Raw genomic sequence first — 1,153,433 nt, 5'->3', positions numbered from 1 at the left:
TACTAAAATAATTCCAATATTTGTTGAACGTTGCTAATATCGACATACCAGTGTTAAGTTACACTTAACCAGTTTAATCGCGGAATTTAGTTTTAAAAATCCTTTACGGGTTGCGTAATTAGAATCGAGCAATGTCGAGTATACACGTCGAACGTAGGGCAAGTGCTCGTCGTGCTATAAATTTAACGAGGAAAGTAAAGCAAAACGAGGAAGGATTACATTTTTATTCGATAAAAAATTAACAATTCATTGTTGAAAAAGGTGTTGCTATCGAAAACTTAAAAATTGCCAAAAAATAATAAAATGAACAAAACGATTCGGAGAATAGCCGATATACGCGGTAAAGTACACAAATGAGAATGCATCGAGAAAAATAATCGACTGAATTTATAAAAAGCAATACATTATAGGGAGCGTAATCGATACGATCAAAGAGAATAATCGATTGATCAAACTTCTTTTTATAAGATATATAATAGTTTTACCGTATACTGGAAGTATAAAGGAAACATACCACTAAATGTCGTTTATATTACTTTTACTAAAATCTTTCGTTTTTATAGTGAATGGTAATCTTTTATTTTACACGACGAGTATACGCGTCAACCGCAGCGAAATAAAATCTTGGTAAAATCGAACGCAGTTAACTGATTAATATCCTATTTCGATATTATCTATTTCTCTATCTATTACCGTGATATGATTGTAATTTAATGTACAACGTGTATTTAATTTATCGTTAATAATATTACACTTCCACCTGAATTGAAATATATTTAATTACAAAAGTCGATAGAACAAGAACTTAATTTTAATTAAATCCGCTACAGGTTTTCGAAATAAATTATCAAATTGTGGAAATTAGCCAGGAAAATTGAAAAATGTCAAAGCGTACGTAACGACACGAGGCCATCGACTCCAACCATTCCCTTATATACCGTATAGGTAAAGTAATGCCCTAAGTATCTGTTGCGGACAAAGGTAAAAGAGAGTTTGTGCACTGTACGTGTGCGGTCTATTCGTTGCTCAGGGGTTGCTCCCTGCAGAGGGGACGAGTGACCGTGGAAATCGTGAGAAAAGATCTCTACAATCTAATGGTTGACAAGGTTTCAAGGTTCGTAAATTTTCAGGTGATTTTTCCAACGTTAGGAAATCGATGAAAATTAATGGACGTTCAACCGAATAAATGAATATATTCGCGTGTAATTATTTCATGGTATAAAAGCGAGAAAAGCGAGAAAAGCGAGAAAATCGACAAAAATGAATCACATTTTTTCCCATCTGTGATCTTTATTCGTGTATTTTGACTACTACGGTGTATAACCGAGTCACTGCATAATACTCTATGTTACATAAAATACGCCCGTTTTCTCTGAAAACACGTAAATATCTGGAAAACTACGCTACGCACAAATGTTTAAAAGGAACGTAGAATTTCGAGGTAGGCATATCATGTCGATGTTTATTTTATCTTCTGCAATTGCTTGGAAAAGCTCTTCTCTGTGGTCACTATTTTCGTGGCTATATTTTTAAGTAACAGCTATATTTTCGTATCCCACGTTGCTTGTAACCGACATCAAAACATTTTCGAAACGCTATTTACTTGTATTTTTTGCATATCGAGCATACCACTACATACCACTATCGAGATATTAAATGTCAAACTTGATACGCCGGCGGCATTGGCGTTATCCAATGTACACGTCAGACTTTGTGCATCATGGTGCCTCTAAAAGCAGCCGATTGTGTGTGTACATTTGTGTCTACTAAATACCGTTCCCAAAACGGCTAGTCGCTTGTCCTTCCGTTTGATATTCACCATTGAACAGGATTCAACTTCCCATCCTTTCTAAACGTTAATACGTCGATAGCGGTTTATGCAAAAGATACACGTAAAAGTGCTTTGAAAATTTGTTGATATCGGCTGCAAGAATATGAAACGAAGGGATATAGTTTCCGTTTAAAGATATAACTCTTTTCGAAGGAATTGCAAGATAGAATAAATATCGTCGCGATACGTTGTTTCTTCGAATTAAAAATTTCTTCCAATGTATTATTGTACGAAAGCGTCGACTAAAAAGATTCGATGTCAATAAAATGGGAGTGTCTATGATGTTCACGCGCATGAAGACCGAATTTATGTTTCCGTAAGACGCTGGGGTGCAGACTAATAACGATTAAGCGAGTTTCTATGGGATTGCACGGGAATGGGTTCTCGGGTTTGCCCGGAAATTTATAGTCGTACCACGATGGCTTGGCGATAGAGCTGCTTGAAAATGATGCCACGCAACTTATTATCCGTAACGAATTTCAACGTCCGCCATGTTGAAACGTCGCTGATAATTGACGTTGTGTAAAGATACTCGCTACCAGGAAATATGCTCTGTAAATTATCGCGTGTTAATGGGGATAGAATTATTACGAAGGGGCGGTTAGTTTTCTTTAGATTCTGTGTAGATTATTTTCTGTGCAAAGATAATTGTTCCAGGACCTGTTTCTCTTGCGAATTAATTTCATCGAGCTATTTTTTTTTTATTAATATCGTAGTGTTTTAAATATTCAATCGCGTCGATGTATAACATCTTAAAACGTACTTTCCAAAGTAGAATTTTTGTTTGATAGAACAATTACAAAGTCTAGAAGAAAAAGCTAAATCTATTCTCGAGATCGACTCTCAAATTTTCAGCCCTTTTCTTTGAATCGAACATCATACGCAATAATTTCCTAAAGAAAAATGCCAAATTAAAATTCGTTCTCGATCAAACACTCGATTACAGTGTCAAATCGAAATCTGTTTCCAAGAATTTACAACTTTCTATCTTTTTTGCTTCGAATCACCCAGCAACCAGCTAGCAACATACAACAATCGTCGTTAACGTAGCAATTATATGGCGAAATTTAAATCTTTTCTCAAGAATTCTCGACTTTCCATCACTGTTTCTCCGAACCGTATCTCACAAACCCGCCGCCTCGAAACACACGTCCTCCGATTAATCCCATAGTTGTCTCCCCTATCCATGCCAACAACTAATTCTACACACCCCATCCGCATATATCCTCGAACGTACGGTTTAATATCTCATCAAGGAAATGATTTCGTGACGAATATCCAGTAACCAACCCCCGTTGGTCGACGGCTAAGAGAAGGGAGGAGGTCGTTCGATGAGAAATACGGTGATTTAGGGGAATTCGTCAGAAGCGGTTCGAGCCTGTCCGGATCTATTATTGGCGTTGGAACGTAAGTTAGTGGCCGCAGGGGCTGCCGGCGAAGTACACGGGGGTGGTTTGCACCGATGGTGTCTGGGGATAGCGTGGCGGACGTATTAGGTAATTGTGGGGGAGCGAGGACCGAGGAAGCAAGGGGTGATTTATATTGGCGGCACGTGACGCCGGATAGGAATTATCGTTAGCCACCTTGCTACCCCTTACGTGCGACTCCGTTTCCTTACACGTCTTTCAGGACGATTCAAACGAAACGATCTTCCATTTCCATTACCGATCTGTAGTTTCCTAATCTTTCTGCGATTTTTATCCCGCTTTCGGATCGTTGGACAATTACTTGAAAGCGAGTTAAGGGTGTTCTTGCCTTTCAGATCGTTGTTTAAATTCGCATTAAAAATTCCCATCGTGTCGCAACAGTAAAGCTCCTTATTTTTTGATACGTATCTTCTTAATATCGATCGTATGCGATTTGTAGTAAATTTATCGCCGCAAACCCTTCGATCAAGGAAATTTGTTAAATCGCTGGCCATTTTTGTTAACCTTTTTGTTTCACACAGGAATTGATTTTAAGTGTAGGGTTTTGGTATTGACGATTTATATCGAGAGAGGTTGGGGTGAGGCTAGGTCCGTGTAAAATTTTGGGGTTGGAGGATTTTTAGATCGGCAGAATTGATAGGAAACATATTTTTTAGGGGTTGAGGTCGTAAAATGGATTTTGCGTGTAAGGCTTTGATATTGGGAATTCTTAGGAATGGTTTTGTGGCCAGATGTGCGTGGAATTTTTGAAATGCAGTGCTTCCTATAAGTATTCTATATTTAAAAATAAAATATCACAGGACAGATTAACTATTACTATACAACTGACGAGAATTTCTTTCTTTCGTACCGGTAAATATCACGCGAAATTGAAAATTCTTAAATCGAGAGCGATCCAATAATTCTCATTTAATTGAAAATACGATTTAATTGAATGATTACAGTCGTAATTTACAAAATAATCGTGAAATTGTAGCAGAATGAGAAATTCTGTGGAAGTAACAAGAGCAAGATATCGTATATCATATATTTTAAAGCCAAGTATAATTAATAACTCGTAGCATATACATGTGCGCTGCTGGAGTATGACATTAAAGGTTGTAAAATATGATAACAAATAAATACAGAAATTGTATAGAATTCATACCTTTGATAAATCTACTTTTTTAAACTAATGTACTATACATTGAAACAATCGCATTTCAAAGTACAAAACGATATGCGTCGTAATTTACAAGATTTGATAAAATAAGTATTCATTTTTTTGAAAAATTTCTTATTGTAACATATATTTGAGGAAATGTGGCGGACATCTTAAAAAATATATCTCTTTTTGTTACAGGTAAGCTCCTCAAAGAATTCACTTAAAATTCTTTCAATCAGCAACAGTCCATTCCTTCCACTGGTAAGTCGCAATCGATGTTATCATCTAATTTGCCATTTTAATTTCGTTGATACAACTTTTACACGATGATCGGTAGTTTTAGCACGAGGAAAATGTTTAACATAAAACCGACGACGATTCTCTCGCACTCTCTTCGTACTTGATATATATTTTAACACGAGAAAATTGCACTTGGTTGAAAAAAAAAAAATCGAAAGAAGACAGTAGGATTAATGACGAGCTTCCAACATAGCTTTACTCTCGCTAGCTTTATATCTGGCAAAAGGGTTACCTTCGAATCACCGACGATCATTTATTTCATCGACAATGTTTTCGTCGACACGATTTCACCGGCCGACATCGTTTTTTCCCGCCAATTACAATGTTTTGTTTCGTCCCTTTTATCTTGTACCGTTCTTTATTCTTTTATGGACGAAGGCGAACGTGTAGACGAAGATGCAAGGTACGACGATTATCGTCGTCGAAATGATTTCAATGTGCCAGTACAGAAACATCGTCGGTGAAATCGTATCGATGAAAACATAACCGGTGACAAAATTCAAAAGGAAAAACGAAATACAAGAAAGAAAGAAAGGCGAGAACGAGGAACAACGTGAAAGAAAAGACGGCACGGTCAGAGGCCGTCGGTCGATCCGGAAACTTTTGTACAGCGTGAAAGTCCTTCCTTAACGAGGAAGACACTGCTCTTGCGAGCCAGAGAGGCAACGGAGCCTGGACCAAAGTGCATAACCCGGGCAGATAATGAGAGGGCGAGAGGGTTTGGGGGCATAGGGGCGAGAGGGTAACGGATAGCAACGAAGCAGCCACGTCGTCGGGGCACCTGCGGTTTGTCGGTACGTTACTGTGGTACACGATGCGGTACCGAGCCGTCAAGTTCATATTGCCGGTTTCCTGTCATTAACGTGCCGCGTTGAGCCTCCAGCCTGTGTAGACCGTTCTCTATACACGCTATACTCTCTCACCTCCTCTTGTCGCCCAACGGAATATCGAATGGTTAGGATATAACGCGTGTTGCATACTCTGGATGCGTGTATACACTGGTTCGTGAGAGTATTTCGACACTTTTATGAATTTATTGTGCGTATTATAGGTACGAAAGATCTTCAGATCTCATTGATAAGTTGGTAACTGTAGGAGCTTCTCGGAACGCTTTTCCGTACGTTTCGATTCATAGAATCGACGATGAAACGTGGCTGCTGAACTGCTTATTAGCAGTTTCTAAAATAGTAGCAATATCGAGGCCAGGAATCTTGCAACATTAAATTTACTATATACTGTTGATGTATAACGTATTTCGTACGTTATATACGCGCCACGTTTTTACGAAACTCCACGATAACGATTCTTTGGTCTCGGAACTTGCATCTAAAACAATTTCATACCAAATCCACATAATCAATTTAATAAAACAAAAATTCCAATTCTACTGAAACGGATCCTTCGGCAACGAAAAATCGAGTTCCTGTATTTTTAATGAGAAAAAGAATTCGGTTAAACTTCGGTTGAACGTATTCCGGCGTTGCAACAATGTCGAGGGCAGGATGTGAAAAAAGAAAAAACTATTAAAAGTTTGGCCGATCGCGGCCCCTGCTGCGAGGATCAAAGTACCCCTGGAAAAGGTCTATCGAGGCTGAAGAATTCTCGCCGGATTTGAAATGTTAAAAAGCGAACGCGTTTGCAAGCGAGAAACGAGATATCTTGGTGCCTGATGAAAGAATCGTACTCTTCTTTTTCTCTCTCTTCTTCGCGCGTTTGTATTCACGCGTGCACTCTGTGCGTGTGTAATAAATAATGGAAAACGAAATATTTCGTTGCGACGATTCAGGAAATGAAATTCCACGGGTGGAGCGTCGTCGACGAAACAACTCGAAGATTTATTATTTTTGTACCGCCGGTTGCATATTTTAATGCAAAGTGAATGAGAAAAGAAAGGATCTGACTGCGTATGAAAATTGTCTTTGATGTTTCATTACGATGTTTGTGAATATTCGTCGACACGAGGAATATTTTTGGATTTTATAAAAAATTAGTAGAACTTTTGTAGTCTATGATTAAAATAGAATATTTTTATGTCTTGTAGTAGCGGGTCATGTATAGTTAATTGAATTTTCGAGTCTCGTAATATTATGTCATACGATTAATAGAATGCGCGTGTCTGATAATATCGTGTCACGTGATTAATAGAACTTTTCTATCTCACAACATTGCATTGTACAATGAATAGAATTTTTGCCTGTAACAATATAAAATTGATGTAACTTTTATGATATAACACAAGCGTAATACAGTGGCATATAATTAGTCGAATTTTTACATCTCGTAACGTTATATCACGTAATTAATAGAACTTTCGTATCTCATAATATTACGACATCTAATTACCGAATTTGTTGTATTTTGCGACAGTAGAGGAAATACGATTTTCTTAATTCTCAACGTCCAATTTCACTGATGAAGGAACGATACCGAAATTTCCATACGTGAGGAACCAATTAAAAATAGCAAAATATACGGAAAAATAAATAATACATTTAGAGATACTGTGGAAACACGAAACAGCTTGTACGCTAGACGCTGTGTTTCCGGGTAAATTTAGCCGGAAGTCGAGGAATTAGACGAGCTGTCACGCTTTGGCTGCACAGCAAACCAGATTGGATCTGGAACGCTTACCAGGGAGTTGCGCTATTCCGTGGTCTAAAGATTCTGGCAATTAGTGGTAGGAGATTCTAAGGATCGAAGCGAGAGGGTTTGGCTCAGGGGGTGAGATTTCGAATTCAAATGTCGTCGTCGCGTTTTGGCACGGTGACAGGTTCCAGTTATCAGGACTTCAAACGTGCCACCCTGTTTTCCCCCTAATTCGAGTTTCGATTTTGCTCCGAGCGATTGGCAGCCCGCATCAACAATTTATCGCTGCGTAAATTGTGATTACCAGCCAATTTCCTATATTTTTCGTTTAACCATTTTTACTCTATATTTGTTACGCGGATGAATTTATCGATAATTGTTTGAAAAATCGACGAAAACTTCGAATTAGAGTTGGCAACAATTTACCGTAGAATTAAAGTTATAAATTGAAAAAATATAAAAATTATATTTAGATCGAGAGTTTCTGCTCCAGGCAGAGGGATTTGATTTGTAAACAGCGTTCTGATTTTTGGAAAATAGTAAATATTATGTGATTAGAATTATACAGAAAAGTAGTAAAAGCAATGCTTCGAAATAAAATTCTGGAATTTCTGCCGTGAATATAAATTGTTCCACATATTTTTCTTGGAATTACTAGCTGCGTAATTATCGTGTAAATGTTATTTCTTAATTAAATGTATAAAGGTAGATTTCTGATTACTAAGAAATTTATAGTTGTAAAGTACATCTCTCTTGATTAAAGTTTCTAACTGAGAACCATCTGAATTTTCAGGCAACTTTATAATTTTAAAGTTTCTCTTATTTGTAATTAAAGATAACGGCACCTAATCTCGAAGAAAAGTTTTTGCTGTAAAAAAATTCCGGACGCGATTCTACGTTCTCCGAAAGGAATTATTTGTTTATTTTAAATTTATGTGTACTCGATCTATTGATTATGCTGATAATCACTCGTGATGCTTTAATTCGCGAAAAACAACGGCCGTCGACAGCAACAAGTGAGCGTGGAAAAAGCGAAAGGCCAAAAGGGTTTGTAAAAAGAGCGACGTGCTCTTTAAATTCTTGCCCGATTCCGATTGCCCTCGGGGTAATTTTCTTAGTGAATACGGGCGGGCACGAATTGGAGGCTGGAATCGGGCCTTTTCACTACACCCTCGCGCAACTATAACCGACAAGGACGCTTTATTGAAGCTGCACCGACGACTGGTTGGTCCCTTTGAGAATGAAAATCCGGCTGGTTCGACATTTCTTTGAAAGCGAATCCCTCGCTAGCTCCGCGAATTTTAGTTATCTTTCCTTCCGTTTTATTAAAGTCCTTCTTCAAACGTTCTTTTATTCTCTATTCTCTTTTTCTATTATAGAATATTTTTTTTTCTTTTTTTGTATTCTTGCGGACAATCAAGTAGTTCATGATGAGAAATTGAACTGGTTCGTGTAGTTTTATGTAAGTGAATCTTTGTATTGTAATCGTATTTATCGTAAAGTGGATAAAACCGAGATATTCGTGTTTTTCGCTATATTTCTATTACAATAAAATTGGAGAGATCAATCCACGATACAAAATTTTCTAGAAATTCTGATGGTACTTTTGCTATATCGCAACATTACCAATACCAAACTTTGTGAAAATCCCAACGAAAAGTCCAACGCAACCAAATTACGAATAACAATCGTTCTTAACTATCCTTTCGTATTCGTAAAATTACTAACATAACGAAATACAGAATTTGTGTTAATCCTGAAATTTCCTTTAAATTTTGAACGACGGTAGATAGTTCTACCATTACGATTTTTGCAGACTAGTTGTTACAGTTAGAATCGTCTAAATTACCGAAAGTTTCTAAAAATTCCTGCTCTCAGAATTTCCTTAATACGCGCTCGTACAGGCATTTAAACTCGAGTACAGAGGAAGAAAAAGGGAAAGTAAAAATACCGCGAGTCGGAAGATACATATCGTATCATCTCCTCCGCAAAGCAGATGAAATCAGGGGAAAATCCGTTTTTCGAGTTTCCGGTTTCCAGTTTCCAGTCGACAGACGGAGAATTTACCCGGGCAGATGGGACAGTCTCGTGGATTAAAGGGCAAAAAGGGTTGATCTTCGCCGTTCCTCTTCTCACTTGCCCCCCATTCTCGGCGGAGAATCGTGCTCGCTACGGTGGCGCGAATCCGCAATATGGCGCGCAAAGGCGCGGCTGCCTTTTCATTCCTTTCAAACGCGCCGCGTTTACGAATCTTGGAAAGATTATTACAACGTGTAGGGGAAGGGCAAAGTAACTGCTAAGTCTACCCGATGCTCCAGTTCCTCGTCTCGCATTTAATTATTCCCTGACATGATACTCGCTGTTAGTCAAACGCTGCCTCAAACGTTACTCATGGTTGCGTTTATTGCGCAAAAATGAGGATATGTTTGGTCTTTGTACAGCCGCTTTCAACATCGTATCTAAGTGAGCGAAGAGCTCAAGGAGAAGCCCTTACCAAGTGTTTCGCGTATTTCACGCGTTTTTCACCTGGTTGCACTTCCGTTCACATTTAGCGTTTATAGAAAATTTATGTGCGTTCGTCTGTTGTATCGTGACGTCGATAGAAACGGTGAACTTCAGATATGTGGACATTCTCGTTCTCGAACGATTCTATTCTGATTTGCACCGTTATGGAATAGTAAGTTATAAAACTTACACGGGAATTTATATATGGAATCGAAGAAGCTGTCGATGCTACGCTATTAATCGAAGTTCCAGAAGCGTACAATAGGTTTTAAAGATTTTCGTTATTACCCAACGTGGCAGGGACGCGCCACTAAAGCTCTAACAACATCGATCGAATAACGTGTTGTTCAGTAACCGGTATTTTGTCGAGACATGGCAGCTAACTTACGCCCAATGTTCCGTAACCCTCTTAAACTTCGTGCAAGTAATTAAATATAAACCCACGTTAAAAGTCTACCGGGACAACTTAGTAGGAATCTTACGATTTATTCAGTAATTTTTGATCGTTATGAGAACGTTTCGAAAGAAATATTGTAACAGATCTCTGTATTTTAGATATCTACGTGAGTTCTGTGTCTTTTTCAGTCTTCGAATTCCCGTAAGCGGACCGGAAAGCAGCCTAGAACTAACTTTTCCGCAACGTGAAGAGTTTCTACTAAAATACCGAAGAATTGTTCTTGAAAAATCAATATATCGAAGAAAATATCCGACATTGCTGGAATAATCGCAGAATATCGGTCAAAGTACAATTTATTAATTTTCTATCTGCATCCACGGGTGTATTTCATGCCTGTCCGCTTCGAATCTATTCCATCGAACGCTTTGAAACGATTATTTCTATAGCGAAAAGGTGAAGAACCGGTATCCGTACAGAGAAATTCTTGGAAGAGGCGTCGTCTCACAATACGGGAATATTTTCCCTTCGATAAATCGGACATAGCTTTTACCGAGGTGACGAGCTCGCTGCAACCTGTGCAACAACCACCCCTCGTCGTCCCCATTGGTTCTCTGCTTTTCATGGTTGCCATGAAATCTCGATGAAAGCTCTCGTCGATTTCGAATCGTTCCAATACCGTGCTGGTTTTGTTCATTTCCATCGAATCTATTAGTATGTATGCTATACACGTTAGTATCCGTATTAGTACGCATTAGTACATAGACTGGTATTCGTTCAAAAATATTCAAGCGATTGCTTGTCCTTTTTAATTTAATCGTGAAATAAAAGATTAGAAGATCGATGATTTTACTTTCTTTCGATATTATTATCTTTAATTAATTTTCTATTGGAAAGATTGAAAGATCGTTGAAAGAAAATTTGTAGGACGTTCCAAAGGAACAGCTAAGAATACGAAAAATGATTTCGTCGATCGCGAATAATATCAATAATTTGATAGTTTCGTTGATTCCATTGAAATTAATTAGTGTAAGAGATACTACGTATTCGTGCGAATTCTGTTCGTTTTATACGTTTTTTCATGTTGTTTGTTATAGTGAATTTGATATTGTGCATTGTTTATCGTTCGTGATTAATTATCGTTAATTGGTAGAAGAGAATACGCACGATAATGGAGATCGTAGGAAATTGTTTATTGGAAATTATTATTTCGTTTTTGAACATACGATATCGGTATCCGATGATGAATGTGTAAGGATACGTTGTGATATTGATATTCGATGAATGGTAGAGTGGTTTCATTTAATAATTTTTTAGCATAATTAGTCGATAGTCGGTAGTATCTCATTTCTACGATTATTACTTTCGTTTTGGTTAAATGTGTAACATGTTTCTCAATTTGTTTCTATAGAATGTACCATACAGTGTGCCCTATGTGTTTTATATTTTGTTTATATCCTATGAAAATTATATCCTTTGTTTATGTCCTTAAACGAAACTTCTAAAACGTCTGATATTCCCCAACTGAGACTATGAGACTGAGATCGAAACTGAGTGAAAGTTAAAAACACCAAAGAAAGAAGAGTCTAGATTTCAGACTAAGTCTGGGCAGTAAATCAAATTATAACTGCTATCAACTACTTTTGTACCTTGATATTGTTGTTATATCGCTGTTATATCGTTAACTAACATTCGATACTGCTGATTACAGACTCGCGACGGTCCAAAGCTTGTGCTCGATAAAAGGAATAAAAAGAGAAAAGAAAAAGTCGCGTTTTCGATACTATCGAGCGCCTTATCCGGTGAATAGCGGCAGAAGGAGTATGTAAATAAGCCAACTGAGATATTCATGTTGCTCACGGTATATCTGCTCTCTCCGGCTCAAACGGAAGCGCCCGCTCGCGTTCTAAATCTCGCCAACGATAAGTATGTTTATGCACAGTCCCTGGCTGCTGCACGTCTCGATATGAACGTATACACAGCGAGAGAAGTCGATTTCGAGGGTGGAATATTTTTTTACCGCGCTCCGAGCAAACGTCGAAAAATCTAGCAGTTTTTTTTCCCCGTGTTTGTCGATCACAGATTTTAATTTACCAGCTTTTAGAGCCGGTCGAATTGCTTCAGGAAAGGATCGAAGATGAGTCGAGGACCTCGATTTGATTTGATTCCGATGATTTTTATTCGTTTTAGTTTTGTAAAATTTTGGAAGTGGAAGGTTACATTGATTTTTTTCATTTTAGAGCTCAAACCTCTGTAATTAGATTAGTTAAATTAAGTTGGTCGCTATTTCCGAAAAATATTATTAAATAACCAATTTTTATCTTGCAATTTTCATCACCGAAAGATTTTTCAATACTCTAACGTTTAATATTCGTTACATTACATAGAATAATAACTATTACGGAACGTTGTATAATATTTCAGCGTAAGAATCGAATTCCCCGTAAAGTAACAACAAAATTTACCATCTCAACACCGTACGTCCCTTCCATCTGAACGGAAATCCCTCAGAAATCCCTTGACCATGTCCCTAATAAAAACACCAAAAAATCCCCAGAACCCAGCTCCTATTTCTCCTAAAACTCGATTCTCAGACAAAGCTTCTCGATCGTCCACATCCTCCGCTTCGATATCCTGCACGAATTTCGTCAGAACTGAAACCATTCGAGCGAATACAAGGAGAACATCTATCCACAGGGAAGGAAAAGCAAAAAAAGGAGAAAGGAACGTTGGATACTCTAAGGGCTTTCGCCTCTTTTCTCCACTGTCGCATTAGCCTCGACAGTCCAGGCTTGCTTGTCGCCGTGGACGTGGCTCTCGAAAATCCCTCTGTTTTTTCCCCAGTTTCGCGTGTTTATACTCGCTTCTTACTTTCTTCGCTGCGGTACGCCGCACCAAAGGATTTCGGGTTTCACCCCGTCGTTCTTCTTATTTCGATACGAATTGGAATATCGTTAGAAGCGGCGATGTTTTCAGCGATGGGTGGGATGACAGATTTTTGTGCAAGATTTATATTTTTATCAACATAATTTATAGATGAGGCTCGCGGTTGTTTTTAAAATAAAAATAACAGACTTTGCACCGAAGTTAAACATGGCGAGATGAACTCTTCTTCTGTAACTTTATTTTTATTGACGCCGTTTGTATACCGGGTCCGATTTAAGCGCAGTTTTTCTTTAGGTTTTTCTGTTTCAAAAATCCCGAAAGATCCTTAAATACTCTTCCGAGGTTCTAGAATATCGTGCGATAATCTTAATAATTTTTCAAGCAGAGCAGAATTTAAACAGAAATATAGAGAAAACGAAAAACTACTTGAAATTACAGATCGAAAACGAGCCAGTGTACGTATGGAAAATTGAACGAGTCACCGTCGTTCGATCGGCAAGCTGTGAAATAATATAATAATCGCATCTTAATCAAAGATTGGATATTGTTTCGCTGTATATTTGAAAAAGAAGTGAAATAATAATCCGTCAGTTTGAAATTCGGTTAAAGAACGTTAGGAGAACGTTGCGAAACCCTTGAGCGAGACACGTATGGCGTGAGAGAAAGGGCGTACAAAGGGATTTTCAGCGGACAGGATAATGTGACAGGCAAGGAACAGGCGAAAGCCCTTAGAGCAGCGTTTCCCTCGCCATCCTGGCGAAATGCGACCGTTTACTTTCTATAAAGCGGCGAAACACTGTCGTTCCATTACAACCACTACGTTTTTCGTCTGTTCTTTCGATTCGACTCCTCCGACACGACCAGACTGCCAATGGCAATGGACTTTTATCGGGGCAACTTCGTTTCAAACCGACTATTCTATAAATTCCAAGGTTAAACAGGAATTTTGTACAGAAGCCCGTGAAAGTATTCGCGCTATTATATTGCATAGGAACGCTTATATTTGAACAGTCGAAATATTAGACGGTGTTAGCGGAAGTCTCTAGACTATTTATTTTCATACAATTCACGTTTTAATAAAGACGTTAAGTCTATTGAAACGCACGTCGATATTTTCATCAAAATCGTTTCGTACATTAGCTTATTTATAATAATTTCAGAAATGTTTTTCCAAGCAAACCTTTTCAAAATTTTCCAAGGATTATTTTTGAATCTTTGAAAAGTGGTTTCTCACTTTTACTACTGCTACCGCTATGGAGTTATCGAATATGTTAACCGAGTGAACTTACCAAAAGCGTAGTTACAACACGTGTGCGATCAATCTTCTCCATTCGACGATTCTTATTTCGACTTGGTACAAAGTGCATCAAGGTTACGTAGCATTGTGAGACTCAGCGGGCTGTTCACAATGCAGACTAGTCATCGTGAGGTCGTCGAGTCCGTAGTCACATCCTGCCTGTGACCAGACAACCTTCCAAACGGGTTCCTCGACACGGCTGCAGATATAGAATCGCGATTTCTTCGACACGAGATAATGGACAGGGCAAAGTTTCGTGGCGATGTTCAATTTTTTTCATCGATTAATAAATTCACGCGAAGTTTCGTGGCGATGTTCAATTTTTTTCATCGATTAATAAATTCACGCAAAGTTCCGAAAAAAGCTTCTCTTTCGAAACAACGGAACTTGTCAAATGAAAATTTTTAATTATTCCAAATACTTAAATTTCCAAATCTTGGAATATTCAAATTTTCGAACATGTATTTGACAAATAACAGCGTTTCTCGATCAATATTCTCAAACAATAGCATTTCTCCATCTGTTCTTTATTTTATTCCGTCCGCGAAACTTTTTCCCCTTGGCCAGTATGTAAAGAGATTCGAGACATCGATCATCTGGAAAAAGAACGATTGGGAACGCGTTTAAGTCATCTGTCGAGTCCTTGGAAACGCGAAACATCGTACACTTTCTCGATTTTATACCGGAATACTTTCTATACTCTTACGTTAAAACGTTCTTCCATTCTTCTCTTTTACTCTTTCATGGAATTAATTGTGGGTCGTGTTTTAACGAAAGACGAGAGGTAAACGTGATATTTTTCCACGAAATTTTATATGCCACGGGAACCAGATATTTTTTAACGAATTTCCAAGAAACTTGTTTGTAGCATGGGATTATGAATTTCATTATTTCAAAGGTATTTCAACAAAGGGAAAATGGTTTTTAACCGACTTTGAGCAATTTTATCATTTTGAGCTGATTATGGTCTTTGAAGAGAATGTAGTGTGCTGTTATGACGATGGTGGATTCTGTTATATTAACAAGATTTAGAACAATATTTCACGTAAAACGTTAAAATTACTCGTAAAGTGTGAAACACTTGTAAGCTGGAAAAATCTTCAAAACCAGAGTCGTCGACCACGTTGTATCGGAAGCTACTTCCACCTTTCCATCATATGCCACAGAAAAAGATAACGCTCGAGCTACTAGTAATTTAGTCATCCGACTAATTCAACAAACGAAATTAAACGGAGAACCACTTGGAAACATGGAATCTCGAAATATAAAGAAATCCGCCACTGAAATTATCCTCGAAGACGAGTCTCCTGCTACTTTTTGTAGCCACTCTATGCTAATACGAATTAAAAAATAATATTCCAATTTCTAATTTAGTCAGCTGACCAATCGCACAGACGAAATCAAATAAAGAGACGTTTGCTTGGAACCTCGGAGCATAAAGGAATCTGTCATAAAAAAAATCCCCAAAGACGAAGCTTGGAGAGTGGAAAGCATCGATCCTAGGCGAGTGGACTGAGTGGAGGCGTTTCAGTCGGCTGTAGGAAAGTGGAAAGAATAATAAAAGGGCGAGGAGGCAAGGCGTGCAGTAAAAGGGGGCATATCGTGAAGGCGGTGGCGTCGAGGCAAAGGGAGAAATAATTCAAATCAAAGGCTCACGGTGGAGTTACGTGTGTGTCAGCTCGCAAGCCGGCCCATATAACCTTTTAGTGTCGAGAAATTGCCAGCGCTGGCTCCGTCGGGGCAAAAGTCTGAGGGCGACGGCTCTTCGATGCAACGCCGTGTCGCTTTTTTCTTCGCCTTCCTCACCTGACAGCTGATTCCATTTCAGAGGACTTGCTCCATCTAGAAGATAGAACTCGTGACTTTTGACCCTTCATCCGTGTGATCTACGAGTTGATTAGCAGCGTTAACCGTACAGACGAATAATCGTTCCTATGCAAAAATTTTTTAAGAACCAGCCTTGAATGTGTAGTACTCTAAAAATTGTAGTATACATGGTGTCTCGGCCGAATCAGACCACCTAAATATACGCCTTATCTATGATTGCACGAAAGAACTTCTATGGACAAAATTAAAAAACTATTCCAAGGGACGGACGTAACGGTGGAAGGAATTTTCTCTCAGGATTATTTTTTCACATTTCAAGGTTATCCGTATATCCTTAAATGGAACCCTATATCTTTTTATCCGTCGATCGACACGTTTTGTTTGTTCCCCATACAAAAGCGTTTAGGTACCTGTGTCTGAAATGGCTTGGCTTAAAAGATATTTTACCTTGATTTCGTAAAACTTGGCGTGAAAGAAAAGGAAAGGTGCAAAGTTGTCTTTCTATTTTTCTCCTCCTCCGTACTCTACGTTTCACGAAATTAAAATCGAAATATCTTTTGAATTAAGGATTTTCAAACATCGGTATCTCGATACTTTTGTGCAAAGAATAAAATATAACCACCGGTATAAAGAAATATACACAGAATGGTTTTTAAGAAAAATACACGTGCGCCTTGAGCTAGTTTAACTTTTTCTCAGAAGCTTTCTCATACGATTGTAAATAAGGCAGATATTTAGGTGATCTCATTTAGCTAAGACATCCTGTATATTACGCAAAACATTTTCTAACCTCGTTAGCACTGTAACGGGACACGACTACGTGATTATACTGATAAAATTTGAAACGGATCTGAAAATGTATATAGAAGCAACAAGATATTTATTGGACGACTATATTTCCCAGAGATCACCATAGTATTTGAACAATAAATTATTCGCTGTACTAACTAGCCACGATATTTAGCAACGACATCTTCAGCACTAATTGTACGCTTAAAACTATTACTCATGTCGTGCACTAATTTTCTTCAAAGTATTTCCAGACGTCGTAAATAATAGAGACATTTGGGTGATCTTATTTAGCCGAGACACCTTCGCATTAGAAATAATAGACAAAATTTCAAAATAATATTTACCACTGGCTTATCGCGTGAAACAATTGAAAATTTGGAAGCAAGAAATTTGGAAAAATTCTTGCCAACTACTGCAACTTTTATTAGAAATTCGGACATCAAATTTGCTTCACAGTCTCTAAATAAGATTTTAACGACGAAGCAGAAGAGAGCTTCGAAGGAATGATAACGAGGATGAACGTGGGTTTTAAAATAGAAACGAATGGCAGGGGACTGTAAAAAGATAGCACAAGTCACCAGGAGAAGAAAAAAAAGAGAGAGAGAGAGAAGTGCAACGACCAAGAAGCTCAGACATTGGCTGTGCAACGTTAAGCAGTAACGTTACGCTAAGCTGCATCTTTGTGCATTCCTCTGCTCCAAGGTTGAGGTCAAGGCACACCTAAGCGACCATATTCTCAGTCTGGCTATTCGACGCGTGATTCCTAAAGAAATACACACGGAACAACGAATTTTCCTTGCGAAAGATAAAAAATTGTAAGGCTAGATATCTGTTAATTCTTCCAGGAACGAATTTCTCAAATTATTAGTAGTAAAAGCGTCTAGAAAGCGTTTGAAATGTTATAGGAATTCCAAAAAATATCCCCCTCTCCCAATTTAATTCTAACAGTAAGAATTCTAAGTTAAAGGTTCCAGAAAAATTTCTCTCGGTATTAAAAATTGATTCTAAGGATTCTAAAGCAAAAATTCCTTTCTTACTTTTTTTTTTTTTTATATTTAAACTTACCCAAACCTCTAGACGAAATTTATACACCTATTAATTTAATTCCGATACTCTGAATTAAAAATTCCAAAAAAAGATCTACTTTGGAAAAAAAGAGGAAGAAATTGAAATTTACCCAACGAAACGTAACAACAAATAGCTTTCTTTACTAAAACACGCTTGACAATAAAAATGTCACAATGTTGTTAGGCGGTGTCGGTCGGATATGTCCGTGCATTGCTACAATGGAGTTAATATTGGCGACTGGAACGCAGGAGCGTGAACTGCAAAGCCGCGTTCACGCTGCGACAAAGTAACTCGTAACTCATTCCGTAACGTTGGTTCGTTTGTTTGCACCGAGACCTACGATCAAACGTAACACAGACGGTTTCGTGTATCCAATCACCATGATTCACCGATTGTTGATCTTTCCGCCATGCATTAGGGAATATTGCGCTACCAAATTCCACACATTCGCTCTCGGTGTGAACGTGCGCTTCAAAGAACACGCTCGTAACACCTCGCCAAGTTTGATCGTTTAATTTGTTATAAACACACAATAGAAGACCGGAATTTGATTTTGTGGTTAGGTTAACAGCAGCAAATTATTATAGACACGTACGCGTATGTTGTGATAAAATTGCAGTTGGAAATTGTGATCCGTCTAAAATAAAGTTATACGAATGAAAGATCGAACGATAGTATTATAATGTATGATATCATTAAAAATAAGATTTAATATTGTACACTGGGAAATTACTGGCGGACTTGTGTCTTTCGTTTTGTAAATTCTGAAAAAAAAAAATGAACGATATTTTCTACTTATAATATTATCATCGCGAATCAATGAAACGTAATAGATCGTACTAATAAATATTTTACTTTTTCTGTTACAGGTAAGCATCCGAATATTATGTATCATACCATCAACTTGACTTTTTCGCTACTCTTCCATTGGTGAGTCAAAAATAAAGAGACTTATGTTTAAAAAAAATATTAGAGCGCGTAATAAATAATAGTAGAGGAGAATAGATGATAAAATTGTGATTAATTGTAAGAGAGGATGTTAATTGACCGAAAATTAATTAAAATTGACTAGGGATACTATAGAACAGCTCATTAAGCGGCATAAAATGCAAATGCAAATTTGGTATGCAAACGATCTCGCTTCACTTACCTATATCGAGTTCGCTTTGATTTTTATTTGTCGAGTATTTTTCACTTAATTATTAGAAATATTGTTAAATTTCCGTAGTTCCTTGTATTTCTACGGTAATTAAATTCTAGAAGCAAATTATTCTGTATATTCGTAGGAACAACGATATAAATTATTTTCACAGGCTAACATATGAAAAATGAGATCGATGTTTCTTGTAATTAATTTTGAAATTGAACCAAAACTTGTTACTACGAATAATCTTGCGTTCTGTTGGTGATTTTTATAAAAAAAATTTGACCCAGATCTATTTCCAATTATTTTAGATTATTGAATTTTATTCGTCGATAAATTTTCAATTAGTGTTTTTATTACAATTTTTTGTAACAATTTATCTTAAATTCCATCACAGGTTGCTCACGTTTTTTGTGATTTAATATTCACTGTTTTTTTCTGTATTTAAATTAATCGTCAAAATTTGAAGTTTCTCTTTGAAGAAGAAAGACGGCAGCGATATGACGAATATGGTGAAAAAGATCGTTAGAAGATAAATCGTATAAAAATATAAAAGAAAAGTTGTTGTTTCAAGTAAGCATGAAAGTAGCAAGGTACGTTCTAAGCTTAAAATTGGGTCTCTTTTAAGAGTGTCGTTAAAATTTCAACAAACAATTCTTCTGAAACCTACGGCGAACAATGTGCTACGATAATCTCGTTTCGTTGTTCGAGGGAAAAACGTAAAAACCGAACGGTTGGGTGAAAAGAGGATTCGTCCTCGGGACAGAAGGCTCTCGTTTCTCAGGCACGAAGAAGAAGAAACGAACTGGCTGCCCTTGTCCTCGCTTTCGAACGTTTGCTCTGCGGTTTCTTTGTAATTCTTATTCGGTGCGGTAATCGACATACTTCCTTTAACTTGGTTTCGTTTCTTCTGTCTCGCGAATAATTATTTTTCTTGCCTCTGCTAACGTTACCAACTTTATTATGTATTTTATCCGTGGTAGATTCTAGCGTATAAAATAGCATGTTTTACTCCATATTTTATTTTCCTTCCTTCCTAAGAGATCAGCGTAAGAATATAGTACAGTGTAAGAAATTAGAAATAGAAACCCAACGATCTCCTTGCAATAGCTTATAAGTGTAAAGTACAAAACAAAATTATTATCATTATATTTTCTCTTTTTCTAAATTTCTTTCTTTTCGATTAATATTTTTATCCTTGTAAATATAATATCGTTACATATAATATTACGTTGATGTTGAAACAACTGCGAAAAATTGATTTTTCTAATGCCGAACAAAACAAAGAAAAAGAAGAAAGAAACAAAATTTCAAGAAAAAGAATCTCATTAATCGGCACATTATTTAACCGGGAATTTATTCTTTCGGGGGATATTTCCTCGAGAAGCCATTTAACCACGTGGTCTAGAGTTCAACAGGTTGCGGTAGCTACTGGCTGTCCGATTGAAAGAGTTCGTTCTGTTCGTCCTTCTTTCGTTTTCCTTCCTTCCTACCTTTCTTTCTCCCTCCGGCACTTTCTTCCTTCCATCCTCCTTTCCATCATGATCAGTTTTTTATTCCCTCGTTTCTCGTTTCAATTAAAACGCCCCACGACACTCTGTTCCACACCGCGTAATTCCTTTTTGTCTCGGCTAGCCATTTTTTCTTGCAACCTATCGTATCCGCCAAAGAATGGATATAAATCGTTACTACTCTCGCTTTATCCTTCCATTATCCTCCAGAAGTTCGTTTCCCATAGTTAGTTATTATCTGTCTTTCTTTGATCGAATTCTCAGAAAGTTTTCTCTTTCAATTAATTTGTACGATTTATTTCTTTTATCTTAAAGGATAATTTACTGCTAGTGATCTTTTTTTCAGTTAGAAAATTAGTTCTGTGAATTATGGAGTCATCCATTTTCGTCCATCGCGTAGTATACCTGCGATCTTGATAGACATAAATTTCATAAAACTAATCTAATTTAATCTAAGATCATTTCGAGGTCATGTTATTGTACATGTTTGAACGTATTTTTCGATCAGCAACCACGATGCAGTAAAAAAGATGCATAGTTGTACGTCAAAAGAAGACGAAAAAATGACCTCGAAAAAAAGATATTTTTGCCGGATGTTGGTCCTTCCTGACCATTTTCACGCTACGTAAAAGATATTCCTTGCGACACCACAGTTCCGAGGAGATATCTAGGTGCTCTTGCTCAAACGAACTACTCTGTATAGTAAAAAATAAAATGCCTAAATTGCCTCGCTGTGGCAAGCTTTCCAGTAGCGTGGCTTTCATTTCAGCATCGCGGAATTCGCGTAGCGGTCGGAAGACGAGAAACAAGAGACTAAACCAAAGTTCCGCGGAAGTAGCAACAGACCGTGATGGTCAGACGTACGTCGAAAGCTGTGGGTCTACCGCTTGGCGGTCTTATCCACTTGAACCCGCCATGGATTCGTTTTTAACTATATCTAATTCTACTTAGAAGGAGCAAAATGTTCCTTGTCTCTCTTTAACATCCGATAATTAATCAGTTAAGGGCCAAAATTGCACTAACGCAATTTATTCTTCGTCAACTTACATTACTGAGTTCTATCGAGTTCGCGGTGAAATTATGAAAAGAAATGCCAAGAATTTAGTTAGTATTTTGCTCTGTATCATTCCATTTCTAGGAATTTCTTCTTCCATTTACACGATTTTTACGCATTTACGATTAATGGGTTAATCGCACGTGCCAGTTTGGAGAAGTGACGCAGAATCCTGTTTAAATTCGTACAACGAAGTAATCGATCAAATTGGTTATATTTGAAAGTTTGATATAGTTCCGTTTCTTCGTGGGCGTTGTGCGTGGGTTTTTGGCTGTAGAAAAGGGTTGAGAAATCGTGTTGAATTTGTGGCATTCTGTTGATTAAACGATACACGTTATGTGGGTGGAAATATTTAACGGTGTTTATTATTTATAAAGGTACACGGATGAAACGTTTGATGAAGATTTGCTAGTAAAGAAAGATTTTGAAGTAAAACAAAACAAAGTACGTGCGTGTCAAATTTTTAACAAACGTCGAATTTATAAATGTTTTTGTAAAATTTAATAAAAAACACACATAAATAATCGCATTCAACTGAGTAACTACTCGATAATTCGTGTAGCTCGATACTCTTTCGGTAGCTCGATAATTTCAAGAATTATGCAATAATATTTAGTGAAATTCAATTTCTAATTTTATAAAATTCGTATAAAATGGAGTATAATATCGGAAACATTAACGAAAAATTGAAACCGCCACCCAATGACGCGACAGTGGAATCTCTCGAGGTCGAGGACGACTCATGCAAATTTGATCGCGCAACCATTTCTCCGCGGCCGAAACAAATGTCGCCCTGTTACGCGTTTCCGCTCGCCTACGTGACCGGTTTTATCGTCGTGTTCCGCTTGATCGTCCGCTCACGTGTACTTCACCAAGCTTCGAACACGCACAGAAACTTTATCTTTCACGGTACGCTGGAGACGATGAATTGCTATTTGAATGATTTTATCAATTTATTAGCTCGAGTAATCCACTTTTTTTTTCCTAACAAAAAAAACAAAAAAAGTGTTATTATTTTCGTATAAGATCCATCCAATTGAGAAGTAACTTGTTTGTACTATTCTTTCCATGAGTGTATATATATCTTTTATCAAGAAACTCAGATATACTTGTATTTCTATATTCTTCAATTTCTGTATCATTCTGTGTGAATTTCTTTTTTTTTTTCTTTTTTTGTTTGACTCATTTATTCATTTCATTTAATTTTTTTATACATTTTACATACTTGTACATTTGTCGTCATTCCTTTCATCGATCACGTCGGCTTTTCTTTGTATAATATGTTGCAATATATTACGTTGCTAATTATAGTGAAGTTAAAGAGCCAAATCTTTATACGACATTTTGCAACCTGGTATTTCAGTCATAACCATCGGTAAAACAAACAAATTTCAGCTGATTCAAAAACTGCAATTCTAAATTCTAAATTGGAAAAGTCAGAGGCAACGAAGCGAAAGAAAGGAAAGTGCCAGTCCAAGGGAATAATTGCAGCGAGATCGAAGGTCGTCGCTGCAATTTAAAGGGATTTATAGTGCCCCTGGTGCCCCTAACTCTCTCTCTCTCTCTCTGTCTCTCTGTCTGTCTTTCTCGATTCTGTTCCCTTGAAATTTTCCTAGCCACGGAAAACTTGCCTGTCATGCTCGATCGTGCTTTACGGTTTCCTAGACAGGTCTGGTCCGTCGGCTCCTCCGAGAATTGGCAAAATTTCGACCCGTAAATCACGACGTCGAGTCGGTTTTTGATGTTCGCCGCAGAAGATCGATGATACTTGAATCTCCAAACCATTTCAGGATAAAGATAGAGACGGTTGAATTTGTTGCAGAATCTTTAGCGAGAAATTTCGCTTAGAAAAGTGTATTTTCATCAGCCGAGGCTGGCTCGCGGAATATTTCTCCAAAATATTTTTTCGATATTTGATGCGTGCGTATATGCTTTTGCATTTATGGGAAATTTATATGTATGGTGTCGCGTATTTGTGGGAAATTTGTATGTATAGAAGGTACGTATCGCGCAGAAATATAGAAAATATTTCGAGTAAATATTTATCAGGGGAAACAAAGGGGAATGGTAAAAAAATGTCTACTCTTGGTATCGCCTGGAGTTGAAAAATTCACGCAGAACATCTAAGAGTGCCTTCCAAGGGACAAGAAATATTCGTATCATCTTCCCAAGAAACGATAGGGAAGTTGTTGAAGTTGGATTCAAACGTGCGAATACGATAGTGATCGAACTCACCTAAGCGTTGTATTTCATCTTCTCTTTTTTCGCATACCGAATCATTCTCAAAATAATTAAGAAATATAGGTTGATGAATTGCCCAAAGTTTGGAATCGACAGAATCAACCTATCGTGACGTGTAGTTGCTACACGCCGACAGCAATCAGCAACACCAAACGACGTTTCTACCTCTACCTCTACCTCTGGGATTCTATTTTTACAATACATCTTCCAACGAGCATCGACCAAATGTTTAAAAACACCGCAATAAAAACAAATGGACACTAAAACCTTCCTTCGAGAAACACCGATGCAAGTTAGAATTTCGTTCTGCAAAATTTTCGCTTCCTCGACGTCACTAGCGTCGCCTGCAGTTTCGTCGAGCAGAGCCATCGTTTCTCCGTTTCCGTTCCCCCATTGTTTTTGAAATTGCATCGATTTCGAAGAGGGCCAGGTATTAAATGAAAATCGACAAGATTGACGAATAACCGCGGCATGGAATTGACACGGGAATCGATGGGCGAGGCTTAAGCGGCCGGGAATCGATGTCCCAAGTTTAGTAATCGATCCTGAAGTAGCCCCTCGAGTATCACGCAGAGAAGCCGATAGTCCCTCCTCGTCCCTCGACCTAGGCGAACCGTTTTCTTTAAAATCGGAAGCCACGGTTCGTTAGAGCGACATTTATCCTTAGAGTAAGACGCTTCGATTTTCTTTTCTCTCCGCTTTGTAGGAATTTTCCTCTTTCATCCTTTCCTTTGTAATTTTGGAAAGTTTAAAAACAGTAGGTTTCTGGATAATCTCCGAGCCGACTGCGATTACTTATGGTTTACGTCTTGTAAAGTAATTTAATCGTGTTCTCTGATTAAAGAAATTTTCAACAAAGATATTGTATTTAAAAGACGGTTGGATTTTATTCGATACTTTTTTATGACTAGAAAATATAGTCAACTTCTTGTAATAACAAACGCAGGACATCTCTTTCTGCAGCCTCGTGAATCCAGAAAAATACACGTGCACGATTAAAACTTCACCGAACGATCATTCCAAAGGATTAACTCGACGATTATCCAGTCGCGAACAAACTTGAATCCACACCGAGGTTTCTCTGTTCCGTGTCTCTCGAGGTATTCTTCGACCCAACCTAGCGGAAGTTAGCTCGAAAAGGAAGCGAAATGACGGTAACGTAAAACGTAACGCGACGAGCTGCGGGCGCAAACAGTTTCTTCGCTTTTCCCTGAGAAATTCGCCGGCATTATCATGAGCAAATTTGACTTTCCGCGAAGCTGCAGCCGGCATCCGCTTCGAAACCGCTTCGGGATTGACTATGCATCAGCCGAATTTCGCGCACACACGCTTCTCGCCGCATCCGTCGGCGGAAAAGTGCGCCGTGAGACATCGCGCGATAGCTCGTCGTCGTTCCTTTTCGTTTATTTTAGCTCGGTGGTGAGTTCTTCGTATAGTTTTCGAGGGGTTGCTGACAGGGTGAAAAGACGGATAAAATAAAACGGAATAGAAAAGTTAGTGGTTGGAATAAAGATAAGATTTTATCGGCGATCAAATGGCGAAAGGGAGAAGGAGGAGGGAAATAAAAAATGATTGTTAGTAGCGAAATTAGGGATAGGATTTTATTGTTATAAAATTTATTAGTACTATATAGGATATATTATAAATATATATTTATTTTATACAGCGTACGTTATATCTGTTATACAGTGTTTTGTGGACCAATCGCGGAGAGACGCGATCGGGAGGAAGCGCGTCAACGGGAGTCGTAAATTCCCGTTACGATTAGAATAATCGACGCTGCGAACAGGTCGATCGCCTTATTTCTGTTGGGATAATAGGGATGGTTGCGTTAGTGTAACACTGCGGTTAACAGGTTATAATATATATTTTATTTCCAACAACTGATTTCACTGATTATATAAATGAACGGAGATACTCGTGGGTTAGGCTACGATGTCTAATCGCAATGTCTTTTACAATCAGGTACAAAGTGTTGGACTCGTATAGGTATTAGCAACTTGTCGAGGTGGCGACTAAGTTTTGATTCTTTTCGAGTTGATGTTTTACGAGCTGATGCCGGACTTTCGAATGTCTATCCGCTCTCGTGTTATTACGGAGGAAGGCTCGGTGTGGGTGTGCTTTTTGAACGTTGTTCACACTTTCCGTTAGAAAAGCGAGGGTAACGATCCGCGATGCCCATTGGTTATAGCCAACGTTAATGAACGAAGATAGAAGGAGGAAGCCTCCTACCAACGTGGCTCGTGGATGACATTGTTCATGGTTCATTGTTCCTCTTAACTTGTAAAAGCGCACAGTAAACCTAAGGACTGTTCTATGGACCGTCCATAAACCGAGAACACTTACAGGATTAGAAATTCTTTCAAGTTGAAAACATTAAGTTTTATGGTGGTTCCTTAGGTTTATCGAAGGTATGAATTACGGTACGTGGATCTTTGGCGTCCAGACAACGAGGGACGTAGCACGGACCATCTCACGCGACGTACAATACAGATATAGGATTTTATTGTAAATTGAAGGATGTTGGGTGTTTGTTGTACGAGTTTCTAAGATTTTAGCGATTAAGAACAGCGCTAGATCGATCTATTATTTCGCTGTTGTTGTACTTTCGATTTATTTCAGCTCGCTGGTGAAAAATGGAAATCCGATGTGTCAACGTTGATATAGTTTGTGAAAATTGGTTGGTGAGGTAGGAAAGAATGAATTCGTTGCGAATTACAGCGACTTGTTGCGTGGATTTTCCAAGTACTTGTCTTAAGTCGGATAACGAGAGGCAAACATGCCCAATTTCACTCTTCCTTCGAGTTCCTTCGAGTTCCTTCGAGTTTCGACACTTGTGACCACTTTTCATCCTTTCACGCTTTCTACAAGTTTTCTCGAAGAAATAAGTTCGAGTCGATTCGAACGTTTGTCCATTCTCTCCGGCTGTATCTACACTCCGGAATCTATCGAGGAAAAACATTTCTCCTCGCACTCTTGATTCGTTCTCCCGAACGACAGATGCTCAACCCTTATTCGTTGGAATGGAAGATATTCACGGAAGCGTTCTCCTCGGCTGAGAATATCCGCTTACTCGTAGAAAAGGTGGCGAGGAACTGGTCGTCGAGGCTTTTGAAATTTACGCGCGACGGATTTCGTTGCTCGTTTGCACGTCGAAGGTCCCTGAAGCGTGGGAGATCGAGACGCCTCGATTAGGCGAACGGATGCGCAACCTTCTCCCAGGATCGCGTCGTTAAAAGCGTCTAGATAGACGTTATATTCCGATTTCCTTCCACTGTTGCAAGACTTGCGTATACAGGGTGTTTTTATAAATATATGACGTTAGTATGCATGAAATTATTGGAAGTTGACGAGAGCCTGTTTCGAGTATGATTCGACGTTCTGCTACTTGACGATGACGATGCTTTGTATTACCAAAGATCATAGATGAAAAACGTGATAAGTTACATTTGTAATACTGTATACAGTACGATAGAATTGGCACTAACGACGATGAAATATCAGAGAATGACCATAATAACAAGAACGCATCGATTCCTATAAAAAGGAGAAGAGATGGAATATAAAATACGAAGATTTCGATAGTTCGATAAAATGGGGAATCTTGATGTGAGAAATATTTGAAGAAGGCTCGATGCAGCATCAGAAAGATTAATAAAGCCTGATGGAGCGGCGGGTAGCAGTTAGGGTGGGACTAATCTCGCTCGGAGGCTGCCATGAAGAAAAATTCCTCTCGTTTTGCGGGGTTCTACGGGGTCACGAAGCCGTCCCGCAATTCCGGGAATGGAGCTTGCGCCTTTTTAAACATTAATCGTACCGCGCGATTGCATTTTTCCCCAGTCCCTGTTGCCCGATTGGCCAAGGAAAACGCGATTAGGCATCCCTAGAGACGTGCCACCGAGAAACATCGTTTTATATGGGGATTTCGTTTCTATACCGACGATTCTCAGCTTTCGATGCCGCGTACGAGGCTTGGGTTGACTTTTACAAAGTCTAGTCTTTTCGGAGAAGAAAGTCGTAAAATTTATGTTTCGAGGGTCGGCTCTGTGATCAGAAGTTAGAAGAGGTGTCCTATTGCGTTATTTTTCGCTGTCATTTTTGTAAATTATATCGAGAAAGTTTGTAGGTAGTTCGTAAAATCTGATTTTTCTAAAATATTCCCAAATATTCTTTCAAACCATTCAAAGTAACCCAAACTGATAGTTAGAATTCAGAGTCTCACGGTACAAGAAATCTATGGAACGAACTATCGCGTATCTCGTTCCTTTAAAACCCGTAAATATCATCCTGATCTAGTATTGATTAAATTTTGTATAAATGTTATAGACACCCACCGAAATGTTTTCGAATCCTCCACGCTTGTCAGAGAAACATCGAAGGTATCCTAATCCTGCGCTAGACTCTAAAAACTGGCGTCTACAGTAAATCCAAAGGGCAAAGTGGCGCATTTTGTTTCCCGTAGCCTGTGCCCTTAGGTAGCGAGTATCCGTAAACGTCGTAGTTTCGTCCGCATCTCGGTCGAAGGGCAGTTTCTCAGACTCTGTATCCCGGAACCGCTCTCATGATCCCTCTAATGGACTTTCAGGAAATTAGACGATGCGTCACACAAAGAGCCGGTATTAATATAGTCTCCGGAGTTTTCATCCCCCAGAGGGTGTGCAGGTCTAAGCAACGAGTCTTAGTCCTCGCTAATTTCACCAATCAGCCACGTCACACGAACCGCTCTTTGAATTTTTCAACACGAGACTACAATCTTGTTAGCGCGTTTCACCGGGTCAATCCTGGTTACCAAAGTGGTTCCATCGCTTCTCTGTTACCTATTTTCTGTGTTAATTAGCTGGTAAGAAGGGTTTTACCCCGGGCACCGTTGGAAAAGGAGGATTAAGAGCGTCGTGTTTTCGGAAAGTCAGTGGCACTGCAGATTTTCACGCTTTGACCCTTTCAACCGTGGATTGAAATAATGCTGTGTCGCAACTGTGACTATGTCGTAAAACGCCGAAGAAAGATGATATTATCGTTATATTATTTATCATATCGTTTCGCGTGGTTTCTTGATGTAATTATTTATGTGTCGATCGATACGTATTTTCTTTTATTTTTCAAATATTATGTTTGGCGTGAGAAACGAAAGCATCAGCGAAGCTTCGTTGCGTAAGATTGCTGTCTGGTATTAAAATGTTTATTTGAAATTTAATTCTTTGATGTTTTAAATCGAAATGTAAATTGGAGTAGAGTTGCAGAAATAGGTTTCCACTTTTGACCTGAATTTCAGATGGTTTTAGTCATAAACTCGTGGAGCTTAGATCTGCTTGAAATTCGAGGTAACTCATTGTTCCGTGGTTACGTTAGGACTTGTTTGTTTTAGTTAAAATGTTGATAAACCGATTCTACGTTTCACGTTTATCGTTGAATTTTTAATCCATGGTGAGAGGTGTTTGTTTCATATTCCTATTATGTGGAACATAACATAAGTAAGTTTAAATTAGATTGATAATTATTTCACACTGAAACGTGGTAATAGTTTAATTATTTGAATGGTATCGAAAATGAACAATTCAACTGTAAAGAAACTAAATATTATTACGACAAAAATCTTGATGCTAATTGCAGGCAAAAAATATTTTTTATTCTATATTTCGTACGCTGTGATCTTTATAATCTAAGTAATATCTTATTTCAAGATATTTCTAAACTATTTTCAAAAAACTATCTTGGAAGAATAAGAAATTCTCTTTTTTTATGTTATAAGATCCTTCAAAAAGTGACTTCTAGCCAACCATAAGGAAAGTAACATCACCAACGTAATTTTGTAATTTTCCTATTCCAAGTAAACATTCAGTCCAATTCGTTCTCCCTGGTTAGTTCAAATACGTGTCACTCTGACGATACGATTCTACCAAATATCATGGAATATAATATTCTCCAACAAAATTTCAAGCGTTAATTTCCGTATTAACGATCTGATAAAAATTCTACTAGAAAGGAAAATCTAGTCATGAAAAAACGTCGGGGCGATAGTAATAAGTCAGGATATTTCGTAGCTTGATTCTAAGCTGTGCCCCCAGGAAGACCTGTGGGGTTTTCCTCATTACTCTCGCGTAATAAAATATTCTGTTTACGACGGTGTACGTTTCTTATGAGCTCTCGTTACGCGGGTTAATAGTGGATGTAATATTACGGTGAACATCCGCCGGTTTAGCGTGTTCCGTGAAAGTCTCGATGTCTTGCTTGTCTTCTGCCGTAATTTTGGATTTTCCCTCGGTTTAAGCCCGCTTCCGGGGCTAATTATTACTCGAAATTCCGGTGACTTTGCCTTTTGCTTGCTAATAATATCTGGACACGATAACGCATTTCTGAAATTTCGCTCCTTCCTATCTATTTTAGAAAACGATTTTCACGTATTCTTGTTAAGAGTACCACTTATCGTGACAATTTTTAAAGATAGAAGCGAAGCAACGTTCGATTCGTTAAAAGCGTTATCCCGATAAAATAAATATTTAGCCGAGAATCATTCTGCCCTAAAGAATTCCTACTCTGGCAAACTCTCACGAGCGAAGCACCGAGCAGCCAAAGATGCCTTACGAACCTCTATACCGTCGAACACCATCGAACTCTTTTCAACCTGCAAAAAATCGTACGCCAGGACAGGACATAGCGCGAAGGCCAGCTACCTAAATACGGGAATCTACGTAAAACCAGGTTTGGAAATCGATACAACACAACCGGAGCCCCCATACAAAGCCAAATGGGGTTCGGTGAATAGCTGAAAGCTCTGTGTACCGGGCCGGCATAATACACTTTCGTCGTCATACCGTCGGCCAGGCTGGAGATTACGCGCGCGCGTAAAATCCCTCCAGCTCCAAAACCCCCCGTTCTGCCCCACCAATCCCGCCCTACGTCTCTTTGTGGCCTTCGTTTCTCTTCTCGTCCCTCTCGCCGTCTCCCTTTTCCCGTATCGTATCGGGCACGCCGGAGTCGTGTGTGATGTGGTATTTCCAGGAGAACGTTAATTAATAATTTAATCGAAGAGCCTGTTTCGGTCCTGCAACGTAGGATCTCGCGCTGCCTCTCTAATTAAAACCGACCCCTGCGTGACGAACACGCCATTACACGTGTGTCGGGGGGATGGCTAGGTGTGCGCACACAACGGACACTTTTCGGGCAAATAAGAGAGGGGCTTGGTTCGGTATGTCCATCAGAGTCGACCTTTCTCGAACCACGGTTCATTGATCCAGCAGTTTCGCGCTGAAAATCTGACGTCTCTCGGTAAGGAAGGTAGGTTGCCGGTTTTGGAGCGCGGAGCAGGTGGTTTCGAACTCTTGTCAAGGCCTTGTGGCGAAGTTTGTGCTGACGAAGGCGTTGGTTAGGTATATTTAGGTTGGAATTTTTCACGGTGGTATGTCGTTTCTGGCGAGAAACTCCGAGTTTCTTGGAGTTGGATGGAGTTTGTTAATGATTGACAGGTTTGGGTTAGGTATTTAGGATAGAATTTTTCACGGTAGAACGTCGTTTCTGGCGAGAAACTCTGAGTTTCGTGGAGTTGGATGGTGTTTGTCAATGATCGACAAATTTGAGGTTCAGGAAGGTTCGACTCTGCATGACGTTACTTTCAAGTACCACGTTACTTCTGTTACTTGGCTTAGTTTTTCGTGGAGACGACTCATACATATACGTATGTTTATTAAAATAAATATCTTTAGACTTATCGTAGCATGGCTTAGCGTAGTTTTCCGGTGCTCGTTATGCTCCGGGCTTCGGGATGTGCTTCCGCGCAACCCTGTCAAACCAATTAAGTCGGTCGCATTGTACAGGCTGCTTTTAGGGGCTTTGTTGCGAACCACCGGTTATGGCCGCGTGACCGCGTCTGTAATGTATCAGTTTTATGGGCGACGTGGACGACGTGTCTCACCGACGCTGGTCACCGTGAGTTTCTGTTACATTATGACCGCCTGCAGCCAGGATAGCGAAGCGTTCGATTGTTTGGACATGTCGTAACTGGTACGCGGAATGGTCGTTTAATAGCTTGTGCTACGTCGTTTCCGAGTTTTTAGGGTCAAGAAAGTGTTCGCGACAGTTTTCGGACGTTGCCGATGGCATGTAAAGACGAGAAGTTTATTTAGCAGGCTTTTGGGCGTTTGATGTGTGTTTTAGGGGTATCCGAGCGAACGATACGTTTTGTTCGGAAAGTGTACGTTCCTATGCTGCGAATAGCAAGAACGTTACTCCCGAGGCTCTGCTAATAAGCTAAATGGAACGGCTAAAAATACTCTTCGTCTCTTAAGAAACGCGCGTGACTACCCTTCGAATAAACATTTTTTCCAAAAAGATTCTGTAGAAACGGAAATACCGAAGAAATAAATGGAAACGGGAATGAAAATGGTGGCTTGATCCCCGACCAAACGAGACGAGGTTCCCGCCGCTATCGCGTTTCAGATTACGTCGCGTCGTCGGTGCAGTTAATTCGAGGCGATCCGGCTACGCTGTGACGCAAACCACGAAAAGCGGGCGCGCACAGGTCTGCCTGGATATTAAACGTTAATTATACAACGAAATTTACTTAGAAATACGAGTCCAGAGAGGAGACCGGCGGAGTAAAGGAGAGGGTTAATCTAACTGGTAACCAGATGGAGAAAGAGGGGAAAGAAGGAATGCTGGAAACTAGCGTGGCAGAAACTAACTCGACAGCTTAAGGAGCGAGAACCGTCGTCGCGAAGTTTGCCCGTTGATTGGACATTTATGGCGGCGAGTTGTAAACTGCCGGTTACAGACGTTAATTAGCATTTATCGTAGTTTACCAGTCCTAGCTTTTGTGATCCTGTCGACATTTTGACAGCCGGATATCCTTCTGATATATTTTCCTTTGCTTTTTTTTATTCGACAAACTTCTTCGAATCGTAATTTTGATAGCAGTTTGTGGAAGCTATGGAATATCAGTAAAAAATTAAAATTTTCTTTATTTCGTATTATCTATATGTTTGAACGTTGTGGAATGTTGAGCGCCGCGTGTATTATCAAGTCACAGATTCGTTCGAGCTACTAACCAACGAATAACTTGTTGGTAAAGATGCTTTCGAAAAGAAAGCTGTACGAGAGACTCGAGGGAAAAGAATATTTACATTAAACGCTTGAGATTGTAAAATATCTTTATCGTCTTTACTTTTTTACTCTATTTTCTCTTCGAGCAGCACGAAAAATTCAAAAATTTAGAAATTGTACATTCCGCTCAGCTACATGCAACAAAAGAGGCGAAAGGAATAAGAAAAAGGAAAATCTGCACGAGCGTTTCACGGATGCTAGTCTCGTCTACGCCTCTGAAATGGAATATATATCTAGCGTACGGAGCGACGACGTTCACCAGTGTCCGCTCTACGTGGATCACCGCTTGCTGTCTCATTTTTTTCACCTTCCGTTCGCTTGGTGTCCAGGCCCTGGGGATCTGGCAAATCCCGAAATCCACCGATGCGTGTCACTCCGATCGCCTGTAGCATTTTGTTTGTTCTTGTTTATTGGAGATTCGCTCTCGTCGCCGTCGCCTCTTCTTTCTCTTCTTTTCTCTGTTCTTCTTTCTCATCGTCGAGGATTTACATGGAGATAATTAATTCTTCTGGAAACAACGAACAGATTTCTAGGCTCCGATTGCTGCTGGCCTCCTAAATAAGAAGGTTAAAACAAGAATAAATATGAAACATTTCTAAAAAAAAAAAAAAGTAACCACTTGTGTCGTAAATCCGAGCAGTTGAGCCAACAAGTATGTAACGACAGTATATTTGGGTAAATAATCCGCAGTCTGATTATTAGCAATAGAGCGAATAAAACACGGAAAAGTCAAATAAAAGTCGCTGACTGGTAGAAAGCTTCTATGCTTAAGGGTGAATCCACCAAACAATTTTCATTCCCCAAAGTCCAGACTTGTCGTTTCGGCCCTCGCGACAGTCGCTGTGGCGGATGATGTATGGATCGGTATTACGAAATAACGAGAACGATCGCCGCTGCAACCGTCGCATATATTTAGAATAAATAATTAGAATAATAGAATAGACCGCTCGCGGATAACTTGATAATAACTCGATAATCGCTCGACAATTGATTATTGATAATTGATCGCGATAATTATACTGGTCGGGTGGAGTCGAAAGATTGAAATTCGACTTGGAACGAACTTGGGGTTGCCCTCAACGGCGACATTGTTTTTGCCTGGAGATAATCTCGCGCTAATTTCGTATGTCGAAGTGGTATCCGTGATCCGAGGCAGAACAACAACGCGAGTCGCTCTCGCTTCGCCTCGTCCTATGACTCGTGTGTCGCCACATCGCTATTCTTTATCTCGATCTTATCTCGTCGGTGTGTTATCGCGGCAAAGCCAACTTCAATTACAGACGGGATACGGGATGCCCTGCATGCTCGACTGGCCAATTGAAAAATAATAGAAGCTCCTCGATCCCCACGGTGGCACGTCTAGACCGCGCTTCTCAGTCCTGTTGGGACCATGTCGAATGAAACGCATCGCATTCGCCGCGCTCCCATAGAGATGAAAACGACTCTACCACAGCGATGGGATCTGAGAATCTTGAAATCTGTACGTATAAAAAAGAATTCCAGTTGATTCCTAAAGAATTCATCGAAGAGAAAATTAATCGTTCGTTTTAGCGCTACTAGTAAAACATTACGCAAGGACGAGTAGGGGGTGCGGTACTTTGCTCTTTATCTCGCTAATGCTACACTCTTCTACGATCCACCATTATCCGTTATTATAATACTCTTTATGTTGTGTCATAAAACTTTACAAAAGCTCGATCGATATTTTCTTATTATTATCCAGGCTTCGTCATTTCATGTAAGAACAGAGACGCGTTAGCATAACGTAGAAGAGAATAATCTGGGGGCATTGCACGTTAAAACGTGTCGGGGGTGCGCACCCCCGACTCGGCCCCGCAGCAGCGCGCCTGATTCCGTACAACGTGCCGTGTTTCACACGACCACGGTCCGTGCCTATTGTGCTCGGCTATTAGCCCCGTTCTGTTTAGCTCGAGACAATTCCGATAACGAGCTTTTACCCAGTTTCGATTAGAATCGGCTAATGCCGACCAGGGCCGGCCCTCTTTCGCGATTTCTCGCCCAGTCTTTACCTCGTTATAGCGTGGTTTTCGTGTTTCTGGTTAAGTTTCGGCAATAACATTGATTCACGGGGAATCTTGATGACGGTGATAATGGGTCTTATTAATGGTCTATTAGTGAAATTTGGGAAATGCGGTGAAGTTAACGTAATCTGATAGGGGCTCGTAAGGAAATTGGTAATTAATTTTAAAGAGGTGTTAACGACCATCTCTTTCTGACGTTTATTATTAAGAATATCGTAAAGCTGTTTTCGACGGAATTTGTGAGGAAATGTGTGCATGCAATTTAAGAACTTTTAATTACAAAGTCGAGCGTAAAACAAAAAATTAAGAATCTCTATGCTTAAAGAACTTGCTTCAAACTTGCCTCGATACCTCTTGCAACTTTATCGTGCTTATCAACGTCCAGACTATCATTACTTGGTTACCAGCGTTATCAGTGACATTTATCTGGAGCCCTGGCGTTATTTTAATCCGTTTTTACGGTCGACAGGCTTTCGATCTACGAACTCGATTGCTGATTACTTTCGATCAGAACGATCGCATGCTCGGTGTGATTGAACGATCATTGCTGTTGGAACGAGTCACGGAAACCGAAAGTGCGCTGCAAGTGCCAGGATATCGACGCCAACTCCGCGAATTCGTCATCCTTCCCCGTTTTACCACCCCTTTTGCTTCTACTTTTCTCGCACTTTTCATTTCTATATTCATCCACGTTTTGTTTCATTTACTGCGGCTTTTGTTCCGCGTATATCGCGTGCCACGACGATTTCAATCCCCCTAGATTTCCTCACATTTATCCTCGTTTTTTCTTCTTCTTTATATACATCCTCGTCGTATTGACAGAAAAATCTCGTCTCGTGGCGTTCGTGATTCCGGTCGTTCTACGTAACTAAAATAAAAAGCTCAATGAGATCCTTAATTAGAATCAGTTTGTCTATAACTAAAGGAACTAGAACAAAATAGAACAGTGGATAATTAAAAAAATGGCAACGTTAAGAAGTTTCATAGACAAACGTTTTCCACCCTCTTTCGACTTTCAAAAGCAACGATCAAGTAGATTTTAAGGGATCGTGAACGCCGTGTTAAGCAACATAAATCTGAGGAAAACGTGTTTAAAGTTACATCAATAGGAATTACTCGTATAGAAATCTTTCAAGAGCAACTTCCTGAATTTTGGGAGTTTAGTTTTGCGCATATACTTTTGTAGCTATATTCTTTAAGAAAGTGCAAAGAAAATGATCGATCTCTTTCAAAGGCTTACGCTAGAATACCTTCTTAAACAACTCAAATGCTAATTAAACGAAGGAACGTTCGATGAAATGCGGCATATGTCGGAAAAGGAAAATAAAATTAAAAAAAAAAAAAAAAGAAGAAGATGGAAGATGGGAAAGAGACGTAACGCGAAGGAAAGAGCTGTGAAAGCGTTTGTCGCGAAATGATCTGGCGGAAAGGGCGTGTAATTAACCCGGCGGACAGCGCTATTGATTCCGGCCGATATTAAAATGATATATCGCCGCCGGCTAATAGTTCAATATTTCATGCACGCTTACAAACTGCGGCCGGCCGGCCGGTTTCGCATGGACGTCGGGGAGATAATCCGCGCGGAAACGGCCGCCCTTCAAAACGATCCTCCATTTACACGGTGAACATTCGAAACAGAATGATTAATGACGTTATCGTGGAACATGTAATTCCCCTCCCCCCATAAACCCCTCTCTTGTGCCACGGACGCGCTCGCAGCGTCATTTTACACGTTGAAAATGAGCCCCCCCCCCCTCCCGAATTGAATTCGAGGACGAAGACGTGTAAAGGGAATCGAAGACTCGATAGTATTTATCATATTTTAGTCGTTATTGCCATCTAGGGAAGTTACGAAAAATTTTTATAAGATTAATAGTGGAAGAAGATTAGGGGTTGAATCGAGAGAACGAATATTAGAAGGTTGTTAACGGATGAACAGCGAAAGGAAGAAATACAGCGAGATTAATGAGAGTAAGTAAAAATGGAATAAAGTAGTTATTATTAAACAGACAGTACAGTTATACTAATTAGTGTACCGAGTGTTTCTGTAGCGAATATTAAATTTAAATATTATTTAATTTCATCTTCGCTAAACACGAGAATCTAGTAAAATTTATTTCAGCTTCTGCTCTCTTGAATTTATATAAATGCATCTAGATTTCTACCTTCTACATTCGTCAGATCGTATCTAGAACTGTAATCAGTGGGATTTGTCTAATCTATGTAAGTTTATCTAATTATCCGCGCCAAGTTCCAGGATGCATTTAAATTAATCCGAATTCCTATTCTTTAGAATTCGTTTTATTTCGAATTTATCTAAATTTCGTGCGATTGCTGAAATCTTTGGTTTAAAGTTAGAATTTTAAAAGTTTATAATACTCTACGGGTAGAATTTTTGACAGCTTGTCTTCGGTTCGACGAACAGCAACGCTGAAACTTTCTTCTATTGTCAAATTGTCACGTTAGAGTTTGTTGAATTATTTCATTAAACTTCTTGAGTCTTCGCGTTACAGTTCCATGGTTTGTTTAATTGGCACTTTCGAATTGTCTTCGGCTTGTTAAATCGCGTAACGAAGATCTTCGTCATCTTATTCAAGGTTTTCCTAGTTAACACATTGTACTGGTTTATCTTATTAAAGTTACTAAATTAGCGATCATATCATAAAAACTGTCGCTTAATTCATTCACCTCGTGTGAAAGGTAATTTCAAGTAAAATCAATCTTGTTCCTTATTTTTGAATAACAGTTTATGCAATTTGTGATTACAGTTAAATGTTTGTTAGTAATCGAATAATCGGCTCAATATTAAGACACAATTATCATTTCGTACTCTTGCGAAAGCGTGTATCATTTATTTACGAATAATTTGCCAATAAATGTTGATAACCTTAATACATGATATTAAACATTTAATACTGACATAATCCTGCTGCTCCGACACTCTAATCTCTATCCAACGACCGTTTCCCTCAAATTTATTCAATCCAAAACAACTATATCATTTATCAACCTCTCATTATCAGTCATAAAACAATAATTCCCATTTGAACAAATTAAAGTACGCAAAAATGAATGTATAAAGCTGCCGTTAATATCCATATTCTTCACTACTGATTTTACCAAAATTATATTTAATTGTCATCTTTGGAAACGAGGCAGCTTACGCTTTAAAATGCCGTTCGGTTCGTTCCGATCGGACTTCCGATTCTGGAGTTATCGTCGGTGGAAGCAAAGTCTAATTTTTTTCTCTTCTCTCCCTTCTCTACCTCTGTCCCACTCGCTCGCTCGGACCTCTCAATCGCACTCACTCACTCACTCACTCACTCACTGACCTATCACGAGCGAGCCACGTGTGCGCTACTCAATGACACCCGCTGAGTCAGCGGGTTTTTGCTACTACTAGTAGTGAGTACTCACCTCCAGGAAAGAATGTGGGTCACGCCGTTGACCAACATCCCTGCGTCTCGGAGCTCGCCTTCTAGATCCATATCTCGCGAACGGATCGAAGTATCCAGTTAAAATAAAGCGCGAATCATTCTGTTTTCGATTAAATAAAATAAAATTAATTAAATAAATAAGAGAATTTACAAATTGTTAGGCTGTATTTTAGAAGAAATTTGTGAATCTTTGGAGCATATTTTATGCTCGATGTTGAGGTTATAGCAGCGTATGTTATATAAAGTTTTCAGGCAGATTGTCGAGGTAAAATTCCTTTCTTTGTAGTTGTATTAAGTAAGTATAATATACAAATTTTCTCTTATAAAAGATGCATTTCACGACATCAAAGGCCGTATCGATACACATATTGATTTTATTTGCCAATTAATATGCGTTTGACGAACAAACAACGTCGACAGACTCATTTCGTAGGAACTTTTTCTCACGATTTACCTAGTAGTTTTTTAGGTGGTCTGGATTAACGCATGCCTTCAAAAGGCTGTCGTTTCCAGTCTCTGGCGAGTTTCTGCTTCATTGACCGCTTCATTAGCAACCGCGAAATCAACGTTTTTCGTTCGAGAAAGAGAAACGTTCGAGGAAAAGTTGCCGTTAGTACCGTACGAAGTATCGACGAACTGGAAACATTCCATCGAACGTTCGATTAAATCTTTCTTATTAGACCGTAATTATCGCACGCTAGGAAATTTCACGCTTGATTTATCAAAAATGTTAGAGAATCTGTCTCTAAAATCACCTTTGTCTTAAAAATCAGCCTTTCCACAACTATGGCCCCGTAACCACCGACCATAAACGTTTCGGTTATGGTCATTCATCGAAATTAACCCTCCAGTCCGCTTTCAACCTTTTTATCGTGCGTCGACGATGCAACGAAGCCGGAAGACGAAACAAAGCGACGAAAGGCAACGTGTCATTTCGCTGGACCGAGTGTTTGCACCCGTTTCGCGCGTTCCACTCGATACCCTCGCGAAACTCTCCGCTTTCACCCCTTCCGCGACGCATTTGATGGTTCCACGCTCTTGTTTCGTCGATTGTTCTCATCGCCCTCGCTTCCCATTTTCTGCGACACACGTTCATCTCGCGGAGGAACGTTTTCTCCATTCGAGGTGTCCGCCCCACGTTTCACGAGAAAGTTTTATTTGCGATTTTTTCACGCAGGCAGCAGCGTGCTCCTGCATCGACTAATATTTGATCGCTGTTTCTGGAATCGGAGGTTTTAGTTGTAGCTAGGTTTGATCGATTTTTTCGCAGATTTTTTTAATTTTTCAATTGGTTTTGTTAATTCCCTGTGGTTGCAGGTAGGTTTGGCAGACTTTCACGAGTAGATTTAAGTGGGTTTTAAAAATTTGTTTGCTCTTTATACGTCGAGTGGTTTCTATTAAATTTTTGAATTAATGTTTTTTTGCGATTGTTGTTTCTGGGGGAATTGAATGTTTAATAAAACTAATTTAACCAACCAAGTTCAAAAAGCATCTTGTATTTGTCCTGTTTTGGGGGTTTAAGGTTATCGTATTGAAAATTGTAGGTAATCTTATTGAAACGTGTTAAATAATATGTTACAACACAGAAATATACATAAAGTGAAGAAATCTCGATTCTTTTCTGGCTTTATTCAAAATTAAAATTAATAACATAAAATGTTACCAAGATTCTTGACTGAAATAATAGGAAACGAGCTGTCTTCGAATTTTTCACCCCTTAAAAACAAAACGTTAAAAATCGCCAACCTCAGACCTCACATTCTGTCATGTATGTTAGTGCTTATTCTGATCTTTTCAATTACCGGTATCCGGGCTGGAAAAACCGGAAACAGCTCGGTCAGCCTTTGCTTTAATTTCGTTCTATCTACGCTTCGTATCATTATCTCGTATTAATAGCTGCTACGTGTTCTTGAATATCTACACGCGATGGTTTCAAAGCAAATCTTCTAAAATTAAACGTTTTGAAATTTATGAATTATACAATAAAAATCGATAAAAGAAACAGCTTCGATATTCGTCTTGCATTTTTAGGAAATATATATGCAACTATTTCAACGATATAGTTTATTACTTATGTTTATCGCTTAATCATAATTTGTACGGATTTCCATCCTTTTTCGCTTATGGCTAAAAAAATATCGAATTCGTTGATAATAAAACATTATAAAAGAAAAAAAAAACAGTAACGAGTTTGGAATATTCTTGAATGTTCGAAAGAATTCGAACATAACGAGTGGAAAATTAATTTCGCGGAAGTGCCTTGTCACTGTTTGCACCTGTGAAATTGAATGAACATGAATTTTCTGGATTCTGTTTCGAGAGGCGAAACCGAAATCTCTCGCCGATTATTCCGGCTGGCTCCATTAAAAGTTTCTGGTAAACTCGATTTACCTGTAGCCGTACGAATTGGGAGAAAGGAACCTCCATTTTCGATGTTTCATTTCGTAATTAGCGGATTGGCCGCTGATGGATGTGAATGGTAGAGATTATTATAATTTCAGAGTCGAAAATATATTTCTGTATGTATACGTTGGTGAAATAATAAATTGATGAAGTAATTATGATCGACTATGTCCTTAATCGTATTATTCCAGTCATTATCGTACGAAAATATATGCGAGTCCATTGTTATTGCTATTATTAAATATATTATTAAATGTATATTATTAATTATGCTCTCCCGCAGCATAAAATTCCTTTAATTAATTATAATGATTTTTCTTTCTAATCTTTCGTTCGATAGTTTCTTAAATCGTTACGAATCCGTGTGAATTGCTAAAATTAGGACAAGACCGACACCACGTCCGAAAACCTGCACCCATTCACACTGCCATCTCGAACACGCGTATCTCTTCTTACACATGTATATTTGTTTCTTTAAATACAGTTATATGCTGTCACTGTACGCTATCCGCCATTGACTGTATCTGCCATTGTTGAACCGAACGCTCGTATTTATTCTAGTCCTTCCCTAATTCGTGTAAACGTAACGAGAGAAGCAAGCAAGAAGCACGAATAGTATCTAAGACGATTGGGAAACATGATTTCCCGGCGGTTATCGGGAATCGGCATCCGGCGCGGAAATACGCTTGGAGGGAGCGTAATTCTCCGGTACGTGGGTCAACCGATCCTCTCCTCTGGCGCAGCGGTGTAGAGGAGGAAGCGTATTACGTGGGTTCGCGTGCAAGAGAGTCGGAAGAAATAAGGGATGAAAAGCGGGCCGCCCGGTGAATCGAAGTCGAGGCACCAGCCTCCGGTAATGAGAAAATCACAAAAGCCCGGCTGCCAGCTGAATGGCCTCCGCCGTCGATCCTTTTCGTCGGATGCTCCGATCACCTTCGAGTAATCCGTTTTTCAATCTTATCCACCAAGGGGAACAAATCCTACGACGCTGGCGAGATATCGCGTTCCCATCGGTATCGAGGATTAGCGTGCATTGTGTCGCGGTAATGACGCGTTCGAAAGGCTAGAGGGAACTTTCGGAGTTCGTACGGCAGTTTACCAGTGTGTTTAGATGTGTGCGACTCTTGGTAAAGGGTTTCGTGATAATCAGACTGCGGGATTTCTATGCAGATTCGTAATTTTATGAACTTAATTATACAAATGGGAGCAGAAAACTTCATCCATTGAACGTTGTAGCAAGTATTGTATATTAATTTTAGCAATTTTAGTAATTTTAGTAATTTTAGTTTGAACTTTGAGAGGAAGTTTTGCTTTTGTTTAACATTTAGTTGAAAGTCTAGATAAATTCCTTTCTTAAATTTCTCGTAACAGCAGAAGAGACATTCGACCTTTTTATCTGTATAAAAAGATATTGAGAGATTCTTCAACTATTGTAATATCAGAATTAAATCTTCCCCCCTGTAAACCTGTCATTCTTCCTTAATGGAGTGAAATCACAAGCTGACTTGGTTTTGCGCAGAACCGAAATAATCCCGGGGGAAGTTTTTTGGTTCGGAATTACGGTTTTCACCCTGAACGGACATAATTAATTGAATTTCTCGTAACTCTAAAGTTACTCTATTTCTTCCTTAAAATCCGGTCCATCTTTTAAACTCTGACTTAAAGTTTATGAAAATTTTCTATACAGCTATAACGAGGAATATAGTTACGTAGTTTTTTCCGGACTATCCAAATATATAACGTATGTCTCTCGAAGATCAATAAAGAAAAGGAAGAAAAGAAAAGACTAGTATCTCGAGATTAATATCTTATAAATATTAATAGCTGTAAATACTTCTTGCAATTAAGCTTGGAAGGACTCTAGCACAAATAGGATCGTCACGAAGAAAACATTGAAAAATCGGCAGAATGGATGAAATACCGTAATATATAAATGACGAAGAACTATGCAAAATACGTAATACGCTAGGACATCGACCAACGCTGTATCAAAGAGATATCGTTAGATCTACTCATATAGAAAGCTTTCTGCTGGATAATTCCTGAAAATCAGCAATGATTTTTTCGACGTTGCCAGCCCCGTCGTTATTTCATCAGGCGAACGAAAATGTAAATTGGCCCTCGGGTTGTATTGTTCGCTGCTCGGTTCTCGCAAGTAAATTAGAATCACCGTGGGTATTCGAAACTCGTGAGGCGTGAGTTACGATGACTGCATTATAGTCGCGATGTATGCGTACTGCCATTGCCTGGAGAATCGGAGGAAGATTAATGGAAGGACGCGTTAGGATTCATTAAGTTCTTGATCAAACGAACTTTGCGGTACTAATGAAGATTTATTTTTTCCACGGTGAAATCACCGATGAACGACCACGTATTGCTTGTTCTATTGACCTTTGTTTTTTCTATCGATTAGTATGTAAGGTGTTTATTAACCCTTACGTTGTATCAACGTTGAAGTCGTCGTACAGTATACGCTCTGCCAACCGTAAATATTAAGTTGGGCGATAAATTCGAAAGACTTTCGTTTCGTGTTAGAAATTGTAAATTAGAAAGTGGACGAAAGTAATTACGAAGAAACGAAAGTTTCCAAGTATATGTTAAAAAAAATGACACGGTCGTAGAGATCAACTTCGTATTAGAACATCTACCCTGTCCAAAATGATCGTGAAAATGTCACGTATTTATTTGGAGATTAGCGAGCTTGAATTTATTTTGCGTTTTACATTATAAATCAACCCTCGAGCCTCCGTCTGCGACCCCTTTTCCCAAAGAAGCAACACAGAACTCTATAAAATGAACGTAAACCCGGAACCAGTAATCCTCTTTGACGAATTTACCTTCACGAACATCATCGTCAGAACGTTCCAAGATGCGATGGCAAGCGTGTTCTTCATTGTTTCTTCGCCGCGTGGTAGAAACGTCCACCGGTTACAATACTAATTGGTAGTCGGTGATGGACAGGTTGGTAAACAGCGGTGAAAGCATCCGGAGGGTGGCTCCTTGCCACAAAGCCTTCTGATCGACTTTTCCAACCCTTCTGCAACGTCTCTGCTCGAGGTTGTAACAATGGGGGATGAACGAGGAAGCATAACGACTCGCGTAAATTGGCGGCAAAGCTTCCCGCCTGTCTTCTTTCACGACTTCGCGATCCTAGTTGGAGCGTAGATCGAATTCTGCGTGGGATTTTCGTTTGATTTACGACGAATATAAAAATTAATCGTGAAAGATAGGAAGATAAGCGACTTGGGCGCTTGCTGCTTCGTAGCTAGCTCTTTCGGAGAAAGATTTTCTCCGATTGGACGATGAAAGGAGACATTTTTATTTAGATTTTACGTTTTATTGAATTTAATCAGCGGAACAGTTTGTTGTTTCATCGTCACTGGTTTTTTTGGTGGTTTGATTTTTAGGTAGGAAAATGCGTACGAAGAACACGCGATGCGTAACGCGTTCGATTCTTGGCTAATTCTCATTTCAGACGACGATGAAATTTTTAAGAACATAATAAATGTTTATTATTTTGGCCGGCGTGGAAACAGCGGAATGTTGCGTTATAACGTCTGCGTTTTTCTTGCGCCCATTCCGTACTGCATTCTTCTTAATTTACGTTCTTTTATTACAACATCGTGCCCTATCTTGCCGCCCGGCACATTCTCCGTTATAATTGTATAATAACTCCATTATTTCGTGACAAATAATTATGAGCGACGCCGCGCGTCTTTTTTATATCTGCGCTCTTCCAAACTTTTAGAAGACGTTTCTTATTTATTCTTTTTTTTTCTTTTTTTTCTTTTTTGCTATATTATGCATATATAAAAAATATAGATATACATTTGCGTGTCCGAATTCGAAACGAGATGCTATTCTTTATGTATTTACATTTCCAGCGTATATAAATGACGAGAATGAAATAATTAAATACGCATAAACTGTCCTTTACACACTTTGCAAATTGGACGGAAACGTTTCTCCATTGGATCTAGAACAATTTACACAGAAATTTTTGCCTCGATTTATCAATTTAAGGTCACATTTCGATCATTAATCATAGCCTACACAGCCCTCCAATAATTCGAAATATTATTCTTCCAATGCTTCAAAACCATCGTTAGCTTCGATCCATCAAGTAATAAACAATTTCATCGAACGACGAACACCTTTTCCTTAAAACGTTTAAAAAATCCAAACCCGATCCCGAAAGAGCCCCGAGAAAAAGCACGAATTCCTATTTCTCTGATTAACACACACTGTGTCTGAACAGCCTGAAGAACGTCCCTAAGAAACCACCCCTTCCAGCAAAGGAAACATTCATTCTCGTCAAAAGAAAGAAGAATCGTTCGTTTCTCGAGAAGGCCGCCTTAAATAACAAAACACTTGGTTCACTTAACGGCGATGGGGTGGTTGTATCGACACTCCGAACTCCTTCCCCCTGGCAACACACGTACAAAATACACAGCGTTAAAAAGACACACCTTGGCCCCGCTACGGATAGAAACTGTCACGACTACACGGCCGTACACTTAAGACCGTGCCACACTAATGCATGTACACTTAAGTCGGCCGCATAGAACCCGACGGTAACTGCAGCTGCTTACAGGGGCTTCCGACAGTTTCCACCAACCCCCACTGTACGCCCCCATTCCACGTCATTATCATCCATTTGCTAATACAACAAGATAAATTGCCCTGCCTGGCTGCAACGTTACACCATGGCCTCCGAGTTTTCTCCTCTTCTATCCACCGTCTCTGTAACCACCCTCTTGAGCGTCTTTCGTGGAAAGGCGAAGAAGGTGGTGGTTGGCTCGCCCTGGAAGCGTTCGTTCCGCCGGATTTCTTCCTTCCTGTATTTCTTTTCTTTCTTTCTTTTTATCTCTCTTTAAATTCGTTTTCTTTCTCTCGTTCCTTTGTTTCGTTTCAGCTTGAGGGAATTACGGTGTGAATGGCGAAACGCGAGGTTGAGATTGATTTTAGGTAGAGTGCAGAAGGTTTTAATCGTGGTGTGGATTTTTTTTTTTTTTTTTTTTAGGGTTTTCGTTATTTTGGAGAAATATTTACTTTTGTTTATCTTTGATTTATCTATTGGAAATGTTCGTCTTGTTATTTTTGGGCAGGTGGAATTTTTATTCTAATTCTGGACGTGGTTTAAGTATTCTTCTTCTTTCGCCTCTTATTGTTTTTAGTATCTGGAAATGTTCGAAACGTATTAAGGGATTTATCAAGTTGCTTAGCAATTTGTAAGTCTGATTATACTATTTCCTTTTTTGTTTTTCGTAACAACCAGTCTTTAACTCGTCATTGCAAAGGTACTAGAATAGAAATACTAGAAAATTATGCACAATACTCGAGTGCCCAGAACCCTGCAACAACCGTATAAAATACCCGCGAAACTCCTTTGAAACGGTTGCGATCCACCCTCGAGTCTAGTTTCGTCTTGATTGCCATTTACATGCGGCTCGCTCCGCTATCCCCATAAATAGCGAATATCGAAGGACGACACGATCTTATCGCGCGCTCGTTGCCAACGTTAAAGGGTGTCCGATAATAGCGGGGCGGGGAAAAATGCCGGCAATCGTGGAAGTTGCGTGACCAGCCTGATAAAACATCGACCCGTTTCCAACCGTTTGCGTATCGTATCCCTTCTGATTCTTCTTCTCTTCCATGTACTTCTGCCTTCTTCCTTTTCACAATGGCTACAAAATTTACATCTACGGTATTGCATTTATTATTATAGACTATGTTTATACATAGACCGCAAATAGTATGCGAAAATATATATGAAGTATCCAAAGTAGAGTACTTGTTATAATATTTACTATATTTTAGTATAAGGGTATATCGAGTAGCATGTAGTGTAAATAAATATAGCATATTAAGAGTACTTAGAGTACTCGTTATAGTACTTGCTTACTATTTACTTACCACAATACCTATTGTAATATATCCGAAGCAAGTTTTTATTTCGCCACGACGAATTTTTCATTCTAATTGGAATTTCCACCCCTGGAGCTAATGCGAAGTGTTTCGCGGAATCACATATGGATATCCAGAATATCCGCGACGTTTCGTTCGTAATGCTATGAAGAAAACGGTTGGTTTCGATAACAAAGATGTGCGTATCCCACGCATTGTGAAAAGGTCGAGGAAGCGATATTTGCAGAGAGCTGTTAATTAAACGCTACGTAGTTCAGATTGAATTGGCTTTTTTTCCTTTACTTTACTTCTCCACCGCTATCCTTTCTTTTAAAAAGATTTCGAAGATTAAAATTAGATTCTGCAATTTCGGTATATTAAAAAGCTTTGTTAAACAAACGATGATTCCAAGACTTTAACTAATTTGTGATTGTGATGACATTCATGAAATTCTCGAGCGAGAATTTTTCTTAGGTTTCCTCGTGTTTGTAGAACGTCCAGTAATTGAGGAAAGTCGTGATTCTTGTTTTAATTGCATGTAGAAGAATGTTTTATGAGAAAAAGTTCGAGGGGCTCAAAGAGAGGGGTGTCTTTCTAGAAAACCTTTCTCGCGAGCGCAACTTTCCATATGAATTATGCAGTTGCTGAATCTTTTTCTGATGGAAATGTGTACATTAATAATGTTTCGAGTATTTTGATGAAACATTTGCGATGCACGTACATTTTCAAAGGAAATGTTGCTGAAATTCGTTGGTAAATCTGATGTTTAATACATGTCGAGAATATTTGGAGGAAATTCATGCGTGTCCCTTTTATTATTTATAATCTTCTTTATAATTAATCGCAAAAAAAAAAAGATAGAAAGTACCCTATGAAAGTACTTGTGTACTTTCCATGTGGTTGAAATTTATCGAAAAATTTAATTTTTAATTCGTGCTGAGAAAATTTCTAGAAAATTCACGCGAATTCGAATTCTTATTATTTATTATTATAGATTGTTGTAACGACAATTAATTTCTTCGTAAATACTATTATCACAAACGTTCTTCGAAATTAAACTTATCGTTTGGAAAACTAAATGAATGAATAAAAAATTGTAAAGGATCGTAATATAAAGAAATCGTAGCGTGGAATCGGTAGAATCGGAACGTTAACGTTGTATCCGAGGATAGGAAACGATGCTAATAAGCGAATTTTCCTGGAAAAGCAGGTCGTGCGTGACAGCTCTTCAAAACGCACGCACAAATTGGACATGGCGTGACGAGGCCAAGCCCGCGGCTTCGCTTTTCAAAAGAAGCTGCATTTCTACGGGGGATGACGCGATGAAACTGCCAGCTTCTGTTCTTACGCGAACTGAACCACGCGTGACGCAAAAGTTTTGTCCGAGTTGCTATTTTTCAATTTCTCTGAAAATGTTAATTATTTTACGGTATTCCATGGTCGAAGAGAATTTTGTCAGTATCTTTTTAATTTTAACAAATTTCGAATAATCGAAAATAAAATTATTTTATGATTTTTTACAAATGATATTGTTTGCAATGTTTTCAATTCTTTAAATATATGCGAGAATTTTTAAATCTCCGATAATGTTAAATATTCTACGGTTTTCGTCGAGTGACGTATTAAATATCTTTCAACCTTTTACACATATCGGCTATTTTAGAATTATTTCGGAAATATCGTTGCGCGTTTTATATGTCTTTACAGATACGCTATAATTCATGGATATCCCATAATTTTTCACAAATATTCTCCGGTAGAAGCGACATTTGATAAAAAGAACTGTACTACGAAGTATTATTCTTCGTTTCATGAGATATACATTATTTAACATACAACGAAGAAGTGACTTGTATATGTGTAATAGAAACATCGTACATCTACGATATGATGTTTATAAATCGTGTGGGTATAGTAAACCAGCGACATAATTTTTCAATCGCGACGTGGAGAATCGTTCTTTGGAAATTCTCCGCTCCCTCTGTTGTTCGTGTACGGCTTTTGTTGTTGCTCGTTTAAATAGACCGCGGGATATCTTAGCGAAATTGATCGACTGACGCGGCATTCACTCGCAGAATGAGCGTCCCGCTGATATAAACGCATTCCCGTGGATTAATTTCCGGCGTCTGACGATGCGTCGACTGTTACTACTCGCGGACGCTTGGTTCCACCAGCTCGCCGATTATTACAAGAAGAAAACAGCCGCTGTGCTCCTAAATAAACTTATATACTATAGTTTAATGTTTATAGTTTATAGATTGTACTATAAATGAAAGAATACACGGTCTTGTTTAAAAAATTCACTGAGAATTTCAAATGTTGTTCTTTACTTTATTTATAGAACTTAGTTTATAGAATGCTTTAAGGCTGGATATAGCAAGGAGATGTTTACAAAGCATTTTGTTCAAATTTGGAAGAAGGAGAGTATCTCATTCTCGTAAGAAGAAATTGTTAACGCTTTTGCGAAATGTTAATAACGATGCGAATAAAACGATTTAACATAAAATATTATCTTATTCGTTTATCTTTATAATTTGGCCGGGAGAGAGCAGTTATGTGGCACTGTGCCGTGTCCTGTTATTACTTGTGTCCTGACTACAAGATTTCCCAGGGTTAAGAGTTAAAAATGGAAGACAGAAGAACACTTGGACCCGTTTTACGAGCATTGTTCTTCTTGTCCGCGAATCTGATTTAATTATGTTCAAGAACAACTTCCCGGTTCTTCCGGAAACGAAATTTGTCAAAAAATTCCTAAAAATGTAAAACAGTTTATTATTCGAAGCTTCTGAAAAATACTAACCGTGTCGTTTCTTTTTTTGCTTTCAGGTGAGTGTCCCGGAATTCCAGTACGCTCGAGGGACGGGCGCGTCCCTTACGATGGTAAGCCATAAAGCACTGTACCCTGCGCCTTCGTGCGTCGTGCAAACCGCTTTGCTCGCGCCACGTGGCCTGTTTCCGCGCGCCAGTCCCACCCTAGTTTCTTATTCAGCGAACGTATCACGCGAACCTACAGACATCCTTATTAATTAACTTTTCGCGATACGTTTCTCTCGCTTCAGCAGTTTGACGACATACAACGTTACGATCCGTTTCTGACGTGCAAGAGGAAGCGAGGGGGATACGCGTGTTGGACGTCGGTAGTTGCGATGGATAGATAGAACGAAGAATTTCAGTAATAATCTTTAGAAAAGAATTATTTATTTCTTCAAAATTATAACTCTCGGAAATTAAAGAGAGGGGTTTAGAAAGTGTTAAAGATTTTTGAGGATATCGAAAGGGATGAATTTTAGGGTTTGTTTGGAGAGTCGATAGAGAGAAATTTCTGTAATTAGAACGCAGTAGTTTTCGGAATTCAAGACAGAAAACTTTCTCAACGTTGAGAAGATGGAATTAAATATTCCAGTTTACATACTTTTCTACACATTCTAACAGGAGGGAAAGAAGTATAACGAGTAAGGTATTCCAAGTAAACAACTTTTATTGAACAAATATAAAAAGTTAAGCGAGGTTGACAGTTTTAACAGTGAAAATCAGCTCTCGTCCAGAAGTTTCATCCTCTTACGTTACCGTCGTTGTAAAATAAGACGTATCTCGAGAGAGATGTAGACGAATGTGTTTGTATATTGTCAGAATGGCCACCAAGGGGTGGAACGCGTATAACCAGCGAAAAATCGTTTTGCGTCGCTGGGGTGAAACGTGCCCTTATTGACGTTGGATCGATATATTAACCTCGTTTTATATCGATAATATGATAGCGTGACACGAGGTAACATATGCTAATTTTTCGACTAAATATATGTTTGCAATAAATATCTTGCAGTTTCTATATACATTTTCAGGCTGCTTTCAAATTTAACCAGTATGACCATGACAGCCGTGTTTCGTTACTGGACTGCGGATATTTATGTAAATTCATATTTTTACAACTATAATTAAAAGAGCTGGTTAGAAAAATGTTTCACTTGTTAAATATATTATAACGGACTTAATTTCAAAATTAATTTAAGTAAATTTCACTGAAATTTGAGCAAATGATTGCTTTAGAATTGCATAAAGAATTGCTTTATGCGTTAAATATTATAAAAGGTTACTTTTTATGGACGTCTATATTCTGAATATTTTGTATATTGTATTTTAGACAGTTTTCCATGTTACGTGCATTGTTATCTGCATTCTGTGCATTTTTGCACCCCCAAGTTTTCCATAAATGCATAAAAATCCGCGTTAGCAGTGCTAATGAAACTTCAAAATATTTTATACGACACATATACGGGTTGTCCCATCTAACTTTGTCACACGGAATATCTCCCTTGTTTTCGATAATATTAAAAAATGCTTCAGGAATAAGTTGAATGGTTTCGTGGGGAGGGAGGCATAATTTGACACGATTGGTTTTTCCGTAGAAGAGCGCGCAGAAAATGTACGAAGGTTACCGATGTTTTTTTTTTTTTTATGGAGTCGTATATTTATCTTGTCAGAACTAATCATGACGAGTTATGGCCCCCCTTGAAACCTATTCGTGAAACATTTTTTAATACTCTAAAAAACATGCGAGATATTCCAGACGATAAAGTTAGGCGGGAGATACAACCCGCAGAATACGTATGTATATACATAAGATGTATAATACGTACATAAGTGTCCAAATACTTTGGTCGGCAAGTATCTATTATCCAAAGTATCTCATCGGTATTATCTATTACCCAAATTCCCCAAGAGTGGAAATTTCAAAGACAGTCAATTTCTGCTGGAGCAGAAATTCCGCGAAAGTGGAGGATCTTGCCACGTAACAGACACTTCTAGGGCGGATAATTCGCCGAGGAAAATTCCCCCACGGATAGAACAGTTTCACTTACTTAAACGCTGATTCCACGTCGTTTGTACGTCGCTGAAATAACGAGAGATTGTACGAGACACCAGCCGCGTTGCACGTATACACAGTTTTGCCGCGTTTGGTGGTGGAAGTGACGGTCTTAAAGTGTCTGACGGAGGAGAAAAATGGAGGCACGCGACGCCCGAAAATCCGACCCTATTTCGCTTTCAATTTGTAGCTCCTCAAAGGGGTGTGTAAACAGTTTCCAGAAACAGTTTTCTCGTGGTCTTGCGTCGCGCGAAGTGTTTTCCTCGCGCGCTTCCACAAAGGAACCGCGAGACCGGCCATTCTTCCGCAAAGGGCCGTTTTTCTCGATCATTTTAATAGAACACACATCCCTCGTTATTTATTTGATACGCGTATGTGTGTAAGGGAACGTGGCTCTTTTTCGGAGATAAATATTTTTTGATATTTTCGTTGAAGAAAATGGTAATACTGGTTCGAAGCAATACCATTAAAAAGGTCATCGAACGTAATCACGAGAATACCACACAACACGTGATTACCAACAACATAGTTCAATTCACAGTCGATGTTTTTATAGAGAAAACATTTCTTTGTTTTATTTCGTTTGAATAAAATTGTAATACTGCGTTGAACCAATGAAATTAAAAAAACATTGGATAAAAAGAAACATAATTACGAAGAAGCCGCGGTACACAATTATCAACTACACAGTTCTGCTCTTATTTGTTCTCTTCTTTTAGGAAAAATATTTTTTCGTTTTATTTTATTCGAACAAAATCGTGATGCCGGATTAAAGCAGTAACGTTAAAAATTCATCGTACATAAACAAACGTTAATTCATAATCAACGATGAAGCTATACAACACGTAATTATCGGTACAGTTGTCGAACAAAATTCATTGCGCAAACGTCTCCTCCACCCCCGTCAAAACCTCGATTCGAAGAAGACGATCTTCCTAGTATAGTATCGATCACTCGGCAGCTTTTTGCTCGTTAAAATTCTATTTCGCCCAGGGTAAATAGCAAATTATGCTTCGAAAGCCCAACGTCATCCCCTCCTCCGGCCTTCGTGCATGTTGTGCATACACGTCGATTGCACCGAGCAACCCCTTCTCGTCTGGTCGCCTACCACCGCAGCCACGTTGTTTTTTCTTCGTTCTTTTAATGGAACTGTTGCACAAGCCTCTCAGCCCTCGGCCGTGGCTTATCTTTATTCTCCGCATAAACGAGGACAGGCCTTATCAGCCGGCTAAAGCCAGCGGCTATCGTTAAAGTCAAACATGTTCCTGACATGCTCCACGCCGCTGCAACTTGCCTATTACCACTTACACCTGGTGCCCTCTCTCCCTTTTTCCGCCTCATTATCGGCACACTTGGTGTCGTCTCTTCATCGTGCTGTAACTTCGCCTTATCGTTTTTTTCTTTTTTTCTTTTTTCTTTTTTTACTCCTCTTTCCATTTCCGTTTTCCCTTTTAGGCTATAATTGTATATCTTTCGTTATGATATCGCGTACGCGGTAGCGGAAATGAGAATTGGTTGAGTGTTGAGTAGGAGAAAATTCGACGTGGTCTCGCATTTAAGGAAAACACGCGTATTTTGGTATTTTCTGTACAATCGTCGTAATAAATTTGACCGATCTCGTGAGAATATAGAATAATTGTTAATTCGAATGAAATTTCTCGCTGCTTCAACAGACGCTTTAAAGTTTCTACATAACTATTCCAATAAAAGAACACTGTCTTTCTCTTTTCTTTTTTTCTTCGATGTCTATACGATTTACTTGGAAAAATTTTGGAAATTTCAATTTTCCCTGTTTCTCTGGCTCGCGATCCGCGTCTCGGAAATTACCAGGATTTTTCCATTTGAGGAGAAAAATTTTCAGGAGAAAATTCCGTGAGGCGAACGCTTTGATGCGTTCCAGTGAAAAGAGTTGCGAAAGAAACGGGATAGGGTGTACTTCGTGTTCTCGGGAAGACGGATCGCGAGAAAACGAGCGGAATCTCGCGTTTTGGAAGTCCGTTGGACGAAATGGACCGCGTTTTAGTTTCTTTTTCTTCCGATATTGTTCCTTCTTTTACCGGTTCTCTTGTTACGTCTCGTGCAGATCGATTTCGACGGCTTTAAGGAATCTTTTTACGCAAGAGAAGAAGTTTTCTAATGCCAATTACTTGGCAGTTGCGAAGACTGACGAATATTGGAATCGATGATTACAGAAACGATTTATTTAAAAATATATTTATTTAAAAATGATAGAAGAACGGCGTTTGTTCGTTCAGGCCGAAATGAGAGATAATTTTTAAATCGATCTGCTAATTATTTATTATTTAATTAGAACGTGCTATGAGAAACATTCGTGTTAAAATGGAATTTTATATTTTTATATTGTTTGCGCATTACATCGAAATTGAATGGAAGCGTGGATGTGACAGAAGACCAGATTTCCCGTTTCGATTCGTAATTTTCGAACATATTTGAAGAATACGTTTTAATTAATATGAAACTCGCGTATGTGTTCGTACAATAAAATAGGATACAGGGGGATATTAATCTTTTATTTGGTTTATGGATCAGGAAACCCTGGGAGCAGGGGATTTTAATTAATTTTTCAACCATGAATTCATTGTTAAACGATGGACGTTCCTTTTTATTCTCGTACTGTTGAATAATATTGTTATAATGTTACGTATTGTAGAGATGAATAACAGCCTCGAAGGTATTATTATTAATTCGATCGCGTACGTATTTATAATAATAGAAATTTTATATTAATTATTAATAATAGACGAGTCTTTCGGGAAACAAGCTTCCGAACTGCATCAACATTACTTATGTTTTTATGATTTCACGATTTCATGTATTTAAGACTCGATGAAAATACAGAACGAAATATAAGAGTCGATTGATGGTAGCACCAGGAATCTCTGTGTTGTCATCGACAGCTCGTAAAGCGTGCGTAGTCCCGAGGAGAACACCGTAAAACAGTCAACTTGCTGTTTCGCATAAAGTCCACTTGCCATGGCCACACGCCATCCCCATAAAATTCAACCATGGAATGTCGTTCGCCTCGAAACATGCATAAGTCATTCGTTGAACTTTCCTCTTATCCCTGGCGATCAGTTTTATTCATCGTAAAATTGTAAACCGTCCTGACCTCGAGCGATCTGCTCGTGAATTCTTGCTCCGTCCACCATTGCCAATAGCTTTTGGAGCAATTTTTTATTGTTTCGACATTAAATAATTACCATCAGACGCTCATCTTCTTTAAATAACAACTCAGCTTTTCTACTTCCAAAAGAATTCGTTAAATATTCGAAACATTTGGTACGCTTGAACATTCTTATATAATATTACCTACGAAAATAAGTAATATTAGAAATAGTTAATAAATACCGACTTTCGTAAAAGAAGGCAGAGATAAAAAGTTTAAGAAAGTCAAAAATAACACTTGCACGATCAGAATAGTAGAATGATCAGAAAAATTAGCATTTCTAGAAATTCATCCCTTCGAATAATCCAAATTGTTAAATAACTGAAACAGTTGATGAACATTGTTTACCGAAGTTCCATCAGAAAATAAAAAAGGATAAAAATACAAGATATCGTACAAGATTGAAATAACTTAAAAAACAACCCTTAAATACGTTTCGAATTACTGCATCAAGAAACTCACCCCTTTAACGCGTCGTTTCACGAGTGGTTGATTAATTAATTACGCCCGCTTTCGTCACGATATTCGTCAGGATGATTGATATTCCTGCACGCTCGAGAGGACACGAACTTACTACCCACGGACGTTCTTTTGCCAGCGGCGGAGAAGTGGTGAAAAATGTGGACGCCTCCCGAAACTGGCGAAGGAAAAGCGAGCAGGGTCTCGTTCGAAGCTGGAACTCGCGAAAGTGCAGGCTCATTTCCGTGTACTGTGTGAATAGCCACGATCACGTTCGACACCGTGTCAGCCGCATTTTTCATCGAACCGGAAGAGCGATGAATGGCGACAGAGTCGTTCGAAAAGAGGTCGTTTGTTCGCTCTACTATTTAGAGGAGTTGCAGCCCATTTTTGCCAACATTGAATGTATTTCGTGTGAATTCGATATCTTTTCCAGCATTCTTTCTTTTTTATCTTTTTGTTTCTTTTGAGAATTATTTATTCGAAGGTATTTATTGAAAGAATTTTATACTTTATGTAAGCGTTGGTTTATCGAAATCAAAATATATTTTTATGTATCGAAATTTCAATTGAAACTTTATGAAACCACGCGAAACTACGCCAAGCGCGATGAAACGTACCATAAGAAGATACCTGTCTAACTGACACATATGAATGATCTGATACTGAAGCTAGAATATTCTACGATCGAGTCTCATGATTTTAGGATATTGCAACTTTTAATCGAACCTCGTCAAACCACGTGAAACGTAAAGAAAAGTACCATAAGACGATGAATAGTTAACCGAAACGATTCGGAATCGAGCGTGTCTCTCTGTATTCCAATTTTTCAAGGAGCCAGCTAGTAATTGGCGGCCGTGACTTCACAGAAGAGGAAAATCGTTCCGGGATTCCCGGGATCGGAATCCCTCGGGCACGTTTCTTCTCGTAGCTGCGTCATTTCCTTCGCTCGTGGCAGGGCTGACTCGACGAATGGAATTTCCATGGCGAGGAATCTATTCTCGCGACGGGCTGACGTATTCGTAGCTCAGTGAAAGTAATCTATCATGTGACGGATAACGCGATATCCTGGCTCACGGGGATCCTTCACGCGGAAGCTGGATATCTCTTGGATCTATTGTAGATTCGTATACGTATCGCGTAATCGAGTTGAATATGTTTCGGATCAATTGGGATGTAAGATCGGTAAAGGGGTTGGAAGGTAACTGCAGGTGATTTTTTTAGGGTAAAACTTTCGACGGACGTAGATTTTTTCATTTAAGCATTGGTCGAATTTCCTTCCTTGTAATTGGCATTGCTTTTCGACGTTCGTGTGGTTTCTTTACCAAAATAAAATAGAGTTGGTGATTAATATATACGATCAGTATCGCGTTAATCGCACTATTTTCGTTACGCTTGAAAAAAATGATACGATAAACTCAGGTCGATCTTATTTCTCTATAAGCGTTCTTCTAACGTTTACAAACAAGAGCGTAAGCTTCGTAAATCTATGTGTTCGAGTGGCAACACCGTGCATCTGAATTCTAAACAAGAATTACCTTACGACGTTCTTTCTCGCACGATAGAAGAACATTCTAACCCTGTAAAGAAAGGAAACCAGCGCAGCCGAATATCCAACCAGCTTATCCCTTTTCCAGTCGATTTACGCGCAAAGTTCGCGTTCGTGCAAGGAAGTGAATCGTTTATCAAGCTAGGAGGGCTAATAGATAACGCGCCAGTTACGTGTTCGAGGTTCGATCGAATCCACTTTATCGGGTACGATCGAGCAGCAGCTGCTGCCGGGGCTTGCAGCGCCCAAGTTCCGGCTGCATCGCGCCGGAAGTGCGTGCGCCTATATCCAATCGTTATCCTTACGTAATCCTTCGAAGAACTTCCCCATGTGATCCTTGGAAATTTTGAACGTTATACCTGCTCGTTATTAGTATTCGAATTATAATAATAAGAATTTAAGACTTGGTTTTCAGGACGTGGTGCTAATTTTTTATACAGTACATTTTCTAAGAGAGCTTTGATGGAATTTTATCGAAAGGATGAAGAATTAACGTGTGTTCGAGTAAATTATCGTTTACTGCGAAGCGTCGTTTCTTTTGAGTAATTTAGCGTTCATTGCAGAATTTCGATTATGTATCTCGTCTTAAAGACTACTAACAACATCAAGTATATATTATTTGTATAATATAAATCGCTTGTGACGACTTTTTCACAATTCTACGCATTCCTACGTCGTATACGAAACTTTCTGCGTCCAATTACTGGGAAAACTCTGGAAAAACTTATCGCAACCCATCGGTTACACACCGAACAATCCCGGAATCACCCTTAATGTCGTCAAACACGTAGAAACCTTCCATCGAATCCTCCTGGAGCAGCGTCCACCGTCGAAACCAAGAGAGAGTCTTTCGCCTGTGTCGATATCTCTTGGAATATCGTGGTTCTGTCGCGATCAGAAACGGGGAAGGGTCCAAAGGGACCGGTTGCTATTTCATCGAGCAGAGAGTTTGGCTTCTCGAGCTTCTGATGACTCGTGAAACTCCTCGAGACGACCATAAGCCGATATATTTATTGCTGAGATACTTCTAAGACTCGTCTCTCTCCTCGCCTCCTCTGCTGATAGGGGTTGGAGTCGATTTACTAAATAAGGCCGGAAGTGGATTGCCTGTGACATCGCCGTCAAACTTCCACCGCCTTTGAAGTAGGATTTCAAAGGACTTTTCCCCGATCGACTCTCTTTCTCACGCTGTCCCCTCCTCCCTGCTCGATGATAAGCGAGGAAGTTCGAACTGGGAAGGGACAGGAAATTGTAGGCTCTGCCGCGGTTTAATTAAAGAAATTGGTCTGTGATTAATGTGCTGCGATGGATTGTACCTTTCTGAGAAATGGAAGGGGTGAGACTATTTCTCACGAACGGTCGACGATTAAGATCGTCGCAGATCCTAGTTTTACAGTCGTTTTCAATGATATACCGGTTCGCGAGTATTATAATCGATCGTATCACAGTGGTAAAAGTAATCGTAATCACTGATTTTTCGTCATAATTTTATACGTCGTGAATTTACAGCAGCGCGTTTTTCGGGCTTGAATCGTGAGTGATTATTTATAAAACGTATGGACCAAAGTTTGCCTCTTGCCTTCAATCACGTATCTTGTCAATTTCCATTTTGATTTCTTCCGTACGTGCCTTATATTTCAATCGTCGATGGTTATAATGTCAAATTGAATGGATACTCTAACAATTAGTGAACACAAAATGCACGCAATGTGGAACAGTATGTAAAATATGTAAAACATAATGCTCTCTGTGATACTTTGCAGATAAAACAGTTCTTTACCTAGGTTCTATCTCCGTAATTACGTTTTCAAAGATATGAATTTGCAGGAAAATCCGCGATATAGTAATTAGAATTAACAATACTAAACAAGTTTGGTATAGATCGTTACTTTCTTATCCATTCACAAATTTTGTACCGGTACTCGTGCATCGTCGACGTATTATAAATCGAGCGAAATGTTCGCGTACTTAGGAGAGTACGGTATCGTATCCTTGACGATTGCAACGCGATTACCGGAAACGGTGACGGAACTATCGCGAATGGAACCGGGTCGACGCGTGTTTTTCGCTGGGCACAATCGTATCGCTCGCGGTTTCCACCGCGTTACAAACGCTCCGCCATTCTCTATGGCCCTGTTGCACGGCCTGCTCCAAAAAGATAACCGCGGACACCTCGTTTCCGGTTTCTCGGTTGTATACGCGGCGGCGAGCGACACGCAAACGAGGCCAGGCCGCATTATTGCGCCCCGTTGCTCGACGACTCGCGGGTTGGAGACGACAAAGGGGGATGCTGCTGAAGAGAAACTGGCACGAGCAATCTTTTTCAGGCACTTGGACGAACCCACTGTGTGCAGGATGCACGTGTTATTGAAATAAGCGCCGCTCGATGACGTTTCATCGTGTTGTAACTCTGTTAGATCGCGAATTGCGATACCCGAGGGTGGATTAGAAAGAGTATTTTATCGTTCTACGTTGATTCGTACTTGAAGCGATTTTTTACCGATGTTTGTCTCGAGTTTTTGGAGCTAAGATCGCATCTCGTATCTTGAGATTCACAGGGTGAATTAGAATTTCTCAAGATTTTCCGAATTGGAAGTTGGAAGATTCGGATGTTTTATCAATTTTGTTTAGTTTAGATTGGTTTGAATTTGGAGGACGTTGAAAAAGTGAAGATTTTTAAGGAAGATTTATCGTGACGCGTTTCGTGATATTTAAATTCAAGATACAATACTTGTTTTTCCATTTGACGTAAAAAGAAAAGAGAAGATCGTGCTTGTAGAAAATCATGGGAAAAAACATGGATAATTATAGTGGAAATTTGAGAGAAGGGATTAAAATGGACGATCTCGGAAGCGATCGAAACCGAGCGGAACCGTCGATCAGCGTTAATCGGTAATCCGGCATGGATTTTATCCAGCGAGTGCCCGTTGGCGATCGTTACATAATAAACGATGAATTTTCATAGCATGAATATGAAGCGCGGCTAATGAGCGCATTAATATTTGCTAGTCGGCGTGTTTTGCGCCCTCCTGTCGACGGCCCCTGCATAAATTCCCTCCGCGAGTTCGTTTCCACTCTCGTTCGCTCTCTTCGACGTTTAACTCGTCGTCGTTCGTCTTCTCTGAAACGAGAAATCATCTACGAAACGAGAAATCATCGCCGATTTATCTGCCATTCCTTCCTCTTCTCTTCAACGGGCGCGTGTTAAACTTGTATTAAACCAATAAACGTATTTTACTCTCTTTCGCTTTTGTTTATTTTTACGTTGGACGGAGTAAAGGCAGGCAAAGGAAGGAATTTTGTCCGTTCTATGAATATTTAGTTTGTTACATTTTTATTAGGGCGCTAATGCGGCGTTAAGAGAACTTTTTTTTTTTTGTTTTACTATCGAGCCAGAGTGTAAAAAAGGATAGTAAAAAATTTAACGTAACTTCCATGTTCTTTATTTATCTTGACGAAGATACGAATTTTTGCATAAGTATGTACCGCCTTTCGATACGCTTCGTTCACAGTCGAAAAGCTATATATTATCGAGCGAACTATAGAGTAACATTATCGAATAATAATTCTTAAGCTTCAACAGTCACCATTATCCCCAAAGCATCCCCCAACCTCTAAGAATCTTCCAGAAATCCTTTCAAGAATTCACCCCTCGAATCATCCGAGAGATACCCCTTCTTTAACAAAGCTTCCCTTAATCGAGCAGCCTAATTTTCAATGATACCCAAAGAACTCGTTCACGAGCGCGGGGAAAAAGTTTTCTGCCAGCGAGGATTCGTTGTTTCTTCGAACCCCTATTCGCATTAATCACCGACCGGCAGGAAACTGCTGGTCCTCTCTGTCTCTGCTCCTTTCTCTTTCTCTCGCTCGGCAGCTGATTCTCGTTTTGTTCTGGAACTGCAACCGCCGGTTTAATGGATTTCCAGCCTGAAAACTCGCTGGATTATGCCAGTTTGCCGCGATAATCGTTGATAGGGATCGCTGGAATTATCTTCCCTTCGTGATCACCTGTTTCTTGGCTACCTTCCTGGATTTTCCACGCTTTCGAAACTCCAAAAGAGAAATTGTAAGGAGCCGGTTTCTTTTTTCAAGCTGGCGACGGTGAATCTCGTTGATCAATGTGATTTCTGAGTGGCTCAGGAGCATTCGACGATTCAACGGCTCACCTGAAACCAGAATCGAAACGGTATTTGTAAGGACGATGGAAACAATCCATGTAACAAGGAGATTCTTAGTCGAAGAATAGCTGGCCGCAGTCAGTTTCCGTTTTTGTTATTATCCTAGCTTATCCCAGCAGGGCCTCGTGGCCGCAGATAAATTTTCGGATGACGGGAAGATGGATGAAGGACAGGGCCGAGGGTCGGTCGGGGCAATTTAAAACTGCAAAAGACGGACTGTTTAAATTTTTCTCACACCTCGCGGGTAATTGGCCGCTGCTCGGGTAATTGCTCTGCATCGATACCATCTCTCTGCAAGTGGTGCTGCTCTCTTTCGATAGAAAAGTGGAATTTTTCTCTTAAACGTTTACCGCGTTCTTTAATTTTGCACTTTCTTCTTCCCATCTCAATTTGCTTGATTCCTGACCGAATTAATTTTCAATGTGAAATTCTTTCGATTCTTTCGATAGTTTTCAATGTAAAAAGAGAGGAAAAGCTGTCAGAACGAATGATTTCTCGTTTCTAGTCCAACGCAAAGTTCTTTTTCCGAATATATAAAAAGACTAGTTTAATTATCGAGGAACAAGTTCGTTACACGTAACGTGTGTCTAAAGCGTCATTAAAAAATGATTCAATTAACCCGGTAAACGTTGCCCGTCTATCGAAAAACGTTTAATTAAAAGAAGGAGGGAATTAGGCTACGGGAAAGTAGTTTACACTATGCGATGTATTTTTCACTTTACGTCCATTCGAGAATATTGGATCTCCTCGAACTTTACATGAACGTATCATAAACCTGTTTATACGGCATACTGATAACAGCATGCTTTATCAACGTACACGTAAATCTCGTCGCGTGGCTCATCCTTCCCCGTGTTATATCACGTAATTTTCCAGAATAGGGTTCGAAGTATTCTTCTTTCTTAAAAAAGATTTACTCGTCAGTGTTTCGAGGCACGATTTATTTCGGTTAGGTCAGGGAGTCTACGTTTTGGAATGTTGTTTAATTTGCAGGAAAATCGATGGATCATACAGCGAAACGACACCATAGTCGGAAGTTAATTAATGCGACGTGATCCGCCGCGTTACAAGTTAATTAGTTTTATCTGAAATTAATCCACGTTTTATTACTATAGATCTCCGTTGCGTGAATTTTGATCGACGCATCGTTCATTTAATTAAATTTTCATATTTCTGTTACATTTTCGTTTTCAACCATATCCTTTTATTCTTTCAACCATTTCTGCAACATTAAATATTAACTTTTTTATAAAATGCATTGTAATATTTTATTGTTAACGAGATTAATTGTACTTGCCTCTATTTAAATTTTAAAATTAACGAGGAGAAATAACAGAATGAAATTTTGTCTTGTGTTCCTCGAAAGCAAATCTTTTTTAAGCCCGAATGAAATAATGCCACTATAGAAACCATGGCGATTTAATCAAAAGCGCGAAACAACCGTTAGGAAACTATGGATTCTCTCTCTTCCATACCACGATCGACATAATTACGGTACTAACGAGCCAAATATCCAAAGAAAATAATCGGAGATTTATCTCGTCCAACGAGAAATCCCATTACATCCCCGTACGTGGGCTGATACTTTAAGTAAATAAATAAAAGATCGCCAGGAGAACTGTCAGAAGGGGCGAAGGCCGGAGACAGGGCAAGTTTTCACGCAGCTGCGACGAGAAAAACTCACGAGATAAATCTCGTGCACGTTCACCTGTAACGGAGACGCCTCCAACCCCCTTTAACCCCCGTAGAAAAAGGGGCGGGCGAAAGAGTGGCAGAAATAATCTGGAAGAAACGTTCCTGGATTATTAGGGATTTCCTTTCTTTTTTCTTCCTGTTCTTTAGCTCCTTTTCGGCGTTTTCCCCGCAATCACTGTCTACCCTTCTCACTCCTTTCCCGTGTTTGCCTTTTTGTATCTACTTTACTGAAATAACAAGATATTTCTAATGAAATATAGAGTCCGTTCGTTTCGATCTCAGTGGTTTTCGAATTATAAAATGCTCTTCGAAAGCTCTAAATACTTCTACTAACGAATCAATGTATCGTTGTTACGTCGTTTGTGTAACAAGGAATACAAATTTCAAGCTTGTGCTCGGACGGTACATCGAAACATTTACAGTCGAAACATATTCTACCGGAAACTTCATATTCGTCGAATATCCGTCGAACAAACATCTTTCTATATTAACTTGAAGCTTTCAAGATAAACTCTTAGACTAACAAAATTAGAAGTTTCGCAGTCTATGCCAACGTAAAAGCCACTGTGTTACATTACCATTTTCTATCTAGAGTATTCAATTTCCTATCATTCCTCTCGTAACATCTAAAATTACGGTATTCGGGCTCTTATAAAATATCTCGACTTTCGTGTTCGCGTTATCGACGGGCGTCTTCGGTATCTTTTCTACTTTCCCGCGCATCATTATCGCGGAAGTTAGACGCGCTCCGAGGGATCAACTTTCTTCGCCGCCGATGCCACGCATTTGCACCGTCGAGCTTCGTTTCTACCTGGTTTAGTAGGTTCACCGGCATCCTGTAAAATATTAATACGAATGCTCTCGGATGGAGTGAAAATTCGATACTCCCTACCCTCTTCGATCGGTCGTTCCACGCCACCCTGTCTTACGCCATTTCTCATGGTGTTCGTTTCGCCTCGACTTCAACGTTTCTATAGGGTGTCTTGTATATTTAAAAATTTTCTCACAAAAATGATTTTTCAGATACAGTTGGGCAAGGTGTAACGCGTTAAAATTATGCGATCTGAATCATTGGCATCGATTGTGTTTCAATAAAGTTACAGAATCTTTTTCGCATAGTTGAACTTACGTAATTCCAAGTTTGAATTTCTAAAGCTGGTTTTCGAAAAGAAAACTCCCAACTCCCTGTCTCTACCAAAGTAACTGAAAAAAGTTGCCTCGTAACTGTAAACTTGGAAATATATTTTCAAGTACATCGTAAAAATTTTCCGGGGGTTTCTCTCCGTGAATACAATTTTGATCGATTTGACCGGATTAATCTTTCACAAACAGACAAATCTATTCTGCGTTTCCTCTCGGACCAGGATTTTCACTTACGACCAAGACAACTTACAGTCCGGGTTCGCTTTAATCTAAGATTAAAGAACAATAATTAATCGTAATTAATTTAATCGTATTATATAATACGATAACACAGCGATAATTAAATAATACGAATAAGTTAATACAAATAGTTAAATGTCACAAAATACATAGAAGAGAGAATCGAAAATTGCACATAAAAAGAACACCCGATATACAAAGTGCTCACTACCACCACGACACCTCGCATTACACCGTACTCCAAATCTATTGCCAGCCGGGAATATTCAATGCGCTGGTCAGGTAAATATTCAATGAGGCTGCACGACGAAGAGTACAAGAACTCTTCGATATATATTTTGCCTGCTTCAGCTGGACATTCTTTTCTTATCATTTTTTCTTTTTTTCTTCTTCTGTGGCTATTTTCTTGTGAAATTAGGGCGTCCATCGATTTACTCGATGAGAGGTTGCTGGATGTGTTCGTCGTTGTCAAACGAAATCAAATTATTCGTTGATTTGATTGACTCAAGTATCGCAGATTACGAAGCAAGATCATAAAGATCTGTAAATATCGTAATTCGAAATTTCAGGATCGAAGAAATTCCTAAAGTTAGAGTTTTGGTACTTGGAGAGTTTATATGGTATTTGTGAAGAGGAAACCATAACTGTTTTCGAAAGACTTTAGATGCGAGTACTGAAAGAAGCGAGAGTTTGAGGACTTAAAGATGTAGAAGTTCGAAGCTATCGAAGACCTATGAATTTGGGAAGTCAGAGAATAAGAAGCTTGAAAAGTCGGAGAATTGGAAAGTACGAAGCAGTGCTTGGCAGCTTAAAGACTTCGATTGAGTAGAATGTATCAAAACTCGTTAATTACATGCTAAAACATTGGCGATTGAAAGCTTCTCGAAGATTAAAAAATTCGCGAATTTCAATTTCGAAATAGCAAATGTCCGTCAAAATTCAGGAGTTCCCTTAAAAAATGTTGATCCTTTCCTAAAACTTTATTATCGTAATATCCACCCAAAGATTACTGTTCATCGATTCTTCATCAAGTTTCGTAATTACCATACACTCCATCATTATGAACTATAAAAAAGAAAAAAAAAACACACCTAAGATAAATCAATTCGAGGCATCGATATCAAAATGAAGCGTAGTAATAACTTCTTAAAATAGCCAGAGAGCCTCTTAAAAAAAAAAATTCGATATCGCTTGGTGTCGAAAGATAATCAACCCTTACCCCATTCCATCCTTTCACGAAACAATTTCTTCATAAAAATCTCCTGCTTCCAGGTAACCTCTATTCTTGTTTCAAACGAACGAATTTAACGCGAAGTTCGCGGAAAAATCAAGAGACAACCATCCACGCTTTGGAAAGAGAGAGAGTGTGTGTGTGTGTGTGTGAGAGAGAGAGAGGAGAGAGGAGAGAGCTGGTCGACACTTGGCCGGGGCTAACTCGATTTTTGAAATTTCCATATTTATACGGGGGCCAGCCTCTCCATTTAAAAGTGTGCACACATCACACGTAGTCGTGTGCGAGCGTCGGTCTTGTTTCCCTTTCGCGCTCGACCGCCCCTTTTTGCGGGGTTAAAAAACGCCCGAGGCTTGAAAAAACAGAGCCACTCCCCCTTTCGCCTATGATTAATTTAAACGTCCCGCCAGCACGATGGAACCTCAATTTTGCCGCGAGAGCCAATCGAGGAGGGACGTTTGATGAAGTTCGAAAGGGTACGAGTGTCGGTCGAGTCCTTTCACCGTGTTTTAAAGAGGGTGAAACGGTGGTGAATGGTATTTAATAGGAATAGGTTTGAGATTCAAAGATGCGTTATGTAGCGGTTGATGGTTTGGATTAATTTCGTATTTTGTTCTTTCAGGGTAGGAGGCGATTTGACAAAGTTTGTTTCGACAAACAGTACTAAAAATTGTTAGGACAATTAAAAATAAGTTAAAAGTTAAGAACCAACTAAATATGCTTCATTTTACTTACGCTCATTGCGAGGAACTATTATTTCAATCATATATATGTTTCATAGTAAATGATCATTCGAAAGTCTTTCAGGAAGAATTGTTTCAAACCGTAACAACCCTTAAACGACCGCGACTAATTAGATTTACCCGTCTACCTACCTCGCTTATCTTTTTGCATAGATTAACTCAAACTTTAACGAACGATTTTCAAACAACGCAGAACCTAATAAACCGATCTCTTTTTCTAAATTATTTCAAATCTTAATAAACCCTGTACGTTCGCAAGTCTAGTTAGATTTAGTCTTACCTCAAACTTTACCAAACGACTTCAAACCACGCAAGGCTAATTAGACGTATCTCGTATGTAAAAACCGATAAACAATCGAGTCACAGTAGGCATCGAATCGAATTAAAATCCAATAATCGTCGTTCATGGATCGTCACCGGAGGGAGGGGGGTTGAAATGGGAGTAAGAGGAGAGAGCGGAGAAAAGGCCATTGATTCAATTTGGAGGAGAAAGAGAGGCTGACAGACCGGCCCATCGGAAACGGCACCCGCGGGAACCAAGCGTGGCAAAACTCTTCTCTTCGTGGTATTTTATTTCGCGTATTTATAGAACCGGGGGCCGCGTATTTTCACGACCGGAACGAAACGCGCCGGACGCGTCATGGGACCAGCGAAGAATTTGATTTACGCGCCACTCGACGCTCGTACGTCCTCGCGCTGCGTCGCGCTACTCTAAACCTGCAATACTATCGATGACTCACTCGCATCTCGGATTTTTCTCTTTTTTTCTTTTTTTCGTTTTATCGTAGAACGCAGTCTCTACATTTAAATCGAGATGGACTTTCCGGAATAGTAGACTCGATATTGAAATATTTAAGAAATTTGCGACTGCGGTTTCTGAACTTTTGGAACGTACGAAGGATTTTTGGTACTAGAACTTTTTTGTGGTATATTTTGAGAAGATTTGCTGGTTCGTAGAATTTTCTGCGATAGTAAACTTTATCAGGATGAATTTGCTGTAGATGTATGTTCAATAAATAACTGTTAGTTGCGATTTTTATTATTAGATGTTTCTGATGAATTTGCAGTATTTTATAATCGGAGATGTCGAGGAATCAGTGTGAAAAAAATTAATTTCAACGATACAACAAGCTCGACAATAAATTTCCGTTCAAACTGAAAAATCTAAGGGAATAAAAGTATAGCAGAAACGCCTCGAAAGGAACCACCAATAGAAACGAAATCTCAGCAATTAAATTCTTCAGTGTCCACTCGAATTATACCGATGGAGACACGCGAAACAAAGAAACGTTTCAATCGTCGTTCGAAAGACTTAACTGGACCGCGAATTTCCCTCTTTGACGGACAATGGCGTTGCTCGTCTCGATCGTGGCCTTTAATTATTCTTATGGGAATTAGAACGCACCCAATTGTTGCGGCCTGGACCCTGAACACGAAAGCATGGTCGTTTCACGTTCGGTGACCCGAAAATTCCTTCCTCCAGTGAAGAAAAGAAACGGATCGTTATCTGCAATACGGTGGTTCCTTTCCAAACGATCTGTTTCGATGCTGTGTTTTCTTCGGGCCGACCAAACGCATTGTTCTCTACGCTCTTTCACTGTTTTCGATGGTTAGTCGATATAGATACCGAACGGTTCTGGGAATTGCTATTAATTCGTCAGAGTTGGAACTGTTTTAAGAGCTTATGGAAACGTTAGAGGGAGAAAAATCTAACTTACAGGGGTGTAAATTGGATTTTTTTAATCAAGAAGGGTTTAAAGTGACATAGGAAAATTGTAATAGGAAGAAGAGAGGAAATCGTTAATTCAGAGTCACTGAAATTCTTTGGAATTCTGTAGATTTGGATTTCTACTCGCTTTTATAATTATTTTATTTTCCATCTTCGGCGAAAAGTGTTAGAGTTATTCGAATTATCTAGAGTTTTATAGAATTTATCGTTTAATTATTTTCTTTTGTGACGGTGGTTGGTAGAAATTATTACTGCGGAATTGTATAAAATTTTCTTCGGTATTTTCTAAGGGAAATGTTTGGAGTTATTGCAATTAATATTTTTTCTAACCCGCAAACCAATAGTACATAATATCAACACTAATAGTATACCAAATACAACTATAATCTGTTACAATAATACGAAGATGCTAAATCAATACTCCGTAGCCCAGGAAACGAGAAAATGAAACAAGATGGTTGGAGGAAGGAATCTGGCTACTACAATGGTAAAAGAAAGAGAAAAGGAAGAAAAGAGAAGCGTCAATCCGTGTGCTTTTGAAACGAGACGAGGCGTGATATCTGGAGGGTGTGCAGGGAGGGGTGAAAAGAGAAGAAACAGAGAACGCAGAGAGGGAGCTTTCCTTCCGAGTGTTCGAATGGAATTAGTTAGCTCATCCGTCGCCCAAGGGACGTTAGCCTACTCTCGGACGCCGGAAATGGAGTAACTCGTGGCTGCTCGAGCGTTTGTGAGCTAACAAGTCCCTGCAATCCGGTTTATTTTCGACGACAGGACTCGAGCTCGGTTCAGCCACTTGACAGCCTCTCTCTCCTATGATTCTCTCCGTGTACTCTATGGAATTCTCTGTCGAGCGATTCCCTCCGCTTTGGATTAATGATTTTCCAGATTTTACGGGGGTAGTGAATTTACTATGGTGCTGCGATGGCGCAAGTACGGTTCTAAGTTTGGATTAAATGATATGCCTTTGCAGAGGATTGCAAATTCAAGTTTATCGGAGTAACAAACAGTATCATTAATTATGAAAAAAAAACGTACCGCGTAGAATTTATTAAGGTGTATTTCCATAAATAGAGTAGATGGTTGATAGCGAGTAACAAAAAATATTGTACTTTTAATGTATTTCCTAGGATAATTTTAAAAGGCGAGAATATATATAAAAAACGATACGTGTGCAGTGCAAAGAAGGAAGCAAATATGGGAAATTACTTTTCGTACATATTTGTCACAATTTTTCAGTTATGTGCTATCTTCTCGCCACACCAATTTAATGTAAATAATGACTATTTCGTTCAACTTTTTGTAGCAATCACCTGCACTGCGTAAAAATAATGGAGCATTAAAATTGGATGCATTTATTATCTACAAATTGCAGAGGAATTAAATTTCTAGAGTGTGCTATCATTGACACGAAGCGATAGGACAATAAAAAGAGGAGTAAAGTTTCCGAGTGGGTAAACGTCCCTCGACTTTGCTTCGATCCGCAGTAATATCTTAACGAGCCGATAGAAATGCACTTCCGTCGTAATATCGAGAGTGTCTCTTATCGAACGCGTCGCGAAAATATTTCCTTTCCTCGAAGGGGAAACAAGGGTCCAGCAATATTCAAAATTAAATTTGAACGACCCGATTTCTCTTACTCCCTTCGTCCCGCTTCTTTTTTAAATGCATATATCGCAATGAAAATACCGCGTTTGCAATGAAAATACGAATTTTAAATTTCAAAAGCTTGTTCTTTAAACATCTTTCCCAATTTGAGATCTTTTACTCATTTATACGAATTTCAAAAATACAACGAAGTTGTAAAATATAGAGTGAAATTTTTATTCCACGTATTTTTAAAATTCTTTCGTGCAATTGCTCTACGTGTTTTAATAATTCTACTAGTTTATCTCCTTTGAATCGTAAAACGATCATCGTTATTCGTGAAACGATCAAGCAATCTCTATAAATATTGCTATAGGAGAGTAATGGCACCAATATCAAACTACAAACGTTATTATTAATAATATTATTATTATTATTACTATATGGGCCAAGTTGAACGATAAATACGAAACAACACAACAGCAAGCAAAATAAGAAAAGAGAGAGAAAGATAAAAAGGAGAAAAAGATATTTTTAAGAAATAAGTGGCTCGTTCCAAAACTGGATGAACATTGAGAGAAAGAGTCGACATCGTCGGCGTACCGATTTGCTAATTTAGTAATTCTCTTTAATGGAACTTGGAAACTATAGCACGCTTTTGCAATCTGATAGACTATATCTTAAAAGAATTGGATTCATTTTACGCAACCATCAGACAATGTGACATTAGGAAGGTACAAGTCCAGTTTATCTAATACACAGCAATTACATAGTCTAGCGTAGTTTTGTAACATCGTGGTGGTTAGGATGGCAAATTTTTAGATCGTCAGCGAGCAGGAAAAACTTGCTACGTAAAGAAGATTCCTCGATATTTTAGAAAAATATTAGAGGGAAAGGGACCAAGGTATCCTAACAGCCCGACTCTACGTTAAAATTCGCTAAACACCCGGCGACTTAATTTAATCAAAACATCAGAGATCCCCCTGAAACTAATAAATCAGCATAATTTCGTGATGAATGCATTGAGAGCGCCATTTACAAAACTGAAAACCCGTCGAAATACTCGACTTTTCCGCGTTATATCTTTCTCAACAGTTTCTCCGAGCATCGTCTGTCGACGTCTTGCGTCCCTCCGAGCTGGCAGACGGCTGAAAGTTTAATTAATTCGTGACATTAGGCCAGGCGTAAAGTGATATCCGTGTATACGAATTAAAGGCGACATTTGAAGCTACGCGCGCACGCGCGTTAAGTGACACTCGAGCGACGCAACGCGGGAAATTTGTATAAGGAAGGAGGCGAAACGTCAACGCGTCCGTTAATTCCGATGCGAGACTCGTGATAGCCGTAATGAGATGACTTAATGACTTGGTCGTGTACAGTTTAAACGGCTCGTTGCGACAGAAATTGGATCGGTCGCTGGATCCTCGTCGTTTGATGTCCGAGGCGAACGAGCGACGCTATTGACCGATTAAAATCGAAATGGCGGGCTCGTCGAGAGCTGAATAACGAAATGATACGGATTTCGAAATGCTCGAAGAGAATGCACATTAAAGTTGTCGAAACGGTTGGTTCAGGATTTTCCTAGTTTCAAAATAAAATAGAACGACAGCGGAATACGAAACAGGATAGAAATAAGGATTTTATAACCAGCAAGATTCTGATACCGATGTGATTTGAAACCACATTCGACTGATCTGAATTTGAGATTCGATATTTTCCTCTTTTATCGTTCTATTCGAAGAATATTTAAGAATTATCGCGAGGAATAATTGGAGAAACAAGTGTATCTTAATTCGCTTATTAGTTTCTTCGGTAATCTTCAAACTCGTATGTTTTAAATATGCTTCTTTGGTGTTGCCGAAGAGTTTCAAGTTGAAGATCATTTTGAAATTAATTAATGGAGCTATAGTTGAGATAATTACAAAACCCGAGCAAATTATGTCGAAAAGAAGTATAACAAACGAAAAAAGATTCGATCGCGCATTTCCTTCTACTCAAAACCCAACAAACCAACTAATGGCACTATTTCCTTTTATCAGTGCGCGGAACATTCTCCTCGGAAAAATCTGCAAAACGCTCACCTACGGAAAGAATCTTCGAGAGCGAGTCGACTTAGAAAATTTACCTAATCGCGTACTCGATTAAAGAGTCGTGAAAGAAACATGAAACAGCGAGGCACTGAAGAAGATCCGGTGAGTGAAAAAAGGGGGTTGAATAGGGGAAAAGAGAGGAGCTAGGTGTAGGGGTAGGCGTGACGCGAGGAAACTTTTTGATAACACTTGCAAATTGCTTTCGAAAATAGAATAACAATCCAATTTCGAGGCAGTCGCGGTGGTTCACTGAGGGTGCTGGGACGTGTCGTCGAAAGGGATGCAGAAAGAGCGGCGGGGTAGGGAAGGGGGGATTGGGGGCGTGTGACGACCAGTGCACGTATTACGGATGCAATCTTTTCGATGTGCTTGAAAACGTTTGGAAACGTCAGAGGGGAGGAGAGGATGTTGTAAATGTAACGGTACAAAAGAGTGAAAATTCTCTTCTTTCGCATTATTTTTCTTTTCTTTTTCTTTTCTTTTCCTTTTTCTTTTTGAAAAAGGAATAAACGTAATAATTTTCTGAGAAGGAAAATTTATGTATTCTACGTCTCGTCTTCGTTTTTGATCTTTGAAATTCCAATCCGAAAGAATGAAATACCGAATTCATCCGATAGTTGATTTTGATAGAAACTTTCTTTCTGCGACAACGAATTAAATACTCTGCGTTTTGTTTTAAAGAAGTCGTCTCGTTACATGTTGAAAGTTTTGCAGATTTGATCGAGTGCAAAGAAACCAATTAATCCGAAGGATATCCATAAATAGCTTATTTCTACATTCATTTGCATAACTATAAGCGTAACGTATAACTTTGCAAAAAACTAAGCATCTGTTGGTTTTCCAAAATAATCGGAGTCAAACAGGGTGGTCCTGTAGCTGAATGGTTCTTCTAGTAAATTTTCCTTCCCTTTCACCTCGAGAACAATTTGTTGGAAGGCAGGAGGCCACAAAATGGCGGTTGCTGGCGGTTACGGTATCCCGAAAGTCGATCGACGGTAAAATCGAGCCATCGAACACCGGCCAACGGCCATTTTTCCCCGCCACATAATAGCAATTACATCGGGAGGAACGATCGAGTCCGGCTCGGCCCGGAACCGGAAGGGACGCTCCACGATTGTCCGGATGCCGTTGAAGATTGCGCGTCTCTCGCGATTTTCGTCCATCCGACGATCGCTATCCGCCAGAAAACCGTTCCTCCCTCTTTACAGATTGGATTCCAGAAATAGTTTCGCGGCGAAAATGACGCGTCTATGAAACGCTAATGGAAAATTTGTTGGTTCGAGGACTGTTTTGGACTTTGTGGTTTATGGGTCGATTGGTTTCTACGTTTATTTTGGATTATATTTATATTTATTCTTCGTGTTTAATTATTTATCGCCCGGAAAGTTTGGAATCGTTATTAATCCATAATAGGAATAAGAATTTACGATATCGTACGTTGTCGTACGATACAATGACACGAACATCTACGTGTCCATAGCAATCTACGAAATGATTCGTGAGAAAGTAGGCTATTCCATTAAGAGAAAGTTGAAAATTTTATACTACCATAAACTTAATTGCTTTTCCTAATCTTCTAACTTCGTCTTATTTGACGGAAAGTAAATAGCACTTCGTCTGTTATGACAGTCATGCACGTGAATTTAATGAAGCGATAATTGTGTTTCTTTTTAATGGAATACTGAAATACGACATTAGGAAAATTAAACAGAAAGAATCGAGAGAAACGTGTCTCTATAACGACGACGAAAACAAATCAATTCTAGATGAAAGTAATTTCATCCTATAAACTAGTAATTGTAAAAAGTTAAAAGTAATTGTAAGAATGAATGACATTTAAACGATGCAATTTATTGAATTATTCGCTAAAAATTTGGAGAAAGACGACTTTAAGACGTATCTTTCAAATTAATTTAGTCTAGAAAGGAAAGTTTCGAGAAGCGGCTTCTATTTTTACAGAATCGTGGTTCACTGCAGCCAATCGCTCCGACTACTTCTTCGGTTATTAAAAGTTAAACAACCTGTTAACCGGTGAATATTAAAAAACTTTCTCTGGTAGACGCGACCATTAATATGATAACGATGGCCGTTATTTTTCTGTTTTAGTCTTTCGTAAACGTTATTTTCCAATCTAATATTCCAATTATCGTGGAAGTTCAAATCATAGAAGGTTCAGATATTTGTCAAAAATTTGTATATATTTTACGTAAGATGCCACAGGCATTCCTATATTTTCAGAAGTGGAATAAAAAGATCGTTGGATAAATAAATATTCTTACTTTCTTTAAAGTAGATCATCCTTTATGGTAGATCATAGGCTAAATAAATGTTCAATTTTACTATACAAACGATCGTTTGGCAGCAACTGGTAGTTCTTCTTTTGAAATTCCACAACTATCTAAAAATTAGGTCGAAATAAAGAAAGGCAGAGGTATAAGAATATTTGCAGGATCCCTTCTTGCCGATATCAGCATTGCAAACAGTAATGTCGGTAGCAACTCGTAGAAGCCGCGAAACCTACTACCCCCCATCAGGCCATTTGTATCGGCGATCTCTCGAAGGGGTTGCTCTCCGCGAGGAAGCGGATGCTTTAAATTTCATCTGCACCAGAACCGACCTTAATCGCATCCGACCGACTAAATTTCCCATTCGTGGTTCTCCTTCGGGACCGTTTTCATCGCTGGCGCAATAATAACGCCGACAGAGTGCTATACGGGGATGAAATCGAAATTGTATCGGGCATAACAGAAATATAACGCGCGCCCTTCTGGTCATCCAACGTGATCTTTTACTTTGCTGGGGGATCCTATCGTAATTTCGTTCGTTTCTTTTGGCTGGCGCACGGTATTTCAATCTACGTCTTGATACGCGCGAAAGAAAGATTTGTCGCTGTTTTGCGTTTAATTGGTATTAAATTGGTATTTAATAAATATATAAACTCTGTAATGACCAGAACGGTGTACAAATACTTTTGATAGCCATTGTAACGTATGGATAATACGTAGTTCATTTTGAACCATTCATCTTTCATTGCCTCTTTCATTTTCACTGGAAACTAACAGCGTGAATAGCCTGTATAGTATTCGTACTAGCATCTATACATGTTATAATATTTATAGTAGTTGGTAATAAGCAGAAAGCAGCTCGTAACACTCCTAAATAAACAGTACGCGCAGTAAGATATAAAAATAAATTACAGAGAAACATCGAGGCTGTTTGTCGTATTGTACGAATTCTCGCGAATAGCGGTAACACGTTCGAAGGATAGGCTATTGCCACATCCGAAAATCTATCGTTTCTCATCCCCAGAGATCGACAGAGGGTTGGAATTCGAAACGCGAGTATAAAGAAATCGCGTTTCCTGCCGAATATCGATCAACTTTGCGTCTATTCGTAATTCTTCTCTATATCTGCATCGTTCTCGAGTCGATGGGATGGTATGCACATAACTTTCGGTGCGGATCAGGCGATCGAAACGATCCCCGGGGAATATCCGACGGCTAGCCAGATGAAAATTTACAGTTGCTGATTCGAATGTCGGTCAGCTCGCTGTATAAGTTGCCGTTCTTTTTTCCCCGTGAACGATCTCTGGCCTCCTGGGCCGAATATCGCAAATTTTCCATAAAGATTGGTTTGCGATATTTTTATAACAAATATTTCCTATTTCTTATAGTAAATATCCGACATTTGACGTGTACCGGCTGTCTCGTTTTAGTCAGTTCACGCAAATTTTTATCGAGGTGTTGAGCTACTCGAGGTGTTTGAAGATACTTATTATATCAAGTTATACCTTTATAAGTAAAATAAAATAAAATAAGATAAAAATAAAAATTGCCGTTTTATAAATGTGACAGATATCGAAGGAAACTAGCACGAATTATCAAATCAGTTATATGAATTCCTCGCAACCCTTATTCTACCCCTTTACCATTAATCCCTTCGAAACGCAAAGAAAAAGGACTAAAATTTCACGCAGCCAGGTTTTTGCCGGTCACGAAGGTTTATTTTCCGCGACGCTGGTATTTTCCCCGGGTCGCTTTGAAATTCATGAGGACGAATGGCTTAACCGCGTAAGAAAGGAAGTTTCGCGGCGGAAAAAGTCGCGCGGTGGTAAAACGCGTTCCCTATTTGCGCGTCACGGCGTCGAGTGCTTCCTCGATATTTGAATATCCGCTTTTCGTTGAAATTAAATGCGATTGCTGGCTGCTTGGGAGTTGTTGCCTCGAACGAGATTGCAAGGGTCGTCGCCACCCCTTTCGCTCCGCGCCCAACACCCCGCCGCCGCCGCCGCTTTCTTTCGGCTTGTTTTAGTCCGCGGAAACGCGCAGAGTTCGCGAAGAGAAAGAAATTCCGCGACGAAGAAGTTGCGAATTGAATACGTACATTGAAACACGGAATGTTTGTCTTTCGTCAGGGGATACGGAAAATCTTTCGAAGAATGTTCGCAGGCTGGTTCGAATAAATTGGAATAAATCGTTTTTCGATTACGTCAGGGTTAGGGGCGAGGATGTGAATTATCCGTGTTTCTATCGAAATTTAATGGTCTGTGAAAAGGGTAAATGGGATTGATTTGTTGATCTTCGATGTAAGCAGGTTTTCAAGCAGCTTGTTTAATCTACTGATTTCGAAGATGGAGGAATTGCTTCGAGTTTTATACGCATATACCGTTAAGTCGACCAGTCGTAATTCGCTGTATTTGGAGATCGAGAAAAGTGAATTTCTTGAAATTTAAAAAATGCATGCTGTCACAGACCGTTCGCTCGTTTATGTTTTAGTACGACGAATCTCTATGATTGCTCGGAAAATTACGATTATGAAAGAAACGGAATGTCGTAAGTCGTTCGACCATTAGATTCCTTGGAATTGATTAAAAAAAAAATTCCAATATAAAAGAAAGACGCTTCTTACATCGAATTAAGTATCCAAGACTTAATAATTCATTAAGAAGTCCAAAGGATGGATCGAAAACTGAAACACAGAAGCCCTCGAGACGACAAAGACTGGAGTCAGTTACACCGAAGGATGAACTTGTTGAGCGTGGATCGGATCGATATTCCTCGTCTCGAAAGAAAACTATCACCGAACAGCTCGGTATAACAATACTCAATTACGATGTTCCGCCACAATCGTTTGTAAAACAACGGGGAGACCAGGTAATCCCAATAAACCGCGAAACCGTTGAACCGGCCTGAATAGGAATCGTGAAACAATCGGCCTGGTCCTCGAAGAAAATATCACCGGACCGAATCGCGGTAACGATATTCAATTGCAGAGCCAACGCTTGCTTCAGGGAACCTCAATAAACCACTCTTGGAACGTCGAAACCAAACCAGTCGGTTAAAAACGTGGAATTTTGCTCCACGTCCCACGAATTTTCGCTAATTAATTCGCTTAACGTTCAGACAGATAGTTCCTTTAGGGCGATGTTCCTTCATATTGTTTCGTTTTAAAGGGTTTGTGGATGTTGGAGGAGTAGACGGCTGGTTTGGATGTTTGGAAATGTGATTTATTTTAGCATTGGAACGTGATTTGTCGGAAACCAACAAATTTGGATGTTTGGGCACCTGTTCTTTAGGATTCTCTTCTCTCGGCCATTTGCGGAAGGGTCCAAATTTTGCGTTTGAAACTCGTTGATGGATATTCGAAGAGCCTTCGATCTGAGAGTAAATTTCGATTCAATTCTACTCTTGGTCCATGATTTTGGCGTAATATCTCTGTATTTGTTGGAAAAATTTGCTTGCCCGTAGCTGATCAGTTTTCGTTGAATTATAATGTCCAGTAGAAAGTTAGAGGTCAGTGATCATTCATAACTCAAACGTAACTAGAACAGTTTCAATCAAACCTGCAAGTTCTATAACTGGAACGTGAAACAAATTGCAAACGTGATACGGCGACCTAGATGGAAGACATTCGGTCTTTAAAAAATTGATTTCAAATTTAAATTACGATAAATATTATCGTAGGAAATTCTTCGATTACTCGCGATAAGTTTGTCCGATCGACTGTGTTCTCGAGGCGCGTATACCCGTCATCGTCGTTTTCCAGCAAACTGTTCGCGGTCTTGTCAGATTCGCGGCAGTCTAACAGCATGGATTATAATTGCTTTACATCGTGTTACTACGTTTCCTCTATTCGAGTCTCTGTTAGAAACTTGCCGAAACGTCGACGCTGCTTTTCGTTTTCGTCAACATCCCTTGTCTGAATGCTTTCTCCAATGATTATGATGTTAGACTGACATCTCAGAGAATAATTAAGAAAATTTTATCCTCGTACGAATGATCGTCAAATTCTTCGAAAATCATGGAGGTAATCAAAGAGAAATGGTAAATGTTTTCATAAGTGAAGATGATCGAGATGGTCGTAAGAAAATAAGAACGATCGTTATACGCTGTAACAGGAAGTAAAAATTGAAAACAAAAGTCCAACCGCCTAGTAAATCGCGATCTCGCCCAATTTCATAATCCCAATTAAATTCCGTGTACGCAAAACAAACGAAAGCACGGAAACGCTGCCACTAAAATCGATAATCCAATAAAGAAATTACACCGAATGTTCTGCAACTAGTAATAGCCGTAAAAATAGCCGTCGTGGATTGCAAATGAAACAGAATCCAAATTTTCCGCTAACGAACACCCCCGCACGTGCGTGGGCGAGCATTTCTGTGCAGTGTCCAGAGAATTCGTCGTTTTTCAGCGTCGTTAACTCGTCCCTTTGTTTCCCGCTCGCGTCACGCTGTATTAAAAAACAGAAAGGAACGATGCTCGCTTCATTTGCCCGGCGATCTGGCCGTGATTCAGTTTCAGCAACAAAGCTACCGGCGCTACAAAGTGAGTTTGCCGGCTTTTCCCTTCTTTCTTTTTCGACAAAAAACAAAAAAGAAACAAAAAAGAAGAAGAAGAAAAGGAGAAAAGAGTAATAAAACACAGAGGGGGAGGAACGAAGTAAAGTAGCGGGACTGAAAATGCGTGTCGAAAGGGCAAAAAAGAAAAAAAAAAAAATGAAAGCGGAGAAGAGGAAAAAATAACACAACTGAAAGGAATTCTTCCTCCGGCACGTGTCGTTATGCGAGCGGAAACGCGCGTAAATCCATCTGTCCGAGGACATTTTTTAAAGCGAGATACTTTCGCGACCGAGCAACGAGAAAATGAGAAACGGCCTTCTAGAATTTTCAGATTTTTACGAATTTCTGTTACGATAATGAATGCTTGTGTGCTATTTTAGTGTGTTATTCTAGTTCAAGGTCTTTATTGTACGATTAAATAGACATCATTACGCGACATACGTATAAAATTATTTTTAAGCTCGTAGGTTCGTAACGCTTGAATTTATGAAACAAATTGTGTACTTGAAATTCTGTTTATTAAATGCCTTGATAGTAAATATACAGGAATAAAAATGGAATTCGAAAGTTTTACAATTAAACCAACGTTATTGTAGAAAATCATACATTTTAGGTTCTGCGTCTGTAACTTTTGAATTTAATCTGTACTTACGTAATAGACTTAAGAAATGAGTAAAAAGTGAAGTCAATCAGTTTGTTTTCTAAGAAGCTTATATATACAAAAATATTCGATCTTATGTACGAGCGTATTATTTTTAATCGCGTGTTAACGGCCATATCATCAGCTAGAATTTTAATTGGGATCAATGAAATGGTTGATATTATAGTTTTCGTAACGTTAAAAGGTAGCAATATAGATTGAAATTTGCGAGAGGGAAATTATGTAGCAGAGAATGGAACTTTGATTTTGATTGTTTCAATTGAGGGCGCGTATAATGGGGGAAATTGAGCTTCGAGATGGCGAACGTGATGTTGTAGTTCACAATGATGGCATACAGAAACGCGAGGATGATTCTCTTTCTTTCTGTTTTTCTTTCTGTCCTTTTTTTTTTTTTTTTTTGTTATAGTCTCTTTTTTCGTTCGTTGTTATTATATTGTGTTTTAATTGGTTTTTTTTAAATGTTCGACCGTGCTCGAAGTTCAGCAAAATTGAATGTGGAATATAAATGTGTTTAATTGGTCGATTGAAAATACGAAAGTGTAATTTGTGTCATTAAGCGTAGAGTTGTTGGGAAGTTAATGAACGAGGAATTGTTTTCCATGCAACATTTCCAGATTTACATTTCGAGTATTAATTATTTTTGTTTTAATGTTTCTCCACTTCAGGAATTTACTACGTTCCTGCACCTTCGCGGGTCTTTGCATTTATGTATTTCTACGTTATTTTACATTTCTCCAATCTCTACGTTTTACATATCTAAATTATGGATTTTCAATATTTTGCAATTCTCCAAGTTTATTATTTGTTTTATAACTTTTATATTTTTCGTATATTTGCATCGTCGTATTATTATACTTTGTCTGTTTTTGTATTATATTTCTATGTTCCGCGTTTCTACATTCTTACTATATTTTTACCCCACAACTTCCATAATATGTTCGTAGATGGTGGAACGTAGAAAATTAGAAAGGGAACCGCTAGTCTAGCTCGATGTACCAATTAAGATGGAATCTTCTAATCAACCTCATTAACCCATAAACACGAGTGTTTCACGAGCAGAGCAAGATGCATATTTAATTATGAAATGATTACGAAAGTATGGCTACCAGTTGGTTCGATAGTGGACGTTGTTAACTCGAGTTTTTGTTTCGCGTTATTTATACTTCGTACAACGAGATGAAAAATACAAAATAAAACGGGGGGGGGGGGAAGAAGAATTGTTGAATAAAAATCGAGGACGAAATTTCCCTACTCGATCGGTTTTGCAATTCAATGTTTCCCCTCAATTTTGTGTTTATCTGGCATCGATTGCTGATAATGTCCGCGTATGCGAGGATGGAAGAGGGTGTTCCATCGTAGAAATTTTCATTCGTGATGAATGTTAACGAGAATTTAAACTGCGACAACGGATAAATAATTTTTACGGCAGTCTGTGATAAAAGTTTGATTTTCTCGCGAAAGAGATTTTTCGATATGGGACAACGCTAAAGTCTACCATCGTTTGAATTAAAGCATTTTTCGAATATATTTTTGAACGAACTACAAAGAAATTAATTTACAAGTAATTTTACAAATCGCTAAAGAATTATTTAATGATCGTGGTGTCACGAAAGGGTGTCTGCTTTTCTATGTGTACTTAATAGATCAATCAACTACTTAATATATCGATAATAATCCCCTAAAATAGAATAGAATAATTAAAAATTCGAAGATTAACCGAAAGGGCAAATCAATAATCTACAGTTCATAATCATCGTCAAATCGTCGCTCAAACTTGCGAGAACATCGACGAAAACATCCTCTAACTCAGAGAAACAGTGAATCTGCCAGGATCGTCTGAAACTTCCTCTATACTATTAAATATAATAAAAAGACGAGAGAAACTACCAGCGTCGTAAGAAGAGACGACGAAATAAATTCCACGAGACGTATTCTCTGATCGCAAGTTGATCCAATTTAATATGGCAAGCAGGAATCACGAGGCACGATCCATTTTCTTCTCTTTCTTTCTCGGTTCTCTTTGTATCTCGAATATCGAATCGGTGTTCGCGGGTGAATGGCGCTCCCCTCTCATTGCATCGGCTCGAAGCGTTTTCACCCTAACGAGCGGCTTTAATTTCTGCCCTGTTTCCGCGTCATTTGCTCCAGAGAAGGGGCTCGATGAAAATCACGACAGGCTGACACAAATCTTCCGGCTCATACAAATCTTCATTCGGTTATCTGGCTCGCTGACTCGAATTCTCGTCGTTTTCCAATTTTTTTTCTTGTTCTTTCCCCTTTCCTTCTTTACTTCTGGATCTTCCCTTTTGCCTCCTTTCCTTCTTCACAGTTCTGGGCTTTGAGAAAGGGTTGATTCGGGTAACTTTGTTATTTAACGTTCTTGGATTTTTGGTTTCGAACTTGATCTCGACGATCGATCAGAGATCTTGTTACGGATAGTGAATTTTACGTTCTTAATTCTGGATTTTTTAATTCAATAACATAATGTAATGTAACGATCTAATGATAACGGGTTTCTTAATTTTTGGTTTTATTATTAGGTTCTATTTGTTTAAAAGCAGTTTCTGTTTTAAGGTTTTCAACTTGACAATTCCTGATCATCGAACGCGAAGCAACGACTATGCCAACGAGTATCGTTATATTTCTAATATTCTGTGTTACATCGTTCACTATATCACTGCCTCCATAAGAAATCGATGACTAAATAAAGAGAAAAATAGACGCTGAATCTTGGACACAATGTCGTAGTAACACGAAATGATCTACTCTTGATTCTGGCAGCCTGCTGGTCAAGCTAGACTTGAATCACGATCCATTTGTGCCGGAGGGTAGGAACAACCCTTCCTGTCCGTTTCTTCGATAACTTGATTATTGACCTTTCGACCATAACTGTATTTTCACATAGCGTGTCGTGAACCACATGCTTGATATGCTTCAACATGATTTATGTATTGTAGTTGATGTTCCTGATGTATCAAATAGGTCAGAAAATTGGAAGTTTTGTTCCAAGTCTTTTTCTATTCTGAGAAGGGTATTTTTTTTATTCTGAATATTCGAATATGATTCTATCAAATTTGTTAATTAATTGGAAGCTAACGTAATATCATAGAAATCGTTATTAGTTATTATATAGTATTGCGGATCTCTGTCCTTTTTTGTTATTTCAGAAAAGAATTTCTGTCTTCTTTCACTATCGCCACGACAAAATCCCTAAACCCCCGAAAAAAGAAAAGAGGGGTGATATTCCAAGTACAACTAGCTTATCCCTACGCAATTTTCCAAAGAATTCCAGACACGAAAGATCCTTTCAGGTAGCTATACGTGTCTGCCGGAACGATACACGAATCCCGGTGACGCGGTACCAGAGCCATCCATCTTGAAAAACGATAACCGGCTCTGTGTTGCAGCGTCTTATCGCGAGGACTATCTCGAGCTAATATTATTTCACCGGCTCAAAGTGTAGCCACGCTCATCCCCGACAGCCTCTTCGAAAGATTTCGCGTGAAAACTCACTTTCACGAGGGTAGTTCGATCGTCTGGCACGATCCATCATCTTGTCGCGATTTTAGGGGCAAGTTTTACGGGATTTTCATCGAATTCGATAGATGTTTCTTTGTTAATTCCATAAAAACTTCTATTTTTAGTGGACTTTGCGAAATTGTTACGGAATTGCTTATATTAGAAGACGTTTGACGCAATTTGACAAGATTTGACGAAGTCTGCAGCTAGTTGAAAGAGATTTCCCGTTGATCGAAGGATATTTCGGTTTTATTTTGCAGTTCGGAACTTTGGTTTTGAATCTTGCGGAGCGTGGGAGGATAGATTTTGGTTCTGCGGTTTGAAGTTTCGGGTTTGAGATTGATGTCGAAAATTAAGCTTCTTTGTTTTTGATAACGATTAAATCGTGGAAGCTTGAAAGTGTATATCGAATTTTGCTAGCGCATATTTTGAACTCTGAATTTTCATTATGTTTGCATTAACCAATAGCTTTTGTCTTCTACAATCATAGTTCGACAAAATAATTGAACGCAACAATATCTCTTTATCGTTAATATCCACGCTTGATAAATTTTATTTATATCGGAAACATCACGCGATAAATACATTCCTGAAATAAATCCCTAAAATGACATAAGCGAAATAATAAGCCTGAAATGTCACAAATGAAATAAACTTATAAAAATTCTCAAACAGAAGAGGCTTCGAAAATTTCAACGACTTTACACGGATCCAAAACATCTGCTTTTACATCCTCGTCCTCTTCCTCGCCAAAAGCACGAAAACATCCTTATTATCCCAAAGCGAGCTAGTCAAACAAATCTCCGGGAAGTACCGAAAAGACCAATTAACCCCCAACGACCAACATGGCTGTCAGAGAGAGGATCCATTGTCCACCCTAACTTAACTCGTAACGGGCCGGAAACGTGGCCCAGTTAGCTATGTCGTCGAGCAAATTGTCAAGCAAGCGGGGCGCACCGCGTGTTTGCCCTGCAATTAATGCGAGTCGCGCGAATCCTCCAGCAAATAACCGCAGGGGTGAGAAAGAGCAAGAGAGAGAGAGAGAGAGAGAGAGAGAGAGAGAGAGAGAGAGGTGGGTTGTGAGGAAACTCATCGGATCGCGTTGCAGCTCGGTCGTGAAATTGCTTTGTCAACCGGCGAAGACCCTCCGAAGGGACTGCAGACAGCTGGCCAGACGATCGTGAGACGATTTTATGCGCCTCGTCGGACACGTGAGATCCAGACGTTAAGCGTCCGAGAAATTGCGAGCAAATTCTTCGTATTTCAGTACGCGTGTGCCTTGTTTCATCGAGGATAGTGACGTTTGAATTTGCTTTCTTGAGATTTTCGACTTGTTTGAAGTGGTTCGACGAACGGAGGCCTTACACGATCATTGATTTTCGGTTTTTGTCTGCACGTGTACGTTATGTAGCCAAGAATAGAGGCGTTCAAGCTTGAATTTTCCGAAGATTTCTGGTCATTTGCGAGGGTTTCGAGTGGTTTGAACAGACCCTAGGCTTCTTATTATAATAATTATGGAGAAGAAATGGTTTAGGTTGTTCTGTTTGTTTCGTAGTTATCATTTTGCCTGCTAACTTGTAATAATTTTACTGAAATAAAATTTCTGACAAATAGACTGTTCGAAAAGATTTTCTCTCCTATGATCGAGAGGTTTGTAAGGAGGAAGACAACATCGATTGTAGTAGAAATAAGATACAATTATACAACAACATAGCGGACTCTGTGAAAGAAGGAAAACTCTTTAAGAGTCTCTTACGACGTGGAGAAACGAAGGATGGAGAGTTTCATATATTCGCCGGATATACGGCGATAGCTTCATCCTTTGGCTGATATCCGGAGCAGCCAAACCACCACCGGACCTGCTCTATTATTTACTTCCCGCGAATCTATGGATTATGGAATCTTCGGAAGAGAGGTTTCCCGATTCTCGTCTTTCAATTCTCTCCACTCATCCGCGGACCGGATCGAGATCTTTGATGGGCTTCGTGGTTCAGTGAATGGCGAACGGATTGCATGAACTTTCAGGAAATTACAAGACAGAAGCGAAATTACTAAAATTGAAAAAATTGCTCTCTTGCGTACAAATAAAAGTTAAGTATCTTCAAACGCTTTATCATTATATAAACATTTCGTCCATTACACTTCATTCAGCGAAAATGGAAGTTATATGAAAAAGTATATAAAGCTTTCCATATATTTTATAAAAGATCGTTCAATGCCTCCAGAATGCGTCGCTATAAATCTATAGAATAACCATACAAAGTTAGAAATTAGTGATCTTGACGCCTTTAAGTTTTAGCGCAACTCTAGTGTGTATCAATTCTCTACTGTTCTGAAAGAAGTTCACTGTGACAAGACAAGAGAGATCTCCATCTATGCAACCACCAGCGCATCTTATCGACTAAAGACCGGAAGAAGGATTTTCATAAATATTCGTCAAAGGGTTTTCAACTCTCAGATCCATGGAGTCGCGTCTTTTCTTACCCGCTCGCAAGCGTGATCCTGCGGGACTCTTTGATCTAGCATTCTGTCTCTCCAAAGCTGGTGACTGGCAGATCTGCTCTCTCTCTCTCTCTTTCTCGAGCTTATGAATTATCTGGAAGCTGAAGCTGCGTATTTTCCTCGTTGAAAGGTCGCCATACTTCCATCCAGTGTATCCACCATGAGGTTTCCTTGGTTTGTGAGCCTCCAGCGATCGGATCGTAGGTCTCGCGATCGAGCACACGCGAGTATCCCGTTTATCGTCGCGCTTCCTTTGAGGGATCAGCTCGAGGAATTAGACCGAGGGACTGAGACTCTTGATCCTGTTACCGCGGAGAATCGCCGGTTAAACGTGTTTACGGAGTTGGAAGGATTTTAATAATACACCTGGGGACTAGTATAACCGGCAAGCTGGCTGGTTTCTTGCGAGAGAGGTTTAAGGTTAGGTCGGGAATAGAGAAGGGGATTGGAGTGGTTTGGATTTGAAGAGAGAGGAGAGGGCTTTGCTGGGGTCTTGGTTCTCGGTGTTTATGCGATTGGCAAGCGAATTTTTTGTCGATTGCGGAACGAGAAGTGCACCGAGTTGGACTTAACGCGTTGTCTGTCACGGTGGACACCAAAATTTTTAGTTCGACCGTGTCGTTGAAGCGATCTAAATTGGGATTAAAGATGAAAGGTTTTCCGTCATGGATTTTCAGCGAATTTTATTCGGACGTAGATCATTTAGCAGCAAATCTTGTTTGTATTGTCTGTATTTGGAAGTGGTCTGAATTTGAATTTAGGATGGAAAGGTTCATTTTTTAAAAGCGGAAGAATTTTGGAGTTCGGTCGAGTTAGGAAACGAATATTTATTAAACTATGTCGTGAAAATATTTTGAATTTACGTTAAAACGGTTTTCGTTCGTATATTGACGTTTGTTGGTCTCTCTTATTGTTGCAGAGGGGTAGCGACGAGCTTCTGTCGCAAAGCGGAGCAGTTAGCAATGGTGCTGCAATGAGTCCACAACCACATCACGCGGCCGACAACAACAATGACGCCAAGAAGGTAAGTGGCAACAGAAATTAACTATTAAATTTAAATTTTTCAAGCGAAGTATCTCGAATTCGTCGAATAGTTTAATTATTCTTATTGTTCTAAATTTGTTTGTTTAATCGTTAAAGAAATACGTGGATATAATTAAAATGTCAAGAAATTGCGTGTCGTAGATGAAAGTAACTTGAACAGAGAAAACAATTAGGGAATACGATGTAACAATGTTAAAACTCGATAAATATTCGATATAAATATAATATTCGATAAATCACCAGGTCTTTTTCCAAAAGCGTAAAAAGTCGAAATATGTTCGCAAGATGGAGCACAGAAATTCAGAAATCGCTTGTTCCACCTTCAAACATTGCAAATCGCGGATGGACGTTGGACAAGGACAAAGGCATACCATGTTGTTGGAATAATTGAGCCAGGTCAGGATAAAAACAAGTTGAAAAATAACGTATTTCGAGGGAAAAGCGATCCCATAGCTTTGACGAATTTTTCGTCCTTTCGGCGAAAAATTTCTGTCGGGAAGCGGAAGATCGAGTAGGTCAGAGGACCTGGCATCTCTCTGCTTCGGTTTCAAATACACCTGTGCGTCCGAATTTCCGTTAGATGTAGGCTGATTTTCTGTTTTCCGAATGCAAGGAAGAGAGGAACGTGTAGCTTCGCGGAAAAGCAATATTGTCGAAGTTGGGGAACAAAAAATTCTTTCGGAAACAGATAAATCGATTAAAAAGTAAAACTGAAACGTGCCAGCACTTATAAAAGTGACTTAAGTCAAATATTTCTCGTGCAAAATTTTTTGTATACTATCTTCGCTGCAATATAGATCGATGGAAGATGAAATAACTGAAAAATCCAACTTTCAAATAAGTTTTAGTCTTGCACCATCTTCGTAATCGTCAGCACGATTGACCTAGTTCGTCTGAAATTAAAATAATCTCATGATACTGTTACGAAGAAATAAAATAATTTAATTAGAAGGTAAGGACGAAGTAGAACAAAGAATTTGAATAAAAATTTTATTTTTAACTCCGAATGAAAAAATTTGTTCTCGAAGAGGATAGTTAAGCTCCAATCATTAAACGAGGTTCATTCGTTCAAACGAAAACACGTTCAAAAATTGTACCCTTCTGCGCTGAAAATACACCTGACAGGATTAACCAATCGTTCCATGTCTCTGTCAAAAAATCGTATCTATTTTTCACTGTCCTGCTGTGGAAATTTCGAACTATGACAGCTTTGCAAAAATATCACTCCGTCAGTCATATTCCAGCTTCGACGATAACCAATTTCCACTTTTACACTTTCAGAATCGTAGCTGGAAAAAATTATCAGAAATTGAAACGAAATACTTAACGGGGTATGGGAATGCACGGTGAAATATTCATCCTATGTCACGTTAACCGCAAAAAGGTGATAATAAATTGTGCCTCGGGTCGAGGGAAATTAATCGAACACACCTGTTGGTCGCAAAGCAACATTAATTATGCGGCCATCTTTGACGAAGTTAAGGAAAAGTAAAATAAAATTGGAAATGTGACGATAATGGAATAATAAAGTGCTCTGTTAATAGAAGAATAAAATGTTATATATAAAGGTGACACGATGCATTAAAGGTTACGATAATTGAAATTAATCTGCAAACTAAAGCTCACAGTTTTCCTACGAATTCGAAATTCTGATAAGAAAAATTACTCGGGAAATTCACAGATCACAACTATTTTCCATTACTCTAATGGGTTTCATTATTTTATGAATTTTACCCTGTTTTCAGATCCTGAAAATAGGTGTATATAGTTTGAGAATTTCTTTCGTAAACAATTATAAGATAAAATGTCCAGATTTTTTCGATTTAGTATTAATTCAGAGTCCAGCTTTGCCTCCGATGTTTCTAGAAAAAATATTCCAAAATGACGGTGTTATGTTTCTTCTGGTAGAACGCATCTTCCTGCGAAAATTGAAAAGTTTAAAGTAGGTTCGTAAAGTTTCGGTTCATAAACTGAAATCTACGAGGTAAAGTATAGTATGGGATTTTGCAAAAATTTGAACGATCGTAGAAATGGTAACGAGTCGAAAGAAAACACAGTTTTTTTTTTTTTAATCAAACCATATAATTTCTTAAACAAACTGCATAAATTTAATAAAAATCGGTGTTCTTCGTATCACGATTCGGTCAAATATTGTAAAATCCCTGTAAAAAATCGCTGTTTTGCCTGATTTAGTGTATCGTTCGTATCAACCTTGTTGAAAAAAAAAAAAAAAATACGTTTTCTCTGGTGACCGAGAGTGAAAAAAGGAAAACTTGGCGATGTCGACGAGGGTAAAGGGTGGCGGAGGGAAATATTTATTATTGTCAGTCAGGCGTGACGCGAGAGGAGCGAAAAAATGTCGGAAGTTTAGGCGAATAGAGGCAGCTGTGTGTGCCGCTCGTAAGCTCTGTGGATGATGCACGTGCACCGGGTGCATCAAAACTTGCAACCCTCGTTAATCATTCGGCTGCATGACTGGAAAAAGTGGAGGGAAAAAAGGGGCAAGAGTTTGTCAGCCACGGGATGGTTCAAAGATTTCGATTCTTGTCTTTTGTTGCTGATTTTTGCTACGTTAAATTGAAATGGAATGAACAGGTCATACCTACTTAGGTGTTACGACAATTAGCAATATTTTACTTTGTCGCGGTTAGTCGATGTCCATTTTATACTTATTGCTTATAATAATGTTAGAAATCCAAGTTTGATTTTCTATGACTCGATTTATTTCCCAAGAATAAATTAATTTATTATAAATCTTTTTATAATAGTACGTAGAATGTAGAAATTTTTTAAAAATTTATCGTCTTATCTTCTACAAACTTTTAGAGACTGTAGGGTTAATTTGTATCGCGTTTTTAATGATAATTTCAATTTACACACAGGCAATTGTGAAAATTATGATTTTACGGCATTTTATACATAGGAAGAATATTTGATTAGAACTACAGCTTCGTCAAGAGGCCTAAAACTATTAATAACTATTTATGACCCTAAAGTATTAATTAATTAGTTGTTGTTGGCAATTTTGTGAATATTCGTGGGCCGCTAACAATTTCGCGCTCTTTTTCGGCGATGCTATGAAACAGCGGCGAACGTATAGAGCGTCGGAAAGTAGAACGTGTATATTTTCAAAGTAAAAGCGGAGAACGCGGCCGGCTTTGTCACCGAATCCCCCGTTGTTCGCGTCTGTCTCTCCTTTGCAGTTAACGATCCGCTTCGTCATCGTTCTCGCGAAAATCATCCAGATACATGTCAACTGTATACGAACTTCTTTCCTACGTGACACGTTGATGGACTGAATTCCTTTTTTTATCTAACTTTTCATTCTTATCTAAGGATTCACTTCGTCAAAAAAAAAAAAAAGTGTAAATTTTACACGAGAGATTTTTTAAAATTTATAAAAGAAATATTCGCGAATTATTTCAACGACGTTGTAAGGTTGACTTAATGACTTAAAAATACGCCGATATTCGCGACAGCGGTACAATCTTCCACTTGTAGCGTCACGAAACAAACGAAGTCAGTGTCGTGAAACTAATATCAGGTTGATAGCGGTATAAATAATAATTTTGCGATGCTAAACCGATCGAGTTATAAATATACTGTTTTACGTAATAAAAATAGCGCGATAATGTTCCATTCGATAAAAGCAGGAACTTTTTGGAGTTGTGCCACTATCGATGCCAAACACCGATACCATATCACTCTACGATATACTTGCCAGAATATTACTGTGTGTTTTATTTGCTACATGCTACGAGTGTTACCTTGCAAAAATCTGAAATCTTCGGTGAAAGGATTAATTTAGCTAAAAATAGCCGAGTTCTGAAAAAGCAGTTTCTTCACAAAAATCTCCGATAATAAAAGATAAATGGCGTCCGAAGGAACACCTGATGAAAATCAGCCCTAACATCTTGGGTATCGTTAGCCACTTTGCTTTATTAGGTGGACAACCGGCTGGTCTCCTTTGTCCCAGTTTCTTTTTGATGTGCCATTTTCCGCCTCGTTCCGTCCCATTATCCACAAATGGTCACGATGCTGCGTCGCTCATTCGCGTGGATTTCACCCCATCGAATGAAAGGGTTGACGCGTAAGTCTCGTTAAAGGTGTTAGACCGGAGTCAATTACCGTACATTATTTTTTTTCTAGCACTCCCTCAGGCTTGCTTCTTCTTCTCCTTCTCCACCTTCGTCATTTTCTTCTCTCTTTTGTCATGGCCTTTCTTCTTTCGATGAAAAACTCGGTTGACGACCCCTGAGACGGTGCTCGCTCGAGGGCGTTGAAGTTTTTTCTTTTTTCTCCAAGTTTTTGATGTTTCGTTAGTCTAAGGGCATGAAGGCTGTTAACGGGCGAATGACTGTGAAATTGGCTTCCTTTGTGATACGGTTTCGAATTAAGTATCGGTGATTGGGGATATTTGGCGAGTTTTATTTAGATCTCTGTTATGTCGTATTTAGGTTAAGTCGTATACTCCCGCTATACGTACACACTTTTTCCTCGTTTCGACAAGTGAACAGAATTTTGATATTAGAAAGGTGTAATTTGTTGGAGAATGAGCGAGTTGGACCGTTAAGAGGTAAAAAGATCTTGGAATATGTACAACGAAGGAGCTCCGTGAAAATCGCAATTTCCTCAACGGGTAAGGTAAGGGATGAAGAAGGCGATCTATCGGTAATTACGTCGGAGAATAGCATCGTCTAAGCAGATTACACGCAGTCGACGATTCTAAGTCGATCAGGGATCATAAATGGCTTCCGATCTCGCGAGATCACGCGCCTATCCCTCTTTTCACTGCGCCACGGTTCAGCCATTTTCTCGATTAAGCTCGACGGAAGCCCCGGCAACGACGGCCAGAGACCCTGTTTCTTTCTTGCCTCGTCGAAGAAAAGTCGTTTCCGGCCTGGCGAGCTAATTTCAAAAGTGCAACCTTATCTTCCGCCGTGTTGTTATCCCCGTGATTCGATCGCCTTTGCCTCCTCGACAGTCGATTGTTCGTAGCTTTTCTTCTCGATCGAATCTCGGAAAGATGACGCAAACCTTTCGAAACAGAAGTTTCCTCGTTCTCCGTTCTCGAGGAGTCTCGGCAGTTTCTTATTTACTCGATGAATCGACGGATGTTCGTAGATATTCTCGCGAACGAGACTTCTGACGCGTGTTCGTGCAAAACTGCTTGGCGCCGATTCTTTTCTCATTCTTTTAATTTCAGTGAATTTTTCGAGCGAAATGTCGGTTGGTATTGGAAAATTGGCTTTGCTTGTACTAAAGAGGATTTTTTAAATAAAAAAAGTTGGTATTCGAAGATTGCCGATTATACCGAAGTAGATTTCGTACATAGAAAGCTGATCAGTATTTGAATATCGATATTAGTTTATACTGAAAAGAATATTTTATACGAATATTAGGTTATATCTATCAAGAACGTGTATTTTGTATATAAAATATTCTATTTTCGCTATTGTCATACCACGCAGTTTATTGCAGTAGTAATTTAACCCTGTAACTCGACCCTTCTAAATTTATTTATAATTTGCTTACACAAAATTCTTGCAATTTTTTATTCGTTCCTACCGCAATAATTCAAGAGAATTCAATACAATCTGCTTACACCGATAAACCAACATCTCCACGATTCTATACAAGCATCCGCTTTTCACGTTTCATCCACGATCTAGTGCTATTGAAAAATCTATCGTTCCGACCAACCTCGATAGTTAATTAACAGTGTTTTCCATGCACGACGAGGGTAAAGCGAATGGAAAAGTGGTTCGAACCGTAAAATCGAGAGATGGTGATTATTCGCACGAGAATAGCGGTCGGGGGTTGATGATGGCATCCCGGAAATCGCGGTGTGCGTTCCGGTGCATTCGCAGAGAAACATTCCAGCATGAAATATGTCAGACATGCCAAGCAGAAGTTTCGGCCAGGTTTCAGAAGTCCCCATGGTCGATTGGTCCGTCCCTTTCCCATTTTCATTCCGGATTTTCTGATATGACATTCCGCTGTTGGATGGCGAAAATCCGAAAACAATTGTACCGTCGGAGAGAGGAGATTGCGAATCGCGGGTAACGATTGATCCATGAAATCTGGCTTTTACTATTCTGGTTTTCGGTATATTCTGAAGTTTGACGACACACTGAATATTTTAATTGCGCGATCAAAATTTCATGATCGTTCGTGCAAGGAGGTATTTGAAAATTAATAAGTGCGAACTTAATGTAAAGATACAGGTAAATATAAATAGATGTCAACTCTATAGTTGTTAGTTTTTTTTTTGATACAATTATGTATCGATGAAATAATATTTCGCGTATACAGCGTAAATTAGTGTAGAAATAATTATAAGTTATTGATTAATGTTAGTTGAAAAAGATATCGAAGGAGAAGAGTGGAAAAGCGAAACCCATGAAAAATCCAAGGAAAGTGCTAGTTAAAGCCGCAAACGTATCTAACCGGTGCTTTCGAACGATGATAAATCGATCTCTGATAAGTTTTATTAAAGGAACACGTATCGGGTCGTCTATTTTCCGAACCCCGGGACGTCGCTTAATTCGGTGGCAACCTGATTTCACTGGCCTTTCCGCCGCTTCTATTTCGACCTGCTTTTCTTTCTTCGTTCACCAATAATCTCGTGACACCTGGTATTTTCACCAGTGGCCACCGCAATCGGATCAGAATGTCAGGTTATCAACATTTTCGAGGAAGATAAATGCAGAGCATTATATTTCTTTTCGGTCGTCAAATATTAATTTATGTCTTTTTGTAATTTGTTAGAATACCCTTAAAAATAGAAGTCTCTTTTCGATGCTGGAATAGATGTTGTAATAAATAATTTCAAAGGATCTAGAAGATATAGAAAATGAGGAAAATTCGAACGTAGGGAGAACTTTGCCTTTTATTAAGAGGGATAGGAAAGGGAGAGATAGGAAATTTTATTTCAATAAATTTATTATCTGCGATTGTTATTTTCGTTGATAATAAGCTTGTTTATCGTTGAAATTATTCGAATCACGACACTGATCAAAGCAGATCTTATATTTAGCTTTTACGTATTTTTAACTATCCTAGATTCTACACTTTATCATTTCAATTATTTGTTCCGAGATACGCTTAAAATACGCTTTACGTTTAATTATTCTCTGCGTTCTTCTAATATATTATCTCGTATAATTTGCCATTCAGGTTAATTACTATCGAAATTAACGATGTTGCGTATTTTTGCGTTCGAAATTATTTATTATCGTCATTACTGATAAAACTGCAATTTGAAATCTATTTTCCTATATCATGCACGTTTTACCTTTCAAAATTGATAATTATCGATACTTATCTTAATTCGATTGTCGATACAATCCATAATTATCTATTTATATTTTCTAATTGCTTATTATAATAATTGACGCGTTGACAAATAAACGATACTTATTAATTTCGATATATCCGTGTGAAGATTATTCGTTATTAAGATTATTTTAAAGATACATACTTTACAAAATTTCAGAAAATTTTCATCAAAATTGATACCGTACGAATATTCCTCAAGGTATAATTCTCAAAGCGTAGTGGAAACGATCGAATCCAGCAGACTGAATTTAAGAATCTCTGGAGCAAGCTTTTATTCATTAACATTTTTCGCGTCGTGCGGACTCCGTTCTCATCGATTGGAAATTTCCTGTGCAGAAAATGGCGGCTCTCGAAAAGAAAAAAAAAAAAATGGACTAGAACTCATCTTCCTTTTCCTCTTGGTCTCTGTGTATTCCGTAGATCGCCAAGTACGTCCATTCTTCCGGCGTTCTTCTTTTTTCTTCGCTTCTTTTTGCCCTCAGTGGCCTCGATAACTCAAGGCGGAGGTCCCACGAGCCACGCACAAAAGAATCAAAGCGCAATGGTGCCCGATGCCCAGTAATATTCCGGATGGACTCTTTGCCTTTCGTTTCGAGTGACCTCGCGACCGTTTAGATAAATTGCTTCCAGCACCAGGCGGTGCCTTTCGTTAGTCCTTGTTCCTTTTACCAACTATCAGCTTGCAGTATATTTTTCTCCTTCTCCTTTTCCTTTTTTTCAGGCTCATTTTGCTGTAAGTCTCTTTATTTTTTCTTTTTTCTTTCTTTTTTTTTTTATAGCATAAAACAGACGACGTAATATCGATATAACGATCAGATAATATCCATAGGAACGAAATAACTAGGAACAATAAACGAACGAGGAAGAATACGCTCGTCGTTTCTTATTCTATATTAGTTTGTATTATTTTATTACAGGAAAGTGTGATATTTGTAATTTATGTGGGAAATGTACATATGTATATCGTAATGTTTGGAATTGAAAATTTCGAGAAATAACATTTCGTTTCTCTGGAGGAAAAGATTATTAATATTTCGTATTTTTAAATTTTCAATTTTCCAGAACTACGAAATATTTCCACGAAAATTCTTTTATTAGAAATATCGTATTTTCGTCTTCTTCGATTTTCATTTGCCTTATACGCACAGAACGTGAAACGTAACATAATATTCCATTAGGAATTTTCTTTTACTAAAAATTTTCGATTTTTCCCTCATCTCGTTTGCCACTTTATCGCAAAGGATATTAAAAATTCTCATTTTACGTCGAAAATAATTTCCAACCGTTCTAAAAATATACAATATTCTACTAAAAGCTCATCCAGCAGAAATTTGCAATTTTTTGTCATAATTTCGTTTGCTCGTTTTAGTTAAAAAAATATTTAAAAAATCTCATTTCAGAACTTCGCTATCCCACTAAAAGTCTCTTTTGTTCAAATTTCCAATCTTTCCCCCTCCTTTATCTTCGTTCGCTGTTTACCCGTGAAATACATATTAAGTTTATGCATATGGAATGTCGTTTATTCAAATAAAACTGCACCGAGATTGCTGAAATGTACATTTCAACCTACTTTCCTCTATTATTCTAGGTCTATAAGAATTATTAGCGCCGGAATTGAAAAATTCTCACAGCCAAGCTTTCGCAATATCTTCTTTCAAAAATAAAATTCTTTTCCCGTGGAAATGTAAAATATTTTCAACGTTCTCTAGATGCTAAATTTATTGTCCGCAATCTTTACGCTGCCTTTTTCCAAATTTAAAATTAGCAATTTACTCGCTTGTCAGGATTCTAAATTTAAAAGTGCATAAACGCTTAGATAATCTCTGCGCGATATTTCAGCCGATTTGATGAAAGAATCTTATTGTCAGACATGAATAGTTGTATAGACAAATCACGACGAATCGATTGTATTAAATGAAATCAACGTGGATAAAGCAGGTAGCAAACCTTGGAAATATTCAGTGCGGAGAAACAGTACGTTCATTAGTACCTACGTGTAATTTTCCAAACAATACCGCACTTTCACCCTGTAAACTGATAACAAACGTAATTACTCGACTGGCTCTTTTTTACGTTCGCGTAAACATTTTCGCGAAATTTCAATCAGACCCTTGCGATATTTCGGGGCCGTGTAGGTACCCTTAAGCGAATTTAATCGACGCGGCCAGATATAATTATCGCAGCCGGTAATTAAACGGTCGTTAATAAGCTTCGATACGACCGTTTCGCCTACGGGGGGAATAATTATTCCCGCTCCCTGTAAAAACTGTAAAAGCTGTAAAAGCTGCAAAAAGATTTCATATTACATCTTTTTCTCTTCTATTTTTTATTCTGCATTTTAATGTGGAATTTTCGATCGACGTTCTGCAGATATTTTTTCAGTTTGACTACGAAATTTCGAATTCCCGTCGAGTCTGATTAAAAGAATTCTTTTCATTGGAAATGTTCTCGACTCTTTGTGATTTATATGTTTATTTTTACAAATTTTCATTAGCGGAATATTTAAAAGATCGAAATCTCTTAGAAATTTTATTTCACGCTGTCGAATCAACTCGAACGCTTCGCCTTTCTCTGCTTTCCTTTATAAAATATCCAAACACATGTTCTGTATCATAAGAAACGCGAAGCTCGCGAAACGTTAAAAATGACAAAAATTACGTGCAGTAAAAGGACGCATTCGTTCATTAATATTCCGGGGGATTTGCCTGGATCTCCATTCTGCTCTCCATAAGAAAAACCGTCCTCGCATTTATCTAATTTTGGTTCTTTCGCGTGGCTGAAATATTTCTTTCCTTGCTAATTTTGCTTCGTTATCAGCATACGGTACCGTACAGCGAACTATCTTGTGTAATATTCTGTTAATTTTGCTCGCTAATCGACGAAAACGTCTAGAAAGTAGAAACGATCCGCTTTTGAATTTTAAACGCGTTCTTAATCTCAATTCTTTAAACGTTTCTTCCTTATTCCTTCGCTGTTTTCTTTCATCGAACTTCATTTGATCCGATTCTGATGGCTGGTTTGGGAAGTGTTTTCGTGATTGGGTGGAAGTTAAGTGAATTGAGAGCAACTTTTTGATAATTAAAAGCTTTGGCCGAGTAGTGGAAGATACGTTGAAGGTTATTCTCTCAAATTCTGTGTCTACTTGCCACGATGAGAATCGATTATCATAGACACTTGTATCGAATAAACCTTTTGTTCGAACGAAGAAAGTAACGAGTCTCGCTCGATTCGCCATTTGCGAATATTTTTGTGCTCTGACACATCGTTCTCCTGGAAACGTCAATTCCTAGAACGTACTTCTAGGTCGATTCTCGATTACCCGCAGGAACAAATCCAGCGGGATCGTAAGGCACGCGCCGTAAGGCCACAGCCTGATAAATCACACCGGATGCGAGATTAGGGTAGCGCTACAAAGTAGCATGAGACAGGTAACACGATTCCCATTGAGATCCGGGTCTGGCTGCGTGCCAGACTTCCCTTTTCACCCCGCTACTTTCTCTGCTCTTGCTATTTTCGCCCGTTTCTCCTTGTAATCTTACCGTAACTCACCCTCCCTTGCTTCGCTTTTCCGTGTTTATAAATATATTCAACTATAATTTAGAAATTAGAAATTTGCTAAATAATACTAAATCATCGATTGAATTTCTCAAGTATGAAATTTTCGATTTTTTAAATTTCTAGTTTCATAAAATTCTCTGCTCTTTAAATTTTCGATATTTTTTAAGTTTTCGATTCTTTATATCTCTCGAGAGAAAATTCTTTACCTTTAAACTTTATTAATACCACGTATCTAGAACAAAAAAATGCGCTTTGTTAATTTTAGTCTGATTATTGGTTCAAACGTTCGCTGATAATATTAGTTCAATCGTGCAAGAGAATTCGAACAATGTGAAAAATTAGAGACGTAATTCCTACGTGATATCAATTGCGAAACGTGTCTGACAGTGCACGATCTGTTTTCACTTGCAGTCCATCCCAGCGGCTAGTAGTACAGATCAATCATAGTTTGCAGTGACTTTTGATACGCGCATTATTCTGAAAGTTGTTCCATGTAAAACTTAACTAAGATTCTCAAGCTACACTGCTATTCACTTTCCCACAGATAATTGTAAATCTTTCTTTACTTATAATACGATGGAGTAGTAAGAGAATGTTTCTGTTTTGTGTTTATTTTTTAAAAAATCCTGTAGTAATCGTATCGAAACGTACTTTTATAACAGAAATGAGAATTTTTATTGTAAAAATATTTGCAACCCGATAAAAATGTTTGGCGTTTTATAAAATAATATATAAATAATCGAAACAAGATTATGGAGGAGAATGGCAAACTCTCTGAGATAAATATTTTACAATTGCAGCATATTTCGTAAAATAACATTAAAAAAAAAAAAAAAACAAAATTTCGCCAAAATCAGCAAGCCACACGTGCATTAGAAGTATCTTAGGGTCGCGTCTAACAAGAAACCGGTGAATGGGGCAAACCGCTGTGGAATTGAAGCCAGTGATTAAGATTTAAACGGTCGGTGCTTCGAAACCGAAACGTGGAGGGCGCTACCGGGAACCACGACGATAAAAAGATATTGGCGGTCGTAAAGACGCGAAAGCGTAGCCGTAAAAAAATTGGACGTCACGGTATAAAAGCGTGGAAGTTCTTAATGGGGCCGGGCGTAAAAATAAGGAAAACGGTTCCGCGTTAAACAGCCTCGTCCAGTATAAATAAGCCTAGCAACGGTCGAAAGTTCGCTACCTCTTTACGCTTTTAATATTCCGTCTTCGACGACGATTTGTTCTCGCCTTGTAAGTAAAAAGTCGTCTCTCTCCTCTTCGATCTCGAAGAATCGTCAATCTAGCTTGATTATTTTGTTTATTTTTTCTGTTGTTTTTCTTTCGTTCCTATGGGATCGTTGAAGTTTGTTAGGCTAGATTTTGGAGACAGTTTGTTGGAAGCCTTCGCCGGAGTTTGACGTCGAAGAAGTGCGAATTCATGAGGATTAAAATAAATGTGAAGGTTCAAGGAGGGTGTATAGCAGTGACGAGACACCAAGTTCGGTATTTAGTCGAATTTCAGACAATCTTTGTACCAAAGATTCACATTTTGTTAATGTTGTTATTCTCGATGATGTTAAATATGATAGAGGTTCTAACTGACAATGGGATCGTTTTTAAAAAATTGTTTCGTTTTAATACCGAAACACGTGATTAATATTTGGTCTTTCACTCGAATTTAACACGTTGACTGTATGTTTATGGTAAGCGTCTTCTTCTGAAATATTTCGTTGGTGATAATGTTGGGGATTAAGATAATCAACCTTCTACAACGATGGCTGCGGGTAGATTCGCCTCCAGCGTCAGATGTTGCGTCGTTTCGAACGCCTTTAGGGTGCTACGAAATCTTGTTGAAATATTTAATGTTTTCTAGCGAGCGAAATATAATCGAACGATTTAAGTACTTTTTACAAATAGCGAGTGCATAATTAGTCATTTAATATTCAAATTATGATCTAGGTATTCGCTGCACTTCGTTTTATTGTATATAGTTGAAAAAGCAATTCTTTATCTACCATTTTACTAACCAATTATTTGTCACATTGACGACTATTCGAACTAAACCAAACTTCACCAAACACTGGCTATACACATACACGCGCATTCCCTGAATTTCCACTCTTCTTAAAATAATTCACGAAAGTAACCCTTCGCCAAGAACTCCGATAATCGATATTCGAACTTTATCAAACATTACCAAACTTTGCTAAACTTCACCGAACAAATGAGAGGCGTCCACAACGCTTCTCAGATTCTCAATCTTCGCGACATAATTTTCTGAAAAAGCGTTTCTCCATCCACGATTCTACGAATCGATCGTCGGTCCAGTTGGCGACAATTCAGGCCGATATTCATCAGTCGGAGAAGGTGGTGGAGCAAATTAGAAAGCGTGAGCCGAACGCGTGCGACAGGTAGGGAAACAGAGAAGCTCGAAAGCGTCAAAAGCACCCCCAGGGGTGCACTCCCCGATCGCACGGTTAATATAGGGTTATATTTGCCGGCGAATCCAAACATACGTAAGAGAAACTTTCGGTCGATTCGAAATATCCCGACCCACCGTTTCGAGAGCAACGAGAAACTCGATGTGAAATTCGAGCAAACGCAACCTCCTGGCTCGCGCAAACATTTAAACTCTCTCGAGAACCGATCGACGTTAAGAAATGGATGGAAACGAAGATTAGATGATGTTCCATGCGAAGAATCAGAGAATGATTTTCGAAGATACGAAGAACCTGTTTCTGATTATGAACTTCTTTCTCGCTGTACGTATGGCTGTCGTTTTATCATATTTCGCAATTCTTGAAACATTCTTTAAACTGTCCAACAACTTTTGAAGTTTCTTAAAAAATTGGCTAGTATCGGCGTACAAATTTAGTTTAAATGATCAATATAGAAAGAGAAAATGACATTACTTTGAAAAAATCAGGCATATCGAGAAGTTGATAAAAGTAGAAATTCAAAACTGTTTCGGAACTTTCTTATTAAAGATAATAAAACGAAAAGAGAAATAATTTTCAAAATTATCCTCAACAGTTAAACTTCTCTCGAGCTTATGAAAAAAAAAAAGAAAAAAAAGAAAAAGAAAATCAATCGATTCGGCGCATTCTCGCTGGAAAACAAATCTCGAAGCGATCGAGCGAAACACAACGTTCATATTTCAGTCCTCACCCACCATCAGAGGGGTTGGAAATCATTGCGACCATCCGTGCATTTGCCGTGGTCGATGGAAGTCATATTAAACGTATTAAACAGCCAGAATAAATATCAATTTGATTGATCACTATCGGGGCTGGTTTTCAATTCGTTTCGTCTCGTTTCCGGGCTACTTTTTTTTTTTATCCAGTGGAAAACGCCATCGGTGATTTATGGACGTTACTTCGAGGCATTGCCGGCGTCATCGACTCGATTATTCGCGTTTTCGTTCGTTAACAGCTTCGAAAAGCTCGAATGCACTGCTCGATCGTGGCGTTATCGAGATTCTGCCCCTCTTTGTTGCCATTAGAAAAGAAGTGCCACGGGAATTCTTGAGATCGCGATCGATACAGGGCTTTTACTGCGAGAAGCTTTACATTTTGATAAATGACTTTGACACTGCGAACGTATTTTAAAGTAGAAGCTTCCACTCGAATTTTATTTTGTCTCCTCCTTTGTTCATTTATTTGTCGGCATAGGAATATCTTTTTAATACAGCGAGAAATTGTTAAGATATGTCGTTTGAACATATTGAAATCCTTCTTTGCCACTTAATCAAGAATGCATTCGTCAAATTCCCTCCTACTTGCAGTATTAACAAGCAAGAACACAAGCCAAACAGAAGCACAGAATTAGCCTTTGTATCCATTATATATTCCCATTAGCCACCCCAGTTCCAGAAACTCAATTCACCCGCCTACGAATTCCATTACTACGACGCAACCTTGACCACATTATCTATTCAACAACAATCGCCATTCAGCTTTCTTAATAGCCGTTTCAATTAACCTATAATTAACACAATGTGCATACCTAACAAGATATCCTTGAAGATTAAAAATTAAATTAAAACGCCAGTGATTGTATGTAAAAGATTGAATTTTGGACCACCCACGTGATCTAACGTAATCTAACCTGCCATACTTTATCACCATTAGGATCACAATCCTAATAAGGAGTGACGCAACAAGTAGCATTTTCTTTCGGTTATAACTTTTGAACCATTAATTATGTTTTGAACCATGATCAGCCCACGTCAGGAATATTGGTATTACCTTGTTCCCTTTTCTACGTAATTACCGAAATTTCAACTAAACGATTTCTCTTGAAATAATTCTGCGCCCCGGCGCAAGAAATACCAACGTTGATATTTATAAATTTATAAATAAACTAGCGCTCGAAGATACGTTAAAAAATTCATGTTCAAATAATTTCTGACACAGAACATTCTACTGTTCCTTTTTTAATTTATTTTCTGATACCAGAAGAGAGAGTTAAATCTTATGCTATTCGTATTTTTTTATTTTGACTTTGCTATTTTCTGTAGAAAGTTTATTTCATCAAAAGTGTTGACATTGGCATACACAGATGCCGTTACAGCCATTTCTAGGTAGAATCTGAAATGGTACTTTTCGTTTTTCACATAGAATATACGATTCTTTAAAAACTCAATAACGGTTTCAATTCGTTTTTGCGCAAATATGACACGAGTACCTCTTGCGCCCAAGCCACGGAATTGTATCTAGAAAAGACATAATCTATAACATAATCTATGTAGAACGAGGAGGTGTGCGATCGTAGACTGCGCCTCCGATAAATTTCTCTGACGACGAAAGGGTGCCAATAGGCGAAGGGTGACATGGCGAGGGGTTAATAAATTGGCCGATGGCCCGATAGACGGTCTTGCCAGTTTTATGGAAAGGATGTAGAACCGTAGAACGGACAGTCAGCTTGGAAATACCGGTTATTGATGAACCGTTACCACCCGCGCGACACCCCTTCCTATGTCCAGTGGCGTCTGCACGCCGCGATACAATGGCGTACGCCGCGTTTATAACGCGTTTCGACACGGTGCATCCCCTGACATGATTAATAGCGTCCCGTGTTATCTCCTACGGTACGACAGCCGCACGAAAACGTAGGATTCCTGAGGGGTAAAACAGAAATTTCCTTGCCAGCCTTTCGCTATTATCTGGTGTAGCGGCACACGAGCGTAAAAAAAGTCAACGGAAAATTCGACTCTGGGAGATATTCGTATTATTGCGCCTCTGAATACTAACGATTATTTTGGTTCACAAGGTCTAAAGGAAAATGAAATCGGGACAGATTGTTATTATTGTTTTTTGTGATCTTCGGCCGGAGTTACATAAGAAGGTTAACGTTTTGTGGTAACGTTCGTCGATATAAATGTATACACGTGCTGTCTAGGAGACTATTATTATCCTTTCTTCGATTGGTATAGTAGGATTATGCGAGCGACGATTAAAACCGGTATACGCTATCTCCGTACTTGTAATTATACTTATTTTAATATAACTGACTATTACGAATTCATCCACTCGTTTCTTTATCGAACAAACCTACGCGTTTAATCCACCTCACTAGCATTTCAGTTTCTTTTTCTTTTCTTACATCGCTTTTAGTTCACTAGTTTGTATTGAGAGAATATATGAAGTTCTCAAGTGAAATCCATAATTCTACATATAGGTCAACGATATCGGTTAAAACACAAATTCAAGAAATTCTTCCACTTCTCAAGATTTGTTAACATCATGTACAAAGCGTCCAAATATTTTCAACCTTAAATCCAAAATCTTTAAATTACAAGGAGACCATTCGAGGATAAAACATCCGATGGCTATTATTTCGCAATTAAACAGCTACTCGTTTTGTCATCGTGAATATACGACCTTCTATAATTCGACGAAGGCAGTCAAATTCGAGAGCTCGCAGCTGCCTGTTCTTTCGATTTAGCGATTACCCGTCGGATACGGTTTTACGATTATCGCAGTGTTCTCTCGTTGATGTAGCGGACAGAGTCTCGTAAACAGGCGGACATGGTTCCTCGAGCAAAATGGCGACGAGTGGAACGAGGCCGTTTCGCAATTCTCCCATGGCCTTTCGTCGTTCAATTACTGCTTATTGGGATCGCGTGACAATGCGTGTTCCAAGGGAAAATAGTGACAGAAAATTAGGGACGATTATATCGTCCGAGTTATTGTCGCTGTTTATGACCAATGGGAAATGATCTGTCTTCGATCTCCGTCGAATATCGCAATACTAAATTTCTAATATAATTTCTTTCTACAATCTTTTATATAATTCTTCTTCTATATTTCATTTCTACTGATTATTTCTACAATTTCTACTACTTTGGAAAATATTCCCGAATATTCTCAGCAGCCAATGTACGAAATTCCACTTGCAGGAAAATATAGAATTTCAAAGCTCTATTCGACTCACCGCTAACACTCCTAATTAATTAGCGATCATACTCGAATTCCTCTAACCAAATTTTTTCACAGAAAGATCCCCTTTCACGTGGGAACATCGACGTTCTTTGATGTCGCCGTTATCATCCTCTACGGTGCATTAATCACGACTCTTCGTCTTCTACGAATGAATATATAGAATCGTGAAAATTCTACTTTCGTCCCTTCCGCTTCTTTCTTCCGCCCTTTAGCCTGAAAAAAATCGTGAAGCGTTTTCCATTCCGCTTTTTATCTCTGTTCATCGTGATAAATAAAGTTTAACGACGCCTGTATTGTTCGGAATTGTTCCTATTAGCGGGCGAATTGTTTTCGCATTTTGACGTTTTCCCTCTGTGTTGCGAAAAGGATGGGGGCGAAAACTAAAACCGAGAAATATACGTCGAACGGAACCGTGCGTTTCGTGCATCCGTTTATTCTTGTTATTCGTCCGGAATTTATCGCATATACAGGGTGTCCCAGGAGTGCACGGTGAAACTTTATCGGTAGGATGAGGTAGAATTATTTTTATAACGAATCGGAAAGATATTCGGGTCAAGTTAAGTGATTTGCCTCACGGTTCGCCAAATTCGGCTATGAAAAATTGTTAAAACACGGCGACTCGGGTAAAATTTGAGAGATCATTCTCTGAAGGTCACGTGTTCGATAAAATTTCGTGTCTCCAATTTCTGCACCCCTTATAAGGGGTCTAGTACTACATTCGGAATCTCATCGACGCCTAGCGTCGGGACGTTGCGAAATTATTGGCGAAACGTCAATATGTATTACCTCGTCGACCATACGAGCGTTTAGGCAACCCCTTTCGATTGCACGGCTCGCAAGCACTATCCCCGAAGCTCTACGTTTCACGAAAGCCAATCTCCAACGAACGTAGCTCAAGTTTCTTGCGCTTGATGGATTGCTCTGTCTCGTCTATAATCGATTATAATCTTTTATAATTAATAAATAAGTAACCAAAATTCTACCGGTAGAATTAGTTTAGAAGAAATATTTATCTAGATACATTAAACGTTCTACAATGTGAATTATAAACATACCGATACTTTAAAATTTGAATAACCCGATCTAGAAATTATTCGACAAACCAAATATTCGCGTGGAAGTTTTCAAGATGATCTAATATTACATTTATTGTGTCAGGAAGTATCATACTCGATTGTATCTGAATATTGCAAGACAAAGGGTTGATCCAACGAAAATAGAAATTGTTAGGCTTCCTTGTTTCTACGTAGATCGAATTTCATTCTTGTTTACCTACTGACTACACCGTGACACTGGATACAATTGGTCCTCTCCTGCCAAAGGATATCTTTTCCCAACTCATTTTTTTATCTTTCAATACGATACTGATAGATTTGGGAGACAGAGGATGGTTCGTTCGTTCAGTTTCCCGTAACTTTTATCTTGCGTGATGCAGAGAGAGAATTGTTAGCGCCTTTGTTTCGTTGAATACAGGTAAATTTAGTGTCATTTGCGTAGCTACGTCTGCCATTGAAGGATGTACTCCCTTTTGTTTTATATTTTCTTCATCTTTGAAGCGTTTTCCTGGTTGCTGGTACTAGCGAATGACAATTGTTTCGCTGAATTTCACTTGAATTTTTTGAATCTAAATACCGTGCTGTTTTCCGGAAGTTCTATTACCTGAATTTCGTTCTAGTCAGATAGTTGTACAATTATTTTTTGCCTTGAATATTCTTTTTCATGGACATGAATTTAATTATGTAATACGATATGGTCATTCTGATTTTCTCTCGCGATTACTCTAATGTTAGAAACGTTCATCTACTTCGACCTTAAAGTTCAAAGTTCGAATCGACACCTTGACAAATATTCGTTCTAAAATATCGAACTAGAACAAATAATCATCAAAGTTATTATTTTAAACGAATTACAGAAAATTGACACGCCTAATTATCAAACGAATCGAAAACCAAATAAATAAAATCGGATAGCACGCTTCGTTCTACCTGTTTCCTCTTTTCCTTTTTTTTTCATAGCACACCACCGCCGATCGTGTAAATTCGTCGATGGAATGATGAATCGTTGCCAGGGGGTGGTATTGAAAATGTAGCCGGGTGCAGAGAAATCATAAAGGAACTCGCAATGTATACGTATAAAAAGGACAAGTGACCTATCGAAATCGATATCGGGTGGCGTGTATTCATCGTGATCGAAACGCGAGCATGAGTCTAAAGGGGACGTGTCGGAGGGATGAAAAATGGTGGCAACTGGCTTTTACATGAACGCACACCAGCGTTGTACCGAAGGGAAGGCTGGCTATTTTATTAGGGGAAATCGAGATAAAAGTAAAATATCGTGTAGTTTAATGCGTCGCTTTGTAATAATACCGGCGCGAGTCTTTCCAGGGGATGAACGCCAGGGATGGAGATCGAGTAGCTCTCGGGGACCGTGTTTTTGTAACACCAGAATATTTCCTTTTCCTTGCTTTATTTTATGTTCATGTAACTATTTGATGTACTAGGGTTGCTATATGCGAGGTATCAAATACTTTATGCCGAAGGTTTTTGCTCTATGGGTAGTAATTTACAATTTGCTTGGTATCTCTGATTTTCTTTCAAATTTCAATATATCGAAAAGGGCTGTCTAAAAAGTTAAAACTTCACAAGCTTCGCGAACAATTCCAAGTGCTTTTAATTCTATATTAAGACTAAATCTAAACCTAACGTAAAATTAATTTTATAAACGCGAAAAATGTGAGGTGTTTGTATCGATAATTTTCTAGATAAAACGCTCTAATTCTCGATTCGATCTTCAATTTTCCTGAACCAGAAGAAGATTAAGCAGAATTCGCAATTTTTTATATTACTCGAAACGTCTAAAAAATCTAACCAGATGTTACCAAGTCAGCAAATTTTTTTTCATCGAAACAACCCCTTCAGGGAATCATTTGAAGAAAAACTTCCGCATTATCTCATCTTGTAATTTTCCTTTTTATCGAAACTTTTACACGCCAACCGACAATAATATTGAAATGTCTTCACATAATTTTCACATAATTTTTTGTCGTTTCCATCCGCTCGCTCTGATTCGCCTTTTTTCGCATTTCTCATTCGTCTTCGGGCGATTCCACTTGGAAAGGGGTGGCGACCAATTAAACGAACAGCAGGCTCCTTCGCTTTTTTCCTGCCTCTGTATTCATCCATCAGTCTCCGCCACGGTCGGTGTTCATTTATAGAATCGTCGATATTCTTTACCACGTATAATTGAAAAACGAAAGACGAGTCACGTTCGATTTTTCTTCGCCTGCTTCACGCAAGTTTCCTCTCGCCACGGATCGTTGCATCTTTCTCCCTCTTCCAGGCGCAATTAATTCGATTCGATGAAAGATCGAGAGCGATGGCTGAACGCCAAAGTGCTCTTTTGCATTCGATTCTTTTCGATCAGCGTTTCCTCCTGTTTTTTCCCCTTTTTCTTTTCTCTTTCTCTGTTCGTCGCTTCGACTAGTATGTTTCTGACTTGTCCGGATAATTGATGCTCCCCAGGGCTTTCCCTTCTCGCTACTAGAACAAGGAGTTGATTTATCGTGCGTCGATGCTTTTAGAAACGATGATATGTATGCTAGTTTATTGTCCCGGTTCGAGATTGCGAGTATTTATTTTCATGCAGAGATTAATGAGGAGTAATTAAAATGTGCGAGAAATTATGACTAACGCTATAGTACTTTGCATGTTAATTAATAATTAATGGCGTGTTTTTTAGTAATTAAAAGTTCACAATATATTAGGAATTCTAAAATGGACGATAAATTCACAACGAAGTAAAAATACACGATAAGATCGCAATGAATTAAGGATTTGTAATAATTCTGGAAAATTTCAATAATCTTGGTAAAGGGTAAAAAGAGCATTTTCTAATAAAGCGTAATCTATAAAAGCATATCTCTCCGTAATAGTACTCTCACAATCAGAGGTTGTCTCGGTGCACTCTACGGAGCTGCTGAAATGCATTTGTCGCGAAAGGGCGACATGGTGCTGGCTTATCTGCACTCTGGTTCGTCTTCAAAGAAAAGAATCTGGGTTTCCTGTCGGTGGTCGAGGGTGGAAACATGTCTGAAGGACGGAAGTTATGGCTAGCGAAACGGGGTGAAAGAGAAAAAGGGAAACCTACTTGGAATTCTAATGGGGATGCAAGCATAGCGTCGCCTGTTGCGTCCCGGCACGTGCGTTTTCCCTTCTACTTTCTTTTTCAGATGTATTTTTATATTATAACTTGCAGAAGGTGATACAGATAATTTTTGTCTTTTTTAATTAAGGAAACATTGTGATGGTTCGAAGCAATAAACTTTTATAAGATAGAAAATATCGTACAAATAAGGTAATCATTAATTTTATCGAATATTATTGTATTTATGGCGTATTATTGGTTCTTAATTAAAATACAGACAGGATAAAGTGTGTCTGATTAAACTGAAAATAGTAGAATACTAATAACTAGACTGCAGATTTTTATTCATTCGTAGGAAATTTTAAGTCTGCAAAAATGCAAAAAGTACACATAGTATACAAAAATATACAGAATATCGAAATATTCAGTGGATTAAATAATACTTCAACATGCTTAATTAATCATAAGTACAAATACTTCTCGTAAACAGCGTATTTGTATTCATCTTTCGCGCACTTATATTTAATACGGGCGACAGTCTCCCCCACTCCTATACCTACAGCGCGCGCAGTCGAAGGAAACCGAGTAGCGACGGGGACACGCGAGCATCAACGTGACATTGACCGGTCGTCGTTTCGCATTACTTTCCCGCGTTCAGTCTTGCTTTTCGCCGTATTTTGGATGTGCCGTGATTCGGAAACCGTTGCGTCATCGTTTAACATACTCGCGAACGTTAGTGTTGTGTATTTCTTTTCGTGACATGTGCTTTTTTGTATTTCTGTGTCGCATCAGTGATAGTTTCGTGTGTCGACGTTCGAACGATTCATGGGCATGCGCAACGATCTAAAACGCGAACTCCATGACAACAAGCGGTTCAGATTCCTCGCTGGATGTATCGCCTGTACGCGTAAGTTTCTAATTTTTGTTTATTGGTCGCATTTTATTTAATGGTTAGGTATAAAGATATGATACGTGTTTCGATAGTTGAAGATTTATATCGATTGTTTGGATATCGAGAATCAGACTGTATATTGCAATATGGCGGCATTGTTTATATATCTGTTGCGTTTCGTAAGATGTGTTTCTTTTACAGCGACAAAGTAGGAAGCTCTCAAAGAATAATAATTATCTTTCAGTACTCTTGTTTCTCGATATATGCAGGTTATAACTGTTTAGTGTTTTATATGGTATTTGACAAGCATATTAATTAAATATATTTAAAAATTTCTCTGAGAGTGCTTCGTGGAAAATGTATTACTGAAATTTGTTATTTTATTCCTACATCTCTCGGTTATAGTTATTTCCTGATATTTCGTATACAAGATTATTATATAAACATGTAAACATTCAGTTAAATACTTTCCTCGCTTTTCAATTTTCGAGTTGTTTAATTTTTGAGGAACTGTACATAAATTTAGTATTTTCTTCTCTAGCGGCCTTAAATTATTCTTCAATTAAAATCGACAGATTTTTGCACAGTCTGGGATGAGATATTACATGCTTACATTATTTTCTTTCTGATTTCATATTCATTCTGATGTAGCTCATGGTCATGCAAGAAGAAACGAAAAGTATGTAAACACAACGTGGTCAGTAGGTCTTTGCGTGATCACAATACGTTTCCAAGAAATTTCTCTGTAATATTTACCTCTACTCTTATTCCTAAAAATACATTGCCTTGAGATAGATTATATAATTTCGAGATAAAGTGTAAGAAATAGTTGTCACATTACTAAGAGATTTATATGTATTGTACGATGTTTCCGTCTACACTATCCTAATCGTAAAACATTTAGTAAACAGCTTATAAGAATTAGAATCTTAAATACAAGGAAATTTTAATACTGTATTATTTATTTATTAATAAATTCGAAGCGAATTTCCTATCATGTTGGCGAAGATCCTATCGAGCGAAGGGAGGACGAAAAGATGGGGAATTTCTAGTATAGCAAGCGGGAAGAAACAGGATAAGCAGGACGATATCGATGGGGGAATCTCTTTTACGTGGACCATGCTTGACTCTCTTCGAATAATACGACAGCTGATTTTTATTATTGGGACAGGATCGGTTGCTCCTCGCGTGTTTGAACTTGTTTGCCGCTGCATATTGCCGCGCGTCTCGCCTTGAAATACCAGATCTCTTGGTATTTGACTTGTGTTCCAGCCACGTTATAGCGTTGCCTTCTATTTTCAGCGATATGATAATTGGCAATCCCACTTTTTGTTTCCGTCCTTTTAATTTAGGGTTTTTGGATTTATTTAATGTCACGAATCAGTTATAGTATTCTTTTAATTAATAGTATTGAAGCACACATGGTTGCAACAGTTTAGAGAATCTTAAAAGACTCGGAATTAAGACTTGGAATCTAAATAGTATTCATAAAAATATGGATTTGCACAAAAATTCACAATCTAATTGTAATTATTTTAAAAATTAAATAAGAGAATAGCAAAGTGTAGTAAAACAAAGAGAAAACAGGGAGGAAAATGGTAATCCTTGTTTCCTCCGATGTAGAGAGAGGGTATTCCGTGTCGAGGCATTTTCTAACGGAATTGGAATGTTGACTTCCGGTTGGCGGAGCGCATCCTCCCTCGTTATCAACCGGTGGGAGGAGGTCACGGTGCCCATTTCCTACAAGCGATTTTCCGCGAATTGCCTCCATTATGTCCAATTATCGGCTCGGATGAAGGAAGACGTATTCTCGACGAGAGGCTGGTTGGAAACAGGAAAGGGGGATAAAAGTAGGATTTTTATCGTCCCTTAGGGTTAACCCTTTATAACTCGAATTTTTATTCTCTCTTACATAAGAAGGAGAAAGAAATTATCATCTATTATAATCGTATGATTATATCTAAAAATATGCTGGTATCGTGTATAAAGATGAACCGCGTATAAGAAGGAACTTAAAATAAAATAAAACAAAATAAAACGTAAAAATAATTGCAGCGTAGTTGTGAAAATAAATTAGTATCGTGTACAAAAGTGAGCAAACTTTCGCGTTATCCTTCCAATCTAGTAATATTAAAAAAATACTAACGCTATAACATAAGAAGGTATAGCAATTGTCACAAAATTTCATGGAAGAAAGAGGAAAAACTGGAAGGAAGGCACTGGTCGAGTCGAGGTTTTGGACAGCTGAGTGGAATGAAAGGAAGACACCGAGAACACGTTGTCCAGGCACACGAGTAGGTCCTCGAGGTCGTCGTTGAGAACGATTGAACGGCCCTCGAAGCGAATCTTGTTTGCAGCGTTTCTCGGTGGCCTAAGCTACCTTTGCAAAAACGAGGAAAACGCCGGCCAATTAAGCCTCTTCTTCTCTGCGATCGACAGGCACTCGCGTACCGCATCGTTTCGTCCTCGACATCTCGAGTGTCTCATTTGATAGCCTCTTCTTCGGAATTGCTCGCGCTCAACTTTCCAGCTCACATCTTTTTTTCAACCATGCTTCTTTTCACTGCGATTGTTTTCTATATTATTTGGGCCTTTATCCAATTTCGCCCCTATATTTCTATTTTCGTTTTCGGTTTTGCGTTAGCGCTGATTTTTTATGATCGTAACGTTAGGTGAATTTAAAGTAATTTTTGTTTCCCTTTTCATTTTGAATTTATAGTAGCGAACGAAAGAAGATGTAACAAGTAAAAAGAATGTTGCAACGTTGCAAAACGAAATTATGTTTACGGAAGCAAGGAATAATATAAAGATTGAAATTAATCGACATTATGCTATTTATAGATAGTAGTATAGATACCAAAGAAACTCTAATTGTTACTATAGAATCATGTTACAATCGCATCTTTCAATTTCAAATTTATCAATTAAATGTGTGATTCTAGAGACAATTAGATCTTACGTTATTGTCACTTCCTTTTCTATTCGCGTCACTGTAATAAAATTTATATAATGCACCCTCGTTTATTGTCTGTTTCTCATTCGAAAAGCTTTAAGTACATAATATAAGTATCCACTCGACGAGTTTTCCACGCTTCTTTCCGAGTTTCGAGTCTCTTCGAGTGGCTTCTGACGGATTCGGCCAACCTTTGAAATTAAACCCTCGACTTCTTTCCCGCGGCGATTCTTCCACCCCTTAAGCCCCTGTAGACGGGACCGGAAAGAGTATTCAGTGGTTACACGTCGAAAAGTGACCCTTCTTTTCTTCCCCCTTTCTTCCTTCCTGGTTACTTCGATTTCTGTGTTGCACCATTGAACGTTTTTAGTGCTTTGACATTGAGAAGGGTGATGTAACTGGGGTGGAATTTAGAGATGCGAAAGAATCTCGGCGATTACAATATTTTTAATACTTTTTTAGATACGTATTCTGAAATAAGTTGGAGTTTTTTCTTAAAAGTTTCTTCTTCAAAGAAATTCTCAAAAATTTTTGACATGGAAATTTTTAAAATTCCCGGGAAATTTTTAGACGAACATTTTTAAGAACTCATGAGATCAACGAAGCGATGCTTTGGAAGAACGAGTAGAACCTTTGTCGACAATTTTATACAAAGTTTTTATCGAATCACACTATAGAGTGTATTGTACCGACTATATTTTATCCCTTGGTTCATTTTCACGTTTTATTTTTTCTTTATGAGAATAACTCTTAGAGAAGCTGGCTGGAATTTTTGTCGACAAATTTTTACAAAATCGTCATTCTATCGGCGACAAGATAAATGATAGAGAAACGATATTCGATCTGCCACGTGCATTTTTCCGGGAAGCACGAGGATGACAGGCAAATCGACGTCTACAATAGCGGTACACCTACAAATTTTGATCATGTATCGTTCAAAAATATATTCCTCGTGATTTATTAACTGTCACTTCGAGGAGGCCAATTTTTTAATAAATACCTAGATACGTAATTTCTCTTGACCTACCTGATTTCCTTTCGCGAAATAACGATTTATCAAAGGAAAAATATTTTTCGCTCTACTTCAGCTATCTTGCAATTTTTAATTTCCCGTAAATGCATAAAAATCCGCGATATTACTAATCGTAGTATTTCATCAGCATCAGCTCTCAAAGACTCAAATGGAAAATGAGATAAATCCAATGAAGCACGGAAAGTACAAGCCTCAAAGGAACAATATCTGCCATTGATATTCGAGGTATTTTAAAGACAAGTATCGAATGTAAATAAGGTAGATAATAACAGTGATAGTATACGAATTATCTTGGTTCTATGGAATAATGTCGTCACGGATTAAATCTTGCCTTACCTTCGAGAGATTTTGACGACGATATTGTACGATTTGAATGCGAAGTAATCGGTTCCCTCGGTGCTTGTATAATGACGTATTATATTCGTGTATTATTCGATAGTGGAGCGCGCGTGTGCAATGCATAATGAGGGCATCGTTTCGTATAATTCCAATGCACTAGATACACACAAGATGCCGAATCGTTACTCTTCAATTACCGCATAATGCGTTCCCTTACTTCTTTCTCTATTTATATCCCGAATTATAATAAGTATAATAATAATATAAAGTGTATTCTTTATTTATAGTTCTACGGATTGTCTTTGTTTAATCGCGTTCCACGTTCCACTAGTAGAAACGAAAAGTGTGTCTTTATTGAATGTAGTTACATATGTATATAGGTAGTTAAATTTTTGAACGGATCGAATGACTGTTAGCTTCCACAAAAGACTGACATCGGAGATAGAAATACGCTCCGAAACACCCAATCACAAGTTTATCCGAAACAGAGATAAGATTTGGCCAGGGTATCTTTCTACGGGCTGTATTCTGACTCCAATTGTTCGTTATACTATGACCCTAGCTGCCTTATCGCTAAAAACGATAGATAAGCATTGGTGGCTGTATACCGACACGCGTCCGTAAAGGATTAGTAGTCTCATCATTGCGCCGAGTATCGTCAAAAGCTTTTTTCATACCAACCATCCTTTCACCAAAAAGTACACTATAATTGCGACAGCTCTTTCATCGATATTACAAAGAATAGAAATTATTCTTGCATATTCGATAGCATTTCAACTTCGTACGCTTCTCGCAGTTACAGAGCTCATGAATTTCATAAATTCGCTTAGACAATAAAAACAGCAAGATCTGACCTGCTTCACGAGTAACTACTTCCGAAACAAGAAGAAAAGATTCGTACACGTCGAGCAGACAGCCGCGAAACCTTAACCAACGTTTCACCCTCGCCCCCTGAAGAAGAAAAATATCTGGGAAGGGTTTACAGAGGCTGCAGAAGTATCTGTCTTCCGTAACTCGGTAAGAAGCGCATTTTCCGATCGGTTAAACCCGACGGGAAGCTCCGGGCCTCGAATAAAGGGAACCAAGGCTGGGAGGGAACAGGAAAAGACGCGCGGCAGAAGCGGAAGAACAGGCAAAGAGGGGCGAAAAGAGACGCAGTGACTGCCGAGAGTCTCGACTAGATTGAGCCGTGATTGAAAATTCCGCCGGCGGCGGGATTTCGATTTAAATTTATACGAAAGCGGGCGAAAAGTTTCGTTACTTGTACACCGGGGCCTCGTTCCTAGGCCGGAAGTGGCGTAGGTCTGCACGCATGCACCCCCGTTTTAACGAGGGTTGATGGAATTTTAAAAGCCGGCACCCTTGAGGAAAGAATGCAATTTTATTCGATACAATGTTTGGAAATGTTTTGTGTGCATGATTTTTTTTTTTATTTACGATACCGTTTGTAAGTCGACCGCGGATTTTTATGCGTTTTTATATTTCTACGATCTTAACTATAGAGAGATGGGATTCGAATAAGCATTTGTTTCATCCACGTACCAAATATTCTGATAGCTCACTATAATTTAAAAGACGAAAAATTTATTTTGAAATACGAGTTCGATGATTCGAGACTGTCGCGGATTATTTGCAATTTTATTATGCACACGTACTCTATAGTATATAACTTCTGACTAACTATGAGAATTTTGTGTATGCGCAGGTTAAACTCGACAAGAGCCACAACGGCAAACTTTCGAGGGTTATCCACATCAGAAACATCCCCAACGAAGTATCAGAGGGTGAAATCATCCATCTTGGCGTCCCCTTCGGCCGTGTTACAAACGTTCTCGTCCTCAAAGGCAAAAATCAGGTAAGTGACAACCTACTAAAATCTCATTTTACGTAGTCCTATAAGAATTCAAGTAAATTTTAGAAATTGAATAAAAATAGACGGAACTGTTTAATACCGATGTTCTTTCACCGAGCTTGCCGCGCATTCAGAATTCACAATCTGTTCCAACATTATTGTTAATTAATTTCCGGACTTTTGGAATTTAACTTAGGTAGTTTGAATTTTATGACTTTCATTGTATTTTTTCAATACTGATTCTTCGAATTCTTGCGTAAATTATTGTAAATTTTTATTTCTGAGATTCTTATTTCCTAAATTCTCATTGCTAGAATTCTCAGTTGTAGATTTTCCGATTCTAGAATTTTTCAAATTTACGAGATCGCGGAAAACGAATCGCGACCGAATGAATAATCATTAAATGAGAAGATTATTCGATTAAAAGAATTGTCGATTCATTGATTACGAGCTAAATACAGAAGATAGGTAATTATTTGAATTTAATTATTCGTTTCTCGGTGAAAACTACTTGTAGGGACTGTGCGGCTTGAAATGTCGATCAAATGCACAAAATACCGGGTGAACGAACTATTTAATAATAATTTTGAATTAAGTAGGGCTTGTTAATATGGTAATGAGGCGAGATATTAATCAAATCCCCAAACTTACCGAGTGGATGGTCATTATTCAATTTGTTTAAATCAAAAGTTAGATAATGCTTCGGTCGAATTATCAGAATTTCTGGTAAATTGCTCCGGATGTAGTTTAAAATTAATGGAACTGTAGTTGAAAAAACGGAACGGCAAACGGTGTGACTATTACAAATTTTGAAGTTCTTATTTTTATAAATGTTAAGATGCCTCTAAGATCGAAGTCATTCCAATAGAGATAATTGAAACGATCGGGAAATGAACAGAATACGAAGCTGGAACTTTGGTTCGATTTAGTCGTGGCCTTGGCCGAATCCAAGTAAAAACGCGTTTGATCCGTACGAGGAAGCGCAGTTTGTGCCGCACCAGCGAGTCACTTGGTGAGCAGACGCGGATGGCCAAACAGAGTAATAACAGAAACAATCGAATCATCGATTCGGCTCGATGACCGTCCGTTTGACCATCATTATCTATTATTATCCGTTTGCGTGACGATTTCACAAAGCTAGTATTCTCCGTGGAAATTGTTGACTGATTGGAAGATTGGTAAAAAGTTTGCGAATTGTCATGGAAAAGATATTGAGAATTCTTGATGAGTCTTAATTAATTCAAATGCTCTTGATTGTTTCGCTGTTCGTTAAGAGTGTAATTACTTAAAGAAAACGTATGCATCGTTCGAAAGTATTTCACTTTCTATAATAACATTTTTCTCTTCCCTTTGCTATGTTGAATATATGTCTTGACTCAGTAGCATGAGATGATCTGTATATTTATTTATTATTTATCATTTATTTAATTATCTCTACAATAGTAATGTTACATTTCCAAAAATGGAATTGGTTTCGCTGTTATTAATATTAATTATTCAATAAAAAAAGGAGAGATGGTACTTGCTATGCTTTCCAAACTTTTTCCCAGCGAATTAGGATAATTAAAATTAATGTAAACCTGCTTCAAAATTTCGCATTTCAACGCCGACAGCTCATACAGTTACTCTCCTTTTCACGGAATACCAACTTCGTAACCTAGTTTGTCAGAGAGAAAAAGGAAATTTTGTGCAAGCTGCCATTCAGAAAAATTTTCCTTCCACTTAAAACGCTTCTCCGCAACTACAGATTTAACAAAAGAACCGCAAGTAAAAACAGTCTTCCACCTAACTACAGAATTGCTCATACATATGTACAGACACGAGAAATCTAAATTTCCACGAATCTGGTTCAAAATATTAACGAATCCTGCGTAATAGTACCAAAATTCGTTTAAATTTTATTTCTTCGGTTAAATGAAAGATATAAAATTGTACGAGTACCCATAATACGTTCTTCGTTTTCGTTATCTCCTCGTATGCTTTACTCAACGAATAACTCGGTATTCCTGAAAATTCTACAAATATGTTTTCTACTTTGTAATCTCATAATTTCGCCAGTAGCGTACAAACATTCTACTCTTTTGTCATTCGACGAGATAAGTCATTCGAAAATCATATTCGACGAGTCGATGATCGTAGCGAACTATAAACGGTATGTTTAACGGCGATTAATATTAATTTATTCCGAATCGCGTGTAACGCGCGTAGGAAGCGACAAATAATCCCGCGGAACGTATCGTTCCAAACCGAAATATTCAACCTGGCAGAGGATTGCATTCATCCTGGACACGCGTAATTTTCCGGCGGAAGGTTTGCCTAAATGAAAACGCATCGCTAAATCAACGTGTCTCGATTGCAACGATGTAACGTTACTAAAAGATGGTGAACATCTCGATTTTGTTAGGCAGAGGTCGCATTTTGTAGTTGCTTCGAGTTACTGTGGCGTGGTTTAATCGAGGAACCAGTATTTGAGAGTGGATTGCTTTATTATAGGATATAACATTTACACAGTAAATAGGATCTTTTAATTTATTTTACTGAAAGAAATCAATTTTTGTTTGCGTTTTGCAGCGTTATTGAATTTAAATATTTTTTTGAATTATTTTTGGGCTATATCGTTTTATACAAACTGATTCATTAATACTGTAAAGAGAATCGGAGGGCTGTTTGTCTCAGTTACTGAAATAAAAGATAGCGCGTGTTTCCAGAGATTTTCGGATTATCTTTTTTATAAAGGAATGTGGTATAAAGTTTAAAAAATTCTTTATTCTATTATATAAGTTACGATTATACATAAATAGTACTATACATAACATATGAACTATAAGTAAAGACAAAAAAAAAAAAGGAAGATTTTTAACCTCAACGCGACGTATCGCCGTGAAACTAAAGACGCTGCTTTTCATCGATTTCTCACTCTCATCGCTATAACAAAATTCCACTCTAACCAAAAACTTTCATAGCTCACCATATCACCAAAAAGGGTATAATATCGCATCACGATACATAAATCAGCTTGTTCCGCGTTATCCATAAATTCTTAGAGACAGTTGACGCGTGTACTGGTGGACACACTCGATCACAGGAAATCATCGAATCCCGTTACTCGCTCCTTTGAACAAAGTGCACGCATATACGCACATGCGTTTATCGTGGCTTATGCATACCCTCGGCCACGGTATATTTCCCACGTTAATGCGTATGTAATTTGCGCTCCGGCTAAATCTCTTCATCTGGCTCAATGCGGCGGACCGATGCATCGATGCATTATTTTAATCCCCCCCGGTATAAACAAACCGAGAGCACGCATTATCGTACCTGTTGTACTGACCGCTCTACACGCGTTTCGCCTGCGTACAACGTTCACGTTTCCGTTAACATGCATTAAATATCCGTAATCAGGATTCTGGCAAACTTGGATAATTCGAATTTCTCCCCACTCTTATATTTTCCTCTATTTTGTGACTACTAATATGGTATTTCGTTCATTTATTCAATTCGAAGACGTCGGCATTCGATAAGATTCATTTCAAAGTTGCAAGTTCTGATATTCTCAAATAAAATAGTATAAGCGAGGACAAATTGAATATCTCGATACAAGGGATTGGTAAACTTTCAGAACAGAGCATTTTTTCTTTTTCTTTAACATTTTTATTTGTATCGGGATTTTGAAAAAGATTTCAAAAGATTCTCGGTATTTTTAGGTCCAACATTTCACATTTTTTCAATAATCGTTATATAACCCCAATAGGTTATTCCTCCTTTTGCGTTTTTCGATTGTCGGTAATGGTATTTCTGCAGAATCCAGCCAGAATCGCGCCTAAACTTTCACGAAACCTCGAAAAACGAATTATCCCCGTTTTCACCAGGCTCTCGATCTCTGCAAGGTACAAGCTTGTCGTCCAAAGCCTCGTCTAAGACAATTCAAGTAACTCGATCAGCCAGGAAACTCTCATCATTATCGTGCACTCGCTAGCTCATGGGGTTAACAGGCTTCCCAATTACACGCAAACTGACTGTAAGCTCGCATTGTTGCAACACGACAATGAGGGTGGTGCTTGGGCTGTGTTGCATCAAAGCGCACCCCTCTTGGATCCGACGCCCCACTCTATGCTTGCGATAGAGGAGGGGCGAAAACGCTGGCGGTGGTGTGCTGGATAGTAAATCGAGTTTCACGATGAACCGACGAACTGGCCCCCGCGGGCACTTTCCCTGTGTTTGCTTTGATTCGAAGTTTCCGGTTAAGTTGGTTACCGGAACGGCCAGTCGGCCTCTTTGTCCGATTCCGCGGACCCGCCAGGCCTCCTGAATTCTCGATATCGTTCTCGCGTTTGCTATATCTTCCACTCCGCGGTCCTTTCGGTAGAGAAAGACTAATTTGGCTGAGGGGGATTTTCCACGAAATTTTGGATACGCGGAGAAGCGATGCTTCAGTGTGTACGACTGCTGTTTGACTTGATCTTTGACTAGGATGAATTTGCATAGGATGAATGGCAGGTGCATTTTTGGGTTTAATTGGTTTTAGGGTTAGCAAGTTACGAAAGTATCTGAACGCTTAGAGAATATGTTACGCTTGAATACTCGTGAAGTATGCTGTGTGTAAATACTTAGAGATTACTTTATGTTATCAACGATATCAGGAATATATTACGTTATAATGTATTTCATGAGCTAACGTGTGTTTGGGATGGTGTGTTAATGCCGGTGAAGATCGTCGAAGTAGATATAATAAACGCATCTTTGTTGTTTCTTATGGAAAATCTGACACGTCCAGGCAAACGCACGATTGTTACGGTAAACGACGTTTTAACGTTGTGACAATATCTTTTGAGCTGTGAAGAGGGTGGAAGGATATTTACACGCTTAATAAATTTATTTTAGATTCTAGAATTTTTTCGCGCTATCTTTTCCTTTTCTTCTTATCTTCGTTCTCCTTTTATTCGAAGACAGAATTTAACGAAGAGAAGTTCTTGGTTCAAGTTCAAACATATTTAATCGCAGTTCTGCGACATGTCGCGGCACAAAGCCGAACCTCTCGCATTATTCCGCTTGTTTCGTGCTCTGTATCAGGCCGAAGAATCTCCCGCTCTATTTACGTGGTTTAATATTAACTCGCGTTACTAAGTTTAACGCGGCTAACTGAAACGAAGTAATCTTCCATTTCGTTACCTCGTTTTTGTTATTAAATGTATAAGTTGTAACTGTTTCACGTGCGATTAACAACTTGCTCGTGGTGTTGAAATATACCACAATTTCTGAATTATTCCGTTGAAAGATCTTCGTTCATAATTTTACTTATTTTCTTGTCAGATCTTAATTTTGTTCTTGTTGAGTAATTGTGACAGAGCAAGCGGTGGAAGAAGAAGAAAGCTCATTGTTTTCTATTTTCAACATAATTGTATTTGTTTCCCCGATGAGTATCGCGGTTACTATGGTTCCGATCATCGATTACATGTAAAGTTTCCGCGTGAATTTTGTTCTCGCTTCGATCTACCTGTTTCCTGGTCGCATCACAGTTTTCATACTCTTTTTCCCTTCAAACTTCTTTACGATTTTATGACGAAACATGTTGGCGGAGTATCGAATTTCTTTTTTCCACTAACATCAACTTTGAAACGATGATTTCGCCACACGAAAGCGAAAGGAACACATTCGTGCGCGAGGAAAAAATTCATAATGAAACTGAACAATCACGAATGTAACTCCTCCAAATAAGTGAAATTAATTTCCGGCTGTATATTTCGCCGAGATAAATTAGTTTCTTCCAGTTTGCGTTACACATTTTGGAACATTTTGCCTAACGAAATTTCACTGTATTCCTGCAAAATCTAATTCTTCCGGCGCAATAAATTTAACTTGGTGAAAACAAAATTTTCTCCAACTCGGAAACCACTTATCGCTTCTTCCGAATGAAAATCCGCAAAGAGAAATTCGTTTATAACGCGACACGACCAAGTTTCGTCGAATAAAGTTTGTAAAACGAACGCGATTTATTCCTGACTAAACGAGTGATTTTATTTACTTTTGTAGAAATCATCGACCTATTTCTATTGTGAAACGCATCAAAGTACGATCATAGTATACACACGTTGTACGATATGAGTGATACAAAAGGTATAACGTAATAAAAATGTAAGCATACAAATTATAAAACGTAAAAAGTCGCGTAATAAAATAAATAGACACAGGGAAGAGAATAAATTACGCAAAAATTATACATCGCATGAGAAATGTAAATTGTATTTGAAAGAAAACGAATGAAAAGAACAAGCCAGAAGGAGAGTGGAGCAAAACGAGGATAAAAGGTAGAGGGAACGGTAAATATGGAAACGTTTCGCGACGGAGGGATACTTCTATGCGAGAGAACGCGAAGTATATGATAAAACGTGAGCATCGAAACACCGTGCTTCTCTATATTAGCATTTTAAATTCAATTTAAATTCGATTAAACTTGGTACAGACCGCTTAAACTGCTTAAACGATCGGTCAAACGTTCGTAAGGGTAGAGGGTTGGATGCCTCGAAGTGAACAGGAATGAAAACAGACGAAGCAGAGGGTTTTGTTGGCAAAACGCGAGCTCAACTTTCTGCGAGTCCTCGTTTCCTTCCCTAATTATTATGTCTCCATTTTCTTCCTCTCTCTTTATTTACAGTTTATAGTTTCTATAGCGAATCTTCTTGTGTATTCTTGGTCGATTATCGGATTGAATCATCGACGAAGCTTAGGGATTGTCGAAGGCAGAGAACGTTGAGAAACTGTTTGAGAAAGTGGTGAAATTTTTGAGTAATTCTTTTTACCGGTTTCTATGGCAATATATTTTTGTCGTACGAATAATTATACGCTTATAATGCTATTTTTTGGTAATAGAATTTTTCGCTGGTTTCTGTAAAATATATTTTTATTATTCGAGTTATTACGTGCAACATGTTAATATTAATAGGGAAAATTTCTTGGATATTTTGAAGGAAACTTGATTCGGAAATTTTTTATGTTAATCTTTATAAAATTTAATAATTATCATGCGTAAAAATACCAAAAGGTATGATATGAGAATGATATTTTCGTAATCGAATTGATATTTCTAAAAGAACAGGAGGAATAAAAATACGAGAAAATTCCTTAGAATCGTATCGCTAGATTATCGAACAGTCGTATCGAGTTAATATTAAATTCCCATTACGCAAAAGGGAGTGAGGAAAAATTGCATCGAAGGGTGGGCTGGCTGCGTGCACCTATCGATTTCCACGGTGTATCGCGTGTAACAAGCTCGTTCATCTGAATATCAACCCCATACCTCTGTGATTCACGACCTACTTACCCTGACATTCTCCAACCCCCATAAGTTTTTCCTTTCCGTCCAACAAAAATATTTCTTCGATCTTCTTTCCTCTCTTATTATTTCCTTCTTTATTTATTATTCTTTTAGCAACGAAGTAACAACACGTTGCGGAAATAGAGCGAATATTAAAGAATTGAAAATTTCACTTTCTCGACGCGGTCGACTCGTTGCGCCACAGCTTTCGTCGAAAATTTCATTTTTAAATCTCATCGTGGTACTTCGTAATGAGATTAATAAATTCAATAGTAGGCTGTACAGCTTTGCTGTACACTCGACGCTTTAGATTTACGTTTGTTTAAGACACAGGACGAGAATACTTAGGCTGGAACGACATTGCGTGCCGTGTTCCTGGATGCTTTTAATTTTGGTAATTAATCGCTCGTTTATTTTTCAAGAAGTTTCTGAATTTTGCTGTTTACGCTCGGTTTTGTTTTGGGGATTTTCGTGCCAGGCTTGTATCACATTGCTACATGGTTCCCCTTTGTTACGTTTCGTGTATAATATCGAAGAAAATTTTATTTCGTCGGCATGTATGGCATCTTTCTTAAGTTTGAAGTGTTGTCACACATGTTCATGCTCAAAGTGTTATTTCGCCAATGAAAATGTTATTGCGTGTCTGATATCGTATTCTATATCGTGTAACAAAAGTCACGAATTCTGTGAAATCATGGGAATTAAAAAAAAAAAGAAAAAAATGTCGGTGTGTATCTTTTTAAATTTCGCGCGCAGCAGACTCGTTTTGAAATCAACGTCCTGGCGGTATAATCGAGGAAATTCCTGTTTTGTCCACGTTTTCCTTCTCGTATTACTGGGAATTACGGTTTATGAGGCGCGACCGTTTCCTTCTCTTTGTTTCTCTATTCTCTTCTCTTTTTATTTCTCCCACGTTTTCTTTCCTTCTCTTTCTCTCTCTCTCTCTTTTTTTTTTTTAATTTTATGAGGCGTGAATTAGATCGTGCCGTCGTATTTTACGACTCTGTTATATCCGTCTTTGTGCGGTTCTTAAGGCGATTTTCGTATGCCAGAGAGAAGGATTAAGGCTCGTTTTAAGAGATGAAAGTGGAGGTTTATGGCCTGTGATGGTTTTGTTTTGTAACTACATTGTTCCCTATCCCGAACTTATTATTCCACCATGAACGCTATTAATTCTGTAATTGCCTTAAGCAACGATCTGTGTCTAATTGTTAATTATTTTCCTTGACAAAAGGAAAAACTGAATAACGAGATTTGTTGCAATTAAAAGCAGCGGGTGTAGGCGAGGATTCGTTCGACGTTGTTATTTAGCGTTTCCACGGAACGCTATTAATTTTACGATCCCTTCAATGTAGCTTTTCCGATCATTCATTCCCTTGTCAAATGGAAAGATCAAATTACCTTTCTAGAAATAGAATTCTTTTGCCCGATCATTTTCTCTCTTTCTAAATAATTGTTTCTTACTCGAGAATGATAAGTTCCGTTTTATACTCGAATTAAGATGAAAGATTTCTCTCTTCCGCTGAGACCAGTAACATCGGTACGTTCGGTTGAAATTCAGAATCCAGCTTATGGAACGATCCTCGGCGAAATCAATCGGAGCAGGGCGTTTTTCTTTTCTTAATTTCCGTCCGTCAGAAACTGGAACGAATTGCAATGACTTAATATAGCGCTCCCTTGGCGGTGCATCTTCCAGAAAACGTAAAATGAGCATTGCATTATAATGTTTCTGAATCAGAAATCGCGAATATAATAAAGAAAAGAAATTAGGATATATCGATTTTTACATTGAGGATCGTAATAAAGGTTTAAAAGATATACAGACGCAGAAAGATAATTTATGCGACGTTTAATCGAGCTTGACGACCACTACTTCCGGTACGAAGAGATTTGGAGAATTTAGAATGTCGTTATCAGAGAGCCGGGGCTAGAAAATTCAAATAAAAGCGTGGAATCACGCTGCGGAAGCACTGAAAACCGTTTTCAGACCTCTCAAAGCACGCGTTGGAACGTTTAATACCGTTTATCAGGGTCACTTCCGGCCGCCATACGAAATTCCCGCGGAAATGAACATTTTTACCGATTTCGCGTCGAAGTAGACAGATTCTTCCATTTTTCTCTTTCCTTCTTTTTTCTTTTCTTTTTTTTTTTTTTCCCCCGTTTCTGAACTAGTTCGCATTTTATGGAAGAAGAGACGTAAAAGTTTGGTTGATTCTTTATGATGACACGAGAAAGTTTTAATTAAGAAGATCTTTGAGATTCTAAGATTGGTTTTGTAGTTATGATAATAATTTAGCTGTTGTTTTTAAGGAAATTTTATTTCAGAATTTTGTGATCTTTGTAACTCGACGATTTCTATTTCTCCCATTATTATAAAATTTAATAACGATCGTACAAAAATACTCTTATCAGTATCGAGAAGAACATTCTCCTAATTAAATTAATGCCTTCGCTTGCTAAAAAAATCTCGATTTCAATCAAATTGTTTTAAGTTAAAACGTGTTTTGAAAGTAAGTTTGAAATTACCAGCTGGTTGAGAATTTCATGCGCTTAATTCCGTGAATTTTATGAATGTTGGATGATGTGTCAATATGGACGGGAAATATAATTAGAAATCTCATTTGAAAGTTGAAAATATGGAACTATTTTCTTATGGAAAAAGGTGGAACCATGTATTTTCTAATACACTAATCGATCCGTGTTGGCATTCGCTAAAAAAGGTTATTCCTCTCTAACTAATGAATCGAGATTTTACGGGATTATACAGCTGTTTAGCACTTTCGTCACTGCTACGTGGCGAATTTATCTGAAAACTCATTGTGCAAGAAGTTGGTCGCGATCGTTGATCATTAACCCGGAAGAGTCACGTTTAATTGGTGATTAATGCGGTTAATCGGCCGGGTTAATGGCTTTTTATGCGGCATCGTCGTTCTTGCGACCTCCTTACTCTCGCTACCATGTTATTTATACTTTTCTACGATATTTAACAGATCCACTATATGTAATTTTGTTAGCTACCTATTTATGTAATTTTATAATTATTTTCTTCCAGGATAGTTCTATATAGAAATACATTTACAAATACATATATAATAACATTTACAAATAAAATATATTTGAAGTATGTTTCCTTTTCCTTTTTTTTTTTTTTTTTTTTTTTTGAAGAATTTATCAGTTTACAGTTTAGTTGAAAAATAAGAATTTTCTCAAATACTTTTTTTTCAATTTAGGAAATTAGGATTATTAGAATAATTAGTGAATTTATTCATTACGAACGAAAATGATCCATCCTCGACCGTTAATTACTTTTACACCAAAATTATTTCCTACGTTAAGAAATATAGAGAAAAAGAGAAAGAGGGAGAGAGATTGGTGATTAACTCTGTGGCTATAATTTTACTTAAATTAGATGTAAAGTTGGTGGAAGGCCCTTCAGAGACGTCTAATATCGCAATAGTAGCCAGACGTGAATGAACTTCTTCACTGTCGAGTTGAATGAACTCGTCGAGCGTCGGTTATAAAATGACAGATGTCTGTGACGCTGCAAAAGTGGACGTAATTCGTCGCGTTCGATCTTAATTAGACGGATCGTTTCAGCGTGTCCTATTATTTATATTATGAGAATGGTTTTGAAGAGGAAATATTAATTAACTTTTAATAAATCAGCGAGACAGATTGTACAATAAGAATTATATCTTAGTGAAATTTTATTAATTCTGGTAAATAACTAATATAGCAAAGGCAAATGAACTTATTGTTCGTATACGTAGATAAAAGGTTTTCAACCACAGACTCGTCAGAATGTTCTATTGATTACAATAAATGGAATCTCAACAAACACCGACAAACTTTCGTCCAACCAATTTAACTTGCGAGGTAGCTTCTAATTTTTAGAAACATTCGCCAGATATTGTGCGAATTAGAAGCTATAACGTCGACGTTAACGCGAAGGTGGAGGGAGCTGTTGGAAAATGAAGACGCGCCGGTGCGTCGGTATCGCTGGAAATAGCCGGCTAACGCGGCTTAATCGGATCTCATCCTGTTTGCTATTGGATTAAAGTAACTCGCTTAAGACCTGGCTCGGTCTAACCTCGGCATTGATCCTGTCGTTTAACTCGTCGCGTCGTGGTGAATTTTCGTCCGGTCAACCGGAAATAATTTTGTCAAGCCGTACAAGTCGATCTTTGGAGCCGATACGACCGCCAAAAATAAACTCACGTGGAGTAGTTTCGAGAATTAAGTCGATCGCGAATTAGCTTCAATTTCGTCGATTTGAAATTTTCCGGGAGGAATATTATGCTGTTCGAGTGGATTTTCAGAGGCTTACAATAAAAAAAAGAAAAAAAAAAAAGAACAACCGTCGAATTGTTCAAACTTTTGAATAATTACTATTGTTATAATACAAATATAAAAATAAACTTATGTATCCAGAAGTAAGATTCTCAAATTTTGCTTTAATTAAAAATGTTTGCCCAGGAAAACAATCGCGCTTATTCGTATATCGTACAATGTGTTTACTCTCTGTCTGCTTGATGTGCTCAACATTGATTGACAGTTTCATTCAAGATTTTCCAACATTTTTGCTCGCGTCAGTTCTTTATCTCTGTTCACTGTGCAAACTTCCATTAACGGTAAAACATTTCTCCCCTGTATTCTTTTTTTATCCATTTTTAATTTAGAAATCCCCAGAATGTTATTTCCCTGTCGTAAATTATGTTGCTCGATATAACACGAGGAAATAAAGCAACAATTGGAATATTTCCCGAAGAGAAAGAGAAGTAGAGAACTCTAAACTAATTAAAAAGAACTAGAAAGGTCCACGTCTTCGGTCCCTTAACCTATAACTCTTGGCTGAAGCTTGCATAAAAAGGTGAAAACTGGGACAGGACCTGCATTCAGGGCCTTGGAATAGAGTTTTTGAATGAAAGAATCGCGCAGTGGCGTAGGATCGATCGTATAGCCGCGCGAGGCCGATTAATAAATTGCTTCCGTTCAATTATAGACCGTGATAAATCGGCTCGTCTACAGGTAGTCGGCCGGCTCGTCACCGAGGAAATTGAGCGAGGCTCGCACACGAATCACACGGCACACGTGTTCCCAGCTACTCTGTGCAACGAAATCGACCGACGGAAAATTGAAAAGTTGGCCCCTGGTCGAGATTGCCCCGCCAAACACGTATAGCCGATGTAGAAATGTAGGGAGACTGTGAAGTCAAAGACAGCGTAGGCAAAGGGTATGAATCTCTCGACTGCAAATCTGAATTTAAGATATTTTGATGTAATTTGACATTTTTTAATAAATTCCAAGTACAGATCTCTAAATTTGCCATAGAATTTCTGCGCCATATTCTTTCAACGAATAAGAAGACGGAAAAGATCGTTTGTCGTGATACTTTGGTTTGCTATGCTAATTACAATATTTAGTTATTAATATCTATCGACGTAGCGTTCTATTACCTTTGTAAAAATGTACGGGCTTTTAGTTTATTTCAACGACGTACCGTCGATCTATTATAGAATAAAATCGTGGTGGAATCATTTGGGACTTTGAACTTTTTCGATATACTTCACTCAACTTCGGAGAGTTGAAAATCCATTTTGAAAATTGATCTGCTGGTTTCTAACACTGTCTGATTAAAACGAACGAAAACAAATTTTTCTAATGCAGGGGAACTTTATCCACGTTCCGATTTGCCGGAAAATACCCGAGGGACTCGAATTCCTTTAAACTAGCTTCGTGGAAAATCGTGGAGTGCCTTCGTATTGGAGGAAATTTTTTGATTATCCATTTCAACTCCCTCCGCGCGTCTCGTCGTAAATCCATTAAGAACTGTGCAGCGAAATAATGCATAAAAATTGTACAATCGCTATATTATTAAAAAGATATACATACTGTAGCTTAAAAGTATCGTTCTATCAAGATGTAAAAAATATATTAAAATAATGGCTATTTTACGGGTTTCACCATACAAATCAAAAACGAAAGAAATATTTCCGTAATGTATAGCGTACATACTAGAAAACCTATACGTATAATAGGTATACATACAGAAGCTAAAAAATTACTAAATTTTACTTTAATTTAAGATTAATCGCACACTGAATTGTCGAGCCTTAATCATTCATATATATTCCATCAGATTATTTGATAATTTTTATCAAATATTTGGCAATATCCATTACATTATCCATTAATCCTACAACTAACTTAATAATACAGGTAAAAAACCATACTACATACCTACAAACCAAGGTATAGCCAAACAAACCACAGACCCATCCCACAGCAGCGAGCATCCCATGAAAAGTCCGAAAAGTCTGGGACGAAAGAGGCACGCGATCGGCTTTTCGGCTTGCAGGCGACTTTTTTTCCCCACGAGGGAAGCCGCGATGAAGACGAAAAGAAAGAGGAAATTACAGAAAGTCGGGGGTTGTTGCTCCGAGGGTGGAAGTAACCGGGCGGAGAGGTCGGCCAAGAGTTTTCACAGGGGCTTTTCTGCGGCTTCGATTCCCATTGGCCAACCGCGGGCCGGTATTTTCCCTCTTTCACTACTCCCAAAGGGATGAATTGTATGTGTGTGTGTGTGTGTCGCCCGTTGTCCCCGTTGCTAGTTACGTTTTTCACTTCTCTCGCGATCTATTCGCGAAAAGTTCACCCGCCAAACTTTTCCATCCCGACTTGCAGCCGTTTGGGGTTGCTACTTGGATTTTCGAACCCTCCTCGACAAATTCCTCGTCGTGTACATTTGTTTCTTTTTTTATATTAGGTAGATACACCTAATACCTCGGATTTTTTATGTTAGCTAGGTATGTATATCTTATATAACTAAGATATATTTCTGACAGTCTGAGGAATTTCAATTTGCTCCATTCTGGGCAACGGTGTACGGTATATGGTTACTTTAATCGCGTAAATCGCGTAGCTATCCATACTAGCGGTGTACATTCGGGGTCAGCTCCATGATTCACTCTTTAATACGCTTGCTACAGGTACACGCGTCTAAATTTTATGTTTATTTTTTCTTGTAATTTATATGTACGTATATATACTTCGTAACGTATGCTTCGTCTATTTATCCCCTTTCTCCACATTATATACCAAGGGATTTGTTTCCGTGAACAAATATATAGATAAAATGTGAATTTTAGAGGTGCGTAAATTCATGACAAGTTAATAGTAGCAAGTTGCACTCCATTATTAGTACGTTTCTTTTTGGTATCGCGTAAAGTTTGACAGATGGAACATCAATTTTATTATTGCATATTGGCTCTGCAGAAGCAATTTAATGATTGTGTATTATTCCATAACTGAAATTGTTCAGTGGCTTGTCATTTCTTTTGTTCAATGTTTAATTAATTTCTCCATCTATGGCGTAGAATCAACATGTGCGATATCGTTCCTATCAGAGTAAACTAAGGAATCTGTACACTTACGTTTATGATTTATGTTTTTATTATTTTTAATAAATTTCCTGCTTTACTCGAGTGAAATCTAAAGTTCGTATATACTAAAATAAATAGAAGATTTTATTGATGCCCGTGATTGATTTTTTGAAATACACGAGGTATGAATTTGCGACTAAAACGAGAAGTTATCGAAGGGAATTGTTAGCTGAAAGTTCGGTAGACGATGCAACGCTATTAGTCCATTCACCGAGTTCAGAGAAACAGAAACAACCATTAGGTGATTCAATATTCCGAATCTACCAAACCGTGAATTGAGGAAGTTTCGCGATAATTACAAAACGATGATCGAAATACTTGTTACGGACAATGCATTCATCGATTCTCGATTGATTAGCCCTTTGCCGTATATTATTCAACTTTTTGATGCAAATCATTTCATTCGCGATTTTGATCGTAATTTTCCAATCAATAATCTCGTAACTTTTGACCCAAAGAGTGTTGTTCGCGCAACTCACATTTTTTCATAGTTTTTAGAATCTCTCGTGATTATTGTTTTACGGGCGCGGTAAAGAGATTGAAAAATGCAAAATACAGCAAGCATACTCGTCTACTGAATTGGCGGCGCTTCAACTGCTTGGCGTTTACGCTGTTTCTCTCGTACTGGTGGGCACAATTTAGGAAAATTGGTTGCCAAGCGGTGCGCGGGTCAGAAAAGTTTAGGAGCCGCTGCTACAGACAATAAAATACTATTCTTTGAACCTCCGTCCGTTAGGGAGAGCAGAATTTGGTCATTCATTTCTGAAACAACTTGTAGGCTCAGAAATAAATAAAAATGTTAACCGGCCGATCATTTCGCTCTATACCGTGGTATGTGTTCGTAACGTGGATGTTCCCCGAGGTTCTGGCTCGTTTCCGGACCAGCTCAGCCGTCTGCTTCCTCGAGGGTACGGAAAACACACAGAGCCGCGGCGCGGACTCTCGACTCGCTCTTGAAACTCGATAATGGGTGCTAATTAATTAATCGAACCAATGGAGCCAGCCACGTGTCCCTCGAGAGTGCATGGATATCAGAGCTTAACCTGCAGGAACCTCGCTTCCGGTACCGTGGAAAATTATTACGTGAACCGCTCGGGCGAAAAACGCTCCAACGTGCAATGTATAGCAAACTATAGTTTGCTTCGTTGCGTATTCTCCATATACATGTATATGTATATAGCCATTGGATGGAAAATAGGGGATAGTTGGCGAGAAACTGAATGTGTTGCAGGGTTATTATAATGTGGTATTTGGTCATTGTAGCTCGACCTTTTGTCTCGAATTGGACATTTTTAAACAGCTAGTTGCCCTAATTTGGATATTTTGTATGTTTTTGCACATTGAGTGTATTCGACGTGCTTTTGTGTCTGTAACTTTTTCACTTTTTTACAAAATTCTGTCGAATAATAGTAAAGACCTAAGTGGCAATAAAAATTCGAAGATTAAGATTCACCTATCTAAATAACGAACAATCTAATTGCATCTACAAAGATAAATGTGAAAGGAAGAAAAATTCAATGAAATTAATCGTTGCTAAATTAAGAGAGTCTTTAAATACCATCTGACTAATTATTATTCAAGGAAGCGAGACGAGACGCGTAGATTCATCATTCGGAGCTGAATCACGCGACCACGAGATCCCTTTTGTTCATTTGAGGCATACTCCGGGAGGGAAGTAACATTCAGGAGGTCCGAATGATTTATTATAAGCAGCTTCGTCCGGCGAAAACCATAATGCATCAGAAGGGACAGGGTGGGGGGTTTATATCAAGTTTTGTTGCGGCCGTGAGAACCGGCCGTGTGCATGCGTCATTGTAGACTCGCGGAAACACGAGCTTTAACCAAAACCGAGGTAATCCTCTTAGCCTTTCGGGTGTTTATTAATTTTTCGGGTGAAAATCCGATCGAGAAAACCGAGGAAAACTGAACGAATTTATTCCAAAGGGAAATAAAAGTGTATATATTAATGTCTCAATCGATCGAACTTTGTTTATTATTATAATTTTTCGGAATTTCTTTTTCTGTTTTGTAATTTTTTTTTTTTTATGTTACTTTCAACATGTTCTGCTTATTATTGATTTTATCAGGATTTAAAGAATTTAGAGCGATTGAACATGAGTGGTTCTGGTGAAAATTTGGTGCGGGACAGCTGTCAACAATTCAAAACTATAAATTCGGATGAAAATTGAAGATCGTTGTCTAAACACGTTCGAATTTTGGTTGCTAGATTCTTGGAACGGCGATACGGATGCTAGTGGATTACAATTTCTTTTAAATACTAGGTGATTCTATGTTTCGTTTGTGACAAATAACGTCGAATAGATTTATTGAAAAATTTTATAGAGAAAAATATTTTCATCGTTGCGACGAGAAGCATCAGACGACGCTTCAAACCACAGCATCAAAAATGCAAAAATGCAATGCGAGCGTCAAGAACGCTCTTCGACAGCTTATTAAAAAAGCTATTTCTCGATCCACGAGTTTGTTTCGATTCCTCGCACACGCCATAAAGCACGAGCCCCATCTAGCGAGCCTATAAGCCGTAAACAATGGTTACGCTCGGTACATAAGCCGCGTCAAATTATGAAGATATATATTCCAAACCTCTTTTTCCTCTTTTGACCCTCAGGTGGGGAGTTGAAAGGGGGTTGGTCCGAGAAGGGTGAGAGGGTAAGAGAAACTCGGCGCAGACACTCGGCGCCATTGCACCCTGGGGTCTGTATTAATGATATAATATTTCTTTGATTCACCGGAGCTTCTACCTTAACAACCCCCACGGCCGCCCAACCCTTGATATTTCCCTCTGTGTGCAGCGTTTCTCGTTTAAACGGAGAAAAAAGGAGTTGGAGGGATGCACGGTAGAAAGATGGAGGAGGAAAGAGACGGTAAAGGGGATGGAGGAGTTCAAACGTAGTCGTTTCGCATCCCTTATAGCCCGGATAAATTACATTCATGCTCCGGCTCCCCCACTATCAGCCCCTGTGACTCCGTCGACGAGCAAACAAGCCTTGGCTCTCCTCGTTCGAATCGTCGAGACGAGATCCTCCGAGTTTATTTAAATCAGAAATAACTCGGCTTCTTACTCTTCGTGGAGAGGATGGTGGGGGTAGTTTGCCACCCGGACGCTTACGGTTTTCATCAATCGCGGAAATACGAACGGGACGAAGGGGGCCAGGTTTGGGTTTGAAGATGACGATACTTTTTATTTGGGAGAGCTTCTACTTGGTTTGGACTGAGTTTGCGAAGTGGGTTGACTAATTATGGTGTGGTTGCTTAAGATCGTTGGAAATTTGGTGTTTCGTAATTACCCTTACGGTACATTTGATGCTTTCTTGATAAACGACGAAGAGTTTTTATTTGAAATAAAAGAGGGGCAGAATTCATGAAGTGGAGTGGAAGTTTAGGTTGTTTATTAAGATTGTTAAAGACGTAGTTATTTCGGATTAGATGACATATGTCAATCATTATCGTGAATTCGGTGCTTGTTAATGGAAAATGTATGGAGAAAGAAACGTAAAACGAGTGTCTCTATATCTTGAAACGATAATAACGATTAAGGATTACAACTTCGTAAATGATCAAAAAATTGTTTAAGAGAAATCCATCTAAACAGGTAAAAGAAAATCTCCAAGCGGAAGATCAATCGTAATAAAACCGTCAGCCCCGCCATATAAGAATCAGAAAATATATTTCACGGGAGGAACGGTGGGAGACAGTGTCGAGAAATATCGCTGCTTCCGAGGGAGAGCCGGAAGTCCGCGGAGAATTTTGCCGCGCGTGAATAAATTTTGATCGAGCGTCCAGAAAAGAAGACTCTCTCCTCCATGGGCAGGAAGAAAAACAGAGAAATACGAGAGAAAAAGAGAAGGATGATCCTGTTCTTTTGACCCTCTTTCTTCTTCCGCTGGTTTCCGTTCGAGGACAGAAGCGGCTTTTCTCCTTGATCCTTTGGGACGACCTGTCCTGCGAAACTTCCATCGCATTTGTATACGTGTATAAGACCGTGTAGGTGTGTTACACGTGTCCTTATATTTGCCATTCTTCCATTTTTCCATTCTACGAACTCGCAGGGATCAGAGATCTGCTGGAAACGTCGAGTCTCGTTTGAAATGATTTTTACGTGTACGATTTTTCCGTAGCGTTATGGTGCGTGTGAATTTTTCAACATTTTTAGAATCGCTAAAATGACGCAGATATGGAAAATTATTGATAATCCGAGCGAAGTGTTTCTTGCGTTGTTTACTTCGGGTATTAAATCGGTAATTGCGAACGAAACATTTTGCCAGTTTATCGAAGTTAATATTAAGAATAGGGACAAAAATATCCGAATGCAAGTGTAACAGTTTCTTTCGGAGACTTATTTTCCAACTGAAATTATGGATACCAAAATAGCACGAATCTATGATTTCACAGAGCTTAGCAAGAAAAATGGATATCCGACGGAGCTAAAAACATAAGCAAGACGAAACTACGTACGTTTATGTAATTGCAAGAATTTTTATTGGTGGCTAAAAACCGAATCTTTCTGCTGAATTATCTAAAGTTGTTCAGAGGTAATAGTACTAGGTAGGCGCTACGAGACAATTTGATAATTTTCTGTTAAAAGAAACCCTTGGACAATTTCTATTTTATACTAAAGGGTTGGTTCGAAAATTCATAAACCACGATGATTAACGGTTCGCAGTAGCTCTTAAACCAGGTGATTCCTAACTTCTCACGGGTAGCGTATGTACAAAGGAAGAGAAGGAGACAGAGAGGCGGGTGTATCCACAAAATAATAATCGCTCGATGGCCACCCCCTCTAGTTGATTTACGAGGCCATAAACGCGGTCTCTACCCTTGTAATGGGCTTGGTTACCGCGAGGGATATCCACGCCTCTACGATTATCGTCATGCCACCCATTCTTCCGATGATTGTACATTCCCAAGACTACACTTTTCTATTTTTCTCGCGAATTTTCTTTCGCCTCCAGACGAAAATTATATCGAACTTTCTTGTATCGAAGCGTACATCGGCTCGCGAAAGTATTTGGATATTTATCGTAGAAAACTTTCGTGTCCATATCGTATGTGTTACGTAAAACGTTTCGAAATTTCATTGGCATTGCTATGAGATACGAGTGCCAACGAGTTTTCGAAATTTTAAAAAGAGTCCTTAAATCTGATTTCGATATTAAAAGAGCCCTTCAATTTGGTACAGTAACGTTTCAAACAAGTTGCAAATGAACTAAACGTTATACGAAATAGCGAAAGTCAGTCATAATAGTTTTGGTATTAAAACAGCCCTTAAATCTCTCATAGTAACGTTTCAAATAAGCTCCGAATAAACTTTCAACAATCACAGTAGTAGTTTCCATAATTATTTCCATTAGAAATGCGGAAGAATTCTGAAATCTCGCAGCGTCCACTATCCGAGCGCCAAGAATGGCCGAGTCGTCCCATTGACGATGTCGCGTGTCCATCGGAACGACATACAGGCTGTATTCTGTGTAGAACACACCAGCAGGGCGATTGTTTACGGCGTGGCACGGGAATTCGATCCAATAACGTCTTTATGGGCGACATAGGGCGAACACAGGCGGCGAGAGAAGATTGCCCCGCCGCCATTGGGGGTGGGTTACGCGTGGTAATCCAGGGATCACGATTCGTCTGGGCTGGACGGGATCTTAAGATCGAGAAAACGGCTCTTTACACGCGACCACTGTCGTAACCTCGTCTACGTATTACCCTTCCACGCTGGTTTCCTTGAAATTCGCTGCATTTTATTTATTTTCGGGGAAACTGTTGTTCACCCTGCTGGGGCAATTACATGTTTGCTAAAGTTGGATATTTATTTATATTTATTTATTTGCGAGATTCAGACGACGTATCAAGGATATTTTAATTTCTTCCTTATTTTTAACTGAGCCTTTTTTTTTTTTAAATATGTATGTGTGTACGTATGTATGTAATTCTTTGTCGTAATTTAGGATACCTCTCATTACGATTCACCAAATACATCTATGCCGCAAAGTAGAACGCTTTACATTTGTTTTTCCTTATTTTCTATTTACTCGTCTGTGTTCTAATACTATATAGAAGACCATACGTTTATGTTTCAATTAATTTGCATTTACATTTAGTTTTATTGCTACATTACTAGCTTATTTACATAGCACACTATAAAAGAAACGAATTGAATGACAATCACTACACTTATTTACTGTACTACTTGGAATATGTAAACGTGGGTGTGTATGGTGAAGTTCGAATCCATGAGTTTGTTTTATTAGTCCCTGAAAAATGCCCTTAACTTTATTGCTTTTAAATATCGTAGAATAGTTCTCATGCTCCGTTCTCGAATTTAACTATCAGCAATTCGTTCATCGTCATTTTTCCCTTCAGTTGCTCTGCCTATAACTGTTCGTTTAGGGGATATTCTAATAACGCGTGCTTTACATTTTCCTCTTTGTACCTGTTGCGCAATGCGCATAATTCTCTTTCTATATTATTTTCTCGTATGCTTTTTCTTCGTGATAGAATGTTTTTTTCTCAGCTAGCTTCAGTTGAACTGTTGTTCTTATTGCCTTCGGTGGAATTTTAACGTTCAAGTACTCCTCTTTCCTTCCTAGATTTCTTCCCTCTAATCTCTCGTATCCTTCGGTGTACGATGACTCCATCCTTTCGATATTCGTCTTTTCTTTTCTTCTTCTGTCGTCTTCAATGCGTTACCGTGTGTTTATTTTAATTTCTCTCGTATTTTGCATTATCATTGCATTATCAACAGACTTCCATTTTTTAGGATTTTCATTACTTGGGTAATTCTTATTTCTTTTATCCTTTCCCTTCTGATTGTCTATTTGCATTACTTTCATGAGATATATTTTTAGTAATATATGGTTCTCTCGGCTATCTCTTGTTTTATTTTTCGGCTATTAAGGAGCTTTCTTTAAATATACGAAGGATAGAAAATTAGGAACCTTATCAAGGGTTAATTTTGTTCTGAATCGAGTACGTTATTCCGGTTATCGAGTTATTCCGGGACGATTGCAAGCTGGCTATCGTTGGATATTTATTCGCTAGATTCAGATGGTGTCTTATCTATTTTTTGCCTTTTTATATTTCTAATTAAACAAACGATGGCAAATTAAGCTTTAATTTTACTCGAAATCGGATTTCGCCGTTTAAACATTGACCCGTTGTGAAACTTGACCGCAATCTAGAACGTTACAAATTCTTTTTACACGCTAAAAGGCAAGCAAGATGGAAATATAAAAATTCGTAGCAAGGTTAAGTGTCAACCAAATCGCCGGAACTTTCGAGACCGACTGCGCGTTCATTTCCAGGTGAATAGATCATTTTCACGGCAATCACGGGTGTAACAATTGCCGAGTACGGCTCGACATTAGGACACGCGAGCGTGTGTCCAGTCCTCGCGAGAAATCCGCGCGCTCGGCCCGCGTTCCAAACGAAAACCCAATTGCGCGGCTCTATGCGTCATTAGCGCCTCGAAACGGAGTTAACGGGGTTAAATTCAGGACTGGTGGTGTTCTCGTACTGCCGACGATATTATTCCCCCGTCGTACTTCTCGCAGGGCGATGACTAACCCCATGGAAATGCGAATGAATGATCGTTCGTCCCGCAAAACTCGATTTACCCTCGTTTTTCCCGCATCCGGAAATCTCTCTAACGAAGCCCCTTCTATGACTTTTCACAACACTTTTCTTTTTTCCCCTATTTCTGCCTTTTTTTATTTTTTTTTTTTTTTTGTCTTTAGTTGACAGGGGCATTATGCGGATATGTTTGAAAGGGCGTTGGATTTACAGATTTGTCTTGGGAATGACGAAATGGAAGGTTTTTATTTTTAGATAAGGAAACGGTTCAAAGGGGGTTGGTAATCTTTTATTTCTAATGGAGCTGTTTTAAACAGCGGATGGAAAATTCTTGCCTTTGTTTTTTACACTTCTGATTCAAAATGAGAAAATTCTGACGCAAAATGAGGATCGAGATTTCGCATTACCCTAACCGTGACAATCGGAGCCGTTTCGTCGGGTTCTCAAGAAAATCCGAGTTGCAATGGAAGAGAGAGCAATCATGCCAGTGTCTCGTTTTCCTTCCGAGGCCTGTGCGTGATCGTCGTCCCGTTGCAATTCCGTGTTTCTCTAAAACACCTTCGCTCCTCCGCCTCGCCTCATTTCCCTGTTTACGTAGTCGCAGCGAGAGTTTGCAGAAATTTAATAGTTCGATGTCGTTAATTTCAGTTGTTGGAAGTTCCCGGGACTTTCTTTGATCGGATTTTGCGACTCGTTTAATGGGAATCGCGCGTTAGAATTAAAGCGAACGAGCGAAGCTGTTCCACGTTAGTGCAGCTCGGTCGAGCCGCTTTTGTCGCGCTTTGAATTCTTTCGTATAAAATAATTCCTCCGCATATGCAACGAATAATTGGGTAAATTGGGTAATACAATTAATGTTAATGGCAAAAAATATTCGTATCAATCGAACATGTTTTTCTTAAAGCAGAATAGGGTCGGAAAATTTTTTCAAGATCGATTCAATGATTCGAACGCTCATAAAATAAGTTTCTTGTGATCATCAAAATGTTTGAGACTCAATTTTCATTTATTGATCTTATTTACCCTTTCGGACATTGAGAGATTTTGTCTTCCTTTTTCTTTTTTTTTTCTTATTTCTACTTGGTAGCATAAACATATACGTATGTTTGAGACTTCGTTCGCGAACCGCATTTCGAATCGACGAATATTTTTCAAGAACGCAACAGAATGTAATAATAAAATAATTCCCGCATTCCTGTTGTCGATCTTCAACAGCGGATTCTCTTTATTAAATTCCGGTTGGTACGCTTTAAGTATTCAACCTCTTCGAGCTGTTCACCCTTTGTAAACGCGGTGAAACGCGACTGCCATTCTTTCGATCATTCGAAAATCTTTTGTTAATCTCTTATTTCTTAACTTTTTCCGCGATTCGAGCCGAGCAGAACTACGTTCATAATTGATAAGTAACTACTTATTTTGTATCGTCTCTTTTCTTGTATTAAATATATACATTTTTAGATAGTCACGTCAGTGATACAAGAATTTATTTCGAGGAATTATATGAAAATTCAGAGAATCGTCAGGAACGGCGAGCGTTTCACTCTTGTCTTTATAATATAGTTTTCAGACTAGAAATTCATTAAAAGTAGACTGACAGGCAAGGAGAAGCAAAAGCCTGGCGAAAGAAAAATATAAGGGATGTGGAGAAAAAGACGTCGAGAAACCGAGAACGGACGGAATAAAAAGGAAAACGGGGAAAACGAGAGCGAAATAAAATTTCAAAGTTTCAAAGAATTACGAAAGAAGGGAAAAAGGGAATTGCTTCGCGCGCGAAATTAGATGTACAGCCTGTAATTAGTAATTTAAAGTTTGATAACTGAATAACATTTACGAATCGATCTCGTATTATTATGTGCTCAAAAACAGAATGTCAGGACTATGTTAAAAAGATATCTACTTAAACAAAATAAGATATAAAATTAATAAAATAATTAAATTCTAAATATTCACAAACGAACAGAAAGGAACAAGTACAAGTGAAATGCAAGAATTAATAGAAAATGAGAAAGAAGAGAAATACTCTTTTAACGATCGAAGCTGTACATGGTTTTTAATGGGATGGCGTAATTGAAATGAAAGCTTTCATTGTGTGTGCCTTTTTTCTAAAAAAAAAAAAAAAAAAAAAAGAAAAGGAAAGAAAAGGAAAAACAGGCTGTTTTCCTTTTCATCCTGCTTCTTTTCCGCTGAATTTCCTCGTGTCCCAAGTGTGTTTACCCGAGCTGAACTTCAGATATTCCATTATGGCGGCGGCTGTGCTCCGAGGCAAATGTAAAAATGCCTTCCAAGCACATAGCTGTTTCTCCCTTTTCCCTCCGCGAATCGACCTGGAATCTCGAATTTGCTCTCTGGATCGTTCGACAGATTTTTCTCCTCTTCTTCCTCCCTTTTCCATTTCTTTTCTCTTAAGGGCGGCGAAAGAAATTATTATGTACACGGAGACGTAGAGTTTTTAATAGAGGAGGTTGGTTTGTGAGAATATTTTTGGAAAGATGAATCGAATATTCGGACATAGATATTTTTACGTAGATAAGATAAAGGAGCAAGATAGGAGTTTTATGAATATTTTGAGCAGTATTATGGAATTTTTTAAAAGTCTATCAATATTCAAGTAACATTATCGTAATGTCAATTTGGACCAGATTGTATGTAATTTTATTTTAATTTAATTTTCAATTTTGTTCTTAGACTCGGCTAATTTTCTATTTAAATTTCGATCTTAATTTTAACCAATATTTAGTTTAAATTTTATTGTCAATATTAAAATTTTTGTCTACTATTCCGTATAATTTCTATATAATATTTATACGGAATTCTTTAAAAATTATCTCAATAATCTTTCGATATATAAATCTGTCGATTTAATCGTGAATTATTTTTATTGTATTTATTTTCTCTGTTTATAAATATTCTCATATTAATTTTTACATTCCGCGGCAAGTAGGACGAATTTATATCATCTTGGAAGCTTCTCTGGGTAGGTTCTACGGAAAAATTAATTTTTCACGAATTTTTTTTTTTTATTCTTCTTTCTTTCTAAAAAGTATCCCTTGTTCTCGATTTTCCAGCGAGCTCAAAGGAGAATGCCTCGTTTCGAGGGAAAAAATATAGAACGCTTAAAGGTGGAGGGAAGAGAAGAATGAAAAAGTGTCCTTTGAGACGTTTTAACGAGAAATCGATATCTCTTAAGGCACTTCTGCCAACGAAGTGCAATTAATTATTTATCATTTTCAGAAACATACTTTCTTCGGTAGTTGCCCCATGAAGGGAATTTACAACTTGCCTACATTTTTTCCGTTCACGTTACTTAAGCGGTATATTGCAACTTGCATTCCATACAGATCTTGAAATATTACTGACTTTGCCACTCTTTTCGTTTGTACGATGGAAAAGAAACTTTGTCCCATTTCTACAATTAAAAGGTATTTAAGATATGCATTATAAATAAATTCTTATTTATACGACATGAATATTTTTGGTATCTCGCATATGACGAGAGATAGAAAAATTATATGTTTAAATAAATTTCGATCTTCTGTAAATAAATAAATCTAATTATTCTATTCGAAATGATACACAGGACGGGCGGTATAGAATATCGAATGAATAACAATTTACCTAGCATAAACATCTCTCCCAATTAAATTTCCCATTATTAGTCTATCCATTCTACAATTAATCATTACACTTCTATTAATTGTATCATAATTATCAGTGCAATATCAGAATTTCTTCCTTTGATCCATCGTTACAATTTCAACATTCATTTTCCATGAAAATTATCACGAATTTTGCCTTAAAAACTAAATTCTTTTAATTTAATTTCAATTAAATTTTACTTTTAACATTTTTATTTCACGTTAGATTAAAATTATGGCATAATTTTTTACATAATCTACGTTCAAGTCGGTAGAGTTCAACATACAGTTGTTAGATTTTCGAAATTTTAGTAAAATTGAAGAAATAATATGATATTAAAATATTCTAAGATAATTGTTTCTCAATCTTGTTAAGATTTTCATCGGAACGGTATGATCGTTGTCTCGAAGTCGTTCCTGTCCCATTATCGTGTTAAAAACACATTTAGAAGACGATGCGATCGAAATGTTGACGTTTCATTGCCTTGCAAAGTAGTTTTTATTGTTCCTGGCAAATATTTAAGTTGTATTCCACGATCAGAAGGGAATTTCGCGTGGAAATTAAGTAACATCGACGGAGAATACGCGGAAATTCAATTACAGAGATAATTCTGCATTAATATTTGGATTGCGCGACGAGCTAACCTCTCTTTTGGATTTCAAAACGCGTCGTTTCCCGATTTTACCTTCGACCGCATTGAAATCGTCCACGAAAGTGGAATTCCTTTTCTTATTTCTGTTCTGGCATTCTCAAGATGTCTCAGATTTGCGAACTGCAATTCTTGCTTGGAATGTATTATAAAATGTTTGGGAAACGATGTTTCGAGATGGCAAAAAATCATTACGATAAATCACTTATTTGTAAAAAAAAACAAACGATCGTTCTAGTTAAATATTCCGATTTAATAGATTGTTCTAACCATATTCTGGTGATTTTCTGTTGCAGGCGTTCCTGGAAATGGCGGATGAAAATGCTGCTGCGACGATGGTAAATTACTATGCCTCGTGTATGGCTCAGCTCCGTGGCAGGGCAGTTTACGTTCAATTCAGCAACCACAGAGAACTCAAAACCGATCAAACGCACACCAACAATGCGGTGAGTACTTGCACTCTTCGCTATAGAATTTTTTTTTTACGAATCCTACACTATGTAGGATTACAATAACGTTCAAGCCTAAGCAATTTCTAATATAAGCAAAATAAGCTAGTAAATAATTAACTAGCAAATAATTTAAAAAATCAAGCAATTACATCCTCAAATTAAAGTTTATTTAAAACCTAATCTCAAACTAAACTATCTCTGTATCTAGCTACAGGAATAAAGATTTCTATCGTTTATTATAAAAATAATATTTCTTCAAAGAGTGACACGCAAGAGAAAAACAAAGCGAAGTATCGAGAAATCGATGGAGATCAAAATTTATCGTATAAAATTCTAGCAATTTCCCAGTCGCCATAAATTCTTTTTTACCGCTGTCGTAGTTCTCACGACCACGTAAAATTCTCGCAGATCCCTTTTACACCGTACGAATGAGACACGTTAATTAATCACGTTCATCGAGTAATATCGTTCGAGGGATGTAGGGGTAGGCGGAGGGGCAATTTGAATCTCGAAAACGCTTTCGCAGCCTTTGAGAGGATATTCTGGTTCGACATTGTCGCATAAAGCTTCGATTATGCGCTTCCGGGGAGATACACCAGCGAAGATATCGATAATCGACGCATGAACTCGACCCACAAACAATTTCAATATTATCAAAATCGAAACAGACACACTGTTCTCACATTTTCTGCGCAAATAAATTAATTCCGAATTTAATGACGATCGTGGTAATAATAGTAATTCTGAAACATGTCGTTTCGTTGTATATAATACTAGCTGCGCCCGTGGTTACGGCCTGCGCCATTTGCGTTACATACATTTTTAGCCGACGATAGCGTTTAAAATAACCGGTATTGACCGATTTTCTTTTTACTTTTAATGCATCTAAAGTACAGAACATCGGCGCATTTAAAATGCTTATGCGCGAGAACTGTGTTCGCGCCAGCTGTTGTCGCCATACCTGTGTCAAAGAATACGAGAGCCTTTTTATCCGAGGTGTCCTCTTCGTAAACAATGTTTTTAGTTTTATCGTTAGGCACCAGCAGGCAGGTAGAGATCGTGGCTGGAATTCAGGCGCGAGCATGTCGCCTATGCTATCAGAAGCAACGTCTGTACACGTTTGTTTCTTATCTATTACCTTATAACTCGAGAATCGTTGAATCCTTCTCCGGAAAGTTTTCTTTCCTACGTAGGTACATTGTGTGGTCAGGCTTTGGGCTATGTTACAAATCTTTGGCGCAATGAGAGTCCATTTAGATTCAAAGATAGACTTTCAGTTCTCTGTGATTGTGGTTGCATGTTGTGTGTAATGGACGAAGAAAGTATCTACACACGTAACTTTCTGCGAAGTATCTTCGAAGAAACCCCGAAGAAACTTGCAATCTTGAAATATTAACTTCTTCTTTGATCCGCAAAATATGATATGAATGAAACTGCTAAAATAACAGTACAAGATGCGCAACATTCTCGACAAAACGCGTAAGAATATTCGGTGAACGAATTCAATCTGAAAGACAGTATTTTAATTCTTAGAAATAATTCTCTTTAACTCGGAAAATACGACGTAAATTAAACTTGTGAAACATCGTCGCAAGATATTCGAAATTCCCGGCAAAATACATGATACAAAGGTTCATCAACGGCGCAAAGTCAATAAACAGTTGGGGTTGGGAACTCCATTACAATTAACGCGTCCATAATTTATGAACAATCCCTAAGGCAACGGACTTCATCTTGTTGATTCTGTTTCCGCTCTATTCTCAGTCCAACGGACATTGTCTTTGTACGTGTCAGGTGTCTCTTACACGTATCCCTCTTTCTCTCTTCTCTGCCTCTGTCATCCTTTTGCTGGACACATTGTGGTCATGGATCCTTGACTGTTCGGTATAATTTAGTACCGTGCTCCACTAGGAAAGTTTCTATCAAACGCGAAGAAATTTTTGCTGATTTTTTCAAAGATTTTGTTGGTTCGACGATACTCGGGAAATAATTTGATAATTAACAGAATTTAATTTTTAACAGAATAGATTGTCAGATGTCGTCGGACGTTCAACTTGACAGCGATCTTCGAGGAAACTAAAATTCCGAAATAATTACTTCCATGAAAATTTTTCAACAGAATCAATTTTGAAAGTAAATCGTACCTTTCGGTTCTCTATTTTACGTTAAAAGAACGGAAACGAGATATAAAAGACGTGGGAAAAAAAGGAAATGCTCGATATGTCAGTTGCTGTGCGAGCTATTCGTCGAATGTAAACCAAACTCCGGTGTTTTTCTCCGGTTCTTTTGTCCTTTCGTTTCTTTCTTTCGATTTGTTACCGGTAATAAAATTCCCCACTTCAGCTACTCTTGAATTTGCCGGTTCAAACAGTCAGCCGCGTCAATTGTACTTCTCTACGAGCTCGATTTTCCTGTACACACGTGTGCCATGGAAAACAAATTCACTTGCAACATGCGAAAGCCTCGCCTCCTCCATTGTTTCGCATCGGTTTGTTTCGTTCGTACCGAAACTTTCCGATTTTCCAACGATTTTTCCGACAGTGGACAATCGTATCGTGTCATTTTTGAAAATCAGTCACCTGTGGTTTCATATTTGAAGATTGATAAATATTTGAAGGGTTCGTGACGAAAATAACTCTCGCCGATTTTTATCTTTTTGTAGAAAATATAATAAGCGTAGAACGTGGAACTTACAATTTTTCAGTAGTATAAATCGTTTACTTTCCGTTATTTCGTGTTCCATCGTTTTGTGAATTTCACTCGAACCTATTAAAATGCACCGTTATGTAAAAGAAAATCGAAAAATTTTATACGAATTGGTTTTGTTACGAGCCTTTCAATTGGTTTGAACGAAGGGAGCATTAATCAAGTAGTATAAGCGTATCGTTTGTCAGACGCGCGGGCTTAAATAGAACGACGGTTCAAAATTCGAATAAATTAGCTGGTTTTCGGTGGATATCGATGAAGTCTCGTTTGCATTTGTTTGTTGAATGTTAATTCACAAATATTTCGTCGATCAACAAAACAGTATTTATTTTTAATCGATGTTAGTTTTATAACGTTTAAAGTGAACTCAATTGCTCGTACCAGAAAGAGTGTATATTCTCGTATTTTAATTGTCATTTCTGTTCTCCTCTGACTCGGGATTAATAAAATTACTAATTAAACAATTATAAATGTTTTACATTTCGTTTTAATGTGTATTAATTTTGCCCATTAATTGTCGTTTACATTAAATTACATATAAATAATTATTGAAATTTGTTATGAAAAAAAACAGGTAAAGACACAGAAATTTTTCACTGATTTTTTTCTCACGAACGAACCTTCGAAATGGGCAAATATTCGTCTAAATCTTTTATTCGCTTTTTCACCTAGAAATTTGATTGGCTATATCAGCAATTATATGACACTCTGTATATACCGCAAACGTGACTTGCAACTGTTTTTCAACGCCTTAACTTTCAAACAGAAAAATCGCAATCTAGGAAACGAAATTAATTACGTGCCCGGTAATCGATAGCATTCACACGTTTGAAGAAGCGTATCTGGCAGGGAGGATCGCGGGGAATTAGTTGGCGATGAAATACGGCACCGATATCCTCGATATTTATTTGTATTGTTTTTGCCACGGGGAGAAAGAAACGAGCGGGCCAACTTTTTATGACAGTTTTCTCTCCGCCATAAAGCGAGGAAATTACTTATTAATTACGAAAGTTTTCTTCGCCGCCGTACGGGCGCGGAAATACGAGCTTTCCTCTTTTCTCCCTTCTCTGTCCTCCGTTTTTCTTTTTTAATCAAGAATAGTTTTAATACATCTTAGGACGGAAAAAGAATATGGTGGTTTACGAAGATACATTGAATAAACTCTGATATAAATATTTATAATTGAGAGAGAGTTTGAAATTTGGGACATTTGAAAATAGATCTCACGACGAATATCTGGGAAATTTAATAAAATAGATGCAGAACATTACGAACTTTTTTTATCGCGTTAGTGAGTTAGTTGAGAGCTTTCTGTATAAAAAAAACTTCAGGAATATTATTGTATAATTATCGCTATGAAATAATTTCTTGGATTAAGTAAACTTTTTAATGTAGAAACTATTAGAATTTGGAACTCTATATTTTAATTTATTTGGTTTTTTCTAGTTGTATGTAGCACGAAAAATTGATTACCTAATATGAAATTACTTTATATTTAGTATATTTAGTAGTATATTACTTTATAAATATCAGTATTTAGTATTGGAAACTACGATATACCTACTATTAAGGAAAGAAGGCATAAAAAAGGAATGTTTAAGATTTCTAGCTAGTATCATTTCTTATTCATTTAATATATGTATTAAGTGAAAGTACTAGTAAGTGTCCAAATACTTGGATGAGTCAGTGTACCTGTACCTGCATGTACAAGAGCCATTATCCTTATTTATCACTTGTCTACTCAGCTGATCGCTAAACCTGCCATTCCCCTCGGAATCGGTGTCCGTTTCCAGCAAGTTGCCGGATCATTGGGGAGGAAAGAACAGTTTGACAACTCCCGGCAACTTCGCCTGGGGACTGCGTGTCATCGAGAAACTCGGGACATCCCCTATGCCACAATTTATCCTGGCTGCTTATTAATAATAACTACGTTTTCGATCGTGGCTCGACCGATCGACCAGATATAGATCAACCCTGAAATTTCCCATCGAATGACAACTTTTCGATTTTTCAAGAATACCTATCTACGTTCTCGTATAGATTTATAGTCTTGTTGAGGAGATGATAAGTTTCAGGCATCGTTGAATCATAAATCGCGTGGAAGTAGGTTATAGGCGAAGTTTCGAGGGCGAACAACTTCTGCGTTGTTTTTTTCTTTTTTCTTTTTTTTGTTTGTGGACATCGAAAACTAGTATTGGAATATTTTCCGATTCTATCGACTTGTTATATGTTTTTCCTTCTTTCCTGACAAGAATGTTTTTCCGTGAGAATTTGCATTTGTTTTCTGCGAAGTAAATGAATATCGATGAAAACAAATTACGTAAAACGCTAGAAATTGTTAATTCTTCGACAATTTTTGCTTCTCTAACTCGTCATCGATCTGGAAAAACCACACGAAGAAACAAATCTTTCGTAATTTTTGCTATTCCCAACTCCCAAACCAAACTACACGTTCCATCTTCTCAGAGTCTGATAATGAACATAAAACAAAATAAAACAAAAAAAGTTGGTTGATTATACATCCTTGTAACACCAATTACGTCCTGTCCACGTGTCTTTATAAAATTCTTACAAACCCACAACGATCGGCAGAGCGTCAGAGCTTCTGGAACGTTTCCTTTCACGAGGGCCATGAAACACGCTGGTCAAGCGATGTTGTACAAGCTGGCCAACATCAAGAACCGCACGTGCATGCAAGGGAGGCTTTCACGGCGATTGCTTTCCTCGGCGTCGTTTGTCACGAGGATGCTCAGCGAGAAATCATTCGACCCTTTACGGGGGCGGCTGCGCGAGAGGAAAATCAGACCTTCTTCATCCGGCCCTTCACGGAACTCGATTTGCATCTGTCTTCGACGAAACAGAAAATTCTTGAAGCTACAGGAAGATTCTCGGTAGCGACTTTTGCGAATTTTGTCAGATTCAGGTGAAAATCAGGCTGTATTTTAGAGGGTTGTTCGTTATTGGGTTGATGCACGTGAAATTTCACTTTGTCGAAGTTTGATGTTCACTTTAAGCTCTCAGAAGTCAAGATGATCCTCTGCATGCAGTCCTGATTCAAGGGCCACACTCCTTCCGTAATATTAATAAATTAATAACAATTTTAACATCGTGCGAAACAACGTAATTTGTACAATATTTATTCTATTCTATACTATACTCAGGAATATTCAAGAACGAAGTCGACGTTCGATTTTAGAATAAATCATTTCGAAAATTATTCCATGCGTGAAATATAATACACTTTTTCGTAGAATCGTGGAATTCGTTGGTCGAAAACAATTGAAGAAAATTCCCACGGTTTCTTTGCGATCGTTTCTCTATGATGCAGTCGGAGGTTCGATCAGGTGGTCGTTTTTTCCCCGAACGAAGCTCGAAATTAAACGCAGTCACGCGTGGACAGACGCCGGAGAATTTCTGGAAACCACTTTTCCCGGTGTCGTTCGAGCGGAAATTTCCGCGAATGCGAAGTATTTTAGCCACATAAAGTGCATCGGAAGAATAAAGCAACGGACTTGTCCAAGGCGTGTGCAAGGAACTCGCCGGAATGCCGGACCATCGGCGGTATTTCATTCTGAATTTCCGGTGGCCGGTGATTTTTAGAAAGCAGGTATTTGTTTCGTACATGTATTGTAAATAGGAAACTGCGATTGGCTTCCCTACACTGCGCATTCGAATGTATATGGACTTTATTGCTTATTTTTAACAGAATGTAATTTAGTTTAAAAATTATGTACTTAATGCGGTATACTGATACTTCTATACTAGATACTTTGATGTTAATATCGTATCTACATTTCTACCATTTTTATACCATTGCTTTCCTTAAAATTTGCTTACTATACATATTCGAGTATAGTAAAACAATTCGAATGTAAGTATTGCAAGCTTCGTCGTACAATTACAAGTACATACAAGACTTAAGAGTGGCTTTAAAAAAGCACGTAGTTTTAGTACATCCTGTGCATATTTCAGCGAGCAACACCACAAATTCCCTGTTAAGTCTCTACAGGCGAGTGGAACATGTAATCTCTACAATATCAAGTCTCGTGGCCCCTTGTTGCATAAACAAAAGCGTGAAACGAGGGGATTTCGTTGGTTGGTGCCAGAGAAAAGAATTACGTGGGGCACGGTTAATACATTGACCGCCCCTGGGGCTAATATGTCGGTTAAGTAAAAGAGGCGCGAGTGAAGCTCGCCTCTGAACTCGTTTAATAAAGACACCGTGCGACAAAGCACCCTTGCATTCTATAGTAATTAATTTACAGGCTCTCGTCTCGACGGATGTTTGTCTCCGTCTTACTTTCTTCAGGTAGAAAATGAATCGATAAGTTATCGGTGATCAGGATATCTTCAAGTTTTATCGATCCGATTCTCCGACATTGTTACATACGTTGTATTGGCATCGCCTTGATATAAATGTTCATAAATTGAGTCACAATTTGAAAGATTCGGAAATGAAATTCAGAGTGGGTATATAGAAACTTTCGCGAGATTTTATGCGGATCTTTTTTGGTTTGTTTCGTTATATAGTAGCGACAGATTTAGCTAGTCTTTTTATGGGAAGATACTGCCACGTCGTAGTAGTTCGCTTATTTCACGTCAGTTCATTAACGTAATATTAGTACCATGTTCCAACTACTAAGCGCTAAATGCCTGGCAGGTAGTAGATGATACTAAGTATCAAATAGTAAATAACAAGCATTAAATACTGAAGTAAACAGTAACTACTAAATACTAGTTTCCCCTCGCCCCTTATTTATAACCATTAAATAAGTATAAGTACGCGCTATTTATAAATATTTCCACCTCGCCTCTGCCGTAATTAAACTCACACCACAGACTGCTCGCGTTTCCTCGTTTTAATCAAGATCCCAGCGAGGCTGTGCACAAAGAATGACACTCGGTTGACGCATCGCCACACGACACAGAGGATTCTTTCCTCGCGACACGGCTTAGACACCTGTTTCCAATAGCCTGAGAGAGGCGGAGGACCGGCTCGCCTTTGTGACGAGAATATACGGGCCTGGCTAATGGTTTTACCGAGAAGGAAAGTTTCGCCGGCCTTTACGAAGCCCCATAAAAAGTGTCCCGCGTAAAGCCGTGACATAATTCTACCTTACACCGGCCGCGGTTCCTCTGACCTCTTCTCTCTCTCTCTGCCTCTCTCATTCCTTTTAACCACGAGCAAAAATGGACGCTAAAGTTTTCGAATTGATGGCGTCGAGAAGGAAATTCGATGCGTAAAGGAGAAAACAGAAACTGACGACTGGATTTGGTGATCTTTATGGCGAAAAGAGAATATTTTGATGACTTTATGTGGAATTGATCAACCGATGAAAGTTCAAAGAAGTATTTTCAGTTTCGTAGTGCAAGCATAGAAGATAAAAATTTAGTCGAAGGCAAAATTCAGCACGTTCTAAGATATCGTACAGAATGACAGGACAGTTTATAGTCTGGTATCAATTATTCAGTGCATGAACACGCGAGCAAGCCGTTTCCTTGTTGACGTTGAAAACAATGCCCAACTTACGTCAGTACCATGCCTGTGTACGCGTTGACGACAACGTTAGCCTTTAACACTTGCTGGTTTGCGAGGAAAACTTGCAACGGACGTCTTAAACCGTATATTACCACGTCGCAAAATAGCGAAAAATATTTTTACTGCTAGCTTAGGTTTATAAAAACATTTTTATTCCTATTAATAACAAATATGACAATAATGGCGAATAAAATCTTGTGAAATTTAGAATACGAAAGAGTTAAGCAATCCAAGAGAAACTCGCTTCGTTGTAGTCAACTGTGACCTAATGATACTAGTTGAGCATACTAGTTAAATTACATTTTCTACGCCAGTTTACTTTTACGACGTTTTAAAGGTATCCCTCAACCTCCATGAAATATCAAAAACTGCAAACTCTTGAAATTGAACACGACCAAAAATTCCAAGCACTCACAATTTTCACTGACCATTCAAGGAATTCGTAAGTCGTAACTTTCACAAAATATTGCCAAATATCGCAACTACTGCTACTAGGAACATCCAAAAATTCCAAGATCCCGAAAGATTTCCAGAAAATACATCCAGAAATAGGAAAAGGAGCGGCTGGCGGTGGAAATGGGCGGGAGAAAAGGTAGAGGGTGAGAAGAATGCGCGAGGTGTCTCGCAGAGACAATGCAGCGCGTCGTAGATCACCCAAGACACCCTCCATTAAAAATATTACGCCATCTTGGCGGCATAACCACCCTCCAACCCCTTCCTCGCCGTTTCCACGTGGCTCCTTGGCATTTCAGACGGAATTCGGAGTAAAAATGTGGCAAACTTGTATCCGACGTATCGATCGGTGAAATACGCGTGCAGATATCGTGTTTATGGAAAATGACGGCTGTTTACCATGGCTGTTCTGCCAGTTGGAAGACCGTCTGTTTTATGTGGGCTGGCAAAAGGTAATTAAATAACGTATAGTAAATGATGCTGATATTTGTATAATAATAAACAGTCCAACCAAGCAAATAGTAATGTACGAAGCAAACGTATAGCCGTAACTGATCCAAATATTTAACAAAATATCAATAATTAGCTCAAACAAACAAATAGCATAGGGTTCTTAAAATACGTCAAAAATTTGTATTACACGAATATATTGGAAATACTGTCGTTATACGTATTACCACATCACTATCGTTACTAAATCATCGTCGTAATTTAAAAAAGCAATTTACATATCTCTCCAACTTAATTCCCCGCAACAAATTTCTTCGGTAGCAACTTTCTGAGAGCTATAATATAATTAATGTACCGATATAAAGTGTCGACTATATAACAATTTATAATCAATGCCAGTATAGTGTATAAAGTATTATACAGAGTAAAAAGTGATAAAAAGGAAGTGATTCTTGCGATCTCGTGAAAAGACGAGAGCTGTCGCCGAGGTAAAAGGACGGCAACACGAGGCGAGATACTCGTTTGATTTTTTTTTTTTTTTTTTCGCCCCATTTCGACGTTGCCGGGGATGAAATATGAGTAAAATGGATAACGTGAACGAGTTGCGGCCGGAAAATGGAACCCGACTGGCTGAAAGAACGGCGACTGGTGTTTGGATTTCTCACGTAGCCAACCTGAAACGCGAGGAACGATGATGCACATCGCTTGCTGCTCGTGCGATTAAAATCGTGAAACGAGAAGCTAAACGTCGCTCGCCTAAATGGAATCGTGATTGCGTACCCAATTAAAGAATTCCGACGGCCATATTCTATTCAATCGTCGTACGTCTATTTGATCGATTTTTGTGTCGGGAGTTAAGGTTATGGATTTTATATCTATCAAGTTCCTATATCTACGTGGATGGAAGTGGACGCGAAATGGATTCTATACGTTGGTGTTGGATTAACGATAGCGATGATATCTGATACGGCGTTAGAACGACCGATTGTTAACAAATTGGCAAATACCCTTCGTATAACTGCTACTTGGAAGTATATCTATACTTGCTGCTATATTTAAGTAATCTTAACTATACCTACGATGTAACTTTGACTTCGGAGAAACACGAACATTCGTTTGCATTTAAAATAAAGGAAAAAGAAGCTAACTGCGTTACTATTAACTAAACTGACTAAGAAAGGAAAACTAGAGAAGTCAGGAAAGACACCTTAAGCTCGCAGGAAACGAAGCATCGTCGAGGCTTCATAGCGAACGTTCAAAACCGAAGATTCGTATCCTTAAGAGGTCTATCGTCGGATCATCGACTTCGATCACGTGCAATTCCATCGACTTCCGGCTTTTTTCTCTCTCCGCGAGGCCACCAAAGGATTCCTGGATTCCATCGCCAGCCTGTTTTTCGGCAGTCAATCGTCCCTTTCCCTCGTTTTCGCTTTTAATGCTGCTACCTCATTCGTCGAGGATAAAGGAGCGCGTTCATTGGACAATATTACGAGAGGGATCCGCGGCCGTCAAAATGATGGAGTGGCTAGGCAGCCAGACGAACTCTTCTGCAGCCAGAATAATCAGTCTTCTCGGCCTGTTTCCGCCCAGCTCGTTTTTCTCTTTCTGCCTAACTGCGCGGGGCCTCTCGCTCTCTTTTACGTCCCCGATGCTATTTCCGCGATCAGAGTGCTAAGCGAAATGCAAAGTTGGACAGGCAGGCTTCTTTTTCTGGCGAAATACCGCCATCTTCCTTGTTCTTCCTGTTTCCTCCGTGATATTTTTACCAGATTTATGGAGATGAAGTTGTATGGTGAGTATTTCCACTAAACTCTAGTTGGCGAGGCTCGGTTTTAGCTTGAAGGGTGCTCGGAAATTACTTTACGGGGTTTTTCACTTTTTGCCTGTATTAGGATTTTAGACATTCTCAATTCGCGATTCTTTCGATTCTTCCATTGGTTTTACGGGCTGAATCTGAATTTTGAGGGAATGATAGCGTTGTGACAATTCTTTATTGTAAAATTAGGAGATTACATTTGGAAAGCTAGGAGAATAAAAATTGAATACGAGTACTATTCTTTGGTAGTTGGAAATTCTTAGTTCAGAATTCACGATTGATACGATTCGATGTTCCTAAATCTTCAGAATCTCTCGATTCACGTTTCACATCGTCATTCTCTAGAATATAACTCACTGTTCACGATCCAAGAAAAATCTACTCTTCGTCCTTCGAAGCCTCCATAGCCTTTCTTAATCAAATCCTCATCTCTAAAACATGTTATACGATACAAGTAAAAATTCATTTCTCAGACCAATTCACTTTTACCGGCCCCTGCCTCTACGTTCATTCCTAGACAAATGATCTTGAATCAGATATTAGGACCCTAAGACAGGCTTGGCAAAACAAATTCCTGAGGCAGCGTACGAATTTTTCATCACGGCGCCCCCTCCCCTCCCACCCTCATTGAAACTTCCAACAACCATCCTTCGTCGATTCGGTGGCACCCACTCGAAGAGCACCCTGTGCTTCGTTCAGGATAACGGAGAGAGGGTTGGCGGGCTGAGGATGCTCGCTCGTTTCGCAAACAAATCGCAGGTTCCTCGAAGCGGGTAGAACAGACTGGCAATTTCCTACAGACTTTCTCCGCTCTACCGTCTTTCCATCGTGTTAATTCTTAATTCCTTCATTTTCTTTTCGCGGCGCGTACGCCGTTCGCCATTTCTCCGCCGGCGGAAACAACCGTTTAAATATTTCGGATTCGACGAATAAACGGGAAAGCCTCGCACGAAATCGTACACCGGGAAATTGAACGGAGGATATTTGAAACTGTTCCGACGCTTGGCATTTCTCGGTTCGTTTTTGTTTTTCCAGATCGATCGAAGCCAATTTGTTTCTCTCTTTAATCAGAAATTGTCGGTTGATAGAGTGCAATCGAGCCTTGGTCTCGAGTCATAGAAGGTAGGTTCTAGCGGAATTTTACATTTTTGAGAAAATTCCATTCCCTTGGAAGTAAAAGGTTGCGGAATTAACCTCGTTGTAGAATTAACTCCATAGTAGGATCAATCCTTTAACTTATAATACCAACTCATCCCCAATATTCCGCAAATTCTACTCAAAACACGAGACACGTCATCCAAAATTTCCAACAAACTTCAATTTCAACTTTACAACTTCAGCGTCCAGAATTACCTCCGATACACGAAATTAACGATTACGAAGCACCAATTATGCAACACACCATTAACGCTATTTCCAGCGTAAAACTAAATGGCTCACGACTTGAAGAATTTTATACATAAACTTTCTTCGTTGCTCGGTGATCAACGGTTAGTTATAGAATACCAGCTATGAAGCTTCGTATTGCGTTAACCCTTAAATCTTCTCACGAAAGGAAATCACGCCAATACTGTCACGCGTGATATTTTGCATCGGCGCGTGCTATTGATTTTAGAAATCAAACATCGATGCCGAAAAAATGTTTCTAACGAACCGATCTTTTCCAAAAATTGTAAAACTCCAGCGATCGTCCAGTTATTAACCTCGGTTTTGTTTTCAAAAAACTGCAATAGCCTCGGAGGGTTGAAAAGTCGAGCAACTGATAGAACGCCACCAGCATTGTTATTTATCGTCGCGGCTTCTATTATTTGGTCCGTTACCATTCTCGAAAGAACCACATCCCGCGGCGTGCTCTCCATCGATGTATATTTAACCGGACGACGAGCTGTGGGGTTGCTCTTCGCTACGTCGAAACGTTTTCCGCGAATGTGGATCATGAGGTCACTCGACGAGCTGCTTCTCCCTATCTCTTCGTTTTTCAGGCTCGCCTTTCTTCGTCGTTTATCTTTGTTAACTCGGCGAATAATGTATCACCGGGTGAATTTGCGAATTCCTTTCCGTGCTCTTTGTTTCTTTTCGTGCTTCGAAGGGTCGATGTTGGAACGCGTTTGCGGTTTTCGCTGTGAAAGGGACTGGTGCGACGAGTGGAATTATTAATTAGATTCGACTTTTGTTCTTCGTAGTTATTTTTCTTTTCGCATGTACAATACGCTTGCACATTGTGTCGAAAGTTGACCAATACGATCATGACTCGTTGCAGTGCTAATGAAATTGTAAAACGTTGTACGTGATACGTACGACGCGAAGATAAATTTCCTATGGCAAGCAAATACGGGAAGCGAATACTTTCGCGAGTCAGTGTACGTGGTAATCTCCACGATTCCTAAAACAGTCGAAGAAGGACCCTCGATGCAACATCCTTCGCTGTAAAGCAACCAAAGGACCAAATAGAAATCCGAGAATGCTTCAACGAAAATGACAAAAATACGGGAGCACAACTGTAATAAAGATCCAAGGGATTTACAGCATGTATAAGACAGTGCAGCGGCATGTTGGATAGGAAACGAAGAGAAATCGAGGATTTGTGAAATACAGGAACACAACTGGAAATAGTGGATACCCTAGAAACGTTGAGATATGGAAAAGCGTAAGAAACTGGGGTGCACCGTGAGGAAATACGAGAATTGGCCGGTTCCGGACCCGAATAAACATCAAATTTGAGAAATGCGGAGATACCGTGCAATTGTACCTTATCTACTCTGACAATTCCGGAAAGATTGCGAGGAAACAGAAAGAATCGAAAGAGATCTATTTCGAATCTTCGGATTCTGATTAATATTCTGGAGACTTGTTCGAGGTTTATAGAGTCTTACGTGCATTCTTGGATCCCATACTATGACTGCTATTTACCGTTAACTTGATTTATACCGATCCTCTTTTATCCAATTTGTAATATTTTTAGACGTTTAATTTTTGTTTAGAAAAGGAAATTTTTATTTGGACAGAGAGATAAATTTTTATTTAGAGCGCACAAAGCAATATGGATTTCATTTTTCGAATGAAAAAAAAGATTGGACGATGTTACCTGAAAAATGGTCAAAATTCTCTCGATTAATTTTTCATTCAAAAATAAACAGAACAGTTTTCAAAAAAAAAAAAAAAAAAAAAAAAAAAACGAAATATAAAGAGGAAAAGAGTTGTTACTTCGTGTGTTGGCATTTTGGGATATCAGTAATATTGATAACATGGAATACTAGATAATTTCTTGTGAAATAACAGAGAAATTGCAAAAGATGCTATTTGGGTATATTTACTTTACTCGAACCCCATAAGAAAGCTTGCTGCATATATAAGGAACCCTCGACCCTCGTTATCGCGGTCGAATGAGCATATAAAAGCTTTCAATCGCTCTATACTCTTTGGATCGGAGTGCAGAAGTAAAAGGCTCGGACTATATCAGTTGCAACAAGTAGCGTGGTATGTTATGGTAATGTTCTCAGTCCGAGCACTTACTGTTAGTTCAGGGACGAGCCATCAGAAGGGGTTGGAAACTACCCTTTAGAGTAGTTATTTCGCCTGTTGAAAGCTGCTCCATTCGAGTGCATAGTCAAAGTAACGGTCTCCGTCGAGGCAAGATTGCTCGTCGAAAGTTCTTGGATTATTTCGACTTGTAACTCGCGTGCTCGCTTCTCTCTTCCCTCCTCGGTCTCGCGGATTAAAATATCAAAAAGTGATGTGTTTCTATCGTTCCATGATTCCGTCGATCTCCCGTTTAAACTTTTCATTGTAAGGTAGACTAGGCTGTATTATTCGGATTTTTCTTTTACTTTCCATTTACGTTTTCGTGACAGGTAGTTTTAATCGAATTTTGTAAAAATGGAAATTTGATTAATTTTTCCGTGAAACGTATTTTTTCATACTATTCTTTTATACCCTGACTTCTGAGAATTCCTTGGAATTTTTCACGTTTCTTCAAAGTAGCATATTATTGTTTAGATTTTCCTTTCAACGATAGCTAGTTTTAATTGAATTTCGTAGAAATGGAAGTTTCTAATTTTTCCGTGAAGCTGCAAGAATGAATCTGGATCGTTATACCTTTGTTACGCGTTCGCATTTCTTTCGCTTACTATACATACGTGCATAAATTATTCTTCCACTAATTACATTCTTTAATAAGAATTTACCAAGCGAAATCGAACTCGAATAAATTGCGTTCTCGTTTAAAAAGGCTGTCACGGTTCAGAAAACACGAGGACACGTCCGTTGTAAAAACACAATGTACAAATGGGAAATTTTCAGGAAGTTACAAGCAAAAACTGGGTTAAAAGTTTCGGAATTATAAATTGGCCGAAACTCCGGGGCAATTCCTTCAGGCACCAGCGCATCCGCGTTCATCTATCATTAAGCACGATTTACAAGAGCGACTCGGAAACAACGGACGCGTCTATTGTGTCGGGCAACAATAATACGTTAAACTTGCATCCAGAACGGTTGTTTTGGTGGCTGCAATCTCTGAAAACGATCGCCAACCTCGCAGAATCGCTCGATTCACCCATGAATATCGCGATTCGTATTTCGATGCAACGGTTCGCGAATACCTTTGTGCATCGAATAAAATCGTAAATTTTGTTGGACGATTGGTTTCGTTTATTTGAAAAATTCTTTTTGCTAAGATTTGGGCGTTTTCGATGAAATTTCTGGTAATCAGAATCGTGCACAAACATCTTCTGACCGCCAACATCTTCATCTAATGAATATTATCGAAATTCAATTTAGATGAACATGCAGCGAAGTTTAAAATGCGTCCACTCCGCCTTTAAACGTTTGTAATTTTTTAATTCTTTCGATTAAAATCTCATCCGAATTCTATTCAATATGCCTTTCGTAATTTCGTCCTTCAAATCGAAACACTTCTTTCTCTTTTTTCTCTATCAATCAACTGCATCTCTCTAATTCTGCCTCATTTAAAATTCCACCCTTCCCTTTTGTTTATTTAGCACCTCCGCCGCGCGTTTCGCTAACTCGTCTCCCTTTTCCCCACTTTTCCCATTTTCCTCCGTTCTTCTTGTCTCTCTCTCTCTCTCTCTCTCTCTCCAGCTGTTTTACATTTCTTTCAGTGGCCACGATTTTCTTCTTATCTCCACCCTCCATCGACCTCCGTCCAGAAATTAAGGTACAAGTTTAATTGAGCCTTTCCAGCTCGCAGCTGGCGACTTTATTATCGACATTCAGTATAATTAAACCATCTGCATCTTTTTAAGCGGCGAGAAGTGCGCGTTCCTTTGAAGCTTTCTCGGCAGAAGCAAACCCTCGCTTCTTTTCCCCCTCTCTCATTTTCTTTCGAAAGTTTGTTCGCCGGATGAGAAAACGATACGAAATAACGTTCTAAGAATATTTTCTCGTTCGAGAACGCGCGAATTCACGTGATTTCCTTTTGCAGAAATTTGGGTCGAAGTGACAGGGTAAACGTTTCGTCCTTTTTATTCTTTGGGTTTAAGCAGCGTTATAGAATTTCGTTGTATTGAAATTTAATTGAGGGCTAAGTTCGTGTAATTTTATTCAAAGTTGAATACATTTTTTTCCAGGTGTGTTTAGTTTATTGCTACGGTTGATTCAGTAATTTCAATGTATCGTTCGTCGACCAAGACCTTTCTTTTTCTTTTTTTTTTCGAAGAAAATTTGTAGCTTGAGCGCGCTACTTATTTATTAATTGACCTTCTTTCTGTGGAAAAAAACGCGATTTCAATTCATCATCCGTTTATCGATCTCCCCTTCTTTTAGAGAAGAATTAATTACCGTATTTTATTGTCTGTCTGAAAAATTCATTGCTTCGTGTTACGATAAATTTTTCCTCTTCCTTTTGAACAATACGTCGGTATTGATTTTTATCTACTAATTAAATACGTACGAGAAACTATACGAATTTTTCTATTCACGGCGATGAGAAAATTCCAGAGGATCCCGAAATTTAAGGTTCCACGGTAATTTTCGCTCGTTCGGCTTTCGCTTTCGTTTCTGCAATTAGCAACCGATAAATTCTCGTGCGTGTTCACCGTAAATTTGATCCCAGGGTTCCCTTCTCCACGTTTCCTTCCTTTTTTTTTTTTTTTTTTTTTTTTTTTTCAAAAGAATCCCATCAGACTCGTAGATCTTCCAAGGAGGCACGTGAAATCGAAGGAATTTCCAGGCAAAGAAATGGAAAAGCATTGTGCGCCTGCGAAAATTCACCCTCCTACATCAGATTTAATTTCCTCCGGGTTTTATCACCGTATTTCGACCAGTAAGCTCGAAAGTTTCTAATGAAATCGATTTTCGATCACATTCAACTCGAATTGAAATGGAAATATCGATTTTATTGTCAACAAAAAGGGATGTCTTATGTGATAAGCTAAAATAGAAAATAATTTCTTCTAATGGAAAATGATTCTCTTTCATACCGATGAGTTTCTGAAAAATCTGTTCTTCCATTTCGATTAATTGTTTTAAAGAGAAGGATATTTCGTATCACGATATGATATTGAAAGAAATGGAGGAAAATAGGTAGGTTAATTACAGTTTCTCATGAACAAGCACAAAATTATTCTTCCACAATAGAGTAGAAATTCGCAACGAAAAATGTTTTAGGTTTTAAAAAAATTCAGGAAATTCTACATAAATACGTATAGAGTCCACTGAAAACGGGATAAAAAGTACTCTAATCTTCCTTTAACGTACCATGAAAATCAAAATTCACTTCCATCGGTCGAACCATTAAACCGATTCTCTCTACAGTTCCCGAAAAACCATCCTACAAAACACATTTACTTGGTCGATGAAAGTTTTAATCCATCCTAACAAAACTCGTCGGACTCGCCATTATTCGGGAAACGCGAGTTTATGACGTGAAACTGAATATCCTGCAACGCAACGTGTAGTTTTCATCAGAAAACACTTTGCACCGATGAAACGACTGAAATTATTATTGCCATGGCACTTCGATCCAAAGACTGTTAACGACGCGTCGTTCGCTGCTTAAGAAGTTATTTTAGTCCTTGAATAGTTGATGGCGCTGTGAAAAAGTTGGGAATTTTGTTTTAGACGCCGTAAGCAGGATTATTCGATGCAAACTTGGAAATGTTGTGAAAGCAAAGTGTGTTGGTTGGTTGTGTAAATATTTTATGGTTTCTCTTGTGTCTCGGCTGCTTTCAGACAAGTGAGGTTATATTTTAACGGGGTTGATGCTGTTTATGTGTATTGTACAATAGTCGATGGTCCTTTGAACGACTCTTGGAACTTTGCTCGATAGTGGCGGGTTCCTCGAATTTTACTTGGTAATTCTGAATTCTTTGAATTTCAATTGGCGATTCAAATGTCAAGTTTCAGTTTACCGTTTTTCAGTGGAAGTATTTACCGAGGATTGAACGTTCTTTGTGTAATATACGATGGTTTAGAGTCAGAGATCCTTTTTGTGATACACTACAACTCGAGAATATTTTGCGTGGCGCACGAAAAATTGTACGTCGATATTTTTACATCTTTTATAAGAGCAAAACTTGGGTAAAATTAAGCATCGGTGCATAAAGCGCGAACGTTGTATTCGGACACTTCTCGATCAGTCAGATCTTGGTCAGAGAGAAGAACAGAGCCCAGGTATAAGCGTCACCGCGGAATCGTAAAGAAAGATAACCGGAAATTACTCGTGGAACGTAGTACGTATGTTTGGGAATGAAAAGCTCGCGTTACTGCGTTTCGTTGCGGCTTCGTAAACTGTTGTCGTCGCAATTGTATCCCGTCTACTCGCGTTTTATCTCCGCGTCCCGGTTACGTGGTCCGTCGTGAATCTAGATGATCGTGTTTCTTCATCCGTTCATCTTGATTACCATGCAACGACTCTGGAATTCCGCCCAGCGAATCTTTTATTTAGATAGCCGCGCGATCGTTAAACTATGCAACTACTATTGTTATATCTGTTTGATGAAACTTTGCGAGCTTTTGTTAAACTTTTTAACTTTTGTTAAACTCGGACATCGTTGGACACGCGCTTTGTAATTATTTTTTATTCGCTCTGTGGATCCTGATAAGTGGCGATACTCGGGGGAGAAATCCTTTCTCCGCGTTTCTTCATTTTTCGAAGGGTTCGTTGGTCAAGTTTTGAATCTTTTTGAAAGAATTTGTTAAATTAAATAACCAAAGTTCTTTGACAAACCGCGTTAATTTCCTGTCGCATATCGATTTTCATTTTTCAAACTCTCGTGCCTCCGCTGAAACGTGCTGCGGTGATCGAAGTAATTGGTCCACGTATTTTATTTTGTCGATGTACACAACCTGTTTACTTTCATTTGAACGTGGATGACGCAAATGGATGAAAATACGCTTCTGTGACGCGTGAACTTTATTTTTTTCTGTATCCGCGGATAATCTCGAAAAATGTGTTTGCCAACATGGTACAGTTGAAAAATTCAGTAGCATCGAGCACGTGAATCCATCGATTCTATTGTTTGATAAAGAAACAATTTTATAGTGACCGCGCTACGTTTCGTTGCGATAGAAGTATCTTCCTGTAGAAAAAGTATTTTAATTATCGAAAAAGAATTCGATTAAAATAGGAATTCGAAATTTACCGTAATCGAACTGTTGAACAAACATTCGTTTTATTCGCATGCGTTTGTACGCGATTCGAGGGCAATTTAAAGAAAAAATCCGCTGAAGAGTTCGCGTGACATCGAGCCGAAATAAAAATCAGCCTTAATATCCAATAACAGTAAATCCACGGAGGAAAAATTGGCATCGTTATACGGAGTAAAATATCATGAACTTGGAAGATCTAGTTACGAAGACATCAACAGAGTTTCCCGTTTTTATTAGTTAATTTTATTTTATCCGTTTTACGACCTGCACGCCGCTGAATTTCCCGTAATTTCATAGCCGTGTTGCTTCATAAAAATACTTCGACACGTCGGTCGTCCTTATACCCCGTGGTCATTCTAATTTTACACCAACGGTCTACGTGACCAACGACGGCCATAAATGGCACAGACTTCAAAACTAGCGGAAATTCGCTGTCCCGGAAGGAAGTTTCTGTTCAACTTTGTCGCGTCGAATTATCTACGTGCGTCTCGCGCTCGTTTGTCCGAAAATTTTACGTATCAATTCGTTTTGAGAAGATTTTTGGCCGATTTTTCCAGCGAAAAGGTTACTATTATTATTTATTTCGTTTAAAGTCGCCCGGATTACCATGGTCGTTAGCGGTTTCTCATATTCGCTGGCTTGTTAAATTCTCTTTCATATCTTCGTTTCTCTAGAGAAGTTGATAATCTTTTGCTGGGACAGGATCGATGCGAGGCTGTTATTACTTAAGATTATTGTGGACGTTATATTTTTCCCTTTCTTCGTTGTATTATATATAGGACACTACGATTATGCGAGTGATCGATGGTCTCATATCGCAGATGTCACATTTAACAGGACTATCTTTCGGTATGTACGCGCGTGTCCTGATCTTATTCTGGTTAAAGCGAAAAGGCTCTTTAAAGTAGTTTAGTGAAATCAAAGAACTAACGAATTAACTTTATGAAATTAAGAAGTTGAATAGAAATGGGAGAGACTTTACGTTTAGTCAATCTTAAAGTAAACAAAAATTGTAATTACACGAAACGTGGAAGAGTTTTATATATTCCGCATTCTCTTTCGATTCTTCGCAGTCATGCGGATTGTTAAAAATCATTTTGAAAGCTTATCTCGAATGACTGGATCGATTCCACGTCAGTCCAGCGACTAACTCGGTAACAAGTTCCTCTTTCTCGACACTTCCGGTGCCGTCGGGCTTCCATGCCGCGTTTTAATCTCCATCGTGAATTTAATGTGCCGCGTTTCTTTTGCATTTTATGCTAATCGTTGGCGAAGTTCGTTCCATGGCGACACCTGATGACGGCCATGGGGTTTTGATTCTCTTTGATGTCTCAGAAAATAAAGAAACAATTTTTATATCGTTAGAACATAAAGTAATATTAATCAGCGTTCTCCGCTTAAATCTTTTACAGAATTATATTACATTTTGTCGGATATTTAATAACTTATATTTATTTTCGAAACATATCGCTGGAAGTTAAAATTCGCAAAGGCTACGTTTATTATATATTTATGTGGGAAATTGAAAATCAGCGAGATCTCCGGTGTATTTGTGTTTTGCATTTCAATTAATAATCAAGTTGTAATTTGAATCGAGTTGGAAACGTTGATCGGAATTTTTATATACATTTTCATTTTTACGAATGGATACATATCTCGCTTTACTGAAAATACGTGCATTAGATGATCTCAAAATATACTTAATACTTCTTTTTTTAAACGAAACGAATTAAATAATCGCTAATGGAATTTCTACAAATATCGTTCACATTTATTCGGAGTATTTCAAAATGCTCCAAATAACATTAATGAAATTTTATCCCAATAACGTTTTACGTATACGCCACATCTCTCGTCCAAAAGTAGTTCTTACGAAATAATGTTTCGCAATTTCGTAATTTACATCAAGTCGTAAACAAAAGTTATTCGATACAAATTAAATCTGCCCGCTTTTGTTCTCCTAGAAGACCTAAAAGACTTGTACCAGCACTCAAGTTTCCTACTTTTTAAACAAAAGTCTCGTCAAAATTACCGCAGTCTCAAATCTAAACTCCCAGTCAACCGTTGGAAAAGAAAAATGAAAGACTCCTTGAAAAAAGTTTCTTCCACGTTGTCAAGTGAATAGATAACTAACTGTCGTTGTTTTTCTCGTTTGTTACAGAACTCGAACAACCAAGTTGCGCTTCCTGGACAGAACCAGGTGGCCCAGACGCAAGCAGAAACCCAAGGGGGCCCCAATACCGTTCTCAGAGTCATCGTCGAGCAGATGGTCTACCCAATTTCCTTGGACGTCCTCTATCAGGTAAGTTACGACTTCTGTTTCGCCGACTATCGATTAATTTCTCGGTAACTTTAACGCTTAGCGATGATTAATCGCGTTGTATTTCTTATCGTTGCCAAGATTCGATAATTTCTAAGTTTTATAGGTTATGGACATTTCGCTAATATATTTTCCCAGTTCTGTAAAAGTTCGGTAAATAATTTTGGAAGAAATCGTGGAACTTGCAATTTATATCGTATAATGCAGGCTACCAGTGACTTTTGTAGAATTTGACAGATCTATATATTTAAAAATCTGTGTCCAGTAGAATTAAAAAGAATTGAAACTTTTAAAACATTGTAAAAGAATGGCTGAATCTTCTCGAAGGAAGGTAACAGATTTAAACAACGCGTCCCAATTCTCGAGTTACAAAGTACATAAGAGATTATTTGCACCGTGAACACCGGCGATGTAAATCCAAAAGTCTGTACTTTATAAAGTTTTACCAGGTAGTTTTACAGCGTTTTACAGCGATTTACAAAAAGCAAAAAAAAAAAAAAACAATCCAAAAAGGTCTGAAAACAGTCAAATAGTTGCTTAAAAAAAAAAAAATTGCTAAATTTCAATCAACTCAACTATCATACATATTTATTTTACCTGTGAATAACTTAAAAGAATCTGCTAATACTTTGAAAGAAGATCCGAGTATATTAAAAAGAAAAATTCCTTTTTGTACATTATTCTCAAAAAGCTCGTCAAAAATGTACGGAATAATTATCAAATTCCGAGTTACACCACAGATTATAAGCTATTCATCTTCAAAGGATTGGAGAGAGGGTCGACGAACGACCGAGTGCGCGAACGCGAAATTTATTTGAAAACAACAGCTATACTAGGGATCAGGCACGCGTGGTAAAAACGGTCGAAATCGTTGGGAATAATGCAGGAGATGGGAAATTAATCGGATTTCGCGGCGTATCCGGCGAATTCGATTCCCGATTAATCGGATATTTTCTTCTTTCGCCGACGAGCGCGTGGATTACAATGGAAGAGGACCGCGGCATATTTCGTCCGCCGCGAGCTCGCTAGATTTTTCGCCTCGTTTTCGTTAATGGAATATTAAACAATCCGCGTTAGGTGGCGGAACATTTACCATTTCGCTAGAATTCGACCAACCTCCGATTTTCCATTACTTCGAGTCTCGTTTGTCACGCTTATGATCCATAATTTGATTTTCTACCGAGTTCGTCGCCATTTTGTTGAGTAGTAGGACAAGATGGACGACGAAATTGGGACGGTCGGTAATGTAGGAAATGTTTGTATTATAAACTATTTGTTATTGGTTCAGTAAGCAGTGTTTTGGCAAATTTTGTAAGATTCTTGTCAGTTTCCTTCTCTTCTTTAAAATTCCGCCTTTAAAATTACAGCTTGTTATGATAATTGTCTATCGTGATTTTTTAGATTTTGGCTCGAATTCAATCATAGTTTAGGAGATTAATAGAATAGCTATAAAAAGTAGACAGAAGTTTCTGGATACATTTATAAAAACGTAGTAGATGTGGAAATTGCATGAAATATTCTTCATGGAGATTGTTAAACCGAAGAGAATTATTTCGTAATGGTATAGTAAATCTGCAAGATTTTTACAAACTAAAATATGTACTTTTATACTATGACTGCAAAAGAAAAAAAAAAAAAAAAAAAGAAAAGACAGGAACATATTCCTATATCACAATACGCATTTTTGAAGAGTATAATATGAGTTCGAGATCTGAAACGTGAATTTATGGAAACATGTTACCAGGCAAGCGTTCCGTTCAAAATATCCGGATTTCCACTGCAGCCGAACGTGAACAACTTCCCAGCAAATATTCCCTGTTAGTTCGTCCCTTTTCACCCGCTTAATCCACTATTTTCACAAATTTATGCTACGTTTTATAATAATTCCGATTCATTTCGCATAAAGGCGGTCAATTTATTTTCTCCATACTGTGCTTAAATTTTTGTCCTTTTGCCAGAAATAATAATAAAAATTCTGAATTATACTTCAGTCGTGATACCTCTAGAACTAGAATTTTAATAATAATTTTCATTATTCAAGGAATAATAATTATAGTTTTCGGACTCAATTTTGTCAAAAACTGAAATCTCCGATGCAATTTTATTATTCTTCGTTTTCGCCTCGTTTTGAGCCATGTAATCGTCCTTGATCCTGTTCGTACCGTGAATTACGGATCATCCTGCGTATACAGATTTCAGGTGACTCCAAGTGTTTCAGAAGCTGTCGCTACACAGGCACACGTATATCACAGTGTTACGTGTGTCACAGGTTCCATCAGCGTTTCAAATGTAATTCTAATTTAACATATAATTCTCTCGACTAAGCAGGACGAAAACGAGCGATTGATTGGCATAATGCAAAGTCATTGAAACAGGCAATTGTGTGGAGCTATCGCGTCACATGGTCCGTCGCACCAATTTTGGATTACCAATTCGTAATAAGGAAACGGCTTCCCCCGTCAGATTACATATTTACAGAATTACGAATAGCAATTAACGATACGCGGGAATTATGCAGCCGCGTTGTTATTGAATTAATTTGCTTGTTTCGGGTACATAGAAACCGATTCTCGTGAACGATTAATTGGCGTTCCGCGACGCTCGATTAACGAGTCGATTAAAATTATCGCGACATTATCGCCACTATTGTTGCGACTGCCGTTGCTGAAATAAAAAGATTTTATATCATCGAAACCGTTAGATCGTCGCACAGTTGTTTCAGTTGAGATTGTACGCGTCGTAGAAATTGTGAAAATGGAAAGTGTTAGTGTCAAGTATAGTAGCTACTTGTAACAGTTGTATAGAATATACTTATATCCTATATAGATCACTATAGAATATACATAGATCGTTTACTGAAATCTTGTCAATCTCTTAAAAAATATTACAACGTATCAGCAATAACTATAAATTTTAAAATTTCTCGAGTTTCAATTAAATCGTCAGATTCTCTACGTTAGAAAATTCTGTTTCTCGAAATGGAGAGACAATTTCTTATTTTTGTTACGGTAAATAAACATAAGAAACTATGCTGGTTAACAATCAGTTACAAAGTTTTTTCCGACAAATATTTGAAAAATCGTGCACCGAATATATACGCACCTACTTCTTATAATAAATTTATGATAAATGTAACGCTTCGATGAAAGGTTAACCAAATATATGACAAATTCCTTGATAAATACGTCGTAATTTATTACCGAAATACTCGAGGACCGAAGTACGATAGGGAACATCGAAATTGAAAAAAATCGGCACGATATTTCACCAATTTTTGCTTACGAGAAACTGCCGTTTCCCTATAACACTTTTTCACCGCGTTGACATGTGGGATCGATCTCGAAAGGAATGCAACCAATCTTCATCAGTATCGTGCACAACTGCGTCCATCTAAACTTTTCCTCCGCTTCTTTTTTTCTTCTATCAATATTTCGACACGAAAAAATAGAAAATTCGCGCCGTAGCAAAAAGAGTAAAAAAGGAAAAAGGACGATAAAAAGTAAGAGATAACAAAAGAGTGATTCACTGTGGGGGAATGCGCTGATCGCAATCAAAGTTTAGGAAAAAAAAAAAAAGAAAAAAAAGGGAACGTAAGACAATACCTATTGTAACAGCGGGCTTTTTGTTAAAATAAGGCAAAATGGAAACAAAGAATCGATAGGAAAGTGAAACGGTACAGACGGTTTTATTTCATCGTTATAAAAAATATATATACTAAAATGATTTTGACCGGGATAAGAGATAAAGGCCGGGCAATAGAATCTCCAATTGTTCGAACGTGAAAAATCTGTTAATAAGAAGAAGCGAAAGAATTTGTATATGGTTTCACGAATGTACGTATCGATAAGGTAACGGAAATATTTTTATCGTTGGATTATTTTACTTGTTCGTTAGTTGCGTGTAATTCGCGCATTTGGATATGTTTAGTAATTCCCCTTTAACGAGTCCCCTTTAGAAGCCGTTGAATGCGATAATCGCTGCTATTTCCGTTTTACGGAAAGCTCCGTGGATTTTTCGGAGGTTCGTTGCGTCATGACCCACGAATCCGGAAATTGAGGGCTTCTTTCCGGTTGAATGTCACGTGTTTTCATACGTAATACTAACCGTGGCTACGGTATGCTAAACATGGCTCGGACCATTCTTTCTGTTGGATAGAGGTTAAGGGAAAAGAGGAAAAAGAGGTATAAAAAGAAGAAGAACGTGTGGGGTGGCTTGTAGGGCTAGTTTGAACGAAGGTTCGCGAGATCACGAGGCGACGAAACATGGAAAGTGTAAGAAGCGTTTCTTCCTTGCTTTCCGCGCTTTTTTGCGAATAATATAGGGCTTAGTGTAATAGAGATTTATTTCGTGTTTTCTTAAGCATTTGCCGGAAATCTTCCAATTCTCTAAGGCGAGATAGTTTGTATTTAGAAAGCTATGAATTTTCATGAACATTCGTATCACGGAGGTTTGAAATTTTTAAGGTTTCCCAATTGCGAAAGTTTGACATTTTCACGTTTCTGTCAAAGCCGAAAATTCTCAAAGATTAGCCGGATAGTGTTTATAGAAGCATGAATTTCCGTAAACGCTCGCAATCTAATTACAAAGATTTGAAATTTATTGTACCATTAAATAATTCTACATGAAACCCGAAAGTTCCCAAAGATTAGCAGCCAGCTTGCGTTTATAAAACCGTGAATTTCCATAAAATTTCTATAATTACGAAGGTTCGACATTCGCTGTATTATTAAATAATTTATACGAAAGTCGAGAATTCTCAAAGATCAGTTGCATTCTGGAATCGAAGGAAGATCCGAGAGATTGGAGAAGATTTCGCGCGGTGACTCGATGCACGGGATTTTGGTAGGAGTACAGAGTAGTAGAAAGGTGGTAAGCCGATAATGGACTGACTAGAAAACACGGCTGGATTACAGACCCTGGCATTGGCCGTTGTTTGGTCGCGTAAGTAGGCTTACGCGGCGATTTCAACGCCGAATTTACACGCATCGCGATCGCTTCGAAAGATTAGCTCCCGGCCATCACGTTAAGTCGATTCTGCCTACTGACCGGAAGTGCTATTCCGCTGCCTTTGTTCGCTACAATGTGCATTATATAGTAACCAAGGCCTGTAACAGCTATTTCGAAGTTTCGTGGTGTTGCGCGCTATCTAATTCGTGAATCTCTGTTTGGACAAAAATTGAATAGAGAATCGAGCTGATTTCGTAATACTTTGGTTATCGTAACAAAATTTCCACGTGCTCGAATTCCACGTACGATGGCCTTTAACGGTTGAAAAGCATAAAATAGATTCCTACCCTTTGTAATTAGATTCTGAATATTTATGGAAACTCGTATCGATATAAACGCAAGTAAAGAAACAGAGCATAAGCAGAAATTTGTTTTATATACTTATTAAATACTACAAGCAGTGCTCTACTTGGCGTATTTTCCATATTTTCGCATATATTAATATACGTATTTATAGGTGGTGCGTGATTTATGAATTTTATTAGATTTTATGTTTTATCCATATCGTTTCATAGCGGCTTGATAGTGGTAGGTAATCGAGATTAGTTAATACGACGGTGTTGCTTTCACATTAGCTTAATATTACTCGTAATTTAATGGATCATTCTGGTGCATTATTCATAATGTAATTCCTGATTAGTAGTAATCAAATACGAATGGAGCAGATTATTGATGGAGATTTGTATGCTTCGTGCGGAAAAATGTATAAATTGCGTGCAATAAATTGTATTACGACTTTCAAAAATCACGGAAAATGTGAGAAATTCTAAATCGCGAGTAACGACTAAGTAAGTTATACGTAATTATAAAATAGCAAATCTGAGGAGTGGCAAAGCTGTCAGAATTTTGCGCAAGTCGCGTAGCTGCTTCGACTGCAATTCCTTCCCCGCAGCACGTAATCCTCGCGATTTAAATGAAATCGATGCAGAACAACTGCAAAGAAATCTGCAAATATTGAAACATCGAGAATTCAAGAGAGGAGATGGTTATCCGTGGAGTTGAAACGCGAGAAATTTAATAACGGTCAGAATGTCTGAGAAATATGCTTGGTCGTAATATTTATATTCGAATAATCGATTCAAATTAATATTAATATTTGTACCTTAATGGTATGCCTAGATTTTTCTTACTTTATTAACTAATTCCAATTTGCAAAGTAAGAACGAAGTCGAATATATATATCGCTTTGATAATCGCTTTAACGTCCAGCAAATTACTTCGTAAAAAATTTTATTAACTACAATCCTCGTCACTCTGATGAATGAAAAAGCGAACAACGCCCATAATCGTAGAATTCACGGTCTTCAAGGCGAAGCAGAGTAATCGACGATAAAAACAGGAGGGTCGTTAAAAGTTTCTGCGATCAATGGCCTCTCGATAGGATACGTTTCGTTAACTTCACGGATCATTAGAAATTTTAAGACGCTGAGTAATAGCGCCTCACTGCATTATCAAGTTTTCACGACGTCACTTCGACAGGCCATTCTTTCTTCGTCTTATTCCTTGATTATGCACCGAAGGTTTACAAGGGTAGGCACGCGTAACCGATTTCGTGATCTTTGAAATCAGTGATCATTTTCGTCCAAATAAAAAAACATTTAGTAATAAAATAATATTTGAAACACGAGCTGACTATAAAATTTCGATGCATTCCTAACAAATGTTTTTCTCAAAAATGTATCTAGACTTCATTACGAACACGCTGTATAATTAAAATACTTTGAGGGTGGTAATTAACGTACAAAATTAAAGAGCGAGTATGAATCTGTATAAGATAATGATAAACAAAAATTAAGAGAATGATGTAGATCTGTGTAAAAATAGTAAGAAAACAAAAATTAAGCGGAGAGACTGGATCTCTACAAATGAAATAATAAATAAAAATAAAGAAGACAAACTAGATCTCTCAAAGAACGACGAAGTAAAACCAGCCCTTAATCGTTCGTTCATTCGTCGGAGGAAAAGGGAAACAGGGGAAGTAAAAAAGCCATCAGCCACGAAGAGACGATCGGTTACACCGCAGCTAACCGTGAAAAACCACCCTCGGTGCTACATGGGGGGTTACAAGGCACGTAAGAAGGTAGGGCGGAAAGGAAAAGAGGGGGAGAGAGAGGGAGAGAAAGGAACGAAGGGAAAGTAAGCAGAAATAGAGGCAGGCCGCGAGTTCGTAAATCGGATTATACATACGGTCGTTGGATGGAGGCTCGTAAAAGCGGCATGGCATCCTCGAAACCGGTCGTTTCCTCCCTGTAATTTCTCTCTGAACACGTTCCTCAACGTCCTGTGTTGAAAAACGCTCCTTCAGGAAACGTAAATGCCGGTCTTTTGACGTTTACGCGCGTAGTTGCTTCAAATGGCGAGCGATTTCTCCTTTCCCACCTTTTTTATTTTTTTTTTTTTCTTTTTCTTTGTTCTTTGTCTTTTTCGTGACTTATTCCGTGGAGGAAAGGAAGAGGAAATTTTGAGAAGGGAAAGTGGATGGGGTGTACGGGGTGGCTTGGACACCTGGGACACTTTAAATCTCGTCTTATTAAAGCTGCGTTGGATGAGACGGATCGGTGCCTTTTTGGAATGGAAATTAGGGTTGTCGAGTGTTTTTCGTTATATTTTGGTTAATATCGAAGTGGAGGGTGGGTCGAGTTTTAGGGGTTGTTGATAGATTAATATCTATACATTTATATTTAGTAGCAGTTCTAATTTTCCATAGTACGCTTTTATAGTAATTACAAAACAAAAACCAAAATTTTACGTTATATGTTGCCATTGCGACGTTTAATTTTCAATACGAGTTCTTTGCGATTCAAGATTCTATTATTCAGATAAATTTCACGAAGCAGTGAGAATTTGTGATTTATGCACCTTTACACAGGTATTCATGCAGGTATACGTGTATCGATGGATCATGGAGATTATTTTTTGATACGCTGCGTTAAATTCATATTTTGTTATGATGTATGATTTTTAATAACTATCGTGGATTAAAAATTTGTTTAACGCACGTGGATGGTTATTGCGACGGGATTATGAATTATTTCATTCAATCGTCTGCCTCGTGTAATATGCTATTTTGTTATATAGGAGTGTTTATTACACATTCGGTATTCATTTCGAGGATTTGTTGTTTTAATTATAGCCGTGGGAGTTATGGAAATTATATACTGGCTCATTATAGAAATATTTCACGAAGCAGTCATGTATATGAATAAATATATTTGTAGAAAACTGTCGACTAATAAAAGTTAAAAATGTTTCTTAATCTCCCAGATAAAAACATCTTGTTAATTAATTTTTAGATTATTTTGCACGAGAAAGATTTATGAAAATATGAAAAATTCGAGAAAGAAAATCCGAAATTTTAAAATATCGTTGTACATAGTTAAAAAATGGTTAGTATCTGACGTATCCGCATAATTAGGTATAATAAATCATATCAAATGTACCTTAAATTTGTTTAAGTTAGATTAAAAGTAAGTTAAAAATTATTTTTATACCCTTTTAAGGCTGCAGTTTTTAGATTGTTATTTATTTCTATGTTGTTATGACAAACAAGTCCCTTAGAACTTCATGAAATTATGAAAAGTTAAAAAAGGGGGTACGTTTTGAAATTTTACAGTATAATAAAGTATAGTTACTATGTTAGAACCAGAAAAGCAGTTTATATTTTCACATTGTCAATATACAACCGATATATAACCATAAATGTAAAATTCGACCGAGATCCAAATTTACTCGCGTAGTTTCCATCACGTGTACATCAAGCACGAATAATGTCGGATCGTCGACGCGGATATGGCCGAAATTACGTTACTATTATTGTTCGTTATTGCATTAGCGACGACGATGGGAGAGAGAGGGAAAGAGAGAGAGAGAGAGAGACGGTCGTAGACGCGTCGATAATCGAGAACGCGAATTAATAACTGTTACATCAATCAATATGTACAATGCGACCCCTCTGTCGACGATGCGTGCCACGGTGACCATGAAAGGGTCGATGTTTGCTATGGCTGGCAACGGACGTAGGTGGTTCCCTGGAGACCGATGAACGACCATCATTTCCACGGAATAAACGAATGAACTCTCTTCCTTCGTGTTACGGTTGTTGTCGCGGTGTTACGGGGAAATTAGTGAGTACCAAGGGTTCGTTCCCTATTTTATATATATATATATATATATATATATATATATATATATATATATATACAATCATTTAAAGGTTTGGAGTTTTATTTTATATAGCAAAAAATATGATAATAAGGGAGGATTTCGTCTTTTGTTTTCTTTTGTAGGGTGAGGGGGGATTGTTCCAAAGTTCCGAATTTTACCTTATACAGGAACGATATAGTAGAAATTCTGGATTTTGTGTTTTGCGAGATTGATTGTACAGGTGTATTCAAAAGTTGGGACAGAGCACTTTATTTCATGTAGAAGAAATTAATAGAAAGGGTTGGATTTGCGTTCGATGAAGGTGCATTGGTATATTTGAAAGTTTACTTTATATTAGTATTATTTCATATAGGATAAATCAATGTGTAATGTATACAGTATGTTTAAAACGTTTTGTAACATAAAATATCTGCATTTAAAGAGCAATAAATAATTTCTGGATCAAATAACGTCATAGAATAGAGACTACGTTTTAAGGAGATTATTTAGACGTTTAAACATCTGTGTGTTACGTGAAACGTGCTCGAATTACATCAGCGGCTTTAATGCCGCTTTCACACTACATATACCACGAATCGATTCTCATCGATATTCGACAGAAGCGATTGCTGTTCTCTATTTTGACCACGTTGACAGTGACGTGATTTGACAATCAACGGGCAAACATACTGTTGCCAGCATGGAACAATCATCCAAATGAAGAGCGATTTTTATATACATTTTTCTTCTTTTTTTTTTTTTTAACGTGCCTCTATTATACAATTTTTAATTTTTTCCTATTTCCTACATTTTCTAGTTTTCTAAATATTTTTCTCATTTTTCCATAGCGAATATTAGTTTCAGAGCTTGGATATTTTTTTTTTCAAGAATATTTGACACGAAATTCGATATTAATTTCACTGAAGAAATATTGAAAATAGTCGCTCTCTTCGTACGCGGATGCAGGAAATGTTTATTAAACGTTCAAACGCAGCCTAAAATTTGTTCGGAAAATTGGAGAAATTGAATGTTGATTGGTTACAATAGAAGACTGAATTTTTCCCGCGTGTTCTGTAATGGATACAAATAACATGGTAAAGGTGGAAAATAAATGAATGGAAAATTTCGAGATATAATATTTCATTCGGAAGCCGAATGGCTGTGAATTGTTAGTGTTACTTTTTCGTTGATCATATTTTTTCATTCGTGAGTCATAACAACTCTTACACTTATGTAGTAACTGAATGCTCCTGTATAACATTCTGTTTGATGAAATATTACTGCCAGTACAACTAATTAATTTAATTATTTTGTATTTTAATACATTTAATACATTTTCAATTTCTCTCTATTATACAACGAAATACTACGATCGAATAATAATCTCAAATATCTGATCTTTCAATTTTTCCTCTTCTCTTAACTGTTCCTAAAAGATTCGACAGCTTGGATCCAAAACACTCGCATAAATCATAAAAAATTCCCAAATCTTTTTAAATGATCGAAAGTTATGCCAATCAACCGTCGATAGCCTCGTTGAGCAGAAATTCGAACTTGGAGGGAAATATAGCTAGACGCAATGGTTTTTTTTTTTTTTTAAATAACGAGACGCGTAACGGAGAGGAATTTTTGCACGGTGAAAAGGTCGGTTAATTGAAAAGCATCGAAAGTGAGAGTTTATTGGAAAATGTTTTGTCACAGGGGTACACGTGATTGTGTTTAATTACGAGCACGTGTCGTGCTCTTTTTATTGCTGGCCATTTTGCAACGTTCGCCCGGCCTTTTTACATCGTTTCGCCCCATAATTGTCGTCGTTATCATTTAGTTTATTTGCGGATAATAATTCATGTATTTACGAAACCGGAAAATAGGAATATTTCAGTGGAATTTAAATAAATTCATTATTCGTTGTATTTAATATTGACGATGGGATACAATCGTTGATATTCTCAATTAATATTTAGTTGAAGACATCTCTAGATGTTCGTAATAAACCGTCGCTGTTATACGGTGTATTCCTTTTACCTGGAGACGCGTAAATAACACGAAAACTATAAAAGATACGAAAAAATATTTACTTTATCTTGCGATGATCTTGAAAAGTGCTCTGACGATCATGGTTATATTCTGAAATGGTAATTACATCCTTTTTTATTCCTTATTATCGTAGTTGATATCAACAAATTCTCAAAACACTATTTACTTGCATTCTTTGCATAAACAACCGTCGACATATTAATTCTCGAGTATAATGGAAAGTCGCGTCCTTTTAAATGGTGAACAAGTAGAAGGACAAGCGACTAGTTATTTTCGGAATACTATTTAGTACATCCGCACATTCAGTACACGTGGAATCGGCTCTTTTTAAAACCATCGTGTTCATTGACGTAGAACGACCAACGTGTTCATTGGATAACGTCAATGTCGCTGGCATGTCAATTTTGTCTTTTAATATCTCCATAGTGGTTTATGCAAAAAATACAAGCAAGTAATGTTTTGAAAATGTTTTGATGTCGGTTACACGAATATGGAATAGAAGAATGTAGTTCCCATTCGAAAATATAATCGTGATTTGATAGATCCCTCGGTGCTCTCCCAGATCATCGCAAGGGAAAATAAATATCGGCATGATACGTTCCCCTAGGAATTGTACAACATTTGTTTCAAACATTTTTTCGTATCATCCATAGCTTTCGTCCATTGTCCATCGTCCATTGAATTTTTCGATAGAACGGTATTATTCGATAGAATATAATTCGCCGAGAATATAGCCGGGGATGGTTTATTATCAGCCCTTTCATTGTGTCGTCATTTCCACTAGACCGGCCTCTTACAGCCACCGAAATGGACTTCTGTCGTCGAAGTAATGGGGAGGGGGGAGGTCGTTTAAGAATTTTTCGCTCGAGTTTGCAGTTGAATCGAGACCTGCCACCGCGATGAGAAAACTTTCTAGGTATCGACCTTAAACTTGCTGTGTAAATTGGTAGACGTGATTCCAACGCCTTTCGTTTTTCGGTAATACCATTAATTTTGTCAGAATTGAATTCTCCGCGGGTTGGTTGGGGATATACCGAGTTTTGGAAATTGATGTGGTACGCGAATGAAGGAAAGAATAAAGCATACGAGTTTCGACAATTTTTTACAGTTGATGATGTTATTTTATTTTGTAATTTCAGAGTCAATATCTTTGTACACTTTCGCAGTAAAGTGGATGAAATTATTTGGGAAACATACTTTCTCGAAGATTATTGCTTTTTTTTTAAAGAATCTCTGTCAATTGAGAGTCATTATTTCTTACTGCTTAATGTTTAGTATTTTTAGCGATGCTATACCGAAAACTAATTCTAAAATTAGGCGATTTTTTTGTAATTACAGTCGAGTAACAAATTCTGCCAAGTTTTCTATCTCGCAATCACAGTCAATACAATCATTGCACCGAATCAACGTCACGTATAATACGAATAACAACAATCTTCGTATTCGGAAAGCAATTGCTATTGAGGATTCGGAAATTTCATATGGATACTGTAAAAAAGGGAAAGAAGGAAGTATTTTAAGCGAAAAATATGAAAAGAAAAGAAATTGGAGATGGCAGGAAACGAGAGAAGGCGGACGATATCGCGTTAAGTATTAAAACGCGGCAATAACAAATACATTACGTGTTAAGCGTAGTTTCCAAGTGACGTCAAACGCGATAGAAGCACGGTCCGTGGCGGTGGATATTTATTGAAAAAAAATCATGCCCGGTTGCCTGTATTTTAATTAAACGAAACCGCGGATTGCCGTTGAATTTTTTATCCTCTCATTTCCATTTCCACCCCTCTGTTTCGCTCCGTTTTTATGCCCCGCTATCAAACAAGCGATATGTAATACGTTTTGTTGCTGAAAAACGATACGTTCAACGTCGTGATGCGAATAAATGTTTAATCAACCTGCAGTTCTTTTCGTAAATATTGACAAATCAAAAAACGAGGTATGATTTAAAAAATTACGCCGTCCCCTTCAATCGTGGCTATATCAAGGATTCAAGATTTTTTACGACACCGCGTGTATAAATTTGTTAGACGAATAATATCGAGCCTGAAACTTTCTTTCATTTTTAATTCGCAGAATGTGTTATGCCGTTCGTATTTTGTTCTAGTTGCGTTAAATATTGTAATATCATACTTTTCAGTATTATATAACGTATAATGATACTTTTCATATTGACTATACTCTTTTATATTCCGAATTTATAATAGTACTAATTTATTAACTAATTCTGCTTTTAAAGTACGATAGGGGGAAGCCAAACTTTTCTTCGCGTTAATTAATCCCTCATCCCGCTTCATTTCCTTTTAAATAAATTATGTCACTCGTTTTAATCATAGCCATGCCAGTTTCTGCCATAAAATTGTATAAAATTATTGAGAAACTTCTATAACTTTTTCTTTGAAACTGTGTCAAAACTTTCTAACATTAAGCTTTTCCAATTTCCTTTTACAAATATTCTTCTCGCGACATTAATTTCGCCAATAAAATATAATTTGTATTGATTCGAAAAGTATCCTTTATAACGTGATTTTATCAGTTTCCTTTAAAAATATATAAATGTATAATCAAATCGCGGGATATATAATTAAATAGCGAGTTGTAGAAACATAGTTCTATCAAACCGAATTACGCAAATAATAAAAAATATTCGAAAAAATTATCGCAAATAAAATATTAGGGATACTAACGCGTATAAGTTTGCCATTTTCGGGGGAATAAATTATGCCCACGGCTGGGATTCAATCGCTGTATCGCTCACGTCGATACTTTCGATCCTGCGGCCGTACTCGAGCAAGTTTTCAACGAAAAATCCCGCGGGAAATCAAGCTGTTCAAAGGCTGGCGCGTTCGAGAAAGAGTACAGCCGTTCGAACGACAACAGCGTAATTTTTACCATCGAAAGGCAGGGTAAAAAGAGAGCGCGTTTGGAGCGCGATTTTGCCGATATTCTCGCGATTCGAGTTGGGAATAATTGCGTCGGGATTCGATATTTAAATGATTTCCGAAGGATTCTTTCTCTCGTCGAAAATCTCTTAATTGTCATCTATCTTTTTATACGTTTCTTTCATAAATATGACGTAGCAGAAGACTCAAAAATTGCTACTGCTTTTAAATGACTTTTTTTTTTTTTTAAATTGCATCAATAATACGTTAAAGTAGTAAAAGTAGTAGATTCTTTACAAGTATTGTATTTAATCAACAGACCATTTAAGTAAGTAGTTAAGAAGAAAGAAGTAGTCGGTATACTATCCGAGCAACCGGCCAATAAAGAGTACAGAAAATAATAAAAATTACCTTTTTCATTGGACATATAGAAACTTGTGCGAGTAATCGTAGTCAGATAGAACTACTACAAAAGTTTCATTGCTCTCTCTGTATCGCTATCAATACTAATTGAAAGTTATCGTCCACATCGTTTTCAATACTAATCGATAGTTGAACGTTCACAGCAAAAGGTTAACAGTTTTATATTCGTCCTAAATTATTACCAATAAAATGATCGTTTCTTCGTACGTAGAAGAAAAATAAAAGAACTTCAATAACTGCTTCATTTCTTTACATTAGACCAATGAAACTATTTTTCCGGGGCACTGCGAAACAATTGCGAGCAATATTCACTGGGATACGTCGTTCCCTTCTTCGAAAACAGCGTTGGCAAATGCAATTTGCGCCGCGTCGTATCGAGACTGTTAATAGAAATCTCGTCCGCCAAAACGATACGAATTTTCCTTCCATTAATTCGTGATCATAGTTTCGTCGCCGCGATCAAAACCGAACGAATCGAACTATGGGGCTGGACAGAGAAAGAGGAAGCCAGGAGCCGGTTGAAAAACGCAAACGGGCAAATTGCCCGTCACTGATAGCCGAAATAACCGCGGCGAGCAGACGAAATAACCGTCGGCAATAATTAAACAAAACCGCGCGCGAATCGTGGCCGCTGGCGAAAGAAACCTCATCGATTCTACGGAATTCGAAAATGCAATCGGAATCGGAGTGCACACGGGGATTGCAAACGGCTCGATTTTCGTTAATTACGTTGCTTGCTTTATCCCGGAGCGTTTATGCTGCGAGGAATTATCGTTCGTTTGTTATACGAACTTTGGAAAAGACACCGTTTCATTTTAATTATTACGTCAAATCGTTAGATCGTTAGATTAATAGATTTCTTTGTCCTTGGTTTTCTTTGGTGCGACAAAGTTTTTAATTGGATATTTTTTAATGATTCGAACGAAGGTTCGTTGAGTGGGAAATTTCATTTGCCGAGGATTTGATTCGTTATTCTTTTACATTTGGATACTATATCTCAACTATGAAATATTTTAGACATTTTTGCATAATGATACTTTCCCAATTCCCATACTTACGTAAAGATTTCTCTTGTATTCAGATTTCTATATCACAAAGAAATCATTCCAATTTATAATATTCTAAAATTCTCAAAGAAACCATCTAAACCTATCCAATTCAAAATTTCATCACGAAATACGAATACTACAAAGTATTTTAAAATTCCTCCCGAAAATATTTTCAAAAGAAAACCATCTCTTTGAAAATGCACCTTGTTTCAAGTCGATATCCATGCGTTCCTAAGATATGGACTCGCAAAGTTTATCTCTACGACACAGTGATACCGTGCAGTCAACGGCATGGCCCACATTCTTTCCTGGAAGTGAGTACTTACTACTAGTAGTAGTAAAAACTCGCTGATTCAACGAGTATCATTGAGTAGCGCGCACGTGACTCGCTTGCGATAGGTTAGCGCATGGGTGCGAGCGAGACAGCGATAGCGAAATCAGAAAAATTAGATTTCGCTTCGAACGACGATATTTTAGAAACCGAAAGTCCGATCGGAGTGGACCAAATGGCATCTTGAAGTATGGGCTTCGTCGTTCGATCGATCTCTGATCATCCCTTGCAAAGTTATCGGACCTTAAATTTGTTATCTTTTTAATCGGATTTCATGGAGGTTTTAGTTAATATTATCGTCAATGGGGAATCTTTGGTGGGCATAATCGTTTTAAAATTTGTAATGGAGAAACGATGGTAGTGTTTTGTTGTCTACGTTGTAATTGATACTAGAATTTGCTTTAGTTGGATTAAAGAGATTAAAGGTGATATACGTGATATTGATATTAATGAGTTATTAATATCGTTATTAATGGTTTCTAGCAAGGATAATCAGGTTAAAATTTTCCATTGAAATTGGTATTTTCTGAAGAATGAAATTGTTAGAATTTTTAAACTGTGGAGCGAGTAACATCACCGCAATATATACCACGTTATTTGGATATTTAATATTCGTAAAGAAATAAAGATCGTATATATCGATTAATATACACGCGTAGCACATATTTACATATTTATAGGTTGATATACACGTATCGTAAGTCCTTTTTCCATGTTCTACGTTTTTATCAAAATTATTTAATGAAAACTTCGCGGTACGAGGTTTAAACAACTTGAGCTTTAAATATATCAAAGATTGCGCTTAATATTATTATTTATAATCCCGTGCAAATGATAATTCGTAATAACCACAACAAAGGAAAGCACGCTTTCCTCGTAATTTGATTAAATTAGTCGTGGTAAAGTCGGATAATATTGTTCGATAAAACCGGCACTGATTAAAATCGAATAAATGTTAAACACTCGTTTCACTCTCGGGGGAGTAAGTTCGAATCTGGACGCAATTACCCTAAAAACGAGCCATTTCCGTGAGCAGCGCGAGTGTTAACGATAATGAGCATCTGTCTGTGGAAAGTAGCAATTTTTATTGTTATTAGCGACGCTTTACACGCCTCTGCGTACTGTTTCCGTTCATTTTCTGGTTAATTTCGCGGAATCCGCCAACGAGAGAATGGAAGGGGATTGCTTTTCCGACGGCTCGTTTGCAGAAAATAAGGGTTGAGCTTAAATAATTAGCGGTCGAATGGTTCAGAAAGGGCGCAGAGAATTTCCATTGATTTCGGATCACTTTTTGCTTTTTCCCCGTGCTTTTAGCCTCCTTTGTTTATTCATCTCTTGGTTTGCTGCATTTCCAGTTTTTCACGAATTCGCAACAGAAAAGACAGTCGATTTCGTTTATTGCGTTATGCGTAACAGATGAAAAATTTTGATTAGTCTCTGATGCTAAAATTAATATGCTAGCAAGTTAGTAAATCGGTACGTAAATGAGTTAGTAAATCAATAGGTTAGTAAGTTAATGAAAACGGCAATTGCGATTGACAAGTCTAAAAGACGAAACGAGGATATTATACTGAATCGAAAAGAGCCGGTCAGCGCACCGATGCGACCCTTTTAAGTACATCGCTGTCCCGTTCCCTCCCATTTTCATTCGCCATCCTCTTTATTTTCAAACGCGGCGGGTTTATCGTAGCGACGACGAAAAATATAAATTCTTCATTCAGCCGTCACAACGTTGATGTTGAATATTCGATGAGAACTAAAACGCGTGACACTGCTTGCATTAGCGACCTCTCTCCCCCGTTATACGAATCCAGCCCCTCCGTCGCGCGATTCCCATTCACATTTGCAGATATTTCTGGCGTCAACTCGGTGCCATGCATTTTTATGAGATTCAGTTATTTACTGATGGAATTACACACTTGTACAATGAAATACTACTACTACTACTACTTTTTATTATAGTGGTGAGAAGATTATTTTCCGGAGTGAGAGTACTACTAATATTTCTGGTATTACTGAATATTAGAACTATGTGATTCTTTTCTCTTTTTTTTTTTTCCTCCAAGAATGTGATAATCCGAATAAGGAGATTATCCTTATTCTTGTGGATGATTATACCATCAGTAGCATCGAGTAAAGTTGGAGAAAAAATTTAGAATTGGAAATTTGAGTAAGACGGTCCTTTGAAAGCAGTAGAGTTATTTCGGAAATTGCGAACGAGAAAATTAAATAATGAAAAAATCCTTAGGAAAATTATTTAAACGCGCGAATATTTCCTTAGTTGCACGTACGTGTCACGCGGATTTTTCACGATACAACCGACAGAGATTGCATCTCGTGAGAGACTGTGTGCTTAATCGAGCACGATAACGGTGCAGTTATTATCCCTGAGACAGAGATTAAAATTTTAATTGCGGCCACGAAGCCGGGTCCCTCGTATCGTCCGTTACATTCTCCTCTTTTCCGTTTCCGTTTTCACGGCTGTTTCGCGGCCGGATGGATAAAAATACGCTCGACGATCCTTTTGTTGTTTACGCGAAAAATCTAATTATCCGAGCTTTAGAGCGTGCCGCGGTTAAAACGGGGACGAACTCTTTAAAACAGAGCTAAATCAGAGACGTTTCTCAGGACGTTTCTTGCGTGACGTATGCACGGTATATCAACCGCGCACCACAGTATTTAGTATAATAGTTTGACGAGTATAATCCGTCGCTAAAAATATTTCACTGTGGGGAATTCGTTCGAGAGAGACATTTTTTTGCAAGTGTAGTAGTGCTTTTACAGTGGATTTTACGGTGGACACGAGGATGGTTTCATACGTAGTTTATTTTTAGAGATTATGGCTCTTTGATGAAGATTGACGATGGAGTTGGCTATGAATAGACTGTAAACTTTTATGTAACTTGGTATTTATAGACGTAATTAAAGAAATGGAATCTACACAGAGATTTGTTTCACCCTCTACATATTATAGCGAGTTGTATTATAATTTTTATCTTTGTTATACGTATTTCGTCCTTTTTCGCATCTTTCAGTGTCCGATAAACGCGGTCTAATTACAAAAATTAAGAAAAATTATAATATCAAATGTTGCGTATTTGTGACAAAAATTATCTTGTGTAATATTTTTATTCAGAATTTTGATTACAAATTAATATCGTTCTTTTCATCTAGAAAGATTTTGACACGATCTTCGGGATTAAGCATATCCGATTAATTACTGAAACATGTACGTAATATAATATTCCAGCATGTGTCTGTAAACATATCGTATTTGTTATCGGATCTTTCAAAATACCGAGTAATTTTTTCATTTCTGTTATTTATCATTATTACTAATGGTAATTCGATCGGACGATCGATCGTCTAATTATGTTTATCGAATATCGTACAAGGATGACGACTTCGCTGTTATGCCGACTGTTTTAATACGAAGAATATATGGATGCATATTTTTCGTCTTTTTTTCTTCCCTTTTTTGTACATACGCTAATTGGTCATGATTTATTCGATATTAGGAGAAGCGAGTGGCTCGTTAAAAAATTCTCATTGAAACGTACTGTTGTTACGTTTACGTCATTAAAATTTAAATTTCATAAAAACCACCAGTTATATCAGATGATAACTTCGGCAATGTACGAGCTAGAACTTTATATTAAATGGGGAAACGTTTATTCGCAAAATTTAACACACATATACGATTTTTATTTACGTTAAGTATTATTTATTATACATTTTTAAATTCTTCATCGCAATTTAATATTCGTACAAAGTCATGATTACTATAATTTTCGTGTTACGAATTTTACCAATGCGAGCCTCGTATATTTCTTGCAATTTTAAATCCGCGGAATATTTAAATCCCAGCGTGTAAAAAATTCTTTTCGTTTAAAATTCCCGAGGTACGAACATTAATTATTTTTTACGGTCCACGGAAGTCAATGTTTGATATTCTTGTAATTTTAGGTTCGTCGTACTATCATATTATATCTTTAATTTAAATTTCCCTTAAAACTATAATGCCCAGCCGTATAAAAAATTATCTTGTGAAAATTTAGAAATTAAAAGATCAAATAATATTAGAGAAGTTATGAATTGAAACATACGCTCGCTAAACTAAGAAGACTAAATTATCATCCAACACGGACAATCTATTAAAATATCAATATCAAGTAACGATATTAACTATCGCTGGAATAACATCGGTAAGATGTAATTATCCCATCTCCGGTAATTTTCTTGTCACAAGCTCCGCAATAACAAGAGAACGGAGCAACCAGTGGCAACTCTATACGATGATTCAGTGGGAATTGGCGCAGGTGATCGCAAGTCCATGGACCAAGGCAAATATTGGTCCTGGTACTATTAATACGATCGCCTGGTCTACTCGACCGACGAAATGTATGACAATGACGACGATTTCGCGTTGATCGCGATTATCAGTCCGCGGCTGGAAGCACAATTTTCGCCTGCACACGCTTTGTTTCGTTGCTCCAAGCCGCGATAACCATTTTTGAATCTACTCGATTACGCTTTTAACGATTTTGGCCAACTATATGAGAATCGAAGGTTTAATAGCGAAACGAGAAGATAGGTGCTTTGTTACACGTGATGACCCGTGTGGTTGAAAATTAGTTTGGTTATTGATTTGAGTCTCTCCACAGGCTTTGATAGTGGGAAACTGTCTTGCAAATTGAGAAAAAATTGTTCGGGAAATTAGAACGATAACGCTATTTAAATCTATTTGTCCGAATTTATTTAGAAACCAACGAAAGGTAAACAAATTATTTAAAAACAAATGTGTTTCCGCAAATATTATTAAATAATTTCGGAATATGAAAATAAAGATAATTTTAAATCGCACGATATTCTAATTATTCCGGGTGCGAGAACGAAGAATAGAATCAAGGGATTAATTAATGAATTTGGTTTTTTCGAGTCGGATAAAATTCGAAGCCCAGCCAAAGCGTAAAATTTCTGCGAATCAGAAGCTTTTAATTACCTTAATGATGGGGTAGGAACCCTCAACATTTACATTAATCTCTTCGTACTTTACTACGTAATTATCTCATATTTCCTCCTCCTCTGTTTCAATCGAGATATTACAAATTAAATAAGACTCTGTTCATTTAATAAGTTAGTCTGTGTCAAAGAATTTTGTCACATTCTGTATAGCCAAATTAATTTCATGCGTAAATTACAAAAATTGTAATATTCTTATAGCGTATTTGGTATTATTAGTTTATTTGTTTCGAGAAGAGTTTGTCGATCATCGGAACGCGAGCAGAAGTGACGTTAATTAATTAAACGCACCTGTTCGATATTTAATATCGAGATACGTAGTTGATTTATTTACAATAGCGCGAATTTACAAAATTTCTCAAATGTGTCGCGAAATATCTGTGGTATCGAAGTTTTCCAATTAAAAAATAAAATGCATGGAATGTGCATCTACGTGTAAAGAATCGTGAATTCTCCATCATATCGTGAATATTTCGTATAATAAATAAAATCCTGGTTTAATTTGCGAAACTAACGAGTTTGCGTTTGAGTATCGGAGTTATTAGCTTAACTACCTGGTAGAACGATCATGTTGGAAATCATAATTGGATTACATATCGATCGTTTCCGAATTTATCTTGTACATGGTAAGTTCTCTGTTTCTCGTTGAATTAACTAAAAATTTCACTAATTTCGTATTTTCATTTTTCTTGCAGATATTCACGCGTTTCGGCAAGGTCCTCAAGATCGTCACCTTCACGAAAAACAGTAAGTAGCGTTTTATGTAATTTATACTTTACAGTTATGCAATTAGTACCTTGTAGAGAAGCTTGAATTTCAAGTACCGCGAGAATTTTGCCGAAATCGCATAATTCGAATAGGATTATCATTATATCATTTGACGTTACAAATGTTCTTCTCGGTAAAACAACGAAATTCCTAAATGGTTTAAAAAAATCCACCTTGGTGTCTGAATATTTGAAGAATTTTTACGAGATCTTGAAAAACTTCGCCACGGTTTATCTTATCGATAAAAGCCCAAAAGAATGTAAAATTTTTACCCGATCTTCTATTCAACATCGATGAATTTTCTTGCCAAATTTTGACGGGACTGTTACACGGAAAGACTTTTGCAAATATCCACCGAAACTTTTCGCGTTTATCTCGAAGGAGATAGACTGCAGTGGAGAAAGACCGTGTAGCGTTTCGAACGTTTCGAAGTGGCTCTTGTTTTCCTCCTCCAGTGCAATAGCTACTGGACCACCCTGTATAGATGCCACTCTTGCTGGCAGACATGCCATGGCACTTTAGTACTTCAGTGTACACTTGAAGTGTATCCTGGCCCGACGACGTCGACGCTGTTAGTACTTTCAGTGTTGTACTCGAATCTAACGGGTGTTTCAAACGCGTCTACCCTGCTAATCTCTCTATAAATGTATTTTCGAAATAGGAAACAAGAAGCAAATACAATATTTTCCATCTTGTAACGTTACACCTGATAAATGAATTACTAAAATCGTACGAGGCAGCAAAATATATATTTCACGTTTGGCTCAAGACAGAGCATTCGTATTGCACGCCCGTTATATACGTAGAAAGAGTTCACTTCACCCACGGTAAAAATGCGTTACAAATTCATGTCGGTTCAGACAGCAAAAGTCTCGAGTATTTTATTTTGCGACGTGGTAACCTTCCTTTTTTGCTCCTGATATATTTCCGCGGGTGGCAATTATAGAAAGGCAAATAGATATTCCTACGCTTTTGTAACATCGATTCACGATCAATCAACTTTGCTTCCTTTTGTTGTGTACTTCTGCAGAGTCCCTTCGATATTAGAAAAAAAAAAAAAAAAAAAAAAAAAAAAAAAAAAAAAAAAAAAAAAAAACAAGAAAAGAAGGGAGGAAAGAGAACTTGACGAGAAGAACAGAACAAGTTTCTTCTTGTTTATTTTAACGTTATCGAACGCATCTATTTACTCGTTATAAGTAATCTTACAAGTATACCAGTATACTTTGTAATGTAACCACGACGACGCATTCTATGCGTCTACTACGATCGAACAGTATTTTTATTAATAGCCGATGTATTGAAAATATCTGATATCTAAATTCACTCGTACGATTACAAATCGCTTTATTGAAACATAGGATAGGGAATAAACGGAAAAACCAGCCGTGGGCTAGATTATTCAATTTTCGAGTCGAAGACATAAAGAAAGCAAGCAAATGGTACGAGTTGTTATGGGGGGGAATTCGTTCCAGAAAAGCGTTTCAAACGAAATGAAATAAAAAATGGGAATCTCCCGATCAGCCTGAGGTGTTCTCCGTGGAAAGGAGCGGCAAGAAAGAAAATAATGTTTTTAATTCGAGGCAGTCAGCTCGCAACGTCGAGCACCAAGTGCCTTGCTTCTAAAATTCTACCTTGTTTCCTTGTCTTTTCCGTTTCTTTAAAGGTTTTGCTTGGCAAACAGAATGACGGGAATTCGTTAGACTATGCCGCTTGTTTTCTTCTTTTCGTTATTCGTACTTACGTGGCAGGAAAAATGGAATTTTCGAATGTCCGATTTATACGAAGTTCCGATTGGAAAACTTCCGATTCGTAAATTTTCAATAGATATATTCGACGCTCTCTGAACGAAGTTTCGATTGGAGAAATTTCATATTGAGACATTTTTCGAGAGCCGAACTATCAATTTCTGTGCTTCGACCTTCGAAATTTTTAATCTGTAGGTTTCTATTTCTTGCGAATATTATTCCACGTAGATTTCTTAAAGACCAAATACGCGAAGCGCGTGCAAGATAAAAATAATGTTGAGCTATAAATTTTAAACATCAAATTATAAATAAAATGCTTTACCCGTTGGTTAGCTTTGCTTCAGTATCACTGATATCCTATAAAATACTTTTTTTAAATAATAAAGTTATTCGTCTTTTATTTTATATTTCAAGTAAAATCTGGCAGTAAGACAAATTTCTGAATTCATCAGTTATCAAATTAATAATTTTCTGTACAAATAATTTACATAACCACCGGCCACGATATCTACTAATAAACCCAAAAAATCAAACAACTAATTATCATCAGAAGGAAATAGAAAATAAGGAGAAAGGAACTAAAGAGAAAGAGAGAAATGTGAATAGAAAAGTGGAATAATAAAATAGAGAAAAATAATAAAATAAAGTAAAATAGAGAGAGTCGAATAGAGAGTATGGAAATCGAACGAACGAATAGCCACTTGACCGAATCGAACTTTAATTGGACGCTGAGTGCGTCTTCGCTTTAATTTAGGGCCCGTGGCTCCGTGATTTCGCCAATCAACCGCTATTTGTCTCAAAGCCAGGCTCTTTGAAACTGTCGCATCCCATTCAATCGCGAACAACAGCCACCTTTTGTTCGATCGACCGTCCATTGATTGAACGTCTTTTGGCTATCCCTGACCAATTGTCGCTAAGACAATTCGGTGTCGACATCGTTTTTTAACGCTGAAACAGATATTCCTACCTGTTCTCTGGATCCTCGTCGAGTATAATTGTCAATCAGGTAATTCGTGCTCTTTCTGACTTTTGCGAGAAACGAGTAATTACACCGACAGATTCGATGGTTTCGATTGTATTACGTCGATATCGAAGTTTCGCTTGGTAGAATGAAATTATGGATAACCCAGGGAATAATACGTTCGACGAAAGATATGATGGAGATGTCGCAGAGTGTTTGAAGAAAATGTCGAGGGACGCTTAAAGGAAATTAATGGTGTTTGGTGTGAAACTTAATGCTATTAAAAATCGCAGCCTTTGTACATAAAACATCGTTTATCGTATTCGTAAGAATTAGATTAAAAAAAAAAAGGTTGATGGAAATAAGAAAGCAAAGAAAATAGCAGAAAACTCTATGGAACAATAATCGTAGTCGATTTCCATTTTATTTCAGATCTTCGCGCATTACATACGAATATTTATACCCTTAATATCACCTTTCGTTCGCCGGCAAAAGTTCGAAAAAGCGCGAAAAATACATGGGAAAACGTTTTATTAGCGATATAATGCAATAACGGGATCGAGTTTTTCGCCGGTAGCAACGTTATTCAATTTCCATCGTTATTTGATCGTGCGACAGGGGTGAGATCGGGAAGATAATAAAAATTCTGTTCCATAGAGGGGAAAAAGTGACCGGTGTCACAACATATTACCGCGAATCCAGTGAGATCTCCTTTTATTTCCATTTAATTTCGGCTTTATTTAATTTTCACCGGCGCAAACCACCGTGAGAACGGCATTTGGTTTCGAAAATCGAACGATAATCCCTGTTTTGCTACGTATTTTTCCTACCATTTTCATTTTAAGAGGATTGTTGGAACTTTCATATCGTAGAACGTATTTTTTTCTATTTAACAAATTTTTAGTTTCTTTAACACTTTTTATGCTTACTTCTCGTTACACCACCGATGTTTCAAAGTGTTTCACGTTACGTACGTAATATATTCACCAGATAATATATAAATCATAATTATTCGTAATCAATTTATGACGTAATAGTTCTATTAAAATACTTCGTTCGTACACATACGTAATATATTCTCTAAATATTGAAATTCACCACCCACTGTACACAAAGTAGCGCTTTAATATTTTATTATCCGTAATTTCCGAACGAATCGGTTAACAGTTTTCGTAACCTGATCTAACAAAATATTTTTCTCTTTGTTTCAGACACTTTCCAGGCACTAATACAGTACGCGGACATGCTGTCGGCGCAAACCGCCAAACTGGTGAGTATCCACTTAAACTTTTCCGCCGAAACGCACGCAAAAATCCAACCCTCTCTCTGCGTTCCCTCTTTTTCCTCTCTCTCCGTTTTTCTTCTTCGTTTCTCGCGTCTGGAGACCAGTGTTTCTCCTGCAGCCACCGTTTATCCTTGTCCTCTCGTGGGACAGATCGACATTTTTCGTGGAATACCAACGGAAGTGTCATCCATTAGAAGGTCCAGGTGCCATGAGGCAAATAATGTAAATTTTAATCTCCTCCCCAGTCTTGTTTTTATCAGAAAGAAAATGCGTTGCGTTGGAGTACTGTGTTTTTATTTTTTTATGTTTTTTTTTTCTTGTATTTTAGACTGGTTGTATTTTTAAGTGTCCTCTTAGTTTTATACATTTTTAAGTATATGTGGTTAAATATGGTCCTGTTTCTTTTTTCAGTTCCTATTTCGGAGCTTTAAAGCATATATTTTAATATTTAGTTTAATATTTTTAATTTATTTCCGCAACTAGTATTCGCATGTATGTCATTTTATTACAAGTTTTTCACTTGTATCCTATATGACTGATGACAAATTGTTGCTACATAGTATAAAGGAAAAATGACATATTTCCAACAAGATGCTTATATTTCAAAATATTTTAATCGATACATCTTCTCTCTTAACGCAACGTAGGCTCCTTGGTTGGTGTTCTTCTTCTATATCTTTTCGATGAATCTTATGCAACACTCGTGCCACTCTATGCAACATATGCGTAAGAGTTTTTGAATTTTCGTTCGTCTAAGATCTACGTATATGCTCGTTTGTAAATCCCACTGTATTTTAGTCAAAGAAATATTCACCCGGAGGAAAACTCTTCTCCCTCGAACGATCCATCTAACCTCGACAACGTTCCAAAAACCAGCAACGTAGCCTCGCTTCTTAGCAAGGAATCCGCGATTTCTGATTTGGAATTTTCGTCGCGAATCTGCTCATTAACGAACGCTAATTCGACCACTCGACGAGTGGAAATCCGCGAAAGCCGGTTACCAGTCGACGTTTCCTGTAATAAATGTTCCCTTTTCGCGGCCAAAATTAAGCTGCAACACGTTTGCTCTACGCGGTTGTCGCGTTATTTCCAGAGTTATCCGTTGGTTTCGATATCAAAGCAACCGAATTTTTCGATATTTTTCTAGTCCTTGTCTTTTTTCTCACCTGGTTCTATTCGATTCCACGTTGATTTTTAGGTTAATTAACGTCTGAACCTTTTCTCCCGCTTGTTGGTAGCTTGGAGGGGATTTCGAGTGGTCTGGAGCGGATCGAAATATTTATCTAAATAAATGAATAAATTCTTCCGGATATACAGTAGTATTCATAACTATTCCCATATACCATCCATTATACTTTGCTTTATTTTACTTATATTCACTATACTATTTAGTTCTTGTTTGAATTTTATGATATATCTGTTCGAAATTCATAAATCTGTCTAGTTATAGTCATATTTCTATACGTTCTAGTATTTCATAATAATTAAGAGAATATTTTAACGCGTTTGTGAGAGATTCATAGACTATTCTCTCGAGAAAATCCTCATAGTTTTATGATAGCAGAGGATAGAAATTTATCGAGAAAGTTGGTCGTGAATTAAATTAAAAAAATCTTGGTACTCAGGGATATTTTAAGAGTTCCAGTTGAAGCCGAAGGACTTTTACTGTTTTCACGAACCCTTATTCTCTGTTTCCCCGTTTTTTCGAGTTTGTTTTTTCACCGCAATCCTCTTAGATATAAGTCCCCGGTTTCTATCAACAAGTTCGGATCGATCGGAGTTTATGGGATTCTAAAGTCAATCGAAGAAAAATGTTATTCTGTATAATTTTCCATTTTATAGGGAGCTGGCTTTGCTTTCAAACTAAATGGAATTCTATGTCGGCCCTCTAAGCTGCTCTTTCGATCGTGTTTATCATTCTCTCTTCCTTCCGATTTCTCTCGAAAAGAAACTAAACCGACGTAAATAATATATCTTTAACGATAATAATAATTTAATGCAACTTAACATCTTCTTCAGGCGGGCAACAATATAAAAATAGTCCAACGATTTATTGTAAAATACTCAAATTTAAACAGCAACGAAACGATTTTTGACAACTTTGTAGTTAGATGTAGATGTTGAATTTTTTATTGCAACTTAAAGTCAACTATTCTGTTATTCTTCGATCACGATTTCAACGATAAAATACAAAGTGCGTAGCACACATTTACAAACAGTCCATGTTAAACACACTGGAGCCCTCGGCAATCTTCCACGTCTATAGTCTCATAACTCGGAAACATCGGCGTGCACTTAATCCAGCGATGATATTATAATCCCGGTTGTTTGAACTCGCTCGCGGACCGTAAATATTAATTGAACGCGGCGAAATACGTTTCGCGGCAGGCAATTACATCACCGTCCGGGGCAAATGCAAATAATCGCGTTGAAATTCTCCTGGATAGAAAATCTGGCTGGGAGAAACGGAGACATCTGTGCTCTCTTCGTGCTCCACTCGCCAGTTCTTCCTCCCTTCTTTCGTTTAATGCAGTTCCATGAAACATTGGTCACTGAAACGTGAATCTATAATATTTTAGTCTTTTTCCGAATCTCTCGTTTATTTATTTTTTTTCACCCTGTATATTGCCTGTGAATTATTTCATTTTTGTTTTGACTCCTATACAATTGTAATCACAAAAATGTTTCACCTTCCAATATTTCGCTACAGAAACTAGAAGATCATCTGCAATCTTCCCTATAATCTTCTTTATCAGAAATGAAGATTTTGTTACAAAATTAGCAGTGGTATTAGTGTTTTTATTCCTATTCTTATACACAAATTTATTCCAATAAATAATGAATCTTATATTGCCATACAATATATAAATTATTATTTTGTTATAAGGTACAATATAGTATATTAATTTTAGTATTATACATTACACCATTATATATAGGGTGGTGATTCTCCACAATCGCATCTCGAAATCCAGCCTGCCCGAGAGAAAGAGGAACGACGAAATAAAAAACAGCACGTCGAGCCTCTTTCGGAAAGTTTCCCCCTCCTTTCAGTTTCGAAACTATTTTCAAAGCTTAATACCATTCGTTCGAGCGACAGGGCACGATATTAAAATAATTTCATTGCAGATATCCGACCAACTTTGTTAACCCAGATTACGTATTCTTTGTACGTCATAGAAGCCTGCCATTTCGCTACGCCGTGTGATGGCATACAGATAGAGAAAAAGAAACGATAAAAAAAGAGGAAGAACGTGGAATATTGCGTCTGGTATTATGCGCAGTTTCGCGTTCGCGTTCAAGAGTCTCGGAATATTTTTCAATTGAATTTTTCCGCCCGATTTTCCTTCCGACCGACTAATCAGTTTGAAATTTATCCTGTCGCGCAGCCAATTAATTAAACGCGATACGCTTTTGCTAGCTCGGCCATGGCAATAATCGAAACTAATTCTTCTGCTGTTGAATTAATGCAAATTAACGTAATTGTGTTTATAGAACAAACACCGGGGAATGTATTTGGAACTGGACGGATTGGTGATAAGTAGACCGTGACATTCATACAAATTCATATATTTACGAAGACGAGCAATAATAGAGTTAAATAGAACTTTTTGTCTCTCGTTATTCTTTGCGTGACAAGATATTGTCCTATTAAGGTCCGTTTGATGTTTGCCCATTGTGGAATTACTATGATGGTATATATCGGGTGTATTATCAATGGATTAATGCAACAAAGAATATTGTATACCAAGGTTTCAACACATCGAGCTCACAATCGACATCAAACTCGATTATTTCAAAGTATTCGGACGGTAACTCCCATAAGTACTAAGATATTAACGCCAACCTAACGTCAATCAACGATGGCAAGCAAAAAATATTAAACAACACCTGACGTTAAAATTCCAAAATTCCAAAATCCGCGCTCATCGAGCCAACGACTCATTAGATGCCGAAATCATTGTTTCCATAATGATTCGGGCAAGTTAGGATAGAGCGAAGGCAGGGATAACGATAACAGCAAGCTAGCCCTTTCAACGCGTTTCAGCCCTATTAATAACAATGTTAGCTAGCTGGTCTAATGCAGTTGCAGGGCTGGAAAGACGCAGTCTAATTACGTATGCACGCGTTCGACTCTCCGCGTAGGCGTAGACTAGAGCAAACCCTGCTCGACGGAGGCCATGGTGTTTGACCTGCGTGTGCATTGTTGCAGCATGCACGCATGTACACGCTTCGCTGTATCTCTCCGCCGGCCATATTTACACGGGCTAATGAATTTCATACATAATTACCGGTTTGCCTACGTACAGCTATTCTCCGTGGCGTGGATCTACTCCTCTGAACATCCTTTTCGTCAACTTATACCTTTATTTCGAAGCATTAGGTAATGACCGTACTCGTGATAGACTTCCCAAGTATTAATTAGGTTGATAATTATTAAAATTGTCTCTAGGGTATTCAGAGTGAATAGAGTGAGTAGAAAGAGTGAAAGATATAAAAATTATTAGATATAAGAGTTGTGTAGGTTGGTGTTTAAGGAGACAGTCTTTTGCCCATCTGTTTTTTGGGTTACAAGATCTAGAAGCAAAAGATATAAATGTATGAACGTGCTTCCTATGATTAGCATTATCTTTTCTTCGATTGGTATAGTAGCATTGAGCGAGCGACGACTAAAACCGCTATAGTACAAGCACGTTAAGTGATTAATTAGTGGGGGGAGGGTTAGGAGTTAGCAGTGAACGAACTTGGGCGTGCGATTGATTCGAAACGAGTTCTAGCGGGCCGCCATATATACTCAAAAGTATTTTTCTAGCGTAGATTTTGGTTAGACAATTTGTTTGCGGTGAAAAGTGAAGAATGAACGCGAACGGGGCAAACGTGGTTTCCCTCGAATCATTTCGGTGGAATATCGGTTTCCACTGGAGGCAAGGCTTGAATGAATTTTGTGTTTTGCGGTAATTCGAATAAGGGTTGGAGGGTCTAATTAGCGTAATTGGTGGATGCTGGTGGAGTCCAACAGCACTGGGAGTTAGCTCTACAATTACACGAAGTATGGGCTGCGATTATGGTTGGAAATGTGTCCTTGAAGTTTATCAACTACACGTGCTAATTCTACGTGTCTCGCTTAATATCAGTACATTGATTCTGTTTCGTCACGTAATTCTTTAATATAAACTCTCAACTTAATCAGCACTATAAATGAGAAATTATAAAAAATTAAATTCATTGTAAAATATTCAGGGGCCTAAATACTGACCATAACTGTATATAATATTCCTTTCATAAGATCTAACGTTCCAGCTAACATTTTTATTATTCATTTCTGTTTCAGTCGCTGGAGGGTCAGAATATCTATAATTCCTGTTGCACGTTGCGCATCGACTATAGCAAGATGCAGAACTTGAACGTGAAGTACAACAATGACAAGTCGAGAGATTATACCAATCCTTCTCTGCCAACTGGTGACGCGAATTTGGACGCGGCTTCTCTTGCTTTGGGCGGCGAGCTTCTTCCACAGTTGTTAATGGGCGCTGGATCGCAGCCTCGCGCAAGAATACCCGGTGAGAACCGTGAATTTTTATAGAATTTTTATGAAAATAGCAAGAAAGATAGTTCATGGATACGCTGTTTGGAATAATTCGGAATTTCGTAGAAAAATAAAAACAAAGGGATAAAATAGGTTGCTTTATTTAAATTTCAATTTGGTTTATTTATTTAATTATTTATTTTTATATTATTATTTTTAACAGTTTGCTTTTAATTCATGATATCTTTTGATACAGCTTTTCCATTGTTCTTGTTTTCTTTATTTCTTTGAAATGCAATTAATTATTAAGTATTTTCTATGTTTGATTTCTATTATAATTAATTTAATATTCAGGAGATAAAACTAGTTGTGTAAAGTATTAGTACATTAGATTATTTTTACTGTTACTTTTTTGAATGTCCGCGGTCGTGAAATTTGGAATCTTAAACTTTGAGAACTTGGAACGTTAGAGAATATAGAAATTAAATACCTTGAAACGACGTTATAAAAATTCGAAAATAGAAAATAATTAATAACCATGAGAAGCCCAATAACACATTACATGTTACGCATCCCCATGTATACCCAGTGCTCTAATAAAGTCGTCACACGACATCGATCGTCAAGGGAACCCATAAAAATCGATCGATCAATTAGTCCTGTGTATCCAGAACGGTCCAGTCCATTAGAATTAATTATATTAATAGCGTGTCTCGCCCGCGGTTTATGATAAATTGTTATATCGAGTCGATCGGTCCGTTTCCAATTTGCCGCTCGTTTTCAGTTTCATTTCCGTGGGGGATCGAATTGCACGCGGTTAGACAGTATTATTTCCTGGGGTAAATTAATTAATTACGCTGCAACGCCATGGCTGATCGATACAGCCTGACGATTACCTATCATCGATCTTTCCTCCTGTTTCTACATTCTCAATTGTTTTATTATTTCATTGTATTTTTCTTCTTGGATTTTATTGGATTCATTTTTTCATCATAATGGTATAAAACAGGGTTCGTTTTGAAACTTGTAATAATTTGTTTCTGTTTGCTCTATGGAGGTGATTGAAATTTGGAGTGTGTTCGAAGATTTTTATTAGAAATACTATGCAGATGATGTGTGGCGGATGGTGTACGGAGATTTGGTATATTGATAATAGAAATAATCAGAATGCTTGCTGTTGCAACCGTCCAATGTATTTCAAATCAATTACTTAATTAACTGATAACGTCGATAGACGTTCGTACAGGAGATTTTAACCAGATGAAATAAATCGTTCGCGGATACTCGATAATGACTCGTAAATGCTCTCACGTCTCGATAATCGCCTACAAAAATAATTACTCGAAATTATTCGTAATTAATGCCTCGCTCGCGTGTCCGCTTATTTATACTGGTCGAGGAGGTGGGAGTCGAAAGATTCGAATTTGACTTGGAACGACGGTTGTCCTCAGCGGCGACATTGTTTCTTTTTTCTTTCTTTTTTTTTTTTTTTTTTTTTTTTTTGTCGCGACGGTATCCTTAATCCGAGGTACAACAAACAACAACGTGAGTCGCTATCGCTTCGCTTCGTCCTATGACTCATGTGTCGCCACGGATACTATAAAGATTTAAATAGTCGAGTTAAAGATTTTGAACGTTAAAAGACAATGAAGGTGCGAAATTGTTGAAGTTTAAAGGGATTGTTCGCTAAGTTTCTAAATTGTGCAGTCTAATGTAACTTACATGAAAGTACCTAGGAAGGTTTCAGATTTAAGAGCTTCTTTGTCGGATCACGTTGAGACGTCTAAAGAATTTTGTTAATGTTGTATCAAGTAACATAGTTTTACCTCCTGAATTTGTTTCTTGTTGAAATTGTATTTTATTTGAAATTGTATTTTATTATGAGAAAAGTACAGGTAATCCTTCGATTTTAACAATTTCGAATTATTTTAAAATTTAAACGATCTTCAACGTTGAAAGTTTGCGAAATCGAAGGATTCCCTGTATCGCATCCCACAGAGTCCCACAAATACATAAAAAAAAAGTTCGTTTGACGAAAGAATCGACTTGGCATGTGAAGTATCAAAAAATTGACAGACTCCAGCATTTACTATTTTACATTTACTTTCGGGATATTTTAATTTTGCTCTTTGCATCCTATATCTTACGTAATAACATGCCGAATATAAATTAAAATTACTCGAATTTTTCCTAAATTGTCATTGTCAGTTGTGGCTTGGTATCAAACGAAAGCAAGATGTATTGTGTTCTTTCAATACAATACTCCATTATTCGTACTCAAAGAACGATACTGATTTCCCCAATTTACCAAGCAAACAAATTTCTCGAAATGTACATATTTGTATCTGAAATAAACTTCAGATAAATTCCACGATAATGATTTAAAAAGTTGTTATATCTAAATCCATTTCTATATTTGTTCCAAACCTCGATAGTCGAATCTCGTAACATCGCGAGTCAAATTTATTCGTAAAAGATGTCCATAAGTATTGGAATAATTTCGTCAGCCCAGGTATAGGTCCATTCGATTCTGTTTCGCGTGATTTCGAGTTCCCTCGTCACCAAGTCGATTCTTCCGCTAGTACACCCACCATTGATCCACAATCGCCACAAATTCCAATTAGAGAAACGGTGCTAACTATAGCTTGTAAATTTCCTGAAGTAGAGTCCATTGCAGGGGCACCGGGTGTGCTGCCCACGCCCTTTGCGGCCATGCACGGTCTACCTTCGCCCTTAGCGGGCCCATACAACGGGGTCCCACCTACCGGCGGATTGGCTGGCTTAGGTGGGTTCCCCCTGGGTGCAGCTGGTCTTGGAGTACGCGTTCCTACAAACGCGCAAACTTCCGCGGTCCTGCTCGTCAGCAATCTCAACGAAGAGGTGAGTGGTTTTTCATGGTACTCGATGAAATTGTTTTGTGACGTGGTCGAGGACATGGAGATCCAAGAAGAGGCACGAAGAAAAATTACAATTGGAAGAATTCAAATATCAAGGAGCGTAAGAAAAAATTGGAAATATTTGAGGAAAATTTGTTTTTCTTCTTTTTTTTTTTTCCTTTTAATTGGCGATTAATTTCGTATTGCTCATAAAATATTGCGAAGCTCATTAAAGTATGTGAATATTCGTTCTTTTCATACTATTGAAGAGAATTATAATTTATTATTTGATATTATTATTCATACTGTAATGTGTGGATATTTATTCTTTTAATTTTATTGGGAAAAATATTCGTAATTTGTCACATACATAAATTAATAATCATTTTGATTAAAATGTAGAATTAAATAGCGATTATTGGCACTTCCAATATAAATAAAAAAGATTTTGCTGAATCTTTATTATTGCTTTTGCTTTGTTTCTTATATTTTCACGAAATTTCAATTAACGGGATAGAATTTTTCTTCGCGCCTTGTCAAGGGAACGCCGCTAAAGCGTATAGAACGTTGTCACACGTTGAGCAAAATAAATATTAATAAAATACGCAAATTGTGATCAACGTACTGTACGCTTTCAATTAGGATGATTTTCACTTAACGCTGAGAGAAATGGACCATTAGATTTCTCTACAACCGAATTGCAATTGATAACATAATTCCACGATACACCAATTTGTAATCATTGGTAAATTATTTTTTATAATTTTTCTCAATAAGCTCGAAATATATTTCCTTTGCTCAATTTCATTCTTTTAATATAGGTAATATAGCAAATAGATATAATAATATAGTGAAAATAAAATTTAACGACAAAGGTAAAAACGATGTTTTGTAATTTATATTGAAGCAAGGAATATAATTTTTGTGAATTTGCAATTTTTATTTTTCGATTTGTAAAAAATTTAATTTTTACATTACATCAAGATTAAAAGAGAAGACATTTTCTTTTTACGTTCTTCGTTTCTCTCAGCGTCTGCCTATGTACACGAAAATGGCTTAGGTATGTACTTATCTACTAAAAATTCACCTAAATACAACGATATAATTATAATGTAGTGCTACGTAGGCAACTCTAGCAGTTTCTCCATCCCTGGACTCGAATTTTCCTTGTCGATCGTTTCTGAATGGATCTTCAAATATAATCGAATATATTTTTGCATTTATAAGCGATCATTTTTATTTTTAAATAAATTTTTATCAATCTTCGAATAGATTATCGGGTTCGACAAGTAAAATAAATCGAGTTCTCGATGCGTATGTGCCCTCTTTACGTCACGTCCCTTCTTATCTTACCTTTTTACCCCCCACTACCCCTCATATTTTCGAAATACATATATAGATATCGTTCCGAACGTTATCATCCTCTATCCTGAGTAATTCGTGGCGTTGTTAATCGCAACGTTACTTCCGGCGAGGCGTCTTTTGTTTCCGAAAATTATGCGGTAATCGTAAATATTAAGATAAATACGAGAAATAAAGATTTTGGTAAAATTTTACATTGAAAATACTAATCTAGAAATTCTAACTTTGCAATGTTTCGAATTTCTATTTTATCATGGTTCCCCCAACATCTGAAATCATTTCTCTTGCAATAAATCTTTCTATAATAAAATTCTGCTACATCTACGCCACATCAAATTTGCCTATTTTCATACTCAAGCTAATATTTCCTCAAACTCTTTCAGTTTAATGAAAGGAATATAAATTTCCGAACCTCCCAGTCCATATAAGCGTCTGCCTACTAAAGTATAAAGTATACACTAGTATCTACTATTACGACTGCATACTACCTACTAGTATTTATACTTATTATACACTATCTACAAGTGTCTACTAGTACCGCTGCAATTTTTCTACTAGTAGAATTATTAGTACTAGATACTAAACGATCGACCCACGTGGAAATGAAAGGCGCCTTACAAAGAAACTGTATGTCAACGTCACACTTCGCAGCTGCAACTATTATCACTACTGTACTATAACTATGTGTACTACTATCGTTGCGCCGCGCGCACAAGCTTCCAAACCGAGTGTCTTTTCCCTCTGGCGAGCAAACGATCGTGTTTTTTTTTTTTTTTTTTTTTTTTTTACTACGTCTATCATCCTCTCTCTTTTATATATAAATACAGTCTACCACGCAAAGTTTTTCGTACCTTGTAAAAAGGCAATTTTTATTTATGTAAAACATAGTACAATGTCGTCCAATATTTTTCCTTATTATTCGCATTTCTTAACATTTATTAATGATAGAATATAACATATTACAACGATATTTGTAATGCAATTTTTTTAGTATTTTATTGGAATAAAAATAGCCTTCCTACAGGTTGTACGAAAACTTTTCTGGATGATTGAATACATATCGCCCTTTTGTTTCAAAAGTGACACAGGTGAAAAACATTACTTTTTCAAAAAATACAAAAAACTATACGTAACATAATGTAACACGTTATTCCGTTGGTAAAGTTTATTAGTAGAAGGTGAATTAATTCGAAAGACATGCTTTTTTAACTGTGTGACCTCTGTGGCAATAGTGTGGTCTATCCATATACATATTTTTACGATATTCTTCCTTTAAATGTTTTTTTTTTTTTCTCTTTAACCCCACGCGATATCACTATATCGAGGAACGACAAGAACCGCGAGGGATTCATATTGACGAGAAGGTCCCGCTGTTTCTCTGCTTCTCTAAGTCTTTCTGTGTCTCTCTCTGTTCTCTCCTGTTCTCTCCTCTTTCGATTGCGACCGCAGGAAAATCGACTGTAAAAAGAAATTCCAGCCCTTTCGCTGACTTTCATTCTGTATCTGCTTTTTTTTTTTTTTTTTTATATATACAAATTGTGGTCACTGTGATTCCGAGATTCTTTTAGAAAAAATTTCTTTCCTTCTAATTCATGAAATTTTTGGACGCTCCTTGAAATTCAATCAGAAGATAGAAAGAATTTCATATCTTTTACTTTTTATTCTTTAAATTGCCAGATGATCTACGGAGTTAAAAATTATGTTGATAAAAAGATTGCGTTTCTGAAAGTACCGAAAATAATTACATAAAAGTTGTAGAATTATATTATATGTTTGAATTAGAAAAAATGTATGCCACTGTAAATTGAAAATTGGATTTTATAAAAATCGAAGTATATAAGAATTGAATGAAATGGAGATTGATTTCGGCAATAATCGAATTCGCTAAAAATCCAAATTAGACAAAGCTCGATAAGAATCCATTTGAATAAAAATTCAAATTACGATTCAGAAAATTTTCCAAAAATTCTGAAGTAAAATTTCTACAATTTTTCCAGATTGTATTTACATTTGAAATTTTATGATTTTATAAAGATTCGTCATAGTGACACGATTTGGTCAGATATATTCTTCAAAGTCAGTAAATGATCTGGAAGATCTGTAAGGTCCAAAAGTGGCCTGTATACACGCGAGGCCAGCGAAACTTGTGCGCGTGCCAACACTATACATTTGAATCCTATTATACTCGCTGACTACTGACTGGACTCTGTCTGTTCTCTGTGTAGATGGTCACGCCTGACGCTCTCTTTACCCTGTTTGGTACGTCTCCACATTTATATTATTAATTATATTACATTATTAATTATTATATTTACACTCGCGGAACACATTGACACATACGCAACACACAAACACACTTTACACAGTGACATTCCTTAGACGTGTTTTTACATGGATCAGTAGTAACTGTGAGCATTTTTGGAGAGTGAACAAATAAAGTTAAATATTAATAATAATATTTTCCTTTGTTTATTTATTTATTTGTTTTTTTTTTTACAAAATTTTCTTACATATGTGATACATGGGAACACGAACAGAGAATATATATGTATATAGTCTATAATCATCGATCGTACGTCATGATTATTTTGTTAATTTCTGACATTTTTATCTTTTTGCTGGTCTTTTGAGAAAAAGTATTTTTGTGGAAAATTTAAATCATTATATCACTCTCCTCGTCACGTGTACTTATGATTTTTATTTTATTCTTTCCTTTTATCGTTTTTTTTTTTTTAATTTTAATTTTATTTTTATTATTTTACTCACCTCTGTGAATTTTCTTGGTATTATTTTATTTATTTTTATCCGTCTCTTACCGATCTTCAATTCTATTGATTTATTATTTTATTATTTTATTTATTCGCTATAACTGTTCTTATTCGCAATCTCATTCATCGATATTTTCACCCCCGCCCACCCATCACGACCCCCATGATCATTGTTCGATTCTCATCAGCAACACCGTTTTTTTCACGTTCTCTATTTCCAAGCATCTCTTCTAAATTGTTTCATTAATATTTTATTAATATCAGTTCCAGACACCTTTTTTAATATTACATAAGCTTTCGCTTATTTTATCGTAATATCTCCATAGGAGCTCACTTCTCGCGGGCCAAACGGTTCAGCCATTTTATATAATTCTTAATTCGGCCGAGCCTGAAAGAGTTTCGTTCTTCGAAGTAATAATTTATAAATTTTTTCTTTTATAGAATTTTTATAAAAGTAGTGTAAACATATTCCTGTACAATTTTTATAAAACTTCTATAGAACTGTAATTGTTACGAGACTACCGTACAACTTACATTTTTATAAAAAACTTCTGTGTAAAAAGATAAAACAAACTTGCATACAAATAAGATTTTACGAGAAACATTTAGCACAAGCTTTGAATAAAATCGGTGGCTGAACCGATTGCCTATTTGCATGTCCCAGATCTTGTCCGATCGTACCCCGTTCTCGATCGATTATTATTACCGATTATTATTATATTATTGTCCCGTTTCGTCTTCGACTCGATAATGATTAGACGCTCGTAATTTGATAACGAGATCGGACTGATTAAAATGATGTGTTGCGTGTTGTGCATGTAGGCGTTTACGGGGATGTACAGCGTGTGAAGATTCTCTACAACAAGAAGGACTCGGCACTGATTCAAATGGCCGAACCGCATCAGGCGCACTTAGGTAATTTTTCTTGAATAATTTACGTAGTATCGAAAATTATTAAACCGTTTAAAATAAAGGATTACGATATTTATAAATTAAAAATGAAACGAACACGTAATTTAGTAATGAAAATATCTTTCTTATGTCAATATTTATAAATGGAGAATACTTTAGTGATTGGTATAATTTCTTAGAAACGAAAATTTACAAAATTTGAGATTATACTAAAATAAAAGTGGTGAGAAACGTATTGATAATTTGTTTAAAATCACAGCATTGACACACATGGACAAATTGCGAGTATTTGGCAAGCAGATCAAGGTAATGCTGAGCAAACATCAGACGGTACAGTTACCAAAGGAGGGCCAACCAGACGCTGGATTGACGAAAGATTATACCAATAGTCCTCTTCATCGGTTCAAGAAACCGGGTTCTAAGAACTATCAGAATATCTATCCACCGAGCTCCACTCTGCATTTATCGAATATTCCGTAAGTAGATTGTTTCCAAATTTATCCTTGTTTTTCTCTAATTAAAAGATAATGTATGATACAAAATATAGCACTACGTAATACATTTTTTTAAATTAGATTCTTTAATATTTCTATACTGGATAATTCGATCTTCTGATATTTGATAGTTAAAATATTATGTACCTAGAATTAATAATCAAATATTAGAATTTTACGTATAATTAACAAATATAATTGTAATATTATATAAGACAGTGAAATATTTTTGACGTGTGTTTAGTACAACTGTGACTGAAGACGAGATCAGGGATGCGTTCACCAAAAATGGCTTCACCGTGAAGGCGTTCAAGTTCTTCCCAAAAGACAGAAAAATGGCGCTCATACAGATGCCCAGCATGGACGACGCCGTAGCTGCTTTGATCGTAAGTTTTAATTGCCTTTTTTTAAATTCGCTACAAGCTTATATCGCTGTCGAGGATTTAATATTTGAAATTTTTAATTTCGTTCGATTCTAACGTTTCTATTGAACTCTAAAATGTAAAATCGAGAACTGGAAAGTTGATTCATTTAATAGTTCGCTCGAATATACTTGCAGTTTTCGTTTTGTTTCGTGTTGACGATGTTGCTTGTGAATGTATAGCCCATTTGTTATTATTTATTTGATGAAAATTCATCAGTGGCGCAATTAGTTTAGTCACTGGTGCCTGATGCTCGCCTCTGATGCAATTGCGCGAAATTATACATAACAAATCTATGTTAAGTTTGTGTGAAATTACAATGTTTCAAAACTCGTTATAAAATAATAATTGTTCGTCAGTTTCCACGTGTTTCATTCGCGTCTCTTCATCGAAGTCAATCAGTTATTTATTGTTAAATATGACGTTACTAGTACCTTCAGCTTTGCTGATAATATTATTACGTTGAATATTAAGAATATTATCACCTGAAGCTGTTCGATATTACCTTTACGCGTCTCTTCAAATGGTCTACTTAACACGTTAAATGGTAAACGAACCATTTTCGTTTTGACTCTTCGTTCAAATCGTATGGACCGTGAGTAGTATTATAATTGCATAATACATGACAATTATACATCGACTGATTATATTCTGAAGCATTTCATGATCGACTTTTCTCTTACACAAACTATACAGTCTAAATGAAAAGACCACCGTGGACCACTGATAGTCCACGCGGTATTAAACGTGTTAACCTGTTTTATTCAAAAATCATGCTAATCCAAACTGTTCCGTTTCCTTTTTTTCTTTTTTCCAGAAAATGCACAACTACCAGCTGAGCGAATCCAACCACCTGAGAGTGTCATTTTCCAAGAGCAACATCTAACAAGAGTCACAAATATGCAACCGGCAGTGGTACCAGCCCTACGCCCTAGTCCCCTTTTGGATACCCGGCTCAGTGTACGACTGATGATGATAACAAGCGACGATGACGATGATCCTCGCTGAGTGTGCGGTCAGTCGCTGGTCCCATTACCGCGACGCCATTGGCTGGCCGACCTCTGGATCTTACCTGGGAAACGAAGGAACGAAGCTTCCTCTGCGAAGCGGACATACAAAACGCGCACGACCTAACGATCGTGTGCTGTGCATTTCTATTTTTCTTGACAGACCGTCTCTAAGACCATTTTTGAACAGCGTACAGATAGACACGATTTGTTATCTCCATACATGCATACACATACACACAGGCACACACACCCCAACACACACATACACACACTCATGGATTAAATTAAAAAAGATACAAAATAAAAAAGTAAATACACGAAGATAAAAAAGGATTAGGGCTGCGAAACAGCGAAAGGGAGGGTTGTGTTTGAAAGAGAAAATATTAAGAAAGTAATCATACACTTCTGGCTTTCACGAGGCCAGAGAGAAGGAGAAAGCCAGGATCGATCTTATATTGAGAGAAAAAGAGAGAGGAGAGACACAGGAAGCGTGTGTTTTGCGTGATAGGTGTATGTTATTCACGAAGGGAGGAGGGAGAGACTAGGTTTTTAACGAAAAAGAAAAAAGGGAAACGGAGGGGCTCGGTGAGAAGTAAGAAAAAGGGCCGATTGGGTTCTTGTACAGAGTTAAGAACAATTTTTCGAGCATTAAGGTATATTCTATATACACATAAATCTATATATATATGATATATTTTACAAGGGTGACGCGCTCTGGCGGCGAGCCTCGCGCGTTATATGACCCGCAAATAACCACACGCATGCACGCAGGATCCGCGTGTGTGTGTGCTGACAGAAGAGAAAAAAATTACGTTCAATATATATAGATATATATATATAAATATTATATCACATCTACCTTTTAACCGTCGCGAGAATCTGTCTCGAACGCGCTGAAACAAAATAACTAAAAAGCTTCGTCGATGAAGGATCCGATCAAATGAAAATTGAAAAGCCAAAAAAAAAAAAAAGAAAAAAAATAAAGGAAATGGAGTACGATCGAAGCGAGAACGAGGGAGATCGACTTTGAAAGTAGCGCGCGTACCAAGCCAGATTAGTCGTTTAAGGCTAATTGTCACGGGACCCTTTGCAGCTTTCGCGAGGTGCTACACTCGCGCCCTCTGCCCCGGGGCCGATCCAAACACGCGAGCCGATTATTGTCGGATCGATTTAGGGACAGGGGACGATTATTTCTCGATGTCTCCTCCGCCACGTGTCGCCGTCCTCGTGGTCCAGACACGACACACCATCCCCCTTTTGTTTTGTTCTGACTTTTCTAAAAAAAATAGAAAGAAAATCCCTTTCAGTATTCAAAGTATCCAGAGAGAGAGAGCTGGATTCGGGCGTGTGCACGTTTCCGTACAATGCGGCTGGCTCGCGACGCGACTGCCTACACGTGGCGGAGCGGCGCACTGTCGTTGCAGGTGGTATTTTTATAATTTGTATGTTCAACACACGATATATATTATATATAATAAGTATTAATCACACGCATAAACACATAAAGACACATAAACATACGCATACATACACGTACACGAACAATACACATATAGGTAACACAGAAAAACGCAGAGACATTCAGATGCAGGTTTTCTTAGCTGATAGGTGCTTAGGATTGCGTAGATTCTTAATCGTATAAGTAAGGCTGAGGAGGAGACAAAACACGCCGTCGTTAAGTATCATTGACGAGGTGAATAAAGGACCGTTGAACATATCGCTAATTAGAGAGGCACGCGCATGTGTTTCGCGAGCTGGTATATTTTCGCTGGTTCGGAATTGCTCCGGCAGAGAGCGGTTCCATCGCGCGACGAATCGCGATTCTTTGACTCCGTTTAAGGGATAAAAATATATAAACAAAATGAACAAAAAAAAAAAAAAAAAAGAAAACAGATTACAGAGTGATAAGTAGAGCGAGCTCGTCGCGTGGTTCAGGCTCGTGTTTAGGTCCGGTCGACGATTAGTTCCTGATCACCGAGCATTCCTTTTTTTTTTCTTGAAGAAACGCGCCCGCAGGCGACGTAGAACGAACCGATCTGACCAGAGAGCACTCAGAGAGAGGGGCATCTTTTTTCGTAGGGCTGGTCTGTTGTGTTGTTAAGATGCGCTAGTGTCGTGTAAGATAATAAGATTATAAGAGAAACACTTCTACACACACACACACACACACGAACATACACATGAACAGACAGAAACATAGAAACGCTATAATGGTACACACCTAAGTAGCCTATAGTCCGCAGAGCGTAAAAAATTAATATCGTAGAGGTATCACGAGGAGGGAGGCTCGAAAGGGGAGAGAGAACTATGAGTCCTGACGATGAAATTTGCCACGACTTATATACACAAATTATACACAGATATACACTACACAAAAGAGAGGATCAGAGAGTGGCGCGCGATATTAGCGAGATCGAATCCTCGTGTCAAGAAGCGAAGATTATCAGTAGTGTCGTAGAGTCGTGATAAAAGGTTGGGCCAGGACGAGGAAAATGGTTGCGACGCCACTGGCTGTTTGGAAACGGACAGCGCCATCTTGGCTTTGATCCAGGGGCGTCGCAACTCGTTCCCAGGCCCCGTCGATTTTTGTCTAACCGACGTTCTGTTGGAGTCAATTAAATCTTATTAATATACATATATCAACCGTAGAAAGGTAGCGAGAGAGAGAGAGAGAGAGAAAGAGATTGTGTGTGTATGTGCGTGCGTGTGCGTGTGCGTTGTGTGTGTGTGTAAGAAGAGAGATGAACGTGGTGTTACTGGCTGATGAGAGCGAGTGAGAGAGCCTGTTCCGCGAGTGTGACTGATCCAAAAAGCGGCTGGAGTGAGTGTGGCGGACGAAGCATAATGAAAAAACGAGAAAACTACAAAAAAATATATATTACAAAGCGAGTGCCGGCCCGGGCAGTGTTGTTTGTGCCAAAGTAGGCTAGCTGTTGACTCTAGGGGATGGGTCTCTCGACGAGCCAGCTGATGTTCCTCGCGATCGAACGTCGATCCTACGCCTTTGAAGAGAATCTCTAGCGAATTGATAGTGAACTTTCTTGAAAGATGTAACGACGATTGTGATTGGAAGGCGTTGGATGAGGTTCGTGGAGAGGGAAGAATTCGACCAATCATGTTAGAGACGTAGCGAGTAGCCGGCATGAGCGAAGGGGCCAGTCTTTGCATCTATTATGATCTGTCTTTCGAATCTCTGATGTATTTACATTGTTTAATCCGATGACTGCATTTATAGATCCTATCCTGGACGCGTCTGAACTCGTTTCGTGTCGATGACACACTGGCTGTACACGAATACATGCTAGAGTTTAGATTTCTATGCGAGTTTGGTTGGCATATCTTGTTCTTTTCTTTTTTCTGGTTCTTGGCTTCCTCGGAACGGGCTTGGTTCTGGTATTCGACTCGATGCTGACGTTCAGGAGGATGTTTGTTAATTGTTTTAAGCGGCTTCCTGTATTTAGGTTGATTTCAAGGATCTACTGGTTCCACCAAATTAGTTTTTGAAATGGTTGGTAAGATATGGAAACCGTTGATGATATAGTTTGAACAGTATCTGAAATTTTTATTTGGGTTGGTTTAAGTAATTTTAAATATATTAATATATTTTTGAAACACATAGTAGGGTACGGAAACTATTGTGGAGGGGACTAAAATTAAGGAATTCCATATTTTCTTTCTTTAGAATTAAATAAATCGTACATAATAATAATTGGATTAATTAATTATCTATTTAATACATTAAATATAGTCTTCTTATGTTTTAGTGTAGATTATTGGTTCGGAATTTTTACTATAAACTACTGGGAACTGCAAAAAATGTTTTCTTTGTGGTATGAAGTAGTATTAAACTTTTAATAACGAAACCTCAGTTTTTGTAACATAAGAGAAAATTGGACCGCATTCAGTATAGTATACGAAAGAATATAATTTTGTAAATATTTTTAATTAATTGACAGAATATTTTGGAAAAGTCAATCATTCCACTATTCATTCACAAATGTAAATTCGATATTCAGAATGAAATATTTTATTATTTAAAGTTACAGAGAAATAATCCACATTAATTCTCTACAATATACCGATCTTTTATTTCAATAAAATCAAATTTTCGGTTAACAAAATTTTTCATGTATGTTCTTCCTTGACAATCTGCAATATCTGAGCGTCAGCTTCGCTCTTGAGTTGCCTCGCAGTTTTAGCATGTGTTCATCGTTTCATTCAAGTATTAAAAATCTATAAACAAAGAAAAACAGGCTCTTTCAATCGATTCGCGGCTGGTCCAGTCGCAAGCGCACAAAACTGTCGGTCCTCCGGATGTTCCCGCGCGAAATGATCGATCGAGGGCCTGGCGCACAATAGTATTCCCGGCACAATGTCTGTAAGCGTACCTGAAAAGCCTGTGTAAACGAATCGCTACAGCGACGGAGCAATTTTCCAAAAAAAAAAAAAAAAAAAAAATATGAAAAAGCAAATAAAAACATGCTCCGTCGCAAGCGTTGCATTCTCCGTTCATTTTACTAGCGTTCTCGAGGAATTTCTGAACACATTCCCGTTCAAACACGCTCACACACGTACACATTTACAGAATCCTATGCATTCATACATGTTGGTCCACGCTGAACGAGTTCGAATCACTTTTTCTCGGACGTTTGCTGTTTTCTTCCTTCGTTTAAAGGATTTTGTTCCCGTTTGACAATGTTTGAAGCACGTTCTGACGATGTTCGAGCTCCTTCGGCGTGAAACCCAAACATGCTGCTTCTCCATCATCGTTAAAACTCGTTCACTGATTCTTTCGGACGTTGAAAGCACGCAATGACGATGATTTCCTCGTTTTTCTTTTTTTTGCCTGGTTTCTCCGAAATCAGAGGGGAAGAAAGCTCGATTTCGGTTTTAGAGGACAGTAGTAAAAGTTTTAAGAGATTGTTATGAATTCTGTGGATGTCTACAGGGTGTTCGTATCGTATAGCACAACGTCGTGTAGCTCTTTTCCTCAATTTCGTCTTTCTTCTTTTTAATAGCCTGAAAAATTGACTGAAAATTTTATTTTAAAGTATATTTCATTGTTTTCAAAAGTTTTTAGAATTATGATAGTGTAAGCAATGATAGTTCAAACGCATTTGTTCAATTTTGAATACTTCTGTGTTTGACATAGTTTGCGGGGGTTTGAAAGGGTTAATTGATTTCCTTGAGGAACAAACACACCCTGTAGAGGGTTCAGACATGGAGTATTATCACTAGCTGGGTTGAGGGGGGCCGAGGTGAGGGTTGGGATAGCCAGCACTCGCTACATGGTGTCGCAAATATTCAGGCTCCGAAATTTCTTCAGACCAAGTTCAAACAAAATATTGTGGAGAATTGATAAGAAAGAAATTGACAAAGCTCGTTTGCGAAATTTCTGCGTGAGTCGTTCAAATATATTATGTATACAGATTATTCGACGCGCGTTCGCCCGCGACTTCCTCATATAGACGACGTATTTTTATATGAATAGAAAATGAGAAACAGAGAGATAGAAACGAAAGAGACCAAATAAGACGAAGATCTCGATGAAGATCTCGATCGGGACGAAAGTTTAGATACGGTTGCGTAATGGTTGAAGAGATCCCGGCTAGCTGTACACCCTGCGCTCTCCTTCTACTGTTTTTAACCGTGGAATTTGATAATCTCTGTGGAAAGATGCAAGTGGTTTTGTTCGTACTATTACAAATGACAAATTTAATCGTTCAGTGAGATTTGTTAAGTTAGCATACTGTTATTAATATAATATTTTATTATTACAGTATAATGTTACCGTACTCTTAATACATAACATTATGATATTAGTATACTATTTCAGATTAGTATATCGTAGCAACATTGACAAATCGAATATTTTTATCCAATCATTATAGAATCGCACAGGTTGTATGAAATATTAATAAAAGTCGTACCTCCTTTTAGGTTCGAATAAGTTGCAGTCGAATTGTAAATTTACAGAACATGTTTGAAGATTTGACAAAGTATCTACGTTACTCATTTTACATAATACCACAGAAGAAATAATACGAAATAAATAAAATCCAAGTATAACTAATAATTTAAATCTAAAATCTAACTGCTCGTTCAATTAATTTATTCCTGTAATAAAATTTAAACGTGATTATTGAAAATGTTAGGCGTCATCTACGAGTCTAAATATAAACATTTTCAAACTTTAGCAAAAACGATGGTCAAACATCCAACACCAAAGCCCCAATAGGTTAACAGCAATGAGGATGTGAAATGCCAAGTTAGTCGTTAAGAAGGAGATCCAGGGTGCTCAAAATTTGAAGCGAAACTTCCAACGTTAAATACACAAACAAAAAACCGATTGAAACGAAAAACCTGTTCGGACCAAGGAAATTCGGGGTCTGGTTCGAGCCACGCAGTAGACGAAGCTTAGCCTACAGAGGTTATTAGGAGTATAAATAATTAAAGAAGAGGCACGTATGTATACCCACACGGATCGCGAACACCCTCACACGAAACACGGACAAACCATCGCACGCATACACGCCGTGCATGCACGTTCAAACATCCTCAAACACGGTTTACAGCCTGAAATACGGATCAAAAACATTCAAACGGTACTCAAGTATTCTGAAACACGTTCAAACGGTACTCAAACCACACGTTCAAATACACATGGAAACCTATACAATACATATATATATATTTGATATATCGCAATGTAACAAGTGTGTCCAAAAGTGCGCAGCAGCTGCATCCCAATAATCTATATTTTATTAATAACTGATAAGGAACTAGGATTATCGACGTTAACGGTTTAATGGATAAATTGAGCAGAGAAGAGTTAATCTATTACGAATCTGTCGTAACACACGCGGTACATATACATATATATAATATATATATATATTAGAGACACGATGAGATCTGAGCACGACAAACCGAAAGAAAGAAGGAACGAAAGTAAATATGAAAAAGGGACAGAGCGAATGTAATCGAACGAATGAACTAATCCAGGGAATATCCGAAAGACGCGTACGAAGGAATTTACGTGTGTATCCTCGTTGAAAGTTCAGGATAGTTTGCTTGCCTAATGAGGGCCTTAGGCGTCGTTCACGATAGAACTAAAAGGGAACCAGGGCCAGCTGTTCGCTCGGATCTCCAACGAACAGACACAGATAGCGAAGGGACGCTTCTCACGATGTTCGAGCAAGCTTTTCTCCATGTGCGATGGCTGTTACACGAATTCAATCAAAGAGGAACGCTATCAGCTAAAAAGAGACACACGTGGTCGACGATCGATTCAAAAGTATCTGAATTTTCTCGTACTCCTTATTCTTTGTAAATTTTCAAATTCTTATAAAGTCGCTGACATATCAATGTTAAATCTATAATAAAAAATTCGCGCTTTTTCGTAGAAAAATAATGTTGTACTTTGGGATCGCTCCAAAGTTGTTGTCGTTTCTCTTTTTTGTTATTCATGGCATAGCGGCGCCTCGATGAGAAATCGATCAGGATGATAGACGTTCTGGTGTGCCTGTTGAGTGATTCTGCGATCTTTTTGTCCGCTTTTCTCTTCTACGGCCGCTGTAATAGACATTAGGAGGCTCCGAGACGAGACGACGCGAAATGTCGCTTCTCTCATACGGGCCTCGATCAAGCCGGACTTCTATCGGTCGTTAGCTGGTCGTTATAGTCGTTGTGACGTCGATATGATTGCCAAAAAAGCGATATATATATTAAAAAAAAAAAAAGAAAAACGAAAAAAAAAGAAAATTGCGAAAGGAGAGCTGGGAAGAGAAAGCTGGAAAACTAAGCCTAATTAATTAACACGAAAGAGTTTCTCGACGACCCCATCGAATCGAATTTCGAACAGCAACAAACAGAAACAAAAGAGAAGAAAGAATATATATAGGGAAAAATAATATTGACGATCTTCTTTACCGACTAGAAGGGGAGCGTTCAGTCGCGAGACAGAACATTAGGATTATCTAAGGGTAGTTGTTAAGTGGACGAAAACACAGAAATAATAAAAAAAAAAAATGATTTAAAAAGAAACAAAAAATCGTGAGACACGTATAATGATGAAAAAAAACACAGGCAAACGCATACATGCATAAACATACACATACGTACACAGTGTACACACGATGTAGCGTGTTAGACTCGTGTAGTAGCCCCCCACCCCTTCCCCCTTTCTAATTAAGCCTCCAGATCTTAACGAGTACTATAATGTATAGTTGAACTCGACAATCACTCGACTCTCTGTATCGATAATTCTCGAGGGGAGGAAACAAATATTTAAAACAAAAAAAAAAAAAAAGAAAATGGAAAAAAAAATGAAAGAAAGAAGAAAAAGAATGGAAAGGAAATACATGGATGATTATAAGGGAATTTCTGAAACGGTAAAAGCTGCTACTGTTTTTCAGCAACTGTTGTTTCTAGTATCCGCTGGATTTCTTCCAGTATTCTCTTCTACTTCTTTTTCCTCGAGCACTCTTCTAGCCTTTCTATTACGACCGTGGGAGTTCTCTTTCGTCGCGCCACTTTTTTGCGTTTTCTTTTGGTTGGTTGCGTGTTCAGTTTCTTCCTTTGTATTGGTGTTGTTAGAAATTCTTCTGATCTTTTATGGAATCGTTAACTGAGAATCGAAATGGAAAATGTGAATATGTTATAGATAGAAACAACGAAAGATCGATAATTTTATTAGAACTTAGGTTGGTAAGAAAAGATTTCTTTTAGATGAGCTAGAAAAATGAAACGGGAAATGTCTTATTTCGGTCAACATAAAAATTATTCGAAACCGGATTCTAGGACAGAAGAGCTCCTAACTTCTTCTCCAATATATTAAAATCAATAGAAAAAGAAGTTAAGATTGCGCAAAAATTTGTTTTCGAAAGACTGCTAGAAAACTAACAAAAGTACACGAGAGAGACGATCAAGGGAATCGGAATCGTGGGCCAGGAATTGCGTTGCAAGTCACAATCAGCTCGCAAGACAAATCAATTTTTGCTTTTTTGTACACGGGAATATACACATAGTAAGATGTCGCGGTGGATTATTCGTGATTTGTCCGAGCGGGTGTTTTAAAGGTTAAGCTGTTTCGTAGTAAGTTTTCTCATTAGGGAGAATTGGATCAGGAGATTTAGCGATCGATACCCAGTCCAGGGACGAAGGCAGAGGCAGCCAAGAAAACTCGTTTTCTCGTCGATCGATCGTCGTCGAATCCTATCCGTGAAACTGTAATCAAGAGAAACTAGTAAGATGGGTCTTTTAGTTGTGTTTTTATTCAACAAACGAACTTCTAAATGTGTCATGTGTGACTTGCATGATAGAGGTAGATTTTTTATGGATCGTGATATCTATTTTTTTAGACATCTGTTTTGGAAGTAGCACAGCGGACTGTAGAACGTTTGTTTGATCGAGATTCGAAAGATTGACAATTTTGTGAGTGGAATTGGAAATGTGGATCCTTTTACGCTACTTTGTCAAGGAAATACAAATTTTAAATAATTATTCCAAGTAAGAAAATTAAATTAGGTTACGAGTTTTCTGTTACTCAGTGTCCTGGGCAAATATTATTTTCTGATATTTAAGATGTTGATTTTGTTGTTGATTTTAATGATGTTGTATAGGCACTTTAAATATTTACAACTGGTATTGATATTCGATATCTAGTACTGTCTAGTATTTTCTCTATATGGACATCTCAACAAAAATTTTTAAGTATCTTGAAATTCCACAATGCTCTTTCCGCCTCAAATTGCAAATTCCGAAGCTCGCAAACCCTGGGAAAAAGAACCCGAGGAAGGTTAGACAATTGACGACAATCATTTTCTATTCGAGACTTAGACTGTCGAGACTTAGAAACTTCCAAAAATTCAACACAATAAAAATTAAGATATCTAGAAACTCTAAGAAGATACCAAAAATTAAAATCTCAAAAAAAAAAAAAAAAAAAAAAAAGAAAAATCGAATTAACAAAAGTAGAATTAAATAAATCACGTAAAATGGTTGAATTTTTAACAAATGTTTCTCGACGACGATCGACGATCTGCGCGAAGCATTTATCAGAAATTGCGTTCGCACGTTCACGTTCGCGTTCACGTTCACGTTTCTTCGTATTTGAACACACGATACACGTCCATAGGCACACGCGCGCGTACATACACACACATACACACACATACACACAGAGGCCAATCAGAGACGCACACAACCATACGAATCGAGTTGACTCCGAAAAGAAAACCGATAGTAAGTATGGGACACGTTTACGATCGCTCTTCCACGTGTCTTCTTTCGGCACGACACGATTTATTATTATACACTATTTACTATTTACGGATTTTTATACCTCGATTAGCGAACGGAGCCATCCCCGCACACACACAAGCACATTTACGCCCCGTACAAAAGTATTCTCGAAAAATATTCGCGATTCACGCAACCCGAAAGTTGCGGACGAATTTTTCTTTTGAATGAAACTACGTATTTCTCCCTCGAGACTCGTCGAATATTTTCTACATAAATGAATAAAACGAAAAATAAATTGAAAAATAAAGTGGAAAAATTGTACGTGGAAATATTCAAGAGTAGAAAATGGAAGTTCGTCACAGACGGGGACGAACGAAAATACGACTATCGTTCTTCAACAGAAAAGTTTTTTTAAAAAATAGGAAATGATCACTTGAGTGAAAATTAATAAGGTCACTTCCGGGTCACGTGTTTCGCGATTCCCTACAACTTGCCCGAAGAAGCATATTGTAGATTCGTTGATTTCCGGTATTACTGATGCGTTGCGTTCACGTCGCCTCTGAACATATACATTATAAATATATATATATCAATTTTATTATATATATATATATATATAAATTTTCTTTCTTTCTTATTCATCCGATGTTCAACCTTCTTTTGTTTCTTTTTTAAGATTAATTAACCTATTTAGCCTATTTTTTTAATCGTCTAAACGAATACGAACAGAGACAACACACGCATACGACAGTTTCGTCGTCGCTATTAATTAATTAACTATCTCTCTTTAATCGCTAGGCGTTCGTTTTTTATTAAGATTACTATTATTATTACCTATTCACTATTATTATAATTAATCCTAGCGCTAATTACCCATTTAATTACTCTTTAACATTGTCATTGATATTCTCTAGTTCGTACCCTCTACTACTATTTACTATATCACTACTATACTACTATTAGCTACCATACTATTTTTTGTTTTCTCTTTTTTTTTTTACTTGATTATTTTTAATTCTATAACTCTTAGGCTGTATCGACTATTGCGACGCACGAGCTTAGTTTTTTAAACGAGCGAACGAAAAATGCTAGAATTTATGTAAAACTTAGCTGCAAGCGAATTAGAAAAGAGAAAGGAAATAAAGAGTTCATTAAGGAACACACGCGATACACGTATACATATACACGTACGAACACATACGAAATCTGTATACACACGGACACGCAAGAAACGATTTTTTTTTCTTGTAAGATCGAGCGTTTTTTCGATTGGTTCAGTTTTTCGTAAACAAAACAGAAAGAAATGATATAAAAGCGAAATTAAGAAGGAAGGGAAAAGGTCTTCAATTTTTTAGTTGTCAGGCTCGCCAATCACACACTTCATCTTTCCTGTTTTTCTTAACTCTTTTCGGCGCTACGATTCCCCCCCCCCCTCATACCATCTTCTTATTATTTTCTCTGTGTGATCTCTCACCCCCTCTCACCCTTTCGAATTATTTCTCTTCTTCAACTTCTTCTTCTCTTCTTCTACTTCTTCTTCTTCTTCTTCTCCTCCTCCTCCTCCTCCTCCTCCTCCTCCTCCTCCTCCTCCTCCTCCTCCTCCTTCTTCTTCTTCTTCTACTTCTGATTTATTTGTTCGTTGTTTCTTACTGTCTGGCTTGTAACTTTTCTAGTAGTCACACTATACTCTCTTTTTCTGACTTTCTCATTTTTCTGTGTCCTCCTCTCTCTCTCACTATCTTAATACGTGTATCGTATACCTTTATACTGTACTTCTTACTCTTATCATTATTACTCTTACTATATCGTCTATACTATTACTATTACTATTACTATTACTATTACTATTACTATACTGTACTGTACTACTACTCTGGTACTACTATTACTGGTACTGGTACTGCTACTGCTATATCTATCATCCACAGCTATTACTATTACTAAAACTATAACTACTACTACTACTGTCGCTATTGCTGTTACTACTATTAACTGTCGTCTGTGACTATTACTATTACTACACCTATCATTACTAATACTGTATCTATCTATTACTACCACTGTATCTATCGTTCGCGACTATTACTGTCACTGCGTCTATCACCTATAACTATTACTAACACTACATCTATTATATCTATCGCTATCGCTACTACTACCGCTGCAATTATCTATGACTATTACTATTACTAACAATATCATCGCTATATCTATCTATCGTCTATAACTATTACTAACACTTTATAGTTTACTATACTATCGCTATTGCTGCTACTACTATTACTCCTATATCTATAACTATCGCGTCGAATACTACTGCATACTACCGTTGCATCTATCGTCTATGACTATTACTATTATTACTACTACTACTACTGCTACTACTACTACTACTACTACTACTACTACTACTACTACTGTTACTACTACTACTACTACTACTACTACTACTACTACTACTACTACTACTACTACTACTACTACTACTACTATTACTACTACTACCACCACTACTATTACTATTACGACTGTATTTATCGTTTCGATTATTACTGTTACTATCACTATTACTATAACTATCACTACAACTATTATTACTACTATACTATTTATCTTGCTATCCACTTATCTATCCATCTACTATTACTACTAGTAGCGCTCTATTATCATCGCCTATGGTTACCACCCCTAAATTTCCGTCGACGAAAATTTCAATACTTCGAGGACTAAAAACAATTTGCAAACCAATGGCCCCGAAGTATTTTGTTATTAATTTTTAACGATTGGAACTTAATTGAATTAAAATTAAGTTTCCGTTGATACTGATCAAAGAATAAGCAAAACGAGAGCAAAGAATAAGCACCACTTCGAGAATAAGAATTTCACAAGATTTTTTGACGAATTATTGATAACCTCGACATCAACACTGTCGATGTTTTCTTAAAATGAATTTTCAGTAATTTCAAAATTAAAATTCCAGTCGATATTAATTAAGAAGCCGTTTCAAGGACGCAGGCCCCATAAAAATATGAAAAATTTGAAAACCATTGTCCTCGAAGTGCGCAAAAATAATTTCCACGCAAAATATAATGCAATTTTTTCACCCTTTGCAACCCCTAAATTCAGTTCCACTCCGCAGCGGCCTCAATCTGGTATTCCTCCGAAGAATACTTCTCTGTAAACCCCTGGGAACTTTTGTATCGAAATATAAAAAGCGATTAATGGAATGGAGGGGCGCAAAGGGTGTGAATGGTCGACGAGAAGAAGGCAAAGGGGTGGTTCTTTCACGACCACTTCGGTGTTCCATTGTTTGTTCGTTTTGCTTTTCCTTGTTACTATACTCGCGATGATCGATTGTAATTTAAAGAAAAATCACAACTTTCATTTTTTCTCCTTTCTCGCTATCCCTATCGATATAATATAAATATTAAACAAAATTTTAATTTTTATATTATACGAATTATAATTTCGTTCTTTTGATTCTCCACACCGTTCTCGTTTGTAACACGCGAGTTTCAGTTCTTATTTCTCTAATCTTCATCCCCCATCCCACCATCCAATCACGGTTTTCTCGTCTTGGAAAAAGAAAAAGGAAAAGAAAAAGAAAAAGAAAACGAAATGAAACGAGCAATCGAGTGAGTCGAATTTAAGGGAAGGAAAGTTTATAATGAAAAGGGATAGAGGTTTAAACGCGATAAAGATAAAGCAAGCACAGATGAGGGAATATGATTGCTAGCGAGCGGGTAATTTACATATACAAAATATAGCCGATTTGTCAAGAGAAAAAAAAAAGCAACAATGAATGGAAAAGATAAATAAACCTGTCCGTTTTTTGTGTTCTTTCTGTGTATCCAGCTACTACCTACCCCTTCTCCTTTGTTTCTATTTAAAACTATATTTTAATCTTTAAGTCGAGGCGTAAGAAGCTTCTATGAAATGGGTATCAGATTTTTCTTTTCAAAATTTAGAAATATAAAAGATATTTCGATAGAAAGGTTATATCACAAACGAGGTTATTTCCAAAATTTAGTATCGATAATTAGTAGAATTGTTAGAGATTTAAAAATTGGCAATCGTTAAAAATTAATGAACATTATTGACAATTTGAAGGAAATGTCATTTACTAAAGTGTGATAATAAAAATTATTTTCGATACAGAGACCATTTTATGAGAAACTTCTTACGCGTTCGATCACTTTTCACTTCACTAATTATCCACGCTAATTCTATTTCACTTTTTTTTTTTTTTTTTAGATCGAACATCACAAATGATCGATAATCAATTATCGATCGTTCGTGACATTCCGATGGAATGAAAGGAAAAGATGGCACCGAGACGACGTGTCAGCATTTTTTCTTCGAATTTCAATATTTTATTTTGCCTGTTATTCGATGTTTCTTTCTAACAAAGTAGTCTTTCTTCTAAAACCTTGACACGCTGTTCTGTCTCTATCTTTTCTGTCTGCCTTTAAAATCAATGTTGGTTACATTGTTAAAAAATTTCTATCATTCGATGATTCGAATATTTACGATAATCTAGAAAATTTTAATAGTCCATTTGAAGCTAAAATATTATTCAGCTACGTAGCGAAGTGAGATATTTGTTATAAATGGTATAAACAAGCTCTTAGAATTCTAAATTATGTAATTATGTAAATTATGTAAGGTTCGAAAAGTAGCCTAAAGGATTCTACAAATTAAGTTAACTTTCTTAAATTCCAGTCATTTACATCCATGTCACTGAAAATTTACTTTTCAAAAGATGAAAATTCAATTTAATGCGTCCATATTCTTTTTCAGAAAACGAAAAAGAAGAAACATTTCTATTCCGTTGAAAAGTTTCAATTTAACAATCGCAGACCCATCCATCACGAGACATATTAAATTCCACCGAAATTCAATTAAGCAAATCCAAAATACAGCGCAAACAACAAACGAAAAAAGAGAGAGAGAGAGAGAGAGAAAAAATAAAATAATAACATTTCTGCGAGTTTTGCCTTCAAACAGACGAAACTCATCGTTTTCCAAATCCAATCAAGCGTTGCTCGATTCCGTGTTCAATAGAATTTCTCTAAAATTCATCCCATAAAATCCTTTTTCTGAGAATCGAGCAGCACGAGGTCCATATTCGTTTTTCCGAACGAAAATATCACTCGTAATTTGCTGGTCTTGAATTTTTACGAGACTCTGATGCTTTTTCTCTTAAATGGAAGATCAGAGGAAAAAGGAAACACAGATATAGTATACAAGAAATTTTCCACTTAACAGCACTTTATAATTTCAAGCTTCGCGATATGGTATTCTATATGTAGCTCTATCTATATACTATATATTCTATATACGTATGTAGTAGTATGTACGCTGTAATTACTCGATGTATATACATCTACCATTTCCTTTTTCTATCTTCTGAAAGTTTTCATCTCCAGCATGAACTCTGTCACGAAAAGAAAAAGGAAGAGATTTGAATGAAGAGAGAAGGGAAACCACGTCATGGACCACTTCGTCGTTTTATCGAAATATTCTTTTAGTATATCAAAATCAAATATTATAAGAAAAATTCAAGCCGAATATGAAATTTTATATTAATTTTAATTAATTAAATTCATATGATTAATTTCGTATTAGTATAATTTTTATATTAATTTAATATATCATCGTGAATATATCGATATATCCTTTTTTCTTTAAATATTTTTATAATGTTAATCTTATTCATTTTTAAAATATTACTAAAATACCATGTTTAGTAGTTTTTAAAATTTTCAAACGTTTAATTAGACATATCGAAAGATTAGAAGAGTTGGACAAATTGTGAAATTCAAGTTGCTATTACGATTCTTCGCTTTTCTTTTCACTTGTCTGAACGGTGTGTTGTTCGCGCCTTTTCTGTTTCCACTAACTTTTCTTCCAGCTCGAAAACCGATCATCGACCATTTCACTACTCTACTGCCTATCGTCGTCTTCCTCCTCTTCGTCAACTCACGAACGGCCTACTATCGCTACTACTGTTGTCATTTTTCACAATTATTACAGCAAAAGGGAAACTCGACCTTCGAAAAAGAAGAAAAAGAAATTGTTCGCCTTACTTTCTACGAAAATTGCACAATATAATTGCGTAATTTTGAAATTGGAAGATTCAGTTTTTTGAAGGAAGGTTCCATTTTGCAGAAATTCCCCTGTTTTTACTTTGCTGCTACTCTCACTCGAAGCTTCGATCTTCTCAGCACGTGAACATTCACCGGGCCATTTTTATTGCCCGTGTCATTGCTGATTCGTTACTGCACTTTCCATCGTTCCGATAAAAAACGAATTATCAAAATTCATATTCACGTTCGAAAGATTCAATTGAAACGTCAGAATTGAAAATTTCATCGATAATAAATATTGTTTCAGTAAACAAATATTATATATATTGTAATATATATTGTTCGCTGCGTAAAAGAAAGCGCTATCGAGCTTCGTTGACCAGCGTGTACGAGCGAGACAACGATAGCGAAACGAGACAAATTAGACTTTGCTCCTAACGACAAAATCTCCGGAATCGGGTTTATCGGGTTTAACAGAGCTTCTTGCTAATATGTTTGTCAATCAGGGGTTTTTGGTGAATATTATTGTTTTAAAGTTTGTAACATGGAATGTGAAGTATGGTAGCGTTTTGTCGTTTTGGTGGTGTTTAGCGCGAGTTAGAATGGAACGGTAATTAGTTTAAGAGTATTGAAAAATTACGTGAACGATGGAAAGTTTGACCGAATCGACGATGACTATAATTTCTCAATAAGAAATCTTTTGCATGATGCTGTCCTCCGTACACCATTATGCCAAGTCTGTCAAACACATGTACAAACACGGACAAACAGGTTCAAATTGTATTTTACGAAATCCAATTCAAATTCATTCCAAGAAAGGAACATTAAGTATAACAAATTATTTGTCCACTATTAAAAATTTAATATTCGTGTTGTATTGACGATACAAGAATTTCAACAATGTGTTTGATTGGGGAATAAAAACAGAACAAATCGAAAAATCAAATTAAACTATAATTTCTGACAAAATTGGAACTTTTCATTTTTTCTAAAATAATTTCGTAAAATATGGAAAAATGTCAGGATTTGAACAAGGCCTAAGAACATCAATTATAAAGTGTCTTTCTTACAATTCCTCGACACGATTCAATCGTAACATTATCCTGCATTAAACCAAACTTAAAAGTAGATCGATTTATCGATATCACGAATTTTGTTATGAACAATTCGACAAAAAAAAAAAAAAAAAAAGAAAAGAAACGGGAAGGAAATCGTTCTGATTTTCCGTATCAAAAAAAATGGGGTCCTGATCGATTTCTTTTCTCTGATGAGCTTCGATCCGATCGAGGGAATAGTGCATTGGCAAATTTCGATCGATCGGTTGCAAACGCGACGTGAGCTATCATAAATCTTATCTGTGATAAGAGGAGCGTGCTGTCGAAAGAAATTTCCGAAATTTTGAGAGCGTTTGCAAAAGTGAAACTCGATTCTGTATAATAGAAAAGGTAAAAATGAAAATTCTAGTAAAATCGAGAAATATCGTTAAGAAAATATTAGTATCGTTAACGTTAATCGATAACTATGATAATAATGATAGTACTAATTATAGATAATGTTTAATATTCGACGATAATTCCTTGTAAAAGCGTATCGATAGTGTTACGATAATTAATTGTAAAGTATTCGTAGATATAGCGTGCGATAATTAATTAATCTCACTCAATGTTGTTGTGTTAGAATCTCGGAAAATTTATTTCCCTTGAATTTTCTTATTTCTAAAGATACAAGTATTTTTCTTAGAATAACGTGTCTTTCTGTTTTTTATCTTAGATTACGTGTTATTCGATGAATATGATTGACGACGATTAAAAGGTATTATAATTTTAGCGATAATTAATAATAATTTATTATTTGTTTATTAACTTGAACATTATGATAATTTAGAATTAATTAACTGATTATCGCACTATAGAATTTGCATTACCCCAATCTTACTGAAATTAGAAAAGTATAAAATCCAGAAGGATTCTGGTCGAAATTTGACAATGCATTGTTGGAGTATCGACAGTAATACGTGGTGGTTGTACAATTACGAAAAACAATTTGTTAATCGTGAAATTGGAATAATGTCGACGTTTTTCTCTCCGAATATTCCTGTTCTCTGTGTATGGTGTTCTATCGATTTTCTTCCAAGTAACGATGTATAAACTCCTTTTAATAGAAACATGAAATTACTAAAATTGCAACATTTTCCTGATATCTTCGTCAACTAAAATTTTTAATCTAATTTAATTTAATCTAGATTTTGCGAAAATAAATTTGAAAATTAGTATTTTTCTCTAGAAACAATAATAATATATTTTTATCGTAATGTTTCCATTTAAATTCCATTTGAGAAAATAAGTTTGAACGAGTTTGTGCATCGTTGCACCGAAAATCCCAAATACGCTTAACTTTCTCAATCTATAACTAATTATATATACGGTGAAAAATTCTTTAAAGAAAGATGTCCCATTTTTCTCGTAGAAAATTTTCAAAGACTCGAGTATACAGAGAATGAAGCAACAAGAAAGAAAAAGTACACTTTTAAGAAATCTCGATAAAGACTCGTATCTTTCCGAGAAAATGAAGCTGCAGCGTGAATGATGAACGAAGAAAGAAAGAATGCATCGTTCTATTTCTATAATATCGAAAATTCGTCTCTTCGAGACGTGCGTCTGAACACTATAATATAATATAGGGACGACAGAAAGTCAATTGTTCGTAATTCTATCGTTTAACGTTGGACAACTCATCGCTGATGATAATTAGTCTCGATCTTAAGATTATTCGATACTCGTAAACAGTATTGTATAGATATACGATTAACGATGCTACGAGAGTCAATGCTGAACGTTCTCCAAGAAAAACGATGTATCCCTTGGAAAAAATACATAATCGTACTTCGACGAGGAAAACTGTTTGATACTTGGAATTATTATTAAAGTATATGGTACGTTATAGTATAATAATATAATGTACTGATGTAGTATAATTACCGTATTATTATTATAGTGTAATTACTACACGATATTATAATATGACGGAATTACTAAATTTCAGATGAACAATTATTTGCTAATGTTATCGATTTACAAAATTCTAGCGTACCATACCAATATCGTTAGAAATTTTACAATATCGACAATCAGTTGACAAACGTTGTAATATAAGTGCATTTAAACACAATTTCTATTTTCTATTTTCTATTTTCTATTTCTTATTTCTAAGTGATATTGAGTTTTATTTCGATCGCTCGAAAATCATCCTATTAAATTTACATATAGGTAATTATTAGCTATGTAACACGATTTAAATAATAATTCCGAGGGTCAAAGATAAAGGAAGAAGGAAGCTGTCGTAAACTATACAATTTTTATTCCATATACTCGTGCACACAAGGACACACGCGCATACACATACACGATACACAGCAACATATATTATACGAGGATAAAAGAAAAAAAGAAAAAAGATTATTAAGAAACGTTGTATAATGTTTTATCGCCGCTAAGGTAAATCGACGTAGTTTCGCGAATTATTAGCCTGTAATTAAAGATCGAAGAGAGGAGCCGTATAAATATTCGTCGAGCCATTTTTCGTCCTGACCTGATTAATTAAAATATGAAAGATTGGGTTATTCAAATCTTAAAAAAAAAAAAAAAAAAAAAATTGGCTGTCAACAACAATATCTTCGTAATTTTCGAATCTTTTCTTCCATCTCTTGAAACACTGTGTGATTCCACGAAATTTTTCTAAAATAACTAAAGATTCATAGCCCAAGCGAAATCGATCGAATCGTTGCAACTTCCGATCGTCAAAAATAAAAAAGAGAAAAAAAAATGGAAAAAAAGAAAGCTGTCATACGAATCGGACGAAAAATAGCTCAGTGTGAATTCTTTCGTTGACGTTTCAAGATAATACCGCCCACGTTACTAAAACAGAAAAGAGAGAGGTCGAAGGTTGTAGGAGGGAGAAAGCGATAGGGTTAACTCACAGTGAAAAGTTCGAATTCAAATAAAAAAAGAAAGAAGAAGAGAAGATGGGGAGAAGTTGTCGAAGCATCAATATATCAAACTGTCGAGTACGTTGTGAAATTAGTTGAAAAATCTAGAGCTGTGCGGCAATAGAGGGGAGGACATTGAGTAAAATACTCCTCGATCCAGCAGTATTTCTTTCATTCTCCAAATTCGTTCACTTTCCACCCTCTGCAAAAATGGAAAATGGAAAAATTGTATGGATACTTGAGTTCTATGGAACGTCGACAAGTATTCGGTACATAATAAGACAGAGAGATATAATTGATAAAACAAAGTTATTCGATATTAAAAATTAAAGTTCTCTGTAATAATAAAAAATAGAAATTTTTTCGAAGAATAACATTTGTTATTACAGTTTCTTGTCAATTTCACGTACAATTTCTTACAATGATTTTTGTTAAGGAGATTTTGGAATTCGTTTGCAACCATCTATAAACAAAAACGTACGTAATTATTCATAGAGGAAAATTCTTGTTGTCTTCGTTAAGAAAATTGGTCGGTGTTCTTTAAGAAGAATATTTAATAAAACTATCGATAGAAATAAAGATATACAAGCTACTTGATCAATAATTTAACAAAGCTACCAAAACCCCGTCAACTGAATACTACATATCAAGATTGAAATTATTTTTCCTGGCTTTGTTAAATTATTTATATCTTCTAAACAGAATAAGGAGGAAATAAAATTCCTTTGTTTAGCAAAAGGAGAAGTTCACGTTCCATAGAATTGAAAATGAAAAAGAGAAACAGTAAGTAGCGATAGAGAAAGGGATGGAAAGTGAAGGGTTGAGAGAGGTGGTGTTTAAAAACATTGCTAATCAGATTTAATCGCGCGTGAACAACGCGCAGTTTTAGGACGAATATGTTATATATATAAATATGAATATTATAAAAAATATATATATATTAATATTTAGATTTATATTATATGTATAGGGGGATGTGTTGACGTATATTGCGATTGTGGCAACGGCGGGGTATGAAAAAAAAAAAAAAGAAAAAAAAGAAACGAGTGACACAGGGGACATTCGCGTCATTTTATTACTATTATTAATAATTCATTACCATTACCGATTATTAGTGATAAAGCAAATATTTCCGTTGAATATATGAATTATTACAATTTTTAAACGAGATTATAGTATATGAACGATAGCAATGGGAAATTTAGCCCTCGTTATTACCGACGTTGACGTCTGATCTTACGCCTCTAATTATTGTCGGGTTAATCATCATTATATTTAATGGTTAATAGCGATTAAGATTTTGCATAGAGTCGAAGTTATTAGAAGAGGAGGAGATCTATCGATCGCGTTTGAACGGTGTTTTCTTTTTTTCAGTATTAATCGAAGTTAGTATTCAGAGGATAATAAAAGACGTTGAAAATAAAAGACACAAAAGTAATCACCAGCTCAGATGCGAGTACAATGAATGAAATTAAGATTGAATTAAATAAAAATTAAATTAGAATTGGCTAATTGCACAGAGACGTTGCGGAGGATTAATTGATTGAAAATTCGAACTATCGTGCACAACAAATTGAAAAGGGTTGTTCCGTACTTCTCGAATAATTCCAGCATCTTCCCATTCCAACATTCTTTACGGTGGCCGTTAAAGACTTTATTTCTTAATTAAATTCTCATCGTTTTCCCTTTATTTTGTATCCCACTTCTCTTCGAAATAATTGATAAACGATTTACAGCCAACAAGAAGCTGCAAAGTAGACTGTATACATTATATGATAATTAAGTGAACAAAAATATTTATAGTTGTCTAAGAAAGAATTATACTTTTTCCTTCTTTTCGTAGATTAATCAGATAATTTTCATTTTTATTCACCACTTTCAACCGATATATGTACATACATAGGTTTTCTTTATCGTAAGTTTTTCGCGAGATGAAGACAAAGTATAACGACGATGTATTGTTAATTAACGAAGGCCTTTACTAAGTTAGATTAAGTTTCTTCATAATGACGAACGAAGGGATGATAATAATGATTTAAATTGTATTTCAACGATTCAACTGTTTTTTATACATATTTTCTATGGGGAAACCGACGATGGCGGATGACGAAGAGGACGATGGAGAATGTTAGAGTTAATTTTCGATCGATATTAATTATTGACATGAATTATATATGCATCGTGTATTCCTACGTTTCATTGTCCTATGGCAGCCGGCATTATTTTGTAAAGAAGAATAAAAATAAATTGACAAATGTACAAGTACCGCTCGACTAATTCTTTTCCTGTGTACCACGAATAAAAATATAAATATATCTCGCGAATAACTTAATGACTTAACATCTGTTCGATACAAGGAATAAATTCTGAATATTTGTGAAATTTAAATAAAAAGACGCGAGTGATTGTTTCTCTATTTCAAATGCTTTATTGATACTTCAAACGTGAAAATATCGATCAAAATATAGAAAAAATAAAATCTCGTATTACGATACGTACAATTATGTGCTGTAAACGACATAATGAAGAGTGGGAACAGCAGAATATTCGATAAGAGTAGGTTGATAATTCGAACTCGGAGGTAGAACGTTAAGAGGCGCGATTACGTCTTTGGGTAGATCAGTTGATTTATCTTGTTTTTCTGACTCTGCTTGTTCCTTCGTTGATGCAGGCAATTCTTTCGTGTTAATCTGTTCGCTATTTTGAACAGACTGTTCATTGATCTTCGCACTCGCGGAAGAACCTGTGACAAATGGAAAAATCTTCGATCACTTAATTTCTAAGTTCTTTTCAAACGCGGAAATCTTTATTATGTAAATATACTAAGAAATTGCTTTTAATTGGAATTTACTTCGATATGCGTCTTCTTTGACGACAAAAGGAAAATTGTGGATTGAGAAAAATGTGGAGGTGTAATTAAAGGCCGATGACAGAGTGATCTTGAAAGATCATTGGCACCGGAAACAGAATGACCTTCGCGAGGAACGAAATATCTGCTCGGTATATTCTTACGCCTCAATCTGATTTCGAGACTCTTTAATCGGGAAAAAAAGTAATTGGTTCGCTCTTACTTTTCGTTTCTGGTGCCTATAAACGTGCAATCTTAACGAGAATCACAATTTATCGATTGAGTTATAAAAAATGGATTAAGTTATTTGTATAAGAACTTGTTTATGGCCTGTTATTAAGAATTTCATTATTACTGCTATGTGTAATTACAGAAAATTTAATTTTGCAAAAAGTGTGTAAGATATTTACCTTCGACGTTTATCGGTGCTCGTATAGAGTATGGATTAATCAAGAGATTTCCTTGGGAAATTTGGAAAACAGGTACCGCGGTCTGTTTGATTATTTTAGACGCAATTGGACTGGTCGCTGATTTGACTGAAATCTCGGCATTTTTATTCTGCGACGATTGCCCCTCAGATTCCATCTGACTCATTAAAAATACGTATGTGACATAAATTAGTTACTTTTGTTGTTAGTATTAAAAATTGTTGTTAGTATTAATAAAAGTTAATCGTACTATGTTCGGTTGCGACTGCTCTTTCTCATTCGACTCGATAGTTTTCCTCTCTAATTGTTGCAATCCTTGCAAAAATACATTCTTCTCCCCTATTTTATATTCTTTCTGCGCTATTTCAGATATTTGAGGAGCTTCGGTTCGAGCCAAGATCACGCCTTGCGTATTTTGTGCCTGAGAGAATCGTAATTAATAAAATCGAATGAGAATTATCGAAAACGTATCAAATGTTAGTAATACCAACTAATTAATGACTAATATTCAGATACTGGTAATATCTGATAGTTAAATATCCTTAAATGCAAGTAGTATCAAGCAGCTAATAGTATAAAATATTAATAATATTACATTGCATTAAAAATTGATAATAATATCAAGTAATAATAACACACTGAATATCTTTAATAGTAACAAATATTTCTAACAAGTTACGTTAGTTAATAAGTACATTAATTAATAGTACCAAGTATCGGTAATACGTCAAAAAATTATTCCATACACAGAATTGTAACATGTTCATGTTATTACGTACTGTTATATGTTCCTACTATATCCCTAATTCTTACCGGAAGTGGCGCCTGGGGCAGATTGGTAGCCGCCACCCGGAAGCCATTTTTACTGTCAGCGGTATACTGGGTTGTTTGAATAAATCCTGCGTCATCGACGTAACTGTAAACACCTCGTGTTTCGCCATTCAACGTTCTGATTTCCGACCTTGCAGAGCCTGGAGCACTATAGCCGAAACTGTACTGGCCGTAACTGTCCTGATACCCCAGGATAGGTGCAGTCGGCTTGGCCAAGCCGAAAGAAACGAGAGAACAAGAGAAAAGAAGAACCTGAACATAGATTATTCAACGATTTTCATAATTTCACAACAAGCAATTAATTCTTATTTCGTATCATCGTATTACAACAATTGCACTATTACCAGACCACGAACAAAATTTTATTGGTCACATTTAAACTTCCTTATCAGGTCGAGCAATACGTTCACTCACATTTTCTTGAAAAAGCAAATCGAATTAATTTCAAATAAAATTCTATTCAATCAAAGAGCGCCTTATAAATTTCTCTATAGATTTCCATCCCGTTTCTTCGTTAATTTATATATTTAATACAGAAACAATCGAATAAGCGTATATTTACGACCTTTGAACGATTATTATAACATTGTTTGAGTTAGTAGACACTGGTGAAAGAACGAATTTATTACTCGATCCGATTATTAAACCCGATTATTAAATACAAGAATCCACTGCAAAAGATGTAGCACGCGAGTTACCCAACTGAAAAATCACCGAATAACGTGAAATCGATGTAATTGATAAACATATTACGTAAGGAGACACTAATCCGAAACCGCGATCGAAATAACATCTCGGAGCAAACCAAAGCTTGAGAAACACTGCTGCAACCCCGTGAAACCAGCCCACTTGGCCGTAAAACGAGCAAAGCAACCACCATTCCATTCACCCACGCAATCACACGTTCTTCCTTACGTATACGCTGTTCATGGCGATTCGATTCGAGTTCTTTTAAATTTCGCTCACGCATCCGCCACTTTATATAGAAAACACGCGAGCCTCGAGGGTGTTACCAGCTCGGGTCGCGGAAACGCGAGGATCGGAGGTGCATGAAACTGGTCACGCCTGTCCTCAAGGACTTTACCGCCTGGAATCCGGCTCTTGAACATTTTCACCAAGTATTTTTTCTTCGGTTAGAAACCTGAACACTCAGCTATGCCCTAATATGTACGATCTTCACGGTCGTCTCGCCGCACAGATCTGCCAAGAATCTTCCATTCACGCCGTTTTACAAAATAATACGTGGATAAGGAATTTTTATGGCGTTACACAGGCTTAGGAAAGTAGATAACGCCTGTACATGACTTTCGCGAATATGTTATGCGTGTTATGCGAAACATTTTCCATTTTTACTGGCACTGTCGCGGGTAGGTTCTTCGCGCATTTATGGGAAATTTGAAGACGTAAAAGTGAATAGAATACGGTACGGGAAAGATATAAAATATACGAACTACGGTACGGTATTGTGCGCTATAACGGGTGTGGATCGTGTAGAGCGCAATTCGCAACTTGAAAATTCTATGACGTTTTCTCAATAATATTTTGTCTCTGAAATAACGTTCGTATATTTGTTTTTACGCGATGAACGTGTGATGTATTCTTTATTTAATATAAACTTTACTCGTACTATTAATAGTGAAATAATATCTGTGATTCCAAATTGGCAAAAGTGGGATATGTGTAATAATAAAGGAATTACATCGATAAAAGGAATAGAATAGAAATGTTTTCATAAATTCCGTTTGCAACAACTAGACTAAACGATGGGAAAGAGAATTTTTATCAAGTTTCAAGAGACAGTCTATCAGAAATTTCATTTCATGTATACGTAAAAGGAAACATCCGGTTAATAGTCTCCGGCGTTAATGTACGAAGAAAAAAATTAATGAAATCATAAAGTGCATAATAGTGTTGTTGGCAAAGAATAGTAATTTTGCGCGTGGAAGTATCGCAAAATCCCGGTAATTGCATCTCATTAGTAAACCTGATACGTTCTTTAGCTGTGTAGGCTCTTGTTAACTGGTTCGCGAACAATTTATTTTATATGCATATCGAAATCGTGTTTTACGGTAATGAGTGCCATTTTCCATGCTGTAATTGGACACCTGTTCCATAAACGTTGGATCACGTTTGTTTGATTAATCGGGATTTTGCCAATTCCACAAAATTACAATTTTTTCTATTTCCTAAATAATTTATGTGTATATATATATATATACACATATATCGCAATTTTTTATTTAATAAATTCGCTATACAATTACCATATTAAAACTATAATCACAGATACCAATATAAATGTATAATTTCATCGCCGTTACAAAAATTATACTTTCGAAAAAACCGGAAAGCCAAATATTGTCGAAACAGAAATAGAACTTGAACATTTTCAATATACCACTATAAAACTTTTTACAAAACTGTTTTATACAAATTTTATTTGTTTGCCATAAGCGCTATCGCCTTGTGGAAAGTCGTTGGCTCCATTACACCTGTATACTCGTCTCTTCCTCTATAATCGTTCAGTCTAGCTATTTGCATACTATCCTCGACCCAAATTCGTTGCAATCGATCCTGACGTGACGAACGCATTCTACTTCAAAATCGCCGCGACATTAATATGTATCGATTCCCCTCGTCTATCGTGACAGAATGAAACTGGATGCCGAAATTTTTTATTCTTCTTTTTTTTTCTTTTTTTTCTTTTGTCGAACAGATGGCGAATTTAATGTCAGTTGAAACGTAAGAGCCAAATTTTTATTGTTTGTACCATTATCATCAATTACTGCGTTTAAATCTCTACGTATCGTATAACGAATATCCGTATAGTTTCTATGTTTTCTGTACTCTCGTATCAAAATTGACGAATTTAAAGTGAGAACTGTGGAACGTAAATTAAAATTAAAGAAAGAATTTGGATTCGATTAAAACAAGAATTTGAACTTCTTCGAAATTCACTTTATTAATCCAGTCTACAATCGTCTTTCATCCCCCTATGGCAGTTTTAACAATCTCTCCATCCTCGAAAATCAATCAACATCAAAAGAGCACATTAAACGAAAAAGCAACAAATGACCAGAACGTCAATTTCCATAGCCCAAAACGCATACATGAAAAAATGACATAACCGAACAATAAAACGTAAAGCCAACTAATTATAACGAATCTAGAATTAACGAAACAAGAAAAATATGTCTCAGAGAACATGGGTAATTGTAAATCGTTCGACCCGTGCGCAATGTTTCCCTCTTTACCGTCAACTATGATACTTATCCGCTAATTATTCACGAGTGGTCCTCCATTTTATTTTGATTTAACACGTTCACTGCTAAGTACGTGTGATACATTATACCCTAAACACATAATTTCCATAGGGAAAGCTACGTGTGTCTGCTAAACTTTACGTTTACGCGATATGCTCTGTATGAATTATTATGAATAGATCGTGGATTTTTATGCATTTACGGCAAATTAGAAAGTGTAGAACTTCGTAAAATTGGAATTGGTGAACGCACGTTGTAACGTGTTATATATTTTTTTCAAATAATATTTTTTTATGTATAGCGCTTCTTTAAGTTCATCGCAAAAATATTCCATTTTTTAAATTATATTCTCAGAAATACGAATTTGCATAAAAATCCGCAGTCTAATTATGATGTTTTTTTTTTCAGAAATTCGCGATTCCTCGTGATTGTTTTTACCAGATCTACGCGTGGACACGGTGAACGTGTTAAACGACGATCAGATTTTTAATAGACGAGCCGTCCATAGGCGAGGGCAGGGCCAGCAACAGCGAGAACATCGGCAGACTTGGCTGCCTCTGTGGCCAGGTTCAATTTCTCGTTAAGATGAGCGGTTGCGTGGGCAACTTTCGCCACAGTCACTTCCGGCGTGTCCTGCACCCTTCCGTCCGGGCCAATGGGTGCACCAGGGACCACCACTGCGTTGCTGGCTACTAATGGTACGGTCACTGTTGCTGGGGCAGTAGCGACTATCGTCCCCGATGATCTCACCGCCTCGTTCGCCAGATTAATCCTCTCGTTGATCTGAGCTGCTGCGTGGGCCGCTTTCGCTGCTGCTACCTCTAGAGTGTCTTGCACCCTTCCGTCGGGACCTACTGTTGCTGCTTGCACCACTGGGGCCACTATACTGCTGGCTACCAGAGGAACCAGTGGTCTGAAAGAAGGACTTTTCGTTTGAGATAGTTGTTTTAAGATGGGATCTGTAGTTTACTCCAAACTAGTTAAACTCCAAAGTAATTTCTAAAACACCGAAAACAAATCTTTAAACTCCTATTAAAAACCTTCCTTAGTCAAATAACCCTAAACATTTCTCCAACTTCCAATTCCTACAAAAATCATCTTTTAAAATTCCCAAAAATTCAAAACCTCTCTAATCTTCAATCCCGAAGAAAATCGCCCGTCAAAACTGGAAAAGAATCATCTGTCAACCCTCGCCCCAAATTCACCTGTTAAGATCCGCAGCGACAGATCTGACCGCCTCGTTTGCCAAATTGATTCTCTCGTTAACCTGAGCGGCAGCGTGCGCAGCCTTGGCGACAGCGACTTCTGGGGTGTCCACCACCCTGCCATCAGGTCCGAGTGGAGCGCCAGGTACCAAAACGTTCGGTGCAGCGATCAACAGCGAAGATTGTTTAACCTGAACCTGTTGCAGGCCTGCTCCTGACCTGGCAGCCTCGTCAGCAAGCTTCAATCTCTCGTTGAGGTGAGCAGCCGCGTGTTCCGCCTTGGCAACAGCAACTTCTGGCGTGTCTAGGACCCGGCCATCCGGTCCGACAGGAGCTGCAGGGGTTAAAGTGGCGATCAGGGGCGCGGACAGGAGTCCCGGCTTGGCCAGGGCCGCAGAAACCAGGCCTGCCAATAGCAAACCGGAGACTGGTCCCATGACGATCGTCGCTTTATGGTGTTTCAGAGGTTCAGAGGCTTCCGAACGCCGGCTAGTTTCAAGAAGGGATCGGCGACAAGTCGAGTTGGCTGATCGATCGTTTCGACTGGACCGTTAGGAGATCGTTGGACGCGCTCGAGACTGTGAGACGCGTCGTCCTAGATCGGCTTTTATAGCAGTTAGATCGGTATAGTCGTATAGTTGGCATTATAGATCACGTAACGAATAGGGTGGATTTTTCGAGACGATGGATCTGGACCACTGGGCGCAGACTGTTTCCGTTCCCCTCCGGCGCAAGGTAAGCGTGTTTGTAAAACGAGTAACAGGCTCTGCGGACGGACTGCTCCGCCGTCGTAGCCGAGAAAAAATGATGGGCTCTCCATTTTCGTGGCTCTCTCACTAGCACGGGAAGACACCCGATCCCGTTGTCATTTCTCCGCGCCTAGCCTCGCCATGGACACCAAGGGCGATGTTGGCGAAGGCCGACGATCGCGTAACCGTCCCTCGACTATCGGTGTATCGGCGATAAGCTGTCGCCAGGTTGCATCACGTAGCAGGATTTTTTTATCCGTGTAGCGGACTCTTGCTACGCGGCGATTTTAAGGTGAGTTCGGAGGCAGGGGGTTATATTGAAAATATTATTTCTTTGTTTCCGTAATTGGAATGAGCTATGGTGAAAGGTTTGGGTGCTTGATTAGTGAATTATTTTTTACTTTTCCTTATTTTTTAGCGTTGTCGAGATTCTGCTGTTCTCGAGATTGTTTGTTCCTTTTACATAATTTTGAAGGTAAAATAATTTATGAAACTTAACCACTGCATTTTGTAGTAAATTAATATTGTTACAATAATGAGGGTATAATGTAGCGATGTGGTATCGAAACGTATAATAAAACGGAGCTGTAATACTATCTATAGCATTGGCATGATATTACCATATTATCGTCGTATAAATATTAACTTTAGGAACCGATATGTACTTTAATTGAGAGATTATTTCAAACCTTTCTTATAATTTTTATAACACACAATTTTTTAATTTTATGATTAATATTTACTCGATATTCAATCGTTCGAAATAATGGAGTAAAATGAACGTGTTTTATAATTAATAATTAGTAACGATTAATGGTTTATCATTATAATTAATAATCAATAAGTTATTAATTAATAAAGAAACACACTGTGTCGAATATACTCAAGACGAAATTTCTCAACCTGTATACAGAATACGTTACATAATGATCTACGAGCTTCTACCTGAAACGTGACACTGAAACATAGTTTTTTTACAATCACTTGCAACATATTATTTCTTATTACACATAGCGCCAGTAATCTCCTGTCGTACAAAAAAATTCTACTCCATTTTAACCTGACACATCAATATCTGGTAATGATAAATGCAACCAGCAAAAAGTAATCAAAAATTCGTAAAATTGGTAACCGTAGAAAATGATCAAATTTTATTTTATTAAAAGTATTACAAAATTATTTAGTATTTAATACGGTGATATTATAATTATTTAATATTTTCACGAACACAAGTAAAACGATAGAAACCAAACAGAAATTTGTTTTATTTCCAAAATATTATAACAAGTTCTACTTTGGATATTTCATATAATTTTTGGATATTCTTGTGCGTTGTAAACTCTCCCTATCTTCCTAATAAACAAATAAATGCAATTTACGCGATAAACCAAAAATCTCAAACAAAAACAAAGAGACAATTAAAATATCTCAAACTCGTTAATTTAAATAAAAATCCATCGATTCAATCTTCCTTTCAAACGTAACAAACAAAACCATAATTAAACGTCCAGTGTCTTATCCGTTTTAACAATCTGTCTCAACAGTTTAAAAACTCCAAATCCATTAAACCAAACAACGATCCTTAAACCTAAATTTCCCTTTCGAACCAACAAAAAGTTAATTAAAATTCCTCTACGCATTTCGTTTTATATTATCAAAGAAACTCGAAGGCCACCGAAGTAGGAAATCTCGTAACAACTCCTTAAGAAGTTCACCTAATCCATTACAAGAAGAAAAAAACGTAAAAAAAAAATTAGGAGAAAGAAGAAAGAAACGTTGGAAGTGGTTCGATCAATGATTCGAGGGTCATTGAATAGAGAAAGACGAATTCCAATCGGACGTCGATCAGGACGAATGTCAATGTCAGGTGTAGTTGATTTTATTGGACAGGGCGTCTCCCATTCGCGCGTTCTCCCATCGATGAACACGTGCCCCATGGAGCGAAACCTTTTCTCCCAGGTGCTATATAAAGACGAGGGGACAAAGTGGACACCATGAGACCGGACCAAGGCACCTTGGCGAGTACTGTAGCTCAGATAGCGCGCAAGGAGCCACGTTTGTTTCACGAGATGAAGACCCTGGTGAGTGTTTTCTCGGCGATCGTTCAGCCTTGGTTTTTCTTGATTACTCGTATAGATTTTCTGCTCCTCTTTGTTTCTTCTACCTCGAGGTGTTTGAGAAGGCACTTTTTAAAGATACGCGTGCCTGCGACAATACCGATACGTATCCTTATCCTTCGATGAAACGTCCTTTTATCAGGTTCTACATCCTATTCTCGCAGTGACAAATTTTTGTACGCATATAAAAGTATCGTTAAATGATACGAAATTTAATATGTTTGTTATGAAATCTACCGTACATGATATGTACACGATATATACCGTGGTTTTTACTATTAATTCGTATTCCTACGTATTTTATATCTTTTCAATCAATTTTCAATTTATGTTCGACACTCTTTTCGTCTCTTGTTGAGTAAATCTCGTGTCTTCGAACTGTGTACTCACCTTCGACTCTCACTATTCTTGGGTTTAATTAATCAGTGTGTAAATTCCATACTAAATACAATAGTATACAATAATAAATATGCGTGAAAAAATTGAAACATATATTTTTAGCAATTACTTTTAATTATTTTTAGCAATCAGTAAATTTAATTAAGAGTAATCAGGAATTGAGAAGTTTTCTATCTCATGAATGTAATATTTGCTATTTTCACTGTAATGAACTTTAATCTTTCAGTCATAGTTTCATCTGGTGATTTGGAAAATGCAACGACCGAGAATTAGTATATTCTCTAATCCAAAAATATAATATTTATTATTTTTACTGTGACAATCGTAAAATTGCCTACTTTTGAATATATTCGTAAGTTGTTTAAACTCGGGAATTTTTAAATATTAATATATGCATATAATATTGTCAAGTTCAAAGTCAAATAAAATCCTTGCGACCCTAGAAATTCTAAAACACTCATAGTCTAAACAATCACGTATTTCACACTGCAATATAATACTATTTTAAGCAGTAAGAATGCCCAACTTTTTCAATTCCAGATTGTTCTCTCCGCCGTGTTGGCAGCGGTATACGCGCGTCCAGGCCTTCTACTGGCGCCACAGGTAGCAGCTCTAGCGTCGCCTGTTACCATCACCAAACTAGTACCTGGTGCACCCATCGGTCTAGATGGCCGAGTCGTAGACACTCCGGAAGTGACTCTGGCAAAAGCAGAACACGCAGCAGCCCACATCAACGAAAGAATCACTTTGGCTAACGAAGCATTCAAATCTGCTGATTTAATCGCCTACACAGGACCTGTGATCACCAGTAGCCTGCAACCTGTGGCTGTTGCAGCCAAAATCGTTCCTCCAGCTCCTCTAGGACCCGATGGCCGCGTTGTCGACACACCGGAAGTCGCTTTGGCCAAAGCAGAACACGCTGCTGCTCATATCAACGAGAAACTCGAACATGCTGCTGAACAAGCATCGAAAGGAACTTTGGAGCTTCCTGTGGTTCTGTCCACATACTCTGCACCAGTTATTCAAAAGGTTTTGATATAAGGACAGGACATGACTGGCTGGATTGTCTTTTGTGGCGATGTTGGTTACGTGGAACACTCATTTTTTGTACATAATTGTAAGCTGATTAAATAAAACGATATTTAACAATATAATGATTATTATATGGAGTTTTAGTATCTTTCACTTTTTAGTTCTTTCCTTCACTTTGATCTAGAATTTCCTATTTTAATGTTCAATGGGTTTTGGTCAGATTTGTAAACTTTTTGTGAAGATGTATGCGAATACAAAGGAACGCGTGGATATATTGTAAGATAGAAAATATATATTTTAAAACTAAAGTGTAAATACAAAGTTCGGAATATAATACGAGCTGATCCAGATCCGCGCGCTAGCAGTGTTACCCTATGACTGAAAACCCTGAAGCCAACGTCGCCTATCTACTGTCTATGGTTTGCCTTCGACCCAGTCTTTTGTCTATACGCTGTCGATGGCTTCGGTGCTTGAGAAAACCAAAAGACCAGATGTAGAGTTTACCTAGAAGTGGTGATCACTTCAACATAATTCATTGATTAAATTTGTTTGATGTATTTCACTAAAGGATGAAGTATGATGATACGTAAGGGGTAGGAATATTTTACTAATAGATTTTCTTATATATTTGGTGTTGTAATTGTTTGAGGTCGTTATTTCATCGGCATATGACGATTACTATATTACGTATAGAATTTTAAATAAAATATCGTCTCTTAAAAATTGTACGTCGATGAACTGGTTATTTTTCATTTATACTTACATGAGAAATAATTAATTATAAAATCAATCGATAAAATGTTAATGAAAAAAGCTCAACTAAACAGTACTTAAGTAATGGGTACATGTATGAAGTTTATCAGTTTTTGAAAATAACGCTCTAAATAGATGATAAATCTTTATTCGTTTATTTAAAATAAATGTGTCTTTCGCATAGTCGTGTTGTATCTTTCCCTCTTTTTCCTACTCTATCCCATCTTTTACGTTCTGTATCTCACATCCTACATCTTGTATCATAAATCACACTACCAATACACCAATTCCCATACCTAAGAAGGTAAGGTAATTTTATATTTCCTATCTTCTCTCCTATATCCCACATCCAGTATCCCTAACCCACATCTACCTAGCGTACTTTATTCTATAGCACATATTCCACATTCCTTTTCCCACATCCTGTGACTAAGATTTCTTAATATCTCAGATCCTTTGCTATGTTTCAAATCGTATAACTTCATGTTAGATTATCCTATCAATTTCTCAAACCCGCTTTTCATATCCCAAACGTCATAAGTTCCATATAAACTGAAAAAATATACCTTAAGTCGACAGATTACCTTTTCCACTAAATGTAAAATGGAGCCCACAAACTGCGTATAAGATATCGATTAATCCCACGAAATGAAATTTGTTGCCCGGAATTTTCCCACAAAGTCCACAACGGGAAATTTGTTTTTCTTCGAATTTCATTTTGTGGCAGGCGCTATTTTGTGGGCTTTGCAGGAAAGTTGTGGGCTAGAAATTATATTCCGTGGGCAAAATATTTTTGTGGGTATTTTAATTGTTTTCTCTATCGTCTAATTTGGTAATGGGATGCATTACGCAGTATAATGCGCGGATGTGCAGTGTCAATTTTGATTTGTGCGTATTAGAAATGGGATACAGAACGAAATACTGCGGAAATGAGATAAGATACGTAAGGAATGGACTAGTGTCTGGGTATCTCCATTATTCTTATCAAATTCTAATTAAATTTGTTTCTTCCTTAGCTATTTACAATACACAACTTTATTCAGATACCACTTAAAATTATTGGCAATTTCAATATGAGAAACAAGGAAAAGCGGAGGGCGATGTGCTCGCGTTTACGTTTTCTTTGCCTTTCATATTCTAAATTTGATGAAACTAAAATTGAAATATCTTTTAAACTAGACTACCTATCTTAATACGTTTTCGCGAAGAATTCGAAAAACGCATCGAACGGTTTATAGAAGATTACAAAGCCCCTTTCGAAGGAAGAGTACATGAATCGCGTTAAACAGCGTAAAATTTTCCTTCTGGGACAGAGTTATGGCCTAGAAACATCCTGTATGTAGTAACATATCATACACAATTTTATGCTATAAAAATTTCCAAACTAAAATTCTCGGATGATATATCGGACAAAAATGATCATAAATTCAGTCAATATCGACGCGCAGTTTTGTCGAAAGCTAAGTAATATTGCACATACATTTTCTATGTATTTCTCACCCTTCGTTTGGGAACCTCTGTTTCACGCCGTTCCTTCATCAGGATATCGAGGAATACGATGCAGTCAAGGTCGCTACTCGAGCCTTTTCCTGCGCCCACGAAGAGTATTGGCCACGTACGTGCACGCTCCGAGACGTAGAAATAAATTCGATCGCTATTGTCAAGAGACTATAACAACGACATGTTCTTACGATGGGAGCTACGAAGCTCACTATCGTGTTTCGATTTGTTCAGAAATATAAAACTTTAGAAATTGTAGAATAAATCAAAAAGTGTCTTAATCATAAATTGTATTTAGTTAGATAAATTTAGCTAATAGTGTATAATAATATTGTAACTACACGTGTAATACACTGATGCTAACAATTTGGCGATGCTTTAAAGTATTATATAATCGTAGTTAAACGAATTAGAAAGTAAGTAAATACGGTAATGAAGTTGTTAAAAAATGTTATATTTGTTGGTTAAGATAAATACGTAATGGACTTCCGGCTCCAGAGGACCTCGGAAAGAGTTCAGTGTCCTTCGAGTAACACTCGCTTCAAAGTCACGAAAATTACGAGATTCACGGTCGACGAGTTTGTTCCTCGTTCAGGGGGCGTGCCTCTAAAAAGAGACTATTACGATAGCTTATCTCGATCGAAAGAGGACTGGTTATTAACTGAATCCAATTGGTCCAATAATTTCTCCGATCATTTTAAAAACATTGTCACAGACAAAAAAGTTACGATTACAGATAAAAGAAGGTTTACAATTTTTAAAATTTTTTAACGTTCCACATATAAAACTTCTAAGAGTTTCGACTGTAAAATTTGTTTAATAATAAATAATTAATTAAAGTAATTCTAGGAATTTGTTACTTCATTTCTACTTTTTATGTCTTTCTCTTAGGAATTAAACAAAAATTTTTTATGTAAATGAAATATCTTTTATTTCTGATGTAATAAATTACATTTCATATTTAATTCGTTAAAAGTTAGTTATCTTGGGATAAAGCGATCTTTGAATTCGGGAGAAAAAGATTAAAGCGACTATCTCGCTTTTTTTTTTTTTTTAGGTACACAATGCGTTCTTAATGACTTCTAATTAAGTACAAATGTGTCGGACACAATATGTACATAAATTAAGTAGATGATCTTAATGAGTTTCTAGATTAATTAAATAGCGATAAAATATTTCACTTTGTTCGTATCGTAAAAATTCCCGAAGCAAATATTCCGTCAAAACTAAAATAAAAATTGATCATTTTTAGAGTTTACTCTCTTACCTTTCTAAATTACTTCCATTCGTTTATCGTTGTAATAAAATTTTAACTATCTCCTCTGAAAATATAAAAAAAAATTTATGCCCTTTTTCATAGTCGGTGACTAATTTTGATTGTTGAGAAAGAATTTCATATAAAAGTGTGACATTTACAAATTTAGAACGCCCACTTAAAAATTTTATTACATCTACAAAAAATCCTAATCAACGTTTGAAAATCTTTTGCTGAAAATATACTTTTTTCTGACTAATTTCGATAATCGAAAGATAATTTTACGCGACAAAGATACCGAACAAACTTTGACAAATTTTCTTTCTCGTAATCTATGAGCCGTATTGATAACGAAATATTTTCAAGAGATGACCGCAATGCAGTAATTGAAAAATTGATCCGTGGTGTAATATCAAAGGGTTTCTCCCAATCGAATGAGAAAAAAGGGAACACGCCGGCTTTCTAATATTACTCGTACGCAGTTACAAAATCGTTTTTACAATTGTTATTTCGCCAATTGAAAATTGTCTTCGATGATTGTGACACCTGGACAAGCAAATATTCGCGATTTCCCAATTACACATGCAATAGGGTGACAAAACAGTCCTCGTAGTTATTTTCTTGCCTTTGACGCTTATCTGATTGTTTCTTTCGACGTTTGGTTCGATCAATTACATTAATTGATCTCTTAAAGTTATTAGAACATTATGAGAAATATCGATTGAATATAAAGTCCGAATATTTTGTTACACAGATGTTGGACATTCCGAATTTCTTTATAACTTAAGTTTAGATGTTTTGCATTTGCTCTCAAATAAACGTTGGATGTTCCAAATTTCGTTATGAGTAAATTTTGTTTTAAATGAGTTTTAAATTTATATTCTGATTATTGAAAAATCTATTTTTATTTGAACAAATAGAAAATTTTGGATTATTAATTATTAAAATATACATTGACTCTTACAAGAGATATCTTAAGAAGTCTTACAATATTCAACGATTTAAATAAAGATTATTAAATCGAGATAATTGTCGCTCGATAAATTATGAATCGTACAAAGAATGTTTCTCTCTGTTACATTAATCACTCGATGTCACGAAAGATTAATTTTTTCAATGTCTCGTAAGTTATTTGCCTATGGGCAGCCGTAATGGATGAATTGCACGAATTTTAATTATGTATCTACATTTCATCAATGATCTACTTCATTGTATCGATATCGCTTAAAACAGGTAGCTATTGAAATGATCAATGTAGAAATCGCAGATTTAATTTCCGTATCAATAATTTATGGTTGCATTGAGATCCTGGTTGGCCCGTTATTTATTCACAATCTCGAGAACGAAACGAATGAAATATAATTTTATATTTTTGATATTTCATTTATACACGTGTATATATAACGTGTATAAAGTATTATTATACAGTTATTAATTAAATTTTGAAAAAAATTCGATACTTCTACTTTTGGAATAATACAAAGTTCAACATGTGTCGGAACAATAAATCACGATAAATCAATAAATCAAAAAATCACGACTAATAATAAATCAGACATATAATATAGTCGTTAATGTTCTTGTTAATACCTGTTAATTAATCATGACACTTCTGTCAGGCATGACACGAATTTTTCATACGAATCGATTTCTTTAATCGAACGATCTGACTTCGTACACTATAATCATACTTCGAGAGCGATGCAAAAATATTGAAGGAATGCATTCTTGCTGCAGTGTGTCCTTCAGCCTCGAGTCCTTCGTTCGTTCAGGGTTGGTAAGTCGTTTAACACTCCCATGCACCGCTTTGTTTTAAAGGACAACGAAATACTGGGCGAGAGGAGAAATAAAACAAAATGGAGAGAGATCTTGACAAGTTTTATTTCATATATGATAAACGACGGCTTAATGAACTTGTCCATTACTGCTTTAAAAAAATCACAGAAAGTATATTATCAAGGGTTTTGCGAATTCTAATAATTTCAAAGTAAAATTTTTACAATTTATAATTAAGAGAAAAAGTTATTTGATAAATATTCAAATAGAGAAGGTAGTATAAATTAATTTCGAATTTTTAATAAATTTAGATATGGAAGAACTTTATATTTTAGAGAGGAAAGGAAATAAAATACTAAAGGGAAATATAGACATTGTACTATGATTATTACATTAAGCATCTTCTCATAAGTGCGAACGTACAATTATTTCTCATATGTAATTAGAAAGAAAAGTGTCTCGGATGTAACTTCCTCTATCACGATGTAACCTACTTCTCATGTGATGTACGAATCTCACGAGGTTTCTCAGGTCCCTGATTACCAGAAATGTAGTTGCTGTCTACCTTCTCATTGCGTTCTGCTCGCAAATTAGACGATGTCTCGGTTACTTTAATTTAACACTTTACAACGATGCTAGAAAATTTGTTAAACTGTAACTTATGCGCTTAGTTAGGTACAATTTTATAATACCACAAGCGAATAATTTTATCAATTGTATTTTTCCTGAAACATTTTACTAACTCCATTTGTTTAATTCGAAAATTCTACGATCTCTCAAAATATCGTAGAGTTATAGAAGATACTGTAAAACCTTAAAAGAATAAGAAGAAATATTACAAAATTTCCTGTTATACTGCTGTGATAACATTTTGAAACCTTTTCAACTCCTACAGTTTTAATGTCTTCGGTGATCTCCTCCTTGCAAATTGTATACCTAAGTAACCCTACTGATCTTTGAAGCTATAATTCTATACCTCTACCAATCCCACGCTCCTAATAATTCTGTATCTAGACACTATGCGTATATCTTTCCCACTCACAAAATTCTTTAGCTCTTCCAACCAGTCTAATTTTATTTAATTCGATACTCATCGGCAAGCCACTTCTAAGTCACTTCTAAGTGGTCATACTTAACCACTGAATCTTCCAATTCTACCGAATATCGAAGTAGTGTCCATAAATATTCTTTTATGTATGTATATCAACTCTACTCTCATTTCAAATCATCGTTTCAAATCCCAAATTTAATCCACTCTCGATTCCACTTTATCTCAACCAACTAAAGCTTTCCGCAATTACATCTCTAATTGCAATCCAATCTAAATCCAAAATTTACTCCTCCCTCGATTCCACTTTATTCCAACTAAAGCTTTCCACAATTAAAGAATCTATATTGAAACCTTCACCTAATACCTAATTCCAAAATCCCTGCTTCTCAACCGCAACCGAATCCAAATGTCAAATAGACTGCACTGTCCAATCCACTTCGTTCCAACCAACTAAAGCTTCCCATAATAAGAAACGATCTATAAACTTGATATTTGTTTATAATCTCCAAATCTCTGATCCTTTATCGCAGTTCAATCCACAGCTGCCCTGGCGCTTCTTGACGCAGACCTAGTCAAAACCATTTTCATGAACCCCGTCGCAGTATCTCGGGTCCCATCCTTCCGGTACAGGAGTGCATGGACCCCGTTGAAATGCCAAGGTCCTGCCAGCCGGGTAACCGAAGGGAGGGAGTATCCTTTTTCCTGGCGCGCTTCCCAGGCTACGTGGGTTAGCCGATCACCTCCTTGGCTCCCTCCAGGTCGTGGCCAATCGTGGTCCACGTAGGAGGGGGCGGATGATCACCGCTATAAATGCTACCAACAGCCGTTCACCAGGAACACAAAACGTCGGGCCGGGCCGGGTTAACCGTGGCTGCAGCGGAAACAAGCGAGTACTGGTCACCAGCAGCGCTTTCAAAAAAAGAGGAAACAAGCTCGGAAGGATTTTAGAGAGAGGGATTATAGAGGGAAGAGAGGAAGAGAGAAAGATACTATGAGGGGATTGGTGAGTGTCCTGCTTGCGTGAGTGGATAGGGCGACGTGAAGAACAAAGGAAAGTGAAAGGTTAGGGTAGATCAGGTCGGTAGAGGCCCACGCGGAGCTGAGAGATACGATAGAAGCTAGAATGAGTTTAGGGTTTATAGATATGTTAAAGAGGGATTTTTGAAGATTTTTGGATTGGCTTTGGGAATACAATTTTTTTCAATTTTTCTTAGGGAGGGGCAAATTTTGTTAGGTAGGCTTGAAGTTTCTGTTCAAACATTATATTTAGAATTTAGTTTGTTTTTAATTGGGGGAAACTGTAGCAGGACCGACTATCCTCCGGACCTCGATGATTTTCTGATGTTGTAGAAATGAATATTTTGGACAACTATTTCTTATACATATAAGGGTTGAACACGCTTTTTAGTTACCGAAATATTCGCAAAAAATAAAACGAAATATTCAGCCAGCTATTGGTAACTAACACAGACGCGTACGCTGCTATAGACGCTAAAATTTGCGTGGTATTTTCTGTAATAGTAGCGACAGTTTTTTTGCAAATGTGCCGGAAACTAAGGCCGACCGCCAGTAACATAGATAGGAAAAAGTTGATCAAACTTATGCCCCCCCCCCCTACCACGTATTAAAAAATCGTCGAGATCGGGGAGGTTGAGTTCTATCTGTACTACAACATTCCCAAATTGTAAATCGTTCACTTGGAAATTTGAAAATCGCTAAATTCGCAAATGTTGAATTTCAAAATTTTTAACTTTCACTTCATGAATAAACAACGTTGAAGTATACGAGACTAGACGATTGCGTTTCAAACGTTATTTAGATCCATGGAAGGACATTTTGTCCTGTATATAACGAAATGTATAGAGAAGAATTATTATACCTAAACATGCTTTCTATTCAAGTACTAAAACGAGAACAAAGATCATACTTAATTAAAAATTCTCAACTCGTATACATCCCTAATATGATATAACTTAATCTGTCGAGTTAATTAGAAAATCTCATCATTTTCTCTATTTAAATATTACTTGGTTTGTTGTATCCGCAAAAATATAAATTAGCATAAAAATTTATTTTATTTTATTAATCATTTCGCAATTTCTTTTTGTACCTTCTTAACATTCCTATTTCATTCTAGATCGTCTTAATCGTTACGGTAGCGAGCTGCAGAGCCGGTTTCCTCGGCGCACCGCCCTCTTTCGTCGAGCCCCAGGTCCACCCTCAGCCAGGACCTCAAAGGTTCGCGCCTCCAGCACCGGTTGGCCAGGATGGGAACGTGATCGACACGCCGGAAGTCGCTCAGGCGAAGGCTGCACACTTTGCGGAATTCGCCAGAGCAGCGGCTAGAGCGGCGGAAGAGAGCAAGAATCAACCCCAGTCGGCTGAATACAATCCAGTACTGGCCCAGCCGTATAACATTCCCTCTGCGCAACCTATGCATCCCATTTACAGACAGCACCCTTCTGTACCCAACTATCATCAACCTACTCCAGGTAAAATATTTATATCAATTCTGCTGTCCTCCTCGCTTCTTCTTCGCTTTGTATCTCTTCCGATACCTTCCCCCTTTGAAGTATTTGTTCATAAAAAGCGTTGAACATACAAAAGGTACAAAAATTACACTGAATAGCCAAATCAAATATCTGATAAATTCTGGTAACATCTATTGGGTATATGGACCGGAAGAAGACAACGGTGTTAAGTAAAAAATCAGAAATAAAACTTTTCATTTTACCAACATTATCAAATATGTACTGAGAAAAACAACCACAAAAATTCTAGTTCCACCATGATTATATTTTTGGTATTTTTAACACCTTTAATAGATCGTAAATAGCAAATTAAGGAATATCCTTAATATTCTTAATAAGTGTCAAACAAAACCCCCTTATTTCTCAAATTTGTCAAACGTAAACTCAAAAAGTCAACCATAAAAATTTCAGTTGCGGTATTTTTAATATTTCGAATAACTTTTAACCACGTTTCTCTCATTTTTAAATTTTACTAATTGTGTACACTCACAACACCAATCATACAAATTCCAGTTCCAACGTCACAGTATAATCAACCTAACCAGGCGCACCAGCCATATTATACCGGAAACACGAACTTAATTGGCCAACAAAGTTTCTCTACGAATGTGAAAACCGCTAGGTTTGTTCCGGCGCCTCTAGCTGAGGATGGAACCGTAATCGATACGCCGGAAGTGGCTGCTCTTAAGGCCGCCAGGTTGGCGGAACTGGCCGAGGCCGAAGCAAGGGCGTATAAATTCGCGCAGGAATACAAACCGGAAGTGCAAGGCCAAGGTACGTTCACTCTGAGGGATTCCGCTTGAGGAGGAATCTGATATATTTGGAATATAATCGGACAAGATTGTTATGGAAACTAAAAACAGATAACTGGAAACTATTTTTAATTGTTGGTATATGTTTTTGGACATTTAATAGTTTCTTTCGTTTTAAGCTGCTCTTTTTTATTGAAAATATTCTTCCTTAAAATCTGAACGTTTTCTGTTTACTAATTTATTACAGATATTAGAGAAGAATATTGATTTCTGCGAAATATTCAGTAAATTTGAAGCCACTTAAACACGCTTATAATAACTTTGAAGTTCCTTCATTATAATATTCTATAGCCTTTTTATCGTAAATCTTTTCAATATTTGTAGCATTCTCATTTTCTGTTCGTTCATTACAAAGCATTAATTTTTATACAATAAAAGTACAGTGTACTGAAGTATCGGTGTACTGAATGACTATAAGTGACTATAAGTGTACTGAAAGTATCTGATATAACGTGACTGAAGTAATCAGACTGCTCAAGTAAGAAATAACTAGTTTAATATACATAAATGATAGATTATTTTGCCAATTATCTAAGTTAGACCTTTATGTGAAATATTTGAACGTAAGGTGAGAATTTAGGATACGCATAATGTTAAACATGCTTGAACAATAATGATGATGATTCTTGTATGAAATAGCTTGTAGAAGGATCGGATAGTGGGAAGAATGACACAAATGTATGTAAATCGTTTTGTTTCTTATTTCATGTGATGTATCCGATACATTGAAATAACGCATTTAAAAAAGTGTGTCAGTGATAGGATAAAATAATGAGTATTGCGAAACAGAATGATGTTTAATCTAATTTCCTAACGTTTAATCCAGAGAATCAGAATAATTTGATTCACGAATGAATAATTCATTAATTTGTTAAGAATTATAAAGCAGGACAGAGCAAAAATATAGTTATTAAAAAATTTCTTACTTACAGAAGTCTGTTTCCGATAATTCCAACAAGAATTTTTTCTATCGTAGCTTCGATACAATTTCGATGATGTAATATTTTCTGCAAATCAAGTCGAGGAATTTCTACAGTCAAGAACGACTGAACTCTGACCAGTTATAAATACGTTCGTAACACCCTGATGCAACGTAAGAACCGACTGATTGCTCAACAAGTTAATCGTTCGATTGTTCCTGTGAGAATGGCCTGTATGGCCACTAATCGTTACGAATATAATCGTGACCCGGCCATTTCTCTTCTGGAATATCAAACAACGACGTCGTAGGTCAGGAACGAGTTTCACTCCAGTTATTCGAAACTGGTACTTTGTAACAAATAACTGATGTCGAGGATGCTGAACTAATCGAGTACCACGTTTCTCTTTTTCCGAGGAGAGAAAGAATCGCGCGAGAGATTGAACTAACGAGAATTCGAAAGCAACGAGCTATTTTTAAATAAACCATTTTTATTGTCTCGATCTCTTTAAATGGACGCTTGCATCATTAATAACGAAGGGAAAAGGTCAGACAGGAACCGGTTCCTCTTGCCCCGATTCGTTCGACTGCCAATCCTAAAGCAAATTGGAACTGATTAAATGACTCGTGTGAATAAATCATGAGAAGGAATTTTAAGCTTCCTTGACATGTCACCTTGATCGATTTTTTAAGCCTTGGTTGCTATAATTTGCACCTTTTAATCGAAAGATTGACAACTGCAGATATACAGTGTAATGTTTCAATGTAATTAAAATCGACATTTTCTATTCTTTTTCAACCTCATCGAGGAATATGGTAAAGCATCGAAATATTTATTTGGACGACTTACTGACTACTAATTATTATAATTTTCGAATAATCATTTTTATTCTATCAGAATAATAATAGAATCGATGAAAAGTTATCGGATCTACAAGTTTCTAATAACTTGTCTCCGTGCATAGGAAAGAGAAATAAACAGGTTTCTTTCAAATTTTTCACCAGATCAAGAATCGGTAATAGATAATCGCATTGTTTCTTACTTCCTTTCAGTTTACGGTGGTCCAGCAGCTCCAGCTCCATACAACGCTCAATATGGTGTTCCTGCACAAGTATATCCTGGCGCGGCACCTTCGTATCCTGCTCAAGGCCAACCTGCGTTCGGCAAGCCTGCTTTCCAACCCCAGAACTACCAATCGTAACAATTCGGTGCTTATTAAATTCATAATCGCGACGTATCTGTACATAATTTAGGCAAATAAATTACTTCCCCTCCTTTTTTTTAAACTTGTCATTCTTATTCCCTTTCCTTCGTTCCTTCGTTTGTATTTATTTTATCTTTTTGCACTTTATCAGAGAAATTTCCTTAAGTTGCTTCTAGCTGATTTTGGTTTTTACTTTTTTTGGAGAGAAAACGAATTAACGAATAATGATAACAGATATTGACAAGTTTCTACACATTTCCAAGTTTAAGGGATGTTCCCTAGAATTATTTTCAATGGATTTGTATTATTTGTTTGTTCCTTCTACCTTTTTTTTTTTTTTTAATAAGATTGGAGTTAAAAGTTTTAAGTTTTTCAAAGTTTTGGGGAAGCTTTTTAAAATTATTTTTCGAGAAACCTGCGTTTTGCTTTTCCAGAAAAACGAATATAGTTAAAAATATCAGAAAATCCTAGTGCTTCTACTCTGACGGTTTAATTTCAAGTTTTATCGTAAAACATTTACCTTTAGATAATGTTTCTATAGAAGCGACTCACTCAGTTGCGAATATTTTTACCGCAAACGATAACGATTTCTTTCTTTCGTTATCTAAAATTCCATTACTTGCATAAATAATATGTAAATATATATTATAGTAATTATTAATTGAACAATTTAACTGTCCAATTCTAGAAACTATATATTATTAATTTACATTTATCGCTTAATAGAAACAGTCGGCTTTTGCTGTAATACGATTAAAAAAATCGGCTCTTGTATTTCAGACATTTAATGAATTTGTATCATATAGGTTAACGCGCAGTTCTTGGCCAAGAAGCGGCCAAACCAATGCGCCGAACGAATGACCAAAGAGTATTATTTAGTCGTCAGAAACCACGAGTTAACCTACATTCGATTTCGCTATGCATTGCGGTTAACGTAATCCAAGAATCAGAAAGATCTCCTCACCTCGAGAACGTTAGGTTAGCGAGAACGTGTCTTCATGGCCATTTCACATTTATTTTATTTATATTATTATTATTACTGTTATCGATTATTATTGGCCAGGCAAACGCGAGGAGAAATACAAAAAATACACGTTTCAAAATGTCGCGATTTTGATCCAAATTCGCGGAAATATTGTACGATTTTCTGCCAGACATTATCGCGACATTATTGTCTCGTAGGATTGCGATCTCTTTGCACGCACGATTTCACGCGAAAAGAAGCGATCGCCCAAAAAAGTTTCGCCATTAGAATAAAAGAACGATGATGTAGTTGGTTGATCAACGAGAATGTGAGTTTTGTGGCGTTGGCGGCTTCTCAAAGAACTGATCCAGACTTTCACGTCGCTTGTTGAATTCTCAGCAACAAATCTGGCACCCTATTTTCATCCGTTTTGACGTTTTATCGCAATTCATCGAAATTCATTCGTTCGTCAATTATGATTACCCTATAAATTTATCTATTTATTTATCTTTAAGATATACTCGATTGAAACGTCGCCAAAAGGGAACGATAGCAGATAAATCTCTAAATTCGTGATCAACCGACTAATAATCGAGAACCAGATAACTTTACGAAGAAATAACGAGAAATTTTGTGGAAATACGATTACCAGCTGGTTACGAACTACCTTCGGACCGTAATCCTTGCGACATAGGTCACATCGATGTACGAAACACGTGAGAAGAAACCTGCCGAGGAACGTGGAGTCGTTCCTCCTGAACAAACTCAAGCATCGTGATTCGTCGCTCTCGGAAAGGTCAAGAATTGTAACTCGTTCGAATCGAGCATGTGGACACGTTGACTGTAATTTGAAATAATTGTACGTAAAATAAATTTCAATAATTTTCCAATAATTTGGCGAGATGTGATTATTATTATTTATAGCTGGAAAGGCAGAAGGAACTTTATTATTTTTGCAGCAGGAAGACAGACGAATTTGATATTATCGATGAATTTTAATCAAGCACGATCTAATCACGTCGTATGTTCCATGCGTTACTTGTTAGAGGACCCTGTTTGCGTAAAAGTTTGCGCAACTGTTTCTTGAAGTTATCGACCGAACTATATCGTGTTACAGTGTAAACAGGGAATCTGAATCGACGTTAATTAACCAAACGAGGTCAGCATTCTAATTTACCTGCTCGTGTAATGCGTAATTACAAGAATGAACCGTTGCATGGCAAACAATTTTGTGTAAACACAGATTTATCTTATCATCGTTGCAAAATTATTACCACTTGTAACTTTTTCTTTTATCTTATTTGTTATTTTATTAACATTTATGTATACTGTATATAAAACACAATATATATAACATTTTTGCATCCGTTTCAATAATTCATTTATTTTTAGAAAATACAACTGAAGATTAATATATAGCCTATGTATACAATTAATTGTAATTAAAATATAATTGATATATCTATAAATGTTATATATATAATATATTATAAGAAAAATTTAAATTAATTGTTACCTTTGTTTTTATATTTAAATTTAATATTCAGTAAATATTTTAGCAGATACTACAGAAATTCATTTACCGTGCGATGGTTTAAATGGACATAGATGGTCAAAGTGTAATCTGGGCCACTGTTTATAAGGGAACAGGAGCACATTGTTGAGAGAGGACTGCCTTGAAAGGATCACTGGATCACTAGGAGGATCTATGATCCCGTCCAGTCGTCCGTGAATCGAGCATGTGTCGAAAACCACAGAAAAGTTCTGCCTAAGTTGCGGCGAAGGGGTTGAGATTGCAACTCGTGAGAACTGGCCTCGAAAAGTTGAGAAGAAACATCAGGGACGTTTGAGGACGACTCTAAAACTCGATCATCTTTTTTCATCCATAGAACATGCAATTTTTCGCTTCCTTGTTTATCTATACAGCGGACTTGTTATGCGACGAACGGGAATTTCGAAGTTTGGAATATTTAAAATATTTAAACGAGGGAAGAAACAGCAAGGGAAGAAGAGAAAGAGAGTTAAATATTCCAACGTTAGATTATACCACAACTAAAAATTCCAGAATTAAATATTGCGTAATTAAACGCTTCAAAATTAAATTCCAAGATTAAATATGTCGGAATAAAGATATCCCAAAACCGGCAAATTTCTACACCAAATATTTCGAAATTAAAAATTCCAAAATTATACAGGGTAAAAGAATAATACGCCCCAACTTCTCCCTCGTCAGTGACACTACAACATTTTACTTTTTCGATAATTCACCGCAACTTTCAACAGCTTTAACTTTCACACAGACGCATCTAGCGGGATCGCCGTACACGTTTATATCATTAGCAAGAAAACAATTAAGGTATCGTTTTTCATGTCAGGTGTTGATCATCGTAACGTGGTTTACTCACATGATCGACGCCGCGACGCTATAAAAGCTAGATCGTTCGATCGAACCAGCCACACTCGTAATCGAGACGTCCGTTTCGTGGCCGGTGGTGTCCAGCAGCATGAGTTTGCTCGTAAGTGTGATTTCGTCCAGGAAAAAGTTGTTTCGTTGTCGTCGTTGAACGTTGATTGAAAGAACGAAATCGGAAAAAGATTGAACTAGTCATAGAAGTCGTAAAACTTAAACGATCATTGAGATTTTAAGTTGAGAAAGTTTCAAGATTCTATTTACATTTACGAGTACATTTAATTTTGCACAAAATCAAAATCAGATTTCATCCATTAGAAAATCAATATCCTAAATGAAGCTTTAGTTACAATGTGCTTGTCGAACTTCGCTTCTAATTGAGCTTAGATAAATTACCGTTGGAAATTCTATCGAGATTCAACCGAAACTAATATCGGTAATAAATCTGGAATAATCTATATTAGAACTTGAATCGTAATCTCAATTCGAGAGGAACCAATTTAAAATTTAATTGGAAAGATATTGTAATCTCGGTAAAAGGAGGAAACCTAGGAAATTATTTCGAGCTTATTAAATTAATTGAAAAAAGGAACGTCGATCAACGATCAAAGTTATCTTTGTTTCACTTTCAAAAATTAAAGTCCAAGTTACTGTAAAATACCAAGTATCTTTATAAATTAAATTAAATCAGTATTTCTTACCTTCTATTCAATTCTAATCCTCAAATCCAATTTCCAATACTTTTGACGCACTGTGAGGTCCAATTGTGGGGAAAAATTTTACAGAATGCAACTTGATCGTTCGTCTTCTTTTCCGTCGACTTTTTCAGATAATTCTGGCCGCATTAGTGGCGTCAACGATCGCCAAGACTTACGAACAGAGAGAGTACTATCAATACAGAGGTCCACCGGCGCCATTAACCAGCGATGGGATGGTGATGGACACGCCGGAAGTGGCCCATGCAAGAGCCGCTCATCTAGCGTTACACGCTGAAACGATAGCTAGATTAAGAAAAGCTCAGAACGATTACGAAACGTACGAAAACAACGAAATGTACATGCCTCGGATGGTGGACCCCCTTATTATGCAGAAACGACAAAGACAGAGGACGTTCACGCCTTTGGAGAACGACGGACGTGCCATGGAAACCTGTAAGACTTGCAATATACCCCAGGTAAATTAAATTATTTATTATGAAAAAGTTTGAGAATTTAAAGAAACTAGAAATTTTCATCTAATATGTATCGCCGGAGAAATTTTAATTTCAGAATTTTAAAAATCAAAAAATCACGAATTTATTTATTTTCTTACGTTTATATATTATATATACCTTTAAAAAATCCTGAAATTTCAATTTTTTCTCAAATGAGAAAGTCACGATAACTGCTAGATTACTAATTATTAAATTCTACATACAAACCTTGCTCTAATTTTTAAGATGACAGAAGCAAAAATCCCGCATGTAGCGACGCATGCGAGAGCAGCCTCAAAGGCATCCGAATTTTATGAATTCGACGTCTTTGACGGACGAAAAAATTTGGTTTACCTTGCTCCTATCGGACTGACGTATAAACACACGCCGACGATAGGTTATCGGGGACCATTGGCACCCCTGGGACCGGATGGCCGCGTGATAGACACACCGGAAGTAACGAGGGCACGCGAGGCTCACATGAAGGCGCATGCTCGCGCTGTGGCGCTTTCAACGCAAAACGATCTTTACTACTGACGAGTAAAATAGGATCTGTTTTTGTTTATTCCGTGAGATTTGGATAAACGGGCATGTACGATACGTTAAACGATTAACTTTGGTATTTTTGCTTAAAATTAAGAATAACGAAAAAATACAATACTCCGTTCTTCGAAGAGTTATAATATTTTGAAACCGAATTTTGACATTTCTGTTTCAAGCTAAGGATGACGAGAAATTTAGTAGGATTAATTTTATCGAATATTTTATTCGATTATTTTCTATATACATGTACTGTACTTGAGTCAAGAGAATTGCGCGTCTTACTTTATTTTCTTCTCAAATCGTTCGACTTTCTGTCAAACTGTACGCATTCGTTCTACGAGAATCGCACAATGTAACTTTTCGCAGCAATGAGAGCACTGTTTGTATTGTACCTGATTTTTTACATTTAACATCGTTTTGGACTTTGATTTTCGTTCGTTCGGCAGTTTGACAACGAAAACAACCTACGCACTTTTTGTAAATAACGTTACCAACGCACACACTCAACCTTACATATACGTAATATTAATTAAAATGAATCATTTTATATGAAATAACGATTTCTTTTTATCTCACATTGCCATTGCTGCAATTCGAATTTTATTGCCATATGATTGTTACTAATGATTAAAAATAGGTGATTTTAATAATGTCTAGATTCTAAGCTAATAGTAATAACTTATCGATAGTCGTAGACGTTAAGATACTTATGTGAAATGAATTTTATGTTGATTAGAAAATCTCTTTCTTACCACCAAAGTGTATTCTGTATTTTTTATTATCTTTCCTGTGAAATAAAATATGAATATGGTTCTAATGTTTTCTATTCTCCGTTTTTTCTCCTTTCCTACTTCAAATTAGAATATGCATTAACGTAGAACATAGAATAGGGACTATAATTAATTAATATCGAACTGACAACAATTTTTCTCCTCCAAACTCTACGGAATCCACGATAAAAATTAAAGTACATCAGATATAACGCGCAATTTACCCAATTCTTTCGCGCAATAACACGCGTAAAACTGAATTTAAACAATGGACTCCACCCGGTTTCATAAAGTTCACAGAACTCGATATCGTAATAATATATAACTGAATTCCGGTTAATGTCAGGGAACTCTTATCGTCTAGAATTTACATTACGCAAGATGCATACAGGTCAAGCTGGGAGCGCTCTTCCTTTCCATTTCTCATTGGACGACGCCTACCTGCTCGCTTATTTACCTACATTCGAGCATGAGTAATCCGGCACAGTATGGCGTGGGATGACAGAATAAGAGCACGGTGTGCCCACGTGACATATTCAAAAAAATTAGATTTCTTTTCTTATTATGAATTTTAAAAAGTAGACAGAGACGGAGAGACGTACGAGAGATGTACAGCAAGCCTTTGAAACCTCGAGCAATATATGAATATGTCCTTAAATTCCTTCTAAACTTTAGCGATATAATCACGATTGCCTCGGTGAAAAATCTCAAAATGTTCCATATAATACACGTACGTATAATATGTTCACGAAAGAAAGTTTCTTAAAACGTTTAAATACATTCGTGAGCCACTGAATTCCTTCGGTAATATCGAATACACGTGCACAATTTTTCACTGTTTAATCGATTAAAAACATTCCACCGTTCTAACAATCTCGCCAAACTATTTACTGTCATCTAAACTCAACTCGATGCCCAGTGACCCGTAATTCACCGCTATGTTTGCGCACAATCTATTAAAAATCCATCCTTCCGAACAATCGTCTAATCTCTTCGCCAGCTACCTGGTCGGGGGGGAACAGGAAATGTCGACCTTCCACGCCCCAAACGTTCACTTCCTTATGCAGCCAACTCTCGATTTCAATATCCATCGCGTTTAAACAGTCAATTACGCGCGATCACTGCGATAACGATGCCGATCCAGATCTAGAAAACGAATCCACGAACGGTGTCTGCTACCGGCACACTTCGCCTTGCACTTATCCAGCAGACACCATGGAACCGGTTCTCTCCGTGACTCGGCCAACGTGTATCCTAGACGCTGGCACCAGCAAGGACGTGTTTGATCGAGCTTGACGAGGTATGCATTAGGATTTAGGGGCAGAAAAATTGCCACCGTGTTGTTCCTTAATGGGATTTATATCGATAGGGTCGTTGAGGTGCACCTGCGATCGTATAAAACGATAATAGGGTGCTAAGGTGAGAGTTGGAGGTGGATTTACGAGGTTGATGCGAGTTTGGAGACGTTGGAGGGAATACGGTTGGTTTGTGAAAATGGAAATGAAAATTGCTCGGGTTTGGTATATGCGGATGGTCGATTTAAAGGTATCGTAACGGGAGAGCGTTCTTTTAATGCAATTTTGTGGATTTAAATTAAAATTGAGCTAAATTTACTTGGAGTTGAGAATTTTGAATCTATTCTGCTTGGTCTCGCCGATTTCTACTTTATGTCAAGTTTAGTTCAAACCTGAGGCTTTGTCACGGAGAATTGAATTATTTCGTGAAGATCTTCAGTTATCTTTGAGTAGTTTTTGTGCAGTTTAATTCTCAGACTTGAGCTTGTACTTGCTTGGATTTCAGATTTCAATTGCGGAGAATCCAATTTGGTTTGTGAAAGTTTGGGGATATCAAAGCGGAGCCTTGGTACTTTTACGAATTTTTCAATCATCTTTTTTTTTGCGCGGATCTTTTTTATCAATTCAATTAATTAACTAGAAAATAAATTATCCAAATGGAGTTTTATATTTACAAAATAGCGTACACCAATAAAATATTTTAATTTTCCATCTAAGTTGTATATCTTCGTCTAAAAACTAGCAAACGGCTTTGCATCCTGGTTGCAGCGCCCGTAAGTTTGCCTTTAGCGCCCTGAATAAACTAATCGACACTGTGTCCTTTTCACGCCTGTATACACGTGTTGGACTTCACTGTGCAATCAGATTTACGTGTAGTCGCTCAAACTCTAACTCGTTTTCACTGCCGTGTGTTCTGAGCCGAGCACGAATCAATCTGATTCGTGTCACGGGCATGTTAGTCGACCACACGTGCCTGTTCTCTGATTATATATTCGATTATGTCAGTGTCGTACAACTTTAAACAGTTCTTAACCGTTTACCATCGTTTGACTATTTTATGAACAATTTTATGGCTAATTATTGCCCAATAACATACCACTGCATTCTGCAAATATCTTTTTCTTTTAAAAGAATGAAATATTACATTTCGATCCTTGTTAATAATTTCAATTCCTCTTGGATTACTCTTATTTTAATCTTTAATCGTCGTTTTAATAATTCGATCACTGTTTTATAATTTCATAACTGTTTCATTATCGAACGATCGTTTGCGTAAATTTGTAACTCTCTTATAACTTAATAATTGTTTTTATAATTTATAGTCACACCTATTTCAATTAATTTGACGCTCCAAGATGTTCGAGAAATCGATTAATATATAAGAAAGTCAAACACAATTAAAAGATATAAGCAATTAGGAAGAGCGATTTTTTAATCTTGCTTGTTTCAGCGAAACATTTCGCTGCATTTTATTCGTTTCATTCATGTTACAATCGTTTCTCCGTTATGTACACGCACGATAATTTACAAATGTATATGTATCGCTGTAATTATTTAAAAAAAGGGAAGGAAAACACGATAGCATTGAATAATATCTATGAATAGTTCATGTGCAAAGGTTAATTCTCACGCAAACGCAAACTTTCCTTGACTAACGAGTGCGAAAGCGATGAAGAGATCACCTTGAAGAGGAATGTGACAAGAGGACATTTTTATCTCGATAATATCTGTAACGGTACAGACCACCGTTATTTCATTTCCATTCGACGATAAACACACGTGCCGATTTCGCTTTCCGTGCACATTTGCATACGTCATTTTTCAAAGTTCAACGACAATTTTTAACTTGCATTCAATTGCATTAAAACTGTAAGAAACTTGTATGAAATTCTATTAAGCAAACTTATCGTCTCCGTAATATGATCCGATGAATCGATAATTTCTAATCTGTAACGATATTAAAATTCGTCGAGATCCGAGCGAAGAACGGACAATCAAGAGGTAGATGAAACACAAAATCACAGAAAAGGGAGAGAGCTAGAAGGAAGAAAGCTTAAAGATACGGAAGACGTTACAGAAAAATTCCGAGAGAAATATTTCGTTGATTCTCGAAGTAAAAACTTATTGGAGGTAGTTGAAATTCGATGACTCAGGCGGATTTTTTTTAAATTCTCTCGAATCATCGATAACAGTGGACGAATGTGAATATTTTCTGTCAGCTTGATTCTTCTTCTGCGGCGATCAACGCCAGTTTAATAGTGATTCCAATTGTTCCCAGCATTCCAGGAGGGATTCCAGGGAGCACCCGCAGGGTTCCATGACGGATTAGGAGCAGCTGGACCGGCTGGAGCTTTTTGGGCCTCCGCATTGTATAAGGAGAAGTGGACGGCCTTTGCTTGCTGCACTTCCGGTGTGTCTACCACGCGACCGTCTGGTCCGAGAGGGGCTGGTGGTCCACTGGAAAATAAATTAATTTTCTTAATAATAATAGTACGTAGGACGAGACAATGTAACAAGGAACAAGAGTTGAATGAAACTTTAAACTAATTTCATATTTAAAATAATACTCGCGCTAAAATTTTATACTCACTTAGTGCAAAGTAGAATATGTATATTATAATATGTATATCAAGCACATATTTATACGTTCAATAAAGCAATGCTATAGTATTCTAACTAAAGTTTCATTTCTACAGAAAATTTCAATTTTAAAAAGACCAGAAACAGGAATATCTGAATTTCTTCACTCTCTTCCTACTTCCTCTTCTTAATAGTAGAGAATATATATATATATTTTTATATATATATATATAGAGAGAGAGAAAGAAATTCCTGTTCTATGAGACAATATGCAAAACCTGTAATGCGGAGCATAGCCTCCAGGTGCGTAGGAACCAGCAGGGCCGGGATAAGGACCAGCAGCACCAGGTCCCTTGGGTGCCCTCGCATTTGCATCAGCCAAAGCAGCTAAATGAGCTGCTTTCAATTGAGCAACTTCTGGAGTATCTACGACTCGTCCATCTGCTCCTAATGGGGCTGGAGCCGCGTGGCCACCATAGGCTCCTCCGTACCACTGTGGCGCACAGTAGGCCACGTTCAAGATAATAGAAACCAGAATCTAAAAGAAAGCGAGATTCGCTTATGGAATACATATATTTTTATTTTGACCTTTTATCCTAAGAAACACGTGCTATTTAAACTGCTAAATAAACAAGAAACTGAAGCACGTACGCTTCAAAATGAATCTCTGAAAGGAAGGAAAAAGAAATGAACATCAAATTGCGTTAAAAAAGAAAGAATGAAACAAAAAGCTCAAAAATATATCCGAGTCTACTTGAAAAAGCGTACAAAAAATAATCACTTTCCACGATGATTCCAACCAAAAACATACATACGCATTTTTCAAAACGGATAAACCAAAAAGCGAATGCTCAAACCTATCGAAGAGCAATCCAAAAAAACATTCGAGCCTTCCAAAATCATTTTCATCAGAAATCCAACTAAAATACAAAATTGCAATTTGGACGAAAAGATAAAAAATGACATAATACTCACAATATATCGAAACATGTTGTCGAAGCTCAGCGCAGGTCGATCCAGCGACTATCGACAGAGCTTGTGATCCGCATTATGACTTCCACAATCTGCTATCGTCGAATTTATAGGGGTACAGGGCGTCGTCGCGTGCCCCACCCCGTGCGCGACAACGGGGTATACAACCACACCCAGAAAAATGCTCTGCTTTAAACGTTGCCTTGCCCAGCTCTGTAACATTTACCAGCCATTAACAATGACACCGTGTGTCCCGTAACCTCGTCAGGAATAAAACTTGCCTCGACGCGACGCTATGCGCGAGACGTGGACACGCACGTCATCGCGGATGCAGTCGCAACGTTCTCCATACATTTTCAATAAAGTGGGAACCAAATTCATGGAATATGTCATTTAAAAATTTATCAATTTCATTGCTTACGATTGTTGTATAGTTGGACTAATCTTATTATTAGATTGATATATACATTTTTCCTTATTTTTATCGAAAAATGATTCAAATATTTGATGTAACAATCGAACAAATTAAACGACTGTATAATGGAATGGGGATATTGATAAGTATCGCAGAATTTTTTCAGTATCTCTAGGAGCTCGGGAAACAGCGAAAAATGTCGTAATTAGAACTCTATCGAGTCTGACTGGAGACTTAAATGCCTGCACAAGCACGAAAGTTACGGCTACAAATGAATTGGAGACTCCAACGCCCGCATAGGAAGATACTCGTCGAGAATCGTAGAGTATCATTTTCAAGCATTTACTTTGAATTCGCGTAGACAAATCTACGGAATTCTCGTCTTCAAGAAATTTGTTCTGCTATTATTTAACTTTCTTTTTTTTTATCACGAATAGTATTCTGCGCGGTTCATAATTATTCCGAAAAGTATTCGTTATAAAATCGAAATGTTCTTTATTCGTTAAGAAATGAACACTGATTTTTATCGCATAACTGATTCTACTAAACAAAATTAATTTTGTAAAATTATTTTAGCATTGCAATGTTCCGTAATATTCTGATTTCCTCGTGCTTTCTGTATCTTCTATATCCACGCATAGTTTTTTAATATTTCACGGGAAATCGGAAAATCTGGAAGATATTTCTATCCTAATGTCCAAAGAATGACAGAATGGGTAATTACAAAAACAGGTATAGTTTGCATAGGTAGGTAACACGAGGCGACAACGTGTTTCAGAAGCATTTCACTCTCTATATCCTCCGAGCGATATTTCATCGTGTGCCCACAGCAAGTGGACGAAACAAATTCCATCGATCGTCGCCCATTCCGTGTTCACCCACCTCTTACGATCCCGCGTGTTGTCACGCGGCGTTACAACCGGTGCATTGGGTTCTTTACTCCAAGCTTTTTTCTCCCCTTCTTTCTTTCTTTTGAAATAACGAACCGAGTTGCGACAGTTGGTGCCGGTTCAAAGACCACCATCGCGCATTGTTCGCGTGCTGACCTGAGCGGAACTGCGCGAGCTTGTCGCCAACGCTTTGATAACGACAGACAAACGTGGTCGGGACGTGCCATGCCAAACACCAGTTTCTTACACAGTATATAATTAAATCAAAATGAGAGAGAGAGAGAGAGAGAGAGCGCTTGTTATAAATTTAATTATTTCATAAAGGACAATAGACAACACGTGACAACTGTTCATTATTGCAAGTGAAAACAAATTACACTGTTTTCTTAGATCATTGCGAAAAATGTTTCGATATACAAATTTTGATTAAAATCTGTTTTTACAGTTTTTACAATCCGATTCACCTCGGTCTACCCTAATTAATAACATTCGCTTCACATTCTAAACGAAAGCAAATTATAATGTTACGTATCCGTGAGTTCTTTTTAAAATTTATTTATATTCGTCTATAAAACTGAGATTTTGAATAAAATGTGTATTTTATACGTGGGTGGATGATTTAATAAGATCCGCTTCTGTTTTGAATCGTATGAAAGCTTACCAAGTAATAATACAACATTTAGCAAATATGTTATTTCTAGTTTACTTTCATTTACAATATCATCATATTCATAAAATATATTTATATATTTTATTCAATTTTATTCGTGTCAAATTTGTATGAAACGATTGACGAAAGAAATGCATAAAATTCAGCAGGATATCGAAGTATACAACGTATCATCTTGCGATCACTGGGGCAAAAGATTTGGCAAATTGATGAAAGGTCGAAGTCTTTAAGTTTAAGACAATTTGAAGACTCATATTAGTCAGATAAAATATACCAGCTGGCTGTAGCTCACGGTAAACTGACTTTTATTTGTCTATTCCTGTTTTGCACCCTACAATAGTATACTTTGACGTTATCATATCCCAAATGAATTTGAGTTCTACCTAAGTACAGTAACTATAGTTACTTCAAGAATCCATTTACAATACACGCCAGATTGTTTTCATCTTCTATATATTACTCATAAATTCGTGGACTCTTGACTGAAATGACAAGGGTGCACAGATACCATCTACGAAACAGATAATCTATTTTGGCATTGATTTATGATTTTTAAGTAGAGGAGCAAATCTTTATCGCATCCGAGTATATATAAATTCTTTTATTTTAATATAAACGCAATAACCAGGGGAAAAATGCAAATTTCATAGCACACCAAGGTACAAAAGGGAAACAGGATTAGATAGAAGATACAATAAAGATAAAATATCCGTTAAATACTTGCAATCTTTAATGAAAATATTTCACCAACATAACAAAACATCCTCCTTGCGATGCACGATCTACATCTACCTTACAAAAGAACCCTCCCTTCCAATATACGATACACAACCCCTTTACAAGGTTACAAAAATTGGACTATTATAAACAATTCCATCGACAAAACTCCCAAAAATGCACACCGACAACAGAGTGTAAAGTAAAACCCAGAAATACCAATTAATCGACAACTCCGTCAGAAAAATGACATATAACAAATATTTTACAATTTTCCCTCTTTCTCAAATTTCTCCCATCCCCTGCTGTTTTTCCAAGAAATTTCAACAATTCTGTCATCAGTGGCGCCGATTATAGCGACTCATTTTCCATTATCACCAATGTGGCTGCGGATAAGGGTCAGCGTAAGCGAGGTGAGCGATCTTCGAAATTTGTTCAGCGTGAGCTGCCAAGTGCGCAGCCTTGGCGTGCGCCACTTCCGGTGTGTCGATTACTCTTCCGTCGTGAGCCAAGGGTGCGGGCGGACCATGGTAGATGTTCTGAGCCGCGGCTACGTAGTTGCCGCTGTAGTCTTCGTATTTTCCATCGGAATAATCGCCGTAGCCGAGTGGAGCAGCTTTGGCAGCTTCGGCTGCGTGAGCCGCTAGGTGAGCTGCTTTGGCGTGAGCCACTTCCGGTGTGTCGACCACCCTTCCGTCGTGAGCCAGGGGTGCTGGAGGACCGTGGTACGCTGCCCCGTAGGCTGTGTAGCCTGGAATGGCGGACGCCGAGAGAACGAGACACGAGAAAGGAAGCTGAAACGAAAGAAAATATTTGAAGATGGAGAGAAGGAAAGTGAAGAAACGTTAATATCAGAGCGATTCGATTATTTGAGAAGAAAATTCGCCTCGCAATTGTAAATTTATGTTTATTCCAAGTGTTGTTCATCTCGGCCGACGAGATACGAGTGCATCATTTTTAAGATCACGATACAGTATTGCGCGGAAAAATCAATTGAATCTAGTGGTCGTCTATCGAAACCAAATTTGATCTTAATATCTTCGCGAATTTCTCAAATTCGAACCAAACGCCATAGCCAGACTGCGGATGTCGATAAAAATTCACGTTCTTCACAGCAAAATCAAAGGAGTGAAACTGAAATAGCTTCATCCTCTAAGTATTGCAACGAATCAAATACTTTTATTTGCCCATAGAGGCCTAAACATCCGCAGTCCACCAACGACAATACGATAATAATCTACAAACTGTCTGCTACCACTCGAAACTTTACGAAACGTGTAACGTTATGGTCGTTACTCACAAGGAGCTTCATGTTTGCCATGATCCACGACCTGATGCTTTTCTGCTGGTCGAACGGTCCGTGGTACACCTTATATAGTCGTGGAACAATACGGGCGCCCACTTAGAACAGCTAAACAAGCGGACACGCCGGTGTACGTGAAATATCCGCGCGCGCACACGCACGCGTTCCGCTTGATTTTCACATAATAATGGGTGGGGAGAGACATTTCTGTTTGGCAACGCGGGAAAAGAGAGTCGTGCGATCGATCGACAGCGAACCGATACAGAGATCGGCAGAAGAAATCAACAGCAATAGAAGAAATGGATGGGATAAGATTCGTTGCGTCAATTTCTGACCGGAGAGATCCATAGCGATCGAAAGAGAAATTAGGGTTGGCGTGTTGAGAATTTTGCGTGACTAGGGAGGGCTGGTTAAATTGAAAATTTATATTGGTCATATGGAAACTTTGCATTAGTCCAGGGTCGATGAAATCAAATGGAATTTTCTATTAATTGCGGTTGGTTCTCGCGATTTAAACAGGGGTCGCTCGATGGAAAAATATGAAGAATCGAAGAACGACGGATTTACTTGGATCTTGAGGCGAATGTCGCTTCGTAGAATGGATTTTGGCTTTCTCGGGATATTTTAAGTAGTTGATGTTGCATTTTCATAGTTTACAGAAAGGTGACCGGACGGAGAAGTATAAAAGATCGAAGAACGGCCGATTTACTTGTGTTTTGGAGTAAGCTTTGGTTCGATAGTAACACTTTACGCATAAATATAACTATCCACTTCCTTGCGCAATACAGAACCACTTAGCCCGCTTTATCCATCTTGCATGGGATCAAATTTCTCTGTTTGTTAATTTTACACGGTGCTTATGGTCAATAGCGAATCGAGAGATCCTCGAACGTGGCGTTCGATGCAAATTCTGCGAGATTCCATCACGTATCGCTACGCCCGAGTTCTTAATAAGCCCTCGAGCAATTATACTTTGCGAAACGCAGAACAATGACACCCAGTGCTCGAACAATCATTTCTAACGAGCGTCCACAGCCTAATTGGGACAAGTTCATTACGATGGAATCATTTTCCACTGATTATTCGTGGCCTGGTACCAATGAAAATGGCGTAAGCCATGGGACTTGACTGATCAGAGTGCAATTCAATTCTGATATGGACAAGTACAAATATTTTTTCTGTTGTTATAATACACTGTAGGTTTGTGCAATAAATTATTACTTTATTATTATGCTACAGTAGTTACTATCAGCAATCGCTTTCGTCTGACGATTTTTCTGTGCGAATGTTAATGTTATGCAAATTTATTAAACACTCCAAACAATTCCACGCAAATTTATTTTCACTAATTATGGAATTAATGGAATAATACGCAAATTAATGTAAAAAAAAGAAAGATATAGGTAAATAAAAAAACACACGAAAACGATATATAATTTATGTCTCGTGAAAATAGAATTGTCGCGAACGGTAGTCGTTGGTCGAAACGATCGTAAAAATATCGTTGTTGAGTAATTGATACCGAGATTCTGTGTAAACCAGATATTTCACGCACGATTGCCGGGGGACGAAAGAATTCGAGAAACCATGACGAAGAAATTTCCAACCAGCGTCGCTTGCTTGAATAATCGATATTGATACGCAACCGTGATTAACGTAATATTAATGATCTCGCGTCAATGTCAATAACTCGATTAAAACGAGAGCAGGAAGGGAATCGAGAGCGAGATTCTAACTATGTAATTACTATTTTTGGTAGATCTTTCTGAATTTTCCTCCTTTATTTGTCTATTTTAATATCTTTTGTTCATTTTTATAATTTAGGGAAATGTTCAAATATGATTTTTCCAAATATCTACATAATTCGACAACGAGATGTCTGCGTTGCAGTCACAGGTTAAAACCGGTCGAGAGATTAAGTTAAAATCCAGCTTCAACGAGATTATTCTATCAGCAGCACGCGGCACGCATTCGCCACTTAACGTGGATTATCCTAGTGGCTCTATCTGAACCTATCAATCATTGTAATCACGGTATTATTATATTCCATCAATAGAGTACAGCGATACGACAAGCCATAGGGGCAAGGATCAATAAACCATCAAGGGAAGCGGTTATCTCTGTCTTTCGAAGCTCTATTGTAATCGAATCATTGGTTCATGTTGATAAAATATATATTCATCGCGTTCACATTGATAAAATTCCCAACGACGACGAATATTAGGTGAAATATTAATAACAACCAATATCAACACACAGGAAATTTAGACTAGTTTCTCGAGTAACTAATTAGAATTTCTATTGAAATTCCCAATCTTTCTATATAAATCAATTTGAAGAAATATTAAATATTCCAATGTAATTCCTAAATATCCTGAAACGACATTCCAATCTGACTCTTAAAAAGTCCAATTACCTGCCCATTTTTATTCACCTACAAAACCTCGTCAGATCCAAGATACACCTTTCTTCGACATTCCTTGAGAACCGAATTCCTCCATTACCATTACATAACGCCGCAAAAACTAAATAATTTCTTATTTACTATTCGAAATAGATGCAGATACAGAAAAGATCATCGCGCTTTTTCGAGTTTCTTGTCATGTCTGAATGCCAATCGAAACGAGGTTTAGTCCGTCTTTTATGACATGCGCTACTGGATGCAGAGCAGCGTAAATAATCGAGTGAACGTCGATGCTCGATACGTGCAACAGGCATGCCCTGTCGACAACCGTCCCTGGCCTCGTCCAGGCAAATGTGTAGCGGGTTAGTGACACGCCTAATCGTCCCATAGTGTTGGAGAATGATCCTGGATCAGGAAGGAGGAAGTCACGTTCTCCCTCGGATTCCAACGAAGGCTTCGATAAATTCTTTCGCTGTTATCGCACATCGATTCGCGTCATTTGGTTACAGCTTGGACTTCGATAGCAGTTTCTTTGGAATTTTTCGCGTGAACTTTACGCGTGTCTTAAAATTTTGCGACATATAATCTCGCAATGAAAATTCGAGTATCGATTCGTTTTGAATTTTCTTGATTTTGGAGAATGATTTTCCTTACGAGTGGAAATATTGGAATTTTTTTAATGTTTGACGGAAGGATTTTGTTACAGTACCTGCCAGTGAAATTTATCGCAATCGTCAAACAATACAATCGTACGATTTGTCAAATTTAATCCTTCGCAAATCTCCAAAGCAATGGACGATTCGCGCATGGCCTCGGTCGAATGACACCAAACCTGGCGTAACATTCGCATAACGTGTATCGTTATTACGTTTACGCTTCCTTCCCGTTCTTCTCGGCTGAATCAGGCGCCACCGCCCACGCAACGAGCACAGCGTGCCAATCAATGGCACCACGACGAACGTTTAGCGAGACCCTTAACCGGTTAGCGTGGATAGCCGCTGATTAAAAACAATGCCGCGTGACGAGAGCCCCTGGAATCCCGTGGAAAGGGCTTTTGTTCAACGTATCTATCCATCTATGCATTACCGCACCGCCCACGCCACATACTACGCGATTTTCTCCGCATTTTCTGAACGCTGCGTCTTCCTTTCGTGCACGATAGCGGTGAGTGTTTCAAATGCTTAGAATTATTTATTAATTGGAATATTTGCTGCATGTTCGATACTTGGAGTATTAATTCTTATTATGAGATTTGGTTACGTTAAATAGTTTTTGCGAAAAATAGCGGTGAATATTTGCAATACTTTTTCATTTTCTTGGAATTTATCGTATCGTGCTATCTGCGTTGCAAGTGCAGACGGAAAATTTGTATTAATCAGAACGAATTATACCAAAGTGAACAATGGTGTCCGTTGTAAGATACGAAGTAGAAGACTTTTATTCAAAATTTCACAAAAAAAGGTATAAATTTCATCCGCTTGAAACATTCTTAGAACGAAACATTCCAAAAATACCTGAGATACATATCGCTAAAACAAATTTAAAACTACTTAAATAGTTTTGCAACAATCGATAGTTTAGCGATATCGGCGAGCTACGATTGAAAAAAGAAAAGAAAAAAAGGAACTTTATATGCGTGATCGAAAGCGTACGTGCGTGACCATAGAAAAATGTCTATTATGCAAAACAGAATTGTTTGGCTATGAAATTCACGCGAATCGCGCAATCACTTTTTCAATACGGCGTCGTTGCACCGATTGATTTTTTGCTAATTTCATTGTCTCGTGTCTCGTATGTTTCTTGCGTTTTTTTAATGCTGTAGGGTGTAGTTTTTCAGACTAGATTGATCGCGGCAAATTTATGTAACTTTGGATGAGTTTACGTAAGAATATCTTATACATTGATGCTAGTTTTCTAGAGATCTTATTTTATATCTCAATCCTGTATTTGAAGTTGCGTTTTATATTTTATCATTCGATATTGGACATTGAATTTGGAATCATCATGTCATTGAAAAAGTTACAATTTCCAATATCAAATATCGAGAATATTCGAGCATCGGAAATATTAAATTCATTAAATTATTAACCGCAATTACTAAGAAAAGTTAACTTTGCTTGTACTAAATTTGCCCAATGCTTCTTAATGCTACATAAAACACCAAGCAAATTCTCAATAACTTCATTACGCTAGAATCAGCGAGAGAAACAGAGATACGACTTCGAAAGCAAACCAATATTTTACACATATGTTTTTTTACGATCTTTCCACTTTTCTCTCTTTTTTCTTTTATTTTATTGGTAAGAAAGGTTTCATTCCAATCACGTACGATTGTTTATTCCGAGGACGCGGGACGGCCTTCGTCTTGATCAACGTATCAGTTACCTTTCCTACTCTTTCTGCTTTTATCCCTTCTTCCCATTTAATTGCATTTCGTCCCTGTTCTTTCCCTGAATCCGTGGCTTACATATCAAGGTTACACTCTTGATTCTCGCAATAATAATTGAGATATTGATTCGATTACGACATCGCACGCGATCTTTCATTATTTACATTTTTCCGTCCATTTTCGATCGAAAATCGATTATTATCTGTATTATTATCGTTATCATGGGAAAGAATGCGAATATGAGACTAATTAAAGGGACGATGATCGATTTAATTCGCAATAATGTACGGATTACATTTTACAAAGTGTTACGCGAAGGTGTGAACATTTACCACGCTGATTGAAATATAATAGAACATTACGTTTCGGAAATTGGGAAAACTGGGAAAATTGAGAAAATTCGAAAGATCGCAAGAAACTTGGACTTATCTAGAAAGTTCTTTAAAGTGGTGACTCAAAAATTTGTTTACGAAGGTGAACACTTTTAATTTTACATATGCAAATACTTCCTTTTAAGGAAGTATCGAATCGATGAATTTAATGTTCGAGGTATCGAAACATTTGTCAAATATGAAATATTCTCAAATTAAAGAATGAAATATTCATTTTCTTAAAGTGAAATGTAACTTAATTATTTGTATCCTTCGGTCATTTTTACTTAAAGTGTATTACCTTGGTAAATGCTTAAACTACTGTCACCTACCCATGAATTCTCAATTAGCCCTTCAACGACTCACTTTACAACTTTCTTAATAGCTATATTTAGTGACTTATAAATATCAAAAGAATCATATCTTACCCTCGGCTCGTATTGAAAACACCGTACTAAATAGTTTATAAATCAATTTATGCTTTATAACCCATGGAATTGATAAAACCAATCATTTAAAACGTACAGCAGCGAACAAGCCATAAAAGTAAGTATAAGGTATAAATTCTTCAATTATTTCTTTTCACTCGCAAAATACACAAAAGATAATTTTACTTCAGTAGAATACTTAATACCACGTGAGTATTCTATCGAAATTTTCCACATAAATGAGAGTACTCTAAATATTCTATTAAGTATTCTAGTGGCTACAATACTTACACCTAATACTTGAAATCCTTTACTTATACCGACTAATAATACAAGTACAAAAAATAGAGTAATTATTACTCACCCTCTATAAAATCAAAAGCGTTACTTTATGTATTTCGCGATCGAATGAAAAATTACCTTTTTTTTTTTTTTTTTGGAAAACGTTCAAAGATACAGGAAAATCCATTCAGAGTAAAAATTACTATATTTAATTGTACTTGACAAGTAACATAACAAACACTAAACCTCTTACGAATCGTCACAAATTTAACCAGATCGAACATCCAGTAAAAAATTAAATTCGAAGATGTACAAATATATATAGAATGTCCTATTTAAGTTCTATCTTTCTAATTATATCGAGGAACTACGTTGAGTTTGCACAAGGATTCGCCGTCTAATAATATAAATTATCGCTATTCGCCCAAGATATCAGTTTCTTGGGACAACGAACGTACCATTTATAAGAAAAGAGAATGGTTGGCAATTTTTGTCGGACTCCAAGGAGGAAGTTCACCAGTTGCACCTGACCTCGAGAGATCCTTTTGAAAGACGAGCAGACAAGAGACGGACAGACCAGAGAGTAATGTCAATGTCACCACTTTAGGTGTACCAATTGCTTCCCAGGGTGTGGTCCCCTCCTACGGGTCGACGACTCCCTACCAGATTCACCTATATAAAAGGAGACACCGTGGCTCGACAGGGCAGCACATCACCGTTGATACTTTAGGGCGAGTACTGGTTGGAAAATTCACATTCAACCTGCCAGCAGCGCTTTTCCACGTGACTACTAACCATGAGAACGATAGTGAGTATATGGATATCCAGGGATTTTCCTTTTTGTCATGGCAGTATGATTGGTGAGGATGTTTTCAAAGGATATTGCACAAGTGGTAGATCAGATTAGGGCGCTGTGAGAAGAAAATAGTTCGTTAAATAATTCTTGAATTTACGTCGATTTAACATTGGTTAATTAGGGCAAGATTGTTCGGTCAGGTATCGTGAACGTGTTTGATTTTGACTATCGTAGAAATGAATAGCTCTTTGTAGATTTAGAAATCTTTCTTTGCAAAATTTGATAGCTTGTATAATGGATCTAGAAATCGATTGTTATTGACTTTAGAACGTTGATCGTTAAAATATTATTAAAATATAATGATTATTTATCTGTTATTGGATAATTAGAAACTATTCCATTTTCTTACTATTATTAACGATAATTTAGGTACGCGCAATTTTTCTGAATTAAAAAATTCGACGAATAGAGAAATTAAATTGCTATTGCTGCAAAATTACAATTGTTACTAGAAAAATCGGTATACTGAATATCAATTATTATAAAAAGTTGTTACGTATTAGAATTCAATTAGTTTTTTGACCATGAAAATCGAAAAAAAAAGGAATCTGCAATCGTTACTTATTAATAAGTAATCGAGTTTTTCTGTGTCACTAGGTTTCTTCGTCATTGACATACTAACATCCCACGTTCTAATAGGAGCCTCTTTATATGTATAGTTGCAATTCGTATGCCTGCTCAGTCGTCAAACCAACCATAAAAAAGTTCTTTCCACGCTTCATCACGCTTTTCCACTAACTTGTTTCTTTAACGCTTCTTACCTAATTATATTTACTATGCTTGAAACTATTAAACGCTAACAAATTCCAAAAATCACATCCCACCAAATTAATTCAACTACAAGGAACCTTTTTTGCTGTTCGTTGGTCTATTCCTAATTATGTTTGGAGCTTTTGAAAAATACACGTCGCCTCACACGCAAAGACACGCTTCACTGAATTCATTTTCCACCGCAACTCCATTTCCATCAACCTTGCTCTTTCAAACTCTGACCTAATTAATATTGAACTACAGTTACAATTATAAAAATTGCAGTTAACAAACTAACATTTGTATCTTGCTCGGTTAACAGAATAAGATGTCAAAGTACTTTTTCAAATTGCAGATCATCTTTGCTACGATCTGCACCCTGGCCATCGCAGAGCCCGGATACGTGGCTCCAGTGATACCTTACAGCTACCTCAGAGTGCCATTAGCCTACGACGGCCACGTTTTGGACACGCCGGAAGTGGCACAGGCGAAAGCAGCGCACCTCGCGACTCAGGCGTACGAAGCGGCCAGGAACACACTCGGCTATGCTCACGTGCCGGCTCTGTTACGTGTTTATGCACCTGCACCTGGTGCGCCCATAGGCGCCGATGGTCGTGTCGTCGATACACCTGAGGTCGCGCAGGCGAAAGCTGCTCACTTGACTGCTCACGCCTTGGTAATTACGAGCAATTAGTTTTTTAAAATCTGAAAAATCAACGACTCAGTGTTTTTTGGTATTAATGGAGAAGAAAGTCCTTGGAGAAGTTCAAGGATCTGTACTTAAAACTTGTTTCTTTCCTCTCCTTTAGAAACGTTTTAAGTTTGCAAAGGAATTTTTAAACACTCGTAAGAATAAGATCAGATTCTTACAATGTTTTTTCTTTTTCTTTTTTTTTTTTTACAAATATATTCCCTTCGTTTACTAATAAAGTAAACGTTTCGTTTCAAGCCGAAGAATGTATAGTATTATTAATATTTGACTTTCCATCGTTTTTTTTATGTTGAAGGAGACTGCAAAGAATCTAGGACTCTACCCATACGGTGCCCTGGCTTACGCCTCAACACCTTATGCTTATGGATTTGGATACGGTGCTCCCCTTGGTCCTGATGGTAGAGTAGTGGACACTCCGGAAGTTGTTCGAGCGAAGGTAGCTCATTTTGCAGCACACGCTGATGCGGCCGCAAAAACTGTTGAAAATCTCTGATTGCCACTGGGAGGAATATTTGGAAAGGATAACGACGCAACTCTAAAATAATTTTTTGTCAATTTATTCAATATTTGGACTATTTAAATATGAAATGGACGGATAACTGTGTAAAATGATCGGCTGCCTTTGTTCTGGATATTTTTATTAAATACCGTAAAAATTGCAACTGAATGTTAAATGTGAAATAAAGCAGCAAAAGTATCGTGCTATTTTTGTATGACCTAATACGATGAATTCGCATAATAAATAATCTGTTCGCAAATTACTATTTATTTTTGTGCACTGTCTTCGCTCTTAAAATACTTTGAATCTGTTTTAAATACACGAAACGTGATATAAAATATTAAGTTTACGTTCGATCAATTGAAATCCTAAAATGTCATTGTTCTTAATTGGATTTATTATCAAATAGCTTTCCCTAGCTCAAGAGCTTTGCGTGCCATCGTTATCGCTCCTTCTCTGGTTATATGGCCACCGATGAATCGTTTTGAATGGACAAAAACAGCATCTTTGATTCCAGAGACGCTTGAAAGCGTTTCATCGCGTAAACCTCCCCAAGGTTCTGGCAAACACAGCCTATAAAACCATAGAATGTACGTTAAAAGCTTCAAAAATAATCCAGTTGTCGTTCGAATAAATACCTGCACACAAAACTTTTAGGTCTCACAGGTACGCTTTGAACCCTATAGTCATTATCATCTCCAAAAATTACAAATTTTAACGGTGGCTGTACATTTTGTTCTTTTTCTATCGTAAAAAGATGCTGAGGCCATGGTACATGTTTTATTAATTCTATAATTTCGCCACTAGGGTCAACCTGCAAGTATTTATCGTAGCTTTTCTTTGAACATGTTTTTAAATTGTATAACAGAAAGGCTTGGTAGGATATATTTTTATGTTAACATATAAGAGAGAAAGGAACCTTCTCTTGCATAATATTGCAGTAAGGAAATGCCTATGATACATTTTTATACAACTAACAATGGCCATGTATTCTAATGCTTGAACTCTATTCGAACAGAATGTTATTCTATTCAAATCTATGCAAATGTCGTCTCGAAGATGCACAATGATTTGTTACAATATCCCTAATAGTGCAATTATTAATTACAAAGTGGTAAACACTGATAAACTGTAAAGTCCTTGTTTTATTCACCTCAAAGCGTTTGTCAATAGCTTCCTGCACAATGGACCTAGCAGGCAACCAAACATTTGCAGTATAATTAATATGTTGCACTAATTCCTGACCGGTTAATTCGACTGCTTTCAAAAATTGACTATCAACATTAATATCCTTGCTATTCCATGCAGGATTTAAGAATTTCACGCGAGATGATAGGTCTGTTACGATATAATATCTAAAATGGACAACACACTGTAACTAATTTAATACAATGATATCTTAACTGTGCAACAATAGTATCGGACACTTACGTAGGTTCCTCGTTAAACATGGTAATTCCATTATCTATACCATCAATTTCTTTAATGAACGTACTATAAATACGTTTAAAAATCAATTCTACGTCGCTATCATTCGCTTCTGGAATCAAATGCTTGATAATCTCATGGCCAAAATGACAATAAATCAGACCAGCACTACTCAGTTTCATTGTCCAACTGTAACCTGGTTTCTTTATTACTGTGCTTACTGACTCGTTGAAATCTCTGACTCATAAATTAAAGGAATGAGCTCTATGTTATTAGCTTTATACCAAAATGATTAAAAAACGGGTCATACCTCATATGATGATCGTAACGATGCTTGGAAGGATTATACTCTTTACCAACATCGACCACAATATCACATGTATCTAAAATATTCATATCGCGTGACCTATAAGTACATTCGATGCTCTATGTTAATTAATTCTCTCTCCTTTAATTATTCCTGCATACTTCTCATTCGTAATGACATTCTCATTTCAAATTGCCCCATATAACTCTATAAGAAAATCTGATTACGCTAAATAGCTCTATATCTTACCTCACTATAACTGCATCTTTATATCTGGGTAGCGTCTTCAACATGAAGCAAGCAAGAGCTTCGTCACAATGAAAAGTACCATCGTGTGTTCCGATTTTCACGGTTTTAGCCATTGTCACGAATTTCTGCGATGTTGTTCGCGTATAGGTTATATTGCCTGGTGGAACAGATAGCTTCGTAAAGAGTCGCCGAATTATTCTAGAGATATGTTTAACCATATCGAAGCACTAATCACGATAATAATTAAATTATATTCTCACCGTGACGTAAACAATACTCGTAATACACAATAGAATCCTATTCCTTTAATTCTACACGTGTATAGCCGATCGTGAATTTATTATAAATTAAAAGGACAATACTATGCGTCAGCCAATCAGAGGCTACGTGCGTTACGCTTGACCAATCAGAAGCTACACACGCTACGCTTGCGTACGCATGTGCTTACTATGATAAGAAGACATTTAAAATTACATATTCCAAGCGAATGATACGTGTGCTTTATTGTTATTAGTATTCAGATACACATTATTTATTTATTTGGAAAAAAATGTGTATTATTAGGTGGAAAAGATATTTCTTGTAGAATTAGATATTTTACTAAATAAATATTGATATTTATAGTATTATAATATAGTAATATTAATAATATAAATATTATTCATATAAATATGCTCATTACACACTTATTAGAACAAAGGTATAATCTGGTATTTTAATGGATTCAAAGAAATTGCGAAAGGTATTTATTAACATTTCACTAGCAGATTGGAAAATAAATATATCTCTCTTGGTGACATGGTATATAAAAACAGATAATTTCTCACGTGTTTTATTATTTTAAGCTACAGTAATATTACGATATCGTGGTTTGAGAGATGACTATATTTACAATCGTTATTTAATTATACGAAATTACACATTTCATCAAATTCAATTATCGGAGTAGGCTACCTCCTCCATCATTGAATAATCGACATATTTAGGAACGAAGATTAGATTAATCGTGCTGCGATCAATACTAAATAAAAATGGAAAAAAAATCTTGCTGCCACTCTCGATATGAGAACATCAAAGGGAAGAGAAAAGAAAACAATTAACTAAACGTTCTAAATCGATAAAAATAAATAAAGAATAAAAAAACTTATCGTGCAGATGGACGAACAAGAGATTGCACGTAGTACACAATTATTATTAACACAGTATAGGGCTTCCTACATCGATAACGTGTTACTCTACAGAAGGACACAGGATATTTACAGAAACCATCGAATGTACACGCTTTGAAACCATATTTTAAACGTTCTACACACTTATCGGTCGCGATTACCTATCTAAAAAATCGCTAAAACTGTAACGGGATAAATTCACATGTAAAAATATATATATTTATGATATACATATACATATGTGTACGCGGAGTCTATTTATACATTTATTTGTAGACTGTGGATATTTACGCAAATTCATGATTTTTATGAACTAAAAGAATAGCTCATGAATGTATTCGATCAGTTACAAAAACCTTTTATGAATTTGTTTGTTTTTTTTTTTTATGAATTTTATTGTATGTGTGATACAAAATATTTCGAAATTTCGTTATATTGGATCATATTGAAGAAGTTTGAAACAGAGCTGAAAATGCACATAGAATGTACATGATATTTAATATTTAAATAAAAGTATTTAAACTGATTTTGGTTGATTGGTCGTATATTTTTGAATCTTTGAATTTCGAATAAATGCATAAAAATCCTCAGTCTATTTACTAGTATTAGGAATTTCGATTCAAGGGGCCATATTTCTGCTAAGGAGAACGAAAATCGATGGATCTACGGATTTAAATAAATTCGCAAAAACACGTCGACCTTTCTAAGAAATTATTTTATCGACATGACGATTCGAGTATTTCTCAAAATTCTTTTCTTTATTTGTTACTGTACATCCTTGTTAATCTACTCATGCAGTTGCATCTAGCCAGCTGATACGAACACTCGTTCGTAATTTGTTGAGCAATGCGCGTTAGATTTATTGCTGTATCGCTAGAGGGAATACTCCATCGATGACTGTATCGTGAAAACCATCGATGCAACGTAGGAACGTAGGGACGTGATTCGTTCTTTTGACTAAAGGAAGTCGACAGGGGCTGTTGTTTGACTATCAAGTTCTATAAATTGATACGAGCAAGATTCTGATATTTTTCTCTGAACGAAGATATTTAGAAAACTTGCTCGTGTTTTCGTGTTGGTTAATGACAGTGCACACTATGGTTATTTATACAATTTAGTATTTGGACACAGCAGTGTTCTTAATTTCTAGTTTACATATGGTTTTTTTGGAAGCTTTGCTATCTGCCCAAGTATGTATCAACCAAACGGTTCTACTTTATCAATGGTTGTTTTACTTTATCGATCAGTTGTTTCACTTTATCGATCATCAATGACTGTTCTGCTTTATCGATGATCTGACCTGCTTTATCGACGAAGCAACAACCAATATTGAATCAATTGATTGCCAACGGCTACTTCAGAGTACATTTCCTCAATCTCTATTCTTTACTCTCTGTACATCATTTATTTCGACGAAAGGAAACGCAATCATGTTACCATTCACCGCGTAAAAACAACGGATTCTAAAAAGTACGTGTGCCATTATTCACGACACGACTTTTTTCGAACACCTTCTAGCACTGTCATTCCAACGATAAATTCCCTTAAAATCTATCTTCTCCGTGAGCTGCTTGTTCGAACTACCTCGAGCATATTAATTTTAATAAGTGTGAATCCATCATCGTCATGTACAGGGATTATGGCAAATGCTGAGGAGAAGAGGCGCCGCCCTCTTCTCCGAAATCTTACCTATTAACAATATACATAAATATACACTAAGGGAGGGGATTCACCAATTACCAAAATCAACGTTGCCAGCAGCCACAAAGAGAGGACAAACAAATCAAAATCCTGATTCTCCTTTTAACCACTCCCTTTTTAAACAATCCTTATTCCTAGCGTTGTGGCGACAGCTCTGGCTCTCCTCGTCAAACACAGTGCCTTCTTCGCATACGAATCGAAAATCAAGCACTTGCCTTGAAGTGAACCCAGGAGAGCAATAGTGAAACAGTCTGCAGTCTCTATTGTCACCATAGAAACGATACATCTGCTTCTCCAAGCAATTAAAACCACCCTGCCTCCTCAACATCGCTGAGTTTCGACTTAGAGATCTCATCGTGGTCGATTCCACCGTTTCAGTTCGCTTGGTTGTGGTTTCTGAAATAGCGATTGCCTCAGAAACTGACAAAGTGACAGGTCCCTCTGTCGCTTTACTCTCCAAATTCTGTTCCATGATTTTGGCAGACGAAGCAAGCGTGGTTTCTTCCTCTATGGTTGACCTAACAGTAGTCGAGGGTGATTCTTCAGGATGATCAGACTCGGTGGACGTCAGACCGATCGGTAAAGTTGTCGTACTAACGATTTCTAGGTCCACTAAGGTGAAACTCTTAGGACTAGTTGATTTCTCAAACTCTGTGCTAGTAGACTCGGTTTCCTTCAAGGATTTCTCAACAGTAGAGGCAAGAGTTGACAGTCTAGAAACAGGATACGGCGTGAAATTTTCTTCTTGATCTTGTTTCACGTTTGTTGGTGACTTTTGTTCGCTTGGACTGGAGTCCTGGTCGTTTTTGCTCTTCGTGGGAGCATGCATCTTCTCTTCTGATTCGTTTAGAGGCTTCAATTTGCTCTCTAATATATTCTCTTCGCTCCTGCTAGCTTCGGTCGTAGTCGTCGATACATCTGTTGTCATTGTTTCCACAGTTTCGGTCCAATTCTCGTCCATATTCGTCGTGATAGCCATAGTAGTAGTTGGCTTCCGAGCTAATAAAGTGAACTTCCTGATCACCGGTTTGGGCGCTAGCTCGTTATACGATTTAGGTGGCTTTGCCGGCTTGGGATTCAACAGACTCAGTCTAGGTTTAATAATTACAGGATTCGGAGTCGTCGTTGGAGGAATGTAATTGTAATTCTTTCTAGCAGTGATTGGCTTGAACAATTTTGGAGGCATGGGACGAGCAGTGGTAGTTGTAGTACTTGTACTTGTAGTAGTACTTGTTGTAGTTGTAACGGTTGTTGACGTCTGCAAATCTATCTTCTCCGTAATGGACTCCTTTGGACTCTCAGTCTCCACATCCTGATCTTTCCGAGGCTCTGTGGTAGTTTCTGGCTTGTCTTCCTCGTTCTCTTTCTCGGTGTCCTCCATTTTATCATCGGCCAACGTTTCCTTACGAATTTTCTCTGCACTTAGACTGTTAGAGTCTGAAGACCCGTGTTCTTTATAGTTATCTGGTTCATAATTGTCATCGACATAATCGTGAGCTATATTCTCGACAGATTCTGAGGGTCTTTTCGTTTCTAGTACGTCCTCTTTTTTATCTTTAGGCAACTCATCAGTGAATTTAAGAACTCCTTCCGTACTTTCTTCCTGGTCACTCAAAACAGATTCGTCGTCTTCGTGTTCTTCAAGAGTCTCCTCTTTAGAACTTGGAATTTCTTCGGAAGTCACGTGTTCCGAAGTCGCATGTTCCGAGGAAATAGTGACGTTTTCGGAACTACCAGGATCGTTGTACTCATCGTCTGTGCTCATTTCATAAGTATTTTCATAGAATGCTTCCGTAGAGTCGTAATGTTCCATGGAAGCTTCCTCAGAATTCATCTCTTCGTTCTTCATCGTCGAAAATTCACGAGATTCTTTTCCTTCCTCTTTCTCGTTATCATTTTTCCTGCTCTTAACCTGCCTATGAGAAGACACTTCCTTTGAAAAGTTCTCTAACTTTATAATCTTTCCTTTACGAGAATGTTTAGCCATTTCTTGCTGGTCATCCTGAGAATCTTCATTGCTAAAGACCGTGGTTGATTCATCTTCCATAGATTCGTGCTCTATTGAAGATTCTTCTTTATAATAGCTCATTTCTTCTACAGAAGGATCTTTCTTAGGAGCTTCAGGCTGCTCCACTTCTTCGTCAAACTCTTCCTCGACCTTTCTCTTCTCTTCAACTTCTTTCTCGTCTAAGCTTGGAACAGTTGTTTTCTCTTCACCTTCCAAAATCTCGACGTTTCCTTCATCCTTCTCCAAAGTTCTAGATTGTTTCTCTAGAGTCTCATACTCGTTAGCCTCGCTCTTCCGATTGTCTTTTCCTGTACTGTGGTCTTTACCACTTTGAAGCTTCTTCAAGTTGCCTCTATGATTATTCACAGCTCTGATATCGACATCTTTCGAAGTCTGTGACTCTGGTTCGTTGAATATGTGTTTGTCAATCTGCTCAGCCTCAGGATTCACTATTGTTGTCGTTGTCTCTACTTTTTGATCAGGAACTTTATCGTCAAGTAATTCAACAGGCTCGTTATTTTCAATTTTGGTTTCCTTTCTCTTGGAAGAAATCTTTCCTCTAGCTCTGATCTTGGAACTTATCCTTCTCATGTTTGGTTTGGGTTCTGTACCAGGCTTCTCTTCCTTTTTTTCTTCTTCTAGAATCTTTCCACTGTCGCTTTCTTGCAATTTAGACTGTTTACTTTCTTCAACGGTGTCATCAAGGTCTTTTGAGCTTTTAGAATCCTGTTTATCTACCGAATTTCCTTCTGTCGTTGCTGCAGTGATTTCTTCGGTCGAAGACAGAATCGGAGTCTGTGTAGAAACTTGCTCCTTTTCAGTTGTATTTAAAAATTCTTCTTCATCCTTGGATTTCAGCTTCATATACTCGCCTGGATCGAGAATAACAACATCTAATGTATTTTCTGGCTTTCTTGGCTTAGAGTCTGATTTAGTTTCATCATTAGGCTTGTCTTTCATATCAGAAAAATCTACATATTCATCTTTCTCAGCCTCATGAGTTTCCACTTCGATATCCTCCAAATCTGACTCGACATTCTTCAAATCTGACATAGCATCCTTTTCCTCATCGGTGTCAATGTATTCTTCAGCATCAGATTCCCTAGTATCTATTTCCAAAGGAACTTCTAATCCATCTGACTGCTTAGTTTTACTTTCTTCATCTTCCTTCTCTTCATCTTCCGTCTCTTCGTCTTCCGTCCCTTCATCTTCCGTCTCCTCATCTTCCGTCTCTTCATCTTCCGTCTCTTCGTCTTCCGTCTCTTCGTCTTCCTTCTCTTTAACGTCGTCTTCTTCATAATCCCTCGCTTTAAAATTTTTAGAAGCCTTTGTCTCTAAATCTTCTAACGAATCTCTCTTCGAATTGTTCTTCTTGTTATCAGAACCAAGTCCTTGAAGCCTACTTCCCTCAAAGACACTTCTTATAGCGTCCTCGGTGAAGTCTTCTCCAAAGAGAATATCCCTAAATCTCATTAGACTTTCCTTAATGGAAGTGAAATCCTGACTTCTATTTTCCGTATCTTTGTTATTCGCACCTGTCACCTGCCCATCACGTTTTCGTTTAGAATCCCCAGCATAGACAAAAGAAACCATGGAATTCTTGGTCTGACTAACAGATCTTTTAGATCTCAAAATTCCTCTAGATTCTTCAGAGATTCTTCTGCTGTTTCTGATTTTAGGAACGTCTCTATAGAAGGGATCAAAGGACTCGTCTCCCTCTTTATAATCATCATAACTGGCTGGGATCGTTGGCAAGGGAAGAGTGACTAATTGAGTTGTATTTAATGGTCTACCAGATTCGTCGCTAACGCTTGCTTTGGCTGTTACAATTACTCTAGATTGAGAAGGTAGCAACGACGACGGATTCTGGACTATTCTTTGAAGATCTGGAGGTGGTAGGTTGATGGTGATTTGGTGAGGTTTTAGTTGAGGGATCTGCACAGGCGGCAACACGTGTATGTGCTGAGTGACTTGATCATTAGGGGATTGAGAGGTGTGCGAAGGTTTCGAAGATGTTCGTGGGGTTGGATAGAAGGATCTGACTGTAGTTTCGTCGGGAGATGGGGTGGGAAGGAAGTTGCCTGAAATCCTTGGTTGTTGGGAGCTCTGGCTGCTCGTCTTCGTTTGCACTGAGCGTGAGGGCTCCGGCGTTGGCACTGGGGATATCGTTAACTTTGAGACCTGGAACAATACGTAAAATTTGTATCAGACAAATGATACGAGATTGTAAAATCAGATGAATTAATTTCAATATTATTTTTCCTCAGAAACGGTCTCTATTCTATTCTATTTTAGGAAAGTGTTCAAACTTTATTTCCTCGAAAACGAGTCCCTCTCCCTCCAAGTTTTATTATCCTTAATTTTCGTCTTATTTCGAGTCATAGAGTCTGCCTGACCCGACTTGTACCACGAACTACGGAACGCCTTGTATGATAAAAACAAAAAGCTAGGAAAGAGAAAGTGAATTCGGTGCAAAGTTACCTGTCCCTTATTGCTCGACTGAACAACCTCCAACGGCCTGATACTCTGCACCCCACTCTCCCTGTAATCCGAAGTCTCCCTAGGATTATTACTATGAATAAACTGCTCCGTGGTACTAGCAATCCCATGATTGTGAAAGATGGGATTTATCAACGCTGGACTATTTCCATTGCTACTCAATAATGTCTGAATGGTAGAAGATGTAGCGTGAAACAGTGGCGACGCCGTCGATGGCTCGTTGTGAATAATCTGTGGACTTGCAGTCGAGCTGAATCTGATCTGATGCACCTGAGGCGGCTGAACAGTGGTGGAACTGACTCCTTGATTGCTAAACAGTTGATACGAAGTCGCCTGTTGATTATTATTCCTCTCCCCATTGTGGAAAATATACTGGTGATGGTAGCCGCTATTTTTGTCATCGTAGAGAGACTTGGATTGACTCGTGTGAATCTGAGGAAATGGTGGTTGCGGCTGGAAGTGTTGCGGATAGCCCGTGGGGTGGGAAAAGGAACCGGAGGATGGCGTGGTGGAAGGTTTACTTGGTTTCGAGGTTGTCGTGGACGTTGTGGTTGTCGTAGTTGGTCGCGCTGAAGTGCTGCGTTGGTGGTCGTCTATGGGGTCCGATGGATCGACGTCGTCCTCGCTATTTTCGTGTAAACTGCGAATAAAAATAGCGTTCAGAAATTCACTCGATCGGGTTAGACATTTTTTTAGAGCAGGCGTTCAAAATCGAGAATCGTGATTCGTCGCTTCGAAGATTGGAAATTGAAAATTTCAGCATGGAAAGGCTTTTCAGGTATCGAAAAGAGACGGTGTTTCTAAAGATAGCGCGCTACATAGGAAATGACCGCAACAGGCAGCCAGTAAGACGTGATCGATCAAAAAATCGTCGATACACGCAATCACCACACCTATCGATCCTGTATCGCGCGACTGCATAAGCAAAACCGGCAGTTATGCGAACTAATGCACCTTTGGTCCTTTCGAAATCACATCTAGCATAGGTGAACGTCTAGACAGGCATTTGGTACGCGACAGGTGAACCGAGTCGCTACAATAATTATTTTCAGCGAATCGATTTCTGTTCGCGAATGTGTCCTTTCGCGAAAGCAGATTAACAGGCGGGGGGATGTTGCGTTCTTTTGATGGAAAAATAGATACGTCGTGTCGGATTACGAGAGACGAATATGTAATTGGTAGGTGATTTTGTATGGTTCGTACGTGAATTTATTAACGTACCTGAGAGTGACTGCGTTGTTTCCATAGAGTTCCAAGTTCAAGTTGTAGAATCGCTCGCTCTTGCTGCAATCGACCTCGTCCACTCTCTCGCAAACCCTGGTTTCCTGATCGAAGACGGTTCCATTCAGACAGAGGAACTTTATGTCCATAATCTCGTCTGAAACCAAGTCTCATGGTGAAGAACAGGATCATTATTCGGGGATGCTCTTCTGGGTCACGGTTCTCCAAACGTCCATACATCCCACATTATTCGAAAATAATTTCAATCACCGCAGTAATTTATGAAGCAAATTCGGTCTTAAATATATTAAACAAAGTAAATATAGTTTAACAAACATTCTCCTGCCTACTGAAATTTGCATTAGAAAATAGATTTATCATTAGACAGCTTCAAAATATTGTTTGCATGTGAGTAGAAAGAATTACGTTCCACAAGGTAGAAAATTGTTACGTGTGTGTATATAAGAAGATATTATTACAGATTTATAAAAAGGACTATACCAAGAAAGCACAGTTTCCGTAAAAAAATACAAATATTATAAAGACAATTACATAACAAAGCTTTTTATGAAAAAAATGACGCATCAAGAAGGTACCAGTTTTATAAAAAAGAAAACTGCATACTTCGAGAAGATACAAAATTTCTATAAATAAACTTATCCGACGACAAACTGTGTAACAAAACATTCCTGCAAATTACACGAAAGATTCCTAAATTTAAAATTGAAATCATCCATGGAAGATTAAAATGTTGAGATAATAGCAAAAAAAAAAAAAAAAAAAAAATAAAAAAGGAAAAAATATACGTCACGTCTAACGAAGATACTTAAAAGGTTAGACGATCTACTCGATTCCTCGTGACGAGTCGAAGCCAGACGTTCTCGACTTAGGTCAGTAAACGTTCCTCGACGACCGTGACATTCTCTTCCGAGTGATCTCTCGATCGATTACAAAACTTGGATCAGACGTTTGCCAGGCCCCCGAGGCGGGTCTCTCGCGATCCTTCGATCGTACGATCGATCGATCGATTTGTCCCGCGTTTACGAGTCTCGTTCTCTGCCTGACGTTAACTTAATTATCGGTTTCTAATTGTCACGACAACAAATTAACGATAAGAATTAAATTAAAGAACAAATTACGATCGATCGATCCAACGATCCCCTGGGAAGTCTGTTTTGAATTAATCGATGCGCGTTCGAACGAATTCAACTTCGGTTGCAGTCCTTTTTGCGAGAAATTGACGAAATAGGAAAGCCGTTTGAATTAATTAATTAGCTTTTTCGGTGTAATCTAATTTAAGCTGAGAAGATAAGATAACTTTTGTAGGCTTAATTTAGAATAATGAAATATTTGTTAGGTCTATTCGAAACAGGTGTTAAAGTATTAAAATACGAGGGTTATGTTTTTAAATAAATGCATTTTGTTCCCATCTGTTTAGTATTTAAGATCTTTGTCGAATATTATATTTGGCGAGGGATTGTACTGTTTTGTTATTTTGAGAAACTGGGAAATTGAAAGTTACAGAAGCGACTGCAGAAATATTGCTGAATTACCTTTTTGACCGATGGTGCAAACGTGAAACATCTGACATCCGGCTTCAACATCCGCGTAATATCCACCGATCACCTTCCCCTGACACGAGAAATTCGTCTCTGGCAGGTTGTCGAAGTCCAAATACTTGCGAGATAATAAAACATGATTACTATAAAACATGTGATCACGATTAATCTCAAAGATCGTATTGTACGATCAATTTACAAAATTCATTCCAGAATTCATTAGGGTTCGAAATTTTTGAAAATAATTTCCAATTGAAAACGAGATAAACGCATACTGTAACGTGTAATGTATTCTAACGAGATTAGTAAAAATATTTGAATACTCACGCCAGGTTCCCCCGCGCTGCATAACAAGGAGCCATGCTGGAGGTTGAGGATCGACAATAAAACTGCAACAAACCAGCCAATCACGAGCTATCGTTAATAATATTCCAATCTATACGTTCGCAATAGCGGAACGTACGAAAGAAGGAAAGAAAGAAAGAAAGAAAGAAAAAAGGGGAAAAATTCGAGAGTAAAAGTGTCACGCGAAAGGGAAAATAATTTTTCATTCGGCAAAGAAAAATGAAATAAAATAAAAGGCTACATGTTCGGCACGAGGATAATAATTTACTGAACTAATTTATGCGTTTGCGTAACTCTTCTACTCGGAGACCCTGTTACACCAGTTACGGTTATAATTATAAGCAACTATCGACACGCACCTAGGTCGTTGCTCTCTAATACTTGTTTCTTTAAAAAATTCCATCTATATCTAACAAATACTAACGTCTATGTAAATCGCTCTACAATAATCTCAAACTCGTGTACAATATACCCAATACGGAACAACAAGTTTTTAAATTGGAAATTACAATTTTCCATACGTTCGTTGAAAATCTCCATATTTCGAGGTACAAGAACCGCTATTTCCAGGCAATTATTGTTTACATTTATATTATACGAAACGCAGAGGAAAGAGTTGATTTCAGAACCACTTGTTACCGGATCCGATCAGGGCATTGATTTCAATCGGTGCTGTCAGAGTCAGAGTCAGAAAAATGATTATTAAATAAAATAGAATGTCGCAGCGGAGAGAATCGATCGACGATCGAGTGGTCAGTTGTAGGCCGAGGTCATCCGGTGTGCACGCGGGCCATCCAATCAGATACGTCCCCGGATCCTGTCGATCTCTCGCGAATCTAATATTCGTGATCGAGGTCTTTTGCAAAGCTGCAGTCGGCTGCCGAAGATATCGCGAGTATACGTTGAATCCGATCAAGATCCGGCGAACACGCACGTTCTCGCAATTTAATTATGTATAATGTCGTCCAGGTTCAAGCTTCGAGACTTAAATTTCGAAAAAATTAACCTTGAATTAACTTACGCTCGATGACAAACGTTTTTAATCAGCGATTAATGATTTCATCACTCGACTAAATTAACCGTGAACTTTAATCGCAAGCGGTAGTTGATTAATTAAAATAAAGATCTTTATCCATCTTTACCTACAGCATTCAATGTTTGATTGATTACCAAGAATATAATCTGCATGGCAAATTGACCAATTATATTGCTGTCTATTGCCTGCAAGTTTCACTTGCTGACGTTCAACATGAGAGTTATTAAAATAAATTTATTATAAAATCGTCAAAATGCAATGAAATATAATTTTATTTTGTACTAAACGCGTTTAGAGTTAACTTCAATTTACGATTATTTCTCGTTATTCCAAGTGTACCGAGTGTCCAGAATCTTCAGAAGAAGGTAGCAGCGTACATGCGTATATCGACGAATGCTTCCGATGCAAGGAGAAATTGAAGGAACTTGATTTGAAACGATCAAACAAAATTGCAGTAGAGCGGCGATCGAACGTTTCGTTTGTGTTATATTAACGTTACTAAAATTGAGAAACATTGTATTTAAATTTAATTTTTAGAATTTTTCGACAATTTATAGAAACGAATATTCAAAGTTAAGGATTCAAAAATTTTAAGAACTTGGAAGATTAGGAAAATTCCTAAAATTCATCAATTTAATAATAATTAATATTTATGATATTTATATCTACATTTATATTTATAATAAAAGTTAACAATAAATTTTGTTCTATAGAAGAAAGAAAAAATACGTAGCTTTAGACTTTCTATCGTAACGTTATTTATATTACAGGAACGATTCATCGAATTTTGGTTTCTACGATGGAATTCCGCCATGCGGGGCCACACGCTTTCCATTTCTTCAACCTTTCCCTTTCAAAACCTTCTACACAATATATCCAATTATACTGTACACGATACATCCATTTCGACACAGATTTTCCAATTCACCGCGAAGTATGTCATTGATCCACTTGTTTAACGAAGCTTTTATTCCAGATATTACAAACCTGTTCGTAACACAAAATATACTACTCTAATAACGCGACTAAAGAAATTTGTTTTTTGTTTGGTAATAAAATAAAACGTGTTATTAATTTTCTAATTGTGTTGCTAAATATTCTACGCGCAGAATTTCAAAGTTTAACTAACAATGAATTAAAGGAGATTAGAATTTTTATAATCGATAATTGAGGATACATGGAAGTTACAAGAGGAAGATATTGGTATTTATTAAGCTATCGGATAGTGACGAAACGTTAGCACGATGCGAAAACGGGCGCGAAGTAGATATTTTTCCCAGACTCTCGCCCGTAAACTCGATGATCGTTCTTTCGTCTCTAGAAAGCTGCGCGGAGTTATTGATGACATTGCCTACGGCGAAATTGACGGAAACTGTAGTCACGTGACATAATCAGAAATGCCTAGGTGAAAGGTCAATGCATTCCTCGAGAAGAAATTTTAGGGCGTCGAGCAAGAACTTTAATAAATTTTCCATAATTCACACAAACTTTCGATCTCCTTCTTCTAGTTGTATATTCGAAAGGGCGTTTCTCGAACTTCTCCAAACGCCCTGCGATCATCGGCATCGTCAATCGCGAATATCATCGGAAATAAGCGAGATCACACGCTCCACTTGCCGAGCGCGCCGCTCATCGTTTCGTCGTCGAGGCAGCAAGACATTTCCAAACGTGATTTCACCGTCTAAACATAGTCCATTTGTCCATAAATAATTTGACGTAACGAGGACGAATCAGGAATCGGAGGATCGTTATCGCTCGCATCATCAACGTCTTTCATAATTCCCGGTTCGCGTAACTTACCTGCCATGCAAATTCCAGTCGCTAATTTCGTTAATCGAAACGTGTACGTGCACGATGCTACAGCTGCCTGTTTCTTTCGGCTTCTACTCTTTCCTCTTTGCTCTTTTCTCTAGACAGCTTCTTGTCTTTGAGAAAACTATAAAGGGATCGTTATCGACGTGCCTCGTTTTTCGTTCGAATTTTACGTTGGAGATTTTAAGGTGAGACGGCGAGTGAAATTTCGTGGATCGCACCAGGGCCAATCGAAACTCGTACACGTACGAACATCAACGAACAGTTCTTCGACTCTCTGCTTCGACTCTTTTTGCTCCTAGTCTGTTTCTCGTCACTGCTGATGAGCAATGTTTCTATCTTTGTTTATCTTTCGTTATGCGGTAGCATCGTTGGATGAGGCAGTGATATAATCCCTTCAGCATGTAACGCCTGTGTGAATCTCGTGACATTTAGATCTGCCAACTGGCCGACCCAATGCTCATCTTCGCGGGACAAGTTCTTGACAGTCCGATGCCTTCGTTCAGGATGTTAGACGGGCTCGGGATATTAAGGGGCACGTGTGCTGCCATATTTCATTAGTATAATATCTATAGCATGTTACGTATATACAAGTTGTATCTTGCATAATAATTTATTAATTTGCTTTGATTTGTTTATTTTATTTACTCAGCCGTTTATTCGTTTATTTTCAAGTATGAATTTATTTCCAGATAATTTTACTAGAATGTTACATTCTGTTTCTATCTTCGTTTATTCCTTAAAGCTAAACCTTACTTCCTAATTTCCTACCCGTGCAATCATTCCTTTCATCGATGCTTCGTTTCCTTTCTTTTTCTTTTTTTTGTTTTCTTTTTTTGTTTTGTATGTCTCGTATGTTGTACGTTGTAGTCTTGCAAAAAGAAGTTTAAAACAGCCAAGTATATTATTTTATTTTCTCTCAATTATCTCGTAGACTGCCTCAGAAATGCGAGAAAAGAAAATGCAATAACTTCCTCAGGACGAAGAGTAATAATCTTAAATCGGCGATTACGCAAACTCATGCAAATTATTCTGTTTAATTTTCCGAATGCTCCGTGCAGCTCGCGCTATGGGAAATTCGTTCGGCTAAAGTTTCCAGCGTGTGGGTGTACAAACGACTTCCGTTTGTTTAACGAGCCCCAATTTATAAAAACGAGCCACTCGATTCATACTATAATTAAAATAACGCCGGAGAAATATAGCGGCAAGCGCATGATAATCATGGGAATTCTTTTCTCCTATGCAATTATAGTTCATTAGGATTCCTGATACGAATTTAATTATTTACTAATAATTATCATAAATTTCCATGAAATTGTCCCACTTTTATTGCTTATCTCATTCGTAAGAGAAATTACAAAAATGTCAATGAAAATTTTCATTTCATCTATTATCTACAGCGTAAATAATTCGCAATGAGAATTATCAAAGAAAAATTGGCGATAATTTGCGGAACGAATTATCGAGTTTTATAATCGAATCGATCGTTCCGAGAACGTGCGATTCGAGCAATTATTAGGAATCGTGCCCGCTGCAAACAATCGAATTTCCCACGAATTATCAAACGAACAAAAGTACAATTAGTACCTGTGGCGATTCGAAGATCTACGATGGGACAATTAAATGTTGAGAAACGAGAATTGGCAAAGTGGCAGAGGAAAGGCCTGTTTAGGGCTGACTACCGAATTAACAGGTCGATTAGCACTTGCTCGATACTTTTGTACAACTGTTATTCGGAGTATTGCTTCTCTTTAGCTAAAGTCGGAAATTTTTAAGAAACGAACAAAGCTTTAAAAAGGGAAAATGACAGAGAATAAATCAGAAAGGGGAAATACGGAAGATAAAAATACCATGAAAGCAAAATATGAGGAAAATATGAAGGAAGAAAAAGAGAAACAGAAGATAATTGTTCCAATAATTTCCAGAATATAAAAATAGACTGTTCGACTAAAACAGAAAGATCAGGAAGGGAGAAAAGAGTAGAAAAATTATTGTAAATAATTATTTGAAGTGGAAGATTGTTCAGATCGGAAGAGTCACAACTTCGTTAAAACGAATCGCGAGCAGAGTCGAGAGCGTTCGAGAGATGAGCAACATTGAGCAACATTGTTGCTGGATGTAGTAACGTCTTAGAGATGCTACTGTAACGGTAATATCACGGTAATGGCTGTAACAGTTGCGATAATCGGGTCTCGGTTTCTTCTTTGGTCTCCTCTTCGTTCACCTTGTTCCGTTTCGCGAATACTTTTTCTTTCTTTCAAATTCGATTAGAAGAAAGATGCGCGACTTCTATTTCACGGAAAGTTCGATTCGAAAGTATATTTCGAAATTTATTTCATTGCTTTATATACACACTCTTTTTTAGATTCTTCCTAGTTTCAAATAATTCAGTTCTTTTGCCTTAGAATTCTTTTCGAGTCGTTTCTTCGGCTCGTTTATCTATTAAGGTTTTATGCTGTATTCATAGATTTCCATTTCTATAAATTAGCTTCGCGTTTGATTCTTTAGCTTGCGATCGAAATTGATTCGATTTATTTGATAAAGTTGACTAACGAAGATCGAGAAATTACTGTTATTCATGGAGCTACCGTCTGTATCGTTGGTATAATTGGAACGCACGATTCTCTAATTATACTCGAATTAGTGGCTCGTTGTAGTTGATCGAGTGGAGAAAAAACGATTCGATTTACCGATTCCTCTCTGTTAATCCCGATTTCATGCTATTTTATTCTTAATTCTTTCAAAATAAATAGCTGATGCAGCTTTTCCAAACGAAATTGAACAGAAAGATCCGCGATACATAATTAATTCGCAATAATTATATTACACGAAAGAATAATATTCGTGCGACGGTAGATAGCTCGATACTTCTCGCTGCAAACTCCAGATTAAAGCTGTCTCTACACGGGCAGATGTTAAAAGACTTGAAAAGTCCTTGTAACCTCGAAAGACGTTCTCTCGAGGACGCTCCGCAGGAGGAAGCGGCTCGATCGGCTGAAAGTCAGCTGAGTCTATTAGAGTCGAAAGGGCACGCTGGCACGCGGGTGTATTGTAAAATCACGTAAGAAGAGCACCTTTCACCTCGTCGATCTCGCGTACAGCCTGCTTTTATACCAAATATCCGCGTTTACCGAACAAACATCGATAATGAACGACCAGTGTCGACGATCTATCGATCCAGGAAATACACTCCACACTACGTATCATTGTACGAACACTTGTCAAACGAACAGGCTTTCTCGAACCATGCACCGTTACTTATCAGTTTTATATTTAATAATTTTATTATTTTTGTATTTAACGAATTTCATACGTTCTGGAAATTTATAGGCTTGTCGGAAATGATGGAAGAGGAAAAATAAAATTGATAATTATTATAAATTACTCGGAAACAATTCGTTTAACAAATGTAACAAGTATTTCATCCGATTAAGCTTCGATCGAAAATTCATGATCTCGGACTAGTACAAAGAATGGCGTTAAATGGATCAGCTGTTGAAGCTGCACGAAACGAGACAAGTAAAAATAGAGGTTTCCGACGAAAAAAGGACAAGACCGAGGAAAAAAAAAAGAACAAAATCCACGAGGATAAAAGTGAAGGTGAGCAGAGAATCGTTGCAAAATCGGGCCGCGACGGTAAAAGAACGAGAAGCTGGCAATTTGGTCGATACGTCAGCGCTTTCTACGATTATCGTATCGTGACGCGTCGTTCGCGTAAATAGAGCAATGAAAAAAACAGGGTTCACGTGTAATTGTTACATAAAACACTCGTCTGATTGGCGCGGTTACGTTTCGCAAAGATTCGTCACGATATTTAAATACGGTTCCCGAAATTTTTAATCTGGATGCACAAGGAAAAGATTCCTTTACGCAACCTCGAAATTTACGAATCTCCATAGGTCGGTATAAATTTATACACACACACACACACACAAATATGATCAGTTATATAACACCTCTTCCTTCGACCTTAAATGTTAGCATAATCATCCCATGCAGAGAACAAAGCATCTTTATTTCCTTCTCGTTCCCCTTTGTTCCTCATTTCTCCTCCTTTCAATAACTGTCGACAGCAAATTCACTCTGCAGCTACTGTCTAATTAAAAAATTTTAAATGTTCTATTCTTTTTGGCAAACGTTACATCCTCCTGACCGCATACATTTTAGAAAGTGAAATTTAACTTTTTTCTTCTCAAACACCGCGCAAGATGGCAATTACGTTATCGAAAAAGAGGGCGATAATTGTTTTGAAATTATAGAACTAATTCGAATTTCGTAAGTCTTTTCCTTTTGTCAGTTATAATTTATCGTCATTAATCACACGATATGCGGAGAACTTTTTAGAAAGCAAAATTAAATTTCTCTTTCCAAAATCTCCGGAACTTTGCTATCATTTCGTTTCAGAACGTATAATTACAGTTCCTCGACATCAATATTGGAAGATAACCTAAATTTAATGTAAATAATTTTACGCTTTATACTCGCACACGTTCTTGAAATATAACGTCTCAGATATATTTCAAACTATAGAAAATATCCAAAGTATATATTTGCTATATTGGTGAAAATATGAATTTTTGCATAAATATTCGCGGTCTAGTGACATTCCTAACGATAACACGTCGCTTTTCCCTAGCAACATCATCCATAACTAATTGTAAGATCCGATCCTCTCCTATCGGATCTATTGTTCGCACTTGCGTTTCCCGGCACTCAGCGAAGAATAAATATTTAACAGGTGGCCAAGATGACTTGTCGCCGATGTAGAAAGTCTCTCTGGTGCTGTGCCCGGCGACTCTCAGGTTTCTAATACATCAATATTTCTCGGTGTTTCAGCGACAAGGAAAAAAGCGAGAGCACAGCCGGGTGAAAGTTTACAAAGGATGAGAATTCGGATAATGCTCGAACGTCCTCATAAATATTTAACAGTCTGGATGATCCCGGATGGGTCCTCTCCTTCGCGCTTCTCGCAGACATCTCTTTCTTTGGTGTCGAAACGTGTTTTGGTACCAGTTGGAGCGATTCGAATTTTTCGAATTTTGGAATATCCGCGATCTTTGAATACGTTTTGGTTTGTCTTGGAATTTTAACGATGTATTAATAAAATTTAGTTCGTAATCGTATCCTTAAAAAATATTCAAGATTATTCGATATTTTCTTAATGTAAAAACGCAACTTCTGTAAATACGATTACTTAACAAACTATCGTTATTAACTTCGTTATCGTTCGATATAAGTTTGTGCATAAAAATATAATTTCTTTTATTTCATCAATTACCGTAATCTTTCCTAGTTCCACTTTAATACGGAAGAGAGAACAATAGGAACTCAACCATTCTAAATTGTCTCACATGTTTTCGTTCATCTTGTCACTTAAGAAAGAACTTTCCGCGGTATATCGCCTACTATAAATAGAACTTATTAGCATAATTATGTGTCCGGACAATCAGACCGGCGTTCTTGTTCGACGGAGTAGGCAGACAATGTCAATCCAGGTCAAATAGTAGGATTAAGTACGAGCCATGTTTCAGAAACAATAGAATTTCTTCGTTAACGTATGCGTTTTCTAAACTGCCCTGATATCCTAAATCATTAGTATCTTGATTAATGGAAACAGTAAATATACTGGTCAAAAGAAAAAATCTACGACGAAAGAGCAAGTACAACTTCAAAGTATAGTTATTGTTAAACCGGAATAAGACAAAGTAAAAACTATATTTAAAAAGAAATTCCAAATGATTATCCACAAATTTGAAAACCAAAGCTTCCAGAGCAAAAACTTATTTCACAGTTTCGTCGCGTCTTTTTGCCCGATATCACTTACTACTCCATGAAATCCTTTACTTGGAACGACATACGAGAAGTCACGGAAAAACTGAGAAAAATGACAAGCCTGTGGACGTAGGACGAAGAATTTCGCTGGAACACGAATTCCGCTGTTTTCCGAGATCATAGAAGTACTATACGTATCAGAACGGAAGAAAAAGAACAAAATCGTTGCCATACCGGTTTCTAACGTTCAGGGGAACACCGCTCGAGGGAGTTCATAAACGAAAGCGGCGCGGTTATCGAGCGGATCGATTTATTTCAACGGTGGAACGTGCCGATCTCGATTTAACCGATCTACCTGCACTTGCAGCGGCGCAAACACGCGTATTCCGTCGGAGTAGGGCCGCGATCTATCGATCTTTGCACGCGTTCCGTCGCGGATACGTGAAAATCCGCCGAGCTGCCAGCTTACCGGGTTTCGTAACGCGTGTACCGTGCGATCGCCGCGAGTAAACCTGCTGCATACGTTTGCATAAGTTGACGAGCGATACTTGTATCACAGATGCGTGTACTCGTATGATGTGTTTATGAAATTTTAGATTTTTCGCTAATTTTAGAAATTGAATTATTTTCAGAGTATTGTACGGAGTGTCGCGTTTAACTCTGCCATCCTTAATTACTCGCTTATTCGTCACGATACTGAAAAATGTTTTCGACAAAAGATGTATAACATCGAGAGAGACGTAGTGTGGACATCCGTTTTAAAATGTATTTAGAAAGTATGTCCTTCTCGATATCGTACAACTTTTGGCCGAAACAATGGTTTTGTATCATCGAAAATAAGAACGTAATTATGGGTGGCAGAATTGGTGAGACATTCTGTATACGGCATAGAATGATTTCAAGTAGTTTGATGAGCTTTTCGAAAAAATAGCTTATACAATGTGTTGCTAAATTATAAAACCACCCTAAAATTTTCAAACGTGACAACATATCATCGCGTTCAAATATCAAAAGACACTTCGTAAATAAAGTGTCTGTCCAACTTGCCTGACTTTACTTTCATTTAAAGCGCGATGCAAATCTGGATCGCTCTCTAGAAACTTACGACGCAGAACAGCAGCAAAACAGTGTGTTTACAGTGCAAGAGAAGAGAAGCGTGGAGCGGTAAAGCGGCGAACTAGTGTAACTAGTAACTGGTGTCTGGACTTCCGGTTTCGATGCGGACGCGGCGTTCCCGGGCCGCGTTTCCGTGGGTTTCTGGATTACGTGCTGGCGTGCGACGGTGCGTGCTGGTTCATTATGCGCAAGAAAGCAAGAAAGAGGCGAGAACCGAGTCATTGCTATTCGAGGGCCGGCGCAGGAAACGGAAGTTCCCGATTATCCACAAGACACGACAAGTATCCTCGGATCGCCGCGTATTCAGTCTTGCGGTTGTCAAACTGTCAACGTTGCGAGCTACGGATATTGTCAGAAAACGGAGATAATTATATTTTTGGGAAATTTCTGCTCCATTCATTGAGAATGTTTTATTTATTTTTCGCGGATATTGGAAATTTAACGTGCATATATCTCTTGGTCAAATATTTCTTTATTTGTTCATTTCAATATTTGAACAGTATGTACATTCTTTTAGTGAGAATTTTTAAGAAATTAACAAATGAGATTAAATATTGTTGCAGTAGGTCTGGACGATACTACGAGCAACGCTAAATGAAGAAGAAAGATGAGAGACAGGCGTCTTTGAGAAATTTCTGCGATATTAACAGAGAACATTTGTTTCGTTATTTTTTATTTGATACGGTCGAATTTACTTTTCATAATGTAGGTGTGATTCATGGCTCTGATTCCGACTTTTCTGACACATGTCGTCATCGCCGCGCGTACACAGGAACACGTGTCTACTCACGCAAGCGCGTACGAAGCACGAGGGAGTTTCATTGAGGAGCAGAGAGATGAATGAGTCAAGGAAGCGGACGTCATTCACAATAAATGTCACTCCCGTGGATACTGCCGATAGTCACGTGAATCCTCAAGAAATCTTCCTCTGTCACGCGTGCTTTGTTCTTCGTAACGGAACATTTTAATTGACAATAGCATTAGCTCGAAGAACGTTAAGCTTGTCGTGGATATCATCTTATAGGTATTATTATATAATACGTATATCTTAAATATTATATCATATGTTTGAAATTAAAATAAAATTTTTCCAACAATTCAGACTGCATTCTTATCCTAAATTAAATCTTTCACAAGCATTACGTAACACTGTAACCACAGAGAGATCGCATAATTAATATTGCGAAAGATATCGTAAAATGAAAAATCCAAGATCGTTAGAAGAATAACAATGTAGGCGATATATTTCTATTGTGAGAGCACGAAAGGGTCAAACCTCCGCCTATCGAATCTATCATCGACTCTACATCTATATAGTTATCTAATAGAAAATTGGTCACAGGAAATCATGCGAAAACACCAGTCGGTGAACGACTTTTCCTCGAGAAGGGAAAAGGCTGTCGCCGGTAGCGCGATTCGGTTGGTTGCGCTTGTCGCGTAAAAATCCACGTGAAAGGATCTGCAGGATCGCCACGTGGGCGTTCTCGACGACTTCTATTTTCACTGAATGGCCACTGGGCCTCGACCAGTGTACAGTATACATTAGTATACAACAATAAGAAACCGCGGTACAACGAAGCATTCGTACCAAAAAGCCAGAAAAACGTCGATTACAAAATTTCTGCTTTCCGAGATGGTTGAACATACGGTAGCTCGCTTTATCTTTAATCGAAGAGAAAATATTCTAGCCGAAACGAGTACAATTACTCTTTGAAAAATCTTTTAAGAATTCTTCGAAATTATTTAATTCTCGTCTGGGATTTTGTTCGCACGGACTATCGAAGGAATCTCCGATATCTCTCTATTGCATATCTGGTTTGATCACGCAGTAGTCTAAATGAAAACTAACTGGATTTTTCTTTGATGGCAGACAATGCAGCAAGGCGAAACTCGAACGTGGAGACGACGAAAGGTCGTCGGACGAACTTCAATTGCTTCGGATGAAACGCGCCATTGTGTTCTCTCTCGGGTGACTATTAATTAGAATTAATTAGGAGATCGCGCGGAATTTCTCGTTTCGTATTACGGTATTTGCAACTTCGAGAAAAGTGATGCTCGTGAATCGAGAGAAATTATGTAACAGCTATTGAAAATCTGAGGGAGAAAAGTTGAATTGTTGAGACATAGCTTGGATTAAAAACTGCGAAGACGTTGTCGGAGTTTTAGTGTGATTTATACTTAAATGATTTATTCTAATTTATATTTAAATCTATATCGACGTAAACTTATATTTCCATGGTCATTTGATTCTTTGGTAAATTGTTGTTGTCAATTGTTAATCGCTAGTTGATTGCAGTTGACTACTCTACTTTGCTAGAAAGGTAATATAAAATAATTTTGTATTTTTTATGAAAACACTCCTATAACAATTTTTCAAGGATATCGTAGCACAATTTTTCCACGATTTCTAAACATAAAATTTTCTCCTTCACTGATTTTACGCGCACGAATTCTCCTTGGTCCAGTGGAACTGAGATAAAAAAAAAAATTCCGCAAGATGACGATTCGCAAAATCCGACACAATCAAAACGAACTTGCGCAAACATAATCTCTATATACTACTTGGATGTAAAGATCCAAAGGTAATCAAGGTCCAAAATGAAGATAGAGAATCTGTACAAAATTTAAAACAAAATTTCGACGGGGTAATAAATTCATAGAAACAGAATATTTCGAATAAAAATTTGTTCATAAAAAATAATGGACAAAGAAAAAATCGATTGGTCGGTCGAAAAATATATGCGAGCATTTTATAGCGTATTTACGGAGCAAAGTGAGTAAACTGGAGATTATTGTATAATACATCGCCGAAGATAAAAGATCGAGAGACGATCGAGGTAAAAGACAGAGCGACGATGCATTATTTATGCGGTATGTATTGCGCGGTGAAGTGTGCGATACGTGCTTGATATTTTATAGTTTGCGTATTTCACCGGTGAATCTGTAATCCCATTTTATTGGCTCCTCAATGTCACGCAATTGTTGCTTTATTTATTCAGCGACGAGGGTATTTTTCTCGGCGTCGATTTTTATATAAATAGCTCTTTTATGTCTCAATATTTCGAACACAAAATGCGTAATGTACGTATACATTTGCAATTTGTTCTTATTTAGAATTTAACAAGAGACACTTCTGATGTAAGTAATTGATTTGACAACTAAATTAATCGAATTAATTTTCCAGTTAAACTAAGTGTAATTAGACAATCTGCGATATATCAAACCTTTCCCCAAATAGTTTCATAATTAGTCTCACGATCGTCTAGGGAATTTCAACATTTCCACTTAACCTATATATTGCTCAATCGGAATTTTCTCCTCCACGAGAATATTTAAAACGGTTTTAATTCGTAGAAATTGTTCCGGTAAAACGCCGTCGAATTATTCCCCCTTCACGCTTCGCTTTCATTTTTTTCCAAACATTCCTCGCCACGGTCCGTACACTTTATTAGAGCGAGGCATTGATAACAACATGGCGACTTTCGTGCTTCCCCTAGGAACACGGCCATGTTTAACAGTCTATATAATTGCACGCGATTACAAGCACGCAGCCCGGAAATTGTTTGCCTGGAAAAACAGTCGTCGCTTGATTTCTTCTAAGGAATTTCGATTTCATTAAGACGAGCTGGTTTTCATTGATTTACGATTTTGTTTCGACCTGCTTATTGGTAGAAAGGAGAAGCTGCGTTGTACGATTCATTTTTAAGTATTTAGAGGTTCTTTTTGCGATCCTATTTTATGTCCTTATAAATTTGTTAACAGCTCTCATTAACACAGAGCACGGAATATTTCAGGATATTTCATTAATTTCGTTATAAGTTTATGACAAAATATTGGCCGTCATTGTTATAAAAGCTTCAATTACCTACGTCACTAAAATGGTAACGTGCACACAGTGGGTCATGAAACAATACTGAAAGTATCATAAGAACGCATTAGCTAATCGTGTCTTGGAATGCTAAGAATAACATACTTCGAATTATTTGAAACAAGAATTAAATGCATGCGTTTGTGCGACGCAATGTTGTATTATTTGACACAGAAATTAGGTACATACATTCGTGTACCCAATTTTAATTTCTGTGTCAAATAATTTGAAAGAAAATCTCAAGAATAAAAAGAAAATACAAAAATATGGAAGATTCGTTTCTCGACAAAATTTCCGAAATACAATCGCATCGATGCATAATGACGGGCATTATTCGACAACGTGAGAGAGTGAAATTAAGATCGTGACTGACTGACTCGCGTCTTACGTGACATCGGCCAGAGACACGCTTCGAAAGGTCTAACCGCATCCTTGCGCCGCAGTTACGCGGTTACGTAAGAAGAAAAGTCAGACAACCAGGTGGCGAGAACAGGATAGCCAACTGTGCACGAGGTGGGGACGAGAAAAGTCGAGAAAAGTGTGCTCAGCCAAACGAGATTCCAGAAAATACGCGGCTGCTCATAAAAGACACTATATATATGTACTACTTACGCTGCCTTATCTTTAGAAAAATTAATCAAGATAGATTGATCAAGTTAATTTAAAATATATAACTATTAAGACACGTGTTTAAGTTAGATTCGAGGTTTTCAAGGAAATAGAAAAGATGAGAGAAACGTGATTGGTAATTTTCAAATCTTCCATATCTTAAACGTTAGAATAAGATTAAGAGGATTTTACGAGATTTTAAAGATCTTTTTTAGAGTTTTATTAGTAAAGTAATTAATGGTTGAGGATTTATTAGTAGATGTATAATTAAGGAATAATCTTATTAATAGAATAATTGATAGTCTAGGATTTGTTGGTAGAATAACTTCATTAACAGAATAATTAATAGTTCAAGATTTGTTAATAGGATAATCACTAGTTTAGCATTTATGAATAGAATAATTTTGTTAATAGGATAATCGTTTTAACTTTCCGTTCAAATAGATTTGTACACGCGTAAGATCAAGAAATACCACCGACGTGAAAGATTATACGTATCAATATACAGAATTTTAAAGTCAGATCTCAGCATTAAGATAAGCGTGTCTAGATTGCAACGATTAACTTTTACAAGTGGATAGCATTTGCGAAATTCACAAGCGTTAAATCGTGTCGCGTCTAATTGGCAAGGAAGTGAATCTGTTAGGTTAACTAAGTACGCCGACGAAGATCGTTACAGGATCGTATTTCGAGGCCGATCTATCATTGAAAAAAGCTTCTGTACCATTTTACTTAATTAAACGCCTATCCAGATAATTTGACTTATATCTATCGAATGATCGCGGAGAAAGTAACTCCGGAAACATCAAGCGGACAAATACAAAAAATACGAAAATTTTTCCATTTCACAAAATCAACGAAAACAAACTTACTATATTAATCCTGTGTAAGTTTCGTATATATGAATCGCCCTATAAAATCTAACCTAAAAACCGATGTTGACAAGTTCAATGATCTACGAACCAATAATTTCAACAGACGCTGTACTTTATGTATCAAAGCCTAATAAGTAATTAAACTTCACATCGATTCCCTAATTAAACAAAAATAATGTACTCGTCATAGTCGTTCTGTATGTTCTTCGTATATGTGAATCGCCCTATAAAACTTAACCTAAAAGTCACGTTTAACAAGTTCAACGAGCTACGAAGCGATTTCAGCAGACATTGAAGTTGATATCTCAAAGCCTAACGATTGATTATTAAACTTTACTTCTATTCTCTAATTAGACGGGCGATCGATACTCCATTGTAATGCGATTATACTTGACGGTATTATGATCGCGTGCCGGTAAAATCAGCATGGCTCCGCAAAAGCGAAAGTCAATTATTTCGTTCGCTCGAGTCGTTATGCAAAATTCTGCTAATATGCGGCGTGCTGGTTATTTATAGAGTGACTGGACAATTCTCTGGACTTTCTAGGCCTGTTACCCGCGACCGGGGTCGCAATTTTGACGACCTTTCGATTAATGGCCGCACATTATGCGTGATTATATAATCCCGAGTAGGAGATTCTACAGGAGAAGAAGTAGAGCTCCGTTTATATTAACACATACAGCTACAGTGCATCAGTAAATTTGCTAATTTTTCATAGTATCAAATATTCTTTATTTAAAATTGTTAGTTTTTGAGTGTGAGTAATCGGATTCGTAGGTAAGGCGGCGGATAGAAGGAAGTTTAATGAAATGTATACTTTGCAATAATGTCTACTTACGCAACGTATGTTTAACCATTTAAGGAATATCGTTTGATCACATTTCTTTTGTTGTATTCGGAGAATTATAAGTTGAATTTTATAAACTTTATTTATTAAATTAGATGTACAAAAGCTATTTTATAAGATTGAGTCTATAAAACTGAATCTAGAAAAGCGAATTTGATACATTACATTTGTTGAATCAAATTTATAAAGTAGAACTCATGGAATTGAATCTATAAAACTGAACTTGTTGAAATGAGCTTGTTACGTCGAATTTATATTGAATTCGCGATATCCGCAGTCTGATTATGCAATTAAATTTCAATTGCACGCATTTAAAATTTAAAATATCCAAGAAATAGAAGATACGAATTCTCAAAATCTCTCACACCGCTGTAATCTTCGCTGCACCATTCGATAAGTATGAAAATGGTGAGCAAAATGAAGCAGACAGGAGAATGATGGACAGCACGAATTTGCGAACAACGTCGCGAATGAATCATTCGCAAATGGTTGAATCATTTGTACGTTTACGATGCGAGGGCGTGCGCCGCGTTGACGCCACGCATGGAAACGAGCACCGTTGATCGCAGCGTATCGCGATCGAGAGAAGAAAGTCCCTGCCCGATGGTGAACGAACCGGGTTGCGTGGCACGCCGCTTCCAGGCAGAAGCGTGAACAATGCGGAAGAATATTTTGCGAACGATCGAAAAGATACCAGTCAGTTTCCGCGTTTTCCAAACCAAGGAAAATGGATCATAACTCCGCTTTGAAATGCTAAACGAACGGTGTATCAACATTTTCTTTTCCATCGATGAATACTTCTTTTCTCCGTGATAATAGAGTTGAACATTTGTTATTTCGATTTTAGTACTCTCATGCGGCGTTTAATTTGAAAAAAGGAAATTAAGACGAGGTAAGATAAATATATTGTTTACATTCGTTGACTATTGCTGTAAAATAATTCTTCGCTACTATAAGCATGGCCGTGATATAATTTCAAATATCATTAGGCTTCCAAACTAATTTCGAAATCAGAGTCTGTTTCGAAACAAGAGTCGATCTATTTTACGATTAGAAACCCATTAGCGAATTTCACTATCCACGGATCCATTAATAACTGCGAGCTTTTACTCGCCGAACCTTACTGCATTGACAATTTGCAACTGTATTCTCAGAAATATACGTCAAACTATAACCATGTTAGAAATCTCTTTGATGGCTTTCCATTTGATTCCCTAGATCAAGTTACGACTTCGTTTCTAATCCAATCGATCTGTTTGCTAATTTATTCGGTATTCTGTCGGTCACTGTGTGATTTCCTTTGAAATCTCCTTGACAGAATTGTGAACAGCCTGAAATCTGGTTGATCGAGTGGCTGGCTGCCACTTCATTTACAAACTTGCTCCGAATGTTGTCAATGTATTTGCAACTATATATATCTAAGGACATCTAAGAAGATATATCTAAGAAGATGATCGATCTACGCAGAACGAGAGCATCGTAAGGAGAAAACGTACGAACGGCCTTAAAAGAGGTCGAACAGATCGCCAATAAAAGGCAAGCAGTCGTGAGTTTCGTAGACAACGAATGACTCATTGATTATTGCATTCGTGTAGCAACCGCGGGGGCGGTTTTCGCTCATCTTTCGGTAGAAATGCAACCGTGGGACGCTTCAAGAAAGTCTTACGACAGCGTAAATTGAAATTTTTACGAAATTATTGATTTCAAACTAATCTATCTCCCATGAAACGATTAATTCGCTTTCTTTTAAATATTCTCTCTCAACGACGAAGCGAGTATTTGTCTAAACTGATTTCATATCATTCCCTACAATGTACGCGTGTTACAATTACACGTGCATTTTGATATTTTCCAAAGTAATTTTTCGACTGAAATATCGAAAAGCTAAAATATCTGAAACACCTAAAGTATCTAAATTCCAATCTCCATAGACATTGCTAATCTCAACGCGAGAAACTCTACCGGCATTGCATAGATACAGGAGAGATACAGGATACGTATAGTCAAAGCTTCGAACACTAAAACAAGCTATCCCCGAGGAACGATACATAAAATTCCTGGTCTGGACGCAAACGGCAGGCTTTGTATTCGTTACACTCGCCATTTGCGTGTTGGAAGAGCCGCGTCTCTGGACCACCAGCCGCGAAACGTGCGAATCCACCTTTGTACAAGCGTATTTACATTCACGTAGGAGCTAAATGGAAGTTGCATCGGGCGAGGAATGCAGCCTCGTGGGACATCCGTCCGTGAAACGTATGCATCGCGGTCGAACCACGTGGGACGTTCGTATACACTACTGTTCATAAGTCCACTCGGAGTAACAGTATTCGAATATTGTCAAATTTGTACAAAAGTAACGATAAATCAATAACTAGGAAATTAGAATAGAATCTGTAGGCACGTTCGATCGCCTGGCAATTTTATTACCTCGATAAAATTTGTTTGTCGAAAGAATTCTTCAACGTATCTTTTACCAAAGAATCTTCCGAGATGGAGAAATTCGGAGACAGAACCCTAAGAACTCTCTCCCAAAATATCCTTCATCGAAGAATTTTCCGAGGTATTAAAGCTGTTAAGGTATAATTCCTGGTTCTATAGAACGCGTAGAAATTCCAAACTTTTGAACGTTAGTGTACGTCCACTTGTTTGCGATTTTATTGCGGTTCGTACATCCTCCTGTCTTCCCAGAAAATCCTTTGCGTCCGTCTCCGGTGAATCGACTTATGTATCTTCCTCCTTGTAAGCCTTGTCGAGGAGTCTCGAATGTTTCTCGTGGAGAATAGTAAGCCTTTGATTTGGTTTTAAGGCGTGTATATAATACCACACTGGGATTTTTTTAGCAAACAGCGTGGGAGGACGACCGAGAAGTACGTATTTTCGTTTAGTAAGGAATTCGATTACGGAGTATTTTGTTTAAACTGTATTATCGAGGATTTTTGTGGAAAAAATGATTGACTTAATATACGAAACAGATGTATAGCTTTCAGTTTTCAAATGTAACGGTGAAAGAATAATACGACGTAGTAACGGGTATATTAAAAAGAAATTTCATTGTTCCCACAAGTATAATTCGATATTTAATGCAAAATAAAAAAAAAAAGAACAAAGCAAATTTAATCTAATCAAGAATTTTACCAAAGTAATTAAATTACTCAAAATACGTGTCTAATTGGTGGTAGATATCACGAGGCACGTCTTCGCGTGTAGATGGTGTATCGCGGTACTAACTGGGTTTTCGTGTCGAGTCAAGGTGTTTCCTACGTGAACGTAAACACGAGACCGTACGTCGGCCACGATACGAGAATCGCGAATGAATCGTGCCGATGGGAGGAAAGGAGAGAATCTCGTACGGCGGAAGAATCGCGAATAGTTTCGATGCACACATACGCCATTCTGTCCAGGCAACGCTAATTGCTCAAGAACCTGCCATTAGTTTCTTCATTTCTCTCCCTTGCGACTACCAACTAGGATCGATCGGTGCGAACATTAATTGGACATGTTGGTTAAAATTACTTGAATTTCTGAGACACTGGAAAATATTTTACAATTTTACGTATCTTATTTCCGCCGATTAAATGTAAAGAATAACGTAAATTTACGCTGGTTAAATATACGGAATATGAAAAAGTCAGATGCGTCAATTTTCGATGACAGTTATTATCACAGGTTAAAAGTATAAAATATAAGAAAAGTCCGTTGTAAGATGTTCTTCTACCATCGATGGTGATAACGACGGTGATAGAACAAAATTTAATTTAATGGATGGTATTGACGCTCAAATTCAACTTTCATACGCACGAGCGTAGTGAAAAAGAGAAAAGAAAAAGAAAATGGAAGGTAGTAGAGCGATAAAGTACAGAAGGATGCAGTGCATGCACTCGTGCAGCCAGTTGCATGCCATTTGCACTTCCTCCACGCATTGTTCGGTTTCCCTCCGACTTTCGAGGACCTCGTATGCAACGAGGCAAGTTGAGTTAGGTCAACCCTCGATCCGAGGCTGCGTATTCCTCCTCGGATGCATTGTTCCCGCGATGCACCATATTGCATTCCATTATTTCGAGCACATGCGTGCAACCGAGGCAACGATTGATTCGCGAGGGGAGTTGAATTTTACTCGAAATTTCCACTAAACTTGTTGCCGGCAAATCGACGGTAACATCTTTCCTTCGAATATCTCGAATCGGTAAATTAGATCGATAGGGGAGATGATAGGAGAGAGTTAGGTTGACGAGACTCACCTTGTAACAAAAATCCATGCAGCGCGAGGTTCATGGCTACGATCAATTCCTTCAGCCTGAAACAGAAGGATTTTTCGTGGTTAGTGATTAAATTTCTGTCAATAATTTTATTTTATTTTACTTTTCTCGCGGTATTATTATGAAAGTATAAATTAATGGATATTAATAAGTGTTTGTTCGATATTAGTAATATTTAAATCTAATTTAATTTAAATCTAATCTGACGCGATTGATCTGACATTGCAGAGTCACATTTTAAAATGCATTACTATTGATTCTACAAATTTATCGAATTTATTTTATAATAAATAACATAACGTCAATTGATATATATATTATTTGTCATATAGTAAGTGTAACATTATTTGAAAGATTTATTTAGAAATTATTCTTTCAAATAGAGAAGAGATCGAGATCTGCGATAGCATAGATGAAAATACACGTTTCAAAGATTCACTGGTCAGGTTCAAGAGAGAATACGTAAAGTTTCCAAGCGGATAGGAATGAATTTACTTTGTTCAGAGATTCTTGTACGCCTTCGTGCAATTTAGTGGCAATTAGCATCTCTTAGCGTTGCATTATTGCCATCTATCATTCGTCAGTCTTGAAAAGCGGGAATTTTCTGATCGATCCCTCGATTCTGCCCGACGATTGCGCCGTTCGATCAATTAAAAGCAATTAGTCTTATGAAAGACCACGTTTAAGCCGATCGTACGTGAAATGCGCGGATAATTGTGGCGATTGTGCTGCTCTTGGGCAACCTATCCGCGAAGCACATAATTTAGCCAAGTTCTCTTAACAGCGATCGAGTAGTCGTTTTGAAAGATTTTTCAATGCTAGTAAATTCTCTTTATTCTCGATGAAATACGATAAAAGAGAAAAAAAAAGAACATATATCGAGCGTTTACAGAAAAGTACCAACTTTATAATCCACCCATTTAGCACAGCTAAATCAATTCTCAAACTTGTTCAAACTCCGAAATCTAACATGCCACTGCTTCGAACTACTTCAAACTTTATCAAATAGGATTCAAACTTTGTCAAACAGGACCAAATGAAAAACTACACAAGAGTACCAAACTACTAGAAAATTTAGAGTAGAAAAGAAATTTCGTCAAACGGGTTAAACGAAGTCATTGGAAGTCAGAGCTTCGATCATCCGGATCGATAAAATTCGAACATGTGCAGTGGATCAACGGTGGCGCACTCGAAAGTCCTCGTCGGAGCACAATGGCCGCGTTGCAGCGGAATTAATTCAGGTCGAGCACGTAGGAACACGAGCGGGTAACGGTGCCTCTTTGCAAGCCACAAAACGGCCAACGGAATTGTTTCTGGCACGGCAGACTTCTTTTCCTCGTTTTCGCGATCCTTGCTTAAGTACTGAGCCAATTAATAATCTCTTCCTATCTTATGTCAAAATTGATTCGATGCTCTTACATATGTAGTTCGTTCCATCTCGTCCTTTTCATAGTACAAAATTATCGTCAATCTAACATCTATCGTTAAAGCTTATAATTAGATCCATTTCATTTTTCGAAGATCCAACGATGTCAAACATCGTCGAATGCATCGATAACTACACCTATTGATAAACTCCGATTCGCCTTACGATTCACGTAGCGTTCGAACGAGTAATAAATAAATTCCAAGAAATGATCGTCATTGAATAAATGTGGGAAAGGAACATTGGAAACGAAGAATGGAGGGATCCAGCGAGAGCAACAAAGTCAAGTAAAGTTTCGTCAGATTTTGTAATAGGAATGAACCACCCGATTGTGGTATTTTGTTTCGCGTAGCGCGTCACGAAAACGTCCACCGACGTCTTGGTCGATCGCGGCCCTCGTTGTGAATACGAAATCGAGGAACACGGCCGCCATTAACGTGCGTACAATTCCTGATGAGCCGTGCTCTTTCGTCTCCTGTACCGTAACCATTCGTCGAGGACTCGTCGGGAATTTCATGGTACCGCGACCTCGTGGAACCAAAAATCTAAAAATTTGATAAACTCCGAGAAATGAGTTTTTTAATATCAAACGTGACATACTGTTTGGTAATTCGTCGTTTTCTAAGGACGAAGAAGCAACAGTAACGTAAGAAGTTGATGGACTTATAGAATTTTGTTTTTCGATATTAATGAAAAAACTCTTGATGGATTTCATGTATACAATGACTTTGTGTGGAAGTTTTATGGGAACTTTTTCTTTGGAAAATGTAACACGATGTTCGTTAGTTTGTCGTCCCCTTAGGACAAAGAAGTAACGCGAATGTAGGAATTCGATAGATTTCGAGTAAATATACACGAGCTTGAAGAATTGTTTACATTGTTCCAGGGTGAAATGGAAATGTGCAGTTATGTGAAAATTGTGATTCATGCAAGATATGATGGTATGCATGGTTGCTCGGTTTCTTTCTCTCCTTTGCATCCGTGGCGATCCTCTTTCGCCTTAAAGACGATTTTCACCTTACGTAAAACCGGCACATCGGCCGTGACTCGTTTCCATGGCGAACGACTTTCCCCGATTCTGTATCGCGAACGTTGTACAGTTTAAAAACGATCGATGCCACGCCTTTGGATACCTGCCAGATAATCATATGGTTACTTTTCTCATTACAAACGATTTTACACTCTTTTTATTCGTCGTGTAAGCTTTCGTACAACGAATTTTTGGTATTGCTTATGTATAACGATCATTTTCCGTCTTATATAAAAAAAAAATAGAATTTAATTTTTTGCCTCCGTAAACACGGCCGTAAATAAAGCAAATTGTCTTACATAAAAGTTCATTACAATGAACAATGATTTACATCTGCCTGTTTTACGATATTCTTCCTTGAGTTACTTAACAGTTTTTGATCAAATCTTACTTCAAAGTTCCACACCGCAGTTTATATAATTCCTGTGCACTGTATACTTCACACCTGAGAACGGAACTTTACTTAAATAAACTAAAAAACTTTGCTTCTTTCACTTACTGTAATTTCACTAGACCTGGTAGCGGATCAAACACTTTCCAACGATATCAAACTCGTTTGCTAATACAGTTCGCTAGGAATATATATAAAGTATAGTACTTTCGAGTCATTTTTACTGTTACATAGCTACTTACTATTTCAGTAAGGATCAAAGAGAAGAAATATGTAAAAATGTGCGTACCGAGTAAATATTTCTTTCTGCTTTTCCCTTTCTATTTTTAAAAGTAGAAAATTCAAGGACGTCTTGAAAGGCTACTTGACGAGCGACGACTGTATTATGTGCAGGTGAATTCGTGTAAAGAACCTCTAAGCAGGTCGTTTCGTAATCTATGATGGGTTTCATTGATGATTGCAATTAAACTGTTACACGGATCCTTAACTTTTTGCCTATCTAAAAATCGAATTAAAGCTAACGTATTATCGTCATAACCTAACCTAAGAGTAACCTAACCTAATTCATCTGACTTGATTTAATTTAAGCTAATCTAATCTGACCTAAATCCATTTTGAATGAAATAGCATACAGTCGTACAAAGTGCCACGAAACTTGAAATTCGCATTAGAAAGTCAAAGACCGAAATCGAGCTGCACGAAGCCACAGGGACAATGTCTGAATGCACCGGAGGATCTAGATCACGGAGGACGAGGATCGACACGCGAGGCCGCGGGCAATATCCGGTCGATCGATCTACGAGCGGAAACGAGGACCGTTCTCCGTTCAGAAAAGGGATTGTTCCACTCGACTATAACGTAACACGTTCAATCGTCTCGGGAAAATCGTTTTCTTCGAAACGTAGCGAGGGCGAGTTCGTGACGACTCTGTGTGCCGGGACAAAGTCGATCGATCGTTTTAGAAAGTCGAGGATGCGCTCGAGGAGGATCTTAAATCATTCGTTGGCAAATAAATCCTCCGTTGCCGTTACCTTGACACTTAACGACGCTGTTATGAATATTGTAATGTGGTCGAGATTGAAATAGCCATGGAATGGTGAAATGTTAATTTGTTCGAGGAAACGTTCGCAAATTTTTACGCTTTTTACGAAGAAAGATTTTTTTTTCTTAACACAAAGACGGGTGTCGTTGACGCGTAATGTGAGTTATGACTTAACCTTTCAATTGAAAATTAGCAAATAGAAAATTGAGACATACAAGATTAGCAACTAAATCATTTACTTGATCTTTGCATCGCTGTGTTCTACTACGGTCACTTTCATTTCTCCAATTTTATTTTTCTAACGAAAATATATCTCGATATATCCAAAGTTATTATACGTTAATCTTCTTATATATTTACTGGCTATTTACTATATTTTACGTTGAAGCGAAGAAAACAGAAGTAGTCCACGATCCATTCATCCGCGGATCTAGAATCCTCGATTCGCAACTCTCGATCTCGAGGCTGATTTATGTATCCCCGAGTGGATTCCGTGTGCTCTAGAAAGATTTTCTCCATCGATAGCTCTTTCAATCGTTGCGCTTTTACATAAACCGAGGACACAGGTGTTCCTTCAGGGCTAGAAAGAAAGCTGCACGCTCGACTTTTCATGTTTTTGACCGAGGATCGTCGCGATAGCGATCGATTAGGCAAGAAGAACACGACGAAGAGTCGATCGACCCAGCGATAATTAACTGGTTACGTAAAGTTGTAAGAAAGAAGGATGAATCGTCGCGTGGATGAAATTCTGCCCACTGTATTCCCGGATAGAAAATGAATCGACTAGAGTACTAAATATAAATATAATTTTGGATATTTAGACGTGTCTTTGTTAGGCAAATTTTCTTTTAGAAATTTGCTTTCGAAAGCCTAAAATATTTGAATTCGCAGACCATTGAAATTCTAAACATGTGAAAACCTAAAATACATGTATTCCAATTCTATTTGAATTTGAAAGATTTGACAGCTTAAAATACTCTAATTTCCAAAGCATCCAAATATCTGAGATTTAAAAATACCTAAATTCTCAAACTATCCGAATGCCAAATATTTCGATCCCTAAATTATTCGCGTGTTGCAAAATTCATCGACCATAGAATATTAAGAAATTATTTAAAATTATAACAGCATTTCTATGACGAAAGATATTTAGAATTGCAACGGGCTATTTAGATCGACATTCGTTCGATCTCGAAGTGGACTAGTTGCTCTCCCGCATCGTGGGAATCGTACGATTTAGACAAAGACTAATTGATCACTGGCAAACGATGCTGCGTTTGCTTTCACTTTCCATAAAATCGTCTCGAATTGAAACATAACGTCCGAGGAAGGTGGAATCGTGCTACGAAATCGGCAATCGTAGGCCAACGCGATGCGAGAAAGAGAATGGAGATTCGCTCTGCTCTCAACCAGCCATCCTTCGAGCTGATTCACTGCGATTGCACGTAGAACGAATACGTTGAAAGCGAGCAGATCTGGATCATCGATTGAATATGTATAAACGTTCTAGAAAATAAGAATGAAACCGTGTTTTTGAACGAAAAAAATTTCTTTATTCAGCTGTGACATTTTTATACAATTTAACTTCTGAGAATCCAAGTAAATAGTAAAAGTAACAGTAAAAGGAGTAACAGCGTAAGTCCTTAAGTCGTCTCTCAATAATAAATCAAATTACAAAGAGTTGAGTTTCCGATATTCAAATATCCAAGACATCTAAGTTCTAATTATTTAAGTTACTAACATATTGGAGGCCTCAAAATCTAAATTTCCAAAATAATCGAATTTCAAATAATCCTAATCCATTTAAATTCCCAAATATCATCGTATTTAAGTTACCAAGATATCGAAGTCCTTAAATCCCAATTCGCACTACCTGAATTCCAAATATTCCTAGTCCATCTAAATCTCCAAGTACCTGACTTATTAAACTTTCAAAAACCTACGACAAAAATATTTATCAAATTAAATAATGGGAAAAAAATATTTTGTTCTCCGAACGGGACAATACTCTACAAGAAAACTCTAAAGCGATGTCGATCGTAAAGGAACAATGAGATATTATAAAATACGTAACGACAAGAGAAATTGCATTACGATAATGTAACTATTTCCATACATAACTCTGCGCGTTATACTTACACCGTGTGCAAGAGCCAACGAAAAGAAAAATGAACGATTGTAACGAAACTTTCGGCTTTCCCCTTACGTTTGATCGAAGCTAGACCCGCTAGACCAGCGATTGCAGACTCAGATTATGTAAATTGTTACACATACAAAACAAATCTCCGTTCTCCATTCGATCGCTCTTAAATGGCCGATTTGTTGATCGTAGCGCCGATACCTTCATACGGTTAACTCGCGTGTGCCTTATTACACTTTCAAAATGCCCGCTGTCGAGGAATTCGAGCGACAATATTTTCAGCAAATGAAATTCGGCAGAACTCTGCGGGTTTATTAACACACAAAGAACGGGATAACCGATCCTGTTTCGAATAATAATTTCATCTGTTTATCCGCTGCTTCGGTGTATGGTGCGATTAGATTTTTGAACTCTTGGTTTTCTTGGTTCTTTGCAAGTTCCAAATTCAGGGAGTCGTTTGAAAATTTTTAACTTAGAATTCTTGATTCGTTTTGCAGAATTTTAACTTGCACGGTATCTAAATTCCGAGCTACGTACCTGAATTTCAAAATGCCTAAATTCCAAAGACATTTGATCCCAGGATGTTTAAATTCCTAGCTCTCGGTTTATGTATCTGAATTCGAAAAGTATCGGATTTCCAAAATGTCTAAATTCTCAGGTATGTATCCGAATTTCTATATATTCTACCTGGCTTCCAAAGAACATAAATCCATGTAGCTACCTGAATTTCAAAATATACCTGATCAAAAAGGTACCTGAATTTCTAAGCACTTTAATTCAGAAATTCTCGAATTCTTGAATCCATCAATATTTTCCGCCATCTACATAACCAGATCTACTTATCGTTACAGGTTTTCTGCAATGAATAATTTAATCTAAAGCACAGACCACCAAGCGTAACTGAGAATTCTAATCGCTACGATGTAAAACGTCGAAGAAATGAAATTACACTTCCACCGTGAGTCACTAGGACCACATCAGCGAACCACGTTAACCGATCATTTATATCTGGCCGCGTTTCCGCGTTACAATAAATTCGCTATCGGGCGATCGCACACAGCGTAACATTATCCATATTTAATGCGCGTCTTTAATAAAACAGAATAAATGATTACGAAACGGTTACGAAAGCTACCGCCCGACGTTAGACTCCGTGAAATGTCAATTTTCTGCTCGCACCGTGATAAATAAACTTATTTACACTTTCGATCTTGCAACATTTTTCCCAATCGAACCGAACGTTATTATAATTCACCATGATCGCATAACCATGTCACCATAGAATCGAATATTTTTATTATTACGAGACTTCGAACCTCGTTTATTTTACTATGCACGTGTGAAAATTGAACAGGCTATAAATCGATCGTCCGTCGTTTCGCCAGACACTTTCGAGGAATTCATTAGAATTCGTTAGAAGTGTCGCGGCACGCTTCGATCTTATTTCGATGCATTCGACGACGAAATAGGGAAACAAATCCTGCTACAAATCTGTTCGACGTAAATTAGTGTCAACTGTTTTGGTGTGTTACAAATTTTACTAATTAGATTGGTCTATTGGTAAATGAAATATTCTCCTTTTTCACGTGTATGTTTCACTGTTAGAATTTAATCTTAAAGTTAAGATTAATAATCTGTGGAAGACACGATGTTTATGTTGAAATAATATTCGGTGATGTTTATTAAACAGAACTACAGAACCAGATGTATATAAGCGAGTGATATAATTAACAACGTATGGAGATTGTTGATCGTTGGCCAGTTACTCTCAGACTAGACTTAGGTAATGAGCCATGATCCCTTAAATATTTTGAACCCCACTCTCTATACAGTAACGAGTACGACCTGTGTAAGTGTCCTGTTCAAATGCCTGTGTGGCTGTCTGTGTAGGAGTATTTGTGCCTATGCGTGAAATATCGTTGTATTCCACATTCACCGTACGTGTAAATTAGAATTCAAAGTAATTACTACGTATTTTAGTTGATCCTACATATTCCACGTTATCGTAATCGTCAAATTGTATAGAAATAATGTCAATGATACTGTAATACAAAGTACGTACGCAATGACGAGCTAATCTCAATTAAATCGTACGTCAACGGATTGATATGTAAATGCCACGATAAATACAATGGTGTGCCAATGTTTCTCGTAGCAACTGTGTATGATCTTTCGATATGAAGAAAATATTGGACTTTTAGTGTCCTAATTTGACTTTAGAGTTTGAGGGATTGGATTTTTACTGACATTGGGCGTTACCTCAACGTGAATTCTCAAAGCGATTACAGAGTCACTTTCTCCTTTTTGAAAAGGCCGGATCGATGATGTCAATCGTAAAGAATATCGAACTCTCGTACGATACTGTAAATTTCTCTTTACGACTGTAGCCGAAACACGTTCGATCGTTTCGGCGACGTTTACATGTTGTTACAAAGTACTGCACGCCCACGTAACGCCGGTGTAAACGAGGTCGTGTGTAATAGACAGAGTTGTTCAGAGCCCAGCTCGCTTTTTGCTTTCTTCTATTCCATACTTTACCGCTTTCTGTTTCCAATTTCATTTCGCTGATCTTGGAATTGCTGCGCATCTCCTAAAGATACGAGCATTTCACGATCCTCGAAACAATTGTCTATTTTCTACTCACTCGCTGAAAAGGTAGCTATTTTCGATTCATCGGAATCTTTGAGCCTATCTTAAGACCGATGAATAAGAACGTTTAACCAGATGAATCAGAAGTTGCAGGATAGTTACGAAGCATCCTGGGGTCAAGAGACTTTAAACTTCATAATCGTGAAATCTTATGTTCCTCCTAAAGGAACCTCGCGACTATGTAATCTGGCCATGATCGTCACAGAGTCATAAAATGTATTGCAGACCGTACAGAAACTTTAGCAAGAAATGGTACTGCATTTGGACTATTTGAAAGTTTAACGAATTTCACGCTACTGCTGTGCTAACGCGACTAACAGCTACCTTTTTTAGCCGCAAGCTTTTTTAACTCGAGTTGAAGGGGTAAAATCAACCCTCCAAATGTCGATACCTTAAGCCTTCGCCAAAGTTAGGATTAAGGTTTGGACGACGGTTGGATGATTCCATACTCGGTTTGCACAATGCATAAAATTTTGTTTAATTATAGTACCCATGTACACCGTTGTTTTCGCAATAAAGAATGTAATTTTTCATTGTTATGGTACCGCAGCAGCTTCATGGTACCGTGCGTTTAATAGAAATACCTTCACGAATGATCGAACGAGAAGAAGCTTCTTCGATACCCATCGTATTTCTGTCAATGTCTATTTTGTCAGATTAGATCGACCAGCCAAAGGAATCCGTTCGAAATCGACAACGGAGGAAATGAAATCCTCGTAACGGAGAATGGAGTTACTGTAGTGTACCGGTGTATACACAAGGTATCTCATCGAAGTCGAACATCTAAATTATTTTCATTCTTATCGACGATAAAATAAGATAACGTAAAACCCTATAAATAATAATTTTCCAAATTTTCTTATGAATTAACATTTTTTATCATAAACTGTAAATTTCTTATAAAATGATAGAAAATATATTATTACTATACAAAGGATATCAGTGGCCTTAGATCGCTCTTCAAGATAATCTTGTGCGAACAAACTTTTTTCAATATTTTTAATAGCAGTGAAAGTGTCGGAGATACTTAATCCCAGCAAGACATTGTATATAGTAAACGAGAAATGAATTCACCCAGCTATCTCCGAATCGCGATAGATCTACCGAATCTATTAACATCGAATAGAACACAGATGTCTCCGTAAAAGAGATATCGCGTTAGAAACGAGATTGAACGATTAGACAGAAAATCTGATCGGGTCTCGATCGCTATTGGCGTCCCATTTGCATTACAAATCAGTCTTTCCCACTGTAATTTTCGTACCTCCTTATTCCTTATAAAGGTTAACAGCTCAATTTTGAGATTAACTGATTCGAGATTAGTACACGAAGCAGTTAAACGTGAGATAATTACAAGTTTGGACCGCAAAAGATTATATTTTCTATAAATAAGTCATACGACGGAAAATATAGTACATATATATATATATATTATTGTAGAAAGTTATAATTTATAGTCGGTTCGTAATAACGATGCCACGGTCATTTTAGAAATCAATTTTCTTGAAAACGAAACCTGCTACAAGAAAACTTATTCCACATTTTCGACCCGACTTTTTCAGAAGGAATGCATTTCACGAATTAAAATATTGTTACATGTGTTGCCAAGAGAAAGCTGTTTACTCTCAGAGACCATCCGTAGAGAACTAGAACTTTGTTAGAAAAACGTAATACTCGAGCCAGTAAGAAGAACGAAATCGTCGGTCTCCGTTAATCTTCGTTGAAACGCTCCTCGATTAACGTGTTCGGTTCGATTCAGTCTCAAGTAGATTCACCGAGGACTCTGACGTTTTCCATTTTCTTTGACGGCTTTATTGAATGGAGCAGGCGTAACGATGGCGAAACTGTGCCTCAGCTGTTGAAAGTCAATCTGAGAGTTGAAACTCGAAAAAAGAAGCTTACGAGTGAATCCAGATGAAAAGCAGAGGTACAAGGCCGGACATTGCATTTTGTAATGCCTGATTCACGCTGCACGCTTCGCTGTCCTCCAAGTAGCTCAAGCCACGTTCACGCTTGCACGGATGATTGATTTGATCTTTGAATGTTTCGTGATAGATTTTCTCACAGATTCTAGCGATAAATTAACAATGGTAAATTCGATATTCATAACAAGTTAACCAAGTGAACGTATATTTGGCAAATTTTCAAACTCGATTTTTAAAAAACGAGATCTCCATCGAGAAAACATTATTCCATATTCTCGATTCATTTTTGTACATGGAATGATCTTGCTTCAGTAAGAAACATAAATAAAATTTCACTAAAACTAGGTATGCAGGATTTCAAAATCGCGAACTATATTACTCATTTAGATCACGTGTATTTATATAATTATGTAATAATTTATACAATTATATAACAGCAATTAGCCAACCATACGATAAAATTATCGTTCAAAACCCGTTGATTTCGAATATTTATATAAGTGGCGGTAATGAAGTGTAAAGGAAGAAGTTTTTTCCAACTGCGGTTTCGAACGAAGAAGAAAAGGGGTAAAATCATGGAATGCACAGTGAGAACCGTTCTTTCCGTAATACGATACATTCGGGAAAGTGCCACAATACATTTTGCCGAGTAAAAACCGACTTACGTAACGCGGTATCGATTATCGTTAGAGAGTTATCGATCGCGAGCGGATAGAACAAGAAAAGCGAGGAAAAAAGGAATGCAGCACTTTTTGTACACTTTCTAAGTGCATTGTGGAAAACTCTCACGATATTGGATAGCGCGAATTCATCGTTTGGTCGAAGAATTGCGAACACGAATAGGTACGACGAAGAAAAGATTCGCGAATATTACTGATTTTGTGATAGAAGGAATTTTTTTAATATTTTACTATTTGCAGATTAATAATATTTTAGGAATCTGTTATTGAGAAGTGGGAGAATCAAAGAATTATAAATATTAATTCCAATGCAAAATTTCTACAAAAGATTCTATTTTTATTAAGTGCAATTTTCTGTATTGATTATTTTGCAATAAAATTCTAAATCATCTTTCACACATCGATTTTTCCAGCTTTCTTGTTCACGTTACACGTTTTTCCGAAGGAGAAGTAACGGTGTCTCGCGAGGAAACGTGAAATCGATACGCGTCGATCGTCATCGTCGGGTAATCGATAGTTGCTGGATGGCTTGCGATTCGCGGATAACTCGGCGAGTGACAAAACTTGATATTTTTTACCGTATTATCTAAGACGCGAATTACGAGGAAAGCAGAGCAAAGAGTAAAACCGTCGTTCTCGAATCCACGCATTTGCATATTACTTCGAGTACGCGCGCCTTATATTTTTTATTTCTTTCGATTACCCAAGAAATCCTGTTTCGAGTCGTGTTTTACGTAATATCCAGCCAGACGAGAAGCTTGAAATATTTGCTATATGCTATTATGTAGATCGCTCGAGATTTTATCAAATAGAATTTATAATTCAAAGACTTCAGAAAATTATAATCTTTATCAATGCGATAAAATAAAATAATCCTTCGACGATCTTCATATATGGAAAGCTCTAGTAATGACACTGCACGAAATCCAGCAATTTTCTACCCTATAATCACTTTACCTCCGCAAGCAACAAATTATTTTACATTCTGCGTGATCCCCATACATTAACTAAACAAGTTGCTACGAGAGTTAACTGTGATACGTATCCAACCACGGAACACGTAATTCCAAAAGGACGAAGGATAAATAGGATTTATCAAATGGTCTCGATTATTTTATACGTATCAAGCCCACAGCGTGCAACTGCAAAAAGAAAGTAGTATATAAAGTAGATCAGACTGGAGTAGATAATTATGACCGAAAATGTAGAAAATAAATAGGGTTTATTGATTGATATCGACCATTTTTCTCGTTCACGGTTGGCGGTCTTACGCACGATTACCGACCTTTAGAAAGAATGCAGACATTTGAACAAGTGGTTATCGAAAACGAAAGCTAACTGGTTACCCGGTTGTCCAGCAACTATCGCTTCTGGCGGTTCTGGTCTTCTTGTTGCCGCGCCGCAATGGCAATATCCTACTCGATAGTCCAAGTTTCTCTGTTTCGATTCGGAAACACACAGCGAGCTTTATGTAACCTGACTGGCACAGTGAAATGTCAGCCATTTGTTGTCCAATCTTTTCACGCGGTTTTCTAAAATTGTCGCGTGCCACTTTTTCATCGTTAGGATGAAATTAACGACGCTGTTTGTTTAGGGAGAAATTTCTGTCGCTATTATATTGCAACGACTGTTACTAGCGTTGATAGCGATTATTAAGCATGAATAATTTTTTTTTAATTGACACAAGCAATTTTCTATTGAAAGCAGATTGACGTGACCGCAGTAACTAAATGGAATATCTTCGCAACTATCGTAATTTCTTTTCTATCGTCGGAATTCCTATTATTAGCCGTTTTTCGCGGTAATTAGAGTAGTTAGACTGCGGATTTTTATGCAAATTCGTGTTGCCAAGAGCATAATTTAAAAAGTACAGGCTCGTGAGAAAAGTGTTTTTCCAAATACCGTAGAAAGCACCGTACCTTGGACATTTTACCGATATATACTAATTCAGGAAGCATAAATAACCATAAAAATTCTCAAGACTATAATCAACACACGATAATTAAATGTAAATCATTAGCGTCTGGGATCGATAGGATTTTAACACGAGCAATATTCATCTTTACAACGAGACCAGTATAAATTCATGAGAAAGCTCGTTAATTGGACTGTACGATATCCAGAAACGGTTTTCATTAATGAAAATCGTTTCTCCTATGGCGGATCGTTCGATAATTCAACAGACGATTCACGGTTCTAAACCGGTTCTACGAGTGTGGTCCAGCCGGAGAAAGGCGTTCATTCACGGCCCGAACAATAAATTATTGTGTCGAATTGAACCGCATAAATTGAAACGGCGAACAATGGAATTTACGCTATCCCTTCGATTACGTGGTTCATTGTGTTCCGCCAGTCACAAAAGAAACCAAATACACGCGCGTATATGGCGCGAGATATGAAATGGGTAATCACTGATAAATCGAAAGCTATCCCGTTCAGCTAACCGTTATTCGGAAGCATCTGTTGATTAGAAAGATGAACAATATTCAATTTTCGTCCCTTTTTAGTTTAATATTCACTTTGACAAATCTCTATACGCCATAGATTGGTCTAAAATTCTTCGATGACAAATTTTTCGTATTATCGAGAAATTACTTTGCAGTTCAAGAAATTGTAGCTACTAAGCTTTATTAGAATTCACGAAAATTTGTTAACTCTCTTTTTGTGGCTCATTCTCATAGGTTTTCTCTTTCAAGCACCTTTTGCGACACGCAGAGATTACGTTGAGCTTAATTCTTGTTAATAATATCGTTATGGCGTTATTATAGAATACTAGCGATATTATTACCAAAATTACTGATATCAAATTACTATAATTTTCTATGCGTAGGAACCATTATAGTTCTGGTCTGAACCAGCGTGAGCGAGTCACAGCAATCACGGGTCATGCTAGTTGTATCACTGCAGAAATTTCACTATCGTCGTTGTATTTACTATATCTGTTTCTTGTACCTTCTATATCATCAATAATAATATTATTACAATACAAGATCATCAAATCAAAATACAATTATCGATCAATTTTCATATTATTCGCTTTTACTTTTCTCCTTGTATGTATGTATGTACATTTCCACTGATCGACCTTCTATCTAATTACATTTTTAAATGAAAGCCAATTACCTATTGAGAAAACGAAACGAAACGCATAAAACCAGTTTGGATAAAACACTGCCATAATTCCTTATGACAACGAACCGATCCTTGGATCGTAGGCGAGGCAATAAACTTGCCTGTTGGAAAAATTGCAACAGGATTTTCCTCGTAAAGATCCAGTGATCCACTAGGATGTATGGCATTTAAATAGACGTTTCACGATGTAGGCTAAAAAAATCGAGAATTGTTCGCGGCGATCCGCTATCGCTGGTTTCTAATTGGTAGAAAGCACCAGCTGCCAGTGATTCCATTCTTTTTCTTGTTTCGCTCGAGCAGGCGGCGGAAAGAAGGCAAAAGAAAAGAACAAGAGGACGATGATCGGCGAGAAGCCTCGCGAGATCCACTCACTGATTCGATCCTCGATGACAATGACCTCGACCCTTGAAATTTCGAAACTTTCTAGTATTTCAACGACTAATTTTTGAAGGCCGAAATGGTGAATCGATATGCTATCATTATCATTAAAATAATTAATTATCTGATATAAAAAAATTGTAAAAATTCGTCAAGCGTGTTAATAAGTGTGTTTACAATGGCTTTGATATCGAACATTCCGATGAAACATCGATCAGCAGCGTTAGCTCTATTTGTTATTGATTCGCGAGATTTATTACGAGCGATTTGCAATCCAGATCGCGTTTCTCGCGGCGCAAGTAAGAAAGCATTCCTGCTTACGACGTTATCTAACAACGAGAAATCTAGCGGTTCCGTTTCACTTCATACTAAGGTACCATAAATCAAAGCAGCTCGCGTATTATCTTCGCTATCGAAGGCAATGTGGATGCCCCGTTCTAAATACGCGAATAAATCTACGGGATGTAAACGACTAGCATGACGATTATACAAATCGACTGAGCGTTTTCCTTGATTATATATTGCCTAGGAATCGCACATATCCGAAATAAATCGATTCTAATCACTTATCCGTGGCTGTCGTTACTTTCGTTCAGGCTTTCCTCTATTTGTTTGCAAATTAGGTAAATGAAATTTCAAAAGTCAAACAGGATCAAAGTGAGATGAACTTTTGTTCATCGATTAAAGATTCGATTCAATCAAGGAACGCCGATACAAGATAATTTAATTTAAGATAACGGGGTAATCAAGAGAATGTCATTAAAATATATTGCTAAACATACCACTAAAATATACTACAAGCATACCTAGATAAAAGAATCCCCTAACGTTCATTCAATTCAAACGAAACCCATCACAGCTGCCGAACTTTCATCCTATTCATTCGACTCATAAACCAGAAGAATAAAAGAACAGAAGTTTCTAATTGCTCTTTCCAAATAAATTCCCCTGAAAGAGCCTACGTCATCGACTTTGATTTGCGCGTGGCGTCTCTCATTTCACGGCTCCAGGAAGGGGAGATGCTCGTTGAATTGTCTTTGCGTGGTCATCAATCAGTGACACCGCGGAGGCACGCTTTCTTAATGCCACGCCGCCGTCGCAGCTCGCTAGATAAAAATAAAGATTCCACACCGCTGGCCGTAGAGGGGATTCCCTTGCGCAACAGGTGGCTAACCTGACAAGCGGACCCTACCCGCGAAAAAATCCCCGTCAGTCGGCGCTATCCTGACGCACGCGTCGATAAATTAACACTAGAAGTAGCGACGATTAAAATGATCGTGTATTTTCATCGAAGAGATTAATACGGAAAATATGTGAGAAAGTAAGTGGCATAAACGAAGAAGTTCTTTATTAGAATTATTAGAAATAGTATACGTAAATGACAAGATTAAGAAAAATACATTTCCTCTGTTGGTATTAAAAATGTTTACTTTTGGCCATTGCATCACAACGCTTCGATCGGCGTCATCGTTAAACTAATGCGATCTCGATTCTCGAGTAAGCAGAGGCAAAGTCCAGAGACATTTCCGCGTTAACTTAACGTGTCCTTTTTGCCGATCGAAACAGGATTTATGCAAACACGATCTCGCTAGAGATCGTTTCTAGAGCAACGTGGTGTAACAGATTGCTTGGTACTTCCCTATGGAAAATCTGCACTAATGTCGGCTTCTGCTAGATTCAAACGTGGTAATTTAGAGATGTGGCGCGTTAAATTTATAGTGGGTACTACTGGTAATTGGTTTAAGTTCTGATACTTCAGGAAGCATTCAGCTGTTCCAGTATATTGGCAATATGGTGTTCTAATGGACGTGTGTCGAGATTTGTGGACTGTTTTGTAACGAAGTCTGCGAGGAAGTGAATCAATGATAAGTAGAAATTCCTTATGGGATCCGCATAGTAATTTAGAAATTTTTGTAAGCTACTGTGTGTCGAACATTATCGTAACAAGGAAACGAAGCAATGACAGATAGAAAGGTAATACTGACTTTTCGTAATCGATTCTGGGTCCCGCGTGGTAATTTCAAAATTTTTGTAGGCTATTGTGTGTTTTATGCGAGACTGATCGAAATTGATGAAACGTTTTATGGGGAAGCTTGCGAAAAAATGAGATAACAATAATTGAAATTCTTCGTACTACACATCTATAGCTTATTGTAGGACTCGCGTGGTGATTCAGAAATTTCTATAAATCATTAGGTATTGAATATTATCAGTACGTAGGTGGTGTTTAGATTACTCTTTGGTACTGAGAATTTATGAAGTATTTTATGGGAATGCTTGTGACGAAGCGAAGTAACGATGATTGGAAAGAACGACGTTGGGTGTCTGTGGATGTTTATGGGACGAATGTGTTAATTTGGGAAACTTAATGGCCCATTAAATACCTATCACGAAATTCGATAGTGTCGAGATTTATATATAACTTCATTTAAGATGATCGCGATGAAACACGTATGAATTATTATACATATCTAATTCGGTTATTAGCGACAATTAAAAATATTGTCATACCAAAAAACGTCGAACGAAGTATCCCAAGAATTTCAAGTATGTTGGCGTCAGCAACAAACAATAAATTACACTAACAACAGAATTTGGAAATGCCTGGAAGCTATTATGAGTACATTCCAGTTATTTAAAGGTGTAACAATGAAAATTGTACTGATCGATCTAAGTCCATTATTTAAACCAGGATTTCTCCATTATTCCTGACAATGTATGGATAACTAATGATTATACTAATTTTGAAGTCTAATGGAATTCTATGTACAAATTACCATAAGTAGGGACGCACATTAATAACTCGCTTGTCTGTAAATACCGTTGTATTATAATGCTCAAATGTTCGTAATGGTAGCAATCGAGATTAAAATCACGGACACTATTTTCGAAAGCCTTTTGCGTTGAGATCCAGGTGTTCTGGACGAAAGAAATGGAAGAAAATCGTTCAGAAAGTTACTCAACCCTGACTAATGTACGAACGAATCCCGGTAATCGGTAACTCATCTGGTAATTAGTCGAGTCTAAGCTCCGTTTTGAGACAATAATAATTAAGTTACAAATTGTAGGTTACAGACTTCTCTTTTATAATTCAGAACACGGAAAATCTATCAAGGTAACGAATTTCTATTATCGCGATCGCTAAATGCATATACACCGTTATGTAAGAGTTTCCTATCACATAGATTCTTCGTTGCATGGTCCAAAAGCGATATTTTAACGGCTTTAAACCGTTTAATATTACGAGTAAAAAAAATAGCAGAGCAAAAAACATACTATCATATATTTATAAGGTATTAGTCAAGCTTCTTTGAAGTATCGCTACGTGTAGCATATCCATTAAAAATTGGTTATTCTATTAATTAAGTTGTTAAAATCAAGGTGAAAATTCTGAATGAAAAGAAAAATCGACGAACCTGAGGTGTCCCGCGCGACTCTCAATCCTTCAGGATCCTTTAGGGTTCTTTCAGCTGTTGTTCTCCCTGGGGATGTTCTCCTCGACAGAACGAGCTATCTGCCCCTGGAAGCACGCAGGATCTCGCGCATGTTACCGCACCGGACTCCCTCACAACGTGCACGAGTCATTCTGTGACACCCGCGAGTCCCTCATCTCCGTAATCGATCCTCGAAACACCATCCAAACCTCTGTGATCCGTACCTGGATATTACCTTCTATCCACCTGAGTATCGTCACGAGTAAACACTTTCTCCCCTCCCCTTTCTCTCTTTCTCGCTCTCACTCTCTCTCTCTCTTTCTCTTCCTCTCTCACCCTCGCGCGCGCTCTCTCTCTCTCTTTCTCTCTCTCTCTCTCTCTCTCTTTCTTTCTCCGCAAACACGAAAATAACCGCGATTGCACAGAACACGTCGACGATTATTTCTTCGAGTCACGAATTCCTACTGCGGCACGTGCCACGATCGGTTTCCAAACACCTGGAGGCCGACTCTGGATCAAGACTCTAGCAACTAGAGTGTCTTGCGAGCTACGGTCGATTCCATGTATTTTAGAAAAAAGACGATGATTTCGTTAAAGAACGAAGCTTGATGTCTTGGTACCATAGACCATATTACGTGGACCATTTATTACCTATCACTTTTCAAGAATCTTTTTCAGAATTAACGGAGAACGGTAAGAGCACTGGTGAATGGGGTTGGAGGTAGATGAGAATGGGGAAGGGAACGCGGGAAATTCAAGGTTTCGAGTGCACGAGGGAACACACACGGGTGAAGAACACACGTCGAAGATTTGTCAACCTCGCTCGGTGGAAGCGGTCGTCAGACTAAAGTCGTCGTTCCACTGGAAACCGAGTACGTGCATGGCTTTCTTATCCCTCCTGTCAGCTCGAAATCTGTTCCTTCTCTCTCCTGCTCGGCTGGTTTCGTCGAGTTTCTCTGTTGCGCTGAGGACAGGCCCGCTCGTTCTCTCCCTCTCTACGCGGCTCTGTCACTCGGTCCAGAGTGGAGGGGAAACCGAGTCCAAGGATACGGTGGACAGCCAGGAAAAATTATTCGGACGCTTTGGAAACGGGGCTTTCGACGTCCATCGAGCTCTCGTCTGTGGGTTAAGAAAATTGGCAAGTTTCTTTAGAGTATAGGCATTTTTCAGGTATTTTTTTAGAGCGCAACTTCTCCAACTTTTACGGATCGAAAATGGCCACTTTTCGCGACCCACACGAAGATTACACGAAGTGTCGAATTGCTGTCGACAGTTGATAAGCGATTCAAAGTTGATCCGATGCATAGCGGGTGCGATAAGTATTTGCACAAACATTGTGATTCAATTTCTAAGTACATAAAATAAAAATTGATAAAATGACAAAAAAGATGGGATGACATTATTCGAGGATTGAAAAGAATTGTATTAAGTATTAAGTAGATTTTTAATAAAGATATCAAAGCACGCCATTGATTGTCACAAATGATCGTAAATCAGCCCTTTAACTTCTTACGAAATACATTAGGTGTTATATATAAATCAAAATAAAATAATTATTTTATCCAGCGTATTTATTTAATGATATTTTTTACGATCCTGATTTCATTACGAAAGTACTTTTTCACAATTTTTAGAATCATCGTTTCGTTTGAACAGGAATAGTAGTATAATCTTTGATAGTTAGTTATAAACATAGTTTCTTCGTAATTTCAAGAAGCGTTACCCAAATTCAACTGTAATAAAAATAATATTTTCTTTCGTGAATATGGAGAAACGTAAAAGAAACTCGTTATTCGATATAAATGTAGCAGAGTGCAATTCTAACACCTCGACTTGCTAGAACATTAACCTTGGAATAAAAAGAATACATTAACTTGAAAGGAACTGTATCTGCATCCACTGCGATGGAAAGTAATTATCGATCAAGATCGAATTCTCAAAAGGAAGAAAAATTGGCTACGTGTAAAAACAAATGAAAACTTGTAAAGTCAGTAATAAATCACGAGAAGAGAATAAAATCGTTTTCCTCGTATTAAAATTGGAATTTTCACTGTAATAAATATTGCCAAAAATCGTTAACTAATTTGTCACGCGCTAACCACAGCTGCTCGATGCATAACGAGGTGAAAGAAGAGAAAGGCCAGATTAATGTATCGCCCTGTAACGCAGTGTAACATCCTGTAACTTGCATGTACAATGGCTCATAAAAGTATTCAAATACGTAAACGTAGAAAATTTTTCCGAAACTTTCTGAAATTTCGTCGATACTTGCAGCCGCATAGGGTTTAGCCGTCGTACGTCCAATTTCAGATCTAATTTAACACTGTACAGTATAAAATAACACGATACAGTGGGTCGTTTTTGTCTCAACACCTACTATATCATGGATAAAAAATGTAGGATCTCGTTTAAAAAAGTTTGTTTGATCTTAAAATCCTCCCCACCATTTTACCCACGTAAAAATTACTTATACCACATAATGTCTCTTTTTGTTATCATGTAACTTTCAAATGGTCCGCGGGATATTCCAACTTTCTCGTCTAAATGTAACAGCCATATTCAACGTTAGGAAGATTCACGATAAAAGTATGAAATTTCATTATCGTGACGTTAACGTATGATCGGAATATTCGCGTGACTTTTCTACGTGAAATAAATGTCGATCGTGGGATGAATATCGCATCGAGAGTCTCATAATTCGGAATAGGGGTAGTTTTAAGGCTAAATGCGAACTATAAGTGTTCAAGTACTTTGAAAAGCCTCTGTATATGAAAACAGGCTCCAAGTATTCGTGAAACGTGATTTTGCGACTGTAATTTCGTACTCGAATCGGTATCTCCTCCTCTGCTTGAAAACTTTCTACACGGAGCTACCTTGAGGGATCGAGAGCAATTGAGATATAGATTAATCAGCTCTAAAATGTATTAACGAAATCGTCAATTATAGTGGGTGGGCGTAGTCCACACGTCATAGCGATCTTTTTATTCCGTGCTTACGAGACAGATGTGGTAATTCGAATTGTTGGGCCCTGAAATTAAAAGTTCTATCGAGCTTTGCACCTTTATTGCCTAAAAAAACTCATATGTATTTGAAATCACGTGTTTCTATCGTATAATAACGAAGCTATCGAATTAGCAATCTTCCGATTAATCTGCGCGAAAAATCGACGACAAAACAAAATTGAAATTCTAAAAAATTGCGATTTTCCAATTAATCCACGCGAAGAGTACTAAATTCTAAAACAATCGTCCAAAAGTTTGCAATTTTTCAACCATTACACTTGAAAATTTCCGAATGATAAGAAAGCTTCGTTAACATTATTGGGTTGTACCGTTCTACAGTCGCGAACGCATTCGCAATGCGTATGATTGATCGACCGAAGAACAAAGGTTCTCGGGCGACGAAAAAAAAAATTTGATCGCACGGCATTGAGATAGCGGGTTGGAATTCCTACTTTTCCCCGTGCTGTTGTACGAGAACGACACGAAAATAGAACAGACAGGAAGGCGGAGAGAAAGAGAGTGCCGCAACGAGAGCCCCCAGAATCAGCTGAGAAAAGTGCGAGGGAAAAGTGAGCTGGATGGCCTTCGCGACAATTCACTCGTTACCTCTTGTTTCAATTCGCGCCGTTCGAATTCACCTCCGCCGGCAAAGCCAGCCGGCTTTCCGTCAATTCTGACCGATCGATTCGAAAGCTACCGCCTCCTGACCATTTTTGGGCAAAGCTACATTGCTTAATAAACACGCAATATCTCATAATTAAACTGTGAATATTCATGCAAATTTGTATTTTTGCGAACACAACTATGGAAATGGAACCTAAATAGAAATTTCTCATCGGCTAAATATTATAACGAATGCTCCGAGTATTTTACACGTTTCTGTATATTATACGTATCTCCTGCGTTTTGGCACGTTCAAAAAAACAAATACACGAAGATCCTGTCTATTCGTAACTAGACTGCGGCGATATTTATGCAACGATTTATATTTTAATGAATATAATAAATTTAATAAATGGAACTGCGGTAGGAAATTCGCCTACTAAAAGTTGTAACGCATAAAAATTCGCGGTATATACATAAGAAATTCGGTGCTAGTCTAATCTATGCCAATTAGGAGTCTCCGTCAATTTTTCTTTATCTAATTGTTAAACAAATAATCGATATTCTACGGTGGAATGTCACAGACACGAAATCCAACTTGCTGCAACGTATCTTTAACGAATACGACCGATCGAAGGCCAATGGAAAGAAAAACTGGTCGGTTTTTATTGTTAAATCCTAATCGATGTAAATCTTCGCACGATAATGAAATTTATGAATGCTCGATCAAGGAAGTGAAAGGTTTTATAGGAATGGAAACTGAATTCTTTCGTAATTGGTCAAAGATGCATCTGTGCATCGGACGGATCGGAAAGATCACAAGGGAATAAGAGCGTGGGTAAAGGCGGATCGCGAGCGTGTCTGTTATCGATCCTGGTAGACATCCATCGATCGACCAACGATCTTCAAATTATTCAGCAAATTCTTAACTTCTTAACGATATAAGAATTAAACTGATCGGATAAGAATTTTAATTCTAAGGTGCAAAATCCAATTACGATCGTTTCTGAAACTTTCATTTTTCTGAACCTATCTCCTCTGCATAACGCGATCGAATTAATCGAATCGAAGGAACTCCATTTCGCAATTGCATCCGCAGCTATAAAGAAGGAAACAATTCTCAGGATACGTAAACTAAAAAAAGAAAAAAAAAAACATGTAACACCTTCGATCATTGCGAAGGAGAAGATAATAACTCATAATCATTCAGGATCTAAAATTGCCCGCCATTATTCTATCAATTGTGTGATTTATTTCAGAAACGTGTTGATATTCTGATATTATTTCATCGGTGTTATCAACTTTCCTGGAGATCTGTCGACACCGTGATCAAGCCCAATTAAGACGACTGTAGCGTAATTAAAATATCGAGTGGCGTGGCCGTTCTAATTATTACACAAAGCCGATCTTAACTCGGCTAATGTCTGTAGTGTAAAAAGAATCCGATCCTTGGTGGCTGCAGAAATCGGTGTTCTGGCATACGACGATCGTATTAAAGCTGGCAACTGGCAGAGAAAGGCGGCCACCCACTGCTTACACAACGCTTTGCTCCAGTTATTAGTATGTGACTCTTTCGTGGGTCAGCCTGACGAACCGTGGATCGACAGGATTATCATCCATCTTAAAGAACGTACACAGTGACTCAGCAACACCAAGTTTCTACTTGTAGACTGAGAATCATCCTAAATCTAAATTGACTCATAATCATTAATTGGGAATTCCGTATTTAAACATACTAAGAAACGATCCACGTAAATTAAATTCCAAACTAACAATCATAGTAATTAATTCATACTTTGTAAGAACTAATCTCTCGTAACTAATTTTTGATCGGCCGATTAAACGAATTTCATACTAACAAATAACTCGATTAAGTTAAATCCCAGACTAATCTCCCACTCGCCAGACACCAATGATCGATTATTGTCGATTCATCGACTCTAACAAGAGAAAGGTACGAGTTAACGCAAACCAAATTAAAACGTTTCTAGTTTCAATTAAATCGTCAAAAACGTTGTACTATCCGCCCCGCGTGAAATTTCAATGTCATCCGGGCGATTGATTAATGAACGTCGTCGTGGCCGATGAAAGTGTTATCATTTCACAATGCCACGTAACAAAGGCCGCCATTGTCAGGCTGGTTATCTACGTGCTACCAGAACTGACTGCCACAACAATACCAGACAAGCTATGGTCTCTGCATAATATTAACGCCACTCTCTGTCGTAACTTTATTATCGGTTGGCCTGCCTACAAATATCGTTGACCCATAGAAAACCGTTCATAATTACCACGGACACCCGCAATTTCCGCCTCAACCCTTCGTTCCGTTCGAATAAGAATTAATTCGCCGGGAATAAGCCGTTTTATGGGGGAGACCGGCGTTTTCCAATTTTGCAATTTGCATACAAAGTTAGGATTTCTGTCGGGATCTCTTCTCGAGAAATATAATTGTTTGTAATAAACGATAGATCTCTTTTGTCGATATTTTATAATTTGAATGTTTCTTCTTGTTTGCTTGTACCGTTTCGTTAAATTATTTCTTCGCCAATAACACGCATCAAAAATTTGATCGATAGAACGACGCAGTCATTTGCTTACGCAAAAGCGTTTTGCAATTTAGTCGGAGAGGCTAACATTGAATACGTGCGACGAATTAAATCACGCATAAACGTATGCGCGCATATTCGCGAATAAACAAAATATGGAAATAAAAATTTCTTCGATCACGGGATTTGTTCTAACGAAAGTACGATCGATCGAACGACGAGTTTAAAATGCAATTTACAGACGGCGCACGCGAATCGCCGAGCAGTTAACCTTTGATAATTATCGAACTGAAACGCTTCCGTCGAGAAAAATCCTCTAAATGTCGCTGGCCACTCTCTCCCCCTTTTATCGCAACGTTGCATCAGTGATTACGTGTTGGTCGACCGATTTTTCTCCAATGTGAAGGCAAACTGATTTACAATTAGCCAGATATTCGCGCAGCATTTTCTTCTTTTATATTACCGAGACAGGTACGAATTAGGAAAATGTGAAAGTAAAGACGAAGTGTAATCACGCGTTTTTGTCGCTATGATTGATATTCTAGCACTCCGGTCGATAAGGGAATTTCGTAAATTATTTCGTAAATTATTTCGTAAATTATTCTAGAGAATAGAATATATAGAATTGGGAGAAAGTTTGAAATTCTTGCATCGAGAATTTCATGTGAAAGACACGTTGTGTTCACCGATCCATTGAATTAAATTTTTAACTCCAATTCTGATTTCGATTCTTTTTACGTTTCAGAAAAATATTCAGCTGTCTGGAAATTTTTCGTGGAAGCATTATCCACTTTCTATAAAAATTACATTGAATCTATATATATATATATATATCCTGCACGACAAATTTACAAATAATAGACAATTTCTTACTACGTCGACTCTCTCTCTCTCTCTCTCTTTCTCATCGTCTTTGTTAAACATTGAAATTTAAAGATACGTTTAAAACGAAAATGATCGCGTGCAAACGCATCGAGGGATTGATAATTTCAACAAATACGAAATAATCTGCGCTGAAAACGCGATGGCGCACGTGTGGCCTATAGTATCACAGTGTCGAGCAATTTACCGGTCGGCTCCGGAGGAAAAGGCCTTGCAAATGTCCCTTGCTCTTTTCTAATCATATTAGCATATCTAGGTGAACCGTGGCTCCCAAGAGTGATTGTACAGATAGGCGATACCAGAGGCCATTTCCTTTTATCGTTCTCGTAGACAGAGCGACAAATGCCGCGTAACTGCCACGCGGATATGTGACTGTCGTAAGGGGCTCTCCCACTCGTTTCGCGCCACGTATAACTAGCCTCGGTTTCTGCAGATACAGCGGATCTCGTTCCTGTTTCGTAAGCTGTTGTCGAGATCCGCGATCGATCTAACGATCGCCTGACAGATTAATTCCCCTGATTCACAGAAAGAGGATCCTTCAAACGACACAAACGGGTCTGACGACTTCATTTGCCTATTTACATTGAAATATGGTCAAGATAATTAATGGCGATTTAAGTAACTTGATATTAATTCCTAGAATTCGTATTAATTCTTCTATATTAATTTTCGTACAGAATTCATAAGATGAATTTATGTGGTAGAGTCCTTTTTAGTTTTGAATCGAGTTTGGAGAATTGGTACCCAATAAACAAAAGATACTTTGCACCATTGTTCGATGATAATCATTTTAATAGTGTTACATAGATAATGACCTGACCAAATATTATACCTTCAGTTAAATTAAAATACAACCTTTGAACTTCATACAGGAAAGAAAGAAAATAATCGCGTTGGTATTTAAAATGTGATATTTGTTGAACTTTTAGATATCCAGGAAAAATGAATAAAAATAAACATACCATACTATTTTCAATGTGATATTCGTATAAGGAAAAGAGTTTGAAACTTAAACTCGTCTGTCAATGATTTAGTAATGGAAATCGAGGAAGAAGATTCGTTCATTTGCCGATAATAATCATAAATCACCGACCAAATTTGACAATTACTGAAATAGATCCGCAGCGGGTTACCTAAGAGCCAGTTACCCAACGTAGCTCTCCTCTTCCTACACTTCGCTACTTCATACAGATCGCAGAAACGCGAACCCATTAATTTCCTCTCCGTAGTCGCGAACAGACCCGCGCGGAACGTAAGTTTCCAGGCCGAGCAAACGGCATTAAATTCGCGATTTATCATCCTGAAATCGTATCCTTTCACAAAAGACCTAACCTAAAATTAATCCTCCCATCGGGCCAATTAATCACGCCTGGTACGTTTCAATGTAACGCTTCATTGCACGAAAAATTGACGTATCGATGTTCATACAAACCGTACAATGCGTCTCATAACTACAAAGCATAAACTACAAAGATTTTCGTGAAAACAATGACTCGTATGGTCGAGAAAGTTAATTATCTTTTCTTGACGCGTTGACTATCACGGTGGTCGTAGGTGACGCACGCTCCATTATATTTTGTAAAATAATTGAAACAAAATAAGCTTCATGGGCTCAGTTGTCAGTTGTCATTTTGTAGTTAGAAAAGTGCAATTTTTCTATGAGATCGTAATTCGAGGACCAGGGCCTGTACTTGCAATTATCTAGAAGAGTATAGTACATTAAGTTGTATTTAGTAATGATTAAAATTGAATCGAATGATATGCAGAAATTGAAGGTTTCGAGCGACGTTGCAGTTGCGAGACACATTGTATTGGACTAAATATACCAGTGAATGAAGAGAATTACGTCAGTAATCGGTAGAACGGCGCCATTTTCGGCGCTCGATCACGCCATTTTGAGATCATTTATAGGATAATCGAAAATTTCGGAGGGCACGCGCGTGAGATGATAAAAGGCTCGTTGAGTAAAGCGTCGAGTCACTTTAGAAGGGAGAGAAAAAAAACGAAAGAAAAGCGTGTTCCAGCGCGAAAGTACCGAGAAACCGTGACTTTTTGCGCTCGATGTGTTTTATTATGTAACTTGTTCTTTCGATTTACGCGAGAACCGTTTATTTCTCCTCTACCTTCGACATCTGGCAAGCAGATCGACCGCGAACTCTCTTTCCAGAGGCTGGTTAATTGAAAGATCGCGTATCTGATAGCTCGGACACGCGGAGTAACACGAGAGATGGATTAAATTAAACGATTAACTTGCTAGTTTTTAGCCGTTTCAGAGATTTTCGTACAGAGTGTAATCGAATTTTATTGATTTTATCGAATTGAGGATTAAAAGGGATAAACAACGGCTGGATTCAGAGATCGAAGGCAAACAGCTATGACTCAGATATTCACGACAGTTTTTCACAAAACATCCAGAACCTGTACTAATTAAAAAACATTCCATTAGGTACAAAAGTCTGTTCATTGTCACGGAAGCTATCACCGTAAAGCACGACTAATTAACAAAAAACTCGGAGCCATAAAACAACAGCTTGCAGTTCACGCAACGAAAAAGCGATTCCCTTCGCTAAAAATCCGGCTTCGATCCGCTTAAATCTCAAACCAACCAGAGCAACGCTGTTATAATTATAACACACCAAAAAAAAAAAGAAAAAAACAACCACAAAAAGTAAACTAATTGGGAGAAAAATCAAACGTAAGAAAAAAAGAAATTGCTGACGAAATTTTCTTGGGAACGAGAAGAAAAATTGCGAATAAAAGATTTCGAAGAGGATTAATTTGCGACTAACGATCGAATTTTGAAATCACCACACCCATACCATTATCACGACTACCTTGAACCTTGTTACAATTCTACGTGATTTATAATACCAGGGCGGTTTAATTGACCTTTATATCGCGTTATTTCACAAGTAATGTCGCCTCTTATTTTACACCTTTAAGCGCTAAGTTAATGTCAAACGGTAAGCGTCAAAGCCAATAGTTACATAGCAACTAGAAAGAGTACAAAAATATAAAATACAATTGGACGTGTAACTTGCAACAAAAAGTTTTCGAGAAAGTTTGTTGAGACCTTAGACTGTCCGGCTGGGTGAGACAATTTTGCAAGGACTTCGCCTGAGGGCTGACCATATTAGGTCATCCACTTCACGCATTCTAGAGCACCCACGCCACGTTTCACGATCTTAAATCATTGTTATCAATTAATCAACACGTTTGACAATCCTGTCGTCGTTCGACCCCCGTGGTGAACGAAATCTAAAACGAAAGGACAGTCCTTTCGAACAGCATAACTACATTTCAGATAGTGGACTTAGTTTCTGAACTATTCGTGATTTCTTAACAATACTTATATTTGTTCAAACTAAAAAAAAAAAAGCTGAACTAAACAGGTGCAATTTATTTTCTAAATTAAAGATATTGATTGCATTCTAAACATGCAAAGAGAAAGATAGCATGAAATAAAGTATTCCTATAAAAGGATGACATATCCGAGGTAATGATACATTCGTTCGTGCTGTCCGAGATCCATTTTCTGCATATTCTACATTTTTGTATCCGCGCTAAATATCCCAAAACAAAAAGGTCGAAGAATTTCTACCAATGGTGGCTCATTATTGCCCGAGTACCGATAATAGTCTCATAATTTAAGATCGAAATACGTGTTTCACCCTTACTACGCGTATTACAAAAGAACAGTTACCTTTCATCGCCTGTTCCAGGCGAACTGACAAAAAAAAAAACCGAACAAAATTCTTTGCTACCATTAGAGGGAACATATTTAGAATCGACGATTTCACGAAGGACCGTTCTCAGGACTTTTACTCCGGGCTTCCTTTCGTCGGTAGCACGGCAACAAAACGCTCCAGTTTCGATAAAGGGGCGTTGAGCAACCGATAATGACCGCAACCGAGTTGCTAGTATGGCACGGCTACCTGAGAACAATCGTATGCGTGCAATTTTCTGTTGTCTCACAACCGAACGAATCTCCGTGAACAATCATCTAGTACGAAAATATTCTAAACATTTAAAAAATGCTTCAAGTCAAAGGTTTTCTTATCTATTATTGATTTAGTTACGTGTAATGTAAGAAGAACCTATAATTCTTGTACCGCATATATATAATTTTTAATTTCAGCCCTAAACTTTTCTTTGTCACTGTAAGACGGAATAACATTGACACTATACATATAGTCCCATACAACAAGACAGGAGGAATGGTTGTAAAAGAAGGGATGATCGTAGAACAAGAAAACTGTTATCATAAATTTGTATGGAAGCGTGTTTTGGAAAACGAATAGAACAAGGGTGCTACTCTCCTCATTTCCAACCATCATAAAATAAAAAATATTTATTCAAAGATATTATACAGAAGATACAGTCAATTTATATCAAATATAATTTTTATGCAGTAAATGAAAAGCTTAATGTACTTAATTAATCCTTAAATACAGCTTTAATTCAAATTTGCAGTGTTATTTATATTTGATAAAGTGTAAAATAGCTTTGCACATATTTTTAATAGATATTCATTACTTATAGCGACGTAAATTTTTTCATTAATTTGAGCTACACCTACCTATCTTTCATATTGATAATAACCTGTAAAATTAATAATTTTTTATGTTATATAGATTTATATTTATTCATAGATTATGAATTACAATAACTAGCTAAACTACTGGATGTTCCACACTCACTTTTCCTGCAGATTTACGATTAAGAATAAAGTCCAATGCATCATTTACTTTTGGTAATCCAACTGTTAATGAACAAGTTGGTTTAATTAGACCCTCTTCGATAAATTGTAAAATATCATCCCCTGCTTGTCTAGTTAAAAAAATATAAAATTAAAATAAACTACTTCGAAAAAATTTAAACCTAAGCGCTAAACTGTCCTACAAATTTTGTTAATAATTTTATGAATTAAAAATAGTTCCTATTGTAGCTGATAATTCATAATAATTATCATTTTTATCATAATTCGATAATGGTTTTGAATAGTTCGTTAAAGAACAAAATTTATGGGACATTTTAGTTTAAAGTTATTATACCGATATGACTCAGGCTTCTTCTTCCTATATTGCCTCAAGTTGAATCCACTAACGGAAAAGCCATTCTTTTGCGTATCAGGGTCACTAGATTCTACAGTTACTGCTGAACCAGCAATTATTACTCTCCCTTTATAATAAAAACTAACATTTAATATACTGGCCTACTTAATTTAAGTAATTAGCGCTATTTCTAAAGTACTTATGTACCTTCACGGGACAGGTGGTGTAACACAACTGCAAAATTATCGTCACGCAACATATCTTTTATGGTAGTTTCACCTTTGTAAATATTAGTAAAACTAGAAATACAACACAGTTTCTAATATTGCTTTTAACTTGACCTTGCATGAGAATCATTTCTCCTTAAACTTACCAACTTAACACTTTTTTAAAATATTCACCATCTGTGTCATCAAAGATTTCTTTGATATCATTATCTGCAGCTATCTCTTCGATTTGTTTCAATAATGTTTTATCTTTATATTTAAAAGACGCAAGCACACCTTTTTCTCTAGCAAGAGCTGCCCCATCTTCAGTAGCAGAAACACTAATTACCTAAATTAATAGTCATCGTAGACAACTACTGACTTAAAATAAGAATTGCCTATCCATGTTCGTGTTTGTAAAGTTTTATTACCAGAAATCTAACCTGAGCTTTGAATACATTTGTTGCAAGATCAACCGCAGCTAATCCAATGTCGCTTAAACCCACGTTAATTAATATCATATCTCCTTCTTGAATGCTAACATTTCTTTCTAATGCCATTAAAGCTGTAATATAATCATCGAGTAAACCCACTGCATCAACAGATTTCACCTCCGATGGTATTTTCCAGATATCCTACAAGTCTTTGATATAGTGAAATACACAAACAAGCGATTAAGTGAAAGGAACTCGCTTACATTAACATCCGCTATGCACTGTTCCGCTAAACCTCCATAACGGTCTTTGTTAAGAGCAATAATTTTATCCCCAACCTTATAACCTTGTCCTTTAGCTTCTTCCCCAACTTGAATTAATTTTCCAATAAACTCATAACCAAGAACCATGGGCAAAGTTGGTTCAAATGTATACATATTTTTTGTCAATAATGCATCTGATGCATTGAGAGCGCAATACTGAACATCTACAAGAACCTGTCAATGCAAAGATGCTACAAGCTTTGCCTTTCAATGAATATTCTATTAATTTATACCAATGAATTACATACAAAAATATATAAGGCGCTATATATTCTATATAGAATATTTACAAGAACATTTATAGAATAGTTACAAAAAGAATTAAGATAAAATACTAAATTACTTTTGTTTATTAACTACCCAAACTTTACGATAAAAACTAATATATATTTGCTAATAGTGCGTAGAGATACGATACCATTATTTCTTTTTCAGTTAAAAAGTATAAATGTAGCTTAAATATAGTTGAATCATAATTTACAAATGTAACTCAAAATTATTTATTATGGAACTATCATGCTTAAACCATTTTTCCTGAAATAATATTAGCAACAAAAAAAGATTTTATACCTTTTCTTTCTCATTGTGCGCATAAAATTCCTACTCGTTAATTATACAAATAATGTTAACATTATGTACATCGTATTGTGAAATATACAAAACATTTTACAATTCAGAATATCACAATCAAATAATCAATTGCATTATTAAAATAAAAAATTGAAAGTACATGAAAATATAACACAGAAATATTTTCATATCTTTGAAAATGTTAATCTTTACATGACAAACTTACTTCATTAGCTTGTAATATTTTAGGAGGATCAACGTTTTCTAAAACGAAGCGCTCGGAAAATTTCTTCAAAACAGCGGCAGAAATTCTACCATATTCAGAAGCCGGGATGCCACTTTTCGCATTCTCTTCTAGGTTAACAGACTTGTCATTCGCGACAGAACCAAACCTAACAATTTTCGAACGCGTCGACAATTTCTTCAAATGACTGCCACAAAAATCCGCGAAGATTTTTCTCCCTATCACCACCGACATTTTCTATTTTTCTAAGAAAATTCAAATCGTTATTCGAAACGCAATAACAGCACCCACGCAAAACTTTATGTACGAATGCGCATGCGCGACGCTAATTTAATATCGAATTCTAAAGTTTAAATATCGATGAGGCGGTAAAATCGAACTGAAACGCCTCCGTATCGATATTTTGAATTTTTTATGAAGAAAATTCAAATCTTCGGCAGTTAAATGTCGGCCGTCGCGATTTCAACCATCGTTTCGTTCAGTGTCGTTTAATAATTGAAAAATTAATGTGATAAAACTATTTAGTGCTAATGTGTCGTGATTGAATCGTGGAATGATGACCCTGGACCACATAATTTTCGATTTCCAGCTTTCAACTATTTCTAGACCACAATATTTGAAAAAGGTCAGTGATAGAAAATTTCTTCCATTGCATCGCCATTATTCAAGTATGCAATATTATGCGCGTATTTACGCTATCGAATTATTGGACTTTTTTTATTAATTATATTAATTGTTCAATATGCTTCGTATCGTATGAGTTATTGATAACAACCTCCTTGTTTAGACTGTTTGATATATATATTTTATATATAATATTTTTAGTTGTAGAGTAAAGTCAAATTATGAAATGCTTGCTAATGTAATCTATCAATATAATATACGTGCATCGAAATATTTCGTATGTTAAACCTTTTTTCCCGAAAATGATAATTTTCATAAATACTGTGGAACACAGCTTATTTTTTATTCTAATGAATATTCTGGATGGTTCACCTGTGACTCACACGGTCTGGATTACAGATAACGAAATTCGTATGGTACGAAACGTTAATTCAATATGTCCTCCTTTGAATTCTGTGTATTTATTATTAGACTGCGGATCTTTGCATGCATGTATAAATACATGAAATATCTAAAGCAAAGTACTTATTATGATATAAAATAGATAAAACAAATTTTTATCTATGTTCGATTTTTTTTAGTTATATCTTTTTATTAGTTAGTTGTATTTATATAAATTATAGTTATTTATACGTTAAAAATATGAATTCGCAGAAACATTTGCAGCTTATTTATTATAATATATATATATATATTTTTGTTTAAATAGTATGAGGATTTTATATTATGTAATTTTTATATAAAATAATTGAGAGATATAGAATATATGTATAAGAATATGTATAGAATAGAAGTATATGTAATATAATTAATAACTCACCTATCGCCAAATGTATGAAAGATGCAAATTTTGACGAAATTTCCGAGGCTGTTAAAGGAGACTGTTTCAGTGAAAACGTCGTAGAATCCATAGTTAAAAATCTACTATGAAATAGGAGAGAACGAAAATGAATTAAAAGAAAGTAGAAATAGGATAATTTTAACTTAACACACTACTAATTAAAAAATTCTCACTTTTTACGCTCTTGTATTATAGTAGAAAAAAATTACGAATTTATAACAACATAAGAAATGATTAAAATATTCATAAAATAAATCTTTTCCATTACACGAATTTTCGTAAATCTTGAAATTTCTAGAATGATAAAAAATTCAATACAATTAACGAATTCCAGGTAAAATAACTAAAAGAGAAAATGAAAAGTTTCGCAATATGACGCAACCTCGATGCGTTCCGTTAGTATAAAACTGACAAAATCGTAGCGAATAAACAAAAATAATGTTTACAAACGCAATTGCCTTTCGAAAAATAGCTGAATTATGATACTTGTTCACCATACCTAATAAACAAAATAACACTTCACACGACGCACTTATTTCGTTCGATTTAGTCACTGGATTTAGAAATAGTTTTTAACTGGAAATAAATGAAAAGTTTGGAAATAACGCCAAACTTCAACAGGAAGTATATAGAAGTGTGTGGTAGAGAGTAGTCGCAGGACTGTTGCCCCACTGATGTTCAAAAGGGTAGTGATTTGGTCGATTTTTGTTTCTTCTGACAAAGTCAAGCCTCCCCACCAGGTTTCTAGCACAATTTTTTTATTTTTACTTTTTCGAGCATCCCCACTAGCCTGATCATTTGTTATTGCTTTCTCGCTGGAAAATCGTTCTGCTGCCCAAGTTTTCGAAATATAAGTGTACCGGAAACTGCCATGTCTTTACTATATCAGATGATAATTACTTTATTAAATTAAAAATGTAGAAGAATCTAATTAACATTTTTTTTATATTTTAAAGCAGAAAAGAAACATTTTTGTTTTTTCCATTCGCATTCCATTGTAAAATTATGTTCCGAGTAACATATTAATTAACGTAACTCCTTGGAATTTAAAAATATTTAAACATTTTATAAAAAAGATTTATTACTTGTCCCCAAGTATTCTTTTTAACGAATTATAGTATAGTTTTATTGGTCATGTAAAAAGGGTAGAATGATAGAGTACAAAGCATTTAACTTTATTTATTGAGCTAATAGGTCGTTGCAACTGATTCTTCTTTTTCACTTAATATTTTAAATGATTGTTCCATGATGATATCTTATAACAGAGTTCATAGTAATTCAATATCTACAAAGAATTATGAGAATTAAGTGCAACATTTATACAATGAACAGAAATATATGTCAAAGTTTCACTTTACATTTGAATTTTAGTTAATGAATTCTTAAAATAAAAATAACATAAAAAGTATATAATGTATCTGTATGTTAATCAAGTCGGATTTAGAAAATGGAAAGAAAATGGAGTGAAAGATAGGAAGATAGAAACGATGACATTGTAAGTTTGATTAGATTTATTCATTGACAAATATTAAGTCATGCATTAAACAGTATGGCCAGCCGTACTCATATCTATCACAAAAATGTTAGTTCCACTTAAAAACAAATATAGTCATAGATTTAATGATCGGATTAAAAATAATAAGGCGATGACGAGTATGACTAGTACATGATTATAAAAATAGCGAACTCATTTAAACACATCAGGTTAGTTCGAATAAGGACTAAATTAAAGTTAGAGTATGCTTAAGCAGTACGGGTCTCACTTACTGTTATCTAGTTAAGTGGATTGAAATAAAAGCAACGAGAAGAAGCAAATACATTTAACATAATATAAGTCACAGCGGATATCCTGCTTAATATCTTGGTAGAAAAATTCCTTAAAAAAGATATTCAGAATGCTTATCCATAAACGCAATTATAATATTATCGAATCTACAACAACGATTTATATATTGAATTTAACATACCTAATGACTCTTCATCTTGTAGAAACTAGTTTCAGTATAAAAAATCTCTTAATTTAAGGGCATACGCAATGCAAGCGGTATAAAGCATCATTTAAATACAATAACTTATAAAAATACTTGACAATAGTTAATATACTTTCAAAGCAAAAACACTAGACATTCTGTGCATCAAATGAACAAAATGGTAAATACATAAATTAATTGTCGCCAAACAAGTATAATGAGCAATAAATATCACATTGAAAACATTCAGACAAAAGATAAAAAGTGATGCTTCTAGGATTGCGTTTGCCGTTTATACAATCACTATTCTTCACAATCTAATAATATCACTTGATCAGAACCTTGGTACCAATCATTGTTGAGAATTAAAAAATCTACCTACGTATTACATACGATAAACAATATACGAACACTTTTGTTCCCCTTCCCAATAAACGTTGTTCAAGTGAAAATGCTGGGTCTTTCTCGTTGGTAGCATAGTTGATAGTATAAGAACACATACGTCGACATAATTCGTCTACAAATGTTTTTCTTTTTGTTTTTTTTTTCTTCATTTTTTCCATTTTTACTCTAAACATATCAAATAGTATACTGTGCATTCACATTCATAATACTGTGAATGAATTTCATCTTACATTCTACGCAGAATATTAGGATATTACTGCATTCTTACTTTATGCGCACTCATTGTTGTTGTTAGGTGTACAAGTTCGTTTTTTAGTACAAAAATTCTATTACAAACGTTAGAAAAAGCTATTGTTACTCTTTCGTTTTCCCACTTCCTTGCTTGCTTAGAAACTGAAAACTTAATCTATGCTTCTGGAATGCTGTATGAATAATACTTCTAATTTGACATCGATGTATATCAAAAGTTGTCACACGTCTAGATTATTACTCGTACGATCGGCGAAAACTCCTTCGTTTGTTCTTGTGCAAAAATTCAGTTCGATGGTTTCGTAGAAATCAGAGGAAGATGTAGCGTGATTTTCCTTCTTTTTAAATAACGATGATGAATGAATTTGCTTAAAGATCATTTCGTAAATTATCTTTTTGTATTGTGCCAATTTTACAAAGTTGTTATATATCAATAAACCCCCGATAAATTAGAATTCATTCCCTATGAAACTCTCGTTGAGTTAATAATGGCTACTTTTACATTCTTATGTATGTCTTTCGTATAAGTCATCAAAAAATCGTCTTTACCTGATACTTTCATCGTTATTGTATATAAAAACTACTCAAGTTATAACAAAAGGAATAATAATATATTTATGAGTAAAAATGTTATGACAATATATCTATTGAAACAACGTATCTTTTTTTTTTCCTTTTTCAATGTTGTGGAAACAAGAGTTAGTTTGAATTTCATAAAAATCCTTCAAATCAATTCTAGAAATATTTGAATTATTATTTAGTGTCTCCTAATGATTTTGCAAGTCTTACTTATATAAATCTGCACCATTTTCTTTTTTCTTTTCCTTACTATAAAGTTTGCAAAAAATTGATCAAATACAAAGAAATCACAAAAATTCCAACTCCGCTCGATTCGATTAATTTTAAACGCGAAATTAAATTAAAGACTAATTAAACTTAAATTCTGTCTAATGATTCGATTGCTTCACCATTTGCGGCTATTTTACACTTTTTTTGTGGGTGATTATAAATGGTTTGCAGAGGTATATGAAGCAATTCCACGATTTCTATAAAATTAGGCTCTGCAACAGAAAGAAGTGAATATTTTAATTACTTGACACTGTAATTGTTTATTGTAATAAACTATACTCACCGTTTTCCGCTGTGATATATCCGTGTCTAATTAAAAAGTCAAGCGCGACTGGCACCGACGTAGTTTTAAAATGCGAAGACAGTATCCTTTCTAAACATTCGTTAACTGGAAGCAATTCAAAAGTCTCTACCTCTCCATCATTGTTACTTGGTACAAAATCTGGCGGTAGTTCAAGGTCGTATACAAACTCAGTGTTGGGAAACAGACCCCTTTCACTTTCAAAAAACAGAGATACACAGCCTGCGCTCTTTAGTTTTGCAATAAGATTATTAGGAATGCTGGCTTCTTCTCCAGCCTCTTTTATAGCTGTTTCATTAATTCCATAGCCAACGCTCAATCCACCACTCACCATGTTATCCCAGTAGCCAGGCCAAGTCTGCTTGTTTGGGCTACGCTTTTGCAACCATATTGATAAACCTTTTACAGGATCCATAACGTATCCGTTAATATCAACTCCATATTTGCGAATTCCAAACAAGCCTATGGAGCAATAATTTTTAAGTAAAGAATTATGTTAAACAAATCTAGCTAGATAAATAAAGATGTTAGTAAGATTGTAATTAGTGTACATACATGTAGCAGACCGGTCCATTTTGAACAGTGGTGGAGTATTGAATTCTGCACGTACTTCATAGCATTCTTCTCTCCATCCTCTTAACGCTATAAACTTCCCACCTGCACGCCATTCTTTCAGAACTTCCTCGACTCTAGCACTTCTCTCTGCATATTCTCTAAATGCCGGATTCAGTTGCACATACTCAGGATGTACTTGAAATACCTATGAAAAATATTTAAGATAGATATGATAAGATTATAGAAACATATTAATAGATATACTATCTATTGTAATTCAATATGCAGAGTTACCTGTGGATAATTCAACAATTCCTTCATTACATCTGGACGCACAAGGCCAATTTGTTGCCCATCAACAACAAAGGCTCTGCATTCACCTGCGTGAAAACCTAAAAAGTATCGTGAATTATTTCATTAATCCAATTATTAACATTTTAGAATAAAATTAGAATTTAGATATAAAATATAAGCAATATACGAAAGAAATAGGAAATTAAAAGAATTAAAACTGAAAATTACAAAACAATACAAAAACATAATATAGTAACATTGTAATCCTATTATAACTTGAAAAAAAGCTGTAACTGGAAAAAAGAAAAGAATACCAATAGAATCTCACAAATATTCATCAACATACATTCTATTTATAGATCTGTGTTTAAATTGTACAAGAAACAGATTATAATATAAATCACCTCATAAAGATATACGATACACATCCTTGGTATCTACTTTGATAAGTATACATATAGCAACAATACTCAAAACATTTATTATGAAAAAAGTAGGGAGAATAAAGATATATATAATGGTAGGAAAAATTATTGTAGCAAGTTTCATGAAAATCATTTATGCTATCCGGGGAAGATAGATACAATTCCTATTAATTCGCTGAAAATACGTTAAAGAATACACAAGAGACTCGAAATCAATATCTTAGTAGACAGGACGGAAAGCTACGAATTTCTATGCGCTAATCATTACAAAATCGTGCAGGAGGTATACAGAGAGGCGAGGCGGCTTTGTATGAAACAATTTCGCTTACCTGACAGGTAGAAGCAGTTGAATTTGTTGGCGAGCTTCAATAAACGTGACATCGGTTTCTTATCACTATCCGTCATTATGTTTCGCTGTCGTTAGCCAGCTGTGACAAAAAATCCTAGCATAGAGTATAGTATATATCAGACGCGAGACTCACGGGATTTCTCTACATCGAGGGGTACAGTCAAGACTGAAATTGTCAACGCGATTCATCCCAACTACTTTTATTTTTCTTCTATATCTTTTCATAGAATCGGAGATAAGATATCAGATTCTACTTCTTATATAACTTATAACATACAATATACTTCTTCTATTGCGATAGCAAACAGTAGTTAATAGAGTATATGATCTGTAATTGGTTGAATTGATTTAGAAATTGTACGCAATTTCTTTTTATTGGATATTGAACTTTCTGCACTTTTTAAGGATACAATTTTATATAGGCAATTTGTATTTTAAATTTAAATAGAATTATTTATAGTAAAACTGAAATAATATCATGATATCAAAATTTTTTATGACACAAAAAAGAAACGGGGAGGTTTACAATTTTTAATATGCACATAAGAGTAATTATTGGGAGGAGTAAAGGGGACAATTTTTAATATTTCATTTTAATTATATTTGAGAACAGTTTAAGAAGCTTGCTTATCGTTTAAGTATCATACCTGAAACATAACCTTGTATTTCCAAGAGATTGCGCTAAAGGCGTGTGGATGTACACTGTGTATTGTGTCAAAACTGTAAATTTGTGTATTTATCAAATTTAACATAAAAAATGAAAGTGAAGAAGGTTGTATTGCACACCGAAGAAGCGCAAGCGTCTTCTGAATCGGATTCGGAATACAATTCATCAGATGAAGAAGTAAATATCACTTACGTATCAAAATATCTATCATAATCTTTTTCTAACCTCTTTCTTTTCACGTGTATAGTTACAAGAAGCTTATGCAAAGGGTTTATTGAAACCAGGTTTGAATTTCGTAATTGAAAAACAAAAAAAAGAACACAAAAACTGTGTTGTAAGTATAAAGATAATTAATTCTTAAATGTAACTTAATGGATTAATTCTTTTAAGAAAATGACAAGAAGATCATCCTTATAATTGACATTATTTGTAGAACATTATGAAAAACACGCTAGAGAAATTTAAACTGGATTTGCCATGGATCGAAAGGTTAGACATGGTTAACGCGCCAGCACCTTTAGCACCAGAATTGGCATTACAAATGCAGGAACAAGAAGTAAGGCGTTCTAAACAGTTACAAGGGAATAAGAAGTTACCACAGTACGAACCAGCCGAAGATCCTGTTTTGAACGACTTTCGCAGGGAAACAATGTTTCACAGACAAGCACAGGGTGCTGTTATGGATGCAATTGTACGATTGAAAAAGCTTGGTATTCCAACAACCAGACCCGACGATTATTTTGCTGAAATGGCAAAATCAGATACTCATATGCAAAAGGTTAGACAAAACTTAATGAGACAGCAAATAATAACACAAAGGTCAGAGAAGGTCAGACAGCTGAGACAACAGAGGAAAGTAGGAAAGCAAATGCAAATAGAAGCAACTCTGAAAAGGCATGCAGAGAAGAGAAAATTATTAGAGGAGGTTAAAAAATATCGCAAGGGTGCGAGAAAAGACTTAGATTTCTTAGATGACAAAAAGGTAAAACCTCAAGGTAGAACAGTGAATCAGAAGGTAGCGGCAAAGCGAAAAATGAGGGATGCTAAATATGGTTTTGGTGGGAAGAAACGTGGCAGTAAGAAGAACACGAGGGCAAGCTCTGCGGATGTTTCAGAATATAGAAGGCCTTCGAAGCCAGGGAAAGATTTGAAGAATAAAGGAGGTACAGGGGGGAAACCTAAACAGAGATTAGGAAAAAGTCGTAGAACACAGATGAAAGCAAAGAGGAGGAGACAATAGGAACAAACTTGATGTAATATGTTTTATACGACTAATTATCTTAAGCCACGTATTTGTAAAATAATAAACTTTTGCGTAATAAATGACTCTAGATACTTTCTATTATTATTTCTTACCTTTTTATCGAAATATTTCTGGGATCTCGTTCAACAGACAGCAATGAACAATTGCAAACTGGCCTCGACAAAAGAATTTTTGTCGCATACGTAACTACGTTCAAACGTATCGAGCGTGAAAGCACTGAAACGTATGCAAAGAAGGGATTACGTAAAGACGTGTAAAGCGAGAAAATCTTTTTCCCTTTTCAGAGATCTTTTTCAAGTTAGGTAGTACACTGTTTCGTGCTCAATCAAACGCGAACAGCCCCGAAGCATCATCGATACCGACGTTCTCGAGCTTGCTATTGCGTTTTATATGTATTCGTAGAATATTTCTATGCGCGTTGGAAAAATATACACCGGCCAAACAGAAACGCCCCATCGACTATTGTGGTTCTTATCACTCGTACCTTTCGCGAACTCCTATATAAAAAGAAATTCTTTCTCATTGTCGCTGATAATAATAGCCGTGAGTGTGTACACGCAACGCAAAGATGTTGTTCCTTCAATTATAGCGATTTCCTTGCTTTATCTTCAAATCCTCGTACTTTTTGTGATTTATTTTTTATTTATATCATATTTTTAGTTTGTCATTCTATTGCTACAGATAGATATTATGAAATATTTGAACGAATGAAATCCAATAGGATATTCCAATATAAATAGTATTTTTCTTGGAATATTCTTAAAAATTGTATAATAGTTGAATTAGAGAAGGTAATCATTACTTGGAACATTTATTTATTTATTATTTGAGAAATCTTTACTCAAAAGTTATCTAAGATTAGATTAATTTGATAACGTAAAACAAACATAACGTACATCGAAGAGTTTGAGTGTAAAAGTTTCGATTAAGTTTTATCACACGCAAGTACAGAAGAAAAATAACTAAACAAAATGAACGAATGGTACATAAAACAACAGCAGGAGTGGTCGCATGATGGATCGCTTAATCTACAAAGTGACTCTCCAATATTTGGTGCTCGACCCGTTCAATACGTTAATGCCCCATTATGTTATGAAAAATCGCGAAGGATGCGGTCGAATGATAGCGACACGAAACACGTGGATCAGAGTAATCTCCCTATGGTATCGATACCGGCGGAATATTTAACATGTGTCGTCCATTAGACAATCCACTGTATCTACAGGGTTTGTTACATGCATAGGAATGCGATTACACCGCATATTACATGCGCGGCCACGTTTGCACTCGCGTAGAGATACGTATGTACACACGCTCCCCTTTCCTTTAGCGATCGTTGGCTTGATTCGCCACCATACGTAGCTAATGATGATTTAACCTCATCTTCTATTCATGTGTGTACATTTAAAATTCACAAGCTTATAACAAAAAACAGCTACCCTTATCAAACTTGTAGATAATATCGCATAACAAATGAATTCCCCCCTACATTCATATAAAGTTTGAAAGTATATAGTAAAAAAAGAAAAATGGTAAATTATATTAACTGCGAGTTACTAATCTTACTCAATAAAATAAGTTCACGATACAATTAAATATCTTCTTCTTTAACATGTGATTCTCCAAAACGTAGAAAGAATTTTGAGAAAATACCTTCAAAAATTTGAACGAAAATTCAATCCAGTTAAATAACCAAGAGGCCTGGGGGTTATTCGCAAAATATGTATTACTGCGAGTATCCTGGCTTGGTATCGCTTCTCAAGGAAAAATCTTTGTGAAACGATACAAATTACCAAAATTCGTCACGAGAAGATGATACTCATATATGATAGATGCATAATTAACATTGTTACTATAGGAATGAATTATCTATTGAATTTTAGTTCAGTTCTATAATAAATATATTCTAAGTTATTAAATGTCTGTGTCTATGTCTGGAAACTTTATAGAGATGGAGAAACAATTCAGTTACTCGGACAAAGACAGAAAATTATTTGAAAAATCGATCGATTAACTTCTGAAAATGCATGATGACGCGCACATGTGGGATCATCGATGCGATGGATCCTCGAGGATCGATGGGATGGATGGTCAGTGGAATATGGGATAACACGCTTGATTGGGTTCCGAGTGTATACTTGTTATTTGGCGAGTGGAAATACCAGCGATCGAGCCGCATGCATAAGGCTGGGCCATTGGTGTGCAGCCACGTGCACGTGGCCGTGTATATTTTTTACAATAGCCCCGGGTTATTGTATTTAAATCCAGGAGCACTCTCGCGCTGTGTCCTCCGCTTCTGTGTCCGGCGCAGACACGAGAGCCCTGGGAATCCGCTCTCCAGGTAACAGCTGTTTCAGAGGGAGATCCCCATTTTTATTCCCTCCCACGCATTCCTAACAATTACTCAAGTGGTACGCACTGTTCCATAGGTTCTTTCTTCCATGATTTTCATTCTTAATCCTAGAATAGGATACTATAGGCTCTTTCATGACCCGAACATAGCGGTTTCGGTTACCGTGTTGCAAAATAATTTAGCCAATGTATAGTAACATATTTATTCTCCAACGCAGTTCTAAAGCAGTAACCAGATAGCTTTAACTCGTCTTGCTATTTAACTCATCAAAGCTGAAAAAACGCTTTATTCAAACTATCTTTTTATCCAAATAAGAGACAGGCCCGCGAGTCATTATCTTTCATAAGGCAGAGTCGGAATGTTAGAGAGGTTAGGAAACATCGCCGCAAATGAACAGCTTCCCCTATCGGGATCGGTGAATCGACCAGTTTTTAGACGTACTCGGTTAACGCGATCATGTTCGCGGTATTCATAACTGGGATACGGTTAGCATGTACGAATTTCATCGAACAAATTCGTGAGGTTTTTCCATGTATGGAACCGTACACACGATTCCACGGCTGGACCACGAGAATATGGACAGGTATCTCGCGCAGATATTTGTATTGATGACAACCGCGGCGTGACATGTATCCTCCGTCGCGTCGGCTGCTAATGGGTGAAATTTGTTTCGCCGTTACCTTCGGGCGATTTTGTTCGATTTCAAATTTCACCGAATCCGTATACTCCCTCTATCTCCCGTTCTGTTTCGCTCGCTACGTCGACCTACCACGGCGTTCCCGTGCTCATGGAAACCTGACAGGACAACGATAAAATATCCATCTCAATTATTTAGACCTTCGTCTAGTGCGCAGTATGGAAACACGGATGGTTTTAATCGATGGAGCGGTTGATAAATTGGTGCATGTGTTTTTTTCTTTTTTGACAATGTAGCTAAGTAATTGGAACAAGGTATTTTTGATCGTTAATGGACATTTGGGAATTTGAGTGGGTGTTTTCAACGTAAGAATTGTCGAATCTTTTGGAGAGTTTCGTGCGATCTGTAGAAAGTTAGAATTGGAAACCCGCCGGATTTTGGGATTTTTAAGGTAGAATAGTTATATTAAGTTCTTGGAATTAGTAAATTTGAAGTTTTTGGATCATCTACGCTGTGAATTTTCAGAATTTCTAATTTCTACAGCTTTGAATTTCCCAAGTTTCGACTGATCTTATTTTTGAATTTAAAGGCGTTGGATCTTCAAAGTTTGGCGTTTTTAATCTTACTTCTGAATTTTCTAAATTCCAAATTTGTTCCGTCTCCACTAAATTATACATGCATGATAAGGTTTCTTAAAATCTTAACATTATAAAACCAAAGTACGTGAACCGCGTTTGCGACGAGCAAAACAGAAGACGAATGTCGATAAGTCGGAAACGATATAACGAAATCGAAACGTGGATTTTAGCATGAAAATAGTAGGGCGTTCGATGTATTCGGTGCGTTGAAGGATATAAAACATTTTTCAGATATCTCTGCTCGACATGATAGACTTTATCCGACGAAAATGGATTCGACGAACCCTTTTATGGTTGAGACGAATAAAAAAAAAAAAAAAAAAAAAAGAAGATGGATTAAACAGAGATTTTTATTAACGCTTTAAAGTCAATTTTTTCTGCTCTTTTCTTCTCCAATTCGTGTTTTATCTCTTTCTATCTCATACACAATTATGAAATGTACAACTGTGTGCTTAAAATGTTCAAAATGGAAGTTGTTTACCGGGTTACTTTGTAATCCAACGAAACTTGTCAGTGTCCTGAACTGTAACGTTGATTAAAAGTTTAGATTGCACGAAGTTATTTCGTTTCTTGAATTTTCAACTTCGTTTCGGATGTCGTTAACGATTGCTTAAAACGCTTTTGATTCTAAGAGATGACTAAACGAAGTTTCGAGTTTGTATCGTGTTTACGTAATCAATGAAGATTTTCGCGAAATAATGTAAATTTATAACGACTGCCTTTAGGAACACGTTATTATTGTTAATATCAATATCAACACTTTGTCTTTTCTTTTTCTTTGTCAATTTTTATTCTATGAAAAAATGACACCGTCCAAATATTGAATCGAGAAAACAAAGAAGAATTAAATTCGCATAGAAAACATTGCATGCGGTAAGAACGAATATTCCGAAGGATCATCGGGAGGCTAATCCGGTTTAGACGCAACCGAAAGCTTAGTTGGAGTAGTTTAGTCAACCGGTTTGCACACATGGATCAAATAACTCGGTCGAGTAGTGATTTAGTTAAGTTTGAGCTACCATCTATACGAGTTCAGTGGAATATTTCACTTCTACTGGGAATCTACGTATCTGTGTACGGTTCTGTTTAGCAAACACGTGGTGATACCAATAGAGAATGAAAAAGATTCATTCTTTGCCTACGAATTAATCTTATTTTTCCGTTTAAACGACTCATTGTCGGAATGTTAAATTATCCAATACATCCAATTTCAAGTACGATCAAAGTTATTTTGAAAATCATCCTAAACGACAAATTCCCCTGCACATGACTCAACAACTCTTAAATATTTCCAAGCCCACGCTTTCACATTTCCTCTAAACCAAAGACGAGGCAGTCGCAGTACGTATTTCCCATCTTTTCCACCAGCCTACGTCCCTCATACAAGGACAAACACACGCAAACACAAATACAGCCATTCACACGGAACGACTTTTCCCGGAAGCATAAAACGGTGCTCACGTCGGCACGTGGCTATGTTAGGGGCCGCATCGAATAATACAGTCGTCCATAGACGAGATAGTTAGCCGTTGGTTACTTCTGCCCCCGGTGTGTTCCATAAAGCTCACGGTAAATCGACTGTGAGCGGGTGTGGAGCAGCAACCGAGTTCTACTGTGTTGCACGTACGCGGCCACGGGCGTTGGGTGCCCACGGGGGTGCAGAGGGAGAGAAACGCGAAGAGGAGGGATGGGAAACCATTATTGAAATGCAGTAAATGGCCGTGAGTTTCAATTGCCCCTGGGTGCTTCGAGCGTGCCGTAGGAAAGAGAGGCGCCTACCACCCTGGTCGTGTCCCCGTACACCCCCACACACCCGCGAAACCACCCTTTCACGGACGGGAGGGAATTACGAGAATTCGCAATGATTCCGCTCGCTGTCGGCGCACGAAAACACACGGAGGTTGATCGGCCTACGGGCTGTCGATGGTAAGGGCTATTACCTGGTCTAATGCTTCCTCTGCCAAGACGCTACCCGAGGTTTTTAGGAGGAGGGGCAGACGAGAGTTTGCAGTGGGGTTTGCATAATGCGTTGCCATTAATATATAGGTTTTGTAGAATTCTTTTGTCCTTAATGTTCTTCTTTTTTCGTTCTGGCACGATTCGGTACGTGGAGGTTCATTCGTATATGATTAAGAGAATTTGCCATTGTACGAGAGATTTCAGGGATTTTTCTAACTTTGAAAAGCTTACGAAGTTTTCACTATGCATTCCTTGGAGAATAGAATTTCGTTACATCTTTTTCTTAACGCTGTCGTTTCTTTATTTTATTTTATTCTATTTTCTTTTTCGTGGGAGGGGAGAGGCGTGTGATACAGTGTATGGAAATTTTAAGTCCAGCCTGGTGATCAGGAAGATTTGTAATTTCTTAAAGAAGGATCCTTTTTATTCGACGTAGAGCTTGGTTTGGCATTACGTTGTATCGTATAACAAATGTTTCGTTCCGTTGAATTTTGTGGATGCATTCAACTTAAAATATACGAAATGACACAAATTTGTCCAACTATCGATGATCGTATCTGAACATGTATCTCAATAACACATCGAATCAGTTAGAATTAGATTGTTTCCAGTGAAAACGTGAACTATTGGTGGAAGATTCTATCCAATCATTCACACGAGAAACATGTGACCAATTCCCCAGAATAATTGCTGTTTGCAGTTATTATGCATCCTGTGGCGTGTTACACGACACGTGTTATTTGAACAACGTGAATGTTATAACAGATACAAACAAAGCGCAACGCATAATCGCTTCGATGTTCTTCGGATAATATAAAGGTTAGCCGTGTCCCTAATTGGGGATAATGGCAATCGAACGTCCATAATGTGCGTGCATATTAAATTGTACAATTTTTGGCCCTAAAAATTAATTTATCGCTTCTGAGGATTTAAGACTATTAATTTATAATATAGAAATCTTTGTTTATAAAGATACGAATAATTTAAAACTTAGGTTGGATATTTTTAAATATAACGTTTTCAAATAACAATTCAAAAATTACATTAAATATTTCGCTCTTCAAGAAACATTAAAGTTGTTACGGTAAAGAAACGATAATCTTTATGTAAATTTTCGAAAGTTTTTCATACTGAAATTTCTGCAATTCTTCATAGCAATAATTACAGTCGCAGGCTACGAAGCACGAATCTAATTGGTTTAATCTATGTCGGCTAATTGGTTGACAGATTAAAATCGTGGATGTACAGAATCTCTGGAAGTAATTCTTCATCCTGAATTCTTGCAATCTTAATTCAAAATCAACAAATTCCTACGTTTCTTAAATACAAATTTCTCAAATACAAATAATTGGCAGATTAAAGATAGAGTAAATAATAATCGAACAATTTATTGTAAAAATTCTGTCAATTTTCGAGATAATTAAAATCTTCCATTTACCTGAATTTTCTTTCAAAATTATCTTTTACGTCCACTATTTGTAGCGAGATAATACTTTGCCACCATTTATAAAACTAACTTTAAAAGGTTTGCCATTTTTTATAAAAATATGTGTAATTTAAAATCTTCTGTACTCGCTCGCAAAAAGCTCTGTGACCGAAAAATCTTCATAAAAGAATTTCTCTAACCCAAAAATTTACTAATCCTTTAGAAAATCCTCATTACCTTTTGCAAGCACTTGTGCAACCCGAAAATCCGACTATTCGTATCTAAACTTCCTCTTAGAAAAGTAAATAATACATAATTTGGATCAGTTTTTGTCCCTTACGATATCTTCCCAGTGGCCCAGATTCGTTCTTCTTCAATTTGCTAAATGACAATTGAATTCACTATTATCAACTTCGTTTCTGCAAGTAAGTAGGTCCATGTAACTGCATGTAACTGAACCAACGGGATCGTATAACGAGATGCAACCAGACCAACCGGAGCGTGTAACTAAATACAACCAAGATCAACTAGAGTACGTAACAATGTATACAATAACCCATAAATAACTAGATGCTTGGTTATTTTCCTTACAACGTTGCAAATTTAACAGAGCATTATTTGACAAAGCAAAATTCATGGCGAAAGCAAGGGTATGAAGGGATGAGCGGCGCAGACGTAAAAGTATGAAATTATTTTGTTCGGAAGATCATTTGCTCGTTTGGTTTAAACGCGCTGTAGCGATATACGAAACTGAATTAATAATTCGAAGGTTTGCCTAAATCTTCGTGATGATCGAAAGAGATCGATTATCGGTTTCGTGAATGGATTTCTAGATAGAAAAACAGTGGATGCACGTGATCGATACGCGCTCACGTTCGCGTTGGTAGGCGGGATAAGGGTCGCTGGTGCAAAACGCGATCGTTTAGGTAACGCAGTCAGGGAGACAAATGCGATATCGCGTCTCACGGCTATAGCGGAATTTCAATGGAGCAGATGATATTCAGCGATTCGCAGACGTCGGTAACGAAATTGGACTGGCGTGTCAGTGGCATACCAATAAGCGATATACGCGAACGGAGAGTCCCGGCCACGCTTTATTTTCCCTGAATATGACGCGACCTATTCGCGAGCACGTATTTGTCAGCGAGACCCGCGGAATAGAGCTACTCGACTGTTTTCTCTGAGAAGCGGCATGACATTTTTATGCGGGTCATTTGTATGTATGCACAATGCCTACAGTTTCGCTCCGACTTGTCTAGGGATCCCTAGGATCCTTGCAAAGTATCGAGAGACGTTTCAGAGATCATGTCTGTGTGATTTCTAAGTAGTTGCTGTTCTTAGTCTCTTGCTTTCCACTTGTTTATGTTGGAACAAGTTCTTTTTCTTCTTTACAAGAAGAGTAGCTTGCTTGAGTACAGGTTTTTCTGCGATATTTTGTTCGATCAAGGTGATCGATATTATCGTGATATGATACTTGGTTATTTGCAAATCTTAGGATTCGCTAATAAATATGTTTAAATTTTTCTTTGTTGAAGAAAGAACGATTTTCTTCAATCTTCTTTTCTTAATTTTCTCATTTATTAGAAAAGGAAAACATAAAATATTTATTTAATTGAAAATTAATTCTTTAGCGAAACTAATCGTAATTAACTTTTTGATATTCGATCGAAATTAATGAAACAATCCTCGCGTCGGCTAGCAGAAATCCCGAGGTTTCAATTCAAACACGTATTCGTTCGACCTAACCTCAAAACTTGACGGAGCTGCCATGTATTGTATCGAACGTTTCCAGTCAGAAGTTGACATATAACCGTTTTCGTTCACGCTTTTCGCTTTTCCACCCGCGTCAGTCAGAGAAATACAAACATTTCGGTGAATGCGATCAGTATCGTTCGCGCTGTCCTCTTCATTAGCGTTGACCACGTTTGGAAGATCCGACGATGTTGACCTCTCTCCGCAATAGATAATGGAAGACTCTGTATCGAGTCGAATTGTACCATTCAAAGCGATATCATACTTCGATACGAAGGACAGAAACTTTCAAACAAGTTTCAACATCAGGAACGTTTCGAAATTATATAATTAATATCATTCCTGGGTCCTAAGATAGATCTCGAGAAACGCGAGTCTCCGGGCTCTGACGTGGTCGTTATTAATCGAAAGTTTCGACAGAAAATTATATCACTTTTACTAATTATATTTTGAGCTTGTATATTTCTGATATAAAGATATCTACCAAAGAGAATTTTTTTCTATGTGAAATTTTGTATACGTCTGTTAAGTTTGTTGTAACAAAAATAATTCTTATCGATTGCCGTTAATCGATTTTTTAAGCGGAGAAAGTATTTTAGAACATTCTCGACACTGTTATTTTATAGTGTTCTTAAATGGAGCTTGTGTACACGCTAAAATTAAATTATTCAAAAAGAATATTACATTATTACTTAATCAAGTTTGTAGCCAAGTTTGTGTCAGTTTGAATTGGAATATACACGTTGAAGGAAGTAGAGACGTCGATAAAAGATGTCTCTACAATGACCTTTATATTCTTAATGAATTATTTTCATATCGATAGACATAGGTTCATTCTCTCGTGGTCGGGATCGATGGGATTCGATTTTCACTCTGTCGAACGATATGTGCCGTATCGCAGGTTTTAAATATTTAAACGAAGAATCCTTCTCGATCACGGAATATAGATGAAAGAATATTTTTACTTACACATGCAGTTTTAACTTATCCTTGCAAGCTGGAATTTAAATATCTCCAATTAAAATCCGGTGAGCTGCCTTTAAAAGCTGGAAATTTAAATTCTGCCGATAAAGCTTGAATACCGGCACGCCCGGTTGAAATTTTCACCTCGCCATAGAAAGACTATTAGTTGTTATTTATTGCCCATCGCGCGGGAAATCTCTACCCTTTTCCACGTGGATTCCATCCATTTTCAAATATTCGCGCGACGTCGCTTCAAAATTAACGAGTATTTAAATTGGCATTACTTTAAACAGACAGAAGCTATTTTCTACCTTCTATATTATTTCAAATATTTATTTCAAAAATCTCCAGGGCATTAAGCTCTTTGTAAAACTCTCCGATTCAAAAATTGAAACCTATGTTGCTTCAAATATTTAAGCTCTTGATAAACAAAATATGCAAAGTGTTTATCAATACACCAAAAACTCGCCAAAATATTGTAAGGTTTTTTGTTTTTAGCGAAGTACACTTTTATATATATATATGTATTATAACAGTATTATATTACGAATAGTATTACAATTATGTAGGATCAGTTGTAGTATAATAAACGACGAATAACGTCCGTAGAAATCGAATTTCCGAATAAATATGAAGGATTTATTTGAATAAAAAATATCTCACGGTAGATCGAATTTGCTTTGAAGAAATTTTTCAATAGGAGAGAAAAGATATCGATAGACCCTCCGCGTTCTCGTCCGTAGAGACGCGAATTGCGAGGCATTTCTCACATACGGAGGAGCGTGCAGCGGAAAATCCTTTTTCTAGGGACTTTCACACGCTTACGTGTTTTGTGTTCTTCCCTATTATGACTGTTGCGTGCCGTGGCGGCGTATCGAGGGCTTCCCCGACGTGCTCGACGCGATACGATGATCTCTGAATCGACCAAGTCCTCTTCACCAGGGAAATCGATTTCACAGGCATGCTATACCCGTTTTATATTTAATGGGACATAACCTTTTGCACGGTAAAAATTCCTATGACGATCAAATCCTGTCGTATGTCGCGTTCCTAGACTGTGACGAATGTTTACGAAGATTTAATATTCCGATTACACGATTAGACGATGTATTTATTACACACTTGAAGGTTCCAGATTGAGAGTGGTCGGTAGGAATGGAAGTTGGATTTTTTTTTTTCATGGAACGACACGAATAAACATACTTGAGTTTTTGTATATTTGAGATATTTCACAGAGGTATTAAAGGCATTGTATCAGACTCTCTTTGTATCGAATTTTTCGATATCAATTCCTTTTTTCAAGGAATAAACCAGTAGTTTTTTTTCCCTTTTTTTTGTTGTACTTGACATTAAATTTCTCGTCAAATACGTACTTATTTTTGGGGATATTTTAGATCATCTCGGTTCAAAGTTGGATCCACTCGAAATGCAATACTACGTATCCGAACGAAAGAAGAGAAAAAAGAACGAGTATCATCGATGATATCGACGTATTTTTAGATATTTCGAACAATATTCGGGCACGCGTTCAAACGAAGTGAAAAGTGTTGAAGTGGGTATCGAGATGGACGAGGATGCAATATTTTACGAATATTGAAAAGTTTTGACGGAAAACACCACTCGATTTTTAATGTTTCACGAATTCATCGAAAGCTCGACAATGTCCTTCGCAATTTGTTTGTGCGCGGATCTCATCGATCCGTTTTATCGCTTACAGCGACCGAACTTTTATTTTCGTCTCTCAAAGAATCCATAAATCTATAATTTAGAATTTTCAAATACACAATTTTCTTAATTAACATTAACGAGTTACTCCACTCACGCTCGATCGTTCGTCACTGCCTTAACGCAGTTATGAAAAGATGTTTTAAATTCTAGCTTTGAAATAATAAATTTACGAATCAGAAGTAATATAGAGCGTAACATTAAAATTCAAGACTTCGATTTTAACCTGCAACGAGATCAGGAAATAATTCGGAAAAAAATATCTGCGAAGAAATAACCACCCCGATTGAAAAAATAAGCAGACATTGAAAAAACAATTGAATTTTCAAACATCTCTTTTCGATTAACTCGAATTACAAAAACTATCGATAAATCAAGTTAAAATCGAGCTTCTACAAGCTATTCGTTTAAAGTTTTCTAAAACGTTCGATCCACTTTTCCATGAATTTAATTTACACGAATCATCTCTCGACCACCCACGACTATAAAACTACTCAAAAATCCATGGAGAAATCGTGTATCCCGGGAATGGTATAATGAGAGTTCGCAGCAAACACGTCCGGTCTAGCCAACGTCCGCTTAATAACCAGGAAAAGGAGCCGGATACGTTTCAAGTATTTGCCCAGCGTGCTAATAAGGAGGGGAAAAGAGGCGGAAAAGAGCGAGTAGCTACAAAAAAGAAAAGAAAAGAGAAGAGAAGAACAACGAAAAAGAAGAAGAAAGGGCAACGATTAATATCGAGTTTATTAAGAGCAGGAAGCCGTTAACAAAGAGCACATTTCAGGGACGTGACTGCAGTGGCTACTGTACAATTTCCGGGTCTGTTACCGGCGCGTCTCCAGCTTTCTCACTGTTCATTTCTTTCGAGACACGCCGTATTGATATTTGATTTCTTTTATTGCGCGTCCTTTGAGCGACGCTCGCGACTTGATTACGCCGCAAAGAATAAAACGGCACCGGCGATATTACGTTTGGTAATTCCACGCGAAACGAGCGGACGTGAAAGTTGATCAGCAAAGCTTTGGGTCCCGCGAGACCGAATCGATGCGTTCAACGAGTATGCAAGAGAATATTATCCAGTTTTTGCTCGGTTTCCGCCTCCTCTACAGTGCTTTTAAGCGTTATCTTTTTGTAAAGGTAGAGGGAAATCCCTTTTAATTCGCTTCTCGTAAACGACGAAATATATTAGAGTCGAGTATCCGAGATGGCGCTCTGATCATCAATACGGTTGGTAATTGTTGGTTAAGGGAACGCTGAGTCTTCGTTTCAGTTTTGCGAACTTTTCATGTCGTTTCTGTTAGGTTTGTTCAGCGTTTAAATTAATAAATACCAATTTCCACCGAACAAAATAAAATATATTATTGATTCATGATTGAGAATAGTTTTAAGGTGATTGGCGTAGTTCAATTATAGAAACGTGAATTAGTTGCAAATTTTGCAGATATCTTGGGTGACACAGATAATTGGATCGACTGTACTATTCCTGACAACATATTTTTTTCAGTTTTGACTATTTGAGGTGATTGGTGGAATTATTCTGGATAACTTGTGCAGTTGGACGTGGTTAACTAGACATCAGAATAGTTAGACTGCGAAAGTGCGATCTTTTTTCGAATTTTTCATATTTTTATCGCTGATTAGTTACTAGGTGATTGACATTATCCATTCAATGATGCATAAAATAGAGTCTATTTTTATTTTTGAACTGAATTGTCTGTATAAAATCTCGCTTCCATCAACTTCTTAGTCGATAATTCTCCAATCCGTGTATTTATTCAAAAAGGATATCCTAAACAGGAACGACGCTCGATAGCTGATTGTCTGACAGAAACGCGACGTTTCTAGTAATCAACGCATTTTCCGTCCCAGGAACGTTAACGTCGACGTTTATGCGTCATTCACAAACGAGGACTTCGTTTCGAGAATATCATTCCTTAATTAAGATCCTGCGGTTTAATTCATCAACTTGCCCATTGCAGCGTCCCATCATATACATGTGTACGTGCAACGACCTTTCGCGATAACCCACTTGTGAAAATAGAGGGACAACAAATGACGGCAGGTCGATTAAAACGAGACTGTCTGACTCTTTTTGCTTTGGGTCATATTTTAATTAGACCGGGAATGCACTGTTGACATATTTGTGAGCCTTAAGATCGAAGTTCATGTCTGGCATTCTTTAACTGTAAAATTGGAATCGCGTGTTCCCTGTAAAATTAGATTCTCGCGAACGATTGAATTCACAATCAAGCGATTCTTGGAAATATTCCATTCTGAAAATTCCATTCGTGGAAACGACTTTTGGAAACATTTAACATGTTCAATATTTTGATATATTTATTGCTGTATACAATTTTTGTCAAATTTCTTAATTTTAAGCGTATGAGAGTATAAGGTATAGGTAATGTAATTTTTCTGTAGTTTTCTAGGGGGGGGGGGAGTGAAGTAGTAGTTATACTATATGACAAATCTAGCGTTTGTTAGAATTATCTTTGAGTTTGAAATATGGTATCGTATTTTAAGTCACGCTGTGTGTTTCTAAAGTTCAGCCTGGAAACTTGTCGCGTTAATTTACCCTCGAACTTCTGAAAATTACTTCAAAAATGGAAACATATTTCATTCTCGTTAAACCACTGTGAAACTCGGTCTTCGCGTTTATATAGCTTCCAAATCCAGCACAGTATTTTTCCATCATCGCGTCGTTACTCTATGGGTCATCCTTTTGCCGGGATCGTTTAGATACTGTACCATTTTCGCTGAGAAATTTTCCAAAATGGAGCGATATATACACGACAAAATTCCATTAGCTTCTTGTTTCAATAATTACGAACGAAACCTCTCTAGTCCATTTCGTATAACAATTTCTCGAGATTCTCACAGAACTGCGATTATAAAAAAAAACTTCCCAGTCGTGAGATTCTACCAAAAAGATTAGTCGAAAACGCAAACTAGCATGGACATCTTCGAGCACCGATAAGCTGTAATCGAGACGGTGCCAGGTTTGTCGCGCCTGGTCGACGATTTCCAAGCTTCGAAGGCGCCTCGACGTTTCATTTTTCGTCGCACGTAGCGACGGGAAAAAATTCACCCTCGCATGTTCGAGCCGTATGGTCGTTCGGAGACCGTGGATGAGACGGTTAAGGGGTTCCACGGGGTCGAAAGTGGACCACCAGTCGAATAGATAAGGGTGCGAACTTCTCACGAGTCGGTTGATTTACGAAATTGTTCCTTTAAAGCGACATGCCGACAACTTTCCGAATTCCCGTATGTTGCACGCCTAAACCTTCTCGATCCCTTTTCAAACATGAATTCCGTCGAACGTACACTTTTATCTCGCAAGGTTACCGCTTCATGCAGAATTAACCTTTCTTCGCGTGTTTCCCCGCATATTTCTATTTCGGCCGCGAACGCGGCCTTAAAAAGTTCCTGAAAATTCGATTAGGATCATCTTTCCGTTTTATACGAATGTTTGAGACGTCGTTGGCAGAATTTTAGGCAGTTTCCTAAAATGTTGGCACGCCTGATAGTGTTCATGGACACGGACTTTTCGGGGAATTTAATAATTTAAGCGCGTAGATGGCGTGATGGCGGTGCTCGTCGGTTAGAGGTATATGGTATCAAGGTTTCAGGGGATTTTAATTTGATACTTTGCCTTTTTGCTGGAATTGTAGACAGTTATGGAAATTGGAGAGCCCCGAGAGCTCCTAAAATTTGGTGAAAAATAACGTTTTATCTTAACGCTAAAACCATCGACGAATAAAATATACAACTTGTATCAGAGAAGTAGAAGGGATAGGACAAAGTTCGTAATGCAATAGGAAACGCGTATAAATTTTTATTAAACTATCTAAATTTTAAATTCGTTGAACTTTGACAAAATCTCGTGGAGTTCGATAGGTTGCTACAAGTAACATCTTGGTAGAAGAAAAATGGAAGAATTAAATTTTAACGAAGAAGGTGCAGTTTCCATGTTTCATATTTTTACGTGCTCGGAAAATTACGAAAAGGTCGCTTCACCTTTTACTCGAAATTAAAGATCCCCGAACGCTTTCAGAATCTCCGTAGACACACATAATTTAACTGCTCTCGTAAAACTTTAATATACCTCAAGAGTTTCTGATTTTCTTTTTTGTCGAAACGACCAAGGCACTGGCCGATTTATTCGCCCTTTAATGTTTTATGCGATCATGATAATAAATATTAGACTATTTTTGTGTGAGCTGCTTCTTTCGAAAGACGATAGACCAAACTATTATTGAGTGAAAGATTATTCCAGCTATAGCTGCTTCACGATATGTCGTGTGTATCTCGAATATTATTTCGTTTAGTTTCTAACTTTACCAATACGGTGCGTATGATTATACGAAGATAAATAAAATACAAATTTTGAAAAAGAAACGAAATTTCGTGTAACTCTGAAATTTCTCCAAACCTGATCGTACGATGATCGTACATTTCGACGGTATCACGGGAGAACGAATACCGTGTTATCAAGTTATCGACGAAATATTTTCCGCGTAAAAACCGACAAATGTCCGTTCCGTTTGCCAAAGGGTATATTTTCACTCGTAGACACGCCCCGTAATGATAGAAAATTTCAGCATACACGTCTCGGCCGATAAGCAGTCACAAATGCATTCGTACGATTCGACACGATGTTACGTACCAGAGAAAGAATCCAAGTCCATCGTGTTATCGAACAATCACGAAGGCTTATGTTCACTATCAGCGCAGGCCTAATCATAGTATCGTTTTCTGATTTACATATTCATGACGATCTACACACAGCTGACGGATGAAACAAAATAATATTTGAGAAGTGTATCGCGAAGCAGCCATAAGTGGAATAACTTTTCATTGGGCGCTGGTTTTTGGTTTAGTACGATTTCCAGCTGAATGAATCCGAACTCTGTCTAGTCATTCAGTTTCATGATTTAACAACGATGCACGATCGAATTTAATATTTGATTAAACTAGCCGACAGAACAGACCGCCATTCCAGTATATGATATGTAAATAATCAAGCGTACCAAGCTCTTAGTATTTCATGAACAGCTGCTCGGTGACAGATCTGGGTCACGTTGAATTCCAGCCCCCTGTGTTAAATGCCATAAACGGGGTCTACCACCTTTCCCGTGAAACAAAACGCTACTGGCCGGAGCAAGAAGTTCCCGGTAATATCTTACTCTCGAAAGAACGAATCGTCGGTTAGAGAACGCGATCGTGATTTTGTCTCGTAATTGTCACGTTCAAATTCAATTTCTATTCCGAGCAGATAGTGGATCGTTACATTGATATAAAAAATCAGGATTAGTTTAATTCTAAAGTAGACATTTCCTACACTCGTTGATCTTTATTCAATTACGTGTACGCGTGGAACTGTATTTAATTGCAAGAGGAATAAAAAGAATGATAATCGATTACTATTTTCCAAATTTTTAAGTACTAAATTAAATTCTCTCGCATCTCGTGTAACAGAAGATTGCCTGGAAAACGTGAAAAACCTGGCTTGCTATATTCGTCTTTTGTAATCCTAGACTGTGAATAATTATCCGTTTTGCAGCCTTAGAAGAAGAGAAGGACACGCGGAACTCCGCTAGATAGGACATTTTGACTAAAGAGGGCAGCGTTAGTGACAACAAGCACCGGCCCTTTAGGGTAGCAATCGAGTCTCGGATTCATGCATGAATAATAAACTCGTGTCCTTCGATCGAACTGTGTACATGCGGGTTGGTAAACGATCGTGTACTCGGTTTTTCCTCTTCGCTGGCATAGGTGTGATTAAAACTCGAGCACTTTGTTGGACGAAAGCCCCGCGGAGTCCGACAGGAAAGGCTAATGAAAGCAACTTTGCTGATTTTCAATCTCCAACTCCGAACTCTGTCTCTTTTCGTTTTCATGGAAACGTTTCGTTTTCGTTGCAAATTAAGCTGGATTGCGCTTCTTCGACCCGTTTCCACTGATTGTCAGGCATACTAGCTAGAAACTTGTGTTGTTTCTGTTGTTCGGTCCTCGAGTTTCATGCCATTGATGAATTTGCCGCCATTAAGGAAAACTCTCCGAAAGGAGAGTTCCGATGGCGACACCGTTCTACCAGTCTTTTCGGCTAAATGAGATTTGAACGAGGATAGGGCGTGTTTTTCTTTGTTTTTCGAACAGGAGTTCGCAACATCGGGCTTTTAATATCTTAGGACAGGTGTAATGAGCTTTTTCTGGCTGTTGTTTTTCAGGACAGACGAAATTGGGCTAAGTTGAGATTGTTTTGCTTGGAAGGACGGGATCCTGGAGCGTGAGCTTTTGTGTTTACCGTGTAATAATCGTGAAAGTAATCGTAAGCATCGTGTTTAATCTTGAAGTCAATTTAAACAGCGGCTATAATTATTTTTGGAATTTTAGTAGATTAAACAGGGAAGAAAGGATTAAAAATAAATCGAAGCTCGTTATAGTTTTATGTTAATACGCGTTAGACCGCAATATTATCGAATAAAGTATTTCTGAAATGGTCTTTAAGACACACACTTATCGCCGAACAACGACTTTTTCAAAAGAATCATCGTTGATTAAACGAAGCAGGTTTGCCGAAGAATTAAAAACGCGGTGTAATGGCGCGTGTTCGCCGGGAAATCTCCGCGCGATTCCCCTTTTTTAAATATTTTACAGGCTGAAAACGGCCAACAGGTTAACCATATTTGCTTGGAAGTAACAGATGATATTCGTCCGTGGAAAAACTTGCTTCGAGCGGAAAATCGAAATTTTTAATCGCGTTCTATGCAACGATCGAAAATTCCCGTACAAAAATCTACAGAGGTGTAAATACACGATCGAAAATATACGAACCGCCGTCGAAAAGCTCGATTGCCAAGAACGTTGTAAATCCCAGTCGAATCGAGATATCATACGTACAATGTATAAAATATTCTATACAGAACCATCGTCAAAACGTTGAGTTAGAGTGTCGATCGGAAGAAACTTTGAGAAGTAAAACGGAAAAGACGCTGTAATTTAACGAAACTGGATTATAACGAACGAAAGAAACGAGTGTCTAACGTGATTCGATATAACGACGATATATAGACGAGCGTTTCGAAAAAATGTTCGACGCAAATTTTACTTACGCTCGTATATACACGAGTCTCAATTTTAAACTTGCTTCTGCTTGCCACTGTATCATACCGTATATAAAATATTCCAGTATATAGAATCCATCGTCAAAACACTTAACTTAAGCAAAAACCTTTTAAACGAAACCTAACCCAAAAGCCAAAGCCCCGTATCTTTTACGATATTTGTACGAAACGGATCGAGCAACGGTTCACATCCATTCAGAGTCGTAGTATCAGACGGTCGGTCGATGTGTAAGCAACACTCGGTTGGCAGCTAGGCGCGAGGATAATGACAGTGCTACGGAGGCGTGCAGGGAAATCCAGAGAGTTAATTAGGAAGTACCACGGTATCAACCGGCGGTGGTCGACCTTCCCTCTTCGAGAGGAGAACTGATGCAAGATGCACGAGAAGAGCTAAGATCGTGACGAGGAGAGGAGAGGACGGCAGAGGCAAAGAGGAGAGAGCCACGAGTCTTACGTACAAAGACCTTAATGTACACACTCGCAGACTTTAAAGACGAAAGTTAGTTACACGGACACCGGGGGTGAGTTCTAAGGCGAGGCAGAAAGAGAGGGTGAAGAAAGGAGAGGGGGTGGGAGTCTGGAAATTTAGATACTCCTCCGTTGCGTGATCCAAGAAATTTGCCCGATAGCCTCCCCCGCTCTAAGAGGATTCCCAACCCTTTCCGGCTGCTGTCTTTAGCCTAATGAATCGGGTTTAATTGATGAGGTGACGTACGTAATTATTGATACTCCGTGAATTTACGTTTGAGGATAGAGGACAGGAAGCGGACTGGGAATTTTTGTGCGTTCGTAGGAAATTTCTAAAGGAAAAATCCAAAGATACAGGTTCACGCGCATAAATGCCTGTAAAGTCAATGCTGTCGAATTTTAGAGAATTTTAGAATCAGAGAGAACGTGGTAGTTCGTTGGATTCGTGGTTACGATAGAATTGAGAATCACTGGTAAGGATGTAAACGTGATAAATAATGAAGCTGGATGGGTACAGACTGGAGAATGCTCCTTCGAAATTATGACAAAAATAAAAAAAGAAAAAACGCGACTGTAACGTTAGGGAGATTTATAGCGGGGAACAGTCGAGTAGTAAAATATGTTTTCGCGGCAATAGTAAAGCAAATTTTTATGGCAAATAAATTTTCCTCGCGATATACCATAGAACCGAACGTTCTCTCTCTTTTAAAAAATTGCTCACTCTAATAAGTACATTCTGTTACGCAAATCGAACAAATTTAATTAACTCTATTAATCCACATTAACGAAGGTTCCATTTCAATTTATCTCCTTGTGTTATTACTTTAAATAAATCGCAGAGAAACTTTTGCCGTTATCGAAGAATAAAAAATCAGCGAATAATTATATATCCGAAAACGATAATTTTTGCCGAGCTGTTTAACGGATCGAAGCGACGCGTCCATTAAAATATAAAAATCCATATTCAAAGAAATTCCTTGAGATTGTCCTTTGAAAATCAGAAAACCTTTCCTTACCGCTGTGAGAACCTTTTCCTCGTTCAAAACTTGAAACTTACAATCAGGTCGAATCATCCGACTCACCTTGCACTTTTAAACCTAACCTAACCTCACCAACGTGTCCGTCCAAGATCCTCGTGACCCGAGAACACATTTCCTCTCAGTGTGAAATTATCGAGAGGAGCCCTTGGGCGGTCGATTCGCGAGATCTTGATTTTCTACACGATCAAAAACGCCCGTGGCGATATCCAACATTTTCCAGCGCGGCTTCTCGTATCCGAACGGAAAAGCATAGAGTCACGTGGGACGAAGTGTGGTGGTTCGAGGATCCACGGTGTCCCATGGGCGTTTCACCTATCCAGGTGGTTTCGTATCAACTGATTTTAAAGTCGCCGTCAGACGAGCTAGTTTATGCCATGACCTTCGCGACTGGTTCCATTTTGTCCTTGCACGCCTCTTGTAACGAGCTTTCGTCTTACTCTTATTACTTCGTCCTACTATGTCGGTTCCAAGTATCGCGTTCGTCAGGATATCCTTCCAGGATTTTTCGAAAGGTATAGGAAATGGAATAATTATTCGAGAAATATTTCTGATGTACGTTTCTTGGTGGTAGTTGTCGTTTTAGTTTAGTCTTTAAGTTATTATTAATTCTATACTTTAATTTCTTTGGTATAAATCGCGTGCTCCTTAATCTTTGAAAATTCTGTTAAATATAAACCTGTAGTTTCTACGATTTTACTTATTTTCTCTTAATAAACACGAGGCTGAATAAACGGTGGTACATTTTAAGAATATTTTATATGTAAGAATTATGCGTTAACTCGTGGCTGACTATATTTCTATCTAAATGCTTCGTAAAATTATATAGAATATACTATAGGACTAGTACGCGTACAACTTACGCGTATAAAATATTTAAGATACAAATTTTGAAACATTTTCATAGAAAATTTATATAATACGTATTATTCGACAAACGTAAGGTTAAAAGAAATATTTAACTATTACTGAATATTCTCTTGAAATATTTTAAATAGATGTGAAAAATGGTTATTATTTTCGCGTGTTTGCCGAATACCTTTTTCGTTTCTCGCATTTGTTTTCCCGTTAACCTCGGTTACATATTCCCGAGCACAAAGAATATTTCACGGTGCACGCTTGGGGATATTTTAAAGCAGCCCGGGGGATAAAAAGTTTTAATAAGGTGGAACGGTATACGATCGTTAGAGGACGATGCCAAATGTAAAATTTCAATTTCAATTTTTTACTCTACAAAATTATATGATTTGGACGTATTGTGTGAAACTTCGTTTCCGAAGAAGATACCTCGCGTCGGTGAAAGCTCCATTAAAAATACTCGAACGCGTTCAAACGTTATGAAATTCCGATGACAAACGACTAAAAATATCATTACGTAATTAAAGTTTCTCAATTAACGTGAAACGAACTACGGAACTCTGTTTATTACTTGGTACCTTGTCAGAATTTTTTAAAAAGCCAATTTTCTAATATTATTTCTTCTTTAGAACGCAATAAAAATCATTTCGTTACGAGCCGTTTTATTTTTAACATTTTCCTTTTTACAATGGTCTCGTGTGATAAAAAGTACTCTGAATATTGTGATTTGATTAAATGGAATATTGATTGAATTTTACAAAAACGTAGATGGAAAATTGGAAATTGATTAATTATTTTTGATTAATAATTTTTGCGTTACACTCACCATTCGTGACACACGAAATCAGCGATGAATTTTTATTTGTTTCGAATCGTAAGAATATAAGAAGAAATATGAAACGCGTCTATTGCTTAGAATCTTTAAATATCCTCGTCGTTTGGTTTCCAATTAACACGATTAACTACGAATAACATTCTGTATAAAAATTTATAGACAGAGACTCGGTAATCTTCTTGAACGAATACCTGGTAGCTTTCGTTATTAATTGATTTGTTGAAATGTTGATTAATTCTAATCTCCGAAGCGATATATCATTTTTAGCAGCAGAATACGTGATTGGTGCCTAAGAGACTAGAATAAATAACAAATATTTAACTTTAACTTTTCGGGACTGACTAGTTTAACTTGTACATGACAAAGTTAGATGCAGCTTTGTCAATATCAGCCTATGAATTAATTATCAGTGAATTAAATATGAAATTAGACGAGGTAGCTTTAAAACTACAATGCAATCAGAAGCTTAGACGCTTCGTCTACAGTGGAATACGCTATAAATAGTCGGACACTTATTTAAAAGTCAGCCGCTGTAGAGTATATTTTAAATTTCTTATTGCTTTAAGTGATAATGTTTTTCAAATAACAGATAATCAGGATTTGGTACTATATTTATTCTAACGTTAATCAGGACCCCTTTTTGCACTCGTATATACGATAACTAGTCAGACACGTATTCAAGGCGTACTTGGAACCTGTAGAATATATTTTAGATAGATGACTAGTTTTGAGAATTTATTCCAGTAACAAGTATAAATGGAATACCCCATAACTGATCAGACGCCTGTTTTTAAGGTATACTTGAAAACCGTGTAGAATATAATATCTTCTATCGATTGTTTCGCAACATCGAAGAATTATTTGCAATTACGTTAGCTTTAACTATGCAAACTCCTCTACTAATAACTATCTCTCTTCGCAGTAATAAAAAATAATTTGTACAAAATCTGTTAACGTTGTTTCGCTTACACTCTTCGCTATGTATATACAAGGAATCATACAACAACGACTAAACGATTTGTTCGCATAAAATACGTAGTTTGTACAAATCTTTCTCGTGTCCAATGCCCGCGAACATGTCGTATGAATATTTAGTCGACGTCGGCGCGCGCGCGCGAGAAAATCGGCTATTTAACATTCGTTAAAATTATAACGTCCGAACGGGTACGAGTGGCCGTGTAATCGAATACCGCGCGTATAAATATATAATCGAACGATGGACAGGGGGCGCGTGCACGCAATTCATGCGTCAATCCGATATTTCCGTATCGGCGGCAATTTGGCCGAGCAGCGAGCGCGTCTGAAATTCACCGATTGCACGTCCAACTGAATTTCCATCCCCCGCGGAAGGATCGACACAGAGCAATCCCCCTTTCTCGTTCCATCCCCCTCCTCCTTTTCGATATTACATGCTCGATGTTACAGGCGAATGCGAGGATAGGAAAATTAATACGTTGTTATTTCACGTAGGATTATTTGTAACGAATAATGAGTCTTTCTTATATTTTATTTTCTCCGTAATATCGATAGCTATACTTTCCCCGATTTCCAAAGTATAGTTTGCAGTATCGACGATTTTCCATGACTTTCATCGCGGGGGTTAATGATTTTATTTTCTACGGTATTATGTAGCTAATGATATCGAGAATACTCGGTGTAATAAATTCGGAAAGCTATTATATGAAATATTTGCTAAATCTTTCTTGTATTTTGTAGCTGTTTAATACTGATATATTTTTCAGATTCCGAGAGAATGTTTTTGAACGTCTGGCGTATTGAAATGGTTGTTTTATCGAAAATGTTGCGTATCAGGTGTCACAGAATATTACGTAAACAACGCTATATGAAAATGGAACAAAAATAGAATGTTAAACGTTTATTATATTTAGTACGTAACGGGTTTAGGGGATTTACACGATTGTCATCACCCGATTGCTATTATAGGCAGATACATAGAGTTAATTGAATGTTACTAATGTCATCCGGTGGTAATTATTGATGTGCGGTAGTAATTACCGATTAATAACATCTAATGCAAAATAATACAAAATAATATGCTATTTGGTATACTAAACGTACAATAAAGTGCATGCGGTAGCCTACGTTTACGCAATAAATCTGTAAACAGCAAAGAATTATACTTCTCTTAATGAAAATAATAATTTTTACTTACCGGGATCTCCCGAAAGTCGATTTGGAATATTCTCCCTTCGAATTGGACGTCATAATTATCTAAAGCAAAAAAAAAAGAGGAAAAAAGTTAAATACCACGAGTGTAACTCGTAATCGATATCACGAGCCGAGTCTCCATTTTTGTTTTTCGACCTACAGTCCAATTTACGCTTTCTAGCAAAGCGTTCAAGCTCAACAGAGCGGAGGTCGAGTGAAATACGCGAGTAATCGTCAGAGCTACAACCTACGGTACGTCGAACGACAAACAGAACGTAAGGGGGTTGACGATTCCTCCGCCACCCTCGCCCCTTACCAGCTGGTCGTTTGCGAGCCCTGCATACGCTTAATGTCAGCGCATTTGAAAATCGGGACAAGGGCGTAATTACGCGTTAAGAACTTGCCGAAGAGCTTTCAAATTAAGCGAGCGGCTGCAATTTTCGGCGACCTTTCCGAAACCCGGCGTATGTGCACACTGTTCTCCATCAGCGAACCATCTCCCTCCCAGTATGTGCGTTTTACTCTCCGTTCGCATGGTTGTGAAATGGAGTAGCGTGTGGGTGATCGATACATCGGGAGCTTCGTTCGTTTGTCTGTTCTGATTTTATGGAGGATTTCGGGGAAGGGGTGAAGTCCAATCGTGGCTCGAGTGGTGTAAAGGGTTGATGTTCTTTTCCATGCTAGATGAAGAATAAAACGTTACGCTGTTAAGGTGCTACGACAAGGTGCACAGACATTGGAATACTAGAACAGAGCAGGCAAATATTAAAAACACGACGATATAAAAATTCCACCTTAAACCTTTGCGAACGTTTGGGAAATTACTGTTCCGTACACGTTCTCCATCTGCTTACCATTCGCTCTGAACTCAATCACTCCGGTTGCCTTCAAACAAAAGCAAACCGCCATAGCTTGGAAGCAAAGCGGTCTGACCAGGCTGACGATAAAGGGGGTCAGGAAAATCAAAAGGTCGCATCGAGTGGCTGGGCTTAGAGGTTAGAGTTTGGTCAGCGGCGCGCGGAAAAGTGGATAAAGTTGTTTCTGTAAACGCGGGGGTTACACACGTGATGCAGATGGATAAACGCGTGCACGTACACGAGAATCGTCTATATACAGAGGCTGTGGCGAGGCAGCGAACGCGCGAATCCGGGGACGCGGTAACCCGTATTAGGGTCACGTGCAGATTTGCCACAGCTAGAGCCTATCTTATGCGTCCCACGTACACTCATCTCGGAATCAGAAAGCCGTCATAAACGATGCAAGGGATATATCTTCCTTCAGCCTGGTCAAAATTCAGAACCGTGAAATCTCGCGTCATACACCCGTGAAAATAGTTCGTCAGCCATGGTTCTGAAGCGCGTCTACGAATCGAGAGGCGACATTTTTTGGCTTCAAACGTTTCTCCAGTGACGTACCCAGTGCGTCCTATACCGTGTCCGTGGTAAGAGCCAAGGCTCGGTTAGAACTGCAATACCGTAGTTACAGCAACAGTGAGAAAAATGTCTAAATGGATTTTATTATGCTTTCGTACTTTTTAGATACGCTATATGGTAATACGTAAATTCCGATGAACTACAAATTGCCTATGTTTATATAAATATAAGTATAACGATATACTTGTTGAGGTTATTACATGTATGTGAATACAAAGGAACGCGTGGATAAATTACAAGGTAAATACAAATCGGAATATGATATGAGCTGATCCAGATCCGCACGCTAGCAGTGTTACCTTATGACTGAAAACACTGAAGCCAACGTCGCCTATCTACTGTTTATGGTTTGCCTTCGACCCAGTCTTTTGTCTATACGCTGTCGATGGCTTCGGTGCTTGAGAAAACTAAAGACCAGATGTAGAGTTTTCTTAGAAGCGATGACCATTTCAACAATACTCGTAAGAAAACTTTTATAAATTTTACGTAGACTTAGATCTTGAATAATTACAAAGCGTAATAAACATCGTGATACAAACTTAACAACGATAACCAGGACAGTGAACGCGGAATTACCTTCTCTAACCAGCTACTCGATACCTAAACTCAAAACACACATCACGCGAACATCACACGGACCTCCTAGCCTCCTCGGTCATACCTCACGCTTAACCTTCCCTCGGCTCCCAATTCCACCTGGCAAATTGGAAGCAGGTGCTCATTTGGCAGTGCTGGAAACGAGACCACCTATTCTGTTCCCGGAATCGATCGCCTCGGCATTAAACCTTATCAAGACACGGGTCATCCAGTCGTCCATTAATATCTCGTCAAATAACGTGTACACACACGTCGCGGGAGTATCAACCGGTTCGTGGGGGATCAATATTGAAAGGAATTTCCAGGAGGGCAAACTAATGTGTCGTTCGTGGAACGGCGCGAACGCAAACAGCGTCGAACGAACGAGGCGCGTTGCAGACGCGCGTAATTTCCAACGATAGCGTCGCCACGCGGCCATTAGACGCCAGCCGAGTGACGCCGTGGTAATCGCGAACGATAGACGCCCGATCAATTAGACACTCGAGTAATTTGCTACTCTATCTATTGCTGTCGCACTCGCCCGCCTATCTCGCTCTATCCATCTAGGCTTGTTTGCCACGACGAAACGCGAATCGGATGTGCCCATCGGTCCAGACGTTTCCGGGCACGTTCGTTGAGCCCGCGCGCGGATATCGACGCATCCTCCCTGAAAGCGGACCAACCCGATATTGACTTTCGTTTCAATATTCAGTTTCTTGAATAAAACAACAGCCGACCGCTGGTCTGCTCCATATACCGACGACATCCTCCGTCAGTTCGCTTTAATCATCTTCGTATGATTGTCTTTCCGTTTTGTGCAGCTTTATGGCTTTGACGTGTTCACGTGTCGTCGCATTTGATGAAGCTCGAACGACACATACAGCTGAGGCAATTGCTTCGGATATCCTATATCGAGCGATGAGGGATAAGACGAAAAGAGACGACCGTGTTCGGAAAAATTTCTGCCGAGTTCGATAAATCGGAGACACTAACTTTGCGTATGATCAAGGGAAGGTAGAAGAAGTTGGTGCTATTTAGAGATATTAGTACGGAAAACTTAACGGGCTGACGATAATGGGTTGAAATTAATTTTCTTCTGTCAACTATCGACCACGTCGAGATAGAATTATACGGACCGAGTACTTTCTACAATTATCTCGCATCTTCCAATGATACGATCTTAATTCTACTGGAATGAAACGTTTTCGAACCAACGAGTTTCGGAATCGTACAAATTCCTTCCATCGTACAACGGACGTTGTTATAAAATTAGCAAACCGGACCGCAAAAAGCCAAGACACATCTAGCGTTTACAGGTGCAAAATGTCTCAGGAACGGAAAATAAATTCGCAGAAGGATATTAATGATCCTTAATGGCCCCCTCCGATACGTTCTCTCGCATACGGAAAAAGTTTAATCGTACAGCTCGCAAGTTTGAGCGGATATCGCGCGCCGTACAACTATTTTGCAAAGTGCAGCTGCTTCGTTTCGCGAATCGTAAGTTCCCGGGACTCTTGTTAATTTGATGAAGTGGAGGACGATGGTAGGAGGTATCGTTGTTACCCTCGATCTGCATCGATCCCTTGTGTCGGTTGGGAAGAAAGGCACCAGGATAACGATGGGGGAAGCGTTAAGGGAGTTGAAAAGTTGTCTGAAAATCGCTCGTGCCTCGATGACGCGGAAAAAACGGCTTGAAAACTTCTTCGAGAATCGTTACCCTTATTTCTTCTGTCCTTTCGTCGAACCGATAGCTTGTGCAAAGCGTTTCGATGTTTTTAATATACAGCCGCGTTTATATATATCTTCCAACTAAATATACGTTCTTCAATGGTCACAAATAATTTACAAGTTTAAATCAATTAAAGTCAACGAATATCGATGAATTTAAAATGTCACTATCGTTCCGCGTCTGTCAAATGTCTGCGAAGCTCGGAGGCTCGTTAGATATTCATAAGGCCTCTAATATTTCGAAATTAACATTCTATGTGGGAACCATAAGTGGGTACATGACGTCGAAAAATAGAGCAAACAGATAGAACGATGATCTGGAGAAATATGGAATCTATTTTATGAACCTACGTGAAAGATTTAATTTACTCGTCTAAACCTGAATCTTCGAAATTTCGTTAATTGAAATACTAATATGCGAGATAGCGATTTGTCTTCATTTGAGAAGCAATATAGCGGAGACTTAAGAATATTTTGTCCCGCGGAATTGCTCTCAACTCTTTTAAAATGTTGTAATTTTAATAAATATCAACAACGAAATTTCGTTCTAGGAGTTTTAAAGCTTTTATTAAAAATGATACGTATGTGAAAAAAAGTGATTTTTTTTTACGAATATTGACTATACCAAAAGTCAGAATGGGATATAGTATCAAGGTATGACTGATATGTATGATTGGAGCCAGAGACAAGTAATCATAGGTGCACTCGATCATGTTTGAACCAGGACGTTGTCATGGCCGCGTCAATATACGTCAGAGAAAATTGCTTTTATTTTAATTGAATTTTCAAAAAAATAGGTATCACGCGCCGTGTAATCAGGTTACACTATAAAGGACTCTTCTATCAAATGCATCTGCAACATTTTATAGAAACATCGGGAACGTTTAATTTTCAGCTTATACACATCGTAGATCAATGAAAATATAAAAGAAGTGTTTTATATCGTTTCGAAAGATAAAATACTACGTAATACAAACATAATTCTTATACATAAATTTTCGTGTTAGTTTTAAGAATCAGTCGGAAAAATAGCCGGCCGTTCGAAAACTTTATCCACCAAATATATACATATAAATAAAAATATAAAAGCAAACGAATAATAAGATATAACAAGAATGATGAAAAGATCCCAGAATAATAACAATCTGTTATAAGCTTTTAAAACAAAATTAAAAGCGTTACAACTGCAGTGAACCATTAGACAGATTACACGCAGCCTCGTTAGATAAACGACCTGCATTAGTAAACCACGAAGGAATTCCTCTTTAGCAAAATAACAGACGGAGAAAACAGATAAATCAGCGATAGGCGATCGTTTCTCTTTAAAATGAATCAAACGACGATATAATTTTATCACGAAATAAATTCAAATTAAATCTTGGAAATTTCTTTTCCGGTACATCGAATCCGAAACTCACGATCGTAGATATCCGTACAAACTTATTCTAATTTTCAATTATACAACGTTTATTTTTCTGGTCGTATCTATAAGGATCTAAATTCTCACACACAGTCTAATCGGAATAAATTAAACCGAGTCTTATTGGAATCACGGAAAACGATAGGTTTAAGTAACTCGTATTGCCCCTGATAGTAATTCACCAAAGTCCCCAGAAAGTCCCTAGCATGCCGGGTAATCCCGAAACAAAGCAGCGACACCACGTGTCGCCTTCAGAAACGTTCGGTGCCAAGACGGTATCCAAAAGTTTTGCAGGTTACTGTACGAGGCAGGCTGTGCACAGACGGCGTGTCACGTATCAGTGTGTTAGGTAGAAGTGCGCTGTTGCGAAACGTTCCGCGCCTGAGCACGGTAATGCAAGTTTGAGCGCGGGCCTATACAGGACACGTCGCCTGGAATACCGGTATACTGGCGTGGCAACGTTCCGTGGATCTGTTTTGCGCGGCAATAAGAACAATTATGATAATAATTGAATGGTTAACGGTGGCACGGCAAGAAATTCCTACTCGAACTTCGCCGACTGTCGTCTCGCTAATACTTTACTTATTAGATTGCTAGACGTCGCGGCCGCTAATGGAAAACGTGCAATTGAGTTGGCTCGATGCTGATGGAATCTAGCTGGGCGTGTTGTTACGTCTCTGCAACTTAGTTGCGAAGCAGCACGTTTCTTTGTTACGTTCTTTCGTTGGAAAATCGAAATAGCGCGTGGAATTCTTTTATTTGATGGAAATGGAAATTTAAATGGTTACTTCGCTTTAGGTTACGTTGCCGGCTATAACGAAGGATCTTTCGTTCCTCTGCGGAGTGGATAACGTATGGAACCACTTTATTCGCTTCTTTATAGGAAAATAGGAACGGTACGAGGAATTCTTTTATTTGACAGAAATAGAAGTGAAAATTTCAATGTTAGGCAAAGTCCTCGGGTACGATTTATGGTTTCTCTTCGATCTCGGGGATCTTTCTCCTTTCGTACAAATATTTCGTTTGGTTTGATTATTCGAGAAATTCCCGCAAGTTCCATTGCTCGAGATTGCCGAGAATAATTTTTAGAAACCAACGAGCGTAAAATGGATGAAACGTTTCTTCGAAACAGTGGACTTCAAAGGTACAGAATTCCTGGATTATGTGGGATGAAAATCGAGACCCTTGAAGATTATCCGTATAGATCGTGTATACTGTATACACTGATTGCAGGCACGTCTATCAATTATGCACGTATGTATCCACAACGACGCGGCAGAGATCACATATCGAATGGTGCACAGTGGCAGCGTTCAATCGCATGCCACAGTCGTGTCGATATGCCTGTGTAATCCATGCATTCTGCCAGAGGCACAAAGGTGCCGGGTCTTTTCATCCTCAGAGAACGATATTTCCAGCTGACTCGTAGACGCGGCTAAGACTCTCGCACAGCTCACACACTATACCGCGGTAATTTCGTCCAAGAGAAACTAACGGCAGCGGATTTGAAACTTTCGTTGATCGTTCGCCTTTGAAATTTTCACTCGTTCGTCTCGAGGTTCATCGTCGAGGTTCGCAACAACGACAAAAATGTGACTTTTAATTTCATATTACAAAACGTTTAAAAAATCGCCGACTTCCTAGCAGTTTTCTAAATAGAGACATCCGAACTTGAACCAAAATACACAGATCAAAAGGATTAGCTGATTCGGCACAAGTAGATCGGAGGGAATATAAAATACATAAGTAGGGCAACGTAGATTCGCTAGTTGTATGCGAGGAATCAAAATTTTCTAGCCGCTAACTTTTAACGAATCGAGTTTCCCGCCAATCGTCTAAGGTTGCAGGACTTCCGTACTCTGTCTCCCTTTCACCCTCGATATCTGCAATCTTCGCCTTTGACAGACCGAGTAACTCGGCACGACTAAGAGCGTTGCCAATTTACATACACGGTTATCGCAAAACAACTTTCCTCCGCAACGTTCAACGTAACAACTTGGAAACTCGTCGTCGCCAACTTTATGGCGGTTTTCCTCAAAAACACGTGCCTAGAAACATGTAGTAGATGAGAGTAGCGAAAAAAAGAAGAAAAAAAAAAAAAAGAAAAGAAAAGAATTAATGAAAAAGCGCGGAGAGTGGAATAAAAATGTCTAACATCTGAGGAATAAGTGGAATTTTCTCGAGAATGTGTTAGAAAAATGAGAGTGGATCATTAAAACGGAGTAACGAGTTGCTCCTTTGTCCTCGTGCAAGTTTACGATTCGTTTTAGCGAAATAACTGCTTTACGCGCGGCGTTCTGTGGCTCGAAGTGCGGTCAAGTTATTGAAACACACAAAAGAAGCGTGATTTTTGAGATTTCTGTTGCAAGATTGTCGGTGACATAGATTTTAGTGGAGCTGCGGTTTGTTTGAAAGGATCGCGTTACTCGAGGTTAAGATAGGTCGAAGACCGTGCAACGCGTTTCATTCTTCGTTATGATTCGATAAGAAAGACTTTCGTTCGCAATTTTTAATTACGTTATTTTAACGAGATTCTCAACGGAGTCATATGTGCGCTGTAAAAGTTGTCAGGGTTCGTATATTATACGTATTATTATTCCGGAAATATATAAAAGGAATTTAATTTTCCTTAAGCTTTAAAAGAAATCTAAAACAGCGAATTTAATTTAAGTTCACTGGAGAAACGAGAGAAAGACTGAAAGAGAATATCGAGTAAACATTTTCCAAGGGGTCTACAAAGAAATCCAACGCCACGTTCATTCTATATATGTACGTAGGAATCGAACGACTATCTTCTTCGCTATTTTCTATAAATATAGGAATAATCGCGCGCGCATGTTTGCACCATTCTCGAGAGCGTTAACGCTTCGGATTTACAGCGAAAAGGATTTCCTGACTGTTTCCATGCCGTTGCAAACGACGAAACTCTTTCGCGTCTTACCAGTTGCCAACAATGGAAATCGTTCCATGACCTGCATTATACCCATAACACAGATTTACGATGCATACCGCGTCCCCTGCAATATTTGCGGCGAATTTGTCATTTCGCCCGCTGCGGTTATTACTTTCTCGTTGTTGCTGGTCACGGTGATATCCACCGCTGTCCACCGTACTAAACAGAGGAAAACGAATCTCTGCAAACGATCACAACGCGTCGCCTGTCGTTAGTGTCCTTAAAAAAACTCTAATACGATTTGATCGATTTGCTTCGTTCTTGAGAGTCGTTGAAACGATCTGAATTATCCGACAAAATTGTCCTATAAGTAGTTGCGTGCATGTTGCAAATCATAAAAACGATAAATTCGAAATTCCGCTCATAATATGCAGTAAAGCAACAAAATGCACGTGGTACGCAAAAATATCCAGAGTGAAATATTCATCGTAACATTCCGCTAGTTTCGATAAATCTTTATTTAACTTCTATCACTTCTCTTTTCTTCGCGAAAATATAAATTTACACAAACGTCCCTGATCCAACTATAGCGCATTATTTTTCTTTCTCATTTCCGAATATAACTTTGCAATGCGTATTATGTGTCTATAAAATATCGCGTAGCCTGGGCTTAATTTTGCACGAATTTTCGTCTAGGCCGATAATTAACCTCCGCATTCTCATTCCACGAAACCATATACCATGATCATTCGTTTACCATCGACGCTTACGAACGCGATACCGCGTCTCGCCTCGCTAGGGAAAATGGCGTCGTTTCCGCCGCTCAAAAACTCAACTACGCGCGTTGTTCTCCGATTACTATCGCGTGTTAAGTGTTAAATAATTTTTTTCCCTCTTTTGCCACGCGTGCTTCACGCAGTCGGCCAGCTTGTTTAATTGGGACAATCATCATCGAACGATTTTTTTTTTTACCGAGAACGATTCGCTTGTTCCGGTCAAACACACGCGAGCGAGCTCAAACGAGCACAAACGACCGGCGTACACGTTTTTTCCGCCGCTACAACCAGATGAAACGAAATATCGAAGTTCCTCGTTTAATTTAACTAACTTGTTGGGATGTGCGAAACACCCTCCTCCCCCCTATCTACCTCGTTCATTCCTTTTTCTATCTACAGGGTGTTAAGAAAAGGGGAAACGATATTTATATGTTGTGATTCTTGATATCGAAATTATCGTCGTTCGAGGCTTATTTTTCAAGTCGCAAACGGTTTGATTTCATATTTTGAATAGTATTTTGGTTAACCAAGAACAATTTGCTATTCGTGATACCGTGTTGCAACTGGAAAAGTGACTGAGAAGAAAAGTAGCACAGAGACTGCAGACATCCAGGCATTGACGAAAGTTTAGGTAGAGAAGCGTTGTTTCAGGCTTGTTTCCAAGCTACATACAGTTTAACACCCTGTATACGTTTCTTTCAATTTTCCATATTTTTCTGTTTTCTTTTTTTTTCGATAGGGAGAGGAATATTTCTGTTTTATTTCGCTCGTATTATGCGTTCGACGTTTCCGAACAAGGGTACTCTCTCGCTTTATCGATCGACACGCGGTATTTTCCATCCCTCCCTTTACCCCTCTACGGAGGCTCGTCGGATCGACGGTTCTTTATTTGTAAAAATGAATTTATTAAACTTCGAAAAAAGTGCCGATACCACTCGTCGTTATCTAACCCGCCCGCGGCGGCTTCTTCCTGCGATTTCAAACTCGCAAAAACACCATGATACTCGTAGAATGTGTGCGAGAGCAGAGGATTACTTGCTTGGTATTCTTTCTTTTTTTTTCTTTTTTTTTTTGCGGAAATGGTATCTTGGTAATGTTCATTGTACCTGATAGAATTTGGTTATAATAGAAACTGGTTCGGTGTAATTGGGCATTTGTGCCTGTCACGGCACAAGTTTACGGGGAAATTGCGGTGGCAGAGGTTGATAATCGTGACAAATTGATCGTGATGTAGGTTATGCAAAATGTAAGAAGGATTTTTATTCGATACGAAATGATAACGAAAATTACAAAATTCTTCTTCAAATTGTATATATATATAAAATGTACGCTTCACGATTTCACGTGTCATCATTCTTTTCGCAAGTTTCTCGCTTCGTTTGGTTAACCGTATCTGATTTTGTATGGCGTAAAGTTTATGTAGGGCGTGCATTCTTCTTGCTATTTGTTTTATATAGAGTTGTGTTTTAAAGCGTGGTTAAGATGTAAAGGGGAGGTCTTGTAACCCCACAAGGGAGGCGATAAACTACTACTGCCACTGTATTACTGTATAAATTACTGTATAAATATTAAAAAGTTCTTGAAATGATAAACATGCAGAAAATTAACTTGATCCTTGTTCAAGCTGAATTGAAAATTTGCAAAATTCGTTCGTGATTCACGTTCTACGATACTAAAATAAATACAGAAGCGAGAGATCTGTGCTCGTCTGGTTCTTCGTGGACGATGAAGGATACAGGACGGTATATTCGTCGTCGGTGGCCGTCGTCCATTATACACGTTACACTGACAGTCTAATATCGTCCCGGGAGGCTGCAGGATTAACTTGAAATTTAATGGGTTTTCGAATTGCCATGGGAAGAGAGTCATTTGCGAGGGAGGTGTTGGGGGCGCAGGGATTTATGGGGGTTGCAGCCCTCTTGAAAAAATAGAAATAAATATATCGCTATCGGAGGCTTAATGGGTTATTAATTAAAAGCGTAGCTTCTGAAGCTTTTCACGGCGCTACGTGTTTGTTATATAATAAATCGGCCTTTACCACCTTGATTTATGGCTATTTAAGCTACACTCGTTCGAAAGGACACGCTTTCCAAGTTATTTATATCGTATTTTATATTGCGATTAATTCGTGTCGATATCCGTTCTCTTTTACCGGGTTCTCTAAATAAATTATTTATTAATAATGTTCCATAGAAAAGTTTATTACTCGATCGGCAAAACTCCATCTCTCGGCTCATCGGTACGAAAAAACGGATTTAAAGTTGAAATTTGTAAGTTTACCCAGATTCTTTGTTGAACTCGGGCTGCTTCTTACGTTTCAAGTTTATCTTTTCATAATTTAAATATCCATCTCTGTTAAATCGGTATACACGAGACTGGAAAAGTTCTGCGGTATTTTAAAGTTCTTTCGAAGTGAAACGGATTTTCCCTGCAGCGGCCCACGATTTTTCATCTTCAATTTCATCTTCGAATGCACGCGTGCATTTATTTTCTTTGATAATGACCACAGGGAAAATGGGAACGTAGTTAAACGAAGATATAGGATAAAAAAGGAAGAATATGAAAATTCTATTACGAAGATTTGCAATTTCCGCAATAGATTCGTACCTACTGAATCAATTATCAACGCCTAAGCGATCGGTTAAAATACCGGCATTAAAATACCGGCCAGTTCTATACCTAAATAATTGAATATCTCAATACTTTAATGGATATTTGGATATCAAGGTGTCCAAATATCAGAATTTTCCGATATTCAATAAGTAAATATATCCCGACGTTAAAATATCCAAAGGTATACATACAAAATACTAACAAAATATTATTAATGGTTCGTTAATGATAAATTATTACTTCGTTTGAATTATTTAAAAGAAGAGAAAAAAGAATACCAAGGCAATAGAACAATGACTATTTCCGCGAACAGTCTGTACAGGTTTCAGTTTACTTAAGGTCCATTACATTTTCCACGGGCCGTCGATATTTCATAGGGTCGACTATACACGAGCGCGCAACACCGAAATAGAATGTACTAATGTTCTTCCACGAGGTTGAAACCTTTGTAAATGCGCGGAAGCAAGAAATCAGGAAACACTAGGCGGAGCTTGTTAACAGGAACTTCTTTGAAACTTTCTGTTCGACGTTTGAACGTCTCTCTAAATTAGCGAGCTTCGGAAACGTGACTAATAAAAAGCGGTAATAATATAGCAGTTTACTTCGCGTTTCTACATCTTCAACCTTGTATGCGATTCGTTTCTAGAACCAATCAGATATCCTGTTTCGCTCTTTTAAGCTCCATCAACTTGATACAAAATCGAAGAAGAAATTAGGAATCTATCAGCTTGCAATTAACGTCTGATATCTCGTATTTGATCGCGTAATTTATATTTTCTCGCTGGTATAATATTTATTTATTCTTTCGTCTCGTATCATATCGTATAATATCTTTATATCCCGTCGATGTAAATTTTTCTAATCACACGAAGAAGTTTCTCGATGTAGAAAATTATAATATGTATGAAATTTAACGTGATTGGATTTAATTACTCGTATAATACGTTTCGTCGCTCTTACTACGATGCTATTGTATCGATACCATGATAGTAATATTACTAGCGCGATATCCGATATTGTACAATGTATCCGTACGTAATAATTTTTACTTTACGCTAACAAATCTTTACGTCACACCTTTCGTCGTGCAACTATCCTAAATTTCGAATAAACTCTCGCCAAAATGCAAAAGAGTAATATCGATTTCTCGAAAATTCTCGTGTAAAATGCTTTGAAATGTTGGCGAGCCATGGCGCATGGCCTTCGGAGGCGCCTGGAGGAGCGCACGGCCCTGCTCGAACAAAGTGTAAGTACGCAGGTAGGAACAAATTGCTTTTTGCGAGTGGCGCTACACGCGTGTATGCCCGTTCATAAAGCATGTATAATAAACACGGTTCTGACGTCGCTGCGCTTGCGTGTGTTCCGACGGAGTCCAACGGGTAGTGGGGATGGGGTGGTTTCGCATCGATCCTTCAGCTTTATCCGTGCTACCGGCCCGTACAGTGCAAGGTCCTTCATTTGTACAACCTTGGTCATCCTTCGTCGTTGAATGTCAGCCCTCCTCGCAGACGGATGGCTTTTCCTACGTCTCCACCTTTGTCCGCCACCCCTATCTGATCTTCCCTGATCGCACCACCTACCCGTGGTTTCACCTTTCAATAAGTTTCTTCCACTGTGTCATTTTGCTTCGCACCGACATTCTTTTGTTAGAGTTTTCGTTAGCTGACTATTTTATGATTCGATATTTGTATTTTTAATTTCGACTTGGACTAATTCTCAGGAGGAAAATATTTTAATATTTTGCTGTAATTTTCCTTCCAATTTAACTTCCACTTTATCAGTCTTCTTTATCTGAACATCGAGGCAAAGAATAAATTCCTTCGTACTTTACTCTTAATTAGGAAGTGGAAGATTTCACTTGAAAATTTTTACTTTTATCAGGTTCAACCGTAGTTTTCCTAAGATTAGTTAAGGATTCTCGCTAGCTCAAACGCTCCTGTCGAACGAAAAGTTCACTTATGTTGTAATTGAAAAATATCCGAGAATAGATTTCACCGTGAAATACCGGATTCCACGGTGGTTTCTTCCGCGTAAGCCAAACCTGACCGATCCCGTTAGAGTCATCTATGACCCGGTCGGGGGTTAAAGACCCGCGTTTCAGCCGTTACGCTCGGTATCGGATAACTGTTCTTTCGAGATCAATTGATATCGATCGCGTCTCCCGTTGCAGATACATGTAAAAATGCACGGTATCCGATTCGCATCGCGCATCCTATTGTTGCATCGTATTCGTCTACGTCCGGATGTTAACAAGATTCAACCATAAGGTATTCCGTGGACGAAGGCGTGGATTTTCCTCGCGAATTTCTCCATTTCACGGGCGATTTGTCCACGAGCGTGCGAGGTCACTACGCGACGACTTTTTAAATCTCGTCTGACGTCTCGCCAGCCCCTTCCTCCGGCATGCTCGCCGATTTTACTGTCGCAAACTGATCCTAGATGCCGTAAATCGCTCGTTGTTAGTTCCGCCACATACAGAATCGTTCGTCCACCGAGTTGTCTTCGCGTTGAGAAGCCTTGGTAGTTGGGAAGTTATATTGAATGGGACCTGTGACCGAATTCTTTTCAGTATAGTCGGAGTGGTAGCGAGTTATTTCGTTGGGAGAAAATGATCGTGAAATGGATGTCGTTGGTTAAAAGTGCCCCGACATTTGTCTATTTTTCGTAGGATGCCACGGTGGACTTCTTCTTTAATGATACTGACTATCGTTTCAAGATATTGCAGAATATTGTTGGGATGTTGGTGTAGATTAATTTATGCGCTTGTATAACGCATAAATTTGGTTTAGATTAGGTGAAGATTCGCTTCCTTCGTTAAATATTATAACGTTGTTTTTAGAAAATTTTAATTAAAATTTTAAGAAATTTTTATATGCAGTTATACGCGTTGTTTATATTTGTATTATGTATGTAATATATTTTTATTTGCTATGTATATGTTTGGTTTGTACCCACCCTGTCAATAGCAATAACGATAACGATAATGTATGACATACTTATTACCGCGTTACGTTATATCGATATCGTACATATTATTGCTTATTTCGTGTATCTTGTGGATCGTCGCACTTTAAAATTTTCCATAATCCAATTTCTTCTTTTATTGCTAAACCGAAAGTTTCAAAAGTGCAACATTTTCGTACCAAACACCGTGAAGTACGTTCGTGTGGGAATTTTCGTTCCTGATAATAATAGCCGTCTATAAATGTGAAAAATAAGTCGAGAAATTCGATGATCGGCGACATGCTGATAAAACACGTAGAACTATGTTTTTTTCGTTTTATTAGCAAAGTGGCGACCATGCATAGCAGCCGAGGAAGTTTGGGAAAAGTCGCTAGCCATTCGTCTGCCGATGTCGGTGCTTTCGGTCAGCTTTAAAACTTCTTCGGTGATAGTTTGTCGAACACCGTGAGAACAAGCGAAGGATGCTCGAGTTTCCAACCCCTCTGGTCTCGCCTCCTGGAAAAACGGATAAATTAATTGCTTCCGTGTTCGAACGTGCCGGTGTCACTTCGTGTCGCGCGATAATACCCAGTCGGTTATTGTTGATATTTGAAAAATCGACGTTCTTTGAATATCGAAGCTTCGAGAGATATTTCCATCGATGAAGTTATACGTCAGAGCTGATATTGAAATAAAAAGATTGTTATTGAATAGCGAAAAATAAGTAGAAATAAGATACTCGAAGAACGAGTGTCTTTTGAATATCGAAGCGTCGATCGACGAATTTCGGTAAGATATCAAAGTTAATACTTATACGAAGAAATCCTTACATTTATCACGTATTAAAGATCGATAATTAAGAGATACGAGAAACACATCTGCGTGAGTTGTACTCGGCTACGTAACATCTTTTCCAGATGAAAATATTTAACAACTTCAGGTCTATACGTACGCAGCGTTGAAAGAAAGATGTACGTACTGTTGCTTGGCATAATTCCAGTTATCCCAGTAGCTCGAATAGAAAGCAAAGACGTACGATCAGTTGATAAGGTCATGACTATGATTCCGACCGAAGTAAACAAAAGTCGATCAATTTCTACGAAATTTTCCATAATTCCGAATACAGATAAAATGCTCGAACGATCCTTCTTCCGTTTCACTTTGTTCCTGAAAATGGGTCCGTAGCCGGGCAATTACAGAGCTTCAGAAATTTTGAACGCGACGCACAATCAGCTGCATCGTCTGAACCGAGAGTCGGAAGTGGGCAACGGGTGCATTATCATGGCGAAAAGTTAAATGAATTATCTTTTCAGACGGTGGTTGCCTTTATAGGCTGTTGGAGGGTGATTATAACGGGAGCTTGGCGAGATATAATCCGAAGATGCAAAACGCGGAAAAGTTGGTAAAACTGACGTTCCGGTAATTAGATTCAACGGCGCAAAAGGGCAACCGCGCTGCTTGACAGCGGAAAACTTGCTCCGATCCATTTCAATGAGCGATTATAAAATCCGTCTGCGGCTCTATATACAGAGAAACTTCCGGCCCCTGGCACCGTCCCGTATTTTGCAATTATTATTTTCATTTACATAGTAACCGGCCTGTCCTTCGCCCTTTTCCTCTGACAGAGTAACATTACTCCCCTTTTTTCTCCTCTTTTCTCTCTCGTCGATCGTTCGATTACAAATAGATCTGGCGAAGGAGACCGACGTTTAACCGTCCCTTTTGCCACGCGATGGGGTAGACAAACGACGCAGATTAATTGCAATTTGCGTGTATGAAAATGAAAGAACATATCCATCGATGCTTTGCTGCAGAAATATCTACGTTTCTTAATTTCATTATACAAATACACGCGACTGATATTCCATTCTCAAACGACGTATTCCCGCGAGTTCGTTTATCGCGAGTAAACGACGCGAATAACGGTACACGTCTAAGATAGGTATAGAACAGAGTATTTCCATCGAAGGTGACGAGATTCATGAAAAATCACTCGATCGATGTAACCAAAATTTTGTAAACGGAGAAAATATCTATCCACGATTCTCTTCTCCATTTTTACTAAACGAATCCCTCGGAAAACTTTCATCAGTGGCGATATCACCACGTCTCGTTCCATCTTAAAACCATATCGTCTCACGACATAAGCTTGCGTCGAAAAATCGTTATACACCAAGTCCCTCATGAATCGTTTGATCACGGCTGTTGGATAGCTTGGTAAAACGAAGGAAGCACCTTTGACTGCAAAACCTTCCCTCTTCTAACCCAGCCTGTCTTAAAAGGGTTTTGATATCGTAGACCTCTCGCAAACCCATAAACCATTAGACGCGATACATAATTATTCACGCTTCATTTCGTTTTCCCATTTCCTAGCCACGTCATAGAAAGGAAATCGAGGTCTAGCTTTAACGACAGCATCGAGTTCGGTGTGTACATCTTTCATAAGGATCACGACACTCGTGAATCAAGAATTTAGCGAACGAAGGATCGCTGGAACGAGAAATTAGTAGGATATTTTCAAAACATTCGACGATTATTGGCTTTTGTCTTTGATCTAGAAAAGTGAAATTTTCGATGGTCCTCGTTGAATAGTCGAGCACTGCACTTGTACCAAATTCGAAGCTGTTTCTACAAGAGAGTGACTATCAGAAAGTATTTCCACGTAGTCGTCCTTTTCAATGGAACGCTTCAAAGACGAATAATACAAATTTTTTTCAAATACTCATCGGTATACCCATTACAGTATTAAATTAAAAGTATTAAATTTGTAGTTGCATTATACGTAAGTGTTACGAAGGACATACTTGGATCTAATCGAATAGCTAAATTGTGCGCTCTAGTACTTGCTTTTTGTAGCCACTATAGATTCGACTCTAGTTAAAGTTACATCGTTGCTTCTTCTTTCAAGTACTCGGCAGATGCAACTATAGTTAGCTTCGAAGCTACTTGGAATATGCTTGATCCGATCGCTACCGGGGTTGTCCTACGTTAGCAGGAGGAGAAGGGTGGCGAACGAGAGAGAACAGAGAAAAAGAGGATGATCGCGTTGCAGGGATGGGTGGAAGGCTGGCTGCGCTTGTCCGCAGGCTTGTTTCTGCGCTTTGAGCATGCATTCTGTCGTGCCGCGAACATGGGCGAGTTAACCAGCTCGCGACTATCGCGAAAATAACGCCGTGGAAATCCGCTTGAGCGGAAACGGGTCGTCATTCCATCGATCCAATCTGCTCACCCCCCTCCGCTTCATCCCTCCTCCTCATCCCTGTATTTCTTCTTCTTCTTCCTTTTTTTATTATTTCTATCCATCCCTTTTGATCTTTTTTCGTTCTCCTTTCCTCGATCTCTGCTGGCTAGAGAGCTCGGCCTTCGAGTTTTCGGCCCGAGGAAAATCCGACTACGAAGCGAAGCTACTTGATTTATATCGCGATAGCTTGTTTGCGTACAAATATATTCCTGATGGAAATCGGCCGCTTTGACTCGCGCCTCGTGCTCTTCGCGATTTCAGGGTAATTTTATTAGCTTCCATGTTGCACAAATTTTCGTCCGTTTGTTTCTTCCACTGTTTTTTGCTTTTTCATTTTGAATTGCAATAGGATTTTCCTTCGGGAGATCTTCATCAACAACGCGAGAAGAATTCTTCCGCTAGAAAACTTTTGTTTTCTCGGTTACCGATCCAATGTACCATTCGCGTAACTCTTTCCTGCTTGCATTAAGAAACGTCGTCTTCTATATGTAAAATGGGTTTTATGCCGTATTTTCGTATACGCATATTTATTTTTAATGTATATTTACATATTTTTTTTAGGAAAGTAGAAAAATTTATTTCACGTACAAGTATTTGGAGATAACCGCTGGCAGTAAAAGTTTCGATAAAATATATTATTCTTTGATGGGTTTGAAATGTCTACAGCCCTTCGATTTTTTGCGCAGCGTGTGCGGTTTTACGTGAAAAACCATGTTCAAATAAAAATTCAACAGGAATATCAACATGTTCCTAGCTCGAGAAACTTAAGAGAGCAGAAAAGTATATTTTTAAAAATTTACAATTTTCGTCGAATTTTATCGGGATTTTGAAACAATGTTCCATATATATTACTCTTTGCTAATGTCATTGATATCGTTCTTCCTGTACAACACAATGATCGCTACAGTGTTCATTGGAAATGTTCAATTTGTAGATATTTAATGGAATAATGCTAGTTTCATCGTATTATTCCCAAAATCTGATCGAACTAGTTTTAGTTTCTAGAAAATATCTATCTGATATATTTAATGAAAAAAAAAGCTTCGAAATCGCTATTTAAAAATTCCAAGTTATTTTGTAGCCGTTGTACGTTAAGGATCCGCGAGACACATTTCACTATTTGTCTAGATGTCTGGAAAACGTGCTTTCTGTCTTTACAGCGGTTCTCATCCGTGTCCCATCGACGTGTCGATGACCCAAATCGGAATTTATTAGAGCACGGGGTATGGAGGTTATCGGAGAAAAATGGAGAAGCGTCGCGAGATCGTGTCTAGCCATAAGTAGCGATCCCAGATAGGGGGTGGGCCATACGAGCCGGCTTGCATAAGATATCTCCAACCTCTATGCATCTTTGTACATGTACACACGCCTTCATAAGTATTAGCACGTTTACTCGTATCGTATGAAACGCGATATTCCATCTACATTATCAAGTAAACGATTGATCGATCAGGATTTTTCACTCGTGTTAAATAACGATCGATGTATACGATGCAAGTTGGTAGAAACTTTGTTTTGCTAGAGTTTGAGCAAATTATTAATGGATTACTGATATTTATGATAACAATACGTTTCTACGATACTTGGTAACGTAAAACGATTTTCCACCAAAGTTCTACTTTTCTTAATACGTTTCGGAAAATATAAATTTCCACGAAAATTCACAATTCTAACGATAAACTAGGATATAAAATCGTGTTTTACAATGTCAAAGCGACCATGTTGCGGGCGTTACGTCCGACTGTCAAAACGCGTTACTATCTAAAAAAGTGGGAAAATTTGATCAGGATCGTTTTTATCGCGAATCTTTAAATTTTTTACGAGCTTAATCGTTTTTTATCGATCGCTCGAACTCGCTCAATTTTTCGTAAATGTCCAAATACTTATGAACGGGGGTGTACACGGGGGGTCGTGTGTATCCACGAGCATTTCCATTCTGTTCGTGTACACGTGGCGGCATAGTGTGCACAACGGAGATAGGGGAATGTAGTGCACCGATGTGCCGCGGCCCCGGCATGGAATTATTCGTGTACAGATAACTCGACTTAACGACATCTAGAAGCGATACTTCAACGCACCGAGCATGGAAAATTGCGCTGATAATGCCTGCATACGTTCTTGTTATTTCGCAACCCGCCGCCGTACCTACGCGTCGATTTATCAGTATACGTGTAATTTGAATTTCGACCAAGACACGATCTTCTCCAAGAGCAAAGAAAGATCAAGAACTGTCCGACTTATCCGCAAATCTATATTTTTATAAATCTATGGAATATTATAGAAACTACTACGCTTTCTATATTCTTTGTACGTTTTTCTCTTTACATTATACGCGCGTCTCGTGTATTTTTGTATCTTAAAAGTTCCCATAGATGCATAAAATTCGCAGTCCAGTTATAATTCCTCCATGCTGCGACGTGTTTCCGTATCTTCGAAAAACGCATTACGTTCTTACGATAATAGACGAGAAACCGTTTTATAGTTAAAATCGCGATGCAGTGACTCGGCGCATCGTGAGATATAAAATATAATTAAAAATGATACAAATGTTCGTTTTATCGGACAATTTGAAATTACATCAAAGTTGCTGTATGAACTTGTTGCTGATTGCACACGTAGGATCTTGTAAAGACAATTACGACGATTTTCATGGTGCCAGGGGGAAAGCAGATTGCGACACTTTGCACAGAACGGGCGATATTAATATACACGGGCTGTATTAGCGGCTTGCATGAAATTTGAGTCAGGTATTAATCATATCCCAGAGCTTCCATACTAATTTGCTGATACCGATGAATCGCATTAAACATCCCTAGTACAATAAATTTCTAATACAATCGACGGTGTGTTACATGAACCACTGAACCGATTAAAGTTCCCTGTACATGTGCAATATTCGCGAATTAGAACGGTTAAATGAGTGCCTCGTCAGCCTTTGCCCGATTATTAACTGGCCCAGAACAAACCGTTAGTGTAAACGCGTGTGCCACCGTATTTATAAGTTTGAAAGAAAAACTACGAAAATAGGGAAAAATATGGAAGAAAGATATTAATATATCGCTCTGACTTCGTAATTAGTAATTTCACTCGCATATTTAGTAGGCGATCAGAAGACCTGAGAATTCGGAAAATTATGAAAACGTCTATGCGGAGCGATCGTACGAATTTACGTTTCTTTGTTTCTCTGTTTTTTTTTTTTTTTTTGTTTCTCAGAAGTTTAACTTTGTAATGATATAACAAATCACGGTGCAGCGAATCTGTACGAAGAACGAGAGTAACACGAACGCGTTTAGGATAAACGTTGGGATATTAAAATTCGTACGACACTTTGGGATGCTCGCGAATAAAGTTTGGTTGGTGTGGTTGGTAATAGCAGTTGGCCACGGTGGCTCGTAAAAGATGTTATAAAATTCTAGCAAGGAGTTATGCGTATGTCTAAAAAGCGTTATTAGGTCGACTTTATAGCGGCAAAGCTAGACTATCGAAGGAAGTTCTCGCCGGTAGCGTTTCTTTAAACTTACTTTCGGCGTGCTCGCCTGTGCAAACGTGTTCGCAAACTCAATCGGGAATTCTCAATGCACAGTAGACACCTTTAAGGAGAAATTGGCGTGCTGTTGAAGCCTCTTAGCGCGTCTACGTGCCCCGATGAATCGGGCCTTTCTTAAATATCGTCGGACGCCTGCCGTCTACTAAATCTACCGAACACGGTCGATTTTCCAACCTTAGAAAATCTATCCGAGCGTACGAACAATGATGATAATAATAATAGCAACGACGATGTACGATTTCATTTACGGTTACAAAATTATAGTTTATCGCGTAGTTATTAGGCCATCGATAAACTTAGATCTAATTCGTTATAAAGATATGCGAGTTGCGATACAAGTCGGAATTATAGCGCTTCGAAATTAAATTTCTAGACTCGAGTATTTTATGCTAAAAATGGTATCGTACGCGCAATAAGATACGTCATCGACGTCGCGTCAGTCGAGTTTTAAGTGGTCTCTCTAAGCTCGCAGATAGTCAGCCATCAAGAAACGTTTAAACCTGTCCGGCAACCTCGCAAACCGACCAGCGAAATTGCGGCGTCCTCTCTTGTCGCCTTGTGAACTCCGCCATTGCGCGAAAGTTAAAAAGACAATTACCGTGGAGCAATATAAATGTTAGAACAAGAGAGTCTCGGGGTCGTAACTCTTCAATGCCAGTCCTCGTTCGCCATGATAAAAGGCTCGTATAAAATATCGCTATGTCATTGAAGTTACGTCACTATTATACCCAGTTATCTTTTCTATCCGTTGCTTTTCCGCAAATGTCTCGAAACGCGACACTTTCCACCTGGAGATTAAGAAATCGAATCTTCCGAATATTCGAAAAGTTGGCGCGGTATGCGTATCTTCTAGCGAAGACGAGGATCGCTTGATTCGTGAAATATATTTTTTAAATTGAATTTTTAAAACTGCTTCACGATGGAGAAGCGACCAATAATTGCTTTATATCGTTATTAATAGCTCGTTACATTATACGTGTACTGAAAGAACACGTTGCGCGAATTCCATTACAGAGTTGAACAAAAGGAATTCTACAAAAACAATGCATCGTTTATGGCGCAAAACGTAGATGAAGAAAAAAAGCGTGACAAGGAAACAAGATATCATTGTTCAAGCTGTGATATTGGTTTACGCTTTTCTTGTTTCAATCCCCACATTGTATCCTGGTTTATACATAACCAATCGTGTCTTTAGAGACGAACGTAACTTTTTTACGTTGAATTTTCGTAGGGATTAAATATTGCTATCCTATCCATCTTTATTTATTCACGTTTCATACGTATATTACAACAACTAATTTCTCTGTTCTTTCGAAGAACAAAAACGATAAATTTCCTACTTAAAACCACCTACCAACAATGGTGCGTCGCTGTTTGAGAAATTGTGCCGGGCAACGGGAATTTTCTGCGCGTCCATTTTGTCACTTCGGCGTCACGAATCGCATCGTAAGGCGAGTGGTTAATGTTATCTGCGATCAGACGATATTAATTAACTGCGAACGGTTAAATTCCGATGGCGCTTTTCGAAAAACTGCGCCGGAAAAGGCACTCTGCGCGTCCTTTGTCGCGAACGTTGCCTCTCCCGAAGCATTGTGGCATCGTGGGGTGGGGATATGGCGCGTCAGGGGTAACACGCATGCGTGGCGCACAGGGTTGGTCGCGTTGCCTGCCGACTCTCCGACCCGGCGTCGTCGCCAGTTATCGGCGAACCGCGATTCGATCCTCGTCGCTTCGAGCCGCGCTAGCGACGAGATGTAAACGCGACTCGACAAAGTTTCCTCGTACACGACGTTGCTCTCGTAAACGTGGCGTGTCGGCTATACACGCGTGTTCACTCGTTACGCAGGACCATATTTTCTCGTGGTGCGAACGAAAACCCTTGGATTTCCAGGCGTCTCGATATTATTATAAAATATACTCATCGCGAAAGGTGTTGTGTGTGCTACGATCATTTCTATTCATTTTCCTTTTTCTTTTTGTTTTGGAGCAAACTTGTTGTCTTTGGTTTTATTCGGTGGTGACATTTAGGACATCGAGGTGTACGATTCGAAAGGAGCGTGTGGTGGACGACGGTGGAAAGCACCAACTGCAGTTAGGTAAGTTTATTCATGATTTTCAACGATTCTGATGAATGGAACACACACGGTACCTATAGCGCTTTTCGTACGGAAGCATTTTACGCGTCGACGCGTTTTAAGGGAAAACGCGAATCGAGATATTCGATTTAGATATTTTAAATTACGCGATTAAATGAGAATCGGGCATTGTTATTCCCACAAGCGACCGTTTACAGACCTCGATGATCGTCAAACGTGTTATCAGGGTTACGATTCTAAACAACTTGTTTCTGTACACATAAACGTTTTACTTTGTACTCGTAAACATACTGTTGATGTCTTTTTTATCCCGATGTAGATTGCGTTTGAATTTGCTTTGTGTACGGATATGACGATAGATAAATACGTTGTTTTCGCGTCTCTTCTATAACTAATTGTAAGCCGAGTTTCTTTCTTACCTCTCTGTTTACAAATTGAAACGCGAGGCGTATGAGCGCGTCGCGGTACGAACACAACTATAACGTCGTCGTACTCGTACATAAAGCTACCTGGAATCTGAAAAATAGCTCAAGACTGTTTACTGAACGGCGGCGGCTACAATGTAGGAAAAAGTTATGCAGCGAGATTATATTAACGTATTTAAACATTTTAGAAATAGGCACACCCTCGCTCGGATAATTAATTAAATAAAAATTAGGAATTTATGTACGTGTATTGTAGTACGTTGTATACGTTGTAACATCGATGAACGACTTATTTCTCGAGAGAGACGATTCGGGAAATGTGCAACTCGAAGCGTCGAGTAATTGAAATTGCCACATTTTTCGCAATATCGTTCGACGATTAGCGTGTGAAAAGATCGATAGAGGAATTTACAGAATAATTTCTCGAAGGATCGAGGAAACGTTCGATAGGTTGGATAGTTAACAATTTAAAACATCAAGTTTTTAAACGAGTATCAGGGACGTAGGAGTTTAGGAAGCGATTTATTAGGGAACAGTCGTAGTGCGCAATTACTACGTTCGTTTCATCGACAGAAGCGATTGTTGTCGTCAGCCTTCTTAATCAGAACGCTTAATTCCAGCGGTGCAATAGCTTTAACCTTCGCGACGGCCCTTGAACTCGATCCGATCCGAGCATTGTTGTTTACCATTCAAATCCGCATAGAATGCACGCAAATCGAGTCCTCGGGCACTATTACAACTTTTCGGCAAAATTTCATTGATAGCCACAGACTTTTCTATTCTCCTTCACTCCTTTCTATCCTCTTTTGTCTTAAAATATCGGCTCAGGCTCGCGATAGATTATTCTCCAACCAGAACTTTATTTCACTCGAATTTTCAATTTCAAATTTTCGCCTCGACTTATAAAATCGAAATATGTATTATAATATTTGGTTTTTAAAATGAAACGTAAAATAACGACGTCAGTTGCTATAGGAATACACTTTTGTTTAAATAATTATTTGTATTTTATAATTATCGCACACGCTATTTATTTAAACGATTGTAATATAAATTGTATTTACTACTTCATGTCTTACATTATCTTAAATGAAATAAATTTGGAAAATGGATTATTTTAATGCTTGTTATGTAATTTTATTTAATGGCCATAAAAGAGCTTATAGGGCAAGGGGTTGATATTAATATATTTCGTTTATTATCGTGAAACAACTTTTTACGCGAAAAAGATCGTAAAAGATTCTTGCTACCCTTGCTCGAACCAAGGGTTGCTTTACACCGTTCACTGCACCGTACTTGAAGCATCATCAAGACTACGCAGCTACGTTTGAAACCGTAAACGCTAACCAGCCTACATTTGTTGGAATACGTAGAACGTAGAGAAGACTAGGCGCGTATGTTATCGTAGAATAACTTTGAATCATAAAAATTTGAATCTTAAAATACGTTTGCTGCCTTCGTGTAAATCGAAGATCGTTCTATAGTTATTCTTGCATACAGTACGTTGCATTCTACTTCGAGCTGCAGGACAAACTTCGCGAATTGTAAACACTATTTTCCTTGAAATACATAAAATCTACGCAACGATCAAGCGTACTAGGTGTTTTTCCGTTCTATTGTCATATCGAAACTTTGTCGTATCTTCGAGTTGCGAGGCCATATTTAGGAACGTAAACAGTAACCAGTCTAATTTTCTTTGAAAACACAAGAAACAAGTTAACGATATTGTATAAATGTTTTTCACACAAGCGATGTACTTGCTTTAATTCCAATATTGCGACACATTTAACAGTTAATATCGCAAAATACCTTTTTCGCGAAATCGAATCGTGAAATATCTCCGTTACCTTCGTTACAATTAACCTAATAATCTAGTGCAATTCTTAGAGTTGGTTGCATTCTATCATCGAGCTTATTTTTCCCTCGATATATAAGATCGATGATAGAATGACGTCAAACATCTATTAAAATGCTTACCGACAATTTGTCTTTGAATGTCGGAAAATAGGGACGGCAACTTGACGATTTAACGTAATCAGTATTCAGTATTATGGAAAAACACCCTTCCACAGAAACTTGGGCTCTGAAATACACCTGTTACACTTACTCGAGCCAATAATAATCGTTGTATCATGATCCTTGGGGTCCGTCGCACCCTACTTTAAGTTTCAAGAACCGCTCTAGCTCTGACATTGCAAATACTATTTTTTATATTTTTTTCTTTTTTTTTTTTATCCTCCACGGAATCCGAAATTTCTCGAATTATAAAAGCATTCGCAGAAAACGGGTTGACTTTGGAGCACGTGATACGCAGATAGATTTACTCGGTCGTGAGCCGCCACGTCGATTCCGAGCTCGTTAACCAGCAACGTTATTGTTCTAAGGGGAGCACTAATTATGAAACGGGGTGATACTTACGCCGGGTTTGGTAGTGGTTCTATCGCCGAGAGTCGATGAACGCTAATGTTTCGAGCGTGTTCCTGGGCGCCGCGTGTGCAGTCGAACCTCGGCGAACTATGCTTCGCCGAGATATAGGCGAGTTGTGGCATCGGTATGGCTGATATTACCAGGCCGGTAATGTACTGGCCGTCCCGTGCGCGCTGCGGCATTTCTCAAAACTTTGAAGCGGTCTGTGGTTACAGTTTGAATTGCTTCATTAGATCTTACTTGTACGGAACTAAAGCCATCCGGTTCAATCCAAACGATGCAACGTTTCCTACCCTCTATTCCTCTTCCTATCTTTCTCTCATCTGCCTGTCTGGCTGTCTGGGTTACTAACTACCTTTGTGAGATTTCCTACTGGCATCGGTTTTGGTTTTCGCCAGAGCAAAGGCCTCTTCGTTTGTGATTGCCACAGGATCCACTGGTTGTCCGTTTAATAGCTAGTTCTCGTGTTAGCGTGTGTAGCCTATTCGCAAATGAATTACAGTGCGATCGTATTCGAGGATTTTTTCTGTTGGAGGAAAGTAGGACTTCTTAATTGGGAATTTGCAGCAGGATGAACGACTCGGTACGGAAGATTTTAAGGGACGAATGCGGGGGTAAATTTTAGTTAAAAATAGGGAGAAATAACGATGTCGAAGGAAGTATGTAATCGCGGTACTAATTACGGGTTAGTAAAGTTTCTGTGAATGTGCGTTGAAAGAGAACCGAAAAATATATCTATCTGTATTATTTGCACAACTTAATTTCCCACAAAGAATCGCCATTTTCCGCTAGTGCTACAAGTATCAAACCATTGTGTGATATACGACAGAGGATCGAAATTTGTGAAAGATTTCCAACGTCTTTCGGTGGGCTTGGAGATGGTGCGTGAGAATCGAGACGACGTTTATTACAGAAACGAGCCGAAAAGGAAATATGGAAAAGGAACTGCGAGGAAAGCTGGCTAACGTTTCCGGTCGCCGGAATGAACTTTCGTTACGAATTCAGCTTTTCCAGCAATTTTCATGGGAGCACCGAACGACAGGACCTCTTTCACCCCTTTCATCCCTTCCACTTTCTAGAAACGCTCGATGTAGCGTGAATGCTGATCGTTGCGAGAGAGAAGCTTCGTGTGGCGAAATTAGCTGTCGAGAAACATTAGCATTTATTAATATTCATCGTGAATTGTTCGTTGAACGCAATTCTTAAAACATCGATATACATATGTAGAAAGAGGTATTTGTAGGACGGTGCGTTGTCGATGTTTTCTGGATTGTATTCGTTTAATCCTGTGGCATGTTTCAGAACGATATCTCGATCTTTCTTCGTTCCAGTTGGCGTGTCTCGAATGTTTCGAAAGATTGCCTCGATGCGTTGGTCGTAATTGAATTTTTTTTTTTTTTTTTTTTTAACATTGCAGATCTGATAAATGGGAAGTCATATTTTTATATCCGAGTTCTCTTGCATGATTGACCTCGTATCGTTAGTCAAAATTTTACAAGTCACGAATTAAAAGTTATCGGTATTCATAAATCTTGTTGCAAGAATAAAGCGGAGATTTAGAAAGAAATTTCGCAAATTGAGATATTTTACAAATTAGTTGATCGTTCTACTCGACGTAAGATTATTTCTAAATAACTCTTGGTAAATAAAGACGCTTGTGATGGAAGTATGTAGGAATGAATTTTTGTAAAAATAATTTAGCAAACTTTTCGAATATAAAGACTTTGAATTTCTTTAAATCTTTTTCTGTATTCGTTCGTAGTATGTTTGTAGTATTATTTCGGTCCGAGTATTTCTCCATGTTTTTCGGAATATTTGATCAAATATTTCGTGGAAAAGTTCGTTTAAGAATTGCTTAGTTATCAATTGAGAGAATAAAATAAAAGTAAATCGTTTCTTTTGGTAAAATTCCATAGAAAATTTTTAATATCCCCGGTCTTTTAAATCTTCGCAATAGATAAATTAATCCCAAAGATATTTTTAAACATCGTACAAAAGATTTCGTAAAATTTTTTGCAAATAGCTTCATCGAGGCAAGCGAAACTCAATTTTCTCTTATTCGCTACACGAAATTTTCAATCTTCTAGATCTCTAAAAATAACCAAAAATTACAACCATTGATATTTCGAACTACGCGTTTCTTTTATCGAAATTCTTTTGCGAATTATTTCGTTGCTCTAGTCAAAACTGTCGAAAAATCTTCGTTCGGTCTGTTAAAAATGTTTCGAATATTTTCGATTTTTACATCTCAAAGGTTAACAGAATAGACGTATTGAAAAATATTTCAAAATTTTCGGACGAAATAACGTTTTCTGACTTACATATAGCTATGAAAGGAAGGAAAATATAGAGGAGGATAATATTGGGTTCATTCTTGTTATTGGATGAAATTTATATACGTCGTTAATAGGAGACAGCAGGGGCCAATACACGTATTAATTAAAAAATAATTTGTTTTTCATTTCTGTATCGCGATTCGCGAAGCGGCGGTGTTTTAATTGGAACTGAAAAGTTGCCTGTGTTTCCGTGCCATTAATTACTCGGCTTCCTTTGATTTTCTGTTCCCCTATCTTCGATATTAATTTCCAATAAAAATGTTTGCACCAGAATACAAACGCATTCTCCGTTATGAAGCATTTTATCTCGTAATAAATTAATTACTCCTTTAACAAATATACGACGATGCACTAAACGCGAATGATTATCGATCATTTACGTATTAGGCTAAGTATATAAAAAATTTCGGACCTGAAATTTATCCAAAACTAGATCGTTCCGTATCCAATATAAATGACAAAGCAAATTACTTTACTTGGCTGAAATAACCCTAGTTTTCGTCTATTACGGGCACTTGTACGCTTGATACAAGCCTAGCGCAAACTTTAAAAGACAAATTCCATTATTCAACGACCTGTATCCGCAACACACCAGCCTCGAAAGAAACCTCAAACCCGTAAAAACATAAAAGACCAAGAATGGAGTCAAAGTTTCCCCAGTTCCATCTTCGTTAATTCCCGCCTAAAATTCTTCATCCCCTAGGAAACTTGAGTGGCACCCTCTGTCGAGGGTGATCGCTTCGCGTGATGTAGAACGCATAAAAATTACGATTCCTTGCACGGAAGGAACCACCCTTGTCAAAAAAGAATGGAAGGAAATGATCAGATTCTGAGGTCGCAGAAAACAGAGCGGGGAATGGAGGAGAGGGGAAGGGGAAATGACGAGAGGAGTATTTCGTCGGCTGATTTAGCCAGAGCGAGCTACGTGGCGTTCAATCTCCATTTGCCGGCACTTTTGAATAATAAATCCGCTAATAACAACGGGGCTGGTATTAAATTCCGCGTAAACGAAGCAGCCGTATCCACGAGTCGATACAACCCGCACGCCTCTCATTTCCTTGCACCTCTCTCATTCTCTTGCACTCTGACACGCACGCACACACACTCTCTCTCACACACACACAGATAATACACACATATCGGTTGCTAATTGAATACACGTCCGGCCCGAACTTTAATAATATCAACAGTGATGCATACATTAAGCGACGGCTAAATTAACCAGCCGTATGGTCTCTACCTGTACGATGACTCGCGACCATCATTAACGTCCTTAATGAAACAGGATGAATCGCTAAATACGGATATTTTATTGGGCGAGGTTGTAGGTTACTCTTAAAAGTAGTTAAGGATTGAAATCTAGTAATTTCGAATTAATAATCAAATTTTAGATTTTTAACTTTCACTAACGATATCTTACTGGGAATAGGGATGCGGCCGACTCTCGAAAAGGTAAAATTCTCATAAGACGCAAAAAGATTTCAAATCGAAGTAATTGTTTATTAGCAACCGATAAACAAATGTCATTAGACACGGGGGAAAAGTTAGAAAATCTCCAGTAATCCTGGAATAATAACATTGTTAGACACGATAGCTGAGACCGTCGCACACGAGACTTAACCTCGAAACCTACGTTAAGTTAGGTCTCAACGCGTGTAGGGTGCTTGACAGAGAAAACGCGCGTTGAGATGAAGGCAATAGAGAAAAAAGCTGGATGAACGGAAAGAGAAAGATTCGTAGAGAAGAGCCGGGTTGGAGTGGTCTAGCGGCGGAAGAGAGGCTCGCAAGGGCAAAGAAAAGCGGAGGCAGAGGGAAATTTCGCTGGCCGAAGAGAAAGGCTTGGATTCCACTCCCTCCAGCTTTAGCCGCCCTTTCCCCTTCTGCTCGACCTTCCCCAAAACATCAGCCTCCCTCCGGTCTCCGGGGGTCAATGTCTGCAACCTTGCTTCTCGCGACGGTGGCGCCGCACAATTGCAAATCCTGCGCGTGCTACGACGCGAGGCTGGTCCGACGGATGACTTTATCTCTCGAATGGATGCTGCAGAAACAACGCGGTCCACTGCCGGGCTACGACCACCAGCCGTCAAAGTTCCGATAATTATTTTTTATTAGAAGCGAGATTTCTGGCAAACGACGGCAACGACGAACAAATTTTACTAATTTTATTATTTCACTCGTACAGTACGAAATAGCCGCTCGTTACTATGTTCCCGAAAATTTTCCTAAAACGAGTCAAAGTCGTAATAACCTTAACGGAACCGCGAATAAGGCTGAGCAATAATTAACAAGGCCCAGAGAAACGATTAAAAATGTATTGAAGTTAGGCCACTTTATCCGCGCTTTTATATTCCATCGTAGTTGCGTGCGCAGTCCACGTACATATATGGTGGACAGGATTTGACTACATTATTTTCGTATCCGGATTTCGACCTCTCTTCAATCCCTGTCCTCGTCTTTCGCGGATTTCTTTCGTCGGCAATTTTCTGCATAATATATCCGAGGCTCCGGTTCGCGGGGTCAATGTCTGCCAGCTCGGTTTCCGTTTTACTCGGGACACGAGATATCTACCTGCGTGTGTGCACACACGGGTGGATAGGTTACGCGAGTCGTGAGATCCACAGGGTGTCTGGTTTCTTGCTACGCTTTGTGCCAGACAACGATATATCCAACTGCGTGCGAGCAGTTTCGCAAAAAGCAGGAGAAACGACAGCTGTAACGCGGATCTGCTTCGAATTAGGCCCTGTGGAGCTCCTGTTGCCAAGGTAGAAACCTTGTTGAAAGATGTTTTGCGTAATTTGCACGTTAGGATGCGAGATGTTAATTTAATTTGAGAATCTTTTTGCGAAGAGGAATTTTGACAAAATCGTTTGTATTTGGAAAATGGATTATTCGGTCGATTGGAACTTTCTATTTGTTACCGAGCTTGTTAGTAGCTTCGATTAATACCAAACTTTATTTTATTGTCACTAGATTACGCAACTTTGAAAAAAAGGAGAACCGAAAAAATTGCGCTCTCTATTTTCGATTTTACGAATGCTGAGACATCCTGAGACACACTGTATGCACGGTGACGATACACATGGTGTGGTATCAGATCGTAATACCGATCGACGCCGGATAAATCGCGATTATGGGCTATTTGGCCGAGTGCAAAGAACGAAATGGCGCGTATGGTCGCGTATGAATGACGACACAGGTGTACTTATCATTTTCGTTTTATCCGAGCTGCGAAGTGTAACATTATCGTGTTCCGGAAGAGGCGGTCGGCGGAAAGTGCAAATTGGCTTCGATCGTAATCTCTGCCGTTAGGATCGATCACCGTCTACGTATCCAACGTTTTGGTGTTTTGGCGTTTCGGTATTTCGAGACGGAAATGCCGAATTCCAACAATTTCCTCTCGAGATAATTTGGCCGTGCCGATACGAGCCTTCGCTACTCTTTCGACCCTGTTTTTCCGACTCGATTATTTTTAGCTCTTTTTTTGTCTGCTTTTTTCGTACAGAGATATTGTTCATTTTGTCACTCGTCGAAATGAAAAATCCTTTAATCAAGATCGTTTTATTTGCGGCGTTCGGATGATCTCGCCAATCAACTTGGCGTCCTGTCTTCTGTCACTATTGTTGCTATTTTTTAGCTTCGCGGTATTCGCGTCAACGATTTTCCACTAATCCGATTATATATCGAGTAAAGAAAAATGTAGATTCTTATGAAAAATGGGCGACGTGTATATTTACCGAAGTAGGTTAAGCTTGGATCATAGGTACCAGCTTTTTCATTAGGTCGATATTTGGCCAAAGTTTCCATTAAATTTTAGCGATCGAAACATTCTTCGATCCATTTTATTTAACGAAGACCGCATCTTCTGTAACTTGTTTTTGATTTTAGTTCATTTTGTACATAACACAATTCCATTTCTAATTGTATCAATAATCAGAGAACACCCTGTACATTCTCACACTTATCATTTCAGTCACCGACTAAACACAAACGGAAAGTGTAGTCATTGAATTATTAATCGAAGAAACGGTTTTCCTCGCGCATACGTAACGAAAAAGTCTTGCGTAAATCTTTCACAGCTTTCCTTCCGGAAGGAACAAAATTGATTTAGAATATATTCACTGGATTATCCACGACTGCAGAAACGAAAGCCGAGTATCGACGTTCGTCCGATGCAATTCGAAACGCGAGCTTCGCGGGGATTATAAACTATTGTTAACGCGGCGATGTTTGACGAGTCGCGAGGGGAAAATTCTCGACGAGCTCCTTTGGGTACAAGGTACAATGCAATCTGGCTGGAATGTAAGTGGAGCCGAAGGTAGCCGACGATGAGAGGGCTCCAGCTCTCGCGAGATTCCCGTGTCAATCAGTCAGTCGGAATTCGAGAACGCAAGATTTTTTCTGTCTCTGTTTACAGCAGCACGGGATCTCCGTCTTTCTTTCGCTATAGGCGTCTTTCTCGCAGGTTGAAAATCTCAACTGTTGCGTCCGTTCGATGGAAAATGCGAACCCGCTGCGAAAACCCAATTACCAAAGTCTGGCGTATGGTCGAACCGCGCGCCTCTTTGAACTCGTACACGGCCAGTCCGTCGATTAATTCCGCGTTTTTCGCCCCGCGCACCCGGTCGATGGGTAATCGATCGCCAAGGAGAGACCGTTGAAAGTGAATTTTCTTTTTTTTTCTTTTTTTTTTTTTTTTTGTTTGTGGTATGATGCGAATGATTTTTGAATACGCGTCTCTTGGATGGGAATTTAGGGTACTCAGATTGAACGTGCCGCATCTGTGGAAAATTTGAAGGGGCGAGAGTGCACAGAGTATCTAAAGACGTTTAAAATATCCAAAGCATAGTAATTGTAATATATAGCGGAGGAAATAGATTTATCGAAAATTATTTTTGGAAGTGCTATTCGAGGCTGTAAATCTATTCTGCAATTATCGAGCAGTCAGTTCTTCTTTAATCTTTTCGTGAAAGAAACGAGACTACCTGTAAAGTTGTTTACACCTTGAAGTTAGAAGGCAAAATTCCTTGAAAGTGGCAAAAGGAGAGGAATTTGTAATCTCAACGTTACTTTTTACAAGACGAGTGTAAGTTTCGTCCTTTATCCCGTCTAAATCTTTGTAAAACAAATAACTCGAGCATATAAATTAATTACTTGGACGAAAGGATGACTCAGGGTCAAGAGATCCGTGAAAGCCTCTAATTGGACGAAAGTGAAAAGTTGAGCGGCGAAATTAAGCACGGAGTTTAAACGCACGCGCGCACGAACATTTTTTTTCATTCGGTCGAAGTTTGAAAGCGTATTGCGGAGCGCAAATTTATTTTGACTGTTGGAGCTATCGATGAATCTATTTTGACCATCGATACTGCACCGCTCTCGTAAATTGTACTTTGGCTTTGGTTCCATGCGTACAGTGAAAAAACAAGCCAAAGCTATTAAATTTTACAGTCCAACTGTTTGAAGCAGCCCGCAATATTTCATATTGAAAGAAGCTCGTTTCCCCGATCCTTTCGTATTTCCACCCCTAGAGCGTGATTATTAAATGACTTTAACAAAAAAATTACGAAATATTTTTACGACTTTTTATTTCAGCTTTTCTCATCGTAAGATATTTCCAGAAGCAAAACACGTTGAGACTCGAAAACCATATTCTTCGCGTATGTTTGAGATTCTCTCTAGAAATTTCTTAGCTGTGTGTGCCTTGTACGCGCGCGGACTAACAAACAATTCGCAAATAGACAGAAATTTCGCATTGTAATATACGGCATTTTGGACGTCGAAATTATCGATACCAGAGACATTTCACGTTATATTTATTCGAAAACGGTTTGGATTCTTCCTTTAAAACGATCCCTCCAGCCATTTTACACGTATTAGTTTTTTCACAACTTTTGTAAGAACGGGTTTTCCGTAATTAATCAAAAAATCATTTTCCCTCCGGCTTTCTATAGGGATTACGTGTTAAAATTTTCAGTTTAGAAGATGAATATCTCCGTTTCGGTAAGGCTGCACTCCGTTTGAAATTGAACAACGTATAGATAATGTATAAAGTAAGTAAGCCATCGTGAAAATTTCAAGGGAATCGCAAGAAAATCAATCCGCGCTGCAAATACCTTAATAAATTACAGTCACTCGAAAGTTTCTTTTATGTTCCTGCAAGTTTTTCAAATTCTCAATTGTTTTAAGGATTCAGCAAAGAAACGAGGAAATATTGCCAAATTTTCATGGCAAGTAATTGCAATTAAAATTTACTTTCTTGCATATACAAGCGTTATTTAACGAAACTTCATCTACCCGTCCACTTAATTCTGCCCCCGATATTGTACATAAAAGTTTTTTTTATCACGAGCGTTCAAATACATTCGTGAGCCATTGAACGTAAAAAATCCACGGAATATTCAATTAGAAATTCGCGTATGATCCCGTTTGCGTATTCCTTTTGTTTCCGGTTTTGCGACGGGCTTGGAGAAGCAAAAAGGGCGGCCATTCGCGTAATGCACCGTGCAAGTATCGTAATGGTCGATAAATGATTTAGTATCGATAACATACGGTTTCCTCGATATTAAAGGAACACGGTTTCCTAAATAGTAAAATTTCTCTTTCTTTTTCTCTCGCTTTCTCTTCGAAGCAATCGGCACGATAAGACGCTCGAGGCTGAATGGAACCGTACGCGACGACATATTAGTGACAGATAGGGTATTAGCTGGAATTCTCGCTAAAGTCAATTTTACACGCGAGCAGTTCGATTCCATTCGTTGGAAATAATATTTTTCTCTTCTACCTCTTATTTATCTTCCTTTGGTACTAATATATCGGAGAATATAATAGCTCGATAATGGGGCAGATTCGGTTTTAAAATTATTGCTTGCTGTTGCAAGAAGCATTAGAGCGTGAGACTCGAGCAAACATTCTTTCCACGGTACTCTTTGAATTGAGAAATTGGATTGCGTTGTTGGTTTCGACAGATAAAAGGATATATATTTTATATTTTAATATCTACGTTATGTAATTAACAATTTGACGATTGTTCTTGATTGATATTACCTTTTGTTTATACGGTTTAGATATATTTTTGTTTAAGATACTATGCGTTCTTCGAACGTCTGTCACAGCCTGCAAATATTACATTTCACAGCATAATAATATTAATTTACGAATAAATGGTTAGACATAAATATGAAATATCACGTCGCTACATATAAAGTATTCGATTTCGCTGTGTGTATCAATTTCGTAAACCTTTTGTAAAATAAATGCTTTCATCTTTCTGTAGATCATTTTACGTATAGCGTATCGTATCAAAATTGAAAATTTTGACTTTCGTAAATGATTAAAATTTTTCAGGACTCGCATCCAACCAAGTACTTCTCGTTGGAAATCGGAATAATTTCGTACGTTGCAGCGTACAAATATAAATAAAAGTGCCAAACAGAGACACGATACGAATATTAAAATCGGCTGTGAAAATCGAGAATTCCATATCTCGTTTCCTCCGTCATCAAAAATACTAATATTCTTCGGGATGATCGTCTCCTAAATCGTTCATTCCAAAGTCCCAAAACGATTAACACGTATGCACAGTATTTTACGCCTGACGTCGGAAATATAAATACTTTTCATGACAAAAGAAATACTAAATTATTTTTTTAATGAAAAATTCGCCCACAATGATTAAAAACACGTGTACTATTTTTCGACAAAAAAAAAAAAAAAAAATAATAATAATAAAAAAGGTAACTGGTCAATTTCAACTGCAATTTCGAAGCTATCCAACAAATCTCTTCCTACGAACGAAACTAAAAGAGGCGATCAATCTGGATGCTGAAATATGGCGGCATTGGGAACCACGAGATGGAATAATCGAGCGAGAGCGAATTGTTCGATGGAGTAGTCGTCGCCGTCCAATTAGGCGAACCGGTAACGATCGTTTTTTCCCCCGACGAAATCTCGACAGCGCTTTATAAGCTAGGTCTGATCCTAGATTAGCGTTAATTTTGAAACGCCGGACCGATCGACCACTCGTAAGTGGATTCTTCCGACGAGTGGCGTCGTACTCGATGAGTAGGATTACGTATCAGCTCGGTGCACGACGTATAATCGAGTAACCACCAGTCTATTAGTTTGATCGAAAAGTTCTGTCCCCAAATTTCTTTCGTACTTGTTACTTTATTTCCGAATTTTCGTAAATCGCGGGTGTTTTTCTTTCTTTTTTCTTTTTTTTTTTTTTTTTTTTTAAGTATTACGCGATTCAGTTACACGTGGGACGCACTTTGGGAGTCGGTTGTAGAAAAGAAAGGAAAATGTTCATACAAACGTATGGTCTGTCTGCTTTTGTTTATGAGATGCAACGAATTTTGTGAGCAGAGCAAATTGAGCAAAAAAATGTTGAAACACCGAGTAGCAGGATCCATGACAGGACGTTTACAGGTTTGCCTTGAAACGCAACGTGGTCATTTTCAGCATCCTTCGTAGAGGTGACTAGATAACACGAAATCGATACAGAAAATTGCTTTTCATCGTTTTCAGATGTACAATCAGCTGCAGAAGTGGGTTGCACACGTTCACAAACATATCTCGCTTTACGTAATTTGATTTTTAAAGCAACTTTTTGCGTCTGTACAGTTCCTTAATGATCGTTTAAAAAATCAAGCGATAAAAATTTGTATCTACCCGATACCTTTTTTTCTTTCGCGAGAGCCATCTAATACTTCAGAATAGAATTCACGACAGAAGATGGTATTTCTTGATGATAACGAGATATTCGAATACAGTCACGTTCTTCTTAAATCATTTTAGAGTAAATGCTAGACGGTTGAATGGTCCGAGAGGTGTAGAACAATGGTAGAATTTAGTAAGAAGGAAAAGTTCTAAATAAATATCAGACAGAAAGGAAGTAAAACTCGAGAGATACAGGAATATTCTGTGAAAGGAGAGAATGTATGAAATTGGAACTTCAGAAACAGTCTTGTGAAAAATATCGCGTGCCAGCCTCTCTTATCAGACATTCTTTGCCGAGTAAACTTCGAAGATGTGCCTGGAAAACATTTTTTAGATTCTGCGAGCGAGCAGATTATAACATAGAGGATTTAACCGAGGAAATTTACAAATTAATCCGCTGATTAAATAATTTCAATGCAGTGACTCGCTTGATTAATTATACACGTCTATAGTTATATTATTTCATATTTCTGCAAGATATACAACGCGTTATAGAATAGTATTTTTAAATAAAACCTCGAGTGATTTGAATTCTACTTTAAAGATAAATGGTTTATCCTAAAAGTGATTTATGGCGATGAAATATAACGAATTTTTTCCTTTCTCTTGTCACTGATCGCTATCGCGTTTCTCTTAGTCGATTTTTATCTATTTTCGCGTAAGATTTATTTCTCTTAATTATTATCGCGAAGACACGATAGGAAAACAATTATTTTCTTTCACATAGATCACGAATTCACTAGGGAACAAACCACTTACGCCGCAATTAAAATTAACAATTGAAATTTGCTTAATGGAATAACTGAAAATTTCGTCGAATGGTTCGGTATTCTCATAACAGGACAGTGTAACTCAGAATAAGCGATAAATTCTATCTTTTTTGACTTTTGATTTCGTTCCATCAAAAAGTTCACCAGCTAATTAATTTGACAACGAATTTCCTTGAATCCAATTTAAAAAAAAAAAAAAAAATCGAGTTACCTTTCTATGTAATATCCGTGATAATCTTCCTTTATTATTATCGCAAAACCAAACATGTTGATCGTTTTATAAGCATTCGTATCTCTCGTCGAACAACAAGAGAAATTTCGTCGTTATATTTCATACATCGTATAATACGACTCGAATCATTCTGATTAGTCGCATCTCTGGTTCGAATAGGCGGCCGTCAAACGCCATAAATCCGGCTCGATTCATCGCCTAATCTGTAAATTCAAAATGAGTTATTCTCTGCTAGGTAGAGTTGTGTATGCCTTTCTGGAACGTTGGTTGCCTGATATCCTCTCTCTACACAGACGCTCACGCACACACATAGGCACACAAGTTGGACGAAGCGTACGAATATGGAGTGTAAGCTGGTTGACCTTTTGACCCACAATTGGTCATCGAAATGCCAGTGTAATCGGTCATTGTTGGCAAACAGCGGAGAAGTGGTCGTAAATGGAGGAGCTGTTGAAAATTGAATTCAAAGTCGCGATTATCGATCCGCCTCTGTTGCACGCGTCTTCTCGACGATCCTTTCAAATGGGATTGATTAACCCCGTTTGTTTCCAGAAACGATCCAGTAATTAATTCTTGTTCATTTTACGGTCTTGCAGAGTTTGACTTTGATGTTCAAAGTATCGATCTGCCACGTATATCCGCGTATGTGCCTGTTGTACGCAGATCATTACGATTTATTTCACATTGATCAACGATGTTAACAACGTACTTTCAAGTTCGCCCGTAGCGTACATTTCTAGCTGTATATCAAGTTTCCAAGCTCGAAAACTTGAGTCTTCGTAGATTTCAAACCAGAGAAGCAACTCTTACGTGTACAGTCTTCGCCATATTTCCATTCCACCGTGTTAATTTGTGGAAATTGGAAATTCCATCGTCGATTCGACAAACTTTCCAAACTAAGAAAACAAATTCAATAAAAGTCTGGAACGAAAACCTACCAGCAACATAAACGCGAAATCCAAAACATCCTCCAACGCCAGCCACTAAAATTCCCACCATACTCTAATTTCCCCCAAGGATTCCAACAAATTCTCCACGCATTCAATTTCGTAAAAATCCCCGATCGATCCAATTTCACCATCCATTCTACGAAAGCGAAATAAAATTCCCAAAGCGACAACAACGGTGGAGAGAGCCGTTTGACAAACAGCGTTGGTAATTAAATCGAACATCGGTACACAGGAGGAGTCAAGCGGTTGGAACAGTTGGTAACTAATGTAAGCAATAACGTCGCTTTAAGCTGGACCTAATGACTGTAACTATGGCCAGGATTAGCCGTTAACTTGGCCGTAAACGTTTCCTTCGGGACCTTTCGACCAACACACGGCAGCGAACCCGCGGAATACAGCTGACCGAAAATGTGGCCGCACTCGTTGCCCCAAAGTGTGAAATACGATCGCGACGGAGCACCTCTTCGAATTCTCCAGTCCCTCGTTTCCGAAGAAATACGCGACTTATACACGGTGGCTTCGTACGAATTCGATGTAACCAAATCGCTGTTTACGAGGAATTTCACTTTCTCGCGAGAACCGAGCTGTCGACCTTCCCGTCGATGGCGTAGAATTTTCTGTAAGCTGCGAATTATGGGTGTTACAGGGGATTCGAGACGCGAGAAATTTCTATTTCGTACATTTTTGACTAGCAGTTTGGATACTTTCGATATTGTAGATTTTCGACGTTTAGCGTTCTTGCAGATTTAGAGGCAGAACGAATGGAAGAAGAGTTTGGTGGGTTTTTTAAATTTATATTACCATCGAGTGTATTTATTGTATTTGCGCGACTATTTGATATAAGTGCGAGCGTTTGACATAATAAAATTCTTTCTAGGATATCTGATATTAAGATAACCGTGTTAAATCCAAGCGATGTAGAAAAATCCACGTAAAAGACACGCGTTGAATGTATTTGTTGTACATGAACTTGCAAGGAAGCGAGCGAACGTATCCATTAATCACACGGGGCGAGGAAAATCGCGTTAACAAGCGGAAGCTCGCGGTGACAGGCGAAAGACACCTGGTAGACGGATGTAGGAATTTTTCCAGCGAGCCAGGAAATTTCGTATCGATCGTGCAGCCAGATTAGCTACGCGTACACCGGTTAATTGTCGGTGTATGAAAAAGAGCAGGTGCCTGGTCGTGTCGACCGAGCTTCAAATTGCGAACGTTTCCGCGTTCCTAAAGAGTCACGGAAATGCGAAAACAAGCGAATCCGCGGAAAATTCACGGTCGAGTATAATATCGTCGGTTAACGTTATTATTCTGGGCCAAGAGAGTCGAGAGGGAGGAAGCGGAGCGAGTTAGCCCGGTATTGTGCAACTCGTGTCGCTTGTCGTCGGCTGGTTCGTTAAATTTTTTAATCCCATCGACGACGCGCCCGTCCCGACGCCATTAATCTTTCACGCGTCCGGCATGCCCGATGATCGTATCTCGCGGTTCCTCGCGAATGTTTGTCGCAAGGGTGTTTGGTCGGTGATACTGGAACTTTGAAACGCGCGCAGACACTTGGAAAAGAGAGAATAAGTACAGTAGTGTTGTCGGAAAGACACTCTTTCTTTCTTAGATGGCTGGATCGGAATTTCGTATGGCGAATCTTTGTACGATAACGGCGATACGCGTGTTGATTCGTCACTGATACTCGCTGATACTTGCGTAAAAAGAGAAAGTAAAATCAGTTAACGCGGTAAAAGCCGTGGATTTTTATTTGACGCGTTGAATCCTTATACGATAGAATCGACGCTCGTTACGCGTTTTATTAACGATCGAAGTGCTTCAAAATGAATTAAGTTTTCTTAAGATGAGTTTTAGTAGATTCTTTAATTATTAATTAGTCGAGTTTCTTTTCTGGATGGATTTGAAGTTGGCGGGTCATTCGTACGATAGCTAGATAGTTGAAGCTACTAACGAGTTATTAAATTACTGTACAAAAGAAAGTTCTTACTGGCCAATTTCGCAAAGGGAAACGAGACATCTGTGTTAGCCGGAAGAATGATCATGCTATTGCGCAGAGCTCCAAGATATATCGTTTCATTCCACTCGATAAAACTGGTAAAAAAAACCGTACTATATATTTCTCGAAGCGATATATACATATATTCGAAATATCGAGCTTACAAAGCCATCTTGCAAAATAAATCGCTTCGAACGAGTATTTTCTTTTGTTACGGCGGAAATTCGATCGATAGACGAACGAGGTTCGATCGTTGAATTTACCGCAAGCCTATAGACTATTTTTTCTTTTTTATAGAAGTTTATCAAGTTGGAAGTGTATCAAATAACGGTTACAGATCCGCTAAATTTACGAGATCGCGTGTTACTGGCAGATACAGGCATAACTCGTAGGAATACTATGGAATGTGTTTCGCAATACTGCTGACACTTGTGAGCCACGAAGAAATATTGGCAAAACTCGCGTAGAATCGTGTAACTTCGAGCTTTACAGAAAACATTCTTCCCCGTAGGATATTCAAATTCTCTTGCTCCGCGAATTCGTTAAATTTTACGGGTTAAATGAAACAGATTATTATTATTATTCGATCTATTCTTTAGAACGCGTTTCCATGAAAATGAGGTCCGACTAATGGAACGTGACCAGATGGGAAGCGATCATGATAATGTGGCGAGGTAACAGAGATTTTTAGACGAAGGTCCTGGGATTGGGTTTGCACAGTATTCCTGTTCCAATTGAATTTTTATCGTCCTCTTTTTAGAATAATTTTCGTAACTAAAAAAGTAAAATAATTTTCACCTAATTTCCTTTTTCAATTTTTTCATTCCATAAAATACATAGCGATGTCAAACTTTCGATCAATTACGTCGAATTACTCGAGTTATTTCTTCTTTCGACTATCCCAAATGTCCGGTTATGCGAAACACCCTATAAATCAAATTCCAATCAGAAACGTACGAGATCCGAATAACGTCTCTCTTATGCGGATCGAGTTTGTATGATAAATAGAGGTTAAGTATATTTTGTACGAATTGCATGTATTAAATATCTGATATATCAATAGAATTGGATTAGGCCTGGTTATCGTAGAATAAAGTAGATTAAACTCGATCAGTAGTGAATTAAATCGGATTAATCTGGATTAATCTCGAAACTGGTTAGATTAGCTAGGATCTATTCTGTTTCAGGTTAGGTTAGGTCGAATCGTTTCAACATTATGTTGAGCTAGATTGAAATAGTCATACATTGTGCCGGATCCTGCTGGATTAGGTAGCTTTAGAGTGGGTTAAACTTAAATTAAGCCAGGTTGGGTTCACACAGAGCTGCCTAATTTTTCACGATAATATCTAACGTCCTTGCTTCGCTTGCTTCAATGATCTTGGAATAAACGTATCGTGCTATAGATCTCTCCTCAGCTTTTCTAGGAACGAATTCTCAGAGCATTCGTACGATTGAATTTGTATTTATAATATCGTTAACAACATTTGAAAAATCAAGAATTTTCAATTGAATTCGAATTAAAATGGTACACAATGTGGAACTCGTACGGCTATACGTGTATGTGTGCAGTAACTCTGACGTGGTTCTTCACCGCATGGATAGAAAACTATCAAACGGATAACAAAGCCTATAGATGACACACATCATCGGTGTAACTCGATCGGATCGCGAGAACCTAACATTTGTTTTCCTTATCCATAGACTACACGTAGCTGACGCATCCGCCTAAATCAGACCTAACCTACAAATCCATCTTAATATAGAGAATTTCTTAGAATCGTTTTGCCATTCGCGTTTACACGGCGCCATCGTAAAATTATATCCGCGGCTTGGAAACAATTTCTTCAGCCCACGAAACTCCTCTTTATCCGTGTCTACGTTACAGCGTATATCGATTTCCACTCGAGGCGAACGGGATCGGTTCGCCTTAAGAAGGGAATACAAAAATATGTGCTTAAGCCCTCAATCGGCCCGTCTACGTAGCGATTTACATGAGAAGACAAAAACTTGCTTTCGAGGCATCCTCTCCTTCCTTTCTACTCTCTTCTTCTCCTCTGTCTCCATGCTTCTTCTCGTCCTCGTCGCCCGAACACACTCTGCACTCTGCACGCCGAGTGCGAACGCGGCGAAAGGAAAAGCTGGCTCAGCGAGACTCGTGCGGTACTTTGCATTTTACAATGGCAAAGATATTATGTAAAGCGACTGCGCGCGCGCGCGCTCGCCACCACACACACGCACACGTACTCTCTTTCTCCATAAAACGTCCCTCGAAATTTCTTGATTTTACGGTGCACGCGTTTGTCAATTGTTTCAGAGAATGGTTCAGTTACATTCTTCTAATAGTCGTGCTAAGATTATTCCTTTTGTAGAGAGGAATGTTTGAGGATGTTGGCGGCGGGAGTTTGATTTTTACTATCTTTTCTCGTGCATAACGATTATAAAATTAAATTATACGAACAGACGCGTACGCTTTAGAATAAATCGTAAGGGAATCGAATTCTCTCAACGAAGATTTATAAGTTTCCAAGTTCTTAGATCCATTTTTATCGCCCTGTATGCAATCCCAATTAGTCACTCTTCGTCATTGTTAATCATTAGAAAAAATTCCACCGTTGATAAATTTATCTAACGCTTCCTCGGCTAACGTGAAATTCGACGTGGTTCTTTTCTGCTTGTTATTATCGATTGCTTTTATAATCACGCTCACACTATCCTCGTCTCTTTTTTCGTTTTAACCCGTGCTGCCCTCTATCTAGGGCATCACCGCTGTCCCCGGCAGCCGTCTTTACACACACACTTCACCCGATCTAAAGATCCATAGATCGTTGTTTAAGTTTTATCCTCTATCCACTACAAAAGCTTTCGAACCGTACACCAGATGACGTGTATAGTAAATATAAAAACAAGAAAGAAACGCGGTGGAAAGTTGTCGTAATTTTATAGAAAATACGCTCGTCAGCGTAACAACGAATAATTAAAAAGAGAAACGAAAGTAATTCTACATGACTGTGTGCAGTCGAAATCTAATATTTTCAATCAGTATTCACAGCGGCGAATCAAAGAACTTTTGTTTGCGATTTTTTAAAGAAACCTCCTACTGTTTTATAGATCTGTTGAAACGCGCTCCAATTCCTATTAAAGTAATTGGAATGAATTCGTTCCAACTAACAAAATCGCATTTTTCTTTCAATAAATTTATACGCGAACATTTGTTCCCGACTTCTAACGCATTGTTCTATCCATTGGTTGCTTCTCACGTAGCGTTCCGTAAAAAAAAAAAAAAAATTATTACGGCTACGCTCGCTCTCATTCTAGCTTCTAGTACCGTTGAAAATACTACACAAAATATACAATAAAGTACGATACACGATAAAAATTCAATGGACTTCACACACGGTGTAAAATAATATATACTGCGTGACGTTTTGAAGGCAACTTGTATATTGTCAAAAATATCGATCGCGCGGCACCTCACCAAGATCGAAACGGATTGACGATATTGTTGCGAATATCGTCTGTCGCGTGTGGCTCCCTTTAGAATTGATCAAAAATAACAGATTCTAACCGATGCCAATTACACGAGCGTGCAGGCGATTTCGGCGCAGTTGTCGGAAACAATTTGCCGCAAACGTATCGTAGAACATTGGTGTGGAACCGATGCAGGTCCGTATCCGCGCACTTGAGCGCTTAAAACGCTCCCTTTCGCCCTTTTTTCCCCCGGTGTCACTTATCCGCCGTAACGCTTTTAGTCCCTTCCGTGTCTGTGCCTGTGTACAAAGTGTCCACACGCTGCTATTCTCTAAACTGCACACCGTTGCATATGGAAATCCACGCAACGTCGCTTCTTACATTGCACGGACACGTTGGGGCATTTAAATTTATTTTTCCGCTGTTTCCTTTTGTCCCGTGTCTCGAGCAACGTTTACCCAAGTTTGGAACTTGCTCCACCCGTTTTTCAGCAAGGGGACGATTGTTCTTTTGTCTTCTCTTCGTATTTTTCACCCTGTCCGCCATCGGATTACCAGGAATTAGGAGACTCTTTCGTTTTACTGGTTTTATAGGTTACGTGAATGTTTGCCTCTCGTTCTGTTAACGAAGCTAATCGGGTGATTATTTCCATTACAATATCGCGTTACAAACAACGGATATTGTCACGATAAAAATGTCAATGATCTTAGAATAGTGCTGGGAAAATAGCCTTCGATGTTCGATCTCAACGAAATGCCTGATACGCGGTGATTTGTGTTTGCAACTGTGAGTTGCAATATCAAAGGTAGAGTAAAAAGAATTTAAAGACAAACGCGTAAGAATAAAATATTAACAAATGGTTGAAGAAGAAAAGACTTCTTCCTCTTAAGCAATTAATTACGATCGATCGAGCAAAGTTCGAAACAATTAAACCTCTAATTAACTGGACTACGCAAATTTATCCGTTTCTTAAATTTTAATTAAGCGATCCGCTAACGAAGGCTAGACTATCAGGATATATTTAGAAATTGTGTCGTGGAAAGATAAGTTGGGAACGACCAGAACTTGTTTTTGTTCCAGTGAACCGGAAGACCGGAGAAGGTACATACTTGACTTCGTTAGGGAAGTTAGGTTGCTCTCTGCTGTAGCTAAACTTTCCTCGAACTTCGATTATCCAAACTCATTGGAGAATACATTATTTGAAGAATTGATTTGTTTGAACGATCGAACGATCGGGTTACGAGTATATCGTTCGCTAACGTAATAATCTACAGTTTAGGAGAACCTTGTAAAACGAAGAGTATTTCGTTATACGTACTTGCCTATCTCTCTTTCGCACATACACGATCTTAACATATTTTTCAAAATCTATGCATAAAGGAATCTTCTTAAAAGTTATCCGACGACGTACGAATGTTACGTCTTAGCAGACTAAAACGCTAAAAATCGTCAAACTCCAACTAGCCGAAAATCTGACCCGAAGTCCTCAGTCTCGCGAACAACCACAATCTTTCGAGTTTGCGAAAACAGGAGCCAGGCTAGGCTCCAAATAGACTCGAAACCGAGAGCAGCTCCGAGCTGTAGCAGAGTTAATGACAGGGCACGGTTGGGCCAATTATTTAACCAATTATTTACTCGGCGCAGGCCGGTAAACCGGTTTTATCAGCAAGTCCCCTGACCACGGCTCGCAATGGCAAACAAGCCGTGGCGTTGCAGGTATCTCGTGTGTCTCGGGCCATGCACTCTTCTCGCCGCGTATCGATTTCTCGCGTCGTTACGTGGTACGCGTGTACACGTTACGTTCAACCAGGCCACCAGGTTATCTATACGGGCCGTTTTAACGCGGACCATTGTCCTTACTGAATCGCATTCCACAGATACTGTCAGTTTCCCGCTGTCGTTGCTCCTCTAACAACGCTATCGTTGTTCACATCGAATTCATTATGCGGTGTGTAGATCGTTTTCATGTTGGTACCATTATGGATCTCGAAAATTTCGAGCATCTCACCAATGGTATCTATAGATGAAAAACAATTGAAATTTATTTGATGACTCAGCTTGTATTTGGAATCGACTGTCGTTTCCTTTGTCGTATGACGTTAGGATGATGTTAGGGGAATGACACAGAATGGCTAAGTTTACTAGGAGCAAGAAACTGTAAAACTTTGTTATTTTTTAAATTTTGTTACGTTAAAGCAAGGGTGGATTCAAGAGACAAGAGACTCCTTGAATCAAGGAATTTGGCTATCGTTGGATTTGTATATTGGAAAAATAAACGAGTTGTGGATCGGTCGCGGATCATAGGATTTCGTACTGTAGGATTTCTGATCACGTAGAATTTAGTCGAGTGGCTTCCAAAGCTACAAGTTACACATTGTGTCGGTCAAACAATCTCCAAGATTCGTTATTTAAATCCATAATTCTTCGCTTTCCTATTTATCGGGTTAAACGGCACAACCTCGGAGCAGTCCAAACATCTTGCCATGTCGAACATGCGTGGCAATTTACAACACCCAACGACCAATCTCACCCATCCCTGAACACCAAACACTCTGCCACTATGAAAACAGAAAAAGGGAGGAAGAAAGGCCATACAGAAAAAAATTCTCTCTCTCGTGCATCAGCTAGGGAAGGACTGGTGAACCTCCTCGCTCAAAGATGCATAGAATTTTCCCCGGCTGACGCCGGATGATTCAATGGGTCCATGAACAACCTTCTCCGGATGGAGGAGGTTATGTGTGTCACCCGGTTCTTCCATTGTACCAGTGCACACGTACACGCAAAAACGAAGGTCCTAGAAACACTCGTCGCGGATTTGTCATCGTAAATCGTCGGTTGGGATAATCCTAAAAGGAAGAGGGAGAAGAATGAGAGAGAGAGAGAGAGAGAGTGAGTGGACGGCGAGGGAGTTTTTCCGGTGCTGTCTTCAGCCGGGACACATTTCACAATTAGCTCGGTATTACGTCGACAGGATTAAAGGCGCACGACGGAAGGTTGCCGTGTGTCTGGTATTCTTGACGCCTGGCGCGTTATTTATGTGCCAGTCCCTAATTAAGTTCAGCCTTGTAATCGCTCTAATCCACTTTGCCTAGAAGAACGCTTCCGATTCTTAAGTGCGATCTCTTAGTCGATCCCTGTTCTATTTGTACACGAGTCTTCGATATTGTTTGTCGAAAAGCTACGATCGTGTTCTTGGTCCGACTTTGATTCTAATTGCATCGACTGTAGCGCTTTACGACGATCGTTTATTATATTCGTACAATTGCTGCATAAAGTCTGTTCTATGGCTACAACATCAAACGTGGCTCGCAAGCGTGCGTGGCACGAAAATATCGACTGGGAGCTTTGTATTCATTGCAATATTCAGAAGTTTGGTAATGATATTAGGAAGTTTGGTAATCTGTTAGTTCGTTATCACCCTTCTCTCTATTCGTGTTAGATCTGGCCCCCTGGATTTTGTACTTCATTCGAGGCTGCGTCTACCCATGGTTTCGCGTCTAGGTGACGTTTTATTTGCTCCCAGCGCGAAGTTGTAACGTACGTGACTGTTGGATTGCAAAGGGCTTGTTCTTATTGCATCTGGGACCTTGTTCCTACCCCGTTTTACACTTTGCACTTCCGCCACGCTTCAGAATCGTAATTTCTGATGCCGCTTTACCTTTGCTTATACGTTCCGCTAAAATTCCTCCAGTCACTTTATTATTTTCCGCTTTGACGTGTTATTAACTTAATCCTCTCCTTCGATTTGTCGGTATTCGACGATCACGAGGTTCGAAATTTAATTACAGAGAATAGATTGGATTATCGCTTATCAATTATCAGTTACTTCAACCACGTCGAGATGAATTCTTTCTTTCAACGATGGAAACTATAATACGATTTTATAGACTACGATACCTACACGAGAGCAATTTTTCCAATCGCATCTTTCGTTTGAAACGGTTAATAATCAAGGTAAAGCGAAAGGTCCTCGCGAATACTTTATCGGAGTTTCTTCGATTCGTGGTTTCGGCCAGACTCTTCCGTACCAGATTTTTATATCGATTCCTGCGGTCGTTTCCTCGAGAATCCAGATTTCTCGGAAATCTGACGCGAGGTAGGATTCTTTCATTTCGCATCCGCGCGTCCGAAAGTTCGTTTCAGCCGCAACTCCGGGCTTTCGCATAAACGCGAACTCGCGACCGGAAACGTTTCAATATCGCGGCAAGTTGTAGAACTAATATTCCCCGCTGTGTGTACGTAGAGAGCATGGAGCTCACATATTTACCGTGACACAATTTTGGTAAATAGAAACGATGGAACGTGTAATGGAAGGATCGCGAGTTCCCTTCGAGAATCGATTCGGACTCTTGTTTAAACTGTTCGGAAACGTTCTTCGCTAAAGTTTCCTGTCTTTCTATCTGTTACTTCCTGCAGCGGATGCCCGCTGGGCGTAAAGTTGTTTTATGTAACGAATAAATCGAATTTGTCAGCTTCGAGTGTCCCCCGTACTCTTGGATATATGAAATTTTTTGACCAAAGGCGAACGAAGAAGCGAAGAGCGAAAGAAGAAAATTAGAAAACAGAAAATTGAACAGCGTGTACTTAATTCCAGAGACACGGGGATTATTACGAACGTAACGTATATCGTTGGAGATGTATTACTTGCAGCGGACGGATAAATATTTCAGTGAATTATTGTTCGATATAAGCGAAACGATATTAATCGATGGAAGAGTCGTTTCGCCATGCATACCCGAGGGATTGACGTTCAATTTTTAGAGGTGTACGAGAACAGACTCGATAATTAATTCGATCAGATCAGTCCATAAATCGGCCCGTAATTTCCTGTCGTAAATGTTCGATGTCCGCGGAAGTTTGCCGAGGATGATTAAGTGTACACAGTCATTTAATATAGGCGCCTGCTTTGCTTTATTAATCTTTCATCATTCCCTGTTCCGTTCGCTTCGTTTTTCCTTTGTTCTTAGACCCTGCGAGCCGAAACTATTATAAATTTAAGCTTACACGAAGCCTTATGATTCTACGCTCGACTTTTCTCCGATAAAAAGCATCGAAAATCAAGAGTAAAGGTTCGATAATCGTTTTCTTTAATATTGGATCGATATTCGCCTGGCCTTTGAACCGAAAGACGGGCAATATCTATCGCGAAACACGCATGGAGGATAAATCTGAAAGGCTGTTAATAGGATTTACGGGCGTATTGTGTGCCATAAAGCTAATAGAAACTTGTCATACGGATCAAAGAGGAGACTGGGAAAGATGAAAGAAACCTTGGCAAAGATGAAAGATAAATTGGCTTCGTGTTAAAACAAACCCATCGCCGGTGCCCTTCGAAACCGTGGAATTAATAGAAACGACCTGGCATTTTTCTACCTTGACAAACTTCAATTTACAAGGCAGCTTTATCTGTCGTCGTAGTATTCGATTTGAACGAGAGGTTTTGTGCATTCTTTAACATACCACTATCACGTCGTGTTATTAATTGCCACCAACACCACCACCACCAAAAAAAAAAAAAAAAAAAAAAAAAACAGATTTCAATAGATTTTTAAATATACTTTGTAGAATTAAGAATTCGGATAAAGATGCCGATGATGATGTGTTACCATAAGTTCATAAATAATAGCGATGCGCATACGTGGATCGATTTATCAAAATTTAATTTTAAATCAAACGTACGTGTCGATAAAAGAAATTAAGAACTCGAATAAAAGTAACTTTAACAACTTTGAATTCAAAGATGACGAACACGTACATAGTTCTATTTATTAAAACATACGTTGGACAAGCACGAACGTGCTTGTTAATGAAATTTCATTGAATATTACGAGGACGAGAGAAAGATTCGCGAATCGATATGCTGAGAAACGTTGGCGTAAATTCAGAGACCGATACAACCGCTTCGAATCCATTTTACAGTAGTCACTTCCCCATTTAAAATCCCTGAAAGCAACAATTATCCCGTAGCTGGCTGACAGCATGAAAAGGCTACTATCCCCGGGTCCACGAAACTTCACCCGGTCTTTCTATTCTCCTGCTCTTTTTCTCGAACCTGCCATACGCATTCCTAACCTGCCTTTTATGCCAGAGTTTTACTGGGAAAGGAATGACCTCGCTATCCTTAACAAAGAATGTGTGTGGCTTACAACCGAAGGCTGTGGCAGAGCCGGGATTGAAGGCGCGTCTGCATGAAAGCTGCTGCCATTTACTCGGCGAACATCTCAGAAACTGCGCGTCGAACGGACGCAAAACGTCCCTCTGAAACTGTCTACCTATGCGTGTGTTAATGTTTGTTCGTGTATGTTCGAGCATGCGTGTAAAGAAACTTCCTACTACGTGTTCATTTTACGTTTCCATTTGCAGTTGCGGTATTATGCTTTCTCTCGTTTTTTTGTTTCAGGTGAGTCATTGGAGCCGTAACGAAGCTACCATTGTATCGGGCTGTAAGGTATGAAATGTTCGTTTCCTCGAATTAATCTTTTAACGTTAGTAGTATTATTAGCGAAATTCTAAGAGTCGCAAGTTACGTATTGGTACCGTTGCAAGTTGTCACACGCAAGCGTATATCAGAGATACGATATTAAAAAGAAAAAGGATGAAATTTTATGAACTACGGAGTATCCGATTGTGTTCGATTATATTTGATAAAGAGATTATAAAATAGTATAGTGAACAGTACGGGGAAACGACGTAACGTAATAAAGAATTTGAAGCATTCAAACGAGCATTACACGTGTTACGACCTAATATATTTGGTCCAGATGACGTTCTACGGATCATCGAAGGTTACCTCGATGAGTCACTTGCAATTATGAAGCAGCTAGAGGTTAGAATTTGAATATCAATGAGAAAAAGTGGAAGATTGAACGTTGCAGTAGATTATACGGCGTGTGAGGTTTCCAGATGGCCATTGACCGAGGTAAATAGGCGGCCATTGGGATTAAGTTTCTATGGGGGATAATTCTGACATGGGGATCCTGAAAGAGTCTTTAAAACTGGTTTTCACTGATCTTTGACTACCTGGTTCGGCCCGATTCAGCGATCGAATAGTCCCATTTTTCGTACCGCACTAGTGAAAATAAATAACAACGATATTTTATTTACCATTTTATTTATTGATTAGAAAACCTCTTAAAGGAAACACGATGTATAGCGTTTAAGGGTTTTTATTCTTCCGTTTTGCAGTTTTCGTGATGTTAGAATAATTCTCAATTCCTTTTCAAGTTTTAGTAATGTTGCGTTTATAAGCGTTGACGTATTTTTATACAGTCACCTTTCAAAAAAAAAAAAAAAAAAAAAAAATAAAAAAAATAAAAAAAGCCCCCAAAATATCTGTTCTGCCAATTGCGAGAAAAAATTACGGAAGGACAAGTAGAAACGCGACCACTGGTGCGAAGGTGGGGTACTTTTTTCCCGTCGTTTAATCAAATTTCCGGGTTGAAATTCGAGTATTGATTCGCGTTGCCGTTTAATCGACGTGTTCTAACGTCGAACGAGGCGGTTTCCGGCCGCGTAACGAGATTCGAATCGTTTGTATATCGGTGCAACAACGAACAGGTAGGGGCTACAGTACGGGCAATATTCCAGCCAGCGTGCTAATGTATTTTTAATACGTTTCCCCGGCGATTAATCAGACGGCGTGTGGCCGGCCGTGTGTTTTTAATGTTCGACGCAAACACCGGCCACCCTTTCATGCCCGGTGAAAATTTAAATAAGCCGCACCAGCGAACGCCACCGGAGATAAAGAAAATTGGCAGGAAAAGGGAGAATCGTAAAAGCGTTACAAATCGTGTTCCCTATGCATTCTCTTCCTTTCCTTCTTTTGCCAGCTGAACGTTCAATATTTTTGCCCGAGTATAATTCACGAACTGTCGGGTTTTCATATTCTGGAATTATTCGGTTCCTTTTTTTTTTTTTTTGTTCTTTTTTTTAGAAATTCATTAAATCGAACTATTTGGAATTGCGTAAGGTAGCTTCTCTCGAAGAAATAATCGAGAGTTGGGTTCACTGATGCATAGAAAATGAAATATTTTATTAATATCATTACGAAGAGACTCGGTTTCCAATAACGTAAAATTGAAATTAACGATAGCTACACTGACATTGCTCATAAAATCTCCATCGTTATTGACCTAGATGAGTATTGACAAAATTAAGTTTAATGTACTGAAATCGTTCAACGATCCATAGAGATTTGAAATTATCTAGGTGTTGTTTACCTTAAGCGTTTAATTTCTGTACATATTTTCGTACAATTAATTTTCAACTATGTCGGTTATATAATCATGGCCGGAAATTATTGCGAATATATCGATATTCAAAGGGTGTGTCTACAAGTGTTGCAATACTTTTTCGTAAGCCGCTATAGCCGCGTTACTTGTTTCTATCTCACGCTCTTCGCTCGCCATATCCACAGACCGCTCTGCTGGCAGAAAAAAGGAGACGAAAAAAGGAAAGGAGACGGTCCAGTCCGCGTGAAACAATAATTCCCCGAACGGGGGTGGTTTTTTCCGCGGCTGGAACGCCAGAGGAGGCCATTTAACCGCGTTGTAACCGGTGGCTTTAATCTGCGCTGACGGGGTGCGGCTCATTAGATGCGATTAGTCTGCAAGCAGACACGCTCCTTTATGTCCACACGTACATGCTTACGCAGGTACACGTAGACGCGCGAATAACCAGCGCAAACTGCTCGGCTGTCCCCATCAGGATTCAAGCGGCGTGTGTCCTCTGTTGCACACGAGAGTCTGTGTATTTGCCCGCCTGTAAATCTATAGACGTACCCTAGTCGAGTGTGCATTTCTCTATACACGTGTATGTACATTAATGTTGGTAAGTATTTGGCCGTTCTGCTCGATCCGTGGAAATGGCATTTTCAAATCGAAGCAAAGTGCTGTTACATGCAAATTAACGACCAATAAATTAGTCGTTGCGTATCGGTTTTTAAAAATCAATTTCGACAATGATACAATTAAACTATGGTACGTTGCGACTTGTTCTTGATACATTCGTAGGAATTTAAAAGGTGGAAAAATGTATAGAACGTGCCGAGTACGAATATCGAATATACAAGATAAAAGTAATTGTAATGTTTAGCGGGCGAAGAAGAAGAAAATTGGAGAATCCGGAAACAAAGACTTTCGCATCATTTAGCGTCGTCTTAAATACGTTTTCGAAAATGATCGAGCGTTCAGATACCTTTGACGGATAATACAGCCAGTTCGCGTACGTGTATTCGTCATTATATGTACACGTGAGAATAGATAATAACGCGCATGAGAGTACGAGGCAGTCGTCTTGCACGGGCACTGTCAGCAGATTCGGTGACAATGAGGATGCGCTTTTAATAAATTGCCAGCTTCCAGCATGCACGATTTCCGGCCTCTCCTGCTCGTACCTCCATGAACATTCTGCGTGTAGAAGTGACGTTTAATGGCTGGGGATTAATGGGGTGCAGGTGCGCCACGGGGATGCCGCGAGCTGCGAATTGCTGGGGGACTTTTAGGTGACGAGGCTCTTATTTGGCAAAGCGATTAATGGTCGCGCTGGTGGCTGGTTTCCGAGGTCGAGGATTCGATTTTAAAGAAGTTTGTTACGGCAAGGAAGAAAGTTACGAAGACAGAAAAATGGGAATAGGAACTTTGCGGTTAACTTACGAGGGATAGGATAATTAAAGGATTATTTAAGAGATAAATTTCCTTCTCATCCGTTATTTAGTTAATGTACGAGCAGTCGGTGAGTTAAGAAAAGATCCAATGGATTACGTTCCAATGTCGTGGTACGTTTTCATGACTTAAAAAAATATGACGAAGCTCTTGGAACGGTGAACGCAGAGCACTGTTTTACGAAAAATATCAGCGGACCGACTTACGCCACTGTTTAACCTTCCAATTAATCCATGGCCCTAAATTAATCCCTCTCGTATAACACCGTGTTTCCGTTTTCGTAAACGGTTCAACTGCATCAACGCCATTCGTCCTATCCAGAATTCTTCGAAAGCTGGCGTTCACGCCAATTTGCATTTCATTAATGTCGCGGCTTGTCCCGTTTAACGACGCAGCCGACTCGAGAGAACAGCACCCGCGCACAATTAAAAGTTGAGGCCGACTAGCATATTTGCATATGGTGTAAAAACTCGTTGTTACATGGCTCGCGTGACGCACGAAGGATCAAGAAAAGTCCCTTGTATTTCCGAGTTTTAATACCATTGGTCCACGGAAATACTACTTTAACTAGTTTATGCCGTGGATACGTGCGTCGGTGAGCTACGCGATTTCGTAACCATAAATAACAGGCGTTGGTTGATCTGTCACAGTGAAATATTGGCAATGAAAATCCAGAAAAATTACTTTTAAAACTATCCGTTATTGGCAAATATTATGTTAAAATACTACACGCCCGTTAAACGCTCTTAACAAACACGAACCAACGGCCTGAAGCTCAAGTACCATAAAACGCTTCGCAACGTTAATCTCCGATTTAAATAATATAAGAAATGAATGTGAAAGGCAGGAAAAATAATCTACGAAACGTTGCTAACTCGTCCTACATGACTCGAAGCTGCGGTACTTACTTCACGTTAAACATTTTACTTATTCGATTATTCGACTCTGCTCTGTTTCGACTTTCTCACCTTCGTCTTCTTTCAAACTTTCTCTCAACTCTAAACAACTACATGGTTGCTTAATTTTTCCAATTACGGCTTCGAAACTCTTTAAAACACCATACATGCCAGTCGTAAAGACCAATTGGACGATGGTAACCCGAGACCATAAAAGTCACGAATCAACTCTAACTTGGGATCATTTAACTAGGATCGTGAAGTTCGTGGTTGAAAGTGATTAATCTCGTCGAACGACCGCGTTCCTGACGTGTATGCTAGTTACGAGGTTCGCGGGGGCGCCCGAATCGCCGTGAAAAACCGTGTGCACAGAGGAAAAAAAGAAAGAACGGAAACGGGAGGGCGCGTCGAGGCGAGCACAGCTTCGAATTCGTGTTTTTCACGCTTCTACAAGAACGCGACAGTCATAAAGCAAGCGGAATGGCGCGAGAACACGTGTATCGTGACGTGATTTTCAGCTGGCTGTTGTGAATGACTGAGACGTTTCTCCGCTGTGTGGGTTGGCTTGCTCCTTTTATCGTAAACTTGGAATACGAGCTCTCCTCTTGCTCGTTCAATCCGATTCCTACCTTTTAACAAATTTCTTCCTAGGCGATTTGTTACCCTTATTTGCGTTCGTTTCTCCGGATGATCTGGAGTATTTTTGTTCGATACATCTGTGCAATCGTATCTTTGATACATAGAAAGTTACACATAAAAATTGAGAATTCGATTTTGGCGCTTCTCCTCTGGGTATTAATTATCAGTAACGTTAATCAAAATTGACGATAACGGGAAATAACAAAAAAAAAAAAAATTCCGTCTCCCACAATGGTTCTCAGCAACAAAAAAGAATTCCATTCTCGACGATAGTTGCCAGTAACCAAGGAAATTTTCTCGTTATACCGCGATCTTCTGAAATTTGAGTTATTACTGTTACGATGGCTGAATGTGACGCCATTGTATTCTAGAAAACATGATAATAAAAGCAATATTCCAATGTATCTTGGTTAACGTAGTAAAGATGACAAACAACCAGTGTTGATGATCACCGGCGAATAATCCACGAGGACAGACTGTTCTTAAATCACGCCGCTAGCTAAACGAAATTTCCAGAGCTGCGCTGGAATTCTGCGGTTTCCGCGCGGCCTGCAACACCGCCGGTAAATTCTCTCATTTCGTCGAGCTTCTTGTTATCCTTCCGCTCTCTTTCAGCGTTCTCTCTTTCTCTCTCTGTCTCTGTGGCCCTGTTTCTCTGCCTCTTGCTAGCCGGTTTGTCACCAGAAAGCTTCATTATCCCGGGACAGATGACGAGTAAACGTTCGCTTAATGAAATCTTCGCAGTGATTTTACAAGGGAAGTTTCGCGAACCGGAAGAAGGTGGCGTGCAGAGAAGGACGGTCGAACACCAGTTCCAACCTCTCCATCTTGAGGTACGTTTGTATAGACGACATTTCGGGCCAACGGTTTTCCAGATTCCGGAAACTGGCGATCGGAGGACGCGAACGCTTGGAAATCGAACGGAAATACGCTTGGGACACCCGTTGATTACCACGTGCACCATGTTTTCGAAGTTATTCTTGCTAGCCTTTAGCAACCGTTGACGTTAGATTAACTGGTTATCGGCAATAAAGGATTCAGAGATTAATAGCACGATAAAGTTTATTTGTCGGATATTGAGTTTTGGAGTTTCGACGCGTGTACATTTACAGTTTGAGACGTAACACGGACATGTTTGCGATTTTTTTTTATTTTTCGTAAGACGGTATGCGATAGTCGTTTATCGTGGTTCGGACATTTTGCATGGCACTTTAGCTTTGGCAAATTTTCCACAAAATATGCGTATAAAGGATAATAATCTGGTATATTTGTAAAAGACAGCGACGAAAAGTATTCGAATAGCTTTGCGCCTCGCTCCTTCTGTCTTATATTTTAATAGAAAATACGACACAGATTACACGAAGTAGAAATCGTAAAGAATCGTCTCTTATTTCGAGTAGCCATCCTTCTCGCAAGACACGTGTTTCTGACACGGTTCTTATTTTAACACGTTCGGAATCTCAAACTTCGTAAATCAACTGGCAGTAAATTTGTCAGTCTTTGGACAGGCGAGCTCCTTCCTCGTTGGTGTACGGTGTACGCGAACGGCCAACGCGGCGTTGGACGTTCGGAACGCTTAAAATTGTAAAGGTTATTCCGGAAGGAAGATAGCCGCTAGGTCCGCGACACCGTAGGCCGCAAGATATTGAAATAATTTATGTCGGTCAATTTCTACCGCCGCGACCCTGGCCTGAATCTTTCATAAGGTCGTTCCGCGCTAGAATGCAATCGCTGCACCACGTTGAATTTTAAATAATGAAGTTCAGATTACATCCGCAAAGGGAGTTAAACCCTGTAATAAACCGGAAGGCAAGTTCTCTGCGTAATTCGTCCGAGCTTCGTCTCGATCTGGAACTTCGTATCGCGCTTTCCACGACCCTCTCCTTCGCATACACGTTACAGCTGATATCAAAGAGGAATGAAAAATCAGAAGGAATCGCTACTGCTGCTATCTGTTCGCTTCTTCCTTATTAGCGTAATTATTTTCGGCGACGAAAGTGTGCGAAGATAGAAACCATCACAGATTGCGACGGATTAGAAAATATAATTTGCATCTGTTGAACTGTTCGTTAGATTCTTGCCGATTGTCCGTCAATTTGTAACGCTTTATGTTCGAGACAGCTGCTCGTACCGTTGTGCGTATATAATAATTCTTTATCAGATATACGTCTACGTTTGCAATAGGCGCTCGCTTGCAATTTTTATCTACATTTTCAAATGAATTTTAAATTTTAGTATTGTAACCGCGATGGCCGTGACTCGTTATAAATATGGTTCATAATACCGCAGAAAGTTTCACACACGTTCGCTATATATTTTTAACGCACGCAATAAATTGGTGCGAAAATGTTCTATCGTAAGCGTTCAAACAGTATCGCGAACGACTGTACGTAATCTCCGAGCTGGTTTCCGCTATTCCGCGTTTAAGATACACGTTGGATGCCGTGCAGTGTCTTCTATATCGGCGAATCCACTAGCAAGTTCCGGGTAGATCGCACTGCCCTTTCCTCTTCTATGCTAAAGTCTCTGTTTCTTCCGTTTAATTAGAAGACTAGAGGAAGAGCGCAGACGAAGCAAGCTGCTTTTAACAATAATCCGACGTTAAGCTCGGCACTCGAAAGCAACAGATAGTTAGAAAAAAGGATAGTACATAAGGATTGTGAGCGAGAAGTAGCGGAAGACGAACGAAATCACGCCGGAGGCGAGGGATTACGTCGCTGCGTAAACACCAAGTTACTTCAATTAAAGCTCCGCTGGCACAACGAGTCCCAAGCTATTTAACACCCTGTTCAGGCGGATGGAAAATTAAGATCGACTGGCTGCACTGTCCTGGGGAGGGAAACTTCGTCTGGGGATCGCCGGCTATTCAAACAACTTCCGAATTATTCGACGATTTATCCGACCTCTCGCTTCCAGACGTGTTTTAAACGAATATAACCTAAACTGTGTCATTTAAAATCGCGATCGAATCAGCAATCCGTCCAATCAGTGGACCAAGAGGTGAAACGCGAGGAAATTATCACGGACGACCGTCGTTAGCCTTGATTCGAACAGTTTTTGAATTGTTCGACGATTCATTAGATCTCGCAGGGTTCTGTCATACTTCGAACGATCTCAAGTCGCGACCTAATCTAAATCGCGTCATTTGATATCGCGATTTAATTAAAAATCGTTTCGATCAGTCAGTGGACCATTTTTACCTGTGTAAAATTTTATTCTATGTTATTGCACCTTATATGAGATACAGAGCCTGTAGCAAATTTTACATAAACTAGTTTTACGAACGTATAAGTTGGATAATTTTTTTTTTTTTTTTTTTTATTAATTTGGACATCGGAGTTGAGTGAAACATTCTGCGTATTATTTAGACGTTTGGTTAGAGCGAAACAACTTCGTACAACACGGGGGTTAATCAGAGTTAACCTGCATACCTCCTCCGACAATTCCTCGTTCTAACCACAGACTTTGCCACTCCAGTTCCGAAATAAACGTGTACGTCCCCGAAACATTTCCGTGGCTTCGAGGATAACGAGGGTAAACGCGATTTCCCAGAGCTACGGGGTGGAAAGATCCATCGAAAAACAGGCTCGCTATAGTATATCGTCTCTAAACCTTGCTCTTATCGCGGGACTAAGCCCAGGCTAGCCGAAAGGACATAACCTTCGTTGACCCAGAGGGCAATCTTTTATTAAATCTCACCCCTGGACACTCCTTTCTGCTGGCTCGATCCCTTTTCACTAGCTTGGAGTAATCAGAACCTGATTTTCAGATGATTAACGACATACGTCTCTCCTAGCCCCTTAATAAATTTTAAGATCGTCTTATAAAAACATCATCGATAATAAGTAGTTTGCGGATATTTCTGCATTTGCTGTTCCTCTTTAATTGTCAAAATAATCTTACGATTTGATTACGATAGCTCTGTTAGAATAATGTTAAACACGGAGCGTGCTTAAGCCACGCGTCCCATTAAATACGTAAACTTGTAAATTTAACAATCGACTAGAAATTACGAGATCGAATCTCGTAAGACGAGATAAACAAGGAGAATAGACACGTGTAATGGATGAGGTTAGATTTATCACCTATATATTTAACGCGACGATAGGTAGGACGCGTGGCCGAATCGTAAAAGTGGCGATCGTTCCTGGCATGATTCATCAGGCCGGTAGTTTTAACGGTAGTTTCTGCTACTGAAATCTTCTGTCCCCTCGATTGGTCTCCAGCGTCTCATCTAATCCAACTTAATCAAGTGACACACTCCCAATGCGTGTTCTCTTGTAATTTATTGGGAACGTGACGCTATTAGTGGGTTGACATTCAACTTGTATATTCTTGGACAGTTTCGCTTCTATTCGATCGCTTTAGGCGTTAACCTCAATAACTCAGAGAGTTATCTCTTCTTCGTACCGAGTCATTGAAATTAACACTCTTGTAAATTGGTACTCGGCGGATCGTCTACATCGTGGTGTTTAAGAATCTAGGGAAAACAATTCTAATCCAGCCAAACATAAGCCACGCCCCTGGCTCAAAAGAAACGGTGTCACGAACGACTAAACACGGTTCATAGATCCTTGAGCGGTGCGTGACTCTCTGAAACGTTCCCGAAAGAAAGACTTAATCGACGGTTAATTGATTCGCGTAAACACGCCCCGGGGAGCAAGTAGCACTCCTCTCTGCTTCTCTTTCTCTCTCCCTTATACATTCGCGTCAAGGGCACTCGTGGAGGCAATTACTCGCTACTAATGAGCAACGTTGCCGGGGCGCAATCGATAGCGCGTCAAACAAGTCAAACTCCGCCGGTATAAGCGGAAGTTAAGTCGAACGAATAGGAGGTTGGGGCTCGAGAGAACGATGGGTTAGGGAATCGAACCGAGAGAGAGTACGAAGAGAGAGAGAGAGAACAGGTAGCTTCGGAAGCAAATGAACCGAGTCTTCCCCAAATGCCGTTGTCCTTTCATCCGCCCTGATTCCAGCTGGCATTGAACTGCACACGGGGAAATCTGATCCCCCGAAGGGGCGAGATTTAGATTGTCGCGTTGCAGGGTGAGGGCCACCAGCCAGGACAACGGTATTAGACAAGTTGTTTGATGATCCGGCAAATTCGAACAGCGATATCCCTCTTGTAATTTCACCTGCTGCCACCTCCACTGGCTGCTCTATCTGATTATGCCGCTTTCCTTACCGGGTTTACTGCTTTTTGGGAAAGGGTTAGGATCCTTTGCTCTCTCGCGACATAAATTGATTTTCTTTTTTCACGATTAGATAGGAAACGGTTGTTGATTTTTTCAACCGATTGAGAAAAACATTTCGGGTAACATTTGACTTAGTGTGGAGATTTTTCACGATTGATTCTTCGAGCGATACGATTGTTCGTGTTTTTAATAGATGGGCGAACGTTGAGCTAAATGTTTTGGGTATTTGATTTAGTATGGCAGTTGTTTGAGGTTTTTGGTAAATAGTTCTCGAGGCGATGTTGAAGAATTTTATTAATGGTTCGCTCTATTGAGAATATCGATGAGATATTGACAGCTAGCGTTTAATTAAAGGGGCAAAATGGATAAGACGGAATATGGTTAGGACGAGGTTGTTAACAAGTGACGGTAAAATCGGGATGAATAGAGATTGGAAAGATGCAGTTGCTAACCAGATGCGGTAGAAAATTATTCTCTTCTTTGGGAAAGATCGGGACGAAAGGATCGAGGGTTCTTATATCGCTTTCAAGATAGAAATCCTCTTTTGAAAATTTCTTTTTTAACGCGCCGTGGATTATATCATCTACACCTGCTTTGACTTCCTCATGGTAATTCGATGGCCATCAAAGGAAATGTGTCAAGCGGCAAATAATTTCATTTCCCCTGTCTGTTCTTCGATTATACGCTATGCCAATTATAATACCCACTCTTTGTCATTTCTCTTACTTGGGAAAAGTGCTCCTTGAAAATCGTCGAATTGATATTTGAGAATTCAGCAAATTCGAATCAGAATCTTGCGATTACAATCGATTATTAATTCAACCTTTTCAAATTGGTTTTATCATTTTAAACCAAACTCTATCTTATTAATATTATTTATATCATATTATTTGGTTCTTACATATGGATATACCAGTAATTACATCCACGGACAAAATTTGCTTTTCAATTTCAAAGTAGCTTTACGATTAATCACAAATTCCATGAAAATTCTTTGACGATAAAAACGGCAGCTTTCACTGAGAATTTTCTCCACTTGAACGTCTAGTGGTAATTAATTCTTAGTGACATGTACGCGACAACGAGCTCCAACTAAATTTATGCGATATGAGAGATATAGGAATGCTGGGTGATTCGTTATCGAGATTTTAATTCCGACTCTTAACTCCAACCGTGATGTATCGCGTTTTAAATCCGAGTTTAGACATGGTACGCGGACCATATATAAAGGCGAGTACACATATGACCCTTTCCTCCAAGGCGGAAGCAATTTTTTCAGATTTAGCGAAATAGTCACCTGGCTCGCCGTGTTTCACGTAGGATTTTGTGATCTGGAGATAATCAGTTCTCGGAAAGGACATATTGACGATCGAGATTGGGGACGTTGAAGAGCGATAGTCCGTTTCAATGTTTGCATTTTTTTACGGATTTTCCGATACAATCGAGAGGATTGTCGTTACGAGTTATCGCGCGACGAAAATGTTGGAACTCGTTAAATCGAGGGGGAAGTAGGTTACATTCATCAAGGTCTCTGAGGTCTCAAGAAGTCGCAAATTCAAAATTGCCTCGGCTTGCAAGGGAAATTTTCAAAAAGAGCTGTACGATAGGAGAAAGGGAAAATTGAAATTTAGAAGGAAAATTTTGAAAGAAAGGTTCAAAATAGCAAGGAAATTAATTCATAGACAGTTAATTTGTTCGAAAGACTCATCGTGTCTCGATGTTTAGTCAGTTCTCTATCTTTTCATTCTTCCCTCCGCCACATCTTTTTCGGAAATGCACCGTCTATCCATTTTTTTCCACTCAAGCATAATGTTCGCTTAAATGAACATTTCCATGTGTTAAAGATTATCTTTGGTTCGTAATTCCCGCCACAAAGGCCACCACAGCGCCTTCTGCCCGTCTCAAGGACCAGACGCAACTTCTTTAGCGCTAAAAAATTAAGAAGGATCGATCTGCTTAGAATTCACTTCCCGAATTCCCGTGTAATATTGCCAAAAAGAAGACCACGAAGAGAGAGAGAGAGAGAGAGAGTTATTTTATATTCGCGACGGCTTTCCACTTTGTGGGTCGGGGTTCTTAGCGCGTACGAAGTTCGGCAAAGTGCGACTGCGTGGCATAAAGGGAGCAGGAATCCCGCTACAGGGTTCTCTCGGTTTGTTCGTGACGCGAGGGAGGACGCGGCTATATTAGATAAGTTCTGTCGCGCGAAATAGCGCACTGGAAACTGGCTGCTCGCGTCAGGCCAGACCTCAGAATCTCGAGGGGTTCCCCGGCTGGTTACCCTCGTTTTCTTCGCGTCACCCTTCCACGCAGACTGGTCCTTCATTATGTCCTAAATGGAGAAAATTGAAAGCATCCCCCCGCCGACGTTTCTCCGTCAGTTTCATGATCTGTTGTTATTTTATTAATACTGCTAGATCGATGTCTGGTCGGTAATCTATCGTTCGCTCATTGTCGGAGGAAATCGACGAGGGTCCTAACGAGTGGTAATCGCTAGGGATGATTTTATGAGCTTGGATGCGCGGATCTTTGCGTGGCTAGTGTCGAGAAACACTAGCAGGTAGATAGGTTCTTTGGCTGGACGAGGATTGATTGGAATTTATTGGGCGTGATGGAGCTTGAGATAGCAACCAGTGTGTGTGATAAGATAGGGCAATTACGAGACAAGGGATGCATTTGAAAATAGCGTATATACACTTAGCTCGATAAAAATAGAATAAATCGTTGGAAGAAGCCTTAAAATTAGTCTTAGAAGCGTTAGAATCTCAAAGCTAAACTAGATTGTTCGAAAGATATTTCATTCGTTAGAACAAATACTTGTATGAATTCGTGCTTTTATAAACACGATTAAGAAAGAATAGAATTCATATAGGATATTAACACTAAACCTACCAGGGCCGGGCAAATTGATCGCTTTCTCTCTCTCACCTTTCCTGAAACATGCATACAATATAGTTTTCGGTATTTACTTTTAGTTTGCTTTTTTCTTTTCTAAGAAGAATTTTTACTCTGTCTTGCCTACCGCGGGCTGTCAATTTGTCCGGCCGATAAAATATTTCAGTCACTCTTAAAATAAATGCAATCGATGCGTAGAAAAGGCTATCTCGAGGTCAAACGACAAACAAAATCAGTAATAACAAATCAGTAGTAACAACTGTTACGCACGTAACTTTGTCATAAATCATAATCCATTCCTCGATCAAGATGCCCACCAGCTGTCAAGACATATCAATTCAGGCCTGTAATCATCCTAACCGCCATAAAAATTAGCATTTTTTACAGTCCATTGTTACAAACATTTTGAAAGTCGAGAAGTTTCTTAGGGTTATCGCTCATTGCGATAACGGGTTGCGGAAAACTGGTTTTTCCCAACTCGTTATCGTTCATTGCGAAAAGCCGTGTTTTTCCCAGCTCCGCACTCGAGTAACCGTCTGTGGAAAACAGCCAATACTCATCAATATTTTCTTATAAATATCGTCGTCACAGACCGTATTTCTACTTGCTATCGTCGATTACATCTTTCTACCTTTCGACCAGAATACATTTAATCTTGTTATCTCTAGAACTGTCTAGAGAAATCTCTAGAGCGTAAAGTTGTTATAAAAGGAAAAGTAAAGCATATCAAATTTGACAATAATTTTGTACTCCGTACATGGTGTTATTCTGTGATAAATATTTTCCCTAAAAATGTCAAGACCTTTAAAAAGAACGGACATAGAAGAAGACAGTTCGGTATACGATTTGATAAGAAGAGCGAAAGAAACCAACGTTTACGAACCGATAAATTTGTAATGGTATCTACAGCATGAGGCCGATTTACAGAGAATTCACAAAATTTTTATAAACCTTGTGCATACGTTACTTTTATATAAAGAATCGCGAGAAAAAAGTCATTCCATAAAACTATCAACAAGTTCAGATTCATTACTACAAAAAACTTGTCAAGTAAAAAATTGTAAAGGTTAGAAGATTACGAAAATTTGTTTAAGACACGGGAAATATGTATGCAAATACAAATGTACATTTGATAATGAGATAATTTGTATAAAAAATGCAGCGAAGTTGAATAAGATATATCTCTATATGAATAAAAGTGTAATTTTATTTAAGTCTACAATTGAAATTAAACAAAAGTAAATTTGGACGAAATTCTATGAAAGTTCATCGCTCTATATATATTTAGTTATAAATTAACCATTATTTAAGTTAAATCATAAAAACTATTACTTCCTTAATTACCTTTCATCACCTTTATTCACCTTTGATCATCTTTAATCGCAAAGTGTCGGTAGGTTTAGCGTTAAGTGCAACGATACCTAATCACGATTTAGAACCTGTCGTTTCAGCGAATATAATAATTCTATTGGCAAATTACCGAATCGACGAAGAGAAAAATTTGATGAAAACATCGATCGCCGACCGTTTGATAAATTGGCGCTGAAAGTGGAAGTGGCGAGGAAAGGCACGTCTGTGTCAAGGACTTCCTCTATGCCGCCCTCTGGCGTGGGCCATCTCTTCGTTAGAAGCTAAATGGAGAAAATTGAAAGCGCCATATCGAAGACGCTGCGCTCTGGGCGTCGTTGCTCGCCCGGTTGCCGGGTCCTTAGGCGTTGTATCTGCCGAACAACGGAACTCAAATCGAGTCGAAATCGAGGAGATGATGGCATCGTTCGTGAACGCACGACGTTCATTTAGACGCCTCTGTTTATCAATCGCTTTAATCGCTGCCGCCAGGTTTCCATTGGCGCTTCCCAGAGGCTTTGTGTCAGGAATGGTTCACGAGTGTTTCACGAGGGGACGATGAGGAAGAAGGGTAACGAGACAATGCGAAGAGCGAAAGAGGAGATCGTTGAATGAACAATACACGCAAAGATTAAACAAGAAATATTAATTAATTGCAGATTTTTATGCAAATTCAATATATCGCTTAGTCAATTTTCTTAAAATTAAAAATTTTATTCCCTGTATTCGATTTATCTTTTCACACGAAATTAACACTTTTTTTTCGATTAACCGAAGCAGTCTGTACATTCGGTAGCAATATCGAAAAATCGATACATTAAACGAAAAACACGCATCGTCGAAATCTGCCCGAAAGAAGGACGAACAAATGAGAAAACCGAGATAATGCCGGGATCTAGGCTTTATTACGCGATACGGTAACACATGCGAGAATTTTGAAATTTACGAGCGAGAAACAGCACGGTTTCACAGAGAGGGAGAATTAGTAGCGAAATGGGACGCTTAAAAACCGTGCCATTTTTAATTGTAACCAGGAAGAAAAACGCCGCGGGTACAAAGGATAACAACGAGATTTTGGCAGGGTTAAAACGCGACGTTCTCATAAATCCTGATAATCGCGGCCCACTTTACGAGCCATTACCGTTCGTTTCCCAACATTTTCGCAATTTTCGCGGCGAACGACACCCAGAGCCAGGCCAGCAGACGGAAAAGGGAAAATTCTGTAAGCAATGGGCTATCATAGCGGCGACCCGATTAAATGATTCTCGGTTTCGGTCAGCGCTGAAATCCCGAAAACGATTTCTAGGTTAGTTTTTGCTCCATCTCCTTTGTGTATGGCCAGTTTGGCCGATTTCGGCACTCGTATCTTAACCCTATACCGTAAATTGTAACTAGTGATTCAAGAAAATTGCTAAACTAGTCCAAGAGCATTCGTCGTGGTTGTACGGATTTAATTTCGAGGTTATGTACGAGTGGAATGCGTACGGCAGCTACGAAAAATATTTCTACACCATCGTATTTATATCGATTGACTAGGTTCAAAAAATATTAAATTTCGTGTCATTTAGTAGTACGCGTATGGTTACGAAAAGCTGATACCGTGCAAATAACATGTAGGACCTGTTGAAAGCACGTTTCGTTTCGCGAACATTTCGTTTTAAAAGGTTGTCGGAAAAAAGTAGAAATTTCGTTTACCGTTTCGTTTCTCGACGTTATCAAAAATTTCAACGATCCACAGTAACGGCTTGAATTACCGTGCAATCCGCCCTATAAATCGCCAACTCGCAAAAGTATATCTAAAAACACACTACCCCCAAGTTTCATTTTGACAGCTGGCAGAGGCAGAAGGAGAGATAGTAGTCTGTCGGAAGACAGCTCGAAAAAGCAAGTACTCGCACGCCTCGTCGCTGTCCGGCGCGGTGTAATTAGTTAATTAACGCGAGGAAGCGCTCGCGTCGAGGGCCATCTAAAAATCGTCACCGTTCGACTGTGTTGCCCTGGTAAAAGCCTAGCTTGTGAAAAGGCGGCCTACGAAGGCGCGAAGTGCAACCACTCGCGCACTCGGCCGCGCCTTGTTAATTCTCCATAGCCTGTGCCATTTTATGGCACGGGTCTGCTCGAGGACAACCGCTTAACACGCTTCTTGCGAGCTGTCTGGCTTCTGGTTTTTATCGTCCAACTGGCTGCTGTTTGTTTTTAGCCTGACCAAGCAAGTTCCACGAATGCTCTTTCATCGCGTTATGATCGTTGCTAGAGGCCCCCTGGCACCCTTTGTTCCAAGAATAATTGTTCCTCTTTGGGAGACCGTTGCGGGGTTTTTGTTAAACGTCCAGCCATGCGTTAAGTCGGTGCACAAATTTTCAAAGGTGAGATCGGTTGAGAAAAGTATCGCAGTAGTTGCACCTGTGTTTCCCTTTCTTTGACGAACGCATCGAAGATTGGAGAAACTCTCGATTTTACGATCGATTCGACGGTTGCTTCTGACAGCAGAGTCTTCGATAGATTAGCTACTTGGAAGATGCATTGTAAATTGAAAAATTCTTCAAGTTCTTAAAGACTTTTACGATGCTCTGGATATTTTCGTACGTTACGATCCGCCACGCATTAATCTTTTCCCACATTCGCGCGCATTTAAATATTCTCGTATAATATTCACTGTGTTGTAACTTTTGATAAACGTAACAGTGCATTTCTATGAAGGTTTGCTAATCGATGTTGAAGATGAGGTCAGATAAAACGCGCTGAACGCTATGTCGAGATTCTTCAAAGGGGGCTTCTGGATGAATGCATAAATTTGCTAGCAGGAAGAACCACTAATCCATGACCGGGGCAAGTGCTTTAACGTGAAACGGCAAAACCGCTGCATAAATTGTACAAAGACAGCCAACTAACGAAGAGCGATTTAACTTTGAGACGATTATGAAACGATGAATAAAGCAATCCTATAGTAATCCAAGGAAATCCAAGGGACGATTCCGCGAGAAGATAGCAAATATCGCTTCTGATCTTTAGTTTGCCATTAATTCTGCTAATATGCTGCCTAATATTGAATCGAACAAAGTTTTTCCATATTTACGAGCCGCGGTGTACGCGTTTATCCGTGCAACAAGATGGTCGAGGAAATTCTTACCTCGTTCTGTGGCGGCCGAGCAGTCGGTTAAAAATATTCGCGATCCCCCTGGCAGAATTACGCTCGCTGCATGGGTAACCGGTGAGAGCGTTAATTGCTCTCGCTCTTAAAATAACACTCGATTACTCGAGCAGCCGAGCTAGCAATTTCCTAAATACGAGAGTCGGCTAGAAAAGGCCGGGGAGAAAGAAAGAAAGTCAGGCTGCGCGGAAAGGGACAGCGCGAGCGCAAAGGGGTTGGAGGGATGAAAAACGAGGGCGGTCGCGAAACGCTCGCCGCATTTAATTCCTGGCTTCTCGTGGCACACGATGAAAAAGAAAGAGACATATCCTGCCCCTTTCACGAAGCTTGAAATATTCTAAGCAGCGAAACAAACTTGTGCGATTCTTTGTGCGGCAGCTTTGCGCGCGCGCAAATTTCCTGAAATCTCGCCTTTGTTGTCGTGCGCGGGCGCGCGAGCGCCAGAGTCAACGCGCGCGAGCGCCAGAGTCAACGCGCGCTCGTCCCGACGATGGAAAACGTTTAGCCCCGTAAAATGCTATTTTCCTTTCGTCTTCTTCCCTCTCGTTATCTGCTTTTTCTTTTTTCTGTTTTACAACGCGAGAGAGATTTCATGATTGTTCTTCGTTTTTCTCGCGAGACCCGATGAAAGAGGTAATTTCACTGGCTATGGCTTGTTGTTACAGTGGAATTGGTTTCCAAGCGAGTAACGAGTTGCGTTTTTATTCAATGCAAATGTTCTCGGGCGAGTTTCTGATTTTGTGTGTAATTATCGTGTAACATCCGTCACAGAACATTTTATATCTATGTTGTACGAGCTTTGTAGGAAACATTTCGAATTTCATTAGCATAACGCTGAAACACAATTCGGATAATTATATTGCTAAAGTTTGAATTCCATCTCAAAACGTATATAGAAATTGCGAGATATTTATTGCAAACATACGAGGAATCGGTAACGAATAATTACGCGTTCCATGGCTACGTTTTATATTTGCGTTGACAGGCCATTATAATAGCAGAATTGTAGAGGTTTTGTTATCGTAGATTTTAGTGCATAACGAAACTTTACATTGAATCTAACAATAAGTATAATTAGTTAAATTGGCTACGTAGGTGCAATATCCACTGATACAACCTTTGTTCCTCGTAAATTCAAACTGTGATGTTAACCTAATATTAACTTAGTAGAACTTATCACAGACTTAATATTAATTCCGACTTAGTTCACTGTGTCGGTCTATCCTAACTTTCTTATTAGCTTAATATACACTTAGGCGTTAGTTCTAACCTCATCTAGTTTAACATTAATCCACACAGGCCTATCAAAAATTACTATCGTTTCACCGACCGAAATTCTGAAACATTCACCTAATTCATACCTAACTGGATCGTAGAAACGCGAACTTTGTCCCAATTCGCACTGAACTTGGTCTAATGCGAGCTTCGTTTCGTGTAGTCTAATGCAGGGGGCCAATTTCTAGCCATTTTGGTTTAATCTAAACATAACTGGGTTTAACCAAATTCGACATTTACTAACGTTGTCTTACTGCACAGATTCCGATAGTGGCCTAATCTCAACCTAGTTTCCGTTGAACCTAATTCTTGATTATGTGTGGCCAATTACTATAATTTCTTCGCTATTCTATTTTACGGGATCAGAATTGGTCACGGTAACTTAGGTATTACCGTAAAATATTTAAAAGTACCGCGATCTTTTACTTTTGTTAAATGACATTTTAATTTTAATTACATTACACATTAACCAAAGTTATACAATCATCCGGACGTTAGAATTTTTCAAAGCACCAACGTTTTTAACTCCCGTACGAAGAAGAAGAAATTTCTACCACGAAATTTTCTTTTCTTTTTGTCATCGCTCGAAACGATTTCAATGTCAGTGCCATCTTGATTTCCCCTCGTTCCGTTCTAAATAAAACTAAGTAGCGCAGACAGGCGAAATTTGCAGCGGGGGCTGGCATTAACATTGAATTTTCCCTGGCGTGGAATTCGCTCAAGCTAATTGGCCCGCGAAACAGCGGGTGCTGCGTCAGAAATAGCATTCGGCTAATCTAAATTCTAATTTCCGTGTAATTAGCATGTAGTTTCCAGAAGCTTTCATACCGATGCTCTCCCCTCCAGCGCGCGTTATTGCATTAGTCACGTGTCTCGTGAATGTCATATTACCTAGTCCCGTGCTCGTAAGATTACTCGATATCAGATCGCATAACGCGAAAGGGAACGTGAACCAGCAGGAATTGCGATATCGGTATCATCCAGGGATCCTTACATTATCACAAGACGCTGCGTCGTTGATGTTGCCGCTATATTTGCTGACTAATTTTTTCCCCTACACAGTGTAAGGAAATTGCGTATACACCGGTTCATAAAAGTATTTCAACGAACACAGTGAAATTTCATTAGCACCGCAACGAGACTCGTTTGTTCTGATCATATTAGAACGTAGAATCAATTTGAATTTACATTATAACGCGTTGAGGTTGTTAGATGTATGTGAATACAAAGGAACGCGTGGATAAATTGTAAGGTAGAAAATATCATTTTTAAATACCGAAGTGTAAATATAAATCGGAATATAATTGAGCTGATCCAGATCCACACGCTAGCGGTGTTACCCCCTAAGACTGAAAACCCCGAAGCCATCGTCGCTTGTCTACAGTTTATGGTTTGCCTTCGACCCAGTCTTTCGTCTATACGCTGTCGATGGCTTCGGTGCTTGAGAAAACTAAAAGACCGGATGTACATGATGATTTTTATCAAATTTTGTCGTATAGTATAGCGCAATTTCGCTAACGACTTGGTCGATTTCCGCGAACAGCGAACAGCAGCTGTATATATATATATCTGGTGATAGCTTCTATCTAGCATTTCCGCTCGACAGGGCAAGCTTCCGCTACCTTTGCCTAAACAAACGGTCTCTGAACCTGAAACACGCGCATTCCTACTCTAATGTCGTACCCTGCCATCATCCTACAGCCATCACCTCGGACATTCCAGCAAATGTAACCTATCCGCAGCAAATTGTCACACTTTTACTAGATGGCCGGCACGTATTACCAACTGGATGTCACCGAGCAATAAAACCAGCGGGAGCAGCAATGACATTATTTCGTGTGGCCGCCGGTTGAAATTGAAACTCAGCCAAAACTGCCCATACCGGTGTAATTTCGTAAATTCGAAATCTCGAGGCTCGACGAAACGGCATTTTTATTTGGCCGTGGCGCTCCCAGACTCGGTCGTTTCAACTTTCATTATTCAAATTGTTCGCAACTGTTCGAACCACTCTCTCTCTCTCTCTTTCTCTCTCTATCGCGTGTGTATGTGTGTATGCGTGCGTGTGGAACGAAATGGTTATCATTATATGCAGTCAGGGAATGTTCGGAAACGCGCGGCGTTATTAACATCAGCCGAGGAACGCGCATGCAACAACGAGGAATTCATCGAAAATTAGTTGGACGTCAGTCAATTGAAACGCTCGTGCAGCCTACCGGCTTTAATTAATTTAGTCCGCGAGCTCGGTCTATCTGTTTGCTTCTTTCTCGTGCGTGAAAGTGTTGTTTCCCTCGATCTGAACTTGAGATGTACGTAGATACGTTCGTAATTTAAGAACAGTCTTTGGAACGACAGAAGCAAAACGACGTTTCAATGGATTTTATTTTATTATGCACGGTGACTCGCATAAATTGTACGTTTATCATAGAGAACTTTGATGATGAGCACTACGATTAAAGAAAGGTACACGCGTTGTTCATGTTTGGACTTGCAACAGCTAAAGGGTACATAGGTTAACTCAACAACGAAATTCATCTATCTAACAAGTTTTTGAGGCCAAGATGTTCCGTATGTGAAGTGAAACGCAATTGCGTCTAAGCTAGAAACGGATAGACGTGGTTATGCGACAGTAAATTTTAATTGCGCGCCTGCCTTCATCCACGCCACGATATGGCGTGTTCAGTTGCCGGGCCATGATCCCTTGTCCCGATTCTGTAGTTGGCACTCCCGTCGTTGCTACGGTATGGTGAGTTGGCTTGTCTGCACATGTGTGCACGTATGCGTGCCGTTTAACTCGCCACCGGGACAGATTAGTTTGCAAACAATTATATTTCTGTCTCTGTCGTCGTCCATTCGCCACTGTGAATCGACCCAGGAGAAGCTAAAGGGTTCGGCAATCCCAGCAAAAGGAAAACAACTCGTCCAAGCTTTTTGCAATTAAAAATTGCATTTATCGGTTTTATTAATCGGTGTACGGAGGTTCGATGATCGAAAGAAATTAGTATCTTTACCCGTTTCTCTTTTTTATGTGTAAGGCTCGATGACTTTGTTTTTTATAAGCATCGTTTCCTGAAGAACACGTAGTTTGTAATTATTCCTATCACAAGCCGGCTCTCAGGGAAGTTGTAACAAAGTATTCAGAGTGAATTCAATCCGCGGAACATCCCAAATGAACACGCGGAACATCTCTTGCGAGTCAAACTTTTTCAACAAGCGAAACTTTTTTATTAGCGTCCTCCTAGAAACCGACAGCACGGTACGAGGAAAATAGACGTCATAACGGGGCCATAATCGACGAACTGCCTGACCAATGTTACCACCTGTCCGATAGAAAGCGTAAAAATCTCCATGAAGCGGATTGATTTATAACCACGCTTGTAAAATCGTCGAATATCGTTAACGGGAAACGACATTTTTGTCATTCGCTGAAATATTTCGTTATTCTATGCCAAATGCGAAATAAGAATATTTTATATATATGTAAAAAGAAACGAAGCTTGTAATCGTTTATCGATGCAGGTGAAAATTCGCAAAATTCTTCATATTCGGACGATATTCGTTGCTTCGCGAGAACAAAAGAAACGCATTTATCGATCAAAAGAACGACGATTCAGCGCAGAAATGCGATTATTCGCGTTTTTTGAGGTTATGTTTCGTTCTAGGACGATGGTGGGAGTAAAAAAGCTGCGGCCAGCCCTCTGGCGGTATGTTTATGTACTTTATCAAAGTAATAACGGATCGTTAGGGGCGGTGGAATCGCGGCTGCACGCTGGCCTGGATCTGCACGCGATTTTTAAATGCGAAGATCTGCGATACGCGGCGGGAAAACAGATTTTAATGCCAGCTTACGACGAACCGCCTTTCCAAGTTTGTTATTGAAAGTAGTTTCGATTATATTTCTGCCGGTAATGGAAGGTTGTTCGAGTCTCTTATCGAGAGGAGGGAAATTTGAGCCACAATTTGCCTTGCGTGTAATTAAACTATCTTTTGGTCTTTTTAATATATACGTTGATGGGGTTTGAAATATTTAAAGGGATTTAAAGATGATAGAGATCGCAGCTCGTTTATAATTACTACTCGGATTACGTCATTCTTTTAATGAAATAGGTTTCTTGTCGAGTATCTGATACTTGTCAGTATTTATGTTATAGCTGAGATATATTTTAATAATTACCGCGTCCAGTCAACTATTTCTAACAAAATATGAATTTGCATAAACATCGTTTAAAGTACGATCTGCGTCTCAAGCTTTGTCAATAGTATATGAATTCTAATTATATCACATTTTCATTAAACGCGTTCCTACCAAAGCAAAGCATCGTTTGAACCCAAAAATCCAATTCCATACCTAATTAGACGTCCATTTGCAGCCCCCCAAACATTCAGACCCACCCCTTAGCGGGCGGCAACCAGGCTGGTAACTTCAGAGACGTCCGGCCATTCTTCAAAGAAGGAACACCATAAACGGCTGTCCCTCAGGAATTCATATATTCCTGTCCAGCTATAACTGTAACAGCCATTTGCTCAGCTGTCAGCTCGCCTGTACGTCGCGAAATCGTTTCGTTCAAACGTTCTTCCCTGGATTCAAATTGCACCGAGAGGCCATAAAGCGAATCTTCGGTCCCCGGGTGTAGCGTAGCTTTTCACTGTTTCCCTTCAGTGAAACTTAACGGTTCCCCGTCGATATCGATGTTCCGCCGTCCGTAAGTTTCTTCCGAATGTTGCGTGGAAACTCGGGCGTAGAGTCTGAAACCACGTTCGACCGATCGCGAAAACGTCGTCGACGTTTGTCCAGGTAACTCTCGCGAGACTGAACCTCGTATATGGCTGTCACCACCGCGGAGGTGGCATCGATATATTATTTTTCGAGTCACCGATGAAACCGTTTTCTCAAGTTCTGGCCCACTGGGAGCCCGTTGTTCCTTCGATTGTTTCCTCTTTCATGCGCTCGATCGATGGAAGTAGTATTTTAACGGTTGCGTAATTATTGGACACCGGATATTTATGCAAAAATTTATACGCTTACTAGAACTTTTGCTTTCGCAGAATTCTTTTATACGTTAAAAATATCATAAAATATCGTACAAATATATCGTAATCGTAAAAGTTTCTGTATGGATGAGAAACGGTTACAGGTTGGTGCAACTTCTTAAAACGCCCCTTTATTTCCATGTCGATGAAAGTCGGAAGCAAAACAGGAAGCGAAGCGACAACCCTTCCGCTTAAACGCCTGCAGGAGCCTAATCCCACGATCGGCAAACACGTTAGCCGCAGACGTATTCCCTTTAACCTCGATTCTGACCGAAACACTCGTCCAACCCCCCGCAACGTGTCCCCCCAAAGTCACCCTATTCTAGTCAAACAGAAGAACAACAGCCGAACATTCTGATCGCATTATTTATTACTCGATGGCGATCGTTGAACGCACGCTTTATCGGAAGTATGGGGAGTTTGGTTGCACGTGCACGCGAGCAGAGCTTGTGCAGCGCGCAGCCAGGCCTCTTTCTCACCCCCGTGGCTTTTAAAAGACCTCTATCAAGCCAGGGGGATGGAGAAAGAGCGGAAGAGGCCATTTAAGCTGAACGTGGCTCGGTACCCGACTGAATAACACAAAGCCATCGTTCCCGGTCCCCCTTCGCTGTGGTTAGACGGCTAATGGCGTAAATAGTCACTCTAACTAGAGACCACCCCCTGCTTCTCCCAGTCTTGTCCTTTTCTTCGTCGGGCAAACTCGATTGCCACATGACCCCTGTTTTAAGATGTTTGCGGACGTGTTTTGGGCCTTTTTCTTTCCATATCGTCGATTCAATCTCCGTTAGATTCGCTTAGTATATTTTCTTTCGATTCGGTCTACAATTTCATCCCTTTGCCACCTCCAAATTTCCCACTCGCAGAGTTACCACGCTTTCCGCTAACGAACCAAACGTATTTAATGGAATTCTCTTGGAAAATTGGAACAAGTTTACGGTAGAACTTTTCAGGGCAGACAAAATTATCAATTTCTTTGAAATTTACAGATTTACAGATTCGTAGAAATTTATAGAAATTTCAATTCTCGATGCTTGCGACATGGTTGAATATATCATTATTTCGATGAAACCTTCAGCAGCGATCGTACCAGGTCCAAGGTAGAACATTGTTCTCAATCAGAATCTTCTACGTCATTTCCTGGGATCTCAGGTCTGCCAATTAATGCGCTCTGACCTTACTAACGAGTGCTGGGGTTATTGCGCGGCGCGTTTCGGATGATAATGAGCGCAGACGAAACACGTGCTGCGCGTCCATTAGCAGAAACGAGACCGTTAACGTATCTGCGCGGTGTTTGTGTCGAAATCGATAACAGACGATGGCGTGGGTAGCGCGAATCAGCCGATTGAAACCCGACGTTGGCCCCAATAACAAGCAACTGCCACAATATTATCGATGTGCCATGATGGATACACTTGCCGGTTCTCCATTCGGTCTTGTTCAACGAGCAGCTCGTTTCTTCGCTTTTTTCACATTGTTCTTTCCTCGTTCCGATGACTTTTCTTTCAAATCTTTGATCTGTAGGGTTCTTTCGTTTGAAAAATTTCTTTGGAACGAGATATCTTGAATTTATCTTGGAAAGGTTTGGTGGAATAGCTCGCAACGGCTGGCTCGAATATTTACAAGGATTTTTAGATTTTTCGGTTTCTACTATTGTAGGATTTCTCTTTGAAATCTTCGGTTTCTGACGCGCGAAGAATTCCTTTGGAACGAGCTATTCGGATTCCATCTTGAAAAATCTTTATGAAATAATTCTTGGGTATTATTTGAAATATTCGTAAGAATTGTTAGATTTCTCGATCTCTGGAATCTTTTCGCTTCTTTTCTATATCTTCGATCTGTGGAAGGTTCCCTAATTAGAAAAATTTCTTTTGATCCAGATATTTTGATCTTATGGCGGATATTTTTAATAGAACGATTCCTGAAAATTTATACGAAGAGAAATTTCGACGGAATAATACTAATAATGAAAATAAAAAGGGCAACAAAAATTCACCTCTATCCTAATTAGAAGTTTTAGCAAAAATTAAATCTACTCGAAACGAAACACGAATCTTCAAGTTCCGTGTTTCTCTCGGTCAGAGAAATTCCTAGAAATTGTTGAGCCGGTTGTTGCAGCATTGTCCAATAATTCACAGAGGCTGTTCCGATCGTAACGAAGATAGGAGAGAGGCACGCGTGCCAAATCAGCTGATTGAAACGCCACCGCCATCATGATTCGTTATTACACCACGTGATGGTGATAGGGACGCCATTGTGATCTGCTTTATGGTGTTCGTACATCCGCTGGCTGGGATCGGCTTATATAAGAAGAAAGGGAGAGTTACGGGCGTAGAAAGGAGGGAAATGAGAAACAGAAGACAAAACGAGGAATTCTTCTTGGGAGTGAGTCGCTTTCAGTTCCGCGAGCAAGCGTGCGCGTGAGCTCTTTTGTGAAGATGACAAGCGAACGACCAACGGGGATTTATCTCTGTTTAAATAATTCAAAACCGTGCTGCTGCCTCGTTTCCGAGCGGTTGATCGCGAAATACGTTCCTTTTAAAGAAACCCGAGGATGAGAATTTAATTAAATAACTTTATCGTACAAATCGCAGCTAATTGAACAGTTCAGAAGCCGCATTGACCATTTTCATAGATTGGAAAGCAGAAAGAGATATTCTCGCAAACAGCATTTTCTACGTATATCTTGCAATTTGTCAAACACTTTGACTAAAAGTCAAACCACGTGAAACGAAGTCAGCAAATCCTATCGGCCGAATGATTTCGATAAATTAAAAGCTTTGTGCTTCTCCCAACGGATAAAATATCACTGAACAGTGCACGAAGCAGGAATTTGAAAAAGGAACGCGTAGAACGTTCGTAAAAACAGACGGAACACAGGGGCGAACATGGGAGACTAAACATCGGTGGTAAAAACGCGGGGCAACAAAAATAGCATGGCGAAGAATAACGAAACTGAACAAAGAGGAAGGGAGAGGAAGAGAGAAATAACAGGTGGCGAGGAATAAAAAATTGGCGAGTATGAAATGTGGCCTGGATAAAAACGGGGCTTCGAGGGAGAGGAGAAGAAAAACAGACGGAGGAAGAAAATGACGATAGCATGAAGACGAAAAAGCGGGAAGAGATGGAAACGGGGTTGGAAAGGCAAGCACGAGCGAAGCAGGCTAGTTAAAAAAAAAAAAAAGAAAAAAAAAAGGAGAAGAGCAACGCTGATAGAAGAGCTGGAAATTCGACAGAGAAGACCAGGGCTTGTATGACCATTAGGCGTCATTCTCTTCCTCCTTGCCTGAGCTTGCTAATAGCAATGCACTCTGAGCGTCGACGACCGCCGTTGCGAAGCTCAGGGCCAACGGATTTAATACAGCTGCTACGTTGACCCAGGTTAATTCTGCTTGACTGAAGGTTGAAAGGCATCGATGGAAAAACGACTGGAAGCGTGGAAAATTCGTTTCCACGTCAAGGATGACCACGTTGCGATTGGATACTTTGGAATCGGTTCTGGTCAAGTCTGCTGTGGGATGATAAGGCTTGTTAAAGTTGTAGACGAATTGGCTGGTGTTTGTGGAGTTTCGAATTAGACGTTTCGAGCAAGCATTGACACTATCGAAGATTAAGATATTGATTAAGATTAAGATTATTGATTAAACGAAAGAAAGAAAACAAATATTTTAACAAAGATGAATACGGTCGAACCTACTCATATTCGAAGCCAGGATAATCAGAACTCTTGAATATCCTAATAAACCATAAAATGTCTGATTTATCTAAAGAATCGGTGCTCCTGACCCGCGTGACACATCCTCCGAAGGCTGTAAAACGCGAAGTTTCGGAATTATGTGTACAACATTATAGACACATGGCTCTTATGTTTGTTACGACCAGACTCGTGGAACCCCAACGACAGATTCATCCGCAGAAATCAATCTTTAACCGTCCAGTGCTTACATCCGTTCGAACAATCCTATTTTCCCCATAGCGTTCACGGTCTTCCTTATCTTTCCAGTCTTTCAACCATCCCATACCACTCTCGTCCCTCACATGCTTCTTTTTCATCCCGCCTGGCCATCTTTTACTCGCGGCCAGGATGGGTCGGGCTTGCAGCTGGCCTGGCGCCTTGGAACGTCACAGAGAAAATTTTATAGAAGCGGCCGCACCCACTGCTCGTTAAAGCAATTAGTACCTGTAGCTGGTAGCTCGGCTCATCTCGCTCGTCCATTTCTGCCGTCGCGGCATTCCTTTCGCCTTTTCCACCCTCGTACGCGCTACGCGCTGCTTTTTTCCGCCGCCAAGTAGGAAATTAAGCGAAATTTTTTCGCCAACACGGACAGGTAGAACGCGTGTGGTATTAATCCATCGAGGATAACCCTGTCACCCTGCTTTCTTGAGATTATGCCCGTGAATCGTCGAGATTTCTGCGCGTTAGCTAAATCACGTGTTTTTATATGATAAGCGCTTTGTTTTTCGCCTGGAATGAGTTGTTGTATTTTTTCACGTGCTTAAATCAGGCGACGTTTTGTCAAGCTGTTCGTTCAGGATTATAGTATACTATTTGTTCGTTTTTCAAACGGAGATTGCAGTATTCGAAGAAGGGAAAAAGAGAGTATGAAGAATCGGCGTGGAAACAAAGAAACAACAGCGAGCACGCTCCATCGGACTTTCGATGGGCATTTCTGACTGTCGATTTCGAGTTGCTCGCTTCGTGAAAACAGTCTGCGTTCTGCCTGGAGATCGATAGCGATATCTTAAAAAAGTGGCTGTGTTTTTAATTTCGATGCACTGGGAAAGCTTCGAACCTTTTCAAAGGTTACGTATTTTACCAAAGTACCTGGTTATCTGGAATTTCATTGTTATTGAAAAGGATGGCAATAAATGGATGATACGTCAAGAAAGTGTAGACAAATGCTTTTCCAAGAAAGCGATTCTGGGTAGATGCAATGTTCTACCAGTTTCCACTCACCCATTTTTCAAACCCAATCGCGGCCAAACAGGCGAGCGAGGGAAAAAAAGGCGCGGAACTAAAGGCAGAGTAATCAATAGTCGCAATGGAGGATGAAAAATCACGCGAACTTGCGAACATGCATTCGAGGCGCATTCCGCGGACAACAACAGAGGGGAAAACGAGAAAGATAAGCGCGGAAGGAGGAAAGCTGGACGGAACAGAACGAAACGAAAGCGGGTCAGCTAGTCCGCGCTGAAAAATATGTAACTTCCGTCAAATGGATAACCGCGAATCCTAGTAATTTCTCCGCTTACGTGCCTCTGTTTAATACCACAAATGCCTCGTAAACATACGCTCTATGTACGTTAAAAGTATCGCGCCATTACTCGAAATTAAACACGAAGAAACACTCGTCGTTTGCGAAAATACACAGTTACACTTTTCTAGTTCGTCAATGGCTCAAGATCTGCACTTATTTATTTTCATCGCGTTATTTCATAGGTTGGCGAGCGACAAAGAACGAGTTCACTTTATTGTTATCGCGTAGTCTCGAAGCCGTAAAACCGCAAAGCGGATCAGCTGACCCGCCAAAGTGGCGGGGTTCGTTCAACTGCGACACCGTGGTCGGACCGTGGCCCGCTTAACCCCTTTAAAAACTAGGCGAAGTTTCTGTTCCATCCTGTTCCCTCTTAACGCCTTTTGTTTCTACTATCCGCGAGCCGTTTCGAACCGACGTGTCTCCTCCTTTGATATTGACTCGCTGTCTTCGTCTTTTCGAGATGTTTGAACGTTCTATGAAATTCTAGTTGCTCTCTAAGCCAGGACCGTGACACCGTTGACATCCGAAGGTCCTTGAAGCTTCGTATAAGAAGAATACACTGAAAAATTGTAGAAATCTTATTATTCCGAAATGGCAGTCCTATTATCTTCTACCGTCAGCGTTTCACTTGGTTCGTCCAATTGGAAAACGAACTTCTCCTTGATTTTCATTTAGGTCTGTCAGTTGTTTGGAGAAAAGCGGGTGATTTGGTGATATTTAGGTTAGACTTCTGGTGTCGTTGGAGGAGAGAATAGCCTATCGCGATAATTGATAGGTCAGTCCGATAGTAGACGTTCGAAGATTCTGAGTGTAAGATAGTAGATGTTCCGTGCGAGAGATGAGAGTTAGAAAATAGGTTGAGTAGGTTCTTCGTTTATTAAAGGAAGATAGGAAGTTTTGTAGCAGAGGCTTGTAACACTGGATTCAATTGTAACGGAGTCTTCGATTTCTTTTGTTTCAGAAATAAAGGATAGCATGGTGTGTTATGGCTCCTTGCGTATTGCGGCTGTCTGTCATAATTGCTGAAGCTGTACCGAGAGCAACGTTTCGAAACAGGTAAGTGAATTTTCTCTTTACACCTAGCTTCGAGGAAGATTCCAATACCGGTATAAATAAAAGTTCTTATATTTCACGAAAACTTATATATAAGCTCGAGCTACGTTTTATCCAAACTATAGTAGCTTCGCCATCACCAAACGTATCGAGTTTCCCTGAATTTGAATTCCAAAATTCCAAAAAAGCTAATCCAACTCTGCCATCGAATAGCCCCGAAACTCGTGCAACATACTGACCCTCGCGGAAATGTTATAAAAACATGGGAAAGCAGGTCATGTAAGACACAGCAGGGGTTGCTTCGTGGAAATTTGCGAGCGCGCAGTTATTACCAGCGCGAAAGAAGACGCTTTGTGTCGGCTGTCTCCCCTTGTCAGATTCGTCGTCCATGTCTGCGCTAGGCGCACAAAGGATCCTCCTTTGTGTCTGGTCATTTTTGCCGCGGACCTCGAGAGCGTGTCAGGTCGTTTTATCGGACGCCATCCGATCGCTGCGCGTTTCGACGAGTCGCAAAAAGACCGATTGATCGACTCGGCTACACTCTCGCGCCATTGTTACCCAATTGGAGGAGAATCGTTCGCTCTACCGAGCCAGGATCCACTTTCTTTTGCATTCGTTCAATAGACGACACCAGTTTTCTCCAATCTCCTTTTTTCCCCCAAGTCTTTCCAAGACGTCTATCTTGGTTCCGACTGTTCCTTTCTGGTCAAGCTGCTTCTTCATCCGTGCTGTCTCGCAGTTTTGTCCCGGTTCCGTTGTTTGGATCCTATCCTCTTCCTTCTTCCTCTTCAACTTTCTGCTCCTTTTTCTCGAGTGCTTTGTTTCTTGGACACCGGGGCTGGATACTCGCGACCGTCGAACTTGAATTTCTTTAAAGTATCGAACAAAGCTTCCACGCTTTATCGACGTTATCGTCAGAGAAGTTGGATTTCAGTCATATCCAAAGGTTGGATAACGTTCTGGTATTTTTACGCGAATTATCACGTACTTGTATCGACGTTTCGTTCGAACTGCGTATGGTAAAGAGAACAGGTGTCCTAAGACATTCGAGCGAAAGCGTAGCTGTATGTATACTGTCTCGCCAAGCGAATTTTGGCTCGCCCATTACGTTGTACGAAATGTACACCTTAAACCACGTCCATCATCCAGGAACGTTATATATTAGAACACTAAGTTTGGCGCAATAACGCTTCGCGGGTTATCAGTTGCAGGCTGGTTGTTCGTTACCAAGACAGCCGCTTCTTCCACTGTCGGAAGGCTGGAAAATGAAGCGAGGTGGCCAGTATCGAATAGTGGAGCCGCGACTATAACCAGCCAGACACTAACCCCTGTTCTAATTAAGCCTGGCTAACCCGCGAGTTAGGATTATTACTTGCCCTTACCGTTGGATGCAGAGAAACCGTCCACTGTTAGTATCAAGTTGGTGCGCGTGTACGTGTGTGTAGAGTACAAGCGAAAGAAAGAAGTTGGAGGTGTCGTCTGGCGTTCTGCCAACCGTCGGCTTCCTTTCTCGTTCCTGCGGGAGCTGCCGACAGGAATTCAACGCGTTTAGACGTTACCGAGAGGAAACTCTTTGAAAATTCTTGCAACTACCGATGTAAGCCTGCCACCTCTCGCTGCTATTCGTCTTGGTTTAATGTAACGTGGCTAATATGTACTGGGTGGTTAGGAAAAGCTTATGAAGTTTGTGGGTCGGTGGTAGTGGTTAGGTTCGGAAGTTTATTGCGAGGTAACGGTTAGGTTTGGAAATTTATTGAGGGATACTAGTTGGTAAGTAGTGCATAAAGGAGGTTTTAATAACGAATGTTAATCGACAAATTGATATTTTTAGCGTTACGAAGAATTTTGGCTTCTTTCTTTCCTCTACGGAATCAGTTAAGAATCAAAGGTATCTCGTTTGCAACTCCTTTTACGTAATCCTGTCTGTCTTAGTCTCTTTTAATCCTGTTTTACGAAAGCATATATTCCAAGGATTCGGGGCTTGAACATGGAAACACCGAGTGCGACAGGTTTTCCAAGTTGTAGCAGTTCATCTGGCAGCAAGCGTAGTACGCAAAGGGAGCGTTTGCGTGCACCAACGTTTCAAACAAAGTTTTCGACAACTACCTACGCTTGCTCGAAGGGTCCCTCAGTTGTGTATAAATGATACCTCTCGCGTATACAGTGGGTGATACAACTTTTTCAGACTCCACGCTATTACGCCACCCTCCGCGAATAACATTGTTTTATTTTCTGCTATCGCCTTTCCGTCGAATTTTCAATTCCTCTCGTTTCCATCCGAACGAATTATTTCATTATTTTACAGACACGATTATTTTCTGCGTCAATAAAACGTTAAACTATTGTACTCCAACTACGTCGATCAAATTTTCCCAGTTTTATCCTCGATATGACGCGATCCAACGCCTGTTCCATCGGCGAAAGTGACCGTTGTTGAGGGAATAACGAAGTAGCGCGGCTAATTCGCATTCGTTTTAAGGCAAAGGGACGATAAGCTCGCGAGAAGGATCGGGAAAGCAGAACGAGCCACGATAATACGTCTTTCCTGTCACGTAGCGGCCGATGGCATTATGATAATGCCGCGAATAAGAAGGATTCAGGGGAGGAAATGTGAACGATGAGTGAAGTGGCACGGTAGAGGCGATGCAGCCTGCCAGCAGGATCGGTCTAATCGAGATTCGATTTTTCATTTTGTTTTACGTGCCAGCCAGACAGAGTATGATAGCCTACCCTCTTTTCACCCATCAGCTAGAACACGTAGTCTAGCGATCGTGTGTGCATCGTGGTCGAACAACGGTAACATGTTCCGCAGCATGTACGAATTTTGAGGTTATTTTTCTACTTTTATTGACAATGTGCGGTTCACCGGTGTTTATTTGGTCGGGTCTCGAGCTGTTCAGGGAACAGCGATCCTTTTTTGGGGAATTAATGGTCAGACCAGGTTTGTTTCGACTTTTTGCTGGTCGCGAGAGTTTATTCTTAATCGTAGCTGAGGGAAACTGTTGTTATACGAGTTGACTTGGTAATCGTAGCGCGAAAGGGAAGGATGTGATTCTGTGTGAAAAAATAAAGATAAAGACGAGGCATGAATAACGCTTTTTGGTAGTATATGGACATTTGGGGTCGCTGAAGGGTAGGAGTTCAATTGGGTTAAGATAGCCTGGTACGCGAAGTTTTGCATGCAAGTTAGGTAGTCTGAATCAAGATTTCTCACTATTTTGAACCTAGATTTTACTTGCCGAGGAAGCGAAGGTTATCTTCAGGTTCAGTAGATGATCAAAGGATGAATACTGATGTAGAAGATAAGCCGCTTTCAAAAGATGACTGCAAAGTAACGCGAAGATTCAGCGAAAGGATAAGCAGAGTGAAATGATTAAATATTTTGATAATTATAACGATAGCGGGAATTTGATAGTAGGAAGTCGGAAAAGGATTAGAGCGTAGAAATAGTGTGGCAGTCGTTTCTCGGAAAACACTTTTATTCTCTATAGAAATAGGCATGATAAATTGATTCTGACGATCGGCTCTGCATATACGTAAGAAAATCGCGAAATTATTCACGATGTATGATATTCTGAAACGGTTCATATTTTATTCAGCGGCGATAAATCCTACCTATTCCTTTAAGTCTGTCCGCGAATTAAATTTTAAACGTGAATTTTCAAAGTTTTATCCATTATAACGAGCTCGTGCTATATTCGAATCGAAAGAAATAAAAGATGAATCGGATTTATAGCTCCGATCGAATAATTAGATTAACGTCTGCAGATTTTACTGTTGAATAATAGATCGAAGACGTGGGATAGCTGTTTCTCGTACAACGATCGCCTTCCGAGAAGATCGAAATTGAAAAATATGCCGCAAAGTCGAACAAGGAAACGCTACGCGTTCGACAGATCCTAAGGTCAAACTTTCAAGTAACGAAATCTTTGCAGAAACATCATATTTTTGTCAATCGATGGTTGCAAACGAAGAAACGCTGTTACACGATGTGCCAAGGTGTCAGCCTGATTTCCTTGCCCTGCCAGGATCGTTTAGGGTGGCCTTAATTGGACAGAAAGCTAATTAGACGACGGTGGTTCCGCGTCCGGCGAGGCAATCCAGACTGAAAGCGAACCGTGAGATTTACGGCGAAGAAAAGGCCACGTAAGAGGGCGAATCTCTCGGGGGAGGCTGTGAAGATCTATGACTCCTTCCGACGGTGCACGATACAAACACGGATAACCTGGATACTGTGTGCAGAGATAAGAAGCTGGCTACCGGAAGGAATGCGAGTTTGATTGGTTATAGCGTCATAGGACCAGCTACTCTTATAGAATTGCGAAGATAAGATAAAATGGAACTTTTATTATTGATTGAAATTACATTTGAACATTTATCGTAGGAAAGTTTTACGTGGCTTCCGGACAACCCGAACTACACGTTTTCATCGGTAGATCGTAGATCGTTATACATTTATGAAGGAATTTGAAGATGAAGATACTTTTGTATTCGTTGAGTGCACATTTATAATGCAAGAGGACGTATAAAATATGCGTACTGTAGTATTTTTCATCCAAGTGCCAGTTTATAAACTATATATTCGTAAAAACATGGATTTGCATAAATATCCGCAGTCTCGTCGCTTTGTTTCGTTTGGTATTCGATTCGTCCAGACACCTCAGACCGTCTATCGTTGCACCAGGCTATCCTCGTACGTCTTACGTCTTCTAATATATGACTATAACGGCTATAACGACTATAACGATACACCCGTTAGACTACGCGCGACACGGCAGAGATTGATCGTGGAAAAGCTTCGGTGTAGCGGTTTATGACAAATGTTCGATGGATTTTCAGCAACGACTGTGTGGATTATATAAAACACGGAGTTCGCGAGACCCGAATCGATAGCAGGGAATCGTAGGAACGTTAATTCGAATTGTCAAATATTGAAGCTGCCGGCCAGTTGAATATCTAGTGGAAATCTGTCGCTGGACATGGTGTAATCCTATTAACGGGGCTTACTCTTTTTCACCGTGTGCACCGGCTGGCGTTGGGTTCTCGCGCCCATTGACCGTCACTGTCGGCGCTGTCGAACGATCCAGTAATTTTCTACAGTCATTAAAAGTTGCAGCGAGAGATTTGAATAATAGCTAGGAAGCGATACCGACGACGGTAGTATCAGATTTTCGACTTTGAATTGCTTCGATAGCACCAGGCTTGTGTTTTAACGATGGCCTTAAGTAACGATCAAACCGACATTTTTAGCTGTTCCGTTTATTTTTTGAGTAGACCGTAGAAAGCGCAGAGACGATAGGAATTTTAGATATTTGATTTAGTAGGCGATATAATAAAGATCGTGGAAAATTCTTGAAGAGCCCGAGAAGTAGCGAAAGGTCAGTTATCTCCCGGAGACTTCGACTTATCACCGAAATCGAACAAGGGAAGACACAGTAAGAGGAATCTTATTTCTTACGACTCAAATTTGCATTTTCTTGGAAACACTCGGTGCAACCACATCGAACGACGATACTATTTTTCTCGAACGGCCCTCGATTTTTCTCTGTCTACGGAACTAAAACGTACAGTGAGCTCGAGTTCTCTGTGAAATGCAGGAATTCGTCGTATATGGCGTGTCGTTAATCACGACTTTTCCTCGTACTAAAACGAGGATTATTTTTAAGCCCATTGTCCAACCTTTCGATCACACTGAAAAGAATCTTGGAACAATTTCAAATGTAATTTCTTTTTTTTTTTCTTCTTCTTCTTTTTCTTTTTTTATTACACTTTTATTACGATTTAGTATCAACAGTCTTGGGAAAATTATATCAGCTAAAATGTGTTTTACAAATTTACGGTATTACGGCATTTTCTGGCCTCTCGATTCTCGATAATTTGTCTAGCGGAATGAAGCAACTCGCTATCGTAACACAGTTTTCTAGCTATTCAACGAACAACTTCGGTTATAGCCAGCTAGTACTTGGAAACGCTATAAATTAGCCAATATAGCAAGCGGGAGTAGCAACTTAAAACGTCTTACAAACTTCTGAAGCGTTCCACGCGTTCACCTTCTTCCTCAACTTGAGCTTGTTTCGGTTTTCTACTCCTTAGGAACATTAAATATTTTCTTCTTTATTTCTTCCTTTTCTTTTTCTTCTCTCCCCTTAGCCACGATGGTTTTCGAGGTGGTTCCATGGTTGTGAAGCCGCGCGTACAAGGACTCGTCTTTATCGAATAAAAAGAAGCGAGTCAGGTGGAATTTCCAAGCGGGCACGTCGTCATTTTTGCCAAGTGTTTTTCTCGCGAGGTGGCCTCCTGCTTCCGTGAAATATTAATCTTCGGAGCGGAAGACTGGCGGAGCAGCACTAACAGGAACTCATGCAATATTTAATTATGTCAGAGGGATCCGGCGACGAGGGAAAACTAAAGTCGACAGCTGAGATTTCGCGAAAATATCCCAGCTCTTGCAGACCTTCTGAAAACCTTAAAAATTCTGAATTCTTTGTCCCTCGCCACTATGGAACTGTCGAACGTTCGACGTTTTCAAAGTTCGCGTGAAATTAAAGTAGAGCACACTTTTGTTCCGTTTGAAACAGCATCTTCCGAGCTTCTAACGCCCGCTCAAATTTGCTTCGATTCCGAGTTCTTTGTCCTTCGATGCTGTCAAAGCGTTAAACACGGAGTATTCTCTACGTTTTTGTAAAATATACGTTTTGATAAAAATTCTTGCTAGGTCAAAACGAGGTGTACTCTCTCTGTGAACTGTAATCTTCGACACATGCAAATTCGTCGACACAATGAACTGCCACGAAGAAATTAGCCATTGAGCGAACGTTTGACTGTTGTCGGTTGCATGTTCATCCCGAATGGATGCTCGTTCGTACCTTCTCTCATGGTAATCGCAGATAGGTACAGGCTAAGTAGCACGCCCATAGAGCAGCGTACTCGAAACCGGGGACCTCCATTAGCCACGATAGAGAGGCTGTGTTAAGAGTGTTAATGCGACTCTCGGGGTTCGTCGCTTCGCTGCCTCCAGTTAGGGTCGATTTCGGACGCAAACTGTTCCTTCGATTAACCGGCGCGAATTTTCCACCTCCTTAATGCACCTGTCTCTTCTTCGACAGTTTTCTCCTAACACCAGTTTCTTCGTTTATACAAAATTGAATCTTCTTCCGAATTTAACGCCAGTAGCGAGCTGTACGTTTCCACCGCGCTCGGACAAGCCAACCTGTCCAGCACGCATTTTTCCAGGTATCGAGGACTAATGTTCGCTGCTTAAAAAACAGAGAAGTGTAAAAATGATTTAAGCGATTAATTATATTTTACGGTAATGATCTTGTATAACTGAAAGTAGAAAGAAATATAGGTAAAATTAGAAACATTAGAGATGACTAGAAATAAGTAACACGTGAAATTAAAAATTCATGATGCATTTTAATATTTGTTTACAATATGGTATCGTTACGGTAGTGTAACTTTTTAATTAATTTTGACACCACTAGATCGTTGTATTTTATTATATACTGTACTTTATAAAAGGAGAAAAAGTGGCGCGACTAATTGGCGACGATTCCAGGTAAACCATAACTGATAATAACAGCAAAAAAAAAAAAAAAGTGAGTTGGTAAAATCAAAAAGGGAGATCTTCCCGTTCGGTCACGCAGCGATGTTCTTCACGGAGGGGAGAACTCCCTATTCGGTTGACTAAGTGTTAAGAGTAATATCGTTTCTATCGTAGCTCGTCGAGAAGAGAACAAAAGAGTAAATTATTTCGTCATAGACGAATAGATTTGAATTTATCACTGGTTCAAGAGCAATTGAATTTAGCGTACCTGTGAAAGATCGAACAAAGCTACAAATGGTTGCGGGAGACGAAGAAAAATCCCACTAGAACGGATCAAATCGAATCGCCTTGAAAGTCGATGTTAAGAGAAAGCACGCTGCGACGACATTAAACTCGCCGGTTGGAAAGATTAAACACTCCATGTCAAACACACAATTCCATCGATCGAGTCGGATGGAAATTCCAGCGATGTCCGCGGTTTAAGGAGAAATGGATCTCTTTCGTCATAGATCGATCGTCGACTCGACTGCTCCTGCGACTCGTGATAGCTTGAATAAATGGCTCTTCCCTTATCCTTAATTCCACGTTACTTCTTCCGAATAGATCGTAGTTAGAAATATAGAGAAGTTGCAGTAATTCAAACAGATATTTCCATCGGAGTTCTTTTAATTCGAGACAGTTTTCCATTTAATTAAACGGCAAATATAAATACAACGCACACGAGATATTTTAATTGAACATTGCAATTAGTAGGAAGCTTCAATGGAATATCACACTTTACATAGAATATATCAGAATAATTTCGCTTCAACGAAACATACGCGTAAATGATTCTTTTTTTAAATGTATAAAAACTAGTACGAAATAAACCAAAATGTAAGATACACGAAAGAACGAATAATTTCAAGGGAAAAGCTTCGTCCACATATTTTAAAAAAAGTCATTTAAACAAGCAAACACACACCGGCGTGTAATATTTCACAAAATTTCCATGAAAAAGGACGCATTGCTTGGACCGTTCTAGTAATTCTAACGGCGCGTAAAAACTTCTCGCAATTAGTAGACCACAGTAATCCCCAAATCGTCCGAAAAAGGTTAAACAAAGTTTGAACAAGCCATGATTATGCAACAGGAAACGGTAGAATCTGGAACACGTCGCAGGAAACAAACCTGTCCTGTGTCCGCAAACGTAGTCGTTTGGACGATCAAAAGAACCGAGCCGACTGGGTGTCGGTGGTTAATCGATATTCCACGAACGAGCGTGCCGCATGCACGGCCGATTATTTGGATTAGCCGAGCGTGTTCTACGAGTGGTTTCATCTTGAACTTCGTTTCGGCCAGGTTGAAAAAGTTCGCGAGCCGCGAACGTTCACCGGCCGCGAGCATAGTCCGACGGTATCAAAGGAGAAAGTTACTCTATACTTAGGAAATATCGCTTTTAACGATGCGCCAACCCCTGCAAAATGTCTGGGCGGAGTTGGCAACTTGTACCACGGAATTCAGTTCACACCGGTAAATTATTCAGCCTTTTCACAGGACCAGACGTCGTCCTGCGCCTCCTTGGTCCGTTGGCCAACATTGTCTCGGCTTTTTCCTAGAATCTTGGAAAATACGGATTTTACAGAAGGTTACGTACGAGTGTCTTTGTGTCGGTTTCGACGATTTGCTTCGAAGTTTCTTCGTTCAATGGAAATAAAGGTTTTTGACGAAAGGTCGATTTGTTCAGTTTTTACTAACACGCGTTACGTTATAAGACGTCGATCGGCTATTATGAAACACCGACAAGTATTAACGATCGATCCTAGTTTGCTTCTTTTGCTCTTAAATAGACATACAACGATTACTTTAATAATAATTTCAGACCAGTGTCTCCGAAGACTACGAGAAAGTTAATTTAGAAGAAGTACAGGCTGAATTCAGATGGAGAATTTAGTTTCTCTGTTGGAATGAAACCCTTTCTTGCGGTAGAAATTAGATTATTGTAATGTAATTAGAATGCCAGGACACCCCTGAGGATTGTATGGGGAAATTAGAATTCTAGGATACCCTTGGGCGTTGTGTGCCGATCTTGAACATTTGGCGGAAGGATACCAAGCGAAAGCTAAGCATAGCCCTTTAAATCTTTGTATTTGTAATTCACCTGCAAGACCTCCGATGACCTAGATTTACACACGCACAGCTTCGTTTATTCAAGCAAGTAGAGTGCTTCCGTTCCATCGAGTTATTGTTTCATGAACTTTCACTTGCAACCGCATGGGTATGCGTTGCTTCAGGAATTCTTCTGTTCTCTTATAAACTTCTAGATGCTAGACGGTAATCTTCAACCCATTAACTTTTGCGAATTATATTAATCAACGATTTGTGATTTGTCCTCATCGTCGTACGTTATATCCAATACGTAATTTTCATTCGAAATTTATTTCTACATCGTGAAAACTTTATCGAGAAATAGAATAGAAAGGTGTCTGTAAATATTTCTCGCAACCATTGTATATCCATAAATTCTGTCCATAAGCGTTCGAATACTTTGACGAGCCTGTAGTATATCAGCCTATAACTATCGTAGAAAAATTTCTAGTCGAATAGCAAACTTTTCGTGGAAGCCTTTTCTTTTGGATTGGAAAGTGCCTTAGGCCACGTTTCTATCAGGTTCTACGTTACGCTAGGATTTAATCCGGCAAATTAAGAACGACAGCAGAGATTGGAATACGTTTTCCACGGGAACAACGTAACGGTGCTATTCTCCGTTACTTTATAACGTCGCTTTAGCCTTCTTCCCTCTTTTTTTCTGTCTTTTCTCCTCTCTTCTATTTCTGGCTTTCGGTCAGCGTCAGATCCCGCGGGATCCTCGGCTACTCGTAGTCCCTCGTCGCTTTTGCCCGTCTTCTTTGCCCGCCACTATCTTCATTTCCATCACGGTATTTCCCCGCTGCTATCTGCGGGCTCTATCGGGGTGTCTACTGGCCGCGGCTTTCATCCTCCGTTTTCTTTCCAGTCGCGGCTGGCCCTTGCTTCGATCAAACGACATGCCCTGGATTCCTTTTCCCCTAGACGAGATTTGCATTCGACGCTAACGATGTTGCCTTTCTTGTCAACCTGCCCCGGGTAACTTTCCCTCTGGAATCGGTTTTCAGTACTGCTTTCTCGGACTCTCTCCATTTATTCATAGTCCTTCTTTCCATCCAATATAATCTTCCAATTGTTTCGTTTCATCTACCGACTTGCGACTCGTTCGCTCCTGAGATTCGACCACCGAAACTACCACTTGTCACGTTTAAATTATAGTTCTCTTCTCTATTGGCCTAGTCCTAGATATTGTCACTGATCTTCGATTGATCAGCTTCTGGTAATAGATGCAGCTACCAAAACCAAAAATTTATTCAGCTCATCTGCGATCCTCCGTTTCACCGAGATCGAAGCGCCAGTCTCCTGTGCTATATCGCGTAACGCTTTTTCCTTAACCCTTCGCTCTTCAACAGCTTCCAACAGAACCAAGAGTCAAGATTCAAGCTGCTACAGTTGTTTCCAATCTTCCTGCTTTCTCGCTATCCTTCTATTTTTAACATCTCCTCGATACAACCCAACTCCCAACTCTATCCGTAGCTTCACCTTGGCTCACGTTGAACTGTTTTCAACGGCGAGCGCATCACGAAACTCCCCAGAACGCCGGAGTGACGGTTCGTCGAAGAAATCCGACTCATTCCCATTCCGCTTCTGCCCAGCAACTCCCGTGTCGCTTTAGCCGGTGGCTCGTCTTTTCTCTTCCATTTCTGGCTCTCGGTCAGCGTCAGATCCCGCGGGAGACCAGGTACTCGTGGTCCGTCGAAGGATGCTTTTCCACCCGGACCAAGGCAGAGAACCACTCCTGCTTCTTTTTCCTCGGTGTCTCCGTTCCATCCCCGCCTACCCGCCATACTTCACGGGATAACGTGGCACGACGATGGTATTCCCGGCTCTCCTGGACCCCTTCGTCGAAATCCTTAAGGACGTCGTTGACCTCCTTTCCCCGACGCTTCTGCAACTCTCCCGTTTTCAGGCTACAACCCTCTACAACCTGTCTCCTTCTTTCTTCGTCTAGTGGTTTCTTTTCCTCTTCAATTTCTTCGTTCACCGGTCTCTTTCCCTTCTCAATTTCTTCATCCGGTTGTCTCCTTTTTTCTCTATTCGCTGATTTTGGTAAAATATTCGTTGGCCCGATGGGATAACGACACGATTGGAAATTCGCGAACGTCTACGACACCAGCGATAATGCCAATGTTCGTAGATGTGCACGCCGTCTTCCTAATTTTAGAAAATTCCAATTGCGAAATTGTGCCAACTTTTCCGCTTAAAATCGTCCTTCACGGAGCTACGACATTTTAGCCCGAAGGCTGGTGCTCTCCTTTTAACCGGACGGTGCAGATTCAATCTTGCTTCGAGCGGATCCTGTCGTTGCTGGCTGGCAGATGAGAGAGCAAGAGGGTAAGAGAGATATAGGGTAGACTCGATCTCGAGACTTGGTGTTCGAGCGGGACGGGTCGACTCGTGTCCTGCCCCATCAACATAGCAGCGAGATGTTATCTCGTGACTCTTGGAGGTAGGTTCTTGGAGCAAAAAGGAATCGAAGCCGGGGCTGTCGACTCCCTTAACTCTTTCCTCGGCTTTGTTCACCCTCCAGCTTTTAGGGGATGATCGTTATGGCGTCTGGCGTTCCGGTGACTCGCTTTTCCAAGGTTTTCTGCTAGCACCTTTCGCTTTAGGCGATGCCGTGATTGCTGAAAAACGAAGCAATGGGATTTTGAAACGTTTTAATACTTTTGCCGCTGATTAAGTAACTTTGTAGTCTTTGTCGTTTTTATTTAAAAATCCCGATTCCTGCACCCTTGTGTCATCTAATGATTTCTCGTAAAAAAATTGTCTTGTTAGTTGAACGTTGCGCATTCTTTGAAAGTTGATCTCACTTTCACGAACACCCTATAAGCATTCCACGTTGTACGTATCCATCATTATACCACGAAATACAATGGATTTACTGCGTCAGTTAATTAGTTGTCCGTCATCGGTTAATTAATCGTCGGCCAATTGACTTCAATTAGTAATTAATCAAACGTCTGCAGAAAAATTACTTCAGATATCTAGAAAGCTCCGAAGATTTTTCTTATTTAGTTACAAAGTCTCAAACGCTATTAGCTTGAAATATACTGTTGTTTATAAGCGAAAGATTTGAACGACATTTTTTTTTACACGCCAACTTTCTCCATCATTTTCATACGTAAAATCGACTCTGTAAATATGTCTCGCGTATTTCGCGATCGTTGTATATTTAATTTTACGACTACGCTATATGTTTTCCCACGAATAAGCTTGTTAACGCGAAAATATTAGCCGTGTAATATTTTACAATTTGAACGAGACGTTGGAATAATAGGTTGATATTGATCACAGGTTGCATTACAATATCAATCGGAGTTCTGAGCAGGTACTCTCAGGTTGATTGTACATAGTATTGCGATATCAATCAAAGATCTACATGCTGTTGCTATATTGATTGCACATTGTATCGCAGTATCCAACCGAGTTTCAAACAATATATTCATATTGGTTATATACGTGTGTATTATTGTACAATACCAATCACGGTCCTAAATAACATTTTCGCGTTTATTGTATAAACTGTATTGTCGAACAATTCGTCAAAATCGAGTGCAAATCATATAGTATAATTAGGTATCGATTAATATTCCAAACAATGTTGATGCAATATTGGTTCTGCTTTGCATTGCAATATCCAAGACGGCTGTTAATGTTTAGTTAATATTTACGACGAATCGATTTATACGAAACAAATATTAAATTGTCCGGAAAATTCGTAGTATTTCTTACAGATAATACAGAAGTTTTGCTCTGAACTATCGAGAAATTGTCGATGTAAGAGGTATAGTATTTTAACGAGACAATTTCAGGCTAAAGATATTTTAAGATAAGAAAGCTTAAGATATTTTATTCTCGTTTATTTTGATTTTTGGATCCCACTGTATACGGTTTTCTTTCTAATAGATCGTTACACTATTTGAGCGTGTATCGTAACTATTTACAATTGAACTGAACGTAACTTGCTGCGGATGCTAAAGGAAACTCAAACAGAACTTCGGAGGTTGCAACTTTTGACAAACATGGCTGTGTATTTGCCTCAAAATTGATTGGTATAGATAAACACCGAAGACGTATAAAGACACGAGTATCGAACGTTGTATCTCTTTTGAAATTCCACCAACGCGCGCTAACTAATTGCTAATTCGATAATTAAAACATCATTCGATCGCAAACGGCATTTACCAAATTCCATTTCGAAGAATGACAGATTCGTCAGAAAGAAAGAATCGTCGGATTCCAAAAGTCTTGGCAGGCAAATTTTGCTATTGCGCGAAACAGCCACCCCATAGAGAATTCCTTTGCCGTTGGTAATTTATTAGTTTAAATTGTTATTGAATTTCAAACAGAATTTAGCAGTTTCGTCGGAAAGAGTGTCTATTGGCGCCAAGAGACACAGCGCACAGTTATCTTATCGAATCGTAGGATCGTAGTGTTCATTTATCTCCCACAGCCACTCCGTCATCGAGGACGTTATCGTGGAATGGGTAATTTAACTAAACAAGCCGATTCCGCCAGTGAACACCGTAAACAGGATTCCGATTGGATTGCAATAAATTCGCCTAATGAATAAGTTCCATAAGTCATCGAGGAGCGCGCGCTGAAATCGTTCGTTACATGGTTTCCGTTTGGACACGTCGGTTTAGTCCGGTTGAGTCGGATAAACACCGATGATCCTACCCGCAGGGTGGAAATAGCTCGACGACGATTTTGTCATTGGAATATATTTATGCGAAACGCTGTTTGCCGCGGTCGTTCGCTCCTCGTTAGTATCCAGAACAACAGTATAAATTACATCCTGTCGTTGTTAACACTAAGCCTCGATGCTATTACGATCCAAAATTATATTCGTTCTTGGAATATCGGCTGAATCGGTAAACAGTTCCGGTTCGTGCGTATCGAAATTAAAGTATAGACAAATTTTTGCCAAATAGTTAGTATATGGACCTTAATTACAACGTAAATTTAAGGCATAGTTAATACTTAATGACTTTAAGAGATCGAGTACACCCGATATCTTTGGCGAAGTCGAATTTCGTGAAACTTAAAATCCCAAAATACTTTATCAGATCCTTTAGATCCTTTACAATTCGACTTTGACCGATATGTGCTATAGGTGCAATCTCGATGTTTCCACGAATCGACACCATTTGCATCGTACAGGGGATTAGCGAAATAATTATTCGCGTAAGGACACGAAGTTGGTTGGACGTGTATTATGTCCGCTTTGACTTGGCGGCGTGTGTCAATTAGAATTCTCCAGACGAGATCCACGAAAACGCCCTAAAAAGTGGATCTACTTTTCATATCCTTAGTTGGAGCGGTCGGCGCTAATTAAAATTCGCGCTACGGATTCCCCTTGGTGAATTCTTCCGCGAAGGGGGGCGCTCGTTACGGAGCCGGGCGTAAGCCAAGCCAAAAAAGGCGAGCCCCGCACGAAATTCTCCTGGACGGATTCAAAACACGCTCGTGCTTCGTTTCTCCGGCGAAACTTTATTAACGCCGAGTGCGGGGGTGAGCGCGGTTCCATAAATCCCTACCATCGAACCCCTCGGGCCTGCTTCTGTATATTTTAAAGCCAAAACCGTTCGTTCGCTATTGATTAGCATTCTTTGCTCCGGTCTTTTGTTTAGCGCTGTTTGTTCATGCAAATCGACCCTAGTGTACCGGAGACTCTTCCATAGATTCGGACGCTATGCAAATGGAAAATATCAGGACATGTTCCACTTTTAGTGATAAATTGTCAACGTGTAATGTGGGTCATGATGTGGCGAGGCCGTGAATTAATCCGTGAAGTATCGTCACTGACTCGTGTATTAGGGTCGTACACTGCGCTTTGTTCAGGCTTCCAACAGTAAGAAAAAACTGATAACTGATTTCCATTTACAGATAGAGACACTGTAATCGTTAATTACCGTTTGAATGAATCGAAGAGGCAGCAAAAAAATTAGATTCAGAGTTCCAAACACGTGCCTTGAACTCTGATCTTTAATTTAGCATTATTGGACCTCGGATGATGGACCTATAGCAGTGGATCATAGATTTTTGCTCTGTTTTCTATGGATTCTGTGTTTTTATAGACATTGAAAAGAAGATAATGGACTTAGAGTAGTCATTCGCTTTGCGTTTGTTATAATTATATCTATGTCAGAAAAGTAGCAGATTTCCAATGGCAATTACACCGATTCTACCAAATGCCAGAGTCCGTAGAAAAATTGGTGCGGTATAACGCAAGAAAGAGACCCACAATGAAACCAGTAACAAACGTTCATATGAAATCCCTAGAGTCCTCCGTAATCACGCATGAAACATCGTTTAGATCTTTTAAAGCCGGCCCCTAGTTTTTCAAAAGGAATCCCACATGGTACCCTGCTCGTGTTGAGGAATCCAAATAAATTTTTACAGCGGGTAGCATCGTCCGCATCGCCGCTTTAGTAAAACCAATACGAATAATCGTAGCGTCGCATCCAAGCGACCCCAGGGTGTACGAAGGACAAGAATACGATTTTATCTGTTTCAGGGGAGATTACGTTCAGTGATGGGATCAAGTTCAATGTGTGAAATACACAATCTGTTAAACGTTATTGCTAGAATCACGGTAGTCTCTTTACCAATCTGGCAGAATCTTTTCTATCGAACTTATACATAGTATGACACTCAAACGAACTGAAAATAACGACCTCCTTGAATAATAAAACTGCTGCATAGTATTTCAAACTTACGGATGTCGATATTCTTATTGCACGTTAACTTTTCAAAGTAAATTACGTCGTATGGCAAGAATGGAAGGTCCTTAGTCCTCCTATTTGTAACGTTGGAATAATAACGTTTCTGTTAAACGTGTCCACGTACTTGCGAGCGGTAGTGTACACGCTTAAGCCCATCGCTAGTCACGTTAGCAAGCACCAACGCTCGTCAAGTCGATGTCGCTCCAATTTGTCACCGCCTCTCCGACCAACGAACGATTCTCCAACGAGCGAACTCCTTCCCTTGACGAAACTGTGACAGCAGTTCTCCCCCAGTTTTTCCAGGGGAACGTAATGAACCGCATTTTCGCGGCGACGCGGTGTCACGGCGTCAAAGAGTGGGTTGGGGGAGCGGAAAGAAGCAGGAAGAAATGGTCAGGGCTTTGTCAAGCGAGCCGATGGCAAGAATTCTCGCGCCATCCCACTTTTCACAGCAGCCAGGAATTTCGTGAACGTCTAATGGCGGCTCGTGGCGACGTTCCAGACTGATAATTCGTTTAATTACTGCCGAAGAAATTCCGGTCGTTAAGGGGGACGATTGTACTCACGGACTCGCTGTAACGACAGCGGAATACTATGCTCGTTCGAAGGATTTATGATACATCCTGAAGGCCTGGTGAAATAAGCTCGACTGTAAATTTGCAAATGGTTTCGGATGAAAATATTTTCGCGCATCTTTGCATCCACCCTCTAATCGTAACTAGTGGTCCGAGCATTTAATTTTTCTGCTGGTTCGCGATGCTTCTCGAATATCCAGTATTCTGTTCGTTTATACGCTTTAGTAATATCATCCGTTTGACTGACTTTCACGTATCGTTACTCCAAATCGCAAGTCCAAAGTGTCCAGACACCTATAACCCCCGTTCTCCCTAAAACTTTCAGTCAGATAAACCTCTCGACGTATGACTTTCCAAGCCGGATACATCTCACCATACAATTTCCTTCCAATCCAAGTTCGCGAACTTCCCACTGTATAACGGCTATCCAGGAACTGCTTCTTGGCTGTTGAATCAGGGACGTAGCCGTTATTAAAAAAGGACTACGTGTCTAGCATTTTTGGCCGTTCTTCAAGCCCACAAAGTTTCATCGAAATCGGAGCCTCACTGTCTGCGCTTCTGTCTCGTAAGACATTTCTCGGTTTGATGCACAAATCAGGATTAATGACCTTTATTCCCGAAATACGCTTAAGGCTCGCCGAAATCCCAGAGTTTCTGGTACATCTGACTTGACGTCTTGTTCGAAGACGTTAATTAATGCTTGGCAACATGGCGGTCTCTTTATCGGCTTTACTATCCTAACTATTTCCATACTAAATGCCAGCAAAATACACGTTCAACCTCCATAGAAACCATTCACCGATATATCTTCTCGCTTTCTCCGTATATTCGCGCGTTCCAGAACAAAGGAATTCCACCTGACGTTAGCAACTGTAGAATCAGTCGATCAATTAAAAACTTGTCTTTCGATTCAGGATAATTAACGATGTTATGAACATAAAATATATTTTATTATTTTCTAACCTCCCTCCTTGCCAAATCCATTGTATCGTCCTATGGTTAAACAAAGGGAATTTGGTTTTCATGGAGGTTCCACGAACGATACGGAAGAATATGATATCGAAAACTTACAGGAGCGTTATAATTTCCAATTAGTCGAAACATAGTTGAGGATTTTCATTAATTTACATCAATTATTCCGTTTATATCAATTGAAACCTTGATATTAATTAAATACCTGCGCATATTAATTCAATTCACCCTCTTTATTGATTAATATTGTATTCAGTATATACACAATACCTTTTACCCCTTCCATGGCATCTCTGTGATACAATCTCAAGTAGAATTCATCGACATGCTGTCAACTGTTCCCATTCGTCGCCATTGTTTCAAAGTCACTTGAAAATCCATATAGTTATTATCGAGATAACGTTAATTAACGATTCAGGAAAAGTGTCTTAATTACGACGTAATTAAGTTCGTTGTCGCGCTGTTTATCCGCTTATTAGTAGATCCGATGATCCATAACCTAGGGAAACGAATGTTCATACTCGCTATGCGCTAGTAGCATTTTCACAGCGAGCCTGACTCACAAGCAACGTAAATATTTTAGTAATTCACCGCACTCAAATAAATCTTGGCTAGCTACAGGAATACGTTGACCCATATTTGTAGATCCTTCCGTGTTTCTACGTCCTGTATACCGAAATTTATCCTGCGAATAGGTTATGTTGCCTGGGCGTGTTCACATTTGTGCATTGGTTGTGCCTCCTAGTTTCTAACGCGCAATTTTTATTTCACTCGTGATGTACGAGTCTTTGAAAAATTAATTCGTGTTTTGTTTAACATCGCGCATCGTCATATTGCAAAATCAAAGATAAATTGATGTTTACTAATACTACTGACTGCAACTTCTCGCGTAGAAAATTTTACTTCGCTAATTGTATCTCAAAATCACCATTTCACACACGTATCACAAACCACCAGGGAAACTTCAACTTCACAGTTTGCAGAAATACGGCATAAAGCTGGAGCCTGAAAAAAATATCGACCTTCGGAATTTCCGATCAATAGCATCGTAATTTTGCTATGTAGTTCTAATGAAAAAAAAAAGAAAAAAAGAAATAATAAAAAATAGAAAAATGGAGGATGACGCGTAATTCGATGGAGGAGCAGGGCGGCGTGATCGCGTATTTTTACTTGGCGCGAATCCATTCTTCGAGCGGAATTTTGCGAGAGGGAGGTCCGCGCGCACGTGTCGCGGCACAATTCTCGCGAAATGACATTTCGACAATGAATGCTTGTAAACGAGTGCAACGGCGGCCCGTAATTCGTGCGTGGGATAAAATTCCTCGCCCGCTTGTCGCTCGGCTTTGTTAATGCAACTTCCAACCCTTGTGCACGCGCGCGCACGTGCTGCTGTTAGTTATCGATACTGTCGCATTTCCTTGTCGTCGCCGAGAATTGTTCCGCATGAAAAATGTACTTGTTCACGTCGCGGATTAGCGCGACAAAATTTTATATTTTATAATTCGCACGTATATTCGTGAAATACGATTTTCCCCTTGTTTGGTAGATTTTCAGCAGATTTTCTATAGTATTTGTCAGATTTTATTAGATTGATCGTATTACATATAAATTCGAATACTTGGACAAATTTATTTGCCGATGAAATTTCATATAAGTGAAATAACGTTCGATCTTTGCTCGGGCGGCAAATTCAAATCGTCAAACCCAAAATCGATCAGCTTAAAAAGTAAAACAATTCAAATTTAGAACGATCACGCAACTAATCAGGAAATTATATATTATTATATATTTATAATCGACAGTTATAAAGTATTCTAACTGAGAAACGAAGACGATCATGTCCGACTTAGGAAATGGCGGAATAAAAACACTTTGCAACACGAAGCTGATGAAAACGAAGAAAGTTTCGGACACAGGGGATAAACTGTTGCGATAGATCGAGAGAAATGAAATTGTCGGCAGTTATCGGGGCCAACTACCAGCTATAATAATCGATCTCGGTACAGTCAGGTCTTCAATCGAATTCGAGTGTTTCACTATGGAAGCACGAAAACAATGACAACGAAGTATTGTGCCATCGTTTTATCGATGTTTCATCGATCGTATTAACTGTTTCCAACGAGAAAATTTTTTCCCTCTCTTCTGGTACAAAGTTTTCAAACATTTCGACAAAAATAGAACTAATTTTTCCAAAAAAAAAAAAAAAAAAAAAATGAATCGAAGTTCAATTGGATAATCGTGTTATTTCGATGGTGTTTCATAAATGGTCCGATTTAATGTCTAAATTGTATATTGAAAACGTTGACCAATCTGAGGAAGAATAAAATCATCAATCTGTTATAACGAATGTACTGCTGATAACTTGTTGATTGGGGATGGCGTGTTTATTAAATTTAATATAGCTAATTATTGGTTAATTAAGTACCGTCAAATTTGCTATGTGCAATGACAATAATTGACGTATTCGTGTAATTCCGATCGTAATGTAAACGACGAACGAAACTTTTGTCCCACACAAAAAATAAAATAAAACGAAATGAAATATCGTGAAATTAAGCAACCTAAATCTAATCTGAGTCCAACGATATCGATGGAGGATTAGTTTGAAGAATTACATATAGCCACAAAATTCAAGTAAAATTAATTGAATCTTCAGAAACCGAAAGTATACCGTTACTTTGAAAAATTACGAGAAACGGAGATTGAGTCACATCTATGTAACTATGTTTTTAAATCAGCCAGCTCAAACCAATCGCGATGTAAAATTCTCAAAATCAAATTCCCCTGTCATCAAACAAAGCCAAGATCCTCGCGAGGAATGTACACGAAAGAAGAGACAAGTCTCGAGAGAGTAGAGTCTATCTTTCAATGAGGAAATTAAGACGAGCCTCTTACCTGTGCCGAACCACAAAGAAGCCACAGGGAGCTCGAGTGGCCTTTCATACGGCCAGAAAAATGGCGAGCATCGTCTCTTTGGAAGAAAGGGAGGCGCAGACGGAACTGTCGTCGAAAGGGTTGACCCAAATGCACAATAGCGAAGAAAAAGACGACGAAGAAGTTGAAGTCACGTGTTGGACGCGCCGATACCTGGATGGATCGGTCCTCGCTTGATCTTGCTAGGGGATGAAGAGGCAGAGTGGTGTGTAGGGCTCTCGAGAGCCAGCCGGTATCGTTTTTACGCGGGTCGTGGTAGGCTGACAAAAAGCCATTGTTGCGTTGACTTTAAGTTTTCACGGCGACGGTCCGCCTCTTCCCTTCGCGCTCCTTCTTTTTTCGAGCCGCGACGTGACGTGAATGCAGCCCTTTGTGCCGAAGTTTGACGGATCAATCAACGGCCACGCTCCACGACCTTTAGCCCCTGTTTCAGTTACGTGTCACGATAAGCAGAACAAATCGCTATCGACCCTCGGCGTACGATACCAAAATTTTGAATAGCCTGAAATACAGATAATTCCTCGTCTAGTAGAAAGCTCCACTCGCACTTAATTCGTAGAATCTGTTCGCACTAACTTCTGGATCTGATCCAAGATCGACGATATTTCAAGTGCCACTCGTACAACCTAAAATAAACTTTCATTGCCGTTCGAAACGCTTAATAAAAGAAGATACGAGAAGCGAACGATCATTCCAATTGCTACGTTTATGAAATCATTCTCCTTATCGTGTCTCTTTTTACGTTTTTTTATCATTCTAAAGTTAATATCGCGAACCACGAGCGTAGATTTTCGAAGCTAGGGTCTTTGAATCTTGTGGTTGATCGACCAGGAATTTTGGTTAAATTTCGTGATATCGGTTATTTGCATATAATCGTGGCGGTAGTATCTTATAAACCTGGTGGATGGAAGTGGATTCGATCGGTGGACAGTCGATGCACCTGTGTACGCATGCATACATGTGCATAACGTAATGGCGCATATTGTATGCAACCAGGGGGCAATAGTGTGCTTCCGGCAACGCACGTCCTCTCTCTCACGTGGATACGTGAAAGTCCTGCCTGATTTGCATGTATGCGTGCATATATCTTGAATATCGTACACGAAGATGCATAAACATCACGCGGCCGAATCGCGGATGAGGAGATTTAAACGGGTCGTTGAACCGCGAACGTGTTTTTAATCGTGTGTGCGAGACTCCGTGTATAACGCGAATATGCCAGCTTATGAATAACTTTTTCATTTAGGAAATTTGGTAACCAGCTTCAAATCGAATTTAAAATTAAACAACATTTTGTCGTATATAATTAAGCGTCGCAATTTTTCTCATCTACATCTATCAAGCTTTATATCTTCAAATTATTTGAGAAGAAAGTACGTGTAGGCAATGGTGGTTCGTGTTAAGTATCTTATAGACGAACAATTCTCGTATAGAAATTGTTTTCAATATTTAAGATCATTTAAAACGATCGGAAAAATAATATCACGCGGATACAATGGTTTGATACGTTAAAGTATAGAAAAAGAGTGTTGCGATCGTCGTTAGAATCGCTCGCCTATCGAACGCTAACCCCGAGTGCCAACGCCTTCGGCAAAAATTATAAAATCCTCTTCCATCGGCGACGAACATTTTTCAAACAGTCGTAAATCCACTTGGAAATCGATCTGATCGCGCTGAGCCAATATCCATCGGAATTCCGTCGAAATGAAATTTCAATCTGTCGAGAGAGTGTCCAAACAGTCCCGATACAACTCTCGGGGCTTCCACGTCGACAGGAGACGTTCTCGCGTCTATTTCTGGCTTCCATTCTCGTCTGTCGGACGAGAGACACACGAATATGCGTAATGCTATTCTCTTTTCGCTTGCCCGTGCCTGAAATATGCATGGCAGACGCTTGTGTGGACGGCAGCAAAGAGATTCGAATATTTCTGTTTCAATTTCGAGATCCCTCGATCAATCTCCGCCGACCGTTGACATGCGGTTAGCAGAAAGAGGGGAAAAAAAGCAATGGCATCGTGCGGATGGTAATGACGGCCACGTGCCTCCACATTCGGGTTTCCCTGCCTTTTCGACATAACGAGGTCGTAAAATCGGACAACCGTCAAACTTTACATGTTTCGAGACATTTAAACGGGAGAATTGACAGAAGTCTGAAATAATTGAGACCAGAAACCTCGGTCTATGTGTGTTTGTGAGCCACGTAGTATATATAGCTTTTGGTCATCGAATTGGGACAGCCCAAAATTGTCAACGTTTTTCAGTTTCTTTTTTTTTCTTTTTCTTTTTATTTCAGAGATAGCAAAATTATAATTTTAGTTGTAAAATGTAATTTTGAGAGTAAACGGAAAGAAGAGAAATTGTCTTCTAATTTCATGGAAACAGAATATTTAAGCACAAAGGGCGTGGCTCCAAAGATAGCAGCAGTGTTAATTTAATTCGATGGGAATTAAAATCGAATTGATGGACGGCGTGTCATCGATAATTTGATCGATGAAAAATTAGAACGTGAACGCATTTCGTGTCAGCGATTCGTCATAAATTATTGGCTTATTGTCGGATGGTGCACAGCCTGGCTAATTAATTAGTTATTACACGGACGATAATCGAATAATCGGCTTCGCATTAAAGGCTAGCAACAACTGGCGAAATACTTCAAAATTTGTTATTTAATCGACTATAGGAGTATTCCCTTCGCATCGGTTATTCTACGTATATCGAAAATATCGATTATATAGAGGTTCGTTTTAGAAATATCGTACAAGCGAGCAATATGAGCGAAAATTGTAGCATATAATTTTTTCGTCCACGACAGTTTTCTGAAATTATTGTTACGCGATATTCAAATGAGACTCGAACGACCAACTTTGGTACAAAATATTTCTTTGTCAGCCCATTGTATTAAAATCAGCTTAAACGCCATGGCAACAGAGGCGCACTTTGTATGGTAAACCAAAGGAACTTAGGAATATAATTCCATTGATGGAATAAAATCAGCGGTGAAAAAAGGGGGTTGAATATCGGCGAAATAAAGACAGTTCGCGCATGGCCGTCCAGCATGAAGAGAAGTTGTTTATCTGGACGATTTAATTAAGCTTGGCGCTAATTCGATGGACGTGCCCCGAGCAACTAACGAATTACGGTTGCATCTGCGCGCCGGATTAGTAGGCACGTCGTGCACACCGTTCCCACCGACTAAGGAGCGTGTATCGTGTGCATGAATATGCTAGTAATTAACCGCAATTGTACAGACAACCCTCAAAACGCGCCGCGGACGCAACTAGCGCCACCAGACCGCTTTATCTGCCCAGTGTCGCATTTGGTCAGCCCATTTACGATTCTGTCCACCATGTCTGCTGACTCTTCTTCTGATAACGTTCGTTTCTCGCGAGTAGTCGAATAGTTTAGGAGAGAAACAGTTGGATAGATCATTTTAGATCGTATTTGTCATTCGTCGATGGAATAACGGCGCAGTCGCGTATCTGCAAATTTTAAGTTTCATACGTTCATACGTCATCAATGTGCGAAAACAGTTTCTAATTTTTAAACAAAATTTACGTAAAGCGGTGGACTTGTGGATAAATCGCGACCATGTTATTTCTGACTAATTGAAATTTAGAAGTAAGTGGAGAATGCCAATAATCGTTTCAATCTCGGTATTAACTAAAAGTACGGTTGTCTGGAGAATCGTGTTCGATCGGATGAAATGTATATAGGAAACGATCACGCAAGTATCATTGTGTTCTTGTATCTTAACTGGCGGATCCTCTGGGATTCCGTCCTGATGTTCACGCCATCCATCTTACGTAAATACAAACGCTGTGTGCACACAACGTCACGGATATTGATTGAATGTGATCCCTTTATGGTACGTTTGTCAAATACAGTTTCGACCCTTCTACTTTTTAGATCAATAACCTCAGCTCCTAACTCCCTGCAGCTATTGAAAGCCGAGATACTTGCGAGTCGACATTCGATAGACAATAGAGCATTACTTTACGCATTTACGTTTGTTTCTTTGCACCGATGAATTTACGATTAGAATTTTTTTAATTTGTTCTCATAATTATTAAATATAATTGTCAAACAAATTCTTATTTCGTCACTTTACATTTTATTTATTTTAACCCAGATTTCGTCGCATATAAATCTTTCGAAATTCGACAATATACGATTAATAATTTAAATCTGTGAAAAAATCCAGTCATGTAAGAAGGAACAATTAACGACTGAATCTAACGAAAAGCATCGAAAAGAGTCATCTCTATTATTCTATTTAAATTAGTCCTCTCGGTTAATGGAATCCTCTGGCAGCTGGAAGCTTAAGACCATCGACGAATTCATCCTGCTCTCCTAGCACGAGCTGGTATTATTACAAGCTGTTTATATTTATCCCGCCACACCGGGGCCGTGATAAGCCGCAAACTGGAATTCTCCTTTTGTTTACGTTCGCGGAAAGTGTGACCAACCAGCAAGTTCTCAGATTAATACGCGATCTCTATCAACTCCACCTCCGCAGCATCGTCATTAAGCTCGGATCACGCGTGGACTCTTTGAAGCCGTACTTATTATTCGTAAATTCGGCTGAAAAGCCAGCTAGGTTTTCATCGAAAGGAGGAAACGATCGGAACAGGACCATAGGTCTTCTTCTCTTCGACGTACGATAGTCGATAATACTCTTTGCAAAAATTCTGTTGCGAGCTTTTCTTTAATCAGAAAGCGTTAGAATTAAGAATTGTCGAATACTGTTTATTACTAGTTACTAAAAAAAGTGTTTATACGAGGATTTGTTTCATCTGCTAAATATCGGAATGTTTAGTATTTATGGTATTTTTGCATACTACGTGCATTCTGTAGATTTTTACATTTTCCATAAATGCATACGCCACGAGCGCTTCGACCACAGCCCATGAACCATCTCACCGCCTGACCAATAGCAAACACGTCCCCTTGGTGTTGAATCTAATAAAATACGGCCAGTCTTCAGACCAGACAGCATTCCGTCAATTCAACAGACGATGAAGCATTCCGACAAAATAATCCGGCTGGATAAACGAGTGTGGGCATCCAGACGCGGAAAAGGGGGGCGGAACAATCCTCGAAATCGTTCCTTCAAAGGCTGACGATCCGCTCACATTCCGCGTTTCATTACGCCATGGAAACTCCATGAAACAGTTTGGCGGTGGAGGGAGGGGGGTAGAATCGCCGCGGAATCCGTGAGCAACTCGACGGATTTTCAGCGAGGCAAACTGAATCAAATAACAGTTATCCTTCGTTATTTCTGACCTGGTATACGAGGATCACGGGAGAAAAACACGGCAAAAATGTTTTTATCGATTTCCCAATTTTTATTTTATCTTACGGTTAAATGCGAGAACTTTAGTCTGGCGTGTTTAAAAATAAAGATAGCTTGTTAAAGACGAAGATGAAAGTTTCTTAAAGATAGCCGATAAATTGTGCAAGGCTTGTGAAAGCTAAAGTATAATTGTTAAGGTATTGTTTGAAAAGTTCGAAGAGAACGAAGAACGCGTATTTAACGCTGGAATTTCCAGTTACGTTATTATATTACCGGATTGGCGATATATAGTTCTATTGCTTCAAGGCTAAATGATGATTACGGAAGAGTGAAACTTCAGGTCAGGTGTCGGACTACGGTTCCCTCGTTAGCGGGCTAGTCGCCATTGTTGTAACTATGTAACAGGCAGGCACGTTGCATGCAGCCTGCCAGGGCAAATATCGTCGTGTCCCGTGTAACTGTACGTGGAACAAGGCGATATTATCGTGGTAACGACCGTGATAACAAGGGCCACAAGTTTTTTCCCGCTTAATGCAGCCCTCGACAGTGCTGCCCTCTCATTGACGAACCAACTCGTTCTGTTCAGCTCTGAGTTTATTTGCATTTTCTTTAGTTAGGTTTTTAATTATTTACCCGTAGCGGGAAGATTGCGAGGAATGTTTGACGGCGAAGGTGAGAATGATAATACATCGGCATAATTATTGGGCTGCGATTGTATTATTCGTTTTATGGGTATATGGCGAGACTAAGGACTTTCATTAATGGTTTCGTAAAGATACTTTTTCAATTTTTTCTAATCATCTTTTAGGGTCTCGCTTTTGACCCTCTCGTTGTTTAGATTTGTCAGTTCTTTCCATTTTATTTACTCGATATGTGCTATGTTAACATATTTAATTTCCTGTATATAGAACTTATTAACTGTATATAGAAATATTAACTGTCTGCCATATCCTTTCACGATATTAATAATCTTAACTCCCTTGCAATTACACTCGTTTCTCATTTCCAACAAAATAACTTCCATATACACGAAAGCAACAATCAAAAAGCAATTGCTCTAAACCTCCAAAAACCACCTAAAATTCCTCCGAGAGCCGGGAGGATGAGAGTGAGAGCAGCAGCCTTTCCATTCGTATTAACCCAGAAAACAGGTGCTCGAACCGCGACTCATTAAAATTTAAATCCAACCCCACGTATGTAGGATACAGTGGTGAGAAAGATAGAGAGTAGTCGTGGCGGCAGCTTGTGGCGAATTTTCACTAACAATAAGTGTCGCCGGAAAAGGGGTGGTTTCTGGCTGGTGTCGACAACCCCTGACACACAGTTTCAGCGTCGTTCTACCACCACATTCAGTGAGTCGACGTAAATGACGATGGCATCGATCTGCCATTTGTCTCGGTCTCGTCGGGGCAACGTTATTTTCTAGCGGGCCTCTGTGTCTTACGTCTGCCTCGACCATTTGCTGGGAATTCGGCCCGCGTCACGTGACGCGTGCTGGTATGCGACGTGGACGTTTCCACAAAGGTAGCCGACGAGAAACGCGACCATGGGAAACGCGTTCCTGACACCTGACGACGAATGCACGTCGTGCTTGCTTATGTTAAGCCTCTCTATAGCGGCGCGATGCCCAGCTGGACACGCCGCTTTTCGTGAATGGGCATCGCGTGAATCGACGACGGCATGAATTCGGGCTTTTTGTGGGAATACAAGAGGATTGGTGGGAAGGAATTGGACGGGGATGTGGAGGTATGCGAACGAAATTTATCGGCGAATTATTGATTGAATGTTCAGTCATTTGAATGAAGTGATTCGAGATTAATGGTTTTTATAGGTTAGGATATTGTAGGGAAATAATTCTGAAAGTTTATGTAATTTTTATTGACACGATACAAATTTAGGATCGAGAGTGAAATGTTTCGCGATTGTCGATTTATTGTAAAATTGTCGATGGGTTGTAAAATAGTAGACAAGTAATCGTGAAAGTCCACATTATTTTTTTATTGGCGAAGGGCGAACTTGGGATCGAAAGTTGAAGCTTGATGGAAAGGAATCGTAGCGAAGGAGCTGGGTAGGTTAGGTTAGTGAACGAAATTTGTGCGTATTATTGATTCATGTTTTAGTACGGTGGCGTGATTAAAGCAATTTATTTACAACGAATCAGTCCTCTGATTTGTTAACATTGTTAACAAACAATAAACATGCATAACGAACCGAATCAGAGTTCCCTTGGAAATAAATTCTAACCTCAAAAAGTTGCTCGCGATGAATCGCCTGTGTGATTTGTTGACTCTATTCCAACGAGTATCTTGAAACGTAGCAACGTCGCTATCGATCAAAAGAGCACGCGTTTTCGAGATTCGCCCCATTAAAGTTGGAGTACCTCGTGGATTATGCGCGCCCCAGCCATACACCGCGTATCGATGTACGAGCATATTGAATTCGTCGGGACACGACGAGAACGGTCGCGTTTGCATGGAACTCATCAAGAAAACTCCGTATCACTGAAATCACAAGGAAACGTCCTGGTTGCTATAGAGCCGACCCCATTGTGGCAACCGGATTGGTTTGTAGGTGGATACGATACGATACGCCGGATAGAAACGAGGCAACGTGATCATAACACACTGTCTTTTCCATTTGCGTTATGCTTATATTCTAGTCTTTATACGGTATCTAACGAACCACAACTTCTATTAAATTTTCCACTACGAATTGTCCTTTATGATATATGTGAAAACACTGGAATTGTTGTCGCACAAATTATCATTAAGATTCAACTTAATTCAAAATGAAATTCTAATTGTGAATTCTTGTAATTCAGATTACGATATGAAAGTTTGAGTAACTTCTGTCAACAAGTTTCAACAGGTTATTTTACCCAATCCAAAGCTAACATTCAAATCTCTATAGCTCAGATTACAATTTACAATTTTGCTAATTTCTATCAATGGATTTGAAGATGTTATCCTAACCTTCAAGCAACATGTATATACGTATCGCGAATGTAAAAATATTTTTAATATAAAAGAGGATTAATTTACGCTCCTTTCGTAATATTGTACTAGACACGAAACGAGATGATAATTTCCCAACCTCCCTAAAATCTCCAGTTTCAAGCTACATTTCTCCATCCAACGGTCCAAATTCTCTCAAAACACCTACACCTAGCGCATCGCAACACCCAGACTCATGTACAGAAGTGGACAGAAGTCCACAGAGGCATCAAATTACACCAAGCATCGCGTGTCCACGCGGTCTGTCGCGCGAGCAGAGAAGCCGTTCTTTGAGGCCCCCGATTATCGATAATATTTCATGAGAGAGGTGGGCCGGCGTTCTATCAAAGACCTGGATGAGCAAGCAAAGAGGAGGCCTAGGTAAATGAGCTTTCCCGGAAATCTCGCGGATTCGATCCATAAATAAGTCCGCAGGAGCTTATCCGCGCGATCTACGCCGGAACTTGTAACCCTAAAATAGTAGAGGAATGGCCGCTCGTCACGAAGTCTCGCGAGCTCAGGGAGCTTAGTTGCTCCTTGCGGTTTTACGTATATGTACACGCGTTCCTAGTACGTACTGCGAGCGATGGAACCGCCGCGATATAATCGATCCGGTGTACGAGAGATGAGAGGGCAACGAGCGTTGTTACGACACGGCTCGGGAATCTTGATAGACTTTGAGGAGAGGATAATGCAGGTACGAGAGTTAGTTTCCAGGTTTATTTGTTACGAGTTGTAGGAGTTTCGAGGGCCAGATATGTGCGGGTTCAGTTTTTGAGGTTAGGAGTAATAGAGGAATATGTAGCAACCCAAGCATAAATATGGTAATTTTCTCCTAATCTCCTCGCTGTAAGGAGATAATATTCTAACGAGGCAAACAACTGGGGGAAAAAATTATAGATGGATTATTAAACTGTACAAATTATTCTTCGTAGAATACACACTTGACGAATGAAATATCGTCTCAATAAAAATCGCTGGGTGGCCGAGATAAAACCGACGTCCGCGAAAAATATTTGCCAGTCCATCGGTTTGATCGTCCTCGGTATTGGACCACAGATTTTTTGTTGTTGTTGCATACATCTCGGCGTGTGTATTACCGTGTATGCGTGCGTGTTACTGTGTACGCGTGCGTATATTTTTCTATATGCAAAATAACGTCCGGTATATTTGTCCTGGGGCGCGTTACACGCAGCGTCTGTTCAATTGGCCCTTCTCTCGTGTAGCGAGCTTTAAAAACCGATCGACGCTCCACCGACACCTGTCAGACAGAAAATAACTCTTGTCATCGTCGCGATCGACGGGCTCGCGGGCTAACTGCAAAATTGTCGCGCTACACGTGGACGACATCAAAGCCCCGCGACCTCGTCGACGAATGTTTCTTTGATCGCGAGTCTGGAAATTGAAATTGTCGATATACTTCTCTTTTTTACTTTTTTCTTCTCTCTTTTTTTTTTGGAGCGAGAGAGGGGGAGAAGCGATACAGGATGCTGCGTCTTTGATTAGGGGCTTGGTAGTTTCCAAATTTGTTTCGAAGCGAGTTTCGGTAGTAAAAGTGTAGTCTAGTTATTTTTCTCGGTGTATTTGGCAGCATTTAAAGGTTCAGATTTAGAAATAGCGAGTCGATGAGTATTCTAGCCAGTTTTCTGCACCTAGTTAGGTATATCGGGAGTTTGAGGTGAATATCGAATCGACAAATTGAAACTGTAATCTATTAGTGATTTTTCTCTGTGTGTTCGGGATTCTACTGCAGGAAATATCGAGCTTCTGGAAATTGAAACTGTATTCCACGCTTCTTTCTATATTCCAAAAGCTCGGAGCTCTGAAATAAACAAGAATCAGAACATTCCCCAAAGTTCGTACATTAAAAAATCTATCAATTAATTTTTAATTATCAAGATTAAAACTACAATACGGTAGCTATATATCGTAAGTTAAAATTTCTTTATACCGTCAGACTTTTATGAATCTTTGAGATTATTCGATAAGAGATAAGCGGCGGGAATATACCGGCAACGTATGGGCGTGAAATTCCCTAGGACACATAAATTGGGCTCGTAAAAGCTCCGGTGTAGAAATTTTGTATCTGACCGTTATTCAATTATCTGATTTCCCTTTAAGACACCTACGTTCGGCTCGTTCGCAGTTTAACGGCTCACAATACCGATTCCTGTACCCCTACCACCCTTGCTTGCTCATCGCCCGACGCAGAATCGTAAAACCGGTCATATCGAGCGTCGTAAAAGCCATCGAGGTTCGGCTCTGAAAGGGGCAAATTACAGTCGCCGCGAAAATGAAAGTAAAAGGGAGCTGAGAACGACTCTGGGAAAAATTCTTTTCCCCTTTCATCTTTGCTCTTCATTACCGAGTGTCTTTATTACTCTCCAGCTCTTTTACTCGACGTGGAAATGTACGAATAAATATAATAAAGGGAAAACCAAGTCGTTTCGGGTATTTCTGTTCCTTTAAAATTTCCTCCATTAAAAGTGTCTCGTAAATGAACTTGCAAGGTAGTCAGGCTCCTGTTAGGTTGGTAATCTGTTGGAAGCTCTTTCAGCTAAAAATATAGAAATTTAATCAGTTGATCGTTTTTTTCCCTTTATCCTTGTTTCGTCGAATCGTAATTGGTCGACGCTGATCCTAATGTGCCTTTATAAAATAGTAGAACGCGGGTTACCGACGATATTCGGATGCCAAAATGACGAACAATTGAAAGAGCCGCTTTCTAAGAGCCATTATAATCAAAGTTAATCAACCTATAAATCTATCCTTTATTAATCCTCAAACTGAGATCAGCTCGAACCTGACGGAAGCATTAAAGCAACAAAAAACTTAAATCCAGGAAAGCAGGAGCTCACACGCACGCGCAAACACAAACCGAAGAGGCCAGGTTTCTTAATCACTGCCTCTAATCGGTCGGAGCCCGGGCTCATCAATCTCTTCGCGCCGCGTCAAAGAGACTGGGAGTTGTATAGTTAATGAGGCCGAAGCGTAACGCTCGCGGGTCCGCCAGGAGCTCTCGTGTCGGCCTTTCAAAGCGAGCCAGGGTGTCTTGTTAATTATTCGACGTTTGCTTTAGTTTAGACCGCGTAATCCGCGCATTATTCAACAGAGAGCCGCGCGTTCGCGGCCCCGGTTATCAATAACATATGACGCGAAGCCCACGGCCGATTTGAAATTATGCGTTTAACGAGGCTTAAATATTGCACGCGTACATATGTCGTAACGCCACGCTCGCTAATCCGCCCGCTGGATTTACGGCAGACTGACTCCCCCCATCCTAATTATGTCGATCGATCGTATTATATCGAATAAAAGCCCCTTCTGTTCCCCAGGTGTGTTTTCCTGATTACGTTACGTCGAAACGATGCTATATCTGTCCGCGTGCATTGTTATCTCGCGTGCAATCGCTGTCATCTACAGATTCTTAGTAAAATGTCACGAATCTTTGCGTTCGATTGGATAAAACGCGTTATGTCGTTTTTCGATGTTAGAACCATCGAACGGCCACCAAAATTTGCAACGTTTCGCAGCTTTTCTTAAGTTGAGAGGCACTGCTGTTTCCAGAAGCTTGACGCTTGTCGATGTTCGGCTTATCAATGTTTTAATAGCGTAACAATCTCTCGTAGCTCTTTCAACAAATTTTCATATGCCGATTAAGAAAATAGAACAAATGACAGGGGATTTGTTCGCAAATAATCGACAGACACGAGCCGCGAAGGACAAAAACACGCAAGTATCAATTTTCTTAAGTATCCAGGTTGAGCTTCGATTTACCAAACAATCTGAACAAAACAGTACATCAGCGTATCAACGAGGGTAATAATTAGAACGCGTGTACACCTCACGAGGGGAGGATTCACGTCGATTCTCTGATCACGAGTTGCTTGTATCGAAGAAAGGCTCGTTAATTGAACGCCAGGGGCAACGTCTCGTCGCAGTTGAAAATTAGTCGAGTCTCTCGACCCATCGCTGAACTTCAATGATCCACAAAGAGACTAACTAAACCAGCCTAACGAGAGTTCAGAAAGGACCGAAAATCTGGATTTCCAGCGAGAAACACGTTAACACACTACCTTTAATTTATCATCAAACAATCTTAGAAAGATTCGAGTTCGAAGATATGAAACTAGCGCCACCTGGATCCGACATGGCTGCTGTTTGCGCTGTTCTGACCCAAATATTGACATACGGGTTTAAAGTAGGTCCTGTAACTTTCTTAGCCGATTTCTGCAGGCGTCATTTATTCGTTCGAGATTCTTAGATTGAAGTAACGATTGAGGTATAAGAAAACATTTTATACATATCACAGGTATATGAAGTAACCTAAAAATCATTAACGTTAGAAAATAATCAAACAAGTGAAACTTTTTGTATAACATACAGAAGAAAATAAGTTTTGAATATTTCGTAATTTTAAACGATGTCCGGAAAGTGAAGAAGGATATTTGGAATGTCGAGAGCGTAAAGCAGAAATACCATATCCTTCTTACATTGGAACGTTCACGTTGGTTTCCACGTACCTGTGCTTCGATCGTCCATTCAGTGGCGCAAACAAACTCGCCTAATTTCAAAAACGTGCACACAATTTGGCAAACAGCACGTCCAAACATCAGTGCCGGGGCTCATCAATCGATCCGCTCATCAAAACTCGCTTCCGCGCGCGTGGCTAGCGTCAGCCATTTTAATTCCAACTAATAAAATCGCCTGGAACGTGCTCAACGAAAGTTGTAACGAAATTCCATCCAGTGTTCGTGGGAACAATGTGCATCCTGAGTGTAGTCTGAACGCGACACGCAAGCTTTCATGAATTCCCGATGAACAAAATGGCGGGTGGCACGCATCGACGCACTGTAATGGCGTCTGCGAGACCTTCGACGCGCCCTTTGTCCGTGGAAAATTGTTTCTTCCTCGCGAGAAATCTCTCAAAGCGACGTTAGAAAATAACGCCCAGAAGGAACAATCACTCACGAAGTTCAAAATTCAGCGCGAGCCAAAAACTTTGGCCTGTCGATGACTTTGACTTTGTCATCGGAGAATAAAAAGAACGGCGTTTATGCTTCGACAAAGTACTTTCAGTCGGAATTGTCATTTTCAGATAAAACATGATTTTTGTACATCAATGATTTTCCGAGATCTTTTATAATAGTGAAATTTCTAATATTCTTTACCACATTGTGGTAACTGAATAAACAAATGAATGATTTGCAATTGTGTTAAAATCTGAACCAGTATCGTTAGATTATAGGTTATGTTTAATTTGTACGAAAATGGATCAGAGAGATTAAAGTGCTATTGTAATTAATTCGTTAGAAGCTATATAAGGAGGAAATATTGGATTTTTAAATACATTAAACGACGTTACAAGAACATTTAACTTCGCTCAGGGACACTTTTATGGAAACTAACATCCGACACTGGGGCCCTTCTTGCATTCAACGGTGCAATTAAGGAGTAACGCTTGTAACTGGTCTTGGCTGCGTTGATTTCCGCTCGTTTCTCGCACTCTGCATGCTTGCCCGTCAACTACTGAACTTGTTCAGGGTGATTTTCCGGGGGATGAGTTGGAAAGAAGGGCAATTTCGTCGCAACAGCTTCTAATGGAATAAATCGTAGATTTGCTGATTAGTAACGCGCGGAAGATTGATCGCAGCTAGTATCGATCTTTTAAGTACTTGAAACTTTGTTGAATTATATTGTACACTTCCCTTCTTAAATCAAAAAAATATTTGTTTGAAAAATATCAACTATTCTCTTATAATAATACCATTAGAGATTGTTAATATTTCTTAGAAAAACTTATTTTTACAGAACTTTATACACGCATTTTTAGTCAAATATCTGTATTGACAAATTGATCGAAGCTGACAGATTTTTGAAACATCAATTTTTCTTTTACGTATATTATCATATTAATATATTTATTATTAAATAAAGATTAAAAGTGCTAATGAGGTACGCTAATATATTTCATGTAATAATAAGTACACAATATTAATGTATTAATAAATAATTAGACAGAAATTGAATTCATCATCCAACATGATAAATCCAATAAATAGTCTCGTTACGGTAACGCTAGGCCAGACACGAATTAAGGTTACTAAACAATGATGGAGCGATTTTTAAAATCACTAATAGGCAGAAACAATATCATTCGTTATCTTTTATCAGCCTTGCGTTTTAATTATTTTTATCTAAACGTTCTGCATTCCAGCCTACTCGACAAAGACACATTTGTTCGTTGAATGATTTCGCGGTATTCCCACTACAGAGCTATAAATTATGAGTCTACACACCCTTGAAATCGTGAGCGAACTCAGTCGTCATCGAAGTTTCATGGGCGTCGTATGTCTCGCGCCTGCCTCTATGCATCTGCAACGTCTAGTGATTTTTGTTTCGCGTTCTCTAGTGTGTGTGTACGTGTACGTAGCCTCCTTAAAATAACGCGTGCTGGCTGAAACAACGAGAATGAAAGATGTATATAAATAGTAGTTGTAGTACGTATACAGTCAGCCACAAAACTTTTCGTGCGACTTTTAAAAGGGTCGCTTTTATTTATATAAAACAAGCAAGCAAAAGCATTGGTGAATATATACAGAGACAAAAACATTTTGTGTGTGTGTGTGTGTAATTCATACGAAATTTATTACAATTTTAGAGAAACTATATAAATTTTATAAAAAACTTTTGCCGTAACGAAATAAAGTCATTATTAATTTTGTATCATTCTTGTGAACGTGTGATAGACATATCCGGATTAATTACTCGAAATTAATTAGAAAAAAATCAATAATTTTAAATAGGAAAATTGTGCATTTAGTTTAAGATCTTATTCATCTCAAATTATAAATAAACCACTGTAGGGAATTAATTTTTTGTTGCCCTATAAAGATGGTAAACTAGAATAAATATGAAGTAGAAGGTTTGTGTATACGTGAAACTAGACGAGTCGCTGCTTATCAACGAGTTTTCTTTTTATCAATGCAAAAAAGGAATTTTTTTCACTTAAGCACCGCCTTGCTCGGGTGGATTGCTCTTTGAGAAACTTCCGACGGATATTGGGCTGCCGCTAAGAGAAAAGAATAAAATCAACTATGGCCCGGAATTGGCCAAAGTTGGACTTTCATAAAATCTCAAGGTTTCCATCGGAATTAGTGTTTTTATGAAAATTACTCGCGTAAGAAACTGAAACACTGACTCCACCACAGAGTATTCCCTGAATTAGAAACGCCGGAGACGTTTTGCTTCTCTGGTGAGAATTTTTATTTCCCGGCCATCTATATAATTAAATTACCAATTGTCGTTTCTACCAGTTCCTTAGCCTTATTCTCGTCTATAGTGCGCCTCACCTTTAAATGTATTCCAAATGAGAATTACTTTGGTAAATACATTGCGGGAAGATGCATTTGAGTTTAATTTATCGCTAAACTTAATCTTAAAAGGTTCATTTTCCTTTTCGAGCACCTAATTTACAACAACGTATTCAATGATTTCTAAAGTATAAAACGTATTTAATTAATCCAGCCCCTTTCTTCCAATTTCAGAAGAAACCAATGAACGTTGATCTCTTCGTAACACGATCCTAACCTCAAACATGTTCGCCTGGACGAGCGACTAATCATCCTGTGGAACGTAAGTACCAGAGAATATTTTCCAATAGTAATTCAAACCTAAAGGTACTCTTGGAATTTCTTTGAAATTCGACGAATCATACAGTTTAATTTCTCATGAAACATCGCCCATTGTTTCGAAAACACAGCTAAAGTTTTTGAAACGTTGCGAAACGAACGCTCCTTTTTACCGTGTCACGTGGATCATCCTATTTTCAGCGTGCCGCGAAATTTGAAAAAGCAGAGGAGAAAAATAGTAAAAAATGCGTCGTGTAATTGCTTACTCTATCGTTCGCCAGCCACGAGATGCCGAAGCTGTAATTGTTCAGTCTTGTTCTTTTTCCTTTTTTGTTTTTTTTTTTTTTTTTGTGCTGCTCACGAATCAGGTATTACGACAAACAAAGAACCGAGGAGAAAGAAAATGTTCATGGGCGTTTTCAGTGGCACAATGGGGCGGTGCGACTTCTTGAACGATATGAAACTAGGTTAGACCAGGCAAAAGGGCGTACCTGTTTCGCAAATAAATTTTCCTGGCACTTGTTTGTATTATATTTAAACAAGTTTCTAGGTGTCCGTCTGTTTAGATGTCATTAACTCTTTCATTATTAAAGGCGACTAGAGTCAGAAAAATTAGGAATGCGTTTTATATTAAGGATGACTACAGGGTGTACATGGAAATGGGTGGCTGCAATTTCTTTGAAAATAGTTAGGGTAGGAGAAATTTTGGGAGGACGAAATTAAACGGTGATATATGTATACTTTACTCAGTTTATACATTTTTTCTTATTTTAGTCCCTGTTTCTTTTTTTTTTTTTTTCTATTTTTAAATTGAACGAAACGTTGGGTATTTTTAGGCTACCCTGTATGCATGGATAAGGCGTGTTTTAGAAACGCGAGGTCGCCGCAAATGTATTCCACGCCGCGATTTCGTTTTCGTTGGCCGTGTCTACAAAGTCGCGGCATCACGGAACGTAAATTCTGTCGCGCGATTATCTACATAATGGGCAAGCGTCGCGAGAGTACGGGAAATTTATCGTCCGACTTCCCAATGAAAATTCATATCTTTCCCACCGTTGAAATTTTCCTGGCCCTTTCAACCAAGGAACCAGGCCTTCTTCTTCCCGTCCTTGGTAAATTCTGCATCCTGGTTGCTGCCTTTAAACCTTATTGCCCTATGATTCTTTGTTCTCATCTTGCGTTTCAATTCCATTGCTGTTATTCAGTTCACTTTTCATCCAATTGTGTCCAATTCTTTTCTATCGTTAAAAACTGTCTTATACTTATCATTCTAACCTGATATCGCTATATCGAGAAGGTTTAAAAAATCTTCTACCGAATTTTTATATTTCAACTTTGCTTTCGTTTCGACAAATGAAAATACTTTTGTGTGAAATCTCCAAAGCAGGATCGGTACCTTTTAAATTCACTAATTGATAAATTATCGTGAAAGAGGTGAGCATTTTGGAACGAGAACTTCATCTAAATATTTTATATCGTGCTTATTATATGGATAGTTCTTTGTGAATACACTTTGTCTGTCATTATTTAATAGATTTTGTTATTGTGCATCGGAGGGGATAAATAAGAATAAAATTAGGTTAACTAATTATTAAACGAACCAGTTGGTGCTAAATTGTAGACCAGATTAGGTTTCCTATTAAGTTAATTATTTACTAATTACAGTACCATTGATTACCACGGGTAATCCATAATCTGAACCAACACAGCGCATACTTTCTATATGTAATTCTGCAATGACATTCTAGATGGGTCATTCGTATCGAATACACGTGAAGCAATCTAATTAATTATTATCTACGATCAAATTTTGAATCAAACGTTCAAAATGATCAGGAAATATTAACATTACTCCAATTTTTATATTCCCATCTCTCGTTCTTTTTGCAACAAACATTTCAATGTTTTACTAAAGAATAGTTAAACATTTACCCCAGCTTCCTACTTTGGGTCATTTTATCGTGTAATTATTCTTCTTCTTCGTTCTTATAAATATTCAGCAACGTCAGTAACGTATTCTATTCGGTTCGATAACAATTATGGGGTATTTAAACAGTTTCGAAATCTGGCGCTAAGAATTTTTCGAAAAACTTTATCCAGCATTGAAGACGAAGAAAACGTGCTTCGTAGATAGACACCCTGTATAACGCATAAGGGATGTAGGTGCGCCCGCGCGCGTATGCACACAGGAAGCCCGAAGGAAATGTCTGGCAGACGCCGGGGAACGTGATATCCGAAGTCACTCACGAATTCATAGGATCCCTTTCTTCTTTGTTTTCCTCCGTGCGGCCGTGTAACTCGCACGCGACCACGCGTACCGATTCGGTAATGTTCCCGAGGATTTCCCGGCAATCTCAGCCCGCTTTCCGCCAAATCTCCCGGCAATGAGCCGCGTGATGTTTTTCTATCCTATCCAACGTCTCATCCTAACCCATTGTTCGTCTCCGCGTTTCCTGGCTGACGGTCAGGAGCTGAATTTTGGATGTTGCCTGGAGCATCGTATTTCTTTTTACCAGCAGCTATCGTTTTATCATTTACTCACGCCGGATTTTCAGCCTGGAATGGATGGGAATAAAGAGTCTTAGGATTTATCGAGGGGGAATTGGGTTTCTGTCGAGAGGAGTTAGAGGTCTCATGTGAGAGTAGGGATTAAGGAGTTAAATGAAGATTGTTATTGATTTTTGTCCAGATTGTGACTACTCAGAGTTCTGTTTAGCTTATGCTTATAGAAAAATATAATTAATTTTCGAAATATAGCGAGTCGCAAATATTCTGCTGAATGTAAATTTAGCAATGGTAACTATACGACACAAGTTAACGCCCACATGGCGCTAGTATCGCGTTATTGGGCAAGCTGAACCGAATCATCGCAGTGGTAAGATATTGGTAAAGAGAATAGTGGTGATCAATGTAGAATTTAATAGATAACGTTACAGATTCGTTTCTCCTTATTTATCTACTAATTTTCATCCTTATCTTAATTTTATTAAAATTTCTTCCGAGTCCATTTTGAAATAATTGTTCTCTATTGGTTTTATATATAAATGTACGGTGATCATTTGTTGTTATTTTCAAGGATAATAGATACTTTTAAAAATCTTGGTGAAAAAGGACATTTTAATCAGAAGGAAAATTACGGTGTACCCTTATTAACGGACAATTCAAGTACCCGACGAAACCTTACCCTCGCTGGCGTTGTATTTCAAATTCAATTTTCCGATTCTCATTAATTTCCGAGCGCTTCAAACGTTCGCGAAGATTAATTTTCTTCGTCGTCGAATCGCAAAACATTTAGCATAACGCACAAGTCTCCCGCTCGTTCCTTAAATTACTAAAACTTCGTTCTTCTTTCAATGATTGAAAACACAATTAATTCAAGCTTCGATGCAAAAGTTAGGAAACTGAAAAATCCAAAGCTCGGACAAAAGAGTGTACCAAAGTTGTTTTTCAAGTTGCCCGACTCGAAAACACTTTTAATCCTGAATACTAAAGTACTCGCTGGTCGAATCGCTTTCAACTCCATTAACAACGGGAGCGTTACACAGTAGTCAGAACTAACTGGACCAACGTGAGTTCAACACGCAGCAAAATTTTCCGTAACATTTTATTTTCGTCGATCGGAACAAAGAGAACGTCAATAGAGGAGAACCTGCGTACACAGAAGGTAATCCTTGTAAATTCCTGATAACAGTCGCGTTTCCATCCGGTGGCTGGTGCAGTCTAACCGGAAACGAAGAAATTGGGTAGAAGGGAAACTACTGGCTGGTTCTCGTTGCACATATACACCAGGATTTAGGTCAACAATGCGGAAGCCTCGTAGAAATTGCTCCGGGGAATAGACTAGGGTAACCGATTGAAAGTATTCTACTCGATTTGGCCGCGATTCCATGGAATCTCCTGAGCGTGGTAATGCAGCCACCTGCTTTACCACCGGTTACGTGTAACAGGATAATCGTCGACCCAGTTCGCGAATGGAACATGATTCACCGTGTGTTCTAGTCGTTGATCTTCCACTGACGATCCTAGTTCCTGAATGGAGGGTAATCGAAATCGTATGGAAGAGTTTCGATTCACTCGAATTTCTAATGGAAGAGCGTTTCCGCCGTTGGCAAGGATCCGGGAAAAGGGAGCTGAAACTGTATTGTAGTATGCACAACCCGAGTCATAAATATTAGAACAGCTGCTAGTTTCGTATGGAACGTGATAATTAATTTAAAGTATCAAGAAAACGATTAATCTCTGTCAGAATCTTACGTTCGTGCAAGGTTGTATATCTATGCGATATTTGAAAATTCGATATTACGATTTATTGAATCCAGTGTTACGTCGGCCGACTCTCTACCTGGACCAGGCGTCGCATCGCGAGCGGGATGGCAACCATATGTCTGCACATCCTTATTGCGTACTCTAAAGAACCTCAAGGACCGACCATAAATCGTAGAAAATTTGAACTAAAGACTCTCAGGTCGAACAAGGATCTTTTCTATGAAAGTATTTTCTAAGATCTCTGGTTTGTGTCCGGAAAACACTTAAAATTAGTTATTTTCACACGTGCGATGCTTCCCACCACAAACCTTCTATCGAGGGCGGCTAAGACCCCTCCTAGTTCACCAACAATCGTAATGGCCAATAGAAACAATGTCTAGTACCCTCACTTTCCTGGCCAAAAAACTGTCATCTACGAATCCGATGATCCCGTGCGTTAGACACACCCTTTCCTAGCTCTCCTTTGACACAGCATCGTCACTCTCAGGGTAGTCTATTTTCATCGTCCGAACAGTCAGTAAGTCTACCACGGTTCTACCTTCAAATCAATTCGTTTGCAAAGTCCAACTATCTCATCGAGAGATATCGTCAAATCGGGTCACATTTACTGTAACGCATAAGCTGTACTCATCGTCAAATACTTGTGACGCTCATAAGATTGTATAATCCATTGTTGAATATATCTATCATATTAACCTGTTAACACAGTGTTAATTTCAATTAACCACCCCTGTTATCCTAACCGAAACACGGGGAACGACTACTTCGCGGCGTCGATTAGCCGAATCGTAGCGAGAATTTACGCCTCTCGCTGACGCGTTTTCCTCGCGACCGCGTCTCTCCGCGAACGGTCGTAACATTTGGTCCTTCGAGCCGGATTCAGTGGTAAGTGAAAAGTGCACACCAGTGACACCCACTACCATACAGTGCCACAGGAATCCAATATAACCAGCAGCGGAAGCGTTACCACTCCAGCGAAGTCAGTAACGTCAAGGGACCGTCACCTTGGAAGAGGCATAATTTAATGGTTGAAGACGCAACCAGGCAGCCTCCCGCCGCAACTGGACAATCGTAAACATAACGATATTCAACAACTTCGATCGCACGACAAAACACGTCACTCTCGGGAAGAATCGCCTTCCTCACGAAACGTACGTCAACGACATTCCACTGCACAGGGACAAGCGACAACCTGCAGTCGGAACAACTTCAGTCACTACAACACGAGTGATCTTCGGGAAGAACGCCTTCCTCGCGAACATCACGATATCCCGCTGCACAGTGACCAGCGAGCACTGCAGCCGGAACAATTCTGCATCGGGAAACACCGATCGCACATCACAAGTACCACCTTCGTTAACGAAGCATCTTCGGCACAAAACATGGCAAATGAAGCAAGACTCATCGCCTTGAAACAAGAGTACGACGATATAAGCGAAGAATTCAAGACCATATGGAGACTACTCGACCAATACGAACAGTCCGGGCAGCGCAACAAGGGCAGCTTAAAATTTTATCAAACACTGGTCGACGACAATTGGAAACAATTCAACATTGTCGTTAACGAATTGCTCGACATCGACGACAACGAACCTGAGGACTTATTGGATGTCTATACAGACCTGAAGATACGATTGGTTAGACTCAACAACATTGATTCTTCCTCAACGGATGCCTCCAACGCAGCGGCGAATCCAAAACTATCGGAATGCAACAGCAATACTTCCAGCAGTTACCAGAGACGTAAGAATAATCTAAATAATAACAGTAACAATGATCATACTCCGCCGATGGAGAATCTCGTATCGAGTCTAGCGCCGATTCCGTCGCATGACACGCGAAGTTCATTGCATAATACTCGTAGCGCGCCAACACGCGACTCGACGACGATCAAGTTCGTGTCCTCATCACCCGAAAAATCTGATTCAACGATACCAATCGCCGTGAATCAGACAACTTCCAACGTCCGCTGCTCATCGCCAATACGCGACCGGACGACAATCACGGTAGCATCATCATTACCCAAACAATTTGATTCGACGATACCGATCGCCGTGAATCAAACTACTTCTAACGTCCGCTGCTCATCGCTGGCATGCGATTCGACGACGACCAAGTTCGCGTCCTCATTGCCCGAACAATCTGATTCAACGTCACCGATCGCCATGAATCAGACAATCGCTCACGTTCGCAACTCATCGCCAATACGCGACTTAACGACAAACAAGCTCGCGTCGTCATTATCTGAACGATCTGATTCAACGCTACCAATCGCCTTGAGTCAGACAACCTCGAACATTCGCTGCTCATCGCCAGCACGCGACTTGGCGACGGCCAGGCTCGCGCCATCGTCTGAACAATCTGATTCAACAATGCCGATCGTCTTGAATCAGACAACTTCTCACATCCGCAGCTCATCGCCTGCATGCGACTCGACGACGACCAAGTTCGCGTCCTCATTATCTGAAAAATCTGATTCAGCGATACCGATCGCCGTGAATCAGACAACCTCTGACACCCGCAGCTCATCGCCTGCATGCGACTCGACGACGACCAAGTTCGCGTCCTCATTACCTGAACAATCTGATTCAACGTCACCGATCGCCGTGAATCAGACAATCGCTCACGTTCGCAACACATCGCCAATACGCGACTTAACGACAAACAAGCTCGCGTCATCATTATCTGAACGATCTGATTCAACGCTACCAATCGCCTCGAATCAGACAACCTCGAACATTCGCTGCTCATCGCCAGCACGCGACTTGGCGACGGCCAGGCTCGCGTCATCGTCTGAACAATCTGATTCAACAATGCCGATCGTCTTGAATCAGACAACTTCTCACGTCCGCAGCTCATCGCCTGCATGCGACTCGACGACGACCAAGTTCGCGTCCTCATTATCTGAAAAATCTGATTCAACGCTACCAAACGCCGTGAATCAGACAACCTCTAACGTTCGCTACTCATCGCCTACACGCAACTCAACGACGACCAAGTTCGCGTCCTCATTATCCGAAAATTCTGATTCAACGCTACCGGACGCCGTGAATCAGACAACTTCGAACGTTCACCGCTTATCGCTTACATACGACTTGACGACAAACAATTTCGTGTCATCATTATCGGAACAATCCGATTCAACGCTACCAATCGGCTTGAATCAGACAATCTCTAACGTTCGCAACTCAGAGCCAAAACGCGACTCGACGACAAACAATTTCGCATTATCATTATCTGAACAATCCGATTCAACGCCAGCAAGCGCCTTGAATCAGACAACCTCTGACACTCGCAACTCTTCGCCAACACGCGACTTGAAGACAACCTCTCACGATCCTCTGGACCGGAAAAAACTGAATCCCGTTCAGGACAACAGAGGCAATTTCGAATCAAAACCTACAGCAGGGGTTTCGAAATCCACGATAAGATTCTCCAGGAACATTTCCTCCTCAATCAGCATCTCAATGTTCAGTCTGTCTTACAGCACGTTACCTGTATCATCTGAGAGCAGGAGTATCGTATCGGAGAGTCATCTTCCTGAACATAACAAGAAGATGCCACTCTCGCCATTTCCGAAAGGGGCCACATCTGCGAATTATCCGAAGCGGAATGATCATCACGTTGTCACCACCATTGCTGCATCGGACAAGTCTCGGGAAAAAACCACGAGGATCTCACTGGAGTCACCCCTGGCTCCAATAACGCCAACATATTCTCCAAGGCCAAGGCAAGTCACAGTTACGACGTCCAGCGTCACGACGCCCAACGCTCATTCTCCGCCAAGGATCATCACTAAGAGAGCGCGATTCGGGCGGATCATCGGGGGGAGCCCAACCTCCCAATCAACTACAAAACTCCGCATCGTGTTGGACGACTCAGCATCAGGCAACACAGGAATTCCGTTCAACGACACCTCATGGGCAGAGGTGTTCCAAGACACGTCCTGGGCAGAGGTGTTCCATGACACTTCCTGGGTCGAGGTACTACACGACACCTCCATGATCGAGACATTCTACGATACTTCATGGGCAGAGGTGTTCCATGACACTTCCTGGGCAGAGGTGCTTCACGATACCTCCAGGATCAAGGCACAAAACGACACTTCCTGGGCCCAAAAACACAACCGCAAATTCCTAAAACGACGAGAACCACAGCGATCGAAACTACAAGGAGTTTCCGAACAGGACAGAAACAACAAACTTGTCAAATCACTATAATTCAGTAATTTTCAGATGTAATCCGTACTCTACGAAGGGAATCTCGCCCATTCATCAACCTCGGAATCATCTATTGCAAATCGTTTACGTCAAAGAGCGAAAGGATCGCAACCACCGCAGAATCCAGGTATTCGTATCCAACTTATACGTCTTGCAGTTCAGGCAGTCCACATCGAGCTGGTCAACGATCTCATAAGCAAGGCCTTCGTCGCGTCTCTGGGAAGATTCATCGCTCATCGAAGGGTCAGTCTTTCTAGCCGACCGATGGATCGAATGGCACTTCACAACTCTCAACTCGCCTCATTTCAACGGATTGTGGAAGCTAGCAGCAATTCTTCAAACGACATCTCAGACGTGTCGTCATAAACAAGCTTCATACAATTAAAACGCGAAACACACTCCCTATCAAAATCAAAACCAATCCTCAACTCCAGACCGCCAACTTCGATATCTCCAGATCGAAACGATCTCTTTATCCTTACTCCCAGTCACTTCCTCATCGGAGACTAACAAGATTGCGAGATCGAGCTTTCAGGGACACTCCATCCAGCCGTCTCCAGCGAACATCAAGAGTATCAACACGAGTTGAATATCCAAAATAGATGGAGTAAGGCAGTCACGGCATACGAAAAGGCATCATCATCCTCCACAGAGGAGACAATTTTCCCCAGTGCAATGGCAACGCAATGGGCATATTCATCAAGGTCCAGCCCGGCGCAAACGGCATCATTCGGCCGGCCACAGTTCGAACGGCAACGAGCACTCTGGATCGGAGCATCAAACGGATGGTACCACTACCGATCAGATCGACCCCAGATGCCTCCGACACAATCAACAGTAACATTTGATCGGGATCCTCTCAACGGGGGGAGGATGTTACGTCGGCCGACTCTCTACCTGGACCAGGCGTCGCATCGCGAGCGGGATGGCAACCATATGTCTGCACATCCTTATTGCGTACTCTAAAGAACCTCAAGGACCGACCATAAATCGTAGAAAATTTGAACTAAAGACTCTCAGGTCGAACAAGGATCTTTTCTATGAAAGTATTTTCTAAGATCTCTGGTTTGTGTCCGGAAAACACTTAAAATTAGTTATTTTCACACGTGCGATGCTTCCCACCACAAACCTTCTATCGAGGGCGGCTAAGACCCCTCCTAGTTCACCAACAATCGTAATGGCCAATAGAAACAATGTCTAGTACCCTCACTTTCCTGGCCAAAAAACTGTCATCTACGAATCCGATGATCCCGTGCGTTAGACACACCCTTTCCTAGCTCTCCTTTGACACAGCATCGTCACTCTCAGGGTAGTCTATTTTCATCGTCCGAACAGTCAGTAAGTCTACCACGGTTCTACCTTCAAATCAATTCGTTTGCAAAGTCCAACTATCTCATCGAGAGATATCGTCAAATCGGGTCACATTTACTGTAACGCATAAGCTGTACTCATCGTCAAATACTTGTGACGCTCATAAGATTGTATAATCCATTGTTGAATATATCTATCATATTAACCTGTTAACACAGTGTTAATTTCAATTAACCACCCCTGTTATCCTAACCGAAACACGGGGAACGACTACTTCGCGGCGTCGATTAGCCGAATCGTAGCGAGAATTTACGCCTCTCGCTGACGCGTTTTCCTCGCGACCGCGTCTCTCCGCGAACGGTCGTAACATCCAGGATACAGATATTTCCATAGAAATATGAAAATTCATCGAGCGTTGAAGTTTCATTACCAAACTAATTTTAGAGAAAAATGAGAAAACAATTAAAATGGTCGTCTCAGCGTAACGCAATTAAATTCAACAACAAGACCAGGCTGACCATCGTCACCTGTTGTCGACATATCCGAAGGCTTTGGAGTAACCGTAAAACAGAGCGAAGTTGGTTTCGCTTGAAGTTTCGAAACGTTTTATCGGCCGAATTGTATAGTGTGCCGCCGTTATGAGTACTTAATTTATACTCAATAAAACGGTGCGAGGTCTCTAGATGAAAAATCGTAGCAACACGACGCGGTTCAAAGGCGTGGCGAGTTAGCGGTTTCGAACAATGTCCGTGCAAAATAAATTGAGTCAAGTTTTTTACGGTTTCTGCTTAACGTTTCCGGAGAAATAGCGGCTAAAGAGACGTTAAACCGGGATATTTTCAGTTGGTCGGCGCGCAGGATTCGTTTAATTGGAATTGTGAATCGATGGTAGGGTTTTTATTTTTAGAAATTGCCGTGGAAATTGGAAAACACCGAGTAAATTTTCATCGTTAATAGCGTCAATTTGTTTTTAAATTGTGAAGGTTGATTTTTCCAGTTTAAAGTTCAATTTAGCTGGATTAAATGGCGGATATTGAGTTAGGGATTCCAGGAGTAATCGTGCAGATTATCCAATTCCATAGATTTTACCCCATTGTTATCGAGGTTCGAGTAGCGTTATTGTTACACTGATAAATACAGCGACAAATTTAGTCAAGTATTCTAGGATATACGTAAATCTAATAAAAAAATATCTAGATAAAATTATTAATACGAATATATTTTAAAAATATACCCCGACCTATTACGAATCTAGAAAAAGAAATAAGATAATTAAAGATATGTATAATCTAGATGAACTATTCTAAAGATATTCAAACCGAAAGGATCGACTCAGGTGATAATTGAATTTCAACCAATTTCGATCATCCTGGTGTCAAAGGAATAATAAAAAAGCCAAGACTGTGACAAGCTGCCAGAAAGTGCGTTGACCCAGTTGGAATAAAAATACACGCGCGAGTATCCAACGGCGATCCGCTGAAACGCAGTCGCGCCTTTTATTTTTTCTTCTCTGTGACTGCCCGTTTTTCTCCGTGTCTGACTCCCACAAGTAGATAGTTATGTCGCACGGTTTGCATTTTAAAGAGCCGAGCAGATTGTCGTCACATTTTAAAGAACCGTAGGCTAACGACGCGTACATCCTCAAATAGAATCGGGTTCCTGACGAGGATTCCTCCAGGCTGTCTGAATTTTTTCTCCTGCACACCGACCAATCTTCAGACTGTCATCGCCAGTAGTTAAGACGGCTTTCCCCTCTATCTTTTTTTAAACTCTCGAGCATCCTCTACTTGATGGTTTCGAGACGTCTTCAACAGTAATTAACACGTTCCTTTGGTAAATTCTTTCGGGGAGGCCGTTATTTAGAGTCTGATATTCTGCCGTGATGTCTGCAACAGGTTTCTGAGAAGCTAGTTTGGCATCTTCGTGTCTTTCAGGTTGGAAATCTGATATTTGGTTCAAAGTTTTGAGGCTGTAAAAAAAAGTAGAAAGTAGATGGAATTTTTAATTGTTTTAGCTGTCCTGTTCGAGTGCAAAATTGAAAGGAATTGTTAAGGATCTGTCGATAGAATTATTTTTAGTGCCCGGAAGCCAATTTCTTTTTGTTTAAAAAACAAAATATAGAATACCAACGTACAGACGTAGAATAGAATAAAAATAAAACGTATTAACATAACGTTTATAAAGGAACAATTCGAAGGATTGTGCGGACGGATAACCGAAAGGAAAGAAAAATGATCGTGCCGATGCATTTTCGTAAAATTACAGCGAATGTAGAGCGGCGAAAGGCAACCGAAGGCTAAATCATTTCAGAAACAAAGTTATCCCGCGGTTCATTCCGACGGGGGCTTACACGAATACCTCAGATATTAGTTCGTAACAAAATTCCCGTGCTGCCAACTTTTCCAATAAAAACTTCGGACATCATCAAAATTAACCTCCCCAAACAGATTCCACTTATTCAATATCCTGACGAATTTCAAAAGCCCGATACTTCCGTACGGAATTCTTTTCCCTTGCAGTTTCGCTCAACTTCCTGTACACCTTATCAGCGGCTTAATTCTATCGTGCAATTATTTCACCATCTTTAGAAAATCTCTAAAGATGTCTTAAATATTACTCTCAGAGGGAAACGTTTGAGAAACGATGAAAACGACGAAAACTGATCGCAACCAATTGGTGAAATAATTCGAAAGTTGTTCTTTAACGAATGAAATATTATGCTACTACGTAACTGACGTTCTTGATATCTTTAAGGGTTCGAGAGAACGACAAAAGTCATATTTAACCTGAAAATCACAAATCGGAAGACGAACGAAATTAGTAGAATCGATTCGCAACATATTCAATTTTAAAAGTGCATTTCCACAAAAGACAGGAGATGTAACTTATCGAATTCTTTATCCGTGGTTTTCAATTACTATATTCGTTTCGAAGTATCTCTGAAATAACTGGAAGTGACACGTGGGTCGTCGAATACCCCATTGTTCCAACTAATAAGAGGAAGAGCCTCCTAGTCGAATTCTTAGGCCGTGCGCGGTAGTAGCGTCGCGAGACGGCGTTGGCGAACAATGGACAGGTATGACAGCGGCGGACAAGTGTCCTGGGAATACCTATTGTTTTTTCCAGGCTGCTACAACCGCCGGCAGCGTTAATGTCCCCGGTAATGGTCGGAGAAAGGGGCTAGGTAATGCGAGCTGCAGTCGTCTCAGCGTCGTCCTCGTCGTGTACGTGCAGCAGCAGCAGCAGCTGGAATTGCCGGCTGCTTTTTGAATTTCACCCTTCCTCGAGCTTCTGTCAGGCTAATTTCGGAGACCTGACTCTGGAACGAGCCGGACGACTCGTTTTCCAGTCGCTGCACTCAGAGCGAGATACGGGGTTCTTCCTGGTTTTTGATGAACCGAGGTTAGGTCAGTATTCAGCCTGATTGATTCGGCTAGAGACGAGTTCCGGAGAGAGAGGTTGGAGGATACTATTGTCTTTCGAGGGGAATGTTAATCTTTGGCTTCTGCGATGAAACGGAGAACCAACGAATACTACGATAAAAAAATAGCAATGCAAGTTCGAGGTTATGCAGATTAATAGCAATTAATTAGATCAGTATTGGCCTATGAGATAGCCGATGCCAGCGCTGTCTGGTGGCTATTGTCCGCAACCTAAAAATTGAATAAGACTGTTCCTCTTGTTAGCACAAACAAATGCGAGGTATTGGACGACTTAGGGAGGCAAAACGTGCCTTTTAAGCGGAGCAAATAAAGGAATCCACCAAAATCGAATCTCCTCACGTTTTTTTCCTCAGTCTCTTTCCTTCTTCTGTGTCTTGTTTCACTCTACGCGTGTTTGCCACCTTTGTCGAGGGGTGAATCCATTATGGCTGGCTTGTTCTCCGTCGGGGATACGCCGAGCGAGATTTTCTTTGAGCTGCTTCGATTCCTCGCTTTGAAGTAGGAGTGGGTCGTAGGAAGCGCGAGAGTCGGAGACGAGGACAAAGTGTTATGGCTGAGGAATGATTGACCAGTTGATCCGACTATGTGCAGTTGTCTCTGTAGAAGACGGTAATACCTGGCGATGTAGATAAAAATGGGGTCGGAAGGAAAGTGCTACGAGCAACAAAATTTTGGCGTTGGATGGACGAGTCTAGAACGCAGTTTACAATATAGCAGTTCCGGAAACTATTGATTTGAGAAAGTTGCGCTTACTTTATTTTTATTCTTCGAAGATAGTACTCGCGTACCATTTTTCCATTGGGCAGAAGTCAAATAGTCGATGAAAAATTTGTTATTCTCATAGAGTTCGTGTCAGGACAACTATCGAGTTACTTGGAGGAACGTTCTGTTGCTATCCAGAGTTCATCGAGAGGAAAGCTAAAGTTCCGACAAAAATTGTAGTTTTAGGAGCGAAGTTGGAACGTTCGATGAGAAATCGTCTTTCCAAGATAAACACAGGCGCTCGTTAAATCGAGCACGCGGTTGGTTATGTCCGAGTTCATTGTTTTCTTTCTTTTCGGGCCTGCTGGACCGCGTTCGATTAATCTATTTGTCAGAGCCAACTTTGATGGCTGCCCAAGTTTCAAGACCGAAAGTCTTTTTTCCTATCGGGTTTATGGTCCTTTTACCGAAGTTATATTTATAGAAGCGGAAGCGTTCGGCTTTTCATTTTCAAACTTGTATTCTATTCTTAATATGTAAATATGGAATTCTTAATCGGTCGTAAAATCGACTCGAATTAGTTTATAGAATCTGCTGCAAGTATTCGTATCAGGAATATCGATCCCGTAAGGTAACTTAATGCTTTTCAACACCATTGATCACCTCCTTAATTAACGTTCCATTATTCGAACACACGTTGAGTAGTTATCGTGTTACATAATTAGATCGTCGACGTCGTAATTAGATATGCCTCGCGTACCAACTGAATTCAGCTGTGCAATAAATTTTCGCAATAATTATTTCGAGCAAATTTCAAAAATAAATTCATTGCAATTCCTTAGCTTTATGAATCGGAGATTGATCAGGTAGAACTTCATTTATCTAAGTTCGTTGAGGGACAAACGATTCGTACGATAAGAATTCACCAATTTTTCTCTCAATTTGTATCTCTCGAGAGTTATAGAACGTCGTCAACGATAAATTATAACGTCGTTAAAATTCTTTCTGTCGAAGGAAAATTCTGTCGATTAAATTCTTTCAAATTCCCCTCCGATCTATAGCTATTCACACTTGTCATAGTGAATCGTAAATATTTCTCTAAAAAGCTGCTGTATAATCTCAACCAATTTTCTCGCGTATCTTGTAACCTTGTTCCGGAGATTTCACAACTCTACGAAGCACAATGTTTATTCCCTGGAGAGGTATCGTTGTCGAACATGTTTTAACCGACAGAAACACGAGTAACTTGTACATCACTGGCAGTTCTGATAAAGCGTAATCATGCACGCGAATGCCAGTCGCCTGTAAATTAGCGTGCGAGTGGATGTACGCGCTCGCAACTGGAATTCTTCCGTATAATTCCCTCTTTCCCTACCAAATAACACCGATAACGGATTAAGCGTGCCGGTTCTCTGCTATTAAATTACGCCGGTATCGCGTTAATTCCGTTTTAATTTTTGTATCATTGCTGTTCATTGAGTCGCGTCACGAACCAGTTCGCCATCGCGATTTATTCCGGGAAACGTCGCCTCGCCGTAGTCATGTAATCGCGCCAGTTCTAATTATCTCAGAGATACGGCTTTCGTCGAAGGGAATTAATAATTCAAAGTGGTAATCGATTTTTCAAGAATCTTTTCCTTCGTTTCGTTCCGAGATCTCGAATTTTTGGCCAAACTGTCATTTGATAAGAATATCGATCTCTTTCGCGTTGGTTAAAATAACTAAAGGTAGTAACAATATTTACATAACAGTATTCATATAGTAGTGGCATTTTTCAATCTTGTCGAAGTGGTCATCACTTCTAAGAAAACTCTACATCTGGTCTTTAGTTTTCTCAAGCACTGGACCCATCGACAGCGCATAGACAAAAGACTGCGTCGAAGGCAAAACATAAACAGTAGATAGGCGACGATGGCTTCAGTTTTTTTCATCAGGATCAGCTCGATTATATTTCGATTTGTATTTACACTTTAGTTTTAAAATATATATTTTCTACCTTACAATTTATTCACTCAATAAATCTCTTGATAGTATGATTAAATTATGAAAAATCCAGAATGAGGAATTCGAAGAATAAGCAATGTTTTTATTATCCGTGCGTTTCATTAAAGCGTACACAAAAATTTTACGAAGAATCCCACGGTATAACAAAGATTTCTAGGAATTTGAATAATATGCACTCGGATAGATCGGATAATAAAAATTCCCTCTTCAAGGCTACAGTACGACTAAATTAACCTGCAAAATGAGGACTATGCCATTGAAACTCGTAAGCATATCGCAAACATCGTCCAATTAAACGATATGCCCCCTGACACGCTAGAAACGTAGAGACTCCGATGTTGAAAATCGAGCGTCGAAATTCCCCTCGCCATCCCCGAGCCCCGCCATGCTAATTATTAACATTACAACAACTCGACAGCGTCGTTCGATCCCATTCAACACCGCCACGGCTATTATCTCGATCAGCTGAACCGTATAATTGCCGTCTAATGATCTCCTCCGAATTATTGACTATAACTCGCTGTTAAGTAACAGCACGTCGTGAACTGCTTTAATAACGTTACGACGAATGAATAGACACTGGTCCAGTCCATACTTGTTTCAGTGTTTACCGCTCTCTTGCAACGCCAATTATCCACGGCGATTCTGTGAAATTAGTGCTTTGATCGCTTCTGTGGCTCCTCGATCAGAATTCCACGAAATTGCCGAAGCAAATATTTATTCAAACAATATCCAAGTATAAAAATTCCCAATTATGCGGTTTACTAAGTTTTCCCAATTTTCGCTATTTGGCCTCCGTAGATTTGGCTCGGGCGTCAGTAAATTTATTTAAAAGTGTTTGAACAATCGAAAATCCACAAAATTGTTGACCCTCGAAGAAGCCAAATATTATGTTTTTCACAAAATTTAACAAGATGCTGAATTTCTCTCAAATTTCGCTACGTGCTCCCCGAACAGTCTGATATTTGTTATTTTCATTTGAAACGAAGAGCGTTCGACTCTGTTTTCAACGGAGGTAGAAAATATTCTTCGAATATGGCTGCGATATTCCGCGTAGAGAAACGTGGAGATCTCCACTGGGAAGATAATCGCGGCCTATTAACGATGCAACGAGATTTCAACCGCGTTATTCTTCCGCCTTCGTTCCAGTTATCCCACTATTGGTATCGGCTAATGCGGCGGTTCGGTTTCATTTCGCGGCGGCTAATCTGCTGCTACTGCCAGCCAGATTCATCGATTAATTCGCAGCCAGTGGTCTAGGGAGATTGCGTGTTCCTCGTTGATTTCATTCAATGGTAACTTAATAAGAGAGCAGATTATGAGTCTTGTCGCTGGGATGATCGTTTCATGTTTTAGTTGATGGCGAATCTGTTCTCGTCAGGCAATTCAATTCGTTCGCTGTTATTCACGCGTGTGGTTATAAACAATCTGTATACCTTACGATCGAATTTAGACTCTGCAAATTTTTCTCTGACAAACGATTTACCTCGCTGTACGATGAATCGTCCACCTGACTGATTGACGAAAACTTAAACATTTTTAATTACCAGAATTCTCTTCTATAGATATTTATTCCATTAGGAATACTTACAAAAATTCCTAATAGATCAGGGAATCTGCTTGCATCTAATTAGAGCCTAATCCGATCAACATCATTGTTCGAACAAACGCGAATTACTAACAAGAAAATCACACAGCGTTTATCAACCACGCAATTCATCATTGACAAATGAAACAATTGCGAAGTGGATGACGTCGATCGAAACGGTGAGAGCACGCACAATAAGTATCGTTTCCAATGGTAGCCTCCGATAGACGGTGTTCAGAGGACAAGGTAACCGAGCAGCGGATCGACAGGGCTTAATTAGTGAATTAATTAAACGCCAATGAAACAGCGGAGCAATATCTTTCCACCGGTCAGTCGGGTGTCCTGAAAGCCGCATAATGCTCGCGTCCCTGTCTGTCGGTGACGTGGCAAACTGGAGCACGAATAATCGGCGGCAATTAAATGGTAGAGCGGCTTCCGATCAATTTTCCGGGCCGCGAGCCTGCGGGGGGTGAGTAGCGTGTGCCTGAGATAGCGATTCGCGATCAAACCCGTCACCAGGTACGCCGTATGCTGATCCACGTTGCTCTCAGGTGGCTACTAATTGGCACCTGTTTCGAACTGTATAGTTCGCGAGAGTCATAGAAAATTGCGCACAACAGTTCGTGCAAGTACTCGAACATTTACCGCGTGAAACTTTTATAAATACCACGCGCGTATTTTACGAAACACATTGGAATTTCGTTAGAACTGCGACGAGACACGACTGTTTTCATTATGCTGACAAAAGTTGCAACCAATCCGAGAACGTACGACGAATTACAAACGTTCGTGACTTAGTTATTACATGTAGATGGAAACGAGATTCTTTTATCGTAACGTTGAATACGAATTTGTCAAGTTCTCGAAGATATAGACGAGAATAATCGCTTTTCCACGCAATGTGCTAAATGTGCGATTGTCTATTATTTGAGACCTAGCTTTTCAAGTTTAATACATAGATATCGATAATTACAGCCCTTCTAGATACCTAGCTGACCCTAGCTTCTGCTATATCGAGAACAGAAATCAACGATTCCAAGCTGTAAAGTAGCAAAAATAACACTCAACACGTATGAAGACTACATCACTCGAAGGATCCAATTCCAGCAATCGTCTAGCTGCCTATACTCGCCATTCCATATATCCAATCCCCAGCAAAATGACTGGTCTCCAAAGACTTTGGCGGTAACGTTCAGCTCACGTTTCAACCTCCATGCCGCTATCAGTCGCGTATTTCTCGCGTAACGTGTAAGCGTGGCGATAAAATTCGAAAATCGCGCAAATATATCGATCGCCCTACTTTTCGATGGAACAACGACAAACGGGTTTCTCGTCTATGTTTTCTCGCGCTGGTGTGGCGTCAGGTCGATTGATGGGATCGCAGCTGTCGCGTGACACTCGCTTCTACACGATCAGACGCCGACAAACATACTCACACATACTCGCGTGTCTCTTTTCTCGGCTAGATTTATCGAGGTTTAAGGGGCGGTCGATTCAATTACGCTTGCGAACAGTGCTCCTGCATTTCGTCTTGCAGCGCGAAGACAAAGATTTAAGCCGGCAACGTGGCCAACGTTCGGACGGTTTAATGGCGTTACCGGGGAATTACAAGATAAACAGAGATTATCTGTTCTCGCGGGCGCCTGGCGTCTTCTTCCCGCCGTGCACGTGCTAACTATCGGTTGCGCTGGTAACGGCGCAACCAGAATAGATGGCGCCACGTTCGAAGGAAATTTAGCGTTACCGTAGACCTTAGAGTGGACGCGAACGGAGTTGAATTTAATGGCAGGTTTTGTCTGTCTCTTCAAGCGTTTAGGAGAAATTGAATTTAGATAAATTCGAGAATGGATGGCAAAGGAACGACTGTTGACAGTTTGTCGCTTTATAGAAGAGTAGAATCTGCTACATATACCTACTGCACGGCACTGTTGTATAGTTAGTGTATAGTTAGCGTGATATTAGAATTCAAAATTGGAATTTTTATTCGAGGCTTTTCAGCTCCTTTAATTATTGTTGACGTCTGTTTGTTGCTTTATGGAGGAGCAGGATGCTATATAGTACTTAGTACATGTAATCTGGAAGTTTTAAATTGGATTTCTTGCGCGAGGGTTTTGACGTTCTTTTAATTACGAATGTGAAGAGGAATGTTTTTCGTACGAAGGTTGTAATAAGAGGTATCATATTCATAAAGAAAAGATTAATTAAGAGATCTTTTATATCAGAGTGTAAGTTTTTTGTAATAGTGTCCAGGGGAGAACTAAAAGAACTAGGTGACACCACTTGTTAATTTTTTCTTAGTCCCATGCAATTTTCTTGGGTTGTTCCGAGATTGAGCTCTACGGAATTGCAATGCGTAGAATTGTTTAAAAATCGTTTTCACATAATACTTTCAAAATGATTCGATTTCTTTTAATTCTTTTTCTCTCAGAATGAAATCATCTTTGGGATTTATCGGAATGCAACAAAATGAAAGGGTTGCTCGAGTTGAAACATCATGAAAATCGCAACACGTTCGTACGTAAGACCCCGGCGATAATTTGTACCATTTTATCGAAAAGTCGTTTCAAGAAATACTCTTCCATAAACCTACGTCGATATTACGAAAGATTCTTACGTAACACGATATAGGAAAACGGCGCTAAGAACAAGGTACAGAAAACAAGGAAACACGATTATTAAAAGACTAGCTTTTCGTTTGAACACCGTCGGAATAAAACTTGTTATTCTCCATCGCGTTGCGCTGTTTAAAAATCCCACACTCGGCGATCATTCGAGCCGTTTAATGACATCAAAGGGTTCCATTAATCGTTGTTCCCGCGCTGCTTTCATAGACGACTGGCTGGCTTTTATTTCTGCTCGTTCCGCGTTTCAATTTATCGTTGACACAAATGCGACCGTGATATTCATTACGGCGAAATTGTCTTAACGATAATCTGTCGACGCTGGAGGAGCGCGGCTTCAATTTCTCGTCTACTTCCGGTTCCACGTTTCTCCCGTTTCCCTTCTCTACTAATATAGCTGCGCGCTGCACACCCTCTCGCAGTAGCGGATTTTTTAAATACTGGAACGATGGTCCGTTTCACGCCTTCTTCGTTCATTAAAGTCGATGGCGTGATATCCAGCTAGGATCAATGCGATCGCGGGGAAACGTTTTCACGCACGAGTGCTCCTCTTTTAAGGGCACTTGGAATTCTTTTTCTGGTTCCCTTCTCCCTCTCCCTCTCCCTCTCTTTCTCTCTCTCGCCCACTCTCTTTCTCATACACTCCGTCCCTTTTTTCTTTTAATTCTGAAACTATTTTTCTCCATGGGTACGTGAGCACTGCAGGTTTAGAATATTCTATGGCTCGAAACGTGGAAATGGAGAAGCAAAGGTTTTTTCCCCAGTATTCGGGAATTTGATTTTAAATAAAAGAAGATGGTACGTTCCCAGTGGAATTTGGAAAAAAATATTTGACGCAGTTTTTACGGATATGTTTTATTCTGCGGAGTACGAAGTTATTTGCTGGCGATATTGGCAAAGGTTAAAATTTTCTCTCTATCTCTCTCTCTCTCTCTCTCTTTTAACTGTTTTTTGGTAAAAATAGACCTCTGTTTGATCTATTTGAAATTGCTTCGATTTAATTTTCTTGAAATGTTTGTGAAATTGTTTGTTAGGGATTTGTAATAGATGAAAATTCGAAGCTCTCTCGGTGCAACTGTTTTTTAATAGAAAAAAAAAAAATACTACATGTAAAAGAGAAATCTGTTTTTGCAATGCAATTTTCCTAAAAATACCTGAAACTCTAAAGATTTCAGAAGAGTGAGAATTGTCTGGATATAATTTATAAAAATTATAATCTTTGCAAATTAAATCTTGTATGCCAACGAGCTAGCCTGATCCATCGATCGAAGATCGATCGGTCTGACGTAAAAAGCATTGTTTAACGATAGATGGTTGGTGGCCCATAGAAATTTAGCTTGCAAAGTCGTCGAAGAAGATCCCTTGTTCCCCCTTGAGCCATACGCCGAGAAGTTGAGGAACGTTTTAAAAAAGTTGCCTGAAAACTAAAAGGATCGGCACCCGAGGTTTGCCTCGGAAGATAAACTTCCTGCCTTTTAAGTTTCATCTCGACGATCCTTTTTCTCCCTTGGTGATAACAGCGAGCAGACTGCAGGGACGAATCAATCGATAAACAACGTTAATCGCATTATAATCAAAATATTTCCCAGGGCATAATCAGCGATACGTATTCACGGTGCGTTGCTAGCCTCCATGAATTATGCAGAAGCCAGTTCGTGGTATAATTTTTATTAACGACGCTACTTCTAATCCCGTGGCTCGTGTCGTGTGCAGTAACTTCAACCAATCAGAGTAAAAGAACCCGTGTTTTCTTCGTGGCTCGAATATTGATTGTTATACGTCCTCGTTATTTTCTCCTGTTCCTACGTTTATTTATTCCTCTTTAGTTGTCTCTCCTGATCCTACGTTTTCAAGCGTATACAAATTCAAAATTGCAATTGCCACTTTAATTAATTCGAGCTTTAAGCGAGGGTGGTTTTAGGCGGCGTATGAATTTTTCAAAATCTTAAATTTCAATAAAAGATCAAATACGCTATACCTGAATCCTTTGCATCCGTCTATTCATATTCTACGAGATATTTATTTGAACACACCTGAGAAAATAGTATAAATTGACGATAAATATCGATATCCCGAAACTCGCCCGAAACCATCGCCGTGGTACCGCAATTTTTCTTTAACCAAAAGGACACGGCGCGGCTTCGAGAACCAGCCTTTACATCCCGCAGAACCCTGTATCCTTCTTCGTAGTTGCTTCTCCGTGTCTCACCATGCTCCGCTACTTTCCCTTTCTCCTCACAGTCGCGTCTTCCACCCCCAATTTATCTCTTCCTCTTCTATGTAGCGGCAGCGTGGCTCCGACAGCCGACAGCCACAACGTGCGTCGCCGAGCAAACTGTTCATCAACCCCTGACCCTTCCCCTCCGCACGTCCCTGTCGCCTGGAAACTGCCTCGCCACTCTTCCCAACAACTCACCCATCCACCCACGCCCGCGACGCTCAGCCACGGACAGGGTATCAGTGCAACTGCATTCAACTTTCTCCCTTTCCATTCGCTTTCGAGTTCGAGTTGCCCCGCGGTTTGCGCTTCCTCTCTTACTTCATAGAGAACACACGCGTCGCTTTTAGGTTCTCGGAATTTTTAAGGCTCGTGGTCCACGCTTCTTTTTTTATTCCCTGGAAAATAACACGCGTGACTTTCAGGTTTGCGGAATTTTTTGGGCTCACGGTTGACGCTTTCTTTTTCATTTCACAGAGTACAATGCGCGCGAGTTTCCGAGATTTTCAGAATTTTCTGGGCTCACGGTCGACGCTTTCTTTTTCACTCTATGGAAAATAACACGCCTGACTTTTAAGCTTTTCGTAATTTTTTTCCGCTCGCGGTTCACGATTTCTATTTTATTTCACAACGCGCGCGACTTTTTGACATCTTGAACAATTTTTAGGTCCGCGGACGACGCTTCCTCTCTCACTTCATGGAGGATTACAAACCTGTGAGTTTAGGTTTCTAGGATCTTCAAGGTTCGCGCTTGACGAACGATACGATCGATCTTTTACCGGAAGATTGTCTTATACGAAAACGGATAATAATTGATACTTGTTGCTCTATCGTGGGAAGATTCTTTTATCGAGACACCGTTGTCTCTTTATTGGTTCGGATTATTAACAGAGGTTTCGTTATAACGGGGATATCGTTGAGAGAAGGAGACAGCTGGAAACATTTTTTTTTTCGATAACGATGACGATTGTTAAATTAATTATAGCGTAGTGAAACAACGGCAATCTGTTTGGTGCCGCGAGCACGATGCCTTGCATGTTTCATGATGCGCCAGGCATGATAATTGAACGGCATAGCTGAGCTCTGGCTCGTGTTAACCCTTTCCACCCTCTCATAAATTCAACGCTCCATTCTGACAATCTGGATTTTGACGTGAAAAGTTCCTCCCTACTCGCGAATTTATTTTACAAAATTAGGCTAACGGTTAGCCGTTTGTGATACAGTCGGAACATTTTCACGGAGATTAAAAGTTGTGCGAGTAACTGGGAAATTCCGTGAATTCTTTCACCACTTCCGTTAAAGTTCTCGCAAGTCGTTAAATGTCGATGTAAATGCTGGGCTCCGTTCGATGGATACGAAGAGCAACGAAACTTCATCGCTACTATTCCCGTATCCAACATCGGCGATCATAAACGTGATTTTACTGCGGCAAATTGCCGAAGAAATTAGAAAAAATCGGTTGGTTTAGGATGTCAGGCGTATACGCGTGCATAATTTCGAACGTTTGGGGACGGAAACGTCATTTGACGTTAATACACCGTCCCTGCGACATGGCATCGGCTGTTGACGAAATTATGCGCGGGTGGAGCTGGATTCAGGGACACCCGTCAGCAACGATTTCGATTAGGTGAAAGCTCTTGCTTTAATGCTACGTCACTGAAGTTTCTATACAGATGTTGGTAGAATTGGTTTTAAAGTATGTCGGGAAAAAAAGAAAAGAGTAGAAATTTTTTAATTCTACGTTTCCCGTTTAATTTTGTTGCCAAATAGATACGTACATGTAAATCTTCGATCGTGCAAAATAACTTTGCGATGATTGATTAAAAGTAACGATGTCCTTCCTGATCAATCACGCACTATCTGCGTCTTAACCAACGATCTACACGCATCATCGATACTGTAGAACCTCTCGACAAGACAATATCTCACAAATATGCGCGAAAAGCGAAATGAATGTCTCATAAAAACAGCAAAAAAAAAAAAAAAAAAAAAAAGAGAAAGAAAAAAATAAAGGAAGAATAATCGACAGACCAGAGTTTTATGGGTCGTATTAAAATAAGACCCGGTGTCTAGAACGGGTTAGAGGATTCCATTGAGCAGTAAAATACGGAAACAGAGGGAGAGGTTAAACCGTGTGACCCGCCGAGGAAAAATACTCCACTAGGTGGAAAAGATGAATATTCCGGGTTCGACACTCGAGGCAATTTATCGTTGCCTGTCGAGACAGCATTATTCGTGTTCCAGTGAACGCGCGAACTCTCCCGGCGACGATGCGTCTTCCGCGGAGTGGAAATTCGAAATCATGAAGCCAGGCCAACGTTGCCAACGTGTTTCGGTCAATAATGCTAATCTTGCATCCGTTGCGACCGTTCGGCCGACGAGAAAATCCTTTAAAACTGCACCGATAACGCGATCGATAATAGCTTTCGGTCGTCTCATAGCCGAATATTACACGGCTGTCGCGATTAATATACATTTAACGTTCATTAGCATGCATGTAGACTCTCTGTGGTATCTATGCTATATAAGAGAGATTAAAAATGGTGATCGATACATTTTGGCCTGTAATGCATTATTTCGGTTTAAGGGATTGGCCGCTGAGTTAATGGTTCATTTTGGTGGGGATTTTAATCGAGAGAAAGAGAGAATTAGAAATTCTGCGTATATCGTAGAAAAGGGCTGTTTTAAGGATACGACTAGCTTGAAAAGATTCAATATAATAGATGCAGAAATAGCAGAAGCTTTACGATCAAATTCTCAGGCCAATTCTTCGAACAGAATGAAATAAAGTAAACTTGAAGACATCCACCAAAAGACATCAAGATCCTTCAACCAAGGAGAAACGTGAATAAAATAAGACGAAACCAAGATCCTCGACTATTCCTTAGTATAACATGAAACCAACTGCCGAAAGACATCCAACTCCCGAAAGACGCTAAAATCTTCATGACGAAATCCTCTAACCATGGAGCAACATCGATAAAATAAGACAAAACGAAGATCCTCGACTATACCTTTGCACGAAAACGAAACAGGGCCAACTCCGTAAAGTCCAAGACCCGGAAAAAGCGAGACATTCGTCGGGAAATTGGCGAACCAGGCAGCTTCGACAAATAAATATTCCCGTGAAAATTCACAGTCGCTCCGCGTGACGGCAACGAGTGCTAACGTCGTTCGTGCATCAATTAAGTTATCGTTCTGCCGGGGTGGTAAGTAATATTGGCGTGACCGGGGCTGGTTGGATTCTACCCCAGTCCTCTGGAACGTCATCCCCCTTTTCTACGCCAGGACGCCACTAGCGCTATTAAGACGCGGTGCTCTGCCACCTCTAACATCCTCACACTCCTTGCCAACCCCTTTCTGCTTCTTCTCGCCGAGGCATCCAAACCGACGACGTGGCCCCCCTTCCTGCCCCTCGTTTTCCCGATCGATCTTCATCCAACCGGCTGCTCTACGAGTCGACAAGCTGCCGGTACTCACGCTTCGACACCTCCAACTTCCTCGAGCTTGAACAGGGTGTCTCCACTCGAATCGGCGCTATTGAATTTTCATACGACTCCTCCAGCGACGTTTTTTCGTCGAGTCAACGCGAAGCGACGTCGCCGACCCGATATTCCATGTCTTGGGTGGCGGTGAAGCGCTCCAAACGGTTGTTTAGCCAGGCTGAACTAGGTGAATCGATGATTAAGGGATGTTGGAAGATGGCTGAATATTGTTTTGCAATATTTCTGGAAGATTGGGTTAGGTGCTCGAGGCTGCTCCGGGGTTAATGGGTGGAATTGGTGATTTAGCGAGGCTTGCGAGGGATGGAATATGGCTGTTCTTTAAATTTCTGAGAGGCTTGTTAAGCGACAGAACATTCTTCAGATGGACGGCAGTTTCTGTTTATAATAAACGTTGGATGTTACTCGCGGGTGTTGTTGAAGTTTAGTATTGCATGTAGGAAGAGAGATCTAAGTTTGGTCCAAGTTAGGCCTAGTTTCCAACGATAGAAATATTTTCCAAAGTTTCGGATGGACCATCTACCTATAATATACGTGGATTATCTATAATCTACAATGTCCCATGGGGAAAGCGGCGACATGATCGATGGCACGGTACCTAAAATGTCCCGTAACGTGCAAGTTTCGTCAGTGTTTGCTTATCAAGTGACCTATAGCCTCCACTATGCAAAACTGACCCAAACCGTGCAATTGGGTCACGTTGTGGATTTACAACGCATCAATCTCTCTCGAATATCCCCTGAAATCTCATATAAGCATGAAAAATACCAGAAATTGAGCGAAAAAATTCTTCGTTTCGTTTCCAAATTTAGGATTACAATTTGGAAACCCTTCGAACAGTTCGAAACTAATTCTAGAAATATGAATGACAATTTTCCTCGGATTATAACGTATTTTATGATCCTTCTGAGGAAACAGGACTCCAAAATGATCTTTTATATTGTTGAACTTTGCCAATGACATAGCGATTTCGAACTTCTGACCATTAGTGTATAACTAACTGTACGTTATATGTGGCAAACGTTAGATTCGCTGCATAAGTTGTAAAAACTACAGACTACGAGAGAAAGATTTCCAATTTATATTCTTCCCATAGCGAGAACAAAAACCAGATTGGCCCGGTCGAATTTTCACGATCCAAAGGGGAATGGAATTTTGAATAGAAGAATAAATGAGATTCCCAATAATTCGATTCCACGTACCGTTACGCGAACTACTACCGAAACCAAGTGAAAAATAAAGCAAACTCGTACCACCATAACCTAAAAATGTCTTCAACTAGACACCAACGTAAAACTCGAATAAACATCGCTGTAGGATCAAGTCGAAAATAAATCGAAATTCTTCCACTCCATACTCTACGTCTTCATCCCTCACTCCATCAGACTACTCTGCCCTCATACTCTAGCGTTTCGAAACGAGTTAAAGACCGACCATTCGCCGTCCATAAAAGCTAACCTCTTTACAGCGGCACGTTCCGCGCGACTTACCGTCAAGAACCTTTTATCTTCTTCGACGTAACGCAATGCCGGGGTTACGAGTCTTTCCGGCAGCCTGCGGACATTTCCAAGATAAACCGGACGCTGGAGGGTCGTACCTCGAGCAACGGGGTCTACGTGTCGACGTACACGGCGTCTTTCGGCCGCGGTGGAAGGATTTACGATAGTACGGAAGCTACGGAGATCGGAAGCGCAGGAATATCTGGTAGGGCCGCGAGGACAGGCACACCTAATGCATCGTCTAACGAAAGGGGCCGTCTAGTCAGGACTCTGGAGGATCGCTGGTTTTAAAGCAGTCAACCGTTTCGATTGCGTCGGTGCCGAACGATCTCGTTATGTGAGCCACGGTCACGTGTAAACATTTCGGACCTGATAAATATTTCGCTTCGTATTCGCACTTTATACTCGAAAAGTGATATCCAACGTTACGTTTCAAGTATTATTGGTAGGTAATATCGAATAGTATAATACACAAACACCGCTATATGTCTGTATAATACGGTGAAAAGTCTATTACAGCGAAAGATCTAGCTAGTTGAAAATGTTTGTTACTTTTACCATTTGCATCTGATCGATCGATCGATCTTTTTATGCAAATGTCGCTTTATTTTGGTGTGGACTGTCGATATCGCTGGTCGTTTTTCGTGATTTTTGATGCTTCTACAATAATTAGATTGCCATTGGAGAGATTATAAAACGCAGTATTTCGAGCAGACCGATATGAATTTTAAATGGCACACCAACGCGGCTTTCAATTAAGGAAAATATGAAAATTCGATACGGAAGATCCTATCGGTACTCTGTGGAAAATTTAATCAAATTCCATTTATTTGGCCACCGACGACACTGAGTTATTTAATCACTACTATGTGCATTTCGTGCGACATGATTTTTTTAAACGGACGCTTTTTGATGCTCCCGTAAAACACAGATCGTATTCTTCTTAATTACTCATTTTTACAATTACTCATTTTTCTGCGCTTCGAAATGTTATCCATCTCCTCTCCGTGTTACGTTCGTTCCATTCATTTTCGTACCTTTCAATTTTGTATAACTTGTAAATTCAAAAATGGAAAATTCCTTTTTAACGCACGAAAAATTCTCAGTTTATTCATTAAATCGCTAACGGAATTTCAGAAAGTTTCTCCAAATGCAAACATTAACAAAATTTCTTATATTTCCTTAATAAATGTTCCGATACTTTTACGAGTCACTATAACCTCGAACGCGTAGAAACGAGGGAAATTTTTCAACCAAGGACAGCTATCAATAGTCCTGTTTTCACGTACTTAGCGAATTCATCAGTCTATCTGCAAAATGTGGACGATACGTATTCATTAACTGGGCAACGCGTGTCGCGACGCGCATTAATATATTTCACGTGTAATTCTTATGGGAAATCGAGCTGCATGGTCGCCGAGAGAATTAGCGATGACTTGTTTGCACGGAAATAAACTCGCCACGAGAACGTTTTGCCGTGGCTTGACGTATAATGACATTATGTAAAATATATCGCGGCGCTTAATGAGCCGAAATATTTGTTTAAAATAAAATAATTTCGATTCATTTAACGTGTCCGCTCGACCATCCTACGAATACTCCGGTAATGGGCATAATTATGACGTTTCGTCGTGGTCGAAGTGTCCGTAAAATGGTCTCGAATGCTTTTTTTTATTCGTCGAAAACGAAATTATGAAGGATAAAAGGGGGAAACGAGTAGTGTGATTAAGCGTCGCTATCGGATCGTTATTTATCTCCTGAAAACCTTTCTCCATCCAATTTTCAAGCTCTTGCAATTCTACTAGTCGAAGTATATATCTCATTTGAATAATTTATATCGTCAATCAAATCAAGCTTTGCAGAAATTAAAGCGATTAACTTCACTTTTTGTGAATTTGGTAGATTCGGTAATTGAATGGATAATCGATGTCCAATCGTTCAGAAAACAAACGGTGTATTACTGTACATATATTTGTGAAAAGGGCGGCATAAATTGCAAAGGAATTTTCGACTGGTTTTCTATCGGACACGATAGATTCGTTAAATATTTCTGTAAGTTTTAAGTTTCTTTAAGCTAACTACTTGCGAGCCACTATAAATACACGTGAAATGGGAACTGTTAATCTATCGTGCAGTGGATACTGTTTCCTCTTTGTAAATAGCTGAAATTTATGATATATTTGAATACCAGATTGCTGACTAGAGGGTCTTTGCTTTGCTTTCCCTTTTTTTTTTCTCTTCCTCGTTCGTTGAATGGAATTTATGAGAGCAGTGAATCTACCGAGTATGTGAAAGCTGGTCTGTTAGTTTTGTTCTTGGTATACGCTGTGTGAAAATTAGGTTAGGATTTATTCGTGAACTTGGGAGGCTTGGATTTGATTTATTCGAGGTTAGGTACGGTAATTGCGGCGCATGTTGCAGTTCGTTTCGCTGTCGTTTCTATTTCTAACCTAACAGCTGACAATATAAAGGATATTTCACGGCGAGACGTTTCTACAAAACAAAATAAAACGAAAATGAACAATAAAAATTCCGGCTGAGACTTTGTTCTTTAACTATTAGTATGTAAGAAAGAATTACAAAACATCTTTGAATTCTAACCTCAAAATTACACCCGCGAGTATTACTTTCCCCTTATACGTATACTCCAACTATAAAAAATCAACAATTGTACAAACCATCGAAAACACGACATTGGTTTGAAAATAATCGTAAGACAACCATAAAACTTTTCCGTCTTTAATTTTGCTTTCCCTTCGAATCGAACAAAACTGTTTCACAGACTGTACAGTATCGCATTTCATAGCATGTTCGTATAATTGTTGAACGAGCAAATAATCATTAACTAGAAAATTACATTTTCTTAAACGTGAATGAGCGTCCAGATACTTTTGAAAGGTAGTGTACGCGTGAGAAGAAGCAAAAGGGAGGACGAAATGGGGAGGAAAGTCGTGGTCGATGCTCGGTCATCGAGAAAAACCCAGACCGCTCTCCTGTTCGCGGTAATCCCGAATCTCTATGGGTGTTCGCGTTCGTGAGCAAAAGGAGGAACGCGAGATCGTCCACTAGAGGGAGATCTTAAATCGCCGTCGCATGAAATCGCCCTTGAAAGCGGCCGACGTCTCGAGAACCAGTGTGGACAGACGTGAACACGGAGTACCAGCCATCCGGTGAATACACATGGGCAATTCCCAGTGCGTTCCACGATGCCTTGCGAATGTTATTCAATAGCCTCGTACCGCGTAGCTATCGGTTATGGTGGTTGCGGATCGCTGCAGAAAGGACGAACATGTCCGATGCTGTATGGTAATATTATGTTCAGGGATATTGTGGTCTCGGTGATTTTCAATAATTCTTTTCCATGTTATCGGTAGAAGAGAATGCTTCCATGTTTTCACTTAGGATTAGAGTTCTCGAAGGTTGCAAATTGAGGAATAAAATATTTTTAATTGTTTATAATCCATGGTATTCTTGATAGCTTGTTGACGATCACATTACTACGCAATTGTCGAAGAGCGTGATACTTTAGCCACGTTTATGTTCCAGGATATTACGATTTCGATGATCCTCGTTTCAACGATTCCTTTATATTCTATTAATAGAAAAGAATATTTTATCAGAATCGAAATTTCTAAGGACTGAAATATTCCTCGACATTTGCGGTATCATCTTCTTGGTAACTGCAATCTCTGTAAAACTGCCGCTTCTACGTGAATATAGCGATTGGATGGTGGTCCGCGGTAAAATTATGTTCGGGGATATTGCGGTGGCAGATAGATAGAAGTCTCGATAGACTTTCATTTTACTATTAATAGAAAAATCATTAGTAGGAATCCTTTCTATCGAGGAAACAAAATCATTAATTTCTATACTTTGAGACTCATCGAACCTTCGTGTGTCCCTTCTTCTTTCTCTCTTCTACATACATTTTCCACAGCTCTGTTACCAACATTACAATCCTGAAGACTTATAGGGCGCGACCTCTTCTCGTGCCCCTATTTCAGTCTTTTTCCTGGCTCCTTCGCTCGAGATATATAGACGGCCACTAAACTTCTATCCTGGCCATCAATTTCACTGTAGGAAGGATCGTGTGCCACGGTGGCCAGCGTCGCGACTCGCACAGGCCTCGTTTGCCAAATGCCTGCAGGCTCGATCTTTTTGTCCACGCCAAGCAAACGTTACAACTGCCGCGCGTTAGCTATCTCTGGCCTAACAAGGAATAGTCCGAAGCTCGATGGTCATCGGTCAGGGTTAACCTCGTGGGGACTCGGTTCTAAGGTTCTCTGGATGGTGGACAAGACAGGCGACAGTGTGTCACTGGTGACTGGTGAAATTGAATCGGAGATCTTTCGGGTTCTTTGGATTCAGCCACGAATTTAGGTCTCTTGGGTCTGGAACGATGTGCGATCCCGATACTTTGTTCTGCTCACACTTTGGGCAAGATTAGCGCTAAGGGGGTGGAGATCGTCGGAGATTTATGATTTGACGTTTGGAAGTTCTCTTTTTTCTGCTCTTTTTGGCAAGCAGAATGACGTTACTGGATTTAGGAGTTGATGAGGGTAACACATTGAGCGAGTCTTTTGAGTTATCAGGGAAAGTGAAATAAGATATTAGGTTAACGGTCGTTTCTGGTTTATTTGGCATCACGTGATTTATTTGAAACGTGTAGTTTATGAAAAACGTGTTCGGTATATTTAGTGGCACATAGTTTATTATTACGCTTATTGAAAATGCCACGTTTCTGTAAATTGAAGTAGAAATCTTTCTCTTTTAGAAAGACAAGCTCTTTCTACGCTCATTACGATTCTAAAATACAACAAAATTTTCTGTTTATTTGTGTTTTTATTCCCGCTTTCATAGCGGAAATAACCTTCGAAATGTGCAATATTTTCAGCGTTCGTATTGTTAACCCCTTATAACCGGATTTTCCTTTGCTGGCAAGAAACAAAAGCACGATTGATTACAGTTTTCCATTCAAACAGAGGGACTAAGAACTAATTACCGTTACGGATGAATTGTTTGGTGACAATGGAACGGCAAAATGATAAAGCTAACCGGCACTGCAATAAAGTAATAATACTACAGTCCTTTAGAATGCTCGTACCGTTTTGATCGTCGACAAATCGCAATGTTTCTCGATATCGCAAGGGGATTATTTTTTATACACATTTCCAACAAATGGCGAATTGCTGAACTCGGACAAATATTGTTCTTGGTTGTATATCTCGATCGCTGTATATAATCTCTGTAATCCTTTGTAAAATTTCAAATTCTGATTAGCAGCAGAGGCTGTCTTTTTCTGATAACGCGACATTGCAGAAGAAAAAAAGAAAAGTGTTGGTCTTTAACTGGAATATTCTACTTAATCTGTCCCATTTATTATAAGTATCGCCGTTTATTCGCGATTTTATAAAACTTCCTTCTTCTTCTGTGACAAGAAATTGAGTAAGTATAATACTTTAGAAGAACGTATAAAATATTTCGAAGAATTGGTGCCGGGGGAAGACGTAAAATTATGAAATTGAAAAGCACTTTTAGCTTTACCACAATTTAGAAAGAATGCACGAGAAATTGTATCATTCGTAAGTTGGGTCGTGCGATTCGTTGTACGCCATAAATAAGAACGTGTGATTTTTGGCAACACCTATCGATTTTTACGAGGTCGATCGGTTGGCAGGTTTGCTTTACACACACTTTCATTCTACGTTTAAAAGATCGCCTCCTACGAGGGCGGTTTCTCTGTCTCAACGGGTTCCTTGGGACCAATCGCTCGCCCCCTCTGAATCTTTTACGAACGGACATTACGTATACTTTTATTTGCTGGTGTTCGAATAAACTATAGGCAAACAGTAATTTCCACGCACGAGACACTCGTTCGATCTCTCTGTCGTAAACAAAATTGCTGAAAGCGTACCACCCTCTGCGTGTCCAGTTTCTTTAAGAAGATCGTTTTCGTCCGCTATTTTGTAAGCCAGCGATATTGCGATCGGAGAGAAGATGAAAAATATACCGGATGTTCCAAAAATTCGTAGAAATTGCTTTCACTGTGCTAAGCTTGCTTATTGTGTTCTTTGGAATAAAATATAGGAATGTAAATAATAAATAGACAATTAAATAATATAGTTATTCTGTATATTATGTATGTAAACCGAAATGGTACTCATAGGCAAAATTTGTTTAAATTGAATCATACGTCGAGAATTAATTTAAATTTAATTCACATATATACTACGTCAATAATCTAAACACAACATAATCTAATTTCGCGTCTATACTAAACGGAGAATAGATTAATTCGAACATAGTGCAAATCTAATCTGGACATAACGCATCTTAAGCTTGCGCTAATCTAGGATTAACAGTGTTTAACCCAGACTTATACTGGACAGGAGAACAGTCTATCGTAGACTAGGTCTAACCCGAATTTTAACACGTGTCGTGTTTAATCTCACAGCGTTCGCCAAATTCAGACTTCCGAATTTAACTTTAATTTTTCGTGTGTAAGCTATACGCGTTAAAACCAATTTAAATTTAAAGGTAGACTCAATTTGTAAAATGGTAACCTAGACATCCAATTTCGTATATTCGCAATTTTATAAATAAGCAAATTTCAATGCTCATTTAATCGCGATTAAACGTTGTTCATTAAAAATCCCCGAACCGAAAGCTAACGTTATTTCAACATTTCCAATTAATTCGAATCGTAAAACGAAAACGTGAAAAGAAAGGCCAGTATATATATACAGTGTATATATCGAATCACGAAAGGTTAAATGATCGTGGATAGCACGTTGTCACATTTCACGATGACCACAGCATCGCTTTCGCGCCGACGACAAACGTTTTAATATTTCAAATCAATGTAGATCAACGAACGCGGAACGAGGGGAAACATATTTGACCGCGAAAGATTAAATGGCTTCCCGTTACATCGTTATGCTTTCAGTGGGCTACAACGCGTTTATGCGAGCTTCTAATACGACGAATTAATTTGGCAGGGAATGGATATGCTATGTAGGAGAGAAAAATTTCGGTGGATGATGCGTCACGATTTATTCGTCGTTCGTTGATAATCGTAATTATCAGTGAAATATTTCAAATTCGTTGGAATACGACGTAAAGCTTTAGCAATAAATAATAGAAGATTTACGTGGTGATTCTGTCAGCGAAACCGAATTTCGAATTTTAATATTATCGAAGAATTTGAGATGGTTTTGAAGATCATCATTATTTTGAAACTGTTAGTAGCTTCGAACGACAAAGAAAATGGGAAATAATTTGTTAAGGATTAAATTGTCAATTTATATCATTTTGCAACTCGTCCTGAAACTGTATAAAATTATTCTATCGCATATGATATTCATTTATCTCGAAATTTGTTCATTAAATATAATTTGTATTCCTAGTCCCGTAAATTCAGATGATTGTTTCACCATTGTGGATGCTAAATAGGTAATTGGTAATTCAATTGTTTGTTAGCTGATTGTGCTCGCCAGCCCTGGGTCGATGGTATAATATGGATTTCTAATTACCATTTTCATACATAATTTAGAATTTAGAATTGTTTGAGCAATCCGCTCGAACAATTCTTCTCCAAAAACCTACTTAGTACTCGACTTAACTTAAAATTCCACAGGTGAAACATCATAAAGAACTTGAAAATCCCAACCTACGCTCTTGAACGAAGCAACTATTCCCTAACTTAGCTTCTCTCGTCGATATTTTACCAAATTTAAAGCACGCTTTGTCATACAAGTGTACAATACACGGTAACCGAAAGAAAGAGTTTCGCGCGAAGAAACAGTGGCAAGTTTGTTTGCAGACCAGGCTGCAGATATTACATCGAAGGATCGACTAGGTGTATGGTTCTCTCGGCTGGTGCACCGTTTCTCGCGAACATGTGTCGATTGCTGGCTCTTGTGTGCGAATGTCCACAAGACCTTTCCGTCTTCTCGAGAACGTCGTATCCTCGAGCTAGGGTTTTGCGATCGTCTGTTTGCACGTGTGTACTCGTATTGAGATTTTGGTCTGCCTCGCCTGATACCTGCTCCAACAGCTGTACATGATACTACCATCGCAAACAATATATACGCCAAGTTCAATAAATCTTGGTATTTCCAGCAAGTGATTATCGATAGAACGACGCGTGACATCCAGAGAATACGGTACAGTTTCAAAGTATGTGGACATTTTTCAATTTTTGGCAACACGTGTTCGTACGAGAAAATGCAACGATTTTGTTCTTCGTTGTAATTAAGAATCTCAGCGATCGTTGTAATTTCTATTTAATTCTATCGTTTGAAACCTGTATCGAGACAAATTTGATACGAAGCTTCAAGGAGCGTGGCCGAATTTCGAATTTAAGTTGTAAAATCATTTGTAGCGGCAGATATTCGTGGTTCTTTTTAGAAACGATCCTGTTGGAATGCAACGATATTTCACGCATAGGCACAAATACCCTTACACAGACACCCACACAGGCATTTGAACAGGACACTTACACAGATCATACTCGTTACTGTATAGAGAGTGGGGTTCAAAGTATTTAAGGGATCATGGATCGCTACCTAAGTCTAGTCTGACAGTAACTGGCCAACGATCAACAATTTCCATACGTTGTTAATTATATCACTCGCGTATATACATCAGGTTCTGTAGTTCTGTTTAATAAACATCACCGAATATTATTTCAACGCAAACATCGTGTCTTCTACAGATTATTAATCTTAACTTCGAGATCAAATTCTAACAGATCCTTCTTAACCTGAAATTTATTGCCCCGCTATTTTTGTGCCCCCTGTCGCGACACAATTTCCAAATATCGTGGCACAGTATCGTGCATTGTAACAAAATACGAGGATAACCGAGGAACGTCGATAAGCATATTTATTCCTAGCGTACCTTAGCGGAAATTGAAAGTACTTAAACGTGGATACGTATCGCTACAGCGGCCATACACGACGAAACGTGCTGGTTCGATGTCGGAGCTACTTACCAGAGTTCGAAACGCGAGATACGAGCTGAATTTTCGCTTGCTAGTCAAATTATTTTCCTACGTTGCGAAATTCTTGAGACTGTCTGGCTATCGTCGTTACGTATGTCCTGCCACGATACCGGTACGATCGCGGCAGGACTATAAAACGATTCAAGAAAGACATTACGATACTTATCGGTTGATAAATCTTTATCGCAAAGATGTACTCTTGCGACAGATTTGTTTAATTTATGAAAAATTTCGAAAAATGCCAAGATCGTTAGGGCAAATGGTTTTTAATTGGATATTCTTTTATGTTGCAGAGTTCACCAGTTTGAGCGTAAAATGCGGTGATTTCAGGGAGGACGCGACATCTGGAGAAAACTAGAGTGCAGTGCTACAAGCGGTGAGTTAAATTTCCCTTAGATGAAATTCTCATTTCAGATATATTTCGCGACATTTTGTTAAATTGCGGCATAAAGTCAAGTTCAACATCTTGAAAATGATAATTTGAAAAGAGAAATATTCGCTGTAATGCGGATAATTTAAAAAGATTCTTTCTAATGTACATAATAATTTAAAGAGATTCTCTTTATTAAATGTCATATACAGACCCTTTGCAAGCACTGTTACGCTTGAAATAAGTTTAGGACGTTCATCGAAGAACTAGATAATTAAATTTGAAAATTAATTCTTGCATCTACGCTAATGTTTCTTTTCTATTCTCATTTCTAAATGCGTAATTTTTCCAAACATAAAAAAGCATATAAAAAATGTCGTCTTACGTGCAACGGATAAATAGCTTGAAAAATCCATTTCGTGTTTTCTATATTTTATTTGAAAAAATGTCTGCGATTGTCGTGAAATTGTTACAATACGTCTCCTTAAGAGATATTTTTAACATAAGCAAGAAAACTTGTTGCCAATACATGCAGAAACACTGTGTACACGCAATTTATTGAAATTCTAGTTCTATAAAAAAAAAATAAAAAAAAAATAAAAAAAGAACAAAAGATCACCATCGTCACGGTGAACACGCCATTTATTTAAGAAAATTCCAACTCGATGAAAATACACGTGAAACCTGTACGCGGTAGTGCATGGAAAATACACTGATACAAAAACGCTATGCATTTAAGGTCTAATATTTCAGTTCATCAAACTCCACTTAAACGGTCCGTTATCTCGGCGCGATCCAATATAAGGCGACGAAGAAAGCGCAGATTAACCTGACGTAACCTCTATTCCCGGGCAACCGGAAGTACAGAAGAAGCCATATTGAACGAAGCGACGGATTAAAACTTTTTCTAGCCCCGAGGAAGATCCGTTCGCCTGGAGCAACACAGACAATGGTTGCGCCCGGTGAAATTATTTCGAAATTAGAGATAAAAGTGATTTAGAAAGGGAGGCTCGATCCCCCGTGAAATGGATAGCTCTCTTCTGAATCCATTGCCGGGTTTATTTATTTCTCTCAAAGAAACACTTTGACTCCTCCCCCGTTAGAACCCTCTGGCTACCTTGCACATTTCCCATTTTGCATGGGTGGAGAGAAGAGAAAGAACATAATTTAATGGCAAAGACAAAGGGAGGGGGCGGCGAGGGTACGAACTGATTAAACGGCCGTTAAGGGGAAATGAATTTTAAATACGATTCTTCATACGCGCCCGAGTACCAGCCACCGAATAGACGCCGGAAATGATCGCGAACCTGGCTCCGTTTCGCTGAAACGTTTCCGCTATGCAAAGAGAAAGAGAGAAAGAGAAAGAGAGAGACAGCCTGACTTTCAACGAATTCATTTTTACGTAGATTACTATTTCGATGGGATCTCGGCCGTGTTGGTCGAGTAATTTTCTCGATAGATTGAAAAATAGATTACCGAGGATTGTTAGGTGGTGCAGCCTATGTTAGTCGTCGTTTGAGCAATTTGATATTTAGGTAATGTCTTACCAAGTAGCGTAGTACGCAGTTAGGCGGCTCATTTACATCACAAAATATTTCATTCGTTCGCTGGTTTCTCAGTTTTCGTAATTTAGTTTGTTTCTTAATGTCAAATCGATGCAAAGGTTAAGAATTAGTATAGTGAAACGAGAAAACCAAAATCTGTAGATTACAATCTAGGAGAATGCCAAATGTAAATAGCAAAATTAAACTCAAAATCTATGATTCGAAACTTACGAATTACACGTCAGAATTTGTACATCGAAATCTTTAAAAATCCTCAAAATTTTACACTTTTCTACGATAAGCGTCCAAATACTTTTTTGAGTCGGTACACAATGCAGTCACACAAATTTAGATGAAAAAAATCTACTCTTATCGACGTTGTAATCTTTTCGACATCATGGATTTTCGTTTGTACCACATTTATATCACGATATTATCATGTGATCCATTTACCGAAGCGCGAAACATATATCTTGATTTTACATCGAATTTACATTGGCTTATGACAAATTCGCTGTGGACATAGCGGTGCGGGGGCTTATGTGAAATAATTTAAGCCGGCTCTTAAAATCGCGCGGTCCGTATCGAATATGGAAATCGGTGCCATGACACACAGGCTATTGAGCTTTCTATTAAAGGGCTTTCTACTCGGTGCTGTGCGGGCTCATTTTTCATCGCGGAAATTTATATTGCTTGTCTTTATACCGAGCTTTTCGTAATTGTTTCACTCTGTCGAAATTCATGATTTACGGTAATAATGAAGCCTTTAATTTCGATACCGAGATGAGAATTAATCGACCATCGTGCATTGCATATTTTACGATGAAAATTCAAATTTAACGAGTATTTCATTCATCACATTTTTCGACTCAACGTTTAAAGAATCAGAGTTTCGTTTATCACGTTGTACGATTCGGAATTTGAAATTCGGAAGAACCAACTCACTGAATTTTTTCTATAATTAACAACATCTCTACTTACTTCGATCTAGGATATTCTAATTACGGATCGGCCTTTACGATACGGATGGTGTTTCGAGCGAATTTCGAAAGTAATATAAATCAGCATCCTAACACAATTGAACGATCCCAAGTCACCAGAAATTCTCGAGTTCTCTATCCATGCCAACCTCAAAGTGGAACCGCGTTCCCCTTCAGCCACTGGAACATTCGTCGTGTTTCCTCGCGGAACGATTCATTTCCTGGCCGGATGTTCCGTTGAACGACGAACTTGCCGAGGCTGTTATCCGCTCCGCGGCAAGATAAACGCGACCAGATCGAATCCTGGTGCCGATTCTGAATCCGAGAGCCGCGTCTATCTGGCCGATTAATCGATAAGTCTGGTTGTCTTGACTGAAAGCGAGAGTGCTCCTTCGAGACGAAGCGATCACCGAAATGTAGAAGGGAGACAGCAGTATCGACGTTCCTCCTTCCGGTTCTCATCGCGACGCTACTGAATTCCAGTATCGCGTTTTCCAAGTGCCTCCGTACGTCCGTGACACGGTGTTGTTCGGTTCGTCGGCTGCTTCCACTCGCTGATCGATAACCGGTGACCATGTTTCGTGACGAATAAAGAATCCGGCCAGACTTGGTATTTTTGGTGTGCTGGTAGCTTTAAATTTATAACTACTTGGAATGATTTCTTTATTAGGTAATTATCTTAGGCAACTACTTTCGGATTGTTTGATTATGTTCGAATGACTTTTATCGGAGAAATAATTTAGAATTACTCGACTTTTATCGGGGAATGAATTCAGAATTGTTTGACTTTTATCGAGCTATTATTCGTAATTTAAAATCGTTCCACTATATCTGACCAATCGATACAGGATCTTTCGATTGCGCTTGAAATGAATTTTATCAACTGTGAATTGCTTGAAAAATGTTTGTGTTTAGAACAGAACGACTCCTATCGGAATATTTGTTCGAAGTATTAGGGATTTTAATTTTATTTATCTATTTTCGTAATATACTTGATACGATCCATGTCACCAAGTCCAGAATCCATGATCGTATTAGCCTAACGATTAATCCTATATCAGGGAAATTCCTAAAATCTATCAAGTATCCAAACGTTAAATCTATTAAACGGAGAAACGGAGATTCGTCTTGCAACAAACATCGGAATCAGAACACTTGAGTGACAAAAGATAACACCGTTTTCTCCACTCTTGGGGAAGAAAACTTTCTCATTTCTCTTCTAAGCAGCTGTCCACGTAGCTCAGACCGAATGCTAGCAATCCTTCCTCCGTTTCTGCAGACCTTCTCCTCTCCTCGCTCCTCTCGCCGCCCTCGTCGTGTTCTCGAGTTTTCCATATAAATATACATAGAACCAGGAGCTGCAGAGACACTTAGTTCTGAGAACCTCTGAGATCCTTCCCTTCTGGCTGCTCTATTCTCGCTTCGATGAGAAGAGGATGTCCGGGGGACCCGGGGACCATTGTCTTAATTGAGAGAGGTTAATTCGAGACGGACGAGTTCTGAGAGTTATAGACATTCTGCCGTGTTTAGCCGGGGCTTAGACGGGCTTTCTCTTCATTGCTCGATAGCGTAGACGCGAACACAGTCGTAATACTACGTACGTGTACCTACAGGGTGTTTCAAGAAGTTGAGATCAAAATTCAGTCGCTGGTCATTTATCTAGGGACACGTACGAAAGCTTGTCACATTTCACTCGCGTCTCTTAATTTGATCGAATGCCGAGACGCTCCGTTAAAGTTGTCATAGGATATCACGATAACATGTATTTTTGAAAACCGATGTCTACTAGAAGAATAACTACTGTAAACTTTGCCATTGTATGGAAAATTCGTTCATGCCTGTACGTTCTATCGAAAAACTGAGAAACGTCGTCGGAAAGGATCGAGAGAGGGAAATAGTAGGTGGATCAACGTTCTCGATAAATGTTTGTCTCTTCCGATAAGTTTGATTGTGAATTTTTTGACCGCCCTGTAGATACGTCTGCCTTGGCAAGGTTTTTGTCCAAGGTAGATTTATACACATACGGCTAGGGATCGAGTAGTAGACAGGGACGTAGTACTACCACGTGGTGTCGTATCTGGCGTAGATTATGGTGCTGGCCGCTAGATTTCGTTGCGAGTTACGGCCACGTTTCGTTCTCTCGTGTCTTGTAATTTATCTCTTATCAGACTTGGCCGAGGGTCAGGACAGCTTTCTTTCGACTGCTCGCGTGTGCCTCGAGCTGACTAGGCAATTCCAACTGAAACGTTTCGGCTGATTAGGTTGTCTGGAATGATTTTTGCCATCTGCTGACGGATGGATGCATGTTTGCCAAATATGCGAGATTCAGAGTGTTAGTTCAAATTATTTAAAATAAAACGATAGTGAAATGGACGTGCCATAAACACCGGCAACACGAAATCTATCAAATAATAATAATAAAACCATAATTACTCTTTGATGAACTTCAAAATCCTCGAGTATCTGAAACTATCGTATCCTGTGAAAACTGTCACAGGGGAACACCTCCACCGAATTCACCTGTTCGAAAAACGTCGATCACAATGAAAACATGGTTGACAATGGCCCATCGGTTTCTCTTCTGTCTGAGCCCTGTTCAACCAGCCTAATTTTCACGCTGAAAACGTTATTTCCCCGACCCCGCGTACACTGACGGAACAAAACCTCGTCTAGGTCAGGGGTTGTGACCCAAATCATGGCAAAGAACTACTTAGCCTGGTTCCTAGTCCTCTTCTCACCCTCTCGAATCCCCGTTTTTCTTTTTGTCGTTTAGTCATTAGGGCTTTCAAGCTACTTAGACTAATCTAACTTTTAACGGGCCTCTAACGTTGCTTCACGGCCAAGAAATGTTTTCGAGTCGGCGATTGGCTCGACCTTAGACACCCCAGGTCGTGTTTTACCGGAAAGCACCCTTGCCTCGACAAGCACCCTCGTTGCATAATGTACTCGCTGAATGGTGGAGGGAATGAAACAGAGCTACGTGGCCGCTGAGGCGCATCTCTCGGTTCGAGGGCTCGCCGTTGATGAGAGTGACTCCTCTTAAAGCGAGGGGCGAGTGAAGTCGTGGCGCAGGGGAAAGGGATGAACCTGGAGACACGGGAATCGTGGCAATGTGTCTCCGAAACGTGACCAGGCATAACGTAAATTTCGTTATAGAAGTAGTGGACGAGGCAAGGAGATTGAAATTATGGGAATGGAGGGTGGAAACTTTGGTTTTATTGGTTAACTTTAGCTTAACTGGCTACCTACATACCTATTTCCATATTTCTTTTAATGGTTTGTTTATTTCCTAGTGTAAATATAATAAAACTTCTTGAAATATTAATACGCTTCGTATTTAGAGTCTGACGTCGACTAAAGGGTTAAATACAGGGTTGATCGCCGTATATTTTCGGTGCCGGTATAAAAGTTAAGATAAACATAAACGCGAAACACAGCGAGCTAATTTCATTTGATGGTATTAAAAATGAAATTGAACAAACTCTTTGTTAAATTTCAACGATCTTTGAGCAATAGTTGAGCAGTAAAGGGGTGTAATTATGCGAATAAGGGTAGGTTTTATTCGCCAAGGTATACATATGAACGGAACATTGATTCGGATGTGGGTCTTTGAGAACTTCGGAGATTCAATCTTGGTGAGTGGATCAGTGGCGGGATTAGATGGATTGACGTGTCTTTGACGTGGTTTGAAGCATTTTGGACGTTGAAGTTTCTGCTCTTCGACACACTCGATGCATTTATCTTGGATCTAAACTTGAAAACCAAAACAACCAATTCAATTTTTTAATCCTTCTTCCGTAAAAAATTAAAAACGTAACTCGTTCTGATTTTCTTCTGTAGCCGTTAAATAATGTTTCCTAAATAATCGTTGTCAACACATCGTCAGTCTTCTGCAAGTCACTTGTCTATCTCTCCTGTTGGTTTCGTAAACCGGATTCCAATAAGAACAAGAGAATCCTCCATATTTCTTTAGGGAAGTAGCAAATTTTTAAATAAAAGACGTCGCCAGGATATTTCACAGGGGCAGAAGAATTTCAATCAATTTATTCCTCGACACTGCAGCTCGTCGTGAAAAAGGTATCCTAGAAGGTATCCAATAACACACGCACCGAGCGTCCACTTTCGTCGAACATTGCTGACATTCTGAATCCTCCCCTATGGCAAAGGAGACGAGGGTAGAAGAAAAAAGGAAAGCCAGGGAACGGAGGACGGGAGAGAACAGAAAGAAACGAGAAAAAAATATCGAGAAAATGATAACGACGCAACGAAATCTGAGACGTGATCAAGCACGTGGGAAATTTCGCTGTGAAAGCAATAGAGGGGCCAAAGAACGACGTTCCGATGGTAAGAGGGACAAGGATGACACGAGCTTTCCTTCCGTCGAAGCTAACCTCCGCTTCCGGAATTCTGGATATCCCTGTTATCGAGTGCTTTTCACTCAGTTCGTTCGGTGCAACCGTTGTCCATCGCGAATTACTTCCTTCCATTCTTCCTTCGAAAAAATATTTTCCGAGATACTTGGTATTTTTTCGATATTTCTTTATTAATATTCGTTCCTATTAATATAGATTAATATAGCTGCACTTTCCAGCTTATTTACATTCTTCTATTATTCGTACCTTTATAATCGTTCAATTTCTCTTGAAGAAAATATCGTTACAAATTTTCACTACCTTTTTCGTATTTCTCTGTTAATACATTCATCGTTGATATTTTTTCGCAGTGCTAATAGAATTTCAAAACGTTTCGTACAGCACGAGTAATATGTTCATCGATGGTGTCTGTGAATCAACTTGAGTAGTTAAATATTTAAATACGATACGTGTCATGGCGAAATTCTTTTCCCGTAGAAGCAAAATAAGAAATCCCCTTGCGAGAGACGGAAAACTGAAAGTAGGAGGCATCAGATCGGAACAAAAGGCGCTGTTGGAAGGAGTAAATTCGAACAAAAGCCGGACTCCCGAATTTGTATTTCGTCCGCTCGACTCGACGCCAATTAAATTTTAATATCATCGGTATTCCTTCGCTTCCTTTAATCAAATACCATTCGTCCTGCGTCAAAGTAGTCTCGGAATCCCTTGGACCAAGGAAGCGGTGGAAGGACGGCCTTACAATTAAAACTTTGCTCCCGGCATCTTTCCCTTTCAGCTCTCCTTCTTCGCCTCTTAGAGGGTAAATAAGCTGTCTCCGTGTCCCCAGTCGTTCCTGTCCTCGCGAGATGTTTTGTCGCGTTGCATCGGACATGGCGAATCAGCTACGAAGCAGAAAGGTTAGTGTGAGGTTATGCGAACGTTGGAGACGCATAACCGCGGGAAACACGACTTTTGGCTCGTGATTCCTGTCGTGTTAACGAATGTTTGTTGTTACTCAACGAAAGTACTAAATGCTATGCTTTTTGGATCGTTCGTCTTTGGATATGTACGTAGATCAATGGCTGTATAGGTTATGTTAGACATAGTGCCATTTGTCGAAGGTTTAGAAAAGAAGTTTATGATTCGATGCTACGGTTTAATTAGTAGACTGAAATAGAAAATCAATTCTTTGTTTTATCTCAGTTCTTTTCCATTCTATACGTTTGGTATATATCGAAATTGTTTTTTGTTTCAAAAATAGTAGGAGGACTTTACGTTTAGGATATAGCTTTAAAAGAGAAGAAATGGAGGGTAACTTTGAAATAAAAGAAACAGAGTGTACCGGTGGGGCGTGGCACCGATTCGAGTAAATTCGATCGTAGTGAAACAGAAACGGTAGATTTTCAATTCCTGGGGAAAAGAAGTTTCGATTTGAAAGTATCGGACGAGAGTATTTCTTTCGACGGGCTTTCGAACGAGCGAGTAGTTAGAGTCCCGACGAAAAACTGAATGGCTGGTAAGTTGGAGAGCAGGTGCCGAAGAGAAATAAAACTACTTGGCTAGCGTGGCCACGATATTCGACAGCTGGCACGGCTTCAACTGTTCTTTAGATTTCGATCATCGGCTGAAAATTTCCTTCCACTGTTTGTTCGACACTGTATCAACATTACAATCGTTCTCTCAAAGTCTCGTTTGCATAATCGCTTCTTCCAAGTCCTATTTGTCTATGTCGTATCTACTATTTGAGGTTATGCGAGGATCAACTTTCGCTGTACTTTCAAATATTACATTCCATATTCAAACTTTTCAGTTGAAACTATTTGCTTTCTTTTTAGACTAACTTCTTCTAAAAAAAGAAAAGTTGGTATCTTTAGAAAATTACAACAGGGTATCCATTTCTATAAACTCAAATCTCATTTTCGTAGAAATTATTAGACTTCCCTAGAGGCCGCTAGATGTTGAGATAAAATGCTCTTCTAATTCTGTACTTACAGTTGTGTACGATTGCTACAAATATTGTTTAAAATTGATAATCAAAGGGTGGCGATGTAATAAGTTAAAATGCTTTACTAAAAATCATTCAGAAACCATTGTATGCGAAATTCGAGGAAAGAGACAATCACCGTAGTCCCCAAACCCAGTGTCAGACGCTCGCCAGACAGGGTTGCACCTCAAACCCTAACTCCTTCGACTGAAACACCTAATTCTCCCTGCAGCTAGTCGTTCCCCTTCTTCGACCACTTTTTTCCAAGGCCAATTCAACGCGCTGTTCAGGCGCAATCCCTCTCGCAACAGGGATGCCCTCCTGCAGAGAAAGAGAGAGCACCCCTGGAAGATCGTCTCTAATTGCCCGGTGGCGGAATCGTCGGTTCCGCCATTACCACGGACAAAGAGTAGGTCCGTTATCCCTTGGTAGCCTGGCTGGATCGTTGAAATATTGCCAGGTGGCGGATATCAGCCACGGCCTACCGAAATGGCTTCCATTCCTTTCCGGCAGCTGACTCCGGATTAACCGGGCCGCGAGGGTTCCTCCCAGGATGGCTGACTGAGAGGTATTAAAGCCGGCCCCTGATATTGCTTTCTTCAATTTGCAACCGCTCCAAGCCACCGACACGTCGTCCTGGCCTAGCGTGTACCGATCCTCTGCCGAGCTCGTGAATCAGAAGCATTCGTGGTTCCAGACGTTTACGAGCTGGACGCTTGCAGCCCTGTAGGCCTTCGTTATCGATCCTTCTGATCGGTCCCCAGGTGCGCTGGACCAGTGGTTCGAGTTTCTGATGTGTACAGGTTGTCCCGGGTGGATTTTAGTGGGATTTCAGTGGATTTTTCTGAGACAAGTAAAGTGGTTGAGATTTGAATACCCTGGAGGTTTGGTTAAGATCGTGTGGGAATACTGCAGGCAATAGAATTTTAGTTATGCGTGGGAATATGGTAGAACAATGATTTCTACGCCTCTTATCTTGCCACCCTTTTTTACTATATAAGGTGATATATATTTTTATTGTAAATATTTACATTAAATGTACAGTTTCGTACGTAATTTCTCCTTTTCGTGTCTCTAATCGTCGTTTAACGTTTCTTGAAACTAAGCCGAGCGCAATGCCCAACTAGACTCTGAGCCAATTTCGCTTCAATATTTCATTTCATTCAATATCAGGGCCAAAACGTGTAAAAATCTCTTTCGACCATCGCGAATAATTAAATTTCATGCTTCGAGTCCGTTATCAGCGTCTTTAATCGTCCCGTAACGTTTTCCCAAATTAATGCCAGAAACGGCAACATCCCTCGAAGAAAGAGGCAAATACTCGCATCAGCCGGGACACGAGCTTGAAAGAAGCTGACCCGCGTTATTTTTACCACCTCGTGGTAATAACAAGGAGAAGGTCTGCTGGCTCGAGCAGACGGTCTCCACTTTGGTACAGGGGCGACATCGTAACGAGAGTTGTTGCGAAACTGCGGCCAGGATGATTCAAGGGGAAGTTTTTTACGAGCACTCGTGTAGTCGGGTTGCGTTTTCAAGGGGCCAAGCCATCCCGGCTGAACGCGTTACGTTTCTTCGGCTGTTAGTTCGCGTTTCTTCCACGTTTCTTTCTACGATTATGAATCAGCCACGCATCGTTACCGTTTCTCGCGACAGATCGTCACCCAGAGCCTTTAATGGCTCACCTTTTTCCGCCAAAAAAGAAAAGCGAAGAGCATGATGGATATCTGAAGTTTCCACGGATGTTTTGTGAGAAGAGACGAAGAAAGTGTCCCGGCGAGGTGGAAATAGGTTAAAAGGAGTTGATGATTGATGCAGTGAATTGTCACGGACAATGGATTTCGCGATGGAAATTAATTATCGGATTGTTGAGGAAGTTCCCAATGATTTTATATATTGATATATTTACTATGTAAAGTAGAAATGTTTTATTATGCGAAACTATTCTGTTATTATTATGCAAGAAGATGCATTTTTGCATATCGTTATCAACCTGACAATTTCGCCAAAATTGCTGATTCCTGTGCAGTTTCTCGTGTTTTCGGAAGAGTTTAAGCGGATCCAGATTTACCTAAATCTTGTAGATTCCAGTAGATCAGATCTACGTTGAACTTTTTGGACGAGCTTAAGTAGATCTCTAAACGAGATTCGGAGATTTCGACTGTTGGCAGTTATTTTTAATTGAATTTAAATTCGGAAAAGGTAGGTTAATGGAAAATTAACTTCTTGTCTAGCAGTCTATCCCGTAATTGAGTGTCGAGAGCTGACGAACTTTATCTGTTCTTCGGAAGCAATTCTTTTTATTGTCTTTTATCGCTGGATTCGAAACTCGTTTAATTTTTACTTACGTTCTAAGCACGTATTAAACGATACTCGGAATGTTCTTTGCATATTATTCGCATAATTCCGATATTGAATTCTTCGAAAGATCATAGCGTCTTGAAGAACCGATCGTACGCAACAGCTTCCAACGAAGAGCGCTTCTTGGACGTATCGTTGCTCCAGATCTGGTCAGGTCATTTGTCGTCCAGTGACTGACGGGTACCGTACAGAGAGAGGTCCATTGTCCCTATGAAATCTAATTTTAGGCCACGTCGGCGTACCACTGCTGCAACAGCGCGAACAAGTTCTAGAGGCAGAATAAACACGGCTGACTAATGTCTAATGCGACGAGCCACGCGTTCCATGCGCGTCAGGCTTAAAAGCAAATCTTCGTTCCACGCGTTTGTTCCTTGTCCACGTTTTTGACACGTCCGCGCGTCGTCCTGACGTGTAACCAGTGCCGAAATTCCATTCCGACCGGTCTACTGTTTTATGTCGCACCCTCTGAAATCGATATCCTAATAGCGAGTCTGCGTTCTGCACTCTATTCTTCTTTTTCTAATATCAGGAACCAATAAACTTCCAATAGAAACAATAATAAAATTAACAAAATCGTACGATACGATTATATTTTCCTGCCTCGCTTTTTTCCTATTTGTTCGGAAAATTCGTCGTGCGAAGACATTAGCCTACGTCTCGGAGCTTTCGAGACCCTTTTCTTCACCAGCTTACAGAAATGCTCTTCCTTTCGCACAGCTAACGAATAGAGAACTTTCGAGATCGATTGTCGCGAAATTCGAGACTGGAGGTGGTCGGAGCCGCGGTGATTGTGCGCCTTTAATATCCAGTTTAAATATTCATGAGGAAGGGCGCAAGAGTAAGAGAGTGAGAGGGAGGGAGTGAGGGAGAGAGAGAGAGAGAGAGTGAGAGAGGTCATCGCATATTTTTGAGAGTGCCGACTGTGTCGGGCTTGTTCAGTGCATAACGAACGAAAGGTGTTTTTTAAATTTCATAAGGGCTCCGCTGAAAAACGGCACGCAATTTCCTCTGAAAAGCGATCCGCTGTTCTCTCTCTCTCTCTCTTTCTCTCTGTTATTCGCTGTTAACTTTGAGAGGATGACAATGATCCCCCTTCAGTGATGAGAAAGCGACCCTATATTTCCGCTATCGCCGAGATAAATATTCATAATGAGCAGAATGTTTCTGCAGACTCTGGGAAATTTAAATATCCACGGGAAATATAAAGGTTTCCCTCATTTTTCGGCGTTGGCTGATCAATGGCGTGTCTACACTACTTGGAATTTTAGTTCACGAGCTAAATTTGCTGAAACTCGATATCTTCCCCACTTACCTTTCAAGTAATTTATATCTTTTTTCCACGAATTATCGTCAACAGTTGAAGTTTTCAACCTTCAAACTGCAAATATTTATTCCCTGAGCTTTTATTACGGTGGATTTATCAAGGACCTGTACTACTTGGAATTTTAGTTTGCGAATAGTCTGATAGAAGGAAGGTTAGTTTAGTTTGTACATTTGGTTAAAGTTGATACTTTCTGAGCTCTTTTCGGATAATTTATATTCCTTTTCGATTATCGTCGAAATTCGAAGCTTTTAATATTCGAACACGAAATCTTAAATCTTCCAACTTTTAGTCTATAAGAGTCTACGCTACTTAAAACTCTATTTCGCGAGAAGAATTTCTTCCAAAATTATGAATAACATAATATCGATAATTCTTCGCCGTAAGGATACAGGCAGGCAAGTCCTGAAATATAATTTGGGAAGGAGACGGGCAGAAATCTTAATTTCTGTCCTCGGTCTGGCGATTTCTTCTCGAAAAAAGCCCTACCTTCGTCAGCTGAAACACATTTTGACATTAGTCCCTTCGCAGATGAGAAATTTAAACGTGGTCCATGGAAATATCCCCTGAAACATCCATCAAGGGTTGCAGCGGAATTTCTCGCCTCGGAGGAAGAGACAGAAAGAAGCAGCCTTTTTTCATAGCGATGGGATCATGTGCATTATCCGCTTATAAATCCGAATCAAATCCAGTATCTAAGATTTACTTGATAGAGTTCGACTATTAGTCGGTAGATCGCGGATATTTATGCGTTTTGACGAACATAATTAAAAGAATTGGTTCTAATTAATTAGAAATACTTTGGTAGACAATTGTGATATCTATTGATTATCTTATCTAACAATAAAATACCAACATAATACGTATCACGAATAAAAAGTATTGTACCTTTGTTATTTTATACACATACCGTTTATGTATTATGTTCGTTCTGTGTATTTTAAATTTTTCATAGACGCGTAAGAATGTTCAGCTGCTTACAAGATATAATGAAGTTTTGCTGTAGTTTGAAAATTATAGCTCGACTGTTATATTCTGTTCTTGCTTTTGCCACGTGCTTCGGCTCATCGCTGTTTTTCAGTCTCGCCGTCTGAAAACACGGGAAGAGGACAAGCAAGATTGTACGTACAGGCAGAAAATACGGGTTACAATATTTCGTTATCAAGATTTTTATGCAAACGAAGAAGAAATCCGCGAGAACGAGAGACGAGAATGTAATTTCTTCGCGGTGGAGAGTGCTTTTTTTCTGGATGCCAGTTTTCTCCTATCCTTTGCATTAAAAAAAATAAAGGAGTTAGGAGAGAGAAGAGGGCGGAAAAGGAAGGGGGAAAAAAACGGCGCTATCCTCACCGCGGCGAGCGGGGCATTAATCTTTTTGACGTCGCTGATGCAAGTATGAATACCAGGGCATCCATCCTTTGTGCCGAGAGAAATGCATTTTTATGGATTAGTCACTTTCGAAAATGGGTTCCTTGCACGTGAAGTGGGCCACCAGGAAATAGACCGGTTTCTTACGCTGTTCTCCCGCGTTTCGTGTACGGCCAGGTTCGATTTTTCATGAAACTAGTTCAGTATCCGTAAACACCTGACCAGTAACCAGTTTGGACTATAACTAGCCAGGATGGATCGTGCAGCTTTATCTTTCGCCGGACTACTTTGGCAGTTGATGGAATTTGCAAACGACGAACTTTCTCCAGTAGAATTTATTTCACTTAGTCGGACTTTAGAACGCCGCACTACATTTTATCAAAATTGAAACCATTCGCAATCTTGCGCATTGTTCGATACAGCCCTGACAAATACCTAATCCTCGTTAAACAAAATTCTGCAAAACTATCGCGAATTACATCTGTCGCTTGCCACATCAATCACGGTACAAAGATTCGCTCGAAAAGCAAACCCAAAAAGCATCACGGTGCAACTTCCAGCCCCAGAGACATCACGCACTTTATCCTGATTGCGAACAGTTATCGTGAAGCATCGAAAACGACACGGACGTATATCGCGCCCGTGACAGCCAACAAAGTCACGCCTCAGACGAGACCGAAGAACGAACCCAAGGAAAGGAAAGAGAGGAAGAAGATTGAATGGCCATAAATCATTATCGAATCTTGAAGGGATCGACTTGCTGGTTTGTCCAGTAATCTATCAGGACAGAGTAGCTAATATAACGGTGAAGTAATTGCGGCTAGCATACACGTAGAGTGGCTCGATCGATCCGCACTCGTTGTGTGCCTAATGACCACGCAAACGACGCGTAACGTGTGCTCCAGTCCTCTGCTGAATTAATAATCGTGTTATTTGTGTTTACGCTGCAACGGGAGTACCCCATCCGTGTCATTGACCAGCTGCCTGCCTGGTCTGCCACTTTATTTCTAACCGTCGTATCCGAAACATTGATTACAAAGATCCGGCTAGACTTTACAGCGTCGCTCCTTGGTCATTTACTTTCAGATTTCTGACTGGCGTACACTTTTCAACGTATACGAAGTGTGATTGGTAGACTTTGGATGAAAGCTAGTCAGACTATAGACCGTCGCTTTTACGTTCACACTTTTACGAATACGATTAAGATCCATCCGGTTGAATCAAGGAAAAACGAAAAATATTAGAATCGAGTGTGTACGGTGTTGATTGTAAGCACTGCATCCGTTGTTACAACGTGTCCAACGGTAACTGTGACGAGATAGATCCGATTGGTCCGTTCTGAGACAATATTCCACGGTTATTTGTAAGCTTAGTTCTCTATAAAGTTCGTAGGAGGTAAGATCAGGGTAGTTTAAGATTCACGGCTACGGTAAAACCTTCGGAATTTCTTGAGCTTTTGAATGAAGTACTCGAACTTGCGGAACTTCTGTAATTTTCGAACTTGCGCGATATTAGAGTTACTCGGACCCGAGAATGGCGGCAACCTTTGGATTGTTCCCTGTTGGACTTTGAACTTGTTGACTCTGAAACTCGCGGATGACGCGAATTCTCGCCGTCGTTATCTATAAGGATTGTTGCGTCTGATAAAGTTTATGTATACTATGTGTACTAACTGGCCATAAGCAGAAGCATTATGTTACGAGACAATTGTTTGTAAAACTGGCTATCGATCACCCGATACCCTTCGAAGATGCTAGAAACCTTCTTAAACTTGTTACTAACTTTTCAACGAATAATTTACATTCACGATCTACCAACTCTCTAGGAAAGTAACGCGTTGCTACTAATTCGTAAAATTTGACAACCAAACAAATCCACCAAACTCAGATTCGTAGAAACTGTATAGCGTTTTCTCCTTGGAGAAGAATATACTGATAAGCATTTCTGAATTTACATGGGAATATACATTCCTGTTAGAAGCGCAATTGGTTCATCAGATATCAACAGAAACGGATCAAATAGGAAATCTGAATTTTAGACCAAAGTTCAAAGGCACGAAATAGGTTATTGTGAAACAAAGATATCTCCGTTCTACCACTTAACTCGCAGTGCCAGTCGCTTTCAAAAAGTTTAGAATCCAGAGCCGAGTATCGTTTAGAGAGGATCCATCAGCTTCTCTCGTAACAGATCCACTCGCCACTCTGGCTGGGGGCTAACAAACGACCCAGTCACCGATGAGAAACGGGCACCAGTTAATCTCCGACTGTGAAACAATTGCAAAAGCGTGTTGAACGCGTGAATAGTTCCAAAGACCTGTCTTTCCCGTTTTGTAACCCAACCTATCTTAACCGCTGTCCCTGTATCTTAGGACGCTAGTTTTCAGCGTCGTCCAGAGAGTTAATTAAGTTAATTCGAAACGTGTCCACGGGGCAAAAAGGTGGGTACGGGTCCCTTGTAAACTTTCAATTTGAAATCTGCAGCCAAGACTGCCGTCGTAAGATTAAGAAGTTCCTTTTGGCCGCTGCCGTAACGCTTATTATCTTGAGCGTAAGACTCGAAAAACAGAGAGACAGTAATTGCTGCTAAACCAAAGGAAGGGAATGGAGAAGGAGAATGATGAAGGAAGGGGACGTCGAGCTGTGTCGTGGTTATGCAAAAGCAGACGACGGAAGCTACCCCAGGCTTTTAGCGGAATTGCTTTTACTAAATGATTACGTAACGTAATAAAGGTTATTTTTACGCGGCCGACTCCGAAAACGTTCGCACGACGATACGTCGTTGAATCAGTTAAGCTATGGTTAGTGATGAATGCAAGTTTGCTACGCTTATGCTCGCTCGTAAATAAATATCACGATTAGTACGCTTTTCTCAATTATTCAAACGTCTTTAAACGTCTAAGAAGGATCCATATAATCTACCAAAGCACACAGATTGCTGGATCAATTTCCGATTAATTTATTATTAAACCGATTAATTTATTATTAAATTAAACCGATATCATCGGTTTGGGGTGGCCGTGTACTTGAGTCGTTTTCACTCGAAACAATCGTTCGTATCGCACCGAAGAAGACCCGATAGAGCTGTAGCGAAGCTTGGAAGGCTCATAAATGTTATCAATATGTATCCATTAAGCTCCCTGCTGTCTCGGTGTGAAAGTAACGTTAGGGTGGCCGGTGGTTGCCAAGCAACTGGTCACGCTTCGTCGAAAGGACGGAAGTGATCGACCAGACAACACTTACCGGGTCCTTGTATCCATTGCCCTCGTTCCAGCCCTCCCGACCATCCTAACCCCTTGGGAATGATCCCTGGTGAGGGATTCTTGCTGCCTGACCTTGGACGTAATCCTAATTTTTCTAGCAGAGCCCCCATATCGATCTTGATGCAGGCGAGAGACAAAGGGAATCACGTTGTCAAGAATTTGGTCGGAGTTTATTTCTTCGTCGACGAGAGTTTATTGTGTGGAACGAAAGCTGGGAATTTTGTGTATCTTAGAATATTTCAAGCGAACGCTTTTATACGTCTTATAGATTATAATAGCTTTAACCGCCGTCACTCTATAAACCAACAGAATCATAAGAAGAAAGAAGGAAATCAAGTATCTGCCAATTCTTTTCATTGTTGTTTCCGTTATATTTTTCATTAAAAGATAATCCGTAGCTTCTTTCACAATTGCTTTTATAACTTTATCCAATTCAACCGCGCAATAATCACTTAGCCCCCTAATTAGCCCAACAATCCTTAAAACAAATAAAAGAAACATATCTTGTAATAATTATTCAACCCCCTAATTGCCAGTATGCCATAAAACAACAAAATCGAAAAAAGAAAGAAAGAAGTAAATCACGTATTCATCCGATCGAACCCGTCCATCAAACCCTCCCGAACAAGAGCCAGCACCATAGACAACAGGGTTAGGTGTCATCGCTTGCGTACGTAGACACACACCATGGAATTGACACTGGCTGAAGCGACACGGGGTCGCGTTACGAGCCTCGCCCCTCAGACATTTTCGTCTCACCCCCTTGGTCTGCTCGCTCAGAAGCGGATTCCTCCGCGTGACGGACGCGTATCGGCGCGGATTCGAACGTGGAACCGCGCGCGAAACTCTCTCCCTCTCTCTCTCTCTTTCCCTCTATCTCTATCTCTATCTCTATCTCTATCTGTCAGTTGCGGACGCTTCAGAGCTGCAACCACTTGTGAGGCGCTGGCTGGCGGGTTGCCGTATGAATAGGATCCGCAACGATGGCGGCTCTCGAATTACCCGACGTGTCTCATCCCGCGGCAATAAATACTTCGATCAATTATTCTCGCGCCAAACCGTCGGAAAAATATGTGTTTTGCGTTGTGAAGTCTTGACATATTGGTAGCCTCAGTCGTCGATGTGTCTTATATTACTCGAACGTTGCTCACTATATTCAGGCGTGTTTAGGGACAGATACTAGGGATAAAAACTTTTCCAGGATGTGTTAATGATAATACAGAACATTACTCGTTAACGAACAATTTTACATTATCTTGTTCATGGTCAGAAAATAATTCGTCTCAAAAGGTTAATATATCGTCGTTAATACTAATCGTATACACAAGAAGTTCAAAACAAATAGAAAATATTATTAGGAATATTATTAATCGCGTGGAGGCAGCTTAGCTGTATGCAAGCCGTTTGTTTGAACCGAAAGATATATATATATATACGATGATGTATCATTACATAGCCCTTTTTCTGCCGGAAGTGGAAGGTCTTGTGAGTTAGATCGTTCGGATTAATGCTACCCCTGTCCTCTCTTCAGCGGTTTGAGGGAGCTGAAGATGATGGAAAAATGCTGGCGATGTCGAAAGGGATGCTTTTCGCGGGTAAGAAGGGTTAAAGAGGAAATAGTCGAGGAGTTTCGGCCTGTCTGAAGGGATGATGGAGTGATAGTGGAAGAATAGAGGGACGTCTAATGGGAGTGCGTTAGACTCGTGAGTGTTCTGGTTACTTCGAGATTTGACTCGGTGTAAGATATTAAGTACGCTATTGGCGAAGTTAGATCGCTATATTTTCAAATAATAACGAGTTATTATAATAATATTATATATATAATAACATCTTCTAGGTACGAGGAAAGTGTAGAGAAATCTGATATTTTCAAAAATATATTTAGTTTCGATATCTTTGATATTTTTTATCCTGATTGTTTCTTCCATCTTCATTTTACGATTGTACGAAATATAAATAAGTTGATGAATTTACAATGTTGATGCAATTACTTCAAGAAGAACTCTACGTCTTTACTTTTGTATATCCGTGACCCAGAGACCGCTGTTACGAAGAGAATAGAATTTAGCGAACCAAAAAATTCGAAGTAAGGAGAGGTCCGTATCATCGTGCCCTTGAATATAAATTATGTTTTGTACAAGTAGATTTCTATTGCTGTTTCTTGTAGCCTTTAGCCTAGAGCTACGAGCTTCATCTTTTTGGTAATATCTTTTGTTAGAAATATATGAACGTGCTCCCTATCATGGCTTCCTCTATTGTACCGTAACACTGTAAGGGCGAGGATCTGGATCAGCATACACTATACTTATACCTTTATTTATTTCGATACATTTTTCTGTTACAAATTCATCCACTCGTTCTTCTATCGGTCAACCTCAACGTATAACGTTATGGCAAACCATCGGTCGATGCTTAATGAGTTAAATGAACCTTTAAAATAATTGGATATTTAAATCCTAGTATTAGATTAGTTAATATTAGAGGCTAGATAGAGACAGGATTAAAAAGGAGCTGGTTTAGGATTTCAAAGATGTAATATACGACGTGTATAGCGACGCCACGGTAATAATGATGAGGGTATAGTGGGAATAATATGGAATGGAAACAATGATCGTGATAATGGACACGTGACAGTGATGTTAACAATGCTGGCTCGGGATAATACTCCGGTTTCTGAACTGCTCGCGCTGCTCATTGTCGGCAAATATTATTATGTCAACTGTGTAAAGTTTATGACGTACAGGGAACTATACTAGTTTCCGATTCGAGAAGCTTTCGTTTGCTTTTCGCTGTCAAGCATTAAAATCAATCTCTCCATAGTTTTAACCGACATTATATTTTCTATCGTATTAATTCCCGTCGGATACCAGTTTAAACAGCTTTCTGGTGGAATTAATTTCAAGTAATATCGTCTGTAATTTTATCCAACGCTGATATCAACATCCGTTGATGGAATTTTCGAATGTTCGTAATTCTACGTTAATCATATGTTAGGCCCAGTCATGCATATGTTCGATGCTGTGAATATCGCAAATTTGCAAAATTGCACGTTAGATCGCGCGAAGTGTGAATACATTTCATTGTATGATTTCTACACGGAGAGTGTAGTAGCTAATGAGTTAAGGTACTTAAGTTAGAGATAGCGTATATGGAACGTGTATTGTATAGGTTGCACATACACTTGGCCCCGTATTATCATATTGCAACAGTCAGTAGATTACTATCAATACCAAGACAATTACAGGAACTCATTGTTCCCTATCGAAACAATAATATTGTCTAAACAAAGCTGTGGATTATCATTGTTAGATAAGATCCATTGTCCGATGCAAACTAACCAATAAAAGTTCTACTACTATTCCAATATGAAGTACGTTAAACGCGTTCAATTATAAGGCGTTAATAATTATAAAGTCATCATAAATTGGATATTGGAAACACAATTTAATTCTTGTATATTCAGCTGCAGGAAATAAAACGACCAAATATATGGTAAAATGTTCTACCATTAATAATGGATCGACCACCAAAAATTAATAATTAACGATATTTATGCTTAAAAAATGAGCAGACTAATTATCTGTTTTTATACTGAATAATATTCCCTTAAATACAACCGGTTAATTATTTACCCCTCTGCGATCACAAAATTACTTTGCTCCGTCTTTAATAATATTTATCCTGCAGAGACGAAAAGAACAAATATATAAAAAGAGATCTCGGTTTATCCTTAATAATATTCGTCCCTCAAAAAGATTATCCCAGTTCTTTGCCCTTAATTGTACTCCCTTGGAAATAACCAATTAAACAGACGTATAAAAAATAAGTATCTCCACTCTTAATAACGTTGCACGCCAAATAGGTTAATATCGCGTTACTATGAAAAGGCTGGCGGTATGGAGCCGAGACGCGAAATATTTTGCGGAATCAGGAGCACGCCTGGGATGGCAACGAACGTAAGGTTACCCGCAAAGTTTCCATTGCACTTCAGCCGAAGTTACTTATCCTTAATCCCGGCATTACTTGAAGACGGAATGGAGCCAGACTCTCGGATCTGTCACGTCGAGAAAGGTCTATAGGTAGAAGCTAGAAGAGGAAAGACGTTATTCGAACAGGAGAGAGTCGAAGAGAGTAAGGGAAAAGACAAATTAGTTGGCATCGATCAGACGCGCCCTTCTACTGGCAATGAAGACGTATCGCGAACGACACTTATCAGCTCGAGATGTGCTCGATTAATTTGTTTAATTGATCTCGATCCGAAGAATCCTTTAGTTCTGGTTGAATATCAGGCCACTACGCTGCCACTCGTACGACTTAATCGATGCGACGCCGAAGTCGAGGAGGAAGTGATTCCACCCTCTGCCCCTGTTCGAGTCGAGTGCACGTTCCCGTAGTTTTCGAGGGAACTCGCTTTGAATATCGATTAGCAGTCGTGTCAACAACCAATAGTTGCGCGAGTTACATTGTAATGACGATGGCGCGTGTAATTAGTACATTGGCGTTTTTGCCGAAGGATCTTTTCGGTATTTTCGTTTTTACGCGGAGACACGGGGATGTAGAAAATTTATGAGTTCGAAGTGGCAAGAACCGAAAGATTCAGGAATCTACAAATATAAAGTTTGAAAGATTGGAGGATTCAAGAATTCGGCAAGTGGAAGGATCAAAGTTTAGAGGACTCGAATGGTGAAACGTACGAAAGTTCGAAAATTTAGCGATTCGAAAGATTAAGAACTCGGAGATGGGGAAATATCAAAGGTTCGAGAAATTCGGAGTTACGAAAATCCGCCAATTTAATGTTTAGATATTCAAAATTCCAGAATTTCAGTAATTCATGAATTCATAGATCTCAAATTTACAAATTCAAAATTATGCTTATCAATTAAAAAGGTTCGCGTATTCGGGAATTAAAAAATCGCAAACTAGAAAATTATGAAAGTTGTCAAATTAAAAATCGGAAAATTGACAAATTCGGAGCACGAAGATGAAAAAAGATGAAATTTGCATCTTGCAAATCGAACAAGTAGAACTAAACAACGAGGAAGAATGTAATAGACATGGGCTATCGTATTCTACGAAGCCAGAAGTCGAAAAGGGAATTAGGGTGGCGAAGCGTTTTAATTTTGCCGGTCGTGGCGGGGGCGTGCATTATCGTGCGCGTTTTAATTAATTTCAGTTAATTAATCGGGCCGTGTGTACGATACAAGGAAACGCTTTGTAGGTGCTTTAACGTGGAATTCTCGTTGCCTCTAACACGGCGTAATGGATAAAAATAGGGAGAGTTTACATGAAAAATAGTGGCGTTGCGAAGAGAGCGGGTCGTTGGTGGGGGGAGGTTTTAATTTCGAGCGGGTACAATTAAGCACGAGAGGTCTAAAACGCGTATCTTTCGCACTCGGTTGCGGCAATTGTCTTTAAAGTGGCTTAAGTAAGTCACGTTTAGAAGAAAATTGAGCTAGCCGCGCCCTAATGAATTCCACGCGTTACGTTTATATTCTGTCTTGAGTGCACCGTGCATTTGTTGGGACAAATAGGCACCTCGAGAAAAATGCATCCTTCGAGCTTTTAGCTTCTTTCTAATTTTTAGCGAATATTGCAAATGGTAGTTAGCTTGTAACGCGAGGTGAATTTTATTTTCCAATAAACCAGCGTATTTTCTAATTTTATATACGTTTACACGCAAAGTGAATAAGTAAATGTGACTTTATAAGAGTCGCAGGAAATATGAATTCTTCCTTCTTCGTGTTTCATAAGAAAAAATATTAAAGTAGTAAAAAATATTAAAATATCAATAAATAGCACAGGGATCCAAAATAACAGTCGTTTGAAACATTTTATAGAAAAATTTATTTTTACTCGCATGGATGCCGGTCATCGGTAAGTCTGAAAGGAATTTTTTAAAGTATAAAACGATTAAAAAATATTAAATATTAATCGTTCTGATTACGAATAACCATTACGTAAAATATTTTCGCTAGCAACATCGACGCTTTATCGAAGTTTTATATATATACGTACACAGAGAGGAAAATAAAGTAACCTTTTATCAAAGTTCCACGAAACCGATGACCGTCTATTATCAGGTTCCCTAACATCAACCTACATCACTATCGCAACACACCGTCATTAATGTTCATTTTTCCTCTCTGAATATTTCAAGTAGCGCTATTCGAGGTACTAATCTCATTCAACACGAACTTCTGTCCCCTCTTGCACGACCATCTGTGTCTCTACAGATTACTCTTTGTAATTCAATCGGCTACGTTCCCCTGGCTGACGCTGTCGAGCATTTATCAAAAATGTTGGCCGGAATCACCGCGAGAAACGTAGTTGAACGGCGATTTCGTATCGCCAAGCGTTATCTACGAAGCGAAAGCCTCGTGTTCCACGTTAAATAATTCCTGTAGTCGTGCAAGTAACGATGCAGTGACAAGCCCACGATACATCGTCGCGTAGATAGGCAGTTGTGTACGAGGCCGATTAGCTATCAGCGTCACCGGTGTAATAAAGCAAATTGTCATTGATGTACAATGTAGAATTGTCGCGATATCTTTGTCACGTGTTGGTTTCAGGCTTTCATAACATTGGTAAGATGTGGCCATTGATGCAGGACAGGTATGTTTCCAACGTATAGGTTCTGCGTCTATTCGTTGTTTATTCGATTAATTCTGTCGGCTGTTCGATCTAAGTAAAATCGAGAAAAGTATTTTGAGCAAAGAAAAACGTAAAAGGAAGAAAAGAAAAACTGAAACGAAAAGATACTATGAACTCGCAGAGTTCGATCTTATTATGAAGTTTCCTTTCTGCAACACACTGCATACAGTTAAAATCTTGCACCACTTTCTCTTCGAGCTTGTCTAATTCCACGTTCCATCCTGTTGATACACCGTTACGCGAATCGAGAGACGCGCGTGTAACGAAACTCTCGTAACGCTGCGCGCATTGCGGCGATAATTACGCGCCGTGATCTGGGATTTCTCATTGGTAAGCGTGCAACAGAAAGCAAAATGGCACACGTCGTCTTCCGAAATGCAGCGCGAGAAACCGCGTAATCGCGAGGCTGGTTTCCGCGGCCCGTGTTACGCTTTCGGCGAGAACAGTGCAACGTTACACGGATGATCGAGCTTGCAGGGGGAAAAACGAAAATTCAGGTCTTCCCCTCGGGGGATGGACGCGCGTAGCAAAACCGGTCACCTGGCCATTTCGCTGATCCTGATCCGAAGGTTTCCTAATTCCCGAGACGTCGAGACATTCCTCATCACGATGAAGTTCTAATCTAGACACCGTAGATACTGGCGACGACTCGGAGACAGAGCCGCAAGTTTGTTCAGGGATTGTAATATCGAGCTGAAGTAAATTACCTGGATGTACTCGTGTCCTTTTTTGGTCCTTGGTTGTAAAAGTAAAATACGACAGAACTCTATTCTCATCAATGCCCGACTAAGCTTTTGTTGCTTAAGTTCACTTATCTAAACATGAGCTCTTATTATGCGAACAATAATTAGGTAGTGGGGATAATTGGAGATCTCGTATTATACGAACTCCGATTATATAAACTGTTTGTTCCTCGGCATGTTCAGATAAACGGAGTTCCACTATAGCAGCTCCTATAAAAGAACATGAATGATATTCAGCTACAATAGAACTGTGAGAATTAATGAACGTTTCGAATAAAATTATTGCAAAATTAAGGAAATGAATATGAAACATAGAAACATATTGTAGAAACAGGATTGAAACAGTGAAAACGAGGTTGTTGATTAACGTTATCGTTCGATTATAAAGAGGTATAATATAGGTGGTAATGTTTCTAATTTTAAAATTGATATGGTAGTTAATCGAAGTGGATTGGAAAATGAAGTGGTAATATCGCGTAGTACGAAAATTGTATTATTACAATTATTATTAATTCGGATGGTTAACATAGATGAGAGAATTTAATATTCGCTCGAAAAGATATTCCGGCAGATCTTTAATCTTGTTCAACGGCTTACAGAAATGGAAAACTGGAATTCTCTTATATCAACGTGGAAAGAATACCATAAATTAAAAATGATACATTTGAACGTCATGATACGATTTATGAAAAATTTGATGTGACAATGAAGCCTCATTAGTCGTAGTTTGCATAATTGAAAAAGTTAAATAGTGAAATATTTATAATCTTTCGAAACTTGCACCAGATGATACCTAAAATGCCTTGAAATTCTAAGAGCATCTAAAGAATTTCTTTTTATTTTTCCATTAAAATTTCATTAATTACAAATATTTATACTTGCCCGTATAATTCTATCATAATCTCTTGAAACTCGCGTAATTCGTAAAATTAAAATTTTTAAACGAGCCATAAAAGTCCCGAATTAATAGTCCGCCCTACTTCATTAATTAAAAAATATTGGCACTAATTACAATAGGGATTGTTCAGTTCTCGTGAGAAAAGCTTACGCGTACGCGTGTGCCTGCCGAGAAGGTTGTTAACTATGCAAAGAGGAACTACATAGGGAAGCACAAGTATTCCCGTAACAATCACATAAAAGATTAAAGTATCCAGCATATACGTTTGCTCTGACCTAGTTGCGGTTAAGAGTTGTACAATACGCTTGAAAGCAAGTATTCACGTGCTGCAAACGTTTTACAGAAATGAAGGTGGAACTTAACGAAAACATCTCCGGTAGGAATACCAACTACCTCCGACATTTTTACCTCTGCGTTCTTTCCTCCCTCTCTTTTTTAATGCACGATGACGACTTCCAACCGGCGTCTTGCTTCAATTTCAACCTAGATGAATTGAAAATTCAAGAAATGTCTGATTCCATATCGGTGACGTCGAAGATCATGGTTAGATACTAGGTGGCAATTTAGATGGAAATAAAATCTTTAAATATGAAATTTTTATCGAGTTTCCGGCGAGTCAGTAATTTTGCGGATGTAGATATACTGTATTATCGTAGGTGTGGAAATTTAAAATATCATTGTAGGTTTGAAAATTCAGCCTATCGTTGTAGATGTAGAAATGCATGAAATTTTCGATAAATTTAACAATCTGCAGATTTCGAGCGATAGATAGATAGATAGAAGGATAAAATTGACTTTTCAGCGTGGAAGGTTTGGAAATTGCAATGCCTCAGATGGCTATTCATGCTAATATTTTACTAAATCTAATTTTATAACAGGTACCAGTGTAATTTGTATATTCAGATTGGTTGCAAATTTCATCGGCATGATCACGACAGCCGTGTCTCGTTACATTGCTAACGAAATTTCAAAATATATCGTATGGCACGCGTGTTATATACGTAAAAGTTCTGCAGAATGTGTTCAAATACGTTCGCAGGCTACTGTAGTGGCGTTTTAGTAATATTAAATTTAATACGTTAATCATCATTCTGTCTAAAATTGCTACTCAAACAGAGATAACCAGACTCATCAGAATAAATACCGGTGAAGAACACGGTCGGATAAGTAACACGATATTACCTCTGGCTCCATTGTGATTAGCCAAGCGGATGGTTCGCATGATCCACCGTCGTGGCGCTGCTTTGTCGCTCGACACATTCGATATCCTTTGTTCTATTTGGCCAGCGTCGAGGTTGGCGCAGACCTCTCTGCCTACGTCGATTTACAACAGTCTGCTTGCCGCGAAAAGTTCACTGAGTTCCGTGGAAAAGCTTTAATATCGCTTGCACAATACTCAGTGGATCGCGTCGATATTTTCTGTCCGTTGTTGTACGTTCAACATGGAGGGGAAAAGGGAGGGAAAGGTGGACCGACCAGGCGGATGAGGATTATCGATTATCAGTTAACGAGTCTGCACGCTTTTCCCCCGTTTCCTACGGCAGCGTGCGCCAGGACGTTTTTATAAACTCAGCCTAGGATTACACATGTAGGCTCCATTATGGGTATTCGGTTTAATCAGAATCGGCCGCTGGTTCATGATAAACAGAGATGGACGGACGAGCAACGAGCCGTGCTGATGTTATTGTTATTATAATATATTATATTAGTGCCACACTATACCAATATGCCTCACACCCATTATAGTTTCTCGAAATTTTAAATGTACTTTTCTTAGAACTAGTAATGGCTAGGTATCTGGGCAATCGTATCTGTCAGAAGCGCACAGATATAAAAGAGAGGAAAAAAAAAATCGATATTAAAATATTTAGTCTTCCGAATCTAGCAATAATTTGTACAAGTTTGGGCAATTCCATAATCATCTTTTTACCTTACTTACTACCTTACGTACCTTGATACTTGCGTAGGTGTTACACAGGTCTAACCTCTGAATTTCTTTTAATCCAAAGATTCTTTCTCTTTGAAAAATACGAACGATTATCTCCGAAACAAAATCACAACAGTTGTTAAAAATTACTTTATAACAAAATTTCTGCACAAATTCTTTTAATACCTATGTTAATATTCATAAAAGCGTGGCTGCGTATCTATTATGCAAACCTAACCTTAAAATCCAAGTATTCCTACCCAAAAAGCTTCTTTCCACATAAAAATCTCAAATCTCACACCGAACGTTGGAACGTATCCCTTGGGAAAAAACAGCAAGTGCCACGAAAAATATTCCCACCTCGGCATCGTGAAGCATAGAAGCGTATCTTGTAGCGAGTGCGCCGCTCTTCCACTCCTCCTGATCCCGATGGGCTTGCAGAGTTGTTTCAACGTAGAAACGTGTCCCGTTCGGGCGTCCATTATTGGCGGGCCACGATGAGCCCCTGAAATGCAGAATTCTCGCCCGTTGTTTGTCGACTATTGTTTATCCGCACGGTTATGTGGCTCGTTGTTATCGTTTCCGGATACCTCCGCTCGGGGCACAATGAAAATTCGTGTTTCCGGAAATTTCCGGCCCCGTGGAGAATAACTGGATCGCTTCTCTTTTTTGTTCCATTTTTCTTTGTTATTTTTTGGAGCTTTTTCGGGGGAAGTCGCCCCGTTCTGTCGCGCATTAATTTATGGCGTCGTTGTTGAAACGCTGCTCGTTTGAACGTTTCTCAGGATTACGCTCTCTTTTGACTACGATTGTCAAGGTTTCGCTCGTAATTGGTCCTAGGGCAACGGACTTTTCTTATATTTCCTCCTCTTCTCTTTTCGTGCTCTTCTTTTCTCCTCTTTTCCCTTCTTCCTTTTTATTTATAAATCAGTGCTCCAGAGAGGAACGAGCATTTTGCGAAATGAATTGCAAGGCTTGTTAAGAATATTTTAAGAGGCCTGAAGAGGCGAATTATAATATTTATAGGTTAAAGATTTCCTTCGTGTCTATAGCATCGTCTGGGTTGTATAGCGTACCGAGACAGTTCGAGACAGGAATAAAAATATTTGCAGAAAAATTTATTCCGGCGGAAAATTTATTATTCAAATGTAATTTCGTTCCGACTATTTACATGGATGCCTCATTCATACTACAACGACAAATATTATTCAACGCGTTGTACATGATTGGAACGTGAACGGGGCTATGCATTGGCTCATTTGAAAGCCATTGAGCAATATTTGACTAAGCTGCAGTTTGGCTGTTAGCGCAAATCGAGCTTCGTATCTAGCATGATTTGCTTCCTTCCTTCTACCGTGTTATATCATTTTCCGTTTCCTTTGCCTCGTACAATTTATTATTAAAGTAGTTTGAATTATATTTTTTACTCCATCCTCGAATAATATAATTATATAAATTAAATAATTAAAATTAAATTTAGATGATACTGATATAAAAAAAATTGTTCAGTCTGTGAAACTGTATAATCCCTAAAATATCGTAGAATAATTTTAGGAAAAGTGCTAAAGAAAATAGCGAAGCACATACGTAACCGTAACGTGAATTATTTACACGTGTACAAGGGCCAGTAGGAAACGTGACGACGATAAAATATCGCACTTCGTGCTTTTGAATCACCGGCATCATCCGACTTCCTATTCAAGAAATTCCATTTGTTTTTCTTTACTTCTCCCTACTTCTCTTACATTTTGTGTATAGTGTAGTGGCCTATGCTTTATACTTCATTGGTTCTTGTATTTACAGGTTTCCTTAGTCGATTGTAAAACGTAACGAATCGTAAAAGCGGAAATAAATCGTTCGACCGTCTGTTCTTCCGTCGATATCTAGTTAAAAATTCTTGTTTTAAAAAGCCATAAACATTTTAGCAGTAAATTCGAGTCGGTATTGAGGCTAGCGTTAAATTTCGTCGGAAATTAAAAAATCAAGCTATTAGTCATTCTTCAAGATTGCAGCAAATAAAATAACAAATTCAGTTGTTACAGACGAATAAGTTCACTGGTGAAAATTCTAAACTTGGTCTGAAGCGATCATTCTGTGTCACAAAGTCATCTGATCGAGGGAAACCTACTGTGACGCCGTTGTTTTACACAGATCACGTGACCAAGATCATGAAACATTATTGTTTACACGCGAGAAAAATGTTTCTTGTGCTCGTTGCACAAGATAGATTTTTGGGAGCGGAGATCAACTATTAATCCAGCTATGCCCCATATCTGACGAGAAAAAACGCAGGATTCCACGGTGGTATTTCTGCTCGCAGGAGCAGCCAGGTTTCCCCGTGCGTGCCATCGACCCCGTTCCGTGGAATTTCGTCGCGTCTCGATCGATGCCTCGTTGGATTTCAATCTGTACACGATGCATGCGAACGTGGCACCGAGAAAATAAGCCGAGTTGTTCCTGTGCGATACAGCCGGAACGTCTAGTTTCATTTTTTTCCTTTTTTTTCTTTTTTTTTTTTTGAGGCTGCGGGGGGAGTGAAAGACAAATATGATCGTGTGAAATTTGTGTTGAAGTTTATGTAAATTTGTAGCTTCATAAACGCAAATGGAAAAGTAGAACTCGAAAATAGAAGTATATTTTATATTCTACAAAAATTGTTATGTTTCGTATCCTGAATTTTGGTGTTTCGAAACTTGATGTATACAAACTTCAAGAAGTATTTCTATAAAACTGAAAAATTGTATCTAAAATGACCATAAATTGTCTATGTCCATGAAAAGTAAGACTGGTACTATAATTGTTAATCAATCGTTGATTCGAAAGTATGACGCGGAGAAGCGAACCGAATTTAATAACATTTCGATGGGTAGGTATGCTCGATCGTTTATTTCCTGTCACGGGTACGTCTCATTAACGATGGAAATATAGCACGGGACGCAGGAGTCCATTAATTTTAACGATCACCAGCTGTAATGATTTCACGGTGACATGACGTCGCGAATTCGATGTTATTGGCGAAATTTTCGTGTCGTGGAAATATCTCGTCGCGTTTCCATGGGGCGAAAAAAAGTGAAATCAAGCAGGGCCATCATCGAAGCGTGCTATTTCATCCCGATATCGTTCTCAAACTAAAACGTCTGTTCCCGTCGGAGGCTTTCACTGCAGCGTTTAGAAACAAGAATATTCCAAAAAATAAACATTTTAACAAAGGGTATATATCGAAATAAAACTATTTCTAATCGCAGAAAATAACAAGGAATAACTAAATATCCCTACTTTGCCTGACAGACTCAGTGCGTAACGCGTGATATAATTTTTTAAATCTCATATATGAGTTCATAGCGTTGAAGGATTGAAGAATACAATACCAAGAAAAGATTGATACATTATAAAGCTTCCTGTTAATATTTTTAGTGGCTATTATGTTTTTGAAGCGTTTAAAAGCAATCGTGAATTAGTTGACTGGGAAGTGAAACTAGTGTAATCGGTTGCCCGTTGGCGTTAGCCGTTGATCGCGAAATTTCCCTAATGATGCATGAGCCAGCCAGCTATCGGCGAATTTATGACTGGAATAGGGCTTTACCGAGGATTGAGCCTGGCCCTTAAGTGGATTTATGACGTGGATGAGATTTCTTAGCTGTTGCTGGGATTAACAGCTTGTATGTATTGGTACTTTGTATCAGTTATGACGTGGAGAGGTCTAGCGAGGTTTATGGATCTAGTAACATCTGCAGTTCTTGTGTTATTGATGCCAGATCTCCAATGGACATGACAGTTTACCAGATCTGAATCATTTAGCACAGTAATTTATCAACTAATAATATTAGCGAATTTTATGAAGGTACAGGACGATTTCTAATTTGTAAAATTTATTTGTAAAGTTCATTTGTAATATTTCATTTATTTTACCGTCAAATCTGTTATTATTACACGCGAGAAGCCTAACAGAGCTTACTGTAACATGATTTTATCGGGGTATCTATTGACGACGATAAAAGATCTGACCCAATCTTTTAAGTTGTCCAATATTTTGCATTTTCGTGATCTACCTCGTTTTACTGGTTTGTTTAATTTCATAATTAGGTAAAGGAAAAATGAAATAAAAATATGATGATTCAGGAGATGAGCGGGGCGCATTGTTGTTAATTAGATTTTATTCGCGAATTAACATCGATTGTACAGAGAGAGTTATTTAGAATTATAAACTGGCGTTTACGCGGAATTTACTTTGCTTTAAATTACAAATTCCTCGAGTCTACCACCGCCCTCAGCCACCCCCTCCCCACCCACGTCAGACATTCTCGACTTGTGTAATAAATTTTAAATGTGCAGGTTTGCGAGGCTAAATTTTACTCCTCGAAGGGGTAAGTTCAACAATGCGATGAACGTTATATTAAATCCGAAACGCGAGAACTTCTTGCGCTACGAAATATTATATAAAACTCTGCCTCTCTTTAAACTGGTACACAGTACCGAATTTTATTTAAATTTGTATATTTTGAAGAGAAGTAGAATAAGATAATGTATTTGTCGTTGTTACGTTACATTTGTCACGAATTTATGGCAGACGAAATTATCGCAATAAGTGACATCTACGAAAGGAATGGAATTTTGCTCTGCAAGCTGCAGAAATCTTTGTTACACACAGTGGGATCTCCAAATTCGAAGATATTTGATGTAATTAAGCTCGCCTATCCATTAGAAACTTTTAGGCAATTTAGGATTGAATTTGACCCGTTACATTAATATTGGGACACTGGTTTACCTTGTGCAATCTAGTAATTATTAGATACAGTTTACTATTATTTTCTTTGAAATGTTTCAATCTCAAGTGTAGTAGCATTGGTGAAGTCGTTACAACGATCGACCATGTCAGCAGGGACATTAAGCCGCGTACATAATCCGACGCGTATCATAACGCAGACTGCGGGCAACGGCACGCACAGTGTATGGCTGGATTATGGGGTTGTCGACACAGGGGATCGTGTTATTCGGTATCGCGTCCCTCAGGATGCCGTACAAATGGATTCGTATTCCAACGCATTTCTTTCCATGTGCATGCATGCAAATGAGATCACGATTTTCAAATCTCCCAAGGCAACGGAATTAAATTTATCGGATGAGATATCATCAGTTCGTTGTTTTTAGGATTGATGGTTTCTGAATACTATAGGAGAGCGATATGACGAGTTTCTATTATTTACAGTGGAGCAGTTTTTTGATTCAGCAGTTGTCAATAAATAGCTAAAGAGTTACTGAAATTCTTATTTTGTTTGGTTTTCGTTTCCATGGGAATTTTATCCTTGGGAATTTTAAATTCCTCATAAATGTCTGAAATTCGACAGTCCATTCGTCATTGTGTACAATTTCTTCAAGAAATAAACGGTGTTTCATACGTTCGCTTTTAAAATCCTATTATTTGATAAAAAAAAAAAAAAAAAAGACTATACTATTAGGATGCACCTATGGCTGGAACGACTGTTACACATGTAGGCGCTAAGGGAACACCGTGTGAGCGCGTACGGAATGTAATACGGTGGCTGACAGCGTCACACGGCTGTTTAAAGGAGCCAGCAGGTAGAGTTCAAGAGGGAAGAAACCAGCAAGTGTTCCGAAGAGCGTCGTAGCGAGGTTGGTTGCCTAGTCACCAGGGGCAGACAGCAGGGGAACTCACGAAGAGACGCTCTAGGCGATGTTTCTCTTCTTTCCTTGGTCTGTTTCTCTTCTAACTGGCATCGTCCAGCTTCTTTTTCTTTCCTTCTCCTCGTCGCCTGCCTCCATTTCTCGGTTCTTTCTTTTTTTCTATCCTGCGTACATTGGGAGCCGGGCTTCCCCTGTTTTCCCCTTTCAGTTTTTTTTTTCTCTTTGTACTGTATTCTGTGTTCCGACTTCGTCTTCGCCACGTACGCCTTCGCTTCCTTATGTACACGTTCCTCGCGTTTCTCGTTTTGCGACGCTCTGGGATCATCCTTTGCCACTGTGAGACGCGATGCTATTGATTACAGATAACGCTCGGTGCGTTGGCTCTGATATGGACACTTTTCAGAGACTCTCTTAGAGCGAGAGTGTTTTTCATTTTCGGATCTTCTCAGTTATCTTCAAACATCTTAAAACCATACAAACACAAAATCTATGTAGATACAGAATTCAACCATCGTCAGATATACCAAGGCGCAGCTGTTTAGCTTCAAAGAACAGTCAACCAAAAATCCATCTGTGTATACGATTCATCTAATAAACATCCTCGGTTACTGGCAAATATTCCAGAACCATAGAAACACAACATCCAGCTAAATAGCAGACTGGCTTCACGAATCTCTTCAATTATCCTTAATCACCTGAAAACTATTCAAGCACAAAATCCAAGCAGAATCAGATATACGAAGACCCAGCTGTTTATCGCAAAGAACAGTCATCCCGCGTCTGATCCGCCACAAGCAGGTGTCCTTACTGCAACATTAATTCGACGGGTGATACAGTGTCGTGGAAGCCACGCAATTCCTCCCTCGGTTTTTTAATATCATTCCACTCCGTGTTGCCCGGGTCTGCCATAACTCTTTTCCAGCTTGTAGCCACTAGCTATGTGTTCCTCTGACGCAGACGACGGGGAACCACCCTGGCTGGGGGAATCCGCAGATGCGGCCTCGTCCTATTCGCTTGGTTGGCTCGCAGGCTTGCTCGAGCTTGCGAAAAGCCAGACCATTGACACTGGCGCGCGTACTCCGCCATTGTTGCCGGGCTAATAAAGAAAAATAAAGACTCCTCTTCCTGCAGGATATTAGCTCCACTCTCCTCCCGTCCGTTTCTGTCCTTACGAGCAAGGGAAGACCTTGCTCGACGTCCGGTTTCCGCGTTGCTAGCTTCCGCTCCTTCGAAAATCTCAGCGTTCCTTAATCCGCCCACTGATCGTCCGTCCCCTTTTTATTCTTCGCGGTGAAAGCAAATTACCGGACTCTCTTCCACTTAGCCGCGTCTCTTTGTGCTGTTCGCGGTGATGACACTGTCCTTTTCTCCTCCACTGCGTTGTGTTCTGCGGGCAATGTTTTGTCGGAGATAGCCCTCTGCTCTCCCTCTGGCTGATCTTCTGCTATTGTTCTTGGAAACTGGTGGATACTTTTTTAGAGATTGCGGGCAAATATAGAAGGGTTGATTAGGTGGGAGAAAGTGGGCAGGATGGGTTAAGCGGGTGTCGATGTGATTAGTATAATTCGGATTTTCGAAAGGATGGGCTTGATTTCTTCTTTCTTTTCGGAAATTAGAGATAGAAGTTAAGCTCATGTTGGTTACAGGAGATGCAAAGAATGAAGAAACAGACGTGAATGTTACTAGAAGTCTGCAGATATTTGTGCAAATTTGTATTTTTTAATCGCTCGCTAATCCAACACATATATTTCTTCGCGAGTCACACACGAAAGAATGTGACCGGAGAATAGAGTTTGTCAGATACCAGAGATCGTCGATAGGTCGTTCATGATATCCAGATAATAAAGAAAAATAAAAGTTTGCCCGTGGATATTAGCTTCGTGCTTTCTCTCCATGTTCTCATTGCTAGCGTCTTTTTTCTTCTCTCAATACAAAAGGAAGGAAGATCAGATGGAAGATGCGCCACGGACGCGACGGAACTGTTTGTTCGTGACGCGGTTTCCAAGGATCTCGAGGAGATGGCGAATTTATGGCTACCCTCCGGTTCGATATTCCTGAAACATTGATCTCCCTTCCATCGTCGCGAATTGTTTCGCGTCGCTCTCGCTCGATTGCATTGAATTGGATTCCTACGAACGATACCCCTGTTCCATTGCCTGCTTCTAGGACTTTGAAATTGGGCCGAGAGAGCTCGCCTGATTTATTTCGTTTGATGACTCCGTACTCGAACTGCTGAGACAAATTACAAAAAGTTTCTTTCTACACCTCATTAACGATATTGTACGACTTATTAAGTTTGTCTTCGACGTATCCATTATCATGTAGAAATACAAAATTGTCGAATTGTAAGATGTAACTGCTAACGCGTACAATGAAACGATGCGGTTAATTTATCTAAATATCTTTCAAAATCGTTAAAAAATTGTTTGTTGTTTGTCAAAATCGGACTATCATTGAAATATGGAAATCCAAGGATCACTGAGACTACTAATAAATTATATGCGTCGATAAACTAACCATAACTGATCGAAATTCGTAAGTGGCGCCACCTACGCAATCCCCTAACCTCATCACGATTGCCAATCGCCTCGTTCCCCGAAGGCAGACGTCTGAAATTCTCCTTTCTAATTACCTATTCCCAAGAAACACGTCCTAGACATTAACGTCACTTATAAAAAGCCTTCCATTGCTGGAGCCTAACAGCGGAAGCAGTTAGGCGAGCTGATCGATTCGAAATGACAGAAAAGTAGAGTGGAGAGAGCTGAGCAGACGTTCAGCCTAATATCAAGCTTTGGCCTTCTATACTTATCCAGGTTGTACGGTTTACTCAACAACCCCTCACGAAACTCTGAGAAACAGCACACTCGTGGCGAATTAATGTGAACCACCGTGTTCGTTTCCAAACATCGATGGCCTGCAATTAGGGGAAGGCCCACGCCAGCCAAAACTGTTCCACTGGTCATTCTTTTGCTCGACAGAGACCGGATAATGACCCCTGTGCCGAGCATTCGATGCATCAGATGTTTGGAAATTCGGTGATGGACTATTTTTCCTTGGGGGAGACAGTTCGTAACTGAGTTTCTGGGCTCTTAAGTATCTGAAACTTGGCTGTTACACTCTCAATATATAATAATAGCTATTGATGCAATCGCTGGAATCTTGAGGTTTGCGTTTACAAAAATTTGGGAAGACAAATCTGACGAGATGGAAGCGAACATTATTAATTAAAGCAAGGAAGTTTCTAACGACTGCTGGCGCAATTATTGAAATTTTAAAAAAGTATCAGGTTTGTAAAAGTTTTAAAATAAAATTAATCATGAAAATGTATTTTGAAATGCTGAATGTTTGTTTGAAAGTGGAACGAATTTTTATATCTTCATTTTTGCGAAGGAAAGAAAAATTCCAGAATAAGTTGCCAAACTGTATAACGACCAGACTCTTGTATCTGTCTCCGTGTACATACTAAATTGTGAGCTAATAATACAAATTTAAAATTACGTCGAGAGAGACTTTAAGGAGTTGTTATTAATATATTAGATGATCTCTGACCTGGTTCTTTCTATTTTTACTGTTTCAGATTCGAAGATGAAGTGGCCATTAGTGCTGACTTGCTTTCTGCTGCCGCATTCGTGCATCCTTGGTGCATCGCATGCCTGTAAGTGGTTATTCTTGCTGTTTCTTATCCTGTAATCGCGGAATAAATTATATCGTCCGCAATCATCTTGTTATTCCGCGCATCGACCGTGTGACAGGCCGATGAATACCTTTCTTGCTGCCATCGGGGAATAAATTAGCGTACAGCTCCTTTTTCATACTCGACTCCATTATCCTCGAAATAGACCCCCTATTTCGTCATTTAACCTACAAAATTCACGATCTATTGAACAATTTATGAAATTTTCAAAGTAGAACAATTTTTCTTACGAGACAAACAAATATTGGAAATTCTAAAAATTGTACGCTCTTTGAGACTTCTGTCGGTGTTCTTAAAACGATAGTACAATAAATTTGAAATAATAATTTCAAGTTCCTAATTTACAAATACTACGTCTGCTTGAAATTCTCTATTTATTATACACGAAGCATGAGAAACAGAATATCGAACTATAGTCCCATAACGTAGAATTGCCACGTTAGACCAATACTCTTGTGAAACAACCGAAAACCTTCGATTCACCGAGAAACACACTTTCTAGCGATCCATAAATCTCCCCTCTTCAACATCCCCAAATTGGAAAAACTGTAACAAGACGATCACTCGAGGAAAGTTACTCGTTAATAAATGTTCTCGACCACATCGCAAGTCGTCAAAGGGTTGAACCGGACGGTAAAACCGGCGCCACGATTTCCGGCCGCTATTATAGCGTCGTAAATCATCCCGTCGATCGACAGTTCGCAAAGGGAAGGGTGTGCATGGAAGGGTGCAAACAGAACTCCACGCCATGCCACCCCTCAGTTTCGTGCAACGAGCCGTGAAAACGGGGCATCCAGGCCAGAAAAACAGTCGAATTGGATCCACTTTCCTCTTTCTATTAGCCTGGCCCGGCTGTGGACGGAGCGCAAAAGACCTTAATCCACCCCTTGTTGCACGGAGTCTGGCGTGAAACGTTCGCGAGAATAACACCAGGACAGAATGAGTTGCTATAGCTCGTGGAAATATAGCGAGCTGGCGTGGATCATTCCTTTAGAGCTAACGTACAGCCAACTGAGGATCTTTGAGCATTCTGCATACGATGATACTTTCATACCTCATCGCATAACTCGAGGTCTGCCTCTTCTTGCGTCAGAATTTAACTAATGTAATATTATATAATATTTATTATAAATATTATAGTGACAAATTATAGGCTGTGCACTTTCCATCTGCATTCTATTTAATTTCTAGTTTAGGATATTTAGAATGTGCAAGTTTCCAATTATAAAAAATTGGGGTATGAAGATGTTTAAATTAGAAGAATTGCAAGTGAATTGAAGTGTAATTATGAAATGGGATATTAGACAAGTGACAAATTATAGGCCGTGCACTTTCCATCTACTTTCTATTTAATTTCTAGTTTAGGACATTTAGAATGTGCAAGTTTCCAATTATAAAAAATTGGGGTACGAAGGTGTTCAAATTATAAGAATTTGGAATATGGAAGCTTCATAATAACGATCTTCGCAACGGTGTATCATGCTGTATTTCTATATTCGTAGGAGAAACAAGCCTCGCACTGTACACTGTGTGTACAGTGCTTTAATCTTGTCCTTATGCAGGCACCACGTGTTCGGATAAATTATTATACTTCGCGTCCCTTCTGTTCTGGAGGAAACGCCAAAACGGGAGAACATGTTGTTCTTATTGCTTTTATTCCTTGCGTAATTAATCATCGAATGGTGACCCTTTAGGGCTGGGTAGAAGTTAGGAAATTGGAGTTTGTTTTGTCGAGGTTATGTAACTATTCTATTTGGTAAAAGCAGCTAAAAATAGTTGGGGAAATGCCATTCGGTGTGAACAAAAGTTGTTGGAGCTTATGGAATGTATATTTCAAAATTTCATAGTGTGATTACGATCGTATTGTAAAAATAATTTGAGGAAGTTCGAGGAAGCACGAGCTCGTTTATACAAATTTTAGAGATCACGAGAATACAGTATAGGCCCTAGAATAGATCGGAAACGATATGAAAATAGAATTGTAGAATGAATAGAAATAGCTGAAAATATTTTTAGAAACAACCGAAATAAATTGGAAGCGATATTAAAATTGGCTCTTGGTTTAAATATCGATCCTAAAATGTGCTAACGTAAAAGTAGGAAAAGTGACTTGGAAAGTTCGTAACTAAAGCAGTAGAAGGAAAACTGGGTAGCGATCGGTCAATTGATCGATTGGCAGACATTAAGCAAAGAAACGTCGAATTCCTATCGTTACGTAGTATTCTAGTGCTATACGGCTAATTTGCATGTGAATGGACCGTAAAAGAACTGTCGCAGATAAGCCGGAAGCGCGTAAATATTTCCCAGCCGCTGCTAACTTCGGTAATAAACAGCTTAAAGGATCGTAATCGTATAGCAGACGAAATTGTTCTGAATGGTCGAAATGGTAATCTTCATCTGGATTACGATCTCGTTCCGGGACATTATGCACCATTAGGAATATGCTATATCTGCTGGTCGCGCGTGTAATAAATTCCTTAGCGTAGCTTATTACTATCGTTAAAAGTGGCCGATTCCAGTGCAGCAGCTAGGCAACATAGTTTCATGTGAAACTTATTTAGTTCGCTCGTAAGAGTCCGTTAGTCACATTAAGTCTCGCTTAAGCTTCTAACAGATGGTTGGAAAGTGCCTTTTATTAAATTATACAGTCTTGTATATTTTATAAAACCATTTATGGTAAATATCAAGCATCATATTGGTTGTTATACATTTCTGATTAACCATATTTCCAACCATCTTTTCCTCTGCTTTGTGAATTCTTAAACTTTGACTTTGTATTATCCGTATATTAAAAATCTCGATTATAATTTGAAATACTCTTCACCCCTAATGGTACCTTGCACAAATTTTGACACCTAACTGACTCTTACCTAAATTTCTATACGTAACCTACAGAATCACTACAGCGTAGCATCTTCGTAAACTATTATGTAGCTGAGACGGTTTTCAAACTATGGGTACTCGGTTTTTGACACTCACGGAACTGAAACATGTTGACCCACTTTCCAGTCCAGTCCTCTAGCTGCTTATGTACCTAATCGCCGCAATTAGCTAGCGCATACGTAGCTCACCATCGAACTAATTAACCGCACACGTTTCGTTGTTCTTCTGCTCACAGTGTTTGGTCCATTTATCAATTTCTATTCAAACCTGAATTTGCTAAACCTTTTTCGCATGATCGTGACAAATAGAACTGCTGTGCGTGGTGATTTATTAGAAAATAACGCAAGTATTGCTGTAAATGAAGCTGCCGATAAGAAAGTTGTTGGAACGTTGAATTTTTTAAAAATCGAATTACAATTTCGATAGAGGCCGTGTCCATTAGAATCTCCACTTTATCCAAAAGAATTCGTCAACTCGCGTAGCCATTCGAAAACAAAAGAAAAAAGGAAATGAGCGAGATCCGGAGGGGCGATCGATTGTTTCGCGAGGACCATTAACGAGTTTCCAGCTTCTTAGTCGACGAACGTGGCCAAAGCGGCACTTCAATCGACGTAGACGGCCGGCGCCGTTAGTCTCGAAGCCGCCAATTAAGTCGAAAGGGGAAAGTCTCGTCGAGTTCTCCGATGCGGTTCCTTTGCCCCTCTAGCAACCTAGCAGAGGGTGATTGCACTTTGGCCCTGAGAACAGTGTCCGCGTGTCTGGAGACCGCGTTCTGAATTGCCAGGCCGATGAACACGGAGGGATTGTCACGAAGATTTGCCTGTACGACGTTAAACGAGTCGCATACCGTTGGACAAGTGGCGAATCGAGTGTACAAGGGTCGAGGAACATGACTTGGAACGCGTGCCAGAACGCAGGAAAAGGCTATCGACCCATCTGTCACCCTCTGCGAGGAGTAATTGTTTCGAATCCAGTCTGCGTCTTCGTAAAAACGCATCTAGAGAAGGGTTTAAGGATTTGGTAAATGAAGGCTGAGAATAAAAAGGACGATCCCTAGAAATATAGATTAGAGAGAGCTACATATAGATAGATTTAAATATAAGGAATCTTTACATTTTCTTTTTCTGAAAAGGGACTCTTTGGGGATCTAAAATAAAAAAGATGGCGAAGACAACAGACAGTCCGAAAGTAATAAACGTTGCATAGATTCTAGAAACCATTGATCTTTGAATAAATAATGTCTAAAGGGAAGAAACGAGGACAAATATGAGGAGGACCAAGTTGAACCGAGAGGAACAGGCTAACATTGGAAAAGAACAGGCTGCCTCGGCGTTCCAGGGGATCGTTAATGATTCACTTTTTGACGTGCCACGGTATTTTCCAGCTAATTGATGACATGGAAAGACTGCCGCTTCTCGATTGAAGCGCCATCGCTTTGCAAACTCGCGGACGTTGGCTAAGTAGCTACGAACTTGTTAATGGCCGTCAGGAGAACAATGACGCTGGGACTCTGTTCCAAGTCCATTGTTGGCAGTAACTTTCAACCCCTTACATATTTTTCACGCGTCGATGACAATCACGGTCGCTTGGAGAATTTTCAACGAACGATCGCCATTGGTTAACAAAACGACGTCAAAGGAAGAGACACTTTAAACGCTTGACCAATTCTCTTCTTTCGTTGCACTTCATAATGCGAAGGTTAGTTTAGGCGTTCCAGTTTCTGGAAATGAGACGTGGCTGTCTGAAAATATTATCAAGTTGACTCTTTCTATTATCCGAAGCTCTTACCGGTTTCTTCTTTCTCTCTCTCTCTTTTTTGTTCGAAGGAAGAATTTTTGTTTCTTCGACGTTTTATCAGAAAAGGTAGCCTCGCCGTGTTGGAACACAACTTGTTAGCAATAACGTTAATTATTATGTTGCGTTGCTTGGAAATTCATCGAGAAAAGATCCGAACTCATCCTCTTGCAAATTATATCATCCTTACGAGCACACTTTGTACACAGGACTGTCGTAATAACTTTGTATTAAGAGTATCCTCCAATCATTTTTTTCTCCTCGCTCCTTGTATTGCCAAGCAGCGAAAAGCCCACACTTCGAAGCATCGGCGAGTACGCTAAACGTCTGAAGAAGCGATCAGACGAAGGCAAAGGCTGTTTTAATGACGACAAGCACAAACGACTTGCGAGTCGTTTATAAGGCGCGATCCAAGAAGCTCGAAGCTTCTTACATCGATCTTCCAAGTGGAACAGGCTAAAAGACGACACAGCGTAAAAAAGGTTAGCAAGTCCTGGCGTCCTGATGTCCCTGGTTATATTCAGTTCTCGTGATCAGCGATTCCCTTTGAGCCATTGAATTTGATAACTACCTTAATTGGCAGGTTCGAGCCTCGCGGAAGCCGTCTTTGTCGATTGAAGCACATCGCCTAGGCGACACTTCAGAGGATCGCCCCGAGAGTTCAGCGGATGGAAAGTAAGAAGCTCGAAACTCGTTAATGGTATGGATTCCCGTGGGACAATGATGTAAAGACCGTTGTCGACGACGTGGTTGCGCGACACGATCCTACTGGAACTAACTGTTGACCTTTTTCTCTCCTACTCTGCGGAGTTGAGCCTTCTTCGCTTTGCGAGACGCTCTGACAAATAATTCGATCGCCGCTGCGGAAGATTCCACCGCGATCGTTAGAGAAATAATTGGGGGATTTCATGGTTGTTGTATGTTAGTCTATGTTTGACTCGCTGTTAAAGGATGGCTATGGGCGAGAATGTCGAACACGGTTTTCAGTCTTTTCGTTTCGATGCAGAAATACAAACGTATCTTCGATTACTGACTTTATGGGAATTTGCTATCTTCGGCCACTGTTTTATAATTTCTTATAAATATACGCAATCCTGAATCGCAATGATTCCACCAGAATCACTGAATAAACGTTTGAAGAAATTCATGCGTATTACATTAGTTTTAGAGGTGTTAGAGATCTCTCACAAAGGCACGAAAATCCGCACATAATCTTCAGCATTCAACCACTCCAATTCCTATCGCGTTCCTATCGATCCCTCGATCAAATTTTCACGCGCGTGCACCTACGTGAAACAGACCAAGGAATCACAACGGGAAAACACAAGAGACCCATGGTCGGTAACCGGATCGATATACAGCATCCACGGCTGAAAGAGTCTGCCGTTGTCTCGAAAAATCAAGATGAAGCCTGCAGGCTGGCTGGCTGCATCGCGTTACAATGGAAATTCGTTAGATTTACCTCCGGTTCCCGTAATTTCCTCGCGGGGCCATACCTTGAGAGCGAGGGGCGGGGGGTCCGGGCGAGTATTTGCTTTGAAGCAATCTACACAGGGGAAAAAAGGGGGGTTGCACGCGCGCTCTCTCCCCCGATAGAAGTAAGCTTTTTCATCGGAAGAGAACTAATTTTGCGACGATGAAAATGCACGTTTACAGACCGTAGCCGGGGCCGTGGAAAGGGACCAGAGAAGGAGAAAGACAGGATGAAAAGGGAAAGAGAGGGAGAGAGAGAGAGAGAGACGATGGCCCGAAGCGGAACGTTGAATTCGTTCGTACCTCGTCCCTGATTCTGGCGGTTTTGTAACTTTCCAACGAAAGTGTACATCCATGCGCGCGTATGTGTGCCCCTCCGGAATTAACGTTACACGCGAACGATCCTTGGTGCCCGACGTTTTTGGTTAATGGCTTGTGAGGCAATGATAGCGATGGGTTGCGAGATAATCGCTCTTGTAGAGAGATCTTTTTTTCGAGAGGTGTTGCAGACACGACTTCCGATTTCTAGTCTTGGATACTCGTGCTTGAGATTCATTTCTTGATTCCCTTTTTTTTTTTCTTTTTTTTTTTTTTGATACATTTGCGAAATGTTTTTGGAAGCTGCCCGACTTCTCACTTTAGCCTTCGATATTTCAGTTGATTGTTTGCGTCTGAGGAGTTTGGGTTCGCGTATATCTATAAAATATTTTCGGAAGATATTGTAGACTCTACTTCCGATTTTTAGGCTCCTCTGTGTTTGTTGTTGTTGTCGTCTGTTTTTCTTTTTTTTTTTTTTTTATAAATTTTCACCATCGCAGCTTTTACGATGGTTCGTTGAAAACGACCAAAGGCGAAATGAAAACATACGCAAATTTCATTTCTTATTTTTCTATTTACCTTTTAATGGTGTCGGCCAAATTAAGAATGTTTACTCGTGTTTTAACCTACGAGGAAGCCAGTTGGCTCACGCCACGATGGCGACTGACTTGGCACGCGGGAGAATTCAATTAGGTAATTGAAACACTATGAAGATTTAGCGACCTCCTTTCTTCCCTCTTTTACGCGATTCTTCGTTTTTGTGGACCGAGTTGTATAAATTGAGAGAAAGGCGTGACGCTGGCGGATAATGTGTTTATCTTGAGAAGCTCCAACTCTTTGGACGTGAAAGTTTCTAAAACATAAATTGTACTATTGTCTTCGTACACAGATTAAATAATTATTACTGACACTAAGACCACGGCACAAAGTATTGGCGACAACTTTTCTCTAATATTTCTAGAATAAAAATGTTTTATGATCATCGTTCCCAAACCAGGAAGACACTTTTCTAACCATTTGCAGAGATAATTCACACGGATTGCCATCCTCTATCTCTGTTCAACGTCATTCGAACAGTTCTGAATGCAAACAATGTAGGGTTGCACGCACGACTAGGCCTCATCCAGCCTCGTCACCCTGTCATCCTCTCCTTTTCCCGCTCGACCGAGTGTGAAACCAAGAATCAGAGGGTGGACACGAGGAGTCGTAGTCACGACCTTCCTCTACGTATCGTTGGGATTCATTCTCTGCTTGCGGATCGTATAATTTTATTGAGATCAAATATAGTATATCAGTATAACGTAATATAGTCCACTACAGATTATTAGTTAGTCTAGTATATCGATTATTTGTTATTTATTATTATATTGATTATAGCTATAGACAACCATAAACTAACGATGTACTTTAGTATAGATTACAGTATAATTTAATATTCAAAAAATAGCATAAAACATTAATAAAGGTAATGGTAAAATTCACTTGAACCCTCGAATTCAGTTTTGGTTACACGAGAACACGTGTACGAGAGATAAGGTGCAGCCAGGTGAAACATCCTCGGCGCTCCCCCGTTGATAATCATCAGCCCCTTTGTAATCCCGTGTATTTTTATGATTCACGGGCTCAGGGGCACCGCCGCGGCCTGCTAATCGGATTTCTTTCGCTCGACGAGACGGGATATCTCGAAGGGAATTAAGAGAGAGCGGCCTTGCCCGTGAATGAACAGCTTCTGAAGCGATTTTCAACAGCGATCCTCGCTTGTAGTCTTTTCAGTCCAACTGCCTTGGACGAGGGTAATAATTGTCTGGTAGTATACCTTGAAATTTCGTAGACAGACATGGAATGAAAGAAGATTGGATCCTGTTTCTTTTACGGCGTATTTCATCCCTCATAAGTATCCTGACACTTTAGTGGATTTGTGGTAGCGGAGAGATAGATCTCGGTTCTAGAAACTGAGATATTTCGAGACCACGTTGATACTGAAAAATATCTCTGACAAAATTAGTAAAAAGGACAGTAGATACAAGGAATGGAGGAAAATATGAAAGCGATGACAATCGTCTGATTCTTTTTAAATAACATTTCGTTATATATTTGTTAATATATATATATAGTTAATATAATACATATAGAAAAAAATATTTCGAACAAAACCCCTACAGTATCAACCTAGCGATTAATCTTTTACAAAAACATCGAACCCATTTCGAACATAGAACTCGCTCCGAGTTTTAAAAATGAAATCTATAACATCCACCTGCCCAATTGCCAATTTTCTCTAAAAACAGACTACATACAATATTACGTCAGAGCATTTCAATTTTTCATCCACTCCAATCACACTTCTTCTAACAATACACCAAATAACCGAGGATCACCAAATTCAAAATAAACGAGGAGCCAATAAAACCAATTAAAACGCGAATAACGTGGATTCTGCGAAACGCTGTCATCAGAATTGAAAACGAAGATCAGCAGTGGGGACGAAACACGAAAAAGGGAGCGCCAAGTCGAGCAGGCTTTTAATCGTCCTCGTGTCGCTCCTTTTTTGCGGCGCTAGTGTCGGAATCCACTTTAACGGACCTTACTAATTACCAGGCGAGCTGGTCGTACGCTTGTTTACCTCGACTCTGATTAACCCTGCACGTGGATCCCTCTGGAACGCCGGAGAAAGAAAGAAACATATCGTTCCCTTTTCTTTTCCTCCTTTTCACCCTTCCCGGGTCGCGCAAAAAGATTTCTCGGACCGCTTCGAGCGGAGCGAAAACGAACGAGAGTCGATCCGATTAATTTTGCACGCCATGATCTCGCGAGCGACGCGCCATCTGCGTTTACTCAGATAATTGGAAAATTTTCGATCGCACGCTAGGTTAGGTTGAAGGTCGTGTACGCGATCAGAGAGTTCCGAGTTTCCTCGAAGGTAGGTTGACTCCATGGCAGCTGAGATCGTTTTTGAGGCACGTATCGTCACTTATAGATACCTACAATAGCTACAAAAAGTACGTGCACGCTACTCTATTTAATATTACTGAATTGCGAATTTTTATGCAAATTTATATTTTTTGGAGTATCGTTAAAAGTAGAACCTCGGTGGACGATAATTTTATCCATCAAGTATAACGGAAGGTTACTGTACTTTGGATATCTTGCATACCTTTTCATGTTTTGCGCATCCTGTGCAATTTTGCAATTACAAATTCTCTATAAATACATAAAAATCTATTGTCTAATTACGACACTTATATACAGTCTGTTTCACAAGTGCACGGTCACGGTATCTCCATGAAAATCAATTGTTTCTGTAAAAAATTTTGTACAGATCGAAAGTACATTAAAAAAAAAAAACTAGTACGCGCTTAATTAACAACGCGTCCAACGTCCAACATTAGCGATTATTTCCTGACAACGTCTAGGCAAACTTTCAGCCATGAGACAAGTAGAAACCACTATTTGGTTCGAACTATGTGTGTGTGTGTGTGTGTTGGCGATTTAATAAAAGTCTAAACCTAGTAAAAAGTTCACCGATCACCGCTCACACCCTCTTTTGCGCTTCGACTCCACTCACCTGAAACACTTTCCATCCCCGTTGCTGCTTTTGCACCCTTCGCGGCAAAAAGCACGGAGAAACAGAGCGCGGGGAACGAAAAACGGCAGGGATGCTAGGAAAGAGCAGAGGATGGGATTGGTGAAAAACAGAAAGGCGGAAAATACGGGCCACGTTTTTCCATGTTTCTGCCGAGCGAGGGAACGTTTGACGGAGTGCATTCTCGCTGCAAGGATATACACTAAAAACGCACATATCCGACGGTAAATCCAGCGATTTATATATAAAATATAAATCGGTAATGCCACGCTGAAAAACTCGGTCGGCGCTGAGCCTTCAACAGCAGCGGCACGGTATTTCGCTTCGTTGGACTTGCATCTTTTTTCCTCTTTTTTTTTTCACCGTCGTTTTCCTCCTTTTTATTTTACTGTTGCTATTATTATTCGTTTTCCGTGAGGACGCGTTTCTCTTCTCTAAAAGCATGGGAAGGGTAGTTTGTAACGTGGCTGGGAAAAATTGGCCTGGTTTGAAATGAGTTGGGAATATAAATGATGCATGATTGTTTTCGATAGTGGACGAGCAACTGTATTTGTTAAATTCTATATTTTGAATTAATAAACTAGTGTTTCTATCTATATATGTGGATAAATTTATTATCGAAACATAAGGGATCACGATTTGTTATTAAAAATGCCTAGTAACTAGACAAAGACACGATATCTTCAAGCTTGCCTGGAAATGCAAAACGGACAATTGGATCTCAAATAAAAGGACACGAAACTGGTAACATCTAAGGATTAGCAGGATGTATATTTATATAAACTGTTTTCATTATTTCCAGGCATAGAATCAATCTTTAAAATGAGTTCCACATATCACAGGACACCCTGTATAGCCTGCAGGCTTTTCTGCTTCATAAACGCACGGATATAAACTTATTGCGATCAGCAATCTGAAAGTTGTGCGACTTCTAAAGTCCCCGATGCATAAAGTTTCAATTAGAGGCAATTATCCTCAACCCAGCCTTTGAAAGCGACCGAACGCCAGCGCAAATACTCTGGAACCAATAATTCGCCGTAGAATAAACAAAAACTCAGCCGTGGATGCTCCAATTAAACGTCAAACAACCAACACTATTCCAGTAATTACATCGATTCGCGCTCCTTCCACGGAGTCACGCCCACTTCTTAATAGTTTTCCTCGTACACGTAAGTGCACGCGGGGCGAACGCATCGTGAAACGCGTGCGCGAGCGCAATTTCACGTGTAAACCGTGCTGGAACACTGTCTCTGCTGATAGGAGAGGCTGAGAGAGGGTTAGGGGAGGAGAGAGAACAGCCGTCCCAGATAGTCGACGCTTTGTATTTGCCCATTAATAGTGAACTACCATCCTGGCTGGGTTGCCTAGTCGGCGCTGAGAAATTAGCGGAGGCGCTAATTGTATTACGTAACCTAGTTAGCGATGTGTGCACTTGGAAATTTGAAGCGAAGATCCTAGCCTCGCGCTCTCTCTCCGCCCTGTCGAACTTGCTTTTTCATCCTAATTAGCCGATCGTCGACGCTCAGACTCTTCTTTCTTTCAGTAACATCCTTTCTACGTGTTTCTTCGCTATTTTGCAAGCAAACTCGGGATATTGGCAACGTAGATGGCGCTAGTGTCTATCAAGGTTCTAAACTATATTTCCTGTCTGAATTTTGTATTTGAAAAGAGGTTAAGTTCTTTAGGAATTCGTTTGTAAATGAAACTTGTCTACACTTTGCTTTAATGCCTGTATATATAATTATAATTAATTTAATATGTATAATGTATAACTCGAATGAGCTAATCCAAGGCAATCCTAACCTAAAATTTAATGGAAACTGATAGCGTGTCTGGGTAAACTGGAAACGTGTCTGTTTATTGAGACAGAATTTATTTTATTCTTTGTTTTGTATTGCATTTATTGAAACTCTGCAGTTAGAGTTGGAGTATAGAGCAGATAGCACCCATATTAATCGTTCTGAATGTTGAAAATTGTAACCTATATTTCTTCCAACCTAACCTAAATTCGTTAGTACGCATAGCAATTTGTTTCCTCGATATAGGTATACCGAAAATTCGAGTGGTGAAAAACTTCCGCGTTGTTTATAGGCTAGGTAATTTGCGAGGGTAATATAAAAGGAAATAGCAAATAGTCGACGGTAGTTCCCGCGTTCTTGGTTCTTTACGAATTTTTATACACTGATAAATTTCGGGTGGTTTACCAGTCGAGCAGCATTCATGAATTCTAACCTGCTGGATCGGGCGAAGGAAGAAATTCCTGGAAATACCGGTTCACTTTGAGGCGAAACAGGCGAACCATTAAAAACTCTCGAAAAACTTGAATAATTCTTCGGCCTCGAGAGAGACGAATAACCAGCAATTCGGAATTTCAGCGAAAACTGAAACATTAAAAACGACCGACTCTCAAAGGCAGCGATACATTAACAATCCCTGAAGTTCTCTGGAATTTCACCGGGAAATCGATCGAGTGTCGCTAATCTGCAAAAAGCTGAAGCCAAGAGGCGATAGGAAAATGCTGCTTTTAACGAAACCAAAAATTCTACCGTGAGACTCGGTTGGACACACGTAATCGTGAATCGAAATTTCTTCGAATTTACCATTTTTCCCGTATTTTATTTCTGGAGAAATATGCTTTGGCAAGAGATAATTGACTTTAATATATTCTACGTTCCAAAAAGTACGTGTCCTCAAAGGTTCGTTTCAATATCTTTGAGACTGAAGGTAGTAGAGGATTTTAAAACGTAGGTTGACTATACTGTGGTTACCATCTGCTTGCCGTTTGTGTTTATTATATAAGGTTAATGGTTTCTTTTGGTCAGAGAATGATTTTAATTTATTAATTATTAGAATTAACGAAAGTATTGATGTTTTTATGTATCTTTGCCTTTCACGAGAATTTCCATTAGTGAAAGTATTTTTGCACTATAGTTGTTACTAATGTTTCACTTTATTATTGTTACTACTACGGATTTTATTAATAACAGAATTATTTCGTTATATTTATGTCGCAACATTTTGTAGCCTTATTAGTATTACAAATCTACTATTATGAAATTATCACATTAAATATATTAAAATTATTTTTTTAATTCTAGAAGGAGATAAAATAAATTCTATAAAAGAATGCTCGCATTCAAAAGGGAGATTACTCGGCATTGTACCTGATTACTCAGTATTATGATATTGCAGTGCACATTTCACAGATTAAAACTGAAATTAAGACGAGTATTATTACGTTCGTTTGAATTTTATGAGTTATCCAAATTGAGGAACAAATATCCATATATTTTTACACAAAATTAGCTTCAAACGTGAAGAATAATTTTATCGAGTTATCGGTATGAAATCATTTGAAAATAGTAAATCTGCGAATTTGCGGCTAGAGTCGTTCGATTCAATGGGGCGAACATAGACACGCGTGCACAAGCCTGACGAATCACTGATAAATGCAGCGTAAACGCCATTCCCGGACGCCGTAATAAACTTTTCAAATATTAAAAAGCCTTTCGACGTGGCCCCCATCATCGGATTCACCGTTAAGCTGCGTAATGGCGAAAAGTATATTATGCTGGCTGAGCGTGGATAAGCCGCGTTATCAACGGCCAAAACCACCCCGTGAACCGTGAATATAAATACGCAACTGAACGAGAACATGCATCTAGCGTGCATTTTAACGAAAGAATTTTATATCCGTTGCTGGTCCTCGGGATCTTCCAGTTAAAGTGCCATTTTTATATTTTACATAACTTGAAAAAAGTTTCAGAATAATAAAGATCATTCTGAACTAAAGCTTCTCGAAGCAGAGAAAATTCAAAATCACAGCAAAATTTCTCAAGCACAGAGAGTTCGCCATCGTTCCTTGTTCCAATTGGTTGTCGCGAGTCGGCTCGTTTCAGGATCACGGTACAGGTAAACTTTTGACGACAAGCTCGGTTTGTACGATGCATATTTATATATTTACGTGGCTGACGTAAAACCGGTAGGAAGGATTCGCTCCACAGCCTGGTTACACGTGCACCCTCTGTATACGATTAAAACTCGTACCTTGTGGCGTGGAATCGAAACTAGCATTACATATATGGCGACAAATTCGAATCACTTGAAACATGAATCCAAGCTCCTCGAAAATCTCTCTGAAAGTATCGTATTTATGATAATCCGAACTTTCCACACTTTCTCCAATTATTTCATGCGAATGAAATTCGCAGTAAATTTGCTTGGATAGAAGCGATCGAACTGATCGAGCCTTCAAGACCTATCTATATTTAAGTTTTCCAAGTCTGTCAAGAATTTCAAAACTTCGAAAACAATTAAGATCTCCAAGAGTTTTAGGTATCGAATCGTATTGGAATATTTTCGAATACGAAGTGTTTCGGATCCCATCAATAATTGGAAAATGCTTATGTGCGTGCGTGCGCGCAAAGAGACGTAGATCGTTTGGATATTCTCGATGTTAGAAGGCCACTTATCCATGAGAATTCGTGGGTTATTTTAACGCTGGCTTCGCGGTCGTGTAATGTCACGATAATGTATAACGATTAGTATATCGAAACTACTACCATGGGCACAGACGTTTTTGGAATATTACTGGAAGCTTCTAGCCACATAGTCGTTACAGCTTGTTTAGGGATAAGTATCGCTATAACAGTTTCTCTCTCTCTCTCTCTCTCTCTCTCTCTCTCTCTCTCTTATCGACATCACTCTATCGTGTAATAGATCGTTCCTTTTATATTGGTTGTGTCAGACGAAGGAACAAACTTTTGTGAGATTGCTGGCCACATATCTATTAAGTATCTAATATCGAATATTATCCAGTAACGAATATATCATATTCATGACACAGTATGTAATGAATGGTATTCAGTATTCGATATTCGGTATCCAATATCTAGTATTCGGTGTTCAGTATTCATTATATATCGCTTAGTATTCAGTATGTAACGTCTTGGTATCATACAGTATCATCTAACATTGAGTATGCAATGTCCAGTATCGAAGGTCTAGTATCTAATGTCTAGTTTTCAGTATCCGACATTTAGTATCTAGTAGCTAGTATTTAGTATCTAATACTTGGTGTCCAGTATCCGATATTTAGTATCTAGTAGCCGATATTTAATATCTAATACTTAGTGTTCAGTATCAAATGTTCATCGTGCATCAACGAAGTTTTCAGAAATATTCAGTGACCAACGAAGATTACCAAGTACAAATGAAAATCGGGCCAGCAAGTAGGTTACTAAAGATCCTCACTAAGTGGATTAGTGTATGCTATTAACAAAACGGGTGCATCGAACTAGCAAAGCTTCCAGAAATACAAGAAATTAATTGCCAGGTGGCAGTAGATACTTGGATTATCTTAACGCCAGTCTCGTGACCATGTAACGGTGCAACACCTAATGACTGCCGCAGCAAAATGGCCACTAGATAGCAGCGGAAATGCTTCCAAGATACCGTTACTGCTGAAAGCTGAATGGAATTCGCAAGCTGAGGTCGCACTAAAGACACTAATAGCCTTCTATTAAATTCACTAGCTTTCCTCATGAAATTACGAAGATAATACATCAGCAAACTACCTGCTGGCACAATTGCTTCCAACTCTTGAAGCTTCATACACAAGAAATTCTTTAATATATGCATCCAACCAACCGGGCCCGGAAGATTTGTTTGATGAAATAATTTTCAGGCGAAATAATTTGCCAATTTGTAAATTGACACGTTACCAAGTTTCATAGGCTTCAATTTCAAAATTCCACAATTTTACATGAAGAGAGTAAAGAAATTATGTGTCTAATTGTTGAGAAATAAATCTCGTCGGAATCGATCAGTATGCTTCTATGTGACTCGTGCACATTTTCAAACAAATTAATATACTCTTTCGTTTAAAGGAAAATAGATGGAGGAATTATCTGAATCCCGAGGAACATCCCTCGCTAAATTTGTTACACGCTAACTGACAGGCTCCTGGAGGCTATTTAATTTAAAAAACAGATCATCGAAGCCTCGTCCTGCATTTATTACAACAATAATAAATAAATAATCTGCCATTTCGTTCATTCGTATCGATATGTAAATACGTTATTAATGTACATTAACGCTAATATCAGTACCAATGAAATAAAGTATAATGATATATAATAATAAGTAATAAGTGTTATATTAGTCCAATTATGCCCAGATGATTCACGATAAAAATAATTATTGCCGAAAAGCCGACCAGGAGCTTGTCTTTCTCACCACGTCCGACCCTTCGAATAATTACCACGAACCCCAACCACGCGACCGGAATCCCAAAAACCAACCGCCAAGCGTCGGAAACAAAAAGCTGCGAGGGAACCGCGTTCAAGAAGGACAGAAGTCGACAGCTCCGCCTAAAATTAACACGTCCAGCCGGCGTGTAATTACCCACTCCATCGTAAGCTTTCAAGACTCACCCCTCCCCTCTTCCTACCCTCTGATGAAAGAATCAACCGGTATCAAGGGGTACTTTGATTTTATTATCGGCTGCACAACCCATGGAGCTGGCTGGATGGCTTGCCAGGATCGTAAAACAATAATGAGCAATCGCATAATAGGTCTTGGCGATCCTTTTGATTCACTGGCGCCCCCTATTCAATGACGTCTTGATACCGTGCCACGTCGTCTTTCCGCTTTATGGATTATCGATGACAAAACGACCTGGATTCCATTCATTCCACGGCTTTCCATTTGCCTTTGATGATTTTTCACCGAGAACCTCGTAATTATTGCTGCCTGTCGGATTCGGGAGGGTCGTTCAGGTCCGCCGTAGTTTTTAACCCTTTCGTTCGAACGTGCGACGCGGAGTGTTGTCGATTGATCGGCGAGTTTAAAGGCTGTGCGGTGAAGTGCGTGCTGCTTGAACTATATTCCATCGACGTCGACGTATTTGGGTTATTGTGTGTGATTTAAATTGGAGTAGTATAGCGAAGTGTTCTGTATTTCTTTTGTACAGTTTTATTAGCCTAACATCTATTAGTAATTAATCTTGATCTGTCCACATCACAAGATTGCCAAGAGCTATAAATGACAAAACACCGCACAAAAGTAAACCAAAAAAAGGCTAAATGGAAAATACAGTACCTCGCGGTAAAAATGTAAAGATTGTACATCCAAACTAATAAAAATCAATGAAGAGAGCACTTTATTGAAACGCTATTGAGCTTCTATAGTTCTGATAATTCCCTAAAAATGCGAAATACGTGTCTATTTAATCCTCTCGAATATTCATAGATTGCGGAATTATATTAAAAAAAAAAAAAAAAAAAGAAAAAGAGAGAGAAATAAAAACAAAGTCAAGAAGAAAAAGTCGTATAAGTGAAAAATTAACCGCGATTATGTGGAAGAAACATCGGAGGGAGTGTCTTACGCGGGTTTTTTCTTAGCGAGAAAAATTACGGGATATCCTGTGGAAGGGACGCCCCGACCAGGTTAAATACGATATTCCCTGGAATTGCTTTCACACGACCAAATTTCGTGTTTTCCCGGAGTTGAAGCTCGAAAACAACTTAAATGGGAGCCGGGTGGGCACTTTATATTCCCTCCCTTTCACTGGAGGGAACAATGTACGTTTCCTGAGAAAGATATCCGTGCCAAATTCTTAAGAAACCGGTTGCCTGAATTGTTGCCGAGAATTCAAGGCAGCGTTGCAATTAATTCGTTCAACCCTTTCAACCCTTCAAATCATGTTTCCTCTTGTAAAATCGATAGTTCTCAGTTTCTTCTATGTTTAGACATTTTTACGTCGTTACAGCGAAACTGAAACTTTCCAGTGGGATCCTTTAACCCGCACTCGATCGGGAAGATTCTTCAACTTAACGTAAAATAGAACTCGAAGCTTAAACTAAATGTAAAATAGATTGAATCAAATACCAAGTTAAATCTAACTTCGAAGAGATTAATTAAAATTTCCTCGAACTTAATTGCGCACGAAGAGTTACAGATAAATTTTGAAAATTCGACAAATTAGAAGAAGTAGGAACGAACTATTAATTTGTAGATATAGAAAGATAAAAAATGAATGAAAAAAAGGCAGCAATAAATATGTCAGAATAAATTCCAGGAATCTATCTGTGGTAGACAGAAAAAGAAAAGGTAGATTTAAAGACAGATTTCCATGGACTAATAAATCCAGACAAGAGGACTTAACGGTGGTGCGTTAAAACTAAAGACAGACCAAGCTCTGGGCGTATAAATATTCGGATGGTGGCCCTTATAAACGGATAAACATCTTGATGACTCTCGTAGGCGGATGCACGAGACGACGAGGGTGCGTGGTTACATCTCGATACACAATGGGAAAACGCGGATCCTCTTTGCCCTCCTTCGATATCTTCCGATGCAGCTCGAGATCTCTCGATACCCTCTTTTGTGCTTGTTTGGCAGACCCGACGTGCGGAATGATTCGCTACTATCGTTGGTCTGATGAAACGTCATGATTGCTTTGCTGCGTGTTTTCCTACGGTTCGCCGTTCGCTTTTCATCCCGATATGAAGTCGTGGTCCTTTACGTGATCCTTTATTATTATGTTGGATTCTCATATGAAATTGCCAAGCAGGATTTTTATTATTGCTTTTTATTAGCCTCTCGGAGCAATAAAAAAGACCAAAGGATAGATGATCTTCGTCAACTTTTATTGCGCTTGGATTCTTTACGATTTTGTTTGGTATAGTTAAATACAAGGGATGGGTAGTTTATGGTCTCAGAAAACCAAAACGAGAATGTGAAAAGATGTCTTTGAGTAAGATGTGTCGTTTAAGAGAAAATCGATCTCGAAATATTTTGCGCTATCTATGCATGTACAGCGCTATTCTCGCCAATTTTTAGGACTGACTGTCTCAAAAACGATGCCATGTTGAGAAAACGTAAATTCCAATTTGTAATTTTTACAAATTTTTAATTGCAATAATATATCGATTTTTATTTTTCTCCGTTTCTCAGGCATTATAGTGGTTTGTTTGGCTATCGCGAATGTTCAACTATAGATGAGAGATAATTTATTATTTAAATGGAATTTAAATTTCCAGAACTATCGCGTGGTTTACGGTTAAAAAATAATCAAGCGAAATACATTTCGCAATTAAATTCGCGCCGAGAAGTTCGCCAATCTTCCAGCGGCAAGAGCGAGCTTAAGCCTCCACCTGCAACCCTTCCATTTCTTCCCCACCCCTTACAGTTCTCAAACAATCATCCCCCTCGGACATAGGCAGCCAGCGGAGAATCCGTGGCACGAGGAAGCTCGATTTGCCGCAGCTGCTTCGATGGATCGTTAAAATCGACCGTAAGCTGTAATTCGGATCGACGAGGCGCGAATTTCTGCGTTCCATAATACCATTTCCGCCTCTCTCTCTCTCTCTTTCTTTTTTTTATTTTGATCCCCTCCATGGATCTTCCCTTCCTCCGCCTGATTTCACGTTCGAATGTTCCCCGACGGAATTTTATTAAACTGTCCGCGATCACCGATGAAATAAAGAGCTCGAATTCGCTCAACGCGGTTATTTCGCGGTCTCACGAACATCGAGCTGCTTGGGAATTCCTCTTCCTTCGATTCGCGTAATTTCATTTGATGACGGTTGTTTCATTGTTCGAATGAAATAATAAATACGAAGATTCAAAGTTTCACGCTTCGTTATACAGAGTATCCCTAAGTAAGTATAATGTTAAAATGTTTTTTTTTATTGATTTAATGTTATTTTGAAACGATAGGATCATAGTTTAGACGATTTCAATGGAAAGAAAATATACACAGCGGGAAGAAAGAATTTTTAAGCATAAGAACATTAAAATATTTTTATTCCTTTGAAATATTATTTACTAAATTAATACATTTACAAAATTCACCGTAGAAATACACATACACGTTCGTATTTACCAAAAAGTTAATTCGAGAATCAAATTGCTATTCGATAACAACAAAACTAAATTCGAATTCGATTTACTAAAATCATGTGCAGTCTAAATTAAAACTGGCGCGTTTTACAGTATTACGTCAGCATGAAAGCCAATCCGAACCTAACCTCAAAGAAAGATCAAGACTCGGTGGAACGGCAATAAACACGGTTCCAATTGATCGTGACAAGGGAGGATGGAATCCGGGATCGAAAGAAGCTCGTTCGAAGAAAATTCAAATGGAGAAAGACGCGGAATCCGCTCAAAACTGTCTCGCTACGAAATGGATGCAATAAAACGGCTCAAAGGGCATAGTGTGCACACGTACCCGTTTGCCGGGAATTTTCTTCCTTCGAGGACCAAAGCTAAATGAAATAATTTCTCGCAGAACGATTTGTTTGCCGGCACAATAAAACACGCGCGACCGATGAAGATAAAGGAGAAAGGTTCGATTGGCGTCGAGACGCGATTTCCATCTCTATCTCTGTCTTTCTCGCGCGTTCGCTTTTTTATTTCCTATCTTTCTCCGTCGATGAATGGGACGGCTCTAGAGAGGCGTCCATCGAAATCAGAAGACGAGTGGGTAATCCCGTGCATAGGTCCACAGAACAGAGAAGTCCTGGAGGATATCGAGAGACATCAAAGAGAATTCCACTTAGTATTGTGCATGGCCGTTTGCATTGTACATTTGTGTTCGACGAGAGGAGCCTTCAATGGCGGACGCGTCGCGTATCGATAACGAAGCGTCGATGATGCGATCGTTTCGCTTTCTTTGCGATTGGTTCAGATGCTGCTGATTTCAGATGGTTTAATAGCGTATCGTGAGAATAACAGTGTGTTTGATTGTGTAGAACAGTGATTGATAGTCTGATTGAAACACCGTTTGTGATCTATGGACTGTTTGGAAAGAGAATATAGAACTTTAATAAAATTTCAAGAATTTAGAATATGTGCAGTGGCTAAAAATAGCATCGATATACCATCTATTACATACTAATCGATCCCTTGTCCTCGAACGATGAGTTTTATTTGCCATGGTAGTACACAGCCGCTGTTAATAATATAAAACATAGAACGACGAGTTGTCCTCGGTTAAATCGCAGTTAATTTAATAAAAAATCAAGGAGTTAATTAGACCCGAGTATATTAAATTTCGTATTCCTTGGTATTACTTTCATACGACTACAGAAACTCGATGCTATGAAAATAAAACGTAGAATTGAATAAGAAGGAACGCTTCATTGGAATAGATGTTTATGTCGCAGTAGTTTTTATTATCGTCTAATACAATTCCGGCGCTATACAAAAACGTCTATTTAAAAGATATACGCTAAATGTGTATTTACAGTGTGCAGGCGAATTCGAGGAGATCCTGTTAGCGATCCCTGTTACAGAAGATGTAAACCAACCGGTGAAAATCCGAAATCGTGTACTAAGTATTACAGCACACGGTTCCACGGTTAAATCTCCTTCTGGACTTCGATGGCTGGGATCGTTGGAGCTTCTCGTTCAGAAGCTTTCGAATATCTGAATGGTGGCTGTGTGCGTTAACCGTGTGTTACACAGCAACCGACTTGCCGGTTGCCTTTGTGTGGTCCTCTGTCCCCAGCTGCCGAGAGATAACATCCAATTTGTGCGCAAACCAACGGATTTCGCGTCGGCCAGATTCTCGACTTCCTTTTCTGCGGTCCATTCTCGGATTCTTTGGAAATCCTCCTTGTCTTTTCTCTCATTCCCCTTGTCTCGACCCCCCCCCTCCATCCTCTTTATGTTTAACTTCGTTTCCTATATTCTTTCGCTTTACTCCGTTCCCCGTCGTCTCGTTTTCTTCGTCCGTGAGACGGTGCTTCTGAACAGGCTGCTGCGCGTTCCTTTCTCTCGTCCCGGTGTTCCGTCATTTTCTTCTTTTTCCATTTTCCATATTTCGGTCGTTCGATCGAAACTTCCAGGTTGTTTCAACCGTTCACTGGGTTTGCAGCAGTATCGTTAGGAGTTGTATAGGTTAGGTACGACTAATATGTAGGTTAGTTATACTTGGTTCTTGTTTTAAGCCTAGTTGTACGTTTGCTTCGCATTGTAATACTATTATTATAGAGGTGGAGGTATAATGTAGTTATTAGTGGCGCGAAATGTAACGAAATATGCTGTTTGCTTATACAACTCCTATGGTAAGTTAGATTGATTTTCTGGTATGCAAATATTATGTCAACTTTCTATACAACGCAATTAACGATGGATCAGACTCTTAAATTCATACTGCCACAAACATTCTTCAGTTTCTGTAGTTTTTAATTGTACAATCCTCATATTGTTCAATTACAATCTTGTATATACATTCGGTATAGTAAATCAGTTTTATATAACAATCAATCACAATGTCAGCTTTTTCTATCGCGATAAGCATCACACCAGTCTCTTATACCGTGCAGCCAATGAAACAATACGTCGATCTCTTAAGCTCGTATTATCTTCTTGTACTCTTTAACCGCGCGTTCGTCATATTATATCGTTATAATTCTACGGACTACGCGTTCAGTACTAGGACAATTCTTAAAGCTACCGATCAACACCATATCAGTCCATTCTATTACAATAAATACTGCACCAGTTTCTTGCGTTATAGCAACAATACATGAGTCCCTTAAGCTCGTATCGCGTCAGACACCAAAACACCTCTTCTTCCTCTCGCTTCTTCCAGTGCCTCTAACGTGTCCAGGCGCATTATCAGCTTCTCCGAAAGGGATAATTAGATTTTCCGTGGACGAAGGTGGCGGGCAGAATAGCCGGTGTGCCATCTCCACGTGTCTACTTTGCTCTTGCGAGTGTATCACGTGACGTGACTCGGTACGTGCGTGTGTGTGCCGCGTTTTTTGCAAGTCAAAACCGCGTCTAATTATTCAACGCGGAGCCCGACGGAATCTCCGCCTCTCCGCTATTTTGCATCGCGTCGTTTGATGTGAAATAATACGCGCGCGGTAATGGAACCGAGACGGGCTTCAGCCGGAAATCGTGCGTTGTTGTTCACCCTGCAGCTTCGAAGGGACGAGGCTGGACCTATCAGGAGTTGGGAACACCGTAGATGCAACTGCGGAGTAGGAAAGTGAGGAAAGAAGGGAAGAAAGGGGGGTGGGACAACGACCAGGTCGGTGAAAGGGCGAAAATGAAGACAAAGGAAGGGAATGGGGCTCTAGAAAGAGAAATTAAGATTTTTAGAGGGTGGTATGATAGAGGAATGAAAGAAGGCTATTTCTTTGCAGGAACAGAGATGAAAAATTAATGAAAATTCCAGGGCAAATTTCGAAAATTCTATAACGTGTGAGAAAATTCGAAGTGGAGGAAGAATGAGAAAAATGGAAGGAAATCGTTAGTTTGTAGAAGAAATAGAACGGTAGAAAATATTGATAAAAATATTGATAAAAAATTTGAGATAAATTCCGAATGTTTTACGAAACATCGGCGAATTAAGAGAAACCTCGTGGTTCGTAGAGCCGAGAAGATGAAGAATCTGTAAATAATACGAAATATATTCTCACGCGAAATGCAAAGTGTCGAAGAATTTGAAGAGAGAAGAAGCGACGGAAAACAGAAGCATTTGCAGTTTCAGAAACCCTGACAAATGCAGGGAACAGTGAAAATAGAATTTGAAATATCGATAAAAATTTCACAGTAAATTTAGAAATCCAACGAGACGTTGAAACGATCAAATGAGCGATAATAAATGAAAATTGGAGTTCTTTGAAACATAAAACGCATCCTAATTTTGTAAATTACGTAAATGTAGATTACAGCCGAGCTTCTCCATAAAGCGTACAGAGACGGAATATGGGAAAAAATATTACGTTGAACACGTGCTTATTTATTTATTGTTAACAGCTGGAAGCCTTCTGCTTTATGGAAGAATGAAGAATGAGGTTACTTGAATATTTATAGGGTGCTGTCGGTTCATTCATTTTTTCAGAAAGCAGTCATAAATTAATATTCAAATTTATACCGAAAGCGCTGACGAGGAAAGCCCTGCTCGTCGATCACGAGGCATTACTTTATTTATAAATCTACCAAATTAACATAAACTTGGTTCTTTTCTTTTCTCTCTCGCCCCTTGGGTTAAGAAAAACCTATCAAACTCAAATTTTCATTAATAATCCAGGCCCCTTATTTATCAAAGGAATTACTTTTGCAGAATAATATTACCGTAACACAAAAGATAATATGATTTTATTTCAGTAAAATAACGGGCATCAGATTTTTCCATAAAATCTTTTAAAAATTATATAAAATAATCCTATCTCTTTTGTTATAATTACGTCAAAGATTATAATTATATTATTATAAAATTACATACTATTTTTATATTACCTATTGGATAGACGTGTAATATTTCGCTGAAAAAAATCTCATTTGACTTTGAGTGTAATTAACGCAAGGTTAAAATTTACTAAAAGAAGAAAAAGATTTGACTAAATTCGATGTAAAATTTTCGCAAAGAATTCGACTCGTTTCCGGAATGAAATATCTCGAGACAAATGGCGCCTTTGTGCCGCGTTGAAGGATCGATTAACGTCTACGTCTTTCTGGAAATTCCGCGAATTTTCCAAAGCGGGTCTGTAATCTGGAATTAAGATCGTTTTAAAGTGGACTTAATGAAATTACGAGGCGCGCTACCTCCGTTGATGGCGGCACGATCGCCTCTTTCCCCTCATTCCTGATTGAGAAAAATGGCTTCGCATTGAGTTCGATTGTTTCGCGATTTTAATTAGCGTTCCCTCGAGTGTCGACCACTTTCTTCCTTCCTTTCTTTCCTGCGCAAGAAATTTGTTCCTCGGGGAGAGTTATATTAATTGTGAGCATAGACGATCCTAGAATGAAAAATGACTTTTCCATTCATCTGGCTCTAAGTAATTTCATTTTCTCTTTTATATCGTGGAAGTGGTCTTGTATCTTGTTTCTTCTTTTCGACATTATAGAAATAATCTTGCTAAAAAGGATTTTAGCGGATCCATAGAATCGTTGGAGAAATATTTGTTCGATTGTTAATGTTTGTTTGATGAAGGTATTGCTCTTTTCGAAGTTTATAACGGAGGAATTTTAATGCCCAAGACGAAAGCTGGGTAACTGTATTCTGAAGATTGAAATTCTTTGAAGCGCCGTTAAGAAATTGCAATGTTATATTTAATTACGTTTGAGAAGAGAAATATAGCTTTTAATTATATTGCAGCAACTTCTTTGTTTATTCGCTGGTCGACGGTGATTGCTACTTTACGAAGAAATCAGAGAGTATCTGTAATCATTTTAATTCATCTTCGTTAAAAAATTACCGGATGTAAGTACAGTCTGGGCAATCGATCTTTTATAAATATTACCACCTGTGAGCATATGGATATTTTTGCTGAAATTTATCGCAGAAATAGCAAACTCAATTAATACTGAAATTAATGATAGTAGAGGTTCAGGTATAAAGATATATATCACACCGATCCGGAATTCAAAATTAATCATATTTCAAAAATTACTCTTCACAAATTATTCTAATCCACAATCTAAGCTCAGCTTGCTATGTAACGTAATCTAACGTTGCTTACATGTCCTTTCTCCGATGTCTGCTAAAAATTCTCGTAGAAGCTTCATTTACCACTCGACGAATGCAATTTTCCGGGCGAATCCACGAAAGATCATGCGAGAGTGGGAGAGAGAAAAAAAGAAATGTCAGAGTTGGGCGAAAGCGGGTTCGTTCTTCCGTAGGCAAATATTATGCGAGTGCGTCGTAACCTGCAACACGGTCGCATCGTCGTTAGACCCTGGTTTGACCTCCATTAATAACGAACAGTTTATTCGCCGTAGATTGTAAACATAATTAAGGGTCTCGTTAACATGAGCAAACGATAGCAGGGACCCTTGCTTCCTGTTTCAGCCGGAGACGCGCAGCCTGACATGGAAAACAGAGAAAGAGGCTGACTTTTTGATCAAATGCCCGTCCCTTGCTTGTTTGTTCGCCCACCCTACACGCTCTCGTACTCGCGGATGTTAATTATGAATATTTAATTTCGAGTTACTGTGAGTTCGTGAGGGAACAAAATGGAAAATTCTCATCCTTCGTGAAATGGTACTTTGCCGAAGAAACGTTTCGAATTGGCGTTTAATAATTCATCTTGTCGATTCGCATACCCTGATATCGAATTAAGGTCGTTCAGGATTTTCAACATTTTTCAATATTTTCTTCGTGCAATGTAATTTTATTTAAAAAATAAAAACACAGGGAATTTCGAGTATTTCAATGTATTTTGAAAAATAAAAAGGGGTTAAGTTAGACGGTTTATCGTTAGACGATAAACTTTATCTGAATAATTAATGTTATTTGTAAAATTAGTCGCTTGGTAAGTAAAGGAGTTAGATGATGATTAAGAGAAGCGGTCGAGATTAGAGTCAGTGGAGGACGAGCTGATTCATTTAGATGGAATAATTAGACAAATTTCGTATGTCAAGTTAGAGAAACGAGACATTGTACACGGTGAAATAAGAATTTATAACGTAGCAAACTTCGTTTTGGACCGAAGCAAACGAATGTTGTAATGGACGAAATAGAAATGTATAACTTCGGAAAAGGCAAACTGATATAACGAGCAACAGGAATAGCAAGAATTTATACTGCTACCAATTTTTATCGTCGTTGGACTTTAATAAACGGACGTTGATAACCGATATACGCTCCTTGGAAATCCAGTGCTTTATATTAATGAAAATGCGTGTCCATGAAATTTAATTTGCAAAAATAAAAGAGCGAATAAAAATGAAAATATTCGATGGCAAAATTCGAATGACTTCTTCTCCACATTCGTTTTCTACTTTTTTCATTAAATCTAGACTTTTGGCAATTTCCAACGTGAATAAACGTCCTATACATTTGCCAAAATTAAAAGCATCACTCGCGAGGAATTTAAAAACGTTCTTTTATAAACATTTATTTTATTAAAGTTACGTATTTCCCATACACAACTTTGTGCATTTAATAATAGTCATTTATTATAATTTATTACCTTCCATTTATTATTCCACAAAAGAGTTTACTATAAAAAGCAGAGTGCTTAAGAGAGTAAATAAAAAAGTTAAAAATATAAAATTTCATTAAAAGGAAAAATAAATCGGAAGTAAAAGTATAAAGCATAAAATATACTTTCTAATGCATTTTTAGGTCCTTAACGTCGCAAATATCAAAACTTGTTCTTTTCGAAGCGTTTAACTACTCGTATACCGACGTTTCATCATTTTTAACGACTCGATGTCTCGTCGAAGTCGGCGAATAGGTGAAAATTTATATTCGCGGCGGTTTTGAGGCTCGATGAAAATACGAGACGACTGCAAGAATATCCAGCCCCTGAATTATGAGGTGAATCCGGCGGAACTTCTCGAGAAGTTTCCAACGAGTCCAGGCCACACTTTCCTGCTGTTTTCAAATTGGCCGTGCCACTTCCGTCTTATAAATAGCCCGCTTCCTTCGCCAACTTTTCTGCCTCGCCGTGGATCGCATTCGACGCTATTTTCGCAATGTCGTTCTTATCCCTTCGTTTATTTCCACGATTCCCATTTTCCAGAGACGTGAATTTTTAACGAAATTAGTTTCTTCGATGAAATCGTTCGGCAATGTCTTTTCTTTCTTTCTGATGGAAATGAGATATAAGTTGAAGGAAGGTACCGAAACCAGCGCCCTCTCTTGTGACAAACTTAATCTAAACATCGAGTAACTTTTCAATTTTCCCAGAAAAAGGGAATGATCTGTTTATATTGTAAATGTAAATTAAATGAAATTTGTTGAAACGCTCTCAATACAACACAGCGCACTAGCTACTACGCCATAATAATTTTAGCCAATTTGTTTATATTGTTAATCCAAGAATTAATTTTACGATATTTAAGAAAGAAAAAAGAAAAAAAAAAAAGAAGGGAACGAAGAAAATCTACTTACATTACTGATATAAACTACATGGGAGTGCCCCGTCAAACCTTTCCGATCTAACCTCAAACCCCCGCATGTAGAGTTAATCTCAACTAATTCTGTTTCGTTCCTAACCTAAGAATTAATTTTCCACTTTTTCCTCCCCAAGGAATCTACATATTGTGAGTCTAAACGAAATTAAACATCATCAAACGCTCTCACACCAATTACCACGTAACCATTCCATATGGTTAACCCTGTTCTATGTAAGATGGATGGCATGACAGGCACGTTATCCCGCGGACCAGCGAATTTTCAACGTGGCTGGCAGCGGCGCGTAAATAGAACGCGATATTTTGCAGCATGAAACAATAACGAGCAAGCTTGGCCACAATGTGTGTGTACCGTTGTTCCGTGATATCGCGTCTGCCTGGCAGACACCATCGGTCTGCACCCACCACTATTCTCTCTCTCTCTTTTTTTTTTTGCCGTTTTGTCTTCCTCGTGGCTGTCTGCTCCACGAAAATCGCGAAAATCCTGAAGCATGATTTGCATTTTGCCGGGCATCGATTGGAATCGTCGCCCTGTCGCTTCTCGTTTTGTCTTGCCCACGTGAACAACGATTCGATGCTGTACTTCATAGTCTTCTAGGAGGTTAGAATTCTCGTTTTCAGATCTTTTTGAGGTTAGGTTCGAACTAAGTTTAGATCAATTCCAGATTACGATCTTTCATCCCCCTTTTCATTTCGCAACAACCTGTTTATTATAATTCTGAAAATTGGGTTAATAGATTTCTTCGATGATTTCCTTTTTAGATGCTTCGTGAAGGTAAGTTTGAACGACGAAAGTTAACTTTCCCCTTTCTTCTGTTTCTTTCTAAATTTCTATCGATACGGTTGGTTGAGTTTTTGAGAAAATACAAAAATCTATATGATGCATAAACTTTGTTGAGCCAGGAAAATTTTCCGTTTATTATAATTTGTAACAGAGAATTCTGCTTGTCACTGTTTTAATCCCTACAAAGAAGGTAAGGGAATATTTACGCGTTTCATTTTGCTTATGAGGTTCGCTAAATGTACGTTTTCTATGAAATACCTAGCTTTGCTATGAAATAACCAATTACAATATTTATCTCGTTAGTGTTTTGTTTAACTTTGTTACTCTATTTATACATAAAGTTTTTATTTCTTTGTACATGGGTATAATCTTTATTTTATAAAAAAAAGCGCTTAGTTCGATGTTAACGAGAAATATTTTTTAGACCTTTGTCTATATTTTAAACAAATTTATATCGTGAATTTTCATGTTGTGCGATGAGGATCTTTCGTGATATTGGACTCGTAGATCGAATGAAGTTAATAACGTGGCTGTGCGTTCGCGTTGAGGAGCACGGATTTACGTTGTAAATTCGTAGTTCACTCGATTCGCGAATTTCCTAACAAGCTAAACACAAATTTCCATTTTCTCGAATTTCGACTTCGTTTAACCAGGAATGAGGAAATATTACAATTACTGAAATTACGGTAAACACGCGTTGGGATAAATAGAAAAATAAATTGTACGCTGTGGATAAAAAATTTCAGTTTACGTCACATACGTCACTTTCGTGAAACGTAATAAATTTCATTGGAATCACATCCGTTGCTGCATGATGTTATTTGAAAAAAAATTTTTCCATACATGTACCTATATGTCACCAAATCAATGTTTTACATTACTAAGAAACTTATATTGAAACAATTCCAATATAATCTTATCATTTTACTATCTTATAATTTATACAGATATATAATTAATTATAGTTTGAATAATTATCATTTATATTTTAGAATATCTCGATATTATGAACGATTATTTGTAATGCTATTTAAAATTCGTTGCATAATTATTAAAAATATTTTAATCACTTTAAATAATGACGTATGTGAATTTTGATTAGGCTAATAACACGCAGCTTTCCAATATATCTGTATACATACGCATATCGGTATTCGATTTTCAATTACGTGTAAACCTTTGTCGGAAAATTCCACGGCTTATTCTAGTCTTGTTTTTCGTCCCTTTTGTTTCTTTTTTCGGCGTTTTCCACAGAGATGCAACTTGCCTATCGATTGATGGAAATCACTAGAATCCTGAAGCGTGATTTGTTCGGCCAGTTGTTGGTGCTTTTTTCTCTGTTTTTTGTTTTGTTTTGTATTTCTTTTTTTCTCGTTTTGCTTTTTGAGATACCGAGTACGGTGTTCGAATGTTTTCGAGATGAAGATCGGATGTGCATGAGCGAAATTTTAAAAACGGATTTGCCGTTGATCGTCTATTTTTACCTGCATCGTCCAGCCAGAATTGATTCGTACGTGGAATTTGTTTTCAAAGAAAAGGGAAAACACTCGATATGTGATAACACGGTACGTGTGTGGAACAAAAATTTATTTCAACACTGACTAATTTGCTTCCATTGCAAACAGCAAACGTTGTGTTATGTATAGTATACAGGATACTTTCGTCGAAAGTCTTCTAACTGTCTCGTCATGCATCGGAAGTTTTCTTAGCTCTTCCATTATGAACGTAAAAATTTATGTCAATTGCCATACAGTTACGATTGAGTTATGATTCCTTTTTTTCTAAACTAGTATAAATTTATTTACGTACACATACATTTTTATTTCCCTTTCCTGGGTTATAACTTCGTTATTTTACAAAACATCTTAAATTTTGCAGCAAACTTTCAAATCCAAATCGTAACGCAGGCGATTGTTAATTATATCACTCGCTTGTATACATCAGGTTCTGTAGTTCTGTTTCATAAACATCACTGAATATTATTTCAACATGTTGAGATATGTATAATTTTCTGTGCTGGACTGGGTTAAATGTGTAGTGGGGATACTTGTATGTGAGCGTCAGTATGTGTGCATGCGCAGCGTCTCGAAGACAAAAGAATGTAAACGGTACAGTCGGTTAAGAGTCGGGTATGGAAGAAAGTGCCGAGATGCGTGCAAGTATGTATCGATGAATATATGAGGAATCGTCCATGAAATAAATATGTTATTGTTTTAATATTAATCCTCAATATTAATTAAGTGTTCCTATAACATTATTTCGGCTTCAAAGATCCACAATTTCCAACACAACATAAACATTGTGTCGTCCACAGATTATTAATCTTAACTTCAAGATTAAATTCTAACAAGTATCGTAATTGAAAAAGTGAAATTTTTATACGCGGTCCTAATTAGCTGATCAGAGATTGTATCTCTCGAATCATTCGACGATTGTCGAAAATCTAACCGCGCTTCGACGCGATGATAGACGCGAGAGAGGTCGAAAACTTCATCAACAGGCAACCATCGATCACCGATCGTCATGGCAGAAAAATTTAATGGGACCAGTCCATTAAAAACACGTAAAGGGAATCGTCGACAAGTCGCCTCCGCGTAATACGCGATAATACGGCCGTTCAATTATTGCTACGTCCCTGATGTTGTGTTTTCGAGGATTCGTGCTGAACGGGAATACCTTTCTGCGCCCATTTGTAATCCCGGCTTTCGTGTCATGTAAACGTTCGAGCGGACATCGAGGCAGGCACGGCTTGTTACACGCGTATCCTGGATGAAAAGCTCGCCATTTCTGCTTCTGAATCCTATTAGTTTTCAGCGAACACTATCGACTGTCACAGAGAATATTCTACGCATATAAGTAGGTTTTCACTTTACGAATTCGTTGTACGATCCCTTTGGGACCAGAATTTTTATTTTAAATTGTACTTGGTAGAAATTATCAGATTTTTCTGTGAAACGAAAAGAGAAAATAATAGAATTTTCATTGTTCTGGACGAAGATTTTAAGGTTTCGGGATCTCTAATCGGGATCAGGAACTGCGGTGATGATAATGATTTGGTTGTAGGTCTGGTGAGTTATGGTTTTGGTTGTCTTAGGTAGAATGAGAATTTCATTCCTAATTTCTTCATAGAAAGAGGAAGTGGAAGTTCTATTTTAGTAGAAAATTCAAAGATCGTGAATTTTTATGACGATGCACGTTTTGTTTCGCGTTTGTATACTTGTGGTTCTCGTTATGCTGATCTCGGGTGAACTTGAAATTTTGTCTCTTTTTTATCGCATGGTAGAGAAGAGGAGGATTTGTATGATTTATATTTTGACCACGTTTAAACGAAAGCTGCCCATCAAGCTCAAACGTTGATGCCTAAACTAGTACAACTTCAAACATGCTCGTTGGAGGCTTACGTGGTTAATAATTCATCCGGACGTCTAGCTAGCGACAAAATAGAAAGAAACAACGTAACTTGTGGCAATGGTTAACGAGCCGAAGAACATGAAACGGCGAATGCGAAGAACGCTAAAGGCAAAACAAGGGGAAAGGGCTCGAAAGACAGGATGAAATCACGAGGTCCAAGATTTCTGCTTGGCCATGAATAATTTTCGCTCCTAAGGGAAAATAATTTAGGAGTGCCGGGCTATACGATGCCATGTCCCGTTTTGTCTCTCTATTTTCGCAAAAACAGGCTGAACGTGTTTTGTCTGGGATTAAGATGGACATAGTCTAGAATAGCAATAAACTATTTAAAGTTTAACGCTGTATGCTTTACTACCAAATTGTTTTTCTTATTATTTTTCTTTCTCATTGATTTTCTATTTATTACTGTAGTTACTCTTTTATTTTTAATATCATAGAGCGGATGATTTTTCTTTCGGTAGACAACTTAAATTCAAACTTTGTACTTTCTTTCAAACTTATCTCAATCTCAGATACTTTCATTTAAATTTCTAGCTTATTTCCAAGTTATTTTAAGGACTGTACCCACTTCCCGTCAGATTCGATGAAAGATTTTGCGAAAAATTATGATCGACTTTACATCTTAAAAGAATTCTACTTTATTCGATCTATCGATTGATTTTCAAGCTATCTTAATTAATCAATATAATCGTATTATCTTGATAATATAAAATTTCGTTTACGCGTGGCCCACAAATTTATCTACAAAATCTCTTAACTTATATTTCGAGCTGTACTTGAAGGAAAGATGGATTCGTTCTTGGGCTCGGGTCGCCGTACCTTTATGTCTGACTACTTTCGACCTCATACCACTTGATTCCACTTCACGGCCGGCGCTTTCACGCGGCACGTGTGGCCGGGTAAATCTATTCACCTGTATCCATCGATCGACCCAGCCGACCCTCTGATCCGTGATCCGTATGCACTTTAGCGTCAACTGTCGCGTGTCCTCTTCGACACGTGTTGAACGCACGCGTGCACGCGTCCATTTTTACGCCCCTCCCTCTTCTGTAATGTGTCGCTACTGTTGCTGATACTTATCTTTTATATAGTCCATTATATTTCTTCTATAAAGTAGTATCTTTTACGTACCTTTGTTCGATGCTGCAAATGATTTCGAAATTTTAGCGCCGAAGCACTTTGATCGATGCTTATTTTGAGACTAGAATTACGAAATCCGCCAAAACAACGGATTTCAGGTATTTTTACCAAAGTTAATACTGATTATTATCCAAACAGCGATATAATTATATAGATATATCCACTTTAAAATTTGATTTATATATAAAACATTTAGGCAAATTTTCATTGAAGCGTGATAGTTTTAGCGTTTCTTAGATATCTTCGATTTTCTCTGGTCAATCAACTTGACAAGTAAGTGGCCTAACTGTCTTCTAACATGGTGAACTCTGTAAACAGAAGATATTGATCCTTGCTTTATTTATTTATTCTTCATATATCCTAGATACCTAACTTACTAACGATAAAAAGTTCGAAAACAGCTGGAAACGAAAAAAAGGAAAACAGAATGGAGCTCCGCAGTACGAAAATTCCAGTGCAGAAAGGAGTGGCAATAAACGTTGTCTGCTGGCGGGGAAGTGGCACTGTAAATTGCCAGCATGGCGAAAAGAGCTCGGGGAACAGGGCAAACAATAGACAGCGGCGGGGAACAACGCAGCGGGGGGCACGAAAACCGCGGGGGTAGGATGGAAAATAGCATTCTGCCGGATGCCACCCACGAACAGTCGAAACAATGCGTCAAAAGTTGCGCATTAATTGTTCTTAAGTTACGATAAATTCGCCAGGTTAAACCACGAGGCCCCCGCTCTCTGTTAATGGCATTATCGTGTTTTTCAACCCCCTTCTGCCATGATTTTCCGTATGATTTTTCGAACAGGCACCCGTGGATCCCCCATTCAAAGCCGGTATTTACGACAGACGTCGGTACAACCTGGCTATCTGGCCTCTCAGCGTTGAATGTACGCCTTAAGAGGGAAATTAAATTCATTCTATTTATTCATTCGACTGGCCAGGGAACGAAAACTCGAGGACGGGTAGAATAAGGGTGGATGGCGAACGTCTGTCGCGATGAAAGCAGCTCCCAGCCCTTTTAAACTATTAGCGGGGATGACAAGAGCGGGATGAACTTTCGAACCGGAGCCTTCACGGCATCCCCTGCCCTCGATTCTGACGATACCTGACGCGTGTCTGTCGAGATGTTTCATCCAGGAGTTGGACGCTTTCGATGGGTCTGCGATGTTGAGATGGAGATCCTCAGACCTTGCTACGATATTTCGGAAGCTTCAAGATGCAGCATTTCCGGTTAAGACGTCTACGTCTTCGAAGGAATTATTGTACAAATATTTATTGCAAAGATATTATGCAAATCGTATGATTGGTTGATCAATTATTTCTACGCTACGATAAATTTATCAAGTCGAACTATGGTGTTCTCGGTTACTGTTAAAGGGTGTTATCGTGTTCTTCGGTCCAGCCTGTTGCGAGGTTTCTTCTAATTTTTTGGAAGAATTGAAGAATTGATTGAATTGGAGTGGGAGCAGCTCTTAAACTTTAATTGTTTTGCTTGCGAGTACACCGGGGATATTTTATGCTATGAGAAATACGGAGTACTTACAATATGCGAAAATATACAAAATATCTAAAGCATAGTACTTTGTAATTACAATTAGACAAATTATTCTATCATATATTATATAATACAAATTATATATTAGACAAATTCATATTTTTCAGGATATAATTAAGATAGAAAGTTGTTTTATCTACCAACTATTATAGAAGACACTGTGCTTTGAATATTTTATACATTTGTTCGTATTATGTGCCTTATTGTGCAATTTTGCACAAATTATTTTGCCGCATTGATCTTAGCTATGATAGTTATAATATTATCCACAATTGCAATCCACGTCTTCATAATTAAATTATTATTATAAATTGAAATATAATAAATATTGAGTTATATTTCTGGTAGAGATTATTAGTTCTGATTAAATTAAATCAGATTGTCTATTTCTCTCTCTCTCTTTAATAATGTAATTTAATCTTAATTTTAACTTCTCTAATTACGCTATTTTAACTTGCAGTTTCCGAAATCAGACTTGCGATTCATTACTGAACTGGAAATCTTTATGACTGAGTAAGAATCACGCGTTGTATTTTCTATACCGCGTATCGCACAAGCTTGAATCGTTTCAAATAATAAGAAAAATAATTGTTTAAAATACCAGTAAACGAAATAACGACAATGATAAAAATAATACGAAACCATGAGAAAGTTAACAATTTAATTTGAAATTTGTACAGACAGAGTATTAAATATACCCCACCCTGCCCCCACTCCTTCGCCATTTCATTATAGGCGGAAATCAGAAGAGAGATCAGGTAGTTACGTTTCGGTTTTCGACGCGTGTGGATTAGAGCGACGTTTCGGGAGACGAACGTGACATAAACATGATTCCGTCTCGTCTATTGTTTACGTGACTTGTGTTCGGTGTACTTCGTTCGGTTTGTGATTGCTATGGAACAATTTCGACGCCACAGCAACGCTAGCCGTATTCGTGTACGCAGCGAAAGGTACAGAAAAATAATTTTATATTATAAATGTATAGTAATGACAATAGCAGTCATTTTATAGTTAATAGCACAATATAAGTTAAATATAATATACATATATAATAACACAATTTAAATATAATATACATATATAGTAACACAATATATTAGATATATAATAAATATTAGGTTGTCCGAAAAGTTTCTTTCGTTTTATCAGGAATTAATAGATGCGCAACATTTTTTGTTTTATATTATTTTGTCGAATTACGTACGATCCATTTTGTTCTCTTCAAACATTTCACTGACTTGCTTTCACGTTTGTACGAAGGTGCATCGTTGTAAGAAACATGTTTGCGAAAGAAAGACACTTATTGGACAACCTAATATAATAAATATGATATAACTAACTAATATGTCGTACGAACGATGTTGTTAACTTGTTCCCTGAGCCCAAATAGAATCTGAAACACAATAGGACTCTGTAAAACATGGTTCACGTACATGTAAGGTTTAAAATAGGGATGATATTCAAAGTAGGGTTGACATTGAAGACTTTGTTTCACGTTTGTACGAAGGTGCATCGTTGTAAGAAACATGTTTGCGAAAGAAAGACACTTATTGGACAACCTAATATAATAAATATGATATAACTAACTAATATGTCGTACGAACGATGTTGTTAACTTGTTCCCTGAGCCCAAATAGAATCTCAAACACAATAGGACTCTGTAAAACATGGTTCACGTACATGTAAGGTTTAAAATAGGGATGATATTCAAAGTAGGATTGACATTGAAGACTTGGTTTCACGTTTGTACGAAGGTGCATCGTTGTAAGAAACATGTTTGCGAAAGAAAGACACTTATTGGACAACCTAATATAATAAATATGATATAACTAACCAATATGTCGTACGAACGATGTTCTTAACTTGTTCCCTGAGCCCAAATAGAATCTCAAACACAATAGGACTCTGTAAAACATGGTTCACGTACATGTAAGGTTTAAAATAGGGATGATGTTCAAAGTAGGGTTGACGTTGCAAATAGAGGTAGGGTTGAAGATAGGGGTAAAGTTAAAAATAGAAGTAGGGTTCAAGGTAAGCGTAAGGCTACAAGGCTATTCTACATATTTCCTTTTCATTTCAAACTTTGCTTAAATCTCGTCAATCTTCTGTAAAGGAACAAGACATTTCTTTTGAAAAAACCGTCAAAGACGTCGAAAAAAGCCACAATCAACGTCATAGATGTTCCTTGCGGAAGTTATTTCTCTGTCCCCCTCTCTCTTTGTCCCGACTTAAAATCTGCCAAAGCCTCGTCTACGATTATCTGGAAATTACATTCGCACGTGACTGAGCTTTCACATCCGGTCGCCTCTCTTTTAAGCCAGCGACGACACTATCGTTCGAGCGGCCTTTTCATGGCTGATTCTCATGAAACCGTTTCGCGTGGACCAGCGAATGTAGGCCAGAAGCCAGTAGGCCGGTCCCTCTCTCTTTTCAGCTCGATGAAGCTTGTAATTCGACGTAGTTGGAACCACCTCTTCAACGTTTTCAACGTCCGTTTGATAGAACGCGTAACGAGGTAATTGGAAACGGGGCATTCAACCGTGGCGCGCGTTTGAAAAAGCCAGCAAAGGATTAAAAGATTCGCCAGCAATTAAGGTGGCCAAAAGAAGGATCGTACACGACATCTGTTTCCCTTTTAGCCGGCTATGCTTAAAAGATGATCGGGTTTGGCTTTTGTTCGACCACAGGAAGAAACCCGTTTCCATTTCTGTTCGCGGAGAGTGCCTCGTTTGCACGGCTTTCACCAAGTGTTTTGTGTTTCGGCCGTGGTTTTTCCGCGCGACGATCCTTTATTCAAAAATGAGTGGAAATCGGGCTACGCTTTCCAAAGAGATTTATAAATCATCACGAGCTTTTAGTTGGAGATGAAAAAACGTAGTATTGAGAGGGATTGAAGGAGCGTTCGAAGAAGTTGGAGACGAGATTGCGTTGATCCTGTGTCGTATTTTACCGTAATCGAGGCATTCGATTCACAGGTGGTTGAAAAGACTACGTATATTTCGCCTTTACCCGCTTAATTTCGTAAATTATGCAGATATCTAATTTTTTGTCTATATTGTACAATATTCACAAATTCATTTTACACGTTGCATTTTCCCTTACCATGGTTGTATGCAATATTGCATTTACTACGGTTCAGACATATTCAGATACTTTGGCCAATTTGTAGCAAGTTTATTATATCGTACCATGATCGAGGACATTCGTTAAAAGGATTATACGTATTTCGTCTTCTTTGGTTAATTTCGCAAATTATGCTTGGGAAACGTGTACGAAACACATAAAAATTTCTCACGAATCGTTACAAATTATTAATCGTTCGGATTCTCGTTCAATTTCTGCCTTAATTAAAGTTATGTTAATGTCTATCCAGTAATTCCATTCTATCAGAGAATATCGGGAGAATAATTTAAAATATTAAAATTCATCGAACTCCATCCCGTTTATTTAAAAGGAAAAAAAAAAAAGAAAGAAAGGAGGAAGATATCCAATCAAAAAGACAGAACTGATGATGGAAAGTTTGCTTTTCAACCGATCGGAATTGAGCACTCCTACGTATCGACCTTCTGGTCGAAATATGATTTATCCGAGCCGTCTGACTTCTATTGTTAGTCGGATATTCGCGATGACAGCGTTATTTTCTCTGGTAACGTTGCTCTTGAATCGACTACCGGACACACGGGGTGTCGCAGGGGGTAGGAGGTTTGAAATTGGTAGAAAGGAGCGTAATTTCCTGAGGGGCACAGGGAAATACGAGCTCACGGAGTTCCTCTTTCCGTCGTTTATCGACAGCCACTCGGGGCAATATTTTATCGAGAAAATATCGTCCCGTGTTAAATATGTTTACCCGTTATTGATACACACTGAAATCACTGCCTCCCCAATTTTTTTCTCCTCGATATTCATCTTCCCTTCGTTCTTGTGTCCATTTTATAATAAATACGGTTGTTGATGTAGTACAGTTTTACCATAATTTACCTGTGATATTTTACACAGAACACTGCAGAAGTCAACAATTTCAATCGCAGATATGCAGCAATGAATAAACAATTAACGGCTCTAATTTTTCCACCAAGTTCACCTTTCATTCGAGATAGTCTATAGCTTTGTTCGGTTTCTTGTCGAATGTAAAATTTCAAATACGTAATTGCGATTTCCATTCAGAAAATGAAACTAATCGAGTGGAAGATAAATTAAAAATGATCTGGAAATTTTCATAACGCGTGATCCGCTATTGAAACTCATTTAACTTCCTCTGATAGAATTTCGTTTTACATTTCCATTGATTTTGAAACTATCATCTGCTCCCAATTACAGTGTAAACGTCCTACAAGAAATTGAATAGTTTCGAGTGTTAGGCATAAAAAATTCTATATAAACATCTAGTGTCTGATGATATCTGATCAGGGTGCAGGTTGAGTAGTTTCACCGTCGCCAGACGTCTGTCGACAGTAGACCCAGTGCCAGCGAATTTAGCGACCATTAAAGCCTGTAATGCGACGTAATTGTCGTACATACAAGCTGCTGAACGTCGCGAAACAGCAAGAGGGGTGTGTTGCGTACGCGGAAATTGCGTACGAGCTGTCATTGGCACGCCACTGCGCCAGCGATATCCAATTAATTTGCCGGCATTATTAAAATTAAAAGCCCCACGTATCATGTCGATGCACCCGCGTGAAAAGACCTTTATTTGCTCGTTTGACCGCTTCCTTTCTCGATTCTTCGTCCACCGTTGAATACGCTCGATCAAAGATAGAATTACGATCACTCAAAGTTGTCAAAGTCTTTCGGTCTTTTAGTAGCGATACAGCGAATTTAATATATAACAGCAAAGCTCATTAATTACCAAACTGCATGTCTTTCTCGTATGCTACGTTATCAAGTACGTGTATAAATCAAATTTGAACTTTCTTCAAAGTATACGGAATTCATTAAATTTATAGTTTAACAGAGTTAGGTATTTGATATTTGTATAATTTAGAATTTAATTAATGAAAATGTGAAAGTTAACCGCTGTTTTGTTTGATGACTACCTAATAGGGGATTCTGTTGTGGCTGATATTTTATCTCCTCTTTTATTTCATTTTATTTCCTCTGTTTTTCGCTTCGCTCAAGGTTGTGTTCGTAGATGTATGGATTTAAATATTGTGAAATTTAATCGTCCATGCCTCGATGGTTTAATTAATTTTTCAGCCTGATAACGCTGTCCTTTGTTCGTTTATCGGTGAATTCGATCGGATAGGATGAATGGAATCGAGGAGAATTGACGATAATTAAGAATTGCAGGCGCAATAATTAGTGTCGAATAAGATACTAAATTCGAATGTGTTTACTCTAACCTCGATAATTCCAGACGATATTCGATCGCAAATAAATAATTAACATATTCCTATACCGTTTGAGGAAATAAAATATACATAATTATTATCAGACGTGAGATTAATAATATTTATTATTAATTTATGTTTGTTGAGTGCCAACATTTTGCAATGTTCCTAGAAATATCTTCCAAATTTTTTACCCATTAATTCTTCCTACGACAAAATTAATTTAAGGAAACTTTATTAACCAAAAATAAAATTGTTTAAAAATCGAGCATACTTTGTCGAGCATAATTTGTTGATTTTACAAAAAGATGGCAAATTTCGATCGTTAGTTCGCCTAAGGCCTCCCTCGTAGATAGTTCGAATCTGTTGCGTTTTGGTTCGAGTCTACGGCTGCTTTTCGTCGAAACTCTGTGAACTTATAGAAAGTTCGAATCCAGTCGGTCAATGCTCGCACACAAAAGCATCGTCTGGTATTTTGCCTGCCTGAACCCATCGCTAACCATCATCTATGAGACCGAAGACGCGGACGTGAAACCTGTGTTGCAACTTCAAGCTAGGAAATTGCTACTGGCAACTCTTATTAGAGCTCGGTTACTTGTTTCTTTTTTTCTTCTTCGTCGTTTGCGATTCATACGTTATTGGTTTCTCCTCTCGTACACCTGTATCCTTTGCGGCATTCCTCTTGTGGTTTTCTGCAAGAGATTGGTGGTAAAAGGTGATACAGGTTTCGGATATGAGAGGTCTTTTGTATGGTCAGGTTTTTTTTCACGTGGTTACCGGTTTCATTGGCTGTTGGTTTGTGCGGGCAACGAGTTTAAACGAAGGATCGTCTTTTGATACGTTTCATGCGGAAGATAGGTTGGTTTTTGGTTTTAAAAATGGTTTTACAGGTTATACAGTTGAAAAGTCTGAACGTTATACTTTTTTTTTCCTTATTTATAACAAACTTTCTTTTGTTTACTATCAGAGAAAGAAAAAGATGCTAAATTTTCTATTAATCTTCTAAATACGACTTTCGTCAATAAGCGACGTGGTGCATCGATGATTTCATTGTATTTAGCGGTGACATTATTTTACGTTTGCTGAGAACGATTTATGGAAATGTACGAATACTTAAAATTAGGTTAAAATAGTAGTGTTTTCTCTTTCTACAAATTTATTCAATGATTTTATCAAAAAGTAAGGGTTTCGTGAAACTACGAAAAGGCGAAACTCATTTATAACGGAGTTTAATTTCACTTGGAGTTTCTTTACGTTTAATTCACGTAAATTTCCATATCCAGGGTCAATTCTTCGCGTGTTCATTTTCGTCTAATAACAACAGCACAATATTCCCTACCCTTCAACACGCGTCGAATTAAATCGAATCGATTCGCGATTAAATAAATGGGATTAAACGAGACTAGGAAGCAGGTGCCTTTTACACGGTCACACAGCGGTTATTTACTTTGTCGTGTGCATTTCAAAATTGCATTTTGTAAATGCGCGAAAACATACGAATCACCGATCCATAAGCAGCATGATAATTAAGCAGGAAACAGCCAATTCGAAATTGCATCAGTGTGGCTACCGGTGATCGAGCCCGTGAAATGATCTCGAATTCGTTTTCACGGCGTTTAACGAAATGTTTTTACGGTGGAACAGATTTCGTTAAGGTTCCGTAATAAATGTCAGAATAAAGCAATTCTTTCTTCTTTTTATATAATTAAATTTTAAATAATAATTTATATTTATTTGAATTTAATGAAATTCAACATGAGTATTTTGCTACATCAAAGTTTAGCGTTTGACGTGCAGATAAACATTATTTATATTTATTTATATATGAACAATTCGTGAATCTTGACGAATAATAATTATATGAAAGAAACAAGATGACAATAAATTTTTGTATTAAAAAATGTGACGCGTTTCTATGTTTCATTCTGTATTTCAGTAAAACAAATTCGTAGGGAAAAAGTTGGAAAAAAATTTTGTAACAAAAGTTCTTTGTTAAAATATCTTCTTCAAATGTACACGATTTTTTCTGGTTTTACGAAATACACGAATAATAATTATAAGAGAAGGGAGAATTTTCATAACGAAAAGCCATTCTTACCTTTAATTCTGTATTTCGAAAATAACAGAAAAATGAGAATCCCTGTATCTAAAAATACAACATCGTTATATTTGATTCTGCGTTCAATTAAAACAATTAAAAAAGAAAAATTTCCACTTCAAGAATTAACAATTTTTCGGCTACAATAGTTAAGGAAAACAATTCCCGACCTAATTCTGTATTTCATTAAAATGACTAAAGTTATAAATTCCTCTGCTTAATCCCATATTTCACCAAAATAACAGGAAACGGAAGCCTCTTTAAAATCTACATCATAAAAAAGGGAGCAAAGCATTCTAACCTCGAGACCCCAATGTCCCAATACAATAAATAAAGCACAAGTCCAATATTCTTATATTCGAACGTTCCCATTTAATCCCCTAGGAGGACACCCTGGTGTTCCTAACCCCCATGTTCCTCTATGCATCATCATTAGACTCGGCCATGCTCGCTGGGGTGCAAATCGCCTGAAAGTAGAATAAAAATTTAATGATTGGCTCCGTTCCTGTTTCCACCCGTGTAAACTCTCTCTACTAACATTTCTGAGCCATTTGTCATGTGTCACCCTGTATATAGAAGCTCGAAATCCCATAGGGATCGACTGATCGCTTCCATTATCTTCTCGTCTAATCAAAGGGAAGTACTAGTAGAGTATTGGATAAAAATGATTTCCAAGATTGAGTAGGATAAGGTTGAAAGAAACATTCAATTAGAATTAGATCTCTACAGAAATTGATGACTAGTTCTATAACGGAGAGAATATAGATAAGGACATTTCTAATGTGTACGCATATAAAATGAAAATTAATGTAATCTATAATTGTTAGAGTTCGATATTTATGGAAATTAAAATTTTGATAAACATAATTGAAGAGAGTGCGACCTACCAGACGTTATTTTACGAGATATTTTGAATATTTTATACATTTTAGGATGTTGTATTATTTTTGCATTTATATACTTCTGGTTAGTGCATAAACGTCTACAGTATAATAATTATTATCCAGAATAAAAATTTAAAGATCACTCTATAGCGTATAATGATTCAAAGTACAATATGGAACCCGAAGGATTAAAAATAGACCTATTGAAACTTTCATTTAGAAATCTTCCAAATTTCTCTAAAACCTTCTCGACAACTCTCGACCCATTTCGCCCGTAACATTTAATCAAACACATCGAAGAATATTCGGACGAGCCTCTCCACCAGAGGAAAGAGGAGTATCTAGTAAAAGCACCTCCGCCAATCTCGCAACCAGTGCAGCCAATCCCTCTAAGCCCATCCCTCAGCTTCATTCTATACAGGGTGGCACAAAATATGCGAGAGAAATATTTATAGGCTCAAAAATACTTTTCATCCGTTCTAAACTCCATCCTTTTATCTTACTAAAGTAACTAGGAAGACAAAAACATAAAATTCCCTACATTCATTTCTATATTTTCCTTCATGTAGATTGTATAGTACTAGGATTACCAAGACACCTTATATTTCTTTCTATAATTATTAGTATAACATCTGAAAAAAATCACGAAACACCAATTTTATACACAAATTTCTCTCGTCGTTTTGATATCTAGAATCGACTCTATAAATTATCTGCCACATATTTTGTAGCGCTCTGTACATCGTCTCCAATGCTAAAAACCGGTTCCATCGAATATCAATCGGAAGCCGGGCAAATGGACATCGATCGCTGGTCGGTGCTCGAACCGGTGTCCTGCGGAAGTGAACGCAGGGAAAACGCGTTCGCTTTCATGTTGCCATCGTGAGTAATACGGTTTTTCATAAGCGGAGCCATCGCGCGGCGTATCGTTGGATCAGATCCACGTACGTTGGCAACACACGCGCCACCATTTTATGGAGGACCAACCGTGGGATTAACCGTGCGTTTACCCGTTATCCTGTAAACTTGATTAAGGCGATTGCCAGGCCGAGTTCGTTACCAGGATCGAACGATTTGCGTTGGTCCAGCCACGGGTCCAAGCGGTGGCTGCTCGTTATTGCGGCTAGATCGATCGACCGTTCGATTTGCGGTTAGGCCGCGTTCGGTGCGCGCCGAAAACTGGCGGAAAAAACCAGCTGAAACTAATCGCGAACCATTAAACCGACAAACGGATGCTCGGATTTATGATTTATCGTTTACTTGTTGTTTCTAAGAAGAATACCGGCTCGGTCGTCTTTTCTATGTCGATCTCCAACGTTGTAAAGTTCCTGACGGTGTAAATATGATTTGAAACTAGGTTAGGTCGAACATAATAAAGATTAATCGTCGATTGATTCGTGTGTTCGAAAAGCAATACTGGTTGAGTCTTTTTCGGTAAGTGTTTTGAATTTTTTAATTTAGGTAGTGATTCTACGTGGCACAGATATGGTTGTTCAGCTGTTCGACAGGTATCAATTGAGGTTAGGTACGATGAAAATTAATTGTTATTGGTTTGGGAAAATTTGTTCCGATTTTTAAGGAAAATTCAAACGCGGTACATTTCAATTTCGATATACATTTATCGAGTTATATAGGTGACATTTCGTTCCACAACCTTTCTCCATCTTTCACGCAACTTGAATATTCCATCTTGGAATATTCAGAACCTCTTAGGTTTTTCGGCGAAAAACTTTTCAATATGATTTTTTATGTCGACCAAAGAGTTAAAGTTTCTACCATTAAGGAAATTTTGTAATGACCTAAATAGGTGAAAATCTGAGGGTCCAACGTTTGGTGGATACGGTGGGTGGGGTAGCACATTCCAACCAAACTCCGACAGCTTTCGTCGAGTAGCGAAAGACACATAAGGCCTCGAACTGTCCCTATGGACGCTTTTGTTTAATTGCTGTCTTTAATTCGTCTAATTGCGAGCAATACTTTTCCGAATTTATCGTCTGGTTATTTGATACAGACGAGGACAATCGAACTGATCTCGTGTAAGAATGCATTATTAAAATAGATGTTTGAGTTTGGATTCAGCCAAGACATTTATGAGAAGATTCTATGTATGCAGATAGAGGAGGTTTAAACTTCCATAAGGTATAAATACAATTTCAAGTAGTTAAAGTGTGGATTAAGTTGGATATGGGTTATAACGTATTATAAAATATTTTAGACTGCGGTTATAGGTCGAATTTGGACTTTGTACAGTGATAATAAAATATTGCAAAGTAGAATAGAGTACTTGAAAATGGAAGCTTTTAACAGTGAATAGAATTGGATAAAATTTTATGAAAATATTTTACTGCGATTTTAATAAAATGAAATTCTAAGACACGGTGGACTAAAATTAAATAATAAATCCCCATGGAGATAGTAGAGAATTAATTAACAATCCTTACTAATAATACATTTTTTACTGATATTAGATTTTCCTAAAACCATGAGATATTTTTCGTGGAAGACATCCAATATGTTAATTATTCAAAATTTAATTCCACATAATTTTAAGTTGATAAGCATTCTCTAATATCCTCATGAAATTAACTCTATTCAAAGTAGATCATTAATTACCATGGAATTTGGTATAAAACGTGATTGAATATACGATTCAGTCGAATGTCAGTTGTTACATAGAATTTATATAGAAAACATTTATACGTGTATGTAAATTATTATAAAGGTTAAAAATTAATGTAGAATATTTTTCCTTAATAATAAGGCAATTTTTTAATTACATAGGATTCTAGATTTAGCCGCTGTTTTTCTTTGACCAAGTAATTTCTTCTTTTTTTCCTTCAATTCAAAATCCCTGGTGCGAAATAGGGCAAACACTTAGAATCTGTTTAATCGAAGAACTAGAGTTTTAATGACTCCTTCCATTCAAAAGGCACGAACTTTGATGACTTTCGTCAGATTCGCCTTCAAGTTTTTATCACGCTGAATAGAAAATAGGATATCTATAAATAATTTATTCATATAATGTTTTCTGACGATATTGTATTATAAGATATGTTGTATAAATTTCTTTGGTGCTTCGAACTCCTTTCTCTTTTAATTAAAATTTTTTTTTATACCAAATATTTCAAGTGGATATTTTTAAAGAAATGTTTATTCAAACGATATATTTGATTCAAAATTGGAAAACGATACGACTGTATAAAATATTCTATTATAGTATTTCATTATATATACAGATATAATAAGATAAATAAATAAATTATAGTAGAATATTTTATAGAATCATATCGTCTTTCAATCGTTCTGAACCATAAAATCGATGCAAATTTTCGAAAGCAACTATCTCAAATATTAAACTTTAACAATTTATTTATGTTCTCTCGCAACTTCCATCTCTCAAAATTGCTCATAGTTAGAAAATAACGTGGCACAAAAGCCAAGTTCCATTTGATTTCTGAAAGAAAACTTGACGCCGTGGCACAAAGAAAGAAGCTTATTTAAGTGGAAAAAGAGGGTGGCAAAACGCGTGAGAAGATATAGAAAGAAGAATTTCACACTTGAATGTTTCCTTTAAGGGTTAAAATAACTTCGTTCTTCGTTCTTCCCTCCCTTGATATTTTTTATAATACAATGCATTACAATACCTTCTATATTCCATTTCGATTCGGGCCGCTCTTTCTTCTCTTTCTCTTCTTCTTCCCTCGTAGCCATTCATTCCCGAAGAATTTAAATTTAACCTGGTCTCGCGCTTCCCTTTTTCTCGTTACCTTTTCCCTCCACTTTGCTCTCCGTTGTACATCGATCTGTTTATGCATTCTAATCTCTCTCTCGCTGCGTGCAGTGCATCTTTCCTCGCATAAATTCGCAGCAGACGCATCGATCGCCACGCGATCCCCGCCCGGCTAAGTGCATGAAACTCGCAGGACGAACGGTTCAAATCCCCGCCCTCCATTTTCTTCTTTTCGCTCTGCCTGTTGTCCTCTCGCGATGCCTGGCTTGTCTTTCGCGGGCAAACAGGCAAGAGAAATGGAAGGAACATACTGGGGCCACCGGCCGCGGCTAACTGTAATTTATTGCCGTGCTTTTCCCACGATGTGAATATTTAAGAGAGCCGAGTAAAATGTTGGTCTTCCGAGGAAATAATCGTCGATAGGAATTTTCACTTTAGTTGAATAATATTTTGCCTCTTTAGAGCAATTTAGCAATTTGTTGTAGCTTCGTTATTCCACCGTCGGCGAAAGATGATACTTTTAGTGAAATATGGCTGCAATGGGAGCATATTTATGTTGTTTGAAATATGTAGATGTTTTTATAATAACCGGTAGGTAGCGTATATCGTATTGAGATAATTATTCGTACATTTTGAATGGAATCCTGAAACTCTCGATTATTTAGAAAACCCGTAGTCAATCACGAAAGTCTACGTACTTAAAATCTTAAAATCTAACGTATTGTAATAAAGGTAATTAACTCAAGCAATTTCGTTGGCATCAAATTTTTATATCAATTAACTTATTACGTCCTTACGAAGAAGAAGAAGTAAAATTGTTGAGAATTTTGGATCTTAATATCCGAAATAATGGTATAGGAACGCTAAATTTACGTTTAGAATTTATATTGGAATAGTTATATATTTATTTGATAAACGATTCCAATGATATTCATCGATACGCGTCTCACCTTCTTCCATACCAGACTGTTAACTGAACAGTTTACCTTCATTTGTTCTCGAGACGCCGCGCGCACACATACTTCCGCACACTGATATTCACACACAAGTATCACTACCACGCAGCTAACTTAATCTAGTACATAAAATTATACATATCTCGATAAAAATATAGGGTGCTAAATATGTGCTGTTATACTTTTATACCGTTATAAAAAAGTAGATGTAGTATTATATTAATATCGTTTAATATCTGTCATGTACTTGCATAATTAAAATTAAAACAATATTTCACCGTGCGAATATATCGCATGGAAAGCAAGATCGAGATAATGTACGACGTTCGCTTCGTGGTTTTTCTAAGAACGTTATTCGACTATGCTGCACGAAACATCTCCGAGTTTTCAGTGGTGAAACGAGGGAATGGCCCGAAGCGTGTCTCCGTGTTTCGTGGAAACGCGCGCAGCCCTCGAATCGCCCTGGACGATGGCGTTGCTAATAGATTAACGAGCTCGTTAAATCCGCCTTAATCTCGCGGATATGAGCGGCATCGGCCATATACGCGAGCTTCATCGTGGCCCACCGGCTTTATACCAAGAAACTCCCGCCGATGTAATTGGTGATCGCGCCTCGCGTTACGTTTACGGTCCAATAAAGCTGTTCGTTCGCGGCTGAATTAAAACGAAATCCGACGTAATATCAGCGGACCTGGCTACGCCGGTGGCGCCGTTTGTTTCTCGATTACGCGCCCCTTTGATTGATTCAAACGGCCGGCGTTACGTTGAGTAACTCAATGATGTAAACTAAATTGCTCTTCATAATCGTTGAGAAGGTTAGACTGCGGGAAATTGGCAGCTGGGAGATGGTAAAACTGGAATGTTTGTAGCAATTTAACGAAATATTTCTACAAACTAAAGTGGTATGTAAATATCTAATTTTATTCTCTGGCGTCTTTTGACGCACATAGCAGGTTAACGTAAACTATACAGGACGCTCCAGAGATTGTGGTATAATCAGCAATAGGGTGATTCTAGGTGAGAAAAGAGTGGAAGGTATAGAATAAGGCGTTTCATGAGGCGCTTCGTTTTCGAGAAATATTGCGAACCAATCGTCTTGGAGACGAAAAGCCTTTTTCCACAAATATCCGTATTCTACATTTTCGACTAATTTTTGTCCATAGCATTATCTTGTAGTTTCCAGTGCTAGGTTATACAAAGCACCCTATATATCCTACCACCCAAGAGTACACACGTTTCATTTAACATAACCCTAGCCAAGCAGACGAACGCGATAAAGATAATCGCATCAAAATTCCATATTTCGTCGGCAGAATAATCGCACGGATATTTACACCCTCATCCCTCCTATTGTGACGGCGGTCCATAAAAAACGGACATTTTTTCCGGCGCGTGCACGTGTAAACACAGAAACGCGTCGTTTAATCCCGCAGAGGGTAATAAAAATCCGCAGGGGGACAACGAAATCGCGAATATTATTTTCGCTTGAATACAGAGGAGCGTGCGTATAATTGTGGAATTTATCTAGCAACGATCACTTCCCCATTCCACTTTTTTCAAACCCCTTCTCTTCCTTTTTTCTTTTTTTTTTTTTTTTTTTCCCCGAGAGCCGGTTATATTTCGGCATCGCTCGGCGAACCAGAAGCCACGTTTTTACCGAGGTATTAATTAATTTATTCGACGGCCAGACGAAATTTTCCATGCGTTTCAATTACCGAGCCGCCGCTGTTTTAGTCGCATTAATTTACAATCGTCCCGACTGGTCTACGTGAAAAAAAAAAAAAAAAAAAAAAAATAGAAGGAAAACACGGCTCTAAAGCTAACGTGAACACGCAGAAATCTATACCTCGTTTCAGTGAGCAGCAATTATTATTTTTTGCGCCCATTGTGCTATGTGCTTGAATGGAGAATGAAATTCTCGAGAAGCTTCTTTGTTTTCCGGTTGGCGAGGTTGGCAGCCAAATTTCTAATTTTTCGAGTTACTTCGTTTGGGTTGGGCTAGGTCAAGTTAATTCGGGGTTGGGTACGACGCTTTTTGCATCATTGCGTTTTGTTGGAGAAATAAAATTCTCGAGGAGATTCTCTGTTTTCCAACTGGCGAGGCTGCGAGTCAAATTTTCTTAATCTTTATTCATAGTATCTTCGGCGCATTTCGATTAAAATTTATGAAAGAATTTGTAATTGGAGCTTTGAAACTGGCAATTGACTCAATTCCTGCATTTAATAACAATTTTGTGTTCTCAATTTATTAAAATTATTCATATTTTAATCAATGTATTTTGGGTATAATAATTTTGCATTGTCAGGTTACTGAAATTAAACCGCAATTTTATACTTTCGCAATGTAAATGATTTTTGGGGCGTTTTTCATGAACTTTGACTGAAGCTAAGGGCATAAAGAATTAAATTTGGAAATGTTTGCACGTGCTATATCTAAAACGTGAACCGATATATACCAGCTGAATATCGACATTTATTAATACAACGAATAATTGACTGTTCAAATACTTTTGTGATTTTTGCGGATTTTCTACGAAGCACTTTTGTTAGACGTCGAACGGTGCACTGTTGAAATTGCATTTGGAGAATTCAAAATGGCAGCCGAGCGAGGAATCATTCGGTATTCCCGTCGCGATAACACGTGCAAGAACTTCGCGAACGCACAACCATAAAGTGAATATTATAAATGTCGACCGCGTACGAACAGTGAACTTGGCTTAACCAAATTAACCAAGTGGATGTTGCGGCAGGACGCGCCTTTGCACCCCTTAATAAAGGGATAGCAAACGCACTATAACAAGATACCGACTCTAATTCAGGAAAATTAACGCCTCAGTGACTACTTTGTCTATTCACGATTGTTCTTTGTAACAAGCAACAAATTGTTTGCGTTGGTTTATTCGATTGTGAATTTTCAATTCGAAATTTTCTACGTGTTTGCTTATCCGTGAATTAATTATATTATAATAACGTGAACGCTTTGATCCTGGGCTATTTCCGAGGAACCCATAGTTTATATTATTAGACGAAACAGCAAAAATTAAATACGATCGTAATTTAGTTAGGACAGTTAATGCGCGTTACATGCAATTCGAAATTATAATTTTAATTCACGGGCATTACGTGTCCTGCTGTTCCCGGACTATGTATTATATTTTTATTATTTTATTTATTATATTTATTATATGTAGAGTATAAGAGGAAGTTTATCAGAGAAAGAAAACAAATTGTTTGCATATTTAAAAATCGTTACAAAATTCCTTCGAAATAATTCGCGGAATAAATACTTTAGTTTTCATATAAGTACAAGAACGAAAGCAAGATTCGAAGAATGTTTTATGATTTAAGAAATCAATAGAATTAGGAAAATAATCTAATATAATTCGTTTTATCGATTCTACGAAGTCTAATTAAAAAATGATCGTCGTTTTGGAACATCGCTCAAATTCCAATTCTGTCAACCGGACTAAGATCTGCGAAGCTTTTCTAAAGTTCACTAGTCTTCGTGAAATATTCCATGGTATCGTTAGACGTTAATTTTCAAAAGAGACCAAAATTTATGCGGCTCCCGAACGCGAGAAGCCGATTTATTTTTAAACAAAAGCAAAACCACTATTCTGCTTTCCCATCCTGGGATACGCGTCTGACACGCTTCGAACAAGTTGCCGCCGTTGTTGCCGCAGAAACAGACGCGAAATTATCCGATTTCGTGCTACGACCGAGCCGAGGCAACTTGCGTGCGTGCTGCTCCAAAGGATTAGGAGAACTTGTCGAAGGTGTTACCACGTTTCAAGCCGTGTCTTCATCGCATTTTTCGAAACTTTTGAATTAGTTCTGCCAACTCTATTTTCTGTTCTTTGATGTATTAATCTTCAACGAGTACTGCCAAGACTTGAAATTTCTTTTTCCTGGTCAATTTTCTCATCTACAAATTTGCCAAAAGCGGAGACCCGTAGAATCTTTTTTTAAATTGTAAATTTAAAAAATTCTTTTTAAAATTTTTTAAAATTTCCTAATGGATCGCAGATGTTCATGCATTTGTGGGAAATTTAAAGCGAGAATGCATATGTGAGAGAATATATAAAATATTCAAAGTACAATATTCCTTATAACGTTCAATGAATGATACAAATTTTTATCTGGAAATTTGCACGAACATTGGCAGTCTGGTTACGATGATAAATTTTCTCCACTTGCAATAATTCATGGTTTATGTCGTCTAATTATTAACATAATTATGTCAGAGTAATTACTATAAGCCCTATTGATGGTATTGCCTAAATTAACATATCAATTAGATATTAATTACCGTTAGCCTAGATAAGTTCTAATAAATTATTAGGTGATTGCTGTTTGATTTGAAGATGGATTATCCAATCCTGTTCCCGACGATATTCCCAAAAATTACAAAATCACATTGCAATATTAAAAATTATAAAGCTACTACTACTAGTAGAAATTTAATCCTTCGTCAAATTTACAAAAATGACGAAAGTACATTGTAACGTTAACAATAGTAGATCGTTCTATCCTCTAATTTTATAACAGATCCTCAATGACCCATACTTTGCTTCGCGTTTGACGATCATGTATTCCAAATCAGTGCCAATTATTAAGCACTAGCTACTGCTACTCTAACTACTAGGTGCTATTAAACAACTAACTAACGACTTTCTGATGAAAGCACCGATCAGAAACACTAATCCCCCCTTAATAAACTCCTGAAACTCGTGTTCGATCAACAATCTAACCCCGTATCTCGGCAAATAATCTGTTAATAATGGAGAGTTTACGTTATCACGAGTGAGCATCGGCTAGGTTTCGACTTTTCATCGGCTTCCGGGACACGGGATGGCTCGATTGTCGCTCGAACAGGGCGCCACTCATATTCACCAGTGCCTAATCGATAATCCCGTCAGTGTTTCCGGCATCTAGCCGGTGAGTGCCGCGGAACTAGTGTAAACATGCGCGCGTATGCACAGCCTGAACATAAATTAGCGGAACAGTCGATACTCTTCTGGTCGTTGCGTTGCGTGCATCGTAAACAGGCTCTCCATGGCGATCCTCGTGATCCGATGAAACGTTCAATCGTAAAAATAGCCTGGTCTAGCGATAGGATCAAGTTAATTCTCAACAGTGAACACCAGTCTATTTTTGAAGGAACATAGTGTTTATATATATCGTTAGATATACATAAAGATAACTTGACTCGATCGCTAGATCATATCTGTATCATATATAAAACATAAATTATATTAAATGATAAATCGAATCACCTCTTTTTCTACAAAGCAAAAGATACAAAGATATTGCTATATATACAATAATAATAGCCGTGTATATTTCAGTATTCGAGTCCCGAGTTTACCTGCGACGTACTTGATCCTGTCACTACTCCTCCGGTCCTCCGTTACGATCCACGATGTCGTAAAAAAACTGGAAGAGCTCGGCTGGCCAGGTTATTGCCTGTGTCTTGGTCTCGTTTATGATGGACCAGGGTTGTTCCCTAGCTTCTGTTACGATTTTAATAATTTTAAACAGCGGTGTAACTCGAAAGATGTTATGAAACCTTCGTGGATCTTCGTGAAACTTGGATTGAAAGACAGGAGGATGTGTTGTTTGGACGGGTCTAGCGAGGATGAGGACCGACGAAGTTGGGATTACGAGATTTTGGAGTTTGGTCGAGTTTCAGACTGAAAGTGAATGTTCTGTCAGTAGTCGCTAACGTTTAATGGAATTTTTAAATCAGATATTCGAAATCCCTTGTAACCAAAATAAGAATTCCTAAAAAATCTGTCTAAATGTCCTCTCTTACCAAATTCTGCTTAGTAGGTCGTCAGGAAACAAGCACATTTTGCCCTGCCCATAAAATTCAGCTCCACAAAATAAACCCCTAGCTTTCATAGGTGCAGGCCACCTAGTTTCTGTCTATCCCGGCCATAAAGTACACAACGTCAATTATAAACAGCGGAATCATCAATCTCAATCTCTCATTGACACGAGTCGCCGGCAGCTACCGGCGCAAACCCATTTTCCCTGGAGTTTCCCCATAAAGCAGCCGTGCCATGCAGCCAGCGTATATTTGGCCCCCTCCTAAATCGGAATATCCCGGCGAGTCGCGACGAAGCACGCTTCCCAATTCGTATTTCAACATGTGCACGCTGTTCCAGCTCGGTGTATTCCGGCCACGAAGCGATATCCCAGACTCTGTGGTCTCATGGCGCGTCGCCACCCCCTTGGTTTGAACGTCTGAACTTATTCCTCCCAGGACCGAAGCCACCCCTGTGTTTACCAAAGGTTTTACGATGTTTGCCGTCCGCACGGGCCCTTATTGTTATTTATAACCACGACCCTGCCCCGTGGCGAGGCGCTAATACGCGAGGCTTAATGAAAGTTGCCGATGGATTTCCAAGCCTCGTCGAGGAATATCACGTTCCACCATGTTTGGACGACCTATGTCGATTCTCCTATTCCGTGTGGTTTTGTTTGACCAAGGTGCCTGTTGGCTGGTTTAGACTTTCTCCAACTGTTTGAGGATTGCCTCGTGGTGGGAGATTGGTTGAGACTTCCCTTTGCAGGCACAACTATTAATATTGCTTTTCGTTGGATCTGTCTTTTCGTGTTTTTTTTTCTTTTTTTTTTTTTTTTTTTTTTTTTTTGGTAGTTAAAAGTGGTAAGAGAAGTTTAGGTGTAAGCGAAGGTTAAGTGGAGATAGTTTGTCATGGATCTGGAGTGCGTTGATGACCTCTAAATAGGCATTTGAGGATCACTTGATGGTAAAAGCTTGGTCGAGAGCTTTTCCTTTGAGGGAACGTTATTGATATTCAGTTCGATTGGGTCTCTTTTTCATGTTTCTTTTTCTGGAATGCCGAAAGGTCGCGATAGAAGTTTTGGGTGTAGGCGGAGATTAAATCGTATTCGAATTTTCCCAATCCCCTAAATTTCCTTATGATCCTAACCTCAAATTCGTAAAAGTCTGGAAAATACACAGCGCCGTGACGTCGTATCGTAAAAACTCGTAATATCATGGAGCCATCGGACAAAATCTCGACTCGAAAGCCCAACAGGTCCAGCTAAAAAATGCTTCTCCATCGAAAGAACGATATTGCTAGTCGGGTGGCAAGCAAGGGGCACGCGTTTATGGGGAAGTCTCGCGCGGAATCCGCAGGAAATCCCGTCGAAGTATCACACGAGGCGCGTATAATTCACGTTTCAACGCACAATTCGAGGGAGTGGAAGCATTTGAATACGCCTGTGCTGGGATTCTCTGGCCGCGTTAGTCGGTGAATCCGTGAAATATACAGTTATGGGAGAGGGGTGCATTATAAAGCGAGAGGCTGGGCTGGCCCGGGTTAGCTTGCTTCCTTTCCCTTTCCGAATTCCCCGTGCTCGCTCGACAATTTTATATAACGATCGTCAGTGAGGCTCAAACTTTGCTCAGAATTCTTGGATGACAGACGTTCGATGGACGATGGACAGGTGAAATTAATTGTCAACTCAACACGAAGATAATAATTTACATATTTCGGTTCTTACGCAGATTTTATAAAGTGACGAATCTGTTGACACAATGGAGAAATCTTGCGTGAATCGGATGAACGAATATTTGGAAGCGCGAATAGTAATATATTTTAAATGTTGAAAATTGAAGCGTTTAATGCTTACACGAACTATGTATCGTTAGACTGTAGTCGAGTATAGATTCTTTGAACGCGATAGTCGTCGTATAATTTTCGAGCGTGTTATTTGGAATTACTAGAACGAAATTGAATAGAAGGTAAAGTGATTACTTGGAGGAACGATCGCGCGATACAGCAATGAAATTTCCATTCTGCTTTTATTTTTTTCCACCTTCCTTCTGCCATTACGCGCATTAATTGCCGCTAATTATGTTAATGACGAGCAACGTGCTCTTTTAATTGATCCGTTAAGTGATCGAGATTGCAATAAAGATTCTTTTTCATCGTTTAAAGAGGTTATACTACGAACATTCGTATTTTCGCTTAAAGTACGACTCGTATAAATTGTTACATTTAACAGAAAGAGAAAAGCGTACGAAAATTCTGTAGAATTATTAATAGGAAACTCATAAAAGTATCAATAGTTTAGTCGAAATTTTAGTAATATCGTTTTCTCGTCGTAACCTCGTGGTTTGTCTAATGGCGTCCCATCATCTTCCGGGTTCTGTAAATAAAGGTTAGTCGGGGGAATTAATTTCACTCTGCAGGCTCGTTTCGTCTCTTTGATAATTCCCTTTGATACAATCCATTGTGATTCGTATCGAAACAGGCATATCCAAAACCGTCCACGAATTAATCAGCAATGCGATTATCGTCCCGTTACAACGTTGCCTGAATCCCTCACGACCCTCTGCGCCCTACGAAATCGTTTACCTCTGTTACTTTAAAGGATAACTTCGCAGACTTTCTTTTTGTCCGATGGATTTGATAAATCCTTCCTCGAATTTGTTTTATTGTCTTTTCTCTCAAGGGTAATTTTACTATTATTGTTTGTTATATATTTTTATAAAGATATAATATAAAGAATAGACGAAACATATCTTTAACATCATATTGGACAAAGTACTACTAATAATAATACCAACTATCCATTAAAATTTCCATGAACCATTCAGTAAGTTCAACTTTGTCTACTTAAAGTTAATTCAGTGGTGTGTAATCTGTTCAATACCTGTGTTTCTGTTTTAAAATAAGAGGAAAAAGTATACAGCACGCCATCCATCAATATTCTCCCCCAGACACACATTTTTCACCCCTAAAATCACATACACTTTCCCACTTCATGATTCAATCACCCCGTTCCACAAACCTGCCCCATTAAGAGACCCAATTAGTTCCCTTGAAATTCACCTGAAATCCACCACATATCACATTTAAACTCTTCATACAAGTTGAGCACATCTGCGTGCGTTTTAGCGAAGGGGGTGGGTCGCGAGTAACGGACGAAGGGGTATCATTGAATGCCGAAATATTAAAATGTAGTGACGGGGTGCGTACAATGTTACCCCTGCCAGATATCCAGAGGGGTGGAAACGATGCTGCCGGAAATACAGCAGATATTGAAAACGCCCACACCGAGCCACCCCCTCTCCTTGACGATCCACCGTGTCTTTTTAGGAAATAAAACGGCTAGGGAAAATTTTTTCACCTTTTTTTTTTTAATTTCTGGCTTCTATGGAGCACTTAGTAACTAAAGTTTCGATAGGGTGTGTAATTGAAACGAAACAGGAACTTTTCTATATCAATATAGAGTGTATATATTTGAAAGGAAACAGAAACTTTTCTATATTGATATAGAAGCTTATATATATCCGAAATGAAATGGCAACTTTTCCATATTAATATAAAAACTTACTTACGTTTAACGAAAAATAAAACTTGGAATTCTCCGTAAATAGAACTTGTTCCTTTCCTTTTTAAATGAAACTTAAATAAAATACAATGTCGGATAGTATTGAAATAAATTAAAATTTAATTTACGTCGTCGTGGTTATTAATTTTGAGTATCCAAACCGACAAATGTTAAATATCGATCGGTGGAAAATTACTGTCCTTTGTCTCGTTTCTTGTTTTGTCGGAGAATAAAATAAAAAAGAGAATACAAAGAGAATAGAATGTGGCAAAGGAAAATCGCCCGAAGCCTTATTATTTCCGCAAAATTCGCGCGTGAGTGGGTGAACGGAGAAAGGGTGAAGGGCCTAGGGGGTGGTTTGTGCGTGACACGATCGACAAGGGGCCAAGGGAGGGCAAATAATTAGCCGTTCTCGTTTTTCCATCGAGCCAGACGATCGAGGCTGGCTGGTCTAATAAATTCCTCGGCATTGCTGCTAAATGGCGGAACGTTTAATGAACCTGAAAGGGGGTTGGGTACGTTGTTTGTCAAAGCGTGGCCTTCCTTTTGGCGTTTTAATTAGTGTCGCGGCGTTGTTTCGAGCCTGATGGCTCGATAATTGCTGGTTCCTGTAAAATAGTTCTCTTCGTCGAATCAGGTTTTAGAATCGAATTTGAAGTTTTCGAAGATCCTTTTCTTATTGTTAGGAAAGGCTTGGCGCGAGTAATTGCTCTGTTATAATCTCGTTTACTAAAATGACTTGTTTCAATGGAAAGACAGGAAAATTAACCCTCGTCTATATTCAAATAAGAGAGACTCGATGGGAGGAGCAAAGTCTGAAAGAGTCTTGGGATATTAATCCTCGACTTTGCTTCGAATCAAAAAGAAATTAGTAAGCAAAGAGGCAATATGGTTTTTAATATTTACGAAAATAGTTTCCTATTTTAAAATGACGATATTTTCACAAATTTTTAATAACAGTGCATAAGTTGCGCTAAAATGTGCTACGAGCCACTTTTTATATATTTAGGATGTCTACTCATGTTGTATATCGATCTTTCGCTAAATATATGTACTGTTGGGATATTCCATAATACAAAGATCATCGTAATTCGTAAATTTGTAAATTGCATTACGTTTGCTTTTACAAAAAAGATTTTTGGATGACCTATAGAATCTGCACGATTTATATGGTTTTTATCCTTACATTTTTATGGATCTAATGGAAAATTTGTTTTCTGACACAGAATATAAGGAGACTCGTACAATTTACTGCAATTTTTCTATTGTTATTGGACTGAAATCGATTAAAATATTCTCATTGTAAAGTAGATCTTGTGCATGTGGCTCGCCATGTATTCCATCCGACGAAATAAACATTTCTTAGACGCAGCCTCAACAAGTAGCAGGGTGTGGTTACCAGAGAAGGGATGCTCGGCTGTGTATTTAATTTCCGACGAAACGAATCGGATCGGTAGCGCGTGGAGTACCGGAATTGGGAAGAAAGCATCTCGCGAGGGGTGAGTTTCGCTCAGCGAGTACGAGACGCGAAGAAACGAAGAAGGAACGCTACGAAATCGTCACGGCGCTTCTCTATCTCAATTTAGAAAATGCCAGACTTCAGTTTCTCTCTACACGAAAAACTTCCCTCCCTTACGTACATCGTTGCACGAAAGTAAAGTGAAACACTTGCTGGTTTCTGATAGAACGTAATTTATCGTAATTTATCATAATCGCAGAATCACAAATAAAAAATAACATTGTATTCTGCGTTATTAATTTATTACTATGACACGATAAAAGTGATTTCAATAGATAAGAAGATCGAAGGAGAGACGTGACAAATATATTTCTCTTTATTTTTCTGCTATAAAATAGCTAAAAGTGGAGCGAAAATTTTTTCCCGAACAAAAATGTTGAAATCGTTAAAAGGCTGGGAAGATGTTTCGCTCCAAAATCGTGGAAAACGACAATTTTTGGATCACCGAACAGCGTACCGAGCTTTGGGGAATTACAAAGTCTCTGTGTACGTTGAAAAACGTGAAAAGTGAAATTTTTATACGTTGCTCTAATTCTATGGGGAGAAACTCTTGGATGCCTTATATTCACAAATCGATACATAGTTCCTCGGTTTCGGGTTTGAAAGCTGCGTTGGCTTTTTCTGGGTCGTATCGTGTGTACAGATTAAATAGTTGAACGCGCGATTCGAAGCGGATGCGGGATTTTTGCCTCGCGTTTTTGCACCCATGGAAAATCCATTTGGGGCTGTTTGCGCGTCTGTTGAACGGTGTGTGCCGATGGCTATGTAATTACTTTGTAAACACGCCGATCGGCCTGCTTTTTTTCCCTTTTCCCCCCTTTTTTCCATGGGCGTGTTCCATGGTCGTTGCGTTGACGAACGTATGGTTTTCTTTTCCAGTGAATTATATGCACTGTGATCGCGTCTTCTTTCGATTTAGTAGAACGGATATGGAGGAAGAGATAATTTGTGGATTGAGCGAAAGTTTTCTGTGCTTTAAAAGAATTTTAGAGGGACAAGAAGAATAAAATGTAATTTAATGGAAAATACACCAATGTCGTAAATCTCTGAAAAGTCTTATCAAATAATTTTTACTTTGTCTCCCGCTTTGTTTCATAAATTGTTTATTTGAAAATATTTTTAGATCTTACATTGCATTCCTACAAACTTGCACGATTATTTTTTTAAATATTCTAAAATATTCTAAACAAATAAAAATCCTACGTTAAATCATAGAACGATGGAAAATTGTTTCGTACTGTTAGATTAGGTTCGATTCTGTATATGCCCGTTGCGATAAATAAAAGGATTTTATTGTTCGTTAGAACGAATTACAGATACGTAATGAATGTTCCACTTTTTGGGGAAATTGATACAGGAGGTGCGACGAATATTTGAACTCGTTTTTAATTTTTCTGTGTTATCAACGTCCGTTATTGGGGCGATATATCGAGCTATAATGAATCAACGTTTTAATGAAATTCTTTGGAGCTTTGAAAACGTGGAATAATTACTTGGATGACGGTGTTCTTCCTCCTTCTCTGTTAAATTATATACGAAAATGATGTTTAAATATTTGGAGAAACGTAAAGAATATGGATAATGAAAGAAAGTGGGTTTCGAGTTAAACAAAGTTTGAACTGTTAAACAAGCGGTCTTCTAATTTAACTATTTTATACTGCAGTTTTAGACCCGGACGTTAAAAGGTTTAAAACGGGTTTAAACGAAGTTGAAACAGCAATTTTCATTAGCTTACGTATATCCGCCCTTTCCAGCAAATAACTCGAATGAAATATATAACTAAGTCATTTCTCAAGTAAAATATAACGTGATGATTTGAGAGAATAAAAGGAAGAAAGAATGCAGCAGCAAGCATTTATTGTCTTGAAATTTCGTTCAAAACACACATCGACAGGCCCAGATATTATTGAAAGAAGCTACAAAAATAGAAATTAAAAAATTCTGTCAAATTAAAGATCAAAGTTACAAAATATTTCTATCACTTGTAATTCTTAAGAATGTAAAATACAGCGAATGTAAGATGAAACGGATCGAATCGATTTTTGAATCACCACACAATCACAAGATGTTACACGCGTATTTAAAAAATCGAAGAGCTGTTCGCAATCGACGAAAGCAAAGGTTTTCTTCGAATCGTCGAAATACCGAGAAAGAAGCAGCCGCGTGTCAAAGCGTTGGACTATTGCTAAAAGAAACTCAAGTGCAGAGGTAGACAAAAAATTGTGCCAAATTAAAACACGACGCCACGGACCACTAGGTTCCATCGCTGCAACCGAAACACGGCTTCTCGCGCGACCTATATTCCAGCCTGACGTATTCTATCGACGGTAAAAAGGGGGAGGAAAGAAAAAACTCAAGAGAGAGAACCAGGCGAGGCAGTTCCTCCATCGCGAAAAAGGGTCTCCCGTGAATCTGAAAACACGCGCTTTCGAGAGTGACGAATGGTGCAGGAGCCGGGATCATTAGCTAATTGTGAGTTCCACGGACCAAGTGCAGTTCAGAGTTTACCGGTCGAGGCTTGGAGCGCGAGGCAACGCGACAGATCCACAGAACGTGGAAAACAGTATGAGTGACAGCGTCGGATACAGATATATAGGAATTAGGTGGCGTGTCTGAATTCGATCGACGGGCCGACGTATCAAAGATGAACGTGCCAATCATCCTCGTTGAGATGCTCGTGACAATGTTGGGGGCTCGACCCTCTTAACGCGCCCGTCTATCGTTGAGAATCGATCGGGTCGTACGCTTCCGGCTAACTGACCACGTGGTTCACGTTACACGGCGAATATCGTACCGCTCGTTTGCTGCGACAGTGACATACACGCGTATAAAGTAATTCATCATATTCCCCTTGATGTTTCCCTCTAATAACTTCTTATGACGTGACTTTAACAGAGTAATCCATTCGTAATGACCCGGATAATATTCGTATTCTTTGTCAAACCGTATCATCCCTGTTGATAATTCTGCACATTCTTCATCGAACGAATCGTATCATTTCCGCTAAGAAAATATCAGACATCTCTAAAATAATTCATGACTCCTCCCCCTGATCTCTTTCTCTCTTAACCTCTTATCATGTAAATTCGGCAAAACGATCCAGTCACATCCATTTACTGTCGCCGTCCTTCGTCCAACCATCGTTGCTTTTATCCTACGACTCTGTTTTAAAAAATACTCCGAATGAATCAACCTATCGAAGCAGTATCTCCAAGGAAACCAGTGTCGATTACAGATCAAACGGGCCATAGCCTCGCAACGACATGGCAGGGAAACACGCGTCTCTCCAGATCTCGAATCTCATACGTGCAGGTTGATCTAGAGGCCGGAGCTGTTGACTGCCGCTAGTCTCTCGTTGCAGCGGGGCGACTGTAATATCAGAACCCGGGTTCCCGTTGACCAGTTACGCCAGCTACACCGGTGTAATATTCATTTCCTCCAGTAAAAGCCCTTTCAACGGCTCTTTCGGGTTCGGATATCGGAAAAACGAGGCATTTCCGTTGGTAAATGTCACGGAGATAGGCGGACGGCCAGTGGCCACATATTACCAATCAATTTGCCTCTGTCGATACTGAGAGACGACACGATAGAGGAAGATAGCGCGAGACCAGGGAAAGGGGTGGTCACCAGGTCTCCGATTGTACGGTGTCGATGTGTACGTGTATGGAAAAGTGGCCGCTCCATCATATTTAACTCGGATAGCCAATCACCCTTGTCACCTGCCAGGGTGATAGATTATTTTAATCAAGTTATTCCCCGGGCTGAAACCTCGATCATCCACCCCCGCGCGGAGACGCTTCCACGGTCTCGCTACATAAAAATCGAATTAACCTGCCGCGTAAATGGAGCCCTAATCTGGAAATCGTTGGCCGGTAGAGTTTCCAATCGTTTGCCGGAGTTCCGGTAATTTCCAGACTGGACCACCTTCGATAATCTATTTTTTAAGCCCTCTGACGAGCGATTGATTCGTCTGGCGACTCGCTGCCACATGCTCCGCAACCTTCTCCGTGCTTTCCCGCAGTGATTTACGGGCTGCACCAGACTCCACTGTGTTTTAATATGAAGAAAGTTAGACTAGTGGAAGATCGCCGCTGGATCGATAAAATAGATTCCCTGTGCATTCACTGTGGTAGGTTTTTGCGGATTCTGAACAGATTTTGATGGGATCTCGATGGTGTTTGCTAGTTATATTAGCGTATAAGTTTTCTTAAGGGAATTTTTGTACCGAGTGATACAAGTTTCGTGAGAATTCGTAGCCTAGAAATTTCTAATCTTGGAATAAGTGACAATCAAATTCGCAACTATTCAAGTATAATAAAAAATTTCAAATCCCTAGAATTAGTAACCTTCGATTAAAATTACAAGGAGCGTAAAATATTGTCCCTTCCAATTACCTGTTTCAAGACTCGTAGGCATCGTGCTTTACACTGATCAAGAAATCAACGAGTACCCTTTCATTAAACTCTATTCAAAGGGGATCAATTTCCAGGAAAAAAACGATCGTATCACGTGCCGAAAATTAACAAGCAGCTCGTAACATCTTCCAGGAATGTCCTAACCTAACTTCTCGACGCAAAACATTGGGTCGCATGCACCGCCTACGACTTTACGAGCCCTCTGGGTCTGGCAATTACGGGACACTCGGTACATCTGTTCAACGGGGAGCAGTTCGTTTTAAAAACTACGAAACACGCACTGTCAACGCGCGTGTCGTGATCCTCGCTATAAAGAACGAACCGTGGGCAAACAATTATGGGGAAATAAGAGAGGACTAAAGCAGCTCTGTTGTAGGATGAGTTTCCGGAACACCATTTCGTAGAATGAATCTAAAGCGGGGGATAAAGGGTATTCAAGTTTCATTAATCGTATGGTTCCCTTTTATTCGACATTTTGTCTTTACCTTTAGAAAGATAATTTGGTATTGTATTATATATTTAACCACTTTTCACTTTATAAAAATACCTGATCGTCGTTTTAAAAAATGTATTCCTCTCATCATCCTAACCTCAACATCCCTGCCTAGATATGTCTATCCTAATCACCTTACAGCTTGCGAAAGCATCAAACGACGCTTCGGTATCTCTAAAAATTCATCCGAGGCCGAACAATTTTACCCATCCCGATATTCCCTCGTCACAGCTCTCGCAGAACTTAGAACAGACCACGGAACCAGTCCAAAACCTCCATTCCTTGAATCGTCTTGATGCACGCTTACCACCATTCGAGAACTACATTCCCAGTGTTCCGACTGGTGCAATAACCTCGAAGTAATCGCGCTAAGAAAAACGCGTAGACGGAAACATAGAAACACAAAGGCAGGCAAAAGAGAAAAGGAAGAGGTTGGATTACGTTTCGAGAAATCGTGAGGAGATTCCATCCGGCTGGCAGGATTTCGAAACACTCGGACTTATTAAATGCAAAATACCACGGCACGGACAAAACAATGTTTAATCGCCACGTCTTCAACTTGTAATCCTTCGCTACAAGTAGACAACACGACTGTGGAAACGGCATCGATTGCCGGATAATCCGATCTCCCTAAGGAGATTCTCCATTTTTGCAAGGCAGTCGCCAAGCGGGATGTCCGAAATATTCCGAGAATGTTCCAATGGGATTATCTTTGTTCTTACTATTGATTTTGGTTATTCTGTCTTTCAACGTTCGTGAGAATCCTGTTTATGCCCAATAATTCTGTATAATTGTCTGAAATTTGTTACAATTACATTACGGATTTTTATACATTTGTGGGAAACTTGTTACGAGTACCATTTGTAACCATTTGCGAAAATGTGTAGACCGCATATACCATGCACATGCATAAATATAGATGGAAGTGCAGTTAAGGTTGAAAAGTGAGGTTAGGTTCAATTATATCCATAAACTTCTTTCTTCTTTACCCAGTTTCTATTGCGTGTGATGATATAGAGTTGAAAGAGCTGATTTAAGAGATTGGCTTCTTCCAGTAAGATACGAGAAAACAGACGTTTAACATAGAAACTGCAGAGTGAGGTTAGGTTAGTTCGATGTCGATAGAAACATGGTAATCGTGTCATATTTTGCGAATTTCTCATTCTTCTAGAGACTCATTGACCATGACCAGCCTGAAAATTCGCTGCAATTGTTTAAATGTACTAGGCGATGCGTCTCGCCCAGAAGGAGGAGGAAGGTTTGGTTCTCGCGTTCAGCGAACCGTGCCGCGCTTTCCACGGCCATTATCGTCATTGCTTTATAACGTCGCTGCTCTTACGACGTGTATTTTCTTGAGAGCATCTCCGCGGCTATCCCTCCCTTCCGATGTCGCTAGGTTTTTATGCCTTTTTTCGAGTCGTTTCTTTCGACGTTCGAACTGTCTTCGAGGTGGAGATTGAGTGAATGGCACTTTTTCGGGCAAGGCTGATTTTTCGATGATTGAACTGGTTTTTGTAGAAGGTTGAGATATAGGAAAGGTTTTTCGAGGTTAAATGGAAATTGTGTTTTTCTGAAATCTGAATTTCATAGGGCGGTATATACTATATATAGAACTAGCTATTAATCTTCTTGGGGTTATGAATAATATTTTAGGTTAGTCCTTAAACGTTAAGCAAAATCGACGCGGAAGTACGAAGAAAGAAATTGCCAGAATTATTGAAAGAAAATTAATGTAGCATGGTAGGTGTATCAATGAATCATAAAAATAATTGGAACCTAATAAACGTTTCCCAATTCCTACACGATTGTTCCACGACCTTTGCATTATTTCTTCCGCATTCCTTCGATCATTGTTATTCAATAACCTACCAGAAATCACCATACAAATAGTCTTGAACAGAATTTGCTTTTAATATAATCAAAGAAAATTTCCTAAACGTGAAAACAAACGCAGCGTGATAATCAAAATCGAATAAACAGTTCCTAATCCTGTAGCAACCGATCAATCCACGCCATAACAATCCCCCGAAACAACCTTCTGTTTCACCCCTAATCTCTTTCAACTTCAACCCACGAATAAAGATCCCTCCCCATCGCACGACAGTTCCCTCCTAAAAGAAAGCACATAAAAGAAATAGGAGGAAACGATAGTCTGCAGAGGTAACTAACCTAACCAACCCTGTAAAACTACCGCTGCCGCGCGCGATAGTCCTCGTGGTAGTGGTGAAAGTCGCGAGAAGGCAAGCAGACACGGCCACGATATAATTAGCAGAAATTAGAGTTAGGTCAGAAAGCAAAGTTATCGAGGTGAGTTTCGACGCTGCTCCCGCTTTTCCCCCGTTCTGATATAATTACTAATTAATTACCGTTCCGCTGGTCCTTTCGGCGGCAGCCAGCTTAAAAGGATACCGCGAGGTAAGGATAATTCCTCGTACTGTCGACGAGGAGAGGAGGATGTAACGACTTCCGTTTTAATAATTTTCGTTTCGTGACTCCTAATGATGGCTATGGCGTGGATCTCTCTTATTTATCCAATTGATATTTATGTAATATGAAAAAATATATGGACACTTGCTTGTTCCTTGCAACACGTGTTTTAAGTAAAAGATTTACGAGATATTGAATTACTGTGATTTTATTTTTTAAATTATCGTAGCTACGTATAGCGAGACACAATGGTCTTCTTATAGTTGGTTTATCGTAGAAATAGGAAAAGAAATATTTTCTTACCGTATACATTATTTTATATTATTGAATTATTCCTGCATATGAAAGGTACATGCAATTATGTATTACATGCAGATATTCAGAATAATTATTATTCTTGCTTTTTCTATGGCAGCACATTAATAATGGCAATTAATTGATTAACCGCGAATGGCTGGAAGAGATTCATTTTACAGTATTTAAATTTTTACCTCATTACTTAGAAATGCAAACGGTATAACACGCAATAAAAAAATTGGATGGTGTAGAATATTTCGTTGCATTAACTCTTTGTTCCACAGTATTCCGTATTAATTCTCCGTATAATAGCCCGTGAACGAACAATCGACTTCATTACGTTTGGATATTGCGTTTTATTGTTGATAAACGCACCGCAAAATATTATATTGTAATGAAATTCGAAGTTACAGATTGAACGTCGTCCATTCTCGAGGATTTGAAAATATCATTTGAGGATCACAGGAGAAAAATATCATATATGCATACTTTTTGCTGATCTTAATGTCATTTCATGATTGCTGCGTTAATTCTTATTGATACACTTACTTTTCGTAGGAGTTGTACACATGAAGATTTTTCCCTCAAACGTTAAAAGTGTTTTCTTGCGTTGAGATGTAAAACGATATTAAAAATTCAAGGATCGAAACTTGACAAAACAAAGTTTCTCATACATGCTCGTAACATACTAGAACAACCAGACAACGCTTATTTTTCAAATAAGAAAAATTAATGCGATTCATTCGTTTATAAATATCCTAAACAGGAAGCTAAACAGGAATTTCTTTCACTGACCAGTTTTGCGTATTATCTGAATTTTATACATTTTCACATGTTTCAGTTTCTCACAAATGCATAAAAATCGACAGTTGTGATGACAGTAATAACCCAATGACCTAACTGATCTTGTATACCACGCACAAACGAAAACTGGCCAACAAAAACCAAGAAACAGAAGCAGCCAAACCCAACAATATTTAACCACCTTCCGAATCTCTCTCACAGAAGAGCCTATCACTCTATAACAGTCTGTCCTTTTCATCTCTTCTTCTATCTCTTCCTACTATCCTCCTGTTTGCATATTCTCGAGGCCAGATTATATCCCGCGCTTTTATTTATCGACTGTCGGCCATATGAAAAAAATGTAAAACTCCGTCGACCAGGTGTGTATATTTCGGCATGTGTGTGTTGCAGGTTGCGAGTTTCCGGCGCAGTGGAACGGCCATTGGTTTCAATCGGGGATCGAGGGGCTGGTGACTGTGAACGGGTCCATGATGACCAGCAAGGGCCGCTGCATCGAGACCAAAGACGACAAGTTCCTCATTCAGGACACGTGAGTCTCTCTCTCGTTTGAATTGCAAGTGAGATATAGTCTGCCTCGTGTGTGTGTGTGTGTGTGTGTACGCGCGTGTACGAACGTTTGGCTAGGTATCGACAGGCGGCCGTCGATATGAAGCGATGCACGGATCGTATTTCGCGTCCCTTTATCCGCGTCAGCCCCCGACACCACCCCCGACCCTCTGCCACCGAGCTTTTATTAATTAACTGCACCCTTCGTTGGCCGGACCCTCCGACAAAGCGCTCCAGGCGACGTGCCAACCGACAGCACGGTATAAAACGTTTCTCCGGCGAAATTCCGCGGCGGAAGGGTTCCAGGTTAAGTGGGAGGGGATGATCCAAGGACTCGTGTGTATCACGATATTATGATGGATGTTAATATTTTCCTGTCAGGGAACGAGTGGTATCTCTGGGGAGTTTTATTAGGAGCTCAGGTTGGATGAGATTTGAAAATGTTTGAGAATGTATTGTATCTTTACGCGAAATTCTTTTAATATTTTACCGTCAGGGAGCGGGTAATTTGGGTTTACCGGAGGTTTATTAAGAGCTGAAGAGGGTTGAATGAAGTTTGGAGACGTTTGACGGAACATCTTTATTTCATAGTGATATTTTACCGTCAAGGAACGAGAACCATCTTCGAAGTTTTCCATTTCGAGACAACATTTTTAATTGACTTATCGGATAGAAATTTTGTAGACGATTGTAACTCGAAGAACTTGAAATTCTTTATATGTGTTTAAAGATGTTTGAAGAAGCGACGGTATAATTTTTGTGGAATTATCTTTGTCATTTTGCAATTTGTCGCATGCTTTGTAAATCGAAATCCCTATTAGTAGCACAAAAAAGACTTACACAAAATTGTTCCACATATCGCGTCACGTTACTATACGGAAAAATCCAGTGGATTTGATTGAAAAATATCTGGTTGCGAAATGCAGAGAAGTGAGTGGGTTCCACGGTTCGACTATCGATTCCACATACACCAATCCCGAAATCCAAGCACTCGTTATCCGCAACTTACGCCACGACCAGGATCCAATTTCGCGGAGAGAGCGTTCGCTGTCGTACGAGCAGACAGTATCTACGCGCGTCGCCGCTTTCTGTCCTCGCCGGTATCGCGTTGAAGCTCAGGGCGCGCTTCGTTCAACGTCGCCTTTAAGCCGCGACGATCACCGATAAGCTGCTACCGCCAGGGAAAGAGTGCCTCCTCCTCGCATAGAAATTTCTTTTTCTTCCGGGCCAGAGACGAGAATTTCCGCTTCAGACATTAGAAAACCTCACTCGATACCAGAGAATTCCGAGAAATTTTTAAGAACGTGTAAGAGGAACGTATACAGAAAATTCTAGAGAATTTTTCCCAGCGATCGCTATTTCAGAGCGTGGAAAGTTAAAAAGGCGTAATTCAAAGAAAAGGGTTCGTAAAATAGGAAGATGTTATAAATTCAGGATTTTTTGGCTTTCCTGACATTTACATTGCAGTGGAATCTAAAAAGTAAGAGCATTTTTAGTTGTTATGTTTCTATTATATAATTCCATCGATGAAGGGAGGAAATTAGTTAAGAGCAACATTTTTTAATAACGTTTATAATTAGAATTTGAAAAAATGTAGCGAATTTAATTAGCTTCCGTAATTTCAAGAAGACAAATATCACGGAATACAAAATATTTTACGAATGCAATTAAAAATTGATTACGAACAATAGTTCTTCAAAATTAATCGAAAGAACAAATTATTCGAAGATTGTCATTTATATAATTTCACGTTCACAATAATTGATCCCATCGTCAGTGCCTATAAAAATCAGCCCCTTGGGCACCAAACGATACGTCTTCGACATTTCGTCATTTTATTCCGCCATTAGTATTACGCGTCATTTCGTTTGATATTAAATATATTTTCATTTTCCTGGCCGTTTAAATTTCAAGTTGGCGGAAACGCGGTTTGCGGTCGCGGTTCGAGGCGGACCCGAATGAAATATTCCGAAATTGTTTATCAGAATTTCGTTTATTTGCTCTCTTAGCGCGTGAAACCCTGGAAGGCTGCGGGACGATGAAACTCCGGGGCAAAGTAGTATAATCAACGATAAGACGCGACCCAAGATGAGGATCCTTTATTCCGTTTCGTTTTATCTTTTCCCTCTCTCTGTGAGATTCTTATATTCCTGAGTGACCTTAATATCCGCGCCGAAGAAGAATGAGGGGAAAGAGAAGGTTAGCGAGATCATTTCGTGCACTTTGCGAAAATTCTATTTGGCCGGGTATCGTTGCTCGCCGTCCCGGAATAGATGGCGCCGTACGACGAAGGATCAGCCATCGTCGGGACCCCGGGAGTTTAACGCTGTCCGCGCCTACTGCGAGGAGGTTATGCAGAGAAAGGAGCGGGCAGAGAGGGACCGGAAGAGAAGAGCCGATCCCAGTAGATCATCGCATCAACGTCGCAGGGGCTCCGTACGACGCAGGGGCGCGGCGCCGCCGTCGCTGCCCCGGGTGCGACAGATTAGGGGACGTGGCGCTAGGAGGAGTGGTTCCCCCTAGCTTCCCAACTCAAACCGGGATGCCTCCCTAGACAACTACAACGGCAGGGAGATAGACGACGAGGCTGCACTCGGTAGTGATTCGCAAGAGACCCCGGGTGCACCTCCGAACGTCGGGATGACCACCGTGGGGTTTTAGTCGGTAGGAGTCCGACACTACACGGTCGTTGCTACGCAGCGCCGAGTGTCCATGAGGATTTCCCCACGATAAAAAAAAAAAAAAAAAAAAAAAAAAAAAAAAAAAAAAAAAAAAAAAAAAAAGCCATCGTCGGGAACCGCGAAAATCCAGCAAAATGGCGGTTCTTCTGAAATTCCTCAGGATCTTAATTCCCTTGTCGTTCTTTCGTCCTCTTCTCCGTAGTTCTCTCTCCTTTTTTTTTGCCTATCTTATTCCTCGATTTTACGGCGTCTTGGTGTTCGAAGTTTTAGCTTTCTTATGTTCAAGTAGGTCACTGTTTTACAGGTCTTTCTATTACACCCTCTTTCCACTTGAGAAATTTTGATCTGGATTTTGAATTTTTCGTAAAATTTGAGACACAGAAAACGCACGCCATTGCATGTATAATATAAAATGTGAGATATGTAGAAAATTGTATAAGTATAGAATATAGAATATTATCATTTTTCATAATTTATCACGTTAAATAATTTTCTCTCTGTTATTCGCAAAAATTATTTCAAGAAGACTGTTACACGTTCGAAGAGAAAAGAACAGATTTTTCTGTAAACCAAGGAATCACGTTACCGCTACGATAACGCTCAAGCGGGGGAAATTAACCTAAATACTACGAAATGTAAATCCCAGTGTTAGGAAAGCTTTGGGGGAAAATCATAAACGGCCGTTGCGAGTTGAAAACGTCGAGAAAGCAAAGCGGGAAAAACTTTCGCGTGGATTACAACAGAGAACGCGTGTACAGCGTTGGGGCGCTTAATTTTTGGCGTTTCGTCGAGCGTCGACCGTGTAAAACGCACGAAAAGCGTGGCGGAAGGTCAGCGGGTTGCACCGGAAGCGTCAGTCTCTCCGGTTCGATACTCGAGGCTCGATTTTACCCAGTTCCCCTTTGTACTTTTTCTTTCCATCGACGAATCGAACGAAAGTTTGTTGGAAATTACTTTGTCTAATTTATTTCCTGTTTTTTAACGAGCGATCGAAATAAAATTGATATTTTAAATGCAATGGAAATATTGTAAATTATTAGGATTTACCGAGCTGTCATAGTCTTTTAGATTCCTAAACTAACGTGATTTTAAGAACTGCAAAACGATTGGTGACAGTACTCTTAATAAGAGTAATTAGCAAATGTTTAGAAAGATGAGAAATAGAGAAATTGAACATTTCGTTCAAATCCAGAAAACTGATATGTTAAAACTGTAAAACAATGTTTCATGCACCTTCATAGCTAATTTTACGTAATTCCGTTCATGCTAATATTGCATCCATTATAAGTATCTTTTCTTTTTTTTTCTTCTTTTCCATTAAAAACATTTAGCTTCATAGTGAAGTGAAGTAGAATGATAAAATGCTGACGTACCGTTAATTTAAGAATATATTAAATAATCGTCAGTTTCAAATTTACACCAGAGGAAACGTAAGTAGTTTATATTAGTATCTTACATCTGGTAAAGGGACGAGCAGTAGAAATGGGCGTTTAGAGTCAGACAGGCGTTCAAGTAGAAATATCGATCGATGCACTCGTATATTTAATGGCGTTGAGAAAATACGTCTTCGGTGTAACAGTATAAATTTACTACAATGCGACAAATTCACTTTCCAGTTACTTTTCTCGCCATAAAATTCATTTATCGCGTGTATTAAATTTCTAAAGGAAAATTAGGCTTTCGTGTGAAAATTGAGAAAGTTTGGTAAACGAAAAATTAGCAAATCGTTAGTATTTCCGAGGCTCTGAGCTAGGAAATTTAGGGAACTAGAAAATTAGGAAATCGAGGATCTGGAATATTCGGATTAGGAATTCTGATAATTGGAAAATTAGAACGTGGGATAATCGCTATTACAAGGGAATTGGACAGCGGGAGAAATTGCATTATTAGATAATTCAATAATAATTAAAGAAATCAAATGTAACAGGAAATTAAAGTATTTGGAAATTTGAAAAGCACCAAAGAACATTATTCAACTAGTTGAAACTTTGCAAGTCGAGGAACTCGATTATTTAATATTAGGCGAATTAAAAGACTGGAATAACGAACACGAAGAAAGTAGCCTGTTTAAGAATCTGAAAATCCAGAGATCGAAATACTAAAAAGTGTCTAGAAATTTTTCCGTGAAAAAGACTTTGAACGTTTGTATGATCGAAACCTGAAACACGTGTAGTTTGATACTCGAACATTGAAAATTCATAAATACAAAAATGAACGAGATCCAAAAAGTAGAAAGATCTCCTATATTAACAAAGCAGAAAATTGCATCTGGTAAATTGTCTCGAATATACAACTACCTCGTCCAATGATTCAAAATGCACAGTTTCTTCTCAAAAGTGCACCACGCATTCGCGATTACCCGAGTGTTAAACATTCTCAACCGAACGTTCCGATATCAATTTCAAACTTAGATCACCGCGACCCACGCCACGATGTCTAACCTCGAGAATGAAACTCGATGAAACGTGCGACTCGACAATCCCCGTGAAACCGTGCCATAACTCAACGAACCAGCATGCTGTCCCCTTATTGACACGCAAAACGTTCGAGGAAAGTTGAGAACCACTGACACGGGGACAAAACGAGCGTCGCGGCTTGAAAGAGCCGGAGAATGTTGCAGGCAGGCGGACAAGATAGCCTTGGTAACCGGGCGAAGTTGAGAGTTAAGTTTTAATTAATGTAATGGAGAGTAGCGCGTGATTAGCCTTCCAATCAGTGAGCTCCTCTTTTCGAGAACGTGGCCTGGCGAGAAAGCAAAAAAAGAGAAAGCAAGAGGAAAGAAAAAAAGATGAGAAGCGACGAAGAAGAAGAAGAAGACGAAGGGATTGGAGAAAGGAGGGTCGAAGGGATGTCCTTTCGCGTGGCGAAATCTGAGCACGGTGGAGCTGGTAAATGGGCCAATCGACGGCATTACCATTAAGATTCTTTGATTCGAGCGGCAAAAAGTGATGAGAAGAGGTCAGCCAAACGAACTTACGGATCACTGGGGTTACTTCAACGTTTGGCTACTCCCTTGGGACGTTCTAATTGATTTGTTAATGCGCTTTTTAGCTCTCCTGATCTTCTTATGCTGTCTCGTGTTTACATATGTTTGAATGCCTTATATAGTTTTTTGACGACTGCTTTGCGGGCGGGAAATTTTTCTGTGAAATGGACCGTAGGGATGAATCGAGTAGGGTGAAATTCTACTTGGGGTTGATATTAGTGGGGGACAGAGCAATTGAACGTTTGTTCGACACGTATTCTTGACAAATTCTAAGATAGGGGCAAATCTAGTATTTGTATTTAAGCTTAGAAGAGATAAAGCGATTCACGTAGTTACTAAGTACTCGAATTTCTTAAGTTTCTTTGTTCAAATTGAATTTGTAGAGGGAATTAACGAAGTTGAATTCTTATTTGGGATAAAGTAGCCCATTCTGTAGACGACAGTACCTACTTATTAGTGCATTTAATATAGCGTTGAATGTATAAATTTTATATGTAAAGTTTAATATACATGTTGGGAATTTCGGATCTTAATAGCCGAGATAATGGTATACGAACGCTAAATTTACACTTGGAATTTATATTAGAATAGTTATGTATTTATTTGATAAACGATTCCAAAGATATTCATCGATACACACTCGCACGCGTCTCAGCACTTTCTACCATACCCGACTGGTAACCGACTTTACATTCGTTTATTTTTGAGACGCCGCGCACACACATGCTTCTACACACTGAAATTAACACATACAAGTAGTACTATTACGCATCTAACCTAATCTAGCACGTAAAATTATACATATCTCAATAATACAATATAGTGCATCTAATAAACCATTAGTGCATTTAATTTGAAACAATCAAATCACGACGAAACAATCACGAAAATAAGATAAAGTTCTTTACAATTTTGCACATTCAAATGTTTTAAGTTTGTCCGGTAGTTTAGGTTTCATCAAAACACTTGAAAATGGCACGATAAAAGCCTCGAAATAAAATTCTTCCGCCACATTTTCAATGATACGGCAGAGCTATCAATAAATATAAATATACGATAAACCCTAAACGAGGTAGATCAAAGTACTTTGTTCTTTAGTTTGAGCAAACCAGTTATTCCCCTAATAATATTTTCTTTATTATATCAGCAAATATCAGGTTACGGGAAATGGCTGAGCTGGTTTAATTCGCGATCGTCATTTTCACGGACCGAACGGTAAACATTTAAAGAGGCAATGGCAGAACGGCGACTTCGAGGGTCCATTAATCCAATCAGAACGTTAATGATAATAATCTCGTTATTTCTAATGCGGCGCAGCGTGAGCACCGCTGATACGGAATAATTGAGAAATAGAGGGCTATTTGCCAATTATCCACCCACCCAGGAAAAATCTTGTCTCAATGACTTGATGACGCTATACCGTGCAATGTAAAAACCAATTGCCGTGATTTAACAAATTCAAATTATTTCGACTGCGGGTGGTCGCCCCTGTAATTGCACAATTGAACGTCTCAGTATTTTTATCTTTTATAGGCTGTTCAACCTTTTGTAGACTATAACTAGTTCTATAGTAAACGAAACTCTACCGATTAGTAATATCAAGCAACGTTACAATACGATCAGAAAGTTGAAAAAATACGAAGATTGTAACAGACACTGGATCGTGAACGTAACCGTAACGATCTACGTATACAACAATCGCTATTTTATCCATTTTATTTCTTAATTGTATTATCGTGGACAAGAGGCCTAAAAATATCGGGTAAACCATAAACATTGTCGTCGGTCCTTTAGCCGAAGAGTTTCGTGGAAAAAAAAGGGCCTACGTGAGTCTGGCTGCTGGTCTGGTGACACTAAGACAAAGGGACAAAAGGGACGCTAAGGCAGAGAGACAAATTCACGGTCAGTGTCAGTGGAGAAGTCAGAGAGTGTGGATCGAGAAGTTAGAGAGTGCGAGTTGCGTTGTCGAGAGAGTGTGGTGCGCGTGAGAAAAAATACGAAGATTGTAACAGACACTGGATCGTGAACGTAACCGTAACGATTTACGTATACAACAATCGCTATTTAATAATCCATTTTATTTCTTAATTGTATTATCGTGGACAAGAGGCCTAAAAATATCGGGTAAACCATAAACATTGTCGTCGGTCCTTTAGCTGAAGAGTTTCGTGGAAAAAAAGGGCTTACGTGAGTCTGGTTACTGGTCTGGTGACACTAAGACAAAGGGACAAAAGGGACGCTAAGGCAGAGAGACAAATTCACAGTCAGTGTCAGTGGAGAAGTCAGAGAGTGTGGATCGAGAAGTTGGAGAGTGCGAGTTGCGTTGTCGAGAGAGTGTGGTGCGCGTGAGATAGAGGGAGAGGTTGGATCCGTTGTGACGAGAGTTGCAAATTAATTAATGAGTTGTCTAAAGTATAGTACGTTATTGCGATTAGTTCACGTTAAATAACCATCGTTTCCTGTCTAATCCACATTTGTATGAATCCACATATTCTTAAATAAACCATCATTTATTATTAGTAGTATTCCCGATACTACATAATTTTCTTCGAACAACGGTTTATTGATATTAACAATTTGCACGACGATAGGAAAAAATTACTCTGGAAATTCATAGTAGATTATCGTTCATGACGTAAATAAAATACTAGAAAATAATTTCTAACAAAAAATCAGTGTACCGTGGAGAAATAAATCACGACGCGTGCTTTTTGCAGAGTTTGAAGTACGAGAAAAATAACGATCGTGAACGTGAACGTCGGTCATATATTTTCCAACGATTTGACAAATAACGATAAATGACGATAATAATAAAATTTCACGGTGAGAAGGATGTCGTTCGGCAACATCGACTCGATATCAGATTTTAATACGACGAAACTTCCTGGGAACTCGACGATTTGTTAGCTCGACTCGATAATTGATTGCGCCCGGGAGTTAATCAGAGTTCGAGTGGACTTCCGGGACGCGGAATCGAATCGGTGGAAAACGTTTAGAAAATTCGGGATTGCCTCCTCCCCTTTCGGTGGCCGGCCAATTTTGCCCTTTAATTTTAATCACCAAGAAGTTTCTCGTTTCTCACTGAACGAACCGCAAGTGCTAGTTGGCACAAGTAAAAGGATTTCCGTTCTCTTTTCCAGCGAAAATAAGGTTAAAATTTGTGTGCAGCACATATCAGGCCATTGGACGAGTAATATCGCGTTCGCGTATGTAACTCAAAAACATTTGAAAATTTGAAACTTGTATCGTGATCATAGATTTATCAGCTGATAATCGAATACGTTCGAAATTCGATCGGAGGGAGAAGAATCATTTGCGTTATAGAAAAAGTTTTACCAATTACGACTCTATTTTTGGTTTACGGTTTACGATAATTACATTTGTCATAATTCTTGTGGATTTGAATTTTTAAAAATTGACAAACAATCGCATACGTTCTTACCTCGATTAAATTTGGAAAATTCGTCAAAATTCACAACGGCAGTAATATAAAACTCCACTATCGCTATTAACAACGAAATTGCTAAATGATATCTAAAAATTGTATAAGAATGATGAAATGTGCAAAATTCATAACACTTCACGGTAGCAACAACATTCGATTCTGTTGCTTGTTATTAATAAAAAAAAGAAACTAGCAACAGGTATTCATAATATTCAGTAGAAGTTTGAATATTCTAAATCTTAGAAGCAGAGGTTACTCTACACAGTCTATCGTTGGTTTGGTCGAAGTAGGCATTAAAATCAGTTGCCAGCACTCGAGGTTCGATTCATCTCGAACGCAGTCTCAAAAGCTCTGGCCACGATCCGATAGATGCTCTGTTCCGTAGGTGGATATCGATTATCTCGTGGCGTCGTTAACGAGGCGTCGCGATGCTCAGGTACCGAGATTACGTTACACTTAGCAGAGCCAGTGTCGTCTAATAGAATGGCCGACGAGGACGTGATTCCTGGCTCGATGAACTTTATCTTTTAATGGCCATTAGATTTCTTTGAAAGGAGGATGTTAAGAAAATGGACATTTTTGAACCTCGCGAGCGAAAAATCTTTGCAGCACGTTTAAAAATATCTGTCAGGGAACAACAAACGTCGTTCGCATTTATCCGAAATGCGATGGCAGAGTTGAAAAATTAGAAAGAATTTCTAATATCGACGCATCCACGAAATAATTCTTTTAGAAATTTTGCTGTTAACGAGATTGAAGTTTGGAATCGAGCGAATTCAAAGTACCGCAAGTACTTGTTGTTGGCTATTGTTTTCATGTAGCAACGATCTGCTGGTATTTTGGATTTGCTCGCTCTCAAACTTTGATCGATGTATCAGCAGAATTTCCGAAGAATTATTACGTCGATGTAAATGAATAATTACCCTGTAGCTGCATTAGAATTTCCATCGTGAAATATTAAACGTGAGAAATTTTTAGATTGATCCGTATGATCATTTTTATGCGAATTTAGTAACGTAACCGTGTAACAACCGATAATCATCAAATGAACTTAGAATAGCATTTAGAATGTCAACAATATGGGATTCCAAATTTCCCAAACTTGAAGTACGAGATCTCAAAAATTGACGACCTCGAATTTCCATAATGTAGAATTTTCTATATCAAAGGTTTGGAATTTGAAATTCCAAGTATATTCAAATTTGCAATCCCAGAAACTTAGAAATTTATAATGCCTTTAAATATCCTACGAGAATATTTCTCGTTCGTTACGAGGTCCAAGAATGATCATTTTTTAACAGCCAGCTTTCATTTTAGAAAATCTCTAATTAAAGAGAATAATAATTGGACGAATCGATCGTTACAATATTTTTATAAACTAATTACGAATGACAGACAAATGACATTCGTAGAAAGATGCTTGATTATTGCAGGATTAAATTCAAAAAATCTCACGCAAGCATCTGAAAAACAATTTCGAAACGGAATGAAATTACCAAATAATTAAAACATTAAAATTCTACTCGAGTCCTTTGCATTCCAAAATGAAACTGAATACACCGAACTTTAATGAAAAACGCATTCCACCCGTGCATGTGTGTACGTGAAAAAATTGATTGAAATTTAATGGAACGTATTTCAATAAATACAGAGAATTTCGTACTAATATTACACAATAAATCGCGCGCCATATTCACGTTGTTAAACGAGTGGTGGGAAAAAAATAATTATCAGATTTCTACGGAATAATTTCATCGATTCGCGATTTCTATCGTGCACAAGAGAAATTATTTATCGAGGCCCACATTCACTATCAACGAATAATTTACTCACTCGAATATCAAACCACAGCATTTACGTTGGTCCTTTTTCAAACAATGCTTTATTTCGATATTTTTTTTTTATCTCTTTTATTTATTTGCAACACCTCGTTACCAATTACGTGTCTCGTTGTAACGAAAATTTTATTATTCCTCCCGCCTGCTTCTTTATTATTGCGTCGTTTTCAGCTGGAAATCATCGAACAGCTTAATCATTCGATTTCCATAAAATAGCCATTTAAAATTCATAAATTATACTGCACAGTGTGTCCCAATAATTATCGTTCAATCGATAAAAAAAAAAAGTGATTTTACGTGATAAATTAAATCGAAACTATAGAGTAAAGATTTAGCTTTGTATCTTCGATTTGCCTTTTCCCATGTCGTGTTGCCATTTTTTGAATCGCATCGTAATTATCCGGACATAGTGTACGTTAGATCTTCGTATATTCTAATTGTCATTTTCCAGAGCCTGATAGCTTTTATTTTCATTCTGTATATAAAATTCGTGTTATTATTCGTTGGCAGAAATTTGATGCGCTATCGTGGTCGCTGAAAATATTTCCAATTTAGTTCGATATATCGAGAGTGTGACGTGTAAGTTTAATTATTCTGTTTTTATTTTCCACTTTGCAAATTCCACCATTGTCGATAAATTAATATGCATGGTTTTTTATTTTATATCGGGAAAAATGTATTTTAAATTGAAACTGGAAATGAAGAGTTTTTTATATTACATTTATCGTCTGTGCAATTTTATTGCCGTCAAAAAGTTAACCTGTTACAAAATGTATCGAAGTAATAATTCATCTTTTAACAACGACGACTGATACGTTCTTACGACGAATGAAAATAGATTTTGTCGCACTGCTGTATTTCGAGAATAAAAGAACGACGCACGAAACGGTACAGAAAAATGGTAGTTGATTGTTCGAAGGAAAGACGAAGGTCGGATAATTTTTAGATAAATTTCCAGCGGCGCGTTTGAATATTTTTCCAGACGTGTACCGAAATAAATCAATTTTAGTAGCTTTCGGCAGTTTGTTTTATCGACGAATCGCGAATGAATCGAAAAATAATTCGGAACGGTATTGTACGGGGAACGATGAAAATGTGTGTAGAAAAAAAAAAAAGGAGGAAAAATTGTTTCGAAGCATAACTCGCAGGCGAGTAGAGGAAGGAGGTGTTGAAATTAATCGAACTCCGGAACTTGTTTTCCAAAATCGCAACGCGCGATTTATGCAAACGATATTCCCCTACGAGGAGCAAATTGCGATGCTTAATGCAAAATTTCTCTGTCTTGTATTTGAATATATCTGCATATCCTGCCAAGTATTCTTGAGGAAATCATGACGTTGCTTTAAGCGATAAAAAAAGTATAGCTTTTTAACGTGACAGAGGGAAAAGTTCATAGCTCTCATTCAAATTCTGATTTATGAGACAAATTGCATATCTATTTTGCGTATGAAAGCAATATAGAATCGAACGAATACTATAAAATTGCGAGTACAATTATGCAAACGAAAATCAATAAAATATAGAAATTTGTGACACACAAATACGATGCAACAAGTACTTGTATGTAATTATTATATATATTCTATGAATGTATTCATCGACCAATCAGAGTTGTACATATTTCTTCGATACAAAGAGGATGTAAAATTCCCTATTATCCACGCAATTTGTGATTCGTATGAAAGCTGAATTTTAGAATAATTTATTCTCAAGATGATATTCCTGCAAGCAACGAATTATACTTTACAGTTACAACAATATTTTTTGAAGGAAATTTAATAGTGGATTGAAATATAGCTTGGAATTATCAGAAGCGAAGTTTAAATCAACGCAATTCACCGCGACTACAACCGGTTTCTTAACGATAACTATTAAAGAAATAAAGAGAACTATAAAACTCGCACAATTCTACTTTTACAAAATCACTTCATCAACCAGAATTTCCTTCGCCCAAAGAAGCTTACCAAAGCTAAGACCGCAAACTAAAACCACTTTTCCTAACAATAATTATTAAAAAAAGATACAAGATTCGAACAATTTTACTTTAACAAAATTACTCTATCGACCAGAATTCGTTTTACCAAGAGAGGCTCATCCACAAATCCGAAGCTCATCACCACGCACGGAACGTTCCGGCCACAGAGTCTCAATCCTCAAGCCGCGGCATGAAAAATTTTCCCGCCTTCATTATAACAAAAAATAGGAGCTAATAAAGAACCGTCGTGTCGCAAGAGACCCGACCGCGGAACCGTACGAACGATGTCGGAATATGGACTCGACGAGATGAGAGAGAAAGATAGGGAGAGAGAAAAAGAGAGAGAGAGAGAGAGAGAGAGAGAAAGATGAAAAAAAAGTTATATTGCCTCCGCATTGACCACGGGGCCACATGTCGCCGGCACATGAATAATATCCTGGATTTCCCCTCGGCGACGACGTAGCTACGCGATCGACAGACGATCCGCTGATTGGATTCGAATTGGAGGGAAAGTTTATCTGTCCGTCGACGCGCGTTACTTCCGGGAATTATTTCGACCTCCAACCGTGACTCCTACCACTCTGGAAAGGGTAATGGCGATGGCTGACGCCGACTCGTGATGGATATACTTTATTATGGATTTGTCAGTCGACCAGATGAGATCCTGATAGCATTGAATGCTTTCGGTGACCGGAATTTGACGCGTTGAGGGATGAACTGCGAATTTCTTGCTTGTTTTCGGTATAATGAACGAACGAATCTCGGGTTCGAGAAACCTGATACAGGTTTGTGAGAAACTGAGTAAATGAAATCTTCAAACTTACGAGAAATTAAATTTTTCATGATTTTCTAAAAATTAGACGGTATAACAAACACTAATACACGATAGTAAGCGAACCACCGCATAAACTGCAACAATCTAACCTGCAGCACTCATAGACCTCCGCAGGCATCTTCAAACAACAGTCATCGAACGCTATCAAGCTTCATCAAACGCCATCAAATTCTGACAAATCCAACTGTTACGCTCAACAGTTTGCCAATCATATGAGGGATTGAATTCTACAGGAAATCTTCAAGCTTACGAAGACGTACATTTCTGAAGATTTTCTAAAAATTAGACGGTATGACAAACACTAATACACGATAGTAAGCGAACCACCGCATAAACTGCAACAATCTAACCTGCAGCACTCATAGACCTCCGCAGGCATCTTCAAACAACAGTCATCGAACGCTATCAAACTTCACCAAACACCATCAAATTGTGACAAATCCAACTGTTACGCTCAACAGTTTGCCAATCATATGAGGGATTGAATTCTACAGGAAATCTTCAAGCTTACGAAGACGTACATTTCTGAAGATTTTCTAAAAATTAGACGGTATGACAAACACTAATACACGATAGTAAGCAAACCACCGCATGAACTGCAATAATCTAACCTGCAGCACTCATAGACCTCCGCAGGCATCTTCAAACAACAGCCATCGAACGCTATCAAACTTCACCAAATGCCATCAAATTGTGACAAATCCAACTGTTACGCCCAACAGTTTACCAATCATATGAGGGATTGAATTCTACAAGAAATTTTCAAGCTTAAGAAGATGTACATATTTGAAGATTTTCTAAAAATTAGACGGTATGACAAACACTAATACACGATAGTAAGCGAACCACCGCATGAAGTGCAACAATCTAACCTGCAGCACTCATAGACCTCCGCAGGCATCTTTAAACAACAGCCTTCAAACGCTATCAAACGCTATCAAACTTCACCAAACATCAAATTGTGACAAATCCAACTGTTACGACCAACAGTTTGCCAATCATATGAGAGATTGAATTGTTCAAGAAATCTTCAAGCTTACGAAGACGTACATTCAAACGATAGCCATTAAGTGCCATCAAACAACACGAAATTGTTTGAAATCGAACTATTACGCCCGACATCTCTCATCCACCAATCACCAAGATTGCTCTGTTTAAGCATTTTATTCCAAGTCTACGCAGACTAAATAAAAAGCAGAATAAAGATAGGATCGGAAGTATGGCGATAGAATTAAAGGATCTCTACGAGAGAAAGAAATCGAAACTCAGATTCAGCATGCCGATCGTTACTCTGTATCTCACCGCTCGTTCCTTATCCGTCTCCTGGCCCCTCCAAACCCCTAGAACCTATAACTCGGTGCTTTCTCACCGAGTAGATGGCTCGCGACGCCGCCGCTGGTAAATAGCTTCTTCCGCTCCTCCCTCTTTTGTGGCTGCCTAGCGAACGCCTCGAATTCCATCTTTCGCGGATCCTCACCGAGGCGTTCAGCTATGCGAATCTGCTCGTCCCATTGTTCATTGTCTCGCGGCACGAGGCGAGACTTGCGAGCCTGAACAAGCGGATCGCCTGAAAACGCGCCGGGCTGTCTCGATAATTTCGTCACGAACGTTTTCGTGATGCTGCTGAACGTGTTCTCCAAGGTGTTTCATTGGAGAAACGGGGACACTGAAAGTTTTGCTGGTTTTTAGAGGAAATTGCGGGGAGCTTGGTTCTTACAGGAGTAAGATTTTGTTCGAAATCTGCGATTTAGGTGACTGTTTAAATGATCCAATTTCTGGTTAGGGCAGGTGGGAGGAATTATTGTCATCGTGACAAGTTTGTTAATTCATTAGACGTGTAAATTAGTTCAGTACCTTTAAGTTTGCTAATTTATATTATAACTGTTATACGTAACCAATTTAGTGAATTTAGGTTTTCGAAAGACAGATATTCTATGTACATAGAAGGAAAATTTGTCAGGAGTAGTTGCGTTTTTAACGCAGATTATTTAGAGACTTTTATATCCAACTTGATAATAACGTTGCAAAGTGGGAGTACATGTTCGTAAAAATTTAATTCTCCGCTAAAACCAGTGCCTCTGTGGTCTACCTATATGAAAAATTCTTCGCTGAAAGAAACTTTTCTCCGCCTTGCAAAAACCATTCGGTGTCATTTAATATTCTAGAAACCACCCCTTCGAAAGTTACACAGTCTCGCTCCGCTTTATCGGAATATTTTTTTCTCCTATTACCTAGACAATGTTCCTATAACTTATTATAGAAGTTCGTACTCGTTCAATTATAAATTTACGTTTCAAACGAAAATCGCGCCAGATTAGTTATACTAAAGTATGAATTTTCATAAGTTTATTTTCAGCTTGACAGAAATTTGAACATTATCGATCCTTTGGTGACGTTTGTCGGTAATTATTTCAGGTTAGTATTTCCAAGAATAGGTCGACCTATATCGCGAAAGTAATTTTTAGCTCTTGCTGAAGATTTTAAATTGGAGGATTTTAGCCAGAACTGGGCCGTAAAATGTTCAACGTGTGAAATTTTCAGACTGACCCAGATTCCACTTTTATGTAAACCTGCCAATCTAAACAAGTAAAATCCGATAATAATTAAACGAGTCTGAAACAACAGTTTACAATCTCAACAGTTTGAGATTCTAAATTTCCAAAATTTGCGATACGAAGTCTCAAAAATCGATTTGAAATGCCACGTATGTTAAAATTTGCAATCCCAATAACTTAAGAATTTCGAAAACGATTTCCAGTGCAACTCTAAAGATCCAACGATTAGTAGCAGGGCTTGCAATCGGCAGGATCATCTAAATCACGATCATGATCTACGTGGCGCGGATGTTATCCTCGTATTATTGGGCTAGATCGAAATAAAAATTAAGCCAGCCATTAAACGAGAACATTAGGAGCAGAAAGGGAATATAACCGGTTGGCCGGCTGATTAAAATAAATTGTCGGCGCGCCTGTTCCTTGAATAGGGCGAGATTAAAGAGCAGGTAGAGAATCGCGAGAGCCAGCTGAAAGTTTCAACCACGGGTCACGACCTTAATTTCTTCTCTCGCGCGCTTCTTCTTTGTCCGCTTTTGAGCCATGAAAATGGCCGCCGTGCGGTGCCGCGTGTCGTCACCAGAGCATGAATAAATAAAAGGAACCTGAACTACCGAGGATCCAGCCATGGAAAAGAGGAACAGAGAGTTATCGAGGTTTACGTGAACTGGTCGACCGAGTTCGGTCATCGAAACACCCACCTAATCGATCAATCTCAATGTCTCGTCGAGCATTCGTCATCCATCGACATCTCGCCATTGAACAAATTGATCTTGAAACGATTTTTCCAAACGTCGAATAGCCATCGAATTAACGTTATTTTATTACTTGAACATCGATATCGAAATATAATAGGAACTGAAGAACGAAGACTATTATATTTCTTCTCTAACTATTTAGTAATCGCGTTTATTGCTGTACAGCGGCGAGTTTCTTGTGGCCAAAGAGATATCGTTGTTACGAGGTAGAAAAATGTGCACAGAGGGTGAGGGTAATTACAGGCAGTTTCCTTGCCAACCCTGGTGGTTCATCATAGACGCGAGAAAAAAGCTTGTGGAAGGGTAAAGTTCGGGGAATTATCTTCGTTGTTCCGTCTGCCGTTACGGACGATTATTCTCGTCGCGGAAATTCCCCGAAGAAAACGGGCATCCGCAAGAAATGGAACAAACGTTCGTTTTGATAATTGATAGCCGGATAGAAAATTCAAGTTCTGTAAAGAAGACGGGCAGAATCGTTTAACGAACGAAACCAGTCTCGAAGAGGATGAATCGATCAACCGACGATGGCTCGATGATGGACGATCGATTGCGTTTGTTATATCTTGGCAATTTCAACCCAATATACTTCTTTTGTTTGATATTAAACGTTCGTTCTATTGGTAATTAAGAATTTGCTATATACGAGCATCCGAATATCTTCGCGAGTCACTGTTATTTATCCGCGATCGAATTATTTAAAAATTCATGGTTTCTCAGAGATGAAAAGCCACGTAGTGAGAAACCACGTTTCCCATTCAATCGGAAAATATGAAAGCCCTTTCGTGGACCAAGCCACGTTTTAATCGGCTCGTTTCCAGACGACGTATCTGGTAAATTGTGAAGGCGTCGCAAAATAGTCGGCTCTGAAGGATTATTTTCTTCGGAGGGGCTATCCAGTTTACGAGACATAGCACCGCGGTGAATTAAATGTAGTTTGACCTGTTGCTTTGAAGCGTTATAACTTTTTCTCCCTGTGCACCACGACAGAAAGAACATCAATCACCGAGCGAATAGGACCACGCTCGCGTTATTATCTTGAAGAGAGACTTTGTGTTGTTAATGAACTCTTTTCATCGTGGTTGCTCGATATCCGACCTTCAACGAACAATCTAACGGCGTAACGAAACTTTGTATCGTGTAACGTTCTTACCAAACTGTTTCGAACGAAGAGATTCGATTCTTGATGTTAAGTTAATCTCAGGTTAGCTAGGAATTTATTAAAAAGATTAATACATGGTTGAACGATAACGATTAAATAAGTATAAGTATATATTAGACATGGTAAATTTAAAAATAGGAAAAGAGGTTGGGTCGATCTTAAAATTTAAAGGAATTGACGAGGATGGCTTTAAAAATTTATTTATGTCAATCGTTAGAATTATTACGAAGCAAATAGAATGTTCACCGGCTTCGTCTTGTTCAATTAACATTTTTTATCACATCGCACAGACATTCGAGTTGTGCGGGACCAACGAAAATCAGCCTCTTCAAATATTCCATAACACGTCACCCGCAACCTGCACGAGTTCCCAGCAGAAGCTATCAAACTCCTCTCAGAAATATCAAAAACACCCCATCGGAGACCCTACTCAAATCAAACATCAGCCTTCTACAACACCATTAAACTAATTCCAGGTTGCACAACCACGAAGATGAAGAAATAAAAAAGAGAATATTGAATTATTGAATTTTCCTTACAATTGGTTGTCAATAATATTTTATAAAAGTGTAATCAATTCAATTCGACAGCAATCGATATTACGAACAAACGAAATTTGACAGTATCCAATCCGATATTTCTCCGGCTGTGAGAAATGTTCGGAAAATTATAAAATTTCGATAATTGAAACATCAGGCTAGAATTTTATTATCAACTCTGCAAATCGTCGCGGGAATTAATTAAAAGATCGATAAAGGCGTGTGTGGATTTTTACTGTAAGCAGATTCTGAGTAAAACGTTTCGTATAACACGTAGGATACAGGCACAAAAGTTTTCTATGGCAAGTGTCGAAATACTTCGGCGAGCCAATGTAGCTCTGGACCAAACTTCATGGACCCTTCTCGCCTCGAGGCCTAGTCTGCTCAATGGCGAATTGTCGGACTCCGGAGCCTCGACAAATAGAGACAATTAAGCGGCTAATATGAGATGTGCGCCGCTCCCACGAGTATACTGGCCATGTGCCGGATGAAAGGGAGGATGAGGGATGCGCGCAACAATGCAGCGCCACTGCAAACACCGCCAGGGAAAAGCAACAACGCATCAGCCATTGGTCTCTTCTCTGCTTCTCTTGCCCGGGATTTCCACTGTGTTTCTTCCCGTGGTTCTCAGCGATGCGCCTACTCTCCCGAAGCAGTTTACACCCACTGACTCCGCTGTTCCGTTCGGCAATTGCATTTTTGGGATAAGGGAATTTTTGGTGTACCGGGATTTCGAGGTCGCCGGTGCATGAGTCTCGGCGTTTCGAGGTTGAACGAAGTGATGTCGCATGGGATTGAAATCAGAGAGAGAGAGAGAGAGTTTGATGATAATGGTCCTGGGTTTTGAAAAGTAGGAAATTGGAAAATCAGATAACGATAGTTTTAATATTAGGAAATTACGGTAATAATGATTTTAGAATCAGAAATTTAGAACATTAAAAAGATCAGGATGGCGATAATTTGGGAATTAGAATTAAGAAATTAAATAATTGGGATGGCGATGACTTTGCGGTTAAAATTAGAAGAAAGGAACGTGTATAAAAATTACATGTGTTTCTATAAAGTATCAGAATATTTTTCAATGTTTATATCCAAGTTTGTTTTTTTAGATGTATCGCAAAAATCCAAAAAAGGTTCCTAGCCTGAAAAATAATCCTCAGTTTTTAACCAAGGTTCGGATTAAAGACTGGTCCAGGTTAGTCAGGATAACGCAGCTACTGTAATTGCATTTTATTTTGATAACATTTTCGTGTTTCTCAGTTTTTACTCGGTTGCCATAATCCATCCTGTTGTTCTTCTCTTCCGCAATCTATTTTTTCTTGTCAGTGTCCCCAGGGTATCTTCGTTCCTCTTGCCTCCATCCCTTTCCGTCCTCTATATATTCCACTTTCCTTTATTCTTTCTTTATTTTCGTCCGTTTTGTCTTCTTCTTAACTGTTTGCCGGACTCTCATAAAAAAGAGGAATATCGTTCTGCTAAGATAGAAGTCATCGTTTTGTGTATTTTATTAAGTTTCTTAGGTAAAAGAACCTGTTCTTGTGTTTTTGCAAGTTTTATGAAAGAAAGTACTTTCTATTCTATTAACACGAAATAAAATATTCTTTTTGTATTTATTTCCGACGAATATTTCAAACATTGGGAGACTTGGTAGTACAGATACATCGACTATAGAAAAACGATCGCAAAAAAAAAAAAAAAGAAGGAAGATGAGAAGAATTGCGAAACCAAATCCAACACCGTAGCGATCAAATTTCACGATCTACAAAGACTATCCGACTGTTATCGAGTTTCCCCCAACCGATTACAAACTCACGATCCCGTTCCCTTCCCTAAAACACCGACCAAACAGCAACAAACGCGTATCCACCCCTTGAAATCAACCCCTTGTGTACGCGTCCCCGGCGTGGAAACGGAACGATGTGGGAGATCAACGAACGGGGGCGATCGTGACCACGCATACGCTCCTGGAATTGCGTTAAACGGCCGAACGAAAGCGTGAAATAACGTTGCGATTATTGTGACCATCCCTGTCGTCGCCAACCCCTAGCGTCACCGATGAAATATACAGAACGCTTCTGAAATGGTGGTACGGTTCGAGCGCAGGTAAATTTATGTTAAAAAATATCTCGAAAAATGTATATATATATATATACATACATACATTATAAAATATAGAATTGCACGTAATATGCAAAAATATATGAGATACTCAAAGTTTAAACGTAGCACTCGTTATGAAACGAATTTTAGGTTTCCTTCTTTTTTTATTACGTTCATAAAAATATAAATTTATTTACAGCCTAAAATATCTACAGTCTACTCTGTATACTATAACTGGTTATACTACTGTGTTGAGGTTATTACATGTATGAACAGAGGAACGCGTGGATAAATTGTAAAGTAGAAAATATATTTTAATACTGAAATGTAGGTACAAGTAGGAATATAATTTGAGCTGGTTCAGATCCGCACCCCAGCAATGTTACCCTATGACTGAAAGCTCCCAAGCCATCGTCGTCTGTCTACCGTTTATGGTCTGCCTTCGTCGATGGCTTCAGTGCTTGAGAAAACTAAAAACACCGGATGTACAGTTTTCTGAGAAGTGGTGACCACTTCAACATACTGACGTATATACTATAACTGATTGTACTACTGAAATGTTAAAATGTTTCGTATAACAGAGAATGATACAAGCGTTCAATGTGCGTGTAATATATACAATGAGCTGGAATATTTTCTTACGTGAGCCTATGTATATTCGCAGCTTTTTTCTATTTTGAAACACCCTGTGTACTCTGGTAGAGGATATAAAGCCACGATACACTCGGTGGTATTTTTGTTACGCTCGTGGGTAATTGTTTATGATGATTGCGATTGAGGGGGGATAGATTGGGAGGGTGGATGTACAGAGAGTTGGAGAGGCTGAGGTTCGATCGGGGTCGTTGGTCCCTGAATAACTCGGTTGAGCTGTAATGAAATGATGGCAGTTTTCTCGTCGCTGACCGCACGATACGGGACCCAACCCCCCGCATCGGGGGTGGAAAATGTGTTTACGAGCCTCGGCTGCGACGATTTAATAAGTGGCCTTTGGAACATGTGGCCCGTGATTCCAGGCTATTATCGGGCTTAATGCTTTTTTATTAGGCATTGTTTTTTATCCTCCTCCCCCTCAGGAGATTTTTGGATTTTGTAAAAGAGTCGGCTTGTAAATCGAGTCGATGGATTATGTTAAATATCGTTTGGAAAATGTTAGATAAAGTGATAATAAATAAATAGAGGACTAAAGAAAGAGAAGAAACAAGTAAAGCGAAAGGATACATAAAAATAATTTTAATATAAATTTAAATTGTCTGCACGTATTATACATAAATTGGCAATTTCAAAAGCTTTTTATTACAACATTTAGGAGTTGAAATAAAAATTAATCTTTTTGTGTCCTTTCTTAGATTTTCAAATCATATTGGAATACAGAAATTCTTAAAATTATCGAAGATAACAGTAACGATGTTTTAAATTGATTGATCAATGATCGAAGATATTGAGAATTTCGCACGATAGAAATATTTTTATTCCGCAAGATGGGATTTGTGATAACCATGTTGCGGGCTTTATGCGTTTATTATAAATTTAGACATGTAAAAAAGATATATAAAATATCCAAAGTGACGTACTAATGGAGTTATAATTTTTAATGTACGAAAGAAATTACTATGCAGGTTCCATTTCTTTAGTTTTCTCCATAAAAATATGAAATCCGCAGTTTAGCGATAACGACATATATATGTAGAGCATAAATTCGTTTCCGAAATTGTGTATGATTGATCAGATATATAAAACGCAGTTTAAATAACCATCGGTATTGTACCCGGGTAATACGATCGGCTTAGTACACGATACCAATGTTTTATGTTTAAATAGTGACCGAATTTTGGGAAGTATCAGTTATTATTAGATTGGTATCAACTTTCCAAGCATTGTTAATGGTGAGTTATTTCGAGGATTGTTGTGGTTTTCGCATTGTTCATTCTGGAATAACATAACCACGATAAAATTCAATATAGTCCTCTCGTTTCGAAATAACTGCTAGGATATTAACATGTATTCGAAAATAGGATTCTCATTCCAGGTGCGTATAAATGAAAATACGTTTCAAAATGATTTATACGCATTATCATACCGGCAGTGAATAATTAGTATTGATAAATTTATGAAAATGTATAAATTAATAATAAACGTTAATTTGGTAATAATTTTAAATTGCCCGTCAACAAACCTCCAGTAACCTAAAAGCTAAAACTTTCAAATATAAAATTTTAATAAAACAATTAATCGCCAAATAACTAGAATTTCTAAATGTCTGTGATACATTATCAAAAGTCTTTTCTAGCAGTTCTATGCAACGGACAAATGTTGTACGCGATTACACAGTGAAATGGTTTAGGGGTTGAAAATATTTTCGACGCCTCCAGGCGGTTGATTTTTCAGCTGCCTCTTTTTTTTTCGTCGTCTTTTCTCTTCCTTATTTGCGTTGTTCATTCATGTGGTCAGGGGCGCATCGTCGATCATCGTGGATGATATCGACGGCCCCTGGGGGCGGAGACGCGTACGATGGGAATTTGTTGAGCATCCCCCTTTTCCAGTCAATTGTTTAATTATCCGCTCACAAGCCGTGGAATCTTTTGCGCTACTCTCGCCGCCGGGAACACGTTGATTGAAGATGTTTTTAGCTATCTGGCGAATTAATTGAAATTGTCGGTAGCAGTAATCCGCTCGAAAACACGTTTTATTCTCCGTGTTTCAATCCTCTGATGCTCGATTGCACAATTTCCTCTAATACTTCGTTCACCCTCTTTGTATCCTTTTTTTTTTTTTTTTTGTTTGTTTGTTATTGATATTTTTTATTTTAAAATCGGACAATATTTTAAAGAAAAATATATATTACAGGCTTTATATCGTAAATACATCGATTAGATTTTGTCCTTTTGTTTCTCAACTTTAAAAGGGTAAAAATGTTCTGAAATTTTATCTTCCTGTTTGTGATTATACAGCAACGGTTGAAAGTTTCTTTTCGACAGCAAAATTGTCGACAGTAAAAAGAAACATTGGTAAAATGTTCGGGTATCGTCACGAGCCACTGTACTTTCCGAAAAAAATTGGTCCTCCTCTACGAAAAATAGGAGGAGATACACGCTTCACCACAACCGACTACGGAGAAATCCAATAATTTCGCGAAGCACTCTACCCCGGTCCGAATTTCCTCTTCATTTTCCCCAAGGAGACTAATATTCCCCGTGAAAACCCTTCTCCCCACCTTCACTCCCACCAAGTCCACGGAAAAAGCTGTCTACGGGTGGAAAAACGAGAGCGAATGTATATCAGATTTTCCGGCAACGTGTCTTCGCGCTCGCTACACGATTTTCCTTTTCGTCGTGCACGGCGACGACAAACGACATGGATTAAACCACTTCCAGCGTTCGTCATCGACGCGTGATCGAGCATCAGACCGATGTTTCTGAATTAAAGGGCGGCGTCGTTCGTGCTTTCAGACTCGCCGTTTTCGAAATCCTGGAAACGCGATATCCGATTTTCCCTTCTCCACAGACTTTCTTTTCCCCTGTCTTTGTCTGTCTCTGTTTGGCTCTGAAACGAGACACGATAATGGGATTAAGGTTGATTAATTAGTCGAGGAAGTTGAGAGAAAGTTGAAGGAAAATAATTATGACGAATGTCCCGAGCTGCAAGTTTCATTCGTCGATCGCAGGTGGAGAGCTAGGGTTTGTTGGGAATTAAGATGGTTTGACGCAGTTTAATGCTGTTCTTTGGTTCGATAGTTCCATTGTATAAAATTTAAGAGAATTTAGAATTTTTCTTTTTTTTTTTTTTTTTATCAGTTTGATGAAGTTCGAAGATGGAACGCAGATTATTTGAAATTTAACGGAACATGTCGAACTTTCAGTTAGTCGAGTTCTCGATGGAAAATTATAGTTCTCTGAGAATTTAATTGGTTTGACGATGTTTGTATAGAAGACAAATTTTCGAGAATTTCCCGCTTCATTAATGGAATAATAACTAGATTTTCTGTCGTTTAAAATGTTTCGACTTTCCTTAATATTATAACGAATACTCTACTTCAAACATTTTGGATACTTCTCTCGTAACTACATAAACACCCGAGCACTCCATTAATCACATCACGAGTGTCCAAGTAATAAACATTTGAATCATCTTCCAAATATTATAACAAGTATTTCACGTTAAATATTGTGCATCTTCGTAGATTACTTTTAAACATACAAATATCCATAGTGTATTAAATACGAGATTGACGTCCAAGGAGAATAGCACCGTAACAGTTCAGACACATTTAAGATTCTTTATTTAACTACTACTCCGCGGTTATTTATACAGATTCATATTTCTAGAAGCAAACCTGACGAAATGAAAAACAGAAATGGTACTTCGTTTCGATCCTCCAAACATTTTACTTCGAAGATTTCAAATATTTCCGTGCATTTTCGTACATTTAAATTTCCCCAGAACGAACACTGGCAGTCTATTAATTACGTCCAAGTAGTATAATAACCTGCACGGTCAGACGTATAAATTTCTCTGCATTTCCCTACGTATATTTAAATTCTCATAAATACACAAACAATGCCGGTCTATTAATCACCTGCGTTATAAGCATTCAAGTAGTATAACACGTTGCCTGGTCAGACGCATAAATGTAAAATTAATCTCACGTTGCCGGCAACTTCCTACGCGCGTTACCATCAAGATTGCCTTAAACAAGACGTTCGAGGGCCCTGGAAAGCTTTCATCAAAGACACTTAAGACAGAAAGACCAGGCGCGCTGCGATGGAATTTAGAAGAAAAGGAATTCGGGTCGATATCGCGGACGCGTTCGTTAGAAACTTGCCGAGCAACGAGGATCTGTTAACTTTCAGAACGTCGGAACGCTTAAAGCCCGTTATACAAAGAAAATATTCAATTTCAAGTCTTTTGTAGGATTTCATTATCGAGGTCTCGGGGAAATATCAAAAGTATTTTCCTTTTGCCGACCATCCCCAGCCTCTGCTCGCGCATTTGAGCTGCCGGAATGCCTGAAATCTTTCGTACACCGTTGAAACGCTAAACTTCCACGCCGGGTCAGAAGGCTGCCAATGTAATTTACATTTTCAATTCCTTCCTTCACCTTAAAGGTTGTGGCTAATTGAAACTAATAGCATCGCCGTTACCTTCCTGCGCAATTATCGAACCATTAACCAAATAATAATCGGAGTATGGAGAACTTCTCCCTTGGCAGACTGAATTTTCAGAATGTTGAAACGTACGATATTTTTGGCAAAAACAAGGCCAGGAATTTTTAAGAGATGAGGCAATTCCTCGATGTTGTTGCAATATTTGAGATCTTATATATTTGATCGTTAATTTAGGTTAATATTCGAAGTGAACTTAATTTGGATCGAACTTGTCTGACAACTTTTATCTTTAATATTTAGTAGCTTTGTTTGAATGTATTGTAGGTACGACGTGACACGTTAATTGTGACATTAGTTGATAATTGCATAATATTGAAAATTTATTAGTCTAGAAATTCTATTGGATTTCTTATGCTTCTCAGAAAATTGGGAAATTTATTAATGCTTGTACAAGAACTGTGTCACTTTCGAATCAAATTATTAATGTATTCCTATTTTATTCTCGTAGCATACTATTTCAATTATAATCTTCGTACAGTAGGACCACATAGTGGATTGGTTGTCCTAGTGCTAATTCAATAAGAAAGTCTTCATAAAAAACTAAGTTTGACAGGAGAAATCTGAGCTGCACATGATTTCCGTCGCATTTAATTTTCAGGACACGCAACTTCAACGAGCCACGTTCCAACTTTATTAAGCCGTCGAATAAAACCGGTTAAATCGTATAAGTCGGCTTTTGTAGTTGGAAAAAGGAGCTTTTAAATACGAAATAACCGTACAATATGTCTTGCCCGGCGTAACCAGTGGTTACTGTCCCTATGCAAATTTGAAGACGCCCCCGTTTCGTGGCGTTGTTATCTGGTTTTAAAGTTTCGACCGGAAAAAAAGAATCTATTAACGAGGTCGAGGAGTCCCTGATGGGATCCTAATTAAAAAACCCCTCCTTTTCTCCACCTTCGACGATGGATAATTCTGGCCCCGAGTTTTATTATATTCTCTCGGCGCAACTCGTTACAAAACCTCCTGGCTAACTGGTCGAAATTGCCGGAAAGTTTCACGCTGCTGGGACGAGATAATATTACAACAAACATCGACAAATTCTCTCGTATAACAAAGAAATCACATCGCTCGTTCGCTACGGAAATCACGTAACACGAAGTTTTCGTACAGAGTTGTTTCACTCATTAACATGGAAATATACTTCGTGTTACTGAGATTCTAAAGTGTCGGATTGTTATTGATTCGAGTGTTTGAAATTCAGATGGCCCTATGTTCTCCATACACGCCGCAGACTCGTATAGCGAAGGATAAAATAAAATTTAAAATTGACACACTATGACTTATATTATAACTATTCTACTATACCAATATTGCACCATACTGGTAACAGTCATTTATTTTATAGCGTGTAGCATATTTATTCGTTGCTCTTATTAGATGTAAATGCATTTTCTAAAATTATGCTGTATCCTTATACTTTCTATTTTATAAACATTCTTCTGTTCGCCATGGTATTTCCAAAAATTACAATTTCATCGTGACTCACGTTCCAATCTCCTCCCTGTTCTCCTAAAAAAGAAAAAAGAAAAGAAAAGAGGAAGACTAAAACCTAAATCTTCACGGAGGACCGGTAGCTTCGGAAGATTTGAAAAGCCCGCGAAAAAAAAAGCGCACGCTGCGTTTCCTCTTTTCACGAGCAACCACGAGCTCTGTGTGCATTGAAGGACTTAAAGGAACACGGGGAACGATCGAGGCTGGAAATTTGGAAAATAGACGCGGCTCCGGTTAGAAGCGTTCACCTTTACGCGTTCTCGCGAGCTTTCACATCGCTCAGTGTCGATTTTCCCCGGGAGTTTTCAGTGAGAACACGCGGAAGGAGAAAAAGGAAAAAGAGAGAGAGAGAGAGAGACAGAGACAGAGAAAGAGAGAGGTAAAGATAGACAAAAAGAAAGCAGCGGAGCAGCCCTGGTTCGACGTTTCAATGCAAACGCATCCTGCCGCAAGGATCTTCTCGCTGCTTATTTTCCCGACCGCGTTCGAACGTTCTCCATTAGCGTCGAGCGTTTCTTCGTTCCGCTCCCTTTTCCGCGTAGAAAATGGCTGACACAAAAAAAAAAAGGGCGCGCGAAATTCTCGTCAAGCCTTGCGCCGCCGTCTATCTTCCTCTCACAGGTTCTGGTAAACGAATTACGATCCGAGCGTGTTGCGTGTCCGTGAGAAAAAGATCGATAATCGGATCGTCGGGGACGCGTACTGGCCGGAAGCGTGGCCGGTAATGCGGTTGCCGTTCCGAATACTCGAAAGAAAAATCGTAAATGCGGTTCGTTTGAGAATTTTTAACGCGTTCCCCTGGATTCTAAAGGTGTCGCTTCGATTTGGGAACTTTGAATGGCTCCGGAGCAATGAAACGAAGTTTTGTAAAGAGATGAGGATGGAGAGTCGAGGCGTTCGTTGGCTGAGAAGAAAGATTTTTGGGAGTGTGGAAAATTTATGCAATATTTCTGCGATGGCCTTGCACTAGTCAAAATTTGCAAAAAATGAGATGAGAATTGCTGGGAGCACAAATTTAGTATTTGGACGAGGCTCGAGATATCGCTGAAATGACTCGAACAGTTTCTTGGTTCATCGACTATTTTAGAAGAAATTGCAGATACTCTCCTTTAACAAAATTTGGGATAATGAAATTAATTAGTTGCGAAACGCAACTGTTGAGAAAAATTATCGAATCATGTGGAAATCGAGTTAACCAATTACGTGATGTTTTTCAGTTATGTGACTCGAAGTTTCGATATAATATACCACCACGATAACTCGAAATTTTCGCTTAAAAACATATACATAAGACAGAAGAAAAAGTTCTCTCCACAATGCAACTTATTTCATGTCGATAACTCGATTCGTTTTCAAGATATGATGTTTTAAAGTTTATACTGTTTGAACTACAACATGCCAGCGTCCATAGTGGCCGTCATGACCCACTTTTCCCGGAAATGCGTATGTTGGTACTAGGAATAGTAAAAAAAACCGTGACTCAGCGACTGCCAGTGAGTAGCATGCGCGTGGCGGGGACATGGCATGCCTGTGTGTGCGTACGAGTGAGACATTCGAGTGTGCGACAAGGATCGAGTTAGCGAAATATTAAAAAATTATGGTGTTCCTTGTACGACGATATCTCGAGAACGGAACATCGTATCGACGTAATTCAAAAAGCATTTTGAAGGGGATTCCGTATTTTTAATAAAACTGGAGGAAATTTTCTGCGACTTTATGAAATTTTTATAACGAATAATATAAAAGTTGAAAGTAGGATTTCTCAATTATTTACTATAAAGCACCTGAGCTATTAATTTATAATAATCTATCGATTAAGTTAATAATTTGTGGCATTTATGCATTAATTTATAACATTTAGATTATTCATTACAAAAACGTCAACATTTGATCAATCAGTGAAGGGTATGTCACTTTGTATATAAGGAACATTCTACTCACGCGTGAACTCATTTTTGCTTGACCTCTCGTAACGTGAACATCGGAAGAAAACATTCGGTCGCTTATCAGCAATTTAATTATTAATTTGTAACAACTAAACAAATAATTCATAACAAATGGATTATTAATTTATTATATCTAAATGATCTCAGCTATTTATAACATTTAGACTATTAATTAATAACATTGGAGCGATTAATTTATGATGTTTAAGCTATTAATTTATAACGTTTAAGCCACTAATTTATAACGTTCAAGCTATTAATTTATAACATATAAGCCAATTAATTTATAACATTCAAGCTGTTAATTTATGGTATTTAAACCATTAATTTATAAAATTTTGTCTATTAGATAGAACTTTTTATATTTTAATGAAACAACTATGGACAATATGTTTCCTTTTTTTTTTTTTTTTTTTTACATTGATAGAACAATCGACAATACCTAGACATTTCGTATTTTGAAAAAGCAATTTAAAATATGTTTTTTATATTTCGACAAAACAATCGATAACATAGTTTTTATATTTCCGTAAAGCAATTGACGATACGTTTTTTGCGCTTTCATAAATATTTTCCAATTTGAAAAAACGGTCGACGATGTATTTCTCTATTTTGATGAAACTATACGTAAATTTAATACAATTACATCGAATGTTTTTCTTCCATAAATCACAATCATAAATAATTTTTACGTAGCATTTCATCTGTCGATTCTAATTAAGTCCAGCTTAGAATGTAACTAAGAAAAACTGGGCAACATGCCCATAAACGACATAATCAAACCACAATTTCCCTGGTACCTGATTTTACGGTAGATTTCTGAAATCAAGTTCATATTTCACGCTCACACCTCTTTCACATCAGCTCAGCGAAAAAAAAAGCCACTGGTCGAACTTCTGCATCGGTCAGCGTCGATTTCATTTCGGCAATCGAGGCCACACGGGAGGAAAACAACGGACACACGCGCAGGGAATTCGGAAACTCGATGCCGCGGCCGCAGGCGGCGCTGTAACATCGAAAACCTATCGCGTTACAAAGGCTCTCGTACGTGAAATCGAAATAATTCAGATAGTTTCGCGCGGCGAACGCGCAAATATGTGATACAACTGATTCGATTCGCGTATTCGGATCCGAATTTCCACCGTTTGTTTTTCCGACGAAAAATGATCGGTTCGCATACCGCCCCTCCCGCCCTTCCCTCGGTTTTTACTTGCGCGATAAATGTCCGACGAAACTTTCGCCATTCTCCCAGCTCTATTGGATGATCGGTTTTGTTGCTAGAATATTTTTTTTCTAGATTTTTCCAGCCTCGATTTCGAGCATTTTCCAGGATCTTTATGCTTTAAGCGCGGATTTAATCTGTTATTGTTTTGTTTGTATGATTTATATAAATTAAACATTTATTAGAATTTTTAAAAAGATCCAAAAAATATTGTAGATTTTGTTACGTTTTAATAAGGAACGTAAATTATTTTATTTGTCAAAATTGTTCTTTTACGTATTAAGGAGGCACACCATCTCGATAATGTTTATTTAATCTTCCCTTTACATAAATCTTTGAAACTTCAAGTATCTTACTTGTACAGAATACTTCGTCAAAGTGTTTCATGAAAATTTGAATCTCTGACAAAATCACAGTCGAAAAGCGTCATGCGGACAAAGCAGTGAGTTGCGAATGGAAAGATTCCTAACCTCAAAATTGCTACAAGGAACATGTACATATTTCTAAACACAGTATATAAGAGAATCCCTCGTATCCCAACGGTCCATCAAGTACAAACTCTAAAACGCAATTCGACATACCACTGGAAACTCCCGTTGGCGATTAAAACAATTCACCAAAAGAATCAGAGCAGTCTCGTTTCATTAAACAAAGCCCATCCAACAGTCAGTTCATCAATATTGATCCGCCAAAGCGGACAGCGGTTGGATCGAGCATTTTGGCTCAATATTGCCGGGGAATACGGGAGCGAACAAACGAATTTCCGTCAAAGATTCAGCATCAGCCAACCAGAAAAAGCCTGCAAACAAACACGCGGTCGGTTGTCCGGTCAAAATTCCATGTTGTTCAATTTGTTAACACTTTAAAGAGCACGCCAGGAAGCGGGACAGATCCCTCTGGTCGGCTTACGGCTCGACCGTCAATAATGCACTGCGCGAGAACCGCCAGATTTTCAAAGCGGGAATATCGCGCGATTCCATTTGCAAAACCTTTAATCTTTAACGTTGAATCTTGTTTTAAACCACGTTCAGTCTCCAGGCTCCAGCCTTAAATCTGATGCCATTTTTTGATCACATTGTGCCACGTGAAATTGTGCGTAGGTTAGAAAGTAGTTTGAAATATCATTTGCAGATGTCGTTACTGTGCACGTGAGCTGAAAATTGTCACGTGCTAATAATTGTGATAGCGTCATATTTGTGATTCCTTGAGTTTCGATAGTGTTATCAGCAGGTGCTTGCATCTTGTTCCGACATTTCGTGAATAATCCGGTTCGTTTCTTCAGGGCAGACCTGAAAAAAAGTAACGATTACCGTTCATGGAATCGATTTATCTGATATTTTATTATTTCCCATAGCTATTGAAGAGTGTAGAGAGTTGGATAAATCATTGCAGATCAACGTAACTAGACTGTGGATTTTCATGAATTTATCAGAAAGAATGCAAATAATTTAGAAAAATGTACAAAACATCCAGAATAAAACAATGTTCTATCCGAGTTCTTTACTTCCTTTCATTGCATTCGTAAAAATATAAATTTGCATAAAAACACGCCGTCTATATATAACGTATAATTGTTTCAGTTTATTAAATATAATTGTTCGGTGCTTAGTCGAAGGCAACGTAGAACGTCAGGAACTCCGAAACGGCCGTTCTTAAAACACGAAACACGAAACACGGAAAGTCTCGGTATTCTGTGCGCGGGGAGGGAATTTCAGGAATTGAATAATCGCCGGGAACAGTTCGTGCGCGCTCCATTGCGCTTTACTTTAAATCATTTCAGCAACAATTTCCCTCGAAGGATATAATCGCGCTGCATTTCGCCTCGAGTAAGGGTGGGGCAGGAGCAGGGGTAACAGAGTTCGATTGGAGCTGTGCACGCAGTCGAGCAAACTATTGCGTTTCGCATTAAACGCGTCACGAATCTCTGCGCGGATTAAAACGAGTAATTCGTTGCCCCGCGTTCTTTAACAACGTTTTTTTTTACAATCTCGAAAAAACTATAAAGATAACAACGTTCGTATTTCATGAAAATTTACAGAAACAGAATCAAGAGAGAGTTTCGAAAGTTTTTGCAGCGCACCGAAAAGTAATTTTGCCTCATATCGTTTGTTGATAATAACAACATAGATCTTTCAGCAGTTGTTTAGATTCGAAAGTACGCCTGAGTGGGCGAATTTCTAGGGAATTTCGCCGTGTCTTCGGTTCACCATTCTCTAGTAAAATATTCCGGTTTACTGTAAATCGAGGGGCAGCAAGGTAATGCATAAGCCGCTTCGATACAATATCGAGATAGAGTTCAACCATCCGGAATGCTGCTCCGGGCAGGAAACCCAGCGAATTATGTATCGAACGTGCGAGATTCTCGAAAGCATGAGCTACGACAATCACTTTTCTGCGCTACTATCAACTGCTTATGTTATAGTAACTAGCAGTACATAAACCATTGCTTCTCTAAATTCCAATATAACGATCGATGTTAAACAAGATATTCAATTAAGAAGTTGGGAAAGAATTTCACGATACGATACAGAAAAGTAGAGCAAATCGTTGAATATGTTAAGAATCTTAGTAATTTCAATAATCTAATGTCTTATTAAAACTGACTCGTACCAATAGCAATAACGATAGTATCTAATTTATTCCTCGTATTGTAATATTATAACACATACGATTAGTGTAATCTAAAGATATTCGATGACATTCAATTTTTAACAATTCTACCGACCTAGCAACATTCAAGAAACTTAATTCCTCGTAACACGAATGCAATGTAATAACAGCAGAACTTTCGTTTCACTTTCTATATCGCAATATCCGAGACACATCTTAATATAATTTGATGCAAGTTAATAATTTCTCTGCTGAAAATTGCAAAGGAAAATATAAAAAGCTGCAGCACCCGCGGTAACTTTCCGGAAAAGCAAAATGTCTGGCCGTTGATCGACGCGGTTCACATTCCGTTTCCTAGTTCGTAGCAGATCCCGAAACTTTCGATAACATCGTAAACTACCGTGCAAAAGTTTGCACGATGGAGTCGCCGTGGAAGTCAGAGATTCACGATTCTGTTACTGGATTATTTCTTTCCGTGAGTTTCTCCGATAATGCTCACGCTCGATATTCCCAACCTTTTCCGCTCGTATCTTTTGCCCCTGGACCATGGCTACCCTCTGCCACCTTCGTCTTTTGTTTCTCTCTCTCTCTCTCTCTCTCTCTCTCTTTTTCTTTCTTTCTACCACTTTTTTGACGAGACAAATTTTCAGTGACAAATTTAGATCACCTAAGCTCCCGGAAAAAGTTGGATTAAATTTATCGTTACAAGAGGATGGTATTCGTCTTCTGAACCAACTGGAGTAACTGGATAGTGGAGGGTAGATTATAGCGAATTATGTTCACAGAATATTTATCACTTTTTCGAATTTCCTTTTTTCATCTCCGTACAAAGAAACAGCTCCGCGCAATTTCGTTTTCCCTGCTATAATTTCGTAGAAATAATTTTAATTCATTTGGTAGCATCGTCACTCTGCTATTATACAATAATTGATAATATCTAAATACCGTTTTAAAAATATGCATTATGTGCAATTTCATTTCACAGTTCAATTATTATCGAGCATTTATTGATCGAGATAATAACTTTGAAATTAATATGTCCCGCTCCTGTTAATTAATTTTAAACATAGGACGGTCGTCAATGACCAAATTCTACGATTCATAGAAACTCGAATTTATACAAAAATTTGCACTCAACCTAATACGATCGCTGTTCTTCCAATTTTTTTCAAAACAAAAAGTATTAAAGAAAAAAAAAAAAAAAAGAAAATAATACTCTGACACACCGTATTAGCCACGACTTGCAAAAGAAACAATTTGATTGAGTGGAAACAGTGGAGTTTTTCAGTGGTTTGGATTGCGCATTTGGTTAGCCAGACGCGGATCAGCGCCATCAGCGCGCGGATCGCTCGCGATACCCGGCGGGCTTTGCGCGCTCGCTTAAAATTTAATTCGAGCACAAATCCTCGGCTTTGTGGCGGTTCACCGGCCGTGATTGGCTGCCACCTAAGTTTAAGCTCGCCGGCTTTAGCTCGAGCGTCGAGGAGCGTGCGTGCGCTCCGCGTAATCCGACGAGAACGATCGCCCTCTGTGCGTACACGCTCGCCCGAAGATAGATTCGCCGACGCCTATGGATTAACCGATCAAAAAGAGGAAGATTCACTGGGATAGAGTTTTTCGAAAAAACTTGTAGTTTTTTATATATTTCTTGCCGAATTTGTATGCGCTATGTGCCTGGAAAAGATAAATCTAGAATGATTTATTTAATTTGAAATGAGATATGCATGGTAAAATGGTCACGCTAATTCTATCCTGATTTATGGTTATTTAATGTAAAGAATTAAAAGTAGGATTTATTAAAAGTTATCTTGGGATTATTTCATTTTACGATGTGATATCTTAGGGTTTTATTTTTTCTTTTTTTTTTTTTCTGTATAATGATTATTTTATTTTCTGGATTTATGAAGAGTTCCGTAATCGCTGTGTATCTCATTTTTAATTTTTAAAAAATTGAAGAAAAAATATTGGATGACTATATTTTAAAGTTTCGGTTTAATTACGATTTTATTAACATTTGAGCGAGGTAAATGCGACAAATGGATCGTTAATAATTGATTATGAATAATTTGACTTGAATTCGGTAAACGTTGCTGATGAAATTGCAATATGATTATCGACGATATATGTATATTATTTTATAACATCATTGATCAATTAATATTTACCGGAATTAAGTTCAAAGCATAATCCACGACAGATTGGTATGTATAATTATATTTAAATGTTTTGTCTTGCATGAATAATACTGTGAAATTATTATCCATAGCTGAACATATATGCGTAAATAGCGTTTCGCAGCGGCCAAAGATACGCAAAGACAAATATTCCATTTCATATTCTATTACAAATATTTAAACAACATCTCGATTCCCGCCAATTTTCCGCGTCATCATTCTTAAATTATAATAAAATTAACAGTCTCAATTTCAACATTGAGACGACGGTCAGCAACATAATTTATTAAAACCCATGTATCCTTCTTCCAATTTTCATAAAAATTCTCAGTCATCGCGTCTTCGAAACTTCGTACAATAAAAATTCCAACGAGGTTCTAAATGCAGACGAAATTGTCGGAACAAGGAGATGCAGTCAGTATATGATCAGACGTACCGTGCAATGCATCCAATAAGCATATATGTTTCTGAACAATTCTTTTAGATGTCTTTCGTTTCCAAGATACGTGGATAAAATACGACAAAATGAACAATATTATCGAAATAAGGAGATATGGACAATATACGATCAGACACACCATACATACATTCAGGTACAATTTTTGGAACAATTTCAGAGTCGCTTAAATAAACGAAGCAAAGCGAGTCAAGTCCCCTTTATTTATCGTTAATCAACCTGGAGATCTTCCACAAAAATTCTCTCGACTTTCTCAAAGCGTCCTAATACCAACCCCTCGAAAACCATCAACAAGATTTACTAAAAAATTCCACCCTCGATTTCCCTTTTCACGTGGTTGGAGCCATCGTCGGCGGATCACAGAGGAAGCAACAAAACCGTCGGAAAAAACCGGGGTCAGCACGGTGGAAGCGATCGTGTACGATAATTCGTGGCCGTTAGCCGCAGCCCGCGTCGCGACGCCCTCATGGGCGTCGTTAGCAGGGACCACGGAGTGGCGTGCGTATTTACGCAGCGGAGGAATCAATAAACCATGTCCGAGAACGAGATGGTGGCGGCCGCCATTCGACAGGAAGGGGTGAAACTCACCCTTGCACGCCATCCGGCTATTAGACAATACAAACAACCGGCCTGCCGCTGATCATGTCCGCCCAACAACGAGCCCAACGCTTTTTTTTCTATATCCTGCTACCCCTTTTATCGTGTTGTCGCCCAGTGGGAACAGCCTTTGGGCTTATCGGGAGAAAGAAATTTTTAGATCGTCGATGGTTGTAGGATTTCAAGACTGAAGAAGGATCGTTTGATTGTGATTGGTAATTGGGGTGAATCGATCGTTGAAGATGGAACAGAGATTTCGAAAGAGAGAGACAGGGAATCTTTGTAGCAAATTGTTTCTAACGATAGATACTTGCAGAGTGGAGTATGTCAGGCTTGATGTTTGTGATAAATTATTTTTAACAATAACCGTCTGTGCAACAGAGTAGATCCCATTTTGGTTGGGTACTAATAAACAATTTAATGAAACGAAAGATTTTAAGAAAACTATATGTATATATGAAATTGAATGACAAGGATTCAGAGGAAAGAAGAGTAAGGATAATCTGTTCAGAAATTTGGCTGGTTCGATTACTTAATTAGAGCGAATTGAGCGACGATGACGAAGAAAAGATTCGACGAGATTTAATTAGAAGTTATTTCAAAATAATCCAATCTACACACAGGCACAAATCATTCGCTCATCTTCACCGATGAAACACTCGATATAAAATTTTTCAGAGAATACCGCCTAACAATCAGCTATCCCGGATTCACCCCGTCGCTTTCAGAGGACCAAGGTGCTCATCAATTATAGCTCATTCATCGGTAACTCCGGAATTCTGGTTTACGCTCGATGGGGTCGTTGTTAATAAGTTGCAGGAGGAGGAAAAAGGAGGAGAAGGGTTTGGGTTGGATATAAGGAACGAAGCTCGTTCTATGACTGGTTCTCGTGGCGCGTTATTAATCCACGTGCTTCGACTAGGCATCGGAATTATCGAGTGGCCGTGACGAGGTGACTTTAACGGAGGCTCTCGTTAAAATGCGAATACTCGACTTGACATGGCCGATTTCTCTTAACGCGGAGATAAATACGCTTCGTCTGCCGCGTCCCATTACAGGGGTGGAAAAAGAAGAATAGCCCACGCGTCGGAACCAGGGAAATATAATTAATGCGTTATGGCTTTCCCTTCGTTTCAGTTCTTTTTCCAACTTTCCCGTATGTGCTCTCAAAGTTTTCGTTTCACTTAGAACGGTATTTTTCTTAATTTCGCTGAAACTTTGATAAACGTTGATAAATTTATTAAAGTTGCGGGTTAAGTTTTAAATATAAATTTTAGTGCTCTTAATCTCCTGGAAACTTCATCTTTGACAAATCTATTAAAGTTGTAGGTTAGAAAGAAGTTTCAAATTTTAATTTTAGTCTTCTTAGTTTCTTAGCTTTCTTTCGTTTAACATTTTTATCGCTCGCCGTGTTTTCTGAAAACTGAAATTGTTTGTCTTGGATTCCCGCAATTGTTTCGAGTGCTTGTTTAATCAAATTAAAATTATAACTTTTTATATTATCTCGGGTATCCTGTTTCATCGAATTTCAAATTTCATCAGGATCATTAGCATGCCTAAATTTCTTTTTAACTCTAATCAAACGCGAAGAATTTAATTTTTAGATTTTCCAGAACTTTCCATCCAACGCAAATGCGATCTAAATAAAAAGTGGCTGTCTTTGGTTCCAACGTCGAATTACAAATGAAAAATTTAGAACATGAAAAAGTTACGACGATTTTTTTCCAGCGTGGAAAGGAGAACGTGTCGTTGGTTACAAATGCTGCTTGTTTCCGAAACTGCGGGCATTGCGATGAATCATTTTTAAACGCATTACGAACGCAACCGCGAGATTTATGCGATTCGTGAGCATTCCGTGAAATGCGTTTAGCCAGGGACGATGAATTAGCGATCGTTTGATGATAAAACGAAACGGTTTTTTTTTTTTTTTTTTAAATACCTAACACGGACGATATTAACTGAAATTTTTTCAAAAACTATAAAAAGTGTTATATTTCTCGGTTAATTTTTCGTTTAGCGACGATTCGTTTGCTTTGTTGGGATTTTTTTAATTCAGAAACTCGAAACATAACTTCAGGAAATTATGAAATTTTGATTTCTTTAATGTCTGTTGAATTTTCAAAATAATAAACTTTACAAATCCAAACAAATGTCCGAGTTATCCTGCGAACAATAAAAAATTATTCCAAATTAACAAATAAATCGTAAACCATGACTTTATTATTGTAACAGAGACAAGAAGATTTATGAAACATCGTCCATTGTTTAGAGAACTCAATTTTACCAGTTGAGCGTCAGGCAAGAGAGAGAGAGAGAGAGAGAGAGAGAGAGAGAGAGAGAAAGAAAAGAACGATAATACAATAAATAATCGACGATAAATTATTTCGACGAGCAGGTCAACGAACGAAAAACTCGTCCCCTTGTTTTTTCGATGCGATCGCATAAATAAATCACGACGATCGCGCTGAGACAGCTCATTCTCTGTCCTCCCGTTGCAATCTACGAGTAATGACAACGGCGTTATCGACAGACTGATAACTACGAGCAAGAGTAGCCACAGCGCGAAAATTGTTCGATGAAAAACGCTTTTCTCCTCTCTTCGTGTACCACCGTTTTCGTTCGGAATTTATTTGTTGACCATTTTAATCCTTCGAAACAATTTTTTTTTCATAGTTTTTATAAGATAACTTTAGATTATACTGGTATTTCTAAAAGAATTCTTTTATCAGTTTCTGCAAGCCGCAAAAGAAAGATTTAATTTAGGTGGACCTAGGTTGCTTTTTTAAATTATTACTTGTTTCATTTGGAATCGTCTCCTATGATTCTGAAGGTGGCTTGCCAATTGATTTCAATTTATAGAAGCTTATTTTATTTGTTCGTGGATTCTTTAGACAGATATTTAATTGGTGAACTTTTTTTCAAACAGTTGTTTGCTTCTCCGAATTTATTCGATGGTCTGAAACTTTTTACAATTCGTTATGGTTTCCGAGATAACTTTACAATTTCTATTGGCCATTGAAATAAAAATTTGAAAAACTCGAATAGCGAGAGTACAGTGGTAATACGTTCGGTGGACACGTGTGGCGAGCGTGAAATTAAAATTCGGATTGGATATCCGCGATGGGTCCACGGCCCTTACATTCGTTTCTTTTTCAATTACGGTATCACTTTCGATTCGAGGCCGTCGGGATTCACTTACAACCACCGTGTCCGCCGATGGAACTTCCGTGTAATTGGAGTGGTTCCCTGGCGAAACTTCGCTGAAACATTTAATCAACATTCTCATCAACTCTCACACCACGATAAAAGAACGTGTTCTCGTAATAACCTATGGATGAAATTCTTCCAGTCTCACCCCTTTCTATACTTGCCCCTCCCACTCCCTTGTTAGGAGACCTACTTTCGTTTTACACGCGGATTAACCCTTCTCAGTCGTAACGTTTACATCTTTGGATTTCGCAGTCGAATCACGTGAATAGGTTAGGATTTATAACTGTTTCATGGTCTCGTATATTGGCCTATTAAGCTGTTCATGAAGTATAGCAGCGAATATTTGAGGACATTCGGAGTTTCAATGGAGAGTGGGTTAATTGGAGATAAAGTTGAAATGGAGGGGATAATGCAAGGACATTGTTAAATTTTGGTGTTATTCGAGGTACACTTTACGGAAGATATAGTTACGCTGTTGTAGAGGGATTTGAAGATAGCCTGGTATCTTTGAAGATGTGAGAAACTTTATTTAGAGTCCAAATTTCTGCGACAAAATATCATGATTCAGGGTGAAAATATTCATAATTCAAGGAATCGAATCTGTTATCTAAATATAGAATCTGGGTAGTCTCGTATCGTTGAAGTATTTTGCGCCTTGCTTCGATTCTTACCCGCTTTCAAGCGTGGTTTGCTTATATTACGTTTGAACGTAGTTATCAAATATAACTTATATTTAGGTTAGAGTTTCTCCTCAGGGCTCCTTTTGACAAATCATTTATCTATCTACTACTACGTATCCTAAAAACCTATTACTATCATCTATAAATTCATTTGAACATAGTCATAAGTCATCACTTATGTTTAGGTTAGGACTGGTTTAGGTTTTTGGTGATTTAGGTTAGGTTAGGTTAGGTGTAGGTTGCTTTTCATTTATCTACCTACTACTACGTATCCTAAAAACCTATTGATATCATCTATACATTCATTTGAACATAGTCATAAGTCATCACTTATGTTTAGGTTAGGACTGGTTTAGGTTTTTGGTGATTGGGGTTAGGTTAGATGTAGGTTGCTTTTCATTTATCTACCTACTATTACGCATCCTAAAAACCTATTAATATCATCTATACATTCATTTGAACATAGTCATGAGTCATCACTTATGTTTAGGTTAGGACTGGTTTAGGTTTTTGGTGATTTAGGTTAGGTTAGGTTAGGTGTAGGTTGCTTTTCATTTATCTACCTACTACTACGTATCCTAAAAACCTATTGATATCATCTATACATTCATTTGAACATAGTCATGAGTCATCACTTATGTTTAGGTTATAATTGGTTTAGGCTTTTGATGATTTAGGTTAGGTTAGGTTTACTTTTCAGACATCTTTTTGAGAAATTCGTAATCTAGGGTGAGAGAATCTAGTAGTTTTTACAGCCACTCGAAGATAGCCATTAAACGTCACTTAAGCTTAGGTTAGGATTATTTTCTAGGAGTTTTCTTGATAAATCCCTAGTCTGCGATAAGAATCTTAGTACTACCATTTGTACGACCACTTAAACATAGTCATCAAACACGCTTTATCGATGGTATAACTACCGACTTAACAATCCAAACAACATAACTTTTAACAGTCTCCTTGTCCACAGTGCTCCGCTATTTCGGCACTATTCTGATTGCGTTTTTCAATTCGAACCCCGAATGGAACAAACAAATAAAAGTAAGCGATAACAATGATCATTGGTGAGTATCGTGGAGGTCGTAAAAGTGGCCGATTCGACGTTGCGTCTCAAACGATACAGAGAACAGAACGATCGGACGATGTGGCACCGAGCTTTAAAAGATCGCCGCGAAACTCTTCGGATCATCGAGAAACGATAAAACGTCCGAGTTGTCGTGGCAATAATCCGGAAGTTGTAGAATCGATCCTGAGAGCACGTCGCAGCTGCCAGATCGGAAAGCGTTTATGGGCTAACGAGTTGGATTTTTCAACGACCCTACTCGTAGAAATTGAAGTATTTTTCGACGTTTTGAACCAGTCGGCGAGAAGAGCGTACTTTTAGAAATTTTATTGCAATTTTTAGAAACGGAGATTTAATTGATACGAGGCATTTTGAATATTGGATAGTGGATGTGTAATTTTAGTATCGTTATTTTGCTTAGAATAATCCATATAGATTCTTTCGTTCCTCCAGCTACTTGAAATTTGTCGTTTCATCAAGCTTCTAAATATTTTGGAATATTTCCATCTTTTAGTATTTTCCGTTCTAAAGTTTCGACTCTCCCAAATCTTTCGAATTCTTCGAAATGTTCGTCTGAGAACTTTTCAATCTTTCGAAATCTGTTATTTCAGCGAATCTTTTTACCCAGCCCAACTTCAATCTCGCCCATTAACTTTTTCAATTTCCTAGGACATTTCGTTCAATCAATTCATCGTATAAATCAATTTTCCCAATTCGTGCATTAAATTTCAGCGTTCCTATATCGAAAACATATATTCACTATAACATTCACCATAAAATTTCTGGCGGTGAAAATTCTGAAAATTGTAACATTGTACAATATCCATTATTATACATCGTAAAATATAGAAAAGAAAATTACAATATAACGTAATAACATTATACGATATTAAAATAATACGAAACTAACGCATCAACAGGTACGCTCAAATTCCAAGTCTTCCAAAAACATCGTGCGTTAAAATATCCATAACTGCGATCACTAAAAATTACGCTCGGAACATTGTCTCAAATATCCAAACAACATTTCTGACAGCAACATCGGTACATTTAAACTACCCTCAAAAAAAAAAAGGAAAAAATTCAAAAAATAAATAAAAAGTAGAAATTCGTCGCCTTAGCCAGCACGAAAAAAGAAGAAGAAAAAATGTAAAAAACGGACGAAACATGAAAGGGGTTGGGTAAAAGTTACGAGAGTGGTCGAGTTGGGTCGACAAAAGCGGTCGGGTTCGGCGCGTTTAACTCCGAGCCGTTTGCGGTTCACGAGCTGAAGGGCAGAGAGCGTTCCCTTCGCTTCCGGTTGCCTGATAGTTACTCCAAATGCGATCACGAGAAACCGCTCTCGGATACCGTGTCCGCGGCTTCGTTGACATGCATACAAACTTGGACAACTTTCGAATTGTAGATCGGCTGCATGTACAGGCCAACGTGGAAAACTTGGACGAGGGTGTTCTTCCATCGAAACAGCTCCAAGAGACGCCTTTCAGACCTTGGAGAGGCTAGTTGCTTTCTATTTTACGAAGTTAATCGACCGAGTATTCTTCTGCCTTGATGGGAAATTTGGAAATTTCTGGCTCCTTTCTTTCGAACAAATTTTTCATTTAGTTTATACTTTTAGCGGGGCAGACTTTAGAAGATTAATCGTTCGGCGACTGTTTTGCTTTGAGAGGAAATTTGAAAATATTCAGACGTGTACACCGTAGTTTACAATAAACGCAGTTTAGTTATGTTTTAATAAGTAAGAAAAAGAGGAGTATTTTATTTGATAGAGGAATGAACGCAAAAAAGAAATGAAAAACACGCATACGCGGTAAAATACATTGGGACAAAAATATCGGATAATACGGTAGAATAAATAACAGTTGAAATATAGAAATTATTAATTATCAATTACAAATAGTATTGTATTCATACCGATTTCCTAACAAAAACTCTCTTTTATAATGGTCTAATAACATTCTACACGAGCTTGTAAGGCTTTGCTACCAAAAGCGTGCGACTTAATGTAAGAAAAACATCCATTAGTGTATCTTAAAGTTACGGCGAAGTTCCAGACGATATTCTTGGGAACAGTCGATTTATAAACGTCAGAGACCAGCGCACACGCATCTCCGTCCTCTCTTTTATGAACCATGAACCGCGTTCGAAGTGTACGAATGGCTAGCTATTCGCGTTGCGAAACGTCTGAACTTGCTGATGCGTGCGTTTCACGCATATATATTTATCTTTCGAGTCTGCTTTTATGCTCGCTCGCATTGATCTCGCGCTTTGAGACCATCTCGAGGCTTAAATAACGAGCAACTGTCGATAAACAGACGTACAAATGTACAAGATACAAATGAGCGCGAGTTTCTTTCGTGGAAAAGGAAATAACAGAAAGAACGTGCAGCGTTGTTTCAGACGAATTTTGTGCACGCGCGAAGAAATTTGGTCTCTCCCATATTAGATAAGTAGAGAAGATTTTAAAATTTTGGTTAAATTAAAGTTTGGGTATGCAGTGAATAGAATTGCTGATTTCTAGTTTCCTGGGAATATCCTGCTGCCTTTTATTTTATTTCAGCCGAATTTTAAGCATTTTGCCAGACTTTCATTTTCAGTTCTTCGTTGATATTCTTACGCTACGTGTTATCGTAGTAGTTTGAATTTCAGTTAGGTTACATTATTTAATCTTAGTTTCTATTCTTTATACTCTACGCGATAAATGTTATTAAATTCTGCAAACTACGTAAGCTTGGTCGTATCGTCAATCGGACCTCTTTCGACCTAAAAATAACGAAGAATCAATTACGTCAAAAGAAATGTCATCCAAAAAGAAAAATATGGACGTTCGATAAGAAGTACAGGAGGTAGCCAGAAACGAAGGTAAACTTCATCCTCCCAGCCAGCAGGAAGCTGAGGAGGATGTAAGGGGTGGGAAACAGGAAGCAAGGGAGAGACAGGAAGAGAAAGAGACTACAGTGGAAGGTAGAAGTTGCGAAGCAGAGCTAAGTAAGCAAGGTGGCAACTAGTAGGGACACAAGACAAGCTCGAAAAGTTTTAAGTAGCTACGTGATACTACTTGCCCCCTCTTGGACCAGTCATCCCTTCTCCACCCTCTATCTAACCGCCCTTGTCTCTATTGCGCCTTGAAGTTTGTCTTTTCATCGTGTACAAATGCCTGGGAATCGCGTGTGTTAGTACACTTGGTTTTATCTTTTCTTGCAGATTTTCTCAGATGTGAGTGTATTTAAGAGCGATCCCTGTTACGTTAGAAAGAAGTTGGAGATGTTGTGTTTTCCGAATGGACCAAGTGTTCGAAGGAGTTTGTTTGATCGCAACGGCGTTTGGATATTTCCTTTTTCTTGCGCGAAATCGTTTAGCAGAACTTTATTGTCTATCGTAGCGTTTTATTTGGTGTCAAACGTAGAATAGGAAAGAGAGTTATTTCTTTTTTATTTGTCTTATCATTCGACTTTATAATAACGGAATTTTCTTTTTCTTTGTTACAGAGAGATAGATTGCTATAGGTGCATCGTCATGCACATGAAGCATCCGAATGTTCTTCAGTATAAAGAAAGTAAGTTTACCTGCCTTAATCGATTTTAAACGCGTATTTTAAATGTCCGCAGAAATTGTTTAGTTATCGAAAACGAAGTACCGAACAATTTCACTGGTACGTTTCAATGCCAATGACGAGAATGTTAATTAATATTCGAAAGACAGGGAACAATGTAGACAGGAAAAAAGGGAAGGAAATAAAAAATGTTAATTCTCCTCGTCGATTCTTCTTTTTCAGCCTATTGCATCACAGCGTCGCCAAAACCTACTCTGCCATTCATATGCAGCGAGTTGAGAAGCGATGCCATATTAATTTCCCTATTTCGCACGGGGGCAGCTCCGATGCCCTGTCCATTTAAAGGGCCCCTAGAATTCACGTATAGTCACGGCGAAGGAGAGTGTAAGTCGCCGTTATCAGCGGCAGAAACCTGCACTCAAGAATCGCGATTGCTTTTCCGCTACCAGGCGTGTGCCAATGTGCTGTCCTCTGAAAGCGTCGGTGAGTATACTTTAAAGCTCTTCTGACTTGGAAAATTTAGATTTCGTAAATTTATCTCCATGTATTGTTATGCATAAAAATTACACGTTCGTAGAAAGTTGAAACGTATAAAAATGTTGAAAATCTGCATAATATCGAGAAATATAGAAAATATGCTAAATAAGGTACTCGTCATAACATCTATAGTTTCAAGCAACTATTTACTCGTGTTAATAAAAATATGAATTTGCACGAATAACCACGATCTGTTCGACGATATCTTCCTTTCTGTATTCTTCTCCAAATAAATATATTTTTTCGAGAACAAATTTCGATGAAGGTAAGATAAATATCTGCAATATTTGTCCATCAGGTAGTTTCACGCGAAGAACAGTAATTTTTCTTCATGCACCGAGAAATACCCAATGACGACGTTAATTAACACGACACGCAGTGGAAGAGAATCTGTGACGGTCAGTGAAACTTCCGGCGAATGATTAACGGCCCTGTCAATTACCATTTGTTGCTGCTACCCCTTGTCCGACCGATTTTCCGCGATTATTATACCAAGGGAAAACGCTCGTGCCGCTATAATTCATTCTACGCGGCTGCGGTGCGGTTTATTAACGGTTAGAATATTTCCGTCCATAATTTTCTCCGCGGACGATTTAGCCTTCCTCGTAATTGGAATCGTTATGCATCGCGGTGTAATTGGGGGAAGCTAATGGTGGTCAGAAGATTCATGATTCAACGATGAGGATTTTTATTCGATGACCGAAATTTCTGCAAGGACATCCAGTGCCTTGAAACAAAAATAAAATACCATTTTCTTTTTTTCTTGGTAGCTTTGAAGTATTCCTGTAGCTTAGCATTTGACGTAAAGTCGTCCTAAATAGCCTCAAAGTATTATTTCTTCCACTATTGGGTAGTTTAATGGTGTTTCGAATTAAGGTTTGACGAAGTTTGATCAGGTTTGAATAAATTAGGAAACAGTTCTGCGGAAATCCTATTTGGCAGAGATTTGGTAATTAGAATTTTGGTTTTACTTTTATCTTAAAAAGATTTACGAGTTAAGATTTGTAATTGAAGCAAAGTGATGCATACCTAATTCGACGTAACGTTTGATTTTGTTCGAAGATGTGGAACTAGAGTGCCTAGCCACGTGGAAGGAGAGCAGCACGCACAATCTAGTGGCGAGGTTGCACGCTCCGCGGAAAACTAGCGACGAGGACAGCTATAGATGCTTCATCTATGAACAAACTTCGAACAATTCGTGGAATTTGGCGCAAAGCGAGGATGCCTCTTGTACTGGCTTGATCAGCGTTAAGGAGGCTGCCAAGACGTTCAAGATGAAACAGAGTAAGTGCTTATAAACAAAGTTTATATACAAAAAATCCCGATACTTGCAAAATAATCTCTAGTACGGCAGCGCCAAATTCTTCGCTACTAAAATACACTTAACTGACAAATTAAAACCACTCTTACGAAATGTTCCTATAATATCACTATTAAATTTTCAATTGTAAACTAGCTTAATGTAGCATCATTTGTAGGAGAAAGCCCACTCACGAAGCAATCTACAGAAGGCACGCTTAATTCCCAAGTTAAAACTAGTCTCGTAAAATATCCCTATAATGTCACTATTAGGTTTCCAATACTCAAACTGTCAACGCAAAAATCCCTATTCGTAAAATAATCTCCGCGACAGTACTCGGTAACCAATCTGATACCATCGTTGGGAAAAGTCTATGACAAATATTAAAAAATCATTTAAAATCATAATATCGTCGTTTCTACAAAACACTTGGAACATTCGTTTCATAAAAATCAATCTACCTCTGTCCGATTCGCTGATAACCAATTCCGTGCACGTGAAATCTCTTCCAACATCCATGTAATCGAAGATATACGAAGTGACACGTACACCACCACAGTGTGGCCAGGTGAAAAGGAGCGATCCTGCGGGCAAATTGTTGGCACATCGACGTTATCGTTAACTGATGATCGTGCGTCTTGGCGCGGGGAAAACCGCGGGTACCGATAGCACCAGGGCACGAAGAACGTAAACTATGACGGTGTCCATGGACACCAAATCGGATTCTTGGGCCGCGTGTTATCGGCACACTGGCGCGGCGGTCGACGTCAACTACTTGGGGTATTCCATGGTATCGCATAACTGCACGTAGCCTTGCTAGATTGCGATGATTCTGCCCTCTGCAGCCATGGTTAACCAAATTGAGGCGATCACCAGCATCGTTCGATCCTCTCTCAACATTCTTGGGATTGATTTTACCTGCAACCGCGAATCTTTGATCGGCCTAGCCTGGAATTTTACCGCAAATTCTTGCCGAGAGGTTAAAAATCTCCGCTCTGAAACCGAATTCCTTGCGTGGCTACGTTGTATAGGCTTTATAGGTCGTGTTTCTGCATTTTTGTCCCGTTTTTTTTTTTTTTTTTTTTATAAAGCTAGGCGCAGATTAAAGATTCCTATATTCTCCGGATAGTTTTCCATCTAATCGTGAGTTTCCATCGTCAAAAATTTTCTTAACGCTCGATGGTCTCTGTCTTTGAATTTTTGCCTCGTTGTTTAAATATCCTTTTAGGCAATTTTTCATCTAACTGTGGTTTTTTGTCGTTAGAAGTTTCTTTCCGAAAAATTTACAACAAGATTTAAAGAAATTAACAAACCATCTCTTTCGTTAAAAGTTTGCTATGAAAGGAATTATTATAATGTTCTTCGTGGAGTAAAAGAACATCTCAACGTTCTGACATCTGAAATGAAATTCTTGGGGGTTCATCGTACAGCTCGATCGTTCATTACCATTTTAATTTATCAATCTTCGGTCAGAGTGGAGCGGATCATCATGGTCGATCGGCCTGTTCGGTTCATTGCCCCAGTTTCGGTTTAAATACACCGTTCCTCGTATCCTGTGAAGCTATGAACGTGGATACGAGTAGACAGTTGTATTAGATGGAGATGATCTTGTTGCTGGTTTTGCGGTAAACCGCTTCCAGTTGAATTTCCCGGATACATGACTGATTGCGCGATCCTGCCACTGGCCAGGATTTATTTTCAGATATTTTCTGAACAATAATATAGCACACAGTTCCAGAATATTGTTCCAGACTTAACAAATTAATTTAACAAATTTAGTAAATCGATTGAATCTTTAATGCGTTATATTTAATTATTTATTTGTACGATTATAACCTTCTTATTTGGGTATTTTAGTTAAAGATAAAAATGAAACCTGATTTTCTTATGCGCAGTGCATTTAAGAAAATTCAGTTCAATCCCTATAAAAAAATCTGTAGCTTTAAAAACGCTGCCTTACGCACAAAGGAATATTATACACAGCGTAGCTCGTAATTTGCAGTCGCGATTATTTCTTTATTAATCGAACGCGTTTTTTACACGTATTTGAGCCATTTTCGAGTTTCAACCGAACCAAATCGCGACCATAGGACAGCAACGAGATCGAGGAAAGCGGGTTGCAGATCCCAGGGACTAATCTGCCTTCTGGAAAGTTTAAATGGAAACGCCAGGGAATGGGGTTAACGAAACACTCGAGCCAATGTTGCAATAGAGGCGTGGAAAAATTGCTAAGCTGCTTAAACGCTCGAATCGTTTGCTCGAAATTTCGAAATTCTTCCCCTTTTTTAACAAAACATCCCGAATTTCGAACCGAGCACATTGAAATAAAAATTGATTTAATACGATAATTGACTAAACTGTTCGATTCACGGATGAATAACTTGGTGCAGGTAATAAAACGAGAAATGATCGAGATATAAAATAACACAATGTTATTCTTTGATTTTAATAATTATATTCTTTCTGCAGAGAATTGTCCTAAGCGTAACGCGAATCGATCCTCATAGAAAGTGCTACGCAATGTGTCAATGTTTAAAATTAAAAATTTGAACCAAAAGATTGTTTATCAGTTTTATTTAAATTTTTGTATATCACCGGTGCTCTTCTATAAAATTTCTAAATAGAATAATTAGCAAGATTTAATAAAAGTTATAATTCCGGTACGTAAAATCACGAGCCACGAACCAACTTGGTTTTACACAAAATGACATTAATAAGAGAGATTGCTAATTTGAGTTAAAAAGAAAGTTTAATAATTCGCAAGACAATGAAAATGGAATAATTTTCCTAAAGGCGCAAATCGTATGTTCAATTATGTGACGCGAAAACAACGTCTAAATTCCTTCTATTCTGCATCCTATACATACGCAGGAAACAAAGTGACGATAAAAAAGCAGGAAGGAAAATCTCCAAACAGAAACTTTCCACGTTACACTGAGTTACTTTCAAGTTTCAATATTGTTCCAAGGTATTTACGGTCCCTTCGAGATATTTCCTTTTTTATTCCGTCTCGAATTCATTTCGTTCTCCTCGAGAGAAGAGATTGCGGTTCGATGCAAATCAAGGATCGTCCCCGTCCATGTTCTACCACGCTCCAAGACCAAATATAAAAAGGAAAACCACCACCATAAAATGGTGAACTCGGAGGCGTGCACCGATATTATTTACAATATGATTGAACAGCTTTCTATAAAAAACGAAAAAAAAGACGTTCTTCCCGTCTCGTGGGAAATAATAGGCGACGGGCTAAATTCACTTTGCCTGTCGGTTTTACGTGTCCAGAATCGCGATAAAAAATGTTAGACTCGTGACGAGGTAACAGGATTTTATGATAATTGATTTAACGAAAAATCGATACGCATAATTTGCATTTAGAGCGAGCGAAGGTTCTTATTATATGATTATGGCACATTGTATGGAAATCTGTTTTGTTACTTGCTTCGTATTTTTTCATTTTTATTTTTGGCATAACGATTATATCATAATACTAATTGCGCTATAGATTTTATATAGAATAACTCATTTGGTAATTACACTGAAAATTTGTTCGATGAAATACTCGATTATAGAAATAAATGGCAAAATAATAAATATAAATTTATGATTTATGTAAGATGAAAGAAAGGAACAGAAGAAAAAGTAAGTTGGTAGGTAGCATAATAGCGATACTCCTAAAGGAATGCAATAATCCAACATAAACGCGAGTCCTGGTCGCCTACAAACAGTTATCGCGTCGATGGTCGACTGCTCACAGCTATCAATCACTGTGCGCGAATTAATGGACCGTTAAAAATGCACAGGCGTCGAAGTATGTGGCGTACAGGACGCCTCCGCTGAAAGGCGATCGATACCTCGATGGGACACGCATGTTCTCCCACTGTCTCGCCGAATTATCATTAAAAATTGTCACGTCTGATTTCATTTTCTCATCCTTATTTCATAAATTTCTCACTCGTTCTTTATTCGTCGAGACGTTCGCATAATTTTCAATCGAAAATTAAAGCGAGAACCTGACGATGAATTTTTAGAAAATTTGAAGCGAAATAAATTTTTTCTACAATTTTTTATTACAATATGAAATGGTCGAACGAAATTAAATACGGAGTTTATGAATGTGTAATTTTCAGTTAAAAATTGAAATTAAAATATGACAAGGGACAACAATTACAAATATTTAGAAACAACACAGTCTAATGATGTATCTTACAATTTTTATTGTTGAATGACAATAAAGATACAATTGTTCGCGATTTTGTGAAGAAGCAATTTGGAAATATAGAATTTTATTGACACAAGAGGAACAACGAAAGCGTAAAATGAGAGAGACTTACGAATGTTTAAAAACCCTGTCATTAAAATGGATTATTTTGCAATTTTCATTATAAAATGAAATGCTTTGATGAGAATGAAAGAAGAATTTATATTCGATATGTTGGATCTGCGTTACTTTGTGCTGTATTTAAAATAAACAGTGACTCATATGAAATTATATGACGTACCTATGCACGTCTCGTCATATACTGACTCGTACTACTGAAATCCAGTAATATTCACGTTTCTCTTCGTTTCCATCTGTCGAACGTAACTATTTTTAAAACTTCCATCTAAAATGTGTCTCGGTTAACAATTTTCTACAATTCTACTCGAAAAGATACACAACCAACCCTCGTTTTTCTGTACTCCTTCGGTTACTTTCGACTTGGTCGCATATCTGTAAAATTCAAAAATATCTCGAAGAATTTCTTCGAAATACGAAAAAATTGTTATTGGTACGTGATTTCCTGGGGATATCAAAAAATGTATTTGTTAAAACGAGAGCAAAATTAATTAATTAATCGCAAGTGTAGAAACAAGTGGCAAACTAATTATCAAAAATAAATTAGAACCGTCTGTGGAAAAGCTTGTGAGTTTCTGGATTATTTGGAAGTACACGTAAAATTTCGTTTCTCTTGCTTTCATCAGAAGATACCAATTCTTTTACCGTGTTGCGTATGAAAAATCAAATATGCATGTACTATAAAAATGTTATTGAATTACAGAGGCTATTCTGTAAAATATAAAAAATACGATAAATATAAAAAATACGATAAATATAAAAAATGCAATAAATATAAAAATTCGAGGAGTTGAAATCTTGTTACGAGGTTGAAAAAGAAAGTTTACAGTCATTACAAGCTTTAATTCGTCCAATTTCCGTTGAAATCCTGTCAGCAAAATTCCAAACTATCGTTCTCTTAACTATGTTGCGTAACTTCGTAACAATAACGAATTAACAGGCTATTCGAACAACTTGGAAATTATTCCATCTCCCCGCGCCATGGAATAATATTTTTAATTAGTCGGCTCGTTTCGTAATTGGGCCAGTGCAAATGGAAAATTAAAATTCTAGCTGTTCGTCTGCTATTCAATTCTGGATAGACTCGACAGTCGTGTAATTCAATTTGTAACAGTTCAATGATAAAAAAGTACAAAGATTATGATATAAAGGAAAGAAGGAGAACGCAGTTTAGGTGTAGCTCGTTTATCAGAGGTGGAAGACTTGCTTGGCCAACTTGAAGAGCTTGGAATGAGTTTCTAGTTGCATTATACGCTTCGAGAATAGCCAAGGAATAACCGTGTTAGCGACAGAGTTGCATTATTTCGAGAAGTAAAGCATCCATCGCGTCTTTCGACGTCTAACTGCGTTTTACTTCGATTCTTAGGTTGCATTTAAAATTAGTAAATCGATACGTAACAGGCCAATGTCTGTTAAACAATGAAATTGACGAATTGGTAAATAATACGCGGTAGAAATATTCACTGGAATTATGAAATTTTTCTCAATTCTAAGAAATAACACGTAATAATTTTCTGACAAGGTATCGCTCCTTTCCTTCCAGAAAATTCAACCGAACGTTGCTCCTATCCATCATGGGTGGTGGACAATAAATTGTGGGTGGCTCTGGACCCTATAGCATCTCGACTACAAGCGTCACCTTACAATCTGACGATTGTAAATCGACAGGAGACTCGTCTCGTGTGTCACTCGGTAGTCCCTCTCAACGATCGTCATGAGCATCCTGACAGAGAGAATCAGGTGCAGTACGTCGCCAAGGCTACCCTCGATTGGTAAGTTTCTCAGTCTTCAACTCGTTATTAAAAGTTACTTAAACTACGATTGCGACATGCAACGATATTTCAACAAAAGATCTACAATTTCAAGCTCTGAAGCTTGATTGACAAAATAGAATTTAGGATTCATAATTTGGCACTCATGACTCGGATCAATAACGTGGGTCCCGCGAACTAGGACCCAAAGTCTAAAGTCTAAAGTGTAGAACATAGACATGAAATCGTGAAATCCAATTCAGCAAGCATAGTCTATAGTCTAACGGGTGAAGCTCTGAAGCTTGATTGACAAAATAAAATTTAGGATTCATAATTTGGCACTCATGACTCGGATCAATAACGTGGGTCCCACGAACTAGGACCCAAAGTCTAAAGTATAAAGTGTAGAACATAGAAATGAAATCGTGAAATCCAATTCAGCAAGCATAGTCTATAGTCTAACGGGTGAAGCTCTGAAGCTTGATCGACAAAATAGAATTTAGGATTCATAATTTGGCACTCATGACTCGGATCAATAACGTGGGTCCCACGAACTAGGACCCAAAGTCTAAAGTTTAAAGTGTAGAACATGGAAATGAAATCGTGAAAGCCAATTCAGCAAGCATAGTCTATAGTATAACGGGTGAAGCTCTGAAGCTTGATTGACAAAATAGAATTTAGGATTCATAATTTGGCACTCATGACTCGAATCAATAACGTGGGTCCCGCGAACTAGGACCCAAAGTCTAAAGTCTAAAGTGTAGAACATAGAAATGAAATCGTGAAAGCCAATTCAGCAAGCATAGTCTATAGTCTAACGGGTGAAGCTCTGAAGCTTGATCGACAAAATAGAATTTCGGATTCATAATTTGGCACTCATGACTCGGATCAATAACGTGGGTCCCGCGAACTAGGACCCAAAGTCTAAAGTCCAAAGTGTAGAACATGGAAATGAAATCGTGAAATCCAATTCAGCAAGCATAGTCTACAGTCTAACGGGTGAACTCTTCTTTTTATCGGAGTAACGCAATGATGTAGAATTGTCTGTGTGTGAGCGTGGTTTATCGATCCCATAGTAGTCTACGATTTGCTCCAACTTCACAACAGCAACAGATTGATCGTAATATTCGAAATGGACCGTGTAGTCCAATTTATCATGGAATCGTACACGGTAATGTAACACGAATATCAGAAAAATTATAAGAATCTGCTCCTCCAAAGGTTACTCTGAGATATATTGCATCGTTAATTTGAGAATGGTTAAGACGTGAAATTTATAGTATTCTACTAAACTATGATACACTTGTGAAAGGGTTGCAACGGAAAATAAAATGCACAAAAAACGCAACGAACAGTGAAACACAACGAGTAACAAAATACGAAAGAGACGTGAAAAGCATTCATCCGGAAGAGGTATCGTCATGGTTGTTCCGACTGTAGCAACAAACAAACGCAACAAAGCGTTCACAGACAAAAGCATCGGTGTCGAGGTTGCTGCCACGGCGTGTAATTATGACGGTATGTCGCGATAATCCTTTCATCGCATACCGAAGACGCTTGTGCGCGCATAAATAAACAGCTTGCGTCGGATTAAACAGAGATCCGACGGTTCGGCTGGTACACGTGTCGGAATGTCAATATATGTGACCCTGCACTCAACCACTCTCTTCTCGTTCAAGTACTGTGCAATCGTGTTCGCGCCACGTAACATATCGCTTTTAATCGTCCGTGCCCTGTCCCGTGTCTAACGGGTGTCCCATTATTTCCGGATCCAGTTGCTATTTTCGTTGAAATGAGCGCAACGGAAAATTAGATCTCTCGTTCCTCTTTACTTTCTTTCTGTTGTTTCTCCTCTTCTTTTTGTATTGTATATCGTGTGTTTTTTTTTTTTTTTTAGTGATTTAGTGATTAATTTGTCCTTTTTAATGGATCAAGGTTGGGTTTAGATTCGAATCGATAATATTCATCTTTATTCGATCAATGTTTCTCTGTATGGTGCGTTAGTTCTAGTCTATGCAAAATCGATTCGTAGCGTTGGTCGAATCGAGTCCCCTCTCGAGTGAAATTCTTCGAATCTTCTGATCGTGTCAGTGAAATTTTCGTATTCGAATTTTTTATCGTACTTCGTATTTGAAGAAATTCAAATTTCGTTGAACGCTTCTTCCTTAAAATTGCAACAAGTGAAATTTGTTTAATCCTCTGAAAATTCGTAAACCAAGTTCTTCGAGCCTACTGGAAGAAACTTGAGCAAATTCAAATTTCCTTTGAAACTTCTTCCTTAAAGTTCCAACAAATGATCCATAAATAAAATTCTTCGAATCTATCGAAGGGACAAATTCAAATTTCGCTTGGAACTCGTTCTTTAAAGTTTCAATATGAAAATCAATTGGAATAATGTGATATAAAAGTTGGAAGGTACTTTGTCTAAACCCTAAGTGAGAATATATGGTAAATTTGGAATAAGAGTTGAAAAATTGGTTCTTTAAGCTGTAAGTGAGAATAGATAGTAAATTTCCAATGAAAGTTGAAAAACGCGTTCTCGAAGCTTTAGGCGAGGATAAATGGCGAGTCTCGATTGAAACAAAAACCCATGTTCGAGTTTGTTCTGGTAAGTAGGTCATATATAGGAGCAGCGAGTAGTAAAGAACCGTATATGGTCAGACATCGGTTCTGTTCAAGCCGTGAATTAGTCTTCTCCCTCTTCTTTTCTTTCCTCCTTCCTTCACGTCGAAAAACTTAATGCTGGAAATTCCTCGAGCATCCGAAGATTATCCCTGCACCTCTACTTTGAGAAACTACTGCCGGGAAACAACTCTATTAGTAGATGGAAATCAATTCTCCTTAATCAGATAGGAAATTAAATTTCCATCGAACCGGACAATTGTGTTCTATTCTATACGTATGCTTGCAAATGAGATTAACAATTCATTCTAAAGAACATTTTCAGAAACTAAACATTCGACTAGAACCTCAAATTAAAAGACTTCGCCAGTATTCAACCTCTGGATTTCACAATCGATCTAAGAACTCCGCTTCGAGTTTCCCGAAGCAGCTTTAAACTCGGAACAGACCAAAATTTTCACGTCTTTGTAGTGAAATATTCCCCTACAATTCGAAACACAGAAAACGAAAAATCTACTAAAATCCGGCTAAAACTGCCAAGCCAAAGATTTTCATTATACCCAGCCCTTCATTTTCACGACCAATCCCGAAACAACTTATTCCAAGATCCTGAAAACGGTTTCAAACTACCGCAAAACTTTCATATTTTCTGTGTAGAAAATACTTTCTTAAAATTCTACGCTGTGAATTTCTTTTAGAAAATCGAAGGTCCGCCAAAATTTCGCTAAAATTCTCAATCCAAAGATTCTTACGATACTCGCTCGTTCGTGTTCAAAGACAACCGCAAAGGCGCCCCATTTTGAAATTCCCGAAACTTGTAAATTTCGACAATTTGGCACAATATCAAACTGTTTCGAGGCAAGGAGCCCCGGATCACGACAATATTCCATCGAAATCCTCTTTCTCGTCTTTCCTCCTGCGAAAAATATGAATTCGCGGGAGAACAGCGCGTGGGATATAAAAGGATGGCCTTGAAAAGTGCCGGAAGAAACTCTCGCACGGTTCTCTAATAAAGTCGCGAGCTGGCGCGTAATCGCGGGCATATTAAAGCGCGAGGAGAGATCAGGCCGCGAAATAAGAAGGGGAAAATCCGGTGTCTGGATCCGTTCGAGCGATGGCTGACAGGATTTCAGAGGGATGAGACTGGCTCACAGTCGACCGAATATGTCGCGTCTCCTTTTGTTTCGAAGCTTATTAAATGGCTGGGCAATCGAAACGAACGAACAATCGAGGATGAAGGATCCAGCCATTGAATAATCGACGATTTTTATTCAGTACTGGAAATTTGTTAGATCAGAAGTTATTTGTAGACTTTAACAAAATTCAATTGCATTCAATGTACAAAGAGTCGATAATGCGAGATCCGAAACATCCTGAGCCTATACTGGTCCTAGAGCCTTGAGCCTAGAGCCTCTAGAATTCATAGTTTGTGAGCCAAGATTCAAACTTGATGGATGAAAATTCATGACACCAGTATTCGATTAGTATTTGAACATTTGACTAGTAATGTTTGAATTGGTAGTATATTTAATATTTAAGTATCTGGGTATTAGTATTTGAGTTAGCACCGGGCTACTAGTATTTGAATACTAGTATATTTCATTACTGTATTATTTTGTCTGAACGTTAGGATTCAGGTAGTATAAATCAATGTTAAAGTGCACACAATGAAGTCGAAATATTGGAATTGAACGACAGTAACCTATATAAATCATCGTGGCTGTTAATTAAAATCCAGAGTCAACATCACAATATCGTATCTCCTTTTGTCTCGCGGCTTATTAAATGGAGGATCGAAACGAACGATCTATAACGATGAATGGAATGGCTGCATTGTTGTAAGTGATGTAAAATTGAATTAGACCGCCTGTTACGACCGGCTGAGTGCAGGGGAATTGATGGTAATTAGGCTGCGACTGGATTCGATCGAGTCGTACCGTGGAAAAAAGGCTGCAGATGGGTGTTGATGTGAAAAATTGAGTTCCAGGGACCGCCACCACGATGGAAGCTACCGGGAAAGTGGGCTTTTTTTCACCAGGGTGGAGTCGCGCCAGATTTTATTTTGCTGGCGAGTCGAGTGCCCCGAAAATCGCGAATGAAAAGTATTGTGCGCACTTTATTGGGAATGTTTGCAGTCGATTTTTTCCGAGTTTAGATTGATTTGTACGCAGAAATACTGACGGGGGTCTTTTGAAACTCGTCGAGAAAATTGCTCCGAAGTAATATTAAAGAAAATTCATTTTTCCATATCGTCTTTCTTTTATATAAAATGTAATCTCTTGTATCGGGTAAATTATTATTCAAGTAAATTTTGAAAATTTATAAAACTCCTACGGATAAAATAAATATCGATATAAATGTTTAATCATATTGCGATTTTAGTATTTTTTTTTCTCTTGCTTTTTTTTTTATTTGTTTGTTTGTTTGATGCGCGGTTAGAGAAAAAGAGTGGAAACTTTTTTAAATGGAAAAATTTAGATTACTGTGACATGATAAAATTAATATTAAAATAAACTTAGGAAAATTGACGTAGATCTGTTTAAATCTGTTTTTAAATAAAATTACTGTTTGAAATTATTTAAACTTATCAAATAGTCAGAAATGAAGTCAACAAAATGAATAATTGAGAAAAAGATTTTTCTGCAAATTAGTCAAAATTTATCGCCAAAAGAATATATTATTAATTAACTGATATAACTTTTTGGTATCTTACACACCAAATTACTGTATAAAATTGTTTAAACATAGCAAATACCAAGAGATAAATTATTTAAAACGAAAGATGCTGCGCCATGTGAATTGAACCCGGGAAATATTGTATAATTAAAGCACAATGAACACTAATATCGGTATACAATTCCGAACAGAATATTCACTTGATCAAACGAAGACAAATACCAACAGAACGAAAGTTGATAATTCTGTTCCTCTTTTAATATTCCTCTCTCTCTCTCTCTCTCTCTCTCTCTCTCTCTCTCTCTCTCTCTCTCTCTCTCTCTCTCTCTCTCTCTCTCTCTCTCTCTCTCAATAATGATTTATTCATATCGTAAATCGTTACTCATTATACAACACAATTAATTCGACTGTAACGCGCATAATTAATTCCCCCATCCCTATGCTATCAACGATTTTACGTAATGCAAACATCATTATTTCAATTAATCGTACGCGGAATTAATTAAACATCGAACGAATATATACTTGAAGAATATAATTTAAAAAAAAAAAGAGATGAAATTTGTTCGACTGTTAACTTGTACCGGGGTAAAATTTTCTTTCGCGTTTAAACTGTAATGGGACTTAAACGAACCTCTTCCTTACGACGAGTTTTCATCAAATTAAACACAACTTGCCTTTTCATCCCTTTGCATAGTTTTATATATCAGTTGGAATATTTTCAATTTCGTTCGTACTTCGATCTTTGATTCAATGTATTAAGAATATTTACTTTTTTACCGAGCTCGATAATTATTCGTCCCGTAATTTTAGCTCGTGCAATTTTATGAAATCAATATTTTCAAACTCCTTTCAAACGTTCATAATGTTGCAATCTTTTGATTGAATTTTTAATTAATCGATATAACCTTGTTATGAAATTGATTCAAAATTGGAAACTGAAATACACTGAGAAGATTGAATACGAGCATATTTTTCCAAAGAGTTTCCAACGTTTTACTCGGACTCGAGTATTTCTTTCGATTCTTTCCAAAATTTTAAGTTCCAGACCAAATTTTTCATTGTTGGGTATAATCCTTTTAAAAGATCGTTGTTATTTTCATGAAAAGTCGATTAAACGGTACAAAAGGCTTGTAGCAATTTTCCAATTTTTATCTAAATTTTTTCCTTCAAAATGCTTCCTTCAATTTTTTTATAAAATTTCAATCTTCCAACCAACTTTTCATTTACTCCGTATAACTTTTTAAAAACTGATTCTTTTATGTAAAATATCAATCAAATCGCAATAATGGTTCCTAAAGGTTTCCCAATTCTATCTTAATTTATACTGCCAAAATTCTTTCCCGATTCTTCGGAAAATTTCAATCTTTCAGCCATTTGCTTCAGCCGATTGATAGAATTCTTAAGAAAGATGTTCTTCTTTTCACGAACGATCAATTGGACGCGACTATAGGCTCGTATAAAATGTCGCGAAAAGCAAATGTAAATAAAAGGGACGTTTCACGAGAGATGCATTTAGTTTGTTTAATCGCAACTCGACTTAACCCTGTTTTTCGAGCTATTTAAATGCCAGCCCCTGGGCTTTTCCCTCGAAACACTGCACTCTATAGGCACCCATTCACTGCTCGGACCTCTATTCAACCCTACTGATCCACTTTCACCCCCGCTGCTCCTTTCAGAGGGGGATGAACACCGATACCCAGGTACATTCGTCGTGTTCACTAGGTTTCCGTTTCAAGAAATTTTACTGCTACTTCTGCAATCGTGCGAGTGTACATTGCACAGCTTTTCCATACACGAATACTGTATTCTGTGTAGCGGTTTTATGAATTTCGATGATTAAAGGTCGTTCAGTGAGGATCAATCAATTTTTAGAAATGGGAAGTCTCGTGAAATTGAAATTTCAAGAATTTGTCAAGTATTTAAGTCAATATTTAAGTATTAGTACTTCTTAAATATCAGTATCTTTAAATTATTGTTTGATGTAATACTCAAGTTAGTACGAGTTAGTATTCTGAGGTATTAGTATTTAAGTGTTAGTATATTTTATGTGTATCGATATTTGAATATTAATATATTTATGTCACTGTTTGAGTATTGGCATGTCTGACTTAGCACCTGAACTATGCTTGAATTACGATTTGAGTTATGTTTCAGTGTCTGAATATTAGTCTGTTTGAGTTAGTATTTCAATGTTAATGTTAAATATGTGAAATGACATTAGACAAACCGAGGAGATCTTACAAATGCTTCGTCCTTTGCATAAAATAACATAATTCATCCCATTCGCGAAGAATGGTAAAGCAACGATCGCCGATCAGTTTACCTTCGACAAAAACTTTCTCCATTAAGCCAAACTTAAGTCTTCTACCCTAAAGCTTCGCTCGATCCGCTATGTGTCTCAGGTGGACGTCGAAGACTGTCGTGGTCGCGGCTCGGTAATTACCGCGATGTCTCGAAAACGGGGCTATTTACAGATCGATTAAAACGTCAGCCAGTTGCTAAGTATTCCCGCCACGACGCCCCTGAAAAATGGTTTCCCGTCACGCCAGCTTCACCCCCACTCCTGTATATTATAACCGCCAGGATGCAGCGCGATATCCTCGCGGTAAATTATTGCAAATTCACTTTTTTTTTTCTTTTTTTTTCTTTCGAACTCTTTCCAACGTCGTTCGTCTCGATGCTGAATCCTCTACTGGAAGATTTATCGATCTTTTATTGGCTATAGTTATCGATCGATTCTCCGCTACGAGCCTGGACCGTAATTTATGCAAAATGCTTGACGCTAATGAAGTACGTACTGCTTGTAGTCTGTTCGGGATGGCCAGGTGCATTTAGTTGTTCTTCTCTTGACAACTTGGACAAGCCTTATCAACTTTTAGTTTCATTATGGATTTAGGGCAAAGTTGGAAAGGCGGGCTGCTTGAGAAGGTTTCAAGAGGTTGAAAGATATAAAGATGTTTATGTCCAATAAACTCACAAAAGTATTCGAATGCTTGTAGTACATGGACTCGATTCTCAGAGATTCCGAGGACTCTAAACTTATTTCTTTCTAATTGTCCCAGGGGCAGCTCAAATTCCCAAATTCTCAAATACTCAAATTCTCGAACTGTCAAAATCTGAGGGCGCTAAACTTATTTTTCTCGCCCCTACTTTTCCGTAGTCGTTCTACACGTTGTTCCAAAATCGACGAACCCTTGGTTGGCGCGCCAAGTTCAAATACTCAAGTACTCAAATTCCGAAGATACGAAGCTGTAAATTTCGCAGCCCCATTTCGCCCACGATCATTTTACAAATAGTGCCAGGAGCAACTGGAACGATGAACCTTTGGTTAGCATGCAATTGTTAAAAGAGACACAGGGCCTAGTGAGTTTCTCGTGTGGTACGGATGCGGATGCGACTGTGCGTTGATAAATATTCGGACGGCCATTGTACGGGACCGCCACGATCGATATTCAACTCGACCATCTCCTTCCTTCGCGATATTTATGATCGTTGTTCCCTGTCCCTAACAGAGAATAGCATTCCTTCGCAACGCTGTGTACAAAGGAGCTTTCGTTTCTATGGCCACCGAATCTCGTCGCGGGAGACTTTGTTGAATCGGTTCCTCCGTTTGCTGCAAACTGCTTCTGCCTTTCGTTTCGCCCGCTCTATTTAAATGGGGACGAGTGGAACACTGTTTTGGGGTGTCTTTTAGGGTTGAAAAAGGAGTGTTATTTAGTGAGATTTCTTGAGAGGTGGGATAATCGAATTGGAAGAGATGAAATTTTAGAATTTCGAGTGAAAGATGGGAATGAAATTTAGCCTTGAGGGAATTCGAATATTTAGTAAAATTAGCGTTTGTAATTCTTTGACATATTTTAAAGTAGAATTTTGGTATACTATTTATAATTTATTTTACTAAATAACGATGAAATGTGGCAGGTTGTTAATTCGAACTTTTTTATTGTTATCGTATACTACTTGTACGTATTTCGGAGGTTAGTCTGTTTTGCAAAATTCATTTTTAAGAGGCGTTGTTCTTCAAAATTATTAAAATTAAATTATTTCTTCTTCAAATCTAAATATTTCCGACGTTTTCTTTCCTTATTAAATGAATTTTATATAATCATTTAAAGAAGAGTTTTCGTGTCATGAAAATTGATATTTTCTTCACACCTCGGTATATTTCTATCGTCCTAGAATAAATTAATTCAATTTCTTTCGTGTGATAAAATATTATCAAGGACTTCTCTATAAGAAGAATATTTCAAGACGTTTCTCTTCAAACTGCTTTTTAAAAATTCAAATGCACTTGAAATATCATAGAATGGATGTAGATCATCTTTTCAAAATTTCATAGAATACGATAAAAGATTCGATAAACTTGCAGAAATTGTTTTCTAAGAACGATAGAAATTTATATAGAATTTTTAATTGGGTTAATATTAAAAATGAATTTTGCGTAATTTTCATCTTAATACACCAGGGGACGAAGTTAGACATTATTGTAATTGATTTTTGATCTGTAATTCATGCAATCGCATAAACAATTTATTGGTTATTCGCACGACTAGCCCCATAAAATGATTACGCTCTTGAATTAAATATGCATGTTATAAAATTTCCATCGAATCGATGGCAATTCACTTTTTAAACATAATAAAATGATTAACTGTTTTGCAATTCAAAATTTCTTTCTCTGTAATAAAACAATTTTATTTTTTACGCGCATCGATAAATAAGACGAAAAACATATTCCAAACGTAAATTAATCATAAGCTTACACGGTGTGTCGAGTTTGATCATAAAAAATGTCTTAAAATTGATAATCCCACGCAGAAATTCTCGTTTCCAGTATGAAAGAAATTTCCGGTTCACGAGTTTTTCGAAAATTGCCAATTTCATATTCTACGTGGAATTTTTATCAACAGAGCCGCCCTTATGCCATGAATCCTGAACAACGACGGTGATTTGAAAAGTACGTCTAATAAAGATAAATTAATTTAAAAATGCAGAAATGCATAGAATGCGTATAACACGTGAAAATATATGAAATGGAATATATTCGTTATAATAGTCGTCAGTAGGTGAAGAAAACGAACCTTTGCCGCGTTCTTTGTGATAAAAATCTGAATTTCCATGGATATCCACGATCTATTAACAAAGATCGAAAAATAACATGTGAAATCGCAGTTGAAAGATTTTGATCGTTTTCCTGGCCGAGTGTCGAGGTTATTGAATTAAAAGAGGCAACGTGAGGTCAACCAGTATAAATATTCCCGGGGCGAGATATCGATATGGCGGACTCGATCGCGAACTCGTTGGTTCGAGCCCTGTGGCTGGTGCAACAGGAGGGAGACGCGTTCTTATCGGCGAGAAACGTTCTTATCGCGACTGTATATCGAGTCGACGAGCATCGTGCGCTGCATAAAACTTTCGTTCGATTCGACGCGGCCACGAAACGGGAATCTATTTCTTGGTGAGGCCGCTTTCGACGTTGTTACGTGTACCAAGCCGACTTCCGGTCCCGCCCCCGCCTTCAGACAACCAGGATAAACGTGTTGTTTCCCTCGTAAATCTTGTTCTTTTTATTCCCAAAACTTTCCCACGCTTTTACACGTTATTATACATTTTTCCATAGTCTATACATTTTCCTAGTTTCTTTTTTTTTTATAGTTTGGTAGTGTTTGTCTTCTATGGAGAAGAATGAGAGGATTTTTGAAATTTTCTGAGCCATTGATGGTCGATTTAATAGTAGCTATAACAATATTATTCTTTTTCAAACCTTCTAGCGCTTATTTTTCCATTTTTATACATTTTCGTAGTTTGCTTTGTAATTGAATACTTTTTCGTTCTTTGTCACATGGAAAAGAGAGATAGGTTTTTTCGAAATTTTTTAGGGCATTGATGGGTAAGACAGTTACCGGTTACAAACGAAGATTGCTTTAATAGTTATACAATGCTTTCTACGATTCTTTTAGTGGTTCTTTTCTTTTCTTTTCCTTTTTTTTCATTTTTATACAACTTTATATTTTATTATTTTTCTTTCGCACTTGGATAGTTCTGTCCGCTTATGCAGAAGAACTAAAAAGAGGTTTCTGCAATTTCTAATATTTATGAATCGATTATTGATAACGAAAGAAGCTTCGTTTCATATTAATCACTCATGCTAGTTAAAAGCTAAAAGCACAAAGACGTAGAACTCGTGCAGAAGAAAATTACTTGAGCACTTAACAAACCAACAACAATGGAACAAGATTATTTCTTAAAGCGGCGAATCATTAAAGATTTTCGAGACGCCACTACGTCGACGATAAGAACGTGTTGCAAAGAAAGAACAGGGGGAAACGAGTTGACGAGTAAACAGATAATCGCGAGCTTCTTTCAAATGCTTTTACGATCGCTATATATTTTTATAGGATCGCCTGAAGGGAAACGCGCAAGCTGATTTCTAACAATGAGAAGCGCCACCTTTCCCTTCCTCCCGTATTTTACTTCTCTTTCTTCGCGTCAGAGGGCCATTAAGGTCGCGTACACGGAATAATAAAAAGGAACAGCGCGGTAACCAGCGGAAACCGCGAGAATAAATCCCTTTGAGAAATTTGCAATCGTGGCAAAGTTGCTGGCAGGTAATTCATTTGTGGTAATGAGAGAATTCCGTTGGATTTGCCGCGCAAAAAGTGGCGGAAGAACCCTTGCCTGATGAATGTCACTGTCTACGTACAATTACTCTCAATATCGAGAACAAATTCTTGTTTACGTTCGCTTCTATCCGAATCCACGAAAATATCAATATAGCTTCGTGGTTCTAGGGAATTTCTAGTTACTTTTCGATCGTTAATGTTTATGCAAGATCCTATTTCTATGGGGTATTTTGTGCAAAAGTTGTATGGAGGGAGAGAGTATGTATTTGCGCTTTAATATTCGAGAAGCTTCTCGTTCTAATACTTTCTACGTAGACATTTCTTTTTTCAAGTAACTAAAAGACCACTCGCGATATTATATGAACCGATCAAGCACAGAGACCGCACTCTATCCTGTCCTTTCGCTTCCGCCATTTTCTAACATTTATCTCCGCGGTAACGCGCGACAGTGTCGCCAACCATACATTATTCTCGCCGATATCACGCTTGCCGCGAAAAAACATCTACGCTCGGGTATCGCGGACGAATTCATAAATCGATGAACGCCAACGGCAGAGCCTGTGCCGGATACTTGGAACGCGAGGCTACAAAGCCGCCGGATATATATCGAGGCACCCTACAAAAACACCGGCGAATCCAACGGGACGCGGAGGAACTAAAAAAGAAAAGAAGAGCAGTAACAACGAACAAAGAGGAGGGGGCCGAGAGAAACAAAATCCCTATAGTACGATATGAAACAAAGTGGAACGAGGAAATCGCGCCTGTTTGCATCAGACACATGCTCAATTATGCTTAAAAAGCTACGTGTCACCATACACAGATACACACACTCCGTCCTCGTTTAATTTCGTAGATGTTTCGCCCCGAAACGACAAAGAGAGGACTATTTACGGTCCAGCTGACTCATAACTCGCGTCCCCATCCTCCTTGCTTTTGATTCAATGGACCGGGGTGAAATGCATAAAAAGAAGCTTTGATCGAGTGCACGAGGTGTATGTATTGTATATGCGGCGGCGCTGCGTTTGAAACTGTCGAAGCCGGCTAGCCAGCTCTCGCTCTCGAGTTGGATCGTCCTGCAGCGTTTTAAAAAACCAGGGAAACGCCGGCTGGTTATTAGATAGCGACTACCACTCGACAACCCTGAAGGGTTTTATTGCAACCGTGCTGCCTCAAAGAACGCTTTTGATGGGCAGTCACGTCGGCCAGATGCGTTCGCGCAGGTAACGATGATTGGCCGGCGAAAAAAACAGCCGGTTCCACCGACACTGACCGCTTTTCGTTCGTGTAAATAGATTGCTCCGGCAAAAATCAGACGATTTCGGGGACAGGCTTTTCAACGAAAAAACGATAGTTTCACGGATAAACGCGATTGCAGGTTGCTGGAGGAGGATAGTGGAACGGGCGATTGTTGGCTGAGTATTTTGGTGAGAACATGTGTGAGTGACACATCGCTCTACCCTTTCGTCGAAACGTTTTTTTTTTTTTTTTGTTTCTACGTGAAGTTGCGATTGTGTTTTCTGGGGCGGAGCGCGGATTACATGGAAATTCAGTGGACCGGTTGTTTAAAGTGGGTGATGTTTAGGTAGTGTTTTAGGTTAGGATGTTGGTCCAATATAGATTCTTGTAGTAAAAGAATTGATTCGATGATTTCGTTTTAGGTTAGGATAGTAATTCACGCCAGATCTTATCGACTAATTAGATTATTGCATGATAAATGTCGTTTTTGCGCTAGAAAAGGAGATTAGATGGAAAAAACATTTGTTTCCGTGTTGTTTAGTGACATTTTTAGGTTAGAACAGTAATTCATATTAGATTTTATCAACTAATGACGCTATTGCATGATAAATGTAGTTTTTATCGTAAAAGAGGGAGATTAGAAGAAAAATTCACTAGTTTGTTGCGCTGTTCGAAGCTTGGAAGATAATCCATGCTGGATTTTATCAGTTATCAGGTTAATTGTCATGACAAATGTCATTTTTAAAATGAAACGTAACGATAACCGTAACTGACTTTTTATGAACCAACTGCAAAAAATGAAACTTTTTTATCGGAATAGGTAAATGTACAAAAGAAATTACTCTTGTCATTTATTTATATTCTAATCCCTCGATCTGGTAAATTTTATTTCACCTTCATTACACTTCTTTTCAGCAAATAATACTTTGCAGTTAGTATCATGCTAAGAAATGGTCTTTCTCTCAGCAATCAACCCAATTTCATCTGGGGCATTTTTTTATGAACCCATAACTCGCTCTTATAGCATCCACTTTTTCCTAGGTATTCATCAAGCTTCTAATCTTCCTAGTGGAAAAGTGTCCAAGAGAGAATAATTCTCAGAAAATATCCTGGCTTAACGGAACATTAAAAAAAACACCGACAACGCTATAAAAGAACAAAGAATACGTAAAGAAACGTAGATATCGCCAATGGATGTCAAAGCATGGCGACGCAAGACTTTTCTTACTTAAGATTCTTTAAATTACCATTGTTTTTATCCAAATCAATATGAAGCTCATAAATAATAAGAGAAGAATAACGTATTCGAATTACATATTTACATATATTATAATAATAATAAATTAATAAAAGACATTTACAAGCGTTTGAACGCTTTCGTAAAATTTAATTCAATTTAATGTTCGAATAGAATATAATTTTTAGATTAAAGATCACGCATCGAAGGTCGCCGCTTTTAGTGCAAACTTGACGTGCAATTTCCTTAGCGTCAACGCCATCTACAAAATATCACTATCTAGTAATTTATCTATAGGAAAGCTGCTGCAGAACAGGCATGAACAGAAGCCATTTCGCTATCGCGTAAATTTTCGTCTTTGAAACCTATGCAGAAGCTGTGAATGTAACCATCGACCCGTTTAATTTTCACTTTGGTTGACCCGACTTTCATCTCTGTTTCCGTTTTAACTCGTTGTTTCGTGTCAGTCCAATAATCATCCTTATGATATGCATACACAAAGCAGCCTTTATGAAAAGTAACAAGATTACCAATCTATTAATTGACACACTTGTTGCATTACGAAAATGATCATATTATTATCGTCAATGCGGTGCTAACAATTGAACAGACTTTCGATCTAAGATCATATTTTTTTTTTTTCATCTTCTGAACAATTACTTGTTTGCAGCTGTATCATTATCCCACTGGCTTTGTGACATGTATAATAATAATAATAATAATAATAATAATAATAATACTGCGTTAGCTTATTTTTAATTGGAACTAGAGAAAACGGCGGGGAGACGCTCTAATTCGATCGATATATCGTATTCCGATACGTGTGTTCAATCTTGGAGTGGAATACGGGGCATCAGAGCCACCATTGTCGTTCATTTTTTCTTTTTCTTTTTTTTTTTTTTTTGTCATCTAGCGATTCTTATTTTAGTCGACTTTACAGCATCGATTTCATGCGAAATTGCAAGAAAGAAACGGGATACGTCGATATTCCCTTTGTTTTCTTTTGTTGCAAAATATTACGGGTTTTCTTATCTTTTCATTTTTTAGTTTGCCCCAAGTTGTTACAACATTATCTAGTTCTTTTTTAAATACGTTCTGCTTCCGGTCCTTCGGCCCTTGTTTCGTGTTCTTTAATACTCGCAATATGCCAGCTTCTATTTTGCAATTCTCTGCTTTATAGCTTTTCTCATCCCCCTATTCTGTTTCCCTCTTTGTTTTTCCCGTGCATACGTGTATGTGTATATTTTCCCTTTTTTTCTATTTTTTGTTGTTTTGCTATCCATTGTGTGTACTCTGTATTTATTTTCGTGCGCGCTGTACTTTTCAATATTTTCTATGTAGCTGGCTCCTCCATGTTTTTCATCTCAGCAGCTTCCATTTTTCAATATTTGCGTGCTCTCGCCTTTTATTCCCCGGGCATCTCGTTTTTCCTCCGATATCTCTCGTCTTTCCTTTCTCACTTTTATGTTATTAAAATTAAGGAAACCGGTTGATACCATTAAACCTTTTAATATACTGTAATATATCGCAAAATGTCCCTAGAACCCTAGGGAATACTTAAGGGTTATTTTCTAGAATGTTTCACCACATGCAGCATGCGTTCTTGAATATACATACCGCTTTTGAAAATTATCTTCGATGAGTTATGCATCTAATAATAAATTCCAACTGTAATATTTTAATAATATTATGATAAATAAATTTATTTATATCATAGAATACTATAACCTGCGTGAAAATATTTCAGCAAATTTAGAACATTTGAATTTTGAAAAACAGGTTGGATAGACGTGTAGGTTTGAATTTTCTCGGGAGAGCTTTAAGCATATCAGTCATACGAGTTTATATTGTAGGAGCTCATACCTCGTCATTAGAGATTCGTCAGCATGCCCAAATGGAATGGTATCATTCAGTAATAAGGATAATTTCGGTCTGTACTCGGTGTTGGCAGCGCTGGTAGTCGATTTCAGCGAATACCTGACGGAATGTTGGACATTCGTGGGATCGAGGATTATATCCAGCTTCGTCGGGTTTTCCAGGCTGTTCTATCGGGAAACATTCCAGATAGCTCGGTTAACCAGCGAAAATTATTCGAACCGTTTCGAGAACGAAGGGATGAAGTCGGTTCTGTGATTATTAGGATGGGATCTTGTAGCTTGAGAATTACAGCATCGTTAACAAATTTTATAAAAAGACGCGCAAAAATTTGAATGAAATTGAAATAGGAAAAATTGACAAAATGATAATATTAATATTTGTTAGTTATCCTTATTGAAGAGGTGAAAATAGTCTTCAGAGTTTGGCAAGCTACGTATAAAATGTTGCAAAATATACACGTTCATTTTAATGAAAACATAGAAGAAAATATTCCATAAAAATTCTATTTCTTACTGACAATTGTTTATATCAAAGGAATGAAAGTGGCTATCAAAGTGGAGGGTTTAATTTGTATTTCTTATTAAAATTTAATAAGAGCTTTACGTTTCTTTTTAGATTACAATTGTGTTTTTCCTCTACTATGTAAAAATTAATCCTGTTATTCTTTTAGCCTAGTATCGCTTTATTTTCATCTTTCCATGTCATATTTTGTCGAGAGCTGTTCTATTTCGCTTCATTTCAAATTTTGTCGCAATTCTTCTTATTCTCTCCTTGAGACAGTATTGTGGTCGCGTTTTACTTCAACAAATTCATGTATGCATCGAACGTCTTCATTTCCTTAGAGAGATACTATACGTCTGCGAGAAGTATGGTTACAGTTATTTCAACAGGAAATAGAATATAGAGTAGGAATTTCTAAAATGTGCTGGCTGTGCCAGTTAAAATTTTCAGAGGACCATAAACGTTGCATACACTTTTTGGTAACATTCAACTGAATTTTTAAATGAAATAAAATATGCATTTCCGACGATTGATTTATCAAATTTCAATTTCACGTTTCGAGATAAAATGAAAATAAAAGTGATCTAATAATATCTAGAAATCTAAACAATTTTAATTATTTATTTAATGTACTCCAATCAGAAAAGAAAACGAGGACAATTCAGATTCCCGATGAATTTAGAAAAACCTGTCGTAGCACAAAAATCCCCATAATGTCACTAGAATCTGCCTAATGATAGTCTCTTAAAACACCCCATTATATCGGTAGAACCTTCCTAAACAAAACTTCTATATGCTCTATAAAACTTCTCTATGCTCATTTTTATTCACTAATACTAGGAAAATGATCCGAAGGAGCCCATACTAAAGAAACATTACTTTCGATAATTACTTATCTGCGCCACTTAAAGCCACCCCGTAAAACATCTAAAATTCCAATTTCCCTTTAACGACCACCCACCGTATTTTCGATCCTCTCAAAACAAACACTCATCCCTCGTTCGCCAATGACCCAACGTAAACACGCCCCTGTCGTTGACACTCACCCCTTCTCAGTCTCGACTTGGAGAGAAAAAAATGGACGGTTTCACTGAACGCGAGCCGCGTGTCTCTGGAAATAGCTAACCACCCTCGAAATTCAGCGTAAAAGATTCGAGTCACGTAGTTGGCCGGTAATATACGGAGGACACGTCCACCCCTCGGCTAGTGGAATGGGGTTAAGGAACGAACGTATGTAGAGAGTGAGAGTCACGGGGTAAACAAGCGTGTCTCTTCCTGTCGGCGGAGATCGACTTGGCTGGAAGTTGGACGTTTCGGTGGTCAATCGACCAGAAAATTGCTCGTTGACCGGTGATCTAGCGACCGGAAGCGAGGCCACGCTGCACAGGTTCCTGTGCCGAAATCATCGTCGAACGTGCCGTTTACCGGCGATGTATGGCTCCGTTCACGTCTTTCAGTTTATCGCTCCTTGCCTACAGGTCTTTTTGCAGCGATTTTTAGGTTACGATAACTTGGGTGCTTCTGAAACAACCTGTAGATACACTTGTTGCGTTTGTGAATAGATTATAGAAATTGGTTTCTCAATTTATGGAATTGCGGTGACAAGATTTTATGGAATTTTTTCCATGTATTTGGAGGAAATTTGAGGGAAAAGTTTTGAGACAACCTGTAGGTACACTTGTTGCTTTTGAGGTTAGGTTATTACCCGCGAAGTATCCTTGAGTTTATCCAAGTATATGGGTATTGTGTAACATAGTAATATTTTTATCATGGGAGTGCATGCAGCTTTTCTCGATAGGTTATTGAAGTTTGATGGATAAGTTCTGAAAGAGCCTATAGTTGTACGCACAGCAGATTTTGTCAAAGTTGGAGTTCGCTGGAGAGGTTTTGGGACAGTCTGTAGGTACACTTGTTGCATATCAGATAAGGATTCGAAAATGTTTGTGAAATAAAATGTTACAGTTCTCTGTAACTTCAGTGTAACGTAACATAACAAATATTCTACTGAACCAAAAATAATGAAATTACTATAGTAGGATCCAAAAATACATTTCATTCGATTTCATTCAATGAAAATGAACCAAACGCGATACTTTTCAAATTATGGACTACGTAATTAATTATCGTGTAAGGATTTATCATGCTTAAAGCAAAACAAGTAAACTCTCCTAAATCAGGAATAATCGAATTACAGGAAATGGGATCTTGCGCGCTCTTTCAGGTGGTTCACAGAGCCGGAAGCCGATCGCTAGCCAATATTATTTTTCATAAATCTCTCCGGGGCATATTTACGCGGCACCAGCTTCTCTAATCTCTTCCTCGTGGCCGTTGTTTGTTATCATTATTCCGTCTCGGGGCGGCTAGTTTTTGCACGTGCCACCCCCTTCGCGAGATTTATTTCGCTGTTTACAATTAGTTTCTGAGCCTGGCCTGAAAATGCATCGCGATGCCACGACGCGCGGCCCGTCCTCCGTGATTTAACAAGCCGCGTTCCCAACGATGCTTTCCTGGGCGAGCTTAAACGGGAATTTATGGCGCGGCTGCCTGTCGAAACAGAAACGCGGCCAGTGCGGTGATATCGTGAGAAGAAAAAAAAGAATATCACTGTAGTGTAACGTAGAAGGATAGTGGATAAGGAACTCGTTTAGGTATTGTTACGAATAGTGATCGTAGAGTTTGATTTATTTTATGCAATTGGAAAGTCTCGCTGCTTGGATTATTCGCTTCTTCGAATCCTACAGGATGTTTCAGAAGAGGTGGATATGTATCGAAGCTTTGAAGTTTTTCTGAGAAATAACAGATATATATTTCAGGGTTTGTTTAATTCAAATATAACAAGGTATACTTATTCCTATAAACTATATGAAATTGTAATAAATTTTAGAAGCGAACAGTCCACGTTCCTACTTCTTGTACAAGGTGTTTTATAAAATGTGGGACCTATTTGAGGACTGGGCACGGGATACTAAAGCAATGAAAAATGACAATGTTCCAAAGTTGTAGCCACATTTGTGTTACGATGATCTGCGACGGCTTATTTTCATAGAAATTGTTCACGTGCTATGAAACGCCCTGTATAATGAGCGTAATCTGCCCAAAAAACGAGCACCTGTTGTCACCATCAAAACGGTAGTTTCCCCTTTAAAATTAAAATCTGCTAAAAAAGAAAATACGAAAGAGCATCGTTCTAACTGCTTTCAACGTGCCCAATTAGTCCCCATCCTAATTCACAAGAAGTAATATAATATAATAACTGTCGGTAACTGAACAATAACCGAACCATAGTCGTCTCATGTCGATTCCAGCTTATCTTCCACGGTCTTCCCTGTCCTGGACTCGTTTGTTTCGATATTACTGCGTGGAGGGTTGCGATCAGCGAGCCTGCGGCTGCGGCTGCGGATATCTGCCGGATATCGCGTGAGCCACGCTCCACGGAGCACGCTGTTTGATGCATCTTCGTCACGAAGATAGTTAGCTAGGGCCAGAAGAAAGGCATTCGTAGGGTTAGTGGAGTGAACGTCGATGATGGGAAATGAAGGTACAGAATGGAGAATAAGAAGAGATAAAGGGGTACGCTGCGCGCTGGTAAATTGCTCTTGTTACGATGGTGCGTGGATCTTTTCTTTTTGGTGGATATCGTACTAAATATTATGCGATGAGCTGATGAACAATAACAAGTATCAAATTTGTCACGTAACGAATACCGAATGTAAGAAACAACGAATATTAAATCTATCAAACAACGAATATCGAATGTAAGATATGAAATATTAATTACATCAGACCCACAAATATCAAATACAAGAGATATCGAATTTTGCCTGAACGAGGTATAAACTTGAGTAACGAACTTTCCTCCTCGAAGAGTAATCTTCGGTAATCCCATAAAACGACCTATAAAATAATCCTAACCTAACAAATCCACCAACTAAAAAGGAATGAAATAATTTAACCTGAAATAAAACCTAACCTAAAAGAACCACCAGAATCCACATACCAACATTGAACAATAAAATCTCCAATTAAAAAGAGAACTACGAGGGAAGAAGAGAACGGAGAAAATGGAAGAACTTGGCGAAGAGGAGCATCTGGAGGAAATACGAGACCAGAGGAGAGGAAAACAGATGGAACGATGAGTTGCAGAAGGGTGGAAGGCCCTCAGGTGGAAAGGGTGCACGTCAAATTGGCCGCATAAGCGTGCTCCTTTCATTGAATCGTCTAACGACCAGACATAAATTAGATTGGAAACTGGAGATGCCACGGGAAAAGAGCCGTGGACGATTTTCTGCATCTGGTAACCTCCTTAAGGCCCGCTGGAACGACGACAATATGTGACTGGGGTAGAGCAAGGGAGGGGGAATTTTATTTCATTTTTGGCTGACGTTTTTCGATTGAATTCGCCCACCATTTTTACCTCCGTTTTTACGAGGCTCCCGCGAGCAAAAAAAAAAAAAATTATTGGAATCGTTGTTGCTACGATCGGGAGTGGTTTCTTTATGGGAATTGCTTGTTCGAAAGAGCGTTATCAAGGGGAAGAAATTTTACTCGTGCGGTTTATTCGCGTTTTATCACGGTACTAATTTTCGAATCTTTTTCCCAGACATTCGAAGGTAAATAAAGATTGGATGCGAGTTCGGAGGATTGTAATTTCGAGTTTTCCAATATTCACAATCTTTTTTAAAGATTTCTATTCCATCGTTCGATCGATATACATCGCGACATTTAAGGAAAGTTTAAAGATAAAATATTTCTTTTAAGAGATTCGAAGCTAAGTAAAAATCCCTACATGAATTTTGAGGTCGCAGATTCGAGTCTTTCAACGATTCAAATTCCTTTCTCCTTCCTGGAGATTTTTTGTCTTTCTCCAGTAATCTGCCTTGAATTTTTTAATCTGCATGCCAAGTTTGATTACCGAGTCGAATAAGGGATGAAGTCACCGGGGGAGTTTGTGGATTGTAATTTCCGGTGGTTGAAACTTCGTTGTTAACGCGAGCTATTCGAAATAACCGAGTTAATTAATTAAAGCAAAGTATTATTAATTGCCGTGCTCGGGATTCGCAGAAAAATCTCGTCGAAAGTAATTTCCTCCTTTCTTCTTCCGAATTATTTCGAATTACTTTAATTGACTGACTTAACTGATTAAAATGTTCCAGAATAATTATTCCATGTTTTCCATTCACTCAATTCGCGTAGAAAAAATTTCTTTATCGAAGATAACCTCAAAATTGAATATTGGAACAGTTAAAATCAATATGGCTGCCGATGATACGCGCAAATTTTTGGAATCCGGTAGTATCGAAGGCCTCAGGAGGCGAAAAGCGCAAAATGTAGTCACGAAAGGTAGCGAAAACGGGATTATATCCCGTTACACTCGTGCTTGGTACTCGAGGAGAGGCTTGAAAATGTACACAAGCCCGTAAGAAGCCGCCATTGCACCCTGGGGAGTGGTAACACCGTTCGAGACTTACCTAGATACACTCTAGGAAGCTAGAATGTAAATGGCCGTCTTGGCAACTCGATTAATTAAATTGACTTTTCTTCCTGCGTCCTCCACTTCTTCGTGTTTACGCTTTATTCCAGACGAATTCTTAAAAAAATCGTCCGTTTTAATGATTACGTAGTAAAAATTACGAATATCCTTCGGTATATCGATGTATTCTACGATGAAAATTAATATTAACAATAATGTTAATTAAATTAGTAGAAAAGACATTTTTAAGCTACACAATTTGCATCAAATTGTATTTCACATATAATATAATTTTATTTAAAAAGAGTTACCTCACGATCAAATTTAAAATAACCTAATTTTTCTATACAATATATTTTCAAAAAATTCAAATTTTCTATTGACGTTTAGAGATATTTAATATTTCATATAGAAGAGAGATCAACAAAGTTGTGACCAGCAACGCAATTTTTATTCGATATCAAATATTTAGAACAATTTCGTAGGAAACCTCATAAATGGAATTTATTCCCCGGAATAATCCTACGCGAATCTAGGTTATCGAGCCATAAAACGAAACCGAAAACCCGTCACCAATATCGCATTGGTGAAACAGCTCTCGAAGAGCGATTCGCAAATTCCGTATTCCCCTGGCTGCTACTCAACGAGCGAAACTCAATAAAAGGTGAGAAGAAATCAATGGACCGCGATCATCATCCGAAACCCGTTTTCCTAACATACGCACGGAAGTATAGTGGACGAACCGGAAGGCGATCTGTCGCCATGACAATAATCCACGGGAACGCGGCCGTACGAACGAAGTCGGGAATATAAAGCCGAAAATCCGGGACGTGTTCTCGATCGCGAGCCACCAGTTTCATGTGCTACTGGGTACCGATACGCGCCACTTTATGTCCGTTTTCATGGTGCTGCCGGTCGTAAGGAAAATGCAGTTACTCGCAAGCCGAGAGTACCTAACGCCCTCTTCTTCGCCTCTGTAACAAAGTGAACGCGTTTGATGAAGCTTTGAATAAAACAACTGAAAGAGGATACTCTTTGGGTATTGCGCGAATGAACGTTGCCAGCTTTGCAGAGTTTTGAGAAACAGAGCTGAAGGAATTTGTAGTTTTGCCTGGCAGAAATATGGGTAAAGGCCGGATTTTTGGTACATTGCTTTCATTAAAATGGCTTATTTATGGAAATTTGTTAATTCTTTAATTAACGTAAGATCAGCTTACATTAATCAAAGTTTTAAGTTGGCTTAACGATAAAGTTGCTTATAACAAGGCTCGTCTTTAAATAATCTCTCTGGACTTTATAATATGTTACAACATACGTAATATATTATAACATATTAAATATTAAATAATTCAATTTGATCCTTTTAATCATTTCCAAGCTTCTCCTCCGCCGATTTTAACTTCTTCGTATTTAAACAAAGGCACGGAATAAACAAGAGCAGAATCAAACGCATGTCTCGCGTTATGAACTCGCTGCAAGTACAGATTTCACCGTTTCGTCGTAAAAGAGGGGACCGAGCCGTAAAGGGATTACGCTTAAAGTTAACGCAACCCCGTTAAGAAACGTCCTGATAAAATAAAATCTTAATCCTGGCCCGACCACGGAAGTAGCCTGAGATTTAAGATCCTTTACCCTTGTTTTCCACCTCTGGCCATTCGCTTCTTTCCTCTCTTCATCCCTACCCCCGATTTCTCCCCCCGTTGTCGTCCACCGCCGGCTTTTACGGCTTACTGGCTCGATTATTATACGTGTCTCGTTTTCATGAAACAACCCCTTCCCCCCGCCATTTACAGATTCGTGGCCTCCAGGGTTATATTAACTTGTAATTTTATTACGGCGATATTGTGCGCGCCACTGGTACTCGAGCTTTGTTTCCAGTTTCCCTTTTTTTAATTTCCTCCTGCGAGTTGGTAAATTTCACCTGCGTCTCCTCCTCCCCCCCTACTTTGAATAGGGGTTGCTTTAGCCAGCAGAAAGATTCTAGTCAAGTTATTAGGACAGGAAAATTGTATTTAAGATAAGTTGTTAGGTAGTTATTAGGCAGAGTACAATTCTGGATTTCTAATTTTATATTCTGTATGCTTTTGACAATAATTGTTTTTTTTTAATCATTTTTCAAATGAAAAAATATAAAATCCCGTTAAATGGGCAGTATGAATTGTTCATTAAAAAATTGGATCCACAGAAAAATCTGTTTCTCTTGATATTTCGATAATATTATATTACTATTATACCGTTAGGAGTATATTAATCATGTTATAGTTGTATTATATTGTAATGTTAATTAATGTAATAATACATCGTAATATATATTCGTGTCATACTGACCAAAGATTTGTTTCTTTTGCAGCACGAATGGCTATGTGTGCTTGATGTTTCACAGAAGGGATAGCCACATAATAGAATTGCAACTGTCGGAATGGAGCCAGCAGCCCGACGACGTGTGCAACTCGAGTACGTTCAACTCCCACTCGACGCCGTACACGACGTTCATTAGTAAGTCAATTACGATCATTTATTAACACTCAGCCGTGTGAACGCCTCCCGACGTTTACTCGCGTTGACTGCCGCTATTTTCTACACTTTCTTTACAAATAACTTGCCGTACAATTACAATGTTTCTCCTATTTGTTACCATTTTCTTAGTACGAGTCTTCGCAAGCGACGATACAATTCAAAAACCTTGAAGAAATTTTGGAAATTTATACTATACGATCATTATCTGGGCTTAATTTTTTAAATCTTCTTCTAATCAAATATTTCAAGTAGTTCAAACTTCGATAGAGGTTGGATGACTTTCTATTGGAAAGTACTCAAAAACTTTCCAATGATTATGTAGTACAGAGGAAACGTTCGTTCGTTCATTAACGTGAAAGTTCTCCTCGAATTTTTTACACTTTTTCTTTTGTGAAAAAGACGGACCTGTTGATTTTTTCCGAGAAATCGAAATTTCTATTTATCGACGAGAGCCTAGTTCCTCCTAATTGACAGATCGAACAGGATATTAATTACGGCTGCGACTTCGGACACGGGAAAACGCGTTGCTCACGGTCGCAGTTTCTCGTTTTGCTGAGCTTGAAAAATAAAAACGCCGACTGTTAGAATTAAAAGTGATATTTCACTGTCGAAACTTGCTAGAGAAAAAATAATAAAACAAAAGACAAAATAAAAAAAAAAGGGTACAAAGGATAGACAAAAAAAGGGGAGGAGAGGAATAGAAACAAAAGGGAACTAGAAAGGATATAAAATATGACAGTAAGCGCGGGAAGATATCGCATTCCCAATGGAGCACTCTTGAAACACGATGAAATTATTTCGCGAGAATTCGTGCTATTCCCCTCCTATCCTTTACACGTGTATCGATAAATAACGTCTTAACAATGGCTGGCCACGTTTCCGGCCAGGATAAATGTCCCTCTTCTACTGAAATTGCTAAATAAGCGCCCGGTTTTACAAAGAAAGACAAATTTGGTATTTCCCAATTTTTTATTGTAGTTTTATTGGGGTTTTGTAATATCGGGGAATTTGATTTAACACGCGCTACATGTATTTTTATTGTTCCTATTATTTACTTTTGAAAATTTCCATTTTATTGTTATCGTAAAATTGGGAATTTTCATTCGTAACCTAAGCACATTTCAATTAGACAAAATCTAACTCTAGCCAAGCGTAATGAAATTCCCTGTGCCTAATTGTTAACAACTTTGGTTTAAAACAATAGACGATGCGAATAGAAGAAAAGTATTATTAGAATATTGAATGTTATAGAAAAGTTGATACGAATGAAATTTTAGATGTAACGTTAAAGCTCGTCTAAATAGATCCGAAATTCCCTAGCTACAATTTCTGATTTTCCATTTGAACAATAAATAGATCAGACTTAATAAGAGTGGTGTGTAAAATTCGAAGGACAAACGAAGGTAAACACGATGGAGGTGTAATTTCGGGCGGAGGTCTAGACGTGGGTTGAATGGCGTCACGATAAATTCCGCGTCCTTGGAAACGACCCCTGTCTTCGTCAGTGTTATAGAATCGCGTAATCGGCTTAAACAGAAACTGTGCTGCCTTCCGTCGAGGGTTGAGTTTACGACGGATTCGGCATATGATCCTTTTGCACGATCGTAAAGGAGTCGCTGGCGAATCGATTGTTAAGCTACCATCGTTCGCAACTTCCTCTTTGTGCCAACCGCGTTTTCGTCTCGACGATGTTTGCGTCTACGTCCCCATTCTTCTACGCGGAGACGATTTTAGGAACTATCTTGGCTGATTCCGCCGGAAATGAATGAATCAGTTTCTATACTTCAACTTGTTTTCCAAGTTAGGTGGCCAAATATTTCTGCCGTTGTAAGCACAATATTTTCCTCGACATAATCTGACCTCGAATAAAGTAAATAAATTCGGTTCGTGTATTCTAATTAATCTGGCAAACATAAATGCCAGCCACAAGAATAGCGAATAGAGTAAAATTGATTGGAACAATTTGCGTATGTTGTTCGGTTGAGTAACAAGTCGGTAAGATAAATCGGTTAACGTAACAAACAGAAATGGCAGCTGCAAGAAGCAGAAAATTGAAATCGATAAATTTTTTCCAGCACCAGACCCAATTACCAAGCAGTGCCCTAACCTTGGTCGCTACAAGATCGTGTCTGTGCTACACAATCACAATGGTGACAAAGCGGAGGACATATTGGGCGTGGATGGTGAACCAATGGTCAACGCTGCTGAGGTTCAAGATGTCAGGGTCACGTCGACGCCTTATCCAGGACGGTGTCGCTATCGACTGGATATCGGTTGCAAGACGCCGGATCGTATGGAGTTTGCTACATCGTGCAACGACGAAACTCCACCAGGTAAGATCTCTTGGTATAATTTTCTTCTTTATAAGAAAAATTTGCTATTTTCTAAAGAAAATTTATTTTTGACGACCGTTGAGTTTCTATCGATCTTCGTTGACTTTTATGAATTTCTATTGATCTTTATCGCTCTTCGTGAATTTCTAGTGGTCTTCTGCTTGATCTTTAGTTCGTTTAATAAAGATTAGATTAGATTTTGATTCAGTTTATGCCAGGTTTGAATTAAATTTGGATTCAATTTATGTTATGTTTGGATTAGCCCTGGGTTCAATTTAGGTTATGTTTGGATTAACTTTGGGTTCAATTTATGTTATGTTTGAACTAGATTTGGGTTCCATTTTAGATTCGGTTCAGCTTAAATTTGGATTCAGTTTAAGTCACGCTTGGTTCCAGTCAAAAATTCCAGCACGTATCTCTATATGCAGCCACACAACTCAAAATCATTTATACACGTACATTCTAAATACTTTCTAGACAGAACATGTGTAAATTACGAACAGAACATGTACAAATTCATATTCTCACAGATGTAATTAAAAAACTGGATCTTGAATAAAAAATTGTTGTATCAACTCAATGTCATAAAGAGTACTATATTCTGGATATTTTATATACTTTTCCATATCATGCGCGTCCTGCACATTTTGGCATGACCGTAATTCGCTGTCTGCTCGTTACAATGTTCTCGAAAGGTGTATCAGGGAGTCAGCAACTTCTCTTTCTTCAAAAACTACGAAAGAAACATCCCTTACAGGCGCTCACATCTCTATTGACATCCGTCTTACCTGTATCTTGCACCGGAGAATCGACTGTGCTCGCAGGGAGCATCGCCATGGGGGGTCGAGTGAATCCTCGTAGGATGGAGGCAGCTTCAACAGGAACATCTTATCGGATTACCCGCACCAGGGCCGAGTTATCCCCCCATCGTGAAGAGACGCGTCTTCGTCGCTTCCCCATTTACCTCGAGCCTCTTCCGTCCCTTCTTCGCCCTTCGAAGGGGTGAAGTTATCGCAAGTGGCGATAGTTAGTTTGCGGAGAAGTCAGCGGCGTGACGGTTGCCGTGGCTCCACGCTTGCTTATGTGCAAAGTTTGTAGCTTTATTCGGCTGTACGTGTTTATGGCGCGTGCCTGTGCGCGCGGATCCGCTCGCGTTGAAAGATAGATGCAGCGCCAAGCTTCGAGGCTTCCGGGGCTCTGGCTGGGCTCGGTTAGAGATAGGGCCGACTGGCTGCACGACTTTTCAGGAATAGTCGCGGAGAAAGCTTGTCGTTGCTTGGCTCGAGCGATGATAGACCGATTCTATCGAACCAATGAGTTTTGAGGTTAAGGGGTTTTGAGAGTTTGAGGTTAGGAATAATAAATGGAGTTTGAAATAGAACCGACCGTTCAGGAATAGCTACGGAGAGAACCTGTCACTGCCTGCTTCCAACAATAATGGTCCGATTTTATCGAATTAATGAATTTCGAGATTAGGGGCTTTTGAGAGTTTGAGTTAGGGAACAGGAGATTATTGTGGGATCTGTTATTTGATGACATGTAAGGGGAAGGGCTCGTGAGTTACTTTGAATAGTTATATTGAGAGAAGCATGTCTTGGAGCTAGTTCTTGAAGGATTGTTTAGGGACATCTAAAATTCCCTAGCTAATTGCTACCTTTGGAGTAGCACAATGGATGGAACAGATGTAATACCACTGTTGTGGTAATGTTAGGTTGCAGGAAGATTTCTATTCATGAAATGTTAAATGAAACCGTAGGTGTTGTTTAGATAGACTGAAAGTTCTCTACATAAAATATTATGTTAGAGAAGAGTTTTACGATAGATCATAGCTTGACCGAATAGTTAGATTTCATTTGATAACGTTCTCAGATTGGTTCTATTTTATCATAGTGATTTTGATTCGTTTTAATTGGGTTTTAATTGGTTATTGTAAATATACAATACAAAACGCAAGTTTCTAGATGTCAACTATCACACCATAACCAAATAAAATATTCCAAACAGCGAATCTTGACAAGATTCTAATCCCAACACGGACAAATACTACGTTGGAAATGGATGTAATTAACGATCGTTACCAGAAGCCTGGCTGGAGACGTTTCGAGATGTTCTCTCTGGGTCTGGGAGCTAAGATCGCTGTTTGTACGAAGTCTTAATGACCAATTCGCGTTCCGCGTCTACAGAGGGGTGGTGCTGCAGCCTGGAACGCAATCCCCTTGTCGACAGTCGTAAGATACGAGGCTCGACCGGCTAAATCCTCGGTTATGTCAACGCTCTGCTCCATGCTAAAATAATTCCTGATACCGAAACGTCACTGCAACTCTCTCTTCCTTTCACGAATCCTCGTGTTTTTGTGGATTAAGAATCACGATACGAACCTAATATCATCTGCAATATCTTTTGATCGTAATTTTTCATCTTCTTTGAGAGTTTGTCTAGTGGAAGATACATTTTCAGATCGAAGATTGATATTCTTGCGGGTAGAAACAGATCCGAGTTCGATTAGGTTTTAGTTTAGGTTCCAGAAACTTGGGAGATCAGCTCTAGCTTGTAATGTGCTAGTTTCGCAATTAGAGAACTGTGGTGTAGTAGAGAGTCAATCCGTCTGGTGTATACTATCGATGGGAAGTTTGGCAGCAGTGTGATTATTGAAGCAGAGGTAAAAAGATGAAGTGGGGGAAGTTAGGATGAAGCGAAATACTTGAGATTTAATCATCCGTGAAAGTTCAGAAAGCGATACCAACAAGTTTTTCTTACATGTACTTTAAAAATAGTTGTTAGGAATCGCAATTTTGCAAAATTAAATTCTGTATTGTTTAATACTGCTACGCTTTTCGTTAGAATCATTTACTCGTTATTTATCACCACATAATCGTGGAAAAAGATCGCAATTCATTTCTGTCTTACAATAGATAATTCGTTACCTTAATATTACTTGTTATTGTACTCATTTCAATGCTATACCAGCATATTAATCATCTGAAAGCAATAACATTCACTCCAAGTCAAATTAGTATAAACCCAGAGCCCTAAGGTAAGATTAAAAGATTGCAGTTTTCTTTGCTCTGTGACACGAATCCACATCGTCCCTGCTGATTTTAATTAATATCCTCAGAAGCGGTAAGGTCTCCCCTTTGAAATGCTTTTTGAATCGTGTCGATACGACGCTCCGTTCCTGAGATATCATCGTGTAAATAGAAGAGTAATTTTTTAATATTTCGCTATCTCCATCTTTATCACACTCAGCCACTGACCTTTCCCTTTCCCACCACGCGTGGTCTGGTCAGTGAGAGACATTGAGTCAGCAATGTTTTTTATCATTCCTAGCATCAAGGTATGCAGTTGCTCGGAATGAAGTGAATCACCAAAGCTACCAGGCACCGCCATCTTCTATTTTAAGCGCTCGAACTTTCAAGCCTTGTATCTCGCGAACGAATTGAGCTATCGACTTCAAACAAAGTACGTTTTCAAGAACGCGTTATACTCTATCTCTCCGGGATACTTTTCAGAGAAAATTCCAGGATTCTGAAGAAAAATAGAGCCAGAGAATACGATAGAATTTCTTTAGATAAGGAACCTTAGTTTTGGTGGATTATTTTCTAGAATCTTTGCTAAGATTATCAAATATTTTGGAGAAAAGTAACGTCAGTTGTGTAAGGATATGTTTATCGAATAAATTCAAGAAAATATAATTTGTTGGTGTGTTTAAGTTTGAAATGAAATATTTCGGTAAATAATAGGAGTTGATTCTAATGGCTAGGATAAATTATACGGCAACTTGGCAACGAGTGAAGTTGGAAGAAAATTGAAGAGGAAAATTGTACACTGTTTAACAAACTTTATCACAACTTATATCGTAACTTTATCCAGAAATATTTTGATACATTAAAAAACGTACGATATATATATTAAGTGAAACTATGTGCTGTTCTAGGAATAAATGAAATAAAAATTCAATGAAACTTTTTTCAAAATGTTTCTCCAAGATTACTTAACATCCTAAACATATTTGATTGTCATTTTACATCCTTTATTCTTCATAAATTTTCATGCTAGAAGATTGTATACTCTGTAGGATATTTGTTCTTAAGAAAAAGGAGCAGGAGAAACAATTTTTGAAAGTCGTTTAAATGCAAAGAAGCAATCGAACAGAGAATTTATCGGCATTTGCGGATCAGAGATGGGCACGGAGACTGACGTCTCCGATTTTTATCCCTTTTGAAAGCATATTTGGTGAAAGGCGTAGCTCCTTTCTGTCGCTGAATTTTCCCGTTGTTTATTTCCGTTTTCAGCCGACGCGAACTGTCGCGCGGACGCTGTAAATTCTCATCTTTCTATCTTGCAGCCTCGATAAGGTATCGGGCCGAGACAACACGCCAGATATCGACGTGTCGAAGCGATTTACGGCTTTCGTTTATTTCGTCCCCGTTCGCGCCTTCCTCGAAAACTCCAAACACACAGAGAAACTCGACCTTTTCTCTTCTCTAAAAGCCGCGTCTCCCTGTCGAACATCCTACATTCAACGACCATTTTTCAAGGATTACTTCGAAACGATTCAGCCTTGAACACGTCCAAGTTAATTCGAAGTCGTATGAAACAATTTTAGATACTTTGTCAATTTCTAGAAATATATCTTTATTGTTACGCGATAGAAAAATATTTCAAGAGTTTTAGTCATTGAAGAATATTAAGTTGAATAATAAGTTCAATCCTGTTTTCTTGCAACAACACATCGAGTGTTGGCATTTTTATATGACATTTATTTATATAATCAAAATATATCTTAATTATTATATTTCTCTATAATTTTTTATGGAAAATATTCGAATACGTGTAGTTTTACAATTTTTAAACAATTTGTGTAACATTCTTTGAGATGTAGACATTAGTGAGAAGTGAATGAGCTTATTAAACCAGTAAACTATATTAAAATTTTATTGGTGAATCGATATCAAACCATTATCAGTAACCAATTAACTGTTGCAATTATGAGGCTACTCAACATAGAATTTGTCTTCAACCCATTCAGAAAACCACCACCTATCATTAAACCTTACGAAACATAATATGTTGAATTTCAGAAAAAAATAAAAATGGATTACATTAAAATTATTATCGATAATCAATTTCCCATAACAATTATCAAACGATACGTTGCAAGTTTGTCTTTAACCTATTCGAAGAATAATCGGTCGCTATTAAACACGACGAAATATACAATTTCTTGGGGCCACCGTGCCTGCCTGAACGAATATAGAGGCTCGAGTACCGTAAAAATTTAATAATCGAAGGAATTCTAATTGCGCATAGTTGATCATAATTGAACGGTCTTAGCCAGCGTTAGTCGTCGTGGATAATTTAATTCCCTTTTCACGAACGTTAAACCTGCTCCTTCTTTTACGGTGGCTCGTTTCAATCGCTCCCATTTTTACCTTTCCCCTTTCACCTTCCCCAGCTCATTCCACCTTCCCTCGCTCTCCGTTTAGTCGAGCTTGTAACTCGGTCGTGAAACGACCCTTAAGGTGAACGAAATCGAACACTTAAAATCGTTGCATGGGTGATTACCCATTCAGTACTTTCGTTAGAACGATAAACGTTCCTCCGTTGCTACTAGAATCCTTTCTTTCCCTCTTACTCTCCTTTAACAGTTCGAAACCGATAAACTACTCGGAAATCGTGCTTTTATACTTCGATTCTCGATAATGAGGTCACATTACCGGCTGACGTAATATTTCCATGCTATAACCATTCGCCCGATCGTTTTTTATATTCCACTTTCATCGTTTTGTCCTGTTCTTCGATTGCTCCAAGCATAATTAAATATTATGGCACAGCGTGTTTCCTTGACGGAGGGATTCATGCAGCCAATAATGATGTCTTTGTGGTTTGATGTTGCGGTTCAAACGGTTTGCAGTTTTATGCGTTCTATAGGATTTCTAGAAATTGTATTACTATTTATTATTGCGTAGTTTAAACTCTAATCTAATCTAAGCTTCAAATTTTATAGCAAATTAATCTCTATACACGCTAGCAGAGCGTATTTAAATTTAAAAACGTGAAAGTTTTTATTTTCCAGTGACTCTAACGTTAATTATTATTCACAGTTGAAGATTTAATGTTAAAGAAGCGTATTTCATTCTCGGTATATAATTAAATAATGTTCTGAAATAACTTTGTCAATGAACTAGCTACTCAATTTCAACTGGAGATTTAAAAATGATAAAATATCTAATTTGTAAATAGAAAAGAATTAAATAGTATCTCGAACAAAGTTAACGTTACCTATAGAATATTCTTGACTAATGTTTGAAATAATAATAATTTTGGAATTAATCGTTTGAACGTTAATTATCTATACAATGATAACAAGTAGTATGCGAGTGAAAAATGAATTGTTTCAGAATATTCGTGCCATGGAACTTGGATCGAGAACGACACAGCCTATTTGGTGGCGAGCACCGAGAAAGGAAGATACTGTCTCGTTTACAGTGCTTCTGCAGCGGCGACAGGAAGTCGCGAGCTCTCGGTGACGGGCCATCTTGCTTCCTGTCCGAGGGCTTCTCATCGTCATGTAGTTTCATGGCAGGTCAACCTCACGTCGTATGGTAAGCATTATCACCCATGTTCCTTATTATCACGTCGCAAATTTCCATTAGGACATCAAGTGTATCGTAGCTTCAAGGAAATTAGGAAGGCAGGAACGCGTGAAATTAGAAAATTTAATACGTAAATAATGAAGAAATTGAACAATTATAATCTTGGAAAGTTAGTCGACCCGAAGTACGGAAAGAAAGTTGGTTAACTTGGAAAATTAAGAAACGAAATATACGAAACATTGGAAAACTGGAAAATTAAAAGATTGCAAGCTTCGGAACTTAGGAAGTTATATTCACGAAAAATTAAACAATTTGAAAATTGGAAATTTGAGAAATTATAAAGATTTTGGAAACTACAGAAAGTTAAATGCATCATAAATACTAAAAAAAAAAAATATATAAATTCGAAACGTATTGGGAAATTAGGAAAAATTGAAAGATCGGAAAATAAGGGAATTGAATATCTGTCATGGCGACTGGAAGTTGCGAACATTCAGTGACGGGTTCATCTTGTTTCCTGTCCGAGGACCTCTCATGGTCGTGCAGTATCGTGGCAGGTCAACCTCACGTCGTACAGTGAGCATTGTCAGCGACGTAGCTGATTATCGCGTCTCAACCATGACACTGATCGTATTGTCCGAATCGCCCGGTCACTCTACGTGCTAATTAAACAGCTGATTCACTTTATCTTTCAAATTGGATCCAATTAAGACAGTATGGATGGGGAGGTAGAGATTCTGGGGAATTAGGGATTTCTAGGGGAAATTAATTGTTCGACAGAATAATAAGATTGGCTGGCAGCTAGAGATATTCGATTATTGAAAAATTGTGAAACTAAAAAATTAAAAACTTGTTATATCAGGGACACAAAAAGGTAAAAAATTGTTAGGTTGAAAAATTAGAAAGTTACAAATACGATTGTAAGAGAATTGGAACGTTCTGGAATCGGGAAAATCTGGAATTGACACTTCAATAAATCAAGCGATAGAGAAATTAGAAGATTAAAAAAAGATTTCTAGTCGAAACGTCAAATAATAAAAAATGCTGAAAATTTTCAATATTTAAAAACTGTACAAATTGAAACAGAAACCGTGGCAGTTGAATCATCGAAAAATAAAACAAAACTGTTAACTATGTAAATAGCTTGAAAAATTGAAAAGCCTAAAACTTCTCTAAAGCTTGAACCAAAAATATTCCATATTTAATCGTTCCAATGCCGCTGTCCGCGCATCAGTACCAACCGAAACTAACCAGAAACAAATTTTTCTAGCGCAATGCGGCGACATCTCGACGGCCACGTCGTGGACCTTCCGGATTTCCGCCTCGGTTTACATCCTGGCAGTGCTGGGCACCTTGTTCGGCAGATACATCGCGAGGTGATACCACTGAGTGAAGGAACTAGGCCACGTGACGGCTGTGTAGTACCAACCTGCTACACAAAACTCGAGTCGTCGGTACAGCAACTACAAACAGCAACAACAAAAAGAAAAAAAATCTCTATATATATAAATATAAATATAAATATATAAATACAAAGTAAAAAAATATATATATAAATACAAAGTATATATATATATATATATTAAGCGGAACGATTTACGAACGAAGGAATGAACACGGAATGCGTGTCGGGAGAAAGTAACCTAAATAATCAAGCATAAATAGCGTGTAAGTGTCCGTGGGTGCGAGTCGTGCAGAGAAGAGGGCGCGACAGAAAAAAAAAAAATGAGATAGGAGAGAGGAGAAAAAGAAGCTTGTTAGAGAACCTAGTCGTTGCTTGGAACATGGCGGATCCTTGGATCAAACCTTCGATGTACATACAGATATGTGTACATGTATATAAAATTCACTTAAGGAAGCTTCGGTTTTATTGGAGTAGTTGCTTCGGAAAGTATTGTCTTCTTTTAAGGGTCAGGGAGAACCGAACCCTTCTGCAAACGAGCATGTTTTCTTTATATGGCCGAATTGGGTGATGGGATCTTGGGAGGTTTTTAAAGCAATTGCTTTTGGCTGAATTTTTGTCTTGCCTCTCCTTTTTAAACTTTCCTTCTTTTATTTGTCTATCTAGTGTTTACTGGACTATCTACCTTCTTTTATTCGTCGATCGATGAAAATGTTGCTAAGCGCGTTACTTTTAGATTATTTTCCTATCCGTAGATGGGTAAAATTATTAATTATTGGATTATTTATATTCTCGTATTTATAAGTAACTTTATTATTGGACGTATTACTATGGCATTATCTACATTCTCTTATTTACAGATTTATCGCAGGCAAGATTAGTATTGGTTCTGTCCACTAGTATAATTTCTTTTTTGAACTACGTAATATTCGAATTTCAATTTATTTCAACTTTTTCAAATTTTCCCAAATGTTTCATTCCGATCGACCTTTCGATTTCCCCGGCAATATCGAAATACACGCGAAACTTTCGAATTCCAGAAATCTCGATTGCTAGATTTCCCAAGCAACCCGATTCCCCGCAATTAACCTCGCTAATTAGGAACCTCCCTGGCCGAACGCAACGTGCAACGCATCGCGCGAATCCAATTTAAAAAAAAAAAAAAAGCACGTACAGCAAAAACGCCGAAAAACGGACAAAAAAGAATTGCAAAAAATCGTAACCGCTAAAAAAAGTCGAAAAAAAAAAAAAAAAAATAACGAGAACTAAAGGGTGCTGGGGCCAATATTGTGTGCGTTCTGAGTGGCGATACTAGCCCACGTGTTTGTGAGTGAGAAAGAACCAGATAGCAAAACGAAGATCTGAGAAGATAAAAAAGAGAAAAACCAAAAAAAAAAACAAAAAAAAACGAAACGAGAGAAAACAGAAAGAAGCGAGTGTGAGAGAGAACGAGAAACTTATGACACTTATTTAGGTCCAGGACGTGTCCGCCATGTTCGAAGTGGTGCGTGCTGTTCTCCAGGTCGAACAGAAAACGTGTATTTGCTCGGAACAGGAACGTTTCAGCTGTAATCGTACGCGTTTTAATTAAAGTTCCACTGCACTCGAGCGAAAAGAGAGAGAGAGAGAGAGAAAGAGAATTTTTCTGACGTATGCGTGGATATGTATGCGTGTGTACGGGTGTAGAAATTTCAAAATAACGAAGAGAAAGGAAAATAGCGAAGAAACAGGTTTTCCGCTGCGCCACGAGTACCAATGGCTCAGAACGATTATTATTATTATTATTACTGCCATTATTACGATTATTGTGTCGTCGTGAGAGCTAGAACGAAGGTGTAAATGTGGACTTCTCTCTTCTTCTGTGGCTTCTTTCGCGTGGTTTTCTTTCAGTTCTTGCCACCCCTCGGCTTTCACTCGTGAATTACCCCTAATGTATGGGTGATTAGGCGACTTTGGATCGTAAGACACGCCGAAAGCTAATGTAACACTGTTACGAGGAGAATACAGGCGGACTGTAGGAATTTTTCGTGATCCGATCTGATCCGATTTACGTGATCCTCTGGTTTACGAATTTCTACCCTTGGTCGACTCTTAAAACGAAAGCGAGTTTGAATGGATCGAATGGATTTTGTGATTTCATTTATTATTAAAATAGATTTAATGAATATATTTATTTTGATTTTTAATCTAGAATTAATTTCTTTAGATACTGGTGCACGGCATTTAAATTTTAGGAGATTTATGTTATTGGATTTACAGTTTGCATTAAATTTATAATTCAATTAATTATATGTATATATATTTATGTAAGTTTCTATTCAAGTATTAAATTTAATTTGCGTTAGATTTAAATTAGACTTAATACCGAATCTATATACCTGATCCGATCAATGGAAATAATGAAAATTGCGAAACCATTGTATTTTATGCAATGTAAAGTGGAGATCGTGAATTTAAGAGTCGATGACAAGGATCATACGAAACTGAGCGAAGCAAAGGTTACTGTACAGTGACTATTCAGTCCATTTTTTGCTTTGGAACAGATTAATTTCTTTCTTGCAAGTCAAGTATTTGATACTTTCTATCGAATCAACGATGTTTATGAGTTATAAGGAGAAATAATGAAAGAAAATTTTTCCTCGTCTTTTACATGTATAATTTGTCATATGGGAGGAACGAAGATAAAAAATTGAAAAATTATAACAAATTATAAAACGAAGACCTGAAAATGTTCAGTCCATAGAAAAAATTAATAACTTGGAAGTCACAAAAGTTCAAATATTAAAACCAAAGATTACAAAGGGAAATACTCGATAATTAAAAAAAAAAAGAAAAAAATAAAAAATAAAAAACGTAAACTCCAGAGCAATAAAAGGATTGACTCGGTCACGGACAAGGGATTATTAAGAGAACCACGACATATCGATAAATCGAGAGAATTGGAACAAGGAACTCGGAGAAGCTGCTAGGTAGCGTTAGATAATCAATTATCTCATCAACTTCCTAACCTATGAAACCAAGTAGACGAAACAAACGGAACGATACCGATACTGAAACAACTTTAAAAACATTGAAACGAAAGAAATCTAATACGCAAAGATCCAAAATCTCGACAAAGTACAGATATTTTTCACCTGGAGATATTTTAAATAAGGGCCTGCCAATAACTATGCGAACGAAGGAAAGAGATAGGGGGCAGTACTATGATCGCGTAAATTTAGTCGATTCGCTATACATACTTGGATAGTTGGATATACATACTATAAATACAGATATAAATACGGGATATAAATATTATAAATATTATACATACGTTATGTATACATATATATATAAATATATAAATACTCGAGGACAATTCGATGTTGGCTATAAACTTGTAAACTATTAGGTAGATAGAAGAAAGGAGAAAGAAAGGGAGGACTTCCTCCGAATGAATGGATACAAGCGAGCAGAGCGGGTTGCCGGTGTCTAGGCGTACAGATTTTATACTAATCGAGGCATCTCGATGCTTTTTGATGTCTTTGTTATGTCTAATTCACTGTATACTGTGTTATATAATATTAATTAATATATATATATATATAATATATATAATTATCGTAAGAATTGTATGGTTCTATTAAGAACTGTGAAAGTTTTTATAAATTCGTCTTTATAGTATCTAAGAGCGCATGAAAGGTCTATAAAATTTTGTGATACATTTGACGATCGAGTTTTGTGATATAGTGCCGTTTAACTGTGTTTGGAAAATTTGTTGTGGTTTACTTATCCTTTTTAGAACCGATTACTTTTGGTCGATTTAAGTTAAATTAAGTTTATTATTGGGAAATTCTTGAACCAAAGTTCAACTGATCTTATGTATGTAATTAAAAATTAATTTATGATTACCTGTGTTAATTACTATTATCAATCGAACCGTAGAATATACCTAATTTGTTAGCTTAGTTCTAATCTCTGACTCGAGCTTCATTTTACTTCAATTTAATTTTAATTAGTCTTAGACATAACCTAAGGCTTGCCTAGACTATATTTACGAACTTAAAGATTCGTATAGTGTATCTTGAATAAAATAAGCTTCGTATAGTTACGAATTTAATATAATTTATAACAACTTGAAACTTTATTCTATACGAATAATTTTACTTTTGTTTAACTACTCTAGTCAATTCCAAGATGATAGACGACAAGAATAAGAAGCTTTAAGTATTCATAAATTACTAATCTTAAAATTATTAATAAATCTTTTATACGATTTTAAATAAAATCCGGAACTGAATAAAATTATATCTTCTCCTACAATTCCGAATAAAATTGGGGGCTTACACATTTTAGGTTTCTACATATATCGCAATATTTAGACACAGAAGCATCGAAATGTCTCGATAATTACAGCAAACAATGCCGGATCGCTGTCGCTGCGTATAAGGCACTCGAAACTCTGAAGATCGATTAAAAGCTCGACGAACCGATAGGTCAAGCATCATCCCACATTTCTAGCTAGAAAAAAAAAAAAAAAATCAAAACGCGGCTCGTTCCGCAATTTTTTATCCTCCCAGTCGTCAGAGAAACACAGTTCCAGTCTTTTATTTCTTCGCGAGAAAGAAAAAGGGAAAACGAGAAAAGAAAGGGATGAGTTTTCCTGTAAATAGTAGGTTTAACGATTTTTCACGTAGAAGGAACGAAAGATAAAAATGAAAAGTGGCAACATTGAAGAAATTAGGAAAGGGACGAAAGAACATTTTTCCGCAAGAAAAATACGAAACGAAGGAAAATGTGGTGACGAAGGGAGAAGAAGGAACAATTGGATAGATTTGTGAAGAATTCGGTTTTATATAGAATGAGAGAGTGTAGATTTCAGGGTATTTATATCGAGGGTTAAATAGTTATATACAAGAAAAAAAATATTTAAATATAAATTATATTATAAATATAAATATAAAAATATAAATATAAATATGGAAGAATATATTATATATATATATATATATACTATGTTTTTATTGTTGTGAAGTTATTGAAAAAATAGCCCACGAGTGCTGACTCGTTGAGCCTCCTCGTGTTTCATCGAAGAACGAACTTTTCTCAATCTGTCGTCGCTTCCATCGTCATATGTCTGTTCTTTTCCTTTTACTTTTTTTCTTTTTTTTTTTTTTTTTTCTTTATCGAGTGAAAGCTGGCAGTGGATGATCTTTTCCGTCGAATGTAAAGTTGACTATTAGTGACTATTAAGAAATGAAAATTTTCCCTAGTTATTGTGAACTTGCTTTAAATCGGAATAAATTTTAACGCTTGTTTTAGGCAATTTTGAAACAATTCTAATTAGAGTCCAAACTTTGTAATACAAAAATTAACGTTTAATAACGTTGTCGAAACATTTTAAAGCAAGTCTCCAGAAAATTTAATTTCTTACTTCGATAATTCATTTCCAATTTTTAACTATATAGAAATAATTCAATCTTTCGCGAATATCGTTTAGGTATCGCATTTTTCGACGTATTTAAAATTGCATCGAGTATGAGAAATGATTTCTAAGTGACAGAGAGAGGCACGTTCGATGAAATAATGCTTCTGTTCCGAGGCGAATACTATGGGAATGTAGCCGCGTTCCTTCGATGATGTAAAATAATGTTTATATCTTAACGAGGATTCGAAAGACAGGTATTCGCGGAGGTGCGTAGTGAGAAACGCGATTTCGAAAGCGAACGAACACGATCCGGACAATTTTCAAGGTGATAGGATCAAAGATTGAACAATTTAAAAAAGGAAAGACATCGTCGATTCTAAATATTTAAACTTAAGGAAATAATATCTCTTGATTAACAAATCTTAACATCTCCCGTACTTTATTTCATATAATTCACGAAACGTATTTCATGCAAAATAACCAAACGTTTAATTGCGCACGTTAAAATATTCACGATGCACCATGCAACAACAAAAATTCATATTTCTTCAAGTTTCGATGAAACTTTATTAAACTTCTTCGATAACGAAGAGATTCGATGGTATTACTAGCTACTGCCAAAAAAAAATGAATTTCTTTTTTTAGAGTTAAACAAAATCTTCCCCTATCACCAAAGCGTAAAAGTTAATTAAAAAAAAAAAAAAAAAAAAAAAATAAGGAAAATGCACTAAATTGAAGCGATTCGTTCCCTACCCTCGTCGCGCGCACACGTTACTGCCTGTAGAACGAAACACAACGACTACTACCGTCTCTAGTCTTAGTAATTTACATGGTAATTTCAATTTTGTAAATTGAATGAATCGGAGAAGAAACCCTAAGCAACTCTCGGTCGAGAAACTTCGAAATTCATTCAAATCGCAGCACGTCCAATATAAAAGCTAAAAAGTAGCTTGTGACTATAAACCACTGCCTATAGTCACTACATGTAATCCGCACTGTACTATAGTAATTATTGTGACTCCTATTATTGTATAGTATAGTGTGGTGACAACTGTAGTCGCTGCAGTGACTACATCCAGTCTTTACGGACGCTCCTCCAATCAAATGAATTTAAAATGAATTCAAATGAACTTCAAAACAAATTTCCTTTAAATCTGTTATGTATATCAAATTACGCCTTCGTTTTTACTTCGTCGATTTTTACAGACAAGTTAAAAGTTAGTTGTAACGTTTGAAAAATAATTCCATAGCCAATCTGCAAACGACCGAAACACATAAAAAGAAAAAGAAAAGACAAATCGACGAAACTGTTCGAAGAGGCGAAGGGGAACCTAAAATTCATGAAAATCAATTTGAATAGGGGGAATTTGAGTTTCGAGATCTCGATCGAGACGGCAACCATCTCGATATACCCGTACTAACCACGCTAGGTTAAGGATAGCCACGTGTAAAGGACGCCTGATACATTTTTTTACCGAACGAAAAAAAAAAAAAGAAAAAAAGAAAAATGCGAAAAAAATGAAAAAGAAATAGAGATGTCAGCTTTATCTCGAACCATGATGTTAGAGGTTAGGCGTGGAAAGGGGTGGATTTCACCCTCAACTGAACTTTCCGAAACGTGTAATAAAAAAGAGAATGAAATGAGACGACGTATAGAGAGCGTTTTATGCGCTCTGTATTCTCGAAAATGAGAATTTTACGACCTTTCGAATTTCGAGTTTCGAAATGTCCCGCTTTATGGTGAAAGCCATGTGACTCTTTGCGCGACCAATGGCGTGTCGCCTGTTGGATCGATGAATGGAAGATGCAGAAATTATACATTGACACATTGACACTCACATACATGAACTATTACGACGATACTTATTAATGTAAATGGTTTTTCATTACTATATTATAGATGTTACCTAATAATATATTTACAAATAATTAAGCGACAGGCTGATGGTTTCATTTATACCTTACCCTAATTTACATACTAATAGGTACGTGTTCTGGAGTAATTTATCAGTATACGTATTTTCACGAATAAATAGAGAGATCGCCGATGCAATGTTAAAAAAGTTGGGCAAAAAATTTGCACAAGTGCAAGAACCTCTATTGTATGCACATTTCCTCTCCGGTGTTTTTGGTGGGAGAAATATGCAAATGCACGGTGGGAGGAGAAATGTTCATTCGATGGAGTAAGGACAAAGAAGTAGAAAAATTGCTTCGAAGTTCGATTAACTATTTGAAATAAATTACTTTTTTTCGTATTGATTGCAGAACAACAATGAGGATACAGTAGGCAACCAACAGCGACCAATAGCAACCAGCAGTAAACAACGGTACTCAACATCAACCAGCAGCGACAACTTTCGTGGAAATGGTTATACATTACAATAAAAATTAAGTTTCTGTATTGCGGGACAATCATAAAAAATATATCTAGTAAGAGTTTCAATAGATCAGAGTATTTCGATAGCGTTTTACAATCTTGTTGCTTGTCCTTTTCGCTATCCAATCCTACAAAAACCTACAAAAAAAAAAAAAGAAAAAAGAAGGAAAAAATGAAGTTAGGAAGTAGTTAAGCAAACACGAAATTTAAAGCAGACCCATGTAAAGAAAGACAACGAAATGGTTTTCGGAAATTCCGAGAAAAGGTGCTTAATCCGAAGAATTATCGAGATAGTGCTACCTCTTGTACTAAATTCCTATTTTGGCGGACAAATCTTTTTCTCGGATGTTTTCAGGTAACGACGTCCTTTGCAGGAATGTCAAAAGGTTCCGAATACCTCTTGCACTACTTTGTTTTCTTCATACTTATCAATACTTACCAGTACTCACCAATGTTTAACAATGTCTACTAATACTTATCTATTTTGTTGAACTCGTTCTTCGCCTTCTACAATTTGTTCCTTAAAAATTTATGGTGATTAGAAAACAAGGATTTGAGGATTGCGGATGTTTGTAGGATTAGAATGATTATACGCTTTGTTGGATCGCAAAATATTTTGCTCGATTCAGTTTGTAGGTTTACAATTTTCCAATGAATCCGTCATTTTCTATAGACTAATTTGTACGATTGTGTAATTGCACAATAATCTGGTTCCGTGGTTCGTTCGTTGACGCTGAAGTAACTTTCCTCGTCCGAAAACGACGATCAAATACTTGTACATGCCCGTGATACGGTGCAGTGTTTTGCCGCTCGTTTTTTAAATCGCCTTTGAACACCTGCTTTCCTTTTCCCACCAAATACCCCAGGGAATGTGCGCGTAGTTCGGTCGTATGATCGGCAGAGGCGATGGTAATTCGTGGAATGTATTTTGACAAATAATAGAGATGCAAACAATATTTCGATCCTTTTGCTTTCGAAAAGATTTTTTAAAATAAAAAAAAATAAAAATAAAAAATCAAGCGAACTAAAAATGTGGAGGATAATAAAAAAGGCAAACAACAAATTCCGACAATAAATATGTTTTATTACACATATATCTTATACGAGGATTACACCGATAAATACATGTTCATTTAACTGTCCAGCAATCAAACACATAGTATTTAGTTCTTATTTCATAAATTTTTTTTGCCATCTTTTTTTTCCTTTCTAATTCATTTTTGTTACCCCTATTTTGTCTCTCGCGATCATTCAACGTTTCATCATCGTGACCATGCCGCATGATACAATAATAGTCATCGTCATCACCATTGTGGGTCGGTAAAATCGTTAAATACACAATAACAAGCACACATATTCATTCGATGAAGAAAATATCATTATGAACGCGGTTGTCGCTTGTATTCCACGTTACAAAAACATTCGTCGTTAGTCACGAGAGGGAGCTTACTATAGGGCAATATTATCTTTGGTTCGTCGCAGAACCCATGAAAAAAGAAAGGAAAAAATATGTACAACAATTCTAGAGAAAACCATGGAATTAAATCTATATGTTACATATCAAGGTCACCACAAGGCAAACGGAGAAAATCGGAAATCGGCAAAAAATTATACGCGTAGGTACTTTGTAATTATTTTTTCCCGTCGTTCGATCGGTCGTTCTCACTCGAATCTCACGATCTTCGTGGTTTCCAAAATCTGTTTATCGTCTTTCGAGCGGAACATTGTCGGAGGGATTCCAAAATGGAACAGCGTCATGTCAATTCATTTTTTTTTTTTTGTTTTTTTATTTCGATTGATTCTCATCGTCTTCTTCTCGTTGTTAAATATTTAATTATCATTAGTTACTTGGTTCGCTTACGTCCTAAAGAACATTTACGTTTTTTTTTTTTCTTTTTTGTTTCCATTCTTTTCGTTTATACATTAATTCCTCAGCTTAATATCTAGTCGTGTACTCGTAGCCTTACGTAAATTACTCTTAATGATCTAAGCTTGGTGCACAGCACCAAAAACACTCACTAGATTCACTGCCTACGGACACAGATACAAGTATTCGCCTCTTTCTCGAGCAATTGACGCGTGTCGGCCATTTTCTCTTCCTCGTGCGGCCGCCATTTTCTCGTCAGAAAGTCGAATACGTGAAAACATTATCACGATTGATTTCCTCGTCGTTTTATTGATACGATAAATTTTTTTTCTTTATTCAGTTAGGCATATATCAAAAAGGAGAAAATAAATGCATCGTAGAAAACACAAGGCCCTAAAAGGTATTTTTACAAAAAAATATATGTATATATATTTTTATATATATACATATATATGTCTGTGTATATATACCAGTTGAATTTCGATGAAAAATTGCGATGCTTCGAGAAAGAGAGCGAAGAGGATCGACGCTCGACCATCGAGACGCCATCGACGCGAGATCGAGCATGGATCCTTGAGTTTGAGCGATTCACAGACATCCAAGCGAGAGAGTACTTCGTTATTTCATTTTATCTCCATTTATTATTATTTTTTTTTTAATACCTTTTCTCTTTTTCTTTTTTTTTTTTTTATTCTTAGTCTCGGTTTCGTAAACACATCGAGTTGCAAAGTTCTAACTAATTTAATTCTCCACCTCGCTGAGTCCTCTAAGTAATCTACCATCGCTACAAGCTAGAACGCGCGATGATGTCTCGCTGTTTGTTTACGATTTATAATTCATTTTTTCTTATTTATCCTGAATGAAGAAAAAGAGTTCGTTTCTCAAACGACGAAGTGACTAACAATACTCTTTGGTTAAAAACGATCGCGTGTCTTCTGTGTAGGTACGTGTGTATGCCCCTGACCCTCTCTGTTGCTCATTATACCGTCTCGTTTTCAAACTTTTTAATCATCTAACTTCAATTTTTTTGTAAAATTATCCAATCTGGTCTCTACCGCAGCCACGTAGCCAATTTGGCCGAAATTGGAATAATAAACGGTCCAACGTAGACATTCAATTTCTTCAATAACCAATCGAGGATCAGCTGGCTGCGTAGAAGATCCTTCGGATCGTTGGAATATCGCGACCTGAGCCGCTTGTACCGTCTAATTGATATGTCAAGATAGGATCCTACCACTGTGGCGAGATGAGATATTCCTGCGTTTTCTCGAGTCGCGTCGTTTTTCATGTTCTCGTTCTATATATTACGATAATAAAGGGAACCTAATAAAGACACGGTGATAGGCTTTACCGTGATCGGTCCACCTGGGTAATGTACAGGTACTTGGTGAAGAGATTCGTGCCCTCCATATTCGAGCCAGAGACGCGCCAATCTGGGGCCGATCGAACGACGACTATGGGAAGGGAGAAAAGCGACAATGGTAACGACGACGATGCTCCTCTCTGTCTTTCTATCGAGGATGGTCCATCGTGGACGCTGTCGTCGCGTCTCGAACTAATCGAGACAAAGCGATTTAAGACCGTTGCCCACAGCTGAGACGCGTCAGCGTCTGAGCAGAACGATCGCGTCAATGTGGGCTGTCCTCCATCTTCCGAATTTCTTTCCTGGCTGATCTTTATTCTCTTCTGACACGTCAGGAAAGACCCCGTGTTTATTTGTCGAGGTCTGAACTAGCGGCGACTAGACGTTCCTTTTCCAGTTAATCGTTTCTCTTTCTCTCACTCTTTCCTTTTCTCTTTGTCCTGTCTCTCCTGTTGAGACAAGGTTTCTTCCACTGTTCCGGGGAGTGGAGCTTGGCCAAAAAGGAATATAGATAGACACATAGACATTTAGTCAGTGGCAGCGAGCTAATGATTACTGACGCACGCGCCACCAGGTCTGCTGCACCTTCTCGTGGAGCTTCTTGCAAATACCCGCGAATCTCAGTCACATTCCAGCGGTCTCCTCCGTGTCAATGGTATAGTCCTCTTCCAGTGTCACCTGAACAGTCAATAAGTTGATTGGATAAGTTTCATGAGCTTTTGTTAGCTACATAAATTAAAAAGCCCAAGAGAATTTAGAAACCATGATCGGCAAGTCTACAGAGAGTCTATCAAGAGAGTACAAAGTCTATCTATATATCAAGAGAGGACAGACTATCCAAAGAAACTAAAGAATCGAACAACTCGAGAACTCTTCTTTTAAAAAATTTGGAAAACAGCTTTGAGACGATGCTTACCTGGAAGTGTATATTATCGGACTGTTGCTCGTTCTTCTGTTGATCGTTGGACGGTGGTGACGGAGGGATCATGGAATGATACCAGTCTCGATTCTCCTCTAGATTATCCAAAATATCCCGAGCACCGGGATAAACCAGCTCTGCCCAAGTTTCCCAAAGAGGATGGACAATGTAGTCTATGAAGCCGACCTGCGACTTCTCCACGGTGGGATTGTATCTGTCGCACATTGGGCTAATCACCATTTTCCTTTCGCGTTCTCGATCTCCCTGACGGAATAACTCCTCCATCAACCGTTGGACCCATTGTCGATATAAGAATAATGGTTTCGTGGGATTTGATAGATCAGAGCAGTGTACTGCGTTTGCTATAACCATTATTCGATCACTGTACGTTTTCAATACGAGAACGCCAGAGCCAGCAACTATTTTCGTTTCCACCGTGGTCTTCAATTCTGCTAGCAAAGTCATGTGTTTCGACATATCCGTGGACAAAACTATATCAATGGTCATCTTTCTGAAGATCCGGCGTTGCTTCTTCGTCAAGTTGCGGAGTATGTCACAGCAGTCGTTCTGCAGCAATTTGAACGCCACTGCCAGATGATGGTTTTCCAGAACGGACTCGTCATTGTACATGAGAGCGAGCTCGGAGCCTAAAAAGGAGAAAATTGAGCTTAACATTTGCTATGATACTACTTTGTCAAGATTAATGTTACATATTACATTAGAGAAGTATCGAGGAGCGAATCATTGAAGATTAATAAATTGGAGGGCCGGATAATTCAATCGAATAAAATAATTCAATTAACGAAATAAAATAAAACTTTGCTTAGTATAAGAATTCTATACCGGAGAAAAAATTCTGTGAGCTTCCATGAAAAATACACTTACCGATATTGACCAGGAACTGGTTGGTCAGTCCAGGATGGTCTACGTCGTGAATGGCTGCGGCAAACAGGGCAGCTGCGATTTCCAATGGTGTGAAAACGGACTGTAATTAGACAAACAGCTTCAATTAGCTGACCAGTATTACTGCGCGTTAATTGGATATCAATGCAAGCTTAGAGAATATTAATTAACGCGAATCCCAAACACGCTGGCATACTATATAACAATACAATCAAACACATCACGAGAAGACGTCAATTTAAACGTGTAATTATCCAACTGTAAAATACTTCCTCTAAAAGACCATACAGATATAAAGACAATTATTCTCACTAGAGAAAGGATCTTGAATTATACGTATTGAATCGTTTGCTAAAGGAAGAAAGGCTGTTGCGTTGTTCTCTGGCACACGTTTACAATTGTGAAATTGAATAGAACGATGAATGAATATATATATATATTAACCTCGAGTGCGGGCGTGCTGAGCAGAATGTGGGTGGACTGGGTCACATCAGCCGCGTGCAAACTATTATGGAAAGGATTCTCCTTGACGTAGTGATCCTCGAGGGTCGTCATGTAGTTGAGGAACGTCTGGGGCAGTATGCACATTGCCTTGAACAAATCACGGCTTTTGAAGATTGTGTACGTGATACAGGTCAATGGCCTATTGTTGCTCAGATCGCCGAGCCGGAAGATGTCGATGCCCCATGTGTTGATGCTTAATAGAGCCTGTAATGATTATATAGGATTATTACTAATTAGTTTACAATAATTAGAAAATAGAGAATACCAGATTTGTAAAGATTTATGGCGACGAATCAGACCTGTGTTAACCGAGAGTGGGTTTAAGTCCATTTGCTAGATGTGAAGGTTCTGGGAGATTTTTAAAATGACGACTTAGGTTTCTATGTTATATATCAGAGAATGGAATTTTTAATTTATTATATATAGTATTATTATAATGTTCTAATTCTAATGTTACAACGTGATGCTTAACTCCAAACCCGAAGAAAACTATTAGAACACCAGAGGATCGGATAGATCGATTTTTATGATTTTGTAGCAAGCGATGTTTCTTCGCTAAAATTATTTATCGTTTGTTCTATTTGCTGAAATTCTTAAGATAGTTTATTTTCTCGAGAAACGTAAATTCTCTGTTTGTTATCCGGCTGGAACAATTAATCTTTTAGACAGTTTTTCGGACGCACAATTCGCAATATTGCTCGTGCGAGATACTTAGCACCGGCACGCGATTTTAGAAGGTTTTTAATCGTTTATCGAGAAATTGTTAATGAATGGAAAGTTCCTTATTTAACGTTAATTAACGTGTTCGCGATTAACTCATATCCAACCGTGGCCCTGAAAATATGTACGTAACCACAAAATTGAAGAAACAGTATAATCTTTCTGAAATTCTTCGTAGAAACTATCAACTTCCTCGCACCGCTAATTATTATTTTTATAAACCATTTACCTATCTACGTGCAACTTGAAATTAAACTGATCAGTTAAAACACTCGAACTGCAAATTGTTTATTATGATTCGAACTGAACGCCAGAAATTTTAACACAGGCTCGGTCATGATTAATTTAAACTTTTTCTCAATCGTATCTAGCCGTGTTTTCTCAAAACAAACAGACAGTGGCCGGTGTAGCGGACCAAATAAGGAGTTCGAAACCATTTCGCGACTCTGAATCAGAACGTGTGGGTTCAGGGACGATTCTAAGGCCTCGCGAAATTGGGCATTATTATCGAAATGACGTTTTAGTCGAGTAATTGATCAGATAATATTGCCATATGTGATATTAAATAATATTACCTGTTTTTGTCAGTTGAGTTTATTTTTATTATTACTCGCAAACGATTCTAATCCTGTGTGACGCGATACAATTTTATTATATTATAGTTAATTCATTAAAATTCAATATCTATACGAAGTATAATAAAAATCATAGAGGATAAACATATTAGGTTGTCCGAAAAGTTTCTTTCGTTTCATAAGGTGATAACAGACGAACAAGAATTTTTGTTTTATATTATTTTATCGAAGTAGATATGATCCATTTCGTTATATTTCTATTATTATGTTCGTGCATAATTCAATAAACTAACATAAAACAAAAAACATTGTGCGTCTATCATTTCCTTATAAAACCTTATAAAAGAAACAATCTAATACAACTATGTGAAAAAATAATTACGTAAAAAGAGATGTAAATGTTAGAATTTAATCTTGAAGTTAAGATTAATAATCTGTGGAAGACGCAATGTTCATGTTGGAATAATATTCGGTGATGTTTATTAAACAGAACTACAAAACCTGATGTATATAAGCGAGTGATATAATTAACAACGTATACAAGAATTGTTGATTGTTGACCAGTTACTCTCAGACTAGACTTAGGTAGTGACCCATGATCCCTTAAATACTTTGAACTCCACTCTCTATACAGTAACAAGTATGACCTGTGTATGTGTCCTGTTAAAATGCCTGTGTGGGTGTCTGTGTAAGGACACTTGTGCCTATGCGTGAAATATCGTTGTATTCCGACAGTAAAGCAAAGTAAAAATTACAATACAATTTCAATCTGTCATAAAATTGATATTTGCTTGATTCTACGTATCTTTTACTCTTTTTTCCCCCATAGAGGACAATTAGTCAAATCTAATTATCTGTATATTATTCTCACATGTAAAGTATCTAAAGAAATGATCTTTTTTCACGTTCTAGTCTATCATTTCCGTATGAAATAAAAACAGGCGAACCCTGAAGACTCGTAAGGCGCGTTGCAGCGGAAATGAAGAAGTTTCTTCAGATTGAGGAAGCGTCTCATCAGCATACAAAGCGGTAGCTGATTATGTGAAAGTCGTAGCTACTCTCCTCGCCAGGAATGAGGATTTGCATCGATTATGCAAAACCAAATTCTATTCTCAATTGTTCTTTGAATGAATTCGGAGAAATCGGGTTCACGCATATTTACTATAATTTACGAAACTCATTCAAGTTAGGTGGATTCTATGAATAGAGACGAAGGTTAAATAAGAAGATCAATGAAAGTTGTAACGTTATGTTTGTTGAACCGAGTGTCAAACGATTTGAATGGAATTTTTCTTGTTAATTCTCGTCTCTTTAATTCCGTGCGTAGTTCTCACGGAAGTTCGCACTTTGGAGCTTGGAATTATTTTAGAGAAAAGCGAATTCTACCGGTTTGAAAATAAGCCAGCATCTTTGTAAATAAACCAGGATTATGAAACGAATTTACATGGAAACCCGTGGAACTCTTAAAATCGCTAACAAGATGCAGACCGGATAAATAATTTGCGTGAAATTAAAACTGCATATGAAACTCTCTCGTACGCGTCTGCTAAATTCTCTAAATCAAACGATCGAGCCGTTGTTAGCGAAACAGAAGAATAAAATACGTTTACTAAATGTAAATGTAAATTCCCAGTTATAATTATGATAATAATCACAGCTTCTATGTACATCTTGGTAGCAAATTTAAATAAAATTTTTAATCAATCATCGGGGTGGATTTGCAAATTTTACGTATTTTTGAAATTACGATAATCCATATGAAATTATTTAAACGATAAGAGTCATTGTTAAAATATCATACCTGTAATTCTATCGATATTTCGAATTTCTGTTCATTTTGAATCTTTTCAAAACTATATTATTCCAGATTAACCATTAATAATAAAACAAAGCAAAGGAAGTTTCCAAATAAATGTATCCTCAAAGAATAACAAAATTGCCAGAAAACTTGAAAAGACCATTTGTATTTTCACTAGGAACAAAGAAGTTGCTATATTCAAATCACATGCGATCCAACCTGGTGAAAAATTCTTTAGAGGTGTCTCGCTAATTAAGGCGAAAACGACGATAATGATAACGATAAGGAATCGAAGAAATTAGGTTATCGTAGGCTAGCGACCTCGTCCCAAATTTTTCATCGACCTACGTATGCCGTTTCGTGCACATGGTCGTAAATACAGTTAGCATTGGCCTTTAGAAGAATCGAAATCTCACGGTTATCAGTCTCACGGTGCATCGAGTACGCTCAGCATGGCGGTGTAAATAAATTGTTAGTAAAATAGGAGAAATAGAGATTCGTGGCGTTGTTTTATATCTATTTTATTTTTGTAGACGAGATGAAGTTTATATTTTTCCTGTAGCAGCTTTTAATTAGCTGCGTTTCAATTACTCGACTAGTATATATTAGATTGTCAAAGAAGTTTCTTTTGTTTCATAAGATGATAATAGATGAACAACAATTTATGTTTTATATTATTTTATTGAATTTTTATCATTATGTTCGTGCATAATTCAATAAACTGATATAAAACAAAAAACAGTGTGCGTCTATTATTTCTTTGTAAAACGAAAGAAACTTTTCGGACAACCTAATATTCCAAAAAAAAAAAAAAAGAAAAATTATGATAAAATTTGGATAGTCATCATGGTAGTAGTGAACGATCTTATTTCGTTAAAAATTTTCGTAAGTTCGTAGTTGATCGATAAAGTAACAACGATAGTTCCAGTACAAATAAATAACGATAAGCTTAAATGTAAATAAGGATTGTAATAAAAAGAGAAAGCTGTCCAAAAATTCCATAAAATGATCACGTAGCCACGTTTACCAACGCTTAATCGATTTTTCAGCCGATTTCACGCGACACGGACCAGCATAAAGGAAGATTTAAAAACGTGCAAGATGCTCTAACGCTTACGTATTTGGAAATGGATTTTGCCTATAAACGTTGCCAACTATTCTCGTCTTTAGCGCTATGTTTACTCTCTGTTAATTGAGAAACAAAGTAAATATTTTAAAGTCGAGGCCATTGCTCTCGACGCTGGAAGTTTCCTAGATTTATAGACTTCTCCGTGAAACTTATGCTAATAGACACGTGTAATGAGATAAGGATAAGGAAACGAGAGGGGCGAAGAATGATTTCATTCGGTGCAATATTCTTCTTGAGTTTTATATTCCGGAAAACTTCCTACAATTTTGTTCCAGCATTTGGTAATTGAAAGTTTCGAGGCAAAAATATTTTTCTATTAATAGAGATAAATAAAATAAAATAAAATTTGAAGATCAAATATCAGGAACTTTTGCTACTCGTATTGCAGGAATATTTCCATTCGCGTTTTCTACAATTGTAATTGAATAACGCATAAAGGGAAGAATACGAAACTGTAGACAGAAACGGCATCCGTAGGAAACGCGAAGCCTGTGGAAACCCGAACAAGTGTCAGAGTCGGAAATTCCAGGGATACATAATCGTGACATAAGTGTTTCGTGTCCCGAGACAGAACAATTCTATTACATAAAAACTCGAAGAATCTGTTACGAGCCTTTTACTTAAACGAACATGTCTCGTTCGAATTCAGTCAGCGTGAACAGTTAGCACGAAGCACAGTATAAAAGGAAATTATGTTACGTCACGGTTATTGCAACGAAGATTTTCATTTTGTTGAAACTTCTAAAGTCCGACGTTGATATATAAATGAATCAACATTAAAGAAACAAGATACGAAAAGAACTTTAAAATGCGAACCTTGCAATTGCAAAATATCGAAACGAATACTCTTTCGCTAACCATACCACAAAACCATAGTTTTACATTTTTTATTCCAAGCTTGACACGATTCTATGTAAATGTCCAGTCCAAAGTATCCAAGTGTCTAACAAACGACACAGAAGGGACGAACGTACGATGAAAAATTAAATTACAAAACATGTCCCATATTCCTTGATAAAAACTCCCAAGGTACCTCTAGTATGAAAATATAAAACGCGCGTCTGTGATCAAAGTAGCCCGATGAAAAGAAGAAAAAAAAAAAAGAGATGTTTAAGAGCTACATGCGAAACTTAGATTGCTAAGCGTAGAATAGACGGACACAGTCTTCGAATTGTGTCAGAGATTACACGTGTTCCTGACTGGTATCTAGCACGATTAATAATTAGACAAGAGGCGTGGAATTAACCATGAAACCAGCGAAGCTGAGCGGTATAGCAAGCTACGTGATCCAATTTATGGTCTGGAGAATGTAGAGACCGAGACTCGGTGATCGAGTCTTGTGAAAATTTAATTAACGGCGGATTTAAAGGCGGTTTCTCTGATCTTAGTCAAAAATTATAAGGTTGTCATACTTCAACGATGGAAATTGTCGAAAAATTCTCTACGATTCGTCAAACGTGCAACAAACTCGTTTCTGAAACGGAAAACTTGTTTCCGTAAAAGGATATCAGACTTTGAAAATCTCTTATCACGATCTTCTCGATTCTCGATTAATTAATTTTAAAATATTAATTTCGGAATTAAGTTAGGGCCGACATCGAGGAAAACTCCATTTCGAGATTAGTTTGGAGTTAATTTAGAATAGAAATTAGTTTGGAATAAATTAACGCGGCACTGACATCGGAAGATTAATTTTGAAAAGTGAAACTCGGGAGAAATGTGTTTCTCCTTAAATTATTTTTCTCGGCGAAATAGCTGCTTAACTTTACTTTACAAATACTCAGCAAGCACCGATACTATTTACGATGTTCGATCAGACACTTGGTTTACAGGAAGTTTCTCATGCGACTTCCAACTCTTGCAATTAGACTTTGAAACCGGTTGTGCAAGTGCTTTGTTCGAACGCGACACTTGGACAGGGGACGCTGAATCCGTAATCGAGGTCTTCCGGATGAGTAGAAAGTGTAGGGTACCGTTAATTAATTTCGCTTTCGCGACTCTTGTTTCGCGTTCTGGGAACCACTTATGCAATTCCACCTGAATCATATCGGCAGAGTGGTTACTTAACAGTACAGATAGTTATCAATGACTTGGATGATTCATTGGACAAGTACAAACGTGAGCAGATTACCAGGAAATTCTGAGATCTTGTCTCATCGATTGACATTTCGTTTCGTCGATTAAACGCGGCGTTCTCTTCATTTTCTATTTGCGATTTTTATAATTAACTGGTTGGCCTACGGCGGTCAACTTGCAAGAAAAATAACGTAACAAACGTATAACAGAAAAGATAACTTTCCTTTACTGAACAAATTCTTCAAACGGCTAACTTTAAGCGAGCTAGAAGCTGCCAGAGCTTCTCAGAGAAAGGCTAAACGAGATGAAATTAAAAAACGCTACTTCGTGACTTGTTACTTGAGCACAATACGGATGCTCTATCGTAATATTGCGATCTCTATTTTGCAAAAAATGATCAATCCATGGAACGACTCTTACAGTGTACAATTATCGATTAGCACCGAGCCATAGTTCCACTTTAGATAAATAATTACTTTGCAGTAAACTTCCTCGCCACGTACTAATTATACTACTCGATGTTAAAAAAAGTCGTTGAAAAACACTGTGAAACAACAACAAGAAATAAAATATACTCGGTAGAAATAAAGCCATCTTTCTAAATTCGCATTTTCAAACCAAATGTTGCCCATTTCAGGTCATCGAGGATCGATAATCTTTCAAAAGTAAATAGTTGAAAATCGAACACTTTCCCATTGGATATGGAAAGATATTAAAAAAAGAATGACGCCAAGCACGCGAAAACATCGTGGACTTTGGCTAATCCTTCTGGAAATTAATTCCAAACGAGTGAATTTGATTTTGAACGAGCGAAATCTCGGTTAAAACACGTCTCGTTCGTCCATTTCCTGGTTCGTCGGGATATGCATAATTGGAAAACAAGACAGAGCTTTCTTACCTCGCCAAGTTCTTCTTCGTGAGGTGTCTCGACGCCATGAAGCGGCACACGTTCCCCGGTAAAGCTGTTTGTGTGTGTGAGGGGTCGTTTTACGCCGCTTATGTGTGACATGGAAGCTGGACCTGTTTGCGCGCGGTGGTCCTTCTTCTTCGCCTCCTTTTTATCTGCACTTCCGGCAGCTAAGGAGTCCTCGTCGGTCGGTAGAGACGGTATATCTACATCTTGTTGTTTATCTATTATAAAATTTTATTATTGTAACAATTATATAGGATAACGTAGTAAGAATATATGAAAATTTGACATATATATGATATATAGCACGTATTATACAAGTAGTATATAATAAAATATAGAAGATTTATCAAGAAAAAGAAAAATAGTATAGAGAAATTTGTTGGCGTTTTATCAGGTTTGTTAAAGTTTAAAGACACGCTTGTTTGATTCCCTTTGCAAGATTTTTCATTATTCGATTTATACGCTTTGGAAGATGTGGTTTTGCTTTTGATCTGCTGTCTTCTATTGCTATGATTCAGTTCGATTTGATTCTATTTGGTTGGAGGACTTGGTTCAATCTGATTTTGATAACTTGGTTCGATTTAATTGGGAGAAGTTTCCGGTGGTTTGACGCGATTTGGAAAGCTGTGTGAGAAATAGGAAGAGTCTTTGATACGAAGCAACGCGTAATTCTCAATTCTGAGAAACTATCGTGTGTGGATAAGTTTTAAAGTTTTGTTAAAGATTTGTTAAAGTTTAAAGCGGCATTTGTTTGATTCCCTTTGCAAGATTTTTCATTATTCGATTTATACGCTTTGGAAGATGTGGTTTTGCTTTTGATCTGCTGTCTTCTATTGCTATGATTCAGTTCGATTTGATTCTATTTGGTTGGAGGACTTGGTTCAATCTGATTTTGATAACTTGGTTCGATTTAATTGGGAGAAGTTTCCGGTGGTTTGACGCGATTTGGAAAGCTGTGTGAGAAATAGGAAGAGACTTTGAAACGAAGCAACGCGCAATTCTCAATCCTGAGAAACTATCGTGCGTGGATAAATTGGTAAATTAAAAAAATGACTAACATTTTATAATTCACCAATTAATTCGTAAATAGAGCTAGATTTTCTAAATTGCGACGAGAAAGGGTGTAAGTCGCGTTTGCATCGACGTATAAGGCAGTTTGAGTAATTAAAAATTCTGATTCCTCGTTTGACGAGCAAGCAGAAATCAGTACGAGACAAAGAGAGCGTTAACGGGATGAATGATCGTGAAACATGCGCGCGTTTACGGCGTTTCAAGGGCTCTTAATGCGTAAGAGCCTACGTTGCTCTCATTGTCCCTGGTAAATCTGCTCCTGGCGTCGACCTCGATAAAATCGCGAATTATCTTTTTCTTATAGTTTCACGACCGTTTCGTATTTCGTTGCAGACAAAGAATGCAATTCCTTCCGCTTCTTTTAATCATCGTAAGGAGTCTCGTCAAAGATGTAAGTTTATGAAAATGAAGTTATGAGGTTTGCAAAGGTGGATTTTGTCTTTCAACTTACCGAGGAAGGTGTTGCAGATATATTCTGATATCTGGTTGCCGGATTTGGACGATTCTGAGAAATGTGACAGTTCCTTGTTTAACATTCGTTTAAACTGTAATCAGAAAAATAAAGTAATATTTAGTCGGTTGCCCTTTTTAACAAATAATTGTTCGATGCAATATTTATTACATTATTTATATAGACATTTCATCAAATTTTTCAAATAGAAAATTCACGGCGATTTTGTAACAACGTGTTGTGTTAAGGAATAAATTGTTCCTAGATTTCCTCTAAAATCCTCTTAAATTAAATTTCCTCTAAAAAGACGCTTAACGTTAAAATATTCCGAGGATTGTGTACATTTCTTTTTCACGTAATATCCACGTTTTACATTATACATCCCTTGCATACGATTTTCACAATCCGATCCTCGATTTCCACACATTCGTCAAGTAAGTCATAAATTTCCGCCGATAAGCCAAAGAATGTCTCTCGCGACGTAGAAAAGGCGTAGCCGATGGAAAATTAATCGGACAAAGTCGACGAAAACGAGAACCTAACCAACATCCTCCATCCCGATTGCCTGAAACCATCTCTCATCTCGCGAATTTATAATATTTGCGTGTCTCGAATGAAATTTCCTACCGCCCTATGGTAGAATCAGTTGCAAACGACAGAGAATTGTCAAGAAGACGAGTTGCATCGTTGTTTGTGTCCTGACGTACGTTATCAGTTCGTCTGAGCTTTATTGCGACTTGCGAGGAGATTGTCTTCTCATCCATTTGAATGATTACGACGAGTATTCTTGTTGATGCAAATGTGACGAAGAATGGAGCGATAGGTGGATTGACCTGTTATCGAGTCGCCTGTTTCGAGAAACAAGATGCACCTTGGAAGGATTTGTACGATTTTGTTTACTGGCTTTTCCAGCTATCGCGTGTTCGTCGTGTGACAGCGTGATCGGTGAATGGGTTTCTTTGCGAGAAGAGATATCGTAAGGGAATCTTGTTTTCAGAGGATATTTGAGCCTTCTGAAGATTTATATAGAGATAAGTATAACATATTTTTTATGGTACTGCATGTAATATATTGCGCGTTCATTAAGCAAAAGTTTGTTTCAGAGTCGAAGGAGTTTACGTCGGTTTGATTGGGTTTGGAAGAATTTGTTTGCAGTTTCTTTCATAAATTTCGACATTACTATAATGCGTGCTTTTCTAATTTTTTCATTTGAAATAGAATTTTTGCATAAACTTTAATACAAATAATTGTCTTTTAGTTTGAAGAAGTTTCAGTCGGTTTGATTAGGTTTGAAGGAACTTTTTCATTCTTCCAATTTGTGTCGTTTGAAGATTTTGATTTAATTCGATGTACGAGGATCTTTTTTGTTTGCCTCGGCTCGATTTAGTTTGATTTTATTGTCCAAGCATAGTTGGATTTGATCTGGAGGAATTTTGCTTTGTTTCGATTCGGTGGAGTTCATTCGATTTGCTTTCAATTTTGTTTGCAATGTTCGATCTAATCGTTCAATTTTAATTAATGTTAAAACTAGTAATTCTAAATTTCGAGAACTTAATTTTCTATAATCTCTGAAAAAACTGAACTAATCGATGGAAGGAAACTTCCTCAGAAGTTAATTAGGTCACTGAGCATTAACTACGCACAATAAATTATCCAACGACCTTTCTCTCATACTTGGCTACCTGTGTATCCATCATAAAAAAGCGCACATCTGTTAATACCGGTTTCCAAAAAGAAGACGATTGTTCCTCATTCATCAAAGTCATCGTAATAATCATAAATAAACTAGACTCAAATGCCAGCAAAAAAAGAAGTATCACAGAACTATGGAACTTAACGAATCTTAATTCCATCAATTGACAATTCAATTGCATCGAATACACCAAGAAGATGTAATATCACGAATATCTCGATCGAAGACAAAAGAAACATCGATTTAAACATACCACTGTTTAGTTTTATATAGATAAGCTAATCGTATAACGTATTATGCAATTAATAATTATAACGTATAGTTAAATCGTTGGTTAAATCACAGATAAGATTATCGATTATCGTTGCTGGGATTAATCTCGCGCGGATAATTTGTTGGCCATACGTCGGGCTCTGTGATTGCCCGATAAAGTTCATAATCGAGTTCATCGATTCGCGATATCCGTTGACAAGCTACATCACCGATATATTATCGTGTGAATTTTTCGAAACTTCACGATAATTTATTTCCCATTTATTTGTTCGAAACGCTGGCATTTGTTTTTGCCGTTATGTAACGTTGAGGTAGGTGAGGAATGAGTAGCAACTGAATATTTCAGGTTCAGTGTAAAGAAAATTGGATTGGAAATAATCCTCGTTTGGTAGTAAAAAGTAGTATTTTCAGTATTCCTTAATTTCTGTCTCAAAGTTAATATTCATAGAACTAAGTTTCAAAGCATCCTTTTAATTTTATTTTCCTTTAATTAATTTTCTTAATTGTTAATATTTATTGAACGTGTAGAATCTATTTTTCGACTATAGAACAGTATAAATGATTAATCGAAGGTGCTGTGAGACACTTTCCTCTGTTTCTAACTATAGCGCCTCATAAATACTGGGACCAGAGAATATATATAGCTGTATAGCTGCTCATAAATACTTAATTAAAATAGTCAGGTTGAATATGTTCATTTTATAAGAGATGTATCTAAAAATATTTGAAAAATATTATGATGTATATTCGAAAATATAAATAAAACATATACGATACATTTAATCAGTGACATAATTTCCGAATGAAATCTGTTCTCAGGGATAATTGTTTAGTTAAATCGTTTAGCAAAACGTTAAAACGTCTATTTATCGTGATTTATTGAAACTGTGGCTATTTTAGTGCTGTCTCTTCGATTTTCCTGGTAAATTCCCACAGGGGATTTCTTATCTTTCAGGCGACAACACTTTACCCTATCTAAAATCGAACGATGAGTAAGGATCGGAAATTTCTAAGATTGAGTCATTGGAAAAGTACTAAGCCGTGCAATTTGTGAGAAATTTACTCTAATAATTATCTTTATTGTGCGTCAATGAAGATTTAACAGAATCCAGCGGACTTTTTACCTACGATTGTTATCCTGAGTGAAGTATAAGGTGTAAGAGATTTCTCTGCAATTGTTTATAAATTGTTAAGTTCACAATGCGACTAAATTGCGTACAATTGTAAGATTAATTAAATTTTTCTAATAAAATCTTGTTCTAATTCTATGATTTCATTTCACGAACAATTTGTCGGATTAATAAGAACAAAAATATCACGCATTATCGATACAAGATTTTCGCCACTTCTCGATCTATTTATAAAAAATAATCACGATACGTAGATTTAATATGAATGCCAAGAAGATAATCGATTCTTACCTAAGAATTTAAGAAATTTTTGACAATCTATGATAATTAAATCTAGACAATACGGTATAAATAATAAACGAGCTTAAAGGATCGAGTACTCGATATAAGATCGATCTCGAAATATATTTCTTTCGAATGAAAAAATATAGAATATTTCTATTTCAAATAAAATTAAAGTTTTATTCCGTAAAAATTATTTCATTTACCTAATACTCGACTAGCTAAAAGAATATTTCAGTTACAAAAACAAGGATCATTAGAAGTATGGATGTATCAAGAAAGCAGTGTTGAGAAATTGTTGAGTTCTAGGTATTATTGCAAAATAAAAATAAATATGAGTTCATCGTATTTAGATTCCAAAGAAGCATTCTTCTTTTATTATTTATTAGCTACTTATGAGGCATTAAAAATTAATTAAATGTTCTGATTACACGACCCATGACACATCTATCTTAAATATCCTGTAAGTCGATCGATAACACTTATCAGTCATGTTCTTGAACGTTTTTTTTCTTTTTTTTTTTATTTTTTTTTTTTTTTAATTTTTCTTCCTGCAGATATGCCAAGAAGAACAAATTTGGCAAAGCTTTTGTCAAGTAGATCGCTCGATTCTCATTTCGTTTCTATAATATATTCTATAAAATCAAGCTTTCTTCTTGAAACTGACTTCTCTAAAAATTTATATGTAATTCCGCTTGATGAATGTTCCTAACGAAACTAACCTGCTCAACATTGTATTTCTCGATAAAATGGTAATATTCGCCTGAAAATAATCCAAACTTTTTTAGAAAATCCCAACTAGCACCGCTCTACAAAATTCCTCCCGACAGAACAAAGACACGAAGCTTGAAAAAAGGAGGAACAAAGAGATCTTACTCCGAATCGATCGATCATCTCCTCGTGACCACATTATTTTTACTCGATATCTTGAAATCTGTCTGAAGCGCGCCGATTTCCTCGCTTTATACTCCAATCAAAAGTCATTCTCTCCTGCGACCCTCGTTTCGTAGAAAAATTACGCGTTTGCCGGTCGAGTTAGGGCGATAATGCTCGAATGGCCGATAAAAAAATAGCCGTGATAGTCTAATCCATTGCGATGTATTTTTGTAAATACTGGCATAAGACAGATAAAACGCTGACTGATACCTATCTGGTTGGAAAACAAGATTCAACCAGCACGTAGATGTAGATAAATCGATCGATTCTGGCTTCGCAGAAAATTTGATCGACCATGTGACTCGTTTCATTGAAAGGAATACGATTGTCCATATTTTACTATCGATTCGAGAGTACGTGGTTGCTTCGTCGTTTCTCGGCCGAGTTTCGCTTGCCCGGTTCCCTTTGTACGCAAATTCGTGACGTCAAGCGAAAGATCGTTATTCATCGTTCTTCGGATCCTTCGTTGAAGAATGGCTGTTTCATTCAGACGCTCCTTTCCCCAGTATCGAGTCTATATACTTGCTTTTTTATTAAATGCATAGCACATGTGATGGCACAATGGACATTTAAAACAGGGATTTTTGGATCTCGATAAACGGCGCTTTGAAACTCGTAACTATTCGTTTCAATTAATATATTCATTAATCGTAAATGCGTTATTACAATTTTAGAATAAAATTCAAATACTTTCCCAGGAGATACGATTGAAAGTATTTATCACAATTCGAATTTTCTTTATTTATTACCTTTATGTCAGCTTTGGATATTAATCTCTGCGAGAGAAGCTGCTTTCGTTTGGCAGTTTTATTGGGAGAGGATTATTAGAAATAAAAAAGCAACGGAAACATTTATACCGATAACTTCTGAGAACATTTTTCTACGTTTCTATATTTAGTACACTTGTTATAGTTAGGAGACTTATTACTTTATCAAGTCCCTAAATCTTCGAACTTTAATTGGATCTTTCCAAAACATTATCAGCAGTTAAGGTAGGAATTTCGGCAGAGAATGATAAGATTTCATAATTAGACGCACGAAGAAGAGGGTAGCATGAATTGCTTGGGGTTAGAAGTCGCGGAAGAGGCGACGACGTCGATGGATCGACATTTTTCCCGCCACCTTGCCCTGGTTCCGCGGCATTGAAGAGCCTTGAGACTCGTCCAGATATCGATCGTTAAAACGAGACATTAATCTCCGCGCATCGACATATGCCACGAGGTTCGATATTTCGGAGATTTCTAAATCCACAAGAGTGGCGTGATACTCTCTGTATCGCGAACATTAATCCCCATACTTTCGCTGATTCTTAATTCTGGAAATTTCCACAAAACAGCCATGGAATATTCTTCGTAGAGAATACTATAGAAAGTAATTCCCATTTTAATATTTTTGAGTCGAGTCGAAGCTTGTATTTTATTGTTAATCTATTAAAGGATGATTTAAAACCAAAGTTTCTCGTTCCAATAAAGAATTTCTAATTTTTCCATTGATAAGTAAATACCCTTATGCTTTTAATAAATAATAAACACTGTAATACCATCGATCACTGTTATAAAATTTGTGTCGAATATAACGTTGCAAATTAACAATTATTCGTTTCGATTTAGTATACATAGACTTATTGCACTATGTACAATAGCAATAAAACCTAATGTGACTAATGTGGATAGTAGGAAGCATATTCCTATTTGTAAATATTGATATAGATTATATACGTTTATAATAAATTTATTTTACTAAAATGAACGTATCTTTCGTTAACGTGCTTCGTATTGAAATTCTTTGGAGAAATTTCAATTACGTCTACGAAGGGTTTAATCACGTACGACCAACAACACGTTGGCCAATAAACCACAGTGCACCAGCGTGTCCTACGAATACGAATTAAATCGAGTTAAAAATTGTATTTTACGGAGAATTTTCCCTCAATGGGAATTATCATGCTTTCGTGATTAAATTTTAATTTACAAACTTTTTAGAAACTTTAAACCCAAATTCCTCTTTTATTAATGCATATATATATATATGTATACACGTTGGCTAATAAAAGAGTCGATACCGGCGCACCAGCGTGTCGTACGAATGCGAATTAAATCGAGTTAAAAATTGTATTTTATGGAGAATTTTCCCTCAATGGGAATTATCATGCTTTCGTGATTAAATTTTTATTTACAAACTTTTCAGAAGCTTTAAACCCAAATTCGTCGCATTCATTTATTAATTCATGTGTATATATATATATCGATGATAATTGTAATTGTTCTTATACGAGAATTAAATGATGCGTCTAATATATCATTTTATCTGGAAATTAAAGCTGACCGACGCTTATGGAATCAAAGTCCCAGAGAAACAAGGTTTCGTAATCAGAAGTGCCCATAGTATTCTATTAGAAAGTTAAGAAGCGAACCTAATTGACCGTGATATATCTACAACTCTATAATCTCATCGATCAAAATCAGACAAAAGTTGCTACTATAACGAGCTGCTACTATATCTACGAATTATTGTCGAATAATAACCTCGGCGTGATAAATTCTCTTTCTTTTCATCTGTCAGATATGATTTAAAGATAGTCAAAGAACGAACGTGATTGTAAAAGAATGAATGTAATTCGAACAATATCGAGATGATAAATCACGTTTCAGTTTGAATTGCCAAATATTTATTTAGATATATTATAAATATTATTGCTATAATCGCTGCTAATCATATCTGTGCATTGAGAAAAAATTGATTATTTAAATCAACCAGCTTATTATTTATCGTAGAGTGGTCGAAAATAATTAGAAATTATATCAGAGTACTACAAAATTATCATCTCGCAAGTGCTCCAAATTACCTAGAATTTTCATTTCATAATTTTTTACAGAAATTTCACATAATAAAACGAGTGAAATCTTTAATTAAATTATCATGTAATGGATATCGAAAGTCTGCTCAAACTTACAACCAAAAATGTTTATCTTATCTCAATATAATTGATGTGATAATACAAAACCTTCAACAACAGTCTAATCGTTAAATCATCTTTCGGTAAACATGTTCAATTAAGAGTGATCTAAAGACTTTACACCTCGGATCTTCGTTTTATTGTCTCTTACGGAATATCAATGATAAATCATTTGAAATATTCGTAATTTCAATCGGATCATTTTCGTAACAATATCAGGCACCCGATCTAAGTTCAAAATCCCCAAATTTTCTGTGATACGATTTTATTATAGCACAAACAGAAATCTACAGTAAAATACTATAATATTACGCTATAACAATAGAAAATATACATTAAATTCAACAATTTTATAACAAGGTTCTACCATAAAATTGTACAACTTTTTAAACGACCACAATTTTCGTGGCCAATTAAAAATCCTGTTTAATTTCTAGCAAATTACTTCCATAGTTATATCGCTGATTCTGCCTAAATTTTCTAAAATATTAAATTACCTGAACGGCTATGATGCTAGCCATGGCTGCGATATCTGCCAGTGCCCTCAGGTAGTTAAAATACCTGGCGTACTCGTCCACGTTTCCAACTGCAAACTCAGTGTTCGTCTGTTGAACCATCTTCTCTTTTATAGCTTCTACCTTCTCTGACAACGAGTAATCGCTAGATTCTAACTAACTCGATACGATCTGCCTAAACCGAAATTCAGGTACTCTAATACTTCTTTGGTTGTCTCCTGATAATCCTTTCACTTTCGTCTCTTCTTTATTCCTCTTACGAAAGTATCACACTTTCTATAATACTTCTTTCACCAATTGTTACACTATCAAGTCTTCTTGTTCAACGAACGATTATTTCAAAATACGTTTAATTAAAACAGTCTTTAGATGTCTTGAGAACGGTACCAGACAAAAATTGGTCACAAGACAAAGTTCAACCTCGTTGATCACGATTATCTTACGCACTTTCCTACGAGGTTTTACAGATACATACGATCTTCTTTCAATGAGACTTTAAACCGAACTGAAACTACTTGCAAAGATTCTTCGCAAGTGTAGTTCAATGAGTTACGAACTCTCAAATTTCTAGGAAAATCCGTTAGAGCAATTTTTCACAGGCCAAAGTTCAATTTGGTCGATCACAACCAACCGTTGTATACACTTGTGGACGAACTTTCTTCGAAACGGTGTTTCACAAGCCAAAATTCAGCTTGGTCGATCAGCTTCTTTCTAATCTTCCTACGAAACTTGTCAAAGTTCTATTTAATATTGTCTTTCACCAAAACTTTAGTCAGAATAAGCACGTGCTTCCGTCGATAGCGTGGGAATTATCTTTCACGAAATTTGCGAGAAATATTCACGATATTTTATGGATAACGCGAACTGTCGCGACTAGCACGTGTTCTATGTTCAAACGTACGGAATACCGAATAGCGTTTCGATTACACTGCGCCTCGGAGCACGTTTACGAGTAGCATGAACGTCGCTCGACTGCAAAGCGTGGTCTACGTGCCTGATTCCCGGCTGCCAGCTATTTATCTGGGCCAAAGTTCTGCGTTTGTTGAGCGTCATAGTGGGGAGAAACACGACCTGTGAATCGCTCCGACGGAAGTTGCGAATTATAGCTGAAGTTTGGCGGGAGGAATGCTTAGATTCTGTGTATTATGAGTAGACTGTGTATTGTTATGCCCGTTCGTATTTTTATGATCAACTTTCGTGGCCATTTTTACTTTCCATTTCCCGAAAACTGTATCTTAATGGAACATAAAATGAGTTCGGATCGAATTAAACAGAATTCGCACGATATAAAAGTAAATTAATAAAAAGGTAAATTGTAGGTTTGTAACGAATGAAAGAGGAAGACTTTGCTAATAGAAGATGCTTGATTATTATGAACCGTGATGACAGAAAAGGGTTTTATCATACAGATTGTCTTGCACAATAATTTACATAGTACTCTGACTCACCGAAGTATTCGTGCATTTGCAGTATCTCTTTACGAATATACTATGCGTCATACATTTTGAAATTTTACTAGCCTTATCATCTAAGAGACGCCGTTGTTGCTAATAATATCGATAAACTCAAAGATTTTAAGCGGCCAATGCGATGAATAAACCGGGCATTTTCATGCGCATTTATAGGAAATACGAAAATGTAAAGTTTCACGGAACGCACGAAATATTTATCCGTACGATACTTGGCGCTATAGAATTGAAAAAAAAAAAAAAAAACATATGAATTGTCATGAAAATCCGGAATTTCGCGATGATTTATAAAAAGATACCACGCAATACTATTCTTACAATAAGTGGATTGTAACGAAACAGTATTATTAGGGAAATCTGTTAATATAATGAACGTAATGACGAATGGTTACCCGTTAATGACTCACCTAATTGTATTACTTATGAGTCAAACTAACAATTACACACGAAGAAAATGTAACTGTTTCCGATATGTAAATTATCTACTGTACTAAATTCTGTTCTATTAAAATCGAGTTGTGCGTGAGACGTTGTAATCGAACTTGAAGGATCATGAGGCACTGTTAAGTAGCCGAGCGTATCTTTCATAAAACGCATCAACCGAGTCGCGCTTTATTGGCCGAATTTGGACGTCTACCAAGTACTTGATTCTTGTAAAAGCCTTAAACCGTTTCGTTTAACGGTTATTTATTTTATAATATTATTTCTTTCTCCCTGTACAGAAATTACAGATATTTCACTTATAGCAACTTTACTTCGAAATGTTCCAGTACCTTTTCGTATTCTGCAGAATTTACAGAAAATTCGAATTATTCTTCAGCTTATCGACGATCATTGTCTTTCCTTTTTCATTTCTAATAAATAACAAGTCTTGTTACGAGACACAAATGTATCATAAAATTATTTAAACAAACAAGTTTCTTCATTTGATTATTTGTTTTGATTAAATTGTATAACGTATGAAAAATATTCTGCAAAAGTCGTATAAAAGAATTCCAGAAACCGAAGACGTTATAGTTTCAACTGCAAGAGGGTGCAGGGTCAACTCGGTAATTAATCGAGTAAATAGCACCCTATACTTGGCAACATCATGATGTTCCTAAACCGATAACTAAGATAGCATCAACGATACAAATCAAATCATAGCCTCAGATAGCAAGTCGTAGCCAGGGAAACGATTTTTTCGAAATCGCCTTGAAATATTCATAAATATGTAATAATTCCAAAAAACATTAATTTACATTTTTGATATATAAAGTATAAAGTATCACTTTTACCGATCGTAGATGTTTACCAATTGTAGATGATAACTCTTGCATAATGCTATTTTACCATATAAAAGGATTGTTTCCTTCTTTATTTATTTATTTTAGTTCGGATCGATCTCAAAGCTATTAACGTCTCGGACTGTATAACGACGTTTACAGTTCTCAAAGAAGCTTCAAAGTATTGTATATTCTATATATCGTATAATACTGTGTACGTATGATAATATAAAGAATTCTTGTTGAAGTCTCGATAACGGTACTCGATTTCTTGGAACGTGTTGTTTTTTCAAAGGAATCAAAAAACTCGTAAGTTACGTTATACGATGCAGACACTAGGAATATCTTATTTTATTTTGTTTCAAGCATAGTATATCGCAATATAGCAGCTGTTATAAAACAGTGAAGCATCGATCATGATGTTAATACGCGTTTATTCGGCTACGTTCGGCTGTACAATTTTTTTAAAACTGATTTTCGAAACAATCCTGCCAGAATTCAAAGTTGATATTCTACTCGATGAAATATCGCAATAAACTGTTTGCGATTTTTTAATTTATTTTACTAGTGTGCGGACAATTCAAAGAAGTTTGTGCGGACAATTTCAAACATATATTTATATAAATTCGAGTAAACGTCAAATATATAAAAATTCGAGAGAGATAGTTTTCAAGTATGTCTATGCAAATGAGTGCATCCAATCTCTCGAATAAAATAGAAGTAGCGGTTGGATGTACTTGATACGTGCAGTATATTGGGGTAGGCTTAGGGAACATAAAGGGACCATAAATTTCAAGTATTCTTTTGAAGTATTGAGGGAAATTAAAATATAAGCACCGTTTACATTGGAGAAGTTTTGTATTCGTAAAGTCGAACTGCAAATAAAAAATCGTATTGACCGGAATGACGAGTTTCTTTTTAGATTTAAAAAATAGAAATTCTGATGTATATTCGTAGCTACGAATTCTTCGAATTTTGTTCTACTCGTTTGCAAGAACTGTGAATATTTAGCGATTTAAGGTGAAATCTAAGAATCACTACGTGATAAGTAATCAAAAGATATCAGAAAGTAGAATCGAAAATTCTGAAGAAAACGATATTCAATTTTCTAATATTTACATAATTTGAACGAGAACGAGAATTTTTACAAATTAGAACAAATCAAAAGATATTAGAAAGTAGAATGGAAAATTCTGAAGAAAACGATATTCAATTTTCTAATATTTACATAATTTGAATGAGAACGAGAATTTTTACAAATTGGAAAAAATAATTTCTTACTACTTTTGTCACGAAAATAGTGCCGCTATTATAAAATTATGATTCTTTTTCCCAAAGCGTCTAACAATAAGAAAATTTGTCAACTTATTATTCTCTGTCGTTTTATTCTTGCGATAAAAAATCATGTGACAGAAACTCATGTGACCCAATATCTTGGCAAATGTCTTTCTGAACCTACCAAGAAGTACTCGATTTTCAACGACAGCGTCCTCACGTCTAATATTAGTAATAGCTCGAAGAACGGATAATAATAGTAAAGATGAGGCAAACGCTTATCTTGTGCATATTTTCGGCTATTGTTCTCAGCATCAGAGAATTTGTAATCAGATTTAAGGGAATCCCGCTAAATCATATTATATCTGAGCGATGTACCATTATATTTTTTGGAAATACGGATACCTGGAAACATCCTTTTTATTGGGAATTCAAAGTGTTCAAACAATTGCTATCGTAAATATAATCCATCGAAATATCCTCCTTTTTTTTCTATATTTCTTAGAAATGGAATTTTACGAGAGTTCCTGTACAAATGAATGTACAATCAATACAATTGTATTTAATAGTAATAATAATAAATTTATTTGTATTTTAGGTGCATAACATATTACGAGCAGATTGTTAGATTCCTATTTCTAATTTCTTACGTTATACTATATTCTTATATTGGTCTCTCGATTACTATATTATGTTGCTATTATTATTTTTTAAAATATAGATTGACTCTTTCTATTAATTAGTATCTATCTCTCCTAGCGTGTACAGTATAGTACAGTATATCTATATTTCTATATAAAAAGAAATTCTTTTAAAAGTAGAGTTTATACTTGTTAATTAGTAAAATTATCCACAAGTTACACGTACTAATTTGCTCTGTATTAATTGTAACAAAACACGATTCACAATCTTTCATTATACGTTTCTATATAACGACAAATTCCGTTAAAAGTAGAGTTTGTACTTGTTAAATAATAAAATTATCCACAAGTTACACGTACTAATTTGCTCTGTATTAATTGTAACAAAACACGATACACAATTTTTCATTATACGTTTCTATATAACGACAAATTCCATTAAAAGTAGAGTTTGTACTTGTTAATTAGTAAAATTATCCACAAGTTACACGTACTAATTTGCTCTGTATTAATTGTAACAAAACACGATTCACAATCTTTCATTATACGTTTCTATATAACGACAAATTCCATTAAAAGTAGAGTTTGTACTTGTTAATTAATAAAATTATCCACAAGTTACACGCACTAATTTGCTCTGTATTAATTGTAACAAAATACGATACACAATTTTTCATTATACGTTTCTATATAACGACAAATTCCGCTAAAAGTAGAGTTTGTACTTGTTAAATAATAAAATTATCCACAAGTTACACGTACTAATTTGCTCTGTATTAATTGTAACAAAACACGATAGTATTATACACGAATCAGAAAATTCGTCTTGTGATTTCTTAAGATGAAAAATGACATTTTTGTGGAGAAAGATATCTTTTCTTATACCTACGATATTAGCATGATATTCTTTTAACTAGAAATTGACTTTTACAATTTTAATGTGAAATCGAATTTCGATTTGAAATGGACTATGACCGCTTCTTCGCTCGAATCCGATTGTTCTCTCTCTAGTCAGGCGTTTTACGTTACGACGCATTGTCTTCCTTTTTTTCTCGCTTAGTCTTCTCAACGAAAAAAGCACGTTCGAACGTTGACTCAGGCAGCGAAATTTATATTCGAATTCGAGCGAAGCGATAGCGATTCCATAAACCGGGTGACCACTTTTCCTGGCCACTGATATCATCGCTACGAATCTACCTAAGATCCACAAACAGTCGAATTTGTTTGTCCACTGCGCTGCTAATTCGAGGTGAGTCAACCGGAGATTTCGGCGAAAAGGATCGCCTATTTTGAACCACCAAATTCGATCAATTTATCGTTTTGAGACACTCGTAAATACGTAGGTGTGTTTCTTTCCTGATTAGGAAACGAGCAATCGAGAAACAAGGCATCGAGATGAGTCTGTTTCTGGTTCTCTTAAAGTGAAGTGCTGATAATATTTTTATTTGTATTGGAAATGATATTTTTAACATAACGTAATGTTCTTTCTCGCATAATTAGAAAATGAAAACGGTAAAAAGCGTAACTTTTCTCAGAGTAAGGCAGATTAAAAATTTGAAATATTCTTATTAAGAACGATTCTTTTCAACTATATTAATTTTAATAATATTCTTACATCGTATCGTACATTTATATTTATTCGATACATTTATGCTGTTTCATAAATGATCAATTAAAGATAAGAAATATCATTAGAAATTGTATATTGTAGAAATACGCTTCAATTTGTAAAAATTATCAGCGAAAGGCGGATGACGATTTCTCATCTTCGTATGGTTCGCAAAACCAACGGTTAGGGTTGGTCCATGGGTGTACGTGACATTGTGCACGTATACTACAAGTACACTAAGCGATATCTCTAAATGCGAACCGCCACAACCTAACGGACAGACAGATAATTTTCCTCCCAATTATTTCTCGTTCGTTCCGCTTGAATCATATCGTCTACATGCTGGTAAATAGGAACGACGATTAAATTGCGTCTTCGTTTTCAACTGAACTTTTAATTTTCGATAAAATTCACGTCCACGGAGATACCTATTTTTTAAAACAATTTTATATCCCGACAAGAGTTATAAATATTCTGTTTCATTTTGTATATTTCAACAGATGTCTCAAACTTATTTTAATCATATTTTGTATTTTAAATATATTTTAATTGCGTCAACGTTTCCACGTATGATGAAAAATAGAGAAAAATATTCCTCTATAGAAATTAATTAAACTGCTTCATTCCAGGATATGTTTGTCGAAACGAATTGCGTTGTTCGTTCTCTGCGTATCAAAATTAATTACGTCGCCACTTTTCGTTTCCTGTGCATTTAACAATTCGAAGGCAATCTTTTTGTTCGTACGTTTCTCGCGCATATATTTCGCGCGACTAATTTGTAAATTCGTCGACTTGTATTTCTGCGTCCAAAGGAGATATAAAGTTGACAAAATTCGGTAGAATTAATTCAACAACCAATAAGATAAAAAAAGAATCGAACGGACTGAATTTACATCGATATTTTTAACTGCAGAAGAAAATCTTAATTTTATTCGCGGTACTCCCCTTATGACAATTAATTAGAAAAATTAATTCCTCATTACCGAGCCATTGCACGTAAGAAAGAAAGAAATGAATAAAACATGGATTGCATTTGACGTAATGAGATGGTTGGAAATTTGATGGAAGCAGCGAAATGCGAAAGTAAGGAGCCAGTAAAAGGAAAGAGGCGTCGATGGCGTACCGACGCCAGCAGTGGTCCACTTCCGGTCTTCTCGTTCGTCCTCAGACACCCCAAATAAACTTACGTGTTTCGCTACAAGGCTCTCTAAGAACTTCAATTCCCTGCGGCGATTAACCGCGTGAAAAATAACATTCATTTCGCTATTAAATCGCGGGTACGATTATTATTTCAAATCACGAGTTTTCTTTCGTCTGCCTAAGTGGCATTGGTGGCCTTTGGAAAGGCCACGTGCGTAAATGAACGATGATTCTTGCTCGGTATTCGTAGACGTCTGTACTATTTGCATCTGTTTAATTGCAACTCTGAATATCAACGGTGTTTTATTATTTCATGTAGCAATTTTCGAGGAGCGTCTTTTCCTTTTTCATTCTGCGTAAACAATAATTTACAGTAATTTCTTGGGCAAATACAATTTCAAAAATTCAATGCCTTCGATAAGATTGAAAAGAGTAAATATAATATTTTCGTCGTGCTTACAATTCTGATTCAACTACGGAACCTCTAATGTATGTTATACCTTTAATGTTGTTAAAAAATGTCGACAGCTCTAAATTGTCCTAAATTCTTATTAGCGCGTTCGCTGCCATTGACGCACATAGCGCCACGATTCAATTATCTTACTAAAGTTCCAAGTAATGCTGCTGAGGCAATCAGTGTATTTTTGAACTTGTGCGTTTCGATAGTAAAATTTAAAAGGAGGGACGAGACAGCAAGTGTCGCGGCAATTACGCTTGACAGTGATTTATTCATGAAAACTAAGAATCATTTAGATAAATATATACGCTTCTGAAAAATCCCAAAATTGCGCTATTATTACGGAAAATCAAACGTTCTCGAATCTTAAAAAAAAAAAAAAAAAAGAAATAAAGAAGAATAAAAGATCAAAGAAAGAAAAAATACTCATTTTCCAGCGATGGCGTCATTTCGTTAATTTGGGGCGCCACCGTGACCACCCTCAGATTTTTAGCAAACAAATAATAGAATATCCACACACAGAGAGTTCCGTTTTGATCGATCCAGACAAATATCTCCTACGTTATACTGTACGTTTCACTGTTTTCTGACGTAATACATAATTATCTTCCAAACTATATTTATTTATTTTTCTACTCCTTTTATCTTGGATGACGTCCAGTTGCTTCTTACGATCGCTACTTGAGTTAATTCTATATCTAATCGTAATTATACTATTCGAAACATTTTTTCGAATAAAACATGCCTCGTCTCGAGGCAAACGTCTTCCAATGGACAGAAATCTTATTTAGGCTGACGCGCCTTCGAGATTTCAAGATCACCTCTGAAACAAGTTTCTTCGAATAGCGTATAGTTTGGATGATATTTGCGTGGATCGATGAAAAGGGGACACCTGGTGTGTACGTTCGATCGATGTATTGGAACTCGAACGCGCGGTAAGAAGAGAAACGAGAAAAGAAGCGAAGGTTCGGAAACGACAAATTATGTACGAATGTTGGATGCACGAGGGTCGAGGCCGGAAATAACTTTCGTTTCTTCTTGCAGCAGATAAGCGGCGAGAGACGTGGTTCTTCGCTTTGTTATCGACTACCGAATCGCTTGTTTTCTCTGTCACGGTTATCCGCGTCTGCACAATGTTCATTATGCTTGCAGACTGATTGTAGAAGATTCAGACGAAGGCCATGCTGCCATTCGATGTTGACGATTCCAATTTTTGATTGTTTCTAAGGATTCGTGAAAGTTGATCTTGTATGTTCAGTATTTCGATTGCTACGTTCTTTGATTTTACAATCTCGGATACACGAACCGTTTTAGGATATACGCTGAAGAAATCACGCGAAGCGCAATAATTTGAATTCCAATACGAGCTCTAAACCCTGCAATAATAATTCCATCAATCGCGATGTCTGATCCCAGTAGTTAAATTCATTTCCTGCTAAACAATCTACGATGAAACGATGTACGTCAGACAAATCGTAAAACGAAATATGAAAATAAGGCGCAATAGTCTTCCATAACAACAACGCGCGAAAGATCAATGAATCGACGAGACAAGATGGCAAACGAGCACGATAAAACATGTAAATTTCTTCTGAACATCGACGAAGTGGACGCGCGTTGAAAGAATTGTTGTTGACACGAGTTACACGGAGCATTAACGAGGCGAGTGTCACGAGATACGAAATTTCATCCGGAGCATGTCCAACCGGTTAGTAGACTAATCGATGATGTCAATATTATTCGTTTTCTTTTATTTTCTTTTTAACGTACGTTCATACATACGATGATTTGTCGCGTTTCGCGAATGCGTTATCAGATAAAGACGCGTGGCAAACTGTTGTGCATTACTATCGTATTGCGTAATTATATATTTCCGATGGCCACGGAGATTTCATAGGAAGTTAGCTAATCGTACGCAATCGTTGCTCTTTAGTTTCTTCGATCGAGAGCGATTTCAGTTTCTAGAAGTGAGACTTTTATTTTCACCGAACGTAACTGTTGCAATCAAAGTGGAAAGAGTGATAGAATAACAAGTATTTTCTCGATTAAAAATGTTTTTAGTGACAAATGATAATTATAGGCGAACGAGAAATCTTTTTTCATTCCTGATAACCATTATCGATAAGGGAAACTTATTTCGGTAGCTCGTAACAGTTATCGGTGGGAGAAATTCTATTGCGATAGCGCATAGTAGTTATCGACGAGGAAAATATGTTTTGCTTTGGATTAGATTTCCAGCTTTCAAGTTTATGTTTCATCACTACGAATAGTATAACTTTCGGTTTAAATTACTAACTAATATCAAACTCGAACACAAGTTATTTAGCATTTCGATGGCAATAATTTGCAACGGCGCCAGTTTCCAAAAAGCTTGTCGTTCAATGAACACTTACGTTTATTGAACTTTCTATTGGTAGTTAAAATTATGAGTTAAAATTCAATTTAACGAGCATAAGTTTCTCTAAATTTTGCGCAGATGGCATTTTTCCTTCGTCCATTTCTTTCACACTGATTTTTTACACTGATCCAGTATAAATCAATGTAAAAAATGGCTTAAAATAAACGATTGCCGTTATCTTTCACACCGAACTAATATAAATCAGCGTGAAAAATAGTTTAAAATAAATGATCGTCGTTAAAAGCAAAGTTGATTGAACGCAACTGATTACCTCTGGTTTATACCACTTTCTCTCTCATATCTCGAAAACAAAGACGAATCGACCGATGTATACGACATTCTTTGCTCCAAATTTTCTCATAAACATGTTGGTACAGTATGTCGGATGAAATCCGAAACACCCTGTATATTTTAATAACGATACGAGAAAATGAATAATAAGATTTTCGATAAAGGTGTTACCCATCGTAATTTTATTAAGAAACCTTTATTCTGTTCAAATGCAACGATTGAAAAAGATTTCCGAGATAAATCGGATATTCTTTGTTTTCAGAAAGAAACATTGTTTCAAGAAACATCATTCAAGCAAAAATAGAACATCGTACGACTGGAAATCAGCTTCTGACGCCGGCCTTCTGTGATATTACGGTTCGATGCAATTGAAAATCAATTATCCGAAAGAAATGGCTAATTAGTTATCGTCCAGGAATTATATCGAAGTAAGCTTATACACTCCAATTAGCGACGCATGCGGTACTCCAATTACTATGTTAATTAAATATAGTTAATTGATGAAACAGTGTAACACGAGTAACGAGAACAATATTAGGCTTCGTTGCTAATAAAGCAAGATATTCTGTGGTAGATTAATTAACGCTCGAAGTATATTTTCCAATTTAAGGCAAGTCCTTGTTGCGATGTTTCGTTATGTACAAGGAAATATTCTTGAAATAAAATTGTTTAATGAAAATCGGTAAATATTCTTTTCTTTCTTTAAATAGATAATGGTACCTTTTGATGAAAAATATGTACGTACGTATATGTTTTATTCGTATTTGTGACTAGAAGCGAGAACAAGATGCTCATTCATAGTCATCAGGATTAATTCCCATTATATCTTTGCCTTTTTCGTTTTAGCTTGAGATGTTTACGTTTGTAGAGTTTCCAATCAAAGAGAGATGATTATATAAAGATACGACACGTTTTTTACTTAATTAGTTTTATCTAGAGCAGAGCAGGTGGATTATCTTCAAGATTAATTTCCACTATACTTTAGTTTTCTTTATCTTTAGAAAAATAAAAAAAAAATTAATTAGACGAAGGTACTTTTTGCACTTCGAGTTATATTTATAATTCTTCGTTATATTTATCTCGAGCAGAAATGGCTGAGTCTACAAAAGATTCTTTTGTGTGCTGTCTCGTCGAATTAAAAATTAATGAAATTAATAAAATCAATTAATTCGATTGAAACAAAAATATTTTTATCTTCTACAGAGATCGACGAATGAATAAAAGAATTTTCCACGCTTTGATTTCCGCGGACTTTCAAATACGACATTAATTAGATATACAAATAATTAGAATACCTAACATCCGCAGGCTTCACGATTCTTAATATTCGCAATTTCAGATGTCAACAGTTCTATGATTTTGTACATTGTCCCGTTAATTTATATTTTCATAATTCATTCATTCGTATCAATTCGTCTTTTTACTCGGAATAATGTTTATTTATAAACGAACATTCCAGAAATAGATATTGGCCAGAATTGTCAATGATAATTTTCCATTGTAGTCACCCAAACATAATCAATCATCGTCAAGCTATATATATATATATCGCAAGAACGTATAAAAATTCATTGCACTTCGTATAATCGTATTTATCTACATTTTGTAGATAAATTATACGAACAAACAAAACAATAAATATCACATGTGTCAATAACCAAAGACCACAAGCGAGATCTTGACAAGTAATTTTAAAATTCAATAATCAGTTCCATGTTATCGAAAATTTAGTTGCCTCTTTTATTTTTTTTTTTTTTTTTTATTAAATTCACAAGCTCACGAAAGTATTGTAACATTTACAGATACTTGTAATGCATGTATTGCGTGTGTTACACGTAATCTCTGTTTAAATTTTATCTTAGTCGTTGTGTCTATAAAAAAAATTAATTTGCATAAAAGCCTGTATTCTATGAGTTACCTATTAAAGACAAATTGGAGCAAGTATACAATGTAGAACTTTGTTTTTCATACGCTTAAGACTTAAGCCATGTTCGTTACCATAATCGCAGGTAATTTGTTTTGTCGATTAACCTATCTAAAAGCAAACGTTCGCGTACGTCAAGCAACTTTTACGTCACGGTGTGTGTATTTGCTATTGTTCTTATCTAGTCGTCTCGAAATCCGCTTACGGTCGGTCGAAGCATTCTCTCTTGAATGCCATAAACACGATAAATTTCTCATTTGAAAACAAGTTAATCGAAGTTTACGATGGAAACTTCTTCAACTTTCTAGTCAAATGGTATTTCCTGTCTTTTTCTTTTCGCTTGAAACTGGACTAATCGATGTTTGTAATGGAAATTTTATCATTTCGAAGTTGAATGGAATTTAAAAAATTTTAATAGTACAATTATTACTAAGATCTTAATTATTGCAACGTTGAATAGAATTTAATCAATGAAGTAACGACAGTTAATATGAGACATAAGCTTAATACGAGACATCGTGATGTCTTTACCAAGAAGTGCTGCAACACGGTGGCAAAGACTAGAATTACATACCTGAAACGAACAACAACGTCGTCAGCGCGAGATTGTCATTTATGAGAACGCGATTGTTTCAATAATACGTCATTAATTGTGGCCTTTCTCGATCACGAGATTTTATACTCATGTACAAAGAGTGCTTGTATAACGCTGAAGGTAAGTTATTTGATCAGTTTCTTTATTAGCTTCGAGTCTTAATATTATCAACTAATTTTATTATCGTCTAGAAAACCGAGGAACAAGACACTTGTGAAATCTGAACTTGAGTAGGATGATAATAATGACGACGATGATGCAGAGTATCTATTTTTTTGCTGTCTCTATTCCAGACTTAAGCATTATTCAAATTGTTTCGAGTAAATATTTATTTCATATAATTATCGAAATGAATTCATATCAGTCGAATGTGTTATCCGTCGTATAATTATTATTTGTTATCCGTAACAAACTATTTTCTATATTTATTTGAACAGTGATTGCAGAATTATACGAATAATCGTTCGTTTCCAATTGATTTTCTTGCAAGTATATACAGCTACCAGGAGTGACTGTGGTCGTCTCTTGAGGAATCGGCTGGAGAATATTTATACAGATTCATTGAAACGCGAATGAAATTATTTTATTTCATTAATATTTAAAAATATTGAAACATTTATATTTCCTTAGTTTCATATATTAGAATGTTAGTTGAAAATTATGCATCGTACGACAGAGAACTCACGGCCAGCTAGCAAGACAGGGGTTGGATGACTTAGTGGTTAGCCACAGAGAGGAGTGGAAGGGGTAATTGTGGTCGTCTCTTGAGGAACCGACTCGAGAATAATTATACAGATTCATTGAAACGCGGGTGAAATTGTTTTACTTTATTAGTATTTTAAAATATTGAAACATTTATATCTCCTTGGTTCCAAATATTAGAATGTTAGTTGAAAACTACGCATCTAGCAAGACAAGGGTGGATGTCTTAATGGCCAGCCACAGAGAGGAGTGGAAGGGGTAATTGTGGTCGTCTCTTGAGGGACATATTCATAATTGTATACAATGTAAATAATTGACATACAATTCATAATTGTACAGATTCATTGAAACGCGGATGAAATTATTTTATTTCATTAGTATTTTCAATTTTTACTATTAAATTAACCAGATGGATAATTTACCAAGGGACCATAACTTTCTAATCTGGCGCTTGAAAAAAATTAGTTGTGAAAGCCAATAATATTAGAACTGGACAACGTACGTTGAAAATGCATGATGCAAATGATGTAACACGTAGATACGATATATAATTTTATCCGAATAAATTATTTTGTATAAATTGTATACACAGACTTTATTTAATAGATATTTTCTAATATTGAGATTCTAAGAATTTATTTTTTTTTTTTTGGTCTCTTTTTATTATAATCAAGCGGGCGATAAATTTTTCTATTTGAAAGATTTCCAATTCTATTTTAATTTTTATTATCCCGATTTATAGCTTTTCCATTTTTCGTATGTTCAATAAAGATTTAAAAATACGAGATTTTTAAATTAGTCGGAGCTTTTTTCAAGAACTCAGCTCGCGAGAGGATGCCGTTTGAAATCGATGATTATCCAACAGCCACATCCGGTGTAGCAGAAGAAAATAATGTTTTCGACGAACCGACGTATTCATCGAGTGTTTCCATGAAGTTTCCATTCCTCATTTTTCTCTTATTTATTATTTTTTTCTTTTTTTTTTTTTTGATCGCCCAAAACCGTTTGACACGTGCACGGAAATCAAATCGGGAACGAAAAAGAGAGAGAGAGAGAAAAAAAAGAGAAAAGGAAAGAATTCTGGAAAGCAATCACATACGTCGTGCAACGAGAAAAAAACGTTTGTTTAAGTTAAATTCGAGAATATATATCTGACCGGCAAATTTTGGTTATAAATCCATTTCGAACGTTAATAAACTTTTCGTACATCAAAAATTATTGTTAGCTAACGTTTATTACATTAATGAAGAAAATAGATGGTCAGAATTTGCAATTTGATATGGACTTAAGTAATCTAGAAATTATATACAGAAATTATGAATATCGGAAGTTTACAGAATTTTAAAATTCTGATGAAGCACTCGATTTTCTAGAAATTAAGAAAACATTATATTTAAAAATACATAAATTCTTCTTAAATAAAGCAAATAAATGAGACCTGAATAAAGTATCTTATGCATAGTCGTTTGAACGATATATATTTCTAAAAGTAAATATTTCTCCGACTATTTATTCATGGGAAAGGAATATCGATTTATGCAATTAACTTGAAACAATTTCCTATATTCGATTCAATATCACCAAAGTCTTCCTTTGTAGAAGTTTTATTAATTCTTCATGAATAATTAATATCTTTGACACGCTAAATTTCAGGCGTGGAATAATTAGTTCCATAAAAAAGAATTCAGAAGAAGTTCTCCCAGGCATTTGAACAGGATTAGTTCAAACTTTATATTCCATAATTTAATGTCCCGTTTAATTAAAAATTCTTCTTAAATAAATTCATGAAAAATGTTAAAATCAATCTCGAACTATTTCTAAAATAACAAAATATATTAAAAGATGGAATTTCTAAATGGCTGACGCTGTTCGATTTAATATTTAAGTGGAACAGACTGTAACAATGTAACTGTTCCCCACAATTTCGGTCGTGAAATTCATTGTCCATTTAATTTCCGCTAATTATCCTGTAATCCTTTAATTTCATTCATGTATTCCGTTGTTAGCTGCACCATTTAATTAATTTCTGTGCACGTTCACGTAGTAATTAGATCATGAATTAATATCGTTATTGTTTCGAATATCCTCATTTACACATTGTTATTAGTCATTTATTTTTAGATTTTCTCTTGAAACAAAGTTTTTAGATTTTAAATAAATAATCTTACAAAGAGTAAACTACTTACATTTATCATCGTCTAACTTTAATAAATCCAATCCTCAGAAGTTTAATGGCAACCAAATAAATAGTTATAACGCTAACCAACTGCATAAATAACCGCGAATAATAATCAGTGCTAACTCAAGAATGCAGTCATCAATGACTAAAGAAGCTCAACTTTTCATCGTCCAACTACAATAAAATTATTACAATAATGATTCCAAAGATAATGGTCAGCCACGATTGCCTATAATGCAGCCATTTATGCAATATTTCTGTGACGACATAGCGTCAACGAATCAGGAAATCACGACAGTTACGAAGTTGCGTTTTGTAACGCATATCTACGTTTTATGTATGTGAAACAAAAATATAGCGGTATGTTCTATGCAACCGGGCACTTTCAACAAACTAGGGGAAAAGATTAAACAAACGTTGCCTGGTTTATAGTCATCTTGAATTGCTTTCCAGGAAACTGGAAATACATTAGGACAATTCCGTCGTAATTTCCCGGAACGCGGAGTCAAACTCCAGGAATTTCGTCGAGTTAAAATCGAGTAACACGGAAGACAAGAATTTTACGTTCGGCGAATTTCAAGATTTTAGCATCACGTTTCTGGAAATTGTGTGAAACGATACCTAAGGTTGTGGGAGGGAGAATGATTTATTAAAAATCGAAGTCTTGTAAGTAGGTTAAGAAAAAGGAATACTACTGAAGCTACTAAAAATTTTCAATAATATTAACACTTTTCGGTGATAGTTTTACAAAATTTCAGTATAAAATACGAGGGAAATAAAAAATAACCACGAGATACGGTTCAGTTAATATACAATAAATGCATAATTTGCGGATAATAATGGTCACTAATAAATTAATTAATAACTTGGACAGTGATAAACAAATTGCAAATCGACAGCCACTAGTTCGCTACTAGTTCAAAAGTGAAATATTGAAAAATTAAAATTAATCGGTACAAGAGTGAAAGGGCGTAAAAATAAAAAATGCAAGGAATTGATAATATAATTAAAAAATACAAAGACTAAAGATTTAGGAAATTTAAAACGATGCAATAAAAATTGGAAGATTCAAGATTGAAAGAGGATTAAGAGACTAAGAAATTAAAATGTAATTAAAAATTAAAAGGTCCGAAAGTGGTGCAAAACGTCACAAGCTACTTCGTTATTCATCCCAAATTATTCCAATCGAAGTGCATCGATCATAATATTAAATACATAGCGTACTACGTCACGTGTTACGAGGTTGTCGAGGTCTGATCGAAACTCGTGAAAGGCAACCATGTCATCCGCACAGGGGTGAAACAGCAGTGGCTTGTGACGTGGCTACTGAGGCTGGTAGCTTACATAAAGCTTCGCGTATTTTTATTAAATATTATCCGTATTTATCGATTCGAGTCATTGTTTCATGACCAGCTGCTCATCGGAGTAGCTTAAAAAAGGCATTGTGTAATCGATACGAGGGTGGTTTAGAGGGAAACATAGCACAGACAGTGTACAACCCTACACGAAGAAACGTATTAAAGCGTGATGGCCTTGGAAGCAAAGCCTTCGTCTGGAGGGTAAAGAAAATTGATTTTTTTCCCCATTTCCACTCTTTTTCTCTGAGTTAATCTCAGAGACAGTGGCGGAGAGAAATGAAGAGAAACTGTGTGGAGAATTTTTGTAATATATTTTTAGAATATTCATGAAACGAGGTTTAATTAAAAATTTGTCACCGATAGGGAAATACATTTGTTTTCTAAATATTCGAAATATCGAGGTTTCGTTAATATACTCGCGTTAAAGAAAAATAAATCTAATTTCAATTTTAGAGATATTATTTTTTCATGGTAGTTTAATTATATCGAGAAACAAGATAACTGTATTCATGCAAATCTCACTATGTAATTAATTATATAATTTGTGTCGGCACCATGATAGCTCGATCTTCAAAAACTTCGATTAGAATATTGTAGAACGTTTAATTGGGAAATTAATACAGACGTCAGCAACAAGGCCAGACTGATTAGATTCTCGTAATCGTACAACCGATCCATGGCCAAATGGTGTTACATAACAATGTCATAATTGGTCACAGAACTGCTAGAATTTGGGCAAATTGACGAAATTTTATCTGACACAAGATTTTTACATTCTTATCGTTTATTCCTTGAATCTTTGTTCCCTATTTCCAAACTTTACTTTCATTTAAGTTTACAGTTATTCAACCGTGTTTTATTATTAACATATTTATCGAGAAATACAATTCTCGTGTCGAATAATTTTCGGAAACGTATTAAGATGCCTGGAACGATTTCAGTCGGTGACAAACGTTACTAACTTCGCTGAAGAACAAATAACAGTTAGACGGATTAGTCGGAATCCATTCTTCGCATAAATTCGACAAGATAAACGAGAGTGTCCGTCGAATTCGCCAGAAAATCTACGAGATTGGCGTCTAGCCAAGTGGCGCCATTGTCGTCCTGCCCTTTTAGCCTTTATTACCTTTGCTCCCGTGATTCTTTGTAATCACCAAATTTCCTCAACCTTCCGCCATTTGTATACTACGTTATTACAAAGTTTAGTAGATTTAATTAATGAATTTCAATGTCAGACGGTTGGACGTTTCGATACATAATTTACGAATTAATTAAAAGCTTTCTACCGTATGAAAATTAAAATTGACGTTACTCTTTGAATGGTTCAATTCGTTTTGCAAATACTAAAGATAAATATATATTTATTCAAGTAGTATAAGTATTATATTACTTAGACGATGGATAATCTATCCAAACAAGTAGTAAAGATCAATAAAAAAGTATCTGGAATGTTGTGTTCATCGAATTATATTTCAAATTCATATCTTTATGAATAAGAATTAAAAGGATGGAGAGAATTATTATTATTTTACCAAAATTTTGCTCAATATGTTTTCTACATTTTTGCAAACATTTTTATATCTGTACATTTGCGTGTTATTACACTTTGAAGTCTCTCATAAATGCATAAAAACACGCAGTTTCTTTATGATATTATTTCTATGAAAGAAAAAGTTAAGTACTTTTTTTTATTGTTGTTTATTCAAGTGTAATTTTAAATGATCTTATTTGCGAACAAAGATGGAGAGATAATTTATATAATGAATATTTTTTATCATAACCGAGATGTTTATTGACAGTGATTAAAATTGCTAATAAGGTCGAAGATAATCAATCAATTTTATATGCGACCTTTTTATCACACTATGATCGTTTTTATATAATTAAATGCAGCATTACTATCTCCATGGAGGAGAAATCGGACATTTTTTTTCATAGAAAATTAAGAAAGAAATGCTACTATATATTAATATCAGATTAATCTTAATAATTAGCCTATATATTATTAAACTAGTTTTAATTTTCTTTTTATTTTTAATCTATTTTTATTGCTGCGATATAATGACTTGTTCACTTTTATTCCAACTGCACGAGTGTTTGGAATACGTAAGAATAATTTTGAAAATATTAAAAAACAAGACAAAATTCCCTCTCGGCAGACATCAAAAATACAAAAAATGAAAATGTAAAAATTTCCAAGAAAGAATTCGTTTACACAAGTATGAAAAATGTCTAAAAATAATCGTACAACTATTTAGAAAAGATCTCATCTATAGATATTTCAATTTAAAAAAAGAAACATCAGAAATACCAAAATGAAATTGCAAACTGAAAACGATGTAGATACATCGTCTATACTACCGTTTATAACGCCATCTACTCTCGCGATAGCATTATTCGCGCTACATAACCTCTTCCACAACACTCCACACGCCATAACCATAGAAATAAATTCAACGCTGACTGGCTCGTACGAAACAAGATCTACTCAGTTTCAGTGAGCCAAAGATATAAGGAAAAGTGGAGTTGAACGGCTATGAGAGGCTTCTAAATGAAACACGACAGCCACCTGCTCGACATTCATAGCTCGTACGCACATGTAAACCGGGCTGCATGTTGGCCGGCTCGCGCTTTGCCTAATAATGACGAGGCACGATGTAGGTCAATTGATTCGGATCGATCGATTTTTTTTTACGGCAGAAAAAGCCCAAAACAGACAAGGGCGGCCCTTGAGTCACGCGAGAAACTCGTTCGCTCTTGCCACCATTCGACTTCTACGTCTATATGAAGCGACTGCACCTTCAAGCCGATAAGATAAGAAACTGCAGCTCCTTGGCAAGCATTCTCGTTCGTGTCGTTTTTATTTCTTTTCTCTCTCGTTTTCACACTTTTCGTGGATATCAAACGGTTTGTAAATTTTTCCCATCTTTGGGATATATCGTTGGGCAGACCAACTTGCAACTTTATATTTTCTGTTTTCGTTCGGTTTTCACATTTTTATCGAAAGTACTGGAGATATCTTTCAGGTAATAAAATTTTAAGTTACTGGTTAGCAAAAAAAAAAGTTTTCGATTCTTCGTGTTTTTGGAGATTTCTATTCGGTGCACATCCAGCGTTTATATCTTCAGTCTCTGTCCAGTTTGGAGTTTCTATTGGATATCAAACGCGTTGCAGAGCAATTAAAGTTGATCAACTTTCGATCCGTTGTACGTGAAAAGTATTTCTCAATTTTGTCTATTTTTCTGGATTTAGAAATCCAGAAATCCTGTCGAATAGGCATCGAAAGCTCGTACGAGCGTTTTCAGTTCTTTTGCTTTTTTTCAATTTTTTGTTTTGTAATTTCTACGTGTTCCAATTTTCGTTGATTATGGAACGGCTTTTCGATTTCTTCTCTTATTTCCAGTGGCTAACAAACGCATCCAAGTTTTATATTAATTCAATTTCTTCCTGTTCTGTAATTTTGTTACGTATCAAACACCCATTGAGGATTTTCATTTGATCCTTTACTTACATTTTTGCCTTTTTCCTCGCCTGTATTTTTATTTGCCACCGAACATATCACCAATTTGTATTTTTTACTTCATCGATATTTCCCTAGTTTCTACACGGTGTGTAGACGCAGCGTGGTCAGTTTAAATAATTGGTTGAGTCTACCGTAGTTCACTAAATGGTACACAACAGGGAATACGTTGTTCTACAGAATTTTGGCGAAACAACAATTTTGTGTACCTCGTTCAGTTACTCAACTCTGCCAGTTTTCGAGTAACGGCGTAATAAAGAGAGATAGGTTTGTTTGTTAGAATTTGTTAGTTACCTCGTTCAGAGATATGTAGGTAAATTGTTTATGTATCGAAGATAAGGAAAATGCTGAATCGGAAATATCATTCTTACATAATCGACTATAACTTGTTATCTGTGCAAGTTTTCATATTTCCAGTCAGAAACTGAAAACAAAATATTTGGTATTTTCATGAATGGCGTTTGCCATTCACGAAATTCACCCAATTCACGACTACAAATTCTAAATTGAACTTCGAACGAGCCCCTGCGAAAGCAATATCTCTCTGTATGTTTGTGCTTAATTAACTAGTTTGTTTAAATATCCAAGTAACTGTTTAAACTATTTCTAGCAAATTGGAGCGATGGAGATAAAAATGGAACTGACAAACTGATACGTAAATGGCTAAAAAATTTGCGAAATTCGCTGACAGGTTCAACATGGCCTAGTAAGTGACATATCAATGTGATCCACGCTTTGTCAATCGCCGTCACCGTAAAACTGATGCGCGATTATGCGACAATGAATCGCCGTGGATCGAAGTGTGTGATTGTCGGTCAAAATCGAGCAAAGAAGCGAACGAATTACCACGAATTTTCTTCGAGGCCGTTCGTGAACGACAACAAATCGTAAACGTCCCTTTCGAGTACGTGTGTCAATAAACGCGGAGATTAGGCGTACGATTGAGAGTGGCACGTGCGAAGAAAATCGCTCGCAACTCGTTCTATTGAAATCCTTGGAGACGTAAAATCTGTTTTTAGATTCCGTTCTTTCTTTTTCTTTTTATGTATGTTTTTACAATTTTAGGCAAGTGAAAGTTTGTTACATTTTGCAAGATTGTTTTCTCTACAACTTAAAAGTTCGAAAGTCTATGAAATTCTGAAATTTCACCGTTTCGCAATAAACTTTAGGTGTCCCGATATTTTTGACCGACTGTACCTTGACCCGAGTACGTGATGCGCGAATTTACGAGAATTTCCTCGGTGTGGCAGCCCAAGGAAAGCTGTTCCTACGGAAGGAAGTCGAGGTTGCACGGTCAAAATTCCGCTTTCCAAGAATCCCGAGCAAGCGGGCGGCAATAAATCAGGTTCGTCAGGAAAGTGAGGACGTCCGTGTTCAGCGACTTCATCGAGGTCGATTTCCTCGTTTGCCAGCGAATATGTTGAACGATATAAAATTGGCGAGAGCAGCGTGTTATAAAAATCGTTTGAGCAGGTTTGAAGATGTTTGGAATGGAACGTGTCACTTGAGAAATTTCTTGGAAATTGCAAATTGAAAGTGAAATTTTTCTTCAGTGTAAAGGACAAGTTTATTGAGTTTATGTGTATCGGCGAAGAATAAGAGAATTCTAGAATTCTAATTTCGTTCCATCGACGAGGTATAATATTAATCGGTGCGCCTCATGTTGACAGGTAATAGCTCATAATTAACAAGAAAAACGTGTCGACTTTGAGGTGCAATTAATTGCGCAACTTTATATCGAAAGATCGGAATTTCCTAGCAGTTTTTTCCCATCGACGTGTACCGTAAATGCCCAACAAATTAAATTCAATGAGTTCCCCACTTTTTGTCCACATTATCCTACGTTGCAAATCTTTCCATTTTTTTAGGACTATAAAAACAAGTACATAGATTTTTTTTTATGATCCGATGAAAGATGATTGTGCAATATTACTAAAGATATCGAAGCGATCGGAATCGTAAAATAGGATATTCGTGCTAGTTGATATTTCTCTTCTGGACCAATTAAATGCTATTAATATTTTGTAGAAAAATTATTTAGAATACTATTGTAGCGACATACGAGTCATAGGACGAGGCGAAGCGAAAGCGTCACATGTTGTTGTTGTACACGGACACCGCCTCGACACGCGAAAATAGCGCTGGACTATCTCTAGGCAAAAACAACGTCGCAGTAGAGGGAAACCGTCGTTCTAAGACAGATTTGAATCTTCCGACTTCCCCCGACCGGTATAAATAAACGGACACGATCGCGAGCGAGCAATTATTATCATCGAATTATTACAGAGTTATTACCGAGTCATTATTTGCGAATTAACCGAGTATACGAGTCTTTGAGTTATCCGCGAGCATTTTATTATCTATGTTCGCGACTACGATTGTACGAACGTCTATCGACGGTACTTATAAATCTTTATATTAATATCTATTCTAAATACACTTGACGGTTGCAATAGCAATCTTATTCATTGTTATAATTTAAATCCAATCTCCTCGCATTATCCGTCACGCAATAAATATTTTTTGAAGATCTTTAAAATGTATGAAAAGTATCAATCACTTTACTTTTATTCTAGAATAAAATAATATTTTACGCAGTATTTTTGAAAATATTTTAGAAAATATTTCATTGAAGGAAATATATATGTCGGAGATGAAAGGACATCGGGGCCTTTCTTTTGGAATGTTTGGGAAGGTCCCCGATACTTTAGTCCAGACTTTTTATTATAACCGCGCTTAAATAATAAAACAGAAACAGTTGTTTATCATCTAATCCGAGCATGGGTGCCCGAGATTTATGACAGTGGGCTTGGCTCGAAGTGACATAACGGGTCGCTGAACTACGCTACACAGAGGTACGGAGAGGAGCGTATAAGGGCAGTTCCACTTGGACCGAGATGCAGTCCGACAAGTTCTACGTGTACAGTGGACAAGTACGTTGAGCGACATCAGAATTTTGTATCAAATCGTATTCGTTATCGAACCTAAATTCATTGTCATCGACATCTCGATTATCCGATCGCCGCTATTACTCGTTAAACTCTGTAATAATCACATTTGTATCAATAAACATCATCTACAGTACACAACAACGATGGCCAATTCACGTGAGGATTCGTTATACGCCCCTAACTCCAATGATAACCCCATATATATATATCGGGTCGTCTTTGGAAAACGGGGCGTGTAATGAATCTTTCTGCGAGTTGTCCATCATTGCTGTATACCAGATGATATTGCTTGAAGCGAATTGAAAAGTTGAGATGTCGGTGACGATGAATTTAGGTTCGATAACGAATACACGATCAACGGGATGACAATTGCGATTAGGAACTCGATGTACGTGCTCACTGGGCTAGTCGAACTTATCGGATTGCCCCTCGGTCCAAGTGGAACTGCCTTTATATACTCCTCTCCGTATTCCTCGGAGCAATCCCTGTTTTTAAGGAGAGTTATTTAATTACTTTATACCTCTGTTAGGTACACGTCCGTCCCGTGACCGTGACTACGTTCAGCGACCCGTTATGTCACTTCGAGTCCAAGGCCACTGTCGTTAATCTCGGATAATCATAATTGACTTGACTCGTAAACAGCTATTTCTCAGTTTTATCGTTTAAGTACGACGATAATAAAAAGTCTGGACTAAAGTATCGGGGACCTTCCCAAATATTCCGAAAGAAAGGCTCCGACATATATTATATTGTATACATTATATTATATTATTTATATCGCAGGAAAATATTTTGTAGATGATACGATAATTAAAGTGGCTTTTTCGCGGAAAAGGCGAGATTTTTCCCGTTTAAATCTGGATTACGCGGAAGGCAGCATTCCACTGAACGAAATAGGTTCGCAAACCTCGAGTGTGCTATTAAACTTGATTATTCACATGCTGCTCGCTTTATATCGTCGAGTTCGAAGAAGGAAAATTAGAACGGCCATAATTCCAATGAATCGTAAAGTCTCGATTATCTCGCCTCGAGCATGCACATTATCATCCTACGAAACGATTTCTATCTTTTTACCGATTTTCATATCACGTTTCATCCTGTGGCTTTCTCTCGCTGTGACTTTTATTTAAAATTCCGTAAAAATTGAAACGTTCGTCATCTCATGATCTTCCATTAGCACGACGGACGTGTTGATATTTCAATAAAAAATAATTTTACTCGATTTTCGAAATCGAATCAGCAGAGTTCATTTTTGGATTTATTTAAAGTGGAAACATCTGCTTCGGAGAAACTAAGATTCAAGCGCTCAAACGCATAGAAAAAAAGAAATAGGAAGTAAGAGTCATCTGGTTGGCTGGTGGATATTTTGCTTTTCACGGAGGACAGGAAATTGAAAATTCCCGTAACCAGGATGAAAAATTGATTAGAGGAACGATGAGTCGAAAGATCGTGGCAGAAGATTTTTCAGACATTGTGTTTGTCTATGTAGTTTGTCAAAGATAGTACCGAAATATTCTTGAAACGTCTTTTGTATTTTAAATGAGAGCTTTCCTTACGTGGCTAAATTTATAAAATTACGTGGAAAAGAACCTTGGCTGAAGAACAGTTAATTTCTTAGTTAATATCTTCGGTTACTCGGAAGGAATTGATCAACAACTTTGATTACGATCTGAGAAACCTTATCTGATTGTAAATTGTAAACATGTCATGAACTTCAGAGTAATGATAATTGAAACTAATCTACTAGTTCTAGAAATTCTAAGAACTTTCATTGATTAATGTTTCAGGTATTTGAGAAGAGCCAACTGAAAATCAACAATCTCGCAAAGTTCCACAGAATCTTGCAGAGTAATCCTAATTTATAGATAACTGAACAAAAGATAACGTCCATCAAATTCAATTTGGTTAACTTGTACGAACATTTCTAGTCATAAAATTCCTGGCAATCAGAAACCACGCAATTCAATTATTTTTATCAAACGTAATTAACGTTTATAAATTGAACATTTGTTCGTTTGATCACTTTCGACCCGCTCTAAAATTACTCTCGATACTTAACGATCAAATCATCCTAAATTTTCAGAGAAAAAAACGAAGTAATCTTACGAGTTACCGATATGTATCATTTTTCGTCCGAATATTTTGCTAGATATTTATGAGAAATGTTCATCTCATTTGTTAAAAGAAGAGCGTGATTCGGATAAAATAAAAATTCGAATACTACAACAAGGTCAACGTGTCTAACACACTAAACGCCTGAAACCATTCGAATAATGGCGAACGCAGTGCCAAATCACTTGGTCACAGTTGTACGAAAAGTGTGACAACCTCCTTAGAGTGCACTGAACTCGATCCGGCGACGATTCACCGTAAATCGAGCGTGTCCACGCGAGAAAGAAAGGAAGCGAGTGGGTCTTACCTTCGTTGAGGCCATGTCTGATACGGACTGATGCGTCCGAATGGTTTCCAGCTGTTTCAGGCACCAGTCTAGCTCGTACATCGTATCCGCGGCTGTTTTTGCGTATTCTTCGTCTGAAACCAGGAAAAGAGACTTTAGTACGACAGAGGAACGGAGGAAGTGACCGAGAGCTTCCTGCGACACGATAAGATTTCTGTGAAGTTAATCGTCGTCTTGCGAAGAGGCGAGAAAACGAGGCTCTTTAAGCCTCGACAGACTTTTCCTCGGATAAAGTCGAACAAGAGTGCACGAAAGTCTGGTTGATTGGATTTGAGGAGCAAATTTGACATGTTAGGATGAGAAATAGTAGCTGTTTTACAGGGAAATGATACACTTTTTCATTTCTTTCTTTTCATAGAAGTTCATTTCTTTTTATCGATGTTTCTTTTATTTGGTTCTCTTTGCTTTGGAATTTCTCGCTTAATTTAATTGGAAGGTGTTCCTCGTTTAATTTTGAATTTCTCTAAAAATATTTCTCCGAAAGTTTCGTGTAAAAAAGTATGGAAAAATGTTCCATAAACACGGAGTTCATATAAAAATATTCCATTGTGTGGAATTATGAAACAATATTCTGTTTAAAGATGCTCTATGCAAAAGTATGCCGTTAAGAAAATATTTCATGCAAGAATACACCACTTGAAAGATATTCTCAACACAAATATATTAAGAGAATATTTTATACAGAAATATTCTACGTGGAAATATTCTATAGAAAATATTCCACTTAAAAGGAATTTTATATGAAAATATTGCAAATCAAAATATTTTACAAAAAAATACGGTTAATTTGAGAATATTGCGTACAACAACATTCCATATGAGGATGTTCTGTACAAAAATACTTTCATATTCCCACAGGAAGAATTTCACTAAATCTTAATAAAATCTGAATAAAATAGAAAATCTTCGTTTCCCTCGGTTTCCCGATAAACAGAAATAAATAGAACGCCATCAAAAGCATTCTCATCGCCGAATCTAATTTCTCTGAAAAATTCTTGTTCCAAGAATCGCACGACAATGAGATTCCTGTTTCTTTTTCACAAGCGTCGTGACAGAAACGAAGCGAAGTAGACGAAACGAGCATCGTGGAAACAAAAAGACACGAAACACTCGTGCAGGAATTATGAAGTATCCAATGTGGGTGGAAAACGTTGTACGTAGATGATGAAATAAACGTGCGAACCTCGCTAAAGACGAAAGGTTGCATAAATGAAGCGTAGAAGAGATCAATCGGAAGAACAAAAGGGAAAAGTGAATTGACGTCAGCTGAAACGTAAAGGACAGAGCGAGGGCCGGACTTCAATAGCAATTTCGAGAAATCTCATTTTCTAAGGCAGACAAACGTCATTTCATCGAATAGTCGCGTTGTCACGTGAATATTTTACTCTTCGGATGAGAAATATTCTGCTTTTCTATCTCGAAAGCCATTTCCACTGGCAGGAAGGATAATTAAACTTGGATTTTAACGAGCTCGATCTCAATGAATTTTAGAAATATGAAAGATGACGCGTAATTAGGTCTTCGTACAGGCGAGCTAGTTACAATTGATTTTTAAACATTCCATGTTGTTAACCATAGGGTTTTGTTCTTGGAAAAAGTTACGATACCAAACTAAATAAATTCTAAGCGATGAAAACTTTTGAACGATGCACTTTGTTTCGTGCGTGTAGCCACACTTGAAAAGACGATCAATTTAGTTTACAAATACTACGGATTCGTGCATTGTGATATTAACTTTCTTTTTAGTCTATTTCCATTGTCAAGAAATATTTATAATATGTTATAAATACCATTTATAACGCAGAGTTAAAATATCTCAATAATTATTTAATAACTATTTTTTAAAAAACGATTACAAAATTTAAAATTCGATTGAATTAAATTTCAGATTTTATTGAAATAAAAATAGTCGAAATATTCTTCATTTATATTTTACCCAGCATCGATAATATGTTTAACGAAGTTTCTTTTCTTCAATGTGTGTCTTAAGTGCGTGTCTTTTTCCTAAAAAGTGTTTCCTAAACGTTTCGATTCTCTTACGGATGAATGCTTTTAGAACAAACATCATAAACAAAATGTTAAACAAAATTAGGGATTTTAACGTCGATGGAAGATTTGTGATGAATATCGAAGTGATTCTTACCTCCTAGCGTTTGACTTTGTTGCTGCGATGAGCTGCCGGCCTGTTCGCTGTTCCTTCGTATTCTGTAGACAAAGTGCCAGAAAATATCTTTAGCAACGAGTTTCATCAACATAGAAGATGAAAATGTATAAATTTGATAAATATTCAATAAAATTTGATAAATTTTAATCGATACGTTCTTTGCGTAATGTACGTAGAATTAATCAAAATTTATCGATGAACATCTGAAAATTGAATTCGCCAATATTTCATGAACCAAATGTATGATATTTTATATTTCGATCAAATTTCGACCATAATTTTCTATTCCATAAATTATACATCGTCTATTAAAATTTGTATAATTCTATATACAATTCCGTTGAATAAATGATAAAATCAATACTGACAAGTCGACATTAATTCTAAAATTCTTTCTACCAAATTACGTTAATCGTAATTCTGTATAATTATCTCGATGTTCTTGTATGATTCCGTGAAATTAAAAATTCCAAATTCGACGTCCAATCGAATAAAATTGAAACATCCAAAATTCCAAGCTAAAATTCGCAATCTCATTTTTTAGATGTTTCAGGAAGATTTAATTTAATTAATTTATTCTATGACGGTTACGAGGCAAACAAACGTAGGTGATGCAACAACAAGACCTTTGCACAATACTGTGCACGTGTTATCTGAAATTTTGCTATCCAGATATTCTTATTATTTTATAATTTCAACGATTTCATTGATATATTCTCGCTTCAAAATCCAGGTCATACAATTTTAACATTTAATACCGACAATTGATATACGTGCGCGTGTACGTATTATCCGCCACGTGTCTTTATGAATCTCCGTATTAGCTTATTATACTTTTCAGTTCGTATTTTTCCATTTATCGATAAATTTCGACCGCTGAAACGAATATCACGGAGAATATTCTATTCTATCGAATATCTTTATCATCTCAATAACTTTTCGATTTATATGGAGATCACGCGAAGGTAAAGAAGAATCGTGGCAGCACATATGGGAGGAATAAAGAGGTATAAAGGAAGAAGCGATTATGGGGAGAGAAGGCGAGGGGATAAGATGGATGCTCGAAATCGGGAAGAAAGGTAAAGACAAAGAAAAAAAAAAAAAAAAAATAAGCTTAGGAGAAAAGCGGAAATCAAAGTGAATTCAGAAAACATTGAAGATTAAAGGTTTACCAAGGGAAAGGTTTAGCTAAGGAAACGAAAGCTTTTTTCTTATTTGGTGTTTTATGTTATTTACGTTATTCGGAGTTGCAGTGACGTGAAAAAGTTTTAGCAACCTTCCTCTTTGTTACGATAAATGGACATTTCTCGTAAATAAGAAACTGTAAGTGACAAATGAATGAAAATTATTTATTTCCATTTCCTCCGCGAGCATAGTGAAAATTCATCAGAAAAAGAATAGTAACTGTAGAAAAATCTGCATGTGCCACCAAATAGTTGTAGAGAATTCTGTTGACGATTGAACATTATCATGAAAAGTGCGGTATTTTTCAACTTCCAGATAAATACCGAACAAAGCAGAATTGTTCGTTAACAAAGCGCGAACAAATTTTCGGAAATGACTCGACGTCGTATTGCTGGTCGACTCAAAATCAGAAAAATTTCTATTTTTCATGCAGGCTAATTTTCTATTATACGGTGGAAGTATAAGGTAAATCATTTCTATTGTTATCAGAGAAGATATAAAATATAAATTGTAAAATACAAAATACGAGAAAACGCAAAGTACATTTAAAATAATGAAAAAATGGGGAAAAATACGAATATTAATGTTATGCTCGCGAAAAAAGGCAACTGCAATCTCCATATATTCTGTACTATGTATATTTCTTTACTTATTGTAACACGAGAAGAAGTTCCAAAAACTTTTTCATACCGCTGTATTGGCAATCGTTATCGTTAAATAAATAAATAAAAGAAAGAAACGTGGTACTTTTTATTTATGAAAGAAAATACTTACCGGTTCGTGAATGCATCTGTGAGCAACAGGAGGTTGTACCTGACGGATCGCAGGGAGGCGAGAATCTGCGCGAAAGGTGTGACGATATATTCCTCGCCATGGCTGTAAGATCAAACAGAAAAAAATCAGTTTTTTTATACTTCATCGATATCTGAAGCATAATATACAGTGAAAGGAGGATTAATGGCTAACGTTCAGCTTGCAATGAATCAACGGCATTGCTTCTTGTTTCCAAAAGCTGCACTCTAAACTCATGCATGCGTGGCGTATTTCTGGTTTCAAACTGTACACCAATCGTTATATTCGTATAAAATCAATTACGTTATTCTATTGGCATAACGTAATTATATTACACGGATATTTTGTATCAACGTAGTTTTTAACAAGATATTTCGGAACAGCTAATTTGAAAAATAATTTTTGATAGGAATTTTGACTGAAGAGGAACTATTTGTCGATGATTCTTCCTCTTTCGACGCTATATTTTTTTATTTTTACGAATTTTAAAAAGTTGAACGAAATTATTGACTTTCGACCAACGAAAATATCATTTAGTGTGTTCTTTCCCATGAATGCGATCGTTGTATGTTTTATATCAAACTAAGAATCGGTACAATGTTAAGTACAATTGGAATAAAAAGAATAAGAACACGTGTCCTGTAATTTCTGAAATTGAAAAAATGACGAAACCTAATTGCGTAAAATGAATACTATCGTCTCTTGTAATTTGTTAATTCCTAACTAATAAATTACATTTTCTCAATTTTCAATCTGAACGAAGCTTCGTGATTTTGCCGTGGACGAACGATTTCATTGATTTTTTATTTACTGGTTTGTTTATATCACACTTTGTTGCAGTATGAAAGTTAGAAAAGAGTGGCGACTAATTAATTATACACACGTTAACGACGGTGAAATCTATTTTCAGCCCCCGTCGAAACACCATCGCCATCGTTCATCGCCGCGTTCTCGATTTCCAAAGCGGCAGGTCTCTCGCGGAACTTTCATTAATTAAATCACGCGCCTTCCTACGCGCGAACACGCACACGCGCGTCAATTACTTCACGCTTTTCCCAGCGAAAATTACCCCCCTTCGAAGGGCACAGGTCAAATCATCGGTGGATCGTTTAAGCTTCACAGCACCAATGCTAAAAGCGTCATCGATATTCACGGATTAATTGATCGAGTCTAAGCTGGATTACAATCCAGGAATCTTGTAAACAGGATACGTTAACAATCGCTTCCTTTCATTTTTCAAATATACGATACGGCAAGGGGAGGTTGCGTATCGAACAAATTATGATATTTAACGTAATTAATGATTCGCAATTATTATTGGAATATTCGATTATTAATTTACGATTATGTTACTGATTTTAATAATTACTGTTTAAGCATTGGATTATTAGTTTATAATCATATCACCGATTAATAGTTACTATTTAAATGTTGGATTATTAGCAAATGATTAAGCTGATTTTAACGGATGTTTGTGAATTTATGAAAAGTTTTATGTGCAAACAATTTTGGAATACACGCAATACGAAAGAATACCGTACGATATATAAAACGTATAAAATAGCTCGAAATTTTCAGATGTAACGTGCTGTATTAACGATTGAATTGTTATCAGATGTAGGATAGTATTTTGTTTACTTCTACATTGATTAATGTAAAATTTTCAATGAAAAACCGTAGGAGTTGATATAACAATTTTTACACAGCTCGTTCAATGGTATCGTTTATAGCTGTTCTCGATGAACGTATGGTAAAAATGAAATTGAACCCGGCAGTATAATTAAATTTACTTGGGAGAAACGTTTATTTTATTTGGATTGCATTGTTTTCCAGCGTTGACTCGATTTTTAATTACTACCCACCCATCGAGTCAACGAAAGATCGATCGATTGAATGTTTTTCAATCAAATAAACCATTATAAAATCGAACTCAGTTACAAGGAAATAAGTAATTATTAATTACACAGGTAATAATCTTCATGAAAAAAGCTTGGAACGTGTTAGGTAGAAGATTCAAAGAAATCTAACAAAACTGTAAATTGATATGTAAGAATCAATTAAAATATTTAACAAACTTTTGTTTAAATGTTACTGTTTTATTTTTCAAGCGCTTTTATCTTCATCGTTTTATATTCTAAAACCAAATGTCTATTTGCACGCGTAAGAACATTTAAAGTATTCAATAACGTGTAACAAACAATCATCGCGAGGATAGACACACAACTGAACTAATCGATCACGTGCTTGAAAGATTTTCTTCAGACCAACGTGGCATGCCCAACGCAATAACCAAAATTCAAATTGATTTACAGAATCGTTAAAAATATTTATAGAGCAACGATGAACTTTTTTCCTCGGAAACTAGTATAATAATTGTCAAACATCTTTTTATCTTCATCGTATTATCCAAATTTATTCACACACGTAAGAACATTCAGTGTAAATTCGATAACGTACGATAGTCGGCAACGTGGAACCAATTGACCACGTTATTCAAAGATTCCCTTCGGACCAGCGTAGAATCCCAGTCCAATAACCACAGCGATCGCCATCTGATCCCAGAACATAAGCTCAATCTCATCAGGATTACAAACTTTTCCATGTTAAAGCGCCCCTCGTCAAAGTAGCCGAACCACAAGATATTCCAACGCGAACATCAATCAACTCGATCCGCGCTATCCAGAAGAAACTAGGTTGCCACTAAACACCCCTCTGCTAAAGACTCCGGGAGATCCGTAAGACTTTGGCTCGAGCCTCGCTGAATCTACCCTCGAACAAAGGGAATCGCGTCACGTAAACGGCCTGCTGTTTGGGTTTTTCGAAGCTGGCCATTAAAAGGAGACCAGAAACGCCTCGACCCGTGGCAAGAATCCCCAGGCTTATCCGTATTTATTCGATTCGAGCGGCTGAATCGGTGCCAGGCTCGCGAAATTGATGTGACCAAGGGATGGTTTCTGGGTCAACGCGTGCCACGACTGCTCAGCATGGTGAATACCGGTCGTGCCTTTTCCACAGGAACGATTTTTGATGTTTGTAAATGCTGGACAGAAGCTAGCAGAGGTTAGGTTGGATTAGATCGCAGTGAATATTCTATCTAGCTTGCCCTGCATTCTCACTAGTTTCTCTCTGCAAGTTTGTTTTTTCATTACGAGGCAAGGTCCCCGAACATTATGAAACTTTAGGGATCTGTAGAGAATATATAGGCGTGTATTACGCAATTTTCTTTTGCCGACCAAATTTCCTCCAAGGGGATGAAACAGATCCCCGAAGATCCAGCTATTTTCCCATTTCACGTCGTAACTCGCTACCTGTAAGAGACGGGGAAAAAGTTCTCAGGCTAAAGTTACTTCTTTTAATTATTACTCTCGTTTGGTAGAAAATTTATCAATGTTACAGCCGGATCTTCAGGGGTCAATATCACCTACTTAGAGCGAATTTGGTCAGCAGAACAGAGTGCGTAATACGTATCTATATGTCCTCCACATATTCCCCCGAGTTCTATAACTTTTTGAATTTGTTGTTCTTGGGTTTCTTCTTGTTAAAATGTTACTCTTAGGTTGTTGTACATTACGCAATGAACATTTTTACAGTGGAAGATGCTGTTTTACTATACATGGATATATTTAAAAATAAAATCCGTATATACCTTGCATCAAATTCTTAAAGTATCATCATAATAAATAATTAAAAATACCTGTTTCTTAGGTATTAAAAACTGATAAATTATATTTATCCATATTATCGAGCTCTTCTGATATTTCCTTTTCAAAAAATATTTCTCCTTTGTTCACGTCCAAAACCATTTTTCATCCATCTTATATTTTTATTTTACTTGTCCCGTAAACGCAGGAAATTTAGAAAAGAGTGAAATTTCGAGGGCGGGCACATTTTCGAAAAAAAAAAATAGAAGAAGAGGTCAAAAGCAAAAAATGTGGACGATGAGAAACAAGAGAGAGCAGGAAGCAGCAAAGTGCCGAAAAAGGGCAAAAAAAAAAGAAATCGTTTTTTTTAAAAGAATCTCAACTGGGTCACCCTATAAAAAGGCATGTTTCATAGCGGACCACACTTGGACGCTTGCAGCGTCTTTTCTATCTTCATTTTCCTCGTGAATCTCTAATTAAAACTGTTTACAGCAGTTTATATTTCATGTAGAAAACTCTTGTTCTAAGAATTTCGAAATAAAAATTAAAACCAGGAGAAAAAAAATTGAGAAATACATTTTTCTTAAATATACCTTACATAAAAATACTTCAAACTATAATTGCAATTTTTTCAAAAATACTCTATATATATTATGTTACCGTAGAGTATTCGTCATACGTGAATATTTTTATTATTATGTTTCTGAAAAAAATAATCGCTGTCTTTGCATTGCAATTTTTTTCTTCCTTTCTGAGTAACGTATCATTTATCGATATTGTGTCATCAGATCGACGAGGAAAAATTACTTTCTGATTCGAATCTAGGAAATCTGGGATATGATTGATGGACGAGTCACGTTGTTCCGTTACGTAAGCTTCGAACAACTCTCTTCCCCTTTGTAATTAATTTAAATTAAATCGAAATTTCATTTCGAAATAAAATAAATTGATGCGTAGCAAATTATATAAATTATTTTAGAATAAATGTATAAATATATTTTAATGATCGTGTCAATAAAAATGGAATCGATGAGAAGTATTATATAGAATTTCTAAAAATGTTCTAAATATATTTTTAAAAATTAAGGTAATTCAAAAAATTGTTATCTTATATTCGACTGATAAAGAGAGTGAAAAATGAGATTATTTCACCTCAATTACGCACTGTCCTCATCTTTCAAATTAGAGTTGCAGCGATAAAAGAATTGAGCCCGTTTTTAATTCTGCGCAGGTGAAAATCTCATTTTCGAATGATAGCGTTTGATTAATCGAAGACAGTAATTCGATTGCACGGTGAAGCTGGTTTTAATGGAAGCGTGATTAACGAATCAGTCGCAATTTCCATTCCATTCGGAACAAATGAAGAGGAAGACTTTCCCAAAGATTAAACTGTATTCGAATAAAATTGTTTAAATCATCGATCGCCACTTTGCATTCGAAATTGATTAAAATTTGACTCTGCAGAAATTTATCAATTTTATTGCGCTAAGAATATCGTAGAAAATTGATAATTTAGTCAATGTACAAACATTTATGAAACTGTTTTCATATTTTGAATTTATTTATTTTGCAAACGAACGGGAACGAAACAGATTTAGAAAGGCAAGATCATGCAAATCTGAATGAGGTTCTGGCTTACTTCCAACGCGCAGATTTATGTATCATACGTGACAGTCATTCGCCTGATTCATTATGCAGATACATCAGTCCGATAAGCGAGCGACTAGTAAGCATTCGTGAATCGATTCTTTGAACATTAGCCAATTATTTCAATCCGTTTTTGCGTAACTTCGAATATTTTGGACCCGATCCTGGGTGTGTTTTTTGTTCAAAAACTATGTTGTTATTTAAAAAGTATGAAAAAATGCAACTCAAAGATTTGAAAATAATACCTTAATCGATAAGATGAGTTTCATAAAAATTTATTAAAATATTATTTCAATGAATTTGATTTTGTTGGAAATTCAATTTGTGCATTAGAAAAATCGATAAAGCGCTACCTAAGTAACATTGATCGCAATCAATATTTCTTACATAATGTAAACGTGTTGTTTTATACCATAAAATTACATTTAACTCGTGTTTTCCAAAACATCTGTTAAGATAACAGCGATTACGATCGCGAGAAATCGAGTATCTTTATCAAGGTGGGATTATCGATTTATCTAATCGAGTAAACTTCGTGTGAATATCGTTTGTAACATTTTGGTTGAAAAATTAGCGTCAATTATAATCCAATCAACCTTCAAGAGTCGTTGATCAAAATTGGATCAAGTTTAATCGTCTTCCAACGATCGTTCATCAGTGCCTCGTTATCCGCGAGTTAATGCGAATTATAAAGCAATTAATTGCGAAAAGTCGATCGCGCTTTCGTTACGTTAACTTTCGATGATCGATAAATAAACGTTTCCGATATTGATCGATCTATGCGCGTTAATCTGGATCAACGAATGGATCCGAGAAAATATAGTAAATCCTCATAGATAACTCGAAATTTTTACCTAAGTGTTCTTTGAAAAATCTTCTTGAATTGCGTCTCATTTTGCGACTGTTTCAATCGTTTTATTCACATTGAGACAATTCATTTTACTATGAGTAGTTAAAAACGAATAAAAGACAATTAGAATCTCTGATTGAGCTTCCTAATCTCGATTCATGGAATCATTTGCACACAATCAGGTTTTTATCGATCGTAAGTCAATCAATCTCGCGATTTTTTTTTAGCATTTCTATAGATTTGTCTATTTAGGGATTATTTTGAATTGCGTTTCGTGTCAAGTATTCGATTAGTAATATTAATTCATAATTCGCAACATTGTTTAGCTCAGTTTCCTAGAATTTACTACAGTTTGCAAAGTCCCTAGATCAAATTTCTAGAAAGAACACTTCCTGCTAAGCACTCTAGTTTATTTATAATAATCTATAGACTGAATTTTCTACGACTGAATCTTTCAGAGAAACTCTAAACTCTATTAGCTAAATAATAAATCTCGATAATCAACAAATTTATAATTTATCTCATCCTCTTTCGCCCATCATCGGCTAAATCCTTCCAAAGCTTAAATGCCTCGTGTACTGCAAGAAAATTAATAATACTAGTTCTGCCATTACAGTCTCTAAACTCAGTTTCCTAACGTACATAAGCTCAAAGGCTAAGCTCGTCTAATCTCCCAACAGTATATTAGTGGCAAAAATGTCCAAGCCATACTCAACGATTCACCCAACTTCCTCGTGCTCGCACTATTCAATGGTATGAATAGCATTAAAATCCTCGATACGCAATTTTAACTAATTATATTCATAATGTTAAGTAGTATATTTTTAATATTTTGTATACTTCGAATTTTCCATAAATGCGTAAAAATCGGTAATCATCAGCGATGATTTACATCGATTCTAGGGAGTCTTCTGAAAGTCCCTAGCACCAAAAATCTACTCAATCAGCAGTGATTTACGCGGTCTCTAGAAAGCCCCCGTAAAGTCCCTAGAATCCACAGTCTGCTCATCAACAGCTATTTACGCAGATTCTAGAAAGTCTCTAGAGTGTCTCTAGAAGCTTCTAATCCGAATATCGATCTCGATTCGACAGGTTAGCAGCTGTGATAATCATCGTCCACTTACAAGTCTCTCTTTGGCGATGACTCGAGGCACTGTTCCCAGAACACAGCCTTCCTGGACGGTCGCATCCGGAGAGCGCAAGCAGATCGAGTGCGAGGGAGCCCTGCAGACATCGTTATAACCCCTCCACCGGCCAGGGACGGGGAACTCATTCCACCGCCGCATCTTTTTAGGCCGCCAGTGGACGTCGGGGAGTCCATTAAGCCTCCACTAGACCCAGACATCGTTAGATCCTCTTGCTGTGCGCCTTCAACCACATGTCAACTCGTTGTCCGCTTGGTCTCTTCAGTTTTGCATCATTGCAGGTGGTAAAGAGTCTTACAGTCGCTTCAGCAAGTGGTTATAGATGATTGAAGTGGTGTAATTAGGCGATTTACGTCCTCATGGATGTAAATCTTGGTTCTTCGTGAGTGTCTTTAACTGTGGGAGCTTTCGTTCTTGAGGTACAACGACTTGAAACGATTATGGGATCGTTAAGAGTCACACAGTCTGATTACTGTGGCTGAATTAAGAGACACAGTCGGTTTTGGCATGTGAAATTAGGTTAAGGTTTAGAGTGTTACATACATTTGTTTTAATGTGTTCCTATTCTCGATCCCCTTTTTTAGTTATTCAATTGGAGAATTATTTGTCTTGCAAAGTCTGCGAAGAACACTATAGCGAGGTCTGTGTGGCGATGATGCACTTGTTGATCGAACTTTTATTTCGTAGATGTTCTTTTAAATTCACTTGGCACGTCATTGACGATTCATGGTTGACTATACACTTTCACGGACACAGTTTTCACAGAGAATATCACTGAATTGTCCGATTCGTAGTAATTCTCAAGATGTTGAAACACCTGGTACGAAAGGTATGAAATATTTAATAACGTTGCAGCATGCATTTTTTATTTTCTCACCCCAATGTTATTTTAAATCCTATATAACTACTGGCCAGAGAACTGACACTGAAATTGAAGTTTCACTTCTACTTCCTAGCTGAGATTGTTTATTCGTAAGAAACGAGCTGCTACGGCAACTTTTAGCACTCTAACTTTTCAACAGAGGAGTGTTTCCTTTTTAAAGAAAACTGAAGCAATCTTCTAACTATGGAATTCTTGTTGAAACTAAATATGAGTGAAATATGAACTCTTACGGCAATCGTGGCATTCTAACTTTTTAGCAAAAGCATATTCCTCGCTCTTTTAAAGAAAACTAAAGCAATTTTTAGCGTTCTCTTCCGAAGAAGATCCCACCGTTTAAAACTTATTTATCGAGAATTGCCGAACCGAACATGTTTTTAACAAAACGATCAGAAAATAGTCATCAGACAAACCATGGAAACACCTACATTTCCTGCAATTACTAAGATCTATCTGACCTCTAAACTCCTTCGATCGACTGGAAACCAAAGTTTGCTCGATCAGGACTAAAACTTCATTGGCACGACGATGAAGAAAGGTTTTTAAATTTCGTTTCCTAAACAGCAACTTCCAACGATGGAAACTTGGCAACAATTGCGGACAGAACATCGTTCTATTTAACGATACATCGAATGAAGACCAAATACGGAACGGTCGAAGGAAGAGAAAGGAAAGGTGGAACAAACGCTGAAACGAAATCAGGTTCAATCTTCTTGTTATTCAGGCTGGAGGTTGCGAACGAGGAGCAGCTTGAATTTTTGTTTACTCACGCGGAGACTTCATTAGAACGATTGAATTTCAAAAGCCAGTTTGTTGGAAAGACGAGCGGGCGTCGCGGTGCTTCTACAAATTGCGTGTCGTCTGAATTTCAGATTGTCAATGAAATTGCCGTCATTTGAAAATCATCTGCCCGCTCTACTTCTATGGAAACGAGGCAATTTAGTCCCCTTTGCCGCTATCAAGTCGCGTTTTCAACGAGCCTTTCCCAAACTATCTTATACACAAAGCAACGTATCTTTTTCCTCTTTGTTGTTTATTCATTGTATCCGCGATTTATGATTTATGAGAGAGATAGTTTCCTTTTAGACTCTTTTTTCCCCTATCAAATCGCGATTCTAACGAACCAGTTATCTCCCTTCTTGCCTTCTCCTTTTACTTGTATATTGCTACTATATACTTGATATCCATTCGTAAATATTACGATACTTGCGAACGAACTTTGGTATCTTCAGAAAATTCTTAGAAACCTTGGGAATTCTCATCTCCTGTGATAACCTTATATTGGGACGTTTGTGAAGAGTTTTAAAAATATACGAAGAAAATTGAGATTTTTTGCTGAACCTTTAAGAATTATTATTTTTTACGATAGTTGAAGTTCCAAACAATTCATTCAATACGTTCAATGTTACGAGGATAATTGCGACAATTTGACGCAACGAAAATTAATTTTCTTCTGTATTTATATCTATCAGATTTTTCTAGGATTGTTCATGAAATATTTATTCGTTACTGAACAACGAGGCAATTTTGCCGGATGCAGCGGCCTGTTGGGCTAACTGGGACAGCTTGACTAAACGAAACTAATTAATCCAAAGCTTTGTTGGCAAAGCGTCTCGTTATCTGCCAAACGATGCTGCGATACTAAATCGAAACGTTGTCATTCGCCAGCTTTCGATTCCTAAATTTAACGAAGGTCCTTCGCCATGCAAGTAGCAATTTCGAAGACGAAATACGTTGTCTGCGATAAATCAAGAATTTTCAGCTTTTAAGTTAAACAAACTGCCTTGTAAGTCGTCAATTTTAACGATGAGATACTCTTCCTAAAAAAAAGTCCGGTTTCAAAGGTTTCAAAGAAATTATTATGATGATTTAAAACTTTGCTGCGAAGAATTTGGAAAATAAAAAGTTAAGACGAAGCGGTAAATGAAATTGAAATACGAAACTAAAAGTACGATGAAAGTTCGAACGAAACGTAAACCTTTTTAAATCAGGCGGAATTTGTTTTTTCTTCCTTACAATATATCCGCGGAGTTGATAATAAATTTAAATACCGTTAAATAACCAGAAAATCGAAGTTACGTTTACAATTTAAACGAAGAAATTCCACTTTGCCGTGTCATAAATGCCACTCTCATATTCTACAACGAATGTCAAAGCTTCCGTAGTTTCGTGACGTGCAACAACGACGCAGAAGAGTATCGTATTCTCGGCGGAGCTGCGTGCTTCGTTGAAACCGGAAAAACCGAGAAACATCGCGCGCAGCGTTCGTATTGTACGAGGAGACAAACTTTCTTTGTTCCGCCATATTTCGAATTCGAAACGGAGCCTCACCGTAGAAATAGTCGAACAGATAGTTTGACCAAACTTTGATTATGTTTGATTCCATTACGACGCGGAATATCGTATTTGTTACGTGTAAGAAAGTATCACTGGTTCGACTATGGATGTTTACGCATTTAAGGTGTGTTGCAACGTGCAAGCGTATACTTCCAACTCGCTATACTTCGAACAGTTCTTATTAAACTGCCGATGTTTACGCAAATTCGCATTTACGTACTGTTTTCTCTATGTAACTCGGGCGGCGTAAAGTTTTTCCGGGTAAAATGGGGTGGCGAGTGGAAAATTAAAACATTATGTAAATTACGAGCGTTTCTGTAGATTGAAGTTTCTCATAAATGAAGTTATCGTAAGTTAGTTGTTGTAAGACAGCAGATTCCCTGAGATTTATATTATTCTTGAATAAAGTTTCGTATTCCCGAAAATTGTATTCGATTAAAAAATTTCTCTCGTTGGAAAGGAATTGGAAGATATAACGGGTGATCGTAATATACAATACAATTTCGCCAAACGAAATTAAAATACGACACGATGTAACAATAAACGAGCGAGTAGCTTGCGAAATGAACATTAATTTCTTGTTTCTTCGATAATGCATCGAGGCCTAATTTCATCCACAATAGCCTGCTAAAGTTAAACAGCCGATGGTCTCGAGCTGGTCGATACTTTTTTATCAAACTGTCGGAAATGTACACGTAAACAGACAACAATATACAACGCATTCCAGCAACTGGTTTCACATACGATAAAATTAATTTCCGATGGCCAAGGAAAACCGGTATTCAACGATGTTACCCAGTGCATTTGTTTTCGAAGAAGTTTCGAGAGGAATTTCGAAAAAAATAAATCGAGAATAGAAACCAACGTAAGCAACGAACTCGCGTAAACACGGAATCATCGATCGATGGATCAACGAATTTTTAACATCGAATAACAACATTTGTATTCTTCGACTTATTGTTTATTTAATTTACATTCGATTCGTACGTCCTTAAGAAGATTCAGACGCAATTTTTATCATTTTTCATCCAACGAAAAAAAAAGAAAGACGATTCTGAATAAATGGAAATTTTGTTACAATAAAAAAAGTTATCGTTATAAACAGTACACGTTAATAAAAGCAAACTCTATAAATATTTCTATGAAAAATCTGTGGATAAACTTTTCAATAGTATCGTCTATATGGAGCTGCACGATACAGCGATTTCAATGATCGAAGCTCTGTTGGATACCATTAATTCACTGGTCTGTGAATTCGCGTGTACGTGTTGTACGTGCAGTTCGCGTCTATTTTCATGGAAATTTCGCGCGGTGTGAACAGCTAACGGATAAAACGCGTGGCCCTTTCAATAGACAGATTGAACACCCGCGAGCCTTTTGAAATTTATGAAAGAACATAAAAATCAAAGAGAGTAATTAATCGAATTATTACACACGCGGTAATTTTCAGGGAATCGGAGAGGCCGAGACAGAGCGAATAAATTAAAGTGGAAACGTTTCACTTTTATTTATGAGAGAACGTAAAAATGGAAAAGAGCAATTCGTTGAATTTTTATAAAGAGGTCGGGATAAAGCGAGTAAATTAAAGTGAAAATGTTTTACTTCCATCGAAGGTGATGTTTACGATCAAAGAGTAGGGAATTTTCAATAGCCTTTTCAATCGGTTTCAACAGCACGACGTTCAATTAATATCCGTCAATCTTACTCGGAAAACAGATATGTTTGTAGAAATACATAAGAAACATCGTTTTTTTAAACAATTCTGATTTCACGGTCTAAAGATTACAAGTCTTTTCAAACGAAATAACGAAAACTAAAACAACATCGTTTTTGTATTTTTCTATTGTCTTTAGTCTCTTGTTTATTTCTTCATCTTCTCAATTATTTATCAAACAGTTCCAATCTCTTCAAATTACTAGAAACAAATCTATTTTCATCGAACCATTAATTTCTATCAGTTTTTTTTTTCTCACAAATATTTATTTATATTTGTTCCTTCGAAGTTATCAATTTCCCCCAAAATCGTCCTCTATCTTTCTTCGGGTTTTTAAACCTATCCATCAAAATACCCCGAACTGCTCGGTCAGATAAAAATGCATTTACCTTTCGTCCAATAAATCTGTCGATTTCCTCCGCAAAGATAACTCGCGAACCCTTCGTTATATCTGTCCGTACGTTGTTATCAATTTTTTCTAAAAATTCTCTCTCCTTCGTCTTCCTTCCTCTATTTTCACGTGGACAAGAATTCTCTGAGTATCGATAATTGATTATTAAATATCATCGTATTTCCATCACTGAATATCATCTTCACTTAAACTCGAAGTAAATAATATATCTAGTTATTCGCGGCGAAAATTAAGTAGCAAGTAAGACGGGACTGATAACTTTCGGAATGAAATAACAAACCATGTTAATACGCTTCAAGGATCGTCCACGAAATTCTTTACGTAAGGAATTCGTAACGCAATCGAATGTCCTCGAGGATCCGGTTGCTGGATCGTCAATAAAAAGGAATCGAGGCTTCCGCTACGGTTCGTTCGATTACAAAATCATCTCGTAACGCGTTTCTTTCTGCATCCAAGGGAAACCAGGAGAGAACAAGAGAAGGCTGACCTTTCTCAGTATTGACGTAATTCAAGAGGAATCTTCTCAGACTATTTTTCACGATCGTTCGATATCGGTCTACAAACGCGTTTAAACCTATTTCCGATTATTCAAAGGTACACGACACTCATAATGGTACTTCTGAATCCATTTTTCTTTCTTTTTTCTTTTGAATCAACGAAACGAATCGAACGAAGTTAAACGAATTAAATGGCTTTCCGATTGTCTTTTTTTTTTTAAACTAGCATAAAATAGGTTTAACGAAAAGAAATTTACCGTGTAATTTTGTGTCAATTGGTATGCATTGACGATGTGTTCTTGAATTTTTCAAGATATTTTCACTGACGTTACGATGACCGATAAAATTAATTTTATTCTTGCGATAGATATAGGGATTATTAAAAATATTCGCTCAAGTATAGTTATTGGTATCGTTAGAAAAATGGATAGTAAGTATAGCAAAGCAAATTTGATGTATAAATGATTATTTGATTATCAGAATTATGGTCACAACGAAATATGTAAGAAATGTAGTAAACAAAATGTTGTCGTTTCTAAATTAGGGAAGAGCTAATGAAATTCAGAAATTAGGTAAAATTCTAATTCGAGAAACGGAAGCAATATTTTCTCGGATATTTACTCAAGAATTGCCAACAAGTATGTAGTAGGAAGCAACAGTGGGTCAGGTGCTTGGTGAAGTTATATCGCCGCCAACTAGAATTACATAATGAGCGTGATCTATTGGTATTTCGCGGCCAGCCAGAGCTTCGAAAATTTATCTAACATTGAATTCTCATTATCCACAAACGACACTTCGAATATTATTCGAATATTTGTTATATTGGCGAAAGAAAATTGAAATACCATGAAAAATCAAATATATACAAATTGTACAATGGTTGTGACATTTCCAATCGTCTCGCTAATAAATAATTAAGTTGTTAAATCGTCAAACTGGCCGATTCTTAAATTTTCAAAGTTTCCAAATTTCCCTCTCGACGTATTACAAATATTTTCTCGTCGAATATCGAGTCCAAAAAAAAAAGCGAATTAATTCGTAATTTCACAATTTTTATCTGCCAAAATGATACGAAATCTGTCTTTTAAATACGAACTTCAAGTATCTGAAGATACGATAAACGTGCACGCGCCGAAATCTTGCCGATATCAGTTCTTAACCTTAACCATTCTGATAACGTTTCATTCGTTTAGATATCGTACGATTGTGCAAGAAATTTGAAAAAACGCCAAATTTCTTCCTTTCTAGATTAAATTACCATTAAAACGCTATATAGCGAAATAAAATATATGCTAATAATAGAATACTAATAACTTAATAATATAACGATATTATAATAATTTACTCTGATATCGTATCGAATATCACGTAATAAATTTGAGGAAACGTTCGATCTTTCCTCGAGTTAATCTCAAATCGAATCGCGTAAACCTATCGAAAGTCTCAATACGAGTCTCCGTTTAGACTGTCCGTAGTTGAAACCATAAGCTTCTCTTGCATCATCTTTCTCACTTTGCCATCTCTCGTCAAGCAGATACATTTTGTTATAGAAAATTAGGTCAAACTTGCGTATCGGCGTTTTCCGTTTAAACACCAGAGAAGCAGTTCCAAAGTTTCGACAGTTCGATTATCCTTTAATCCGATTCAATGGCTCGTATCAGCCATCGCGAACTTACAAAATGGATCCATCGATCAACTCGTTACTTCCGCGGAAATATTTGTTGGGGAAACGATTGGGAGTAAAAATTTGGTGGAAAATTCGTGGGAGGATTTCGTGGAATGTTGTAAAGAGAAATAAGGGACGCCTGATAAATCGGGTAGAATTAGAAGAATTTCGTCGAATTTCCACAAATTCCGCGGAATTTTGCTTAATTCGTAGCAATCTTGCGGAATTTCGCGAAATTTGTAGAATTTTGTAAAATTGTGCAGAATTTCCAAGCCGCGATTCACCAACGACTTAAACAAAAACACCAATCTGCAATTTATCCGAAGACTATGGTGAAGATTCACCGTTCATCGAAGAATTCAATGGAACGTACACTGAGAAACCAGGTTATTCGAAAACCTCGTTGGAAAATTCAATCGCAATTTTAATAAACGTTCCGCTTAACATAAAACTGAGCGAGAAAGATTCAAAGTCGATAAATTATATAAAACTGCAGCAGAATAAACGAAGCAAACCGTATGAGAAGTTCGTTTGAAACTTCATTGGAACACTCGTTCAAACACTTAATTAATTAAGAAAAATTGTAACTCCGCCGTTAAGTGAAATGACTCACGAATCAACTTAACCACGAACTATGGTCAGTCGTGAGAACATTCAAGCTGGGAACAGTGACGAAACACGACGTTGTCATTAACTTGACGCCACGGTCGACCGATAAACGACTCGCCTAACGCACGATAAATCTGATAGGGGAGCGAGAGATTAGGGGGATTCGAGTACCGCAAGAGTGCTCTGAACACACGCTGATAATGATAATGCTTCGAGATACTGAAACCTGTTCCTATACCAATTTCATCGCCATCTTCGCCGTGAATCTTCGTGAATTGGATCGAACATAGCGTTCTCCTGAAATATCTGAAATCGAACCGTCTCGTACGATCGTTGTCTTTCTTATTTTTCCCTCTTTTTACGAGGCAAGAGAGACAAATAATTATTTTTCGTGAAAAAAAAATATAATTTGTACGTTTCACGTTGTTTTATGAGATAGCAATTTTCAAACGTTTCAGCAAAATTGTACCTTTGTTCGATCTTTCCAAAATATCGATAATCGTAACGCAAAGATCGTAATATATTTTCTACTTTTCACGAAATTGTATTTTTATTTGATTTTGGAATTATTTTACAATTAATTTTGCAATTAAACTTATACGTTCCTTGAACACTTGAAAAATATCGATCGTTGGAATGAAAATTAGGCCGGCGACGAAACCGTTTTCGTCTACTGCTAAGAAAGAGAAAGAAATCGTATGTATTGTTCATATATTCCTAAGGAAACCGAGAATCAGGGCAACATTGACAAACGAGCACGATTCTACACGAATTTTTCATTGCTTTTTGTAGTTTAACACGCGTGCTTTTCTGGTCAGTACGCCAACGTAATTTTGCTTTATCATGATAAATTCGAGCTACCGAAAAGTGCACGGTACGAATATATTTTTCCACTTGCGCGAATCAAAAATAATTCACAACGAACTTGCTGTTATTTATCGACCAATCTCGATAAAACTTTTCCTGAAATAATTTTCGCTCGTCAGCAATTATCTTTCTGCTTATAAATCGAATATATTAAATTTTCGAGTTTCGTCCTTGGCAATAAAAAAAAAAAAAAAAACAAAAAAATGAACGAGTTTAAAATATATGCAGATTTTGCGACACTTGGTCCGTTTAATTCTTCGTTTATCTATATTCGATCGTAATTAATTCAGCAATTTAACCAAAGATACTCGCTTAAATCAGCAACTCTGTCGCACGATTTCGCAATCTAATATAATTCCCCTTCCCATTCATCAACACCGGTAATTTAATAAACCAATAGCATTCAATAACCCGGTACATCTCTGCTCCTCTCATTTATTTTCATAACCTACTGTGACGCGCGATACCTGAATTTCACCGTACAACAATATTTGGACAGTCACACATGGACAACGTTTATGTCCATATTTTCTGCGTTACATAAAACATTTTGAAATTTCATTAGCGCAGTAGCGAGACCGGACTGCTATTATTACGTTAATCGAATTTGTAGCCAATCCGAAAACGAACGTCGAAACAGCAAGATATTTATCGCAGGAAATCAACAAACTCTGAAAAATTCATCGAAAGGCTCGTCGCGAAAGGAAACAAGAATTTCGAAAAGATTCACTAAAGAGCTTATCGAAAAAGCTTATCGAAATTTCTTGGTCGAAAGAACCAGTTGCGAATTATATTTGATCCGCGAAGCAGGAAATCTCACAGAAAGGGCTGCAAAGTGTAATTATACCGAGTGGCCATGCAAATTTTGCAACGTATCGAACCTGATGTAATCGACAGCTACGTTACGACATTTTCACCAATGTACAGGGATTCCATGGCCCTCGATTAATTTCGGCCGCAATCGACGACCTGGTCTAACCAGTTGCGCGACCATAAAGCACCAGGACTCGTATCCGCGTTCCAACGATCAATCGAGATCGAGCCCGTTGGAATGCTTTAACGCGGATGACACAGAATTTTCGTGGACTTCTTGGAATGTCAGGGAAAAGTCGGATGTAATTGCACGAAACTAGATGAAATAGTGGAAGATTTTCACGGAATTTGGCAATATCTGCCTGAAGTTTGATTACCTTGCCAAGACTTTGCAAAATTACGTGGAATTTCGGGAAATTTTCTAGAAATTCTTAGAATTTTATTTTATCGAAGTACAAAAGTTGGCGGGATTTTGCGAAATTACTTAACATTTTATTGTAATCTATAGAATTTCGTAATGATATAAAGTGTCTGAATATTTTGCAGAAATTTGTCGAGTTTTATAAAAATTCCACGTTTCCTAGAATTTTCAGGATCGTCTTAAAATTTCGTCAAAATTTATAGAAATTCACAGAGATAGCTAGAAAATTGTACCGTGCCAAATGTTTCAAAATTACGTAGAATGTCACAGACACGCGCGCTTTGTTTCCTCGATTTGTGCGAGAATTGACGAAATTGTGTCGGATCTTGCAGAATTTCAATGAGATATTCAGAGTTGCGCGCAATTATAAAAACTTCTGCGCTATTTTAAAGACGATGTGATTAACTTTTGCAAAACTTTGTACAAGTTTACGAAATTAGGCGATATCTTGCACAAATTGGAGCGATTTCAACGGCAACCTTGTCACAGCTTCTCGCAGCATCGAAACTACGATGTGAAAAAGTTCATAAAATCTAAAATTCATTCGAAAGCATAGAATAAAAAAACAAAAAAAAAAAAAAAAAAATTCCGTCAGTGGAATTTACACGAAAAATTGAGAACTGGGTTAGAATAATTCGAAAGAGCTTTGATATTATATCCGCGCCATCTGCGAAAACATTTATTACGCAGATCGCGTTGGAAATTCCAAAAATACAGTATATATTCCCATAAACTCTGCGAAATTTCTGTTTAATAATCCAGAAAGCTTTGAAATCTACGCGAATCATCTTTCAATGTGCAGCCATCGAAATGAGATATTATTTTTCCATTCTGCGTATATAGTGGCTACAAAACTCAACATGTATATTACTGGATACTATTATAGTATCGCTACAACATCATTATCACACTGTACATCGCTATTATTTCATTTACAATTACATTTAGTTAGATCCAATTGTAATGAATTAAATAAATTAGAAAAATGTAACAGATATTGCGACTTTGTATCTTGAATCTTAAATTTGTACAAAAAGCTGAACCAATAAGAAGATGAGAGACTAAGTACGCGCATGAAAATTCTGTTTGTAGCCACTGTACGTTCGATCTTTCTCGATGATGCATAATGTGCGAATTTTGCGAAAATTTAACTCAGCGCGTTATACCTTTCATTATTTATGTACGTTTAACGATGTTTTTAACCTTTCGCTGTACTTTCTCACTCCACGCAACGCTAGTTTTATTTTTTTTTCTTTCTCTCTCTCTCTCTCTCTCTCTCGATTTATGTAACGACAGATATGAATGTTAATGCGCGTGCAGCGAATGCATATTTGATAGCAATTCGAACAAGAAAGAAAGAAAGAACGCCACGCATATGTATATAAATATTCAACGCTGTTTTAGGTCGCGTTCGTTGCATATTTATGAAACCTGTTTGGCTATTGCGAAAATCCGCCGTTCCCTCGAATTTAGACCATTGTTCCGCATATGTTTTTCCAGCAACGATATTCTACTCTGTTCTATGGCCGCTTCGTTTCCAACAGGTATCGGCCAATCCTTTGGCTGAAAATTTTATTTCCTACATCTACGTAGATACGCTGCTCGACCGGAATTTTATCGATGTATTAGATACAGAGATTCGAGAAAGTGTCGCAACACTCGTATACATTTACGAACGTATTATGTGCGTTATACTTGCGCATTTTGAAATTTTGCTAACACCGTTACGAAACACCGACATTATGTTAGCGATGGTAATGTTTGCGAGAGATCTGAAAGCATACATGGAAACTATAAAAGACATTTAAAGTGCAAATCGAGTATCGATTCTACAAGACGTGAGAGTAAATGACGAAATTTCGGAGGGTAAATATTGGAACATGTTCAATAATATTATGTTATCGAATAAACGTGTGAAACAAAGGATATCTCATTTGTACGTTGGAAGAAATTTTCCAAAAATTTTAATTCCTTCAATTAAATCCGAGTAATTCGATGTAAATTAATTGAATTGAATAGAATATTCTTCGTAATATTGTACAATTGGCGCGTTTGTCGATGAAAATATTAAATTACCAAATATTACCAACGGAAAGAAATTATAATTAACAAATGTATTAATTGTACAGGTTCGCCAGAATATAAAGCAAATTCCATCGTTATAGCGTTCATCGATTCGCATAGAGAAAGAGATTTGATCTAGGATACGTTCGGTAATTCTGAAAACGGTAAACGTAGCATTTCGTCGAATATCGATCCAACGATATTACGTTCACATCTACGCTATTCGGTCTGTACAAACAGAGCATCTCCAATTATGATTGATTGACTGATCAATCTCTACAAATAGGAATTTCCAATTGGTAATTATCAAACGATCAAATTTCTCATGTCTGTAGAAGCATAATATCCTGCAGGATATTAATGTCACGAATGTTAATTTTCTAATCGTTTCTTGACCAGTTTCTTCAGAATTATATAATACTCGATAATCATCGATACGATAAACCTGGGCTAATTTTGAAGAAGTAGTCAATGGTATTATAGTTCGCCAAAGATCATTCCAAATAAACTATAGCACGTTTGTAGATAGCTTGCTCAATTTATAAATAACGACTTGAACGTTCTGAAATAACGCGACGATGCGTTGCAAGATACAACACCGTCTTCGTTCTTCGTATGAAAAATTGCAGATCTTCGAACGATCTAAATTTATTCCTACCGATAGCGTGATACAACCTTCAAAACCAGAAAAATCGAATCGAATTTCTTTGAATAATTGTTCAAACAGCGTAAATCCAGTCCTCGTCATCAAACTCCCGTAAATAGTATAACACGATTTTTAATATCACAAAGATGAGAAACCTATATTTCTAGCTTGGTCCACAAAATCATTCCCACGTTTCCTATAAAGAGAAGATTAGGGATTCTCGAATAACGTAGATCCAATCTGCGTTATCCGAATCTTTTCGATCATGCGTAGATGGCAGGATTTTCAAAATCACGAAAACCACAAGAAAAATCAATCTCCTCTACTCCGATAATTGCTACTTTGATCTAGGAAACCAAAGAACGAAGAATCTGCCAATTGAAATGCAGTTCGCGTTATCAAACTCCATAAATACGACACTCCAAAGTCACTGAAAATCAAATTAAAGATCGATCTCTCTCAATGGCCGATTCTGCTATAGAACATCATTCTCATCCTTGCTACGAAGAAGAAAAAAGAGAAGAAAAAAAAATACAAAATCCTCAAAGCTAGATCCAGTTCGCGTTATCAAATCCCATAAATAGCACGTAACGTGACCTCGGAAATCGAAAAGATCGCGTTGGAAACCCATTTCCCAGATCCCTAAATCCCCGAAATCCCGCATCTTCATCTTTCACACGTCCCAACCAAAACATCACAGTAAGAAAAAGATCACACCATCACGCAACGTGAACATTAGCGAGGCTCGTTGCACGATCAACCGTGTCCCTGTCAGGCTCGTTGATCACGGAATGACCGCGAGGTTGCTCGGAAAGCGGTTGAAAATCAATTGGAAACTGCGTCGTTCGCGCGATCCAAAGCAGCAGGGACAGTTTCAAGGACGAGTGTACGTGGCGCGGATCGATCGAACGCGCTTGATCGGTCAATCGAATGTCGTATCGAGACGCGTTACGCGTACACAGGAAGCGGAAACGGAGCGTTTGATTCACGTGACGGGAACGCTGGGTGCACTGGCGTCGTCGGATACCTCGTGTTCGTCGCGACGTCCAACTGGCCAGGCTGATCTGCTTTCGCCGAGATTTCACCGCCAGGCTTAGAGGAAGGGGCGCGATTTGCGCGGGAAACTTGCGCGCCGCGAACCTCCACTTGTATCTGTCCCCCTTTCTCCCACTCTTTGGTGCTGGGTTTCGTTTGATCTTTTACTCGTGCAATCTTTTTTATCATCCTGGTTTTACTCGAGAAGCTACAGTATCGTGTACACGTTCGAGTCTGCGTATCAAACTTCTCGAGACCAATTTTTCACGATGACTACGCTAACGCTATAGCTTCGTATATGGTTTGTTGAAACTCGAAGGAAGAAAGATGTTGCAAATGAACATGCTGGACAATTTCTGTCATGGAATCGTATGTAACTATAAGTTTCGGTGACGTGTCTTAGACTATGCCTTGTATTAATCTCGTAGAAACGTGTTTTTCTTTTTTATAGTGACCAAAGTAACGTAATGGTCTCTACTACGATTCGTTGAAATTTGAAAGAAGAAATAATTTAAAAAGAACATGTTGAACGATTCTTATTATGGAATCGTACGTAACTATAAGTTTCGGTGACGTGTCTTAGACTATGCCATGTATTAATCTCGTAGAAACGTGTTTTTCTTTTTTACAGTAACCAGAGTAACGTAATGGTCTCAACTATGATTCTTTGAAATTTTAAAGAAGAAATAATTGAAAAAGAACATGTTGAACGATTCTTATTATGGAATCGTATGTAACTATAAGTTTCGTTGACATGTCTTAGACTATGCCATGTATTAATCTCGTAGAAACGTGTTTTTCTTTTTTACAGTGACTAGAGTAACGTAATGGTCTCAACTATGATTCTTTGAAATTTGAAAGAAGAAACAATTTAAAAAGAACATGTTGAACGATTCTTATTATGGAATCGTATGTAACTATAAGTTTTGTTGACATGTCTTAGACTATGCCACGTATTAATCTCGTAGAAACATGGTTTTATTTTTTACAGTGACCAGAGTAACGTAATGGTTTGGTAACTATGATTCGTTGAAATTTGAAAGAAGAAATAATTGAAAAAGAACATGTTGAACGATTCTTATTATGGAATCGTATGTAACTATAAGTTTCGTTGACATGTCTTAGACTATGCCATGTATTAATCTCGTAGAAACGTGTTTTTCTTTTTTACAGTGACTAGAGTAACGTAATGGTCTCAACTATGATTCTTTGAAATTTGAAAGAAGAAACAATTTAAAAAGAACATGTTGAACGATTCTTATTATGGAATCGTATGTAACTATAAGTTTCGTTGACATGTCTTAGACTATGCCATGTATTAATCTCGTAGAAACGTGTTTTTCTTTTTTACAGTGACCAGAGTAACGTAATGGTTTGGTAACTATGATTCGTTGAAATTTGAAAGAAGAAATAATTGAAAAGGAACATGTTGAACGATTCTTATTATGGAATCGTATGTAACTATAAGTTTCGTTGACATGTCTGAGACTATGGCATGTATTAATCTCGTAGAAACATGGTTTTATTTTTTACAGTAACCAGAGTAACGTAATGGTCTCAACTATGATTCTTTGAAATTTGAAAGAAGAAATAATTGAAAAAGAACATGTTGAACGATTCTTATTATGGAATCGTATGTAACTATAAGTTTCGTTGACATGTCTTAGACTATGCCACGTATTAATCTCGTAGAAACATGGTTTTATTTTTTACAGTGACTAGAGTAACGTAATGGTTTGGTAACTATGATTCGTTGAAATTTGAAAGAAAAAACGATTGAAAAAGAACATGTTGAACTAGTCTTATTATGGAATCGTATGTAACTATAAGTTTCGTTCACATGTCTTAGACTATGCCATGTATTAATCTCGTAGAAACGTGTTTTTCTTTTTTATAGTGACCAAAGTAACGTAATGGTTTGGTAACTATGATTCGTTGAGATTTAGAAGAAGAAACGATTGAAAAAGGACATGTTGGACGATTCTTATTATGGAATCGAAAGACTGTAGGCGTCAGTGATGTGTGTTAAACTGTACATAGGATGAATGTTTTAGAGATGAGTTTCCAATAGCGACTACCGTAACGTAATAACTTGCACTGTAATGTATCGAGGTCTGAAAGACGAAATTATCAAAAATGAATATTTTAACTACCTTTAACCATCGATAATCGAACGTGAAAATAAATGCAACGTCATTTGCAACTGACAAATTTTTATCCACTCTTTGTGCCGCTTATCAGATGATTTTTTAAATTTAATTATTTATTTATTTCCGTTCCGTTTACTGTTCTACAAGGGACTTTAGGAAAATTTCTATGCATACTGTATAACGATAAGCAAGTTCTCGTTAACATTTTTAACATGGATACGAACATTTATCGCGTTCTTATACTTGACGTAACTGTTTCGCCCCCAAGGACGTGTAAAATATGGAGGAAAGTTGTCGAAGAGAAAGAAAATAAAGCAGAATAGAGTAAAAGCTAAGTGTATGTGCACTATGGTGCCGTATTATCGTAACGAAGAATTCTCAGAAAGTTAGGGAAAATCGTGAAAGCCGCAAAGTGGACGAAACTGACGAAAAAAACGTAAAAATACTGCGAAATGGACGAAGAAGAAATCTTCTTGGAACAGAAATTGGGAATCCTTCGGAAATCCCCGATTTACCAAAAAAAAAAAAACACCATCTTTGTATAAAAACACCAATCTTAGACGAGAGCAATTGGATTTCAGAACCGAAGCTACGGAAATCAAATCTGTTGGCTCGTCCAGTATTCCCAAAGTTTCTTGTAGAATATTAAACGGAACAGAAATAAATAAATAATTAAATTTAAAAAATCACTTGATAAGCGGCACAAAGACGCTAAAGAAAAGGTAGATCAAAATTTGCCAGTTGCAAATGACGTTGAATTTATTTTCACGTTCGATTATCGATCGTTAAAGCTAGTTAAGAAATGTTAATTCATTCGTCGATCTGTTTGTAGGGCCAGATCCATTGGATATGGAAAACAGATTACTTTGAGAGTGTAAAGAACGACGATAATTATTTTCTATGCTGAAAAGAAAAAGGGCAATCTACTTTCTAATTAATTTATACAAATCGCTCTTTTCGTTCTAAATGTTCCCACAAAATTGTCGAATCGTGATAAAAATTCTTCTAACTCTCTTTAAATTCTAAATCGCAAGAAACTTATTGCAAGAAGTTCGTTGCGAAACGTGAATTTAAGTTTCGAAGAACGTGGTATAAACGTTAAAATATTTCACGCTCGAATTATACAGTTGAAAGTCGATGACTTTTTGCTGGCGAATAAATCGAGAAAAAGATTGGAAATTATAGACGGACTATCGATTATCGCCGAAACTAATCGAAGGCGAAGAATAAGGAAGATAATATTTCAAGCCGGACGCTAAACCAACCTTCTACGTTTGTTCGTCGCTTTCTGTAAATGGGAAAAGTAAAGGAGATAAATAAACGAGCTTCCTACGAGAAAACGTGACGAGCAGACGCCAAGATAAACGTAGATGATCACTCGATAGCTTGCGAGGAACGAGCAGGATGTATAAGAACATTTCTTGAAAAAACGTTCCATCCAACAATCAATAACTCGATATGTGTAGATATATTTGAAGAAATACTTAATAACACGAAATAATTTATACTTTGTTTCGACTTGAGCCTCATCTGCTCATAAATTAGAATAATAAATCGCAAGAATAAATCTTCATAAATCAGAATATAATATTTCTTAATAGTCATTCCGCACTTTGTGTTTGCGATATTTCGCAAGACTAATTTCCATTTTTCTTATTGTGCAACACTTAATTCCGGTCGTTATTTTATCGACCTTCTTCATTTCCAAAAATTCGAAGAAATTTAATCCAAAAAATTTGATCCAACACGATCTATCCTCTCGAATATATTTGGAATATATCACAAAATTGACTTTCATTCTTCTCGCCGTACAACAGTTAACGATATGTGATTTTCGTTTGTAAAAATTCTAAGAAATTCGTACGATAAATTGCCATAATTTACTCATTCCACAGACATTATAACGTCGCAATTTATTCCAAAGAACAATTACTTTATAATTGGAAATTAAAGCAGCGATTTAACGTAGCCTATTATAACCTTCCCTGACACACCTTTTACTTTCCTTTTACTTTATTCCTCTTTTTCCAACTTTTCTAACTTTTTCTCGCGCGTCTCATATTTTGCTACATTTGTCCCAACTTTCTCGTCTTCTCTCGCTTCTCCGCATTTTCTCTTCTCCCTTTCGCTCTCTTACAATCTTTTATTTACCCACGTTAAATATTTCACTCTCTCCATTTACGAATCGCAGCCGGCCGCGAACGTTAATCGGCGAGTTCTGCTGCGTCGACTTAAACGGAAATGACACTCGAGAAACAGAATCACGAGAAACGATACAAATTGAAACGTTTGAGAAACAGTCGCGAATGGAAATGACTTACTTGTGTGGTAAACGAGCCTCTTGAAACATAATATATTTAAACGAGATCTCGTTTCATTTTTCTAATTTTGTAGGACGCATTTGTCGAATTGGCAATAACAGTCGAACAATTTATTCCAAAGAACGGTTAATGGTTATTTCGTGATCGAAACACGAGCCAACAATTATGTACGAATAATAATACATTAGCCTAATTAATTTGATTCGTCCTTGCAAGTTGGCTTTAGTCTTTAACAATTTTTTTTCTTTCTTTTTTTTATTAAATATATAATTTTTGATTTTTGTATTTCTAATTTAAAGTTTAAATTGCTCTCTCGTGTCGGTTGAAAATAATCGTGGCAAAGGATGACATTTGAAATATTTACGGCCCGGATTGTACCAGGAGGTCGTTCGATTCCTGATGAAACTAGCTGCAAAACTTGCGAAATGAAACGACATACTTTAACGTAGAAGATTTCACAAATTTTAGAAGAAATTAATTTCATAGCGAAATAAACCGGTGCAAAATTGATTTAATTTACAGCAAATTAAATTAATACTGATATACGTCGCGTTAAATTAACACAATCTCAAAACGCTTCACGCTAAATTCAAATAATCTCCGAATAATTAATCGTCGTATAAATCAATCGCGGAATAGTTCGGCGTAATCAAAATTCCAAAATGCTTAACGCTAAATGGAAATAATTCGGAAATACTTGAGGCTGGATCCAAGTTAGTCCTAAAATAAATCACACTGAATTGGAATAATCTTAAAATACTTCAGCACGAATAAAAATAGTCGGAGAATAATTCACACTGAAATAAACCAATCCCGAAATAATCGGCTCTAAGATAAACCAGTCCGAAAATAATTTACTCTCGGGCAAAATCAATCCCAAGACACTTTACGTTGAATGAAGATAATTCGCGAACACTTTACGTTAAATCGAAGTAATCCGAGAGCAGATCACACCGTTATTAATAAAAATAAATACTCAAAATGTTTCACACGAAATTGAAATATTCTGACAACACCTTACGCTAAATTAACAAAATCTTTCGAGTGAAATAAACGTCGCGTAAAGATTTCGAGAGATCGGGAATACGGTGTTACGAGAAACAAGAAGCAAACAAATGGCAATAAATTACAAGTGGCTATAAAGGTGGCGTAAAATCTTCGAAAAGTCGCGCAACGACATTGATTTCGCGAGAACGCGCAATGCTGATCGTTGACCAGCTGTTCTGGTCGTTCACGGAGAACGGAAACGGCTGTACTGGCGGACATTAATTCCCGCCACAGTGATTACCACGTACGATACACACACGCGTCTACCTCTATTCACAAATGACACTTGTCTTGACGCAGAAACTGGCTGGTCGTTATTTTAATGAACGCGTCAATCGGCCTCAATTCCACGGATTCTTCGACTGTAACTCTCTGGACCGTAAAACCGTCATCACGATGAGCGAATAGTTGTTCTCAAGGTCGAATTGAAAACATCATTCGCAATCCTGGGAAATTGACAGCTGTGGTTTCGTCGTAATGAACTTGTCCATTTCCAAGGTATTGTTCTCTTCACTCATGACAGTTTGAGTTTGGGTCAATTTCAATGACAATTTGCAAGATGATTAGAGTTAGGTGAATCGTTGTAAAATAACCGAAAATAACGAAGTTACTTTAGCGATCAATATCTTGTTAAGGAAATATGTTCGTAAGAAACTTCATTGAGAACATTTACATTTTTTTCTAAAAATCAGAGACCTCGAAGATCTTTGCAAAAATCTAATAATGATGTCCTGGGCGCAGTTATTTTAATATCTAACGCGTTTAAAAAAAGAAACGTTGTTTGTTAAGGAAATATTCCTAAGAAATTTCACGATGAAATTAACATTTCGTCTGTTTCTCTCTAGAAGAAAATCTAACGATGTTTTAACAACGTTTTAAACGCAATTATACGAACATCGTGCGAAAGTGTTAAAAAATTCAAAAGTAACGAGCACGTTGTAGATGCAATTATCGTAATATTTAAAACGATCTTGCAAAAACATCGTTTACGAATTTCGTTACTAAAAACGGATACTTTGTTACTTTTACCTGGCGTAATCAGGAAACCGACGAAAAACCTCGAAAGTGTAATATTCGATTTAAAAATCTACTTGGTAGCATTCGGAAATTTAGCATTTAAACACGTTTGACCAAAAGCGAATTGGCGACAATCACCGATCGTTGATCGATCGAAATCGGTTTCGAAAACGTGGATATTATGCAAACGTTGTTGGAAAATAAATCGCGCAGCGTATAGTGGCCGCACGAACGTGTCCAATCGCTGTTTTCCCATCGTCCATTGGTCAATATTGATTTTCCGGAAGGAATTCAGCTACAGCCACGTTGCACGCTCACGTTCCTAACATTTGAAAGCAACCTGTGACTCGTTAACGCGTGGAAAATAACTTTTCCTGATGTACACTTGACTGGGAAAAGTCTCAGAATTTTTCCAAACGAACGTTCTTTTATATCGTATGATAAACGTATTAAAAATTAAGAATAAAACGATTCTCTTTCATTTAATCACGTTCGATCAAAGTTTAAAAAAGATATCTGGTAGCCGTCCACAGTTGGAGAGAATTTTGAAAGAACATAGAAAAAGGAACGGAACATGGAAAAGAATTTCTCATATAAATTACCAACTTGTATCGGTAATGTTTGCTTTTCGTTTTTATTAAATCTGTTTTTTTTTCTCTCTCTCTCTCCTACTTTGAATAAATTACAAGCGTATTTGTAACTTTATAATATGTTGTTTTATGCCATTTACGCTAAGATGTAGAATCAGTAAAACGACTTTGAATTCAAATTAAACGCTGTTACTGCGTTAGACTCAAACTACGTTTCAATTTTCTCCAAGTCGAAAAACAAAACGTTCTACTCGCGTGTTGCGGCAATTTTACGAAGCTCTTTTTCTACACCTTGACGATACTTGCGATCTCTCCAACTTACATCGAATATTTCTTGCTATATTTAAACATTCGACAATGTCTATTCCAAGTATGAAACTCAAGTACTTACGTAAGTACTAACCTACACCAAATACTAAATAATTCAAACTGTTCGATTCACGGCCTACATATTTTATCTTCGAAATTGAGTTCAAACTACGATCCATCGAACGTACACCGAGATACCCGGGAAAATTTTCTTAATTCCTCTTAATTTTTATCAAATTCTCAGCTTAATACGCTTCTAACCTGTTTTCGTCGCTTTGATTAAAATATACGTTCGGGCAAGTAACAAAATGGAAATATTTTATAGAACGCGCGAAACACTCTCATAAAAATGTAGAAAATGCTCGAAATAAATGTGAATTTAAGAAAAGGAAATATCTCTCTACATATATGCGCTACATCGGACGATATTAAAATAATTTCTGAAACGATAGCTACGAGAATTTTCTCCTCCTATTAATCAATTTAATTATATGTTATTCGATAACACACTATTTATAGAAACGTACACGTTTCATTATCAATCTATAGCAACGCAATATTGTCAACAATGCTATTAAATTGCCACAAGGTTCTGCACAACGTAGTAATTAATCAAGCTCATCCAGCCTGATCGTCGTCATTATAAGAAACCACGAAACGGTTCACGATGAATAAACAAATTGTCTAGCCGAGGGAGGCACGTTTACAAGGACTTTCTCGATAAAAATTTATCATTTTTCTGTTTGCTTCGTTTTATTCCGTAGACGTGCAGCGTGTGCTGTTTAAATGGAAAGGTTCGCATATCTTCGGTTCGGAAAATACGAACGAAAAGACGAAAGTTGTTTGGCAAAGGTGAGTTCTACTGTACTTCTATCTGTGTTTCGCCTTGCAACGATTTTGAAACGCCCCGTAAACGCGGCATTACGATTATTCGATGGATACTACCACATTTTATCAGATGCTCCGATAGTTGACGTTGAAACGCTACGAACTTGTGTCTTTCGCACCGATCCGCTATCGATTTCAACTCGACAGGACGATACAGCGAACGACTTCTGGAAACATCGGAAAATTACAACCTTGCGTTGTCGGCGATGTTATGCCAGTGCTAACGTCGTGAAAAACGTCTTTCATAGTGTGCCAACGAATTCTAAAGTTCACGCGTTACGAGTTTGCGGCGTTTCGAGAACGTGCGAACGTCAGCTACGCGAACATTTAAGAAAAAAGATGGAGCTTCGCGTTTGAAAATTCGAGTATCGCGTTTGCAGGACGTTCCAAGATGATCGGAGAGCGAAGCAGATAAAAGCAGAGTACGTGCCTCTCGATACTATGCAACTTTTATCCGAAATATTTTTTCGCAACGTTCGTATCTTGCCAAGTGTTGCAGCCTTTTCGGTTAAACAGCGACATACGGTACAGAAAAACGTGGCTGAATGATAAATACGTGATAAATCAATTTAATCTGCCTCGATTTAGACTTGGTTTACTCCTTTGCTTGCACAGCTTTACAATGCACGTGATTTAAAAAATATTTATAAAAAGATTTCTCACGCGTATCTGCTAGGTGAACCGCGACCTCCGCATGCAGGTTAATTAATGGTTCGCAGCAGTCGACCTAATTAGTTAAACTTTAATACGCTTTAGTGGTTGCAAATATCAACGAAAAAAAAAAAATAAATAAAAAAGAGAAAAGAAATAAGAAAAAGAAAAAATTCGATCGAGACGCAGGCTATTTACGGATAAAAATGGCGATGAAATATTCCGATGGAGAAGGAGGATGGAAATTTCAGACGGTTGTCTGGGGTTTAGAAGACTAAGAAGGAAGACTATAACTCGTCGCGAAAACTGATGTTACGTAAAAGCGTAGAAACGAAGCAGAAGACGGTTCTTTCATGGCGGCTGTTAAAGCGTAATTGCTCGCGACAGCCTCGTAAACATCTCGTCTCTCGAGTATTTTGCGCGCCCGTAATTAACGCGCGCCTTTCCTCTTCCTATTGTTCGCCATGCAATCTCGTCAACATCGCGTCAATATCCGCGCAACTTTCCCGCTTTGACCTGTGCAGTTCGTAAAATTTCGTTTCTCCGCAATCCGAAACTACTCGCCTAATAACGAAACATTGCCAGCAATTGAACAAATCCCGTGCTTATCGTTGAAATACTTACGAGGAATTTTTAAAGCAAAGGTTTGTCAAGAACGTTGGAAGAGGATTTTACGGCGCCACGAAATCCAGGAAAAATGAAACAGGTAGAAGACGAATGATTGAAAGGGAACTAGGTGTTCCGGATAATATTCTCTTGGCACGTGAATTTTCCACGGCGCTAGACACTGATCGGTTTAGAAGACGTTTTAACTTCGATTCTGTAGAATTCGTCGCATGCGAGACAAAGAAAACGATTTTGTCGTTAACAGGATCATCTTGAAACAAACTCACAAGTAATGACGCGCTGCGTCACTCTGCGCTTCTTCTTGTTTTTCACGCGCCACGGAATCAAAGTCGAAGTATCTTTCAAGCCAATCGCTTCTCCGTCGTGTTACCCTAATTTTATTGGATTGGCAACTAGGTGATTGCGGATTTTGTCAATACCACCTAATGCCAAAATCCGCGATCACTTAGCTGCCAATCCATTAAGTAGACTCACGAGAGAACTGGGTGTATGGGAAAATGGTACAACTGCAAAATGTAGGTGCCTTTTAGCATTTGCGGAAAAAACGTTATCACGAACATTCGACTCGTTTCGAGCCATTCGTCTTTTCCTTTTATTTTTTCCTCGTATCATCGTTTACGGGAGAAACGTAGGTAACTAACGGCGTGAACATCGTGCACGTTTATGTAGACAATATTTTTCTACTCTGTCCTCGTTCTGATTTAGAAATTAATCTCCGTGGAGAATACCAGCGAGGAGAATTATTTCTGTAAACGAAATTATTCCACTCGATTCTTCCTTTTACTTTCAAAATGACAGACTTTTCAGAAGCATTCTATCATACCGCATTTACGCGCATGTAGAATTTTGTCAGCTAACGAAATGAAACTATAAGATGACAAAGCTAAGGTAAGTACGCGATAAATCAATACGATAGTAGAGTATAAAAATGATATTATAGGATGATTCTCTTACGATGATAAATATGTATAGATCGATGGACGTCGATCTTTAAATTCGACATTTTCAGCATAGAACGTAAGTATAATTCTATATCTTCTTCGATTAATTAATGCGATTCACCTAGCCGCTTGTAATATTGGGTTGGCAGCTAAATGGTATCTTAAATTAATTTTTGTATTAAATAAAAAAGTTAAAATTGTTATATTATTATAATTAAATTATTTGTAAATTTAATATTTTAAATTTAGTTTATAATAGATTTAAACTTTTTCTTAAAGAAACAGAAATTACTATTTAATTTATAAATAATTAATTTGAATAGTGTTAAATATTAAATTGATATTAGATAATAAATTTACAAAATTTTAAATTCAAAAGAATTTGATAAATTTGAGAAACTTTTGTAAAAAAATTTGATTTTAGTATATATATATATTTATATATAATTATCAATTATTAATATATATATATATATTTAAGGCATAAGTTGAAAAAAGCTGATTAATATATAATTAAATATTTCAATATAATAATTTATACAAATATATCAGTTTCTTACCGATTCAGACGCGTCATATATTGGCTTGGCAACTAAGTGATTGCGTATTTTGTCATTAGGTGCTATTGACAAAATTCGCAATCACTTAGTTGCCAAGCCATAAACGATGCCTGTAAATTGTAAGAAACTGATACGACCGAGTCATAACAAATAACGTGACTAAATTACGACAGCTAATGTGTAACGATGTAACGCAATCGAAATGGTTCAAGAGGAAAAAAAAAAAAAAACAATGTTTAAAAACTGAAGCGATAAAACGCGGGAACCTAGCTGCCGAAAAATAAAAAAATGCACGAACCATGCAAATTCTTCCGCGAAACTGGACACGGGAGTGGCGATAATCCGGCTACGACAGATGGAGCGAAGCGAACACTCGGCACGCTGTTTGCTCTCGTCGAGATAAAAATATTTACACGCGATGCACTCGCTATTGCGCTCGATGCACCGTGAAAATATTTACAGCCCTGGGTATCCGTGATACTGTCTCGATTAATATCGAATTTTATCGGTGTTTCGTCTCTCGTCAGCTTTTAAACAACGTCCCGAATTTATTTTTCATATACACGTTTGATAAAAATTCCTCGGCAGGCAGACTTTCCTCCTCTATTTCTCCTTATTTACTCTAACAAACGTTCCTAATTGTCGAGTACAATTAATTACATTTTCCTTTCCTTTTTTCAAGAGGTTAACAATTTTCGAAGTTCGTATCTTTTCAATATTAAATTTTAATCGCATAATTCTTTGTAAGTAAATGGCAATATTAATATTAATGAATTATCGAAACAAAGGATAATTTTATTAAGCGAAGAACGACGATTTCGTTATTTAAGAAACGACAATGTCGTTAATTAAGGAACGATGGTTTTATTATTAAAAAAAAAAAAAAAACGAAGGAACAACGTTGTCTACTTTGTGAAAGATTAAGAAGACAAATTTTCTAGAATTTAGATAGGAAATTCTTTCAAAGTTCGATAATAGTTTCCACCCCCTCCCCCGTGTATCCACCGTCCAACTTCAACGACGATCCTTTAAGCTCCGGTAAATTCCTTTTTTTAACCTCATCCTCCTACACTTTGCCTCCGTGTCCTTTTGTCTGAAAGTGTATCCTTGGAAAAAAGTGTATTATGATACCTATCGAAGTTGTCTTTCAGTCTACTAAGAGATAGACAAAGAAGATTATAGGGTTCCAATAAAACGGAAACTTGGAAGCTCGGATAAGAAAGTGACCTATAAAGGATATATTACAGTCAGCTTGTACCTCGATTATTTTCTTAAATGCCAAAGTAGTATGATTATAATGTTTATAAAACAAACAATCGCCAACCCTTTGTTTATTTATTTATAACGATAAACGTCTAAAAAATCCTGCAGAAAATCCGATAGAAAAATATTCCTTGACACGGTTATGTTTCAAAAATATACGTCCTCTCATGGACAAATAATCTATGAAACAATTATCTTTGAAAAGATATACGTGCTTTTTTTTCTAAAATTTCTTCTGTATTCTTCTGTATTCAAAGTTGCTAGAGGAAGATGGTGAATTATAAAAAAAAAAAAAAAAAAAAAAAAAACAAATACAGGAAAACTCACAACCTGTTAATCGTCGAGAGATAATTATTTATTTGCATGTAGTACAGCCGGAAGACCAAAGATCGCATTACTCATGGGATATCCTGATATACTTAAACAATGAACGTGTCTTGAAGAAAGAAAAAAGTCACGCGTCGTCCATTTTCAGGTGTACAGTTTGCACCAACAAACCATTGGTTGCAGCATACTGCATACTGAAATTACGTAATAATGCGACTTACCTACTGGGATCTGTTGAAACCCTGAAAATGACAATTCGTTTTTATTCGAGAACCTTCTACTATAATCGTCGCATGCCGTTAATTAGTTACGTTAATAAACGCAGCCTAAACAATTCCACTCTCATCCCTACGTTTGTCTCTACTTGTTACTTTTCCAAGAATTACACTACCAAATTATTCCCTCTTTTTTTTTTTCTTTTTTCTTTTTTTTAAATAGAGCCTTTTTCCCCGTTATTTTCTTTCGTACACAACGACGAACAATGAAACAAAAAGTTACAAAGGAGGAAGATTAAAGTATCTGTAGAATCGATGCACGCCAATTATTTTCAAACTCGTTCATCGGGGAATTCGTTTGGCTGTGTGGGTGTAATTTTTCCCTTTATTCCTTTCTGCTATTTGTTTATCGCGATACAAAATAGGAGGGAAAATGTGGAACAATGCACGTGTATCGTCTCGTGTATCCGCGCGTGTTCGTCAAGCATCGATTTTATCAGCGCAATTCTGCCATGTGCCTCCGCGAGAAATCCATTTACAACGCAACTCCCCGGGGTTTAATCTTTCTCAGAAACAGAAAAACAGAACAAAAGAAAACAGAGATCTAAACGTCCAATAAGAAATCTGAAATCGATCGCTGTTACTTCAAACGATTGCTAATTGCGTGTTTCTACTTTTAACGAACTATAATTAATGTTTTTCAAGAAATTGTTACGACGGACAATAATGGTAACTGGATCGTGTTATGCAGAAAGGAACCGTTTAAAGGAATGTGAAAAATTTAGATACGAATCTTGAAAAATTAAAATTGAAGAGCAGACAAAGTTGCAAATTCTCGTGTATCATAATAAAACTGAAGATTATCCTGGAAATTTTCTTATTTGAGAAAAAAAAGAGAGAATATTTCGAGAAACAGTTTGCGTAGTTAAATTTGTTATTAAAAAATAGACAACTTTTATTCCAACTATCTTTTCCTACGTCGTATAGTTTGCAAAATATTCGAAGAAAAAAAAAACATCGCATTAGGTTAACGATTATGTTAACAACATGACGTTTTTCCTCCTGGGCTTTGTAATTTACCTTCGCTCCTCAACTATAGAGTACAAAATTAAAAAAGGATACAACTGAAATATTTCTTAAAAAACTATCTGACATGGTTGAAATTAAAAAAAAAAAAGAGAAAAAAAAATAAGTTAAGATAACAGTGGTGAGAATTATTTATCGAACGAAGTGATTATTTCCTGCACAACGGATCGCGATTCTAATCTACCAAATTATTGAAACGAAAGCAAAAATGATGGCAAAGAAAAATCGACTGAAAGCGCGCCACAAAGTAACTCAACAGGTAACTGAACTACTCAGCTCCAAAATTATATATGTATATGGCAGAATTTCTTTTTTTTCTCTCTTTTCCTTTTTCTCTTTTCTTTCGGATAGCGAACGGTTCCATGCACTTTAGCCAACCCCTGTTTCGTTCGCTATATGTGTGTGTCAGAGAAAGAGAAAAAGGAAACGGTTAAAGAGGCAGCGAATCGAATCGAATCGAATCGATTTAATAACGATCGTAATTATCGTGGCGAGGGGTGTCGATTAGTTTTGTAAGTGTGTTTCTGTGGCTAGATGTATATGTGAAGTGAAACGAGAGAAACTGATATATAATATATAATAGGATCGTGTACATACGGTCGCTCCATAACAACCTCTGCTTCTTTGTATCTGCAACCCAAGGATCACAAATATGATTCGCATTATCACACCCCGCACCCGTTCATTGCGATTTAAAAAAAAAGAAAAAAAAAAGAAAAAGAAATAGATTGTTTTCCGTTACGTGCAACAAGGCGTGAATACTCGAAATAAAAAGATAAAATATCTCTGAAAGAATTTTTATTATTTTTACGATCGATTATATCGTGGAAAATAATCTTTGGAAGAGGAAAAACTACCAACTTACAAATTTCTGTACGAATATCTTTTCAAATTTTTATAAGATTGTTCGTTTTTTTCTTTTTTTTTTTTTTCGTTGAATGAATCGTAATTTAAAAATTTGTATATAAAAATTTTTCCAATTTACAGGTATTACGTTTTCTATCGATTTTTCCACGCAGTATAGTTTTTCAGGATTTTCATTTTTGTTTAACAGAGCAGGGAGTATATTTCTTTTTATTGCAAGACATTTGCAATAGATTTTCACAACCTTGCTGCAATTTTATATACAAAGACTACAAACAAGTGATATAATAAAAAATAGAAGATAGATACATATGTTAAGCATCAACACCATAGAAAGCTACGATATTTTATCAAGCTACACATAAGAAGAAGAGAGATCGCAGACTGTTCTTGCACAATTATTAAAAACAATATTGGCACGAATACGCTGTGATAGGATGCATCATTCGGTTATTTATCTTCAAAAACCAGAATTACGAAAGAATAAAGATTTCTACGTAGAATTTTATTCCTGATTATAGTAATAGTTCTGTTAAGTGAACTCTTTTCCAATGCAAGACAAGTTTCACACATGCGTGGTTGGATATAAAAATTTGTAAGGCAAGAAATTTTATCTTGGAGGCAGTAGAATTAACGTGATCATGGTCAGATATTCAAAAAATTGACTAACTATATGTATTTGTCTTATCCTTTCTCTCGATATACCGCTGATAAGATACTTTACAATACCGACAAACCAGTCGTCGATTCGTTAAAATACTCACGACGTTCTCGACATGGCATAACCATGAAGACAACACGATTCCTACTTTATCATTGTCGATAAATGCAGTCAATTGCATCTGAAACTACGATTATCGTCACAATCTACATTACCGGCACGATTAAAGTTACATTTACAGTCGGTACAACAATGTTTGAATAGCCGATAATGCAGATTCAAGTTATACAAAGTTGCTTCGTACAATTAATCCCAGGACAGTGTTTGATTCTAACGCTTAATAGAGTTACATAGTTTAACCAATAGATAAAATAATAGTGGATACACGCAAATCCAACGTTCGATTTCTAATTCCGTTCAATTATTCATGAACAGGCGGCGCATTACGTTACAACAGGCCAATTATCACGGTCGTGTTTACAAATGACTTCATTAACGGCATCGTGTCAAGAGGAATTCGTAATTCACGTGGGCGTAAATTATACCAAGTTCGTTTCATTACCAGCTATAGTTTGCCGTTGAATAACCAGTAATTAGGAATTTCGCGCGACCGCGCGCCAATCGCCAGATTACTTCAATACGTCAATCAGTGTAAATACATAATTAATTCTGGACAAAACATTATTTCTCTATCGAACGAAGTACCAAATGAGTTTAGAAGTTCTTGATGCTCCGTTATTTAATTCTAGCTATTATTAATACTTTCTTTCAAGATATTTGAATGCAAACTCACGAAATCAAATACCTTCTACACCAAATTAAACAATTTACAAATAATTTACTCGAATTTCCAAAGCCTTGAAAATTGTGATTATACAACGAACTCATTTGTTACTCAAAATACAAAAATTCTGTTTTATTTTGTTCAATCAAAATGCAAAGTATCCAGTGTCTGACCATAACCGACCATTTCTACTGCGATACAATTTACATAACGAGGTCTGCAGTTTCTATTAGATCGAAAATTTATCCGATCGAAGCTGAACAATCACGATCACAAATCGAACACCGTATCAACAATCCGACATTCCCAATTCATTATTTACAAGGTTAGATCTCCGTTATCCCGACACAGAGAAAAAGATTAAAAAAATAAAAAATATTTTCCTCGAGTCGAGATAAGGACCTAAAGCAGAAGCATAGTTTCATAGGCTCACCTTTCACTTGCGATCGAACTGTTCCGAGACATCGACTTTGGTGACATGTCGAAGTCGCTGTCGCTGCGATACAGGAAGCTTTCTCGCCGTTGTGGCTGTTGCAGCACCAAACTTGGATTCTGCGATGCGTTGTCGCCCGTAGCGCTGCTGTCTGCCTTTGAGCTTCCATTTCCCACGTCGAAACTGTTAACAGAAAAGAAAACGATCCTTAAGCATATTTTCCTTTGTTTTGTGTAAATTTTAAGGGATAATTTTTAAAAATTCTTAAACATACTTCTTTCGTTTATTTTACGAAGATTTTAGCGTGCAATTGTTATCTAATGTATTCGATTCAGTTAACCGATTCATGAGAAATTTGCAATGGCATAAGATTAAGAATTTGAAGCTTCAGCAGATGAATAAATTTGTAATATTACTTGAAAGATTAAATCAACAACTGTATATGTTTCTTCTGAAATATTTTCAATTAATAAAGTAGAATCGTCTTCGACATTTAATCAAAATTAAACGGTAGCATCTTATTTGTAACCAGAAACTATATAAATTAAAATAAATGCAATGAAAACACGCCATTTTAAATGAGAATATCCTATTACGAAAAGTTCATCAATTATTTTACCCAACATAGAAAATAATTAACATATAGCGTTCAAGTCAGACTGTATACACTTTGTCTTCAGGCACGAGCTTCGCAACAACTTCTATTATAATTTTCAGCAAGTTACGAAGCTTCTAAGAACAACACATCTTCGTCGTTGCATATCGTCGATATAAATAGCTTTTAAAGTATACTGGTCGAATATCTTCGTTATAGCAACGACGGTGTCTCCTTGCACCTTCAACAGGCATCGAATTTAATTTTCTTCGGGCTACGTTCGACAAATGTACGTGGTTCAGTTACACCTTAGATGGATACACATTTTTCACGTCCTGTCGTTCATCTATCGCAGAAAATACACTAAAACTTATACGTCCATTTTGTTTGTAAGAAACCAAATTTACGAAAATTGGTCGCTGAGATTGGAAAGTAAAAGTTGGTTGAAAGATAATAACAGTGCAATTACCGGAATAATTCTAAACGCGTCTATCGAGAAGGTTGAACGTTTTGTCTAAAAGCGCGCTGTGAAATTAATTTCAATTTCTCAGGAACTTCGCACGACGAAAATTCGTTCGTTTCGCGTCTATTATCAAACTACCAGAGTATAGAAGCGTCTCTTAAAATTCTCGACAGCGAAACTAGACGAAGAAAAAAATTATAGAGCTGCTGATATAAGAGAGTTGCTGATTAACAATTCAAAACGCGTAGATGGCAATTTTAATGAATATTTTACAGAAATTACACGTAACGAAATGAAAATTCATGGAGATGAATCTAATTCCGATCTTCTCGGACAAACTGCGCCTGAACGTGTCATGAAATAATTATCCGTCATAGTAATCGGCGTGATCGTTATCAATTTGCTCGTTAGACGGGCCTAATTAACCGAATGGCTTGATTAACATTTTTCCGTTCTCATGATGGTCGGTGTTGACCAGAAACCGCGTCTCGTCTTCCTGCTCTCGATAATCGTCATTACGTGTCATTATGTAAGCTACGATTAATTCCACGGCCTTGCTATTCAATCGCTAAATAGTGGCCAGAGAAAGAGGACGCCAATAAGCGTCCTTTGTTTCATTTCGTCTCACTGCGAATTCTTTCTAACGACCAAGTTGCTATAATTTTTATTAAATAACAGTTACGTAAGTTTGTGAACTTTTCGTGTAATTGTAATCTGATTTATTTAAACGGGGGACTTGTAACGACGTTTCAATTTTTAAGCGAAAAATAGCTTATTAGTTGAGCGAAGCGTTAATGATTTTATTTAAATCCCTTCGAAACATTGTAAGAGAATTTCTACGATTTTTTTTTTTTTAATTTATCCGACGAATTAAATAAAAAGAAATGGAATTTGTCAGTTAACGTAACATTGTACACAGAATTCAGAAGAAAGGAAGAAATTTCCAAAAGGCTTCGTGATTATTAATATTAATTCCATGTAATATTTAACAATCGAAGTTAAGTTGAATATTTATTAACGTTAAACAATCCATGGTATCGTTACGGATCTTAAAAAACCAGCGAAGAGAATTTTAAAACTCGTCTGTGCAATTTACAAATTCATAGGAGATGGCAAGTATGCGCCTGGCCACGACCGGACAATTCTACTTAACGGCAGACTCTACTTGCTCTCCAATCTTTCAACGTTTAACTCTCGTATTTCAATCTAAATACACACTTGACTGCCTTATACTACGTCTCAGACGTCTTACAGACAGCATTAACCAAATCATCGCTAACAACACTTTGAATAAACTAATAAAAAGATCAGAATCTGCAAAGTGATAAATGTTGCGTTATAATTCGTCCTAAAAGTGGGGGAATTTAAATCGCATGCCCCGATAATAATTACTAAAAATTTCTCCCAACATTTCGTTATTTTGTAGCAAATCCTATGGACGCAAAAATTCTATAAAAAGAGATCTTCAAAGAGATCGTTTCTAGACACGAACCAGCTGAAAGAAGACCTGTTGCGAGGAATGCTTGCCTGGGCAAACTCATGATCGAGCTATCGGGACAATCTTGGCGTTTATCTACGGCACGGCCAAGCCTCAACAGCTAATATTGGTTTTTCGAGCAGGGCCGCCAATAAAAAAGTGATTAAAAGCCACTTCCGTTTCGCGGCTGCCGCACCCGTAACACGTTATGTAAAACACATTGAGTAATGGTTAAAAGCAACGCTATCGATTGGCGTGGCAAGTGCATTGTGACGCAAAGCTCAAACTCGAGCGACTATATATAACGTATCAATGTGAAGCACTATTTTCTTCTTCTTTCATTTTATTTCATTATTTGTCGTGATTTTAATTAACGCGAGTAATACTCTATCTTTTGCGGTTTCGTTGATCGTTGAAACGAGACGAGATGTATCTACTCGATAAATAATATATTCGTTGATAAATTAATCGATCAAATTAATGTTTGCACGCGAACAACCACTTAATTGTTTCAGATTTATCCGGTTAGTTCGATATACGGATAAATATATGTACAGAGGACCAGAAGTAATTTGTCCTGGTCTATAGTTAAACGTAACGATCGTTAGGTGAAACTACGATATGAATCTCCTTCGATCACGAATCGTTTTCGATTAGGTTAATTGCTCGTATAGTTTCAATTCTCTACCTTGCTCTTAGATCGCTTTACGACTAATTAAAAGGGATCGTTGGTCTGCTCATTATTTCCAGCTCATTTCCTAATGGATTCTTTCGCCAGCAAAGGCCAAAGGATCAGATCTTTATAACCGAACTTTCGGTACAAATGAATTTCACGTTTGTTCACCGATACACGCGTTTCGTGCATCAGCTTCAATTATATTATTTTAATTATACGATAACGATGCCAAAATACCTAGCCAATTTCCCCCTCCCTCTCTTTTTGCACGTACAGTATATCGGTTCCAAAATGTCATTTTCGTCACTGTCTCTGCTATTCACCGCCCATAACAACATTTCCAAAAATTGTTTCTTTTTGTTTTACTGTCGATGTAATGCCAAAATATCTGGCCAATGTTTCTTTCTGATTTATATTCTCTTTCTAAATATTCTTCTCTTCGGCGGGAAGACAGAAATCGAAGATAAAAAACATTTGAAATATTAAACACAATATCGAACGCATCATTTATGCGATACCATAAATACAATAGTTTTATGAATAACGCAATGGCGATTATTTCTTCGAAGAAGACAAATTTTTCTTGATAAATAATACGTTAAATCGTTTCGAAACTTACGGAACAGCGACGTAGACCAATTTTGGATGAGGTTTCGCCCTGGATAACGTGGACACGCAACCGCTGTGCCTTCTGAACGAAGTAAGCGGAAGCGTCACTTTCATCGTGCCAGAATCTCGGCGCGCCAATTTCAAGGACACGTCGCATGGCACGAAAATAGGATAATCATTCATCTTGTGCTTACGATCTAACGAAAGATCCTTTTTCCATAAATGATATAATTTCTCTCGCTTAAACCATCACTCTATGCTCGACAGTTTTAAACACTTTTCTCACTTGTTACATTTTTCTGACTTTCCATGCGTATACAGCAATGTTTCCCTTCCGTTTTACAGCTGTTGTTCTTGTCCAGGAATTTTGTCCGACCTCGATGAATCGAAGGAAGAGTTTCATTCGCTGAAGTTAATTTAAAAAGTTTCACCGAGTTTTATCGAGCCCTTTCTGCTTCTTTATGACGAGCTTCTAGGTTCGCTTCGCCCTTTCGAAGTGACTTTCTGAGAAGGTTTCGAGACTCTTGTTAATGAATTCTGTTTCTTAGTTAGTGAAAAACAAGTGGCAAGTTTATCATTTTCTTATAGAGGCTTTGTGGACTGACTGCTTTTGTCTATTCGTGTGGATTCTTCGAGCGTCTAATTGAAACTACGAAGGAATTCGAAGGATATTTACAATTTTCTTCTTGTTTCGAAGAACAAAAAGCAAGAGAACATTCTATCGAGCAACGTTCAAACGTTTTTGCCATTATATAAATACCTTTCGTGTTTTAACTTCTTATCAAACTTCTACTTGTGTTCAAAAAATGTCACTGCGTCGCAAGAAAATATTCCACATAATCCATTTCCCCGACCAATTCCCCGAAAAATAGAATCATACAGCGGTAAATAAAACTTTCATCGGCCATTCTGTGACAGTAATATTCGAGTTGATCAAGTTTCCTCGGAATGTTATCGTTCCAAACATATATTCTTCCAAAAGGAAAGCAATTTCCTAGAATTAGAAATCGACATTCTTCCAGTTTTCCAAGAAAAACAAGAGATATCGGAATAGACGAAGTTCTCGTCATTTATTCGATAAGTTTATTATTATTTTTCGTTATTTATTCGATAGGTAATTCTGTAAGTTTCGGCTAATAATCGTCCAAAAATTCATCCAAAACATCATTTATTACTCCACTTTCTTTTCCTAAAAAATTTCCTAACAAAAAATTCGACAATTCTTCAATTTTACAAAAAAAAAAAAAAAAAAAACACGTCGACATCCAAAGAAACAACGCTTCGCTAAACGAATATTCGTTTGCTCTAATCAGAACTAATTACGAAAAGTACCGCGGCCACTTAAAAAATTCGCGATTTACTTTAATTGGCCTCGGCGAAAGAGACGGCCAAGTCTCACGGAAGTCGCGAACGAGACGGAAACAGGAAACGAAGCTAATCGAACGGTACACGTTCAACGCGAAATTGCTTCGTCCCCTCCGATATAACCGTGCGACGAAAATTCGCTGGACGTCGATTTCGATTTATCGAACAGTCGTAAAAAGATATTACGACGCCTATACGTTTGTCCATGAACGATTTTATATCGCCTAGCGTCTATAGGGAACACTTGGAATGGAATTTTTTTTCATACGACTGTTTGCTCGTTTAATGATTTCCAACGTTTGCATGAGAGAATAGGGGTGGATAGAAAAATAGACAAATCAATTTCATTCTATGGACTTGTTTTTCCAATTTTTTATTCCAGTAAAACTTCGATACTAACTTTTCTAACTACGACGTTCGTATATTTACGATATCGATGCTTTTTATTCTACCAATTTAACAGTACTTTATCAATTCGATTTTTTTTTTAATGTTACCGACACTGTTGTGCTCCACAAATTGTTACATTTTCATCTTTTGACAATCAAAAAGGCTTCTAACGTTTTAAGTAAATATTTAGTATTTATTTTGTAGGTACACGTTTACGTAAAGCAAAACTATTATATCTTCTATTTTACCTTCAAACTTAACGAATTCTTTCGGGTCGAAAATAAATCAAACAGGTATTATCATAGTTATATCTCTTTTAGAATACGCGTCTTATGTATCTACGATGCATTCTGTATTTCCGAACGCTATGAAATACTTTGAATAGAAAAGTGTATTTTGGCCGTAGAATCTCACGGTATAGCAATAATACCGCATAGAATTTATTTTGCTTGTATCACGAATTAAAATCTCTTTCATAAGGGGACTATAGGCATATATCAAGCTTATCGAAATTTAATCTTCGACAAAGGAATCTCATTGAAAGACGGGAAGTTGATAAATTCAGTGAAAGAAGGTATAGAATAATCCGAAACACCAGGCAAGCGAGAAATATTTCACCAATTTTAAATTCAAATCGCGCGGCTGGCAAAAATAAAGGGAACAACAAGTTGTTAGACGAGGAAGAACAAGAAAAATCCTACAGTCTCTTGTTTCTTCGCCCGAGAGGATGCGTCATTTATCAAATTTTCCAAAAACTTCAAAATTGTTCCTCTCTTTTACGTAAGCAAAATGGTAGATTCCAACAGAAAATAAAGTCAAACGCCGAGACGTAATTTCAATATGGAAGTATTCGCGAAAACAATCGTTCGGATATTTAATTAACGAGTCTGATAACGCGCGGTATCGTAAAGTAGAAGAAAACAACGTCGGAGGAATGATGTCACCAATAATTGCAGCTTTAAATGTGTCACTCGTTGATTTATATATTTTGATAAAGACGCGAAAAACAAGGAAAAGTACAGTGACGGACAGAAGGAGGTTTAAAATTCATATTTCCGTACGAGTACAATTATACTGCTTTAACGGTAACTTTGCAATGAATATAACAGCAGAATAAATTCTCAGGACTTTTAATCGTTTTTCTCGAATAAATCAATTTTCTAAAATTGGCCGCCACTGTATGTTTTAAAACAGAGGAATTTATCATTGAGACTGCCAAATGTTGCCTGTTTTCACAGATACTAAAAGCATACAAGTGTTCTTTATGAAACCAATATCTGTTTAAATATATAATTACGATTACTGAAAATCCAATTTCTCCTAATTTGTGCCAATACGCAATACGAAAATATGCTTCTTTCCTAAAGAATCATCGTACTATGTAATTTTTGAACGGTACAGCCGCCAATCTTGGTTACCGGTTATCATCGACTTTCATAATATCAAATTTGTTTTCAGTATTAAATTTCGAGGCTGAGTTTCCCCTAAAATATATTCCTCTCCTCGTCGTAATCTTCGTATCAGCTTTCAACTAACTCTCAATTACAAGTTATTAATTATCAATTTTTACCAAAGCTCTGGATATCGAGTTTGCAGAAACGTCCGCAGTCCATACGTCGGTATTAACGCGCGCTGTTTGCGCGGGAAATTCGATCAGAGAAATGGGAAACGTGGAAAGAGGAAATAGATACGCGTGAAGCGTGCTCTTCTTGTAATTCCCAAGCGACGCTCGCACGCATACTGTGTGAAATATTTCACGCAACGTAAAATTCGTAGAAAGACTGTTACAAATGGCGAAAGAAAAAAGAGGTAAAGGGAGACTGCGAAACGTATATGCATCTTTCATGTCACGGTTTCGGTAACTCCCGCGGACTATAAAAAAGAGCCCGCCGTGGGTTTCAAGGAGCTGCCGCGCGTAAATATCATACTGCCGGTTTTCATCGAGGGACAAGCCGCTTCCCGAGGGAATATTCCTTCTCCACGAAAGAATTTTCAAAGCATAGAGGAGCTACTTTTCGACAAATTTATGCGATCTTTGATGCATTTCGTTTATACCAAACGTGATCCTTTCTAAATATGTTTATCGTTTGGTTGACATTAAGAAATTCAATTAAATTTACGATCTTCAAACTTGAACCTAACATCAAAAACATAAGCTTCCTGTAGCTTCGAAAGAAATCAAATATCTCGTTCCTTTGCAAATGAAATTCAATTAAAGAAATTCAAGTAAATTTGCAATTGATCAGGTTACAATTTTCAAACTTGAACCTAACATCAATTTGAAGCAAAAACATAAGCTTTCTGTAGCTTCAAACGAAAGCAAATATCTCGTTCCTTTGCAAGTGAAATTATTACCAACTTCCAATTACCTTCCCTAGACTAACCCAGAAACAAGTCGTCTCTCAGGAAATAAATCGGACTCAGATTTGAGCTTGACATTAATATCTAACGAATGTACAGCATGGACCACGCGATTGTTTCTTCCACAAGGACGTCTTTTTTTAAATATCTCCGTAACCAATTATTTTTTCACCATTTCACCGCGATGATTTTCCACGTACAGGGACGAGAGACATCTGTCTGTAGAAAAAAAGTGTACATTTCAATTTCTGGAAATAATGCAATCGTCGATTGCACATTCGCCACTGCAGTTCTAAAAAAAAAAAAAAAAAAGAAAAAAAAAAGAGAAACATCGTCCTACCGACGAATGTATTACTTTTTGGACCATTCGTCTTTCTCTTTTGACATTTTTCTGCAACTACACTGGTAACGGAGTTATAGCCCGAAACAATTGCGTGGTCCAAGCTGTATAAGCATTCGCTGGCTTTCAAAATAAGAATTTTCTTTCTACTAGTTTAGTACCTGCACCACGGTTATTACCAAATAATGCGCGGGAACATCATCAAGATACTACGATATTATAAAATAAGATTTGCTAACGTGGATTGACTGAAAGATATTGCAAATGAAACATATTGGTTTAATAGAGAGTTAGCGAACGGAACCGCGAGAATAATTCGTGGGAAGATATTCGGGAAATTCGATTTCGTCCCTTTTTGATTATGAGTGGGTCCTTTCGGCATTAAACCATCTCCTCGGAGTATTTCTGGGATTTTTTAATCATTTTATTACATTTTACTGCCTTTGTGGTCGGCCAGGTTGGTAAGCTGGATCGGAGTTTAATCGAATATTGATGTTTCTTTTTTCGCGATATCGGTAGAAGACTTTCGCATTGAAAAGCTAAAATTGACATACTTTGCAGATTCGTTTATTACTCTCCTATTTTTAGACGTTTCTCTTTTCCAATATTAAGCTTGTACTAACCACTTTTCGCATTTACATTTAAAGTTAAATAAATTGGAAACAAGTTCTCTTATTTTCCCATTTCCATATGTATGAACAATATGCAAAGGTTTGCGCGAAACTGAAAATTTTCCGATGGAAGATGTTTTCCGTGAACCAGAGCTTACAAACACGCGACGGAAAAATTTCCTTTACGTAAAACAACACGCACTTTACGACAAGGTACGTTTCATACGCACTCGAAATCAACGAACAATTTTTTAACGAGTTACCAGAACCTAGTTACGAAGAATATCGATCGTCGATGACCAAGTTGTATCAAACAGACTTAGAATTGGTCACAGGTTTCTCAGAAACACTCGCACATGTATATGCAATCTCAAGATCTAACCCAGCAAACTGCGAAACCTGCGTTTGTCAAATCATTGTCAAACACATCTTTCCACGCTGCTAGAAATACAATTACTTTCGCAAGAAATACCAGATCAAAGAAACTTTGAACCAAGATCTCTGCGATAAATATCAAATATCAAGCGTTTCCTCCACACTGAAAGACGTCTCGCTATTTAGGAAAATCTAAGTAGTAGTACTCTCGCTGCTCGCATTGTCGACGCTGACAATAACCAGCTGTTACGCCGCAATTGAAGCGACGTTAAATCCTACGTATAAAAAGAATCTAAAGATATGTTTATAAAAAAGAAAAAAAAATGTCAATTTTAATAAATATCCATAAAAATGCATATTCTGCGAGATATTTCTACGCAGAAAAATTGTTAGGCGCTGTGAAACATATTAAAACTTGCGATATACCGACGCCGCCTGAAGAAGTTATTCATAGGCTGTGCAGAACTAAGTCATATAACCATATATCTTACAACTCACGATGGCCAATGAAACAGACTTTCTAATTTTAATGCAGCATGCTTCATATCCCAACGAGATAGCCGTTTATCCATCAACGGTTCACAGTTAATCTGCCACGACCTCCCATGAAGACGTTCCAAATTTAAACAGCCAGAGTTCAAGCCACCTGGAACTTTTTCCATTTCCATGGAAATCCTCGTTTTACGCGTCGACATCGCGGCAACTCATCCACCTTTGCTCTCGATAAGTTCGCGTTTGAAGCTGTTAGCAAGGGGAAATGAGACTTGGAGGAAGTCATGGCGCTTTTAACCGTCTTTCAATGGTCCGTGAGAACAAATCATTCTCTGCTCTCCGTCTGTTTTTTGAAATTTTTGCGAACGATTAGCTTCGCACCTTCCGTTCTACTTCTCCAGTGTACGTTTATTTTTCACGGTGATTTTAATGTCGATGGAGAAACGAGAGATATTATAAATTACAGAATATTCTGCGATGTTAATGTTATAAATTTTGCAGGAAGATTTAACGCCAGTTTCCAGCATTATTTTTCTATATCGATATCGTTAATTACAGATAAAGAATTGGATTCTGGTTCAGCGTTGATATCAGGTATAAATTTCGCAGCAAAAATTTAGCGCTGTTTCTTCTTTGCGAATTTTCAGGAAAACGAAAGATCAGATTACTCTTCAATTATATCACCGTTTTGGAATTTTTAGTTTCGCTTTCGAATCAAAATATTTGTGGTAGAAGATTGGCTTTCTATCGAGAGCAAAGTTGAGTAGAGAGTTGATTTTTTAAATAGACTGAATAACGTGACCAAATTATGTAATTCATTTCTAAACGAATAACCTGAAATATACCTGAACTTTTTCATTTTTTTTTTTTAAATTGTTAATTGTACAATTTTTTAAAAATTGTAATAATTTAAGTTTCATGGAATCTTCATAAAGTTTTTAAAACACGATTGTTTTAAAATAAAAAATAATGAAATTAAAATAAGACAAAGAACGAATACATAATAATTTTTCAAACAACGATTCTGTTAAAAAGTACTTTAATTTCCATCGAATATTTAACGTTTAAATACCATTGACATATTTAGCTCACAATCTTTTCTACAAAATCCTACGATAAATTGTCATTAGAAACTTGACAAAAATATTACATTGCGTTCTACCAATTTACATCCACGTCACGTTTTCCATAAACTTTCCAATCCATTCGAAAAATATTTCCCACTTACGAAACGTGCTGCATCTATCCCTCATAAAATCCAATTTACACAGTGTTTTCTCGACAGAAACGTTACCACGCTAAATGAAATACCCAGTTTATACGGTAACACCTCAAATGAGATACACCAACACCAACGCAGAGAGGTGGAGGGAGTGGATGGAATTTTATTTCAATCAGAATCGCGTTTAATTATTTGTTTCTATTCGTGGAAGAGGTTCCTAAGAGTATTACACGAGAATAATCCTCAGAGAACTAATTTCGCCCTTTAATCAAACGTCGATTAATCACTGTCCAGGCTGATTTTCGAATAATTATCAGGGAACAAAGTCTGTCGGTAGGTAATTGGTATTGTGTCCGATCCAATCAAGAAATCATCTACATCGATGTAACAATATAAATTATCGATAATAACTAAACATTGTATCACATTGAAAAATATATTTAGATCTTCAACTAAGCAAAATCAACTCTACGAAGAATTCTGTAAATAGATTAGAAATAAAAATTTCCTCGATGGACTGTCTGAGAGGCTGTTCGATAATCTTCTAAAAATCTGTCTTGAAATTTGAAATTGAAAATTGAAATTGTTTCGTGTAGTATTTTGGTTTTCGTGTAGTACTATGTTAACTTAATTTTTATTTTTGCTCGCGAATTAATGAAAGAGAAAACGTTCGATCAACAAAGACATAGTTTGAAGCGAGAAGATCGTTGTAGAAATGGAAACTGCCTAAACTATGCCGAATAACAATTTGCCTATTGGTCCAAAATTTTATTAGTATCATTTTCGACGAATGGAAATGAAATTTTAAATAAAATGAGTTAGATCAACGACGAAATTACGCCTCCAAAATTTGCTCGTCGATTATTCGATCAAACGAATCGGAGCTGTAACTATTTTCCTGGCGATGGGAACGAAATAATTGTGGGAAACAAATTGGCTGGTGTGTAGACACGCGCCACGATCGGAAATTACATGAGAAACCTGATCGATAATCGCGACACCGATACGTTCCGGGTTTCATACGCTTCGATCAGTGACGAATGTTTGCATAGATACGGACATCTATCGACACAAGCTTGCTGATAACGAGGAAACCACCGCTTTCACGAGAGACTGTAAATTTCTACTGTCGGATCTCTATCGAATCAGCGTCGAATTTTTCAACGACCATTTTTACTCCTTTCAGGATGAATATCACGTCCATGGATTTTTATCGTTTGATTAAGTAGCGTTTAATTAAAACATATTTGTAGTTTCATTGAAACAGACGACGTTGAAGATATTTGGAAGTAATAAGAATAAAAATAAGCGGAGAATTCATCAAGGCTGTAAGTTTTAAGTTATTCGAGCTACAAGTTTAAAAAGTAGGAATAATTTAAGTTTCGTGGAATCTTTATAAAGTTTCTAAAACGCGATTATTTTAAAATAAAAAAGAATGAAATTAAAATAAGACAAAGAACGAATACGTGATAATTTTTGCAAACAACGTTTCTGTTAAAGAGTACTTTAATTTCCATCGAATATTTATCAACTTTAAATGAAGCTATGACTAAGCAACAGAAAAATTATTTATTCCAATTTTCAGAACGTTCAACCGGTTTTTGCTACAGTTTCTAGTGTCTACTATCTTCCTAACGTCGTAAGATCATCACACAACAACGTGTTGTGTCCGACGTGTAATTGAAACGCGGAACAAAAATATTTATTCGCCATTTCCTCTGACCTAATCTCTGTTTAAATCGTAGTTGTCGATTCAAGAGACTGCCAATCATCGAAAACCAGAGGAAACTTTCCACTCAGTCGTCATTAATTCTGAAAACCTACAAATCTTGGAAAATATTTTCTAAAATACTTGATAGGAAAGATTTATTGAAAATATCGTCGAATTTTTATTTTAAGCAAAGGTATTTTATTTGAGATCGATGATTGAGAGTTTTCTACGAAATTGCGATAACATTTCAAATTGGACCCATTGGGATGTTCAAATTGCAGTTTCCACTTTCAAGATCGATTTTAAGTCATCGTATCCGAGTACTGGCTGGAGTAAAATATCCAATTATGCTCGTTAAACAATATCAGAGTATAGAATAAGAAAGTATAAAAGTTTCTATTTTCCAGCTTCTATGAAACATTATATTTTTATGAATTGTGGTACTTCGAGTCATAAAAATATCCGCAAATTCGATACTTTTTCAAACAAGAACCTCGAAACCTTCCTTCAAATACCACAAACTCCTTCGAGCTTTAACTCAATCATAATTAAGAGCTACGAACTAAAATTCGGAAGGGCGTTTGAAAACCTAAAAAATCTAAACTCTACAATACCTCAAACCGGTAAAAGAAACTCTAATCCCCTTATTAGCCAATCTTTTGCGAATCTTCGCCGGTTTTTTCTTCGTCAAATCTTCTGCGACCACTTCAAACGCACTGAAACTCCATGAAAACCAGAGACACGATGAAACGCGAAGAACTGCGAGAATCTAAAAAGCGGAAAGATACGAGAGTTTGACACACGCTGAAAGAATTTTAACTGTCGCGAATATTCTACGTGCGTTTGAAGCACGCAGCTGTCTGACGGACTGCTCGCGTACCTCGCGTTAACTCACACGATTATCGTATCTGAGATTACAAACTCCTCCAAACCGTCACCAAACCACTTCAAACGCACTGAAACTTTATTATTAAATCACAAGAACCGTGGGAATATTTGAAAAGACGAAATTATACCGGAATTCGACACACGTTCGTACAATCTTAACTTTCACGAATTTTCTATATCTGTTTCAAACACACAACGGCCTTCCGATCTGACTGTTAGGCGTATCTCGAGTTAACTGACACGACTATTCAATTTCAGATTACAAACAGGCAATTTCTGTCGTCCTGGCGCGTGTCCTGCACCAAGGACACATCACTCGCGCATAATCGTCAGCAACGATCCTCTTTGGTCGCGTGCCGACTGTGAACTGACGCCAGCCATGCCTCGAGCTGTTGCTTATACGCTGATCCAGTCAGCGTGTACCTGCGTGATGCGACTACGCTCCGGCAAATATCGTACGTATTGCCATATTTTTCTTTTTTGTCGTAGACTGCTGATAAGAGGGGAGCAGAAGGTTTTAGGTAGGTAGCCCATACCACGAGTCGTTTTATAATATTATCAGGTTGTTTGCCAGGCGAATTTTATAGATTTTTCCCTTGCTGCCGCAATGGATCGAAACACGCTATGTTGTAATATTTTATTTTTATAAAATATTACATTTGCGCTCTTCTTTTCGATAATGTTCTGATAATGTTACCTATGTCATTGATATTGTAGAAAAATGTTAGTCCAAAATCAGAATATTCAATATTTATTTTAAATATACTAACATCGTGGTATTTAACGTTTGTAAAATATTACGTTATACCTGCGCACTTTTTTCTAACAATATTACGACAATGTTATTTAAATGATTGACGTTAGAGAAAATTCCAACGTCTGATATTAATAATCATAATTTTTTTCAAACATACTACATCATAACATTTAACTTGTGCAACATAATACATTTGCTCGCTTCTATTTTACAACGTTACGACAATATTATCTTATCTGTCATTCACATTATAAAAAAATCATTTAGTTTAAAATTTAGATATTTCCTACTAAATAATCATTCTTTTGAATATACTACAATATGACTTCCGACCTTTGAAACAATATATTGCTTTGTGCATTTGCGCACATTTTTCTGACAATGTTATCTAAGTCATTCGCGTTGCAGAAAACATTTCAGTCCAACGTTCGAATATTTGATGCTAATATGAGTATTCTTTTTTTTAAATACACAGTAGAATTTAACTTTTAACTAAAATATTATATTGTCATTCGTGCGGCGTTCACTGTTATCTAAACGAGTAAATCGTAGACAATTTTTTAGTCCATAGGATTTATCTTATTTTAATCTGTCTAAAAAATTTAATGACATGGCTCATCGATGATCACCGTTGCACTCGATGTGCTAAGGACCAATGTATTATACCACGTCGATATGATACAGTTATCAATAATATCGTATCATATAATTCAAAGTGTTCGAAGGACTCCATTTTCATATTTTTCTCCGCATCAAACTATTATTCTTCATTTTTTTCATTTTTCAGACGCTGACATATTTTCCAAAAATATGCCACAACTGGGACAAAATTTCTTTCACAGTGCACCGGTGCAAACGCAAAAGCATATCCATTGCAATATTCGCATATTTTATACGACTTTATTGTTATCAAAAATTCGAATTATCTTTTTATTAGATTTCGTCGATGATCTATGCATTCAAACGAATTGTCTTGTTTATTCAAACGATTTTAAAGCAACACGAAGAAACGATACAATTTTTAATTAAAACATGCATTGTGTACGTTAACGAACTGGATTGAACGGTCACTTTATTTATTCAATCAGAAAACGTACATTCCGATTCACGCACTTTTTCTGTTAATGCGGAATTATTGGGTTTTATAATAACTTTATAATTGGATTTCGGCTTATTGGATTTTGTTGGAAATTGGTAACTTTTAGCGAATTTTTACGTTCTAAAAAACGATCAAGAGAGACGAAATATTAATTAAAACGATGATATTAATATAAATAATCGATAATTCTATTTATTCGTTATGAAAGCATTCACTGACCGTAGATCGTACAATTTCTTTTGCTCTGTACAAAATTTTGAACTCATTTATTTCATCCTATCGATGGCTAATAGTTTTTAAAAAAAATTTCTACGTTTGACAAAATTCAACGTGTCTATATCAGAAGCCAGAAATTTTATTTATATCTTTGTGAGTGGAAAATGTCCGGCTCTGTATTATTTAATTTTTACTATTTGTTATATAAATATTGGCCAATAGGATTGAGATTAAAAGTAGATTGTGAACTATCTAATCATGCATGTAGCAGCGATAAGAATCTAGTTTGTCGATTAGATTTAAACACTATCGTGACGATAAACAATAGATAAGCGAGTTGTTTAAATGCAAATGATACACATTTTTTCACGCGACGAATTTAAATCGCTTTATTTGCTCGCTATCCAGTTTACTTGTCCATCGTTCGTTTACATTAACTTCGACGCGACGCTTTTACATGTTTCACTTGCTAGCAAATTTCATTTCCATAGCAAATTTAATTTCCTACTTTTTCATATACAATCATGCGTCTCCGTTATTTATCTTGTTTTTAGCTGAGTCCGTTTTACCACATTTCACGTGCGTTTTCTTCCTACGTCCTATGTTGATACTGTTAATAGAGTCACGTTTTAAATATTGATCCTAAAAACAAATTGTTTGCCATCGAATCACACGATCGATCCTATTAGCATTATTATTTTATTTTCGTACTTCGTTTGCTTCTCGAACCTGCATGCTCCAAGCTACGTAGTTCGACGAAGAGCGCATTGTATCGTAGAACGTGGACAGTGTTTGGTGATTTTTATTTTTGTTGATACTTTTACGATTTTATCTTCCGGTATGTTATGCGTTTATTTTAAATTTCGCCAAGGATGAAGCAAATTGAACATTCTCTCGAGAAAAACGTATTACGCTTAGGAAGTTCGGGAAACAAGGCACGATTTTGATATTTAATCCACACAACCTGCAGTGTTTAAAATAAACGAACACAAAAAGATACGATGGCAAATTTATCGTATTGATAAATTGGCTGCTCGTGAGAATGCAGGCAAATTCTTCGATAAAAGCAACTCTGTGACGGATCTGGCTCTTCGATATTCCACGGTAATAAATTAATTGCAACCTACACGAACATCAGGATAATAATTTAAACGTCGAAAAGCAATTTTCTATACTTCTGATAGAGCGTCACAATTAGAGAAGCGACATTTTTATACGATGGTCCTACTTGCACATAAAATTAAAATTGTTCGCAACGTCGCGCGTCCATTTAATTCAAACGGATATTCTTAGAACGAGCCCGGCTTAACGAGCAACTTTTTCGCGTTTCATTTGCTGTAAACCCGAGAACCGGACGTAAAACACAACAGCAGAGACTCGGTTGTCTCGCGAAGAGACACCGGCGAGATACTCTTATGGGGCGAGTTTCTTATGGGCGACCATTCGTTTGGTCGTTTCACGGCGTCCTACAAATGAACCAACTTCCAAGTTTGTACTTTCGAAGCGAGAAGCGGAATAAAAGCAGGACTAATGACTGAGATCGTTTCGAAATAAGTGGATCGAGGATCCTGTCGAGAATACAGGAAGTTTATGGGGAAAACAAAGGAATGGAAGAAAGTTTAAGGAGAAGGGGGGGGGGGGATTTGCGAACGCACGAAACGCTTACTTTTAAGCTCCTCCGAGGATTCTGAAGCAGAGAACTGCAAGACATTTTTTCCGAGAACTAATACTCCGAGTGTGGAAAATTTGCGGAAATAAGAATTTCTTAGATTATTACGTGCAGAAATTATCAGATGCTTGAAGAAGATATGGAAGTTGTGGAAAATTTGCAAAGTATAGCTTTCGATGAGTAAAGATAGGTATAATATCTATACAGCAAAGATATGATTTAAAATTTGCTAATATTGAACGTATGATAAATAATTTTCCAAAATAGGAACACAAATTCTAAATAAATTATAAAGAAGCTGAGCTAAAAATATAGGCGACCCGAAAGTTAATTAAATCCCATTATCACAGTATATAAATCAATGAAATTAATAAAACAACAAGCATACGATTTAAAATTTCCTTTTGACATATTAACAAAGAATTGTCTAAATTATATTACACAGAAATAAATGTTTAAACCTGGGGATACGAAGTGTACAAAATTTGCAAACAAATCATCGGTCAAAGCTGACAATCGAAATTCCTGAGAATAATACAAATTTCAAATTTATAGGGAATAATATTCTCAGAGGGAAGAGAGAAATTTTTGGAAAGAAGCATGTCACGAGTTTTCCACGATGTACCAATCGGAGAGATGAATTACTCGTTCGCGAAACAATTCGTAATAGAAAAAAGTGGATAGAAGCGACACCATGAAAGAGAAGAATCCAGGCAATAAATCAGCTTTATTGTTACACTATCGAGGAGCATGTTTGTTCGAACGATCGCGAAGCTATCTCTGATAAACCAAAAAGCGAAGCTTTCCTCGAGCAACGAAAATTCGTAGCAAAAAGATTCGTGGCATCGACGTCGAATGAATTTCCTGTAAGAAGTGACAAGGTGTAATTTACGTCCCACGCGTTGTCAGACCAGTTGACACGAATTGGCACGAGCCATAAACTTAAATGCATCAATGAAGATTGGTGGCAATTCCCTTGAATAGAGATCTCACAACGGTCCATAGTCTGCTACATTCATCATTGTTCGCGAAAAGTAGGATCAGAGTTCTACATCTTCTCGGCTAACGATTCTTATTTCCCTTTATGAAACTAGTTTTCATTAGTTTTCTGTCCAATTAGATTTTTTTTTTTTTTTCTTTCGTGTGTTACGAGTTCAAGGAAATCTCGTTTTATTGCCCTTTCTTTGAGAAATGTTGGTTTGTTTTATTTAAAAAAGTGAAATAGAAGTTTCTCCTTTCCTTCCTCCTTCCCTCAATTTTCATATGCAACTTTCAACCGTTAAATTTCCTCAAGTTTTAGACAAATACAATCTTTAATATAAGAACAAGTTATTTCTGTTTGCTACGTTGTATGCAAAATCAAAGTGTAAATTTTATATAACAGAGTGTAATAATATTACTATAACCTAGCTCTAAAATTACTGTAATTACTAAACTAGAATTCTATATAGCAGAATATAACCAACCTATAGCTTCTAACCATAACCCATATGCTAAACCAAAAATTAAAATTTATATTTGCCCAAAATTACCGAAATTCCATAGAACAAAACATAAAATTACCACTATGTTCTACATAATAAAATGCTAATAAAGCAAAGTAAAAAAGTGTCTAAAAATGTTTGTTTCCTTAAAAATTGTACATCTCTTCATTTTTCGACACATCTGAGCTTGTCTTACGGATCGGGTAATATTACAAGAAAACGTTTCACGTTCCAATTGACGTCACTGAAGAACAATGATGCAGTCTGTACTTTCGAGGCTCATTGAAACCAGACACACAGACGACAGTTACGATTCGAAGAAATCTTGCAGAGAAGAGGCAAGGAGCCAATGGCGAGGGAAATGAACATGTCACGCTCGCCTAATTGCGCGCCATGGAAAATCCTTGTGTCGGAATTATGAAATTCATTACACAACCTCGTGTGCCGTGCTGTCGCAGACCTTTTATTAGTTAATAACGCAAGAATTATGAGAACCGTCTCGTGGCTGTTGTCCGACCGAGGAAAAAAATCGTTTTTTAAGCTCAAGGAAACACGAACTTCCTGTTACTATGAAACTTTACACCTTGCTTTTCCTTCTTATAGTATATACGTATAGCAGTAGATCATCTCGAAAAGTTTATTAATGTCCGCATAGAACAAAATTTATTATTTTTGTGTATTTTTCGTGGAATAATAATCTTTAACGGGGGTGAATAATTTTTAATGCGGAAGTTTCCGAATCTTTTAATATGATTTAATATCTTTCGATTCTTTTTACCTGTAACTTTTAATTCCTTTTTTATTGAAATTTCCTTGCGGAAGTAGAATTTTTTAGGTAGTCGTAAAGATCGGTTTAACGGATCGCTTAGTTTTAGGATCTTTTTTTTTATATAAAATGGATAAAAGATGGAGAATATTTTTAAATATTGGAAAATAATTTTAGCTATAGAACGAATACAATAGGTTAAATATTGGTAAATTATTTTTGTAATAAAGAAACACCGGTAAATTTAAGAAATTGATTGTTTTCGCCTCAGTTTGCTACGTTCTTGGATTTTCAAAATTAATTCGACAAACTTGAAAGATTGCCCCCTCAAAATTTCAAGTTTCACATCCAATGCTATGTTAGAAAAGTTGACTTTATATCTAATAAAAATTCTTATTTCGTCCCAAAACGCCAAAAAGTTTCTTTCTTTTCAATACCATTCTACCCATACGAGGAAAAAAACTTTCAAAAAGTCCGAGTTTCTCGATATCCGATGCTGTATTAGAAAAGCTGACATTCTACCGAACGAAAATTCTTCTTTTGTCTGGGGGACTAAAAAACTCCCCAAACACCAAAAATTTTCCAATACGCAACTCCGTCAAAAAGATACAAAGACCACTTTTGTACCGAATTAAAATCGTATTTAAAATTTCAGCTCAACCTTCTATCGCTCACCTCGTTAATTTTATTACAACAGCAGATTTACTTAAAAAAAATTCCAATTTTCAGTATCGCAAAAAAATGAAGCCAAGATATCGCACTTAAAATATCCCATTTGTAATCATACGTTCGAAAGGCGAGGGAATAGAGGTTATTTCCAGCAAGAAAGAACATAAAATTTTGCAGGTCGTTTAATCTAAAGAAACCGTAGTAAAAAAAGAATGAAGAAAAAGTGCAGGTGAAGAAAATCGCGAAAGCTGTGACGTTTCCAGCGCTACCGTCGACGAAAAATCGATAGCGACAGCGGTTACAAGCGGACACGCATAACTACCAAAAATAACGAGACGTTATGGCGATCGTAAATCCCAACTTTTGTGTTTATCACAGCTATACTTGCTCTGTAAACCTACAATACATGTATCGAATCAGTCGGGATTTTAGAAGGTTTGCCAGGTTCAAACTTCGTGTTATAGGGTTTATGTAGTTGGAACATGGTGCCGACTCATCGTCTATTGTGTCTCGTGTACAGATTTTGCCTGGTAAAGTTGAACACGTTCCTCTAAATAGAGTTTTCAGCTGGCTTAGTAACTTTATTTATATACATGTGCTATAGATCGCAGGCTGGCAGCCATACTGTTTGGAGATTTTATACTTCCATGCAATATCCTGTTATGATTTTAAAGCTTCAAACATCTCAGTAGTAAAATTTTACGAGGGTCTGTAAACATGTATCGTCTAGCGATACGTTCTGTAAGTAAAAGGAATTGCTGGAGGTGATGTTTAATTGAAAGCTACGCTGGTGAATAATTTAGAGACCTTGTTACGAGTATACAAGTCTAGTAATTTTGCTCAAAGCATATTTATTGAAATTCGTGGTACAGTAGCAGCCAACGTTTCAACATTCTGTTTCACTAATAAAATAATTATTACATTTTTCCACTTTGTTACGTTATAATCATAATTCATGAATTCTGTAGCAAAGAATATTTCGTCTTTGTTACGACAACAATTATGTACGTCCTTACATTTTTCCATCCATTTTCAATTGTTCTAATCACAAAATTCGATCACACTGTATAGAAATAATCCTTGTAGACTTCTTAAGTTTGCTTTTGTTATATTTATTAGTAATATATCTCATTACGTGCATTATTAATCGCTTGATTCTTTCGCGTAATATTTGTAAACATGGATTAACCAGAAATAACTGCATGGAATTAAAAAGCGAACGCGCTCTAATTCCTCTAGGATAAGTTATCAACTTAACAGCTTGATAACTGTGATTAAATCCTAGTGAATTTTCAGTGGCAATAAGAACGTCGCAATTGTTCCTATCTCCTATTTGCCTCACACTAAAACAGATCTACATTTTACAATCCTGATAATTCGTCGGATTGAATGTTCTATTTACAACAGAGTCTCGTAACGAGGTACCTACACTCTTTTGAACCATAATCTCGACGCGGAAGTGCGATAATATCGCCATGATAGAAGCTAGATCCAAAGAAAAATATCAAACTTCCCGCCTCCACATCGAGATAAAATCAGTATTGTCGATCTTATTCTCGCCTTGAACCACTTAGTCAATTTTTAATGGCTTTTATCGTGTAAAATACAAATACAAGTTACGATAAATTAAAATAAAATAATTCATAATAAATTATCGGAATAATTAATGGGAAGGCACGAATAACCAGACATGTATCTGAGTTTTCATACATTTTAAATTAGTAGGTACAACTGTAACAAAAATATTAGATACTATAATTATTACATACATGTAGGTATATATATTTAGGTGAAATATTTTAATAATCCTATTCTTGGCACGATAATATTAATTCTCTTCGTTCATATTGCCTGAGATGTCGTTTGTTTAATTTTACACGAGATACAGGACCACATAGGTCGCAATAAATCCTCCCTATAGTCATTGCCGACCTAATTTTACAGGCATAATCGAGCTTTCCATTCAGCTCGCTTAATGGAAAATTATATTGACAGTGGACGTGCCACACCTACGACCATTCAGCTTGAATCTAGGCTGTGGGTCCTTTCCCTCCGTGAAATTACCCATCCATCAATTTTGAATCTATTTTCCCACCAGCGACTTGCATTTCTCCCTCTTCGTGTCTTAAATTCGAAGAAACACTGTAACTTTGGAATATCAAAGTATCGTTCGAAATAACATTCGAACTATTATACAAACTCGTTGTCATTACAATAATGTTCAGAATAATGGTCACGAGAATAATATCTAAAATAATTGTCACTAAACTAATGTTCAAACTGGTTGTCATCAAAATAATATTCAAAATAATTGTCGGCGAAATAATGTTTAAAATAATCGTCATCAAATAGTTCGAGTAACTGCAAAATACTAAACAAATATATAATATGTTGGTCCGAGTGTCGCAAATTTTCACAAAACTGCTTCTTCCAATTCTAATTCTAATTCTTCGTTTAGCGATTTTATCTCAATCTACCAATCGCAACAATAATTACAAAGTAATAAATAAATCTACTCTATTCTCATCTACATTCCATAAACCTTCGTGTTCTCTTTTTTCCCCTCAGCCTTTACAAAATTTCGTCCTCATTTCAGTTTGAAATTCCATAATTTTGTATTAATTTGTTCTTCTGTTCTGTCGCTTTTTTTTTTTTATTTGCGAGCCTTACAGAACAGCGCGTTGCGTACTTTCCAAAGTATTAAAAAAATTGAAAATTCTTAAAACTCCGCGAAGTCCAGCTTGCCAGTTATGTGTTAAAAACCGATCAGAAATCGCGAGAAGTTGAAAAGGTCGGGGTGAAAGCTCGTTATCGATCACGAGAGGGGCTGGCGTGCCGTGCGGTTGTTAAGGGTGTTTATCACCTACACGCTCTTCAGGGTCGCCAGATTTGTGTCAAGAACTCGTTCCTGCACTGGCGAAACCCGTGGAAAAACTCGTCGAACAGAACGTAAAACGGAGGAAGAATTCACGTGAGAAGTCTTCCTCAAGGCCACTACGTTCCAATATAGCGTCAACTGCTGCCTCTTCCTTCAAATCCTCGTTCTCACTTCTCTTATTATTGTTTCGCGGTGATTGATCGATCAAATGGATCTTTAACTTCTCGTTTCTTCCAACGATACGATTTTTGCCAGTTCGCTACTACCGTCCGGTTATAGATGACTATAAGAATTTCGAGTATAGTTTACTCCAATATTCCAATAATTCAATAATTCCGATATCGAGTAGTCTAGCCATAAGTTACAGCCAAGAGAATATTTCACGTATCTCGTTTATTTTACGTATTTGTCGTTGTATCGGAAATAATTGAACGCATTGTGCTCAGTAATAGGAAAGAAATTTGTACAATCAGCAATTGTATAATCACAGTCTCGTGCAATCAGAGGTTGCACAACCAAAACTTTGTATAATCAAAAGTTGTGTAATCACGAGAAAAAGAAAAGAAGAAGACAGTGAACCGATCAGCCAACACTCAATCGCGTGTCACTAGAAAAATCAAAATGTAGTATTTCTGCTAGAGGCAATGATCCTGATGATCCTTGCACAACTTTACGCGAGCAGTCCACTGGAAATAAGCCGGGGCCTACCTAGTAACCCTTTAAGATTATATCCAACGAAGTATATTAAATCCGATCCACTTACTGGCCTTAATGCTAATGCTAATGCTAATGTAATCGATGCACAAGCTCGGTGGCGCTTACCTACCGCACGATGCGAGCCCATTACAATCTAGACGAGAGCTGTTGCTTTGCACGAGACAAGAGGAAGAAATATTGATATTTTAATTTTTATTAATTAATTCCTCCTATATCTACACTTTAATCCCACGTTAATGCGTAGGCTTTTTCTTTAGACAATGAGATCTAAAGACACTTGATGGCAGACCTCTGTTAATAAAATTATTATTCTGTGTAATACGTATTCTATAATTTGAAAATGTGGGATTATTAACACACGTAACATATTCTGCCGCGTCGATTCAAATAGATGTGTCTGGTCAAAGATGGTTTTTAGCAATTTACAAATAAGTATCGACTTCACCTTTGTCGTCTGAAATTCTACAAACTGTTATATCCCTAGTTTCTTTATACGGTTCTCTTACTTAAATATAAATATAGATAAACTACTTTTCTGCTACCTAGCAACGTTGACCTGATTTAAGCAGAGGTTGTAGATACGCTTTTTTAACTTTGAATATACTTTTGTCAGACTTTGTATATTTTCAAATAATTTCTAATACTTTAAATATCTTATTTACCAATATTCAACTAGCTCGTCTTCTTTTTATCAACATCTAAAATATTTTTCATTATCTATATTCTAATATTCCAATCCTTTTATATTAACAATATTATATAATATTAGTATTAGTAACATAATACAGTATCAATGAATATTAGATTCACTTATTCTAATATTTCCAATATTTTACTATTTAATTGGCTCAAATTGGCTTTAATTGGCTCCTCTCTTATTAATATCCAAAATATTTTTCCACTATCTAAATTCTAACATTCTAATCTTTCAGAATACCAGATCCATCTATTCGAATGTCTCCAATATTCAATCAATATTTGATCGCTTTATCATTTTTCATCAGCATCTGCGCGATCATCAACCGCATTCGTCAAATCCACTCACCTCTTCTTACGATCGACGTAGTATCGACGCGAATGTCGTCGAAGACGATATCTACGCTTGTCAATATACGATGTGAGGCCAATAATCGCCGGTTCTTTCGAATCGCGTCTCGAATCGTCACATTCGCGGTTATCCTTCACCGTCGAATCTCTTCGCGAGTCTTCCTTCGGGTCCTCCCGTTCCCGCGACCTGATCATCATCCACACGAAGAAAAAGAAGACGATCATCGTGTTCGATCATTGCCCCCGTTCAAGTTCGTCTATCAAACACATCGATCGTTCACCGTCTCCGTTTCACCTTTCACGATCACTTTTCAATTTCATTATCTTCACCATCACCTGCACTGTTTTTTCTCAGCAATTCCTCGCGGCTTTATTTCATATTTTTATTACCACGATATTTATCTTGTAAGTTTGGTAATTTTATGCTAACAAGTTTTCCAAGTTCGTCGACGTATTGATCGATCGTTAACGATCGATTACTACGATCCAGGCTGGATAGTCGCTTTTGGGTTCTTCGTAATTGAAATTCAGTCTTGGAAGAGGTTCGAGCAAGATCGATGCAAGTTTTCTGTCGCGAGAAATTGAAATTGTTTATGGTTAAAGTGGATCGTTGGATGAATTGTTTGTTTTAACTTTGGTTCGTCGAATATGGAAGCTTTGGAAATGGAATTTTCATTAGCAAAAGATAGAAATTGAGAAATATCGTGGAGGATCTAGCAACGCTTTTGAAAATTTCCTAATCTCTGTTTTAACGATGAATTTTTATTTTCTCATTTCTCACGAGAAAAGTGTTTATTTGTAATCTACGGAAGATGATTTAATTTCTCGAATTTCTCTGACTACGACTTCGTATCGGACGAAGTAAACAGATATTATTAAAATTAATTTATAAATTCAGAGATACACAGAGCCATAAAATATGTCTTGCCCGTTATTGTTAAAGATGAAGCATTTTATAGTATTATCGACCTTATATGTGAAATTCGTCGGAATAGAAGACTGAATTTTCCAACTCACGATTTCCCTCTCACGTTTGCCTTCGACAAACACATGTCGAGCTATTTCCTCTCTCCGGACCGAAAGTTAACATCCTTTCGTGCGATTCTTCATGACAAACGTTTGCTCTGAAACATCTCTGACAGTTTTACGAAAACACACAAAAATTCTTCTTCCATCGAATATACCTATCAAAAGTGCATATTTGATGATCTCGAAACTTTCTTCGGTCCTCGCGATTTTAAGAATAAATAACGATCTAATTCTTCGTCCAGAAAATCCGCAACACGAGCGCCGCGTATTTCTATAAAATTCGTTTCACAGGATCTTGCGCAGCTCCCATTAAGGCCGCACGAATTATTGTAATTAATGCAGAACGTTGATTGTTACGTAACCGGGAATAAGGTGCCTCCAATTAAGAGGAAAAGGTCCACGCTAGGAAAATATATTTTCCAAATAATCGACTAACGCGATGCAATCGTCTCGCAGAGAACCGTCTCACCGGAATTTGCAGATTTTAATGAACTTTTATTACGAGGACGATCCTGTCGAGTGTGCTTCGACGAAATTCCTGCAATTAAAAAACCATTCTCTCACCATGTGCTTTTTCGCGTTACATTTCACCTCGTAATATTATTTCATCTATCGCTGATGTATTTAATCGTCGTTCCAGTGAAATTCAAGCGTTAGATGAAAATTCAAATTGTATCGTAACGGGTGGTAAAAGGAAGGCAGAATGATTTAAAAATTTACGAAAACTTCAGGATGAATTTAAATTACGTATACTTTTTTTCTCTAAATTAGAGATGCGAAGCGATTCATAGGAAAAATTCAACTTTTCATTCATTTTTTAAGCCAAATCTTCGATCTATTTTAATTCCTGAACTCTTTCGTCGAAAACTGATCGAAATATCGAAATGCAAAATTTTTAAATGCAAAATAATTTCAACAATTCCGTGGCTTCGATTCTACTTTGCCTAAATGGTTCGAGAAAAGAGATACGAAGGAAATAAAGACAACTTGATAACGCGATCCATTTATTCGCCGGATTTAGAACAAGAACTGTTCGATATGATTCAAGAACAATATCTATTGTTTGATATCTGACGACAGCGAAGGAAACGCGTGTCCGCGTTTTTCATTCTCTTCATTGAAAAACCGCAGGAAACCATGAAGGACACGTGCTTATGGTTGTCGATTCTCTACCTATATACTTTCACATGTACCTATATACTCTGTGTCTACGTTGAAACGACTGGCAAGGTAATCTTTTGTTCTATAGCAAGATAGTAGGATAGTGGAAAGAAAACAGAGCAGAGAAAAGTAGGAAAGGGGATAGAGTAGTAAAATAAACTACTAAAGCAGTAAAATAAAGTACATCGAAACAAAATATAACACCGAAAGACATAGTAGAAAAAATACTAGGGAATATAATATAGTACTCGTGTAATAAATTAATATAGAGCGATGTGCAATAATTTGGGAATAGTTTGGCGCTACGCTATAGTATTATGTTGCCATACAATAGAATACAATAGCTGTACACACTGAATGCAACTACGACACTTGCATCACGATGATCCAATAATAATTATCAGTAAGATAGTGTACGCGTACATTTGTGTGCATTTCATGCAACAAATAAATATTTATGAATGTATTATTTAACGATAATAGCAATAGCGATTAAATTTACGAATTCTAAAAATATTATATCGTGCAAGTTCGATCGAACTATTGTAAGATCACGAATCACCATGAACCTCGATCTGACGGATGAATGATTTGACCAGTCGGGGCGTTCGTGTAGGATATAAGCTGATTCCTGTATATTGGCCTGCACAATAGGAATGTCACCGTCCGTGACATTTCTCCCGTGCTATTATTAACAAGACACCTACAAAGAAGCATCAGACACCCTCCGCGGAGTCGATTACGCGCTCAGAGACGCTTCCTGGACGATTCTTGGCCCTTTCGGATCGAAATCTCGACAAAGAAGATAATAGAACAGGAAATAGTCCTTCTAAATAAACTGCTATTTTCGGGAAAATATGTGCTGATAATTAGGAAAACGATGTAAATCTAAAACTTGAAGAAATTGACTTGCTAATTTGTTTTATATTTTATCAATCTACGTTACAATGATATGCAACGAATTTTGTAATGAAGAATATTTCACTCGAGTGAGACACTTTCTCATAGTCACTGGCACGTCATATCGGAATTGGTAATTCCAAAATTCCATGAAACGCGAAGCTCAAGAACCGAGACATTTATAAAAACGACCAGTAGCGTCTCTCTGATCTACAGGTATTTTCCAATTTACTATTTCTACCAATCTCGTATATTTTCAGCGAAATTGGGTTCTTTTCTTTCTCGCAGTTCTAAAATTCCATAAAATGTAGACCTGGAAAAACTAGAAAATGTTCACGAAGAGCAACGATATCCAAGAAACAAACAATAGAGGCCTCTCTCATTAATCTCGTATTTTCAGAAAAATAAGCCAACTTTTTTTTTTTTAGTAATTTATAAAATTCCACGAAATGTGCATGTTTGCAAATGTATGGATCACAGAGGAGAGAAAAGATAAAGTAAGAAAAGAACAGAGTTCATACGGTGTAGACGACGCCGATGCAGCATGAAGAAACGACAGTCTCTGCAACGTATGGAGGTTATCGCTGAGGGGTTAAAGAGTACGACGAGAGCGATTGTTGCGGCATTGCAATTTTCAATTTAAAATTTTTTTTGGGATTAGTTTGCAATAAATTCGCATTGAGAATTACAAGTAAATTATTCTGGCGCGGTACTATAACATGAATAAATGATTACCGTATGTTTGATTCTAGCTGTATCTAATGTTTAAATCTGAAGAGTAATGTCTTTTTAGCCTGCGGATCTGATTCGTCGCGTCAAGTAATTGAGTAACCAGTGGTTTTTGGTGGTTGTTAATTCTTATGTGATATCTATTACTGAATTTGGATATTTCTTCGCTGTCGACAATGAACTGACGCGTCAAAATCAACGGTTGCCGACAGCATCTAACACAAAAACGTCAGAAACTGCGTACGACTCTTAAATCCGCGAACCGTTACGATTCACAAACAAAAACGAATTACACGAAATGTAGAAAGAAATCGCGCCCTTGCGAAGAGCGCAATACGACTGGGAAGAGTACGTTTTTCGCGGCAGAAGCGGAGAACTGTTTTTTAACGTAATTAAATAGGATTTACGAACGAGAAGAATAAGAACGAGTTCAAATGTTCTTTTTGTTTCGTTTTTAGTTCTCATCCCTGGAAAACTACTCTTTTAGTCGGCACACAACTAATAATTATTATTAAAATAATAACAATACGTAGGATACAGCACAGTGCTACACGTAAACGAAGAAAAGCGACAGAATTGTTGTCTATCGAGTAAACTATCGAGATAAATAAATAAGATTTTCACGAGACTCTAATTGGTGGAGGAATGTCTCTGCAACATTTTTATATTGATAATCTTTCCTCGTAATGGTGCGAGATTATTATTCTTACTGTTTATTTTATTTAAAGCCGTTTTATTAAAGCCGATTATTGACGACATAGTCAGTCAATAATGTTTTGTTGGAACAAGATCAATGTGAGTATGTACTTAAGATTATCGTCGACGTTATGCTTTTTCCTGTCTGCGTTGTACATAGGGCGCTCTACGACTGTGCGAGACAATCCGGGTGATTGATAATATCACATCGCAGATGTCACATTTTCAATGATATTTTCCAGTGCGTACATTATTGTACATATGTGTCAATTAAGCGTGTCTTCGTCTTATCCAGACTATTGAGCTTCGTTCTTTACGATTGAACTCTCGATTTATCTTTAAATCGTAGAAGCTACGGGTCAACATATAGCGAATTTATATCGTAATTTTGTCATAATACGTTCCAGTCGTGTTCGTGTATTGCTTCGATATTTTTTACGATGTGAAAAAAATGATGCGTTGCACATGGGACACTGATTTGGTTCTTCTGGGGATACGATTTTTAAAGTTAGACCGGTCAGTTCATTTCTCTTTTTTGGCAAGGGATCCAAGCTAGCGACAATTTTTTCGCCGGAATAATTTATCGTACGGAAGAAACAAAGCACGTGATCTAATCGACTGTTGACAACTGGACTGTGAATTTTTCTGCATTTAATAGCACATTTAAAATTCCAAAAAGCACGAGAACTCTAACGTACGGTACAGTAGAGCCTACTTTATAATATTTCCCAGTAACAGCTGCCTTTTTCGTTTCAAATATTCCATCGTGGTTCGTATACAGTGTGTTCCATTTTTCATTCGATCGAGTCAATTCCGAAATTCTAACTAACAGCGTTCTAACTATCGAATCAAAATATGGTGACAGAATTAGCGCAAATACGCGACGTTGGGAAAGCCACGAGGATCGCGGACGGATTAGAAACCAAGAACGTGATATTGAAAGTTATCTAAAGCAGGTAGATCGCCGAGATGCTGGCAACAGTGGAGAAACCGTACATATACTGATGCAATGCAATGGTTTCGTCGCGATAAAGGCGATAATAATGACGGTTTTATACAAATGGAAACAGCAAACGAAAATGGTAACGGAGAGGTGGTTGCTCGTGTCCAAGCATTCGCGCCATTGGAAAGAGATCATCGGTGGTTCAAAGTACAAAAGGAACGTAACTCTATGTTGTTACTTACGTTGAGAAAATTATTGCAGTTTATCGGAAAAATTGTTCTAAATGGGAAACTAGCGTAGAAAGATAGGAATCTGAAGACGGGAGCAGTCGAAACGCGTTACGTTGCACGAAAATTGTACGAAAATTGTGGCAAAAGAAGTTTAAACGTACATGGAAGATGTTCACTGTAATACAGACGGGATGAAAGAGATCGAAGTTGCCTAATACTCTTGTCAAGCAATAAATCGAATGAAAAGAACGCGCACAACTCGGCGACCTTGAGTGGGCATAAAAATGTATCAACGACAGAAGTTGCGGCCAACTAATAAAGCCATTGATCAGCTCAAGTAAGAACATCAAATAGGCGGCAGTTCTCCTTGATTCAAAAGTACGCGTATTAATTTTATTCATGATTGGAATATAATCGAGATTCGTAAGGGCAATTTTCTGACCCAGTTTTACCATCACGGGATTATATCGACCCAATGTGATATTTGCCAACGTCGCGTATCGTTGATCAATCGAAAATCATTGTATTTACATTGTAGCAGGATCTATGTATTTGCATTGTATCTGTTTTATTATAACTGTGCAGAATAAATACCGTTCATTTATGTTTCGTTTTTAATTGATTCGTATCTACGATTTATCGAAAAATGATAAGTAAAAAGCTATTGATTTCTATTCCTATATAGTTTTTCAATAAAGCCATTATTAGAATTGGAAATATTGCATTACGTATGCAGAGAATCACACACGAAAGTGCTACGAAAACGAGGAGCATACCAAGTGGATCCAAAACGACCCATTACGGGACTGCGCGTTGGTAGTCCGAAGATTAAAGGGTGCAAATCTGAGAAAGCCACGCTCAACTTTCTCGATTAACTGTTTGCACGTGATTTAATGGGAAGATCGAACGACAGATGAATATACCATGCATCACGAGAGAGCAGTATAGTATCTTAATTAATCATAAATTATATAAATTTAATCAAAAAATTCCTCCATTCATCTTAATCCGTATCTATCTGAGCAAACGAAATTTCATATCGGACAAGCATTGGTCCACTGTCCGAAAATTCCTTTATTCGAACAGTTTTGTCTTCCTATTGGTTCGAATAATGAATAGTCTACTGTACTTGGCGTAGTATTTAATGGATGAAACAAATTTCAATTTGTTTCGTTAGGCTTGCAAAAACACGACAGTGCATCGATAACCTACTTAATTTCTAATTCTTCCTAGAAACGAAACGCATCCCGAGAGAATCTTTCGGAGCATTTTGAAGAACAGAGACTATCAATCTTCCACTTGTAAATTCACGATGAAACTCTTCGATTCTTGTTCTCCATACAATTCAATAGGTTTCGTCCAATTGTCGTCGATCAATCGTGGACGATTAAATCGCGTGCACGGGGCCGCGGGTTCTTTTAAATTAGCCTCGGCATTCGGCGAAGATTCTTTGTTCTAGGCTTAAACGAACCGTGACTCGATCGCTAAATATTGACCGTAAGTATCCGGTGCAAGCGTAATCGCATGACGTCATCCTTTTTGCCGGAGAGTTTTCGACGCTGGATATCTCAGACAGAGTATTAATATTTGTGAAGCACTCGCCCGCGGCTTTAATTTTTCCGGATTTTTCGCCTGAGACACAGATATAGAAATTTGCGTTTCTAAAGGCTTTCAGTTGCACGCAAGTGTAGAACCGCGAGTTCTATTATCGAGAATCAAACAGAAATAATACGTTGCCTTCTACGAGCTTTCTATTGTTCCGATAAGTTCCAACCAATTCTCTCGCTTCCACCGAGCTATTACGAATAATCCCAAACGTAAATAACTAAACCAGAGTAAATACAAATAACAGAACAAATAACAAAATACAAATATCTACGAGAGATATCTGAAATGTTAAAAATATCGTAAAACCGACGTATCTGTAACATCGAAAAAAGAAAAAAAGAAAAAAGAAATCTCTGTAAATCCAACGGCATTTTTCGTCTAACCCACTACAGTACGTCAAATGTCGTATGTCACAAGACGCAACTAACATTCCTCTCTGCGAGCTCATACAAAATTCATACCCCTCCCCATCGATTTCTTCGGTAACTCGCACATTTCGCTTCGACCCGTGCAAACTCCCCCTATGATTTGCTTAAAAAGGCAGTCGCGTAGCTGGAGTGCATCATCGGTGCACCTTCCAACCCACTGCAACCGCCGAATATGAAGCCCTTCATTCTAAATTCGCGTGGAGAGAGCGAGAAACGGTGGTCAACTGCGACAGGGATTTTTCAATGGGTCCCTCGATATTCTCGGCGATCGATGGAATCCATTACGAGAATTGGAATTCCACGCTCAACAAGTATCCGGGTGAAAACGGGTTGTCTAGCGTGGAAGACTGGAATCGTGCGTGGGTTATCGATTTCAGGGGTTGCTGGATCGATCTAGTTTCAGTGGCTCTCTTTCTCTCTCTCTCTCTCTCTCTCTCTCTTCCTCTTTATCTCTTTGCAAGGATAGATAACGAAGAGAAGAACTGGGACGATGGGAAAAAAGAACGAAAATGGTAGGTTTTTAAGAGACTTGCAGGAGACAGTAAAAGGGTGTGGATTTAACCCTGTTACGATTCTAGAATTTTTATATTTCAATTTTACTCTACTTTTTGCAAATAAAAACCGTTCGAACGAACACAGACGATTGAAACGGAAAATTATTCGTACTAACGCAGACTTGTTCGTCGTATTTTGTACAAACTGCGACGACAATTTGTTTAATAAGCCGGAAAAATATAATTGAGTCGAAAATGTTGGAAAGAATAATTTCACACCTAACGAAGATATAATAAAAATTGCAAGATCTCGGTAAAACAACAATCGTCGTTTCGTCATCAATCGTAGATTCTCCTCTCTGTAGCTAACGGTGTAAGCGGCTGAATTTTCAATGAACTTAACGAGCGTTTGATAAAACGACCAGGCTCGTGGCCACGACCTTCCTCTCGCGTTCACGTGAACCACACTCAAGCAAAATTAACGTCGGGCTGATAAACATCCGATCAAGCCGCGAACTGTTTATATGGTTGCAAATTTACGAGCAGAAACGAGGGCTCGTCGATTCGCGATCCAGTTTCATGGAACATTTTCACGGAAACGTTAACGAGAGAGACGAATGTTCTCAATAATTGATGTTTTCATTGAAAATATACAGAAAAGAATTTGTTATTTTCATTTAGTTTGCTACGATGATTTCGTATCTGGTATACCGTGATTTACGTCTTTCGTTTCAAATTTCGTCCATTGTTTGAAATAACGAATACTGAAATGCCTTGTTAAAGTATAGATAAAAGGTCCTTTCTCTAATCTTTTTTCAGTTTGGCAACGTTGAACGATTTTACGCGCTTTGAATCTCAATTAAAAATCTCCCCCTCTCTTTCTATTTTATTTTACACAGCCTCGATATATCGTTGTTCATTGAAACAATGAATCGCAGTATCGTTGTTTCGGTATTTCTATATTGGCAAAGTGGTTTCATGTGTTTCGAATTCTAGTCGAAATGTTATTCATCCTTCGGTATTATTTTTCCCCTTTTATATAAACTGGTCCTTGCATTTGCAACTGGTCCGATTGGATCATTTTCAGCGAACGCGAGCTCCTATAATTCGACGTACGAAAGTTACTGCCCAGTGACGATCAGAAGGTTAGTTACGAAGTTCTAGAAATCAAATATTCGCGATATTTTGTGTTTCGACCCGAAAAATGAACAAAAGGTTCTTTGTTTTAATTTGCCTGCCTTTGTGAAGCGAGGTCGCGTGTTTAAAATCGTAGTTGAAATTTTCGTAAAAAATTCCATTTTTATTGGTCAGGTATTTTTTACTTATTCTGTTGTACGCAACAAAAAATATTTGAAAGAATAATGTGTAGTAACGTATCCTCTTTGTTTGCAATTGTTCTAACAGCAATACACAGCGAAAAAAAAAATATATATATATATATATTTCCGAGTCACGTGAGATATCAGCGTTGAAGAAATCGTTAATTATCGCATTAAAATTTCATTGCTACGCTAGACGTGAATTTTAATTCTCCGACGATAGCGCATTAACTATTTTCCATATCTGTCTAGTTGGAATGAAAAATGAATCATATTTATTATAATCGGAAAACGCGAACCAACGAATATATTTGTAGAAGAGAACAATGAAATCGATTTTAACGAGTCTTAGTGTATGGTAATAAATTACCAGAGCGAAAGTAAACGTCAGTATTACGTCAGAGCACAAAGAATTTTTTGTTACAATCTCGTTTACGACGACTGGTCATCATCACGTTACGCAATGTATACTTGTTTCACTAATTGAACAGAAACTCAATATTCGACTCACATAACTGTTTCAATACACATTTTCATATCATATTGTCTATCTACCACTTTTTAAATCTTATCGATTAGTTATTGAAGAATTTTTAATTATTAATTTAGAATATCTTCTTATTAATTAATTAGCGAAGATATTCACAACATTTGCCTCTTTTTCGCACGTTTCAATTGAACGAAAGAAAATTTAACATAGAATTGCCGATTTAGATCGATAAATTGGGACAGTCGAAATGAAATAAAAAGTTTCGAAGGTTCGAATTGTGGCACGTAAATCATTAAAAGAAGAATCCAATCAGTCAGAAAATCTATCAAAGAACTCAAAATTTAGCTTAGAAAACTCGTACAGAAACAAAACGATGAAGGAATTTCGAAAATATTCACAGCTCTTAGAGAAGGAGGGTTTCCACCTTAATGGGGTGAGAATAAAAGGAAAACGATAAAAGTAATATGAAAACGAATTTCGAAAATATGCGCAATCCAGGAGGAAAAGTCCCAATTGCGTTTCCAAAATCTTCGAAAAGTAACCAAAATCGATTTGGAAGGTTGAAAAAAGAATCTGAAAAATATCGCCAACGTGTATAAACAATTAAATGAAACGGTACGTTCAGAGGGAAACCTGGTAAAAGCGAGGATCAGTCAAGTCCTTATTTCAAAATTGTAAAGGACACGAAAATTTGGAAAAGTAAAATTTACGGTTAAGAGAATTGCAACTTGTGTGTCAATAGACAAAAGACAGCGCGCGAGTGAACAATCGGAATGGGTAGAGAACGGAAATGGCGAGAACACGTTTCACGACCGCACCAACACGTGAATCGAGGCGAACTAAGCGCATACGACACGCGTTCATGATCACGCGACGCTAGGCGCCGCGACGCAACCTCCGGCGCAAGCACACGCGCCTCTTGTTGCACGCCTCGACGCCGGAAACCAAGCTTATCTTTCTGCTCTCGACTTTCTACGATTCCACCGACGACCGTTCTACTTTGCAGCGATCGATCGTTGCAACTTTTCAGTCGTTCTTTCGATCTCTTACGCTATCCTCGAAATTGTTAATTAAAAAGTACGATGACGTGCTTCGAATCGAAATTAGTTTCCTTGTTGTTTGTGCGTGTTTGCGTAGTTTTGAGCGAATTAATTAATATAACCGGACTATGGAGATTTATGCAAATTTATGTTTTTATGAACATAAATTTCTATGGCTAAAGGAAGGTTCGTTTAATCTATTAAATATCGTTTAATTATTTCCCAAAGTATCAAATATTATTTAATTATTCCGTAACGTAACAAGTATTATACAATTATTTTCAAATCTATCGAATGTTTACCAGCATCGCCATTCGCTATAATTTTTATCACTTTCTAGTTATTTTTCATATTTTTTGAGGATTATATTATCCTTTGCATCGTATTGTAAAATTTTGAGAATTTTGAAAATCGATTATAAATAATATACCTGTTACGATAAGTTCGATTAAATGTTCCTCGGTATTTCTCAATTTCTAATAAGACTTTCTGTTTCTATATTCTCTTTCGTTTATTTTATCTCGATAATATTAATGGCAAGTTTCGTGAAGGTTTAACGATCATTTTCACTAATACTCGGATATCTCGAATTAATTTGACGTTACGTGGATCGTTTGGTAAAATGGTCACGAGGGTTATTAACAAAATGCGTTGTTATTATAACGAAGGGATATAAACATTTACGACGATATTAAATTGTCTCCGTTTGTCCATTATGTTAATAATGAATAATAAGTAACGATGCCAATAAAAACTTTATGTGCGTTATAATTACGTTCTGATAAAAACTGGAAATCAAATATTTATATGGAGATGGGAAATCGATAAATATAATTTGCATTGGGTTTATTATTAATTTCTTCTTCAATAAAAATTTAAGTCGAATTACGTATAATGATAAAACAAAGTTTCTTACAAATTGACAACATTAACGTAATAATGTTCAAAGAGCCAATCAATCTTATAAGCACGTGCTCTATACCGTGTAATTTGCTAATAACCCATTAATCGCAAATGTTCGGTAAAAATGGAAAATTTGGACGTACTACGATTATAATTATCATATTTTTGTTACTTTCACCACATTTCTTACGACTATTCTTATTATTATCTTTTTGGTTAGTTTTATAACTACAAAGTTCCGCGAATATTGATCTTCACCTTTTTTCTAATCTAAAGCGAAGATTAAATTCATCGATTAATTCTAAGACTTATTGTCTTCGCCATTATTTTTAATATTCTAGCAAATTAACCTCGCTCATAACCACAAAAATTTCTGATAATGGCAAGTAGTCATTCCTCTCTTTCGAATCTGACAATAAGATGAAGGTTAGGTTCCAAATTTTCCACTCGATCGAGAAATTCGATATTTCTGTTACCTCGATTATTCGTTTCAATCATAACTTCCAACATATTCATAAAGTCTCCTCGAAAAACAATTATTCACCACAGTCATTGGTCACAACACTACTGTCATCGTTCGAGATATTTTTATTCCACTGCACCGGCTCCACTCGTAGAATCTACTATTCCATCTCAAATGAAACGACAATTTCAGACAGTAGAAAACTTCCGCGAACATAATTCTCAAAAAAGTTACCGAAACATGATATTCATTTTATATTCGCGCGATAACTGTTGCACTCTGAATATGCACGAAGAAAACGCTGATCGCAAGCGAAATGAATTTTGGCAAGAAGATGCGTGTTCACGTTTGGATGATCGTAATTGTCGGTCGCTCGATTTCGAAACGAAAGTAGATCAATCTGCATTATGACTTACGAGATACGAGGCACTGTCGACGCGAGGACGAGGACAAACTAAGAGGTGGTTCGGAGCGAAACTGTCGAGGATTTGTCAGCGAGAGTGAGAAGGAAAGAAATCGATTGTCTTGCGATATCTTCGCACGCTTTAAATGCGAGCTATTAGTCCCGTATCTGCCGATCGAAGCGCCCTGGTCTTGCCAAAGATTCGATTCTAATTTTCTAATATTACTTTTCTCCATTATATTTATTTGTATGCTTGTTGTTTTATTATTTTATAACGTTTTTGGTATAATTAATTTTTATACTGTTATCATAATTATTATCAAGTGTTAATAATTAACGATGTTTATATACAATTAATGTAATTTTGTCTCGATAAGATTTTGATGAATTGCAGAATTTAAACAAAATACGATGTATACTTTTATACATATTAAATTGAAATTATCATGGTTAAACATCTTCCTACCATTAACGTCGTCGATTATCTATTCATGGCCACCTATCGATTTTTAAATATCTTTAGAACACGCCAATGATACAAATTTCTCCGTAAAATTGTATTTTTACGTTTCGTGTCACGATAGAATAAAAGAATAAAAAATTTCAAAAATACTTCTGTTTCTCTCCTTTCAATTATCCTCTACACTATGTCACCAACAATACTCCCAATTTATTACTTTCCATTTTACCATTTGTATTTAATTTGCAATTTACTATTCCATTTTTCATATAATTGTGTATAAAAATTTATATCAAAGAAGTCCGTTTTAACGATATCGTGTGTCAAATAATCTTTCAATAGAAATATATTCTATTCGAATATTTAATAAAAGCAGGCGGTGAATTAGTGTCTAAAATAAGGAACATTTTTTAAATACATTTTCTCGAGTAAAGAGCGCAGTTTTTCGTACGCGAATCAACGAGCCAAGGTAGCTGGTTCGCCGTGTATTGCACAAAACCGATTCTTTTTTCGTAACCAGTCACACGATATCTCGTGTGTGTGCAAATCAGATTTGATCGTGGTCGACGATAGTTTGGCAAACATAGTTTGGCGTACGAGCGCTTGTTCAGTTCGTATTATACGAGGAAAACGAATTCTACGTTTTCCTTCTCTTCTAGTCGGTTCGAATCAGAGACGTGAGAAACATTGTATACTATCTGGACAGAAATTTGAAAAACTGAAAATGTCGATGTTTGGAGGATCGAGAAATTTGGAGAATTTTAGTGATTTGGAAATATAGAAATTCGAAGGTTTCCTTCTTTAAATCCATAAGAGATCCATAGTGGCATCTGGTCTCATATAACTGACACTGAAAATTTGTCCTCACCATTAACGCTGCTTACGTAAACTGAAAATGACCACGTGGATGGAACTGCGCCGGTACTTAATGCAACCATAATAACGACTTACCTGAAACAAAGAATGAATCACATGATTAATACCTGGTTTCATGAATAAACATTAATGAGTCATAACAGCGCAATAGTGGCTATACGAATGTTAGCAAAAATTCCAATCGAATTTCATATTTATCGACAATATCGATAAAACAGGGAAACAAGATTTCCAAGATAAGGGTGATGATAGGGTAAAACAGAAAATTGAACATAGATCAAACAGATCCGTGTTAAGTAATTAACAAATTGTCCTATTACCTATTGCACTGTTAAATTTATATCACGTGTGCAATATACTGCATGCAACAAGTAAACACATCGTCCGCTAGCGATCATACAAGTAATAAAACATGAATTGAGAGAACTAAATTGAAGTAATAATTTCTGCTAATTTTTGAATACATCGAAATAACTGGAATGACTATTCTAGCGACCAAAGGGATGAAGTAATAATATAAAGTCATGCAAGCATCAAGCAACGTGATGTGTCACTTCGAAAAACGTTCCAGGTCACGGATTGTGAGTATTTTCAACAAAAAGTCCCTTTTTATGAAATATTCATGCGTGGACATAAATAAGCGTAGGGACGATTTATTCGTACGAAATGTTACGTTCATTATACAAGCTTTACGTCACGAATTATCGTCGTGTTACTATTTTATTGCACGTCATCGTACACGCTTATCACTGATGCCTTATTCTAGATGTGTACGTATACACGTACGCTACCGTTCGAAAGCTGAATTAAACGTAAATACGTATATCTATAGAATATATATGAAATAATATTACTAAAAAATAGATTTTCTTATTGGAAAAGATTATTACGAGATTTAGTAGCTATTTTGGAAATTTTAAATAATCGAAACAATTGTAGCAATTAATTAAAATTATAATAAGAAATAAATTTAATTTTTTAATAGTATAATAGTGTACATGTACATTGCCTACGTGCATTAGACACGCATTATATACGTAGAGCGTGTTGAAGCAGCGTTTGAATAATAATATTTTAATGAAAGGAAATTGTGTCACACGATCAACGTCACAACAGCTAACCGTGTCTTCCATTTTTCATTGTACTAGTAATTTGGAGCGTTCCGCGTGATACAGTAGATAAATTGGTGTCACTTAATGGGCAAATCAATAGTTGTTAACTATTGGCGAGATCGTTCCCTTCCTTAACGGTATTTCTCGTGGAATCTTTGGTGAGTGGGGTAGGATAAATATGCATTTAGGACGATTCTTATTAAAAATAATCATTTTATTATAGAGCGAAATATTTTTCTATCGAAGAATGGAAAAATATATTGCGAGGAAATTTAGTGTTTATTGAAATTCATTATTGTAGAAATTCTCTATTATATAAAAATTTGCATGCAAAAGCAGCTTAATTCTTAGCTTAGTTCTTATCGATATTAATAAATAAAACATTTCCTTCTTTCTAAACCCGATTGTCTGCTTTCGTTGGAAGGAAAGAAGCTACTATGAACTTGACGTGCAATTTCTAAAGAGAACCGCGTGTTATCGAATGAGGAGTACAATGGTGCCCCATAGTGATGGGGAGGAAGCGAATGAGGCAGCGCGACCTACATTTCGTCTGCACGCGAAACGATAAATCAAAAGTTTTGCCTTCGAGACGATCACGTTTTTCTTTAACTTGCTTATAAATAAGCTGTCTGTACCAAGATAAGAAGGAAGAAACTTCTTTACTGGCAAAATACAAATAATAAAACTTCATAAATAGTTTGAGGAACTGTTGCAAGAAATTTTGCTGTCCTAATGTCTTCCTGTAATAAGAATACTTAATTGGTTTGATTAATGAACGATGATTCAGTAAGACAGTAAAACGAAGATGTTTTAAAATGGGATCAAATAAGTTGAAAAGGAAACGTTCATAAAAAGAACATCGTAAATGAAGCACTCTTTTGATAAAGAATGATTTTGAATATTACTATGAAGATAAAGTAGGAAACGGAGAAGTGTTGATAAGGAAGGTTTCTATAGTGAGATGTACCGCTTGAACATTTTAAAATCTTTCTTTGTAATAATTTGTAATAATTGAAGAGAGATAATATCAACAAACATTGAAATAATATTAACAGAGAACTCTTTAAGTTAATAAATTTAAATAGTAGATCAAGCAAAACAAACAGCTTCTGTCAGGGCTAAAAAAATTCCTAGATTAACGACTGATGACCATCGTCAATATTGTTATACAAGACAAACAGTAGCATTGTAGATGGTAATCCATATAGATCGAAGAAAACGGTGTTAACACAGAATAAAGACTTCGCGAGGATAGTCTAATAAAAATCTCTAAATCAACATTCAATAAACGATCTGCACATAACAAACAACATCAATATCAAAACAACCTTAATCCACTTTATTATCGAAGCAACACGTCAGCTTAGCAAACACAAAGTAATCTCGCGCCACCTACCGAAGCTCCTTACATTAACTCCCTACTAAACTTCTCGTTGACCAAATCGATTACAAAAGCGTGCTGGAAAAAAGATCTTTCGAAGATCCACTTTCAACTCCCAACTCCCTTAAGCAATTTTTCCACATCTACTCAGCAGATCCTAAGAATTATTTCAGCAGCCAAGCTGCTGTTATCAGAAGCTAGTGGCAACCAAAGTTCTTCCCATTCTAATACGTAAACCTCTTAACCAAATTTTCCACGTCTATCCCGAGATTTCCGCTATCATCCCAGCCACAAACAGCCACTGATGCCTATCTGGCTTTAACCCAGCAGAAATGCACGAAGCGTATTTACAGTATTTACACTGCAACCAAAACCCACCTGGTTCTAATTCCTAAACCAACCTACTTAAGCTCCTCGCATCTACCAAAACAGCCCGAATAATCGTCTTAACACTTCCTAATGGCTGACTAGTTTTAACTCATTCGCATTAGCGTGCCGTGACACGTTCCACTTTTCTGGACGTATATACGCCGGCCGGCCGCGCGTCACACAACGAGCGAGATCGAGGCGAGCAAGGCTGACGATTGAAAAAAGAAAGGATGAAAGAAGGGGGAAAAAGCGCGAGTCTCAGGGGTCGGGGGTTAAGTGGTCGAAACAGAGGCACGGAGGGGTGGCTGCAGAGATTCCCTGATACGCACCTGACCACGCGCATTTCAGGGCATCGGTGACGTCAAACCAGGGGGCTGGAGGTTGTTGATTACGTCACTGGCCCCAGCCAGCCTCCAACGCCACGACATCGATCAGTTCGACCAATGGTGGGGATAGAAGCTACGCTTGCAACAGTGGTGGGGGGTAGCGAGTCGAGGAAATATCAGTAATAGCCGGCTCCCGCGGTCTATTAATTAAATTTTTGATTAGTCGACGATATTTCAGCATTCTCCCCACTCCCCTACTCCTCGCTCCTTCTCTTTGCGTTGCATCGTCTCGCTCCCTCTCGCGATTTCTCGAGAGATGTGACGCGGGTTGCAGTTGCCAGGCGAAACTAGATTTTTTCGGTAACGGGCAATTATCCTGCCTTGAGTCGCGCGGTGGGAATGCGATATTGATATTTGAGAGTGTGAATTTTGTTGGAAAGAGAAAGAGAGGTTGTGTTCTAGGAAATTATTTTTAACCAGAGAGTCTGGCTAACGTGCGTTCAAAAGTTAATTCGTATCTTAGGATGATATTATGCAAATATTTTTGCAATATATAAATAAATATATAAATATAATTCGTAATTTAATAACATTTTTTACATCGTGGCACGATATATCTGCAAAATCTGCAAAATATTCTCAATGGAATTTTCTTTTCGAGGAAATCACGGAATCTCGGGAGATTTTTAAAACATCGAAAATAACATCGAAGCACATTTTTTTCGCGAACGGAAATGTCGATCGAGGGTTTGCTCGCGAATGGTTGAATCCAAGCAAACAAGAAAGGAGAGTGGAGGGGAGTAAAAATTGAACAGAACTGTTCGAATGGACTCGAGTGGACCAGGAGATGCGAGACTCTTCCGCCGACAACGTTCCTTTTATCGACTTTTCTTCCTCCTATTTCAGTCTCCCGTTACAGTTGTCGTTGGTAAAATTCGCGCGAGGCTCGGCTCAACTTTTGACACGTCCCCCGCCGATACGATTGTTCGTCAGCCTTGCAAATCATCCCAAACTTTGTATTATTATTATTTTTGTATCATAAAATTTCACATTCACGAAACGTTACCAACGATGCGATGATCATACTTCCCGAACATAATGTTTTCTCATCGTCGTGGATTTTCAAAATCGTTAGAATCGTGCGAATTTTGAACACCTTAATATTTAGGCTTTTTCCATTAATTCAACTAACGGTATCAATAAAATTTAATGAGTCAGAAATTACAACGTAACAATGCTACCAGTTTATTCTGTACCTTTCAAGGCGTTAGAAACTTTATTTTGCCAAGTAAATTTATGATTTTATAAATTATAAGTCAGCTCGTTTTACGTCTTTTTAATCTTCCACTGCTCCTTCGCTGCTTAAAGATAATCTTCTGTATTTATGAAGAAGTTTGGAGAATCATCCGAGTGTCTGACTTATATCGACTTACTCTACTGTCGCTCTCTTTAGCCAGGGATGCTTGATTTAATAGAAAAGAATTCTATCGTTTCTATCGAGTCAAATGAGACATTTCTACATTTCTTGTGGAATGGAACGTTGTTAAATTGTTGATGAAAAGAAAAAAGTACTCGAGTAATGCAAGTAATATTTTTGCACCCTTTAGCGTGTTTATGGCAATGACATTTAATGTTTCAAAGATCGTGTCGTTTATCATCTTGTTTGCCATATATCTGAGGAAACGATTGCGAATAAAATTGCAGTCGATAAAGTGCATATTCAACGCTGCTTTTCTCTTCGCGTGCTAGATGGACAAAAAAAGCTCTGCTGAAATTACTCGGGTCATTTTTCTCCATTTCCTTTGCCAGCAAAAAACCAACAATGACACATTCAGAAATGCAAAGGTGATTTTCCATTTAATATCGAGCCACGTATTACGAAAAGTAGGCAAAATTTCCGTTCGATAAAAATAAACTTCCCTTTTTTCTTTCTTCGTTCGCTTGGATTTTCCATTGAAATGGCTCAAGTTCTTAAATATTGTTTATTTTCTAGTAAATTAGTTTCGGGGCACGCTATCAAGCGGGTTGTGCGAAAGAAAAATTCAAGAATGTCTCCGGTGTTCGTTAATCCCGTTGCTTAATTAATTTTCACCGCAAGCATGTCAAGAGATAAACTCAACGCCCTACAAACATTCCAAAAGAACCGCCAAGAAAAAGCTGTACGCCTTAAATCGCGCGTGACAATCGATCTTCTAACCGTTCACCCTATTCATCCTCGAAAACATCAATTTCCGGTTGTGCGAGTCGCTCTTTTTCAATTTACATTTCAAAACATCAATCTTTCTCAAGATATTCCTCATATTTTACTAAAATTATTTATCCTAGAAAAATATGGATTTTGAGGAGAATTTTCATCATGTTTTTCTATCACTTCAATTTGGTTTTTTATCCAGGAGATTATTTCGTTTGATTTGCAAGAAGGTTCGGAAAGTTAAGAAATTTATTTCTTTTTTTTTTTTTAAGGATGAATTCGATTATTAAGAGAGTCAATATTTTTCTGTAAATACTCAAAATATTTTGTTAAGAATTAAAATGTGAATCGTCAATAAGGAACGTTACGAAAATTTTCGTGCTGAATCGAATTGCTGAAAAAGGGAAATTTTGTTTCGAAATTCGAAAGAACGCGCTCCTTTCTTCCTTAAATTACACGTGGAAAGCCTAATTCTTACGATTAATATCCGCGGCACTCGATGAAAAAATTGAAATAAAATAATAGAAAATAAGAAGAGAATAAGTTCCGTGGCATTTTCAAAAAATCACAGAAAGCTAAATAAACGACAGAATATCGCATTATGTATCCTCACGTTCGCCGTTAAATCGACCAATAAAACGATAAAGAATAATATGCACACGGTGGTGGAGAGCTTAGAAAGAAGGCAGTTTTCTAAAAATAACATCTTCGCTATTTTTCTTTCGTCGAAAGTACGGCGCACAGCTGAGATTAAATTCAATTAACCAGCATTCCTTCAGTTTCCTTTTCAAGCTTCCAATTTCAGTAACTTTCTTCGAACAAGGATCCGAACGCGAGATTCACGATTTCTCATTTTCTTTCATAAACTGCAACAGTTTCTCTCTCTCTCTCTCTCTCTCTGCCTCCCTTCAGTGCTGATGTTTCATTCTCACAACTTACAATCTCATTTCGTGCTTTCTTCTCGAGATTTACTTGGTCAGATTTTTTGGAACACGAATGGTCGTAGACACGAGCATTTTTCTTTTTTCCATTTAACCACACGAGGAGATCTCAAACGGTGAAATAACAATTTTCACAAGTTTGCCGCTGGTTAATTAGAATTTTCTGCGATCTCGTTTCGCAGAATTGTTCGCGGGGCTCCAATGGCGAGGTAGAAATTTTAATAATGAAAGTTTTAATGAAATATTTGTAAGTTAGTTTGTTAGAGGCCTAGTTTCGCTTTCATCCTAACCGAATCATTCAAATCGAAGGCGGTTCTAAACGATGAAATGCAAATTTGTTTCTCGATCGACATAAATTATTAATCGTTTTAATCGCAGAAAACAGAATGACAGATTTGTAACAATTGTACAGAATTCATTTTCTTTGGACTATCAACAATTTTAATATCAACATACCACCTTTTTTTCTCTGTAAAACTTTTTCCATGAGAATTTATGACGATAAAAGTCGGGCACGATGTATTCCAATATTTTTGAAAATTATTTATAGGAACTTTGAAATTTTATTTCTAAAGAAGCTATATACCTTTGTCATTAACAATTTATTGCCAATTCATACGCAACGTGGATCGAACCAAGTGCATATTTGAACAATAATTTAACCGACGATTTATCACAATGAAAGGAACGAAAGATTATCCTGCAAAGTATACAACAATATCAATTTTTGTATATAAAATATGTATGATGTAAATATCCTATGAAATATTCCAGAAAGGAAGCAAATTAAAGAATATTTTTTAAAGATTTTTAAAAGATTGCAGAAAACGTTAGATTAAAGAAAAACAGAAACTATTTGTCGTGGATGAAACAGTAATGTTTAAAATATTTTATAAAAGTAAACAAACCAGTTGAAAATGAATGGAAGATAGAATTATTTCCGTTATTTATTGCAGATCAGATATCGGAAGAACATTCTAATATCTAAATAAGAATGAAAATGGGAATGCACATTGGGAATGGGAAACAGTTGTCTGGCCGCGTACCGCCTCATTCTACTTCGCTTCTACTCGCTGGTTACAGAAAATGTCAAGGTCAACGGGAGAAATTAATAGTCTACGTACTTTTCATCTACGAGTTGAGAGCTCCCACTGATTTATTTAGAATTTTTCTTTCGTTATATTTTTCTTTTCTTTTTTTCTTCGATAGAACAAAGCGAGTTTAGAAGAAGTTGGCGAGATTTTCCGCGTTCGTAACACATTTCGCGAATTCAAAGGAGCGACGATTGACTTTGCAACGTGAAAGCGCAAGCCAGCGAGTAATTTTTCTTGAAAAGAAACAAATTTCGCGGAAAGAAACTGAACAACTATTCTACTTCCTTTTCCATATAATAGCTGGAAATTGTAGCTTAAAGAAGAAGCTCAATTTATTATATTTAACGCGAGAAAGAATTCTTTGTCCTTACTGAACGAAGTGGCACATTTTTCTTCGAAGAACAGAGTGTTCTTTTGTTTTTAATAAGAAAAATTGCGCACACTATATTATTGTATATCAAATGATCACACGTATTACGCATCAGAGTATACGATATACTATTTTCGAGAATAATATTTACATAAGGAGAGAACGTTTAAAATTCAGCAAGCCGAGGAAATAAATTTAGAAAAAGGCGAAAAATGGGGAGAAGCTGGGCGATATATTTCTTGGAGATCGGAAATTGAGAGAACCGAATAAACCACATTCGTTTGCGGAATATGGTGGCCTAGAATTCGCGACGAAATTCCGAGAATTAAAGGACCATCGTGGAATAAGCAAACCTCATGAACGATTCTGCTCACGAATATCATGGCATTTCTCTAACGAGGCGTCACGACGCCAGGAAATAATATTCCAGAGAATTTCGAGCAGCCACGGAAGAAGACAGTGAAGATGATCTGCACTTACGATCGTGAACGCGATCAATTTTTGCACGTCTTTTCGCAAATGGATTTCAGGAAATAGGCAAAGTTCAGGAAAATTATAATTCCAATCGAAACTTCGCAACGTTTTTGTTGTTTAACAATTATCTTTCCAGTTTCTTTGATTTTATAGGAATTTTACTCGCGATATGATTCACGTAACATTCCTCAAAAGGAAAACGGGACAAGATTGAAAGCTCGAGTTGATTCAAAGTTGAAGGAAAACACGTGTTAACAGGAGAAAGAGAAACAAACAGTTTGTCCACTGGATAACTTCATTTTTTTTTTTTTTTACTACTTTGAGACCATTTTCGATTGAGCTTTACTCGTTTATCACATTCGTGCATCTCTGCTTGGAATTGTCGTGACATTCTCAACAAAAAAAAGCAACAACTTGTCACGAACTGACTGTAATTCATAATTCAGCGTCAACCAGCTTCGGATTCTAACTGTGTGAAAATGTTCAACATGATAACTGTCGGCGATTAATCATCGCCGGAACAGGAAAAATGAAAATCAAAGTTTAGATAGATGCCTTAGATTTGTTTCGCTTTGAATATTTTTTAGACGTTGGTTACTCGATCGAGTTTCATGGACCATAGGTTTCTAAGAACCCATTTGTCTCGGCGATTATTCATAAAATACCTAAGCTCAGTGAACGGACAAAGAGATTCCTCGAAATTCCCTTCCATTTATCACGACGCGTTATCATTAACTATGAAAGCTGCTTGACCTTCGTAAGGAAGCTTCAAATGCTCATCTACTTCAAACAAATAAATTCCAATCTCGAAGGGTCTTGAAAAATTGACGACAGCCCATTTCAAACAATAATCGATTCCGTCGTTTTAAAGACGAGGTACGATGTTCTGATCATTTTAAAAAACACACACACACACACGTACGAAGTTTCTGAATAATTAATTCTCCACTTTTATCTGTCCATTAAATAATTCATTCTAAATATTTATGTCATATCGCTTCGTTTCAATCGGCTTTGATCTACGCGAAGAATAAATTCGGATACTGATCTAATCGCTTAAAAAGTCCAATCCACCGTTGTACATTTTAGGAAATAAGTTCCACTGCTTGTGTTTAATTTTACAACCAAATCCTTATCCACCTGGAATCCGATTATTAAGTCTCGAACTTGATCGTGCAAAGCACGTGTCGCAACACCTGAAACCTAAGTTCTATTCTCATCCGAGAAACGAATCCTAAAATCCCAACGCAAAATGCCTAAGAAGTTTACGAGCAACCAATGTAACCTCGAATATGCCGATAAATCTTTGCAAAGGCTAACGTTTCTTCGAACGATTATCCAAAATATCAAACATATTGCTAATTTCACACTTTGGACCGTTGACAGAAGCGTCAAACATATTCACAGACACCAAAAGTCTAGGTCTGTCTCTCACTAACCTACTTGAGGGATGAACACGTGGCCCACAGGGGCAGCAACCGCTGCTGGAACGTTTCCTTCTACGTGCACACCAGTCCTGACCCATCCTCCGTAGCCAAGCTTTTTGGCTTCACCTCTTCCAGAAGTCTACGTCACGTTCCACCAACCAAACATTTAACAATTTCTCAACTCGAATATTCTTCCTCTTCTTCAACGCCCAGTGACCATGCATTCTCACAATTTGGCCAAAAGCACGCTCTTAAAGGCGCACTAGAATTTCCAGAATTTCTCAGCTTTCTTCTTGGAATCCGAGTGTTCGATCGTATAACGATGACTTTTGAAGATATTTCATTCGTTCGATGATCGATTCCAAGATTCGTTGTTCCGATTAATCGGAGGTTGATTGGTTTTAGGTCTAAGTCTGATTGATGCTGACAAGTTTCTTGGTCCTGGCGAGTGTCTTTAGGAAATATTTGGTTACTACTAAGGTGGAACACTGTACGAAGGTTATTTAAAAATTCGACAGAAGCGATGCAGATGATTTATTGTTGTCGTTATTCGTTTGGTCATGTTGGGTCCCGGTTGAACTATGTGTAACGATGAAGTAAGTAGCTTTGGTACGACAACATCTTCTGGAAACTGTTCTTAGCATAATTTCAGTTTTCTTAACTATTAATATTCGTTACAGTACGATTGAATTGCTTTCATTTTGTGACTAGAGTTAGCTACACTTCTAAGGAACATTCTGTCTTTCTTCGTACGTCGATTTTTTTCACATCAATTTTCTTCGTTTCGTTGAACATTCTCGAAAAATTCTCTGATTAATTTTTATAAACTTGCGATTTCTTTCTCCGTTAAAAAAGATCGATATTTCCTTATCCCTCGGTTTTAATCAAATTTCTCTACATTTATATTTCGTAGATTTTCAAATTTCTACCGGAAAATCTGTTACTCCATCAAAAATCTGTCGAATATTAATTCAATTTTATCAACGTGCGAGTTTCTTCTCGAACATATCGTTCATTTATCTTCCATTTCCTCGATAATTTCCTATTCCGCTAAAAGATTTCAGTTTCAGGTAATCGAGATTCCCTCTCGATTTCCCGCTATTTTTTCCAAATTTCCTTGTCGAAATAATCTCTTAAATATATCATCGGTGCATCGCTATTGTCCCGTTTTCGTTTCGCCCGAAATTACAGTACGAATCGAGTGGAATTAAGTGGCTAATTAGCGTAGTCTCTTCAGCTTCAATTATCCCGATGTTAATTTCGTCGAGGTTTTCCAACACCGAGAAACACGTCGACGGGTGAAACGAATGGAAAAGAAGCAACGAGAAAGGGGCGGAGGGAAACTGTATTTTCCAGCGACGTACACTCGACCTCACGAGCTTTCAGCAAGATTGTCGGATTACACGCGTGATCCTTCCAATTCACAGAGTCTTGCTGATCCTTTTCGTGCCGTGACCAAGATGGATCTCGAAAGGTAGCCTGTCTGCGTCGACGTTCGGCTCAAACTCTCCCTTCAGCGTAGCTTCTATGGGATTATTTGAGGATCTGCTGCCTCGATTAATTAGTACTAACGTCATCAATTAGCATTAAGATGAAAAGTTGGTATTAGGGGAGATTACTATTTGAGGATTTGTTCGCAGCTTTCTTCAAACTCCCGGCAAATCTTCGTCGAGTTTATCGGTGATTTTATCGACTATTGGAAAACCGGAATTTTTATGGGATTCCTCTTAAATTTCACCAAGTGATCGCAGAGTCGATGTTCTTGTTAATCGTTGACGTTAATTGGTATTTGGCAATGATTGAACAATGGAAGTTTCCGGACTTGCTCGAAACTTTTTTTAAAGCTTTGGAGCAGCTTCATTGAGTTTTTTTTTTTATCTTGTCGATGATTGGAAAATTTAGATTCTTACGCAGTTCTTCTTGAATTTTGACAAGTGACTACAGAGTTGATGTCTCTGAATTGCTATTTTCTTACAGAAATTTTTCTTACATCTTTAGAATTGTATGCGGATATATTTTATCAATATTAAGAAATATATTTTCTTCTCTAGTAATCGCTGTTCCTAATTGTTATTCAATCAAGATTCACTATAATAAAACTCGAGGCCTTCTTAAACCTTCTTAAAAAAATATTCTGCTGAAAATTACTCTCAAGTTTCACTCGAGATTCCAGTGTTAACTGCAGACTCGTTGCTTCAATTAATTCCTGACGCTAAATAACGTATTGTACATTGGTTTAATCCACTTACGTAAAATCGAAGATTCGTGCAAACAAGTATGCTGCTGAAAATCCTTCTCAAATTTCTAATTCTCCAAATGAAGTCGAGTTTTATTACTTCAATTAATTGGCACCATTTGAAATTCGTTAAAAATTCACTAATCGCTACAATTGTTAGCATTAATGACCCATTGAAATAGGTGTTGCATTCAAATTTCAATCTCTCTAAATTAATTCTATATTAGACACGTTGGACCCGTTCAGGATTCATTAACTTAACATTAGAATGTAAATCACCAAGCTCTTCTAAATTAACCATCAAATTCAAATCTCTGCTCTCAAATAGCAATTTGCTATCTTAACGTTAATTCAGAGACTAAACTTATTACCGGAATCTCTTCCTGTAAATTTCAATGTTTCATTTCTCACAACATGCTTTAATTTAGCATTAAGCTCTAAATGACAAAAGCGTTTTGAAAAACTGACTTCAAATTTCTCATGGTAATTCGTTGTCTGAAATTCACCAGAGATTCAAATTATCGTTGAAGATCTGCCAAGATTTCAATCTTCAATTTCTTTTTTTTTTTTTTTTTTTTTAACGTTCATTAACTTAGAATTTTGAATTCTGAATTACTACGAGGTTCACCAAAATTCAATTTCTTATTTTTCATTCGTCATTTATCGGAATCTCTGCTTTCAAACTTAACCGTGAAAACTTTAATTTCCAGCATCTTAACAGATTCACCGTCGAGAGTTTCCTAGTTTACCATAAAGCTGAAATTGACCATTCCACGCCATAAATCCAGCACAAATTCAGTTTATCAGCAGGATCTGTTCCGTCATCTTCGATATTCAATCCTCCATAACCAAACACTGCTTCGCTTCCTTATCAGTCTGTCAAGGATCGATCTCAATTTTCAATCCCCCATAACCAAACACCAATCGGGTATTTCAAATTCAAAGTCACCCACCCTAACATCAACCCGTCAGAGTCTTATCTTCACCCCATCCGAATATATTTCACGTCCACCCTCGACACTCGATTCCCTTCGAAAATTCACCTCTTCTCAACTCACCGCTATGAAAAGCCACCGTTAGAAACTAAATCCACCCCCCTCCCTTACAACACGCTTCCACCCTTGTCCCATCTTCATTTCTTCACCTTCGAATGAAAACTGAAATGCAGCAAATGGCAACGCAGACGAAATCGAAATATTTTAAACAGCAATTTACAGACTCGATTCATCGTTAGAATTTCTTCCTTCGATTCCGATCATTCCCTTTTTGATTTATCACCAACTTGAAGTGGACAGTTGGTTGTAGATTAATTTATCATTCGAGCCTTTTGCTTCACACTTGTTCGTCGATTTCGATCTTTAATTATTCATAAGCTTTATTAGCCTTGCATTGAAATTTCAATCATCATCGAGTCGTTTCAAATTCATCGTAAAATCCAAATTGCCCATTCAAAATAACGATTGCTTGTTTCAAATCCATCAGAGATTCGCATTATCAGCGAAGAATCTCTTGGAACTTATTCATCAACTGTCAAGTTGTAAGATTCGTGTCACCGTGAAACTCGAACTAGCGATTCCTCGTCTCAGATCCACCACAGACTCCATTCGTCGTTAGAATCTATTGCCTCGAAGTTCTTCGTCCATCTGCATCGCCAATTTCTCGTAAGATTCGTTGACCCAGCGCCAGGATCATCACCACGATCCACCAGACTCACCACCAAATTCAAACGGTCGATTGGTCGCCTGAAATCCACCATACATCCGATCTATCGGCAAAGTGTCTTTCATCGAACGCGTGCACGAACGTCGACCTTCGATTTCCAACTTCAAATCCCTGGAAATCCACATCTACACTGTCACTGTCATCGGAGAGTCAGCACGTGGACACTTTTCATCCCTTCCAGGCCTGGAACGCGTCGAAAAAAGCGACTCACGTGACGCACTGTGGTCCAGGCACCCCTAAACACCAGCCACACTACCAACCACGGAACAGACGACTGTCAAACACGGTCAAGGGCGAGGAATTCGCGATTGTTCGACACGGAGGGTGGAAGATGGTCGGTGGAAACTGGCCAAACTCTAGAGAACAGGATGGAGAGGGCGGAAGCGACACGCAAGGATGGAGAGACGCGGCTACCAGCAACGTGCCCGCGAAAATGTAAACTTCCAAGGGGATGATATGCTGGCGAGGGGAGAGGATGGACATTGGCGTTGAACAGAGCGAGAGAGAGGAAGGCGATGGCAGCGCCTCCAAGCCGCCGAAAACGACCACGCCGTTATTAGGGAGGGGGTGGGATCGTTGAGACGCCCGGGAGGAGAGCTGCACGTTCTCTGCCTCCTGGCGAGGCCGAGCCTCGGGTCGCGAGGTCTTTTGGTCCTCGAGTTTGCTTCCGTGTTGCCTTCAAGGTTGCCTCGTAAGGGTTGCGAAGAAAAAACAGCGAGGAAAGACATTTCGATGCATTTACGAGACTTTGGTAGGAAATTCGAGTCTTTCGAAAGGAAGACTGATATTTATGGACCAAAGGTAGATGTCTAGGTCTACTGGATCCAAAACCTGCTGTTTCTCGACTTTGTCTTCGCGTTCCCTCGGTTGCTTCATAAGCGGTGAGAATAAAAAAGAGCGGGGAAGCTGAAAGTTTCGTTGGGATTTACACGCATACGAGGCTTTCGCTGGTAATCGAAGCCTATCGAAAGGAAGGTTGGCTTTTGTGAATTCAGAATAGAGTTCTATCGATTTGTTGCAATTTCCAGCACAGCTGCAACTCGTGGGAGGAAAAGCCTCAGGTCGGACAGCCTCCCGGTTCTCGACTTTGCTTCCGCTTTGCCTTGAAGGCTAAAGGACGAGACTAAAAACGGTGTTTCGGAGGGAGATTAAAGGGGAAGCTGGAGGTTTCCTTGAAATTTAGATGCACGTAGAAGCTTCTGCGGTAGATTGAAATCTATCGAAATGAAGGTTGATTTTTGTGGTTTGGAGATCGATCTTCAGCGACTCGTTGCAACTATCTTCTGAGAGGAGAAGGTTTCGCAAAGCTTTCTGTTTCTTGATTTTCCCCTCCACGTTTCATTGGTTGCTTCATAAAGGATAAGAGTAAAAGAGGGTGGTTTGGCGGGATTACGAGGAGATCGAAGAAAGAAAGTGGAGGTTTTCTTGAAATTTTCATGCAAGTACGGTCTCCGTAGCAGCAAGTCTATCGAAGCAACGAATTTTCTTTGTAAATTGAGAACACGAATATGCAAGTGCTGGATTTTTAGAAGCCGAAAAGTTTATTGAAACGAAGGATGGTACTCGTGAACCGTACAGATACCCTGAGGTATTTAGTGCAATTTTGTGCGCAGGTAATTTTTCTGGTAGAAATTGGAAATTTGCTGAAACGAAGGGTGTTTTTTTTTTTCCTTTTATTAATTAGAGACGAATTTTGGAATCTTTGTTGAATTTAGACTGCAAGCTCTTTCGGGAATATTAAAAAGTCAGACATAGGGTGGTTTTTTTGAATCGAGCATATGGAGATATTGGTTTTACACGAAATTGAAGTCCGTGGAATCTAATTATTTTTGTCAAACGTCTTAATAAAAATGAATAAAAATCCTTCAGTGAAAATGAAAACACACTTACTGTAAATTTAATTAAATATCATCGTAATTAGAACATTTATTACTCAGGGCAGACGAAAAATAAACGAAAATTATAATACTAGAATATAATAAAATTAGAATAATAGGATAGAAGTGGGAAACGAAGTATTTTTGTTTCGTATTCGTGGCATTTCCTTCTATAATTTCTTGCTTTCGTTAGGCTTACGATGCAAATGAGTTACTAGTGCAACATGGTTAACGCCGAGAATTGCAGAAACGCGCGTAAATGAAAGTTAGGCGCGTACAATGCTCGAAAGGGGAAGTTTCAACGAGCTTGCTCGTTTCACGAGAACTTCCACGTGTTTCGTTCCTATTTCCTTTGACTTGCTTAAAGTTACGTTTAGCAAAATTCTATTGGATTCGCCAGCTGAGCTCTTTGTCGTATAGTACATTTCTATTGATTATTATTCCTTATTTGTTATACTTGTTCTTGGAACTTTCAATTTATACAAAAAATCTCTTTATCTTCTTTTTAACGCTTATGCAACATCATTATATAGTACAATAGGATAAAAACTTAGGTTCGTTCGACCGAATAAGCTTCTTTAAAATTTGTTTCGTGTAATTTTCCAGAATATTGATTTTACTTAATAATACACTACTACTTTAACAGTCACGTAGGTAAAGAATAATTTTAATGAAAATAATAATCGGTCGTAAATTGCGAACTGACATACAAATTACCAAAACTAGGTTCCATTGAACGAAATAGGTTTTCTAGCGTACTCCGAGGAACCACGTGTTCAGTGACACACCCACGGTGTTCAAAATCAATGGAAAGATGGGAGAGTGCGGCGGCAGTACCGTGACCCTCCGACAGGATGCTGTGGTCCTTCAACTAACGAAATAATAGAAGAACTTTGCAATGAAAATTCCGTTCCGCCTATTCTCCATATCTAACGATAAATTTTCCAAAAATTGGATACAGAAATGATAAAGTATTTAAGAAATCAAACATCTTGATAATAAAACATTAGAAAAATCGAATATTTACATGAAATGTGTATATTAGATAAGAGATGCTGAAATATGAAGATATTTAAACGATAAAATATAATAAAATATTTATAAATTCGAATATCTAAATTCGGATGCCTAAAAAGGCCAAAGAATTGAAATAAGGGAATTTTCAAATATTTGATCATTTAAATAGCCAAACATCCAAACAAGTAATCGAATATTTAAAGAATTCCGTGGCTACCAAATCGAATATTAAACAATCAAATACCTAACGGAGAACATAATAATGCGGATAACCATATATTCATATAACCGACCACTAAAACGCTAAATTAACTAATTATTCAAAGAACAAAGTCCAACTATTCAACGTTCAAATTCCTAACGAAATTATCCCAATTAACGTTTAACTCGGTAATAACCTCTAAACTAAACTCCTTCCGTAAACGCGCTCCATCTATCGATTACCGGCAAAACTATCTAATCTTCCCTACACGGTTTCTAAAACCCACAAGACAATAAATCTTCATCGTGTTCACTATCATTAAACGTGTTTTAATTCAGGCACGCGAGAAACGACGCTACGTTTGGAAGAACAGAAAAATCACTAGATCTGCTGCACGTGATAGGTGGGAAACCATGACCCGCGTAACGAACACCGTGTCATGGTTATAAACACCGTGGACAGAAAACGAGGCGAAGGTGGTAGGTTACCTACGTCAACGATTTCAGTTGCAATATTGACTCTACGCACGCTAACTATTAGTATCACGGAAGAAATCATGCTGGCCGTATTACGCGGGAAAAGCTAAAGGTTAACAATACTCTGACGCCACCTGATGTATCCAACCGCCATTAAGACCATTTTTTTCTTCTTACATTCCGCCTCCGTTACGATAAATTCTCGAGTTATAGAGAAAAGAAAGCGACACGTAACGAGGAATTGGTATTTTATGACGTAAAATATAGAATATGAATTGAGGTAAGTGCATCGCTTAGGAATTTAGAGACGAAGTGATTTCTCAAGATATTTTAGGTGAATTATAGCTCCTGCGAACGATTTCCGATAGACGTTTCGTGAATTATTACTTTACAGGTTCTGCCCACTCATTATCGTCGTTCGCTCCATCAGAGAATTATGAATTTATTCGATAAATTATAATCGTTATAATTAACTTTATGATTAATTTTACAGACCGATTCCACAGATCCATATCCATTTCTCATTATGAAAGATGTCATGAATATGAATTTTCTATGTTTTATTAAAATATTCCTTCTCATAATTCTGCGAATTTAATATCCCCAAAATTCCACAGATCTTTCTATGGGTTAAATTCTTTACGTAAATTTATTTACAGTTAAATCTATCGTAGTATAATTTATAATTAAAAAATAAACCTTATATATCTAATAGCAACATAAATTTCGATAGTTGACTGAATTTTCTCAATTTTGATACGACTTTCATACGATACACCATAGAAAAATTCAAGGAAGATGTTCAACAATCTGGTCAAGTTTGACTTAAATGCGTTTACGTCTCTAAGAACAAAATTCCCTAGGAACGTCACGGAATGCACATGAACGTAAATCAAGCGTGTATCGTGGAAAACCATAGGACGAGTAAAAAGCTATCGAGTCGACAATTTAACTCGAGTTACTTCCATTACGTTAAATCTCACCCTGGGGACCTGATCGAATCTATATTTTTCAGCTCTCGCAGTCTTCGAGGCGAGAGCAGATACTCGAACCGAGCTTTTAACCTCGAGAAAAACATCTTGGACACTCGTGAAAGCGGCCGTGATGTCCCTGAAACTTCACCTGGAGTGGGAGAGCCATTTCGAGCTGCACTATGTAATACGACAAGCTCGAGCAATCGTGTAATGGGATCTGGTGAAGATGAACTCCGGAATTGGTCCAAGAAAATCGATACCATTTCCTCTCCTAGTTATGAAAACCGATAGCGGAGATCGAATTTCGTGTATTACGAAATCTTATACGTCGATTAATAATAATTTATTGGTACTTTACAACTTGTCGATTGATTCGAATTATCAAGAAAATTGTTTGTCTTTCTATCGTGTAGGCAGATTCTAAAAAATTTTCTTTTCACAGCACCAATTCCAGAGAAGATTTATTGACAATTTGGAAAAAATTGTTTGAATTCCAAGGATTAAGGAAGTTCTAGGGAATTTTGTTTTCCTAAATAAGACAAATCGAGGAGGAGCCTTGATTTCGTGAAATTCGATAGAACATGGGATTTGAACAAATATTTTCTTATACGTAATTTCAGAAAATCTTGCATTCGTACAAAAGTAACGATGTTATCTTCGTTTAAACTTTCGTGATAAAATATTGAAATAATTAAAAATTACAAAATTTTCTAAAAGACTAAATAATTGTAAGAGGCAATATCAACTACTTTTATTAAGCTATGAATCTGAGACACAACCATCGTAATATTTACCCAACTTTGTATATCTTCGGTTTACGACTACGCAATAACGAAGATATATAGTTCCACTGAAACGAGGAAACTCTGTAACTAGTAGTAAACCTAAATGGAACTACTTTACCACTAAAATACCAAGGGAGACTTATCCAGATCTACTTATTGATTTCCTGTTGGATTTTCGGTGCTGCCACTACATTCTCCAGCGAGAAACTCCGATCTAGTGAAATTTTACGTCGGTAAATCAGATTCTTGCATTCTGTGTTATCTACACAAGATAGTATATTATCCAAAGAGTGCTTGGATCTGTTAGTGCGAATGTTCTTCGACGCTGGCGCCACGAGAAAGCTACCAGACATGTTATGAACTCGTCTCACAAATGTTTCAGTCAAAAAGTTTTAAAGAAATTTATAAAATGTTAGGCTTCTGTAAGTACGTATTTTTTAATTAAAATTTTTTAGAAGAATAAAACAATTCCTAAAAATTCTGCCAATTTCAGACTCCAAATTCCAAGGAACGGAAATAAAATATAACATAGAATAAATCAAAGATATAGATGTTATTTAACAATAAATCCCAAGTTCCTATACTTTCACCTTTGAAGGATTCTGCTAATTTCTAAAACAAACTTCTAACGAGTAATAATCCTTACAGCTGGCGGAACCAAAAAGAAGAAGAATATTTTATTAATATTTCTAGAATTGGTTCCTAGCATAACCATCCATACTTGACACGCAACGCGATCTAATTGAGTTACCGGCGGAACAGCTGGTTATATCATGTACTATAATGTACACGTGTTGGTTCGAAATATGTTTGCGCGACGAATTACCATCGTCGTGCAACTGAAACGGGAAGAAGAGGAAGATTTGCTAGCTCGAATAGAAACTGTGTATTTGAGGGTAAAAGATTGAGGGGACTGATAGTTGAATTTCGCTAAAGGCACCACGAGGACTATTCAACTGACTACATAAATGCTGATAATGCCACTTTCAAAAAATTAACAAATATATATAGTTCAGATTTCTAATAAAATTGCCGAAGTTTCGAAAGCGTATAAAATTGAGTAAATGAAAATTTTTGATAGAGAAATGTCATATGGGTGGGGAATGAAATGTTGACTGACACGCATTCGTGATCACTGTTTCTGCTGCTGTACCCTCTGGAAACCTCAAATCAAGCAGAAACTGTTGAAACACGACGTGTATGCCCGACACATAGAAGCGGAAATGTGTGATCAACAATGTGTCCGACGTCGCAAACAATTACCATCCGAGTCGATTAACCAAACATTGTATTTCAAGTACCCCGATGAATATCCATTTGTAAAATACGTTTTACCATGTGCTGAAATGTTCAAGCTTTGGAATTTTCAAAGCGCAAAATTCAATTTTAATTATCGAAACTTCCATATTTTGAAGGTTCTGAAATTTGCAATTCTTAAATTTTCAAGCGCAAATACGAATTATCAAATTTCCGATTTTCCAGGGCTTCGAATTTTCTCGTTTTACTCAGTTGAAACAAAGTTTCTTAAAAAGAAAAGAAAAAAAAATTCCATCCCCTCTTCGCATACATACAGAACTTCTCTTCTATGTAAAGTATCCTCGAAGTATGACAGGAAATCGATGATCGTTTCCTTCAAATTAGAATCGCAAAGTCGAAAAGCTGTCAGCGTGACACGAAACGACGCGTGACACATCGAAAACAATTATCGTTCGTGCACATTTCGAATCGATCGCGCCTTACAGACGTCTGCAAGCTGAGCACCACATCCTCCTCTTTTCATTCCCGCGAACCTATCTCGAACGTAAGTGTAATCAACTTTGCATGCTGCAAACAATATCGAATTGTTTCTGAAAAATATTAGGTTGGCAACTAAGTGATTGCGGCTTTTGTCAATACCACATCGTGGCAATATCCGCAATCACTTAATTGCCAACTCAATATAAACAACTGTGAACCAGTTGTTTACCAAGCAAAGCAAAGTGTTTTCAAAGGAGTCGCGTGCAAATATAGAAACTGGAAAATGCAGCTTTTCTGCTGTATTAATTAGATTCCAAAACAAATTAGTATTTATGTAAGATGGCGTGTTCACAGGCGTTGATGAAGAATTTTAATAAAGAAAAGTATGCTTTTCGTAAGCAGAAACATTTTAATATTTCAAAGTATGTTTTGTTTGTAAATGCGACAAGTAGATTCATTTTGCTCCAGATGCCTCGTTTTCTTTTGCATTTGTGGACATTCCTCTACAGTTTTCCATGTTTACAGCTGTCATAAATGCAGAAACGTGCAATTTAATCATAAGCATAAGTGGGTTGTTGAAGAAGTAGGGAAAGCAGCCACCTTCCATAGAATTATAATACAGAATTTAATGACAGTGGAACAACTCGGTATGTTCAGACATATTTGTATAAAAATCTGTAATGTCATTGTTGAAGTGGTCATCGCTTCTAAGAAAAATCTAAAGTCTGGTCTTTTAGCTTTCTCAAGCACCGAAGCCATCGACAGCGTGCAGACAAAAGACTGGGACGAAGGCAGACCATAAACAGTAGACAGGCGACGATGGCTTCGGGGCTTTCAGTCATAGGGTAACACTGGACCAGCTCAAATTATATTCCTACTTGCACTTGCACTTCTGCATTAAAATATATTTTCCACCTTACAATTTATCCACGCGTTCCTCTGTTCGTACATCTAATAACCACAACAGTTATTAAACGTTACTTCCTTTGCGATTCTATGATCCTGTTGCAAGAAGATGCAGAAGACTCTAATGACAGTAATATAAACCGATATTGGTCAGGCATTCGATCGGTTTTCCCATAACAACGCTATAATTCAGAAAATTCATATCAAATTTCTGTTGCGTGAATTTCCAGTCCTGAAATGATAATTTTAGAAAGGTCTGAATATTATAAAAAAATTGAAGAATATTCAGATTTGAAACTCCAAAACTTCGAGTGATAAAAAGTAAAAAATTAAAGTTTGCGAGCTTCGAATAGTTCGAGGTACTTGAAAAAAAACCCGAAGATTTATTAAAATTTCAAACCAAAATTCGAAAGCTTGGAATAACGTAAATAATTGATGTTGAAACTATGGCTGGCTTCACTCGAAATTGAAGTTGCATTGGGGCAGGATAATTAACGATCGCCTGTTGACCCGCTATAACGCGATTACCGTTGGAAATTAATTCCATGGGTATCTGTGCGACGAAAGCTCGTTCCAGAAACAAACAGAACGCCACGGCAATCGATTGTTCGCGAATTCGATACACGGATACCTCTAACGGAATCCCTATCACACCTTTCTGATAGCTGTCCATCCCCAATCCTATTGCAGAATGATATATTATTCCCTGTTAAATTCAGGTCGAACATTCACCAACAGATGTACCAGTAATACATGAGAATTCGAAACGTGGACAATGAAAGTTCATCGAGTTCCAAATTCCTATCTTCTAACTTCGAAATTATCGAATTTTTGAAATTTTTCATTTTCGAATGCTTAAGAAATCATAAATGCCCATTTCAGTCATTAAAAAACTTCAAATTTATGCTAAAGTAACACGTATTGAGACGTTCTCAATACACTCTATATTCATACAAAGTCTAATCAATAGGATTTTTACTTTATTATACGGATATTTCTATGAATATAACTAAAGAAATGGAATTTACATAGAAATTTGTCTTGTTTCCCAAACATTACAATAAATACCCTACTTTGAATACTTTACATATTTTTGATGAACATTAATGAACTCTAATTACTCACTAATCGAAGCGCTCCTAATATACGCTTAGGTAACACGTTAATTAACTTTGACTTGAAAATATATCTGGAAGGGGGCAAGTACGCCTTGGACAATTACATTCAGCGAGTAGCCTGAAGCCTACTCTTGGAAACGTGCTTTGTTTCATGTCGATATCTCAATTCGTTTCCGAGATATTGGCCTTTAAATTCCTACGATGTTTAGTATAGCGTGACTATGTCGGCGCAACGCAGATTTTCCTGGAAACGCGTAAGTTGCTACTAGCAATAAACCCGCTGACTCAACGACTGGCACTGACCAGCGCACGCCTGACTATAACGGAACGGGTCGGTGCGTGAGTGCGAACGAGAGGTCCAAGCGTGTTGGAGCGAGACGCACGCAGTTGGTACGAAAAATTAGACTTGTCTTTAAGCGACGATATCCGAAGAACGGAGCGTCGTATCGACATGATTCAAAAAGCATTTTGAAGGGAAGATTTCCACGCTTTCGATAGTGTCGAAAAAGTTTTCATTGACTTTCGTGTATCTGTGATATGGGACGGAAAAGAATGTGAGATTTTAATGAGTCTGAGGAATCGGATTGAGATTTAGATTTATTTTGTAGTTAAAATTGTCACGAAGTTTTGTTAATTTTCATTTATTTCCTACGTACCGGATTAAGGCGATGAGATTAAGGTCGATTAATACTGAAATGAAATTTTTGAAAATATAATATGTCGAACACGTTTCAGAGGAGATTTCAAATTTCTCTTGTATTTATTTTACTGTTTAAATTGAGATGAAATTTGGTTAGTTTCAGACAATCTTCTTCGCATTATTGAAATTCTGGCTGAGTGAAAACTACATGTAATTAAATGAAGTTTATACAAATTACTGATCATGTACTAATGGAAATATCAAAATCCATTCTCATCGTTCAAACTGACACAATTTTACGAAATTTCGTTAATTTCTATTAATTTGCTGCATATTATTTGACGTTTATAACAGATTCCGTGTAATTAACGTGATTCTACTAATCGCGCGTTTCTTTGAACTATGTATGTCGTTTCGTTGATAAATCCGCGTGTTCTCATGATTAATGAAACAAATAACCGCATAATCAATATTTCCACCGGCTGTAAATAATTAATGGAAATGCTTTATATTATAATCAGCGGGTAATTATTGCGTACTCCAATTCCTCGAAGTCAAAATGAATAATTAATATTATTCTGTGCTTTTTTTCTCTCGTTCGCCAACCGAGTCGTTTAACAATAACGGAAAGAATTATTTTACGAATAAACAACATGACCTTTACAAATGAGGATTTATTTTGTTTCTCATTAAATCCTGTATTTTGCGCATTTCGAAGTTGCATTCGGTCAAATCAGCTTTTTATTCGGACAAATATTAAAATTTCCATACAAACAGCGATAAAGATTCATTTCTATGGGTAATTACGATAAAATTAATTTTTACATTAAATTCGAATTAATATCAGATGCAAGAAAGTAAAGATTATAAAGGAATATTATAGTCGAATCCTATTATTATCACACGTAAATATTCAATTCTTTCTAAAAGTAGGCGAATGCTTTTATTGAGAGCGGAAACTGGGCCAACAAAACGGGGATTCGTGTAGCGACGTCGAATCAAATCAATCCGTTAACATACCCAATCTTCGGAATTGCTCGACTCGAAAACGTGCGATCGGTGGAAATGGTCGGCCACGATGTCGTGTCACGAACAAATATTCGACCTAATCACCACGATCTCACAATGTCATCATGAACGTTTCTAGCACAATAGAAACTCTACCTACGCCTCTATTATTTTTAATTCTACTCTAAAATTAGAATTGTGGTAAATCCATTAGAATGACGATGTCTAGATTTCTTGTTTTTGTTACTATACTCTATAGTACATTTTATAGTCACTATAGTCTTATAGTTACTATGTTTGATGAGTCACGTTATAGTCACATCTAATTACTGTCTTATAGTCAGTACACTATATTATCTTTATGATAGATTACTTTTCTGTTAAAAATAGAAAAATACTTTTCTTTATATAAATGTTTCCTCGAAAAATACGATTTCTTAAATACGAAAACGATATGTGCGATTTAAAACTTGTATATTTTCGTAGACTAATTTAAATTGCAGTATATTTGAAATCATATCATCCTAAAATTGTTAAAGACACGAATGAAATCAGAAATGAACGAAGAAAACACTGTTCAGAGTGTTCCAAGAGGCCATGCGGAATATTCACAAATGAAAGAGATCTCTATCCAGCTGAAGCTGAAATTTAATCCTTGCACAATGTTTCTTCGCTTGTATTTACGCGCAACAAAATTAGCTTTATTCTAGTATCGATTTGATTCGAAACATCGAGTTGTTTCTCTATGCAAAGGATGTAGCCTTTGGCCAGAGAAACGGCTAAAAGCTGACCCTTTGAAACGGTAACGCTAAAAGGGTCATGTGTAAGCTTCCCTCCATAATGAACTCTTACTCGAGTGTTAATTAGTGGTAACGTTAGATTAGAGCGCGGGAAGCTTACGTCGCTAGGAGCCCAAGGCTCATTTGTTTATCTCTTCACTAGGTAAGTGAAGTCTGACTGGTTTCCTTTACCTGGATGGGTTGAATACGTGAAGCTTACTTAGGATGGCTGAGTGCTTCATAATATCTAGGAAGCTACTATAGACGTCTGAATCTTGTTCGAATAGATTAGGTATTTAATAAAATTTATATTAAAATTTTGATATTGTTAAATTTTTATATCTCCAGGTACTCTAAATATTCGGAAAGTCTGCGAAAGTATTGAAGTCCAAATCATCAAAATTCTGGAAATCCGGCAATTTCCTCTAATTTTCCAATCTCAAAATCTATTCCCAATCTTAATCAATTTTCGCAATTTTACATCAAATATTCGATATTCAAATATCTCAAATACCAAAGTTTCACAAATTTTTATAATCTCATATAGCAACATTTTTCAAGATCCCTATCCAACATAGAATTTTCAATTTTCCCCTAAAACCAATAGACAACAGTCAACATAATTAAGCACTATAAGAAGCATTAGCCTTCGCGAATCTTAAAATACAAAAAACGCAACGAAACACCATTTACCAACAACATCAAATACAATGATAAACCCAAATTTCACATTCTGATTGCCCCGCATCTTGACAACAACTAATTAACGCTCAATTTACGTATTATCTTACTACTCACTCTAAGAACACGTCGGATTCGCTTCTGGGTAACACCAACCTCGGCAAAACGATCGCCTTCTTGCGTCTACTCTTCAGCGTTTGCGCGGAAAACTGGAATTCCATAGACTGAATCGGCGAATATGGACTCAAAATGGTAATCTTCCTGTCACTGCCACCTGGACTGGTCAGAGAAAACACATTGGAAGGAGGTGGTAAACTAAGATGCTGCGGGATCTTTCTCTCCAGCCCGGTATTGGCAAACAGACCGCGTCTAACTTCGGCATTTAGACTCTCCTCTCTATGAAGATCGTCGCTACTCTTTGACTCGACGGTCATGATCCTCCTAACATCACTGCTAGAAGATGTCAAGAAACTCCTGTAGTGACTCTTGGAACTTGTCACGTGAGACTCTGAGGACAGTGACAGAGACTCCAAGCTCTTAGAATCCTCTATGTATCGCTCATCCGCGCTCAGAAAGTTCCTCGAGGTTCTAAGACTCTCCATAGATCGAACTGTCATCTGAGTCTCACTTCCGGTGGTTAGAAGATGCTGTTGTTGTTTCTGAATTTTGGACAGACTCTTCACTTCCGGTTCGTAATCCTCCTGACTCGACGAAGACTGAGGGCTTCGATGGAACAGACCTAAACAGGCAGATCTGTTCTCAGGAAACCTGGATATCTTGCCCCCTCCCTCGCCCACTTTTAGGCTGGTCCTCGTCATAGTCTGCTGTCGAGTCATCAGAAGAGACTCAGCTTCCTCTGGAACGTCCAGGGAATGACAATGTCTGTCTGAGATCCTGGTACCCTTTTCATCGGTCGCTAGGGACTCTGAGGTGTCCTCGTCTTTTGAGATGTTCTCCGCTTTGTTATCGGAGGCACCCTCCATGGTGTCGGAATCTTCCGTGGATTCCCTTTGATGTATTGTTCCGAACCTGCTTCTGGATATAGATTTCGAAGACAGTAGGAGCTTTCTTTCTGATTCTTTGCGAGACAGTTTGTTGACCAAAGTTAGAGATTCTCGTTTCTCATCTGTGTCGTCATCATCCATTTTCTAGAGTTTCTGGGTAACCCACAGGTTGATGCGGAGGTAGAAATGGTTTATAGGAGAGGATTGGAGTGGATTTTAAATGGCATAGGCAAATTGAGTGGGTTTGGACTGAAACAGCGATGGCAATCTCGTGGTTAGGGTCACGGATAACCGTATCTTGATCCCTGTTGGGTTTCCCGAATCATCACAATGAGAATCACGGTAACCACGGTACGGCTCGAGCCTATTTCTGTCTCTTATGACGTCTCGTTCGATGTTTAACCGGGAGAAGCTGAAAGAGTTAAGATCTGTGTCTTTTAATGTCATTGGGCTTTCGGGTCTTTTCTTTTGGAGTACCTTTAGTCACCTTGGAATTTTTTCGTTTCTATTATTTTGCATTAGGAATTTAATTAAATTCAATTTTCAACTAGAATGTATCAGCCATTCTATATTTGAAATTCAATCGAATTTAATTTAAAATAGAAGATTACAGTTTCTACCATTTTATCGTTACAACTTAATTTAATTGAATTTAATTTGAAACGAAAACCGATGGTTTCTGTAATTCTGCATTTAGAATAGTTGCGACGGGAGATTTAGTGAACTATTTGAATCTGGATCGACTATAACCAAATAGGTTTATCATAGTTCTCCTACCGACTAGATAACCCGATAGATTAACCCAGAAACGTTTGGCTCTCAAGGATTAGCATGCTTTCGCGTGAGCCTATATCCAGGTACGAATCGTTATGGATGAGCATGTTTCTCTCATCTAATTTCAGATCGTTCATTAACTACTAGCGATATTTCGAGTTCATGTTATCAGGCAGACCTTGATGAAGTTGATTATGTTCTATTATTGCACAACAGATTTTACGATGATACGCATTATGACTATACACGTCAATAGTAATTTACCTTCGTGTGATAAATTTGCTAAATTTTTAATACAGGTATATTTCGATTTTTCTAAAACTGTCATTAAAGTTTCTTAATTTCATAGCTCAATGGACGAATGATAAAATATTGCTTATTTTCGACCCAATAGCCTAAATTTGAACGAGATTGGGTGATTAATTGTCAAATATCATCAAATCTACAAAAATTTAATTATCGCAGATCAAAAGTCCTGTCAAACTGAAGCATCAGTGGATCATACACATAGCAGGAAACACTATCAGATTTATCTACCTTTGACTATTTTGTACCAGCGATCAATTTTCCACGAAACATCATCCTTTCGTACTTCTTCGTTCCACTTTCGTGCAACTATGAGAAGTCGCGTGGATGAGAGCCTGGAAACGGAAGATCGATCCGTCTCGCATCACCGGTTGATCCAATCGTCGTTAGCATCGATTCTAGCGAGCGCGTTAACGCGATTGCCACAATTTTACGACGGCAACAATCTAATATCTCACTTTAAACGATCAGCCGAATTGCCTGAAGTGGTATCGGATTAATCGATCCCTGGAAAATCCAGTTCCAAGCTTTTTTTCTCTGGCGAGAGTCGTAAACTGTGCTATCGATCTCGAGTTTGAACGAATAGTAGAGAATTAAATAGTTTTAATTTTTGAAACTGGATTTTACAAAAACTGTTGTTTGCTAATATTGCTAATTATGTTATTGCTAATTAGGTCTATAGACAGGCCACGTGCTGTGGTTTCTCAAGTTGAAATCGGCCGTGGTTTTGGTATTCGATGTTTCAATGTTGTCAGATTATTCAGTTAATTTCATGCTGGTTTGCAAACACACAGAACGAGACTGGCATCGAAGGCTTGAACGATCGTTATGGAAATTGATTGAAGTGGATTTTCGAAATCACCCGATACTTCAATTAGCAGTGAGAGAATTGTAAGTATGTGGAATATTGTTTATCGAAAGTTAATTGATTCTCTGGTAGTATATTTAACAATATTAACGAGATGAGATGATTTTGTATACTAATGATTTTGTCGTTTGATGTCAATTTAATACCAACTTTAATTCAGAAACTAAGAAACATCTAGACAGGCCCAACCACGTAATTCGCGAACGTGTGTGTGAAAGAGGCTACCTCATTTTCGAAACAGGTCAAAACCATCCCACTCGTAAAACCTACCCCGCTCTCCTTAAGAATGGTAATCGTCGTCCCGAAAATGGAACAACCCTGCCAAGGTCTCAATTAACCACTCTAAAATTAATGCGAAGCATTCACGGACGCGAAACCTATTACGAATCTGTACGAACCTTTTTGTCTCATCGTATGGACCGTATAGTCATCGACTATACATCTCGAAATACAATATAGTCATCGACTATAAAACTCAATTCCCATCGTGGACACTGGTGCGTCGATAATTTCAAATTCTGCACGCAAATAAACATTAAAAAATTCCAGTAACAATATCCAACAAACTGACAGATAAAATGAGAGATAAAAGAAAGTTGATAGTTAAAAATGACAAAAGTTCATAGCGTATCGATTTTCAGAGTTTCTTCTACTCGCCGTTATAACTCGAGTTGATGTTGATATCGAATTCCATCCATAGGCGAAATGAAATCAAAGCCAGAGGACGAAACAACTGGCCATTGAAATTAAGAGAGAAATTGTTCAGATCGAATTAGCGTCGCGTGATTAATTCACGCAACTGCCTTTGGAAATGGGATACGTCTGCACAGATGGCCTCCAACACGAACGATATGGACAATAGATGTCTGCTCGGACGCGTCTCGTTTTGGGAAGCAAATGGCGTTTAATTTAGGCGACGATTGCCAGGGGAATGCGTTCGATATTATGGGACACCGTTTCATATATTCTTGGACCCATCCACTGTGGGAGATGATCGCCTGGAGCACGTTTCTAAATTTATTTTCCACGGCTTTAGGATGAGTCGTTTCGAGGATCGAATGATGCTTATTAATAGATACTACGGTAGCATGAGCATTGGCGGAGTTCGCGAACCCCAAGTGATTCAGTGATTTAGTATGTTAGGGGAATCTTTTATAGAGAATGATCAGGTTATTGTGTTCCCCTTTTCGTATCATTTTTACAATGCTCTTTGAAAGATGCTCTATGGCTTCTATCAGTCTTTTAGTGCAAACATTCTGGTTACGTTCTTTTAATGAACAACTCAATAAATCAAAATATATTTTCCTTGTTAGATATTACAATTTCTATTGCGCTCGTAATTTACGATCATTGGGCTTCGACATTCCGAGGCTTTCCTTTTAGTTTTTACTAGAATACTCAACTACGATACTTTACTCAATACCCAATCCTAACCTCAATGTCAAGGATTAAATCGGAAGCTTTTAATTCCTGAAACAGAATCTACAGAATAGTTCTTTGTTGTAAACTCAACAAACGATCTAATTTCTCGTGGCTCCACCGCTTTCCCGATACTTTTTCCCCTTTGCCAACATTGCTCGGTAAGCAATCTTCGCATTCCGCTCCAATTAATTATCTTCTACGATCATTCGAGGTTGAAAACAAGAGGATGAAAAGTGGAGACGAAGAATCTCAATTACATTCGGACTTCGTTTATTGCCAATTATATTTATAATTGACGCAAGTGTGCTCGACGATTTTATATATTCACGTGTATTTCAATATTATTGAAAGGATTGATAATTCGTCCATTCTCTGGGAATGACTTTAAGACAAAGCAAACAGTTTTCTGAAACGTGACGTGAGAAAACACGACAATTAACATGAGATTGCTCGATCGCTATTATATTTTCATACACGTAATATACGCTGTGACTCATATCGACTCTCGAATATCATTCAGGCGAATATTACCTGAGACATTACCGCAGTTACCTCCCAGGGTATTTCCGACAAAACATAATTAATGGAGGACCTTCCAGGTCAACGATCATGTTACTATCATGTCGTGGGAATACAGCGACGACAGAATGATAAATCCTTGAAAATATAAATATTTGAATTAGGTTGAAATTAGGAAACGTTAAAGGAAAAAGACGAATAGTTGAAAAGGACTTATCTTTCGAGGATTATAGTCCTTTCACAAACATTATGACGGTATTGCACAGCTCTTTTCAAATGGAAATCTGCACGTTTCTTCCTTTACGTGGATCCAGTCCAATCGTCGTTCTATATAAACGGAATATCTCGGTTGAAATACGACAGAAGGAGAATACGATAGAATACTGATTTGTGAAATAATCATTTTCACCATCTCGAAGAATAATTTTTATTATTTTGTTATCTCGTGAGATATTATAAATAAAAGAAATCGTATTATAGTTTGATAATCTAACAGTTAGATTTGCATAATTAAAAAACAGTCGAAAAGAGGAAGCGTCGTAGAAATCGACTATAAGCAGAGACTATAAATACAGATAATATTAATAGATAATTTTGGAATAATCCTTGAAAATTTCCCGATATCAGGAAAGCGTGCCAGAATTCACTTAGAATTCTTTCGTTCGATTGTTTGAGGGCTCTACAACTCGATCTTTGCCAATTTAATGCTTTAAGGAGCGAGGAACCATCCACCCACGTCTTTTCACACGATTTATCGTATCGACGTTTAGTTACACTTCTCTTAATTCGAGTAATAAAAAAGTTTGACGCTAAGCCACTCACTCGACGTTGTTTAATATTATGGGCTAGTTTATATCGACGAAAGAAAAATATAACCGAAGAGAGAGAAGCATAGGAGGAAAAAAGAAGAAGAATCAAAATCATAAGAAAGAAGAAACGATTAATCGAAAAATTGTGAAGCTCGAGAGAACAAGTCCTACACATAAAAACATAACTTACAATTGAAACACTCGTAAAGAAACCGCTGCACTGCAACAAAAGGCAGAAAAGGGAATCAAAATCAAATACAAAAGCCAATTAGTCTAAAAATGTGGAAGCTCGAAAGAATAGATTCTACGTATGAAAAGCCAATGCCTAATTGAGACTCGCGAAGAAACTGGTGAGCTTCAACAAAGGCTAAAAAAACAGGATGAGAATTAAACTACGGAAGCCAATTAGTGTAAAAATTCTAAGCCCGAGAGAACAGATCCGACACATAAAAGTCCAACTCGTAATTGTGACACTCGCGAAGACCTCGTGAAGGTGCTGGTCCGCTTCAACAGAGGGAAGAATGGAAGGCAAAAAGAGAATCAAAATCGCAAGAAAGAAGATCGACCGATCCAACGTCACCGAAGACCGATTCAGAGGCCTATGATACTATCATCGACGCTATCAGAGAATTAGATCACGCTGCGTGGGTCAGGCGTTCAGTCAGCTAGCGCTTGCAACGTGCTGATCGAAAGTGTTCCAGTTTCTCTGGCCTTTACCGTTAAAGGCGAATTCCCACGCGATAGCTTCTCCTCTTAGCGATTAGTTTTCGGATGATTTAAGGGATTTCATAGGCCAGGTCGGATTCTAGCCAGATTGCCAGAGTTGTAGGTCAAAGCTAGGCTTCGTCGACTGTGAACCGCTCTGATAATACACGTTATTGCAAGCCAGCTGTATGCATCGATCCAAGCAGACGCGATCCGCTCTGCACGCGCTACTTGATCATTGCCGTTTAGTAATTCACGCTACTGTGCACATTGTGCGGCGTGTGCTACCAGATTTCAGGTTTCGCTGTCAGACTTATTGAAATAATCGTGGAAAGTAAATCATTCGGAGCTTTTAGGGAATTGGATTCTCTGGCTGTGTCTAGAGAGTGGCTGCATATAGTATTTAAGGACTATTTTATTTATTATGATACTTACACAGACCTAACCTAAATCAAAGAAGCGATAGTCACAAGTATTTGGATCATCGTTATTTCAGAGTCGTTTTCTTTTTCGAAAATAAAAATATGGATGCTTGGATGGACTTAAGAGGAACTGCGATATTTCTTTCGAATAGGAATTTTGGTTAATGTGGAATTTTGGACAATGGTGTTCATGAGTTAGGTCGTAGATTTTGGGGAGAACTTATGGCAGGAATAGCTAGGCGAAGTCGAAAAGAAATCAAACACTCTTTTTTGATATCGTTGTCGATGAATTTCTCAGGGAATATTTCCATGACAAAAGGGATTTTGATTGAGATCCGAAACGTAGAGGTGTCAATGACTTTTCCAATGAATATTTTCTTGAAAAACAAAGGGAAGAATTTCTGCTGTGATTTTCAGCAAAGTGGCAATGAATATTTAATATGAATATTCTTTAATCCAATGCGAAGAAAGAGGTGTTGATGCCTTTGTGAAAAAATATTCTGTTGACAAAGGAGGAAGAATTTCTGTGGAGATTTTTAGCAAAGTTTCGATACACCTTTCAACGAATGCTTGCTACAAAATATTTCTTTTAAAAAAAAGGGACAGGAATTTTGATTGCGATGCGGATCTAAACATCTATATCAAACCTCGTCATCTGGCAAACTTGCTTGATCTCCAACCTCCACCTAACATGACCTACTTTAGTTCCCAAAATTATATAAATAGTTCTTAGAAAAGAAACAGTAGCGTAGTATCCAAGTTTTATCGATCTGTGAGTACCAAGTGAAATTCTAGAATTTCTAAAATTAAGGAATATTCAAGAGGGAGGGTACAGAGGACATGCGACGATAGTTTCGTTGGTTGATTCGTAATTTGCCATTCCCTTCTGGACCTTCGCGCTGCGACTCGACATTACTGGACCCCGGAGATGATAAAGGCCATATTCAAAGTTTGCACGAGTCGTTACTCACGTTACGGCGAGACATTCTAACTTTAATATCAATTCGGATGCGTCTAAGTAAGTGTGTTTGTCACTTCTCTTCTTTTTTTTTTTTTTTTTTGTAATAATAGTTAATAATCTGAAATTTTAATGGTAATTTATAATTAGACATTTTTGTATAACACATAATATATAATTTATAATTTTGCATAAAAAAATCTTTTCCCATTTCCCCAACTATTCGTTGCCAAATTATTAATCCAGGAAAGTAGTAATTTTGTTACTAAATATTTTTAGATTTCTTAATTTCATAATCTTTCTTGATCTTCGGTTAACCAACTGATGCAGTCTTTTAGTCATTGCCACACCAAATACCTCGATCTTCAAATTCGTATGATTGCATAAAAATGTTATATATTGGAAAATGAAAGCAATTGTTTGTATTCCAAGGATCCTCGATCGTTCGCCACGATTAAGAGATCTCGTTAAACGAAACATTTAGAATCGAAATTCTCTATTACATGGAGTGCGTTCTTGATAAATAAACAAGTCGTGCATGAATATGTACCGTCGTTATTTGCAGTTCAGACGAGATACCGTGAATTTTCATGGTGACGAATTTTATTAAAAGTTTCCATCAATCGTGTATCACCGCTCGAAATGCAGTTTTCCACCGGAAAAAAGAATTTATCGATCGTAAGTAATCGCTTTTCGCGAGTGAAACGCTAGAGGAAATTCGGCACACGCTCGTTTGTTACGGTTGCAGGTGAATTACAGCGACAGTTTCGATAAAATTCTCAGAGATCCTCCAGAGATGGGTGTAAAATACGTAATTCACACTATTTCCACGTGTCTGTAATATTCGCAATTGCCGTATTTAATATATACACGATTACACGATTTTTGTCAAATTTCCTACGATAATTAATAGCGGGATTATCAGAATTATGGAAATAAATTTTCGTTTTGATTCGGTTTGATATAAAAATTGGAAAAATCTGGATTTTAAGGAAATCTTAAAATTACGAGAGATATTTAACCGCAAGGCCGTGAAAAGAATTGAAAAGGAAATTTCTAATCTTTTCAAACATAAATTTGGAAATAATTTACAAAGATTTCGGATTTTAATCATCTTTATATATATCTTAGAATTTTAAAAGGATATAAACATTCGCATAACTTCAGGAAAATTCTCACAATGTTTTACACAAATGAATTTTAACAGAACTGTCGAGAGACATCGATTTCCTTGACAACCAAGAGAAACATGTTTCCTGCGTCACAGGGAAAGGAGCTTTCGCAATCTTTTTGCATGAAACGAAGAAAGCTTCCGCAGTTCCAAAGGAGAATGACTCGTGAAGAACTTTCTCAACTAAATTATAATCTGCCAGATGCAAAGTCATGGATGTGAGAAAAACAGTCTGCGATAAAAAAACCTCCACGATCATTCGTCTTTTAATACGATCGATCTGTCGTCTAATTTGATTGGAATGTGTCGTAACATGAAGATTCGATAATTGAACAAATATTAAATTACTTCGCGAATTCGCGCTGCTTGGAACAGCCAATCGAACTGCCGAGTTGACTCGAGCATGCAGGACCCGTAGTTAATTGGAAGCTTCCATGATATTAAAGTTTAAATTGCCATGGAAGCTGCAGCAACTTTGGTTTTGCCAAACTTCAAGTCTCCCGACACTTCAATAATTATCTTGCTTATAAATAGGGTGTTTAATGATCGCGTTATCTCGATAAATTATTAAATTAATTAGTTCGTTTCTTCTTTCTATATCTTTTTAGTCTTTCAAAGTACTAACATTTCTCGTGTTTTCATCTGTCTTTTGTGACATTGATAAAAAGAAAAGGAAAAAATATAGAATTATAGAATTTTTCATACCAAATTTTGGTGTTATGTCTCGGTGTTCAGTTCTTATAATTTCATTTGACAAGTTTGGATATTTTATATTCTCATTGCTTTTTAATGGTATGTATCATTAATACTTGGAATACACATTGATTGACGATGAAAATTATTGTATAATAAGTATAATTATTATTGGAGATTTATTAAACTGCTTATATTTCAGTGGATAAAACTATAATATTATCTTTCAGTAAACTTTCTCTCTTCTATGAAAAATTTCTCGTAATTAGCACTAGTAGGTAAGATGATTAAGAAAGGTCATAAAGTCGAGCAAGATTCTCGAAACTCCGTAAATAGCGATCACGTCTGAGATAATAATTATCCAAGCAGAAAGAAATTAAATTACAGTTCACAATCAAATCTTGCTACGTGCTAACTGAATAATAATTTACAATTATTATAAATTAATCCTAGCAACTCACGTACTATGTTATAGAAAATTTCTTACTCCAAATCTTTCGTTTCTCAATTTTTCAATTTCACGTCCATCCGATCGACGAACTCGTAACTCGAAATGTTTCGAAAATATGTATCTCCCCTATAAACTAAACGAAAAAGCTTTGGAAACATAGGTTCACAGGAACGAGGAAGAATTTCTCAATTTAAGAACAAATAAACAGACAAAACGAAACGTTGGAAGGAAGATTGGCAAAATAAAATTCAAAAGGTTTCCCATCGAGAGTTCGATAGTATCGTTTAGCGAGCTTCTTGTGTAAAGAAGAGATTGTGGATTTCTCGAGCGATGCGAGGAGAAAGAGAGAAAGCGAGAAAGAGAAAGACCAACAATTTCCAATCACGAACGCAACCTTTTTGTGCGAGGGGATTTTCCAGCGAAAACTCCCGCGAGAAAATCTATTTTTTCAGGGAACGTTGTCTGCTCCTCGGGGAATCCCTCGAGAGTTGAGTTAAACTACCTGTTTAATTTATTTATGAGTGATTTCTATGCGACCCATAACTCGTGCTCTTTTACTCCCTTCGTATTATAACGAACACAGAATTAAAAAAATTAACTTAATTCTATTTGTTTGCTCCAAGGGCTTGACCTAATTGCTTTAATCTTCGTATTAATTTACTTGCTCGATTCGATATTCGTCGTTGCTCCGTTTATGAAGGAATTATTAAACGATTTGTTCGCAATTGTCATAAATTGATTTGTACGTGTGGAATTCAATTTATTTTCCTGGAACTTCGTTTAGCTGCAACTAACCTTGATTTATGGATAATTGCCTTAATAAATTCGGAATGAAGCATTCAGAATCCTCCTAATTGTATTTGCAGATATGTACACGTTGATGATAAATTCGATGATTGCCTCTTGCACTTGAAATATTCTGCAATTTTTAGGAAATCACAAAATTCTAATTCTTCCATTTTACAGCAAAGAATTTAGCAAAGTAACGATATCAAGTATCAGGTATCAAGTATCAATGGTATTAAATTACATGCAAGCGAACATAATAAGAAATAAAAGGTGACATGGTGTCGTGTAAAAAGTAATAGCAGCTTCGTGAACTGAACAAAATTTGTTGCTATTTAATCGAATGATGGTATCAAGTGAGATAAATAATTATTAGTCAAGTATCATTAGTAATCGTGGTATCGAGTTACACAAAAGTAAATATTATTGATACGAAAAGAAGATATTTCGTAACATAGCTAATAATGATATCAAGTGTCAACTTAATTAGCAGTCAAGCGTGAGTAGTATTAAATTACACAGTTTCACGCTTACTGCGTCAGAATTAGGAGTTCGTCCATTTCACGCGAGCGTGGTAAAATAAATCGTTCCAGAGGCATCGAGCAGCATTGGCTATTTTTCACGTTTCGCGGGGGAAATGATGCGAGTATCGAGGATGAAACACGGCCAATCTAAGCTTCTCTTACAATCGACAACGACCGATATCGATCGACTTAATTCGTCAATTCCCCTGCAACGTTTCGCTAGCGGTAAACCATTTGTTTATTCTAAAAATGCCGGCAGTTTCCATCGAACGTGTAATTTTAAGAAAAATTCCTTTTTATTTTGAACACGAAATTAAAATGTTCCAGATATCCGTAAAATAGGATATTTTTGTAACTTTTCCGATATCTTTTAGAGTCTTTTAAGCTACTAATTTCAGTTTAAAAGTTTAATCCTTTGAGAAATTAAAAAAAAATCTATGTGCATGAAAAATTCAAAAGTTTGAAAATTTTTTATTTAATTTTTAAATACCATTGTAAGTCAGTATCGATACTAGTATTATGAGCAAATAATAATGAAAATATTCGACAAAATGTTCGATGAAAATACCATAAAAGCCTGTGGGAATATTTTTTACCTTTTCACGAAAACTCTCCACACAAGATTTGACATATTATTTTCTGTTGCATGAAAAATACTGAAATTTCATTTCGAAATACTTAATCCTCCAATTTTTCCCAGTATCTCCCTTTACAAAGTAATCATCCCACAATTTTATTCAAAAGGATGGAACATCCATATAATTAGATTATTTAACGTGAACATTGTTCCCGTTACGTGTTATTTTAACAAAGGACGCACTCGTTCATTGTGAAAGCAATACTATCTTGAATACTACACGCAGAATACGAAATATCAACTCGTTAAAGTAACATTTTTGTCTGTAACGCTCGTACCTTTATAAAGTTTGCACTGCTCGTTCTTTTTAACAGAGACACGTGTAACCTTTAGCAAATGCGAATGGTAAGAAAGTTAAATTAAATGAATTTATAGGAATGCATTGTAATTCTATATGGAAAAATAACATTTACATTGTTTGGCAAAGTATAATTGGAAAATTTAATTAAAAAAACAAAATTCTGAGCTGTAATTTACTTTCTTTCTAATTTTAAACAATCGTATTCTTAAATATTTAATAGCCAAACTCTCGTGCTAACGTTTTTTTTAATTTCAACCTGCAGACAATCTTTCAAACTTAGTTCTACGAATTTCTGTATTCTGCGATTATAAGAAGGAAAGATTCTTTCATTGTGGCATTTTCTAAAATCTTTTCTGTGTTTCGTAAATACATGATAATATACGATAAAGTTTTTAACAAAATGTCATCATTTCGCCTAGTAAATTCAATATAGCTGTCGCTCTACTCGTTTAAGGAAATAAAGAATTTCACGAAAAATTAGAGAAATTGTGATAGGCGAGTACAGATTTGCTATCTCGGCGAAAAAAGCTTATCGTTCAGCTGACGTTGAATTCGTTGATCACATAGACACTGAAGCTCGTTAAACGTTCGAATGAATTCTCATTTAACTCTTACTTTAATTACACGTCCACCGATTTGCATTATGTAAAAATGAATCAAAACTGATCAAAGAGAAAGATAAATGTCGTAAAAAATGGTGTAGCAGTGTCTTTGAAAAAAGTTTGACGTTTTAAACTTTCAAAAATGATGTTGATTTATTAAAGTAATCATATTCTCTAAAGAAAATTATTCGAAGAAAATATTCAGATCTACCTAAATATTTCAAATAAAATTCAATTCAAAAATCATTTTAGTATTACACACTGGAAGCCAAGTATTGCATACTTAAAATGAAAGATCACATTCTACTCAATCTCATACCATTCTACAAATATATGTACTGCAAAAGTGAAACAAAAATTGTATCATATTTTGCAAGAACTATTGAATTAAAAAAATATATTCGTATTTCTACAATTAAAATAAAATTCAATTGAGAAATTCTTTGAGAATTATACACTGCAAGCTAGTATCGTGTACTTAAGATACTTATGATATGAAATAATGGTTTCTATCTAATCCTTACGATATGAAATAGCGTTCTCTATCTAGTCCTGTAGAAACGATATCAAACTGATATCACGAGTAGGACGACAGTAGATTGTCCACAATACGATCGACCGACACGAGTGCGTCCTAACTGGCAGAAAGGGGCTATAGCATTTTGCATAATTCAAACTGTAGCCTTCTAGCTCATTGTTCCATTTTCATCCTTTCTTCTGCAACCTTCTACCTGCTTCTTCCCACCTTACTCCTTCTTTTACCCTATTTCCTTTATCAAACATCATTATACTATAATCTTAAAAAGGATACAAGGGAATTGTCTCGTCCGATCTCTAAAAATACTTTTCTCTACAAACGGAGTCTACCACTTATACCGATTATAAGAGTAGCAAGAAAAATTAGGATTGCTAATAATTTACTATGCCTGAGAAAGAAACGCAGAGGCAAAGTTAAGATTAAGATAAATTACGAAATTTAGGAATGAAAACTAGGAAACAGAACACAAAGCGTTTGATAAAAATGTTCTTCGCGAAACTGTGCTCTTAAATAGAATGTTATTTGTACTGGATGAAACTTATAACTAATCGTAATCAATTTATTAGAAGAGCAAAAAAGTATAAAATGGAGCAAAATATTTTCAGGAAATATTTTAATAGAACCGTTAACAAGATTCCTCGATTCTATCCACCACCCCTTTTAACTGAAAATACAAGGGAAACTGCAAAATAAATATTACAAAAAGGAATGCAACACAAAGCTAAGTTCACTGAGCAAACACCGTTCTACAATTGTTAAAAAGCTTCTCGACAAAAATAAAAACCTAACTGCGTATTTCATTAATTTGCCTCTAATTAAAAGAAAACTTTCAAACGAATACAACCTTTTTTCTATTTTTCAAATACTATGAGAAGCTTTTTAAAAGTTTAATCAACGGTAGTCGAAGGCGAGCAGATACAGTTTCAACAGTGGCAATTTTTCCAAGTTGCTCGAAATGGAAACCAGAGCCATAGGCTCCCTTAAAATACAAACAACCCTGTGCAGTTCTCTGCAACTAGTTTCTATTTGGTCGAGCAACGAGCACGAATTAGCCCCGGGCGACAGCGTTTCCTGGGTTCAAGCGGATAGTTTGTCCACGTCGCATGGAATTGCTTCGTCGAATTACAACATGTCGTAGATAGGTTCGAATCAATTGGCAAATATTCGTCGGTCTTAAAAGGGAAATTAGTGACTTTCACGAGGCTTCCATTACTGTTCCGTGCATATTGGCTATCTGACATTCAACGAATGAAATTTTGCAACAGATACGGACGCTCGACTTTTCCCCGATGTAAATTCCTCGCAACTTAACATTCCAGAGAAGTTATATCGGGTTGGCAACTAAGTCATGATCCGCAATCACTTAGCTGTCAACCCAATGGATGTAGTCGACAATAGTCGGTGTTATAAATTATATTGTTATAAATCGGAATTGGAAATAATTGTCGAGGAAGGAAATTACGGATACGAGTGGTGTATCGAATAATTTTATACGAAATAAGGATTTGAGATTTTAAAATAAAATTTTACTGCCAAATCATTGCAACCACCTGGTATTGCGTAACGTTTCAATAATCTTGTATTGGCTTTTTCGTTTTGAGCGATTTCATTGGCATTGAAAGCTCCTGCCCCCTCACACACACACACTCCGACAAATAATTGAAACGCACGAGAGGCAGAAATGGCTGGAAAGAAGAACAAGATTGCACGCACGATAATTGGATTAAAAAACGAATAACGAGAGGAATTCGCGGATCGAGGATCCGCGATTTTTGCGCTTGAAATTGATAATGGGCCGGGGTTTTCCAATGTAGAAAAAGCGCTCGTTTCTTCTCTCTCCACGAGGAAGAAATTAATTGGTAAGTTTAAAAACTGATTTTTTTTAGGAAGGACTCGACTGATAATGTCGTTTTTAATTCCTTCCAATTAAATCGCATTTATTTCGTTCGAATTTATTTGGTATATCACAAGTAAATATTTCAATTTACGCAGAGAACAATTCGTATTGATTTCTAGAAATTGTAATAAATTCATTCGCACGAACCACTATGAATCAGGTTCTGGAACCATTTAGAGTATTGTAGATAAAAAATCTTGATAAGAAAAGTAAATGTTTGCGCGAAGAATTTCGAATTTCTTGTTTCATTTATTTTATTTCTTGTCATATTTATTTTTAACATTTTCGTTCTACCAGCGAGTACGAACGTGATTTAAGCCAAATATTTTCTTTGCGAAATTTCTCGCGTATTATCGTACCGTATATTGACATAACGTAAGATAAATTATGAATTTGATATAACTTCAAATTTTTAACTTTTTACAATCCATCGTTTTCATAATCGTCATCACGTATAAGAATCAATGGTTCTCACTTATTGCAATATAAATTAATAAATAACGTACAAGCACTCAATTTCAATTTTACGTTATTATCCTACAATGTAAATATATAAATTTCAAAGGACCAGTCGCATTGTAACATTATCCATGGTCGACAGTTGCAATCGTTTAAAGTTCTGTTGCAAAATTTCCCCAGTCTGTGCAAGATCATCGGGGATAATCATTTTTCATGTCACGTTTCTTGGCGTAATTCGGGTTTTCGAAATGATACGTGGTGACTAGTTGGCAAATAATTGTTCGGCCATTTTCTACACAACTAATGGACTAAGTATAGAAAGACATATCGAGTTGTATTTAGGAACAGGGGAAACGGGTTTCGTGGTACCGCAAAGTGCTTAGTATGAAATTTGTGAGAGAAGTGAATTATCTTCTCGACTAATAGGCTAATGACTCCATTACCGTGCTTTGACGACACATTCGCTGTTATTTTGGCGTGTGGTAGAAGCAGTTGGCGGCAATTGCCCGCCTCAAAATGCGTTTTCCGGTAATTGGAAACGTTTATTCGGTAAATAGAACATTATAGCAAAAGAATAGAAAATTTCTAGAAACTTTCATTGACAAACAAATGTCAAAAAGGAAGATTTACGATCCTCTGCAAACCGTTGCAAATCAATAAAATCCACGACTAGCTCTCCAACTTCAGTCACCTGATATTTTATATTTAAAAAAATAAATTCTATACTCCATAAAATTATTTCTCTAAAAAGAAATCTACCAGTACATAGCAAAGTTCAGAATCCTCTTCAAACCTCGGCAAACCAGCGAAATCTTAACATTTTTCCTCGCGTTCGAAGGAAAATAGAATCTCTCTCATAAAATGACAAATTTCAGAAATAAAATCTCGTAATATCTGTTCCAAAGGAGAAATTAGAAGATTGTCAAGCAACCAAATGCGACCTTCCTCAAACCTGATCGTTCGTCCACGACTCATTCCGTCACTGTATTGCGAAAAACGCCTAAATAGTAAACCAACGAGGCAATCGATCAACAGCAATCGTAAGATGCCCCACTTCCGGCGTTCCCCTTATCAACTGTACACGAATAGCATCGTCTGACCACGATCATCGTATTCTACTGGCTCGTTTGGTCGATACAAGCGGCAAACACGTATCAACGTCCATTAGCACAGATCTGTGACAGATAGATGAAAAAGTTACCCTCACGCGAGAGCACCATTTTTCCTGTCTTTTCTTTTTTTTTAACTTTTTATCTCTCTCTTTCTATTTTCTTGGAAGTACGGCGAAGTGTAAAAACGGCATTTAACAATTAAAGAAACAAGAACCTGCCAGCTTCGTTACGACTCGCACGCGTCGTTGTTGCTGGTGAATTTTCCATGCACGCAAACAGTTTCGTATGATATTCTTCGCGATAAATTATTATTTTTTCTTGGTGTTAATTATTCTCGGTTAATTCAGTTTCAACGAGATTGACGATGAATAATTTCGTTTTCCATAAGTAATTAGATCGTTCTATGGTCCGTGCAATTAATTTTTATTAGTATATTATCTCTTCAAAGTAGATTAAATGTATTTTGCGGCAGTTAATATTCAATTTTTAATTTTAGACGCGCAATCTCGTAACTGAGTTTCTGAACTGAGGTTCGAGCTACATGAAATTTCATGCACGTGGTTTGTCGTACGAATGCGAATTTTTCAGACAAATACGTTAACTGATCGAACACAATTATAGATCAATTAACTGACAAACGAACGTTCGTCCGTATTCAGGACAAATTCCATGCGTTAAAAATGGAACGCATCGACGCTACGAAGAAACGGCATAAACAAAAAGACACAGATGTCTTCAGTTCTATGAACATCGACTCCTATTATTCCAAAGAATAAAAAGAAAAAGCAGGGGGGATAGCTAACAAACAAGGTTTTGAATTGTTTAACAAGCCATTTTCCTGGTTATCATAAATCAATGGTTAACAGACAACATAAGTATTGTTCGAGTAAATTTTATTAAGGAACTCTTCGAACTATCACGTTGGCAACCAAGCGATTGCGGATTTTGTCAATGCCACTTAATGATATATCGTACGTGACTATTCTTCAAATATTTTCTACTCAAATGTCGATCGAATGTACCGCAAATAAATATCGTACAAATACATTTTACCTAAATATTGCCGAAATATATCTCGTTTTCGTCAAATTATTAAGTGTTTGATGCTACTATACCAATTGTAATATTATAATAACATGTTTAATAATCCATTGAAATATTCTTCAAAGGCATTCGATTATGATATTCGAAATATCAAAATACCGCTGAAGCCTGACATCGAAGACAAAAATATTCGAAGCGAATCGTGTTCAGCATCGAAAATTCCTCGAATTCCCTAGTCGAGCTGATTAAGATCCTTCTATTTCGGTCGCCAGCGCCCCAAGTGCGACGCTTACTAATTCGTCTCCGAAAGAGACGAAAGAGGAACTCGAGCGAAGAAACGCGCCCGAATGTTGACCCGTGTCGACGTTTTAACGTCGTTGACAGTGGAACAGTAGGCGGCGTCGCGTGGGAACGCGTGAAATGTGGAACGATCGGTGTGAAACGCAACAGCTGCGCGGAAATGTTGAAAAAAACCGATCGAAGCTTCGAAATGCGTTCACTAGCTACGAAGCAGAGCGAAATCTTGGCAGGGGAGATGGCTTCTATGCTTTTTCTGGCACTCGCATGCTCGAGATTTTGGCTGTCTGATTCGAGGGTTGGGCCAAGTGCTTCAGACACTGAACTCGTGTTCTCTAGGGACCTTTTTTTCTTCCTAGGAAATAACAGGTTGAGGGTGCAGTTTGGATCGGCAAGTATCTGTTACTTGTTGGCTGTCACGAGTGTTCTTTCTTTTCGAATGCGGCCTTTTCGACGACAGATATCTAACTCCGACTCTCTAGTGACTTTCTTCCTTCTAAAGAACGAGAGTTCGAGGATCTAGTTTGGTCCCGGAAGTATCTGTTACTTGTTACTTCAACGCGTGATAAATTTTCTAATGGATTAAAAAATTAAAAGTGTATATTTTTCCAAATGGCGTGACCTTAAAAAACAGCTGTCAATGGGAAGCAAAATTCAAAAGTGTTGGAAATATTTTTAAAGATCAAGTCGCAGATAGGTCACATGGAAAAATCACGAACAACTGCGTGATACCGACAGAACGGTCGCATATTTCTCATTTGTAACATTCTATTTATTAAATTAGAATCTATTAACAGGCGTTTCATTGCTCTGATAAATATTCGCTGGAACTGCGACTTTTCAACGGAAACAGGCATCCGTGTGACGTGGTTGACATAGAAACGTGATGTGAAAATACGAGAACCCAGGGAATCTCTACTATCTCCTCGAACGCGAAAATGAAAAAAAAAATCCTGTTATCTTGCGTGTAAAATATGATTAGTTTACTCTCGTGCATAACTAGCTTCTCTCCGCAGATGTCTTTCTCACATTGAAATTTTTTGTGAAGTAACATTTGTTCCTTCTCTTCGTGTAACGACTAAACGCGATCTCGTAGAACTTTATTTATTTTTACACCACGTATATTCTTTCGTGAAATACTCGAGTAGGTTAATATAATTATACATTATTTTCATATTTTCTATACTATGTTGTTTATTATACGTTATATGCATAATAACCTAATATAACAAGCAAATAGATTCCTGTAGAATTTATTTCGTATTTTATCGGATATTTGATTATTTATTTATTTAGAATTCATGTCGCATCTTACTTAGAACGCGATTATTTATCTATTTAGACTTCGCTTGAAATTGAGTTATTCAGTTTTATGTTAATCTTTTCTTTCGCGTGGTAATGAGATTCTTACAAAGGTGTCCTTCGTTTAATTTGCTTTTTAAAATGATCATTAGAATGCTGTCAGAGTGCCATGTCTTTCAAATTTCGCAATACTCGCTAAGAATATTATTAGGTGAGTTGGTGAAGTATTCGTGCAAATCGTTTGAGCCAGTTCCATGCTCAGATTGGGTTTAAATATTATCCAAGTTGTACAACAGGCATTAAACGCCAAGCAAAATAGTTTCAGCGTGGAATTGGTTAGATGGATTCACTCGCGAAGAATCGTGCAGCTGTATAAACATGTAACTGGGCCAAAGTACTCTTAAGAATGTGGATTATCAGGTGAAATACGATGGAACGTAGCAACATTTGCTAGCAAACGTATCATACTTTCAAATGCAAAGTCCTAGACTAATGCAAAAGTCCTGTTGTAAAATATCGACTATTAAGTTAATTAAATAGCGTAGAAGAGAGTTAATAATCAAACCAGCCAAACATAAATACTTCAAATATTTCATTCTATAATTTATAATAATTATTCGACTCTACATTATTTTAAATGTAGAATATTCTAAACATTCCAACAGAGAGAATCCATCACACTTGATTTCCAGCACAGTACACTAGGAAACAATAAAAATTCCTATTAACTGAATGTCAAGACGATTTGAATTAAGATGAATCAAGATTCACTCAAATGTACCATAAATTCAGCAATTTGAAATTGTTCATGAAACTTTCATTCTGCGGTCACATTTCCACACTGGTTGATATTAAAAGTCAAAGTGGAACGGAGGTTAGATGCAAACCGAGAAACCTTCGGAATTGGTAACAACGTGGAAGAATCGTGTTTCTTTAGCTCTTTATCATGTATCATGTTTGTACAGCTGGAAAAGCAGTCCGCCTTGTCTATAGCATCGTTAACTGTTGTGTCGGTGTGACGACAGAAAAGGAGAGACGAATAAAGTGGAATACCAGTTGATGGTGGAGCGGTATAACAATGAAGGTGACACCAGCTATCTCTTTCAATCCTTTGACGAATGCACTCGTCCCTTGTGTAAGAAGATTTCCACATCGATTTTTTCTCTCCGTTCTACAGCTGCTGTTGCAAGATATTATCTACTACGAAGGAATCTTACGATCATCTATCAAATGAAAATGCTTTGCTTCGAGAATAAATATGATGCACATGGTAGAGTGTCCCACCTTTTTCCGATCAAACGTTATATTCATATGCTACGGTATCCGCTATGGTATATTCATAAGTATACCGATATTTATGTATTTGTGGATCACGTTGTAACCTTTAGTTCAGTTTCTTTTGTGGATTTATTACGTCGACCCGTAATCTTGATATTATTTTGGGTTAATATTAAACAATATTTGTTAAAAAATAACAAATGAACATTTGTTGATTTGTGGATTTATTATATCGACCTGTGATCTCGATGTTATTTTGGGATAATATTAAACAATATTTGTTAAAAAATAATGTTGATAAATTCGTCATAAAGGCGAATGAAATTATTATATCCTATTATATTGTACAGATTACGAGAAATTTTACGACACCGAGTTTGTAATTTATTTCTGTCCGATCACAGTAGATTCACGAGCTATTATTAAAACAGAAGACTTTCGTGCAGTGCTATATGTATTTCTTTCGTACTTCTTAACGAATTCAGGGTTGGAATATCCTACGAGCAGACTTTCAACTTGACTGTTGAATTTTAAATTAGTCGATGAACACAAGTTTAAGCCTGCAAGTTTTATTTTTCAAGAAACTGCAACTAATCTTCGGTTTGAAGATGTTTCGTTTAGTTTAGAAATCAGAAACTCTTTCTAAATAAATTTCCACGGTGTTTCCCAGTGTACATTGCCTAATTTAAATCACGTAGTATGTATATTTAGAAATTCTTGAGTTAGATTCAGAATTAGAAATTCCTTCCTCATATGGTGAACTCAGTTTACAGTTATTATTTGGAGAAGATTTGGTTTGAGATTAAATTTAAAACTGTTGGAACTTCGACTGCAGCGTTAAAAACTACTATAGCACTGGAGTAACAAATAAAATTGATTTTATTGGAATGTGTTGAAAATTTACCAAAGTCTTTAGCGCTTAAATTCTCCTAAACAGTTTTAAGTTTGAAGCAAGTAATCGTCAATAGTTTAAGAAGGATGGTTTACGTTTGACGTTAAAATATTCAAGTGCAACGAACTTGGTAATAATTTAGACTGGTATATCTATGAGCTATGGATTGATTGCTTTGAAAGAACGGTAATTTAGATTAACAGCAGCACTAATTCAAACTGCTGAATTTATTTTCACGAACAGACGTTTGTTCCACGCTTTATTTCCACACCCACTTCCGTAAATCATTCGGAGATTTTACCAAAACTTCTAAACAGAGAGTAACTGTTTGGCTCAATTTCCTGAAATTAATCTTGTATCGAAAGTATGGTTAATACGACCGTGTCGTATGCAAGAATATCTGAATTGAAAATAATTTTCCAAATTTTAGTTCAATTACCTAATTCACCATTTATTATAAAACTTTCATTTATCAATTGCTACTTAAATATTGCATCCTAAATAGTATTTAAGTATCTAGCCCTGGTTATGACTTACTTGTTCTAATTCTAAGTACTCAATATTTTGCCTATTTAGTATCAGACCCTCAACTTGACCCTGTCAAGTCAATATCTACCTTCAACGATAAAAAGAATCTAATAAAACTGAATTTCTATGCAAATCATGTATATTGTGGTCATCACGACTTACATTATTACATTTTTCCATTGTCAATTAAATACGAATCCATTTAAATGTTTAAATCTGCGATTCACCCAACAATCCGTTTCCAATCTCACAGTATCCGAGTTATTCCATTTCGTTTACCAACATTCGCGCGTAAATTCAAAGAAACCCAGCACAATCTGTCGAAACTCTATCAAATTACACACAACTGCCATTGCGAACGAACGAACCCAAGTTGGCCACAAAGCGCAGTAAATCGAAAAAGCTGGAAAACTCATCGGCACAGCCGTGGTCACTCTAGAACGCTCTCGGATTATATAGAAGCGTTTAGCCTGAAATCCAAACTTCCCGAAATACCGCTAGAACTATTCTATTCCAACTCGCTCGGCTTCCGCGATTTTCTCAAACAACGACAGCGAAAACACGCGTGGATCCTCAAACGCGTAACTAGAATTTCCATGCATTTATGGGAATCGTGAAAGTTTGAAAGTGCATGGAATACACATAGTACGCTAGGATATACAGGATCCCGGTAATCATAATGCAATCGGTGAGAGAGTGATCGTAAAAGAGCGAAGAGAGTAAATGGAAAATATGCAAGTAAAATTAGTAATAAAGAAACACAGAATCTAAGTAATAGGAAAATAATAATGTACGTGTGCATATAAAAGTTTGAATAAATAATACAAAAAATGAAAATTTAGAATAAAACTACAAGTTGGTAGAACGAAATATGGAACGAAGCTTTCGATACAGTGCTATGGTTTTGACGAAGTGGAGTTTGAAAACTTGCCAATTATACGACGTTCCATGTGTTTCTTAAATTATAATCAAACGTGTGAATTAATATTGAATATAATTAAACTACGTGACCTTTTAAAACTATGAATTTGTATAAATATTCATAGATACTTCTGACTGTAGTGTGTTCAAAAATCGATAATGGAGAGGGAAAAAAGCTGGATGGCCCGGGAACTGATGATTCGTCATAATTCCTAGCGATCGATTCCTTAGTTTACGAGAATCGAACGCGCACTTAACCTCATACGACGACGCGATACGGTAACTGCCGGTACTCCAAAAGATGGGGATCGTTCTTCTGTTGATTTCGTGATAAATCGTCGCGAGAAAGAGCCCTTTGATGGCGTGGAAGCTTTCACAGTGATTTAGGCGATTACTTACGATTCTATTCGTAGTGAATTACGCTAACTTTTGTAACATTGCTATTAAGTATTCTCAATATGAAATCCGAAATGTTCTGTATAGAAGCTTTCAAGAAATTCTACGTATGGAATTTTGCACTTTTTTTTTTAACCGTTTGTGATTTTTTAAATAATTCTGAACTGGGAATTTCGACGTAACAAGTCTTTAGATCTTTTTCCAAGGTCCATTGGTCTTTCCCCAATCATCCAATCAGAAGTCTGATCATATTGAAATCCGCTTGGATTCTTGAAATTTCCGAATCGAAGACCATTTTCCACAAGCACTTCAAATCGTTTTATCGAGTTGCAATTAACGTGATCTTGACTAAAATATGTTTCGAAAATTATTTAAACGCGTTGCGAGGAAACATTCATTAGCGCGATGCGAAATTTTTCATGTTTTGAAAGTCTCTTGAAATGATATTTCTCGGTGCAGAAGACGAGCTTTAAAGCATAACGAGAGTGATAGTGATGACTCATTACTAGGCTAAGTATATGACGGTTAAAAGTCAAGTGTAGCGGTCTAGATTTATTTTTAATCCTTGAAATTCCTCGTTCTCTATTTTCCAGTTTATAATTTTCTATTTCTTCTTCTTGAAATTTCTAATTGTTTTCTTACATTTCCCATCGTCTAATTTCACTTTTGTATTTCTTGCTTCTATTGTATATTTCATTTCCCATTCTCTATGATCCTTTCTTTGCACTTTTCTACTTTCATTTAGATGTTTTCTTTTATATCACGTTTTCCTTTTCTGTATCTTCCGTTTCCCGCTTCAATTCTCCACCTGTATATTTTACCTTTCCCATTTTCTCCAAATCATGCTACCGTTGCTCCATCCTATTTTCATTTCCTATCTTTTTCATTTCTCGTCGTCCATCCTCTAGGAACGCAACTGCATAAACAACACGTATCATTAACCAGCAACTCTTTCTCTGGACTGCAACAATTTTCGTTTCCACTCTAGTCGAGATCTTCAAATCCTATTACTCCTCTCACCAACCTCTCGAATTAACATCTCCTCTTGACTTAACATCCAGTTACTTCCATTACGTTCAAGATTACTTCTACCCACTGCGTCCAGCCGTTACAATACTCGAACCAAGCTTCTCCATCCAACTGCAAACACAAACCATTTCTGCGGAAAAAAAGACCCACTCAAACCGGATCAAACTTCCTCAAATAGGATCTAACAGCAGTGCCACGATAAATCCTTAAATCCGTCCAATAATTCCCAGCATTTCCCAACTCCAATTCCCTTAAAGGATCACAGAACGTGCCTGAACAATGATCCAGAACACGTATATCATCCGTAGCGTCTTGAAATGACCAGTTTCCACGCCAATGACCCAGTTCAAAGGACTCTTCCTCTTCGTAAAATAGTTCGTCTCACCTCCAACTTGTTTTAAATCTTCCTAAGTAGCCTCGCTAGAGAGAAGAAAGTCGAAAGTCCGAGATGACAAGCGTAGAAATTCCCTTTGATTGAGAAACGAGAATCAGATAACACGGAATGTCTCATTGCTGCGCGCGAGCAATGATTCACGGCGCGAAACGATCTTTGGATCAGCCACGCTGGTCCGGTCGAGGTCGCGCGTACTGTCGCACTGACTGAGCGTCGTCGAGCTACTCTCCTGCGAACCCAGACCACCGCTGTGAGCATGCTCTCTCTCTCTCTCTCTTTCTCTCTCCTTCTCGCTCGCTCGACACCGCGCTCTTCCGCTCGGAGTAGCGGCCGCTGTCGGCCAAGCGACACGCGTTTCCTTTGGTACTGACTTATGATAGGAAGTTTGGCTAAAAGGATGGACACAAGAGCGTGGAACTGGCGAAGTTATGCAGAGGATGATGGATGAAGCTTGAAACGTGAAACGGAATCTCCAAATTGGTGATAGATGTGTCATTGTGTTGTGTAGAAGATGACGTCCAGGTTCCTATGGCTTGACACTCGGTCCGAGAAAGATTTTAGGGCTGTTGACGAAGTGTAAAATCTGTGTTTCTGATCAAACAGCAATCAAATGAAGAACACCACCGAAGAATGGGACTTTGAAGTTGGTTAGGATGGCAATGTATGTACATAGGCGTTATCGTGTTGTTTGAAAAAGGACGTGCAGGTCTCCATGGTTTGAGATTTGGACCAGAAAACCAGATTTTAAGGAACTTTGGGCTAGGGCTTTTGATGAATGGATTCGAATATAGGCTAACGCGAGAAATGGGATTTTTTGTTTGGATAGTTGAGAAGCGGGAACTCTGTTTTTGTTGCAAGCGAATTGGAATGAGGTTAGCACAAAGCTGTAGGTATTTTCGTGTGACTTCGAAGACATCCAGGTTTCGAAGTTCAAGATTTGTAATTTGCTAGAGGAAGTGAGATTAAGGGGCACGAGACTTGTATTTTTGACAATGGTGAATTCGAGCGAAGAATAGCTTCGGATGGATGAAATTTGGGAAAAGATATAGAATTTCGGATTGGAGTAGTTGAAAACCGATCCTTTGTCTTTGATGACGGTACGTAGTATGCGTAATTGAATTCCTTTATATAAATAGAAGTTTCAGAAAAGGAAAAATTCCTTTCTGCAGAGACTTTTACGAAACAGAAGGATTTTTTTTCCCCATAAACTCGAAAAAAGGAACTGTAGTCACATTCTCCTCTTCTGCTTTCAACGAGCAAAACTATGATGCTTGTAGACCCAAGGGACATTTAATCCCGCGAGGAAACGAGATTTAGGAACGGTCAGATCGCTGGCCTTTCCTGGATCGAAGCTGCTTTTATGACAAGCAAGGAAAGAGAGCGGCGATTGTCGCTTTTATTTGCTCGATGTGGTTGAAACGACCAGGTCGGTTCCTTGGTACCTTGCGGCTGTTTTTGGAAATCCATGTGTTTCAAACGACTTCTTCTTCGAGTTTCTACGTTACTATATATGGCCTATATACATATATACAGGATGTACCCCATGGGTAAAGTATATCGTAGATGTGAATTTTAGAGTGAAGGTTTTTATACCATTTAAATTTTTTAACTTCTTAGAAACATTTCTTTTTTATCAATTATTAATAATAAAAGGTACATTTCTTTTTGTCGTGTTTCCGCATAATATACAACGTAATACATTAAAATTAGGGTCAATTTCTTCCAAATTGTTAAAGTGAAGTCTCCACACTTTCCATTGTACAGGATGATTCAAAAATGATGACGACAACCAGCTAATTTTTTAGAAACTCGATTTGAAAAAAGATGTAGAGTTAAATGTTTTTCCAAATTCTTAAATTAAAGTCTCCACACATTCCATTGTACAGGATGATTCAAAAATGATGACGATAACCACCTAATTTTTTAGAAACTCGATTTGAAAGAAGATATAAAGTTAAACATTTTTCCAAATTGTTAAATTAAAGTCTCCGTACTTTCCATTGTACAGGGTGGTTCAAAAATGATAACGACAATCACCTAATTTTTTGGAAACTCGATTTGAAAAAAGATGTAAAGTTAAATGTTTTCCCAAATTGTTAAATTAAAGTCCCCATTGTACAGGGTGGTTCAAGAACAACGAAGATATTCGCTTGATCTTTACATCCAGCTAATTTTGATTATCGTTGATTGTCGAGATTGGAGAGAAATTTCGTGACTACACTTAACATTTGCCTAATTGATTAAACCATTATTCGATGCAATCTCGATTTACCAGTCTAAATTCTAAACAATAATTCTAAATAAAGGTTTAAAGTGTAAAAGAGTTTTATGAAAACTGTTGATGATACAAAATGAGCGTTTAACGTCGATTATACATTTCGGCAAGCTATTTGTTTCGCTATATCGCCATTGTATAGCCTAACAGGTTCATGCATTAAATATAGCTTCGTTTAGGATTTTGATAACAGAGTCGACGAATGAGAAATGCGAATGTAACTGCCTGTGAAACTTTTCACAATGGACCCGTTCCATCAATTATAGTTCACCAATTATGAAATATGATTCAGTCATTCATCAATCCGATGCTTTTCAATTTCGAATCACCATCACCAGGTGAATTTAGGTCAAAGTTCAGCTTCAGTTACCGATGATTTTTGGAACGAAATTTAATCCTACTTTTTGACTATGCTAATGAAATTTCACCTGAATTATTAGCGTTGAATACAGCGATTGAACGCTATAGTAATTGAATGAAAAATATTTAATATCAGTGAAAAGCAAATAAGAGAATGAATTTTTTGAGAACGCGAGATCCCAGAAAGTGGAAGAATTTCTTTCATCTTTGAATGGAAAAGCTTTTTCCAAAGATGGAAATCATTTTCAAGGAAAGTTTCTATAATTCGAGACAAGAAACTCTTTATCCGAAGAAGAAAGAATTTGTTGTATTTTCCTATTAAACAAGGAAAAAACATTTCTTTGACATATGGACAGAACAAGTTTTCCCGAAAGGGAAGGAAACATTAAAAAATTTTTTCTTTTCAAGTACGTACAAAAATATCTGCAATTCTGAACAAGAAAATTTTTTTTTCCAAAGAAAAAGAAATTTTTTTTATCTTACTATCGAACGTGAGAAAGTTTTTTAAATTTTTGAATGGAGAAGCACGTAGCAAGAGGTTAAGGCAGTTCTTTCCACGTAGAGCTGTCTTTCGACAAAAGTGAGCAAAAAGATCTGATAAATCGAAATACAGAGGGATATTATTGTTGGCTGCGTATCAGGCAGTTTCAAAAGGGAATATAGAGCTGCTCTTTCTGCTAGGAAATATGTATTCTTTACGGTCATTGCTTCAAAGAGAACAGCGATTTCTCTCATCTCAAAGTTCACGAAGGTTCAGAAAATTGCGTTTCGTGAGTCTTCCGTATATCTGTAGTATAAGATCCAAGATGATGAATTATTTCTCCTGTATATTGCAACAATTCTGCTTCTATCGTTTAACGATCGATTTTTTTAAAGAAATGCTGGAACGAAACGCCTCTTTTTAAGGACCATACCAAAACTTCATTTTCATACTAAATTGAAAATTCTAAATAATTGTTGAAAATGACAACGTGAGTTCGTGCTCGCCATCCATATGCAGATGCGCTAGCTACAATAAACAGTAACTAGAAGATTGTTCTAGATACAATCGATAGATATAATCGATAGGTTTAAGATGTCCTTTTGCGTTCATCCCTAGTCCATGTAAGAATGTACAATAAAGGTTTTTCGGCTCAGAACGGCGTGATAGATTTATTCAAAGAATAAAATAATAGCTATTGCGATCCTACCTCTGAATATAGAAATAACAACAATAATTCTACCATTCTGGGCTCGAATTATTTTCAACAATTCTATCGGTACTACGCTTCGATTTAAAAAAAAAAAAAAAAAAACACCGTACAATTTGATAGTAACTGGACGTTTGATAAGAAAAAATTCACTAGAAGATCATATATTATGTTTTTTGATAAATGTTACAAGATATATAAATATGGAAAGATGTACGTTTATCGATTTCCATGTTTCCAAAGGAATATGAACTCTCTTTTGGACTGTATCAAATAAATAATGGTAGCCGAACAAAAAGAAAAAGATCGATCGTTTGATCATGTGGATTCCGTTTCCACTATCACCTCCGTAATATTCCTTTCCGCACGAAATTCCAGTTTTATTTCCTGTGACGTTTGGACCTTCTGGACACACCGGTCCACCACCACCGCCCTTCAAAGGAATGTCATCTATATCTACGGAAGACGAAATTCATCGAATAAAAATCAGAAGAGAAACGTGGACAAAATTTTACTCCGAGATAATCGATAATTATTTGGCAATCGTAAAGAAGGAATTTTTATTTGTTGGAATTACGTACTCAGAAGTTGCTATCTTTTCTCGTGAAAGATTATTATTTGGTAAAAATTTTTTAACTTCTTAGAAACATTCCTTTTTTATCAATGATATAATAATTGATTTAATTATAATTATATTATAATAAATTAATTAATTGACCCTAATTTTAATGAATTATGTTGTGTATTATGTACAAACACGACAAAAAGGAATCTACTTTTTATTATTAATATATATTATCGATAATTATCTTATTTATTATAAATTAATTAATTATAACATATAATTAGGGTCAATTCCTTACAGATCGTTAAATTGAAGTCACTTGGCAATCGCTTAGTTGCCAAACCAATATTCATAAATATCGAATATCAATGTTATTACGCGGTGCCAATTTTCGACCAAACTACGCAAATCAATAAACCTTTATATAAATATATTTACATCCTATATATATTTATTTACGTTGTTTCAATGTAAATATTTTCCACTTCAAAGTACACGAGTATATTGCCGTAAAGTTCGAACGAGGTTCGTAAATCGTTTCTAAAAGTAGTGGCAAGCGGTACACGGTGTTGAAATTTATCATTTCGTAAATATTTTGACAGTTTCTCGGAGATGCATTAGAGCTTACTATGAAAATGGCCATCCAGCGAAAGAATAAGCTTATGGAGGTAAACTGTCAGCGAAATTCCACTGCTGTACTCCATATCACAGTGTACGAAGGATTCATAGTCATGATAGCTTTCTGTTGACAATTGTGCATCTTAATTACCGAAATAAAAGTAAAGGAACACTAAGATTACACTTAGAATTTATATTAAAATAGTTATGGATTTATTGAATGAACGATTCCCAGGATCTTCGTCGATACATATTTGCACGCGTCTCGGCACTTTCTTCGTCTCACCATCTTCCATACGACACTGTCAACGGAACAGTTACGTTCGTCTGTTTTACGAGACGTCACGCACGCACATACTCCCACACGCCTATATTCGCATACGTGTGTCACTACTACGCGGCCGATCCAGTGTAGCACACAAAATTTATACATACGTCGATACTTTCAACTTTGTGATTCCGCTATACCGCCGCAGGACAGCTTAGTGAGGCCAAGTTAAAGATGCAGTCGATGGCTTGCTTCCAAAACGAGACCGCACTTTACGCGAATCCACCTGTCTACCTTGTATGCGACTAGAAAGCAAATATTTACCGTATCTTGCAATATTTTCGTACGACCGTGTATAACAATCCCCGCACCATCTTTCGCTTCTCCGCGTTCGTCTATTCGCCTACGAGCTAACGCAGTCCTTTGACTTTCGGATCTCTGTTGCTTTCAGAAATGGAATGGCAATATGAAATTGAAAATTTTCGCGACTTCTGATTTGGAGATTGCAACTCCGTGACTCGTTCAACCTCGGTGGAAGAATTTTACGGCCGCTAATTTTTAAATTGCTAGATTTCGATAGCTTTTGATTCTGTGTGTTTCCGAGTAATTAAATTGGAGCTTCGGTGCTTGCTTGGTTTGATCATTGAAGAAGTTTGTAAGTTTTCAAGTTTCATACTGGTAGAGTTTCGTTAGAGTTTAATTTCGCCATTTCAAACAACCGAGTTGAAATTCCGTGGTTTCGGTATCTTTCGCAATATTATTTACCACGCTTCGATCTCAAATTTATTTTTAGTTCCGTTTATCGATGTTTCGTTAGTTTGATTTAATTAATCGCTGAAAAATTATGGCTGGGTCCACTGAATTTAGCACGCGAGCCTACTCCAAACACAAAAATGCGTTTAATTCGCATTAAATTAAGTTCACATTGGCAAATAATGTTTGAACCTCGGTTTTAATCTCGTTTCATCTATTCGTCGTTGTACGTATTCTCAGTTTGACGCGCGCTAACTTGATTCCCCTGAATATTTTATACGCTTCGCGAAAAACGGATTTACTTGCATGCACGCCATTCGATCTCTCATTTCCGTCCGTGTAACCGGATATTATTTTCAGCTTTCTGGCTTTCAACGCGCGCCGCTTTACGGTCCTCCGATATTTCCCACATTTTCCAACGCAACATCGATGAAAACCCGCCTTCTTCAACTTCGATCGCTAGATTCGCAGCAATTGTTCGGTTAATACAAAGATCGTGTAAGTGCAGCGACTTCTGTACCGAGCATTTTCCGTGATTTTTAATTCTTTGCCTTCTTTCGTAACTGAAAACCAATGACATTCTATCGGTGACGTAAAATGTTCGCTTTTAAACAACTAGGAGCCGCTGCGAGTGCTTCGCTATTATTTTCAAGATTTTCGATCGAACTTGCCAGCTTTGTGGCAATTTTCAGATACTTGAAACTGAGGACGTTCGGAGGAAATCTCTCGATAACAGTAATTTTCTCTGTGTTTCACACGGGACTATTTTGTATCGCAGTATGTATAACGTTGTTTCGAAGAACATTCAAATTACTCTAACGAATTTATTTACTTTTGCGGGGCATAAGCAAGGTTGCTAATAAATTATTAATACGTGAAATACACGGCTATTATCTCAAGGATATTTACTCTCAACGTTTTAATCCAGCCTCCTAAACATCCTCCTAATAGGTTGCTCACTGCAGTCATTCGTATGAATTATTCATTAAACCACAGAGTCATAATCTGAGAAACGTGTTGTCAGAACGTCAGGCTTCGGTCAATGGTTGGTTCGTGCAATCTGCAAGCATCTTGTCATTTTCCAAGCCATTCGCGTTTGCTGCTTTTTAACCTCTGATTGCGAACTGGGTCACAGAATTATCACTAGTACCAAGAAATATTATTTAGTGATAGCCACAAGCTTCTTAGCGCTTCGTTTGTCATAGAATTCACCATAAACTATTGTAATATCGGGAATACTACTAATAATAATTTAATGTCGGTTTATTTACAAAGAATGGACTGATACGGATGTTGATTAGACGGGAAACGATGGTTATTTGACATAAACTAATCGCAATAACGTGCTATACCTTAGACAACTCAATAATTAATTTGCAACTTTCGTCACAACGGATCCAACGCTCCCTCTCCCTCTCTCGCGCGGACCACGCTCTCTCGACAACGCTAGCGACTTTATCTCGACAACGCAACCCGTGCTCTCTAATTCCTCGATTCATGTTAGAATTTAATCTTAAAGTTAAGATAAATACTCTGTGAAAGACACGATGTTTATGTTAAAATAATATTCGGTGGTATTTATTAAACAGAACTACAGAACCAAATGTATATAAGCGAGTGATATGGTATAATTAACAACGTATGCAGGTAAAGAATTTGTGGATTGTTGACGGTTGGCCGGTTACTTTCAGACTAGGCATAGGTAGTGACCCATGATCCCTTAAATATTTTGAACCCCACTCTCTATACGGTAACGAGTATGACCTGTGTAAGTGTGCTGTTCAAATGCCTGTGTAGGTGTCTGTGTAAGAGCATTTGTGTCTATGCGTATAATATCGTTGATTCCAACGATTCACACCCTCTGAATTCTCCACTGACACTGACTGTGAATTCGTCTTTCTGCCTTAGCGTCCCTTTTGTCCCTTTGTCTTAGTCTCGCCACGCACGTGTTACGCAACCGCTCGTAGCCAGACTCACGTAGGTCTTTTTCCCACGAAACTCTTCGGCTAAAGGACCGACGACACATCGATGGGCCTGTCGGGACCTCGGCTAGCGACAGTGTTTAATGTTTACCCGATTACTTTTAGGCCTTTTTGTCCACGATACTACACTATAATCCCAATGTTAATAATCTGGAGCTTCGTAGTTGTCGGTTAGCAACTTGAACGTCTTTTACACTTGTACACAGATTACTAAAAATTTCATCTGTCGTAGGATTTTTAATCGAAAGCGAAGCCACGAACCCATTGATTCTACTTGCTGGGCGAAAAAATAATTTTACTTGCTTGCGACTGGATCTGTTGATTCCGAGTACATGTTACGCTTGTCTTTCGTTTTAGAACTGAGAACTTTTCCTCGCATATTTATAAGCTGCCGATAAGCTTCGTATTACTCCATTTATCAGAGGAGTTGCGATATAGTATAAAACCAGAATCCTAAGAGCCGTACTTGCGGAACTTTGCCTTCAGATTCATTAATTTCGAATCCGTGTGACATCTTTCCCTCAATTTACCAGAAATTCTCCTTTCCCAATTATCCATCATTGTGCCTTCGAGTACTCGGTTCATTTGAAAACTTCACATTAAACTCGTAATTACAATAATATTACCGTTGAAACTTTAGACTTCTACGTTCATTAATTTTCAATCCATTAAATATCTGTCTGTATATTTATCAGATATCTCTGTCTTGTAATTTGTGTCTATGCTAACAAAGCTTCTTATCATTTGGAACATCCAACTAAAGCCACGAATCGAGTAATATTACCAGTCGAATCATACACCCAAATCGATGAAATAATTTTCGAATCTACGCGTAATTAAAACAATTTTCAAATCGAAGATTAATTCAAATAATTTCCAATCGACTTTACAGTTAACCGTGGATTTACCAAAAAATTCTCACAGCTGTTCATCGCTACGAATTTCCTGTCGCTCGGTTTTTCCATACACCCTTAATCCTTTGGAAAGGAATTTTTCATTACACGCTGGAAAAATGCAAATGTTCTATCCGACGACAATTCCAACGGTTCTTCTCCTGAAACTCCTATAACTGTTCATTTCAAACCGATTACATCTATTAATCATATCGAAACCTGGCCCTTATAGGCAACGATTTTACCGTAATAAATCTGAATTGGATATCTGTTGGATGGTTTCGAGTGAATACTGACGTCAAGTGGGCCACATTTGAATTTATGACATCAGCACGGTGATCGAAGCGGCAGAGAATGATCGAACTCAAATAGACATCGAGTGGTCTCATCCAAGTTATTACGAAGGATCGTTGGTTGTGTTCCAAACCGAGCTGTCATCTATCAAAATCACATTCAATTGCTACCATTCTTCTATGTATATCCAGGATTATGAGAACGCTATTTGGATGCTTGCGATGTCCCTATTCTTAAATTCTTAAACCAACAAAGACCAGCGATAAACCAACCTAAAGACCAACTATGAATTAACAAAACGATCGTATCTGCATAAGAAGACCAGTGTGGTAGAGGCCAGGTCAAAGAAGAGAAAAGACAAATTCAATTCCTCTTTTAGTCTGAGGTGAGTGGATAGGTCGGTCGTGACCTAGTCGTCTTCGTCTGAGTTTGGGGATTTTCTTCCAATCATGCGGACGGCTCCCTTCTTCTCATTTAGGAATCGTGAAAAACAGGATTATGAGTGCCGGGATTCGAACCTGGATCTGGAGCTTTCGTAACCAATTACGCTAACCACAACGCTGCCGTCGTCCAGGCAAGGATAGGGTCTTTGTGTAGCAAGCCACGGGACAGAAACCGTTTGAGAGTTTTGCTGTCGAGTGTCGCTACATGTCTTCCATAGACTTCTTGAAAAGTTGATAGATTATACCGTACTGAGATAAAAAGCCAACTGGGCAAAGAAATGTCAGTCTAATTGGGTCACATTTGGTTACATTGGTCGCCATATCTAAATAAGATGATATCGCTGCTTCGTATTTTCAGTCGCTTTCACAGGTATCCTAATAGTGCAGGACACTATATCTAGTCTCTCGTATTACACACTTTACACGCTCTCTTAACAGCCTAAATTCTGACATTGTACAAACCACCTCACGCGTATCTAACAGAAGACTCGAACGAAAGCACGCTGCAGATATGCCAGACTGATCTTCTCATTTTGTGCTCCTCCTTGCTACCTACTTGCGCTATCAACAACGACGATACAAGCGATGCTTACTCGCGTTAGCTTCAACATCGCGACCCACGCTGGAAAGAACTTCCAGACAGAATATACGTGATGTTTCTATTGCACAAGTCTATCAAACATCGTACAACAACAACTTCATATTCTGTGTCAAACCGGGTCCAACTAGTCTGTTTCTTATCTGCGCAGAATAAGAAATGACAGCAACGATAGAGAGGACAGAAAGTGTATATGACGTAAGTGTACCTAGTGGCAAGCGTAGATGGAGCCACTATAGTAAGATCATTATCTACGCTGTATTTGGCCAATGATAAGCAACGGAAAGACGTTTTAAACAAAATCGTAGAACGTGTGACCCAGTTTGACATAGAATCTCTGATCTAGAAGATCCGAAGATAGGAAAAGAACGAAGGAATCGTTTCGTCGCTAAGTTTGAGGTTATGTTTGTCACGTAAACTCGATTCAAGTTAATTCTGCCTTCGAGGAGAGTCGGTTGGTGAAACGACGTTTATCTTTGGAACTGTTCGACCGTTCTAATCGCCAGGGGACTGTATGTGACTAGCTTAGACAACTTGTTTGTTAACCTCCGCGATAGATAAGCGATTGTTGATGGCTTTATCGCGGAGGTAGATTGTTAAGAGCGCGGACGCGTGGAAAATTGATAATTCTGGATCGCAAAACGTAAACCTGGTTGCTTCCTCGCTTCCCTGTCTCTTTGGCAAAGTGTTCTCCAACGATTTTGGAACTCTCTTTAATTCGATATCGCCAGACAATTATGCATCGATGATAAACTTCTCTGCATCGACAACATCGTTACAAGCATGACGTTAGGTCAAAAAATTGTTTAATGTGACCGTCGATATATTAATTTCATATGTTTTTTAAATTCTTCACGCAGCGTATCAAGTTGAATAATATAATTTTTCCAAGCTTCAGAGCAAACACGATAACCATCGAACAATTTTTAAAGCGGAGGTGTATACCGCAAGTAAATATAAGGAAATGCAATCACGTTGCATTCAATCGAATATGTATCGAATGAAAACATATCGTCTTCACGAATTCGTACGATCCCGGCATTATTTATAGAGATCCTTGACACGCCACTTTCTGCACGCGCGATCGAACGTTATCTACGTGAAACACGTCACCGCGGAAAATCTCAACTCATTCTAACACGGCAAGGCGAGGATTAATTTGTCAGATAACAGCTAGCTCTTCACCTTTCCGTTTACTATCAAAGAGATGCCAATTCGGATAATATTCGAGGCGATCGACATCGTTAATTTTTACGAATTTTCATTGCGCCTTGTCGTAAGTCCTTCCGCTTAATTTTTGTCCATAGAGTTCGACGATTAATTTCTCATTTTAATTTTCTCTGTTTCCACCGATTGATCGCGTTTGATTCTGAATACAAATACAATTCTATCGTGATCAATTAAAAAGATCATTCTAATAGAATTTCTTTTATATCTGTTTAGGATCCAATTTATCATCCATTTGGCAAAGTTCGTGAAAATACAAATTTTATTGGGTTGGCAACTAAGAAAATGCGGGTCGTATGAGCTGGCAACTAAGAAAATTCGAGTCGTATGGACTAGCAACTAAGAAAATACGGGTCGTGTGGGCTGGCAACTAAGAAAATTCGAGTCGTATGGACTAGCAACTAAGAAAATACGGGTCGTGTGGGCTGGCAACTAAGAAAATTCGGGTCGTGTGGGCTGACAACTAAGAAAATTCGGGTCGTGTGGGCTGACAACTAAGAAAATTCGGGTCGTGTGGGCTGACAACTAAGAAAATTCGAGTCGTGTGGGCTGACAACTAAGAAAATACGGGTCGTGTGGGCTGGCAACTAAGAAAAGGCGGGTCGTGTAGGCTGGCAACTAAGGAAATGCGAATTTTGTTATTAGTTGGTACTGACCGAGGAGACCGAGTGCTTTTCGCAAATATGCTGCAAATTTATATCGATATTTCAAGAAAGAAGAAGAAATTGGATAATGTTGCTCCAATTATCTTCCACGGGTAATTAAAGGATCGAAAGAGAAAAAGGAGACGCAAATGAAATTCCATTAAACGTCGAATAAAAATTAAACAGGATTTGTCGAACTACCAAATCTGATAAAAAGATTCAAAACGACCTTCGTAACTATAGTCAAGTAATAATAAAAAATATTTATTGGTGTATTTGAGAAACTTCTGCTAATATAATAATAATAATAATAATAGTATCGTTATTCTGAACATCGATTTGCACGTTTTAATTCAAATTTAATAATTGAATTAGATTTCGTTAATTAAGATAATAGAACGGAATATACGGTAACGTCAAAGACAAAAACGAGATTATTCTGTGGTAAAGGATGATACTACTTGGGAAATATATATAGTTGCACGTGCAAAGCAATTAGTTTACATTTTGATGGAAGGTTGCATAGTGCACCGATGAAAAGTTTAATACGTAGGTTCCTTTAATTAACCATTTTACAAAACAGTAAGTGAATCAAGGGAATATGCATTTATAACGAATTTTATTAAAATTAAAAAGTTACATCTGGTTTCCATAACGGATATTAAAACTCGCAAGAAATTAAAGTAACGAGAAATACTATAAGCATAATGCAAACGAGATATAGTAGCAACACCTGAAATAATGAAAATATGAGATGAGTAGAAATTTGAGCGTAGGTATATCGACGAATGTACGATTTCGTGGAAATGAAAATCCAATGATGTTTCTCTAGGTACCGAAAATTGTAAAAGAACTTTTACAAATGCAGTTTTATTATATACGATCACTTTACATGGTCATAAATCGAAAGAAATTGAATATTCTTCTAGAAGCTGAAAACGAACGAATAAAAATTGTTTCGATACCAAAATATACAAATTCCGATATTTTTTTGCTTTTATACGTTTTCACTAAAATTTGAACAAAGATCCCTATGTTACTGTACTTTTTTTTATATCTCCAGTAAAAAACAATAGGCGGACACTGATACAATTCCAATAAAAATGAAATGAAAACCTTTCAACCAGCGAAAATGACCACGATAGGTCTAATAAAAATAGGAGAAAGATTTTCGAGATATCGAAACCTAACAATTCCTACATTTTCACTACGCTTATACATTTCCAATAAAAAAATGAGACAAAAGTTATTCAAACTGCCAAAAATGGGATGATACGAAATTGTAAGAAACAAAGCGATATCGGAGGAAAATTTCTGATGCCTGGAACGTTAACTCATTGGTCACCGATAACGACAACAAACTGGATTTACCCGGAAGCATTGAAACGTGTCTGTAACTTTCCCAGACGAGCGTAGACTAATCGATAAATCAATTAGCCTGCTGATATGTAATTAAGGTCGCGAATGAACAGGGTAAAAGGGATGCCTCTCCGAAAATTCGAATGACATACCCTAATCAAACGAGAATACCGAGCGACGTTGGCTGAAAGTTCATCGGGAAATTTCCACACAGTCGCACTAATATCAGATGAAACTGTGAAATACGATGGAATTTAGCAACCGTGAACTGATTCAATGGAACGTGTAGGAAATTAAAAATTTCGTTACTGTAACTAGGCACTGAGCTAGGTTAGGTTGAGGTTATGTTCAGATTAGGTTCAGGTTATGTTCAGGTTGGGTTGAGGTTATGTTCAGGTAAGGTTGAGGTTATGTTCAGGTAAGGTTGAGGTTATGTTCAGGTAAGGTTGAGGTTATGTTCAGGTAAGGTTGAGGTTATGTTCAGGTTAGGCTACGTGGGATTGTTTGGCTGTGTTAAGGTTTCGACAGACGGTGGAATATAAAGGATTTTAATTATTGCAGGTCGATTCGACGAACTGGCTCGTTAAAATGCGTGAATTGGAGCTTTTCAGAGTCTGGCCAAATACAGATATATTCTGCTTAAATACAAAAGTCTTCGTTTGCAGAGAAAAGATTGAAGAGATTACTATGGAAGTTTGTAGAATACATTTTGACGAAATTTGTAGGGAATAAAATTAAAAATTGGTACTTGGAGTTGGATATAGTCAGAGAATAGGTGACTAGAATTTTCAGTAACATTTGTTAGATTTTTCCCTTTTAAGAGATTCTCGAAACCTTCAGAGAATCTTTGGAAAGAAGATTTGGAAAAGTTGTGTAAGAATCTTCGTAGATTTTCGAACGTTCCTTGTAGAACTCTATGATCGAAAATTTTTTCAATGAGAAATTGATCCAACGTTTCAATGAAAGTTACAAACAGGTATTGAAGAAGCTCGCAATAAGTTTTTCTTAAATATTCCAACAAACGTTAGTTTCCGTTTTATTATATTTAGTGCTTCGTATTTTTATTGCATTACTGGTACACACAGCTGATTGAATATATTTCATATTTTTGACAGTATATTCGATAAAGCCTTATCCTTACGCAGAAAAGGAAAATGCAGTTGACAGTGAAAGAAGGTAAAGGGATTTTTCTTTCAAGAAATAAGAGGATACTGTCCCTAGGAATTGAAAACTTTCGCAATAAATCTATTTGAAACGTTACAGAAATCTTTAATGGATCCGGTATACCATTATTTTCCTAATATCCTGTTACCGTTATATTGATATATCTTGAATCTGTGATATTGACTTTAATAAAGTTTCTCGTATCAGCAGAAGAACGGTTCTCTTTTGAATATCCTGATAGAAGACGATTTCCTACAAATTTAGTTATCTATCTTTTCTAGAAATTAGAATAATGTTGTCTCAAATTATTGTATTTTAATTAGAATAATTTTTAGTAAAAACTAGACGTAAAGCAAGTTATCTATCTTTTCTAGAAATTAATTTCGTCTCAAATTATTTTATTTCAATTAGAATAATTTTTAGTAAGAGTTAGACGTAAAGCAAGTTATCCAACTTTTCTAGAAATTAATTTCGTCTGAAATTATTTTATTTCAATTAGAATAATTTTTAGTAAAAACTAGACGTAAAGCAAGTTATCTATCTTTTCTAGAAATTAATTTCGTCTGAAATTATTTTATTTCAATTAGAATAATTTTTAATAAGAGCTAGACGTAAAGCAAGTTATCTATCTTTTCTATAAATTAACTTTACCTCAAAGTATTTTATTTTAATTAGAATAATTTTTAGTAAAAGCTAGGCGTAAAGCAAGATTTCGAAAACAGAAAAGATCGTTGATATCCAATTCTCTAGCAATAAATTACAAAAATTCAACGAATGCAAATTTAATCTAGCCAAATTGTACGATCAAATAAGTCGATGAAATGAAGTTTTCCCACTCACAGTTAGCAGATTTCTCCCCGTTGTCTATTTCGATCGACTACTATTCGTCATTCGTCGATTAACTTCTTACTCTCCGTTAAAAACTCATTGATTCGCAATATGCTCCGTCATGGTGATAATATATCTGTTATTTGCGTTCGATAAACACGGAGATCCAAGCGAATAGAATTTCAAACGATATTCTGTTTCTACTGTATATGCGAGGGAAGAATTCGAGGCCTGGCGAGAATGAGTTGCGCAAATATCGAAAGTGCGGAAAGTATCCGGACTGACAATCGATGCTGCGCACGATGTAAATATTGGCTGACTCAGATTGGTAATACGCCACTGTTGTTTCAACTAGCCGGTTAGATGGCGTGGGCAGAAACCGTGAAAAGCGAAAGAGGAAATTCGGATCATCCTGGTTGGACTTTAAGGTCAACACGATATCGAAACGAAAGTTTGGAACTGGTTCATCATTTGTCGTTTATTCAGTTTGTTACGACTCTGTTATTTCCGTTTCCGTTCGACTCGTTGCGATTTGTTCCACTTCCTGCGATTTAAACGATATTCTGCGTCCGATCACATACGGATACGTTCTACTTAAAGTCAAAAGTCTCCGTTGCAAGAGACTAGGAAGCGCAGAATCAACTTTATCTTGGTAAAACATATTTCAACGAAATATAAATGCGAAGAAGGGAATATTTTCCTTTCAAATTTTTCTTGCGATCGCACGACGTTAATTTCCTGTAAATGGTCGGAAAATTCCGAGTCACGTGAGGAATTGAAACTAATCTGAATACCGAAATTGGTTGGTTTGTCGACGAACCTCGAACGTTATTATCTGTGACACGCAAGACGAGGTTCTTGAAAAGTCGAGCCGATCGATTCACTTTTAAATAGTTTCCACGTGGATATCGAGAAAAATTCGATACAACGCCTCACACTAGAAACTTTCATTAACTGTACGAAGCTGTTCCAACTCCTCCGCCATTTACGCGGCTGATGAAAAATTGAATAGCCTGCAGCCCATTAACTGTCATGAGTAATACGCCGTCGCTGTTTCGTATAGACTTTAATAAAACTTCATCATCGCTCAGGGAGAACGAAAAAGTATAATTGAAGGTATCAGGAAGTGGCGTAGCATTTTTTCACGAACAATTAATCATTATTCTTTTAAGAGGTAACATTATATTACTTTCAAGAAGATAAAAGAATTTTACGTTGTAGAAAAATTAACTCGTTCTCCTCTTTCATAATGAAAAGAGAAGAGAATTTCGTTTCTGCCGAAAAGATTTGAGATGATTTAATTGGCAAGTGTGAAAACTTTTTATTCGCCGAAAAGGGAAATTGTATCGGAAATGAGATTTAAAAATTAAACGAAGCTGTTTGCGATTTACAAATCGATTTGTTGGTGGTACGTTCGCGTGACGTTTACAACGACGAAGATTTAATAAAGGGTCACACGGTGCCATTAATTCGAGCTTTAAATTTGCGTCGTGCGCGAGATAGCGTTTTAGAGGCTGACATTCTCGGCGTAGCTTACAACACACCGAAGCATTGCAGATATTTTAGTTAAATAGAAGCGCGAACGACATAGGAGAATGATTATGTCTCAACTATACAACGATTGCATTTCTAAATTGTTTTACTCTTGAAATATCGGTGAGTTAATTAAATAATATTCCATGATATTAAATAATCGAAATTTTGTGAAACCAAACGTAGAATAATTATAACTGGAACTTTTAATTAGTGTTATTGGATTAGCGGATGAATTATGATATTTAATTCTATTTCATCTATCTTGCATTTCTTTATATAAAATTTTATAAAATACAAACTCACCCGAAAGTTTCGGTTCATTTCAAGGTTCATATTTGATTCTACGGTATTTAATTCTATTTATTCTACTTATAATATAATAAATCAGCGATCAACGTTAAATATTCAAATATTGACAAAGTATTTAGGAAATATTTAAAAACGACAAAAATAAGAAAAAGCGACGAAGGGCAATGTTTTGTAATCTAATTAATCTTGAAGTACGAAGAAGATAATAAACAGCTAAAAATTGCTAGTTGAGAAAAGAAGAGAACGAAATCACGAGGATTCAAGATTATTGGAAGTTACGTACGGAATTTCACGATATCGCGATAAAAAGAAAAAACAGCGATATCCAATTTCATATGAAATTTGCAGCTGCTACAAGGGTTTAGAAATTGTTCTACAAATACGATAAAGTAAAGCTAAAACGATGAGAAGCTTACCGATAAATTTCTCATATTTCGATGATTCGCAGGATCGTTAAATCCGGAAGAGAAATCTGCGAGGGAATTAAATCGAGACAAGCTCGACTGCTGCAGAGTTAAAGAAAAATGAACGTCGGAATTTCCAAGGAAGCAGCTTTGTAAACGGTATATTTTTTAATGGAAACGCGAGCTGAAGATAATTGGATGGGAAGTTTAAAAGTGGAGCATTGAGTAATGTATGCTACGTCTGACTGCATACGCGCTCATTCCACTTACGAGGGCCATTACATTCGTTCCAAGGAATTGGAAACTATAAATTCCTGAGTGATACCTGTACAATTTTAAACATCTCATTTAACATCCGTCAATTGGAAATGTACTACTGGTTAATTGGAAATTATTGAAAATTTATTTTATACTAATTTTTAGAATTTGTGCTTTAAAAATGTTACAGTCGCCAATATGGTTTTAGATTAGCCACGATCAACTGTTATAATTTGCCGTTTATCCGTAGTTATAATTATGGTTTCTAACTTATCACCTCTCAGCACAGCTATACTAACTATTGTATAGTTATCTGACTCATTTGTAATTACATTCGTGGCTTTTAGTTTATCTATAGTTTCTATTATGACATCTACTTTGATTATACAAAGAACTAAAATTTCCAATATGTCTAAAGTCATTTTACTTATTTGAAGTTTATTTGCAATCGCAGTTACGTAGTCTGCAGTTCCAGCTTCGTTTATTCGTAGAATCATAGATTCCAGTTTATCGGTAATTACAGTACTGGTTTTAGTATACGTAAACATAATATACACATTGAGAAATCTATATTTCTACTATAAATTCCTAGTATGTCTATAGATACTTGTACCGAATTGAAGTTTATTTATAACCGCAGTTATGTAATTGCTGGTTTATTTATCGGTACAATTATGATTCCTAGTTTGTCTATAATTACAGTGCTGGTTTCGCTGCGTCTGCAGAAATCTATAATTACTCGGTTAACTTATTCATAGTTACGCTCGCATGATTTTTCTTCCTGCCTATAAATATAGTTCCCGTTTCACGTACAATTATTCAGAATCGTCTGTAGTTAAAAGTACTTCTATTATCAAAAGTTAAAGTAAAACCAAGGAGCGCATAGTCTGCGAAAAGTGCAAAAGGATATCGCGTTTGGATAATTCTTCCTTCGAAATTCTACGACATTTCTTTAAATTGGAGAAGAACGTCGAGTGACGTGATACGCGAGATCGGACAGTTTCGAGAGATTTTTGGCTTGGTTTTGAGGAAGTAGATGATGGAATTTCAGAAAGATGGCGGATTATCAAGCGTGATATTGATCTACGAGTTTCGTAAAGTCCAGGGAGCTTTCGAAACACATCCGAAGGTGGCACCGCCGTCCGAGTCAAAATTTACCAACCAACGGGACTGGAACTCGCGTTACCGACGTTCGTGCAATAGGAATCTGCAAATCAATTTTACAGAGTGCGAGACTTTCGAGGAAACTCTCGCAATTAAATTCATCGAAATTTAATCCTAACTTGTTCACACAAAATACAATGTCGAGACCAAACCGCTCGAATTCTTATTCACTTGCTACTTGACGAACATGCGGTTTTCCGCTTAGCAAGCTTCCGGTTCTACTTTGGAATTCTGTGGTCTCTTCAGAATTTCTGTAACGCTATCAACTGCGCTTTAGGATATCCGGAGAATATTATCTTATGCGACGTATTCTTACTGTTCCACGATAAATTCAAGACGAATAGGTCAAATAATAACGGTTGTTAATGCTGTTGCGATCAGAAAATAATAATTACAGCGTATCAAATTGTACAACGAAACATCGAAGATTTGTCGATTCTTTTTAATTTAAGAGAATTTTTCAGTCAAAAGGTAATACGATCTCGTGACAAACATAATAAAACCAACTCGTCACACGAGAAAAACACGAACAGAGGCGCAGAAACGACGATCTGAAATTTTCTTGGCTTCGTATCAGTATCCCTAACACGAACGCAATAATTCCTAGCTGTTCGTAATAAAGACATCAGCGCGGCAATTGCGAAGCACGGAAGTAGCTGTTCGACTCTCCAGAGAGCAGTTCCCAGATCTTGATACGAAACGCCTGAGAAAAGCTGCAACATCGCTGATTTATTCTCTACTCACCGTATTTCATTGCCAACAACCACCGTCCAACCCCTGCGCCTTCTCTTATCTTTCCTGCGCAACGATTCGGCGATACTCAGCCTTTCCATCCTAACGTTTGTCCTCCACGAATCCTCCAATTGGTCCTTTAAGATCTCATAGCTTCGAGAAGGATCCATTTACCAGATATTTTCTGCAGATTCTTCATAGCGAAGTCTTACGACCTAGTAGATGCTGCTGGACCAGTGTTTCACCAGGTTTGACAAGGTTTGACAAGGTTTAATTCTTGAAACGAAAAGGTTTTCAGTTGATACCGCGGGAAAATAGGGATGGAAGAGCCGGGAACGATGAAATCACGTAAACTGGAATTTCGGCTTTGATGTTTGACAGAGTTTGGAGTGGATTCCTCGATAAACAGCGAGATTGCAGGAAGATGGATCGCGTGTTCGTGAATTTCAGTGAACTTTTCAAAAGTACAACCTATTGTTTAAAGTAGAAGCTTCGATAAACAGAGGTCGAGGGATTGGGGGATTTAAAGTGGAGAATTATAATTGGAACGAGTTTGTAGAATTTGGATTCTGCTGCGTTTAACAAGGTTTGAAATTGACTTTTCACAAATTAATCGAGTTAGTGAGTGGAATATACAGATTTCGATGAATTCCTTTGTGGCATTTAAACTATGCTATGTAGGGGGATTTAACAAACAAGGATTTAGGAGATTATTTAGAGCAAAGGATCGGACAAATGGGAACTCTGTTTCTCCGTATAATTGGGTTTTGATGCGTTTGATAGGATTCGTAGTTATAGAAACATTCGAATTGGAATTTGACACCGAAATCAAATTTTCACAAAACGAAGATCTTACGGATCCTTCGCTCAACGATTCACCAACCAACACTCAACACTACAAACGTCGCGGTGCTACACTGAACTGAAAACATTAATCAATCAGCACGAAGAAGATCCTTCGGTAGACTTGCGAACCGAAATAAAGAAACACAGGCTTCGCAGCAACGATCACGACTTCTGACGTCTTACATTTCCTTATCAGCGCCGGAAATCACCGCAGGAACACCGAACACATACGACAGATAAGCATCCGAACTTCGCGACGCGCCGCACAAGACTGAATTGTATTTATAGAGCGAGTCGGATTATTTTCAACAGCGTCGCTTTTCTCGCGTACGAACGTCGTTTGTACGAGGATTTGGTCCTCGTCGTGGGAAATTGTGAAAATTGCGAGAAAACGTGGAATCCTCCCTTCGAATTCACCACGACATTCCATCATTTTCAGAACCATAGTCCCCAACCAAAATCTTTCCTCCTACAAACACAACATTCTCGATCTTTTTTCTCGGCTATGCTCAAATTTCCGCACGTACGACTTTCGCTTTCAAATGAAAATTTCAGGTAAAAGTTCCAGCAGCCCCGTGTCAAATAAATAGAAAAATCGATCGAATTTCGAGGGAATGCGGGAGATTAAATTGCTTCGTGGGCCAACTAACAGAATTGACCACCACTGACAAAAATTTCGCGACGTGACATTTTTTATACAGTCGTTGGCACGGCAAAACATAACCGAGGCCCGATTTATCACTCGTACCAACGTCACCGGGATGAATTTTTCTTCCACGCGTCTCCGAAATTTCCAAGGCGACGCAACCAAATTCCAAAGCCACTTCGAATCGAACTTGAGCGGAACAGTTTATCCCAAACTTAAATTAACTTAAAGTAACTTAAGAAGAAAAAATTAGGTCTGTTTATTTATTCCATTTATTCGTTTTCGAAATTTTATTGCTAGGATCTACAGACGTTTCTTCGATAAATTTTAAAGCACGCTGAATTTGAAACGAACCAATTAAATTATAGTAATTAGGAAAATTAACGAAGCTATATTAAAGACGCAAGTATGTAAAAATTCACAAAGTGGCGGGAAACCTTCAGAATTTCTAAAATTCATATCCTAAAGAAGATCAATTAGAAATTGTAGAAACTTGAAATTTCACAAAGTCGCAAGATGCTGCAGAAATTTGCAAAATTCGTTTCTCAATGGAGCAAAATAAAAAGTCACGAATACTTCAATTTCTCGAACGCAAAACTACAGAAAACATTCAGAATCCTCGAGATTTATATTTTAACTACATTAAATAGAAAAAATACGAATATCTAAAATACTGTAACACGAAATCACGAAAATTTCCAGATCTCGGCTAAACTAAATTAAATTTACAGCAGTTTACAGTTACACGGAAGAAACTTTCCATAGAAAGTACCAAGAATGCGGGAGAATTCGTCGAAATTTCTAAATTTATCGTCGTTGAAATTCCTAAACCCGGAAATGGAAGTGACGGACGGAAATTGTCGTCGCTGGATATTTTATTTGGCAGAAATGCAGTGTGACTGTCGCATAACTGTTTCAACTGTCCTTCCGCACGCATGATCGATCGAACACGTGGCGAGATATCGCGATCAACGGCATGTGGGACGATTGAAACGTCCAAACGTCGTGATCTTCGCGCTTTTACCTCTACAGACACGTGTTGCTCGACGAAAGGAGAACGAAACGTTTACAAAATATACGCCAATATCGTGACAAGTGGCGATTAATCCCTGGTAAACTCTGTGCCAGGGATAGTGATTTAACAAATCGTTTCTCGTGCTATTCAATCTCTTTCCCGATGATTTTTATCTTGATATATCGGTAAAATTGCAACTAAATATACGAGACGAATTATAAATTAAAGTATAAGTGGAAAAGTTAGAATAACATTTTTTCTCTGGGACAAAAAGATTTTTTAAATTAGATTTAGATGAAAGATTTAGATACACTGGAAGCTACAGTGCGATCATAAAGAGAGTAATCGTACGTGGAAAAAAAATAGGTAAAAAGTTTGCTATGAAATTTTTTCTTTCAGAAAAAGATTATTAGAAGAGTAGCTATAATATAATACATAGGGTGAGTAAAAATTGTACTCGGATACAAAGGATAAATTGGAATTTTAATAGAAACCGGAACAGGTTATTCTACGTCAAAGAGCTTGTTACAAAGTTTTGTCGTTCCTATCAAAAACTTGTAGTTTTCCAAATTATTCCATTTGCTGCGCTGGAAACGTTGAAAATCGAAGATGAGAGGAAACGTTGCGACGTTCTGGAAGACTGGAGGACTTGTAACGGCGGTCGTCGAATTGTCGAAAATAATTTTAGAATAGTCAAAGAATTTTGGATGTTCGAGACGGAGGAATATTCCACGCCAACCATTCAATGGTCGAAGCCAAGTCACGGTAGAAATGGCGACTAAAAATCGCTTCGTCCACTCTCTGACTGCGTCTTCACTATGTACATACATTTATGTGTAGGTGCGTGATTTATGGGTTGTTTAATAATAGACTTTGTTTTAATAGATTTATTACTCATCAGAATATTAACTACGCCTTACGTTGAAGAACAGTGTTGATACAAAATTCGTTTACTAAGTTTGATGTAAAATATCGTGAAAGATTTCTTTCAAATTTACGACTTTTCACTCGCATTCCGAGTTCAAGAACACGAATACGTGTCAACTGAGAATTCGATCAAACTCCATATCAGCCCGTGTTATATAGCCTTCGATGTATCAACTTCAGATACAAAAAAATTGGGGAAATTCAAACTTAAACATTCGAGCAACGTTGTATCGTCAAATTAAAAGTTTGCGAAATATATCCGGAAACGGAATACACTTAAAGCGAGTGAAGAAATATTTCCGCCTTAAATACATTTTATTTTAGTACAAATTGAAAATGTCCCATTTTGAAGTTTCGAATTTCGATTGCCGGAAACTTGACTTCGGAAGCAAAAATTAGCAAACTAAAGAAATAACAAATTTCTGAAATAAATTTAGAACACCTGGTCCCTAAATATCTTTTCTATTTAAAAAATGTGCCAGTTCTAAATGTCCACAGTTTGATAGCCGGAAGCCGCGTAGCCAGATGGTCCTTTCCTTCTTCATTATACTAATAGCGATCCAGTTGGCGAGCGTCCTGCGGCCAGATTATAACAGGTTACGATTCACGTTGCGTCAGACACGTGGCTGGCAAGTAGAAAAAGCCACCAGAAGTTGGCCACCACGGTTCCCGAAATACGGGCCATTATAATTGGCCCCTGAGCGCACCCACGATTTATACGTCGCGGCGCAGAATTTCTTGTTTACGATAAATAATCGGCGACCCGATGACGATCAAGGCGATTCTAAACATAACGCCAAATAGCCAGCTGGTCACGTTCGCGATCTCCGCAAACAAAATGGCCCCTCGTGACTATCGACCTTCCTATTCCCACGTTCTTCACATTTCTTTACGATGTTGTATTTTGGTATTTCACGTACAACGGGACAAAAGCTTTTTCTCAAAGGATTCTTTCACGAACTTCTACAACTTGGAAAAAAGATTTTTTTCGCGAACTCTTTCGCATCTATTGGCCCAAATATTGGCCCAAATATATTGGCCATAACGTTGGATTTGTAGTAATTATGGCGGATACATATGCATTCGTAGCGTGACATTCTTCGTGGCAATTGCTAAATTTGCAATTTCCTCAGTTTCTACAATTTCGTACTTTGATATTTTGCATCGATAAACAGCTGCTTGTTTAAAAATCTCCTTTGCAAAAATTTTATGCGTGAATATATTAGCATAACAATAATTGTTAGAATTTAATCTTAAAGTTAAGATAAATAATCTGTGGAAGACACAAAGTATGAAGGTAAAAAATTTGTCGGTTGTTAACAGTTGGCCGGTTACTCTCAGACTGACTGTAGGTAGTGACCCATGACCCCTTAAATATTCTGAACCCCACTCTCTATACAATAATGAGTATGACCTGTGTAAGTGTCCTGTTCAAATGCCTGTGTAGGTGTCTGTATAAAAGTATTTGTGTCTACGTGTTTAATATCGTTGTATTCCAACAATAATATTGAATTTTTAGTAATTATGCTATGTATGTATGTAACTATTTATTTATTTATTGTATAGTACAAAAGTATTTTAAAATTAAAAAATTTTTATGGTACGGGATTATTAACGATACCTGTTAAATTTCGATTTTCGTTAAATTTCTGCAATTTAACATTTTGATGTTTTACATCGGGATACAGCTCTCTTTAAGGATGCTTTAAAGAATTTTTCCATCTACTTATACCATATCATGATAAACGGTACCTACTTATTAATTATGGAAGCTATTTAACCGCAAAGTTTTCATCGTTTCGTGCAGATTTTTTTTCGAACCAAGAAAAATGTTCGTTTCGTGGATTTTTTAAGAGATTTTTTTAAAAGATTTCCTACAGATCTTTAGAGAAATTTTAACGTCTGAATTTTCTTTTCTCTTCGTCGAGTTACTCTACTATTTCTATTTTACATTTGGCATCGCAAATGATCCACCCGTTTAACAAGAATTTCCTCTAACAAACGAAATTACTGTCTAGTGGTAACGAAAAATAACCAGTGAAAAAGAAACGTGCCATGGAACTTTTCACAAGAGAATGCGATTAATTAAACGAACCATTAAGCGATGGTAACAGTTTCGTTGGGATTGTAAAAACAGGTCCACAGAAAGACCGAAAAAGAGAACAGCCGCGTACCATTATGGTCTCGAACGAACTGTTTAATCGCAGAATTTCTTTTTCGGTGTTGATACTGAAAGCTATTAAGGAGAAACTTTTCCTAAATACTTGCAAATATTGAGTAAAATACAAAGTATTTTCCCAACGACGCTACCAAGTGCTTTATACGTTTACCTAAAAAGTGTGGCCGAGACAATGACAGATAGTTCTATTTTTTTCGAGGCAATTCCTCGTAACCGAATGCTAGGAATTCCTGGTTTTTTTTTTTAGAAATATGAATTTAAAAAATATATATATTTCAGGAAAAGATTGGTATTTAAGTAAGAAATATCGCCGATCCTGTCTCGTAAAAACTGAATTACAGTGACAGTTCGTAAAAATAGAAACAAATTATGGTTGCTGTACCGAACGGCGAATGAACGTGACATTTCACCCTCTGAACTCTGTATTTTCCGATTTCAATGCATGAAATACTCTATAGAGAGTAATATTGTAGTACCTTCGATTAACTGCGATCATTTGCAAACCAATCTCTTCAACATCTTTTTTTTTTTTTTTTACAATTATTGTAACTGCGAGAATCTTGCAAAAATAGAGGAAAAGAGAGCGACGTAATAATATTGATCGATCGTCGAGTAGGAACGTTTCAATTTTTGAGAAAAGACAAATAGATAAAGCAAGTGTAATAAAACGTTGGAAACAAGAAATTCCAACAAGTTCGTCGAAATAAAAACTCGACGATTCTAACGAATCGTCGAGATAAAAGTTCTATAATTACGCGTCTCGTAGAACAATTCTAAATTCGTGTCGAAAAACTCGGTATGTGGGGCACAGCCTTGTCGCGAGAACTGCGCCCGATATTTTGCAACGTAGCTTTTGAACGGTAATACGCATGGACGTAAATTAGGCAAAAGATTGACCCGTTTTTCGAAATAACAAAACGCAGACAAAAATAAGATTCGCCTGTGTTTCTTATCCTCGTCCGACGAATTATGCGAAACTTACGGCCGACACGCGAGCGAGAAAAAAAATACGAAACGTGTCATAATCGCGCCATGGAGAGACCAAGGTAATACGAAGTGCAATTAGTCGACTGTTCTGAAAGTTTGCTAACCAATGTATAATTCATGCGAGAACTTTCTTAGAACGTTCCAGTCTATTGGGAAAAATTTGCAACCGCTGATTGCTAGAGATGGGAATTAAATTGAACTTGCGAAGCGTCAAGGGGATTCTTTTTAAAAATGGAAGTTGCGAGAATATCGATTACTTCCAAGATCACTGTATCACGAAATAGAACATTTCTGTTCAATGTAGAAATTAAATCTTCGTTGTAGATGGAAAATTATCATTGAGATAAATTATTGAGAAAATTACATTGTAATATCGTATATACAGAGTTTCTGATAATTTGCAATTTTATGAAAAATATGAATTTTCATTGTATCTTCCTTTTTTGTGAAAAAAGTTCGTTCGGGGATAAGTTGCGATTTGAGAATCCTGCGTACGTTATCTAAAATCTGATGTCGGTAATTGTACGACGATCGTGTGGCGCCATCAGTAGATTCGGGATGAACTGTCTGACACGATACGGTGGTATTCTACTGCCGCGTGGATAATCGGCATCGAGCCTCTAAAGTATCGATGGAAGATTCTCTTTCGAAAAGGTATTTTTATTGATTTATTAGATATATAGATTTATTTTTAAAAAAAATTTAAAAACGATTTTTATCTGGTTAAAAAGTAACGGAGGTTTCTTTAAAACACACGCATATTCAACAAACGTTCGGTCGAAAAATTTCCAATTAACCAAATTTCCAATTAAATTTAATCCAAATGAAAAACAATTTATCGAAACGTACGCAACTTTCGTTAAAGAATCATCTTCCAAAGTTCGTGTGTTTTTCAATAACGCAAATAAAATTTCGCCAATAAAATCCTCGGCGGATACCACTTCTCGGCGAATAAAAAAGTCCAATTTCCAGAAAAAAAAACTCTCTCAAATCGCGCACCCTTCGCCCATAATTCACAACAACCATCGTAAACCACAGACGATCCGAAAATCTACTGCGCAACCCCAGGAATCAACCATCCGTAAGAAACAAAATTATCTTTCGGGTGCCTGATTCACCTTGGAAACGACACCAGAAACTGGTTGCAAGCGAGCTCGGGGAAAGGGGGACGAGACATTTTCCACGAGGAATTTTTCCAGGCGAGTGGCCTCGCGAAACAGCTCGCCGCCAAAAGGAAAGGCAAACGGTTTGGATTCCCAGGCACTTCGCGACTATTCGCGAACATTAGGATGCAAATGAAGGCCGAACGGCGACGCAGAAGGAAGGGCTGACGGTGTTTGCTCGCGCTGACTTCACCCGGTTCGATTCGTTTCCACGAACGAAGGAAGCGCGCGCTAACGCGCCGGGCAAACATCGCCAGGTTGCATCCTACGAAATAATTGCTACGAGTTTCGTGCTGGAAGCTCGAACGTTTGGTTAATTGTGTGTGAATATTCCTACCAAGGGACAAAGTTAGCTATCTATCCGCACAAGCTGTTTCAATTGGCTTCAGAATGTTTAAGCGCTTTTGGGTTCCTTTGGCTCCTGTATATCGATGTTTGCGGGCTTTTCAATGGTATGCGTCGTTGTTTCCAAGCTTATACAGTGAATTACGTATGTGTGAATATTCGTTGGAAGTAATGAAATTTGCACGTTAGCGAAGCGAAATCGTTTTAAGCGGTTTGCGATCGACCAGCGTCGCGCGATGGTGTTTAAGTGCTGTTAAATACTATGAATTAATATTTCAGCGCTTTTGAACGCTGTGTCCCAATGTACGGAAGCGCGAACACGTTTGATGCTAGCTTCGTGGTAGAAATTGCTTTATCCAGTTTCGCGATGTTTGGCTGATGCGCGCTCATATTTGCAGACCTTTGAATGCTACACGCTTGTATTTGGCAGCTCGTACGATGAACGATGCGTGTGTGAATATTCCTAAAATGTGGTGGAATTTACAAGTTAGTCGGCTAAAACGTAAAACGTTTTACAGGATTACTTACATAATGGTTGAGCGCTCTGTGATTATTATACGTGTGAGAGCTATTAAACGCTGTACATTAATATTTAGATGCTTTTGAATACTGCACGCTAACATGTCGCAGCTTCAACGTTTGGCTAAGTGTACGTGAATGAATATTCATTGGAGTCAACGAGGGGACGCAACTCTGCTAGCTTTTCCTGTAAAAGTGCAGGTTTATATAAATCCAGGGACTAAGATCAAAATTGACATCATCTTTTTCTCATTACCACTATACCGTTTTTATAGATGAAAAACGAAAAATAGAACATACGTTTGATCAATTTTATGCGATAACTATAAACGAATGGCTTCCTAATGGAAGAATATTTTAAACAACGTCTTCGTCCGAAAAACCGATCTCACCTGGAAATCCTTAAATCACGATAGAAGCGAGACTGCTGTTTACATCGGAGAATATAAAACACATACTCGAGTAACCGAAATCCACTTTTTAAAGAATATGCGAGCAAGTTCATCGGTACAACATCGTCTTCAACGCGATCCTGCTGGCTCATGTCTCTATAGGGAGCGCGCAACTTTCGTCAGAATGTACGATTTGCATAATGGCTAGTGGTTTCCCGTGTTGGTCGATTCGTTGAACCTCGAACGGTCGACGAGAGTCGATGGATATTTCCCAGGCTGGCAAGAGGGTGGACTGGAGTTCGCTTCTTCGAGCTCGCTGCATTCGAATGCATCGCTGATAAGGGCTGGCTGCTCCCCTTTAACGCCCTGCCGGCCACGAAATCGAGGAAACGTGACTACGTTGGCAGATGGAATGGAAGAAACTACCATTCTCAATGACGATACATCCGAATTTCTACTATCTTGTTCAAGGAAACTGGAATATGTGGCGAAATTGAGTAGAAAATAAATGCTTCGGTGGGAGGAATTCCAATTGGATGAAATTTGAATAATACAGTGAGCTTGGAAGATTCTTTTTTTTTTTTCTTTCTTTCTTTTTTGCTTCTACGGAAGATTCTATCGCATCGATGAAGCGAAGCTGTAAAGGGCTGACTATATAGCGACAAATGTTGTTTCGATGGCTTGAAGAACTAGCCCAATTTATTTTTATTTCTTCTTGGAAAACAGAAAACTAGGTAAATTATTCCTAGTTTTCTCCGTTTACTTACGAAAACTCTACAGACAATCATATTCTACGAGAATTCCAAGCTATTTTTCAATGCCCATGTTCAAAAACTGCCAATTTATCTTTACTTTTTCTTTGAGAAGAAAATTCTAAATTATTTTCAAAAATTCCTTCAGACTTGGTCGCAAAAGTTTCGATCCTATAACGTTCTCAACCTACTTTTCAGCCTTTCCTAGCAAAAACCACCCCAATTTGTCTCTACTTCTTCTTCAAAAAGAAAACCATCGGAGTAAATTGTAAATTATTCCCGAAAGTTCATGGAAACTTACACGAATTCATATTCTGCAACATTCTCGATTGAATGTTCAACATTTTCTTAAAAACCACCGCAACTTACCTTTACCTCTTCTTCAAAAAGGAAGCTGTTACAGTAAATTCTAAATTATTCCCAGAAATTCCTTCAAACTCATTTAAAAAATTGCTATTCCGCAACATTCTCAACCTAATCCATTCAATTTCTCCGTAATCCCGTTCGATCCTCGCGAAGAAATTACCACCTCGTTGCATCCTTCGAAGTTTCAATGAGAAAGACCGGGTAATCTTCTTCCGGGTGGCGAAAAAAAAAAAAAAAAAAACGTCGATTTAAGGCCGAAGTAGTAACATCGGGGATGCTCGACCAAAGGGGTAGTTAATCGGCGTCACGGGGCACGGAGTGGGGGTGGCCAGGACACATTTCGGGGGCGGTCGATATCACCGGTTGTCAAAGCGCCACTGCGCCGCTACACAATCAAATTTTAGCCGGCTAAAATTGCATTTTGATTCGCAATCGATGCTTACCATACACATCGTAGCCCAAACGTTTGCCATTTTTCATGGAAGAAGAAGACAATTGTGGATACGTAAAGGGTTGAAGGAGGGATTCTCGTGATCGTGAAATAATTTAGGATCATTAAATTAAAAGGAAATTTATATTTTATTGAAAGAGAAGATTATTTTTGTTGGTTTTGGATTTTTGATGGTATTTTTGGTGAAATTTTTGCGACCGGGGTTGAAGGACCATAGTTGCTTGTGTCAGAAATTTCAGTGTTTCGTTGTACTGGATTTCCAGATTTCCGGGTTCGAGGATTAAACTCTATTCGAGTAGTATTTTTTTTAGACGAAAGGAATTTTTAAAATTGGAAAGAAATTAAAATCGCTGATGCTCGTGGCGTTTCCACTTAAATTCTCAAAGTTTCCATTTTTAAGTCTCAATCGTGACATCTGTACCTTCGTTATTTTACTCGAGAAAAATAGAATTTCAAGCGATTTTTCAGTTGATCGAATTCATTTGGAAAGAGCAAATCTCAGGAATCAGACACTTAAAAGATAAAAGAAAGTTGAGTGGGTCGAATTCGATTACATCTTAAGGAAGTTAGAATATTGGAAGAGGAAATTGATTTCATAGCGGAGGGCGTTGAACGAACAAATTTCCGTAGAAATTATAAAATCCATTTATAATTTAAGCAAATTTTCGTTCTCCTTCTTTGTTACCCCCATCGTTTCTTAATAAATTGTCCTAACACTGTAAATTCTAATTATACGAAATTTTGTTGAAGGATGTTAGTTTCAAACGAAAACTCTGGAACTTCGACAATTAATAACAATCTTGCTAGGATGAAAATGAATTCCAAGTGCTCACCAGGTCTATATCGCGGTAACGAAGGGCGCGTCGTAACGCCAAATTAATTTCAGAGTTTTCAAACTTGCTTTTTGCCTGACCACCTTGAAGAACGCTTTATCGCAAAGTTCACAGCGGAAAACCTTCAACGGGTCGATATTTTCTGTTCTTTTTAGAATATTTCCTATATTTCCTATATTTAGTTTTTACAATACAATATTTAAATTTCAAACGATTTATATCACCAAAACATATATTGCGTTGCTCCTGTATTTATTACGATGCATATCGTAGCATTTAAATTGAATGTCAAAGAGCATCGAAATAGAACAAATCTTTCAGAATTGTAATAAATAGCCTAAGGTACCTTCAAATTGAACATCAAGATATCGGAATAAAAGAGACCTCCATAATTATAATAAATAGAGTAAGGCACTTTTAGATTGAACATCAAAATATCGGAGTAAAAGAGACTCTCATGATTATCACAAATACCCTGGGGTATTTTTAAATTGGACATCGAAATATGAGAACATAAAAATCTTTGAAAATCATAATAAATTATCCAAGATATTGTAATTTTAAGCTGAACATCAAAATATCGGAATAAAAGAGACTCCCATGATTATAACAAATACCCTGGGGTATTTTTAAATTGGACATCGAAATATGCGAAGATAAAAATCTTCGAAAATCATAATAAATTATCCAAGATATCGTAATTTTAAGCTGAACATCAAAATATCGGAATAAAAGACAGTCTCATGATTATAACAAATACCCTGGGGTATTTTTAAATTGGACATCGAAATATGAGAAGATAAAAATCTTCGAAAATCATAATAAATTATCCAAGATATTGTAATTTTAAGCTGAACATCAAAATATCGGAGTAAAAGAGACTCCCATGATTATAACAAATACCCTGGGGTATTTTTAAATTGGACATCGAAATATGAGAAGATAAAAATCTTCGAAAATCATAATAACTTATCCAAGATATTGTAATTTTAAGCTGAACATCAAAATATCGGAATAAAAGAGACTCCCATGATTATAACAAATACCCTGGGGTATTTTAAAATTGAACATCGATATACAGAAATAGGAAAAGCTTGCAAAGGTATAGCAAATACCCCGATGCGTTCTAAAGCAGCCAAATTCCAGAAAAATTATCTTAATGCTGAGATATAAATTGGCTCGGCGGTTTTACACGAAAGTTCCAAGGTATCTAACCACAATAATCGATAGCTATCCTTATAGTAATCTTAAAATACACAAGAGACGATGATATTGCACAGGCTGAAACGCACGGAACCTCTATCGAGTGTGAAACTCGGTGGCTGAATTATCGCGTGCATCACGAGCCGCGGTTCATCGTGGAGCTTTTATAGGTCAAGTTCCCGATTTGTCTCGCCACAGGAGGCGCGGCGGAAGCTCCGAAGCTCGCGGGAACTCTGTGCGCTCGTTAGTAGCCGGCACTTGGCCTAGGCCTAGCTTTTCCGATCCAAGTCGAAGGTTACTAGCCGACCTGTTGGCGAATAGAACGACGCGGTCACCGTATAATTAGGAACGGAACTAGGAATTTCGATTGATTTCCTTTAATCGACTGGCGAAACATCACCGAGAATTTCGCCTAATTTTTGTACCAAATATAGGACAGAATTTTCTTACGAATACGATCAGCTGAGATACGAAGAAAAGTTCATCGAAATTAATTAAAGATTCGTTGGATCGGATCTATGGAAATTTAAAATGCTCACAATATACGCGATATATAAGAAGTATAGAAAACAACTAGAACACGGTACTCGTTATAATATAGAGGAACTGAATCGATATGTTTTTAACGACAACATAGCAATCCTGATCTTCGTCCAAATTAGCAATCTAGTTCCTTTCAGTTCCTAAAAGTTCTCAACAGCTCTGTAATCTACATGGACAAGTTGTATGGATTAAAATCTGCAACGATGAATTGAGAATGATATTTAACATTTAAGACGACGTAGCAAAAACCACAAACTACGTTCGACGGTACAGGCGAGAATAAAAATTAGAATTCTACTTGTATCGAGTTCGGAGGAATTGGAATTGGAATTAAAAAACAGAAAGAATTCTAAATGAAGAACTTATCGTCCGATAGATCGATAGTACGAGCGAGGAAACAAAACTCGCCTTCGTTAGTTAACAGGGTAATCGCCGCGGACGATATTAAAACAAAGGGGGATGAAGAACGTGGAAAGTGGTTGGACGCAACAATGACAACCAGGACGTCGTAACGAACGTGAGAGAATAATGGAAACGATACGGTAAAAAGCGTGTGACGGGAGCTTGTAACTCGCCGATCTACTGACACGATGGATATAGGCACGCGGCACAATGATCGTCGGGACAATGGAACCGTGAGACAAAGGATAGGTTGCAAGTTGCTTAAGGAAAGCGTTAAAAATAACCGAGAAATAAGCGTGGCGACGGCAGAGGGAAGACTCGAAGTTTACACACGGCCAGGACAAAAGAATCCAGAACTAGCTTGTAACCATGACACTAATCATGCCGGCAACACGTGGACAAAGACTCGGCAAAGACGATAATCATCTGCGAAGACCGAGATGGAACATGTGTGTTTCCTCTGGATTTTATCTCGTTTCGTTTCTCTCTCATATTTTCCTTTAATTTAATTTCTCATTTTTTTATCTTCTTTTCTCTCATTCGTCGTACGAACGAGAGTCGTAACTTTCAATAATTTTAACGTCAATACTTTTGATACATCTGAATTTCTTTAGAATTGTTTACGCGTCTCTGTGATTCTTCTCAATTTTCAATCGTATTTAGTACGAATAATACATTTGGAAATTTTGGTTGATTATTGGCTTGGCAATTAAGCGATCGCGGGTTTTGTTATTAGATGGTATTGACAAAATCCGCAATCATTTAGCTGCCGATCCAATAGAACGAATGCTCTCATTAATGCGCTAAGTGGATAAAAAAGAAACGAGATTGGCGAACGAGGGAAGAATTTTATATCGTTATAGAAACTTAGACGACGAGAGAATCAAGGTACACGTAACGCGTAGGAGCGTAATACGTTTATTATCGTAACCATCTCTTTCTTAAAATTGCTTCCTCTTAATTCTTAAAGTTCTTCTTACTTAAAATTTCTTTCTTAAAATTGCACATTAAAGTGCACGTCGATCATAGACGATTCGATGCGATTTTTTGAAATATTTCAATGAAATTCGAAATGACCTGATTACGAGGAATAAACTTCGTCGTTTAACACCTTGACTTTCGTTTGACTGGTTTTACATTTTTATTTTAAAATTCCTACTTCGTGTTATATTTCTTTCCGCAACGGTGTAATGACTTTCGCAAGGATAACTAACAGAATAATATAATGAATTTCATTTTGTTTCTTATGTATTCAAACTGAAAATAATTTCGTATCAAGGCTACTTATGCCAATATCACTCAGAGTGACTGGCACTCGTCAAAGTGTAAAAGGGTGCTGCAATCTGTTCATCGAACCTCGATTAACCAGCTTCTTCGTTTTCTAGAATTTGCCACGGGTTTTTCAAATTTTTACCGCCTATCATTCGATATGACGATATCAGTTATCAGGAAAATTCCCGATCGATCGTTAGAGCGCTAGATGTTAACGCTAGAAGTACCACAGCAGTGAAAACGACTGGTTCTACAATTTTATAAATTTGTCAAGCCTCGTTTAGGGATTCCAGATGAATTAATAATACCAAAAAATGTGCTACATAACACGGCGTTGCTTCTGTAAGAAAGTAATAAATCGATAAATATAAAAATATTCTATTATTGGATATTTTTTAAAGACCAGACATTTTCACTGGTTTTGGTAGAAATAGCTTCGTGTTAACTATCGGTAGCCCTAGTGTTAAAGGCGCATCAATTATTCGTTGTAAAATTTATCGCAGTCATTCGTCAAGAGTGTCCATTGATTTGAAAAATATCCAACGATGCGGATGATTTAACGACGCGAATACGATGTAAAATTTTAAAGTCAAACGTTACAGAAATATATGAAAATACGTAAAACTGGCGTGGCAGTGAACGCGTTAAACGATTAGATGGAGCAAGTCGCGAAATGTTAGTGAAGCGTCGCGATGACGTAACGATAATAATGGCAACCGCGATTTCTTCCGCGTAGTTCGCCATTCGCGGATGCAAATCAACGATAATGAATGCCGGCCGGTTGGCAAGCGCGACCTTTCCCACTCCTGGGGGAAAAAATGATTATACGTGTCCTATTTTTGCGCGATCGTCCGATCGATTTCTCGCTATTGCGCTGCTACTCCGAATTTTACAATTTTCATCGCGTAGCTACAATTGTTCTGAAACTGGCATTCTTATCTTTGTTGCGATTAAAAGAACAGGCAAATGCATTTGAAGAAATAACGCGTTTCGAGTACAAAGAGCTAAATGGAGTAAACAGAGAACGTCTATATGCATATCTTATAGAAACGAGTCTTCCAATTAAATTGGAAGAAGAAGCGCGAATGGGACAGGTAGGAAGAAAACGATGGAAAATCAGCAGAGTCAATGGAGTGCGATGATACATTAGCGAGGAAGAACTGTGCCAAATATGTGGCAGAAAAGAAAGCAGGATTAATCGAAAGAATCCTGAAACACCGCTGAATGTATAGCGAACCTTGTTAGAATTTCATCTTAAAGTTAAGATATTTATTAAACAAAACTATAGAACCAAATGTATATAAGCGAATGATATAATTAACAACGTATAGAAGAATTGTTTATTGTTGACCAGTTACTCTCAGACTAGACTAGGTAGTGACCCATGACCCCTTAAATACTTCTGAACCCCACTCTCCATACAGTAATGAGTATGACCTGTGTAAGAGTATTTGTACCTATGCGTGTAATATCATTGTATTACAACAAACTTAAATCAAAAATGTTGAAGTGGTCACCGCTCCTAAGAAAAATCTACGTCTGATGTTTTTACTTTTCTCAAGCACCGAAGCCATCGACAGCGTATAGACAAAAGACTGGGACGAAGGCAGACCATAAACAGTAGACAGGCGTGCGGATCTGGACCAGCTCAAATTATATTCCTACTTGTATTTACATTTCAGTATTAAAATATATGTTCTACTTTACGATTTATCCACGCGTTCCTTTGTTCGTACATCTAATAACGTCAACAAAAGAAGTACAGAAAAATAAAAACGGCAGGCAAATTAGAAAACACCGAGGAGGATGTGAAAAGACTCGACTGTTTCGAACAGAGTTCAATGAGAATTAGGACAATTTCCCTGGTAACTAGAGAAGTAGGATAACATACTTTTACGTGGAACAACGTGACGTTAATTACTGGAGATAAAAATAGAAATGAAAGCCTGTGGTAATCAACAATAATAATAATGCGCTTTATAAAATTCAGAGAATCCTAAAAGCGCAATTTAATTTATCGTTTCAATTGGCAAAGTAATAAAATGGAAATAAGGCTCGAATGTAGGTAGAGCGGTCTAAATTATTATCGATACGAGATTTCGATTGGATTTCGAAGTTGGAACGGTTAGCCCGCGTGCTAACGCGAATTTCCAACGAGCAGTTTTGATTATATTTCAGTTGGAAAGCCGCGGTAAATCGTTCGTTTTGAAAATTGTCTATCCGCCTAACTCCATCTGCACCGTGCAATCTCTTCGATTCTTGACAAATTGCACGCCGAAACCGAGAAACTACCTGCCGAGCGTAAAACAAACAAGACTAATTGCTAGTCCTCTAAAACTGTTTATTCGTACGCTCGACTCTATGACAATAAAACCATTTAAACGTATTAAATCAATAGGAAATTAATTAATGTTAGTTTCAATCCAATTCCAAGCGATATAATCGCGAAAATGAACAAAAAGATCGTATCGATTTCATCCAACACTGTCACCTCGGTCAACCAAACTCCTAAGAAGAACTCCTGAAGAAGAAAACCTTAATCCATTGGTAGAAAATTCTTGGGAAATGAAAATACTCGTCTGTAATTGCTTGGTATTGGACTTGTTAAAATCTTCATTTTCTACCTCAGCATTCCAACTAGTATAAATTTCGTAATTTCAGAAATCAACGAAAGAGATTCTAGAAATGTCATCCACTATTCTCATCCGAACCGTTCAAATCCTAAATTTAGGGACAATTCTTCTTGATTTACAAACTTGGAAATTTATCAGAAATTTATTAACGCAGAAATCGACGTTGTTATTATTTATTCGTCACGGATAACATACAAGTTCAACAATTTACCGTGAGACCTCGTTTGGTTATCGAAAGATCCTCGTAAAAGTAAAACGGAAGAATTTCTCTAAAATATCAAAATTGTTCGGTTTCAGAATCTATGGAAATTCGAATAAAGCGAAAATACGGCGGTTGTAGCGAACACGTTCTAAGATTTCAGAATTTTGGAAGCGGAGAAACTGAGCTGTCGTCTATTGGTGCACGTGCAATTCTGTGCAGCAGCGGGCAACGGTTCGTATCGATCCCCGAGGACCACCACAGGCCTCTCCTCGGTAGCTTTGCATTCTGTTTTCATCTGTAAGTCGGTTGCATTTCGAGTACGTGTCCCCCTCGACGTGCCACCGATGCAATTCTCTTGGTGAATCCATTCTTGCACTCAGAAATTGGATGCCAGAAACGCGTGCCGTGTGTGCTACGAGATGCCACGAGTCTAGGAATTTTCGCGGTTTCTAATAGACCTGCATTCTAGTTCAGCAAAACTAAATTGCGTCTAGGAATTATATTCGGTTGTCCAAACGTGTTTTTTACAACAACGAACCTTCGAACAAACGTGAAAGCAAATCTGTGAAATGTCACGATGTTCATCTCAACAAAATAAAATGGATCGTAGAAAATTCGACAAAATAATATAAAACAAAAGAAATTGTGCGTCTATTATTTCCTCATAAAAAGAAAGAAACTTTCCGCACGACCTAATAATATCGTGGTAGTCTGAGCTTTTATAGTAGCGTTGATCTCGAGCGATCTAGGACAATTATAGGGACTTTTGTCACTCGAATCGAGATTGAATTTTAATTCAGAAAATGTAACTTAACCTTATTCATCGTAATAAGGTAGAAAAGTTTCTAGGGACTTTCACGGTTTACACTAGGTTTAGCTTCCGATCTAACAAAAGTAACTCAGATCCAGGGATTCTAACAACCTTGAAATCTTGATTTCTCTGATGTCTATTGATTTTGCGTGCGCCGGTAAACTCGAAGGAACATTTGTGTCTTGAATCGGGACCGTAGAAAGATCGGCAGATTTACAAGGTATTCGTTTTATCGTTATCACGGCGATCTTGGTTATCCCGATCGACACGGCGCTGAATTAAAATTCGACGGTGTGCGGTGCTTTTTTTATCTTATCGCGACGAGTGAAACGTGGGACACGAGGAACGAACCACCAACGACTATAAATATCATGTTCATAAAACAACGCGGTGTTCTTGACCTCCGGGGCGCGTCGTTGCATACCGGGTGTCGCTACGGTTAGTACCTATCGATTGATTTTTATAATTTTTTCGTCGTATATTTTTTTTTTTTTTTAGTAAACGATAAATATAAAGGTGTATAGTGAAATATGTAAAAACGCGGGTCAAGTATATACAACGTGTCAATTTAGTTAGGATCCGTGAATATCGATTAATTTACAACTATATGAAAAATATGTAAAAAATGTGCAGCAATTTGAAGATTTTGTTAGAAAGGGTGTTTAAATATTTCTATGGAAAGTCACGCTTATATAAGGTGTCGCATATGTCACGTTTCATATACGTGCAATATTTTCTCCTAATCGAAGAAATCTGCCAGTGTACCACACATATCGCGCGTAATTGAATTTCTTCGACGTTCCCTTTTCTTCGCATATGAAAAGGAAACACAAGTTTGTGGTATTTGGCAGGCGAAAATTAACGTGGTAAGCGGAGCAATTTTCCGGTTGCCAGGGAAATGTAGGGCTTTATGCTCTTTGTAAATTCGTTTGAATGTCGGCGAGTTTAAAAGCGGCGAGATATTAAAAACGAAGGGTGTAAATTGTAGCACTTTACTCACATTGCGAGGCGACTATAATAGAAAAGCCGTATAAAAGGACTCACCTGCAACAAAAAGAAAAATTCATATGAGAATTGCTGTTATAATTCACCTCTTTAGTATGCTATAAGAAGATCAACTTTTAATTTTAATTTTAATCAAGATTATTAAACCAGGATCAAGATACATTAAGCATTTCTTTCTGTTTCTACATTCTATATAAAACTGTTAAATTAAATTAAACTGTTATCTCTACCAAACGCTAAGTATCAAATTTTGGCTATGTTCAATTTAATAAATTATTCCTCTTTGTGTTTCAATTACTTAGAATCTTCATTTGGCAATATATTTTCGAATATTCTATATTGAATTACAGAAGAATATTTCAGCGAGTTGATGTGCAATTTATATCCATAAAGAACCTAGAATTAACATTTTTAATTTTGAAGCTCACACACGTATACATAAAAAGCTCGGACCCATCCAACGTAGTGCAAATATGTTTACCAAAACTCTTTATGTTTTATAATTTTCCACATATTAGGTGTAGCTAGTGCCTTTTTTTTCATGAGAAGGGAATATGTTATTACGAATATTCAGCTGCTGGATTATGCGAGACTGGCCTAAATGTAATTGGCCTACTCGCTAAAAACCGTCCCTACTCTTACGTATTAAAAAATAAAATTGGTACCAACTCCCAGCACGGCATAGGACACCTACGGACAGCTAATACCTACGTAATGGTAATTTAAAAAATTTGATTTAATTTTCACAATGGTGAATTTAAATCGCTTAATTGAAATTTTGTTGACCTCTTTAACCATAAGGATAATTCCCTCTAAATATCACGTTTCTCTAAAATGGTACTGCGTTCACGTACAAAATCCACTGCAGGATTTCTACATGTGAAAAACAGTTGAAAGATAGAGAAAATGGAACAACCATGATTCGTAGCTTCTTTTTTCTTTTTTGTAGGATGAACAAACGAAAATTTTTGTCGGACAAACATGGACAAAGGAATACAATTTGCTTTTTTTTATTTATAAAGATTTGCACTTGTTGGTGCCATCTCGCAAAGACCTTTCAACCTGCCATGCAACTAAAGTGAAAAATAAAAATCATTTTCTTCCTCAGTACCAACGTAACGTATACTCTACAACCAACAAGTTTCCATTTCCACCAACTTGCAGAATCGTATATTATTTTTCCGAGGAAGTCTTTTGAAAAGAACGAACGACTCTGGGATCGCAGTGAAATGGCCATAAACGATTTTGATTCTCGCAGTTGTGATTCCCAACGAGTCTCACCGGAAGGTGTAGAATAAACGCAACGATGACAGATAGACCATGGTGAAATCGATATTCGCCGGATTTCATCATCTCGTCTTATAGACGCTCGATTCTAGAGCTTCTGCAACGTCTTATCGGGTCTTCTCGCGAAGACGCCGCGTCTCCCAGCTATTTGGAATTTCCAGTCTTATTTTCACGGTTTCAAAGGTGGAAACTTTTCTTTGGAATCTTTTGGGATCTTTTTGGTGACTCGACATAATTTCACGTAATATCAAAGTTCCTGCATAATTTTTGTCGCATGTTCAATTCGAAGAATCGTGGAGAGCATGTGACATTCCGCTCCAACTTTTCAAGAATCTCACAATTCGCACAATTTCACACCAACACTAACGATTTCCCAGAATTATACAACGATTCTAACAAATGGCTGGGCTGTTGCAATGACGAGCGAAAATTCCCCGAATCCTCTGAAATTCTATCGTCGTTTAACAATCTCGCGTAATTCCAACATTTTCGCTTCAACACCCACAAATTCCTGAATCCTGTTCATAAAAAATCATTAAAAAATCCCTCGTTCGTGCTCGATTCACTGAAATTCGGAATTCCGTTTTAGGATATTACGCTGCATTCTGTGTCGCAATTTTGAGTACGTTTTACGACATTACGTCAAATCGTTCAGATGTTTCTTTTCGCAAAGGAACTTAAAGATTCCACCGTTCCTTCGCCTTAATTAAAGTTCTACGATTTCTCCAAATTCCATCGAGGATCCTGTTTATTGGACCAGACACGGAGAGCCACGATCTCGAGGAAGCGCGTCAACGGGAGTCGTAAATTCCCGTTACGATTAGAATAATCGACGCCACGAACAGATCGATCCCCTATTTCGGTTAGGATAATAGAGGTGGTTTAATTAATATAATACTGAGATTAACAGGTTATAATATATATAATTAATAATATAGGACATCGAGGCCTTTCCTTTGGAATGTTTGGGAAGACCCCCAATACTTTTTATTATAGCTGTACTTAAATAATAAAACTGAGAAATAGTTGACAATTATGACAATATGCTTGGGCTCGAAGTGACACAACGGGTCGCTGAACGTACAAGAGGTCACGGGAGGTACGTGTACCTAGCAGAGGTATGGAGTAATTAAATAGCTCTCCTTAAAAACAAAGAGTGACCCGAGAGATACAGAGAGGTACGGAGAAGAGTATACAAGTGCAGTTCGACGTGGACTGAGGAAGTTAATCGAGTTCTACTTGTGGACGAGTAAGTTGAGTTACACTTGCATTGTGGACCAGTGAGTTCAGTTCGACTTGGACTTTGGAAGGAAGCACATTTGCTACCCCGTTGACCGTGGATTCGTTATCGAGCCTAAAATCATTGCCATTAGCATCTCGAGTATATAATTACCACGGTTACTTGTCAAATTCTGTAATAATCATATATGTACTAGTAAATATCTTCTCTGTTGCATAACAACAATGTCTAATCCAAATGAAGATTCGTTACACGCCCCTAACCCTAATGATAACTCGACATATATTTCCAACAACTTTGTAGAGAAGATAGTTACGTTGTTGCGTAAGGTACAAGAGAAAGTAGGTGAATGATTGAAGGGCGAAAAATCGGTAAAGAGATATTGACTGTTCCAGAGTCTAAACACGAGAAAAGCCACGTTTCCCCAATTTTTACCTGATGGGGCAATAGCCATAAGGAACCTCTTGAATCGAAGATGTTTCATGCCACTTACCAGCCTTAACGGTAAATCAAAAAACCTCCTTTTTATGTTTAGGATTATTGCGACCTGCTTAATTCTATGTGCACAGCTGCTGGACGCCTGGACCATAAGAGATGCTATGAAAAATCATACCTACTTCGCAAGAAACAGCAAAGCAGACCGAGAAACCAAAAAGGAAAGAAAATAAATGTTAATTTCTGTCGTATAACGTGACAATTGTACCGACATGGGAGCAACGAAGTAACAAGACAATTAGACGCTGTCGTTACAAGAGAATAAAAGATCCCATCATCGAGGTAACCGCGAAAGGAACACAGGCAGCGAAACGACGAGATAATAAACGACAGTTGAACCGGAATTTCTCGAGTTTCTGGAGATGTGACCGTACGCGAAGCCACAGTCGGAGATACACAGACAAACAGGTTGCAACGGATCCTCCGTCTGAGTTTAAGAGGAAGGATTGAGGGCAAGTGTATATCCTCCTATTTACCCTGGTTCGAGGACCGTTCTAAAACTCTCTCGACTTCCATTCTATCCCATCCTCCGACACTCTCGATCGTATCTCGATGGCACGCGAACCACGGAATGATAGACATCAAGATGCTCGATAGAATCAGGCGCTGTTCGCTTATTAATTCGTGTTGATTGTTATTATACAGCACTGTGAATAATTTTAAACTCAAACGCGTTTCACGCGTTGCTTCTTCGATATTTCCAATAAACCATCGATCATGTCCGGATATGTTAAGTGAAGTTTGCTAAATGTTCAATGGAAATGTATTAAGACTGACATTTATGTATACGTTTATATACAATTATATCGTATATAATTATAGAGACACGAGATTTCTTGAGAGGAAATTGAGTTCTCTCTGAACTTTGGAAGCAGACAATTTTTGTCCGGTGTATCTTAAGTTTTGTTTCATTTCAGAATATAAAATTATTAGCATTATTCGTAAAATTAATATTTGTATATTTTAATTTCATCGAACGTAGTGTGTCAAGAGGCAAGAAAGACGTAAGGAGAAGAGTATCACTTTACGCCTTTTATTGTCTTTCATACGCCAAGTTTAATAAAATTAACGTCGAAATATCTTTTTAAAAAAATATTTTCAGACACAGGTACTTTTACTCTTCTGTATAGAGAATCAAAAAAGAATCAAAAATTTGAAGGATAAAAATATATAGGTTCTTCCATTTAAAAATATACAATATATTTTACATTACATTGTATTATATTATATTATGTTATTATATGTTATATAAATGAGCGATAATGCTGAAGTGAAAAAATAGCATTGAGAAAAAGTTCTTCGCAGCGTTGTATGTGCCTCTTGAAATAGATCAACTCTCTCCCGGCAAGCTTTCCCATACAATCGTAAATAAGGCAAACTTTACAGCTAAACTTTATAGCAGATTTTACAGCGTATAATTAGACACGATTAACCGTGATTTGAAATCATTAAAACTTTACAAATTTCGTTGTCGCTTTAATCAGATTTTATGATCTCAAAATTGAAAAATTGGGATTTAATGCAGTTTTCTCGTTTTTCTTCGAGGACTATAATTCGATTTTTTGCAATTTTTAAGCTAAAGAACGCGGTGATTAATTTTCCTTGGTAATTTCCCTAATATTTCTCCGGTAAACTTTTTGCTTCTGTTTGCTTTCGGTGGCAAATTTTTTCAGCCGATTTTCTTTGCTTTCGAAAATTAATATTTAAATTACATTTTCCCCGAGCTTCGCGAACAAAGGTAAACAATTTTAATTGACTAACATTTATCGCATAAACGTCACGTCTTTGAAATCTCTTTACAGATTTTCCTTTCCCCCCCCCCCTTCCATATTTCAATTTATTTATGTAATAATATTTCAGACAATATTTGAACCGTAATGTTCCATAGAATGATAATTTCCACGCAAGCGTTTCTGATTTGTCAGGGCAATATCACGTGCGTTCACAAGTTCATTCGTAAAAAATGCAAACCAAAGAGGAGTATCGAGTAACGTTTTAACAACGAAATATTTATATAGAGCAAGCAGTGGAAAACTGATGCTACAGAGGGGATACGTAATGGAAATGGAAATGAAAGCTCAGCATCATGAAATATGATATAGGTTAATCGTCTGGTAAAAAGAGAACGGTAATTAATCCCGTCAATCAAAAGAATGTAATTGCTCGTTTTCCAAGGTACGTCTAACGAGAAGGAAAATAATTTTAAACGCTCCAATGATACTACACTACTACTACATACATACTGTATGTATTTTGTAAAATTAAGAAAGTTAATAAAAAAAATTAAATAACCTACGAAATATAAAAGAGAAAGATAAAAATCGCCGCGATATTCTGTACTGAAGATATATCTCGTGAAATTAAAAGTTCATTGAAAGATATAAAAATTTCTGAAATTTCCAATATTGATCGAAGATAAATCTGAGAAAATTAAGAGATTTTTCGTTATAAAATAAGACGAAAGGTAAGGAAGATGAGAAGGATAATAAAGAAGAAAACTGGAAAGATATTTCATTTTAGAAACTATCCTCTGTGGATTAGAGAATTTATCACACCACGAGTAATATATAAAATAACAAAAAAAAAAAAAAAATCGAAGGTGTGGTTGCATGACGTTGTTCGAAGAAGAAACAGTGAAACAGAAATTCAGGAGAGGGAAGTTTTAAAGCAGTTTGGTAAAGAGAAATTTCATGCTATGTATCTGGTTCTCTGTAAATTTCACTTCTTTGTTCTATGGAATATTTCGAAATTCTTGCAGAGGCATTTTATTAAAGCAAATATATTTCAAAGTATAGTCTAATGAAAGGCAAAGAAAATTTTTAATCTGCAAGTCTAAACTGGAACGAGAGGAAAAAGATTAAAAACTACGTACATATATATACACCGAACATTTAGAAACATCAAAATACACTTATATCAAAAATTGTATCAAATTCAAAAAAACCTTCTAAATGTTCTACTTCATAAAATATACCGTAAAACCAAATTAGTTAAAATTCACTGAAATAAAAGATGAAATTGTGACTTGTATAGATAAACAACGCAGAAACTGAACTCAAAAAGTTATCTAATAATATAAAATCTCACAAAATTCAAGAAATCATCACACGGTCCGAGTTGTTAAAATTATAAAAATTCTCAACACCTTTTAAGTTCCTAACATCATAAAAATCTACAAAATTCTCCAATACTTAAACCTGCCTACATACAAGACGTTTTCTCACGATTAAAACCAATAAAAACATTAAATTTGCTTTGGAAGCTCCCTCAAACTACCTGAGAGGCTCGATAATGTCGAATCTATTTTATAAATCACGTAAACTTCGCAAGATTGATAAAGAAACAGGGAATACAAATTTTAACAAGCCAAGCGTGATCGAGGATGATCGAGGATGATCGATACAGATCTTTGATCGCGGAACAGGCAACAGGGATCGGAAATTCAATTTCGTTGCAGCCAGCTGGCAGGAACGTGACCGAGGAAGGCACTCGTTTCCTTCTCCACGTGGCATCCGCTCAAAGGTCCCCTTCGAGGGTTGCTGCTCGTGCAGCAGCTATTTTTTTCATCTTTCTTTATTTTCTATACATATATGAACCATCAGGGGTGCTTCAGCAACGATGACTTCTTTGTGGCCGATGCGTTTTACGCGTTTAATCGCGACGTCGTACAGTGCGATGTACATTGGACAAAAATCGGAATAATCGTCGCTGGACTTTGATTTTATATCGTTCGATGATATCGTCAGCCTGTAAGTAATTTCAAATCAAAAATCGTCAGAGAATTGGTACTGATCTTTTGTACATCGAAATGTGAACGCTTGAAAATTAGCTTGAAAATTAGATTGTTTGTTAACTCTTGTTAAGAAATGTTTGTGACGTCTGAAATACGAGGAATTTGGGCAAAGGCAAATTATGTATAATTTTAATTTCCAATTTGGAGATCCCTTTCTTTTTTCAAGGAGCAATTTAGAAAAAAAAAAAAACGGTTCAAGCCGTTCCGTAATTTTGGCTTTTCAGTGTCGGAAAGATATTGCCGCACTGGATGCTCTTTATCTTTTTAATAAAATCTGCGACCACGCTTGTTCCAAGAAAAGTTGAAAAGTTGCACAGGAACTCTGTTCTATGTCACGTGGAAACATCAGCACAGTGTCTGACGAAATACAAGGGAGGATGAACGATTTCTGCATAATATTTGTGAAAAAGTGGAAAGCTTGTTTTCGGAATCGATGCTATTTATTTAAACGTCACAGTGTGGGCTTAGTCAAAGAAATAAATATCTAAAATATTTCAACCGAGCCGGGGCTGCGTTGTGAAACACGCGAACGTGTCCTATGCACGTGATCTACGAACCTGATCTACGAACCTGATCTACGAAGCTGGTCTACGAACCTGATCTGCGAATCTGCTCCGCGAGCGTGGCTTGCCAACGTGGCCAGTGAATTTTGATTTTTGTCCCGGATCCTCGTCCAGATGCCGCACTGTGAAACGCGCGTACGTGCATAGCTTCTGGTCTGCGAACGTGATCTACGAATCTGGCCTACGAAATTGGTCTACGAATCTGGTCCACGAATCTGGTTCACGATTCTAGTCTACGAATCTGGTTCAGGATTCTAGTCTACGAACCTGATTTACGAACCTTAAAGCAATAAGTGTACGATAGGCAGAAAGATACTCGAGAGCGACGATACGTGCAATCGATTTGATAGTCCAACAACAAACGCCTGGAAATTTTGAGTAGGTTTTCTTACGTTGAACAGTGATAGTTCTTACTGGGTTTGCTTATTCTTTAGATTGCTTCTTGTACTATTTTCTATTAAGACTTTAAATTGGTTTTTCAATAAGAAAATTGAATTTTCCATTTCTGGTCCATTTTGTATCCAACGTTTCAATATAAATACGTTCTTTGATGGTGAAACCGATTATGTCGTATTTCTTGTTACAAAGTGATCCTTTCCAGACAGTCTTTTTTTTTGTTGGACATCGTCAAACGATGTTTCTGATTTTAGTTTGAAAGATCTATTTCTTTGATCTTTATTTAAAGAATTAATTAAATATTCTTCGTCGTGTTGGCCGCGTACAGTGATTTAATAATTTACCGGAAGATCTTCTATAACCTGCACTATATTTATCTGATTTTTATGTTGCCGTGTAGTTATTATCAAACAACGCGTTTATAGAACAGATTATGTTGTACCAACATAAGCAATATTCACGGAGGAGGTATACTCGAGAAGAGAAAAAGAAGAATTATGAAAATCGATAGTTCCAATATCGAGGAAACTTTCCAGAAAAAGAACTTCAACCACGTCCTTTCACATTTCTCACCGTGCTCGTCTAACTAACCCTTTTAACACTTACAACGCAATCAAACACATAGTAACCATAGAATTTTCACTGAAAATATTTCCATAAATATTGCTACAGTATTTTCCTTCCTATTGAAATGAAAACAACGAATATTAAATAAAAAAAAAAAAAAAAAAAAGAATCGCCTCAAGACACTTATCGAGAGATTTACAATTAAGATTTGGTCATTTATCGCCGATCTAAGCTTCAAATATCTACGTTTAAAATTCAAATCCAAAGGCGATATTTATTATCGCCCTTATTTTCATAAGCGATTCGAAAGTTACAAAATCTGAACGTTTAAGAAATTTAGTATTTCGTGACATATTTAACTGAGAATTTGCAATTTAATAATAACACATCGATTACGTACAATACACAGATTTTTATACATACTTATCACACGCATACAAAGTGGTATAATAATCTCGATTGATTAACGAAGTATATCTTCAACATCGATCAGGAATAAAACGACGGCGTAGTAATCGCGCAGATCGAAGATAATAGGCAAGAACTTCTTTATTATCCAACAGAGCGTAAGTTCTCGTTAATAATCGCTTTTGTTTCAACCTATAGGCATCGAACGACATCAATTAAACTCTATACGGATTTTGATGGAACCCGACAGATTTGCAGGCAATTCCATTACTATCGATGAATCAAACGCGCGATCAGTCGAAATTAATTGCCTCGTTGGCGCGTGCTAACGAGGATTTAACCTCGGCCAGACTTTACCGTGCCACTATGGCGATTTCAAGAACTATTTCAGTTACCTGCTTATAGTCGATAATGATATCGTTCCAACTATAATATTTACATCGCTGCACTTGCTTCGGTAATTAATTAAGTACCGTTTGATTAGGAGAAAGAAGAAAATTACTCGAACAGCGTAACAGCATGAAAGAGAAAAACAAAGCTCAGGAAAATGATTCGACAACTTTCACGAAAGGAGCCGAGAAAGATTCTCTTGTCTTTGGTTCTATATGCACGGTCTTTGGTTTGCTATTGAATATTTTTATCATTCGATTGAATCTTTGTATCTGCTGTGTATTTCGTGACTTTTATAAATAAATTAGGTTGGAAGAAGGAAGATGCTTAAGGAGATGCAAAGGTGAAAAAGAAGGAGAAAGAGGACAGCAGGCTTAAAATAAAGAACAAAATAATTGTTTCATAAATTAAAAATAAGCATTAACAAATAGGACGAGAAACAAATTGCCTCGCGGCTTTGGAAGAACAAAGATTGCGAGAGAAAACGTAATTATGAAAAATTCCCTGACAATTTGCAAAGCCGACAACGATTATCTAATAAGTTTAAAAAATATCTAAAAAATTATAAAAGCGTCTAATAGCCTTAAATGGACGAAACTCGGACAAACTGTTCAACAAACCTAAAAAAAAAAAAAAAAAAAACAAGTACTACAAATTCCTGATTGATGTTCGAGATAAAGCTGACGATAATTATTCCATGAATATAGAAAATAAGAAATTAAACGAGAATTTCCAATTTCCTTGGAAATTTTCCACTTTTTCTATTTTCCTTGCAGAAAGAAAGAAACGCAAAAAAATTGACAAGTTCGCACACGTGGATACTTTACGTTTATATAAGAAACTAACTAGCTCGATCAGAAGTTAATGGAAGGTTGTTACGGCTTGTTTTTCCAAGAGGAATGGGAGGAGAGCAAAAAGTGAACGCACTGAGAAGTCATAAACTTGAACGGAAGTTCAGTGGCGTGCAACGAGCAAACTTCGATGTTTGTTCCTAGCAAGACGTCCGTGTACTTTAACACAGGTCAAATTTAACACAGTTTAAAATTGTTAATTAATTTGTCCGGAAAGTAGAACGATCCCTTGGACCGCGTTTTCAACCGGAAGTAGAACGAGACGATTCTATCCGCGGATCGGACGAGGAAATTAATTTTACTTCAACTTAATAAGCCTGTGATGTCAGTAAATGGCAACGTGGCCAACTCTGGAAAACTAATTATACTTTTTGTAAGCGTAGACGTGATCGAGCTATTTGTTTAATAATTTTTTAATTTTCTTCGCTTAGACGGCAACTCGAATAAGCATTTTTTTTTTCTTTAAATAAATATTTTAGTTTAATAAATTGAATTAATAATTTTGAATTTCGTAGAATTTGAACGTTTGCTAATTTAACTTTGACATTTTATAAATAACGTAATTTAATAAAATTTGGCCACCTTTTCAAATAATTTCTGAAACGTTAAATAGCATCTTCCTTGCTTTAGATTTATTATCCTGACAGCATCTAATTAGTTCCTGAATTTATGGTCCTCGGCTATTTTATTTCTTCATGACCCACACTCGCAACACTCGCAACACGAAACAAACAAATTAATCGAATTACGTACAATATATGATATAATTTTCATTCTTATCTTAATAAATATCGTGCTGTATATCCAACGATTTTTTTTTTCCTTTAACGATACACCGACTCCTTCGTAATACGTAATACATTATGCTTGTTATTTACGTACCTTGTACGTTTATAATGAAATTTGCTTATAACAAGGTCGGTTATTAATTCTCTGTTAATATTAAGCAACATGGAACTTCAAGTCGATAAAAAATACAAAGCCTCTCTACCATACAACAAATCGAAATTCGAATCGGAAATATCGTCATCGCTGCTCGCTATGAAGAATAATTATTTTATTAATCTCAATTATAACCATCGTCGCAGTTAGAAACGTCGTCGAACCAAACTCGTAATAAACATCCTATCTGCATCACAAGCACGTGCCACACGCTCATGATATTATCATTACCATCGTCAGGATAATCGTAATCCAAGAAACATCCTGGTCTAACAGGATCAAAGGCCACCTACGAGCATCAACTATGCTCTATCTACTTGGTTTTCGTTCTTAAAATCGTCTGTGGCGACTGTTTGGCAAAGTTTGTGGACTTCGAGAGGACCACGTAAACGCGTGTGCCGTATATTAATGGGAATTTGTTTGCAGAAACACAGCGACGCATGCCTCAAAGGCGTCACGCGCGCTCTATCCCTTTTAGAATTCTGTTCACGCGTCCGAGATGTGCCTTGTCTTTCCTCGATCCATCCATGGATCTACATTGATTCGTCAGACGAGCGGAGAATTAATATTTGGCTAATATCAGGCTGGATTATACCGTGCGTTCTTTATCAGCGAAATCAATTTAGCGGCGAGGAAGAAGGTTATTCTTACCGATTTTTGACATCCTTTTCTTTATTTTCTTTTCTTTTTTTTCTTTCTTTTTTTTTTTTTTGTGAGTTTGTGATTTGAAGTAAAATTATAAAACATATATGGGATTTTATAGGATTCACCGCGATGCGAGAATTAATGGATTTATGATTGGATTTGAAATTATTGAAAATTTGTGGAGTCTGCTAGGAGAATTGTAGAAATTAATGATTTTATGATTGGATTTGAAATTATCGAACGTTCGTGAAATTTGCGAGATACAGAAACTGATGAGTTTATCATTTGATTTAAAATGATTAATTATCGAAAATTTGTGAAATTTGCTAATGTGGCAATCGACGAATCTATGGTTTGATCTGAAATTATCAAAAGCTTTTAAAATTTGTTCACGATTATAAAGATTGGAATAACAAATGAACAACTATAAAGTGAAATCAATGCTTCGTTATCTTATTCATAGAATTTTAATTAATTTAATTTTTTTCCTCGCGATTTGTCCATCCAGAATTTTCATTCGTCCACCCTTCAAAGAAAAGTCATCGCCGAATGGAAATTTTAATAAATCTGAAACCAACGCCCCATGAACATTCTCATTGATTTTTATTTTTACGTTATTTCACGAATGTCGACGATTTGTCCAGAATTTTCATTTATTCAGCCTTCGAAAAAACGTTATCTCGAAATGGACATTTAAAAATATTTAACATCAGCGCATCTTGCGTTAGTTTCCATGTGGGCCACGATCGTCCACGATAGTCCACGATTTGTCCACATCTGTCCACCCACAATTTTCGTTTGTCCACCCTTCAAAAAAAATGTTACCATCAAATGACAATTTTTCAAAATTTAACTTCAGCGTTCCATGAACGTTTCCATTGATTTTTCGGTGGGCTATGATCATCCACGATTTATCCACGTCTGTCTACCCAGGATTTTTGTTAATCTACCCTTCGAAACAAAAAGTTATCGCCGAATAAAGGTTTAAAAAACTGATGACGAACAATGTTTGTTTTTTGTAGAAATTCGCGTTTGGGAATGACAACTGTAATCAGCTTGCAACATCGAGCGAGATGATAACCAGCATCCGCATTAGAGATTTATAATGACGATCGTCTTACTGGTAATAGCATTCTTCTGGAAGCTAAGTAGCGTGGTTTTCGCTATTTTTCTTTTTGCCCAGCAAACGGAGACCAAAGACTGTGTTCCAGAATCTCTAATCGCCTTATCGAGGATTTGCTTGTCTCGCTGCTGTCGCGGGAATGGCAATGGAAACAAGGAAAGGGAGAGAAGAAAAGGGATGGACGGTAAGACGCGACAAAAAGCCTTATCGAGCTTCGCGAATGTTGCAGCAGGAAAAAAGATGGCCGTTTTTCGTCAAGAGGAAACAGCTAACACGACGATCTCTTCGTTCTCTTTCCTTGTTAATTGCGAACCGTGTTGCACTTCCGAGATTGAGTTTCATTTTTAGCGATCGAACGATAAATGGAGTGCCATTTCAACAGTTGGACAAAAAGAAAATTGTCTTCTCGGGTAAAATCTTCCGATAAGATTATACAAATATAGAAATTACTTTTCAAATGACTTTCATCGTAAATTGAAATATTCTTGTAATTAAAAAATTGCTAAAATTTTGCAAACATCGCGGAGATCCTCGACGTTATCTTGTAATAAATTGTTGTAATAATCGACCGTCGATATGGTCGAAGTATCTTCAATAATTAACCGGAATTATTGACCAGTAATTTATTATTATACAAAACGAAAGACAATGTCTTTCATAACGAGATATATTTTCGAATACTTTCGCGGTTTCGAGGTTTCTGGTCGCGGCGAGCCGATGCACACATTTTGAAACTGAAATTCAGCTATTCTCCAGTCCCTTCTCTTTTCCCCTCTTAATCCTATTATTTTATCAATACAAATATGCAAATAATTAGATGGCCGTTGAAAAGTCAAGGCGTCTTTCCTTTTTGATCTTTTTTCTGTAGAAGTCGATGGCTTTTGGGTTAATAGGTTTGCTTGTGGAGTTTTAATGAGGTTCGTGCGATTGATGGAGAAGGGATCGGGCTGTTAATTAATCTTGGCGGAAGGAAAAGTGGTGGCGCACAGAAAAGGAAATTCAATGACTTAACTCTAACCGCGATCAAAGCGATAGAGTGAATTTACAGTGACGAAAGGATGGAATTGGTTCGTTGCTCGAAAGGGAAGGACTGCCTTTCCTTTGAATAAAACTTTCGCTACGATAACAACCGAAAATGCTATATACGTTCTTCCTTTTGATCGTGCCAACTCGAATTTAAGGGACGAAGCCACCGTCTAAAATTAGACAGCTTAAAAATTAACTGGAAGAGCGAAAATTAAATTAACGTAGGTTAGGAGAAGATCATCGTTAGAGTCAAGAAACAATTTTCAAAAGTACAAAAAGATTGTTATACGTGTCTACAGCGTTTAAAAGGCCATAGTATACATGGAAACTTGTATCGTTAACTTCGAGTGCTGCAGAAATTCGCATAATTTCAACTAATTCCACTGCAGCCTGCTATGCACAGTTTCGATTAAATCCCGCTTTAATTGCCTCGAAACGACATTTTAATGTTCTGTAACTACCATACGAATGTCAGCGACGATTTATCCTAACCTCGAGAATTGCTCGCTGGCCTGCGATGCTTTTCGCCTATCGAAGCTTCTCTCTTGTTTCTAATCTAAAGCTTTCCTACGACGAGTGTTGGAATGCTTTCCTAAGCTCGTATAGGAATCACGAAAAATCGAAAATTGATAATTTCGTTATAAACATTCATTTTCGAGGCATTATTATTCAGGACTGAAACGACGAATTTCTAAGGGAACTTCGAACGGTCTCTATAGAATTCTTTTCGCTCTAGGGTCTCGCAAATCCAATTTCCCGTGACAAACGCAGAGGAAACCGTTTACCTCGGCAGATCTGCATAATAATCGGGCAATGTACGGTCGAAGTGTTCGTATCGACGATTCTGACGATTCCAGTGATTCGAAAGCATTGGTATTCTTTCTGTCGATGATTTTATGCGAATCGTGTATTTTTCCAGGACGTATGTATGATAGAATCTTTTCAAACGACTGGTGATATCGACAAGAGAAATATTTTTCTTCCGTGTCTTCGTAACGTGAGTTCCAAGACAGGATTTGCTGATTTTATACTTCGAAAGGAAAGAATGTTATCCAATAGAAGATCAATCGACGAATCACGAAAATATTTATATGGCGATAATAAAATTTGTCTGAAAACTCGACTATCTAACGTTATCTACAACAACCAATTAATAAATCCGCAGAAATATCAAAAAATAATTATGCAAATATCTACAGCGGAAAATGGAAAATCTGGAAAATTTGGAAAATTAAAATTCCCATAGAGACTCACCCACATATCCACGAATGCCTCCTTCTGGGCACGTTGGTCTGGGGAACTAGCAACAGAGGCGCGGTGCCTTTATTGTTTGACCCGGTCGAACCACCGCCATCGCCGGCCGGAAGCCGAAGCTCCGGTACCTGTAGATTGCTCATGTTCCGGCGTGTCGCGCGTTACGTCACCAGAACGCGATCTCTTCGTCGTCCTTTACGACTCTTCGAGCAAGCATCACTCATATAATCCCACGTCGGCTGGCACGGGAACCTCTGCTGCCAACTTCCGATTCGCTACGAAACAGACATGGCTGATCTCTGCGCAAAGGATGCCCGTCGTTTCGTCTGGCATCCGGTCAGGAGAAGCTGCGCATCGTAAACGCGACGTTTTTAACAGCGAAGCTGACCGACGTCACGAGTCTCTAACCCTTTGTAAGAGATTTGTTCGAGATTTAAAACGATGGATCTAGAGCGATTTTCAGAATTTCGAGGATATTCACGCCGCGATGATAAATTGAAAGGTGTCGATTAATTTTTAATAGGCGACACAGTATGCAGATTCTTTTCGCGAAAGTGTGACATTTTACAGAGTGTCTGGTAATCGAAGATAAAAGTAGAAGGTGCTTTTTTGAGGGAGAAGGAATTATCGTTTGCCAAGATGATTTCAGAGTTTTTCTTAGAACTTCGTAAAAATGGATATGAGGTAACTGAGAGTGGGAAGTATTTGAATACTTTGTTTCTATTATTTTACGAAGAAAAGGAGAAATTTATGTACACAGAGGATTTTGAGTGGAGAATTTTCAGGAAATTATCGTATTAAATTATCGCAATGTGTACGAATCGTGGATTTTCTTTTGGAATTTAATCAAATTAGAGATAATTGTGACACCCAATCTCGATCTCTTCCTGGTGTCTTCAAAGACGCGCTATCGGAAGAATTGGATAGGTCACGTAATTTCATCGTCTCACAAAGGGTTAAAAGGAACTCTTTCAATTCACCAGCTGACTTGGCATAAATTTATGCCAGCTCTTTCTTCCTGCTGGTTACCAATGCTGTGTGCCACGTTTCATCGCGTTTTCACTGTCCATTTTTCCAGAAATAGTTTCCAACGCCATTTGTTAAAATTGTTCGTTTCTCTTGTTTCTTATAATTTCACTCAATTCTTTCGCTATTTCGCTGAAGCTTAAGTCTCTACGCACCATCTTCCATGCAACAATTTCTTCGCAATAATTTTTAATCTACATTTTATTTCTAATCGGCCTGAAAGTGAGACGCGAAATTTGTTCAAACTTTCACTAAAACGAGATACTTTTATAGCGTTATTTGTCTACTTGCGAAATGTTCTTTCAGACAATTTCCCATTCTGTTTCCCTCCGACTACGCAGTTCTGTCAAAACAAGATCGTTACATCAGAAGGCAACTCGTTTTTGTTCCTAACGATTATTCCTCCTACAAACATCACTGAAACACCAGATAACTATTAAACAGACGGACAAGCGCTCGTTAATGTCAGATGCAAAGAGAAATTATTTATTGCAACAGAAAACCGTGTCCAGCGTCTCTTAACGAACGAATCTCGATTCTGCTTGCAGATTAGACTCTCGCAGATGATCGAAACACGTTTTTGTCCACGTTAAAACGTCAGTACTGAACGTGCTCACGCGAGATTTGCATAACTACGCTGTAACAAGCGACGATACTTTGCTTTTCAATTGCCAGTTCAATAGCGTACATGATACATTAATGCCGACGTTTAGTCGAACGTATCGAGTTTCCACTGTACCAGGAAATCGACAACAATTTGTTATTTAGTTACAGGATCGTGGATCGAAAGATAATTTCAATCTAAGATCTTATAAAAAAGTAAACAAATGTATAAAGAAGAGAAATAAAATGTTCTACGTTACAAATTGGAAATTGTATTATTTTCTGTTATTAGCGTGCAAAAGAGTGCTTTTAGTATTATTGTTAGAAAGGCTATTGGAAGGCTGAATTACTGGAATTTTAAAATTCGTCACAGCAGACAAGAAAAAAAGAAGTTATTGACGTGGGAAATGGAAAAACAGAAATGGAATATTCTTCATCACATAATGGAAATGTTTGTTACTTTTTATGATTAAAAGAATCGTGTTTTTAATTCTAAAAGCGTGGCTCGAGTGTCCGTTATTAAAAGTATCGAAGAAAGGAGAAAATTTTGTTTCCTGGAAACGCAGCTTGCATATATCGTTTACAAAGATTACGTTGACATTTTGAGATCACGACGAATCGTTCGTAACAAGAATTCCAATCAAACTCGCGATTCCTAGAAACTTTCGTTAACCCTTTGAACAAGAGAGGCATTAGCTGAATTTTTCCTTTTATTTTCAAAACACGAAATTCTTTCTATTTCCCGCATCCAGGTTTTCCCCAAATAATTACATCTGGACGAGAGTTTAATGGCGCTTCGAGTGACTAAAAAAACTCGATTAGATCCGAGCACAGAGGAACTATCGTTTACCAGAACTAAAGTAAAGACCAGAATCATCCATTTTAACCTCTTTTTTTGCGGAACAGAATTCTAGTGGAACGTTGGAAAAAATTGCAATGGAAGAAAAGCAGAGGAACCGGCGCGCTTCTGGCAAAGAAAAAGAGGGATGCATTGGCGTCCTTGATTCGACGCGTTTAATTTCACGGCGAGGGGATCGTGAACGTCGAAAGATCGCCATCGACTATACTTAACCGAAAGCACAAGTCATCTAGAAACGTTTGATCGACCGTGACACGGTGTCGATGCAAATAGGTCATCGAGTAATTCGGCCTCTTCGAGTTCAGCCTGCACATTAACTTCCCTAATTAAGTATTCTTTATCCTGTCATCCAGTCGATGTGGGACGATTGAAAAATTACGCAAACCGTAATATTTTAATATCTTCGTGTATGTACAATTATCATTTCTTAATTACTTTCAATTGTCTTTTTAATTGTGTTTTGTGAATTAGTCTATAAAAATATAGATTTGCATAAAAACTCTGTCTACTCATCTAATACTATAGACTGTGCATAAATACAACTTTATAGTTTTATAATAAAAATAACCGAAGCACATATTTTTCGAGATTCAACTCCTAAAGGCTGTTCGAACAGAAGCTAACAGACCTAAGTTGTGTAAAAGCAAAGTGCGGGCAAGCAGCTATTTAGTTTCATATATTATTTATATTATATACATTTTTTAAAAATGTATTTTTGCACTTAGAAATTTCCCATAAACGTGTAGCGGTACTCGACAGTAAACTTTCCAACGGTTTCTGTTCCGTGGCTCGCTACACAATGACCCTATTCTTCGCATAAGATGATCGCCAAATGTAGATACATCCTCAGAGAATATTTTCAGCTAGCCTAAGGACCTGCTATAAATCGTAGGATTTAGTTAACTAAGGTCCATCAAACGGACAAACAGTCCTTATTCTAACAATCCTTAAATCCACCTCCCACTACGAGAAGCTACGGGAGATCTGCCTTTCTCACGAACGACGCTTCCCACTAGCAACTTTCTCTCAAAGGCGGCTAGCATCTTTCTCTAACCACAAGTATAGAAATTGACCAATTAACAGCAACGTCCATTTCCCTCGCTTCCCGAACGAGGGTTGTTCTCGAAGAATCCGACGATCTCGTGCCCTGAGACACACCCCATCATAGTTTTCCTCTGCAGCGTCACCGTGACGGAGAGTAACATTCTCGCGCGATCTCGTCAGCGAGTAAAACAACGTCTTTACGATCAGTGGATACTTCAACGTTTCTAACAAAGAGTCGGACTTAGACTTTGGAGGAAAGTACATTATGCTATCCCGTTGACCGCCGATTCGTCGTCGAACCTAAGACCATTGTCATCAGTGTCTAATCACCGCGGTTGCTTGACGATTCTGTAATACTCACGCTTGTGCCAATCAACATTATCTCGATTGTATAACAACGATGGCTAGTTCCAGTGAAGATTCATTACACGCCCCTAACCCTAATCATAATGAGAACCCGAGACATATATATATCGTTAAATATACGCAAGTGTTTCTTCCTATCACTATCACGACCCATCGCCTCAAACGCATAAAGAATTCCTAGTCCAGTTCTAATCCAAAATTCCAGCGCTATGTTACTTTAACGTCTACAACTTCCGCGATGATTAGACTTACAACTATCAACCACAATACAGGGTGTATCGTAATACATCGAACCTACTTTAGGATAGAGAGAACCGCGGACAGAGAGACACGTGCTCTGTCTGAGCTTGTTTCAAATTTATGGCCATTTTTATGTTTCAATAATCGGCAACCTTCTTCGCAGAAGGTGCCCGAAATAGCTAGCTCGATCTGTGTTATCAGACGCACCTGGAAATTTTGTAAGTTCGCGAAATTCTTTTATACGACAACTGCATGCAGGCCGAGGCTAGCTATTTCGAGCATCTTTTATGAAAGTAAGCAGTTGTGGATTATTGAAACACAAATATGGCTATAACTTTGCAACGAGGTTGTAAAGAGCACGCGTTCGTATCAATTTTTTTATTGCTTTTGTACCTGCTGTTTATCGCTGAAATGGGTCCCAAGATTTCACCATACACCCTGTGTATTATTTATTTCTCACTGTCCCGCGGTATCGATCCCACGCAACTTTAAAGAAATGCAAGCGGCTGTGTGGAAATAGAGAAACGCGAAACACGCGCCTGAGACACAAATCCCAAGATCCTGCGTTCAAAGATCGGCAATGGGATTTTCTTGACTCGGAGATGAAACCTGGGAACGTTGAGGACAGTTTGCGGAAGTTTCTCGTACGTGAAATTTAACTGTATTCGGAGCTGCGAAACTAGCTGACAAAATTTTCGCTTGGAACTTCGGTTGCGCTGTAGAAAGCGGATTGGTCGTGTCGTTTGACAGGATTCTCCGGGGAATTTCGATAAGACCAGGCAGAGAATCTCGTGGTACGGTTGGTTAAAAACAGTTACGTTTAGTGCGTGACTTTCAAGATGTCCGGAGAGATTTCTCCGCAACTCTCAGACAGGGGATTGCATAGTGAAGGATTATGACAAGCGGTTCGTTCAGTTACTCTTCCAACTGAAATTGACGTATCTCTCTATTTAGCACGAAGAATATTAAATTAATCGTTCAGAATTACACAAATTAAAAATAACTAGTTTCCTGTCTTGTAACAATTTCAAAGAAACGTCGCTAATATCTTCTCTGAACCTCGTTAAATAACAAAAATTATTTTAACGTGCGTTTATTTAATCAACGCTACGCGCACCGATGGAATTTGAATTTTACAACCCAACAGATTTTTTTTTTTTTTTATTTGGAAGAATTTTACAATCAATTCTCATTGAGCATTGTAAGTAAATTTTTCTCGCGTGGTACTATGTCGTGTTTAATAAGTGTTTATTGTATGTTCGATTCTAGTTGAATCTGATGCTTAAATCTAAAGGGGAATGTCTTTTTAGCCCGCGGATCTGATCCGCCGTGTCAGGTAATTGAGTAACAAGTGGGTTTTGGTGGTTGTTAACTCCTATGTTGTATCTATCACTCAATTTGGATATTTCTTCTTTAACTGTGAGTATCTCGAGGTCGTGATGTATCGTTTCGTTGGTAACGTACCAAGGTGCATCTATTAAGGATCTTAGAGTTTTCGATTGGAATCGTTGAAGAATTTCTATGTTGGAATTACCTGCTGCTGCCCATAGTGGCCAACAGAATCGCAACACTTTTACGAGACATTCGAAATGACGTGGCGACGCAGAGGATTAAAAGCGAAACTAGTGCAGCGGATAAGACAGCCTTTTGATAAATTTTTCACTCATCCAGTTGATGGGTCGTTCGAGTCACCGATCAAAGTGAAATTCGCCAAGATTACAGGGGTGGGCGCTTAATGAAAACGGAGGAGTTTAGCGTGTAATTAGCGGCAGGTTAACGAGCATAATTTATCGATGAAAACCAAGAGCGCTAGCACAGAGAACAGCAGCCATTGGCTTGTCAAGAAAAGGATCGTTGATCCTTACGAGGTTTCGCGCGGATCATCAAATTACCAGAGCACAAAGTGTGTCGATTACGCCCTCTGGGCTTCATTTCGTAGACCGGAGACGTACAAAGCACGAGTCGAGCGAATACAACGCGGTCTCGACCATCTCGTCGATGGGGAACGATGCATAGAGGGTTCGACGAGGTCAGTAATTGAAGAGCGCGCTGCAATTACAGGGCTTCGATATAATTAATCGTCCGCGTACCTACCTACGTACCATCTCTTCAACGAAGTGCTACTTTCCAAGAAATTGAAACTCTGACTCGCTAACGCGTCTTGTAGGATCGAGGATCCAATGTATCGTGAAGATGTTGCGCGATGTAACGATTGGGGGTTATATCGGGTTGGCAACTAAGTGATCGCGGATTTTGACAATACCACCTAATGACAAAATCCGCAATCACTTAGTTGCCAACCCGATAGGTACGTACACTGTCGCTCGTATGGAAACTTTGCTCGATTTATAGTATCGATAGATGGATATTGGCAGAGTAGCGATCAAAAGCAATTATTTACTGTCTTCTTGTGGAATCAACAGATATGTGTCGTATGAAATGTTGATCGATTATTTGGAGAATTTATTTGAATTCATTTGAACTATTTTTGCACAGGATATTGGAATTAAAAGTTATTAAAAACGTTATTTTAAATATTATTGGTCAACGGAGATCAGCCGTGGTATGAATTCGGTAGAATGCTCTGTATTTTATTTGTACGTCTACGAACCTTGAACGACGAAATTAAAATATTCAAAATTAAAAATACAAGTTGTCTCGAAAACGAGGCTTCACACAACTGAGCTTATCGTCAACACCGAACCAACCTATCAGCGACACTTGCGGCATACTAAGCTCATACTAAGTACAACATTAAAAGAGTACAACACGACCTACGTAATCCGCTCAACACGCAACGAAAGAAGACACCGGCGAAAGAAGCCTAGATTTTTTAAAGACATTGATTCGTACAACACACTATTATGGATAAGTCCTGTCTCGATAATGTAAGCGCGTGTGTCTTCGTGTATGTGCGCTGAGCCTAAAAACCGCCGCGGCTTTCCCGCGAGGGATCGGCTTTTACTTTTGTTTTTCAAGCGTCGATGTAAATTACCGAGCACGATCCGGTTGTGGCGGCAGTCCGCAACGTGCCGACGAGCTATTGCGATGAAGAACAGCTAGCCACCAGGACCCTGCACTCGTAAACTTCAAAGACGCGCGTGACGTTGAACACGAGATTAAAAAAAAAAAACAGGTCTCGTACAAAACAGTTTTATTCCATGTTTTCCGCTCGTTCTTGCATTTATAATCGTCCTTTTTCCAATTATAGCACGAACAACAGGATGTTATTGATAACGTTTAAAAGTAAAGTTTTAATGAAGTAATTAACAAAACTTGCATACGAATGACGAAACCGGTATACGATACTAATCCGAGCGAGACTTTTTCCTCTGTCCCACGAATCATGTCGTCAGTGAGGGAATTCCGTAATTCGATTATACAATTTCGTGGCTCGCGTTTCCAATTTTGCTGTTCAATTAATGTTCGTTACCAGAGAAATGGAATGTCATAATGCTGTCTCGCGATCCGACACGTCCGCGTGGACTGTTACTCGACGAGTATCTTGTCCCACTTGTCCCCAGCGAATTGCTACGTTTCGTATTAATAAATATTTCGTGTCTATACCGTGAGCGTACAATTTTTCCTCATCTCCTTGACGAATCGCGTCCGCACGAAATATCTTAAGACGCCAGGAATCATCTTTTCAGCAGACATCCTTCATTTTCGTATTTTCCGAACATTCGTATTTTTCTAACGCAATTTTAGGCTATAATTTTTTATTCCATCATACTTTCTAAACAATTTATATAAAACGTGAAACGAAAAAATTCGGAATAGTTTTACCTGTAGCTTTTGTAGAAGATTTATAATTATTTTTTTTTTTTAACGATGCTTTCTTAAAATTTAGAATTTTAGAAATTCTAAAATTCTTATGATTTCCCTTCGGGAAAGTTTCAAATATTTTCACGTGTAATTTTATCAATAAATTTCTACATTTTAATCCGAGATTTATAATTTTGGTCAGAAACAAAGCTACCAATAGCAATTAATTATTGGGTGCCGCGTTTATACGGCAATTTTGAATGCTCGCCACAATTGCGCAGACATATATCGCATATTGTACATACAAATTATCAAACAGAAGCTCAGTTAGCCGTATTTCCTAGTTGGAACCGTAATTGTGCGATATCGTTGTTCCCTTGTTTTCATTGAAGTGCAAGTAATTGCTTTGCGTACTTATGATTAATTCAATGGCCCTAGTTGTCGAAGAAAAGTTACTATATTCACAGTCAAACGTATTTAGATCGAACAAGCCAGTGGAATAAGCTCCTTTAGAAAATTATCGAAGCCCCGAAAATGTCTTTATCTGCGAGTATAACGTGAGCTAACTTTCAAGATGCGATCTACTATTCGATCGAGATCTGATTCTGATGCGTCGATTATATTATATCGATACGTGAATCATTTTCTCTTTTTGATAAATTATTACTTTTTTAAACGATTGATATTTAGAAATTTGTTTATATCGATTACATATCAATGAAAATAATATTTAGTTGCTACGTAGCTACAAGCATATTGTAAATTAATTTTATTAATTCAACGAACGTTAACTTCTGAATAAAAATCTACAAGTTGTAAAGAAAACTTTCAAATATACAAATTTCAAATTTTCAGCCGAATTTAAATCACATTTTTAATAATTTTCTGGAGATAAATACACGAAGGAAAATGTCACTTTTTAGCATTTTAAACATATAAAAACGTTCAGGAAGAAGTTTAAAATAGAAATACGTATATGACATATGTCTACGATATCGCAATGACATTTCAAAATAGCGACAAATCAACTGCAGGTAAACTGAAACCGCGACGCACAGCGAGATATCAAAATTCATCTTGTGTCTCTCAAAATTCCAGCGCCAACTTCTCTGATCTTTTATTACAGCCGTTGTTATTCCATGCTGATATGTTTTTCTCGGTCGAATCTGCTTTGCTTGTAAATTTCAAGCACGCCACATTACTAAACCTCATTTCTCCTTCGTATTTCGAAAACATGATCGAATATTCAGTTTACGAATCACTGGATCTACATATTTGTGGAATTTTTCTCGTGCGAAGTGATGTTAACGTTGAGAGAATCGAGTTCAAAAATTAGATGGATTTTTAAAATGGGAAAAGAAGTTGCTTTGAAACAGAGGCGTAATAGGAACGTATTAAAAATATTTTGTTGGCAAATCTCGAGATTTTTAGTTATATTAACATGACATAACGTTGCCAAATACTTATATTTAGAATTCCATAATTGTACAAACAGGTAAATACAGTGGTTTTCGTCAAGGACAGCGTTTAAAACCTAACCTTGGTCCAAATATACATATTATATTCTGTAGTATTTTTAACTAAGTGTTCTAACAACAGATATTGTAAATTCTACTAAAGTATCTTCAAATACTCTAAATGAACAGGTACAGTAACAACAATTTTTTGGGGAGAAACCATAAGCTTACTCCAAAAAGTCTTCCTATGAATTATGTTCTAATGTTAGAATCTCGAAGATGATATCCCGCTGGTGGTAGCCATTCGCACGTTATTTAGCAATTAAGTTGGAAAAATTTACCAAATGTCCAGTTGGACAAATTGTAAAGTACAAATTAAATGATAAAAAATACTAAAATGTTCTAACCGATCGGAATATACTAAATATACCAAGGAAGATATTTTTAAGAGACGCCTAATACAAATTCAGCGATTTCTGCGATTTGTCTACGGTGAATTGCGAATGAATCGTATTATACGAAGAAATTCACGAAACTTAAAAATTTGTTTCGTTCGTTAAATATTCTAGCAATATTACAGAAAGTATACTAAATACTATTTGTATTTGAATAATTCTGAACAAATTGTGAGTCGAACATAATCGTACATTTTTTTTATTATTATTATTTAATTTGTACTTTACAATTTGTCCAGCTGGACATTCGATAAATAGAATGGTACATTGCATAGTTGTTTTAGGTGCCTCAACCGTACGATACTGCATGCCATAGTGCACATGCATCCATCGATCTTTATTCTGCCATCATCTCGCTTACTTAAACTCCTACGATCTCCTATGTCGCTTTAAATCTTGTTGTTTCTTCTTTTTAGTTTGTTAGCTAGCGACTCTTGGTATTCAAGTGTCTTTTTAAGTACTTGTTTGTATTTAAGTTATTTTCTGTTAATTGTACTCAAGCCAGAATTAATTACTTTTCACTATCAGGTTCCTAGCAATTATTATGGGAAAATATATAGTGCTGGTAGGTTTAGCGATGGTACGATTTGTTTCAATATCGTTCGCGTCAACACAAAATCAAGCATGATGCTCCGTCAGTCTATATGCACGCAGTCATCGTTCGTCACTCACTCCTCTCGTCACAACGGTTCCAACGCTGCATTTTCACGCTGACCAGCCTTCTTGACAACCCTGACAACGCTGACTTCTCAACTCACCACGACTGCCTGTTAATTCGTCTTCCTCTCTTAAGCATCCCTTTGTCTTTTCTCATAGCCCCATCACGTACGTGTTCCGCAACCGTCCACGGCCATGGTCACGTAGGTTTTTTCCGCCGAACTCTTCGACCGAAGGACAGACGACACGTTGAAGTTTCCAGACCCTTTTGGCCTGTTGGCACTTAGACTTTCTCGTAACGTTGTTTATGATATTTCTTAGGCAATCTGTCCACGATATTACATTATTATAATCGTGCTGGTACTCGACGACGGAACTTTCCGACTGCTTCGCGACACAAAGCGCTACGCCATGAAAGCGTAAGGCCGACATGCTTAATGTACCATCGATATTCCTACGGTCCTTCTGCCGAATATTCGGAAAATGCATACGCGGCAACGCTCGCGAACGTCCAATAAACGCGTGCGCAGTGCGAATATCGAGGGGCAACAAAGAAAAAAATCCGTTCGGTTTTGAACAAAAGATTCATTCGGTTTCGAACAGCGAAGAGCAAAGGGTCTAGCGTAACAGCGAAGTGCGAAGGTCTAGCGTAACAGCGAAGCAAACACATTCGAGAAGCGTGATCGTTGATTGTTGACTGTTGATTGTTTAATAAACTTTTTTGTTGAATCTCGAGAGTATTTCTTGGGCACTTACATTTAACACCACCTCATAATTATTGATTGTTTACTCAGTCGCGTATCTTTTCTACCCTATTACTAATAGGATTTTTCGCCAATATAACGAGTAAATAAATAAATAAAATATTCTCACGTTTCACGAAGAGCTTCGATCTTCACGGACCTTCAAAGATTCGCGAAGATCTCGCGATCGACCACCGAAAAGGTGAACGTTAAGACGCTGTCCAACCGAGTGGGAAAAGTTAAGTTTCTTTGGTCGAGGCCAACGATGCCACTAATCAAGGTATAAGAGAAGCTAGGAACTCGTCAACGTTGTATACGCCTGCTACATCGTGCGAATCGCCTGCATTCGTTGCTCCGACACCTTCCTTCGTCTTGGCTAGCAGAGAAAACGCGGTCTACACTCTCGGCTTAATTACTCTCCTTTTTATCGTTTTTTCGTTTCCTCCTTTCTTTCTTCCGTCGCTGGCATCTTCTCCTTTTGTTTCTCTGTTCAGGAAGGAACAATCCGCGACAGAATACGCGACGCGTAATTGCAGGCCACCGTGCAGACACGTTTCCCGCTGGCGAACTCTGCCGTTTCAATTTCGACGTTTAAAGCCGATAGACGATCGTGTCGCTTCCTTTTACTTTTTCGCTTTTACTTTTTGCTTCGTGGAAAATACCAAGTTCGAGTGGATGGTTATGGCTATAGCGAGTTGGAAGTTGATTTAATAGGCAGGTTTTTGTCGTCGCTTGGACTTGATACCGTTATCAGCTCGTTCTGCGAACGATTACTATGCACTTTGAACGTGCAGTTTAAAGCTACTTGCAAGTCTAATTACGTTTGAAGTGTATTTGTAAAGGAAACCAAACTGATTTAATCGGGGCTTATTCGTTAAATTAAGTTAAGCTCGAAGCGAGAGTGGTTTTTTAAATATAAAATTTCATTCAGACGATCAGAAACTTTTGAAAAGGTTTGACCTTATCGCATTTCTTGCAAGAGTTTTTTTACATCCTCCTTTTTCTACTTTTTCCTATTTTTGCCAAGTATAAGCGAAAAGAACGTTTGAAAAAGAATTATAGTATCTTTAGGCGAAACTTAAAGGCTCTCCATCTTTAGCCCCGAATTTTTCTATTCCCCGGTGCGCGTTTTCCATATTATCGGCGAAAAGCTGATTCGTAGCTTATTTCGAGCGAAAGGAAATTCAGTTTCATTCTTCTTTGCTCGCGGTGGAAAGTTTCGCAGTCGAAATATTCTCTTTTCGATATTTTCAGACTTTCCGCCTTTATTTACGATTCAATCGAGAAGTTTCGCAGCCACGTTAAATTGCAATCGATTTCGGCGGATAAATTATACTAACTTCACGCAACTTCGTCAGTCGACCTTCGTCGAGTAACAAGTGTATCCCCTGAATTATTCAGCTAAGCAATTTACGTTGTGGAAATGGATCGTTCGAGACCCTACGATCGATCGATTTCTAGTCTTCCTCCCATCTATCGACTTTCCAAAATTTCGATAATGAAGAGCACATTTTTCAATCTCAGCCACCCATATTTCCTCAACGAAGAATACAATCTGCGAACTGCACAAAATGCACCTGACAGTCGAGTATATTCCAGGATCTTTACTACAATTACGGTTTATTTATAATAAATGGATTAAACAGATGTTGGTTAAACAGGAAACGATGGTTGCTTAACGTGAACTAATCACAATACCGTATTATAATTAAGACAATTAGATAGTTAATTTGCAACTCTCTTTACCACGGATCCAACGTTCTCTCTCTCACATGGACCACACTCTCGACAAGACTAGTGTGACAACGACCATAGCCAAATCCACGTCATTCCACGCTACCTGACAATGAACCTTTAGACTTTGACCTTATCTTTGCACATGGTCCAACACCAAATTTTCCTCATCACGTAGGGCACTCAAGATCCACCCCTTGCCCCTCGACTCCAACAAACTGAACGTATAAAAGTGCGAGCATTCGACCACGAGACTAGTCTTGGGTACAGTCTTGGCCGTGAGTTGAACAACTATTCTAATACGTTGTAACTATGCTACTTTATTGTAATATTATACTTAACCACTTTTGTGAAGAAAAGCATATAAAAATATAAAAGGACAGTCGAGTTTAAGCTATTGCTCGGCTCTTCCTTTTTCATCGCGAATTTTATCTGACACTAGCAACACGCTCTCGACAACCGATTGACTTCTCCATTCACACTCTTTGGCTTTTCAACTAACACTGTGTAATTCGTCTTTCTCCCTTTAGCATCCCTTTGTCTTTTGTCTTAGCTCCACCACGCACGTGTTCCGCAACCGCTGGTGGTCACGCAGGGCTTTTCCGCGAAACTATTCGATTGTAACGTCAACCACATCTCAATCCACAACAAAGACCAGGCCACACACCGTGGGCAAGATGGCAACCAGATGTCTACACATCCTTGCTGCGTACCCTATATTCTTAATATTCTTAAGGACCTACCATAAATCTTGGAATTTTCATGGTTAAGGTCCTTCAGACCAAACAAGCATCTTTTATTTCCAGTGTTCTTTACATTTTTGTCTACTACGGGAAGATACGGGAAAGTTAGTTTTCTTACGTTCGGTATCTTCCGTTAGCAACTTTCTCTCAGGGTCAGTTAGCACCCTCCCTCACCCATCAACCTAGAAAATCAGCCAATTGACAGCGAAGTCTATTTCCCTCATTCTCCTAACGAAAACTTATCCTTAACAAATCAGCTCTTTTCGTGTCCTTAGACCCACCCATCACTGGCTTTCCTCCGCCACAACATCGTCATTGAACTTTACTGGTTTTCCATCTTGCGAACAGTCAACATCTCTTTACCGGGTTTCTACCCTTAGATCAGTCGCCTACTTAATTTATATAAAGTTGTTAGAGTAAAGTGTAATTTATACGTGTGAATTCAGTGTATACTCAATTGTGACTATTAACCCATTTGCATGTTGGCTCTAATTAAGACGACTGGTCCCTATCATCGCGCGCAGTCGGTCGTAGGTGCAGTAAATGACATCCGAATTCTTCATGCAGTTTATCGAAAATTTACTATTCAAAACGGTTGGTAGACAATGTTACTTCGCAAGCATCGCATCTTACGTTCTTTATAACAGAGGAAAAAAGTAAAAATTGTTTATTTAAAAAGAAATTATTTAGATTAAAATGGAAATAAAAAAAGCAGTCGCAGCGCGCGTAATGATCCGCGCTTAGATGCAAATGGATTAAGTGCATAATAAAGTGTAATAAAAAGAAAGTTAATAGTTGTGTTAACACGTTCGTCGCCACGTCGCACATATCTATGCCACGGGTATACTTCCGTGGGGGCCCGTCACCAAAGGATGGTGACGCTCTTCTTGTTCCAATTAATTAAATATACGATATTATATATAGGATATACAACATAAAAATATTAAAAGCACATTAAACCATACTGTTTATTAATTTATATTCTAGATAATATCCTATATCGTATGGTATTCGTTAAATCATTCCAAACACATTTGGGCTGATTTTGGGCACTTCGAACAATAGTTATAAACTCCGTCATCGCTACTCTCCTCACTTTCAAATATATTTTCACGCTGTTTACTGAACATTTTGAGGAAAAAGTCACTGATGTACGTCTCACAAGTATGCTTCTCGACTAAATAAAAGATCTGAGATATCTGCCACGAGGTCCCTCGGAATACTCTAGCTGGAAAGCTTATCGCTTTCTCCATTTCAGAAATAATCTTTTCTTTACAATGAGTCGAAGGCGATAAACAACGGATCAAAGGGGATAAACAATGAATTCCTGCTTGTCGCTCTATTTACGTTCTGCGTACCGGCGGTCGAATTTGGACCCCGCAAGAAACTTAGCCGAATCACGTTGGGCGACGAACGTGTTAAGGCTCGATCTTTTTGTTTTTATAATCTGAGTCACAAGTTTACGTGACACGTTTCGCAACCGCTGGTGGCCAGGGTCACGCAGACCTTTTCCGCGAAACTATTCGATCGAAGGACCGACGGTACATTGTTGGGCCTGTCGACACTTGGGCTTCCACGCGACATTGTTTATATTTCGCCCGAGATCTTGTAACATCAAGCACATCTCAATCCACATCAGAGACCAGGCCGCGCTTCGGAATCGATGGACTGATATGACGGAAATAAAGATGTGCCTAATGAACCCTCAATATCCCAACGGTCCTTTTGCCGAATGTTCGAGAACGCCTAACAAACGCGTGGATAGTGGAGATATTGAGGGATGACAAAAAAAAAAAAAGAATCCGTCGAAAGTCAAGTTGTAAGAGTTTCAGTCTTGAAAAGTCGCGGCTGGAGTTCAGAAGTGAATTGTAGTTAGTGTAAGCCAAGTGTTAAGAATTAATTCTCTCTTTTTATTTCTTTATTTTTCATCTTCGATTTTTCTTTTTTTATTTTACGTGACAATCTCTTAGGCCTTTCGTCCACAATACCACAATATCATCGGTTGTTGCAAAAGTCGTAAATAAACAAGAATTTAGATATAAAACCTGCAACAAACCAATCCACACGAATGGTTGATGCGACCTTAGACAATTGAAATGAAACGAACAGAGATGTATTTAGCACGACAATGGATAGCTGCGACACCAACTGTCAATGAAATTCTTCTACAATGACGTGTCATTTTTCTATCCTTGTCAAATGAATTTCTTTATTTCTTCCTGTCGAATTCGCGCTTCGTCGATCGACGCAGATAAAAAGAATTTCCTGCGAATCATCTGCGTTTGCTTTTCACCAGGAATGGCCCGGACGTGGACTACAATGGGCTTTTCCTCGCCGACTCGTGAGAAATCGTTCGTCCTTTGTTGGCAAAAAGGGAAGATAGTTCCAGGAGGCGTCTTATTGTTTCTCGTTTACTGTGCACAACGTTCCTGGCTCAAGACTATCTCGAGCATCGCCTTCCCCTCCACTGATACCCTAAACTTGATCCAGAGAAACGTTTCGTTGTTCAACCGACTGGAAAATTGCGAGCAAACCTGAAAACCAAGCATCGATCGTCTTCGGCCTGTGTTCTCGGATTCGACGCTTGACAGAAGACTTGAATCAGGCATTTGGATCCTGGATTTCTTAGTGTATTTGCAGAATTTTGATATTACTAGGAGCGTGAATCAACTTCCAAGGTTCTTAGAAGAACGCTGAAGTTGTAGATTCCAATGGATTACACTGTGACAACGTGTTACTATTTACGTTTAACGTTTACTGTGTTGCAAGTAGGAAACGCGTAGACAATCGGACTTTAAAAGCAGCGAAATGAAATGTATGAAGTTTGCAGTGAAAATGATCGAAAGTTGATGCCTCTCTACTTGCTGGGAGCAATGAAACGCGTACTAATACACTTCAACTTCATCCAATTACCACGTTTTCCGACCAATGCAGCACGCAGCGCAAGATACGTGATTCTTCTGAAATGTGGAAGACAATCACGAAAACCCTCTAATTACTCAACTACTCGACACGTCGGAACAGATCCGCAGGCTAAAAAGACATTACACCTTAGACCTAAGCACTAGATTCAAATAGAATCAAACGTATTATAAACACTTATTAATCATGTCATAGTACCACGTCAGATAAATTTATTTAAAATTCTCTAACGAGAATTGATTGTAAAATAAACGCAAATAAAAAAAAAAATGTGGAAGAAGCATAAGAATTCGTCGATGAATAAATCAATTGGAAAAATAAATCGTTCTATCGCCGCGTTGAATTCGTCTCCTGCCAGAAACACCATACGTGCAATGAATTACTCCGGTTCCAGAAGGTAGTCTTCGAAATCGAGCGATCTTAAGTAATTGGAATTTCCATGCAATAATATTAAAAGGAATTGAATGGAAGGCTGAGCTTGATCGGGCGAGCAAACGTCGTACAATAACGAAATCCAATGTACTTTTCTATACTTTGTATCAGTTTCAGCCATTATCGTGATGGATGACTGTTGAGAATCGTGGATCTTAATCGCCGAAATAAACGTATAGGAACATTTAGATTACACTTAGAATTCATATCAAACTAGTTCCAGATTTATTTAATATGTGATTTACAAGATATTCGTGGATACACATTTGCACGCGTCTCAGCGCTCTCTTTGTCTCTGTTGACGTTATTAGATGTATGAACAAAGGAACGCGTGGATAAATTGTAAAGTAGAAAATATATTTTAATACAGAAGTAAGTACAAGTAGGAATATCATTTGAGCTGAAACCATCGTCGTCTGTCTACTGTTTATGGTCTGCCTTCGTCCCAGTCTTTTGTCTATACGCTGTCGATGGCTTCGGTGCTTAAAGAAAACTAAAAAGATCAGACGTACAGTTTTCTTAGAAGCGGTGACCACTTCACATACTCATATATGTGTGTCACTACTACGCGGTTAATCTAGTATAGCACACAAAATTACATATATTTTAATAATAACCAATGCTCGTTTCTCTGTTGCACGATGTTCGTCTCAGTATTAGTTCAACGATTTCATGCTAAATTACTTCGAATTTTGTGGAAAGTAAATTGAAACAAATCTACTTGGAATCTGAAAACCGTATAAATTTATCATCATTTCGCATGGGCTAATAAAGACGATCTTTATTTCCTTTTGTCTTTCTATCAGATCGATGTAAAATGTGATTTTTCGTTCGATAAAAAGGTGACACGAAATCGTGCGTTTTTCGTGACTTTTAAATATTCCCTTAAAAGCTTTGACGACTTTTATATAAATCTTCTTTCCTACGTTTTTTGCTCTAGGTTAATAAAGGGAAGCTGTTCTTTTTTTTACGTTTATTCGTTGGAACAGGCTCACGGGCAGTCGAGTAATATCGCTGTCATTGAAAAATTACCTGAAAAGTTGCAAGAACGAGGGTAGATTTTTCTCTTTTTCGCAATTTCTGCATCAGTCTTCTGAAACCGAGGAATTGGAACGCAGCGCTGTAGTTATCGCGCAAAAACCAGCTTTTCATCAAAAACGTAAACACACGCAGTCGAACGAGTGCGATTCTCACGAGCTACAAAAACATCCCTCGAAGCGTGAAATCGATGAGATTTCTCTAACGAATATAATTATCCTTAAATAATTGTTAAATAATTATGCAGCTTAGTCGATCGTGTGTAAATTATCGAGACGTCGAAAAACAAGTATATAAGTTAACATGGGCCAGTGAGGAAACATCGATCACAGTACAGGAGTGTATATAATCAGGCATAATTACGGTAATCCATTCTGTATCGATCACTATTAATCGACGAACCTAATTGCATATAATTGCACCGTTGCGTCCGCCATCTATCTGTATTATGCTAATATGTCGCGGTCGTGGTTCGCTTCATTCACAGTTTCGAATTAGTCGCTATCATTACCAACGTTGCCCATTAACGTTCGTAAACCATGTAACGTGTTAATCATGAAAAATCGTCTTTTAACGATGAATATACATTATCGACGTAAATTGTGAGTTTTCGGCGAAGAATTACAAATTTCGGCGAAATTTTACATTTTCGATGAAATGTTACGACACCGCATCGAGAAACACGATATTTCACCATAAAAATTCTTGTTTCAACGGTGAGTAGATATTAGTGGGAAAATAAATACGCACGATTTTTTATGAAACATGCAAATTTCACAAACATTTAGCAGAGAAGCAATTTGATGAAAAATTACGTACGCATGGCGAGTAAAAAAATTAAAAGTCGTCCTGTTTTTTTAAATAAAATTCGAGATTGCGGCATTTTTATTAAAAAAAATGTATTCTAAATAAAAACTTGGAACTGGTATGCATGAGAATCGACAAAATGAAAAATCGCCCCCCCCCTTTTACCAAAAACGAAGGCATACAGGATGTTAAAAAATTTACATATTCCGCTATGTGGAATATAAAACAAATGAAACGCTATTCTCTTCCGTCGTTCCTGCACTCTCACAGTTTACTCGGAAAAGAATGTTAATTCATTAAAACGTGATCACCCTGTACGTAATCCGCCAGCCGTTTAATTTGACCCGACATGATTAATCTTAACAAAGAAAGACATCACCCGCAAACTAAATACGTTCTTTCTCAGAAGCTTCTGCGAATAATCACGAGAAATTGTTGGAATAACAGTGAAAAGAAAGGAGCGGGATGACTAAAAATCTAATTAGACAATAAGAGTTCCCGGTTGCGAGATCGTTTCGCGAAACAAAGCCGATAAAGAATATCTCTTCCTTAATGAGTTCAGATGCAGATCTTATTATGTTTATCACTGAATATACACTGGCACATGGAAGTATTCAAACACTCCTAAGAATATTTTATATATGTCGGAGATGAAAGAACATCGGGGCCTTTCCTTTGGAATGTTTACCTTAGTCCAGACTTTTTATTATAGCTGTACTTAAATAATAAAACTGAGAAACATTTGTTTATGATTTAATCGAGAATTATGACAATAGGCTTGGGAACGAAGTGACACAACGGGTCGCTGAACGTAGAAAAGGTCACGGGAAGGACGTGTACCTAACAGGCGTATGGAGTAATTAAACAGCTCTCCTTAAAAACAAAGATTGACCCGAGGGGTACAGAGAGGTACGGAGAGGAGTACATAAGGGCAGTTTCACTTGTATTGAAGTTCAGTCCGATAAGTTCTACTTGTACGGTAGACAAGTACGTTGAGTCACACCCGAATCGTGGATCAGTAAGTTGAGTTCGACTTAGACTGTGGAAGAAACCGTATTCGTCATCCCGTGAACCGTGGATTCGTTATCGAACCTAAACTCATTGTCATCGACTTCTCGATTATCCAATCGCCGCTATTACTTGCTAAACTCTGTAATAATCACATTTGTATCAATAAGTATCATCGATAGTACGTAACAACGATGGCCACTTCACGTGAAGAGATGAAAGAACATCCTTTCCTTTGGAATTTTTGGAAAAATCCCCAATACTTTAGTCTAGACTTTTTATTATAGCTGTCCTTAAATAATAAAAACTGAGAAATAGTTGTTCATGATTTAATCCGAGTATGTTTGCCCGAGATTTATGACAGTAGACTTGGGCTCGAAGCGACACATCTGGTCGCTAAACGTAGCCACAGTCATGGACGTTTTCACCTAACAGAGGTATGACGTAGTTATATAGTTCTCCTTAAAAATATAGTTGACCCAAGGGGTACAGAGAGGTACACAGAAAGGGACAAAAGTTTAGTTCCATTTGGACTGTGAACAAGTAAGTTCAGTTGCACTTGGGCTGTGGACTAGTAAGTTCAGTTCCACTTAGACTAGTAAGCGCATTTGCTATCCTGTTGACCGTGTGTATTCGTTATTGAACCTAAGATTATTGTCATTAGCATCTCGAGTATCTAATTATCTAAGTATATCTATCTAAGTAAGTACTATCTAAGTATCTCACGGTTAATTGTCAAATTCTATTCGTTAAACGCCCCTAACCCCAGCGCTAACTCCACATGGATATCATACAAAACATTTTGAAATTTCAATGGCACTGAAACGAAACACGACTATTGCAGTCACATTGGCAAAACTTAAGAAGAATTTGAAAATGTATGTAGAAGTCACAAGCTACTTATTGGAAGCGTAGTTTCGCGGAGATCATCAAGTGCTTGAACAGTCAATTATCACTAACAAACAATTATTCGTTACCAACTATTCGCTATATTAATAAGCCACAATAGGTAGCAAGACTATCTTTAACGCTAATTGTATGTTTAAGACTAGTATGCATATACTAACTTTTCACTGAGTGTATATTTGCAACAAGTGTCTCGCAACTTCTACGTACATTTCCAAATTGCTTTCAAATGTTTGCGTTTCGATTGAATTGCGGATATTTTCTCGAATTTATATTTCCAAGAATATAATTAAAGAGATAGAACCTCGGTAGAAAATTATTTTATCTGGCAAATATTATAAAAAACACCATACTTTGGACACACTTTATGTACTTTTTCGTGTTGTACGAATTCCGTGCAATTTTGCATCTTCAAATTTCCTGTTTAAATGCATAAAAATTCACAGTCTGCTCATTACAGTGCGAACGAACGAAGAGTTTCGTATAACGTGGATATATAACGCATTGATGAAAAATTTCATTGATAAATGTTGGAATATTTTTATGAACCACCGTGTGTAACAAACGTGTTAACGATTCTCATTGTCACGTCACGACCGACGCGATAATCGTTTGCCAGATCGAGTTCCTGTTGCTTTCCTTTCGCTGGAATTCGAGCTGCACGCTTGGAATATCACGGAACCATAAAAGGTTCAACGACGTTCAGGAATGAAATCTTTGGCAAATGTGCGTGATAAAAGCAGCTTCTATGTTAAATACGCGACTGCATACATTTCTGTCTCGCGTTCTTTTTTAACACAGATCCCTCCGCTGTCTCTTGTTTTACGCTTTGCATTCGTCGAACAGAAACATTCTGCTTAGAGCAGTGCATTCTCTCGAATCGTTGATCTTAAATATTAGGTTGTCCGAAAAGTTACTTTCGTTACATAAGATGATAATGGATGAACAATTTCTGTTTTATATTATTTTCTTAAATTAGGTATGATCCATTTCGTTCTATTTCTATTATTATATCCCCTCGTAATTAAAAAATAAAAAACATTGTGAGTCTATTATTTCCCTATAAAACGAAAGAAACTTTTCGGACAACCTAATACCAACCGATTTAAATATTTATATTTCGAAGAGATAGATCGAATAATATAACAGAGAATAATTAAATAAAAATTACACACAAATCGAATAGGTAAAATTTCCTTTTATTTAAAGTTCATGACGCGGGTTGCCAGTAACGACGGTATAAGTAGGAACAGGCACAGCGAACCAGACATTCTTAAGTAGATCCAGTCAATGGCCAGACACCGAGAGAGTGTAAAAATTCTGCAGCGATCAAAACAAAATTATAATCCACGACGACCGCTTCCTGCTCGCGAATCCAAGTCCAACCACTTATCCGACCACTTATTTACCGTTCTAACTGCATAATAGAAAGTGTCACGACTGAAAATAATTTGCTTCTACGTTAGAAGAACGTAAAAGGAACGAGAGAAAATTAGAAAGATAATAATTCTTTTCTAGAATCTACGCTTGTTACCAAAGTTACGTAAATAATTTAGTCAAAAAGAATAATTAAATTAAAAAGAATAATTTTATTCGTAAGATTCCAAATAGTTTCTCGTCTTTCCTTGAAAACCAGTTTGAATTATGTCACTTTCGAGATGCACGTGCATTATATTTCACCAATATTTTTTCTATATTTGCAGACACGTTCTTTTTTCCGTCGATCGACGCGGTATACTTCTCGCGTTGATTTATAGAGACGATGATAAAGTTGAATAAAATTTTACGGTCCATCCGAGGATTGTCATTGAGGGAGAAACTGAACGACTAAACGACCGGAATAAAAACACAACTGCTGGACGATAACCTTTTCGCTCGGTATGAAAATTAGCTCTCTGGCTCCTGACTGGTAGAATAAGCGATGGCAGTTGTCGTTTACGATAATTAGATTCGCCTGGAAGACGAGCTACCAATGTAATCGAGATCAGAAGCGATATATAGTTCATTCGTCGAAGACGATGATGTAACGCGAAGTCGTACGATAGTTGGGACAAGTTCTTCGCATACTATTAGCAAACAGTTTGTACAAATACAAATTCAACTATGTTAATCATAGACTGACTATAGCTTGCGTCTATCTAATTGGGTCCATTAATTAAAAATTATATAGAAGCGTTTCTACTCGAAATTATACCATTCTTTTATCCAATAATTCTATCATTGATAATTCCACGATTAATAATTCTACGTAAAATAGTTGTAGAAAATGCAATTAAGTAATTATATCGAAATATTTTCACCTAAAATTATTACAATCTTTTATCAAATAATTAATAGTTCTACGTACAATAAAACAATCGTACAGAAAAGAAAAACTTTCGTGTTAGAAATTGCAGATCATTAAGACCTGTCTTCGCGTTCTTTCTTTAGTTTCACCTATTTATTCCTTTCATCAGCTTGAGTAGATGATAACGCTACTTCGTCGCAGAATAATTACAAAAGATCCACTCGAACGACGGCCTACGAACACACGGCGTCCCAGTTTGCGCGGCGATAAATTAGGACCTGGTGGAGGAAAGGCAGATAATTCGACAAAGGAAAGATGAAGAAAGAAAAAGATATATCAGAAAGGAAAAAAGGAGAGTCGGCTGGCAGATAAATCTGCGAAACGAATTGGTGCAACTGGCAGGAGGATCGGAAGGCCGAGTTCTCAAGTCGTCTAAAACCGGTCCGCGTTAATTTATCGTCGGTCCCCGAGGATCGTATTGCGATCACGTATGCGTTTATTCACTTACTGCCAGCGAGTGTAAAACGATCAGATAATCCGCAGTTATGAAATCTCGCCTCGGCTTTCCATTATTAGTTTAGAAAACGCGACGAACGCGATATCCAGATTACGATTTTTCAACTCCCATCGCCTGCAAAGTCGTACTTCAGCTCCCAGCGGAATTCTCGAGTAAATCTCAAAAATGCAGCTCTTCCTGCGAATAGTCTCTGCTTGTGAGAAGTAAACAAAAGATCGGAGAACGTACAACTCAACGAATGTAGTAGGTTCAGTATAATAAGTTCGTTCGCGTTTTCTTCAAACTCGATGCTTATTCAAACACATTCTATGATATCTTTTACGAATTGACGAGTATTTATTTTCTACTTAGTCCGTGGCTTTCGGCTTTGAACGAGTTTTCGGTTTTACCTCTTGTTTATCTATCACGCTTTTTACATTTTCTCAGTCTTATGGCTTTATCACCTTATTATTGCTTCCTCCCTTATATCTATCTAACTAAACTCTAAGCTCTTTTCTTACGTATTTACCTCCCATCTTATCCATTCTGTTATACTGCACTCCGTTACATAATTGTAGTATCGGGAATACTACTAATAATTAAATGATGGTTTATTTACGAATATATGGATTGTACAGATGTTGATTAGACAGGAAACGACGGTTATTTAACATGAACTAATCGCAATAACGTGCTATACCTTAGACAACTCAATAATTAATTTGCAACTTTCGTCACAACGGATCCAACGCTCTCTCTCCCTCTCTCGCGCGGACCACGCTCTCTCGACAACGCTAGCGACTCTATCTCGACAACGCAACCCGTGCTCTCTAATTCCTCGATTCATGTTAGAATTTAATCTTAAAGTTAAGATAAATACTCTATGGAAGACACGATGTTTATGTTAAAATAATATTCGGTGATATTTATTAAACAGAACTACAGAACCAAATGTATATAAGCGAGTGATATGGTATAATTAACAACGTATGCAGGTAAAGAATTTGTGGATTGTTGACGGTTGGCCGGTTACTCTCAGACTAGACATAGTTAGTGACCCATGATCCCTTAAATATTTTGAACCCCACTCTCTATACGGTAACGAGTATGACCTGTGTAAGTGTGCTGTTCAAATGCCTGTAGGTGTCTGTGTAAGAGCATTTGTGTCTATGCGTGTAATATCGTTGATTCCAACGATTCACACCCTCTGAATTCTCCACTGACACTGACTGTGAATTCGTCTTTCTGCCTTAGCGTCCCTTTTGTCCCTTTGTCTTAGTCTCGCCACGCACGTGTTACGCAACCGCTCGTAGCCAGACTCACGTAGGCCTTTTTGTCCACGATACTACATAATCTATATCTAAAACTACGGCAACTTTGGGGCTTTTGCCTCCTTGCTGTGCTTCCTTATTGTCGTTCCTCCCCGTTTTGTATTGCCTTTCTCTACTCCATTATTATTTTCAATTCCATTAGTCCTTCTCCAGTCTCGTTTAGTATCTTTTCTGTTTCCTCGTGTCCCCCCGTTATTTCGCATTCTTTTATTACGTGCCTCGGGTCTTCTTTTTTCCTTTTATATAATCTGCATCTTTTTTCTCCCTCTTCTTTCCAGTATTCCCTTGCTTTGGTCTCGTTTCCACATCTGAATCTTGCTAATATTTTTCTATCCTTCCGCTTCATCCTCCCTTCTAAGTATTTTGGTAAATTGACAAATAAAAGGCGAAGTATCTTAGCACTTTCGACCGGCAGCTCAGGCGCAGATTCTGCCTGGCGCCGGCTCTGTTTCGATTTAGACTCTCCAATACCATTCTTTTTGTACGTTTCTCAAATTGCTGTAAAACTGTGGGAGCTTGCAAAGCAACGCAACCTTAATAACAAATTACTGCTCAAACAATGAGAAAGACTGCCGGCGACTAAAAGCCGATTAATCGGTCGGAAAAGTGTTAGTGTTCGATAAAATGAGAAAGCTGAGCGTATCCATTTCAATGAAAAATATGTTGATCGAATAAATGTTTGTCCAACGAAGAAAAAAACAGAACAATAGAAATATTGTTGAAAATGACAACGTTTGTTGAGATGCGCTAGTTACAAAAAACAGTAACTAGAAGATTGTTCTAGATACAATCGATAGTTTTAAGATGCTCTTTTGTTTCTTTTTTCCCCTGGTCCATGTAAGCGTGTACAATAAAGGTTTTTCGGCTCAGAACGATGTGATAGATTTATCCATACAATATAGTAATAACAATTGTGATCCTACCTCTAAATATAGAAATAACAACAAATATTTTAATTATTTTTCTTATAAAATATTCCCAATTGTCGAACGATTTTGTAGAAACTGTACTATAATTGCGTTAATGTAGGCAAGGAAGGTTAGATTCCCATTGTTAAACTGCAGTATCAAGATAACGACAAGAAGATCGGACAAAGTTGACTGAAGGACTAATTAGACGAGGGATAGAAGCAACACGTCTACTATCGGCATCAAATCTACCCGTACACTCGCATTATCCACATCCTGGACGGTGTTGAGCCGTGATATGCTCGAGCATTGTGCTGGTAAACCACATGTCACCCTTGGCGGCTAACTATCGATCAAACGTGTACACCGTACACGATACGTCAGCTTTCGGGCTTCCACTTTGACTGGATACACCTTCTTCTTGCAAGGAAATCGATTTTCCCTCGGAACCGTGCAATAGTACAAAATTATTCATACGTGTTCGTGATAGAAATATTTATATGCTGGTAGAAATTAAAATAGGAATTTTCCTCGTGCTCTGTGAATTAGGAAACATTCGGGCAAACTTTTGACAATCTTTCTAGTTAAACGAAGAAAATTCGAAACTTTTGTAACTGAAATAAATAAAGAAAAGGTTTTCAATTTATTTTTTCACGTAGAACCGTCCTTCCTTAGATTCTACCAGCGAAACAAGTGTTTGTACAGCTACAGAAGCTCCAGGAAAAGAAGCCATAGGTGCCGAAAACGTGACCTGATCCAATTCGTTGGCAAAACAAAAAAAGAGAGAGAGAGAGAGAGCCCAGAAGCGATTCTTTCATACGACGAATGCGCGCAAGCGAATGAATAATACCATGGCAGAAAGTTGCGAACAAAAACCTGGTGAAAAAAAAAGGAAAATAGTCGTTTCACGGTGTAGCGAAGAAAAAGAAAGAAACGTGAAACATACGATTGTAAACACGAACTCAGCGTAAAAACTGTTTTCAATGAACGAACCGAACGAGAAACATTGACGAAAATAGACGAGGAACTGTCGTATTTAAAATAACGCGATATTTTATATAGCAAACTGGTAGAGTATATCTCGTATACTGAAATATATTATTTTATACAGGGTGACACTGAAATATGTCATTCGATATAATGTACCGTCGTGATATATTATTTTATATGGAGTGACACTGAGATACATGTACATTTTAATATTTTATTTCGGGCTTGTTAGGAATTTTTGTTTCCATACACAATTTTTCTCTTTTCGTGCTTCATACTATTAACGCAGTTGCGATAGATACTATGATGAAGCGAATACATCAACGTAGACCCAATTCGGACAATTTTGAATAAAACACAAGAAGAAAATACACGTATCGTAGCAAGCATACTGTTGTGCGTAGATGGAAAGCTAAAATAGACCATGTGTGTTGCGTACGTAGAGGAAAAAGTTTGTCAAAATGATGATTTCGATATATTTGACGGGTGTCGGAATCGAGGCGGCAACTATTCGACAACTTTACGAACATTAATATCTATCCACTCATATACACAAGCAATTGTGAGATAAAAAAAATACAAGGTTTAGAGATTAGTAGAAACATTATTTGTTGATAGAATCGAGATAAAATGTGAGCGTAGCGTTTTAAAACGGTAAATAAAACTTGGGAAATAATGGCGGTGCGCGTTTGCGAGATGCACGAGTCCACGAGGGATCGTATGTATTAAAAATATCTACTTTGTCGTTGAAAACTTTGTTACTGCGATACACTCGCTTTCAACTTGCACTGAAGTCCATAGTTCAGGGACGAAGCGACGTGCAATCGATTGAAAACATAATACGCAACGGTACATTGTTGCACCTGACGATACATCGTTGTCGATTCGAGATCTCACGATGATCAACCCTGTTGCAATGAACGATTATCTTCTTGGCTGATTTATATTCCACACAGACCAGATTTCCTTGTTGCGAAAGTGATTTATACGGACGAGTGTCTTGGTAAGATAGAAGACTGATTTATTTAGAAAATATGCATTCGTTTCCTTCTTATTGCAAACTATTTTCTTAGTCCTGTAACATTATGAACGAGGATGCACGTGTCCTTTTTTTATAATTTTAAATTATTTGTAATTTATCCGTCGTCGTAGAAATTCTCTGACTCGTAAAGAAATTCTCTCTAATTCTAATATTCTCTGATTCTAAAACGTGAAATATACTTGCAAAATTTTGAAGAGAGCAAATACAACGTCTGTTTCCTTTCAAGTCACGATGAAATATCGAATCGAGCAACTACTTTTTGTTATCGAAGGATTGGAAATGTCAGCAGAGCTGAATTTCACGTGAATTTAGAAGAAAGTAAACGACGCTCGAGGACTGCAGACGGAAAAATTTCTACAAAAGCCTGGATTAATATTTATGACGATCTTAAAACGCGAGAAGAAGCGGCTCTCTGTTAACCGTTTGTCGTCGACAGCATGTTTCGACACATTCAATAAATACAAAAGTCCTTGCCGTACAAGATTTACATGGAGTCTCCCTTTGACATGGAAATCCCCAGACGATATACCCACGTAAGGGAACCATCACGTGCTTCCGTCACAAGTACCAAATCAATTTTGCACGTGTGCATTCCCAAAAGATTACCTGGAATTCATATTTCAAGCTTGGTGGTATATTTTGACAATTGAAATTTTCAATAACTACGAGCAATTATTCAGCTTACGATAAATATTACTATAACCGGATGTTGCATTATTTCGACGATGAAAACTTGTCTAGTGTCGTCAATAAGAAACGTTTTATTTTAACGTTGTTTAATATATCAATAATCGTGTGTATAAAAAAAAAAAATACTCGAAATACCGAAATATGGGAGAAAGACTGAAAAAAGCAGAAGAATACGTCGATTAGCGAAACATCGAAGAAATACGAAAATACTGGCGAATAAAAAATCGTGACAGAGAAGAGAAATATTTCAACATTCTCGAAAGCTGAGAGCTTCTAAACATTTCGATTAATATTGGAAAAAAAAAAATCCAGGTCAGATTTAATATTTCTACGCTCGAGTAATTAAATATACTTGGGAATCAGATTAGAAATAAATGCATCAAAGACACGGTACTCTAAAGTAAACTTCCGTGTCTCGGTGGACAGACCGGTGTCCTAAATCATTAAACGACAGTTTCAACGTGGCCACCGTTAAAACCTAAAACGCTTTCCTAGTGGAAACTAGATGAACGTCAGTTGGTTGAGCATTAGAAAGACTAACAGTATTTGGTTCTTTGGTCAACGCATGGTTAAAACCCTACCAGCTTTTCATATTCATTCGCCTGTTCCTTCGTATAGAGCTATTCTCGCGTAGAATGCAGCGCGCCTTAGCGAAACATACGCAAATATCTCACGGAAGCTGAGTGTATCATGCTGAGATGCAAGTTATAGTTTCGATGCTTGCCAACTGAAAATACTAATAACTCAGAGTTGTTTAACTAGAATGTAAGGCGATTATATGTTTCCGTATGTTAAGAAGTGGGAACTAAAAATATTCTTTGAATATTATTGTACATTCGACGCAATCATTTCCGATAATTCCCATAATTCGAGATTCTACGATATAAAAATGAAATGTCAAGTACTGAAAAAGTTGACTGGAATTGATTTACCTTTGAACCTTCGACGATCACAAAGTTATAAATTTATTGAAATTAGAAAGTTGCAGACTGCTGTGTTTACGTGGGTCGTTTGGCAATTGTTTGCAGTGTACTACAGGGGTGAAATATTTTTTTATATCGTACGAAAACGCAAGTGAAGATAAATTCAACCACGTGCGATGGTAGGTTTCAAGGTAAAAAAAGGATCGACGAAAATAATGTTTTTTTTATTATAAAATTCCTTGCACTATGAAAACTAACACTTGCACTTTGATCTATTTCTGTCCGTATAATCATAGTAACGATATAAACTAGAATTAATATTATTTGAATAAAGAGATACATTTTGGTCATTGGGCAACATGATCAGAAAATAAGCAATGAAAATATCGTGCCGATATAATTGATATCTACGTATTCGATATATATTCCATTTACATAATTCAATTTTTAAAGCGAAGGTGCAAGGAGAACTGCTTCAAACAGAAGATCAATCACGAAACATGACCTAGATCTATCATTCGAGAAGAGATTCCATGCTTCTATCCTGCTTCAAAAGCTAGTACGTACGAAGAAATAAAAAAAAATCCATTCAATTACCAACCGATATCTAGATTTCATCTTGGGAAATCACAGAGACCTCTGTGCGCAATATATTCGAAAGATCGACAGAAAACCGAGCAGGAAATTAAAAGGAATTCCCTAGAATACGAGAATAAGTTACTAGCCTATATTTACTTAACCTATCGATGAAAAGCAAACATCGATGATTTGTAAAATTAGTTACTAGTTGATATCGACCGATTGTCGTTAAATTAACGTTAATTTGTTGAATATTATAATATTAGATATTAATACAAAATCAATATTGATTGTATTAATATTAGAACGTTAATTACTATCTAATATGAAATAATAGTGATTTACGATCAATCAAAATACGAATAATCATTCGTGAACGATCGTTTCACGAGAAACTAAGCTCTTCGTGCCAAATACGAGTAAGTTTGAAGTGGTTGTCGAACATATTGACAGACAATTCCGATGTGTTGCATGCTCGATGCAGTCGCATTAACACGAATCAAACAGAAATACCACTAACAGGCGAGAAAACAGGTGACGAGAAAAATACTCGAACAATTTTCAGCGATAGCACAACACGTATTGAGAATTCTGCGTATCTTCGAGGCTAAATCGATTGAAAGTTACTGGACAACTTATGTTACGAGCTGGGATCACCGTTCAGGAAGAGAATGAAAAACTAAGATTTATTATAATTCCCTGGCAACCCTGAAATTTATGGTAATTGTGTATTTTCCATTTTTACGACTTTCAGTTGAAGTTAGTTCAAAGATTGTTTACTAATTTAAGAGTCAGGATAATACGCTTCGCGCGTATCGTTTTTGGCTTCCAAAGTGTTACGTACAATTCCGATTTGGTTATACCGGTTATATATTTTTGTTCAGGGAAAATACAGAATTTGCATAAAATTTCGTCAAAAGTATAAGAATAATCTCTGTGGTAAGGTTCGAGAAAATTTTGTTCTCAAATATGAAGAATATTCCGAAACAACATAATCGAAAGAAAATTCCTAAATCAGAAACTTATGAAAACTATTCCTCGAGTCGTAGAAAAAAACTTGATTTCCCATTCAACCTACAAATTTTGCCTAAAACCTCCAACGATCGTTCGAAACCAATGCAAAATAGCTTGTCATAAAATTTCCCCCAATTCCAAGGTCAGAATAACGCAATAAAGACATTCTCAAATGCCATGAAAATTCAAGAAAAAAGTCCTGAAATTTTCAGCACGAACCTCTTATAATTTATTTTTATCAAAAAATATTCAATCATTGGAACAAATTGAGCTTTCTCAACAGTTCCGGTAGAAGAAGCTCGAGCAAATTTCCAGGTAAGAGCGAACTGGATGATCGACAAATGGAGTGCACGAGCAGACGCAGCCTTTAGCCGTGGTTACGTAACGAATCGATTACTAACAAGAGTCACGAACTCGCATTTTTTTCTAATTCGACGGTCCATCGAAATCCAACGAGCTTATGTAATTCACGATTTCGTGTCTCCAGCCATAATCTCCTGCGACACATGGTGAAAGAAATCGCTTCCTGTTTCATTAACATATTACCTGTCACGTGAATTTTATATACCGTTACACAGGATGTTATCGAACTGATAAATCAAAATCCTAGCGAATCTACATGGAAAAGTAAGTAGAAAATGTAGAAGGCTTTTCTTTTTTTTGTCCGGAGTCTGATTTTTTTTAGAAAATCGAGCTTGAAGATTCTTCGAGTAGCTTAAACTTGGCTAATCCCGGACTGAACAAGAGAAAATAATCGACAGGGGGTTGTTCTACATGTGAAAATGGGTAAAAAATGTAGAATAAAATTTTGCTACAAGACGCTTAGTTTTCCAGAGAAATGAATTTAAAAATGTATCACGCTGGTGCACTGGAGCAATTTAAATTTCTTAAATTTCTCCATTTAAGGTGTCGTTCTCGAGAGAATAAAAGTTTAATCTGCAATTAGGCAAATTTAAGTAGTTGGCAAATATTCGAATTAGATTTTAAAGTTAACATTCCATTAACAACGAATGTATGTAGGTAATTGACATGTTTCTATGAATTTGTATAGTCGTCAAAATTCTACACGGTATGGTTGTCTCGTTAATACAGAAATTCGTAGATATTCGCATAATTTCGGCCCGTAATATCGCCTGTTGTTTTAATGCTAATCGGCCGTGGTTTCCATAGAAAATTAATGCAACGGTAATTCTGGATCAACTGATTTTAATTTATCGCAAATAATGGTTCTATGTAAATATATTTGCATTGTATTGTATTAATTATAATATACGATATTATTAGATTAATTATAGTACACGAATGTTCTATTCCTGAGTCGTCTTTTGATTAAAAAATATCAATCACGATTTGTTTAATAACAAACTTAACAAACCAGAAGGAAAGAGCAAACTGACGTTTCATTTAAGAAGTTTCGAAACTAAAGATAGAATAGTATAAATTTGAAGACAATTGCAGAAAAATGAGAAATAGAAGTTTGCAGGCGAGGAGACCGGAAACGCGGATAACAAGGGAAAGTTATCGAAAGGACTTCGTCTCCGAGAATACAACACATCCTCTTCATAACTTCGAACAATCTCGTACGAGCTTCTCGCAATAGCAGAGTCTTACTATGGCAAACGAGTCTAACAAATGAACAGGGTTAATGGCAATTAATTATTCTCACTTTGTTTCAAACGTTATTACACACAGTGGGAGAACTAAACGAATATTAGGTTTGTAGAAGAGCGGAGAGATTAACAGAGGAAGATAAACTTTGGTTCGCTTTGCTTTTGATGCTACGTATTTGACTCCTCACGACAAAGTTAATTAAAATAGAGATTCTAATATGAAACACTATTATTAATTCGAATTAAATGTAAGCTTTTCGTATGCAGATTTTCTCTAATATGGAAATTTTTATGAAATAATATTATGAAATAATATTAAATTTGCAGCATGAAAATGTTTCGAATAAAGCGTCTATAACACGAAGGTATTTTTAACATGAACATTGCAATATATCAAATATACGAAATTATTGCTATAAAGATACTTTTTACGTAAAATTTGCAACATAGAAATATTTTTAATAGAAAATTTGTAATATGTAAAAGATTATGACAGACTATTGCAATACAGAAATATTCCAAATATAAAATTATTACAAATTATTGCAATATACAAACATCCGTCGCTATATTTCTAGAGCAAAATTTTCAATACAAGAAGTAGTTCCATTGAAAAATTTACAACATAAAGACATTTCCAATGCAAGCTTTACAAAAGAAAAATACCTCCAGTACAAAGTTTACGACACAGAAATACCTCCATTGTAGAGATCGCAGCGCAGAAATATTTATAATGTAAAACCTCTAATGTATATAGAAATATCATTAATCTAGAATTTTCAACAAAAAAAATGAATTATACGTTGCCTTCTGAATAGTTATCTGATCTCAGCGATGTGATTCGACAGAATATTATAAAAAATATCCACTTATCGAATAAAGATATAATTAATTAGTTATCAATACTTTGTTTCGGATACTATTATTAACGTTAAAAGAACGGAAACGGAACAAGTATTATATTCGCGCTAGACAAAAGAAACTAGCGTTTACCTTGTCATCGCTCTTTACATATTTCCATTATTCAGTATACTCCGTATAGGTACTTCCGGTTTTCTTTCAAGTTCAAATAATTATGTAGCAGTTCTTGTTGAAGTTTTGCGATTACGTGACACACAGCATTGTTATCATTATTCTAGCCTAACTTACATTATACATACATCAGCTGTTCACAAGTATTTCGACGTTTTTGTCGATTTATAGTAACGAAATTTGAATTTATCGAAAACGTATAGGAATTAACGATGAATTAATAATTTAAGGGAGCACTTACATGCTTCTTGATTCGAGGTAACTTTCGATCAACGATTAATTTATAATTGCATGGTCTTTATAATTTCTCTATTAATATATTTTAATTTTATGATCATTTACTTTATAATTTGTGATTAAGTAGAATTTACTTTTAAGTAGAAATTGTCGAAATACTTGTGAGCGATAGCGTATTTTTAACAATTTTAAATCTTAATAGAAAAGCACGCACGCAAGACACTTGTTGGAGATACGCGGTGCAAAGAGAAGGCTCTTGGTGTAAATACACAACTAAATTATATAAATTATATACGATACGACTATATAAAACCATATCGGCACAAACACCGCTTTAAATTATAAATTAAAATGTTCTTTGTTGATGAACAGAAGCGTTAGCATAGATAATAATTTCTCGTATAAATTTGTATAAACTCTGTATAAATTTGTAGAAAAAAAAACGCGATTCTTTATTTTTATCTAATTATAAATCTTAATTATTTTTAGAAGGTCTACAACTGATTTAGTTCGAATTTAATTGAACATAATTTTCTTGCAATATAATAATTACAAATACAATCACAGACATATGTAATATCATGGATAATTTGTTTAAGAGAATGGAAATATATTGAAGAAATATTAAAGATACTGGAATGTTTGTTTTTCTGAGAAACAGCAAATAGTCCAACGAAAGTAGATCGTTTTGGTTATAATCCAGCAATTTTGATGTGATTTTGCTGAAAATATATCCTAATTTTTGTTATACAGGTGATTAATAATTCCGATTTACGATAGATGAACTTTTATAAATTTCAAAATTATATGTTACAAAAAGATTTGCTAGAGAATTGTTTATTTTTTACACATTTACGTAGGATTTTGCAAGAAAATTTGGTTCATGCAAATATTTTTGTTATATAGCTTTATTTGACATATCTGTAACGTCAAAATTGCCTTTTTCTACACTTAACGATAACGTCTCTATAATGTGTGATATTTGACATTTGTAAAGATATGACAAGTGACAAGCCGTGGGAAAGTTACGCAACCGCGTATAAATTATTATTCCTCGTCGCTTTCGTGTAAAAAACCACGTAGCATATGCAACTTGTTCCCTTTTCGTCGTATTTACCATCCGCTGTTGAAAAGTACGACGTTTCATGCTTGTTGTGATCGAACGAGGCCGAGGCTAAGAAAACTACATGATAGGGAACAAAAACTAGGAGATACAGTGGATCACAAAATATTCGAACAGCTAAAGAAACCTTTCATCGATATACAATAGCGGACAAAAGAAAATGTATAAAATATGAAGTATAAAAAGATAGTCTAACTTTACAGAGTAACTAAAAGTAAGTGAGAAATTAAATTAAAATGATACAAAATGCAAATTTATATAGAGTAAAAAATTTCTAGTACAAATAAAATTCATAATTACATCGATTTTAAAATTTCTTTTATGCCACTGTACCATGTATGTTATACATTTGCCATTAGCACAGTAATAAGACAGGACTATCATGATTATATTAGCGAAATATGAGACCAATCATGATAGTGGTATCGTATTATAGTGCTGGTAATGCAATTTCAAACTGTTTTGTACAACACACATAATATATCCATGAAAATCTTCTGTAGTCAGTATTCAAATATATATGTGAGTCACTTGGAATGAATTTCTCATTATTTTGTAAGAAGAGTATGTAACTATAATCATTCCAAATTTAAAATAAACTTTGACGAATATTATAGGAATATTAAACAGTTTCCGTGATAAAGCCAAAGACTTATTTCGTAACAAAGGTACCAAAAAAAAAACTTGACCAAAGTGTAAATTCTATTGCGAGATAATTTATACTAATTTATACCAATCTTTTTTACTACATATATATTTACGATAATGTCCAGTAACTTCTGCGTATATACATTTATACATATATGTATGTATGTATATATAAAGTATATACATTTACAAATTGATGTCAAATTAATTTGGAGTAAAATTCTTCTTGTAAAAATTGTTACTAAACCGTATTTCACAAGGTACGGTCTTTAACACATATATTACGTGTTCGAGATGACTTTCAGATTCGTTTCAAATTACTACGTATTATACTGGTAAACAGACTTTGTTTTGATAATACAGTTCGCTTCGATCAAAACCAAAACATTAGAAGTTGCGTTTAATCCTTCACGAAGAATAACATAAGCTACGAGAGTTCAGTACGTCGAACGAGCCATTCAAAGAAAGTGTCTCGCGTGCGTCCTGTTCAAAATAAAATACAAAAATGGAGTCGAAATTTCCGTACTCACATGATCTGCAGTTTCTCCCTTAATTAGACGTGCGTCGTGTGTCAACGCACACTGCAATATAAATAGGGCACGCTACACTCACACACGCACTAACGCACAAAAACACGTCGAGATCGCGATTCGAATCACCACTAGATAAAGAAATAAGGTTAGAACGCGAGAAAATCCCAACGCGAGCGATGAACGACACGACTCACTTACGCATAATCGAGACAATCAAAGTTCATATGCGAATTGACTATTTTCTATTTACTACAATACGATCCATGACTTGTTTTCACGAAAATCTCGTTGATAGGCCTTATTTCTTTTACGGAATCATAAATAATCTGTAAATATGAAAGTTAAACGAATTTCGGTTATTAACAAACAACTTCATCGTAACGTACTTCACGGAAGTTGAAAGTATGTCATAAAATCGAATTTTTTACGTTAATCGATAATGTCATGTTCAAATCGATTTATGTGCTGCACAGTTCATAAGAGTCGGACGTAACTCGTTAATGGCGAATTTTTATTACTAATCGATAATACCACATTTTTATATCGAACTGTATATTCTACGATTCATACAAATTTAATTTATCTCGCAAAATTTTCCTATCCAACGTGTTATACATTCTTCGATAACATTTACTTCCTTCCTGTAGATTAACAGTGAAATACGAAGCTTTATATCGACTTGTCAATAAAGATGTCTTCTGTAACGACATATACACCGGTTCATGTTGAAAAAGAGAAACACGAGAACCTCTTGGCGCAAGGAATTCAAAAGCGGTGAATGAAAATACACAATGGAGAGAAACTCTACGGTTCACGATTTGCAAAACAAACAAAACTCGACATATGAACTTGCTTGTGAGAAAAAATAACCAAATTCTTCATACGTAAAACTGAACATTTTCGCGACAATTGTAATACATACTACATAACGAAGAAATAGAAATTTTCATTCTCACAAGAAGCATACAACTCACAGATTAATTACTGTAAAGAAACAAGGAAACTCTCTAATCAAAGAATGAATGAAAACACACGAAGAACTTTCAGTTTTCACGATTTACGAAAAACTGCGCGAGCTAATGGACCAATCTAATCTGATAGTCTCGATTGATGTAGAGATCGAACGAGAGATATTAAAAGATATACGACTCACATATGAATTCGAATCGTCTCGATTATAGTTGGATACGCGCAGCGAGTAATTTTTCAAGCGCAGGACGTGGCATGAGCGCACAACGAGCGCATCTACCGGCACTGAATACGACTGGCTGACTGACTGACTGACTAACCGTCGAGAGGCCGCCGTGTAGCACGAGAAAGGAAGAAGAGTTGAAGAGTGAGGAGAAAAGACGACGCGTATCGCCGGGCCGATTTTTCGTCGTTTCTTGGTGAAATGCGCGGATAACCGCTGACAGATGAATGAAAGCAAAGCACGTTCTTCGAGGCGCGTGCTTTTCGCGCGAATTCACTCACCGCCGAACACAAGCACGACGAACACACAATTCAGACGACGAGCAGCTAGACCAGCCAGGCACGAAAACTACCCGCGCTGCGGCGCTGCCTGGCTCACTCGGCCCTGCCCGATCTCGGCCGACCTCACACGAAGCCGTACGAATCCGAACGTCGCGAGTCGAACGCCGCGAGTCGAACGCTTTCAATTTATCGGGCGCGCTTCATCTTAACCCCTTCGAATATTTCTTTTCCTTTTTGTAGTGATGTTTAATAGGTTTGTTAATTGTTTCTCCTTGTGCGTGTTGCGTGTAAGTGATGAAAGAATGAAGTGGGGAAAATGGTAAGATAATGATTATGGAATGATTTGATGAATGGGTTATTGGATAGGAGAATATCTCTTTTTAACTCTTTTGAAGTGGTTGATTAATTGTTTTTGTGTGCTATATGGTATGCAAGCGGTGGAAGAATGCAGCAAAAAGAGTGATAAGGTAAGATTATCGAGTGATTTGGTAAATAAATTGTTGGATAGTAAAATATATCTTTTTATTTTTTTTGCAGTGTTTGGTTGATTTCGTTAACCGTTTCTGCGCACTGTGTGATGCGCAATTGATGGAAAAATGCAGTCAAGAGAGAGAGAAAGAGAAAGTGAGAAGAGTCGAGTAGAGAAAGTGGGAAGTGTAACAAGGTAAGATTCTTTCTCTTTTTATATGAATATTTATTTTGTTTAATTAATTGTTTCTACATGTTTGCTGGAGTGGAGAGAGTGAAAAGTAGAACTATGCGGTAATTAGATAAATAAATAGTTGGAATCAGAATTCAATTACCAACGTTACTATAATATAACTGATGGAGGTGATATACAATTAAATATGAAAATATTTAAACATTTATTGTAATGAGAGTTCGTGCTAATAACATTTCAAAAGGTTTCGTATAATTTTCGTGAGCTATTGTATGTAACGAACGAGATTGGTTTAATCTTATGTGGTTGTATGTATACAGTAGAAATACCGTAACGGGTGATAGTAGGTTAGGTGTTAATCGAGTAATTGATGGATAATTAAGTGGTTCAGGTGATAAGCAGTACAGGTCAATCGTGAGAACATTATTAGAATTATAATATACTGAACCTTTCAACAAGTTGATATTGCATTAATATTGTTTGCAATTACAGCAAATGAATGAAAGATATTGGTATTGTAAATGAGTCATTTTATTGCTCTTATCATTTTATCTTATTATTCTATCATTTGTCATAATAGATAGATGGTATTTAAATAGGTTGAAGGTAATATTAACATTATGAATGAATTATTTCATCTTCATTCATTAGTACGTACAAAACATTGCCAACCAATGTTTATCACTATTAAAAGTGGAAGGATACATGGAATGAAAAAATATACAATTATTCAAAATAAAGGGCATGTTACAATCTACAATTATAATTTAATAAGTGAAATAAATTCTCATTTAGATTTCACTTCTTTATAAATATTTGCATAAACATCTCCATTTAATTATTACATAAAATTCAAAGCATATTTTTTATCAAAATATTTTTAATGGCTCTACCAATATAGAAAGCAATATAACGATGAAAGTAGTATAAAATAATATCGTAATAAAATGTCGAAGTAATACTTCCATAAATATAAATTACAATATAATATACGTATATTTCCTTCAATATTTCCAGTCTTTCAGTTCCTCTAAAATTTAAAAATAAAAAACACATTATTTCCCTTCTACATTTATTACTTTATTGCTAAATAAATTCGTGCTCCATATTTTATATTCCATTCATTTGATTCTCTAAAGAAAACGGTAGAATAATATAATTTCTTTTTAATAAACGATATTTCCTCTGATTTTCAACTCTTCGGTTTTCACTTAATTCACTTTTCCTAGCGGAAACTTGTGGAATAAAATTTCTTGATTTATCGATGTTCGTTCTTCAGGTTCATCAATCATTTCGTTTTAACATTCTTTAATTTTATATATTTCTTGGAGAAAACTTTGTTTACATAAAAAATATTCTGAAGATAAAGAATAGTCTCCTCCGTTATCAAAGTGGCGAGATATTGTAAATCGAATGAGATCAAAATATCACGGTGTAAAAGTAATTCTGTGCGTTTCGATGAACTATTATTTTTTTATTCTTCGCGAAGTTCAGCATTATTTGCTTCATACAAACGAACAGTTGGCGGGGATTGTAGCGAAAATACTTTAAGGTCTTCTCATTCGTTCATCTGTGCAGCAAATGGAAAAAAAAAACAGAAAAGAGACAACGAGACAACAGAGAAGAAATAACGAATAATGTCATTGGCCGTTCGATATTTTCCATTTTATTCGAACCATCAGCGATGATCAAAAAAATACGTCTATATTTCCTTGCTCTAGAAACACGAAGAACACATAGGAACCCACTTTTTCCGGGTAGAAAGAAAACTAACAGAAGGAAATAATGTTTCTGCGTGATAAAATTTTCTTTTGTTAAATGTTTCTCCTAATAATATTCTTCAGTATTATTGAGGACTATGTTTTGGAAACGTATCTTATGTATATTAAAATTAACAAATTAACAAATATAACAATAGTAGACATTGGATACGAATTTAGTTAACTTTATTGAATATTAGATATCTGGTATTCCCTAATGTATTAATTCAAATGAGATACAAATATAAGAATCCAGCGATAAGATTTACGAATTCTAAATTTAAAGATTTAAGTGATTTTTGTTATTTAAAAAGGATTGCTATTTTATATTATATATTTTTCTATATAAAATGGCAAAAACTAAAGAGCGAGAGGCGAGAATTGATTTGAAGCCATCGAGGTATGTCTTGAACTCCGTAAAGCAACACTTTATCCAATAAATTTTGTATTTGTAACGTAATATATTGTAACTTTCTCTGGAAGAATCGAAGAATCTTTCTCGTACTACCGGTCCCATCGAAAGAAAATAGCCTTCGTTTTCATTTTCGTAACCAGCGAGTTATTTCTAGAGTGTAGTCCATTTATTGACATGAAAAATATCGCAAATTTCTCAGTTCTCGCGCGAGTTTCTGTCGCAACAAAAAAGAAACAAAAACAAACTTTAGACTTTTATATCAAACTCAGATAATTTAATCCACTCGTAAAATTCGACTACGGTGTAACAATAAACGATTGTTTTCACACAAAATTTTAAATGCATTGTTTATCGCATAAAACAATTTTTTTCTCAAAAAAAAAAAAAAACACGTAGAATATTCGTAGAATATTCGAAGAACACCAGAATAAAAGAAAAATAAAGCGAAAAGAATTTGTGTTTCAAAATACGATTCGCGAAATTTGACGATTTCTTTTTATTTCATTTTTGAACCAAGAAAAATCGAATATTTTTAGCACTGGATAAACGCAGTATAAAAATACACACCAATGGAATAATATTAAGTCTATTTTTTTATCCCGAAAAATATTTGCATTCGAATTTTGTCTTAACCCTATTTGTGGTTTTTTCTACATATGTTCGAATGATTTGTTTGAATAGTTTCGCTAGAAAAATTTCGCCAACCAGAAGCGAATACTGAAAAGCAGGAAATGAGATAAAGTGATTGAGGTTTGCTCTTGAAGATATGCAAACATGTGTACTCACTGTCTATAGATTTATGAATATCTCGTAACTCATTATTAGTAATTATTGACCCATGAAAAAGTACTTTCCATATCAAATATTTAAATACTGATACTACGATCATAATAATTCTATTATGAAATTTCCGCTAGATATTACAATTATTAACATGAAATTTGCAATATATAAATATTCATTGCGTAAACTTTGCAGTGTAACTTATAAATATCTTATAAATATCAACATAGAATTATTGATTTATAGAAATGTTCTTAGCAGACAATATTTACTAGAAAATAAATGAAATTCAATTATTCATGTAATAACATAAATTATACAACAAACTATTTCAGTTTCTCTTGCGATCATTTTCTCTCACATAATGTAATGCTAATCTCGATGATGTAATATTCTAGGGAATATTCTGGAGCTGATATACTCCTAATAAACATGTTCCACATCCTGTAGCCATTGATTATATCGTGTATCATTAATGTTTCTTGACGTCCGTCTTCATCTAACGGGGACAGCGGTCGATGTATAATGAGATACACGTGATTCTAACGCCTCGAGCATTTCTCGCGATCCAATAATTGACGTCGTACATTTATCGTTCGATACATGATCATTCCTCCGATAAAAAGACATCACTAGACACATAACCAATAACGAGAGATGGGACACGCGACGTGGAGAAAGAAACGTTCTCAAGAAGATACTCATTCGATTAATTCTACAAAATGTCCAAGAGAACTATAATATCATTTTATTGTTATGTCAACTCTTTCCGGTCGACGTCCAGGTATTTCCCGATATTGCGATAACGAGGAGACCGATGGCCCTAGAAATTACGACTGGACAGAGTTAAGTAATTGTTAGATAAAATTATCGATTTTAGATTAATTCCGTGGATGAAAACTCGTTAATTACAATTCGAAATGTAAAGATGACAGTTGCTGGCGTTTGTTATTAATTTTGTAGCGTACGAATGGTTCAAAATTTATTACGTGTAGTTTGGAAATGCGTGGAAATGTAGAAAAAATTCGCAGAATTGAATATTATATTTTATTGGCATTTTGTATCAAATGGAAGCATAAAATATCCGTGACTGTCTATAAAAAAAAAAGATATAAAAAAATATCGATTATCGGCTTTTTATCTTCTTTTAAAATACAGATAAAAAATTGCAAATGGAAGGCGAGGTTTCTGCAAAGGTGTTCCATTTCGATGAAAATTCGCATGTCTCGCGGGCAAACGAAAAAATCTGCTCGGAGGATGCAGAACTCTCGCCAGGGAAACTTGGACGAATCGAAAGTTGCTAGCAGCTCTTTCCAAAGAAAAGATTCGAATACTTTCCTACGAGTTAGAAGCAGGGCTTTTCCCCGATGTTCTCGCGATTTGTTCCCCCTTTGGCCCTGCGTTCGTGCCAATCGTATGAGATTTCCTCTTCCAATCTTTCCTGTCGATCAAACGGACAATTTATTCCTTAAAAGCTTTCGACGATCTTCGAGTATTAACTTCTCCCCTCTTTTTATTATTGAATTAAATTTGACATGAAAAGAAGCGGTATATACAGTGATTCACGGACGTGATGAGATATAGGCTTGTTGTCGATCACAGGGATTAGAATTTCCGATGTCAACGAGAATCGTCGAGTCATTAGATTGATCAGCTGGAATTGAAAATTTATAGTTGTTTCCTCCTACGTGCTGGATCATCCATAAAGGAAACTTGTTATTCTAGATTACGTAATTAATTGGTCGTAATTTACTACGGCTCTTAACGTTCTTGCCAAATTTGGAATATTTCTTCAGGGTATATTGACTCGGTAATTGAAATTAAAGGTAATTGGATTTAACGGAACAAAATTAGGAACTTATTGTAAAATATTAGTCCCGATGAATATTGGAAATAGAATCTATTGCTGCGAAACTAGAAAATGGGAGTCGAAGTTGCAAAATTAAGATCGCTCAAAAGCGACTTGGAAAAGGATTTGGTGGATTTGAAGATTCACTCGGCGATGGAGGATGAGCTTAATTTCTGACGGCTCGTTGCTATTGGCCGTGTTGCATTTGCAAATATTTCAGCGCACTGGCGCCTACGTTTCATCGTCAAAATTGTTTAATTAACGTTACTAGTTACAACGTAGACAGCTGTGCGATGAATTGCATTCCTCGCCAGTACGTAACAGACGCGTTGTACAATTAAACGTGCACGTTCTATCACGAAGCATTTCCCGATTTTTACATTAACATGTTAGAAACTTGGATATAATGAAAGAAATTCGAGACTTGGGTGAAACTTTCACTGGATAAAACGGGTATTTGAATCGAGTCGAGAGGTTCGCTCGTTGAAATGCGTGTGTTTCATTTTATTTTATTTTATTTTTCAATTCATTTCGATTATTCCAAATTATCATAGAATTTAAATCTGAATTTTTCCTGGCATTTAAATTTAAGCGATTAAACAATACTTTAAAAACAATATTTCGTGATAACTCGTGGCTACAGGAATAAAGCGATATTTTGTGACAACTCGTGGCTACAGGAATATTTCAAATATCCTGGAAATTTCTTTTCAAGCCCGTTTTATTCGATCTCTGCATTTTACAAAATTTTTGTCACGAAGTAATGATTCTACCGGTAATTCGCGATAAGATCATCTCAAAGTAGAATATGCAAAATTTCTTATATCGTTATTTACAGATTCTCGCTTTGCTCACAATCTCAGAACGTTTCAGCCTTGCGTAACGAGTCTTTCAGCGAGTCGATTTTATTAATACGATGCGCTTAGCAAAATTCCTCGTGTAATTCCTTGCATAAAAATCCGTAACATATTACGAACGTCTTTATAATGGGACAAGTGATATGCCAAAGATAAATATTTGACTGATGAGAAATTAAAGGAGTGGAATCTACAGAGGACTGGAATTAGTATGCCTGCGAACAAATGTCTGGACGAAGTGCACCGCGTAAGTATGGAGATTTATCACAGAAGAGGCATTATCATAGTGATTAGTGGGCACGTTCAAGCACCGTGACGATAGTTGCGAGGAACAGGAGTTACGCTGATAAATTCGGCGTCACGCACCAAAGAATGTGGTTGCTACGCATGGCGAGTACGTATTTGAAAACATGTCACGTAATTCTCTCTCTTCTCTACGCTTTTATCATTTTTTATCGTCGATCGACTTCTTAATATCTTTTGAATATTCGCCACGCGACATACACTAGCTCACAGAACAATTCGATCATTAAGCTGCGGATCTTTATACATTTACGGGAAATTATTATAAATAATAATTTATCGAAGGAGAATAATATTCTGTCTGTTTAAAAGGATCTAAAGGAGAACTGTTAGATTATTCGGAATTAAACGAGAGTACAAGATGTGGATATTTAAAGCATATTTTAAGTATCCTCTTAGTATAATCTTATTTTAGGACGCATATTGACCGAAGAAACCAAAACCAACGTTAAACACGTTTAACGTTTAATACTGTTTACACGGTAATTTAAACCGTAATTTAACAGATTTATTTGAGCCATCATTCGTAAAGGATAACATAGAAAGGAAGTGAACATTTTTTAAAAGTGAAAAGAATAATCTTTTGTTATTAAGTGAAATCTTCAGAAAAGAACCGTATAGTAACTCGATGAATCGTTCACAAATCGTTGGAAATATTTCAGTGGGTTCAAATAAAAGTTGATTTAGAAGTTAACGTAACCCAAACACGTTATCACGATTAACGGTACCCTGCGTGGATTCTAAGAATTTATTCGGACGCATATTTTACGTGAAATCGAATGGCAATCGCACACGGTGCCTCTGGATCTCGTCTGTATCATCTGAAACACTCGTCATTCATATTAAAGAGCTCAAGTTCACTCACCTTCGTCGTTCAAGTAGTTCGTTCACTCGTATAACTTTTTATAGTCACAAGAAGAAAATGGTACGATTAAATTTGCACGTTAATATGTAGGAAAATCAAACCTTTCTGTTAGCAATCCATTTACAACGCGCGTCTTTTATTAATAAGACAGAGAAAATAGTATTCCGGTCTCTTGAAAAGTTCAACATTTCCATTTTATCCATTCAACATTCACCATATCAGCGCCATTCAACCAACTCACTCAAGCAAATTCAGCCGCTCGATCAAAAATTCTCCCCTCGGCATCGCCCTGATTAAATCGCTTAAAACCAGAAATAATTCTGACACGCGACTAACGTTCCTTCATTATTATTAACACCTACTTCGTTAATTTACAATATAATTAACAATTTAAAATCGTCTGTAGATCCTAAAGCTATTAAAACCGCCACGCGTCGTTTTATTCTTTTCACTCGAGGCGTGGACGCGTTTATCGAATCGCAAGACAGTATAATTACGGTGTGATGTTACGTGTACACACGAGGCAACAGCTGTTCAACACATACGCAACAATCACGAAACTGTCTGCAAGCAAGGGAGAGTCACGAACGGTCCGGTTTAGATAAAACTTTAGACCTCGCTATTTTTAGCTGCCTAGAAGGTTTCAAGAAGATCGGAGACTGGTCGTTAGCGATCTTTTCGTTCTTACTGGAAGAAAAAGTGATACGTAGTCGACACCTGACCAACCAGTCGCCATTTAACTGAACGTTACAGCTCAATAGGATTAAGCGTCTGCGCCGCGTTAATTGCATTACGAGCACATCGCAGACAACGTAGAAGCCAACGTTCGCGTACAGGCCAGGATTTGCTAAAATTCTGAAGTTTCTTTAAATTTCTTTCTTCGTGCGATAGAAGAAAGTTTATAAAACAAGCGTTTAATCGATAGTTCTACAAAATTGATGTATATATTTAATAAGAGCAGTGAATAAGTGTAATATATGTTATATTTACGATGATATATACCAAAGGATAAGTCACTATCGCCGATATGAGGAAAAATTTGTAGTACAAAAGTTAGAAAAATTCATAGCGTATATCGATTTTTAATTTTTGTTTCATCCGTCACCGTTTTATTCGTAATTTTCGAATTACTTTATATCGTCGAACAGTGTCAAGAAAATTGGCAAGTTACCACGAGGATGGAAGCTCTATGGGGAATCTGAAGTTAATGAAAATGAAGTTAAAAATAACGCTTGAATTTGGAATTCAAATTCCGAGGGGAAAGAAAGTTCTTTAAATCTTGCTTGATTAAAAACTTGTGCCGATTTGCCAATTCCTCGTGTACCTATAACATCTACATACCGTTATATTAAATTGTTCTCGTTTCTGAAGCGACAAAATTCAAATAAAAATTTAAGCTGCGACTTTTCTCGGCAAGCTCGTTTAATCTGATGAGACCTCGTCACGCGATTCGACTTTATTCGGATTTATTTCATTCGCAAACAACGTATAATATTATTTTCGACGAACAAACGAGGCAGACTGCGACGAGTTCATACATTTCCGCCCTCTCCCCCCTCTACACAATTTCGCCGATATCCAAATTAGCTGCTTTTATCCGTACGTTCAACGAACTGTTTGCACCGTTTTATTCGTTCCAATCGAATCGACAAACGAAAGAATAAAATTATTCGCTGCCTGCTTTCGTATAACGTTGCGTTGAATGTACAATGTTTTGTGAATTTTATCGCACAGATTTCACGATATTAATCGTTGTTATGATACTTATTTTTTAATAAATAATACTTATTCACGCGTACTGTTCAATTATTCACATTATATTCGTCGGTTTTTGGGAGAAAAACGCGTTATCTGGAAATGATTTCCTCTAATTTCAAAAATATTTATTGCGATTGCAGCGAAGCCATTCCAACAGAATTTCATCTGTTTCTCTCTCGCAGTATCAAAAATTAATGAATATGCCAACGCGTGCCGCTATTAAGAAAATTCGCGACACAAATATGAAACGTGGCGATCGCGAAATTCCGCGATTGGCATCGCTTCAAAACTTTTCGACACGCATCGGTGCGTTTACGTGAAAATTTCATAAATGTCGACGTGACTCCGTGTCAAAACTCGAAACACAAAACTCAGTGTGAAACAAATACGTGAGAATTGCTTTGAGGATGACTGATAGAAGAGGAAATAGGATACTTCTTTCATAGAAATCGCGGTGAATTTTGAAAGAAACAGGATGGATAAAAATATGAAATTTGATTAGATCGGACGTTCGAAGTTTACACTTGTCGGAATTTTTTTTTCGCTAAGCTTCGATGGCACTTGGATTTCAGGTCGTAAAATATCTTGTTAAACGTCGTCAGCCTGTTGTCCAAAATATATTTCCTATCAAGCGACTTTTGGAATTGTTAATAGCTTTCGCTAAATTACCATGTGACGACGTATTTGCAATTTAATCGAAGCAAAAACAATTAGCATAAAATATGACTTTTTTATAGTAATAACGAGCACGCATAATATGATATTCGGCGTAAAATATGGCACTTTTCAAACTTTATTCGAGATCCCAACTTTATTCTGCGAAAGAGAAAAAAACTTTCAATTTCTATTTTGATTATAAATTATAATGAGGCAAACCGAGTTATGGAACTGTTGTAACACAAAATTCGTTCTACATCTGAAAATACGTTTAAGCAGAGAAATATCTGAGAGCCGTGGAAAATGTTCGTTGTTATTACGTGGCAGTCACACACGAGCACTCGACTCAGTTTGTGCTTCAGAGTAATGCGAAATTTGAATAGCGAAAACCGTGACATCGCGTTTTATCGTGTCATCGTGGTTGATGACAAATAACGCTCGCCGACTCAACTAATTTCTGCAAATACCTTACGCTTGGCAGACCCGTTGATCGAATAATTTTGGAGGTCTATAAATATTCGGACCACTGCATTTCATTAGCGATCCAATAATATCGGTCTCGAGTTTCACAAAAATTTTCGGTCACACTTTGAGAAATCGTGTTCGTTCCACCTTCCAACAAATTTATTTGCCCTCGTTGAAAAATAATTATTTATTGTAAGATAGGGTTCGTACTTTGCTAGCAGCGTAGCATCTTCTCCAAAATTATATAGGTAATAATTATTGTATAATTCAAGATTCTATCCAGAATCTTATAGTATTATAGGATCATATTTTTTTTTTCTTTTGTTAATATAGTACGTTCTCTTTTCTAAAATTATACGATACTCTGAATAAATATACGAGAATATCGATTGTTCAAAATTTCGACTCTTTGCAGGTGAAATAGATAAAAATGTCGAGCTTCGGGAAACAAGAATTTAACGAAAATTCCAACTTGAAATTTAAATTGTAAATTTTTACTTAATAAATTCGTAGATAAGATCATTTTGATCTTTAAAAGAGCAGAGAATCGAATACAAGATTCGGAGAAACAATAGTTAGAAGGAAGACGCGCACGGATAGCAATTATTTGGGGAAAATAAAGGAAAAAGAAACGATTGTACACTCGAACGAGAGCAAAAATTCGGAAAAGGTAGCGTCTGTACGGAATTGTCTGTGGAAAGAGCGCACACACGAGCCAGTGGAGAAGAAGGTGCAAGGAAATTGCATCGCGAACAACCACAGAGATTCGTCCTTTGCTCGACGAGGACCTCGCTCTGTGAATCTCTCCACAAAAGGATTTTAATGATTCACCTGATAGACCGTGTTTCGAATTTCCAGCGACTGGACAGCTGCGCTGTGATTCTGCTATCTCGTTAAAGAGTTCGAAACGATTGCGAGAAGATCCCCTTCCTTTCTGGATTTTAACACGGGATAATGAGCAGCTCTTGTCCTTCTGACATGCTCAGAACGAAATTCCATAATACTTGTCGCGATACAATCGTCTCAATTTTCAGGTATTTGAATCTTAAGTCGAGAGATTTGGTATTTTATAATTTTGTCGTACGACGCTGGCAATATGATTTTAGAAAATATAATTTTTTATATACAACATTAACGATATTCTTCGATATAATTTTTTAATAGAATAAAACAAACTAATATCGTATTGCAACATCGAAATTAATTACTGTACAAGCAAAGCAATCACCTTGTCTCTTCACATCAGGAAATTATATTGAAACAATTATTATTATTATTATATATAAAATATGCATAATACATATAACAAAATAAAAGAGATTCATACGGGTCCCCTTGTACTAAAAAGACAATATTTCATAATTTAAAATTTTAAGAAATTATGCACTAAAATTACGTACGCGGCGATAGTATCGAAATTCGTTACAATTTGAGAAATGTATTTATAAAATACATCTCATGAAATCGCAATTGTAGAATAAAATAAGAAGAAGGCGGATGATAAAGCCTCGTTCTACAATAGTGCCGGAAACGATTTCTCTCATGTAGCATCAGGATCAAAAAGTAGAGAGAAGTTTCATTTTGAAACGAATCAATCTCTTCCGCAGAATGATCGACGAGGTCGAACGCTTACTAATTCAGCGTTGAAGTAATTGTGTTTCAACGTTTTCTCCCGTTCGCTTGAAATTAATGGAGTAATTTTGTACGTAATGGAATTTCGTGTGTTGTTTCGAATTTCAATGTCCATCGTTTAAATCGTTTTCGATGGTGCACAGCGATGCACCTACGTTACGTTGACAGAGCTAACCAAATTTTTTCTATCTTTCTCATTATTATTTCGTTCTTTTAATTATTCGCTTGTTAGCGAATTAATTGAAATAAAATAATACACAATATTCTATGGTATAGAATTGATTAAACGTTTAATTTTTGTTAGAATTTATATTTTATAAAAAAGAAGAGAAAATATTTTTAAAAAAGGAAGAATAAATTATTCAGGTAATTATAGGATTTTATTAGATTTTCCTGTTAATCTGCATGTCACGAGCTTGCAATAATGGAGCATCGATTTTTAACGATTCCTCGTTTCGATGGAAAGCTGGAAAATTCGGGGAAATTAATTAGTCTACCGTTTCACGCCCACGAACATTAACTATGACTTTTTGAGTCCAGGAAATTGGATTTGATTGAAAGCGGATTAGATCGATTCTTTGAAGTTTCGTCGAGTTTCGCGTTAAATCGAAACCACGCAGCTTGAAAATGACTGTTCGTTTTATGTTTAGTTTACTCGTGATGGTTTAATCACGCCTATATATATCCCATTTCTGGCATTTCGTAATTTCTGTAGATTTAACTTCCGAGTATTTTACAATTTTTATACGATAATTCTTGTCCGTGCGATATACTCCTCATCCAAACTGGGACAAGTTTTCAAGCCACGAATTTTACCCCAAATAAAAGAAATTCTTAATGGAAGAAAGTATTTCGATTCTTCTGCAGATTTAAACAGATATTTTCGGACCACGATTTTCCGCTAAAATTGAAAAATTCTCATTCGAAGTATTACTCTAACTGCTTTATAAATCACAATCTTCGTCCAGGATTAAAATATTCTAATCGAAAGCGATAGCACGACTCATTTGCGAATTCGCGTAAAAATTCATATAGAAACTCGTAAGAAAGAACGTGTCACAGGACAGAATAAAAGATTTCATTCAACATTGCAGGAATTCTCAATGAAACACACGATGCGAACTCGTCCTAACTCATCCTCTAAGCCAAATATTCCTTGGCAACGTTTCACATACAATTAAAGAACGTTGATCGACGCGAAGAATGGACGGAAATTCCATAGACCACAGACCACGAAAGACACGATGCTACGCTATCGTTTCATCGTGGAACGATCCGGTAATTTATCCGCCTCTCCATTCGCGAATCGCTGGCATTCCAGTTCTCCATCAAGAATCCGAACCAGTGATTCCCGCTCTTTCGTTTCGAGGCAAAGTATTTGCGGTTTTGAGTGTGTATTCGAGTGTGTGTGGACATGTCGATAACGCGTTTCGATAGTGAAACACGAAGCGATGGTGATACGACGGTAAATAACGTTTTACCGCGATGAAAACCGCAATCGATGCTCCGCCCTCGATGAAATTTCTCACAGCAACTTTTCTTCTTTTTTCCACTCCTCTCCTTCGTCGTTACGTAAATCGGTCTAGTTATTAGGAGATTACCGGAGAATCGGGCAGATTGTATAGATTAGAAGCACGAGTTATGTAATCGTGCATTGTTAGTAGATAAGGCAAGTGTGGGCGTGTATTATGGAGCATGTTTGCCGGAGGTAAAATTAGGGAAGAAAATGTCAAAGAAACGAGGACATTATGATAATTTTCTTGGATTTTTCTCCGGCTTGGTTGTACGAGGTCGTTTTACATTTCGTGGTTAATTATACTGGTTCCTTTGTCCTGTGCATAATTGGTCACTATGTGTAATTGGTAAATTAATCTTAGATCGTATTAATTAATACGATAGTCGCACCTTTTCATAATTTTACCATCTAATTTTTGATAGCAGCTTTTGACCTTTCCTTTTAAAATTCCAATATATAATATTGATTATTTTTTTATTAATATTTTTCTGTATTTTCTTCACCACTCAATTGATGGTAAATAAGGATTGAATAATGTTGATAAATAATGTGAAATTGAAATTGTTTGAATACGACAAACAATTGTTACATATTTTGCTTCGCACAGCGTAGGAAGAATAAAGGATTTGTTTTTAATAGCGTAAATACGCGAAACGTGTATTTTATTTACTCGTTCTTTCATTAATTGACAAAATTCCAAACTATCGCGCGAATGAAGTGGACAAATTGGAGAACTTGTGTACACACACGCGCACACAATTTCATTTTTCAGTATAACAATTTATTTCCTGAACGAAATCTTTTATTTCGTTTATTTTCCTCATCAGTTTGAGAAAAATTGGATACGGTTGCTGCTTGGAACAGCTGGAGATGTAGTTACGGCATGGAGTTTCGTATTTTAAAATAAGAATTTACCGTTTCCCTATTAGCAAGAGGAAACTCGTGCATGTAATCAGGAAAAAATATTCTCTCTTATCAATACGAAGAAACACAGAAGTTTCTACATATAAAGAATACAATTTTTGATTTCTAACACGTTTCAAATTAGACGCGTGACAAGGCGTGAAAATAGTGTTTTAATTGCTTCAATTTCTACCTCGATACTCCATCAATTTCCACCTGTCGCTTTCGATTTTCCGAATAAGTCTCTACAAAAATATCAACAATCCAGTCATTTTCTGTGACAACACGAACAATCCATCGACGTAGAAAATAATCCCATCCTACGACATATCCGATAGTGCAATAATTAATATTAATAATTGAACGATTCTCTATAATAATTTTCTAATTTTCTTAATTCCATGAATTTGCTTTTACGCAATTTAAAACACCAAATACCAATTAATCCTTCCGAAATCATCAGAGCGAGGAATTCAGTACGCAAAGCGTTATTCCCAACGACTGACGTCGATAAATACTCAATTACTGGATGGAATGCGCGATCAATGGCTACTCTGGCTTTGATAAAAATAATGGCGGTGAGAGATGGCTGGCGTGGAATGAAAACAAGCCAGCACGAGGTTGCATTGTGACGCAGCTCGAAAAGCAGACACGCGTGCCATTGTCGGCGCTTGCCCGCAGCACAATGCCGAAAGTTAGGTCCGTTGGCAATCGAAGGCCATTTGCGTGTGCCGCGAGTGAACAACCGGACAACGCCGCTTTGACACTGTAAATATAAACTAAAGTGCTAGTGACAAGACAAATTATTTGGGACGCGGCCAGCAACGCGATTATCGCGCGTTCTTGCGGGCATATCGACTGTCCATAAACGACGTCGCATTAACCACGGCAACGTCGACAATTGGGTCAAGATGGTTAACAAATTTTGAGGAAATTGTTATTGTTTCCGCTAATAGTTGCAATTATTCGTGAGCAAATGAAATTAATTGCGACTGAAATTTAGTGTCGCTGCGAACTTATGATAAGATGGCAAGATTGAAACGTGTATGTATTTTCAATTTTGCAAGCAATTTGGGAAGAATCTTTAGAGTAAGCCTATTCTTAAATAAATGTTATTCGATAAACTGGGCATATTTACGAGAATTGAAATTTTGTTGGATGATAATAGATTAATCTTCGATGTTTCTTTCATGGAACAAAAAACTAATACATAGTTAGGAAAACCAAGCGGAAATCCCAGTATTTTTAATGCTAAATACCATCACCTGTCGTGTCAGTGTTCATTAGATGGAATCTGTTGCGTGTCAATCTACATTTACATTTGAATAGTCGATGCCCAGAAATTTTTGCGTTTCTCTGTAATTGATCTGATCGTACCCTGATCGGTAATCCTTGAGAACGACTATATTAATCACGGAGTCGTAACAGTGGCTGAGTAATTTCTGCAAAAAGAGCCACGTGTTTCCAGGTGATATCTTCATTAACATATAAAAAATTCGCTACAAAGTTTCACAATTTTCTAGAATGAAAAAAAAAACAGCGTAAGCGTCTGTGAAAACTTTAACAATCTGATAAAGAAATCAGTATTGAGAGTAATTATTGGAAGAACTTCTGTATTTACAATCGGGGACCAACTATCGCGTTTATACAGGTGTCGAACAAACTGTCCTTATTCCATTTCGCCTCGGGTGCAACAGAACGCATTGATCGCGTGGCAAGGTCGGGCAATCGTTCCCAAAATTTATCTGGGATGTCTCAACGCCAATGATTTATCGGCCAATTCTCGAAAGACCTTCGCTTGATCGCATTTTCGTTAATTATGATCTCGTTTGCCACCTGGTTATTGCTTCGCTCGTTCCGTCTCTCTTTCGATTTAATTCATGCATCTTAATAAGAATAAGCAACAGTTTTCCATTAAGTTGTTCAGTTTGCTGAGACAGTTACAGTTTCTTCAACCGTCGCCTAAATCTTTGCATAATGTTTAAACGTTTAGTTCACTTGACTAGACCTTTGGATCTATTTCATTTTTTAGACCTGTAAATACTATTGAAAAATTCCAAATATATTCGTATGCGTCACGGTAGAAAAAAGTACAAAATTGAATTAAAAAAGAAATGTAAATTTGATGATTCAACTGATACTGAGTTTGGTGCAGAGAATTAAGTATAAGCAAGGGTTTACTGGAAAACTATGCAACAGTTGGTCAATTGGTGATCAGCCTCGATTCACAATCGGTCAGGGTTTCACATGCATGAGTTAGCAACGATCCGCGAAACGCCATGTCAAACAGATTTCCTTCGACGGGAAACCGGTTTACCAACATGGATTCAGCGTACTTGTGATCTGGCTTCTGATTGTCCACTTATCACTCCAGGATTCCTACGTCAGTGACACCGTTCGTATAACTAGATACTAGTTTTAGCGAGGACTGTGAAAATACTTCTTGCGCCATTTTGCAACGATTATTTGACATTAGAAACGCCAGCTTTTCCTTTTTTTTTCATATTCTTATTGAATAATATAAATCATTTTATTTTATACGTCAAAAGGAGCCTGAGAATTTGTTACTAACAAAGTGAGAATATTTATGTAAATTCATATTTTTCAGAACTCAAAGAAATGAAACAGAATTACAATAATTAGTTTCTTTTAGATATGTTGCATATTTTTTCATATTACGTGCACCTCTTCTGTATATTTGCACATAATTTTTGCATAAATCCATACATATCTGTACTCTAGACGTTATTATAAATAAACTACAAAATATATTCATTTTTCTTGAATCACTCGTCAATAATTATACGAAAATAGTATAAAAATTAAAAGAAAAATAAATTTTTGTACAATTATAGAAATTTTTATGAAATCCTATAGATTTCTCATAGGATGTATATGAACAAGAGCTTGTTTTCACAAGGTTTTACTATTAAAATAAAGATTCATATTTCGTGTATAATATTTATATTTACGTGAATAAAAACTGTATACAAGAGACGCCGCGAGCTTATCTACAATAAACGACAAAAAGACAATAGTCGAAGCTACGTCACTGCTTAAAACACCGTCCCAAAAATGCGTCTTCCGGCCCATTAGCCCGAATATCAAAGAGAGTTAAAAAGAATCTGCAGAGCCAGAAGCAACCCTTTCCCCCAAGAAAAGGTTAAACGTGAATTCCAAAATTCCAGAAACGACATTTTTATCCAAATTCGTGACTCTAGAGATATTATGATTCCATTATAAAACTTCAACCTCTTACTTCAACCATAATCCTTAGAGCACAGTCATAAAGGCGACATGACCATCATGTTCCAATCAATCGAACGACATCAAATATTCAGGTATCACAAAGAAATTCCTCTGGCGAGCTCATCATTCCCTGAATAGCCTTCTTCTTTACTCTTCTCGTTGAGTCAGACTGTGCCTTGCTCGAATGGCTATGTCTGCCCCTACTATGATGACGGTCAGACACACTTTTCGTAATGTTCGACAAATGTGAAGGATTTCTGCAACGCGAATATGAACCAGACCGACTGACACAGGACATTGACATCCCACTATTCTTATTTGCCAGTTTTTGATCCAAATTTAAGTACTCCATTGTCGAAGATTCGAGACTGTTGCCCGAGTACACGCTGTTCTGGGTTATGGAGGATGGTCTCCTTTCTAACTTCGTCAAATGGTGATTCGTTTTTGTCAAATGACATCTGGACTTGTTGAAATGGAATAGAGAAGTCCTCGGAGGCTCTGGGATGCCGTTTGTGAACAGGATTGGCACGATCACCACTTTTTCATCTGTCTTGGTCATTTTTATGCCGGATAGATTTTTCAGTACATCAGTCTTGCTGTTACTTATCGATTCTGAAGATTTTACCAGAGTTTCTGTCGATTTTTGGTCGATGACATTCGAAGCTCGAAGCTGTTTCTTTGTCTGCTTCCCTGAAAATTCATTTTGTCTACGATCTAGAATAGTCGTCGTCGAATCTTGGCCCTTTTTCGAGATTACTAGCGAGACCTGACTATTCACATGACTACGATTTACGTAGCGAGTTTTACCTTTTCCTTCAGACCCGATAACCATCACAGAAGCTAAGATACTCTGATCCTGGGGCCTAACGAGGCTGCTGTTAGACTCGTTGTTGGGACGCTGAAACGTTCCACTTGTTCCTTCATTATACGAACCCTCACCTACAACTTTTCCATATGTATAGCGTTCTTCTACGGAAGTATTGACACTTATGACACGTAGATCGGGTCCAGAAGTAACAGTTGAGGCATCCAAAGTCCTAATTAGTTTCCCAGATCCACATCCAACCCCTGACGTCCCTGCTTGTGCCATTTTGTCCAATCTCTTAGTCACATTTTGATATTTATGTTTTGCCTCATTCTTTTTCGCGAACTCTTTGTTGGATTTATTAAATTCTGACTCGTCATAGTACTTAGAAGAGTGTGGTTTGTGATAATCAAAGGCTTCGTTTCTGTAAGGTCTGTAGCAAGAACTGCTGACAGATGGGATCAGTGATCCAGATGGATCCTTGTCCAGCGGCCCCCCAAAATTAGCGTAAGAATTTCTCACAGAGGCGTAGTTATTATTGTCTTCGATTCGCCAATCGCTGGCTATGGTTGACACGTTCCTTTCAACGTGTTTAGACGAACGGACTCGTGGAGTCATCAGCGAATACGAGTCTTCATTTGTGAAGCTGATGTTCCTGCTGATAGGTTCTCTCATAGAGAAGGAATCCTGAGTCAGAAGAGTCTCTTTGGTCTTTGTGCCAGGTCCTAGCGCAGTGTAGTTTTTATTGCTTTGATGTTGACCCATCAGACGAATGGCCTCATTTCCTTTGGAGTCCTGGCCAAAAGTCTCTGTTCTACGCAGATAGTACCCAGACATGTCGGTTGATGGCGTGTACTGACAATAATGACTCTGCCTTGGCAAAGACGGGACATTGAGATTCAGAGCTCGGAACTTGCCACTAATTTCATTGAGTTGGTGCTGGAGAGGACCTAGTTCGCCATCTATCTTAAGAATTGCGTCCGTGTCCTTGGTAATTCGAGGCTGTTGCCTCGGATGATGTAAACAAGAATGCCCCTTTTCTTGAATTGGGGGAAAGTAAAAAGATTTGATAGAAGGATGAGGATTCTCGGCGATGCCTATCAGATCGTCGTTTTCTTGCGTGTTTCTAGAGTTCTTCGGCTCCTTGGTAGTGGATCCTATTCCGCCCGAGCATCTGCTGCTTTTTCTTTCTTGCTCGAATTCTTTAGAAGATACGTCCTCTGGTAATTCGAAGAATGTCACTCCCTTGGTGCAACTTGGTGAATCGTCGCTGGTGTTCTGAGCAGGATAGGATTATTTGGGGTTGATGTAGGAAGGAAAAACGTAGATTCTAATTTTGTAATATTAAGTCTCTAGAAGACTGAGTAATTGGAGTGGAAGCCAAATGGATTGGCCAGTTAAGATTATTTCTTGTTTGCCACTTTTTCGTATCATGGAATCCCTACCTACTGAGACCTCTACAGGGTGAGATAAAATTTGTGGCACACGAGGTGAGGAAGATCCTATGGTCTAACATAATATGAAAATCAAAAATAATTTGAAAATAAAGCTTCCAGAATAATTTCGTCGTTCTTAATTTTCATTTTATTTTGAATCATAACATCTGCGTGATCTTATATATATCACGAATTTTATTTCACCCTGTATATATATATCGACTAGACTGTTCAACATCAGAGACGTACGGCCGTATCTATACGTCCTTTAACGTAATCACCCTCTTTCTTTTTTTGCCATTATACTTTCACTGTCTTGTGACTTACAAGGGTATCCTCCCTCATTCGCTTTTTTCTTTCTTTTTTTTTTTTTTTTTTCTTACCAACATTCATCTTTGTCCTTTAACGAGGATGGAATAGGAAAATAGCCGAGGATTAGATCAAAGGGAGATATAATTAGAAGAAAAATAAAGTTTGTTACGTCTTTCACGGAGTTAATATTTATATAACAATATGGGCGACGTGATATGGGACGCTGATGAAGTTTTATGAAAAATAGAAAATAGCCAGGAAAGTCTATAAAAGGGTTTAAACCCCAAGTATGAAAAATTATTTCATTGGTTCTGTTTTGATGAATAATCACCTGGAGCATAGGTAGCACGATTTTCGACTCTAGTTTCCTGGACTCGTAATTTTCATCAATCATCTCCATCACAAAAGTATCGGTTGAGCTGGTCTGGTTGGAGGCCGAGGATAATTCTGAATTAATTCGAGTTACGATCATCTTCATTTTCCTTTGACGTGCTATGGAAGATTCTGACATCATTGTTGCGCTTCCCTCTTCGTTCTCCTCTTTGGACGAGCTGGTGCTTTTTAACACTGGCATTGACTCTGACTTGGACAAAATTCTGGATGCTAAGGCTGCTTCTTGATTGCAAGACGACTTCTCCGATGACTTTTCTACCTTGGGTCTCGGATTCTCTGCTTCGTAGTCACAGTCCCAGCCGATTTTCCTTAGATTCCTTGGCAGGATCTCTTTAATTTGCTTCCCTTGCATGTCACGGATTGCTCCTTCACTGGACGTCTCGTAATCTCCGTCTGACATGCGGGAAAGAAGATTACAGTGTGGCTTGTAGATTATGTCGAGTGAAATTTTCTCTTTTTAATCACTTTTCCATTGTTAATTCGTTGGTAAAATTGATATATAAAATTTATAAAATATGAAGTTAATTTTGCATGTGGTAAATTCATGATAAAGAATAAATTGACTATATTGCTAATACATAAGCCAAAACCAAATCAAAATAAATATATTAAATTTTGTATGGTATAAAATACGTTATTATTTAATTATTTGATGATATTTTATACTATGACTGGTACATTGAGGCAATGCCCATTCACGTGCTCATCACAGTATACTAACGACTGCTCTATGAACCCGTTAGTTTCCACATAGATCATTTCTAAACGATGCCTTGACTATGATTAATGCCACCAAAACCATGCCGCTCGTCAAACTTCTTCCTGCCAGGAAACTCTACCACCGAAATCAATCATCTTTGACTTTATATCTCTATGTCGTTGAATTTTCATTTTGTCAGACACAGAATTTGTCTTAAATACTCTTTCCCTAGATCGTCAAGGGGTTTCTCAAAAAAATGATTTTCAGGAATTTTTCCTTCTCGGAATAAAATAAAAAAATATTCTTTGAAACTCCCCATAGTATCGATCAATTTTAATATACACTGTATATTAAATATTTCTATCACATTAAATACCAATTTCATCTTCCTTTTCAAATTTTCTTTTCTGCTCCAGAATTGCTTTTGTCCTATTAAAACCAGAAGTTCCCAGTACACTATGCTTCTACCATATAAACGAAGAATTATATTTTCCTCAACCTCTTTTATTCCACAACACCTCCTTTGATTTATTAAAAGAAAAATTACATTTCTACGAAACCTCTTTATTCCGAGATTGCTTTTGGCCTATTAGGTCAAGAATTTTTTAATATGTTTCTACCACATCGTACGCGAATTATATTCGTATCGAATCTTCATTTTCATTTGAAGATTATTGTTAATTTGGCAAATGAAGGAAAGCTGCGAACACTATAGGGAATTAAAGATCATAACGAACCATCGGTCTCCGAAGCGCAAGTGGTCATGTAGCTGGCTCTGGCCTCGACTGACATCACGATCGAGAAGGTTAGGCTACCGATACCGCCGCATCTCTGTGCTCTCTTGCCTCTTTACCACAGATCTAATGGCGTCGATCAGAGGGGCACGTGTTCTGGCGGCCCCCTGCTACCATAATTCAAAGAGATCGCGGTGGAAATCGCGAAATTCTTCCACGTACACACGTGATCCTGCGCGATTCTGACGAAGACAGCGACATTCGTGTGTCGCCGGACCAGTAATCGAATCGAACGATTGTTTTATCGAGACAGGTTTGTTTTCATTCGTCTTCCTTCACGTGCCATATCATAGCTGAAAAAATTTCGTAGGTGTTTTTGAAAGAATGAAGAGTATATTTTTTACAAAAATGTATAACTTTGACTCGGCGAAGGTTTCGTTTTGTTGGGCAGCTTTGACTTTTTGTATAAAAATTTTAAACAGATTAAAAACTTTAAATTAAAAACGATTGTTTTATCGAGACAGGTTTGTTTTCATTCGTCCTCCTTCACGTATCATATCATAGCTGAAAAAATTTCGTAGGTGTTTTTGAAAGAATGAAGAGTATATTTTTTACAAAATGTATAACTTTGACTTGACGAAGGTTTCGTTTTGTTGGGCAGCTTTGACTTTGTGTATAAAAATTTTAAACAAATTAAAAACTTTAAATTAAAAACGATTGTTTTATCGAGACAGGTTTGTTTTCATTCGTCCTCCTTCACGTATCATATCATAGCTGAAAAAATTTCGTAGGTGTTTTTGAAAGAATGAAGAATATATTTTTTACAAAATGTATAACTTTGACTTGGCGAAGGTTTCGTTTTGTTGGACAGCTTTGACTTTTTGTATAAAAAGTTGGACGTTCTTTTGAACAGATAGGGTAATGTATGTTAGATAGCTGGATTTAATGGATTTAAGAAATAATTAGAATTTTTTTAAATTCAATATTCAGTGTCAGTGAAGTCATTAATATAGAAACTTAATCAATTTTCCATTTTCCCTCTGTTTCAATCTATCACGATCTACGTTCAAACAAATGTTTCGAATTCAAAGCGTTTGTCAATATGAGATTTCAATCCGATTGAATCTTTTATGTTTTCTCTGTCCATCTAACATTTTGGTGAACCCAGTCTTTTACGTTATAAACGAAGAACGCAAACATTTCTGCTCTCATTTCAATAAAATATTCTGTCGATTATTATTCACTTCGAAAGTTCTTCTCTATATTTCACCCTTGAATTACATTTATTATTATTATTAAAATATTAATATCTCCAATATTAACATTTAAATTGACTTAAAACCATCGCACATTTAAATACGTTTAATACACTTAGTTATGTAACATATGTATACAAACGATACAATTTCAAATGTAATTTCACAGAAGCGAGAATTATTTCACCGAGTGTTAAACACTTGAAACGTGTTACATTGTTGCCATAATCTGCGGTGAAAATTTTCACTGGAGTTGGAAACGAATTTCCCGCCGAAGAAATCGATCATAAGGATCGTTAAAAACTTGACATCGTCAACTCGTTGATATTTCGCGAGCATAAATACGAGACGACGATTCCAACAGACATAATTACGCATCAGCTATCTTGGTAGAACAAGTTGGCAGATGTCCACGAGGAATATCGTTCGAAATGCACAGGCCATCGTAAATATGAATGATGATCGCGATACCGTAAATTATTCTGTCACCTATGACGTTCTGGACATTCTAAAATAATCGCGGGGAAAACCTGTCCGTGCGACTGTTCGCGCGTTTCTCGAAATATATCATCTAACAATGTTAACAACGAAACGTTTCGCGTTTCACGCGCATACAAAATATAGAACAATGATCTTTCTTGCATGCAAGGGAGCCGTCGAATTTTTAGGACAGGGTTTTTCACCAAAAAATTTCATTCTATACTTTTTATTTCGATCGTAATTTAAAACAAACGATTTAACGCTATTTATACTATTAATTAAATCTATAATATTTCTAAATAAATAAAAATAACGTGTAGAAACATTGATTTCAATGATACGATATTTAAAAAGAAAAAAAAAACATTTCTTAACGAACAATCATAAATGTTCTCGTTTTGTAGAATAAAATACGATAACACGGTGATTCACAAAACGAGCCAATTATAAACTTTATCACGAAATACAATTCGATGCTTCTTAATGATTTTACGAATGTTTATTATATTTTCAAAAAACTTTTCCTTGCTTTTCTTAGATTATTAAATCATTTATTTCTTCTTTTTCGACTTTATTATATTTTCAAAAAACTTTTCCTTGCTTTTCTTAGATTATTAAATCATTTATTCCTTCTTTTTGGACTTTATTATATTTTCAAAAAACCTTTCCTCACTTTTCTTAAATTATTAAATCATTTATTCCTTCTTTTTCGACTTTATTATATTTTCAAAAAACTTTCCCTTGCTTTTTTTAAATTATTAAATCATTTATTCCTTCTTTTTAGACTTTATTATATTTTCAAAGAACTTTTCCTTGCTTCTCTTAGATTATTAAATCATTTATTTCTTCTTTCTGGACTTTATTATATTTTCAAACAACTTTTCCTTGCTTTTCTTAGATTATTAAATCATTTATTTCTTCTTTTTCGACTTTATTATATTTTCAAAAAACCTTTCCTCACTTTTCTTAAATTATTAAATCATTTATTCCTTCTTTCTGGACTTTATTATATTTTCAAAAAACTTTTCCTTGCTTTTCTTAGATTATTAAATCATTTGTTTCTTCTTTCTGGACTTTATTATATTTTCTAAAAACTTTTCCTTGCTTTTCTTAAATTATTAAAGTCCAAAAAGAAGAAATAAATGAAGTTGTAACGTTACATGTTGTTTAAGAAAAAAGAAGGAACTTATTTTTTTTCGTATCTAAATTGGTTTCAATAAGGATGTCGATAGAAATCGTCAGGTTTTATTTCCAACTACCATCGCCCTTTTGTCGATACCTTTTTGATACGTATCGAGTACGCTTTTACATGTTACGTAACTCTCTATGCTTCGATTTTCTAGCTTTTGTTTGAACATTCCCTCTGAGCATCCACCTTGCTTTTCTCTGTGCAAAGAATTTCGTGAAACGAGCAACGCTGCTTGTATTTTTGTAAATAAAAATGTCAAAGCCAATGTAGAAATTTGGTTTTGCGTATTCGAACCGGATCGATGGTTTAAACATGTCGTTAAATTATTTTCTGTACGTTCGAGAGTTCAATTTAATGGCTAAATAATTAAGTATTCTATATTTATTTGATATGCTGAGAAATTTTTAGTTTGCTATTAAAAAACGTCGAAGTGTGTCGCGTGATAATGTTTGTAACCGATTCGTTTCGTGAATCGTTGGTTCGGCAACGTTCGTAAAAAAGACGACATCGAAATTCCAAGCTTTGAGGAACGAAAATTATTTCCATTGACTACGAACATTTTTATTTTCTATAATCTCGAGATTGTTGAACTTTTTCCAATTAAATCTAAAAACGCTTTTGCAGACGTCTCTCGCTGCACTAACGAATAAAAATAAAAAACGTCACAGCACGAAACAAAAAATGTCCAAATCCAATTAAAACTTCTCTTCCTTAAAACTTTATCTGTACAAAAAAAAAAAAAAAAAAAAATACACGAGATAAAATAAGACGTGTACAGAATTGAAAGTATCGAATGGTCAAATGTATAGAAAGTATAAAAAAATTTAATTCCATTTTCTCAACAAATTAATTATTAATTATAATTGGTTGGGAAAAATGGTTAGAAGAACGTGAGAAAAAAATGATCGAACTATAATTAGACCGAGATTGGAATTGACTAGGATTAGAAATAAACTGAAATTTATATTTTTATTGCAATAAATAATCTCTTCGAACATCGATCGTATATTGCTCAAAATATTACCAGGAAAGTTTCATTCTCTTAAAGACCGTTTCATCGAATTGGTAAATTCATTGTGGGATGAATTCGTAGTCACTTGAGAATGGATTAACGAAAATCGATGATCTTGCAAAGTCGAGTTACCGAAGCTAGTGTGAGATAATAGGTTCAACGTCTCTATTGCCCGCGTTAAATTGATCGACGTGCTCGAAATGAGATTTTAACGGAGTGGGAAACAAAACCAGGCCTGATAACCAATGCATCCACTGTGAAACAGCCGTCCAATATAATTACTCTCTCTATAGCACTTTTAATTGCCATTTATGATTGAATATGAAATTTTTAATTACTCGATAGCGTCCAGTTAATCGTCCTTGATCGTTCCAGTCATATATCCCGTGTATAAAAGTAATTTAAAAAGAAAAAGTATTGCAATCTTTTATACGATCGATTAATTACACAATTAATTAATTGACATTACATAAACACGATCTACAGTATTTTTTTGTTAATTGCGGAATTCATGCTCCGTTTCAGGAGAAGAGATATTTTCTTTTTAATTCATATTTCGCTCGAGATGTTTCAGGGCGAATCGTTTTTCGCTCTTTCATGTTTTCTTTACGGACGAAAGAATGCTGTTTTCAATGATTTCTTGGAAAAATTATTGGCTTTGTAAATCACAGTTCGAATCACGTATTAATAACGAGAGTAAACGATCGTTTGTTACAAACACACAGACTATTTGTTAGCTGTTATAATGTTTCTAAAACTATCGATACATTTAAATCAAAAATTTGCATATAATGCGACTACACAAAAGAAAGCGTAAACGGTGCACACACCTTTAAAAGCGTCACATGACCAAATTTATCGACGACGGTCACATCTGTTCTGCTTTTCAAATTCTCTCCGCACCAACTTCGATTCGTACTTGTCCGAAAGATAAATTTATTCCCACGTAGAAGATCAATGACTCTGACAATCGTCAAATAGCTCGGCGCGCGAGAAAAAATTGCTAGAACCTCGGTTTCCACGTTCGTTCGATCCCTCCTCTCTTTTATATCACGTCTGAGTGCCGAAATTTTCTGATCAAATTAATTACCAAGGAGAACCTTCGCGTTATATAATCGAACTTCTGTGTCAAAGTATTTATGATCGTGCTAATTAAACTGCGAAAGAGAAACTCAAAAATGATATATTGGGTTGCCAACTAAGTGATTGCGGATTTTGTCATTACCACCTAATGATAAAATCCGCAATCACTAGTTACCAACCCAATATTACTAGTATCTTTATTGTTGCAGAAATTGTCTTTTAAATATCAATTTCCCTGACAAAATCCGCAATCACTAGTTACCAACCCAATATTACTAGTATCTTTATTATTGCAGAAACTGTCTTTTAAATATCAATTTCCCTGACAAAATCCGCAATCACTAGTTGCCAACCCAATATTACTAGTATCTTTATTATTGCAGAAACTGTCTTTTAAATATTAATTTCTCTGACAAAATCCGCAATCACTAATTACCAACCCAATATTACTAGTATCTTTATTGTTGCAGAAATTGTCTTTTAAATATCAATTTCCCTGACAAAATCCGCAATCACTAGTTACCAACCCAATATTACTAGTATCTTTATTATTGCAGAAACTGTCTTTTAAATATTAATTTCCCTAGGAATAAGAGCATAGATATCTCAGTACAACGTACATCGTACAAAGTTATTGCAGAAAATACACGTTATATGTACAAGTTTCCACATAGAAGAACTCAGGAATAATTAATTTTCCTGAAAAATTGTAATTTTGTGGAAACAATTTAGACTGCAGGAATCGATCTTACGAAGTAACTTTTTTTATTAGAGCAGTCCGTTGAGTAGTTGGTAGAATAGTTTCCAGTTTCACATTACTCAAATAGTTCCCCTCACCAACACCATGAATCGCAACGTTCACAATGTTAGCAGGAAGTCATTACACACGATACAATTGCGCAAGTAGGATTGCGATTCGCTACTCGGCGATTTTTATGCATTTCCTGTAAATATGTATAGAAATACTCATAGTTATTGCCTAAGTAAATATACATAAGTATCAAACCTACGTATTTCTCCTGCAAATACAATCTGCAACTAATCTAATTGATCTTTGATAATCTCCGATCTGGAAAACGAAACTATTAGTGTCTTTCTTTTACGGACCTGTCTTTTACAACGATGCATCTTTATACGAACGTGAAACCTAACCTGTCGAACGTCGTGATCTTTATTTTGATAGAACAGAATGGATCATACGTAATTCGATAAAATAATATAATTGTTGTGCATCAATTATTTTCTTATAAAACGAAAGAAACTTTCCGGACGAGCTGATATAAATTAGAATTCCAACTCGATTTTCTCGCGTGTGTAACTTTGTATCAGATCAGAATTTCAATCCGAGCTACGATTATCATTTAATCGGTGAGAACAAAGTAGCAAAAATTGAAAGAAAAATACGACAAATTACGGGAGGGTTAGAAAACATTCCTGGCGAGTGTCGCCGTTTCCCAATTTCATCTGGAAATCATAAATCCGTGGGAAAACGTAGGGAAACATCTCTACGTGTATTTAAATAATGGCAGAAACTGTAGGGATTTGAATAAGATGTAGTTTGACGTGAGAGTATATGCGATGAATATAAAGTGACCCTCTTCATACCGTGTCGTTGAAATTTTGCACAGTATGCATGGTATCGGGATCTTGGCGAGGTAGTTTCCTGGATGAGGAATAGCCTAGGTTAGATTGTCTGCAAATCTTCGCAGTCACGTCCCAAAAGAGACCTTACATATCCTTAAATAACATGAAAAACCGAGCTCTCACTTTTTTACTCGTATACTTGATTTAGACATAAAAAATGTGCAAACCGAAAAAATTGTGAAAATTATGAAAATCTATATTTTCTATATTCGATACAGTTCATCGTAAATCGTCAATATTTCGTATAATGAAATTGTTGTTATTTCTGTATTCAGAGGTAGGATCGCGATAGCTGTTATTTTATTCTTTGGATAAATCTATCACACCATTCTGAGCCGAAAAACCTTTATTATACTTTTGGACTAGGGATAAAATCAAAAGAATATCTTAAACCTATCGATTGTATCTGGAACTATCTTCTAGTTACTATTTGCTGTAATTAGCGCATCTGCACATAGATGGCGAGCGCGAACTCACGTTGTCATTTTCAACAGAAACAATATCGTCATGAAAGACAATTTTCATAAATTAATCTGTCTGCAGAGTAGATTTATCTGTGATATAGAGCTGAAGTAAATGGCATCAATTAAAGTCTCGTGCAAAGGAGTTCCAACGCGGAAACACAAACGAAGAATCGTTTATTTGTTACGGGTTGCCTTTCGAATTCGAAATCATGATTCGATACTTTGTATCGGCTACGCTTAATGCAGATTCGATTTTTGTCTCTCTATATCTACCTCACTCGAGGCGCTGCATTTCGATTGTCCAGTTATTTCCAGCGAAGGCTCCGCCTTTCATAAAGTCACGCTTATTATTAATCGTCATCCGCGAAGACATTTATTACACCTTTTACCAGAACCAGAATTTTTATCCCTCGTAATGAACGTGTACAAGATGTAACCATTCGGAAAATCGGTCATGTTTATCGCCCTCGTTAATTAAATATTCTTGGTTATCTTTCATCATACAGGTAGAGTACATTTTTATACATGCGCGTATATCGCATGTGTTGCATTTGATATGTTAATTTATCGTGGAATTTATTTTCGGAATAAAGGGATGTGGAAATGATGTTTGCGAAATATGTAATACCTTTCGTTTAGTTGTTTTCTACTATTTCTATTTTGTTCTGCAGAATATACTGTTAAACCTGAGATGGATTCGAATTATTAAAGTTAATATAAAATTGAATACAACATTTTCTGGAACGGTAACTTTATTATTTAAATTCTCTAAAATTAAAAATTCAATGATATTTACTGTAGTCTCGCGTTTTATTATTCCGCAGAATTATATCCATTACCGTACAGTAATTTCAGAATACACCACACGCTTTATACTTTTTAAAAAAGGCAGACTCATAAAACTTTTACTTTCCTCCATCTGTCTCAGAATTTTCCACAAATACCAAAAGTTTTCCGTGATATTTTTTCCCAAGTACCAAAATCACCAAAAAGTACTATCGCAGTTCTCAAATAACCTTCACAAAGCTTTTTAAACACTCGCGCGATCTCAGCGCCACCGATTCCAACAGCCAACGGCTCTGACCTAACCTTTAAAAAAATCCGTAAATTCGCTTCCTGATTACAAAAGACGTGAGATATGATAGTGGGAGCATTACGCGTGCACGACATGCGATACGATCCAGAAACTGATCAGAAGTAGGCGAAGAATTACGGTGATGTGCGTGTAACGCGGAATCGCTCTGTTTCCACGACTGCGGTTGTATCGCGGATCAAAGAGATCGGATGAAACGTTGACAGAAAAATTCGATGGAGAGTACTCTGATCAGGGCGTGAACGATCGCGTATTCGGTGAAAGTGATTGTATCTACCTGTATAAAACAGGGACCTGGACCGAATGATGGCACATTCGAAGCTGTACTTACGAGACAAGCAACTATGAGGACGTTCATAGTAAGTAGAAAGATATTCTTTAGTGAATAGTTCTCAGACTCTGATATTTTACGTGGACGAAACTTTGAAACGACTTGCGAAGCTGCGAGAAATTTTTAATTATTCGAGACCTTGTAATTGTGCAGAACACCTCAGTGTCTTTTGCAAATACAAAATGGCAACATTGGAATCGTGCTGTTGAATGTTACTCAGTAAAATTAATATAAAGATGGATACAAAATTTAATAATTTGGTATCACACATATACAAAACTTTTATTGTGCGAAATGGAATATAAAGTCTTCGAAAAAGCAATGATGTTACGTTGCAAGTACACGAAATTATAATTATAGGAAATTAAATGTGAGGTATTCGTGAAAATATTAATTTCATATTACGAACACTCAAAATTATACTCGAACAGTAATTAAATATTTGAAAATATCAATTTTGCATCGCTAAGTATCTGAAAATTTTACTCCATCCAATAATTCGCAGTTCATTTTCAACATTTCTTGGGCGATATTCGCACAGCGGCCGCAATCGCATCCGACCCCCTGGCAAACTCAAGAAATCGATACCAGTCCTCACTGAAACTTCAATACTCCAGAATTTTAAACTATCAGCTTTTCAAGTTCCAAAGATCCATTTCTGAGAGGACATCCTTTTCCTTCTTGAACCTAACTCACTTTCTAATCCATAGAAGAGCAGTCTTCATGAAAAATTCAAACTTTAACAATCATTCGTGCAGTTCTGTCTTTTGGTGCCCGCCGCCATTGCTAGCGAAGTTGAACCAGGAAAGCCAGAGAAGTCGAAGAGAGGCGTTCTTCTAGGCACAGGAGGACTTGGAGGATCATCAGGAGGCGTAGACCTGAGTTCTAGTACTAGCTATGGCGGAATTTCTGGAGGATACACTGGAGGATTATCAGGAGGACTGGCTGGAACCCTCTCGGGTGGACTTTCAGGATTGCAAGGCTCTCTTAATGGTGGCCTGGTTGGTCCTCTGTCAGGAAGTCTGACTGGGGGACTATCTGCAGGGTTAAACGGGGCTGCAGCTGAAGGTGGGATTCGCGCTATCACCCAACAAGTGCCAGTCGTGATTCCCCAACCCTATCCAATGCCCAGGCCTGTCCCAGGTCCCTGGTACGTGAGACAAAATCTGCCTCTCGTCAGGGAAACCTCACTTCGAACGCCTCAACAAACCGCACTGACACTCCATAGGTCCGCAGGCATTTCTCAGGCTGTTAGAGTGCCAGCCTCGATCCCGCAACCTATCCCTATCCCTCAACCCGTTCCTGTGTCTGTCTTGATACCTGTATCTTCAGGATCTATCGGAGGATCTGGTCTGACTTCTGGAGTCACTAGTGGCCTCGGCTCTGGTTTGAGTTCAAGTATCACCGGTGGTCTCAGTGGTAGCTTCAGCGGAGGGTTGAATAGTGGTTTGGGATCCAGCTACGGGTCTGGTTTGACCTCCAGTTACGGATCAGGCCTGGGATCGAGCTACGGATATGGCCTAACCTCCAGTTACGGGTCTAGCTTAGGTTCCAGCCTTGGCTCCTCTGGCCTCAGTACTGGATATGGGTCAGGATTGGGCTCTGGTCTAGGTGCTAGCCTTGGTTCTATCAGCATCTCTCCTGGACTTGGTTTAGGATCTGGATTGAGTTCTGGGCTTGGTTCTGGGCTTGGAGCCAGTCTTGGCTCTGGAGTTGGCACTCAGGGGTTGACTGCTAATCTTGGAGCTGGATATGGAGCTGGATATGGATACGCTGCCTCTGGTGCTTTAGGAGGAGCTGCTCTGGGAGCTGGTTCTCTTGGAGGTGGGGCACTAGGAGGAGCCAGTACGATCATTATAAAGAAACACTGAACTGATGGATCGAGCAAAGGCATATTGTACAGTTGGCGGTATCCATGTAAATCCCTTTTTTAGAGCTTGCGATAATCTTTATATTTTTGTACACTTTGATAAAATTATATTTTTGTACGATACTTAAAGTGTGGCGTTGTTGATCAACCTCTTCACTAAGGCGATTATTCTAACATGCTCGTATAATTATAATTATTATGAAAATGAAAATTACATTATTGTACGACATTGTTAGAACTTTGGAATTATATTATTATTATTGATTGTTAATATTATTATTATATTACAATGATTGCAAATTTCTATTTTTTTTTTTTTCAATTTTTTTTCAATCGCAAACTATAATTCTCGTGACATAGGATCGCGAAATAATGAAAAGGCACGTTGAGATAGTATAGGTATCAAATTTGCACCGAATGATAGGAGAAGGTAGGTTATATTAAAACACCGATGTATAGACGAACAATGGTAGTTCTTCAAGCCGATTGGTCAACACGGAGCTCATGTGGGGTGGGATTACGTCAGAAACTATCTTTCCGCGTTATAACGTGGAGCACCTCCCGAGCTTCCACACGAATCAGGTCATCGTTTCAAAACCAGGCTTTACCTCTTGGTGAGACTAGCACGAAAATCGAACCCGGTTGTTACCTTACGGGAGTAACGAGAGCAGTCGATACATTTTCCAGTGCTTCTATCTTTTCAACATTGGAAATATAGATAGCAGTCGGTTATAATTTCACCTTGTGCTTTACTCAACTTTACTCAACATTTTATCGACAGCTGCTGTTGGTAATGCTGGAAACTAGTGTTATCAGCAGCTACCAGCTGTATATCGAATGCAGTGTTCTAACTTATCTACGTATGATAAGTAAATGTAACGTATGACAATATCAAATTATTATTGTTACCGAATTGCTTCATGTTAAAAATTGTATAATTTAAGAAAAATGTAACATTATTTGACTTACGTATTTTCAACCACCCAACGACAAAGAAGATTCAATTTGCACTCACCTGAAACAAAAAGAAAAGGAGGTCGGTCATTTATTACGTCAATTCTACGAAACATCTAGATTTTACATAAATCAAATTGAACAGCGACAAGGGACAGTACGTCGACATAAAGATAAATCGAATTCTCGGCGAATCAGCCATTCAAATGGGATATTTTCTGTCATTTGAAGGACGAGCTAAAAGAGATTTCTTGTTGAAACTATATCTGCTAGCAAATCTTGCTTATTTTTCCATCGATATCGAGAAGAGAAGGATAGAAACCAGAACACGGATGAAATGCGGAAACGGCAGGCACAAAGCCGTGTAATTATCGTTTTTCAGACACCGTTGCCACGTTGATTACCGCAAGAAGTATCGTTGTTCTTGCGTGGTTAGTTCTCAGTGTTCTCTTCGATTCTATCGCAGGATGTTTCAATATTCGTTCACGGTCACCAAGGATCTGACTCTATGTGAGAAAATAGGTCTAAAATATGGAACAGAATCTCTTCGTACGAATCGTTCGCATTGCTGACGAATTTTTTAATTCGATTTTCGCGAAAACGAAACGTCGCATCGTACGAAAAAAATATTATTCCGCATTTTCGATTTATCTTCTCGCGTAGAATCATCCCCCTGTTGACTGTACCATATTTACTGGCATACTCGGACTACCAGGAAGCAGACTGCGTTTACGAGGCAAGCGCGGAACGTGGTAATTCTTTTTCAGCCGGAGACGGTTTCTCCCGTGCTGCTTAGTAACGCAGTGCCGCTTGCTGATTAAGAAAGTTTTTGAAAATAAGCAGGAAACGCCGGAACGTATGGAAAGGAAGTTCCAGCTTCTCGTTAACGAGGTAAACGACGGTATGATGGAACTGCTGATGAAAATTTTACCCTCCTTTCTCTCTCTCTTTCTCTCTCTGTCACCTGCAAATTTTCCTGGCAATATGTTTTCTAATTTAAAGCCCATCTGAGGGTATAGCGGATTACGAAAGAACTATTATAAAACGAATTCGTGGAATTATCGCAACCACGTTTCGCGGGAAGAAGGAGATATAAGTAGCGCAAGTAGAATGGGGACGTGCGTGGTCGGACATATCGTCGTCGCCTTCAGAGCTACTTCGTTTGTTGGTCTAGTAATTTCTAGAAAAGATTATTCATGTTTATGAATAGCAAGGAACAGTGTACAGTAGGCTACTCAGAATACACGTATAATAACACATAATAATAAAAATGGAAAATATAGTAGGTAGTATTGGGTTGGAAAATCATTAGATGATGGTAATGACAAAATCCGCGATCACTTAGTCGCCAACCCAATATAAGGAAGGAATTTAGCGTAATATTTAAATTTGGTAGAAACATAGCAAAAGTTTGTTTTCAATTAGAATTAAATTCACACAGTATCCACTATACAACGCTATAGATCACAATAAATCACTCTACGCTACAGTAGTAACCGTTATAGCAGGTGATTCTTCATTTTTGTGAATTTTGGTGCAACTATAACACGCCCATTTTCATTGTACTAATTTTTGCTGCGTTCCTTAACATTTTCACACGACCTTGACACATCGTATTAATTTTCGCCCTTCTTTTTTTATTTCGACGTAAGTATAAGGTACTATACGAACCTTAGTAGAGTTGCTACTACGTAAAAACGTCGGTAAAAAATTCAACACGTCAAGTAGCGTTGTCGAAATATTTATAGTCGGCAGTCTATTGATATAAAGTTTCAGTTTCTTACGACGAGGAAATAACGTCCATTGTGGGAAGTGACGGTCGATGGTTTTGCATACTTCATGTTCGGTTGCGGTTGCGGAAACTCGGTATACAATCGGTGAATAAATTTGTAGCCACCGTAGGTATCGACTTTCTGATCTTTCAGCTGACTTCCCGGAGACCGGATAAACTTGGGTTATTTGTCATTTTATTTTTCCAAAATCTAAATTCGTTCGTGGCTCCATTAGAAAACTTCGTCGCGTAATGAAATCTTCGTTTCAAGAACCAGCGTACAGAAACTTTACTTTTCTTATTTTCAACATCTCGAGGCCAGAAGTTTGTTGGCAATGCCCTTAGAAGATGTTTAACTCGATTTAAAATTATCTTCGCGTCCGAGACACAGATTTGTGCAACTCTCGTAACATTTATCCCACTACTTCGAAAGCAAACCTCACCAATAATTACTCACGAAATTCGTAGTATCGTGGCCAAATGGTACAAATGACCTAAGAAGTATCGGCTGAACCACCAACAATATTGTGAAAAAGCCTAAGTGTCATCAGGCCAAAAGGGTCTGGAAACTTCAATGTGTCGTCGGTCCTTCAATCGAATAGTTACGCGATCGGATGCGGAACACGTGCGTGGTGGGGCTATGAGAAAAGACAAAGGGATGCTTCAAGGAGAAGGACGAATTAACAGGCAGTCGTTACCGGGGAGTCGAGTTGTGACTAGTCGTTGCCTGAGAGTCGAGTTGTGACTAGTCGTTGCCTGAGAGTCGAGTTGTGACTAGTCGTTGCCTGAGAGTCGAGTTGTGACGACTCGTCGTTGCCTGAGAGTCGATTTATGACGACTCGTCGTTACCTGAGAGTCGAATTATGACGACTCGTCGTTACCTGAGAGTCGAGTTATGACGACTCGTCGTTACCTGAGAGTCGAGTTATGACGACTCGTCGTTACCTGAGAGTCGAGTTATGACGACTCGTCGTTACCTGAGAGTCGAGTTATGACGGCTCGTCGTTGTCTGAGAGTCGAGTTGTGACGAGTCATATTTGAGAGTCGAGTTGTGACGAGTCATATCTGAGAGTCGAGTTGTGACGAGTCGTATCTGAGAGTCGAGTTGTGACGAGTCGTTACCTGAGAGTCGAGTTGTGACGAGTCGTCGTTAACTGAGAGTTGATTGTGAGGAGTGGTAAGTTGGGAGTCGAGATGTGAGGAGTCTAGAGTTGAATTGTCGAGTTGTTATGAGTTGTGAACTGTTAGTTGTGAGTTGTAAGTTATCCATTTAGTTGTCTTAGCTATAGCATTACTACATTTACTTCACGTTAAATGATCATCGTTTCCTGTTTAATCCACTATAAATAGATCCATCTATCAATAAACTTATCGTATAGGATAGAAATGATTAGAAAGCCAAGTTTCTAATATTTCTGAATAAAAAAATCCTGTAGTATTATAAAACCGGGAAATTTAATTTTCAAATTTACGAGGCGATTACAATTTTATGTAAGAACTTTCGAGAAATATTCAATTTAGCGTTGGCCAAATTTACTTTAGCTCTAGTTTTAAGCAGTAGGATTGAAAATTAATCTTAAAAGTTTGCTGGCATTTACAAAGATGCGTATCTATTTCGTGGAAAGTCTGTAAATGTCAACGGCGATACCCGAGCGAAGACAGTCAATTACGTTGATGATGAAAGATTGAAGGAGACCGTTTTGTCTCTAATCTCACGTAGATCGCGTGCAAGTTTAAAACTTGCGGACACTTGATCGACTTTTGTTTGCGAGACAAAATCGAATTCGAGAACCTCTTATCTTCTTTAACGCGATAACTGGCCGAAAATCTGCTGTCCTGCAACTCTCAAATATTCTACCTGAAACATTATTCGCTTCTCTTTCGTTTTCTAAACGTATCTTAAACTCGACAAACGTATTTTCTTAATATCTCACGAATAATTTTATCGCAAATTTGGTCACTCATTAACGCTATTTACTGACCTAAATTCAATTTTAATAATTTCGATCTACAGCAATTTTAATAATCCCGATCCAAGAATCGTACCAACTTCGATTCACCGATATTGCAAACTCCCATCCAATAATTTCGATAAACCTCGCTAATAAAATACATCAATAAAGAACATACATCAAATAAATATTTGTTTCGCCGACACATCGTCATTTCGTCATCGAAACGAGCAGAGAAAGAACTAGAAATTGCCCATTTGCCATCTGTTCGAACGTCCTCGATCGCCGAGGTAACACGGGTGTCAGCGATTAATTAATTAAACGGAAACGTTCGCTCTCGAATAGCAGAAGCAGAATTAACGAAACTGCGACGTACCATCGAGATCCAACGCGGTCACTCGAACAATCTCAATTCCGGTGTAATCAGATCCGGCTTAGCGAGCGTACCTCGACAAAGACACCATTAATTAACGAATTAAAGTAACTTGTAATTATCGAGGGACTAACTTGACACCAAACAGGCCGATTTATTAGCAGGGAAACAGTAGCTTGCAACTAAACAGCTTCTCAACGGCACCTGGATCTCTGTGTCGGACGTCGAGGTGCAACGACGTACAGCTGGTCGAGATTCAGTTTAGCCGTGTAATTACAACTTTTCTTATTAACCATGAGCGGTTCGTTCGCACGTGACGACACGGTGCCAGGTGCTTCCGGTTCGTCGCAAGATCTTCCCAGCAATTTTCACTAAATAGTCGATCTGTCGATCGTTAATCGAGATAAATTTTCAGCCAAATTCTCACGGCGTTGATATTCCACGAGATATCACTGCAAATTAGCTTGCAATTCAACTTTTACGATTTTCATGTATGTTACGTCTGGCGACACTCTACCTAGACCAGGCGACACACCGAGGGCAAGATGGTCTACACATACTTGCTGCGTACCCTCAATAGCCTTAAGGACCCGCCATAAATCTTGGCATTTTCATAGTTGAGGTCCTTCAGACCAAACAAGTATCTTTTATTTCGAGCGTTCCTTACATTTATTGTCTACTACGGGAAGATATTCTTCCCATAACTTTCTCTGGGGGCTGGCTAAGACCCTTCCTAGTCCATCAACCTTATTATCCAATCAGAAGCAACGTCTATTGCCGTCACTTTCCTAGCCAAAATTGTCATCGACAAATCCGATGGTCCCGTGCGTTAGACACACCCATTACTAGCTTTCCTCCGTCACAACATCGTCATCCAACTTCACTGATTTTCCATCTTCCGAACAGTCAACATCTCTTCACCGGGTTTTCATCCTTAGATCAGTCACCTACTTAACTGATACATACGCAGCAGCGTAACTATCTTCGTTACAAAATTGTTGGAATAAACTGTAATTTATAACTTGTTATCTCAGCGTCATACTTAATTTAACTACCTCTGCTATCCTAACAGAAATAAGGGGATCGATCGTTTCGTGGCGTCGATTATCTAATCGTAACGGGAATTTACGATTCCCGTTGACTGCTTCCTCGCGATCGCCTCTCTCCGCCAATGCTCGAATAAACAATGTACGTCGGACAATTAGAAGACCATACAACAGCTTAATGCGCGTTGGTGCTCGCAATTTTGGAAGATCAGCTGAAACAATCTGTTCCAACGATAACGCTCGCCACTATCGTCGACTACAAAAACGAAAGATACTCGATAGAAAGACGTTCAGGGAATTTTAAAGGTATCATAAAGAAAGAAAAATGTTGGACGATTTTTCAGAGTCGTTTAAGAATGTATCTTCGAACGGTAAAGTACATGTAAAATTGTACATTGAAAAATATTGTTCCGGATACACCGGGTATACTTACATCGTTCAACACGGCACGAATGTGCTGTCACGTTGAGGAAGACGGGTACGGGGTTGAAAGGTACTGCGTGTAAACCATCCCCTTGTCTTCCTTAACATGTGCACACAGTACGATGTTGTACTGTGATACGTCATGCGATAAATTGATATCAGTTGCGGTCGCTAACGTTCACGCTTTAGCGGTAAGTTGCATCGGTCATTGTTATTACATTTCCCTCTTCTTTCATTTCCCTTCCAACTTCCTTTCTACTTCGTCGTTAGTCCAACTGTTTCGTAAAATGCATATCCTTTCCTTTCTTACTTGCAATTTAATTATTTCCTCACCGTTGAAATATCTTTAGAAGAATTCTGTTCGGAATTTTGAGCGGCCGTTCGTTTATGGCGTCACGTCGCAGACACAAGAAATCGCGAAATTAACAGATCGCCGGTAATCTCCTCGCGTCGCAGTTCGAACGAAATGATTCTTTCGCGAATAGGGCGAAGAAAATTGAACTTCGTATACGATAATGGAATTTATTATAGAAACCCAACAGAGTGACGGTTCAAAGCGTTACAACAGAATGATGTCGAGCGCCAGTTTAGGAAGCTTTTTATATCGAGGGTCTAGTACCCTTGGAGGGGCCATCGTCGGGTGCGCGTCAGAGGCGCCTCCTTCGTTATTGTTTCGATAGCTGTGGCATGCAGGATGCCTAGTCCATCTGGTTACTGAGCGAGTGGTCCTTCTCGAGCGGGTGGTCTTCTTGAACGCGTGACAATGGCACGGAAAGGCCCATTCCCTTCTTTAGGAAATTTCGAATTACATCTCCTCCCCTTAAAGACATTACACAGATTTAAATAGAATCAAACATACAATAAACAATTATTAATCGTGTCATAGTACCACGTCAGATAAATTTACTCAAAATTCTCTAACGAGAATTGATCGTAAATTAAACGCAAATAAAATGTTCGCTGTCCGAAATCACTGGCCGATCGTAAGTTCCACTCCTCTATTGGATTGGAAACTAAGTGATCGCGGGTTTGTTCATTAGGTGGTATTGACAAAAGCCGCAATCATTTAGTTGCCAAGCCAATAATTACGCTCGTGAAATTACGGATCTTCCGTGAGTTGCCATAGTCCGGTAATCACGTTACACAGGGTCCTATTGCGCTTCGACAAGTATCGAAGCACCCAGTGCATAAGGTGGAACCCACACGCGCTCACACGTGTCTCTGGATCCACGGCTATGCATTCACAGCATCGGCTATACATTTAAAAAAGCGTGGAACAAGCGAGCTCGATCAGCCACGGCTGATGAACCCTGTGTCAGCCTTTTCTCTGTGTGTAGCGCAATGGTCGGGGGTTGTTTCACAGCGGCCTGTGACTCCGTGCACTGTGGACACGTCGATGCGCACACGCGGGGGTGTTCCACTGACAGTGATCAAAGACAGCTGACAGAGAAAGGGGAGTCAGAGTGAATGAAGATGGAGGGAACAAAATGGCGAGAAGGAAGGGTTGAAGCGAGTGGATAACCATACAGCGAAAGCAAGGCCAGTGATAAAGAGACAGAGAGAGAGAGAGAGGAAACGAAAGGAACAGACGGAAGGGTGGAACGATTGGTGGGTGTAAAGGGAAAGGGGAAAGAAGAACAAAAGGGCAAAGTAGAAAATGAAGAGAAAAGAGTGGACGAAGAGAGGAAGCGGAGGATCGCAAGAAAGGCCAAAGGAGTAAAAATATCGATGTTCCTTCACTGCGATAGCTACCATAATTTTTAGTAGTATGTAGTATGTAGTGAGATTTTATGCGATTAGGAGAGATTTTAGGGCGCGAGAGTGCACAGAATGCATGTAATCTAGGAATTTAGCAAATCTAAATGTCTAATCTAGACTCGTAAACTTTACGTTGCATCGAGCTTGGCAAATTTTAACGTTTAATCTAAAAGTTGATCGAACCTAAAGCCCAAAATGGAAAAGTTCGTCAAACCTGTGTATCTTGTTGAAGTAATTACTTCAAGAAAGACTCTACACCTTTTCTTTTGTATATCCGTCACCTAGAGACCGCTGTTACGAAGAGAATAGAATTTAGCGAAACCAAAAAATATTCTAAATAAGAAGAGGTCCATATCATTGTGCCGTTGAATATAAATTTTCTTTCGGATTATAAAGTCTAGAAACGAAAGAGCTACGAGTAGATTTCTATTGCTGTTTCTTGTAGCCTTCAGCTACAGCTACGAAGTTAACTTTTTGGTAATGTCTTTTGCTAAAAATATATAGCAACGTGCTTCCTATCATAGCTTCTTCTATTGTATCGTAACACTGTAAGAGTGAGGACCTGGATCATCATACACTATACTTATGCCTTTATTTATTTCAATATATTTTTCCATTACAAATTCATCCACTCGTTCCTCCATCAGTCAACCTCAACGCATCTTTTTTTTTTATTTGCGTTTATTTTACAACCAATTCTCGTTAAGTAAATTTATCTGACGTGGTACTATGACGTGATTAATAGGTGTTTATAGTATGTTTGATTCTATTTGAATCCAGTGCTTAGGTCTAAGGTTTTTTTCATTATTTATTTGGATTTTTACAATTTGTCCAGAAGGACATTTGGTGAAGTATTATATCTAGGTGGAAGTGAATAAAAAAACAAAAATAAAATATAGCACGTGGGTGGCTACCCCCAGCGGGGTACCATCGTCGTGTTTGCTAGGTTATATCCTTTGTGTAGGTCTAAGGTGTCTTAGATCTCGACGCATCTGACTAAAGAATCCAATTTCTATCAATTGACTATTTTATTAAAACAAGCCGTAGCGATCTTCTCTGTGCGTATCGTAAACCACAGAAAAAGGTAAGAGAAGAGAAGAAGAGGTAATGATACTGCTAATAAGGTATTCAAGAATGGTAATATTATTGGTTGCACCGATGGGATGGTGGAATAAAGAAAAAAAGAGAAGGACGAGACAAAAGGGTATTATAGGAGTGCAAAGAAGTACAATGGGAGCCAGAAACAAAAGGAGGATCAAACAGAAGCAACGGGGTACATGGTGAATAGATAAAGGATTAGAAAACAGTGGAAAGCCAAAGAAAAATCAAAGGAAATGGAATGATGGGAAAATAATGAAATTTAGAATTCTCGATGGATCGGCGAAAGCATTGTTCGCAAAAAGTATTGTAAAAATATTCAATTGAACAAGAGGCAGAGATGAAATATTGAAAATTACGATGGAGATAATAATGTTCGCAGAGAATAATATTCTCCGAGATAAAAACGTTGTCTAGCCGAAAATTTTTAATTACAAATTACAAATCAGAGTGATACCGCAAATACATTGAAAGAAACGTACGTCGAAGAAATATCTCCGGGGAAAAAATATTTTAAACGATACGTCTCTTTGTACAAATATTTCAATCGTGCATAATTAAGTACACTAAGAAGGGTTTGCGTAGAGATTTAAGTGGAGCGTTGGCTGAAGGTTTGACTAGAGCTTTGGGTGGAGGTTTGGGTGAAGGTTCAGGCTAAGGTTAAGGTCGCGGTCGAAGTAGGGTGTGCTTCGATGCGATTGCACAGTCGGTGAGAAAAAGAAGAAAATTTCGTATCCTACGAGTTATCCGACCAGGCAACTATTAGGTTGTCCGAAAAGTTTCTTTCGTTTCATAAGGTGATAATAGATGGACAAGAATTTCTGTTTTATATTATTTTATCGAATTAGGTACGACCCATTTATTATTATTACGTTCGCGTATAATTCGATAAATTAATATAAAACGAAAGAAACTTTCCGGACAAACTAATACGTAGGTACATAATACTGTTACCATTTAAATCCTTTTTAACGACGCATCTTATTTTTCGATTTCACTCGTAGAAATATCGTTTTTGAAAATAGTTCGTATATTTTCCACGTAATTTCCCGTTAGGTTTCTACTTTCCCCCAGCGGCTATTTTTATAACGCGGGAAATGAAATTTTTGTCGAAGCGTAACTTAATATCCGAAAGAAAAGAACTGTTAACTCAATGGGAAAGAATTCGGAATATTTGCTATTGAAACTGACAAATAAGAAGACGAAGCGGCGTTCCGAGAAACAAAGTTGAACTTGGACTATGCGAGCCAAAGGTGGGCGAGTGTGAGAAGCGATTGTTTTCCATCGGCGATCGAGTTGAAAAGTTTCAGAGGTTCCCTTTGTTCGTGAAACTCGGGCACATCGCGATAATAAACTCCGTGGCTGTCGTTGATTTCAAATTTCATTAAAAACTCCCTTCGTTCTTAATAAAACCGGTAGACAGCTATATCTGAGAAGTTTTCCGTTGGTTTGTTGACGACGTTCGATCTCATCCAATTACGAATGTCTTCTAAATAGAAGAAAATTCTTTCAACGAATCTAATTAATCGATTCTGCTCTGTATACAATTCTGGATGCATCGATTGGTATTTATTATCGAATTGGCTATAGTAAATTTTGGCAATCGATACCGCGTACGGGTAACTCGACGACAAAGCTGTATAGAGTTATTCACTTTACGCAGACGTGTGAAAAATTTGGAAAATTCGAGGTAGAGTTTCGGCAGAGAGAAAATTTCATGCGCGAATATTTTATTTTTTATTGTTTCCAAGTAAACTGACAAATTGATATTTCAACAGATACACCGAGTCCTGGACTTTTTATTTTCTTATTTTTTTCATTGGCGATATTTTTTTTTTTTTTAATACATCGATCGTACGTTCGTCGATCATCTGTAGCTCCCATGATTTGCGTGTACCTACTGCGTGTTCACCAAACGAGAACTTGAATTCTGTCGAAAAATATCTAACAGAATTATTGGCTAAAAATTTGGTCGGTAGAGAATTAAAAAAAAAAAAAAATGTCCGGTGTAATTTTGTAAAAAAGAAAGAAAGAAGAGCGTGCGTATGTCTTTCGATTCTATGGACGCACATTGCCTCTGACCATGTGTCTGCCCCGAACGTGACGTTGACCCTCGTAACCAGGATTACGGAACAATCACGTGATTTCTCGGTCTGTATACTGTTCAGAGTGCGAGGAATAAAAATAACAGGGCGAAAATTGGACCAGGCTAGTAGGATTCCGAGGTGAAGGTCGATGAAAAAGGTTCTAGCGAGTTTCTTCGAAATTGAGGTTAGGTTTATCGCCTTCGATTGCCATTTGGTAAAACAGGTCGTCGGCAATGAATGTGCTTGCGTGATTCTATATATCGAATGTAGGAAAGTAGCAGCAGTTAATCGTAAAACAAACAGTTTCTTAGCTACATTCGAGAAAAACAGGAAAATATTCTGAAATTTTTACGTAAAACTTTGCTTTTCAAGCATTTAGAGTTCTTTTATTTCTATAAATAATTTATTATTCTTACGTCTCTAGTTTTTATCTATCTCTTCGTGAGATTATTGAGATATGTGTAATTTTATGTGTTATGCTAGATTAGCCGCGTAGTAGCGACACACATATATGAGTATGAGTGTGTGGAAATACGTGCGTGCACAGAGTCTCGTAAAATAGATGAGACAAAGAGAGCGCTGAGACGCGTGTAAATGTGTATCCACGAATATCTTGTAAATCACATATTAAATAAATTTGAAACTATTTTTATATCAATTCTAAGTGTAATCTAAGTGTTTCTATACATTTATTTCGGTGATTAAAATCCACAATTCTCAACAGAGATACAAAATTTTCGAGGAATTTTATGGTAACGAAGTATACGTTTAATATGGATAGAGATACAAATATAACACGATGCAATGAAATATAAATATAAGAAATACAGATAGAAGAATAAAGTGACTCAAATTTCCTTGCTTTTTCTCCTCTCTCTTCTCTTTAAATTCGAACGAAATTTCCGAGATAAAAATCCATCACTTCTATTTAAAAAAAATATTTGAAAAGTAAAAAATTTAGTGAAAATTCCCAAGATTTTGCGGCTTCTATTTATAGAGATTTATTTTTAAATATAAAATCAAAACAGTCATACAGAGAGAATTTTCAAAATACAATGCAAACGATTGAAAATAAAATAAAATAAACAAAATCGTTTAAAATATAATTCGCTAAAGTAATACAAATTGTAATATTATTCTCAATGTGAAAGATACATACATTGTATTTGTTAAAATTGCAAACGATTAAAAATAGAATAAAATAAACAAGATCGTTTAAAATATAATTTGCTAAAGTAATACAAATTGTAATATTATTCTTAATGTGAAAGATACGTACATTGTATTTGTTGATGTAAAATATTATCGGAAATCGAAGTAGTCCGGGTGCATGAAAATTTGGAAAAATTCAGATTTCCCAGAAGAGTGAAATTCAGCGATCAACTTTCCGTCGTATTTTCCAGCGAGTTGCAGCGTACGCTTGCGAACGGTTTCGCGGATAGGCGAGCAACTTAGACTAAATTCTTAAAACATCGAGGGAACGCATTTCTAAATAGTTTTTCAATGAAACGGAAAGATCACGTGGACCGAGATTTCTCCCGGGAATAGAGGACTCTGGATTCAATATTAAAGCGGAATATGTCGAAACCGCGGAGTGATTTGCAGAGGAAATCGCGTTGAATTTCCGTCGACTTCCTCATCCGAGCGTATTTCATATTCGCTTCGAATTCAACGCGCTGATAAAGAATCTCCCTTTTGTATTATTCGTTTATCTTCGTGGTAAAACTGAATGATCGAACGAATCTTCGATCTAAATCCGTGTTAACGAATCAATTTCTCTCTTTTATAATTACTCTTCGTTTCTGTCGAAGCGATCATCGCTTCTAAGAAAACTCTACATCTGGTCTTTTAGTTTTCCCAAGCACCGAAGCCATCGACAGCGTATAGACAAACGACTGGGTCGAAGACAAAGCATAAACGGCTCACAGGAGTCTGAGAGAATTTTCATGCGTGTATCACGCGAAAGTCTATGGGATGCAAAATGCAAAAATTGCAGAGAAACGTTTCGTCTCTTCGTCTGAGCGGTAGATGAAAATTAAATTTTTAAAGTAGAATGACGAGAGGAAGCATCGTGCGGTTGGTTTAATTTCGGAGTACACGTTCTCTCGCGAAATGGGGTTTCTTTTGATGAAGGGGGCGAGAAAAGAATCGAACAGATGGACGTAGAATCGAAGTAAATAATATGAAACGTGCGCTTTCTCTAGAAATTCTCGGCAGAATAAAGGTGTAACCAAGTGGTAAACACTTTATGACGATTGAAGAAAAAGGAGGAAAAAGAAAACACTTTCGAGAAATGAAGGAGAAAATTAAATACCGCTACTTCTAAATTTTATTGCGAAAAGAAGCAAAGCAGAGCTAATTGTCCTTTTTTTGTGGTTACAGCCCTGAGGAAATTACAAACTTAACAAATCTAAATATGAGAAACACGGTTTAAAGATCTAAGAATTTTTAAAAGTTCTATTAAAACCCAACAAGTTAAAAAACGTAAGAAACATTACAAGGAAAGCATAATGTATATATAATTGTATTTTTCTATTTAAATTTATGGTTAGTTCATTTAATCCACCTCATACCGAGGAAATTGTAAAATTAAAACATCTAAATATTAAAAATACTATTAAAAATCGAAGAATTCTTAGGTCTTATCAATACACAACAAGCGGAGCGCCCCGAATAACTTACCTGACCCCTTCATATTCTTCCCATATCGATTCATGAGGGGGTGGCTGTCCCAGACAGATTTAAGAGCTGATTTTTCAGCCAATCATCGAACGAAACTATAGAAAATCTTTTACGGCGTCGGTATCGAGATGCAGACTGGTTTCGATCCGGAAATTTGTAAGTTGCATCGACGAAACAGATTTCGGGGGTTGGCCATTTTGCAGAAGTCGAGGGTACTTGATGACCGAGTCTAATGACGAGTTCTTGAAGAACCTTGGAGAGGATTTTTGCTAATAGATCACAAACAAAATGAAGGGGTCGACAGATGTACTTGCTCTTGTGAAATTTTATCGAAATTTTATGACATTTTATCGATTCCGGATAAACCTAAGATTCGATTGGATTCTCTTTTCATCGAAGAATGTCATTTTTGATATATACGTTTGAATTATATGTAACAATTTTTATCGAAGAATTTTATTTTTGATTGAGTTAGGCTTAGATGAAATTGTTTAGTGAAAAATATTATTTGGTGAACTCTGAATCTCGGAAACTCTGAAACACGTTAAAAGCCATATGCAAATAATCATGAAGGGCGCGAGGGCACTTAAGGAACCCCACTTGTTGGACATTAATAGGGGATAAAGGGGAGGGTACCGGCCACCTGATGCCACGCTACTGCGGCATCGATCCTCTAATCCAGTGATTCTCAACCGATACTACTTACATCTTTGATATTATACAATATACAATTGTTGGCATATGAATAATTTCTACGTACAACGTACCATAATAATCTCCACTTAAAAAACTTCTTATTTATATAAGGAAGAAGGTAATACTCCGAACGATACAGAAATTTCCCAAATTTTCTTCCAATCGTTTACGAGCTGACCAGAGAGTCACTGCAACAAATTGTTGCACTGACTCTCCGCTAAAAATTGCTCTCCGCGGATAAGAAATATTTTTATAAATAGGACAGACATCCTCAAATCACGATCTTTGCCTTTATATGAATTTAATACCAATCTAACATTTTAAATTCTTATCTGGATATAACAAACCTGTTTGTATCAGCTGATGATCCACCGCTTTAAAATAATCTCACAGTTCTATTGAAATTTCAAATTTTACTTTCTATACCATACTATACCATTCTATTGGCATAAATCATTAGACGGTATTGACATAATCCGCAATCACTTAGTTGCCAACCCAATACATTATAACGCACATTTATAAACAAAGTAAACGGCCAAATAAAACTGCAAAATAATCTACCTCGTCTATTTAACATTCATATTTCGATAGTATAAAAATATTTATAAAAAAAAAAATCTTGAGAACCACTGGCCCAAACTACCCCACCAACGGTCGCCATGGCGACCAGCAATCCCCTTCTGTTCGTGCAAGGAACCACACAGTCCTGTTTCCACCACCTCGTTCAACCCTGGCATAGAAGAGTGACGTCAGATGATAAACATTAACCGTGGCGTAAACGTAACCCCCTCTGCTAAACGCGCACGCTACCCTAATTGGGGGTTGTAACCACGCTTTTTGCCCGCATGGTCAGGATTTTTGACCGATTGGCCGGCTCGAGGCTCGGGGTTGGAACGGAACGGTCGCTTGTCAGGCTGACTTGGGGACAAGATCGAGAAAGCTGAATGGTTTGGCTGTTTCATAGGGGCGGATTTAGATGTTTCGACGTCGAACGACGGGGTGTACACTAATATTTCCTTGGAGGAGGTTCTACACACTACTCGATCGGTTACAAATGTTTTCTTCAAGGAATTAGGTGGGTCGGATGGAAATTTCCATTGGGGTTGTTTTTTTCAAACTTTTATCCTGCTTATCGAACAATAAAGCTCATTTAAGTATCGTTCATTTTTATCTTTCAAATTGCGCAGCTTATTTTTGGTTCATTTTATTTGTCGTATTTCATTTTTATATTTTGCTTGCCGCATAGTTTATTTTTTCATTCCGAATATCACAGCGTGAAGCCGTTGTTTCGTGTTATAAAAATGAAATTTTTTTAGACTTCAAAGGAATAGAATGCTCTGTCGTTGAATTCCACTGAATTTCAACCGACTACTATTTATAAGTTGAAATTTTGTATAATTTTCGAACAACGTGATTTTTCCCCGCCAAGCGTAACTCAAATATTTCCTCGTCAAATTTTAGAACACGCTTTGAACTTGCCTAATTCTTTTCTCAATTCTTCGGGGTTTGAAACTTTTTAGGACCCGGAATAAAATAAGATTTTTCAACGTTCACCAATTTCTCGCGTCTCGAACGTTACTTACCAACGTTTTAAGACACCTTTTAATTTCTTAAATCTTCTTTCTCAGACCCTAAAGGGTAGAAATGTTTCAAGTTAACGAGTAACAGCACTTTTTATTGTGTTTTGAATTTCTGTAATTTATGAAACTCTCAGGGGTTGAAATTCACTCAATTTCGAAGACATCTGACCCTGCTTCCACCTAAGATTTTACGACACACTTTCAACTTCTCCAATTTCCTTCCCAGTCCTTCTAGGGTTTCACATTTTTTAAACGATCAACATTGTCACTGAATGTTCAATTTTAAGTAATCTTGTATATCGTTTGTTGTACACGTTTTGTTTGGACAAAATTTCAAGGCAACGGTCGAAGATTTAGCTTCCATAATATGGTTGCGTGGCCGAGGCGAAAATTATACTTTAAAATACAGTTGGAAGGAAAATCGCGTTCTTTTCTTAAGGTACATCCTGGTCATCAGGATTCTCTATGATGTAAATGTCGTCGTTCCGCGTATCTGGCAAATCTTTTCAAGTATATTTTATCGAGTTAAATAAATCCTTTGAAAGTCGAAACACTTCTTCCGGTAACGAAGTTTCCTTCAATCTGCGGTAAATCTGTTACTTCCCGCTTTCTTTTTTTTATTTCAAATTTCTTTGTCCCTGATAAGAGGTCGGAATACGATTTACAGTCTATCGCGAAGGTTTTATACTTTTCGACAAATTTAAATTTGCAGATGTAGATGTTTGGACGTTTGTTTGTAACTTGCTAATTGTACGAATGATCAAATACTAAAAATTATTTTCCTCAAATTTCTTTGTCCCTTATAAGATGTCTGAATACAATCTACAGTCTATTGCGAAGGTTTTATACGTCTCGACAAATTTAAATTTGCGGATGTAGATGTTTGGACGTTTGTTTGTAACTTGCTAATTGTACGAACGATCAAATACTAAAAATTATTTTCCTCAAATTTCTTTGTCCCTCATAAGATGTCTGAATACAATCTACAGTCTATTGCGAAGGTTTTATACGTTTCGACAAATTTAAATTTGCAGATGTAGATGTTTGGACGTTTGTTTGTAACTTGCTAATTGTACAAACGATTAAATACTAAAAATTATTTTCCTCAAATTTCTTTGTCCCTCATAAGATGTCTGAATACGATCTACAGTCTATTGCGAAGGTTTTATACTTTTCGACAAATTTAAATTTGCAGATGTAGATGTTTGGACGTTTGTTTGTAACTTGCTAATTGTACGAACGATCAAATACTAAAAATTATTTTCCTCAAATTTCTTTGTTCCTCATAAAAGGTCTGAATACAAGTTACAGTCGATTGCGAAGGTTTTATACGTTTCGACAAATTTAAATTTGCGGATGTAGATGTTTGAACGTTTGTTTTTAACTTGCTAATTGTACGAACGATTAAATATTAAAAATTATTTTCCTCAAATTTCTTTGTCCCTCATAAGAGGTCTGAATACAAGTTACAGTCGATTGCGAAGGTTTTATACTTTTCGACAAATTTAAATTTGCGGATGTAGATGTTTGGACGTTTGTTTGTAATTTGCTAATTGTACGAATGATCAAATACTAAAAATTATTTTCCTCAAATTTCTTTGTCCCTCATAAGATGTCTGAATACAAGTTACAGTCGATTGCGAAGGTTTTATACTTTTCGACAAATTTAAATTTGCGGATGTAGATGTTTGGACGTTTGTTTGTAACTTGCTAATTGTACGAACGATCAAATACTAAAAATTATTTTCCTCAAATTTCTTTGTTCCTCATAAAAGGTCTGAATACGATTTACAGTCTATTGCCAAGGTTTTATACTTTTCGACAAATTTAAATTTGCAGATGTAGATGTTTGAACGTTTGTTTATAACTTGCTAATTGTACGAATGATTAAATACAAAAAATTATTTTCCTCAAATTTCTTTGTCCCTCATAAGAGGTCTGAATATAAGTTACAGTCGATTGCGAAGGTTTTATACTTTTCGACAAATTTAAATTTGCGGATGTAGATGTTTGAACGTTTGTTTGTAACTTGCTAATTGTACGAACGATCAAATACTAAAAATTATTTTCCTCAAATTTCTTTGTCCCTCATAAGAGGTCTGAATACAAGTTACAGTCTATTGCGAAGGTTTTATACGTTTTGACAAATTTAAATTTGCGGATGTAGATGTTTGGACGTTTGTTTGTAACTTGCTAATTGTACGAACGATTAAATACTAAAAATTATTTTCCTATTTTTCTTAACGTCATCGAAATTTCTCCCAACATTACGTTACGTGATAAAACGAGTGGAAGACAGTGGTTTAGGATTCGAGATGAGAACAGCAGTTCTAAAAGTGTAGTTTCGAGGAAATATTAAAGTTGCCTGTCTGAATGGTAGAACAGTAACACGTTTATCGTTTCTACGTTTCCTCTAAACGAGATTACGCCGTGCAATATCGTATCGAAATCTGATTACTTGAGATAGTGGCATAAAAGGAGTTGGCTATAATTCTTACAGCTCACAGTACGATTAAGCAATGCGATTTACGTGGAATATTCAGCACTTGTTTGGGTTACACGCTTCACAACCTTCGAATCGTTCGACATCGATTTTTACAATAGTCGCGACGCGGTTCCCAGAGTTTGCTGCACGTTTCACGTTGCATTATTGAAGTTTCCCGTTGGAATCGAACACAAAGAAGGATACAAACTCTTTGGAAACTTTAAGGTAACATACCTGAAACGAATTGTCGACGAGTTTAGAGGAAAAATCGTGTTTGCTTTTTTTCATTTTGTAAAAAAAAGTAGCGGATAATAAATTCTGATAAAATCGAATCTTTATACGAATTTCAATCCTATTACGGTCTTCTTACTTTTAAATTAAATTATAAGCGATAATCATAAGTAATTAAGTTCTAAGTAAATTAATTATAAGATAGAATTTCTACGAGTACTTTAATTGCATCTTGTTATATTTCATTTGGGATAAATATATATCTATGTGCCATTTTAGTTGATAAACGTAATTGTGAATTACATATACAATTGAGTAATTTAGTAGTTTATTGATTGAATTCATATAATTCCTGTGGTTTAATTTTATGACAGGATTTCACGATGAATTTAACGAAGACAATACGGAAGATGGGAAGAATATAAAATCGAGTTGTCATTAAATTCGCGCGCGATTTTAAAGCTCTCGTTAATCCTAACGACGTTCGCTCAAAGCAGTTTTCAGAATTATGCGAACGTAAAATATAGAATGAAATAAATGCAAACGATGTCTGACTGATGACGGACTGTTTCTACTCGTCCCGCGTATTTCTCTTGCTTTCGCGTGTTTCGCTCCTTTGTGCGAATCTATTCATTTCATGCTGAGAATCTTCGACCAAGCTTTGTTCCACAACAATATTTCTACCTGAATCGTGAAACATTTTCAAATATTTAGATATTCATATTAAACAACTTTTGATATCTAAGAATTTCAAATTTAAAGATTCTGGATATTAGAATCTTTGAACTCTCAAATATTTAAATATTCAAGCTTTTAAATTTCCCAATCTTTATATTTCTTACTTTTTAGAAATTAGGAAGAAGCTTGAGATATAACTTTCCCCCCTCTTACTCAATTCTTTTTTCCATAACTTCAATTATATTCCTCCTTAACGCTTCAATTTCAATCTCATTCGACTGACACTCGAAAGGCAAGCAAAACTCACGTTCAGAGAACACGTTCGTTCTAATTTTAATCCTAACCACCGGGGAAAGCAAATTTCTTTGAAGCCTCGTTGTTACAAAACCAACGAAAGTCAACGCAATGTTAAAAACCTCTCCCTCTTTCTCTCTCTCTCTCTTTCTTAAACATCAAAAATACAAATGGCTAAACGCAAACGAAGGAATCATTAGACAAAGTGTATCGCTGAAAGAGGACCAATAAAATAGGAAAGCGGTGATCGATCGCGTGAGAATGAGAGCGAATGGATGGTGGAATGCGTTATTAGTTTTATCCAGGACCGCAGCAAGCCAGGAAATTACGAATTCTAGGCGAGACCTCGCAAACACCGGATCCACGCTCGTGTAATTAATAACAAGCGATGGTTCGTTGCATGTATAATTTCATTTTAACCGTTCGCCGTGTAATTCCCTGGACCGGGATAAAATTTAGCGTGCAGTTTCCACGGTTTCTTTTTGTCCGAGAGGATTTCGATGAGAAGCAATTTGTTGGAGAGCGGAAAACAATCTTTGTTTGCTGCTGGAAACTTTCGAAGTCGGGATGTGGAAATAAAACGATACGATGTGAATCGAAAAGTCACTCTGTATATAATACGATAGTATTGAACATGCTTTTACTGAGATTTCGATAGTAAATTCTAGATATATCACTTTGAAGCATATATTTCATATATTTGTATAACTTAATTTAATTTCACTTATATCAATATATTTAATATAGTTGCTATTAATTAATAAATATCAAAATATTTATTATTAATGTAATATATTATTGTGTTAATAATAAAATTGTGTGGATATAATTATTACTGATAACATCCTTCTATACTAATATATTATACAATATACTAGTAGTAGAAGTAGTCTGTTATCTCTACGAGGTTACAAGACTTTCCCTTTGCATTTTAACTAATAGAAAAATTTCAATTTAGTAAAATTATTATAATACAGTGTAATAATGCTAACTGTGTTGTAAAATATGTAATTGTAATTTATATATATTTAACGTATCTCCGTACAAATATATTTTGTGATCAAGTTTGAAACTCGCGATACCTCAACACCTCTTTAAACGTTTCAATACCTCGATATATAAAACGCTGTTTTAACTTTGAAAATTCTTTTCCCACTATAGAGATTGCCTTTCTTTTTATAATTATTTTAATTATTTATATTAATAGCATTTTTACCGTGACTCAATCCGAGAGGAAACGATCATTTGTACACGCTGGAATACGGGTAATTTTATCTTTTTCCGAAAACCACCACTTTTTGAACAACGTCTGACTGTTCCCTGTTTCCTTTTGAGACAACGTCGCGTCCACAGAAATTCGATTTTCAACGTCCGATGGTGCTTCGACTACTGTTTTATTTCCTTCTCCTTTTTTTATTTTCTGGGTCGAGTTGCCGCTAGTTTTTCGTGTCACCGAAATAAACTCGAGCAGGGAATTGTTATTTTATTTTCGAAGGTCTACAAACACAGAAATAAAAACGGGGCGATGTAATTGAATTAAACAGAAATTCTGTTATTCCTCTATGCACGTAGATATCTCCAAATTGTACATTTAATTCGATGCTAAATACTGTTATTACCTTTGCAATGGACTGTAATTACCTTTGAAAGCGAATTTTTTTCATAAGGATACGTGCACGGTATTAATTAAGCTTTCCGTTGATGTAAATTTTATACGAGAAGAAGATCATTGGTTTTTTATACGAACCTTTTAGTTTGCATATTATAAAAGCTTAGTTTTTATAATACGAAGGTTCTTCGGAATAAATATAAAGGAAGTCTTTTTTATGCAAATGTCTATTATGCTAATCAAAGTTACGACTAGCCTTACGCAGAAGCAAATTACTTATTATTACTGCTGTATTTCAATTCCCGGGATATCACAAAGAGATATTAACTTTATGTAATTATGAATTTTTTTCCAGAGATAATTTAAAAGAATCTTTTTTTTTTTGTAGAGACGTGCATTACGTTAACGAACCTTTGATAAATCACAAAAGAGATCAATCGTTCGTGCTTAGTAACAAAGATATCAATTAAATGATATACAATGAACGAACGTTGTTTCATCATTTTAAAGAAAAAGTTTACACGGCAATTTTAATCAATGTGTGTATATTATTAATTACTTTGTACAAAGACCAGTACCGCTATATTCTCTTCAATAAAAATTCTGATATAAAACGAATAATATTTCTTCCGATGTAATGCTTTTTTACTCGCAAGCTCCATTAACGCTGCATATACGTCCACACATACGTCGACTCTGTAAAAAGTGTTCTTTGAAAGCAGAGCTCGTGGAAATTGCCAATTACACGAAAGTTAATTTTATTATTAAAAATTAAATTTATTATTTTCACTCACAATTACTTCATTTACGAAGAACGTTTACGTTCAGTCTGTTACTCGCGCTTAATTCGTCCATGGGGAGGAAACGGGAGACGTTTAACTTGCGAGCTTCTGTAAGACGAGTCTGTAATCGCAGATGTAATTGGATGCTGGGTAGAGATAAAACCGCGTCATCTTCATTTACTTCAAACAATAAGCAGAGTAGAAAGGGAAGAGAAAGAGAAGAATCTGCCTTGTAAGATCGTCGTTGCAGGAAACAAGCATCTTCGGTTGCAGATGCATCCGTCTTTTCTATCACAAAGATTAAGAGTTATCTCTTTCATTCTTGGATCGCCTTACCGACATTACGCTTCGAGTAATTTCGTCGTTACACGAAGTTGTCTCGGTTAATAGAATGGACTTCTTGAATAAACGAAGCAATCTCGCTATAGTTTGTAAACTGTCGTAGTGAAATTTCGACTTGGTCAGCGTCTTTCGCATTTCCAGCAAATTTGCGAGATTTTGTCGTAAGACGAAAAGCAGGAAAACACGATGGAGTAGAAAGTAGATCGCTATCGAGAGAAGGTGGCAGAGTTGAATACATTTTTCTGTTTTTCTTTTTACCACTCTGCTGTCGTGTAAAGGACGTGTTCGTTATTTTCTCGTGTATTTTTAAGAGGCACGAGAGAAATAGGGTGGTGAAGAACCGGTAAGGGTCGAAAGGGATAAAAGCCTGGTCTATCGGGAGATCCCTTTGTGACGCGCAAAGCTCATGGATAATACGTTAACCAAGAAATATTGCATAATTTATTGACTTTTCACTTTTCTTTCCGCTATAGAAAATTTTAATCGTAATCGTAATCCTGATTCTTTGATTTCTAATATCTCTTCAAATGCCGAAGAAATAGGAAGAAAAATTCCGAAATTCTTAGTCGAAGAAATGTCGATTTTCCCATTTGTTTTATATTGCTACGAAAATTACACGGTCGCTTTATTTCTCATCTATCGTTTGCTCGGAAAACAATTCTATAAAGCTCTCTTGCTTGCTCCGTATGGGAAATATTACACGATTTTTTGTACCTCGATTTTCCATAGTCACGAACGTTGGATTGATTTTTATTAAGTAACCAAAACCTAGCGGAGAATGTTCTGTCGAGGTTTGTCGACTAATCCGTCCTTGTTTTCCTTCCATTTCGCCAGAAAATTGGATTGGGACTTGGATAGTCGCGATGAAGGTGGATCATCGATTGACTCTATACTATTGTGCTTGCGGGGTTTTCCCGTAATTGAAACCATGTCATTCTTGTCTAATTTACCGGTAAATTGCACTATTGGCTATCTTGCAAGCGTGTCTCGCTTCTCACTGACTTGTACTACTTACGTGTTTTATACAAATATCGGTTTTGTTCTTATTGCAAAATTTTCTTCTTTAAAAATGTTCATACGAATGGCATACAAATAACGGATCATACATACACACACACACATACGCATACGCATAAATTTATATTTTGATTAGATACTTTTCTAAGATAAAAAATATCTTACGTATGTTTTTAAACTGGCAGACTTTGAAAATGAATTATGGATGTTTCAATGAAATTTTGTTTCAGAAATTTATATGCAAGTTGACTAGTTGGCACGGTGTTAGTGCACGGGTATATCTGTAAATGTGGAAAGCATGGCAGGCCAGTTGAAAGGCTGATGCACGTGTGCGTGTTTGAAAATGTAAAACGCAGAGACCGTGGCCATGCTATTCAGGCTGATTAAACGTACCTATGTTCCCCTTCTATCGTATTCTCCTGATGCGGATAAATCGCGCTTCCAGTAAATGGTTCATTATACGATTTTATTTCCCAAGAATTTAAATATACAAAATATGGTAATATATAATATATAAACCGCTTGTAAACTATGAACTCAATTTAAGATATGGCAATGTAAGATGCAAGTTTCTTGATAGTGAAATACGAATTAAATGTAAAATATTGCCATTAATCGAAGGATAGGATTATTTCCCGAGATTAAAATTACAAATCGAAGGTGAAATAAATTGCAAAACGACGAGGATTAAAATTAACATCCTTTACGTAACGGAATTCGTTTTATTTTCTTACTGAAAGTTGAACGAAATTAAATTTAAGCTGAAAAAAAAAAAAAAAGAAAATGACGAACATTTTAATACGATTTATTTGAAATTGCAGCGAAGTATATATATTTCCTCTGGCGACTTCAAACTAAATAAAAGTATATTCGCAAAAAATTCACGAAGCTAAATTTAGAGTCAACCGCGTTCGAAATACTTTTTCACGTTTTAAGTAGAACAAACTTAAATTAAACCAGTCAACCGAAAACTAAATAACCTACTTCCAAAATTGATAAAATTACAAAATCCCTAATTTCGTATCGAACATAAATATATTCATAAAATGAAAATTACGATCAACCATGTTCGAAATATTTCTTCTGCTACAAGTGGAACAAACTTAAAGTAGATCAACCATAAACTAAAACTCGACTCACGTTTCTCCTTTTCCTATTAATTTTACATTATTCCTGGAACAACTGGAATATTTAATAGGCCGTTTGAAATCTAACGACTAGAAGTTTCACGCGCGGTTCCGTGACTAGAACATCCACGCACGATGCCGTGACTAGAGATGAGTTAGTACGTGTCAGGTAGCATTAAATGCGCGTGTAGTTAAGCGAGAACTTGTCTCGACTCGTGCTGCTCAGGGAGGAGATTCCACTGTCTATAAAGGCCAGGCCTGCATCGGAATCGTTTCTTCTCTTAAAGTATGTAGGTTACAAGTGACGTCATCGGCCGCCCAGTGACGTATGCATCGTGAAATATGCATCGCTGCAGCGATGCAGGTCATTGACGGCCGTGTACCTTTTGTGAGGAAATAAATTTCTAGGAAGTTAGAGCCCAATTTTCGAATAGTTAGCCATGAAAGATTGGGAAATTGGTAAAATAATTGAAAATTGCTTTTCTATTGTTGAAAAAATAGAAATACGTATAAAACATTGTTGGAAATTGTTAGTATACAAATTATATATTGCGTTGCTGGTTAAGGGCTTTTTTCTTTTTATTAAGCTTCCATCAATTTTTGGGTAGATTCAGACAGATTGGTCTAAAAATTTATGTTTTTTTTTTTTTTTTTAATGAGTAGAAGTTGATCTATTTTTCACGGAGAATCTAGATTTACCTGGAAATGGTAATTGTTATGTTTTAATTAGAAAATTTATCTCGTGTCCTGAATTACTAGGCTGGAAATAGAAATTTAACTCAACCAACGATCTTAGTTGGAGTATTCCGAGTAGAAATTTAATTAGCAGTCGAATAATAGTTTGCCTACGATTGAGCAACTTTTACTTTCGACGCGTTTCAAGTAATCTAAGCGAAAAGAGTCGTGTCACTATGTAGGCGGGAATCGTGTCCGACCATGTAGGTCCCACTTCTACTTGTCCTCGTATTTATCACTTATACCTCGTGAGCTATTATCGACTGGTACTTTAACAGTAAATAGAAATACAATATACCACTAATAACCAAGAACAAATAATAATAACAATTTCTCTTTTATAAAGATTTTCAAATCTAAAATTTCGTACATCTTTCAAAAAATCAAATCGCCTCCGTTCTATTGAATTTGCCGAATTTTACGTAAATTGGTAAAAATCCATAATTAAATAAGTAACAATAATATAATAATTGGGTGGCAATAATAATTGCTGTCTTATCCTAAACGTTCTAAAATTTAAAATTCAAGACAAGCCACCTTTGTTCCGAACTTCGCATAAATACAGTAATTGCGTCGTATTAATAATTTCTACCATTTCCTAAAAATTCTACGATCTGAAATTTCACGCGTCCTTTAAAAAGTCATCATCGTTCCCATTGGACGCCATCGAACAAAAGGTACTAGTTCATGGAAAGTTGGAGTGAAATGAAATCGATGGTTCGTACATAATCTCGGAACGCTCGACGTCGCGACGCAGCAGTCGGGACGCTATTAGCATGTCTGCCGGTATCAAATATTAGAGACGAGAGTGTGCACAGTGGGAATCGCGTGTGTAGAGCTTTCTGGAAAAGTTATGGGTATTAACCCCAGAACGGAGCATCAGAATTCCCGCCGCGTGTCTGGGTTCGATCCCATTTGCAATGCAACTTTAAAGAGGAGGAAGCCGCACGGGGAGCACATTCATGCGCATTCATATAATCGTTTATGCTAATGGATCGACTGCTGCAAGAAACAACGCGTCGCGTGCCATTAGGGGACCTACTTGCAAGGGAACGACTGTTTCATTGTTTTAATTCCGATGTAACGACGTTGTTGCGGCTGAAAGGAGATGAAGATTAGGTCGTCCAAGTGACACGAGACAGTTTGTGGTCTTTAGAACGCGGAATCGTTAAAATAGGCGTGACTATAAAGCAAATTATCGCGACTATAAAGCAAATTATCGTGACTATAAAGCATATTGTCGTGACTATAAAGCAAATTATCGTGACTATAAAGCGAGATAGTTGGACGTGCTATTCGCTGCTCATATCGCTGGTAATTTTAGCGAGATCTTTTGGTGTAGCGTACGATTTTGGTTATTTTGGAATAGACGAACACCTCACGTTTGTGTTATAATTATTATAATTGTTGCCGTGTTATAATTATTACAATTGATTATAGATTTTGAAAGACGGATGACTATATGGTGAAATATTTAGTATTAACGTTTACTGATAATTTCGTAAAGTTTTATAGTTCGATGGATATTTCTGGTTCAACTGGAATAATTTCAATTGAATTACATACACAATAAATTAATGATTGTATGGACATATATGAACATTATCATTTAACTGTATAAACTCAAGCATTAGGATAAACAATGTTGAGGTAATTACTTCAAGAAAAACTCTACATCTTTATTTTTGTGTATCCGTCACCTGGAGACCGCTGTTACGAAGAGAATAGAATTTAGTGAAACAACAAAAAATATTCTAAATAAGAAGAGGTGCGTATCATTGTGCCGTTGAATATAAATTTTCTTTTGGATTATAAAGTCTAGAAACAAAAGAGCTACAAGTACATTTCTATTGCTGTTTCTTGTAGTCTTCAGCTACAGCTACGAGGTTAACTTTTTGGTAATGTCTTTTGCTAGAAATATATAGCAACGTGCTTCCTATCATAGCTTCTTCTATTGTATCGTAACACTGTAAGAGTGAGGATCTGGATCATCATACACTATACTTATGCCTTTATTTATTTCAATATATTTTTCCATTACAAATTCATCCACTCGTTCCTCCGTCAGTCAACCTCAACAAGCACGAAAGTACAATAAATCAGTTCATATAGAGTATATTTCACATCTAAGTTCAAACGGAAGACGCGTAAAGAAAGAAAGTCAGTATCAAGCCATCTACTCGATAATTGGTTCGAAGTTTTTTTCTTCAGAAACTTCTCTGGTTTCTTCACTTAATTAAATACTTTCCAGATAGTCGAAACGGTGCACAGTAAGTCGAAGGAACTGCGAGGTTAATTGCATTCGCGCCATTTATTTAATACTCGACCTACATGTGTAAAAGTTCGAGCTTTCAGCCGCTAATTTGTCGCACCGCGGCTCGTTGTCTCTAATTGCCGGCCCGAGAATACGATCTCCCTGTATTCTCTCTTTTTCTTTTTTCTTTCGTTTCGTCCCTCGAGGCATCGTTGCTCCGCGATTTATGACGCGATGCGCGTTTTCTAATGCGATGCGAAGAGAAATAGTTGAAGAAGAGAATATTTCTGTCGCCGTGTTCTGACTGATCGACGAACCGCACTAAGTCGCGACAAATTTGTTTCCCATCCCCCGGATAAACTTTTTTCCTCGGAAACGTATGTAAATTGTTTCGCGTTGTTTCGAAACTGTCCGCCCGCGTCGACATTGATTTTCCAATATTTTTGGGAAATTTAAGCTTTTGTTTAAACGCTTTGATAGAAAATTCTAATTTTTCCGGGTTTTCGTTAAAATCGTTTTAGCAACTCGACGTAGAAACAAAATTTTGCCAGCAATTTAAAATGTTATAAATTTACGTTGCTGTTTTAATGAAAAACTAAGGTCCTAGTCACTTGTTGAACTTCGGTTTTCACGGAACGGTTGCGACGCGCCATCGAAATGAACTTCGAAACAGGATTAAGCGACCAATCATGCAGGGCAACTTCGTTTGCTTCTGGTGCATGCGAAAATTCACGGGAATCGTTTTCCAACTTGTAACGCCCGATGAATACCAACGTACGAGACTGTAATGGGAAGTTCTCGACTATCGGCATGATTTTGTTATCGTGGAATTTTCTACAATTGGTCGCTTTGGAAAACTTCATTGACTGGGAGCGACTACACCATTCAAACGGAATAAAGTCATTGCGATTGAGGTGGAATTTATTTTCTAAGCAGTATAGATCGTTAAAAATATGTTGGGAACTAGATACGATAGTTAAGGATAAAATTTAAAAGTATTTAAATTGTTAAGGATAAAAACGTTGCTATTGTGACTATTAATATATAGGAAAGTAATGCGTGACGATGATTTAATTACGGTCGGAGAAAACTGACCTAAGCATCTGTAAAAATATGAACGCGTGTCTCAATCGTTTTAAATCGATTAATTTAAATCTTCTCATACGTCGAATAATAGGAAACGAATGATTTTCTCTTAGGTGGGAAAAAGATTTTACTCCGAAATCGCATACGCTGACATTCTGATTCGATTCGTTTCTCTGCAGGCAAGTCAACTCGAATATTTCGATGGAACTATGTTCGAAGTACCGAAGAGAGCCTATTAAGCGAAGAACTCGCGAGTATCGAGAGGTAGGAAAGCATAGAAATCGATTTTGAGCGCTCCTAGCGCGAATTATCGATCTATACTACTGAAAGCTCCGGGCAATTTGAAATTAAATCTTTTCTGCAAGCTGCTTTCTGGCTGGTTAATTGGATTGTACATACAAGGGTTTATGCGATTTTTATTGCACATTTATCGAAAGAATCGAGAACCTGATTTATTCGTTTGATTCAACCTCAATGGTTGACTTATACTACTGGAACTTCTGTATTTTAGGTAAATTGATATTTAATCGTCTCTTGCGCGGTATAGACTGATATCCAGTGAGACTCGAATGACACACGTGCTTCAGCTATCGATATCAGCTTCAGTTTCACCGATGACGACTAAATTATTGATTCGTACCACTGGGAATCGTTAACTGGACATATAATTCCAATTAGTTAACGGCAAACGTTTTATGCGTGCGTTAAAATCTGCCGATATACAACGACTACGTTTTATCGGGACTAATCGATGCTTCGTCGAGATAATATTTCACGGAAAATCAACCAAATTGAAAAATCCTTATCTCTGGTTTTATGGTTTTGACGTGTTACGTCTGGCGACACTCTACCAAGACCAGGCCACACACCGCGGACAAGATGGCAACCAGATGTCTACACATCCTTACTGCGTACCCTCGATATCCTTAAGGACCTATCATAAATCTCAGCAATTTTCTGGCTAAGGTCCTTCAGACCGAACAAAGATCTTTTTACTTTGTGGCGACACTCGACAGTAAAATACCACCACTCGACACTAACTAGTATCGGACGACAGCAGCGCAGTGGTTAGCGCCTTAGGTTACGAACGTTCGGAACCCGGGTTCAAATCCCAGCGACGGAGTTCGATTTTTCTTCCGCGTATCTAAATTAGAAGAAAATACAGCAGTACCACAGCAGCGACATCTACAGTCAGCGACTACAACTATCACGGCCTATTCGCCTCAACTTTTAATAATCGTTTTCTAAAGTTTATTGTTTACTACGAGAAAACACGGGAAAGTTTTTCTCACGTACGATGCTTCCCACTAGCAATTTTCTATCGAGGGCAGCTTAAGACCCTTCCTAGTCCACCAACCTTCTAATTATCCAATCGGAAGCAACGTCTACTGCCCTCGCTTTCTTAACCAAAATTGTCATCAACAAATCCGATGGTCCCGTGCGCTAGACACACCCATCGCTAGCTTTTCTGCGACACAGCATCGTCATTGAACTTCACTTATTCTTCGTCGTTAGAACAGTCAACACGTATCTTTAACGGGTCTCTACCCTTAAATCAATCACTTGCTTGACTTGTACATACGCACCAGTGTAACTATCTTCTTTACAAAGTTGTTGAAATAAACATTAATTTATGCTTGTTAATTCGGTGTAAACTCAATTGAACCGCCCCTATTATCTTAACAGAAATAGGGGGATCGATCAGCTCGTGGCGTCGATTATCTAATCGTAACGGGAATTTACGACTCCCGTTGACGTGCTTTCTCGCGATCGCGTCTCTTCGCGAATGGTCGATCAAACATGACGAAAGATGATATTCTAGTAGCGAAAAGCAATCATCGGTCATCGCAAAGTGCCGGAATCGATATTGCAACGTACGAAACAGAAATAAAAAAGCCAAAGTATTCTTTGGCTCGCACAAAGAAAGAGAAATACGTGCAGGGTGGATTGTCTTTTATTATTATTTCATGATTATCATAGGGGCGATTATTTTTGTCACGATTCCTTCCATTGAAATCTAGGTTTAAATAATTAGCTAATTAACTAGTCGATTTTAATAATATAATCTTCCAATATGAAACATCACGTCAGGGATGAATTATCCTCTGTTAATTAATTCCAGTTACATCATTAAACCATCGCGATTGTGACCATCGATAAGATCAATAAGTCAAAATAAATGAAACAATTATTTCCACGCTATACAGATTCATCTAATTTGAATAATATTATCAGTCGTATTATACGAACATGTTCACCAAACAACTTATTAATCGAAGAAAAGCATCGCCGATTATCATACATTACACTGATAGGACTGTCAATCTCGTTTTCCAAACGGAAAATCAATTCCACCCCCTAATTAAAAAATTTGCCTAATCGGAATGATACTTTCCTACGTTCTTCTTAAGAAGCAAACAGTTCTTGAAACTTTCAAATTGAAGGAGACAAGATTATCGTCATACATTAAGAGGCAAAACTGACGTATTAAATAAAAATTCTCGATTCCACCCTCCGATGAGAAATTATGTAATCAGAATAATGACTTTTTTGCACATTAACGCTAGAACTACCGATAGTTAACACGAAGCTATTTCTACCAAGACCAGTGCAAATGACTGGTCTTTAAAAAATACACGATAATAGAATATTTTATATTTATTGATTTATTACTTTCGTACAGAAGCAATTCCATGTTATGCGGTACGTTTTTGGTATTATTAATTCATGTGGTATCATGTTCCCTAAACGAGGGCTGACACATTTGCGGCGGATGATGCGAGGAGATTGGATTTAAATTATAACGACGAATAAGATTGCTGTTGCAACCGTCAAGTGTATTTAGAATAGATATTAATATAAAGGTTTATAAGTACTGTCGATAGACGTTCGTACAATCGTAGTCGCGAAGATAGATAATAAAATGCTCGCGGATAACTCAAAGACTCGTACACTCCGTTAATTCGCAAATAATGACTCGGCAATATCTCGGTGATAATTCGATGACAATAACTGCCCGCTCGCGATCGTGTCCGTTTATTTATACCGGTCGGGGGGGAGTCGGAAGATTCAAATTGGTCTTAGAACGACGGTTGCCCTCCACGACGACGTTGTTTTTGCCTAGAGATAGTCCAACGCTATTTTCGTGTGCGAGGCGGTGTCCGTGTTCCGAGGCACAACAACAACATGAGACGCTCTCGCTTCGCCTCGTACTATGACTCGTATGTCGCTACACATTTATGAAATTGTAGTATTGGTCATTTTGATTGGTGTGGCATTTCTAGCGTTAGCATCTAGCGATCCAGCGATCGATCCGGAATTTTCCTGATAACTGATATCGTCATATCGAATGATACGCGGTAAAAATTTGAAAAACGTATGGCAAGTTGTAGAAAACGAGGAAACAGGTTAATCGGGGTTCGATGAACAGATTGCAGCATCCTTTTACACTTTGACGAGTATCAGCAATTTGACTGCTATTGGTAGAAGTAGCCTTGATACAAAATTATATTATTTTTTTAGTTATCCTTGCGAAAGTCATTACATCATTGTAGAAAGAAGATATAGCAAGTAGAATTTTAAAATAAAATTGTAAAACGAGTCAATTTCACTGGTATGATAGTTCTAGTGTTAAGAAGCACGCAGTGTCTGAAATAGAATCCAAACTAGCGATTATCACATTACCGAACTGCGGTTAGTTACGCGAATTCATATTTCTTTATTATAATAAAAAAAAAAAAAATAAAACTTTGGTAAAAAAAATTGTTTATTAAACATCGCAAAGTGTATTATATATACTTTGAATATTTTAAGCACTTTTGCATATTGCATACATTCGGTGCACATTTCCATCTCCGAACTTGCCGCAGATACATGCAAATTCATCGCCTACGCATTACAAAGCCAAAACGCGTATTCGACGAATATTCGCGATTCCCCCCCCCCTCCCCACCCCTATTGTAAATCCCTATCATAATTTCAACAAATAATTACTTCAAACTGATTTCCATGGTTATCCCATTCAATTATGACGTAAATGATAACGTCCTTGACGAGGGTTGATTCGACAGAAAGCACGCCGCCTAATAGGGATGAAATAATGATAAATAGAAGGATTCCGCGGTCGTTCGAAATTTAATGAGAGGTCAAAGAGTAGAAGAGGAGGTATTAAAAATTATATGGACATTCCATTAGAGAGTGCTGCATCGTTGGAAAAACGGCGCGGGAAAAGAGATTGGAGAAAAAGGGGCGGAACAGGGGTAGAATTCGTTGAGGGACGTTATCAATTCCTGCGCGAGTAATAAAATGCTAAATGCGACGATTATTAGTCGACTGCGGCTGTTTATGTATTTATGGAGAATTTCGACCAGCAAATGCGCAGAGAATTTATATTACGCGAAGGAAAATGTAAAATGTCGAGAGTGTGTGGCATACGGTATGACAGATATGGATATTAATAAATATACATTTAGTAGAAAAATATATAAAATACGAAAATAAAATACATTTTATAACGATTGTGTGATAGGACATATCTTTGCTCGAGCTTTACTTCTTTCTTGGTGTTTGTAAAAATATAAATTTGCATAATTACCTACAGTATAATCGTCATTTATAAAATTCTAAGAATATTTTTCATTAAAATATTCTTGATCAATAGATTACAAAGATTATTGAAAAATATTATAATATTTTGTATTGAAGAAATTTTAAGGCGTTCTCAGAAAATTATGGAAATTTATTTGAAAAATTCCCTGTACCTTCTGCAGCGAATATCATTTCTCTATATTTAATACGTTAATTTAAAAAACGCAAAATATATGACAAACTCGTCGGATCAATTTCCAATTGCAATTAATCCCTTGTACTCCGGTGTTTCAATGTCAATCCCTAAACCATCTAGCTGATCTTATTACATTGAAAACTCCGCTTAAATGTTCAGCTTCGAACGACTAAAGCTCGGATTGAAATTACGGATCGCGATCAATTTCTCAAGCTCCGGTTGAATATTTTACAGCTCTACTTTTATTTATAGGGAAACTTTCGTAAGTTCAGAATCGTATAAATTGCAGTCTAAATTATTCTGAAAGTTATTAGGGAGTTGCCGGCTATTGTACGGAGAATTACGAAGTTTCGCGGAGTAAAACGTGGTCGTAAAGGAAACGAATTATTTCGAGCATCTGCCTTTTAATTAATTGCTGCTGAATATCTTGTTTGAGCCACGTGTCAAAACGAATGTTGAAGAGAACATAATTATCCGTGGAGTTTGCATCGTGGAAGTCCAGTCTCGTCGTCAAGTCAACTTATTTAATCACGAATTTGAAACTTGGCTCCCCTTTTGGCGATGAATAGGGCCAATTAACGGGGCATCAAACTTCCTCTGCAATTAAGGCTGATCTCAATTAAAAGTCCTCCGTTTCTAATTTATAGGAAACGATCTTATTCATTGTTCTCGATTTCAGCGGAGTATTTCTCATATTTCCGATAGAAAAATTATATTCAACGGAGTTTAAAATATTTCTTCAAAATACCACCATAATTTTGTATTTAGAAGATTAAATTCGCCACATATTATTAGAAACTATTTCTATAGGAAGTTAAGGAAATTCATTCTGTGTATCTTTACCCTACAAAAATTAATGTACTAAATATAGAACATCTGATGCTTATTATAACAATGTACTTTATAGAGGTACAGGAAGCGTTCCAATTAATATTTTTTGCTAACAAAATTACCTCCAATAAGAACTAACAATTTTTTTACATTAAAAAAATATATATTATATGCATATTACACGTTGCTAAATACAGCAAACCAAGATTACTTCAAGTAAGCCCTTGTTTCATCCAAACTTGAAGAATTCTTGCCAGAGATATGGAAATTTCCACAAACCAATGCCTGACGGTACGATTCCCCATGCTCTCGTTCATAACTGATCTAAAATCATCCCCGTTGGCAAAATTCCCCGGAACTTGCCGGTTGTAGGCTCGTCTGTAGCGCGGGATAAACTCGGTACACCGATACTATTGATTTTGCGAGAGGTGCAGAAAGAAGGGCGGCGGAGAAAGTAGAGGGTGAGCGAGGTCAACCCCCTTTTCAGGCTGGTTCGACATAAAACAGGGCTTTTCCGGGCTTAGGCCGATTTATCCTTTAACGTTGTTCCTTTGCGGTAAACCGAGTCGGAAAAAATTGATGTTTAACCCTGCACCCATCCGCCCATGTTCTTATTTCAACTCCTTCCATCCTCGTGGAATGTTTTATCTGAACGTGGAACGTAAGGTTTCTTATTTCTTAAATATTTTCCATGTCTATAATTATAACGTCGTGGTAATTTTGGAAATGATATAGCAACGTAGAAAAGCGGAAAATTTAGAAAATGGGAAAATAATAAGTAAATATAAATAAGAAAATAGGAAAACATGGAAACTGGAAAACGGATGCTGGGAAAATAGGGGCAAGAAAATAAGAAAATAGTTAGTGGTAAAATAGTAAAATATGAAAATATGAAGGTAGAGGCTAAGAAGATAGAAATTGCAAGCCAAAACCTCACATTGCTGAGAAGCAACCAGAACTGAGCTGTCGCACAATTTAACTTCATCGCATTTCCAGGTGACAAATTATTCTCCAACTTATTCTTTAAACGGTCATTTGGATAAGCACTTTGAAAAATCGGAAACCATTTTGCAAACAAATATTCATTTTATTCCGACCTTCTCGTCCGAAAATCCTAGAATCTCAGCAATAAAGCCCTTTGAACAATTTCTCCGCTCGACCCAATTGCTGCTACTACCTCGCAAGGTTCTTTTGTCTTGTACACACTGTCCATTATCGTAACACGTCATCCAGTAAACATAAAACACAAGGCGAAACACAGAGAAGTATCCAGAGCGTGGAATTCCCGCGAGATTTCACGTACCATTTGCCACGTGGATGTTTCTTTACGACGCCCTAAACGGAAACGATTCACAGAGAAAAGTCTGACCGCTGGAGGACCGCGAACATCGCCACGTGGATGACAGTTGAACGAGCTCGTTCCTAAATCGATTACGACTTGCTTGATCTTACGAAGGGATTTTCGTACAGAAAATAACAATAAGTGGCTCTTGCCTTTTAGTTTAGGTTTATGGAACTTTGGAAGTAAAAGTATTTCTTTTTTTAATTGATTGGAGGGACAAAAGTTTGATATTTACAGTGACTGAAATTTGGGGAAATTTAGAACATCGAGGAATGAAGAAAGATTCCTAAGGATGGAGAATAAAATCAGCGAAGGAAGAAATAAATAATAATAATAATAATAAGTAGGAAAGGAAACAAAAATTCTGAGTGAGAGGGAAATTGGGAAATGATACTGGAAAATAAGGAAATTGGGAAATGATGCTGGAAAATAAGAAAATTGGAAAATGATACTGGAAAATAAGAAAATTGGAAAATGGAATCACAGGACAAAAAAGCTTTTTACATTCTAGTCCGACAATTTTCAATAATTAAAAAAGTGATTCTTAGAAGTTTCATATTACATTTACTGCCGATGAAATATTTCATCGTTCGCACAATTACTCGTTTGAAATGCATCCTAATTGATATGCGCTTTCCACTTTATCGTTTGTTATATATTTAACTGCGTTTAACGTGAACTTCGATAAAAAGAACGACAGGATCGATCGACACGAAGCTTCTCGACTCTCGATGTCGTCGTGGCTACGTTCAAACGAAATTACAAAATTGATGGAGTAGACGGGATTGAATTGTGATTTCCGCTGAATCTGTTGAAGCTACTGCGATGGTTATCTGAAATATCAAACGTTAATCGCATTTGGATCTTCTCCAAAATTAAACCCGTGTTTTTCGCCAACATGTGACTTACTTTAACCAATCGAAACCATAAATGAAGCTCGACAGCTCGAAACTTGCCCTATTTTCGTACTGAAATAATGCGTGTTCTTAAGAAAATTCACAAAGATTCATCTGTCAGGTAAATTTACATTTCCCTCGCTAGAGAATTATTTTTCAAAATTTAAAGAAATCTATTCGTGGAATTTATGTTCCTTAAATATTGTATTTCTATTTCTTTAAATATGAGAAACGTATTTTTGTCTTCTAAGGTAAGTAAACAGTTTTATATATTTTCTAATATTTATAATTATCATCAACGTATAAATATATCCGCAGTCTGAACATCGCTATGTTTTTGATACGCGAAAATATAGAGAATTGAATTTCAAATTAGCAAACAAAATTGTTCAGTTGTAACAATTATGTTTAACCAGTATAATACACTAGAAATGATTTGATTATTTAGTTTATCTCACGCTCCATTTAACTTCTGGCTAAACTCTGAATTCAACACACACTCGGAATTTCTTACTTTGATAAACTCTCTCCGATTCCAATTCGCAACTCGCAACTCAACTATTTGAGTATGCATTTTCCACAAGCATTTATCCTCACCCGTGTATATGTGTACGTTATCTCTTTGTCTGCTTTTATGTACTTTTCACTCGATGCAAATATTCTTAGAAAACACTCAGCCACGTGCATCCATTGCTAGGATGATAAAATGAATTTCAAATCTCAGTAGATAAACAAATAGGAAGGTAGAGGAATTGGAACATCTAGAGATAAGAAAATAGAAAAATAGGAGAATTTCGCTTAAGAACAAGAAAGTTCCTCGTCAATCCGATTTAATCCAATTTCACAAAGCTCTTGTCACTCCCCCAACATTCGACTTAACTTCAATTCCAGTATCTGCAATCTTAAAATCCAACATCCCTTAAACACCAATATTCTACCAACCCAGGTAACAACATCACGTGACTCATCCAAAAATCGAACAACCACAAAGTAGCCGTTATGGCAGACAACGAGGACGCGATGGAAGACGAAGATGATACAAAATCCGGCGTACCGATCTCCGAACACACGCTTAAAAGTCCATCCGAAGCTGCTGAGGATATGACAGCGTCAGAATATTTGAAAACACCATCAGCTGCGTCATCGATAGCTGCAGAAATGGTATCCGAAGTACGAAATAACGCTCGGGGCTCTTCAAATGCCCAATCCAGCAGAAGTATCCAAGAGCCTCAAGAGGAGAAGCTTTCGAAGAGTCAGGAAGAATTTAGAAAGTCTCAAGAGATCGACCTAAATGACAAGAAGCCATCTTTGGACGAATTAAGCAAAGACAAGGTCCCTAAAACCACCAAGATGTATCGACAGTGTCATCGTCGATTCAGAGAGATCATCGGCAAACGCGAGCTGAGGAACGTGGAACTAGAGAAGCATCAAGGTGATCTGAAAAAGAGATTGAATATTCTGGAGTGTTCCATGCCAGCTGTGATGGTCTGGAACATGTGGAGAATGAGCCAGGGTACCTGTGTTCCTGGACTTCAACGAATCATGGAGAAACAGTTTGAAGGTCCAGCTTCTGGAGAAGTGTATTGCCCCAGCACACCTAGTAGACACTTTGACTGTAGAGTGAGGGAAGTTGAGGCTGAGAGGAAACAGGCTGAAAAAAGAATGCAGGATGCCAAGGCTCTTTGTGCCGAGAAGGAAGCTGCTTTAGAAGATAGGACTAAAAGACTGGAAGAAGCTAAGCAGTTGCAACAGGAGATTAAGTTAAGGATAGAACAACTGACTGCCGAGGTTCAAAAGATTAGAGAGACTGCTGCTAAAGCGGAGGATGATGGGCAATGTGAAACTGGTTAGTCGAGAATTAAACTCAAACGTAGCATAACGTAGCTAAAATTAAAATCGCATGTAGGTGAATGTGGAATAATAGAGTGCAAGAAAAAATGGTTAGAAAAAGTGCCCAGCTGCGCGTCCATCAAGTCAAACGACATCGAATGTCTAGAAAAGCTACAACAGCTAGCAGAGAACGAAGTGTACATGAGAAGAAAGATCGCGGAACTGGAAAGTCGTGAGGAAGCTTACATGAGGACCCTCCAACAAGCTGACGAATTATGGTGCAAGGTGGACGCTGACTCAGCCAGTACCGTGAGCGCCTTACAGGAACAATTACACATGAAGACAACGGCGAATCAACAAATGGCTGATCGAATTTGTCAATTAGAAGACGTAATAGAACAGTTGAGGCAAAGGCTAGCAACATGCAGAGGCGAATTAGAAAAATACATGAGCATAAGCAAGATAGAGGCTTTGATAGGCAAGGATGATGACTTTGCCGATGTGCTTGAGAAGGGAATACTGGTCGAAGTCCCTGTAAAAGACGAAGAGGTTGGTAGAGTTGAAGACCTAGCAGACGTTGACGATGTGGGTATCCTGGTTAAGGATGACGTGGTCGACAAAGATACTCTAGCTGTGGTAGAGCTAATTGACGTTCATCTAGAGGCCAAACCAGATATAGTTGATGTCGACTTAGAGATAAAACCTGATATGGTGGACGTTACCATGCGCGTCGTTCGAACAGACCTTATAGGTGTGGATGACGCTCAAATGGCGATCCACCCAGACGATTTTGCCTATGAGGATGAAAGGCTGAGGCAAGCTGAAGATTATTTGGCAAGAATAGGATCTCTTTCGGAGCTGGACAAATACGGAGACGGCTATACCTGTGCTTCGGACTTTATTTGCAACGACGTCGTGCTCTCTGAAACTGGACTAACAGAGGAAGAGATGATTGCTTTGAACGAGAATCGGGTTACACCACAGGAGTTACTAGAAAAATATGGTTGGAAGTTTGATTTGGCAGAACTGATGGCTCAAGCTACCGTGGACGATGTGGAAATTCGGGCACCGGTGACTGTTCCACCTGTTGAAAAGGAACAGGAAATTGAGGTTCAGGATAAATTGGTCATTGATGTTGATGTTAAAGAAGCAGAAGGCCCTTCAGCAAAAGTAGAGGTAACCATCGAGGAAACTATGGTTGTTGAGGAAAGTAGAATTGAAGAAACTCAACTTGTAGAAGATATTGACTCTGCTGAGGAATATGAATCACTAGAAGACACCGATGCTATCGAGGAAATTACAGATGTGGAAGAAGCTATTCAAAAACCTACACCTGTAGAAGACTTAGAAGCTGTTGAGACGTATGAAGACGTTGAGTATACGGAGAGAATTGAACTTGCGGAAGATATTACACCTAAAGAAGACGTTAGTGAACTTGTCGAGGACATTAGACCCACCGAGGAAATTAAACCTATTCCTACAGAAGAAATTGAACCTAATCCTATCGCAGAAATTGCACCCGTTGAGGAAGTTAAACCTACTCCTACAGAAGAAATTGAACCTAGACCTGTCGAAGAGATTAGACCTACTGAGGAAATTAAACCTATTCCTACAGAAGAAATTGAACCTAGACCTATCGCAGAGATTACACCCGCTGAGAAAGTTGAGCCTGTACCTATAGAAGACATTACAACTGTAGAAGAAACTAAACCCATGCCTGTTGAGAGACCTATTGAAGAAATTAGACCTGTCGAAGACGTCAGACCCTCCGAAAGAGCTACCCCTCTTGAACCTACCATAGTTAAAGAGGAAAAACCACTTGTAGATGAAAGGACAGATGTTCCACCACGCGATGTTCCACCACGCGATGTTCCACCAAGCGATGTTCCAGAAGAAAAAATTGACAAAGATAATGTCCTGGTCCCACGACAAGAAATGTTATCATGGCAGGATGACGTGGATACTATTCGAACAACAATCGCGGTACTGCTTACAGTATAATATTTATTAAGTTTAAGAAGCGAAGTTATTCGATATATATAATTCTTCTGATCGTTTTGGAATGTAGGAATGTCCTGATTGTGTGAATGTAAAGAAGGAAGCTGATCAGTTAGCTACTATGATGTCAGCGTACACTGGAGTGAGTATTATAGATCTATCACTTAAACTTAATATACAATTTTATTAAAATATTTATTTTTTATAATTAAATTAGAATTATTTATGATTTAATTTAAAAATAATAAAATTGTAATGTATTTTAGGTTAGATTCGATTTTATGTTATAAAAGATCACAATCGTATAGACTTCATATTGGATAAAACATAATCCAATTTCGCTGCAATAAAAGTTCGATGTCCAATACTTCTTCAGCTTCATTAAAAGTTATTATTGTGATCCTTTCTAGACCGACGTGAAAGAAATAGTCGCAAAGCCGAGACCTCGCGAAGAAGCAGTCGTGAAAATACACGAAGAGGAACTTCGTGAGAGAGAAATCGAAGTACAAACGAAACCAAAAGTTGCTGAAGTAGAAGTGACTGCTGTGGCAGAAGTAGAAGAAAAGGAAGTTATAGTTAAAGTTCCAGAAAAACCTGAAGAGCTGATCGAACTTGAAGCAGAGTATCCTCTCGAGCCACCAACAACGCCATCGATCTCTGGTGTGACACCTCAAGGAGAAAAAGTCGCTATGCCAGAAGTGGTGCAAAAGCTGGAAGAAAGTACTCCGGCTGTTCCTGAAGAAACTCCGAAAGAAATAGTAGAAGAACTTGAGAAAATGCCAGTGATTCCTGAAGTAGACGAAGATAAAGATCCGATAGAAAAGATTGAGGAAGAAGAAATAATGGAAGAAACTGAAGAAATAGTGGTAGAAGAATTACCAAAAGAAGAAATCGAAGCGAAGGAAGAAGAGAAGCTTCCAGAGATAGTCGAAATCAAGGTGGAGAAAGATGAAATTGATATAGAAGACGAAAAACCAGAGGAAAAAGAAGAAGATTTGGTTCTTGAAGAGGAAGAGGAGATTAAAGAAGTGCCACTGGAAGAGATAGCAGAAATTGAAGTTCCAGTGGATGTTAAGGAAGAAGAAATATATGTGGAGATATTACCAGAGGAGCGAGACGAAGAGTTAGTTGAAGAAGAGCCAGTAAAAAAAGAAATACCTGTATGGAAGGAGCCAAAGGTACTTACAGAAGAAGAAGAAGAAGAAGAAGAACCCATCTGTACCTGTCCACTTATACCTCCTCCGGTTAGTATCAAAATAAATATTTTTTCAATTCTAACGGGCCTAATTTACTTGCATGGATCCTCAAAATTTATAATCCTCAAAATCTAATCTCGATCGTCGTTTTGCAGCCCCGCAAGAAAATAGAGATCACTCAAACAGAGATTACAAGAATCGAAACTGTACAAGTGATCACACAAACAGTCGTAGACGTCGAAACACAAACGACGCCAAGAATAACCAGACAAGCTCAACCACAACTAGTGACTATTACGAAAGCTATAGATCCTGATTCAGCCACTATGGAGCAACTGTTGAATTACAGGCAGCCTTTGAAAGAGCGATTAGCGGCTATAGCAATCACTGAAAGCTCACATATACACAAAAGCACATCCTTCCACGCGAGCGGAACAGAAATTGGTGATCGTCCTCCTTTTGTTCAGGATCCTGATATTCTTCGTAGCGCTTCTCCTGGTCCTCGTGGTCCTCGTTTTGTTCCTCCTGGACCTGTTGGCTTTCTAGGTTCTCCTGCTGGTCCTCGTGGCCCACATCCTGCCCATAGTCCAATTCGTAGCGTTCCTCCAGGTACTCAAGGTCCAGTTCCACCTCACCATTCTCTCTCAGCTGTCCTCCAAACTCTCAGAGCTGAAGGAGCCCGAATGAAATCGGGTCCAGAAAAGGAACTAAGGTCCGTTTATTATGGCAAAATGCCTGGCGAGCAAGATCAAGGCAAATGCAACTGTTGTCAATGTGGCAAAACTATGTCCACTCCGTTACAAGGTCCTAGAACTCAAGTAAGACAACAGCCAACATTGCCAATATTGAAAATAATACCATCCGTGCCAGCGCCTCAGAAGACTGTCGGTCTAAGTACCGATAAGACAGTGCAACACCAGAGTTTTTGTCCAGAATGTAAACTGAGAAAGCTCCAGGAGGCTCTGAGAGCGCAGGATCCTCTGAAAAGAACTACCAAGAAGCCCACAAAGGATCAAGAGGTTTGTACCTGTGCAACTCAACTTAGAAAGGGCTTGCCTTGTTACCAGAAGACGAAAAAGAAGTCAGATCGAAGCTGTATGGTGAAGATCCCTAAAGCCAAGACTGATCGATCAAGGAGAATAGAAGATGACGAGCAAGATTCAGTACGCTGCGCTTGCAGCGGATTGATAGAGACCAAGCCTGGGGTTATGAAGAAGGTGCACTGTTCTTGTGGTGACCCTGATTGATCTTCGTAACTCATTTTTTGAAAAAGTGGTAGTGGGAAAGGATCAGAATATTTTGTTAAAGAACTTTTTTAGGTGAGACACATTATTGGCTCGAAATTTAGAATTACTTCTCAGTTGTATATTTTTGCCTCTAAATATTAGAACACTCAGTGGCCTCGTACAAAACATGACTATTGCATTAAATTATCAATTTCGTATAAAATCTAAGGGTCTATCCAGTCATATGGAAAACATAACAGAAGGCTATTATTGTTTATTTGTTTATTTAATTAATTAAATTTATTCAAAAAATTCATAATATTATTTTAAACTTAAAATATTTAGGCCCATTTCTATGATGTTTCAGAATTGGTTATCGATGGCGCTACTTGGAATAATACTTGTCGATTTCTGGAACATCTTGGATGGATGGAAGGAGGACGTGATTCATTCTGAACTCATTCACCGGACGAAGAAACGTCCACCAGAGGCTTCTAACTGGCTGAACAGAAATATAGACTCAAAGATGGATGCGACAAAGGAAATGGTATGTAATTTCCAATAATGTGGCCAGTTGAATGGTGCTCTTTTCAAATCAATAGTGCTGGGCTATTGTACCAGGGGACGATGGTCCTTTCATCGTACCAGCGCGTAATAGGATCAATCGTCAGCACGAAATTAAATTTGAGATTATCCAACTGTAAGAAAAAAAAGAAACATATGCTGTGTCCAGTGTGTCATGGTTTGGTATTGTTTTGTGATCGTACAAAATGTAAATTCGTCGGTCTGTACATATAGATTAAATTTTGCTGGTCTATCAGAGCGTTGAGTTTTTCTATTGGAGATTTTATTGGCTTTTAGCTTTTGTGATTTATTCTATTAGATTATCTAGAATATTTGATAGGGAAAAAATTTTTTTAAACGATACAAATTATTTTTTCTCTCTACCCTTAAAACATTATAATTTTAGTAATGAATTTATGTATACAAATAATTAAATTACAAATGAAATGAAAGAACATATATCGACATTCGAGTACATATGTATAAATAAATTCTGCGTAATACATAAGATTAGGAAAACATTTTCGTTCGATAATATATGGTTTCACTGATTCGCATATTAATAGTGAAGAAGATATTAAAAGGAGTCCAACAGGAATTTCAGACGCGTTCGTGATTCACGAGATTTCGTTACCTCGTACATCAGATAGATCAGTTGGCACGAACCAATTACAATTTGTCATCAAACCGAAACGAATCGGTTCCAAACGAATTTCTGTTCAATCGGGTGATTCATCAAAAACAGGAAGTATCAAACGTTAAAGTGATTCATTGGTCCTATTTTCAAGCAACCTAAAAATTATATTATGCGCCGTTGTTAACTTACAGTTTAACTTGTCTTCAATCAATTTAACGTGGATTAATTTTTTTTAATCATTCCAATTATTCTATTTTCTAAATTTAGTGAAAAAAAAAAAATAACTTCATTCACTGGTGATCACCGCAAAATATGGAACATTTTCTTTGATATAAATGAGGCGTGAGGAATATTGTGATTGTAAAAAGGATGCTGTAAAATCAGCTAGACACTGTCTAGCTGGAGGCAGCATTTCAATGGCTGCCTGACTAAACAATCAATACTACGAGCAACAAGTAAAGCATGACGAAAGGTCAACGAAATATTATCTAGCGCGATAAAGCTCGATAAATGCTTCGTCAAATCGGCAAATAAGCTCGCAATAAAGCTGTGTACACACTTGCATTCCTTGTTTTCTAATTATACTAAGTTTATTTAGAAAGGCAAGCGTTAGAATAACATTTTATCTTTAGAAACTTTAAACATTTTTACTAGAAAAGTATTTGAATGTTTGATTAATCTTTCTCGATATTTAAGGCTCTTAAAAAAAATGAACCAGAAGATTTGAATGCAACAGCATAATCTTTTATTTTTTCTGAATTAAATTTTTCTATACAAGGCATCATAAAAAAATATTCAAAATAAAAATGAAAGGAACGAATATTCCATTGCATATATTTAAAAACTTCATATTTGTTCTAAACATTTTTTTTTTATTTTAAGAGTAAGAATCCGTTTATTACATAGTTAAAGCTCTGAGCTTTTTATAGGGAAACTAGTAAGATTTAATTTTTTAACATAAGATTTTAAGAAAATATACAGAATATAAATCATACTCTAAAACCAGTTTACAGGTGATTGCATTTTAATCACCAAATCCCATTGCTTGCTCGGTACACTACCGGTAACCCAAACCCAATTATCTCACCTCAGTTGTTACTGAAGCTATAACACAATAAGTGCCCCCAAAATTTATTTCATTAAACACTAGATTTATAAAGTTGTGAACTACCTATGAAGTATGTATAACAAAGTATAACCTATTAATTTTATACAAAATTTAACATCTATCAAAACGACGAGTTTTATAGTTGCAGTGTGGATATCAATTGAAATGACGAGCACAGGTATAAATCAGCGAAAATTGAAACGGTAAATGTAAGATTCAATGAAAATGACAGATATGCCACTTTTATTTAAAAATATAAATTACAATCTAAAATTTCTCTTAAAAATCTCTTTTAAATCGGACACGTAGGAAAGAATTAGCCGAAATAAAAGTATCGAATCGACTGTTTACCTGCATCTAAACCAAACTCAAGTCACGTACTCACCGAACGTTGGCCAGAGTGTGTCTCCTGGACCTAAAATTGTGGTAGCCCCGTAGCTCACCGATGCTGCCCTGTTCGGCCTGCATCTTGGCCTGTGCAGTTGCAGCTGCACTGGCGATCACGTGGTGCTGGTGAGTCGGTGCACCTGTCGTGGTGATGCTTCTGCGCGATCGCCAACCCGTTCTGCTGCCACCACCGCCACTCGGGGTCGGCGATTTCTTCTGATATGGTCTACGAATCACCACACGCCAACGAGTTCCAATTTTACGTCTAGCTTTTGGCTATCGCGAGTCTGGGACGCGTTTGCTTGCTCAGAGATCACGCGCTCCTCCATTCGACGACTCTTTCCCTTTTGGATATTTTCATTTATTTCTTCTTTCGCTTTCCAACGTAATTTGGGATCGGTGAGAGATTGGGATAGGTTGGATTTCTCTATTTGCTATTCAAATGGTATTTGCTGTTAGTTCGTGACGAAATTAGTAATTAATGATAATTAAGTTAGCGATAAACCTTGTTAGTGATAATGAGCTCACTGATTAAACGTCACCTTTATGAACTGAATTACATTCCTTATAGTGTTCACGATTATTAGTTAGATAAATTGTTAGTTGTTAGTGATATATTGATACACTACGACTAATAATTGTATTAGAAGTTAGCCATAAGACTTGTTAGTGATAATGAAGTCACTGACTAAACATCACCTTTATGAACTGAATTACATTCCCTATAGTGTTCACGATTATTAGTTAGATAAATTGTCACTTGTTAGTGATATATTGATGCACTACGACTAATAACTATATTACTTTATGACACTGATTTGTCACTCTGACTCTGGATACATTTAATTACAATATTATTCTCATCACACCGAAGTGTAGTTTGCGTCAAATGAACGATAAGTACAATTTCAACAAAGTAAATCCCCTATAAAAGGAGGGGTCAATAAGAGCAAGAAGAAAAATATTGTAGTTTAAATTTGCATAACTAGGCTTTAAATAAATACAGAGGAAGAACGTCTATTTGTCAGTACATTTCTTCCTTAAGAGATCTAGGAAACCCAAGGGATCAATAAAATTGTTTACACGAAAGAAACACAGAAATGTCGTGAAAGCAATTCACGGACAAGCTATATATATGTGTATGTGTGTGTATATATATATATATATCGTATTTGCTTAGAAGTAAGAGGATTCCCGGGTATTAATGCAACCGAGGCCCTCGTTGATTAAAGGATCGTGCTCGAGAATGCATCGATGTGCCCAGCACATTCATGAAATATTCATGAACACCACGGAAAACTCTCTGTTGCGTCTGCCGATCGCTGTTAAGCACGTTATGCAAACGTTTCGAACAAACAACTCTTTGCGAAGAATATTAATCTAACCTGGACTGATCGTTTCTGAATTATCAGCGACGAAATTTCACACGTCGGATCTTGTTCGCGCTTTAATTTCTTTCAAAACCGTCAGGGAAGAGGAATTATATACAGTTAACCTCACTCTGAGATAATGTCAGGGGTCTAGATAATCAGCAAAGACCTGCAAGGGAGATACTCTATTTTTTCGAAGTTGTGATAAGGAAGAAACGAGAAGGGATGCAATCTCATCATCTATCTGACCTAGTTCTGGCCTTTAAAAATATTCGAAATTGCCTCAGTCAATCGCCGTTAAGGTTAGGAACTTAACCTTATCTTCCATGGCTTGAACTGATCCTGTGCATCTGAAGTTTATACGAATTCAACGCATCTAATGAAATACTCCAGCATTTTTCTTTGCTTTCTTCTTCCATGAAATATATACATGATAGAGCTGTCGTGGAAACGGCATTTCCTCTTCGAAGAACAAGCAGATGCTGGTAAACACTATAAACTCGAGTGGCGGCATCTGTCATGCTAATAACCTGGCTCTATTCGAGGTCGAGATCGAATTCAACGTGCAAGCACGTTTCATACGTTTTGAATAAACACGCGTGACCGGCGCTCGGCAAGAGTAAATATTTCCATTGCAGCCTGGCTTCTCTCTCTTAAGCTTCGCAACATGGTGTTCTAACGAGAGACAGAAAACTTGGTCATCGGCCAAAAAGTCTACGTTAATCTCTGTAGCTTAATCGTCTTCTGAATGAGACATCTGTCTAAACAGTAACACGCTCTATATTTTTTCAAATTGCTCCATAAATGATGTATACCTATTTTTGCTGTTATTTTGGGATCATGTTTATACAGGATTTGATATTTAACGTTTCAGGATCAACCAATTTATCATAGTGTTATAAATACACTTTAAATCTCACAAAAATGATAAAATCTAGATGGTGGAAACAACAACGAAGAAGATATCAAAGTAATCTTTGAGATTCTCTTTCATAGTTGCAAAGTTAACAGAATCTCATAATGTGAATTGATTGAAAGAAATTTTGAACGAAATGTTGCATCAAATTTCGGGCCAGTCTTCAAACCTCTTGTATGCTTCTTCGAGCAAAACTGCAAACTTTTCAAAGTATAATTTTACATGGTTGCCTGAACCTGTCTGGAATTCAACTCCCACCAATCAAAACCCAATAAATCAGAAGTGCAACTAGTACAAAAAATGTTAAAAATGATCGATCGGTTGTGTCTGTGTCTCACAAAAGTTCATGCATTTTCGACAGTTAGCTCTGCTCGTGTTTTACAAGAACATGATCGTTAGAAGATTAAAACGTTTCCAGTTTTCCTCTGAAGTTATTCGAATCGCTAATTCCTAAAGCAATCTCCTTTCCGAGATATTCTCCTTGGTTTAATGCGGTTATTTCCATCAATGGAAGCACGAGACTAACGCGTGAGTGTTTGGTACAGCATCAGACGTAGAGCTATCGCTCGTTGTGCGATGCTTTTCGACGCCATTATCGTGCAGTTGCACCTGACACGTTCCATCCTCAACTGGGGTGACGACGCCACGTCGTTGTCAACTGGTAAACGAGATAACATCGAATCTGGACGCAAATAACCACGTTTATCGGCGTGTGCTTTGATTTTCGATCAGACATCAGGGATTCAACCGCTGACGAAATTTTGCGAGGATTAGATGAAATCCTTTGAAGGATATTATGCTTTTTCAGAATGTACCAATCATCCTAATTAAAATGAGGAATTTTCGAGAAATTCTCTTCAGATAACGTACATGTTTATGTGTCTTTGTCTTCTGCGGGTTTAGAACCATTAGATACGTAGCATATGTAGCGACATCTAAAAGAGGAATGCAGTAATAAGTTTAAAAAATTGTTTAGCTAAACTCGAAGTTTATCGCCGCTGAATATCATAATAGTGACATCTAAAACCAAGAGATGGTACTTTCTCTGAAGAAGGAACTTTTAGATGTTCTTAATGTCTTGGACACTTAGCTAGGGACATCTAGTGTCATGGAAGAAATACTTTCCCACTTTAAGCTAAAGCTTTTCAACAGACTTTTCCACTTAGACACTTTTGCTCGCCCCATAAAAAGGTAGATGAACTGGTGGTCAAAAGTTTGGAACTACTATATTTTAGTATAATTAGTGGAAAACAAGATATTTTTAGCTGGATGTAGGAATAGTTTATAGTTATAGTCATGGACTAAAGTTCCCCTATCACCGCGATCGATTTTCTCTGGTACTTGCAACGCAGGCTCGCAACATCAACAGGTTGCAACGCGATGCGAAGTGAAGCAAAGACACGAGAGTCTCTGCTGACTCAAGTGTCTTGAGTACATTAGCCCATATCACCAAAGAAGATCCAAGAATAAATTTTCTTGCGATAGAAAAATTTAGACTGTGGTTTTACGACTTAATGAAACAAAAAAGTGAACATTTAGCCTTAAGATCTAATCCTCTACTATTATAGTAAATGAGCGACCCTAATTTCTACATATAATCTGATCCAAAGGTAACGAAGTCTTTCATTGTAACTTAAATTGCTAGCCCTGATAAAAAGGAAATGAATTGCTATGAATCTTGAGCCAAAAACCCAAATCAAACCTGAAAAATCTCAATTTTGGTCCGAATCATATGATCATCGTTCACGTTTTAATTCAGTTATTCTCAATTAGTGTCATTAACGCGTCGTTAATATAATATTCATACCATTCTCGTAAGACATGTTCAACACAGACATGACACGTGACACAGATCAAAACTGTGTATAGTGACTGTAATTGCAAAATTCTAAATAATAGAGAACCAGTTTCTTAGAGCTTGAAAATCCAGACGTGTATGATGTGGGTTTAGACACCATGAAAGCTTCAACTTGATAGCAACATTTGCCACGTCCATCTACATCAACTCGCCTGTTTATTAAATCCACTCTAGCCTAATACCGCCGCATGGATCTCGCGACTGACGATGAGTGTGACCCAAATACCAGGATTCAGTCATCCATCCAGTCACGCGATGACGCAGGAACAGACATGCAGAGGGAAATGATACCGTAGATTCTGAATTCACCCGAGGAAATGTAGATGGAATACTGAAGTTATGGCGTAGCCTGGCTGGGATTTGTTCAGCCAAGTTAGGAATTCCAGGTGCTCCAGACACCTGTGTCTATTTAACTTACAAAACCATACATTTAAGTAAAACAGATATCTTAAACAGATACATACGAACTCAAGATTTGGATTTATCGAGGGAAATACATTGATTATACTGAATATTACGCTGTTATTAGATTAGAAACTTTGTTTAAATTTTCTAACCTCAAATAAGGTAGCTCGGATATAAGCAACGTTAAGATGTAAGATAGGTTAGTTAGAAGAGAACGTATACGTAAGTATAATAAGGTGGATAGCATGTTTGATAAGATAGGTGATAAAATAGGTGTATCGTCTAGTTATCAGAGAAAGGTTAAGAAATTTGAATCTGGTTTTAACAGGAACGGAGAGAGTTCTAAAGCGTAATCTCTAAGCCAAAATCCCATTTAACCTAACCTCAAAGACATACTAAAGGCGAGTAATTGGCGAATGCGTCAAGTTTGCTTGCAATCTCATCAAACTGTCAACCAATAACTCAACTGCAGAGAATTTCTTACTTTCGGCTACGATTCTAGAGACGACAGATAGGCGAGACTCGATATTGTCGATGACAGGAAAATAGCCGCGTTAAGTCGCGTTCACACGTGTTCAAAGCTCGGAAGGACATCGTTTGAAGCAAATACGTTTGTACATGCGACGTGAATGCCACTTTAATGAACGATCACCTCTAGCTAGGATAATTATACGCGATTCGTTTCAAAATTAACCAAGCCACCGAGTTTATAACGCGGAAGGAAAGCTACGCCGTGAGCTTGGCTAATAATACGCGACATTATTTATACGGAATAGGGATCGAGATCACGTGTATTTGCAGAGTTACCATTCATTGCAGAGTATCGAAAGTGTGGATAAGTCTTGGTCGTCCGTCAATAGATTTATTTACCTCGATTGTTAATTATAGTAATAGTACCTCGTGATTGTTATTTATAGGCATCAATTATTACGAGGGAATTTTTAATTTTGGAAAATCAAATACATCGATTGAAGTGGAAACGTGCTGTCTTTGTGGCACGTGTATACTTCAACTCTGCATGACAATCTTCGAACTCACAATAATAATATCCCTTACATAATACCTGTAATAAAAAAAAATCATGACGATAATAAGAATCATTGAACCGAATTTTCCTCTTGCCCTTGCGTTCTCCATGGAAAATTGATATTTTCAAGGATCCCCTTCGCTTAAAGCAAATTCGCTTTAATGACAACGAGCGACGCAAACAAATTATTGCAAAGGCATCGGCGAATTTTTCGACAGCTTCGCGACAGACGGAAATTTAATAATAATTCTCAAAGAACGTCTCAGTCGTTTCAAAGGCGAGTTTCCAACGAAGACGAGGGGAAACGTTCGTTACGCGTTTCCTTCTAGCGGCAGTTGCGCCGTTTTTTTACGTCGGACGATTGAAAGAACAATTTTAGACCGAACATAGAAAAAAGCACGTGGCAGTTAGGAAAACGGCTGTATAAAACGGCAGTGTAATGTAAATTCGTTTGGCGAGAAGAATGGAGGGATGAGAATAACGCGCTGGTGATAAAAGCGCGGTGGAAAGGTGTTACGATTAAAAAACTTCTCGTCATGTGAATAAAAGCCGCGCATATCAAGTTTAAACAACGAACAAAAACTGGTTGCTACAGTCAGGAAAAATGATCCGCTTTAGGGAAGAATTCGACATACAAATCTGTTCAAAAGTAGGGGAATTTTTGTTTGATTACGTAGATCGACAGTTGTATAATCGATGACAGGCCGATTATTCGTGAAAAACTAGATGGAAAACGTAGAATAATACTTTTTTATATGACGCTCCATTTTTTCAGTAAATTGAATATGAAAAGAAATAATCGAGTTATTTGCATATTTCGTGTTAAGGCCATCATTAGTATGGGTCATTAATTACTTTTGAAAAGATATGAAAAACGTAAATCATGATGGAATTTGTAAAAAATAAAAGTGCATGCTTTATGTTTCAACGAATCGCTATTGACGTTGATAATTTAATTTACTAGCGGAGATTCGATTCAAAAGTTACGAGTTGTTGTCGTATTTTCAAAGGAGAACGCACAAAGGTAAATGGAAAAATCACATTCCAAAAGAAAAAAAAAAAAAAAATAAAAGAAATAAAAAATAGTACGAAGAGGAAGAAATAACGAAACACCGCTTTTTTTCCTTACTCATTTATTGTATTTTTCATGCGTTTCAAGAAATTCGAATTTCTGGCCTGGTGGAAAATTTCCCTTTTATGTTTAACGAGAGATATAAACGCTGTTGCGTATGCCTGGAAAAGATCGAATGAATGTGTGAAATATTCGATTGCATCCTTTCAGTCACAATTTTTGGAAAAATGAGTTTCCAACGCCAATAATTGCTCCGAACGTGACGTTCCTCGCGTTTCAGTGTCACCCTTTTTCCGTGCGAAACAAAATTCGTTTCAAATTTACCTGATAACCAGGTTCATATCAAGTAATTGGAATTTAAAATGCAAATTAATTACAGTAATAATTACAGAATGCAATCAATGAATGAGAAATACAAACGTTAAAAAAAAATATTGAAGAGACTCGTATTTTGTTTGGTTGGGTAATTCATTTTTATACAGCTTTCGTGAAAGCTTTTCGTAATACAGAAAATTAATTTTAGATTAACTTTTTAATTTAACGTTCGTTATTGGAAAATTACGCCAATGGTTAAATGAAAAATAAATATATAGCAAAAAGTGAATAATTAATTCTTTTTAAATCCCTGTAGCAAATTTACACAAGTATACTACTGAACACATAATGTACACTTCGTAAAGAAGAACACTAATTTCAAATGTATCTTTCAATCTTTTCCATCTATGAGCAAAATAAAATAATTGCAACGAAATAGATAAATGACTGAAAAATAAAAAGTAAATAATTTTTATGGAAATCCCATAGCAAATTCATGGAAGTGCATAGTGGTGTAAATTACTGAGAAGGCGCGATATCGAAAAGGACCAAGTTTAATCTCATAAAATAGGTTACGTACATATATAACCCTATCGATTCTGTATAGCACACATGCACCATGTCACATTTTCACCCTAATTTTACAGTTTAACTTTATCCCACGTAAACCTGTCATTTGCACACTGCTGACGTATGATCCTTGAAAGAAGATAGCGTATCTTAGAAATATGAAAATCGTTTTCCTCCTGCAACATTTAGAAATCTCTCCTGTATATTTTTGCTTCTGTTGTTACTCTCTTCTTTTCGCGGGATTCTTTTTTATATCGTAAAAAATTCTTTCTTCCATTTTATATGTTTTCTTTTTGGAATATTCTTTTACTTTCGAATATTTTTGTGGATATTCTAATTGTAATTGTAACATCTTTAGTGTATTAACATCAACATAGGATCAGATATCTTCTTTGCTTTTGATACATGTAATTTAATGTAACTATATATTTATATATTTAAATATAATTTAAAATAACGTTGATACATGTTTCTCCGTGACAACGCGTTAAATATAACGGAGAAATGGATTTGAAAATTAATCATAAATAGTAATATCAAGTTAGAATTAACGTAGGACACACGATTAGTACGTGAAACGTTGAAATTAATGAATTTAATGTGTCTCGTGCAATGAATTTATAATTTGAAATGTCAATTACAGACGCAGAAAGTACAAACGTGTATTTTGGATTTGGTTGAAATACTATTAGAAAAGACAGAATGTTACACGCAACCTTGGGCGTGATTGTATCAATCTGCTAATTTAATTTAAGACTCTGTCATGTCGTGAAGGCAACTATACCACTTGCACGCCCTGCAAAATGTCATGAAGCTAATCGCCCTGGGCTGACATTTCCAACGATTCTATTTAACGTAACAAAATAAGATTCCTCGTGGAATCGGAGCTTCGACCCAGATTCTCGGAATCTTACGATTTCAATTTCCTCAAAAATTCATCATTTATCCCTGGTTAACAGGAAAATCAAGAAATTCTAGATCAAATGACGAGAGTCGTCGTTTTTACACAGATTATAAACAATTTCTAATTAACTCACGAAACAAACTCTATAATTCTTGATGAAATTTCGTGGAATCTCAAGTTTCTCGTAAAAGTTGTTTATTCTTCACAAAAATTCCGGATACAATTTATGAAATTCCGTATTTTTCATAAAGAATTCGTCGGTTCCTATGAAAATTCTAAAAATAAATCACCGCATTTCTTCGCACGTCGCCTCGACAATTCCGACTTAAATCAAACAGAACGAGATTCTACGTCTATTACAAAAATCCTAAACTTAAAGTCGATATTCCGCCGGTTCCTGTTTTTTAACCAATTATTTTAACCGATATGCTAACTTTTATACGATAGCAGAAAATTCTACCTGAATGTTAACTTTAAATTAGCCTTGGATCTCGATAATTATACAGCCCAATCAACTTCAGCTGCGACGATTGAAACGAAAGGAACCTTCGGCCATTTTTATCGCCTGAAACATTTCACGGTCCGTTTAACAGCTGCAACGGCAAGTCAAAGACCTGGAAAAGTATGGAACAATGTGTCCACACTCGCGTCATTCTTCCAGCGGCGTAAACGCATGAAAAGGTCCCTGAATCGACGGATACTTTCCTTTCGTGAAAAACCTGGCTTTTCCAGACTCGGTTAGAACAACAGCCGGAAATTGAGTTTATTTTACGGTAACGAATGCCTGACAATAGGTTCGCTTCGTTTCTCCATTGGGAAATCTGCTTCGTTACACATCGCGCTTCTGAATGAGGATTGGCGTTTTGTTTACTCTGTGACAATTGTTCTCGCGGATTTTCGACAGACTGCTAAAGTATCGAAGTGATTTATGGTTTATACCAGCCAGGATTAACTAATTTTTAGCATTTTGAGTAAAGAATTTATCGATAAACAATGTTTTATGAGAAATTTGATCGCAACAGAAAATCGTCGAACTGTGAAAATAACTGCGAAACGGGCAAGAAAAATTGTGAAATAATTGGGATGCGAAGTAGTTGAGACACTAGATAAAGTGTGTTATGTGAGTATCATTCGCGTGAGTCGGAAGTTTTATCGATAAACAAGCGAGCTTTGGTTAATGGCCCTCCCAGGGGTTTTTCTCCCTTGAAGAGATGCCGACAGTAGCTCTATTGAATTTCCTTCGGTTCTGACATGTTGTTTGCGACTTTCAGGGAATAGTAAAATGAAAGACGATGGTTGGAAATATGCCTTTTGTCCACGAATTTGATCGATATCCCTGTTTGTATCATACATAAATTTCAGATTCCTTAGTATTTCAAAGGCTAACTATAATATGCTTGGATAATACTATTTTTGATATATTTTAACATAATTAGTTTAACGTCTCGATATATTTTAATAGAAATGGAAATTATAGTGAATAAATCGAAAGCTGAGAGTAAAATATTTCAGTATATTCTATCGTAGAAATATTAGATAATTTATTGATATATTTTGTATTTTAATATCAGTATTTTCCTATGTATAATATTCGCATATTTATACAATATTTAGCATAGTATAATGTAAATTTAGACTTCAGCAAAAATCAAACACAAATTTAATTCTAAGGTATTTCAAACTCAAATCTAAGCCAAAATCTAATTTAACTTTAAATTAAGTTTCGACTAAAATTCTACAAATAATACAAAATTAGATATAATATACAGTAAATATCGGACTAATATTTTTTTAAAGAATTTTCTCTAGTTTCAAACTATTTTTTAAAGATATTAAAGATTTAGGTAATGTGGCTATAGCGTTTTCGGAAAATTACGAGGATTTCCTTGATATTACCAAGTTTCAAAATGGCGAAAAAACTTCTGTAGAGAAAGTGATCGTTATTTATAATGGAGTTTTCTCCATATTCATGGACTTGCCGATCCGAGTTTAAACACAGGCAAAAGACGAAGAACACGATTTACTTCTTGGCGAAAGAGGATTAAGGTTCGTGACTTTCATCCCGGTCTGAAATTTTCCAAATCCTTTTTCTTCACAGGCGAAAGAAGAGAAACAAAAAGGACATTCCGAAAGATTGGAAGTAGTTTTCCGCATTTTTACAGAATTCCCAATAGAAGCTTTTTCATTCTTACAATTTCGTTAATAGCGTGTAAATTATTAAAAGAAATTTCATAGAGATCAACAAAGATATTTAAAAGAAAAACCTTTAAATTATTTCGTTAATTTCGATCCTATCGATCATCATCTGCTTAATTTGTTATCCTTGACTTCGCCTTTATAAAATCAAATTTCTCGACTTCCTGCATTTTTCATATTTCCCGCCGATATTACGAAAAGCCATAATTCTTCCGCGACTATTCTAACGCAACATATGACGAACGATATAGCAGAGTTAAATTGCCGAACTAAATTCGAGAAACTATTCGAATCAATTTAATCAAGCCCCGATACGTAACCAATAACATTCAATACAAAGTATTTAAATCAATTGAACCAATTTACCAACACGTCACTGAACACAGCAATCCATGAGATTACAATAATCTCGTTAAAATCTCATTAAAAGATCGTTAAACCGCTGAATGGCTGGCAAGAAAAATCCCTAACGTAACCTAATCCATTTTTAATCTATTCTTTCCACCGAAAGAACTTGGACAATGGGTTCGTCTAAATCAATTCCTGAGGACCTTGTATCCAAGACGTCTTGGTAATCCAATATGTTTTGCTGGATATCCGTTGCCGATAACCATTAACGCAAAACCGATACCGGATCATCATTAGTGGCAGGTCAATACGAAGTGAGGGAGGGACGCCATAATCAGGGCTAAGCAAGCAATATCGAACAGGCCATTTCCTCCTGAGCCTATACACGCATGGACACGTGTATATCGTGTAGGTGACGTTCGATGAAAATACCAAGGAACAGGAATTTCTGATCGATTGCTACACCCCATTCTTATGCATTTACGATTAATTTAAGAGTGGAAAAATCCAGAGAATGAGCATGACTTACGCAGATATATAAAAGACCGAAAGTGGAATAGTGAGACATAATTTTCACTAGACGAGACAAATTACTCTGTTTTATTAGGTTGTCCGGAAAGTGTCTTTCTTCCACAGACGCGTCTTTTACAACGATGCATCTTAATACAAACATGAAACCTAATCTGTCGAACGTTGTGATCTTTAGTTTGATAGAGCAAAATGGATCATACGTAATTCGATAAAATAATATAATTGTTGCGCATTCATTATTTCCTTATAAAACGAAAGAAACCTTTCGGACGACCTAATAGATCTCTCTGTGAATATATGGAACTGTATAAAAATACGCAATCTGTTAGTCGAAGGTATAAAACGTCCGTCTAGTTATTAGAAGAGAACGGTGAATAGTTGAACATAAGGCATAACGTAAGACCCTGATTTTGAGTAGTTAAGATAGTGCAGGAAGTGCGATGGCAGAATTTACAATATCCGACGACCGGATCGAAGCACCAAGCGTGCCTCCTCCTATCTCTTGAGAGAGAGAAAGACAGAGTTCCTTTAATTTCAAGCTTTCCCTTCCAATTCTGGCTTTTCACGTTTCCTCCCTGCCACTGAATTTTATTTCCGGTGGGTAAAAGCTTCCTTGGAGCTGGACTTCGTTTTTACTGAAATTTTTTGTCTATTTGTCGCATCTTATCTTTGGCAACTATAATGATAAGTTCTACCTCAATTTCTTACTTGTTTCATTCTTGCAGTTTTGTATCTTACGTCTTGCGATTAATAAATTTCATCATTGTGGGTAAAATTCTGTAAAAATGTAAGAAACTTAAGAATTCCGAGTGGACCGAATCCGATGGCCAGAGACTGTGTCTGCTTAAAAGGCTTCTCGAGTAGAAAAGAGGGATTATTGATAGTTTTACAAAGCATTATAGTTCAGAGTATGATATAAGTGGAGCCTTTGTGAGGGAGAAGTTTTTAGCGTGCTTGGAATTGGGTTCACGATGAATTTCAGATACTTGGAATAGGTAAGGAGTAATTTTAAATCCCTCAAAGGTAATGGCGTGGCACGCAGGATCAGCTAAGAGAGAATTCTAGGAATTATATCAGTGAGGGAAGCGCAGTTATATTCAAAGTGGTTTCGATATCGTGGAATCTTCTATTTGATGGCGTTATAATTAATTATTATCATTAGCGTTGTTAATAAATATTAAAAAGTTTGTGATATAATATGGGTTCTAATATAGACGTGCTTCTGGTATTTCGTTTCATTTGATCTTATTAGATTTGTGTTAGAAATGCAGCAAGAAATTAGAATAGAGAAATTAAATTATACGAAGGAACGGAATACAAATGGAGCCAGATGCTGAATTTTCCGATAGTTGGCAATAAATTATAAAATTAGTGACACCTTTCTGTACGTACAAATGCTCTCTCAATGTGTCTTAAGTGTATCTTTTTTTTTAAAAATAGCACCATTATCATTCCTATATATCGTTAGTATACTAGAAGATGTAAAACTGAGAATTTCAGTTGTCGTAAAAGTCTCGGTGACAAATGATGCTGTTATCGCCATCCTGGAGGTATATTCTTATCAGAGAACAGCGAATTTCCGAGAGAAAACCCATCTACGGACAAAGGAAAATAGATTTTCGATGCTCAGACCCCTCTATCAATAAACCTCCCTTCAAATTCGTAAATCATTTTCTTCCTCTGAAAGATTAATCCCACCACCTTACACCTCGATCGTGTATTAAATAATTTATCATATATGTAATTCAATATCTCACAAATATACGCTCTCCTTGAAGAATTCTATTCTTCGAATTGATATCTCAAATATAACTAGCGAAATGTCAAAATCCATCTAATTTTATTTGCGATAATTAAATGAAATAAAAGAAACTACTGTATTATAATCAGATTATGGATAATTATATTAATTCATATTCAACGAACGAAGTTGAAGAACTGGAACCTCACGAAAGGTTCGTAATTTTGCCCAATTTTTACGAATTCTCATATCCTAACCTCTAAATCAAGAGGATGGCGCCACTATCGATCTGTCATTGCTCCTCCCAGTTGTTAGGGGCAACCTATAGTTGTTCTCTATCCACTCGTAATTCAACATGCTCTATTTTCTCGTTCATTTTCGACCTGTTCCCTCGTATAGCACTCTTTGTTGTATGGTAAACGCGAGTAGAAGGATAAGGGAGAAGTTTCTAGCAAGGGTGCACGAGAAAGAATAGGGGAATTAAATGAGAACAGCCGGAAGGGAAGGTTATCCACATAGCGTGACACTGAATAGACAAAAAGGAAGCAAGACTATGGACACTTTAGATTGATCCGGATCCCCGAGTAAATCCACTTTTCCAAGGAAACGTTTATCGACTTTTCCTTTCTGGGCTTAGAGTCCATATCCCAGAGTTTGGAACTTTTCAGGTACCGTTCGAATCAAAGTTTTTTGGGGATGTAGAGTGATTATCGTGCTAAATGATGAGATCTTTTCCTGGAGTGGTACTTCACGAGTCTTTTTTAATACTAGGATAGGTCTGTCTCTGGATCTGTTCAACATTTCCAGTTTGATTTTAGTATTAAACCAAGAGGATCATTTTGACGCATAAAGAAACTTGTAAAAGTTATCTTTTTGTTCAGAAACTTTTGATTTTAAAGAAAAATATAGTAGACCTCTGGCGATTCCCAACATGACAGCCGCTCGATCTAGAAATTCATCTTTAAACATACCTTTAAGAATTTACAACCCTTATAAGCCCACAGCGGTATCTCGAAAATGCGTTATACCATTTTTTCCAAGTCTACGAGCTGCGAGGTGTCAGCAAATCCTGAGAATCGTGTTTTAAGACGATGGAGAAACTCAATGTGCCCTGAAGGGTACCAGCTGAACGACGATTACATAAAAGACGGCTACATTGTGATCGGTGGAGCTGATAGGGTCACGATTCCGTAGCAGATTGAATTGCTTTTGTCGCTATGAGTCTGGATTGGGCCGCTGGGAGCTGACAGATCGTTAAAGTTATACGTGCGTCGATTTGCCGGATACATCGAGCTCCTCGCCGATGCTACGCATCGAAAAATTGAAGACGAAGACCTGGACAATAATGGATAGTCGCTTGATCGACATTGGTGAACTAAAGGAATCGGTTTCTCTCGTGTTGCTACTTTTATAATAAACTAGTAGAGTTGTATTTCTAATTCGTGTAAGGATAGAACGAGTAAAATAATTAATGGAATGCTAATTACTTTAACGTGAAAATTCATTCTCACGGTAATAAAAATGTACTGTATTCCAAGAATAAAATTTCTCTAAATTATGAGGCTAGCATAAAATAGATCAGCCTAAGTTGATTAGCTTAATTTTAAAGTTTCTTCTGACCATAATAAAAATGGGTCAAACTCTTTTCGTAATTCATACAAGGACAGAATGAGTAGAATGTTTGTCAGCAGACTGAAAATGGGAAAATGTTTTCGTTCTTTCTGGTTGGATCGGTGTAGAATAGGAGATGTTGGAAGGAAGCCTTGAAACGTAGACGAGACTCATGTCTCAGACACAAATATTCCAAAAGGGAAAGTTCGTCTACCTAAAAACAGTTATCGCAGCAACGGATGTTTAAAACTTCCACATAAAACTACTAGTAATTTTTCTATTAACGTCTTCTTTTTTAAGTCATTTTATATGCAACTGAAACTTATAATTTTACACTTGTATTTAAAGTATTTTCGAAGTAACTGCGATATCTGGAAGCAACAAGGTTAATTAATGTAAATTATAAGACAATGACTTACGTCCGTAGCTAATAAACGTAATTAATTCATTAAATCGGTAGATCTTTGCGCTCCGTACCATTTCTTTTATTAATTGCAGATAATAACAACGTTAAATATATTTGACTAAGTTCGACAGACCGCGAAATTGATTGAACTATCCTGGATGAAATTTAAGAAACAACACAAAGACTCCTCCAAAACATCAGCAACCTAAGGATCTGCACAGAGCACAAGACGAAACGTCAAGCAAACGCTTCCCAACGAATCCACTCGATCCAACAAATTCAGTGCACTCACCTTCCCTTGGTATTCCTACCGTCCTCATCGTCTTCCTCTTTGATATCATGCAGCCTGGGGCTTAGGCGGTGTTGGGTGCCACCCTCCTTGGAGAAGTCCTCCTCCTCCTCCTCCTCCGCCCCTTGTTCGGCACCCTTTCCGTTCTCTAGGTCTTCCAGTTCCTCGTCGAGATTGCTCAGAGGCGCTAACTTGCTGACCTGTACCACTAACACCTTTTTTGGTTGTTGTTGGTCCTGATCCTTCTCCTGTTGCTTTTGCTGATGATCTTGAAGCAGCTGCTGGCTCTGCTGCTGTTGCTTTTGACGGCACTTGCGACACTTGCGGCCGGTGGAGCCCTTCTTGGCCTCGGGGGTGGCCCCCGAGATAGTTACACCACCCCTACCCCCGCCGCCACAGGCGTACGGCAGGCAGCAAGAACACCTGGCCCCCACCTCGACACCCTAGCGCCACTCAGCGTCAAAACATTCAGGGCCGGCTGTACCAGGCTCTTCAATGACTCCTTTCCACTTATTTGATTGATATCGAACGATTTTTAGTTCGTTTTCAATGGGCTACATCGTCCTGTCGCTCTGGGAACTGGGATTAGACCTAGTCCAGGTGGCGTAATATTGGGTGCTCTCTGGGGATTTATAAGAGTTGACTTAGGTGCTTTTGAGGTTTTTAAAGGTCCAAGAGTCCGAACCTTTCGTTTTGTTACAATTAGAGCGAACTAGTTCTAATTCAAGTGTACACTTAGTTTAGGTGATCTAATGTCTATTCCTTTGCTTTTCTAGAGTTTTCTAGGATTTCAATAGTAGATCTTAGTTTTCTTTTGGACATCTGGACACCTGGCACAGAGGATTCCTCGTGTTGTCACGATAATGGCCTAAGTTCGGTTCCAACTTCAGACATTTGAGACTGAATGTGATTCAAGTAGTCCAATGCTGGTTTCTATGCTCTCTTAGAAGTTATGAAAGTAGATCTTGATTTCTTTGAAATCTCTGACATCTAGAGGAAGGGATTTCTCGTTTCTTCTCTATCAGAGTGGGCTGTGTTAAGTTTAACCTTCAGTCAATCTGACAGTAGACCCAGTCCAATCGATCTGATACCAATTCCTTTGTTCTTTCTAGATTCACAAAATTAGATCTAGGTTGTCCTTGATCTTGTAGAAGCCTAACACATTGGAGCTTCAACTTAGTAACAATAAAAGCCTGAGATTAAACCGAATCCACGTGCTCTGATGGATCTAGGTTCTGTTAAATCTCCCAAATTCCTGATACGAGTATCAAACTTTGGATTGTTTTAAAAATTAAAGGTTTAGGCTATCTTACCCACCGCCGCACGTACTTTCAGGCTAGTAATCTTAGATAATTTTCAGATTTTTCCCCCAAGCGACGAATTTTCTTGGAAATTGGAAAATTCATATAGTTCCATATCAGCCCACTTTGGATTAGGGCTGATAAGGAGTTCCTATGGATGATTCAAGTGTGTAAACAGGATTCCTTCCTCCTGGTGATTCTTTGAAGATCCTTCGGGGCTATCGTCAAGTTAATAGAATCGTTTAAACCTTTCGTGAAAGTTTGAATCTCCCTACGTGACAAAATTACCAGTGGTTTCCTTAACGATTATCCAACAAGCTTCTCCGGTAACCGGATAATTTTTTATCAAACAATTAAGGCGAGAACTCGAAGTATGAAAGTTGAAGACGGAGATTTAAATTGTAGGCCTTTGTTCTCAAGTCACGTACAGAATTTCAGCTTCCGTTCTGATGAACATATTATACAGCTTCTACGACTCCTCGAAGTTGTCTTCTTCTTTCAGTACACCAATCTGAATGTCCTGGATGTTTCCAAAGATCAGCTCTTCTAGATTTTCTTTAATCATCTAACTGTCATTTGTCGAACTTAGCGCAGGAACATTGGCTTCCAGAGAGTCTAAACTTCGTGTAAAACAATCTTCTTAAATTCCTTGACATCCACATAGGACACCAAATATTCTTCTAACTACTACTCTTCCTCGCAGATCGTGATTTGTAAGATGCAAGAAAGTTGTATGATCCTTCACGCGTGAACTAGGACACCAATTAGCACATAGAATCCTGTATCTACGAACACACAGCACGAAGTGAAGTCAGACCTAGCTGTGCCTCATCGAGAATGGCCTGAGCTCGCACAAACACCACGAGGATCGAATGAAAAGGCTCCCTAACTATCTTCTAACACCGAATACACGTCGAATACCACTCATCCCTACAGTTATCCTCTTTTATCGACGAAAGAACAGGAAATACCTGTTGGGATGGAGGAGACTGAGTCGGTTGGAGCAATTAGACGTCACACGCTAGATATCGATTCCCAGGCTCATCCTTTTCACGCCAACCATTCATTAATCGTTGCTCCTCTTTACTATAGAGCTCTTCAGCTAATTCAACAGCTCAGCTTTCAGTCTGCTTGCTTCACTGTGCTCTTTCTTTCTCTTCCTTTGCTTTCGGTATCTAGATCCCTTTAGTTGAATGACTTATTTGACTTCTCATCGGATCACCTTTCAAACTTTCTGTCAGATAATTTGCTAAAGCAATCTGTTTGAAGATCCTCTAGAGTAGGGCGTTCTATTTCGATTAGTTTGGCACAGAGTTACGAAATGTGCGTAGAAAGAGACGATCGGTGGAGGATGATGACCTGGACTAGTTTCTGGAGATGACTGCTCTGTTCTCGTACAGAGGAACACAGAACAACTGATCGTCGATTGTGGAAGGACTTGTAGCCCTTGTCGCTAACGACAAGAGAGCATGTGCTCTTTAAAAGAGTTTCACTATCAGATGACCATGGTGTAAAAAGTAAGAGAGAGAAAGAGAGAGAGAGAGAGACGAGTTGCAGTTGATAAGTGAGTTAATTTCAAAGTTTTGGAAGCTTCAAAAGCTGATACAAAGTTACTTCACTCATCAGGAAGTTTGTATTGTTATCATTTTCTTGTTCTTAGTAGAATTTCAAGTGAGTTAGTGTATCTTTGAATTAATTGCGGATTATTTTATTTTGCAAGGATTCCCATCTACTTGATTGTTAAAATATTAATCGTTAACTAAATACGTATTTGGATTATTGTGTTACACATTCGTGCCAATTCGGTTCTGAAAATTTTCGATTATCTAGTCTGGTAATATTTTCAGTCGCACGTAGGCGAGATTTTCAATTTCCTAGGAAACTTCTTAGAGAAAATGCTCGAAATCTTGATAAAGGTTTCTCGAATATCGATTTCTCGTCGACTAATATCAAATTCGCGGATGGAACGGTTCGATTTCCTGCTCGAAAGAGCATTTAGTATTACATGAAAATCCAACGAATCATCTGTATGAATATATCATTTCTCAATAACATATTTTCCAAGAGAATTGATTCGTCGAATTTTAATTTATCAAGCTTTCTGTACAGAAATATTATTTTAAGTAAATAACAATAAAAGATTGACAGATAATATGTTCGAAATGAAACTGTTTTATTCCATATATATATATAAATAACCTCGAAAATTACTCTATATGACTTGCGTGTTCTGCAATGACCTCATTGTTTAAATGGGATTGCCTTGTTTTGTATGCAGAAATAATTTTCAGAATGGATTTATATAACGCGTCTCTTTTGCCTGCTAACAATGCAGTCAGTGAAATGGAACTTTGCTGTTTTACTGGTAACAATAATCTTCAAAATTGGTTGATATATGTCTTGTATTATAATATTCGTAATATTTAAAACATTAATTGAAATAATTTTAGATACAAGCATTCTTAATTTGAAGAATTTTGTTAATGCGAAGACATTCCTATTTCATACGTAAAAGCTTCATTTGTTTCGAAAAATTAAACGGAATGAAATTTAAAAAAAATTCCATTGTTGTTTGAATATTTCGATAAAAATCTTCGTTACACTTATTGAACAATTTTAGTGCCTTAAACGTTGAAACAAAATTATCATTTCCCTCCATTTCAAAAGAGTGGCAAATTTTACCTCTGATTTTATAGAAATATTCACAACAGTCATAAACAATTATTAAATAAAACGCAATAAAATTCTGTCCATTTCGAATCAAACGTTGATTTTCTACAAAAATTATTTTCGTGAAAATACTCCGTCATCATATTCAATCGTTGCACTAGCGTTTCTCTACACCTACCACATTTCCCATCGGTCTTTTTCTACTTTTACAGTTTACCACATTTTTCGTCAATAGTGTATTTCTTCATTTGTGATCTTTGCAGTGAAATAATCTTTATTACATAAAAATATCACAGTTAAGAAAATGAATTAACAATTAACGTACTATTTATGATAATACTTTTTAAAATCTTCAATAATAATATTTCCAAATTTTACTTACTATTACAATATTCAAACGTAATATTTATTATTTACTATTCTTGTAATAATATTTTTAAAAAATCACAGTATTTCTTTCCTACAACATTTATTATATAATTTACGGCACGTTAAAATTTTAACATTAAATAATATTCATATCTTTACACTCTATCTTTATTTCCTAATAGCATGATATTACTATAACGGCTACTAAATTTAACATATACCACAATCTTTATTAATTATTATTATAATGCATATTAGAAAATGTAATTTCATTATATCTGATTAATACGTTTTCTCACGTTTCGTTTGAACCTTAAGAACGACATTTAAATAGAAAATAGCAAAGTACTTTCTTCAGATTTCTTAGAAAATTCGCACGAAGAAGGTTGCCAGGCGTAATCACGATTTAAGAAAATAGCATAAACGCGTGACTAGCGGTGGTATCGAAGTAATCAACTGGGTCGAGGCTGGAATTTTTAATTTCCTCACAAGCTGCGTGGGTTTTTATTAACCATTAGTCCGCAAATTGGTCGAGAAGCTCTTTTTAGACTGTGATTGGCTATGGACCCTCCCTCTTCCCTTCATTGCGTAGTTCTTCAATTTTGTCGGTGAGTGGAAAAAAATACAGAAAAAAAAAAAGTCGCTGAGAGAGTTGCCAGGAAATTGGATCCACAAAGGACAGAGGACCGTCAAGTGTCGAGAAAATTCGCTGAGAAACTCGAAATTTCACCGCAAAGCAAGGAATATCTACGGTACGTGGGAACGCGACCTTGAAACGGGATAACGATGAACAATAGAGTATTTTACAAAGTTTCATCCGTCGTATCGAGTTAACGAAGCCGAGAAAAAAATGTTCTATGACAATTTTCGATCATCTGAGAAAAGTACATTCGTGTTCGATAATTAATAAACAATTTTGTTTATTTTCTTCTCGCGACTAATCAACTCGTAAGATTTGTTAAAAATGTACTAAATGATTTTTAAAGAGAAGAAAAATGTTACCGTCTACGATCGATGAGAATCTATTAGGCTGTATAATAACGAGATTAATATTCACGTTTATTGATTTTTCGTTTTGAAGGAAAGACAGAGATATAGATTCCTTGAATGTAAAAATAAATGTATTTCTTTTTCATGATGAACATTTTATTACGTCTCCCCTAGAACTTTCATTTATATTAAAAAATCTAGATTATCCAATGAAGATATTGCAGCAGAAAGAGAAAGTGGAAGTAGAAAGAGACCACATATGGTCAGACCGGTTCTCGTTCCTTTTCAATTTATCATGTATATCTTTATTTTATTAAAAACAGAGGGAACTGTTACCTGTTCCTTTCTTATCGTGATCTTTAAAGAGCCATCTGCTTGATAAAAGTATCATAAAAATAAATTGAGAACAAGATTGAAATATAGCGACGTGAACGAGACCGTAGATAGTCAGACACCGTATAAATCCTATAAAGAAATTTATTCAGAACATTCTGCAGATTATAAAACAGGTATAATATAAGTAAAACAACAAGTTTGCGATAAGATAACTGGAAAATAAGTGCAGCGATAAACATTTGATTGTTTTGTTTATCAGAAAGTATTTAATGATACAGAAATAAAATTTGTAGCAGCATCGCGATAAATTTTCTGCAAGAAAATATATAATAGGGTATAAATCATGGAAGCGTAAGAAAAGAGGTAAAGGCGTAAAAATAAGATTCAATAAGAGTATCTGATTTTCTACGATGGAGGCAGAAACAATTTGTTTATGGTATGGTAGTATCCCAATGGGGTTGCGTCTGAAACGTTACTTTACAGGAAGGACTCTATCTTCCTTGAAATCCGATTAAAGATTTCCGCGTATCGAATAAACAGGAAATCAAGTTACGTGCCGTTAGGTGACACTTTCTTCTGCGGCCCTTTCGCGATCAATAATCTGCCAGTGAACCCGGTTGCTGATTAATTTTTTCTTAAACGAAAGCGAGAGTCGACCAGCGAATCATCGATTTATGCCGCTGTCTTTGTTTCTCAGCATCGACAACTGTGTTAAGTGTTGACAGTATATGGGGTCGTAGAATGTAGTGGTCGAAGCTGTTTTATTTCCTCTACTTTTTTACGAACCTTTTATGTTTTATTCATCACTTTTTTTTATTCATTTGGAACTTTTATTGTGCTTAATGTATTTTTAATACTATTTACGTGTTACATATGATTTTTATTTTTTTTTTTTTTTACGAGCTTTCTGTGTTTCCACTTTCTCGCTTGTTTTTTTATTCATTTGGAATTTTTATTGTATTTTGAATAATATCATTCAGGTGTTACATATATTGACGTTATATCTAAAAATAAAAAACTGAAACCTCCGTAGAAATGTACGGTGTCTGATCATATACAATCCCATCCTACTCGCTTCGCTATATTTCAATCTTCTCTTCAATTTATTTCTCTCAAACGATTTAAATTCTGGAATATAAAAGAAAATTATAGTAGATGCCATTTAAAGCCCACGATAAAGAAATAGAGATATGGATGTCGTTATATCGAAAAATAGCCTTCTGTATTTTTAATAAAAAAAAAAAAAGATCGCGAATAATATTCCAGGCAAAGATATCAACAAGAATATTGAAATTCGCCAATTATTCAATTACAAGTTACCCTTCTTCGCTTCTCCACTTTTTCATCCGCGTAAAAAATTTATTCACGTGCAGCAATATTATTAAGAAATTTTCGAGTAAAAGTTCTCTCTTAAAAAATATCAAATCATCTTCCAGGTAACCAGAAAAATAATTTTCAATTTTACTCGAAAACCAACTAGTTTCTATATAATCTCGCTTATCCTTGCAGCGAATACAGGCTCGAAACTGCAGGGAGGGAAATTAGCTTTATTCGTCCAAGGGTAGAGTCCAGGTCAAAGTTCACGTTAGAGGTCAGTTAGAGTTAAAATCGTCTTCCGATTGGTCAGTGTCAAGGTTCGAAATTAATGGGGCTAACTGGTACAGGATGTTCCAAGTGTTTCATTTTGCAAAGGATGGTGGTCCATTATACGACACCATAGGTGATTGAACTATACGTCATGTGATTAATTAATTTGTATAACTGTTTGCTTGCAGTCCATTCATCTTGACCGTAATGCAAGAAATGCTAATACGTTAATAGTCTCGATTACCGAGGATTTTAACGTTCCGTATCTTTCGTAAGACTTTAAGATGCTAAATGAAATTAGTAGCGAGTTTAAAGAATTGTCATCATGAAATGGTCCTTAATACGAATAATCTGTAGCTAGTAGACTATTGTTTTAGTGGATTAAAACATCTGACACGGTTCCAGGCAAGACATACAGTGAAACAAGTAGAAATGGACTGTATATGATCAGACATATCGAATCTTTGCTTTTAATAATAAAAGAGGATTTCTTACAAATTAGTATGAAAGAGAATCGAAGACGCTGACTTTCTGAGAGATACAAAACACTGTCTTTCAATACTCTAATATATATATTTCTGTTTTAGTTATGCTCTTCAAGTATTATATCAGTACATATTAATGTTATTAGCATATTAAAGCTATGCTTAGTTAAACTCTTGCTTTCAAAATTGAAGTTTCCTTGAAATTTGTGTTTAATGGAGTTCTTAGAGTAGACATAGAAAATTTAGTAACAAAGACATAAATTGAATGTAAAGAGGAAATATAGTATTATAAGTACAAAGGGATCGTATATGGACAGACATCCTATTCTCCTTTCATAAGCAACAAATTTTAAGGAGATTAATTTTCTTCAAATATGAAAGACCAAGTAAAAATATCTTTATGATCAAAGAGGAACAACTTACCCCTAAGACCAAAGAAAAACTTGCCTTGCGAAAGAAAGGATTGCTTTATCATCCGAAACTTAATCTAGTACTACTATAATTCATATAAAGTGTTAGTGTAACTCTCGTTCATTGCAGAATTGTTGTTATTACAATTTTCTTCCCTCGTTGCATTACGTTTGCCAAGATACAAAAGGGTGGGTTGATAAAAGCACGAATGCTATTCCGGTTGCTATAAGGGTTGCTTAATTAAGCCAGGGTGGTCGGCACGGTTCGCGATAAAAGAGCCACTCGCAATTAAGCCTGTAATACGCGATTCTTTCTTATGAGGCTGAGCTAAGTGTCGTTGATAAATTGAACAGAAAACGAGGCGGTTTTGTTTCCTTCTGACGTAGATGCTCACGTTTTCCCGGTATTCTGCATTTAAAAATAACTAGCGGAAATGTTTTGCCGGATTAAAGAATATCATACTGTCATTTTCCTTTTGCTAATTTGTACGACTGCCAGCTTGAAATATTTTTCTCGATTTATTCAAGCCTTTTAAGTTCGTTTATTCAAAGCAATGTGGAATACATTTTGTAGATGGATTTATAAAAATAATCCGCAGAAATATAAAATGGAAGTATGTACGTTTGAAGGTAATAAGTGAGGGACTGAAGATAAGATGAGGATAAATGAAAGTAATAGAATGAAATGTGCTGGAATGAAAATCGTTAGCAGTCTTTTTCTAAAAAATTCTTTTTTTACTAAATAAAATATATCATAGTGAAAACTATATTCATTAATCTTTTAAAACGTACTATTTTATCTTGTTTTTATGACTTTTCTAAATACATGGAACATTTCTAGTGTTACAAAAATTGTTCATAATCCTTATCTGTAGTAATTAAATAATAAATTTCCCCTAATTTTGTTGATATTGAAAATGGTGTAATAAGTTACATAATTGCAAGAATAAACAATAGCTGGGGTATTTATTGAGTGCTTCCTTTGAGGCTATGGATAATTTTATTTTGTATCGCGCTGTTAACCATCAGGTGCAATTAATTGACACATGCCAGGGGCTCTGCGTTGACAATCGATGACTGCCCGTGGTTATAGTCATCGAACCCCTCGTAATTGATGACAGAAGCTGCGTGCGATAACGAAGTCACACACCGTAAGCTACACCTAGGAAATAGGCCTATCTGCTCGAACGATGAACTTTTTGTTTATTTTCGCTCGTGAAATCTGCGTGATATCTTTAATCGATATCAATATTTTCAAATTAATCCATTTTAATTACCATTGATATGAAATTAATTTGTGAGTGTAAATCTACGATTATGGAGTTCCTAAGAATTCGTAAAGCTATAAAAATTCTAAATTTCAAAATATCTCTAGTCGACAAATTTATGAAAATAGTAAAAGTCGATTTTTGTCATGCTATACTTAATGACAAGTAAAACTACCAAGGGTCAATTCTTCGTAAAAAAGTGGACAAAAAACGTAGAATAGAATTCTCTTATTTACCGCTTCGTTTCTTAAATAAATAAGCCTGAAGATCGGGTGGTTTGTCGGGAAGTCACGACCTGCACGAATTTTCAAATTCCATATTCTCCGAAACGAAGACCCGTACGAAAAAATTGCACGGAACATTTTCGACGCACTTTTAAATAAAGAATCCCTCGGCACTCGATTAAGAAAAAAATTTTTTAGAGATTTGATAAATGTCACTTTTATCCAATAGATTAATTCGTATACGTGGCGTTCTTTATTAAAACGCTGTGTAGCTTTTCGTTTAACCTTTCCCATCCTTCTTCTGCCCCTCTGCTATTCGATAAATTTTGTAAATCCGGCCATTAATGAAACGGAAAGAAAAGCTGAATACGCGTGAGGCACGGTGGAAGCTGCTGAAGGCAGTCAGCTTGCAGAGCAAGTTCTTTTTTATCGAGGTAGGCGGACTTTCCGTTCGTGTGGCTATAAACGCGATTTATCGCGGTAGCTACGATGAATTCCCAGAGCTTTCTTTCCTCCTCGTTTCTACTCTCTCGGAAACGAATATATTTTTCTACGGTAAAGAACGTGGCTATGGTGAAAATGTGATGGAATGAGAGGAAAGGTGATATCCTTTGATACCGATCGCGGTATAAGAGAAGTAAATTTCGAAGTAAAGTTCGAGCAAAAGAGAAGAGGTTATTGAGTGGTTATTTCTTTTGTACTCGTCTGACCACATACGTTTCTATTCTACTTATTGGCATAGAGAAATGTTTCTATGTAGCTGCTACAATTTCACATATCTCGATTCATTCGAATATTCAATATTAATTACGAATTAATGCTACAGATATGAAGAACGATCCTTTTTGGGTTAATAAATTTTCGAGGCACAAATTTCCCAAACTAACAGAATTCTCCTCTAACTGTTGTCTACGTTCTTGTAATTTATGAAACATGTAATGCTTCCAAACTTTTGGCCACTGGTCTACATCTCGGGACAATTTCCAATAAATGCATTACCACAGATACTCGTTCCAATACAATTTTAGTTTCATGGACATCTACAAACATGTTCAAACGGACTTCCGAAAACGGGTCGGATTTTCTTCCAACTTCAACAAAGCGAAAAAGTATGCTATCAAAGCAAATCGAAGCAACTCGTCTCTTCTTCTCCCTCAATTTCTTTGTTTCTTTATTCGATTGCCTGGTGTGTGACACGATTCGATGGAATCAAACTTTGCCAGCTCAAACACGAAACCAAACGAATTTGCCTGTGGAAAGAAGCATTGTCGAGTTATCGCCTTTGCACCGCTTTCTTGCCACGCGTTTCCATGAAAGAACGCTTCAATAGTGTCGTCACTACGCTCTAGCTATCGTTTAATCCGCTTATCGACAGTTTTCTTTGCAACGAGGAAGGTCTTGGACAATTTTCAACGTTTGAAGAAGATCATAGAATAAAAATGATTTTCTATTTCATAGTATTTCGATAAAAATATCTAATTGGAAACTTAAAGTTAATTAAAGTGTTGAATTAGATCATGTTAACATTCGTCCGATTCGGTGGAATGGTATATGCAGAGTATAGAGAGATAGGTTAGGTTAGATTTGCGTTAGAGCATATAATTGCTAGATATTTAATATTAATTTCCGTTCTGTAGACTATGATGTAAATTAATGTTTTATTATGGAGAGTATGAAAATGAAATGTGTGCACAGCATTGTATTGTGGAATATGAAATTAGACGTAAAATAAAAAATTAAATACAATTTACAATATAGAATATGGAATACAAAATGGAGTATAGAACATAGAGCAGACTGTAGGATTCTATCCAATGTTGCATTTATATGCAACAAAATAAAATAAATATGATACGAAATATAGGACAAGAAATAAATATAACAAATATGGAATACAGGAATAAGATCAAATAATTTAACATTAATTATAGTAGCAGCTTACAGCCCAACCAAACCAGGCAAATTAAAAGAAAAGAAAAGAATATCATAAAATTTATATCTAAAATCTACTTTTTATATAACAAATTGAGGTTTTCACGTAAAGATTCGAACTTTTCTGTGTACAAAAGAATTGGAATTTTCTTATCTAAGGATGATATTGCAATATTTCCTCTGGAAGAAAAAGATTGACATTTTCTTAACAAAAGATTGGAATTTCCTCATGACAGGTAATAAATCGCCATTGTATAAGTGTATAAAGCCAAGGGGACAGCGGTTTTCGTTCGTCAGGCAGCGATTAAATTTTACAACGCGATACTCCGATACGGTGAAAGTTGCGCAGCACAGTTTCCACGACTTTTCAGTTCCTGAAACAAACTCCCCACGGGATTCGGCTGACTAGGCACGCTTTTATTTCACTTGCTTCAGCGAACCTATTTCGCGCGAACTACGAGTCGCTGCACCTTTGTTTCCAGACGTTGGTTTCGCTTCCTATTATTTTCTCGATGTCTCATCGTTGTACTTTAAAGGATATGATGAAAATCCAAGAACTTTTCCAGATTTCAAAGATACAACTTGGACAATTTTTTAAATACGCGAGCTTCGTTAAATACGCGAGCAGCTTTATTTGTTTCTAATTAAAAAGATACAGGCATGACAACAAATTCATGCTGTTAAACTTAATTTGTTGTAAATTTAAGAAATTGAAAAATGGCATCTAAATAGAAGATTGATCTCAACTATTGGTCATTGGAAGCGATATTTTATTTCAAGTATTATGTGCAATCTTATAATTCGTATAATTTAAATTTGAGACAGATGTCCAAAATATGCTCACAGTAATTATTAGTACGAGAAACGTAAAAAAAGAATTATATAATATAAAAGATTGCGTGGAATAAATATGAATAAAGAAAGGCTTTTTTCTCTCGAAAAAGGAATGAAAGAAATAAACGTTCCAATCAGCTTAATAAATCCTTTGATTGTATAAGCTCCATCTGCTCGAACAAATGGCAGTCAGGTATTCAGCTTTGCATAAGCACATACTGTGACGCGAACATAAGAACAAAGGCAAGTTGGGATTGAATTTTTAAAGCTCCAAAATACTGGAGCACTTTTCCATGTTCTGTCGTTTTAATAATCAATTTTCAAGCACGTACACAAGAATCCCTTAACGCTCGTTAACACCAAATATTTTACATTCTCAAAGGGCAATTGCTCGTTCTAAAATATAATGACTGTCAGAAGTTTTCACTCATGATATATTTCCACTTTTACTTATACAATCATCAATAAAATTCTTCTTATACAAAACGATACATTTTACCATTCTTTTGTACAAAATGTTATCTTGTGAAGCATCGCATAAACATAAAATTACTTCTTATAAATAAAACTTCTTCTATAACAAATAAATATAAGAAAATTATTAACGAAACCTCTGATATAATAATAGTAAGAAAATGCTACTTCCAATAATGATGGAATTACAAATATGCTGATATAATAACTTTACTACTCACACTGATATAGTATCCACACTACCACACTGATCAGAAACTACTGACAGCTATTGTGTACTAAATATCCCTTATCTACGCCAAAATTCCACAACTGCCAGTCCATTTTCAGGCTACTGACATTAATCCAATAAACTAATAATAAAACTATCAGGAATATGGTAAAAGTTTAACTAGAAACTTTCGCTACCAACGGGTAGACCAGATATCTGTTATCCAGCCCAAACCCCATAATGGCAAGCAACTTTTCGAAACTAATCTATACCCGCAGTATCAACTACATAGACGTTCCTTCCAATCTATCCCAGACCTATTGTGTAAGCATGAATATTACCATATATTGTCAATTTCAACCTATCCAATCACTACTGTGGACTTCCGATTCCAAATACTTCCAATTCTCTCTCAAAATTACTCAAAAACCCATTATCTGCTTTTCTAAAGTGGAAGAATCCTCATACAGTGTCATACCTACTATGTCATGTACCAACACTATCATACGCTTCCAATTTTGACAATTAATCACTGACAATACCACAAAGCTTCAATTACAAGTAATTCCCACCACCACCCTCTGCCCAAATCGTTCAAAAAGCCATTAACTGGTTCCCTGAAGCAAGAAAATGATCAAACCACCTGAAATCTGCCAAATCCGAAACCAACTATCATGTCCAACAGATCGTACATCCGTCAATGTGACGAAACATCAAGTACAGGTTCTTGAATCCAAAAATTCAACCCTCGTGGCGTGCAGAAATCCCTAGGCCGGAAATGATTGTGCAAAATCGGCAGACAAGAGAAAGAGAGCGGTTGGCGATGGGTCGCGTCACGCACCAGGCACGTTAGCGCGGAAAAGTTTGTGGCTGTGGGCAGCAGACAACAGGTAGCAAGCCACACGGCCACGCAACCCTCTTTCGAATCGAACAGATCCATTTTTCTGCTGGCTTACTAGCTGCCTCGGGCCTGCTTCTCTTCTGGCTACTTCACCAGGGTACGAGAGCGCGTAGTCCCAGAGGACACATGCCTGTCCAGTACATCTGGTCACAGAAACGCCACACTGGTCGGTTACGCGGATTTCCGCAACGATCACGCACTACATCGGTGAGAAATCGGGTACAGAAGTTGACAAAAAGGAGTTTGAAAAGGATTGGAGTGGTTTGGCTGGGTTTGAGAGTAGGTTCAGCTGTCTGTGTGTCTGATATGGTTTTCTATTACGCTTTTCTGGAATCAGAACGAAGCGTTGAACAGTGTTTGAGAAAGTTTGAACACCTAGATTGCGAAAGACAAAGGTTTGAAGAAGTTGGCGTTGAATTGTTCGAAGTCTGTGATAAATAATTTTCAGATGAGGTTAAAATTCGTCAGAAATACGAGGCGTTAGGAAACGTTCTTGACGGTGACAGCGAAAGACTACTGGAAATTAACACGTTTACACGGATTTACGATAAAATTATGAACTTTCTTTGAACGTTCGTTATTCGTAACTCACGAGACGATAAGAAATTTGTATGAAAGTTCACAGTCTGACATGGGAAACGATGTTGTGCACAAAGAACGCGTAATACCGGCGCCACGTGCACCTCGCTTCCTACGTTCCTATCACCAGAACAACGATCTCCGAGGGCAGCTTGAATATCGATAACAACGAAGAAACGTCACTTTTAACCTGACGGTTCTACAAAACAAAAACCCCTTACACTTCCACAAACCGCAACCCTTAATCAAGTCAAAAATCCCATCTATAGCAACCTTAGTGTCCGCTTCGGATATAAATTAACACAAATACGACACATAAACAGTGCAAATCTAAATCGTGAATTGCCACAAACCCAGAAACTACAACAAATCATACCAAACCCGTGAAAGAACGTCCCAAGAGCAATCTAGCTAAAACCTAACCACAAACACGGATCTGTCAGTGTCATTCGCACTAGTCTCGTCGATAGAGAAGCAGAAATCACGGCTGCATCCGCATTTTCCGTTGCAGAAGGTTACCTGAGTGCCTATATAGCCGCCTACCGCGTCCTTTCACCCCACTTTGCACGCAGAAGGGATGCACGGATAGTAAACCGCGGCGATGCTGACGCAGGGCACCTGGTGCAACCGGAAGCTGGGTCTATAACCCGACACAGACACGCAGACACTGGTCCAGACGTTTTTAACGACACCTGGGGTCAACACAGATTTGACAACTTGAGCTTATTTGAAAATTGGCGATGTTTGCTGGCACAGGGATGAATCGAGGGATTATAAGAGGGTTGTTTGGTTCGCGAAATGGTAGAGGGGTAACTGGTAGGACGGTAGAATGATGAACGTACCGCGAGGAAGCTCGGTGCTTCCGAGCCGAGACGATGAGCTTGTGCGCTGTCGTATTAACGTTTACGGCGGCCGAGACCCGACTGACGGAACGATTCTCTGTGTGGCGTCGCCGTAGCACAGTAACGTAACATCCGGAAAACCGGGGGGGCACCGCGACGCCGCCACCGTCATTTTCCTTGTTTTCTTTTTCTCTGCCTGTTGGTAGCCAAACTCTTACGCTCGATTGATCCGTTCGATTCTCTGCTCAATGCGTATATGGTTTAGTTTGGAATTGGACGATGGAATTGATTGGATTGTTGATTCGTTAAAACTTTGTTCGTGCGTTCGTTTGTATTGCTTTGAATCAGATGGGAATTTTTATGACGTGATTTTTTTATCCTTCCTTTTTTTTTTTTTTTTTTTTTTTGTCAGGGTTGTATCATACTGCGCAAGTAGGAGATGTTTTGAGGAATATTTGCATGACGCTTATGAATAATTTTTATGTTTAGGTATGTACAATAACGTGTGATAGAAAATAGTCTAATTATAGATATTAAAGCGAGAATTGTAAATTTTAATTAAAGGCTCGCGATAAATTGCTCAATTTAAAATAGCACGAGGAAAATCCCCAAAATATGAGTGGAGTGTTAGACGAAGAGAAGATTGTTAATCGTAAAAGACTTTCTAAATAAAGTTTCTAACATTCCACACGAATTTCCGGTTAATAGTCTTTACCAATGATCACAACAATGCCGAATAATGTCGACGACATCGTTGGTGGCCAGCATCGCACTAACGTTCCTCTGCGCCGACTGTTTTGCAAAAATTAGGTCAGGCGTGCTAGCCCCACCGCTCAAGCCCCAATATACAACTAGCGTTCAAAACTATCCGAACATTTGCTTATATCTCAGGGAATGTAATTTAATCGTAAAATTACTGGTAAAGGAAAGTCCAACGATATGTTTTAAATTGATTTTCCAAAGTTGAAATTTACACCAAAACAATTTGTTCCTGATTCAGAGGACCTTCAGTTATATGTTTTAAATTAATCTGTGAACGCTGACATTTTTTATTTAGTTGGGAATAATTTACCAAACTATAGGTGAAAGAATTTAATGATATTTTCTAAATTGACATTTTAAAAATTGAAATCCTCTATATAAGTAGGGGTGATAAAACAAATTAAAAATTTGTAAATTTATGAGGACGAAAAGCTAGTTAATTGACATATTCAAAGGTGTAATTAATAAGTTAATTGATATAGTCGAGCAGATTAAACCGAAAACATATTACATCTATTAAATTCCTCGTTATTTCTAGGAAACTAGGAAAAATACTACAGCTAAGGAGTAAAAATTAAGAAAAGTCATACACAAATACCTGTTTTTACTATATATTTCTTCCAAAAAGTTTCTAGTCCAAAATTTCCTTTTCATAATTATGCTACCCTCGTAATGAACCAACTCCACGTTCTCTTAACTCAACACACACTGAGAAAAATGACCAGATACTTATAAGCGATAGTGTACATAAACATTGGCACGTGCAGAGTTTTTGCCTCTGTTGCACGTTTCAGCGGCGCAACACGCGTCGTTTGTTTAAAGAATCGCTGCCGTGCAGATATCTATGTTTAATTTAGAGCTGTCTGGCCTGTCGAGGACGGTGACGTTGTCCAACGTCATCGAGCATCCTGTTACCTTGTTTCATGCACCACTTCCTCTTTGCACGAGACAAATATCCCTTGTCTGCGACTATAACGCGCTTACCATGTTCTCGTCGTCGCTACTGCTCTTCGTGAGAAACAGAGAAACAGACGGTGACATGTCACTTTATGGCTTAGAAGGTTTATGGCTTTTAAGGGAACAGTTTTTTTTTTAGGATTAATCGAATCGTCGAACTTTCCTGGACAGTACCAGAGTTAACAATTTTCTAGAAATCGGTTGATAACTCTGGATATTCAAATAGAATCAGGAAGAATTAAATTTAATAACGCGAGAACCATTTTCTTGGTCAATCTCGCTAAAATTTTATTCTCATTTTTATAACAATAATAAAATGCTCGGAAATGTTGATGAAATAGGATCAACTAAAATGAAACAAAATAAATCTCCCTCAGTTACGCTTTAACGCATCATTTTTTACGAACTTGATAGTAATAAACTTGAAATAAAATTGAATGGAGAGTTTATTATAAAATTAATTCAACACGTTGATGAACGCGTTGATATCGTATTGATCGTATAATGAATTCAAATCTTCATTATTTAAGTTCAACACAGATTACGGTTGAATCAAATATTAAAAGTGATATTCGAAATAATATTTATTGAAAAATAGAGATGCTCGTTGTATTTATAACAATTGATATAAAGTGGTATAAGCTAAATTATCTAATCAATTGTGCGTTAGAATAATCGTGTATTAATGCACTAAAATAAGCATCAAGGTGGATTAGATTATCTGCTCGTTGTCGTTACGATTCGAGAGCGTTGTCGACGGTAAAGTGCGAGCACTCGCGAGCCGGAAATATCTGAATGAGGGCGATAAACCGCGTTACGCGAGAAGAAAAGGAAACGAATGGCTCTGGTTAACCACGTTGGCACCTGACAACGACTGTCGTAATCCGTGGACAACTGAAGAGGTAGCAAAACAACGTCATGGAGATGGATAACGTGGAGATGGATGATTTTGTGTCGGATAATCGAAAATTTCGTTGGGTAATGGATGGAGGATGTAAAAAAGTGGCGTAAATAAACGCGTCAAAGGTGCAGACAGAAATAAAATGAAACGAACTGTGAAATAAAATATAAAAAAAAATATTTTTAAAAAAGGATGTGACGTGTTTCTGCATTAATTTAATTGAAAATTATGGAGTTAGTAATTAATTATGAAAATGAATGTCGATAAATTCATGAGATTCCGTAGATACAACACAGTCGACATTTTTGCGAAATATTCGGAAAATTAAAAAAAAAAGTACAAACTCGATGCAGAAGTTATATAAAAATATTTTATTTTATTTCGAAATTGTTGATTTATCTAAAACGCAGAAATGATAGTTTTGTTTTATACCAAATGTGGAAATGTAACTGTCCTGTCGTTTTTTATTTTCTTGCTCTAGAAAAGAGGGAAAAAAAAGGGGGAAAAAAAAAGAATATTTATGATTTTGTATACAATGAAAAAAGAAAAACTTTTATCTGAAATTTTTGAAAATACATATGTCACTCCTGATGGATGTATGACAGATTTTCATGTAAGTGAAAAAGGGATAGTTTGAAATGTCAACGAACAAGTACATATGAGATACATATGTATAGATATAGAGATAGATATAGATGAATTTGCTTATTGATTTTTGTTGTGATACAGTGGAAAATGAAATAATAGAAGTTCAGAATTTATGAAACCCGATACACAATTCAATTTTCTAATAACGTCATTGCAGGCTTCCATGAAAATTCCACGTGAACCTTTTGTCTGGGACGCTGGGAATTCCCCGATTGCGCAGGTCTCTAACATCTCAGTACCGTAACAAGAATATCTCAGCTTCGATCAAATTTTCTTACACAATTCGTAATTAATTCATTCATCTTCTTTTACTTCAAATCAGATTTTTTTTAACTTTTACTTAACTTTTTACTCAACTTTTTTTTCAAACTTTTAATTAATCAAATTTCATTCGATCCGCAATATTAATTAATTAGTTTCCCTTAAATTTAGCCGAATATTTCCATACAATTTTTAATTAATTGAATTTTACTTAATCCAGCTAATATGAACCTTTTACTTATCTAACAAAATTTATTCAATTGATTTCGATAGTTAGTATCACTGTCTGGTCTCTCTGGAAATTTTAAATCCCCCCATAACGAAGAGTGCAGAGAAACGTGTTGTAATTTAATTGAAATTTTAATGGAAGGATGAATTGTAAGCATAACAATATTTTTGGGACTCGTTAAAAGTTTTAGTTTTTGTTCCGCTCTTTTGCTTTCTTAATGAAGATAAACCAATCCTCTGGGGTTGAAACAGGCTTATCTGGAAGTCCAAAATTTTGCTAATAATTCAAGATCAATTACGAAAATATCAAACGCCTGACGAGGAACTTCAATGTACACGTTTCTAAAACAGTTCGAATTTTCTGATGATGAGCAGGTTATTGGCAAAATCATACAAAATTCATCATTTAATTCTCCCCTGTACGCGGTTCGTTTAATAATTACCAAGGTCTAAAATCGATAGTGAGCCGGGGTAATTAATCCGTTTTGCTCGATCTAATTAATAGAGCAACTTCGTATTCGACTCGTTTAACGAAACTACGTTTGCATAGTTAAATAGAAAGTAGGAAAGGAGAAAGTACAACTCCACGTATTTGTATATAAAATTTAAGAATTTAAATATGTCACTGATTCAAAAGAACATTTATATTTCACCTGTAAATAACATTTTAAAATATACAAATAAATTACCAAGAGAATTCATCAAACACCAAAGATATTAAACTATTGATCGTAATAATAAAAATAAAATAAAAGAGGCTTGAGTAGAAATGCTGAAGATTCTGTAAACGTAGAAGAGAAATTAAAATGCTTAAAAAATTCATCTTAAATATTAATTAAACAATCGACTAGACGCAGCAAACGCGTCAATATCAACGAACGTGTCAACCCATGATCTGTGATTTGTTCATAGGACAACGATCATGTTGATAAGACACGTTTCAATTGTGTGTTACGTTATATAAGGAAAAGACCGTCCTTCGAGGTAGTTCTCGGTTAGATGAGACGGAAATATACGCGTGTGCCTAGCAAATTGTGTCAATCTTTACGGCAGATAGCCGTGCTATCATTTCGTACGTCATACAAGTGGGTAATGGACTACCGGTTGGTCATTACGTCTGTCATTTCTACTTAAGGCGACACGCCGGTCACGTGACGTGAGTTATGGGACACGCGAGCGAACTGCACGTGAGTAGTTCGCGTGTTCACCGCTAGTCGATGGGGAAAAACATGATTGAGACAAATGACGCCTCCGAGGACATGCGTGAAGCCATTTTGTCTCTGGACCAAATTTAAGAGCGTAGACTTTGATTTTCTGACTACACTGTTTTACGATATTTTACAAGCGTCATGTAGTTCTTTTTCACTATAAAAACTGTAGTCTATAACAGTGGTAAGTTGGTTAAGTCAATATTATAGTAAGATTTGAGATGCTGTAGGTTACACAACTTTCTATAAGCATAATATGGAATAGTTTGTGGCCTTCTTCTTGTTCCTAGATCACCTTTCAGGCTTGGAAATTAGACACTGTGGGTTGTACAATTTTGAGAAATTTGACGTTTAAACTTTTTTTTTTAGAAAATTGATAGATTGATTAGAGTTGAGGATTGAACGTTATGGATAATAGGTGCAAAAATTTGTTAAAGATTGCGATATTTACGAATACTTGTCTCAATTTTTAAACAACGTAACTCTGCTATTCTTCCACTGAGCCTCTCCATTTTCTTATCTAGTCTTTTAAATACTTTCACCCTATAAAACATTTCGTTTTGTACAAAATACATCGTTCAGAAAATAGTTCACGTATTTACTCGAATTTGTTTACATAAACTTAACGCAGAATTCGCAGTTGTCGATAAATTGGCTCCGACCAATTGTTCTTTTTCGAAAGCAACAAAGATACTATATTTTCCGCTGGTGCGAATGGATCGAGTGTCACTGTTGCGAAGTAATGATCACAGGAAGAATCGACGAGAATAAACAAGTACACAAACGCTCCATGAAAAATCATCGTTTCTGCTCGAGGGCGCGCTTCGGGACACACTTTGAAGTCTAGACAAGTGGAGGAGCGAGGGGAGTGGATGAAAGCTCGGTAAATAGCAATTAAAAAGCTGGCTAGGACGCTTCATTACGCATTCCTCATCGAGACACCTCTTCTATCGCATAAGCGACCGCTTGTTTCTTTTGGAGAGTAAATTTTTATATTTTATATATTTTTATATTTTACAATTTTATATCTTTTCCGATTCGTTTTTAGATTTGTTATGTAATATTTTTTAAGTCCTATAAAATATACAATATACCTTTCTATCGCGTAATTGAAAACTTACTGTACTATACTACATTTTCTATGTTTTTCATTCTTCCAGTGTAATATGTTTTTATATTTTTCATAAAATATGCTTCTCACATGTGCGATATTTTTTATACTCGTTCCATTTTACGGTATTTTCTTTATTTCGTAGAGAACGTTTTTTTATGTCCTTTGTATCTTTTCGTATTTTTTGTCGAGCATTTTTTACGTTTTATATATTTTTTATGTAACGTTGGTTACACGTTGGATTTTTTTAGAGAATATGTTTCACGCTTCTCACATTCATTTTAGAATTTGTATATGACATTAGGATAATATTTGATTTTTATTTCAGAATTTTTATTCCAGAGTAATAGAATTTTAGAAGATTCTCCAATCTTTTCTTTTTTTCTAATTTTCCACGCGTTATCCGTTTCCTTAATTCGCTAATTGCAAAATAATTTTGAGTAATTGAACTTCTTTTACCTTAACTTATTTTCCTTTTTTCTCCCCTTTAACTTTGCACATGTTGTTCATTCAGAAATAGTATCGATCGACGTTCCGTCTGCGACTCGGCCGTCAGGCCGATGATCAACAGTAAATAAAAGCGAAAATAGCAAGTGCAGAAATTCTGTAGCCTGTCAAGGAGAACTCGTACGCTGAATCCAAGTGTAACCAACGAGTATGCAACGAGAATCGGAAGTAAGTACACATATTGAAGTGACGAAACTTCCTCAAAGACTCTTACACATACGTTGCGTCAATTGAAAATTGAATGGAAAGATATAAAATATATAGGGATGTGATAAAGTATCAGTCAATATTATACGAATCTCAATTTTCTGAGGTGTGCACGCATCTTTGATACTCACTGTGCGCGTGTGTGTATTGTCGCGTGTTTTTCTTGTAAATTCTCACAAAAGGCTGAATTGTTATAGAAGGCTTTTTCGAGAGAAAACTGGTGGAAAACTGTTGGCGACGTAATTTCATAGTAAACTCGAGACTGTTTGTAGAGAAATAACTATTTCACGTGAGAATCGTGGAAAAATGCGAACAGAGAAATTTTACTCCCTTTCCATTGATTTCTTTATTCTTACGTAACTGATCCCATTTGTTAGAAAAGTTTATGATTTATTTTTTTCTTTCGTAACAAATCATCCGCCCTTCGTTCGGCTATTCGTAAGCAAATGTAATGACAAATTTCAAATCTAATTTTCTTAATGTATTCCAAATGTATCGATTCAAATGTCTTGTGTTTGTTGAAAAGAAAATTCCTTGTGCGTGTAATTGCGGGCGATAGTTTGAGCAATAGAGAATTAGTGTATTCATTTCACGGTAAAATGAATTAAATCGATGTCAGTCATGAATGACTATACACATCGACTATCGGATTATTGGAAATTCTCAAGCTGTAATTGAATCCTCCCTGTATGCGAACTAAACGAACGAGAGAGTGAGATTGATGATTAGTTTGCTTCTTATTGAGAACACGTGCTTGACTGATGCATTAATTAATGCACTATCGTTGCCATCCTATCTCGTTTTAGACGTTATTTATTCAACAAGTTACAATATATTTACATAATTGTGTTTAGTTGCTCCTTTGAAATGAGGTTCTTCAAACTTTAACATGCTTTACCCAAGATTTGTACTTTGTCATGCTGATGATAATTACTTCTACAGTGACCTGAATAAATATATTTTCATTTGAAAAAATTGTGATATTTTTTCATATTTTTCAGCTTTCCTTGTCACATATGATTAATATTTTGTACAGTAAGTTACAATATATTCACATAATTGTGTTTAGTTGCTCCTTTGAAATGAGGTTCTTCAAACATTAACATGCTTTACCCAAGATTTGTACTTTGTCATGCTGATGATAATTACTTCTACAGTGACCTGAATAAATATATTTTCATTTGAAAAAATTGTGATATTTTTTCATATTTTTCAACTTTCCTTGTCACATATGATTAATATTTTGTACAATAAGTTACAATATATTCACATAATTGTGTTTAGTTGCTCCTTTGAAATGAGGTTCTTCAAACTTTAACATGCTTTATCCAAGATTTGTACATTGTCATGCTGATGATAATTACTTCTACATTGTCCTGGATAAATATATTTTCATTTGAAAAAATTGTGATATTTTTTCATATTTTTCAGCTTTCCTTGTCACATATGATTAATATTTTGTACAGTAAGTTACAATATATTCACATAATTGTGTTTAGTTGCTCCTTTGAAATGAGGTTCTTCAAACTTTAACATGCTTTACCCAAGATTTGTACTTTGTCATGCTGGTGATAATTACTTCTACAGTGACCTGGATAAATATATTTTCATTTGAAAAAATTATGATATTTTTTCATATTTTTCAGCTTTCCTTGTCACATATGATTAATATTTTGTACAGTAAAATACTTTTGTAAAGTGTTATACTCACGATGATATTTGGAGTTTTTAAAAAGAATAAAAGTTTAATAAAGTAGGATAATAGCACCTTAAAAATTAAATAAAATCTCTTATTCAGATACGAGATACCTTATATAGCTCCACTTAAAACTATTTCGATTTGTAATTCAATTCTCATAAGGTTCATGGTGTACTCGAAAAACCATTTGGTGCTCAAACTGTATTCGACCTAGTAATTCTTCATTAAATCACGTGTAATTCGAGATAGCAGAAAAAAATTTTATGTAAATTTTCAACAATGGTAAATTACCTAAATTCTTTAAAAAAAAAAAAAGCAGTTACTTGAAAGCGTATAATTTGAGATAACAGTACGAAGTTCTAATATAAATTTCTGCAAGTAAAAATCCTAAAAATTATTTAAAAAGGTAAGTAACGTAATATAACGGTACTATAATAACAGAACAACATAGATTCCATATATATTAAAAGATCATGGTCATGTTATATTTATTTCGTCGTATTATATTCATTAAAAAAAAAAAAATTCTCGCTAAATTAAAATAAATCGATAAAACGCTAAATTAAACCATTAACGCCAAAATTGCCGAGCTTTCTCCATTATTTTACGATGAGGTTCATCTCGGTGACCGTTGGACGTATGACCGTATGGAGCGATATTCAAACATGGATGAATATCGCAATAATGTTTGCAAATTGCCGCAATAGCACGCAATCGATTCGAGACGTCGGTGCGTTCAAGTGTGATAAAACAAGGTTGGCGTCGACACAGGGAATGTGGACGCAGAGAACGCGAAGCAATTACCGACAACAGCACGTTAAACATTTATTTTATATCGGACGATTACAAATTCACGTAATGGCAGATTGATTTTCTGCAAAGAAAGAAACGAACGATCATTACGCAACAAGAGGCTAGTTAAAATGTTACTGTGTCGTTATTACAATACGTGAAGTATAAAGTTGAATAAATTGTATTGTTAGCGAGGAAAATTTCGCTTCAATCTGAATAACGGAAATAAAGCCATTCGCGTGTTCTCGGTAACTTTAACAATTTCGAGATATTCTGTTAGGCATACATAGGTATTGAAATTCAATGTAATTTCCTTTGTTCTCTATGTTTAAATCACAACTATTATAGTTTCTCAACTCTTTGTTCGTTTTAATTAACAAAATAAACTGCTGAACAATTTGTGAAAATATTATTTTTTGATTTTTCCATTTATATAATGATAATATATTTGTTTCGAAAGCTCTGAAAGCTTCTATAATATGAAAATTAATATAATTATGTTTTGTGACTTGAGTAGAGAGAGAGAACTAACTTTAACTAAGAACCAAGTCATTAAATAATTTTATAATTTTGGAATTTCGCTTTAACTCAAGTAATAAAGGTTTAAAAAATATCCATTGGATATGTAAAATGTGAAAATTTTGAAATACATGTTTGAGTAAATAGAATATTCTAATATAAAAAGGCCATATGATAAAATTTAATTTAAGGGAACCCTGTGATTTTATTACGTTAGTGACGAGTTTTCATTTTCTTAATATTTATATCAGTACTTTTATCTTTATCTAAATGTTTTCAATTATTTTCTTGCACTCTTTTTCGCACCATAGATTCACAAATATAGGACTAATTTAGTTGAAATTATCTGGATAAGGTGAGTTTTCTTTTCTCTCTTTCTTATTCTTTCATGATCTTCAGATCTCTGTTCGCACTGGTAATGGCGATTTTTCATCTCCCTTTTTCATCTTAAAAGTCGATGTGATTTTTCCCGGTTGCTCAGTGACTCCGGAAGTCTAGCAATAATGGGCCAAGCTGCTTTCTTCCTTCCTTCTGTTGTACGTCATTACTGTTCTACCATTTGTAGGGCAATTTTTCTTCTACTATTCTCTGTTCGAATTCATCGCGATGATTCCTAAGAAAATTGTGCTTTTACGACCTAACAGAAGCAATAACGCGAAGAAGCTAAAAAAACACCGTGCAATTAGGGCTTGCTATTCATTTGTATTTCTTTTTGCTTTCAAAAGATAGTCGACGCTGTTATATATTTTATATTCAATATATATTTTATATGTAGAACATAAAATATATTTTGTTTGTTTAAAAAACTTTTTTGACTTTTTTTCTACAATTTTATAATTTCAATATGAATATAAAATATTCAATTTTTAATTAAGATAAATGGAGAATTAACAGAGTAAGATTTTTTTCTTCCAAAACGAAGGATAAACTTTTTGTACCAATTTTCAGATGTTCAAATTGTTTTATGTAAATTATCAATAAAATGTCCTACACCACGCTTCTCAATCTTCCATATAACGCTCTAATCCTCTTTTATCTCAAAATACACTCAGGAGAATCTCGCAATTTTCACTAAAATTCTATTCAGGGAATAGAGGAAAGCTTTCTCTTGAAAATGCACTCTGTTTCAAGTCGATACCTTAATCCATTCTCATGATACACTATTTCAAACTTTATGAGAGCGACGCGACGTTCCGTGTATGAATGGCTGACTAGATCCACCCAATCTACTTCTTCACAACGTTGCTACTAGCGACACTACAAACCCGCGACTATAAGCGATCACGTGACTAGTGTGAGGCAGGACAATGCGTGGGACGCAATTAGTCGCGCTATTAAAAAATTACAATTCTTTTTAAACAACGATATCTCGAGAACGGAGCGTCGTATCGACGTGATTCAAAAAGCATTTTAAAGGGGAGACTTCAAGGCTTTTCATGTTTCAATGGCGACACTTTATGAAGATACAAATCTGAGATGCAGCATGGAGAAAAATTTCCAATTTTAGTGACTATTCGACGTATCTGTCGCTTGAAATCAAACGTTGCTTGAAATCAAACCTGTCGCTGGTGTTTGACTAATAACGCGTATTATTGGGTATCATTGAAAGTGCAAAGGGATGAATATGACAGACAGAAGCACCGCACAAGGTAGGTTAAAATGAATTATTGAGGAGTCAATGTAAATCAGTAAGTCCGTTTGATGCACCGCTTTTTGATTTGATTACGGTACTAGCTTTAATGTCGGTCGAAGCATTATTAGCGAGAGAGCTACAATTTCCAGAACCACTTAGAAATAGTTCCCAAGCAATATGGCAGCACTATACAATAAAATTCGAACGGAAATTTCTTTATAAATATAACGCATTGAAGTTTGCTTTATAGATGTTCATAAAATCTTTCAATTGCTTAATAAAGAAAATATTTTTTCTAGAAAACTAACTTTTTACAATAAACAAATTTTTTACAAAATCATCGGAATAAATTTGTTTTATACTTGTAAAAAAAAATTCGTATTATCCGTTACTAGTAGAGAAATATAGACGATATTTTATGCATTTTGTTATTAGTAATTAACAAAGAGAAAACATTCGATTCAGAAAAGCTTAATTACGAAAAAAGGAATTTTTGCGAAATAATTCTGCCAATTCGAAACATTTCAGGCGCCTGATCATAGTCCTGGTCCCAGATGCTATTCGGTCGATGCATAATCGTTAGTGAATCGTACAATTGAGACAACGAGGCTTGCATTCGGTGAAACGGATGCTCCAAAGAGACGGTCAAGGGTCGATATAGAAACGAACGCTTGCGCGGTTTGCTTTTCGTCCTCTGTGCCATACTAATATCGCGAGTTATCACCCGTTAACGGAGAACCACATTCGAAACGCGTTCGATCGATGCTACCAATTCGTTCCGATGCGTTTTGCCCGCTCGTGGATTTATTACCGCCTGAAGGATTGGTCGCGTTACAGATTGAACTAGATTTTCGAGTTCTTAGCGTCGAACGATCGATGGAAGTAGAAATGGGATCTGTGGAATCCGTAAGTAGGTAGGAGTTCTAGCAATGGAAGAGAAGAGTTGAGATGGATGAATATGTCATTTATTGACGAAAGTTGATTATTTAAGAAATTTTTACTTTAACTTTTTTTTCATAATAATGTGAACCAGAGTTTAATAGAATATTTGTAATTAAATTAAAGTTAAAAGTCCTGATGATTAAAAGACAGATGTGAACAGAATCCTTTTTTTTTTTTTTTTTTTTTTTTTAGGATAATACAGGTGAATTTTTCATATTACTGAATTTAAATTCAAATTAAAAATCTTTGAAAGAAGTTTCGTACAATACTTTTTAATTCTAGCCTACTTAAGTGAAATCCAAAAATCTTCAACGATTCTTTTTTAACACTAATGTGCACGAACAAAATAAGGTGAAAACTAGTCAACAAAATAATTTGTCCATTTGGTTCGTTATTTCGTTTGTTCGTTGTAACATAAATTCCATTTGCATTCACCAAAACACACGTCAATGCCCAATTTTCCAGTGAAAAGGTAAAGATTCCCAGAAAAGTTCATAAAGCTTTGAGGTCTATCGAAATGAAAGTAAATCATTAGGTTATGGAACTGATCAAACATCGCGTTCTCTGACGTTTCTCTCCCATCTGTCCTGCAAACGACCTGCCTATCCTTCAAACGGGGTAGTTTGGTTGACATCTTCCTCTACCTGCTGTGCAAATTTGCGAAACTCCCATACCGAGATAACGGTAAATAGAACGTCGTCGTAGCCTCAGGGCGAGATAATCTCCACTGTGATTAGCGAAATTACTTGAGCAGATAGTCGAGGAGTGGGAATTGAAGAGCTTCTCCTTGGTCATTTCCTTTGAGGGATCATCGAGGGTTCACAGAGAACGATAAACAGATTCGCGAACGATCTGCTAATTAATTAATTCCGGTTGATCCTTGGTAAACCTTCGTTGTTGGATACATTGCATCAAACTCGCAGAATAAGTTGAGAATAAAAGTGGACTTAGGTTTGAGGCAGTTGTATGATGTTTGATGGTGTTTGATTGGTAACTTTGTGTTTGCAAGTCTCTAGGAGCACTTGGAACTCAAGTTCTGGATGTAAACTGAGAGAAAAGATCAGTTGAAAAAGGCAGGATGAGAAGAAAAATTAGTTTGGAACAGTTGCATGATGTTTGACATTTTCAAACGAACATTTTCGTGCCTCAAAACGATCTGAATCAAATAACTGGTTGATGATGAAGGAAAATATAAAGCGTGGAGCAACTTTATCGCGTTTGAGAGTGTTTGTATATAACAAATAAATACGATTATACAAATCTGAAAAATTCACTAGATGGAGACGATAGGGTTCAGCTTGCAGCAATTGTTCGACGTTTAAAACATAATTTACATATTAAGATATTTTTTCAATACTCTGTTGAATTCAAAGTTATGGAAAATGAAGAAAAATATCAACTTTAGACAGTTGCATGATGTTTGACAGTGTCGAGTAACAAGTTTCGCACCTTAAAACTTCTGAAAATCGCTACATTTGTATCTCAAACTGTAAAAGAGAAATGTATCTAATTTTGAGAATATTTACAAGTTGGTAAGATTAAGTCTGAAACTGTCCCGTCACGTTCGGAACTGTTTTCTATATAAATTTGTTTGTTTGAATTGCTTAATCGAGTTAAAATTAATTCCAAATCGGATAAAATTTGTAAGTTAATAGCAAAAATGAAATATTATGTATGAAATTACAAACGTTGTTTTGCAAGTTTCGTGACACTCAGGTGCCACTTACTCGAGTAGCTGCGTTTAAAACAATTTAATAGTTTGCACCAACAAAGACATGGCACAAACATTACTTGGATACTAAAGAAGAAGGTGCGGTGAAACTCTGGGTCCGAGTTAATTTAACTTTGCTCCATGACAATTCTTCGGCCAGGTTAATGGAACGAAAACGTTCCGACACGGAACAAGAACAAATTTTAATATTATTACTCTACAGCCTGACTGTCCATTAAACATACTTTCTAAGTTAAACACTGCTGCAAGAACGTCCTTATTGGCGGAACGTTTGAAAACTGCTGTCTGTTCAATCAGTAGACTCAACTTGTTATAGTCAGACAAACTGTACATCGCAGAATCAAGTTGACGTATTAAAATTTGTTAAATTAGTTTCGTTCAAAGGGAATTTCTTCGTTGCGTTAAAAAGTAAATAATCAAGGTTTATTAATCTTCAAAAATTGATCATCCTCGTAACAACCAAAATATCCTTTTTTCCCTATTCCCCCTCTAAGAGAAATTTGAATTTTCCCACAACCAGAATTCGAACATAGTAGTGAATTAATAAATAAAATAATCTACCAAATGATCAACCCTCTGATCTAATCTTATTTTTTTATTCTTACCTTATTCTTTAATTTTACGATTCTAATATTCTCGGCAAGAAACAATTTACAGTTTTCGATTGAAAAAATTCCACAGTTCGAACAAAATCAACCCTCGCTTAAACAAGCAAAGTCTTCTTGCCCGTAAACGATTTTCCAGCGATGAAATCATAAAAAAGGGCCATTGTATCCCGACAAGATTGAAGAAAATCGGTTTGAGGATGTTCATAGATCACGTTCGCTTCTATTTCATCGTCGTGTGCCGTGAGAAGAGATAACTGGACGAGGGAATAGGTGGGAAACTTTTGTCTCTTTTAAACAGTGATGCTCTCTGTCCTGAATTACGAACAGATCTCAGCTTGGAATCCGACTGATGGAATTTATCCCACTCGCCCTTCACTCGGCGAATTCCTTTCACCGATCTTTTCTTTTATCGCGGGATAATACGTTCTCTTTGCCAGGGAAACTTGTCAGCTTTCTAACATCGGTAATATAAAGTTCGTCTAAATTTAATCGTCGTTAAAATTCATCAGCTATAACGTTCGGAATTTCAAAGAATGCCAAGTCTGCGTGCTTTCTCCGTAGAAAGCAATTTCATTGGTCGCGATAAAAAATTCCATAATCTTTGTGACAGTAGTAGAACGTGGTCGATATCTACTCTAATTTGAATAATAATCGGATTTGAATGAGAAATTATTAAGAAAATATTAGAAAAAAGATTTGATTTAAACTGTAAAGTGAATCTGAATGATGGATGAATTTGAACGACGATAGAATTTTTAGCGAACTTAGATTATTAGAAAAACGATTGAATTTGAAGGAACCTGTTTAACCATCTGACGGTATTAACGATAATAATCGAAAAAATGATCGAAGATGAATTTCAATGATAATTGTTTCCATTCGATAGAAACTATCTGATCTATGCTGAAAATAGGCCACTGCCGATCGGCGTAATATTCAACTGTAGCCAATGATTCGCCCACAGCGTAATAATTTTCACGGCCTCGAGGCTTGGTCATGTGTGCAGTTGCACGGTACATCTGACGAGATTTAATCAGCGTACAACGCCGCGTAAATAACTTATCGCTGGTAACAATAATGAATTTTCGACAGTTTCATCGTCCGTGGATAGCGGCGTCGATCGAACATAGTAGACACGGATGAGCTCCCACCATCAAATCGAGATTACTCTGTTTCGTTCTCGTACTGTAATTTCGAATTTGATAGTTAGCTGTGTAATTGAGTTTTAACGTACGAATCTACTACATACAAGTACCTGTAATTACCATCGATTTAAAAATTATTGTACAATTATTAAGATATATAATTTAATAAAATAGTTATCGATAGAGCTATCTTTCCGGTACTCTGTACATCGAAATTACTATAATTTCAAATTTTTATATTTTCCGCCTCCTACAAACAAATTACTTGTACACATCTTGTTACGATTATATTCCTTGCTTGAAAATTTGCCTATTTCAAATTTTTGCACTTTACAGTTTCTATTAGGTTGGCAACTAAGTGATTGTGGATTTTGTCATTAGGTGGCATTGAGAATATCCGCAATCACTTAGTTTCCAGCCCAATATAGTCCAAAAACCAACGATCGTGTTCCTCGCCTTTAACGTAGGCGTATTTTCGCTTCGACGTTACAAAACTTCTCCAACCCCCCCATTTATCAAGCGACCAACTTTCTCCCTTTTTTAAACCTATCATTTATATAAATAAGGTTCTTTGCAACAAAGCTTCCGTTAACCTTGCCAATAATCCACCACGACGTCTAAATTTTTTACAAATTTCTTCCCACCTCCTCGTTTACCTCTAAAATCAATTTCTCCTCTCAGACAACCCATCGCAGACTGCGTAATCGCTGAGACGAAAGAACGCGATCGATCTGCTCTAAATAATAGCTCAAACAGTAACGAATCCTCCGCTATATCCGAAAACAATCTAAGAAACGCAAACAATTTAGTGAGAGGGAACCAGCTGGAGGATAAACTTCAGACGATTGTTCGTTGCGTATAGAAGAGGGTGCAATAGACGATGGGGATGAAAAATCGAAACGCAAGTATCGAAATAGTCGGGGAACGGAGCAAAGGTATCCATTAGCGGACTACAGAAGCCCATGGTGGGAGCGGGGGGAACAAAGGGGCGAAGGGAATGGCGAGGCAGTGTAACCGCAGCAGTTGTAGGGCTAAAAGCAACAGGCAGCCAATCAATAATCGCCCTTCTGCCTGGGCTGCGACTTTACCAACTTCGCAACGCGACATTGTACCTGCGATGATCGCCACCGTTCGAGCAATCCATGGCGTCCTCGAGAATTTTTAAAGCAACTGGAATCTTCCTGATGAAGTTGAACGAGGAATTTTTAAGGGAACAACGAGGGAAAAGTTTGAAATTTGAGAAAATTTTTGGTAATTGATCAAAAAAGAGGGAATATTGCACGGTGAACGACGATTTTTATTAAGACAGTGGTAAGGAGAATTGTTTAAGTTGGGAGAATTTTTTGGAATTTGTTTGGAACAGGTTCTCGCAGTTTTTATTTATTTTCATAGAACGTCATAGATCGGTATAAAATTTTCGTAGAAATATCCAATTTCCGATCATTTTTGCTAAACCATATACGAACGCTTATTTGTTCGCTTGCATTTCATATTTTTCCACCCATTTATCGTTTCAATTTGCTCGCTACGAATTGTACACCTTAATCGTCCGTACTCTGCTTCTAAAAGTTACAGTGACCTCGGAGGAACAAGCGATTAAGAAAGTTGGTTAAACTGAGCCATGAAGGACGCAGGGTACGGCGAATTGCAGTTGCACCGTTTCGACTAAAACGCGATTGGGACTCGATGACACAGCCGGCGTGCTATCGATTTTAGGTTATGTCCAATGAAACGCGTCCAATATAAATTCTCACGATAGCGCGCCACTCGAAACAGCCTCCGTGACGCTGCTAGTCAACTGGCAGATATTTATAGAGAAACAACTATGAGAAGAAGTTGAGAATGTTGAGGCTTAATCGCAGTGAAATATAAGCAGAAAAACAAATTTTAATATATAACAAGGTAAAAACGTTACGACTTATTTCATGTTTTTGTTAGAACCATCAAATAGGTTATGGTCATTTATGTCTTTAAAATGATTCATAAAATCGGTAATTTCGTAGAATTTTATTTGAATAAAAATTGAGTCTACAGGATTTTATAATAATTTTCATTTTAGACGATCCAGGAATTGCTGCAAACTATTACAACCACCGCTACGTTCATAAATGGGTCAAATTTTGTGAATAAATTAAATAAAATCCTTAAGCACAAATAATCTCACCACTTTCAGTTGGAGAAGCATCTAAACTGATAAATCAAAATGCTATCCGTAATTACAGCGTTAGTTATAACGCCAGGGAATTCAGGATAATGTGTTCGCATTAAATCCCCACACTCGAAAATAGCTGAATGAATTTCGTTCAATTATCAGGGGAAGCTAGAAACGCGCGTGCCATTACGGAAATTGTTAAACTTTCCACTCGGATACTCTGCGACTGCAAATTGCTTATCTCTTTGTTACGGAAGCGTGGGAACGGCTTTAATGATACACTTGAAGCTCGTGGACAAATAAAATGGCATTCGTTTGCGCCAACAAATTAATCCTGAAAGCTATTTGCACGCTTTCATGGTAAAACCTAACCTAAACCACAGACATTCGATGAGAATTCTAGCCGATGTAAAGACCACGAATAAAATTGATACGTCGTAATAACGCAGGTTTGAACGTCAAAGAAAATTCTTTCTTCGTTCTGACTCGATTCTTCTAATCGGAAGAAAAAATCTGGATTCAAAGTGAAATCTATCCCGAATGACATTATCGTGATCTTTTTTTAAGGTAATATACCGAAAATAGAATTAATTGTTTAATTCCTAACATTAATGCACTTGTCGTGACACAATGGAGAACATTATTTTTCAACGATTGAATGTTGAAAGTCAACTAAAAAGTTCGAGTAAAAAATGTTATTTCTTGAAGTTATTTCAATCTATATTCATATCTAAATAATAATCTATTAATGTAAGCTAATAAGTTGTTTGCGAAATATTTTGTTTATGATCTTCATTAATTAGTAAGAAAGTTTATTCTCTTTCTTAATCTGAAGGATAAATAAGAGAATTAACGAGTTTTGTTTGACCGAAAACAGATAATGTAAAAAGCGTCGATAAAGCTCAAATTGACTGATAGTAAAACAGATTTCTGATTTATCATCAATAGGAAGCTACTTTCAGTCAGTAAGGAAGAACGTTTGTTGTGTTTGTTGGAACTCCCTATAACCGCAGAAAACAAGTTAAATATTACTAGGCATTATTACATCTGAAGTTGTACGACCCTAGTCCAATGGAAATGGAAAAATTCCCTAGCAGGGACAACAAATTCTCTAAATCAATACTTAACAATCCTCTGTACAATCAGAGGAACTGAGATTAAATACCAAATAAAATCCGCGTCAAACTATTATTTGATTTCAAGTTGAAATACCAGGATTCGATAGAATCTAAAATTCCCTAATGTGCATAGGGAAGTTTCTAAATCAGGCAAGCACCAAGTTGGTACGATCATACGAAACTGAAGTTAAATATCAACTAGAAATCCGTTGGAATCTCAGATCGATAAGTACACATCTGTAAACATAGCGAGACATTCGAAAGAGTTGAGGTTCAAGGGCAAGTGTTAAGAATAATACGCCTCTAAACCTAGTCATGTGTGCTTGAAAATCAATACGCCGCTGAACTTGGTCGTGTATGCTTGAAAATCAATACGCCGCTAAACTTAATAGCGCATGCTTGGAAAACGATACACCGCTGGACATAGTACGTAAGAGTACAAATCAGTACACCGCTGGACTTAGCGGAAGTTAACCGTTTCCTATATGACTACAAGTATAGAGACGTCGCCTGCCATGAAGGCAAAGGTGGTACTGCAACCAATCAAAGCGCAGAAGCCTGAAACAGTGACAGACGCGGCAGGTGCAAAGAATACAAGCGCTGCATCCGAAAAGTCCAGTGTTAACCCGGAAAAGGTGACAAGCAAGAAGCGAACTAATGGGAAGGAAAACGAGGAAAAGAAAGAAGAGCGGTTCATTCTCGAAATAAGGGAACAGGTTAGCGAAATAGAGAAGAGCGTACTGGCGTTCCGCATGGACCCAAACAAGAAAGTTAACAAAGACCAAACGATTTCAAGGACATGCGAAACCTGCTGGGGGAGCTTCTGCTTTATAACGACTATCTAACGGGAAAGTTAGAGCAGGGTGCAGACGAAACAAAGAATCAAGGATGCCGCGATACTGTGCGCAGTGAGTAAGTCGCTGTAAGCCGGCAAACGACTTGAGACAGTCGTTAAGATGGCTCGCAAGAAGGTCGCACAGACGGCGGTAAAACCACCGAAAAACGTGGTTATAATCCGGTCTGAAGCAGAGGATGGGGAGATAAAAACGAGTGAAGAAGCACGGGATGCAGTGTTTACACTCGTAAACCCTCGTAAAAAGGAAATACAAGTTCGAACCGGTAGAAAAATCAACGGCAACGATCTAATGGTAGAAACGACGAAGCCGGAAGAGTTTAAAGTGTTTACAGAAAATGAGAAGCTGGGCCAGCATCCCACACAAACGGAAGCTCCGGATGATGATATTTATCATCCCAAGGGACATGACGGAGAAGGAAATACTGGCCTGTATCATGAAGCAGAATCAGGACAAACTGAAAGAAGAAGACTCGGCAGAAATGAAGTTCTGCTTCAGGACGTGGCGCAAGCACAACGAGGAAACCAACTGGGTAATTGAGATACACCCCCAGGTAAGTGAAAAATTGTTGACAGGTAAATTATTAATTTCTTAGAATGCATGCAAAGTCCAGGAATATATAGCAATCAGTCGCTGTTACAAATATCAGGGATACAAACACATCGCAAAGTACTGCCGCGTGAACTATGAAATCTGTGCGCATTGTGCAGAAAGTGGGCACATTCCAAAAAAAAGAATGGCACAATAAATCCGTACCATGGCAGACGGAGGAGGTCATACGAAAAAATAGAGACACCTACCGAGCAAGAAAGGAGTATCAGGGGGCTAAGGACCCTGCAGCGAGGGAACAAGAAAAAGTGCAAACCAGGTAGGAATACACGAAAATGGCGGCGAAGAAGATCCAGAGATGGCGGGACTTCGTAATCGAAGAAGAAAACAAAGAGCCCTGGGAGATTGTCTACGAAATGGGTAAACTCAGGAGAGAAGAGACGATGTCCACATTGCGAACGCCACAAGGGGATACTTCTAACTGGCGGTCCACCACAGCGGCGATGCTGTCGGCCCTCATACCCGACGAACATCTTGAAGCGAAGCCAGTATGATTCCTAACTCGAGGTATGGCGCGGTCGACCAAAAGGTCGGCCCCTGGAACGCACACATTACTTGCTAGCAGGTTGATGACTGACCGTATAACAGATCGATACCAAGCCGTAACTTCATTGCAGACACATCGGCTAACCTATTCGACAAGTCTGTCGAAAGCTTCCTGCTAATCACGGATTCGTTTGAAGCCAACTGTGACTCTCCTTCGACCAATGTCAGCAGGTTCTTTCAACATGATCAATGGATCTAGAGGATTAAACGAATTCGCTGACTTTTGGTGGCCAAGATAGTAAGCGTGTAATGCCATAGATAATTACTGTAATATAATAGAAAATCATTCTATGAATAATGGATACTTGTTCCAGGAACGAATATTAGTATGCATAGTCATTTTAAAGATAATTGTTATTACGTATTGTTGTGAATAACCACTATTATTATAAATAATTATTATTAGGAATTATATGGATACACGCAATTAGTTTCGTGGCAGTAAGAGGATTTAATGTCCCATCTACTAAGAGCATTAAGCTTCCACGATGAATAATGGGAACCATTTGAAGCATCGCAGATTGCAAGTCGAACAATCACTGAAAATATTAGGACTATTGAAGCTATCAAGCCTTCCATGAAGATTTGTAGGTCAACAAAGCTACTTGAATATTCTACAAGTATCTTACAGCTACTAGAATTAATACGTAATCTCGTAGAAACTTTTTGAGTATTGACCAAATAATAATTTCTTTCCAACTCGCGTGTGCTGCTTCGCCAGCTACTTCATGCAGGATATATATATATATATAAATTGATGAAATTGTCTAAGATGAGCATCGATTGAATATTTTGATACAAGAATTTAAAAAAAAAAACTTGTTTAACTAGAATTAACCATTTCGTCATGTGAACTTGTTATTCATATGATCAGCTATCAGATCCAACGTCGAAACAAGCTTACAGAAAGTTCACTGAAATTAATTCGCGCGATCTCTATTCGCTATTACAATAACAGCTTATTACACGCCGCTGGCCAACTAGAATGCTTGCCCAATGAATTGCCAATTCATTAAACATCGAAGTAAATAGAACAGTAGCCATGGCAAATAATATTGAAAGGCTGCCAGGTGATATTTGGCATGTTGCTATATGATAGTTACATTGACGAATGAATAGCGATTAATTCGAATTAAGGGATTATTAGAATGAATAGCTGCACGTGATTTATGTCACTTTGATTGCTGTACTTGGAAGATGGACTGTTGACGACTATTTGGAGCTTCTATGAAATTACGTAATGGAGTGTGTGTACCGAATCTGTTGGAGTTTGTTGATTAGGGACTCTAGCTTTTCTAGAAACTGCTTCAAGGGTGTTGTAGGAGAAAAACGAAGAATTTTATCAATACGTTTAATATGTCTTTATGAATCAAAAGGACCATGTACATTGTGAGTCTTGATTCGTTCGTTTTTGATACATTCATTTATTTTATAGTTTTATCATTACTTTATCGGTGAAGAAGCCTATCATGCTCATGTCATAAGCCTAGCTTACTTTCGTATCGTTTCATTCGTTCACCTTCGATTTACGATTACAATACAAGTATTGATACATTAATTTATTTTTCTAGCACATGACGGGCACAAGCCCTACAGTTCAAGGGAACAGAGGAATTACAATAACGAATAATAGATGTTTATGAAACATTTTGTTTATGACCTTCATTAATTAAGAAGAAAATTTATTCTCTTTCTTAATCCGAAGGATAAACAAGAGAATTGAGAACATTTTGAATATTTTGAACAATTTAAATTAATTAGCAAGAATGTATATTGTTTTTTTTAATCTAGAGTATAAGTAACTGTACACATGCAAACTCACCTTATTTAACTACATGCACAAAAAGTTCACGTTACTCGACTTACCTGAAAGTAAGGAGAAATAGAAACATTAATGAGTTATATTTGACTGCAGACGGGTAATATAAAAAACGTCGATAAATTGACTGATAGTAAAACAGGTTTCTAATTTATCGTCAATAGAAAGCTACTGTATGCGGAATCTATAATATCGACTAGTCAGTAAGGAAGAACGTTACAAATTTTCCCGAAGAATTGTAGGATTTACCAACAGCGCAGCAGAAGTAATTTTTCACATAAAATGATGAGGAAATTTGAATTCCTTCGTATCTTATCATTTTATTTCTTTTCAGATATGTTTTATTTCGTCTGCCAACCATGTTTCCAAATTTCTCTCATTATAAGCCATGTCAAGGAATTCCATCCAAAGATTACCGACAAAATGGGGGTGAACGATTAAACTAACACTAAAAAATCAAAACATCGAATCATCGTAAATTACTAAATGGAATGATTTTGAAGGGCTCTCGATGTATACATCGAGAAGATTTAATAGCAGTATAATTCAAGCATTATATGTCAAAATTTTAAGTCCCTTGATTGGCGGCAACCACGTAACGACTATTAATTATTGTCAAACTATTATTTGATTTCAAGTTGAAGTACCAGGATTCGATAGAATCTAAAATTCCCTATTGTGCATAGGGAAGTTTCTAAATTAGGCAAGCACCAAGTTGGTACAATCATACGAAACTGAAGTTAAATATCAACTAGAAATCCGTTGGAATCTCAGATCGATAAGTACTCACTCGTAACAATAGCGTGACATTCGAAAAAGTCGAATAAAGAGGAAAAACCATTTTAATGGCAGAGTCGATCTGACGGAAGATCATCGCGGGAATGTGGTGCGCTTCGAGAGGCGTCTCCTGCGATCAATTCTTAACCGAACGCTTACGATACACTTGTGTTTACACGCTCACGTGTTAGCAACCTGAACCTAGTCACGTGTGTTTGAAAATCAATACGTCGCTGAACTTGGTCGTGTATGCTTGAAAATCGATACGCCGCTGAACTTCGTAAACCTCGTAAACCTCGGCAACGCGAAATTGCTTCTACTTACGCAGTGGAGAGGGGAATATGTCTACGAAGTTGCTTTAGCGAGAACGAAGTTAACCTTATTGTTCCCCTTAGAAAATAACCTTGTTCCAGGATCTAACGCACTGGCCCCAAAGATGCTGGTATGGCATTGCACTCTTCACGCCCACCAGTGCCAAGTGCCAACTCCTCCTCCACGTCGGTGGGTCCTGGTAAACGCTGGCTTGCCAGTGGCCAACGGAGCAATGGCTATCCTAAACACCCTTCCTCTGTCCTGCTCCCTTATCACAATCCTTTCCTCGAGCTGCGACTGGTGGTTCCGGAAGAAAATGCCGACTGTACAAGGATGGTGACGTGGCTTAAAAACCCACGCTTCCCGATGAAGAGAGCAGGATGGCATCGTGGCATAAAAAATTAGGGGGTCGTCGCGGGTTAATAACCCGCTGGACCTACGTCAACAGCTCTGGCTCGGGAAGGGACATGATTTGGTCCCAGCCGCGAGACTAGGAGAGGCATTTTACTAAGGAGCCCGGGGGTCATGACTTTTCCCTTCTTTTTCCTACTTCTCTCCTTTCCCTTACCACCCAACTTCCAATCCCTCAGGGGCTGTGGACTCGCTGGCGAGCCGCAGTACGGGAATGCAACCCCGAGGAACCCTAGCCCAAATACCGTATTCCATTGGTCATGTCTCGGTGGACCGGGGGTCCTGCCTTCATTGGTCGGACCGTGAGGATGATAACCTCTATAGAAAATCCCTAACTCTAAGCAGAGGTGCGCGGCGATGGGGTACCTCGCAGTCGAGGGCACTGCGAGGTGGCTGATGGGTACGTCAGTCATTAGCGGCTAACCCCGGGGTACCTGGCGACCCCCCCGTAGTATTAGCCCTCTGCCGGTAAGCGGCTCTGCTAGTGGTGACATCCTTCCCGCAAGACTTTGGTGGCCTGCAGACAACGTAGAAGAAAACTTAGGCTAATCTCGCCAAGTTAGGCTGGCATTTCAGTTTCGATTTCGGCCCAGTCAACGCATTGAATAATCATTCTGCCTTCGTGCTGCGTTATCCACCATCTCATCGTTGGTGTTAACAACCCATCCAGGTTTCCACGTGGAAAGTGGCTTAACGCAGTGAGCTGGATAAATTTTGAATTAGTCTAATTAGTGGTATATGGTTTTCATCGTCGTTCTCCAACTCCAAATTCAACCCAGACCTGTTTGATACTCTTATACGGCACGTTTAGTGGAAGCTGATTGTATCGTTACCCTATGTACCTGGTGCAGTTATCGAGTTTTGATCGGTTGACCTGCGGTCTGGGCTTCCACTTCAAATTCTATGTCGTAATTGGCTTGCATTTGATGAACAAGAATTCTAAGCGTGTTTGATAGCTTCTGGCATTGAGAACTGAATTAAGAAATAATTTGTTTGACTAGCGTTCGTGCTTTAAAGTAAAATTGAAGAATATGTGGAGTAAGCGGCTAAGTAGAATATGGTCGTTGTGGCCAGACATACGTGAAATTCCTTTGAGGAATGAGTGTTGTCCCTTTTGAAAATATTAATTTGTTGAAGAGTGTATTACATTAGACGTATTTTTGGAAATGGTATTTCATAGAAATATTAATTTTACCTATGAAAAATAAAAAAATCAACCCATTAAGCGTTCTATATATGTAATAAGAGTTACTGCACCAATATTTATTAATGGAACGGATATAGCTAGAATAACTCAATATTTCAATTATCGTAACATATCGAAAACATCGTCCAAATTTTACGAGTGAAATGAAACGTTTGACGATTAAAAAAAAAAACAAATTTTGCAGCACGACGAGGTAAATGGCAATGCTTCATCAACTGATACGACCTCTTTACACAATTCCAAACCAGTATAACTAGCTGGAGGGAAAGAAACAGTAGGATTCCCACTAGGGCAACGTCTAGGGTCAGTCTATCGATTGACTGACTCAAAATTCGAGCGTTCGAATCTCCGTAATACGGTGAACGTGTGTCATTAACTACGAACTCGAGGAAAGAAATCGATGATTAGATGAAACGGAATATTGGAAACGAGGGGTGCACCACTTCTGCAACTTATTACATTTATTTCGAATGAGAATATTCTTTGAAATTTATAACATTTGGAAAATTGAATAAAAAGAGAACAACCTACGTTAAAAGAGTGTTACGCCTGGCGACACTCTACCAGGCCACACACCGCGGACAAGATGGCGACCAGATGTCTACACATCTTTACTGCGTACCCTCGATAGCCTTAAGGATCTATCATAAATCTCAGCAATTTTCTGGCTAAGGTCCTTCAGACCGAACAAAGATCTTTTTACTTTGTGGCGACACTCGATAGTAAAATACCACCACTCGACACTAACTAGTATCGGACGACAGCAGCGCAGTGGTTAGCGCCTTAGGTTACGAACGTTCGGAACCCGGGTTCAAATCCCAGCGACGGAGTTCGATTTTTCTTCCACGTATCTAAATTAGAAGAAAATACAGCAGTACCCCAGCAGCGACATCTACAGCCAGCGACTACAACTATCACGGCCTATTCGCCTCAACTTTTAATAATCGTTTTCTAAAGTTTATTGTTTACTACGAGAAAACACGGGAAAGTTTTTCTCACGTACGATGCTGCCCACTAACAACTTTCCATCGAGGGCAGCTTAAGACCCTTCCTAGTCCACCAACCTTCTTATTAATCCAATCAGAAGCAACGTCTATTGCCCTCGCTTTCTTAACCAAAATTGTCATCAACAAATCCGATGGTCCCGTGCGCTAGACAACACCCATCGCTAGCTTTCCTCCGACACAGACATCGTCATTGAACTTCACTTATTCTTCGTCGTTAGAACAGTCAACACGTATCTTTAAAACGGGTCTTTCTACCCTTAAATCAATCACACTTACTTGACTTGTACATACGCACCAGTGTAACTATCTTCTTTACAAAGTTGTTGGAATAAACATTAATTTATACCTGTTAGTTCGGTGTAAACTCAATTGAACCGCCCCTATTATCTTAACAGAAATAAGGGGATCGATCAGTTCGTGGCGTCGATTATCTAACCGTAACGGGAATTTACGACTCCCGTTGACGTGCTTCCTCGCGATCGCGTCTCTCCGCTAATGGTCGAAATAAACAAAGAGAGAGAGAGAAAATAAAAAGCCAAAAATATTTCAGAAAAAATTTATTTGTCTTAATTTAAACTACATTCAAGTGTGAGATACTCGTAAATAGACTTTTGCAATTGAAAAATTTGGGAGAAGTAAATGGAATAATAAAATAAATAGAAAGAGAGCATTGGTGGCTGGACCAATCTTTTCTACCCTTTGATGAATTCACACGATACCCTTTAATGGTTAAAAAACAATTATTCATAACAAATGAAATTACTCGAGCGATTCTCTTAAATAATTAACAAAGTTTCTCGTGAAAAGACTTATTTGGTTGTTGCGAATAAAAATAAAGGGAGAGAGGGTGAATTACGAAAGGCACTTTGTTGGTCCATTGTACGAGCGGTCCCGTCTTCGTTAATAAACAGACCACAATTATCGCGCTTGCCGCGGGAGGAGATAATTCGCGCGCAGTCGTGTAGAATAACGACACCCTCGTCGTTATTTCCACTTCTCCACGAAAAGGAAACGACCTGCTTGTATCGTGGTTTTTCTCGTGCTTGTGAAGCGCGATCACGATTACGATGCCAAAGTAGTATCTCTTTAAAAGTGTACGATAAAGTGTTTGACACTTTTTATAAAATTAATCTATCGATGTTCCTATATGAATTTCCCTAAAAAGTTTTTTTTATATCTAGTAGCCCTCCTATATCATCAGAACGTTTTCCTACATCTAATACTTTTTCGAAATTAGAGTTAGAATTTCACATGTATATCTAGTACTTCTTCAGAACAATAATCCTGAATCATCAGAATTGTTTCCTGTATTTAATTTCCGTATCTAACAATTCTTCCAAGTCACAATTACAATTCAATTGTAATTAATGTAAACGTAATCTAGAATTGTGAATTATCAGAATTTTCTCTAATATATAACATTTTTACGGTTTTCAATAAAATTGTCTATTATATACTATTATTTATAGACAATTATATTAGATAGTAGACGATAAAAATATTATATTATATTTTTTATTAAAAATTCCCTACCTTCTGTAGTGCATTGGCGCAACAGGCCAGCTCCTCCTGGTCCTGAGAATGATGGCTGGATGCTTAGCATGGCCTACTACAGGCGCCGAGGTACGTCCCTGGTTCCTCTTTCCCCAAAGATGACCACTGCTGCCCCCTGGTCCACTTCCGGTTCCCAGAGACCCCGGATGTGACCCGCTTTCGCTACACGCCCGCCTCGAAAGCATCTCTCTTTTCCTATCGTCGGACTTCATCATCTCCTTCTCTTCCTTTTTTTCCAGCAATCCTGTTGCTATTTTTGCCCTTGTTACTTGTTTCTCTCGAAAAAATTTTCAGCGAATGCACAAGAGTTGAAAGAAGGCACAGCCCGACTGGAGACAAGTTTCAGATTCACCGCGGAGGAAGTTTTATCTTAACGTTCCTTTTCCAAGAAGCACGGTCTCTTTGAGAATTTCCGCTCTGCACTGCCAGGAATCCTCTGAACGTCTCAGTAGACCATAACTTCCTCCCTTTTCTGCTATTTTCCTTTCCAACTTGCTCACAGACTCCGGTAAAATTAAGTTTTGAAATGTAACTGTCGTAGAATTAACATAGTTACGAAAGTATCGTAATTTTAAGATTTTGTTTAATTGATTTATTTATTTAGAACTTATTGTTGGCCGAATCACTTCTCTTCGTTCCATTTCCCTCCTTCCGTATTGAATCTTTCTTCTGATATTTCTTAATATATTTATATTTAAAAATTATATTTCTTGATAAATATTTATAATATGTTGATATTTATTTTAATTTAGGTTTCTATAATTTTCAACTTCTCTTTATTTCGAAATTTTCTTTCTCTCGTGATCACGAACTCGAGATCATCCGAAAAGTAAAACTTTTCATCGACAAAAATTCTGAGCTTAATGAAACATAAATACGCAGTTTCTTCCAATTTCACGGCGACAGTTTAAAAATCTTCTTTATTTTTAGTTTCTATCTTTATTTTGGCCCCAAGCTCCGTAAAATTAAGACAAACCGACTCGCCCGTAGATTCTACAGTTAAGAATGGAACTGTTTACGATTTTTTAAATCAGCAACAATTATTTCAATTCTTCCAGTGAAATCTCAATTCTAAGCTCTTTTTTTTTTTTTTGGTGCTTTTATTCTCTTTATAATTCGTTGTTGGTAAGAAAACTCTCGAAAACGTGAAAAGTAGAAAAATCGAAGTGCGTTGGTCCTCCAGAGGAAACTCGAGTGTATTTGTGATAAATTGTAAGGAGGAGAACTAGTGACTTTTGAAATCTAGTTATCTAGGGATTATCGTGGGGGCGCTGAGAAGTTTTAGAATTTGGTAAATCTTATGTAATTTTCAAAAAGTTTAAATGTATAATATTTACGAGACACACACTGGTTTTCACTTATCGAAGATTAGTGAAGATTTTCATCAAGACGAAAAGTATTCTATGAAACTATTCTTTGAAGAGTTCTACACTTTTTTAATTAATATTGAAAATTTTACTTTTAAATTACATTTATTTGAGGACACATCACACTTATAATTTTAGTTTTAGTCACTCTATGATGAAAAGAACGATGTGTATTACTGGTTAGTTCATAGTTGCTGGATCACTTCTGTCGCCCTCTTCCGGTAGTTTCATCTGAAATCGTAGAACTATGTCTTATGGCGAATCTTTTCAAAGTGTCGAACCTCTGAACCTGTTACAAGACAAACTTAATATGTCGTGAAATCTGCATTTGTATTTCTTCGTTTGAAATTTTAGAAAGCACCGAAAATTTATTATTTACATCACGTTACAAATTTTTATGCATTTGTGGGAAGCTTAAATATACAATAGTATTTAAAATGCACACATGATACCCAAAAACATTAAAAATATTCGATGGAAAATTCTCACTATAATACGAAGGTTTATATTTAGATTCCATTTCCATAATTATCTTCAAAGAGATATAAAATTGCGTTATTTACTATTTACTTATCATATTTCCCGCGTAAAATAATCTAAAAGACAAACTAACCTCGTCGATCCTCCAATCGAATATTCGATTGATCCACTTAACCTCAATTTACGCAAACGTCCAAGACTGACAACGAAACGAAGAAGACAGGCGAAACTTCTTGTAACGTGTTGAAGAGATTGCAAGAAAATAAGAAAGTTCAGTTCCGTACGAACGATCATTGAGAAAGTTAATCGAGTTTGAAGACTGCGCTGAGTGGCTGGCCAAGATTCCTCCGCCCTCCTTCTCCAAACAAAGCAGTTTGAAGATACATAGAAGAAAGAGACGACCTCAGTTTTCGTGGGATTGGATCAATTTCTTCATAGTTGCAGTCAGAAACGTAACACTTTCAACAAGTGGTTGAATACGTAGTTGAAATCCCTCGCCAGAAAATCAGAGTAAATTTTGGGGGACGTGACCCAGATTGCAAGGCCAATTTGACTGCGCAGTTGATGGTGAATTAATTCTCAATCCGACTTGGCCGAAGTAAACAAATTTAGGAGAGATTATCGAAGTTGAGATGAGTTTGGCGCGAGGATCGATTAGTTTGTCACACGGGTCTTGTGACGTATTTAGAGAACGAATGTTGAAGTTACATATGGCGATTACAATTAAATGTGCATTTACTTTGTTCCAGGTTTCAACGCATGGGTCCCGAAGGTGCTGGTATGGCGTTGCACTCTTCACACCCACCAGTGCCAAGTGCCAACTCCTCCTCCACGTCGGTGGGTCCTGGTAAACGCTGGCTTGCCAGTAGCCAACGTATCAATTGCTATACCAAACACCCTTCCCCTGTCCTGCTACTTTATGGCAACTCTTTCCTCTAGCTGTGACTGGTGGTTCCGGAAAAAGATGCCGACTGTACAAGGATGGCGATGTGGCTTAGAAACCCACGCTTCCCAAGGAAGGTGGCATCGTGGCATTGAAACCACGCGACGCGGGTTAATAACCCGCCGGACTTGCATCAACAGCTCTGCCTCGGGAACGAACATGATTTGGTCCCAGCCGCGAAGCTGGGAGTGGTGTCTTACTAAGGACCGGGGTTCATGGCTTTCCCCTTCTTTCTCCTATTTCTCCCCTTTCCATTACCTCCCAATTTCCAATCCCTCAGGGGGCTGTGGACTCGCTGGCGAATCGCAGTACGGGAATGCGATCCCGAGGAACCTTAGCCTAAATGCCGTATTCCAATAATCATGTCTCAATGGGCCGGAAGTCCTCCCTTCGTTGGGCGGACCGTGGGGATTATAACCTCTATAAAAAACCCTTAACCCTAAGCAGAGGTGTGCGATGATGGGGTACCTCGCAATCGAGGGCACTCTCCCGGTAAGCGGCTTTGCCAAGGGTGACATCCTTTCCGCAGGAGTTGGTGGCCCCCAGAAGCTAGAGTGGATGAAGGCCGTACGGACCAGATGATACGCACGCTAATAAAACGGAAAAACGAAGAGAAGAGGGAGGAGGAAGTGACAAGAGGAAGGGAGGAAGAGGAGCCGGCTCTTGAGCCTGTGCAGACAGGCGTTAAACATATATGGAGAGGGGCTCTACCTCTCCCCAATAAGAACAAGGGCTGGGAGTCTGCAGGCCGGGGAGACGACGGAGGAAGAGGAACCCGCTGTCGTCCAAACGACCCGTGAGAAGTAAAAGAGGGTCGTCGGGTCTCCGGGGTTCCCAAGGAGCTCGCACAGGAGACGAGGACGACCTCTGCTGCGCACATACGAGCGGAGCTGCTCCCGAGGGCAGGAGAAATCTTCAAGGTGGCCGAAACATCTTGCCACCTAAAAGGTACGTATATTAAACACGGGCCGCTGGTTATGCATAATACATTTTTCCCTCCTCGCGCATAAAAAAGAAAAAAAATTGAAGATTGACTAGCAAGTCAAGATGTTGATCGGTAGAATAGATAATAACAAATAACTTCCGGTGACGAGACGTAACAATACAATATAGTATTACATATTTTTATTTATTTTTAAATTACATAATGTACTACATTCGTTTACATAGTATACTACATTCTGACACATAGTGTACTACAGTCGGTAACATAGCGTGCTACATTCGGTCTCATAGTGTCATCTGACACTACAACACCGCTACACAAAAGAGCGGCAGGGTGTTCATTACTATTTCTCCGCGTATAAAAAAAAAAAAGAAAGTGTAGTACATTCGGTTACCTAATGTAGTACATTTGGTTACATAGAATAGTATATTAAATTACATAGGATAGTATAAGGAAAACTCTCCTGTGTTTTATCAAAAATGAACCATCTCGTAATCAGGTGACTGGTAAATTACGCAGTAATATCGGGTAACACAAGCCGAAACTCGTGAAATACGAAAATAAAGCTACCGTTATGCGCTAGGTGAAGCATCATAATATTCTACGACACACAGAAATAACAAGAAAATAATAAAATGCTAGTAAAAACTAAATCAGTGCACATCTTTTTATTTGTATTTTGTAAAAAGATTATTAATCTACAATTTGCTCGTAAATATTTCGTTCAAAACGTAGCTCAAAGGGAGAAACATCGAAAAATTAATCCATAGGAAAACTGATGGATTCATCGTATAATTAATATAGCTGTATCGTCACCAAGTTCTCGTACACAAACATTTCAGTACTGACTACAAGCTTTAAAGAAGAGAAGTATAGTGGACATTAAAAAAAGGTATAAAAAACATATAAAAAAGGAAATGCACATTGATCCATAAAGAACCTACAGTCTCGCATTAGTATATTCGAGACTGAAACTCGTCCTAAAATCTCGAAACTTCGAACGCCAAATTGTCATCGAAATGTTGACTTGCCGCGGTCCAACCTAACCTATTTCGCGAAGTTTCAACTCGTTCGACATATGAACAATCGATATAAACAGTTCAAAAATGCAAAAGCTTTCGATATGGATCAATTCAATTGTCTCAAAAATTTCCCTTAATAACCATTTTTCGACCGACCATATACGTTGATCTCGAGCCATTTAGGCCAAGTAACTCGTTTATTAAGAACGCGACGAAAGCCGGGAATAATTTTACGAAGCGACCCCGTCGTTTCTTCGTGGCAAAAATAACGTAACCAGGGATGATCGAGACTTGTTAATTTCGTAACACCTCTCGGGAGCCAGCGATAGGATGGGCCAGGATGTTTCAGATGGTCGAACGATATAATATCGTCTAACGTAGTTAGCGAAATAGGCCGACCCCGCAGCAGGCCATTTCCTTCCAATAGATTGTCATCAACAGAGACATAGGATAGGAGAAGGAGAGACGTGAAAATATGAAATATAACGGCTGACGCAGCGATCCTTGTTATTTTACCGGATAACGGTTGTCCGCGCTGATCACCACTGGCTGGGGCCAATAATCACTTTGGTGATGCCAACCGGAACGAGAAAATATGTTGTTACATATACAGTCAGTCGTGAAGGTCTACGTGCACCCTTTGAAAATAAAACATTACAGTAAACGGGAAATTTCTTGGACGCGCACGCCGCTAAGAAATGGCACGATTACACGATTACGTCTTTAGTCTCCTTGGAAAGTCAGATATACAAAATTCGATACGTGTAAACATGTAGACCTTGGTAGCTGACTGAACATATGAAATATAGTATACATATGAAAAGGAGGAAAATGGATGATGCTCGTTATAGTGTGTATTCTAGGCCAGCTGCTGGGTGTGGTTTGTTTCTTCGCTATTTTTCAAGTTCAGAGGATAATGTTGAAGTGGGTATACACTATCCTATCGTTGAAAGTGCTTCGAAATTTTCCGACCGTGGGAGGACTTTATAGGTTAAGAGAGAGTCATATTATTCGAAGTGATTTTGGAAAGATAAAATTTACACGTGCTAAAAAAAAAAAAAAATTTGTGCTGACTCAAGAATTCGATGACTCTTGTTTCTTCGATTAATGGTATAACCTCTGTCCTCTTGAAAAAATTGCTCAAATTATCATATTCGTCGAGAAGATTTTATTGTACGTAGTTCACTTAATTTCACGCTCACGACAACCTTTTGTCGATTATTCGTCCTTACTTAATCCCAGATGATCCAAATTTAAGTATATCTGACAAATTTGCAAACTCGATTTCCTATGGACAAAATTCGATTCTATATTCTCGACTCGTCTTTTCAACTCTCCCCCCCCCCCCCTTCCCATGATTGTACCATGATTGTTAGGGACAACCTGTATAATGCTATTGCCTTATAATACTCGTATCTCGTGAACGTGCACGGCAAGAATCATAACCTCGGATGACCTTGGATACAAATTTAAAGAACCCAATGTGATCCGCCATATTCACCCTATCTGAAGAATCCATCAATTGAAATAACCCTAAATATAGCATAACACCACAATAACTCCCAATCACATTGATGTCCATTCGACAACCCCTCTTATGTCAGGCTAGGTCCTTCAATGTCCATGAGAACCCGCCATCCTGTATCTACGTACCAGAAGCACAATTCTTTGTTATGGGAGAAGCTTTTAAGCTGCGTACACACGTATTGTTTGCAAAGGAGTACGTGCTGTCTTGTATATACAAGGGTAGAACACATATGTATATATATATATATGTATATATGTATATACAAGGGTGATGAAGATGGAACTTCAGTTTCTGACTGAAGTTCCACCAGTTTCATAAGGACAATATCTATGTGAATTCGTGGAAATTCGTCACTTGAAAAATGCCATCAGAAGAATATAAGGGACGAGGTCTGTTGGGAGGAACTGTCTTTTTGTGAGTTGCGAATTGGATACTTGGTAGGGAATTGGCTATTTTTAGGGACTATAGTGAAGGTTAAGGATGGAAAGATGGTATTTGGGTATTGGTATTGCTATTGGTGAAGATACTATGAAATGAATAATATGAAATAATCCAACATATGAATGACAATTGTTGAAAATCTATAGGCATATTCCTTTGTTTGAAACGAGCGTGAAACGGTGTTAACGATAATTACAAATTGATTGATTTGATTTTTTGATCAAAATGAGCAAAACCTATCGATCGTAAACAAACGTCTAATCTCACGCGTGCTGCATTCGTTTCGCTTTGTAGAAGGTTCCACGCAAAGGCTGCCGATCTTCCGGGTCTAATTACGTTCGAAAGATTTATCGGTAAGTTTTGCAAGAATTTATTCCAAGACTGACGTGCCGGCGAAACGAAATTGGCTAATAAAAGACTGACAGGTTTCAGAGAGTTCAAACGGCATTTAAACCGCGGGCAAGACATAAACCAAATCGCAGGCATAAATCTGGCCTAAAGATAGCTGACTGTATTCTTGTTCACGCGACGGTTACTCGTTTTGTTCTAAAAATGTTACTTCTTATCTTTCGGTTGTTATCGCGTGTCGGCCTTTTACCTTAAGTCGGTATTCATCGTCGAGATAATCTGTCGAAATTACGATACAAGCTAACGATGTTTCGCATGGAATGGCTGACGAAAGAGAGTCTAAAAAATTCATGGCTGTGTGTAATAACTACGCTACGTCAACGACGCTTGTGTTGTATATCGTGTTTATTAATAATTTCATCGTTTTCCTTAATTACAAGTGTTTCACTAAAATTGAAGCGTTTCTTTTTCTTTTTTTTTCTGTACTACTTGTCACTAGAGCTTCTTTTGTCCTATAACGTGTATGTGTACTCAAGTCTTTTTTCAACGTTTCTGAAACAATCAACAGAGGTCGTAGCGTGGCTTTTTAACCTTCTCTGTCAAATTTCTGCATCTATATTCCTAGATTAGAGAGAGAGAGAGAGAGAGAGAAGAGGAAGAATTGAAAGGACGATCGATAGCCAGCTTGTCGACTGGCAATCGGCTGATTCACGTGCTCGTTTGTTACTTAAAGGGAACTGTTGTTGGTTTACTCTGGTTGTGGCAAGCTTGATAGATGTCGACGTATTTTTAGGGCGATTCGAAGGTCATATAGTTCATAGTAACTTGATTGAATTAAATGAGTGTCTTTGATCATCCTACTTTTTTTCTTTTTGTCATCACTGTTATTTTTAGAGGTTCTAATAAATTTTGTTTATGAAAGTTACAGAGGCTGTAGGGAGAAGACTGTAAGATGCAAGTAACAAGTTCTAATTTTAATAAATGTCCAAATGGAACAAGAGTATTTGATAATTTATAATTTAGTGATTTTCAAATTGTTAAATATTGGAGAAATTCTATTATTTTTCAACTAAACGCAAGAACGTGTTCAAGTAGCCTCCACCTTCGATCAACGTTAACCAAGGAACCACTTTTGCCATATTAAAGGTAATAAATAAGAGCCAGGAGGTGAACGTACGACAGCGAACGTGCTTCCAGTTAACCTGCCGTAGTCTAGTAAAACCCACGGATGAAGAACTTGGCTAGATAATATAACGCTGAATGACGAGTGAAGCTAAGACAACAAGACGAATTTGGTATAATGAACGTGACGCAAAAATCAGTGGAAATTCCAAGGTGCTGGAACTAATCGATTCTACGAATTTCGTCTAGTCGAAATGGTGAAATATTTGACGGTACGGGGAAGATTATAGCTGGTATTTTTTATACATGCACACAGAGATGTGACAGACGACAAAAGAAAAAAAAAAATTGGAAAAATATTCCTGAACCTTGCAATTTCTACAATTGTTGAGAAAAGTTATCAGACATGTCTTAACCCTTATAAGAAAAATGTTGAAATTACAATTTGATTCATAAAGGCAAAGGATTAATTAATTAACACGCGGGACATAGGAAGTTGTTATTAATTGAACGTAAGTTGTAAAGTAACATCCAGGCGATTTCCAATATATAGTGAAAAAAAAACTAGTGGACAAAAGGATGGTGAGAGTGGGACAGCATTTAAACGTGATGGGACAATGGTAACGTACTGTGGGCTTAATGGCCGCGGCCAACTACTTGGCCCAGCGAAAGCCCGACAAATGCAGATTTCGCAACGTGACGTGCCTGGCGAACGCGCGACTATGTTCCTTCGTGACTATTGCAGGTCTTCGAGGTATCGACAAATCGGCGAAAAGCGTGCAAGAACGAATAAATTCAGGCAAGTTGAAATTCCGGTGTCCTCGTCGCAACAAGTTAAATTTAATAATATCACGAATTGATCGGATATACAGTGATTCGTTAATATTTACGTACTATAGTATCGGAAAATAGATTTCGTTTATAGAATCAGAGAATCAATAAAGAGTAGCTCGGCGATTGGAATAATTTCGATCTTCTAAAAATGAAAATAAAATTCGTTTGTAAAGTCAGAGAATAAATTTCGTTCAGAATCGTGTAGAATTTTAATTGCACCGATTAATTCTGTGCACCGTGGAACAGATTGCCTGGAAGAGGATTAAGAATCGATAAACGGAAACAAAAACAGCATAGTGAATCGTAAAATCTATAAAAGAGCTGATGTTTGAAACGCATTGCAACGAAGACACCGATATATCTTTAGTTGTACGAGGGAATCATTTACCTATATCCTCTTCTCAGTTGCTCAATGTTTCTTGATCGATTGCTTCGATTAAGAGCAGCACTGGTTCCTCTATTCAACGCACAGTTTCCTCTTCACATACTTATACACTTGATAGAATAACCGTGGTCAAAGATTATTCAGATAGAGAAGTCAAGTTATCTTTTGTTCGATTGCAGACTATAATCAGAACCGTTTCTGTAGAATTTCAGCTATTATATAGAATTTCAGTTCAATTTTTCGTTCTTGAACAAACTAACCTCAAAAACTTCGCTATCCATTAACTATCCGTTAAATCATTATCAGAATCAGCGTAGGTTCTCCTGCTTTAAACGATTTGATTAAATCTCCATTAGGACCGTTAAAAATCTTAATCAATCGATCCTAACCAAATTACATTCGATGTATTTTGTTGTAAAACTAGTTGCTCAATTTGAAAAACCTCGCTGTCTACAACAGGTCATTAGGAGGATTTGAAATAATTCATAAGTGTAGGCCCGAGTTACATCTGTCGTTTATTTTTAAAAAAGATTTGTCACTTTAAAGAACCTCACTGTAAACACTAATCAGAATTGAGGTCATCAAACAGTGACCGATTGAGTATCTAAAAGAATTCTGTCCACTTATTAACTCGGCAAAAGAGCTCTGTCCGTAGCAATCAGGTAAATCTGGTGCTGAGAATCGTTGTATAGCCACGTGAAAATCTGTCTATTGAGAGTAAAAATGTTCGCAAAGACCCCTGTCACCTAAATCGTCAGCACGGACACATCACCAGCATTGTCCAAGTCTGAACATCATCAAATTCTCCGGCAAAACCACTCGGAAATCTGACGTTACTTTATACCGAAATGTCATCGTGATAAATTAGCCGCGGCAAGTGCAGAAAACTCGCGTAACTCCGTTTTCACGAACACGTGTCTGAGCGGAAAGCTTAAAAAGATTAAAAGATTCTAGGCCACTATGCGGATGAACGTGTTTTCTTGAGTTTGAGGATGTTTGAAAAGGTTTGAAGAAAATTTCTAGCAAAATATGAAAATCTATGGGCAGGAAGGTAGGAATAATTTGAGTAGAAATAGTTGCAAAGGGATTGGAAATAATCGTTGCGAGGGTGTCGAGACGAAAGAACAATCGAAGGGCCGGCACACGCGATTGTTCGCGATGGAAGCGAACCGTAAGACCGCACTGCTTGACTGCAATCACGCGCAACTGTCGTCAAAGCCACCGCGGTCACAACAAAACCTGCGGAACGGGGGAACCACGAGAGGTGGCGGCGTCGCGCTGCCATGCGTCGCCACGACCTCATACTGCTGCACGGAGAAACTTCTTGGTCGGGGTGTAAACGATATTAGAGATATGTAAGATAGAAAAAGACCTTATCAAGATTATAAACGTTTACGTTATATAGAGCTTGATAAGTTTTGTTATCTAGTTAGTATAATTTTTGACATAACCGACTGTGAAACATTCAGTTTACTTTGTTACAAGTCATGTAACGATAAGATTGATAATTCGTATCTGTTGGTAACCTATCATCGATTTCTAGATATTATAGATTGTTTTTTTCAAATAAGGGTAAAACAGATCTCGGTGTTACAGATATACGTTACCTTCATATACACGATACGGTAACATATAATAAAACAGATAGAAATATTAAAATTCATGATCGATCTAGGAAAAGGAAAGAAGGGGGACCGAGCTAATTTTGAAAATAATAGAGTATATTGAAGGTATAACTTATTGTATTTCATCTCTTCCGTGTAGATAGAACGACGAGTGTTTAGCTAGGAAAATTCAATTAAACTTCAAAATTCTGTCATTATTCATTAGTCCTTTACGGACGGGACGGTTCGAAGTAAACCGTACTGTGGCGCCGAGCTGCTGTCGCGATAGTCATGCTGTGGTAGATTTCAAATTGCCAGCGCACATTTCTGCTTAGACGTGCTTTTCGTTCATAGATGTCATAATTATATATGCACATGAACAGATTCTCCACAAAATAAAAAAAATTACATACATATGTGTCTTTTGGTTCTATCATTTGTTTTCACCGAACATGTGTATGAGATTCTCGCTCATAGCGGCGCGTTCACGTGGCACACATATATGAATCGTTCGGCTCTATCAGTTGTTTTCGCCAAACACATATATAAGTTCCTCGACCAAATTGATGGCTTACACGGAACGCATATATGCGGCGATAGTCCGCAAAGGGCTAAGATAGGAATTTGAAAGCTCTGTATTGATAGCACTTGAACGTTTCTTTCGTGAAGTTTTCTATGTTCATCATAGTCAAATTCTAGAAGATATAAGAAGCGCTCAGATCTTTTTCCAAGTATTTCAGAACCTAAAACACAAAGTACCATTTGATCTCGCGTCTATCCTGTCCTTGGTAAGTGATCTTACAACCTCAAACGAGGTGACTAAATACAGCAATATAGAATTCAAATGCCCAATATCATAAATTTTACTTTATCGACATGAATGACACATAATCTTTAATATTTATGCCCAAAATTGTAGATGGCGTAAAAAATAACTGTTCCGTACTGTAGTTCCCTAGATTTCTATTGCAACAATTTAAATAATGTTTCTTAAATTAAATATATTTTGTATACACTGGATACAATAAAGTACATTCTATCAAAATTATTCCATTGCAAAAATGCTTTTAACGTTGAAAATAAATTACTCTGAAACCATATCCTTAAAAGTTGATTTGATTCGCGTAGAAATGAAACGTCAATTATGAGAACTGACCAAGGTTAAGATTATTCAAAATTAACCTAACTATACTATGTCTTCTTGAAATTTATAAATATTTATTTACAAATGACTTTAAATAATTGAAGCATTTGTTTAAAAATATGTATACTGTAAGTTTGGTGAAAAATATAGAACATCAAATCAATAGAAATTAACTGTTACAAGTCCTCTTTGTGTCTCTTTTTAGACTCAAATATCCAACAAAGATGCAATAGTGCTCTCGATACGAAACAGCTGATTATTCAATCAAAACTTCGTAGTTAAAGTACGGAATACAGTTATTTCAGTGTACAATATATAGTTCGATTATATATTTGTAATTAAAGCTAAGGTTTGCGAAAGTGACTTTAAATTAAAGCTTTTCTAGGAATATGTCACGATTCTATAACATTTTTAAAAAGGGGAAATGTTCTGTGATTGGGATGATACACGTTGGTGCATTACCTGGTATAAAATTTCCGTTAGATTTAAAAATATGTAAAACTTAAGGATTCGTCAGAATTAAAAGTAATAATTAAAAAATAGAAAAAATGCAATTCTCGCTTAGAAAAAGTTGAGTACAAATTTTTTGGTATAACCAAAAAGAGACGCCTGAATAATGGTTGTTGATTACTGGTTTTATCGTCCTTAGCCTTAAAGTATCAATTACATTTTATATAGGAAAAAAATATCAGTTGTAAATAATATTTCTTAAAAACACTGAATTGCTCATAGTAACAATAAATTAACACTATCTAGCAAAAATCTGTTGTTGAAAAATATTTGTTGAACAATGAATGACTTGGTTCATTCGTTATTTATATTCGCACATTATTGGCTCGTGATATTGAAAAATGATACTTTTCAGGAACACCTTTGTATAGTGGTAATACCAAAGAAATTATAAGTAATGCAATAAAAGAAGCGATAACTTATAGTGAATATAATATTGTAAGTTTAATTACATAATTCATCTACCATTAGTTTCATGGTTTATTAATATAGTACATTTACTTTTAAGGATGGTATATTAGTAGAAAATATGCATGACATTCCATATGTAAGGCCCAAAGATTTAACTCCTGAAACTACAGCAATAATGACCAGAATTTGCACAGAAGTAAGAAAAGTATTACCTGAAAATATACCCTGCGGTATACAGGTACAAATCAAAGAATTTATCACATAAAATATCAGAAACATTTATACCTTATTAAAGTAGAGACAAAAACTGAAATAGATTTTGGCAGGATGTAACAAGGAAGCTATAGCTGTAGCAAAGGCAGCAAATCTTCAATTTATCAGAGCAGAAGGGTTTGTCTTTTCTCATATTGCAGATGAGGGCTTTACAGATGCATGTGCTGGCTCTTTGTTAAGATATAGAAAACAAATTGATGCAGATGATATTCTTATTCTTGCTGACATTAAAAAGAAGCATAGGTAATTTATTAATATATTTGAAAAGGGAAACTCATCTGTTTGCTTGATTTTTTCTTAGTCCAATGTAAAAATTGTGTCGTTTTTTTCCTATAGTTCACATGCAATCACTTCTGATGTAAGTTTATCAGAGACGGTAAAAGCAGCAAAATTTTTTTTAGCTGATGGAATAATACTGACAGGGATTACCACCGGTGACCCAGTTAATGTATCAGCATTTACAGGTATTTCCTTATTTTGTCAAATTGTAGCATTTATATAAAAATTTTAATAATGAAAGATCACACTATATACAGAGATTAAACAGAATAGTGAAATACCAGTTCTTATTGGTTCTGGCGTTACAAAAAACAATATAAAAGATTATTTATCCTCTGATGCTGTAATTGTTGGATCGCATTTTAAAATCAGTGAAAATTGGGAAAATAGAATTGATAAAAAAAAGGTGAGCAACTTTATGGAAAACTTAAAAGTCCTGCAAAACTTACAATAATGATTGCACTAAAAATGTATATTTAAAAAATCATGTTTTTTAAATATTATTTTTATACTCATTTGTAATTCTAATTAAACATATACTGCGTATATACCTACAAGTTAATTTTCTACGTTCCTTATTATTAATAAAATGAATGCCGTATAATCGGAAATTCGAGAGAAATGACTGACAAAATTAATTATGAACGGAATAAAACGGAAACACTCGTAACCGGTTTTATGAAACCTGTCCTACACATTGTATAAATAGACATTTGATGGAAAGGTATAAACTGAGGTCTAGAATCAAATTTATTATGATACAGCTATAAATTATATTGTTTCATGCAAAGTCGTTAAATTTCTCAAAATAATACAAAATCAATAAATAATTTCAAAAATAATTTATAAAAAATTAATTTCCTCCGCAATGACACAAAAACTGAATTTATTTACATACTTATTTGAATCCAACGTGTTTAAACGCTGTTACAATAAGCTAAATAGATTTACTTATCCGTGATTATTGTCATTTCCAAGACACATTTATCCAAAACGAGCAAAGAAAATGAGAAACACTATAAATTCCTCAAAACGGAAGCAGGAAAAGCCCATTATTGATACAAGGTTAACGTGACATTGGGACTCTTCTTATTTTGTAAGAAATTTTTTGAGTTTATTAAAACTCATCAAGCTTTTAAATGGCTATTTTATGGACATAGATAAACTTGTTCTGGTTCTGTGATTTCGTTGATACTTTTATTTCTGCTCTCGAAATAGTAGAATTATTTTAGTATGATATAAACTCGTGGCAAATACTAAACCGTAATTTATATACGTAAGTAGGTGCCAAAGTGTGGAAATCAGTGCTCGTGATACAAAGAACATGCCAAAGAAAATTCAGTTCTCGTGTTCACATCTACTGTTGATAAATATTCTGTTTATACACAAACATATATACATATATACGCATCATTTATAAAATAATTTAGCTCGTAGAAAACCGTCTCAAATATATGTACGCTTGTAATATCATCAATTTGAACTTATAGAAATCTTTTACAAATACGTATATTATGTGTTATATAAAATATTTTAAAATTTTACTACCACTCTTATGAGACTTAATTATTATGATTATATTGGTAATGTTTGAAATAAATCTGAAACTATATATATATATAGAAATTACAAAATATTTAGCGCAAATATATATTTCACAGAGATTATAAATCGAAATCATAATAATAAGCCTCTATATCAGTTTGAGAGCCAAGTAGTGCGATCGCGTTGTGCAGATTTTATGTCGAAAAATCCCAGTACATTTGAACGCTACGGACGACTGATGGTATTTTGTATTTCATTGTTATCTTTTCAATAACTTTTATTGAACAAAACTTGAGATATTTAATAATATAGATGTATTTAATAAAGTAATAAATATATATTTTTTTTTATTATTTAATTTATACTTCACAATTCGTCCAGCTGGATGTTCGTTAAATAAGTAACAAATATGACGAGCTCTATTGCGCCGCTTGGTTCTCTTCGTAATCGATTGAGACAAGCGCTATCGTGTTATTCGGGATTTTCCGACTCTGCTTTTACAACTCCTGGGATTTAGACAGATATTTAATAAGATTATCCTGAACACGTCTCTCTATTTTACGTACAAATTATTTGTATTGTAAAATTTTTGAAATTTCGTTACGGATAAAAAATAATTTTCTTCAATTATTGACATTTCCTCAATTAATTGAACGCTATCAAATCTCACATACGCAACGTTCGATATCGTATTAACAATTTTTCCATTAAAAAGAACGAAATATCCGAATAAGTTCCCCTTTTACACTTTTATCGTAATTTTGTTTTCCTACTACTGAATTATCTCCCTCTGTGCATATATACATATCTTGTAACAGAACATTAAAAATCCATTAATTTGTTTTCACGCATTTTCAGTGCGTCTTCGCTTCTAAATATTATTTTACAGGGAATTGCAAATTAACGATTCATCTGTACTTAAAGTCAATTTAGTGATAAAAGTTTCTTTGAGAAACCAAAAGTATAAGATTCGGAAGGTTAAAGGAATAAGTCGTCTGATCGATACATTTCGGGATTGGCTTATTTTTTGAGCACATAAGGGTTTCCGGAAATCAATGTCAGAGGAGTAGGGGATACTGGGTCTTAGGAAACAAAATGTTTCTCATGGCCGGTTTGTTACTGGCATGCATTGACTCGTATCAATCCAACAGTGAAATGGAGGCATCCCTCAAACAGTATTGACAGGGGAGACTGGCGCAGGCGTCTCGTTCACACTGTTTAAAGTGGTATTCCAATCTTGTCCCATTCACTCCACAAAATTCATTTGTATTCCATCTTCGAAATCCATTCTCCTCTAATTTTTCGCCAATTTCATCATACATTATTCTACATAGCTATCAGTATGAAATAGCAGCGTGAGCATACAACGTCTTCAAACTCATTTGTAAACAACGATAAGATTACATTTAATTTACGAATACCTCTAATCCAGCAAACAAACGTTACACGGAGTTATTCGATTTTTAAGGAAACATTACAGCATCGTTATATTTAGAGTTTCGATAAAGTTATGTCTATATTAAGGTATATACTAGAGTATAAACTAGACATAACCTAGACATAAACTAGACATTGTATAAGAAAAAAAGAGAAACAAAATTTCTTATTATAGAGTTATTACGACTTAAAACAATAAAGAGCAAAGGCTTATGTATTCGATGGTTACTTTGAACATTTCATTGGATGCTACATTCACAGTTTAGACAAGGTTATGTCTATATTAAGCATAGATGAAACATAACCTAAATGTACAAGTAAGAAAGTTTCTCATAGGATTATTACAATTCAAAAGAATAAAGATCAAAGATCTATTTGACGTTTCGACTATCGATTTTCTTTACATCAAGTTGGTTAACTTTACTTTATTTTGAGAAGCACTGCTACATATGATTGCCACTACAGGCAACACGATGTCGCTACGAGCTAAATGAAGCTACCTTATTTCAAGGAAAAGTAATGGTAAGGGACAATTCGCAGGTATATTCTCAGGTAGGGACTTGGACTTGGCTTTTCGGTCCTGATGGAATTTAGGCACGGAATTTTTACGGAAAAAGGGAATATTTTTTGAATAAACTAGATAAAAATGAGAGTTTCCAAGTGTTCAAGCGTTAACAGCGGCTAGCAGCTGTTCGCCCAGCTGAGCGTTCCCCCACTATCGAATTGTTTTCACTGACGAATCAATGAATTGTCAGGCCCCCGTCGAATTCTTGGTTCGCGAGGGTTCTTTCTTTAAAAAAATACTTATGTGTCGCGTACGCTAAATTACGAAAGATTCACGTTACGTCAGTTAACGTTGCTAAAGCTGCTTGCACGTGTCCGGGTGCGAATACTCAGCAGCCAAGATGAAGGTCAGCATAAAAATAAAAATCACCCAAAATACGTTTTGCGTTGTTTCTCGATTCTTTCAATCTATGGAAACGTATTCTTGACAGAATCTTTTTAACATATATGTGATTGAATTCTATGATCTGCACTTGATATTTATTATCGTAAAAATGGGTTGCTTATTGAAGGTGGGTCAATGATTATATCTCGCGTAATATAAATAACGACAGTTAAGAATTACATTATCACCGTGCTAGATATTTTATACGAGTGCCTTGCACTACCAGCAACCAAGTCACGGAGCTCCTCATTGATTTTCCACTTCCTGCATTTACGGTTCTTTCAATTTCGTGGTTCTTACAACCCACGCAATTTCGAATCTCATCCTATATTTTTTTCAAAACACAGTGTCATCTTTAAACTATATCTCTAATGAATAAATCTGCCTATAACAAGAAGACATAGTTAGTAAAGAATCCCTGCAAACAGTAAGATCTTAATATTACAGATAGAACTAGGATGACTTCCTATCGAATCATCAGATTTTTAATTTTCCAAATTTAGATAAGATTTACGAAATAGCCGAGAAAAGAGGAGATCGATGC

At 37.6% G+C, this 1,153,433-nt stretch overlaps 18 protein-coding genes and 2 long non-coding RNA genes across 67 annotated transcripts in view; 12 read left to right on the top strand and 8 right to left on the bottom strand.

Annotated features, from left to right (window-relative positions):
• The window catches only part of Heph (polypyrimidine tract-binding protein 1 heph), a 432,396-nt gene extending 213,625 nt beyond the window's left edge, over nucleotides 1-218,771 (top strand). For 8 of the 14 annotated variants that reach the window (XM_072018577.1, XM_072018572.1, XM_072018582.1 and 5 more), the window contains 13 exons: nucleotides 86,024-86,128; nucleotides 114,544-114,693; nucleotides 141,619-141,768; nucleotides 163,507-163,647; nucleotides 185,252-185,303; nucleotides 189,242-189,300; nucleotides 194,648-194,876; nucleotides 197,505-197,722; nucleotides 201,306-201,339; nucleotides 202,671-202,763; nucleotides 203,020-203,236; nucleotides 203,499-203,640; nucleotides 204,494-218,771. In XM_072018577.1, coding sequence (XP_071874678.1) covers nucleotides 86,024-86,128; nucleotides 114,544-114,693; nucleotides 141,619-141,768; nucleotides 163,507-163,647; nucleotides 185,252-185,303; nucleotides 189,242-189,300; nucleotides 194,648-194,876; nucleotides 197,505-197,722; nucleotides 201,306-201,339; nucleotides 202,671-202,763; nucleotides 203,020-203,236; nucleotides 203,499-203,640; nucleotides 204,494-204,562 — 1,659 coding nt within the window. In that variant the 3' untranslated portion in view covers nucleotides 204,563-218,771. Of the gene's footprint in view, nucleotides 1-49,718; nucleotides 49,773-86,023; nucleotides 86,129-108,269; nucleotides 108,529-114,543; nucleotides 114,694-141,618; nucleotides 141,769-163,506; nucleotides 163,648-185,251; nucleotides 185,304-189,241; nucleotides 189,301-194,647; nucleotides 194,877-197,504; nucleotides 197,723-201,305; nucleotides 201,340-202,670; nucleotides 202,764-203,019; nucleotides 203,237-203,498; nucleotides 203,641-204,493 lie in introns of those variants that run through there. The other 6 variants (XM_072018580.1, XM_072018576.1, XM_072018575.1 and 3 more) reach the window with 5 other exon arrangements.
• Nucleotides 218,772-227,506: 8,735 nt separating this feature from the next.
• LOC139995023 (uncharacterized) lies at nucleotides 227,507-230,145 on the bottom strand. The gene is made up of 5 exons (XM_072018122.1): nucleotides 230,028-230,145; nucleotides 229,095-229,364; nucleotides 228,532-228,702; nucleotides 228,264-228,438; nucleotides 227,507-227,748 (listed from the first exon to the last, which is right to left on the bottom strand). The coding sequence occupies exons 1-5, from the start codon at nucleotides 230,040-230,042 to the stop codon at nucleotides 227,507-227,509; spliced, it is 873 nt and encodes a 290-aa protein (XP_071874223.1). The 5' UTR covers nucleotides 230,043-230,145.
• A 2,549-nt stretch (nucleotides 230,146-232,694) lies between these two features.
• LOC139994629 (uncharacterized) lies at nucleotides 232,695-234,023 on the bottom strand. The gene is made up of 2 exons (XM_072017472.1): nucleotides 233,581-234,023; nucleotides 232,695-233,288 (listed from the first exon to the last, which is right to left on the bottom strand). The coding sequence occupies exons 1-2, from the start codon at nucleotides 234,015-234,017 to the stop codon at nucleotides 232,862-232,864; spliced, it is 864 nt and encodes a 287-aa protein (XP_071873573.1). The 5' UTR covers nucleotides 234,018-234,023; the 3' UTR covers nucleotides 232,695-232,861.
• A 2,226-nt stretch (nucleotides 234,024-236,249) lies between these two features.
• LOC139994630 (uncharacterized) lies at nucleotides 236,250-238,067 on the top strand. The gene is made up of 2 exons (XM_072017473.1): nucleotides 236,250-236,410; nucleotides 237,386-238,067. Exons 1-2 carry the CDS (start codon nucleotides 236,324-236,326, stop codon nucleotides 237,884-237,886), a joined length of 588 nt encoding a protein of 195 aa, XP_071873574.1. The 5' UTR covers nucleotides 236,250-236,323; the 3' UTR covers nucleotides 237,887-238,067.
• A 6,966-nt stretch (nucleotides 238,068-245,033) lies between these two features.
• Nucleotides 245,034-255,589, top strand: LOC139995022 (uncharacterized). Its single transcript, XM_072018120.1, has 9 exons — nucleotides 245,034-245,165; nucleotides 245,196-245,215; nucleotides 246,350-246,704; nucleotides 247,257-247,517; nucleotides 249,528-249,672; nucleotides 252,927-252,999; nucleotides 253,076-253,159; nucleotides 253,883-254,227; nucleotides 254,492-255,589. Exons 2-9 carry the CDS (start codon nucleotides 245,204-245,206, stop codon nucleotides 254,780-254,782), a joined length of 1,566 nt encoding a protein of 521 aa, XP_071874221.1. The 5' UTR covers nucleotides 245,034-245,165; nucleotides 245,196-245,203; the 3' UTR covers nucleotides 254,783-255,589.
• Nucleotides 255,590-258,263: 2,674 nt separating this feature from the next.
• LOC139995021 (pupal cuticle protein-like) lies at nucleotides 258,264-264,694 on the bottom strand. Its single transcript, XM_072018119.1, has 5 exons — nucleotides 264,398-264,694; nucleotides 263,475-263,891; nucleotides 260,409-260,456; nucleotides 259,712-259,971; nucleotides 258,264-259,310 (listed from the first exon to the last, which is right to left on the bottom strand). Exons 1-5 carry the CDS (start codon nucleotides 264,416-264,418, stop codon nucleotides 259,106-259,108), a joined length of 951 nt encoding a protein of 316 aa, XP_071874220.1. The 5' UTR covers nucleotides 264,419-264,694; the 3' UTR covers nucleotides 258,264-259,105.
• A 7,514-nt stretch (nucleotides 264,695-272,208) lies between these two features.
• Nucleotides 272,209-273,353, top strand: LOC139995020 (uncharacterized). The gene is made up of 2 exons (XM_072018118.1): nucleotides 272,209-272,556; nucleotides 272,888-273,353. The coding sequence occupies exons 1-2, from the start codon at nucleotides 272,209-272,211 to the stop codon at nucleotides 273,083-273,085; spliced, it is 546 nt and encodes a 181-aa protein (XP_071874219.1). The 3' UTR covers nucleotides 273,086-273,353.
• Nucleotides 273,134-275,457, bottom strand: LOC139994628 (MYG1 exonuclease). 2 transcript variants are annotated; one of them, XM_072017470.1, is made up of 7 exons: nucleotides 275,336-275,457; nucleotides 275,076-275,232; nucleotides 274,830-274,925; nucleotides 274,523-274,756; nucleotides 274,245-274,446; nucleotides 273,730-273,905; nucleotides 273,134-273,664 (listed from the first exon to the last, which is right to left on the bottom strand). In XM_072017470.1, the coding sequence occupies exons 2-7, from the start codon at nucleotides 275,186-275,188 to the stop codon at nucleotides 273,493-273,495; spliced, it is 993 nt and encodes a 330-aa protein (XP_071873571.1). In that variant the 5' UTR covers nucleotides 275,189-275,232; nucleotides 275,336-275,457; the 3' UTR covers nucleotides 273,134-273,492. The 2 variants fall into 2 exon arrangements, with proteins under 2 accessions (XP_071873571.1, XP_071873570.1); XM_072017469.1 differs by lacking the exon at nucleotides 275,336-275,457 and having other exon boundaries at nucleotides 275,076-275,328.
• A 2,087-nt stretch (nucleotides 275,458-277,544) lies between these two features.
• LOC139995121 (uncharacterized) lies at nucleotides 277,545-340,288 on the bottom strand. 5 transcript variants are annotated; one of them, XM_072018302.1, is made up of 9 exons: nucleotides 339,827-340,288; nucleotides 339,307-339,410; nucleotides 323,978-325,114; nucleotides 305,751-305,806; nucleotides 285,560-285,621; nucleotides 285,227-285,350; nucleotides 283,674-283,842; nucleotides 282,435-283,092; nucleotides 277,545-282,134 (listed from the first exon to the last, which is right to left on the bottom strand). In XM_072018302.1, exons 4-9 carry the CDS (start codon nucleotides 305,782-305,784, stop codon nucleotides 278,028-278,030), a joined length of 5,154 nt encoding a protein of 1,717 aa, XP_071874403.1. In that variant the 5' UTR covers nucleotides 305,785-305,806; nucleotides 323,978-325,114; nucleotides 339,307-339,410; nucleotides 339,827-340,288; the 3' UTR covers nucleotides 277,545-278,027. The 5 variants fall into 5 exon arrangements, with proteins under 5 accessions (XP_071874403.1, XP_071874404.1, XP_071874408.1 ...); XM_072018303.1 differs by having other exon boundaries at nucleotides 339,307-339,407; XM_072018307.1 differs by having other exon boundaries at nucleotides 283,674-283,830; nucleotides 339,827-340,287.
• On the bottom strand, nucleotides 335,355-338,182 carry LOC139994742 (quinone oxidoreductase-like protein 2). The gene is made up of 8 exons (XM_072017656.1): nucleotides 337,845-338,182; nucleotides 336,989-337,222; nucleotides 336,735-336,926; nucleotides 336,459-336,640; nucleotides 336,293-336,384; nucleotides 336,086-336,212; nucleotides 335,732-335,861; nucleotides 335,355-335,633 (listed from the first exon to the last, which is right to left on the bottom strand). Exons 1-8 carry the CDS (start codon nucleotides 338,094-338,096, stop codon nucleotides 335,607-335,609), a joined length of 1,236 nt encoding a protein of 411 aa, XP_071873757.1. The 5' UTR covers nucleotides 338,097-338,182; the 3' UTR covers nucleotides 335,355-335,606.
• Nucleotides 340,289-340,820: 532 nt separating the features above from the next.
• On the bottom strand, nucleotides 340,821-344,964 carry LOC139995123 (uncharacterized). The gene is made up of 5 exons (XM_072018313.1): nucleotides 344,705-344,964; nucleotides 343,951-344,048; nucleotides 343,657-343,861; nucleotides 343,084-343,563; nucleotides 340,821-343,012 (listed from the first exon to the last, which is right to left on the bottom strand). The coding sequence occupies exons 1-5, from the start codon at nucleotides 344,778-344,780 to the stop codon at nucleotides 342,888-342,890; spliced, it is 984 nt and encodes a 327-aa protein (XP_071874414.1). The 5' UTR covers nucleotides 344,781-344,964; the 3' UTR covers nucleotides 340,821-342,887.
• A 429-nt stretch (nucleotides 344,965-345,393) lies between these two features.
• Nucleotides 345,394-346,717, top strand: LOC139995124 (probable rRNA-processing protein EBP2 homolog). Its single transcript, XM_072018314.1, has 3 exons — nucleotides 345,394-345,568; nucleotides 345,639-345,725; nucleotides 345,825-346,717. The coding sequence occupies exons 1-3, from the start codon at nucleotides 345,482-345,484 to the stop codon at nucleotides 346,629-346,631; spliced, it is 981 nt and encodes a 326-aa protein (XP_071874415.1). The 5' UTR covers nucleotides 345,394-345,481; the 3' UTR covers nucleotides 346,632-346,717.
• Nucleotides 346,718-393,454: 46,737 nt separating this feature from the next.
• On the top strand, nucleotides 393,455-719,221 carry LOC139995122 (uncharacterized). Of its 5 annotated transcripts, XM_072018309.1 has the most exons (15): nucleotides 393,455-393,868; nucleotides 421,588-421,635; nucleotides 451,492-451,586; nucleotides 488,302-488,389; nucleotides 525,058-525,140; nucleotides 561,740-561,817; nucleotides 629,387-629,525; nucleotides 674,508-674,575; nucleotides 674,795-675,055; nucleotides 676,172-676,393; nucleotides 682,289-682,517; nucleotides 707,093-707,238; nucleotides 709,335-709,592; nucleotides 715,994-716,197; nucleotides 717,459-719,221. In XM_072018309.1, exons 6-15 carry the CDS (start codon nucleotides 561,748-561,750, stop codon nucleotides 717,566-717,568), a joined length of 1,707 nt encoding a protein of 568 aa, XP_071874410.1. In that variant the 5' UTR covers nucleotides 393,455-393,868; nucleotides 421,588-421,635; nucleotides 451,492-451,586; nucleotides 488,302-488,389; nucleotides 525,058-525,140; nucleotides 561,740-561,747; the 3' UTR covers nucleotides 717,569-719,221. The 5 variants fall into 5 exon arrangements, with proteins under 5 accessions (XP_071874410.1, XP_071874409.1, XP_071874412.1 ...); XM_072018308.1 differs by lacking the exon at nucleotides 421,588-421,635; XM_072018311.1 differs by lacking the exons at nucleotides 393,455-393,868; nucleotides 421,588-421,635; nucleotides 451,492-451,586 and adding an exon at nucleotides 487,077-487,254.
• Nucleotides 719,222-726,437: 7,216 nt separating this feature from the next.
• Dnc (phosphodiesterase dunce) lies at nucleotides 726,438-1,093,741 on the bottom strand. Of its 15 annotated transcripts, none has more exons than XM_072017679.1 (15): nucleotides 997,604-997,761; nucleotides 996,312-996,442; nucleotides 960,067-960,413; nucleotides 815,800-815,982; nucleotides 813,655-813,687; nucleotides 811,978-811,998; nucleotides 777,804-777,905; nucleotides 775,824-775,885; nucleotides 773,642-773,754; nucleotides 739,664-739,757; nucleotides 738,127-738,359; nucleotides 730,871-731,134; nucleotides 730,409-730,508; nucleotides 729,521-730,170; nucleotides 727,142-729,282 (listed from the first exon to the last, which is right to left on the bottom strand). In XM_072017679.1, the coding sequence occupies exons 3-15, from the start codon at nucleotides 960,207-960,209 to the stop codon at nucleotides 729,229-729,231; spliced, it is 2,052 nt and encodes a 683-aa protein (XP_071873780.1). In that variant the 5' UTR covers nucleotides 960,210-960,413; nucleotides 996,312-996,442; nucleotides 997,604-997,761; the 3' UTR covers nucleotides 727,142-729,228. The 15 variants fall into 15 exon arrangements, with proteins under 15 accessions (XP_071873770.1, XP_071873771.1, XP_071873772.1 ...); XM_072017676.1 differs by having other exon boundaries at nucleotides 996,312-996,640; nucleotides 997,468-997,604; XM_072017678.1 differs by having other exon boundaries at nucleotides 997,468-997,604.
• LOC139994764 (uncharacterized) lies at nucleotides 799,675-800,748 on the top strand. Of its 2 annotated transcripts, none has more exons than XR_011801715.1 (4): nucleotides 799,675-799,794; nucleotides 800,057-800,156; nucleotides 800,419-800,518; nucleotides 800,601-800,748. It is a non-coding gene; the product is annotated as an uncharacterized lncRNA (long non-coding RNA). The 2 variants fall into 2 exon arrangements; XR_011801714.1 differs by having other exon boundaries at nucleotides 799,675-799,974.
• Nucleotides 997,952-1,074,240, top strand: LOC139994762 (uncharacterized). The gene is made up of 7 exons (XM_072017704.1): nucleotides 997,952-998,451; nucleotides 1,068,124-1,069,014; nucleotides 1,069,084-1,070,990; nucleotides 1,071,076-1,071,147; nucleotides 1,071,416-1,072,249; nucleotides 1,072,357-1,073,520; nucleotides 1,073,795-1,074,240. Exons 2-6 carry the CDS (start codon nucleotides 1,068,177-1,068,179, stop codon nucleotides 1,073,446-1,073,448), a joined length of 4,743 nt encoding a protein of 1,580 aa, XP_071873805.1. The 5' UTR covers nucleotides 997,952-998,451; nucleotides 1,068,124-1,068,176; the 3' UTR covers nucleotides 1,073,449-1,073,520; nucleotides 1,073,795-1,074,240.
• LOC139994865 (uncharacterized) lies at nucleotides 1,027,844-1,030,391 on the top strand. Its single transcript, XM_072017847.1, has 2 exons — nucleotides 1,027,844-1,028,420; nucleotides 1,029,151-1,030,391. Exons 1-2 carry the CDS (start codon nucleotides 1,028,406-1,028,408, stop codon nucleotides 1,030,261-1,030,263), a joined length of 1,128 nt encoding a protein of 375 aa, XP_071873948.1. The 5' UTR covers nucleotides 1,027,844-1,028,405; the 3' UTR covers nucleotides 1,030,264-1,030,391.
• Nucleotides 1,093,742-1,126,284: 32,543 nt separating the features above from the next.
• On the top strand, nucleotides 1,126,285-1,129,161 carry LOC141445885 (uncharacterized). 6 transcript variants are annotated; one of them, XM_074112067.1, is made up of 3 exons: nucleotides 1,126,285-1,127,344; nucleotides 1,127,414-1,127,632; nucleotides 1,127,729-1,128,627. In XM_074112067.1, exons 2-3 carry the CDS (start codon nucleotides 1,127,417-1,127,419, stop codon nucleotides 1,127,825-1,127,827), a joined length of 315 nt encoding a protein of 104 aa, XP_073968168.1. In that variant the 5' UTR covers nucleotides 1,126,285-1,127,344; nucleotides 1,127,414-1,127,416; the 3' UTR covers nucleotides 1,127,828-1,128,627. The 6 variants fall into 6 exon arrangements, 4 of the variants coding, with proteins under 4 accessions (XP_073968168.1, XP_073968167.1, XP_073968166.1 ...); XM_074112066.1 differs by having other exon boundaries at nucleotides 1,126,287-1,127,344; nucleotides 1,127,414-1,128,627; XM_074112065.1 differs by having other exon boundaries at nucleotides 1,126,290-1,127,632.
• Nucleotides 1,129,162-1,130,639: 1,478 nt separating this feature from the next.
• Nucleotides 1,130,640-1,133,616, top strand: LOC139994766 (uncharacterized). Its single transcript, XR_011801716.1, has 2 exons — nucleotides 1,130,640-1,133,124; nucleotides 1,133,155-1,133,616. It is a non-coding gene; the product is annotated as an uncharacterized lncRNA (long non-coding RNA).
• Nucleotides 1,133,617-1,147,328: 13,712 nt separating this feature from the next.
• LOC139994757 (uncharacterized protein F13E9.13, mitochondrial) lies at nucleotides 1,147,329-1,149,463 on the top strand. Of its 6 annotated transcripts, none has more exons than XM_072017690.1 (7): nucleotides 1,147,620-1,147,768; nucleotides 1,147,871-1,147,950; nucleotides 1,148,351-1,148,433; nucleotides 1,148,504-1,148,644; nucleotides 1,148,723-1,148,922; nucleotides 1,149,016-1,149,143; nucleotides 1,149,216-1,149,463. In XM_072017690.1, the coding sequence occupies exons 2-7, from the start codon at nucleotides 1,147,875-1,147,877 to the stop codon at nucleotides 1,149,410-1,149,412; spliced, it is 825 nt and encodes a 274-aa protein (XP_071873791.1). In that variant the 5' UTR covers nucleotides 1,147,620-1,147,768; nucleotides 1,147,871-1,147,874; the 3' UTR covers nucleotides 1,149,413-1,149,463. The 6 variants fall into 6 exon arrangements, with proteins under 6 accessions (XP_071873795.1, XP_071873791.1, XP_071873790.1 ...); XM_072017689.1 differs by having other exon boundaries at nucleotides 1,147,862-1,147,950; XM_072017692.1 differs by having other exon boundaries at nucleotides 1,147,862-1,148,055.
• The last annotated feature ends 3,970 nt before the right edge of the window (nucleotides 1,149,464-1,153,433 follow it).

The sequence above is a fragment of the Bombus fervidus genome, chromosome 15, assembly GCF_041682495.2.
Source record: "Bombus fervidus isolate BK054 chromosome 15, iyBomFerv1, whole genome shotgun sequence".
Classification (NCBI taxonomy): Eukaryota; Metazoa; Arthropoda; class Insecta; order Hymenoptera; family Apidae; genus Bombus; species Bombus fervidus.
This window is presented reverse-complemented; position numbering and strand designations above follow the sequence as displayed.

Bases quoted from the DNA above. Each gene is read 5' to 3' on its own strand.
- LOC139995023 (XM_072018122.1), bottom strand. The intron at 228,703-229,094 runs GTAAGAATTAGG...CGATTCTCTCAG, and splicing joins TGCCCCAGGCGCCACTTCCG to GCACAAAATACGCAAGGCGT. The intron at 227,749-228,263 runs GTAAATATCTTA...CATTTGTCACAG, and splicing joins AGCACCGATAAACGTCGAAG to GTTCTTCCGCGAGTGCGAAG.
- LOC139994629 (XM_072017472.1), bottom strand. From the start codon at position 234,017: ATGGGACCAGTCTCCGGTTTGCTATTGGCAGGCCTGGTTTCTGCGGCC. The intron at 233,289-233,580 runs GTGAATTTGGGG...TCCTTCTTTCAG, and splicing joins GTCGCTGCGGATCTTAACAG to ACCACTGGTTCCTCTGGTAG.
- LOC139994630 (XM_072017473.1), top strand. From the start codon at position 236,324: ATGAGACCGGACCAAGGCACCTTGGCGAGTACTGTAGCTCAGATAGCG. The intron at 236,411-237,385 runs GTGAGTGTTTTC...TTTCAATTCCAG, and splicing joins TTCACGAGATGAAGACCCTG to ATTGTTCTCTCCGCCGTGTT.
- LOC139995022 (XM_072018120.1), top strand. The intron at 253,160-253,882 runs GTAAGTGTGATT...CGACTTTTTCAG, and splicing joins CCAGCAGCATGAGTTTGCTC to ATAATTCTGGCCGCATTAGT. The intron at 254,228-254,491 runs GTAAATTAAATT...CTAATTTTTAAG, and splicing joins AGACTTGCAATATACCCCAG to ATGACAGAAGCAAAAATCCC.
- LOC139995021 (XM_072018119.1), bottom strand. From the start codon at position 264,418: ATGGCAAACATGAAGCTCCTT. The intron at 260,457-263,474 runs TGATAATGGAAA...CTCTGTCGATAG, and splicing joins CTTATCCGCAGCCACATTGG to TCGCTGGATCGACCTGCGCT. The intron at 259,311-259,711 runs GTTTTGCATATT...TTTATTTTCCAG, and splicing joins GGCTATGCTCCGCATTACAG to TGGACCACCAGCCCCTCTCG.
- LOC139995020 (XM_072018118.1), top strand. From the start codon at position 272,209: ATGTCAAAGTACTTTTTCAAATTGCAGATCATCTTTGCTACGATCTGC. The intron at 272,557-272,887 runs GTAATTACGAGC...TTTATGTTGAAG, and splicing joins ACTTGACTGCTCACGCCTTG to GAGACTGCAAAGAATCTAGG.
- LOC139994628 (XM_072017469.1), bottom strand. From the start codon at position 275,293: ATGGTTAAACATATCTCTAGAATAATTCGGCGACTCTTTACGAAGCTA. The intron at 274,447-274,522 runs GTAAGTGTCCGA...TGTCCATTTTAG, and splicing joins ATGTTTAACGAGGAACCTAC to ATATTATATCGTAACAGACC. The intron at 273,665-273,729 runs GTATTTATTCGA...ATGGTTTTATAG, and splicing joins CCTAAAAGTTTTGTGTGCAG to GCTGTGTTTGCCAGAACCTT.
- LOC139995121 (XM_072018302.1), bottom strand. From the start codon at position 305,784: ATGAACCTCGCGCTGCATGGATTTTTGTTACAAG. The intron at 285,351-285,559 runs GTGAGTATTCAA...TTATCTCGCAAG, and splicing joins GCAGCGCGGGGGAACCTGGC to TATTTGGACTTCGACAACCT. The intron at 283,843-285,226 runs GTAATTCAGCAA...CTTCACCATGAG, and splicing joins TTGCACCATCGGTCAAAAAG to ACTTGGTTTCAGACGAGATT.
- LOC139994742 (XM_072017656.1), bottom strand. From the start codon at position 338,096: ATGTCGGTGGTGATAGGGAGAAAAATCTTCGCGGATTTTTGTGGCAGT. The intron at 337,223-337,844 runs GTAAGTTTGTCA...TTGCATTGACAG, and splicing joins AAATATTACAAGCTAATGAA to GTTCTTGTAGATGTTCAGTA. The intron at 335,634-335,731 runs GTGAGTGTGGAA...TTAATTTTACAG, and splicing joins ATCGTAAATCTGCAGGAAAA to GTTATTATCAATATGAAAGA.
- LOC139995123 (XM_072018313.1), bottom strand. From the start codon at position 344,780: ATGACGGATAGTGATAAGAAACCGATGTCACGTTTATTGAAGCTCGCC. The intron at 343,862-343,950 runs GTAACTCTGCAT...TATTTTTCATAG, and splicing joins AATTGTTGAATTATCCACAG to GTATTTCAAGTACATCCTGA. The intron at 343,564-343,656 runs GTATGTACACTA...ATTGCTCCATAG, and splicing joins AATGGACCGGTCTGCTACAT to GCTTGTTTGGAATTCGCAAA.
- LOC139995124 (XM_072018314.1), top strand. From the start codon at position 345,482: ATGAAAGTGAAGAAGGTTGTATTGCACACCGAAGAAGCGCAAGCGTCT. The intron at 345,569-345,638 runs GTAAATATCACT...TCACGTGTATAG, and splicing joins ACAATTCATCAGATGAAGAA to TTACAAGAAGCTTATGCAAA. The intron at 345,726-345,824 runs GTAAGTATAAAG...CATTATTTGTAG, and splicing joins AAGAACACAAAAACTGTGTT to AACATTATGAAAAACACGCT.
- LOC139995122 (XM_072018308.1), top strand. From the start codon at position 561,748: ATGAAGTGGCCATTAGTGCTGACTTGCTTTCTGCTGCCGCATTCGTGC. The intron at 682,518-707,092 runs GTAAGTTTCTCA...TTTCTTTTGCAG, and splicing joins GCCAAGGCTACCCTCGATTG to CACGAATGGCTATGTGTGCT. The intron at 707,239-709,334 runs GTAAGTCAATTA...AATTTTTTCCAG, and splicing joins GCCGTACACGACGTTCATTA to CACCAGACCCAATTACCAAG.
- Dnc (XM_072017669.1), bottom strand. From the start codon at position 881,836: ATGGATGATGACGACACAGATGAGAAACGAGAATCTCTAACTTTGGTC. The intron at 777,906-811,977 runs GTAAGTCGCATT...TTGATCTTACAG, and splicing joins GTTTCAACAGATCCCAGTAG to CCATGGCGAGGAATATATCG. The intron at 739,758-773,641 runs GTAAGACCCACT...TTCTGATTACAG, and splicing joins CAGACATGGCCTCAACGAAG to TTTAAACGAATGTTAAACAA.
- LOC139994762 (XM_072017704.1), top strand. From the start codon at position 1,068,177: ATGGCAGACAACGAGGACGCGATGGAAGACGAAGATGATACAAAATCC. The intron at 1,071,148-1,071,415 runs GTGAGTATTATA...GATCCTTTCTAG, and splicing joins TGATGTCAGCGTACACTGGA to ACCGACGTGAAAGAAATAGT. The intron at 1,072,250-1,072,356 runs GTTAGTATCAAA...GTCGTTTTGCAG, and splicing joins GTCCACTTATACCTCCTCCG to CCCCGCAAGAAAATAGAGAT.
- LOC141445885 (XM_074112065.1), top strand. From the start codon at position 1,127,182: ATGGCTCGCAAGAAGGTCGCACAGACGGCGGTAAAACCACCGAAAAAC.
- LOC139994757 (XM_072017690.1), top strand. From the start codon at position 1,147,875: ATGTCACGATTCTATAACATTTTTAAAAAGGGGAAATGTTCTGTGATT. The intron at 1,148,923-1,149,015 runs GTAATTTATTAA...TTTTTCCTATAG, and splicing joins GACATTAAAAAGAAGCATAG to TTCACATGCAATCACTTCTG. The intron at 1,149,144-1,149,215 runs GTATTTCCTTAT...CACTATATACAG, and splicing joins TAATGTATCAGCATTTACAG to AGATTAAACAGAATAGTGAA.